Below are 1056770 nucleotides of genomic sequence, written 5' to 3'. Positions count from 1 at the left end.
GAGGTCACCCTTAGGTGAGCATTAATGTGAGACGCAAATACCTTCATGGTTTTTTGTCCATTGAAATAAGTCTATCCACTTACCTCTTCTCCAAATTTCCTTGTCACCAGTTTTCCAATAGTGCTCCTTCCAAGTCCCTGGCCATCTAGCTAAACCATTGGTCACAGGCCTGGAATCAGTATATAATGGTTCATCTGGCCATTTCTCTTTCTAAGCACAGTGCATGACCAGGTGCACTGCCCAAAGTTCTGTCCACTGGGAGCATTTCCCTTTACCATTGTTGATTGGTAATTGCCCAGAAAGGGGCTGTAGTGCTGCAGCTGTCCACTTTAAGGTGGTTCCTGCCTGTCATGCAGAGCTATCTGCAAACCAAGTTGTGGCATTCCCTTCCTCTGTCAGCTGATCATAGAGAACTCACAAGGCCATAGGTGCAGGCTGGGAGAAAGAAGGCAGTATAGCATAAGGCCTGTTCTCTGTTTGCTTTGCTTTGCTTTCTGTATGTGATTCTACTGATATTTTAAAAGATTTGCAATTTTGTTTTCTCTGTCACCTTTGTAATTACAGCTTTATTTAATATTCTTAGTTATTCATATCTTTAGTTCCCTTATATGAGTAAATATAAAAATTGAGATCTTTCATACTTTTCCTCCTTTCCCTACCTCATCTCTGTCACTAGCTTTAGAATTTACAGCTGTATTGTGAAATATTCATATAGATTTACTTATGTGTCACTTTTAAGTGATATCTTTTTACTCCAGATAGTACACATCTGGGAAAATCAATATACTTTTTTACCCACTTTCTTTCCCATTTCTCTTTCAATGTTTTTGTTATAATTTCTACCATGTTAGGGCATACAATATTAATATTCTCTTATGCCGCTCTAATCTCCACATTTTTTAGTCTCAGTTCTACGTTTTACATATATACCTACAAATATATCATGAATTAAGTAATTTATAGATGATATCATGAGAATAACTTATAGACATTCAGTTATATATCTGCTTTAAGTAAATTAAGCAAAAACATCAGGAAATTATAAACTCAAACAAAATTGAACTCTTAAATCCAACAATTTGAAATGAAACATGGACTAAAACATTTTTCTGGCAATAATCCTTTCCATTTGGCCTTTTCTGTTCTCTTTCCAAAATCCCTACCTCAAAAAAATCAACCAAGAAATCAAAAAGCAGCTATACAGTATCATCAAATCCATGTTAAATCCACATATGGTTTGGAAATATTTGAGACCTAGCCATGTATAAGCAAAGGCAGATGCTTAAATTTTTTTTTTTTTTTAGTTGAAGTATCAGTATTATTAACGCTGTTGGGTATTAGAAATACTCTCAATTCCACCCACTAGAATATACTATTGTAACTTAACACAACATCCTAGAATTGATATCCTCTTTTCCTTTCAGATCCTAAGAGCGATCCCGCAATTCATTCATCTTGAATAGACTCATAGAGCTTCAAGAGTGGGCTTCTGAAGCCCACTCCAACTCCATTCTTGTTCCTTGGTCCCTCTGGAGCTGGTCTGGCCCCTAAGGATGTGAGCCAAAGGTTTCTAAATGTTTGATGAGTTCCAGAGTGTTTGAGTTAATTTTTGTTGATGCACTGACAGTTGGGGCACTTCAAAAAAATTCATGGGTTTACTGTTTTTCTTGATTTTTGCATAGGTTACTTCACTTTTCTTAGTTTTTAAAATATGAATAATAATGCCTTCCTTGCCGGTTTCACAGACTCCGTTTTATTTGTATGTGAGGGCTAAATTAGCAATGCATGTAAAAGTACTTTACAAGATGTATAATACTAAACAAATAGGAGAGTAACATTATTTAATTTTGTTTGGTGGCAGGTAAAGGGGAGAAAATAGCATAGAACCACTTATATCATAGTCTCAGTGATAGAAACCAGTGGAAGACAGCACATGGTAAGACTCTAAAATTGTGTTTAATTTTCTTTATTCAACTACATACTGCCATGTGCTAAATGTCTAAGTTTCCACTAATTATTCATCAGAGCTGGCAAGTATAGCTTGACATTTGATCTACACACCTTGCCTGGAAAGTATATCAATGTCATCCGTATTCTTGTACTTGCTTTCCCGAATAATTTTTATCAACACATTGGCACCAGCTGTGGCTTCAAAACATTCAAAGCAGCCATATTTAAATACTTTAAAATCTAGTGAATAGGAATTTTATTGGACCTAACAAAATTGTTGCCAAATGGGACATTTGAGAGCAGGACTAACTTTTGAACACGTTTTTAAACACAATGGTGTTGAAAGCTTGTGAATCAAATGTTTTTATATTGTGAATTTTGATAGTTTGACTCTAATCAGTGTGTCCCTGAAACTTTGACTATGGAAGAAAAGGAGTAGAGCAGGTTGGCCGAATAGAACGCTCCACTGTGTCCCACTCCACCCCCACAAGGATACCAATTTAATAACCATCTACATGAAAAAAAGCACTCTCATAAGAACAGAAAATCAAGCAAGCACCCACAGTACCTAGTTTTAAATTCATATTGCTGAAAGAGGCACTGAAGAGGGTAGGAGACAGTCTTGAATCACTGATGCCACTCTTCCCCCCGTATTCCCTGGCAGCTGCTGCATGGCATGGAGAATGAATCTGTGTACTTTGGAGAGGAAGAGTGCAGCAATTGTGAGACGCTGCACTGAACTCAGTGGTGCCTTGTCATAGCAGAAAGCAAAACAATGCTGAAATCAGCTGACTCCTGCCACAGAGGTAGTATTTAAACCAGCCCTAGCCAGAGGGGACTCACCCATCCCAGTGGTTAGCACTTGAGTTTTGGCAACCCTTGCCACTGTAAGCTAAAGTGCCCTGGGGTATTAAATAAACTTGAAAGGTAGTCTAGGCCACAAGGACTGCAACTCATAGGAGAGCCTTAGGGCTGAACTGGGCTCAGAGCTAATGAATGGGGGCAGCATGGGACCTACTGAGCCAGTAGTTGGGGCAGCTAAGGGAGTGCGTACGCCACCCCTCCCCCAACCCCAGGCTGCACAGCTCGTGGCTCCAAAAGAGGCCCTTTCTCTTTCTGCTTAAGGAGAGGGATGAGTGGGGAGGACTTTTTTGCTCAGTCACAGTAGGATAGGGCACCAGTCAGAGTTTGAGGCCCCCTTTCTAGCTCCTGGACAATGTTACTAGATACACCCTGGGCCACAAGGGAACCTGCTGCCTTGAAGGGAAGAACTCAGTCTTGACAGGACGTATCACCTGCTGATTAAAGAGCCCGTGGGCACGGAATAACCAGTAGCAATACCCAGGTAGTATATTATGGGCCTTGGGTGAGACTCTGAGACTTTCTGGCTCCAGGTGAAACTTCACACATTCCCAGCTGTGGTGGCTAAAGGGGAGAAGACTCCTTCTGCTTGAGAAACTCAGAGGGAACAGTTAGGGGGTTTTGCCTTGCACCCTTGGTAACAGCTTGGCCACAGCAGGGTAGAGCACAAAGCAGGTTCTTGGGGTCCCTGATTCCAGGCCACTGCTCTTGGATGGCATCTCTGGAACTGTGCTGGGCCAGAGTGGAGCCCACTGCCCCGAAGTGTGAATCCCAGTACAGGCAGCGTTCATGACAAGCTGACTGAAGAGCCCTTGGGCCTTAAGGGAACACTGACAGCAGCCTGGCAGGACTCCCCATGGGCCTGTGGTGGTGGCCACTGAGTGAGGCTCCTCTGCCTGTGGAAAGGGGAGGGTAGAGTGGGAAGGCTGCACATTGTGGTTGAGTGCCAGCTCAGCCACAGTACAATAGAATACCGGGTAGACTTCTAAGGTTTTTGACTCTAGTCCTTGGCTCCCAGATGTCACCTCTGGACCCTCTGGGGCCTGAGAGAACTTGCCACCCTGAAGGAAAGTACGTAAGACTGGCAGGCTTCCCTACCTGCTGATTGTAGAGCTCCAGGGTCTTGAGTAAACGTAGGCAGTAGCCAGGTAGTGGTTATAACAGGCCTTGGATGAGACCCAGTGCTGCGCTGGCTTCAGGTCTGACCCAATGTAGTCATAGTGGTGGTGGCCACAGTGGTGCTTGTGTTACTCCACCCCCAGCTCCAGGTGGCTCAGAACAGAGAGAGAAACTTCAATTGTTTGGGAGAAAGTAAGGGAGGAGAATAAGGGTCTCTGCTGGATAATTCAGAGACTTATTCCAGATCTTATCCAAGATCATCAAGGCAGTACTTCGTGAGTCCGCAAGAACCATAGCATTACTGGACTTGGAGTGCTCCCCAATGCAGACATGGATCACAATCCCAAGTCTTTTCAAATACCTGGAAAGCCTTCTCAAGAAAGGTAGGTACAAACAAACAAGACCAAACTGTGAAGACTACAATAAATACCTAACTCTTCAATGCACAGACACAGATGAACATACGCAAGCATGAAGACCATCCAGAAAAACACGACCTAACCAAATGAACTAAATAAGGCACCAGGGACCAATCCTGGAGAAACAGAGATATGTGACATTTCAGACAGAGAATTCAAGATAGCGGTGTTGAGGAAACTAAAATACATTCAAGATAACATAGGAAGGAATTCAGAATTCTATCAGATAAATCTAACAAAGGTTGAAATAATTAGTAAGAATCAAGTAGAAATTCTGGAGTTGAAAAATGCAATTGACTTTCTGAAGAATGCATCAGAGCCTTGTAATAGCAGAATTGATGAAGCAGAAGAAAGAATTAGTGAGCTTGAAGACAGGCTATTTGGCAATATACAGTCAGAGGAGACAAAAGAAAAAAAAGAATAAAAAACAATGAAGCTTGCCTGTGGGATTTAGAAAATAGCCTCAGAAGGGAAAATCTAAGAGTTATTGGCCTTTAAGAGGAGGTAGAGAAAGAGATAGGGGTAGAAAGTTTATTCAAAGAGATAGTAACAGAGAACTTCCAAACCCAGTGAAAGATATCAAGATCTAAGTATAAGAAGGTTATAGAATACCAAGCAGATTTTTTTTTTTTTTTTTTTTTTTATTATACTCTAAGTTTTAGGGTACATGTGCACATTGTGCAGGTTAGTTACATATGTATACATGTGCCATGCTGGTGCGCTGCACCCACTAATGTGTCATCTAGCATTAGGTATATCTCCCAATGCTATCCCTCCCCCCTCCCCCGACCCCACCACAGTCCCCAGAGTGTGATATTCCCCTTCCTGTGTCCATGTGATCTCATTGTTCAATTCCCACCTATGAGTGAGAATATGCGGTGTTTGGTTTTTTGTTCTTGCGATAGTTTACTGAGAATGATGGTTTCCAATTTCATCCATGTCCCTACAAAGGATATGAACTCATCATTTTTTATGGCTGCATAGTATTCCATGGTGTATATGTGCCACATTTTCTTAATCCAGTCTATCATTGTTGGACATTTGGGTTGGTTCCAAGTCTTTGCTATTGTGAATAGTGCCGCAATAAACATACGTGTGCATGTGTCTTTATAGCAGCATGATTTATACTCATTTGGGTATATACCCAGTAATGGGATGGCTGGGTCAAATGGTATTTCTAGTTCTAGATCCCTGAGGAATCGCCACACTGACTTCCACAATGGTTGAACTAGTTTACAGTCCCACCAACAGTGTAAAAGTGTTCCTATTTCTCCGCATCCTCTCCAGCACCTGTTGTTTCCTGACTTTTTAATGATTGCCATTCTAACTGGTGTAGATTTAACTTAAAGAAGTTAAACACATTTACCCCAGAATAGTATATCCAGGAAAATATTCTTCAAACGTGAAGGAGAAATACTTTCCCAGACAAACAAAAGCTGAGGGATTTCATCAATACCAGACCCATCTTCAAGACATCTAATAGTCAAACTTTCAAAGGTCAAGGGTAAAGAAAGAATCCTAAAAGCAGCAAGATAAAAGAAGCAAATAACCTACAATGGAGGTCCAATACGTCTGGCAACAGACTTTTCAGTGCAAATTTTACAGGCCAGGAGAGAGTGCTGAAAGAAAAAAAACACTTTTACCCCAGAATAGTATATCCAGTGAAAATATTCTTCAAACATGAAGGAGAAATACTTTCCCAAACAAACAAAAGCTGAGGGATTTTATCAATACCAGACCCATCCCGCAAGAAATGCTAAAGGGAGTACTTCAATAAGAAAGAAAAGGACATTAATGAGCAATAAGACATCATCTGAAGGTACAAGACTCACTAGTAATAGTAAGTACATAGAAAAACAGAAAATATGATAACACCATAACTGTGGTGTGTAATCTACTCTTATCTTAAACAGAAAGACTAAAAGTTGAATGAATCAGAAATAATAACTACAACTTTTCAAGCCATAGTACAGCAAGATATAAATTGAAACAACAAAAAGTTAAAAAGCAGGGAGAGTCAAAGTATAGAGTTTTTATTAGTGTTCCTTTTGTTTATTTGTTTATGCAAAGAATGTTATCACCTTAAAATAATGGGTTATAAAATAGTATTTGAAATCTTGACTGTGATTTTCAAAATCAACTAGATTATTATTCAAATAGGCCTACCAGTTGGGAAAAAAATTTCTGTTGCATTGGACTTAGTCTACAATGATTGGATTTTGAACACCCACTAAAATTCCGACAAAATGCCCTCTAATGGATAAGCCTCTGTTTCCCTTTAGAGATGCTCTGAACCCATGTTTTAGAAGTAGGTTTAATGTACACAAACTATCACAAGCATTGAATTGGAGATTGCAAACAGAAACAGTCTTGCAGAATTCTAACCTTTTCAATTTTTCTTCAGATTATTTATGGTGTAGGGAGAGAATAGGACAAGAAGTCTTCTAGTTTCCAAGGCTTTCAAGGCCTTTGAACTAGCAGTCTACAGAAATTTCCTTGAACCACACATGAAGGTGACAAAGACAATTTAAACTGAGTATTCACATTCATTTTCTATAATGAAAATTATTGATGAGAATATTTTGTTAATATTGAATTTCCTAGAATGAGTCAGTCAATGTACTCAGTACTTGGCACACATGATCTTATGTAATCTCATAACAATCTCATGAGGTGAGTATAATTACTCCATGTCATCAGTAGGTGCAGAAAGCTCAAGGACCTTGTTGAGGTCTAGCCACAAAGCAAAGCTTGTGTTCTTTTTTTTTTTCAGACGAGTCTCGCTCTGTCACCCAAGCTGGAGTGCAATGGCATGATCTTGGCTCACTGCAACGCACTCTGCCTCCTGGGTTCAAGCAATTCTCCTGCCTCAGCCTCCCAAGTAGCTGGGAATACAGGTGCATGCCACCAAGCACAGCTAATTTTTTTGTATTTCAGTAGAGACAGGGTTTCACCGTGTTGCCCAGGCTGGTCTTGAACTCCTGAGCTCAGGCAATCCACCTGACTCAGCCTCCAAAAGTGCTAGAATTACAGGCATGAGCAACCGTGTCTGGCCCAAAGCTTGTGTTCTTAATCATGATACACCCCCCTCCCTTTTTTTTCATCTAAGCACGCTATCAATTTTTTTAATTTTGGTTTTGTAATACTGTAGCATGGCAGAACTTCATCACTTTTCTTTCAAAAATTTAACAATAAAGACTTGAGTAAATACATATGGACAATGTGGACATTTGGAAAACAAATGTTGATTTTCAGGCTTCCTATTGATATTTTACTTGAAGAATTCTTCTGAAATATATGTATATTCATCCACTGAAACTGGCATTGGGCCAAAGTTAAACTCTCCTGATGTCCAGTGGATGATGACATTTTCCAAGCATCCATTTGACACACAAATATGCTACACTAGGGATAATATCTAACATGAAAAATGTGGAAAAGGAACCATCCCAAATTTGTGCTGATCCAAGGCAGTTTATTGTCATCCCATCAAACTGAACTCATTCCTCCTGGAAATGCAAATAATTCTTTAGGTGAAGAGAATTTTAAAAGCCTGCATTTGAACATCAGCCTCCTCTTGGAGGAGCTGAGAATTCGGTTTGTTCAAACTCACGCAATGGTGGTTATTTCAGTCTCTGGATGAGCTTACCCATTTCTGATCTTGCCCTATTAAGAGTAACTTGAGGCCGGGCGCGGTGGCTCACGCCTGTAATCCCAGCACTTTGGGAGGCCGAGGCGGGTGGATCATGAGGTCAGGAGATCGAGACCATCCTGGCTAACAAGGTGAAACCCCGTCTCTACTAAAAATACAAAAAATTAGCCGGGCGCGGTGGCGGGCGCCTGTAGTCCCAGCTACTCGGGAGGCTGAGGCAGGAGAATGGCGTGAACCCGGGAAGCGGAGCTTGCAGTGAGCCGAGATTGCGCCACTGCAGTCCGCAGTCCGACCTGGGCGACAGAGCGAAACTCCGTCTCAAAAAAAAAAAAAAAAAAAAAAAAAAAAAGAGTAACTTGAGTTTAAACGTTAGTATCAGTTTTACTAATCTTATTTCTGAAAGGGACATAAATTAGTAATAAATGTTTTATTAAATTTTAGTCTTACAGAGTTTATCTATTCCTACATGTAATCTTATTGGGCTGAAGTAAAATTTCCCATAGGTATTTAATTTGATTAGATTTACTATGTATTTTTAGTTAAAAAAGACATCTATTAAGGTTCACTAATCACATGAGTTTATGCAGACATATTTTTGCCTAAAGCTGAGCATATTCAAAAGTGAGACAGTGGCTCAATAAATGACGATGCATTCAGTCAGATGATTTCTTTCTTGAAGTGGAAATGAGAGGCATTTCTATGTTCCATTAACATATGCATGTTAAATGTAAGGCTCATGTGACCTGTCCAGGCATGGAGATCACAGGATTCTCTAATGACTAAAATATTTTTACATTTCAGCCGTGCTTTCCATGCTGTTTGTGTTAAATAATATTTTTGGTTATCCGTTTTATAGACAGGTCATCTTATCTTCATAACTAACTTTGGAAATATAAAGAATTCTGTCATTTTTACACAATATAAAGAACTATCTGAACTCACACAATTTTAAAAATTATAGGATTATTAAGTCTTAAGCAAACATACATTATTTCTGGCAATAGGCAATGACTGTATATGACAAAAGCAATACAGTACATGAAGTCTGGATTTTTTTTTGCTGTTGTTAAAAGGGGATGGATTAAGAGATTTATTCCATCCAGATTAAGAAATTAATAATTTCTGCAACATTCCTTGCACACCATCTCCTTCTCAGAGGACTAAGAATTGTGGAGAGTTAGGGGGTAGAACCTGGAAGCAGGAAGTTGGTTCCTTCCTAAAAATCTTTGGTACTGTATGGAGTCTCTGCCAGATAGCAGATAGCGACATTTTCTACTTAGATGATCCTGCCAACAAGGCATTTTGCTTGGGCAAGAAGAAGAAGCTAAAGCTACAGCAGCTCCATAGACCAGGCTTCTGCCACCCTGTATGCTCCACAGAATTCCAGCTCAGGCTAAGAGATGTCACTGGGAAAAAACGTTCTGACCTTCAATAACCATGAACAGTATTGGAGAACAGTTTGGTCTCTGTTGGCTGGTTGAGAACGACTAAATTAAGCTTTCTAAGCCTCAGTTTCTTTTCCTGAAAAGTGGGGTTCATGATACATATGTACCATAGGGCTGTTTAGAATTAAGTGAAACAAAGAATGAAAATACTTAACACAGGGCCTGACATATTTTAAGCTTCACTAAATGATAAAGATTCTTTATATTTTTATACTATGGGCTCAGAATGTGAAATTCTTGTTGTTGCCAGAAAAAGTCAAGCTAGAAATAGCAATTTATTTGGCTGGACATCTGTGAAATTTGCTCTAGGGAAGAGGTTTCAGAACGCTGTATTAGTGCATTCGTGGCAACAACAAACCCAAAGAAGCAAAATGTACAAAATCTTTACTCATGTGGCATATCTTCAACATATTTGAATGAGTGAGTCATTTATACTGGAAAAAAAATCTTGTTATCAATAAATTTATCTCACAATTTGTCTCACCTTTCATTGCCTTTTCTCTACAGAATAGTTTTAGGAAGTTGTTTTTTCTTTAAAGTTCAGTTTCAATTTGCACTCTAAAACTGTAAACAGAGAGAAGTAATGAAACAGTAATAATCCACAGGCCTCCTCAGTGTATTCGGATAAAAGAAACAATTGGGCACTTGGTGGCTGTGGTGATAATGGTGATTTGGAGGAATTTTGAAATGTATTTCTGACCATTAAGTTTGCTAAAAGTCCACAGACTGCCAAGAGTTTGTCAGGAAACCAATAGAATTATTCTCTTTCCTAATTAATATTCACCAAACTTTCAAGGAAAGCCTGGTATATTATATTTAGTGCCATGAGATCTATGGTTCCTTAACAAAATCTGGTTCCTAATTTCAAAGTGCTACTACTTCTACTGGCATGATCAAGAGACACTTATTATATACTCACTACCTGTGAGGCACCATGCTAGATTCTGCAATTATCAGAAGAAACTAGGTAGGATCCTTGTCCTCTAAAGTCTTATTATCTAGTTGGAAGAATAGGGCATCTGTAAGTTCAAGACTGAGTCCTTTCAAGACAAAACTATATTTTATTATAGACTGGCTGTAGGGTCAAGAGGTAAAATGGCATCAAAGTATTGGATCAGCTCTTACCTGTTGGATCATTGCACTCATTGTCGTACTCAAACTTTAATATGCTTTTGAATTACCCAGAGAGCTTGTTCAAAAGCAGATTATGATTCAATGGGTCTGGGGTGCAACCTAAGATTCTCAATTTCTAACAAGCTTTCAGGTGATGTTGATGCTGTTGGTCCACAGAACACACTTTGAAAAGAAAGTCTCTAGAGCAGTGGTCTCAAACTGGCTGCACAAAGAATCACCTGGGAAACAAAAATCCTGATGTCTCCAACCCTCTTTACGGGTGGAAAATTCCCCACTCCACCCCACTTCACACAAGGATCTGGGAGCTTTTGCCTCTCCTCAGGCTTCCTGGCTTCAATCAATAGGGGGTCAAAAGTGTGCCCCACAAGCTTGGAGCAAGACTGCTCCTTTCCTGGCTTGGCAATTTTACATATTGCCTGGAAAGCTGATAAAAATGAAAGAAGATGAAAGACAGGAATCCATGTGTCATCAGAATCATGCAGTCACTCCAAAATGTTCCAAGTATTCCTCCAAGTCATACTAATAGACCAAGGTTCTGTGGTGTTTCCTAAGTATTTTTGAACGAAAGCTTACAAAAAATTGCATTTGTCTGTGTTTTCCACATTGAAACTACATATCTATTTATCACAGTTTCTTCATTGTACACTGGGAGGTCTTAATTAATATTAAGGATGATACTCAAGTAAGAGTAAGTATTAACTAAAAACATAGGTAAATGAAAGCAATTATATATTTGGAATATTGAGTAGTTAAGATGTAGTGTTGATTTCTTTTGTATTAGCAGCTTCTAACTTTACTGGAAGATGCCAAATTTATAGATGCTGAAATTAGTGAGGATACAACTGATGAGGTCACATAAGATGGATGTCTCTCTTTTTCTAAGCAGGGTTTTATTTTATGATTAGCTGATTCATATATCTTCCTAGCTACATGTGAAATATTTTTAATGCTGGTCCACCAAGACTTTTCAACAGCTTCTTTTAGCTTGCTTAATGACCATTTAATGGTAGCAAAACTATAGGTAAAAATGTAATCTTAGAAATTGAGGTTTTTCTTTTTCTACTCTCCTTATGAAATATATTAGGCTGATACACCATGTTGCTGTCTACCAAGATATTTTCTTTCAGAACACTGATTTGAACCAGTCTTTCACCAGCCACTTCCCTCCCAAATCCTTCCACTGTGCCTTTGGAATACATAGTTCATCATGGTTTGTTGAATATACATCATGCTTTGTTGTATAATAACTACCTTATGGGGCTGTTAGGAGGATTTAATGAGACGTGCATATAACACGTCTAGCACCATGCCTGGAACACACTCATCATTCAATGGCAGCCAACCTTTAGTGTTGTTACAACTGCTATTACTATTTTAGTTAAGTGTTCCAAGCAAAAAGAGTAGTACGTACAAAGACAGCGGGGATGGTGGTAGAGGCCAGCAGGGTGGCTTAGGGAGAGTCTACGTAGAATGGTTCAGGACTGGATTCATATTAGGATTCCAATCCTGGCTCTGCCACTTTATTGCTGTGTGACATTGGGAAGTCTGCTTCTTCATTTTCAAAATGGGAGATAATAATAGTGCTTACTTCAGAGGAATATTGTGGGGATTAAATTAGAAAATAATGCAAAAGTTCCTCACCCAGTGTCTGACACATAGTAAGTTTTCAGTACGTTTTAGCTAAGACAAAAACAATTGGTCAGAAGGCCTTTAGATGTATTTCCCTTTCCTAGTGATAATGCCGTCTTCTGAATAGGAGGTAGCTTCTCCACTTCCTCTTGGAAATGCTAATATTCACCCAGGTAATGGTCTCTTGGTTTGACCAAGGATTTCCTAGCTGGACACAGGAGTGCTTCCACTTCATGTGTCTCAGCACTGCAGCAGCAATTATACAGTGAGAATCTTTGTATTATTCCCATATATTTCTTGCAAATATAGTTCCCATTGATCCTTTTTGTGGGTTTATATTCGCTTTCATGGTTTGTACTGTTTTTATCAGGTTTTAATATTATAGCTATGCTAGCTTCCTAAAATGAATCAGGGAGCTTGTCATCTTTTCTATGGGTTGGAGTAACACAAATAATATAGGCATTACCTATTTTAAGAGTAAAATCTAACCCAATTACAAAACTGTTTTTGTCTTCTTACATTTTTATCTGGCATCTCTCTCTTTTTTTTCATTATTTTTAGTTTTTGAGACAGTCTTGCTCTGTCGCCCAGGCTGGAGTGCAATGGGGTGATCTCGGCTCACTGCGACCTCCACCCCCCAGGTTCAAGAAATTCTGCCTCAGCCTCCCGAGTAGCTGGGATTACAGGTGCCCACCACTATGCCTGGTGGCAATAATTTTTGTAATTTTAGTAGAGATGGGGTTTCACCATGTTGGCCAGGCTGGTCTTGAACTCTTGATCTCAAGTGATCCTCCTGCCTTGGCCTCCCAAAGTGTTGGGATTACAGGCATGAGCCACTGCGCCTGGCTGCATATCTTTTTTTAATGGGAGATCTTTAATTATCTTTCCAATGTAGTCTATAGTTATGAGTCTAGGTTTTTTAAATCTCTTCTTGGATCAACTTTGGCACTTTATATTTTATAGGAAATCATACAATTCTTCTAGATTTTCAAATTGTTTATCATACAGAAACACATAATATTTTCTTATAGTTCTTTTAACCTATTCGGTATCCGTGGTATCTTTCTCATTGCTAATCTCACATGTTTTTGTTTTCTCTTCTTTTTAAGGAGATTTACTGGGTCTTTCCATTTTTTTTCTTTTTTGCTAGTTTCTATTTTCTTCATTATTTTAATCTTTTATCTTTATTAATTCAAGTCTCTTACTTTTTTTAGTTTACTTTGGTATTTTTCTAATACTTAAAGTTAAATCATTTAATTTTAGTCTTTATTTTTAATCATAAAGTATGGAATAAGTAAGTTTTTCTCTGAATTTAGCCTTGGTTACATCTCACATATTTTAATATAAAGTGGTCTTTTCGTTACTTTCTAAAAAGTTTGTTTTTGTTTGGGTGCAGTGGCTTACACCTGTAATCCCAGCATTTGGGGAAGCCGAGGTGGGATTATTGCTTGAGCCCAGGAGTTTGAGACCAGCCTGGGAAACAGAGTGAGACCCTATCTCTACAAAAAAATAAAAATTAGCCAAGCATGGTGTGCACATCTGTAGTCCCAGCTGCTTGGGAGGCTGAGGCTGGAGAATTGTTTGAGTCAGGAGTTGAAGATTTCAGTGAGCTATGATCATGCCACTGCACTCCATTCTGCCTGATTGGCAGAGCAAGAATCTCAATGAAAAAAAGTTTGTTTTTTACTTCGGTCTAAGATTATTTTGAGTGTTTCTTAATTTCCAGTGTTTATGTTTTTACTGCTTTTTAATTGTTGATTTCTAGTTATTAGGTTATAGTCAGAAAATAAGGCCTGAAAACATTCCTGCTTTCTAGGATGTATTAGGGTTCTTTGTAACCAAATATATAACCAAATATTATAATTAGAGAAATAATATGTATTCTTTGTTTGTAGGATAAATATTTTTATTGTGTTTATTATGTTTCTAAAGTTGTCCTTCATTTTCTATGAGTTTCTTTGGTCTAATATTGCCTGGCACAAAAAGTGGTATGTTATCTCTTTTTGAATTGTGCCTCTTGTCATTTCATAATGTACCTCTTTTTCCTTGAATTCTTATTTAGTCTAACGTTAATATTGTGACTTTTTTTCTTTTTGCATGTATATTCATAGTATATATTTAATAGTCACTTATTTTTGCCCTTTCTTTGTCCTTTCCTTTTAGGTATGTTTCTTATTAATAACACTGAGCAGTTAGGAAGCAGATGTGCCTCTCCAGGGAAACTCACAAGTGTCCACTGACCTAGTATCTGCGGAGAACCATAGCAGTTGTGGTCTCTCTCCCCAGCTTCAAGCAAGGGCAACTTTTCCCTGTGTCTGGTTCTTTTGCTGTCACCTGAAGCCACAGAAAATGATCTGAACCTGCTCAGTCCCTGGACATATCTGGGGAATACAAAGTCTCAGAGTCGCTCTCTAAGAATTGCCAGCATGTTCTAGAGATTCTTTAGATGCATAGCTGCATGGAGCAAAACAGGGTCAGGGGATGTGTGCCGAGGCCAAGGTCTTCTCTTATGTTTCAAAAATATTAACATTTCAGGCCTGTCTTCTTTTAAAGGATAGCTCATGTATATGATTTTTTAAAAAAAAATCTACCAAATCAAATAAAGAAGTCCTGGGAGTTCACCCGGTGTTTTCTACAGAACCAAGGTATTCATATTGAGATCCTTCAATATAATCAGCTATGTGACCTTGGTTAAGTTAATTAATGCCTCTGAAACTGAGGTTCCTCATCTGTGAAATGGAGATATTCAACAAAGCACCCTGTGGGGATTAGATGAGATTGCACATCTGACTGCCTAGAGTATAGTAAGGGGTCACTGTTTCCTCTTCACTCCTCAGGAAAATTTGATTGAACAAGGATAGAAACTTTGATTCTAGGGACAGAAGGTCTTCAGAAGTCTTTGAGGCCAGAGGGCCTGTCATAGAACTGCAGTGTAGGTTCATTAAAACGCTGTCATCCTAATGTTTATCCACAGTATCTAATAGATTTAAAAGGAAGACAATATGGCACAGACTATTTCGGAAACCTATGCCCATTCTGCCAAGAGGATATCGCTATTGGTGGTCAGACTATTTCACTTATAAGGTTTCTTTTTTCCTTAAGTCATAAAGATTAACATTTACTAAAAATTTGAGGGTCCATTAATGGACTCCCACATGGCTTTCCTCTTTCCTTTGAGCTGGATTCATTTTCACTGAGTCCCGAGTCCTGCACATCTGACAATTGCTTCAGACCTTGGACATGCTTGAATTATTTTATGCAAATCATTTGAAAAGGCAAAGTACCACTGTTCTTTCTTGAGTTTCTTCGTAAACTGGTTTCTAATTTATCTGCTGCTTTTTCTCGATCCAATTTGTGCCTATGTCTTACTATAGATTCTTTGGAAATAAAGAAATAAAGAATATATCTGTAGCTATTTTGTTAAACTAAGAATGTTTTAAAATATTTTATTGTAAAATAAAATTCCTTTGTTCTCTCAGAACTTAGTTTCATAAAAATCATTCACTAGGAATGATTGTGTCAGGCAACATTATTTAATAATTGATATCTACCCTAAAACAACAGAAACATTGCTTAGGAATAACTCTGCATTTATATACATTAGCTATAGTACATTAGATTATTAGATTAGATTCTTTTCTAACCTGGCCTTAAGTAGAATAGGACTTTTTTTTGGTCTATAACTTTTTGGTTTAAATGTTTACTGGGTTGTTATTGAGGGTTTTGTTGTTGTTTAGTTTTGCTTTCATTAAATCATTAAAACCTTAAATTAAAGATATTATCTTAGATAATAGTTTTATTTTATTTTTAACTGAGCACATTGAAAGAACAAATGCAAATTAAAGTAGGTAGCATTGGGCTAAATTAAAAGCATGCTGGATAACTGACTCTACTGGAAATCTTTTTATTTTATTTTATTTCATTTTATTTTTTGAGACAGAGTTTCACTCTTGTTGCCCAGGGTGGACTGCAATGGCGCTATCTCGGCTCACTGCAACCTCTGCCTCCCGGTTTCAAGTAATTCTCTTGCCTCAGCCTCCCAAGTAGCTGGGATTACAGACATGCAACACCATGCCTGGCTAGTTTTGTATTTTTAGTAGAGATGGGGTTTCACCATGTTGGCCAGGCTGGTCTCGAACTTGTGACCTCGGGTGATCCACCTGACTCGTCCTCCCAAAGTAGTGGGATTTCAGGCATGAACCATCACGCCTGGCCTTGGAAATCTTTTTAACTGCATGCTTTAGTCAAACAAAAATCGTTAGCTCTCTTTTTATTAAGCAAACAGTCTCTACATATAAATTACACTGAGCAATGTATGTGATTATGAAGCATAAATAGAATTTTGATGGCATGTACTCACAAATGCTCCCAAATGTAGGTTAATATGCAGTGCCCTTTCATTTGGTAGTTGGAAATTGAGACCCTGGCAGGAGTGATAAATATTGGAATTAGGGTCTTAATAGCAGAGCATGTAGAACATTTAATCTTCTACTTAGGATTTGAAATGCAATAAAATAGAGCCAGTTTCACTCTCCAGACTAATGCTCACTTTTGCATGTCGTGCCTCCAAAAGGAAAGTAGCAGCGGCCACAGTGGCCACCTTCAGCAGGAAGCAACACACAGTGGCAATTCCATGCTCGCAAGGGGCGATTCAGCACAGCTATTGGCTTGGCCCTGGGGCTACAGGACTGGTGTGATACCTTAAATGCATGGGCAGCACCAAAAAGGAGCTAGGTTTCTGCATGAAAATAATTTCTATCAAAGTGCCTTCCAAGAACAGCATTCTTCTAATGGGTGTTTGGCCTCTGATTTCAGTCTCTTTTTCTTTCACCTCAAATAACTTAAAAAAAACAAACAAAAAAGTATCTGGAGTTTGTACTTACTGTGGTACCCAGAGGCAGACAAGCCACAAAGACCAGTCTACAGAAGTCATGAACCCGGTGCCAGGCACTTGGAGGGGCTCAATAATGGTAGCTGTTATTTTATGGAAACAAAGGGCAGTTGTAGGGGTGGTTCTCCAGACCTGGGTCCAAGCTAAGATTTTCCGTTTTATATTTGAATTAGTTTTGCTAACTGAATTCTCATGAGTAGAGATGAAATCTGCATGCTTGCCTGAATTTTACAATCAAGTCTATCAGAAAGGTCAGCCATTCACTTCTCTGGGTTCAGGCTTTTCGGTATTTATTAAACTCCCACCCCATGGTCCTCTCTGACTCTTGCTACGTCTGCCTTTTACAGCTCACTGCTTCCACGTCCTCGCTATTCAGTCTGGCCTCTGCTCCCACTTCCACGGCCCTCATCTGTGTCCATCTAGTTATTAAATCCTTATCTTCCTTGATCTCTTTGCAGCAGTTGACATAGGAAATACTCTCTCTGACTCAAAATTCTCTCTATCTTGGTTTCCATGACAGCTCTGGCTACTCCTTCTCAGACTTCTCCAAAGGTTCCTCCTCCTCCCTCGTATTTCTGTCTCAGCTCTCTCCTCATCCTACACTTTCTCTTAGCAGTCTCATCCATTTCCGTGACTTCAACCACCACATGCGTGCTGGTAAGTCACAAATCTCTTCCCTTAGCAGCAAGGGAACTCCAAATTTTTACATCCAAACTCTTAGTCAACATCCGCACTTGTTATATCAGAGACACCTTTAGCTCACATGTACAAAATGAAACTCATCATCTCCTTCAAGTCTGCCCCTTTTCCACCCATTTGCTTAAGCCAACATTGTGTAACTTTTCTTTTGTGCCCCATAGCACTTTGTAAATAATTTTGTTAAAATGCTTATTGCCCTATGTTGTAATTGTCTTTTTAAAAATCTGTCTTCTGGCCGGGCTCAGTGGCTCACGCCTGTAATCCCAGCACTTTGGGAGGCTGAGGCGGGTGGATCACCTGAGGTCAGGAGTTCAAGACCAGCCTGGCCAACATGGCAAAACCCCATCTCTACTAAAAATACAAAAATTAGCCGGCCATGGGGTGGCATGCACCTGTAGTCCCAACTACTCGGGAGGCAGAGGCAGGAGAATTACCTGAACCCGGGAAGCAGAGGTTGCAATGAGCTGAGATCGCGTCACTGCACTCCAGCCTGGGTGACAGAGCAAGGCTCCATCTCAAAAAATAATAATAATAAAAATTTGTTTTCTTCATGAAGACTGTCATTGTCCAAAGGTCTAGTACGTTGTTTGTAACAGAAGAAATCATTAAGTGACCTTGGCACACAGGAATGCTAGATAATGTCTCAAACTAGCTGGGTTGTATTTCAATTTAAATTAAAACATGCTGAGCATGGTGTCTCATACCTTTAATCCCAGCACTATGGGAGGCCAAGGCGGGCGGATCACTTGAGGCCAGGAGCTTGGAGACCAGCCGGTCAACATGGCAAAACCCATCTCTCCTAAAAAAAAATACAAAAATTAGCTGGATGTGGTGGCGCACGCCTGTAATCCCAGCTACTCCATAGGCTGAGACACGAGAATTGCTTGAACCCAGGATGTGGAGGTTGCAACGAGCTGAGATTGCGCCACTGTACTCCAGCCTGGGTGACAAAGTGAGACTCTGTCTCAATAAATAAATAAATAAATTTATTAATTAATTAAAACACTAAAATACCCACTTTAAAGTGTGAAGTCATCTTTAACTTTAACTTTAATGACTGAATTGGCTATTTTAGCTATTCACACAAGTAATGGATTTCTTTGCATTCAGTCTTTGTGAGGTATCAAACATTTGACAATCTTTTTTTTATCAACTTTATTTAATTCAAATTTACATCAATATAAAACATACTAATTGAAAGTGTACAAATATACTCACTCATCACCCCAATCAAGATATAGAACATTTCTATCATTCCAAATATTTTCTTCTCCCTTCTCTCCACACCTGGTCCTGGGCAACTAGTAATCTGCTTTCTGTCCCTACAAATTAGTTTTGTCTGTTCTAGAATTTCACATGAATGAAATCAAACAGTATGTATTCATTTATGTCAGGCTTCTTTGGCTCAACATTTTTTAAAGATTTGTCAATATTATTGCATGCATCAATGATTCAACTTTTTGTATTACTGAGTAATATTCCATAATAGAGATATACTACAATTTTTCCATTCACCTATTGACAGCCTATTTGGGTTGTTTCCAGTTTTGATCTATTGTGAATATAGCTGCTATGAACATCAATATACAAGTCCTTGTGTGGACATGTGCTTTTCCTTTGTTTTGGGTAGTAACATAATAGCAGAATTGAAGGTCATATGGTAAGTACCTGTTTAACTTTGTAAGTAACTGCCAACCTTTCCCAAAGTGTTTGTACCATTTTACATTCTCACTATCGATGTATGAGAATGTCAGACTAGGTATATCCTCTCCTGCATTTGGTATGATAAGTCTTTTTTTAATTTTAGCCATTCTACTGGTTCATAGTGATATCTCATGATTTAATTTGAATTTTCATTTTGGTTAATGATGTTGAGGACAGCCTTTTATTATGATGTTTGGTATCAGATGATCACTGTTAACTAATATTGTATGAGTCATTACTTTACCGACAAGCTAAACATTAACTAGAATATAATCCTTTGTAATGCAGTGGCAATAGCATAGCCTTGGAGTCAAAGTTGAATTTAGATATTGATTACCACTTACCAGCTATAACTCTAGGCAAGTTATTCTTAGCCTTGCAAAATCGGGCCAATAATACCTATATCCTAGCATTGCTTTGTGATTTTAAAATAATAATCATAGAGTTCTTAGCACAGTGCCTGAGAGTAGAAGCTCAATAAGCGATAACATTTATTATGAATATAATTATTTTGCCTGTACTCATACCTGTAATTAAAATATATGAACTGGCATATTGTACAATCAATGTAAAGAATCTATGCTAATTAAAATAAAAACAGCAAATGTTGCTGATTTCTAAAAATATGTTGCTGAAAATGATTTTCACAATCCAACTAAGACTATCATTATGAGCATTATATGTAAAGACCATAGGGAATATCAAATGAGTTAGCAAACTATTTGTAAAAACAAAAATACAACCTAAGATTTTATACATGTATTTGGCTTTGACTAAACATCATTTCTTGGAAGATAGCAGCTTCAGTGCTTCCAGACATCTTGCAGCAGGCTCCTTCTTGTCATTGTCTCAGAGAAAGCTGCTCTCATCTCTAGAAAAGAGTAGCTCAAATTGCCACTAGATTCTATTAGCCTGAATTGTCTTCAAGCACAAAACTATATTGATTTTTCATATTCATTTACTTAGTATTAAATACTAAATCCATAATATTACATTGTTTACAAAAATAATTTATTTTATTGCCTGGATCTTTAGTTCTGGAATGTAAACATTAGAAGAGCTAGTATATATCCTATCTTGTTCATTGTTGTATCTTTGGCACTCAGTAAATTGTTGGTGCTGAGGCCACCAACATGTGTAGGTAGTCAATAAATATCTGATGAGTGAATAATCAATCAGTCAATTAATAAAACAATAGGTACAAAGTCTCTGAGATATAAAACATCGTGGCCTTTTTCAGAAACAGCAGTTTGTTTAAGGTAAAGGCTATGTGCTAGGGACAATAATAACAGTATTCGCTTAGCACTTCCGTGTCTGGTTATGCTGAGACTTGTACTTATGGTATCTCATTGCAGCCCCATGACAACTTTATGAGATCAGTATTATTATTAACCCCACTTTATGGATGTGCAAGCTGAAGCTCAGAGAGATTAAGGGCAAACACTCGTCAATAACAGAACCCAGAGAGAGAGAGAGAGATTCCCAGACTATTGGAAAGGCTCTTAGAAGGAATTTGAACTCTATCCTGTTGGCAATGACAGGACAGTGGAGATTATCAGGCAAGGGAGTAACAAAAGCATACTTTCATCATATTTGTGCTGATTTGTGTTTTAGGGAGATCATTGAGGGGTGGTACAGACAACAGAGTAGAAAAGGACAAAAGTCAGGGAGATCAGTGAGGAGGCTATTAAAACACTCCAGTAAGAGATCATGGCAGTGGCACCAAATAGGGCAAGGGGGGCTGGATTTAAGGGATTTCCTAGGAGGCAGATAGAACTCAGTGAATAACTAGATGTGGGTATAAAAGAGGGGAGGTGCTGAGGATGACTCAGGGGATGGATGTGTGGTTTGGATGTCTGTTATCTTGCATCCTTCACACTCCCAGTCCCAATATTTGTCATGGGATTCCCAAAGCCCATACTTCCTCCATGACTTGCGAAAGCCAGAGAGTCAGCACACAGATGAGCTGTTGGTAATTTTGGAGATCATGCTGCATCATGAATATGAAGCACTAATGTGGAAATAAGTTAGGGACAAATAGTTTCCTTTCATCAAAGTCCCACCTTGTAGACCTAATTATGTTATCTGTGACATTGTACAAGTAACATTTCAAGTATTATTCCTCTTCAGTGAAACCAAGGCAGAGGTTAGGTTTTTGGAGTGTCTGTCTGTGTGTATGTGTGTGTGTGTGTGTTTGTGTCTTATGTTATTTTCAAAGGATTTTGTTGGTAGATTTTTTTAAAAAGTCCTTTACATGTTCAACTAGTTTATTATTCCTTAGTAATTTCCTCATTCTATGCAGCCCATATTTCATACAGACTTCTGAGGAGGCACTGAGCCCTTTCAGGGATCTGTGTTGTGGTGGCTCAACAATGCACTTCTGGCAACTCTGTGGATAGGAGGATGAGCTCAACTCCTTACAGCTGCGACCTCCCTGCTGCTCCTCATAAAGACTGCCTCACTATCCCAGAAAGCTTTCTTAAAAGATTCTTCTGAGGCTTTACTCGGTACCAGAGATGTTCCAGGTTCTTAAACACAAATCAAGGCAGGCTCCTACCAGCAAGCCAGACTATCCAACAACAGACAACTCACAATACGAATTCCGGGCAAGTAGACTCTGAAATTGAACTCCTTTCTCTTTAAATTGTTTTTATTGTCTTCAGCCAGATAGACGGTTGAAAGGAAATGGTAACCAACAAATAATGGTTTTCTAAGGAACCCTCCCAGTCCAATGAAAGAGTGTGTTTTCCATACTATAGGAGATGCCATGTCATAAGTGGGTGTTTTGTACTCTGTTGAGTAAAAAAACAGGTTGGTCTTAAAACTGTTAATGATAGAACACATGGCATAAATTATACCGTAAACTCCAAACAACTCTGAAATTATAAACATTGCTTAGTCAAGGCTTTTCTTTTAACAATGCCCTGATGTCTCTGGCATAGGCTAGTGATTTCAGTCGATGTTATTTTACTTGAAAGGAGGAATTTATTTTCCAAAAAATAGTCTAAGAAAAACTGTCTTCCTTGCTGACTTCATGAAACATCTTGCTCCAATGGCCTGTGTCATGTCTTGCCCAGGGCTGAGGAGAAGGAATATGAGATAGACAAAGTTTTGAGAAAAGTCATGTGATGAGGAGAAACTGCAGGCTTTGTCCTAACATAGGCAGGAGGCTGACTCTAGTCAGTGGGAACTATGACTAAAGAGAGACTGTCAGGCTCTGAGCCAACGTGCTTAGGATCTGGTATGGAGTTAGCATTGAATTTGGAGTTGCTTCCTGCATTTGCCTATCATAATTGTTCTCTGGGAATGGGGAAGCAGAGAGATGTTTTGTAAATTATGAGAATATGATTTACATCATTTACAGCTGACTTTTATTGGGCACTTGTTAGATGCTAGGCACCTTGGCCAGATATTTTATGTAATTATCTCATTTAATCTTAACAACCCTCGAGGTAGGCACTATTATTATATCTTCATTATGGATGGAAACTGGTGTTCAGAGAAGTTAAATTTTGCCCAAGGTAACCTAGAAGTTACGTGGAAGCCGGGATTCTAACCCAGGGCAATCTGACTTAAAGCCTGTACCATGAACCATTAACAGCTGTGTTACGCTTCCTCCATGGGGATTAATTAAGAAAACGTGTGTGTTTTAAAAACAGCAAGTGCTGTAGAAGTGCTAGTGATGGGCTCTGGAGTCAGAAAAGCAGACCCATCCCACTTCTTAATGGCTCTGAATGTTAGATTTTTCAATAAGATACTTGTATCCCAGCCTCTTACTCACAATATTGGAGATCCACGTTGGAGACCAAAGACTAGCCCATCTTTGGTCATCATGGTGACAGCCTTTTCTTTTAATGCTCATCTGTAACAGGTATTTCACTGTCCTTGAGCCTGATTTGGATGGAGTCTTTTCATCATAAGCATTTTTTTTTGCTTGCTAACCTCAAATTACACTTTTACTCTGGGATTATCAGCCTGTAAATAATGCTATCAGGTAGGAGAAAGGTAAGAAAATGTAAATAGTTTGATTCAGTTCATTCCCACTCTTGGAAAAACAGATGTGTGCCTGCCCTCCAGTTAATGGAAAGGTAGCATCGTATCTATAAACAAAGACTCTCTTTGACATGAAAAGGAAAACTTAAATGGAGAGAAGTATCATTTATCTATCTAGAACATTTTCTCCTAGCCAAAAACAGATTAGGCAGTGGATCTAACCAGCACACCTCTCTAATCTGACAGATTCCTGCCACATGGGGATGCTTTAGTGCAAATGTTCCATAGTCCCTGAATTTATTCATATGGTGCATCTCCCTATGTCATGCTTATTCAATGAATGCTCAGTGAAGTCTACACTCTGCACCATGGGCTGTGCTGTTCAGATGATAAAGAGTCTCTGTTACAGAAGGGGCCGTAATATAGTGGGGAAATATAGTATAAACAAAAATCATAATAGAATACGAAATATGCTATGTGAAAAATTTTGAGTAAAGTTCTAAGATGATGCAGGAAGGGGAACCTGTAAATTGCCTCTAACTCACAGAAAATAGGCTAGAGTGAAAGTAGCTTGTCTTTGTGCTAGTCTCACAGCAGACTTGAGAGAAGCAGGTGGTAGACAATTTTGATTCTTCATTTCTGATTCATTTCTCATTCTCAGCAGCAAATTAGGGCATGTTGAAGACTAGAGAAATAGATATTTAAGTACAATTCAATATTTTTACCTATCTTAATTTGGTGAATGATAACTTCACCAAATTAAGTCACAGAACCCATCCCAGGTACTGTGACATGATGGGAAATATCTGCATTCCATCTTACAGGCGGTACCAAATCCAGCACAGGGCAAATTCAACAGCTTTAGTACCACATGGCACTGCATATCCAAATAAAGAGATCTAACTAATGAGAGACTGTATTTTATAAAGAATTATTTGTGAGACACATTTGGATGTCATGAATATAGCTTGTACTTGTGAGTTGCTTCTGTCCCTTAGTAGCTATGTGAGAGTCTGACAAGTTGCTTTGCTGAGCCTCAGTTCTCCTGCATATAACAAGGATAATAAAAGCCATTTAAATGCATGTGTATATATGGCTTTTAATAAACAGCATTGAAAAATGCTATATATCTATATATAGCATTTTAATATATAGCATATATACATAACATTTTTTCAAGCTTCAAAATGTTATAAAACAATGATTAATATTGAAAGCTCTGTTTAGGTAGTTATCACTATGTGCACTCCCAAGAGCCTCTTGTATGCAAAATCCCACTAAGGAGATGGATAGAGGACAGGTTAGTCCCTTGAAGATATTTTGGGAAAATAGTACAATACAGATACTCTTGAAATGTGAGCTCCTCTATGTCCATATCACATTTTCAGCAGTTTCCTGAAGAGCAGTTCCTGACAATGCTCCCACAGTCATGACCTGTGTTATTAGAATAATAATCTTTGAAAAAAGATGTTTATGAACATAACCAAAAATAATCATAATTTCTCCATGTAGTAACATATGGCTAAAGTAAATAATAATAATAATAATAATAATAATAATTTATAATTTGGACTTGTGACTTTTTTCCTAAACTTGAAAACTTTAAAAAATTATCCTCGCAAAGAATTTTTTTTTTCTTTTTGGATATAAGAACTGTGGCCCAAAATTCAATCCAAACTAAATTTCAAATGTGGAGTTATAACCCCTACCTCTGCATGGAAACCATGGAGCCCCTCAGCCAGAGTGGCAATTGGCAGTTCTACCTTGGTCTCCAAGGACACACACAGTGAGATACCAACCAAGAAAAAGAACAGGGAAAGAATACGAGGGGAAATGCTAAAACCATCTGTACAGAGTTGGGTTTTGTATGCTGCTGCTACAACAGGATTCTTCTTATCTTAACTAGAGTCCCGTCTCCTTCCCATGACTACATTTGAAAGAATAGTAAACACCTCTTGCAATACTGATTTCAGAGAGTCAGTGTGGTTTAATATAGGGGTCATTAGAGTGGGGGTGAAGAGACAGGGTTCTATCCTAGCTTCGTCATCTCGTGGCAGGCATCTTGCCCCCTCTGTGACTCAGAAGCATCATCTGTAAATGTGGATATTAACAGTTGTAACCACTTTGCAGGTCATGGTGGGAAAAACACACTGAGATGTATATAGCGTTACTTTAGGCTTTCACACTAGGACAGACGCACACTTAGCCCCTCTAGACACTCAGACTCTGGGGTGCTGATCAAGAAAGAACCAAACTGTCCTGGAGCCCACATCCTCCATTCCTCTTTCACTAGTCTAGAGTAGGGGAGAATTATCTCACAATGCAGGCTCTAACAGAATTCTTCCCCTGTAGTCTGTGCCCACCACCCCTGCCTCCAGATGGTCCAGACAACATTGAAAACAGTATCTACCTAGGACAGTGCCAGAAGGACCAATCACTGCCTCATTCCTGCCCATCCTTCTCCAGAAGCGGTGGTGCTAGGGCCATAGGCGTGGACCTGCAGGATGAAGGCCCTTTGCCACTGCCAACCTGTGGTCTGGGTCATGGACCAGCTCCTGTACCTCTGGTTCACAGTCCCAGCGGTCACTTTTATTTTCCAACAACAGCTAAGATTGTTGTTTTTGGATTCCCTGTTCTCTGAAAGAGGAAAATTAATGTAAACCCTTAGACAAATATGTTCAAAAGATGATTATAATGGGTTTTAAGTAAAAACAGAATGGAAACCAAGGAATTATCTAATAATTAAAGCAAAAATTAATAAGCACCTCTTCTATCTGAATAGAGATATACATCTCTGGTTACAGTTGTGCTACAACAACACCATTGTGGTTTATTTTCCCATTAAGTGGCCATGAATATGGTCTTTTATGGGGCCTGGTTCGCTACATGGTGGTCTTACCTGAAGATAATCTTTAGCAACAAATACGCAGTGAAAAGGCCTAGATTTCTTATTATATCAACTTCTGGTCATGATTTTTTTCTTCTTACCTTTCTTCTAGAATGTGTTTATGCATAACGTGTGTATAGTCTTCAAAAGAGCCTAACATGTAACTAGTGCAGGCATAGGTACAAATAGAAACTGCCCCAGTATTTATTTGTGGATTATTTTCTACATTTTTTCCATTTCTAAATCCTCCCAAAAGACCAATTTTCTCTGGTAACAGAGAATATATTTGTCTTTAAGTTTGTAAAAGAAGCTACATAAAATTCTCCAGACACATGTTTAAAATGTGTGATCAAACTGGCATCTTTACTTGGAAATGGCCAGTGGTGGAGAATTTTTAAGTTTGTCTGATGATACCTCAAAGAGAATTTTTTTCAGTGGAACATTAGGTCCTCAATTACGAATTGTTCCCACATTTCAGACCTACCCAGTAGACCTTTCAACTTTAAGCTGTTTTTGTTACTAATGAAAAAATTCATTATTCATTTATGAAGTCTGGTTCTTCTTAGTGTTCTGACTTTAGAGAAGGATTTAATTTAGAAAGTTAACCTGTGGAATAAACTATGTCTCATGTGAACCCATTTAGAGACAGATGTGTTTCTGTAATATGTACTGTACAATCAATTTGCATTTATCCAAAAAGTTGCCATATTAAGTGGACTCAATAGGCCTACTGTTAATGCAAAATTTAAACTATGGAAAACTGGCTTTTCCAAACAATAAGAAAGAAGTTTCCCTCATAGCCTGGAGTCTTCTGCTTTGTTAATGCAAGATGTCAAGCCTGCTGCAGTTACCTGATGCAAGTGAAGATTAGAACACATCTGAAACACAGCTGAAAATTTTACAAAACTGAAGCACAGAAATAGATGGAAAAGAAAATGACGCAGGCAGGAAGGAGGAAAATAAACTCACATGCCCACAAAAATCTTAAAGGAAGGAACTGGAGGGAGTTAGTCTATTTCATATATGAGACAAAGTCAGAATTAATTTGCTTAGAAGTTGACAAACAAGACACCAAGTCATAGTCATTAGAGCCTGGATCTTGCCACCAGACAAGTAGGGGTTTAAATTCCTGCTCTTCAGATTACTAGCTGAGTGACCCTGGATTTTTGCTGGCTGGATTTTTGGCTGTTCCTTCATCTGTAAAATGGGAAAATAATTCCTACCTCAGAGAGTTATTGTGATAAGTAAATAAAAACAATTTTCATAAAGATCTAAACAGTACCTGCCACTTTATTTAGTGTTCAATAAATTGGAAGAAGTCCAGAAAATTTCAGCTTTGTCATAGCTAAGAAATATTAAATGATTTTTCTTTTACTATTTAAAAAAATAATGTTAGGGATATATAATTTATATATCCTAAAATTCACCCACTGTAAGTGTATAATTCAATGATTTTTTTTGTAAATTTATAGAGATGTACAACCATCACTGCAATCCAGATTTAAATTCAAAACATATTCATTACCACAAAAATTTCCTCGTGTCTGTTTGAAATTGATCTCTGCCTAGGTAACCACTAATCTGCTTCCTGTCTCTCTATATTTGCCTTTGCTGAATATTTTACATAAGTGCAATCATACAATATGTCATCATTTGCATCTGGATTCTTTCACTTAGCGTAACATTTTTTAGATTCATCCTTATAGCATATATCAGTTTCTTATTCCTTTTTATTGCTGAATAGAATTCTATTATATGGATAGATCACATTTTAACATTTATTCACTGGTTGATGGACATTTGGATTGTTTCCAGTTTTTCACTGTTATTAATAATGTTTATGCATACATTCATATACATGTTATGTTTAGACATATATTTTTATTTGTCTTGGGAGAATTGCTGCATTGTGTGGTATGTTTACATTTAACACTTTAATAAACTGCCAAACTGTTTTACAAGTTTCTGCACCATTTTATATTTCCACCAGCCATGCACAAGCATTCCAGTTTCTCTACATGCTCATCAACACTTGGTATTGTCTGTATTTTTTTTCATTATAGTCATTCTAGTGGGTATGTAGTGATATCTCATTGTGGTTTCAGTTTGCATTTCCCTAATGACTAATGATGTAGAGCATCTTTTCATGTACTTATTAGCAGTCCATATATCTTTCCTGGTGAAATATCTTGCTCATTTCTTACTTGGGTTTGTCTTTGTATTATCAAGTTGTAAGAATTCTTTATATATGCTAGAGGTGCACATTCTTTATCAGAGATGTGATTTGCAAATATTTTCTCACAGTCCGTAGCTGTTTGCACTTAAAAAGACACCATTAAGAAAATAAAGTTCTAAATTTTGAAATAGAAATTTAAAATTTGTCTAATTTTATAAATTTTAATGGATTTAATGGATTGTGCTTTTCCTTTCATAATTAAAAACCCTTTGCCTCACCCGAGGCCACAAAGACTTTCTCCTATTTCTTCCAGTTTTATAGGTCTAGGTCTTAAATTTAGTTTTATAATCCATTTTGAGTTAATTTGTGTGTCTGGTTTGAGATAAGAATCTAAGATCATATTTTTGCATGTAGATATCCAGTTATCCCTACATTATTTATTGAAAAGTTTACCCTTTCCCCCATTGAATTATAATGGTACCTTTGCCCAAAATCAAATAACCATACATGTAAGGGTTTATTTCTAGGCTTTCAATCCTGTTCCATTGATTCATATGCCTATTATATTTGCAAGGGTCTTGATTGTGTGCAGGGAGTACCCACTTACATCAATACCACACTGTCTTGATTGCTGTGGACTTAAATTTTGAGATTCGGTAATAAGGAAGCATAAGTCCTTTAACTTTGTTCATTTTTTTTCAAAGTTGTTTTGGTAAATGTAGATGCTTTGCATTTTTGTATACGTTTTAAGATGAACTAGTTAATTTCTATTAAAATGTCAAATGGGATTTTGATAAGGATTACTTTGAATCCATGGGTCAATTTGGAGAGGATTGTTATCTTGACAATATGGAGTTTTAAGTTGATGAACATGGGATGTCTCTTTGTTTATTTAGATATTTTAAAATTTCCCTCAGCAATATTTTGTGGTTTTAAGTGTAAAAGTCTTACATTTATTTTCTTAAATTTAGTCCTATTTTATCGTTTTGATGCTATTGTAAATACAATTATTCTCTTAATTTTATTTTTAGATTGTTTGTTGCTAGTATAGAAATGTAATTGATTTTTGTATATTGATCTCACATTCTGCGAACTTGCAAACTTATTTGTTAATTCTAATAGGTTTTTAATGGTCCCTTTGGTATTTTTTACATATAGTATTATGCTTTCTGCAAATAATGACAGTTCTTTCTTTCCAATATGAATACTTAATTTTTCTCCTTACTTCACTCACTACAATCTATAATACGACATTGAGTAGAAGTGGTGATGGAAGACGTACTTGCCTTGTTTTCAATCTTAGGGAGAAAGTATTCTGTTTTTCAACATTAGGAATCATATAGCTATGGGTTTTTTGTAGATATCCTTTATTAAGTTAAGGATATGTTCTTATATTCTTAATTTGTGGAACTTTTATCATAAAAGGATGTTGGATTTTTTTCAAATGTCTTTTCTGCATCTATTGAGATTATTATGTGATTTTATTCTCTATTCTGTCAATATGGTGCATGACATTAATTGATTTTCGTAAGTTAAAACAACCTTGTATTTCTCAGATGAATCCCATTTGATCATGGTGTAGAATTTTTTTTACATGTTGCTGGATTCACTTTGATAAATTTTGTACCTATGTTTATGTGGGAATTTCTGTAGTTCTCTTTTATTGAAATGCCTTTTTCTGGCTTTGGTGTTAAAATAATACCGGTCTCATAGAATTAATTAAGTGTTCTTTTCTTTGTTTTCTTAGAGTTTATGAAGGATTACTATTTTACCTTTTTAAATTACTTGATAGCATCCACCAATAGAGTTATATAGGGACCAGGGCTTTTCTCTGTTGGAAGATTTATTTTATTTTAATTAATTAATTAATTAATTAATTTTTGAGACGGAGTCTCGTTCTGTCGCCCAGGCTGGAGTGCGGTGGCACAATCTCGGCTCACTGCAAGCTCCGCCTCCCGGGTTCACGCCATTCTCCTGTCTCAGCCTCCGGAGCAGCTGGGACTACAGGCGCCCGCCACCACGCCCTGCTAATTTTTTTGTATTTTTTTAGTAGAGACGGGGTTTCACCATGTTAGCCAGGATGGTCTTGATCTCCTGACCTCGTGATCCGCCCACCTTGGCCTCCCAAAGTGCTGGGATTACAGGCGTGAGCCACTGCGCACTGCCGCAAGATTTTTAATTGCTAATTCAATTTATTTACTTGTTATCAATATATTAATATTTTCTATTTTTTTAATGATTTTTGTAGCTTCTTTCTAGGAATTTGTCCACTTTATTAAATAAGTTGTCAAATTTGTTAGCATGAAGTCATTCCTTTTCATTTCTGTAGGATCAGTAATGATGTGCCTTTTCTTCATCCTTGATTTTGTTAATTTCTGTCTTCTCTCTTTTTTTTTCTTAGTCAATCAGCTAATGATTTGTAAATTTTGTTAATCTTTTCAGAGAACCAACTTCTGGTTTTATTGATTGTCTCTGTTGTTTTCTGTTTCTATTTCACTCGTTTCTGTTCAGATCCCTCAGAAGCCAACAAAATATTTCAGAAGTCTCATCTTTTCCTTTACCCTTATAATCTGCAATTCTGACTCATTCAGAAGACTTTAACATTTATAAATAATTACAGAAATTTAACCAAAGGGAATCCTGAAATATAATGTTGGTCTTTGAGGATATAGGAGTGTCTTCAAGCCTTCTCCAAGGGGCTTTTTTAACCCATGAATCTCCAAATTACCAAATTACCTTCCTGCCATGTGCAAAGCTTTGCAGTCATATAGTCTCTACATTCACTCCAATTATTCAGAAAACATTCTCCAAACCTGTTTTCCATAAATAGCCCATACATATCTCTTCTTAAAATTATGTTTTGGAGAAGTCCCTTCCTTAGTAAGAGAGCGTGTGAAAAAAATAATCCAGAAAAGATAAACATGATATATATCCATAAAATAAAACATATGTATCTTCAGCTCTCTTGCCACCTCATAAATCCATTTAAAACAGAAAAATAATAAACGCAAGTCATCTTGTCCCTTAGTACACAAACTTGTAGAGAAAAACCTATGTTTTTTAAAATACTGTTTTCTGTTGTTGTGAGGGTATGTTGAGGGCTGCTAATTAAATCTATTTCTATCAAGGGCTTCTGCTTGAGGTTGATGAAGACAGAAAGGAACTATCTTTTTAAAGTGTAATAACTTGAAAACTGGTACCAGAGATATGGCAAGAGAAATAGAGTGATAACATGTCTGCAGGCTGTGAGTAGAGTTTGTTTTTGTTTATTTGTTTTTCTTTTTTCAGAAAGCCCTTCAAATGGCCAATGTTTTTCTAAGGAAAACATCAAAGAAAGGAACCCAAGCAAGACTGCTTGGGAAAGGTTTCAAAATACCAGACCTAGACTGCCCTTGGAAAAATGGCTCCTTGTAAACTGAACAATTTTAGTCAAGCCAGTTAAATGCTCTATGATTACTCTGGCTAATTTTTCCTCTCTTCTATGGCCCCAAGAAATTTTTTAAAAATTTATCTTGATATATTTTACAATTTGACCAATAGTGCAAAAATAGCTATCAGAACCTGTCTGCCCCATCCTATTCCATGATAGTGATAGATCTGCATGGTGTAAACCACATCAGCAGATTACAAGGAGCAACTTCTGAACTTAGAAAAGCATTCTAGAGCTAGCATGCCATGAGTCCATAGGTGCCCGAGAGACTACTTGGTGGTCCTCTGTAGTACATGTGTTCCTGGGTTTCTGCTCAGCTTTCTGATATGTATTCCGTGTCTTGCCTGCCTTACTTTTCTAGACCTCATTCCCCAGGAGTTGGCTTAAGCTTCTTGCTTTACCTGGATACACTGCTTGGTACCACAACCCTGCCCAGAGGATTCTGGAATATCAGACTGGTAGACCTCCTTGTGATTTTGTGTATTGTGTTGTGATTTGGATTACAAGTGTCCCTATTCTATCCCATAACCATCAATGAATGGTTACTCCTGTCTTCCTAGCAGCCCATGAAATAGTATGGACTCTGTACTAAGGTCACACAAAATATGACTACATCCAGAGAGAGTTTAAAGGATCTGTAAAGCAGAGGTCTGCTGAATCTGTGGGGAAAATGTGCGGATGTTTGGAAAAGTCAGTGGGCTTACCAGTCCTTATTTTTGTCCTTCGGACTTAAAGAGTAAATCAGAGAAGCCCTTCAAACTGTAATAGAAACCAAAAGCTTTTAGTTGAAAGGTAGTAGTCTTCTACTCTGCCTCATCAGCCCACAGATGAGAAAGCCAACTCAGCATCCAGTTTTCTACTGTGCAATATTAGGTTTCAGTAGTAGCTACCCATGTGAAACCAAGCCGGGCACTGGCCCAGCAAACTAGTTCCAGAATGTAATCAGGGAGGTAGGATTTGCTTGGGGTGGAAGCTGGAAAGAATTAATGACAACTCATGAGTAAAGTGGGTAATGCCAGAAAGAATGGAATATAGTGTAGTAACAGGGCAGCAGGCACCAGAATGCCTTGCTCTCTCGCTGTCTTCAACCCTACCCTGCCCACTGCTTTTCTTGTGGAAGCCTGGCGTGTGAGTCCCTTGGTAGCTTTCAAAATGAAAGAGGCGTGGCTGCAATCTGAAGCAAAATGACCATGACAGCTATCATAAAAGGCAAGCACTTATGGAAATTTGTGGTGAATCTTCTGAAAAGGAATGTGTGTCTCTGCCTGTCTCTTAATGAATCTGTCTGCTTCTTTCTTGAGTGCTAACCAAGTGAACATCTGCCTGACAGAACACTGAACAAGATGCCCAGCGGAAGCCCTCAGGGGAATACTGTTCATTGAAAGTGTTTTTGCCCCTTTAAAAAATAAATCTAGATTAACAAAGGGTTTATTTTCATGGTAGCAAGAGACTCGGCTATATGGCCAACAGCTCTCTTCCCCTGAAGATAACCTAATAATTTTCTTGGTGTGGGAATTACAAAAGCCTTTCAGTTCCTGTTGGAGTATTGCAAATGAGGCCATGTCACACCTGCCGCAGGAGCTCTTCCTTCGCTCCTTCCTCTGTGAGCTATTATGCATTGTGTTTTTTTGTATTCACTTGCAGGTGTATGAGAGGTATATTGCCTCTCAGAGTTTATCTCTTTACTTACTGAAGGTTGCATTTTAAATTAAAAGAGTAGCAAATTCTTACAAGGCAAATATTAGGCAGATGCACTGTAAATTTCTGTCACATAGCGGAGGGATGGACAGTTTCATGTCACTGTGGAACCATACACAGTTAAGAATTGAAAGGGACCTAGTAGGTCATGTAATATAGTCCTCAGCATGACAACCCCATTCTACCTGGATGAAATCCCTCCAGCGTAAGTAAATACCGAATATGTGCTTCTTGGGATTTGATGTGTTTCAAATGAGCTATGCATGTTTTAAGGAAAATGGAAGTCTCTCCCTATTTTTTTTTTTAATTGAGAAGCTACCAAACTGCAAGTTTCCATCTTAGCTGGAAGTGCACTCTCTTTTTCCAGTGGCACTTATTTTGTATGGTCTTGATTGTGAGTCTTTACATGTGCATACATGATCTCCTAATTAATCTGGAAATATAAGTACACCAACTCTGGCTACATTAATCTCTCTACCCCCAGTTTCATCAGCTGGTATATGAAAAGTTTTTAAATCTAATTTTTTCCTCCTTATATCTATATTTTTCTGGCTACTTTTGAAGGGGTGGGCTCTAGGATACTTCATGAAGAGCTATCTACTAGCTAGCTCTAATCTCAAACAAACCTTATACACAATCTGTGCTTGAGCTTCCTCATCTGCAATGTGGAGATGCATGGATCATTTGATGCTTCTCAAACACCTTCATTTAGGAACCCCTGATCACAGGGAAATGAGTTCCTGTTCCCTGAGCTTGAGGCTACCAGCCATGAGTCTGACTTTCTTTTAAATTTCACTGTTTTTTAAAAATGAAGGTAAATTTGGCCGGGCGCAGTGGCTCACGCCTGTAATCCAAGAACTTTGGGAGGCCGAGGCGGGTGGATCACATGAGGTCGGGAGTTCGAGACCAGCCTGACCAACATGGAGAAACCCTGTCTCTACTAAAAATACAAAATTAGCTGGACATGGTGGCACATGCCTGTAATCTCAGCTACTTGGGAGGCCGAGGCAGGAGAATCACTTGAACCTGAGTGGCAGAGGTTGCGGTGAGCCGAGATCATGCCATTGCACTCCAGCCTGGGCAACAAGAGTGAAACTCTGTCTCAAAAAAAAAAAAAAAAAAAAAAAAAAAGGTAAATTTACAGTGTATTCTGCTACCTATCTCGTATAGCAAAACAACTTTTGCCCCAATCTTCAAGTCAAATTAAAACTCAGGCTGTGCCGTGTTTGTTTATTTAATAGCTTCATGCACCTCTGGTGCCGAGTAATATTTTTCAGTTTGAGATACGTGAGTCATCTCTTTATGGCCTTATCCTTTATATAGCTATTCATTGTAATCCAGCCAACACTGGTAGAACACATACTATATGTGAGGCACATAGCCAGATGGTAGTCTTGAACTAGGGAGTTATATGCCCCCACCATTCAGAGGCTGATTTTTGGTAATGTTCATGGCACAAATGCCACACGTAGTGAGGACTCAGTAACCACAGTCATGAACTGCATAACAACATTTTAGACAATGACGGATTGCGTATGCATTGGCGGTCCTATAACATTATAATGGAGCCAAAACATTCCTATTGTCTAGTGATGTCATTAGCCATTGTAATGTTCTAGCACAACACATTACTTGCTAGTTTGTGGTGATACTGGTGTAAACAAACCTAGTTCTCTGACAGTCGTGTACAAGTCTAACACATGCAATTATGAACAGTACATAATACTTGATAATGTTAATGTGTTATAAGTTTATATATTTGCTATAGTTTTATTGTTATTTTAGAATGTACTTCTACAAAAAAAAAGTTAACTGTAAAAAAGCCTTAGGAAGGTCTTTCAGGAAGTATCTAGAAGAAGGCATTGTTATCATAGGAGATGACAGCTCCATGCATGTTACTGCCCCTGAAGTCCTTCCATTGGGACAAGATGTGGAGGTAGAACACAGTGATATTGATGATACTGACCCTGTGTAGACCTAGGCTAGCGTGTATGTTTGTGTCTCAGTTTTTTTTTTTTATTATACTTTAAGTTTTAGGGTACATGTGCACATTGTGCAGGTTAGTTACATATGTATACATGTGCCATGCTGGTGCGCTGCACCCACTAACTCATCATCTAGCATTAGGTATATCTCCCAATGCTATCCCTCCCCCCTCCCCCACCCTACAACAGTCCCCAGAGTGTGATATTCCCCTTCCTGTGTCCATGTGTTCTCATTGTTCAATTCCCACCTATGAGTGAGAATATGCGGTGTTTGGTTTTTTGTTCTTGCGATAGTTTACTGAGAATGATGATTTCCAATTTCATCCATGTCCCTACAAAGGACATGAACTCATCCTTTTTTATGGCTGCATAGTATTCCATGGTGTATATGTGCCACATTTTCTTAATCCAGTCTATCATTGTTGGACATTTGGGTTGGTTCCAAGTCTTTGCTATTGTGAATAATGCTGCAATAAACATATGTGTGCATGTGTCTTTATAGCAGCATGATTTATAGTCCTTTGGGTATATACCCAGTAATGGGATGGCTGGGTCAAATGGTATTTCCAGTTCTAGATCCCTGAAGAATTGCCACACTGACTTCCACAATGGTTGAACTAGTTTACAGTCCCACCAACAGTGTAAAAGTGTTCCTATTTCTCCACATCCTCTCCAGCACCTGTTGTTTCCTGACTTTTTAATGATTGCCATTCTAACTGGCGTGAGATGGTATCTCATTGTGGTTTTGATTTGCATTTCTCCAATGGCCAGTGATGATGAGCATTTTTTCATGTGTCTTTTGGCTGCATAAATGTCTTCTTTTGAGAAGTGTCTGTTCATGTCCTTTGCCCACTTTTTGATGGGGTTGTTTGTTTGTTTCTTGTAAATTTGTTTGAGTTCATTGTAGATTCTGGATGTTAGCCCTTTGTCAGATGAGTAGGTTGCGAAAATTTTCTCCCATTTTGTAGGTTGCCTGTTCACTCTGATGGTAGTTTCTTTTGCTGTACAGAAGCTCTTTAGTTTAATTAGATCCCATTTGTCAATTTTGGCTTTGGTTGCCATTGCTTTTGGTGTTTTAGACATGAAGTCATTGCCCATGCCTATGTCCTGAATGGTAATGCCTAGGTTTTCTTCTAGGGTTTTTATGGTTTTAGGTCTAACATTTAAGTCTTTAATCCATCTTGAATTGATTTTTGTATAAGGTGTAAGGAAGGGATCCAGTTTCAGCTTTCTACATATGGCTAGCCAGTTTTCCCAGCACCATTTATTAAATAGGGAATCCTTTCCTCATTGCTTGTTTTTCTCAGGTTTGTCAAAGATCAGATAGTTGTAGATATGCAGTGTTATTTCTGAGGGCTCTGTTCTGTTCCATTGATCTATATCTCTGTTTTGGTACCAGTACCATGCTGTTTTGGTTACTGTAGCCTTGTAGTATAGTTTGAAGTCAGGTAGTGTGATGCCTCCAGCTTTGTTCTTTTGGCTTAGGATTGACTTGGCGATGAGGGCTCTTTTTTGGTTCCATATGAACTTTAAAGTAGTTTTTCCAATTCTGTGAAGAAAGTCATTGGTAGCTTGATGGGGATGGCATTGAATCTGTAAATTACCTTGGGCAGTATGACCATTTTCACGATATTGATTCTTCCTACCCATGAGCATGGAATGTTTTTCCATTTGTTTGTATCCTCTTTTATTTCCTTGAGCAGTGGTTTGTAGTTCTCCTTTGAAGAAGTCCTTCACATCCCTTGTAAGTTGGATTCCTAGGTATTTTATTCTCTTTGAAGCAATTGTGAATGGGAGTTCACTCATGATTTGGCTCTCTGTTTGTCTGTTGTTGGTGTATAAGAATGCTTGTGATTTTTGTACATTGATTTTGTATCCTGAGACTTTGCTGAAGTTGCTTATCAGCTTAAGGAGATTTTGGGCTGAGACAGTGGGGTTTTCTAGATATACAATCATGTCGTCTGCAAACAGGGACAATTTGACTTCCTCTTTTCCTAATTGAATACCCTTTATTTCCTTCTCCTGCCTAATTGCCCTGGCCAGAACTGCCAACACTATGTTGAATAGGAGTGGTGAGAGAGGGCATCCCTGTCTTGTGCCAGTTTTCAAAGGGAATGCTTCCAGGTTTTGCCCATTCAGTATGATATTGGCTGTGGGTTTGTCATAGATAGCTCTTATTATTTTGAAATACGTCCCATCAATACCTAATTTATTGAGAGTTTTTAGCATGAAGGGTTGTTGAATTTTGTCAAAGGCTTTTTCTGCATCTATTGAGATAATCATGTGGTTTTTGTCTTTGGCTCTGTTTATATGCTGGATTACATTTATTGATTTGCGTATATTGAACCAGCATTGCATCCCAGGGATGAAGCCCACTTGATCATGGTGGATAAGCTTTTTGATGTGCTGCTGGATTCGTTTTGCCAGTATTTTATTGAGGATTTTTGCATCAATGTTCATCAAGGATATTGGTCTAAAATTCTCTTTTTTTGTTGTGTCTCTGCCTGGCTTTGGTATCAGAATGATGCTGGCCTCATAAAATGAGTTAGGGAGGATTCCCTCTTTTTCTATCGATTGGAATAGTTTCAGAAGGAATGGTACCAGTTCCTGCTTGTACCTCTGGTAGAATTCGGCTGTGAATCCATCTGGTCCTGGACTCTTTTTGGTTGGTAAGCTATTGATTATTGCCACAATTTTAGCTCCTGTTATTGGTCTATTCAGAGATTCAACTTCTTCCTGGTTTAGTCTTGGGAGAGTGTATGTGTCCAGGAATTTATCCAAGTCTCAGTTTTTAACAAAAACATTTAATGAGTAAAAATAAAAAAAATTAAAAATAGAAAAACGTTTATAGAATAAAGGTATAGAGAAAGAAAATATTTTTTGCAGCTATACAATATGTTTGTGTTTTAAGCTAAATGTTATTACAAAAGAGTCAAAAGGTTAAAAAATTGAAGTTTATGAAGTAAAAAAGTTACAGTAAACTAAAGTTAATTTATTATTGAAGAAAGAAATTTTAAAAACAAATTTAATGTAGCCTAAGTGTATAATGTTTATATAAAAATGATAGTTTACAGTAATGTTCTAGGCTTTCACATTCACCCACCACTCACTCACTGACTCACCCAGAGCAACTTTCCAGCCCTGCAAGCTTCAATCATGCCCTGTAAGTGCCCTATATAGGTGTACCATTTTTATCTTTTATACCATATTTTTATTGTACCTTTTCTATGTACAGATATGCTTAGGTATACAAATACCATTGTGTTACAATTGCTTACAGTATTCAGTACAGTAATATACTAGCAGAAGTTTGTAGCCTAGAAGCAATATCTGTACCATATAGCCTAGGTGTGTCATAGGCTATACCATCCAGGTTTGTGTAAGTACATTTTATGGTGTTCATATAATGAATAAATCACCTAATAATGCATTTCTCAGAATATATCCCTGTTGTCAAGTGACCGTGGTTCCCCTTGATTTTCAGGTCATGGCCCCTGGAGCCTCAGAGTGTAGTGGCACTGTCTTAGTCTCTACATGAAGGAAGGGTTTGAAGGAGAGACTGAGCTTTCCTTAAGCAAACCAGTTTTGCCTTTATCTGTTTAAGTATATTTTTACTTAATGCTTTGATTTTTATAGATATCCTTTATCCGGTTGAAAAGTTCTATTTCTAGATCTCTGAGAGTTTTGACCAATAATGTTGATTTTACGAAATGCTTTTTCTCCAACTATTGAGATTATCATATAGTTTTTACTTTTTAATTTAATATGGTGAATTACATTATGCCCATGCTGGAGTGCAGTGGCTTGTCATAGCTCACTGTAACCTCAAACTCCTGGACTCAAGGGATTCTCTTGCTTCAGCCTTCCAAGTAGCCAGGACTACAGATACATGCCTCCATGCCTGGCTAATTTTTTAATTTTGTATAAAGACAGGGTCTCACTATCTTGCCCAGGCTAGTCTCAAACTATTGGGCTCAAGAGATCCCCCAAAGCACGGAGATTGCAGATGTGAGCCACCGTGCCCATTGATTGATCTTTTAAGTGTTAAGCCAATGTTGTATTACTGGAACATATATATTATCCTTTTTATGTATTATTGGATTCAATTTGCTAAAAATTGTTTTGTTGTTCATGAGAGCTACTAGTTTGTAGTTTTGTTGTATTTTTCTCATTTTTGTATAAGATTAATGGTGACCTCATATGTTGGTATATATTCTCTCCTTTTCATTTTTTGGAAGGGTTTGTGCAGAGTTGACAATATTTCTTCCTTATATATTTGGTAGAATTCACCAGTGAAACCATCAAGGCTTGGAGTTTATTTTGGGGTAAGGTTTTTAACTACCAAGTCAATTTATTTAACAAGTACACATCAGGTTGTCTATCTCTTCTTGAGTAAGCTTTGTTGTTTGTGTCTTTAAATATGTTTGTTCATTTCCTCTATGTTGGCCGATTTATTAGCATAAAGTCATAACATTCCCATATTATACTTTTAACAACTATAAAATCTATAATGATGTTACCTTTGTACTCTTTAATATTGGTAATTAGGTCTTTCTTCTTGATCAGTCTACCTAGAGGTAGAGAGCGAGACAAAGAGGGAGAGAAAGAGAGTCTCACTCTGTCACCCAGGCTGGAGTGCAGTGGTATGATCTTGGCTCACTGCAACCTCCACATCCTGGGTTCAACCTGGCTAATTTTTGTATTTTTAGTAGAGACAGGGTTTTGCCATGTTGGCCTACCTGGTCTCGAACTCCTGGCCTCCAATTATGCACCTACCTTGGCCTCCCAAAATGCTGGGATTACAGGCATGAGCCACCGTGCCCAGCCAGAGGTTTGTAAATTTGAGTGCTTGGTTTACTTGATTTTTTTCTATATTTTCTGTTTTCTGTGTTATTGATTTTTACGCTAATTTTATTTTTTCTATTTATCTTTGGTTTAATTTGCCCTTCTTTTTCTAGTTTATATAGGTAGAAGCTGAGGTCATTGATATCTTTCTATTCCTGGTTTTCTTGCACACATGGCCTGATCAGTATTCAGCTGAAGCCTCTGCAGAGCTGCAGAGTTCTCCCTCTGAGCAGCTGTCTCTTCTCTGGTACTGTTTCCTATGAACCCTCATTGCCTTACTCTCCTTAGTTTCATCTCAACTCAAGATGTACTTTATGCATCTCTTGTGTTTTCCCATACCCTGGAAACTCTTTTGCAGACAGCTGGGGTACTTGTAGGGCTCACTTTGTTTGCTTCTCATCGCTTAGAAACCACTATCCTTTGTTGCCTGATGTCTAGTGTCTTGCAAACTATTGTTTTATTCATTCTGTTTATCTTTTGGTAGTTTCAGGCAGGAGAATAAATCTGGTTCCTGTGACTTCATCTTGCCTCAAAGAGGAAGTCTGGACTGTATTTCTAACTTTTTTCTGTGTTTTATCCTTTTCTGTATCTAGCATAGTACCATTTGCATGGAGCAAAGCTCCATGTGTACATATAAAGTAAACAGGGATACAAGGCAGAATGCCTAGGTTTGAATCCCCTGTGCATAGGATAACTGATTATGTGCTTTAAGCAATCATTTAAACCCTTTAAATGTAGTAATCTATCCTGCTCAGTCTAAAAATAGTAAGAATGGTCATATAGTGAGCATGTGCCATGTGACAAGCACTGTGATAAGAGCTTTATATAATTATCTAATACTCACAAAACAGTTTAGCAAAGATTACCCCATGTAATCCTCACAGCATTTTTATATGACAAATTTTATTAATCCACATTTTATGATGAGAAACTGGTCCTTTGGCCAAGTTAAGTATCTTGCATCAGGTTGCTCTATTCAGCTGGTATTATACTCAGAGTCCAAACAAATCCCCTACCTATGTCATACTGTCACACACTTTGCAGGTTTGTAAAAATTAATAGAAGTAACATGTAATAGTTAATTTTATGTGTCTGTTTGATTGGGCTAAGGGATGCCCAGATAGCTGGTGAAACATTATTTCTGGGTGTTTCCATTAGAATGTTCCCAGAAGAGCATAACATTTGAATCAGAAGACTGAGTAAAGAATGTCTCTCTCCTCAATGTGGCTGGGCATCATCCAGTCCACTGAGGGCCAGGCAGATCAGAAGCGTAGAGGAAGGATGACTTTGCCTTCTGCTTAAGCTGAAACATTGGTCTTCTCCTGCCCTCGAGCATCAGCCTCCCAATCCTCTGGCCTTCAGGCTTAGACGTAAATTATATCACAGGCTTTCCTGAGCCTCTATCTTGTAAGTGGTGAGTCCTCAGACTTCTTAGCTTCAACTAATCTCTTTCTGTATAAATATATATTGTATTGTTTCTGTTTCTCTGGAGAACATAGACTAATATATAATGGATACAAAAATGCTTTACAGAATGTAAAGCCTAGTGAAAAATAGTAACATTTGGTAAATAATAATTCAGTATCAGAAAATTAATCTCATTTCTGACTAGATCTGTATATAACTCTAAAGCCAAAAACAAAACAAAACAAAACCATCCAGATTCCCAATTTCTAGAAGAAATCTTCAAGGACTTTGAGATACTTTGTCGTTTAATATGTTTATAACTCATCATGGGTTATAAACAAGAAGAATTAGAAGTTTACTTCACAGGTTTCCTAAGAGTAAAAAGTATTTCTCTTTGTTGCCTAAATCAAGATTGCAGATATAGGGCCCAGTTCATTTTCTACATGTTGGCCTTTAATTTTCTACACTTTGCTCGTTAGTGAAGGACTCAAATGAAGTGAATATTTTATCTTGTCTCTGCTTATCAGACACAGCTGGAGCAACAAGTCCATTCTACCTGTCAAGCCAAACTTCAGGCTAAGTTAGGGCCTCTGCTCCATGTGGGGAAAGAATATGACTTGACATGATCCAGGCGATGTACATTTGGACTGGTTTGCAGACTGTTCCACATTTGTTGTAAACAGTTTGGGAATCTATAGTCATGTCTAAGGTTACATATGGGAAAAATGTGGGGTTTTTTTTCTTTTGTTGTTGTTGTTGAATGAACTGTGCAAATAAGAGGAGGGAGGTAGCTGGCCCACTCCTTTCTTGCTATGTGAGAATGCTGACTTTCCAATTTTTAACCAAAGGATCTCAGGCTTTTCCTTCTTGAATGATCCACGACACAGGGTTGAGGTCACTAGAGGGAGAAAACCACTGTGGACTTTATAAACAAATAGAACAGTTTTAGAGTTCTGATTGCCTTGTAAGTTTTCACAACATGTTCTCAAGTCAAACAGCAGAGCTGATGGCACATCAATGTTTTTAATGCATCCACGTAGAAAGCTGCTGAAATTCTGAATTCCAGTTCTCTGAAAGGACTGAAATTACAAACTAGAATGTTATTTATTTCTCTACTTTGGAAATAAAAACCTACTTGTTTGTTTGGTTTTTCCTTTAGTTTCTAATCCTGTCTGACAGAAGTATTCATCCATAGAATGTATTCCTGTCCATCACTTCCCTCTGGTCCTACAAGCTGTCTCATGTTAAGCAGAATTTGTTTCAGAACAAAAACACTAGGCACACTGAGTTATATTTTCCAATCAGAAAGTGTCAACGTGCAGATTAAGAGTTCAGTGCTGCCACAGTTGGCTAACAAACTAAAAATACTTCTGTTGAAATAACGCAAAGTCATTATCTCTTCATTCATCCATTCATTCAACTATTTGAACATAATTTTTCTCTTCTGCTAAAAGGATATAATTCTTTAAATAAGCAGCCACTAGATATTCTGGTCCAGTCACGCAGTTTTGTTCAATTTGTTCAATTGAGAAGCAGTTTCAGATTCCTGACTTTCAAAACTTCAGCTTTATCTATAAAATAGTGATGACTACTACTTCATTAGATAGTTGTGTAAATTAAACTAGTTAAGATTTATTAAGTGGATATCATATAGTGGGCATTTTTAAAATGTTAATTCTGAGGCTGTATTCTCGTTTCTCACTAAAGTTTATATAGCAGCATCCACAAGTAATAAAGTCTTATGGATGAATATTTAATCATGTCCTAAAAACTTTTTAATGTGAGATAAGAAAAGCTTACTGAGCCAAAGTCAGAACATGGGGGCTTTAGTAGTGTTTCTGTATCCAGTGAGTAATTTAATCTTGGGTAAAGCCTCTTAATAGCCTGCTGATAGTTATTCATCTCCAAGGCTGGACTTACGTCTTTCCAGGCTCTAGCAACTCCCTTGCTAAAAAGAACTACCTTGTCATTATATAGTATTTCTTTTATTTTATTTGATTATATTACTGAATAACTTTTACTTTTATCTAAGTTGAACACGTAAGTTTAAAATACTAATAGTGCTGAGTCTTATAATGGAAAAGTTAGTCCTCTTCTCCATCTTCCACCACTAATTTTAGCCGATCACTTTCAAAACACTTTTAACGATTTCTTTGGCAATTACCACCACATATCTAAATAATGTTCTTACGGTGGTATTCTTGATTGTTTTGTCAGTCTTATTATTTATTGACATACCTGTATAGGAAAGAAGAATTTAACGCTGCTGTCATAGACACACACATACACACACACACACACACACACACACACACACCTCCTTCTGTTCCATCCTTCTCATATTGTATGTCGTAAATCTTGATTAGATATTCAAAATTTATGTTATTGTTCACAGTTAACTCAGGTTATAAATATAATTATATATAATTGTATTTCTTTCCTTGCACAACTTTTTTGTTTCCCTGAAGGTTATAAATTTATTGCTTTCCTGTTTGTTTAGTTTTCTTCATAGTGTCACTAATTTATTCAAAAAGCTTTACAAAAAGTATAAATATTGTTTCGCTGCATATAAACACATGTGGCAATCTCTCAGTTTGTAGAATAAATTGCACTTCGAGTTCTCCATTCTCTTATGCCAAACTGGACTAGTTGCTCTGTAGCCGTACCATGTAACTGATTTCATGGAAATTTATCTCTTTTCACCACCTTCCTGGGATACTCTTCCTCTCACTCTGTAATGAACCCTCTTTTTCCTGGATTTTACATCTCCATTTTACTTTTACTCATTTTAGAAAAGCACATCCTCCAGGAGTGTTTTCTAAAAAGAAGATAATGGTTTTTGTTTTTGAGATCTTTCATATCTGAAAATGTCTTTATTCTACTCTTATGCGTAATTGATAGTTTACTGTGGTATAGAATTAAAGACCAGAAATATTTTTCTACAGATTTTAAAGCATTACCCCATTGTCTTCCAGCTTCCAGTGTTGCTATTAAAAAGTCAGATGTTATTCTGGTTTTCAATACTTTCTAGGTGAACTGTTTTTTGTTTTGTTTTAATATCTGTAAACTTAAATTTTTAGCATTTGGAAAGTTCACGGTTATATGTTCTTATGCGGATGTATTTTCATTTATTATGCTGGTTTCTTGGTGGAGTCTTTCAAATTGGAAATGCATCTTTGCAGTCTTAACTACTTAAAATAATTTTCTTTAAGTAATAATTCTAACATGCTCTAAAGTCACAAATTGAAAAGTCACTTTCAATATTGTTTTCTTTGTCATTAGAATTACTGCTTGACATCATAAGTGAATAAAGTGGCTGGAGTTAGGAGAATAGGATAGGCACTTCTCAACAAATATTGACACATTGAATTTTCTGGAGTAAGTTTTCTTTAACCTGTTAAAATTTCTTTAACCAGTAAATTTTCTGGAATAAGTTTCTTTAACCTGTTACAAAATAGGTGCTTTCCTGATTTATGGTAGGTGATGAATAAGGCCCATCCTGTTTTCTAACATAGATATACCACTGGGAAATCCCTTTTCAACCAAACAAAATGAAAGACATTCATGAGTAGCTTAAATGTCTCCCAAGTGAGAACGGTATGTCCAATAATAGAGTGTCATGAAATTTATTTCTCAGTTTCTTGGTACTATAATATATTGCTAATATATAATATTAGCCTATATAATAATATAATATAATGTATTAGCAATACATTAGCATTGCTAACATATTAGCAATGAATAGGCACCATTCACTCTAAAATTGAGGAATTCTTAGATTTGCACTTGGAATTGAAGTAAATGCAATTTTGCTGGAATGTGCATGAATATAACCCTCAGGAAAATGTTGATATTTACTTTATAAAATATTTATTAATGCCAGTTTTTAATCATTTTTATTCAGAGCTGTGAAAGAAAAAAGTATTTCTAACTGAATGAAAAAGACTAGGGTTAAAAATTAGTATATCTAGCATATATTTTCCTAATTATACTTATGAGAGCAATTGTTCTGTAGAATTGCAACCTCCTTTATTAGACATTTTAAGGAAATTATAAGTTCCACAGGGAAATTTATCCACATTCTCTTATTTTCATTTTACTGATTTTTAATTAAAATCTTTCTCAAAGATATTATTTATTTGATTAACTTAAACCAGGAACACACTTTTAACAGATTCTGCTGAATATTATTGCTCCTCAACTGAAGATGAAGTTACATCCTAATAAACTCATTGTAAGTTGAAAATATGGAAGTCAAAAATGCATTTAATACACCTAAGCTACTGAATGTCATAGCTTAGCCAAGCTGACCTTAAACATTCTCAGAATACTTTCATTAGCATGCATTGGGCAAAATCATCTAACTCAAAGCCTATTTCATAATAAAGTGTTGAATATCGTGTAACTTACAGAACACTTTACTGAAAATGAAAAAAAGTTGTTGTATGAATATTCAAGTACCATTTTTACTGAATATGTATCACTCTGTCACCATAATAAAGTTGAAAAATTGTTAGTTGAACTGTCACAAGTCGGGGACTTTCTGTATTATGTAAATTTTTCTTGGTAAGTCAAGATCATCATTCTACATTAATGATTATGTTAAGCTTTAGGATAGCTATGTCCTCAGGGGCCATGAAGTTGTGCAGTACAATTGGCCCTAAATTTAATGCTTCAAGAAAATTGTGGTTTTTGAGAAGCTCCTACCACTTAGAGAAAGCAAAGCAACCCAATTATTAAAAAATGAACACACATTTTACAGAAAAGGAATAAGAAACAGCTTATAAACATATGAAAAGATTCTCAGTCTCTTGGTGAACAGAGAAACACAAATTAAAACCACAATGAGTTTCCACTACACATCTTTATTATAAAATGCCTGACAAAACCAAGTGTTAGCCAGGATATGGAGCTGTAGAACTCTTTTATACTGCTAGTAAATTTATATAACTCTATGGAAGACAACTTGGCATTACACAATAAAGTTGAATATGCACATCTTAACAACCCGGAAATTCCACCCTTAGGTATAAATCCTGGAGAAAATCTTATACATATGTAGAAGAAGATGTACATAAGTATGCTCCTGACAGTATAGCTTATAACAAAAATGGAAACAACCTAAATATAGGTGTGCTATAAAAGAGAGATGAATTGAGTTGAATGCACCTGTAGTCCCAGCTACTCAGGAGGCTGAGGCAGGAACATTGCATGAGACCAGGAGTTTGAGACCAGCCTGTGCAACATGGTGAGACCTCATCTGATATGGTTTGGATTTATGTCTCCACCCAAATCTCATGTCGAATTATAATCCCCAATGTTAGAGGAGGGGCCTAGTGAGAAGTGATTGGATCATGGGAGTGGATTTCCCCCTTGCTGTTCTTATGATAGTGAGTGCTTGTTAGATTTGACTGTTTACTAGTGTGTAGCACTTCCCCCTTTGCTCCCTTTCTCCTTCTCCAGCATCTAAGACACATCTGCTTCCCCTTCACCTTCAACCATGATTCAAAGTTTCCTGAGGCCTCCTCAGCCATGCTTCCTGTCCAGGCTGCAGAACTGTGAGCCAGTTAAATCTCTTTTCTTATAAATTACCCAGTTTTAGATATTTCTTTATAGCAGTGTGAAAACAAACAAATAGACCATCTCTAACAAAATTTTTAAAAAATAGCTGAGCACTGCACTTCAACGTGGGCAACAGAGTGAGACCTCCATCTCTTAAAAAAAAACAGAGATAGATGAGTTATGGTGTACTTATACACTGGAGTCCCATCCATCAGTGAAAATTACTGCATTAAAACTATCTGCATCAATATGGATGAATGTTATAGTGTTGAGGGGAAATAAGAAAGTTTTAGAAAGATATATATAAGCATTATTCAATTAATATAAAGTTAAAAATCTGGATATACTAAATATATATTTTATATTTTGTAGGATATATAAAGTTTGGTTCAACTATAAAGAAAAGCAGAGAAATAATTAACAAGATATTCAGTGTATTTACCTAAAAGGAGGGTAGGTAGGAGTATGATCACAGAGAGACATATAGAGGAATTCAAATGAATGATAATGTTCTATTTCTCTAGTATCATTTCATTCAACTAATATTTACTAAATGCTCACTACATGCCAGGCACTGATATAAGTACTTGGGATACAAGTTCAAACAAAGCAAAGACTCTTTCCTTCATGGAGCATGTGTTCTACAAGGAAAGGCAAATAAATAAATAGAATGTAATAAATTATTAAATTATTACTATGTTAGAAGGTGATAAGTTCTATGAAAAAAATAGGTTAAGAGAAGGCTAAGGCAGATTAGAGTGGGTGTATAGGTTGCAGAATTAAATAGGATGATAAGGGTAGGCTTCACTGAGAAGGTGACATTTGAGCCATGATTTGAAGGAAGTGGGCCATATGGATATCTGGGGGAGTAGCATTTCAGGCAAAGGGAATAGCCAGTGCATTGGTCTTAAATATGTATTTTCTTCCCCAAGTATGTGAGCTGCCAGAAGTAGTACAAAATGACGAGAGCGATTCATGAGAAGAATCAAATGTCTAGAATAAATGGAAACTTAAGATTCAAGAAGAGAGATCTCACGGGAGCATTGTGATTTCTCTACCTACCATTCCCCTGAACCTAGTCCCCTGCTCCTTAAGAGTACACCAGTTAGCGCTAAGGAAAGGGAAGGAAAGTTAAGCAAAGGATAGGGACAGGGACAGAAGAGGAGGGAGAGAAGAAAGAAAAACCCAAAGGACTGCTGCTCAGTTGAGATGACATCAAAGCAATTCCTATAGTTGATGAGAAGAAATTTTTTGTTAGACAAATTGCATTTCTGTCAATGTTTCTAAAAGGACAAGGGAAAAGCTTAGGAACAGGAAGACAAACAAGATTCCATCTCTGGGACTCCATGCTCAAGTTCCTGTAGTGTCTTCAGTAGCATTTTTGACAATGGTGGTGAATTCATTTACAGTGAAATGCTGTCATAGACAGAGGCAAAAAATTAGTGTTTTCTATATTATTTAAAAGAAGCAGAAGAGAACAGTGTGCTTTATAGACATTCAAAAGATTTGTACTGATGTTGGAATTTTAAGGAAAAGAAACTATGGTTAGAAATGAAAATGATATTTGGTCCCCTAGGAATTTACAACTTAGAGGGAGAAAATAAATACATATGTAAGCGAACAAGTGAAAGAGTAGGTGGGAATATGGAACTATCCAGGCAGTATGTTCAAGCACTGGTGCTCTGGTGTAGGCTGTTTCTAAATTCCAGCTTATAGTTTATGACAGTTCATCCTCCTGAGACTCCTAAGGCTGAAGGCAGAGAGAATGTTAATGAACAATTTCTGGTCTAGACCAGGCCTTCCAGCCCCCTCCCGCATTTCATCCGATAAGTCAACCCTATCCAGTCTTAACATGTATAACATTTTGATACTCAGATCTCACCCTGAGTTGGGATCCCAGACCTGACCTAGGACTCAGAGAAAATAAAGTTGTCTTTCCCCAACACATCTGAGACAAGGAGAAATACCAAGGTGGAATATTCAAACAAAGCCAAGAAACATGCAGGGGAACTTAGAGGAAAAAGTCTCTGAGGAAATGGCAGTAAGAGTCCAAATCTGGGGTGTGGGGCAGGTACAGAGAGAGCCAAGAGTTTAGAACTAGAATGGTGAGAGCAAGCACAGTTAGGCAAGGATCAAAAGGGAGGTGAGAGTGGGAGCTGAGAAGCTTGAACATCTGTTAACATTTGCAGCTTGATTTTATGGGTTTGTGTGGGTGTGTTAGCCTGGCTTAAAAGTATCAGGGGTGGGGCAGCCACTTGGCACAGCCCAAAACCACATGGACCTCCAATGGTGGAGCTGAGAGACAAGGCTGGAAAAGACTTGTGGGACTGCTCACTCCTTAGGACTGTGCACCAGCAGCAGGTGAAGACATTTTAAAACAGGAAAAACTAAGCCATACGATTTCTCATGTGAGAAGAAAAGGGAAAAGAGGAGTATTTGGTGTAACTATGTGAATGTGGGCCCTGACATTGTGTTTAAACTGCTCCATTTAAGAAGTTTTGTGACTTTGTGCAAATAACTTGAAATTTCTGAGCCTAAATTTTTTCATCTTTAAGATTGAGATTTTAATACGCAACTCACAGGTATTGATATTGTTACATATAAAATAATATTACATATACATATAAATATCTTTACACATGAATTGATTGTATAGTGCCAGAACATAATAGATGCTCAATCATTGGCAGTCCTTCTTCCTCTCTCGTTATTGTCATGTTCCTTGATGAATGATTAAATTAGTAATTGATTACTTATCAGCAGGTACTATTTATATAAAACGTAAGTAAACTATGGACTTTAGTTAACAATAATGTATTAATATTAGTCATCAATTGTAATAAAAGCATAACTAATGTAAGGTACTTATAATAGGAAAGAACTCTATGGGGAGAGAAGAGGGAGTTTATGGAAACTCTGCACTTTCCACTCAATTTTCTATAAACCTAAAACTTCTCTAAAAAGTAAAGTTTATTAATTTAAAAAAAATTTTTAAATCTTCATCTGCACTGCCTTGTGCAGGTGAAGATAAAGAAGCAAAAGATATGATCTCCACTTCCTAGAATTTTACAGTTTAATTAAAAACACAGATATTCATAGGAGAAGAACTAGTTTGTGGAGATAAGACATACCTTTTCAAGAGGTTAAACCAGGATTTCACAACAACAGTACAATTGACACATTGGACCACATAATTATTTGTCATCAGGGCTGTCCAATGGATTTTAGGATGTTTACCAACAAGTCTCCAGATTTTGCCATGTGTCTCTTGGGAGGCAAAATTTCTCCTAGATGAGAATCCCTTGGTTAAAAAAGAAATCTTCTTTCTTCTTTCAGCCCCACTTTCCATTGATCTATCAGCCAGTCCTGTAGTGTCTGGCCTTTTCTTACCTTAGATTTTATTTTTTCACTATGGGATATGCCCTGTAGCATATCCTTCACCACAACCAAGTCTCCATCATCTATTGTCTGGACCACATAGATAGAGTGCTAAATCACCCTACCTGATCTCACTGCTTCTGCATTATCTTCTTCAATGTATTCTTCCTACAGGAGCCAGCAATCTTTTTTAAAAAAAAAAATCCAAAGCATATGAATCCTCCTGTTTCAACCATCTTATGCTGAGATTCTCCACTAAGGCAGCACCTTAGTGGGGATTAAACTCCAGCCTTTATCTCCCCAGCGCAATGTGGCAGCTGAAGCCTCTGCTTAGCAATTTACCCTTCATCTCCTGCTTTTTTTCTGAGTTTCTTGGAGCCTTTCCCTGTACATGCACAGCTTAGCAATCATCCAGTACTTTGAGGGGAAACTGCACAAGACTTTCGGGTTTGCTTTCCTGCAATTCTCACCTCCCTGGGATTTTGCCTTTCAAGAAAATAAATAAATAAATAAATAAATAAATAAATAAATAATAAATAAATAAATAAAAGCCAGGGTGAATATGAAGCTGTGTTTCACTTCTCTCAGGAATCATAGCCCCTCAAGTCCTATCAGAGTTGGTTACTCTCTAATGCCTTGAAACTGTTGTTTTGTATGCTTCATTTAGTTTTGAAGTTATTTTCAGTGACAGGATTGCTCAAATTCAAGCTATTCCATCATGTCTGGTACCAGAAGTCTTTACGTTGAGATTTGTAAAAATCTCCCAGGTGATCCTAAAGGGTAGCCAAGATTGAGAACTGCTTCAAGTGGTTTACCACTGCATTTAGATTTAACAATTTGCAACATTTTCCTTGACCTATAAGTCCTACAAACCCCAGGGACTTCGCTGCCTTATTCACTGCTATATCTATATCATCTGGAACAGTATCTGGCACATAGTTAGTTGAATTAGATAGAGTATAAAAATTAATATAAAAACCATCACAAAGAAATATCCCACTTTAAGGACAAATGAGGAGCATAAAGAATGCAATAACAGCTTGGAGAAATGAAAAGATGAGTATGGTCTATTATTAACAAAAAGAAGCTTTCCAAATTAAAAAATAAATTAGTGCCACATCTCTCTATATGAGTCTAAGCTTCAAGGTTTTTATCTAATTGCACTGGCTTTAAGTGGAAAATGAGGTCAATGGAGTATGAAGAATAGTTTTTGGTGATGCCATAAAATGTGTGTGTCAGTGTTAAATACTTCCCTCCTGGGGTCAACAACCTCAGAGAGACCTTGCAAGAAAATGATTTTAGCTAAGGAGCCAGAAAACTCCAAAGAATATTGTTGGCAGTTTTAGACTTAGAAACATTGCAGATTAGAGGAACCAGCTGGCCCAGCATTTGAATTTGCTGAAGTGTGAACTTAAATCAAAGCTGGATGAAATGGTAAAAATAAAACAAAACTTGCTGTCAGGATCTCAGAGTTTAAAGACATTAAGGAGGCCGGGTGCAGTGGCTTACACCTGTAATCCCAATACTCTGGGAGGCTGAGGTGGGTGGATCATTTGAGGTCAAGAGTTTGAGACCAGCCTGGCCAACAGGGTAAAACCCCATCTCTACTTAAAAATACAAAAATTAGCCAGGCATGGTGGTGCACACCTGTAATCCCATCTACTATGGAGGCTGAGATAAGAGAGTTGCATGAATCTGGGGCAGGGGTGTTCACAGGGGCAGAGGTTGCAGTGAGCCGACATCGCACCACTGCACTCCAGCCTGGGTGACAGAGCGAGACTCTGTCTCAAAAAGAAAAAAAAAAAAGGGAGATTAAGGAAAACAAGGACAGCATTATGCTCTGCTAATATAAGGTCCTGCAACTTGAATTGACATTGGCCTAAGAAAAAGAGGAATAGCATATTTTTCTCCACTTATCTGAGGCCTGCATTGGCCCCAAATACCTTACGTCTCTTCTTGGGGTCTTGGAAAACAGAGGGTTTTCCAGGTTGCTTTAGTACCTCAGAGTGACTAACACAGGGAAGGCCAGTGAAATGTCTTGGTGTCCCTATTATTCCTGTTAAGATAATATTTCTATAGTATAAATTCCTTCTCCTTGAAATTTTTAGTAAAGTCTCATATGATCATAAACACACACATGCAATACAAACTGAAAAGCTGGGGTGGGGCTGCCTAGATTTCTGTAGAGCTGGTTACTTATAGCTCAAAGGTTAGATGTTACAAATTGAAATAAAAACATCTGGTAGGTATGCTAGATAGTTTTATTATTTCAACTGTGATATGTAGGGATTTGGTAAAAATAATAGTGGGGCTAACTCATAAGGGAACTGTGTTTTCCTGAGGACCTTGGAAGCTGAATCCCAGGGATGACCCAGCTCAGTATAACCCTTGTCCATTAGGAAGCTGACACTTCTGGGCTTCTATCCTAGCACAATACATATTGGGCATATGCCTTTAAAATGAGACCTCTCGCCTCGAGAAACCACAATACTGATAGGCTGAATGCACTGCCTCTGAACCTAAAAACAGTTGTGTTCGTTTTCTAGAGGTACTGTAACAAAGTACCACAAACTGCGTGGTTTAAAACAACAGAAATGTAAAGTCTCACCTTTCCGAAGGCTAAGATTCCAAAATCAAGTTGTTGGCAGGTCCATGCTCCCTCTGAAACCCACAGGGGAATCCTTCTTTGCCTCTTCCTTGCTTCTAGTAGTTTGCTGTCATCTTTTGCATTCCTTGGTTTGCAGCCATGTAATTCCAATCTCTGCCTTTACAAGTGGCATTCTCCCTGTGGGTATGTCTTCTTAGAAGGACTAGTCCCGTTAACCTAAGGGCATACTCTACTCCAGTATGACCTCATCTTGACCAATTACATCTGCCATGACCCTATTTTCCCAGTAGACTCACATTCAGAGGTATTAGTGGTTAGGACTTCAACTTAACTTTCTTGTGGGGAAAATAGCTCAACCCATAACAGCACTTATGTGAGTGATCACAGCAACCACACTAGAGATAAGAAGAAGAAAACTATTTCCTCAGTGACAGACCCTCATTCTCTATTAATGGTATTCTACTGGAGTGGACACAAACAGCTGCATGAAACATATCTCATTCTCTCTGCAGGGTTCTCTGCTTCTCTTTTCCCCACAATTGATCTCTCTTTGTTTAATCATGTGGAAAAGAGCCATATACCATTCAGTGGTGATAGTGCAAAGCTTTTGACTAAAACAAAGCCTCTACTGATATTTATGGAGAGTTATTGACCATTCACTTGGGCTTAATGTTTGCTACTGCTTCCAAGGACTCAAGCTGAAGGATGCAACTCTGCTATTTTCTGAGCTAGCCTTACAGTGGAAATCAGAAGGTATCTGCCTTTTTTCTTTTTTAAATCTACCCTTCCAATTTGTTTGCCAAGGTCATGTCTCCCCTTGATAGAAGCATTCACACTTCACATACCAGCCAGTTGACTATGGTTCTGAGGTTATTAGAGAGGTGGGAGAGAAAGAAACTGCCAGACTTTTTTTTTCACCCGATTGTCTGAAAAAAAAGACCACTAAGGTCTTAGAAAAGAGTATCTATGCCCAGAAGTCCCTCAGCACTGGTAAATGTTTCAAGTTTGAGGAGATTAGAAGCAAACATCCAGTTCATAGCACTGTTATTAACCAGGATTTCCTCAAGAGTAACAAGCAGCTGTGTATGAAATTGTTAGGAACACCAGAGGAGGATATTTACATAACAGTAGTGCTGAATTTGCATATGTCCACTCAAATTATATCAGCTGTTCTAAGACAGCTTTAGAAGTTAAAACTTCTAAAGCATACTTCATTTTATTGTATTTTGCTTTGTTGCCCTTCACAAATAATTAATTTTTTTTTTTTTTTTGCAAATTGAAGTTTTGTGGCAACTCTGTATTGAGCAAGTCAGAGAAAGTATTTTAGGCCCTTGGTGAGTAAGAAAGTATAAATCATCATCTTGTTGATATTTGTGTATTGACTAAATGAACTTGTTGAAATGATTTTAAGCTTAGGGATAGTTCTAAATATGAATATAGATCACATTCAAACAGGTAGTATGCACGAATGTTGCATGAAATAGAGAGCTATCACTAGGCTTAAAATGCTGATTCCAAGGAGAGAATCAGTGTTTATTTTCTGTTTCTCTGCTTTCAGTTTTAATTTTCCTGTTTCTCAGAGATGTTGAGCATGGAGCATGTGCTTGACAGAGAGAGCACCATGACATTTCGAGTCTGCTAAACTCTTCATCCTGGATACAATTTTCTAGAGTTTACCCAAATATCAAACATGTGGTAAATGCTTTATCAGACATTGACAGTCTTTCCACCTCTCCTCCCTGCCCTACCTTTACCTCACTCCACCCCACTGAGTAACCCAAGCTCCATTGGAAGGAAAACATGAGCTGGATAGAGGCTGATTTGGTTCTGGACTGTTCCAGGATCACCTTTTCTGAAACACTTCCTGGTCCATTCAGAGGGAACTTATGGGGTTGGGTGAAGTTTTCAAACCCCATTTGCCTTTGTCAAGTGGAGACAAACTCTTTTAGGAAACCAAGCCAGTCTCACCCTGAATTAGTCTATATTAAACTGTATCACAGAGCCCTCTTGCCTCTGGAGCTGCCTCCGCATTGGCCTTCCATGACTTTCTAATCTACCTCTCTTGCACTGCCTGGACTATGTTTTCAGCCCTTATGCTCAGGAGGTACAAATGCCTTTTGTATAAAAAGCTGTAAAAAGGCAGCTCGGGTGTCACTTGTCATTATTTTCACAAGGAGAATTCTGGCCCTCATTGAAGCTGTGGGTTTGACAGTTTCCCAGGATTTCTCACAATCACTTTTTCTTTTTCTTCCACAGCTTAACACTACTCTGCTCCCTTTTCGGCCTTGCTGTTACATTCATTAGGAACTGTGTTGCCACAGTTGCTTTTTCTATTTTTGATATTTGCTTAGGCTAAAATATCAGACTTGTTCTGGCATGATGCTGGCCCAAATTAGAGAGAAAGGCAACAGAGTAGTCAGGAATAGAATCTCAAATCTTTAAAATTCTGCGAATCCGCCAAGTTTAACATTTCTGTGAGAGTGAATGAGCAGGTTCCACATTTGTAAGTTTGGGAAGAAAGTAAAATTTTCCCCTCTGGATCCATGATCAGATTTCATTTTTCTAGTGTGTTTGACGTACCATACCAGTTGCTGTGGGCACAAGATGAACAAGGCATCATCCCTGTCCCCAGGGGCTCACTGCCCCTCAAGACATCAGGTTCAGTGCGTGCCAGCTCAACCACAGGAAATCCCAGTCCCCAGGCTGTGCCCACACTGTTTGATAAACTGAATCCTGAGCATATGTAACTTAGAATATGCCTCATGTTCCACCCTCTGCAATGAACTGTTAGCCCTTTCAAGGTAGAAGCAAGACCTCCTGGGATTTTCCAGTATCTAGGACCCTACATGTAATCATTCCTATCTGACAGACACTGGGTTGCACTTAAGAGTTTGTAAAATATTCCTATAATATTCCTATAATTAGCAACATCTGTAGTATGGTCAGGACAGCTGCTATCATCCACTCTACTGATAACAAAACTGAGACTGAGATCACACGGCTCAGGCAGCCATGGTCAGGCAACAAGAAAAGCAGTTGTAGAGCTGGAACCAGAGCTGAAGTCTTGACAATTTCTCCTGTTTTTCTTGCCACAATTTACTCAAACCCAGTAATCTGATAGTAGTCATCTGAAACCATTCATAACATTCTCATATATCTTTATGATGGACAGATAGGAGAAAACACTAGTTTAATCAACTTGCTACTGATATACTGAAAATAATGTCTCTACCTAAAATCCTTGTTTTAGAACGAGGTGAGAACAAGGCAAAAAAAAAAGAAGAAAAAATGTAAGATGATATAACTTGGTAGTTAAGCTACTTTGGGCAAGTTGCTGAATTTACTAAACTTCCATTTCTTCACCTGTCAAATGGGAATAATATTAGTATCTATTTCATATATAGTAAATGCCCAACAAATATTAGCTATAATTATTGCTATCATAATTATAATTGTAATTATACTAAAACAAACAAAATCAAATATTAAGCAACTCTGGCTAGTTTGGGATGTCCTGAGACTTCTTGAGAAAACTGTTAGGTTGGTGCAAAAGTAATTGAGGTTTTTGCCATTAAAAGTTACTTTGTCATTACTTTTAATGGCAGAAACCAAAATTATTTTTGCACCAACCATAGAAGTCAAGTCTTGGGTCCTTTCACTTTGAAAGGGCATTTTCCTAGATGGCATTGCTTTTCAGGAATTCAGGAAAGAAGAGGAAGGTGGAGATGAGGAAAGAAAAAGAAAATTAGCAATAGATTTATTTAATCAGACTAATTTCCTTTTAAAGGCCCTGTAGTCTCATGGTGTCTTAGCACAATGACATGTTTAGATATTTTCTTGCAAAAGAAAATGGGTACCTTCCTAGAGAAGTGGATGCTGAGGTAGAGGCTACTAAGCTGGCAACTGTGATTTAAAGAGAGTTTAGGAGTTTGACCTTGGTGTGGTTCAAGATCTCCCAGGATATGTTCTGGGAGTGAAATACAGTACTCTAAACAATGGTACTGGTAATTGACATTGAACATAACTCATAGACATCCATGAAATTTATAGCTTAATGAGCCTCATACACATATGCTAAAGGAAGATAAAGTGAGACAAAGCTAAACGGGAAAAAAATCCAAATTAATATTCCTCTGAAATTATTTTTGGATTATAGAATTCAAATATGAAAAAGCTGGAAGCCTTTAAAAAAGCAACTACTGATTACTTACGAATAGGGTCTGGATATATTATTTTGTATAGTTTTTCCTAATTAAGAGATGCAAACGAATTGGAAGAATTTTGTATTTTCAGATAGGGATATTTGACCTGCACTGTGCAGAAGGGGTGGCGATACTATGGTTTTGAAAGGGCCTAAGAGCATTCATTTACATGTTGCAATTATGTTCTGGTTTGGTGCAGAAGTCCTTCCCCAAGGAGCCACCTACAGTATCAGAGGGTCAAAGTTTATTTTGGATTGAATAAAGATGAGGCATGTGAGAAGCTTACACATACAAACTTTTTTTTAATGCAGCAACCACAGTCTTTTCCATTTCCTCTTTAAAACTGAAGACTGGGAAATTCATCAAGGAGACAAATTCATTCATTTTAAACATGTTATATAACTCAGGATTGTTAGATCAGGAAATGAAATGGAAAAACCATTTCTGCCATCAGGCTTGTAGCAGTCTGTGGTGGCATTTTACTATTTAATGTATGTTGTTGGGGACCATTAGCCTCCTGTAGCTTTACATCAAAAATTTTAATCTGACCACTTGTACTTGCTATATATGGATATTTACAAACTTGTTTCATAACTTCTTACAGAAATTCATAGTCTATATCAAGTTATACAAATGGTCTAGTCACTGGCATACATTATTCAGTGCTTGCAAAGTTATATAATTTTAATTATGCTAAGATATTTTCCTGAAGAAATCAAACATATGTTTGCCTGTTTCCTTTTCACATTCATTACTTACAGCATCTAGAAACTTCCAGAAGTATTTTTATGCCATACAAGGAGGTTATTTATGTGAAGAGGCATCCAGTTCAATTAGCTCTAATCCCATTAAATTATGCAGCTACTTCTTTATGCCTTATTATACATATGCTATGCTATAATGACAGATGCCTCATTTGTATAAGCTGATGCATTCATTATTTTGGTTTCAATTATGCTTTCATGAATAAACTGTACAAAAGTCACGCTATTTCCCTTTTGTTTCTCATGTTTCCCATTGACCCTACTCCTCCAACCCCTTTGTGAGAGATGAAAGTCAAAATGCATACATATAGAATACAACACTGTTCCAATTTGTTTGAATTCTTAAGTGAAAACAGTCACTCTAGAGTTCACCATAAAGTGAGGCAAAATCCCAAAATAAGCTTTAGCAATGTAGTCACCAGGAAATTCCTATGGAAGAAAGCCTAATATCTGTGCTGTTGAATAGGACACAACCTTTCTCAGTGTGGCTGAAGCAAGATTCTTAGAATACAGTAGATAGTCAATATATATGGTTGTTGAACTGAACCATTGGTGTCACCTGGGAGATCTGACTAATTACAACAGAGATAACAGGTTTGGGGAAAAACCTAAAAACTTCATGGGACATTATAGCATGAGGATGTTGGTGGCATCCCATGAATTCACGTTGAAGAAGGGAGAAAGATGACTGGAAGAGATAGAGAATTATTTCAAAATTTTTCATTTGATAGTGAATGTCTAAATTTATAAGGTTTCATTTATATAATGTTTCATATATAATATTTAATAGCAGTAGTTGAGACTATATTTAAATTCTCAGTGTTAGAGGAAACACCACCACCATTTCACCATTAAGTGTAATGTTTGCAATAGGTTTTTTGGTAAACAACCTTTTATCAAATTAAGAAAGTTTCTATTTCTAGCTTCTAACAGTATTTATCATGAATGAATATTAAATTTTATCAAAATTTTAAATATGAATTATAAAGATAATCATATGCATTTTTTTGCCTTTTGTTCTATTAATGTGGTAAATTACTTAGATTTTGAATGTTAAATCAATCTTGCAATTCTATAAATCAAATTTGGTCAAAATGTATGATCCTTTTTATAGACTATTGGATTCTGTTTGCCAGTATTCTGTTTAGGATTTTTGTCTTAATGTCAAGAGTGAGATTGGACTGTACTTTTTTTCTTGCAACGTCACTGTCAGGTTTTGGTGACAAGTTTGTGTGCTGGCTTCAAGCAGACTCTTCCTGTGCTGCTCCTGGCCTTAAAGAAGTAGCCTACCAAGAAGTAAATGCTCTGCATAGAAAGGAACCATGGGTAGCCTCTAGGGACTAAAAGTGGCCACCAGCATGAAACTAAAGGCTCAGTCCAGCAACTGCAAAGAAATTAATTCTTCCAACAACCTGTGGGAGCTTGGAAGTGGTTCTTTCCCTAGTCAAGCTTCCAGATGAGAACACAGCCTAGATGATAACCTTGATTGCAGCCTTGTAAGACCCCGAACAGAAGACCCAGATCAGTTAACCCTGGTCTCCCGTCCCACAGAAACCGTAAGATAATAAACATAAATTGTTTTAAGCATCTAAATTTGTGGTAATTTGTTACGTAGCAATAGTAAACTAATACATTTCTTGTTTTTTAAACATGTTCCATCAATATTTGAGCACTTCCTTACCTTATGACCAACAGGACATTCCTGGCTCGCTTGTACTTTCTCTGAATAAACATGGAATTAATCATTTTTCCAAGGATCTCTGCTACCTTTTGGTGGAGAATGGAATTTAGAAAACAAGGCCTGAGTGCTAGGTGTGTCAATACTCTTAGAGTGTTTTGTTCTTAGGCCTTCCCATTGGATAGAGCTAGGGGATATGTGTGTGTGTGTGTGTGTGTGTGTGTGTGTGTGTGTGTGTGTGTATGTCTGTATGTGTATTCAAATTTACATCTATGTTTATATCAATCTCTATACGCTGCAAAACATAGGTTCTTACTGAAACCCTGAATTCTAACCCAGTACCACAGGGTTTATTCCAGTTTTCTTTCTTTCTATATTTGTAGCTCTCTTCTATGATAGGAGAAACCTGACTCCTATTATTCTCAATGTTTACTTACTGGATAAATTCTTTTTGTATGTAACAATCTCCTATCATCTTCATAATCTCCCTTGCTTCACAGATTGCTTCCTCATCCTGTTCAGTCTCTACCAATGCCCTGCTATCCTCAAAGGCAGCTACCTTGCTAGGCCCCATGTAATAGATTATGAACTAAATTATCCAAGAAAGAAGGAAGGTCTAGTTATTTTTAATTAAGCACCAGAGATTGTACATGAAAATCTATAGGCATAATGTGAAGCCCAGTGTGATGCTTTATTCCCCCAAAGAGTATGTACCTTGTCGCAGGCAGCTAAGGTCCTTAGCAATGCCAGTTCACCTAATACAGACTCGTAATTGAGATGATTTGAAACTGGGCTTTCATCACTACAAGGGCTAGTTCAAGTTGACTCTTACTCCTAGTTTCTAATCCAAAACCTCCCTCTTTGGAAGCCCTTGAACTCCAGCTTTTGTCCCCCTTTGCCCCATAAGGCTGACAAAAGCTCTACTCAGTTTCTCAGCTACTTCTTCCAGAATTGGAAGAAACTGCTAGGAGAAAAAAGGCCCTCAAAGCAAGTCTCAGCTCTCTGGAGTTGCTTCTTCTTCCAGGTATTACTCCCATAGTTTTTCACCATGTTATTAGCTTTCTAATGTATTCAAGAAATTTTTAAAATATATTTTGTCCAATTATCCTAGTTAGTATCACTAGGGGGGTGGTACAAATTATCTAGTCCTTCTTTACTGGGAGAAAAGTCTTCTATTGGTAACTTCATATTTTTAAACTAACATATAGTGAATACTTAGTGTTCTTAGTGCCATTTAAACATTTTATGTGCTTTGTCTCATACAACTTTTACCACCACCTTGGAGATCAGTACTATTATTAACCTATTTTACAGTTGAAGATCCAACATTTAGTGAGATTCACTATCTCGTGCAGGGTCACACAGCAGTAAGCAGAGGCCAACTCAGGTCTGTCTGACTGCAAAGCCCAGGATTAAAATACTGAGCTGTGTCATTTCCCACCATTAACTTTCACAGCCTAGAAACATAAGCACCCTGTAGGGACAATCTTAGTTACCAGTCTATTCAGAGAATTTAGAGAGGGAATAGAACAGACTTTTTAAATTTGCTTAAATGGCTCTGAGACAGGGACAAAAATAGCACTCAAGTTTGGGCCCAAAGTGCCACATTTATTGCTTCCTGTTATCCAAACAAGAACTGTGATGGATTTTAAATTAAATTAAATTATAAGACTCAAATGGGGGAAAATGTCACCATCCTAAATCTACCTTTATATATTTTGTGGCATAAATTAACTCCCAATTCGGGAGCTTTTCTTTCTTCCTCTCGTGGTAGGAATCTGTCAGTTGACATAAAATTGTGCACCATGGCCGGATGTGATAGAGGCAGACAAGCAAGATGCGTCTCACTGATGCATCTGGACAGGAAACCTTAAATATGGTTTTCTTTTCTTAAAAAAAGAAATCCCAGCCACATATGTTTTTGTTTTTCTTCTCAGCATTTGGTACGTGAAAACATAGGGCATGTTATTGCAGGTAGCAATTCTCCAGAGAGTGGTAGTACTTTTTGAAAGATTTTAGGAGCCCTCAAATTCTTCCAGGGATGAAGATCAGGTATTTTGGTCTGATACTTTGAAATATATACATATTTATTTATACTCTTTTGTGTACAAACTAGAAACAAGTTGCCTACATTTTCTTGAAAATTTTGGGAAGTTACTTCTATTTCAGAAATACTTTTCTGTCATCAAAATGTTATTAGTGAGGACATGAAACTCGATTTCTGAACTTCTAGGTTCTCTGTGGGCCATAGTTTTATTGTATCACCGTGAATTTTGAAATGTAACAATCTGATCTTTCTTCAAAGAAGTCAGAACACCTTCCAGGATGATAAGCACTCTTCCTTATATGGCATTTGTGAAGTCTGTAAAGAATAAAGGGCTGATGAATGTTGACTGATTTCTGCTAGTAGACTTGAGGCATTCCATGCTGACCCCAACTACACAGCCAAATGTAGAGTCACTAGAAACAGTATTCCAGGCTCTCTTTGCATTACTCTTTTATCTGTTTTGTCTCTATTCCTGTTTGGGCTCCATTCAAGCTGCTAATAATTTTCTATAGCAGGTTCCCATTTGGTTGGTAATATTTGATCATGGTCAGGTTACATTCTACCTGGATTCCAGGACTGGTAGCTAAATAGATATGGGGGCATTTAACCACACAATAGGAATCGCTCATCTTTCAGCTGGTGTAGAGTGTTCTGAGAGAAGCAACAACATTAAGTCATCAATCAATATTCCAGTAGAGCTGCTTTTATTGAATCGACTTGGTATAATTAGGTCTGGAGTGAGAAAGGTGAAAGCCCTAGATAAGATAATAATGAAGCACCCATCAGACTAATGTGTTTAAAGTACTTTTTCAATAATTATTTAGTGGAGACAGTGAAAAATGGTTTTCCAATATTGGAAATAAAACACTACTGACTTTATGTTTTAAATAGGAACTTTACAACATGCAGTTACTGGAACTAGACAACTTCTTGGGAGGCATGTAGAGTTATGTAAAATGGGAATAAAATAAATCTCTTTTTCACAGTAAATGCTTCAATCCCATGAATTACTCAGACTCAGAATTTCAGTTTCAGGTGCCTGGGAAATGGCTTGTCTCAGAGCTGGTAGTACAGCTACATTGTACCATAAAACTTATTTATATGTACTTCAAAAGATTGAACTAGGAGATAAGGTGTGGCATTTTTCCCTCTACTGTGACCTAAGGAAACAATTTATTTTTATTTTTATTTCAATAGTGTTTGGGGTACAGGTGGTTTTCGGTTACATGGGTAAGTTCTTTGGTGGTGATTTCTGAGATTTTAGTGTACCCATCACTCAAGCAGTGTACATTGTACCCAATATGTAGTCTTTCATCCCTCATCCACCTCCCCATCTTCCCTCCTGAGTCCCCAAGGGGACAATTTCTTCAGCAGATTCTCATTTGGTAAGATCAATTTCTGTTTTACTAGATATGTATGAAGTCACATATAAAATTCTGAGTCAACTGGTACTGAATTTCTAATTCATCAAAGACAATGTTTTTTTTTTTTTTTTTAATTTATTTTTTTATTGATAATTCTTGGGTGTTTCTCACAGAGGGGGATTTGGCAGGGTCATGGGACAATAGTGGAGGGAAGGTCAGCAGATAAACAAGTGAACAAAGGTCTCTGGTTTTCCTAGGCAGAGGACCCTGCGGCCTTCCGCAGTGTTTGTGTCCCTGATTACTTGAGATTAGGGATTGGTGATGACTCTTAACGAGCATGCTGCCTTCAAGCATCTGTTTAACAAAGCACATCTTGCACCGCCCTTAATCCATTTAACCCTGAGTGGACACAGCACATGTTTCAGAGAGCACAGGGTTGGGGGTAAGGTCACAGATCAACAGGATCCCAAGGCAGAGGAATTTTTCTTAGTGCAGAACAAAATGAAAAGTCTCCCATGTCTACTTCTTTCTACACAGACACGGCAACCATCCGATTTCTCAATCTTTTCCCCACCTTTCCCGCCTTTCTATTCCACAAAGCCGCCATTGTCATCCTGGCCCGTTCTCAATGAGCTGTTGGGCACACCTCCCAGACGGGGTGGTGGCCGGGCAGAGGGGCTCCTCACTTCCCAGTAGGGGCGGCCGGGCAGAGGCGCCCCTCACCTCCCGGACGGGGCGGCTGGCCGGGCAGGGGGGCTGACCCCCCCCACCTCCCTCCAGGACGGGGCGGCTGGCCGGGCAGAGGGGCTCCTCACTTCCCAGTAGGGGCGGCCGGGCAGAGGCGCCCCTCACCTCCCGGACGGGGCGGCTGGCCGGGCAGGGGGGCTGACCTCCCCCCACCTCCCTCCCGGACGGGGCGGCTGGCCGGGCGGGGGGCTGACCCCCCCACCTCCCTCCCGGATGGGGCGGCTGGCCGGGCGGGGGGCCGACCCCCCCACCTCCCTCCCGGACGGGGCGGCTGGCCGGGCAGAGGGGCTCCTCACTTCCCAGTAGGGGCGGCCGGGCAGAGGCGCCCCTCACCTCCCAGACGGGGCGGCTGGCCGGGCGGAGGGCTGACCCCCCCACCTCCCTCCCGGACGGGGCGGCTGGCCAGGCGGGGGGCTGACCCCCCCACCTCCCTCCCGGACGGGGCGGCTGGCCGGGTGGGGGGGCTGACCCCCCCATCTCCCTCCCGGATAGGGTGGCTGGCCGGGCTGAGGGGCTCCTCACTTCCTAGTAGGGGCGGCCGGGCAGAGGCGCCCCTCACCTCCTGGACGGGGCGGCTGGCCGGGCGGGGGGCTGACCCCCCCACCTCCCTCCCGGACGGCACGGCTGGCCGGGCGGGGGGGCTGACCCCCCACCTCCCTCCCGGATGGGGCGGCTGGCCGGGCCGGGGGCTGACCCCCCCCCACCTCCCTCCCGGACGGGGTGGCTGCCGGGCGGAGACGCTCCTCACTTCCCAGATGGGGTGGCTGCCGGGCGGAGAGGCTCCTCACTTCTCAGACGGGGCAGCTGCCGGGCGGAGGGGCTCCTCACTTCTCAGACGGGGTGGTTGCCAGGCAGAGGGTCTCCTCACTTCTCAGACGGGGCGGCCGGGCAGAGACGCTCCTCACCTCCCAGACGGGGTCTCGGCCAGGCAGAGGCGCTCCTCACATCCCAGATGGGGCGGCGGGGCAGAGGCGCTCCCCACATCTCAGACGATGGGCGGCCGGGCAGAGACGCTCTTCACTTCCTAGATGTGATGGCGGCTGGGAAGAGGCGCGCCTCACTTCCTAGATGGGATGGCGGCCGGGCAGAGACGCTCCTCACTTTCCAGACTGGGCAGCCAGGCAGAGGGGCTCCTCACATCCCAGACGATGGGCGGCCAGGCAGAGACACTCCTCACTTCCCAGACGGGGTGGCGGCCGGGCAGAGGCTGCAATCTCGGCACTTTGGGAGGCCAAGGCAGGCGGCTGGGAGGTGTAAGTTGTAGTGAGCCGAGATCACGCCACTGCACTCCAGCCTGGGCACCATTGAGCACTGAGTGAACGAGACTCCGTCTGCAATCCCGGCACCTCGGGAGGCCGAGGTTGGCGGATCACTCGCGGTTAGGGGCTGGAGACCGGCCCGGCCAACACAGCGAAACCCCGTCTCCACCAAAACCAGTCAGGCGTGGCGGCGCGTGCCTGCAATCGCAGGCATTCGGCAGACTGAGGCAGGAGAATCAGGCAGGGAGGTTGCAGTGAGCCGAGATGGCAGCAGTACAGTCCAGCTTCGGCTCCGCATGAGAGGGAGACCGTGGGGAGAGGGAGAGGGAGAGGGGGAGGGAGAGGGGGAGGGGGAGGGGGAGGGGGAGGGGGAGGGGGAGGGGGAGGGGGAGGATCCAAAGACAATGTTTTAATGTTTCTTATAAACTAGCACTCCAGGAAAGTGCCTTGCAGGCTGGCCCCTTGCTTTAGCTCTCGGTGTGATATTATCAGCCATACCATGGCCTGAATAAATTTGTCTTTAAGAAGAATCTTTATGATATTAAATTGTGTCATCTTTATTAGGGACATAAGAGCAATTCCATTTTAGTCTTAATTCTAAGAATGACTTCTAAGCAATAGGTCAGTTTTTACCTAAACACTATGAATTGCGCAATTGATTCATTTTTTTTTAGTTCTTGTTATTAAAACATTGAGACAAATAATAACCTACTCTTAGAAAACACATGGGTAGAAAGAAACATGTTTAAAATTATCCTTATCCCTGGTGTCATTTTATGTTCCTTTCATTGTTTTTCTTTCCTACTTTTACTTAAGCTATCTTGCTTTATTTTAGGTATCCCCATAAGCTGCCCTTAATCCCCTCTGAAATGAGAGGAGTATATAAAAATAAGTCCACAGTTGCTAACTTAGTATAGACTTTGTTCATTAGGTTTGCAGAAAGTGAACAGTATGCTGAAGGAACAGAGCATTGTTTCATGAGCATTGGTGGGGGGCTTCCAGGGGATGGGGACGGGTCTGGGCTTCTGCACAGCAGGGAGAAATCACCACCAAAGAACTTATCCATGTAACCAAAAACCACCTGTACCCCAAACACTATTGAAATAAAAATAAAAATTTAAAAACTTGTCCCTTGGGTCACAATAGGGGGAAAAATGCCACACCTTATCTCCCAGTTTAATCTTTTGAGGTACATATAAATAAGTTTTAATATGAATAAGTTTTATGGTACAATGTAGCTGTACCACCAGCTCTGAGACCAGCCATCTCCCAAGCACCTGAAGCTGAAATTCTGAATCTGAATAATTCATGGAATGGAAGCATTTATTGTGAAGGAGAGCTGAGCTGGCACAGCACAGATGACAAACCTGACTTGTTTCACGGTTCTGCAGAGGGTAGGTCCTTGGAGATACAGAACCATCAGACAAATGATTGCTGGAAATGCTAGGGGAAAAATCGTTGTGTGCCTCAATTCTAGTAGTATCTATACTCCTATTCATTTCTACTTCTCTCCAAGACATACACCTGGGGTTAATCTATTGAATTGCCTCTAACAATACTGGCTCATGATCCCCCTTCTCTGACACTTGCCTTTCTCACTGAAGAGTTGTCCCTATTTGTTCTGTCTCCCTGCTACAAGCAGACTGAACCCAATGTGGACCCCTGACTCAAGTGAGCAGATCAGATTCTCTCTTCTCTCTATGAGGATGGAGATGAGACTTAAACGTGCTAGCTATACTCTGTTCATTGCTTGAAGAAAAATGCGTGACGTGAGAGGTCTGTTCTGTGATAGCTCTGTTTGTCCACAGAGCAGAGAAAACTCTTCTCAGTGAGAGGTCAGAATAAAGCCGGGCACTTAGAGCAGCAAGAATAGGATACTAATGGAGTTCCAGAGTTGTGCTTCCAGATTCCAGTGCCTCATGAGGCTCAGAAATGGCTCCTGCCTCCAGTTTGCTTGTCATTCTCCTCCTCCTATGGGCCAAGGTTGCTCCGGTTGCTGTCCACCCCTCTGAGGTAAATGATGCTTCACTGAGACATTAGCCCTGAAAATAAAATGTTTCCAGTGGAAATCACCAAAGATGCACTTAGGGACTTAAATACAATACTCATCCATTCAACAGGTATTTGTTGATGGCTACTATACTAGATCTCACATGGTATAAATCATTGAATCAGATAAGTCATGCTGCTTACTGTCTGACAGAGGATAAATCCATAAACTAGGTTAAATGACACTGTGGAGAAATATTTACTGGCAGAGAAATACATTCATAATAAATTGTTAAGTGAATAAAGGAAATTAGAAGACAGTATGTATAATACACTTAGAAAACCATATATAGTATATGTATATCATACATATATATGCACATGCATATTTTTTCTTTCAATCCGTACATAAATATTTGGTATATATACCACACATATTACACATATATCATGTTTATTAATAGACTGGGAGATAAGGCAAAAATAATGTAAGAACTTGAAGGATACCCAAATGTTAAAATTGGTGATTACCCTGGCAAGATGATTATCGTTAGTTTTTATTGTCATAATTTTTCCTCTTGACATGTATTATTTTGAATAAAAATTATAAATAACATCCTTTTGGAAATTCTTCAAACATGTACAATAATATATATTTTGCAAAATCTGTCAACATGCATGCATCTTTGTAAACCACAGAAAAAAATAAAGTCAATAACTAATTAACATTTAAATATATACCCAATAAGAGGTTGGGTATTAGAAAACTTTAGAGTAACACAAAAATGATTTTCTTTTTTTTCTTTTTTTCTTTTTTCTTTCTTTTTTTTTTTTTTTTTTTTTTCTTTTTGAGACGGAGTCTTGCTCTGTCACCCAGGCTGGAGTGGAGTGGCGTGATCTTGGCTCACTGCAAGCTCCGCCTCCCGGGTTCACACCATTCTCCTGCCTCAGCCTCCCGAGTAGCTGGGACTGCAGGTGTCCACCACCATACTCAACTAATTTTTTTGAATTTTTAGTAGAGACGGGGTTTCACCATGTTAGCCAGGATGGTCTCGATCTCCTGACCTCGTGATCCGCCCGCCTCGGCCTCCCAAAGAAAAGTACATATGTAACAAACCTGCACATTGTGCACATGTACCCTAAAACTTAAAGTATAATAATAATAAAAAGAAAAAGAAAAATGCTTTTCAATATAACATTTCCAACTAAATGACATTGTTAAAAAATACAGATAAATTTTATTTTATGTCATTCAACAAATGTTACTGAGTACTCTCCACGTGCCAGGCACAATTCTAGGTTCTTGGGGGTACATCAGTGAATAAAATTGACAAATGTCCTTGTACTCAGCAACTTACATCCTTTTAGAAGTTAAGTATGGGGGACAGCATCTATAAGTTCCAGGTCTCCTGCTTCATCTCTGTTTACTTTCCTATGTGCCTGCCATGATGCTGGGCACATGGAACACAAGCTCATCCTGATGGAAGTCTTGCACTCAGGCATCTCACTGTCCCCGGCAACATAAAAATAAATAAAGGGCAAACTTACACAGTGTGATAAGGGTGAGGAGGAGTAAGCACAGGGGCCATGGGCATGCATAAAAGGCAGAGTCATCCTGGGCTTTGTTTTGGGGATGAGTGATAGCAAGGAAGACTCGTTGCCAGGAGGAGACACTATCTGAGCTGAGGCCTGCAAGAGAAATAGGAATTATGCAGGTGAAGAGGCCGGAAGAAGGGCATTTCAGGAAGAGGAAGCAAGGAGAAACAGGATAGATATTGGGGAATGTAAGTGACTTAGTATAGTTAGAACTTAATTTGCAAGCTAGAAATGACAAAAATGGGGTAGAAAGGGTGAGCAGAGGCTATGTGTTGTTTAAGAGGCAATGTTGTATAGTACTCAAGAGTGTAGTTATGAACCCAGACTCTGACACCTTTTAGCTGCATGACTCAGGAAACGTTACCTAGCTGCTCTGTGGATCAGTTTCCTCACCTATAAAGTTGTATAATGGTACATAAGTCCTTACATGGGGCTATTGTAAGTATTCAATGAAATGATCTATGTAAAAAGTACTCAGAAAAGAAAGAGCTTCTTGTAGTTCATTTGTGCTGCTATAACAAAATACCTGAGACTGAGTACGGTTGGCTCTTGAGCAATTCGGGGTGAGGGGTGATGGCCCTCTGTGCAGTCAAAAATCCATCTGTAACTTTCAACTTCCCCAAAAATGTAACTACTAATAGCCTACTGTTGACTGGAAGCCTTACTGATAACTTACGTAGTATTTACAGCTGCTCCCTATCAGTTGTATTATCACCTGAGCTCCCTGGCATTAGATTCTCAAAGGAGTGCGAATCCTATTGTGAACTGTACCTGCGAGGGATCTAGGTTGCAGGCACCTTATGAGAATCTAATGCCTGATGATCAGTCACTGTCTCCCATTACCCTCAGACAGAATTGTCTAGTTGCAGGAAAACAAGCTCAGGGCTCCCACTGATTCTACATTATGATGAGCTGTGTAATTATTTCATTATAATTTACAATGTAATAATAATAGGAATAAAATGCACAATAAATTTAATGTGCTTGAATCATCCCAAAATCATCCCTTTCCTGGTCCTTGGAAAAATTGTGTCCCAGGAAACTGGTTCCTGGTGCTGAAAAAGTTGGGGACCTCTGCAGTAAACCATATTCCCAAGCCCATTATAAGCCTATAGATACAACCAGTAAAATACCTTCCTTAGGGCATTTCAGGATGAGGTGGTTTTTGGGGGGCAAAAGGGTGATTATGACCTATAAAGAGATGGTTATGAGTTGAGAGGATGAATACTATCCTTGAAAATATGATGATTTATAGAAAAATAATTTTTAATATAAATCTCTTAGTTAGTTTGGTAAAAATGTTGAGAGACAGTGCAGTGCACAAAAAGCCCAGAGTGAGAATTAGGGCCTAATTGTGACCTTGAGAACATTCTTTAAGTTCTTTGAGATTTGGCATTTTGTCTTTCTGTAAGAGAACTGGACTAGCTGATAACAGGTCCTGGGCAGCTCCAAATTGCTGTGGTGCTGTGATCCCTGGTCAGCTTCCAGAAGAAGAACATAATGGACTCTTAGATGACAGTGGACTTCTTCAGGCTTTTATAAGTCATGTGTCCCATTCTCTGGCTGGTGACTAACAGTTTAGGGGCATGGACTTGGGGTGAACATGGCTGCACCCAGAGAGAACTTGAGAATCCAAACAAAGGCAATCTACATGCTTGCTCAATTGTTGGCTTTTATCTTTTCTTTTTTTTAAAAAAAATTTTATTTTAAGTTCCAGGATACATGTGCAGGACGTGCAGGTTTGTTACATAGGTAAATGTGTGCATGGTGGTTTGCCGCACCTACCAACCTATCCCCTAGGTATTAAGGGCCACATGCATTAGCTGTTTATCCTGATGCTCTCCCCACTTCCCTCTATTCTTAACTCACGTTCTTCCTAGTCACCTCCAGACTCTTAATGTCTTCCTTACACCTGTGCACATTATAAAATTTTCCCATTAAGTTTTCTCAGCACATTTTCCCATGGTGTCCGCCTTCACAGCATTTCAGGAATTTCCAAATATATTCCCTCAGCATCTGAATTTCACTTTCATTATTCCCCAGATGCTGGCTAACTAACTAGTCAGTTGGAGAAACAAATCAGGGCCATGGTGGTAATGGTTGGTAGTAGCCTAATCCCTAATATGACAGGGACCATTCAGGGACTTAGTCCCAAGAATCTAATGGAGCGGGGTTAGAGGAACTTTTGGGGTTTGCATAACCTATCTATATTTAACACCAGGTCTGGATGAAGAATTAATTTACGTATTGTCAGAGAGTTTTCCTCAGTTCAAGCCAACAGAGCAAATATTTATTAAGTGCGACTATATGGCAGGGGTTTGAAGTTTTTTTGCTCTCGTGCAAGCTCCAGTTGAACTCCAAGCACAGCTCAAACAAATGTTTCCACTTCTGGAAAGGATTTCTGCACTCAACTACTGCCTCTTTTCCAAGTTCCATGACCTGGGAAATATAATCTTCATAGAAACCTAAGGTCCCCATTACTTTTCTTTATCTTAAACCCAGAGCAAATCCCAATAGATTAGCATCCTGCTTTCCACTCTCCAGCCTTCACCTGACCCCTCTTACATCTCCAGAATTATGGGTACTTCCTAAGGAAAAATGCCCCTGATGCCAAACAACAGAGAAAGGAGGAGAGCACAAAGATGGGAAAGCAGCAGAGGTGCTTATATCAGTGAATGTAATAAAGACATGTCTTTCTTTGGAAGTGGGAAATACAATACGTTATGATAAACACCACACTACTGGTATCTATTAATTGTAATTGAGCATAAGATTTGGAAGTTTTCACAGAAATGACTATTTTGAGCTGGGCTTTGAATGATGAATAAGAGTTTACCAGTTTAAGCAGTAGGTAAATTCCATGTCCAGGGAAGTACATGAGCAAAATTTGAGAGTTGTAAGCATGCACGGGCTAATCAGGAGACAGCACGGAGTAGGGTGAGGCTGGAGCGTAGGATACATGGGACCAGAGCTGGGAGATGAAGTAGAAAGGTTGGGTAACTGAGATTAGAGTTTGTGTACTTGGCCTGAAAAAAAATCAACATATAAGACTAAATGGGAATGAGTCTTAACATTTTCTGGGACCTAGGAAGATCTATTTCTATGTTGGAGCCTAGTGGGATAATCCTGGAGTAGTCAGGAAACATAAATTCTAATCCTGGTTGTGTCTGAACCAAGATTATCTGGTGGCATATTCCTCATGAGTGATGTAGAACGGGACCAGGTGATCCAGGTCCTTTTCTGCCTTTCTCTAGTTTTAGGAATGTCAGACATAAACTAACATCATTTCGTAATGGTGCCACCCATGGCCCCAGGATGTGGTTGCAGGGGAAGGACTGTTATTGAAATAACATTGTTGGTTTCAGCCAGAAGCATCTTTATAGTAATGACATTCTATTTTATTTTATTTATTTTATTTCATTTCATTTCACTGTTTAACTCTCCAGGAAACACTGGCCAAGTCAGATTCCTACACTTCTTTACTGGAAAGCATTGGCTGTTTTAGTTAAATAAATGACGTCAATCCTAAAGCATTGAGGGAGGTGTGTGTGTGTGTGTGTGTGTGTGTGTGTGTGTGTGTAGAAACTGCCATTATGTCTTGGAGTCACTTAGAGATTTGAGTGGAGTCCTATTGGCTGACAACAAGTGTGGCATCTGTTGAGTAGGGTGGGATGAAGAAAGATGAAATTCATGTTGCTGTTAGCAGACACAAGATAGACAACTAGAGGCCTGAGAAGTTTATACAGACCATGATCCTACCCTTCTAGACCCTCAACTCCAGGATTGTAGCCAAATCCATCTGTGTGTAGGACACTTCATGGAGCAGGCCTTGCCATGTAAGGATCATGGTGGTCAGGCTGATCTGAAAGAGTCCCAGCTTCATCCATATTATCTGTGTGATTTGAGTAACTTGCTGAACTTGTGAGAGCCTTGGTTTCCTCATTCATAAAGTGATCCTTTATAGGGTTACTATTAAGATACAGTGGTGATCAATATCTCAAAATGCCTGTCTCATTATGTAAGTGCTCAGTAAACTGTAGAATTATTTCTTTCTACTGAATCAAAAGCAGCCCCCGATACAGATTGCTCAGACTTCCCTTCTTTAGAAGAAATCATCCTGGTTCCTTAAACCTTTTACTGAGTCTTGTTTCCCAGCCTCTTATTATCTCTGTGGTTGTTTACAAACCTTGCCTTTAGTGCTCCTTTGGTGACATTTGAGAAAAGCCCAACCTTTGGGAGCTGACAGCCACAGTTACATGCCAGTCTGCCTCATTCTCATCCATCCCACTCCTTCCACTTCCAGTATCCTCCCTCCTCCTGGGATGCAAGCCAAGCGGAAAGAGCTTAGCCACCATCCCCACCCCTTCCCAAACGGTGGTGATGACTAGTCCTCACAGCAGCCACTCCTGAGACCAACTCTTGGCAAGGGTTCAGCTGCTACCAAGAAGCAAATCCTGCCCCTGCAGCTTCTGGGGATGAGGGAGTCATAAAAAGAGAGGGAGGGTTTCTCTGTTGCAAGTCCATCTGTAGCATTTTTAATTCAGCAATGGATAGAGTGTATAAATTCTTTGAGGGTCCAGAATTGACACCACTGCCAAATAGTCTCCTGTTAATGCATAACTAATGCAAAACCAATGCATGGCTGGATATCCAATACTGAATAGTTACTTCGACTTGAACTGAACTGAAATAGCATTTTTTTGTGTGTGTTAAATGTGACCAACTACTACGAAATAAGGAAAGAATCCTGAAAGTTTTCCTGTTATATAAAAACAATCATATGCTTATTTAATTAATATTTTTAGCAAACATTCAAGTGCAGATTATATGTCAGATTCTATTCTTAAGGACTTAGTATGTGTTCATATTAAATGATAATATTTGTAACATTTACAATGTAACTAAGACTGTATCTTTTTTAGTTAATTAATTTGTTTTATCTCTCACAGTACTACTTACTTTCCACAAATGTCAAATTGAGGTTGAAAGCAGGTGTGCCTTTATCTGGAGTAGAATCAGATCCCATAAATGGAATCTTTGGGATAAGCCTATTATTTGAATGTATATAGCATCATAGCCTTCATAGTATCTGCATTTCAGGCTAGAATAATGATCTAGTGCCTCTACCTAAAACATTTTAGAATTCCCATCACCATCTAGATTTCACTAATTCTTATTCTTTCAACTGAACAAAATGTTTGAGTGCTAAGAAAGTGCTTGACACCTTATTTTACCAACTCCTTATGCCTTTCCAGAATATTTATAACATTAAAATGGTGGTGTGGTGGTGGTAATGTTAAGATGAGACACAGAAATGGAAATTTCCACAACAGAATCCAGAAAAGTTCCTGGCTTTTGTGTAGATTCTGACTCTTAGCATCATATAAGACTGAAATTTGTCATAAAGACCAGCAGGGGATCTACAAACTTGGTTGTCTGGCAAATTTTGGTCTTTAAGAGAAAGGTCAAATCAAATTTTACTTGAAAACTTCAGACAGGAAAACTGAATTTTAAAGATCCTTTTTGAGACAGTTATTAATGCATTTAAATCCCACCCCAAAATTGTCAGCTCTCCGTTGTTATACTATTATTAAGGTTTCCTTGAGCTTACTCTGTGATTCCCTGATGCCTTTCAATTGATAATTGAATTGCATTTCGGGTAATGCCTTCCATAATTATTTTAATGCACATTCTAAGTGCAAGGAACTGTCAGGAAGCTAAAAATCTGCCATATGATATTAGATTCTTAACTCAAAGTTTTTCAGTCCAGTTTAATTCAAAATTGACTCGTTTCTGCTAAAAAAAAATCCTTTAAAAGTATGCTGGTGCTTTTTTTCTTCATCTCTTCCCTGAAGTTGGGAGGGAAAAAAACCAAGTCTCAAAAATATTTGTCTGACTAATGAACAAAGGAATGAATCCTCTTAGTTCTATGCAGGAACTGTGGGGTTAGCATGAGTCACAGCATCATTTCTGGGGGTCCCTGGTTCTGCTGAATCGTTCCCGAGTAAGGAGCCCATGCTTGGGGATGCTCCCTTAATATAAATATGATGTAACATCTCAGCATGGTAGTTGAGGAAAACTTCTTTGGATTGCAGAAATACTGATAATGATCATTTCTCAAGGTAAATTTAATTCAAGAGTGTTTAACCTCCTTCAAATTACTAGATACTCAGTATAACTGGGCTCTCCTAACTGCTACAAATGCTAACTTGACAAGACTTTTTTTTTCTACTAGTTCTCAACACCAGAAATTAAATGAAATGTACCAGTAAGCAGATACTTCTCCCTCTTTGTTCTCATAGCTTCTCTTTGTTTTTGTTTTTTCTTTAAAAAAATGAGTGAGACAGTAGCCAAAATGGAATTTAGTTCTTGATTTCTTCCCATCTATGTGCTAAACTCATTAATTATTTCTTTTTCTAACCAAAGGAGAAATTAATTACTAATCTTTGCTAAAGCTGTCAGGCCATTTTATTGACTGATAAACACACTGGTTTTCTCCTGATGTTTTTGTCTTATCTTTTCTCACAAACAAACATTTCAACAAAGTCTATTACCAACCATTAAAAAATACAGTTCTTACTACAAATACCACGATTCTATATATGAGATATGAAGAAACATGATGTTTGGTTTTCATATCTTTTGATACAGCTGCATGGTAAAAGGATTTAAATGCAGAATATCAGACTCTAAGTTAGACCCACCTATGGAGCCAGACAACCATGAGTGAATCTCTGGCCAAGGAGGCCAAGTACAGGAATTCTGCAGGTGTATCCATCAGTCTTCCCGAGAAACATATGAGTGTGTGTTCATCTCTGTGTATGTATATGTGTGTACATTGTGTGTGTGTATATGCTGTGTATGTGTGGGCATGTGTGTGTGGTGTGTGTGTGTGGGCATGTATGTGTATGTATATGTGTGTATGTGTGTAAGCATATGTGTGTGGGTGTGTGTAAAGTTTGAAAATTTTAGGCAGTCTGGAAACTCAGGCGCTAATTTAGTCTTAAGGCAAAATTTCTTTTTTTCTGAGAAACCTCAGTTTTTATTCTTAAGGCCTTCAACTTGTTGGATGAGAGTTACTCACATTATTGAGGGTAGATTCATTTACTTAAAGTCAACTGATAGCAGATATTAAACAAATCCACAAAACTACCTTCACAGTAGTACCTGGATTCGTATTTGATTAAATAACTGGGACTATAGCCGAGCCAGGCTGACACATAAAACATCATGACAGGTATGGTGAAGCACAACATGGGTTCAGATTATGCTGTTTCATGCCTCCATGCCTTTGTACAAGCTGTAACCACCATTTGGAATGCCCTCCCTTATGTTGCTCCTTATTTCTGAATGAGTTTTCTATGTATTCATTCAGATTTCACCCCCTTACTAACATACGGGCCATGGGGATGGAAAGAAATGAGGAGATTCAAGAACAACTTAGGAAAATCAATAGGACTTGGTGACTGATGTATTTGGAAGTGGGAGAAGAAACAAAAACATGTGATAACTTCCAGGTGCCTGCCTTGGGTGAAGTGATTGGCGGTATCATTCACTGGTGCAGAAAATGGAAGAGAAAAGCAGATTTGGCAAAGAAAATGGTCATTTGGACACATTGAGTGTGAGTTGCCTGTGAATCATCCAGGTGAAGATGGACAGAGGGAAGATAGGGCTAAGAACAGAGATCTCAACTACTGAGCTCTGAACATACAGATCTGAGATGTGCCCACATGTAAATGAGAGTCGAAATAATGGGAATGGAAGAAGTCACCTAAGGAATTACACAAAGTGGGAAGATCAAGGACAGAATCCTAAAAAACACCAGAAGAATAAATAGGCCAAGAGAAGAAAGGTCTTTGAAGGAGACTGAGAAACGATTGTCAAAGAAGTAGAAGGAAAACTAGGCAAATGTAGTGTCACAAAATAAAGGCAATCAATCAGTGTCAGATGGAGCAGATAAGTCAAATAAGATGAAGTCCAAAATGTTTTCCACTAGAGTTAGCAAGAAGGCTGTTGGTGATCTTGGAGCAAACATTTCCAGTGAAATGGCAGGGGTGGAAGCTGGAGTGCAGTAGGATAAAGAATGGATAGGAAATCAAGAAATGGAAGCAGTAACTGTAGACAAATCTTCCCTTGACCAGAGATCTAGCAGTCTTGTTTCAGGAGATTAAAACCACACCATGATTTAAACAGAGGAAGTTTAACAGAAAGAATTAAAATGATTAAGATATGATAGTAAAGTGACCATAGACTGTAAGAATACTCTATATATGGCAGCTCAGAGCAGAAGGAGAGAGAGGCACAAACTTGGAAGGTGGCACCCTTCCCAAGACTGTGGTTCAAATCTCATTATAGAATGTGTAGTTGAACTCAGCAGATGGTAGGGAAGTTTGCTGGTTTGCTGGTCAGAACTGCAGTCACAGGACGAGCAGGGAAGAATATGCTAGAGGGCAGGCAAGGCTGGGAGCCATAGCTGGTGGCCAGTGCCTGGCAATGCAGCAGGAGTGGGGCCTTAGTGCTGCAAGAGGCCTGGAGTTCACTTGGGAAGGAAAATGAGATTGAGAGGGGCACAGCATCAAGAGGATTGTGGGAGATGGACCTGAGGACTGGGGTGAGTGCAAGCAACCAGGCAGCCAATGCCAGCAGGAGGCTGGAGCACAGGGTGTCTGTATGGAGAAGGCAGCAGTAAGATGATCACTAGGCCATACTGGGGCTGCAAAGCCGCCAAAGTACAATGCCTTCTGGGCTAGTGGCTGAGGCCAAGCACCTCCAGATGTCCCCACACCCACACTGTTGACCCACCAGGCTACAACCCGAAGCCTCAGGAGAGCCCTTCTTCCTGCAACATCCCTCCAGGGCTCTCTCGTGAGAAAGCTTAATATCATGCTCACTTTAATAGAGAAATGCTTTATCACAGAGCATATATTGAGGCTGATTTGGAGCTTTGATTTGGAAAAATTGATAATGGCACAGACTCCATACAACTTGCTGCTTTGTTTACTAGAGACCTTTTCTTCCATCTCTGGTAAAGATTAATGGGATAGGATTGAGGAAGCAATTAAGCTGGGAGATCATGAATTTGCAGCGGCTCCAATTTGCAGAGCTATTTGCTTTGTCATCAGTTTTTAGCCATCCAGGCATAGGGATAGAGAATGCTGATGCAGCATTGATCCAGATTTGGGTTCTACTGGTGAGGGTGAAGAGGGAGATAATGATTTGTATACCAAAGTCTTCAGTGAAAGACAGAAAGTCTGCAGGAGACAGTAAATGATGTTACCAAGGAGGGCTAGAAATGGGACTGTGGAACAATATGAGGCTCAGGAAGGATAAACTTTTACCAGAGTGGGAATCATCAATGGTTTGGAAGCCACTGAGGGAAGCCAGGAGAGGGCCAAGTCCTCCTCTTGGCTCACAGGTCTGAAGAGGTTGAAGATGTAAGGAAGTCAGCATTGGAATAAAGGATCCAGAGACCATAGTAAAATAGAAGGGGTAGTCAATAGCAGATGGCACCTGAGGTGAGGCATTTCTGAGCAGTAAGAGCAGGACAAAGAAGGGAGCCTGGCCCTTCCTTAGGGAGTTGAGAAAAGAGCATGCATGACACCTACTAGTCCCAAATGTCCTAACTTGGCCACAAGTTTGTTTGTTTGTTTTTGTATTTGAAGTGGTATTTCTGGTCTCAGAGATGTGACGAGGGCTGCCACAAGGCTTGTAAAAGGGAAGTGAGGGTCCTGTTCTGGGCAAGGGCTTTCTCAGTGCTCACAACAGTAGTCAGGGTCCTGGTTAGGATTCCAGGATGCCTGTGAAGTTTTTATTTTATCATTTGCTTTTAACTTAGGTATTCTCTTAGTATAAAAACGATGTAACCACATTGCAGAAAATTTGGAAAGTGACAAAAAAGCAAATAATAACAATTTCATCGACCCTAATGTAATGATTTGGAAGTTTCTCCTAGAGCTTTTTCCCCTATGCACATTTAAAAATCTTGTTATACTCATAGTGACACACAATTTTATATCTTTTCACTTAACAAATTGTGTTAATGTGCTGTGTGCTCTTCATAATTATAATAAAGGCTTGTGTAATAGTTCTTTCACTGGATGAATTATAATTTATTTATTTCTCTATTGTTAGACTGATTTTCTCAGAATTGTTAACAAGTTGTTCAGTGAACTATGATCTGCGGTCATGGCTATGTATGACTATTCATTCATTTTTATGCCAGAGTCAGTATTTCTAAAATTCTTGTACCCAAACCATAGCTATTCATGAAGAGTTTCCTAGGCTACATTTTGAATTCAACATATCTTTGATGACATCATAGTGGAATGTCTTTTATTCAAGAGGGAGGTCCACAATTCTATCTGATATTTCTTTGACTCAGCATCAAAGGCTTTCATGCATTTTTAGTCTTTTATAAGTCAGAAGTGAAAGAAGATAAAGGAGCTCAATGTCTTTAGAAATAACACGTTTTTCAGTGGCTAGAAATCTGGAAGCTTATTCATTGTGAGTATTTCTCAAACCACCCTCACCCCTGCTTTCCCCAATTCAGCTGCAGCTGCCTCTCACAGTGTTTCACTTCTCACCTGCACAACTGGATAAAATATTAAAGTAGAGTAAAATAAACTCATAAATGTGTCTTGGGATGGATTTTAGTTACCGTCTATGAAAACCCACGTTTTAAGGTGAGTAGCGTTCTTTGGCAGTAAGCCAGTCCCCGAGGAGACTGGATATTTTCACGGTACAACTAAAGAATAAGGCAAGGAACGGCGGGTGTGAGGAAGCCTGGAACTCAGTGCTGAATCAGTGAATCACCAGCTTAGGGGCCTCATGCTCCCCCGGTCTGAGGATAAGATTAGTCTCCAAATCTGGAATGGTGCCCTGCCTACAGGTTAGGGTTAAGTGACCTTACCTGTAAAGGTTAGAGAATGCAGGGCAATGAAACCAAGTAAGTAGTCCTTCCATTATCCCTATGAAACCAGAACTATGTCAGGGGTGTGTTGGAAATGAAATGACTGATACCAGTTCCCAAAGGAGACTGTTAAAGTTTAAGAAACTTTGCAGCTTGTTGGCTTACACTGGTAATTTGAAATCAGCTATCATGGGAGTATCTACAACACAGAAATTAGCACTGCAGAATTACGCCTCAGAGATGCTACTAATTAGGACTTTTCTCCCCCTAAAACCTGATAGCTAAACATTTATCAGAACACAACTGGGGGTACCTCCACTTTTAGTAACAGGCAACTTAACTTTTTCTCTTTTTGTTGGAGAGTCAATGTCTCTGAGCCTCGGTTTTCTTTTTCTTTTTCTTTTCTTTTTTTTTTTTTTGTTGAGAAGGAGTCTCGCTCTGTCGCCCAGGCTGGAGTGCAGTGGCGCAATCTCGGCTCACTGCAAGCTCCACCTCCCAGGTTCACACCATTCTCCTGCCTCAGCCTCCCGAGTAGCTGGAACTGCAGGCGCCCGCCACAACACCCGGCTAATTTTTTTTTTTTTTTTTTTTTTTTTTTGTATTTTTAGTAGAGACGGGGTTTTACCGTGTTAGCCAGGATGGTCTCGATCTCCTGACCTCGTGATCCACCCGCCTCGGTCTCCCAAAGTGCTGGGATTACAGGCGTGAGCCACCGCACTCGGCCTGAGCCTCGGTTTTCTTATATATAAAATGTGAAACCCAGCATTTAGATTGGAAAGAGATTTTTGAAATTATGTGGCCCAAACTTTTTATTTCACTTATGCTTGTTAGCTCTGACAAGAAGGTGGTGTATTTTTTTCCTCAGAGACAGAAGCCATGAATGCATCTATCACTTAGTAAGATAATCAGCATGACCCACTCCGTCCTGAAGCAGGATTCTTAGCAATTGAAGTCTAATATATTGCAGTACTTGGCACATTTTCATAACTCATGGTGATGGGCCAGGCAGCAATAGGAAATCCCAGACTGGGAGCCCAGGTAGCCAACTGGATCAGAGAAGGGGAAGTCAGTCAGTCTGGGAAGAAGCAGATAGGTCCTTGTGGTTTGATGGGCTAGGGTATCATCTGATGAGTTGAGGTGGGAAAAGATAAGATCCGGGCCAGGCACAGTGCCTCACGCCTGTAATCCCAGCAATTTGGGAGGCTGAGGCGGACAGATCACCTGAGGTCAGGAGTTTGAGACCAGCCTGGCCAGCATGGCAAAACCCCGTCTCTACTAAAAATACAAAAATTAGCTGGGTGTGGTGGCGTGCGCCTGTAATCCCAGCTACTCAGGGGGCTGAGGCAGAAGAATTGCTTGAATCCGGGGGGCGGAGGTTGCAATGAACTGAGAACGCGCCACTGCACTCCAGCCTGGGCAAAAGAGTGAGACTGAGTCTCAAAAATAGATTAATAAATAAAAGATCCAAACCCAGCCAAAGTCAGGGTTTTCATTCAAACAGATGGGACAATCATCCTACAAAGTCTAGGCAGTAGGACAGTAGATGTAAGAAAAAAAAATAGTTTTCAGAAGTTCATGCTGAAGTTCAGGAAAAAAAAGTTTTATCATTGACAACTGTTGAGATCACAGGGCCTATTTCAAATTGCCTAGCATACACACTACATACACAATATCAAAGCTTGGCATTGTCAATATAAACTTCTAGAATGTAAGATCCACTGCGCCCTTTGCCTTAGGAATATAGACCTTTTGTAACAAGGAAAATGGTCTTGATTCCTAGTTCAAAAAGATCCTTGAAAGATGTCTTGGGAAAATAGATGAGGGGAGGTACTTTTCCCTCTAAGACTCTTATTCTTTTCAAGATATGTTAACCTTTACTCCCATGCCTTTTCTTAATTCCAATCAATGTTGCAGTTAATTTTGATTGCAGAAACCTATCTCTGAATTGGCTTGCTGCATCAAGTTCAGATTTTAACTAAATTCACTAGCCTTTCTTTACTTGCTAGCAATCAGAAGAGCAATTAAACCATCTTTTGATTCAGCAATCAAAAACAATAAATCTCTTTCATTTAAGTATAGGGATACAGGTGAGGAAATAGAATTCTTTTAGTTATGACCAGGTAAGTGCTGGCATCAAGATAGAAATATGGTCTCTGAGGAACAGCTACCAATGGAGACAGCTGATATGAACTTGACTAGGAGATAGAGCCATTTAGGGGCCCAAATCTGAGCCCAATTAGTGGAGTTTTAAATTCAAAGGATAACTTCTCAGATTACCCTTATGAAAGACAGCATTGCTCCAACACCACAGGGTGAAAGTAAATCTTGAGGTGGTGTGGATTTAGGAAAACACCAGGCATTACATTATTACAGATGAATTGGCTTAGAATATCTCATTTTTCTTAGTAACTAAGTGATGGAAGAAAGATGTCATGTCCTCAATATCACTAATAATAGCTAATGAATGTTATTCTCCCACAAAACAGGGGTTGGTAGCCATAGTTGAGTCATGCTAAGTTCTCCAGTAGCAATGTCAGCATTCTCCACCTTACAAGTCTGGCACAAGGAGGTACATTTAAGTTTATTTGACAGCCTGCATGCTATTTCTTCAATATTGGAAAATTGCTTCATCTCAATTGTTTCCCCATGTACCTTAATTTATGCTAATTTTTCCTCAGTCTCACCTTTTTTTTCCCCTCCCTATTGCCAAGTTCATAGACTGTAAATTTTTTCATTAATTTTGTTACAGAAATAAATTAGTCAAATCATGTCAAATTAACCAGCATTTGGAAGAATTAATATCAAAAATATTTTATTAATTTTTATTTTTTCTTGAGTTTAGCTTATAGTAAAGGGAATTTTACTCACTGCAATTTAAATGGGATTTGATAAACAAATATTTATTAGGTATTTTACTACCTAAAACATACATTGTTAACTATAATAGTCTTTTTTAGGAAGCCACTAAGAGTTCCTCACAATGTTTTACCTATAATGCCTTATGAAAATATTGATATCATGGATTGATGTAGTCAATTTTTCCCCCGAGGATACCTACTCACATATATGCATGATTAAAAAAATATTTTGCAGCTTCTTCAACATAGGAACATAACATTTTTATTAATGGGGGTCCCAGAGTGGATGGGAGAAAATGGAGTGCACATGGGCCACTAGACAAAAAAGTCTATCCTACCATCCACTAAACAATACTGAATCTGTATGACCAGTGTGCTAATTATAAAAGATTGCCATCTGTGACACTCACTCAAGAAAACAAGACTTGGGTTAACTAATAAAGTTGAGATGAGGACAAGGGCATGGCCTGAAATTAGGCACATGGTATTATTAGTCATGGGGGTGTTAAGGGCAATGGTAAAAATGATATTAATAGATAAGAACAAGGTACATGGCTAGTGTAAAACACTGCTAGCTAGAGCAGAAACTGTTTTGTCTTAAGAAAGCATATCTTATCTGGCCCTGTGGTTGTTGAAAAATTGGGGGATTGATTGATTGCACTTCACAACTGATGGGCTGTGTGGAATGTACCAAATGAGCACTGATGAATAACAGCTGTTTGTGATTTCCAACGCCAGCATCAAGGAGGCCAAATAAAATTAAGATGATCTGGCATAAAACAAAGACATCATTGTAATCATCAGGATGCCTTTTACACATTGTCCTAAGATCATTGTGTAATTGTCTGACCCTCTTGATAAGTTCTCTGCCACTGATCCAGTTATTCTGAGAAATTAGACCTCCATGATTTTAATCATGAAAAACTGAAAGATGACTATTGCAAATTAATGGCCATGCAAGGCATCAGTGGTGGAAGGAATGCTTCCCCATTAGTCCTGTTCAGTGGCTTTTCCGTGCCTTTTTTCCTTTTTAAATAATTGTTTTCCATTTTTAGTGAATATTTCTACCTGGAGATATGTAATTTCCTTTCTCTATGGTGGCTGTTTTTTTTTTTCTCCAGTGGTGCCTTTTTTCATCTGGTGATGTCACAATACCATACGAGCTGTCCCCTGACATAGTTGAATTCCTGAGAATGCTAGATAAATTCTGAAGTGACTGTTCTTGTCACTGTTCGTGTTTTATGAATGTTTCTAAAATGTTTCTGCAACATCTAAACAATAAATAAGTTAACTTATAGCTCCATTGATTATTATTTACAGGCAATTGAACATAAACCCTTTTCAGGAAGAAAGATTCTGGAATAAATTAGGAATAATTGGATTAAAAAAAATCTTGGTCAGGCCAACCTTGGTCAAATCAACCTACTCAAATTTTCCTTGCCTTCTGAAATTTAAATTCTTGATTAATTAGACTAGGGTGGAAATTTAAACTCTAAACCAGATGAATTTCTATAACTACCACATTCTAGTAGACAAAGCATATCTTAACCTTTTATCCTTAATTCAGCTCTCCAGTGCTTTTAAGAAGTCCTAGTTGTTTACTTAAAGGTTACAGGAAACTTTGAAAGACATTATCTGTAAAACCACCTGAAAAATCTGCTATAAAATTAACATCGAATTCAAAGTATTTCTGCTCTCAGATTGTAAAGCTTTTCTGTTTGGGAGAAAAATAGATTACTTCATGTCTTAATCATCATTGTAATCTTGTTAATGAAGTTTCCAGCAGGCACCAGTGAGATGTTGCTGAGATCAGATTGTCATGTAAGCATCTTTGTACTAGTTTTAAGACTTTTGCAGGACCTCTCAATAATCTACCAGGATGAACAGGAATACTGAAACTCAAGGCGATCTCTGCTGCTCTATAAGTGTGTTGGAGAAGGGGGTTGCAGTGTTTGGGATGAACAAATGAAGCAAATTTATGTAAATAGGAATCAAGAAATACAGGGTGCCTGCTTAGGGTATGGGAAAATGTTTTATCTGGTTGACAGCAGAGAAGCAAAGAGAAATGAGAGTTGCACTGTAGAGGTTTACCTTCAAAATTTAAAATTCAGAGTCTGGTTTTGATTAAAAGAAATGGTTTTGCTTAGCAACTTTGGATCCATTGCAATGATGGACAGGCTTATAGAGGTTTCACCAACAATTACAAGGCTGTCGCCAGGAAATATAGCGTTGGGGAAATATTGGTAAGATAGCTTGACTTACTTCTAGAAAGGAGACATAGTTGTACAGATGTACAGATTACAAGAATAAGCTCTCCATCCACCCATGTTTAATCAAAATAAACTATAATACTATCTATATATCTCTTGCCTATGCAAATATGTTTAGATGGCGTTTCTTTTTTAAAATCTTATTTGTATCCTCACTAATTCAGCAATTCATTTTCTTTAAATACTAATGTGTTCACCTATAGCTACCTATAATCGCCCCAGGCTATTGTCATTACTTTCAACCCCATCTGTTTCAACTTGAATTTAGTGACTATTTTTAACCCAAGTGTAAATTGCCTCATTAGCACCACAGGGCTTCTCCCACAGCAATTAACTGCTCCCCAGCAGCAATTAATTTATCCTGGCCTAAGTGATTCCTCTGGCACTCTCCAGCTCCCTGAACTGCCTTTTAAAGAAAAGTCTTTGCCTGCTCCCAGCTGCTTTTGATTCTTTCACTGATGGCAGTTCCCCGAGTGAGGGCTACAATTCATCTTAAAGGATTCAGATTCTTATTATTTAGGAAACCATTTTTAAAGGACTAAATAAAGACAGATTACTAGTCTCATTACATAGTGCAAAAAATGGTGGGTGTGGTGGGGGTGGAAAACAAAGCTCTTACATTGATGCAGCCTTTACAAGCACCGGGAATTCTGCAAGGAACTTTTCAGACACTAATGCTTCATGTCCACCATATCTATTTTATTCTATTAGCCCATTTTAGAAAAGAGGAAATGGAGGCCCAGGCCCACAATTTCTAAAAGAAAAAAAAAAAAAAGCTAGGATTTGAATCTAGATCTGCCTGACTCCAAGACTACTGCACTTTTAAGAGGCAAAAGGAAAAAGTGTTGATAAAATATAGAATGAGAGTGAGTGCAATTGGAATAAGATGGGAAAGAGCGTGGAGCTGACTGGCACCGTGTTCATGCCACCAAGGGAGCGTCTGTATTTCATCATTGTGTGCTTGGTGCCTCAAGTTCAAATATTATTAGAACGCAAAGTTCCACAAGCAAAACAACACTATGACAGATCCCCCAAAGAACCTATCATTTCCTAAGACTTTTCTGGAGAGCCTCAGACTCAGGACAAACAACTCAGGGTAAAAATTTAAGCTTGACCACAGAGATTCCTTAGTATGATAAGCTGGATTTTCTGATTTAAAGAACCTTTGATCTCCTTCCCACTTCAGAAAAGCCTTTCAGGCTCCACAAAGGACTGTTGGAAAAGAAAAGATTTGGGTAAGGTCCTATTAGTTTTGTCATTAATTCTAATGAATCACCCCCATAAAACTGCAATTCTGTCTCTTTGCTTTTGATAATCATTTGAGATAGCAAGACTTGTGATCATATATTTTAGAGTAAGTGGCTGCATTGCTATCATAAACACACAATGAATATGTTTAGTGATCTCATATACTAATTAAAAAGCTTGAAAAACCTCGTTCTCTGTCAGAGCCCCCAAAACTCCTCGGGAAGAATACCATGTGACAGTCTAGAGCAGACTGCTAACGTTTCTGTAAAGGACCAGATAGTAAATATTTTAGGTTTTGTGGGCCATAAAGTCTCTGCCACAGCTACTCAATTCTGATGTTGCAGTGAAAAAACAGCCATAGACAATATGTGAACCAATGAGCATAACCGTGTTCCAATAAAACTTTATTTACACAAAGAGGCAGTGGGACAAATTTGGCCCACTTGCTATACTTTGCCAAACCCTGGTCCAGAGAGTGGTTTTCCAGGAATGATTTCTGGATCAGCAACAATACCTGGGCATTTGTTAGAAATGTGAATTTTGGGGGTCCCACCCTAGCCCTGATTACTGAATCAGAAATTCTGGAGGGCCCACTTCTGTGTTTAAGCAAGCCCTCTAGGTAATTCTGATTCGTGTTAAAGAACCACTGATCTAGTGAAAGGTAACGTTTATTGAATGTCTGATTTGTTCCAGGTGCTTCCAATATTTTTTTTCTCATTGAACTTACAATAACCCTTTCAAATTAGATACTTTCTCTACAACTGGAGCAGCTAAGGTTCAGAGAGGTTAAATGACCTATCAAAGACCAATGATTATTAAGGAATGGAGCTAAGATTCAATCCAAAGGCTGGCTGACTCCAAAATATATCTTAGCTAAAACATCTCCAAAATTATCCCAGAGATCAATCTAATCCCCCCTGCTTATTTTACAGGTGACAGAATTAGGGACCAGATAGATTAGGGAAATTTACCTGGCCTATTTCTTATTGCTCCCAATTTAGTAATCTTTCCTTCGCACCATGCCAGAATTGCAAAGTGAGCAGAAATCTTCTGCAAGTGCTGGGACAGAATGTGAATACACCTAGAATAGACAATCCCAGGCACTGCTTGGAATGGTGAAAAGCCTCCACTCCATCCAAAGGAAATCTAACAGGTTCCATGCTGCTAAGGCAGATGCTGGAATTGCCTAGTCATTGAACCATCACTTGGGTCTGTGATGCTGGCATTTCATCCAGCCCCTCCCCAGTTCCAGGATATAAAGGCAGAGAGGTGATCTCAGGTGTGTGTTAAAGATTTAACAGGGAAGAAGAAGAAAAGACATTTATTGAGCTATTTATGTTAGGTATTATTCTATCTACTTTGTATATATTAGTTCAAATAATCCATTTAAGAATCAACAAGGTAAGAATTATTCCATTATGTAGGTAAGAAAATTAAAAGGTAAAATAAATGTAACTGAATTGGAAAATATCCTACAACTATCTGGACTCTATGTAACTTCAGAGCTCTTCCTTCTCTTCCCTACTATCTGGTGACCAAATCTTGGATGCTCTGTGCTACTTAATGACCTCAGTGTCTGTTCATAAGTTAGGGAGCTGGCCCTGTGCCTTCTACCCTCTAAGTATAACTAGGATATCTCAAAAAGCACTGTGTGCTTTTGGGTGAAAGGTTTTGTGTTTGTTTTAAAATGCAAGTGAAAACAACTTCAAAAATGTGAACAAAAGCAATTGCATAAGAATGAATTTGAATGAACACTCTCATAATTTGACATTTTGGAATATAGCACACAAGATCAGTTTGTTATAATGTCTCTCGCTTTCCCCAATTTCAATGTTTTCTCATACATAACACTCATAATTCCCAGCCAGAGACCCATAAAGCAATATTTTCCCCCATATAATGGTTTCCTGCACATAGAGTTCAAAAACATGGTCTCCTGGAAAACATTATAAAGACTTCCACAGTATTAGAATGTAACTCACACTCCTTCAAGATCACTAACACTACTTAACCACATCCCCATGTTTAAAACACCTCTTTCTGTAGTTGTCTTTCCATAGTTTATAAATATCATTCCCCTCCAAAAAAGTTTAAAAGGAAAATGAAGTGTGAAGTTCCTGCCTACAAACCATATATTTTAAACAAAATCCAACTGAAAATATTTTTAAAGCTTTGTTTCACAATGAACTTAAAAATGGAGAAAAAATGGTTCCCTGCTTCTGAAGTGATTATATTAGTTTCCTAGGAATGCCAAAACAAAGCACCACAAATATCTCAGCTTAAAACAACAGAAATTTATTCTCTTGCAGTTCTGGACGCTTAAAGTCCAAAATCAAGGTGTTGGAGGCTATGCTCTCTGTAAAGCCTTGAGGGAAGAATCCTTCTTTGTCTCCTCCTGGCTTCTGGTGGTTGCGGGTGTTCTTTGCCATTCCTTGGCTTGCAGCTGCGTCATTCCAATCTCTGCCCCCATTTCACAAGGCAACCTTCTCTGTTTATCTGTGACTACAAGCCTGAATCTTCCTCTCCTTTCTCACACAGACACTAGTTATCGGATTTAGGGCCCATCCTAATCTACCATAACTTCATCATAACTTGATTACATCTGCAAAGACCCAATTTTCAAATACGGTCACATTCACAGGTGCTAGGGGCTAGGGCTTGAACATAGCTTTTCAGGGGACACAATTCAATCAACTACAGTTATCAGGTAAATATATCTGAATATTACCTCCATCATGAGAATAGGTTTACAAGTTTTTCAAAATCTTTTACAAAAACTAATTTATTATTTTCTAGAAGAAAAATTTGATCTAAGTCAGATTTTTGGTTAATAACCAAAGTAGGTGTATTTACTCCTTCTGGTTGGTATTGATGAATATTATTATTCTTATTAATTTATTCTCTTAAAATGATTTGATAATGACAATAATAATTACAGTAATAACTATATATAAAGAACTTACCGTGTCTGGCATATATGTAGTGCTAATCTTTTATCTTAACAATAATTTTATGAAGTCAGTACAAGTTTACCTTCATTTTACAAATGAGAAGACTGACACCAAGAGACATTAAGCAGGTTGTCCATTGTCATGCAGCTGAGTAGTAAGTGATATGTCCAAGATTCAATATCTATTTCTTTGGTAAAGAATTCCTGTTTCATTTCACTAAGGCAGGAAGCCAACCTACCCAGTTGTGTGCCAATATGTTTCCTTTCTTTAGTGTTCCCTGTTCCAAAGTAACTGGAACAGGTGTATTTCCTTGATGTTCATTCAATAGCAAAGATTTGTCAAGGACATTTTCCATGGGTTAGGCACTAGAATTTTAAATAGTTAAATAAGTAAACAAATACAGACTTTAGAGCAGCCTACTGTTTAATAGTTGCCAAGATAGCTAAAGAATGTTAAAACATCATGAATTATTTCACCTTCTCTAACCCTCAAAGCAAGCAATAGCACTCTGCTGTTTGTCTTTATGCAATCAAGATTAGTTTAAATTAATATGCATCTGTGTAGCATCAAGAGCGGAACATGACATAGTCAGAAACAGAGTAGGGGAAAGAGGTGGGAAAAGGGAATGAAGAGGAGAAGGGAGAAGAAGAAACTGGTAAGCCTGTAGCACCAAATGTTCCTTTTGTCTAGGACCAGCATTTAACAGATTTAGAAGGGAAGCCTGAAGATACAAATCACTGTGGACCTTTGGCTTAAGGCTCCTCTTAGTTGCCAGCTACTAACAAGGAATGCCATGACCTGGATATAAGCAAGAAGCCGTCTTCTGGAGTTATGCAGAAATAGGAATGGTATAATTTTTATTTGCCAGTGGCTACTCCTGAACTGCTAAAGGAGTTTTACAGTTTAATCCCCAATTGCCCTTTACTCTACAAGTGGAAAACTTAAACTTTTAGTGGAACAGGAATGGCTCAGAGTTGTACAATGAGAGTGTTTTTTGCTTCAATTCCTTAGCTCATGGGAACACGCAAATACATTCATCATTATTGCTCATGTTCTTCCAGTTCAGTTGGTACCTTAGTTTCACATTTGTGGTTGGTTCATTGGAGGACTTGTTTCAATGGAAACACTGTGTGGTAGAGAGAGTAAATCTGGTCTACAGTAGCCAAGAGATGATACTCATGGAGGGCGGAAGAAAAGGAGAGAAATGGTTTCACCACAAGATTAAATAGATGCTCATTCCCTCCTCATAAAAAGGAAAAGAAAAAAATTCTCAAGTCTTTGCAAACATTTTCTATACTATAACTTTGGTTTTAATTATAAAATAACTCAAGGAAAGGTCAAAATCAATGTTATTTGTATTTTTTTACTATTTAAAGAGAATACTTAAAGGTAAAATAACAGAAACACTCTATACATGCACAAATGGTGATCAATTTTAAGTTAATTGTTAATGCATAAAACTGTCATGTCTACGAGCCTCCCTCATACCTTCTATGCAACATGAACAAAAACTAACTCATCATTGTTCCTCCTAAACTTGCTCTTGATCCTAGATTTCCTATGCAGTTAATGGAGCCATTACCACCTAGTCATCCAAGCCAGAAACCAAAGCCATTGTATACCCATGGGGGACTTCTGCTTCTGGTTAAGACTGGATAACTGGCACAGGACTACTGTCCTGCCACAAACAACTATAAAACTGAATAAAATATATGAGGCAACTATTTCTAAGCATTAGACAATAGGCATCACAAAACTGTAATCTCTGAGAGAAGGAAAGCTCACTCTTGCCTTCTATCTGGGGAAAATTTCTTGACCCTAGTACAAGGCTGATATCCAAACATGCTGGAGGACTTTAGAGTTCCACCCCAACCAGAATGGAGGGACTGAGTTAATGTCATTAATATCTCTGTCATTCAATGGAAACACCAGTAAGGCTCTACTTATGAACAAGGACCACCCTCCAGAATAAGACCTACTCAAGACCCACTGTGATGAAGCCTCAGCCTCCAAACTGTTCTCATGTAGAGATGAATACAGCCACATAGTAGGGACTTGGGAAACACCTTGGAATTTCCACAGATCCATGCTAACAAAGTATAGGACTAAGCCTACCTAAATTCAAGTTGATGGGCCAGCAGTTGAACTACTTCTAGAACAAAAATCAACACTCTTCAAAAGGAGATAATTATCAAAGGTCTCCACCATAAATTTTCCACAAAGTTTGTACATAAACAACAATTATTAGACATGCAAACAAATCTCATAGTCAAAAAACTAAAGGGTGGTTAATATGAACCAGCCCCAAGAGTGCTCACCTGTTAGTTTTAGCAGATAAAGGCTTTACAGCAGCCATTATAAGTATGTTAAAATAATCAAAGGAAAATGTGTTCAAATAAGTAGAGGAAAATAATAGTCTTTTCTTTTTTTTTGAGACAGAGCTGTGCTCTGTCACCTAGGCTAGAGAGCAGTGGCAAGATCTCGGCTAACTGCAACCTCTGCCTCCCAGGTTCAAGTGATTCTCATGCCTCAGCCTCCCGGGTAGCTGAGACTACAGGTGTGTGCCACCACACCTGGCTAATTTTTATATTTTTAGTAGAGACAAAGTTTTACCATGTTGGCCAGGCTGGTCTTGAACTTCTGACCTCAAGTGATCTGCCTGCCTTGGCCTCCCAAAGTGCTGGGATTACAGACGTGAACCACCGCACCCAGTCTGGAAAACATAGTCTTAATGAGGGAAGAGATAGAATATCTCAGCAGAGAACTAAAAGCTATTTTTTTAAAAAAAGCAAATGGAAAATATATAGTGGAAAATTACAATTAAAATTTAAAAGTCACTGTATGTGCTTAGTAATAAACTGTAGATAGCAGAAAAAAGAGTTGGTGATCTTGAAGAAAGATCCAAGCGTCTTCCAATCTGAAGAACAGAGAAAAAGAATTGAAGGTAAACTTTCGAAACTGAAGAATGGAGAAAAAAATTGAAGATAAAAAATTTCCCAATGTGAAAAGGAGAAAAGGAACTGAAGAAAAATGAATAGAGGCTCAGGGCCTTTCAGGCAATATCAAATGATCTAAGGTATATGTAATAGAGTCCTAAAAAGTGAGTAGAGAAAACTTATTTGAAAATATACTAACTGAAAGTTCCCTAAATTTGATTACATTGACTTAGATCCAAGATTTAAGCAGTATTAACATAAAGAAAACAATTTATGTAGGTACATAATAATTAAATATAGAAAACCAAAGAGAGAAAATCTGAAAAGCTGAGGACAAAAAAGACACATTAAATACAAGACAACAATGATACAAAAAAATGACTAACTTCTCATCAGAATCAACGAGGGGCAAAAGACAATAGAATTGTATTTTTAAAGTGCTGAAATAAAAATTTTAGAACTGTCAATCCAGTTTTTGAAGTATTTTTGAAATATCCTTCAAAATTCTTATAGTGAAGACCTGCACTATAAGAAATGCTAAAAATTATTCTTCAGGCTAAATGGAAATAATACCATACACAACTTCAATCTATAGTGAGAAATGGAGAGCACTGGAAATAGTAAATGAATGGGTAAGTATAAAAGTCATCATTTAAAAGAAAAATAATATAAAGTGAGGTTGGTAGCTATGTGAAAGTAAAAGATACAACAATAACAAAGGGAGGGTAGGTGAGTGGAGTTATACTTTTGTAAGATTATTACACTTGTGACATGAAAAGCAGCAAATGGGAAGTATGAGTGTCAGGTATAAAGAGTGAAGTGGTAAATTATTGGACTGTAAATAGCCATTGATAAATACATTTATTATTAGTGCTAGAGAAAACACTTAAAAATAATAACAAAAAGGTGAAGTTTCATACCCAATAGAGGCAACAAAAGAAATACTAAAAACATTTTATTAACCCAAATGACGTCAGGAAAGGAGAAAGAGAGGAATAAAATATTTGGAAAAATTTGAACAGAAGGAAAACAAATAGCGAGATAAATAGAATAGATGACAGATTATCCACAGCAGCTTTATTTATAATAATCTCAAGCTGGAAACAACCAAAAAGTCCATCAACAGTTAAATGGATAAATAAATTATGGTATATTTACACAGCGGCATATACTCTGCTGAAAAATGAAAACCAATGCACACAAAAACGTGGATGAGTCTCAAAAACATCTGAGCAAAAAGAAGCCAGATCAGAGAGGGTATTATATGGGTCCATTTACATGAAATCCTAGAAAAGATAACACTAATCTATAGTGCTAGAAATAAAATCAGTAGCTGCCAGGGTCGGGGATGTGGTGTGTGTGTGCGTGTGTGTGTGTAAGGGAGCTGGGAGTTAACAGCAAAGAGGCATGAGAAGACTTTTAAGTTAATGGAAATGTTCTATACCTTGTTTAGGGTGATGGTTTCACAGGTATGTACATTTGTCAAAATCATCAAATGGTACAGCTAAAGTAAAACATTTGAAAAAGGTATCTGTGGAATATATTCTCTTCTCCTTGGCTAGCAGCAAATCCATGCATCTTGAGCCCAGTCCAGTCTCTTTCTAGAATGTCATACTGATCTCAGGTACTATTTGCTGGTGGTTATCAGATTCTTTATTTTCTGTTTTAGTACTAGCCTTTTTTCATCAAAGAGAAAACTTATAGAAATTACAATGGCTGTTAGTACCAAAAGAATTAATGAAGTTTTCCTGTATTTCTGAATTTTTCCTGAGTAAAAATTCCGAGTGTTGGAACCATCTGGCTTATTTCCTAGCAAGGAAAATACCGGAGTGGTTTTTTGAAAAAATGAAGTTTCTTTCCAGGGAAAGTAAATTTTCCCTTAAATGTAGAGAATATGGGGAAATTATAAATGTTGAGAAATATGATTTCAAAAAGTTGTTTTGGTACTTTATCTTTTGTTTCAAATGTTTTGGCCATTTTTAAGCAAACATTTGAAGATTCCTAGGAAATGCAACATGTTATAGCTATTTAAAAGTTGATTTTATTACATCATTTTCCTCCTAATCATCTTGGGTTGATGGTTTCATATTTAATTTGGAAAAAAACCCAGTTTGTCCAAGTTTAGATAATGTCTAATTTAATATTAATCTGTTTTCTTATTATTCACTTAGTAGGCTTAATACTTATTTTAAAATTCACATATACACATTCACACATATATGGCTGGAAAATATTTTAATATTGTGACAATTTTGGTGTTTGAAAACTTTTTACTTAAAAGTTACAAGTTGAGTTATGTTTAGGAAATGTCAGTTTAATATAAAAAATCCATTATGAAATATTTTTTAAAAGGCTGGATTAGGCAACGGACTTATTGAGGGACAGCTAGAAAGGGATGCTGTCTAGAGAAAAGAATAGGTGAATAATCTTGAAAATGCATGTAAATATGAAAGGAATCCTCGAGAAAGGATAAGCTAGGAAGCATAATGAGAAGATATTTGGCAGAAGTGTGGATGCCCTAGGTCCATCACATTTCAGTTCTTCTCTTGCAATTTCTGAAAAAGACTCTCATGAGAGCAGCCATCATACTGGAGGAAGGAATCTGATTTAGAAGTGACATAAAGAAGAATTACATTTCTTCTTCACGGAATAAATTCTGGACACAAAATACCCTGTTGTGACAGTCACATTTGATCTCCTCCAGTTGCCCCATCCCTTAGTGAGCTCTCCATTGCCTAAACTCAATTAGCACTAAACTGTCTGCAACACTCATAACATGGATGTGATACTTTGTACTGTATTTTGATGAGTTTTACAGCTGTTGGAGGTCAGGGGTTGTACCTTTTCACGTTTATATCCCTAAAGCCTTGGACAGTGTTGACATATACTAGGTCCTCCTCAGTGATGAGGAAATGTTATTATTAAAGTATAACATGCCCCTCTGACATCTTTTCACCCAACATTGTATCATTTAATGTTTACTGCACTGTATAATTGTCAGTTTATTTGGTAGAATTCTCCTCTACATTAGAATATTCTTGAAGTCTGAGACTGTTGTACTCACTTCCTTACTCTCATTGTCTTGCACAACATAAGAGTCTAAGGAATCTTTGTTGGACAGAAGTATGAATGAGAGAGAACTGGACCAGGAGGAGTAGATTTTAGTCCTCTACGACTAATTGGTTCAGAAAAATTGAACAAGTAACTTAGCATTTGTCTGTCAGTGTCCTCATATACATGTAAAATTAAGTACTTGGATTTGGTAAAAATCAAAGACCCCTAACAGTTCTAGAATTCTATGATTTGATGATGATGGTGATAGTTTAAAATAGAAAGTTGCTTTAGTTAAAATGAGTTACTGAGTTAGATGATATCAGCTCTTAGCAACTGGCTTTCTCCTGCCTCCAAACCTTTCATCCTGGAACTCTAAGGACCCCACAAAGGGGTCCTTGCTGAAGATTTTGGAAGTGTCATTATATTGTAAATAGCTCCTTATAAGGAACAGACTAGAGACCCCCAGATATCAGTAGTTCAATGAGTGAGGCAACCTGTTTAGATTTTGAACTAAAGGTTAATTTACTAAGCATCCTTGATCCTTCTCCATTGCCTGCTCAGAAATAACATCAATTGGTTTGAGGAATTCTCTAAATCTGTATCTTACATACACTTGTGCACTATGTACACACATTGTTCTAAGCTCCTTATGTATTATAAATCCTCACAATACTGCCATTTGGCAGATAAGGAAACTGAGGCAAAGATATCCAAGGTTATACAGCTAATAAATGATAGAGGCAGAATTCAATTCATCACTGACACTAAACGAAGGATATTAGAATGGTACAGTTTATAGAAGCTCCCTTTCTCGTCCCTTGCAGGAATGGTGGGGGATGGGGGGACATTAAGTATGAATAATTCAGACTTTGAGACAATAAGAATACATTGCCTTCATCTCCAAACAGTTTTGCCTGTGTGTAGACTACAGAGATGTTTCCCAAACTATTCCCATTTGTTTGGAAAGCCAGTTACCATTCCTTGGAGACCAACAATGGGATTACAGTAACTGGTGATCTGAACTTCATCCAGGTCTGGTGTATCTTGGGAGCAGACCTTGTCTGAGAGAATGCAGCTGTGCTGTCAGTCAGCATATTAAAGCAGGTGGGCCTCATTATGAGTTAGAGACCCAAGTAGAGGACTCAGGCGAAGGTTTCTCTCTCCTCCCAGCCAGAAGATGGAACATTTATCAAGTGGGTCTTTGGAGAGATTTTACTCCGTTGCTTTCCATTTTCCTGGGATTCTGTAAACCTTGTAATGAGGGACATAGAACAAGGGTAATTCTGGTTTATGTTCTTATTCATATTTTCTTTATTCATTATGTTCCCATATTCATATTTAATAACTATAAATAGAACTATAACAGAGCCTTTCTTTGACACAGGAGGAGTTATCTGCCGAGATACTGGCAAGTTCTTTTACTTATCTTACAGGAACCAAAATGTTTTGGCCATTAAGTCCAAATCTTTCAGCAAGGATTATTTATGAGACAATCACTGTTATTATTTTGGCTTAGATTCCCAAAATATTTGCAACAATTTCTGAGTGGGATATGCCTGGCCCTTGACTTGGAAAACTAAAAAAAGGCTCATGTATTTCTTCTTAATGAATTCAAACAGCCCTGGAAAGCTCAAATATTAAACAAGCAAAGAGCTCCCAAGGATTTGTAAATTCTCATGTTCTGATGAAACAGTAAGTTTTCGTAGTCATTAAGAAGTGCACTGTTGGCATGGAAACCAAATCCTTATCAGGGAATGGGTCCTTCCTGTGATATGCAATTGAGTCAGTCAGTTGTTGTCCTGCTTCTGACAACTCCAGGGGCTGGGGACTCACTCTCAATAAAAGGTTTTTCCCCATTTTTGGACAACTCTAATTTTTACAGAGTTCTTATTTTGATCTGAAATTGTATTACTGCACATTTTACCAGTGTGGATAGTCTTTCTTGCTCTTCTTTGTGAGCTTCTCTTTCTCTGCCTGGCCCATTTAGGTGTTCCTAGGAAACCAATATTCTTATTTCACACATTATCCCTGGACAATCTATGTTTCATAGTTCATGCTCACAGTGAGAAGTGTATCTCAAGCCCACACTTTCATGCTGAGCTCCAAGTCAATATATTCATCACCAACATATTACCTGTCTGCCTCACAGGTACCTCATGTTCAATTTATCCAAAGTTGGTTTTACCTTTCGTTAGACTCCTGAATTTGGTGAATGATGCCACCATCCACTCAGTCTCCTAGGTCAGAAACCAGAAAATTTTTTGGATTTTTGCCACCAGTCATCCATCACTTTTGATAGTGCCCTGTTAAAATCTCATGTATATTTCTTCCTGCCCAACTCCACTACCAGTGGTCTTTGTTGTTTCTTGACTAACAATTATAAGAGGTTCTAAATTGCATTCCTGCTTCTGGCCTCACCTCCTTCAATCTTTCTCCTTAACTTCTCTAGATTGAACCACCTAAAATTTAAATCTCTTGCCGTCATCTTCTAAAAATTTTAAATGGTTTCATCTTGTGAAAGAATAAGCTTAGTGTATTTGATGGCATAAAAGATCCAACACACACACCCATTAGGATGGCAAAAATATATAAATAACTCCTACAACTAAAAAAATAAAAATAAAAACAACTTAAAAATGGGGAAAATATTTGAATAGCTATTTCTTCAAGGATAGATGTATGCCTAATAAACACTTGAAAAGGGGCTTAATAGCTGGGCACGCAGCAGCTCAAGCCTGTAATCCCAGCACTTTGGGAGGCTGAGGTGGGTGGATCATTTGAAGCCGGAAGTTCGAGACCAGCTTGGCCAACATGGCGAAACCCCGTCTCTACTAAAAATACAAAAATGAGCCTGGCATAGTGGCGCATGCTTGTAGTCCCGGCTACTCAGGAGGCTGAAGCAGGAGGATCAGTTGAACCTAGGAGGCAGAGGTTGCAGTGAGCAGAGATCACGCTACTATACTCCAGCTGGGCGACATAGCAAGACTGTCAAGTGGGCTTCATCCCTGGGATGCAAGGCTGGTTCAACATACACAAAGCAATTAACGTAATCCAGCATATAAACAGAACCAACGACAAAAAACATATGATTATCTCAATAGATGCAGAAAAGGCCTTTGACAAAATTCAACAGCCCTTCATGCTAAAAACTCTCAATAAATTAGGTATTCATGGGACGTATCTCAAAATAATAAGAGCTATCTATGACAAACCCACAGCCAATATCATACTGAATGGGCAAAAACTGGAAGCATTCCCTTTGAAAATTGGCAAAAGACAGGGATGCCCTCTCTCACCACTCCTATTCAACATAGTGTTGGAAGTTCTGGCCAGGGCAATCAGGCAGGAGAAAGAAATAAAGGGTATTCAATTAGGAAAAGAGGAAGTCAAATTGTCCCTGTTTGCAGATGACATGATTGTATATCTAGAAAACCCCATTGTCTCAGCCCAAAATCTCCTTAAGCTGATAGGCAAAGTCTCAGGATACAAAATCAATGTGCAAAAATTACAAGCATTCTTATACACCAATAACAGACAAACAGTGAGCCAAATCATAAGTGAACTCCCATTCACAATTGCTTCAAAGAGAATAAAATACCTAGGAATCCAACTTACAAGGGACATGAAGGACCTCTTCAAGGAGAACTACAAACCACTGCTCAATGAAATAAAAGAGGATACAAACAAATGGAAGAACATTCCATGCTCATGGGTAGGAAGAATCAATATCGTGAAAATGGCCATACTGCCCAAGGTAATTTATAGATTCAATGCCATGTCCATCAAGCTACCAATGACTTTCTTCACAGAATGGGAAAAAAACTACTTTAAAGTTCATATGGAACCAAAAAAGAGCCTGCATTGCCAGGTCAATCCTAAGCCAAAAGAACAAAGCTGGAGGCATCACCCTACCTGACTTCAAACTATACTACAAAGCTACAGTAATCAAAACAGCATGGTACTGGTACCAAAACGGAGATCTAGACCAGTGGAACAGAGCAGAGGCCTCAGAAATAATGTCGCGTATCTACAACCATCTGATCTTTGACAAACCTGACAAAAACAAGAAATGGGGAAAGGATTCCCTATTTAAAAAATGGTGCTGGGAAAACTGGCTAGCCATATGTAGAAAGCTGAAACTGGATCCCTTCCTTACACCTTATACAAAAATTAATTCAAGATGGATTAAAGACTTAAATGTTAGACCTAATACCATAAAACTCTAGAAGAAAACCTAGGCAATACCATTCAGGACATAGGCATGGGCAAGAACTTCATGTCTAAAACACCAAAAGCAATGGCAACAAAAGCCAAAATTGACAAATGGGATCTAATTAAACTAAAGAGCTTCTGTACAGCAAAAGAAACTACCATCAGAGTGAACAGGCAACCTACAGAATGGGAGAAAATTTTTGCAATCTACTCATCTGACAAAGGGCTAATATCCAGAATCTTCAATGAACTAAACAAATCTACAAGAAAAAAACAAACAACCCCATCAAAAAGTGGGCAAAGGATATGAACAGATGCTTCTCAAAAGAAGACATTTATGCAGCCAAAAGACACATGAAAAAATGCTCATCATCACTGGCCATCAGAGAAATGCAAATCAAAACCACAATGAGATACCATCTCACACCACTTAGAATGGCAATCATTAAAAAGTCAGGAAACAACAGGTGCTGGAGAGGATGTGGAGAAATAGCAACACTTTTACACTGTTGGTGGGACTGTAAACTAGTTCAACCATTGTGGAAGTCAGTGTGGTGATTCCTCAGGGATGTTGAACGAGAAATACCATTTGACCCAGCCATCCCATTACTGGGTATATACCCAAAGGATTATAAATCATGCTGCTATAAAGATACATGCACACGTATGTTTATTGCAGCACTATTCACAATAGCAAAGACTTGGAATGAACCCAAATGTCCAACAATGATAGACTGGATTAAGAAAATGTGGCACATATACACCATGGAATACTATGCAGCCATAAAAAATGATGAGCTTATGCCCTTTGTAGGGACGTGGATGAAGCTGGAAACCATCATTCTCAGCAAACTATCGCAAGGACAAAAAGCAAACACTGCATGTTCTTACTCATAGGTGGGAATTGAACAATGAAAACACATGGACACAGGAAGGGGAACATCACACACCGGGGCCTGTTGTGGGGAGGGGGGAGGGGGGAGGGATAGCATTAGGAGATATACCTGTTGTTAAATGACGAGTTGATGGGTGCAGCACACCAACATGGCACATGTATACATACATAACAAACCTGCACATTGTGCACTTGTACCCTAGAACTTAGAGTATAATAAAAGAAAAGAAAAGACAAAAGGAAAAAGAAAAGAAAAGGGGCTTAACATCACTAATCATTAGGGATATCCTAATCAAACTGCAATGAGACACTTTGCACCCATTAGGAGGAGGGCTACTTATCAAAAAAAGAAAAGTGAGAATATGGCAAAACTGGAACCTCTGTGCTTGTAGGAATGTAAATGGTGCAGGCACTATGAAAAACAGTGTGGTAGTTCCTCAAAAATGGAATTACCATGTGATCCAGCAATTCTACATCTCGGTATATACCCAAAATAATTGAAAGTAGGTGTGACTTTATTACAGTGAAAAAAAAAAAGAATTGGAAGTAGGGACTCAAAGAGATATTGGTACACCTGTGGGTATAGCAGCATTATTCACACAATAACAAAAAAACAGAAGCAACCCAAGTGTGCACTGATGAATGAATGAGATGAATGAGTGGATCGACAAGATGTGGCATATACGTACACTTATTCAGCCTTAAAAAGGAAGGAAATTCTAACATATGTTACAATATGGATGAACCTTGAAGACATTGTGCTAAGTGAAAATAGCCAGTTATAAAACGACAAATACTGTATGGTTTCACTTCTATGAGGTACCTAGAGTAGACAAATTCATAGAGACAGAAGTGGAATGGTGGTTGCTAGAGCTGTAGGGAGTTAATGTTTAATGGGTACAGAATTTTAGTTTGGAAAGATGAAAAAAGGTCAGGATTGGATGGTGGTGATGGTTGCACAATGATGTGAATGTACTTAAAGCTGAACTATACACTTAAAAGTTGTTAAAATGTCCAATTTAGGTTATATATATTTTATCACAATTAAAAAAACAAAGATCCTATGGAACCTGATTCTTGGCTAACTGCTCTTGTCTACCAATACGTGGTCTGGCAACCCCGAACCACTTGTAATTTCTCAAACACACTAGGCTCTCATGAGTCAGTGCTTTGTGCTGCCTGGCAATGTTTTACTCCTCCTTCTAGTTGCTGCTCAAATCTACGGTGCCCAACCATCCAGTTTGCCTGGAACTGAGCGGTTTCCCAGGATTCAGGATTTTCAGTGTCCAAACTGGGAAAGTTTCAGGCAAATTGGGAAAAGTTGGTCACTCCACTCAAATCCCAACATTATATCATTTCCAAATTTGATCAGCATTCTCAAGTGTCCTTATCTAAAAACTTGAAAATTTCAATTTGGAAAGGATCAACGTCAGAGCTCTGCGATGTACTAAAAGATGTTTATGAAAGTTCATATCTATTCATTAATTAACATTCCTTGAATAATAATGCAGTATATTCTTTGGCTTATGTTATCTAAAATATATTTCTCTGTTTTCTCCATGACAGTGTCATAAAAATCCAGTCAAATGCCTTTCTAAGATCCAGATACACTGTATTGAAATGCATTTCTTTGATCTCCAGTTTTGCCTACCTGTCCAAAAAAGATATTAGTCTGTCAGAGCTTGCTCTTTGTGAACTCACACTGGCTTCACCTGCTCAGAGCTGCTTGTGTTATGTGTGTGTGAACAATTGTTTCAATTAACCCCTCAACAACTTTTATTTGTTTATGAAGAAATATTATATTCTACCCTGTACCCACATTGCAACAGATTTCCTAGGTTTTCAAAATTATTGAAGTTAATAAAAAGAAAAAGGATTTTCCTCTTCTGACCACATTAGATTCAGTGACTCAGTATTAGGCAGGATTTGTGTTACTGAAAGAGTCTCCCCCAACACAGAGCTCCTACCTGGTAATACCTGGTGAAATGGCTGAGCCCGAAGCAAACACAAACTCTAAGGATTCATAGAAATGTCTGTTTCACATGTAAACCAGCTATGTGAATACACATTTATTCATAAGAATATAAATACAGGTCTTGATTAGTGGCAAGTCAGCAACATTAAACCAATAATTGTTACCATTTGGAGAGGTTTGGAGGCAGATGCATCTTGGTTTAAACTGATAGCTGAAGTAATTGCAGCATTTGTTTTAAGTTTTGTTTCCAAGTGAAAGCAGGCTGTTTCTGGTTGTCCTGGGTTTGGACCATGCAGCTGGGGAAGAGTGCCTTTTCCCTCTCTGAGGATAGTTTGTTACCTGCCTGCAATGTAAGCTTCGTAAGAGTTGCAAGTAAGAAGCAAATTTAAAAGGAAAGGGGGGAAAAGGGTTTATTACTTAATGTACAAGATTTATAATGATTTCTTTATTGTGTCACAATAATTGGATTCAACTTTCTATTTCTGCCACTATTACTGAAATACGTTAAGTTTTAGAGTTAAATGTCATCAATCAACCAGCCTGAAATTCACTACCTAGTAGTAGTAAAGATAAAGTTATTATTATTATCATTATCATCAGAAAGGTCTGCCTTTCTAATGTGACTCTGCTATTCACTTGCTCTGCAACTATAGCTTTGTCTTTAAGTCTATTTCATCATTTGTAAAATTGGGATTAAAATTATCTATACTGCAGATCTGAAAGTATAGTTAGGAGACAGTAACATTTACTGAGCATGTGCTGTGTGCCAGGGACTGTATGGCATCTTACATAGATTATTTCACTTAATCTTCCCATCACCCCTATGAACATGGTAATACCATCCTTGTTTTACAAACAGGGAAACTGAAGCTGAGAGAAATTACATAATGTACCTAAGGTCCCATAGCTTTTAAGTTGCAAAGTTAAGATTTGATTCTACGCTGGGCTAAGTCAACTCTACTATATCACATATAGATGTGCATGGACTTCTGTTTAGCTATATAACTGCCTGTAGAAATGTAGATACATGAAAAGAGCATTGATTCTATCATCCAGCGTGGGAGGGGGATTTTATACATTCCTTTGGATTTCCTAAAAAGCCTGTATGATTTCACTGACATCTTAAGTCAAAAGTAAGGGAGTTAAGAGACTCTTCCAGAAGTATCACATAACAAAGGTAATATTTATATAATATTAAAAATTTCACCCATTATTTACATAAATGTACTTAATATCACATTGCATTGAAAAGAAACATTCCACACAAAGCTTGTATTCATTCATGATATTCAAGTGCTACCTAACTTCATATAATGGAAACAGTTCTTTATGCAATCTGGTATATGAGCTTTAAAATCCTTTCACATGCATTCTTTTATAAAATGCTACTCAGGGAACAAAATTCATCCTAGCTACTGTTGTCTATAAATGTTTCTCTTGCATTTTATTCAAACCAAAGTCTAAACCAAAGATTTTTAGGAAGAACAACCATCCTCCTAGAATTAGTCTGGTTACCCTCGAAGACATACTCTAATTCTTTCCATTTCTTGTATTTCCTAAATGTTTTCTATCCACATTTAGTATTTCTTTAACCAAAGTAATACTCCATACTTTGGGGCTGACACTAATGGAATTCTAAATACTTTCTACTTGAGTATATATTCCAAAAATATATTTTTCTGGTCCTAAGCTACAGATATTTTGTTTTACACATCAAATATAGTGGTTATGAGAATGGGAAAATTTTTAAAAACCAAAACATCCTCTGGGAAGAAAATGATTGGTAATTACAGTGGTCAGCTACCATCCTAATTCCCTAGTTTTGGAATGGTTTAAACATCAAGGTGCTCTCACATTTCTTTTTATTTTAGTAAATATTAACATAAATTATTCCATTAACAATTTAATTCCATTAATTTAAAAAAGTGTTATAAAGCCTTTAAACATGACTAAGATTTCCTCTGAGGACAGAAGTAATTTGTATGTTAGCCAACTAGTGCCTTTCAGTCAATTTGCTTCCTATATTAAAATGTGGAACTATGAGCTGAATAGACAGACTTGAAATAAAGACCAGTGATGAAAGAGAAATAAGTTTGTTCTCAAATTATGTGTCTGTTTCTGTACACGTGTGTGTGTGCACATGCGCGCGCACACACACACACACCAGGTTCATAGGAAAACAATCTTGATTTAGTAATCTGCGTGCAAATACTAAATAAAACAAGAGGAAGGGAAATATCTCTACATAATTAGCTTATACAGTTAGTATAAACCTCAATTTGGGTTAGAGAAATGATGGGAGAAATACTGTATCATAGTAAATGTAAACTAAGAATTGTATGACAGAAAAAATAATTTTACAAGGCACAATTCAGAGGGCAAATTTAAGAAATTTCATCTTGGAATTCTTGCCAATCTGAAGCCTTTGAGATCTTTGAATAAATAAAAGTGTGCCTATGTTGGAAATCTTATTTTAGAGCACAAGAGGGTCAAATATAATCGTTTGGATTCATTTTCCCTATTGGATGAAAGCCAATAGTTCCTGGCAAGTGTAGTTATATTGAGCCGTGTTATTAATCACACGCACTTCTTATTTTCAGTACTGCCAGGAAACAACTGTGGCAGACAGATTGGGCTGGCACAGAGAGATCAGAAATGGGAGAGCTCTTCACAAGCAAAGACGTAGGTTAGCCTTGGAGGAGGCATGGACAGACTGACCAGACAAATGCAGAAGTGTACGAAGCTCAAACCCAAAGGATTTATTTTCAGTGGGGAAAGAAATATCATAACTCCTGCTCTTTTACAAGAACCTTTAAGTAAATATTAATTCTTCATATACTGAAAAACAAAATTATTTTGGTCCAAACCTTGTTATAAATTTTTCAAATGTTAAAAGCTCTGATTTGGGATCTGGAGGGCATACAGAGCCTTCAAAGGTACTAATAATATAGGATTTCTTATATGATGCTATTGTTCTTTAAATTTTATGTACACACGATTAACTCTCTTCCAAAGATACATTTCTTGAAAAAACATTAACATTAGGAAATACCATTTAGTGTGTTACTATGATTCTAAGTGCCTCAATTATCTGTTAGCATATCTGCAAACTATTACTTGAAAATTGTTTTATTTCTGTACATCTAGAAAAAATTGCATTCTAATTATAATATGTAACCTTAAAATTTTTTTCAGCGACTTTTAGAACAAAATTTTGTCATATGAAAAATGAGGGAAATTGCCAGAGGAGATTCAGGAAAAGTAAATCTGGGTAGAAAATTTCCTTTCACTCCTGAAATACCTATTATTTCCATAAATTGCTCTATAATAATAGTTCTTTAAAAGAATTTGGGTAGAGATGCACTAAAAGGTTTAGAAAAAAATATCTCTCTGTAGAGAGTTGTCCCGCAATCAGTCTCTCCCCTGTCTCCAACATGCTACTACATCTGGTATTAGGGGCATATTGTTTGTAGCAATTATTTTTTAATGGGAAGAGGGACTCAGGGGAGAAATCCTCAAAGTTTTAAAGGCAAATTCCAAAGTACCAGTTTTAATTTAACTTTATATATACATTTTAAAATTAATGGGCTCTCTGGTAATGCTGTAGCTTTTGGAATTCATTCAGAAAGGGTTTTAAAATGGAAATGCTGACAGATCGTGAAGTTCAGCGGTATGAACGGTGCCGCTGTAACACTTTACTATATAGGCATGGTGCCCATTGTAACAAACATCCCTGTGGCCATATTTTAATATTTTTAAACTTAAACTTTACACATACACATTTGTTTGAAGGGCAGACCAAAATAAACTAGTGGGACAATCTGCTGTACATATGTTTCCCTTTTCATTTATCTTGTTTGGTGTTTATTCTTGTTTGGTTGCCTTCAAATTCATTATTACCCTCCATTTAGTTCACTTTACAAATGAACAGTATGAATCTAGGCTAAATGGCTAGAATTGTGAGACAGCATACAAGAAGAATAAGAAACAAGTAATTGGGATGGCAGAGGTAAGTAATTAACAGACAATGGGCTCATCTTAGTTCCTGGCAATTCCAGCTTTTGTTTGCACAGGCAAGCTAGGCTACAGTAGGTGTAAAATGACTAAACTAAATTAGTTCAGCCATTGTGGAAAGCAGTGTGGTGATTTCTTAAGGAATTTAAAAGGAAGTACTATTTGACCCACCAGTCCCATTATTAGGTATATACCCATAGGAATATAGTAAATTCTTTTACCATAAAGACACATGCACGTGTATATTCATCACATCACTATTCACAATAGCAAAGTCATGGAATCAACCTAAATGCCCAAAATGGAAGACCCAGTAAAGAAATGTGATACATATACACCGTAGAATACTATGCAGCCATAAAAAAGAATAAGATCATGTCCTTTGTAGCAACATAGATGGAGTTTGAGGCCACAATCCTAAGCAAATCCTAATGCAGAAACAGAAAACAAAATTCCATATGTTCTCACTTATAAGTAGGAGCTCAACATCAAGTACATATTGGCACAAAGAAAGAAACAACAGACACTGGGACCTACCTGAGGGTAGAAAGTGAGAGGAAGCAGAGGATGGAAAAACTACATATTGGGTACTATGAAATAATCTAGACACCAAACCCTGTGTCACACAATTTACCTATATAAGAAACCTCCACCTGTGTCCCTGAACCTAAAATAAAAGTTAAAAAAAAGAAAAAGAAATTGTTGAACTCGATAAACTTGAGATCCTGCTCAAAGGTAAGTGATTGATGGGATTGAAATGGTTCACTGTTAGTACTCTGCCAAATATGTCAAAAGGGTCTGTTTCTATCTAAGGGAAATACTCTTTTTCTTGTCTAGTCCCAGTCAACATGTCACACTTCCCACAAAAACTCAGAATCAAACACCTTTTTGGCAGCACGTGACCCAAAGCAGCAAGAAGACCCTGGGGATCCACATGGAAGAAGAACGCATTATGTGGAGCTCACTAGATCCAGGACCAGGCAAACCAAGAAAGGAAAATCATTCTGAAAACTGTTTTAGATACACATTTGAGTAAATTTATAAGAGACAGAATAAAGGCCTACAACAGAGGAAGAAATATTCTAGCATAACCAGATTTAGGGAGAAAACAGTAACAACAAAGAGGATCAACAACGTTTGAGTAATAAAAGAGAGGAAATCTAAACAGAGTCAGAAACTGAAAAAATTTTTTCACCAACCAAGCTAAAGGTTTTCATCAGTTTCCCTTGTGAGGAGGAATTGCGATATTTTGTCATTTGTAATCTGTTTTATATAAACATGTATGAGTCAACTATGTGACAAAATATAGGTAGTTCTCTTCCCAAAGTGAATATTGCCATTTTTAATGACTCTTTTTGTCATTTACTTAAAGTCCCTAAAGAGTCCTTTCAGCTATTGGCATGGGCCCCTACCTAGTTATGGCAGCATTCCTTGTTACTTTAATAAAGTCTGTGCCTCTAAGGTGCCTTATGTTCTAAACACAGAAAAAAAATCTTAAATTCCAAGACCCATATTTTAAACTGAGTGACATTTAAGCATGCTTCTCTCAAATGTTTCATCAGTTTCCAAGGCATCATTACCATTTGCACTAATATAAAAGAACCCTTAGGCTGGGCATGGTGGCTCCATGCCTGTAATCCCAGCACTTTGGGAGGCCAAGGTGGGCAGATCGAGCCCAAGTTCAAGACCAGCACCTGGGCAACGTGGTAAAATCCTGTCTCTACAAAAAAATAACAAAACAACAAAAATGAGGTGGGTGTGGTGGCATGTGCTTGTAGTGCCAGCTGCTCCAGAGGCTGAGGTGGGAGGATCACCAGAGCCCGGGGAGTTTGAGGATTGCGCCACTGCACTCCAGCCTGGGCGACAGAGTGAGAGCAAAACCGTGTCTCAAAAAAAAAAAAAAAAAAAATCCTTCAAGATGTTCTACTCTAATAGAGAAGAAAATTAGGCTATGTCCAGATTCCTGAAAGGTCCTACATGACCGTTCCAGCCTCATCTCTATGTTGTGGCCATTACAGCTATATGTCCCTAGTAAGAGTGCCAGGGCCTTTTATATTTCCATGCAATTGCCCACACTGCCACCTCTGCCCAGACTGGCTTGACTTTTCTTGTCTACTTGGCAAATACCTACTTATTTATAAAAATCTGAGCTTTATATGTTCCCACTCACCCACAATAGGACTGTGTTCTATTCCTTTGTGCCCCAACTGCCCTGTATTACCAAGTTAGCTATTCTTATTTTTTTCTATCATCTATACCAGTTGGTTTTTCTTATTAAATTCTGTCCCTGCAGGTTACAAGCTCCTTAGGGGTGATAATTATACCATATATCTTTACAACTCCTGGTCTTAGAACATTGCCTGGTACATATTAGACATGCAACTCCTTATTTAGTTATTCATTCACTCATTCAATAAATATTTAAAAGTGAAATTTCAATTAAGCCACTTATTCTTTTATTCATATTCTTATTCTTATTCATTTATTCTTCCCAGATATACATGAACGAGAGTATTTACTCATAAAGAGATTTCACAGGCAGTCTGTAAGTACTGTGTTGGTAACTAAATCAGGAATGGCTTAACATGTTAATATAAGATCACCAGTCTATCTGCATCATGATTACATGTAATAATTTTAACAAATGCTGTTGTTAAAAATGCAGATTCCTAAGACTCACCTCAGTCCTAATTGGAATCTCTAGGCATAAGACTCAAGAATCTGTAATTGTAAAAAGCCACTCATGTGACTTATATTCACATCAAAGTTTGAGAATCATTGGATTCCAAAGAGCATGAACTTCAGAAAGTGAGGGATCTGAGCTAAGGCTCCAAATCTACCCTTTATTTGCTGTATGACCTTGGAAAAGTAAACTAACCACTTAGAGCCTCAGTTTTCTTACTTATAAAATGAATATAATAATGTCTCCCCACTGGGTAATTGTAAGGATTATGTAAAATAAGGTAAACCACCTAGAACTGTGCCCATGACACAGAAATGTGTGATAATATCAGTTATCTCTTTGTCTCCCTACTCCAGCTTCCCTTTGTTCCTCAAATTCTCTTCAGCAGTCAGACTACCTGAAAACAATCGCATGTGTCCCTTAGAGCTCTGCTGTTTAGAGTTTAAGCAATCTTGACATCACTATAATAATTTTGAATATGATTGTTTGAACTTTGCATATGCTAAAATATTCATATTTTTATTAAATTCTCCTTGTAGGAGAATTAAATCTCCTTGCAGGAACTAAACAGATTTTGATATGGGTTATATAGAAGTTTTACTTTGGCAGGAATGGATACCCCCTTTCTCATTTTATGCCAAGACTTGAAATCATGTGGTGGCATCTGCAGGCATTCATTGCCTCCCTATTAATTTCAGAGACTGGCCTGGTGCAAATTAACTTTTCCTCCTCTTCCATGGAAAAACTGATATTTTTATGATCTTTCATAATATTGCCATTGTTGCAAGAATCTTATTCCAAAATATGGAAAAGTTTCTTCCACTTCTACGCCTCAGAAAATACTCTTACCATTTGTCTGTTTTCCTTTTTTGAAAAAGTGTGTGGCCTGAGTTCACTTTGTAATTGTTGGAAAAGAGAAAATATAAATTTCCCATGTTGAATTTTCTAATGTACTTAGTAAAGTGAGAGGAATTTTTGCTAAAGGTGGTGATAGAGGATCATGAGATTGACTCAGTGTTCTTATGTGTTATCTCAGGCAGATGACTATCCACAATCAGTTCTCATATGACTTTAGATGATGCTAGTCTATCACTGGTTTCTATAAATTAGGTTCTCTGTTAAAGTTGATAGCATTTTTATTAGTATTCATGTAAAAAATACTAAAACATTTTAAATAAGCCTTTGGGAAATTGTGGTGCTAATCACAGATGGAGAAAATAAACCTTATTATAAAAGAATCAAAGATATAATGAAACATGAGAGAAGCAAAATATTTTATTTGGCCCTTTAATAATTCCAAATGGCAACTATTATTGAAATATTTTTTTTCTTTTTTATTTTTGAAACAGAGTTTCATTCTTGTTGCCCAGGCTGCAGTGCAATGGCGCAATCTCAGCTCACTGCAACCTCTGCCTCCTGGGCTCAAACAATTCTCCTGCCTCATCCTCCCAAATAGCATGCACCACCACGCGCAGCTAATTTTTTTTTTTTTTTTTTTTTTTTTTTTTAGTAGAGACGGGTTTTCTCCATGTTGGTCAGGCTGGTCTCGAACTCCCAACCTCAGGTGATCCGCCCGCCTTGGCCTCCCAAAGTGCTGGGATTACAAGCATGAACCACCACGCCTGGCCTATTGTAATACTTTCTAAAAAAAAGACTATGTTTTATCCTTACCTACATTTGAAACTGAAAATCTTGTTTTTTGTCCTATTATATTCTTATCTCAGCCTACTTCTCTTCAGTTACCTTGTAAATGAGATTCCATAGATATTCAAGAAAACATTGGTCAGTTGTGTGTAGTTATCTCAGCTGATTGAGAATTCTCTGCAGTCCAATTCCATTCACCCTCTTCTTTTCATTAGTAAAAGAATAATCTTTCCCCTTATACTAGAAGATGTTGTAAAAATTAGTAACTGGTTAGTAGAAAATTAGTCTTGGGAGCACTGAACATGAAAAACCTCCATCTCTGAATGGAAGCATATCAACCTGTCATTTTATAATTTCAAATATAAATTCTACCCTTCCTAGAAGACTAATCCAGTAGAGGGCTCCAGCTTGCTTTAACTTGTTATGGAGAGACAATTATAGGGAGATTTTTGAAGACAAACTTTCAATGTGGCATTAAAAATGTAGAGTTTTCCCCTGGCATGACTATACAAGTGTTTACATATCTACCTATTTGGTTGCTCTAGAGTCGAACTCAATTTATGGCTCTGTCTTCCTCTAGCTACACAAACACATCTTAATCCATTATCGATGTCTTTTTGCTCCTTCCCTAGAATCTTTTCCATGTTAGTTATTCCAAACCATCCATATAGTCCTCAGGAGCCCAATCTCTTTCCCTCAATCTTGAAACTCTTATGTGCTTTTCTGATTTATGTAAATAATACATGCTTATTATAAAAAATAAAAATGGCAAAATAAAAATGAATAAGGGATAAAATTTAAATCAGCATCCCCAATTTTACCACCCAGAAATTCTCTTTATGCTACTATTAATATTTTGGTATATTTCACTTCAGTCTTTTTTCTAGGATACACAATATATACTATGACACTCATATATATTTTATAAGTTTTTAATCTTGTTTGTTCCACCTAAAATATTATAAGAATTTTTTCATGTTAAGAAATAGTCTCTCTAATGTTATTTTTTGTAGTTGCATAGTATTGTATGAATGTACTATGATTTGTTATCTAGAAATATAATAACACTGTAATTATCATCCTTATACATATGTTTTCATGGGCAGAATGTGATTAGTATTTACTTAAGATGCATTTCTAGTTTTAAAAAATATGACATTTTTAAGGCTCTTACTGAGTACTGGCAACTTTCCCTCTAGTTGTTTTTAAGAGTACCTGCTTAACTCTGCCCTCACCAACATTGGATGTTATAATTTTAAAAAATCTTTGTCATTTGCTCTGGGAGCTTATTGTATTAACTTGAATTTTTTGAACTGAATTAGGTAAACATTTTTATATGTTTTGGGCCAATTTTATTTCTTCCTATGTAAATTGCATTTTCTACACTTCTATCTATATTCATCACTTTTCTTACTGACATAAGAAATCTATGGCTGGGGACAGTGGCTCATTCCTGTAATGCCAGCACTTTGAGAGGCCAAGGCAGGTGGATCACAAGGTCAGGAGTTCGAGACCAGCCTGGCCAATATGGTGAAACCCTGTCTCTACTAAAAATACAAAAATTAGCTGGGCGTGGTGGCAGGCGCCTGTAGTCCCAGCAGTCTACTCAGGAGGCTGAGGCAGGAGAATCACTTGAACCTGGGAGGCAGAGGTTGCAGAGAGCTGAGACCGCGCCATTGCACTCCAGCCTGGGTGACACAACAAGACTCCGTCTCAAAAAAAAAAAAGATGGGGAGGCGGTTCCAAGATGGCCAAATAGGAAGAGCTCCAGTCTATAGCTCCCAGCATGAGCGACACAGAAGACGGGTGATTTCTGCATTTCCAACTGAGGTACTGGGTTCATCTCACTGGGGCTTGTCAGACAGTGGGTGCAGGACAGTGGGTGCAGTGCACCGAGCAAGAGCTGAAGCAGGATGAGGCACCGCCTCATCTGGGAAGCACAAGGGGTCAGGGAATTCCCTTTCCTAAGCAAAGCTGTGACAGATGGCACCTGGAAAATTGGGTCACTCCCACCCTAATACTACGCTTTTCCAATGGTCTTAGCAAACGGCACACCAGGAGATTACATCCCGCGCCTGGCTCAGAGGGTCCCACACCCACGGAGCCTAGCTCATTGCTAGCACAGCAGTCTGAGATCGAACTGCAAGGTGGCAGCGAGGCTTGGGGAGGGGTGCCCACCATTGCTGAGGCTTGATTAGGTAAACAAAGCGGCCAGGAAGCTTGAACTGGGTGGAGCCCACCTCAGCTCAAGGAGGCCTGCCTGCCTCTGTAGACTCCACCTCTGGGGGCAGGGCATAGCCAAACAAAAGGCAGTAGAAACCTCTGCAGACTTAAATGTCCCTGTCTGACAGCTTTGAAGAGAGTAGTGTTTCTCCCAGCACAGAGTTTGAGATCTGAGAAAGACAGACTGCCTCCTCAAGTGGGTCCCTGACCCCTGAGTAGCCTAACTGGGAGGCACTCCCAGTAGGGGCAGACTGACACCTCACACGGCCGGGTACCCCTCTGAGACAAAACTTTCAGAGGAACGATCAGACAGCAACATTTGCTGTTTACCAATATTCGCTGTTCTGCTGCCTCCACTGCTGATAGCCAGGCAAACAGGGTCTGGAGTGGACCTCCAGCAAACTCCAACAGACCTGCAGCTAAGGGTCCTGACTGTTATAAGGAAAACTAACAAACAGAAAGGACATCCAAACCAAAACCTCATCTGTACGTCACCATCATCAAAGACCAAAAGTAGATAAAACCACAAAGATGGGGAAAAAAACAGAGCAGAAAAACTGAAAATTCTAAAAATCAGAGCGCCTCTCCTCCTCCAAAGGAATGCAGCTCCTCACCAGCAATGGAACAAAGCTGGACAGAGAACGACTTTGACGAATTGAGAGAAGAAGTCTTCAGATGATCAAACTTCTCCGAGCTAAAGGAGGAAGTTCAAACCGATCGCAAAGAAGTTAAAAACCTTGACAAAAGATTAGACGAATGGCTAACTAGAATAACCAATGTAGAGAATTCCTTAAATGACCTGATGGAGCTGAAAACCATGGCACGAGAACTACATTGTGAATGCACAAGCTTCAGTAGCCCATTTGATCAACTGGAAGAAAGGGTATCAGTGATTGGAGATCAAATGAATGAAATGAAGCGAGAAGAGAAGTTTAGAGAAAAAAGAATAAAAAGAAATGAACAAAGCCTCCAAGAAATATGGGACTATATGAAAAAAACCAAATCTACATCTGATTGGTGTACCTGAAAGTGATGGGGAGAATGAAACCAAGTTGGAAAACACTCTGCAGGATATTATCCAGGAGAACTTCTGCAACCTCGCAAGGCAGGCCAACATCCAAATTCAGGAAATACAGAGAATGCCACAAAGATACTCCTCGAGAAGAGCAACTCCAAGACACATAATTCTCAGATTCACCAAAGTTGAAATGAAGGAAAAAATGTTAAGGGCAGCCAGAGAGAAAGGTCGGGTTAACCACAAAGGGAAGCCCATCAGACTAACAGTGGATCACTTGGCAGAAACTCTACAAGCCAGAAGAGAGTGGGGGCCAATATTCAACATTCTTAAAGAAAAGAATTTTCAACCCAGAATTTCATATCCAGCAAAACTAAGCTTCATAAGTGAAGGAGAAATAAAATCCTTTATGGACAAACAAATTCTGAGAGATTTTGTCACCACCAGGCCTGCCCTAAAAGAGCTCCTGAAGGAAGCACTAAACATGGAAAGGAACAACCAGTACCAGCCACTGCAAAAACATGCCAAATTGTAAAGACCATCCAGGCTAGGAAGAAACTGCATCAACTAACAGGCAAAATAACCAGCTAACATCATAATGACAGGATCAAATTCACACATAACAATATTAACCTTAAATGTAAATGGGCTAAATGCTCCAATTAAAAGACACAGACTGGCAAATTGGATAAAGAGTCAAGACCCATCAGTGTGCTGTATTCAGGAAACCCATCTCATATGCAGAGACACACATAGGCTCAAAATAAAAGGATGGAGGAAGATCTACCAAGCAAATGGAAAACAAAAAAAGGCAGGGGTTGCAATCCTAGCCTCTGATAAAACAGACTTTAAACCAACAAAGATCAAAAGAGACAAAGAAGGCCATTACATAATGGTAAAGGGATCAATTCATCAAGAAGAGCTAACTATCCTAAATATATATGCACCCAATACAGGAGCACCCAGATTCATAAAGCAAGTCCTTAGAGAACTACAAAGAGACTTAGACTCCCACAAAATAATAATGGGAGACTTTAACACCCCAATGTCAACATTAGACAGATCAACGAGACAGAAGGTTAACAAGGATATCCAGGAATTGAACTCAGCTCTGCACCAAGCAGACCTAATAGACATCTACAGAACTCTCCACCCCAAATCAACAGAATATACATTCTTCTCAGCACCACATCACACTTATTCCAAAATTGACCACATAATTGGAAGTAAAGCACTCCCCAGCAAATGTAAAAGAACAGAAATTATAACAAGCTGTCTCTCAGACTACAGTGCAATCAAACTAGAACTCAGAATTAAGAAACTCACTCAAAACTGCTCAACTACATGGAAACTGAACAACCTGCTCCTGAATGACTACTGGGTACATACCGAAATGAAGGCAGAAATAAAGACGTTCTATGAAACCAATGAGAACAAAGACAAAACATACCAGAATCTCTGGGACACATTTAAAGCAGTGTGTACAGGGAAATTTACAGCACTAAATACCCACAAGAGAAAGCAGGAAAGATCTAAAATTGACACCCTGACATCACAATTAAAAGAACTAGAGAAGCAAGAGCAAACACATTCAAAAGCTAGCAGAAAGCAAGAAATAACTAAGATCAGAGCAGAACTGAAGGAAATGGAGACAAAAAAACCGTTCAAAAAATCAATGAATCCAGGAGCTGGTTTTTTGAAAAGATCGACAAAATTGATAAACCGCTAGCAAGACTAATAAAGAAGAAAAGAGAGAAGAATCAAATAGACGCAATAAAAAATGATAAAGGGGTTATCACCACCAATCCCACAGAAATACAAACTACCATTGGAGAATACTATGAACACCTCTATGCAAATAAACTAGAAAATCTAAAAGAAATGGATAAATTCCTGGACACATACACCCTCCCAAGACTAAAGAAGTTGAATCTCTTCATAGACCAATAATAGGATCTGAAATTGAGGCAATAAATAATAGCTTACCAACCAAAAAGTCCAAGACCAGATGGATTCACAGCCGAATTCTACCAGAGGTACAAGGAGGAGCTGGTACCATTCCTTCCGAAACTATTCCAATCAACAGAAAAAGAGGGAATCCTCCCTAACTCATTTGATGAGGCCAGCATCATCCTGATACCAAAGCCTGGCAGAGACACAACCAAAAAAGAGAATTTTAGACCAATATCCCTGATGAACATCGATGCAAAAATCCTCAATAAAATACTGGCAAACCCAATCCAGCAGCACATCAAAAAGCATATCCACCATGATCAAGTGGGCCTCATCCCTGGGATGCAAGGCTGGTTCAACATACACAAATCAATAAACGTAATCCAGCATATAAACAGAACCAAAGACAAAAATCACATGATTATCTCAATAGATGCAGAAAAGGCCTTTGACAAAATTCAACAGCCCTTCATGCTAAAAACTCTCAATAAATTAGGTATCCATGGGACATATCCCAAAATAATAAGAGCTACTTATGACAAACCCACAGCCAATATCATACTGAATGGGCAAAAACTGGAAGCATTCCCTTTGAAAACTGGCACAAGACAGGGATGCCGTCTCTCACCACTCCCATTCAACATAGTGTTGGAAGTTCTGGCCAGGGCAATCAGGCAGGAGAAGGAAATAAAGGGTATTCAATTAGGAAAAGAGGAAGTCAAATTGTCCCTGTTTGCAGATGACATGATTGTATACTTAGAAAACCTCATTGTCTCAACCCCAAATCTCCTTAAGCTGATAGGCAACTTCAGCAAAGTCTCAGGATACAAAATCAATGTGCAAAAATCACCATTATTCTTATACACCAATAACAGACAAACAGAGAGCCAAATCATGAGTGAACTCCCATTCATAATTGCTTCAAAGAGAATAAAATACCTAGGAATCCAACTTACAAGGGACCTGAAGGACCTCTTCAAGGAGAACTACAAACCACTGCTCAATGAAATAAAAGAGGATACAAACAAATGGAAGAACATTCCATGCTCATGGATAGGAAGAATCAATATCGTGAAAATGGCCATACTGCCCAAGGTAGTTTATAGATTCAATGCCATCTCATCAAGCTACCAATGACTTTCTTCACCGAATGGGAAAAAACTACTTTAAAGTTCATATGGAACCAAAAAAGAGCCCACATGGCCAAGTCAGTCCTAAGCCAAAAGAACAAAGCTGGAGGCATCACGCTACCTGACTTCAAACTATACCACAAGGCTACAGTAACCAAAACAGCATGGTACTGGTACCAAAACACAGATACAGACCAATGAAACAGAACAGAGCCCTCAGAAATAATACCACACATCTACAACTATCTGATCTTTGACAAACCTGACAAAAACAAGAAATGGGGAAAGGATTCCCTACTTAACAAATGGTGCTGGGAAAACTGGCCAGCCATATGTAGAAAACTGAAACCGGATCCCTTCCTTACACCTTATACAAAAATTAATTCAAGATGGATTAAAGACTTAAATGTTAGACCTAAAACCATAAAAGCCCTAGAAGAAAACCTAGGCAATACCATTCAGGACATAGGCATGGGCAAGGACTTCATGTCTAAAACAACAAAAGCAATGTCGACAAAAGCCAAAATTGACAAATGGGATCTAATTAAACTAAAGAGCTTCTGCACAGCAAAAGAAACTACCATCAGAGTGAATAGGCAACCTGCAGAATGGGAGAAAATTTTTGCAATCTACTCATCTGACAAAGGGCTAATATCCAGAATTTACAAAGAACACAAACAAATTTACAAGAAAAAAACAAACAACCCCATCAAAAAGTGGGCAAAGGATATGAACAGACACTTCTCAAAAGAAGACATTTATGCAGCCAACAGACACATGAAAAAATGCTCATCATCACTGGCCATCAGAGAAATGCAAATCAAAACCACAATGAGATACCATCTCACACCAGTTAGAATGGTGATCATTAAAAAGTCAGGAAACAACAGGTGCTGGAGAGGATGTGGAGAAATAGGAACACTTTTACACTGTTGGTGGGACTGTAAACTAGTTCAACCATTCTGGAAGTCAGTGTGGCAATTCCTCAAGGTTTAGAGCTAGAAATACCATTTGATCCAGCCATCCCATTACTGGGTATATACCCAAAGGATTATAAATCATGCTGCTATAAAGACACATGCACACGTTTGTTTATTGTGGTACTATTCACAATAGCAAAGACTTGGAACGAACCCAAATGTCTATCAATGATAGGCTGGATTAAGGAAATGTGGCACATGTACACCATGGAATACTATGCAGCCATAAAAAATGATGAGTTCATGTCCTTTGTAGGGACATGGATGAAGCTGGAAACTATCATTCTCAGCAAACTATCGCAAGGACAAAAAACCAAACACTGCATGTTCTCACTCATAGGTGGGAATTGAAAAATGAGAACACTGGGACACAGGAAGGGGAACATCATACACTGGGGCCTGTTGTGGGGTGGGGGATGGGGGAAGGATAGCATTAGGAGATATACCTAATGTTAATGATGACTTAATGGGTGCAGCACACCAACATGGCACATGTATACATTTGTAACAAACCTGCACGTTGTGCACATGTACCCTAGAACTTAAAGTATAATAATATATATATATATATAAATCTTCACATATTAAAGATCTTGACATTCTACAAAAATAATTAATAAAATCTGAACTGTTTAAAAATGGTCAAGGTCATGAAATAACCAACCATTCAAGTTTGCCTGGGACTGAGTGGGGTTCCCAAAACATAGAACTTTCAGTGCCAAAAGCAGGAAAGTTGGGCAAATAGTGATGGGTTTGTCACTCCGCCTTGGAAACTTTTCCAGATCAAAGGAGACTAAATGCAACTAAATACACGATGTGATCCTGAAGCAGGAAAAAGAAGGGGGAGTTTCCTATGAGAAACAGAAATAATTTATGAAATTTGAATAGCTCCATACATTAAATAATAGTGCTGTGTAAGTATTAGTTTCCTAATTTTGATCATTGAGCTGTGGTTGTGGAAAAGAATATCCTTATTTTTGGGAAATACACACAGATGGTGTATACTGAAGGGGTTAATCAGCATAATGCCTGCAGATTACTCTCAAACATTTCGGGGAGAAAGAGAAAGAGGGAGAATATAATAACATCAATGTGGTAAAATCTTAACATTGCTGAATATAGGGGAAAGGGCATACAGAAATTTTTCACACTGTTTTGGTATAAATTTGAAATTATTTCAACATAAAAGTTTATTAAAGATGTTAATTGTCTGCCATGTACTACAAATAAATTAGGTTCTCTGTTAAAGTTGGTAGCATTTTTATGCTACCTCAGTTTGTCATTTGTCTTTTCATTTGTTTATATTGTGTGAGATTTTTGTTTCTTTATTTTATGACTTGGAAATTTTAAATTGCACTGCATTCAGCTTTGTCTTTCTGAGAGACTGCATATCTTCCAGAGCAGGGATGAATCTGCTTGATGATTTTCATCCCCAGTTTTTAGCAAAGTGTCTGGAACCTATTGCTGTCCCATAAATATTAGATAAATTAGTAAATATAAATAATCTTTTTGGTTTTGTCATGTGCTTTTATTCTTAAAAGAGACTTCCTCACCTCTAAAGAAGAAATTTTTACATATATTTATTTCTAAATCTTTACAGAATTTAATATTTTTGTAGCCCATTAATGTATATGGAGTTTCCTTTGGTATACAGCATGAGGTAGTGATAACTTTTTCCTCCTCAAGATGAATTGTTTCAGCACTATTTGTAAAGCAGGTCTTCCTTTCTATATAGTTTTGAAATACCACCTTCATTACATACTGAATCTTATATCCTTATAAGGAGAGAGAGAGTGAGTGAGAGAGAGAGAGAGAGAGAGAGAGAAATTATTGAGAGCATGGACTTCATCGAGAGCCAGTCTGAATTGGTTTAAATATTGATGATCAGGCCAGGTATGGTGGCTCACTCTTTGCTTTTAATCCCAGCACTTTGGGAGGCTGAGGCGGGTGGATCACTTGAGATCAGGAGTTCAAGACCAGCCTGGCCAACATGGCAAAACCCCATCTCTACCAAAAAATACAAAAAAATTAGCCAGGCATGGTGGTGCACACCTGTAGTCCCAGCTACTCAGGAGGCTGAGGTGGGAGAATTGCTTGAACCCAGGAGGTGGAGGTTGAAGTGAACCGAGATCCTGTCACTGCCTTCCAGCCTGGGCAACAGAGTAAGACTCCATCTCAAAAATAAAACAAAAAAGAAAGAAAAAGAAAAATTCAGTTTTATAATCTCAGGCTATTTAATCCTTTATTTTCTTCTCTTTATAAGGAAGATAAATAATATCTAATTTAATAGAATTTTAAGGGATAAAATAAGTTTATAATAAGCAGAATAAATACTGATGCATAGTAAGCATTATGAAGTATTTGCTATATTGTTTTTGAGCCCCTATACTATTATTTAAATAATGTTATATGCCTCTTGTTCTATCTCCTTTAGTTCTGTACTGTTTCCTTTCACTTTCTGGAGTCTAAGTTTATATCTTTGGTGCTCTATTCTCTGTTTTGATAGTCTCTTCTTTAAAAATAGACTCTACTGTCAAGGCTTCAAATACCATTTTGTGCAGATGATGAAGAAATCTAACACTCTAGTTCTGGCCTCTCTCCTGAACTCTCTCTCTTCTGCTCTATTGAATAGCTCCAAAAGAATGTCTTACCATGGTTTTAAACATAATATAATATGTCTCAGTGTGAATTAGTTTTCTGACCCTTTGACATTGGCCAATATCATAATTTCTTTATCATTCAGGCTTTCAATTTCATCTATGCCTTCTCCCTTCCCAATCTAACCAGTTATCAGATATTGATTTATTTTAGTAATGATTTTCTTATTTAGCTTTCCTACCATTCCGATTATAGTCGGAACCTATCTCAACATCTACACCTAACTTATCCCCTTTTCAATCCTGGCATCTGATGCTGACTCATCTTAAAATGGGAGTATGGAGAAATCGAAAGTCTAATAGTTTTTTATTGGCTGTAGGCATAAATCTTAAGCAGTAGGATTTAAACTCCATAAAGGGAAGGATTTTCATGTATTTTGTCCACTGCTGTAACTCAGTGCCCAGAAGAATTCTAGGCACATAGTTGGTAATATGATAAATGAACCCTTATCCTGACATTCAGGGATTTTCATAGTTTGCCTTCAACCTCTCTTCCAATGCACAAACGTCTAATCCAGTCTGATGAGTCTGTTCCATTCCTCTGGATATAATTTAGATATACTCTTCTTGGTTCATTTGCTGTTAGTCATCTACTCTCCACTTCCAATCATACCACCTTTCTCCTCTCTATCTTTGTAAATCCTTTTTGCTTTTCATGGACCAGCTAAGTCACAAGGTGTCTGCTTAATCTGTCTTGATCAATTGATCTATGCTAATCTCCATCATCCTATAATGTCTATAGCAGTTAAAACTTATATTGTTTATCTTTTACTGGACAAATGCCTCCTCTCCCCAAATAAAGTACTCTGTCTGAAGGTATGTGTGCTCTTTGGAATCTTCTGCATGATAAAGGTTCCACTAACTCTAACTAGCAACTGTCATCTTCTTATACTCAACCTGAAATACATTTTAAAAACTTCATTTCCTACAGCATTCTATTCTTCAGACTCAATATTGCAAACAGAAAAAAAGACTTTATTCCTGAAGTGTATCTGATGGAAAAATGGAGACAGAGATTGAGTTACTTAAGTCTACTCAATTTTCATCTATTGTTCTTTCCATCAAACCAAATTAGCTGTCCTTCTTTAGCTGACTAGTAGGAAAAAGCAGAAAAAACAGAAATTAAGGGCATTTAAGAACGGCTGCCTTCCCTCAGTCCTGGATTTCTAGGAATATTTCAGAAATCTGTGGTTATTTGTTACAAAAACTGGGGGAAGATTTTACAATGGCAAATCCTGTGAGATGAGCACCTTAACTAAGTGATCAAAGTGAATATCACTAGTAGGTGACATATTAACATCATGTACACCTGAGATTGATGCCCCGAGAAGGGCACACTATCACTTCAATGTTATTTATGACCAAAATACACAACCTGCACCCAATCATGAGACTATGTCACACAAATCCAGATTGAGGAACCCTCCACAAAATGACTGCTCAGTGCATTTCAAAAGTGTTGAGTTCGTGAAAGACAAAGGAAGACAGGACTGCCACAGATGGGAGGAGACTAAGGAAACCTAATAATTCAGTTAATCACTGTGTTAGTTTATTAAACACAGTGTAGGATCCTGAGTAAAATCCTGGACCAGACAAAGGTCATTAATGGGAAAACTGACAATATTTAATAAGATGTATAGATTGGTTATTAGCATTATATTGGTGTTGATTATCCAGGGATTTTATTTTTTATTTTTTATTATTATTTTTTTTTTGAGTTGGAGTCTCACTCTGTTCCTAGGCTGGAGTGCAGTGGCGTGATCTCAGCTCACTGCAACTTCTGCCTCCCTGGTTCAAGCGATTCTCCTGCCTTAGCCTCCTGAGTAGCTGGGATCATAGGCGTGCACCATCAAGCCTGGCTAATTTTTGTATTTTTAGTAGAGACAGGGTTTCACCATGTTGACCAGGCTGGTCTCGAACTCCTGATCTCAGGTTATCTGCCCGCCTTGGCCTGCCGTGCTGGAATTACAGGCATGAGCCACCACACCCAGCCCAATTGTCCAGTTTTGATAACTGTAATTTGGTTATGTAAGTTGTTAACATTAGGGGAAGCTGAGGGAAGTATATATAGGAACTCTGTACTATTGTGCAACTTTCTATAATCTAAAATTATTTCAAAATAAACAGTCAAAAAATTGAGGGGGGCATAATGAATTTCTATATTCTTGCATTTAAAAAATTACCAAGCTTGAGAGTCACATCAATCATTGTCATTCACCAATATGATCACTTTAACCTTTATAATGTGTGTGTAATGTGGGATCCCTTTCAGCATGTGGAAGGGTCATTAGCTCTGGAAGGCACACAGGCTAGACAAGAAAAATTTGGAGCAATGATTCTCAGTGATATGCAGCATTCATTCAACAGATATGCCAGGTAGGTGCTAAGAACACAACTATGAACAACACAATAGATTCCTGGCCTCTTGGAGTTTCCAGTCTTATTAATAAGGAAGATAAAATCAGAACGTTTGTTTTCTGTTTGTTTGTTTGTTTGTTTGTTTGTTTTTGTTTTTGCAAAAATCAGAAGGTGGATTTCTTAGTATAAGGCCATGGGGGCATAGAGACTTGTATCAAAAGAAGAAATTTGCTACAAAAGTTGGAGAAGGTATTCAAATTGTTAAGGTAGTGGTGTGTGCGTGTGAGAGAGAGAGAGACTGTGTGACTGTAGTGTGTGTGGTGTGCTCTTGCTGTGAACCAGTAATACTTGTAGACAGGAAAAGGCAGAAAGGTGAATTACAGGAGAAAAGTCAGTAGAAGGTCGTAAGGGGGACAGACTGAAAGGAAGGAGTAAAGGGAGGAAAGGTAGAAATGAGGACAGTTAAAGTCATTTAATAATACCACGTAGGCCACTGGCCTAACTGCAAAGAAGGCAAGAAGGTCGCAGGGTAATGAAGGCCTCCTCTAAGTGTGATTTCAGAAGATGTGGGTGAAAAGGGTAGAGAAAAAGATTGGGGATGAGAGAGAAGCAAGAGGGAAACATCAAATTGGGGACTGCTGAGATGGGGAATGGAGCATGAACATGGTATGGAAGGAAGGATACTAGCTGCCTATAAGTGGGAAAGGAGACCATCCGGGTCGTACCCAGGCGGAGGCGAGCGCGCCCGGGGTGCGGTGGCCCAGCCCGACCCCGAAGGGCTGGCGAACGGGGGCGCCTGGGCCGGACGCTGGGTCGGGGAAGGTTGCGGGGGCAGAGGGGGAGGTGTGCGCAGTGTTTGGTGATGTCATTGCAAGTCAGTGAGCGGTGAAATTTAACACCGGCCGGATTTGCTTGGCTCCTCTTCTTCCAGGCAAAGCAGCCGGCGGCAGTCAACGCCGAGCGCCTGCAGTTGCCACCGGCCCCCTCGCACCGACTTGATTTCCGAAGTGGGTGTGTGTGCTTGTTTGACAAACGTTCGGGCGCGGGCTGTTTCCAAGGACTTCCTCCCCCACTTCATCTCCTTCCCTACCCCCACCCCTTTCTCCTCCCAGGCCCAAAGCAGAGGACTCCACTGGAGTCACAGAGTCGCCTTTGAACCGCAAGTGAACTTGAGTGCTGCACTAGCAGCCCGGCTCCCGCTGCCGCCGGCGCCCCGAGGCCTCCCAGTGAGGTTTACCTCCTCGCCCGCCCTCCCCGGGGAGCGCAACCCTGGGCTCGTTCGTTACCGAGCCAGAGAGCTAGGAAGCCTGTCCTCCCCTTCGGGTGCTATTTCCTACCTCCTCCCGACTTCACCCCCTCCCCTCCTTTTTTTCTTGTTGCGGGTTTGAAGCATGGTTTTCATGTGATTGTTTTTTCCCTTTTTCATGGACAGTACCTGCACCCTAAGCAGTTCAGAGTTGGCTTCTGTTTTCCGTTAGCGCTTTGCTGCACGGACAAATGCATACAAATGCATTTAAGAGCCCACAGAACAAGGCGTGGAAAAGTCTCCCCCACGGCAAAAACGTAAGTAGCCCACCCGCCGGGTAGGGTAGGGGTTAGACCAACCCCTCTCTCCACCCCCTGGTTCTGCTGAGCCTGATGGAGATCTGAAGTCCGGCTCCTTGGCACTTTTTGGCTTTAGGAGCGGCCGAGTACCCGCGGTATCTTCCCCTTGTCTTCTCAGCTTGCAAAATACCGTGTTTGAAAGGATGCCTCGTGCCAGCAGATCTCAGACAGTTTATGCTAAAGCGATCTTTTGGCTCGAGAGGAAAAGCTCGCTGGCGCGAGTCCCGAGGTCCAGGGCAGCGGCTCCCTAAGCTCCAGAGCTGGGCTCCGACGATCTCTCTGGCTCCAGCTCCCGCCGCCCTCGCGCCCTCCTCCCCTTCTCCTCCCGCAGGGCCCTGTCGAGGTCCTGCTTCCCCGAGGTGCTTCTCAGGGCGTCCAGCCTGGCGATTGCTGTGACGCTAGAGGTCCCCCAGGGTCAGTGTGCGCAGCCTGGACCACTGGACTCAGGCGTGAGGAAGGGTCGCCAGCGGGGGGAAGGGGGTGGCTGCAGAACCTCGGGCGTCGGGGGGTTGTTTTACCCACGGGCTCAGAGGCAATCCCCTCTGGTTAGAAGGCCAACAAACGTTGCCCATCCGAGCCGAGGCTGCGCCCTGATCATTGCCCTGTCACTGGGGAAGTGGCACTCGCGGCGGGGACTGGGGAGGGGAGCAGGACACGGGGGCGGGCCTGCCCCTCCTGCGGAGGTTTTGGGCGGGTCCTGACGGGCACCCCACCTCCCCTTTGGGCGCTGTACCTGCTCCCATGCCTTCCCTGGGAAAAGGGCTCGGACCAGGGGTTGCGCGGCTTTGGCTGGATGCCCTGGTCCCCCTGGAAGAGGTCAGTGGGTTACACAAGTTTGCTTCTGGCCCCTGGGCGAGAAGGGTGAACGCGGCTGTGGAAGTCTTCTGCAGAGAGGCTGCCCCTCAGGAGGCTAGGTGGGAGGAGGGCAAGGAACAGAATTGACCGTGTCAGCTGAGGGCAGGCGGAGGCAGGGTGCGGAGAAAGAGCGCCTTGTGGTCGTGTTTGTATGAACATGTGCTTCCCAGCCGCGTGCAGCCCAGCCTGGCTGGGGCTCGCGCGCGCGCTCTCTTCCGACCCCTGGAAGCCTCGCTGCTGGGCTTCCCAGCTGACCACATGCACCTCCCCGCACACCCCCATCCCCATGCAACAGTGAAGAGGAAACCTCCCAATCTCCTCAACCCCGTGCGGGCAGCGGGGTGCTGGAGGCTGGGGAGTCCCTGGAGCGAGTAGAGGTCAAGCTCTGCGGGTTGCCTTCTCAGAGCGGCTCACGCAGGTCGCATGGGGTTCCCAGGCAGAAGATTTCCCGCCACTGTTCTCGATAAACATCCCTCTGTGTGGACCAGCCTGGAGAGTCGGGGGTTGCAGCCGATCCTGCGGAACTGACAGATCTTCCCGCTGATCAGGGGCGGATGCAGAGAGGCTCTAGCCCTGCCAGCCTGGAGACTCCAGGAGAGGCGGAGTGAGGCCCTCCACTTCTTGCCCAGCCAGCCTCCGCATGCGGCCCTCCTGCAGCTCCTGCCCCGAGGGCTTTCCCTCTGCCACCGCGCGAGGCCCACGCTGGTGACTAACACTCCCCTTGGTAGTTGTGACCAACCACCGGAGTTAAAGCAGATCTGCTCCTGGGTTTTGTCTTGTCTGGTTTACACTTCCCTTCCAGACGCTCCCAGAAAAGGCCCTGCATAAATTCTTGGGCAGTTTGGGGTTTGTAAATTGGGTCCAGATGATTTGGGGGGAGGGAGGCAGAGAAACCAAATAGAATGGATTGCACCGGAGGAACTTCTGAAGAAAAATTATAAAACGTGGAATGGGAAGAGAACCCTTGTGCAGAGACATGGGGATAAGTAGCAGGTTCTGGATGAAGGTGTTTGTCTCCCATGACCACCAGAGGCCTTGCAGCCCTTGGTTATCTCATAATATCCAATTTGTTCTGTTACAGGGGCCACTGGGGATGGGCTGCAGAGAATTAAGGGTAATTCATAATTACATCAGATTACAGAACTCACAGCTCCAACCACACATGCAAACTTGGGAAAGATAGCTAATGATTGGACTGAAAAAATTGTTTCTAGAAAATCCAATTTTCATAAATAATTTGGAATTTTTCCCTTTGAAAAATAATGCCACCAACCCTTCGGAGTTTGAGGCGGGGTGGGGCGGGGGGGCTGGATTTGGAAGAAGTAGCTGATTTATAATGTCAGGCCACTGAATTAAACCTTAGAGTCTCTGATGAAATCCCTGAGTTTTATTTTCCTTTTGTGGTGATGTTTTGTAAGAGAGGGAGCGCTTTTTAAAATCACAGTTCTTATTAGTCACCCAAAAACAGTTCCAGTTTAAAAGTGGATCTTTACGACACTTTCTTTTGTGGGGTCTTTTATATGGGTTGCCTAACGTGAATTTGTAGAATTAATAAAATTAATGAAATCTCAAAGTCAGCTTTAGATACCTTAATTTGACATATTATCAGAAGGTCTCTGAGGCAGGCTATTATGGTAATTAAAGACTTTTATAACCAAAAAGGAATTTTGGAATATAAAGATCTATTTCCTAGATGGCACGAAATTCTATTTTTTAAAGTTGCTTAGTTATATTTGTGTTCAAATAAATTTTTAAAATAAGCTGATGTCTCAGGGAGAGTAAATCTAATTTATGGAAAGTACTTTTGAGTGTCATTTAGACATTCTACTTGGTAATTTGTGAACGGCAGAATAAAAGTAAATGTTATTATGGGAATTAGAATAGCTGTGCTAGTTTCCTTGCCATGCCTTCCAACTATGACTTATTTTAGAATTTGTAACTCTAATGAGAAGTAAAGACAATTTTATTTTCATTCTCATAAAAGGCTAACATTATTCTGTCATTCATTTATTCATCATTCATTAACGTATTTATTCAACACATGTTTACTGAGCTCCAACTATGGGCCCAGTGTGGTTCTAGGCAGCAGAGATACAATGATTGAGTATGACAGATCCACAGTTGCTGCTCTCCAGTCTAATAAAGGAAATAGCAAATGAAACAACCAAGTATAACGAAATGAGAGGAGGATATATACATGAGGGGCACCTAGCAGTCTTGGGTGGGTGGGTAGGGGAGGAAAGGATAATACTGGAAGGAAAAGGTAACCAAAGGAAATGAAATCTAGACTGAGACCTTACTGAAAAGAACATGAAATTTACCAGACAGAAGGAACAATAAAAAGCTCAGAAGTGAGACAGCACAGTGCATTTGAGGGCCTGAAAGAAATGAAGTTGGTTGGAGTACACATTCTAGGGAAGCAGTGACTGGAGCTGGAGCTGGAGAGATAAACAGAGACCAGATTTGGAAAGGCCTTTAAACCATGTTTAACAAGCAGAGGTTGGGGAGACTTGACTTTTCTTGATTTTGGGATGAGTGTATAGGTAGAAGATGCTAGATAAGTTATGTATTTGTTGAAACTCAAGACCACCTGATACTTTCATTGACTGAAGATTATCTGATTCATTAGTTCACTTGAAAATCTTTATCTAACACTAGTATGTGCCAGGAACTTTACTAAGCTAGGCAATAGTTTAACATTCTCTGTGGTATTACTAGGACAGACTAGTTTAGATGTATTTTTCTTCCCTCCTACTGACTGGACTCTAGACACTTTGATTAAATGAAGTTCTTAAGCATTTATCTCCCTTGCACTGCATGAATTGCTTGAATGCTTAGAATTTAACCAAAAGCTCTACAGGTTGAGTACTGCTCATCTAAAATGCCTGAGACCAGAAGTGTTTGGGATTTTGAATTTTTTTGGATTTTGGAATATTTGCATATATATAATGAGATATCTTGGGGATGGGACCCAAGTCAAAACATGAAATTCACTTATGTATCATATATACCTTATACACATAGACTGAAGTTAATTTTATATAATATTTTTAGTAATTTTGTGCATGAAATGAAGTTTTGACTGTGACCCATAAAGTCAGGTGTAAAATGATTCCAGTATGGCATCATTTCAGCCCTCAAAACCTTTCAGATTTTGGAGCATTTAGGACTTTGGATTTTTAGATTGGGGGTGCTCAACCTGTAGTATGCTTCATGCTGGTTTAGCTATATAACTACCACCTGAGTTGAATTAATAGTCTGAAAAATTAATTGCAAGTAAGTTAGTGACAGTACTACTTTGCTCCCTGAATCATCCAACTTTATGTCCACTGCTGTGATGAAAACTCTTTTTTCAGTTATTTTGAGAGGAAAGAACAGAAATTTTACTATTTCTCGATCTTAGTAGCTAGTAAAGAGCAAAATCTGTAAAGCTGTCATGACTTAGAGAAGTTTTTGGCATGTAAACGTAGCGTGGTGGAAATTGTTGAAATTATTGATGTATATCACGTGTGTGTGTCTTTCAGATTTGTTCACCATTTTCAATTGGTTTAAAAGAAGGCCACCAACTCATAAAAAGTTGTCTATTCACAAGATTTCACAAGTCCTTCCCACTATTATAAATTGAATCTATGTAGAAGTGAGCATCAGTAGCCTGAAGACATAAGTTATAATACCTTAGAGTCTCAGGGGTACCCTAAGCAAAAGATCCCTCGGATTCCCCTAAAGCAACTTGGATCTTTTGAATAAAGAGGAAGTTGAATAGCTCTAAGAATCATCTAGGAACGATGCCTGGAATGGGTATTAGTCATTTACATGTTCTGAGTATGGTCTTTGGATATCTATTTTCTGTCTTATCCTCTTTAGGCCTTTACCCTCACATGTCTGGTTATGTTTGGACTGTTGCTGGTGTCAAAGTGAAAATGTGACTAGCAGCCAGACTCATGCAGAGTGTTTCTTATTTTGTTAGCTATCAATATCTTGGGTTATATTTTTTGAGCCTTTATGAAGTGTTTGTTACCATATTGTTGATTTATTTTGGATATGGTCTGATTTTGTTAAATGTCTGAGTAACTATAACTCTATAACTTTGTATTAGTGACACATGGTCCACATATACAAACCAGTGAATGAAAACAAACATGTTTTGAATATTCAAAAATTGTTCATGTTTAATATACCAACTAGACTGTTTGTGGGAGTAAACTAAATATATGAATGAATTAACAACTTAGTAGACTATTTTAGGTTACTTAAATAGTATTGGACCAAAACTATAGGAAGACCGTTACAGTTTTGTGGTTAAATAACAAACGCTTTATATATATGTATGTGTATACACACACACACACACATATATACAAACCCTTTATATATATGTATGTGTATACACACACACACACACCTATATATATAACATTTTGCTAAGTAATTTGCTTTTTGTCTTTTAATGCCAGTATACTAATGTGATCCCATCACACACACAAATTATAGGATTTTACATTTGGAATGTAAAACACAAAAACATAAAATTTGTATTATGTCATCACATGATAGATGAGTCAGCTAAGACCCAGAAGGACAAAGAACAGCTGCTTCCATAGAGGACTCTACCATCTACTGCTAATGTGGAAACTTGATAAGTTTTATTTGTTGAGGAAATGTATAATAAATGTAACATCATAAGGAGGAAAATCCAAAGAAACAAACAAACCTAGTCCATCAGACATTTCCCAAGAATCTTGGATTCATTAAATACCCATATACAATAATGGTTTGGCTCTTTATCAAACTGACTATGTCAATGAAACTTCATCCTTTCTCTGTTGTACCCACTTCAGAGACAAGAAAGCTAAAATGAAAATTAAGAAAAAAAAGAAGAAGGCTACCATATATGCTACCATAGCAGATTTAAAAAATTCTATTTCCCTTCTCTTTCTTTGGACATCTAACTAAAATTGCCTGTATTTTATTTTATTTTTTCCAAGTGTTAAAAGAATCAAGTCCATAAGGAAAAAGTGAATTCCTCAGTCATTGGGAGATAATACTTTTGATCATTTCCTTTTAAAAAGTATTTACTGTCAATTTCATGTAACACATGGGTACACTAGAGGTAAAAATGAAGACCTGCTGCTTGCTCAGATATTTACTTTCATAAAAGGTAGGACTTATAGGAGTATAACAAAGTCACAATTAATGTATCAAAAGTACAGAGGTGGGGGAAAGATTCATTCCCCTTTAGAGATGATGGGAAACTTCATGGAGCAAGTATTGATTTAATTAGGCTTTGGGTGTACTTAAGAATGGTAAGTGGAGACTGGTAGGGCATTTCAGACATATACAAGGTCTTTCCAGTGGATGGAGAATAACTTTGTATGGCTGGAACTTTGGAGATATCAGGGGTAGTGGGATCCATACTGCTAAAAAAGGAAATTGAAGCTAAATAATAAGGGTCTTGAATGCATTGTAAGAAACTTTACCTGTTCTTTTTCAGTTCGCTATTTGTTTTGGTTGTAACTAGACAAAGAGAAAGAGAATCTATTTCAGTCATTGATCTCTACCAGTCCATTAGTCATCAGCTTTCATACACAGGTACATTTATGCAAGGTATGGCTCAACTGGTTTGTCATAATCCCCTAGGATCACCTGTCTAAAGAATGATGCTTGATGTGCTCAGGTTTTCCTGCCTCACACCAGGAATGGACTTGTTAACATGTTTATTTCCATTTTTCTCCACTGAGGTCATTGGGGAAGTTTATGAGTTTGTTGAATTGCTAAATGAGTAGTGCTGGCTGTTGTACTTGTCATTAGTTATTTTTAAGGGAAAAGTGCCTGTTGGGTTGTTTCTATGCATCTGAGTGAGGCTGATTACCTTGGGCAGGTGAGACATGCTTCCATTCACATTCAACTTTATACTTAAGACAGCATAATTGAGATGCACTATCCTTCATTGACTGTAATCCTAAGTAAGCAGTTTTCTAGTCTCGCTGATATGTATCCTGCCAGTTATATGTTGAAACATAAATTTGAAAGGTAAATAGCCTCCTTACTCAAGCTCTAAATCATATTAGGATACATCCTGGAGAGCCCACACATCATTTTAATCTTGCGTGATGGTCCTCAACCTTGTTTGCACATTAGAATCAGTGGAAAATGTTTTAAAATGCCTGTGTTATGGACACATTAAAATCAGAATCTCTGTGGGGCAAGGAGAGAAAGATCCAATTATTAGTTTTTAAAACTCCCCAGGTGGGCCAGGCATGGTGGCTCATGCCTGTAATCCCAGCACTTTGGGAGGCTGAAGCAGGCAGATCACCTGAGGTCAGGAGTTCGAGACCAGCCTGGCCAACATGGTGAAACTCTGTCTCTACTAAAAATACAAAAATTAGCCGGGTGTGCAGTTAGAATGGCAATCATTAAAAAGTCAGGAAACAACAGGTGCTGGAGAGGATGTGGAGAAATAGGAACACTTTTACACTGTTGGTGGGACTGTAAACTAGTTCAACCATTGTGGAAGTCAGTGTGGCGATTCCTCAGGGATCTAGAACTAGAAATACCATTTGACCCAGCCATCCCATTACTGGGTATATATCCAAAGGACTATAAATCATGCTGCTATAAAGACACATGCACACGTATGTTTATTGCGGCGTTATTCACAATAGCAAAGACTTGGAACCAACCCAAATGTCCAACAATGATAGACTGGATTAAGAAAATGTGGCACATATACACCATGGAATACTATGCAGCCATGAGAAATGATGAGTTCATGTCCTTTGTAGGGACATGGATGAAATTGGAAATCATCATTCTCAGTAAACTACCACAAGAACAAAAAACCAAACACTGCATATTCTCACTCATAGGTGGGAATTGAACAATGAAAACACATGGGCACAGGAAGGGGAACATCACACTCTGGGGAGTGTTGTGGGGTGGGGGGAAGGGGGAGGGATAGCATTGGGAGATATACCTCATGCTAGATGACGAGTTAGTGGGTGCAGCGCACCAGCATGGCACATGTATACATATGTAACTAACCTGCACATTGTGCACTTGTACCCTAAAACTTAAAGTATAATAAAAAAAAAATTAGCCGGGTGTGGTGGCAGGCGCCTGTAATTCCAGCTATTCAGGAGGCTGAGACAGGAGAATTGCTTGAACCTGGCAAGCAGAGGTTGCAGTGAGCTGAGATCGCTCCACTGCACTCCAGACTGGGTAACAAAGAGCGAACTCCATCTCAAGAAAGCAAAAACAAAAACAAAAACAAAACAAAACTCCCCAGGTAATTCCAGTGTGCAGCCAAGGGGTAAAAAGATCCAAACAGGAGGACTTTATATCATCTCTTGAGGGTCATTTATTTTAGAGTAGTGGTCCTCAGAATGTAGTCCCAGATCAGTAGCGTCAGTACACCCAGGAACTTGTTATAAATGCATATTCTTGAGCCCCACCCCAGACATACTTAGTTAGAAATTCTGGGGGTGAGGCCCAGTGATTGCTCACAAGTGCTTCATGCGATTCTGATCACACTAAAGTTTGAAAACCACTGACCTAGTGCAGTAGGAAAGGATTTTAAAAGGGCCAAATAATATTTTAGGGTCATGTCATGTTATAAAATTAGATATATGTGATTTAAGCAAAAGTAAAATCAATTTAGATGTATTTTAATAACATTGTAAATATAAACACAGTGAATGTTCTAAATAGTTTTTTCTCAGAGTTTGGCACACGTACAATCTGCACTAGAATCACCTAGTTAAAATGTATGCATCCTGCATATCCATCGCAAATTTTTGAATCATAATCTCTGTGTCAGGGCCCAAAATCTGCATTTTTTACAAGTTCCTCAGGTGAGTCTAACATTTGGGAACCATCCATCTACATGAATAATGCCATATATAAGAATGTTTCATAGGCCTCATTAGAATATATGGTTTAGTTATTTATCCATATCAGCTGAAATCTCTGCAATGATTCAGTTGATCTGTTTGTAGAGTTAGTGACAGTTGTTAAGTATTCTATCGAAACCTTGTCTTATAAGAGCTGTGCTCTGGACTGAGTACGGCCATAGAATGTTCAATTTTAAAATTACTAACAAAGGATAAATACCATTTTAATACAAATGAAATTTGTGTTCCATTATAAATAGTCGAATTATATATTTGCTGGCTTAAGCTTTGTAAAAAGATCATCTTTCTTACATTAAGATGCTCCTTATACTAGTTGGTAAAGGTAAAAAACATCTTATTAGTAATAAATAGAAAATGTACCAATTACTACTAGTACATCAGGAATTTAATAAAAGGGAATTAATGGTTTATAGACAGCTCCATAATCACTCCTTGCGGAACTGCATTTTACAAATACATCATTTGAACAGTCCCTGGGTTAGAATCAAAAACAGAATCAGGGTCTATATTAGCAAAATTAGGTAATGAAGTATTGTTTTCAGCATGCTTATCATCTCTCTTCAAAATTATTTCTGTAATTTTCATTTTGGAGGTAGATACAGCCAATTATGAAGAATGTTCAACAAAATTTATTAAAAGTTTGGTTATACTAGCAATGTCACAAAACATTTTTGCTTAGATAGCTTATCAATACTAATGGACATTTTAATTTGTAGTGATTGGGTATTGTGCTCATAGCTACTACTAATCAAAATGCTCAATGTTGACATCTACAGGCCATTGCTATTTTCAAAACCAAAAAATCATGAATCTAGTACGAGTGATTTAAGTATGATATTCAAATGGCTTTCACATATAACCATTAAACAAATAAATAGCTGGTTCCATTAACTTATAATCACTATAGTTAAGCAACTGTAATTTGCGTTATTTTTGTGGAAATTTCTATTACTTTGTATGAAATTGCATATATGGTAATTTAACATAATATATGATAATAATACCACCTATACTAGTTCATATTTATTGAATGTTTCCTATGTGCCAGGTACTGTTTTCTGTGCTTTACATGAAGTTTTTAAGTTAATCTTCAGAAAATCTTATGAGATAGGTTTAACAGATAAAGCAGCTAAGGCATAGAATGATTAAAAATGTGCCCAAGTCACATAGTAAGTGGCAAAACTGGAATTTCACTTCAGAGCCTTTGGTCTTAACCACTATGAATATTAAAATATCATGCTATTTAAAATAATTGCTTAATTCTTAATCTTGCATAGACTGTTTTGGATTCTATATGGTTGTAAATGTCCAACTAGTAAGTTTTTCCCAAATGCTTTTTTCTTTTCCTAGGAAATCACTTCTTCATTTTATTGTACTATGTGTGGCTGGGGTGGTTGTTCATGCACAAGAACAAGGTAAGAAAATTACCTTTTAATTTATTTGCTTACTTAAAAATTCTACTTCCAGACAGCAAAAGTACATAACTTTCAACTCATTATAACTGTAAATTCAACATTAAACAATAACAAAAATTCCACCCAGTACCATGAGAATGTAAGATTAAAGAAACCAATTTTGAGGGGAAATACGACCTTTAAGAAATTACTCATATCTTCCGTCTGTGAAATTGCTTACATTTTTAAGCAAACTCTATAAAAAAGAAGTTTTGTACAATAAAAAGGCTTTGCTTGTGACTTCATTTTAAGTGGGAGTTCTTGGGGGTGGCAAACTGTGACTGAATTACCTTTGCACTTCTTGATACAACAAAAGCATATAAAAAATGTTCCGTCCAGATTTGCATCATTAAGAAACAAAATGGAATTTGCATACTAGTGGGCTTAGGATTCTATGTAATTCAAATGGAGAGGTTTAGAAAATAAACCTAAACCTGTTTTGTTTGTGCCTACTAGTTAATTACTCTGGTAGTATGATGATAGAGTTTCAGGAGTCTATGTATATCCTAATTCATTCATTTAAACATGATTGATGCATCTTCTATTTCCTGTGTAATATCCTATTGCCAATGATTGGAAATGTAAATAAGATAATGTCTGTAGCATCAAAGTGAAAAAAATGCCTTTATCAAAGGTAAAAAACATACCAAAGTCAAAGAGACAAATCCTAGAACTGTGCTGGACCTACAGATAATATTACCAAGGCCTCAGATTTGTTTGTTTGTTTTTCTCCTCTGCCTTAAAGGTAGCAAAGGGCTCTTCTGCACAGAGCTGCCAAAGCATTAATTCTTACAGAACCAAGTTTTCAGTTGAGTGGTCAGTTTGATGAACCCCTTGTCAGTTTGATCAATTGATCAAATAACAGTAAGAAAAAGACAAGTAAACAAATTATGAATGAAATATGTGCAAGGTAGAGAGAGGGCAAAAAGGAAGAGTGGTACTCTGGTTGACCAAATTGACAAGTAGATACAGATAAATATTCTTTCAAATATCACATAGATGAATTAAAATATTTCTTAGAAGACATTTTCTAAATCTCTTTTATGGGAAATGATTAAGCCACATGTCACATGTAACTTCATGAAAAACTATTCTTAACCAAGGCATTTATGTTACTTCATTTAGCTTGAAGTAGCCATGAAGAGGAGAAAAACTCTCTCTCTTAATTTATTGTTATTATCACGGTTACTGTTTCTGAGAACTTACTATGAGCTACTAGTCACTGTGCTATTAGAATGTACATTTACTTCACTGCTGCCTCATCACAGGGTTTTGTAATTATGGCCATGATAGAATTGCTGAAACTGAGATTAAGGAGAATAGGTAACCACCTCCAAGTAAAAGCTTAATGAATGGAAGAACCAAGATTTGAGCTCATATTTTGACTGCAAAGTCTACAAATTCCTTAAAATTGAGGCTCCTAGAGCCACAGAGAAGATAAGGAAGAGAAGAATACAATTATTAATTAAATGTATATTTTGTATCATCTCTTTTGCTGGTACTTTACATATATTATTCTAATCATCATAATGAACCTGCAGAGTAGGTATTATAGATGAAGAAACTGAGACTCAAAGAAGTGGCTCACCTACAGCTTAGATTTGAATCTAGGTCTGTCCGTCTCTGAAGACAAAACTCTTTCCCTTAGACGTCCTCTAGCTTCACAGTTGCCAGCCACTGGCATTATGAGTTTAATAATTTACCAAAGATATTATTATCAAAATATTAGAAACCCATGCAAAGAAAGATATAGGGAAAATTAAATATTTATGAACTTATTTTTTAAAAATCTAGAACCAACAAAAGGAATAAATGAAAGAAACAACATATTTCTCTCACCCTTAAGATCTCATTTATGGAATGTAAAATATGTTATTTTATTTCAGGGCAAGCATCATAATTTTCAATTTTATACACCTAAAATTTTATTGCCAGTTCTTAACAAAAAGAAAAGTCCTTTAGAAAACCTCTCAGACTTTAGAAAATTGAATATTTTTGAGCACAAAAAAAGAAATGGAAATAGCATATTATCAGAAACTTAGAAACACTTTTTTCCTAAAAGAAATTTTCTGATTAAATTGGCACGATGCAATTTGTAACATCTAATCAGGAGACTGGAAAACCATTATCAGATAAATTGTGTTTTTATATGATCACAGATATTATTTATATTAATACTGCTGAATATGTTTGAGTGAGAGATTATCCTAAGTTAGACTTATCAGAAATAAATATTTGTATGCTTATGAGATTTTTCAAAACTTAAAAAAGTATATCAAAGAATTACAAGTACTGTACAAAGTTTAAAGGCCAAATTGTATGACAAAACATATAGCAAAAAGCAGTGTCCCTTCCCCTTACCCACTCCTACTATTGTCTGCCCAAACTCTTTTAGCACCTTCTTTTGGTTTTAACATCTATATTTAATACTATAATATGTTTAAATATTATATTGACTTCCTATTATTAATGATGAGGACTTAACATTACTATTCTCTGTGTCTCCTTTCCCTACTTCTATTCTCTCAATATAGTTTTATCCAATTTTTGGTTAATTTAATATTCACAATTCAGCTTATTATGACCATGTGTATATTTTTTTATCACTGAGCCATGTACGTTTATATTTTTTTCTTGTGAATTAACAAGATTGCCTCCTTTTCTGTTTGCTTTATGTTCTATGTCACTATCACTAAATCTCAGATATTTTGAAATATATTTTCCCCCAAACGCACCAAGTACTCCAGAAATTTGATTCTTTTCTTGGAGATATTCCTTCTGCATGCTAAAATTCTGCTCTGCTATGGACCAGTAGTTCTCTAAGCTTCCAGTAGAGCTGATATCTGTGTTAGATGGAGTTTCTTGGAAGTCTTATGTCATTTTTCATAGTCTATTTCCTTATTTATTTGGGTGCAGCACATCCTCTAGTTGCATCCTGAGAATATGCACTTGGGTGGTGCATTTTTTACAACATTCCATTTCTGAGAATGTGTTTATTCTCAGTCTTACAGGTAGTTCAGGTGAGTATAAAATTTTAGGCTGTAAATATTATTCCCTCAGAATTTGAAATATTTTCATCTTTTGCCTTTTTTTATCTGGCTTGCAGACTTTTTAAATCTGATGTTATATTAATTCTTGATCCTTTATATGTGACCTTTTAATTTCCCTTTTAATCCCTTAAGATCATCTATTTATCTTTGATGTTTTGGAAGGTTACAATAATCTGTCTTGGTACAGGTCTTTTTACAATTCATTGTGCTAGGCACTTAGTAGGCCTTTTCAGTGTGGAAGCATCCTTAATTTTCTGGGAATTTTCCTGCGTTATGTTTTTCTTCCTGATATATTTATTTCCTCTTTCTTCAATATCTTTTAAATATTAAATCTTCAGTATTGGGCTCTTTATTTTCTTATTTTTAGATCCTATTTTCCGTCTTTGTTTTATGTACTACTTTATGTGAGATTTTTCATCACTTACTATTCCAAACATTTTGTTTAATTTCTTATTTCTTCTGTGTTTAAATTGTTTTTTTTGTTTTTTGTTTTTTGTTTTTTTTTTTGAGGCAGTGTCTCACTCTGTCGTCCAGGCTGGAGTGCAGTGGCGCAATCTCGGCTCACTGCAAGCTCTGCCTCCCAGGTTCACGCCATTCTCCTGCCTCAGCCTCCCGAGTAGCTGGGACTACAGGCACCCACCACCACGCCCAGCTAATTTTTTGTATTTTTAGTAGAGACAGGGTTTCACCGTGTTAGCCAGGATGGTCTCGATCTCCTGATCTCGTGATCCTCCCGCCTCGGCCTCCCAAAGTGCTGGGATTACAGGCGTGAGCCACAGCGCCTGGCCTCTGTGTTTAAATTTTTAAGGGTTTTTTCACTGAGACTAGTCTTTTTTTTTTTCATCCTGTTCTCGTTTCTTTGATGCAATGTCTACTTTTATCTCTGTAAGGATAAGAATGACGATTTTTTCAACTTTTCTTCTGCTCTCTGCATTGTCTTTGTTCTAAATTTTTGTATTGGTCTGTCTTTTATGTTGGAGAAGTTGTTTATAAGTATGCAACATTTCTGTTATCATTTAAAAGTAAGACACTGGCCAGATGCGAGGCTCATGCTTGTAATCCCAGCACTTTGGGAGACTGAGGCGGGTACATTATCTGAGGTCAGGAGTTCGAGCCTGGCCAAAATGGTGAAACCCCATCTCTACTGGAAAATACAAAAACATTAGCCGGATGTGGTGGCATATGCCTGTAATCCCACCTACTTGGGAGGCTAAGGCAGAAGAACTACTCGAGCCCAGGAGACAGAGGTTGCAGGGCGCTGAGATCGTGCCAGTGCACTCCAGCCTGGCTGACAGAGTGAGACTCTGTCTCAAAAAAAAAAAAAAAAGTAAGACACTAAAAATATGCTTAACAACTGTTTGCATGGGTAGGCTAGTTAACTGAGATGTTTCACATAGAGGATGATTAAGTAGAAACCTGTCTGACTATTTTGTTAGGCTACACATGTCTAAGGCATGTAGAGAAGGATCCTCCAATACCTTACTTGTAGAATATAATCCTGGTTGCCACTGTTATTAGAGTTCAGTGATATAAAGAGGTTCTTGGGTTGATGGGGGGAGGATTGTCTCACAATTTTGTATGTCAATTTTAGCCAAATCCCTTCTCAATACAGAGCTTCCCTTCCATTTTCCTCTACGATTGATTCAATGCTTCTATGTCATTAACCTTTGGTCTCCTTTAGTCTGGAAACTTCTTATACAAACTTTCAATCCTCCACCCTCACATATCCTCAACCCCCAATTTGAAGCCTCAATGCTGAATTCATTGATTTGGTGCCTTCAATTCTTGAGCCTTTTCAGGATTTTGCAATATGAATCAGCCTGCCTGTCATTAGCATTTGCCTCTGAAGCCCTTAGGTTCAGTTTTTTCAGCTCTGGTAATTTCTTCGTGTGCTTTTCATTTTCCAAAAATTTGTTGATATATTTTGTCTGCTGTTGTCTCTTCTACTCATTAACTTTTTCCCTGTAGTTCTAAACCACATTTCCTTATTCTCATTTGAGTAAGATTTTAAGAATGAGAAGAAATAAGCATCTATGTGATTTGTCACGGTTTCAGTAAATTCCCTTAAATTTTAACACAGCTAAGAAAAAACATTTTAAGTACCTTATTAATAGATGTAAATTGTATATTTTTTATGTCCAAGTTTTAGGTGTAATCTAATGAATAAATGATTCTATCTCCAGAAAAATTAATTATGTAAGTCTGAGTTTTCTGAGGATTTGACAGATGTAGATACCTTTTCTTACCTGATATGTGTATTTTTGTTATTACTTTGTCTGTGTTGGTGGGATGGCTGCCAGTGAGATGTTGGCATAGCTACAACACTTCTCTACAATGACTTGCACCATGCATAATGTGTAACTAATTCTTAACATGCACATCTTTCTCAGGTTCATGATCCCTAGGTGTGAAAACCACGTGTGTAAAAATCTCTGTGTAGAATATTCATCTCGAAGAATTTCCCATAGAAATTAATCTGAAATGTGTTTATTGTTAACAGAAGCAGTTCATTGTAGCTGCAGTAACTTCAAGTCCTTTCTTCACAAACACTTGTATGGGCACTTAGCCAAAACTTCTATACACAGCTTAGAGCTTCATTTCTCATTTTATAAATAAATTAGCATTTATCTCTTTATACAGAATAGATGTGCTATTTAAAGTAAGAATACTTCTAAGAAACGATTGCCACCTTTAACATACCCAGTGTGACAGTGGTATTTAAGCACAGGTGTTCCAGAGCCAGCATCTTAGAGTTAAGCCCAGTTTCCGCCATTTATTAGCTAACTGACCTTGAGCAAGTTTCTTAAATACTCTCTGAGCCTCATTTTTAACAATGCTAAAGTGAAGAAAATAGTAATACTTACTACACAAGGCTGTCGTGTGGATAAAATAACACATGTAAAGTGCTTAGCACAGTGCCTGTTACATAAGGATACAATAACTTTGATTAGAAGAAGGGGAATACTCCAGATCCTTTTCTTTTCCCATATCCTCATAATATTGAAAAAATAAAATAAAATGGTTTATTTTAAACAGTTTCCTTTAGTTCCTTAATTCAGTGAACTGGAGCTAGGAAGCTGTATTTGAGTCTTGATTCTGATATTGACTATTTAGCTGAGACTATAAAAAATAATACAAAATGAATATTGGGCAATTATCTAGTTAATTTAGTCAGTTTAAGTAAATTGGCAAGAAAAAGAAAAGTGTGTCGAAGTCTATAATCATTCTCATTTGCAAATTTGGTGATTTTATTTTAAACAGTCATATTTGTTCTTTCCTACAAACTGGAAAGAATATAGCTTTGGGATGTAACTGATCAAGACATATGAAAATTTTAAACAGTGAGAATTCATTAAATTTAAGTGCTATGTTATATTAATTTAGTTATTTAATAGTTAAGAGTTAACTCTGTAACTTGTTATACTTTATAAAGCGATATATTACTCCTTTTTATCTAAAAATTGGTAACTTTCTTTTAAGTATTTTAAACTACCAATTACTAAGAGATGTAAAAATCTGTCCATTTTGAGGTAGTAAACATAATAGTACAATTCTTCTTCTTCCAATTTGTGATAGACTATCGCTGAATATTGACACATTTAATGGTTCTTTGGTTCTCTGTACTTGTAAAATGAGTTATAACCATTGGATCTCCCATATCTATTTCTTTAGGCATATACTATATTCCCCCCACAGAGTCAATTGATATAGTCACTGAGTTTAGAGTCAAAGACTTGGTTATGAGTCATAGTTTTATCCTCTACTAAGACTTAATTTCACCTTTCTCCCTCACTCTTTCTCCATCCCTCTTTCTCGATCTACTACTTCTCTCTCCTCCCTCTCCCCCCCCTTTCTCCTTCTCCCTCATCTTTCTTTTATTCTAACTTGTGATAACAACATCAGTGCTGCTTACTCTACAAGTTTCAAATGAAAGGCAAGTAAGTTTGGGCTGTCTGTGTTTATATAGTATGTCAGCTTTGTAAGCTTAGAAGACTGATTTTATTAGCATACTAAGAGAGGATCTATTTCTCATCAGTGTTTAACGAAACAACAACAAACAAAAATTGCGCTGATGACTTAAAGGGGAGGTAACCACTTGAACTGAGCCTTGCAGGATGAGTAAAGATTGGCATGAAGGGATATACTTAGCAGGGCTCTGACGGGATGAGATAAAAAAAAAAGCAGATAAGCTTTGTTATGGCAAGAAATTCAAGGAAGAGTACATACAGAGAGTGGAGAATGCTGTGAAGTGAGCAGATATATCAGTGAAGAGAAAAATAAGTAAGGGGTATGTCTTAATCTGTTTTCATGCTGCTGATAAAGACATACTCAAGACTGGGCAATTTACAAAAGAAAGAGGTTTAGTGGACTTACAGTTCCATATAGCTAGGGAGGCCTCACAATCATGGTGGAAGGCCAGGAGGAGCAAGTCACATCTTACCTCGATGGCAGCAGGCAAAGAGAGAGCCTGTGCAGGGAAACTCCCCCTTAAAAAACCATCAGATCTAGTGAAACCCATTCACTATTGCGAGAAAAACATGGGAAAGACCTGGTTCAATCACCTCCCACCAGGTCCCTCCCACAACATGTGGGAATTCAAGATGAGATTTGGGTGAGGACACAGCCAAACCATATCAGGGTAGTATAAAGTTAGAGAGCTGTCCCAAAGACCACCCTTACTTCTGACACTAGCTTCAAGTTAAGGGGTCCCCAAGACTACTCTCAGCCTCAGTAATACTTTAGAAGGACTCACAGAACTTACCAAAATTCGTTATACTCAGAGAGTTCACTGAAGTGTTGTATTCACAGTTAAGAATACAGATTAAAATCAATACAAGGATACAGATTAAAATCAATATATTCACAGTTAAGGATACAGATTAAAATCAATACACGGGTTTAAAGCGTCCCAAGAAAGAACAGTAAGTACAAATGCCATGAGTTTAAAATTAGTTGGGTGGGTTTAAGAATGAAGGAAAATACTAGTTTGGCTGGAGCAAAATTAGGTAAGATAAAATGATAGGAGATGTGATCAGAGAGATAAGAAGAGAATAAATGGCATAGGTGTCTTATACCATGGAAAGCCATTGGACGATTTTGGTCAGAAGACTGGCATAATCTACTTTACACTATGAAAAGATTGTTCTGCCTGCTTGTGTGGTTGTGAGACTCTTCACTGAGAGAAGCACTCAAGTAAGAAAAATGAGGTTTGGGGAAAATACATTGAAGTGGAAATGCTTTTGAAACATCTCATTTCTATTGGATAAATTCAATAGACAATTGGATATGCAAGCCCAGAAGAGAGGTTTGTGAGTCAGCATATGTGGTTGTTGCAGCCATGGTTTGGATGAAGTCATTAGGCCTGGTATTTATAGAAAAAAGAACAAGTCGTTGTCTTGGTGACACCACCATTTATTTTACACTTCAGAAGCAAATAAAGGAAGGAGATACAGTCAGTTCTGCTGTTACTTAACACAAACCTTTCCTAAATTTCACCATGTTAAGAAGTTGGCCTTAGATGACCTGCATGCAAATTCTGCCTCTGCACTCCCTAGCTGGGTAAGCTTGGGCAAATAATTTAACTTTTCTATGACTTACTTTTCCTAACTCTCACATGTAGATAACAACAGTGCCTACTTCATACAGTTGTTATGCAAATTATGTGACTTAAAATATTAAAGTTCTTAGAATAGTGCTTGGTACATGGAAATTTAATACATGCTGCTATAATTCTTATTTTTTAAAAATGTAAAGCACCTAATATAGTGCTGGGTTGATCATTAATATTCTTTAAATGGTAACTGATTTTCCAAGTGACATGAACTGGATTGATTTTTTATATAGGGCCACTCACAAAACAAGCAATTTACTTCCGGCAACTTAGTTATTTCTTGTAAACATTGGTACGAAATATCTAAATTCAACCCCTAATTGTAATTTGGTGATATCCAAGTCCAGGTATAAATTACATGTTAAAGAGTCTGACCTCTGAGTGAAAGCCTTTCTTCTTCTTCTCTTGCCCACCCCCATTTTTTTTGTCTGCAGTTCTCCTCAGCTCCAGTCATATGTGCCTTCTACCCTTAAGTGTTCTTTAATCTCTCTTCTCTTAAGATCTTGCTCAAACACATTTGCTAAGTGTATTCATACTCAGGTAAGAAAGCTTAAAATTAGGATGACAATTTGATGATTTCACTTCAGGTACCAATTTTGGTGGCTATCTAGAGAGTATTCCCCACTGAGATTTCTGTGGGGTAAAAGTAATACTGCCATGATTAATTAGTGAGATTTGCCAAGGGATATGTGGAGTGGTGTGGGGAATATAATGGCTGAGAGGTCGTGTGGTGGAGCAGTCAGAGACCTTAAAGCCATATTGATTGGGCTCAAATGCATCGCTACCATTTATCAGCTGTGTGACCTTTACCAAGTTATTTAATCTCTCTGTGCTTCAGAGATTTTTCATTTGTGAAATGGGTGTAGACTTTAAGTATAAAGTTGAAACCAAGAGATACTATCTTCCCATTTTTGGCCTTGGATATCATACAATAGAAAAAAATGAATGAAATAATAAACTTAAAAATCACTTTCAGCAAAACTAGGGGACTAATATAATCTGCAAATCCCCAAAATGTGCTCAGAAAAGCAGATGCCATATGGAATAAGGTCAATAGTGAGACTTCAGAAAGCACCAGCAAAACCAGACTTCCTGAAGGTGAGAAACACACCCCAAAATATACATTTAGCCCTTGTACACAAGTGCTACAGGGTCTGGGGAAGGCAGAAGCTGCCAAGGGGAAAGTATAATAAATAAGCACAGATAATAGCTAAAATGGATGAGTGGGGACAGATCTCAGAAAATGCAAAAATCTACTCACTGAGATGAAGGATTCATTCTGAAGCATATACCAATGTGAGTGGATATGGAGGAAAGAGAATGAAGGGTTGTATATAGAGCTGGCTGCAGAAGTCCTCCTGGACTAGATTTGGTTTAGAGAAGAAGGTGGGGCTAGAAGCCATTTAGAATGAAACTGGTAGTACCGGAGCAGAGCCTTTGGGTTTTGAGACTTGGAAGTCACAGCCCATCCTCTTCTTCTGCCAGCATCTTTCTATAAGTTGCTAGGCTAGGAATTAATGAGCAAAAGGAGTTGGCACAGCACAAGTAGAAATATACAATAAGGAAACATGTAAGGAAAAGCAGCAAAAATGAGAATGTACACACAAAAAAATGTTGCTGTTAAACTGACAAATATTCTGACCAAATATGTCCCCCTTATCACCTACACAAAGAAAGATACTAAGGCAGAAATGAAAGAACTCAGGGAAAAGTAAAAGAAGGCAATATATTAAAAGGATATGAATTGTGAGCTTGTAGAAGTCAGTAAAGAAGTCATACAAAAATTATCTCATAAATCAAGATGAAATGGGAAGGAGCACAAAGGGAAGTTATACTTTGTAGGAAACAGTAAAGACAAATAAGAAAATCAAACAAACAAAAATGAATTTAAAGAACATAATAAAAAGGATTATAGAGAAATGATATATGAGACATATAGAAGACAACAATGATTCAATATACTCATAATACGAATTTTTAAAGAAGAAAATCGTAAACTAATGAGCAAAATAACCAGCTAACATCATAATGACAGGATCAAATTCATACATAACAATATTAATCTTAAGTGTAAATGGGCTAAATGCTCCAATTAAAAGACACAGACCGGCAAATTGGATAAAGAGTCAAGACACATCAGTGTGCTGTATTCAGGAAACCCATCTCACGTGCAGAGACACACATAGGCTCAAAATAAAGGGATGGAGGAAGATCTACCAAGCAAATGGAAAACAAAAAAAGGCAGAGGTTGCAATCCTAGCCTCTGATAAAACAGACTTTAAACCAACAAGGATCAAAAGAGACAAAGAAGGCCATTACGTAATGGTAAAGGGATCAATTCAACAAGAAGAGCTAACTCTCCTAAATATACATACACCCAATGCAGGAGCACCCAGATTCATAAAGCAAGTCCTTGGAGACCTACAAAGAGACTTAGACTCCCACACAATAATAATGGGAGACTTTAACACCCCAATGTCAGCATTAGACAGATCCACGAGACAGAAGGTTAACAAGGATATCCAGGAATTGAACTCAGCTCTGCACCAAGTGGACCTAATAGACATCTACAGAACTCTCCACCCCAAATCAACAGAATATGCATTCTTCTCAGCACCACATCGCACTTATTCCAAAATTGACCACATAGTTAGAAGTAGAGCACTCCTCGGCAAACGTAAAAGAACAAAAATTATAACAAATTGTCTCTCAGGCCACAGTGCAGTCAAACTAGAACTCAGGATTAAGAAACTCACTGAAAACCGCACGACTACATGGAAACTGAACAACCTGCTCCTGAATGACTACTGGGTACATACCGAAATGAAGGCAGAAATAAAGATGTTCTTTGAAACCAACGAGAACCAAGACACAACATACCAGAATCTCTGGGACACATTCAAAGCAGTGTGTAGAGGGAAATTTATAGCACTAAATGCCCACAAGAGAAAGCAGGAAAGATCTAAAATTGACATCCTAACTTCACAATGAAAAGCACTAGAGAAGCAAGAGCAAACACATTCAAAAGCTAGCAGAAAGCAAGAAATAACTAAGATCAGAGAAGAACTGAAGGAAATGGAGACACAAAAAACCTTCAAAAAATCAATGAATCCAGGAGCTGGTTTTTTGAAAAGATCAACAAAATTGATAAACCGCCAGCAAGACCAATAAAGAAGAAAACAGAGAAGAATCAAATAGACGCAATAAAAAATGATAAAGGGGATATCACCACCGATCCCACAGAAATATAAACTACCATCAGAGAATACTATAAACACCTCTACCCATATAAACTAGAAAATCTAGAAGAAATGGATAAATTCCTCAAAATATACACCCTCCCAAGACGAAAGCAGGAAGAAGTTGAATCTCTTCATAGACCAATAACAGGCTCTGAAATTGAGGCAATAATTAATAGGTTAGCAACCAAAAAAAAGTCCAGGACCAGATGGATTCACAGCCGAATTCTACCAGAGGTACAAGGAGGAGCTGGTACCATTCCTTCTGAAACTATTCCAATCAATAGAAAAAGAGGGAATCCTCCCTAACTCATTTGATGAGGCCAGCATCATCCTGATACCAAAGCCTGGCAGAGACACAACAAAAAAAGAATTTTAGACCAATATCCCTGATGAACATCAATGCAAACATCCTCAATAAAATACTGGCAAAACGAATCCAGCAGCACATCAAAAAGCTTATCCACCATGATCAAGTGGGCCTCATCCCTGGGATGCAAGGCTGGTTCAACATACACAAATCAATAAACGTAATCCAGCATATAAACAGAGCCAATGACGAAAACCACATGATTATCTCAACAGATGCAGAAAAGGCCTTTGCCAAAATTCAACAGCGCTTCATGCTAAAAACTCTCAATAAATTAGGTATTGATGGGACGTTTCTCAAAATAATAAGTGCTATCTATGACAAACCCACAGCCAATATCTACTGAATGGGAAAAACTGGAAGCATTCCCTTTGAAACCTGGCACAAGACAGGGATGCCCTCTCTCACCACTCCTACTCAACATAGTGTTGGAAGTTCTGGCCAGGGCAATCATGCAGGAGAAGGAAATAAAGGGTATTCAATTAGGAAAAGAGGAAGTCAAATTGTCCCTGTTTGCAGATGACATGATTGTATATCTAGAAAACCCCATCGTCTCAGCCCCAAATCTCCTTAAGCTGATAAGCAACTTCAGCAAAGTCTCAGGATACAAAATCAATGTGCAAAAATCACAAGCATTCTTATACACCAACAGACAAACAGAGAGCCAAATCATGAGTGAACTCCCATTCACAATTGCTTCAAAGAGAATAAAATACCTAGGAATCCAGCTTACAAGGGATGCGAAGGACCTCTTCAAGGAGAACTACAAACTGAAATAAGAGGATACAAAAAATGGAAGAACATTCCGTGCTCATAGGTAGGAAGAATCAATATCGTGAAAAAGGGCCATACTGCCCAAGGTAATTTACAGATTCAATTCCATCCCCATCAAGCTACCAATGACTTTCTTCACAGAACTGGAAAAAACTACTTTAAAGTTCATATGGAACCAAAAAAGAGCCCGCATTGCCAAGTCCATCCTAAGCCAAAAGAACAAAGCTGGAGGCATCACACTACCTGACTTCAAACTATACCACAAAGCTACAGTAACCAAAACAGCATGGTACTGGTACCAAAACAGAGATATAGACCAATGGAACAGAACAGAGCCCTCAGACATAATGCCACATATCTACAACTGTCTGATCTTTAACAAATCTGACAAAAACAAGAAATGGGGAAAGGATTCCCTATTTAACAAATGGTGCTGGGAAAACTGGCTAGCCACATGTAGAAAGCTGAAAATGGATCCCTTCCTTACACCTTATACAAAAATTAATTCAAGATGGATTAAAGACTTACATGTTAGACCTAAAACCATAAAAACCCTAGAAGAAAACCTAGGCAATACCATTCAGGACATAGGCATGGGCAAGGACTTCATGTCTAAAACACCAAAAGCAATGGCAACAAAAGCCAAAATTGACAAATGGGATCTAACTACACTAAAGAGCTTCTGCACAGCAAAAGAAACTACTATCACAGTGAACAGGCAACCTACAGAATGGGAGAAAATTTTTGCAATCTACTCATCTGACAAAGGGCTAATATCCAGAATCTACAATGAACTCAAACAAATTCACAAGAAAAAAACAAACAACCCCATCAAAAAGTGGGCAAAGGATATGAGCAGACACTTCTCAAAATAAGACATTTATGCAGCCAACAGACACATGAAAAAATGCTCATCATCACTGGCCATCAGAGAAATGCAAATCAAAATCACAGTGAAACACCATCTCACACCAGTTAGAATGGTGATCATTAAAAAGTCAGGAAACAACAAGTGCTGGAGAGGAGGATGTAGAGAAATAGGAACACTTTTACACTGTTGGTGGGACTGTAAACTAGTTCAACAATTGTGGAAATCAGTGTGACGATTCCTCAGGGATCTAAAACTAGAAATGCCATTTGATCCAGCCATCCCATTACTGGGTATATACCCAAAAGATTATAAATCATGCTGCTATAAAGACACATGCACACATATGTTTATTGCGGCACTATTCACAATATCAAAGACTTGGAACCAACCCAAATGTTCAACAATGATAGACTGGATTAAGAAAATGTAGCACACATACACCATGGAATACCATGCAGCCATAAAAAATGATGAGTTCATGTCCTTTGTAGGGACATGGATGAAGCTGGAAACCATCATTCTCAGCAAACTATCACAAGGACAAAAAACCAAACACTGCATGTTCTCACTCATAGGTGGGAATTGAACAATGAGAACACATGAACACAGGAAGGTGAACATCACACACTGGGGCCTTTGTGGGGTGGGGGGAGGGGGGAGGGATGGCATTAGGAGACATACCTAATGTTAATGACGAGTTAATGGGTGCAGCACACCAACATGGCACATGTGTACATATGTAACAAACCTGCACATTGTGCACATGTACCCTAAAACTTAAAGTATATATATAAAAAAGAAAACCAAAACTATGAAATAGAACCAATATTCAAGGATACAATTCATTAAAAGTTTGCTGAAGTAAATAAAAAAAATTTGAACCTGTGCAATGAATGATCATACTATGCACCTGGAAACATTTATCAAGAATGGTCAATATGGTGCCATATTCTTATAAAATTCCTGCATTTCAAAGATAAAGAACAACTCTTGAAGAATGTTGATAACTACGGAGTCACTTGTAAGGAGAAAAATATTTAGCTGACTTCAGATTTAGAAAGACTACCTGAGAACCATGGAACAGCAGCTGCAAGATATTCAAGGAAATAAAGTATCATGAAAGAATTTTATATCCCATGAAATTTAAGGTACAAGGCTACAAAAAATCAATTCTGAAAAGTCCAACACTCGGGAAATGTTGTTCCCGTAAACCTTCTTGAGGAAACTAATAGAGGATAAACTTCAGCCAAAGAGAAGTGATTGGGGAAGCTACTACAAAAGTCTGGCTCTATTTGTCAAAAGAAAATGTGGGAAAAAGAAAAATATAAATGCCATACAAACTAACAATGTAGGAATGGTACAATTACAGAAAAATGGTAGGAGAAGAGAGGAAGAATAGGAAGAGTAGATTAACTTTGCTGATTGCCTTATCTGAAGAAGCTGGGAATTAAATATTTTACAGTTGGTAAATTAGATGAAAGAAATATAAGGATATTTAAGAATGAAAAGATAAACACTATGAAAGATACTCCTATAGACTAATATTAGAAGGTATGGGAAAGGGTTAAAGGGAGGAAAATAAAACATTGTGTAAAGGAAAGAATTAATAGATATGTGTAATGAAAGGACTGGGGGCATTATATACATTTAAAATTTTAAAGGAAACCCTTAGAATAAAAATACAAACCCTTCTAAATCTCAAAAGGCATACACAAAGCAAAGCAAAGGAAACAAACTACATAGTGAAAGACTTCAAAAAATTAAAGTGGTAAAACATAAAATAATACAACAGATTAAACAAACCATAATATTAGCAAATGTAGATAGATTTAGTTTATACATTCAAAGAAAACAATTCAGACTGGATCAAAAAACAAATACAATCCCTTTGTCTTTACCTAAAACATAGTGTTTCACAGTAGATGAAAACAAAAACAAAGGCAAAGGTATATCAGACAAATGTAAACAAAAAGAAAGTCAGATGAGGGAAGCTTAGTCTTACTACCAGTTAAGGTAATGCCAAAAATATAAAACCCAATAAACTAGACATAGAAGGTCTTTTTGTAATTCTGAAAGGTGCAGTACTCAATAAATATGTGAACTGCATGATTATCTATGCATAAAAACCATGACATCAATATTCATAAAGCAAAGACCACAAGAGAGAAAAGGCCAAATAGACACACTACTGGTAAGATACTTTATCTCTCAGTTGATGGCAGATTAATTGTACAAAAATAAACAAGAATATAGAGGATATAAATAACATAAACAATGAGGTACAACTAACTGGTATGTATTAAATTTTGTACCTTCAAACACCTTTCCGAGTGCTTATGAAATGTTATTGAAAATTGACCACTTATGAGGCTAATTGAGTTTTGAAAAAGAAAGTGCTGATTAGACACCATTCTCTGATCATAATACTATTAAGTTAGATTTTAATAACAAAATCAGAAAACAAAAAGACCTTCCTAACTGAAAATTTAAAACTTTTTTCTTAAACCACTTGGGTCAAAGAGAAAATACAAATAAAAATACTTTCCAGAAAACAACAAAAATGAAAATGCTACATATCAAAATCTATGGGATGCAGCTAAAGCAGCACTCAGGAAAATGTATAACTTAAATGCCTTCATTATCAAGCAAGAAAAGAAAAATAAAGGACTAATTATTCATCTTCAGAGATTAGCAAAAGAGTAAAACAAAAAAAAATGGGAAGAGATAATTAATAAAGATAAATTCTAAAATTAATGATAGAGAAAATGAACAAAAATAGTAGATAAATAAATCTGAAGGCTGTATACATTTGAAATGACCAATAATGACAGACTTAAGAATAAATAAAGCAAAATAACCAAAATTAGAGAAATGAGACAGAGGGCCACAGACATAGGAAAACAAAAATAATTGTAAGGGATTATTATGTGAAGATTTCTGGGTAATACATGTAAAAGCCTAGAGGAAATTTATTATTTCATAGAAAAATATAAATTTCTAAAATTGTCTCAAGGTGCAGTGGAAAATTAGACTAAATCAATTAACATAGAAGAGATTAGGAAAGTGAATGAAGCACTATCAATGAAAGAGCCAACATGATCAATTTGGTTTATAGGTGAGTTTTTGTAACTTTTTGGGAAAAAATGTAATTTCAAAGGTTACTGAAATTGTTTTAGGCTATAGAAAATAATGAAATTTCAATTTTATTGTCTGATAAATATAGGACAATAAGAGAAAAACACTGACCAGTCAACTCATACATATTGATGTAGTGATTCTACATAAAACTATTAGTCAATAATCCAGTGAGATACCAAAAGAATAACGTAAAACTAATAAGATTTTATTTTAGGGATGCAATCATGGTTCAATAACAGGAAATTTATTCAGTAATAAGTGTTCAAACACATTTGATTTTTAAAAAACAGCTATTTGTCATCAAAGCTCCACTAAAAATAGAATTGGAGGAAGCATATTAATATACATATAAAGAAACATTGAAAACACACATATGCTTTTTAAAGTTTTCAAATAATACTCCTCCCAATGATATTTCTGTATAATAGGGTCAGAAATTCGAAGCACTAGATGGCAGGGGTTCTTAATAAATGCAAGGGGAGATGTTCTTGGGGCAGCGTGCAGCCCTTGATATACCACATGTATGATTATTTTTTACATATGTAGCTTATTTGGTATCTCAGAATTATAGCTTTCAGATACTTTATGATCATATATACTTTAAATTTAAGCATTGTGATTTCCACAGAAGCAGGGTTCCTTCCATAGTTTACTTCTCAGATTGAGCTAGGCATACCTTTAGAGTTAGGTAAACCTGGGTGAGGATATCCAATGTCACAGACTAACATAGCTAGTTTCGGCGGTGTAAATTTTCACTGAAGATTGGGGATGAGTACAATTAGCTGATTTAGCTCATAAGTAATTTATATTGTATATTGAAACAACCAGCCATATTATGGATTAAAGTTTAAATTTTGTGTGAATTATGATGATAAAACATAAGAAGTCAAAGGTATTTTTTTGTTGATTATGTGGGGCCTCTTTGAAATATGTCCCTAAATTCCTGGAGGTGCATATAATTCTACACTGGTGTTAGGAATATTTTGGTGGAAAAGTTTGTCATACAATATCATAGATACAAATATTGCTATCCTTTAAAAATGTCATGAAATTACAACTATTTTATTGATAAAATGATGGTTGTTCTAACCTTAAAATAAAACACTTGAGTGTTTTGTGAAGATCTCTGTTAAAAAACATTTTAATTGCATTGCTAGATTACACAGGAATGGCATTCAGTAATTATTTCATTGTTGTACACAGTTGTGAGACTTGGGAAATGAGATTCTCTCCTATCTTTTGCTATTTGTAATAAGCATGCATTATCAAATATCTACTAATTTCCTACAAAAGGAAAAAGTAAGGTGATGCCAAACGTTCCTGGCTAATCTTCAAAGACTTTTATTTTTTTCACTTATCACAATTCTGTAACATTTCTGGTTGGAGATGATTATATTTATACAAAGATACAGATGGGAAATTTATAACCCAAAGAATAATAAAGATCATGCAGCTGACTATGCTGTTCTGTATTTTAAAGACAGAATTTGTCATTCTTTTTAAGTGATATTTAAATTTATATGACTCCAGAGGTGAATATGAGACCTGGTCAGATTGCTGTGGGACAAATTCATTCATTCTGAAATTATAGAACTATTTGCAAGGAAGGTGCTGAAGAGATCCAATAATGAATCAGACATATCCAGTTTTCCAGAAGCTTTTAATTGGGTAAAGGAGACAAACAATATACTATTGGTAATATTACGATGAATAATAAATCAGAGAAATCCACAATTATATCAAATCCATATTATATAAAATGCGTATTACATAATAGATATTGAAAGAGTCTAAAAGTTGGATAAAAGTTACTCTGGAGGACTGGAAAAGTGGAAGAAAGAGAAGCTTGGAAGGGACAGAAAAACCAGAGTGATCACCAATAAAATGAATTTAAATTCTTTTGTCCGGGAATTATCAAAGGACTTTGGTAACCAGAATACTTTAAGCGTAGCACACACTTAAGGTAGTAGGCATTGGGAAAGCTTCCATGCAACTTGTAAATTCCCAGAAGGTTAGAAGGAAAAACAGCCTGAAAAATTATACTTTAAGGGATCGTGTGAACCTAATTTATAAAATGTTTTCCAAATCACAATTATCTTTGGAAGTATGACTCCACTTTCACTTTAACACAGATTTCATTAAATTTTAAGTTCTAAATCAAAGAAACAAATGGGATCTGGGAATCTTTGAACATGTATATTCATTGAAGTGACAAATAAGAATCAGTAAAATGGAAAACAAGAGAGATAAACTAATTAAATTTTGGAGATCAGGCGTGGTGGTTCACACCTGTAATCCCAGTGCTGTGGGAGGATTGCTTTTGCCTAGGAGTTCAAGACTATCCTGGGCAATAGAGCAAGACTCTGTCTCTATGAAAAATACAAAAATTAGCCAGGTATGATGGCATGCCGTTGTAGTGCTGGCTACTTGGGAGGCTGAGGTGGGAGGATCCTTTGAGCCCCGGATATCAAGGCTGCAGTGAGCTATAATCATGCTGCTGCACTCCAGCCTGGGTAACAGATGGAAACCCTGTCTCTAAAATAATAAATAAACTAATAATAAATAAGTTTTGGGTTTAGAGATTGGTGTGTGTGTAGGGGGAGGGGCATGTACTTTATTCAAATTATTGAGTATAATGTCTTACTCTCCCCCTCCCTATTTCTTATTACCCATAATTAGTTATTGATAGAACATGCTTATTTTAGAAACTACTGTTGCTACAAGGAAGATTTTTATCATATTCAAACATTTATATGAACACTTGAATCCATAAAATTAAGATTCTTTCTCTCTCTCTTTTTTAAATTTCCAGGCATAGATATTCTTCATCAACTAGGCCTTGGAGGCAAAGACGTAAGACACTCATCACCAGCGACTGCTGTACCATCAGCATCTACACCGTTACCTCAGGGGGTCCATTTAACAGAATCAGGAGTCATTTTTAAAAATGATGCTTATATCGAGACACCTTTCGTGAAAATTTTACCAGTCAACTTGGGGCAGCCGTTTACAATATTAACTGGGTTACAGTCACATCGGGTGAACAATGCATTTCTCTTCAGCATTAGAAATAAAAATAGACTGCAATTAGGAGTACAATTACTACCTAAAAAATTAGTAGTACACATTAGAGGAAAGCAGCCTGCAGTTTTCAACTACAGTGTTCATGATGAGCAATGGCACTCATTTGCCATTACTATTAGAAACCAAAGTGTCTCAATGTTTGTTGAGTGTGGAAAGAAATATTTTAGCACAGAGACTATTCCAGAAGTTCAGACCTTTGATTCTAATAGTGTGTTTACTTTAGGAAGTATGAATAATAATTCTATCCATTTTGAAGGAATAGTATGTCAGTTAGATATTATTCCTTCTGCAGAAGCATCTGCAGACTACTGCAGATATGTGAAACAGCAGTGTCGCCAAGCAGACAAATACCAACCTGAAACAAGCATTCCTTGTACAACTCTCATACCAACAAAGATACCGGAACACTCTCCCCCGCCCAAACTATTTGCTGAAAAAGTACTGTCAGAGGATACATTTACTGAAGGCAAAAGCATTCCAAATATCATAAAAAATGATTCTGAAACCGTGTATAAAAGACAAGAACACCAGATATCAAGATCTCAGTTATCTTCTCTTCAGTCAGGAAATGTCTCTGCTGTGGATCTCACAAACCATGGGATTCAGGCCAAAGAAATGATCACTGAGGAAGATACTCAGACAAATTTCAGCCTGTCAGTGACCACTCATCGCATCAGTGAGGCAAAAATGAATACCAAAGAGAAATTTAGCTCTCTCCTAAACATGTCTGACAATATCACACAACATGATGATAGAGTAACTGGTCTGTCACTGTTTAAGAAGATGCCATCTATTCTTCCACAAATTAAACAAGATACAATTACTAATCTCAAGAAGGCTATCACAGCAAATCTACACACTAACGAACTCATGGAAATGCAACCAATTTTAAACACAAGCTTGCATAGAGTGACAAATGAGCCATCTGTGGATAATCACCTTGATCTAAGGAAAGAAGGTGAATTTTATCCTGATGCTACTTATCCCATCGAAAATAGCTATGAAACTGAGCTTTATGATTATTATTATTATGAGGATCTAAATACAATGCTTGAAATGGAGTATCTGAGAGGGCCAAAAGGAGACACTGGACCTCCCGTAAGTTTTTTTTTTTTTAATATCTCCTAATATGCTAACTTACATTTTAAACTCTCTTTAAAATACATTTTAAAGAGAGTTCTCTGGACCAAACAATACATAACAGATAAAGTCTGTCATGGAAATGCATTCTGGCACAGTAAATGAATTTATGGTTGCTGTAACATATCTGCCAGAATGTAACCCTGGCTCAAATATCGTGCTTTTGTTCTTCATCTGGTAGGCTGAAAGGTGACTTAATTCTGGTGAAGTAGTGGGCAAACTATTTGTTTTTCTTGTTCAGTTGAAATTCAATCAGGATTTCAACTGCTAAATATAGATAATATATTTATATTTTGAAAACCATAGGAGAATGCATAGTCATGTTAAGAGAAGTATATAAAAGATATGGTAGGTTAAAGAAAAATACATTAAATACATCCATTAAATATTCTTACAGCAAAATAGCATCAAATGGATTAAAATAGAGTGTAAAACTTACTTTAGATAGAGATTATTGTGTAATGAATCGTTGACTGTCTTTAGTGATATGGTCAATTTATGTTTATGGGTTAATTAAAGCTCCCCTTGCCTAACACAAAAAGAACCAGTTATCAGTCAATTCAGTGAGGGGAAAAAAACAACCAAGGCACTTGTTTAATATCATGTAAACAAAACTGTGAGATAATAAACTGAACTTTTCAGCCCTGAATTTCTTTTGTTGTATAGGTGGGAATTAGAGATCAACATTTAAAAATTTCTAAAATCATTTAAAAACCACTTAAAGTCATTTAAAATCACAGTGTTGGAAATATTCTTTTTATGCTTCATATTTGTATACTTAAATTTACCTTTATGTCTTTAGAAATTATTTTTTTTCAAAATTTCAAGTAGATTAAAATATATCTTAAAGTATTTATTTAATGAAAATAAAATTTGAGTCTTTGGCTTAGCTCTAGAAATCATAGAATGGGAGAAGGTGAAGCCAGTCTTTTAGCTTGTGTTTCCTTTGTGGTTATTCCTAGAAGTGATTTGATAGGTATTGAGTCACTCTTGCTAGAGTAAATGTTTAGACATTTAAAAATAAAATATGAAGACTATACTATTATAGAGAAATAAACTCTTCAACTATGACAATTAATTATCAACATATTGGTCATAAAATTGAATCACTGGACATATAATATTAAGCAAATAGTTATGGAAGCCATTTACTTTCTTCAGAAAAAGTCAGTCTGATCAGATGAGCATTAATCTCTTCTGTAAATTCAAAAATAGTCATTCAGTATTGGCAGGTGAAGCAGTAATATTCAGCAGATATTTACTTAGTCTCTGCTATAAGCAAAGCAGGAACACAAAGTATGTATAACTCAGTAATTGCTCAGAAAAAGCTTATATTTCATAATGAAGATAAAGGAAGTACATTTATAACTATTTAATATATCTTGTAGTAAAGTAGGATAAATGCTGCAGAGAGATGCAAAGTAAGTGTATGGGCTAGAGATGTTCAAAGGTTAAAAAAATAGTATTTTTTGATGGAGTCTCTATGAAAGGTCACTTAAAGCTGAGCTATTCAGAATAAGATCTTGTGGACAAAGTTAGTTATGACCTAGGCTCTAAGAATGGGTAAGATTTTGACAGGTGAGAGGAGTAGGTGAGTTTTTTTTATGATAGCATAATAGCTATCATTTATTGAGTTCCTTGAGAAAGATGCTCTACCAGTCTCTTTACATATATTATCTTAAAATAACTTTGTAAAGTTTGTAGTGTTATCCTCATTTTTCAGGTGAAGAAACTGAAGCCCAAAGAGTTAATTTACTTTCCCACAATGACATTGTTGGTAAATGATAGAGCCAGGATTTGAATCCAGGTTTTCTTCCTCTAAAGCAGACAGATAAAGATCCAAGCTTGATGGTGTCAGGTTGTGGGCATTCTTAACTGTCAAATGATCATTCTAACTTTATCTTGTTCTCAAAGGGGAATTTTGTAGGTTTCTAAGCAGAGGTATTAATTGGAAAATCGGTCTGGTAACAGTGTCCAGGATACGAAGTTTCTGTTACCATCTTGGTGTTAAAGGACTAGAACATTATCTAGGTTGGCAGCAGTGAAAATGCAAAGGAAAAGTAGGATTCAAGAGATTTTGTAGGAAGACTTGGTAGAACTAGGAAATTAATGGGACCTAGGGACCAAGCAAAAAGGAAAAGAATAAAAGATGACTATCAAATTTTAAGCCTGCAGATTGAGAGAATGGTGATATCATTATTAAAAACTGTAATTAAGAGGGAAAGTCAATTTTAGGAGAGAAAAATGAAACATTTAAAGAGCTGTTGGTAATTAAGCTGTTAGAAGAGTTGAAGAAGCTGAAGTAAAGAATAGATGTCAAGGCTGGGGATATAGATTTGGGAGTATTTCTATTGACTTTTATAGTTGAAACTATAGAGTTGGATAGATTTTCAAAGAGAGGAATGTGGCATAGGGTCACCAGTCAAATGAGGGGGATGTTTGCTTTTTGGTTATAGAAAGAAAAAGCAGAAATGTGATGAGAAGTCAGAGAGATAGGAGAAAAGAATAGTGATATCAAAATATGAAAGAAGCAATATCAAAAAGCCAAAGAAGAGACTTTTGAGAAGGAATTGATCAGCAGGGCCAAAAGAGACAGAGAAGTCAAAGAGAATGAGAACTGAGAAAAAGCGATAATCTATTGGATATTTTGATGAAGAAGTCATTGTTGAACTTTGAGAATCCTAACTTCAGCGCAGTGTAGAAGACTAAAGGTAGATTTTAGAGAGATAATGAGAGACTGAATGGTGATAAAATAATGAACTTGTAGGAATTGCCTTACTGCTTCTTGAAGTAGATGTGACTCAGAAGCCTGAAGCCAGCCTGGTTTTTCCTACTTTTAAGTAACAATTTTTTCCTGCCTATATACCCATGCAGTTCTTTATCTTTGAAGTTCTTTAAACCTATTAGGTTCTGAATCAGGTTTTTGGGGGAATACTCTTTTGATCAGAAGATTATTTTGATCTGAAGATTATAGAAAGACCTCCCCTTATAATAACCAAATATTGGTTGGTTCCATTTTTCTAAATTCTTCAGGCATACAAGTTTGCATATGTTAAATGTCATTTGTGATGATGAATGGTATTTATTATCTTTTCTACAACCGTGTCATCATGATTGCTCTTTTCCATTTCATTTTGTGTGAACTCATTTATTCTATATATTCCTATCCCTTCATTGATTTTTAAATTATATTTAATCAGTTTTTATTGCTCTGACATGGCTTTCATCAAAGAGTTTCTTTTTTGCTCTTTCATATTTTTTAAATCTTTCACAACTCTTCTTTGAACTTTATTTTTGTACGTTAATGTCATCTTGACATTCTTTGAATATGTAGTGACCTATATAACTGAACTCTTTATCTGTTGTATGGAGTAATTCCTCTTCTGGTAAATAATTTTTTTCACATTAACGATTATTCTCTTTATTATGTGCTAATAAAAAAGGATACTGTTAGTGAATTAATGCTTTAAAAATTCATGTTTAAACAATGGTACTGAGTAGAATTTTTTTTTATTATACTTTAAGTTCTAGGGTACATGTGCACAATGTGCAGGTTTGTTACATATGTATACATGTGCCATGTTGGTTTGCTGCACCCATTAACTCGTCATTTACATTAGGTATTTCTCCTAATGCTATCCCTCCCCCTGCCCTTCACCCCATGACAGTCCCCGGTGTGTGATGTTCCCCACCCTGTGTCCAAGTGTTCTCATTCTTCAATTTCCACCTATGAGTGAGAAAATGAGATGTTTGGTTTTCTGTCCTTGTGATAGTTTGCTCAGAATGATGGTTCCAGCTTCATCCATGTCCCTACAAAGGACATGAACTCATCCTTTTTTAAGGCTGCATACTATTCCATGGTGTGTATGTGCCACATTTTCTTAATGCAGTCTATCATTGCTGGACATTTGGGTTGGTTCCAAGTCTTTGCTATTGTGAATAGTGCCACAGTAAACATACATGTGCATGTGTCTTTATAGCAGCATGATTTATAATCCTTTGGATATATACCTAGTAATGGGATGGCTGGGTCAAATGGTATTTCTAGTTCTAGATCCTTGAGGAATCGCCACACTGTCTTCCACAATGGTTGAACTAGTTTACACTCCCATCAACAGTGTAAGAGCATTCCTATTTCTCCACATCCTCTACAGCACCTGTTATTTCCTGACTTTTTAATGATCGCCATTCTAACTGGTGTGAGATGGTATCTCATTGTGGTTTTGATTTGCATTTATCTGATGACCAGTGATGATGAGCATTTTGTCATGTGTCTGTTGGCTGCATAGATGTCTTCTTTTGAGAAGTGTCTGTTCATATCCTTTGCCCACTTTTTGATGGGGTTGTTTGATTTTTTCTTGTAAATGTGTTTAAGTTATTTGTAGATTCTGGATATTAGCCCTTTGTCAGATGAGTAGATTGCAAAAATTTTCCCCCATTCTGTAGGTTTCCTGTTCGCTCTGATGGTAGTTTCTTTTGCTGTGCAGAAGCTCTTGAGTTTAATTAGATCCCATTTGTCTATTTTGGCTTTTGTTGCCATTGCTTTTGTGTTTAAGTCATGAAATCCTTGCCCATGCCTGTGTCCTGAATGGTATTGCCTAAGTTTTCTTCTAGGATTTTTATGGTTTTAGGTCTAACATTTAAGTCTTTAATCCATCTTGAATTAATTTTTGTATAAGGTGTAAGGCAGGGATCCAGTTTCAGCTTTCTACATATGGCTAGACAGTTTTCCCAACATCATTTATTAAATAGGGAATCCTTTCTCCATTTCTTGTTTTTGTCAGGTTTGTGAAAGATCAGATAGTTGTAGATGTGTGGTGTTATTTCTAAGGCCTCTGTTCTGTTCCATTGGTCTATATCTTTGTTTTGGTACCAGTACCATGCTGTTTTGGTTACTGTAGCCTTGTAGTATAGTTTGAAGTCAGGTAGCGTGATGCCTCCAGCTTTGTTCTTTAAATTTATTTTCCTGTCCTCTCACTTTTCCCCTCCTCCAAATATCTATTTATAAATCCTCTACTGATTGCTCTCTGGTTATTATTCATTTTTAAAATAAAGGCAACTGTATCTTGGTGATTTGTTTCAGAATGGTATATGGAGAGGCATAGGGAAGTAAGGTGGAATGGTACACAGAGTCAAATTTAGATTGCTGCCTAAAACACCATCTTACCATATTTGTTTTGTCTTCTACCCAGAGGCATGTGTCGTCTCATGTTCATGCACAATTTGTTGCGAAACCCTTTGTATCACAGGCTGTCTCAGAAGTGATAGGGGGATTTGTGCTCTTCTTGTCTTTTGTCCCCTCTCACCAGAGAGGATTCTGGTTGTAGAACATAAAAAAGGTATGTTCTTCTTCAGCTCCACCTTTTCTACTCTTGTCTCTTTGAAGTTGGGTTTTTACTGGGTCATGAATCATATTTCCTGTGGCTTGCACATTCCCTTAAACCTTATCATAATCAAAAAAGTGGATTTTCAAGACTAATATGTATCCAAGGTTTGAGGTCTGAGGAGTTTTTTGGATTTGGTTATCTCTCAACACCTTCGCTCCAAAGTTTCTCAGTATTGGGCAGGTAATCTTCATATTTTGTGGTTTGTGGTTATGATCCTTTCGTTTTTCACTGGAGATGATGTTTTCTTCTTTTGGTGCTTTTTGTTGTTTACAGCTGGTTTTGAGGGAGGGAGAGTAGTCTGCAAAATGTTCTCACTCTGACATCTTTTACCAAAATTCTCTAGTGTTCTTTTAAAAAGATGAATCAGATAACATTGTTTATCAGCTTAAGTTCTTCAGTGGAAGAAGGTTATAGCACTTAAACTCAAACTCTGTATCCTGACCTGTGCAGGTATGTGATATGGCCCCTGCTTACCTCTGCAACTGCCTCTTGCCCCACTTTTCCCCTTGCTCTATTAGTTTTTCTTTTAATTCCTCAAAATGACTGTGTCTTTTATTAGTTTTGTTTTGTTTTACTCATGGCCTCATTCATTTATTCCTATCTTCTGAAATTTTATTTTCTTCTTTTTTCTAGCTCCCATTAATCTTTTAGGTCTAACTAAATACTTCTTCAGAAAAGCCTTCTCTGACATCACAATATAAATTAGGTCCACCATATTAACCTCTTTCTTGGTTGCCTTTTCTTTTCCTCCATGTCACTAAGTAAAATTTGTAATTATGTATTTATCTGTTAATGTATGTCTTTTTATCTAGACTGCAAACTCCAGGAGGGCTTGATGCTTTATAATATTTATTGAGTGAGTGAATGAATAAATTAAAAAAGGAATGTAAGATGCAGGATTTCCAACATTAACTGACCAGGGATTATTATCTTTTAGAAGTATTGGACTATTGAATAGATTTACCTTAATGTATATATTATCCTAGTAATAATAATATCTAACATTTACTCAGTGATTGCTGTGCCTTATGCATACCTTAAAAAAGTTAATTAGGCCAGGCACAGTGGCTCACGCCTGTAATCCCAGCACTTTGGGAGGCCAAGGCAGGGGGATCACAAGGTCAGGAGTTTGAGACCAGCCTGACCAACATGGTGAAACCCCGTCTCTACTAAAAATACAAAAAAATTAGCTGGGCATGGTGGCACGCACCTGTAATCCCAGCTACTCGAGAGGCTGAGGCAGGAGAATTGCTTGAACCCAAGAAGGGGAGGTTGCAGTGAGCCGAGATCACGCCACTATACTCCAGCCTAGGTGACAGAGTGAGACTCCATCTCGAAAAAAAAAAAAAGTTAATTAGACTACTGTTTACTGGTTAACTACTATCACTGCCAAGCACAGTGACAGGTATTTTATATACAATAGCTTTAATACTCACAATAACCCTGAAAGGTAAATTTCTATCATCAATATTTTAAAGGTGAGGAAACTAAGGCTTAGAAAGAGTAACTGACTTGTCTAAGGTTATTCAGCTAGTAAATGATTGAGGCATGATTTGAATCTACATTGTATGATTGCAAAACCATTACTTTTTAAATGGAATTGTACTTTCTCTTAATAACAAATAATCTGAAAGTTAAAGTGCCTTTTTTAGTACTTAACCTTATTTATAGAAAATAATTTATTCTCAAAAATGTCATGCTATAAAAATTATGATTCTTCTCTGGTATCTAGAAAATGCCTATTAATACTATGTTGTAAAAGATTTTGAAACCACAAAATTATGAAGACATGTGAGAATTGATTTTAATTTAGTGCTTATCAAACAATTCAAATATTTATATCATGACATAAACTATACCTCTTTTTCCCCCCAGTATCTAATGTTAATTGCATCTTAGTTAGTTCAGGCTGCTGTAACAAAATGCCATAAACTAGGAGGCTTATACACTATAGAAATTTATTTCTCACAGTTCTGGAAGCTGGGAAGTTGAAGATCAAAGTGCTGGCATGTTTGGTAGTTGGCCAGGGCCTGTTTCTGGTTTATAGATGGCACCTTCGTGCTGTGTCCTCACATGGTGGAAGAGGAAAATGAACTAACTCCCTTATGCCTCTTTTACAGGACACTAATCCCTGACCCATCACCTCCCAAAGTCCCCATCTCCTACTACCATCACTTTGTTTAGGATTTCAACATACGAATTTTGGGAGGACACAAACGCAAGCCATAGCAAACTGCCTTTCCAATGTGAATGGAATAGTGTTTTCTTTTGTCACAAGTAGTGAGACAGGACACTAAACCAAACTAGACATTTTTAAAGAAAACTTTTCATTTTCTTTTTCATTTTAGTTGCGATTTCTCCTACTGGCTCTTATTTTTGGGGACATAAATTCAAATCAACAGCTGCTAAATTTTTAATTATAACAACAGGACCAGAATTAACTTGAAAAGAAAGTCAATTTTTCTTGACAATGAGTAAAATATCAAGATTTGATGGAAGCTAGTGATATGATAATGGCTGCTAAAATATTTGAACAGCTGAGGAAGGAGAATGCCCTCAGTTAGGGGCTGAATAGAAATAGCATTTCTCTCTCAATATTAGGAAATACATGAAAAGTTTTATAAATTTAGGGGGTAAGAGAAAAAAGTGCAACTAAAGGAAAAACATGGACAGTCTGAAATATCTAATGAATATCAGAAAACTGCAAATGACTCTAATAAAAGAGAAAGTTTCAAGGAGTAGTTAATATCAAAAAATGTGAGATGAGAAATATGCAAAATAACTGTTATTTTTTTCAACATAATTTACTCATTTCCCTCTTGTGTTTTTGAATTGGAATGATCCTTTCCCATCAATCCATTTTCCCTCTCCTCCTTTGAAACTCAATGTACATTTTAGGTGTACCTGGCCATGCTGCAGATTAAACTGTATGAAATTATGAAATTGTAGGTTAAAAAACTGTCACATATTGGAAAGTACATATGATTTAACCTGGATTCATCTCTTTATTTTATGTGCAATCAGCATAGATATATAAAAATTTTACAATAAAGAAAAATAAAGCACATTAGGTCACAGTGCTTGTTACTGGTGAGGCTAGTATTTTAACCCTGATGTGTCTAATTTGAAATCGTGTACTATTTTTACTGCAATAATGAATGAATATTTGTTAAGTGGAATATGTGTATGGTATGCTCTATAGACACCAAGAACAATGCCATATCACAGAGTGCTCAGTAACAATTGAATGAATGAACAGATGAATGAATGAATATGTGTTCAACCATATCACAAATGAGCATTTATTATTCCACAGTTGATTGTTAAAGTAAGTGAAGAAGACAACATAAAACATTATATGGAGAAGTAAAGAAGTAGTGTCCTATTTCTTATTTGATATGTTTAAAAATTAACATTTAAATAACTCAGAACACTGTAACAATTGATCAGTTTTTGCTTTCATACTTTATTTTATAAATCATTTAACTCTATTAGTGACTTCCTGGTGTGCTGCAATTGGTATAAGTCAGATTTATTAATGGATATACAAGAAGGATTTCATTATAACAGTTTAACACATTACACAGATCCTTGGTATAATTCTTTTAAAAGTACATAAAATGGCCAGTGTTTTCATTTTTCAAAGCAAATCTTCTTCTGAATTGTGTTTGAAAAAAACTTGTAGTTGTTGGTCGCCAAACCCTAAATTGAATTCCTTCTTCCATAGTAAAAGTAAATTTAGGTAAAAAATTACCCACAAAACTACTAGTTGTGGTCCCTTTAAAAACCAGATACGGTGGCTGTAACCATAAGTCATAGACTTCCTGCTGCCATTTCTGGCCAGATTAAAGGGGACACTTGAGTTTCAACTCACCCCTGCTGATTAGGGTAAGGGGGTTCGTGTTACTTAAAAATCATCACCAGCTGGGAACTGGGGACTGAAAAAGAGTTGTCTTTGGGTGGAAATCTTATTCAGACTCGTAAGAAAATAAATGTGTCCACTATCATGCCTAATGTCTTGACATTTGTTTTCCAAGGGTCCACCTGGTCCAGCAGGTATCCCAGGTCCGTCAGGGAAGAGAGGTCCACGGGTAAGTAGATGGGCTATATTTCCTGCTGGCAGTGAGAATTTGTAACTTTCTAACATGTTTTTTCTAGTATTGTACAGTATGTACTTCCTTTGGAAACCTGCCTGGATCTTCAAACTTAGTCCTACCTTAGCCAATTCAAGAGAAGCTTAAGAACACATGCAGCCTAGTTTATTTTGAGTGTAAACACACAGCCAAAGCATTCTCTGTGAACGTGTCCAACAAAGATGATCAAATGTGTAAATTAGTGGCTGTTCTGGTGCTACTTGTAACATTATTCTTACTTATAAAGTGATCGCAATATCTAAGGTGAGATTCATTTGTTTGGGGAAATGAAGAGGGGTGGGCTGCCTTAAAATAGTACATTCCTGGATTACATAGTGGAAAATTCTGAAGCTATTGACTAGAAAATAACTGCCCTGAGGAAAAAAGCTGCATTAAAGATCAGCAGTAGTTTTTCATGTTACACAGGCCCAACAAAAGACTTATTGCTATGTTAAAATTAGTTTCTCTCAAACCTAAAAAAAGTGTGGATATTTTACTACAAAACATCTTTGTTCAATGAGCTAGAAAAAGAATTGTATGACAAATGCAAATACCTTTTATATAATCCACTTTATTTTTATTCTGATTTTTATTTAACATACAAAGATTATAAAGAAAAATTACTCTAAAATATTACTTTAAGTTGTCCATAGTCACATCAAACTCTTGTCCATTTGAGGCCTAAGATGAATTCTCATTGGGCTCTAGCTGTTTTGCATTAAAAAAAATTCTCTGTAGTTGATGACCTATCACATTTCTTCCATAGCCCCTTCTAAACCTTGCTCGTTCTCCTCTAGCCCATGAACCATTCCTATCCTCCTACCTCTCTGTGAGAATTTGGATCCTATTTTTCTGAGAAACTGGGCCAATTTTCATACTAATTCTATTCCCTATCCACTGCTAAGGTTGTACTCTCAACAGCATGAACTTCAGGTTCAGAATCTCCATCTGTTCTCATAATACGGCAGTTTACTTTTTTACTTTTATCTTCCCTAATTCACTTTTTATCTTCCATTTATTTGTCCAATTCTCATTCTCTTAAGGAAGAAAGAGTGTTTTGCTCAAGGCTAGTTATTTTACTTGTGTTCCTAATTTCACCTCATCTAACTTAAAAGTTGCAACTTTACATTTTTTCTCTCCCTAAATTTTATATTATTTGGCAACAACCAACAAGTTATCCCTCTTTTATAAATCCCAAACTTTCATTGATATTAATTTTTCCTAAAGCTATTGTTTTGGCTCACTGTTGTTTGTACTACTGAGCTTTGTGAAATAATAATTTATATTCCATTGTCCTTACTTTTACATCAGCAACTTATTCATTAATCCCCATAGATGTTTTCCATCTACTTTATTAAAATGTACTTTTTGAAGGTTACCAATGACATAAGTCATAACATCTAACCATTTTTTTCTTTCTTTTTTTTTTTTTTTTTTTTTTTTTTGTGAGACAGGATCTCACTCTGTCACCCAGGCTGGAGTGCAGTGATGGGTATCATAGCTCACTGTAGCCTTGATCTCCAGGGCTGAAGCCATCTTCTCACCTCAGCTTTCTGATTAGCTGGGACTACAGGTGTGGGCCACTATGCCTGGCAAAGTTTTTTGATTTTTGGTAGTGATGAGGTCTTGCTGCGTTGCCCTGGCTGGTCTCAAACTCCTGAGCTCAAGTGATGCTCCTGCCTTGGCCTCCCAAAGTGCTAGAATTACAGGTGTAAGCCACCACACCCAGCCAAAATTTAATCTTTTTTCTTTAGTTTTCATCTTGCTAGATGCATTTTCAATATTTGCATTGCTGACACCTCTGTCTTCCTGAAGTATTCTGCTCTATTAATTCAGAATTAAAAAGACAAATAATTATTAACTATATGTTATGTCTTAAGAGGGAGGTATGGCTGAAGAGCACAGAAGTAGGGTACAAAATTGAAGTAAGCATAGGGAACCTGGAGACATGGAAGGCTTTCTTGGAGAGGGTGATCTGTTCCTCTACTTACTGGTTGTATGCGCTTAAGTTTCCGGATTTTTAAATGGGAGTAAAAATAATAACCTTGCAGGATTGTTATAAGGATTAGTAATGAGAAACACAAAACATCAACACAGTTCCTAGCACATAGTAGGTACTCAGAAAATAGAATCAATTTTTGAATTCAGATTATATAATTTATCAGTGATGCAAAATCAAATTGCTAAATATTAATCGAGTGTAACCATTCAATGTGTTAAGTGCTACACTAGTAATATTTTTAAGAGTCTCTTTTCAAAGAATTTATAATCCTGGGGCTAAATAGAACATGTCATAAGGCAGTTAGAACAGCAATAAAGTATTTAAGTAACAGATTAGAACAGTATAAGAAATGTCCTGAGGCAATATACAATTAATTGGTAAATGAATTTTACATGAAGAAATTTCTACGGAAATTAGTAGGAGAGAGATATTGCTTCATGTTCTTGTGGCTAGGATTTAAAAATGAGTTGAGATCTGAAGAAAAATTTGGGTAGGTATAGGGCATAAGCTGAAGTAAGTAGGTCTTTAAGGCATACATAATAACATAAGCAAAAACTCAAGTGCTTAAAGGGATCACACATGTTGAGAGGAAAGTAAGCAATTGTACTTTGTTCCATTCCAGTATGTTCCAAGAATGATGACTTTTTTCGTTACTTGCAGGGCATACCAGGGCCACATGGAAATCCTGGTTTACCTGGATTACCTGGTCCAAAGGTAAGTGACTACTAATCAGGCAACTTAAGCTAATGAGTATCACCTGATTTTCCTGATATTAAAAAGAAGATCCCTAACATTTAAGGCAAGTCTTGATACATCAAGGATCTCTGTCACCTCCAGAGCATGATTCTTCAACATGATTGTCTTAGCCTGGCAGAGAGCTAGGTTCCTCTGAAAGCCCACCATACTTGGATTTATATTCTTAGTAGTAAAATCAGGTATAGGCCTGCTTAGTATTCCAAAATCATTGTTATCAAAAATATGATGGCAATGTATGGAAACCTCTGAAATATAAGATTATGATTTGAGTAATTTACCTTAAATTAAGGTCGTTTTAATTTGTAAATAAACACCAAGGAAATAAAATATTATTTACCTGCTCCACACTTCCCTAATTATTTTTACCTGAAAAAAAACCGAGGATGTTTAAAGAATGAACAAATGTTTATGAAAACAACTAACCTGAAAATCTATATATATGAGCGTACATAGTTGTATGATAGTCATATTGTGTCCGGAATTGGTGGGTTCTTGGTCTCACTGACTTCAAGAATGAAGCCACGGACCCTCGCGGTGAGTGTTACAGTTCTTAAAGATGGTGTGTCCAGAGTTTGTTCCTTCTGATGTTCGGACATGTTCGCAGTTTCTTCCTTCTGGTGGGTTCCTGATCTTGCTGGCTTAAGGAGTGAAGCTGCAGACGTTCATGGTTAGTGTTACAGCTCTTAAGGCGGCGCATCTGGAGTTGTTCGTTCCTCCTATCCGGAGTTGTTCATTCCTCCCGGTGGGTTCGTGGTCTCGCTGGCCTCGGGAATGAAGCTGCAGACTTTCACAGTGTTACAGCTCATAAAGGCAGTGCAGACCCAAAGAGTTAGCAGCAGCAAGATTTATTGCAAAGAGTGAAAGAACAAAGCTTCCACAGTGTGGAAGGGGACCCAAGCCAGTTGCCCCTGTGGGCTCGGGCAGCCTGCTTTTATCCCCTTTTCTGACTTCACCCACATCCTGCTGATCGGTCCATTTTACAGAGAGCTGATCGCTCTGTTTTGACAGGGTGCTGATTGGTGTGTTTACAAACCTTGAGCTAGACACAGAGTGCTGATTGGTGCATTTACAATCCCTGAGCTATACACTGAGTGCTGATTGGTCCATTTACAATCCTCTAGCTAGACATAAAAGTTCTCCAAGTCCCCACTAGATTAGCTAGACACAGAGCACTGATTGGTGCATTTACAAACCTTTAGCTAGACACAGAGTGCTGATTGGTGCATTTACAATCCTCTAGCTAGACATAAAACTTCTCCAAGTCCCCGCCAGATTAGCTAGATACAGAGTGCTGATTGGTGTATCCACAAACCCCGAGCTAGACACAGAGTGCTGACTGGTGCATTTACAATCCTCTAGCTAGACATAAAAGTTCTCTAAGTCCCCACCAGATTAGCTAGATACAGAGTGCTGATTGGTGCATCCGCAAACCCGGAGCTAGACACAGAGTGCTGATTGGCGCATGTACAATCCTTCAGCTAGACATAAAGTTCTCCAAGTCCCCACCATACTCAGGAGCCCAGCTGGCTTCCCCTAGCGGATGTCATGCAGGGGCAACGGTCGGAGCTGCCCGCCAGTCCCACTCCACTTGCCGGCACTCCTCAGCCCTTGGGCAGTCGATGGGACCAGGCACCACGGAGAAGGAGGTGGAGCCCCCACTGGGGAGGCTTGGGCCGCGCGGCAGCCCATGGGGTGTGGGGGGCGGGGGTCGGGCATGGTGGGCTGCAGGTCCGGAGCCCTGCCCTGCGGGCAGGCGGTTGAGGCCCAGCGAGAATTCGAGCGCAGCACGGGCGGGCCATCAGTGCTGCGGGACCCAGCGCACCCTCTGTAGCTGCTGGCCTGGGTGCTAAGCCCCTCACTGCCCGGGGCCGCTGGGAGTGTGGGGCCTGCCAAGCCTGTGCCCACCCGGAACTCGCGCTCGCTCGCGAGCGCCGCACGCAGCCCCAGTTCCTGCCTGCGCCTCTCCCTCCACACCTCCCCGCAAGCAGAGGGAGCTGGCTCCCTCCTGGGCCAGCACGGAGAGGGCCTTCCACAGTGCAGGGGCAGGCTGAAGGGCTCCTCAAGCGCGGCCAGAGTGGACGCTGAGGCCAAGAAGGCGCCAAAAGCAAGCGAGGGCTGCTAGCATGTTGTCACCTCTCAATATGATAGATAACAGTGTGATAAATAGTAAGAACATAGGAAAACGTATGGAAGAATACAGGTACACAGGTTGGTTACCTTGAAAGCATGGGAATGGAGATATCACTAAACATAAAATATTTAATGATATCTCCATTCCCATACTTTCCCACTAAAATGAAATATTCCCATTTCCATTGTGTATATATTTTTATTAAATATATATAAAATAAAATATTCCCATTCCCTTAAAATATATAAAATAAAATATTCCCATTCCCAATATATATTTTCTTAGTTTTTTCAGGCTGCTGTAACAAAATACCATAAACTGAGTAGTTTATAAGCAACAGAAATTTATTTCTCACAGTTCACACAGTTCTGGAGCCTGGGAAGTCCAAGATTAGAGCACCAGAAGATTTAGTATCTACTGAAGGCTTGCTTTCTGGTTCATAGGCAGAGCCTTCTCAATGTGTCATCACACAATGGAAGGAACTAGCTATGTCTCTGGGGTCTCTTTTATAAGGGCACTAATCCCATTTATACGAGCCCCACTTATCATTACACTGAGGATTAGGTTTCAACATATAAATTTTGAAGGGAAAAACATTCAGTCTATTGCATTAAGAAGAGAAGAAAAGAAAAAAGTGTGCATATGAGTGATGACAGAGGTTGGGGGAAGATTAGATAAGGATTAGGATCTTGGTTGCCAGTAACTTCATGAATCTTTGAGGGTCTCACCCCTCTGCTTATCAGTGATCGCATTCAGAAGTAAACATGAAATCATATAGATTGGGGTTAAGAATAGAATTTTTGGAGTCTGACAGATGTGGGTTCAAGTCTTAACTCTTTCAATTTGAATGGCTAAAAGCAAATTGCTTGCTTAGGCTCATTAAGCTTCTTTCCTTTTCTGTAAAATGGGGAGAATCATGCTACCTGCTCATAGTGCTGTAGTGATGGCTAAATACATTAATGTGAGTAAAGCTCTTAACATGGTGCTACGATGCCATAAGTGGTATCATTATTATTAATAGGTAATAATAGCATATAACAAGGATAATTCAAATCTAAATTTCCAAAATTTCTCACCTGTGTTGAAAATTTTTTTGAGTTCAATGGAAGTGCCTCAGAGAGGAAAAACGACTCTTTAAAATCAAGTCTGGATAAGTAATAGGGAAGAAGATAGATGGCTTCTAAAGAAATTAGGAATTTCTTTTTGAGTTTGTGGTTTCATAGCCCTTCGAGCTTCATTTGGGGACTTTATAATTAGTTTAGTAAGGTTAAAGTAGCTGTAAGGGCTCAGATTATATTTCTCCACAGGGCTGAATTTATAGTGAGTTTATATTCCTGCTAATTGCCTCCTCTCCACAAGACCCAGGGAGACAGAATTTCCACATGGCTTTTATTCTTCTCCCCCTTCTAGGTTGGTGCAAAAGTAGTTCTGTTTTTTGCCCATTAAAAAGGCAGAAACCACAATTACTTTTGCACCAGCCTAATACTTCAGCCAGTAGCGAACAGTTAGGCTCTTGTAATTTAACTCTCAATCTGCAGTGGCAAGTACCAATTTACTCTCCCTTTAGAGAATCCTTTTTTTTTTTTGAGACGGAATTTTGCTCCTGTTGCCCAGGCTGGAGTACAATGGTGCGATCTCGGCTCACTGCAACCTCCACCTCCTGGGTTCAAGCGATTATCCTGCTGCAGCCTCCTGAGTAGCTGGGGTTACAGGCATGTGCCACCATGCCTGGCTAATTTAAAATTTTTTTTTTTTTTTTTTTTTTTTTTTTTTAGTAGAGATGGGGTTTCTCCATTTTCATCAGGCTGGTCTCGACTTCCTGACCTCAGGTGATCCACCTGCCTTGACCTCCCAAAGTGCTGGGAGTACAGGCGTGAGCCACCGCGACCAGCCCGAGAGTCCTTTCTTAATAAGCTCTGTTGCTGTTTCAGAATAGAAGCAAATACAAAGAAAAAATGGGGAAAATAGGGTGAGGAGAGTTAAAGCTAGAGATGGTGGAAAGTATTGTATTTCATTGACTTCTTAAAATGTGTATAAATATTGAGAAGCCAATATTTGAGAAAATGAAGAACTTTGTATCAAACTAAAATTATCTCTGTTCCAAGATTAAACACATTGTAATAGAGATCCAGCCCAATTACCCTGATTTGATTATAAGAACGTATCAAATTATTTATCACATGTACCCAGAAAATATGTATCAAAAATAAATTTTAAAAATATTAAAAACAGTGTTTTTAAATACTGTTTAGTATTAATATATGTCTGTGGTAAAATGACCTAGGAGAGAAGAAAATGTAATCTCAAGAGTCTTCTTTAACATTATATTTAGTAGGATGGACTTAATTTTGACTATAACTATTCACCAATAAGATATTTTATGAACTCACATATGAGGGATTTAAAAACTTACATTTATTTTGCAAAAACTTAGGCCTCTTGGGGATTTAGTCATATAAACCTGAACAATAGTCTTTAATTCATATTTAATTTAAGAATTTGATAACTGTGTCCAAACTAGCTAAAACTGACCATGATTTAACTGCATATATTTGTGGAAGATAGTAGATTTGTGACAAGTATTAAAAATTACCACTTTGGGAGGCCGAGGCGGGTAGATCACGAGGTCAGGAGATCGAGACCATCCTGGCTAACACGGTGAAACCCCGTCTCTACTAAAAATACAAAAAAATTAGCCGGGCGTGGTGGGAGGCGCCTGTAGTCCCAGCTACTCAGGAGGCTGAGGCAGGAGAATGGCGTGAACCCGGGAGGCGGAGCTTACAGTGAGCCAAGATCGGGCCACTGCACTCCAGCCTGGGCGACGGAGCAGACTCCGTCTATAAATAAATAAATAAATAAATAAATAAATAAATAAATAAATAAATTACCATTGTGTCACAAATGTATCATATAAAGCTTGTAGTGTTTGATTTTGTGAAACCGATTTTCTTAGGTACTTAACATGCATTTCTAGAATAATCGGAATTAATAGAACATTCAAGCTTTATACTGTATAATCCTCTTTTATCTAATATCTGCCACTTATTTTATGTATGATATCTCTTTAGTTTTATCCCAATCATAAGTACTATGAGAGCAGGCTTTATTACCTTCTGGTTTGCACAGAAGAAAACACTTGAGAGCAGTAAGCGCTTAACCAAGGTAACACTGTTTGTAAGTGGTAGAGGGGGAGACAAAATTGGAAATGTCTTAGTATTTTTCTTACACTAGGTTGTCTCTCCCAACACAATGAGGAATTCTTTTATAAAATACCACCTTAAGAAGGCAGGATAGTGGTGGGGTTACCTAACTTAAAGACTTTATGAATTTATTTAGTAATAGTAACAAAGTGGTTATATTCCAAGGTTCCAGGTTATCCCGTGGATAATGATAGTAATATAGAAATTCTATGAAGAGTGAAACTGATTCCTAATCCCTGAGGACTGTGTTGTTAAATTGTTAAACAATAGAAATATAAAGTGCCACACACAAATTTAGTGGATATGCAGCAATTTTTCTCAGCATGTAAAACTAACATGATTTAAAATAGAGAAAGACTATGGGGATCATTAGCTGAAATCATTGGCTGAAATCAGGAGACTGATGGTAGAAACAATGTTCTTCTTAAAAAAAATAAGAAACTAAATTCCATTTCCTGTTTTCCAGAGAGAATGGCTTTTTTCTTGTTATCAAATGCCACCTGGGTCTATTATTTATCATATTTATCTATTAAATGAACTGTATTCTATTTATTTGCAGCGCGATGGGAATGTTCATTGCTATTAATTAAACACGTAAAATTATGCTGTAGATCTTTGAACATGAGTGATGAATGCACGTAGAGTCTGTATCATCAGCCTACCATGTGCTTACAATTCCAGTCCAGGCAATCTGTGGTCAAGATAGTTCTTTTCCAAAAAAAGGCCTCTTGGAGGAAGCCTAAAACCTTCCTACAAACATTCATGTCTTATATTAATTTAGTCAGGGCCAATAGTTCCTTCAAATTTAATCCAGTTAAATGAAAACATCTAGCCTTAATAACCCACAGTAACAATGTTTCATTAATAATATTTAATATATTAGTATATATATAAAGTATTGAACACCAAAGAGTAGTATCTTAGTGCTATGTTCTATCCCTGGTTATGACTGTCTTCTCCTATGTCTCCATCGTGTATTTATCTTAACTAGAAGTACAATTTTTCCTTCTATATGAATTAAATAAATATCTTAAGTATAGATGCTTACCCACAAGAAGAATTTTGTAGTGGGTCAGATTGCCATAAAAAATAGTAAGTCCAACATTATGAAAATGTAAAAAATGATATGGGAGCTGGGCAAGATGACTGACTAGACACAGCCAGGTGGAACAGCTGCCACTGAAGATCGGGATGACTGGCACACTCCTAACAGATCTGTAGAGAAAGGGCACTGAGAGTGGACAGAGGGAAGACACAGAAGCTGGGCTGAAGAGGGAGGAAGCTGGGAACTCTGCACAGGGGCTACTTCACATCGGGACTCATTCATGGACCCCAGCGACTCCTGGAGAACAGGTGAGTTGAACTGGCAAGGAGCAACCTGCTTTCACCACAGGCCTCTGGAATCCCAGCAGGAGGAGACCCCTCAACCACCACAGCCACTTCATTGACAGGGAGAGCGGCTTAGATAAGTGGTAGGAGCAGCACTCAGCCAGTGTGGAGCCCAAAGGGTGTGTTACAGGAGCATATGTGGTGGAGCATGGCCAGGAATGCCAATCCCCCTAGGCTGCACTTGCTCCCATAGGAGACTGTTCCCCTAGGGGAACTTTAGCCCAGATGTAAACTCTGCAGGGTGGTCTTCCCTATCACCTGGGGCTGGTCTGATCTGAGCTTTCCTTGATCTGCTGGCCTTTCCCAGGGCACCCAATGCTGGACTGCAAACAGATGCAGCCAGACTGGGGCCCTGGGGGCCCGCATCATAACTCCTGCACTGTTGGACTGTGCCTGACCAGCAGAGCGGCCCTCTGGACACGCAACAGCTGACCTGTTCCTTCCCTCACTGCAGCATCCCCAGGTTCCATGGCCACTCCCCGTATTGCTTTGCTAACGCATGTGTGTGCAGGCAGATCTTGCCTTCCTTGTTCCACCGGTTTTGCATGTGAACCCTGCCATAGCACTGTAGCTGGTGTGTGTGCACTCCACCTCCCCTCCCTCTGCCATACCGCTATTGCAGCTGGAGCCCTGGTAGGTACACAGCCTTCCAGCCCTGCTCCTGCCAGCACCCCACCCCTGTGTCAACACTGCCACTGGAGTGAAACTAGGCACAAAGAACAGTGGACCCTCTCCCACCCTGTGCAGCCACCTCCACCTGTGTGAACATGTACGGAGGGCACACACAGTCCTGCACCTGCCAGTGCCTCGTCCCTGTGCTAACACCACCACCAGTGTGACCCCCACCTTCCTGAGTCATGCTACCTCTGCCACTGCTGTAAATACCTGCATGGAGGCTGGTCTCTCAGCACCCGCTAGCATCCTGCCACTCGGCCGCTGCTGCTGGCATGTGCAAACAAGGACAGATCCCACTGCTACCACCCTATGAAACACTTTGGCTAGCACTACCCATTGGAATGCTGTGATCAATGGTCCAGGAACTTAGCTCCTCCCATTGCAGTGGGATCCTAACCTTGAAGGGCCAGAGAACAAAGTCAAGGCCCAATATCAGTCCCTCAGTGTTAGAGCATGTAGTCCAGGAGTTGTGAGTTGAGCCTTGGCCACTTAAAATCTGCCAGAAATGAGGCCAGTTGACTGAGCCAGCCTTATATCACAATAAAACCCTCAAGTTCATCAAATAGGATAAAAGAAAAACAAACCATTCAAAGGACATCAATTTCAAAGACTGAAGTAACATCAGCCCACAAAGATGAGAAAGAACCAGTACAAGAACTCTGAGAACTTAAAAAGTCAGAGTGCCTTCTTTCCTCCAAATGACTGCATTAGCCCTGCAGCAAGGTTCTGAACTGGGCTGAGATGGCTGAAATGACAGAAATAGAATTCAGAATATGAACAGGAACAAAGATCATTGAGATGCAGCAGTAAGCGCAAACCCAATCCAAGGAAGCTAAGAATCACAATGAAATGATACAGGAGCTGACAGGCAAAATAGCCAGTATAGAAAAGAATGTAACTGATCTCATAGAGCTGAAAAAAACACATAAGAATTTCATAATACAATCACATGTGTTAAAACAGACCAAGCCGAAGAAAGATCTCAGAGCTTGAAGACTGGCTTTCTGAAATAAGACAGTCAGACAAGGATGAGAAAAAAGAATGAAAAGGAATGAACAAAACCCCTGAGAAATAGGGGATCATGTAAAGAGACCAAATCTATGACTCATTGGTATTGCTGAAAGAGATGGGGAGAATGGAAACAACTTGAAAAACATATTTCAGGATATCATCCATGAGAACTTCCCTAACCTAGCTAGAGAGGCCAAAATTCAAATTTAGGAAATACAGAGAACCCCGGCAAGATACCTCCCAAGAAGATCATCCCCAAGACACATAATCGTCAGATTCTCCAAGGTTGAAAGGAAAGGAAAAATGTTAAAGGCAACTAGAGAGAAAGGTCAGGTCACCCAGAAAGGGAAGCCTATCAGACTAACAGCAGACCTTTCAGCAGAAACCATACATTGCCAGAAGAGACTGGGGGCCAATATTCAACGTTCTTAAAGAAAAGAAATTCCAACCAAGAATTTTGTATCCAGCCAAACTAAGCTTTGTAAGCAAAGGAGAAATAAGATCCTTTTCAGACAAGCAAATGCTGAGGGAGTTAGTTAATCACCATCAGACCTGCCTTACAAGAGCTCCTGAAGGAAACACTAAATATGGAAAGGAAGGGCCATTACCAGCCACTACAAAAACACACTTATGTACACAGACCAGTGACACTTTAAAACAACCACACAAACAAGTCTGCATAAAAACCAGCTAACATCATGAAGACAGTATCAAATCCACATATATTAATACTAATCTTGAATGTAAACAGGCTAAATGTCTCAATGAAAAGGAACGGAGTGGCAGGCTAAAGAACCAAAACTCAATGTTAGGCTGTCTTTAAGAGATTCATCTTACATGCAGTAACACACATAGGCTCAAAATAAAGAGATAAAGAAAAATCTATCAAGCAAATGGAAAACAGAAAAAAAGCATGGGTTGCAATCCCAATTTTGGACAAAACAGACTTTAAGCCAGCAAATATCAAAAAAGACAAAGAAGGGCATTATATAATGGTAAAAGGTTCAATTCAACAAGAAGACCTAACTTTTCTAAATATATATGCATCCCAACACAGGAGCAACCAGATTCATAAAGCAAGTTCTTAGAGACCTTCAAAAAGATTTAGATTCCCATGCAATAATAGTGGGATACTTTCATACCCCACTGACAGTATTAGACACATCATTGAGGCAGAAAATTAACAAAGATATTCAGGACCTGAACTCAGCACTGGATCAAATGGGCCTGATAGACATCTACAGAACTCACCACCCAAAACAACAGAATATACATTCTTCTCATCACCACATGGCACATACTCTAACATTGACCACACAATCGGATGTAAAACAATCCTCAGCAAATGCAAAAGAATTGAATTCATACCAACCACTCTCTTGGACTACAGCAAAGTAAAATTAGAAATCCAGGCTAAGAAAATTGCTCAAAACCATACAATTACATTGAAATTAAATAACCTTCTCCTGCACAGCTTTTGGGTAAACAATGAAATTAAGGCAGGAGTGAAGAAGTTCTTTGAAACTAATGAGAACAAAGATACGAATATCAGAATCTCTACCACACAGCTAAGGCAGTATTAAGGGGAAATGTATTGCACTAAACACCCATATCAAAAAGAAATATCTCAATTTAACAACCTAATATCACAACTAAAAGAACTGGATAACCAAGAGAAAACTAACCTCAAAGTTAGCAGAAGACAAGAAATAACCAAAATCAGAGCTGAACTGAAGGAGATTGAGACATGCAAAATCATTCAAAGATCAACAAATCCTGGAACTGGTTTTTTGAAAAAATTAGTAAAATAAATAGACTGCTAGCTAGACTAATAAAAAGGAAGAGAAAAGATTCATATAAACACAATTAGAAACAACAAAGGGGATATTACCACTGACCTCACAGAAATACAAGTAACCATCAGAGAATATTATAAACACTTCTATGCACCAAAACTGGAAAATTTAGAAGAAATGATAAGTTCCTGGACACACACACTTTCCCAAGAATGAACCCAGAAGAAATTGCATTCCTTAACAGACCAAAAATGAGCACCAAAATGGAATCAGTAATAAATAGCCTTTTTTTGGTTAAAAAAAAAAGCTCAGGACCAGATAGATTCGTAGTAAAATTCTACTAGATGTACAAAAAAGAGCTGGTACAATTCCTACTGAAACTATTCCAAAAATTTGAGGAGGAAGGACTCCTTTCTAACTCATTAAATGAGGCCAGCATCATCCCGATACTAAAACCTGGCAGAGGTACAAGAAAAGAAAACTGTATGCCAACATCCTTGATGAACATTGATGCAAAAATTCTCAACAAAATACTGGCAAACTGAATCCAGCAGCACATTGGAAAACTTATCCACTATGATCAAGCAGACTTTATCTCTGCCATGCAAGGTTGTTTCAACATATGCAAATCAATATGTGATTCATCACATAAACAGAATTAAAGACAAAAACCACATGATTATCTCAATAGATGCAGAAAAGGCTTTTGATAAAATTCAACACCCCTTCATGTTAAAAACTCTCAATAAACCTGGCATTGAAGAAACATACTTCAAAATAATAAGAACCATATATGACAGATGCACAGCTAACATTATACTGGATGGGCAAAAGCTGGAAGCATTACCCTTGAAAACCAGCATAAGACAAGTATGCCCTCTCTCACCACTTCTATTCAACACAGTACTGGAAGTCCTGGCCGGAGCAAAATAGGCAAGAGAAAGAAATAAAGGGCACCCAAATAGGAAGAGAGGGAGTCAAACTATCCTTGTTTGCAGACAATATGATTCTATACCTAGAAAACCCCATAGTCTTGGACCCAAAGCTCCTTAAGCTGATATACAACTTCAACAAAGTCATTGATCATCTTTTGATGATGCTGGGTAATTATATCTGTAAGATCCTCAGATCCTCTGACACCAGTTGGATATGCAACAATTCAATTCAGTTCTGACAACAGCTTACCAGAGTTAGCATCATCTCCACAGTTTTTAACACTGAGTCCTATAAGACTTCCCACACTTCAGATGCCAGACAAAAATGAGATGCCCAGACGCACACTTCTGCTTGGACAAACTGCAAGCTCAGGGGTTCCCATGACCCATCCTCTCAGATTCAATATTTTACTAGAATGGTTTAGAGAACTCAGGAAAACACTTTACTTACTTTTACCAGTTTATTGTAAAGGATACAACTCAGGAACAGCCTAATGAAAGAGAGACATAAGGCAAAGAATTGGGGATGGGGAGTGTGGAGCTTTTATGCTCTATCCCACCATACCACCTTCCCAGGAAATCAACATGTTCACCAACAGAAGCTCTTCAAATCTTGTTCAAGAGTTTTTATAACCCAATTTCTAGCCCCTCTCTCCCCTCCCTGGCAGAGGGGGTAGGGGAAAGTAGGGCTGAAAGTTCCCATTCTCTAATCATTTGTGTGTCTTTCTGGTGACCAGACCCCAATGCTGAAAGCTATTTAGGGATCCCAGCGTGTGTCATCTTATTAGCATAAACTCTGGTGTGGTCAGAAGGGGCTTGTTATGACTAACAAAAGACACCCCTATCACTCAGGAAATTTCAAGGAGTTTAGGAGCTCTATGCCAGGAACTGGGGACAAAAACCAAATATATATATTTTATTATACCACATCATTATTTTAAAAAATGGTAAATAGAAGAAAAATAAAAGGAAAGAAGCAAACTTTTAAAAATTGCCTCCCTTCCTTACAGAATTGAACTTCAGGATAACAAAATAGTTGATAAATGGAAGTTTCTTATTATAGAAAGAGCTACTAAATAAAGAATGCTAGAATTAAAAATCACTACTTTGGCATTCCTGATGAAAACATTGAAAAACAACAGTTTACTAAATCCAAAGGCCTTGATTCAATCTTTGAAGAATAGCTGAATGAGGTTAAGTGTCAGGAATATGATCAGAGAGGTAGTAGGAGCCAATTCTATTGGTAAAGATTTTGGTTGTATTTGTGCCACGTTTTCTTAATCCAGTCTATCATTGTTGGACATTTGGGTTGGTTCCAAGTCTTTGCTATTGTGAATAGTGCCGCAATAAACATACGTGTGCATGTGTCTTTATAGCAGCATGATTTATAATCCTTTGGGTATAGTGCACATGTACCCTAAAACTTAAAGTATAATAATAATAAAATTTTAAAAAAAAGATTTTGGTCGGATTTTATTCTGATTGTGTTGAATATTCATTGAAGAGTTCTAAGCAGGCAAATAACATCATCCAGTAATATTCTAGGATACTTCTGGCTGTCATGTGGAGAATAGTTTGGGGTGGGAGACAGGTGGAAACAGGGATACCAGTTGAGTCTACTCTGCTAGTCATCCCTAGTCCATGCCATTTGTGATGATGGCATGGATAAAGGTATTAGCAGTTGAGGTGGTGAGAAGTGGTCACAATCTAGATACATTTTGAATTACAGTCAACATGATTTGCTGGTAGATTACATATATAGTGTGAAAGAGAAGAGCCAAAGATAATGCTAAGGCTTGAGCAGTTGAACAGCTGCTATTATGGGACCTCCTATCTGCTATAATGAGAAATAACATGTTTGCAGGTTTTTCTTTGTATGTTTTGTCTTGGTTTCACCTGGTAGGAAATAACAACTTTTCATTAATCATTTTAAAGAGTCAATATTTGGCTTTGTTAATTTTCTCTATGGACTACATTATATTTCACTGATTTCAACTCTTTATTATTTTCTTCCTTCTGCTTATTTTATATGTAATTTGTTCTTCATTTTCCAGCTTAAGGTGGAAAGCTAAACTACTGATTATAAACCTTTCTTCTCTTCTAATATTTAAAGTTATAAAGTTTCCTTTAAAAACAGATTTAACTGCATCTCACAAAATTTGATATGTTACATTTTCATTATCACTCGGAAATATATAATTTCTTTTTTGACCTGCTTATTTAGAAGTATGTTGTTTTCTTTATTATTTTTCTAATTTAGTTCCATTTTGATCAGAGAGCACATACTGGTGGAATTTAACCTTTTAAAATTTACCAAGGCATTTTATGGCCCAATATGTGACCTATTTTTGTCAACATTCTACATATACTTCAAAAGATTGTGTATTTTGCAGTTATTTGGTGTGGTGTTATATAAATGCCAATTAGATTATGGTGGTTAATGATAGTGTTAACCTCAGGTCAGATTTTCCCCTCCCCCATTTTTTTTGTATGTCTAGAAGATTTTGTATATACTGGATATTGTGGATGATACGTTGAAGAGATGTTAGATTCTGTTACGTCCTTTGAATTGAAGACTGTTCATTTTTATTCTGTAGATAGTTAAATAACTGGTTCATCACCTTAAACTTAAAGGTTTGGTAACTTTTTACCAAAAGAGTCACCTTAAACTTATGGGCTTGGTAACTTTTTAAAGGACAGATTTGTTTCAGTTTTGCTCTTGGTGTGAGTCTCAGTCCAAGGATGTCATATTTACTTCTAAAGCATGGCCCTTCCTGAATGTCAATGGAAAGGTGTTTACCAAAGTATTTACCATGTTCTTCTAAAAGGATGTGGCTAAACCCCCAAACTGTTTCCCCTGTGGTGACCAGCAGCTGATATTTATGTTCAATTCTTTCAGCCTTCCACCTGCTTCTGTTGAGCTCTTTGGAGTCTACCTCATATAAGCACATGTTAGTGTCAGCCAAGGATGAAAAATCTATATCCAGCATTTGGGGGAAGCTCCTTTCTTTTCTTCCTCTCCTTTCCTTTCCTCTCCTCTGCTCCCCTCCCCTTTCCTTTCCTTTCTTTCTCTTGCTTCTCTGTCTTTCCTTCCTTTCTTCTTTTTCCTTCTTTCTTTTAATTTTCTTCCCCAATTTACAGTCATTCTGGTAGCCCCTTACTCTGACCTCTGACACCATTAGTAAAAGGTCTATTTCTGCTTTAATTCTAGTCACTCCATGCAGACTAGGGAGTATCCTCAGGAGACAAGCTGTATAAATATGTATTACACAAAGTATGGGTCTCCCTTTCAAGGGTTGAATCCCCTCCAGTGTATCCTGTTTTTGGTTGCTCTCCTGTATACTCACATAATGTTGTTTTATGTATCTTATCCTGACTTTGTAATCATTATCTACAGGAGGATTCATCCCATACATGCTACTCTGTGACTATCTGGACGAGAATTTCCAAGAGCTCTTTCTTGGACATATTCAACTGAGATCACTATTTAACATCCAAGTGGAGATTTAAAAATAGGATTTGGATCTGGAGTTCAGGGGACATGCCATAGCTAGAAATACAGTTTACAGTCATCAGTGTATATGTGGAATTTAAAGATATAGAGTTCATGAGATCATCTAGGGATGAATGCAGATAACGTCCAAAGACTAAGCCTTATGGGGGGTACTCCAGAGTTTAATAAATAGGAAGAGGAAGAGGAAGAAGAAGGAGGAGGAGGAGGAGAAGGGGAGGAGGAGGAGGAGGAAGAATAAGAATAAGAAAAAGAAGAAGGAGGAGGAGAAGGAGAAGGACGAGGGAGGAGGAGGGGGGAGGAGGAGGGGGAGGAGAAGGGAGGAGGAGGGAGGAGGGAGGAGGAGGGAGGAGGGAGGAGGAGGGAGGAGGAGAAGGGAGGAGGAGGGAGGAGGAGGAGGGAGGAGGAGGAGGGAGGAAGAGGAGGGGGGAGGAGGAGAAGAAGAAGGAGGAGGAGAAGTAGAAAAAGGAGAAGAAAGACGAAGAAAGAAAAGAGAAGAAAGAAGGAGAAGAAGAACAACAACAACAATACAATAACAACAAGATTGAGAAAGAATGATAAGTGAAGTAGGATAGTGGTAGGGACAAAAAAGTCTGTGTAGAGTAGGTCCAAGAGAGAACAAAAGGAGAGGAGGTCTCCTAGCTAACAGAAACAACTTAGGAGTTTCACTCTAAAAGGGAATAGCATAAGGAGCAGAAAGGAGACATGTAGGCTCAAGGAAAGCTTTTTTTAAGATGACAAAACTTAAAGTATGTTTACTGTAATGGAAATTATCCTGGGTATATAGAAATTATTCTGAAGAGAAGTAAAAGTTAAAATAATGCAGGAAAAACAGAGCGTCAGTGATAGCCTGGTGAAAGAATGGTGGATTTGTCTGTTTAATGAGAGAAGGCAGAGCATTTTAGAACAGAGTTAGGTTGAGGTAGTAGACTTGGTTGTGAGAACTTATAAAAATTAAAAACAAGATCACTAGCTAAGAGGAAAGAAAGAGAAGGAGTTATGAAATAATCATCTATAAAAATGGGAATGTGAATTGACTAAGACAATTATTGGACACATTAAATAAAAGACCAAACAATGAAAGAAGTTATGAATTTAAAGTGAAGTTTGTCAACATGAATTTTTTCTCTTAGTCACATTCGGCTGTTAGGCAGGTGCAGAATAGATAGAATTTAGATTTAAGAATTGCCAGGTAAGCTTATAAGACAGAGAGAGAAAGGGGAAGTAGGGTCATTTATGTATGCAATGGAGTGACTATGTTAGACCCTTGTATTTAGGCTGAGGAGGAAAGCGAGGCCATAAGGGGGATGAACCAATGAAAATGTGGTAGGATCCACATATTAGCAGCTTCAAATAAATAAATGTTAAAGTGAATCAAATAAATGTTAAAGTTGTGGAGGCCTATGAAGAGTGGGCTAAAGATAGGAAGTGTTGGTTGGAGAGTGTAATTGAGATTATGAAGCTTATGTGGTTATTAGTAATGTCAAAGTCAAGAATATCCAAATGATGCTACCTCAAGGTCATGTCATTTAGTGTTTCCTTTGTGATATTCTCACAATTTAGTTCATTCCTACTCTGAATTTTTAGATTCCAAATTATTCTCTATTAAAGTTTTGCTGCTTCATTAATAATTCACTCAAAAGTTGTGTTATCTGCTTTCCAAGATGGCAACAATTGTAAAAGTGATTTTAATAATAATTGTTTTTAGTCCTGTTAATTTTAGTACTGACTACTAATACCTTTATAATCCATAGAGAATTTGGTCCTAAAGCTCATTATTATTAATACGAGTTTACAGAGAAGAAATCTCAAATTGAGAGTTTAAATGAATTGTTTGGTGTTTTCACTCCAAATCCCAATGCTCTTTCAATTATATTGAGCAGATGCTAATCTAAGATAAATCTGTTCTAACATGTTAATGGGTCCTCTACCTTGGGGACTTTCCCTCCCTAGACCGAGGGCCCTCTGGAGATTCAATAATGGACTAAAAGACTTACTCTGATAAAAATGATTTTAAACTCTAGCAGATCAGTGGGATAGTTGGAACTTTGAGTAACAAAGAATAGGCAATTTCCTTTTCCTCTTACTCATAGTCAAAAGGATATATACTTCCTTTAACAAAAGTCATGCAGAAGTAAGTGGAAGTCGGTACTGAGGTTCAGAGTCAGTTATGATTAATTAATGAATTTATAAGTATTTTATATAATTCCAAAGGGGATTTGAAAAACTAATCAAGTAAGATGAAAAGTGTGTCAAGAGTCCAACAGTTGATACAAAATGAGGGAGAAAATAAGAAATTTTGGAGTTTTCTCCTTCAATGCAGAGAAGCATGCCCTACTTCCTTGACATTTTAGATAAAGTTGGCATTATTCAATAGTCTTCGCTGCATGCATTTTATATTAGGAAGGATCAGCCCACAACTAGCCAAGTTAAGAGCATTTCCTCCATACTGACTTGAAATTCCCATTCTAAAACATGAGTTGATCAATTAACTCAATCATATTTGTGTAGAACAAAGAGAAATTTGACATATATGTGTCAAATGTGTTGCCCAGATGTATAACACATGAAGAAAAAGTACCCTTTAAAATCTAATTTTTATTGTTCAATTGATTACTTTTGCCCACTCTATCAATTTTTAAAGTGGAGATTAAACATTAAATTATTTGATGATATTAAGAAAGCTGACAGATGATAGAAAATTCAAATAGGATCTAAACGTAAGAATTTTTAACATGATATTTATAATAAAAACATTGGCCACAAAGGGTTTTATTATATTTAAACTTTTCAAGGGCTATCATTTCTTATTTTAAAAATCTTTGTAAATTATAGCCTTGAATCAACTAGTTAGCTTTTATAATAAAAGATTAAAATATATTAAAACCAATAGATAAGATTTGTAATAGGCATTGTGATACAAGAAAGAAAATGGACATTGTTTGCCAATACTTTCCTAAGTAATCCTTAGCAAGTCAATTAACTCTTCTGGGCTTTATTGCTTCTTTTATCTACAAAATATGTTTTACTAGATAAGCTCTAATTACTCTTATAAATTCTAAGTATATTAACTTTTTTGATGATGAGTTAAGTTTTTAAATATTAAGATATCACCAAAGCCATTTCTTAGGTTTCATAACCTTGTAACCAATGACCTAAAATTGTAGCCTTAATAGTGGAGCAAACAGTGATGGCTATGATGAAAAAGAGGTCAACCTGGAAGACAAACTTTCCTTATAGAAAAAAAAAAATTTGAAGTTCAGGGGTACATGTGCAAGTTTGTTACATATGTAACATTGTGTCATTAGGGGTTTCTTGTACAGATTATTTCATCACCCAGGTATTGAGCCTGGTTCCCATTAGTTATTTTTCCTGATCCTCTCCCACCTCCCACCCTATGTCTGTTGTTCCCCTCTCTGTGTCCATGTGTTCTCATCATTTAGCTCTCACTTATAAGTGAGAATATGTGGTATTTGGTTTTCTGTTCCTGTGTGAGTATGCTAAGGATAATGATTTCTAGCTCCATCCATGTCCCTATAAAGGACATGATCTCATTCTTTTTTATGGCTGCATAGTATTCCATGGTGTATATACAGTACCACATTTTCTTTATCCAGTCTATCATTGATGGGCATATAGGTTGATTTCATGTCATTTCTATTGTGAATACTGCTGCAATGAACATATGCATGCATTTGTCTTTATAACAGAATGATTTCTATTCCTTTGGGTATATACCCAGTAATGGGATTGCTGAGTCAAATGGTATTTCTGTCTCTAGGTCTTTGAGGAATTGCCACACTGTCTTCCGCAATGGGTGAACTGATTTATACTCCCACCAACAGTGTATAAGCATTTCTTTTTCTCCGCAACGTCACCAGCATCTGTTATTTTTTGACTTTTTCAAAATAGCCATTCTGTCTGTTGTGAGACGGTATCTCATTGTGGTTTTGAATTGCATTTCTCTAATGATCAGTAATGTTGAGATTTTTTTCATATGCTTGTTGGCTGCATTTATGTCCTCTTTTGAAAAGTTTCTTTTCATATCCCTTGCACACTTTTTAATGGGGTTGTTTGTATTTTTCTGGTAAATTTGTTTAAGTTCCTATACATGCTGGGTATTTGACCTTTGTTGGATGCATAGTTTGCAAAAATGTTCTCCCATTCTGTAGGTTGTTTGTTTACACTGTTGATAGTTTCTTTTTCTGTGCAGAACCTCTTTGGTTTAATTAGATCCCATTTGTCAATTTTTGTTTTTTTGCGATTGCCTTTGGTGTCTTCATCATGAAATCTTTGCCTGTGCCTATGTACTAAATCATATTGCCTAGGTTGTCTTCCATGGTTTTTATAGTTTTGGGTTTTACATTTAAGTCTTTAATCCACAGACACATAGACCAATGGAATAGAATAGAGAACACAGAAATAAGACTGCACACCTACAACTATCTGATCTTCGAAAAACCTGACAAAAGCGAGCAATGGGGAAAGGATTCCCTATTCAATAAATGGTGCTGGGATGACTGGCTAGCCATATACAGAACATTAAAACTGGACCCCCCTTCCTTACACAATGTAGAATTTTTCTTTGACTATAGAATACAGGACTCTGCCAGTGAGGGTTCATTTCTAATTTGTAAAATGAAAATACTTACTGGGGGACACGCAGGACTTTTCTTTTGGTATTTCATCCTTCATCAGTCAGCTTAAGTGTCATTTAAAAGCATCTCTGAATATGTAAAGAAGATATGACTATTTCCCAGTGAAAATAGTATTTAGAAGTATCTAGGAAGGAGAATTATTTATTCTTAGTTGAGAATGGTAATAAAATCAGAATTTGAATTTTAAAGAATCTCCATTGTGGCCCCTATATTTTGAGATATGACAAATTGTTTGAAAAAGAGTTACTTTGCTACTATGCATCATAAAAATATTTTGATATTGTACCCAAAAACTTTAGCTGAAACCTAATGTCATATTTATCTTGAAATGTAAAAGATAAAGATCCCCACACTGTGAAACTTATCTAATTTTATAACAGAATAAAAAGAATTTTGTGGATTAGAGGTATCTTTTTTATGTTCATTTTTCTTAATAATAAAAGTAATACATGTGCATTGTAATATTTTGGAAAATATTTAAACTTGGAATGATATCTTAGAATTTTAAGGATTATTATAAGAAGTTTTCTTTTACTAAAGTAATAGTCTTTCAATGCTAAAATAGGAATAACAACTCAATATGTCACAAAAATGGAAAAAATAATAAATCTACCTAGGTCCTTCAAGAAAAATGTTTCAATAGTAGTATAACTTTAAATTTATTAGATTAAAAAATCAACTATGTCTAGAGAACTTTTAGGAATCTTCTCATCATTTAAAAATAAGGCTAAGAAAAATATACATTAAAAAATGAAATAACCAATGCCTATCTCAATGTAAAATTATTTTATTTAACACCATATAATGTATATAACATCTGGTAATAAATACCTGAAGATATATGACACATTATATGCAACTTATGCTTCACCAACTGTTTTATAACTATTTTATTTAGGGCCCCAAAGGAGATCCAGGATTTTCCCCAGGTCAACCTGTTCCTGGAGAAAAGGTAATTATTTGACCATGAAATGAAATTATGGTAATATATTTCAAGCATTTTAAAATAATTTAAGCATTTTTAAATGTAGATTTTACTGTATCAGACAGGAAAAAAACATGAGAATTAATTGTTGGATTTTAATGAAGGAAGAACTATTTGAAGAATTAAGTAAATTTTATCACCAGTTTCACTTATTGATTTAAGTCTTAACATTACTTTTATTAAAGGTCTACTGTGGCCTGCCACTGTACTATCTGCCAATGAGGGGGTGGATGGGGTAAAAATTACAACAGGATGTGGTCCTAACTGCAGACATTTTGCTGTTAATACATATGTACACAATAATATATAAATTGTAATGCCAATTTACATATTTTTAGAATAGTTTCACATACTTTATGATGTTTAAGTACCATGGTACTCTCTGTGAGAGAAGCGGTCACCACTATCTTGTTTTCCCATTGAGAAAACAGAATTCATAGATTTTAACTGACTTATCACATGGACAGTAAATGACAGAGTTGATGATATATCCAAATTTTTGGACTTCTTGTCCAGTATGCTTTCATTTCATCCTAACACTGCCAATACAAACATATACATATTTTAGTAAAAACTAGTTTTAAAGCAAAGATAACTACAAAAACTTTATTGGGAGAAGGATACTGTTTTCTAGTGAGGATAAATACAAATGGAGTCTTAGGAGGACATCTGGGAAGTTTTGTTTAGACAGGCACTTTATAAATGTAATATAATTATGGGATGTGTTTTTTAATGTAGTATACATTCACAAACTTTAAAAATCCCTGAACAATTTTGGTGGTTACAAAATCGATCTGATCTTATTGGCTTACAGAAACTATCATAAAGTTTGAAATCTGATCTTTTCATTGGCTTACAGAAACAATTGTAAACTTAAAAAAAAACATAATTACTCTACAGATACTATATGAAAGAGTAAATCCTCAAAAAATTATTTTATTTTGTTTTTAAATTTTTTACTGGTATACAATAGTTACACACATTTTGGGAGTACATACTCAACATGTTTTAAATCTAAAATTTTAGTAATTTTATTATTGTGGTGGAACTGAGTTCACTGAGTCTAAATAACTTGGAATAGATTATTACTATAAACATAGTATTTTCATTACTGTCTTAATTATTGCAAGGACAAAATTCTGCAATATGAGAAACACAAGTGCCATATTTTAAAATATCTAAACATAATATATTTGATTTCTTAACTTAAAATTTAGAAATTAGAGGCCCACTCAATTTTGGTGACTATTTTAAGTAAAACCCCTAGATTAAACATTCATATTTATATCAAATGCTTGGTTTTATCTTTCCCTGTGGCTTCTCTGAGCAAAATATAGGGTGATTCAATATGGGAATTCAGACTTGGAAGCATGTTAGTCTTTTTTCACTTTTTGAGTTACTTATATACTAACTGTGGTTAAAACTATAACAGAAACATATTAAGATATAAAATTTAATAGTATATTGCCATAGAGCTTTAGTAAAATCCAACTTTTAAAATTAATAGAGGTATTCCTAAAATGGTAAAATTTAAAAATGATCTGTTAGAAATTGTACTTACATTAAATTGGATTCAAATATACTGAGGAAAAAGGAAACTGGTTATACACATAAATCTGAATACAAATAAAATATAAACATTAACTTGGTGGAAGTAGAAGGGGGTGGGCAAACAATTGTATTTTAACCATTTAGCCATTTTTAACAATAAATGTATGGTCAATGGTGAAAGAGAAAAATAAATGCAGGATTTAGTACTTCACCATGTAACATCCACTAAGTAACATCTGTAATAGATCATACACAAGGTTTTAAGCCCTTTGGGAGCTTAAAAAGAGCATGCATAGATCGTTTTTAAATGGTGTAAGTTTTTCCTTTCCCATAAGACAGGTGAGATGACATTGACATAATCATCATCACCATCATCATTATCAACCTCATTTTCCAGAGGAGGAATCTGAGGAGAAATTAAATGATTCCTTCATGACTAAAGCTAGTGGAAGAGGACCAGCCTCTAGTTTCCTCTTTCCTTGTGCAGTTTTATCTTCCTTCTATCAGAGTAATAAATGTAAAAAAGGTAGCGCTAATCGGTAACGCCTAGTCTGTTCGAGCCAAGCACATGATGGACTTCCCAATCAATTTTCGCTCGTTACTCCGGGGTGAGGGACGTTCTGTGTAGCTGGCACGCAGGATGGAAGGCACCAGCTCAGCTCCAGAAGCGGAAGTGCCTCCTGTGCGTCACGTGAACCTAGCTGGTCCCACCACAGCCCGTGAGATTCTCTCTGGGAGACCTACCAGGCTGCAGGTGCTCACAGAAACGGAGTAGGGGTGACACCTCAACAGCTGTTTCACAATGCACTTGTAGATTTTTTAGGGAAACTACTTTCAATTTTTTTTCTTTTTGTCTGAGACAGAGACAGAGTTTCACTCTTGTTGCCGAGGCTGGAGTGCAGTGGCGAGATCTTGGCTCACTGCAACCTCTGCCTCCCGGGTTCAAGTGATTTTCCGGCCTCAGCCTCCTGAGTAGGTGGGATTACAGGTGCCCGACACCATGCCCGGCTAGTTTTTTGTATTTTTAGTAGAGACGGGTTTCACCATGTTGGCCAGGCTGGTTTTGAACTCCTGGCCTCAAGCAGTCCACCTGTCTCGGCCTCCCAAAGTGCTAGGATTACAGGCCTGGGCCACCGCGCCCAGCCCTACTTTCAATTTTTAAAACATGGTAGACCTTGGACTGAGGCGAAGTTTGACAGCAAGGGCATTATTACAGAAAAGAACATCAGAGAAAACGGAGCAAGGATATGGAGGTGGGAAAATACAGTTCAGTTATTAAGCCCTGGAAGAGATAAGGAAAGGCAGGAAGCCTCAGAAACAGGCTCAAAGATTGTGAAGATTGGAAATGATTGTAATAAGAGCTGATGTCCAAAATTAAAAGGAGCTTTAATTTTCAAGAGAATTCTAATTTTCAGTTCTCTTTCATGACATTAAACGTCTGTATTTTGTTTATAGGGTGATCAAGGCCTTTCTGGATTAATGGGCCCCCCTGGTATGCAAGGTGATAAGGTAAGTTGGAATTTTACTTCTTTTCTTTTTTTCTTCTTTTTTTCTTTTTTTTGTCTTTTTCTTCAGGGATACCTGTTCTGAAACATAATTGGATGATATATGGATCTTGGAGGTCTTCAGTGACTATGATCTCATTTTGAAGTTGACCCTAAAACTAATGTTTTAAAATTCCTTTTCTCAGCAAAAGAAAATTAGGATGCCATCATCATCCCGGAAACTGGTGCCCACAAAAGGCAGAATCTTATGAAAAATAAAAGAAGACCCTTCAATTAATAATGGGCACAGAATTCACATGCAAGAGAAAGTCAGTGATAGAATATTGAAGCTTTCCTTTTTAAAACTATATTAGGGAAATGACCTACTTCTGAGATCTTGAAGTCACTTTATGACTTTTATATGCCCAAAGTGAGGTTTACTTGCTTATAGGTAATACATATGGATTTGTTAAGGGGTTCTCATTTTACTGGGAAATAATAATCTCTGTCTTGAGGTATATACAGATGTGAGGCTTGAAGGGTAGGATGGAAGTGACGTGAGGATTGGGGACAGCTAGTGAAAAACAGTAGTCATGTTCATATGACTAAGCTTTTTGTGAGGTAGAAAGGAGTACTGACACAGTTGCAATATTTATTTTATAAAATATATCTTTTAGTTTCCTGGATTAACAGAAGTATAACTTCTTTTCTACCTGGTCAGCTTGTTTTTTCCCAAACACTAAGTTATTGATTTTCTACAGGGAATGAGGAAAATAAAAAATTTCTTCTTAAGGTGTTAAAAGCACCAAAATATTGTAGGGCAGTATTTGACTTGATATGGATATCTAAATACATATAATAATGAGCTGTGTTGTTGTCTTAGTGTTCCATATTCCTTTCCTATTGGGAGACTTAGGTTGCAAGTGGTATTCAGGCCCTGGTTGCTTCGTTCAAACCCCAACTGCCATTTTGTAGGTTCCATCAACTTTGGGCAGGTTGCTTAACTTCTAAGCTTCAGTTACCTCATTTGTAAATTGTGAAGATAATACTATCCACTTCATAGGGAGTTTGGGAGAAGACAGAATGAGATAATCCTTGCAACACCGTGTCACATAAATTGTCAGCCCTTAATAAATGTAAACCGTCAGCTATTTATCTGGTTTTGGAAATAATGCTGGCCTCTTTTGCTTTCCTTCATAACCCCTGCTATAGTGCTGAATTGTAAAATAATGAAAAGGTACTCATGAGAGTATTTTACCTTGAGTGACCACACCATTATTTTAATGTCCTTCAGACTAGTCTTCATCCTAGACCTTAGTTAGAATCTGGTAATTCCCTTGAGATTGTTGGTTGCCCCCGCAAGGAGACATGAAACTGCAGTGATCTTTTCTGACAGAATTGATCTTGATATACAGTCATGAACCTGTTTATTTTATGCTACTGAGTATACATCTGACTACTCATATCTCTTAGGAGATTGTACTGACATATATCATCAAAGAAGACCTCATAATATGGATATGATCTCAATTACTTTAGTTGATATTAAATATACAGTTATTGCATCCTATGCAGTGACACTGTACATGACAGAAGAATAAACTACTCATTACTTTCTGTAGTTAAATGATATCTGTGGTTCATGAAATTAGCACTCCAGAAAAGGACACATTAAGTAAATGTTGAGTAGTTTTTGTATAGAAGAGTATATGACATGCAGTCTCTGGGAGTAAATATTATTCATAGACAAAAAATACTTTGATTTTAACCATTAGAGCAGATTATCATTTTAACTTTGAAGTTGTACTTGTTTAAAGCAGAATTACTAACTTTCAGAGACCCGTGTACATGTTATATGGCCCATCAGTATTTTAAAATAGTAAGAATATATTCTTTTTGGTCTATGTAACATTATTTTGAATTATTTTTTTCTAGTAAAGTCATATAACAGCATTATTTTAAACATACTGGGCCATGAATTGAATATCTTTCACAGATTTCTTGTTTCTCTTATAAGATTTTTTAAAAAGCTTTCAATCTGGCTTTTAGTATTAGCTGATAGAAATAGACCTGATAGAAGTCAGGGATCTTGGCGTATTATCAATTAAGAGCTATTGCAGGATCTTCTTGAGATAAGGTTTAGTTGAAAGTATTTAGAAAGTGACTTACTTTCTGATAAAGGAAGAATCCCTGGTTCACTGTGATTTGACAGTAGTTCAGAATAGCGTTGAAATATTTGAGATTATTTTGTAATATTTCTTGGAATATTTTCCCCCTTTTCAGAGTGTCTCTATTAATGGAAACTATATACAGATTTTTGAAAAACAAGTATAACTAGGAAAAGGATATAATGGCTCCATTTAAGCCTAAACTAATTCTCCACTTCGCAGGCTTGGGACAAGTTTGTGTCATACTCCTTATGGTATGTCTTACTTTAATATGAATATACAATATTTCCTTATGATTGATGCCTGTTACTGGTGAATTATTCTGTTCCTTTGGAGGTTTGATGTTTCCTTGCTTTTTCATGTTTGATGTGTTCCTACAATGATTTCTACACATCTGGTGGAAAAATTACCTCTTCTAATTTTATGGAGTAGGTTTCCTAGGGAAAGACTTATTCATATGAATAAGTCTTGGGGTGTTGTTTTGGTGGGATATATTGGCTTTGGTTCTAGGTGAACACAGTAATGTAGTCTCCATGTAGTTTCTTCAGGTGTAATCCATGCTGGTGACATTTATGAGTGTCTCAGTAGCCTAGGCTGAGAGAGTTTCTGGTGGTGGTGGTGAGGCTTTGTCAGGGGTGGGCTTGCCACGCTGTTTCTCAGGTCAGGGACATGTGCATGCACATGGTAGGTCAGCCAACTTGGAGCTGGGTTTGGGGCTATGGGTCTGTTACTCTGGCCAGAAGCACGTTAATTCGATATTTGTTAGACAGTGGTATTTAAGTATATCTGTGTACCTCTAGCATGTTGCAAGAGGAAGTAAAATACTGGTTTTCATGAAAGCCAAGGAAACAAATATAGTTTTGGATGACAGATAACAGTGACTTCATTTTTCTTTTTCTCTGGAAAGTACCTGTAAATATTAAAATTTGTCTAATATAAACCAAACTCAAGTAATCCTTAAAGCTAAAATGTCTGCAAGAAAGTTATGTGAAATACACTAACAACTCATAAAAACTGTTGAGGTAAATAAAGAGAAGATTAATGTAAAAAAAAAGTCTTGAAAACTGAAAGTGAAATTGAGATAGAGAAGGCAAGCAAATTAGCAGCAGTATTCTCTTCAGTCTTTCATAGATTTTTTGGTTTGCTTCTTTCTTTTTCCCCTTTTATCCATCCATTCCCATTTTTTGAAACCAGTATTAACATTTTTAACAAGCAATATGTTTTCCCTAGATTGACTGGTTATTTTGCCTTAACTTAGCTACCTTCATGTAACTCTTATTTTACTAGGAACTGAAGTATATTTTTAGTTCTTACTGAGTGTCTGAATTTTTGCCAAAAAACAGGTAAGTTTGATCCAGAGTGCATGCTTGGTTGAATGGAAGACAAGAGTCCTAATTCTGCGTTTGGAATCAAGATGGATTTTTAAATTATTTGATATAGCCAATCAGTTGCTATATTAGAATGGGAAGCCTTTTATTTATAATTGTAAGAACATTAGCAATCTAATTGAAACAGTTTTTCTAAGTTCAAGAAGATAAGCCATATTGAAGTAGTTAAGCACCTCTTACCACAACTCAGAGCAGTTGTGAAATATGATGCACACATTTTAAAACAAATTTTTATAAATAATATATGGCAATATTTTCCTGAATATTGAAAAATCCTCTCAGTTTAGTGAGAATTATAAATCAGTGTGAATTTTTATTTTATTTTGAGAGAATTTGTTCAATTATTTTTTAAAAGAATCTTTTCATTGCATAGGAGGTACACAGTAAGTATCTGTATAAAGTTGGACAGGAATAAACAACCAAAAGCATCAAGTGGAATGCACTGTGACTTATCAGTCACCCCAAAAGTATGCAGTTCTTCATAAACTTTTTAAAGCAAGGATAGTACTAAGGAGCTATATTAATACTGAATATAGATAAGCACAATGACAAAAAAATCAGAGTTGGCATAAAAATCAGTGCCTGAAGAAAGATAATGGAGAATTCTACTGTTCTATAGCCAGCTCTATAGATCATCTCTCACTGGCTTATTATTCCTATAAAAATCTGCAGAGGTGTGTTTTACTTTGAGTTGCTTCCCAATTCAAGTGCAGTACTGAGTCTAATACAAATGCCGCTGCTTGGGGGTTGTGCTGCCACCACTGTTACCATCTCTGCAATCTGCCATTCCCACTAATGGTAGGGGAAGCTGAGAACAAGGTATCACAGTGCTGAACTCCCCAACAGGCAAGCCAGTGGTTGCCAAAGTGGCGTAGTTTTGGGGACTTTGAAAACTTCCCTGTGTCCAAAGATATTTCCCTCAGTCTGGCTCATATGATTGAAATTCCAACATTAATGACAAATTCATTTGGCTAAAAATATTTCAGTTTCCAGAAGTCTTTTAAAATATTTCTGTGTTCTTAGAATAAGCTGTTATCTGTGATTTAGCATCATTTCAAGAATTCATCTATCATACTGTTTTTCTGTGTGAGAGCTAGTTGAGAGATACTAGGGATCGATGGGACCAAGGAAAAAGCCAAGTACTACTTAAAGAGATTAGCAAGTCAATATTGTGAGAAATTTGGGACTAACATTGGCATGAGTCTGTTGTATGCCTGAGGGAAGTATGTTCTAAGTGAGAAGGTGGACAGAATAGAGAGGTTTGTGTTGTATTCATCCTATAATTTAAGTCTCCCAAAGTTCTCCAGCTATCTGGGATTATTCTTTTATTTAATGTTTTTTAGAAAAATAATTAAAATCTCTATTCTTAGAACATTAGGAAGTTTATGAACTTACCCCAAGAAGTGCTTACATTATTTTGGTTGTTGATTTTCATCTTGTTCTCAATTCTTGCTTAGGGATTCTTTTTTTGATAACTATACCATCCTATTTTATCACTATTTCTCAATTTTGCCATAGTTTTCTCTGGTTATTTTGGTCAAACCATGGTTATAGGCCTTTGTTGTATTCCTCAATGCATTGGTGACATGAGTCCTGTAATATTTGACAAACTTTACGAGAGAGTTGTAGTTACCTAATTTGTAGAATAAGGATATTACACTGCAGAGAAAGAAAATTTAATGTTGGCTTTTAGACAACAATGCAGTAACAGTGGCTAAGGGAAAATATATGGATTTAGGAAATATGGTATAAGTTGCTTAAGTATAATGTAAGGACTACATTTCATTCACTGTGGTATTGCAGTTCAGTGTCTGGCATGTAACAAGCACATATTATGAGTGAATGAATGAAAATGTTGCTCTTAAATTCAGTTTACTGTGCCCCTTCACCTTGGCTTGCTTCTCAAAGCACCACCTCCTCTCTGCTGTCTTATTTTCACTGATCCTCTGGCTCCAACCACCTATCATTTTATTTCAGGTTAGCTAAGTAGAACTAGTTAACCTGTTACTCATCACTCAGTGATGTTGCCTTTTACATGATTATGCGCGATTGTTAGTCCACCTTTGCCTCAGCTTCCCAAGACTAGACAGAGGCAAAAGATCCAGGAAAGTTGCCTCAAACAAAAGGGCAGTTTTCTTCCTCAGATAAATTCTGTAACTAACCCTAAAATTCTGCAGTTGTTTTAGTCACATCTTTTTGTCCTGAAATTTGTTCAGCAAACCACTATTATGTAAATGATATACATATATGATACAGAGTTGATATATATATATATCAACTATATATATGATATATATAGTTCCTGCCTTCAAGTAGGTTATTTATTTATATATATATATTTTTTTGAGACGGAGCCTCGCTCTGTCGCCCAGGCTGGAGTGCAGTGGTGCAATCTCGGCTCACTGCAAGCTCCGCCTTCTGAGTTCACGCCATTTTCCTGCCTCAGCCTCCCGAGTAGCTGGGACTACAGGCGCCCGCCACCACCCCTGGCTAATTTTTTTGTATTTTTAATAGAGACGGGGTTTCACCGTGTTAGCCAGAATGGTCTCGATTTCCTGACCTCATGATTCGCCCGCCTCGGCCTCCCAAAGTGCTGGGATTACAGGCGTGAGCCACCGTGCCCGGCCAGTTTACTGTCTTTAAAATTCAGACTGAGCATCCTAAATCTAAAAATTTGAAATCCGAAGTGCTCCAAAATCCGAATTATTTTGAGCGTCCACATGATGCTCAAAGGAAATGCTCACTGGGAGCATTTAAGATTTCAGATTTTCAGATTTGGGAGTCTCAAGTGGTATAATGCAAATGTTCCAAAATCTGAAAAATTTCAAAATCCAAAACACTCTGGTCCCAAGCATTTCAGGCAAGGGATATGTAACCTATACAAAAGTAAATCATTAAAGTATTATAATAAATTAATTATTATATATTATATAAATATGTAAATTGTATTTATGTATTATGTAAATATATAAATTATTACAGTATATATAAATATATGTTATATATTTATATAAATATATACAAATTATTATATTTATATATTACGTAAATAAATTATGCTATGGCAAGTGTGATTATGAAGATATGAAAGGATTATTATAGTACATAGTGGAGGTTCACATAAACTTCCTGGAGGTGAAAGGTGGATGGATACAGGAATCAGGGAAAGAGGTGACATCTAAGATGATTCTTGAGGATGAGCAGAAGTTATCCTAATGATACTGCACCTAGTGGACAAGTATGCTATCTACACATAGATAATGCATAAGCAAAGGCTGAGAGGTAAGAAGCACTTCTTTGTTCATGAATCATGAAGTGTGAGGGAGGAGGTGTCAAGAGATAAAGCTTGAGGAGTATTGAAGGACTAAATTATAAAGGGATTTATAGGCCATGTTAAAGCATGTAGAGTATATTATTATGTAGTAGAGAGGTACTACAGGATTGTAAGAAGGGGAGTGCCAGAGGCAAATCCTTTAGTCTCCAGAATTTCTTTAGCATTTTTATGAGTTCGAGAGATATGCTTCTACATTTCTGAAACCTAAAAGTTTGTGAAAGGAGGCTTATGATAGAGAGTGGGGGTGATTATACAGAAGCTGCCTTGTGCTATGTAGAATAGTTTCTCATATGTTGGAAAAGTCTTTATCCCCATGAATATAAGTTCTTCCCATTTAATGGGAGAAGAGGAAACTTTTAAAAGGAGCAAACCATTGATATATAAACTTAATAACATAAGGGCATTGAGAATAATTCTCAACATTATATAAATATGCAGGCAGTCCTTACTTTGTCTGGTTCCAATATACATATATTTTGGTTACCACAATTTAATTACATAGCGTCAGTTCCCGAACAACACAATTCATATTTCATTTGCCACAGTATATTAAGTATGATTAACTACATAAAGTACAGACTTTGCTACTGGCCCTTTAGTCCACAAATCACTACATAAGTAATGGAGTGCATCGTGACCAATTACCAGACAAGTCATTTCATTCAGTCTGTTGGTGATTCTTCAATCATGTACAGACAGTAAAGTTGCGTTGCTTCCTTGTTTTGCAGTGATAAACCTATGTGATATTTTACACAGATGAATAATCAAAAGAAGTATTAGCTAACAAAGATGAAAGAACAGCAAATAAAGGAGTAGTGATAACATAGGAATTTTAAAACAAATAGCTGGACATGAGACACTGCTGACATTTAAGATTCTACATATGCAGCCAGGGAAATTTATTGCAGGTGAACTTTTAGACATAAATGAGTAAAGTAGTAGTGATGAATAGGACAAGGATGTTCCAGAGGAAGTGACACTTTCAAAAAAAAAAAACTTCACATTAGAAGAATTCTTGGAAATATTTCATGACATTGAAAGTGCAAAGGATAAAATGTTGGGAATTGATCCATACTTAGAAGCGAGTATGACAATTTGCCAAGGCATAGGAAATATGCTTGCTTAGTGTGATAATTTAGACAACAACAAGAAGGCAAACACTTTCAAACTAATTTTGATAATTTTTTTCAAATAAATGATGCTTTAATTTCTAATGTTTTCAATTATACTGTGCTAAATTAATACTACTATAATTTTTTTATTTCCCCGTGCAACTATAACCAACAGTAAGAGAGTTTTTAACACTTTAACAAAAATATTTAAAGGTCATGGAACAATTGTAAATTTTCCCATTGGTTATTAAGATTGCATTGTACAATTTCAGCTTGCACAGTTATTTTTATGGTCCTATACTATAGTGCAAAGTGAGGAGGATCTGTGTATAAATGATACTACTGTTTTCCTTATGATTAAACATTTTATTTATATATTCAAATCTTAATTACTGGGAGTAGTTTGAAACTGATTTATTTTGTAACCACTAATATTTCTGATTTTGATTCAATTGTGTCTTTTTATTTGTCCTGTGTGGTAACGTATTGATAACATATTTTTAGGGCTCAAATTTTTGTTAACATATTTATTAAAATTGAAGTCTATATAAAATTAGATTATAGGCTTCATTTATTATTGGAATTCTTGCTGAGGCAATTTATTTATTTATTATTTTAATTTTGTAGGTACATAGTAAGTGTATATATTCATGGGGTGCATGACATATTTTGGTACAGGCTGCAATGCATACTGATCACATCATGGAAAATTGGATATCCATCCTCACAAACATTTATCCTGTGTGTTACAAACAATCCAATGATACTCTATTTATTTTAAATTATACAATTAAATTATTATTTACTATAGTTTCCCTGTTGTGCTAGCAAATACTAGGTTTTATTCATTCTTTGTAACTATTCTTTTGTACTCATTAACTATGCTCCCTTCCCTACCTCCGCCTGATCTCCTATTCCCCTCCCAGCCTCAAATAACCATCCTTCCATTGCCTGTCTCCATGAATTCAATTTTGTGATATTTAGATCCCACAGATAAGTGAGAACATGTGATGTTTGTCTTTCTGTGCCTGGCTTATTTCACTTAACCTAATGGCCTCCAGTTCCATCCATGCTGTTGCAAATGACAGAATCTCATTATTTTTTGTATGGCTGAATAGTACTCCATTGTGTATATGTACCACATTTTCTTTATCCATTCATCTGTTGATGGACACTTAGGTCACTTCCAAATCTTGGCTATTGTGAACAGTGCTGCAACAAACATGGGAGTGCAGATACCTCTTTGATACACTGATTTCTTTTCTTCTGGGTATATACCCAGTAGTGGGATTGCTAAATCCAGTGGTAGTTTTATTTTTACTTTTTTGAGGAACCTCCAAACTGTTTTCCATAATGGTTGTACTAATTTACCTTCCCATGAATAGTGTATGAGGATTCTCCTTTTTCCACATCCTCGCCAGCATTCTTTTGGATATAAGCCGTTTTAACTGGGGTAAGATTGTAGTTTGGATTTGCATTTCTTTGATGATCAATAATGTTGAGCACTTTTTTATATGCCTGTTTACCATTTCCTTGTCTCATTTTGAAAAATATCTGTTCAAATCTTTCGCCCATTTTTAATTGGATTACTTGATTAGTTGTTTGAGCACCTTCTACATTCTAGTTATTCATCTCTCATGAGATAGGTAGTTTGCAAATATTTTCTCCTATTTTCTGGGTTGTTTCTTCACTTTATTGATTGTTTCCTTTGCTGTGTAGAAACTTTTTAACTTGATGCAATCCCATTTGTTCATTTTTGCTTTGGCTGGCTGTGCTTGTGAGGTATTACTGAAGAAATCTTTGCCCAGACCAATGTCCTGGAGAGGTTCCCCAATATTTTCTTGTAGTAGTTTCATAGTTTGAGGTTTTAGATTTAAGTCTTTAATCTATTTTGAATTGATTTTTGTACAAGGCAAGAGATAGGGATCAAGTTTCATTATTCTACATATGGATATCCAGTTTCCCCAGCACAATTTATTGAAGAGTGTCTTTTCCTCAATGTCTGTTCTTGGCAACTTTGTCGAAAATGAGTTCACTGTAGGTGTGTGGATTTATTTCTGGGTTCTCTATTCTGTTACTTTTGTCTGTGTGTCTGTTTTTATGCTGGTACCATGCTGTTTTGGTTACTGTAGCTCTGCAGTATAATTTGAAATCAGGTAATGTGATTCCTCTAGTTTTGTTCTCTTTGCTTAGGATAGCTTTGGCTATTCTGGGTTTTTGTGGTTCCACATAAATTTTAGGATTGCTTTTTTCTATTTCTATGAAGAATATTACTGGTATTTTGATACAGATTGTATTGAATCTGTAGATTACTTTGGGCAGTACGGACATCTTAAAAATATTGATTCTTCCAATTCATGAACATGGAATACCTTTCCATTTTTTGGTGTCCTCTTCAATTTCTTTCATCAGTGTTTTATAGTTTTTATTATAGAGATCTTTTACTTATTTGGTTAATTCCTAGTTTATTTTATGTGTGGCTATTGTAAATGGGATTGCTTTTTAAATTTCTTTTTCCAATTGTTCATTATTGGCATATTGAAATCCTACTGATTTTTGTATGTTGATTTTGTATACTACAACTTAACTGAATTTGTTTACCAGTTCTAATAGGTTTTGTTTTGTTGGTGGAATCTTTAGGTTTTACCAGCTATAACTTCATATCATCTGCAAACAAGGATAATTTAGCTTCTTCCTTTCCAATTTGGATGCCCTTTATTTTTTTTCTGTTGTCTGATTGCTCTAGTTAAGATTTTCAGTACTATGTTGAATAACAGTGGAGAAAGTGGGCATCCTTGTCGTGTTCCAGATCTAATAGGAAAAGCTTTCAGTATTTTCCCATTCAGAATGATACTAGCTGTGGGTCTATCATATATGGCTTTTATTATGAAAAGGTATATTCCGTTTATATCCAGTTTTTGAGGGTATTTTTTTTACCAAGAAGGGGTGTTGAACTTTATCAAATGCCTTTTCAGCATTAATTGAAATGATAATATGGTTTTTGACCTTCATTCTGTTGATATGATATATCACAGTGATTGATTTGTGTGTGTTGAATCATCCTTGCATCCCTGAGATAAATCCCACTTGGTCATAATGAGTCATCTTTTTAATGTATTGTTGAATTCAGTTTGTGAGTATTTTGTTGAGGATTTTTGTATCAATATTTATCAGAGATATTGGCCTGCAGTTTTCTTTTTTTAATTTTTTTAAAATTATACTTTAAGTTCTGTGATACATGTGCAGAATGTGCAGGTTTGTTACATAGGTATACACGTGCCATAGTGGTTTGCACCCATCAACCTGTCATCTGCATTAGGTATTTCTCCTAATGCTAGCCCTCCCCAGCCCCCCAACCCCCACAGGCCCTGGTGTGTGATGTTCCCCTCCCTGTGTCCATGTGTTCTCATTGTTCAGCTCCCACTTTTGAGTGAGAACGTGCAGTGTTTTGTTTTCTGTTCCTGGGTTAGTTTGCTAAGAATGATGGTTTCCAGCTTCATCCATGTCCCTGCAAAGAACATGGACTCATCTTTTTTTATGGCTGCATACTATTCCATGGTGTATATGTGCCACATTTTCTTTATCCATTCTATCATTGATGGGCATTTGCGTTGGTTCCAAGTCTTTGCTATTGTGAATAGTGCTGCAATAAACATATGCGTGCATGTGTCTTTATAGTAGACTGATTTATAATCTTTTGGATATATACCCAGTAATGAGATTGCTGGGTCAAATGATATTTCTGGTTCTAGATCCTTGAGGAATTGCCACACTATCTTTCACAGTAGTTGAACTAATTTATACTCCAACCAACAGTGTAAAAGCTTTCCTGTTTCTCCACATCCTCTCCAGCATCTGTTGTTTCCTGGCTTTTTAATGATCACCATTCTAACTGGCATGAGATGGTATCTCATTGTGGTTTTGATTTGCATTTCTCTAATGACCATATGAGCTTTTTTTCATATGTGTGTTGGCTGCATAAATGTCTTCCTTTGAGAAGTCTCTGTTCATAGCCTTTGCCCACATTTTGATGGAGTTGTCTGTTTTCTTCTTGTGAATTTGTTTAAGTTTCTTGTAGATTCTGGATATTAGCCCTTTGTCAGATGGATAGATTGCAAAAATTTTCTCCTGTCCTGTAGGTTGCCTGTTCACTCTGATGATAGTTTCTTTTGCTGTGCAGAGCTCTTTAGTTTAATTAGATCCCATTTGTCAATTTTGGCTTTTGTTGGCATTGCTTTTGGTGTTTTAGTCATGAAGTCTTTGCCCATGCCTATGTCCAGAATGGTATTGCCTAGGCTTTCTTCTAGGACTTTTATGGTTTCAGGTCTAACATTTAAGTCTGTAATCCATCTTGAGTTAATTTTTGTATAAGGTGTAAGGAAGGGGTCTGGTTTCAGATTTCTGCATATGGCTAGCCAGTTTTCCCAACACCATTTATTAAATAGGGAATCTTTTCCCCATTGCTTGTTTTTGTCAGGTTTGTCAAAGATCAGCTGGTTGTAGATGTATGGTGTTACTTCTGAGGCCTCTGTTTTGGTTACTGTAGCCTTATAGTATAGTTTGAAGTCAGGTAGCGTGATGCCTCCAGCTTTGTTCTTTTGGCTTAGGGTTGTCTAGGCCATAGGGCTCTTTTTTGTTTCCATATGAAATTTAAAGTAGTTTTTTCTAATTCTGTGAAGAAAGTCAATGATAGCTTGAATGGGGATAGCATTGAATCTATAAATTACTTGGGACAGTATGGCCATTTTCATGATATTGATTCTTCCAATCCATGAGCATGGAATGTTTTTCCATTTGTTTGTGTTGTCTCTTATTTCCTTGAGCAGTGGTTTGTAGTTCTCCTTGAAGAGGTCCTTCACATCCCTTGTAAGTTGTATTCCTAGGTATTTTATTCTCTTTGTAGCAGTTGTGAATGGGAGTTCACTCATGATTTGGCTGTTTGTCTATTATTGGTGTATAGGAAAGTTTGTGATTTTTGCACAGTGATTTTGTATCCTGAGACTTTGCTGAAGCTGCTTATCAGCTTAAGGAGATTTGGGGCTGAGGTGATGGGGTTTTCTAAATATACAATCATGTCATCTGCAAACAGAGACAATTTGACTTCCTCTCTTCCTATTTGATTATGCTTTATTTCTTTCTCTTGCCTGATTTCCCTGGTCAGAACTTCTAATACTATGTTGAATAGAAGTGGTGAGAGAGGGCATCCTTGTTTTGTGCCGGTTTTCAAAGGGAATACTTCCAGCTTTTACTCATTCAGTATGATATTGGCTGTGGGTTTGTCATAAATAGCTCTTATTATTTTGAGATACATTCCATCAATATCTAGTTGACTGAGAGTTTTTAGCATGAAGGGCTGTTGAATTTTATTGAAGGCTTTTTCTGCCTCTATTGAGATAATCATGTGGTTTTTGTCATTGGTTCTGTTTATGTGATGGATTACGTTGATTGATTTGTGTATGTTGAACCAGTCTTGCATCCTAGGGATGAAGCTGACTTGATCATGGTGGATAAGCTTTTTGATGTGCTGCTGGATTCAGTTTGCAAGTATTTTTTTGAGTATTTTTGCATCAATATTCATCAAGGATATTGGCCTGAAATTTTCTTTTATTCTTGTGTCTCTGCCAGGTTTTGGTATCAGGATGATGCTGGCCTCATAAAATGAGTTAAGGAGGAGTCCCTCTTTTTCTATTGTTTGGAATAGTTTCAGAAGGAATGGTACCAGCTCCTCTTTGTACCTCTGTTACAATTCGGCTATGAATTCATCTGGTCCTGGGCTTTTTTTTAGTTGGTAGGCTATTAATAACTGCCTCAATTTCAGAACTCGTTATTGATCTATTCAGGGATTTGACTTCTTCCTAGTTTAGTCTTGGGAGGGTGTATGTGTCCAGGAATTTATCAATTTCTTCTAGATTTTCTAGTTTATTTGTGTAGAGGTGTTTATAGTATTCTCTGATGGTAGTTTGTATTTCTGTGGGATCGGTGATGATATCCCATTTACCATTTTTTATTGTGTCTATTTGATTCTTCTCTCTTTTCTTCTTTGTTAGTCTGGCTAGTGGTCTATCTATTTTGTTGATCTTTTTTTAGAAACCAGCTCCTAGATTCATTGATTTTTTGAAGAGTTTTTCGTGTCTCTATCTCCTTCAGTTCTTCTCTGATCTTAGTTATTTCTTGTCTTCTGCTAGCTTTTGACTTTGTTTGGTCTTGCATCTCTAGTTCTTTTAATTGTGAGGTTAGGGTGTTGATTTTAGATCTTTCCCTATAGCATTTAGTGCTATAAATTTCCCTCTAAACACTGCTTAACTGTGCTCCAGAGATTCTGTTACATTGTGTCTTTGTTCTCATTGGTTTCAAAGAACTTATTTATTTCTGCCTTAATTTTGTTATTTACCCAGTAGTCATTCAGGAGCAGGTTGTTCAGTTTCCATGTAGTCTGAGAGACTGTTTGTTATGATTTCTGTTCTTTTGCATTTGCTGAGGAGTGTTTTACTTCCAATTATGTGGTCAATTTTAGAACAAGTGTGATGTGGTGCTGAGAAGAATGTAGATTCTGTTGATTTGGGGTGCAGAGTTCTGTAGATGTCTATTATGTCTGCTTGGTCCAGAGCTGAGTTCAAGTCCTAAATATCCTTATTAATTTTCTGTCTCATTGATCTGTCTAATATTGACAGTGGGGTGTTAAAGTCTCCCACTATTACGGTGTGGGAGTCTAAGTCTCTTTGTAGATCTCTAAGAACTTGCTTTATGAATCCGGGTACTCCTGTATTGGGTGCATGTATATTTAGAAGTGTTAGCTCTTTTTTTGCATTGATCCCTTTACCATTATGCAATGCCCTTCTTTGTCTTTTTTGATCTTTGTTGGTTTAGTCTGTTTTACCAGAGACTAGGATTGCAACCCTTCCTTTTTTGATTTCATTTGCTAGGTAAATATTCCTCTATCCCTTTATTTTGAGCCTATGTGTGTCTTTGCACATGAGATTTGTCTCCTGAATACAGCACACCGATGGGTCTTGACTCTTTATCCAATTTGCCAGTCTGTGTCTTTTAATTGGGGCATTTAGCCCATTTACATTTAAGGTTAATATTGTTATGTGTGAATTTGATCCTGTCATTATGATGCTAGCTGGTTATTTTGCCCATTAATTGATGCAGTTTCTTTATGGTGTCAATGGTCTTTACAATTTGGTATGTTTTTGCAGTGGCTGGTACTGATTTTTCCTTTCCATATTTAATGCTCCCTCCTTGTAAGGCAGGCCTGGTGGTGACAAAATCTCTCACCATTTGCTTGTCTATAAAGGATTTTATTTATCCTTCATTTATGAAGCTTAGTTTGATTGGATATGAAATTCTGGGTTGAAAATTCTTTTCTTTAAGCATGCTGAATATTAGCCCCCACTCTCTTCTGTCTTGTAGGGTTTCCACTGAGAGATCTGCTGTTAGTCTGATGGGGTTCCCTTTGTGAGTAACCTGACCTTTCTCTCTGGCTGTCCTTAGCATTTTTTCCTTTATTTCAACCTTGGTGAATCTGACAATTATGTGCCTTGGGGTTGCTCTTCTCAAGGAGTATCATTGTGGTGTTCTCTGTATTTCCTGAATTTGAATGTTGGTCTGTCTTGCTAGGTTGGGGAAGTTCTGCATAATGTCCTGAAAAGTGTTTTCCAACTTGGTTGCATCTTCCCTGTCACTTTTAGGTACACCAATCAAACGTAGGTTTGGTCTTTTCACATAGTCCCATATTTCTTGGAGGCTTTGTTCATTCCTTTTCATTCTTTTTTCTCTAATCTTGTCTTCACGCTTTATTTCATTAAACTGATCTTCAATCTCTGATATCCTCTTTTGCTTGATTGGTTTGATTCTTGATACTGTCTATGCTTCACCAAGTTCTTGTGCTGTGTTTTTCAGCTCCATCAGGTCATTTATGTTCTTCTCTAAACTGGTTAATCCAGTTAGCAATTCCTCTAACCTTTTTTCAAGGTTCTTAGCTTCCTTGCATTAGGTTAGAACATGCTCCTTTAGCTTGGAGGAGTTTGTTATTACCCACCTTCTGAAGCCTCCTTCTGTCAGTTTGTCAAACTCATTCTCCATCCAGTTTTGTTCACTTGCTGGCGAGGAGTTGTGATCCTCTGGAGAAGAGGCGTTCTGGTTTTCGGAATTTTCTGCCCTTTTGCACTGGTTTTTCCTGATCTTTGTGGATTTATCTACCTTTGGTCTTTGATGTTGGTGACCTTCAGATGGAGTTTTTGTGTGGACATCCTTTTTGTTGGTTTTGATGCTATTTCTTTCTGTTTGTTAGTTTTCCTTCTAACAGTCAGATCCCTCTGCTGCGGGTTTGCTGGAGGTCCACTCCAGACCCTGTTTGCCTGGGTATCACCAGTGAAGGCTGCAGAACAGCAAAGATTGCTGCCTGCTCCTTCCTCTGGAAGCTTTGTCCCAGAGGGGCACCCACTAGATGCCAGCTGGAGCTATCCTGTATGAGGTGTCTGTCGACCCCTGCTGGGAGGTGTCTCCCAATCACGAGGCACGGGGGTCAGGGACCCACTTGAGGAGGCAGTCTATCCCTTAGTAGAGCTCGAGTGCTGTGCTGGGAGATCCGTTGCTCTCTTCTGAGCCAGGAGGCAGGAATGTTTAAGTCTGCTGAAGCTGCACCCACAGCCACCCCTTCCCCCAGGTGCTCTGACCCAGGGAGTTTTATCTATAAGTCCCTGACTGGGGCTGCTGCCTTTCTTTCAGAGATGCCCTGCGCAGAGAGGAGGAATCTAAAGAGGCAGTCTGGCAATAGCAGCTTTCACCCAGTTTTAACATCCTGGCAGCTTTGTTTACACTGTGAGGGGAAAACCACCTACTCAAGCCTCAGTAATGGTGGACACCCCTCTCCCCACCAAGCTCAAGCATCCCAGGTCGATATCAGACTGCTGTGCTGGCAGCAAGAATTTCAAGCCAGTGGATTTTAGCTTCATGGGCTCTGTGGGGGTGGAATCCACTGAACTAGACCACTTGGCTCCCTGGCTTCAGCCTCCTTTCCAGGGGAGTGAACAGTTCTGTCTCACTGGCGTTCCAGGTGCCACTGGGGTATGAAAAAAATTCCTGCAGCTAGCTCGTTGTCTCCCCAAATGGCCGCCCAGTTTTGTGCTTGAAACCCAGGCCCTTGGTGGTGTAGGCGTCCGAGGGAATCTCCTGGTCTGCAGGTTTCACAGACCGTGGGAAAAGCATAGTATCTTGGCTGGATAGCTCTGTCCCACAAGGCATAGTCCCTCATGGCTTCCCTTGGCTAGGGGAGGGAGTTCCCTGACCCTTTGCTCTTCCTGGGTGAGGCAACACCCCACCCTGCTTCTGCTTGCCCTCCATGGGCTGCACCCACTGACTAACCAGTCCCAGTCTTGCTGAAAGTGGAGGTATTGAAGTCTCCAGCAATTATTGTAGTAGGGTCTATCTCTCTCTTTAGCTCCAGTAATGTTTTCTTTATTTATCTGGGTGCTTTAGTGCATATATATTTACAATCATTGTATCCTCTCACTGAATTGACCCCTTTGTTATAATATAATGACCTTTGTCTCATCTTATAGTTTTTGTTTGGAAATCTGTTTTGTCTGATATAAGTATAGCTATTCTTGCTCTTTTTTCGTTTCCATTGGCATGGAATATCTTTTTTTATCCCTTTATTTTCAGTCTATGTGTATATAGGTGAAGTGTGTTTCTTATAGGCAAAGATCATTGGAACTTGTTTTTTCATTCATTCAGCCACTCTATGTCTTTTGATTGGAGAGGTTAGTCCATTTACATTCAATGTTATTATTGATAAATAGAGACTTATTCCTGCCATTTTGTTATTTGTTTTCTGGTTGTTTTGTGGTCTTCTCTTCCTTCTTTCCTCCATTCCAGTTTTTCATTTAGTGAAGGTGATTTTTATCTAGTAGTATGCTTTGATTTCTTGCTTTTTATTTGTTATGTATCTGTTGTATGTTTTTTTGGTTTGAGGTTACCATGAGGCTTGCAAATACTATCTTATATCCCATTATTTTAAACTGATGACAGCTTAATGCTGATTGCATAAACCAAAAAACATGTAAAAAGAAAACTGATAAAAACTCTATGCCTTAACTTCATTTCCCCATTTTTAAACTTTTTGTTGTTTTTCTTTGTCTTTTTATACTGTCTATGTCTTGTAAAGTTGTAGTTATTATTTTTTATTGGTTTTTCATTTAATCTTTCCACTTAATTCAAGAGAAGTTTACACACCACCATTACAGTGCTATATTAGCCTGTGTTTTTCTGTGTACCTACTATTTCCAGTGAGTTTTGTACCTTCAGATGGTTTCTTCTTGCTCAGTAACATTCTTTTTTTTTTCTGATTGAATGACTCCCTTTAGCATTTTTTGTAGGACAGGTCTGGTGTTGATGGAATCCATTAACTTTTGTTTGTCTAGGAAAGTCTATTTCTCCTTCATGCTTAAAGCCTATTTTTGCTGGATATACCATTCTAGGGTAAAAGTTTTTTTCCTTCAGCACTTTAAATATGTCATGCCACTCTCTCCTGGCCTGTATGGTTTCCACTGTGAAGTCTGCTGCCAGATGTATTTCCGCTCCATAGTATGTTATTTGTTTCTTTTCTTTCACTGCTTTTAGGATCATGTTTTAATCTTTGACATTTGAGGGTTTGATTATTAAATACCTTGAGGTAGTCTTTTTAGGTTAAATCTGCTTGGTGATCTATAACCTTCTTGTACTTGAATCTTGATATCTTTCTCTAGGTTTGGGGAGTTCTCTGATATTATCCCTTTCAATAAACTTTCTACCCCTATCTCTTTCTCTACTTCCTCTTTAAGGCCAATAACTCTCAGATTTTCCCTTTTGAGGCTGTTTTCCATCTTGTAGGTGTGCTTCATTGTTTTTTATTCTGTTTTCTTTTGTCTCCTCTGACTGTGTTTTGTCAAATAGCCTGTCTTCAAGCTCACTAAGTCTTTCATTTGCTTGATCAATTCTGCTTTTAAAGGACTCTGATACATTCTTCAGCATTCAGTTGTATTTTTCAACTGTGGAATTTCTGCTTGAGTCTTTTTAATTATTTCTATCTCTTTGTTAAATTTTTCTGACAGCATTCTGAATTCCTTCTTTGTGTTATCTTGAATTTCTTTGGGTTTCCTCAAAACAGCTATTTTGAATTCTCTGTTTGAAAGGTCATATTTCTCTGTTTCTCAAGAATTGGCCCCGTGCCTTATTTAGTTCATTTGGTGAGATCATGTTTTTGTGGTGGTGTTGTTACTTGTAGATGTTCATTGGTGTTTGGGCATTGAAGAGTTAGGTATTTGTTGTAGTCTTCATAGTCTGGGCTTGTTTGTGCCTGTCCTTCTTGGGAAGGCTTTCCAAGTGTTTGAAGGGACTTGGGCCCCAAGCCCAATATCGCTGTGGTTTTTGTAGAGGTACTGCCTTGGTGGTCTTACATAAAATCTGAAAGAATTCTCTGGATTACCAAGCAGAGATTCTTGTTCTTTTCTCTTAATTTCTTCTAAACAAATGGAGTCTCTCCTCTCTCTCTCTCTCTTTGCTGGGCCAGCTGGAACTGTGGGTGTGGAGATACAGGCACCCTGTGGCCGTCACCACTGGAACTGTGCTGGGTCAGACATGAGCTACTGGGCCTCACCCAAAGCCCTTCCCTTCATAGTGATGAGTTTTCCCCAGGCCCAGGGTGTGTCCAAGGATGCTGTGTGGGAGCCAGTGATTGAAGTCAAAGACATTAGCAACTTACCTGCTGTTCTACTCTACTATGGCTAAACTCCCATTCAAACCATAATACAGAGTCCTTCCTACTCTTTCCAGCAATTTCCCCAGGCAGATGAGTCCTTCCCTGTGGCCACCACCACTAGTCCATGGGGGTTTCTGCTAGGCTTTCACCAATGTTTACTTAAAGGCCAAGGGCTCTCTTCCATCAGCTTGTGTTGAATGCTGCCAGGACTGTGACTCATCCTTCAGCACAGTAGGGACGGTCCAGAAATGCTGTGTAAGATCCTAGTCCTGGTCTCAAGGACCCCAAGAGCCTGCTAATTGCCCTACCCTACTGTGGCCAAGCTGGTACATAGGGTGCAAGACAAAATCCCGTCTCTTTTTCCCTTTGCTTTTCTCAAACAAAAGGAGTCTTTCACTGTGACCACCACAGCTGGAATGTACTGGACCACCCCTGAAGGCCAGCATGTTTCAGAGCCCAAGGCCCACAGCACACTCACTGGGTATCATTGGTGGTTATTCAGGGCCCAAGGGCTCTTTGGTCAACAGGTGATGAATCCTGCCAGTACTAGACCCTTCCCTTCAAAGCAGGAAGTTCCCTTTTGACCCAGAGTGCATCTAGAAATGTTATCCCAGAGCTAGGGCCTCAAATGGGGGCCTCACGTCTCTGCTTGGTGCTCTATTACACTGTGGCTGAGCTGGTATCCAAGATGCCAAACAAAGTCCTCTTTACTCTTCACTCTTCTCTCCTTATGCAGAAGGGAAGAGTCACTTTCCTTGTTATGAGCTGCACTGCCTGGGCTTAGGGAAGGAATGGTGCTCACACTCCATTAGCCATGCCAGCTGTTGTCTCCTTAGTTCACATTCCACCCTAGTTCACTGGCTGTAAGCCCAGCCTAGCACTAGGAATAGCCTAGGATTTGCAGTTGTCGTGTCCTAGACAGCCTTTGAAGTTTACCTAGGACCCCAGAGTACTTCAGCCCATGGTGGTAAGGCTTGCCAAGAAACTCAAGTTCCTTGAGGATGTGCGATTCCCTTCTGGCTAGGGCTGGTCCAAATCCTCCCGCTGTGCCAGGGAAGCACTGAGTTCAATGTAAAGTTTCCCAGTCACTGGGCTTTCCCTTCCTAGAGTGCACAGATTCTCTCTCCACACTGCAGGGCTGCTGCCAGGGGAGATGGGGGAGGGGTGGCATTCACTATTTAAGACTGTATCTCTTGTCCTCCTCAGTGCCTCTTTCCACAATATGAAGTTAAAACCAGGTACTGTGATTGCTCTTGCTCACCTGATTTTTGCTTCTTGTGACTGTGGTTTTCTGTGTGTGGATAGTTGTTAAAATTTGATGTTCCAGTGTTGGAGAGGGGACGAATAGCGTAAGCTTCTATTTTGCCATCTTGCTCTGCCCTCCTTTGTAAACTGATTTTATATTACAACAAAAATTAAAGACAATTCTGTAATTCATTGTAATGTGTTTTAAATCTGAATTGAAACAATTTGTAAATTTTCCTATTGTCATTCCTTAAGGAATGTATTCAGTTTTCAGAATGCTAATCAGAGAAAAATCATATGCTAGTTATGGAAACTTTTTTGTTATTCTTCCTGTATGAGTATAGAAAATAATGACTCAAATACTAGTTTTTAAAATAAAATCCCTAGATTGGAGCTATGCCAAAGCTTGCATGTAGGCAGTTTTCCAAGGAATGTATCCCCTTTGCTTTTAAAAACTTTACAGACTAGTTTTTAAGTAGAAAATAAATGAGGCATATGGGAATAAATGAAAGTCTTTATATAATAGTGGAGATAACTTCAGTATATTACAAATATATATTTTAAAATAACAAAAAGGAAGTCTTTATTCTATTTATCACCTTTCATTTCAACATTCGGATAATAGAGTTACCATATTAAATACATAGAATCTATTTTCTACCTAAGTGATTCTTAAATTCATCCAAGTCTTTTCATTCACTCATCCATTCATTCATTCATCCATCCATGTCTGTCCACCAGTTAATTAATAAGCAACAACTATGTACCAGGCACTGGGGACACCACAGTGAGTACAGTAACTTAAATTAAGCTTAAGCTTTTTCAAGGGCTTAGGTATCATTTTTACTCTACTATCCTAGGCTAACTTATAATTATCTTTGACCTAGACTGTCATACTAGCCTCCTACCCAACCCACTCTCTTCCATTTTGCCCACTCCAGAGTCCCATCTTTGTTTTAGAGCATTAAAGAAGTGCCCCGTGGGAGCCTGATATGTCCACTGACCTTACGTGAATTCTTCCTTCCTATGTCTCCAAGCCTGAAGTAACTCTTTTTTTTTTTTTCTTCTTTTTTGAGATGGAGTCTTGCTCTGTCACCCAGGCTAGAGTGCAGTGGCGCAATCTCGGCTCACTGCAACCTCTGCCTCCTGGGTTCAAGCAATTCTCCTGTCTCAGCCTCCCAAGTAGCTGGGATTACAGGAAAACGCCACCACACCTGGCTAATTTTTTTGTATTTTTAATAGAGACGGGTTTCATCATGTTGGCCAGGCTGGTCTGGAACTACTGACCTCAGATGATCCACCTGCCTCTGCCTCCCAAAGTGCTGGGATTACAGGCGTGAGCCATTGCGCCCGGCCTTCCTGAAGTAACTCATATCTGCTTTGTTTTTTATTCAGTGACAGCTACATTGAAAAAAGTAGTTACTTTCTGATAGATTCCAGTATTCACAGGATTTAAGCAATAAAAAATTAGCAATAATTTAATTGAATGCTGTCATTTTACAAAATAAGACATTGAGGTTCACAATATGGCTAGTTTGTGGTAAAACTGGATCTAGAACAGATCAAGATGGCTTGATCTGTTCATTGTTATTATCAGTAAAGCAAACAAACAAAAATTGCTTTACTTAGGCTCTTCGGATTGCGTAGAAAGGGGACTTAGGATATTTTAGCAGGGCGCAGTGGCTCACGCCTGTAATCCCAGCACTTTGGGAGGCCGAGGCGGGCAGATCACGAGGTCAGGAGATCGAGACCGTCCTGGCTAACACAGTGAAACCCCATCTCTACTAAAAATACAGGAAAAAAAAAATAGCCGGGCATGGTGGCGGGCGCCTGAAGTCCCAGCTACTCCGGAGGCTGAGGCAGGAGAATGGCGCGAACCCGGGAGGCGGAGCTTGCAGTGAGCCGAGATCGTGCCACTGCACTCCAGCCTGAGGGATAGAGCGAGACTCTGCCTCAAAAAAAAAAAAAAAAAAAAAAAAAGGAGACTTAGGATATTTCAAGGAAAAGAGTGAGTTATTTCAATCCTGTCTGCAGCAATAAGGAAACAGGGATCCCATGGAATCTAAAACTAGGTACTGTAATATGACTTGGTCTGACATACACACTGATTCAAAGCAGCTTATCTTAGCAGCATTAGTTTGTGAATCTTTTGTTGTACTTTTCTACCAGTGCTTATCTACTTTCTCTGCATCTGCTTTTTTGTGTTATCTTGTCCTCTGACAACTGTCTTAACATAATTTCAATTTTAATTTTTGTGTATACTTTGGCTTCCTGTAGCATCTCAGCGACCCTACTCTTCCTCTTAGTCTTTCTTTGTGAATCTTTCCAGCTCCCTCCTACCCCCACTGTTAAGTACTTGCATTTTTCTATTGTTGTTGTTTTAATCAACTTCATTTTTTTAAAAAAGAGATTTTTATTGGCCCAGCTTGTCTCTCTCTTTTTTTTTTTTTTTTTTAGAGGTTGCTATATTGCTCAGACTGGACTTTAGCTCCTGGGCTCAAGCAACCCTCCCACCTCAGCATCTTGAGTAGCTGGACTACAGGAATGCCATTTGCCTGGCCCAGCTTGTTTTTATTTAAATAAAACTCTTTATTCCAAGTCATTTTATAGGCTACTGGCCTGACTTATATTGTCCTCCCTTAGATTAACTGTCAAGTCCTGGGGCTGAGGTGGGGAAGGAGTAAGTTCATAAAAAACAGATCATGACTGCATGGTGCTGCCACCTTGTCAGGGTCTCTGAATGAAGAAGAATCCCTTTAAAGAGAAGTGTGCATAAAAAAGATACCATGATTAACATATATACACATAGTTCACTATTATGGAGTGATTTGGGGAAAATAAGCTAAAATAAAATTGTGCCACGATTGCATTTTGTTTCATTATAGGCTAGGGAGGAAACTAACTCTGATCTGAAAAACAGGTGTTGGCCAAAGAAAATCAAGCATGTAGCTAGGCTCAAGGATTCACAGAATTTAAAATAAGTAAATAAATAAACACACACTTTAAAAAAATAGGAAAAGGAAATAGGCTCATGGCAGAGTCTCTGTAACCTATGAGCCTCCTACCCTGGCTCTTTATTTGTCATCCTCCAGGAAACTTCCAGCTCACACCCTCCTAGAGCTGCTGCCTCATCCCAGGGAGCCACCACCACTGTCTTAGCGCTGAGGATGTTTCTTATCTCCTGTTGTAAAAAGTGAAAAAACTTAGCTTTGTGGATATTTTTACTTGTGGAATTTTGTGTAAACATTTGGGCAACTGAGCACAATATGTAATATGTTATGTAATTAGGCTAATCTTGAACTCCCTTTAAAAATGTAAAAACAGTTAAACTGTTTTAAGTTTAACATCGCAAAAGCTGTTGAAATCATTCCTTTAGTTTTCAAATAGGCACCTCTTCTAAATGACGTTTTTCAACCAAAGCGTCATTCCCTTCTCTAATCCATTAATCCGAATTCATCTCTTCTGATAAACCCTCAGTGATTAATACTGAGTAATTCTTTCACTCCATTAGGCTATATTCTGAAACCCAGGAAATTTGTCTTTAGTTTGCAGTATATTAATTGGAAATTTTTGATATTCATAAACTATGATTTATTTCAGGCTTTTGAATTATATTTTAAGTCCTTAAGAAAAGGAATTTCTTTTGTTCTTTATATGCACCAAAATCCTTTGGTAAACAGTAGATCAAACCACTGATTTTTATGTAGAACTGTACAAATAAGCTCCAAAATTTTTCTTTATTTCATTCTTGCCATCCTTTCTTTTAGTTTCCTTCATTTTGCTCCTATATCTTTCTTGAGGAAGAAGGATATTGTCTGTTTTATAGCTTTGGGTGTTAATTTATAGAGATTAAGATTTTCTTTTGCTTCTATTATTTGGAAAATATTCTTTGTTACTAATTCCCTAGACAACTTTATAGAACCCCTTTTGATGAACCTGTAAGCAGCCTCATGATTTTTTGAGTTACCTCATTCATGGGGTGTTATGACAATGATTTGGGTTAGAGGAACTGCCTGGATATGATCCAGTTTTTCAATAATTACAAACAGATTATGTCTGAGGCCATTTGTCTTAGCACTATTCAACTAAAACTAACTTTTTAAAAGCTTCAGCAAACTTAACATATCCATTGCTAGATATGAGCCTTTTATAAAAGATACTGTGCTTTAGTCTCTATTCAGTACTATGCTACCATTTTAGTTGATAATAACAAGTCATTAAAATAACATGCAAGATTAAATTATTAATAAGAATTAATTTTTTATTTAATAAAAAAGTAATTCTTATTAAATAAAGAAGATTAAATTTAATAAGAAATAAATTAGTAACAATTAAATTTGTATTGATGAGGCAACCAAAAGTTGGGATATAAGGCAACTTGCAACCTATGTTTCGTTATTTGGCTTATATGAGTTTACTTTTCATAGCATGTCTCCACTTATTCTTTTACAGGGTCTCAAAGGACATCCTGGACTCCCAGGACTTCCAGGTGAACAAGTAGGTACTTCCTTTATAAGACTTGTATCATGTGTGAAAAAGACACATGTTAGAGAACTCCTTTGAGAGATTATTTTCCCCCATTTTTTCAATTTTTCTTCTCAGTGATTTTTTACTCTGTTTAGTGCAGGACAACCTTTTAATTGATTAGCTGTAGATCTTTTTATTTAAAAAACTATAACATAATATTTCACTGTTAATCATTTTTTACTTTTGCCCCATATGTTTCAGACTAGTAGCTCTTAAACTTCTGTAGTTCACAGACCCCTTTGAGAGTCTCATAAATACTATGAATCCTTTCCCAGAAAATATACATATCCATACACATACAAACACACACACACACACACACACAGAGAGAGAGACTTAATTTTTTTTGTACAATGTCAGGAACTTACCAGTTCACTAAAGCCTAATCCATAGCTGTTTGTTCCCTGACCTTTTCCTGAGGAAATGCAAATAAATTTCAATAACAGTCCAAATTAGAATGGTACATATATCATTGTCCATAATACACATACACAATATTTAAAAGTCAAAATAGTTTTGGAACTATTTAGTTTTTGATCATGTTATTGCTTTTCTCTCATCAGAAAATAATATATCATTATGTCACAGAAAAAAATAAAGTCATATGTCTTATGGTGTGTACTATATTGAAAATATAATATGAATATAACAGTGAAAAGGGTAAGATATTAGAAACTGACTAAGGTGATGGATACCGTTATTAAAGAATCAGCACAGAGACTCAGGAAACCCTAAAGGGAGATCCAGGAAGAAATGTGATGGTTGGTACCTGAGGGAAAGCTATAAATGAAGAAACAAAGCCAATTTTCCCTTTCATTCATGTTAAGTTAGACAGTACACTCTGTTCAGTCCCTGAAGCACAACTTTTCAAGATTGCTAATTACTAGACATGGCAAGCGAAGTGATATATGTATCTCTAACACATGTAATATCAGTTTCCTGCAAATCAAACATGTACTGAAAAGCATTTGAGCATTTATGGGAGAAAAAGATGAGAAGGGTGAGTGGGATTAGTCCCTGGGGAGAAAAAAATTGTAGGTTACTGCTTTGGCAGAAACGTGGATTCCAATGGAGGAAACCTGATACTTCACAAGTGAAAAATTGGCCATGTGTCATTACTGACGAGTTCACTCAAAACTGCTCCATAAACTAGTACTGGTGGTGTATATATTATCTCTGAGGGTAATATACTTTTTAGAACAGTCTAAAACCAATTTTAAAGGTTAGAAAATGTATATTGTAGTCAGTTCTTCCTTTCTATTCTATTTGTTTCCAGAAAAAAAAAACAGGCAAAATTTGTGTTAACTATGAGAAACAGCTAAAATAATTTTGCATTTTAATTGTGAAAATACTGTGGACATTCAGAGGAGCATAGCTGACTTGCTGGAAGACATTTGTCTTGAAAATTTGTAAATATCTTCAAATTGTTCAGCAAACATTTGGAAAGGCAATTATATTATTTATGTGAGCTCTAGTAATAAGAGCTGTCATTTACTTACAGCCCTTATTATTTGCCAAACTATATTACTATTAACTACAACTTCTAGTAGTATAATTATTCAGTTTTACATATGTTAATTAACTTAATGTCACCAATACTAAGAGTTATTACAGTTACTTCCACTTTTAAATATATTTCTACGCATTGTTCTATTTTATCCACAAAATGAGTGCTGTTATTCTATTTTACTAATGAAAAAACAGAGAAACTATAGTAGCAGTGCTGGAGCAGTGCCGGAATTCTGAATGAAGTCTAACTGACTCAGAATGTGTATTTTAAGTGAGATTAGGGCAGGCTTCCTAATTTTCTGTTCCTGTTTTCTCAAGGGGCTGTTGATATAACTGTATCTCTATTACTCCATCCAATCTGCAGATCTGAGTGAGCCAACTTTTTAAAAAAATCTATCTTTAAATGCAGAGTGAATTAAGTCATGATATTTGTTTTGAGTTTCTTTTGAGTTTCTGTGGTTGTCTCAGTGATTCTAGGGTGTGGTTGGCTCAGAATACGTTTATGCCATATAAAGATTATGCTGAAGTCTTACTTGTTTATTTTGTTTACTGCTGTTCTAGTATAGCAGAACTTAGACATTGAGTGGAATTCTTTTGTGTCTTTCTCTGCATAGCTAAAATGTGTTAGCTAGATCTCTACATGTTGCTTTAACACCCTCTGTGACAATCCATTCGAAATAGGATTTCACTTATGTTCTATAACAGATTGACTTTTTATCGAGGTTAGTTAACTTAATTTGACTAGGAAAGGAATGGAAAAGGGATGGTGGTTTTCATTAGCCAGATAGATAGTGGCCTACAGAATAAAAACAGCCTTTTACATTTGTCTTACTCCTTTCTGTTGGCATACCTAAATATAAGGTTTTGTGAATCTCTAGAATGTGGGCCTATGTGTTTTGGAATTGGATGGGGCATATAGGAAGGTGGTTGTAAATATACTAGAGCAAATCTCATAATTAGAGGACTTTCCTTGGAGTGCTATTGGATGTTTTTTGCACTTCAAACTCACACTAGGGAGACGGGCCTTTGAATGGTGGTCTCTGGAATTAGACTTGCTGATTTAATTCCTGACTTCCTACTTATTAGCTAAGTATCCTCCCATTGGTGACATAAACACCTTATGTCTCATTTTTTCTCATCTCTCATATGGGAATAAAGATATCTATCTTATAGGGTTTTTGAGTAGATTGAATAAGATAATATCTATAAAATACTTGAAATAGTGCCTGGCCCATGATAAGTGCTCAATAAATGTTATAGGAATAAAATATTATGTAAATATATAATATTTAATATCAATAGGGGAACATTTAATACATACATATGGTTTCTGAAATTCATAGGATATAATCTCTCTACATATAGACAAGAATTTCTTCTGTAATCCTCAGAAGGCCATTGTTTATTCACATTCTCTTCAGTTGTCCATTGTCATACTTCTGTGTATCTTAGGTTCTTTAAATGTAGAATGAAGAAAAGTGTATCTCATAGATGTAAAACGCTTAGCAAATAAAAAGTGCTCAGTAAATGTTAATTTTGATCAAGGGAAGGGAAGAGGAAATGAGAGATAGAAATGAGAGGGAAAAAAGTGAGAGATGAATTCTGAAAAAAGTAGAGAGAAGAAACTCAACTATTATCCTCTATTTTTCATTTCCTTGGTCTGTTCTTTCTCTAGATTTTCCAAATTTTTAGAAGTTTTAGCATATCTGTACTTAAAGTGAAGGTAACACTCTTCTATCTACTTCAGAGCAGAAGGACAAAGTGCAATTATCTTCCATTATATCATTTATAAACAAACAGGAAAGAAATTTTAGGTGATAAATAAGAAATCTAGCCAACTTAAACATTGTTGTCATCAGCTCAACACACTTTCTTCTGACATTTCCTTGTGTCAAGAATTATTTAATAGACCCAAACTCTGAATAAACTGATGAGTAAATGAAGGAATGAATGATGTATCAATGAAAAAGAGTCTTTTTTAAAAAAAAAGTTATAATATTTTGTCTCACTTTTTCACCCAGTTCTGTAGCAGTTTTCCTTTCTTAAGCCTTTGGGTCTCCATCTATCAGCCTTCCCTGAGCAAACCTTGTTTTAAATCAAGAATACAGATTGCAAATTCCAAAGGAGTTTACCATCTGTCTAAGTCAGTTTGGGCTGCTATAACAAAAGACCATAGACTGGGTGGCTTATAAACAACAGAAATTTCTCGCAATTCTGGAGGCTGAAAGTCTGAGATCAGCATGCCAGCCCGGTTAGGTTCTGGTGGGGGCTATCTTTTGGATTACAGACTGCTGACTTTTTATTGTATTCTCACATGGCCTCTTTATAAGGTCATTTATCCCATTCATGAGGGCTCCAACCTAATTACCTTCCAAAGAGCCACCTCCTAATGCTGTTAGGCATTATCAGCAGGGTTAGGATTTTAACATGAATTTTGAGGCACACAAACATTCAGTCCACAGCACCATTCAAATTTACTGGATCAGACCCATGTCATGATAACGGTATTTGCCACTTAATATTCATTTACTTAATCAGACTCACTGTAAGGTTAAGTTTACTTTAGGAAAGAAGTAGAGGTTGGTTTTGTGGTTTACTGCCCCTCTTAGTCTTCTGGGGCTCATGCTCAGACTGTTAAGGAGTGTTGTAGGATGATCGAAACAAGAAAGAATTCAATCTACTGGTAAAAAAGTTACTGGTAATTAAGAAATATACCAGCTCTTCCTCTAGAATAAATGTCTGTTTTAGTATGGATTTTTCCATCCTAGATTTATGATTATTAATGATCATATATCATTTAGGGCCCTAATCTAATAGTTTACTGATTTTATTTAGCAATTTTTGTCCATTTTCCTTCACGTAGGTGATTTCAGTTACATAAGCCATGTGTAGGACTCCGTATTTTTATGGGGAAAAATTATTTCCAAGCTTGTGTATTGTAAATATACCAAATTTGTTTCCTTTGGCTTTGCTATACTGTTCATTTTATTTATTATTTCAGGGAATTCCAGGATTTGCTGGTAATATTGGTTCACCCGGTTACCCTGGCAGGCAGGTGCAGTAACTATATTTAGACTTTTCTCTTTGTGTTCCTATTTATTAATACATTGTATTTCTGATTTTGAGAATTAATGTTCAAATAGTTTTTTTATTAAATAATGAATAACTCATAGAGAAATAATTTCAAAATCAAAGTTGTAGAAATCCATTACAATTTTTCTTCAGAAAGTTTTATTTAAAATTGGAAGGGGGATTTTAAATATGTTTGATGTGATGTACAATGGAACCTTCAAAATTAAAATGCACAAGTGTTAATAAGTTCTTAAAACAGTCCTGATTGTGATTTTACAATACTGTCACTGAACAAAATGAAGTAATAGTAAGAGTTAAGACTCTCTGTAATAAACATCATTTTTTAATAACACAGTTATAAAAATTTGAGAAACAGTATACCACTACCAAACACTTTTATCTGAACTGAATTCAGTTATTTGTATACTATTTTTAAAATGCATTCTAATCATTTTAAATGTATTCCCTTATAATTTCTAACTTTCTGTACTTCATGTAGATTAATAATAGAACAAGCTTTCTTTCATAAGTTTTCATGAATTGATTACTTCTAAAATTAATTAAATGTATAAAGTTACATTTATCTTTTTTATTCTCAAGAATGAGGGAAATAAGAAAAAAATTGTTAACAAAATTCCATTTTTTAGGACTTTAAAAACACTTAGAGGTACTCTATATTAGACTCTTACTCTCAAGTGATAATATATGTTATATAATAAATATAAAACATGAATATGTAAATATATGGACATTGATCTAAAGTTTAAAATAAATTTTAAAAAAAATTTATGGGCCTATCTTTTAGAATAAGTTAATTAGAAATGTTTTAAAACAACACAGTCTTCCAATGAGAAATAATGTAATGAAAAAAATTTTAAAAATCTGACAATGTGTTAATGTACTTTATTTATATATCTAAAATATATTGTGTATAGATTATTTCCAGTGCCTCTTTTGATTCAGAAATTCTAAAATTCCTTGAACATTGGTAATCTTCATTAGTTATACAGAGTTCTGAATTCTATAGTTTTGAAAATGATAGCTCTTTATATGGCCTTTTTATTAATCTATTTATTAACTCTTTAAAAAGTACTGTAGTATGATGACAATGTCTTTTGTTTACACCAGGGTTTAGCTGGACCAGAAGGTAATCCAGGTCCTAAAGGTGCACAAGTAAGTAGGCATTTCCATCATTCTGTTAAGCATGCTTGCCTAAAAGTAGAATGAAATATATAAAACACTTAGCATTTTTACACTCTCTTAGTAGCTTTGAATTTAATTCAAATGTAGCCTGAATATACTTGCTTACTGCAGTTGCTTTCACTTCTATGATGACAGAAAACAGTCTCATTGTGGTAGGTTTTGCATCATTATTTTATATTTATTTCCATAGCATAATGTCTGGCATGTTAGAATGTGCTCTGTAAACATTTGTAGTGTTATTTATATATGAATGGATACAGACCTAAGGAAGTCATCATGGAAAAAATATGAAGAGGTAAAGAAATTCATAGTAGTTCAAGGCTGAGATCATTTTATTATACAAAAACTGTCAGGAGTAAAGAAATATCTACAAAGAAAGAAATAACCTTATTGTATCCAGAACATCCCATTTCACTCCCAAACCATTAAAGGAAATGTTAGCCATTTTTATTCACTAAGGAAGCAAAATAAACATTTCTATATTATATTGTATTAGTCACTTTTTGCATCACTATAAATACCTGAGGCTGGGTAATTTATAAAGAGCAGAAGTTTAATTGGCTCATAGTTGTGCAGTCCATGCAGATATGGCTCCAGCATTTGCATCTTGTGAGGGCCTTAGGAAACTTATAGTCACAGCGGAAGGTGAAGGGAGAGCAGACAATGTCACAAGGCGAGAGTGGGAGTAAGAGAGAAAAACGGAAGGTCCCAGACACTTTCAAACAACCAGATCTCATGTGAGTTGAGAACTCACTTGTCACCAAGGAGATGATGCTAAACCATCCACGAGGGATCCGCCCCCCAATCCAGTCACTTCCCACCAGGCCACACCTCCAACATTAGGAATCATATTTTAACATGCGATTTGGAGGGGACAAACATCCAAACCATATCATATATGTAGTGTATAAAATAAAAAATATGTTTTTAAAATTCTTTATTTTTAATAGCCAAATATTTTTCAAAGTCTACATTTGTGCCTTATATTATCTAAAATGCAATATTTTTTGTTGTTGTTGTTTTTGTTTTGTGTTTTTTTTTTTTGGTGAGACAGAGTCTTACTCTGTTGCCCAGGCTGGAGTGCAATGGCACAGTCTAGGCTCACTGCAACCTCTGCCTCCCGGGTCCAAGCGATTCTCCTGCCTCAGCCTTCCAAGTAGCTGGGACTACAGGCACGTGCCACCACACCAGGCTAATTTTTGTATTTTTAGTAGAGACAGGGTTTCACCATGTTGGCCAGGCTGCTCTCAAACCCCTGACCTTGTGATCTGCCTGCCTCAGCCTCTCAAAGTGCTGGGATTACAGGAGTGAGCCACCAGGCCCGGCCTAACATGCCTTTTAAAAAGAAGTAAAGCATAAGGTATTTAAACAATATGTGCAATAATGATGTCTTACATTTTAAAAAAGTATTAAACATTTCCAAATACTTTCATATGTATTTTATTCTTTTATTTTGCCATCAGCCCTGTGATGTAGGAGAACAGGCCTGTCATCCCCATTTTACTGATGAGAAAAATAGTAAGCTAAGGAACTTACTTGATCTGGCAAAGTTATAGCTGGCTAGAACTAGAACCAATGTCTTTTCACCTTTAGCCCTGACCTCTTTTCATGAGCTCATGCTGTCTTTGTTCTTGCATTAAGTAATCACATAATGAGGAAAAGTCATGTACTTTTTATTAGAAATTGCACTGAAAACACATGTTGACTTGGATTTGGGAAGCCAGAAGAGATTAGTGGTCAAGAACATGGGCTGTGGAGTTAGATAGGCTTTTTTTTTTTTTTTGAAACAGAGTCTCACTCTATGGCCCAGGCTGGAGTACAGTGGTGTGATCTCGGCTCACTGCAACCTCCACCTCCCAGGTTCAAGTGATTCTCCTGCCTCAACCTCCTGAGTAGCTGGGACTACAGGCGCCTGCCACCACACCCAGCTAATTTTTGTATTTTTAGTAGAGATGGGGATTCATATTGGCCAGGCTGGTCTCGAACTCCTGACCTTGTGATCTGCCTGCCTCAGCCTCCCAAAGTGCTGGGATTACAGGTGTGAGCCACCGTGCTCAGCCCCTTAATACTTCTTTTACTAGCTTTGTGACTTTTGATGTTATTCAGTCTCTCTGTGCTTCATTTTTCTTATCTCATTATTTATTAAATGGTCATGATGAAACTTACTTTTCAGGTAGTTGTGAAAAATTAAACAAGATGAGCATTCTTAAGGTATAGGGCATAGTGTATGCATGTATTTACTATATAGATTCTATAATTATTATTTGAATTTGAGAGTGTCTTCTGTTCAATAACTAGTAACTCCAAGGAATATATGCAAAATATATTTGGCACTGTACAACTTACTCTTACTGCGTTTTGTCATCTTGCTTCAGTGATCCATATAACTGTGTTCTTCCATGTACCATTTTTGCATTGTATTATACATCCTTTTGTTTTTTCCTTTTCCCATTTGTATTGAAAATTGTTTTCTAGGCTGTAACCCTCTTAAGTTGTACTTTTAGTTAAGTTTTCACACTTTAGTTAGGTTTCACACTTGGGAGTGTGATTGGAATAAGGAGGGAATTTCACATTCATAAAGGGTCTCAAATGTAGATTTAAAAATTATTTGAAATTTAGGGGTATATGTGCAGCTTTGTTACATGGGTATATTGTGTAATGCTGAGGTTTGGGCTTTTAGTGATCCTGTTGTCAAAGCAGTGAACATAGTACCCAATAGGTAGTTTTTCAACCCTTGCCTTTTTCTGGCCCTCCCTCCTTAGGGAATCTATAGTGTTTATTTTTCCTGTCTTTGTGTCCATGTATACCCAATGTTCAGCTCCCATTTATAAGTGAGAACATGCAGTATTTTGTTGTCTGTTTCTGTGTTAATTTGCTTAGGATAATGGCCTCCATCTGCATCCATGTTGCTGCAAAGGATAGGATTTTGTTCATTTTTATGGCACTGTAGTATTCCATGGTCTATATGTACCACATTTTCTTCATGCAGTCCACTGTTGATGAGCACTTGGGTTGATTCCATGTCTTTTCTATGGTGAATAGTACTGCAATAAACATATGAGTGCAGATGTGTTTTTGGTAGAATTATTTATTTTTCTTTGGGTATACACCCAGTAATGAGATTGCTGGGTCAAATGGTAATTCTATTTTTAGTTCTTTGAGAAATTTCCAAACTTCTTTCCACAGGGGCTGAACTAATTTGCATTACCACCAGCAGTGTATAAGTGTTCCCTTTTTCCTGAAACCTCATCAACATCTGTTATTTTCTGACTTTTTAATAATAGCTCTTCTGACTGGTGTGAGATGGTATCCCCTTGTGGTTTTGATTTGAATCTCTCTGATTAGTTACGTTGAGCATTTTTTCATGTTTTGGGGCCGCTTATATGTCTTCTTTTGAGAAGTGTCTATTCATGTCCTTTGTCCACTTTTTAATAAAGTTATTTGTTTTTTTCTTATTGATTTGTTTAAGTTCCTTGTAGATTCTGGATATTAGTCCTTTGTCAGATGCATAGTTTGAAGATATTTTCTCCTGTTCTGTAAGTTGTCTATTTACTCTGTTGATGGTTTCTTTTACTCTGCAGAAGACCTTTAGTTTAATTAGGTTACAATTGCCAAATTTTTTGTTACATTTGTTGCTTTTGAAGATTTAGTCACAAATTCTTTGCCTAGGCCGGTGTCCAGAAGGGTATTTCCTAGGTTTTCTTCTAGGATTATAGTTTGAGGTCTTACATACTAAGTCTTTAATTCATCTTGAGTTAATTTTTATATATTAACTCAGTCAGAGGTAGGAGTCCAATTTCATTCTTCTGCATATGGTTAGCAAGTTTTCCAGCACCATTTATTGAACAGGGTATTCTTTCCCAATTATTTATTTTTGCCGACTTTGTCGAAGATCAGTGGGTAGTAGGGTGCAGCTTTATCAAGTATAGATTTTTAGCATTAACTTAAAATCTAGTTAAAAAGGCAAAAATCATAGAAACACACTCATAGGATACATGTTTTTCACTTAATTTGTGTCCTGTTACTGGTAAATTCTAAATGTTATGCATTGTACATGAATATTTTCATGAATCATGATAAATTAGCTTTTCATTGGCAGTTATTTGTTGGTATTTTTTGGTATTAGCAGAAATATTTTGTCAAATGTAAATGTTTAAAACACATCATAATTTTTAAACCCTTCTTTGGCATTTCCTTATGTAATAATGTGCTAGCTGCCCCCAAAAGTAAAAGTATATAGAACCTCTCCCGACCTTCTGGTGGTCCTGCTGGTGACACAAAATTGCTTCTAACTGGATCTACAACCTTCAAACCAAAAAGCAAAAACATGTGTTATTATTTTTAATGTTCTTTGTTTCATTACACGGTAAACTCTAGTTTCATGGTGGTATTTTGAGAATGACCTCAACTCTGTGGTTTCTTTGGTACTGCTGACATCTTATTTCTGTTAGAATCAGTGTAATGATGATCAAGAAACCTCTATGAAACACCTAAGCAATTACTTATAACATTATTCTATTTAAAATATCTAATTGTAAAATGTTCCCTTTACACTCTGTACAGGCTATGTTGGAGTTCTGACTTCAGTTCTTGAGTTATCAATTGATTATTTAGTTCACTGATAAGTATATACCAGTTAGAGTGTCTTTTCTTTTTATTTATAACCAAAACTCCTGTTGTATATATTAAAACAAATGTTAGCTGACTTTACACTTGAAGTCATCAACAGATGATTCTGAAAATGTACACAGCTTGTCATCATAATCCTAAATGCTCTAGTATCAGAAATACTTTTGTATGATTCACTTTAAAAGAAACATTTCCCATTCTCCAACTGCTTGGCTTTCAAGTAAGAAAATCATAGATGTTTCACTTTATTAAAGTTATGTATAAAGGAACAAATTCTCTCTCTCCCTCTTTTCTTTTAATTTTTGCTTGTTCATACAATCTGTGGAACATAAGGCAATTTCAGGCACCTTTGACAAGGAAAAACACCTAAAAAAGTTTTCAAGATGGATGGTGGCAACTTTTTTAATGGCAATACTTAACTAAATTCTAAGGAAATAAAACCTTCCAAAAGTTTTATTCCAGGCAACTTAGATATGATTCTTGAGACATTTATCTCTTTCTTTTTAAAATAAAGAACATAAAATATATATAACATAAAATTTTTTCCATGTATAAACCCTCTTAAAGTATGTGGTCAGTGGCCTTAAGTACATCCAATTGTTGTACAACCATTGCCACCATCCATCTTAAAAACTTTTTTCATCTTCCCAAACTGAAACTCTGTACCCAATAAACAATTCCCCGTTCTCCACTCCCAGTCCCTGGCAACCACCATTCTACTTTCTGTCTGTATGAATTTGACTACTATAAGTACATCATGCAAGTGGAATCATACACTATCTGTCCTTTTGTGACTGGCTTACTGCACTTAGCGTAATTGTCTTTAAGGTCCATCTATGTTGTGGCAGTTATCAGCATCCTTCTTTTTTAAGGCTGAATAATATTCCATTTCATGTATATACAACATTTTGTTTATTCATTCATCTGTTAATGAACATTTACGTTGCTTCTATCTTTTGATAATTGTGAATAATGCTGGAATGGGTATAGAAATAACAATTACTTTTTTAATGCTTGAATTCTTCAGTATTTGTTATTATGGAAGTATTTACTCTGAAAAATCACCCATTCTGTGATTCAAAATAAGAAACCTTTATTTAGAACTTAGTAAAATTGACCTACTGTATCTCTACTTCAATTTCTTTTAAACTTTGGCTTTTCTCTGCATCCATAAAACTACTCTTCTCTCACACCCCTATTTCACCCTCTGTCTGATCAGTGATAATTTTTCCTAATATTTTCTCCTCAAAGCTTTAGTCTGTCTTTAAGACTTCAGACATATCTGTCCTTCAGACTTTTTTTCTCTATGAGCTTTTTCTATGAACCCCACATCTCCCAACTCCCTGCCATGATAATTACATTTGAATATCTCATTATAATCACAAATTCAAAATAACTAACAAAACTCATCCTCTTTATATCAAACTCAGGTTTTCTATTTGTTTTCCATATTTCTATCAGTGGTTAACATTTGTCTATCAGTCCAGCTGTAAACTTTAGAGTCATCTTTCTCTTGATTCTTATAGACAGATAGAGACCTATGTGACCCACTGTAATCCAAGTGAATTTATAAAGTGAAAATATGATTATATGAAAACTGTGTCTTAAGTTTTTTTAATGACTCACAGTGTAAATTGCAGACTTTCCATCATAACAAAAAAGACTCTTCATGACATGACCCCTTGCCACCCTTTCCAAACTCACCTCTTGCCCACCAATCACACAGACTATTTGCAATTCTTTGCAAATGCTGTGTCATTTCATTCTGATTGATTGACTGATGGCACATTGTTAGCCCTGCCTTTTCTTTTCTTCAGGACTTAGCTCAAATGTTGCTTCCTCAGTAAAGCAAAGCACCATTAATCTTCTCTCTAGGCAAAGTTGGTCATTCTGCTTCCAAAGTTCCCATTGTCTATTTGTCATATCACCTATTGCATAATCATGTAACAATTATCAAATGATGTTACAGTTATTTATTTGTATGACCCTCTTTCCCAATAAACTATGTACTTTTTGAGGGCATTGATTTTCATATGCATCTTTATAAACCCCAAATCTTTATAGACACAAAATGGCTACTAAAATAATGTTTGTTGAACCAGTGATCTGGACCCGTAAACCTTCAAATTTAGACCACTTAAAGAGCCTTCTAACAGGTTGGCCTATATTCAGTGTTTCCTGTCATGGCTGTATGCTGTATCCTATCAACAGATTAATCTTTTAGAAATACAGCATAACATCAGTGCATTACCATACTCCCTAAAATCAGTAGCTTCCATTTGTCTAATATATACAGTCTAAAATTTTTATTCTGAAATTTAAGACTCTCCTTAATCTAGCCCCTAAACTACCATACACTTTATCTGTAAAATTGATGAAATGGGTTATTTCCCACAAGTGAGATATAACTAAGTTACATTAGAATAAAGTGCCTTGCATTGTTATTTATATGTATCCCTTGTTTCTCAGATCAGATTGGAATCTTTATTAAGGCAGGGTGGGTCTTACACATAAAGCTAACATATAAAACCATCTTACACACAAAGTATATTATGTATAAAATGTGATCAATTACTATTTACAAACACTCCCCAATTGTTACCATTAACAAAGACTTCCTATTATGTCTCTATTTACCAAGATTTTACCTATTCTCTAGACCTATCTCAAGTGGTAATCTCCTTTGAAGCCTTCTTTGATTGCCTTTGCCTCCTGCCACATTGAAATGTATCTCTTCCTCCACTGTACTTCTTATACTTATATTCTTATATTCTTTTGATACCTCCATTCTGTCTTAAATTTTAGCTAATCATATACATATATTTTCTGCCCGCTATAAAATTTAGTGAAGGAAATTATTTGGGCTTATTTTTAATAGCCACCATTTCTTAAATTATATTTTGTATAATTTTTAATGGGAAGATTGATCTTTAACTTCTGGAAGAAAAGCAATTAGGTGAGGGGAAGTTATTCGCACTTGTAAGTCTTGTAATTTCGTACTACTACAAATAAAATTTTAAGTACTTCTATTCAGAATCACTTATGGGGAGAATATTCAAATGAACTAATATACAGACTATTTTCTTGTTTTAAGGGTTTTATTGGCTCTCCTGGAGAAGCGGGACAACTGGGACCTGAAGGAGAACGGGTAAGTCCATTCCCTTCAAATAGTATTTCTAAAGTGATATACTTGTGATAATGTACAATGGGGGTCATAAAATCAGATGTCAGGGAAGTAATCTTACTGAGTTAGCAAGCCAGGTTGAAGAAAAATCACCTGCCAGAAATGTAATTTGACTTTTGAAAATCTTACTGAATTTTGTTAAAGGAAAGTAATATAGCATGATAGAAATATAATTGTACTTTAAGTTCAAATTTTTGAAAATACACCAAAATATTAAAATATCTAATTATGAAATTTTTATTTTGTAATTCATTATAATGAATTACAAAAGTATATGTCAAGAGTATAAATTCTTGACAGGTCTTGATTTTGAGAGCAATATACAGTAAAGAATTTAGCCTCAGAAGATATATTTTTGTTTAATTTAATAATGGGAGATAGCTGTTAATAAATATGGGTACTTATAAGTAAAGATAGAACCTTTGCAAAATGGTTTGTTATACTAAAAAGATTAATGAAGTTAATTATGGGAGTTATGGCATTGCAGCTTCATCATATCTAGTTTTCAGTGCTATATGCAATCTGTATGCAGTAATTTATCTTTGTATTCCTTCATTTACATTGCCAGTATTAATTGAAAACAGTAGAATTGAACAATATTAGTAGATTGTCATAGAATTTGAAATTAGAGAGTCATTCAGCCTTCACCCCTATCATTATAAGAATGTAGTTCAGGCCAAAATTTTCATTTCTGGCAAGTGATTTTTGCAAATGAAAGTGAACCAGATTCATTGCTAAATGAATTTTTCAAATAAATAGTTTTCAGTGAGTGAGTTAAATTATATTTTCTTGTAATTACTTGTGAATGCCCCTGCAGAGAAGAAATAATCAAAGAGTTTAAATATGCTGTAATGACAATCAAAATGTCTAGCCATCTTTGGTGAGATGAGGTAAAGATTTTCCCCTGGTGAACATAGCAAGTTGTTTTGTTCAATAGCAAAAAACATCTTAAGCATAATTCCACAACTAAGCCACCTAACCTTCATGTACTACAGCAAACTAACGGAGGATGTATCTCACCGATCACGCAGAGAATTGATCTGCTACTTCTTGACCCAATGGTTCCAGTTTACGTTGTTAATTACTCTGCTGTTCGTGATAACAATCCTTTTCTGATCCTTTGACATGAGCTTATTTCTTGTAAATTATTTAATAAACCAAAATTATATGTCCTTGTAAAATGTTGTCATCTTGGATTTAATGATCTTAAGCCCAGTGTTGACACTGGCCATCAATAGGCACATTGCTGTAATCACACTCACTAATTTTTAGCAGTCTATATGAAAATATCAAGACCTGGCCGGGCACAGTGGCTCACGCCTCTAATCCCAGCACTTTGGGAGGCCGAGGCGGGTGGATCATGAGGTCAGGAGATCAAGACCATCCTGGCTAACACGGTGAAACCCCATCTCTACTAAAAATACAAAAAATTAGCCGGGCCTGGTGGTGGGCGCCTGTAGTCCCAACTACTTGGGAGGCTGAGGCAGGAGAATGGCATGAGCCTGGGAGGTGGAGCTTGCAGTGAGCCGAGATTGCACCACTGCACTCCAGCCTGGGCAACAGAGCAAGACTCCATCTCAAAAAAAAAAAAAATCAAGACCTGTCTTAACATATAAATACACAAGATCAGTTTGTGATATTGGGCCCCTCACGGGTACTGTGTCCTAATATTATTTGGCTATGTCAAAATTTTCATTAAAACTGTGAATGATGTAGCTAAAAGGGTGTTACGTTATAAAATGTTTAAGTACAAAAAAGCAGAAGAAAATAAGATAGAGTAATGCTAACTATTGCTGAAAACAAATGGAAAGAAGTCATTTCTGGGAGTCAATATTGTACATTACATGCATATTGTGTGTATACACATATGTACACATATGAAACATGTACACATATATACATGTATATATATGAAAAATGCTTATATAATTCTGTCTGCATTATTTGGCTTCTTGATGAGATTTAGGGAGGCTACTGAAAATTTAGGAAATAATTATTCTATTTTTTTAAAAAAGATTGTTTGTATTATGTAAATATACATAAAGTCTTAATGAAATGAGTCCTCTTGCTCACCTATGAACTCTTTTTTGATGATCAGATACATGAGTATTTTTTAAACACTGTTGACTTGAAAGTGAATGGATTGTTTCAGCCAGTGATGTCTTCTAACTTACCTGTATGTACTATTAATCTCAAGCTACATGGTTGTGACAGACTGCTTAGTCTGCAAATCTCAAAGTGATAGTATCAAGTAAGATGCTTTAATCTGCAAGTAACAGAAAACCACAATTCAAACTGGCTTAAATATAAAGATATTTTTAATGATGATGATGAAAATAGCAAATGATTTACTGAATGGTTTTATATATGTACATATATATAAAAAATTTTAATAAATGGTTTTACATACATGAATTAACTTCTTTATTTATATATGTATATATACATGAAGATTTTAATAAACATATATATGTGTGTATATATACATGAATTAACTTCTTTATAAATAAAACCATTTATTGAATGATAGGTATTGTTATTCTTCTCATCATAGATGAAGAAAATGAGGCACACACAGAGGAAGTATTTTGTCTTAGACTATATACAGGAAGTAAGAGCAGACCCAGGATTTGGACAAGGTTTTGTCTGGCTCCAAAGCCTGGGTACTTAAGTACTGTACCCTACTGCTTCTTACATGACCAGAAATCCATAGGTTAGGTGGGCTGTAGATTCATCTCTCTGCTTTACCTTTTCTAATGTTGTCTTTACCCTAAGGCTTATTTCCTATATGATTGCAAGATTGCCAGTGCACAGGTTAAATGTGTCCTTGTTTATATCCAGATAGAGAGGGGAAGGCAGAGAGGAGGGCGTTGTCCCTTAGATGTGGAAAATAAGACCTTCGTGTTCATCTAGTTGTGCCAACTTTGGTAATATGCCTGTCTCTGGACAAATAGCTATCACCAGGGAAATGTCAAGATCCCATTTGGAAGTATAGATGGGATAGATTCCTGAATAAAAGCAGAATTTTGTTTTGAAGAAGGAAAGGGGCTGCCTCAGTTAAATTAATATATTGAGGCTTTTCTGAATATCACATCAGTTTATAGAACAATTTGTTTTTGTCTTTTTCATACTTTATTGCTTTATATTGGGAGAAAAAGATCTATAGTACCTAATTCATTCATTCAACAAATATTTCCTTTTTCTTTTCTATATTCTAGGGCATTCCTGGGATCCGTGGAAAGAAGGGTTTTAAGGGGAGACAGGTATCTTAATTTGTGTTTTTTGAGGTTTATTTTACAGCAATATAACCTGGTTATGTGTTCTTACTTATTAAAATGTGAAGATACTTTTTGCTTTTTGTTGTTGTTTATAATCATTCCATTTTAATTTTTGCCTCTTGAATAGTGTATCAAATAATACCTGAGGATATAAAGGAAAATTTAGATTAAAAAATAACTGAACTTTGAACACTTCTAACCCTTTCACTATACCAGTGGGAAAACCCTTATCTCTACGGCAAGGAGCTAAAATGTCACAGAAAATACGTGAAGAACTTAAAACACAAATGGTAGTACTCTTAACCTACTCTACATGACCAGATGTTGTAGAGGTTCAATCTCATGTTCTGGAGGTTTTTAAAATGCGTGCTTCAGCTGTTAATTCAGAGATTAGTTTGCAACAGCTTCTCATATTTTCAGGTTAAAAAAAATCCAGGAAAGTGAATTTTACTAGGTAATATAATAATTTCAGAGATGGGAGGAAATTGTGACATCATCCAGTACCCCATTGCTTAACAAATGAGAAAAATGTGGTCCAGAGAGGCATCCTGAGGTTCTTCTTGTTAAGCTAGTATAGTCTGTGAAGATAAAAAGTGAGATTTTCATTACAACTTTTCTAAAATTTTGTGTACCTGAATAAAATCTTAATGATAATACTAAAGGACTGCAGCTCTCACCAGAATACTCAAATCATTTTGTAACATTTATCCTTCAAGCTTTGCAATATTCTTTGAAGGGAAAATAGAGTAAGTGTTAATGTCACCATAATATAGGTGAGTAAAATAAAGCTTAGAGATGTTAAAAGACTTGCTCAGATCAGATAGTTAAAAGTGGTAAAATCAGTAATTGAGCAAAGCTCCACTGAATCTAAATCCAGAATCCTTTTCCTTACTGCCTAGATATTTCTGCTCTGTCTTCTACTCACAGTGCTTAGAAGAGGCATGAATTGTTTCTTCATGACGTCTGGCCAAAATGAGATACAGTTATTTTAAAGTTTAAAGATTTTAGTGTATTAAGATAAACTTACCAAACTGTCAAGAAATACAAAATAAGCCAAACATTTTGTTTCCCTGCATTTACATTGAACGTAGAAGCTAATCTTATAATGGTTATAACAGTAGAAACTGCCATCACCGTTGCTATTATCACCCTTTTTAAGTTCTCAACACTGTGATAAGTATTTTGTATGCCATCTCATTTAACTATACTCTGTTACACTTGAATACATTGGTGTGTTAATTTTTTTTTTTATGTTTTAGCTCTCATACACATATCCCAACAGAAAATACCTTTCTATTTATTGGGTATCCAATTTCTAATCTAAAATTCTAAAAATTAACAATAGGTGGTTTGTTTTCTTTAGTCTTATTTACTCCATTCTGTATCTTCAAATTTTCACCCTTCTCCTATCAATGTATGCTATTAATAAAAGGACCAATAAAATCATCTGCCATAATACACGAATTACTTCCAATGCTTAAAATGCTACCTTACCCTTTACTAAGTAGGTACAGTCTGAAGGCTGGGCGCGGTGGCTCACACCTGTAATCCCAGCACTTTGGGAGGCCGAGTCGGGCAGATCAGTTGAGGTCAGGTGTTCGAGACCAGCCTGGCCAATATGGCAAAACCCCATCTCTACTACAAATACAAAAATTAGCTGGCTGTGGTGGTGGGTGCCTGTAATCCCAGCTACTCAGGAGGTTGAGGCAGGAGAATCACTTGAACCCGGGAGAATAAGGTTGCAGTGAGCTGAGATCGTGCCACTGCACTCCAGCCTGGGTGACAGAGTAAGACTCCATCTCAAAAAATAAAAACAAAAATAAAAATAAATTAAAAATAAAATAGTCTTAAGAAAAAATAACTAATCTGCATTGGTGGAATTTTAGACATTGATGAGCAAATTGAGTATTTTCTCAAAACCCTTGTTATATATCACTTAGATAACCACCAATTATTTCATTTGATAATATTGCTGATCTCATGTAGACATCAACTTGATTTTGGCTTTGGCAATGTACAGGTAATTTCTATTCCTACTATAATGAATTATAAAATTATTCAGAGACCTTTATAGACAACTTCTGGTTTTGTAATCCATAGGGAATTATGAAATTATCCAACAGGAGTCTATTGAATTTAAAAAAGGAGTTTAAGAAGACAGCTGAAAAATAGTGAATGAAATGATTATGGGGCTCTTGTTTGATTGCACTGTTCTTCTTATTACAAAATTTTCAAAGTTTTATTGCTTTTAAAATATATGCATTTGTAATAGATTTAGATCTTTAGAAAAATTGTATTTGAAAAACACATAATATTCATTTTTTCTGACTAATGTTTATTTTAAAGTCTGTCTAGTACCGTAATATATTATGTATGCTATATGTACTTTTTCTCATTTTTACTGTAAAATCATTTGTCTATATTTATAAGGAAAATGTGAATACTTAGAATAAAATACAGTTATAGCCACATGTCAACTTATGGCAAGGGTGACCTTAGAGACTGTCCCAGAATATGTTATCCTATGTATAAATGGCCCCCTTATTCTTTCTGTTTATTATAAATAAAATCATCTTCAAAAGGTATTATGCACCATAGGATTCTTGTACTTCAATTTAGATGGTTAAAATTCCATGAGAATCATGGTCATTTATTACTGTTTTAATAACAGTAAAAGGAAAAGATCTTTTGATAATCTTTCCATTCTCTTTGATGTCGAAAAAAGTAGGTGTGTAGAAGATGAATATGGTCATGTTCTCCTGGTAATTTATTAAATTATGTGTACTATCAATTGTGAAATACAGAACAGAACTAAAAGATTCCAGGCTACTATGAAGTAGATGGATGACACCTATACATTTGAATGTGATAGAAACCTGGAAATGCTGAAATCTGAACGTGCCAGTATCTGAGAAACTTTTGGTTTTGCATAAGTCAAAAACTGTTTTAATTTTCTGCTGGTTTGAGAGCTATTTAGAAGTTTGAGCCGGGCATGGTGGCTCATGCCTATAATCCCAGTGCTTTGGGGGGCCGAGGCGGGCGGATCATGAGATCAAGAGATCGAGACCATCTTGGCCAACATGGTGAAACCCTGTCTCTACTAAAAATACAAAAATTAGCTGGGCGTGGTGGTGTGTGCCTGTAGTCCCAGCTCCTCAGGAGACTGAGGCAGGAGAATCGCTTGAATCCAAGAGGCGGAGGTTGCAGTGAGCTGAGAGCGTGCCACTGCACTCCAGCCTGGCAACAGAGCGAGACTCCATCTCAAAAAAAAAATGAAAAATAAAAATAAAAAGAAGAAGTTTGGATTGATGTTTCATTGTAGTGCTGCTGTGTAGATGCAATATTATTTCATTTACTATCATTAGTAGAATCGTATTAGAAGATGTACTTTATCACAACTATTACCCTTAATTTTTTAAATTAATATTTCTGTTTTTTTCTAATTTTTTTATTTTTTAATTTTTGTGGGTGATAGAAGGTGTATATAATTATTAGGTACACGATATGTTTTGATTTCTGGGTTTTAAATGAGCTGGTTTCCTTACATTTTAGGTAGAGCGATATAGTCAGTCTTATGAGCATGGAGTATGATTCAGTTTTAAATAGTTACAACATATAATTTATAGAACAATAGTAGATATTTTTAGAGAAATCTATAAAGTTTTATTAACATTTTATACTTAGATTTTTTAAGATTCTGAATTTAAGCCCAGAAATTAGTAAATGACTTGACTTTCTGTTTTATGTATTATATGAAACAGTCTAACAGTCAATACAGTGAAAGCAATAGCCATGAAAAACTTCAAAATCTGAGTTCAGGTCTTTCTACCTATTGATCAGGGTCAGTTTCTTTGGACTACTGAATTGGATTCTCAGCTACACAGTAAAGCTTCATGTTTCATATGAATAGTTTGCAAAAATAGTACTTATATTATATATACATATAGCACAGAAATGGACTAAAAGTCTTGTCTAAAATTGTCCAATGAGTTAGTAACATTACTAATTTTACATTTGGGAAGATGTTACTATAAATCACGTGCTCATACTGCTAACCAAATGATCACTTATTTCCCTGAGTAAACACAAAGCACGGAATTAAGTTGTCATGAATGAGCTTAGTGGTGTCTGTATTTTTCTTTTAATGAACTTATAGACTTACAAATAAGAGCTATCTTCTCTTAGTATAAATATTTTATGAATGCAATTGAAATGGACACATTTTAGAATAGCATATTACTTTGGTTATTCAAGAGGTAATTATTTTTTAAAAAGAGAAAATTATTTATTATTTAGCCTCATAATGGTATGTTCAAATTTAACATTTGTGTTAAAATTTATTTCCACTTAAATCTTATTTCCCAGAAAATTCTTTTTTCCCAAAATGAAATGTTATGTTTATTAGATTTAATTGATATTTGTAACACACTTCTTTCTTCAATAAGGGCCATTAGTTTGAAGTAGGAGAATTGTTTTTGTTAGGAATTTGGTATATTTTAGAACCAAAGATTATTTAAAAATAGTTATATTAACAAATTCACTTGTTCCTTGGTCTTATACTGTTGGCATTCGAAATGTTTTTTTTCTTCCTTGTATTTTAAGCCATTTTTGATTTCAGGATTTTAGCATAAGTACTTACTAACCACAACAATTATTTTTAAAGACTTCCTGTAATCACAGTTAATATTAGTCAATGTATGTGTATACTCATGCTTTTGGATAGCGAGGTGTAGTTCTGACTTCTTCCTCTCCTTCCCTCCTGCACTCCCTACATGTCACAATTGGATCAAAACCCTTATTATTAATTAATATTAGAGGATACCCTGGGGCTCTCTGTGCCTTCAATAAAACTAACTGTTGAAGATAGAGAAGCTCAAGAGGCTATTATTGATTCATCCTTTTGCTCTCTATCTGTGGATATTTGAGTTCAACTCAAGTTCATTCTCTGGAGATTTCAGGAAAAGACAAGACAGTGGACAACCTTTATTGGTCAGGAGCCTTTAAACACCATAGAACTACTACTGTTTTGTTTTACATGCTTTAATGTCTTTATTTGAGAATCTTCTTGGAACATATCTGATGTGAGCCAGATTTTTTAAAAGCCTAAGTACACTGATTCATAACAGAAAAGAAGAATCCTGTTTAAAAAAAATAGGGGAGGCAGGGAGAGGGGATTTGTTATGTATTTGATAACTTTAGATTTCTTATACCTCACTCCAAGTAGCTTCCTTTTTAGTGCAAAGTTTCCAAAGTTTATTTTGTAGTGCTACAATCAGGAAATTCTATAGTTGCTTTTAAAAAAAGCATTTACAGAGCTCTCAGCTTGATTTAATCAGTAGTCTCTGTCTTGTACCAAGTTAGCCATGCAAATTTATATGGCTCCACAGACCTAAAAAATTTATGCTAGAACTGACTTGCCAGGATTGAAAATAAACATGAAATTGGAGATGGGAATTGCTTTCAACAACACCTAGAAAACTGCTATCCGAATGCTGATGTTTTTCAAGGAATTTTTCAGACCCTTAGAATGGATTATAAATAATCAAATCACATTACATTTAAAGTTTGACAAAGAGCAAAACTGTACTTAGTTTTCTTCCTCTGAAGATAAAAATATCACAGCCTAGAATGGTGGGCAAAATAACACCCTTAAGGCACCCAGACTTCAGAGATGTTTACTTTTCTAACTATAGAAAGGAGAGCCTGCTCCTCTTTTCTCATATGTTTTTCTGTTAGAAGAGTGTATTTGAAGTAAACTGTATTTTGGCTTCTAAATCTAGAGTTAGAATTTCAGAATATAAAATCCTGGTGTTGGACATCTGTTATTAGTTTTTATCTTTAGCCCAAGACAGTCTTAAATACATATTGCATAGTAGCATCTCAGATACATACATTTTGTGGAGAATTTAGAGACAGTGTTTTTTATTTTGTTTTGTTTTTGTTTTAGGAAAAGAATGCAGTTAATTCTATCATAAAGTACAACTCTAGCTAGAACATTATGAAAAAGTTGTTATTAATTCTTAAGGGATTCTGCCTCCTTCAGGAAAAATGTATTTTCTGGATTCTACTTTACTGGGCATAGTCTGTAGTAGCTATATTTGGCTAACTGTAGTATGACAGGGTGTATGGAAGATTTCAGGACTTTGAATTAACCCCACCACAGGGTTGGCATAGACACTAAGAAGAAGGACACCCAATGAACTACATGTTATAATTTGGAGGAAGTCCAGGCAGAACATAATTGATTTCATAGAGATGTGACACCAATGGATGGGAATATGGCAATTATCTTCAGGGTGGATAACATAAGGGACAACTCAAAGAGCCTTGTAGGGGTGGGGGGAGGGGGGAGGGATAGCATTGGGAGATATACCTAATGCTAGATGACGAGTTAGTGGGTGCAGCACACCAGCATGGCACATGTATACATATGTAACTAACCTGCACATTGTGCACATGTACCCTAAAACTTAAAGTGTAATAATAATAAATAAAATTAAGAAAAGAAAAAAAAAAGAGCCTTGTAGGTTATCAAAATCAGAAGTGTGAGTGCATATATGGCAGTTAGGCCTAGGTTGGGCTCAGGGATTATATTCTCTAGGAGGGCAAATGGCAAGAATAAGGTGGGACTCTTATTATTGAGGGACAGAACATGATGTTGTATACCACATCTGGTTTTTGGACACAAGAAAAAGGACACAACGTGGTATTCAGTCTTTAAGAACAAGGCCGGAACTTGAATCTGGGAACTGAGGCCCAGGTTAGCATTAAGCCTGCCTTGATGCCAAATCTCCATGAATTGGGCCAAACCCCCATGAATTGGGCCAAACCTACTCATGTTTCTGATGAAGTTTAGAATTAGTCTCAATTATGAGGATAGGGTTGACCCTGAGTGTGGATCAAATTGTCCTTGCTGTGAGGAAAAGAAGGGTGAAAAGATTAGATCATCACAGAATACTTCACACTCCAGCCTCTTCCTGTAGTGATCTTGTTTTATATTTGAGGGATTTTAAAATAACAGAATTTCCTGGTAATATGTATTCATATGCAGAATGTGTAAAAATAACTTCTAGGTTAAATTTTAGTGTTTCTAATTCTAGACAAGTTAGTCTGATCCTGTGTTTTCAATGCTTAGTTTTGGAACAAATGATTTCTGTTATGATTATTAATGCTTGTTTAGTATATAACCTTCTATGATAATTTTTATTCATTTCTACTTCAGATTAAATATGTTGTTTCTAAACCTTCCTCTAGAAAGAACAAAATATGTTCTCCAGAAGGGTTTTTGTATTGCTTTTGTTTTTTAAAAATTCTGTAAATATAGTCATTGTGACCATTTTATGGTTATCTTGGTCCTCTTATTTTCCTAGTTATTTTATATACATTTAAACATATTATTTGTGGAGCTAGGAAAATAATGCTTTTACTGGACATGCTAAGCAAGAAGTTTTCCACTGTTTAAACATATTTAAATAGACTACCAAATGTAGTATCTATGAGTGATCTAAAATATTAATATCACATACATGTATTCAGGCCTATCAAGTCTAACAAACTTCTTTTGGTCTTAGTGTTTAATAACTACCATGTTTGATAACAGTACCATTGTTAGACCCAGGCAACAGAGAAACTTGCTCTGGGCTCTGAGCTTTAGAGGGCCCCTGCATATCATACATTTAAAATACTTGAGTGCCTCTGTCATTCAGGATCCAGCACTTAGCACTGGCATCACATGCCCCATAATCCTAGACAGTCACTCTTGTTACTATGTATTAGCTATCTATTGCTATGAAACAAATTAAGTTGGTGGTTTAAAACAACAATAAATATGTATTATTTTTATAGTTTCTGTGGGTCAGGAATTTGGTAGTGGCATAGTTGGGTGGTTCTAATTCATGAGGTTATGGTTAAGATTTTGGTTAGGGCTACTGTCATCTGAAGGCTTGACTGGGGGTTGGAGGATTTGCTTTTAAGGAGGCTCACTTGCTGGCCAAGTTGGTGCTAGTTGTTGATGGGAGGCCTCACTTCCTCCCCATGGAGACCTCTCCACAGTGCTGCTGAATGTATTCAGAACATAGCTTTGGCTTCCCCCAGAGTGAGTGGTGTAAAGATACTACAGCAAGGTGATAGCTGTAGTATCTTTATGACCTAGCTTCAGAAATTACACATTGTCACTTCTATATTCTTTTGGTCACATAGGCCCACATAATTCAGGGTGCGTCTGGACTACATAACAGCATGAATACCGGGAATCAAAGATCACTGAGGTCCATCATTGAGGCTGGGTACCACAGTTTAATAATGTTTAGGCTTCAGAGAAATTCTCCACATCTCTTGCCTGTATTTTCATGTCTGAATGCCATGAAGGTTTTTAAGTGGTACCATTGCTGACATTGGAGACAGAAACTGCTCAAGATTGTGCTAAGGGTTCGAGCAGGCAGTAGAAGCATTTTGATAAAAGGAAAGAGAAATTAATTATCTAATTTTTCTCTCAGCATGAATGCAATAGAATCTTACGTAATAAAAATACTGTTTTCTGGTAATTTTAAGCTTCTATTATCTTTTCTTTCTATTATGATTTATTCTTCCTGAGGTAATAGAATTAGTGTGATATTTGCAAACAGTTGCAATTGGAGACTGACAAGCATTTTCCATTATTAAACAATGCATATTATTATTAAATTTGTCTTTACATAAGTATAGACAAAATTCATGAAGCATGATAAGATTTTTTTTACATTGGCGACAGGTGGACATAAAATGCTGGAATGATAAAGTTTAAAATACAGATATTTAACAAGATAAAGTCAAATTTTCAAAAAAGTAAATATAAAAATTGTAATACTTTTTGTTATTATAATTTGTAATAGAAAGTAGACAGCAGTAGAAAATCTTCAGAGATGATCTAAGTTTTTTAAAACTAGAAACAACAGTAGACTTATATTGAACATTACCTATGGTAAAATTTGGAAATAAGACATTATATATTCTCTAAAGAAGATTTAATTACCAATTTAATTGGTTTTCTGTTTCTATTGATACATAACAAATACCACAAACTTAGCAGCTTAAAACAATATTCATTTATTATCTTGCAGTTTTCATGGGTCAGGAATCTAGGTGTTACTTAACTGAGTCTTCTGCTCTGGTCATAAGTTTACAATCAAAGTGTCAGACAGGCTGCATTATCATCTGGAAGCTTGACTGGGGTAAAGTTCATTTCCAGACTCATTCAGGTTGTAGGAAGAATTTATTACCTTGAGGTTGTAGAATGGAGGGCTCTGGCTTTTTGCCGGCTCTTGGCTATGGGCCACTCTCAGGTCCTATAGACTGTCCAGAGTTTGCAGAGTCACCCACAGTTTCTGGCCACATGGACTTCTCCAACACAGCTGCTTACTTCATCAAACTCATAAGAGAAGTCTCTAGCTCCAGGCTGCTAAGACAGTCTTATATAGTGTAACATAATCATGGCAGTGATATCTCATCACCTTTGCTATATGCTATTTGTTAGATGAAGCAAGTCATAGGTGCTAGCTACACTCAAAGGGAGGATGTCATAGAAAAGTGTGAACACTGGGAAATGGGAATCTTTGGAGATCCTTTAAACTGTCCACCACACTGATCACTGGAAATAAATGAGAAAATAGAAAATTATTTACAACTTGAAGAGATTTTTTGAAATTCCTGAAACATCATATTCTTCATCACATAAAATATTTTAACTGATCAAAATGTGAAGAAGAGAACTATATACAACACAGAAGCAACAATGTGACTCTGGCATGCTCATTAGAAGATGAAAGTTAACATTTGTGAAACTGGCAAATTGAACAAGAAAAGCAAAACTCTTGAGCTTTCCTATCTCTGTTGCATGATAATCCTGCTAAATGGCCATTTTGTCCTTTGGCAACGTGAGAGTATTTTTAGGAAAACACAATTTGATTTAAATTAATGATAATAATTTTCTACCAGGAAAATATAACAAAATATTTCATTCTTCAACATTCTTTCAACTGGAGAAAGAAATTATAGAGACTGTCTTTTGTATTATAAAATTAAAGGAAAGATATGTATTTTGTCACTACTGTTCCATATTTCACAACCAATCTTGAAGACCATTTTTTGGCAATGAAGCTATGTGGCTGCAAACATTAAGTTCATGATTAAAAGAATATAGAACCTCACCTGTATTAAAATATTAATGCAGTTATTAGCATTGAAAAACAACTGAATAAACATTAAACAAGCAAGGAAATATTCAACAATATAAAACATTGGTATGATGTTCTTTAAAAGAAAATATTATGTGTCTAATAAGGAGCCAAATAATGCCTTTGTGGTATTAACTGTGCAATATTTCATAAAACAAGAAGTGTCTAGATTTCATAGAAATTATTTCAAAAATTGATAATACATGATCAACATATGAGGGATTAAAAGAATAAATTATCTCTATCAAGAATAGAGAATTAAAATGAAATGTTTAATGAGTAATAAAGTGAGAAGAGAAACAATACACAACGGCTTGGTACAGTGGCTTATGCCTGTAATCCCAACACTACGGGAGGCTGAGGCAGGAGGTATCACTTGAAGCTGGGAGTTTGAGAAGAGTCTGGGCAACAAAGTGAGACCCCATCTCGACAACGATAATAATAATAATAAAGAAAAATACATTAAAAATTTAAAGTAGATATTCAATTAAATTATTTCAGGGGCAAAGTCAAGGTGAACAACCAATACACATGTTTGTGAACTACTGGAAGAATAAGAAGTTGAAATTAATGAATATTGCATTATTTTTCTGCTGGTTGTAGAAAGTAAGTATTTTGTGATAAGGGAAGAACTGATCACAGTTCTTTCCCCTCTTCTCTTTCTCATCTTCCCTCTCCTAGGTGGGGAAAAATTACTCATTTTGAGGGAAGGTGAGCCAGAGAACAGTTTCTCCCACTGGATGCAAGGGACTGGGAAGGATTGGGAGAACAGCACATTCTCTAGGCAATCCTGAGTGAATTCCCAAAGGTTTTTCAGCAATCCCACTCCTTGTTCAGGTTGTTTTTTAAGAACAACTTTATTGAGATATAATTCACATACCATAAAATTCACCTTTAAAGTATATAATTTGGCAGTTTTTAGTATATTCAGAATTGTGCAGCCATCACAGTATCTGATTTTATAACATTTTCATCACCCCCAAAAGAAATCCTGTACTCATTAGGAATCACTTTCCATTCCTCCCCCACATCACCAGCCGTAGGCAACCACTAATCTACTTTATGTCCCTGTGGATTTGCCTATTCTGGACATTACACAGTAATGGAATCATGCAGTGTGTCCCCTACACTTTATTATTTCACTGGGGTTTCTGGAAAACCTACTAATGATCTATCTAAAAAAAATCAATCATCTCTTATGTTTCAGACTTACTGTAGTATATTTCCTCTACTTTTTCCATTACCTGTGTGTCATAAGTACTTTCAAGTATCCATGTTAGCTCATACTGAATAGGATAATATATTGCAGATTTGCAAGTTGTTGACAAGAAAATTTGACTTCCAAAGACAACGAAAGTAAAATGCTTGAGCTTCAGCTGACTTTGAAGGGAGTATGGCTACAATATATTTGACTACACAGATGGTTTTTACATTATCCTTTGATTACAGAATAAGAGAAACTGTGCTTCTAGTAGGAGTTAACTATATTTTAGAAACATTGTACATTTTTTCCATTGTTAAACTATCTTTTAAGTTTAACCTATTCATATTTGCTCTGGGAACCAGTAATTTTTGGCAGTCTGTTAAACATAATATTTAATACTGACTTGCCTATGTAAAGAGATTATAAGAATCTAATGATAGATTTTTATTTTTGTTATTCCTAGTTTTTGTAAATGAATATTATGAAAATGTTTACAATAGTAAGTCTTATAAACATTTTTATAAAATAGCCTCTTAAAAAGTGAGCTTTAAAGTTGAGGAATGGTAAATCTTTAGAGAAAAATGTAGTATTGTAAAGTAAGAGTAGCTGAGCGTTGAGTTATTTTACAATAGAATTTATAATGAGAAGGTTTGTTATTTTACCATCCTTCATAGTTTTACCATGCAGAATTCTCAATAGGCATTTGGGAAGCTTTTAATTTTCACCTCATTTTAAATTTGTAGTATTTATGTGTATTATTCGTTTCCTTAATAAAACTGTACTTAAAGGACTTTTTGTTTTACATGTATGTCTTGGAATGATGATTTAAAGTATTCAGTATAGCATAGTTGAAAAACATGGACTCTAGAATCGGTCTGCCTCCATTCACATCTCAGTCCCACCCATTTTTAATGGTCTAACCTTGAGCAAGTGACCTACACTCTCTGTGCTTTAACTTCCTCAACAACAATGTGAGAATATTAGTATCTATTGAATAGACCTGTTATGAAGATGAAATGAAGTGTGTATATATAATTATGTGCATAAACCCTTTAGCACATGGCAAGTGCTTAATAATACTAGCTATTTTATTCTCTATGGGGTGAGTATAGGAATAGTTTGGAATAGCAGAGATAACTGAAGATTGTTCAGCCAGAAATCTTCATTGTTTTTCCTTTCATTTGGTGATTTTTTATGTATGATGAACAAACTTCTCCAATTTTGTTTTCTGTATATGTTATGTGGCATATAAAATAATTTTTATAACATATAGAAATACTGTATTTCGTTTTTTATTTTTTGAAATATTGTATTTAAAATCAATTAAGCGTGTTATGCAAAAGAATGTTTGTTGCATTACAGTTTAAGAGTTAGGAAATTAATATTTTCTATTACTAAATTCTTTGTTAGAAAATACAGCAAAAATGAATTATTTATATATGTTGGCATTCTTCCTCTTTCCCTGTGACAGGGTTTTCCAGGTGACTTTGGAGACAGAGGCCCTGCTGGTCTTGATGGCAGTCCTGTGAGTACATTATGTTGGTTCAGCCTTGCATTCTAACATCATTCATACTTCATAGCACTGCACTTACAGTCCTTATTATCATATTTGTGAATAAACACTATTGGAAAAACAATCTCCACACCACTGTGCACATTCCAGTTTGTGATTTTTCAGCTTAGGAAATTAACCAAAAATATTTCAAATTTCATCATGACATTCAATCTTTAAATTAATTATTTTGATGATGTTAAGTATAACTGCTTAAGTAAAATATTAAAAATATGTGATCACAATACTGTCTCTTATACATGAAAGTACTAACAAGCCTTATATAAAAATTTTACACTCAGCGATTGCTCTTTGGACTCAAACCTGTCATTGATCCACCTTACTTCTTAGTGTTTTATAGAAAATTATTCTACTTTGGGATTATTTAGCTGTCAATGTTCAGATTGAGAAAGAGTTACTATTCTAAAATTAGTTTAATTATATCATCAAAGAATGATGATGGATTGCTATTTTTTGGCGCTAGGTAGAAAAGCTTTAGTTTTTGCTCTTAAAAACCATCCAATAGCTATTCCCCAATCTTAAGCCATTCACATATTCTTTTCATAAGATTTTAAAGTGAGTTAGAAAAAAACACAAAATCTCTGTAGCCTAAATTGGGAATAGTTCCAATAATTACACGTAAGTAAATCACTAGCATGAAGAGTTTAAAATAGTTTATTTTTCTTCTTTTTTACTTCTCTTTTCCAAATTAAAACTATATTAGCTCATTCAGTGAATTCAGCCAAGACTGCATTTGTTACAAGGCATAGCAGATAAAAGTAGAACTGATTTTCAAATAAATTGTTAAAAACTTGAATGTTGTTTTAAGTGGAATGTTTACCATTTTTCTTGCATATGATTCTGAGGAGCTTCCCATTTCAAGCATAATAAAGTAGACATTATTTATTTTTAATGCCATTTGTGCACTTGTGTACCTAGTGTGAAGCCATTTTACATAATTTTTTGTCAGTTACTATCCATGAAGTCTGTTAAGACTCCTAGAATATTTAAAGTTTTCTTTTTTGAAATCTGCTCTTCATTTAAAATATAATAATATTTCTTCAGGAGCATTTTGAGTTTTTAAAATCTTTAAAATACAATAGTCAACTGGATATATTTAGTTTACTGGTTTATAATTCTCTATAGTATATTCTCTGCCTTTGTTTCCAAACAGAATTTGAAATGCAAAAAAAGAAGGACATTCATGTACTTTGTGCCTTGTAAATAATGTGACAGTGACATAAAGTGAATTAGGAATTATCTTAAAGACTATAAAGTGTAATGACAATGAGTTCAAAAGACCAATCACAAATCAGCTGGAAAAATTAATAATGATCATGAAAAATCTGATACTTATATAAATAATTTAACAGTATTGAAAATTTTATACATTTTTATGGTGCCTTTACATATGACAAATTTCATTGTGATATTTACAGTGAGAACAAATATTGGTATTTCTATTTTAATGAGAAAAATGAAGATTAGAGAATTTAAATAATGTACTTCAAAAGAGTCCATAGTGTTTTAAACCGTCTGAAAATGTTTTTCTAACCCTACGTGCTGACCACCTGTCTTTTCATAGAATGGATAGCATAATTAAGTGTACAGTGTTGATTATTGATAGGATTTACTTCCTTGGTTAAATACATAGGAGGCAGAGGGGACTCTGCTTAAGCTAGGTGGTAGTCCTGGCATCCAAAAGCATTTAGCCAAGGGCACTTGTGAAGAACATAAATGGCCACCATAGGTTTGTGCTTCTCAGGAGGATGCATAGATTAGGGGAGTTTCAGAAGTTAGCTATAGTAGAAGGTACATTTTGATGTATTCTTAGCTAGAAAGTTTTGTGTTTATCTTCAGAAATACCCTTAGTAGTTGGGAATCAAATTTAATAAGTATTGCAAATTTCTTTTACAATAGGGACTTGTAGGTGGCACTGGTCCTCCGGGGTTTCCTGGGCTTAGAGTGAGTATCACTAAATATCATCATTCTTAAGAAAATATTTTATTGTGCAATTTATATGTGTTAGATGTGTTTTTGAAACTTAGGGAAATGAGAGGTTTTACTGTCATTGTTGGTTATCAACCTTGATTAAATGTATTTTTTTCAACCAGATATGAATAATTAGACCAGTAGTATAAGTCAAAAAATTAATTGTATTTTATGATAAGAAAAAATAATGATATATTTTTATAGACCTATATGTATGTATTTGTACCTGTGCGCTAAAGGATACTTAAGACAAAGTTTCCTCAAAAGCATAAGACATAGAAGACCCTCTTCTTTCCTTTTTAAAAAATTGTTAATTATTTTCAATACATAATAGCTGTACATATTAAGGGGGTACATGTGATGTTTGTTACAAGCAAAAATGTGTAATGATCAAATTTGAATAATTGGTGCTTGTATCACCTCAAGCACTTATTATTTCTTTGTGTTAGGAACATTCTAATTTCACTCTTTTATTTTGAAATCTGTGATCAACTGTTGTTAAAAATAGCCACTCTGTTGTGCTGTGGAATACTAGATCTTATTCTTTCTACTGTATTTTTGTACCTATTTATCATACCTTTTATAACCCCCACTCCTACCCTTCTCATATATTTAGCTCCCACATATTTGTGAGAACATGTGTTAGTTACCTTTCTGTGCCTGGCTTATATCACTAATGTCTTCCAGTTCCATTCCTGTTGTTGCAAATGACAGAATCTCATTCTTTTTTATAGCTGAATAATATTCTATTGTGTGTATGTACCACATTTTCTTCATTCATCTACTGATGGATACTTAAGTTGATTCTGTATTTTGGCTATTGTGAATAGTGCTGCAATAAACATGGGAGTGCAAATATCTGTTCAGTATGCTGATAGCCTTTCTTTCAGTCTTCTTTCCCTTACCTTTAGCTGTCCCAAAGCACAAGGTGACAGCTTGGTCAAAGAAGTCACGGCTAGGCATGGTGGCTCATGCCTATGATCCCAGCACTTTAGGAGGCCAAGGCAGGAGGGTTACTTGAGCTTAGGAGTTTGAGACCAAGCCTGGGCAAGATGATGAGATCCCAATGCTACAACAACAACAACAAAAAAAAAAAAAAAGAAAGAAAAAAGAAAATTAGCCTGGCCCACTGTGGCAGCATGGCAGCTCTGGTGGAGCCCCCTCCCTGCCATTTAGTTTCCTTCTGCCAAGTGGCTGCAGGCTGCCCTTCAAATCTTCATTTGTCCCTTTTCACTTCTTGCAAAGCAAACGTGGGTTTGAGGGTCTGTTGGAAATGGCCTTTGATGACCAAAGATACTAGAGTGTGTGTGCTTTGTCCTGTTTTGTGATGAATGAGAAATGCAGACTTCCAGCTCTTTTGTGAAATGTGAGACAGACCTAAGAAGTAGGTCATCCAGGATAGGAGTGGTTCAGTGTTGGGGGTAGGCAGTCACCTAGCCATGCTCCACCAGGCCACCAGTGCATATTTGGCTGGTGATCTTCCAAGTGCATGAGACGTGCTGTTCACTGATTCTCCACCCCAGTTGGTGGCCTCCAAAATGGCAGCAGCACCCCCAGGGCCCTGTCTTCAGCATGTTACAAAGCCTCAGAGTGGAAATTCTTGCTAAGGCTTTATGTGGATGTTTTTCTTCCATGGCTTGAAGGGGACACTGGTACTGTAAGTTTTTGACCTTATGCTCTGTGTAGTAAAAAAGATTTTGGGTTTTTTTTTCTTTTGTTTTTGAGAGGGTTGCGTTTTGTTTTTGTTTCCTTTTGTTTTCGTTTTGGCCTTTCCTCTTTCTCTTTTCATGTAGACCAGATATTTGAAAGGGCAGATGATGGCTAAAGGTATAATGTGCAACTTGTTTATATACTATTTTCGGAAACTTACCTTGGATAGGAAGTGGAATTGTGGATTCTCCAGGCTGGTGCTGGTACACTCAGCCTTCGCCCTTTCCCTCCGGTTCAGTACCTATTGTTTCTCCTTTCAAATATGTGATTGTGCTAGCTCTTTCCATAGGGAAGAATTCTCCTTATTTAAATAAAAAACGTTGAAAAAAATAAAAATAAAGCTGAAAAAATGTTTTAATTAGCCAAGTGAGGTAGAGCACACCTGTAGTCTCTGCTGTTTAGGAGGCTGAGGTGAGAGCATCTCCTGAGCTCAGGAGTTAGAGGCAGCAGTGAGCTATGATCATGCTGCTGCACTCCAGCCTAGGTGATGAAGCAAGACCCCATCTCTCTAAAAAAAAAAAAAAAAAAATCAAATAAATAAAAATAAATAAGTCAGGAGCTTAGTTATTGGAACTGTGGTAAAATTTAAGTCAGCATAAGCTTTAACTTGCCATCTTGGGATAACATGAGTATGGGATTTAGAGTCAAAGAACCTGTGTGAGTCTGAAACATTTAAACTTTTCTCTAACATAATGGTAAGATTTGTAGTAGTAGTAATAATAAAATTACTGAGGGCACCTCACATTTGTTTACTATTTTCAGTGGACTAGCCACAATTGTTAAGTCATTCCATTCTCAGACCAACCCATGACTATTTAGCTGATAAGTGTTTGAGCCCAGATTTGAAGCCAGGTGATCTAAATCCAGAGTCCAGAATTTCGTTGGTCTGTACCACCTCCTTAAAACTTATACTCCCTTATGTGTATATTATCTACCTTATGAGATTTCTTTAGTCCTTTCTGAGAAACTCTGTGTGATGTTTTTTTTTTTCCTGAGAACTTAGAATAGGGTTAAACCTGTAGATATTAGTCAGTGGGTAGAGTAAGGAAGTAGGCAAAAGGAGTTAGATTCCAAAGATGCTCTTCATGCAGTTTTTATTTAATCTATTAGCATGGAGTTGATTAGCTAAAAAGCTTCTGTTGTTACTGTCAAGATTAAGACCAAATTTTTTAAATATGGCCCAAGATATCTAGTCTGGTTTAGTTCTTACCCACATGTCCATGACATACTATTTGTATACTAGCAAAGCTGTTAATTCTCAGATGCTATGCAGCATCTTTGCTACAAGGTTTTGCACATGTTTGTCTACCTGAAACACTCTATCTCTACTTTTCTGCTCCAAAACTTAGCACACTGTCTGGCACATAAAAGTACTCAGTAAAAATAAGTGGATCTTCTGTATTTTCTCTTTCTCCATTCACCTTTCAGTTCATGGGAAGAGATTCTACAGAAAAGGAAATGGCTAATGATAACTGTATTAGTCCATTCTCACACAGCTATGAAGAAATACCTGAGACTGCGTAATTTATAAAGGAAAGAGGTTTAATTGACTCACAGTTCCACATTGCTGGGGAGGCCTCAGGAAACTTACAATCATGGTGGAAGACAAAGGAAAAGCAGGTGCCTTCTGTAGAGGGTAGCAGAGTGAATGCAAACAGGGGAAATGCCAGATGCTTATAAAACCATGAGATCTCGTGAGCCTCACTTACTATCATGGGAACAGCATGGGGCAGCCATCTCCATGATCCAATTATGTCCACCTGGTCCTGCCCTTGGCATGTGGGGGTTATGGGAATTATAATTCAAGATGAGATTTTGGGTGGGGCCATAGCCAAACCATATCATTCTGCCACTGGCTCCTCCCAAATCTCATGTCCTCACATTTCAAAACACAATCATGCCTTTCCGACAGTCCCCCAAAGTTCTAGCTCATTCCAGCGTTAACCCAAAAGTCTAAGTCCAAAGTCTTATCTGAGACAAGGCAAGTCCTTCCATCTATGAACCTGTAAAATTGAAAGCAGTTAGTTACCTCCTAGATACAATGGGGGTACAGGCATTGGGTAAATACTCCCATTCCAAATAGGAGATATTGGCCAAAACAAAGGGGCTACAGGCTCCATGAAAATCCAAAATCAAGTAGGGCAGTCATTAAAACTTAAAATTCCAAAATGATCTCAATTTGACTCCGTGTCTCACATCCAGGTCACACTGATGTAGGAGGTGGGTTCCCACAGCCTTGGGCAGCACCACCCTGTAGCTTTAAAGGGTAAAGACCCCCACCCAGCTGCCTTCATGGTCTGGCATTGAGTGCCTGTGGCTTTTCCAGGTGAATGGTGCAAGCTGTTCGTGGATCTACCATTCTGGGGTCTGGAAGATGGTGGCCCTCTTCTCACAGCTCCACTAAAAAGTGCCCTAGTGGGGACTCTGTGTGGGGCCTCTGACCCTACATTTCCCTTCTACACTGTCCTAGCAGAGATTCTCCATGAGGGTGTCACCCCTGCAGCAAACTTCTGCCTGGACATCCAGGCATTTCCTGACATCCTGTGAAATCTAGGCAGAGGTTCCCAAACCTCAATTATTGACTTCTGTGCACCTGCAGGCTCAACACCATGTGTAAGTAGCCAAGGCTTGGGGCTTGCACCCTCTGAAGCACCGGCCTGAGCTCTGTGTTGACCCCTTTTAGCCACAGCTGGGATTCAGGGCACCAAGTCCTGAGACTGCACAAAGCAGCAAGGCTCTAGGCCCAGCCCAAAAACCTTTTTTTTCTCCTAGGCCTCTGGGCCTGTGATAGGAGGGGGCTGCTGTGAAGATCTCTGACACTCCCTGGAGACATTTTCCCCATTGTCTTGGGGATTAACACTTGGCTTCTCATTACTTACCCAGATTTCTGCAGCTGACTTTAATTTCTCCTCAGAAAATCAGTTTTTCTTTTCTATTGCATTCTCATGCTGCAAATTTTCTGAACTTTTTTATACTTTGCTTCCCTTTTAAACATAAGTTCCAATTCCAAACTCTTTGTGAATGCATAAAACTGAATGCTTTTAAGAGCATCCAAGACACCTCTTGAATGCTTTGCTGCTTAAAAATTTCTTCCGCCAGATATCCTAAATCATCTCTCTCAAGTTCAAAGTTCCACAGAACTTTAGGGCAGGGCAAAATGCCACCAGTCTGTTAGCTAAAGCATAGCAAGAGTCACCCTTACTGTAGTTCCTGGGAAGTTTTTCATCTTACCCTGAGACCACCTCAGCTTGGACTTCATTGTCCAAATCACTATCAGGATTTTGATAAAAGCCATTCAATAAGTCTCTAGGAAGTTCCAAACTTTCCCACATCTTCCTGTCTTCTTCTGAGCCCTCCACACTGTTCCAGCCTCTGCCTGTTACCCAGTTCCAAAGTTGCTTTCACATTTCCAGGTATCTTTATAGCAGCAACCATTCTCTGCAGTACCAGTTTACTGTAATAGCCAGTTCTCACACCACTGTGAAGAAATATCCGAGACTGGGTAATTTATAAAGGAAAGAGATTTAATTGACTCACAGTTCTGCATTGCTGGGGTGACCTCAGGAAACTTACAGTCATGTTGGAAGGCAAAGGAGAAGCAGGCACTTCTTCACAGGGTGGCAGGACGGAGTGAGTGCAACAAGGGAAATGCCAGATGCTTATAAAACCATCAGATTTCATGAGCCTCACTCACTATCATGAGAATAGCATGGGGGAATCCTCCCCAATGATCTGATTATGTCCACCTGGTCCTGCCTTTGACATGTGGGGATTATGGAGACTACAATTCAGATGAAATTTTGGGTGGGGACACACCCAAACCATATCAGATAGTAAGAGTCATCTTTGTAGTCCTCATCTCTTCTAAACTGATATAGATGGTCCTTTCTACCTTTCAAAGTAGTTTTATATACATATCTTATTTGCTCCTCAATGAGTTGTAAAGTAGATAAAGCAGGTATTGTTACTTCCATTTTACATTCATTACTTTTTAAAATTAAAACAATGTGAGCACCTACTAAATAGCTGAACTAACTGCTAGGCCTAATAATATGAACAAGTTAAAATTCCTATTTTTGGCAACATTACAATCTAATGGCATAGAAGGAAAAATAAGTAGTGTCATATACTGTGATTACTGCTATAATTGATTAAATGTAAAACCACTGAAAAGGAGCAATTTCTGTTATCTCAGAAAGTCAGAGTAGGCTTCACAAAGGAGATATTTTTGGAGCTATATCTTGAAGATTGTATATGAATGGGGTGGGGTGAAAGGGGGAAAAGCTTTCTTTAGGTACAAAAATGCTGTGTTCAAATACACAGAAGATGGGGAAAAATGAATGTTTGGGACTGGAAAGAGGAGTAGTGGGATTGTAGCATAGGAAGTAAGGGCTTGGGAGCAGAATGGAAGGAATTGAGGTTTTGAAAGTAATTGGGAAGGATTATGAAGACCCTTTATATTGCATAGTAAACAACTTGTCTGCTTGCCCGGAGCAGCAGCCTCTGCTTTATCTCTCAGGTGTTCCCTTCCAGCAGGTATAGTTTCTGATAAGAGATGCTATTGCTTTATCTAAATTATTTTTTCCATGCAGTTGGTTGTCATTGTTATATGCTTTCTTAGACTAGTGACAATGTGTATCACGTGTGAGTATGGTGGGTGTGATTTAAAAGCACCATGTGGAACTCACAGTCCTTTCTACAGTATACCATATGAACCCTTATTAATTGGCCAGTGACTGCTCTTTTTAATACAAATAACTTATCCTCTGGGTCTCTCTATTTCTTTGACTTAACTCAGAAGTTCTCAGAGGAGCTGTGTGGGAGGCTCCTCTGTCTCTGATGCCATATCCCAAACACCCTCAACAAGGCTCCCACGCATGAAAGTATTTCTTCTGTCTGTTCCATGTTCTTATGGAAGATGAGTTGGTAGTTAGGGAATGCTGAAGGACTTTCAGGTTACCTTGGTAGAACTGAGAACTGAGTTGCTTTCAGAAGGCTATAGTTTCTCAGGACTAGGATTTCCACTCAATTTGTGACATGCTGTTTCTTGGAAATTTCAATTCCATAGTATTCAATTTTACTTTATAGTTCTTTATTTTTCTAAGTTCATTATAATATATTTTTCATATCTCCCAATACTTACTGTTATGTGATTTTTTCATGTAGAGTCACTGAAAAGTAAAATAGGATATTATATATACAAAGTACATTCATCTGAAGATGCTAGTAATATACTTACTGAAAAAAGTTAAGAATATTATTTTATCTATGAAGAAAACAAAAGGACACAAAGAAAGATTTGTGTGTGTGTTTGTTAAGATAGTCCTTTCCATACTTACTTGGATTACTTTTGCATAATTTCCAAACAGAGATATTTTTGTATTTTTCTAACCTATCATAAGTTTTAAAGCTATGAACTTTGAATAAACTAGCCACTGTAATCATAAGCACAAGTTTTCCTATTGACATAATTTGAAATTACAAGCATCATGTATTAATATTGCATATCTATTAAGTTGGAAAGTATTACCCTTTGCCTCTAACGGTGTTATATATTTCAGGATTAAACATGTTAGAAATAATTTATCTTAGCTGTATTTCACAGACTTTAAGACTCATCCATATGATGTCTTATTTTCCATTCTGAAATTTGTATTATATAAATGTAGACAATTAGAAATGCTGTTATGTTAGGATATTGAGCTCTAGAAATCACCATTTCAAATTAATCCCTTCAGTATTCATTCTACACTTTATTTCAGAACCATTATCTGCCAGTTATTATGTTGGGTCTGGGAAATAAAAAAAATGAATGAAACGTGTTTCCGCTGTCACAAAATGCACAGACTAGGAAGGCAGGAAAAAAAAAGTACAGTGCCATGTACTAAGTAGCGTAGTAGAAGTGCATTCTAGTACTGGTAACTGTCTTGTCAAAGGTTCTGAGCATTTGGTAAGGGAGAGCTATTCAGAAAATGAAAGACAGTCCACTGCAGCTAGAATGGAGGATTTCGGGGAGGGAGAAGTAAAGTGGAAGGGAAATGAGGACAATGGAAGGAAAGGAGACTGGAAAGTTTGATGGAAGCCTAATAGAGAGGGCTTAGGATGCTATCCTAAGAAATTAGAATTCTAACTACAAGAGGTAACATTCTTAGCATTTCACAAATGCAACTTTAAGAGTTCCTTAATATTTAGAAACTAGAAAGAGAAGTTTGAACTAACTTGGATTTCCATTATAAAGAGTAGTAAGGAAGCCAGGCAAAGAAAGATCGTGAGAAAAAGAAGAAAAAGGAGACCTCAGTGACACAGAAATTATAACTGATCCCAAACCACCAAGAAGTGCCATTTTGTTTTTCAAATTTTTCTTTCATACCCTTATGTTGCTATTGCCCTTTGTCTTCTAAGATGACATATTGAAGTTTTTTCTAAGTCTCTTGCTTGCAGAAGATAATAGTGGTAATGTTTCTGAAGAATTAGAGCATTAAATTGAGAACCTTGATGTTAGAGATTATGTCTTTTTTCTCTTTTTTTCTTCAACAGTGTCTCGTACATATTATGCTTAGTAAATATTAAATGATGAATAAACGAGATAAGCCCAGAAGAGTAGAGCTTTTTGTTTGCCTCTGAGTTTATCCCTGAAATTATGATAAATTTTCTCATTCTGCAAATTTGAAATTATAAAATCAAATCATTAGGATGTCTGGCACATAGTAACTCCTCAAAAAATATTTGCTGAATAAGTGGGTGAAATAAAACTCTAAGACAATCAAATGAAGTATCTGTTGACTAGTTCCTGGGAATATGGCACTAAAATATTTTTTAAAGGTCTCATCTAGTTGGAGAAATATTGCAAGATGAATGTCATGGACAGTATTATAGGAGCTCAAAGGAGGAAAGAATCTCTGTGGACTAGACAAATATGAAAAGGTTTCAGAAAAATGATGGACTTCACTAAGGTTTGAAATATTGGTATGATTTATAAATGTGGAGAGAAAAATAAGTTGTTGAAGAACAAGGCACGTGTAGGAGCTTAGTGAGTTGGCTGTTTTGGGTTCATTAATTTATTAATTCTGCCACATTTTCTTTCTAATCCTAATGAATGCTTAATGATGCATTTCTTTCTTACTGTTTTCCAGGGCAGTGTTGGCCCTGTGGGACCAATTGGACCTGCTGGAATTCCTGGCCCAATGGTATGGTTCTATTTGTATAATGGATATTTCCCTTTAATCTGTCTATGATATCACAAAATGTCACCTTTTTTTGTAGGGCCTTTCAGGGAATAAAGGACTACCTGGAATCAAAGGTGATAAGGTGATTTAAATATTAATATTATAAAAATAATTTTTATCACATTTGTCTTTTACTTTTCAGTCAACACAATTTATGAAATATTTTGTTTTTATGGAGTCTAATTTGTAGTATCAATTATATTAGTTTTCCTCAGAAGTAAGAAAAATAGAGAAATTATTCTTCTACAATGAATATTTGCTTTCTTATAATATTGCCATGTTTGTGATACATAAGTATCTTTGCATGAAATTGTGCTTTCCAGGGTGAACAAGGCACAGCAGGAGAGCTAGGAGAACCCGGGTATCCTGGAGACAAGGTAATGTTTATACCATTAATTTTATGTAAATATGAAAAAGTGTAAATTCAAAAGAAAGAACTGCTTATTATTTTATCCATGTATTGTGTTAGAATGTGGTATCAATATGGTTTTAAGTTCTTGTTTGAAACTTTTGTCTCAATATTTTAGCATACTTTATGAAATTTTTTAGCAGTTTGTAAATAGTGGTATGTCTGCCTTTTGTGGTATAATAACTTTCTCTTCTGTTATTCTCTTCTCTTAGGGTGCTGTTGGTTTACCAGGACCACCAGGGATGAGAGGAAAGTCAGGGCCTTCAGTAGGTTTGAACTTTTGCTTTGCTCTTTGTAATTGACAGAGTGCATGTCATGGCATGAGTCTCGACACTGTTGATCTAAGTAGGGTATAAGCCTACTGAGCATTTGTCTCCTTAGTTTTAGAATATAGCAAATCCCTCAGGTATTCAGTTCACATTCCATAGACTTTTGGACTTCCCTCTACTCCCAACCCTAGGCCAAAGCCAAGTTTCTGAGAGTCCTAAAGATCTTGGTCATATTATTCTACTGAATAATTTAATATAGACAATATTTAAATTAAAACAATAGGCTTTGAAGCCAGAAAATGTAAAGCACCTTAAATAATATTTTAACTTTTCAAAATATCAATTTTATTAAGGAAACAGTCTGAAGAAAAGGTAGCATGTTTGCACTCTCTTGTGGACCAAAATATTCTAAATCCTTATTTTTTTTCCTGACCCTTGGACATCAATTAGACGAAAGAAAAAGATACCTTATATTGCTGTTAACATAAAACTCAAAAAATTATAAATCTAAAATTACTTAATAATTAAAGCTATTTAAATAAAATGGTTAAAACTTGAGAAAATATATTTCTAAATATTAAAAATCATAATTATTATAGCTAACATTTGCTGAGTATCTACACAATACCAGGCAGTATTCTAAGGACTATACATCTAAATTAATCTTCACAACAATCCTACAAAGTTGGTACTATTATTATTCCTATTTTTTATATTAAGAAAATTGAGACACAGTGTTAGAAAACATCTAAGGTCACCTGGGTGGCCACCTACTTAGTAGGTGACCATTCAGAAAAACCTAGGCAATCAGGTATGTCAGAGCTCATGCGTTTAGCTACTGTGCCATACTGTTTTAGGGTTTAATATTTTAAGATGGTTTTAGGAGTTTAATATTGATTACAACTCTGTGAAGGTAAAGGTGATTACAGATAGAAAAAATTAGATATAGGATTCAATTCTATGAAAAAGGTAGAGATGATTATACATACAAAAAATACATATAGGATTATAATTTATTAATGTCACATTAAAATATACATTAAAAAATAATTGTGTTATGTTCCTGAGCAGTTCATTGTGTTCCCTCTAACTCTACCCTTCCATCTCAGGATTATTTATTTTTTTAATCTCAGGAAGCAGTATTAAATTACAGAACTTTACCCCATTCTTTGTGACTTCTAACAGTGACAGTATTTTATATACATCTCTTAGGAATTATTTAACCCAAAGAACAATTTTTGGCATCTATTCGATGAAATGTTAGTGGTGACCTTTGCTTATACTAGTTCTTTGCCCTGGGCTTATTGCCATAAGGGCTTAACCTAATAAGCCGTGTACCCTCCCTTGTACCCTTGAGTTGAATCTCAGAAACTCTAGAGTGCATAAATTGGATCATGAGACTAGGTCATGAAGCTAACAAACAACTTCTGTTTTTCAAGGATGGTTCTAAACCATATAAAGACTCTCTGATATTTGCAGTGATTGGCAAAATAAGATACTTTTTACATATTCTTTTTTTTAAATAATGTGACATTTTTCTAGCGCTTGACCAAATAGGATGAAATGATACAATACATGCTCTAAGGGCACTATTAACTAATAAATAATATAAGTATTTTTTTGTGCTTTACAATTAATTTTTTGAGAAAACTAGAGTCAAGTATCGTGCTTACACAAGGCAAACCATTTTAGTGTTCCTTACTCTTTGATTAAATTTATATTTATAACATGTTGATGGGAGTAAAAAAATCATTGGCTAGAGAGACAAAGACCTGGATTCTGGTCCCAGCTCTGGCACTTAACCTACTGGCTATCACCTTGGGTATTTAACCACCATGGTACCAGCTTCTCATGTTTAAAATGAAAGTTAGGGCCACGTGCGGTGGCTCACGCCTGTAATCCCAGCACTTTGGGCAGCTGAGGTGGGTGGATCACGAGGTCAGGAGTTCGAGACCACCCTGACCAACATGGTGAAACCCTGTCTCTACTAAAAATACAAAAATTACCCAGGCATAGTGGCAGGCACCTGTAGTCCCAGCTCCTCAGGAGGCTGAGGCAGGAGAATCGCTTGAATCCAGAAGGCAGAGGTTGCAGTAAGTCAAGATTGCGCCACTGGACTCCAGCTTGAGCGACAGAGTGAGACTCCATCTCAAAAAAAAAAAAAAAAAAAAAAAAGAAAGAATGAAAAAAGAAAGTTTAGGCCATATCATATGTAAGGTTCCTTATAGTCCTGTGATTATGATGTTTTTCTCTTTTAGACATAGTACTTACTAATATTCCTCCTAGTGTAAGCTAAAGAAAAGGCAGAGAGCCTGTTTCACCTTTAACACATTATCTTAAAGCCCTTAGTATTTTTTTCCTGAAAGAAGTCACAATAAATGCTAATGATGTTCTTTTAGGGCAGGGAGCAAGAGACAGTGAGAGTGAGGCTTTTACTTACTCATTTTACACCTTTCTGTACTGTTCTAATAAAGAAAATTAATGTCAGCAGGAATTACTTTGGTAGGGAGATAATTGATTTTTTTTTATTTGTTTTATCAAACTTTTGAAAACTACTTTGGGCCGAAGATAAGATAAGCATTCATGAATTAAAATTAGTGAGATAGCCTTGTATTTTGTCTCTTGTTGTATTTATTACTTGTTTGTATCTTTTTGTTTTAATTAAAAAAAAAATTTTTAGAGACAGGGCCTCCCTCTGTTGCTCAGGATAGAGTGTAATGGTGCCATCACAGCTCACTGCAGTCTCCAACTCTTGGGGTCAAGTGGTCCTTCCACCTCAGCCTCTCAAGTAGCAAGGACTGCAGGTCCACCACCATACCCAGCTAATTAAAAAAAAAAAAAATTGTAGAAACCAGGTCTTGCTTTGTTGCCCAGGTTAGTCTTAAACTCCTGGCCTCAAGCAATCCTCTTACCTCGGCCTCCTAGAATGTGGGATTATAGGTGTGAGCCACTGCACCTGGCTGTATATATTATTAATAGAAAAACTGTAGGTGTTTGACCAGGAAACCTTTCCTTCTTATAGAAGGAGACACTTGTTTGATGAAAAGTTGCTTATGCAGAATCAGTTATTATATTAAGAAACAAACTCCCACATTCAATTATATAAGTTAATGCCTATCTAAAATGTTTGTTTACTGTCGTGGAAAGAATGCCAACATCATAAGGATGTCTTCCCTATTTTATAGATCCTACTTTTAATTTTCTGTTACCTAAGAGGTTGGTGTTACTAACTAATATTGTTTCCAAGTAGATCTAAGTTGTAACATGAAATAATATTTTCAAGATATAAGAAGGAATGTCCTGATTTGGAAAGTTGTTACAGTTCTTGAATAGGGAAGCTTTTGCTCTACAAGTATTTTAAAAAAAAATAGAGAAAACTACCACTCTGAGGTTGTTCGTAAATACACTTTCCTTTAGACCAAGAAAACAAACACAATTGTTATGCCCTATCCATTTTTTAGCTAGGGATTTTTGTCATTTGTAGAGGTTTATTTAATATTAGTTATCTATAAGTTACTTAAAATGTCAGCTTTTATAAAGAAAAATTGACATTCATAGGAAATTTGCAATCAAAATTTTACAAAACAAAGAATTATTCTGAAGATCAAATAAAATCATTACACAATTTCTGTTTTTAAATATGTGATTGTCAATCAGCTTTTCTGAAAACAAAGCCCTAGGGTATTGCTATTTTATCCTCACTGCTTAGAAATTTAGCTTTGTGGTTGGATTTTGCCACTAGAGGGCTCCAATGAGAGCCCCTCGCCCCTTTCTCTATCTCTTTAAAGAGAGATGCTTGTCATTTTAAGAACTTCAGTATACTGATTCTGATGGATCACAGATTTTGTTTTTGTTTATTTGGAAAGGGAAACTTAAATGAGCCTTTCCATAATATTTCACTGCCTTTCTCTGGATTTGATTGCAGTAGTTTATGGTGTCCTGTTTTATGTCCAGATACCTCAGCACTGAGAATGAATTAAGTGCATATTGGAAACTGTGCTTTAGGTTTTGGAAAATGGGCAATCCCGTATTGTAACTTGCAAGTTTAGGTGATCTGAGGCTTATTTAAATTAAATTTGAAGCTCATATAGAAACTTAATATGACAGAAATAATGAATGCAATAGTTTTTCTTATGAAAATGGATATATCAGACTACTGTCCTCCCTTTCCAAACTTTCATCTCTCGAGAGCATTGCTAGCCTTCTCTAGTTTCAGGCTTTATACCTACTTCTCTTTCCTGTCACTTTCTCCTTTAACCCTGATTTCACATCTTTATCATGAATGTCAGAAACTAGCTTCAGAGATACTGAAACTGAATCCTTAAAACTTCAATTAAAGGATGAAAACAGTCTAGGAATTCTATGTGTGAGCCAGGAAAGCAGAAAGGGTGTGAAGAGAAGGAATAATGATTGTAAAATTGGTTGACATTTAATGAGTACTTCATATGTCAGACATTGTGCTTAGCACTTTACATATATTATCTAATTTAACTCTCCAATGACTCTTTGAGAATGTTAGTACTATAATTATTATTTCTATTTTATTGATGAGAAAACTGAGGCTTAGAGAGATTAAGCAACAAGGATTTCAATCCAGGTGAGTCTTAATTACTAATTCAGGCCACTTACAGTATCAAAGGAGAGAGGAATTTTCAGAGACAGCCCTGGGACTGTGGTTATTTATAAAAGCAGTTTCTCCTCTAGAATTCCCTATCTTGTTGAGTCCAGCTTTATTGTCTTATCTCTGTGAAACACATATAAACATACAATTCTTTTCTTGATTTGAGCACTTGACTCATTAATTTGTTTGTATCACTTAACACTTGAGTGAATGTATATTAAACCCATAAACATCTTATTTAAAAACTTTTACAGTAATGATGGTTACAAATTTTTCTAAAAAGTCATTACAACCTTGTTTGACATGATAATATAATGACTGACTGCTATTTGTTTACCATATGCCTGTTTCTTCTTTTAATTGTGTTTATTAAGTTTATGTTTATACTTTGATCCTCCCCCCCCATTTTAGGGCCAAACAGGTGACCCAGGACTCCAAGGACCATCTGGCCCTCCAGGACCAGAGGTAAAATATTGGTGGAAAGTTAATAAATTTGAAACAAAATGGTGGAAATTAAACTTGTTTGATAAAACATGTTTCAACATAGCAAGCTTAAGAAAGATCCTCTTTAAAGTTTAGATCTCCGTAAATAGTTTGGACTACATTTTTTCTGTTATGTCACGAGGTATGCAACAGGGATCCTAGGGAAACAGAAAAGTGCATTAGCCACATTTTCACACTGATTAGGATCACAGCTGATTTATTTGTTCTGCACAGCTATTAATAACAAGTACTTGAGGCTTGGAACCAAATTTCAGGAAAGAAACTCCACTGAATTATTAATGCAAAATGTTTCCAATTATTGCTATATCCATATATCATTTAAATCTCATACAGTATTCTAAAATAAATACAATTAAGTCTGTAGTACATATATCAAATTTGTTTGTATATACTTTAAAATTTTTGACTTTGGTTTAATGGTTGATATACAGTGGCCTTCTTTTCTAAAAGTCTATATAGAACATAAGCTTCTGAGATAAAACATTTGGATTTTAAAAAATCCTACTATGAGTCAGACCTATGAGTCAAAGATATACTACATGGAGATGAAACTTCTGAAGCTCACTCTAGTTTCAAAAATATATGCCCATATTGATATGTGTGTGCCTGTGTGTGCCTACACACACACACATACACGCAAGCACACACATATCAGTGTACATACATATTTAATTTAGAGTCATAGATTCAGCAGAAGGCTGAGAAAATAATTGGCATCAGAATAAATAAGTTAGAGCAATAATGTCATAGTGTCAGAGTAGTAGGCAGAGTTTCTAAGACTACTGCTGTACTGATGCTGTCTCCCTCTCTTTGTAAACCATAAGATCTACTTCTTACTTCACAGCTGTCCTTCAAGGTTGGCTGATTTCTTTAGAAAATGCCTATTCTTACTTACTGTATGATTTCAAAACACATTGGGTATTGACAGTTCAAAAATCTAAAAAGCAGGCTGGGCATGGTGCAATCCCAGCACTTTGGGAGGCTGATGTGAGAGGATCGCCTTGAGTCCAGGAGTTCTAGACCAGCCCTAGCAACATAGTGAGACCCTGTTGCTAAAAAAAAAAAAGAAAAAATGTTTTAAAAGTTAGCCAGGCATGGTGGCTCACACCTGTAGTCCCAGCTACTCGGGAGGCTGAGGTAGGATGATCACTTGAGCCTGGGGTGGCACCACTGCACTTCAGCCTGGGTGACAAAATGAGACCCCGTCTCCAAAAAAAAAAAAAAAAAAGAAAAAGTAGAGTCTTCAAAACTTCATTGTAGCTAGTTTTACCAATAGAGAGGTAATAGGAAGTAAAATACAGTAGTATATTGATCTCAGCATTCTGATAGGAAGGAAATTGAGTAATTAAAACTTCAGATTAGTATAAGCTTCTCCATATGAGCCTACAATTTTTATTTTAATCATTTTTAATGAAAGCTTTCCTGGAATGAATAGTATTTACTGCCTTGTCATACTGAGGATACAGAATCTATTTTAATTTTCATTATCTTTAAAGGTTATTATTATGACTGTATTGTCCTATTATTACTGCAGTTACAGGTGATATGTACACTAGAAATGGCTATGTTACCTCCTTGCTATAAGTATGGTTTTGAGTCATTTTTCTTCTTTCTCATAAAGCTTGGTTAAAGGATGCATGCGCCATGTTTTCACTTACTACTTGGTCTTCTAAAGATGTTTATTTATTTCTCTCTTCCCTTTAAAATTTCATAATATCCATCAACACTGAAAACATTATCTCATTATCTCTGATTTTAGCACCACTAATATAAGGTCCTGAGCCCCAGCATTTTCAGAGTACCAATCCTTCCTCTTCACCTGTATTAAGTTTTTTCATGGGGCTAAAAATGTAACCTGTACTCTGTCAAGAACTGATGCTAGATTGTTTTGGGAAATGGGGCCTAATTCAAGGAGCATAACTTTTTCTTGATCATAAAAATATAGTACATAGGCAACTATATGTGAGACAACACTTTTATCCAAATCCTTGTCAACATTAGGCTTTTAATAAACTTGCAGGTCCAAGAATTTTAAATAGTATATTTGGTAGCAAACCAAGCCTGAAAACTTTCTGCTTGTATAGTGGATGAATTTTACTCAGGTAAAGGGTCTTATGCATTGTGCTAAATTCAGACTTTATCCTGTATGCGTTAACCAAAGATATTTAAGCAAGAGAAAGGAATTATCAGAGTTGTGCTTTATGCAAAGCAGCAGGGGGAAGGATAAAAGAGAAGAAGGGAAGGAGGAGTGCCAAGGAGATGAACTAAAGGTTATTTAGAAGGATGGTGCAGCAGAGCAGGGGATTGATGATGAGGTCCTGTGACAATAGAAAGGAAAGGATAGCTTAAAGAGAGAACTAGAAAATATAATTCACAATACATAAAACAGTTCATTCCAATTGTAAGAGAGAGGAATAAAAGGCAATTTGAACACTTTTTGCTTGAAAAGTTGGGTAGAATGTGGATCATCATTCCAAAAATAGAAAATAGGAAAAGGAGGAGGAGGAGAAGGAAGAGATTCAGAGTGGCAGGAAATAATGTTTTGGCTTTGAATCTGTTAGGGTTCAAAGGCCTTTAGGAGAAATAGAAAATTAGTCTAATAAGAGTCTTAAAACTGTAGGCCTAAAGCTCAGAAAAGTAGACTAGAGATACATATTTATATAATCATCTGCATAAAGGTATTAGATGAAGCAATGTAACAGATGAATTAAAACAAAGTTTAAAAATACTACACCTGGAAACTCACCCCTAGAAGTCTACAGTCTTTGTCTACAGTGCAGTTAAGTTTTAAGTTGATAATAAAAAGTCAGTAAAATAAATTTTGGTAACTGAAAAATACATTCCTTAGTAACTTATGGTCTGGAGAGAAGAAATATCACAATGGAAATTAGAAAATATTTAGAAGTGAATGAGAACGAATCAGTATAAAAACTTGAGTGTTGCAGCTGAAGCAACATTTAGAGGACAACTTATATACAAATTCATTTCTCTTGAAAGCAAGGAAGGTAAAAAATAAATGAGTTATACACAGCATAACTGTAGGGATTTGTTTCAAAAGAAGAAAGAAGTTGAAAGAGGTCAGATAGGATAGTCTCTGTTTTCTTAGTCTTGAAACTAAATCTCAAGAGTAAGGGGACTGTGCAGGAGAAAGGAGCTGCAGGAGTTCTTTGAAAAGTAAGTGAGAGAGTGACTGCGGACTAATAAAATAATTTCTGAGTTGTTGGTTAAGGTAATTTTTGGATAAGGTTTTTTGTTTGTTTTTGTTTATGTTTTTTTGAGACACAGTTTCACTCTCTCGCCCAGGCTGGAATGCAGTGGTGCCGTCTGGGCTCATTGCAACCTCTGCCTCCCAGGTTGAAGCGATTCTCCTGCCTCAGCCTCCCAAGTAGCTGGGATTACAGGTGCCTGCCACCACACCTGGCTAATTTTTGTATTTTTAGTAGAGACGGGGTTTTGCCATGTTGACTAAGCTGGTCTCAAACTCCTGACCTCAGGTGATCCACCTGCCTTGGCCTCCCAAAATGCTGGGATTATAGGCATGAGCCACCATGTCTGGCCCAGTTTTTGGTTAGTTTGAAATGTAAGAGGCTTTTGCCTGAAATATAGTCACAAAGCTCTGTACATTTTGTTGTAAGGGGATTTCAGATTTGAATACGATCTTCCCACTGCCAAAAGGATGACACATGATCAGTTATATGATTCTCCTTTCTTTTGGGTTAGAACATATTAATTATTCAAAAGGAGGGTAGCAATTCATTGTATTGTGTCATTTCCACTATTCAGTATAGATGGATGTTACAATGTGAAAGCATAATTCAGTGAAAGTAATTCTATTAGGGGCCAAAATGATGAGACCTACATATATACTTCTATGATAGCTTTTGTTAATAACTGGGTGATAAAAGGTTTAAGTTAATATCTGAAAATTACAGAATTTTGGGGTTAACATCTTCTGAGTGAGAATTGAGGAGTTAGTCTGAGTACCTTGAGCAAATTACTTCAATTCCCTGGGCCTTTCCTCATCTGTAAAACAGAAATATTAATAGTACCAACCTCATAAAGTTGTTTTATTACACACATTAATACATGTAAAACACTTCAGCATGTAGTTAATAGGAAATGTTCAGTATGTATTAGCTGCCACCACCACCACCACCATAATTGAAGACAGGACACATTGTCTAGACCTAAGGCAGAAAAGCCTGGCCAGTTCAAGATCAGAAAGAATGCCAATGTAACTGGAGTGAGCAGAATGAATGAAGAGGAAAGTGGTATACAATGAAGTTGGAAAAGTAGGCAGGAGATATATCATGTATGCCCTCATAGAGGATAGTGAGAAGTTTGGATTTGGTTCTAAGTGCAGCAGGAAGCCATGAGAGGCTTTAAATAGGGCAGAGGCATGATCTGATCTGATTTATGCTTTTCAAAGGTTACTCTGGCTGCTGTGTGAACATAAGACTGTGGGGAGAAACAGTGCTGAAAGTAGGGACATGATTTTTTATTTCTATTTTATTTTATTTTTTGAGACAGAGTCTCACTCTGTTGCCCAGGCTGGAGTGCAGTGGTGCAACCTCGGCTCACTGCAACCTCCGCCTCCTGGGTTCAAGCAATTCTCCTGCCTCAGCCTCCCAGGTAGCTGGGATTACAGGCGCATGCCACCACACCAGGCTTATTTTTTGTATTTTTAGTTGAGATGGGATTTCACTGTGTTAGCCGGGATAGTCTTGATCTCCTGACCTCGTGATCTGCCCACCTCGGCCTCCCAAAGTGCTGGGATTACAGGGGTGAGCCACCGCACCTGGCCAGTAGGGCAATGATTTAAGGAGATTATTTTACTTATCTAAGCAGAGAACTTATTTGAATGAATAGTAATTTTAGTTTTTGATAATAAAACTGCCAGCTATAGAAAGTGATTTATTAACCTTTACTGGGCATCACTATCACCTGTAGAACTTTTTTTAAATTTATTTTTATTTATTTTTTTTATTTTTAAGGCTGGGCATGGTGGCTTATGCTTGTAATCCCAGCACTTTGGGTGGCTACAATGAGAAGATTGCTTGAGCCTAGGAGTTCAAGACCAGCCTGGAGCAACATAGTGAGGCTTTGTCTCTACTAAAAAGAAAAAACACACACAGATTGCCAGGGCCAATCTCAAAAATGTTGAATCAGAATCATTGGGGGTTGCTCCACAGGTGATTAACAGCAATAATAAAGAACCACATCTTATTTTTCTGTTCTTTATGGCAGCAGAACCTTTATCCAATAGAATGAGAGTGCTTTCAACCCAGTAAGGTATAAGATCACAAAAGAAGTCAGAACATTCTCCTTGTTCTCTGCATGGAAATTATCATCTGATTCTGTTTTAGCAGCCTGGGAAAATTATTACTACTATTTACTGCAGCAAAGCGTGGCACAGAGATAGCATTCTATAAATGTTTTTAAAAACAAAGTGATAAAAGAAAGACACTAATAAGCTTTGCTATGGATTTTTTCCATTGACATTTAATTTGCACAGGAGCTGGAACAGAGAAGGAGAGCTGGATTGCCTTTGCAGTACAGGGTGAATGTGATTCAAAAGCACAAGTTTTATAGTACCAAGAGCATATGAAGGAGCCTGAGATAAGAGTAGGAGAAGGGCAGGTAACTTAGAAGATAGTCTCACAGACAGAAAAAATAATCTGAGTTAGCCCAGTGAACTAATTATACATGTTGATATTTTACAGTCATAAAATATCTTGCAATTGTATTTATTAATCATTATTATTTCCACCGAGTAATTAGGTTAAATTCTATAAGGCTAAAATCAGAGGTTAAGCCTTCCTCAGTAGCCACCACCGTTACCACTTTAGAGTAGTGTAATCAGTGGTTAAGCTGAGTTTATTCATGGATAACTACAAGGTGCAGAAAAATAATTCATATTTTTTTTCTTTAAAACCATGTAAGGAAACTCATATTAAAAGTATAATTATATTAAACTTTAATTTTAACTGTACTTTCTTCCAGAAAAGTTAGAGAAATTATTCTACAGGGCAAAGCTATATAGGACAAAGTTAGATAAGTGTACTACCCTCCCTACCTTTCTGTCCTGTCCTCATCCTCTTATTCTTTTTCAGTGTTCTCACCTGCCCCCTGAGGTATCCAATCTCAGTAGTTTCTGGTGTATCTTTCTTGTGAGTTGTGTATGTGTGTATGTTTTGCTTGTTTAAGGGGCAGATGTATGTGTATTTTCTTACACTTTTTTATTACATAAAAGGTTACATACCACAGATACTTTTTGACACTCTGCTTTTTTTATTTAAAAATATATCCTGGAAATCATATCAATTCATGGAGCTCTTTATGTAATTTTGTAGCTTCATAGTACTTCATTGTGTGGATGTATCAGTTTATTCAATCATTCTCCTACATATGGAAATTTAGTTTGTTTCCAGCATTTTGCAATGAAAAACACTCCTGCAGTGAATAAACTTGTGCTTCTTATGTATTTCTATACGGTTGGAGGTGTATCTTCATGGTGAATTGCTAGAATTGGATTGCTATGTCGAAAGAAGATATTGTTAGATATTGCCAAATTCCTCTCTGAAAGAATTGCATTCCAATCAACATTTCTCTAATTATGACATTTTTCTCACTATAAGTGACACTGAACATCTTTTTTTTGTTTGAGGACTGTTTTATAATCTTTCTTGCAAAAGTCTGTTTATGTTTTTTGCCCATTTTTCTACTAGGTATTTGGTCATTTTACTCTAAATGTTTAAGAATTATTTGGGTATTAGGGAAATTAGCCCTTTACCTTTGATAACTATTACAAGTATTTTTTCCCAATTTGTCACTTGTCTTTTGACTTTGTTTGTAGTGTTTTTTGACAGAAAGCAGCTTTACAATTTTACATAGCCAAATTTGTCAGTCTTTTAGGGAATTTGGATTTTGAGTCATCATTAGAGAACCTTTTCCTATATCCAGATTTTAAAGAAATCACCTATGTTTTCTTCTGATTCTTGACTAGTTTCCTTTTTTATATTTAGGTCTCTGATACATTAAAAGTTTTTTTTGTGTGTGTGAATGTTGTGATTTATGTATTTCATTTCACATTTTTCTAAATGGCTAATCAGTTTTCTCAGAATCATTCGTTAAACAATCTGTCTTTGCTTCAGTATCATAGTTTATTTTAAACTATGCTACCTATATCATACACAGTCACACACTGCATGCATTGTTTTGGTCAACGATGGGCCTCATATAAAACCCTAGTCCCATAAGATTATAACAGAACTGAAAAATTTGTATCACCTGGTGATGTCATATAATGCCTTCATAACATCATTACTCACATGTTTTGTGGTGATGCTGTTGTAAACAAACCTACTGTGTTGTCAGTCATATAAAAGTGTACAGTAATGCCCTAGGCCTTCACATTCACTCACTACTGACTTACTAACTCACTCAGAGCAACTTCTGATCCTGTTGGCCCCAGTCATGGTAAGTGCCCTATACAGATGTACCATTTTTTATCTTTTATACTACATTTTTACTGTACCATTTCTATGTTTATATAGATTTAGATACACAAATACCAATGTGTTACAATTGCCTACAGTATTTAGTACAGTAACATACTGTACAGGTTTGTAGCCTAGAAGCAATAGGCTATACCATATAGCTTAGGTTTGTAGTAGACTATACTATCTAGGTCTGTGGAAGTATACTCTATGATGTTCACACAATGACAAAATTGCCTGACAAAATGTTTCTCAGAACAAATACCCATCATTAAGTGACACATGATTGTACTAAATTTCTACTTCTTGGATCTATGTCTGTACTTTATTTTCTATTCCATCTGAGTGGTTGTCTGTTCATGCACAAGTCCTACCTTGTTCTAATGATAGAAACTTTATGGTGTGTTGAGATGTCTGGAAAGGTTTTAAGTCCTCTGAGCTTTTTTCAGTGTTTTCCTGGCTACATTTGCATTCTTGTTTTTCCATATAAACCTTAACATCAATCTATCTAGCTTCATTAAAAAATATTGTTAGTATTTTTCTTGGCTTCAACTTACACTTATAAATTAAGAGAGCCCTGGGATATTTATGATGTTGACTCAGTCTTTTCAACAACAACGGTTGTCTTTCATTTGTTCAGATCTATTTTTGTGTTAACATTCCTTAGGTTTTGCACATTTTTTGTTAAATTTTTTTCTTAAGCATTTTATTTTTTTGTTGTTATAGTAAAAGGGGTTTTGTCTGCCATTATATTCTCTAATAGATTTTTGTTTATGTGTCCAAAGACTGTTGATTTTTCAATGTTAATTTTATATCTGGTTACCTTAATGGTTTCTTTTTTTTTAGTTCGTTTTGCCATTGATTTTCCAGAGTTTTCTAGACATGCTATCATGTAATTTTCAAATAGAGATCATTTTAGTTCTTCTTTCCCACTTCTTAAACCTTTAAGTTAATTCTCATGGCTAATTGTATTGTAATACCCCTAGTACAATGTTAAAGAAGTGGTGAGCATCCTTGCTCTGTTCCTGGTGTTAGTGGAAACATTATAGTGATTCCTCATGAAGTAAATGCTGGCATGAAGATTAAAATATTCATATTTTATTACATTAAAGAAATAGGCCGGGGATTGCTTGAGCCCAGGAGTTCAATACTGGCCTGGGCAGCATGGCAAAACACCATCTCTACAAAAAAGACACAAAAATTAGCCTGGCATGGTGGTGTGCATTTATAGTCCCAGCTCCTCAGGAGGCTGAGGTGGGAGGAACACTTGAGCCCAGGAGGCAGAAGTTTTGGTGAGCCGAGGTTACACCACTGCACTCCAGCCTGGGCCACAGAGCAAGACCCTGAAAAAAAAGAAAGAAATATCCATTAATATTTTCTTGAATGTTTTAAATCAGGGATCATTATTATATTTTGTCAAATATATATACTTGATTAAAGGTTTTATATTTCCTACATGTATGGAGATAATTATGTATTTTTTCTGTTTGGATCTATGTGTATGGTATATTAATGGATTTTTTATTGTCTCAACTTGCATTCTTGAAATATATTCTACTTGATTGTAGTGATCCTATTATCCTCTACAAGAGTGGCACATTTGTTACAATTGATGAACCTACATTGACACATCATAACTATCACCCAAGGTCCATAGTTTACATTAGTGTTAGTGTTCACTCTTGAAGTTGTACTTTCTATGGGTTTGGAAAAATATATAATGATCTACCATTATATTATTATACAGAGTATTTTTACTGCCCTAAAAATCCTTTGTGCTCTGCCCGTTCATCCCTCCTCTTCCCTGCCCTCAGCAACCTATGGGCACTGATCTTTTTACTGTCTTCATAATTTTGCCTTTTCCAGAATGTCAGGCAGTTGGAATCGTACAGTATGTAGCCTTTTTAGATTGACTTCTTTTACATATTAATATGCAATTAAGGTTCCTCCATGTTTTTTCATGGCTTCATAGCTCATTTCTTTTTAGCACTGAATAATATTCTGTTGTCTGGATATACCACAGTTTATCCATTCACCGACTAAAGGACATCTTAGTTGCTTCCAGGTTTTGGCAGTTATGAAGCTGCTGTAAATAGTCATGTGCAGGGTTTTGTGTGGACATAAATTTTCAACTCCTTTGGGTAGAATTAAGGAATGTGGCTTCTGGATCACACAGTAAAAGTATGTTTAGTTTTGTAATAAACTCCGTCTTCCAAAGTGGCTGTGCCATTTTGCATTCCAACTGGCAATGAATAAGAGTTCCTTTTGCTCCACATCCTCACCAGCATTTGGTGTCAGTGTTCTGGATTTTGGCCATTTTAGTGAGTGTGCAGTGGCACCACACTGGGTTTTGGTGGTGGTGGTGGTGGTGGTGGGTTTGTTTGTTTGTTTGTTTGTTTTGAGACAGTTTCACTATGTCACTCAGGCCGGAGTTCAGTAGAGTGACCATGGCTCACTGTCGCCTCAACCTCCTGGGCTCAAGTGATCCTCCCACCTCAGCCGCCTGAGTAGGGAGGACCACAGCCATGTGCCACTGTGCCCAGCTATTATTATTATTATTATTTGTAGAGACAAGGTCTCACTATGTTGCCCAGGCTGGTCTCAAACTCCTGGGCTGAAGCAATCATCACACCTTGGCCTCCCAAAGTGCTGGGATTAAAGTCATGAGCAACCAGAACCAGCCCACATTGTTGTTTTAATTTGCAGTTCCCTAATGACATATAATGTGGAGCATCTGTTCATATGCTTATTTACCATCTGTATATCTTCCTTGGTGAGGTGTTTGTTAAGGTCTTTGGCCTTTTTTTAATGTTTTTTTTAATTGTTGAGTTTTCAGAGTTCTTTGTATATTTGGGGTAACAGTTCTTTATCAGATGTGCCTTTTGCAAATATTTTCTTCCCGTCTGTGGTTTGTCTTCTTATTCTCTTGACATTGTTTTCTGCAGGGCAGAAGTTTTAAATTTTAATGAAGTTCAGTATGGATTGTGTCTTTTGTGTTGTTTCTAAAAACAACATACCCAAGGTCATCTAGATTTTCTCCTGTATTATCTGCTAGGATTTTATAATATTGCATTTTACATTAGGTCTGTGATCTATTTTGAGTTAATTTTTGTGACAGGTGTAAGGTCTGTGTCTAAATTCATTTCTTTTTTGCATGTAGATGTCCAGTTATTTCAGCACCGTTTGTTGAAAAGACTATCTTTGCTCCATTGTACTGCCTTCGCTCCTTTGTCAAAGATCAGGTGACTGTATTTATGTGGGTCTATTTCTGGGTTCTCTATTCTGTTCCGCTCATCTACTTATCTGTTTTTTTCTTCATTACCACACTGTCTCGAATATTGTAGCTTTATAGTAAGTCTTGAGGTCCAGTAGTATCAGTCCTCCAACTCTGTCCTCTTTCAAGTTGGGTTGGCTGTTTTGGGTCTTTTGCCTCTCTGTATAAAGTTTAGAATCTGTTTGTCAGTATCCACAAATAACTTATGGGATTTTGTTTGGTATTGCATTGAATCTATAGATCACATTGGGAAGAATTTACTTCTTTTTTATTTCTTTGATCATAATTTTATAGTTTTCCTCATATAAATTTTGTACTTATTTTCTTAGGTTCATAACTAAGTATTAGTTGGTGCTAATAACCAACTAATACAGTTGGTGCTGTATTGTGTTTTTAATTTCAAATTTCATTAGTTTGTTCTTGGTATACAAGAAGTCAGTTAACTTTTGTATATTAACCTTGTATCCTACAACCTTGCTATAACTGCTTATTCATTCCAGGAGGATTTTGTTCATTTTTTTCTGCTTTTCTGCATAGCCAATCATGTCATCTGTGACAAAGGCAGCTTTATATTTTTGTTCTCAATCTGTATGGTTTTTCTTTTTCTTGTCATATTGCATTATCTAGGACTTCCAGTATAATGTTGACAAGGAGTCATAAGAGGGGATATTCTTGCTTTGTTCCTTTTCTAATTTCTTTTTATTCTTTTATTTTTATTCATAAAATTATTAAGGTCTGTTATTTCTTCTCTGATCATTACTTTAAATGTGTTCAGTAGACTCCATATGGAGTATGTTTATTAAAATTACTTTTTGGTATTTTGTCATTTCAATTTGTATATCCCTTCTCACCCAATAATTATTTAAATAGGCAATTTTTAAATTTTCAAGTGGGAGAGCTTTTTCAGTTTTGATTTTGTTAATAATTTCTGGTTTCATTGCATGGTGATCAGAGACTTTTTTTTTTTTACTTTATGGAGCTTACTGATCTTTTTCTTTTTTACCTAATATATGTTCACCTTTTGTGAATGTTCAATGTCTTCTTGACAAGATGGTATATTCTTATTATCAGGTGCAAAGTTTGGTATGTAGTGATTTGCCCTTCCTTATTGATTATGTTATTTAGATTTGCTGTATCTTAACTTATTTTTGTTTTACGTGATCTGACTGTGTTAATAGGATGAACTGTGGCCTCTGTCAATCCAGTTGTTCTCAGAGCCACAACTGGTACTTTTCTCACTCTTTCACTGTCCATTTTACATTCCCCTCACCCTCAGCTATCACCTCAGCAGATCTTGGTAGCTTATCTGGTAGTACAACCTAAACCTTCATTGCTGAAGAGCATGTATGTTTGACAGGAGTACAAGAAGGTGCCCAGTGTATCACCTGAGTTTCACATATATTCCTTCCTGCCTTTATTGGATTGAAGCAGTCTTGCTTCCTTCTGTTTATCAGGGTCAATTAGTCATGCCAGTGTGGTGACTTCTCTTTTTATTTGTTCAGACCTGGTGACAAAAAGTCCAAAGTGCTCTGGTAGCAGTCATAATTTTTAGTTTATTAAGACCTTTGTTGTGTCTTCTGTCAAGAGAGACCCCCCACTTTGGGTAACAAGATCTTCAGCCCTGTAGAGTTCAGGGTGTGGTGAAGGAAGCACAGAATACAGTGTGTCATTGGGAGTGATGGTAAATAGGACCATACCTGCTTCCACCCCTTGGTCTTTAGACCCAAATGTTCATCCTATTTGGGACAAAACTCCATATGGGTCAGTGATTTAACAAATCCACTGTGTTCTAAAGGGTAGTACACCATTTTTTCACATTATTTTCTTTTAACTGGCACATCAATTATAACTTTAGAAGGAAATTCCAATGTTATGTGAGGCTGGATGCTTCTAGATTGGGCAGGATTAAAACTAATGGATTACATCATGGGCCTACTCCTTGCCCCTCCTTCAATGTAAAGAGGGTCTCCATTTTTGGATGCTGTGTTCTGTGAGGTTTCATGTCTGTGGATCAGGCATTCTGTAAGCCTCTAGATAGTAGTGCTAGTAGAACTTTAGAGACAAGAAAGGCAAACTCTTACCCAAATAAATATCTGTCTCTGTGATGATGAACTGCTGATACTTCCAGGTTGGAAGGTGCCCAATGTAAGAAATTTGCCACCGAGTAGCTGGTTGCCTTCTTCGTGGAATGGTGACATAATGTGGACTTTGTTGGTCTTTTTTTGCTGACAAATGGAACTTTCAGAGGCAGCAGAAGCTGGAACATCCTTGGTAAGTGATAGTACATGCTGTTGGGCTCATACATAACTTCTGTCTCTACTACCATGTCTTCTCCATTCATTTGATACTCATGCCAATCTGGGAGTGACCAAAGATGAAGGCTGGCTAATGTCAACTGGCCAAGTCATTTTGTCTACTTGGTTTTTTATAACCTCCTTCATGGTATATGCTTCCTGGTGGGCATTAATGTGTGAGGGCGAACTCTTTATACTCTTTGCCTAATCCCATGTGTCTAGTCATGTGACTCTGTCTCAGATCTCTCTTCCTCTATTTTTTTTTCCTCCCAGGCCCCTGACCAGATAGCCATGCCATTGATTACTGCCGAGGAATCTATATATCCTCACTTCAGGTCACTTCTCTTGCCACACAAAAGATGATGAGCTGGTACACTGCTCACAGATCTACCCCTTAGGATGACTTTTTTCTTCTCTGTTGTTATTCAGAGTATGCATAAGTGTACCTTTTTTGCTGTTGCTATCCATTTTCAGCTAGAACTGCCTACCAAGCTGACCCAACCATAAATCAAGCTGAAGCTTTTTCTCCTCCTCCAGCTAGTCATATGGGAGCTATTTTCTCACCCTAACACATATTCCTGTAGTTATAAGCTAGGAGAAGGTAACTGCAGTGAGTGTGAAGGTGACATTGGGGTTTGGGCTACCTATTAATGCAGCTTACTTGTTCCCCCGGTCCCACTTGGGTTCAATTCTGTATATAACATTTCTCCAGTATAATGGATTGCTGCTAGTGCCCATCTGAATTTATGTCTTGGCAGCCTGACAGAACCCAGGACATAATGGCAAGTTCTAAGTGTGTGGTTACTTAATGTCCCATAGTCAAGTGTCCTTCCTTTACCAGGTTCCAGTAACACCAAAAACTGTTTCTCAAAAAGCATAGTATTTTCTGCTTCAGATGACATGGCCTTACTCCAGAATTCCAGAGGCAGCATTTGTTTCTCTCACTGCAAACTGCCATAGGCTCCATACTGCATCTTCTCCCACCATAATACCTCCAATACTAAAGGGTCTTCTGGATTAAATATGCAAGTGGCGGGACTGATTGTACCATGTCCTAGACTTATGATGTTGCCCTTTCCTGTTTTGGGTGCTGCTCAAAGCTAGCAGCCTACAGTGTCACCTGGTATATGGGCTAGAGTAGTATTCCTAGGTATAGAATGGTTTGCTCCTTAGACCCCAAAAGGTGTGCCTTTCCTTTTTTTGTGGTGGAGTATGTAAGACTCTCAATTTGCTCTTGCCTTAGAGGGGCTATTCAAGTATATCCCTAACCACTGGGATCCTAAATCTTCAGAAAATTGGCCAGCTTATGAATCTTTGAAGGGTGTATATCCTACCATCTTGAGTGCATGTGTCTTGCCAAATTCTCTATTGTACTAGCCATCTCTTGCTCATCTTGTTCAATCAGCATGACATCACGTATGTAGTGGATTGGGGTGATGTTCTGTGGTATTCACTGAAGGTTCAGATCTCTTCAGACTGAACCTGTATCATATGACAGAGGCAGGAGAACACAGGAAAACTGTAAGTGACTATTGTCCATCCTACATGAATGCAAACTAGTTTTTTATTATCTTTTTTAATTTTAAAGGAAAAAGTTACATTTGCTTAATTGGTGACTATATACCATTTATGGGAAGACTTAGTAATCTTCTCTAGCAATGATACTACATCTGACAAAGCAGCTGTAACTGGGGCTGTGGTAGTCTACAGTCACCCTCCAGAATCTATGCGATCTCCGCAGGGGTGCGCCTGGTGAATTCAGCGATGCTGTAATAGGGACCACCACCCCTAAATCTTTTAGGTTTTTAATGGTGGCACTAATCTATGACATCCCCCCACACACAATGTGACTGACAGTCATAGAGATGTAAGTGATTGGCTGATCATCAGAACCCAAAGATCCACCTATGGGAATATCTCTGCCTTTTATGCTCCTCTTTAGACAATCCAATTCTTATTATTCATTTTCAACAGATCTTTGGGGATATCTATTATATATGTCAATTACTAAGAAAAAAAGTGCAGAGGTGAATAAGATTAGGTCCTGACTTCAGGAGCTTATAGTCAAGAAGTCAATATTCAATTATCATTCCGTGTCAAAGCCTCTACTGTCTCTGTCTGTCTTTTTTCCCAGACATCAGGTTTGATTAGGTTTGATAAAATTAAAACTTAAAAATCAGGTCATCCCTTGAAAGTCTAGAATCAGTGCAGTCCTCAGAGAAAGTTGTAAATTGTTGAAGAACTTTTTTTCCTGAGGCTCTTAGTCTCTCCTTTGTGTGTGTGTGTATATATATTTCCTCCCTTGGGCATGAGTTCTTTTCCATCTCAAACAATCGGTGTGCTCTTTTTTTTCCCCTATAATTTGCCCTTCCCATCAAAGCCTGTTTTCATGGAAAGACCTGATAAATATATTTCAGTCCCAGCAGTAAATGATTATGAGCTAACTGCAATGTATTCCTCTTTCAAGGATATTTACATTTCAGCAATGAACAGAAACCTGAAACTAATGCAAAATGTCATTAATCAAAGAATTTAGGGTGTCATTTAGTGAGCAGGGAAAAACTTATGGATGACTAGAAACTTTCATACCTCTCAACTTAACCATACCATGCAAATGGTCATCTACTCAACTAAAAAGGCAGGACAGGACTGGCCACCATTTCTTGCTAGTGACTTCTAGTTAGGAAACTCAAATCTTCATAAGAGTTGGTGAAAGCAAAGTACTCTGAAGTTTTTGTTGTAAATGCTATTTGCCATTGGCATTGAAGAGAACTGTTCATCATTAAAGACCAGCTGAGCAAATGTGACTTCAAACCACTTCAAAGATTTTTTTCTCTTCTTAATGTTTTACTTATTCTAGGCAATGTGACAGTGATGATACTTGCATATGCTGTAACAATGAAGTGAAAAGATCAGTGCATTTAGCTTTTCATGGAATTGTAAATATTAGAGGTGTTCCAAGATAAAACATCACTTGCCTTAATACATAGATTTATTTTTTCCATACTGGTTTTTGTCTGCTTTTAATAAAAACATATGGAAAATGCTCTACAGGAATCATTTCTATTTCTTTAAGCATAGTCATATCAGTTTTGAGCACTAATCCCATGTATCCTCTCAGTTCTGGCAGCAGAGCACCTTCTTATATGGTAGCAGGATGGTTGGAATGTTTGTTGATTCAGCTATTAAGCCCCCTGGGCTACAGAGATTGCCAAATATTTGAATTTTGGATGATGTACTTGGTATATGGAGCCAATTGTTTATGACAAAAATGAATCAAGACCACTAATCACAGCAGTGCCAGAAGTGGCCAAACAGTGGGTCCTCTTTTTCCGTCAGGGTGGTCTTCATTAGAGACAAAGACTGAAGTGAGTTTCAAAAATCTGGCTATATCAAGTAAAAGCATGCTTTTAAACTTCATTTTTAGTACTTCAGTGGACTTAACTGGAATAAGCTAGACTGTGGCCAGCTGTATTAATTGATTAGAATGTAATGGAATCCCTTTGCCTAAACAATTTACTTCTTTGATATCTTTTATGACTTGGATTTGGATGAGAAATTTCATGTTTTTAATTGTCACTTAAGTCATGCTGAAAGAGCACGTGTGATTAAATCAGTCAATAAAAAAAGTATTAGGTTTCTGCTATGTGCAAATATGTGCCTAGTAATCACTGTAAGATATATTAAAAAATAAAATGTTATCAATAATTTAGGAAAATTTAGTCTAGTTGGGAAGAACGAAATCTATATGTAAACTGTTAGGTAATGGTGAAGGCATCATGTGAGAATTAAGGAGTTGTTATAGTTCAGTGTTAGTAGAGATAGATTAACATAAAATGAAAGGATAGAGAAGGGTTCATAGAGAAGATGGAAGGGTTTACAGAAATGATGGACCTTGAATTAGATTGTTTATTAATAAATTGCAGGAAAAGAGGAGGGCATTCCAAGCACAGTGAACCATATAAGCAGAGCCTAGAGACCTAGGTTAATGCATGGTGGATTTACAGGAGTGGGTGACACTGGCTAGCTGATACAGTTTTTTTGTGTGTTGGCACAGAGTGACAAATAAGGCTGTAAAAGTAGGTTGGCATCAAATTGTATAAGACCTTATATTTCAAGCTATGTCAGAGGCAGCATATTCAGTGGTTAGGCAATGTGGGCTAATGTTGCAATTCTTGTGTTGTGAAAAACTATGAGACCCCCCTCTCATCTCCCAGGTGAACCAACCAAAGTTCTATTTCTTTGCCTGGTTTTTGCTCATACTGGTCACAAATGTTCATCCTTTTATACTCATTGTAGATGGGAGTCTCTGTAACTATTATCTACAAGGAGATAGAGTCTTCTGCCTACCCAGGATGAATCTTTTTTTTCTTTTCTTTTCTTTTTTATTTTATTTTATTTTATTTTACTTTATTTTATTTTAGTGAGACAGGGTCTTGTTCTGTTGCCCACCCAGGCTAGAGTGGCGTGATCACGGCCACTGCAGCTGCAGCCTCCAGGCTCAAGCAGTCCTCCCACCTCAACGTCTCAAATAGCTTGGACCACAGGCATGCACTACCACACTCAGCTAAGTTTTTTATTTTTTATTTTTGTAGAGATGGGTTTTCATTGTGTTACCCAGGCTAGTCAAGCTATCTGCCTATCTGCCCACCTCAGCCTCCCAAAGTGCTGGGACTACAGGTGTGAGCCACTGCCCCCAGCTGGAATCTTAGTACTAGTTGTTACAATGTTGCAAACCTGAAACTGTTCACCAGATTGATGAGGAAGTCTTTCTGCCCTTTGAACTTATTTCCCTGTACTTGGCCTGAAGCTGTCTCTCCCAGTACCTCCTCTAAACAGGCAATAAAGTGGAGGACCATTTATTGCCTGGTTGACCATATATTTGGTTTACATATTCATTGCCATTTCCCATGGGCTTCTCTCAAATCCTGTTAATCATCTGTGAGGCCCTAATACTTCCTCCTCCAGAAAGCTATGTCTCTATCAGTATCCCATCTTCATCACCAAAATTGTCAGAATCGGAGATTTTATTCCATTTGCAAGCCAACAATTTAGCCTGACAGTTTCAATGATTCTGGTAAAAGACACAAGCTCCTAGAACAATGACAAAAGATAGTTTATTACTCTTGGCAAAAGCACTTTCCAGAGTGTCAACTTTTTTGCACTGATTCACTGAGCCCCACTTCCCACAGGGTGACAAGAAGAGGGCTAGATGATACTTGCATATGCGGTAGGTTGCATTACATAAGAGGAATCTGAAGTTTAAGGAGCCTAAATCTTTTATAATGGGCAGTCAGAAAAGATAATGTATTCCAGAGAGATATTATCTCGTTATCTTGGACAGTACGCATTCCTTCCTGCCCTTTGCTTCAGGAAGCAATGCAAAAATCTCTGAAGAGAGTGACTGGAATAATGCAAAGTCAATACCTCATTTGCAGAATGTGTGGAAATGCAAGGGACCAATGAAGAATTATCTCCCAGTGACATGTGAAGTTAAATATTGGAGGTACAAAAATGGGTCAGATACATTCCTTTTCCTGCATGAGCTTACATTTTATTGGAATAGAGAAACATGCCCTTAATTACAGTATAGTATGAATAATGCTAACTAGCCATATTAACAGAGTTGTGTATGGATATAAAATAATCAGTGCTGATTCTGACTAAGGTGGATTGTGAAAGTTTTCATAGATCATATTACATTTGAGTGGGTAACAAGTTACGTGGTGCAAGAACCAGGGGCATGGAGTACATGGGTGTTTGAGCAGTGACTTGAAGAAATAGTAGGGATTTATCAAGTAGAAACAGAGGGCAAGGGCATTCCAGCCAGAGGAAACAGCATTTGTAAAAGCACAGATGTGTGAAGAAGCTAGATGTATGTAGAAAACTGCAAATAGTTCAATGTTTTAGTCAGGTCTTTTTCCATTGCAAGTGACAGAAACTCAGTTTGAACAGTTTTAAGTTAAAAAAATCAGAATTGGCAAATAAAATCAGGAAGTCCAGGAGTGTATGTGTCTAGAGACTTGGCTAGGTACAGGAACTTGATGAATATAACCAAGACACTCTGTAAATCTTATCCTGGCATTTCTCTGTTGGCTACATTCACAGGAACACACTGTAGAAAAAGTGGTCATTGGCAACTCTAGGCTTCTGTTGCCCTCAGATTTAGCAATCTAAGCAAAAAGAAAGCACTCTTTTTTTCCTTATATCTCTAGCAAAAGTTCTTAGGAGACTCCAGCCAATCAGGCTTTGACCACATAATCATCTTTTTTTTTTTTTTTCTGTAGCCAGGCTGGAGTGCAGTGGCGCGATCTTGGCTCACTGCAACCTCCGCCTCTGGGTTCAAGCGATTCTCCTGCCTCAGCCTCTGAGTAGTTGGGACTACAGGCGCATGTCACCGCACCCAGCTAATTTTTGTATTTTTAGTAGAGATGAGGTTTCACCATGTTGGCCAGGATGGTCTCGAACTCCTGACCTTGTGATCCACCCAAGTTGGCCTCCCAAAGTGCTGGGATTACAGGTGTGAGTCACTGCGCCCGGCCCACATGATCATCTTTCAATCAATTGCAATAGCAATGGAATAGGAATACTGTAATTTGCAAGATTTAGGTCATTTTCCCACCCCTGGAAACTGGGATGGGGACGAGAGTACATGGACTGAGAAATGGGGAATAATGTTTCCCCAAAGAGATTTTTAGCAGATTGAAGACATGTCCTCTACATTTCACATCTTTATTGCCCAATATCTACTTATACCCTCTTGCTACTTATACAGTTTTAAACGTGCCTTTGCCTAACATAGTGCAGGCACCTACACAGCTGAAAATGCACTCTCCTTTCTCCAAAGGAAAGTACCCCAAGGTACTGGCCAATTATTGCTTACATGTCTAAGGCCAAGTTCTCAGGGTAAGATGCATTATTTTCAATGAGGCCTAAGTACCTGTATACATTTCTACTAACTGGTATATATATATATATATATATATATACACACACACACACATATATATATATATACACACACACATATATATATGAAAGAAAACAAGATATCCCATTTGAAGAAAGAGAGAATGTGAAACAACATAGAGTGACCATAGACCCATAGCTGTGTATCTAAAACAAAAGTAGGTAATTGAGACATGCCAGTTCCTCATAACAATATAAATCTTTTTTAATCACCTAACTTCCCACTCCATGCTGCAAACATACACACATTGAAAGGGAGAGAATCTCTGAGATAAACAGTCTCCAGAATATACATTCTATGAAACCAAGGAATCTTTTTGTTTGTTTTCTAGTATGTGATCAGTGCAAGAACAGTGCCTGATACATAGTAACTACGTCTTGTCTTGACTAAGTTAATTTATATTCTTCTTTGTTTTTTGTTTTGTTTTGTTTTGTTTTTTGAGATGGAGTCTCCCTCTGTCGCCCAGGCTGGAGTGCAGTGGCGCCATCTCAGCTCACTGCAACCTCCGCCCCCAGGGTTCTAGCAATTCTCCTGCCTCAGCCTCCCTAGTAGCTGGGATTTCAGGAACCCACCACCATGCCATGTTGGTCAGGCTGGTCTCAAACTCCTGACCTCAGGTGATCCACCCGCCTCGGCCTCCCAAAGTGCTAGGATTACAGGTGTGAGCCACCGTGCTCAGCCGAATTGATATTCTTAAGATATTTATAAGAATTCTGAGACAGATATATAGATATTGAGTACCTATAATTATACTTAGCCAAAAATATGCAGTAAATAATGGTTATGCTGTTACCTTCAAACAATTCAAAATCTGAGCTCCACTGATTTTATCTGGGGACAAGTTCAATAAATAATTTCTATTTTCTCTCAAAAGATCTTCGAATTATTACCAACTGTTGCCTACCAAAAAGGAGCATCTGAAACACCTAATACCAATTACCTTTTTTTGTTGCAGCTTTATAGAGGTATAGTTAACATATAACAAAGTTATATGTGGTAAAATTTGATAACTTTTGACATATGTATAAATTGTGAAACCATCACTGTATTCATCCATTCTCGCACTGCTATAAAGAAATACCTGAGACTGAGTAATTTATAAAGAAAAGAGGTTTAATTGGCTCACAGTTATGCAGGCTGTACAGGAAGCATGGTTGGGGAGGCCCCAGGAAACTTAACAACCATGGTAGAAGGCAAAGGGTAAGCAGAAACATCTTACGTGGCCGGAGCAGGAGGAAGAGAGAAGGGAGAGGTGCCACACACTTCTAAACAACCAAATCTTGCAAGCACTCAGTATCATGAGAGCAGCACTGAGGGTGAAATCTGCCCCCATGATTCAGTCACCTCCCACCAGGCCCCACCTCCAACATAGGGACACAGACCCAAACCATATCAATGAACAAAATCAGGATAGTGAACACACCCATCAAACCCCCAAATTTTCTTGTTTACATTTGTAATCCTTCTTTTCTGCCTCTCCTTCCCCCCTCCCTCCTCAGGGTACCATGGGGGGATCTGCTTTTTGTCACTATGGATTATCCAAACCTAAATATCAAATAATGGCCAGAATAGTTTATTTTTGAATTATAACTTAACTATAATTTTATGTGGACTTTAGAAGACTAAAAGTAGACTTTCCAGCTAACTTTGTAGTTTCCCTTAAAAGTGATGTTAAAAACACTGTGAATATCTGGGCACAGATCGCTTGTATCTCTAATCTTAGCTACTTGGGAGTCTGAAGCAAGAGTATCACTTGAGGCCAGAAGTTCAAGACCAGCCTGGGCAACAAAACGAGACCACATCTCTAAAAAAAAAAAAATTTTTTTAATTAGCTGAACGTGGTGGCACACACCTGTGATCATGCCACTGTACTCCAGCTTGATTGACAGAGCAAGAATCAATCTTTTTTAAAAAAAATACTGTAAATACTATCTAAACAAAAGTCTTATTTGGAACACAGAATATATGTTTTGTCATAAGGAATTTTATTGTCTTTGTAGTTTTGTGGATTTTCTCTGTTGAGTTTTCAGGATGCTGCACATATGGAATTGAGCTGTGCTATATTTTCTGCTCAAATACATAGAATTACAGAAGGGAAAATATATGAATAGCAGTAGTCACTAAATTTCTCAGCAGTATCATGATGGAAAATACCTGGTTTTGATGGCTTTTAGATCTAAAACAGCAAAAGAAAATGAAGGAGAGGCAGATACCTAGATGGATTATTTTGCATTTTCAAGAAACTGTATTTTCTGTTTGTGGTTTCCTCAGAAGACAGAATATTTCCTTCATTTGCAGTTTGCATGCTTCCCTGTGCTAAAGTTTAGTTTCTATAGATTACTGGGAAAGTGAATTTATTACATTTGCCTTTTGAAATTTTTTTGGCATTAACTTTTGGATAGGTTATTCTCACTCAGTAAAGGCTATTTTAATGTTTTTCTTTTTTATTATTACTTTCCTACCTGGACTCATCATATTACTGACATGACATGTGCTTCCATAAATGTTAGAAAACAAAATCTTGTGAGTGTAACCTGCATCCTTGTCTCAGACCAAATTATCCTCTTACAAAACCTCTCTCCCTCTGCATACATTCTTACTCGTTTGAATATGTAAAATTTCAGTCCTGTCTGTAGAAGCTAGGCTAGTTTTTTTTTTTTTTTCAGGATAACTTTGAAACTGCCTAATTGAAAAAGTTATTATTCAAATAGGATTTATTTTTAATTTGGTCATCAATTCAGGCCATTGAATGTTTATTGAATATAAACTATATATTCAATAATACTATATATACACAACACCAGCCAAGGCTTTGCATAACTTTGCCCTCAAGAATTCATAATTTACATGTTGCCTTTATTAATTTTATCTTTTAGCTTTTTTTAATGATTGTTTTTCCAAGGGCTATATTCATCTCTACTTTGTTCAGACTTATAAACTACTCAGAAGATACATTTAAGCCAAACTATGCTGTGTTCTTGTATATTTAAAGCACAGTGGATATTAAATCAATAATTGAAATTTTCCATGGGAGTTAAATGGCCCAAGTGTCACTCTTATCTATAACAACAGGACATCTTAAAGCTACCTTGCAAAATATCAGAAAAGTTTCAATTTTCCAAAATATGTAATTTGTTTTAAAGCTGTTATTATAATTTAACATGCTATTACCTCTAAAACAAGCCAAAATCTGAGCAACACTGATTTTATCTGAAAACTAGTTCAACTAATATATTATATATTCTCTCTAAAGATCTTTAAATCCTTAAAAAATGTTGCCTACCATAAAGCATATGGTTATCTAAAATACCCAATACTAAATACCTTTCTTTTTACAGGCTCATTGAGGTATAATTGACATATAATAAGCTGCCTATATTTAAATTTTACAATTTGATAATTTTTGACATATGTATAACCTGTGAAACCATCACCAAGATCAAGATAATGAACATATCTGTCAAACCCAGTAATTTACTTGTTCACTTTTTATATAATACTTTATTTCTGTTCCTCTTGTCTTCTCCCTTTCCATGCTACTTCTGATCTGCTCTTTGTCACTCGAGATTAATTGGAATTTTCTAAAGTCTTTATATAAACTGACTCACATAGTATGTACTCTTTTTTTTTTGTCTGGCTTCTTTCACTTAGCATAAGACATTTGAGATTCGTCTAGGTTGCCACATCTAGGCTGTTCGTTTTATGGATATATTGTAATTAGTTTGTGTATATGTGTATAAGTTTATCCACTTACCATTTTTTAACTTGAGGGACTATATATTTCAATAGAAAACAGATACTCTAACACTTCTATTGGAAAACTATTAAAGTGCTCAATGTATGTAGCGCATAATATAATGTATTCTGTTAGGACACTCTAGCTTCCAAGCTTCTGGCTACTGCCAAATAAGAATGATAATATTTTACTTTTATGATTTCCCAGGAAACTAATGGAATCTGCTAGTGCTTCGGTTCCCAGGTTTTGCTTTAAAAAAAAAATGCATGTGAATTAGTCTCCAGCCTCTAGTGATTATAGAATAATAAAACTTTGTTTTTACTGGAGAGAATGCTGAGTCACTCTTCTCAGTACGGCAAACAGATGTGAAGGGTCTGAAAACAGAAGACATATTTTCACATACTATTTTTAAAACTACTTCTTTTTTCTGCTTCTTGGTAAAAATTGGTGGTCAGACTAGTTCTATTAAGAAGACACCAGAAGCCAGACTGCTGTTTCTTTCCTTCACTAAGGTATTATATTTTAAATTCTGATAGGATGACTTAACTGAGGTGGTAAAACACATTGTGAGAGAAAATGTTTGGACTTATTAATGTTTTCTAAATTATTTTAAATTTATAAAAATGAATTAGAGCATCTTTATCAGATTTTTGTTTTTACTTTTCTTCCTGTATCGTTTCATGCTAATGTAGTTTTTAGAAATGAAAAGTATGGACTCTAATGACGTACTTTTTATTTTTCAATCTGTAAGCTTTCTGAAATTTTGCTACTTGGCAAAGATGTCCATGTTATTTGATGTACATTTTGAGTGTGTTTAAAAAAAAGGTTTCCTTTATAGGTACGTTATCATTAATGTTCAGTTGATACAGTTAACTCTGGTTTTAACATATTGAAATGTATTATTTAAAAGGCAAGGTCTCTACTTGGTAGTAATCTAGGTATGAATTTTTAAAATAATGAAAAGTTTCTTTGGCCAGGGTTCTAAGCTCTCCTATGTGGGAAGGAAATAGAGATCTTTCTCCTCCTTTTAATAACTTGTGCTTATCATATACACCATGGAATACTATGCAGCCATAAAAAATGATGAGTTCATGTCCTTTGTAGGGACATGGATGAAGCTGGAAACCATCATTCTCAGCAAACTATCGCAAGGACGAAAAACCAAACACCGCATGTTCTCACTCATAGGTGGGAATTGAACAATGAGAACACATGGACACAGGAAGGGGAACATCACACACTGGGGCCTGTTGTGGGGTGGGGGGAGTGGAGAGGGATAGCATTAGGAGATATACCTAGTGTTAAATGAAGAGTTAATGGGTGCAGCACACCAACATGGCACATGTTGTTACATATGTAACATATGTAACAAACCTGCACATTGTGCACATGTACTCTAAAACTTAAAGTATAATAAAAAATAATAAAATAATAAAATAAATAAATAAATACAAGCCAATAAAAATAAAAAATAAAAAATAAACTTGTGCTTATATATTTGTTAGCTTTTCAATAAAGTTTCAATTTTAAAATATTCAGCTTGTATGACTATACTATGAGATCAGCTGTGTTGACATCTTTTTCTTCTATTATCCTTGACCTTACCACTTTGTCTTTTTAATATTTCTCCACTGATACTTTAATGACGTTTTAAGGAGCAGAGATTCACACGTATATTCAGTGTTGCATGTTTACCCAGAAGTCACCCCAGCAAATTTTTTCTTACCGTTTTATTGTAAAGTAAAACATAGACACATAAAACTATACAAAACAAATGTATATCACAAACAATTATAAGACAGACTCTTGTAACTACCACACAGGTCAAGACTAAAACTGACAGTTACCACCAGAAGCCATTATGTGCCCCATGAAACCACAAGCCCAGCTCTCCTCCCAAAAGTAAGCAGTTCCTCCTTTTTAAAACATAGTTTATCACACAAGTGTGCATCTTTAAAAACTATAATTTAGGCTTATTTGTTTTATTTCCTATGTCTTTCACTCTACAAGTTCTCTCTCTATTCCCTGTTTTCCCCCTTAAAATTTAGTTGTTGAAGCTCCCCAATCATTTGATCTGTAGTTTCCCACAGTCTGGATTTTGCTGATTATAGTCTCATGGTGTAGTTCTGCCTGTTTCTTGGTCCTGTGTGTTTCCTGCAAATTGGTAGTCACATATAGAGACCTTACCATATTCAGGTTTGTTTTTGGCAAGACAATCAGTGGTATTCTGTTCTTTTATCAGGAAGCACATAATGTCTGGTGATCTCTTTTTGTGTGTGTGATGTTAGTAATAGTTGATGCTCAGTGCCTAGATCAATTAGATTATTTGTATCATTGCAAAATGGAGATTTTTTTAATCCTCTTCTTTCTTTTTCACTTACTGGCTGGAATACATCCCTTCATCTACTGTTTGGTTACTAGTGGTACACTAAGGCAGAACAAATTCTTGATTCTTCACCTTTGTTTACCATGTTTCAAGATAATGAGTGAGCCTCCTTTCATCCTTTGAACGTGGACAGTTTTTGTTGTTGTATCATTATGAACTTATGAACTTAAACATATTTGATGTGTTTCAATCCATTGTAGTTCTTATCCTTGTTGAAGTTCATATTGTCCCATATCTGGCCGAGGGGATCCTCTTCAAGCACCTACTAAGCGTTTTTAATATGACTCTACTTTTGATACCTTCGAAAGCTTTCTTGTTTTCTGGCATGATACTGCAGGGGCCCCTAACACCTGGGCTGTGGACCTGTACTGGTTTGTGACCTGTTAGGAACTGGGCTGCACAGCAGGAAGTGAGTGGCAGGTGAGCAAGCATTACTGCCTGAGCTTCACCTCCTGTCAGATCAGCGGCAGCATTAGAGTCTCATAGGAGCACGAACCCTGTTGTGAACTGCACGTGTGAGGGATCTAGGTTGCATGCTCCTTATGAGAGTCTAATGCCTGATGATCTGAAGCAGAACAGTTTCATCCCGAAACTATCCTCCATGCCGCAATCTTATGGAAAAATTGTCTTCCATGAAACTGGTGCCAAAAAGGTTGGAGACTGCTGTGATAGTGTGTTCCAGGCTTATCTGGAGGATGGACAGGATTTATTGATTTATCCATGCAGATGCTATGAGTAAATGCTCTAAATTGGCTGAAAGCCAGTACTGAGGGGCTACAACAAGCCACGAAACATGTACTTTCTTTCAAAAAAAAAAGAAAAGAAAAGAAAAAACAAACCAGTCATTCAACAGCAGCAACTACAACAACGACAAAGCATTTTTTAAGCACTTACTGTGTATCAGGCATTGTACTAGTTGCAGAGAATATGGAAGTGAATAACATAAAACTGCACTCAAAGAGTTTACAATCTGATTAGGAAAACAAAACAAGCCAAAACACTACATTAAGGGACCTTATAGGACCCCAGGATGGTGTGAGAGTTCTTAGAAGCAACCTAATTCAAGGTATGGAGGTCAAAGAAAAGTTTGCAAGTAAAATGTTATTCAGTCGTCTAGTTAAAACATAAGTGTTCTAGGTGAGGAAACTTAAGGGAACATTATTCAAGGTGAGGGAAACAGTATATGCAAAAGCCCAGAATTGAAAGAGAGTATATATTATCAGAGTATGAAAATTGTTCAGTGACTGAAGTGCTGGGTGGTAGAGAGTAAAGAAGAGAGATAAATAGAGACCACCAAATCACGAAAGACCCTGTAAACTGTGTATTAAAGAATTTGGATTCTATTCTGAGGCCAGTAACAAAGTGGCATGCTCAGATTCCATAGAATGATCAGTCTGGCTACGGAGTGAAAATGAATTTTACAGGGGATAGGAACATGAATAAGCAATAGGAAAATAGAGAAAGTGACTTGCCCTAGGGTTGTGGAGGGAGGTTTGTAGAAAAGTGGTTCAGACTGACAGTGAATTAGGAGATGTAATGGATGGGGCTTAGTAAATGATTGGAAGATGGTCGTGGTGGTGGTGGGGAGGGAAAAATAAGTATTCAGAGTATATCAAAAATATGAAAGTATTCAAAGCATATGAAAAATCTGTTATACAGATTTTTGGCTTGGAAACTGGTGGATTACCTCAAGGTGACATTCACTCAAATAGTGAACAGAGGATGAGGGAGGAACATAATGGAGAAGGTAGTAAGTTCAATTTTAGACTAGCTAGTGTTACAGCAGGAGCTAGAAGTGTCTTGATTCAAGTCCACAAGAAATCCCCCCCACAAAAAAACATACTAACAAAAGGTGTGTTCTAGAGAAAGGGTGTAAAATTATCAGGAAAAGAATCTAGTTTTTTAAAAATTGCCATATATACAAATAATAGCATAGGTGAGCCTGATTTTCTTTGATTAGTAAAGCAATCAACAAGTTTGTATTAAACATATCTGTATTAAACTATTCCAGAACATTCAGAAATCTGATCTTGTGATCATCTTTCTGTTGCCACTGCTTTTTCTTTTGCCAGAAATGTCCCCAAATTATATTTTTCCTCACAGAATCCAAGCTTTAAATCTGAGTCGAGGCATTCGTGTCCTAATCCAGACTGGATACGTTGGTATCATTTTCTTATTATTTGTTTTTCTTTCCAGAATGAATATCCCAGAAACAACTTTGCTGTTCCATCTTACTTCATATTTTTTATTCCCATTACAACTTATCCCTTCACTGAACTACCTTTTCTTGTGGATGTTCACGTTTTAATTTCAGCCTTCTTTACTTTTAAAGATGCTGATTCTTATACTTCTTTTACTTTTTTCCTTCACTAATGTCAATGGAAAATAATCTATGACAAAATCAATAAAATGAAACCACAATTACTAGCTTATTACAATTATTGAATCATAATTTGATGAATCACACTCTAATTATTTCAGCAAGAGTTTTAATCTGATACTTTTAAAGCAACATTCTAGGCCTTTTCCCAGCATAGATTGTATTTAACACTGTGATCCATTTCTATTTCTTTTTCATTTCTTGAGCCAAGTATTTTAGACTGCTAATATAATTTCCAAAAAAGTAAAATCATGATTCTCATGCAAATTTAAAGTAAACACAGGTCAAAGATTTTATTCAATTTATTAATTAATGATGGAACTTGTAAGATAATGGTTCATAGAGCCTTTGAGGACTTAAGTATTTATAGACAATTAAATATGGGGATGTTAGAATAAGATAGTTGGGTTAGATACAAAACTGATTAATCCTGTATATTAAGCCATAATTTTGGGTGCTGTTTTTTTTTTTTATCAGACAGAAGTTGTTTGCATCTCTGCCTAACAAAAATCTATAAGTTAACATGTAGTTAGTAAATAGTGAGTCCAACAAAGTACATTCACCTAATCTTTGGTAGCCCTATATCCCATATGATGTTGAAAGAACATGTCATACACCTTTTTGCCTTATTTCCACATTGTGGATAATTTTGGACTGAGACTTCTACTCTCTTAAACTGAACTAGAGGACCTCAGGATTGTTTGTGAATCACTGATGGAGTAAATTCTATTTTAGTACACTTTGTAAGTTTTATATTCCAGTGTTAAACAACTGCCTAACTTAATCTTCAATATTGAATTTTTGAGGATTATAAATTGCTTTAACTGGATATGGAGGAATAGCAAAGGGAATTTTATATGCTAAATGGATTTAAAGTAATTTTCTATGGAATAAACGCTACATTTTTATATTCCCTAGGGTTTTCCAGGAGATATTGGGATTCCTGGACAAAACGGCCCTGAAGGACCAAAGGTAAGAAGAAGAAGAAGAGAGAGACTAAACAATTATGGTTATCTAGAGCTCCTGATTCTCAATAAATGGGAAAAATATTTTAGGAATATCAGAACATTTCTGGATATTTTTAAGCTGTCTCAGGTACATTTAATAAACTTTAGGTTTCAGATAGTTGCAAATGATTTTTCTAGTTTGATATGAACTGAGATTAAGGGTGACAATATTTGCAAAATCACCCAGAAGGATTTTTTTGGAAGAGATGAGGAGAAAAAACTCTAAAAAGTCATAGCGTATAAAAGGCTGAAAATAAGTAAATGGATGAGAATTCCCTGACCACTAAAAAAATCTTTTGGGGACATAAGATATCCATTGATTGAAATAAAAGAAAGCCTGTGGTGTCCATGAACCTCTACATAGCACAAAAGACCTGAAGAAACCCAAGCATTTTTAACTTACAAGTGAAACCACAATTATTAGCTTATTACCGTTATTGAAACTCATCATGATGACTCACATACTAATTTATTATTTCGGCAATGCTTTTAATCTAACCATTTTAAAGCAACGTTCTAGGCCTTTTCCCAGCACAGATTTTATTTAACACTATGGTATATATACAAACTTACTGGTTTGTATGTATACTAGGAAATATCCCTAGCAAAATTTTAATTACCAAGATTTGCCATGCAAGCTGATGTAGAATGGGCACTGTAAGCAAATAAAGCATTATGAATTCACATGTAAGGATGAAATAGCCTGAAGTTGGGAGAATTGGCAAGTTATGAAATGTAGCTGCTATGGAGGTATCAATGGGAGTAGAGAGAGATGAAATGATAGGAGATGAAGCTGGAAAGGATCTTGATTATAGCTATATTTGTTAGTGTTCTTAATATTGAGCAGCACAGTACTCTAGTAAATGCTTCATAGACATTATCTCGTTTATAGTCATTATCTCATTTAATTTTCACAACAGCATTATGAGGTAGTTATTCCCATTTTACAGATGATTAAGTTATTCACTTGAAGTCACATAACTTTAAGCTATATAGCCAGAATTCTAACACAGATATGATTTCAAAGTCTGAGCTCTAATACCCTTAGCTTTGATAGTAAATTACGTAGAGCATTCAATACCATGCTGAAGAGTTTCTGCTTCATCAGACGGGCATCTTGAAGTAATCAAAGATATTTGAGTAGTAAAGTATCTTCAATGGTTATATTTTAAAAAGATACCTCTTATGTCAGTTTGGAGGATGGTTTAAAGAGGGGAGAAATTGAAGACAGGAAAACTAGGCAATAAATAATAAAGATTGGAAACAGGACATTCATTCAGCAGATATTGGCTGCCTCTCATGGCAGCCATTGTGCTAGACCATAAGGCTACAGAGATCCCTACTTTCAAGAAAAAAAAGAGTCCTGATCCCTGTTTTCAAGAAACTTAAAATCTAGAGAAAGATATTCAGGAAAACCTTAATAATAATCATAATGAATAATATATAATCAGCAATACTGTGAGAGCACAGGGTCAGGGAAGTCAAATTATGTTTTGCAGGGAAGATAGCACTTGAACCTACATGAATGAGTAGGAATTTGTGAAGCAGACAAGGGGATGTATGGTATTCAGGAAAAAGAAACTTGTGAAAAGGTGGAGGTGCAATATTTGGAAAATATTTATAATAGAAGTTATTTGTTGTTTATCTGAATTTCACATTTAATTGAGCATCCTGTAGTTTATCAGGCAACCCCACCTGCCACCTACAAACTTATACCTATATGCAGGGATCTTTCCCACTTCCTTTCTGTCTCCACAGAAGCATTCATTCACCTCTTCAAGTTCTGCATATGTTTTGCATCAAATCCTCCCCTGACTCTTCAATGACCTCATGCCATCAATTATCACCTTTATCCCAATCTCTCCTTTGATAGAAATTTCCCCTTTACCCTTAAAATCATTCTCAGTGCCAATCTTGTAGTTAGGCACCCTTTATTTTTCACCAGGATAGTGTAATTGTCCTTCAGTAGTTGTTCTTCCTGCCTCCAATCTGGCATTTCTTCCTATCTACCTTCCAGCTGCAGATGGAATAATCTTTTAAAGTATAGATCTCATCATGTCACTCTTTTGCTTAAATCCTTCAGTGACCTCCACAACTTCCATGTTAAGGCTTGTACTTTTTAACTTTTTATACAACGTTCTTTATGACCAAACCCTCTCTGTATAATTCTGTAGTTATACAGTCATATCCACCATCACTCTTCCAAAAGCATCACTTCAGCCAAACTATTTAGAGTGCCAAACCATGCCATACTTACTCAAATCTCACAGCTTCTTACATGCCATATTTTTTGTCTGGATATATATGTTCCTATGCCCTTCTGCATCTAGCTAATACCTACACATCACATGCAACATGTCCAGGAAGCTTTTTCTGTTCCTCCCAAATCTAATTGGAATATTCTTTTCCTATATTCCTGAAAAAAAACCTATCAAGCACTTATCTTTATGTATTATAACTTCTGATGTGCTTATGTGTCTATTAGACTGTAATCTTTTTGAGAAAGATTAATTGATTTTATATACATCATAATAACTATAATATGGATAGCACATATAAATAACTCAGTGAATAGTGGTTGAATGGATGATTAATTGAATGACCATTTAAAAAGTGTTTTGGAAATAAAAACAAAACAACTTGGTAACTGATTAACAGAAGGTGATGGAAGAAAGAGAAGTCAAAGATAAAGCAGCCTTTGACTTGGGTTGCTGATGTCATTGAACTTAAATAGGCAACTCAGGAAGAGGAGCAGTTTTGGAGGATGGGGATGATAAGAAATTTGATTCTGGTTATATTTAGTTTGAGGTACCGTTTGACATCTAGAGGTAGAAATAATTAATAGTTCGCGGTAAACCAGGTTGAAAAGCAGAAATAGAAGTATGAAGGAAGTTGAGAGAGACAAATAGTGTAGAGAATGGAGTTGCGGATTTTTCCTGCCAACTTTAGCCCTTCACCTGGTGCATACATAGGAACTTGAACTTTATACATTATATAAATACATTTATTTATCCATTCATTCAATAACTTATTTATTCAACCTTTGTTGAGCTTCTTCTGTGTTAGACCAAGTAATAAATGTGGGATTATAAAGATTTCTAAACTCTCATCCCTCCTCCAGATAAGGTTACAATTTAGTGGGAGAGATAAAAAATAATCATAATTAAGAAATATAAGAAGTTCTATATAAAAGAGTTGGTGAAGTGCTCTGAGAGCCTAGATAATTGAGCAATAGATTCTCTCCTGGGTAATTGAGAAATATGTACTTCAGGTGGAAGTAATAATAGAACTTAATGTTTTTAAGTGTGCATATCATACTAGGTGAAGAACCAGAGAACTTTCAAAGTTCTCTTCAGTTTGGGAATTTTGTTTCTCTTGAAGTTTAAGTGTCAGAGAACTGAAGAAAGCCAACTGACCTATTTAATTTTCTTTTATGACAGTGATCTTTAGAACTTTCTTCTCACTAATTCTTTTAGTCTTGAAATTAGAATGTCAAAACTGGGGCAAAAGACTTGAAAGCTAGACATTTTAATGAACAACAATGTTAGTACTTACTACCCACTGGAAATTCAACCATTATCTAAGTTTATTTAATAAACATGAGTATGTAGAGTCATTAGTACCAACATCATGAGACTAATTGATGTTATACACATCACTGAATTTTAAAAGAATATCCTGGGATGATTTTATCAAAAGAACAAGAAAATAATAATTTTCTGTTCTGTAGATTGAGAAGGATCTGGTTTTGTCTATCTTCTTGGTCCTTCTCATTTTTGTTGAAATTGTTTCTAGAAACAGAGGGGAAAAACAGCCAAACATACTGACCCTGTTAACATGATGTGTTTCTTTAGCTGGGTGTACTGTATCATAGAAGCAAGCATCTTGAAACTTCTTTCATTTTTATATACATGTCTTGTTTGGCAAATGGGAATGATAAAAACTGCTAAAGCTCTGTTGAGGCTATACAATGTGGTCATCGAGAAAATCATGTGCACTGTATTTGAAATACATGGTTACCCTATTTGCAAACAATTTGGGTTCTTTCCAGAGCAATTTGGCACAGCAATAAAGAAGGCTTTTATTTTCTGTTCATTTTCTGCCAGTTCACTAAAAACCTCAAAGTAGGAATGGAAACTTGTGTTAATTATAGTTCTACTGATTGTGGATTTGTATGTGTGTGTATATTTGTATTAAGATACAAAACATACATCAGTAAGCCTTTTTGAGAACTACACAGTTTGGGAATCCGCTTTCAAGAATCCCGTAACATTAGCAAAACCAGATCTTTTGCTGCTTACTGCAGAAGGTAAGAGTAGCAAATAAATATTCTCTATTCTCCAGTAAACAGAGGAATAATTTATTTGTTGCTATAAAGGTTTGTGTTTTTACTTTGGCTATGGAATTAGGGATGCTAAAAGAGGCTGTTATTGTCTTTTGCATAGCAGACCTGATAAGTTTTTATAGAAAGCTTACTATTTGTGGGATTATGTTGTGTAATATATGGAAATAGTTCTTGCACTGAATTATTACAGTATGTCATGTATTTATCTGTAGAGAGGTAAGCTAACTTGGTAAGAGGAAGATGTATAACTCTACACAGTTTTCTAAGATTACTTTGACCCAGTCCTGAAGATTTACATTCTATATACTATAACAGGATTTTATACACAGATTTCTTGTATAAGACATTTATTCTCCAGGTAACATTTAGTCAGCTAAGAAATATTTATTGAGTTTGTACAATGGGAAGGGTACTGTGTTTAAGCAGTGACTCAAAAACAAAATTAAAACATGGTCTTCTTTTTGTTAGGAACTTGTAATTCTCTGGAAACATGAGCCCTTCATAAGTGAAAAGGTAAAAAGCACAATAACTGGGCAACATATGATAAGTGAGTAGGAGGGAGTTCAGAGGAGAGGATAATCTGTATGATCATTTTTCTGAGAAAATAGAGAAGTTGGGATTTTAGTCAGATTGGTTGGATCAGGCCAAGTGGAGCCGAGGGATGAGAGATACAAAATGAACACTGGAATGGAGAGCAGAAGTAAACCTACCTGACTTAAAAAAAAAAAGGTAGAAAGCAGATTGTGACAGATCTTAAATAGAAAATTAAAGGGTTTAAATAAGAACAAGCATATAACATGAAATACACCCCCTTAGTAAATTTGTTTTACTGATTTGTTTACAGTATTGTAACAAAATGTGTGCACACTGTTGTACAACAGATCTGTAGACATTTCTCATTTTACATGACTGAAATTCTATATTTATTGAACAGCAGCTTCTCATTGCCCTCCTCCCCACAGCCCCTGGCAATTAGCATCCTATTTTTTGCTTCTATGAGTTTAGCTACTTTACATACCGCCTATAGATGGAATTATGCATTTGTTCTTTTATGACTGGCTTATTTGACTTATTTCACATAATGTCATCAAGGTTCATCCATCTGGTAACATGACAGGATTTCCTTCTTTTTATGGCTGAATAATATTCCATTGTTTGTATATACCACATTTTCTTTACTCATTCATCTGTCAATGAACATTTGGGTTGTTGACACCTCTTGGCTATTGTGAATAAAGCTGCAATGAACCTAGCAGTGCAAATATCCTGTTTATATCAACAAGATATAAATATCCAGTTTTTATCCTGTTAACATTGATGTAAACAGGATACTTGCACTCCTGCGAGATCCTGTTTTCAGTTGCTTTGATGAATACTCCAAAGTCCTTTCTCCAATTTTTAGCCCAGTAATTTGGTGTTTGCTATTGAGTTATAGGAGTGTTTTACAGATTTTGAATATTAACCCCATATCAGATACATGATTTGAAAATATTGCTTTCCATTACGTAGGTTGACTTTTCACTCTGTTGTTTTTTTCTCTAACTGTGCAGAAGCTTTTTAGTTTAATTAAGTCCCATCTATTTATTTTTCTTTTTGTTGCATTTGCTTTTGGGTTCTTGGTCATGACTTCCTTGCCTAAGCCTGTGTCTAGAAGATTTTTTTCCAGTGTTATCTTCTAGAATATTATGGTTTCAGGTCTTAGGTTCAAGTCTTTGATCCATCTTAAGGTGATTTTTTGTGTAAGATGAGAAATGAGGATCCAGCTTTATTCTTTCACATGTGGCTTGCAGTTATCCCAGCATCATTTGTTGAATAGGGTGTCCTTTCTTTCCCCACTTTATGTTTTTGTTTGCTTTGTTGAAGATTAGTTAGCTGTAAATATTTGGCTTTATTTCTGGGTTCTCTTGTCTGGCCCATTGGTCTACATGCCTAATTTTATACCAGTACCATGCTGTTTTGGTAACTATAGCCTAGTTTGGAGTCAGGTAATGCGATGCTCCAGATTTGTTCTTTTTGCTTAGTGTTGCTTTGGCTATTCAGGGTCTTTTTTGGTTCCAAAGGAATTTTAGTATTGTGTTTTCTAGTTCCATGAAGAATGATGATGGTATTTTGATGAGAATTGCATTGAATTTGTAGATTGCTTTTGGCAGTATGGTCATTTTCACAATATTTATTCTGCCCATTCATGAGCATGGGATATGTTTCCATTTGCTTATGTCATCTATGATTTCTTTCAGCAGTGTTTTGTAGTTTTTCTTGTAGAGGTCTTTTACCTTCTTGGTTAGGTATATTTCTTTTTTTTTTGAGACGGAGTCTCGGAATCTCACTCTGTCACCCAGGCTGGAGTGCAGTGGCGTGATCTTGGCTCACTGCAAGCTCCGCCTTCTGGGTTCATGCCATTCTCCTGCCTTAGCCTCTCAAGTAGCTGGGACTACAGGTGCCCACCACCATGCCTGGCTAATTTTTTTGTATTTTTAGTAGAGACGGGGTTTCACCTTGTTAGCCAGGATGGTCTCGATCTCCTGGTCTTGTGATCCGCCTGCCTTGGCCTCCCAAAGTGCTGGGATTACAGGCATGAGCCACCGCACCCGCCTTGGTTAGGTATACTTCTAAGTATTTTATTTTTTATTTTTGTAGCTATTGTAAAAGGGGTTGAGTTCTTGATTTTTATTCTCAGCTTGCTCGTTGTTGGTGTATAGCAGTGCTAATGATTTGTCTCCATTGATTTTGTATCCTGAAACTTTACTGAATCTATTTATCAGAGCTAGGAGTTTTTCGGATGAGACTTTAGGGTTTTATAGGTATACAATCATATCATCAGCAAACAGCAATGGTTTGACTTCCTCTTTACCGATTCTTTATTTCTTTCTCTTGTCTGATTGCTCTGGCTAGGACTACCAGTACAATGTTGAATAGCAGTGGTGAAAGTCGGCATCCTTGTCTTGTTCCAATTCTCAGCAGGAATGCTTTTAACTTTTCCCCATTCACCATAATGTTCACTGTGGGTTTGTCATAGATGGCTTTTATTACCTTGAGGTATGTTTCTTCTATGCCAGTTTTGCTGAGGGTTTTAATCATAAAATGATGCTGAATTTTCTCAAATGCTTTTTCTGCAACTATTGAAATGATCATATGATTTTTGTTTTTAATGATGTTTATGTGATGTATCACATTTATTGACTTGCATATGTTAAACCATCCCTGCATTTCTGGTATGAAACCCACTTGATCATTGTGTATTATCTTTTTGATAAGCTGTTAGATTTGGTTAGCTAGTATTTTGTTGAGGATTTTTGCATCTATATTCATCAGGGATATTGTTCTGTAGTTTCTCTTTTTTGTTATGTCCTTTCCTGGTTTTGGTATTAAGGTGATACTGGCTTTATGGAATGATTTAGGGAGGATCCCCTCTTTCTCTGTCTTTTGGAATAGTGTCAATAGGATTGGTACCAATTCTTCTTTGAATGTCTGATAGAATTCAGCTGTGAATCTCTCTGGTCCTGGACTTTTTTTTTTTTTGGCAGTTTTTAAATGATCATTTCTATCTTTCTGTTTGTTATTAATCTGTTCAGAGTTTCTGTTTCTTCCTGGTTTAATCTAGGAGGGTTGTATACTTCCAGAAATTTATACATCTCCTCTAAGTTTTCTAGTTTGTGTGCGTAAAGGTGTTCATAGTAGGCTGAATGATCTTTTGTATTTCTGTAGTATCAGTTGTAATATCTCCCATTTCGTTTCTATTGAACTTATTTGGATCTTCTCTCTACTTTTCTTTGTTAATCTCAGTAATTGCCTATCAATTTTATTTATCCTTCAAAGAACCAGCTTTTTGTTTCATTTATCTTTGTATTTTTTGTTTCAATTTAATTTAGTTCTGCTCTGATCTTTATTATTTATTTTATATTCTGCTGGGTTTGGGTTTTATTTGTTCTTGTTTCTCTACTTCCTTGAGGTGTGACCTTAAATTGTCTATTTGTGCTCTTTCAGACTTTTTGATATAGGCATTTAATACTATGAACTTTCCTCTTGCTACTGCTTTTGCCGTATCCCAGTGGTTTTCATAGGTTGTGTCACTATTATCGTTCAGTTCAAATAATTTTTTAATTTCCATCTTGATTTCATTGTTGACCCAGAGATCATTCAGGAGCAGATGATTTAATTTTCATGTGTTTGTATGGTTTTGAGGGTTCCTTTTGGAGTTAATTTCCAGTTTTATTCCACTGTGGTCTGAGAGGGTACTTGATATAATTTCTATTTTCTTAAATTTATTGAGACTTGTTTTGCAGTCTCTCATGTGATCTATCTTGGAGAATGTTCTATACTCTGATGAAAAGAATGTCTATTCTGCAGTTGTTGGGTAGAATGTTCTGTAAACATCTTTTAAGTTCATTTGTTCTAGGGCATAGATGAAGTTCACTTTCTTTGTTGACTTTCTGTCTTGACGACCTGCCTAGTGCTGTCAGTAGAGTATCAACATCCCCCACTATTATCGTGTCACCATCTGTCTCATTTCTTAGGTCTAGTAATAATTGTTTTATCAATTTGGAAGCTCCAGTGTTAGGTGCATATATATTGAGGATTGTGACATTTTCATGTTGGACTGATCCTTTTATCATTATATAATATCCCTCTTTGTCTTTTTTTTAACTGTTATTGAGGTCCTGCTTGCTTTTGGTTTCCATTTGCATGAAATACCTTTTTCCACCCTTTTACCTTAGGTTTATTTGAGTCCTTATGTGTTAGGTGAGCCTCTTGAAGACAGCAGATACTTAATTGATGGATTTTTTTTTCATTCTGCCATAAGTGGAGCATTTAGGCTATTTACATTCAACGTTAATATTGAGATGTGAGGTACCATTTTATTCATCGTGTTAGTTGTTGCCTGAATATCTTGTGGGTTTTGTGTGTGTGTGTTGTTGTTTTATAGGCCTGTGAGATTTATGCTTTAAGGAGGTTCTATTTTGGTGTATTTTAAGGCTTGTTTCAAGCTTTAGAACTCATTTTAGCAGTTCTTGTAGTGCTGACTTGGTAGTGGTGAATGCTCTTCACACGTTTGTCTGAAAACGACTTTACCTCTCCTTTGTTTATGAAGCTTAATTTTGCTGGATACAGAATTCTTGATTGGTAATTATTTTGTTTGAGGAAGCTAAAAATAGGACCCCAATCCCTTCTGGCTTGTAGGGTTTCTGCTGAGGAATCTGCTGTAAATCTGATATGTTTTCCTTTATAGGCTACCTGATGCTTTTGCCTCACAGCTCGTATGATTCTTTCCTTCATCTTGACTTTGGAGAACCTGATGACTGTGTGCCTAGGTGGTGATCTTTTTGTGATGAATTTCCCAGCTGTTCTTTGATCTTCTTATATTTGGATGTCTCTATCTCTAGCAAGGCCACGGAGGTTTTCTTCGATTATTTCCTAAAATAAGTTTTCCAAAGTTTTAGATTTCTCTTCTGCCTCAGGAACACCAATTATTCTTAGGTTTGGCCATTTAACACCATCCTAAAATTTGTGGAGGCTTTCTTCTTTTTTTGTTGTTCTTGTTCTTTTTTCTTTGTCTTTGTCTGATTGAGTTAATTAGGAAGCTTTGTCTTTGAGCTCTGAAGTTCTTTCTTCTACCTGTCCTAGTCTATTATTGACACTTTCCAGTGCATTTTGTATTTCTCTGAGTTTGTCTTTCATATCCAGAAGTTGTGATTATATTTTTATGATATCTGTTTCTCTGGAGAATTTTTCATCTATAGCCTGTATTGTTTGTTTTTTTAAATTTCTTTAAGTTGGTTTTCACCTTTCACTGGTATCTCCTTGAGTAGCTTAATAATCAATATTCTGAATTCTTTATCTGGCAATTCAGAGATTTCTTGGTTTGGATCCACTGCTGGGGAGCCAGTGTGGTCTTTGGGGTGTAATAGAACCTTATTTTGTCATATTACCAGAATTACTTTTCTGGTTCCTTCTCATTTGGATAGACTGTTTCAGTGGAAAGATTTGGAACTTAAGGGCTGCTGTTCAGATTAATTTGTCCCATGGGGTGATCCCTTGATGTGGTGCTCTCCCCCTTCTTCTAGGAATGGGGCTTCCTGAGAGCTGGACTGCAGTGATTGTTATTGCTCTTCTGGGTCTGGCCACCCAGCAGGGCTACCAGGCTCCAGGCTGGTGCTGGAGATTGTCTGCAAAGTGTCCTGTGATGTAATCCATTTTCAGGTCTCTCAGCTGTCGATACCAGCACTTGCTCTGGTGGAGGTGGCAGGGGAGTGAAGTAGACTGTAAGAGTCCTTGGTTGTAGATACGTTTCACGTGCTGGCTTTCTCAAATGCTGGTTATGCTAGCAGTGAACAGACTCAGGACCTCTGGTTAGCCAGGGTGTTGCAGTCAGTGGAATTAGCTGTTGTTTTCTCCTTCCTTGGAGTAGGGTTATTTTGTCATGAGTTATTTTTGAGTACTTCCTTGGAGTAGGGTTATTTTGTCAGGTTATTTTGTCATGAGTTGCCATAATATCCTGAGTTGGTTGGCCTCCAGCCAGGAGGTATTGCTTTCAAGAGAGCACCAGCTGCAGTAGTGGAAGGGGGATATAAGCTTGCCCTAAGTTGGCCAGAATAAGTATTTGGGTTTCTCAGGTGATGGGCAAGGCCATAAAGCTCCCAAGAGTTTATGTCTTTTGTGATTGGCTACTAGGCGGGTAGAGAAGTACCATCAGGTGGGAGCAGGGTTACGCCAGTCTGAGCTCAGACTCTCTCCTTGGGCAGGGCTTGCCACACTCCTGTGGGGGAGGGGGTGTGGTTCTTGGGCCAATGGGGTTATGTTCCAGAGGGCATTTTGTTCCATAATACCCTCTGTCATCAGAGAAGTAGGGGAAAGCCGGTAGCATTAGGTCTTACCCAGCTCCCATGTAGAGGTCGGTTTTGCCCCTGACAATGTGCCCTACTAACAGCACTGAGTTTGTCTCCAGGTAGCCTGTGCTCAGCATTCAGACCTTGCCCCAGGCTATAAGCTTCCCTGCTGAGAAAGCAAGCAAGGCTTTCAGGCCTCGCCCCTCCCTGCCTTCAAATACTGTTGGCCTTGGCTCCTGTGCTACTCTCTGCAACAGTTCCGTTTCACCCTCAGATTCTGCTCTAGAGAGTTTGCATTCAGTCAAAATTATTACAAAGTTCAGTTGGAATCTTTTTTCAGCCTGTGACCCCTCCCAGATTCTGCCGGCTGCCTTCCCTGAGGGCCCTAGTGAGATATAGTCAAGGATGGCTTCCCTTGGCTTGAGCTGGAGAATGGGAGTGCCTACAATGCTCTTCCTGCTGCTGCTTCTACTTTTATGTTTCACGCTAAATCAGTTTCAGCTCTAGGTAAGGTTAAATCCTTCTCCTGTAATCTGGGTTTTCAGGGTCCCCAGTGGGGATGTGTGTCTGGAGGCAGGTGTTCCCCCTCACACACTTTGGGAACTCACAGTTTTTTTGCTGTCTTGCAGAATTTGTAGCAGCATGCCATTTCTGTCAGAGGATCTATGAAATCCTTAAGTTTTCCTGGTACTTTACTGTAGTGGTTCTTGGAGCAAAAGTCCATGATGTGAGTCTCCATACACTGTTCTGTCCAAGTGGAAGCCCCTTCCCTACTACCATTCCCAACCTCTGCTAACCACCATTCAATTTATTCTCTATCTCCATGAGATCAATTTTTTTTTAGCTTCCACATATGAGTTGGAACATGCAACATTTGTCTTTCTGTGTCTGGCTTATTTCACTTAATATAATATCCTCCCATTCTAGCCTTGTTGTGGCAAATATAGGATTTCATTCTTCTTATGGTGGAATAATATTCCATTGTGTATAATATACTACATTTTCTTTATCCAGTCATCTGTTGGTGGATACTTATGTTGATTCTGTATTTTGGCTATTGTGAGTAACACTGCAATAAACTTGAGAATGCAGATTATCTCTCTGATATACTGATTTTCTTTCTTTGGTATATATACTCAGTAGTGGGATTGCTAAATCATATGGTAGTTCTATTTTTATTTTTTTGAGGAAACTCCATACTTTTTTCATATTAGCTGTATTGATTTACATTCCCACCAATAAATCACCCTTTCTCTGTGTTCTCACCAGCATTTGTTATTTTCTGTCTTTTTAATAATGATCATTCTAATGAGATGATATCTTATTCTGGTTTTGATTTGCATTTCCCTGATGACTAGCAATGTTGAACATTTTCTCATTTATTTATTGGCCACTTGTATGTCTCCCTTTGAGAAATGTCTACTAATTAATGTCTGATATAAAAGGAGAAAGGAAACTGATATTTATTAAGTTCCTGTTATATTCTATGTATCATTTTATTTATTCCTACAGCAACCTTATGATGCTGATGGTAACATGATTCTATAGATTAAGAAATAGTTTACATCTCTAGTAAAGTGCAGAACTGGATTTCAAATCTGCACTCTACTTCCAGTTCTGCACATTTTAACTTTTTTAAAGTTTGTGTTTAACATATGATAAATATGAAACATATGTGCACAGCTTAAACAATGATGATAAAACAAACCCTATTAAGGATATTAAATAGAACATTGGAAGCCCCTTGTGTGTCTCTCTCTAATTGTGTCTACCTCCTCCCTCTCTGCATTTAGAGGTAAATGTTCTTTTGTTTTTGCCATGCTTTTACCATCTATAAATATACTCCTACAATATCTGGTACTTTGCGTGTTTTGTAAATTCATGTAAATGGAATTCTACTATGCATATTCTTCAGTGACTTTCTTCTTCCATTCAATTTTGTCTTTTCATCTTAATCCAGGTTGATACATGTAATTATAGGTTCATTCTTAATTTACATTTTATAGTATAACCCACTATATAGATGTGCTATAATTTTTTAATTGATACTACTGCTGATAAACACATATGGCCTTTCTTGTGGTTGGTTTGCACAAATACTCCAGGTGCGCCTGTAAACTATGTAAATTCCCATTTGAGGATTCAGTATTCTATAGATGACCACTAGATCAAGTTTGTTAATATTAGTGTTTAAGTTTTCTCTGTTCTTGTGGTCTCTATCTGCTTGACTTCTGGAGAAAAATGTCTTAAAATTTCCCTCTCTAATAGTGGATTTGCCCAACTCTATTTACATATTCATCAATTTTCACTTTTTATACTTGGAATTCATGTTATTAGATACACAAAAAATGATGGTTTTTATATCTTCTTGATGAATATAACCTTTAATCACTATTTAGTTACACACTTAAACAATGTAGTTTACCTTCAAGTCTGCTAGATCTAATAATAATGTAATTACATCAGCTCTTTTGGGCTGGTAAATGCCTTGCATATTTTATATTTTAGGTGTGTTTCTTATAAATGGCATATAACTAGATTTTTTTTCTCTTAACCCAACTTTTATTTTTCCTTTAAGATTATAATTTTGGTTTTGAAAGAAGAGAGAAAAAGTAGCCTAGATTTGCCTGCTTCACCGAAAGGATTATTTCTGGTTCTGGATAAGTGGTTCCATCTCGAGTAAATAGCTTCAATGAGAGAGTTAGGGGGACCTCATTCCCTTTAACCGGTCAGCCGTCTGCAGGTTACACTCTGGCTATGGAGCTGAGCCTGTTTCTTTCATGCACACCCTTATCTTAATATTGTATGTTCTTAGAGCCTTTTGAGCCCCAGAACAGAAGTTGTTTATAATTTTTTATTGTATGCTTATTTTTATCTACAAGTTTTTATTAGCCTATCATAACTCAATACAAAATTATTTTCACATATTAAAAATATGCTAATCCTCCCAGAAAGGATTTTGCTCCTTTTTCTAAATTCTTATTTATACTTTGCATATACCTCTACTTCTGTTACAACTCTTAATGTAATAATTTTTATTTTAATGGACCATCTGCCATAATAAATTATGAATTCATTGGGAACAGGGACTCTGTCTTACTGATAATTATATACTTAGGGCCTAATATTGTGCTGTTAATTGAGCCTTATACATAGTAGAAAATTAATAAAATTTCAGATGAAAAATGAACAAACAGATGAATTAAGTGATTAAACACTAGCTGACAGGTGGTAGAATGCAAATATCACAACATTCTAATTCTGTACCTCCAGTCAGTGTAGACACTTAAAATCTTTCACTTTGAATTCTGAAAGAGCAGTTTCAGATATTGAAGGCAGTTCTAAATCATTGTATCAATCAGGATTATTTCAGTAAGTGGTGGAAACCCAGCTTAAACAGGCTTACATAAATATATGAAAACTTCAGGGATTCAATCACAACTGAATTCAGGACTCTAAACAATTTCAGAAGAGCCCAGTCACTCCAACTCTCTCCATTTGGTAATTCATTGATTTCATTCTCAGGCTGTCCCCTGGATGGTTTCCCACTGTTCAGTTTTACCTCATTCTTAATGCTATTCCCAGCAGTGCCACTGAAGTTTGAAACGTGCTTCAGTTGGGCTGAATTGGGTCCCTTACTCATTCCTGGACCAGTCATTTTTTCTGGGGATGCACAATATACTGACTGACTTAGATGTCTGTCACATGTTCACAGTTACAGTCGAAGGTGGAGTCACCTCCCCTCAAACAACGTGCACTAAAAGTGAAGAGAGTTTTTCCTTAAGGAAAATTAGGGTGCTTTTGCCTGAAAAAGGATTAACATACATTGGACTGGCATAAGACACAATGTGCCCATTTCCATAATCTAATCCATATCTTACTTTTAAAAATAAGAAAGCTTCATTAAAAAGTTAGGTTATTGTCTAAAGTAATACAGTTTCTTGAATGGTGCTGTTTATGTAATAAGCTTACAATACTATATTATAGACTTTTAAACTGACAGAGTTTTTTTTTATTGTGTTAAAGTATAGAAAGTATAGAGCAAAATATAACATGAAGGAAAGATTCCCATGTAGTTTGTCACTCTGTTGCATTTCAGAACAAGATAAAAGTGACCTGAGTAGATTTGCTCTTTGGTATAGTTATTTAAAAATTATGTCAGTACAGTTAAAAATTAGATAAAACTTCTTAATGGTTATAAAATGACTAAAAGCAATCATTCAAACTATAATTCTAAAAAGAGACTTAGAACTTTGCTGGCATCTTGAATAATTAGGAGAACAGAACTTATTAAGAAAATGTTGCCATGTTGAATAGATGTTGTATAGTGTTTTCTGATTTAAGACTTTTTAAAAATAATTAACTTTGAAAGAGTTTTCATTCAGAGAGCAATCGATTTTTAACAACATGTATTTTGTTTAACAAAATACTTTTTTAGTATTGAAATTTCTATTCAAATTCACACTCACTTTCTTCTGCAAATTCCTCTTCTCTTTTTATCATCTTGTATCAAAAAGGGAAATAAGTTGAAGAATATTCTTCAACTAATGAGTAATGAAGAACTAATGCATTCTTCAGCTAACGAATACTGAGTTCCAGACTCTGCAGATCTCTTAATAGATATTAAAACACTGTTTGTTTCCTCCATCTGTTTTCAGACTTTGTGAACACTCTATTCGGTTTACTGTACTCTTATCAGTTTAACATTTGGACCCATTGCTTCCGTTTTAGAAATACTTTTTCTGAAAAGGTGTCTGGAGGTTGAAGAATAAAATACTGAGCAGATTATTTGAATATTAACTTACTGTTTAAAAATAAGTTTATCCTATATTTTTAGATGCCCAGTAGTTTTCTGTTTGCCCATACTGCAACCCATTTTGAGGACTTCTTAATGGGAAATGAATGGTTTCAAAGAGTATTGTCCATCTCCACATTAATGCTGATTTATCAAAATGTCAGTTGATCTAAAATTTCTATTGTGTGCATTTATATTGCTTTTATAGGGACTCCTTGGAAATAGAGGACCTCCTGGACCTCCTGGTCTCAAAGGAACTCAGGTATGGAAGAAGTGATATCCAGTCAGCTTCAGCAAGGTTTTTAGTTAAAATTTTCCCTTTTTATTTATTGTGGGCCTTCAGTTTTTGCTTAAACACCATCAGATTTCCAGTTACCATTTTATTTATATATTTAGACAGAGTCTTGGTCTCTTGCCCAGGATGGAGTGCAGTGGTGCTATCTTGGCTCACTGCAGCCTCGACCTCCTGGGCTCCAGCAATCCTCCTGCCTCACCCTCCCAAGTAGCTGGGACTACAGGTGCACCACCATGCCTGGCTAATTTTTGTATTTTTTGTAAAGACACAGTTTTGCTATGTTACCCAGGCTGGCCGAACTTCTGGCCTCAAGCAGTCCTCCCACCTAAATGTCCCAGAGTGCTGGGATTACAGGTATAAGCCACTACACCCAGCCTTCAAGTTAACACTTTATTTTGCCAGTTATGGAATAGAATTAAGAATCATTTTACAGTGTTCTGAATTCATTAAATGATTTATGTTAGTGGTCTCCAATGGAATGTCTGAAGAATCTGAACCCAGAATCTCACTCATATATACTAGAATTTATATTTACTATTTGTGACTACTTAATATTTTTGAACCAATAAATTATATTTTAATTGAATTGTGAATTGAGCAAAATATTTACCAAATAAATAACATATACTATATGATTCTAGGGAGGTCTGTATGTATTATTCAGAAAACAATCATCTATTTTTTAAAGGTAAATCAGTATATTTAGTAAATATGTCTATAAATGGAGTAAAAACACTTACTGCCTTTTTTTCTTTTAGAGAATTATGAATAAAAGCTTTTAATTTTTTTCTATGTTCATCTTCAGTCTCTATCCACCCATATAGTTTTTGGTCCCTACACGAATGCACCAGGTTCACACAAAAAAACTAAAGTGTTGTGGGGTGATGGAGTTCAAAGTACAAGAAAATAACAGCATTATTTTCATCACATCTCAGAATGAGCTTCACATTTTAGAATAAATAGAGAAAATAAGAGTTTACATTTTTAAATACTCATTTTAGGCCATAATATGTTCTGACTTTTTTTTTTTTTAAGGGAGAAGAAGGACCAATTGGAGCCTTTGGGGAACTGGGGCCAAGAGTAGGTATCATATAAATAATTTTCCATAAGTGCTTTTCTTGAAAATAGCTGTTCTATAAATGTTTTTAACATCATAACATTTTACATTATAGTAAAGGACAAAAATGAAAACAAATTAAAGTCATAAAATGCCCCAAAATAAAATAGGCCAATAACTGGAAGTCCCAAATATATTTTGAATGATGTTATGCCTACTACATAGTTACTTGTTATTTCAGTGGTCTGTAGACTTAGTAATTTGTGCAAATTATTTATAAATTTCTCAAAATGTAATAGGAAGCTAAATACTTTAGCCATTTTAGTAATATTCTGAGATTTCCTGTTTTCTAAATGTGTTAGTAAAATTATGGAAGGCTAATAAGATGTATTTTCTGCCAATTTTTTCATCAGATAATACCATGGGTAATATGTTAATTATTTGTTTTCAAGTTCTAGAAATGAATTATTTAAACATTTTTGGTATACATGATCAAAGTTTACCTTATGAAATAATTAAGGTATATGTGTTACATTTATTTTAAGAGGCATTAGACTCACATGAAATACATCTCATTTCTTTTCTTGACAACATCATAAAGTACTGGTTCTTCCTTTTTTTTTTTTTTTTTTTTTTTTTTTTTTTGAGACAGAGTCTCACTCTGTCATCCAGGCTGGAGTGCAGTGGCGTGATCTTGACTCACTGCAACCTCCACCTCCTGGGTTCAAGCAATTCTCCTGCCTCAGCCTCCCGAGTAGCTAGAATTACAGGCATGTGCCACCATGCCCTGCTAATTTTTGTATTTTTAGTAGAGATGGGGTTTTACCATGTTGATCAGGCTGGTCTTGAACTCCTGGCCTCAGGTGATCCACCCACCTCGGCCTCCCAAAGTGCTGGGATTACAGGAGTGAGCCACCATGCCTGGCCAAAGTACTGGTTCTTAAAATGCTTTTACGTTTAAAAAGACTGTGATTATTTCTTTCACATTTTTACCTTACTAGCACATATATTGCTATATCCCATTGGGGGAAAAAAAAGAGTTTTCATTTTATTTTTCGTGAGAATTATTTAACAGAAAAACTGGTATTTGAGCCCAATAAAATTGATCTTATTTAAAATTTACTTCCTTCGAAAACAGGAGAACCATATTCAACTCTGGTCTACACAGTCTTAATATTAATTATTATTGTTGTTGCTATTTGTTGAATATCAATTTGGGACCTAGTATTGCTATAAGTATATGAATCATCTTTAATCCTGAAAACAACTTTGCAAGATATCGTTCCTATTTTTAGATGTGAAAATAAGATTTTAGTATTAGATGTTCAAGTATAACACTCTCAAAATCAATACAATATGATAGAATTTAAGTAGGACAAGAAGTTATGATTCTGTTACTGATATTCTGAAATGCTTGATTTCAAAGACTTTGAAAATGTGCTGATACCAGATTCCAGTGAGATTCTTTCCATAATGTAAATATGTATAACTCTATCTTAATGTACTACACAGTGCTTGAAAGAGTATTATTAAAGATGAAAGGAATGACTCATTAAGGCTCTTACCAACCAGTGGAAATAAAAATAGAATTGGTTTTATAAATATCATAGAAAAAATCTAATAATTCAGGTTCTTAACTATATTTCTTGTTCTGTATATCTAAATTAAGTAGAGAACAATTGATATTTAATAATAATAGGATGGTTTTCAGTTCTTTGCTTTGCTTTTTGCTTGTTAGGAAATGATTCGATAATTTAGAGCAGTCAAAAGCAAAAATTAGAATGTTTTGACTAGAAGTCTTAAATATAGTTGTAAGTGGCTAAAGCTTTTATGTGTAGTAAAAACAGAATGGGAGCCAGAGAGTTGTTCTGTTTCACTTTAAGAAGAAAAAATATAAGAGCATGTCTTAATTGACAACAGCAATAAAATCCAATATAGCAGGGGTCCCCAACCCCCAGGCCATGGACTGGGAGTGAGCGTTACCACTTGTATTAGTCTAGGTTCTCTAGAGGGACAGAACTAATAGGATATATATAAAGGGGAGTTTATTAAGTATTAACTTACACGATCACAAGTTCCCACAATAGGCTGTCTGCAAGCTGAGGAGCAAGGAGAACCAGTCTAAGTCCCAAAACTAAAGAATTTGGAGTCCAATGATCTAAGGCAGAGAAACATCCAGCATGGGAGAAAGATGTAGGCTAGGAGGCTAGGGCAGTCTCTCCTTTTCACATGTTTCTGCCTGCTTTATATTCACTGGCAGCTTATTAGATTGTGCCCACCAGATTAAGAGTGGATCTGCCTTCCCCAGCCCACTGACTCAAATGTTAATCTCTTTTGGCAACACTCTCACAGACACACCCAGGATCAATACTTTGTATCCTTCAATCCAATCAAGTTGACACTAAGTATTGACCATCTAACTGCCTGAGCTTCACCTCCTGTCAGATGAGCAGCAGCATTAGATTCTCATAGGAGCGCAAACCCTATTGTGAACTGTGCAAGCAAGGGATCTAGGTTGCGTGATCTTTATGAGAATCTAATGCCTGATGATCTTCTGAGGTGGACCAGTTTCATCCTGAAACCATACCCTGCTACCTCGTCTGTGGACTTGCTCTCCCCCAGTGATCTTATCCTCTATTCTTTTCAGCTACTCACTGCTACAGTCATACCCTTTACTTTGTCATTACCAGTGATAGCAACCTCTCATTTTCAATTTTGAACTTCTCATTCCCCAACCACCATCTTTCTTTCTAATACATTCTCTCTTATTATCCAATCTAATAGCCCCAATAGGAATGTCAGTGCATTGATTCTGCTGCCTTTCCATTGTGTCTTGTCTCCTTTATGATCCCAAATTCCTCATCCTGCTTAAAACATTATAATTATTCCTTTGATTACATTCTGAATTCTATCTTCAAGCCTATTTATTCTTTTGCTTTTCTAAATTATTACTTTATACTTTCTGTTTCTTCAAACTCCTTTCAGTTATCTCTCATCCTTATTCTTAGCCTTTGCCTTGCATCCTACTTCCCTGAGAAGATTGAAGTAACCAGAAGAGAACTTACAGTTTTCTGACATTGCATCTACCCACCTTCTTTTATCTATACTCTGCTTTCTTTCCTGTTGTTGTGGATGAACAGGCCATTTTTCAAGCTAAGGAAAACTTCCACTTGTTTACTACATACCCTGTCCTTTTGACTACTCAAGATAACTGGTCCAACAATTCCCTCTGTCTCTCCTACATATTCTTTTCTCTATACAGAATCATTCCTATCAGCATATAAAGCTGCTGTTATTCTTCTAGCTTAAAAACAAAACAAAACTTTTTTGGTGTCAGTTTCCCTCCCAGGTGTTACCCTATTTTTTCTTTCCCTTTTCAGTAAAATTCCTCAAAAGTGTTGTCTATACATGCTCTTTCAGTTTTTCTCTTCCCTCTATCTGCTTAAACCACATTTGTTCCCACCACTACAATACAAATGATCTGATAAATACGATCAGTGGTTTCTGTATTGCTGGATCCAATTATCATTTCTCAATCCTCAAAGTCCTCTTATTACTCAATATTTCTATTTTTCAGAATTTGACAAGATCACTCTCTCCTCCTAGAAACAATTTATTTACTTCCATGATTTTCCTCCTCACTTTCTGGCATCAAATTAAATATTTTTCTAATTTCTTCAAATTCTAAGTTTTGGAGTACCCCAAAGATTGGCCTGTGGATTTCTCATTTCTATCTATACTCACTGGCTAAATGAGGTCATCCACCCTAGGACTTTAAATACCATCAAAATGAAAATGCTGGTGGTTTCTAAGATTATTTCTTCCTGTCAGATCTTTCTACTGATTAGAAAGAATTTAACTGATCCAGTTAAATTCTGGACTTGTATAAATAACTACCACAAGATCTCTCCATTTAGATGTCTAACAAGCATATCAAACTAACATGTCCAAAACTTAGCTTCTTATTTACCCTCCAAACCTGTTTTCAGTCTTCTTCATTTCATTTGGTCTGCTACTCTTACATTAAAAACCTGAGATTCATTTTTGAGTCTTCTCTTTCTCCCACGTTTCACACATGACCCGCCAGCAGTTCCTGGAAGCTCTACCTTCACATTATATCCAGAATCTTACCACTCTGCTACCACCCTGATTCACATCCCCATCATCTCTCACTTGGATTATTGTACTAGACGCTTATTTGGACTCTCTTCTTCTACCCTGGAATCAAAGTGATCCTGTTAAAACTTAGATCTCATCAGTTTTCTCCTTAAAGTTGTCTGAGGCTTCCTATCTCACTCAGTTAAAAGTCAAAGTCCTAACTGCAACCTGCAAGGCCCTACATGACCTGACTTCTCATCCCCCATTTCCTTTGACCTCATCACTTTACTGGTCTTCTCTCAATTCTTCAGCTTCTCCTGGTTCCTCCAACATACTACACACATTTTAGCTGTAGTGCCTGTGCACAGGCCCTTTTCCTCTGCCTGGAACACTTTTCCTTCAGATATCCATTTAACTTGTCCCTTTCTTTAGGTCTTTACTCAAATGCCACCAAACTGCCAACTCCCCCAGGAAATGGCACTCTCTGGGGAAGTTGGTTGAGGGGTCAAGGGTCACACTCTTCACAGAATCCTGGGATCTCTCTTCTCTCCCTAGTCCTGAGGAAATAGCTTCTCTCTCTCTCTCTCTCATTGTCATCAAAGACAAGTCACTTCTTACCTTCAGACTCTCGGAAAACTACAGTAAGAATACAAGTAATCTGCAAAGAACTTTTCGGTGAGGGCTTCTTTCCTGGAATCTTACAAACACTTTCAATAAAACTCCCACAACAGTTTATATATCCCTTCCCTGCTTGATTTGTTACCTTACATATTACCACTGCCTAACATACTATATATTTTACTTATTTTTTAAAACATTGTTATTCTCACTAAAATACAAGCTCTATGAGGGCAGGTATGTTCAGTGCAGTCCTCGATCCTCTGCATCTAGAACCGTTCATGGCACATAGTAGACAGTTGGATATTTGTAGAATGAATGGCAAATGAGTATGATGAAATACATTTATCAAATAATTTTAAAGTATTTAAATTTATAAGAATAGTCTAAATTTCATATATCTTAGGAAACTTTCAAAAATGAGAATGACTAAACATATATACTTTCTTCTTTTATGCTGTTCTCTTCTAGGGAAAACCAGGTCAAAAGGGGTATGCAGGTGAACCAGGACCAGAAGGCTTAAAGGTAAAGCAACTGACTTTATTATCAGTTTTAAAATATAATTTTCAGAAAGATAAAATTATGACTTTCATACAAATGTGAAATGAACACATCAACTTAAAAAGAACCAGTGAGATGTTAAAACTGTTACAAAGAGCAACTGAGAATCTATATCTTTATATCTGTATCTATTTATATGCAGGTTGAGTATCCCCTATCTGAAATGCATGGGACCAGAAGTGTTTCAGAGTTCCAATTTTTTTGGAGTTTTAAATATTTGCATTATACATGCTTACAAGTTAAGAATCCCAAATCCAAAAATCTGAAATTCAAAATGCTCCAATGAGCATTTCCTTTCAGTGTCATGCTGATACTCAAAAAGTTTCAGATTTTGGAACATTTATGATTTCAGATCTTCAGATTTTGGATGCTCAATCTGTGTATCTGTGATTATGTCTGTATCTGTATCTATATCTATGTATGTGATTTAATAAAGAAATGTTAGGATAAGATTTGTGTGTTACATACAGGGCAATAAACCATAACTGCTGGGGTTTTCAATTCTACTGGGTAGAAATGTGCAAGTTTCTATAACATTACTAAGTCTGGATCTTTTAATCACTAGTAAACAGTGAGTCTAAGTAATATTCACTAGATAATCACTGGGTAACCTTCATCACTTTATGATATTAAAAAGATATATCTCTCACTATTTACTTTATTTCCAAGGTCTTGGATAATTTTTATAACACCAACAAATATAAAGTAATGCAATGGTTTATTACATACAGAATTGAGACCTGAAAGAAACTAGCTTATAAGAATTGGTAAGTTTTGCAAATTGAAAATTTAACTATGAATTGACATAGTCACAGCATTATTACTACGTTTCCTGAAGCTATTTTTTTGTATTAAATGTATCATTTTTATGATGCTGGAACCTAACGAAAAGCTAAACAACACTTTTCAAGCTTGATAAAGAAATATGAGCTGAAGTATGTTTTAATATATCAGTATGTATGAGGCTAAAGTTATCCTGGGGCAGAATATGTGTACCTGACTCTTTCTCAAGTTACATATAAAAGTCCTCTGAAAAATAGGATTGTAGTATTTACAAACAAAAGGCTTAATCAATTCTCCTTGCCTGGGATTAACAATTCTCCTTTACTAGACTGCCAAATAGCGCTAGGAAATCCAACTGTGAGCTACCATCCAGTGAAACTGGCAAGAAACGGAATCTCATTTATGTATATACTTTCTCTCCCTAGAATCACACCAAAATCTAGGTGGCTTCTGTGTTACCTAGTAAACACAGGAAATTTTGTAATGTTCATTCCTCCCTAGCTGTCACTGAAATTTGCGTTTCAATACATCATGTAGCTATTAACTCGGACCTGGCACTGCCTGGGGGAGTTGCTTAAGGGACACACTCTTCATAGAACCCTAGATCTGTGTTTTCTTTCTAGGCCTGGGGAAATAGCTTCTCTCTCTCTCTTTCATTGTCGTCAAAGACAAGTAACTTCTTACCTTCAGATTCTGAAAACTAAAGTAAGAATGCAAGTAATCTGCAAACAACTTTTGCTTTTTGACTATTAACACAAACCTCCCTTAAAACTAAGTAGCACAAATTTGGAATTTAAGAAGGGTAACTTATGGGTAAGGAGGGAAAAATACTAGAAAACCAATAATTCATATATTATTCTTCCATAAATTTTCCATAAATGCTGTCTAATGAACTGCCTGTTAAAATTAGTTATTAAAACCTACTGCTGTGCTTCATTCTTTACTATTTATCTAAATACATACAGAAACTGAAAAGAAAATTTGTGTAGACTTTGAAAGTTTATTTCAGTGATCACTCATGATGAATATTAGGTTTCAGTGCTTAAAATCACCACTATTCAATAGAAATGCAACATGAACTGCAAATATGAGCCACATTAGATAGTGAAAAGAAAGAAGTAAAATTAATTTAATAGTATATTTTATTTAACTCAAGATATCCAAATATTATATCCTTTCAACATGTAATCAATATTGAAATTATTAATGAGATGTTTTCTATTCTTGTTTTGTAGAAAGTCTTTGAAGTCTGATGTATTTTTTATACTTACATCACATTTCAATTCAGACCAGCCTATTTCAAATATTCAGTAGCCACATGTCATTATTGGCTACAATATTTTTCAGTATCTTAACATCTTACTGTTCTACACTGGAATATAATTATTACTGTTTAGACAGTAATTGATTACTTTTAGACATAACATATTTAATCTGTTTCTGTACACTAAATGTATATTGCTCTTAGAGTCAGTCTCTGTTGTACTTTGAACTTAATCTTTTACCTTTCGTTAATCTATACCTTTGCTGATGCCATTCCTCACCACTAAAAATGACGCTTTCTCATTACCAGTGTTAAGTATCACATATTTTTCAGGGCCCCACTTACAGTTTCATAATCCATTATTTGAAATCATTAATGTTTGGATTTTTGAAAAGTAATATGTTGCATATGCTGTATTTTATTTACCACTACCAGAAGGGTGTGGGACAGCATACCATAATTAGATATATTAATATTTCTGTAGTGAAATGTAAGGACGTTTAGATTAATTGGAATAAATCAAGACTATAAATGGCCTTATTCAGAACAAAATAAGCTTTACTGCCAAATCAATCCAAGTTAGGTCAAGTTTGCCACCAAATGAGTTGTGGAAAACTGAGTTTTCAGAGATTTATGGATTGCAAAATTTTGTTTCAGAGGTTATGAACATGCATTACTTCTCCAGTGATGCCAGCTCTAGCTGCTCCAGTTCACAGGGTGCCTGCTCCTAAGACCTCCTTTAGTACTTAACCTGTGGCATGTATTCTGTTCTATTTGAGCAAATAGAACATCCCTGTGGGAAAGACTTTAATTTTATTCTTCTTAATATCTTTCACAGTGCTTACTACTCTGCCTTTTACAGAGTACACCTCAATAAAGATTTTATTTTTAAAAATTTTATTGATAAAAGTGATTAAAAGTCACGAATAGGAGAATATTTTTTAAGAAAATAGATTATTACCTGATATGGTTTGGATTTGTGTCCCTGCCCAACTCTCATGTCAAACTGGAGGAGGGACCTAGTGGGAAGCGATTGGCTCATTGGGGCTTATTTCCGCCTTGCTATTCTTGGGATAGCGAGTGAGTTCTCACGAGATCTGACAGTTTAAACGTGTGTGGCACTTCACCCTTTGCTCTCACTCTCTCCTGCTCCAACATGTGAAGTTGTGCTTGCTTCCCCTTTACCTTCCATCATGATTGTAAGCTTCCTGAGGCCTCCCAGTCATGCTTGGTGTTAAACCGTGGAACTGTGAGTTAATTAAACCTCTTTTCTTCATAAATTACCCAGTCTCAGGTAGTTCTTTATAGCAGTGTGAGAACAGACTGATACGTTACTATTTGAATGAAAATAGAGGGTAGGCCACATTTCATAGAAATACTATAACAGAGTTTTTAAAAATTTTTATTTTAAGTTCTGGGGTACATGTGCAGGATGTGTAGATTTGTTATATAGGTAAACATGTGCCATGGTGGTTTGCTCCACTTATAACAAAGTTTTAAGTAACTGAAATTTCCTTTGCCTTTTTCTAGGTTATGACTAGATAATTACATTAAAAAGGAAAATTGAAACTGTCATGAATAATCTAGTTTGAAAAATAACTGTTTTTGCAACTTTATATTCTTTTTTGACAGGGAGAAGTAGGAGATCAAGGAAATATTGGAAAAATTGGTGAAACAGTAAGCTTATTTTATGCTCTTATTTTTTAATCAGCTGTAAGCATTTTTAGGAATCATATTAGCCATGATTACGTTTGCTATAGTCAAGTTACTCGGAATCAGAATAATTCTTATCCACTACAAATTTAAACTTACTTGTGATGTTTCTGCTGGCAAATAAAACCTATTGTACAAAAGAGAAAAGAGAGAAAACACAATTGATGACATTTTCATCCAATATAAAGTATATTTGTGACCTCAGAAACATTGTTTCTAATATTTGGTTTTTAATTTTATTCTGATAGCTTCAATCTAATTTGACCTTAACATTTTTCACTATTTTATTTATTTATTTATTTATTTATTTATTTATTTATTTATTTATTGAGATGGAGTCTTGCTCTGTCACCCAAGCTGGAGCACAGTGGCATGATCTTGGCTCACTGCATCCTCTGCCTCCCGGGTTCAAGCGATTCTCCTGCCTCAGCCTCCCGGGATAGCTGGAATTACAGGTGTGTGCCACCACACCCAGCTAATTTTTGTATTTTTAGTAGAGATGGAGTTTCCCCATGTCAACCAGGCTAGTCTCGAACTCCTGGCCTGAAGTAATCCACCCGCCTCAGCTTCCCAAAGTGCTGGGATTACAGGTGTGAGCCACTGCACTCAGCCATTTTTCATTATTAAAAAGCTTATTAAATTATACAATAATTTAATAGCTTGAAGATAGTTTTTCTTTAGGTTTGAAAAGTTGAGGTAAATTAAGAGATATTGAGCTGGAAAGTGTAATTGTGTTCCTCAAATAAAGTTTGAGTTGTTCAAATTAATATTATTGTGGAAGAACAGGCTTCATGTTGTATTTGAATCAGATTTGTTAGAAGTAATTTTATTCTTTACAATGAAGAAAGCCAGCCAAAATATTCTCTAACAAATGAACTTACATAACATACATAAAGTGGAAAATTAAATTAACACCAGGAAAGTGAATTCGTTTACAGAGTGTGCTAAATTAATTGTCACAAAATAGATAATATTATTTCTTATGACTTAAAAAATTTTCTTCTATATGGTTGTTTTATAGGCTTAAATAATTAATTATAAATCTTGGTCTTGTGACAAAACAACAAAACATTTCTGATGCCCATTTTTTGTTATTAATTGTTAATAAAAATAGGAAGAGTATCTGTGTAGTCCTAAAAGATAATTGCCATACCTAATTAATCCTGAGTCACTAGAAGGAGAACTTTTTGTTCTTGCTTTTTCTGGGAAAGTTTCAAGGAAGTATTTGTATGAATTAGGTTATTAAAGGCTTCTAGTCAAATATGATTGTAACATATTTCTCTAAGATTACTCAAATTCTGCCATTTCTGAGTGACAAATTGCTTAAGAAATATATATAAAGTTGGCATCCGAAGTTAAAATGCTAATGAAGAACATATTTTCTTAAAGTAATATCTTACATATTAAACTTTTAAGTGTTATTTACTTAATAGTTTTGGACTAATTCCACATAGTATAAGAACCCACTGCCAGTGCTTTCCAAAGAGGAAACAGACTATCTTGGCAGGTAGTAGATTTTTGTCACTGGAGGGAAAATAACATTTATTGAACATTTGCTATGTACTAGGTATAGTGCCAAGTGACATTTCATATTACGGTATTCCATTTAATTCTCAAACAGCTTTAAAAGATACATTTTGTTATTCTGGTTTTAAAATTAGGAATCTGGAGCACATTGAGTAACCAGTTCAAAGTTACATAGCTAATAAATTACTGAACTGAGATTTAAACCCAAAGCTCCAAACTCAAAATCCAAATCTTTGCATTATGCCATGCTTGGATATTTTAATATTAGTTCAATAGCTATCTCATATAAATGTTGTAGAGAGTCTTTAAGCATCTGATAAGTTATTAGACAAAAAGACCTTTCCAACTTTGAGATTCTATCTTTCTTGTTAAGGATGGCACATGAAGCCTTCTTTAAAAAATTACTGCCTATATCAAGTTTATTCAAATATATAAAATGTCTAAAGAATATTTTTATTTTTGGCTCTCAGTAATTCTGGCTTTCATTTTGTCTTTCTAATTTCAAAATCTTAGAAATATAGTTCATCTAATCCAGAGTTCTGTTGCCAAGAAAATTCTTGAGAGATAGGAGAAGATATGGTTGCACTTCATGACATCTATCTTGTAATTGTAGTAGCTGATTTTTACTTTGTTCAATCTTTTTGTATAGTCATTAATTGCCTTTAACTGGCCCTCCTCCAGGTTTGTTTGTTTCTAGATTTATACCAGTTAGAATTCAATTTGTGATAGAGTGTGTGAAGCACAGCAGTCCCACCTATATTTCATGTCTACCTCTTGCAATTATTTATAGTATACAAAGACTTAATTTCCATAAATGTGCCCCAGATGAGTCTCTAATTTCAAAAGATGCCCTCTCATCTTCCATATTCTAGCATTCAGATGTTTAGAAGTAAATCTAGAATTATCTAACCATAATTACCAGTCCTCTCTGTCTTAAACTTTCTAGGCTGAAAGTATTCGAAGAACTGTAAAGAAAAAAACATGTTCTTTTTCACTATTGGCCAAAAGACCAATATTAGGATCAGTGGATAGACATTATAAGGGAACAGCTTTTGGTTTAATGTAGGCAAGAATATTTTAATAGAATTTCTAACACTCAAATAGGTTCTTCCATAGAGTGATCCAACACCTTATTATTGGAAGGTTTGATGTCTTTTTTCAATCATTTATTAGGCAGATATTTATTGATTATAGCAGGCACATTTTTAAACATATGGTCCCTACCTTCATGGAATTTACAGTCTATTGGAGGTTTGACAGATATTAAATAGTCACAGAAAGAAATATGTAAACTGTGATGCATTCTATAAAAAATAGTACAAGGGACTATGACAAGGGTGCCAATTTTAGATCAATAGATGAGAGAAGGCTGTTTTGAGGAAATGACATATAAGTAGTAATCATAAAGAATGATATAAGTTAGCCAGGGAAGGGGTGGGGAAAAAACTTCCCTGGAATATGCAATATAACATAATTTCCATCTTTGCCACCTACCTTGCTATGGAAAAAATACTTAATGTTTCTAAATATTTGTTTTTTTTTCAGCAGTAAAACGATGAAAATAACTACCTTATAGATTTTCTTATGAGGATTAAAAGTGATAATGCACATAAAGCACTTATCACAATGCCAGTCATGTAGTAAAAACTTGATAAATGTTAGCTGTTGTGGTGGAGGTTATTGTTATATGTGATGGTAGCTCTTTTGAGGAACTGAAATAAAGTTGGTGTGGATAAGCTTTGATGAGCAAAGGGAGAAGGTATGTGAGATGATACTAGTGAAGGAGGCAGGAGCCAATCATTTAGGACCATGTTTATTACTTTGCACTTGAATGTAAGGTCAATGAACAATCGCTAAAGGTATGCTAAGTAAGCCAATGTTATGATTTAGTTTGAGGTTTAAGATCACTCTTATTGCAATGGATTGGGAAGCATGGCTGTAAAGAGCAGAAGTAGAAGAGGATAACCAATGAGGATGCTTCTGTAGTAGTCTATATGAATGAGAAAGATGATTTAGACCAGTGGAGATAAAGAGAAGTGGATATATTTGGAAGATATTTGAGATAACAGATTGGAGGTAGGCTGCAAATCAGGGGAGGATCCTAGTCAGTCTCCAGTGTGCAATTAGGCCTTTGATAACTAAACTATTTAGGATTTATCAGGAATATTCTGGAAGCACAAGGAAATGGCATATAGACTGTCTCAGGATAATTCCAATTCTAAGAATCCATGACTTCTTTCTAAGAATGTTGATGTTTCTAGTCTTCCTCTCACCTGCAAATTTGACTTCTTTTCTCTGGCCCTTTTATTTTATTTATTTATTTATTAAATTATACTTTAAGTTCTGGGATACATGTGCAAAATGCGCAGGTTTGTTACATAGGTATACATGTGCCATGGTGGTTTGCTGCACCCATCAACCCGTCATCTCGGTTTTAAACCCTGCATGCATTAGGTATTTGTCCTCATGCTCTCCCTCCCCTTGCACCCCATCCCCTGACAGGCCCTGGTGTGTGATGTTCCCCTCGTGGTGTCCATGTGTTCTCATTGTTCAACTCCCACTTATGTGTGAGAACATGCAGTGTTTGGTTTTCTGTTCCTCTGTTAGTTTGCTGAGAATGATGGTACGACATGAACTCATTCTTTTTTATGGCTGCATAGTATTCTGTGGTGTATATGCGTCACATTTTCTTTATCCAGTCTATCATTGATGGGCATTTGGGTTGGTTCTAAGTTTCTCTGGCCGTTTTCTAGTTTCATTATGTCTTTCTGATGTTGGAGCAAACAAAACTAAAGTATTTTAGAGGCAGTGACTTCACAGCTTTCTTCATGAGTAGGATAATGACTCCTATTATGTTTTCTTTACTGTTGATGATACTTAAATCAAGCAAGCCTTTTACCTGTAACAGGAAACTGAGGATGTCTTTGGCAAATAATCGGTGGGGACTTCTAGGGTCATTTTCTGGTCTCATATTTTATATGTAAAATGTGGATTTATTTTTTCACAGTTTCCTTGATTACATTAAGTTTCAGTTGCCACATTTCTGCCCCACGTGAAGATTTTCAGATGATTGTCCAGTAGTCTGGCCACATTGTTTCATCTCTTAAAACATAACCCAACTTATTTGATTTACCACAATTATTCCTTTACTTATAGACTTTGGTGAACAAAGTAAGATTTCATGAGAAATCTACTGTGTCCTCTCTGTTTTTCTGCCTCCTGTCTGGTGTGCTAATGTATAATAAATGACCGATGAGCAGAGAGGAAGAAGAGAAAGGCATGGATAATCCTCAAAATCAGATACTCTGTTTCTCATTACAAAACCTTTATAATCATAAACCCTCTCATGACTGATTCTGAGCTGGGTTATAACGAATTCATTCAGAAGCAAAAAGAGGTGGAGTCAGTGGAGGAAATAAAAAGAAATAAATATATTTATTGAAGGCCTGTTAATTTCATTTAGTCTTTAAACAACTCTTATGAAATAAGTTTTCATATTGCATTCTATAAATGAGGAAACTGAAATTTATTGAAGTTATGTAATGTATCCAAATTCATACAGTGAGTAAGTAGCAGACCTGGATTTCAAATCCAAAATTTTTATCTTCCGTTCCAAGTCTCTCTTTTCTGCATCAGGTAATCATCAATTTGTCCTGTTTTTAAACTTGAAGTGCATCCTTGAGAATTAATGTTTAAGAGATGTGAAAAAGGGTAAAATAAAATTTTGCTCTGTAATATCTTAAGCCAAGCTGGCAATTTACTTTTAAAAATATTGTCAAATGTTATTTGCCTCTGAGAATTATGAAAATATAACTTAATGTATTTGTGATAGAAATAGGAAAGACTTTGAAAGAGCCAGAAAAAAATATCGTAGAAGTGCTCAGCACAAAACCTCATTTGATACAGTGATTGGTTTTGCTACCCTCTGGTAGAATTACCATGAAATTAGCTTGATACATGTTGGTTTTATTTTATTTCCAATTTTTTCTTTCATTAATAATGAAATGGGAAAACTTCCCTTATCCCCCCTGCAGGGTGTGCAATAGGGGTGTGGCTCATTTCTTTGGTGTCCCGCTGTCAAACCCCTAGGGGAAGCATGCAGACAGGCAGGTAGTGCGTAGCATTTTGGGGCTCCAATCCCACGGCAGCATCTAGGGTTGAGTGTTTACAGCTCCCAAAGCCCCAGTGGGCATGTGTTACAGTGTGCTCTTTCAGCTTTGCCGTCTGCAGGCGGCTTGTGTTAATCAGCTCAATTAGATGCTCTGCCTTATCGCAAAGACAGAGGGCTTTCTGTATCCCGGGTTCTTGCCCTGGTGTCCTGGAAAAATCAGATCACATGTGGGCTTGGAGGATGGGTGCAAGGTTTTACTGAGTGATGGAGGTTGTTCTCAGCAAGCCAGATGGGGAGCCAAAAGGGGATGGAATGGGAAGGTGGTCTTCCCCTGGAGTCAGGCCACCCAGTGGCTGGACTTTTCTCCCAACTACACCAACTGAATTCCATGTGGTCTCCCCGTAGATGGCCTGCTGGTGTCTGTTGTTGTGTTATTCTGCTTCTCTTATCATCCACCCATTTGTGTCTGTGTCTGTATCCGGCTTATAGCGGCACAGGATGGGGAGCATGGTGGGCCATCCTAGGCACAGGCCTGAGGGTGGAGCCCTCACCAGTTACCCAGCCCTTCCCTACCCTGCACTTCCGTATCAATAGGAGACTGCTAGTTTTAGTGGGACCTACCTAAATCATAAGAAGTCATATTTCCTTGAGGGAAAGACCCAGATACTGGTGGTACCATTCAGCCATGCAGGAAGAACTGTAGTATAACTCTACAACTATGCCTAGCTAGGGCCTTTGCAGTTTCAGTGCCTTTATCTTAAAGAATGTCATCGACCCCTCCTGTTTTTAGGCTACTCGTATCTATAAAACAGCAATAAAGCTGTTGTATACCTTCTATGTAATAGGGGGTAGTAATTTTTCTCAGGCAATGGAAATTTATATGAAATGTATATCCATGATACATTTCATCATCAGGAGGATGTTTACCTGAATATGATAAAAAAATAGCTACCATTTATTGAGAACTGATAATATGCCAGATACTTTGCATATATTATATTATTTAATCCTCATAGACACCCTGGAAAATAATGATTATTATTCCTATTTTATACAAAAGGAAACTTATGTTTCAGAGAAGTCAAGAAACTTGTCCAAAGTCAGGTCATATAGCAGCAGAGCTGGGACTGATAAGGAGATATCTTTAACTTCTCCCCATCATCCTGCTTCCTCTTAGCAATTAGCTGAAGATTTTCAATTGTCTTTCTAATGAATAAGTATAATCCTGTTATTACTGCATGAAGTTAGAGGTCATGGGGCCACATGTACCATATTATGGTTTGAGAAGCTATTCTGAAAAACCACGGACATGTAAAATTATTATGTCTTAGGATCATGTATTTGATATTTATCATTTTTGAAACTGAAAAAGAATTAGACCTAGCATTCATGTACTGGTGTAGAAAACAAGCTAGTTATTATACGTGCCATATTAAAGAGTAATAAACAAGAGAGTACCCTTCTTAGTCTAATAAAATTTTTCAGATTGCCCAAATTGTAAAAACAATAAATTACTTCTTCAAAATAATAAAAATAAAAGAGATATTAAAATGGAACTTTGCTTTTCCAATAGCATCAGTCTTTTTCAGATGTGAGTATTTAACATGCTTACTGCCCAGAGGCAATTAGCCCATTAGCCTTCAGACTAAGGAAATGTAAACTTGATCACCTTACTTGTTTTAGAATTGATAGAAATAATATTTTTTAATAACCTCTGATTTTTAAGGATTTACTCCTAATGATTATTTTTTAAAAATCACATTCAATGTAATTCTGTATATGTGCCTGTGACATTAATATTTAGAATCCTAATAGGGTTAAACATTATTCTGTGACTTGAAGTAAATTCATTGTCTACAAATATGTGTGTCTCATGTTTTTCTTCATCGTGTACTTATGTTTCTGTGCTTTAGAAGGATACTGTGATTTTTATAGCCAAACAAAAGAAAGATACAGTTAAAAACTAGTATTTTTCTCATTTATTTATTCTAGCATTCAGAAGACACTTACTGAACACTTAATGTGTGCTAGAGATAACAGTAAAGTAAGACTTGATCTTTAAGTAGTATACGATCTAGAAAATGAGAAAAGAATTATACACATAATTTTGCCAAAACATTAGTCCTCTTTCATAAGATACTCTAAGAAAAAGAAGTAAAAATTGTTTTGGCAGCTATCATAAGGACATAGGTGTTGATAGAGAAACTCTGGCTTTATTTTGCTAAAAACATGTTACTATTCTCTTAGGTAGGGATATTATAAAGTGTTAATCACAACTTTCGAGGAAATGGCAGCTCTAACTTTCTATATAGAAGGGGTCGAGGGGTGGCATTTTGGTTGGAAGAGGCTGTCAAGGGACTTCCCCTGAAGCTAGTTTGCATAAAAACTATACTGTTTGCATTTATTAGTAGTGCTCTGTCTTATTTTTATTTACAAATCAGTAAAAATAGCAAAGGGTTCTAATGATACTTTTATGGTCAGGATATATCAAATGGAGAATACATTGCTTGTTGGTATTAAAGAATGGGAAGGACTGATGGAAATAATGGAAGGGGCAAAGGTAAAGGCATTGCTTTGGGCCACCTGTTGACAATACCACTCTTAGAGAAGGTGATGGCTGAATTATAATCTGAGAGTAAAAATAGTGAAAAATCATTGTGGTTCTGATTTTTCTAAAAAAATATTAAGGACTATGTAATCAATATACTAAATTTTAAAACTTAAAAGTTACAAACATTATAGAATAGTGGTCAGGAAACTTTTTTATAAAGGGCCAGGGAGTATATATTTTAGACTTTCAGGCCATACGGTCTTTATCATAGCTGCTCAACTGTTGTAGTATGAAAGCAGCCATCGAGAATACATAAATGATTGAGCCTGGCTCTGTTCCCAGTAACTTTATTTACAAAAACAGACAGCTGGCAGGAGGTAGCCTACGGGCTGTAGTTTGCCCTTTCCTGTCCTGGAAGGTTATACTTTATTTGAGATGTACAAGATTTTGTTAAATGAATCTACCATATGTGATTCTGCCTAATTTGTCTTTTATCATTAAGAAACATTAAACACAAATGTGATGATTTCTTCAACTCTTACTCTCAAATCAGAAAACAGATTCAAATTAGCAGACAAATTGTGTTGCTCTCACATATTTATTTTGTGTAGTGTGAACATAATGAATTAATTTGCATTTACATGTACACCACATGTATGTCTAAAATACTTTTATGGAATGTATCATTTTTTTTCCTTAACAAACACTTAAGAATCTTACCAGAAAATATTTTCAAGAGGAGTGAAATCTGTTCTTTATGTGCGCATGTTCACTAGAAACATTTTTCTGAACACTTTACATGTTTTTTGAAGTCTTGCTTTACAGATCAAAGCATTTCTACATTTTAAGTTTTAGTGACTTTTCATTTTATTATTTTGAAAAAGTTATCAGAGAATGTCATTAAACTTATATTTCCTATCAGGTTGAGATATTTTGAATTTGGACTCTATCTTCTGTTTATGAAATGTCTCTTTTTTCATTAATTGTACTAAGCAGCCCGATGAGGGGAGCAGCATTGCATTTTTTGACCACAAATATATGAATGCTCTACTTTTGACTGTAAGAAAAATAATTGATTGAAATCTGGATTTTATTTTAACCACAAATATAGCCACCTTTGTGTTTTGTAGAAAACTTTTTGTAAGTATATAACCTTTTCATTTTCAGTTAAAAATGGAAAAATAGTAACAGCTGAGATACAAGGTTGTTATGCTCAGCACTTTTCTGATTAATGAGTTTTGGAATCTATGTTTTTCTGGTATGTTGATAAAATCAATTTGCTGTCACTAAAATCAGAAAAGACCAAGATGATATAAATGCCTCCAAAAAATGCTAGGGGAATGGGACATAGTAGATTATAAGGGGGAAAATGAGTCTGTAGAGGCTTTAAGAATATAAATTGTAAAAAATTTTTATTCTGACTTTTAAGATCACCCACAATATATTCCTCACCTACCTTTACAGTTGTTATTCCTACACTTTCCAACTTACTCCCTATGATCTGGCCACTCAATATTCATTAAACATCACTCACTTATTTATGCCTTTGTTTCAGGCTGTTTCTGTCACCTCTAAAGACCTTCGCTTTCCCACCCTCATTGTCCACCAAGCATCAACTTTCAAGATCCATCTTAAATTACCTTCTCAACCATGAAGTCTTTTCTAATCTCCACGCCCAGTTAGATTCCGTTTCTTCCTACTTTAGCCTTTTCAGCACTTTCATCTACACTATTACGGTTCTTAGCATTCATTGTTTGATATCACAGTAACTTTTTTACTTGAACTATCCATACAGAAAGCTCTTCTACAGCAGTGACCACATGCCTTATTTTTGTACATTGACACTATGTGTATGTTGAACTATGATAAATTAAGAAATGAAAGGTAATTTTTAAAATTTATTTGCTACTGTCTGTATATTCAGAGGACATTAGTGTGCTTAATCTAAGTCTGAAAATGCGACAGATTCTTGTGAAGCAGTCGGAATAAGGAAGGACATTTCAATGGGAACAACAGCATGAGAATAAAACATGAAGGCATGAAATGACCTGGAGCGTTTGCAGAACTGTACTGTAAGCAGTTCATGATAGCTGGAGGTAGGTAAGGCACAATGAGTCACAGCTCACCTGGCTTCTACTAGTTGCCTGTAATGTCCCACCCAACTTCTTGAGTTTACAAATACTTTTTTTTCTACAAGTCAATGCCAGTATCACTTCTATACTTCACATCAAGTATCCTCTGTATTTTATACATGTTTCTATTACCACTTCTTGCCATTTTTTATTTGAATATGTCTTTTCCCTTCTGGACCTTAAGTCCTTTAAGCGCCATGATTCGTGAAGCAAAAACTAAATCATGAAGGGTAACTTCTGTTTGTGAAATCAATGACAGATGAAGTTAAATCTGAACACTTCCCCTGATCTGTAGTTTTTAGTAAAGTTAAAACTTATTTATGCCATTGTTTGAGGCTGTTTTCAGGTTTTCAAGCCTAATACTTACTGGGTTCAAACCCACACTTATCACCTTTCTTCTAAAATTCAATTCACCCCCTCCTCTTAGTATTTTCTGTAATTGGTACCACACTCTCCAGTTACCAGGTGATGAAAGCTCAGTATTTTTTTCTTATATTCCCTCTTTTCCTTTGTACTTACTTTCAGTGAGTTACTTTTATAAATTCTACATCCGTAATATGTTTTGCATCCATTCTTTACAACCTTAATCCACTGGCTTTTTGAGTCTGTCACTATTCCACAAATATTGTTTGGATACCAATTGTTTGTCAGACATAACCGTTAGGTGTTACAGATAAATAGTTAAAAAAAATTCTTGCTTTTTATGTGTTCGTGAGAGACAAGTAAAAATCCATTATGATACAATATTTTATGGCTATAATAAAAGAGCACAGCATTTTTTTTGTGGGATAACCAGGGGAGGGCTTTGAAGAAGAGTCAGCTCTTGAGCAGGACCTTGAATAATGTGGAGGAGTTTTCCTAAAAATGTAAGAAGGCCTTAGGCATCACTCTAGGTAACAGAACATGTACAGAGGCTGAGAATCATGAGAGAACCAATATATACTGAATAACAGTTAGTTTTATACCACTGGATCATACAGTAAAAGGGAGGAGGGAGGAAAGAAAGGGTCTGAACAAGGAGTAGACAATGATGAAATAATGAGGAACCCTGTATATATGCCATCTACAGTCATTAACATTGTATCCTGTAGCGTAAGGAGATCATTGAATTTATAGTAATATTTTGAAACAGTCATATTGCCAGTTAGAAATATCTTGCAGCTGCAAGATAAAAGATGAATTGGAGATAAAGGGAGACCAATAACAAAGTTATTGCAGTAATATTAAGGAGAAATGACAGCGAAATGCTTCAACTTGGGCAGCAATGAAGGGGAAAGTTATAAAAGATATTTAGGAAATAGAGTAAAAGCTCCATAAACTCAAGGACTATATCTTATATACAGTACCTGGCACATAATATATATTCAATAAACATTTGTTCAAAGATTAATGATTTGGATCAACTTGATTTCAGTTCTCTTTTGAAATGCCCTAGACTTCCATCTCTGTATATATATCCAAATTTTATCTATTCCTTGTATCTTCCCTAAATATCCAAGCTGAAAATAAACTTTATCTCTTGTTAAATTTGATAAAATGTAGTCTTTTGTAATTTTTAGCACTTTCTTCCTGTGTATTAGATATTTATATCCCTAGGCTCTTTGATTATAAATGTCTTAGGGAAGAATCTGTGTTTCCCTTCCTATTTATATTCCTCATACTGCCTAGCACAAGACTCTTTCACTTATCAGTTGTTCAATAAATATTTGTTGAATGAAAAAGTGACAATCATGTCTAACTATGATTTTGGAAACAAAATATCTTAGAATAATATAACAAAACGGGTAAGAGTAAGGACTGTGAGACCAGATTGCTTTCATAGTATAGTAGAAGATACCAATATGTCACGATAACCGATACTGAAAAGATGAAAAATTGTCAAAAGTATGTCAGGAAAGAATGTTAAGCAAAAGTTTCAGAAAACCTCAAAAAGATTAAGTAATTGGCAATTCTTTGTATTTTTTAATGTTGTACATCTCTTTTTGATGGGCTGTTAGATTCAGCTTGCCAGTATTTTGTTGAGGATTTTTTTTAATATATATATATTTTTTATTATACTTTAAGTTCTAGGGTACATGTGCTTGCATCAATGTTCATCAAAGATATTGGCTTGAAGATTTCTTTTTTTGTTGTATCTCTGCCAGGTTTTGGTATCAGGATGATACTGGCCTCATAGAATGAGTTAGGGAGGAGTCATTCAAAAATATAGTTTTTTGACTCCTTGGTGTTGCTAAGTTGTGTTGGTATACAGAAACACATGATGACATTGCTCTCCTTAAGGATCATCAAATCTCAAAAAGTAAATATTTATAATATAAGAAACAGGATAAGAGTTAATGGTTTCTTTTTTTTTTTTTTTTTTTTTTTTGAGACGGAGTCTCGCTCTGTCGCCCAGGCTGGAGTGCAGTGGCGCGATCTCGGCTCACTGCAAGCTCCGCCTCCCGGGTTCACGCCATTCTCCTGCCTCAGCCTCCCGAGTAGCTGGGACTACAGGCGCCCGCTACCACGCCCGGCTAATTTTTTGTATTTTTAGTAGAGACGGGGTTTCACCGTGTTAGCCAGGATGGTCTCGATCTCCTGACCTCGTGATCCGCCCGCCTCGGCCTCCCAAAGTGCTGGGATTACAGGCGTGAGCCACCGCGCCCGGCCTAATGGTTTCTTTAGTTACCAAAAAGTTCATGGTAAATAATTTAGTTACTAAAGAGGATAAGGGTAATGAGAGCTTATAGTGGTTTAAAATAGTCAAGAAGCCTTCTTGAAAAAAGTTGAGACTTGATCTATCCCTTACAAAGTAAGAATAAGTTGATTGTTTTCATCAGGAGATATGCATGAGACTTCATGGAGTAATTGATATCTTAACAGTACAGAAAGTGATGGATGCAGGGAAAAAAGGAATAAACTGTTTCAAAAATACCAATTTCAAAGAAATTGAATGTATTTCAAAGAAATACAATGGCCTGAGGGGAAAACATAATGAAATAAATTCTTATAGCATACATGCATGGCTGCCAAATTCCATAAAACTTCTGTGGTGGAGAAATTGTCGGGGGTTGAGGGGCTTCCATGTACTGCTGACAGAAATGAACTATCCTTAAAATTATTCTCATTTTAATAATATGAGAAAAAAATTACAAATAGTTATTAGCCTGGATTAGAATGTTATATTTTAGGAAGTAGTATAGTGTAAAGTCTTCGTAATGTGATACATGCCACTTGAAGTTCAATCAGTTACACTGATTTTTTTAAGTCAGCTTTTTAAAACAAATATTTTGTTGCCCATAACAGAATTATCAGAGGCTCTTTATTGTTAAAGTATCAGTTATTTTTTTCTCACTGGTATCAATAGATATACTTACAGGAGAAGTCCAACATGAAAATATGTGCAATAGTAACTTATTTTCATTAAGTTTCTAGTTAGAATAGCATAGATGAAACTGAAAGAATATGCATGTTCCGAATAAGGCAATTTAGTTGGTTTCAATTTCCCTTCTCCATGTCACCTATAACTAACCTGCATTTCTTCCACTGGACTGCGGACACTAGATTGTAAATGGGGGTTCACCTTTGTTTCCTGATTATCTGACACATTCCTGGCATATGGCAGAAATTTAGTGAATAAGTCTTGGATTGAAATACTTGTCAATCTGGTAGCAACTAGGATCAGTTGAGTTCTACATGTATTTGTCAAGACCACTTTGTGCTCATCTAGTTTTAGTAGGTAAATCTAAAACAGTACATAGGGGAATGGGGACAAGGATGTTAAGGCATTGATTTAATTGCCAAAATAATTTGTAACCCATAAGAAAATTGGGACTAATACTTATTAAGCATCTGTTCATGCCATGTGCTAATTATTTTACATTTAATATCTCATCTAATCCTAAGGTTTCGAAACTCAGAATTATCCCTTTTGTCCTGTGCAAAAAGCATGAAGTACACACTGACTGGATTTCTTTCTTTTTGTAGTCACTAATTTCCCATATTGGCTAGTCGGTGTATATATAGAACACAGAACAGTTAAGAATTTCAACAGAATAGTAGTTCTGTTTCAGTTTGAATATTGAAAATTAAACAAACTGCCATATAAAAATGAGGTGCTTTTCATTAAATAGTTGTTACATAAGAAGGAGAAGGAATGAATGTGTTATTTTAGAAAGTACATGGGTTTTGAGGTAAGATATATTTGAATTCTGATCCTGGATTTCTAATTCTACTTCCACTTAGGGTAAATGCCTTTTAACCGTGTTTATTGTCAGGGGTAGAAAATAAGAACTGCCTTGGATGAAGCTGACACATAGAAGGTGCTTAAGAAATGGTGATGGTTGTATTTATTGTACTACTGCTACTACTGCACAAAGAGAAGGATAACAAGGCAGTTACATTTCTCCTTCTCCCCAGGTTTCTCATGGAGATACCTTAGGACACTGTGTTGAGGGTCCCCAAGTCACTCCCAGGTTCAATTATTGACTAGTAAGACTCACATGACTCAGCATATGAATGAATCTTACCCATGAGTAAGATTCATTACAGTGAAAGCATACAGAGCATCAGCAAAGGCAAAAGGCACATGGTGTGAAGTCCCGCGGAAACCCGGTGCGGTGTCCCAGAGTCCTTTCCCGGTGGAGTCACACAGTATGCGCTTAATACCCTCAACTCGGAAGTGAGCTATAACATGTTAAATATTATCTACCAGGAAAGCTCATTACAGACTCAGTATTCATGATTTTTACTGGGGGTTGATCACATAGCTACCCTCTGGCTATCATGTAGCAAAATTCCAAACTCTCAGAGGGAAAACAAGTGTTTAGCATAAACTATATTGTTTGCACAAACAGTTGAGGCACAATGAACCACTCTTGCCAGTTTTGGAAATGCTGGGAACTGTCCCCAAATCCAAATTCCCCAGACATCAGCCAAGAGCCAGTCTTGTAAGCAGGCCATTTTAAAGATGGCAAACTCAAGCCTGCTCTCTTAACTCTTTTTGCCCAGATGTGCAGATGAAATGTTCATAGGAGACATTATTTGAGGAATTATATCGTATCTTCCAAGTAACCAGTAATTTACCAAATAAGTCATAAAGAACTATATTAATATTCCTCTCAAGAACATTTCAGAGACTGAAAGATGTAGATAGTCACTTAAGTTGCCTATAGGAAGTCTGAAGGTGGGTCCCTTCATCTCACTCTTAAAATCCAGAACCACCTGAAATTGGAAGCACCCGCCACTCACCCCACTCCAAGATCTAGCTTAGTATGTATCTAGTTGCCACATAATTAGACCAACCTATCTGGCATCTGTGGCAGTAGTTAGCAGGTCAGTTGGTGATGGTCTTAAGGTCTCAGTCATCAGTATTCTCAAGGATGAGAATATATGCTTGCTTTCTGCTCTATATGCTACAGAACTCCAGTACAAGAGAAAGGTCATACAAAACCACACTCAAGGTTTAACTGAAGAAGTCACATATAATTTTTTAATAAAATTGTTTCAACTTTTCAGTCAGTCAGGGCATCCTTAAGCTTCAGGATTTTCAGTACAATGTTGTTATGTATTATTATATTTAAGAATCTCTTCTCGGCCGGGCGCAGTGGCTCACACCTGTAATCCCAGCACTTTGGGAGGCCGGGAGGTGGGCGGATCATGAGGTCAGGAGATGGAGACCATCCTGGCTAACACGGTGAAACCCCATCTCTACTAAAAATACAAAAAATTAGCCAGGCATGGTGGCACACACCTGTAGTCCCAGCTACTCAGGAGGCTGAGGCAGGAGAATTGCTTGAACCTGGGAGGCAGAGGTTGCAGTGAGCCGAGATTGTGCCACTGCCCTCCAGCCTGGGCAACAGAGGGAAACTCTGTCTCAAAAAAAAAAAAAAAAAAAAAAAAAAAAAAAAACACAATGATAGACTGGATTAAGAAAATGTGGCACATATACACCATGGAATACTATGCAGCCATAAAAAATGATGAGTTCATGTCCTTTGTAGGGACATGGATGAAATTGGAAATCATCATTCTCAGTAAACTATCGCAAGAACAAAAAACCAAACACTGCATATTCTCACTCATAGGTGGGAATTGAACAATGAGAACACATGGACACAGGAAGGGGAACATCACACTCTGGGGACTGTTGTGGGGTCGGGGAATGGGGGAGGGATAGCATTAGGAGATATACCTAATGCTAAATGATGAGTTAATGGGTGCAGCACACCATCATGGCACATGTATACATACGTAACTAACCTGCACATTGTGCACATTTACCCTAAAACTTAAAGTATAATAATAATAAAAAAAAAAGAGTCTCTTCTCTACACAGAGGAAGTGTCTGTCCTACCTGTGAAGTACTAATGAGGGATTTCGGCTATGATCTCATAAGATCAAATCCGAAAATATAATTCTGGAAAGAATAATTTAAAATTTTTTTAAAAAAGATTTATTTACATTGTTAAAATAAGCTGTATTTGAGAAACATAAAAAACACAACAGAACACTTCCTAGGCTACTTTAATAAAATAGGCAATGATAACATACATATTTTTGCAAGCATAAACACTCAAATATTCTAGTGACAGTTGCATATCAGTTATAAGCAGATGAACAATATTCATAAATAAATAGGTCAAAAAGTGAAATATATAAAAACTTATGTCACCTATGGTTGGTAATTGTCTATACCCAGCTTTATAACTGCACTCATCTGAAATACTGTAATAGAGAACATAAGTCTTTTGACAAGATCAATACAAAAGCTGCAGTGAGTCACTACTACATATGCACATAGCCATATAATCTTTTCCAAAGAGCTGAGATCTGTAGAAATTTTATCTTTCACAAATGCGAATGTACAAAAAGGACATCTCTTCATTTACTGGGAAAGTTCAATGTTTTAACATATACACACAGTGCCTGCACACACTGTCAGCATTGTGACAATGCACTTTCATGGAGTCAAATTTGCAAAAAAATGCGTAAAATGAATTAGAACTTTCTAAAAGTCTTTTCATAATTTATACTTCCAGTCTGGAATGATATGAAGCTGAAATACATAGCGCAGCAAATTGGTGCTATGTGTGAAGGGGTAGAAGTCACACATTATTGCATAATTTGGAAGGACAGATTTCTTGGACTTTCAACCTGCATTTTCACTTCTGTAATCTTTGAAACACCTGCTGCACTCGTATTTAAAGAGTGGTTGTTGTCTACACATTTTATAAACATATGTTGTCTATTCGAAAGCCTCATTATTGCTCAACTGTTGCAATTAAGTGATTTTCTGCTTTCACAGTATCAGTAGTAATTAACTTTTAAACTTTTCTCTTTCACTATTCAGTAGCCTCATTCACTTAACTTATCACAACTTTTTGGTGGGAGAACAATTTCACAGATCTCTTTCATTGTGTTGTAAGGAATACAGTATGAAAGAATGATACTCAGCTTTCCCATACCAAATTTGTGTTAGTCAGGATTCTTCAGAGGGACAGAACCATAAGGTTATATACAGATATATGAGAAAGGACTTACTAAGAGAATTGGCTCACATGATTATGGTGGCTGAGAATTATCACAATAGGCCATCTGCAAACTGGAGACCCTGGGATGCCAGTAGCTTGGCTCTGTCCAAGTACAAAGGCCTCAGGACCATGGAAGCCAATGATGTAACTCAGTCTGAGGCTGAAAGCCACAGGACATAGCGGGTACTGGTGTAAGTCCTGGAGTCCAAAAGCTGGCATGCCCTGGAATTCTAATGTCCAAGGCAACAGAAGAAAAGTCTGTACCAGCTCTCAGAGAGCAACCAATTTTTCTTCTGTATTGGTTCTCTCCAGGCCCTGAGAGATTGGATACTCCCTGCTAACATTGAGGGCAGATCTTCTCCAGCTAGTAGTCCACTCAGGGTTACATTCTAATCTCCTTTGGAAACACCCTGGTAGACACACCCAAAGTAATGCTTTACCAGGTTCCTAGGTATTCCTTATACCAGTCAAATTGACACCTAAAATTAAGTCGAGTCTACCCCTCATCAATTTGGCACCCATAAGCATCCCCTCACACCATCTATAATTTCCAAATAAAGACAGTAACAAAGCAGTAGTTCCACTGTAATGTGATGTAACTAACGTGATGCAATTATCCTGCATGCAACTGAAGACACACTAATCCCTTCTCCAGGTGTCTTCAACTTTCAGGATTTCAACATTAGGGATTTTAATGTTGAGGATTTTGATTTTTGGAATTTTAGACTTTAGGAATTTTGAACTTTTGTGATTTTGATCTTTTGGATTTCAACATTCCAGATTATGACATTCAGGACTGTGTCTTTGGGGATTATGATTGGCACTAACTAATGTAATGAGATTACTAATTTACCTAGCGTATTCTACAATGTAGCAAAGCCAAAATTCAAGAACTCCAAATAACCAATAATACTAACTTGGAAGGCACAGTATAAAGCCAAGGAAAGACCAATCACTTAGGCAAAAACCATATAGGATAGATACTCAAAACCAGCAGGAATAAGTAATACAAGAGGAAATCACAATACAAGAAAGAAATGAGAAATGTGACCCTCTGTCATTTCATTCCGACCAATGATGTCTTCACCACTCAGGAAAACTTTCTAGGTTTTTCTGCAGCATATCTCAAAGATGCTATCCTGTACTTGAGCTCTAAAAATGTCATATGTGTCTATCAAATGGTATTTCAAAAAACCATAGTCTAACTAGCTGGCAGAGAACTTCAAAAAGATTTATTATTGCCTAAAGAGAGAAGAAAGGCAGTCTCTTGAAAACATCTTTTTCCCTATATGATCTCCACTTTTCCTTCTTTATTTTTTCATAACTTAAACAAGTAAATACTTTAACGTTCCTATGTTTAAGTACACTGTGGGAACTTCTGTAATTTCAATATATTAATTTAGAAACCAGCATCTAATTTATGCTGTGCAATCACTCTATATATCTTTACTGAACACCTACTATGTGCCCAGTATGCTGCTAGACAATGAGATGAGCATTGAGATGAACATCACAATTAATGGAGCACAGCCCCTACACTCAAAAGAGCACACATGAGTTTAGAAGATCAAGTAAGTTTAAAAGATTAGACAAGTTTTTAGGATTAATGAAAAAATAAAGTAAGCTCTGAGTGGTCACAAAGCCTGCTTCCTGTAGATATGTCAGGAAATAGTTTCTTAGTGGTACTGAGGATTCAGAATGCTGGAAACACCTTCTTCACTATGAAATAATAAAAGGATTCCATTTTTTTAAAAAAAAGTACATGTCTCGTTCTTACCTGTCCAGAGATTTTAAATACCCTCTAAATAACTGAATGCTTTTCATATCTCTTATTGTTAAAATCGTAGAGTTTTAGAGCTAAAAATATGAACAGAATTATCTAGCCCATCCTTTTTGTTTTTTGAATTAGGAAGGTGAAACCCAAATTGGTTCAAAGACTTGCTTCAGAATTGAAGATCTAAGCTGGAATTCATGTCTTTAGACTAATAATCCTCCATACCATGCTGCTATTTTCCTCATTTGTAGTTAGAGTGATTTGAGGGGAAGGGAATATTGACAGTGGGGGGAGGCATCGGATGGTAGATTTTCTTACTCTGAGTTTGTCTTTAGATATAATCCTCAGAAAACACAACACCTATGAGGTCTGCATGGAAGAAATATAGAACTAATTTAACAATTTACATGTGAAAATAATGTTCTGCATATAAGCATATATTCTCTGAACATTCTCTTAACATTCCTGCTAGTTATTAGAGTCTTGGGAAGAGTTTGCAATTCAGATGTTTTGCAATACAAGTGTCATAGCAAGAGAATTCCTCTTATTTCTCATCCAAGTTACTTTTTTTGAAACTAATAACACCTTAAGTTCAACCAAGTTAGGTGGATGATATTCACATTATCACCTTTGATTTATTACCAAGAGACTCATTCAAAAGGGCAGGCTATGTGAACAACATTGCCAGGCAAATTTAGTGCAGGGAGTACAGCACAAGTTGCCTTTCTATTCTTGAGTTTACCATAACATAAATGTGAGAGTAAAAGCATCTGTTGAGTAGACATTCCAGGCATATTCTCTTGATCACTGCCAGACCTTCCTCGGGCAAAACTTTGTTCTGAACTTTTATTTTATTACTACATTTTTGATCCAAGAGTCAAATAGTTGTTAGGGAAACGTTAGAAGCTGAAATCCCTATTTGGATACTAAGCAGACCATTCAGTTTTATAAAACTTTATGTATCCAAATGTCTGAAGTGGAGGAACTGTGACTCCAAAGTAGACTATTGTCTAATCAGGAACCTCCATAATCATGAAGTGCTTGTCTTATATTCTAAATGTAATCGATAATATAAAACATTTTACATTATTTAGCATGCCTTGCATGTATTATGCTCTCAAATATGTTTCTTGACTAAATAAATGGCTGAATATATCTTATGGCACTTTTTTTTTTTTTTTTTTTTTTTTTTTTTTTTTTTTTGAGACGGAGTCTCGCTCTGTCGCCCAGGCTGGAGTGCAGTGGCGCGATCTCGGCTCACTGCAAGCTCCGCCTCCCGGGTTCACGCCATTCTCCTGCCTCAGCCTCCCGAGTAGCTGGGACTACAGGCGCCCGCTACCACGCCCGGCTAATTTTTTGTATTTTTAGTAGAGACGGGGTTTCACCGTGTTAGCCAGGATGGTCTCGATCTCCTGACCTCGTGATCCGCCCGCCTCGGCCTCCCAAAGTGCTGGGATTACAGGCGTGAGCCACCGCGCCCGGCCCTTATGGCACTTTTTAAAAGTGTTAATGAATGCAGGGTTTGTATAAAATTGCTTTTTCTTCAATTCATCCCCAGTGTTTGTAGATAGTTTATCTTCAACTTTTGGAAACCTTAATAAGACATACTAGGCACAGTCTTAGTTTCAAAGACTGACTCAGTAAGTAGATAGCACAGGTGAGTAGTCATTATTTTTATTTATTTATACTACTACTTCATGCCAGAAAAGAAATTAAGAGGGCAGTATATATCCTATGTTCAGTAACAGATATGATTCAGTATAATCTCTGTGCTACATCATTTCCTCATCTGGTTTATTTGAACTCCTTAGGCACTAGATACTGGCATAGTAAAATTCTGCAAGTACATAATATAAGCACACTGCACATAATGAAACAGAAATAGACTTAAAGAAATTTTTTGGTAAATATTCCAAAAAAAACTTATAAAAAGCTATAGCTTTTGCTGTCAAAGTGTCTTCAGTCTTTGGTGAGCTCTATAAGTTTTCTCCTCCAGCCAATCATCAGGAAAAGATTTATTACTTAGTATGAAGGAAAAGGAGGAATGAGTATCTCACTCCAGATGCTGTCTCAGAGAATCTCCATTAGGTTGGATTTGGGATACATACCAAATGCTATTTTCTTACACTTTGGACTTGGGAGCCAATCCCCAGAAACCATATATATGTAATGAACAATTTTCTTCCTTATAGGAAGGCAGGATAAAACATTCTGTGTTTCCTAAGGATAGCAACAGTTCTTACCCAGACATTGAAACTACAGTGAACATTAGGAGCCACACTGCTAGGTATGATAGTTGTTGTGTCCATCAAGCATAAGTGAACATTGAATAAAGGTATAAATTCCATTTTTTCCATAACCACAGATTTTGGTTAAGAAGAGATTCTATCTTAGTTGTTTCCAATGTTCTCAAGAATGAGGATCATTTACGGTAGATACGTTTTATGTATCTAGTCTACTCTGAGTGGCTGTATATAACCTTGGTGACACTTTTCAGTATTTCCATGGCCCTCAATGGATTGAGTTCCACAGTTAGAGAAAAACTGTGAGCACACATTGGATTTTCTAGAGGCAAACTGCTGAGATGGCATTTCGCTACAGGGTATTTATTAGGAAGCAACAGTTGTAGAAAGAGTCAGGGAAGAAACAGGATTGGGTAGAGGAAGAAGTCAATCTGTGACACAGACCCTACTAAGTTTCAACCACCCCCGCAAGAAGCTCTAAATCCTTTATGACCCATCTGAGTAGTCCCATGCTAGGCTTAAGTAACTGGGCTTTTATAGTTTACTCCAAGCAGTCACTGTATATGGACCAACCTGGGAAAGGTATATGTACCTTTGGTCAAGAAGGCTCTCTGGAACTAAGGCAAACCATGAAGCTACTGACAGCTTGGGCCACACAAGTTCTTCCTTGAAGGAGTACCTTGGAAGCATATCTTGGTGTTCACCACAGTCTACTCCTTGTTCTGCTTGGATCTACTTCTTCATATCCTTTTAGGGAGATGCTGTCCTAGGATTCTAGTGGATTCTCTTCCTGAGGGAAGCTTAGAAGAGGAATCAGTCATACAAATTACAGCCCCTAGCACTGCAGCTGATTTTAAGACTTCAGTGATATTAATCTTCTCCCTCTTCTGATGATCAGGGTGAATTAACTGTGCCAAGATGGTGACTTATTTTTGCCTGCTGGGGTGTGGACACAGGGAAATTGAAGGGCTCAAGAGATTGCCATAGCTTATAGTTCAGTGAGACTCTCACTGTGTCACTTGGTGAAAATGTGTTCCCTTTGAGGACGAGGGCCTCCATGTCTGCAGAGCTCACATTTTGTGGGAATGGAAAGCACAGAGTCCTCCACTGGGACATTGAGAGTGATAGTAAGTGGAACTAATTCTGCTTCCACACTTTGGTTTCAGACCCATCCATATTTCCTATTAGAGACCCAGTACCATATAAATGTCTTTGAGTCAGTGTATATACTTCATCCTATAGGATAGTGCCTCATCCTCATAAAGCATCACCTCCTAGCTGGCACTTTAGTTTGTACCTTTAGCAGGCTATTCCAATGCTCTCTCAAGTTGGAAAATTCTTGATGTGATGTAATATGACAATTAGATCTCATGGTCATAGGCCCACTTCTGCACTGTTTGCATAAAATGAGTCCCCTGCTCTGACATAATATTTTGGGGATCCCATATGGTAAATTAGACACTTTTTAAGCTACTAAATACTGGTACTAATTGAGGCCTCAGTGTGGGGAAGGCCACCCATTTTCAAAGCATATGTCATTTCTGCTAGAATAAATCTTTGGCCTTTCCAGAATGAACTTGCCTCCAACTAGCTGGTTGGGCTTCTCAAAGAATGGTACCATGTTGTGGGCTTAATATGGTTCTCTGTTGTTGGCAGTTTGGATATTCAGTGGAAGCAGTATTTATATTAGCCTTGTTGAATTGCACCCTATGATGTCAGACTCATGCATACCTTCCATCTCTTCTACCATGTCCATTCCATTCATATATCCATCATCCAGCACTGAAGTGACTGATGATCAAGGCTTGCTGATGTCAGCTTTCTGAGTCATTAAATCTACCTGCAGATACTCTTTCATGTTTGACCCTCTGGTAAATATTGACATGTGATACAAAGATCTTCACACTTCGTGCCTACTCCAGTATGTCCTCCCATATTCCTGTTTCTCACATCTTCTTGGCCCCAGTCTTACAATATTCTTCCTTTTAGGTGCCTAATCAACCAGCCAGGTCACTCACAAATTTCCATTAGTCTGTACCTATTCTAACCTCAAGCAACCTCTCTTGCTCACAAAGTGAATGATCTGGTACACTGCCTGAGACTTGCTCATTAGAAGATGTTCCCTGTTACTGCCTTTTAAGGCACTTCTGGGTGAAGCTGTAGCTCAGCTGCCATCCATCTTCAGTTTGCACCTACGTAAGAAGCCTACTATCCATAAACCAAGTTTGGGCTTTCTCCTTCTGACAGCTGGTCGTAAGGGATCCCCCAGAGAGCAAAGGTGTCAGCTAAAGAAGAGGTACTGGCTGGGAATATGGACAACTTGCTTATGCAGTCTGCTTGTGCCTCTGTGTTGCTCATATTCCTTCCCAGAATGCACTGGAACTGGTTGGCCTTATGACTTGATGAATCTGATGGAACTCAGCTTATAGGAGATTCAGATGTGTAGTCATTTGGTGTCCTGTGATTAAGTGCCCAGACTCTACTAAGGCTACCGGTATGCTGGAATTCATTTTTCAAAATGTGTTTAAATCTCTGCTGCAGGTGGCAGAGCCTTGATACAAAATCTCAGGAGCCTGCACTGTGATCTTCCCATCAAGGCTTAACATAGGCTTTGCATAACTTATTTTTCCACCATTGATTCCTCTAATACCGTAGGGTCTGCCAGGTCATGTGGCCCAAAGTACAGGACTGCTTGCCTCACAGCTTGGACCCACTGTAGGAGCTTGTGCAACCTCCTGGGGTCCTTGCCAGAGTGTTAATTCCTCTATCTTGGAAAGTGCTCCCAAATTAATAAACTTTTCCGTATCTAATTTTATGTTATTTATGTTATATTATGGTTCTCTTGATCAAATACCTGTGCAATCAGATCCACATATATGCCCCCTTCTCCTACCAGTACATACTGACGAGATCTTTTATCCCCTTGGGTCATAGTCCCTTCTGCCTATATCAGGTGCAGCAAGTTATGCTGTGATTTAACCCTAGTTATTGGCATAATGGCTAGAAGAGGAGGTGGTGGGAATCCTAACTGGGTTACGTTTTCTTACAGGGGAGAGGTTATGTTAGGGGAGAATGCTAAATTATAATAAGAAGTAGGCCACTTGTGTAAGCTGGTAGAGTTCAGAGACTAGCAGTTCAAAATCTTCAGGGACCTCTGCCCAGATACTGTTTTCACAAGTATCAGAGTTCCATTTTTTTTTTTCTAACCAAGACCCTGACTTTGGCATAACAGACTTGTCTTGGTTAGGAGTTGGACCTTCTCTGGAATTTGGTCACTTTGATTTTAAATCCTGGCTTTTACCCAATCTTCTCTGCAATCCCCCAGAAGGAGGGAAGAGACCAACCAAATGTTTGGACCATCAGAGTAGTCAGACATTGGGCCCAAATGGCCAGACTTTTATACCCCGCCTTAATCAGGCTTTGGATATAGGCCTCTCTGCTAAGGCCTAAATCTTGAAGGAGCTTATTGCAGGGTTAATAAGATATGTCATAAAAAGGGAATGTGGGTGGCTCACCTCTGTTTCCACCACTACTGCTCTAAGTTGTTCACTCATTCATTCTACGTATGTTATCTTATGTATCCCAGGCAGTAGGCATAAGGGATACAGTCTGATACTTGGAAAGTGCTCCCGAATTAATAAACTGTCAGTCAAGCCTTCAGATGACTTCAGTCTGATACTGTATCCCTTATGCCTACTGCCTGGGATACAGAAGATAATACAGACATCATCCCTGCTTTACAGAGCATATAGACCAATGAACTTAAAGTCACATCTTCCTAAATGGTACAGGATGAAGTACAGTGAGCTAAAGTAACTTGCTACAAGTCATGCTGTCAAATAAATACTTAGCTTACAGATTTCATTTGAAAATAGGAGTGAAGTGATCCAAAGGTTAGCTATTTGGAAACAGTGATGTATTTATAAATAAACAGAAAGTGTTCATTCCTACTTGTCAAGTCATAGTATTACCCTCCAATGAAAAGGTCTGAAGAAACACTATGGAAAAAAATAGACAGTATTCTCCTATTGACAGTTCACTTTGTTCCTATGCATAGTCAACTTTAAGTTTTCTTTTTCCGAACCAACTCTCTAAATGTTATTGTTCGTAGCCTTTTCCTCTTTTTGTTCTACATATTCTCTTTGGTGACTCATCTAAGCATAAGAACTTTTAAATAAATGTTTAAAAATTTTTTAGTTTCAAACAGGAAATATTCTAATTTAAATCAGTCTTTAGTTAATAAATAGGATATAGTTACTTTAAAAAATATTAGGAGAGAGTTTTAAAGTTTTTATAGACCATTTTGCAAAATATACTATTTTGCCAAAAGTGAAATGTTTTCAATTATTATATGGTTGTCTGGATCTTGAAACACAGCATATTCTAGCTAAATGCTTGGTGTTTTTTTTTTAATTGTGTGTTAGATGTGGAATCAGTGTTTTGAAATATTTTTAATGTAAATTCTTGGTATATATTGACAATAATTCTGGCTATGGCTCAGTGACTGTTTTGTGTTTTCTTTAAATATCCAGCAGAAATGACTTGGGCTTTGTGGGCCATATGGTCTCTGTTGAAATTACTCAGTTCTGCCTGCATAATGTGGAAATAGTCACAGATAATAAGTAAACAAATGGGCAAGTCTGTGTTCCAATGAAACTATTTACAAAACAGGCAGCCAGCCATCAGAGCCATAGATTGCTCATTCCTGTTTTATCTGCTATTCTATAGTAGTTCATCTTCTGGCATTTTTGGCTATCTACTTTATATTTTAGTTATTAGTGATGTCTAAATTGACTACTATAGTACCTTATTCATGATAGATAATAACTAATAAGAATGAAATGTTATGCATTTCATCTGTAGGAAAATGTACATTATTCCAACAACACTAATTTAGAGTGTTCACAAAGAAGTGTATAACTTAAAAATACATGCAAGAAACTAAAGAAAACTATTGGGAGGAGTCAAAGTCTTAATAAAATATCAAATCAAGCCAAGAATAGAATTTAAATCATTGTGATTGTTTAAAAATATATCTACAAATTCTTTTCTATTCCTCCATCTGAAGTGTGCAGTCTACTTTGGCTCTTTTTGAATGCAGGATGGACTCAGTTATGCATTTCTAATGAGTAGGATATGGCAGAAGTCAATGTGTGCTAGATCATAAAGGCACTGCAGCTTCTTCCTTTCTCACTCTCTTTCTTGCATCACTTAATCTGGGGGAAGCCAACTACTATGTCCTCAGGTCTATGGATTGAGGAAATAAGCTTTCTTGGAAATGGATTTTCTGGTCAGTCAGGCCTTCAGATGACTGCAGCCAATGCCAAATCTTGACTGCAACTTCATGAAAGATCCTCAGCCAGAACTAACCATTTAAGCCACCTTTGAATTTCTGACTCACAGAAACTGTGAGATAATACATGTTTATTATTTTAACCACTAACTTTTGGGGGTAATTTGTCTTGCAGCAGTAGACAACTAAAATAGTAATACATAATATTTCAACATTTGTTTTAAAATGAAGAAGAATAAATAGGAACAAACCAGAATTCACCCATGTCTCTATTTTAAAGAGCTATAGTAGTAAATATAAATAAATTATGACCATTTCCACATGCACATAATTTGCCTTTGACAACTTTACAATTGAAAATATAATTTTGCCCTTGATTCTCACTTGCATTTGTCTGATTCTCACTAGCATATATGATACTTGAAGTTTCATGGAAAAAAATGAGAATAAGTCACAGCACCTTAGTCTGCCTTTCAGAAAGTACTTCTGTTAAGAAGGAAGAGGTTATATGGCACCTTTGCACAATACATGCCTTCCCTGGATGGAGCATTCCAAGTGTAGGAAAGCTATCTAGAAGTAGGGAGCTGGCTAGGAAATAGTCTTTGGGAGAAGATTAATCCTGCCAGCATCTTCTCTCCTGTTACAGTGTGTTGGTTCCCAACCAATCGTGATAGATTAGGCCATAATAATAGTGTGTTAAAAAAAATTATTCTGTGAAACACAGCAAAAACGTAGGTTTTTAATGTAATTTATTTCTGTTCAGAAGGGTACATTTTCTATTGCCGATGAACTCTATTTGGCTGACAGCAAAAATTAGATACTGAATAGAGTAATTTTGCAACCACATCCTTTAGCAGTTTTCATGCCTCCTCATTTTTGCTGCCAACTTATTAAAATAATCATCTAAACTATACAAGTTTTTTACATTTTCTCTTCACCTACACACATTCTTTTTTTTTTCTTTCTTTCTTTTTTTTTTTTTTATTATACTCTAAGTTTTAGGGTACATGTGCACATTGTGCAGGTTAGTTACATATGTATACATGTGCCATGCTGGTGCGCTGCACCCACTAATGTGTCATCTAGCATTAGGTATATCTCCCAATACTATCCCTCCCCCCTCCCCCGACCCCACCACAGTCCCCAGAGTGTGATATTCCCCTTCCTGTGTCCATGTGATCTCATTGTTCAATTCCCACCTATGAGTGAGAATATGCGGTGTTTGGTTTTTTGTTCTTGCGATAGTTTACTGAGAATGATGGTTTCCAATTTCATCCATGTCCCTACAAAGGATATGAACTCATCATTTTTTATGGCTGCATAGTATTCCATGGTGTATATGTGCCACATTTTCTTAATCCAATCTATCATTGTTGGACATTTGGGTTGGTTCCAAGTCTTTGCTATTGTGAATAGTGCCGCAATAAACATACGTGTGCATGTGTCTTTATAGCAGCATGATTTATACTCATTTGGGTATATACCCAGTAATGGGATGGCTGGGTCAAATGGTATTTCTAGTTCTAGATCCCTGAGGAATCGCCACACTGACTTCCACAATGGTTGGACTAGTTTACAGTCCCACCAACAGTGTAAAAGTGTTCCTATTTCTCCGCATCCTCTCCAGCACCTGTTGTTTCCTGACTTTTTAATGATTGCCATTCTAACTGGTGTGAGATGATATCTCATAGTGGTTTTGATTTGCATTTCTCTGATGGCCAGTGATGATGAGCATTTCTTCACGTGTTTTTTGGTTGCATAAATGTCTTCTTTTGAGAAGTGTCTGTTCATGTCCTTTGCCCACTTTTTGATGGGGTTGTTTGTTTTTTTCTTGTAAATTTGTTTGAGTTCATTGTAGATTCTGGATATTAGCCCTTTGTCAGATGAGTAGCTTGCGAAAATTTTCTCCCATGTTGTAGGTTGCCTGTTCACTCTGATGGTAGTTTCTTTTGCTGTGCAGAAGCTCTTTAGTTTAATTAGATCCCATTTGTCAATTTTGGCTTTGGTTGCCATTGCTTTTGGTGTTTTGGACATGAAGTCCTTGCCCACGCCTATGTCCTGAATGGTAATGCCTAGGTTTTCTTCTAGGGTTTTTATGGTTTTAGGTTTAACGTTTAAATCTTTAATCCATCTTGAATTGATTTTTGTATAAGGTGTAAGGAAGGGATCCAGTTTCAGCTTTCTACATATGGCTAGCCAGTTTTCCCAGCACCATTTATTAAATAGGGAATCCTTTCCCCATTGCTTGTTTTTCTCAGGTTTGTCAAAGATCAGATAGTTGTAGATATGTGGCATTATTTCTGAGGGCTCTGTTCTGTTCCATTGATCTATATCTCTGTTTTGGTACCAGTACCATGCTGTTTTGGTTACTGTAGCCTTGTGGTATAGTTTGAAGTCAGGTAGTGTGATGCCTCCAGCTTTGTTCTTTTGGCTTAGGATTGACTTGGCAATGCGGGCTCTTTTTTGGTTCCATATGAACTTTAAAGTAGTTTTTTCCAATTCTGTGAAGAAAGTCATTGGTAGCTTGATGGGGATGGCATTGAATCTGTAAATTACCTTGGGCAGTATGGCCATTTTCACGATATTGATTCTTCCTACCCATGAGCATGGAATGTTCTTCCATTTGTTTGTGTCCTCTTTTATTTCCTTGAGCAGTGGTTTGTAGTTCTCCTTGAAGAGGTCCTTCACATCCCTTGTAAGTTGGATTCCTAGGTATTTTATTCTCTTTGAAGCAATTGTGAATGGGAGTTCACCCATGATTTGGCTCTCTGTTTGTCTGTTGTTGGTGTATAAGAATGCTTGTGATTTTTGTACATTGATTTTGTATCCTGAGACTTTGCTGAAGTTGCTTATCAGCTTAAGGAGATTTTGGGCTGAGACGATGGGGTTTTCTAGATAAACAATCATGTCATCTGCAAACAGGGACAATTTGACTTCCTCTTTTCCTAATTGAATACCCTTTATTTCCTTCTCCTGCCTGATTGCCCTGGCCAGAACTTCCAACACTATGTTGAATAGGAGCGGTGAGAGAGGGCATCCCTGTCTTGTGCCAGTTTTCAAAGGGAATGCTTCCAGTTTTTGCCCATTCAGTATGATATTGGCTGTGGGTTTGTCATAGATAGCTCTTATTATTTTGAAATACGTCCCATCAATACCTAATTTATTGAGAGTTTTTAGCATGAAGGGTTGTTGAATTTTGTCAAAGGCTTTTGCTGCATCTATTGAGATAATCATGTGGTTTTTGTCTTTGGCTCTGTTTATATGCTGTATTACATTTATTGATTTGTGTATATTGAACCAGCCTTGCATCCCAGGGATGAAGCCCACTTGATCATGGTGGATAAGCTTTTTGATGTGCTGCTGGATTCGGTTTGCCAGTATTTTATTGAGGATTTTTGCATCAATGTTCATCAAGGATATTGGTCTAAAATTCTCTTTTTTGGTTGTGTCTCTGCCCGGCTTTGGTATCAGAATGATGCTGGCCTCATAAAATGAGTTAGGGAGGATTCCCTCTTTTTCTATTGATTGGAATAGTTTCAGAAGGAATGGTACCAGTTCCTCCTTGTACCTCTGGTAGAATTCGGCTGTGAATCCATCTGGTCCTGGACTCTTTTTGGTTGGTAAACTGTTGATTACTGCCACAATTTCAGAGCCTGTTATTGGTCTATTCAGAGATTCAACTTCTTCCTGGTTTAGTCTTGGGAGAGTGTATGTGTCGAGGAATGTATCCATTTCTTCTAGATTTTCTAGTTTATTTGCGTAGAGGTGTTTGTAGTATTCTCTGATGGTAGTTTGTATTTCTGTGGGATCGGTGGTGATATCCCCTTTATCATTTTTTATTGTGTCTATTTGATTCTTCTCTCTTTTTTTCTTTATTAGTCTTGCTAGCAGTCTATCAATTTTGTTGATCCTTTCAAAAAACCAGCTCCTGGATTCATTCATTTTTTGAAGGGTTTTTTGTGTCTCTATTTCCTTCAGTTCTGCTCTGATTTTAGTTATTTCTTGCCTTCTGCTAGCTTTTGAATGTGTTTGCTCTTGCTTTTCTAGTTCTTTTAATTGTGATGTTAGGGTGTCAATTTTGGATCTTTCCTGCTTTCTCTTGTAGGCATTTAGTGCTATAAATTTCCCTCTACACACTGCTTTGAATGCGTCCCAGAGATTCTGGTATGTGGTGTCTTTGTTCTCGTTGGTTTCAAAGAACATCTTTATTTCTGCCTTCATTTCGTTATGTACCCAGTAGTCATTCAGGTACAGGTTGTTCAGTTTCCATGTAGTTGAGCGGCTTTGACTGAGATTCTTAATCCTGAGTTCTAGTTTGATTGCACTGTGGTCTGAGAGATAGTTTGTTATAATTTCTGTTCTTTTACATTTGCTGAGGAGAGCTTTACTTCCAACTATGTGGTCAATTTTGGAATAGGTGTGGTGTGGTGCTGAAAAAAATGTATATTCTGTTGATTTGGGGTGGAGAGTTCTGTAGATGTCTATTAGGTCTGCTTGGTGCAGAGCTGAGTTCAATTCCTGGGTATCCTTGTTGACTTTCTGTCTCATTGATCTGTCTAATGTTGACAGTGGGGTGTTAAAGTCTCCCATTATTAATGTGTGGGAGTCTAAGTCTCTTTGTAGGTCACTCAGGACTTGCTTTATGAATCTGGGTGCTCCTGTATTGGGTGCATAAATATTTAGGATAGTTAGCTCCTCTTGTTGAATTGATCCCTTTACCATTATGTAATGGCCTTCTTTGTCTCTTTTGATCTTTGTTGGTTTAAAGTCTGTTTTATCAGAGACTAGGATTGCAACCCCTGCCTTTTTTTGTTTTCCATTGGCTTGGTAGATCTTCCTCCATCCTTTTATTTTGAGCCTATGTGTGTCTCTGCACGTGAGATGGGTTTCCTGAATACAGCACACTGATGGGTCTTGACTCTTTATCCAACTTGCCAGTCTGTGTCTTTTAATTGCAGAATTTAGTCCATTTATATTTAAAGTTACTATTGTTATGTGTGAATTTGATCCTGTCATTATGATGTTAGCTGGTGATTTTGCTCATTAGTTGATGCAGTTTCTTCCTAGTCTCGATGGTCTTTACATTTTGGCATGATTTTGCAGCAGCTGGTACCGGTTGTTCCTTTCCATGTTTAGCGCTTCCTTCAGGAGCTCTTTTAGGGCAGGCCTGGTGGTGACAAAATCTCTCAGCATTTGCTTGTCTATAAAGTATTTTATTTCTCCTTCACTTATGAAGCTTAGTTTGGCTGGATATGAAATTCTGGGTTGAAAATTCTTTCCTTTAAGAATGTTGAATATTGGCCCCCACTCTCTTCTGGCTTATAGAGTTTCTGCCAAGAGATCCGCTATTAGTCTGATGGGCTTCCCTTTGTGGGTAACCCGACCTTTCTCTCTGGCTGCCCTTAACATTTTTTCCTTCATTTCAACTTTGGTGAATCTGACAATTATGTGTCTTGGAGTTGCTCTTCTCGAGGAGTATCTTTGTGGCGTTCTCTGTATTTCCTGAATCTGAACGTTGGCCTGCCTTGCTAGATTGGGGACGTTCTCCTGGATAATATCCTGCAGAGTGTTTTCCAACTTGGTTCCATTCTCCACATCACTTTCAGGTACACCAATCAGATGTAGATTTGGTCTTTTCACATAGTCCCATATTTCTTGGAGGGTTTGCTCATTTCTTTTTATTCTTTTTTCTCTAAACTTCCCTTCTCGCTTCATTTCATTCATTTCATCTTCCATTGCTGATACCCTTTCTTCCAGTTGATCGCATCGGCTCCTGAGGCTTCTGCATTCTTCACGTAGTTCTCGAGCCTTGGTTTTCAGCTCCATCAGCTCCTTTAAGCACTTCTCTGTATTGGTTATTCTAGTTATACATTCTTCTAAATTTTTTTCAAAGTTTTCAACTTCTTTGCCTTTGGTTTGAATGTCCTCCCGTAACTCAGAGTAATTTGATCGTCTGAAGCCTTCTTCTCTCAGCTCGTCAAAATCATTCTCCATCCAGCTTTGTTCTGTTGCTGGTGAGGAACTGCGTTCCTTTGGAGGAGGAGAGGCGCTCTGCGTTTTAGAGTTTCCAGTTTTTCTGTTCTGTTTTTTCCCCATCTTTGTGGTTTTATCTACTTTTGGTCTTTGATGATGGTGATGTACAGATGGGTTTTTGGTGTAGATGTCCTTTCTGGTTTTTAGTTTTCCTTCTAACAGACAGGACCCTCAGCTGCAGGTCTGTTGGAATACCCTGCCATGTGAGGTGTCAGTGTGCCCCTGCTGGGGGGTGCCTCCCAGTTAGGCTGCTCGGGGGTCAGGGGTCAGGGACCCACTTGAGGAGGCAGTCTGCCCGTTCTCAGATCTCCAGCTGCGTGCTGGGAGAACCACTGCTCTCTTCAAAGCTGTCAGACAGGGACACTTAAGTCTGCAGAGGTTACTGCTGTCTTTTTGTTTGTCTGTGCCCTGCCCCCAGAGGTGGAGCCTACAGAGGCAGGCAGGCCTCCTTGAGCTGTGGTGGGCTCCACCCAGTTCGAGCTTCCTGGCTGCTTTGTTTACCTAAGCAAGCCTGGGCAATGGCGGGCGCCCCTCCCCCAGCCTCGTTGCCGCCTTGCAGTTTGATCTCAGACTGCTGTGCTAGCAATCAGTGAGATTCCGTGGGCGTAGGACCCTCTGAGCCAGGTGTGGGATATAGTCTCGTGGTGCGCCGTTTCTTAAGCCGGTCTGAAAAGCGCAATATTCGGGTGGGAGTGACCCGATTTTCCAGGTGCCGTCCGTCACCCCTTTCTTTGACTCGGAAAGGGAACTCCCTGACTCCTTGCGCTTCCCAGGTGAGGCAATGCCTTGCCCTGCTTCGGCTCGCGCACGGTGCGCACACACACTGGCCTCCGCCCACTGTCTGGCACTCCCTAGTGAGATGAACCCGGTACCTCAGATGGAAGTGCAGAAATCACCCGTCTTCTGCGTCGCTCACGCTGGGAGCTGTAGACCGGAGCTGTTCCTATTCGGCCGTCTTGGCTCCTCCTCCCCCTACACACATTCTTAACCCTTTGGCAAACATATCCAAACACACAAAAGCTACTGAAATTGTTCCTACAGGTTACCATCAACCTGGTGATTGCTAAATTCTATGAATTTGTCTTAATGTTCATCCTTCTTAAACCTTCCCACATCACACAGATTTCTCTCTTCTTGAAACTTTTATTTTCTGTATCTTTCTTTGTGCATTCCTGGTTCTCCTCCTTTTTGACTCTTTTTATTATTATTATAATTATTATTATTATACTTTAAGTTCTAGGGTACATGTGCACAACGTGCAGGTTTGTTACATAGGTATACATGCGCCATGTTGGTTTGCTACACCCATTAACTTGTCATTTACATTAGGTATTTCTCCTAATTCTATCCCTCCCCCTGCCCCTCACCCCATGACAGGCCCCCGTGTGTGATGTTCCCCGCCCTGTGTCCAAGTGTACTCATTGTTCAATTCCCACCTATGAGTGAGAACATGCAGTGTTTGGTCTTATGTCCTTGTGATAGTTGGCTCAGAATGATGGTTTCCAGCTTCATCCATGTCCCTGCAAAGGACATGAACTCACCCTTTTTATGGCTGCATAGTATTCCATGGTGTATATGTGCCACATATTCTTAATCCAGTCTGTCATTGATGGACATTTGGGTTGGTTCCAAGTTTTGGCTATTGTGCCGCAATAAACATACGTGTGCATGTGTCTTTATAGTAGCATGACTTACAATCCTTTGGGTATATACCCAGTAATGGGATTGCTGGGTCAAATGGTATTTCTAGTTCTAGATCCTTGAGGAATTGCCACACTGTCTTCCACAATGGTTGAACTAGTTTACACTCCCACCAGCAGTGTAAAAGCGTTCCTATTTTTCCACATCCTCTCCAGCATCTGTTGTTTCCTGACTTTTTAATGATCGCCATTCTAACTGGGGTGAGCTGGTATCTCATTGTGGTTTTGATTTGCATTTCTCTGATGGCCAGTGATGATGAGCATTTTTTTCATGTGTCTGTTGGCTGCATAAATGTCTTCTTTTGAGAAGTGTCTGTTCATATCCTTTGCCCACTTGTTGATGGGGTTGTTTGTTTTTTTCTTGTAAATTTGTTTAAGTTCTTTGTAGTTTCTGGATATTAGCCCTTTGTCAGATGGGTAGATTGCAAAAATTTTCTCCCATTCTGTAGGTTGCCTGTTCACTCTGATGGTAGTTTCTTTTTCTGTGCAGAAGCTCTTTAGTTTAACTAGATCCCATTTGTCTATTTTGGCTTTTGTTGCCTTTGCTTTTGGTGTTTTAGTCATGAAGTCCTTGCCCATGCCTATGGCCTGGATGGTAATGCTTAGGTTTTCTTCTAGGGTTTTTATGGTTTTAAGTCTAACATTTAGGTCTTTAATCCATCTTGAATTAATTTTTGTATAAGGTGTAAGGAAGGGATCCAGTTTCAGCTTTCTACATATGGCTAGCCAGTTTTCCCAGCACCATTTATTAAATAGGGAATCCTTTCCCCATTGCTTGTTTTTCTCAGGTTTGTCAAAGATCAGATAGTTGTAGATATGCGGCGTTATTTCTGAGGGCTCTGTTCTGTTCCATTGATCTATAGCTCTGTTTTGGTAACAGTACCATGCTGTTTTGGTTACTGTAGCCTTGTAGTATAGTTTGAAGTCAGGTAGTGTGATGCCTCCAGCTTTGTTCTTTTGGCTTAGGATTGACTTGGCAATGCGGGCTCTTTTTTGGTTCCATATGAACTTTACAATAGTTTTTTCCAATTCCGTGAAGAAAGTCATTGGTAGCTTCATGGGGATGGCATTGAATCTATAAATTACCTTGGGCAGTATGGCCATTACCATGATATTGATTCTTCCTGTCCATGAGCATGGAATGTTCTTCCATTTGTTTGTGTCCTCTTTTATTTCATTGTTCAGTGGTTTGTAGTTCTCCTTGAAGAGGTCCTTCACATCCCTTGTAAGTTGGATTCCTAGGTATTTTATTCTCTTTGAAGCAATTGTGAATGAGAGTTCACTCATGATTTGGCTCTCTGTTTGTCTGTTATTGGTGTATAGGAATGCTTGTGATATTTGCACATTGATTTTGTATCCTAAGACTTTGCTGAAGTTGCTTATCAGCTTAAGGAGATTTGGGGCTGAGACGATGGAGTTTTCTAAGTATACAATCATGTCCTCTGCAAACATGGACAATTTCACTTCCTCTTTTCCTAATTGAATACCCTTTATTTCTTTCTCTTGCCTGATTGCCCTGACCAGAACTTCCAACACTATGCTGAATAAGAGTGGTGAGAGAGGGCATCTCTGTCTTGTGCCAGTTTTCAAAGGGAATGCTTCCAGTTTTTTGCCCATTCAGTATGATATTGGCTGCGGGTTTGTCATAAATAGCTCTTATTATTTTGAGATATGTTCCATCAATACCTAGTTTATTGAGAGTTTTTAGCATGAAGGGCTGTTGAGTTTTGTCAAAGGCCTTTTCTGCATCTATTGAGATAATCATGTGGTTTTTGTTGTTGGTTCTGTTTATGTGATGGATTATGTTTATTGATTTGTGTATGTTGAACCAGCCTTGCATCCCAGGGATGAAGCCAACTTGGTAATGGTGGATAAGCTTTTTGATGTGCTGCTGGATTCAATTTGAAAGTATTTTATTGAGGATTTTTGCATCAATGTTCATCAGGGATATTGGTCTAAAATTCTCTTTTTTTGTTGTGTCTCTGCCAGGCTTTCGTATCAGGATGATGCTGGCCTCATAAAATAAGTTAAGGAGGAGTCCCTCTTTTTCTATTGCTTGGAATAGTTTCAGAAGGAATGGTATCAGCTCCTCTTTGTACCTCTGGTAGAATTTGGCTGTGAATCCGTCTGGTCCTTGACTTTTTTTGGTTGGTAGGCTATTAATTATTGCCTCAATTTCAGAACTTGTTATTGGCCTATTTACAGATTCAACTTCTTCCTGGTTTAGTCTTTGGAGGGTGTATGTGTCCAGGAATTTATCAATTTCTTCTAGATTTTCTAGTTTATTTGCCTAGAGGTGTTTATAGTATTCTCTGATGGTAGTTTGTATTTCTGTGAGATCCGTGATGATATCTCCTTTATCATTTTTTATTGCGTCTGTTTGATTCTTCTCTCTTTTCTTCTTTATTAGTCTTGCTAGCAGTCTATCAATTTTTTTGATCATTTCAAAAAACCAGCTCATGGATTCATTGATTTTTTGAAGGGTTTTTGTGTCTCCATCTCCTTCAGTTCTGCTCTGATATTAGTTATGTCTTGCCTTCTGCTAGCTTTTGAATTTGTTTGCCCTTGCTTCTATAGTTCTTTCAATTGTTATGTTAGGGTGTTAATTTTAGATCTTTCCTGCTTTCTCTTGTGGGCATTTAGTGCTCTAAATTTCCCTCTACACACTGCTTTTAATATGTCCCAGAGATTCCGGTACGTTGTGTCTTTGTTCTCATTGGTTTCAAAGAACATCTTTATTTCTGCTTTCATTTTGTTGTTTGCCCAGTAGTCATTCAGGAGCTGGTTGTTCAGTTTCCATGTAGTTGTACAGTTTTGAGTGAGTTTCTTAATCCTGAGTTCTAATTTGATTGCACTGTGGTCTGAGAGAGAGTTTATTGTGATTTCTGTTCTTTTACATTTGCTGAGGAGTGCTTTACTTCCAACTATGTGGTCAATTTTGGAATAAGTGTGATGTGTTGCTGAGAAGGCTGTATATTCTGTTAATTTGAGGTGCAGAGTCCTGTAGATGTCTATTAGATCCACTTGGTGCAGAGCTGAGTTCAAGTCCTGGATATCCTTTTTAACCTTCTGTCTTGTTGATCTGTCTAATATTGACAATGGGGTGTTAAAGTTTCCCATTATTATTGTGTTGGAGTCTAAGTCTGTTTGTAGATCCCTAAGGACTTGCTTTATGAATCTGGGTGCTCTTGTATTGGTTGCATATATATTTAGGATAGTTAGCTCTTCTTGTGGAATTGATCCCTTTACCATTATGTAATGGCCTTCTTTGTCTCTTTTGATCTTTGTTGGTTTAAAGTCTGTTTCATCAGAGACTAGGATTACAACCCCTGCTTTTTTTTTTGTTCTCCATTTGCTTGGTAGATCTTCCTCCATCCATTTATTTTGAGCCTATGTGTATCTCTGCATGTGAGATGGGTCTCCTGAATACAGCACACTGATGGGTCTTGACTCTTTATCCAATTTGCCAGTCCGTGTCTTTTAATTGGGGCATTTAGCCCATTTACATTTAAGGTTAATATTGTTATGTGTGAATTTGATCCTGTCATTATGATGTTAGCTGGTTATTTTGCCCGTTAGTTGATGCAGTTTCTTCCTAGCATTGATGGTCTTTACAATTTGGCATGTTTTTTGCAGCAGCTGGTACCAGTTATTCCTTTCCATGTTTAGTGCTTCCTTCAGTTCTTGTAAGACAGGCCTGGTGGTGACAAAATCTCTCAGCATTTGCTTGTCTGTAAAGGATTTTATTTCTCCTTCACCTATGAAGCTTAGTTTGGCTGGATATGAAATTCTGGATTGAAAATTCTTTTCTTTAAGAATGTTGAATATTGGCCCCCCACTCTCTTCTGGCTTATAGAGTTTCTGCCAAGAGATCCGCTATTAGTCTGATGGGCTTCCCTTTGTGGTTAACCTGACCTTTCTCTCTGGCTGCCCTTAACATTTTTTCCTTCATTTCAACCTTGGTGAATCTGACAATTGTGTGTCTTGGAGTTGCTCTTCTCAAGGAGTATCTTTGTGGAATTCTCTGTATTTCCTGAATTTGAATGTTGGCCTACCTTGCTAGGTTGGGGAAGTTCTCATGGATAATACCCTGAAGAGTGTTTTCCAACTTGGTTCCATTCTCCCCATCACTTTCAGGTACACCAATGAAATGTAGATTTGGTCTTTTCGCATAATCCCATATTTCTTGGAGGCTTTGTTCGTTTCTTTTTATTATTTTTTCTCTAAACTTCTCCTCTTGCTTTATTTCATTAATTTGATCTTCAATCACTGATACTCTTTCTTCCACTAGATCGAATCAGCTATTGAAGCTTGTGCATGCGTCACGTAGTTCTCATGCCATGGTTTTCAGCTCCCTCGGGTCACTTAAGGTCTTCTCTACATTGTTTATTCTAGTTGGCCATTCATCTAATCATTTTTCAAGGCTTTTAGCTTACTTGCGATGAGTTCCAACATCCTCCTTTAGCTCGGAGAAGTTTGTTATTACTGACCTTCTGAAGCCTACTTCTATCAGCTCATCAAAGTCATTCTCTGCCCAGCTTTGTTCAGTTGCTGCTGAGAAGCTGTGATCCTTTGGAGGGGAAGAGGCACTCTGTGGAATTTTTAGCTTTTCTGCTCTGGTTTCTCCCCATCTTTGTGGTTTTATCTACCTTTGGTCTTTGATGATGGTGACCTACAGGTGGGGTTTTTGTGTGGATGTCCTTTTCGTTGATGTTGATGCTATTCCTTTCTGTTAGTTTTCCTTCTAAGAGTCAGGTCCCTCAGCTGCAGGTCTGTTGGAGTTTGCTGGAGGTCCACTCCAGACCATGTTTGCCTAGGTATCACCAGTGGAGGCTGCAGAACAGCAAATATTTTTGCCTGATCCTTCCTCTGGAAGCTTCATCCCAGAGGGGCACCTGCCTGTATACTTGGCCACTTTGTTTACCTACTGAAGCCTCAGCAATGGCAGATGCCCCTCCCCCTGCCAGGCTGCTGCCTCACAGGTCGATCTCAGACTGCTGCTCTAGCAGTGAGCAAGGCTCCATGGGCATGGGACCTGCCAAGCCAGGCACAGGATATAATCTCCTGGTGTGCCATTTGCTAAGACTGTTGGAAAACTGCAGTATTTGGGCAGGAGTGTCCCGATTTTCCAGGTGTATTCTGTCATGGCTTCCCTTGGCTAGGAAAGGGAAGTCCCCCAACCCCTTGCACTTCCCAGGTGAGGCGATGCCCCACCCTGATTTGGTTCACCCTCCATGGGCTGCACCCACTGTCCAACCAGTCCCAATGAGATGAGCCAGGTACCTCAGTTGGAAATGCAGATCATGCTGAGAGCTGCAGATCAGAGCTGTTCCTATTTGGCCATCTTGGAACATGACTATTTGACTCTTTCTTTTGTGACTCTTTCTTTTGTTTTTGTTTTTTTTTTTCTACCTCTTGCCTCCAATGAATCTTCATTAGATTCCCTTCTTGTTCCTGGTTTATCATCAGCGTATGTACTACATCATTCTTATTATTTCAACAATTGATTGTTCTATGGAGACACAAATCAGTATTTCAAGATAGATTCTTTACAAGCACAACTGTCTGTTGGCTTACTTCGTCACTTTTCCTCTAACAGTGGCTTTTCTCCTGAGCTTACTGTTTTTTTTTAATGATGATATTGTCCTCATACCAGTCATTACATTTAATGTGGACTATTATAATGATTTGTTTGTCCTATTTTCTATTTTTCCCATTTCTACACATTAAACACAGTGATGTTAAATTACCACCCATTCAAGTCTAGATATGATTATATTCCTCCTTTACTGAAAACCAATAGTGATTCTTCTACAAGCACACACTCTTCTGCAGATACCACAAACACAAATTTCTCACTTGGTATTCAAAGCCGTCTATAGTATATAACCAATGTATCTATCCCAGCCTATTCCCCTACACATATTCTGTGTCCCAGACAATGTGGATTAACTTTGTGTTTGCAAATGTTTTATCATTTGCTCCCTCCCATCTTTAGCTCAAAACATTCCCTCTGCTTGGAATACACTTTCACCATTTCATCATGTCAACATGTAACCATACCTGAGATGCTGCCTTCTCTGTAAAGTCTTTTCTCATGTTTTCAACCAGATATAATCTCTTCTGCCTTTGTGTTAGATATTATTTTACTTCTTCTTCTATTAACTTTTAGAAAATATACGTTTACCTTATTCCAATTTACTGGATTTTGAACTCCTTAGTATATTTTACTCATCTCTATATCCTCTCCAGCTAAATCTTAGCACAGGATCTGTTACATGAACAAATAAATATGCTTAATTTTATTTTCTTCACCTCATTTTGCATTTATTGAAGAAATTGATTTGCAACTGTACTAAACTGGAAATTGATTCAGTGCACTTTCTGTGAGATTAACTTTCAAATAAACTAATTGAGTTAGATTTCACAGTTTTTCAATTTTATGTTAATACGTAAATTCACTGTATTTTTAGGATAACACTAACTGCCATAATAAGTAAACCTAAATATTTTATGTTGTTTTAACACAACAGAAAGTTATTTTTGCCCATGTTAATTGTCTGGTGAAGGTGTTCCTAAGTAGCTCTCCCCTACAAGTTGATTAAGAAAACCAGGTGCTCTCTCTTGGTTTTTGTTGTTGTTGTTTTTATTTTTTAAGAGACAGGGTCTCACTGTGTCACCCAGACTGGAGTGCAGTGATGCAATCATTGCTCCACTGCAGCCTCCAACTCCTGGGCTCAAGCCTCCCGCCTCAGTCTTCTGAGTAGCTGGGACTACAGACACGGGCCACCAAACCTAGCTAATTTTTAATTTTTCTTTTTTGTAGAGACAGGGTCTCACTTTGTTGCCCAGGCTGGTCTTGAACTCCTGGCTTCAAGCAATCCTCCTGCCTTAACCTCCCAAAGTGCTGGGATTACAGGCATGAGCCACCATGCCTGGCCCAGGCCCCCTCTTTCTTGTGGCTCCATCTATCTCTTAGGGTCATTAGCACTTGGGATAAAATTAGAGAAAACCACATGCTTCTCCTGTTAATAATTGCCATGTCATATCAGCTTAAAAGGACATATTGCATCAGTCAGTTTAGGCTAAATTATGCTGCAGAAAGAAACAGCCTGAATATATTAGTGGTTTACAATAATAAAAGTTTATTTCTTACTTGCACTCTATACACTGTGGGTTGGCTGTGACTCTGTTACATGTTATCTGCATTCGGAGACTCAGGCTTAAGGAGCAGTGCCTGTGTGGAACATGTTTAGTCTCATGGCAAAAGGAAAAAAGAAACTGACTTAAAAAAAAAGTGGTACATATCACTTTCTATTTATTTGAAGTTACATAGAGAAGAATGACATTAATAAGATGCAGGGGTATATTCCTCCCATGGTGACGGGCACTCCAAATTATATGGCCAAGTCTGACATCAGTAGCATAGGGAGGTATAATCCTTCCACAGAAAGGAGCAGTGAATATTTCAAACAGTAAAACAATCTGCTATACCATTTTTTCTTTTCACATTTTCACATTTTAAAAATTGAGATATTTCTCATGATCAGTGGTAAATTACAATTGCTTGGGAGATTTTTTTCTCTATTCAGAGATTTAAAAAATATTGGTGTATCTTACAATCCATGATATCTTAGATTCCATGAAATTTGGCAGACCTCAGCTTTAAATACCTTTGTCTAATTCATCTATTATTTCCAAGTGTGTACACAGTTTCAAAGAGTAATATAGACTTAAAGACTGAATAGATTTAAAGCCTGTATGTTCACATTCCTTACCACTGATATAAACCTTTGTTGGCATGCTTATTTTCAGTCTGTAGTAGAGACAACCATAAAAACATTAGAAAAATGGAGTGAGAGAAATTTGCAAAGGGAGAAAAACAGACAAATCATCATAAGATAGACTAGAAAGCTTAGAAATAAGCCATGTATAAGACAAGAATGGCACCATAAACCAATAGGTGGGTAAGAAATAGTGCTGAATATATAGCATTTGGAAAACTGGGTCCCTGTATGCAAAAAATTAAAACTGGATCCCTATCTTATACCACGTGAAAATTGAACTCCAGATGGATTAAAGAAACTTTTCTAGATAGAAAAGTTAACAGCAATAGAAAAGAATGCCCATTATTTAATGACATAGAAATAAGGAAAGCTTTCTTAAACAAGATCCAGAAAATACAAATCATAAGGCCAAAAAAAAAAACAAAAACCACACTGGATATGGCCACATAAAAATTAAGGACTTCTTGTCAATGAAAGATATCAAAAATAATTTCACAGGTGATTTATCACAAGAAGGAATTTAGAACATCTAAAACCAATAAGGTTTGGGCACGGTATCTCATGCCTGTAATCCCAGCACTTTGGAAGGCCAAGGCGGGCAGATCACCTGAGGTCAGGAGTTCGAGACCAGCTTGGCCAACATGGTGGAACCCCGTCTCTACTAAAAACTACAAAAAAATTAGCTGGGCGTCGTGGTGCATGCCTGTAGTCCCAGCTGCTCAGGAGGCTGAGGTAGGAGGCTGAGGTGGCAGGATCAAGCTGAACCTGGGAGGCAAAGGTTACAATGAGCAGAGATCATGCCACTGCACTCCAGCCTGGGCGACAGAGCAAGACTCCATCTCAAATAAATAAATAAATAAATAAAACCAATAAGAAGTTTATACTTTAAATATATAAAAATTCCTGAAAATCATCAAGAAAATATAGGAAATCTTAATGGGAAAAAATAAATTGAGCAAAGACATGGAAAAGAATTACACAGAAAAAGCCCAAAACATGAATAAATAAAATAAAATAAAACCAATAAGAAGTTTATACTTCAAATATATAAAAATTCCTGAAAATCATCAAGAAAATTTAGGAAATCTTAATGGGAAAAAATAAGTTGAGCAAAGGACATGGATAAGAACTAAGCAGAAAAAGTCCAAAACATGAACACATAAATGAAGAGAAGTTCAGACTCAGAGAAACTAGTTATCAGAGAAATTCAAAATAAAAAAATAATGAGCCACTACTCTATATACAGACATTAGCCCTTATCCTAAAGTTGTGTGTATAATTCCCATGTGTCTTCTGCCAGTAAGAAATTAGATTATTGTATGCGTTTTAAAATTTTGCACAAAACACATAATGATGTATCCTTTTGAAAAGGATTTATGCTGTTTTCTCAGTCAACATTATATTCCTAAAATGTTTATCCATGTTGATACATATAGATCTGGTCTATTAATTTTAGCTGGTGTTGAGGTTTTCTGTTTATTTCTCAGTATTGGTCATTCAAGAGTTTTCTTTATTGTATGAATGCATTTTAGTTAATCTGTGTCCATACTGATAATGCCGATGATTCTACTTTTGTACTTAAATAATACAGCAATGAACGTCTTTCTATATGTCTCCTAGTACATACATGTGAAAGTAGAATTCCATGTGAACAACTAGAAGTGCTGAGTTGTAAGTTAGGGGCATCTTCAATTTTACTATATATAATAAATTGTTCTCCAAAGTGATTGTACCAATTTATACTATTTCCTGCTATTTCCTGCTGTGTATGTATGAGTTCTTCTTTCCTTACATTCTAGCCAACACTTGTGGTATTATCAGATTTGACATATGTTTTGGTTAGACTTTTTAAGGTACTGAAATAGTACGTTTTTCTTTTTATGTATTTTGGAGACAGGGTCTTGCTCTGTCACTCAGGCTTACTGCAACCTTGACCTCCTGAGTCCAAGCGATCCTCACACCTCAGCTTCATGAGTAGCTGGGACTACAGGAACATGTTGCCACACCCAGCTAATTTTATTATTATTATGTATAGATTATTTATAGAGATGTGATCTCCCTATGTTGCCTAGGCTGCAAGGAAACCATTTTTAATTTATGTTCTCCAACTTTAAGTTTTATTAAAGATATCCATGGGCATGGCCGGAACCCTGTGAACTATCTACTTTTTAGTGAGAACCTCTATCTTCCAATTATGCCCTTTTGACTGACTGCACCTTTTAATACTTACATGAAGTAAAAAACTCAGATGCCCTATTGGGACCAGGCAGATAGTATAAATAAGTAAAATGGGCCATGTATAAGAGACAATAGGGAATAGCAAAGTAAAGAGTGCATCTGGATCTCAACAGTACAACAGTTACTTAGTTCTGTCCAATATTTGCCTTTGAGAAAGTTTGTCTACATTTGCTAGGTCATCTGAAGCTAATAATTTTATAAATCTTTATATATAAAGTATTTATATGTAAAATCTCCAGATTTTTAAATGTTTTTACCTAGTTCAGTTTAGTAAATGCTATAGGCTAAGCAGAATACATTTGTAGGTTATATTGTTCTGGTGCACATGGGATAAGCTAAACGAGCCTACTGCATTCACTCCCCTAGATCATATGTCTTAGAAAAAGGATTTATCACTTTGGGAGGCCAAGGCGGGTGGATCACTTGAAGTCTGGAGTTCGAGACTAGCCTGGCCAACATGGTGAAACCCCATCTCTGCTAAAAACAAAAACAAAAAATTAGCCGGGCACGGTGCTCTGTGCCTGTAGTCCCAGCTACTCAGGAGGCTGAGGCAGGAGAATTGCATGAACCCAGGAGGCTGAAGTTGCAGTGAACCAAGATCATACCACTGCACTCCAGCCCAGGCGACACAGCGAGACTCTGTCTCAAAAAGAAAAATGATTTTTTCCGAATAGTTTGACTAGTCTGTGTTCAGTTTCTGTTATTTTGTTTACTGTCTCACAACAGATAGCTCTATTTCATTTTTCCTGCTCAGATTTGATTGACAGCATTAGTTAGGGTTTTCCAGAGAAACAGAACCAACAGGATATAGATATAGATAGATTGATTTATTATAAAGAATTGGCTCACATGATTGTGGGGGGCTAAAAAAAAATCTCACAGTCTTCCATCCACAAACAGGAGATCCTAGAAATCCAGTATAGTTCCAGTCCGAGTTCAAAGGCCTGAGAACCACAAGAATTGACAGTGTAAGTTCTATCAGAGTCCACAGGCCTGAGACCTACAGCACTGATTATTTAAATTCTACTCCAAGTCCAAAGGCCTGAGAACTAGGAGTCAATGCTGTCCTAGTTCAAAGGCAGGAGAAGACTAATGTCCCAGCCTAAGCAGTCAGATGGAGAGAAAAGTTTCCTTTCCTTTGCCTTTTTGTTTTATTCAGATCCTCAACAGATTGGACAGTGCCCACCCACATTGGGAAAGGCAATCTGCTTTAGTCAGTTTACCTATTTAAATGTTAATCTCACCTAGAAACAACATACACTCAGAAATAATGTTTAGCCAAATATCTGAGCACTCTGTAACCCAGTGACCTTGACACATAAAATTAACCGTGACAGCCCTCCCCATTGTCAAGTTTGCCCCCAAATGCATCTCTTTAAACCATACTTAACCTTCAAATAAAGACAATAATAAGATCATAATTCTGCCTAACATGATATCATTATCCTGCATGTAACCAAAAACTCACTAACCTCTTTTCCAGAAGAGGATGTAAAGTCCTTGAGTGATGTTTACTCTTCTCCTTTATAACCTGTAACTTAAATACTATGATGTAAAATTAACCATACTTAGATACTGTTATAAGGTCAATACGTCTTATGTTATATGATAAAGAAATGAGAGGGCAGGAGCAGTGGCTTACACCTGTAATCCCAATACTTTGGGAGGCCAAGGTGGGCAGATCACTTGAGGTCAAGAGTTCAAGACCAGCCTGTCCAAAATGGTGAAACCCTGTCTCTACTGAAAATACCAAATTTAATCAGGCATGGTGGTGCACGCCTGTAATCCCAGCCATTCAGGAGGCTGAGGCAGGAGAATCGCTTGAAGCCAGGAGGCAGAGGTTGCTGTGAGCCAGGATCGCGCCATTGCACTCCAAGCTGGGTGACAGAGTGAGACTCCATCTCAAGAAAAAAAAAAAAAAGAAAAGAAAAAAAGAAATGAGAAGAAAAGAACCAAAGATATTTGCTGCACACACACACACACACACACACACACACACACACACACATTCATGACAAAATAACGATGAAATACTCATGACAATTATAGTCTTCGTTTCTGTAACTGGTCACATGGCCATAGCAGGTATTTAAAACTACCTTCTCCGCTACCCATTCTTTATTCCGTTTGCCATCAGCAAGCACCTCAGCTAGTTGGGATCTGTACTTGGTGGGGTATTATGAACTGAATGTTTTTATCCTCTGCAAAATTCATATGTTGAAATTCTAATGACCAATGTAAGGTATGAGGTGGTGTAGACCTTGGGAGATGATTAGGTCATGAGGGCTCTGCCATCTATGAACCAGGGAGCAGGCCCTCACTAGATACTGAATCTACTGGTGCCTTGATCTTAGACTTCTAAGCCTCCAACACTGTGGGAAATAAATATTTGTTGTTAAAGTCACCCAGCCTACAATATTTTTGTTATAGTAGCCTGGATGGACTAAGACATGGGGTGACCCAAACCTTCATTCCGGAAGAATTTGGGTCACTAGTAAGTAGTCCTGCCTGAACTGGGTTGTTGTAATTTTCCATTGACCTTAATCACAGAGCATGGTGATATTAAGACGTATCCTAAGGGATCTCCTGTATTTTATTCACACTCTTCCTTACCTCCATTGTGAAGGTCCCATTTCCCTATGGAAGGCAGAATTAAGCAACATAGCCAACACAGTAACTCCCTTCTTTGGCTGTTGATTCAGGGGCATAAGAAGCCCAAAGTGGCCGGATGGCAGTCTTAACTTCTAGTTCAGTGGAATCATCGTTGTGTCTCCTGGTGGAAGCATTCCTCCCTCTGGAACTAAGACCTTTAGTCCAGCAGAGCATGGGCAGAAACAAAAAATTTTCTAGTGGATGACTAGGGGTAATAGTGAGTAGTACCACTCCCATTTCCACCCCTTGATTCCTGGACCCCAAAATACTAGTTATAGGAGAAACAGCACCATATATTGGACACTGATTCAGAGCATATATAGCCTTCTGGAAAGTCTTGCCCCAACCCTGCAAAGTATTGTCACCTAGCTGGCCTTGTAACTGAGTCTTAAAAATGCCATTTCACCGTTTTATCAAACCAGCTGTCTCAGAATGGTGGAGAACACAGTGAGACCAGTGAATTCCATGCACATGAACATTGATAATAGATTGTCTCAGAATGAAAGTGTTCAGTCTCTTACACTTAAAAACCACAGAAACAAATTATTAAATCACTTCCAACTAGATTTAAGCAATAATATTAGCATAGTGCCTAAAAGTATACATCAGGGCTGTCCAATAGACATACAATGCAAGTCAAAATTATAAGCCACATATATAATTTTAAATTTTCTAGTAGCCACATTAAAAAAGATAAAAAGAAAGAGGTGAACTGATTTTAGTAATATTTCATTTACACCAATATATCAAATCAGTATCATTTTAATACGTAATCGATGTAAGCAATCATTAGTTAGCTATTTTACATTCTTTCTATAAGTCTTCAAAATCTGGTGTCTTTTACATTTACAGTATGTGTCAATTTGCACTAACCACATTTCAAGTGCTCAATAGCCACTTAAACTCATCCATACCATTTAACCTCATCTGTGTCAGCAAACTGTTTAATTCATCTGCCTCATCTGTCAAAGGGGAATGATGATAATACTATATCTGCTGGTTGTGAAGATTAAATCAGGCACATAGAAAACACTTAATATATGTTATATATATGGGATCATTAGATAGATAGAGATCTGTAAGGGTAAAATCATGCTCAATGCATTAGATAAATGACAAGTCATTTTTCATGAGTCAGTGCTTTCTGTATGCTAATGTATACTATCGTATGAGAATCTATCTAAACAAGGTCTTTGCATGGTAGCTATTGAAAAAAGTTTCATTTGTCTTTAAATAAAAGTAGAAAGTAACTGCTTATGATTTAAGACAAGAAAGAGATTATGTTCTTGTCAAGCTTGTTCTGTGTTATTCTTTTTGCTTTCTGTACTGTTTGAAGGAGAAATAATTGAGAATCCGTAAAGACAAAGATGGAAAAACCCTGAGACGTGTTCACTCTGAAATGGTGTAACTGATTACCTTCTTTAACATCTTCTAGCAAATCAAATTCATTCCTTACTCAAGCTATTTACTCTACCTAGAATATTCTTCCTCCCTTCTTTGGCTGGCTGGCCTCTTATTATTATTCAGATTTCATATTAAATGTCAGGCCTCAGTCTTCCCTGACCATCTGTGCTAAAATAGGTCTTCTCTTTTATTCTCCTCTTCAGCAATATTATTGTTTCCTTTATGAGCTTATGTCAGAATTTATAATTATTTAACTTTTAATTTAGTTGCTTTTGTCTCCCTGTTATGAGACTTTTTGCCTCAAGAGGGCAGGGTCTAGATTTGTCTTCCTCAGTAATGAAATCTTAGCAACCATCACAGTGCCTGGCACAGAGTAGGCACCAAATATTTCTTGAGTGGATGAATGAATGATAGGCATGTTCTGTCCGCTTGTGTATTGAGGGGCTTTCAAAAAAGGTAGTTACAGAAATGATTTCTTAAACGAATATATCCACATCAAACAGGTATGAAAACGTCAGGGGTTTTATAAAATCTAGTAGCATGTCAGTTCCACATGGACAGCGACTGTGGATTTGAAACTCATTGCCTCCCAGCGTAGTGCCTGTTATATTTTAGGCACTGATATATTTTTGTTGACTGACTGAATAAATTAATTCTGATATGAAGTCACAGACTGCATAGCTATACAAGGAGGAATTTTACTCCAAGATAACATTTAGGATAAGTTAGAAAGAAACATAGTGATTACAGGTGATTTAAGACCCAGGCACTACAATAGCAATACAATATGTGTGTATTTTCTGTTATTTTTTTTTCCTAAAAGGGACCTGTTGGCTTACCTGGAGAAGTTGGGATGACTGGAAGCATTGGCGAAAAGGTAATTTTTTAAGAATTATTTTGTTTTATAGGAAGAAATCTAGGCTAAATTCAAAAGGCAGACTTTCATATGATCTTTTATGTTAATTAGAAATCACTTATAACTTTAGCACATTACCTATACTGAATATCTTAAATATATTGAAATATAGCTAACAGCATGTAGGTTTCTAATTTTTAAAGGGCAGAGTACCCTTTTGATTATAAAGATGTGATCTGAAGAGAAAAGATGGAACAGTCTAGATTTCTGACTAGAAAATATTATGTAAATCGACTTCATGAGAGCAAGCCTTCTATGAGAGGCTTGAAAGAAAGCAGTTTTTGAAAAAGAAGAATAAGTTACCATTTTACCTTTCTCTCTCCCCATCTTGTGCTTGAGCTTGTTCCTATTTCCATTCTTACTATTTTCTTGAACTAAAATATCCTCTCTCCTTCCCTCTGTTTCTTCAAAACCAAACTGTTGGACTCAGCTGAATTCCCATCTCCTCTATGAAGTCCACAGACTCCTCTCATCCTTCCTAATTTCTTCACTTCTTGGACTTAGAATAGTACCACATAGTCAAAATTTACTTACTCTCTGGTTGTTTCATCTCTGTTAATATCATGTCTGCAGTGTCTGCAGTTACTGAGGGTAGAATCTAAGTTTAGTTTTTTAAATATCTCTTCTAACTCTCATGTACTACATTCTCAATTACTTAAATACTACATACTTAATATATACTTATTGATTTTTTACTAACAATGTAACAAAATGAGTGCAGTTAAAAAATTTTGCATTATAATTTTTTTCACCCAATTAGTTATTTCTGTGCTGAGTTAAATCTTCTGTACTAAAATGTTGATACTCTTGAGAATTTTAATGTGAATCAGTTTAGTCTTTTTAAGCTGCTATGACAGATTTGATTATCATGATCTTCCAGACTTATTTCTTATGGCACTTAATTGTGGTAGGCAGACTATAAAATAAAATTTTCTTAAATGGTTACACAGATTTGTTACATTTTAATATGCTTTGATACTTTCACTATTCTCATATTTTGTATGTCTCATAAAATAGTAAGCATTTCTTACAAAACTTTAACATATGATGTGTGCTCACTTTTAAGTCTTGTTTATCCATAATTTCTATTTTCTTCATTTTAATAAGGACTTTAATATTTTTCTCCAAAAAACATCTTAAGATAATTCTATTTTATTAAAAGTCTAATAATTTTAAGATAAAGCGCCAAATTTGTAAATTTAAAAATTATTGGAAATAAAAATGATGTATGCATGTAAGACATGATTCTGGATGACAGTTTTTCTTTCTAGGCTTAGCTCAGTCATGACTAATTAATATGCCTCTATGTTACTCTTTTTTCTTTGTTCTCTTAAAAGGGAGAACGTGGAAGTCCAGGCCCACTAGGTCCGCAGGGAGAAAAAGGTGTTATGGTAAGAGCTCAGTGATTTGAAAAATATGTTTCCAAAGAATGCAATAAAAGCAAGTCGTTCCAGAGATGGAATTGCCTGGGCTGGAATTTAACTGAGTAAAAAATGTTAAATTTCCCATAGAATTTTATTTTTAAATGGTTTATCTCCCAGAATGCTATGTGATACTAAGGTACTCAAAAGCATGTAAATGAGATGGCTTAGTCAAATGATTCTAGTTTTAGGAAAGGAATTTGACCACCACAATTTGCTAAAAAAGATAAAGAAGAAAATTCAATTAGAATTCTACATACTGTGATTTCTCTTCGGATTGTATAAATCTTTCACCTTTTAAAATTAGAGTTCTACTTATTCTTCTACAGCCTATTGTTGATATGACACATATCAGCACTGCCATTCTTCCATGAGTTTGTGGTCATGATGTAGTTTTTTGACATATGAGAGCTTAGAATCCAGAATTCATCTTATTCTCTTACACTTTTAATATAGGAAATAGCTGACAAATTTTATATTTGGGTTACATCTTTTTAACTTACTAAATAGTTTTCTAAGTATGGCAGGAACTGGAGTGAATAATTATTATCAATAAAAGGATATTCCATACAGAAAATGCCTTGTAATGGATCTGGTGGCACATAATACTGTCTACAAATTGATTTTAACTAACTTCTATATTATCAGAAAAGTCCTATAAGTGTTTTGTTTTGTTTTGTTTTTTAAGCTATGCAATTTCCAGTTGCTGTCAGCTAGGAAATTTAGCATGCCTGTAAGACTAATCAACTTCAAGAATCATTACCTCCTAACGCATTTTTTGAATCAGTGTTAATACCATAAAGTGTGTGGTCCTTCTAAAGTTTGAAATGCTAGAATATTTGTACACATTTACATTGCTTAATTAGAGAGCTCCTGGACCTCTCCGAAAAGGATATAGTTTCATAACCTATATAACACAACATATATCCATGGATAAGATAACATGATCTTCAGAAAAATGAAATGAATGTTCTCTTATAAATAGGCTGTAGTATGTGATTCTAGCTAGCAATTTTCTTCTCTAGGCAAAAACCTTCTAATAAATGGATATATAGTTTCTATGTAAATAAAACTACAGAAAATTTTTTTTTATTTCTATGGTCTATCTGCAGAATATTTCCTGTGGCCTTTCATATCTTGGTTACAAAAGAAACATTGTGTCAAATTATCCCTTTTTATTATTGTTTATAATTTACTGGCTTGTCTTCAATGAAAATAATTTAAAGTCATGAATATTTTACTTCTTTTATATTTTCCTTAAATTATAGGGATATCCAGGTCCTCCTGGGGTTCCAGGACCTATCGGTCCATTGGGATTACCTGTAAGTACAGGAAAGACTTTATGATTCCTTCCGGAATGTTTACTTTAATTTAAACTCATAAATTGTTATGCTTTATTGTTGGTTTTTATTCAAAGTAAGTCATGTGTAAACTAGTGGAGACTGCTTCTCTCCCAACTATACAAAACACTCTTGAATTTGTCATGATATCTTGAACTGCCTCACCTCTACTTGGTATACAATCAATTTCAGTTCTGCAACCTAAACTAAAATGCTTTGAAGTTTCTTTTGAATAACCACATATAAGGAAACAGGATTATTAAGATTAGAAGTGAGACCAATTGGATAAATAAATTACAAGTGTAAGCTTCAACATATTTTTCTCAGAAATTTGTAAATATTATCACAACCAGATAAAATTCATAAAAATATGTATTTATTAAACAAAAATTGTAGTATTGAAAATATTCCATTTGTTTACAAAAAGATGATGAAGTGTTTCCCCTAAATTAATTTTGCTTATCAGAATCTGACAGCTATTATGAACTTAAAATATGAACAAGATCGGCCTTTAGGATCCCCTGAGCAGAACTTTTCTTATCAGTGAAGACTTTTATTATTTGTGAAGCTTCTGTTTTAAAAATAAGCCCAATTTTCTAGTATATTTGCAAATATGTTGTTGGCTTTTAAAATTAGGAAGAGTAGTCTCAAGAACAGTTACTAATATCTTTAGTCACATAAAATAATAAATAAATTTGAAATACTAAAGTTTACTTCATTTTTATCTACCTTGGGTTAATAGATAAATAAATTTTGTTTTCCAGTTGAGTCTTAATTAAAGACTATAGCTATAAAAATAATTCATTATAATTGACTTAATAATAAATAGCAACTTAATCTCCATTGCAGGCTATTTTTATAGCATAGTAATTTGGAACATTTTGTGGCATTTTTATAACAAAAAAACTATTTTTATGTGATGGGATTGGCATAAATATCTAGAATAATAGTAAAGAAATATTACCATGATAGCCATTGCTTTTTTGATGGGCCAGGCAGATTAGACCGGTCTGTCTAGCTCAATGGATATCTCCTTCCTCCATCACTCCATATGTGTTCCTTCTGAAAACGACTTGGTCAGTGAATATTAAAAGCTTCTCCATTTTTTATTCAGGGTGTAAACACCCAGACATTAAATTTGTCCAAATAGTAGAATATTTCAAAAGCAGAATATTGGTAGAGGGCAGTGTGATTAAAGCATATTTTTAAGGAAGACTAATCAATTGTAAAAATGTCCTGGGAGAAGGATATATGTTATAAGAAAGATTATGGCTATTATTCTGATAGTATTCTTGTAAATTCTACAACTGACTTTAAATTTACAACATATAGGGTCATGTGGGGGCAAGAGGACCACCTGGGAGTCAAGGTCCTAAAGGACAAAGAGTAAGTAATCTAAGGAAAAAAGTACATTAACCCCCCCAAAATTACTTCATAAATAGTGGAAAATGTGCAACAAAAATAGCATCATACCTTCTAGAATTCTGCTTAGATCTTGTCAGGTTTTTTCTATTTTCATTATATTAGATGAATGCCCTATGTTAATTGAAATACAACTCATAATCTTTTGTAGTTATAAAATCACATTTTTCCATTTTAATTTTTACATGTATCACTAACTCATATAGAATTCTTGTTTCTTATTCCCAGCCTCCAATTCCATTCTTTGAGAGAATGGTAAATGTGAAGATCTTTAAATGAATTATTTCTCTACAGACTTACATAGCAAGGAAAAATAACATCATGACAAAATAAAAGCAATAAGAAGTGGAACAAAGATACACAAGATGAATAAGAGCTTATTAATTGTAAATCAAAGTTATTATAATCATCATTGTCTAATAATCATGTATACAGAATTAAATAATAAATCTTCATCTCTTTAAGTTGTATCTTAAACATTAAATCCTTTTTAAAGAAATAAGAGCCACTATTTATTGCATGCCTGTCACATGCCAGGCACTCTTTCATATATTATCTCAATACTCAAAACCACTAGAGAGAGAAAAATATTATATCTTAGCTATTATAGTTGAGGGAACCAGGGCTCTCAAAGTTTAAGTATACGGCCTCTATAGACACACAGAAATGGCACAAGCAGTATTCAAACCTTAGTGTGTCTGACTCCAAAGCCCATGCTATTCAATACCATATGGAATATCAGGGAGTATTTTTTAAATTAATTTGGATATGTGGGCTTTAAGGATTCTGTGTTATGCCTTGACCTTACTTTGATTTAAGTTTTAGAGCTTATGAAGAAAATATTTTAAAATTCTAAAAATATCCTCTACCTAACCATGGTAAAAAAAAAAAAAGACCTTGCAGTTTTCCAGTTGGCAAATGGGAGAAAATTGTTAATGAATTCCCAGTTTGAAGTAATGACTTCAAAGTCATATCCTGTGTTTTCGGTGAAGCTTGAAGAAAGAGAGCAGATTTGCCTTTATTAATGTTTCCTTTCTGAAAAACTATTTTCCTTCCTGGGTTACAGATTTATACTCTATGGTCACATCTCTAATATATTAGCCCAAATGAGATTTAAAATAAAATAAAAAATGATGATAGATGATTTGTACCCAAACTGCCATTTAGTGGTTAGTACCCTGCCAGCATTCAATATTTAGTTAGGTCAAATGTGTTTATTCAACTTTGTATAAGTCATAATGGGAAAGTTCAACCAATTTGTGACAGATGAAAAAAAGAAGAAATACTTACTTGTTCCTTTTGTTAATTAAGTAATTTGAGTCCTTAAGCACAAGCTGTGTATCTAAGCACAGTCTTTTCCTAAACCACTTTGTGCTGTCTCATTAAGTCATATGGAAAGTTCGTTTGTTCTGCAGTTTTCTAACTTCACCATGATCCTATTACTGTTTCCTGATTTGTCACTTTGTCATCAATTCCTACCTCCCCAAGGATCTATTTTCCTCACATCCTTCAAATACATTTTACTGATTCTCTCCCGAAATGGCTCCTCATCATTTTTAAAATTTTTACCCAGTATCCAGACAAGGAAGATTTGTTTAGAAACAAGGGCTTTAAAAGAGGGAGAGAGAGAGAGAGAGCCTTCTTTACTGAACTACTATTTTAGGTAAACAATGGACATTGGGCATACAGAAAACATACCGAAGACCAGAATATTTGAGAAAGAAAATAGCATTGGGAAGTTCCCTTCTGGTAGCCACTGATATATTCCTATTTTTACTCTCTTCTCTCTTCAATCCATTCCCCACTAGGGCTGTAATCCCAATACTCTAGACCCATTCTTCCCAATGTTTTTCACTCACAAAAAATGAGAATATTGGTCCAGCCTACTGAGATAAATGAAAAGGGGACCTAGCTGCAGATTCCTGTGTCTGGCTTTTCCTTGCCACCCCAAAGGCTGAGGAGGGCACTATTTTCAGCATACCTGTAATCTCTTTGTGGAAAATACGTGTCATAGCATGTTGGAGGGAAGCTCTGCCCTAAGTACATTTGCACAGAGACCACACAGAGAATTTTCATTATGGAACTGGTAGTTATACTCTCTTGCTGTTCTGACTGTGATTGATGCTGTTAACATATGGCCATATGACCATCATGAAGGGTAGGACTACTCCAAAGAGTCTGCTTACTATCTGCTTCTCTCCTGCCCATCCATCCACCTTACAGCTATCTAACATTTACTGATTCCCTGCAACCTGTCAAACACTATTAATACCATGGAGGATTCTAGACTTAATTATCTCTTACATCTAAACTGCATAGATTTTACAGTCTGATGGCTTTTGAAGTACCATGCAGTATTGAAATTTTTCCAAAGGACAGGAAAACCCCAAACAAATAATAATGTCCTACCATCTCAAGAAATAAGTAACCTTGCCTTTTATATAGCTGAAAAAGATAACAGGATTGACTAAAAATATCATTCTTACAGAGATTCTTAGATAAGAAACATGGCATAAACTTTAAAGTATTATTATTTATCCTACATACTCTAAGCTTTGTTTCTACCTGCATGTTTAGCTGAAGAATAATTAAATAAAATGAAATAGTTTAACATACCAAAGCTAATTAGTATAATATACAAAATCATGTCCCTTGTGTAGACAATATAAGCTAGCAGATTCTCTAATTCAGTACCAGAAAGATAGTGGTTTAGCCTCTTGGGTCACTAGAAATCAGCACAACATCAGCTGCACATGGAACTCTTCAGAACTAGGCAACTGATCCCTTGGTATTACTCCATTATACGCCTCTGTGTCCAGCTACCCAAACAGGAGAGATGACACAGAGCGAAGTTAACCTCATCTTTTTTCTTGATTATGAATTGGCAAGGATCATGAGACATGTTTAAGTTTGCACTCTTTCTCTAGAGGGGCAGTATAGAGGCATACAACTGAGCATTTTTATTCAGACTATGCTGCTTAAGATTTAAATGGGAGGGAAAGATTAAAATAACTCTATTAAAAATATGTAATGTTTTAAGGTTTTCTATGGAGGAAGTAAAATTGATCTGCCTATAGAAATTCTGAAATTTGTCCCTTTCAAGGAAATGCTTACCATATAGGGGGAAGCAGTCCTCAATTTTCGCATTTAGATTCAAAGCTAGATTCAATACCTGAAGCACTCCAAATGATAAGGCAGAGCTCCTCTGTGGTTTCTTCTCCTGAAATAGTTTATAACAAGAATAGAATCAAAATATTTTTTTCCTTAAAATCACTGATAATGTTAGTTTTTGTTTAATAGAACGTTTTGTTTCAGCTGTGTAAATCAAGAGCCAGAAAAGACTGCTAGGCCTAATTAGTTAGGCACATGAGTAATGTTAACATCATACGAAGTAGTGGTTCTGTAAATTGATCATTTATGAATTTAGTTATTGCCCATAATTCAAGCAGTATTTATTTTATAAAACATGCTTAGTTTATGTAGCTAAGCTATCAAATTTTTATTTCTGCTATGAGAACTTACTAATACAGCTCAGTGCAGCCAACTTTAATTTTCCTAAGAATGTAAATATTAGATTTTCTCTTTAGCCAGCATAGTTACTCTAAGAGAATATCCATGAGATATTTTTAAACGGTTATTTTAATATATAACTATGCCAAATTTAGGTGCCTATTATAATGCTATTTGACTTTCTTACAGCCTGTCGTAAAGCTTATTTTGTCTTAGAAGTCAAAGCAGACATATACAGTAACCCATGGGATAACTTCTATAACCAATATCAGCGTGAAATTTAAAGATGTTGATAAAGCTAAGCTTTCAGTTAATTAGCTTACTCTTGCTTTAAACAGAGAGAGTACCAAGCTTTCCTAGAGTTCTTCTGCCAGCCTTAAACTCTTAACTAGCAACTTTAGGCTTTATTACCTTTAATTAATATAACTGCATTACTTACACCTTCAGGTTGTTTTTTAAACTAAATGTGGTTATCATCACTGTGGGCACAGAACTTCTCTTTCTTCATTCCCTGTGTTGTCTTGACTTATAAAATGAAATAATAAAGTAAAAGTATTTTTCTAAGTAATGGGTTTTTTTAAGGAAGCATTCTTTTTTATTGATACGTATTTGTACGTATTTATGGGGTGGGTGTGATATTTTGTTACATGCATAGAATGAATAGTAAGCAAGTCAGGGTATTTAGGGTATTTCATTCATTACCTTTAGCATTTATCATTTCTATGTGCTGGGAACATTTCAAGTCCACTCTTCTGGTTATTTTGAAATATACAATAAATTATTGCTAACTATAGTCACCCTACTCTGTTATTGAACAAAAGAACTTATTTCTATTTCATTGCATGTTTGTACCCACTAACCTCCCTTTATCTCCCTCTCCCATCCATACACCCTTCCCAGCCTTTGGTATTTATCGTCCTACTCTCTACCTCCATGAAATGAACTTTTTTAGCTCCCACATATGAGTGTGTAGGGCAGCCAGAGATCACCTCCAGCCCCCATTTTAGCCCTCAGTGGGCTCTTCAGCAGGATCTGGAAACCAGATTGACACCAGGCAGATTAACAAGAGACAAGTTACAAATTATATTAGTTTTGTGTGTATATGGGGATCTTTACAAGAGAGTGAAGTCTGAAGTGCCCCAAACAAGATGCTTTTATACTTCTTAGACAAAGAGTGATACATTTGAGAAAAAGTGACAGGACAAAGAAAATCTAGCTAAAGTGGTAAACATTTCTAGGGAAGTCACTAAGAGATATATTGGCGAGGGGGTGTAAAACAGGTGGAAGATATGAGTTACTTCATTAAAGTGTGTTTATTCAGGTCCATTGCAGCCTTCAATTGTAAGACTCTGGTGATAAGGGCTATTTTCTCATACTGGTATGGAGAAGGTAGCCCTCCCAGAGGGATCTTTATTGCTTGCTGCATGCAGAAGGAGACAGATCAGCTCACCCTTTTGGAAACTACAATTTCTCCAGTGTTTTCATGACATATTTTGGGATGGTATGTCCTTCATTCCTTCAAGTGAGAACATGTGGCATTTGTCTTTCTGTGCCTGGGTTATTTCACTTAATATAATGACCTCCAGTTCCATCCATGTTCCTACAAATTATTCCATTGTGTACATATACCACACTTTATTTATCCATTTGTCCATTGAAGGACACTTAGTTGATTCCATATCTTTGCTATTGTGAATAGTGCTGCAATAAACATAGGTGCAAAAGTCCCTTCGATATGTGATTTATTTTCCTTTGGATAAATACCCAGTAGTGGGATTCCTGGATTGTATGGTAGTTCTTTTTTTTTTTTTTTTTTTTTTTTTGAGACGGAGTCTCATCCTGTTGTCTCACCCTGTTGCCCAGGCTGGAATGCAGTGGCATGATCTCGGCTCACTGCAACCTGTGCCTCCCAGGTTCAAGCAATTCTCCTGTCTCAGACTCCTGAGTAGCTGGGATTACAGGCTACTCAGCCACCATGCCCAGCTAATTTTATATTTTTAGTAGAGATGGGGTTTCACCATGTTGGCCAGGCTGGTCTCAAACTCCTGACCTCAGGTGATCCCACCCGCCTTGGCCTCCCAAAGTGCTGGGATTACAGGCATGAGCCACCACACCCAGGCTCCATTTTTAGTTTTATGAGAAATCTCCATACTCTTTTCCATAGTGGCTATGGAATTAGTAATAATTCACATTCTCACCAACAGCATATAAGAGTTCCCTTTGCTGTGCATCCTGGCCAATAGCTATTGATTTTTGTTTTTTTAATAATAGTCATTCTTCCTGTGATATGATGATATCTTATTGTGGTTTTGATTTCCATTTTCCTGATAATTAGTGATGTTGAGCATTTTTTCATGTGTCTGTTGGCCATTTGTCTGTCTTTTAAGAAATGTCTGCTCAGGTTCTTTCCCCAATTTTTAATAGAATTATTTTTTAACTACTGAGTTGTTTGAGTTCCTTGTGTATTCTGGATATATAGTTCCTTGTCAGATGAATAGTTTGCAAATATGTTCTCTCATTCAACAGGTTGTCTCTTCACACTGTTGATTGTTTCTTATGTTGTATGGAAGCTTTTTTGTTTACCATAGTCCCATTTGTCTATTTTTGGTTTTGTTTCCTGTGCTTTTGAGGTTTTAACCCAAAAATTATTGCCCAGACCAATGTCATGGAGCTTTTCCCCTTTTTCTTCTGGAAGTTTTATAGTTCCAAGTCTTCATATTTAAGTCTTTAATACATTTTGGGTTGATTTTTGTATATGGTGCTAAATAAGGGTTTAATTCTTCTGCATCTGGATATACAGTTTTCCTAACATCATTTATTGAAGAGGCCATCCATTCCCCATTGTGTGCTCTTGGCACCTTTGTCAAAAATCAGCTGGCTATAAACGTGTAGATTTATTTCTGGGCTCTCTTTTCTGTTCTATTTGTCTATGTGTCTGTTTTTATACTAGTACCATGCTGTTTTGGTAACTATAGTTTTGTAGTATATTTTATTTTATTTTATCTTTTAAAGATGGGGTGTAACTCTGTCACCCAGGCTGGAGTGCAGTGACGCGATCATATCACATTGCTGCCTCAAATTCCTGGGCTCACATGATCCCACTGCCTCAACCTCCCAAGTAGCTGGTTCTACAGGCATATTCCACCATGCCTGGCTAATTTTTAAATTTTTTGTAGAGACAGGGTCTTGCCATCTTACCCAGGCTGATCTTGAACTCCTGGGCTCAAGTGATCCTCCCTCCTCAGCTTCCCAAAATGTTGGATTACAGGTATGAGCCACCATACTCAGCCCAGTAGTGTACTTTAAAGTCATGTAGTGTGGTGCTTCCAGCTTTATTCTTTCTGCTTAGGATTACTTTGGCTATTTAGCCTCTTTTTTGTGTTACATATGAATCTTAGGATTTTTTTTCTATCTCTGTGAAAAATGACATTGGTATTTTGATAGGGATTGCACTGAATCTCTAGATTGCTTTGAGTAGTAAAAGTATTTTTTAAATGTAAAACATAAAATGAGTGGTTATTATTACTATATGTATTCCTTAATTTTAGAGGGAGTTCCTTGATTTGCAATACCAATCAGCACTTTACTTGTGAATGTTTAATATTCATTTTGTAAACTTCTAAATTTCAGGTCCTCTCTTCCAGTCTGAATTCACTTGCTGACGGGATTAACCTCATTTCTTTTTAACATTTGAAAAAATATTATAAACTTAATAAAGCACAGTCGTTCAGTCTTTGTACAGTTAGACATCGTGGGAGTCAGGCTACTCACCTAACATCTACAGACTTCAGTTTCTTCATCTTAAAAAGTGGGATTTGGACTAGTTCAGCTATGGCAGTAGGTGATTTCTGTGCCCAAACAAGAAACTGGCAATTAATTATGAGACTTACTCCAGCTAGATGCAGCCTTTTCTACGTGTATCTAGGCAGCCACTTAATCTGATTTTATCCAAGAAATGAAATGTATTTTCTATCTTTGGACCAAACAATCTTTTTAAATAAAATTCTAAATATACAACTATGTGTCCAGGGGCCTTTTGAAGCTTAATGCTTATGGCTGCCACCACGTAAACTTAGAATGACTTCTAACTTTCTAACTCTCTATCACTAGCCTTGGAGATATCTACTTCATTGGGCTTGATCATCTAGAGTCAAACTCCTTATCTTCCACTACTCCTCCCTCTCCACCCTAAGCAAACCTACATTTCTAATTTGTTTTCTATTGATGCTGTTATCTTCTACCAATTACTCAGTAATAAAATATCAAAGAAATACATAGTAATTCTAGGTTGTAAAGGAGTTTTAAGGGCCCAATTAATTACCAGTGGACACATTTTCAATTTAGACCTTACTTGTTTTTTATAGTATTTTAGAATGTTGACCACTCATTCCTTTTCACAGTCTTTTGGCCTTCTTCTTTTGTTACTCAAAAAAAAATTAGCTGTGTTTCTTTTGGAGCAAAAAGAGAAGAATTAGGCATTGAAGGTGCTAGAGAAAAAGAATCAATAGAGACGGCTAAAATTTCAAGATCATCTTGAGGGTTGAGGGTGATTATTAGAGCAAATTCCTGAGGGACCTTCATGCTTAAAACTTGAGTCATCCTTTGAACACTGTTCTTTTTTCATCTTCGGCTACTCAATTATTGAATATTCTAAGCATGACCCCTCATCAGAACTTTGCACTTGCTGTTTTTTCTGCTACAGTGATCTTCCCCAAATTATTTGTATAGCTTGCAATCTTACCTCTTTTAGGTGTCTACCCACATGTCACTTTAGAGAGACTTTTCAGGCCACCCTATCTGAAATAGTCCTCCCCACCTTGGATACTCTCTAGTTCTTTGTTTTTCTTCATTATACTTAACTACATATTTTCATTTTATAATTTAGTTTTACGTACTTATTTGCTTGTTTATGAATTCAGGGATTTGTCTCTTCTCTCTACCATGTCCTCTGGACCTAAAACAATGCTGGCTTATAGTAGGCACTCGGTATACATCTGCTGAATGAATAACACATGTTAAAAAATACTGATCTATGAAATTAAGTCCATGCTCCTCAACTTGATCTTCAAGGTCTTGCACAGTAAGACTGTAGTTCAGTTTTTCAGTCCTTCATTGGAAAATAGAGCAGAAAGAAAGTTGGGAATAGATTATGGAGTACCTTGAATATAGACTTAGAAATTGTAGGGCCGGAGCTATGGCTTTATCAGGATCAGTGGAGCTACAGATCCTCCATGAAGTGTGTGTTCTGTCCAAATCCCTGAATGTGCCTCAGAGGATCAAGGAATGCAGTTACCCTAAGAGTTCCCAAGAAGAGAGTCCTATTATAGTAAATAGCTTTTAATAATATAAAGCTAAACCAAAGCTTATCTCAGATGGGATACAAGAGAAGATTCTGAAGCCTAAAGGACTCCTTCAAATCTGTATGTTGTCCTGGGAGATTTGTATCACCGTTCTGTATAGAAATCTTTAGCATCAGTTTTCTGCCAAATTATTTGTAAGTGAACTTCAGACCTTCACCTTATAAGTCCCAGTCTTCTTTTCCACACTTACATCTTAATATTTCTCAACATGTAATCAATAGCCTAACCAAACAAACTACTTTTTTATTCTTTGAGTATCTGTTTTCATGCCTCTATATTTTTTTCACATACTATCCCTCATTGTAGAGTTTCTTCTATTTTGAATAAGTCTATGAGAACTTGACCTCCAGCTGCTAAAAATATCTTTATTTCCCATTACAAATGTGAAGTTTGTCTCCCTCTTTGAATTCTTGTTTTGGTCCTTGGCATGTCTTATCTCTCTGTATATTATTGTCTTTTGTATATTTGTATAGTAGAGAAACTTTCTCTCAATTATAAATCACTGTAACACTTAACATAATTCCTTTTCCACAGGTATTCAGTTAGAGTCTGTAGAATTGAATCAAGTCCCTGAACAAGGACTTTAAGATCTTCCAAAGAAAGTTATAATTTAATGGAAGACTATTCTGTCATTTTCTTATAGAATGACTTTTGCAACGGCTTTTTTGCAACTAATTATTGAATGAACACTGAGAAGTTTTAAATTTACACGAATATTTTCAGTAGTATTTTCTCTACCTTTTCTGTGCCCCTGCCATCTCCCAGTAATTCCTGACAAGCAGTTGCATAGCAGGTACAATGCAGTCAGCACTCATTTTCTTTCTTTCTTTTTTTTTTTATTCCAGCTAAACTTTATTTCTTTTTTTTTCTTCAATTTTTATTTTAAGTTCAGGGGTACGTGTACAGGAGGTGCAGGTTTGTTACATAGGTAAACATGTGACATGGTGGTTTGCTGCACAGATCATCCCATCACTTAGTTATAAAGCCCAGCATCCATTAGCTATTCTTCCTGATACACTCCCTCCCCCGAGGCCCCCTGACAGGCCCCAGTGTGTGTTGTTCCTCACCATGTGTCCATGTGTTATCATCATTCAGCTCCCACTTATAAGTGAGAAAATGCGGTGTTTGGTTTTCTGTTCCTGCATTGCTATCATTTTCTAATAATGTGAAGAGAAGAGCACCATTTAAAAATATTAAACTTAAGGAGACTGCTTAGAGAAACAAATCCAGCCACTTTTAATTTAGAGTTGATTAAGAACAAATTCTGGCTGGCTGCTGAGTAAATTATAAAGTGAACGAAATACCCAAATAACACACCTATATTATAACCACCTCAACTACTGTGTTAGCTATTTTTGTGCTCATTTGACTTACTATTTGTCATTAAATCTTAAAAACATGGGCTGATTCTCCCATGCAGATAGGTTGAGCCATATACCCAGCTGTATTATTTTCTGTTGTCAGGGCATAAAATCAACATCTTGGCCGTGCGCGGTGGGTGGTGGCTCACGCCTGTAATCCCAGCACTGTGGGAGGCCGAGGCGGGTGGATCACGAGGTCAGGAGATCAAGACCATCCTGGCTAACACAGTGAAACCCCGTCTGTACTAAAAATACAAAAAAATTAGCCAGGCGTGGTGGCGAGCGCCTGTAGTCCCAGCTACTCAGGGGGAGGCTGAGGCAGGAGAATGGCGTGAACCTGGGAGGCGGAGCTTGCAGTGAGCCGAGACGCGCCACTGCACTCCAGCCTGGGCGACAGAGTGAGACTCCGTCTCAAAAAAAAAAAATCATCAACATGTTCATCTGTGAGGACACATAACTGTTAAGAAAAAAAAAGGAACATTTCAAATTAACAACAGGATATTTTTTTCACCTCTAGGGATCAAGAGGACCAGATGGTCTCTTAGGGGAACAAGGTATACAAGGTGCCAAGGTAATCATTGATTTTTCTCATTTCATATGTAGTTAAATTTTATTGAGATCATATGTCCTACTAGTCTAAAAAACAATATATTTCCCTACAAAAGTATGGTTCTAAGTTTTCTCTTTGTCTAAGTATGAAACGCATAAAGTTTTTACTACACAGGCAGAGATGTTTTCTTTTCAATAATGAACTATATACTTACTGTCTTTTTTGTATGTGAGTGTATGCTAGCATATGCTAGCATAGTAAGACCATAATTCACATTCTTACTAACTCACCTGGCTTTGATACTTTGTTAGGGTGAAAAAGGAGATCAAGGAAAAAGAGGGCCTCATGGTCTTATTGTAAGTAATAAAACATTTCACATTAAAGATGAACATTTTAAGTCTTTTTTGTTTTTCTTAGTATGATTAATCTTTTTGGAGGGGACTACTTGACTCAAGAATTTTCTTTCTCATGTAGGGTAAGACTGGAAACCCTGGAGAAAGAGGATTTCAAGGGAAACCAGTAAGTAATTTAAAAAATCATGCTATGAAAAATTTTTATCTGCATTTTTGGGGGAAAGGGGCTGCTCAAACAATGTTTGGGGGATTTTTTGACACATAAAAATTATATATATTTGCAGTATACAATGTGATATTTTGATATATGTATAAATTATGAGCTGATTACCTTTATCTGCTTTATTCTCTAATACAACTATTGTTTAGTATTCAATATGTTGGACTAAAAGAATATAAGTTCTTTTTCTCCTTTAATCATTGGGTCATTGTTTTATTTGAGCAAGTTGCTTACCCATTCTGGGCCTGGGTTGTACCTATCCATAACTGGTGGTTATAACTGTTACTTTTACTTCACTCTAGTTATGATAAATTACTTTTACTGTAAAACCCATTTCAAAATAAAATGGTGTGACATATAAATATAATGAGACATTAATAAAGCTAACATAATAACTAACTTTTTTCAGGCCTCTTGCCTAGTTTTCTTTTAACTCAACTTGAATTCCTTTTAGGCCTTTGGAGTATAGAGCTGTGTGTGTCTTCATGCCTTCCCATGGCACTGCTTAAGAGTTGTTAATATTTTATAATACTAGTTATTTTCCTACCATCAAAAATCTTACCAGAATTATACATTTTTTTCCCTGAGAGGCAACAAGTTCTATGGTTATCATCACTAAGTAAGAGGAAAAAAATGTTAAAGATTTACCCACACATGCATACTTACACATAGACATGTAAGATAGTACATGTATGTGAGCACATAAGCTTAAGTATATGGATATTTTTACTTTCATTCAGAATTTTAATTTTTAATGATGACATTTTGATTTGTTATATACACATATATGTATAATATAAAGTTATAAAAATAGATAATATAAATAGATTGCAGCTCGGGAGACAGAAAAGGATAGAATAAAAATGTTTTAGCCGCTACAGTATTAATAATTGTCTATGTAGTAAATGTCACTGCATTTGCTTGTTCCTTTTTGAAATCTGCTGCCCCCTGCCCGCTGTTTCCCACAATAACATTGTATTTAACAGTGATCCAACCTAAAATACCAGAGACCTAAGACAGAAAACAAATGACTATGTCTAGGAAAGAACTTGTGTGTGGCATTGTATTATTGATTAACGTTATCCTCAAAGAATATTACTTGAGTTTTAATATTCATCACCTGAGTTTCTATTATATTGATATAAATGGTGTTTGTATAGATTATGACTACTTTGATATACTTTATACAGTGCTGATACATTGCAGTGAGTGGAAAAGTTTGGAGGTCAAGTTCATCCCTCTCATTTAAAAAAAAAATGAGACCCAGAGAAATAAAATTACTTATTCATTTTGTATTCATTGATGAGCTGAAAATAAAGGTAAAAATATAGGTCATTCATTGTTGACCTTCCCTAGAATTTTACCTTCATTTTCAGCCCATCAATGTATGCCTGTATAAACATGATATTTCATGTTTGACTTTCTCAATTAAATAAAAGATACTAGAATCATTCTGTAACCTTACCCTGGTTTGTAACCTTACCTGGCAAACATGTCTCATAGACTCCTGGAAGAATTAAATTACCTTAGTGTATGACATGGTTGGACATTAAATATGAATTTATAATAGTTGTTGAGGTTTACTTAGCTCTATACCTACATTGTCTCCTTCTCCTTGATTGGATTGACATGATGGGATTGGATTGACATCTTGGAGAAGCTGGGAAAAGTCAACTGAAAAAAGCCAGACAAGCCCCAAAGGTTCACTTGATCCTTCAGCACAGTCTTAGCGTTTTTAGTCATTTATGCACTATCAACAAACAGGCAGTGCTGTATATTAGAAAGATAAATTCGAGGTCAGATTGTCCTTTGGTCTAGTGTATGCTCCTAAAAACCATATAACTTTGTTTAAATTGGTTAGGCCTGGGCATGGTGGCTCATGCCTGTAATCCCAGCACTTTGGGAGGCAGAGGCAGAAGGATCTCTTGAGCCTGGGAGTTCAAGACCAGCTAGGGCAATGTAGTGAGACCCCCATCTCTAAAAATACATATTTTTTATTTTTAAAATGAATTTTAAAAAATGGTTGGGATAAGAGCTCTAAGACCCTCTCCATCTCTAAATTTTCATAATTTTAAGCCAGGAATTAAATGAAAACTGGCAACATATAGTGCTCTGGTAATCCAGATAACTAGTAAAAGTATATTTGTCCGTGGACCAACACTGTTTCCTATACAATACTTGCCTCCCATACATCTGACTCAAAAGAAAATCAGGAAGAAAGACCACAATCCATTGTGTTATTAAGGTGTTAAGGCCTGGATCACTATTTTAGGTTCTCTAAATAATATAAAAACTATCATAACTCATACGTTACTGAGGTTTTTTTTATCTAGATAGTCTATCAGTTTGTGAGATGGGTGTAAAAATTCTTCAACTATAATTTTTGTGTTTCTCTATTTCTCCCTTTAATTCTTTCTAATTTTTCTTTATGTATTTTTAAATTCTATTGTAAGTTTATTCACATTTATAATTATTATGTCTTCCTGATCAATTGATCCTTTTTTTGTTAAAAAATATTCTTGTTTATCTCTGGTAATACTTTTTACTCCTGGTAATACTATTTGTTGTGAAGTATATGTTATCTGATATTAATACTCACATAAAGTTTCTCCAGCTTTCTTATGCTTGCTGCTTACATGGCATATCTTGTTCCTTAATTTACTTTCAACCTATCTGTGTCTTGATATTTAAAGTGAATATCTTATAGTTGGACCTTGTGTTTTATTCATTCTGACAATTTCTGCCTTTTAATTTGAGCATTTGTTCAATTTCAATTTAATGTAATTATTGATACGTAATTGATGTGGTTAGATTTGGGTCTCCCATTTAATGATCTGTTTTTCTTTGTGTCCTTTTTATTGTTATTGTTCAATGTCTTCTGTTGGCATTGAATAATTTTGAGAATTCTATTTTAATCTGTCTGTTGGATTTTTAGCTCTATTTCTTCTCATAATTTTCCATGGTTATTCTAGGTCAAGGGACAGCAAACTTTTATTGTGAAGTGCCACAAAATAAGTATTTTATGTAAATACTTAACACAAGTGTAAGAAACTTGCCAACAATATAGGTCCATTTACTAATATTTTTTATGCTATAATTATTTTATGTATTACATCTACATATATTTTAAACTACGCATTGCAAAGTTATGATTTTTGCTTTAATATAAATAAAATATTTTCATGATGTAAATGAAATACATACTTTAGAGATGTTTAATGGGGAAAAAATGTTTATCATTTACCCACATATTTGCCATTTCTGATGTTATTCATTCCTTTCTGAAGATTTGTGTTTCCAAATGGTGTCATTTTCCTGTAACCTATAGAACATCCTTTATATTTCTTGTAGTAAAGTCTGCTAGTACATATTTCTCTTAGTTTTTGTTTATAAAATGTCTTTATTTTTCCTTTACTTTTGAAGTATACTTTCACCGGATATCAGATTTTAGGTTGACAGAGTCTTTTGGGGGATTTTTTGTTTTCATTCAGCACTATAAAGATAACTTGCCATTTTCTTTTGGCCGCTGGTATTTCTGATAAGTAGTCCACAGTTATATATATATAAAATTAATCCCTTGCATATAATGTATCATTATATTTTATTGGAATCAATCATATTGGAAGTCATATATTGGTTTTGCCACTTACTAGCAGTCTTGACTTTGTACAAATTACTTAACTTCTCTGGGCTTCAGTTTCTCTATCTTTGATATAGGAAATCTTTCATAGTCATAATAAATGTATAACAAATGATATTTATTATGTTCCTGGCACAGGCTCTAATAAATAACAACCAAAATAGTCATTATTATCCTCATGGTCATCATTATCATAGTTACTGGGTTGAAGTCATAGAGAAGGGAGTTCTGAAAAGCCTTAAAGATAATTTTTATTTTATTCCAGCTTGTGCTTTTCCTCTTTATCCCCAATAAAAACAGAGTCCACTTAAATTATTTCGTAGCTTTGCAAAAGAGCTTTTATGCAGTATCAACAGCATTAAAAGTACATGATAAGCTTGATATTATGTCTAAACATACTTTACAAAGAAAATTGGGCAGACATTATTTAAAGTTCTGAAGTTTTCTGTATATTTCAGTTGGTGTACTAGGCACAGAGAGATTCCTTATAATGATCCTCTCTCTTAATTAAGGATCCTGGAGTAAATAGGCACCATATCATTTACATGACTGAAACAGGGCCTCAACCAGATGGGAGTCCATAATTTTACATATTTCCCTTTCCCTAGCCAGAAAAACTGAACATAGCATTAAAGATTATAACTTAGAAGATAGTGTGTTGCTAAGAACTTTGAATATCTTTACTTCTAATTTAATGTCATATTTTTATACCTTTTAGTTTTTAAGGTAAAATGGTATTTGTGATTAGCTGTATAGTTATCAGCTTTCCTGAGATCAATAATGTAGAAGATGCAACTTACGGCCGGGCGCAGAGGCTCACGCCTGTAATCCCAGCACTTTGGGAGGCCAAGGCGGGTGGATCACGAGGTCAGGAGATTGATACCATCCTGGTTAACACGGTGAAACTCTGTCTCTACCAAAAATACAAAAAAAAAAAAAAAAAAAATTAGCCGGGCGTGGTGGCGGGCGCCTGTAGTCCCAGCTACTCGGGAGGCCGAGGCAGGAGAACGGCGTGAACCCAGGATGTGGAGGTTGCAGTGAGCCAAGATCATGCTGCTGCACTCTAGTCTGGGTGACAGAATGAGACTCCGTCTCAAAAAAAAAAAAGAAAAAAAGATGCAATTTACAAAAGGATCAACATGTTATGTATTGTCAGTGGTCATCAGTGCCTCGCACACAGTAAATGCTCAATAAATCTTTGACTGAGTCAGAGAAGACTCAGAATTTGGTTTAGTGTTCTATCTACTTCATATCTGAGATGCTCTTTTATGGTACTACAAAGAGTGTAAAGATGGGGAAAAAAGGAAGTTACAGGTCCAGTATGGTTATTTCCAGTTATCTAGGTTCCAAGACTCCTGTGCCTTGCCAGGGTTTAAAGGCAAAAGTCATACTTATTAACACATCACAAGGATTATTATTTTTGGAAAAAGGAAACTTTATATGAATATTAAAACTATAAAGAAATTCAGATTTAAAATAATTTTGGATAATTATTTGTCACAATATAGGAGTGAGGATTAAATAAAAATAGGGGTAGATATAAAGAACTCCTACAACTCAAGAATAAAAAAACAACCTGATGGAAAAATGAGCAAAGGACTTGAATAGACATTTCTCCAAAGAAGATATACAAATGGCCAGTAAGCACATGAAAAGATACTCAACATCACTAGTCATTAGGGAAATGAAAATCAAACCACCATGGGATACTATTTCACAAACATTAGAATGCTGTTCTAAAAAAAAAAAAAGAAAATTTGTGTGGCCAAGGATGTGGAGGAATTAGAACCCTTGTGCATTACTGGTACAAATATAAAATAGGGGAACTGCTGTGGAAAACAGTTTGGTGGTTTGTCAAGAAGTTAAACAGAGAATTACCATATGATCTATCAGTTCCACTTCTAGGTAGATACCCAAATAATTGAAAAAAGGGACTCATACAGATACTCGCATACCCATGTTAATAGCCGCATTATTCACAATAGCCAAAAGTTGGAAGTGATCCATGTTCTTTGATAGATGAATAGGTAAACAAAATGTGGAATATGCATACAGTGGACCCAATCTTAAAAAGCAGGAAGTTTTGACACATGCTACAACAGGGATGAACCTTGAAGACATTATGCTAAGTGAAATAAGCCAGTCACAGAAAGACAGATATTGTATGATCTCACTAATATGAGGTACTTAGGGTAGTCAAATTCATGGAGACAGAAAATAGAATGGTGGTTGCCAGGAAATAGAAAAAAAGGGGTGATGGGGAGCTAGTATTTAATGGGTACAGAGTTTCAGTTTGGGAAGATGAAAAAGTTCTGGTAACGGTTACACAACATTGTGAATGCACTTACTGCCACAAACTTTACATTTAAAAATGGTTAAAATAGTAAATTTTATGTTGTGTGTATCTTACCACAAAAGCAAAAAAAAAAAAAGAATAGCAATAGACAGAAAAGTTGGGTGGAAGGATCCATAGGAAAGCTAAGGTAAGGAAAGTGTCTAAAACATCTTCACACACCACTTTTCCTACAAGTATTGCCTTTATTTGTCCAGGGTTTACAGGGATTGCCTGGAAGTACAGGTGACAGAGGACTTCCAGGAGAGCCAGTAAGTTTATCTTTATACTTTTCTAATTGTGTCTTTCTCATAAAATACATTTACATTTCCATTATTGCTCTGCTGTGCTGTGACTGGTATGTTTTAGAAAGCAGCATTTATCATAGACACCATAGACTAATCACATAGAATGAAAAATAATAGTTTATAGTGCCTTTCTGGTTGCATATAGTCAAATATGGTGCTGTTTTTCTGGAGCTGTTAAATCTGAGCATATTTCTATTTTCAACAAATAAAACTCTGTTTTATTGAATCTCAGAAATTCTCTTTCTGAATGGCTTGCTGTTCTTATAATTATTATGTTGCCACACACGCACAATCACATTTATGAGGCAATTTCTATAATTAGAAGACCATACAGAGAGAAGCCAAATTTTACATCTGATGGGCCAAAATGTGCAAACATGACAGAAATGCAGTTACATCAACAGTACAAAAGCTTGCATCAATACAAAAACTTATGAAATCATTATGAAATAGTTTCATAAATATGATTCAATTATGGAGTTTCCATGGACGGTACGTTGTGAAAAGGAAAGACCTGTCACACCTACTTTCTTACAATTTATTCTTTTTTGCCAATGAAGTCATTCTTCTGGTTAATAGTGTCAGATGTAATGTGCTATAATGTGCTTCTAAGATGTACAATACAATATAGTCTTTCAAACAACTGCATTGATTTTATTATCGGTTGACACAAAGGTTTACAGGTGGCTTTTGTATAATTCATTTAGTTAGTAGCAAATGGAAAATTCTAACACTAAAAGAGCTATTCTTACCTTAGCTTTTTCCTCATTTATATACTTAATCTGTGATATAAGCTCTCAAACAATAAGTGAAGATTTGACAGTATTTATAGTTCTTTCCAAATAAAGAATCTTAGATATGTTGTTGATTTTTTAAGCTAAATCCTTCTTGGTTTTCTCCCTATTATGTATATCTTAACCTGCCATTTCAATTCTGATATTTATCTGACCTAAAATAATGCAACTCTCTTTAGCATTATTTACTTAAGTATATCCCCTAAAAAGTCTGTACACTGCTTGAAATCAGAGACCATTTCTTTTATCTTTGTAATCCCCTTTCCTGGTATAATGTCTGGTATATATAAGTAAGTGCCAGATAGGGATAGAAATGAGGCAGGTGACAAAACACTCATAGATTTATGAGGGCTATTGCCAACATTTTTAATTTTTATCCTTAGAACAAAGGATGTTATTAAAGGGCTCGGGCTAGCTTTATTATCAGATTATTTAGTTTATTATCTGATATCTATTTTGTAAACATCAGTCAAATTACAAAATGGAGGGAGCCAAGAATGGCTGGCTGTTGCAATAATCCAGATAAAAAATGGCAGGACCTTTTTTATGAGCAGGGAAAAGAAGTGGACAGACTAATTCAAAAGGAGATAAAACCAATAGGTAATAAAGACTCTGTATGTGAAGTATAATTCTTAAATTTCTGGCTTATTGTATTAAAGAGTTGATGATACTATTCACTGAAACAAAAAAAAACACGGAAAAGTAGGTTTGAGAATGGAAGATTATAAATTCAGTTTAACTGTTGAATTTCAGGTGTCTTTGAGAAACATGAAGTTGGCAGTTGGCTTCAGAGTAGAGGAATACACTGAAGTTAAAAAATGTTGGATTCATTGCCTATGGAAAGAGTATAGAAGTGAGAAAAGAAAAAGATCTAAGGCTGAGGCTTAAAGAACTACAACATTTACAAAACGCTGGCAGAAAAGGTTGAAACTGCACAAGAAACTGAGAGAATAAGAGGAAAATCAGACATGTAAGTTAGGAGTTTCAGCCATAAACATAACCCATCTTAAAATCTTCATGATAATATTAGATCCCCTTAGAAGTACGTAGGCATAAAGTAGGATAGGTAAACTACAGCCCTCAGTCCAGTTATACTTCTGTAAATCAAATTTTATTGAAACACAGCCACAACGATTCCCTTATGTATGGATGGCTGCTTTCATACTATAACAGCAAAGTTTAAAAGTTTTGACAGAGACCACATGACCCACAAGCCTAAAATACTTACTGTCTTGCCCTTGAAAAAAAAAAAAAGTTTGCTGACCCCTGATGTAGATTTTAATCACACACGTACAGAAAGAAAATGTCTAATCAATGCAAACCTTGTAACAAATAATGTCCCTTGGTTTATGTAGTGTTCAACCTGCACAACTGTACCCAATCGCCTTCAATAAGAGGAGAATGGTGATATTTGTCCATTCTCTCTTTTATTATTTTGTTCATTTATTCTTCCGTTTCAGAAGACAAGTTGAAAAAAAATCTCCTGACCTAAATAAATATAGTTAATATCTGTTAATTATTGAAAACTGACTTTAAAGAGGGAACAAGGGGAATGCTGTACTCTAAAATTAACTCTTCATAAGCTTGCTTTATAATATCCCCTTGTAAATTTTAAAATATTATTTTCTAGCTACTCTTTCTTAGATACCAGAAGTCATTTCCACTTACCTCAAAAAATAGTTAACAGGATTCTCAAGTTAACTAAAAGTGTATAATAAAACTTCACTCAGTTCCTCATTAGATCACTTGTAAAGATAAAGTGGCAACAGTCTCGGAAACAAAAGATAAGAGTACTCTATATCAGCATCTCAGTCAGACAAAGAGAGCAGCCAAAATAAAGTGGCAGATGAATTTCACTTACAAATGTAATTGTAAAAATCTAAACAAAAAATTAAGTAAAATTTAACCATGTATATAAAGAATTATCCACCTTAATGAAGTAAAAGGAAGAATTACAATCAAGGAAAAGTTTGTTATTAAGAAATCTATTAATATATCACAGATATAATGAGAAATACAAAAGCAAGTAGTCTAAAATTTAGCAACCATTTTTTTTTTCTTTTTTAAGACAGAGTCTCGCTCTGTCGCCCAGGCTAGAGTACAGTGGTGCAATCTTGGCTCACTGCAACCTCCGCCTCCCAGGTTCAAGCGATTCTCCTACCTCAGCCTCCCGAGTAGCTGGGACTACAGGTGCATGCCACCACGCCCCAATAATTTTTTGTATTTTTAGTAGAGACAGGATTTCACCGTGTTAGCCAGGATGGTCTTGATCTCCTGACCTTGTGATCCACCCGCCTCTGCCTCCCAAAGTGCTGGGATTACAGGTGTGAGCCACCACATCCAGCCAACCATTTTTGATTCTTTAAAAATCATCGCATGGGGGCCAAGCACGGTGGCTCACGCCTGTAATCCCAGCACTTTGGGAGGCCGAGGCAGATGGATCACTTGAGGTCAGGAGTTCAAGACCAGTCTGACCAATATAGTGAAACCCCACCTCTACTAAAAATACAAAAGATTAGCCAGATGTGGTGGTGCACACCTGTAGTCCCAGCTACTCGAGAGGCTGAGGCAGAATTGCTTTAACCCAGGAGGCAAGCCAAGATCGCACAACTGCACTCCAACCTGGGTGATAGAGTGAGATTCCATCTCAAAAAAAAAAAAAGTTATTGTGTGTGGAACACAATTTGGCTTCTAGCTGAATCCAGTCTCCCCCCTAAAAAAGATTTAAAAATCATAATGTGAAAGTTGTCAGAATCAAAATGGAGTCACTGATGTTAAGAAAATAAAAGAAAAACCTGACAAATAGAGCTGAAGGCCATAAAGACAGAGTTCTCATTCTTAGATGCCTGATAACAAAAACTATCACAAAAAATTGCAAAAATCACAACCTTGCCCAAAGGACATTTGCACCCATATACAAAAAATACTTCTGAAAAGACATCTGCCCAGCAACAGCCTGTCCAGCCTTGGACTGGTGTCACCATTGTTGTTGATATTTTTAGCCAAGGATAATCATTTCAAAACAATTATATAATCCTCATTTTTCCTTTAAAAACCATTACCTTCCTTTATCTCCCTGAATATGTGCATAGCTTACTATGGCATGCATATTCCCATTGCAATGCTCTATTCCAAAATAAATTCGTTATTTATTTTAGAGAGCCTCTTTCTCTTTGTCATTTAGGTTGACAATAGTAAAGTGTTTTCTGAGTTGGGCACGGTGGCTCACACCTGTAAACCCAGCACTTTGGGAGGCCAAAGCAGGTGGATCACCTGAGGTCAGGAGTTTGAGATCAGCCTGGCCAACATTTAGTTTCTACTTAAAAAAAAAATATATATATATATATATATACACACAAAAATTAGCCAGCCATGGTGGTGGGTGCCTGTAATCCCAGCTGCTCAGGAACCTGAGGTAGGAGAATTACTTGAACCTGGGAGGCGGAGGTTGCAGTGAGCCGAGATCGCGCCACTGCACTCCAGCCTGGGTGACGGAACAAGACTCTGCCTCTAAATAAGTAAATAAATAAATGTGTTTTCTGGTATGAAATGTAAGGAATTTGGAAGTCATCACTCCCATCCTCAAAACAAGAAAAAAAGATGGACATACTGAAAATCAACAACTCTTCTTAGATCTGTCAGAGAATTAAGGTTACAAGACAAACTACTGCCCCCAAAATGGAGAGACAGACAGGCAACTACATAGCCCACACCGGGACAGTAGGGACACTTTAAACTATAATTAGCAAATTACTGGAGACTCAGTGTAGACCAGCTTGAGTGTTAAAAAACTCAGAGAGGGCCCAGTCTTTGGGAGGCCCCTACATGTTCCTGAGTTTTACTTCCTCCCAGAGCCCTAACAGGTTCTTACTTTAAAGATAGAGAAAAATTCCCTCTGACTTCCAGCAGAGGGAGAGGGATAGTAAGCATTTTGAAAAACACCTAGAATTCTCTGATCTCCTTAACAGTTCTTGCCCTCCAGGGAAATTATTTATCAGAGAATAAACTGGTGTTTTACCAAAGACTAACTGACCTTTGGGAAAGGAAAACCTAATTTCACCTCCCTCTAGCCTTCAGCTGGAGGAAGAGAAATATTCCACTCCAGCCCCCTCTGGCCTTTGATGTGGAAGAAGGGTAATATCCAATTCAGACTCACTAAAAGACTGAGACCTAATTGTAGAACTATAGAATGCCCTTCCTACACTCATACCTTACAATCAAATCAGTGGGGTTCCTGTGCAATAACAGATTATAGCTAAAGGAACTGTGCCACAAACCCTATTTAAAGAGTCCCTCAGAAAGGCTAAATAAAACAGGGGAGTAAAAAACAATGACATTAGAGGACATTTTAGCCTGAGACACCATAGCTACAACAACCAGTAAACACAGCCTAACCCCCAGCCAGATAATATCAAATATCACATTAAAGGCCTATTCACCTTGGTTTCATTTACATTTACATCATGTCTGGCTTTCAAAAAAAATTATAAGGCAAGGTAAAAGGCAAAAACAGTCTACAGAGACAAGCAGAAACAGACTCAGGGATAGCAGACATTTTGGAATTATGAAACTGGGAATTTCAAAGTGAAAGAGAAATAAAGTCTTTCTCAAACAAAAATTTAAAGAATTTGTCACTAGCAGACCAGCAAGAAATGTTAAAAGAAGTTCTTCAGAGAGAAGAAAAGTGGCATAGGTAAGAAACTCATCTAGGAAAGGAGTGTTGGCGAAGGAATAAATAAAGGTAAAATAAAATATTTTTATAATTCTTAATTGATCTAACAGACAATTTGTACAAAATAATAATAGCAACAGTGTATTCGGTATTGTATCTCATGGATAAGTCAAATGTTATAAGGAACAAGAGGGAGGAATTGTTATAAAGTATTGGCACTACTCATGAAGTGGTATAGTGTTATTTGAAAATGGACTTGATCAATGGCCATAGCACCCTGAATGTTCTCAATCTCATCTGATCTTGGATGCTAAACAGGGTCAGGACTGGTTAGTACAGGGATTGGAGATGGCCTAGGAATACCACGTGCTGTAGGGTTTTTAAAAAAAGAAAGAAAATGGACTTGGGTTAATTGTAAATATGTATTGCAAACTCTAGAGTGGCCACTTTAAAAAGTTTTAAAAGTAGTATAGTTTGTATGCTAAACCAGGAAAGAAAATGAAATCATATAAAACGCTTAATTAAAATGAGAGGCCAGACTGGGCACAGTGGCTCATGCCTATAATCCTAGCACTTTAGGAGGCCGAGGCAGGTAGATTGCTTGTGGTCAGGAGTTTGAGACCAGCCTGGACAACATGGTAAAACCCCATCTCTACCAAAAAACGCAAAAATTAGTTGGACATGGTGGGACTCTCCTGTAGTCCCAGCTACTCAGGGGGCTGAAGTGGGAGAATCTCTTGAACCCAGGAGGCAGAGTTTGCAGTGCACCGAGATCATGCCACTACACTCCAGCCTGGATGACAGAGTGAGACTCTATCTCAAAAAAGAAATAGACATAAAAATTAAAATAAAATAAAATGAGAAGCCAAAAACATTAAAAAGAAGAAGAAGAAGACGAAAGAAGAAGAAGCAATAAAGAATAAAGACAACAAATGAAAACTAACGCAGTCCACAGTTGATATATACTAACTCAATGATATCATAGTCACTTAAATGTCAATGGTTTAAGTATACCACTTAAGAAATAAGAGATTGCCAAAGTGAATAGGAAAGCAAAACCCAATTGTATGTTGTCTTCAAGAAATCCATGTGAAATATGAAGGAAAGTATACCATGCTAACGCTATTCAAAGGAAAGCTGGAAATATTTATATTTCAGAGAAAGCAGACTTCAGAACAAGGAAAATTGTCAGGGTAAAGAGAGACATGGTGCAATGATAGCAGGGTCATTTCTCCAAGCTAGGATAACAGTACTTAATGCACCTGACGACGGAGCATCAAAATACATGAAGCAAATGCTGAGATAATTTTCAAGGAAAAATAGATGACTCTATTATTATAGTTGGAGACAATAACACCCCTCTATCAGTAATTGAGAGACCCAGCAGGCAGAAAATTAGTCAAGAGAGAGTTAGTACCGTAAGTCAACTAGATCTAATTTACATTTATAAAATATGTTATCCAACAACAGTAGAATGCACATGCTTCACAAACTGACATGGAACACTCACCAAGATAGACCAAATTCTGGGCCATAAAACACCTTAACAAATTTTTTTATTCGTGTGTTTTTTGTTTTTTGTTTTTTGTTTTTTGAGACGGAGTCTTGCTCTGTCGCCCAGGCTGGAGTGCAGTGGCCGATCTCGGCTCACTGCAAGCTCCGCCTCCCGGGTTCGCGCCATTCTCCTTCCTCAGCCTCTCCAAGTAGCTGGGACTACAGGCGCCCGCCACCATGCCCGGCTAATTTTTTGTATTTTTAGTAGAGACGGGTTTCACCGTGGTCTCGATCTCCTGACCTCGTGAACCGCCCGCCTCAGCCTCCCAAAGTGCTGGGATTACAAGCGTGAGCCACTGCGCCCGGCCAACAACAAATTTAAAAGACTAGACATCATACAATGTTTGCTCTCACACCACAGTAACAGAAAATGGCTGGAAAATCCCAAAACATTTGGAGATTAAATAATACACTTTTAATAACTTATTGGTCAAAGAAGGAGTTTCAGGAATAATTTAAAAATATTTTGAACTAAATGAAAATATAGTTTGTCAAAATTCGTGGGATGCAGTGCCTAGAGGGAAATTTATAGCACTGAATAAGAGGAAAGAAGAAATACTTAAGATTAGTAATCTAAGCTTCCATCCTAGGAAACTATAAAAGAAAAGCAAATTAAATACAAAGTAAGCAGAAGAAAATAAGTAATAAAAATCAGCAGAAATCAGTGAAATTGAAAACAGGAAAACAATAGAGAACATCAATGCAACCAAAATTAATCAACCTCAGGCCAGGCTAACCAAGGGGAAAAAAAGGAGAAAATACAAATTACTAATATCAGAAGTGAAAGAGAGGCCATCACTACTGATCTCATTAACATTAAAATGACAATAAATGGATATTATGAGCAATTCTATTTTCACAAATTTTTTTTTCTGTTTTGAGACAGAGTCTCGTTCTGTCACCCAGGCTGGAATGCAGTGGCGTGATCTCAGCTCACTGCAACCTCCACCTCCTGGGTTCAAGTGATTCTCCTGCCTCAGCCTCCTGGGTAGCTGGGATTACAGGTGCGTACCACCACACCTGGCTAATTTTTTTTTTTTTGTATTTTTAGTAGAAATGGGGTTTCACCAGGTTGGTCAGGCTGGTCTCAAACTCCTGACCTCGTGATCGGCCCGCCTCGGCCTCCCAATATTTCCACAAATTTGATAACTTAAATGAAATAGACCAATTCCTTAAAAGACGTATTTTACCAAAACTCATATAAACAGAAAGGGATAACCTGAATAGGTTTGATTTGATTTGATTTGATTTGATTTGATATCCATCAATATCTTCCTCAACCTGTATTGATAAAGAAATAGAATCAATCACTAATAACCTTCTAAAACAGAAAGTACTGGTTCCAGGTTATCTCATTGGTGAATTCAACTAAACATTTAAAGAACATATGATACCAATTATGTACAAGCTGTTCCAGAAAATAGAAACAATAGAATATTTCCTAATTATGTGAGGCCACACACATGAGGCCATTATGTGAGCATTACCTTAAAAACAAAACCAGACAAACACATCACAAGAAAACTATAGACCAATATCATTCATGAACATAGATGTAAAATCCTCAACAAAATATTAGCAAATTGAATCAAACAATGTATAAACAGAATTATGCATCATAACCCAGTGGAATTTTTTCCAGGTATACAAGGCTGGTTTAACAGTAGAATGTCAATTAATGTAATCCATCACCTCAATAAGCTAAATGAAAATGTAATATGAAAAGATGCAGAAAAATAATTTGACAAAATCCAACAACAATTCAAGATAAAAAAAAAACTCTCAAACTTGGAATAAAGGGGCACTTCCTCAGCTTTTTGAAAAACATATTTTTTAAAAAACCTTATAGCCAACATTATACTTACTGGTGAGAAAACTAGATACTTTTCTTTTAAGAACAAGGGAATAAGGAAAACATGTTCCTCCTTTGTTAAATTTTGACTCCTATTCAGCATAGTTCTGGAAGTCCTAGCTAGTGCAATAAGAAAAGAAAAGAAAAAGTATACAAATTTGGAAAGAAGAAATAAAACTGTCTTTCTTTGTATATGGCATGGCTGTCTGTGTAAAAAATCTTCAAGAACTGATTTTTTAAACTCCCGAAACTAATAAGCAGTTATAATGAGATTGTAGCATAACAGGGTATAAGTTAATATACAAAAGTCAATTGCTTTTCTATATTAACAGCAATGAGCAATTGGAATTTAAAATGAAAAACACAATACTATTTACATTAGCACCAAAAAAGAGAGAAAGAAATAGTTGTAACTCTAACAAAATATATACAAGATCTATATGAGGTAAACTTTTATCAAAGAAATTAAAGATCTACATAAATGGAAGGATATTTCATGGTTATGGGTAGAAAGACTCAATATTGTTGAGATATTAGTTCTTCACAAATGGATCTATCAAGTCAATTCAATTCTAATCAAAATCCAAGCAAGTTACATTGTAGATATTAACAGATTCTGAAGTTCCTATGGAAAGGCAAAAGACCCAGAATAGCCAATACAATATTGAAGAACAAACTTGGAGAACTGACACTGACTTCAAGATTTACTGTAAAACTACAGTAATCAAGACAGTGTGATATTGGCAAAAGAATAGACAAGTACGATTGACCCTTGAACAACACGGGTTTGAACTGCAAAGGTCCTCTTATTTGTGGATTTTCTTTCACCTCCGCTACCCCTGAGACAGTGAGAACAACCCCTTCCCTTCTTCCACCTCCTCAGCCTACTCAGCATGGAGACAATGAGGATGAAGATCTTGATGATGCTCTACTTCCACTTAAGAATACAGTATTCTTTATTCTAGCTTACTTTAAAATACAGTATACAATACATATAACATATAAAATATGTGTTAAACAGCTGCTTATGTTATTAGTAAGGCATCCAGTCAACAGTAGGCTATAAGTGGTTACATTTTGGAGGAGTCAAAAGTTGTACTCAGATTTTTAACTCTGCAGGAGGTTGGCACTGTAACCCTTATGTTGTTTTAAGTGTCGACTGTAGATCATTGGAACAGAGTGGTAAGCCCAGAAATAGAACAGTTATACTCTTTGTTCTACACAATATACACAACATATAGTCACAAATAAAATCAAGTGATCTGTGACAAAGGAGCAAAGGCAATACAATGGATAGTCTTTTCAACAAATTATGCTGGAACAAATAGATATCCACATGCAAAACGTGAATCTAGATGCAGATCTTACACCTTACACACACACACACACACACACACACACACACCCTCAAAATGAATCATAGACTTAAATGTAAAAAACAAAGCCATAAAACTCCTAAAATATAAACATAGAGAAAATCTATGTGACCTGAGGTTTGTTGATGAGTTTTTAGCTATATCACCAAAAGCACAACCCATGAAAGAAAAAACTGGTAAGTTGGACTTCATTAACATCTTTTTAAATCTGCCTTGAAAAAACACTGTTAAGAGAATGAAGAGACAGTCCACAGACTGGGAGAAAATATTTTCAAAACATATATCTGATAAAAGACTTGTATCCAAAATATAGAAAAAAAAATTAAAACTCAACAATTTTCTTTAAAAACCAGTTAAAATGTTGGCAAAAATCTGAACAGACACCACACCAAAGAAGATATAGAAATGGCATAGAAGAATGTAAAAATATGCTCAACATCATATGTCATTAGTAAATTACAAATTAAAACAATAATGACATACCACTATACATCTGTTAGAATGGCTGAAATCTAAAACTTTGATAATGCCACAGGTTGGCAAGGATGTGGAGCAACAGGAGCTCTCATTCATTGCTGGTGAGAATGCAAAATGGTACAGCCAATTTGGAAGACAGTATGGCAGTTTTTTAAGAAGCTAGGCATACTCTTAACATATGATCCAGTGATCACAATCCTTAGTGTTTACCCAAATGAGTTGAAAACTTATGTCCACACAAAAACCTGTACAAGAATGTTTATAGCAGCTTTATTTATAGGTGCAAAAAATTTGAAGCAACCAATATGAACCAATATGTCTGCTATAATTGGACCGTGTTTCCCCAAAATTCATATGTTGAAATCCCAATTCCCAAGGTAATGGTATTATAGGGCAGGATCTTTGAGGTGCTGTGCCCTCATGATTGGGAGTAGTGTCTTTGTAAAAGATGCACGAGAGAGCTAGCTCATTTCTTCTAACATGTGAGGACACAACTAGAAGGCACCATCTATGAAGCAGCAAGTGGGCCTTCACCAGACACTGAATCTGCCAGCACCTTGATCTTGGACTTTCCAGCCTCCAGAACTGTGGGAAATAAATTTGTGTGGTTTATAAGCTATTAATTTATACTATTTTGTTATAGAATCCTGAGTGAACTAAAACAATGTCCAATGAATAAATGGATAAACAAACTGTGGTATATCCATACAATGGAATATTATTCAGCATTAAAAATAAATGAGCTATCAAGCCACAAAAATGTATAAAGGAACTTTAAATGCATACTGCTAAGTTAAAGAAGTCAGTATGAAAAGGTTACATGCTGTATGATTCCAACTATATGACACTCTTGAGGGGTAAAACTGTACAGTCAGTAAAAAAAAAGATCATATATTTACTTCTTTAAGATGCAAATTTGTTTGTCACATATTTGCTAGGAATTTTAAGTAGATGAATGACTATCACATACATTAGATAAGATACCTTGTCAAAATGCTTAGCACAATATATGATACTTATGAGGTGCTTAATAAATGTTGAATGAATGAGTGCATTAAAGAATAAAAGAATGAATGCCACTCTTTTCTTTTTAATATAAGCATAGCTTAGTAAATTTATTTTAAAAACACACATGAAGCTGGGCGCAGTGGCTCATGCCTGTAATCCCGGCACTTTGGGAGGCTGAGGCAGGTGGATCACCTGAGGTCAGGAGTTCATGACCAGCCTGGTCAACATAGTGAAATCCCATCTCTACTACAAATATGAAAATTAGCCATGCGTGGTGGCAATTGCCTGTAATCCCAGCTACTTGGGAGGCAGAGGGAGGAGAATCGCTTGAACCTGGGAGGCGGAGGTTGCAGTGAGTGGAGACTGCACCATTGCACTTCAGCCTGGGCAACCAGAGTGAAACTCAGTCTCAAAAACAAAAACACACACACATACATGAATCAATTAAAGATATAATTTTGTTTATACAGAGTAAAGTAATATGCTGATAAATGTATTATGTATTTACATAATCATGTGTTATGTGTTATATTATAAAACCCATATCCAGATGAATACATTTACTGACATAGAGTAAACTTTTATTCTCATATCTTAAATTTTATTTTAATATAGGGACTGCGAGGACTGCAAGGTGATGTTGGACCTCCTGGAGAAATGGGCATGGAGGTAAATTTTTTGTGGCTAGTTCTTCTTCATAAATATTCTACTTTTTGTAAGACTCTAAGGTAAAATTAATAATTAAATATATACTATGAGGAATAATTCTATAGTATTGTTTCATATTCAGAAAAAAACTAAAATTCCATTAAAAGCAGAGATGATTATTATATGTCTAATTTTATACATATAAAGTTCTACTCTAATAATTACCTCATTGAAATGACAGAACAAAAAGTAGATAGAGCTTTCCCTTCACTGATTTAAAGTTGACTTGATAACCTTTCATCCTAAGATATTATATGCCCTGTATAGAAGAATACTGAGACATTACCCAATTTGGGATATATTTTGGAATTATAAGCCAAATTTGTTATAAATATCCAATTATTTTATTTCCATTGTTTGTAACTTTAGCACTAAATAAATCAAATTCTTTCCTTCCTTGGCTGCTGTGAAACTGCTCTCTCCTGTTGTCACTTCACCTTCTCATTAGCCTTTCTCAGTCTTGACCTGAAGTTGCCCTTTTACTTCCTTGGCTTAGTGATCATATTATCACAGTGACTTTAAGTACCAATATTACTCTGATAGCTCTCAACTTGGTAGCTGTATTTTATACCTCTCTCCTCAGATCCAATTATTGATTTCCTGTTATCTTTTTAAACATCCACCTAGATATCCCACAGACATCTACAATTCAAAATATCTAAACCAAATCCATTACTGTCCCACTGTTCTTCCTCTGTTTAATTCCCATCTCAATGAAAGATATCCCTTATACCCAATAACCCAAAACTAAGAGTCATCCTAGACTCCTTCTTCTACCTAATCCTCTCAAATCAGTGACCATTTCCTTTTGAATAGGCCTGCCCCTGCCCATTCTCTCTTAAATCTACCCTTTCCTTTTTATCCCTATTGCCAGTGTAATAGCCCCTACACTCTCATGCCATGTCTCCTCCAACTCCTATAATTCCATCTTCTACTTGTTGCCGGTTTATCATTCTTATATCATTCGTTTCCTTTAAATGTTTCAAGAGCTCTCATGGCCTTTAGGATAAAATGCCAATTTCTTAACATGATAAGTAATGGTTTACATGATTTAATTTCTGCAGACCTGTTCACCCGTGTCCCCAATAAAACTCTTCTCTTCCCTAAAGGGAAGGGAGGGGCACACATAGCATGTTTATAAATAAGGTAAATATCTCTTGGAGACAAAAATAGTTGTAACATCAAGCAATAGTAGGAACTTTAGGCCTGGAAATAGCCAGAGGTTGCAAGAACTTCTATGTTCTCAAAGTAAAGAAAACTGAAAGCTTCCCAACAAAAATGGACCCACCATGAAAGAAGGCTGGAAAAGAAGCTCTGTGTGTGTGTGTGTGTGTGTGTGTGTGTGTGTGTGTGTGTGTGTGTGTGTCTTTTATAATGTGAATAAATTTATCTCTTATTTGCATGATATTTTTATGAAACCAATAAGGAAAAGTGAATTTTTTAAGTAAGTAGATTCCTGAAGGCACTACAGAAAGGGAAAGGAAGAACAAATCCCTTTAGATGAGGTTTAAAGGATGAGAGAAAGGATTAGAAGAAATGGATCTTAAAAGTCCTAATTTTAGACGAAGTTGTCTTGACATTTAAACAATTAAAGGGTGTCAGAAAGAATCTGCTCTTATGCTATGAAGTTTATAAAGGGACAGCAATTATGCCCTTTTGGACACAGGTATCTCACCCTTGAGTTCAGTGTTACCACCATCTTCTCATGAGATTGCTATTGCCTTTGTAATGTGTTAAATTATTCTCTTGTAGGGACCTCCAGGCACTGAGGGAGAGTCTGGTCTGCAAGGTGAACCAGGTGCAAAGGTAACCTTCTAAAAAATAAAGGAGAATCTCTAAACTTTCACCATTGAACCCCCTACATTTGCTACCATTGAATCCCCTATATTTGCTAACTTGAAAGCAGGTGGAAGCCCCCAGATAAAAACAGGAAATGTTTTGGAACTCCTATTCCTTATGACAGCAGTCCCCAACCTATTTGGCTGGCACCAGGGACAAGTTTCATGGAAGACAGTTTTTCCACAGATGGAAGCAGAGCAGGGGATGGTTTCAGGATGAAACTGTCCTACCTCGGATCATCAAGCATTAGATTCTCATAAGGACTGAGCAACCCAGATCCCTCGAATGCACAGTTGACAATAGGGTTCGTGTTTCTATGAGAATCTAATGCTGCCACTGATCTGACAGGAGGTGGAGCTCAGACAGTAATGCTGGCTCACCAGCTGCTCACCTGCTGTTTTGCAGCCCATTTCCTAACAGGCCTTGGACAGGTACCCTCTACGGCCCAGGCGTTGGGGAACTGTGCCGTATGGCATGCCCTCCATAATTAGCCATGCAGTCTTAGTAGAAAAGAGTTTAATCTTTCCCTTTGTTTCTTCAGGGAGATGTTGGAACTGCTGGCAGTGTTGGAGGAACTGGGGAACCAGGTTTACGGGTGAGTGCCCCCTTGAAACTCTTTTAATACACTAACCCACTTCTTTCAGAGGCTCAAAACTTATTATTCGAAACACTCAAAAAATTGGATAATAAACCTTTCTGATACATTATAGAAAATGTTTGGTTTCATTTCATACTTTCAAAAGCTGCATCCCAAACCTTGTCCCTATTCTAATTTAGTAGTATTTACAGTCTTAACCTCATATGTCCTTTTCTCAAAATCAGGTATACTTTGCAGAACCCTTACCAAAAATGTGGAGTCACTGTGATTGTCACTAATGTTAGCATTAAGAAGAAATTCACAAATACCAGTGAACAACTCTCAGAATAGTTCCTGACCTAACAAGATTGAAATCTAATTTATAGATTTAACTTGCTCTAAAAAAAAACCAAACCTATGATCATGCAAAGTTAACAAGATGCAAGGACATAATTGTAAATTGTTGCAATTAGATAGCTTTGAGACGTTATGCTAATATAGACAGCCTTTATTTTGAGCTGTGGTAAGGAGTTTTTTCCTAAGATAATAGGGCCCAAGATAATTTTAACAGACATTTATTCACTAAAAGGCAAAGTAGGGAGATATATTTTGCATCTGGCTTCTTCCTTTTTACTTTCTCTTTTTTGGGTGGGGTGGGGTGAATGGGAAAGATGGAGCAACTATAAATATGCACTAATTAATTTACTTTTAAATAATTTTAGTATCAAGAGAGCCAGTCCTACTTTAATAGCTTCATAAAGTATGGCTCTACATTTCTGCAAGTTCCATATCTAAAAGACAACTAATTAATGTACCGGAGCCTTAGTCTTTTTTTTTTATGTATTTTAAGTTCTAGGGTACATGTGCACAACGTGCAGGTTTGTTACATATGTATACATGTGCCATGTTGGTGTGCTGCACCCATTAACTTCTCATTTACATTAGATATATCTCCTAATGCTATCCCTTCCCCCTCCCCTACCCCACGACAGTGTGTGATGTTCCCCTTCCTGTGTCCAAGTGTTCTCATTGTTTATTTCCCACCTATAAGTGAGAACATGCAGTGTTTGGTATTTTCTCCTTGTGATAATTTGCTGAGAATGATGGTTTCCAGCTTCATCCATGTCCCAACAAAGAACATGAACTCATCCTTTTTTATGGCTGCATAGTATTCCATGGTGTATATGTGCCACATTTTCTTAATCCAGTCTATCATTGATGGACATTTGGGTTGGTTCCAAGTCTTTGCTATAGTGAATAGTGCCACAATAAACATACATGTGCATGTGTCTTTATAGCAGCATGATTTATAATCCTTTGGGTATACACCCAGTAATGGGATTGCTGGGTCAAATGGTATTTCTAATTCTAGATCCTTGAGGAATCGCCACACTGTCTTCCACAATGGTTGAACTAGTTTACAGTCCCACCAACAGTGTAAAAGTGTTCCTATTTCTACACATCCTCCTCTCCAGCATTTGTTGTTTCCTGACTTTTTAATGATCGCCATTCTAACTGGTGTGAGATGGTATCTCATTGTGGTTTTGATTTGCATTTCTCTGATGGCCAGTGATGATGAGCATTTTTTCATGTGTCTGTTGGCTGCATAAATGTCTTCTTTTGAGAAGTGTCTGTTCATATCCTTCACCCACTTGTTGATGGGCTTGTTTTTTTCTTGTAAGTTTGTTTGAGTTCTTTGTAGATTCTGGATATTAGCCCTTTGAAAGATGGGTAGATTGCAAAAATTTTCTCCCATTCTGTAGGTTGCCTGTTCACTCTGATGGTAGTTTCTTTTTCTGTGCAGAAGCTCTTTAGTTTAATTAGATCCCATTTGTCAATTTTGGCTTTTGTTGCCATTGCTTTTTGTGTTTTAGACATGAAGTCCTTGCCCATGCCTATGTCCTGAATGGTAATGCCTAGGTTTTCTTCTAGGGTTTTTATGGTTTTAAGTGTAACATTTAAGTCTTTAATCCATCTTGAATTAATTTTTGTATAAGGTGTAAGAAAGGGATCCGTTTTCAGCTTTCTACATATGGCTAGCCAGTTTTCTTAACACCATTTACTAAATAGGGAATCCTTTCCCTATTTCTTGTTTTTGTCAGGTTTGTCAAAGATCAGATGGTTGTAGAGATGTGGTGTTATTTCTGAGGGCTCTGTTCTGTTCCATTGGTATATATCTCTGTTTTGGTACCAGCTGTTTTGGTTACAGTAGCCTTCTGGTATAGTTTGAAGTCAGGTAGTGTGATGCCTCCAGCTTTGTTCTTTTGGCTTAGGATTGTCTTGGTAATGCAGGCTCTTTTTTGTTTCCATATGAACTTTAAAGTAGTTTTTTCCAATTCTGTGAAGAAAGTCATTGGTAGCTTGATGGGGATGGTATTGAATCTATAAACTACCTTGGGCAATATGGCCATTTTGACAATATTGATTCTTCCTATCCATGAGCATGGAATGTTCTTCCATTTGTTTGTGTCCTCTTTTATTTCGTTGAGCAGTGGTTTGTAGTTCTCCTTGAAGAGGTCCTTCACATCCCTTGTAAGCTGGATTCCTAGGTATTTTATTCTCTTTGAAGCAATTGTGAATGGGAGTTCACTCATGATTTGGCTGTTTGTCTGTTATTGGTGTATAAGAATGCTTGTGATTTTTGCACATTGATTTTGTATCCTGATACTTTGCTGAAGTTGCTTATCAGCTTAAGGAGATTTGGGGCTGAAACGATGGGGTTTTCTAAATATACAATCATGTCATCTGCAAACAGGGACAATTTGACTTCCTCTTTTCCTAATTGAATACCCTTTATTTCTTTCTCCTGCCTGATTGCCCTGGCCAGAACTTCCAACACCATGTTGAACAGGAGTGGTGAGAGAGGGCATCCCTGTCTTGTGCCAGTTTTCAAAGGGAATGCTTCCAGTTTTTTGCCCATTCAGTATGATATTGGCTGTGGGTTTGTCATAAATAGCTCTTATTATTTTGAGATATGTCCCATCAATACCTAATTAATGGAGAGTTTTTAGCATGAAGGGCTGTTGAATTTTGTCAAAGGCCTTTTCTGCATCTGTTGATATAATCATGTGGTTTTTATCTTTGGTTCTGTTTATATGCTAGATTACATTTATTGATTCGCATATGTTGAACCAGCCTTGCATCCCAGGGATGAAGCCCACTTGATCATGGTGGATAAGCTTTTTGATGTGCTGCTGGATTTAATTTGCTAGTATTTTATCAAGGATTTTTCCACTGAAGTTCATCAGGGATATTGGTCTAAAATTCTCTTTTTTTGTTGTGTCTCTGCCAGGCTTTGGTATCAGGATGATGCTGGCCTCATAAAAAGAGTTAGGGAGGATTCCTCTTTTTCTGTTGATTGGAATAGTTTCAGAAGGAATGGTACCAGCTCCTCCTTGCACCTCTGGTAGAATTCGGCTGTGAATCCATCTGGTCCTGGACTTTTTTTGGTTGGTAGGCTATTAATTATTGACTCAATTTAGAGCCTATTATTGGTCTATTCAGGGATTCAACTTCTTCCTGGCTTAGTCTTGGGAGGGTGTGTGTGTCCAGGAATTTATCAATTTCTTCTAGATTTTCTAGTTTATATGCATAGGGGTGTTTGTAGTATTCTCTGATGGTAGTTTGTATTTCTGTGGGATCGGTGGTGATAACCCCTTTATCATTTTTTATTGCATCTATTTGATTCTTCTCTCTTTTCTTCTTTATTAGTATTGCTAGCGGTCTATCAATTTTGTTGATCTTTTCAAAACACCAGCTCTTGGATTCATTGATTTTTTGAAGGGTTTTTTCTGTCTCTATCTCCTTCAGTTCTGCTCTGATCTTAGTTGTTTCTTGCCTTCGGTGTGCTTTTGAATGTGTTTGCTCTTGCTTTTCTAGTTCTTTTAATTGTGATGTTAGGGTGTTAATTTTAGATCTTTCCTGCTTTCTCTTGTGAGCATTTAGTGCTATAACTTTCCCTCTACATACTGCTTTAAATGTGTCCCAGAGATTCTGGTGTGTTGTGTCTTTGTTCTCATTGGTTTCAAAGAACATCTTTATTTCTGCCTTCATTTCGTTATGTACCCAGTAGTCATTCAGGAGCAGGTTGTTCAGTTTCCATGTGGTTGAGCAGTGTTGAGTGAGTTTCTTAATCCTGAGTTCTAGTTTGATTGCACTGTGGTCTGAGAGACAGTTTGTTATAATTTCTGTTCTTTTACACTTGCTGAGGAGTGCTTTACTTCCAACTATGTGGTCAATTTTGGAATAAGTGTGATATGGTGCTGAGAAGAATGTATATTCTGTTGATTTGGGGTGGAAAGTTCTGTAGATGTCTATTAGGTCTGCTTGGTGCAGAGCTGAGTTCAATTCCTGGATATCCTTGTTAACTTTCTGTCTCATTGATCTGTCTAATGTTGACAATGGGGTGTTAAAGTCTCCCATTATTATTGTGTGGGAGTCTAAGTCTCTTTGTAGGTCTCTGAGGACTTGCTTTATGAATCTGGGTGCTCCTGTATTGGGTGCATGTATATTTAGGATAGTTAGCTCTTCTTGTTGAATTGATCCTTTTACCATTATGTAATGGCCCTCTTTGTCTCTTTTGATCTTTGTTGGTTTAAAGTCTTTTTATCAGTGACTAGGATTGCAACCCCTGCCTTTTTTTGTTTTCCATTTGCTTGGTAGATCTTCCTCCATCCCTTTATTTTGAGCCATCGTGTGTCTCTGCACATGAGATGGGTTTCCTGAATACAGCACACTGATGGGTCTTGACTCTTTATCCAGTTTGCCAGTCTGTGTCTTTTAGTTGGAGCATTTAGCCCATTTACATCTAAGGTTAATATCGTTGTGTGTGAATATGATCCTGTCATTATGATGTTAGCTGGTTGTTTTGCTCATTAGTTGATGCAGTTTCTTCCTAGCATCGATGGTCTTTACAATTTGGCATGTTTTTGCAGTGGCTGGTCCTGGTTGTTCCTTTCCGTGTTTAGTGCTTCCTTCAGGAGCTCTTGTAGGGCAGGCCTGGTGGTGACAAAATCTCTCAGCATTTGTTTGTCCTTAAAGGATTTTATTTCTCCTTCACTTATGAAGCTTAGTTTGGCTGAATATGAAATTCTGGGTTGAAAATTCTTTTCTTTAGGAATGTTGAATGTTGGCCCCCACTCTCTTCTGGCTTCTAGAGTTTCTGCCAAGAGATCCGCTGTTAGTCTGATGGGCTTTCCTTTGTGGTTAACCCGACCTTTCTCTCTGGCTGCCCTTAACATTTTTTCCTTCTTTTCAACTTTGGTGAATCTGACAATTATGTGTCTTGGAGTTGCTCTTCTCAAGGAGTATCTTTGTGGTGTTCTCTGTATTTCCTGAATTTGTACGTTGCAGAGCCTTAATCTTTACCTCTCTACTTAAAGGGAGAAAATATGGAAACTCTAAAAATCTGGTAGAGTGGTCATAACTGAATCAAGTTTTATTAACCCATGTAAATACAATATAGCAAAGCACTATAACTTTATGAGATGCAGTATTTACATTTCTTGAACTCAGAAACACAAGTCTAGCTATGTAAAATTCTAGAGCTACCAAATGGATATATATTACTTTAATTATCTAAAATTTATTAATATTCTGGAATCATCTTATATTTGAATTTATGACACTCTGAATCATGAAATCATCTTCAGAGCTATTCAAGGCAAATTAAATCATTCTCATTTTACTGTCAAATCCTCTTTAGAAATAAAGTAGTAGAAATAAGTGAACACAAATTTGCTATTTTCCATATATACTATGGGCTAAAAATAAAATAAGATAAATGATATAGCAAAAAAAAACTCAATCATACTCTTTCTGCTACAAAATAGGGTGAACCAGGAGCTCCTGGAGAAGAAGGTCTCCAGGGAAAAGATGGGTTAAAGGTAAATTATACTTTTAAGATTATATATAAAATAGATGTTTTGTAAAATCTTTAAAATATTAGACATCATTGTTTTTGTGTGACAAAAACCTGTTTATTATTGGCATAATTATTTCACTGTATTCCTTTATAGAAAACTTTTTTATTGCATTACAGGGAGTACCAGGAGGAAGGGGACTTCCTGGAGAGGATGGAGAAAAAGGAGAGATGGGCTTACCAGGAATTATAGGACCCTTGGGTAGATCAGGCCAAACAGGCCTTCCGGTAAGTACTGCTGGGTTCACTTTCAAATACTAAGTGAATTCACTGCCTGTATGTGTACACATGCACAAACCTACACACACTCTGACCTCCTTATATATCCAGTGGATAATTGTATATGTGAAACTGTGGCTAGAGAGAAGGAAAAGTCAAGGACTGATTATCAGCCCTCCTAAGATCCAAAGAGGAAAGATACTTTTTCCATAAGCCATGTAACTTCTGTCATAAAGCATTTATAAAGGAATGTTTTATGTTGTCTCAAACTGAGTTTGATTAAATATTTTGGATCTTTATTCCTATAACTGACATTATTGTTGTAGAGTAATATCGCAGCTCCAGGATGAAACAAGAAATTCTTTGCAAGCATAATATGAGCTATCAGATCTGATCCTGAATTTTGTTATTACTTCAAAGGAAGTTCTAAACATCATTTTGAACAAATTCTCTCACCTCAAGACAAGTGGAAGATGTGAATAAATAATAAGAGTAATGGCCAGGCCTGTAATCCCAGCACTTTGGGAAGCTGAAGTGGGTGGATCACCTGAGGTCAGGAGTTAGAGACCAGCCTGGCCAACATGGTGAAACCCCTTCTCCACCAAAAATACAAAAATTAGCTGGGCACCATGGTGCGTGCTTGTAATCCCAGCTACTCAGGAGGCTGAGGCAGGAGAATCGCTTGAACCCAGGAGGCAGAGGTTACAGTGAGCCAAGATCGTGTCACTACACTCCAGCCTGGGAGACAGAGTGAGACTCCATCTCAAAAAGAGAGAGAGAGACAGACTGAGAGAGAGAAAATAGCATCTTTTTTGCTTAAATGCTTAATTTATTATAGTCTTCCAGATACAGCCTATCTGGTCATTCTATTGTTTCATTTTACTGTTCCCTTTTTCTTGTCTCATATCTTTAAACGTGGGTTCTCCTCAAAGTTATTGTCTTTACTTCTGTAAATGTTCATGCCTTTGGAGGTATTGTCCTATCTTGGGAGTCATCCCTTTTGACCCTACCAGAAAATGGTTTCTCTTTCTTCTGTACTCTGGCAGTTTTATTCTGCCTTTTAAAGATTACAGCATTTAAGCATGTGGGTCTCTTCCCCAAGAGAAAACATAGCTCTTCAAAACCAGATGCTCTGTCTTTACTCCTTCCCATAAACCACAGTGCTTCTGTGCTCCAGTATTTCCACATTGGGGCTCAGTAAAGACTGAGGAACTAATTATGAGTAAACTGATCATGCAGGCAGGCTGGAAGACAAAGTAGTGGTTTACAGTGTTTATAATTTTCAGCTTTTTTTTCTGTCCTTCTCTTTTCCTCTGGTTTCTAACCTGCAGATCATTGAATGGGCCCTGCCCCAATCAGCTCAATTAGGTTTGCAGGACTAAGAGGAAAGCTCTATCTGGAAGAAAACAACAAATATCTTAAATGAAACACAAACTAGCTGTCTTACCATTCATTTTTATCAATGACTATAATTCCTTTAGCAGCAATTAAAATAATATTATAACACATCTACCCCCAAATAATAGCATATTTCAAAGTAACATTTGAAGAATGAAGATAAACCAGAAGTATAAGATTATTTTTGAGCACTGGCAAATGGCAACTTTTTTCTTTTCAGTTTTACAGCAGTGGTAAGTGCCCATTTCTTCTCTGTCCTTCCCTCAGACCTGGAGAACTGTGATGGGTGTTCCAGCACAGCAAATACAAAGTACTTAGGAATCCCAAAAACTTATCTTATTTATTTATTTATTTATGAGATAGAGTCTCACTCTGTCACCCAGGCTGGAGTGCAATGGCATGATCTAGGCTCACTGCAACCTCCACCTCCCGGGTTCAAGAGATTCTGTTACCTCTGCCTCCAGAGTAGCTGGGACTACAGGCACGCACCACCATGCCAGGCTAATTTTTATATTTTTAGTAGAGACGGGGTTTTACCATGTGGGTCAGGCTGGTCTCAAACTCCTGACCTCAAGTGATCCACCGGACTCGGCCTTCCAAAGTGCTGGGATTACATGTGTAAGCCTCCATGCCCAGCTCCCAAAATTATCTTAAACATCATTAGTCCAAACATTAAACAATATAATTTCACTTATATACTGTCATAGAATCCTCCCAATAACCTATAGATGTTATTATTCCCTATTTTACAACTGGGAAAAAACTTAGAAAAAGCTAAGAGATTTGTACAAGATAATATAGCAGATGGCACTGCTTTATTTATTTACTAAAGAATAATCACTAAAGAAATTATTAATAAAGAATCTTTTCTTTTAGGCAGAGTCTCACTCTCACCCAGAAGTGCAGTGGCACGATCTTGGCTCACTGCAACCTCTGCCTCCCGGGTTCAAGTGATTCTCCTGCCTCAGCCTCCCAAGTAGCTGGGAGTACAGGCACCCACCACCATGCCCACCTAATTTCTGTATTTTTAGTAGAAATGGGGTTTCACCATGTTGGCCAGGCTGTTCTCAAACTCCTGAACTCAAGTGATCCCCCTACTTTGGCCTCCCAAAGTGCTGGGATTACAGGCATGAGCCGCTACACCCAGCCATTAAAGAAATTTCTTTATTTTCTAAGCCTCGCTTACCCATGGGTTAACCAGCTTTGGCCCCATATTTTTCCTTTCTAGAGTTCTTAATAATTTTCATCTTTGTTAGAGGACTCATCCCTCTTCCATTAGTGTCAGGCCTGGACCCACAGAGAAGCCAAGTAACAAATGCCAAGAAAGTGTGATTATCTTCCTGATCATTCTTGTCAAATTTGTTTTCAGGTTAAAAAACCACCAACAGTTATTCATACTTTAGTATGTATATTTAAAAAATCAACTAGCATAGTTCTCTAGCAGAATCCTAAGAGTTTGTAGAGAGGGAAAAAACAGAATTAAGAAAAGGGAAAGTCTAAACATATACCGTAGAATACCACAGCAAGGAATCCCAAAGAGGAATGATACAGTATGACAGCTGGTGACGAGTAGAGCAGAGATGGAAATGGGACTCAAAACAAGGCATGGAAAAATGATAAACACAGATTTCATCTGCTTCATAATTTTTCCCAGGAAAAATCATGCCTAGTACACATCTTTGGTGCCTTTTTTTAGTAACACCACATGTGTGTTTTTTTATTCTTTTTGTTGTTCTCCTTGGAATTTTAAATGGCTTTCAGCTTGTAAACTCAATAAAAATACCATGGCATATTTTTTCAAAAGAATTTTGCAATCCAAGGAACTATTGCTTAATCAGGCACCCTAATGCTGGATTTATTTTTGCACTTTAAAAATTCTTCCTTAGACAGTGTCACAAAGATGCTACCTTGGATTCCTACAAAATAAATAAGAAAGAGAGTGAGAGAAAGAAATAAAACTTTTTTTTTTTTCAAGAAAAGAAAAGATCTCCTTACTTCCTAGAGGACTGCAGAATGAGATCTGGATTGAAAAATAAAGCAAGGGAAGCATCAGTAATGAATTCCAAATCCAGGAGTTAGATTTCTTTAAACAGAAAAAAAAATTGTATATTTTATGCTTGAATCTTGTGCTAAAATGTTCAGTTGCCTAAATGCATAACTCTGCATGAGAAAAGAATTGGGAAGCATCTGAAAGGAAACATCTGCCTGACTTACGGTCTGTTATCTATGCTAAAAAATCTACCACTGTGTTATCTAAGATCTGAACAGATTTGCAACTATAAACTCCAAAGTTGGATGTATTAAAATGAAATTGTCCTGTTTTATATGTTTAGGACAAAATTTGGTTGGATTTATTGAAATGTGGTTTTTACTATCTGTTTAAGGTGGTATGATATTAGGTAGAGGTAAATATCTTAAGGGAAGATAAAATGAAATAAAGTGACCTTCTCCAATAAGTTTTTTAAATAAGATCTTAAAAGTGAAGTCATAAAGATGAGAAGATTATCAATAGTTAGAAAAGAATGATAAGATATATGTTTCTTGTTTCTTTTTTTAATAGCAAATGTTTATAATGTCTATTTTTTATATATATACTTTAAGTTCTAGGGTACATGTACACAACGTGCAGGTTTGTTACATATGTATACATGTGCCATGTTGGTGTGCTGCACCCATTAACTAGTCATTTACATTAGATATATCACCTAATGCTATCCCTCCCCCCTCCCCCATCCCACGACAGTGTGTGATGTTCCCCTTCCTGTGTCCAAGTGTTCTCATTGTGCAATTCCCACCTATGAGTGAGAACATGCGGTGTTTGGTTTTTTGTCCTTGCGATAGTTTGCTGAGAATGATAGCTTCCAGCTTCATCCATGTCTCAACAAAGGACATGAACTCATCCTTTTTTATGGCTGCATAGTATTCCATGGTGTGTTCATGCCACATTTTCTTAATCCAGTCTATCATTGATGGACATTTGGGTTGGTTCCAAGTCTTTGCTATTGTGAATAGTGCTGCAATAAACCCACGTGTGCATGTGTTTTTATAGCAGCTTGATTTATAATCCTTTGGGTATATACCCGTAATGGGATTGCTGGGTCAAATGGTATTTCTAGTTCTAGATCCTTGAGGAATCGCCACACTGATTTCCACAATTGTTGAACTAGGTTACAGTCCCACCAACAGTGTAAAAGTGTTCCTATTTCTCTACATCCTTCTCTCCCCCACTTGTTGTTTCCTGACTTTTTAATGATTGCCATTCTAAGTGGTGTGAGATGGTATCTCATTGTGGTTTTGATTTGCATTTCTCTGATGGCCAGTGATGATGAGCATTGTTTCATCTGTCTGTTGGCTGCATAGATGTCTTCTTTTGAGAAGTGTCTGTTCACTTTGCCCACTTGTTGATGGGGTTGTTTGTTTTTTTCTTGTAAGTTTGTTTGAGTTCTTTGTAGATTCTGGATATTAGCCCTTTGTCAGATGAGTAGATTGCAAAAATTTTCTCCCATTCTATAGGTTGCCTGTTCACTCTGATGGTAGTTTCTTTTTCTGTGCAGAAGCTCTTTAGTTTAATTAGATCCCATTTGTCAATTTTGGCTTTTGTTGCTATTGCTTTTTGTGTTTTAGACATGAAGTCCTTGCCCATGCCTATGTCCTGAATGGTATTGCCTAGGTTTTCTTCTAGGGTTTTTATGGTTTTAGATCTAACATTGAAGTCTAGCATTCCCTTTGAAAACTGGCACAAGACAAGGATACCCTCTCTCACCACTCCTACTCAACATAGTGTTGGAAGTTCTGGCCAGGGCAATCAGGCAGGAGAAAGAAATAAAGGGTATTCAATTAGGAAAAGAGGAAGTCAAATTGTCCCTGTTTGTGGATGACATGATTGTATATTTAGAAAACCCCATCGTCTCAGCCCAAAATCTCCTTAAGCTGATAAGCAACTTCAGCAAAGTCTCAGCATACAAAATCAATGTGCAAAAATCACAAGCATTCTTATGCACCAATAACAGACAAACAGAGAGCTAAATCATGAGTGAACTCCCATTCACAATTGCTTCAAAGATAATCAAATATCTAGAAATCCAACTTACAAGGGATGTGAAGGACCTCTTCAAGGAGAACTACAAACCACTGCTTAATGAAATAAAAGAGGACACAAACAAATGGAAGAACATTCCATGCTCATGGATAGGAAGAATCAGTATCATGAAAATGGCCATATTGCCCAAGGTAATTTATAGATTCAATGCCATCCCCATCAAGCTACCATTGACTTTCTTCACAGAAGTGTTTCTTGTTTCTAACATAGTTTCCTTGGAAACAATCAGTTGGGAATTTAGGGTCAGCATTAAGTGGCATTATGGAGTAAATGATTATCTAACTCTTTATCATCTGAATGGTTTCTGTGACTCTGGTGTTAGGCTTGTTTATTCTGAACAGTTTCATCATAAAGCAACACAAATAGCAAGCCCTGCACTGACCACTGTGTCCCTCATCTCCCACTAAAGAGCTGTACATTGTTGAGTGAGTCATTCTTTGATTTATATGTTCACACATGACACAAAACAAACGGGTTGGAGCTATGCAGAACTTCCCAAGATGATTGTGTCAGGAGGGATGCTAAGTTAGCAGGGCCCCATTTTTTCTATTCCTGTATCAGTCAGGAATGGTCCTTGTATGTCTTTTTAACATAGATTTTTAACGTAGATTTTCTTTGGAAGTAAAGGTTCTAAGGCTTTAAAAAAATTCATTGTCTTAGATTTTCTAAACTTTTATTCAGCCTTACAGACTGTGATTCTATAAAATATTTGTGTTCATTTGTGAATTCGATGAAGTTTTTGAGTACCTTCTATGAGCCAAGAACTCTGCTAAACATTAGGGATACAGTGGGGAACAAGACTACCAAGTTTCCTGATCCTCAAATGTTATAATCTAATGAAGAAGACTGAAAGATTAAAAGATCACTGCAGATTGTGATAATGCAATAATGGAAATAAACATACTAATGAAAGAGAATAACTGATTATGGGTAGAAAAGCCAACTAGTTAAAGATAGAGAACATATATCAGCTAGGGTAGTGAGAGAAGGCTTCTCTGAATAGGGGACAATTACATTGAGACATGGAGAGTAAAAAGGAACCCATCAAGCAAAGAACTGTGGGAAGATCCTTCAAGATAGATGAAGCAGCAATGGCCAAGATATAGAGGTGAGAATGAGCTGAGTATTTTTAGAAAACTAAAAGGGTATTACAGCTGCAGCATAATAAATAGTGAAAAGTTGTTTGAGATGAGCTTGAAGAAATAGGTAGGAAGTAGATCATGAAGGACTTTTTAAGCTATGATAAGAAATTTGGGTTTTATTCAAAGTGTGGTTAGTGTTATTGGCTATCTCAAGAAATGAAACGAATTACAGGAAAAGAACAAAATAAATTTCACTTAGAAAAGCACATCATACGCCAAGACAATTCAGTGAGAGAAAGAATGGTCTTTTCACCAAATAGTGCTGGAACAACTGGATAACCACATGCAAAAGAATAAAGTTGAACCCTTCCTTCTACTGCAGAAAAAAATGAACTCCAAATGAGTCATAGACCTAAATGTAAGAGCTAAAACTGTAAAAGTCTTAGAAGAAAACATGGGAGTACGTCTTCTAAGATAAATTGGACTTCATTAAAATTAAAAGATTGTTGGTTCATAGGACACAATCAAGAAAGTAAAAGATCAACCCACATAATAGGAGAAAATATTTGAAAATCATATATGATAAGGGACTCGTATCCAGAATATATTAACAATCTGATAATAAGATAATTAACATAAGTGAAAAATGGACAGACTTAAATATCTCCAAAGAAGATATACAAATGACTAATAAGTGCATGAAAAGATGCTCAATATCATTACAAATATCAGGAAAATGCAAATCAAAACCACAATGAGATACCACTTCATACCTACTAGGATGGTTAGTGTTAATGAGGATATAGAGAAATTGGAACCCTTATACATTGCTGATGAGATATAAAATCTGCAGTTTCTTCGTAAACCAGTTTGGCGGTTCTGCAAAATGTTAAACATGGACTTACCATATGACCCAGCAATTCCACTTCTAGGTACGTATGTCCAAGAGAATTGCATTTAAACAAAAGCTTGTACATGAATTTTCACAGCACATGATTTATAAGAGCGAAAAAGTAGAAACAACCCAAATGGGCATCACCTGATGAATTAATAAATAACATGCGAAATATTATTTGACAATAAAAAGGAATGGTGTACGAGTACATGGTGCAGCATGGATTAACCTCGAAAACATTATGCTAAATGAAAGAAGCAATTCACTAGAAACCACATATTGAATTGTTTTTTGTTTATTTCTTTTTGTTTTTGAGACAGAGTCTTGCTCTGTCGCCCAGGCTAGAGTGCAGTGGCACGATCTTGGCTCACTGCAAGCTCCACCTGCCAGGTTCACGCCATTCTCCTGCCTCAGCCTCCCGAGTAGCTGGAACTACAGGCACCCACCACCACGCCTGGCTAATTTTTTGTATTTTTAGTAGAGATGGGATTTCACCGTGTTAGCCAGGTTGATCTCAATCTCCTGACCTCGTGATCTGCCCGCCTCTGCCTCCCAAACTGCTGGGATTACAGGCGTGAGCCACTGTGCCTGGCCCACATATTGTACTTTTATATGAAATGTCCTAAATAGGCAAATCTATACATACAGAAAGTGGATTAGTGGTTGCCTAGGGCTAGAGGGGTTGGAAAGAAATGGGGAGTGACTTCTTATGATAATGAGATTTTGGGGGGAAGTGACGAAAATGTTCTAAAATTGATTTTGGTGATGGTTACACAACTATGTGAATATACTAAAAATCATCTAATTGTACACATTAAATGGGCACATAATTCATATACATGATACGTGGATATCATGTATGAGTATATAGTATCATGTAACTATCACATATGTAAATGTTAATTATTCCTCAATAAATCTGTTTTAAAAATAGATATGATGTGATACTTCTGAGACAAAATAGCTACTTTCACAAAGTCTAAAATAGGGAATCCCAACTGGTTCCTCTATTTTATTAGTAAGCAACACCAAGCTGACTATTCTCAATCAACATGACATAGATAAATGACATATATAAATTGTATAAAATAGCATTTTTAAAGAGATGCGGTCTTGCTATGTTGCTCAGGCTGGACTTAAACTCCTGGACCCAAGGAATTCTCCTGCCTCAGCCTCCCAAATAGCTGGGACTATAGGCACACACCAAAAAAATAGCATTCTTCTTTCTGTAATTATTGAATAAATCCATTTTAACATGTACATAGTAAAAAAAAGTTGCTATTTTTCCTATATGCCCTGCAAACCTCTAGATACACAAATGGGTTGCAGTGGGCAATGTTAACTTTTAAAAGCCAACATTTTGGAGCAAAATATTACTTACACATTTCAGGAAAAGCACTAAAATAAACCAGCCTACTAGCAGTGGAAATTTACACTTCCTCCTAAAAAAAATATAACAACAACATATCCTTGAAGAGAAAAATACTGAACAAATAACCAGGGGGGACCTTTCTGATTATAATAACAAGAAAATACAATATAGAATAACGCAACCCCTTTTCTCACATATAATGGGTTCTTTAAATATGTGCAGAAGTTTACTGTGCAAAAAATTCCTAATAGATTCATATGTTCTGTTCCCTAGAAGCTAAAAAATATTATGAAAATCTCTCACTCTACTTTGCCTTTTACTCATAAACTTTGGTTTTACTTTCAACATTTAATGCATGTTCTTTAAAATGTTATTTTCTTACAAGTGAATACCTAATAGACTACCTTACTGTCTGATTAGGGCTAATTATTTTCAATTTTGGGCATACATTCTGTCATTCATTTATTCATTCATTAAATATTTATTAAGCCAGGCACAGTTATGAATGTTAATGTTACAGCAGTGAACAAAACAGACAAGGTTCATGCTGTCATGAAATTTGTAGGAATTTGTATTCTAATGTGGGAAGACAATTTCAACATGAGTGATAATTCTGGTAGTGATAAGTGCTGTGAAGGAAATAAAGATTGAGTGCAGTGATTCATGCCTATAATCCCAGCATTTGGGAGGCTGAGACGGGAGGACCACTTGGGCCGTGGAGTTCAAGACCAGCCTGGGCAACATAAAGAACCCCCATCGCTACCAAAAATTTTGTAAAATTTGCTGGGTGTGGTGGCTTACACCTGTGGTCCCAGCTACTAGGGTGGGAGGATCTGCTTGAGATTGCTGGAAGGTCGGGGCTGCAGTGAGCCATGATCATGCCACTGCACTCCAGCGTAGGTGACAAAGCAAGACCGTCCGAAAAGAAAAGAAAAGAAGGAAAGGAAAGGGAAAGAAGGAAAGAAGGGAAGCAGGGACGGAGGGAGGGAAGAAGGACGGAGGGAAGGAAGGAAGGAAGGAAGGAAGGAAGGAAGGAAGGAAGGAAGGAAGGAAGGAAGGAGGGAGAAAATAAGGAGAAAATATGTTATTGGGATGTGGAGTGACCAGGTAAAGGGGTTACCTATTTAGGGTGGTCACAGAAGTACTACCTGAGGCTGCATTGAGCCAGGCACCTAAGCATAGAGAAAGCCACCTATGTGATTATCTGAGGAAAAGAGATTTCTAAATAGAGGGAATATCTAACGCAAAGGCCCTAAGGCAGAAGGGGTTTTAAAAAGAAAAGAAAAAAATGAAAAAGAGCCCTGTATCTAGATTATAGTAAATAATTGGAAAACATGATGTCAGAGAAATGGTAGGAGCCAGATCATAGGGAATTATAGACCATGATAAGAGGTTTGGTGATTATTCTCATTGCAATGGACAGTCATTTGGAAGGTTTTGAACAGGCAGAAGGGTATGATTAAAATTGTTAGTGATTATTTGGGCTATTGTGAAGAAGTGAGCTATGGGGTTAAAAGTGGACCAAACCACTTATAAAGCTTTGGCAGTAGTCTAGATGAAAAATGTTGGTGGCTTGGAATGAGAAAACACAGTGATAGTGAATAATGATCAGATTCAAGACATATTTTAGAGGCATAGCTAACTGAATTTGCTCCTGGTTTAGATGTTGAGAAGATGGGATAAAGTAATAAATAATAAACCCTAGATTTTAGCCTGAGCAACTGAGTGGATAATCATGCCATTAAATGTGTAACAGAGCAACAAATTTGTACTTACAGATGTGCAAATATGTAACTTCTTTATTTCTGGCTCATCTGGTTTTCCTCACAAGCTCCTACTTACTGATTAGTGGAATGCATTGGGGTTGCGGGGGATGGCAGCAGGCAAAGAGAAAATTTAAAATCTGACTCAGTTGAATGCTTAAACTTAATCTAATCATATAAAGTAGTAGTTTCTTCAGGTGCTCAGACTATCAAGATGCTTAGTCTCTCAAGTGTATCAGTCCTTGACCTCTCTCTTTTACTCCTTTCCAACATTGAGTCTGTGTGTCTTGTGATTGCAAGGATGAGGATGCCTTGGATATTGATGCAGGTGTTATTTGTGCTAATTGGGACAGGGTAATCTTCCCTCACCGCCTACCCTGATGGTTTCTGCTGATGATGTTTACATCTAGTAATTTTCATTTTTTTCTTTGTCTTTTTTTTTTTCTTTTTTTTTTTTTTTGGAGAAGAGGGTTCCCTTGCTGAACTGGTCTCACATCAGGTCCCACTAATTTCTATAGATGTCTCTGAGGTCTGTTGTGGTCCTTATTCAGTACTAGCCAAGGAAACCTGCTCTCCAGCCCTTATTGTAGAGCTATATATTCCTAGAGTAGTGATCACCCTGTCCCTGCCACAAACTTCCCAGCTGTTTCTGAGTTGCCATCTACATCATATAGGAATCGAAGAGTAGCTCAGGAAAATTTAACCATATGGTCTTCCTCATTTTGACTTTGTTGTTGAGTAACCATATTGACAGGGCTACCCACCAGGTGATATCTACAAAAGATACCTTTCAAATTCCAAATGAGTAATTGCAAAAAAGATCTCTCTCTGACAAAACTCAGAAAAAGGAAAATATGTCTCTCTCTCCTCCTTTGCCTTCCCACATTCTCCTGGAGCCAAAACAAACAGACAAACAAAACCTCCATGCTTCTCTTTACTTCCCCTATGTCATATCCTCATCCTTCTATCATCTAGTAAAAGCCTTATGGTAATACATGGAAAGTGTCTTCTCTATCACAGGACAGCTTTGTGTGCTAGGTGCTCCAGACTCAACTCATGAAATGTTAAAAGTTGGAAACAAGGAAAACAGAAAAATATTATTTTAAGGCATTCAGCCTTTGGGCGTACAGACACCTGAGGCTGAACAGGCAAACTCCTCATATTCAAAGAGGCAAGAAAGAAAACCATTTTACTAATTTTCAAATTTTGCCTTATTACAGTGGAGGTGGGGAAGAGTAGGAGGAAAGCAGTTTAGGGTTAGGAGGAGGGATTTAGAGACTTTGGTTTTGGACGCGTAAAGTTTAACATACCAAATACAAATGCAAAGAGCTATCATTAGGTAGGGTAATCAGAAAGTCAGTGATGGAGTGAGAACAGGTGATATAATTAGGGAATCATTAGAATACAAATTTCTCAAAACTATACCATTAAATGGAAATTAATCAGTCTGCTCCTGAAAGACTTTTGGGTAAACAATGAAATTAAAGCAGAAATCAAGAAATTCTTTGAAACTAATGAAAACAGTGATACAACATACAAGAATCTCTGGGATACAGCTAAAGCAGTGTTAAGAGGGAAGTTTATAGCACTAAATACCTACCTACATTAAAAAGTTAGAAAAATATCTAATTAACAGCATAACATCACACCTAGAGGAACTAGAAAAACAGGAGCAAAACAAACCCAAAAGCTGAAATAACCAAAATCAAAGCTGAACTGAACAAAATGGAGATGAGAATAAAACATACAAAAGGTCAACAAAACCAAAACTTCATTTATTGAAAGAATAAATAAGATTTATAGACCATTAGCTAGACTAATAAAGAAAAACAGGCAGGGAGATGATCCAAATAAACACATTCAGAAATGACAAAGGGGATGTTACCATCAATACCACGGAAATACAAAAAACCCTCAGAGACTATTATGAACACCTCTCTGCACACAAACCAGAAAACCTAGAAGAAATTCATAAATTCCTGGAAACATACAACCTCCCAAGATTGAACCAGGAAGAAACTGAAACCCTGAGCAGACCAATAATGAGTTCTGAAATTGAATCAGTGACTTAGAAACCTACCAACCAGAAAAGCCCAGGACCAGATTGACAGCCATAATCTACCAGAGCTATAAAGAAGAGCTGGTACCAATCCTACTGAAACCATTCCAAAAAATTGAATAGGAGGGATTCCTCCCTTATTCATTGCATGAGGCCAGCATCATTCTGATATACAACAACAAAAAAAGAAGACTTCAGGTCAATATCCCTGTTGAACATAGATGCAAGAATCGATAACAAAATACTAGCAAACTGAATTTAGCAGCACATCAAAAAGCTAATCCATCATGATCAAGTAGGCTTTATTCCTGGGATGCAAGATTGGTTCAACATATGTAAATCAATAAATGTGATCCATCACATAAATATAACTAAAAACAAAAAACACATGATCATCTCAATAGGTACAGAAAAAGCTTTCAATAAAATTCAACGTGCCTCAATGTTAACCCTCAACAAACTTGACATTGAAAGTACATACCTCAAAATAATAACTGTCATCTATGACAAACCCACAGCCAATGTTATACCTAATAGGCAAAAGCTGGAAGCATTCCCCTTGAGAGATGGAACTCTCACCACTCCTACTTAATATAGTACTGGAACTCTCAGTCACAGCAGTCAGACAAAAGAAAGAAATAAAAGGCATCCAAATAGGAAAAGAGGAAGTCAAACTCTTTTTGCAGATTATATGATTCTGTACCTAGAAAACCCTATAGTCTCTGTTCAAAGGCTCCTAGATCTGATAAACAACTTCAGCAAAGTTTCAGAATACAAAATCAACGTACAAAAATTAATAGCATTTCTATACACCAATAACATCCCAGCTGAGAAACAAATCAAGAGTTTAATGCCACTCATAATAGCCACAAAAAGAATAAAATACCTAGGAATATTTGGGAGGCCGAGGCAGGTGGAACACGCTGTCAAGAGATCAAGACCATCCCGGCCAACATGGTGAAACCCCTTCTCTACTAAAAATACAAAAATTAGCTGAGCGTGGTGGTGCACACCTGTAGTCCCAGCTACTCAGGAGGCTGAGGCGGGAGAATCGCTTGAACCCAGGAGGTGAGGTTGCAGTGAGCTGTGATCACACCACTACACTCCAGCCTGGTGACAGAGCGAGACTTTATCTCAAAAAAAAAAAACAAAAACCTAGGAATACAGTAACCAGGGAGGTGAAAGATCTCTACAATTAGAATTACAAGACACTGCTGAAAGAAATCAGAGGCAACACAAACAAATGTAAAAACCTTCTATGCTCATGGATAGGAAGAATCAATATTGGTAAAATGGCCATACTTCTCAAAAGCAATTTAAAGACTCAATGCCAGTCCTATCAGATTACCAAGAACGTTTTTCACAGCATTAGCAAAAGCCATTCTAAAATTCTTATGGAATCAAAAAAGAGCCCAAGTAGCCAAAGTAATCCTAAGCAAGAAGAATAGAGCTGGAGGCATCACAAGTACCTGACTTCAAACTATACTACAAGGCTACAGTAACTAAAACAATATTGTACTGGTACAAAAACAGTTACACAGACCAATGAAACAGGTTAGAGAACCGAGAAATAAAGCCACACAACTACAGCTATCTGACCTTTGACAAAGCCGATAATAACAAGCAATGGGGAAAGTTTACCCTATTCAGTAGATGGTGCTGGGATAACTGGCTAGCCATATGCAGAAGATTGAAGCTGGACCCCTACCTTTTACCACATGCAAAAATCAATTTAAGATGGATTAAATGCTTAAATATAAAACCTAAAACTATAAAAACCTTAGAAGAGAACTTAGGGAATACTATTCTGGACATCAGCCCTTGCAAAGACTTCATGACAAAGATTCCAAAAGCAATTGCATCAAAAACAAAACTTGACAAATGAACCTAATTAAACTAAAGAGTTTCTGCACAGCAAAAGAAACTGTCAAAAGAGTAAACAGACAACCTAAGAACAGGAGATAGTTTTTGCAAATTATGCATCCAACAAAGGTCTAATATCCAGAATCTATAAAGAACTTAAATCAATAAGCAAAAAACAAACAAACCCATTAAAAATGGGTAAAGGACTTGAACATACACTTCTCAAAAAAAGACATACATTTGGCCATCAAGTAGATGAAAAAATGCTCAATGTTGCTAATCATTAGAGAAATGCAAATCAAAACCACAATGAGATACCATCTCATACCAGTCAGAATGGCTTTTATTAAAAAGTCAAAAAATAACATGCTGGTGAAGTTGCAGAGAAAAGTGAACACTTATACACTGCTAGTGGGAATGTAAATTAGCTCAGCCACTGTGGAAAATAGTCTGGAGATTTCTCAAAGAACTTTAAAAGAACTACCATTCAACCCAGCAGTCCCATTACTGGGTATATACCCAAAGGAATATAAACTGTTCTACCATAAAGATGCATGCGCATTTATCTTCAGCGCAGCACCATTCACAATAGCAAAGACATGGAATCAGCCTAGATCTCCATCAACAGTGGACTGGATAAAAAAAAAAGTGGTATGTATACACCATGGAATCCTATGCAGCCATAGAAAAAGAACAAGATCATGTCCTTAACCAGCAACATGGATGCAGCTGGAGGCCATTATCCTAAGCAAATTAATGTGGGAACAGAAAACCAAATACCACATGTTCTCTTTAAGTTGGAGCTAAACCTTGAGTACACATGGACACAAAGAAAGGAACAATTAACATCAGGACCTACTTGAGAGTGAAGGGTGGGAGGAGGGTGAGGACTGAAAAACTGCCTATCAGATATTATGCCAATTACCTAGGTGACAAAATTATCTGTACACCAAATCCATGTGACACATAATTTATCCACATAACAAACCTGCACATGTACCCCTTGAACCTAAAATAAAAGTTAGATAGAAAAAATAAAACATAATACTGTGGTTACTGTGGCATGCGCCTGTACTTCCAGTAACTCGAGAGGCTGAGGTGAGTGGATTGCTTGATCCTAGGAGTTCAAGTCCCGCCTGGGCAACATAGCAAGACAATGTCTCTAAATAAATAAATAAAAGTAATATACAAAAATAGGTTCCATTCTTTTTCACCAGCAATGAGCAGTTAGATATTTTTAAATGCAATTTCCAACACAATTAGCCACAAAATTAAGTACCTAGCAATACATCTAAACAAAATATTTGTAAAAATGGTGTGGAAAATTTTTGCAATTAAAGAAATTATAATCATTTATTAAAGAACTAAATAAATGGACAGTTATTTTATATTCATGATAGGAAAACTCAATATTATAAAATTATCAATCTTCTCCTATATTAATGAATACACTTAATACAATTTCAACCAAAATCCCAATGGGATTTTTAATAAAACTTGATTGATAAAAAGTGATTTAAAAATTTGTGTGGAAAACCAAAGGGCCAATATTAAGACAACTTTAAAGAATAAGTTGTGCAGAGGTGGGATGGTTGTGGAGGAGGTGGAAGAGAGAATCTGACCTATCTGATATAACTTATTATTGAAGCTAGAGTAATTAAGTTAGTTAGTGCCATACTCATTCACAAATAAACAAACAGACCAATGGAAATTGAAGATAATGTAGAATCAGATATAAGTATATTTTGAAACTTGATTTTTGATAAATTGATTATGCACTACAGATCTATAAGGAAATGAACAATTTAATAAATGATACCAGTACAATTGGTTATCCAAATGAAAAAAAAAATACTCTCCCTCACACAAATGCGCACGTGCGCGCACACACACAAACACACACCCCGCAAAATTACATTCCAATTGATTAAAGGCTTAACTGTTAAAATCAAAATCTTAAAACTCTTGGGAGAACATTTAAGATAATATTTTATGACCTTATAAGGAAAGGGGAAGCAGTAAAGATTTCTTAAAACAAAGCACTAAAAGAAACAGAAAGAAAATATTAATGACTTTGACTGCATTAAAATTGCAAACTTGTGTTAGTCCAAAGTCGTAATAAACAAGGTGAGAAAATAAGATACAAGCTGGGAGAAGAGATTTGTGATATATGGAATGAACAAAATATAAGTATGTATAAAAACATATACATGTAACTAAATAAGACAGCCCAGTAGAATAACGGGCACAAGATAGGAACCAGAAATTCACATAGAGATATAGATGTCCGATAACTTTATGAGTAGCTATACGTTTTTCCATAATAACCAATAACATAAATTGAAATGATAACATCATTCTGCACCCATTTTAAGTCTCATACGATCAAGCATTATAGGAAATATGAAGTAAGTGGAACTCTTAAACATTGCCATTGAGGATGTAAATTGGCAAAATCACTTTGGAGAACAATTTGACAATATCTGATATGCTTGAAGATGCATGTATCCTACAACCCAGCAATTCAATTCCAGGGTACATACCCTATAAAAACTCTTGACATGAGCACATAGAGACAAGTACAGAGTGTTTATTCCAGCATTGTCTGTAATAGCAAAAGAAAGCCACCAAAACATTAACCAACGGGAAAAATACTTAAGTTGTGGTTTGATAATAACATGGAATCCTGTAGCATTTTTTTAAGTAAATGAATTAAAGACACAGTAATTTCAAAACAAAAATGTGTTAAAAAGAAGTTTCAGGAGAACACATAAAGTATGATACTGCTTTTTAAAAATTTTTAAAGATACAAAATACATATTACTTGGGGATACAAATGGAGTAAAATTATTAAGAAATGTGTAGGAACAATAAAATTCAAGACAATGATTGCACCTGAGTAGGGAAAAAGGGTGATGAGTTTGGATAAGTATATGTTTAATGTGGGGCTTCAATTATATGTATATATATATGTAGATATATATATATATATATACACACACACACACACATAGACATACACATATATTGGTTCTATTTCTTAAAGTAGATGTAGGTAAACGGGCTTTCATTGTACCTTTTAACATCTTTACATGTACTTAAATATTGTGTAATACACTTTTAATAAACAGCAGAAGTTAATAACGACTAGCATATTTTGAGCTCTTCATCATAAGTCTAGTCCTTTCTAAAGTTTACATGCATTCTCTTATTTGCTCTTAGTCTTTGAAGATGTTCTTTTATACCTCTTTTATTTAACAGGAATCTGAGGCCTTTAGAAATTAAATAATCTACCTACGGCTGTATAGGTAGGTGTTAGGTGCCAGAGCCAGAATATGAAATGGGAGCAGTCTGACTTTTAAAAGCTCACACCTTTAATCTCTATGAAGATTAATCAGCCTCTTTTTGAAAGGCCTCATTAACTTCAAAGAAGTCCTCAGGTTAGTGCAACTACCATTTCTACCTCTGGATGCAGCTATAACTACAGCAATAGAGCACAACAGCTTTGGCCTCTAAATTCAGTGATTTTCTGAGGCTAGAAGAGCATTTTCTCAGGAGCATAGGGTATGAGTCATTTCCTTAGGTATCTGTTTATTCGTTCAACAAATATTTATCTAGAGCCTACATAGCACAGTGGTAAACCACAAGTTATTTCTTGTCTACATCATTTTTGCAATTTGCCAAGCTTTTGGGACACAAATTTGAGATTTCTATTTTCATTTCCAGCGAATGCAGGGAATGTTGTGATTAATTATTAGCCATTTTAGAACTTGCAACCTGGCTTACTGTGGAACTCACTTAAGCCTAACCATTGTTTACCTGAAAATTCATATAGTGCCCCACTTTTACTTAAAAAAAAGTGTATATTGAAAACTTTTAATATACTTTTAGCTACACAAAGGACAAATTGAAATGAAAATATTATTTTTAAGTTTTATATGATTACCTCCTTTTTCTCTCTGTATTTCCTTCTTTTTTTCCCACAGATCAACGAATATCTCTTTAACTCTTTCTACTCCAGTGAGATTTTGAGATTTTCTTTGACCACGTACTAGACACATTGAAATTTTCCTTGACCATGTACTAGATGTATTTTATACTCTGTACTTTCTTTCATATGTGTGTGGAGACTTCATTGGATAGGCAGAAGTCCTGTACTTTCCACAAGATGCTGAGCTCCCAGTAGCTGATAGAAATGCTGAGATGGATGCCTTTGGGTTTATACTTTTTTATTTTAGTTAAACGTGTTTTACAGCCTGTGACGTAGAAGGCATGGGTTAACTTTAATTACATTCTCTCTAATTAAAATGGGTATACTGAATCTAAGTAATGTTCCACCTAGAATAATGAACAGTGTAATTAAGACTCTCTTGGCCAGTTTGTGCATGTGAACTTTATAGCTAATAACAGCTACACCTCTAAGTCATTGTGACCTCTTTTTAAATGATACAAACCTAATAATGTGAAAATTAACCCTCATTTTTACTTCTCGTCCAATCCAATCCAGTGATTATCTGATAGAAGTATTCAAATACTCCATCTCATCTTTTCTTTAACCATTTATTTCCTTTTTTATATTGAATATTTTAGGGACCTGAAGGAATTGTGGGAATTCCAGGGCAAAGAGGTCGTCCAGGAAAAAAGGTAATTTTTTACATCTTCTTATGCAGGTTTTCTTTCTTCTGATGTGCCCAGAACTCCATAGACTGCTGTAATGTTTTTAATTTGGACTAGATAGTAAAGTAGTAAAGAATTATAAATGTTGCTTTAAAAGATACATTTATATAAATTAATATTTAATTTCAGTTAGGAGTACTTATTATCGTGATTATTTGAAGGCAAATTTTCCATTTTGTAGTTTGTAAAAAATCTTGGCTTTTCCTTCTTTCTCTTGTTTGCCAAAAATTCTTTTAGTAGACCATGGGCAAGAAGAAAGATAAAAGGAAAATACTATACCATTTGTGCTTTTCAATGACAACTTTAGTAAAGTATTTGAGGGAAGAGAATGTAACTATAATTATTTGTTGTCAATGTGTTTTTCTAAGTTGGTTTTATTTTTTCCATATATGAAGAACTACAAATCAAGAATATTTTTATTTGCTTACTTTATATTTTACTAAAAATATTTTACTAAAATCAACATTCATAGTGAGACAGTGCAAGTCTTTGTATAATAACAACCTGCACCCCTGGAAAAATAAAATAAAGCCTCTTAGCTGTTATGAATCCCAAAAATTTCCTGTCCAACTGTGTTCACAGTAGTTTTTCTTTGTATCTTCTTGTTTATCAATAATAGAACAGGTTGGTTCTCACTTAGGAAAATGAAGAATAACACAATGTTGTTTAAGAACAGCTATATTTTGGTGCTAAAGAAAGGTCAGTTTGTTGGCTGGGCGCAGTGGCTCACACCTGTAATCCCAGCACTTTGGGAGGCCGAGGTGGGCGGATCGCTTGAAGTCAGGAGATCGAAACCAGCCTGGCCAACATGGTGAAACCCTGTCTCTGCTAAAACTACAAAAATTAACTGGACGTGTTGATGGGTGCCTGTAATCCCAGCTACTTGGGAGGCTGAGGCAGGAGAATCGCTTGAATCCAGGAGGCAGAGGTTGCAGTGAACTGAGATCTTGCCACTGCATTCCAGCCTAGGTGATATAGTGAGACTTGGTCTCAAAAAAAACAACAACAAAAAAGAAAGGTCAGTGTGTCTAATAGAAAACAGAAGATAATTAGTTTTCTGAAAGATGTAAAGTGATGTAAAAATGTTGCAGATTTTTCAAGGCATACTCCAAGCCAATGAGTGATGATCCTGAATGTACAGAACTGCACACTGGAGCTCTTTTTGTATTGAACAGACCTTGTTGCATTGAAATTCTCTATAGAAACAGACTTTCCAAAGAGCTTATGATTTCTTATAGTAACAACACATACATGCATACTTACATACATATATAGCAAAATTCAAAAGTAAAAAACGGTTATTTGGATTCAACATGAGCACCAGATGCCCCCTGCTTGTTTGGTCAAAATTTTTATTTTATCTTTTTCCAAAATTACTTTTATTTTTAAAATAACTTATATAGTGATGGTATGTTATTGTTGTTAATAGTGATCTGTAATACTGTTAACCAGATAATCCTCAGGAGCTATTCAGGAATATGATATAGTTAATTAATCTAAGTATAAATTTTTTTCTTGCTTTTCTCTCTTAATAATGTCATCCACAGGGTGATAAAGGACAAATAGGACCCACAGGAGAAGTTGGAAGCAGAGGTCCTCCTGGAAAAATTGGGAAAAGTGGTCCTAAGGGTGCCAGAGGAACTAGAGGTGCTGTGGTCAGTATTTGACTTGCTTCCAGAATTGAGTCACTGTGGATGGGAAAGAAACGTATCCATGCCCTTAAAGTTTCATCCCTTGATTAGCTTTACAGACAAAGCAATAGTTCCATTGAAAATAATCTACCTCCATGGGATGTGGAGAATTGTAAGCATTCCACAGTACTTAAACGGCTTAGTGGTTTCTGGACATGAAAAAGGAAAGAGAAAAAAATGAAAATGGAAATAAAATATGAAATGAGGTTTTAAAAAGTAAGATTATAACTCCTAACCAAACTAGGAAATTTTATATGGCCAGCACTTAAAATTGGGATTTAGTATCTGTATAAAACTATGCTGTCATGGTTGACAAATTGCTTTGAAAATTAGGTTTACTTGAAATGGATTTTCTTTCTCTGGTTGGAAACAAACCTGCTTTATTTGGATATTATTTTTCTAACCAATTGTGATAAATCTAACATCTAATTTTATCTTTCATCTTTCTCAGGAACTTTGCATGATGTTAGGAACAAGTGTAGCATGATACTTATGAACTCTTATATTAGGAAAATTATATTGCGAATGTATTTAGACCTGTTCTGAAAGTCAGCATGAAAGAGATGCAAAATATTTAAAAGATTATCTAATTGAGTCTTCTGTTTCATAGGCTTTTTTACAAAATGCATGCGTATTTCCATTTAGTGTAGTCTCCATTTAAATGTCACAAGTGCTAGACTTTTCACTAAGGCTTTTTAGAGATCATTGCATAATCCATTTGTTGTCTGAGGAAAGTTTGCCTCAGGCTTATTTTCGGTATTCTATTCCTTACTGGGATCTAGGCCTTTCTTACTTTCTTTCATTTAAATTACTAGCATTTCTCTGTCTTTGACCTGTATACAAAAACATTTTATAATGTTATTAATTTTTTAATTTGACACGTTCCCAACCTACCTTCCCAAGAGGTTTCATCAAATTTGCACTCCCACCATCAACATTTCATATTACTTCTTTTGATGTTTGCCAATCTGATAAGTGAGAATGTGTATTGCATTTTTTCTATTTACACTTTCCCAATTGCACTTTTTTCTTATGGAAGTTGCCTGTTCATATATACTGCACATTAGATTGTTGCCTTTTTCTTATTGATTTGCAATCACTCCTTATATGCTTAAAATATTAATATATTTTTGTTAAATATGTTACAAAATATATTACAAATGCTTTTCTTTCTGCAATTTATCTTTTAATTTTGTATATCTTTTGCTGTATAGATCATTTTAATTTTTATATAGTCAAACTTGTCAGTCTTTTCCCTTTCAGTTTCTGTGTTTATTTTATTAGAAATGCCTCCCCTACCTAAAGTATATAAGAATATTCTTCCATATTCTTCTAATACTTTTATAACTTTATTTTTACCTTAACTCTTTAAGATGTATGGAGGTTTTTGGTTTTTTTGTGGGTATTTTTTTATATAAGGTGTAGAAGACTAAGTTTATTTTTTCCAAACTTATAGACAGTTGTTCCAATTCTATTTATTGAGTGGTCAGTCTGTTTTCTGCTTTTCTGAAATGCTTCCCTTACCATAAACTGAATTCTCAAATATTCATTAGTCTGTTTTTCTTCTACTTTATTCTCTGAATCTAGTAGTCTATTTCTGGGTCAATACCACACTATTTTACTTACTATACTATTGTGATACCTTCTGTTAGGGCAAATACTTCATAATTCATTTTACAAAAAAGTTTGACTCTTGCTATGATTTCCTCTTTCATGTGAACTTTCAATTTCCTTCAATGCTGAATCTTTCTATAAACACCATATGTCTTTTTATTTACTCAAATCTGCTTACATATTCATCAATAAAATATTTCCCTTATCTCTGTTCTTTAATCTTTCTTGTTAAGTTTATTCTTAGTATTTTTGTTTTTTTGTTTTGCTTTGCTTTTGAGTTTTATTCTCAGTGTTAATATAATCCTTTTTCTGTTACATCAACTTAGTGGTGCTGTTGGTGCTATTATATTTTGATCTTATATCCACTTTAACGAATGTAGATGATTCTCATAGGGATTCTTCAGGTAAATAATATTGCCTCCCCTTATTTGCTTCTCTGAATTACTACATTGATTAGAACTTCTACTATAGCAGTGAATAGAAGTCATGATGAAGAAAACCTTGTCTTGTGGGCCTGTCTTTAGTGAAAATGCTTCTAATGCTTATAATATCAAGTGTTGTTTACAGTTGTTTTTTAGATATACCATTTATTTGTTTAAAGAAATTTATTTTCATTCTTAAATGAGAGTTTTGACCAAGAGTAGATGTTGAATTTTATCAAATCCTTTTACAACATTTTTTTAGATAATCCCATAGTAGATGTTGAATTTTATCAAATCCTTTTACAACATTTGTTTAGATAAACCCATGCTTTCTCTCCTTTGTTTGTAAATATAAGAAAATTCCTTCATAGATTTCCAAAAGTTGAATCAACCATGAGTTCCTAGGATAAATCTTACTTAGGTTTAATTATATTATTATTTTAATGCAAATAGATTTCATTTTTTAACATTTTATTTAAGAGTTTTATTTTAGCTTATTGAATGTAGTTTACCTTAAGAGTTTTGCATTTGTATTTGTAAGCAAAGTAGGCCTATTTCTTCATTCCATCGTTCTTCATTCCATCCTTTTTTAATGTATGCTATCATTGATTGGATTTAGGCATAAGTGTTAAGCAAGTCATATAAAATGGGTTGGTAAATTTTTCATATTTTTCTGTGCTCTGTAACAGTATGGAACATAGATATTGTGTCTGTTCTCCAAAGGTTTTATAAAACTTGCTATTAAAACAATCTGAGCCAAATGTTATTTTATTAGCAGTAGATCTTTGGCTTTCTTTTCAAATTTTGTATCTTCTGGAATAAATTTTTGAAATTTTTTCTCAAAAAGTATCAATTTCAACTAGATTTTCATATTTAGTAAGTGAAACTTGAAATGACTATTTTCTTATAATTAATTTTTTTTCCTTTGGTTATGTTCTTCTTGTTTCTAATGTTGTTTTATCGTGTTTACTCTTTGCGGTGATCAGATTTGCCAAATATTTTGCTCTTTTATTAGTCAGTTCAAAGTGTCTACTTTGTTTTTCACTCAACTTTTTAAAATGGTTTTCTGATTCACTAATTTCTGCTTCAGTATTAATCTCTTCTTGAATTAAATGTCTGGCCCATTTATTTTATTTATTTAATAAATGCATTATGAAGCTACCTGTTCCCTTTTGAGTGCCACTTTGGCCATATTCCCGTATTTTTATGTTTGTGTTTTTACCATCATTTACTTATAAATAGCTTGCAATTTCAGAGTTTATTTTCTCCTGAACAAGAGTTATCTTAAAGGATCTTTCTTTTTAAGTAGATTTTTAATTTTTATTGCTCATTTTTAATTACATTGCATTATAGCCAGAGGATGTGACCTATATGATTTCTGCTTTGAGGAAATTTACTAAAATTTTCTTTGAGGACTACTATATTCAAATTTTGTCAAAAGATTCCTTTTTCTCTTTTCTTTTCTTTCTTTCTTTCTTTTCCTTTTTTGGGGCTAATAAACAGTCCTAAGTATTTCTGTTAAATCAAGTTGTTAGCTAAGCTACTTAAATCCTTATAGCTTTCTTACTGTTTTTTTTCTTGCTATTTGAGTCATTGATTTCTGAAAACAGATTTTGAGATCTGTTCATCACATTTTCTCCCCACTTATTTTTGGGAGGTTACATATTTTGCATATATATTTTAGGTACATTAAGGTTCATTTTTTCTTTTATGAATTGCATATTTTATTTCTTGTTATGTTGGCTCTAGAGTCACTTGAGTCAGCAGCAGCCTTTAGCATTGCCTGCTTTTGGGGCAACAGTTTCCACACGCATTCACTTATCTTCTAGGCAAATGCAATCATCAGTTACCCAGCACAAGTAGAATAGGAATACCTGACTCCTTTCCCCAGTTAGTCACCTGAACCTATCCTGCCCCTTCAATGTCTTGATTTCAGCATTTGAAATTTCCTTGAGACTACTTGCACATCTGCAATGATTTTTTTCTTTGCATATTTTCAGCCCTAATTTTCTGTCTCAAATTACAAAATTTTGGTCCACTGATGATGTTTACTTATTTTCCAGTGTTGTTATTACAAATAAATACCTTTCTTTTCTCTCTCTCTTTTTTGTTGGATGAGACTATTGAAGCAAGCATATGTCATTCAGCCATCTTGAGCTAATGAATACTGAGTAGTTACATTCTATTCTAGATTATTCACCTAGGTAATGGCTGAATTCTTATTGATGTTTTAAAATTAATTTTGTGCAATTCCTTTTTTAGACTGAAACTTGTTCTTATCTGGATGAGTCTAAATTTACTAATCAATGGTTAATAGTTGCAATGTGAACATTTTTAGAGCTGGGAATTTAAAGAAATCATCAAATATAGTGAAGCACTATGATTAAATGGGAAATACTATATATGCAGAATCAAGAGACTTAGTTCTAGTATGACATTTGGCAAGTCACATACCTATTCTGTGCCTTAATTTTCCCATCTTCTATTTGTTTTGAGACTCAAATAGGAGAGTCAATATGGAATCTTTTTGCTAATATGAAATATAGGACTTTTTCAGGTTTTTTTTGTTTGTTTGTTTGTTTTACTTTTTCAATTGTCTGAGCAATCTATTCAGTAGGCTAAGGGCATTTGCTGATTAGTCTTTGGCTTACATGGTTTCACCATCTATAAAATATTGATAATAAGAGTAATCATAGGGTAACTATTACATGTAAGTTGTCAACCATTTCCCTTTTAATAACTTTGACCAGGACTAAAACCATATTCATCATAGCATCTGAAACTAACAATGAGTATGGAGTTCTGGATCCCGTAGTGACAATGTCAAAAACTCTCAGGTTGCACTCTCTAATATTCAGTGACCCACATCTGGCACAAACTTTGACAGATGTAAACCACATTTCCAATAATTCGTTAGGGAGCAGCAGGATTCTGACAACTGAAAGTATTTTTTTTAATATGATTAAGGATATTTATATCAGAAGTAAACCAAAAAGACATTTGTTGCAGAACTTTTTGTGTTTCAGAAAAAAAAATAGACAAAAGTTGGGGGGTTATTTTTTGCTTTCCTATTTCAAACTAGGTAAATTTCAACCATGAAAAATCTAAAGGTAACAATTTAAACAATAGGAGTAGAAGTCTAATGATTTAAACAATTCTTTACTTTCTCTCTCTCACTAATATTTACTTTGTTTTTCAGGGACATTTAGGATTGATGGGACCTGATGGAGAACCAGGAATTCCAGGGTACAGGGTAAGTATTTATAATTGAAAAAATATATTCACATGAAAACATTTTTATTAAAGATGATATCCCAAATATTCAAATTAAGATGAAATCTCTCTGATAAACCTTTCTAACATATTTAGGTCTCATCCTCCTAGACAGTGAATCCTATTTTTCCTTTCAGAATAATGCAATATCTAATATCTAGGTAGAGCATGTATAAATGTCTACTTGTCCTTTCGTAGGGCCATCAGGGCCAACCAGGACCCTCTGGATTGCCAGGACCTAAAGGAGAAAAGGTTTGTGTATATATTGGCTTTTTAATCTTAAAGTTAAACATTGAGTTCATGAATTATTCCTGAAAGACTGCATGGAAAAATTTTCAAGGAATAAAAGAAGCACTTTTAAAGTTGAAAATTTTACTAATTCTGGAAGAAAAAAATAAATATCAAGGAGCTAAAATTTAAATAAATTATTAAAATATCTTCCATGGGTTGTTTCAAGACTGAGCTGAAATAATATATGTGAAAATATTTGTAGAGCTTTGTAAGAGTAAAATTAATTATTTAAAGAAATTGTAAGGCTCTAGATTAAATGATTAATTATAGTACATTTATATTAAAGTCTTTGGGGCAGGAGAGTCAGGATCAAGTGATCTTGACTGTTGCCCAGGTTGGACTCAAACCAAGCAAGCAATCCTCCCACCCCAGGCTCCTAAGTAGCAGGCATGACAGATGAGTACCACCGCACCTGGCTCATTTATATTAAAGATTAAAATTTTTTGATGATTTAGGAATAACTACAGCAGTATTCTTAATTTACAATATCATTGAAATCTGACACTTTAAGAAAATTCCTGAGCTGCTTCTTATATAATTAAAGGAGATTGATACCTCCAAGAAGAACCCTGTACAAATTACAACTCTGTATAAAATATCATAGGCTTAGTTTCTTACATCAAAGTTTTCCACTTAAAAAAAGATAACATCAAACTGCATTTTCTAATATACTTAAAAATAGTAGGTTGTGTGTTTTTGATGTTTATTTTATTTATTGAGTTTTGTTTATAAATCATTATTTCATTTTAGGGCTACCCAGGAGAAGATAGCACAGTCCTAGGACCACCTGGGCCTCGAGGTGAACCAGTAGGTCTTTTTCTGAAATAATTCTGGTTATTCAAGATAAAACACAATTATATAATAGATTCACAACACCAATTAAATCTTTTCAAGGAGTTTTCTTTTGTTAGTTTTATAACATGGTTTGATAGGAGGGTGATATTTATGGTCACAAAATTTAAATGATATTAAAGTCTTTAATATGAAAAATATGCAGGTCATATTTTAGCATAATATATAGGGTTAATATAGTGACTTCCCAAATCTAACTTTCTGCATTGAAGGCATGATAACAACTTTTACAAAGATTGTCAGAAAACTTATACACTCTAGACATTTTAGGATACATATTTCTGTAATTATCACATTCAGATTTATTTCTAAATATTAAAAAAATCTTATCTATATACTTCTTATAGCAGTTTACACACAGTTGCCAAGTGATTTCAAAACCCCTCTAAGGAGTTATTAGAACCAATAACCTTTAAAGATTACTGATCTATAGCCTTCTTATTAAACATTTTAAGGGTTAACTATAACCATGGTCTCTAAAAAGTAGCTATTATAGCTTTATTTGAATAACTGTCTCTGTGTTCATGTTTGACTAAAACAATGTCTAAAGACCATATGTAAATTAAATGGATTAAATGAAAATTTTTAGTCCATAGAAATAAATATTATATAATTGGCTATATTTTCCATTTCTCACATAGTATTATATAGAGTAAAACAATCTTAAGGCACAAGGATCAGAATATGTAGTCACTCCTGATATTTTGACCTGGCTCTTTGGAGATGGTTGAAAGTTATACTTTGTTTTAGAAATAGACAAGAAAGATTCTAATTTTTCTGATTAAATCAAGCCATCTCATATAGAGGCAATAGATATATAGGTATCTAAAGGAATATGTAAGTTTCTTTATTAAATAATATTCTAGTCTCTCTAAACCACTAAGAGAGGGAAATATATGGAAATAATGTAAAAATCTTAAAGCAAATGGAAAAAACTTGGCAAAAGGAGTATAGTAGTGGTTGTTTTTCCCAGATTTAGGTATGCCAGGATCAAAGAATGCCACCTAAAATGTAATAAATATATTAAAAGACTAGCATAACAATAGTAGTTTTATCCAGTAGACACGGGACAGGCATGAAACTTAAACCACAAAGATTCTAAATAATTAAAGCAGAGTCAGAGATTGTAGTGTTGACATGTCTCTTACCTTTGTCCACGTAAGAGTAAATTAAAATTTGTCAATTAATGCTCTATAATAAATCCTATGCTTTTCCAACTAATTTCAATTTAAGTTTTTGTTCAGATGGTAGGTCCTAGTGGGTGCTGATATTTCTATTTCATTTTATAGTAGATAATTTGATGATTTATTATATTAAAGATTTTCTATTAGAAATATTCAGGAAAAGTAAGTCTGAGTTTATTAGATAATTTTTGGCTTAAGGATTAAAATTAATAAGTATAATTTTTTAGGTTAATTTATGTCTTGAAAATTAAAAATTTCACAATAGACTTTTATTCTGAGACTGTGTCTCCCTCTGTTGCCCAGGCTGGAGTGCTGGCTCACTGCAGCCTCAAACACCTGGGCTAAGTGATCCTCCCACCTCCCAAGTAGCTGGGACTGCAGGCTCGTGCCACCAGGGCCAGCTAATTTTTATTTATTATTTTTTAATTTTTTTTAGAGACAGGGTCTCTCTCTGTTGCCTAGGCTGGTCTCAAACCCTTGAGCTCAAGGGATCCTCCTATCTCAGCCTCCCACAGTGCTGGGATTACAGGCATGAGCTACCACACCCAGCCAACAGTAGACTTTCTCATGAAGAATGGTAAAGTAGGATTTACTATTTAAATCCCTTTTAAAAGATCACTTAAATATAATCTTTTGTAATTAATGGAATTATGTACTGAACTGTCCTGCTTAAATCTTTTTCAATCATTTTAATATTTAGTAAAAAAGTAAGTTATTTGGGCATCATTTATAACATACTGTACTAATTGAAACATTTTGTTGTTTTGTTGTTGCTGTTGCTGCTGTTGTTGTTTGAAACAGGGTCTCACTCTGTTGCCCAGGCTGGAGAGCAGTGGTGCAAACATGACTCACTGCAACCTCGACCTCCTGGGCTCAAGTGTTCCCCCTGCTTCAGCTCCCAAGTAGCTGGGACTATAGTCACATACCACCATGCCTGGCTAATTTTTACATTATTTGTAGAGACAGGGTCTCACGTTATTGCCCAGGCTGGTCTCGAACTCCTGGGCTCAAGGGATCCTCCTGCCTCAGCCTCCCAACGTGCTGGGACTACAGGTGTGAGCCACCACACTTGGTGAAAATATTCATATTTTTAATTGGGCTTCAGTTTTCAATATTTTTCCTAGTAGAATCATTATGAGATTCTCTTTATATAATTCACTGGTTGGTGTATTTTGATGTTGTTCTTGGTATCATTGAAATTCAATATTTTGAAATTATTTAATGGAACTAAACAAATCATATATTTGGTTTTATATTTTTGACAAAAGAATAAACAACACTAATCTTATCACCTGCATTCGCATATACTTTGATCCAGCTGTAAAACTGATTGTTTTGTGTGTGGTCTCTGTAGGGTCCAGTGGGGGACCAAGGAGAGAGAGGAGAGCCTGGAGCAGAGGGATATAAGGTAATTGCAAGTTATACCCCTTACTAATGAATTTAAATAGGGTTCTCTGTGTTTCTATTCCATTTTTTCCATTCCATTATTGAGATAATTAGTAATGTCTTATGTTTTTAATCCTAGAAGAGACGTCTTTCTACTTTCTGTTCCTCCTTCCTAGAATCATCTTTGTCTTTTCTTACTTCTGCTTTTTCTCATCATTCAGATCTCAACTGAAATGTTACCTCCTGAGAGGCCTTCTCTAACTGCCCTATCTAAAATAGATCTAGAACAATCACTCTGGACCATATTACTCGATTTCCTTCATGACATTTTATGCTATATTATCTTGTCACTTTTTAAATATATTTGTTTCCTTGTTTATTGTTTGTCTTCCCCCAACAAAATGTGGGATCCATGAGAAAAAAAATCTTGTCTCTCATTTTCATCATTATACCCCCAATTTCTAGAACACAAAGTTCCTGGTATATAGTAGGAATTCAATAAAGAGGTGTCAAGTAGGTGGCTAAATACCTTTATATTCTCAAGGCTTAAGTCAATTCTTATCCTCTTCCATTCCTGAGAGGGACATTATCTGACCAACTTAGCTAAAATTAGGCTGTGTGTAGAACGTATTCAGTGTCATTTTTTAATATCACATTTGTTTTTGAGGATGTTCTGTATTCCTGCCTTATATCTCTTCCCTCTATTTACATTGCCAATTGCTTTACAGAGTTAGAGGTTGTCTCCTGTCTCCCTATAGTTCCTGTCTTATTCCTTTGCTCATAGCATTCTCTATTTGCCTATAATATTATGTAATCTTTGCTTACATAAATCCTTTATAATTTCACTCAAATTCCCTTTTCCCCTGACCCACTAACGGTAATCTTGCTCTCTCCTGTAGTCTTGTAATAATATTATTTATTTAAGTCATTCAGTACAAACATTTTACCACATTCTGTTGCTATTCTTTTTTTGCTAATTTTGCTAATTATTTTTAATGTGTAGGTGTCTTAGCTCCCCCACTTGGCATATGTCTTCTTTCTTTCTTGTACAACGTCTAGTTCTAATCCCTGTACATAATAAGCTTTTAATAATGAGTTGATGGGTTAATTAATCTGATACATCTCTGTCAAGATGAAATTCCTGTGGTCATGTCTGAAATGCAGATTTATATTACCCAAACTAAATGGACAAGATGATAGATAGATAACTATCATTAATAAGTTGATTTTTCTCAAGCCAGAGGAATCTGAAAAATTAACTTTCACTCCCTAAAACTCTCTTTGAAGCAGATGTTGAGAATAGTTCTAAATATTTGTGAAATTGTTGCGATTACCATTTTTTTTTCTGTTTTCAAAGAAACATTTTTAGCAGGTTATATGTGTTCTGTTTCCAATTTACATAACATTTGTATCTACAAGTGTTTCCTAACCCAAGGAATTGAGTGGATTTATTTGAAATTTACTTTTCTCCGAGTTGAGAAGCCAACCCAACTGCTTCCAGCATAATTTGAGAAGCCTCTTAAAGTTCCTCAGCTTTTTCTGTGCATGACTTCTTCACACAGTCTCGGGAAAACCAGATTCCTGCAATATCTCATTTTGGCCTCTACCAGCTACAGAACATTCAGTAGCTAAATCAGTATATTTACCAGCAAATGAGCAGTTAACTATTCGCTTGAAAGGAGACAAGAATTTCCTCACTTGGCTAGCCAAAGAAAAGCCCTGCCGGCGTTTTCTGGACAATCAGTCATTCACTTTTCCCTAGGTTCACTGTCTAATCTACTTCTCCTTCCCCTTCCTTGTATACCCCTGATAATTTTTCAACTGTAGATGTTGTATAAACTAGTTTGATCCATGTCTTCCTTTCTGTCTTATTTCTTCCTAAGTCCTTAGGCTTTAGGGATCATTTTATTTATTGATGATTCTATGCTAAACAGTTAGCCATCTTGTGCCAGACAACCATGCTACTTTTATTGCTTAGCTCAAAATCATGAAATATCCACCTTTCTCCCTCACCAAGTTTTCTCCTAGCACAAGTTTGATTTATACAGAGGAACCACGCTTTATTTAGAATTAGGTTATCTTATTATAGCTTCAGGTGATATTTTAAAATGTTTGCTTTTCTATATGGATATTGTATATGCTATGATTTCACTCTGCTAAACTGATGGTTAGCATTATCACCAAGCTTCTTTATTAGGATAAAATACATGTAACATAAAATTTACCATTTTAACCATTTTAAACTTTACAATTCAGTGACATTTAGTACATTCACATTGTTAGTGGGCAAGGGAGGAAAAATATCTTTTCTTCTGCCCTTCTGAATTCTTGGCTGGGGACTTGGTAACAAAAGGCAGATTAACAAGAGAAAAGCATACAGATTAATTTCATATAAATTATACGTAACACGGGAGCCTTCATAAAGAAATAAAGCTCCAAAGAAACAGTTAAACCTGAATACTTTTATGCTAGGTTTGATGAGGAAGTCTTAGAAGAATGTGATAGGGCAAAGGTATGGGTTAAGATTAGTAAACTGGGGAAAACTTAGCAAGGACTGTTCATTCAGATTATTCTCTGTGTCCCTTCGTTTTTGGAGATGAGGATGCTCCTTTCCTCCAGGTATAGGGAGACACCTCTCACATGTGTCTTATGACCTGCATCAAAGGAAGGTAAGAAAGTCCTCTCTGCACATGCCATTCCTCAGATTGCTTCAGCTTAAAATATTCAATATTCCGAGATGCCATATTTTGGGGTAGTGTGTCTTGAACGCCATCATGTGCAACCATCACCATTGTCTAGTTCCAAACATTTTCAACACTTCCAAAAGGAAGCCCCATACTCATTAGGCAGTCACTCCCTATTCCCCCAAGCCCCTGGAAACCTTTTTCTTTTTGTCTCTGGATTTCTGTATTCTGGATATTTCATATAAATAGAATTATACATGTAGCCTTTTGTGTCTGGCACAGTGTTTTAAAAGTTCATCCATGTTATAAAATATATCAATATTTTATTGTCTTTATGACTGAATAATCACCTGGCTTTTAAAAAACATGTTTATAGTCACAAACATCTTTGACCAAAGTCAAGGGTCCTGCTCATTATTATTAACGAATACTTAGTTGTACTGACATACTTTATGTGTTATGTATGATAACATTTCTAAAAACTGTGTCTCTGGGCCGGGTGCAGTGGCTCACACCTGTAATCCCAGCACTTTGGGAGGCCACCGTGGGCAGATCACGAGGTCAGGAGATCGAGACCATCCTGCCCAACATAGTGAAACCCCATCTCTACTAAAATACAAAAAATTATCTGGGTGTGGTGGTGCATGCCTGTAGTCCCAGCTACTCGGGAGGCTGAGGCAGGAGAAACACTTGAACCCGGGAGGCAGAGGCAGAGGCAGAGGTTGCAGTGAGCCAAGATCATGCCACTGCACTCCAGCCTGGCAACAGAGCAAGACTCCATCTAAAAAATATATATATATATGTCTCTGGTCATTAAGCTTGTATTTGAGTGTCTGCCATGGGCCAGGAGAAGAGCTAGGGGCCATGGATATTACATTGGACATCCCAGACACAGTCTCTGCCCCCATGGACATCATATATATAAAAAACATGGAGAATAAGAACACTTAATCAGTATAAAAATAAACATAGTGAATTTTAGCTATAAAATATGTACAGCTATTTCATGTTATTTCATAAAAGGAAAAGCAATTATAGCTGTCATCCTGCTATAAACTGTACTAAAACTGTACATCACATAGATCAAGATAAATTTATTTGACGCTTGAGAGCCAGAGGACATGGAGGGAATAAATGTATTATCCTGGCAACAGCCACTTTTTAAAGGTATAAATGGAAACACTTTATTTAAAGGTATAAATGGAAACATAAATAGCCAAGATTAACTCAAGCTAAACTTAGGAGAGATGAAGTCCCAGAAATACTTTGAATAAATTATGTTGCATCTCAAAGTTCTTTTTGCTGTGGGCGGAGGGGGGCTGGCAATGGTCATAGAATTTTTACACACAATGAAATAACTAAATCCCAACTTGGCCTTCACTCCTTAGCATCAGACATACACATCTAAATAGCTATTGGACATCATCACAGGCACCTCAAACTCAGTAAGTGCCAAACCATAGTACCTCATCCTTTCCAAATTTAATCTGATCTTCCTCTTGTTATGTCCTCAATTCAGTGAATAGTATCACCAGCCATTCAGATGTCTAAACCAGTAGATGAATCCTCTGTCTCTCTTTCTTTCTCTTTCTTTCTCCCTCTCTCTGTCTCTCTCTCAATCTCTCTCTCTCACTCACTCACTCTGTCTCTATGAATCTCTTTTTCTTCCCCATACCCCTACTCATGTCTCACAGTCAGCCACTTCTTTTGATTCTTAAATGTTTCTGGAATCTAGTTACTTTGTCCTACTTTAGTTCAGGCTCTCACCATTTTTTTGTATTTACTTTTTTTTTAAATTTTATTATTATTATACTTTAAGTTTTAGGGTACATGTGCACAATGTACAGGTTTGTTACATATGTATACATGTGCCATGCTGGTGTGCTGCACCCATTAACTCATCATTTAGCATTAGGTATAGCTCCTAATGCTATCCCTTCCCCCTCCCCCCACCCCACAACAGTCCCCAGAGTGTGATGTTCCCCTTCCTGTGTCCCAGTGTTCTCATTGTTCAATTCCCACCTATAAGTGAGAACATGCAGTGTTTGGTTTTTTGTCCTTGCCATAGTTTGCTGAGAATGATGGTTTCCAGTTTCATCCATGTCCCTACAAAGGACATGAACTCATCCTTTTTTATGGCTGCATAGTATTCCATATTGTATATGTGCCACATTTTCTTAATCCAGTCTATCGTTGTTGGACATTTGGGTTGGTTCCAAGTCTTTGCTATTGTGAATAGTGCCACAATAAACATACGTGTGCATGTGTCTTTATAGCAACATGATTTATAATCCTTTGGGTATATACCCAGTAATGGGATGGCTGGGTCAAGTGGTATTTGTAGTTCTAGATCCCTGAGGAATCGCCACACTGACTTCCACAATGGTTGAACTAGTTTACAGTCCCACCAACAGTGTAAAAGTGTTCCTATTTCTCCACATCCTCTCCAGCACCTGTTGTTTCCTGACTTTTTACTGATCACCATTCTAACTGGTGTGAGATGGTATCTCATTGTGGTTTTGATTTGCATTTCTCTGATGGCCAGTGATGATGAGCATTTTGTCATGTGTTTTTTGGCTGCATAAATGTCTTCTTTTGAGAAGTGTCTGTTCATATCCTTCACCCACTTGTTGATGGGGTTGTTTTTTTCTTGTAAATTTGCTTGAGTTCATTGTAGATTCTGGATATTAGCCCTTTGTCAGATGAGTAGGTTGCGAAAATTTTCTCCCATTTTGTAGGTTGCCTGTTCACTCTGAGAAAAGGCCTTTGACAAAATTCAACAACCCTTCATGCTAAAAACTCTCCATTAATTAGGTATTGATGGGACGTATCTCAAAATAATAAGAGCTATCTATGACAAACCCACAGCCAGTATCATACTGAATGGGCAAAAACTGGAAGCATTCCCTTTGAAAACTGGCACAAGACAGGGATGCCCTCTCTCACCACTCCTATTCAACATAGTGTTGGAAGTTCTGGCCAGGGCAATTAGGCAGGAGAAGGAAATAAAGGGTATTCAGTTAGGAAAAGAGGAAGTCAAATTGTCCCTGTTTGCAGATGACATGATTGTATATCTAGAAAACCCCATTGTCTCGGCCCAAAATCTCCTTAAGCTGATAAGCAACTTCAGCAAAGTCTCAGGATACAAAATCAATGTGCAAAAATCACAAGCATTCTTACACAACAATAACAGACAAACAGAGAGCCAAATCATGAGTGAACTCCCATTCACAATTGCTTCAAAGAGAATAAAATACCTAGGAATCCAACTTACAAGGGACGTGAAGGACCTCTTCAAGGAGAACTACAAACCACTGCTCAATGAAATAAAAGAGGATACAAACAAATGGAAGAACATTCCATGCTCATGGGTAGGAAGAATCAATATCGTGAAAATGGCCATACTGCCCAAGGTAATTTACAGATTCAATGCCATCCCCATCAAGCTACCAATGACTTTCTTCACAGAATTGGAAAAAACTACTTTAAAGTTCATATGGAACCAAAAAAGAGCCCACATTGCCAAGTCAACCTAAGCCAAAAGGACAAAGCTGGAGGCATCACGCTACCTGACTTCAAACTATACTACAAGGCTACAGTAACCAAAACAGCATGGTACTGGTACCAAAACAGAGATATGGATCAATGGAATAGAACAGAGCCCTCAGAAATAATGCCACATATCTACAACCATCTGATCTTTGACAAACCTGAGAAAAACGAGCAATGGGGAAAGGATTCCCTATTTAATAAATGGTGCTAGGAAAACTGGCTAGCCATATGTAGAAAGCTGAAACTGGATCCCTTCCTTACACCTTATACAAAAATTAATTCAAGATGGATTAAAGACTTACATGTTAGACCTAAAACCATAAAAACCCTAGAAGAAAACCTAGGCAATACCATTCAGGACATAGGCATGGGCAAGGACTTCATGTCTAAAACACCAAAAGCAATGTCAACAAAAGCAAAAATTGACAAATGGGATCTAATTAAACTAAAGAGCTTCTGCACAGCAAAAGAAACTACCATCAGGCTCTCATCATTTTTTGCCAAAATTATTTCAATAGCTTCCCAACTAGACTTCCTGTCTCCAGTCATAGCCCTCTCAGATCCATTTTCTACCTAACATGTTCTGTCAGATGCATCCCTTTATTTCCCATGCTATTGCCTCTGCCAGAATGTCCTCACTTTACTGCCCGGAACACTCATTCTTCAAGATTGAACTTATCACTTCCCTTATAAAATCTTCTGTAAGTTCCTTTGGCCATTCAACTCATCCCACCACTAATATTATCTGACAAGTTCCATCACTTTCCATAACCTCTCCTGAATAATTTTGTAATAACATTTTCTATGGCACATTTAATTTTTACCAATACAGAAAAATGGTCATAGTCAATTTTTAGAGTGATAAACCAAAGTAATTGTAACAAAACTCTTAGAATGCAGGTTTGTCTTGGTGAGATTTACAGTCATACTTCACAAAGCCAGGAGAGGCAGTTGGCTATTCTATGATCACTCTGAAAATATTTCTGTAGAACTACATACAGGGATGGTGGAAAAGCCATAATTGGGCATGATGGTTTAGAGTTTTGTAGTTTGCTCATATTCTCACTCTTACTTCACCTCCAGCTTTTCACCAGCCACTTCTTTCCTGAATCCTGTTTGATAAGTGACCTTCAAGTAGTCACATTTACTTGTACCACACTCCGTCTTGATTGACCAGATTCTGTTAATTGCTGGCTCTGCTCATGTTTTGCTAAGGCTCGTGTGTGATCATGGTTTTTCCGTTAGTGTGGTCATGGGCTATATAGAAGCTCTCAAGACTAGCCTTTCTCTCTTGCCACTCTTCACTTCCTTAAACAGATTTCATTTTCTTTATCGGGAAGTTGAAACTTAAACCGTAAACATTTGCCTCAGAATGCAAACAAAGAAGCCTTCAACTGACTTTGCTGTAAGAATAAATATTGTTGTTAGGAGCCAAGATTGCCAAATAAGAACAGCTCCGGTCTACAGCTCCCAGCGTGAGCAACGCAGAAGACAGGTGATTTCTGCATTTCCATCTGAGGTACTGGGTTCATCTCACTAGGGAGTGCCAGACAGTGGGCGCAGGTCAGTGGGTGCACGCACTGTGCGCGAGCCGAAGCAGGGCAAGGCATTGCCTCACTCGGCAAGCGCAAGGGGTCAGGGAGTTCCCTTTCCTAGTCAAAGAAAGAGGTGACAGATGGCACCTGGAAAATCGGGTCACTCTGACCCGAATACTGCGCTTTTCCGACGGGCTTTAAAAACAGCACACCAGGAGATTATATCCCGCACATGGCTCAGAGGGTCCTATGCCCACGGAGTCTCGCTGATTGCTAGCACAGCAGTCTGAGATCAAACTGCAAGGCGGCAGCCAGGCTGGGGGAGGGGCACCCGCCATTGCCCAGGCTCACTTAGGTAAACAAAGCAGCCGGGAAGCTCAAACTGGGTGGAGCCCACCACAGCTCAAGGAGGCCTGCCTGCCTCTGTAGGCTCCACCTCTGGGGGCAGGGCACAGACAGACAAAAAGACAGCAGTAACCCTGCAGACTTAAATGTCCCTGTCTGACAGCTTTGAAGAGAGCAGTGGTTCTCCCAGCATGCAACTGGAGATCTGAGAACGGGCAGACTGCCTCCTCAAGTGGGTCCCTGACCCCTGACCCCCGAGCAGCCTAACTGGGAGGCACCCCCCAGCAGGGGCAGACTGACACCTCACACGGCCGGGTACTCCAACAGACCTGCAGCTGAGGGTCCTGTCTGTTAGAAGGAAAACTAACAAACAGAAAGGACATCCACACCGAAAACCCATCTGTACATCACCATCATCAAAGACCAAAAGTAGATAAAACCACAAAGATGGGGAAAAAACAGAGCAGAAAAACTGGAAACTCTGAAAAGTAGAGCGCCTCTCCTCCTCCAAAGGAACGCAGTTCCTCACCAGCAACAGAACAAAGCTGGAAGGAGAATGACTTTGATGAACTCAGAGAAGAAGGCTTCAGACGATCAAATTACTCCGAGCTATGGGAGGAAATTCAAACCAAAGGCAAAGAAGTTGAAAACTTTGAAAAAAATTTAGAAGAATGTATAACTAGAATAACCAATACAGAGAAGTGCTTAAAGGAGCTGATGGAGCTGAAAACCAAGGCTCGAGAACTACGTGAAGAATGCAGAAGCCTCAGGAGGCCATGCGATCAACTGGAAGAAAGGGTAGCAGTGATGGAAGATGAAGTGAATGAAATGAAGCGAGAAGGGAAGTTTAGAGAGAAAAGAATAAAAAGAAATGAGCAAAGCCTCCAAGAAATATGGGGCTATATGAAAAAACCAAATCTACGTCTGATTGGTGTACCTGAAAGTGACGGGGAGAATGGAACCAAGTTGGAAAACACTCTGCAGGATATTATCCAGGAGAATTTCCCCAATCTAGCAAGGCAGGCCAACATTCAGATTCAGGAAATACAGAGAACGCCACAAAGATACTCCTCGAGAAGAGCAACTCCAAGACACATAATTGTCAGATTCACCAAAGTTGAAATGAAGGAAAAAATGTTAAGGGCAGCCAGAGAGAAAGGTCGGGTTACCCACAAAGGAAAGCCCATCAGACTAAGAGCAGATCTCTTGGCAGAAACTCTACAAGCCAGAAGAGAGTGGGGGCCAATATCAACATTCTTAAAGAAAAGAATTTTCAACCCAGAATTTCATATCCAGCCAAACTAAGCTTCATAAGTGAAGGAGAAATAAAATACTTTACAGACAAGCAAATGCTGAGACATTTTGTCACCACCAGGCCTGCCCTAAAAGAGCTCCTGAAGGAAGCGCTAAACATGGAAAGGAACAACCGGTACCAGCCACTGCAAAAACATGCCAAATTGTAAAGACCATCAAGACTAGGAAGAAACTGCATCAACTAACGAGCAAAATAACCAGCTAACAGCATAATGACAGGATCAAATTCACACATAACAATATTAACTTTAAATGTAAATGGACTAAATGCTCCAATTAAAAGACACAGACTGGCAAATTGGATAAAGAGTCAAGACCCATCAGTGTGCTGTATTCAGGAAACCCATCTCATGTGCAGAGACACACATAGGCTCAAAATAAAAGGATGGAGGAAGATCTACCAAGCAAATGGAAAACAAAAAAAGGCAGGGGTTGCAATCGTAGTCTCTGATAAAACAGACTTTAAACCAACAAAGATCAAAAGAGACAAAGAAGGCCATTACAAAATGGTAAAGGGATCAATTCAACAAGAAGAGCTAACTATCCTAAATATATATGCACCCAATACAGGAGCACCCAGATTCACAAAGCAAGTCCTGAGTGACCTGCAAAGAGACTTAGACTCCCACACAATAATAATGGGAGACTTTAACACCCCACTGTCAACATTAGACAGATCAACGAGACAGAAAGTCAACAAGGATACCCAGGAATTCAACTCAGCTCTGCACCAAGCAGACCTAATAGACATCTACAGAACTCTCCACCCCAAATCAACAGAATATACATTTTTTTCAGCACCACACCACACCTATTCCAAAATTGACCACATACTTGGAAGTAAAGCTCCCCTCAGCAAATGTAAAAGAATAGAAATTATAACAAACTTATCTCTCAGACCACAGTGCAATCAAACTAGAACTCAGGATTAAGAATCTCACTCAAAACTGCTCAACTACATGGAAACTGAACAATCTGCTCCTGAATGACTACTGGGTACATAACGAAATGAAGGCAGAAATAAAGATGTTCTTTGAAACCAACAAGAACAAAGACACAACATACCAGAATCTCTGGGATGCATTCAAAGCAGTGTGTAGAGGGAAATTTATAGCACTAAATGCCCAGAAGAGAAACCAGGAAAGATCCAAAATTGACACCCTAACATCACAATTAAAAGAACTAGAAAAGCAAGAGCAAACACATTCAAAAGCTAGCAGAAGGCAAGAAATAACTAAAATCACAGCAGAACTGAAGGAAATAGAGACACAAAAAACCCTTCAAAAAATGAATGAATCCAGGAGCTGGTTTTTTGAAAGGATCAACAAAATTGATAGACCACTAGCAAGACTAATAAAGAAAAGAGAGAAGAATCAAACAGACACAATAAAAAATGATAAAGGGGATATCACCACTGATCCCACAGAAATACAAACTACCATCAGAGAATACTACAAACACCTCTACGCAAATAAACTAGAAAATCTAGAAGAAATGGATAAATTCCTCGACACATACACCCTCCCAAGACTAAACCAGGAAGAAGTTGAATCTCTGAATAGATCAATAACGAGCTGAAATTGTGGCAATAATCAATAGCTTACCAACCAAAAAGAGTCCAGGACCAGATGGATTCACAGCCGAATTCTACCAGAGGTACAAGGAGGAAATGGTACCATTCCTTCTGAAACTATTCCAATCAATAGAAAAAGAGGGAATCCTCCCTAACTCATTTTATGAGGCCAGCATCATCCTGATACCAAAGCCGGGCAGAGACACAACCAAAAAAGAGAATTTTAGACCAATATCCTTGATGAACATTGATGCAAAAATCCTCAATAAAATACTGGCAAACTGAATCCAGCAGCACATCAAAAAGCTTATCCACCATGATCAAGTGGGCTTCATCCCTGGGATGCAAGGCTGGTTCAATATACGCAATTCAATAAATGTAATCCACCATATAAACAGAACCAAAGACAAAAACCACATGATTATCTCAATAGATGCAGAAAAGGCCTTTGACAAAATTCAACAGCCCTTCATGCTAAAAACTCTCCATTAATTAGGTATTGATGGGACGTATCTCAAAATAATAAGAGCTATCTATGACAAACCCACAGCCAATATCATACTGAATGGGCAAAAACTGGAAGCATTCCCTTTGAAAACTGGCACAAGACAGGGATGCCCTCTCTCACCACTCCTATTCAACATAGTGTTGGAAGTTCTGGCCAGGGCAATTAGGCAGGATAAGGAAATAAAGGGTATTCAGTTAGGAAAAGAGGAAGTCAAATTGTCCCTCTTTGCAGATGCCATGATTGTATATCTAGAAAACTCCATTGTCTCAGCCCAAAATCTCCTTAAGCTGATAAGCAACTTCAGCAAAGTCTCAGGATACAAAATCAATGTGCAAAAATCACAAGCATTCTTATACACCAACAACAGACAAACAGAGAGCCAAATCATGAGTGGACTCCCATTCACAATTGCTTCAAAGAGAATAAAATACCTAGGAATCCAACTTACAAGGGATGTGAAGGACCTCTTCAAGGAGAACTGCAAACCACTGCTCAATGAAATAAAAGAGGATACAAACAAATGGAAGAACATTCCATGCTCATGGGTAGGAAGAATCAATATCGTGAAAATGGCCATACTGCCCAAGGTAATTTACAGATTCAATGCCATCCCCATCAAGCTACCAATGACTTTCTTCACAGAATTGGAAAAAACTACTTTAAAGTTCATATGGAACCAAAAAAGAGCCCGCATCGCCAAGTCAATCCTAAGCCAAAAGAACAAAGCTGGAGGCATCACACTACCTGACTTCAAACTATACTACAAGGCTACAGTAACCAAAACAGCATGGTACTGTTACCAAAACAGAGATATAGATCAATGGAACAGAACAGAGCCCTCAGAAATAATGCCGCATATCTACAACTATCTGATCTTTGACAAACCTGAGAAAAACAAGCAATGGGGAAAGGATTCCCTATTTCATAAATGGTGCTAGGAAAACTGGCTAGCCATATATAGAAAGCTGAAACTGGATCCCTTCCTTACACCTTATACAAAAATCAATTCAAGATGGATTAAAGACTTAAATGTTAGACCTAAAACCATAAAAACCCTAGAAGAAAACCTAGGCATTACCGTTCAGGACATAGGCATGGGCAAGGACTTCACGTCTAAAACACCAAAAGCAATGGCAACAAAAGCCAAAATTGACAAATGGGATCTAATTAAACTAAAGAGCTTCTGCACAGCAAAAGAAACTACCATCAGAGTGAACAGGCAACCTACAAAATGGGAGAAAATTTTCGCAACCTACTCATCTGACAAAGGGCTAATATCCAGAATCTACAATGAACTCAAACAAATTTACAAGAAAAAAACAAACAACCCCATCAAAAAGTGGGCAAAGGACATGAACAGACACTTCTCAAAAGAAGACATTTATGCAGCCAAAAAACACATGAAAAAATGCTCATCATCACTGGCCATCAGAGAAATGCAAATCAAAACCGCAATGAGATACCATCTCACACCAGTTAGAATGGCAATCATTAAAAAGTCAGGAAACAACAGGTGCTGGAGAGGATGTGGAGAAATAGGAACACTTTTACACTGTTGGTGGGACTGTAAACTAGTTCAACCATTGTGGGAGTCAGTGTGGTGATTCCTCAGGGATCTAGAACTACAAATATCATTTGACCCAGCCATCCCATTACTGGGTATATAACCAAAGGACTATAAATCATGCTGCTATAAAGACACATGCACAGGTACGTTTATTGCGGCGTTATTCACAATAGCAAAGACTTGGAACCAACCCAAATGTCCAACAATGATAGACTGGATTAAGAAAATGTGGCTCATATACACCATGGAATACTATGCAGCCATAAAAAATGATGAGTTCATGTCCTTTGTAGGGACATGGATGAAATTGGAAATCATCATTCTCAGTCAGCTATCGCAAGAACAAAAAACCAAACACCGCATATTCTCACTCATAGGTGGGAACTGAACAATGAGAACACATGGACACAGGAAGGGGAACTTCACACTCTGGGGACTGTTGTGGGGTGGGGGGAGGGGAGAGGGATAGCATTGGGGGATATACCTAATGCTAGATGACAAGTTAGTGAGTGCAGCACACCAGCATGGCACATGTATACATATGTAACTAACCTGCACATTGTGCACATGTACCCTAAAACTTCAAGTATAATAATAATAATAATAATAATAATAATAATAATAAAAGAATAAATATTGTTAGCCTATGTATGCAATCTCTTCTTCTAGCCCAGGAGATGGGACTGATAACTCTTTCCTAAGGCATTCTTTCTGTAACGTATGAAAATAGGGAGAAAGAAATCTGATTGAGTAGGAAAAGGGATAAAAGAATTTACACGCAGAATTATTCCTGCATAACTCTCATCTGACACGCTTCTGGGTTGTTGCTAGTTTCTATTTACACACTTGAAAAGGGAAATGTGGTAGGTCAGCATTCCTTCTTAGGAGAACTAAGGTGACGACAGATTGCCGAATGTCAGAGTCATGTGGTGTTTCTTGGTATTATAGTAATACCTCCCAGTAACTGCTCCCAGTCTTCAGCCCAGTAAATCTACCGTCCAAATAGTTGTGAAGTTAGTTTGTAAAAATGGAGACCATAGTACACTTTCGGAGGAGGAAGAGGTTGAAAAAGAAATGTATTCTCAAACTCTGTTCCTTTGGTTATTGACTATATTAGTTTCCTGAGGCTGCTATAACAAATTACCACAAAATGGGTGGCTTACAACAATAGATATGTAATTTTCTCAGTTCTAGAGACCAGAAATCCAAAATCAAGGGATCAACAGGGCCACGCTCCCTCTAGAGGCTCTAGGGCCACACTCCTGCCTCCTCCAGTTTCTAGTGGCTGTCAGCATTCCTATGACCGCATCTCTCCAATCTCTGCCTCTGTCTTCACCTGGCCTTCTCCTCTGTTGTCTGTGTCAGTCTACCTCTGTGTCACTTATGCTCTTTAGTGGATTTAGGGCCCACATGGATAATCCAGGATAATCTTATCTTGAGATCCTTAACTTAGTGACATCTGCAAAGACCCTTTTTCCAAACAAGATCACATTCACAGATTCTGGGGATTGGGACATAGACGAACATTTGGGAGGCCACCATTCAGCCTGCTACATTAATTCACATTAAAAAAAAAGAAAGAAAGAAAGAAAGAAAACCCTAACTTGTTTTCAGCTACCATAATATCCAACAGCTATTATGTTCTTTTCTATTTCCAAGAAGAATCATAATCTCTACGACATTTAAGTTGAGCTTTGCAACACTTTGCTACCATTTTAAGTGATAGTATCCTATTCTCTTAAGTCACATGTCTCTACTTACTCTAATAATGTAATCTTTTCTATTTCTAGGGCCATGTGGGTGTACCAGGACTAAGAGGTGCCACTGGACAACAAGGACCCCCAGTATGTTTTGAAAGCATTATTTCTAAAAATTAACATTAATATAACTTATTTGGTCTCTGCTTCATATGTGATTTTTATTTTGGTTTCTACTAAAGGGCGAACCAGGTGACCAGGGTGAACAAGGACTAAAAGGAGAGAGAGGATCTGAAGTAAGTTGAAATTATTTAAGGCAATTTGAGATGTATTGTTAGCAATTTTAGAAAGCAGGAGCACAAGGAGTTACTATTTATTGTAATTCAAATTATCATTTATCACTGTAGAATATGGATCACTATGGGCCTCTAAGTAGGGTGTTTTTCAATAATTGTGCTAATACAAAATTATTGATTGAGTCATTTGTTTTGACTATTATCCAAATTTTTCTTTTCCAGAAGCCTATTCTAGCTTTGTGAAAATTGCCTCAGTTGTCTCAAATTAATAGTATGTTCTTGAGGTTTCAAACAGAAATACCAGCAAACCTTAAAACTAGTATTATAAGGTAAAAAAAATCAGTCAAACCTATATAATTGTTGTAGAAAGCATTAAAGAAAAAATTATTAAATGATAATTGTTAAAGCATGGTAAGGAAGACTTTGTTCATGACTATTACAATAGGTATAGCGACCACTGCAATGGGATTTTGCAATGGGGAAGAGAGATTGGACTCAACACCAAATATAGCATGGGCAAGTAGGAATTTATAACAAAGGAGCAGATTGAGTATGAGTGAATGGAAAATTACTTAAGAGGAAACACCAGGGGCCAGGGGAATTTTGGTTAAACTGACCTAACAAGAATTTTGCTGAAGACAGGCCAAGGTGACCAGACATCAACTGTGGGATAATCAGACATCAACTGGGGGATGGTAGAGGATGAGGAACCCAGTTAGATATCAAATATCAAGGGTGATCAGATATCAAGGGTGAAGGTTCTTGCTAAACCGACTTGGCAGGGTTCGTTGCTAAAACTGGATTTTACAAGGAAGTACACGGAGGGCTTAGAAGGTTCAGGAGCCTGACTAAAGTTTGACCAAGCAAAGAATCATTGTCATAGGATAAGAGAGGAAAAAGTAGTTTGACTATGTAACACAGGCTCATAATTGGTTTGAAAGTTGTTTTTTCATAAGGCAAATCTTATCAAGCAAACTAAAAATCTGTTGGTTTACTGAATTTAGTCTTCTCTTTCCATGTGGCCAGATAGACATTGCCTCAACTTTAAATAGCAAGCAACTTTGTCATTTGCACCTTCAATTCATTGCTGCCCTGTTTTTCAGGCATTCTGACTTCACATGCTATTGATTTCAAATTAAATTCTTAAGAAAATGCACTACACTGTTAATAATAAATTAGATGAGAATGAATAAAAAGTAATGATTTGAGATTGTGTTTCTCCTGATTTGTTAAGCAGCCTTCACCCATATTTGTGTTTTCCACTTATGGGAGTAAGTAATAAAATGGGGTTGAATCAGATATGTTAAATAGGCATTCACTTACCTAGAACCCATTTTGTATAGTCTTGGCATCTATTCAGTAACTTTCTGTTAGGTTCCCCAATAAATAATATTAATAAATAAAAATATCATATCGAAGATAAGCCTAAACAAGCAGAGAAAGAAGATAGTTAAGTCATTCACTTAGAATTTTTAATACTCAAATTGGAAAAAGTCATAGAAAACATTGGGAACCTAGAATACTGCTACTGCTGTCATGCTACTTCCTTATATTTGCAGTAAGTGCCTAAGAATGCAAGTTCTGTCCAACATTTGATCCGAAAGTATCTACTTTTTTACAATTAATACTTTCATATTTGCAGGCTTTCTTTTTCCATCTTGAGAGGTCTCAGGAGTAAGACATTTTCTGATGCTTATTAGTATATGTTAAAATTAGGCTAATGAATATCAAATACTTTTACTAGTCAACTGCCTCTCTAGCCTACATGGTCAACAATCCCTGCGTGTTGGAGCTAAAAGGTGCTAAGAAGCCATAGTTTAAATTCTGTATAATCCAGGCAAGCTAGTTCTTCCCTGCTTTGGGTAATGCTGGCATACAACCCAAGGGCACATTAAAAAGCCTCTTAGAATTTAAAATAGTATTAATTGCTACAAGAATAATGACTGACTGTGTATTATTCACTAGGGACACCTTCAGTGGCCAGATGGGTCCTGTCCAATTGCTGTCATCTTGTTTTTGCAAAGCTTTAAATTTATTTTTTAGATTTGGAAATGACCCTTTAAAATTATCTGGATAACCCTCTTAATTTTCAAATGAAGAAATTAAAATCCCAGAGAGATTATGAGTTACCTAAAATCACAGAACTAATTAGCAACAGAAACAACACTAGAAACTTTATTTCCTAGCTCCTGTTATTATGAAGAAGCCTATTACTTGTAATCTTTTAAAAATTAAGTAAAATATGATTAATTTAACCTAACCAACCAATTCATTCATTGGGCATAAGACTGTGGGCAGCTATAAAGAAAAATTTAGAGCAAGTCAAAACCAATTGCAGAACCAACATTTTTTAAAAGACTTTTGTAATGCAAATGTGAGTGAACTGTCCTATAATGACTCTCAAAGACCAAGACTCAAGCCAAAATATTTGTTCTCCCAAAACAAAATTCCAGATTTCAATGAATTGAAATTTCTTGGTGAAAAAAGAAAGAATAATTTTTGCTTAACTCTCTAAATCTATTTTTGCTTTATAAAGCTGCCTTCTTAAAGAGTGTTAGAACTAGTGAAGTATCTAGATAACTGTCCTTCAGCCTCATTTAAACAAACAAAAAACAAGCGTTTGTATTAACGTTGCATATTAAAAAATATTTCCCTTATCAAAAGAATCAGACTGCTTTCTCTAGTAGTCTGTGAACCAGCACAGTCCCAATGAACAGAAGCCTTTCAAAATGGATCTGATTTCAAATGGGCCACTCTACCTATTTTTCAGTGCTGGCCAGGCAAAAAGAAAGCACAATTTTATATGTACTGTAAATCTAATCCATTGACTGCCTTTAACCCCATTCACTCAAATATCCTACATTTGATTTAGAGTTTTCCCCACTCACTCTTTTCAAATTTGGAGTTACAGATGGTAGGGAAGGCAGGTGGAAAATAAGTTTAGTCTTCAGTCATCATCTGTTCACACTAGTGTCCCCTGAAATGCACATCATCACTTTTGGCCCACAGTTGCTATTGTCTCACCGTATTGGCATCTACCTTGGCCCTCCTGCCAGAAGTATTTTGACCTATGCTGGCATGTGCAGCTATTTGCTCATCTCAGGTACAAGACCTCCTCAGGCCTCTCAGGGCCATCTTCTTCTGTTCTTGGCCACATATAAATAACATTCTCTGCTCCCCACACCATACAGGGTACTTGGAGGACTCAGAAAGACATTCTTAATCCCACTGTCCTAGACATGTCATGCAGAGATTTTTACTCTATGTACTTTATGTGGACTTCTCAATGAGGACTTTAGTCTCCCTAGGCATCATCTTTGTGCCCAGATCCCCAAACTTATCTGGGAGCATTAGTGTTTCTATCCACCCTAAGAAAGACTCAAGGGCAGGCCAGGCATGGTGGCTCATGCCTGTAATTCCAGCACTTTGGGAGGCCGAGGAGGGCAGATCACCTGAGGTCAGGAGTTCAAGACCAGCCTGGCCAACATGGTGAAACTCCGTCTCTACTAAAAATACAAAGATTAGCTGGGTGTGGTGGTGCATGCCTGTGATCCCAGCTACTTGGGAGGCTGAGGCAGGAGAATCACTTCAACCTGGCAGGTGGAGGTTGCCATGAGCCGAGATCATGACACTGTACTCCAACCTGGGTGACAGAGTGAGACTCTGTCTCAAAAAAAAAAAAAAAAAGGAAAAGAGAAAGACTCAAGGGTAGGATGAGGGGCAAGGGGCTCTTTTCAGAGATTGCCGTCAGTGTCTAACAGTCCCGCTTCTCTTTTTCTTCTTCTTTTCCCTTTCCCCAGCTTGAGGATCTTTATCCCCTTTCATGGGAAAAACTCTTTGTTACATTATTATTATTATTTTAAATCTGTTCTTTATAGCATAAATTTTATGACTTGAGTCCTTTATAACAAACCTTGGTTTTTAACTCAAAGATAGACTTTTAATATTTAAGAGTCAGGCTTTTGTGTTTAAAAAACATGATTTTGAAACTGAAAACATATTTTTTTCAAACTGTTACCCCCACCATGAGTTTCATTGGACTATTTTAAAATTCAAAAGCCAAGGAAAAGTCTATTTTGAAAAATCAAAAGTATAGAACAGATATATCTCGTTGCATAAAAAGAAATACTGTAAAGGAAAAAACACACTGATTAACATAATTGCATATTATGATTCATATGCTATTTAATAAGTATTTCAAGATGACTGAAATCACAACTTTTTTCCACTATTTAAAATAGTCTTTGTTTATTTTGCTTTTTTATTGTGTTAGGAAAAACATATTTTACTTATAGGGATCATATGCTCTAGAAATGTGTATACTTTAATTAAACCCAGGTCACTAACTATCCCATTTTCTGGTTTCCTCATCTTTAGAAACATTTTGCATTAGTGACTTCTAAGACAAGTACAATAGTTTTCAAAGTTGGAAGTACAACCCATGATCCTTATATCTCCCCATTGTCAAATCCTGCAAAAGTTGGATTTTTATCTCTTAGAGAAGATGCTCTTTTTCTCTGTGACAACATATACTATTTCTTCATAAAATGTTTAAGCTGGTTGTCAAAAAAGTAACATCTTTTGAAGTTGTTTCTTTGTTGTTATTATTAAACTGAATCTTTAGCACAATTTGTCTTCAAAATTGAATGATTTAACATCCCATTTTAGTGGGATTATCCTGTTTGTGAGAACTTCTGATGATTTCTGAGAAATGTGTCTGGTAATGACAACATGATTCCTTTTCTTATTTGTGAACCAAGTCACCTTTTCCACATTTTCTTCTTTAAATACTTTTAGAATGTCATCAGAACAATGGCATGATTTGCAAGAGCAAAGTTCCTAACTATCCTGGCAGACCCATTACTGCTGAATCAATTATGATTTAAAACATCTCACACATGGAAAAACAAACAGTTCCGTGGGAAATAAATATCTTTTCCTTGAATCACAAGTATGCTCTTCTCTATTCTTCCAGAAAAGCACATTTTAGGCTATCAGTTCATGTTCTTCTTACCACACTGTAAGTGCCTTGTAAGGAGGAACTTTGCCTTTGCCTTCCAAGCGCATGACAGAGTCCCTGATACATGATACTCAATAAATGTTTACTGAATTAAGTAAATATGTAGCATTTTCAAAAGGAGATCAAGGCCCTTCCTGAAAGTAGGGACATTTATTAAATAATCTATTCAGGTCCCTTTTAGAAGTACAGTTTAAATTCTTAAATCATATAATTGAGAGCTACAAGGAAATTACTAGATGATCTTGTCAAAGTTTCTCATTTTCAGATGAAGAAGCTGACTCCCAGGAAAATTAAATGGCAATCCTAATGATATACAACTAGTTCGTGCTAGTTCTTGCTGCAGCGTCCAGGTCTCAGTGTCCTTTTCTATGGCTTCAGTTTAAGTAAGATTATTACAGTCAATTGACAACTGTGCTTTCCATCTTTAGGGTAATAAGGGGAAAAAAGGAGCTCCTGGTCCTTCTGGGAAACCTGGGATTCCTGTAAGTAACAGGCCTCTTTCATCTTTCTTGCTTTTCTAAATGGAACTGGCAACTTTAGCAAGCAGAAAAGTTTGGGGCCAATTGTGTCATCATGTTGGATAAATCAGATTGTCTTTTAAAAAAATTAAACCCATGCTGGAACACAGAGGGAACAAAATATGACCATTAACTCAAAACCAAACTTGCTGTTTAAATATAAGTCCCTGCAGTTGAAGGATGCTATTTTCCTGGTTATGAAGCCCTCCCGGTGGACTCATGCTTCTGACGGTGAACCACTGAAAAACAGAGAACTTAGAATCGTAACAAAATGAATGGTGACAAAGGCCAGAGATATTCAAGCATAATTAAAATGACATGAGCTAGATTTTAGAGGACTCAGCCTCTCATTCTCTAGACAAATAAAAAGTCTTAGGAAAAAAAATTTAATCTTTTCATCACAAAGATTAACTTTTACCTCACCATCAGTTTCCTCTCCTGGCCAGGCAGATAAGTGTTGACTGGCTCTTTAGCAAAGACTTTACTGGTGTCCCCTAGCCAAGGATTAGATGCCTGCTTTGGGTGACTTGTATTGGCTTGAAAAAAAAATAGAGAAAATGAATGTAAATTATAAGCACATTCAGATCAGAGATCCTTGCATATGAAATTTAGTTGCCCAAGTGTAGAAACAAAATGTTCAGACCTTACTTCAGTCATATAATTATCTGATTCAAAGTGGCAGCTGAATAGCCATAATTTATTTCTTGGGAAAATAACACAATACAAGGTTTGGCAGATGGGAAATGATAACCTCTATCCTAAGCTGACAGGTGCATATAGCTGATCTTTTCTCCACAATTATATAAAATATTGGTTGACACAATAAGAAACACCAGAGAATTACACTAAGGCGCAAAAGTTACACAGTAAATTGCTGATCAGCTTGGCATTTTTGTTTGGGGAACTTTTAAAGGCTTTTAAACTTTTAAAGTTATCTGTTGAATCCAAATAGTAAATCATTAAGGAATCCAGGAAACAGGAAAATTTGTCCTAGAACAAAATATAAAAATGTAAACTTCTCCAGCTCAATAAATAAAAAAGTATTTGTCATCTTAACATCTTTTCAGCATCTCTACAATCCAAATAATTTTTAATTATCAAGGGACTTCAAGGCCTACTTGGGCCAAAAGGCATACAAGGATACCATGGAGCAGATGGCATTTCAGGAAACCCTGGAAAAATTGGGCCACCAGGAAAACAGGGACTTCCTGTGAGTAGTACGGATATCTCTTTGCTCATTATTTCCTATGCATGTGTCTCCTTGCTAGACCATAGATATTTTGGCTATCTATTTTAGCTTTGGCATTGGCTCAGATTAAGCCAGTTCATTTCTCTAATAGCTATTATGCAGTTGTATTTAGGATTTCCAGGAACTGTCAATAGGTACATTCTCTTCAGTATTTTATATCTAATAACTCATAGTGTTAATAATTCATGCCATTTTAAAAATATAAAATCTGTTAAAGAAGACCTATAAAGAAGCAAAAGCTTAAGGACTACACAACCTGGCTGTACTTTGAGTTCATCAAATGTTTTAAGCCACCTTTGGAACATTTAGGTCTTGGCAGTAACTCAAGGTAGGTTCTGTGAAAAATCATTTTCCCTTTACTTTTATAGCCTCAGTATTTTACAAGAATTGTGTGAATATTTTCTCTGTGTTCATCTAATTCATTCATTGCAATAGGTCCATCAGCTGTCTCTCTTCTGATGTGTAATTCTTCATGCTATATATTAACTACATTTTAACTACCAGAAGAACTTTTGGTAGAATAGCAAATCCATGTCTATAATATGTGTCTACCCCTGTGAGGACAATCACAGCTAGCTCGAACTAATCCCCTAAGGAGCATTGCTGTGTTAGTAGCTCAGTGTTGGCCTCTACTTTTGGCAGGTTTGGCAGTCACCAGGGGTAGTAGCCAAATCAGCCTTGGTGAGGAAAAGTCCACATTATTGGATTTGTGCCAGTGGGCCCATTGAGCAACCACCGTGATAGTTATGGGAAAAAAGTAATGCAATAATGTAGATTCATTCTTATTTTTATGCAGATTTCTATCTTACTTATTTGATCAGAAATTTAAAAATCACATTTTTGTCTTTGCTTAACCATTTTCCCGCTTTCCTTCCCTAATGTCATCCTAATTGAGACATTTTTACCACAGGTTGTTTTTACTTTAAACATTAGACGAATTAACCACACACTTTTAAGAATACAGTAAAACTTACCCTTTTAAATTTCTGCTATTTGGATATGGTTACCTATTGATTTGTTGCTCTTTTCTTAGGTAATAAGTCAATTCTAATGTTTATTCAAATCTAGTATGGTGCTATACCTAAACTTAAATACAAATTAATATTCTTTTTCACTACAATGAGTTATCTCATTTGTTTAAAAAAATGAAATGATAACTTAACCAATATAATTATGTCACTAATAAATATCTAGTCAGATTCTCTGAAAATATGAAGGCTGTTAAGAAGTCCTAACATGGTTTCTATTTGTTTTGGAAGAAACATATCAGAGCCTCATGGCATCAGGTTACGGCCTACGAAACTTTAACAGCCAGGCCAAAGTTTTTAATTAAAATAAATATTGTATAGACTTTTGCTAGTAGTATCAGTCTGGTTAAAAGAGACTCATTTGAGATCCCAGTCTTAAAGGGAGCTCATGCACTGGGCTTCCATCTTCATGCTAATCTCCGGACTCACCATGTGATAGTCTTATAATGAGATTGTGAAATTTTAAAAATACAACAGTAAAACCCTTTGAATTGGTTTGAGAGTCTGTATTTTTGTGGATTAAGTTTTACTGGGAAATATTGTAGTGAATCTTTTCCTGTTGCTTTGAATAAGATTTTTGAGAATTCAAACAAGGAAAACCACATGTGAAAATACGTCATATTTGTTGCTGCTATACACAGGTATAATCATGGAGGTGGGGTGGATGGACCCAATAGTTTATAAGGCTAAATAGTGAATTGTAAAAGTACTAGTAGTAGCAAATGAATTTATTTAATAATATATTAGTAGTAATTAACTTATTAATAGGACCAGGAAGTCATTTGTTCTCAGGCTAAAATACTACTAATCCAGATATTAGTTCCCTATGTGGATAATAGAAACCAGTATCCTATATATGAGTTTAAGAACAATTTCAGATGTTCAGCTTATGAGATACTCGTCAGGACATTAGTGACATATCAAAGTCATTAATTACTTTTTACTCAAGTCATTTACTGGTTCATTATGACAAACAACTTCTTTCTAGCAATATGTAATACCTAGAGATCCCTCAGGAAGGACAGAAAATTTTAAGGAATGAAAACATTGATATGGATTATAAAATTATGGACCATTTTCTCTTGAGATCAGATATTATGGAAATCTGAATTGCCTGCTTACACATTTTGTCTGTGCTTTCTGGACCTGCTAGGGCCCAGTTTCAATATATGCCATTTTTATTTAGGAAAATTGCAATGTGGCACTGATTATCTGTTGCTTGTTTCTAGCAAGAAAATAGACGTTTTCTAACAACTCTACATTTTTCTTCAATATTGAGGTAATATTTAAAGGATAGTAATTTAATGGCTAAGAGAAAGCCAATACAAAAAATACTGAGTTAACACAAATAAAATGTTGATTCCGTTCAATGCCACTCTAAACCTTATTCCTAGAATCTGTCATGCTAGTTTTATTTTCTGTGTGGGCAAAGGCTCATGCCTGAAATCGAAACACTGGCTCTATCTAGAATACACAAGAATGAAGGGGTCTTAAGGCCAGATGATGAGGCTATTTGCATTCTATAACCCAATTAGGACTTTGGGATATCAGCCAAGTCTGACTGGTTTTAAACAAAAATCTTCTCTGGCTAACCTAAGCAGAAAACAAATTATAAGATAGTGACTGGGTTGCTTACAGAATCAGCTAAAAAGCTCAAAATCCAGGGTCAGAAAACAGTCTGAAATTAAGGATTTCTTGCAACAGAACACCCCAAGCAAAGAGTAGTCTAGTTAGGGTGCCACCAATGACATTGGCACCAGTCAACATGGCCACCATTGGACTCTCAGTGCCAATGCTACTGCACTATGAATAATTTCTAAACTGTCATGCATCTTCATGCCACTTTTTCAAGATTCAAAGACCTGAATGAGGCCGGGCGCGGTGGCTCACGCCTGTAATCCCAGCACTTTGGGAGGCCGAGGCGGGCGGATCACGAGGTCAGGAGATCGAGACCATCCCGGCTAAAACGGTGAAACCCCGTCTCTACTAAAAATACAAAAAAATTAGCCGGGCGTAGTGGCGGGCGCCTGTCGTCCCAGCTACTTGGGAGGCTGAGGCAGGAGAATGGCGTGAACCCGGGAGGCGGAGCTTGCAGTGAGCCGAGATCCCGCCACTGCACTCCAGCCTGGGCGACAGAGCGAGACTCCGTCTCAAAAAAAAAAAAAAAAAAAAAAAAAAAAAAAAAAAAGACCTGAATGAGATTTTCTAGTAATTTGACCTAAGTCACCTGCCAGAGTCCTGGATGCCAAAGGAGGCAAAAAAAAAGGTCTTTCAGCTTTGGCTTCTTTTTTTTTTTTCTTTAAGGTTTTCCACTCCCTCTGTCTTTTACCTTAGGTACACAGTTGTTGGGATAATCATATTAATGAATTTATGGCATATTGTCATCCTTCAGTTTTTGCATGGACCTACTCTTAGGCTGACTTCTTTTTATCCCCACTCTCATTCCCCTCCCCCTAAAATAGCCACTATTTTATATGTTTTAATGTATATTCTTATCTGTATGCTGTCCCAAAAATATACTACAGGTTTTTATGCATATCTTTAATTATGGAAATGATATTAGACCATGCATCTTTTTTTTTTCACTTAGCACTGGGATTTAAAGATACATTCATATTGCTATAGGTATATCAGCTCTCTCTCTTCTGACATATAATTCGTGCTGTGTATCAACTACATTTTAACTACCAGAAGAACTTTTGGTAGAATAGCAAATCTATGTCTAGAATAGGTATCTACCCCTGTGAGAACAATTGCAGCTATTATAGCTCCAACTTATCTCCCAGGGAGCATTGCCTTGTTGGGAGCTCAATGTTGGCCTCTACGTTTGGCAGGTTTGGCAGTCACCAGGGGTGGTAGCCAGATCAACCTTGGTGAAGAAAAGTCCATATTGTTGGATTTGTGTTAGTGGGCCCATTGAGCAACCACTATGATTAGTATGGAAAAATGTTGACTGATATCCACTAAAGGTCCATCTTGTTTACCTGATTATTGAGAACCTACTCTATAGAGGATGCTGTCTGTTAAGTATCTACATGGAATATAATTAACTCTACATTGATTTCATTTTGAGAAGTTCATCTAAATTTATCTTCCTCGGACCTTCTTATCATTAGCCTTTCAAACCCATTATTTCCAAGTGCCTGACCAGCTGGCCAAACTCTTAGCCAGTGCTCTCTGAATTAATGTAGATCCGTATCTCAAGCCATCTCTCCTTCTAACTATATGTATTGCCTCAAGTTCTACCTACTGGAAAGAGTTCACTTTACTAACATCTTTCAAGCTCTAATGCAGCCTGAAACTGTACACTTCTGGCTGATGTTGACAATCAATGCAGATCTATCCAAAAATCAGGCCTGAGGTTTTTCCTCCTCCATTAACTGGTAAAGGGAATTCTCTAGGAAAGCTGAAGGAGCAATGTCAAAGCAATGGGAACGGGTGTCATGGAAATCTGAATTGCTTGCTTACACATTTTGTCTGTGCTTTCCAGACGTGCTAGGGCCCAGTTTCAATACATGCCATTTTGATTTAAGAATAGAGTGCTGCGGTATACATTCAATTTTATGGTTCAGTGAATTCGATTATTACCGAGTTCATAATGGGCAAAACAGAGAACGAGAGCGTAGCCATTTGACATTCCAGGTTCAGTCATTCAGTTTCAATCGGAGCAAGCTCATAGCTGTATTCCAAATGGTAAATTGCATTTGACAGAGAGGGCATGGCCTGTCTCCAAAATCTTACAGATATAAGCAGGGTTTCTCTTATGGGAGATTACCAAAGGGCTCATATGGCATCTCTACCAGCTACAGAGCCTTCTGATATAATTAGAGTTTCTCAGTCATGAGGTCCAAATATTAATAGCATTGTAACTTACACCCTGAATCTGCTGCAGAGCCTTTTCTTACTTCAGGGTCCACTCAAAACTGGCAACCTGGCAAAATACTTGAATAGACATTTCTCCAAAGAAGATTTACAAATGACCAGTAATCCCATGGAAGGATATATAACATCACTACCATTAGGGAAATGCAAATCAAAAGCAAAATGAGATATCACGTCACACATGTTAGGATGCTATTATAAAACAAACATAAACAAACAAACAAAAACAGAAAATAACAAGTGTTAGCAAGATGGTGGAGAAATTAGAACACAAGCACATTGCTGTTGGGAAGGTAAATGACACAATACTGTAAAAACCAGTATGGTAGTTCCTCAGAAAATTAAACATTGAATTACCATATAATCCAGCAAGTCCACTTCTGGGTATATATATATGCAAAAGAACTGACGGCAGGAATGTAAAAGATTTTTTTAAATAAATTTTATTGTATAAATTTAAGATATACAATAAGAAGTTATGGGATACATATAGATAGTAAAAAGATGACTAGAGTGAAGCAAATTAATGTATTCATCATTAAAGGTATTTTTACACCAATGTTCGTAGCAGCATTATGCATAATAGTTAGTAGAAACAACCCAAATGTCTATCAGTGATTGAATGAATAAACAAAATGTGACATTGGAATATTTTTGGAATATATTGGAATAATTGACAATGGAATGTTTTTCAGCCTTAAAAAGGAATGAAAGTCTGACACACTATAACCTGGATGAGACTTGAAGGACATTATGCTAAATGTAACAAACCAGACGCAAAAGGATGAATATTGTGATCTCACTTATATGAAAGACCTATGATACTGGCAAACCCCAAAACTGTGGCTCAGCCAGGGAGGGTTCTTGTCTTCCAGGAAGACAAGAAATAATTCAGGAGGGAGCTGACAGAGTAAAGTGAAGGCAAAGAGTATTAGGGTGTTCTTGCATTGCTATAAAGAAATACCTGAGACTGGGTGATTTATAAAGAACAGAGGTTTAATTGGCTTACAGTTCTTCAGGCTTTACAGGAAGCATGGTGCTGGAACCTATTCAGCTTTTAAGGAGACTAGAAGGTGAAGTGGGGACAGACACATCACACGGTGAAAGCAGTAACAAGCAAGAGAGACAAAGAGTGAGAGTAGAGGGGGTGTTGCCATGTACATTTAAATAACCACATCTTGTGAGAACTCATTATCAGAAAGACAGCACCAAGCCATGAGGGACTCACCCCCATGATCCAAACAACTCCCCCAGCCCCCACCTCCTGCACTGGGGATTACAATTCAACATGAGATTTGGGCAGGGACAAATATCCAAACTATGTCACAAAGCAAGTTTATCAGAGCAACAGAGTATAGGAAAATGGCTGCTCCATAGATAGAGCAGGGCTACCCCATAGGCAGAGTAGCCCTCATAGACTGCTGGCTAGCTATATTTATAGCTACTACTTAATTATATGCTAAATAAGGGGCAGGTTATTTGTGAATTTTCTAGAAAAGGGATGGGGCATTCCAGGAACCAAGGAAGGGTTCCCCTCCCCTCTTAAACCATATAGGGTAACTTCCAACCATTGCCATGACATTTTTAAACTGTCATGGTGCTGGTGGGAGTGTCTTTTAGCATGCTAATATATTATACTTAGTGTATAATGAGCACTGAGGGCAACTAGAGGTCACTTTTTTCACCATTTTGGTTTTAGCTGTATTTGGTCAGTTTCTTTACTGCACCCTATTTTAGCCAGATCCTGTTTTGATCAGCAGGGGTCATAGCCAGTTCTTGGAAAACAAGTGCTGCTGACCTCCTTCCTCACCTAGGATAATCAAATTCAGAGAGATAGAAAGTAGAATGGGGCTGCCAGGGTTTGGTGGAAGGGGATAATGGAGAGTTATTGTTTAATGAGTATAGAGTTTCAGTTAAAGAAGATAAAAATTCTGTAGATAAATGGTAGTGACAGTTGTACAATAATGTAAATGTACTAATGCCACTGAAATGCATACCTAAAAATGGTTAAAATGATTATATATATATAATATTATATACTATATATAATATTATATACTATATATATGTGTGTGTGTATATATATATATCTCCATAATAAAAACAAAAAAAACAGCAACCTTACAGGTTACTAAGAAAATGGATTGGAGCAGAACACCCAAATCTGATATAAGTTGACTCCAAAGTCCACAGAGGCTCACCAGAACTGTGCCCCTTTTATTGTGATGGTCAGTCAGTGCAAAGTACAACAATTTATCTCTACTTTGGAGGAGGTATCCTGATGTGCCCCCAAACTATTATTCCTGGAACTTCACCCATGAAACTGCCTTTTCAAAATTATGACAGTCAGAGAAATCTGACATAATTGACTCCATCTTACTTCTGACCTCCAAGTTGTCCTTGATCATTCCTGGGCAAAGGCCAAGCTAACTTTGGGAAGAATTTAGTTTATAGTTTAACTTGAAAGCAAGAATGACAATAGTCCCACCTTAAAATTAACCCCTTCCTTGCTCAGGGAATGAAAACTGCCTTGTAAGACTAATTAAAGCCCACAAGAATAGGATTATGGGAGAGACCTGAACTCTACTAACATGTAGGTTTAGTTTCTCTAATTCCTTGCTGCTCAGGAGTCATGTGGCCAAGATTACAAGATAGGTATAGTTTCTATAATCCCTACTGCTCAGGAGTTATATGGCCAGAGGTCACAAGATTTGCGACTTGCCCAGTTGCTTCTATAGATAACATCACTATTGTAGAACATAAGATTGGGTTTTTTGAGATACCTTTCTGACTGACTCCACCAGACTCATGAATCATGACTCAACTGATCCTGTGGCCCCATCCAGAGGGAGACTCAGCACACAAGGACAGTTTTCCACACCCCTGTGATTTCATCCCCAACCAATCAGCAGCACTCATTCCTTAGCTGCCTGCCCACCAAATTGTCCATAAAAACCCTAGCCTTTAAGCCTTCAGGGAGACTGATTTGAATGATAACTCCAGTTCTCCCATGTGGGCCAGCCTTGCATCAATTAAACTCTACTGCAATGCTGCAGTCTCAGTGAATTTATTTTTGTCTGTGCAACGGGCAGGGAGAACCCATTGGGTGATTACACCCATTTATCAAGCCCCTGAAATTTTAAATTCTATCCTCTGGTACACCTTTAGGGTGCTTGTTCTTTTCTACTCTCCAAGTCCAGTTTAATGGACCTGAATGATATTTTGTGAGATATCCAGAATATAAAGATATCTGCTCAGTCTGTTTTATGACAGAGAAGCAAATTGAGTTGACATAGCACTGAGCTAAGACAGGGAAGGGATACTGCTTTTCCTGCCACATGAAGGCAAGAAAACTGCTTCCAATTATCTTTACTGATAAGAATGTGGATAGGAAATATTTTTGCTAGGTCAGTAGCTGTTGTTGCCAGTGGCTATATTGTTTAGTAAAGATACCATATCAGAACCTGCAGCTGTAATTGGCATCATCCCCCAACCCGTTAAGTTTGTAATACACTACCACTTTCTTCAGGTTTATTTGTTGTTTGCTCTAGCCAAACACATGAGTAAAACAGATAGGGAATATAGTAGGAATCACTACCCCTGTATCTTTCAGGCCTTTATGGCAATAATATGTACAATTTTCCACAGGGATGGGAGTAATATGTACAGTTTTTCACAAGGATGTGTTATTACATTAGATTTATATTGGTGAGGAGGGGACAGGAAGGGATAGTTGTAGGAACATTCATTTGTGTCTTCCCATCTTACCATAGTAGTAGCCTTTATAGTTAGGAAGTTTCACTATGCTCTGAGATTGGAGGGGAGAAAATAAAAACTGAGCTCACAGTCTTTATTGGACCCACTTGGAAATGGAATTGGATGAAAACTCCATTTATCACTTGACCCTCGTAAGCTTCCACTCTGACCACAGTGTTTATTTCCAGGGATTATCATCAGGTTATAACTAGTATCTTAACAGCTCTAGAAAGACTTGGAATTTGTCTTTTCCCAGTGTTCAGTCACCTAGTAAATGACCATAGGTCTCTCTCAAGAATACTTAGGGGAGGAGTTGTAGTATACATCTCTGACCACATTGCAGTGTTTTTTCTCAAAGAGAACCTACCTCCTTCTCAATCAAGGGATTCTGATCTAGGAACTGGCTTGAGTCTGAGAACTGAGTGAGAGTACATGAATCCCAAGCACAGTGACTTAAGTAAGATTTATATCTATAAGACCTACAATTTTTCCACCTGTATATTAATATATTCTAGTACACTATGGTATATTCAATTCCTATGTCTCCTATGTTCAATTAACCATCACCACAGATCTGTGCAAAACAGTCTGATTCCACTCCATCATTGTAGCTTATTGTGATAATTGCTCCTACCTTTTCTCTGATAGCAAAGCACTATGACCTGGATTCTACCACTCAGGGATTCCAGTGTTCCCATTTATATCAGAGAACCTATTTCCAATGATGTTTCTTAACTCTGTGGTAAAGAATGCTCTTTGAGCCCTTCCAGGGGCTGTGGTTAGAGGGTAGCTGATTCGATTGCAATAATAGAGTTATCTCCACATTTTCATCTTCCTGGGCCTTTGAACCCCTTTCTATTGTGAGGGAAGTTATAGCATTTCAACCTCATTGACTGTAGGCCACAATCGAGTCCAGGCTTCAAATTGCCAATCTACTGGACTATTAATGGTGTTCCCAGGCACTTGAGTAGGGGCTGCCTCCACAAGCCAGGAAGGTTAAGCAGGATTAGAGGTTCAGAGTTCTTAGTCTTGCCCATGTCTGTTCAAATGTCCCCATTTCTTGTCTTGGAGTTCTTCTCTTTCTCCACCAGTGCTCTTATCTTAGCATAGAATCTGGCTAGTTGAAGATGAAGATGTATTAATATGCAAATTCTGCAAGCCTTACAGTGGGTTGGGTTCTCAGTCATATCTGCCTTGTGACTACAGGGGACTTCATTCCCATTCATACCCCTTTGGTAAGGCACTGGCCAACAGCTAGAGTAAAGGAGCCTGCTGGGTCGTAGAGCAGGGTGGAGACTGGATCTCAAAAGGCAAACAGATAAAATCCAGCCAACTTGTTTAACAGTTCTCATTTATGCATGAGTCAATATCAGCAGTCCATTCCAGTATTAGCAAACCACATTTGGTGAACAAATCAGCCTGTTTTTGTATGGCCCATGAGCTAAAAATGGTTTTTACATTTTTTTAGTGGTAGAAAGTAGAAATAAGAAGAATGTTTTGTGAAAAACATATGAAATTTGAATTTTGGTATTCATAAATTAATTTATTGGAACACAGCCACAGTAATTTATTTACATATGGCTGCTTTTGCACTACAACAGCAGAACTGAATAATTCACACAGAGACCATATGGCCTGCAAAGTCTAACAGAGTTACTGTCTGGCCCTTTTACAGAAAACATTGGCTGACCTCTGGTCTATTTGTATCATCACATTATTCTTATTACTATGGCTCTGTAGTATGTTCTTATATGTAGTGGGCAAGTCTCCCTTATTTAAATTCTTTTCTTAAGGTTGATTAGCTAGTTACAGACTTTTATTCCTCCACATAATTTGAGATTCAGTTTGTTGAGTTTCTCTAAAAATAAAACAAAGGTTGAATTGTTATTAGATTTGTCTTGAATTTATAGATTTAGTTGGAGAAAATTTGTATCTTATCATTTTAGTTATTTAATATAAAAGGAGGAAATATATATTTCTATCATTTTCTTTTTTTTTTTTTTTTTTGAGACGGAGTCTCGCTCTGTCGCCCAACCTGGAGTGCAGTGGCGCGATCTCCGCTCACTGCAAGCTCCGCCCCCTTGGTTCATGCCATTCTCCTGCTCCAGCCTCCAGAGTAGCTGGGACTACAGGTGCCCGCCACCACGCTCAGCTAATTTTTTTGTATTTTTAATAGAGACGGGGTTTCACTATGTTCGCCAGGATGGTCTCGATCTCCTGACCTCGTGATCCGCCCACCTCGGCCTCCCAAAGTGCTGGGATTACAGGCGTGAGCCACCGCGCCCGGCCTATTTCTATCATTTTCTAATAGAATTTCTTCATAATAGTCATGGCAAAATTCATACAATGCTTAGAACTTGCCCACGTACCATAAGTGTTTTAATGTATTAACAAATTTAATCCTTACAACCCCATGAGGTAGGCATAATTATATTTCTTATTTTGTAGATGCAGAAATTGAGGCACTGAGAAATTAAGTAATTTCTACAGTCACATAACGACAAAGGCAGTCTAAAACTCCATATTTTTTGTCTTTATAAATCTGCAATATTGCCACTCAGTAAAGGCTTTTTATATTCTTATTTTTATTCTATTTACTAGGTAGTTATTACTGATTTAAAGAAGCACTACTGATTTGTATCAGTTATAGTCTAATATGGCTGAATTTTTTATTTCAAATAATTTGCTGTTGTGATTCTATTGGGCTTTTAGGTAGATAATATCATCTTCAAATAATGGCAGATTTATTTCCTTCCTTACATTATCTCTTTCCTTAGATTCATTTATTTTTCTTTCCATGTATTTCTTTCTTTCCATTTCACTTTCCATGCAAGTGACCTTGAATATTATTTTAAACAATAGCAGCAATCGTAGAAATTCTTCTACTGCTCCAGATGTTACAGGGAATACATCTAAAATTTCTTCATTAAGAATATTTGCCACCCAGGTGCAGTGGCTCATGCCTGTAATCCCCAGCTCTTTGGGAGACCAAGGCAAGAGGACCTCTTGAGGCCAGGACTTCAACACCAACCTGGGCGATATAGCAAGACCCTGTCTCTACAGAAAATTTAAAAATTGTCTGGGTGTTGTAGCATGTGCCTATAGCTACTCAAGAGATTGAAGAAGTAGGATTGCTTGATATGAGGAGTTAGAGGCTACAGTGAAGTATCATCATGCCACTGCACTCCAGACTGGGTGACAAAACAAAATCCTAAAAAAAAAAAAAAGAGTATTTGCCATCTGAAATCTGTATTTCCTTTGCCCTGTTGATATGGTTTGGCTCTGTGTTCCCACCCAAATCTCATCTTGTAGCTTCCATAATTCCCACATGTTGTTGGAGGGACCTGGTGGGAGATGACTGAATTGTGGGAGTGGGTCTTTCTCATGCTGTTCTCGTGATAGTGAATGGGTCTCATGAGATCTGATGGCTTTAAAAACGGGAGTTGCCCTGCACAAGCTCTCTTTTTGCCTGCTGCCATCCATGCAAGGTGTGACTTGCTCCTCCTTGCCTTCCACCATAATTGTGAGGCCTCCCCAGCCATGTGGAACTGTAATAAACCTCTTTCTTTTGTAAATTGCCCAGTCTCAGGTGTGTTTATCAGCAGCGTGAAAATGGACTAATGCACCTGTACTATCCTTTTGGGGTTTATTTCTCCTTCTTTCCTCATTTCCATTGGATGACTAAAGTTTCTTCTGCTGGCTTAAAAATTACTTCTTTTGTTGTTCCTCTTGTGCAGTTCTGCTGAACATAATAACCAAGTGTGTATTTATTTAAATCTATTGATTTGTTGAACGTATCACTACCTGTATCTTCCCTCTAACAAAACACTTTCACATATTCTCATATCCCTTTGTTTTTATAGACCACTCCTCTCCTTCATCATTTTTGTATTTTGCCTCAATTTTTCACTTTTAGTCTTTATTCATTTACTTTCTCCTTTTATTTCTGTTATTTCTAGACTCCTTTTTAAATAGTAAACTTAATTAAGCTATTTGATAACCAATACTTTCAATATTCTTTGCAGAATCTCCTGAATTTTTTCTATTATTATTTCAATGCTTTCTCCAAAAATTATTTTTAATGTAGGTCTTTGTGAGGCAAACATTCTGATGTCTTATATGCCCACAGATATATGTATTACCTTCTCATATTTATATGACATATTCAATATTGTACTGGAAATTCTAGTCAATTCAATGAGGTTGTAGCCAATTCAATGAGGTTCTAGCCAGTGTAATAACAAGAAATAAAAGATGTCTAGATTGGAATAGAAGAAGTAAAACTGTCTTTATTTGCAGAAATCATGATTGTCTAGTAGAATATCCAAAATCTACGGAAAACTGAGTTTAGCAAAGTTGCAAGATTAATATACAAAATTAATTGTATTTCTATGTACTAGCAATTAACAATCAGAAATGGAAAATTTTAAAGCAGTATTATTTCAGTAGTATCAGAATGTGAAATATTAGGGATAATTCTCACCAAAAAAAAAAAGTGCAAACCTATATCCTGAAAACTATAAAACATTGCTGAGGGAAATTACAGAAGTCCTAAATACATGGTATATATACTATGTCTCTGGATCATAAGACTCTATATTGTTGTTTTTGTTTTGTTTTGTTTTGTTTGTTTATGGTTTTTTTTTTTTTTTTGAGATGGAGTCTTGCTCTGTCACCTAGGCTGGAGTGCAGTGTCATGATCTCAGCTCACTGCAACCTCCACCTCCCGAGTTCAAGTGATTCTCCTGCCTCAGCTTCCTGAGTAGCTGGGATTACAGGTGCATGCCACCATATCTAACTAAAATTTTTAGTAGAGATGGGGTTTCACAATGGTGTCAAACTCCTGACCTGGTGATCCACCCATCTCAGCCTCCCAAAGTGCTGGGATTACAGGCATGAGCCACTGCACCCAGCCTCTATATTGTTAAGATGTCAATTATCTTATATATTGGTAGTATCTAAAAATGTTTAACATATTTCTAACATATAACCCAGCCATTCTATTCCTAGCCAAGAGAAATGAAAGCATATATCCACACAAAAACTTGCACATGAATGGCCATAGCAGCTTTCTTTGTAATAGCCCAAAACTAGGAATGAACCAAATGTCCATCAAAAAGTGAATGGCTAAATAAATTCTAGTACATGTATACAATGAAATATTAGTCTCAGTGAAAAAGAATTATATACATGCTTCAACATGAATGAATCTCAAAGTGGGGAAAAAAACAGACAAAAAGATACATGCTGTTTGGTTCCACTTGTATAAAATTGTAGAGATTTCAAAATAATCTGTAATGATAAAAAGCTAATCGGGTTTTCAGGAGATAGAAGTGCATGTGGGGAGGTGTGGAAAGGAGGGTTTACAAAGGAATAGGAAAAACTTCTAGGGGTAGTGGATATGTTATCTTGATAGTGGTGATGGTTTAATAGGTATATTTATTATGCCAGTTTATCAAATTATATACTTTGAAATTTACTTCGTGTCAATTATACTCAGTGAAATAGGTATATAGAGATAAATATCTTATCTACATATATAAATTCATATATTATATGAGTGGGGAGGAGGAGAGAGATGATACCAAAAGATAACTGGAGTTTGTAAATTGGGAATAATAATAATTATAGGTGGAGAAAGCAGGAAAGAAACATTCTAGGCAGAGACCACAGCATATGCAAAGTTAGGAAGAACTGGATGTGCTTAAAGAATCAAAAAAAGACCAGTACGGCTAAAGTTTGGTGAGCAAGGTGTAGAGTGATATGGTTTGATGCTGTTGAGGTATACAATGACCACATCATGGAGGCTATTGAAGGACGTATTAAGGTAATTGAGCATTATCTAAAGAGAGTAGACCTCATTGAGGTTTAAGCTCAGGAGAGACATTATCCAATTCAATTTTACATTTTTAATGGATTCCCTCTGGCTTCAGTATAGTAAATGGATTGGAAGGGGACAAGACAAGATGCAGAAGACTAATAAGACTACTTTTGCAGTACTCCAGGCTATAGGTGTTCACGGTTTGAACTAGACTGGTGAAGTGTAAATGGAAAGAAGTGGATGGATTTAGGTACTATTTAGGAGGTGGCTTTAGTAGGACTTGATATTTGATTGGGAGACATGAGGGAGAGAGAGAGATATCAAGGGTAACTTCCAAATTTCTAACTTGCACAAGTTTCCAACTTAATACCTTGTGATGTCTGCCCGTCACTGAAAAAGCAAATATTATAGGAGGCCTAAATTTTGTGAGCAAGATTATGACATTCAAGTGGAGATATTAAGTTAGCAATTAAATATCCTCAGCTAGAGCTGAGAGAGGAGGTCAAATATGAATTTGTGAGTCATCAGCACATGCATGCTTTAGTCAGAGTCCTGTTAGGAAGCAGATGGAATGCTCAATTGGAATTTTGAGGAAACTACCTACAGAAATGTAGAAAGGGTTAAAAAAGTCAACAAAGAGTGCTGGGAAACCCAGAGACTGTCAACAGTAGGAAGCCATTACTGTCCTTAGACCTGAAATGGTAAAGGGAAGAAATGATGTTACTAGAATCAAGTTGAGATCAGGAACTGCTGGAAAGAGGCATCTGACAGGAGCTATAGTTGAGAATAACCCAACCACTTATGGAATGCCAAAGACAGAAGGAAATGGGAGAAATAAATATATTACCTTTCTCTCCTCTCACTTTTCAATATCCTAGTGGTGCATCACACTGGCCAACCCCAACTGGAAGCCAGAGGTCAAGAGAACCCCAGCGATGCAGTGCATTGAAAGTCAGATTCGCAGGACAAGTTGCAAGATAGAGAAGGGGTGGTAAATGGATCTGGGGAGCAAATGAAAGAAAACAAACACAAATTTTGTTGAACAGTGGGAAGGAGGTCCAGAACCAAGCTGTGAGGAACTCTAACATTTAACAGTCAGATACAGGAGGAAAAAGACTGAAAGGAGTGATTATAATAGGTAAGAAAAAAATGAATGTGGTGTCATGGAGACTTAAGAAAGAATATTTCAAAAAGGAGAACCTCATCAACATATCTAATAATCTCGAGAAACTGTGTTGGACACTTGTTTTATTAATTTTGTTTTTTGTGGGGTTTTTGTGTTGATGTTGTAGATGCATTTTGTGTTTGTTTTGCTACTCAGCATCTTTATCCCATTTTTTTAATTTAAAAATCCCTCTTTTTGAGTTTTGGTGAAAGGCCAGCTTTTACTGCAGTAGCCAGAAGTTCCAAACTTTTACTTCCTTGTCACTTGAAACAAGGATGCATGCTCTGACCTAGGCCTGATCAATTAGTTATATTCATCTTCAAATGGGGATTTAGTGATACACAGAGGCGGGGACAGTGGAGAGTCTGTTGTGGTGGCAGTGGCAGTAACATCAACAGCTCCCAGTTTCCAGGGATGACGGTTGCATCAGTAATAGTGTTCAATGTCCAACAGCAGATGTAGTACACGCTGTAGTGTTCAAATTCTGGCTTCCTGACATCACTTTAATTCTGCTCATTTTCCAAACCTGATTCTCCAGGTTTATCTGTGATTATATGAGCTACCAAATGTGTTTTCAATGTCTGTTCTGCCTTTATTATCCAGTATTAGTTTCTGGTATTTGCAAGTAAGAACTCTGACTAATATGCAGATCTAATAAAATGAAATTATGTTCATGTATTTTAGTAAGTGGAGGTCATCAGTAACTTTAGCAAAGAATCTTGTCAGGTTGGGGGCAGGAATAGGATTGACGTTCCTGAGGAGAGAGAGTGGACAGTGAGAAAATCAGGATATTCAAACCACTCAATGGAGACATTTGGTTCTGAAGGAGAAAATAGGGCAATGACCAGAGAATAAATTTAAAGTAGAAAGTTATTTTTAAATGTGAGAATCCTGACATTTAAATGCTCATCAGAAGGACCTAGTAAATATGGAGAGGTTGAAGACAGTCAAGGGAAGGGAAAATCTGAGTATGAATTAGACAACAAAACCTGCATATTCTAGCTCCTCTTCCTAAGTTACTCTAATTGGGAACCATTGTTTATAAAAACAGATTCTGAGCCATAGAACAGATTCTGTCCCTTTATGTACGACTGGTACAGAAAGCTCATTGCACTTTGAAAGAAACAAATGGATTACAGTAATGTTAAATACTGTTGCAACATACCTCCTAGGGCCATGAAGTTGAATGGTAACTAATGTTGCCGTTAGCAAGCAATTAACTACCAGATCATAAGTCATCATCTGCTACTTTTTAGCATTTTCACAGAACAAGTTAGACAAATTTTACATGCATACTTAGAATATTAGGATGTCATGTGTTGAAATGTTTTGTATCCATCAAAATAAAAATAAAATAATTTTCTCTTGAGGATCCCTTTGTAACCCCAAGGTTTGCACATGCAGTTGGTATTTATGTACATGGAAATCTTTTCTATAAATGTCTCTGCTCTCTGTGGAATATTTGATATGGAATTAGAATTATAGTGCTTTATAAGGAATCATTCTGTTGTTCAGTGAAACAAGGTAGTAATGGCTAACTGGGCATTAGGGAAAGTGATTTCTAAGAGAAGTATTTCTCAAACCTACTGTGGTAATAGAAAAACTACTTAAGAGGAAATAAGACCATTTCTAAATACTAGCAAGTTCCTTGGAATATTTTCAACCGAGGATAAGGACATCTTTCCATTGGTTTTTTTTTTTTTTTTTTTTTTTTTTTAGTCATGGCACCATGGTGTTCCTTGGCTTACCTTTAAAGACTGCTGGGTTTTTCCACTGAGAAAAATATTTATTCTGGGATTTTTAGCATTATGCAACTGCCTGATTTTCCTAAACAATGTTCTTTTCTTTTCTTTCTTTCTTTCTTTCTTTCTTTCTTTCTTTCTTTTATGTGGCCAAGGAATTAAAGAATTCTTGGCATATTCACTCTGCAGTTTCAATGTTTTTTCAAGATCATGTGACTGTAACTGAGGGACAGTACAGGGGAGGCTCACCGTTGCCTGTGTGAATTTCCTTCTGTGAAAATGAGTGTTTTGAGGCCAGTCAACTTAGCACATCTGTAGTAAATGAGTCTACCATGATGTTTTCATCGAGTTCAACTTCTGTACAAGCATAGTACCTCAGTCATTTAGGAAAAAGCAAAACAACTTTTCCTTGCAAATATCATAAATCCATTTATCACCAAAAGGAATGCTTACCAGTCTTTTTATTTTTTTATTGCTGTAACTAATAAAACTGGTCATTGGAAAAGAGGGAAAGAAATAAAACTAACGACTTGACTAAGGACAAATCAAGGCCTTTCAATCTTGACTTTGCAGTTTTCCAGGTGAACACAAGCATAAGTGTTGTCTAAAATGAGTTTCTTGTCTTAAAGGAACATTGAAAATCCTGAATTTTCCATTTGTGGATTGTGTCCAGTATAAGGAAGAAAAACACACTTCATCAGCACCTTTGTAGTAGGACCACCATCGAAGCTTCTATTAGGAAATCCAGCTACCCTGCCACCCATCTGGGCTGTGTGTTCTCATAGGCTAGTCACACGAAAGAAACTTTTCTTTCTAAGAAGATACACTTTTTTCTTCACAGTATTTTGGAGAAAGAGACCTACATTCTTTGTCCAGACCTACATTTAGCAAATCCTGTCATCTCATTATTAAGAGGTTGATTATTCAGTTATGGCTTATCCTGATTGGTACTTCTTCCCTCCCTCCGACCCCCAACCCCGCCGCTTGTTTTGGCCCATTTTCTACTCATTAGGAACTCTTCCAGAGCAACAAAGTTCAGTGTATTTGGCAGCGTATTGGCAACAAAACGAAATATCTGCTAAAGGATTTAACTTTCTTAGTTGAATTTTCCATGACTCCTGATCAGATAAAGTTCATACTTTTTTTTTTTTTTTAATAGAGACAGGGTCCCTCTCTGTCACCCAGGCTGGAGTACAGTGGTGTGATCTTAGCTCACTGCAGCCTTGAACACCTAGGCTCAAGTGATCCTCCTACCTCAGATTCACAAGTAACTGGGACTACAGGCATGCACCACCACATTCCGTAATTTATTGTTTTTTATTTTTGTAGAGATGAGATCTCACCATCTTGCCTAGGCTAGCCTTGAACTCCTGAGCTCAAGCAGTTATCCCACCTCGGCCTCCCAAAGTGCTGGGATTGCAGGCATGAGCCACCATGCTCGGCTGGTTTATACTTTTTATGGAATGATGTTTCTTCGTGGTCTAGCCTCTGTTGACATTTCCAGACATATATTCTACCTTGCTTCTGATGTGTGCTGTGCATTTCAGTCATAATCACAGCTAACAGTTATTAAACGCTTACTGTATCCCAGGCACTGTTCCAGGTGCTGATGTGTATTAAGTGATTTAACCCTCACAAAACCTCCATGAAGTAGAGACAGCTGTTATATCCAGTTTACAGAAAAGGAAGCTGAGACCGAGAGAGACTAAATAACTTCCGCAGGTTCACACAGACAACAAGTAATCCAATCAGAATTCAAACCAGGCATCTTAGTTTCAGAGCTATGCTTCTTCAAGTATGCCTATTTACTTAGCCCCCAAAATTCTATTATTTCCCCCACTTTCTGGCCTTTGTGTACTTTATTTCCACTGCTTAGAAAGCTCTTCCATTTTTCCCTCTAACTTTATGGTGATCTTTTAGGACTTAACTGAACTATTACCTCCTTCACTCACCTTTCTAGTCGGAGTTGAGCTTGTCTGCTCTGAACTTTTGGATGCTCAGTACACTGCCTCCATCAGAGCATGGATGTTGTCTTTCTTTCTCTCCAAAGAGTCCTGTAGAATCACCTAGCACCATGTCAGGCCCATAGGAGAAGATCAATAAACATTTGGGAATTGAATGTTCTTTTTTTTTTTTTTTTTTTTTTTGAGACGGAGTCTCGCTCTGTCGCCCAGGCCGGAGTGCAGTAGTTGCGATCTCAGCTCGCTGCAACCTCCACCTCCCAGATTCACGCCATTCTCCTGCGTCAGCCTCCCGAGTAGCTGGGACTACAGGCGCCCACCACCATGCCTGGCTAATTTTTTTTTTTTTGTATTTTTGGTAGAGACGGGGTTTCACCATGTTACCCAGGATGGTCTCGATCTCCTGACCTCATGATCCACCCGCCTCAGCCTCCCAAAGTGCTGGGATTACAGGCGTGAGCCACCGTGCCCGGCCAGGAATTGAATGTTCTTTGCATAGTTGTTAGGATCTTGGAGACCTGGGTTTAAAATCTAGATGCGATAGGTATTTGACATCTTAAGCAGCATTTATAAAATGAGTACAATAGTATTATACTTAATCCATATGGTTTTTATAAGAATCAAATGAAATATTGTATGTAAAATGCATAGTACACTGCATGTATTTATTGGGTATCATCTTTTCATAATAATAAATATAAATGGTTAAGCTTACATGCATTCATTCAAAAAATAATTTGTTTCGTGCCTACTAAGAGCCAGGAGTTAGGGAATATAGCAGTTAATCATGGTCAAAAAACTGCCCTCATGGAGTTTGGTGTGTTCACAGGGTTGTGGGAGAATCAAATAAGATAGTATGAGTAGATTATTTGTAATTTTTTGAATAAAAGGATAGACATTTATTTCTCTATAATGATGTGAACCCAGACATATCTAAGAGTCAAAGTATAGATGAAACATCTTCTTTCAGTCCCTGTTAGTCCTGTGATTGGATGTCAAGACCTGGGTAAAGGAGATTTCATAAAATACCTTTATTTTGTCAAATATCATAGTGACATTTGCACTATTTTTTAGGATTGATAAAACATCAGTTGTAAATAATTTCTGTGAAGTAAAACAATGTTGAAATACCTGTATTCATTAAGGTTGAGCAAGAGATTGTATACCCTTGATGTGAGTCAAACAGACCTGTCTTCACTACCTTACGACCTGCCTCAGCTGTACTCTCAGTTCCATAAGCTTTAATATGTTTAGAAATTCAAAACTAAAATTACCTCCTAACTTTAGTATATAGCTCATTCATAAATCTTATTTCTAGCAATTGGCTACATTACTTATGATTGGCACGGCAGGAAAATATTATGAATGCTACATTATTTATGTAAAATGTAGCCTTGCATATAATCACCTAATAATTACCATCCCACATATTTTTAAACACCAATCCTTTGCAGGAAGGGATATATTTAGTAAACCAAATAAAACGAGAAATTCCTACTTAAACAGAAGTGTTTTGAGTTGCTCAGACTAAAGGAAGTAAAGTATTATTTATATAACTTCTGGGTTTGCTGGCTTAAGAAAAAAAATAGTACTTACATTGCCTAATAATCTAGGATATTATATTTGTACTACAGAAAGTAAATTAATTTTAAATTAATTTTTCTTATTATCTTCTCACATAGTTAATAACTATATAAACATAATGCTCTGTACACATAAGGTGCCTGGCAGAAGAGAAAGGAAAAAACTTTTTTTAGAAAAATGTTAAGGTAGTACTTTAAAGAAAAATATCAACCAATATGAAGTTCAGTGTCATTTTGTCATTCTACTATGAGAAATCAATAAAATTGATATTCGAAATATTTGTAATTTCACTCAGCATAACTTTAAATATAATATTTTTAGCTATTTTTAGAATGTAGATTTTTATCGTTGCCTGGATTTAACAAATTTTATTTTTTATTGCTTATTTTTTAATATATTTGTTTCAATCCTAATGAGAATATGACGGCTAAGCCAAGGAGCTGGGGGAATAACAGAGTGACACTTTCTTTGGTATGTTTCACTATTATGTACAAATAAGTAATCATCATTCCAAAATTTGTCTCTGTATCTTTTTTCTAAATGTGTGCATATAGCACCATTTTCCTTCCCAGATCTTTCCATTCAGTTCTAAAATGAAGGCAGACTTGCACTAAAACAATTTCTTCCTTTTCCCAGAGGGAAGTCAAAGTGAAAAGCAATGCCTTCTTTCCTTAACTGACACCAGATCAAATAAAATAATACAAACCATAATGCTATTCATTTCTGACAAATGGAATGCACTCAATAAAAAGCAACTCTTGCAGTTGTGGTTGATGTTGTTGTTGTCATTACTGATCGAAGTACTTGTTTCTTTAGAGTCCAAAGGCTTAGGAAGCCATGGGTTTCAGTCCTGTCAAAACTGACAACACTTTCCTGCTAGGTTTAAAACTTATTTCGGTAGGGAGACTGGCTCCTATCTGAGAATAAAGGAAGTCTCTGGTCATGCGACACCATGTACTCTTATAATTATATTAATTTTTAATACACATGTAAGCTGTTCATTGATTTTTGGCATCTCTGACCAAAGTTAATAATAATTATAATTATATTTACTTTTTAAAATTTACCCAGAATGATTTAACATAGGCTGAATTGTTTTAGACAAATCATTTAGAAGACACTGGAAAGAATGCCTAGGGTTAGCATCTGTTTCTCTTGCAAACAAAATTAATCAGCCATCTGTGTAATAAGAAATGTTTGTTCTTTACTTGTATGAAACATTGTTTGGAACGTTGAACAGAACACTCTGCTATCATCCTCAAATTTCTCTCTAAGAAACCAACAAGCATAGTAAATGACTTGGACTATATTCATTCTACTGGGTTAAATATCTGATGGCACTGCAAGTAAAATGAAGTTGCTAGTTTACAGTTAACCCTAATGACAAGTTTTGTGCTCCTTATTATTCTCAGTCAAAAGTACATCTTGACTTCAAGAGTGGTCAGTAGTTTCTGAATGTCCATTGTCATGTATCACCTGAAAGATACATTTTTTATATTAGAAAATGAAGAACTTTAAAATTGCCTAGAATTATAAGTAAAGTGAGGCAAAATGGTTCTATTTTAGAATTATGCAATTTTGAGGTATCTTAAAATCATCTAGGATAATCAGTTCTAATGATGCGTCTCCCTAAAATATCCATTACCTCTATAAAATATCTGGAGATAAGAGGCTCACAAACTTGCAAGACAACCTAATGCTTTTTAAAAAAATTCTCACACGATCTACATCTATAACTTAACTTTTCAGTTGGTTTAACTCTGAAGTTACTTTGTTTTTTACTTTATTTTTTTTGCTGCTTACATGCCCTTTCTTTCATCTTGTATATATGACTTTTTAAAATCTGCTCTCTCTTCGGGTTTCTTTAGGTCTTTATACTATTTTTGTTTTTATTAGGGAGGGTGCTATTCATCAGAATTTTGTTTTTAAAATTTGCCTTTCCTGTTAAGTCATATCCCCATTAGAGACCTGGTCATTGGTATAACACCTATGTCTTTTCTGAACATTTTTGAAAATTTAAATCCCAAAGTCTCAGATGACTATCATTTGTATTGATGATCTCTAAAATGGCACCATCTCATGACTCCAGGGTTCTCATCATTCATGTGCAAAGTACACTACCAGATAATGTATCCCATAGGTATGGAACAGAAAGGCTCATGGAAAATTAAAACAAATATAAAACACATAGAAACCAGGGGAAAGAAACAGGATAAGATAATACACTTAGGATGAGGCACAAGCAACTTGGAAGAACTACATCACCTGAATCCTAAGTCCACAGCATGGATCTCTCGCTCTCGCTCTCTCTCTCCCCTCTCTTTCCTTCCCTCCTCTTCTCTCTCTCTCTCTTTCCTTCTCTTTCTCCCTTTTTCTTTTCCTCTCTCTTCCTCTATTTCTCCTTCTGTGAGGATTTTGCCCTTGTAATTTGTTCCTTAAAATATTGAGCCCCACTAACGCAGATAAATGGTGAGAGATAGTTGGGACAAAAAAAGACTTAAAGGTCAAGCTGAGGAACATGAACCTATATCCTATATGTACCTCCCTGTAAGCACCCAGGATTGGAGATGAACCTTAGATACAAAATACATTATTTTAGTGAGTTTTGGAATGTGAGGAAAATCTACTTAGAAAGGATAATTTTTAAAAATATACTTAATTATCTTTTACCATAAGCAAGAAAATAATAAAATATGTGATGACATAATATGAAGAAAATGTTATTTGAAAAAAAAGGAAAAAATGCTTTGGTACTAAATTCAAAATTGACTTTACTTTTTAAATACCATTCTCTCAACCAGACCTTCCACAGAAATGGCTTTAGTCTGTCTTGAGCCAAAACATCTCTCCCACCACATTTATAACTTTAAGGGCAATATCTTTATATTATGATCATGATCCAGTTTCTTCTCACTAATTTCTTTTCTGATTACCACTAAAGGTAACTTCCCCTCCTCAGAACCTCTCAGGTATTTACATTACATCTCTCTTCTTAGGAATTTTTTTAAAACTTTTGCTGTCATTATAATTATTTATATAGTACATTCCATCACATTTCGTTTTTTGTTTTTCTTTTTCTTATTAATTTATTTGTTTATTTTTGAGACAGGGTCTCACTCTGTTGCCCAGGCTAGAGTGCAGTGGCATGATCATGGCTCACTGCATCTTTGAACTCTTGGGCTCAAGCGATTCTCTCACCTCAGCTTCCCAAGCAGCTAAGGCTACAGATGCTCACAATACCATGCCCTGGTAACTACTTTTTTCCTTTCTTTTTTTTTTTTTTTTTAGAGATGGGGTTTCACTGTGTCACCCAGACTGGTCTCAAACTCCTGGGCTCAAGTAATCCTCCCACCTTAGCCTCTACCAAAGTGCTGGGGTTACAGGGATGAGCCACCACACCTGGTCTCATCTTTTTCATTTAATTTTAAGCTTCTTAAAAACAAGAACCATATATTATTTATATCTATATTTTTAAAGGGATTCCCATGGTAGCTTCCTTATGCATAGATGATATTCAATAAATATTTGTTGAATACATGGAGAAACTATTGAATAACCCAATTTAATATCCTAGGAATCAACTCAGAAAATAAGTTATTCCTAGAAGAGAAGTCAACAAACTTTTTCTGTAAATATGAAAACATATTTCTGTAAATATTCATATAAATATGAATAAATTTTAGTATTTGCAGGAAGCAAACTCAAGGGTATTACTTGTGAACTTATGTAAGAAGAGAGAAACTGTTCACAAAATGTTTATTCATGAAATTAAAAATATAATTAAGTAAAAATTTTGTAATGCAAGACTAGTAATGAGAAAAATGTCATGCTTTGTATAGGATAACACTTAGCTTATTAAAATCTGCTTTCTCTGTGGGTTTCTTTAGGTTTTCAGCTGTTTCTGTTTTATTGGGGAGGGTGCTATACATAAGAATTTTGTTTTTAAAGCTTGCCTTTCCTGTAAAGTGATCTTATTACAGTTCCCTATTGTAAGAATTTTCTGCACTTGTTAATGCTGTTAATATTGGCCTGTAATGAGACTTTGCATATTTCACATATTTCATCTTTGAAAATTTTTTTCACACAGATAGGTACTGCCAAATGCTGCAATTCATGAGCGTATGATTTTCATTGAATATACTGATTGCTTGAAAACAATATCCAGAATTCTATTAGGTTCTCTTGATTTTGCCTTTTAGCATGTCATTTCCTTGTAGATTAATCATTTCCAATTGTAAGCTAGGTGGAAACTCCTCAAGTGCACAGTCAAATCGATTTTGAAATATGGAAATTTATTGCATCTAGGTCTAAGATATGCTACTGAAACTGTTTGAGTTCAGAAAATCTACCCACCATATGCTTTCCAAATTTATCCAATAATTCTTTTTTTGATCCATAGCTGTCAGTTGTATTGTATCTTAGCAGAATCCACAGAAGATTGTACTGATTTAGTGTTTTTTTTAAACTTCTTTGAAAATATTCTCACTTGCAGTTACCCCACAGACTATTTATACAATTCTTCCATCTCAGCATTGACTCCTTCCCATACTCAGCATTGACTCCTTGAATGAGCAACTGAGCAGTATTGCTAATTTCTATTGACTCATCAAGAACCAACAGGCCGTGCTGGTAGGGAGAGAAGAAAAAAAGAAAGAACCTTCTTTTTTAATTGATTGTTGATGCTGTACCAGTGTCCTCAACATTTCAAGCAGCTATTCTTGCCAAAAAGCTAACAATCTTAAATAAGTGTATTTTTGCTATGTGATTTAATTAAGTCATCAATAAGGGATTTTCCTTATTGGGCTAACAAATGAAGTGAACACTCAGAAACTTACTTCAGTTGCAGCCTCATTTTCATTTTGTTGTGAAGAAATTCTGCTGTGATAAAATACTCCATGTTACATTTTCCAATTTTTCTGACTGTTGCATTCCTGTGAGGTAGAAATATTATATTATGTGCCTAGTCTGATAATGTTGATATATACTGTATAATTTTTAAGCATAGCTATAGTAATATTACATAGTAAATACAAGGCTTTGCCATCTAATTCAATAAGAAAATTCATTTTCCATGGTGCCTAAAAATACAATATTCGAAGTCCACTTTTCTTTTCTTGCTTTGATATGATAGCATGTGCACTGGTAATACGTAAAATAAAGTGTCACAGTAATATATGTTCCACTTGAAACACTATAACTGCATCACTGCAATTTGTAGTACACCAAGCAACAGTACAAAGCAATGGAAGTGCCATATAAGATCTCTACCAAGACACAAAATCCCTTCAAAAAATCAACGAATCCAGGAGTTGGTCTTTTGAAAAAAAAAAATGAAATAGATCATTAGCTATCTAATAAAGAAGAAAAGATAGAAGAATCAAATAGACACAATAAAAAATGATAAAGGAGATATCATCGCTAACCCCACAAAAAATACAAACAACCATCAGAGAATACTATAAACACCTCTATGCAAATAAACTGTACAATCAAGAAGAAATGGATACATTCATTGACATATACACCCTCCCAAGACTGAACCAGTAACAGTTGAATCCCTGAATAGACCAATAATGAGTTCTGAAATTGAGGCAGTAATAAATAGCCTATCAACCAAAAATAAACCCAGAACTAGATGGATTCGTAACTGAATTCTACCAGAGGTATACCAAGAGGGGCTGGTACCATTTCTTCTGAAACGATTTCAAACAATTGAAAAGAAGAGACTCCTCCCTAACTCATTTTATGAGGCCAGCATCATCCTGATACCAAAACCTGCTAGAGATATAACAAAAAAAGAAAACTTAAGGCCAATATTCCTGCTGAACATCAATGCAAAATCCTCAATAATATCCTGGCAAACCAAATCCAGCAGTACATCAAAAAGCTTATCCACCATGATCAAGTTGGCTTCACCCCCGGGATGCAAGGCTGGTTCAACATACACAAATCAATAAATGTAATTCATCACGTAAACAGAACTAAAGACAAAAACCACATGATTATCTCAGTAGATGCAGAAAAGGCCTTCAATAAAATTCAACATCCCTTCATGTTAAAAACTCTCAATAAACTAGGTATTGACAGAACATACCTCAAAATAATAAGAGCCTTTTATGACAGACCCACAGCTGATATCATACTGAATGGGCAAAAGCTGGAAGCATTCCCCTTGAAAACTGGCACAAGGCAAGGATACCCCCTCTCCTCACTCCTATTCAACATAGTATTGGAAGTTCTGTCCAGGGCAAACAGGCAAGAGAAAGGGTATTCAAATAGGAAGAGAGGAAGTCAAATTGTCTCTGTTTGCAGATGAATGATCCTATATCTAGAAAACCCCATCTTTTCAGCCCAAAAGCTTCTTAAGCTGAGAAGCAACTTCAGCAAAGTCTCAGGATACAAAATCAATGTTCAGAAACCACAAGCATTCCCATACACCAACAGCAGACAAGCAGAGAACCAAATCATGAGTGAACTCCCATTCACAATTGCTACAAAGAGAATAAAATACCTAGGAATATAGCTAACAAGGGAAATAAAGGACCTCTTCAAGCAGTACTACAAAACACTGCTCAAGGAAATCAGAGAGGACACAAATGGAAAAACATTCCATGCTCGTGGATAGGAAGAATTAATATTGTGAAAATGACCATACTGCCCAAAGTAATTTATAGATTCAATACTATTCCCATAAAACTACCATTGACATTCTTCACAGAATTAGAAACAACTATTTTTTAAAATTCATATGAAGCAAAAAAAGAGCCCGTATAGCCAAGACTATCTGAAGCAAAAAGAACAAAGCTAGAAGCATCACTCTGCCTGACTTCAAACTATACTACAAAGCTACAGTAACCAAAGCAGCATGGTACTGATACAAAAACAGACACATAGACCAACGGACCAGAATAGAGAACTCAGAAATAAGACCACACACCTACAACCATCTGATCTTTGAAAAACCTGACAAAAACAAGCAATGTGGAAAGGATTCCCTCTTTAATAAATGGTGCTGGGGGAACTGGCTAGCCATATGCAGAAAATTGAAACTGGACTCCTTCCTTACACCTTATACAAAGATTAACTCATGATGGATTAAAGACAAATGTAAAACACAAAACTATAAAAACCCTAGAAGAAAATCTAGGCAATACTATTCAGGACTTAGGCTGGGCAAAGACTTCATGATGAAACATCAAAAGCAATTGCAACAAAAGCAAAAATTGACAAATGGGATCTAATTAAACTAAAGAGCTTCTGCACAGCAGAAGAAACTATCATCAGAGCAAACAGACAACCCACAGAATGGGAGAAAATTTTTGCAATCTAACCATCTGACAAATGTGTAATATCCAGAATCTACAAGGAGCTTAAGCAAATTTACAAGAAAAAAACAACCTCATTAAAAAGTGGGCAAAGGGCCAGGCGCGGTGGCTCACGCCTATAATCCCAGCACTTTGGGAGGCCGAGATGGGCGGATCACGAGGTCAGGAGATCAAGACCATTCTGGCTAACACGGTGAAACTACATCTCTGTTAAAAATACAAAAAAATTAGCTGGATGTAGTGGCAGGTGCCTGTAGTCCCAGCTACTCAGGAGGCTGAGGCAGGAGAATGGCATGAACCCAGGAGGTGGAGCTTGCAGTGAGCCGAGATCGCACCACTGCACTCCAGCCTGGGTGACTGAGCGTGACTCTGTCTCCAAAAAACATAATAAAATAAAATTAAAATTAAAAAAATAAAAAGTGGGCAAAGGACATGAACAGACATTTCTCAAAAGAAGACATTCATGCAGCCAACAAACATATCAAAAAAAAGCTCAGCATCATTGATTATTAGAGAAATGCAAATCAAATCCACGATGAGATACCATCTCACACCGGTCAGAATGGCAATTATTAAAAAGTCAAGAAACAACAGATACTTGCAGGGCTGCAGAGAAATAGGAACACTTTTACACTGTTGATGGGAATGTAAATTAGTCCAACCATTGTGGAAGACAGTGTGGTGATTCCTCGAAGACCTTAAGGAACCAAAGTCCAGGAATACCAGAAATACCATTTTACCCAGTAATCCCATTACTGGGTATATACCCAAAGCAATATATATCATTCTATCATAAAGATACATGCACGCGTATGTTCATTGCAGCACCATTCACAATAGCAAAGGCATGGAATCAACCCAAATGCCCATCAATGATAGACTGGATAAAGAAAATGTGGTACATATACAGCATGGAATACTATGCAGCCATAAAAAGGAATGAGATCATGTCCTTTGCAGGGATATAGATGGAGCTGGAAGCCATTATCTTCAGCAAACTAATGCAGAAACAGAAAATCAAACATATCATGGTCTTATAAGTGGGAGCTGAACAATGTGAACACATGGACACAGGGAGGGGAACAACACCCACTGGGGCCTGTTGGTGGAGGTGGGACAGAGGCAGAGGGAGAGCATTAGGAAAAATAGCTAATGCATGCTGGACTTAATACCTAGGTGATGGGTTGATAGCTGGAGCAAATCACCATGGCACACATTTACCTACATAACAAACCTGCACATCCTGCGCATGTACCCGGAAACTTAAAATGAAATTAAAAAAAAAAAAACTCTGCCATAACTACTCAGCTCTGCTATTGTTGTGCAAATGCAGCCCTAAACAATATGTAAATGAATGAGCATGACTGTCCAGTAAAACTTAATACATACTGAAATTTTAATTTCATAGAATTTTTCCATGTCTTTAAGTATTATTCTTTTCAATGTTTAAAAATGTAAAAACTGTTCTTAGTTCATGAGATCTACAAAAACAGGTGATGGACTGAATTTAGTTTGCAAAGTGTAGTTTGCCAACCTGATTTAGGATTTAGTTTTAAGGATATACTGTTTGCTTGCTTAACTTTATTTCCAGTTAAACAATTTTTAGCAAATTTTCTGGAATCATGTATGGTTGAGGAATAGAATTTTCTTCTTAAGGAGACTTTCAGCAGTTATTAGAGTTGCCATGTACACCAGAGTATAATACAAAAGTTAGAACACAACAAACATACTTCACACCTAGGCTTTATAAGTAAGAAGGTACTGGTGGACTTCGTATTGCTTTAGTGTTTTCATTTTAAAAACCCAAGATCATTGCATAAATTATAGAAATTTCAAGTGAGTGGTGAGTATTCCTAAAAAAGTATTTAAACATTTCATCTTCTGGGAAAGAAGCCCAGGATAACTCCTGGGCAGTATGTTAACAGACGCCTTTCGGGGCACAACTCTTCCTACATTTTATTGAGCCTCTAAACTGACTTTTTAGAAACTTTCCCAGTTTTCATTTCTTATCTGTGTTATTTAGGGCATCAGAGGCGGCCCAGGAAGAACAGGTCTTGCTGGGGCTCCAGGTCCTCCAGGAGTAAAGGGTTCATCAGGCTTGCCAGGAAGCCCAGGAATTCAAGGCCCAAAGGTACTTTAATATTTTGTTCCAATGGGTAAGCAGTATTGGCCATCCTTTCTGGCCCTGAGTTCATTGGCTAGATCACAGAATGGTAAGATTAATAGTTTTTAATAGAATTTGGCTAATAGTAAAAGCACGTTAGGAAAAGAGAAAGTATGTAGTTTTGACATATCCATCTCCCATGATAGCCACAGTGCCTGTAATTTGTCATAACAACTCTTTGACCCAGGACTAGTGATGCTTTAAAAAATGCTATGTCTTTGACTCATTTTTGTTCTTTTTCCTTCTCTGTCATCTGTCTTCTCCTCCAAAACAGGGAAATCTTATTTACTTCCAGATAAATACTTTCTCAAATACAATTCCTTTTCTTCTGACTCTGAACCTAACCAACCAATTAATTAATCTGATAACCGTACAGACTGTTTCTTAGAGTTAATGTGACAGTAACTAAGTCTTATATTGCATTTATTGTGTGGAGTCTGTCACATGTCAATAGACTTTCCAGACAAAACCTCTTTTAGAAATATCTCATACAGGATTGACCCAGACAACTTAGAAATTAGTCCAACATCTAAAGCTCTTTCATAAAAGCCTAAGACTAAGACATTGGCACCCTTACCATTATTACCTCTTAACCTGATTTTCCCAGTTCCACTTCTAAAGAATTTTCAGATTTCTGACCCATGTGGGTAAACTGAAAATCATGACCTACTTGTTTACTGTTTACAATATTAGTCTTCTGTTAATGTTTATACCATGAATATTCCTTTGTGCTAAAATTCAAAGCAGCTAAGCAAATGCTAAAGCCAGGAAAAGAAGTAAAGATCCCATGTTTTAGGCTTGAATTTGCAATAAGAAAGATCCATATTTGTCAAACCCCAAAATTGTATAGCTTTGTCTCAAGACAGTGAGAGATAATTTGTTAATCTTAAAGAAGCTTTGGCCAAAGTCTACCAAGCATCGTTTTTCATTAACCTATCTCTAAAATCCACCTGATTCCTAAATTTACTTTTAGAAATGGTGTGAAAGATATTTCAACTCTCATTTCAAAAATAAAAATCAATGAAAAAAGACTTGACTTTTAGAAATTCAATAATGTTGATTAAGTATGTACTTAAAGTGACTTTTAGGGGATAAAGACAGTTCATATCAAAGGAATCTAGGGAGACAGATAATGGAAATTTTTTATTGATGGAATTAAAAAGATAATCATGGCTAAAACCAGGGTTTACACTTCAGGAGACTACTCTTTTTCTGGTATTAGATAGCTGAATCATCTCTGGATGGTAGGGAAAACACAGAAAAATGATATCAATTCAAAATACAAGTTCTGGCCAGGCACAGTGGCTCACACTTGTAATTCTACCACTTTGGGAGGCTAATGCAGGAGGATCACTTGAGGCTAGTAGTTCAAGACCAGCCTGGGCAACATAGTGAGATCCTGTCTCTACAAAAAAATAGAGAATTAGCTAGGTGCAATGATGTGTGCCTGTAGTCCCAGCTACTCAGGAGACTGAGTTGGGAGGATCGCTTGAGCCCAGGAGTTTAAGGCTGCAGTAAGCCATGATCACATCACTGCACTACAGCCTGGGCAACAGAGCAAGACCCCATCTCTAATAAAAAATAAAATAAATAAATAAACAAAATATAAGTTCCATCACATATAAACACACCCACACATACCACACCCTCACTATCCCCTCTCAAGCCTTACTATCCTACTAGTTTTATAGGTTCCCCCTTCCCTCTTCTTTCCACACATCACCACAATCTCTGGAATTTCCTTTTCCCACTGCTACTCTTCTGGTACATTATAATTAAATACTACTTGTGTGGAAAATATTGGTGAACAAGATGAACATGCAAAATTTGATTTCCCCAGTGCCTTGTATTTATGGAATGGGCCTAAGGATGGGCCTGTATTTGGGTTTCATTCAAAAGCCAATATGTTTATATGTTCTGATGTAAAGATCGCTTTTCTTTGTTCTACCCATAGGGTGAACAAGGGCTACCTGGTCAACCTGGAATTCAAGGTAAAAGAGGTCACCGAGGAGCACAAGGTGATCAAGGACCATGTGGAGACCCTGGCCTGAAAGGGCAGCCTGTATGTACCACCTCAGAAATTCACCAAGCATTTATTCTACAGAGCAGGCTGCCATTGTACAATAATTATTATCATGTCAATTCACTTTGCAGGGAGAATATGGTGTTCAAGGTTTGACAGGTTTCCAAGGATTCCCAGGCCCTAAAGTATGTTTACATACTTTCTTCTAGTCTTCTAGCTATCTAGAAATAAAAGAGCTGTTGAAATAATATAGTCTGTAACTTGAGCTTTTTTAAATCTGTAAAATTTCAGTTGGTACATATTTATATATTTGAGTTTCGAATACATCTGTTTTTAAAATTATGTAACTATACATTTTCCCAGAAATTTTAGTATATGATATGATTTTGTTTTCTTTCATCCCTTTTCCCAAGCAGTTTATTATGAAAATTTTCAAACATACAGCAATGTTGAGAAAATTTTACAGTAAATGCCTATACCCATTACCTAAATTTTACCATTAACATTTTACCCTGCTGGCATTATTGTGCTTATCCATCTACGTATCCCTCTCTCCCTTCATTGGTGTATTTCTAAGTAAATTGTAGGCCTCAGTACACTTCCTTCTGAATTCTTCAGCATGCACAACAGTATTATATTCCATTTTTAAAAGAGCAATTCTTGATAGATTTATATAGTTTTGTAAAATGTTCATATAGAGCTACAAATTTTATCTTTTTGTTTCTTATTGTATGTCTAGGGTCCTGAAGGGGATGCTGGCATTGTTGGGATATCAGGTCCTAAAGGTCCTATTGGACACAGAGTAAGTGTAAAGTCATTCTGCCTACCAGAAATTGTGGTTCTTTGCTTACTGCAGGGCTTAAGAGCTCTAAATGTAATGTACTTCAAGTAAATAACTTAATGAAATGACTTTTAAGGTAGAAACTCATAAGGGCACATGCAGAATTCAATCTTTTGCAGTTCATATATTAGTTTGAGCAAAATACCTCATAGACCACCCGTACTTCCTAGTCTTACTTAAAAAAAAAAAAAGAATCATCAGAATTACTGTGAAGACTGGATAATGTATTAACTCACGCCAGGAACAAAAACATACAGCAATTTCACGTTATAAGCATTAATGCAACCAGAGACCACCTCCATGCACCACCTGGAAGAAGCTTGTGTATGACCAGAGCTCTTCAGACCAGACTGAAAATATTTCCCAATAGCTGTGTTTTCCCAGCTCAGGGGCAGGTATCCCAAGAGAGTGATGAGGAACCGCTTAAATAGTTGCAAAAAGCAGGGTCTGAAGAACTCCAATTAGCAATGAGTGCTTGTAATTGCAAATTGTAGAGAATATAAATAGGACAAATAAGCCACCAGTGCTTACTGATTATTGTTTTTAGTTTTTTGTTTTGTTTTTAGTTTTTATTAATCAAAGCTTTCTAATTGATGAGATGTTCTATAAAACTGAAAAAAAGCTGAAAAAAAATTTAAAACTTCAAGTAATGGTTTGGCTGTGGTAGTAGCATCTCTATGACTAATAGCAGCTGCAGGGGCAAGTGTTGAAAGAGCAGAGAGAGGAAAAAGGGAAGCAGTGCAGATGTAGGATAAAGGTATCTTAAATAACTATTAAATGAAAGTCAAACTTCTAAAATCCTATACCGCTTTCCTAACTCTTACAATAAATTGTTGTCAATAATGCAAAAAGGTTTTTTGTCCTTGCAATAGTTTGCTGAGAATGATGGTTTCCAGCTTCATCCATGTCCCTACAAAGGACATAAACTCATCATCTTTTATTGCATAGTATTCCATGGTGTATATGTGCCACATTTTCTTCATCCAGTCTATCATACTTATGTAACTAACCTGCACGTTGTGCACATGTACCCTAAAACTTAAAGTATAATTTTAAAAAATGCAAAAAGGGCCAGATGCAGTGGCTCACACCTGTAATCCCAGCACTTTGGGAGGCCAAGGCGGGTGGATTGCTTGAGGTCAGGAGTTTGAGACTAGCCTGATCAATATGGTAAAACCCCATCTCTAATAAAAATATTTAAATTTAGCTGGGCATGGTGGCACATGCCTGTAATCCCAGCTACTTGGAAGGCTGAAGCAGGAGACTCACTTGAACCCAGGAGGCAAAGGTTACAGTGAGCCGAGATGGCACAACTGCACTCCAGCCTGGGCGACAGCAAGAAGCAAGACTCCATCTCAGTTAAAACAATACTAATTCAAAAAATAATGCAAAGAGGAGTATTATCATGGTAATTGTTTAAAGACCTTTCTGAATATTTCTTCAGCTATAAATATATTAGTTATTTTCATGATTTCTGAAGAACCACGGAAGCTGAAGTTTGTAGGAAAAAACTAAAATGGGCATTTTGTATTCACTGAGAAATTATAGACTCTCTTCCTACTTTGGGAGGAATTGACCAGAAATCCAGCTTATTCAAGGTTATCTTCATAACCAAATAATAGCTTAAAGTTTTAAAAGCACTTTTCATATTTAATTCTCACAATGGCCCTATGAAGTAGATGTTCTTATTCCTGTTTTACAGATGAAGAACTGAAGTTTAGTTGGTCACATATGCTGTTCTCTGGTTCCTTACTGTACTTTTTCTCTATTTCATGCTTCATGTTACCCAAACATCTACTTTTTCAACATCTGCACAGAAATTTATTCAAAACCTAGTTCATCATTCTATTCTTTTTTATATAAAGTAGTTTTATTTGTTATATAACATACATGTAAAATGCATCTTTGAAGTTATCACCACATAAAAATCATAATGCTAATTCATCAGTTTTTTAGAAATTATACAGATGCAACTCTCCTGATAAGAGACTTTAATAATATGCAGAATTGTGTCACATACTGTTAACCAAGATTATTGTAATTTATGCTAATACTGTAAGCTTTTATACTAAAAAGGATAATTATGTAGACATGGCTCTTTTACCATTGTACAAGAGATTCTGTGGAGTTTTTTTTTTTTTAATTATACTAACAGTGAGACTGTTTTTCTTTTACCTCAACAGGGAAACACTGGTCCCCTTGGCAGAGAAGGTATAATAGGCCCAACAGGTAGAACTGTAAGTTTATCATAATACAAGTCTTTTGTACTCTTTTTTTTCTTTAATTCTATTTCTAGAATATTCTACAAAGAATTAGCCTGGGTATTTGAGAAGAAAATGGAAAAAATAGATATACATTTTCTTCTGGAAAATGATTCCTGAGAAGTTAGGGACCATATGTGTAATGAAGACAGTGTAACTAAGTAGGTAAGTGTTTATAATTGGAGTTGAGAAAAGAAAATAGAACTGAGTCAGGAAGGGGAGAGTGTTATAAACATAGAGATGAACTCCTGAGCAATAAAAATAAATTCTTCTTCTGAAGGAAAGAACATAGATAGCAAAAGATGTGCAGACATCCAACATTTGAGTTTTTGGAAGTACCCACTATAAAGGAAGGAAAGAATCGTTCGAGAGAATAGCAAGTGTTTCAAGAAAGGAGTAGTCAACAGTAATCTTTGAGAGAATAAATTGCAGTAGAAGATACAGTACAGGTTACAGTGATGAAGGAAGTAGGGGAAAATGTTTAATAATAATGTTCCTTAAATTCTTACAACAAACTTTTGCAGTAGATATTATTTTCATTTAACAGATGAGGAGACAGATGAGGTTTATGGAGGTTCATCTAGTCATTCAAGGTGATAGACCTCGTGGATTACATAGCTGGTGTTTCTTCAAGACCAGCGCTCTTTCCACTCCATTCAAGCTGTGTCTGGAGAGGAAATTGAGGTATTATATGCCAGTGCTTTAAGAAATTTGGCTATGAAATAAAACATAAAAATGAGACAATGATTGGTCAAGTGATGTTGGGAAAGTTTTCCAATATTGATAATAGTATAAACAAGCAAGGAGCACAGTAGAAAGGGTCAAATTGAGACTTAGAGAGGAAAGATTCATTCTATCTAGGGAATTAATATTTTGAATTATTTGAAAGTTATTTATAGACACAGACAATTAAAAAATATAAAAATAGAATGCTTCAAGTGTTTAGTACCACTATTCTCTTTGATAAATTTAGAGAAGAAACCACCAAAGTTACTGGATATGTAAACAAAAGAAGTAAAATGTATAACTCAGTATTTCTGTAGACTTTCAACATTTGCCACTCGGAGCTATATAAGATTGTAAGTGGGAGAATTCTCATATTTCAGTGAGTGGTTCTTCAGCAAGCTAAGGGACACATACTGTTCTGATTACAGAATGATTTTTCTCCTCTGTCAAAAATATGATGTATTAATTGGTCAAGGAAAATGTAATTTTAAAATTACTTAATTAAAATATCTTACTGTGTTTTGTTTATAGATAGTTCTTAAAGACCCTTATAATATTCAGCATGTACATCAATTTTTCCATATTCAATTTTTTCCATTCTGAGAAGAAAAGTTCATTATGAAAGAATAAGCATTTCAGATTGGTGAAAGCATTGGGAAAAAAAATACCAGTGAGGGGTGACAGGCTTGGAAATTTGTAAATGAAACTATATGGTAATACAAAGAAATAAACAGATCGGTGTAACAGACTAGAGCCCAGAATTTGATCTTAAGTATATATAGGAATTTACTTACAACAAAAATGGCATATAATTGAGGAAGGTTTGGCTGCAAATAATAGGAACCCTGAACCAAAGTACTTTTAGCAATAAGAAAATTTGTATCACATTATAGGAAAGCCTTCAGATTTGGTTAATTTGGCGACTCAATTATCTCATCCAAGACCAGGTTCTTATGTATCTCTTATATCTCTATGTCTCTACTCTAATATCCTGAATGTTGGCTTCATAATTAGGCTTATAGCAAGATGACTACAACTTCTCAAGAACTACATCCAGATATAATTATCCAAAGGAAAAAAAAAATGACATAAAGTACTATTGTGGCAAAAATAAGAATTTTTTAGAAGTCTCCGATTACATTTTTTTCATATCTAATTGTCTAGCATTCAGCCAGATGTTCACTCCTACGTCAGTGACAGGGAAGAGAGATGGAATTACTTTGAGTATCCTCCTGCTATAAGAAATTGGAACACAGCCTGGGCAACATAGTGAGACCCCCATCATATAAAAATAAATTAGCTGTGTGTGGTGGTACATGCCTATAAGCCCTAGCTACTTGGGAGGCTAAGATGGGAGGATTGCTTGAGCCCAGGAGTTCCAGGCTACAGTGAGTTGACTGCACCCACTGCACTCCAGCCTGCGCAAACAGAGTGAGACCCCATCTCTTTAAAAAAGGAAAAAAGAAGAAAGAAAAATTGGAACCCCATTTGCCAAAAGTATTTTACTCCTAGATGAACTTTTAACGACTTTAATGTAAAAAATAAAACAATAAAAATCTTAGAAGAGGCCAAGCGCAGTGGCTCATGCTTGTAATCCCAGCACTTTGGGAGGCCGAGGTGGGCAGATCACCTGAGGTCAGGAGTTCAAGACCAGCCTGGCCAACATGGTGAAACTTCATCTCTACTAAAAATACAAAATTAGCCGGGTGTGGCGGTACATGCCAGTAATCCCAGCTACCTGGGAGGCTGAGGCAGGAGAATCTCTTGAACCTGGGAGGCAGAGGTTGCAGTGAGCCAAGATCATGCCATTGCACTCCAGCCTGGGCAATAAGAGTGAAACTCCATCTCAAAAAAAAAAAAAAAATTGAAGAATAATCTAGAAAACTAACATGTAGCTTAAGGATTGGGGAGACCTGTAAAAGAACAGAAAGTATATTTGAATACTTGAAATTTTTTTTTCATTTTGTATGGAAAAAAGATTCCATGAATAAAGTTTAAAAGTACTATTGATTGGGAAAAATATTTACAAAGCATACAATATATAACAGGTTAATATACAAAGAGCTCAGTTGGGAACAGTAGTTCACGGCTGTATTACCAGCACTTTGGGAGGCTGAGGCTGGAAGATTGCTTGAGCACAGAAGTTTAGACCAGCCTTGGCAATATAGTGAGATCCCATCTCTACAAAAAAATTTAAAATGAGCCTGGCGTAGTGGCAGATGCCTGTAGTCCCAGCTACTCAAGAGGCTGAGGTGGGAAGACCACTTGATCTGAGGAAGTTGAGGCTATAGGGAGCCATGATCATGCCACTGCACTCCAGCCTGGGCAAAAAAAATTTAAAAATAAAAAATTATCTACCTATCTGTTGCTATGGATACGTGTATGTATCTAGAGATAGATGATAGATAGATAGATAGATAGATAGATAGATAGATAGATAGATAGAGATAGAGACATATACACACATATACCAAGAGCTCTTATAGTTTGAAAAAGAAAGTTCAATAGAAAAATGAAAAGCATTCCATCAAAAAAGTAGCCAGCGGAGAAAAAAAGAACAAATCCAAAAGTTCAACTATTGTTTTATAATAAAAAGACACTCACCTAAATTTAAGTCAGAGAAATGCAAATTAAAGTAAAATAAGATATTACATTTAACTTCTCAGAAGGGAATATAGGAGAAAACAGTACTCTCATTGATCACTGGTAAAAATGTGAATTACAGACTTTATGGAAAGATTTGTTAAATATAGGTACATATTCTTTAACAAAACAGTTCCACTTGGAGGAATTTATCCCATAGGTATAAAAGCACCCAATACACTAATGAAATTTTGCAAAGACTTTTTTTTGTAATACTACTTTTATTGGAAAAAAAATTGAAATTACGTGAATACTCATTTCTAAAGGAATGATTGAGTAAGTTATAGGTTAGCCATTTCATGGAATATTATGCAATTGTTTAAAAGAATTTATTATATCTAGTTTGGCTGACTCAGTTATTTCATGATGTATTGTTAAGTGCGATGCATAGAAGAGTATATAATATGATTCCAATATTTTAAAACAGCAATATTTCTCATACATACATAAATGTATTTGTCAATATTTGATTAGAAAAAGGTATGAAAACATACATACCAGGTTGTTAATACTGGGTAGGGTGTGGAAAAGGGTGTATATATTTTTTTAAAGTGCTGTGTAGATATCTTAAAAATCAGGGTCCAGGCGCAGTGACTCACTCCTGTAATCTCAGCACTTTGGGAGGCTGAGGCGGGCGGATCACGAGGTCAGGAGATTGAGATCATCCTGGCCAACATGGTGAAACGCCATCTCTACTGAAAATACAAAAATTATCTGGGCTTAGTGGTATGCTCCTGTAGTCCCAGCTACTCAGGAGGCTGGGGCAGGAGAATCGCTTGAACCCAGGAGGTGGAGGTTGTAGTGAGCTGAGATCATGCCACTGCACTCCAGCCTGGTGACAGAGCGAGACTCCTTCTCAAAAAAAAAAAAATAAGTAAATAAATAAATAAGTTTTTTTTAAGTTAATACCCTGGTTTAAAATGAATTGAGACAAGATGAGAAACACAGAAGTAATATAAATGGTGAATAAATGATAAGATAGTATTCTTAGCTTGCAAATTAACAAAGAACATGACATAGATCAGAAGAAATGTACACTTCCATTTTTGCAGGTGTGTATGTAATTTCAAACTAACTTTCTGGAAGACAGTCTTTAACAAAAATTTTAGACTGTAAGGGTATCTCTCACAACACTGCTAACAATGACAAAAATTAGCAAAAAGTCTAATAATAGCAAATTTAAAATATTATCATAGTATATTAAATACTAGGTAAGATTATTAAATATTTTAATTATCTAAAAGAATGTATATTGACATGGAAGAGCATTCATATTATATTTATGAAGGTGTAAATTCAGGTTACAGAAAAGATGAATAGTATCTCATTTTTTACATATATATACATATAAAATTTTCAAAAGGATGAACAGGAAAATATTAACACATTTTAAAAGCAGTAGGTCCACCCAGCAATGGCAAACTACATTCGTTTCAAGTGCATATGGAACGTTCACCAAAATAGAAGATGTTATGGGCCATAAAACAAATTTTACTAAATGTAAAAGAACTGAGGTCATAGAAGGTATATTCTCTTGCCAATGGAATTAAACTAGAAATCAATAACAGAAAGATAATAGGAAAATCTCCAAACACTTGAAAATTAAATCACACACTTCTAAATAATCCATGGATCAAAGAGCAAGTCTCCAAGAAAATTAGAAAATATTTTGAACTGCACGGAAACATATACAACATATTAAAATTTGCAAGAAAGAGAAGGGAAACCATCCCAGAAACAGGGTTTTCAAAAGTTAAGAAAAACAATTATTAGAAGAATTTAACCTGAATTTAGAATTTCCTTTTTAAATTGCTTTGTATATGATTGTCAGATAAGCTGTTTTGACTTAATTGAATGAATAAGTAGTTATCTCAGTCTCACCTTAAGGTTAGAACTAGGAACAGCAAAGCAGACAACATGAATCACTAAGGGTTTTTTGTTTGCTTTGCTTTATTTAGGAAAAGAACACTAGAACTTATACAATTTAACAAAACAGGTCTTACTATATAGAAAAAGCAAAAATATAAATTGTCATGTTTCTACATATAATGACCTCAGCTACATTTAATACGTAACTATCAATAACAATGAACTAACATCTTTTTTTTTTCTTTTAGGGACCCAGAGGTGAAAAGGGCTTTAGAGGTGAAACTGTAAGTTTAACTAAATTTGTGATTATAGTAACCCTGACACTAGGCTATAAGCTCCATGAAAGCAAGGACCCTGTTAGAGTTATCCATTATTATGTCTCTGATACTTGTAGAATAAAAATAAAATTGCAGTTGTCAGGAAGTAGAATTAACCGATGCAGTAAAAGAGACTTAGACTCACACAATAATAATGGGAGACTTTAACACCCCACTGTCAATATTAGACAGATCAATGAGACAGAAAATTAACAAAGATATCCAGGACTTGAACTCAGCTCTGGACCAAGCGGACCTAATAGACATCTGCAGAACTCTCCACCCCAAATCAACAGAATATACATTCTTCTCAGCACCACATCCCACTTATTCTAAAATTGACCACATAATTGGAAGTGAAACACTCCTCAGCAAATGTAAAAGAACAGAAATCACAACAAACTGTCTCTCAGACAACACTGCAATCAAAATAGAACTCAGGTTTAAGAATCTCACTCAAAACTGCACAACGACATGGAAACTGAACAACCTGCTTCTGAATGACTACTGGGTACCTAACGAAATAAAGGCAGAAATAAAGATGTTCTTTGAAACCAATGAGAACAAAGACACAATGTACCAGAATCTCTGGGATACATTTAAAGCAGTGTATAGAGGGAAATTTATAGCACTAAATGCCCACGAGAGAAAGCAGGAAAGATCTAAGATTGACACCCTAACATCACAATTAAAAGAACTAGAGAAGCAAGAGCAAACAAATTCAAAAGCTAGCAGAAGGCAAGAAGTAACTAAGATCAGAGCAGAACTGAAAGAGATAGACACCAAAAAACCCTTCAAGAAATCAATGAATCCAGGAGCTGGTATTTTGAAGCGATCAACAAAATTGATAGACCGCTAGCAAGACTAATAAAGAAGAAAAGAGAGAAGAATCAAACAGATGCAATAAAAAATGATAAAGGGAATATCACCACCAATCCCACAGAAATACAAACCACTAACAGAGAATACTATAAGCACCTCTATGCAAATAAACTAGAAAATCTAAAAGAAATGGATAAATTCCTGGACACATACACCCTCTCAAGACTAAACCAGGAAGAAGTTGAATCTCTGAATAGACCAATAACAAGCTCTGAAATTGAGGCAATAATTAATAGCTTACCAACCAAAACAAAGTCCAGGACCAAACATATTCACAGCCGAATTCTACTAGAGGTACAAGGAGGAGCTGGTACCATTTCTTCTGAAACTATTCCGATCAATAGAAAACGAAGAAATCCTCCCTAACTCATTTTATGAGGCCAGCATCATCCTGATACTAAAGCCCGGCAGAGACACAACAAAAAAAGAGAATTTTAGGCCAATATCCCTGATGAACATCAATGCAAAAATCCTCAATAAAATACTGGCAAACCAAATCCAGCAGTACATCAAAAAGCTTACCCACCACGATCAAGTCGCCTTCATTCCTGGGATGCAAGGCTCGTTCAACATACGCAAATTAATAAGCATAATCCGTCACATAAACAGAAACAAAGACGAAAACCACATGATTATCTCAATAGATGCAGAAAATGCCTTCGACAAAATTCAACAGCCTTTCATGCCAAAACTCTCAGTAAACCAGATATCAGTGGAACATATCTCAACATAATAAGAGCTATTTATGACAAACCCACAGCCAATATCATACTGAATAGGCAAAAACTGGAAGCATTCCCTTTGAAAACTGCCACAAGACAAGGATACCCTCTCTCACCACTCCTAGTCAACATGGTGTTGGAAGTTCTGGCCAGGGAAATCAGGCAAGAGAAAGAAATAAAGGGTATTCAAATAGGAAGAGAGGAAGTCAAATTGTCTCCATTAGCAGATGACATGATTATATATTTAGAAAACCCCATCATCTCAGCCCCAAATCTCCTTAAGCTGATAAGCAACTTCAGCAAAGTCTCAGGATACAAAATCATTGTGCAAAAATCACAAGCATTCCTATACACCAATAACAGACAAATAGAGAGCCAAATCATGAGTGAACTCCCATTCACAATAGCTACTAAGAGAATAAAATACCTAGGAATCCAACTTACAAGGGATGTGAAGGACCTCTTCAAGGAGAACTACAAACCACTACTCAAGGAAATAAGATAGGACACAAACAAATGGAAAAACATTCCATGCTCATGAATAGGAAGAATCAATATCGTCAAAATGGCCATACTGCCTAAAGTAATTTATAGATTCAATGCTATCCCCATCAAGCTACCAATGACTTACTTCACAGAATTGGAAAAAACTACTTCAAACTTCATATGAAACCAAAAAAGAGCCCACATAGCCAAGACAATCCTGGGCAAGAAGAATAAAGCTGGAGTCATCACACTACCTGACTTCAAACTTTACTGCAAGACGGTAGTAACCAAAACAGCATGGTACTGTTACCAAAACAGATATATAGACCAATGGAACAGAACGGAGGCCTCAGAAATAACACCACACATCTACCACCATCTGATGTTTGACAAACCTGACACACACAAGCAATGTAGAAAAGATTCCCTATTTAATAAATGGTGCTGGGAAAACTGGCTTGCCATATGCAGAAAACTGAAACTGGACCCCTTCCTTACACCTTATACAAAAATCCACTCAAGATGGATCAAAGACTTAAATGTAAGACCTAGGACCATAAAAATCCTAGAAGAAAACCTGGGCAATACCATTCAGGACATAGGCATGGGCAAAGACTTCATCTCTGAAACACCAAAAGCAATGACAACAAAAGCCAAAATTGACAAATGGGATCTAATTAAACTAAAGAGCTTCTGCACAGCAAAAGAAACTATCATCAGAGTGAATAGGCAACCTACAGAATGGTAGAAAATTTTTGCAGTCTATCCATCTGACAAAGGGCTAATATCCAGAATCTACAAAGAACTTAAACAAATTTATAAGAAAAAACAAACAACCCCATCAAAAAATGGGCAAAGGATATGAACAGACCCTTCTCAAAAGAAGACATTTATGCAGCCAACAGACATGTGAAAAAATGCTCATCATCACTGGTCATTAGAGAAATGCAAATCAAAACCACAATGAGACACCATCTCACACCAGTTAGAATGGCGATCATTAAAAAGTCAGGCTATTGTGAATAACGCCGCAATAAACATACGTGTGCATGTGTCTTTATAGCAGCAAGATTTATAGTCATTTGGGTATATACCCAGTAATGGGATGGCTGGGTCAAATGGTATTTCTAGTTCTAGATCCCTGAGGAATCGCCACACTGACTTCCACAATGGTTGAACTAGTTTACAGTCCCACCAACAGTGTAAAAGTGTTCCTATTTCTCCACATCCTCTCCAGCACCTGTTGTTTCCTGACTTTTTAATGATTGCCATTCTAACTGGTGTGAGATGGTATCTCATTGTAGTTTTGATTTGCATTTCTCTGATGGCCAGTGATGATGAATGTCCAACAATGATAGACTGGATTAAGAAAATGTGGCACATATACACCATGGAATACTATGCAGCCATAAAAAATGATGAGTTCATGTCCTTTGTAGGGACATGGATGAAATTGGAAATCATCATTCTCAGTAAACTATCGCAAGAACAAAAAACCAAACACCACATATTCTCACTCATAGGTGGGAATTGAACAATGAGATCACATGGACACAGGAAGGGGAATATCACACTCTGGGGACTGTGGTGGGGTGGGGGTACGGGGGAGGGATAGCATTGGGAGATATACCTAATGCTAGATGACGAGTTAGTGGGTGCAGCGCACCAGCATGGCACATGTATACATATGTAACTAACCTGCACAATGTGCACATGTACCCTAAAACTTAAAGTATAATAAAAATAAATAAATAAATAAATAAATAAATAAAAAAGTCAGGCAACAACAGATGCTGGAGAGGTTGTGGAGAAATAGGAACGCTTTTACACTGTTGGAGGGAGTGTAAATTAGTTCAACCATTGTGGAAGACAGTGTGGCGATTCCTCAAGGATCTAGAACTAGAAATACCATTTGACCCAGCAATCCCATTACTGGGCATATACCCAAAGGATTATAAATCATTCTACAATAAAGACACATGCACACGTATGTTTATTGCAGCACTATTCACAATAGCAAATACTGGGAACCAACCCAAATGTCCATCAGTAGTAGACTGGATTAAGAAAATGTGGCACATATACACCATCGAATACTATGCAGCCATAAAAAAGGATGAATTCATGTTCTTTGCAGGGACCTGGATGAAGCTGGAAACCATCATTCTCAGCAAACTATCACAAGATCAGAAAACCAAACACCACATGTTCTCACTCATAATTGGGAGTTGAAAAATGAGAACACATGGACACAGGGAGAGGAACATCACACACCGGGGCCTGTCGGGGGTCGGAGGCTAGGTGAGGGATAACATTAGGAGAAATACCTAATGTAGGTGATGGGTTGATAGGTGCAGCAAACCACCATGGCACGAATATACCTATGCAACAAACCTGCACGTTCTGCACATGTAACCCAGAACTTAAAGTATAATAATAATAATTTAAAAACCCTATGTGGTAGATTGCAGTGAAATCTGATAAACCCTAAAGATGTTTAAGAACCCGCCAATCACTTCTTCCCGGATCACTGTGTGAAATGGATTATTTGCCTTGCCAGGCATCAGGAGATGGGATATGGGTTTTCTTCACCAGTGGCAGAACAAAGGGACTGCCAATTCGCTTTAGGCATATACCCACTATGTCCAGTCAGCACCAAAGAGATCTGCAATGCAGAGGCAAATCATTAGTTGCATATCAGCCAGTTAGAGACAATGATGAGAGGATGGGCAAAAGGTACACAGCACTTTTGTGACCAAAGTAGCTTATACTGGCCCTACTTCCCTCATTTCTAGGATGCCAATTCTTCCATGCTAAAGAAGATGTGTTGTAAAGGGGCCACTTCTTCAGCAGAGATCATGCTAAGCTTATTTTTTAATAAGTTTTTTATTGTATAGATTTAACATGATGTTATAGGATACATATAGATAGTAAAAAGGTTATTTATAAGCAAGTAATTTGATTATAAGTAATTTTTTAAGCAAATTAACATATTCATCTCACATGATTACCCATCCTTTTGTTTTTTTTTTATTGCAAGAGAAGCTAACATCTACTCACTTAGCATGTGATCCATGCCAAACTTATTAAAGCAGCACCATAAACAGAGGACAGACATGGAATAAAATGAGGGAGATTGAAACCAAGTACATAAGGCCCATGAGAATAAACTTAAATATAGCAGTAAAGTCTTGATTAGAAGGTAATGAGATTACATAGTCACAGCTGAGATTTTTTTTTTTCTCATCTTAGGGTATGCTTGAGACTCAGAATAATTAAGTTGCAGTTATATTAACTAGCTAAAAAGGAGAAATTATGTTATTTCAGATAGCCTAAGAATCACAAAAGGATATTTAAATCGATGTGTTCAATTTGTAGAAATGTGATCCTCACCTTTTCTCAGCAGATTTATTGTAACAGGAAGCAAGAGCATATGTACACAGTGAAGCTATATTTCCAAGGAAGAGTGAAAGAGGGAAGGGAAAAGCAGAGAGACTTGGAATTAGCCCATGTTCCATATCAGTGTGGCTCTGCATGCCTCCCCAGTATCCTCTCCAAGTACTGTGGCTGGGACATAGTTTCCATCAGGATTAGGAAGCCTGAAGTACCTATGGCAATGTCACAAGCATTTCACATGAAAAAAAAATTGAGTGGCTCTGTGATGGATTACAAATGCAATAGATTAGGACTGCCATCTTAGGTTGTAGTGATAGAAATATGGCATGCAGTATAAAGCAGGTAGTGGTACCAGTCATGCTATCCCCAAAGAAAACATGGACAACATTAAAGCACATTCAGAGAAGGGGAAGGATCTGGGGGAACCTATGTCCTGGTAGGACCAGTTGAAATATCTGGGATGGTTAGCCTCTACCAGATTCTGCAGCCTGATTACATCTCTCTCCTTGTTCTTTCTTCTCTCGTCGCACTTCCTGGCTTTTGTACCTGTTATTTCTCTACCATACCCTTTATGTATGGTAGAGAGCTCCTGCTGATCTTGACATTTTGATTTAATGAACATTTCTCGGGGCAGGCATGCTAATGTTTTGACCCCACCCTACTCCCACCCTGGACATAATACCTAGCCCTCAGGACCTAGTACAATGCCTGGCACGTGTTCTTCAGTTTTGTACTTAAATGTCCTCTTATCCTGACTAGCCTGTGTGAATAGCAGTGCCCCCACCTTCCTGAGACGCCTTATATTCCTTCTACCTGTGCCTCTACCAACTGACATAGTACATATTTATTTGTTTTTTGTTGTTATTATATTTTTCCTCACTAGAATGTAGCCTTGAAGACACAAACATTTTAACTGTTGATTTTTGTTTTAATGCTGTGTCCCTCACACCTGGCAGTGCCTCTCTTATAGTTGGCATTCAATAAATATTTAATGAATTATTGGTAAATGAATTAGACAAAATTGAGGTGTTGGAACATAATAGTTGTCTTCAAATATTTGAAAGGTTATCTTATATAAGAGAGGATAGATACAATATGAGTAACTCTAGAGGATAAAATTTAAAAGACTTATTTATTGAATTGTTTGAATTTATTGAATTCTGTGCTCAGCTCCCTGAGAGAAAGTGAGCTCCATGAAGGCATGAAATATATTAGATACCACCTAGTACCTACCTACCATCGTTGTTACCACCTAGTACCCAGTCTATTATAGCACCGGATACATAATTAACACAATAAAAACTTAGTGACAAAGTTAATAGGATACTGAGGCTAATTTCAGCTCCATGTAATAATGAGCTGTCTAATATAATAATGAAAACTACACAAAAAGATCATTTTGCAAGGTAATAACTACCTTTCACCAAAGCCTACTGACCATCTCCCCAAGTTACTGGACTGGTATTCCTGCACTGAGTAGGGAATTAGAAGAGATACCCATAAAGTTCTTTCCAGATCTGAATATGTGTGATTCTACATAAAAGAAAAAGAAATAAGCCCTCCCCCCGCACAAAAGAACTAACAAAGCCATAGAACATAAAGAGTTCTTTAGAGATTAATTCCCATCAGCTGTAAATCCTATTCTCAATCCATCTCTCATTCTTCCTCACTGGCATCCTTGTGCAGGTGATCATGATATCCCTCCTGGACTCCCGGTTTCTTGTCGTTTCTTCCACTTTTCCCCCACTACGATCTATTCTCTACATAGCAAATAGAGTGATATTATTAAAGAATAAATCAAATTATATCATTCTCCTCTTTAAACACCTCCCTATGACTTCTTCTTGCACTTAGAATAAAATCTAAGCTTCCTTGCCTTGATTTACAAGGCCCTACATGAACTGGCCCCTGTTTGCCTCTCCAGTGTCCTGATGTACCATTTTCCACCTGCCACCTACACTAACCTCCTTTCTATTCTTAGGAATATGCCTTTTTTTAACCTAGGAAATTCTTTCATATACTCTTCAAATGACTAATTTTATCTCAATATTCAGGTCTCTGCTCAAATACCATCTTAAAGAAGTCTTCTCAGACCATTCTGTCTCATCATTTCCGGTCATTCTCTTTCACTGTATCTTGTTTTGTTTTCTTCATAATAGCACTCATTGCAATTATTTCCTGTCCCCTCCACTAGAATGTAAACTTCATGAGAGTAGGGAACTTTGTGTGGTACACAGGTTATCAGTGTCTAGAACAGAACTTGCCATGTAATAGGTAATAGTTGATAAATGAATAATATGCCCTAAAATTAAAAAGTGAAACACTATTTCCAGTTCTAGCCTGGTAAAGTAGCATTTCCTGAATTAACATGCTTTTTAGAGTTTTTAGTCTGTGGGTTATCATGCTTCTCTTCATAAATAAGGTGCAAACTTCCAGTACCCAAGGGAGATGGGAAATAGGCACAGTGGCATTTAGAGTAGGCAACTAAATATGCTGTTTAAAAAAAAAAAGGATTAACTGGCACATTACAATTATGAGTTTATTCTGTTTTATTGTTGAGTAACTGATAACTGATACTAAATACCTTTTTAATCACTTCTTTTCCTTTGATTCCATTATAATTTAAGGAGCTTTATAAAGTTAATCTTTTAATTCCTGGAGATCATTCTGCAATTATCATAATCCATAAAATGTGCCGTTAAACCTTTTCTCCTTTGTTTTATGGAAAAGCTTGGTAACATTTCTTACACTTTTCATTGGGAATTTTTCAGTACATTCTACCAGTTTGTTTTCTTTAAGGAGGCAGTTTAAATAATTGACTGGCTAAAGACGCCTAATTGGTTACTGTCTTTCAGAATGTAATACATTCGCGGAGGTCATTCTCAGAAAATGCTAGTAAATGGTGCATTTTTGGAATGGATTTTATTAGCTAAGACCTATTGTATTGAGACAAGTAAGAGACTTAAGTCTTTGCACAAAGATCAGAATCACAACAATCTATCAAATTGGTTTGTCAATCTTATTATTATTATTATTATTATTATTATTATTGAGACGGAGTCTCACTCTGTCACCCAGGCTGGAGTGCAGTGGCGCAGTCTTGGCTCACTGCAAGCTCCACCTCCCAGGTTCAAGCGATTCTCCTGCCTCGGCCTCCTGAGTAGCTGGGACTACAGGCGCCCATCACCACACCCGGCTAATTTTTTGTATTTTTAGTAGAAACGAGGTTTCACTGTGTTAGCCAGGATGGTTTGATCTCCTGACCTCGTGATCTGCCCGCCTCAGCCTCCCAAAGTTCTGGGATTACAGGCGTGAGCCATCACGCTGGGCCTCAATCTTATTTTAAAATTTTCCATGGAGGAAAATTTATTAAACTATGAATTTATTAAACTGTGCTCTCCTTACCAAGTTTTATACCTAAATATAACCAAAAAAATGACCAAAGCATGATTCAGTGACTTTAAAAAAATGCAAATAAGTTTATAGCTCATTATACAATACATGAAAAGTAACTCCTTTATTATAATTTGGGTTTCTTGATTAGAAAACTTCATGTCTTCTGTAATTTAACATTGTAAACTCTAGTATTGATCCCAAGTAGGTCCTTTCCACCACTGAGAGAGCTGATTCTGTATGGCCATTTATGAAAGAGTTATTTTTCTTTCTGTTCTATACTTGCTCCCGGTCTGCCTGCCTATGGACTGTTTTTAAAATGAGTCCCTAGATTCATATATATTTTCTTTTTCTTTTTCTTTCTTTCTTTCTTTTTTTTTTTTTTTTTTTTTTGAGACAGAGTCTTGTTCTGTTGCATAGGCTGGAGTGCAGTGGCAAGATCTCAGCTCACTGCAACCTCCACCTTCTGGTTCAAGTGATTCCCGTGCTTCAGCCTCCTGAGTAGCTGGGATTACAGGCATCCAGCACCACACCCAGCTAATTTTTTTCCTATTTTTTTGTAGAAACGGGATTTCACCATGTTGCCCAGGCCAGTCTTGAACTCCTGGCCTCAGATGATCTGCCCACCTCAGCCTCCCAAAGTGCTGGGATTAGAGGCATAAGCCACCGCACCCAGTCCTATTCATATATATATATTCTAAACAGAGCCAGAGTTTTATGGCATCCTAAGGAAACCTAGCAGATAACATGTAGAATTCTCTACTCTTCCTCTACTTCAAAACTGTTGTGTTACTGCCAAATAAATCCTGAAAGTTTACAAAATTTCCTACTTTCTATGAGACCTGAAACACTTAAAACACAACTGAGTAAATTTCAGAGTAAGTAATGCAAAGACGACTGCTGGAAATAATGGGATACAATTAGTAAAAATTTAACTTAAGTAAAATTCTAAGTAAAATTTTAACTTATAGCAGAAATGATATCCTAGTGTCAGATATCGGCAAAGGATTTTTTTTCTTTCTTGACAGAGTCTTGCTCTGTCACCCAGGCTGGCATGCAGTGGTGCAGCCATAGCTCACTGGAGCCTCGAACTCCTGGGCTCAGGCAATCCTCCCACCTCAGCCTCTCAAATAGCTAGGACTACAGGTGCGTGTCATTGCACTTGGCTAATTTATTTATTTATTTATTTATTTATTTATTTAATGATTTTTTTTTTTTCGGTAGAGACAGTGTCTCCCAGTGTTGCCCAGGCTGGCCTCGAACCCTGGCCCCACGTGATTCTTCTGGCCTCTGCCTCCCAAAGCCCCAGAATTACAGGCATGAGTCACTATACCTGACCTGAAAATAATTTTGACAAAATGTAACAACTTGAATCATATAACTTACAGCTATAGAAATAATAAAAAAAAACAGAGAACAATCTCAGCATGAATTTTCAGATTAGCTGCTTCATATTTATAATATACTATTTAATGAAATCATAAAATATTGAAACATCCCATTGACATTTTCTCTAATATTATCTCTAAGTTAATATGTCTTCACAGTTCTTGATTAGCAGTTGTCTTATTTGCCTCCAATTTGAAAGTGAGAAGGATGGTTTCTGCATTAGAAGGAAAAACTAGGATATGGGAAATAGGTCCTAAATATTAACACAGTAAGCATTTAAAGCATATATATGTATGTATTTCTTTTTAAAATTCATAAATAGTATAAATCATTCATTTAAAAGTATCAAACTTTTTAAATTCAAGAACACTTACCATTACATTTGTACAGACTTTAAATTTTAAATTCCCAATCTGTATGCTTGTGTACACCTTCTTTATCCAGATAAAAAACATGAGGTAGGTCATGCAGAAGCACATGCCTGTGGTACCAGCTACTCAGGGATCCTAAAGCAGAAGAATTGCTTGAGCCCAGGAGTTCAAAGCCAGCTTGGGTAGCATAGCAAGACTCCCGTCTTTAAAGAAAATTTAAAAATTAAAAAAACACACATCAGGAAGAAAATTGATAAAAGTCTTGAAAATCATAATTCTAAAGTGAACCTTGGAGATTATCTTCACTAGACCTATTATATTACAATTTAGATATCTGAGGTCCAAATGTGCAGCAGTTCACTTAAGACCATATAGCAAATTAAGTTACAAAGACAAAACCAGAGCCCAGATTCCCAATTCCTATATGATTGTGTTTTTCTATAAATTATAGTGCCTTTCAGAAAAAGAGGGTTAGGAGGTCTTGGTAAGGAATATGGTGTGTGTGTGTGTGTGTGTGTGTGTGTGTGTGTGTGTGTGTGTGTGTGTATCCTCCACCTAGATCAAGAGTAGCCCAGCTGTCACCCGCATGACAACTTGAAGAGTTTATGTTCTTATTTGCAGTCACGCCCTATGACTTGTGGTGCTCACTCATTCCATTCTAATTACATTACTATCTAGTTAATCTTATTTAATATTACTAAATTCTCCTTTCAAACCAATGAATCTCAACCAGGAGCCATTTGTCCCCCTACCACCCTAGGAGACAATTGGGGGAAAAGAATGAGATGTCAGTGGCATCTAGTGGGTAGAAGCTAGGGATGCTGCTAAACATCCTACAATGGAAGCTCCTCAGTTTATAAATGAGAAAAGGAAGCTCTGTGCAACTGAGCCAGCCTAAAATAAAGATCATGAAGCTAAATCAAGATTGCATTTACATAAGGGAAATGACATAAAGGAAATGACATTAGGAAATGAAATAAAAGAATTTACAAAAAGGAAGACTAACATACTCAAGTTTAAGGATATGCACTTACACGTATTTTTAAAGTATACTGATAAAATATGTTACTTTTGGAGGATCGTATGTAAATTCTGGGATAAAGTGAAAAGAGAATCTTGTTTTCATAGGAAGTGTTTTTACTATAGCCAAATAACCACCATAACCATTCAGAGTAATTTGGTTCCCCTTTAGAAAATTAACATAGACGGCCAGGCACAGTGGCTCATGCCTGTAATCCCAGCACTTTGGGAGGCCAACGCAGGTGGATCACTTGAGGCCAGGAGTTTGAGACCAGCCTGGCCAACATGATGAAACCCCATGTCTACTAAAAATACAAAAAAAATTAGCCAGGAGTGGTGGCGCACGCCTGTAGTCCCAGCTACTCGGAAGGCTGAGGCAGGAGAATGACTTGAACCTGGGAGGCAGAGATTGCAGTGAGCCGAGATCGCACCACTGCACTCCAGCCTGGGAAACAGAGCGAAACTACGTCTCAAAAAAAAAAAAAAAAAGAAAGTAAAAGAAAATTAACAGAGACAATCATGGTGTTGTTATAAACTACTTTACTTACTTAATTTTATTTTTTGGAGACAGAGTCTCACTCTGTCACCCAGGCTGGAGTGCAGTGGCGTGATCTTGGTTCACTCCAACCTCTGCTTCCCGGGTTCAAGCAATTCTTGTGCCTCAGCCTCCCGAGTAGCTAGGACTACAGGAGTGCACCACCATACCCGGCTAATTTTTTTGTATTTTAGTAGAGATGGGGTTTCACTATGTTGCCCAGGCTGGTCTCAAACTCCTGAGCTCAGGCAATCCGCTGGCCTTGACCTCCCAAAGTACTGGAATTACAGGTGTGAGCCACCATGCCTGGCCTATAAACAGCTTTATATAGAATAGACAGTGAATCACTTCACCTTAATGGTGTATTAGCTAGAGTAATAAAAAAGAACTAATAAAATGTTATATTGTTGGAATCATATTTTTTTAACTTGGCTACTTTCCCTATTCTATGTGGTTACATTGGAGTTGCCCTGCCCTATCCTGGTGGGTTTGAAGTATTTTGTTTGATCATATTTGTGATCTGACTTGTTCTGAATAATAAGCTGAAGTGAACTTTATAAAATCAGCAGTAGAAATTGTTTCTTATTTTTCTATGATAAATTCCTCTTTTGAAGTCAAAGGTAACATATGTATTTTGTACTGAACCATCAGTGATATTTTCCAAATGTCAAAAACTTGCTAAGTGGAATGGACTATTGCAACTGTTTATTATTTTTACATTGTTGATCCAAAATGGAGAAGCGGACATAACCAATTTCACTTTGAGCTTCTGTATATTTAAAAGGCTATCTCCAATGTGACATTTCTGTCAGCTACCCTGCAGCTTCTGAGATATATGCATTGGTTGATAATTAAATGAATGGATGATGTTAAAATTAACTAGTATTAACTAGTATTAATTTTGACTAGTATTAAAATTAACTGGTATTAATTTTAACATCATTCATTCATTTAATTATGTACAAGTTTTGTACATTCTCTGCTTAAACTTGTAATCATAAACCAGATAAACTGAGACATGTCTAGCAGGCACAGTGTTGGAGTACTCTGATCTTTTCAAGTTACTATGTATTGTTTGTTCTAGCTATCACAGTATATTTAGGATTAACAGCTTTGGCAATACAAGATGCTTAATACTAAGTCAAGCATGGTGTCAACATTATCCAAAACTTAGCTGAAGATAAGTGTTGCTTTGCCATCTTTTAACCGTAATTGGAGTTGACTCAATATAGTCTTAACATTTAGCTGAACATCTAAGTTACTTTTGAACAGATGTACAGGGCCTTTGAGCATTTTTAACAGTAATTATTGCTTCGCTTTGAAAAATGTCAACATAACTTTTGACATTTTGCGATACACCTTTTCACTTTTCTAATTTCTAAATTAATACTAATTAATTTTAACATCATTCATTCATTTAATTATCAATAAAAATGGAGAAGTATTATTTTGGAGAGATTTTCAGGTGAACTCAACAGGAGTTAGTAACCAGTTTACAGGTAGATAAAGGAAATTAATGTGTCTAAGAACACCGAAGTTTCTATATTTGATGATTAGGTGGATGGTAGTTAGAAATAACAGGAAAAACATCTTTAGACAATACTAATATTTTAAAATGTTACATTTATAATAGTTTATTAAAATGAGTAAATTCAGTTTCTAATAATATCGATAAACAGGAAAATAAATATCCAGCTTGTTTATGAATATGGATGATTGCTAAGTACCACAGCATATAACTTTAGAATACTAAAACAATTTTAAATTGTATGACTTGCCTGGCACGAAAGGCAGTTACAGAGGTTGAATATTAGTTATCTTGCTTATACCCAACCAAAAGTATAATATATAGGTCTTGTGTTTGTCTCCATTTCTTCCAGGGTCCTCAAGGACCAAGAGGTCAACCAGGGCCTCCAGTGAGTTGGTTTTCATTTATATCTGTTTACCATTGATGCTTATATGTTTGCCTGGTTTAAGATGTCTACTAAATAAATGTGTATTTTTTTTAATTTGCTGTGTTCTAGGGTCCACCTGGAGCACCAGGCCCAAGAGTAAGTTTGCTTGGTTTGATTTTGTTTTGTTTTATCTTAGTATGTCATATTAACTTTTTAAATATCCTTCTGTTAACTCTCTATTAAAAGGTATCCCTTTTGGATACCTCTGTTCTTTTTTGCTAACCTGATACAGGGCTGGCCCAGCTACACAAACATGAAATCCAAGCCTCAGACTTCTTATTTATAAAATGGAGATGGTATCTCCTGCTTTCTTGGGTGGTTTCAAGTGTTGAGTAAGAAGTAAAGCATGCAGCACATTGTATAATACATAATAAGCACTTGAAAAACTAATTATCTCCATTTCTTCCTAATTCTACATCTTCACTCTCCTTTTTTAAATGTTCTCTTTTTGCCAGCCAGGGTTATCCACTTCTTTGATTTACATGAAGTAAATCAAATCTTTCTCAGTTGCTGGTAACTCTGGAAGCCATCAGACTTCTCTTATGTTTGCTTATTATCTAACTACTATGACCCAAAACTTGCTACCCTTATCTCTGAGGCAATGTTTATGTTGCTTCTGCTATTCTCATGCCCTCTGATATTCTAAGTTTGATTTTCCTTATGCTTTGTATCCACTCTCATATTCCGCAGTCTGTTTGTCTTTCTGCTCCCTATGAAAGGTCTCTCTCCATCTGCAACCTCACCCACACCCCACTCCTCCAGCCTCCTGGTCAAATACAGTGGTCCTTGGTCACATTTTCTGCCTAACATGGATCTACTGTTCGCTACACCATCCCAAACAATAGTCAGTCCTATGCCATTTAAGCCTTCTTATTTCACATGCTGCTCTGATGTCATTTAGATCTCTGCTAGTTCTAGGTGGTGGTTTCCTGTGGTCTACTCTCAGCAGATCAGGAACTCTTCATTTCCCTCAGCTTTTCATTGGGGCAAGGAATAACTTCCAGGCAAAGTGCCACAAGGAAGACTATCCCCTTGAAAACAAGAGACCCATTTATCTGTGATTTTAAAAAATCACTTCCCCTTTCTGGCCTTCTGACTAACATGGAGGGAAACTCTCCCTGTGTGGACATCAATAAGAATGTCTTTCGGCCGGGCATGGTGGCTTGTACCTGTAATCCCAGCACTTTGGGAGGCTGAAGTGGGTGTATTACCTGAGGTCAGGAGTTTGAGACCAGCCTGGCCAACATGGCAAAACCCCAGGCATGGTGGCACATGCCTGTAATCCCAGCTACTCAGGAGGCTGAGGCAAGAGAATCACCTGAGCCCGGGAGGCAGAGGTTGCAGTGAGCCGAGATCATGCCACCGCACTCCAGCCTGGCAGAGCAAGACTCTGTCTCAAAAAAACAAACAAACAAACAAAAAAAAAAAAAAAACAATGTCTTTCTCCAAGTCTTCAAATCACTTTCCACTTGTTTATTCTTCCTTTCCTCCTGGATCCCCACAATGCATGGATTACAAGTACCCTCATTAATTGCCTTCCCAAATTATAATGACTTTGATATATCATAGCTCCCTTCTCAAGAAAGAACAAGTTCAAGTTCTAAAGGATCATACGTCATTGGCAAATTAAAGAAATGTTTAGTGAAAATTTTCACATTTAAGTGCCAAACTGTGTGACACATATCCCTGTCTCACTTGGAAAATACATGTGTTCCTACACAGCCAAAATAGAGTAAGACATGAGAGGTTTTTGCTCAGAGCAAAATGTGGATTAAAATATGTATACACTTTGAGAAATTAATCAGGAAGATTAAGTAAGAAAATACGTGTGTTGAATACATTATAACTACTCAATAAATGCTAGTTTCTTTGTTTCCTTCTTTTCTCCCTTTTCCTCCTTTCTGTATTCCTTCTTGGCCAATATGAAAACAGATTTCCATATATAATGCTGTTTTCCTGGAACTTGCAGAGTCCGTTGTAGGAAAATAACATTGAGGATAAGATTTCTAGAGCAGACATCTAAATGACAATAAGACACCTACACATTCTTTCTAAAGTCAGCCTCCATGAAACTTTTCTTAATTCCATTCCCTCATCACACTACAAGATAGAACTGATCACTTCCCCTTCTTTGTTCATACTCATTTATTTTCATGTTTGTCTTTTCTATTATATTGTGAACCCTCTGAAGACAGAGACTACTTTTTAAATTCTCCTTCCATTTAAGCTCTTAATAAATGTTGAGTGCATGCTTGCATGAATACAAAAAAGGCAACATCTCAGGAAATTTTAGTGGGAATCTTCTAAACTAGATTTCACTTGGAGAGAAACAATGTCTATAAAAAATTAGACTCATAGAACTAGAGGTCCTCTCAGTAATTATTAAGCAGTTATTTCAGACTTTGAGTTGGGATTCATTGGTCAGCGGATCATAAGACCAATTTAGTGAGTCTCATTCAGGATTATTTTTAGAGCAAATGAAATAGAATAGAAAAATATTGGGGAGGGACTGCTTAATAGATATGGAGTTTCTTTTTGGGTGATTAAAATGCTCTGAAATTCTATCATGGTAGTGGTTGAACAACGTTGTGAATCTACTAAAGACAACTGAATTGTATATTTTTAAATGACTAAAATAGTGAATTTTATGTTATATAAATTTTACCTCAATTTAAAAAAATCAGTACATCATCATCAGTAAGAATAAATATGGTTTTACAGAACTTTTTAAGGTTGAATATATGTATGTTTGTGTGAATTTTGTCATGATGTAAAAATGTATTTCTTACTGTGGGTCAAGATAAGTATGAAAACTTCTAATCCAGTCCAGCCACATCTTTATAAGACCTATGAAACTAAAGTAACTTGCTCAGTTCTCTAAAGTGGAATAGCTAAAAGGAAATGTTTCAGGAAAAGGAATATGTATTGATGGTGAATTTGAATGTGAGGATAGGGTAATGACCAGACCTCAGTGTGTATGGTAAGGTATTTAGAAATGAACACAGAAGTATGCCATATGATGTCAAAGTTAACCAGAAATGATTAGTAGAATAAAGGGAAGAACAGGGTGTCTATATGTGTCTGTGTTTGGTGTATATGATGGAAATAACAATCGTTAAAAATCATTAAGTGAGAGAAAGAATTCCCAACTGATGTATTCCAATTAATGGGTCAACTGTAGAACCTGGATTGGTGAATTAAGAAGTGGCTGCTGCTATTATATACTGGTTCTCTAGAATCAGCAAAAACTTCTATCATAAAGAGGGGTGTGACCTGAAATGAGTTCCTATTTGGTCAGCATTTTCACCATCCAGTGATCTTGAAACTTTAGACATATGAAAAAATAACGCTTCTCTTCAAAATACTGAGGTGCCTAGACTAGATCTGCTCTTCACTCGAATGATTTGGAGAGAATTATGAAGATTACATTCTCCCAAAGTATAATGAATCCTGCTGTCTAATTCCCCTCATTATTTCACACTCACTAGTCACAACATATAATCAATCTTTATTCTCTGTTTTCTATTTTACATGCATGTTTTTGTAAATATTGAGTGATTTCCATGTAAGAATATGTTCTCTCTAACTAGAGTGCCTGGAAGAAGTTATTTTTCCTTATTTGATCCCCTCACTGCACTTAATGAGAGATTTATACTTCGATGTGGGCACTTAGATGTGACTGAATGACTTCCCAGGCAAATCCTCTTAATACAATTTCTCTGACCCTGCCTTTCTTAAAGTCTGCCTGTGGGGAAAAAGTCAATAAATTCAACAAATTGATTGACTGCTATGTGCCAGTCATGAGCTAGGCTTTGTGAATACCTTGGGGATTCTAGGAATATGGAGATTGTCAAGAAAATTTTTGAGTGGCCAAGTGTTATGAAATTTCTTTTCTTTCTAATACCTGTTGGGAAAAAAAATGCCTTTTTATTGAGTTGTCGCCTGCACTGATGGTGTTTAAAATTGCTGGTACCTTAGCATGACTAAAGCATCAAACTCTACACTACTAATCTACTAATAGTCATTGTATTATTTACTGCCACACACAGAAAATCATAGTGTTGCCAACTAAGAATATCCTGTGATTTATTCATCTTGCCCTTTGTTGGTGAGCATCTTTTTTTCAGTTTTTTTAATTACACATAGTACAAATGTCCTGTCCATATACATATCATTTTGTAGAATACCTAGAGGACAAATTGCCAGAAGTAGGATAGTTTGGTCTAAGGGATAATGAGCATATTTACTTGTTATTTTTAATGTTGGCAAGATATACATAACAAAATTTTGCCATTTTAACTGTTTTTAAGTGTAGAGTTCAGTGGTATTAAGTACATTCACATTGCTGTGCAACCATTACTACCCATGCCTAGAACTTTTTTTGTCTTCCAAAACTGAAACTCTGTACCCATTAAGTAATAACTCTCAATTCCTCCCTTTACCCAGCCCCTGCAACCACCGTTCTACTTTCTGTCTCTATGAATTCGACTACTCTAGGTACCTCATATAAGTTAAGTCATACAATATTTGTCTTTTTGTGACTGGCTTATTTCACTTAACGTAATATCTTCAGGGTTCATCTCTTTTGTAAGCGTATATTCGAATTTTATTTATTTTCAAAGCTGAATAATAGTCCATGTAATACATATACCAGATTTTGTTTATCCAAATGGACACTTACGTTGCTTCTACCTTTTGGCTATTGTGAATAATGCTGCTATAAACATTGCTGTACAAATATCTGTTGGAGTCTTCACTTTCAATTCATTTGGGTATATACCTAGAAATGAAACTGTTGTATCATGTAGTAATTCTATGTCTAATTTTTGAGAAACTGCCATACTGTTTTCCATAGCTGCCACACACTTTACATTACCACCAGCAGTGCACAAGATTCCAGTTTCTCCACATCCTCACCAACACTTGTTATTTTCTGGTTTATTTTTTCTATAACAGCCATCCTAATGGTTATGAAGCGGTATCTCATTGTGGTTTTCACATGCATTTTCCTAACGATTTGTGGTGTTGAGCATATTTTCATGTGTTTATTAGACATTTGTATTTTTTTTTTTTGAGACAGACTCTTGCTGTGTTGCCCAAGCTGGAGTGCAGTGGTGCGATCTCAGCTCACGGCAACCTCTGCCTCCCAGGTTCAAGTGATTCTCCTGCCTCAGCCTCCTGAGTAGCTGGGATTACAGGTGCCCTCCACCACGCCTGGCTAATTTTGTATTTTTAGTAGAGCTGGGATTTCACCATGTTGGCCAGGCTGGTCTCGAACTCCTGACCTCAAGTGATCTGCCTACCTCGGCCTCCCAAAGTACTGGGATTACAGGTGTGAGCCACTGTGCCCAGCCTCTTCTTTAGAGAAATGTCTATTCAAGTTATTTGCCCATTTTTTGAATTGGGTTGCCTTTTTTTTTTTTTTTTTTTTTTTGGTTGTTAGTAAGTTGTAGAAGCTCTTTAAATATTCTAGATATTAATCCTTTACCAGAAAGACAATTTGCAGTTATTTTTTTCCATCCGTTGGGTTGCCTTTTCACTCTCTTTATAGTGTCCCTTGATGCACAGAAGTTTTTTTTTTTTTCTGATATAGTCTAATTTATCTACTTTGTTCTCTTGTTGACTGTGCTCTTGGTATCATTCCAAGAAATCATTGCAAAATCAAATGTTATCAAGCTTTTCCTATTTGCTTCTAATAATTTTATAGTTTTACCTCTTATGTTCAAGTCTTTGATTCATTTTGAGTTCATGGTATAACTCATGATGTAAGTTTTTTTGTACTTGATGTAAGTTAAGGGTCTAACTTCATTCTATCCCATGTGGATATTCCATTTTTCCAGCACTGTTTGTTGAAAAGACCATCCTTTCTTCATTGAATGGTCTTAGCACTCTTGTTGAAAATAATTTGATCATAAATGAGAAGGTTTATTTCTGGACTCTCTATTATATTTCATTCTTTATGTCTGTCTTTATGACAGTACCAACTGTTTTGATTACAGCAGCTTTATAGTAAGTTTTGAAATCAGGAAACATGATGCCTCTAACAACTTCTTTTTTCAAAATTATTTTGGCTACTTGGGGTCTATACTATATGTTATATTTACTATATTGTAACTTCTACTACTGCTCTTTATTTCTTCAGGTGGATTCAAGTTTCTGCCTAGTATCCTTTACTTTAGGCCTGAATGACTCCCTATAATATTTTTCTAGGGAAGGTATGTTAGTGATAAATTGTCTTGGTTTTTATTTAACTGGGAATATATTAATATTTCCTTCATTTTTAAAGGAGAGTTTTACTGGAAATAGAATTCTTGGCTGACTGTCTTTTCTTTTAGCACCCTGAATATATTATCCTACTGCCTGCTCACCTTTATGGTTTTTTATGGGAAATTAGCTGTTAATCTGGTTGAAGATCTCTCGGACATGATGAGCTTCCTCTCTGCTTTCAGAATTCTCTCTTTGTCTATAGCATTAGATAGTTTGATTATGATGTGTCTGGGAAAGTTTGTGGAACTTCTCGGATGTGTAGGTTAATATTTTTGCATCAGATTTGTGATGTTTTCAGCCATGATCTCTTTATATATTCTTTGTGCCCCCTTTTCTCTCTCCTCCCCTTCTGAGACTCTCATCATGCATATGTTGATAAGCTTGACAGTGTCCTACAGATCTCTTAAGTCTCTGTTCACTTTTCTTCATTTTTTTTTCCACTCCTCAAACAGGATAATCTCAATAAACCTGTCTTCAAGTTAACTGGTGCTTACTTCTGCCTATGGAAATCTACTGTAGAGCCTATCTAGTAAATTTTTATTTCAGCTATTGTACTTTTTAACTTCAGAATTTCTATTTGGTTCTTTTTTCTATAATTTATGTGCTTTTATTATATTCTCTACTTAGTAAGACATCTTTCTCATACTGTCCTTTAGTTCTTTTTTTTTTTTTTTAATTTTTTTTTTTATTATACTCTAAGTTTTAGGGTACATGTGCACATTGTGCAGGTTAGTTACATATGTATACATGTGCCATGCTGGTGCGCTGCACCCACTAACGTGTCATCTAGCATTAGGTATATCTCCCAATGCTATCCCTCCCCCCTCCCCCGACCCCACCACAGTCCCCAGAGTGTGATATTCCCCTTCCTGTGTCCAAGTGATCTCATTGTTCAATTCCCACCTATGAGTGAGAATATGCGGTGTTTGGTTTTTTGTTCTTGCAATAGTTTACTGAGAATGATGGTTTCCAATTTCATCCATGTCCCTACAAAGGACATGAACTCATCATTTTTTATGGCTGCATAGTATTCCATGGTGTATATGTGCCACATTTTCTTAATCCAGTCTATCATTGTTGGACATTTGGGTTGGTTCCAAGTCTTTGCTATTGTGAATAGTGCCGCAATAAACATACGTGTGCATGTGTCTTTATAGCAGCATGATTTATAGTCCTTTGGGTATATACCCAGTAATGGGATTGCTGGGTCAAATGGTATTTCTAGTTCTAGATCCCTGAGGAATCGCCACACTGACTTCCACAATGGTTGAACTAGTTTACAGTCCCACCAACAGTGTAAAAGTGTTCCTATTTCTCCACATCCTCTCCAGCACCTGTTGTTTCCTGACTTTTTAATGATTGCCATTCTAACTGGTGTGAGATGATATCTCATAGTGGTTTTGATTTGCATTTCTCTGATGGCCAGTGATGATGAGCATTTCTTCATGTGTTTTTTGGCTGCATAAATGTCTTCTTTTGAGAAGTGTCTGTTCATGTCCTTCGCCCACTTTTTGATGGGGTTGTTTGTTTTTTTCTTGTAAATTTGTTTGAGTTCATTGTAGATTCTGGATATTAGCCCTTTGTCAGATGAGTAGGTTGCGAAAATTTTCTCCCATTTTGTAGGTTGCCTGTTCACTCTGATGGTAGTTTCTTTTGCTGTGCAGAAGCTCTTTAGTTTAATTAGATCCCATTTGTCAATTTTGGCTTTTGTTGCCATTGCTTTTGGTGTTTTGGACATGAAGTCCTTGCCCACGCCTATGTCCTGAATGGTAATGCCTAGGTTTTCTTCTAGGGTTTTTATGGTTTTAGGTCTAACGTTTAAATCTTTAATCCATCTTGAATTGATTTTTGTATAAGGTGTAAGGAAGGGATCCAGTTTCAGCTTTCTACATATGGCTAGCCAGTTTTCCCAGCACCATTTATTAAATAGGGAATCCTTTCCCCATTGCTTGTTTTTCTCAGGTTTGTCAAAGATCAGATAGTTGTAGGTAAGCGGCGTTATTTCTGAGGGCTCTGTTCTGTTCCATTGATCTATATCTCTGTTTTGGTACCAGTACCATGCTGTTTTGGTTACTGTAGCCTTGTAGTATAGTTTGAAGTCAGGTAGTGTGATGCCTCCAGCTTTGTTCTTTTGGCTTAGGATTGACTTGGCGATGCGGGCTCTTTTTTGGTTCCATATGAACTTTAAAGTAGTTTTTTCCAATTCTGTGAAGAAAGTCATTGGTAGCTTGATGGGGATGGCATTGAATCTGTAAATTACCTTGGGCAGTATGGCCATTTTCACGATATTGATTCTTCCTACCCATGAGCATGGAATGTTCTTCCATTTGTTTGTGTCCTCTTTTATTTCCTTGAGCAGTGGTTTGTAGTTCTCCTTGAAGAGGTCCTTCACATCCCTTGTAAGTTGGATTCCTAGGTATTTTATTCTCTTTGAAGCAATTGTGAATGGGAGTTCACTCATGATTTGGCTCTCTGTTTGTCTGTTGTTGGTGTATAAGAATCCTTGTGATTTTTGTACATTGATTTTGTATCCTGAGACTTTGCTGAAGTTGCTTATCAGCTTAAGGAGATTTTGGGCTGAGACAATGGGGTTTTCTAGATAAACAATCATGTCGTCTGCAAACAGGGACAATTTGACTTCCTCTTTTCCTAATTGAATACCCTTTATTTCCTTCTCCTGCCTGATTGCCCTGGCCAGAACTTCCAACACTATGTTGAATAGGAGCGGTGAGAGAGGGCATCCCTGTCTTGTGCCAGTTTTCAAAGGGAATGCTTCCAGTTTTTGCCCATTCAGTATGATATTGGCTGTGGGTTTGTCATAGATAGCTCTTATTATTTTGAAATACGTCCCATCAATACCTAATTTATTGAGAGTTTTTAGCATGAAGGGTTGTTGAATTTTGTCAAAGGCTTTTTCTGCATCTATTGAGATAATCATGTGGTTTTTGTCTTTGGCTCTGTTTATATGCTGGATTACATTTATTGATTTGCGTATATTGAACCAGCCTTGCATCCCAGGGATGAAGCCCACTTGATCATGGTGGATAAGCTTTTTGATGTGCTGCTGGATTCGGTTTGCCAGTATTTTATTGAGGATTTTTGCATCAATGTTCATCAAGGATATTGGTCTAAAATTCTCTTTTTTGGTTGTGTCTCTGCCCGGCTTTGGTATCAGAATGATGCTGGCCTCATAAAATGAGTTAGGGAGGATTCCCTCTTTTTCTATTGATTGGAATAGTTTCAGAAGGAATGGTACCAGTTCCTCCTTGTACCTCTGCTAGAATTCGGCTGTGAATCCATCTGGTCCTGGACTCTTTTTGGTTGGTAAACTATTGATTATTGCCACAATTTCAGAGCCTGTTATTGGTCTATTCAGAGTTTCAACTTCTTCCTGGTTTAGTCTTGGGAGAGTGTATGTGTCGAGGAATGTATCCATTTCTTCTAGATTTTCTAGTTTATTTGCGTAGAGGTGTTTGTAGTATTCTCTGATGGTAGTTTGTATTTCTGTGGGATCGGTGGTGATATCCCCTTTATCATTTTTTATTGTGTCTATTTGATTCTTCTCTCTTTTTTTCTTTATTAGTCTTGCTAGCGGTCTATCAATTTTGTTGATCCTTTCAAAAAACCAGCTCCTGGATTCATTGATTTTTTGAAGGGTTTTTTGTGTCTCTATTTCCTTCAGTTCTGCTCTGATTTTAGTTATTTCTTGCCTTCTGCTAGCTTTTGAATTGTTTGCTCTTGCTTTTCTAGTTCTTTTAATTGTGATGTTAGGGTGTCAATTTTGGATCTTTCCTGCTTTCTCTTGTAGGCATTTAGTGCTATAAATTTCCCTCTACACACTGCTTTGAATGCGTCCCAGAGATTCTGGTATGTGGTGTCTTTGTTCTCGTTGGTTTCAAAGAACATCTTTATTTCTGCCTTCATTTCGTTATGTACCCAGTAGTCATTCAGGAGCAGGTTGTTCAGTTTCCATGTAGTTGAGCGGCTTTGACTGAGATTCTTAATCCTGAGTTCTAGTTTGATTGCACTGTGGTCTGAGAGATAGTTTGTTATAATTTCTGTTCTTTTACATTTGCTGAGGAGAGCTTTACTTCCAAGTATGTGGTCAATTTTGGAATAGGTGTGGTGTGGTGCTGAAAAAAATGTATATTCTGTTGATTTGGGGTGGAGAGTTCTGTAGATGTCTATTAGGTCTGCTTGGTGCAGAGCTGAGTTCAATTCCTGGGTATCCTTGTTGACTTTCTGTCTCGTTGATCTGTCTAATGTTGACAGTGGGGTGTTAAAGTCTCCCATTATTAATGTGTGGGAGTCTAAGTCTCTTTGTAGGTCACTCAGGACTTGCTTTATGAATCTGGGTGCTCCTGTATTGGGTGCATAAATATTTAGGATAGTTAGCTCCTCTTGTTGAATTGATCCCTTTACCATTATGTAATGGCCTTCTTTGTCTCTTTTGATCTTTGTTGGTTTAAAGTCTGTTTTATCAGAGACTAGGATTGCAACCCCTGCCTTTTTTTGTTTTCCATTGGCTTGGTAGATCTTCCTCCATCCTTTTATTTTGAGCCTATGTGTGTCTCTGCACGTGAGATGGGTTTCCTGAATACAGCACACTGATGGGTCTTGACTCTTTATCCAACTTGCCAGTCTGTGTCTTTTAATTGCAGAATTTAGTCCATTTATATTTAAAGTTAATATTGTTATGTGTGAATTTGATCCTGTCATTATGATGTTAGCTGGTGATGTTGCTCGTTAGTTGATGCAGTTTCTTCCTAGTCTCGATGGTCTTTACATTTTGGCATGATTTTGCAGCGGCTGGTACCGGTTGTTCCTTTCCATGTTTAGCGCTTCCTTCAGGAGCTCTTTTAGGGCAGGCCTGGTGGTGACAAAATCTCTCAGCATTTGCTTGTCTATAAAGTATTTTATTTCTCCTTCACTTATGAAGCTTAGTTTGGCTGGATATGAAATTCTGGGTTGAAAATTCTTTTCTTTAAGAATGTTGAATATTGGCCCCCACTCTCTTCTGGCTTGTAGGGTTTCTGCCGAGAGATCCGCTGTTAGTCTGATGGGCTTTCCTTTGAGGGTAACCCGACCTTTCTCTCTGGCTGCCCTTAACATTTTTTCCTTCATTTCAACTTTGGTGAATCTGACAATTATGTGTCTTGGAGTTGCTCTTCTCAAGGAGTATCTTTGTGGCGTTCTCTGTATTTCCTGAATCTGAACGTTGGCCTGCCTTGCTAGATTGGGGACGTTCTCCTGGATAATATCCTGCAGAGTGTTTTCCAACTTGGTTCCATTCTCCACATCACTTTCAGGTACACCAATCAGACGTAGATTTGGTCTTTTCACATAGTCCCATATTTCTTGGAGGCTTTGCTCATTTCTTTTTGTTCTTTTTTCTCTAAACTTCCCTTCTCGCTTCATTTCATTCATTTCATCTTCCATTGCTGATACCCTTTCTTCCAGTTGATCGCATCAGCTCCTGAGGCTTCTGCATTCTTCACGTAGTTCTCGAGTCTTGGTTTTCAGCTCCATCAGCTCCTTTAAGCACTTCTCTGTATTGGTTATTCTAGTTATACATTCTTCTAAATTTTTTTCAAAGTTTTCAACTTCTTTGCCTTTGGTTTGAATGTCCTCCCGTAGCTCAGAGTAATTTGATCGTCTGAAGCCTTCTTCTCTCAGCTCGTCAAAATCATTCTCCATCCAGCTTTGTTCTGTTGCTGGTGAGGAACTGCGTTCCTTTGGAGGAGGAGAGGCGCTCTGCGTTTTAGAGTTTCCAGTTTTTCTGTTCTGTTTTTTCCCCATCTTTGTGGTTTTATCTACTTTTGGTCTTTGATGATGGTGATGTACAGATGGGTTTTTGGTGTAGATGTCCTTTCTGGTTGTTAGTTTTCCTTCTAACAGACAGGACCCTCAGCTGCAGGTCTGTTGGAATACCCTGCTGTGTGAGGTGTCAGTGTGCCCCTGCTGGGGGGTGCCTCCCAGTTAGGCTGCTCGGGGGTCAGGGGTCAGGGACCCACTTGAGGAGGCAGTCTGCCCGTTCTCAGATCTCCAGCTGCGTGCTGGGAGAACCACTGCTCTCTTCAAAGCTGTCAGACAGGGACACTTAAGTCTGCAGAGGTTACTGCTGTCTTTTTGTTTGTCTGTGCCCTGCCCCCAAAGGTGGAGCCTACAGAGGCAGGCAGGCCTCCTTGAGCTGTGGTGGGCTCCACCCAGTTCGAGCTTCCTGGCTGCTTTGTTTACCTAAGCAAGCCTGGGCAATGGCGGGCGCCCCTCCCCCAGCCTCGTTGCCGCCTTGCAGTTTGATCTCAGACTGCTGTGCTAGCAATCAGTGAGATTCCGTGGGCGTAGGACCCTCTGAGCCAGGTGTGGGATATAGTCTCGTGGTGCGCCGTTTCTTAAGCCGGTCTGAAAAGCGCAATATTCGGGTGGGAGTGACCCGATTTTCCAGGTGCGTCCGTCACCCCTTTCTTTGACTCGGAAAGGGAACTCCCTGACCCCTTGCGCTTCCCAGGTGAGGCAATGCCTCGCCCTGCTTCGGCTCGCGCACAGTGCGCACACACACTGGCCTGCGCCCACTGTCTGGCACTCCCTAGTGAGATGAACCCGGTACCTCAGATGGAAATGCAGAAATCACCCGTCTTCTGCGTGGCTCACGCTGGGAGCTGTAGACCGGAGCTGTTCCTATTCGGCCATCTTGGCTCCTCCCTCTGTCCTTTAGTTCTAAAGACATGGTTTTATTTCATTTTTTAACTTGCCTAAGAGAGAATTCTGGAAGGCTATTATTCCACCACTTTTGCTGTCTCCTAGATTTCTTATCTTCTTTAAATATCTTTTTAATATTTCGTAGATGAAATGGAAGGACATATAAAGTACATATAGTGCACACTGTAGTGATTGCTTCAAAAGCACTGTGCAGCTATTTGAGTTGCAAACCCAACTAGCCAGTTTTATCATAGAGTACCATTTTTTATTGACAGACTACCAGCATTATTAAGACATGAGTAGTTCACAGATATTTTCTTGAAAATGAATGAAGTTAGCCTTCCATTTCAAGGAAAACAACTGACAGAATTTGATGCCAGTGAGAAATTTCAAGCTCTCAAGCAAAAATAAAAATTAGGGAAAACATGTATTTATCACTGAGGATTTGACAGATTCCCAGTACTTATGTTTTCCTGATAAGTAACATTATGTTTTCCTAATGATGTTAACAAATGTAATTTTTGACATTAAGGAATGAGCTGTATCTGTGTTTGGAAGACCTGCATAATTCCATAAATCAGTATTTTCAGAATGATCAATATATTATGTTAATAAAATCATGTATAAGCAAAAGACCTATGAAAGTATAAAACAGACCAATGGATTTTAGTATAAAAGTACAAAACGTTCATTGAGGTGGGTTCAGTTTTCCCACAAAAACTAACCTTTAAGAAACTACCACTTATCAAGTTTTGGTATAAGGTATAATATGAAAGAAGAAAATCCATAATTATTTGAAAAACACGACTTAAATACTTTTCTTTTTTCCTACTACATATCTCTATTAGGCTGGGTTTTCTTCACAACTAATTGAATACAAAAACAAATATGAGAATTTAGCTGTAATCTATTAATCCAGACATTACAGAAATGCACAAAAGTGTAAAACTGGGTGACCCTTCTCATTAATTTTTTTGTTTTGGAAAATATAGTTAATTTTTATAAAAATATTTATATTAACATATAATGGGTTTGTTGAAATTTTAAAGCAATTGACACATGAATAGTTTTAAAATTTATTTTGGTTTCTACTATAGTCAATATCAAAAGTTGGCCGGGCACGGTGGCTCATACCTGTAATCCCAGCACTTTGGGAGGCCAAGGCGGGCAGATCACCTGAGGTCAGGAGTTTGAGACCAGCCTGGCCAACATGGTGAAACTCCATCTCTACCAAAAATACAAAAATTAGCTGGGTGTGTTGTCACAAGCCTGTAGTCACAGCTACTTGGGAGGCTGAGAGGCAGGAGAATCGCTTGAACCTGGGAAGCGGAGGTTGCAGTGAGCCGAGATCGCACCACTGCACTTCAGCCTGGGTGACAGAGCGAGACTCCATCTCAAATTAAAAAAAAAAAAAAAAAAAAAAAGTTATAATTCACATAAACAAAAAATTTGTAAGGCCTCTAATAATAAAGGAATCCTTTATTAAAAGTGCAAAAGGATTCTGATTCTGAAGAGTTTGAGAACCACTATGCTAGGTTTTCTAATTAAAACCCATAATCACCAGCAGGGGACCAAGTGAACAACATAAAGGTGGCTATGGTTTAGCCCTTAATTCAGTTTCCCATATTTAGTGCCAATATTTTTGTGTGACCCATATCCAAAATCTGCTCATTCACGCAAGCAGGATGGTCATAATTATTTAATCTGCAGAGAATATTTTAGGTTTACCCTCTTTGCTACTTGAATAGTCCATGCTCCTTCTGTCTCATGGCCTTTGTGCCAGGTTGCTGCTTCTGCCTGGAAAGCTCTCCTACCCCTTCTCCTAACAATTCTTATTTATTCTTTGGACATCAGTTCAAATTTTACTACCTCAGGGAAGCCTTCCCTGACCTATTCCTTCCAACCTCTTACATTTTCCAGATTTGATTAATTTCTCTAATTTCTCTCATAGTTTCGTGCACTTTTCTTTCATAGCATGTATCTCAATTGGTAATTAGGATTTTTGAGATAATTTAATTATTGCCTATCTCCTCTCTAAATTTAAGTTCCATAAGGGCAAGTTTCTTTTTTCTTTACCATTTTATCCTCAATATATATCACAGTGTTTGGCAGTATATATATGCAGAATGAGTCAATTATTTTCCAGTATGAACAACACATGCTGAAGCAAGGGAGAGTACATTTTATTGATTATTCCATCATTTCAAATAGTTTTTCAAACTACCAACCATGAGCTATGAGATATCTGTTGAATACAGTTTCTATTATGCAGCCTTCAAGTAAAAAGATGTCTTCACAGTACAATGACTGAAAGAAATTAAATTGCTTGTTTCACTTACACAGATGCCATTTCCCAGAACCTTCTCCCAACTCATGCTTCATTGTTCTAAGATAATTTTTTTAAAAGAATTACAAAAAAAAAAGACTTTTACTAATGGTTGTGCTCAGTCTTTTTCTAAAAATATATTTTATTAAATGCAAGAGGAGATTGATTTCATTCTGTATTATTTCTTTTGGGACTCATGGTACATTTTCCAACTTCAGAAATTATTTTTAAAACCGCAGAAGTATCAGATTAAATTAATGTGGTGACTACCTCAGGACAGTAGTATTTTATTCTACTCCTTCCAAGAATGTAACTGTTAAAAATTGCTACAGTTATTTATTCTTCACTTTACAATTTATTAACTGAGAGGATCATATTTTATTCTCTTCCATTTGAGGAACTTTGTGTGTGTGTTTTCAGGCAACAGAAACAAATAGTTTTTCATCTGAGGACTGTAGACTCTGGTCCTATTTTAATTAGGAGACGTTTGAGATTTGGATGAAGGTGGCATATTGTCCTTTCAGATATCCAGGCAATATTTGCAAAATCTGTCTAACCGTAAGAGTTACAGAACCCCTTCAGATAATAAGTCTGGTATACTTTAACAGCAGTGCTTTCAGAATTTACAGCCTTTACTTTAGGGCACTCAGTGTTGATCTTATTGCTAATCTCAAATGGTTTTGTTTTACACAGAAGCAAATGGATATCAATGCTGCTATTCAAGCCTTGATTGAATCAAATACTGCCCTACAGATGGAGGTAACATATCTGGTTTTATTTATATTGGCACTGTCTCTCAATATACCAATTAAACAGAGAAAATTTTTGGAGGCCAAAATGTGACATTATCTCAAAGATTGTATTTAAAACAGATTGAAAATGTGAAACCATTCTCAAGAACAAAGTAAGTGATTTTGGTATAATTAAACAGAAATATATGCGTAGGATGTTTTGTAAGGAAAACATTTAAATCAAAAATTTAGTACTGTTATTTGTAAGGAATTTGGTACTATCCAAGAAAGTAGTTAAATGAGGTTAGCCATGTTTCTTAAAATGAGATATATATATTATCACTACTCATTTATTTAAACTCTAATGATTCAATGTGTAATTTAAAAAACATAATACAGTAGACATAGCAATTCTTATGTTAGCTTGAAAACTAAACTTGCAAATGTGAATTTAACCTCTTTAAAAGATTAAGGTTATTAAAGCATACACATATGCCTATGCTTAAATATAAACTGTTCTTTACATTCTACTCACAACTTACTACACATAATGGAAACACATTCTTCTCCTGCCTTGGCCCATGTTGGTCCTCAGGATTTTTTTGCTTATATAATTCTTATGATGACTTGGCAGAGCTACCAGAATACTGAAGTGACTTTAATTGACCACAGTGAAGAGATATTCAAAACCCTGAACTACCTTAGCAATTTATTGCACAGCATCAAGAATCCTCTTGGCACACGAGATAACCCAGCACGAATCTGCAAAGATTTACTTAACTGTGAACAAAAAGTATCAGATGGTAAGTTCTTGGTTACCTCAAACTCTGATAGTGAATTTCATTTCATCATTTCAGTGTGTTTGAGATTTGTAATGTGTTCACTCCAAATCATAGTTAGTTTGATAAAACCCTGGCAGAAGCCATTTTAATGTCATCAAGAATAAAATTCTCTATGAGGGAGACATGATTCTGATGTCATCCACCCCTAGCTATATCATTTGCTTATATTTTGTACTTGGTATACAGCATATTCATATTAAAAATTAAGAAAGGTAGGCCTGACCTTTGCATTAACAGACAGTAGTACTCATCAGAACTTGGTAAGTCAGGACTACAAAAGTTAGCAACATAAATAAATATATTATAGCATCTCCTTCACCATACTCCCTAAAAGTCTGGGTTTTTTTTAATACAAAATGGAATTTAAATGTCGCCTTCTAGAATTGATGACCATGAAGATGGGAGCGGTTTGTCATTCTTGGAAGTGTCTAATCTCAACACAGATGCCCCGATTTCATTAGCCAGAGGTGCAAAAATGAATTTAGATTAGAACAACCAAGGAAAGGTTTTAAATCAAGAGGAGTAAGTCATCAGTTAAACAGGGGAAACCTTGTCTGCTACAAACTCTAGTTTTAACACAATGACATGTTTGAAAAAAAAATGTATGATTTGAAAAGTGCTGATGTGAAAAATGCTGATTTGAAAAAGCTATGTTATGTTATTCTGTGGTCATTTTAATTTTGTTTGTACATACACATCTCACATACATGCACTCACACACACACAAACACGCACATACACACATGTCCAAAACATCTGCTTCCGTTCTAGAACTTCAATGAAAACATTCATTTTGTTTACATTAATCAAACACTTAACTTCTAAAGATATTTTTCTGCCCTAGATTAATATAAAAACTAAAATAATACTAAAATTGTAGTTGCCTATAATAATTCTCAGCTTGATTTTTTCCCATATTTGAGGGCATTAAAGTGTAATTCTGTAGAATTGAAAGGAACAAAGATCTTGTAAGACATACAAAATTAGTATGAAATGTAATTCAAAGTCTACCTTCCTTATAAGAGAAATAGCTAAATGGTGTGGATTGTGCAGTGTTCAAAAAATCTTTACGCCCCCCAAATACTTTCATCACTAGGATATCATAAGTGCTATAAGGAAAAACAAAACAGCAGGGTAGGGAGATTTGATAGGAAGTGGAGCACAAGATACAATTTTTAAATAGAATGATCAGATAAGGCATCTATGAGAATGTGACACTTGGGTGATATCAGAAGGAGGTAAGAGAGCAAGCCACAAGAAATCTAGAGAAAGAGCTTTCCAGGCACAAAGAATAAATGCAAAAGCCCTGAGTCTTTGAGTATACCTAGCAAGTTTTAGAATTAGCAAGAAAGCCAGTATGAATGGAAGAGAGTGCATATAGGGGAGAATGATAGGAAATTAAATTAGAAAGATATCAAAAAGTCAAATTATACAAGACCCTCTAGACTACTCAGAAGTCTCTAGCTTGTACTCTTGATAAGATGGGAAGCCATTGGAAATTGCTGAGCGAAGAAGTGACATAATTTGGCTCAGATTTTTAAAATATTACTCTAGCTAATATGTTGCAAATACAATCAGGAAGACAGGGGTAGAGGTAGGGAAACCACTGAGAAGGATATTGACATAATCCAGGAGAGATGATGGTTGGTTGGACTAGAGTTGGTTGCAGGGGAAGTGGTAAAAAGTGGTTAGATTCTTGAATATGCTTTATGCTTAGCGTTCCATTATTGGAACACTAAGCATGTGGGAGTCATTTATATCCTACTTCTTAAGGTCATCACCAAGGTCTGATTGCAAAAATTCAAAAAAATTACAACCTCAGGAATAAATGGGTTAAGGTAGAGCCAGCAGTTTTTGTTGATAGATTGGATGTGGGTTATGAGAGAACTAGAATGGTAAAGGATGACTCTCAGGGTTTTTTTTTTTTTTCTGTAAAAGGGTGGGATGTTGTTAACAGGAGATGCAATTTTGGAGATAAGATCAGGAGTAAAATTTTGGATATATTTACTTTGAGATGTCTCTTAGACATTCAAGTAAGAATGTCAAGTAGGTAGTTGACTACTCAAGTTCAAGGTCAAGAAGGAGATCCTAAGTAAGGGTAAAAATTATGAAATCATTTACATTTAATTGGTGTTTAATGCCTTAAGACTGCTTAAGACTACATAGATAGTAAGTAAAGGAAGAAATGAGGTCTAGGACGGGCACAGTGGCTCATGCCTGTAATCCCAGCACTTTGGGAGGCAGAGGTGGGCAGATCATGAGGTGAAGAGATTGAGACCATCCTGGCTAACATGGTGAAACCCCATCTCTACTAAAAATACAGAAAAATTAGCCGGGTGTGGTGGCACGCACCTGTAGTCCCAGCTACTCAGGAGGCTGAGGCAGGAGAATCACTTGACCCAGGAGGCCGAGATTGCAGTGAGCTGAGATCACACCGCCACACTCCAGCCTGGCCACAGAGTGAGACTCTGTCTCAAAAGAAAAAAAAAGAAAAAAGAAATGAGGTCTAAAAACTGGATCCTAGGGTTCTCTAATGTTTAAAGATCAGGAAGGTGAGGGCGAACTAGCAAACAAAACTAAGAAGCAGCTATCACTGAGATAAGAGGCAAACTGGATGTGGTGTCCTGAAAATCAAGCAAAGAAAATGTTTGCCAGAGGAGGAGGGAGGGAAGGGATTAACTGGGTCCACGTTAAGTAAAGCAAAAACTGAGGAAGACTACTGAATTTAGCAATGCAGACATCATTAAGGACCTTCATCAAGAGCAGTTTAGAGGAATGGTAGTAGTTAAAACCTTATCAGATTTTAAGAGAAAAGGATAATGCTAGGAACTTTTCATTCCCAGTAACGAAGCACATAATTCATATTACCTGGCTAAATTAATTTTTTAAGTTAAAAGCATAAAATAAATAACAAACAGCAATGAACTTTCAAGCTGAGACTTTAAAGGAGACAGCAGAAAGTGAACCCAACATTTGGAGCTACTTTTGCCCCCAGTATGTTGAGAAGCTTGGTGGCTTCAGGAGGTAGGGGTCAAAAGTTAGAATCTGTGGCCCACCAAAGGTGAGGACTTAGACTTTCAAAGGCCTGCATTCTAGTAGTAAAGATAAACTGGAAGAAAACGAACATTCATACAGACTGTAGCTTTGCTTCACATCATCTGGATAGCTCAGAAAATCCCAAACTTTGAACTTGTATTAAAATGGTTCCAAACTGCTGGAACTCCCACATACTGTCAGAAACAAACAAAAATCTTCTATAAAAGATAACATTTTCCTAGAACTCAAACTATTTCCACAAATAATTTCAAAAATGCAGTGCCCAGCACACAATCAACAACCAAACACACAAGTTGACACAACACCATGAATGAGAACTAGTAGAAACAGCAGACAACGAAAGCAGACTCAAAAGAGAGAAAAGAAGTAGAATTTAAATCTGCAAGTATAATGAACAAGATAAGTCTTCTTTCTTTCTTTCCTTTTCTTTTCTTTTCTTTTTTTTTTTTTTGAGGCAGAGTTTCACCCCTGTGCCTAGGCTGGAGTGCAGTGGCTCGATCTCGGCTCACTGCAACCTCCGCCTTCCAGGTTCAAGCGATTCTCCAGCCTCAGCCTCCCAAGTAGCTGGGATTATAGGCGCCAGCCACGATGCCCAGCTAATTTTTTTTTTTTTTTTGTATTTTTAGAAGAGACAGGGTTTCACCGTCTTGGCCAGGCTGGTCTCAAACTGCTGACCTCGTGATCTGCCCGCCTCGGCCTCCCAAAGTGCTGGGATTACAGGCGTGAGCCACCGTGCCCGGCCTTAGGATAATTCTTCTATAGGAACACAGTTTATTCACTATAATAAGAGAGAAGGCAGGCCAGGTGCAATGGCTCATGCCTGTAATCCCAGCACTTTGGGAGACCGAGGTGGACAGATCACTTCAGGCCAACATTTTTTTCGGATCAGTTTGAGAACAGCCAGGCCAACGTGGTGAAACTTCATCTCTACTAAAAATAGAAAAATTGGCCAGCCATGGTGGAATGTGCCTGTGGTCCCAGCTACCCAGGAGGCTAAGGTGGGAGGATCTCCTGAGCCTGCAGGGGGTGGAGGTTGCAGTGAGCCAAGATCATGCCACTGCACTCCAGCCTGGGCAACAGAGCAAGAGAGAAATTCCTATTTCAAAAAGAGAGAGAAGGTAGAATATATGTGTACAAGCACAGACATGTGGGTAGATATGATAGTGGGAGTTTATATAAGTTACATAAATTTTCTTCAGATTCCTTCAGTTGTCTCATTGAAATTGGAAGCTTATCAGTTGAGGATAAGAGCGAATGAATAGGTGTAAGATAGTTAACTATCTTAGTGATAGAGGGAATAAACTCTGGAAACACCATATTACTGTCTAGCAGCTTTACAGACACATTTGAATTTGAAGGATGCCCATCACAACAGTTGTGTTTTTCTCCTACCACTTTTTTCTGTGCAGGTATAGGCACAGGTTAGGGAGAAACTTACGTAGGATTGGGGATTTATAAGACAAGTAGAGTGAAATGAGGCAGGGCAAGGGTGTAAGGAAGTTTATAAGGACATTACTATAGTAAAGGACTGTGGATTTTTAAGCTGGGTAAGAAGGGAAGTGAACATATGATCATTAGGGGCAATGAAAAAGTGATAGTAGGTCCCGATGAAAGTGAAGAATTATTGGAGTTAGGACACTAGAGGGAGTGAACTGGAAAGAGAAGAGAAATGAAATTATGGAGGAGATGCAGTTGTTGGTAATAACAAAAGCTAGGATATGGCCTTGGAAGTTAATGGTTAAAGTAAGGTACGAGGGTAGGGGGAGGGTACAAGATCATTGGTGGAAAAGTAAGAGGGTTGGGGAGGATACAATTCAAGGAACTGAAGACCAACATGTTGAAAGCATCATCTATGTGGCTTTAAAATCACCAAGAATTAGGTCATAAGTAGATTTTCTGAAAGTGATAAAAAGCTAAAATTGTCATAGAAAAATAGTAAATGATTACACCAGGAGGAACTAATGAATGATATAATGTGATTATAGTAATTTCAATATGGAGTGTTTTCAGGGAGAAAATGCAAAGAATGGTCTGTAAGTAGCAACAAAGAGCAAGAAAGATGCCTTGCCACCTTCGGGCACAACACTGTAGAGGCTACAAGAGAAGCAGTGTCCTCAGGGAAGAGCTAGTTTTGAGTCAGAACATTTAGGCTCACAAAAGATATGTCATGGTATAGGACTTCATCTCTAGCTTGGCATACCTTGAAAGAAATTATGGAGCCCCTACCCAAATAGAATATAACACCTGAATTCAAAGCATTTCACCCCATATAAAAATAAAATTTGCTTGATGGAAAACCTTTTATAAAGAATTTTTTATTATTAGCTCATATAGTAGTAGGATAGTATTTCTTGGAAGACAAGAGAAGGTGAAAGAAGATATATGTTTACTCCATTAGGTAAGACTGGAAGCCCTCATCAGATTCTGATGAAAAATTCAGCTGTACTTTCTAAAAACTTTATGAAATATTCAAAATTCTGAAGATAAGGGACTAGGAATGGTTGACCTCCTTCACCCCTTTCTTCTGTATTTCAATATATCAGTGGTTCTCCAAATGTGATCCCTGGACCAGAATTAGATACTGTTAGAAATGCAGATTCTTAAGCCCCACCCCAGACTTAATAAATCAGCAACTCTCAAGGGTAGGGCCCAGCTATGTGTGTTTTAGTGATGGTTTGATGCACACTAAAGTTTGAACACTGCTGCAGCTGAGGACCATTTCTACCCTTTGAGCTACCAATTAAGCAAGTAAGCATTTAGAGGGATTAGTAGAATAGTAGAGAGGAGAATATTTGAGGATGTTTTAGAAGCTAGAGGAAACTCAGGATGAGCTAGAGGAATCTTTGCTATGGAATAAAAGTGGAATGAACAAGGACTTCTGCCTACTGTAGAAAAAATGACATTTAACAAAAACCATTGAATGTTCTTGCGTTTTTAATGCAGGAAAACAGGGCTGCCTTATTCAAAAATTCCTGTCCTTTGTATTTGGAATAAGATGCTATTTTAATACTCTCAGTCTATTAGTCTGGAATTAAGATGCTAGGCCATTGCTTTTCAGTCTAAGTATTTTCTGTAGTCTGAGTTTAGGCCCAGTTTTATTCTCTTGGGCACTCAGTGGAGCAAAGACTGGTAGAATTTCACTAGCTATAGGGACCTCAGTTTTTCCCACTGAGTGATAGTGGGAAAATCTGAAAGAGTACAAAAATGATAAACATTTAATTGTATGATTTTTTTGTGAAAACAAAAATGTTCTCATATTTTTATTTTACTTATCAGTATTATACATAAAGATATATTTTTCCTTCAAGAGATGGAAGTTGTTTCTATTATAAAACAAAATGTTCGTTTGAAACACTGTAATGATGTATAACAGAAATATACACATATACTTCATTAAGTTCAACTTTTTTGTTAACTATGTAACTAAACAATTCACTTTTAGTTGCTGAGCACATCTTCTTATCTGTAGAATGAAGCAATCAATTCAGCTATTCTATCATTTTATCATAATTTAATCATAATTGATTAAAATTATGAAACACTCTGAAATTGATAGTTATGTGAAAAATACAGCATTTTTAGTATCAATTTTACATAATGCAGCATTCATTCATTCACTAAATGTAAATATATAATCTTCTAAGTTTTTAACAGGTGAAACTGTGATAATATGTATTTAAAGTACCATGACCATTTATAAGGATGTGGCCGGGCACAGTGGCTCACGCCTGTAATCCCAACACTTTGGGAGGTGGAGGTGGGCAGATCACTTGAGGTCAGGAGTTCAAGGCCAGCCTGACCAACATGGTGAAATCCCATCTCTACTGAAAATACAAAAATTAGCCGGGTGTGGTGGCCCATTCCTGTAATCCCAGCTACTCAGGAGGTTGAGGCATGAGAATCACTTGAACCCAGGAAGCGGAGGTTACAGTGAGCCAAGATCGCACCGCTGCACTCCAGCCTGGGCTAACAGAATGAGACTCTCTCTCTCAAAAAAAAAAAAGAAATTATAAGGATTATGGCATTTAATAACTTTAACTTTATGTTTTACTATAAATTATTAGGAAAATACTGGATTGACCCAAATCTTGGCTGTCCTTCAGATGCCATTGAGGTTTTCTGCAATTTCAGTGCTGGTGGCCAGACATGCTTACCTCCTGTTTCTGTAACAAAGGTATGTTACTGAATTTTAGAACACATGTCGTTATATTGCACAGTATCAGTGAAAAATTATGTTTAAAATTCTATCATTTTAAATAATTATGAATTTTAAGAATGAAAGCAAAGATTATTCTCTATTGTGTATGAGAAATAAATATGTTATTTTTTAAAACTAGTTAATCACAGTAAATCTTGACATTTTGATTGTGTCTTTTTATTATTTGGCTTAGTTTGCCTTACCCTACTGATCATGTTTTTTAAATTCCTTTTAAAATTGTGCAACATATGCTATGTTTTTATGCATACACACACATTAGAAATTTCTTAAACAGCTAGTGTTTGTAACCAGTAATCAGTTACCTGAAGTTTTGCTGAAAATTATATTATAATCATTAAAAAAGAATTTGCCACAAAATCTTGCTATTTATGGTTATTGGGCACATAATAACCTTTCTTAAACATCCACAGAATACTACTAAAAACTTCTTTCATGAATAATTCTATAAATCAAACGTTTAGAACGAATGCATGTTAGTTTGTTAAACTAACATATATTATAACACTGGGAGTTATAACAAATATTTATAAAACCTAAATCCTAGCTGTACCTATAACATATATTGAAACCAAAACTATGTTTCTTTCTTTTTCTGATTAAACCAGCTTGATATATGATCAAGAATTTCTCATTGACAAAGAACTGATACATGTGCCTATTGTGTGTTTTGTTCATCATAAAAAGACAGCAGATAAAATTCAATCTCTTTAGCTGCTTCTTATTGAACCGCCCTCTCCTCCTAAAACACCTCTCTTCATTAACCAGGGCATTCCATCAATTTATCTTAATAGGCATTCACCATTATTACCCCTGAAATAGAAGAGGGAAGGATCCTTCCATTCCTAGGGAATCATGAACCTCTAATAAAGAGCAGCATGATAGTCCTACTTCCAAAATATCCACATCATCATCCTCATTCCAGTGGAAGTTGGCATAGGATTATCATAGAAGGAAAGAAGATGGGGCTGTGTGAACTGTGCAGAGGAAATAGGAGCAGTGGGGAAGCGGACTCTAGTTGTTTCCATGACCAAATCACTTCTCTAATTTCTTTGATTCATAAACTCAACCCAAGGAAGACCAGAGAAGTACTGGGATGAACAGTAGACTTGGAATCAGGGACTGGGGTTCTAGTCTCTATTCTATGAACCTAGGGAATAAAACTGTGATCCACCAGAGGGCCTGCTCTGTGCCAGGAACAATGCTAGGTAAATTACATTTGTCATTTTTAATCCTCATAACAACCATGCCAGATTAGTGTTATACCCGAATTTACTGACAAGGAAATTAAGGCTCAGAAAGCTTAAATATTGTTTGCAAGTTTCTGACTCTAATCTGTAAAATGAAGGAATTGAATTACTTAAATTCTAATGTTCCTTATTATCTTTCCATGTGTATGCCCTTCTTTTGCCTTTCCTCTCATTTTGTTTTTTCTTTCTGTTTTTCTTTTTGTTGTTATTGTTTTTCTTCTACATTACCTCATAACTGATATTTTTCTAACTTTATGCTTGGAAATCAGTACAAATTCCTCAGTAGGAACTATTTCTGTTCACTTACATTATGACCATATCCCTGCTTGAATAATGCTAAAATAATAATAATCATGTCTAGAGCTATAGGAAAATCTGCCTTCCTGTTCAAGCCTGGGAAACGTGCAGTCAGTCTTCTTAAGTCTGATATTGTCCTATATATTAACTAATATATATATTAGTTAATACTTGTTTATGCATTCATTCATTCATTCAATAAATATTTATTGACGATTCACTGTGTGAATGAAACTACATTAAGGGCTGGTAACACAAAGAATAGGATTCTGTCCTAGTCCGTTAAGGCTCTCAAAGTTAAAATTACTCAACCAAATTATTGTTACAGCTTGTAACTCATCTTTGGAAACTCTCACAAAAAAAATCTCGAAGGCAGAGACAGAATCTCAGATTTTTATTAAAAAAAGTATTAAAGCATTAACCAAAAGCAAATTGTTACTTTATATACTGTGAAAATTATCTTTATTTTATTGATATTATATGTAGTAGCCTGATGGTATGCTGGAGCCAATTCATATAGGCTCAGGAAAGCCACTTGTTAACATTTCTTCCCATTGCCGTGTTCAGTGACCTCACCTTGGTAGTCTGAATTCAGCCATGCCTGTAATCCCAGCACTTTGGGAGTGCTTCTACCACAGGAGTCAGGAAATACTATAAATCATGGTTTTTCCTCCAAGAAGCAGTGGTTAAACATTTACCAGCACACCACTGACTGGCACTTCAGTTCCAAGGAAAGGAGCTTTCTGGAGGCTGCCTTTGAAGGACTTTTCCTCAGGTTTTCCTGAACTGTTAAGTTTCTCAATTGCCATGTTATAACCTGCATATCATTTCTATGACATTAGTTGGAGTTTGGAGTTGGGAAAGTCCAGATGAACTTCCTTCATTTACTGAGTTCGGAAGCCACCCATATCATCACCATTCACTGTCTAAACACCCCAAGGTGGACAAGCACACAAACAAGTGGCCCAGGATTGCCTATTGGTTTCAAGGGATGGAATGGCCAGATTTTTAAAGTAAACACTCTACTTGAACCTAAAGTGCTTTCAGATGACTGCAAGGTAAGGAAATGGCACTTTTAGAATTGTTCAATATAACTAACTTAAAATTGATAAAACCATAAAATTAGGATAATTAGAGTAAGACTTTAATTACAAACTGCAGATACAGAAGGGTAGTAAGTTTTAATGTGCCTGACTTGTAACTGCATTTTCTAGAATCAATCATTTGTTTATATAATACCTTATCAACTTGTGTCATACCAATTGGTCTTAGATTTTTGCATGCAAAACAGGTGTTAAGATGTAAATTTAATTTTTATTCCCTATATGAAATAATTATACCAGGATGGATGGATGGATAGATAGACAGATAGATAAATGATAAATAGATAGTGTATTTGGATAAATATTTTCATGTGTTTTCACTGCTGTAATTCTACATCTCATTATTGCATAAAAGGCAAGTTATAGAGGCAAGTGAGTTTTATTTCATTCTGTCAATCCCTGTACCTGATACCAAATATGGGTATAATTACATATTGACTGGCCCCACCAGTAAGTATTTGAATTCTGGCCTATTTTTTTTCCATTAAAATTAAATAGTGGGGCCAGGCATGGTGGCTCATGCCTGTAATCCCAGCACTTTGGGAGGCCGAGGCAGTCAGATCACTTGAAGTCAAGAATTCAAGACCAGCCTGGCCAACATGGTGAAACCCCGTCTCTATTAAAAATCCAAAAATTAGCCAGGCATGGTGGCAGGTACCTGTGATCCCAGCTACCTGGGAGACTGAGGCAGGAGAATCACTTGAACCCAGGAAGCGGAGGTTGCAGTGAGCCAAGATCGCACCACTGCATTCCAGCCTGGGCAGCAGAGTAAGACTCTGTCTCAAAAAAAAAAAAAATTAAATTAAATTAAATTAAATAATGGGGCTAGGCACTGTGGGGGCACATCTGTAATCCCAGCACTTTGGGAGGCTGAGGCGGGTGGTTCACTTGAGGCCAGGAGTTTGAGACCAGCCTGGCCAACATGGAGAAACTCCGTCTCTACTAAAAATACAAAAATTAGCCAGGCATGGTGGCACACGCCAATAATCCCAGCTACTCAGGAGGCTGAGCCACAAGAATTGCTTGAACCTGGGAGGCAGAGGCTGCAGTGAGCCAAGATTGTGCCACTGCACTCCAGCCTGGGCAACAGAGCAAAACTCTATCTCAAAAAAAAAAAAAAATTAAATGACAGTTACTATGAAAAATCTATAATTTTAAAACACTATTTCTTAGAGCAGGTGTTGGCAAACTATGTTCAACAGACCAAATCGGGCCCACTCCATGTTTTTGTGAATAAATTTTTATTGGAACACAGCCATCCTTAATTCATTTACTTATTATCTATGGCTGTTATGGCACTACAATGGCAGAGTTGAGTAAGTATGACAGAGACTGCAGGGCCCACAAAATGTAAAATACTTACTATCTGGCCCTTTAGAGAAGAGTTTGCCGACCCCTCTTTTAGAGAATGGAGTTGTACACTTTATATATGTATCATTAATTATTTTAAGTAGCTTCATTTCCTATCTTTGTGTACTATGAAACCCATGATTTAGTATCTCAACATTTCCAAGTTACTCTACTTTTTCATAACATTTTATTTCCAGGAAAATAGTGCTTGAAAAATCATAAGCAAATAGAAGTATATATATTTTATTATCTATATTTGAAGAGATGAGTATCATCAACAAATTTATTTAACTTGTACAGTTGGGCCCAGAAACATTCAGTGACTCACTAGTACCTCTGAGACACAATTCAAACTTATCAACTCCATTGAGTGCTTACAACAACCAGACCCCAGCCTGCTTTTCTAGATTGGGCTTTCACTGGCTGTCTGTTGTAAACTATGGTCAAACTCATCTGTTACAATAATAATAGGGATAATAATATCAACAGCTCCTACTACTATTTATTGGGAGTTTTATTATATGTTAAGTGACCATGCATTACATTAATTATTTTATTCATAATAACAGCTTTGTAAAGAATATATTATTGGTCCTATTTTATAGGTATGAAAGTAAAGGCACAGAGAACTTGCTCAAGGTTATTTTGAGCAAAGTAAGGCAGCCAATTAGCATAATTAAAAATAAATTCGCAAGTAAGTAAAATTAGCATAAGTAAAATAAAAATTAAAGTAAAAAATAAATAAAAATTAAAGTAATGCAGCTAATTAGATAATCGCAGTCATACAGCTAATTAGAGGAGGAACAAGAAATCAATCCCAGGCATGGCTGGGCACAGTGGCTCATGCCTGTAATCCCAGCACTTTGGGAGGCCAAGGCAGGCAGATAACAAGATCAGGAGATCGAGACCATCCTGGCTAACACGGTGAAACCCCGTCTCTACTAAAAATACAAAAAATTAGCCGGGCGTGGTGGCAGACACCTGTAGTCCCAGCTACTCAGGAGGCTGAGGCAGGAGAATGGCGTGAACCTGGGAGGCGGAGCTTGCAGTGAGCCTAGATTGCACCACTGCACTCCAGCTGGGCGACCGAGTGAGACTCCGTCTCAAAAAAAAAAAAAAGAAAAGAAAAGAAATCAATCCCAGGCATGGAGAACTCCAAAGCCCAGGCCTTACTGTACTGCTAGTGACTTTTGATTGAAACTTCATTTAATCCTCGCAAGCCTGTGAGGTAGGTGTTTATTATTCCCATTTTATATGTGGGGAAAGTGAGAGTACCAGAATTTCTATCAAAATCTGTCCCAGGTCAAATCCGTGAATTTAAACGCCATGCTAAGCTAATTTTCACAGCCACTTTCTACTTGCCCTTCTGTTTTTTAGTTTTTTGTGGTGGTTGTTGTGTGTGTGTATATGTATGGGTGTTCAGCTTAAGCCATTCATTTTCTCTGAAATGCCTTTCTGTACCTCACTAATCAAGTGGAAATTTTAGGCATACTTTAAAGCCCATCTATATTCCAAATTTTTTCATGAAGCTTTCCCTGAGTACTCTAGTTAGAAATGTGGAATTTACTAACTATCTACATTTTTTACATTGTACTTTCTATAGATGGTCTTTTGTTGTGGTTATTTGTTTATGTTTTTACTCTCTTCAATTAGATTTATAAGCCACTAGCATTTAGAAGCCAGAACTATTGTATTCATCGTGTATTTCACAAGCACTATAAGAACACTAAGTGTTACATCTTATTCAACTATGCTAAATATACTTAGTATTCAATAAATATTGCTTAAAAGACTTAATGAATGAATCTAACAGTGCCTCACACACAGAATTTTAGGTCTTGTTATCATACCAAGCTTATGACTTTAGACAAGTAACTTATTTTCAATGAGCTTCAATTGCCTTAACTTTAAAATAAAATTTATAGCTTAAATAATCTCTAAAGTTCCTTCAAAATTTAAAATTTATATCATGATAATTCTGTGAATAAGTGAATTAGCTCCTAAATAACAGCTCCACAAAACTCATCAATTGTTTTTCTCTATTGTGTCTGGTTGAATCTTAATCACAGGATATCTTATGATATGTTTTTGTTCCACAGAGTTTATTAGACACAAAAGAGAAGAAAGAGGGAAACTGTATAAATAGAGAGCTACAGAATGGGGCGGGGGGGAAGAGACCTAAAAGATGATTGCACATAATTATAATTTTAACTATTTCTGACTGAGGTGATTCTGTTTATTTTCTACCTAAAATACAGAGGTTGAAATAGCTCGTTCCCTTTTATCAAAGAAAAATATCCATCCTGAGGTATCAGTCCCAAATAAAGGAATACAGAACAGATGGTTATTACTCATATTAGGAGTATTGCAGCCTTTTAATTCATATCTGGTCCAATAATTCACAGACAGTTGAAGCAGAAGCCTGGCCTTAGCCTCTGGAAGTGAAAAATTAGAACAGACAGTGCCATTCTAGAGAAAGGAATAAGTCCAGGTTTTCAACTAATAATAGTAATTTTACCATTTATTGAGCATTGTTCTAGGCACTTTCTATTCGTTATCTCTAATCCTTAAAACAAGTTCACATTATCTGTGAAAGGCATTGTCTACTGAAAGTGACTGCTAATGAAATGCGTATGAAAGCATTTTGTTCTTATTTTACAGATTCAAGATGGCAGCTGGCATAAGGCAACATTTCTTTTTCACACCCAGGAACCTAATCAACTTCCAGTGATTGAAGTACAAAAACTTCCTCATCTCAAAACTGAACGAAAGTATTACATTGACAGCAGTTCTGTATGCTTTCTGTAAAGTCTCTGAATTAGTTCCGAATTCAGGCTGTTGGCCAGGTAATTGCTGCAGAGGGAGAAATAAGACAGACAGATACAGTCATTATGAAATGCATGTAATAAAGCATTGGCTAAATCTTAAAGAATCTCAGGAAGAACAGACTTCCTCCTAAGAAGGAGAAAAGGCATTTTTAAAGGACTATGATTGATAAAGTATTTAATTCTTTTAAAAATTATATTCATCTCAGCTTTCTTAGAGAATTCCCTAGAACTAAAAATTTATAAATATGGAATTCTTCAGGGTATCTTATATTTTTGACTGAGTGCGTAGTACCCATTAGACAGCTGGAGATGCAGAGCACTATGGAGCAATACTGGCTAATGCTTCCAGATGTGCACTGCTTCTGTCTAAAAATTACAAGCCACAGTCTAATATGTCTTATTTTCCAAAACACTAAGCTGTATTCAGGTCCCCGATGGGCATATACATCTTAGCCGGTGATACACTACCTCTTACGTGTTGCCTCTTTGTGTTGCTTGGTGCTCTTTCGAAAACAAGGTGCTTATGGCTTTCATAGACTATTTCCTTTTTCATCTTTGTCATTCTTTAAAAGTGTATGTACTGGTTACATCAAGATATGTTTTGGTTGTTAGTACTTATTTTAATTTGTTTGGTCACACACTTAATAACACGTGAAACTATTTATGTGAAGTCCTTGTTTTATTTTAAAATTCTCTTTGTGTATTTGGAATCAAAGCCAGCACATTGTAACCTGTGCTTGTACGCAAAAGAATTAGATTTCTTTGTTTTTGTTTTATTTTTTAAATTGTTGTAAAAATTATTATAGGCCAGCTACATCTAGTAGTAGGTTTGGGGTACAGATTGGGGGTTGTGCCATACTGTTTTTAAAGTTCATGATCATCTGGAATGATACTTAGTGTATATATATTTTGTAAAGTTTTAATTCAGCAAATTTTTTGAAATTGCTGCTGTTTTAAATTATAAAACCTTTATATTTCTGCTTTGTAGAAATTATATGTTTTGTAGTATTCATTGATTTTCTTTCACTGTACTTAAATTTAGTGTTAGTACTTTAAAATTTTTAATTTACCAGTCTTTAAAGCAACATCCAGAAAAAAAAAAGTCTTTTCCCATTTAAAATAGGCTCAGCCAGTTCAATGTCTCCTTGTTATCAGAGAAATATTAGTTCAATACTGAAAGAAAAATATTATACCTCTTGGTATCTAGAAAAGCTTGTTCATCCATTATAAATATATCTTTAGCCACAGCAAACCACACTTAACCTATCTATAATAAAAATGTGCTTTAAATAATTTTGGGTGGTATTTGTTTTTCTTCTTTTGTTACAATATGCTTTTATTATTTATGATAGCCCCTCTGGCATAGCCTTTCTGTGTTATGTATATTTATATTGTTAAGAAGTATCTTTTATATACCTGCAAAAGGATTATAGGACCTATTTCCATGACAAAAATAAACTCTTACATATATCATCAAATGACTTTCAACAAGTGCGCCAATGCCATTCAATGGAGAAAGGACAGTCTTTTCAACAAATGGTTCTGGGAAAACTGGATATCCACATGCAAAAGAATGATGGTGAACCCTTACCTTATATTACATACAAAAAGTAACTCAAAATGGGAGCAAATATCTAAACAAAAGAGCTAAAACTATAAAACTCTTAGAAGAACACAGAAAATCCTTCATGACACTGGATTTGGCAATGATTTCTTGGAATGACAACGAAAGCACAGTCAACAAGAGAAAAAAATAGACAAATTGGACTCTCTCAATATTAAAAATTCTCTGTGCATCAAAGAACACATCAAGAAAATGAAGAAGCAGCCCAAGGAATATGATAAAATATTTGCAAATCATATATCTGATAAGGGATTAATATCCAGAATATATAAAGAACTCCAGTGACTCAACAATAGAAGAACTGGCAACCCGGTTTAAAGAATGGGCAAAGGACTTGAATAAACATTTCTCCAAAGATATAGAAATGGCCAATGAATAAAAAGATGCTGGCTGGGCACAGTGGTTCATGCCTGTAATCCCAACACTTTGGGAGGCTGACGTGGGAGGATTGCTTGAGTCCAGGAGTTCAAGACTAGCCTGGGAAACGTAGTGAGACACGATCTCTACAAAAATTTTCTAAAAATTAGCCAGGCATGGTGGCACACATGTGTAGTCCTGGCTATTTAGGAGGCTGAAGCAGGAGCATCGCTTGAGCCCAAGAAGTTGAAGTTATGGTGAGCCATGATCACACCACTGCATTCTAGCCTGGGTGACAGAGTGAGACCCTGTCTCAAAAAAAAAAAAAAAAAGAGAAAATGCCCCAAATCAATAGTCGTTGGGTAAATGCAAATCAAAACCACCAGGAGGTACCAATTTTGTGGTATAATGCAAAAATATATTGGTCTTTATCTCTGGTTCCTGGCACAGGGCTCCTAAGACTCTTGGAATTTTCTAAGTGAAAGGAGTGTCTTTTGTTATTTATAATGAACCCTTTTCAATCACACCTGAGTTTATGTTCATAAGGTTTTTTAGAGTGGGGCCCCTAAAGAGCCTCAGGATGGAGCTGGTCCCCAGAAAGACCAAGTAATTAGAGGGTTGAGACTTTCAGTCCCACCTACTGACCCCTGGGAAGAGGGGAGGGCAGGCCCTGGAGATGGAGCTCTGTAAAAACTCTTGAACAGTGAGATTTAGAGAGTTTTCTGTTTGGTGAACACATTAACTTGCTGGGAAGGTGATAACGCCCAGTAGGGCATGGAAGTTCTGCACTACACTCCCCATGCTCTGCCCTGTGCATCTCTTCCAGCGGGCTGTTCCTAAGTTATAATAAACTAGTAAACATAAGTAAAGTGTTTCCCTGAGTTCTGTAAGCCATTCTAGCAAACTGTTGAACATGAGGAGGGGCGTCATGGGAACCTACCATTTGTAGTTGGTTGGTCAGAATTACCGATGGCCTGGGACTTGCAATTGGCATCTGAAGTGGGTACTGAACCCATTTATCTGTGGAATGTGATGCAATTTCAGGCAGTGTCAGAATTGACTTGAATTGTTGGACATCCAAATTGGTGTCTGAAGAATTGGAGAACTGGTTGTTAGTTTTGGAAAACACCCCAGAACTTTACACCCATTAGGATGGCTATTTTAAAAATAAAAGGAAAATAACAAGTGTTCTCAAAGATGTGGAAAATTGAAAGCCTTATGCATAGCTGGTGGGGATACAAAATGGTACAACCGTTGCACTGAATAGTTTGGTGGTTACTTAAAAAAGTAAATAACTTTTTAAAAAGTTGTGTGTGTGTGTATCTATGTACACGTATATAACTATGTATATGCATATATAGCTTTATATATATATATATAAAGCTGAATGTAGAATTACCATATCATCCAGCACTTCTCCTACATCTAGGTATATACCCAAAAAAATTGAAAACAGGGATTCAAATAAATATATGTATATCAATGTTTATGGGAAGCATTATTACAATAGCCAAAATGGATAAACAACCGAAATGTTGATAAACAGATGAATAGATAAACAAAATGTGGTATATACATACAATAGAATGTTATTCGGGCTTCGAAAGGAATGAAATTCTGTTATATGTTACAACATGGATGAACCTTGAAAATATTATGCTAAGTGAAATAAGCCAGACACAAAAGGACAAATAGTGTGTGATTCCACTTATATGAGGTACCAAGAATAGACAAATTCATACAGACAAAAAGTAGAATAGAGGTTACCAGAGGCCAGAGGAGGTGGGAATGAGGTGAGAACTATCCTTTTTTTAATGAGTGCAGAGTTTCTGTTTGGAATGACAACGTTTTGGAGATAGATAATGAAGATGGTTGCATAACAATGTTAATGTACTTATTGCTACTGAATAATACACGTTAAAATGATTAAAACAGTCAATTTTATGTTATGCATATTTTACCCCAACTTTTAAAAATAGGGACTTGGCAAAGATGTCTGTGTTTTCATTTGAAGAAGATAAAAATGTTTTTAAAAGGAGCACAAAGTTTGAGTGTAAACTAAAGAAATCATATCCTATAATCTAGTTTCAGTCTACACGCTATACATTCTGTTCCAAAAAGTAATAATAACTTAGTTTGGACTTACATGATTTTTCTAGAGATCATTTAAGAAACATATAGAGGACAGAAATGCTTGCTTTATGTTTTAAGTGTGTTCCTGAATTATCGAATTTAAAGCAAATTTCAATCAACTTAATCATAGGCAGTATAGTAGTTAGGAGTGCTCTGAGGATTCACTGTGATTTGGGGTGTATCATTGTAGGTTCATTGTCTCAGTTTCTTCGCTGTAAAATAGTGATAATAAAAATACTTACCTCATTTGGTTGTTGAGTGGATTCGAAAATGGAGAAATGCTTAAAACAGTGTCTGGCACAAAGTAATCACCATAAACATTAGTCGCTGCTCTTTATTGCCATCATCATCATCATCATTAAAGATTTAATAGTTCTATGATCATTATCACCAAAGAAGTTTATGCTAAATCTCTCAATAAAATTATTCATCTGCTTTAAAGCCATGCTGTCCCCATATTTTGTTGTATAAATATAGATTTTTTATGTATTATAATTATTAATTATTAAATATAAAGACTTTCTAAAAATCAAGTGCAACAGATAATATATACAATTAAGAAAAGTGTTTTGCTTTTCTCCCCATTTTTATGTACTAATGTAAAAGTTACAGTGGTTTGGCTGGGTACGGTGGCTCATGCCTGTAATCCCAGCACTTTGGGAGGCCGAGGTGGGTGGATCACCTGAGATCGGGGTTTCGAGACCAGCCTGACCAACATGGAGAAACCCCGTCTCTATTAAAAATACAAAAAATTATCCGGGCATGGTGGCACATGCCTGTAATCCCAGCTACTCAGGAGGCTGAGGCAGAAGAATCACTTGAACCCAGGAGGCGGAGGTTGCAGTGAGCGAGATTGCACCATTGCACTCCAGCCTGGACGAAAACAGTGAAACTCCATCTCAAAAAAAAAAAAAAAAAATTATAGTGATTATTACAAAGTAAATATCATGGACATTTTCTGTAATATGAAACCATAGCAAAAGGAATATTGGACTTAGAGGCAGAAAACATAAATCAAGTTTCAACTCTCCCATTTATTGGTTTGCAGTACTTGGATAAGTCACTAATTCTCTGTTATTATCTGTATTGGGATAGAGAGAGAGAGAGAGTAGGTAGGTATATAGAGTTTTGTGTGTGTGTTTTTTTTTTTTTGTCTATATTGGCAAGTTTTTTTTTTTTTTGGTCTGCTTGTCCTATCAATTACATGAGAGAAGGGTGTTAAAATCTCCAACCATGACTGTGGGTTTGCCTGTTTCTTCTTTTGTTTCTCACTTTTTCTTGCTTACACATGTAATTAGTTGCATTCAAATTCACAGTTGGTATATCCTGTAGTGTTCTGGCCAATGTTTAACACCCAGCTCACTAAGAGGAAAGAAAGAGACAATCCCTAATTTGTTAGCATTTGCCCATTTCTATAGTGTAAATACTTGTACCATGGCTGATTTCAAGCTACAAATAGATTACAGAACATGAAGATAGGAAGAGATAACACGTTGGGTCTAACAAGCTAGTCCAAGTTGGCTTTAGCCCACCATTGGTATGTCATCCTGTTAGAATGATTACTCTGTCATTATGAAATATCCCTTTTCTGCTGATTAACTTAATGTTTACTTTTTCTATTGTTAGTATAATTATATGAGCTTTCTTTTGTTAGTGTCTGCATGGCATATATTTGTCCATCCTTTTATTTTTAACCTTTTTGCATCCGTTCCTTTATTGTGTTTCTTGTAAGCAGCATGTAGTTTTATTTTTATTTTTAATCCACGTTGGCAACTTTAGACTTAATTAGAGTATTTGGTCTGTTTACATTTAATGTAATTACCGTTACATTTACATTTAAACCTGTTCTCTTACTATTGTGTATTTATCTCATCTCTAATTTGTTTCCTCTTTCCTCCTTTCTTGCCCTCCTTTTGAGTGGTAAAATATTTTTATTCTATATTTCCTCTTTTAGCTACTAGCCATATTTTTATTTTCTTTTAGTGGCTACCCTAGAGACTACAGTGGTCACCTTCATATCCTTGACTTTGTAGGGGCTATGTAAATTAGTACTTTTCGTGGTGGCTCATGCCTGTAATCCCAGCACTTTGGGAGGTTGAGGCAGATGGATCCTTTGAGGTCAGGAGTTCAAGACTAGCCTGGCCAATGTGGTGAAACCCTGTCTCTACTAAAAATACAAAAAAAAAAAAAAATAGCCAGGTGTGGTGGTACATGCCTATAATCCCAGCTACTTTGGAGGCTGAGGAAGGAGAATTGCTTGAACCCAGGAGGTGGAGGTTACAGTGAGCCAAGAGCACACCACTGCACTCCAGAACGGGTGATGGAGTGATATTCCATCTCAAAATAAAAAAAAAAAATAGTATTTTTCCACTTTTCAGACAATGCAAGCCCAGATCATGCCACTGCACTGCAGCCCAGGTGACAGAGTGAGACTCTGTCTCAAAAATAAATAAATAAATAATTAGTGCTTTTCCACTTTTCAGATAATACAATAATATTACTACACTTTAATTCCATTTATCACTTCCTGACATTTTGTGGCATTACTCTCTGTATTTTTATTATACATACATTTAAAACTCTAAATATTTTAAACTGACCATTTAGTTTTTTCTGCCTATTTATCCTTTTCTATGCTTTCTTTTTTGTTGTTTTTTAAAACATTTTTATTGATATATAGCCGTTGTACATATTTTGGGGATACATGTATTATTGGGGAATACATATAACATTTTGATACATGTATACAATGTGTAATGATCAAAATAAGTTAATAAGAACATCCATCACCTCAAACATTTATTTTTCCTTTGTGTTGGAAACTACTATTTTTACTTGTTTGAGGAACCTCTATACTGTTTTCCATAATGGCTGTCCTACTTTACATTCCCACCAACAATGTATGAGCATTCCCCTTTCTCCTCATCTCCTTGCCAACATTTATTTTTTTTTTATAATAACCATTCTAAATGGGATAAGATGATGTCTCATTGTACTTTTGATTGCATTTCCCCGATGATTAGTGATGTTGAGAATTTTTTAATATACCTGTTGGCCATTTGTGTATCTTTAGAGAAATATCTATTCAGGTCTTGTGCTGATTTTTTAATAGGATCATTGGTTTCTTTGCTATTAAGTTGTTTGAGTGCCTTAAATATTCTGGTTATTAGTCCCTTGTTGGATTGATCATTTTCAAATACTTTCTCTCATTCTGTGGGATGTCTCTCTTTACTTTTTGTTGTTTCCTTTGCTGCACAGAAACTTTTAGGCTTGATGTAATCCCATCTGTGTATTTTTAAATTGTGTTATTTTGTTTGTTTGTTTGTTTGTTTTTGCTATTGAGTTGTTTGAATCCCCTAAATATTCTGGTTATTAGTCCCTTCTTGCATGGATAATTTTCAAATATTTTCTCCCATTCTGTGAGTTGCCTCTTCACTTTTTGTTTATTGTTTTCTTTGCTGCACAGAAGCTTTTAGGCTTGATGTAATCCTATCTGTGTACTTTTGCTTTGTTACCTTTGCTTTTGAGGTCTTACTCAAAAAATCTATGCTTTTCTTTCCTTCATTACCATGCTTTCATCTGGGATAATTTGCCTTCTGCTAGAGAACCTCCTTAAGTATTTCTTTTCATGTGAATCTACTGGTAAAAAATTACCTTCATTTTTTTGTCTGAAAATTATTTCCTTTGTCTATGGGATATTTTTACTGGGTATAGAATTGCAGATTGTCATTTGTTTTCTTTTAAAGATATTATTCTATTGTTCTCTAACTTCCATAATTTCTGTTTAAATATCAGCTTAAAGTTTTATTTATTTATTTATTTATTTAATTTATTTTCTTTTTGAGACAATCTCACTCTGTCATCCAGACTGGAGTGCAGTGGTGCAATCTCGGCTCACCGCAACCTCTGCCTCCTGGGTTCAAGCGATTCTCCTGCCTCAGCCTCCCAAGTAGCTGGGATTACAGGTGGCCACCACCACATGTGGCTAATTTTTGTAATTTTAGTAGAGACAGGATTTTACCATATTGGCCAGGCTGGTCTCGAACTCCTGACCTTAGGTGATCTGCCCACCTCAGCCTCCCAAATTGCTGGGATTACAGGCATGAGCCACCATGCCTGGCCAAAGTTTTTTTTCTCATTTGAAGAGATTGTGTCTTTTTCTTTGCTTTTAAGTGTTTTTTGTTGTTGTTGTTTTTGTTTTTTGTTTTTGGTTTTGGTCCTTGGTTTTGAATAGTTTTACTGTGAGGTACTTAGGGTAGATTTCTGTGTAATTATTTGCTTGGGATTCAAAGTGCTTGTTTAACATGTGACTTGATCTCTCTTGTAAGCTTTGGACAATTTTTGCTGAGGGTTTCATCAAATATTACTGCTATTGATTCAATTATTCTTTGCTTCTAGGACTTTACACACTCATATTTGAAATATATTTACTTTGTCTCATATATCTCTTATGCTCATCTGTATACTTTTCATCTTTTTTCTCTTTATGCTTCAGTTTATGTTTTTTTTTTTTTACTGACTTAACTTTCAGTTCACTGACCCTATTTTTGCTATATCTAATGTGCTGTTAAACTCACCTTTGAGTTCTTAATATTAGAAATGGTAATTTTTCTTTTTTTTTATTTTTGGAGACAGTCTCGCTCTGTCACCCAGGCTGGAGTGCAGTGGCACAATCTCAGCCCACTGCAACCTCTGCCTCCCAGATTCAAGTGATTCTCCTGCCTCAGCTTCCCGAGTAGCTGGGATTACAGGCCTGTGCCACCACACCTGGCTAATTTTTGTATTTTTTAGTAGAGATGGGGCTTCGCCATGTTGATCAGGCAGGTCTCGAACCCCTGACCTCAGCTGATCCATCCTCCTCAGCCTCCCAAAGTGCTGGGATTAGAGGCATGAGCCAGCACGCATGGCCAGAAATTGTAATTTTTTCAATTGTAATGTTTTCATGTCATCTTTTATGGAAATCTTCCATCCTATTTATCACTTATTGAGCATAATGATCACAATTGACATAAAGTCCATATTTGATTATTCCAACATCTGCATGTCCTAAAGATCTACTTATATTGTCTATTTTTTCCTTTTAGTTTCCAGTCACTTGATTTTGTCTTCTGGTGTATTTAATAATTTTTTTGTTAAGTGTAAGATATGCACAAAAAATTGCAGAAACTCTGAATGACAATAACTCCTTCCCAAGAGGATTTAATTTCCTTTTGGCAGGCAGTTGGATGCAATCAGTGATTGAGATAGTTCAAGACTGGACTTTAGGCCTTCAGAGAGCTGCCCTATTTCTAGTTTTATGGGGTAGCCCTTTAGGTGTCTCAACTGAATGCCTCGGGTGGTTACAAAGATCTTGTCCTCCCTTGTTGCCCCTGAACACCAAGTTTCATTTTCACCTTTTCTCCACTTCCCCATCTCACTAGTCTTGAAAACTTCCAAAAGCTCTTGGATACTGTTTTTATGTCCAGCAATTTCTCCCAGGGAAAAAGTGCTGGAGAAGGTCCAGTTTACCTCAGTATACTTCCTTCTTCATTACTAATCCTCTAACCCTGGCTGCTTTGGATGATCATTGATGCTGTCAAACAGTTATTTTTTATATTTATTCAGATTTTATAATTGTTCTTAGCAGCATGTTTGCTCTGGTATGAGCAGTTCCATCATAACTCCTTATCTATAAAAAGGGAGAATAATTCCTGCTATTTATTCCATTTTTTAGTGGTCGCTGTAGGGATTATGATAGTTCTAATTTAGTACAATCTATTTAAAGCTCATACTGAATTACTTCAAAAAAGCATACTTGAACCTTGTATACTTGGAATAGTATGCTTCTACTTAATCCCTTCATCCTTGTGCTATTGTTGTCATGTATAGTACATCCATATATATTATGAATCCAACAATATGAGGTTATAGTTTTTGCTTTAAACATGTATATATTTTTGAATTATGAGAAGGAAATTTAAAATATATAAATTTTTTTTTTCTGTAGGCCCAACTTACCATCTGGTGTCATTCCCCTTCATCTGAAGAATTTCCCTTATCATTTCTTATAATGTAGGTCAGTTGATGATTAATTTTCTCTGTTTTTGTCTTTATTTCACTTTTCTTTTTTTTTTTTATAAGGTCTCACTCTGTCACCCAGGCTGGACTGCAGTGTCACATCTCAGCTTAATGCAGCCTCCATTTCCAGAGTTCAAGTGATTCTCCAGCCTCAGCCTCCCAAGTAGCTGCGACTACAGGCACAAGCTACCAATGCCTGGCTATTTTTTGTAGAGATGGGATTTCACAATGTTGCCCAGGCTGGTCTCAAGCTCCTGAGGTGAAAGCAATCCTCCCGCCTCGGCATCCCTAAGTGCTGGGATTATAGGCGTGAGCCACCACACCCAGACCTCACCTTTATTTTTAAAAGATATTTTCTCTAGGTGTAGAATTCTTGGCTGCATTTTTTTTCAGCATTTTGGATATATCAGTCCAATGTCTTCTGGCCTCCAATGTTTGTTATTATAATTTAGTCATTATTTGTTCTCCATCTGTAATACGTCATTTTTCTCTTGCTTCTTTCAAGATATCCTTTTATCTTTCTTTGGCTTTCAGCAATTTATCTATGAATACCTCTGTGCTTATATTTATCCTACTTGGGGCTTGTTGAGCTCAGGTCTAAAATGCTCTATATCATCTCAGTGCAACATTTTTCATGTATATTGTCTTGTATTATATTGATTCTCATACAGTTAACAGCACAAATATTCAAATCACAACACTTATACACATAGATTGAGGTAACCATCAGTCAAAAGTAAAATCTTTAAATTCACAAATTACACTGTAAACATATTTTCCCATTGACAAAATAGTTTGGCTCATTAAACTAAAGCCTAAAAGGTAGAACAAGTTAATTTTAAAATTCTATCAAATATTCTTTATATAGAGGCAGAGTTGCCATGAAGCTAACAAATGTAAGCTTTAAATCCCTGAAATGGCCTTCAAAATGTGTTCACATGGGCCTCCATGTTTGTAAAGTTTATAAAAGTACAATAATTTTTGGTTCTTTTTAACATAGAAGAGCATAAATTGAACGAGTTTCAGGCTTCGCAAAACCTAGATCTTCCCCTGCTTTTCACCTTGAATGAAACACAAATGTAGTTCTTTTCATGGGAAGCAAAAAGGAGTTTTTTGCGTGCTTGATGATTTTGTAATAAAGAGGAGGATCACTTCTAGGGGCACAGAAACAACCTGAGCAGTAGAAACATGGTGTTTGGCAGGAGGCACTTTGGCAGATCTCATGTCCTGACCAAAATATAAGAGTTTGGCCCTCCTACGCAAGACTGGCAGGTTTTATAGTTTCAAAAATAAGTGTGAGCTAAGCCTTCAATGTATGTCCTGTTGGGTGTAACTTTTTCCTCATTATCTATATATTAATTGGCTATGTGAGCTATGATGAAGTTGTTGTCACCTAAGCCTGGGTACACAATTATGCAATCTGTGTGCTTTGGATTCAGAGTCCTAGCATTGTTTAAAGCCAAGTTAGAAAAATGATACCTCTTTGGAGAAGAGCAACTGATGGGGAATCTGAGCTGTCATCTTGGCTGTGCGTAGCAGTAGAATTTTAGAACTGCACACAAGTACAAAAAATAATCTCAGTAACAATCCATTAAAAATAATTGCATTTTATTAGGTATCTAGTTCAGAACAAATTTACCGTTGAAATGCAAGAAAATTTTTCGCTTCTTTTTTTTTTTTTTTTTTTTTTTTTTTTTTGAGATAGAGTCTGGCTCTGTCACCCAGGCTGGAGTGCAGTGGTGCGATCTCAGCTCACTGCAACCTCCACCTCCCGGGTTCGAGCGATTCTCCTGCCTCAGTCTCCTGAGTAGCTAGGATTACAGACACCTGCCACAGCACCCGGCTAATTTTTGTATTTTTAGCAGAGAAAGGTTTTCACCACATTGGCCAGGCTGGTCTCAAACTCCTGAGCTCAGGTGATCTGCCCACCTCTCCTCCCCAAAGTGCTGGGATTACAGGTGTAAGCCAAGCGCCCGGCCAATTTTTCACTTCTTGAAGCAAATAGTTGAAACCCAGTTTCATGAAAAGGGCATTCCTCATGAAAAGGGCATTCCTCATGAAGGCATAAGGATCTTCCTCAACTACTAGGAAATTAAAACTTTATTTAAACTTTATTGATATTACATTTAATTTTTTCACTTGAGCATTTTCAGTGTATAAAAGAGGTTCTCATTTAACTAATAATGCAAATTCCAAGATACTATATAAAACATTCACAGTTAAAATAATTTTTGTTCCCAAATGTTTTCCACATAATTCAATACACTCCAAAAAATACTGTTTTTTTTTTCAAGACTTCATACAATGAAAAAACAACTTGGTAGAAATCTTTAAATTAGTAGACATTAGCAAGTTTTTGGTTTGATAGTTGGAAGCGAGAAATTAAAACAATCAGAATTTCTTTAGCTTGGTTTTTATAGCCAAATATTATTCTGGCTGGTAAAACTTGCTCCTTTTAGGCCTTGTGTTAAAGAGAAATAATAATAATAAATTGAAATTTAAAAAAATTCTAAAATCTTTTTAGAAATAAATTTCACATACGTCTCTGCAGCAAATACTATGCCTTCTGTATCAGGTCCTGAATTTCTGTAGTAGTAATTACCCAATTATTGGATCCTTCTAGAGGAACATCAGTTATGATTGAACCACCTAAATGTATGAGGTATTTGTTTGATCCAAATAATGCTTTGCCAGTAATCAATCCAGGCAATTCTTTGGAAACAGTTATTTGTGTGGTCATAATAGGTCCATCCAAATCATGGTATAAGTCACTATCCCCTGTTAAGAATAATCATACCCAGAACCAATCTGTGGTTTCTTCCCTCACCTTACTTCTGTGCCCCAACCTTAGAACCCAAGCTCAGGAAGTGAATCTGGCTCTTTATCACCTGCAGGATGAAGAAGTGCAAGCTTCTCTGGAAGGCCTACAAAGCCTTGGTGACCTGATTTTTGATCACTTGTCAACATTTTCTCTTTCCTTTCTTATCAAAGTCAGCACTCTCCCACCATATTTAAATATCTGTCCTAGTCTGTTCTCTGTTGCTATAATAAAATACCACAGACTCAGTACTTTTTAAAGAGAAGAAATTTATTTCTCACAGTTCTGGAGGCTGGAAAGTCCAGAGCATGGTGCAAGTGTCTAGTGAGGGTTATCCCACGCTGGATTTGTTTTACAAAAACTCAGTCACATGATAACTAACCCACTTTCATGCTAAGATTAATCCATTCATGAATGTTCTACCCTCTTAAACCAATCACCTCTTATTAGGCCCCTCCTCTCAACACTGTTGGGTTAGGGATTAAGTTTCCAACACATGGACTTTTGGGGTACACATTCAAACCACAAGACTCTCTGATGTGCCCTGAACATATTCTACTTTCTCATTCCCATCTGGAAAGCTCTCCTGCCCTGTCTTCCTGGCCAACTCCCATTCATTCTTCAAGCTCCTCAGAAAAATCTTCCTAACTTTCCCCACACAGGAATACATGCTACTTACACTTAAGATCACATTCAATATTCTAATTACTTGCTTCAGTGTTTCATTTTTGCTATTTTCATGTTTATCTCCCTTCACTGAACTGTGAGCTCCTTGTAGGCAAATGGTAGATTTTAATACTTATAATCACACAGCACAGCACAGCACATTGTGTGATGCATAATAGGTGCTGAAGTCCTTCATATTTTTACATTTTATTGTCGTGTATCAGACACTGCACTCTGAGTTGTTGAGAAAAAAATGCAGGGTCCTTGTAAGCTTACTGTCTGGGGGAGAAACTGATGTTAATAAAGTGATAATATAAGTAAATACATAATTATAACTTGAAATAAGTTCTCTAAACACACACACACACACACACACACAAAAAACCATGATCTAGGTTGAGCATAGGGGAGGAGGAGAGGTCAAAAATGCTTCCCTAAGGAAAGTAGTGCTTGACTTGCCATCTGAAGAATGAGTAATTAAGAGATAAAACTGGAGAGAAAATATTGGCCAGAATATGAGGGATCTTCACAAGACCATAATAAGGATTTAGTTCTTTATCTTAAAAGCAAAAATTAGGCATTGAACGTTTTTAAGGACATGATTGACATTATCAGACTTTGATTTGTAACAATGTTCACAGTGTACTTTGGAGAATTAATTGAAAAGAAAAATATTGACTAAGTTAACATATTAATAAGTTAACTAATATGCTAGTTCTTGACTATGTTAATCTCAACTAATTGAAATTTGAATTTTAATACACTTCTGTTATAACGCTAACTGAAATATAATATGAGCTACATATGTAACTTCAAATTTTTTAATAACCACATTAAAAAACATAAGAGTTCAGGCACAGTGGCTCAGGCTACCCAGCACTTTGGGAGGCTGAGGCGGGCACATCACTTGAGGCCAGGAGTTCAAGACCAGCCTGGCCAATATGGCAAAACCCCATCTCTACCAAAAATACAAAACTGAGCTGGGTGTGGTGGTTCATGCCTGTAATCCTGGCCACTTGGGAGGCTGAGGCACAAGAATCGCTTGAACCTGGGAGGTGGAGTTTGCAGTGAGCCAAGATGGCGCCACTGCACTCCAGCTTGAGTGACAGAGCAAGACTCTGTCTCAAAAAAATAAAAAAATAAAAAGAAACAAGTGAAATTAGTCTTAACAATATACATAACAATATATCCAAAATAATATAACTTCAACATGTAATCAGTATAAAGGTATTATTGAGATGGTTTACATTCTTTTTTTAAATATACTAAGTCTTTGAAATCCTGTGTGTATTTTACGCTTACAGCACATCTCAATTTAGATAACCACATTTCAAGTGCTCAGTAGTCACTGTGGCTAATGGCTACCATATTGCAAAGTGCAGTTTTAATAACTTCGCCCAATGGTTCCCAAAGCTGTTTATACATCAAAAGTACCACTCAGATACACTTGTTAAAAATATAAATTTCCCAGCAACTCTCTCCATTTTGTTAAATACCTCTAGGGAGAGATCCAGAGATCTGTTTCTGATTAAGTACACCAGGTGATGCTGATGCAACGGTCCATGGACAAGCATATGCAGTTTCTGCATTGCCTCAAAGTTGTGAATATAATGAAACATTTAGGCATCCTGGAAAAATTTGAGTAGTGTGTTGCTGGAAATCAGGGACCCCAAACGGAGGGACCAGCTGAAGCCATGGCAGAATAACATAAATTGTGAAGATTTCATGGACATTTATTAGTTCCCCAAATTAATACTTTTATAATTTCCTATGCCTGTCTTTACTTTAATCTCTTAATCCCATCATCTCCATAAGCTGAGAATGTACGTCGCCTCAGGACCCTGTGATGATTGTGTTACCTGTACAAATTGTTTGTAAAACATGTGTGTTTGAACAATATGAAATCTGTGCGTCCTAAAAGAACAGGATAACAGCGATTTTCAGGGAACAAGGGAGCTAACCGTAAGGTCTGACTGCCTGCAGGGCCGGGCAGAACAGAGTCATATTTCTCTTCTTGCAAAAGCGAATAGGAGAAATATTGCTGAATTATTTTTCTCAGCAAGGAACAGCCCTGGGAAAAGAATGCATTCCCAGGGGGAGGCCTCTAAAATGGCTGCTCTGGGAGTGTCCGTCTTATGCAGTTGAAGATAAGGGATAAAATACGCCCTGGTCTCCTGCAGCGCCCTTAGGCTTGCTAGGATTAGGAAATTCTGGCCTGATGAATTCTAGTCAGAAGGGTTGTCTACTCTCAAACCCTGTTTCCTGTTAAGATGTTTATCAGTGACGATGCATGCACAGTGGGAAATGAAACCTCATCAGCAATTCTAATTTCGCTCTGGCCTTGTGATCTTGCTCTGCCCCCAATTGCCTTGTGATATTTTATTGCCTTTTGAAGCATGTGATCTCTGTGACCCACACCCTATTCGTACACTCCCTCCCCTTTGAAAATCGCCAATAAAAAGTTGCTGGTTTTGCAGCTTGGGGGCATCACAGAACCTGCTGACAGGTGATGTCACCCCTGGAGACCCAGCTATAAAATTTCTCTCTTTTGCACTCTTTCTCTTTATTTCTCAGACCTGCCAACACTTAGGGAAAATAGAAAAGAACCTACATTGAAATATTGGGGGCTGGTTCCCCCGATAGCAGTGTCATGGGAAGCCCAGAAGAAAGGATATTTGGGATATCCCTCAAATAATTTCACAAATTCTTTACCATACAGTATTGCTAAATAAAAAGTTCAATCTGGTAACTTCTTGTTTCTGAAAAGATAGCAAACTAACAAAGCTATTGTCTCCTGGAGTCTCCAAATCCATTCCTGAAGATGCCACATATATGGGGGGGAGGGGATAAATAATGAGCCTAACTAGGAAACTCTGAAAACCCTTAGGAGGTGAAAGGGAGTTGGGTCCATTGTGGTGGAGAAAGGAAAGCCTGGAGGGACAAAGAGGGACACTAATGGAGGTAGAGGGTGGATGAAAGGATAGAATCTCTGATTGTTCCCTTTTCTACCCTACATTAGCTTGGGTGGATCGTGGCCCACCTCAACTCAAGATGCTTATAAAAACACAAAGTTAGCCCAGCAAGTGTCCAAGGAGGCAGAAGAACACCAGGAAAGCTGATAACTGTGTATACCAGTTGGTTTAGAACAGTTGTCTTCTTCCCTCCACCCAAAAGTCTAGATGATTACCCAGAAGACAGCAGCTCTTGGAAATGGGATGGCAATGTGGGAGTACTGGAAGTTAACCTGAGAGGCGTATGCTCTTCATAGGAGGGCAGACTGGGGCTAGTGCAGCCCAGATTGTAACACCAGAGGCTTTCTACCATGATGCTCATCCACTCTTCTGCTTACCCTCCACACTGAAAAGAATAACCAGAAGAGTTGCAATCCAAATCCTATGCTTTTGATCCTACCTTTCAAATATGAATTACAACTATGCTTGCTAATACTCTCAAAGGAATAGGAGCTCACCAGAGAAAATATTATAAAATCTGGACTGTAATTCTAAAAGATTTTTTTAAGCTGGATAATTTATACTGGAGGGACAGAATTAATGGACAAAAAACTGAAGATTTTTAAAAGAGTCAAAAGTCGGGCATGGTGGCTCACGCCTGTAATCCCAGCACTTTGGGAGGCCAAGGTGGGTGGATCACCTGAGGTCAGGAGTTCAACACCAGCCTGGCTAATATGGCAAAACCCTGTCTCTACTAAAAATACAAAAATTATCTGGGTATGGTGGTGGGCACCTGTAATCCCAGCTACTGGGGAGGCTGAGGCAGGAGAATCACTTGAACCTGGGAGGCGGAGGTTGCAGTGAGCCAAGATAGCACCATTGCCCTCCAGACTGGACAACCAGAGCGAGACTCCATCTCAAAAAAATAAATAAATAAAACGAGTTAAAGGACTACCTTCAGAGAGATAAAAAGGGATATTAGAAATATGAAGCAAAATAAGCTACAGACAATGGTTATGAAAAACATAGTGACTGAAATGAGCTTAGTGGATAGGTTGACTAACAGATTGCATACCATCAAATACCAAAATAGTAAGGTAGAAATTACTTGGGGAACTCTCCCAGAAAGTATCTGGAAGCAATAAAGAGATGGGAAACATAAAAGTTAAAAGGTATGCAGAAAACTCTGATAACAAAACCTAACATTACAAGAAAAAAGAACTACAGATAAATAAACATCCTTCATAGACGAAAACTCCTAAACAAAATGTAAGTTAATTGAATACAATTATATAGAGATATTATAAAACATTTGAGTTTATTAAGGTTGCAGGATATGAAATCAAAATACAAAAATCAATTGTATTTCTGCAACCTAGCAATGAAAAATCCAAAATGAAATTAAATGAGTAATTTCATTCAAAATCACATCAAGGCCAGGTGTGGTGGCTCACGCCTGTAATTTCAGCACTTTGAGAAGCTGAGGTGGGCGGATCCCTTGAGCCCAGGAGTTTGAGACCATCCTGGGCAACATGGCAAAACCCCATCTCTACAAAAAATACCAAAAAAAATTTAGCTGGGCATGGTGGCATGCGCCTGTGGTCCCAGCTACTTGGGAGGTTGAGGTGGGAGAATAGCTTCAACTCAGGAGGTCGAGGCTGCAGTGAGCCATGATTTTGCCACTGTACTCCAGCCTGGGTGACAGAGGGAGACCCTGTGTCAATTTAAAAAAAAACAAAAACCACATCAAGAATAAAATGCTTAGGAATAAATTTAGCAAAAGATATGTAAAAACTTGTACACTGAAAACTACAAAGCATTGTTAAGTGAAGTTAAAGACAATATAAATAAATGGATGGCATTCCGTTTTCATGGATAAGACACAATGTTGTTAAGATGACAATCCTCCCCTCACTTATCTATATATTCCACACAATCCCTATGAAAATCCCACAAGTTCTTTTGTAGAAATTGACAAGCTGGCACTAAATACACAGAGATGCAAACAACCAAGAATAGCCAACACAATTTTCAAAAGAAAAGAAAGTTGGACTTACTATAAAGTTATAATAGAGTATGGTATTTGTGTAAGGATAGACATATAGATCAGTAAAACAGAATATAAGGTCCAGAAATAAATCTTTATCTTTGTGGTCAATTGATTTTTTTAAATATCAAGGCAATTCAAGGAAAAAGAATAGGCTTCAACAACTGGTGCTTGGACAATAAGATATCCATATTAAAAAAAAGAAACTTAAACCATTACCTTGTCCACCTTATGGATGATATCCTTAGTTCTGCCACATGTGGGTTCCACCAACCATGGATCAAATTTCCACAGCTGGTGGAACCTACAGATGTGGAACCATGGATGCAGATGGCAGATTGTAGGACTTGAGCGTTCTCAGATCTGTGGTGGTCCTGGAACCAATCCCCACAGAAACAGAGGGATGACTCTAGATACAAAAGCCAACTCAAAATGGATCACAGACCTAAATGTAAAAGCTAAAACTATAAAACTTCTAGAAAATATAGGAGAAATATCTCTTTGCAACCTTGGGCTAGGCAAAAAGTTATTAGTGTGACACAAAAAGCACCATTCATTTAAAAATTGAGAGGCTGGGTGCAGTGGCTCACTCCTGTAATCCCAGCACTTTGGGAGGTGGGTGGATTACCTGAGGTCAGGAGTTCGAGACCAGCCTGGCCAACATGGTGAAACTCCATCTCTAATAAAAATACAAAAATAATTAGTCAGGTGTGGTGGCACCTGCCTGTAGTCCCAGCTACTCGGGAGGCTGAGGCAGGAGAATCACTTGAACCCAGAAGGCGGAGGTTGCAGTGAGCAGAGATCCCGCCATTGCACTCCAGCCTGGGTGACAAGAGCGAGACTCCATCACAAAAAATAAAAATAAAAATTGATAAACTGGATTTAATTGAAGTGTAAAATTTTTGCTCTTTTAAAGATACAACTAAGAAAAGGAAAAGCCACAAACTGGGAGAAAATATTTGCGAACCATACAAGGAATTGGTATTAATTATGCATTGCTTTGTATCAATTATCCAGAAATTTGGCAGTTTAAAACAAGAAACATTTATCCCCTCCCACAATTTCTGAGTGTCCGGAATCTGGGTTCAGTTGTTGGCCAGAGCCGCAGTCATGTAAAGCTGGACTAAGACTAGAGAATCTTCCTCCAAACACATTCATATGCTATTGACAGGCTGAAATTCCTTGCTGATTGTTGGCCAGTGCATTCGTTTGCCAAGGCCACTATAATGAACTAGCATAGACTGAGTGACTTAAATTTATTTTCTCACAGTTCTAGACGCTAGAACTCCAAAATAAGTTGTCACCAGTCTTGTTTTTTTCTGAGGCCTCTCTCGCTGGCATGCAGGTGGCCACCTCACTGTATCATCGTATAGTCTTTTCTCTCTGCAGGCATCCCTCGTGTCTCTTTTTGTGTCCAAATTTCCTCTTCTTATAAAGATATCAGTCAGATTGGATTAGGGCCGACCTTAATGGTCTCATTTTAACGAAATCACCTTTAAAGGTCCTATCTCCAAATATACTCACAGTCTAAGGTACTGGGTGTTACGGATTTAACACACGAATTTGAGGGGACACAATTCAGCCTGTAAGAGCCAGTAACTTCGGCCCACTACCACATGGGCCTCTTGGTACTCACAACCTGGCAGCTTGCTTCCCCCAGAGTGAATGATCTAGGAAGGAGACCAAAAAAGCAAGAGCCTAAGGCAGAAACCACAGCCTTTCTCCAAACCTAATCTTAGAGGTAACGTATTACTTCTGCTGTATGCTATCAGTGACACAGACCAATCCTGGGATGATGCAGGAGCAGTCTACACATTGGTCTGAACACTGTGGGGGTGGAGAATCACTGGGGAACATACTGGTGCTTGTCTACCACAAACCTATATCCATAATATATGAAGAACTACTACAATTTGATAATAAAAGACGTCAATTAAAAATGGGCAAAAGATCTGAATAAACATTTCATTAAAGAAAATATCCAAATGGCCAGTTGGCAGATGAAAAGATGTTCAACATCATTAGTCATTAAAGAAATGTAAATTCTCAATGACGTACCCCTACACATCTATAATCAAATAACTGATAATACTAAGAATTGGCCGGGATGTAGAGAAATAGGAACCCTCAGCCAGTAGGAATGTAAAATGGTATAGCTACTTTGGAAAACAGTTTGGGCATTTCTTTAAAAATTAACATAAATTTATATGGCCCAGCAATTCCACTCCTAGTTATTTACTTAACGGGAAATGTAAACATGTCCACACAAAGACTTGCATATGAATGTGGAAGCAGAATTATTCGTAATAGCCCAAACTGGAAACAAGCCAAATGCCCACCAACTGGTACATGCATGAAAAAACGTGCCACATTCATACAATGCAATGTTATTCAGCAATACCGGGCATTAGGCACTTTCGCCTAATATATTTATGATGTTCTCTGAGAGAATCCTGCAGAATGCTGGGAATGGGGAATAGCCTGACGCAGGCTGTTACTTAGAAAGAATGGAAAGAAAAATTAATGCCCTCTTTCCTACTTGAAACCCATCATGATTCCCAGTTATACACTGAGTTTGTGTCTGTCACTGACAGTTGATTCCTATGCATGATCTCATATTATCTTCGCAATGACACTGGGAGATTTATATTAATAATACCATGCTCCCTAGTTTATAGCTTCAAGAAACTAAAGCTTGCAAAGGTGTAACATCAGGTGTGTCCTTTTTCATACAAGATTGGATTTAATGGTTAACACAGATAAGGGTGGGTTTTCCCATTTCCAGAGTGTAAGGGTTTCGCTTCTCTCCCTCTGCCGGTCTCCTCCACTGTTTACACCCAGTAGGGCGTGGAGGGTGGCCTAGGGTGTGGCCCAGGAGGCTTCCCTAAGGGAAGGGGGTGGTGGAAACCAGGCGGTTTGAAGCCCATCAGGATTCCCAGTTATATATCGAGTTTGTGTCCGTCACTGCTAGTTGATTTCCATGCATGATCTCATATAATCTTTGCAATGACACTGGGAGATTTATATTAATAATACCATGGTCCCTAGTTTATAGCTTTAAGAAACTAAAGCTTGGAAAGGCCTAATAACATCAGGTGTGTCCTCCATTTTCATGCAAGATTGGATTTAATGGTTAACACAGATTAGGGTGGGTTTTCCCACTTCCAGAGTGTAAGGGTTTCGCTTCTCTCCCTCTGCCGGTCTCCTACACTCTTTACACCCAGCAGGGCGTGGAGGGTGGCCCAGGGAGTGGCCCAGGAGGCTTCTCTAAGGGAAGAGGGTGGTGGAAACCAGGAAGGAGACGAGAACCCCAGCGGGCAAGTCACGCAGTTACGCTTGTTCGCCCAGAGAATCCGGCAGGGCCTCCGCAGAGCCGTAAAGAGCTCTACAAGTCGTGAAGGGGCGAGGCGCAAAAGCGTAGCTTTACGGCGATTCGAGCAGTCGCGTCAAGCAGGCTATTCCGGGTTTGTGGCTGCTTGGCTCCACACGTGGGCCGCCGTAGGTATTCCGACCGGTAATTCCTCCTATTGGTGTGCAGCAGCCACATTGAAGGATAGAGTGGCAGCAGAGGCCAAGGATCGTGAGTTGATGGAGTTTGCTGCTGAAAATGAAGGGAAGTCTGGGGGAGGTCTCCACAGCGTAGCTGAGGGGGTGCGGCTAAGTCCAGAGCCTGGCAGGGAGGGAGTAAGGGACTTAGCAGGGGCGGAGGAGTTCGGCGGCGGAGAGGAGGGGACAGGGCTGACAGGGATAAAGGAGATAGGGGATGGAGAGGAAGGAAGTGGACAAAGGCCAGAGGAAATACCGATGGACCTAACGGTAGTGAAGCAGGAAATTATAGACTGGCCAGGTACAGAAGGCAGGTTGGCTGGCCAGTGGGTAGAACAGGAGGTGGAGGATAGGCCTGAGGTGAAGGATGAGAACGCAGGCGTATTGGAGGTGAAGCAGGAGACGGATAGTAGTTTAGTGGTAAAAGAAGCGAAGGTGGGTGAACCAGAGGTAAAGGAAGAGAAGGTAAAGGAAGAGGTAATGGACTGGTCAGAAGTGAAGGAAGAGAAGGATAACTTGGAGATAAAACAGGAGGAGAAGTTTGTTGGTCAATGCATAAAAGAGGAATTGATGCATGGAGAGTGTGTAAAAGAAGAGAAGGATTTCCTGAAGAAAGAAATCGTGGATGATACAAAGGTGAAAGAAGAGCCTCCGATAAATCACCCGGTGGGCTGCAAGCGGAAACTGGCCATGTCAAGGTAGGGCATGGGGGATTCCATTTAGGGGAATAAAGCTGTGGAGTCCTCATGTCTAGAGTGAAGGAAACCACACTATCAGGAGAAGGTGGAATAATGAAAAATGAGCACAAGTTTGGGTTTCTGGAGTCAGACGGCGTTCGCGGGGGTGGGTTGGGAAGTGGAGGGTGTTGTACATGACAACACAACAAATTCAGTGAAAATACATGAAATTAGTAGTGTCCAATGGGTAATGGTCAAGTTAGGAAAGTGGAAATTCTGGGGACCAAAAGATCAGTTGGAACTGGATCTGGCTTGACTTAATATGCTCTTTACTCGGTATTCCTTTGAGAGAGAATAGAGATGAGAAAGTCTAATAAAACTAACAATGACAAAGTAGATTAAGTTAAAACTAGGCAAAAATACACTTGACCTCAATTATCAAGCTTCTTCATGGGTGCTGTGAATATTTATTGCTTTTGATTGAATTTCCTTAGTGTGTGGATCATGTGACAAAGGAAATAAGAGTAGTCAGATTCTTGAGAATATTCCCGTCTAGAACACAGTGGGCTAAATAGAAGTAACTGTAGTTTGGTTGTCAGTATCCCAGGAGCATAGAAGAGCAGTTGAGGACAGATGATGGGTTACATGGCATTTCTAGATTATTTCGATGCTCATTCTAGATTAGGCGTGGAGTTCAGGAAAAAGGGTGCTACTACTACTCTCTAAATTTCACTTGGCCTTATATTCTTTGTCTGGTGTGTGCTTTAAAAATATCTAAACATAGCTCATGAATTGGACTTCTGGATACACACACATACAATCATTACCACATTTCCAGGAATCACAAGTTAAAATATCAGTGAATAATCTCATTCCCTGATTATAGTAGAAAAAGAAGTCAAAAGCGAGATGGGTTTTAAAAATTTTAATACATTTTCCTGAGTTACATATCACTAACAACATTGGAAATGTAGTTGTTTTGGGAAGGTTTCATAGAGAAGAATTTTCAAATGATGTTCAACAGCTATCAAATATTTTATCAGTTACTTGTCACTGAGTTTATAAATTGATTGGGAATTCTAAGTTTATAAATAAATACAATTAATATTTGATAATTTAATGTTACATGTGGGCTTTTGTAGGTGTGAGACTTGTGGTACAGAAGAAGCAAAGTACAGATGTCCACGTTGTATGCGATATTCCTGCAGGTATACATGTAACTTCCTACCTTTTAACCTGTATCTGTACCTTTCTTACCCTAAAATATAAAAGTACTTCCCCTTTGTCTTTTCAGTTTGCCCTGTGTAAAGAAACACAAAGCAGAACTGACATGTAATGGAGTTCGAGATAAAACTGCATACATTTCAATACAACAGTTTACTGAAATGAATCTCCTAAGTGGTAAGCCACTTTATGCATAGCAAATTGAGGCTTCCTGGCCATTGGTATATGTCACTTGTTTATTCTTCTGTTTTGAAATTTTTAGATTATCGATTTTTGGAAGATGTGGCAAGAACAGCGGACCATATTTCTAGAGATGCTTTTTTGAAGAGACCAATAAGCAATAAATATGTAAGATTTTTTCCTAATTTCTTCCAGTTAGAAGTCCTTCAAATCAATTAGATTCTTTTTTTTTTTTTAACTTACCAAATATATTAAGTGGCTACCATGATGTAGAGCTATTCTGATTACTTAAGGATATGGCTGTGACCCAAACAAAGTCCGTCCCCTCGTGGAGTTGTATTTAGTGGGAGATATAGGAGATAAGTAGAGGAACAAATGTAATTTCAGATAGAGTTAAGTTCATATAGAAAATAAAGAAGGCTCAAGAGATTAAAGAGAGAATGAAAATGGTCTTTGTTGGGGAGAGATTGTCAGGGTACTATTTTCGATACAGTGGTCAGGAGAAGCTTCTCAAAGAGATGATGTGTAAGCAGTGATCTGAGTGCTGAGAAAGAGGCTGTCATGTGAACATTTGGAGGCAGATTATCCCAGGTAGGGACAAAAGTAAAAGGAAAGACCTGAGTCAGAAACAAGGATGTCTGGTTTGAGGAATTAAAAGATTTGCAAGGTAACTGAAGCATAGTGAGTGAGGAGGAGAGTATTGAAAATGAAGTTAGAGAAACTGGTGAGGAGTTGGGTGCAGTGGCTCATGCCTGTAATCCAAACACTTTGGGAGGCTGAGGCCAGAGCATTCCTTGAGCTCAGGAGTTCAAGACCAGCCTGGGCAACATGGTGAAAACCCGTCTCTATAAAACAATACAAAAATTAGCCAGGCGTGGTGGCGTGCCCCTGTACTCCCAGCAACTTGAGAAGCTGAGGTGGGAGGATCACCAGAGCCCAGGAAGGTCAAGGCTGCAGTGAGCCATGATTGCGCCACTACACTCCAGCCTGGGCAACAGAGTGAGACTCTGTCTCAAAAGAAAAAAGAAAAGAAACTGGTGAGGGTTTCTAATTCTAAGTGCAAATGGAAACCATGGAAGGGTTTTGAACATAAATTTGCCTTTTGAAAAACCACTCTTGCACTTTGTGAACTTTAGCGGGGCAAGAATGGAAGATTGGAAGCAGGGAGACCAATTATGCAGCTCTTCCCATGATCCTTGTGAGATAATAGTGGCTTGGGTGTACTGTTTGAATTATTGGGAAGGGATTAGATTGCGATTTTGAAGGAAGAGCTAACAAGACTTGCTATTCTAATACACTTAATTTTCATACTCTTGCATTCCTTTTTTAATTCCTTAAATACTATGCAAAATTAAAGCTTACATATTTGGAATATTTGGCAACTGGTGTTGTAGAAATTTGTTTATGGTGTGATTAAATCGTATCCTGGAATTGTGTTCATTTTAGTATTGGAGTTGCAGAATTTTAATACCTTTTAAACACCTTATTTTATTGGTATTATTGGTACAGACATAATTACATTACACATATCTGAAAGAAAATTATTCATATAGCAACTCTTATTTTTCCTCAAACTTAATTAGGCATAATTAAAATTCTACTTAAAGATAAATTACTTTACAATTTTTTTTTAAATTGTGAAATATAGCAAGTATATTTTCTAAACATCACAAAATGGAAATACACAGTATAATGAATAATTATAAAATGAATATTCATTTAACTACCACCCCAATCTAGAATTAGAACATTACTGGCTTCCCAGAAGTTCCATGCCACCCTTTTATGCCCTTCCCTGATCTTTTCTCATTTCTTTATATTTTTTTCTATCTTAGGACTGTACCACAATTTGTTTACGCATTTTTTTAATGGATTTTGGATTTTCTGTAAGAATAAAAAACAGTTTAGAAACAATGCCACTACTTTTGTCTATGAATTATAGTATGTGTGTGAACATGTGTTTCTAGGGTTTATACCTGGGAATAGAATTGCTTTGTTGTGTGGTATGCATATCTTCAATTTGCCTAGATGTTACCAAAACATTTTCCAAAGTGATTGTACTAGTTTACACTCTCACCAATAGTGTATGAATGTACCTATTGTCATATTCTCGCCAATACTTAGTTTGGTAAGACTTTAAAAATTTTTGTCAATCTGTTGGCTTTGTAATTTTATTGTGGTTTTAAATGTGCAGTTCTTTAATTCCTGATGAGATTGAACCACCTTTCAAATACTTTATTGGCCATTTGGATTTCCTCTTTTATGCAGTGCCTGTTCAAGTCTTTTGCTCATCTTTTCATTGGTCAGCTTTATTTTTCTTACTGGTTTGTGAGAATTCTTGGTATTTCTTGGATGCTAGTGCAAGTTGGTTGTATGTTATAAATACCTTCTTCTAGTCTTTGTCTTGTCTTTTCATTTTATAGTGTCTTGTGGTGAATGGATGTTCTTAGTTTTAATGTAGTCAAATTTATCATTTGTTTCCTTTATAGTTAGTAGGTTTATATGTTTATAAAGAAATCCATCTCTACCTTGAAGTTAGGAAGTTATTCTTTTATAGTTATTGCCTAAAAGCTTTATACTGTTGTGTTTTACACTTATGTCTTTAACTGGAATTGATTTTTGGTATCATATACAGAGGAGTTCCCATTTAATTTTTCATATAGATAATCCACTTTTCCCAGCACCATTTATTGGAAAGTTCATCCTTTCCCTATTGCTCTGTAGGACCACCTTTGTCATATATCAGCATCCCTATATGCTTGGGTCATTTTGTGGCCTTGTCTTTTCCATTCTGTTGGCCTACTGGTATATCCTGCACCAATACTATGCTCTCTGAATTATTGTGGTTTTTTACTGAAACTTGTTATCTGATTAAGTCCTCCCACTTTTTTTCTAGAGTATGGCTATTCAGTGCTGTTTTCAAGGCAAAATAATTGCAAATCTAAGCAAGGGATGGTCCATAGCCATAACTGCTAATGGATTTTTTTTCTTTTTTCCTCTGTTTCAGTGTAACCATACAAGTTTCCTAGCTTGCTCTAAAAGTAGAGATTGTTTCTGGTTCACCCTTATCCTGAAGGTATATTAGGAGGGTTGGTCACTGCTATTAGAATTATTATAATTATCACTACCATTACTGAAACTAAAGTCCTCTAAATTATAAAATTACATGTAATTTCTTAAAACAGTTTCCTACTTAGCCAATGATAGCTGACCCATCCTTTCCTTGGCTTATGGACTTGATTCTGACTGTTTACATTGCAAATTCTAGATCCCTATTCACTTAACAAAAAACTTGCGTTTATATTTTGCCTCTTATTTGAGTGATCTTTCTTCTTCCTTGACTTAATAAAAATCTGGTATTACTTCCTTCATAACTCTGGAATTGCCCAGTTTAGCTTAATCAACCCAGGTGGTCAATGTAATAACACATGTCAGAGCCAGAATGTTCTCATATCCCATTTTGTGCTTCCCACAACAGTGGTTACTTTAAGCTAGGCCTTGTACTAGGCAATGCCTTGGCTCTTCCCTTGAGTGAGCTGTCTAGTAATAAAATCAGTGATATATATATACAGCTAACTGGTAAAACCATCGGTAAAAGAAATCAAGAATTGTGTAGGTAGCCCCCGTGATTGCCAAATGACCTGTGTTTTTGTTTGTTTAATCTCCATTAAATTCTTCTTTGGCTCACAGAACATATGGTTAGAAACACAAGCTCTGGAATTAGACAGACCAGGGTTTGAATACAGGTTCTATCTCTCTGGGATAGCTGTATGATGTTGGGATCTCACTAATTTTTATTGCTAAAATGGAGATGATAGTACCTATTCTCATAGTATCATGGTGAAGATTACATGAGATTACTGCTTAGAGCTGTTGTAACACTTAGGTTCTCAGTAAATCTTAACTATTATTGAACATTGTTTTACTCACTTTTTAAATTTAAGGAATTTAAAAATTAATTTGTCTGTTTGGTTTTTGTTGTTAGATGTACTTTATGAAAAATCGTGCCCGGAGGCAAGGTATTAACTTAAAACTTCTACCCAATGGATTCACCAAGAGGAAGGAGAATTCAACCTTTTTTGATAAGAAGTAAGTTTCTAACTTTTTAGTATATCAGGTATTCTGATTTGATCAGGATCATTCTTTAAGGTTTGGTTGCTATAGAGCATTGCTACCCCAAGTGTGGTTCTGTAAACTGTTTGTTATTGGTCCATGACAAGATAACTGTAGTAATTGTATGTCATGTAACTCTAATAAAAATTTGGGTTTGCAGTGTGTGCGTGTGTGTGTGTGTGTGTGTGTGTCTTCATATCATTTGAGAAGCTTCTCAAACATTAATGTGCATACCAGTCACCTAGGCATCTTGTTAAGTATGCTTGTTGTGATTTTTCAGTAGGCCTGGGTTGGAGTTTGATATTGGGCATTTCTAACAAGCTCCTCAATGATGCTCATTGTTTGAGAAACATATTTTGAGTAGCAGCGCCCTGGAACACTCTCATACATTAGAAATAAACTGTTTCTTTGAGAACTAAGATACCAAGAAAGTATTTCAGGGGCTTCCAGGACAAAACGAGTAAAAACAGGACGCCTGTACTGTTTTAATCAAGGCAGCTCTGCTTTTATTTTCTTTCTCCACTGGGTTTCCAAATAAGATTTCAATTAAAAGCTGTCAATGTAGAAGAAGGGGACTTTGAACTCTTGAGTACAGATAATATAACAGAGATTAGTTTGCTGCTGTCTGAAAATGTTGGGTTGAAAAGGCCCCAAGAGTACAGAAGAGAACAGGATCCCAAAGTTCTTTAAGTAGCCAACTAAATTATCAGATAATACCTTTCAGAAGTCAAGATTTTGGATTTAGAATTTTTAAAAACTTGAGGGAGTCCCTCCCTTTTCAGCCTCTTAGTAACTGTGGGGCCTTGAACAAATCAACTTCCTTTCTCTGGGCCCCAGTTGTATGATGTGGGGAGTTGACCCGGGTAAACTACGGAGCCTTTCCAGTTGTACTCTTCCAAAAATTGAAAAGACAAAGCCATCAGAATTATCATTATTCTAGTGAAGCTTCTATCTTTTCAAAGCTGTTATCATAATTAGAAGATGACGTTTTCCATTTATTTTATATAAGACATAAACATTTGTAAAAATGGTTTTTCGTTTTTCCTGGTTGTCTTCGAAAAGTAAAGTAATGCTGAAGCAGGTGGATCCCTTGAGGCCAGGAGTTTGAGACCAGCCTGGGCAACATGGTGAAACCTCGTCTCTACTAAAAATACAAAAATTAGCCAGGTGCAGTGGCACCCACCTGTGATCCCAGCTACTCAGGAGGCTGAAGTGGGAGCATCCCTTGAGCACAGGAGGCGGAGGTTGCAGTGAGCCAAGATTGCACCACTGCACTCCAGTCTGGGTGACAGAATGAGACCCTGTCTCAAAAAAAAAGTAAAGTAATGTCTTGCATTTATCAAATGTGAGATGATTCTTTTGTGCGTTTTGAAACTGGCATATTTAGAAATTGACATAATTTGAAGTTTATGGTAACTGGTTAGAAGTTTATGGTAACTGGTTAGTGCTTTCTCAAATACAAAATGTGTTCCTGTTTTATGAAAGAAACTATTCAGAATGATTGTAATCAGAGATTAGTTCTCAGTAATGAAAAGCAGATGGCCTCAAGTATAACATTTTTGTGTCTGTAGGTACATGAATGTATGCGGGAAGTTTTTACCGAGAATATTACACTCAGTATATTTTCCAGGTTTAATATATTTTTGGTTGTTTTGAAACTCCCCGGGTCTCTGAAATGGCAAATCAGATTCTTCTTGCATAAGTCTTTTGCTCATAAATTTATAGAGATTTGTGATCAGTTTTCTTACATTTTTAGTGTTTCCCAGGAGGAGATTAGCAACATAGTATGTACTAATAGGCTTTAGAATCCATTTCTTAGTCTTTTACCGTCTGCAAAATGGAGCTCATGATAGCTACCTTGTAGAGTTGTGGCCTTTTAGTGTATTAATTCACATAGGCAGTAACTGGCATGTGGGAAGGAATCAGTTTATAGTAGCTATTGTAAAAATAATACATCTGTATCATTAAAAAGTTTAAAGGAAAAATATCACCTATAATTCCACTATCTAGAGTTGACCACTAATAAAATTTCGTAACATTTCCTTCTAATCATGTTTTCTCCTTTTTTCATCTAATAAAGTAAAACATAATATAAAATACTTAAAACTATATAAAGTGACATGACTCTGCTCAAGTTAAACATTAATTTTTTATGAATAAATGCACCTCCTTTTTTCCTGCAGCTAGATTTTCCATTTAGCAATACATTGTGAACCTCTTTTCTTGTTAATGCAAATCTGCCTCATTCTTTTTAAATAGGGTATTCCACCTTTGACTATATCTCATTTCATTTAATTATTCCGATATTCATGAACATTTATTTTATGTCTTGTTTTTAATTATTATACATAACACGGTATTAAACAGCCTTGAACAAATTGTTTTGTGTGCTTACCTGACTTTTTTTTGTAGGATCAATTCCTAGAAAGCGGAATTACTGGATTAGAGAGTACAATGTATTTAAACTTTTGAGAAAAACTCTACATTGTCTCCATAAAACATTACCACTTTGTACTTTCATCAAGAAAGTATGAGTGCCTATTTTAGTTATACCTTAACTTTTGTTGAATATTACCAAATTTTTTTGTGGGCAGCTTTATTAGAGAGGTTGAGCTCTTGGATTTTTAATTTCTTGTTAAGACATTGCCAGATGTCCACTGCAGGAGGCAGAATCACCCCCATTTGAAAAGCACTGATTTACATAAATACAGAAGATGTACTTATTGAATGTATAGTTCTAATCTTTTCTTGGTCCAGATAATTAACATAATGTAGACAGAATCAGGATTCTGGTGTTTTATACTTCACCTTTAAGAGGAAAAAATAGACATTTAAGAGTTACTTTGTTTGAGATATTTGTGTCTTATCAGCTGTTCATATGAAAATGAGCAAGGTTTTAGATGATTGCAATGGTATTTGCTGGAAAGAGGGAAGAAGGGGAAATGAAATTTTTTCAAAGAATTCTGTTCAGCTCCCATGCCCCCAGTATTCTAAGAGACTAGTTTTCAATACTTTTTTCTATTAACTTTTCAAAAGTTGGTTATAGCTTTGACTCTGATAAATGTAAATTTTCATGTTGTCTCTACTATTTGATTATACATTAGGTGACCTTGGGCAAAATCTGACTTACCAGGTTATTGAGAGGATTAAATGAAATTTTAATACCAACTAAAGTAGTACCTGGCACATACTAAATAATATACAGTGACAATGAAAATTTACATTCCCTTCACTGAAATCCTTAGGAATATGCCACATTTACTGTATATTCCATTCACCCCTCATAGGTCTGGGATAGCACTGTGTAATCAAACAGTACTATTTGTGCAGTGAAACCTATAAATGTTTACCTTATAATGGGTAAATAATGACTATAGATTTATTCAGTTAGGTTTTGCTGCTGAAGGAGTTAAAAATCTTTCAGTTTTGGAGATTTTGGAATTGTTGATATGAGAAGTTGGTCTTGTCCTAAGATTATTAATACTCCCTAGGTATTAAATTGATTGCTTGTTTAAGCAACTTGAGTTGCAATATAGTCAAAATCTCAAGTTGATGTCGCTTAAAATTTACATGTTTTCACTTTTGAGGAATCTGAATGAAGAATCTTTTGTACTGTTTTTGTAACTTTTCTATAAAGTCTACATTTATTTTTTTTAAAAAAAGTTTTAAATGTAAAAGCCCGTATATGAAGTGTGATGAATGTGCCATTGTACCTGAATTACTCTGTAGACCTATCAGAAGGTGATTGTAGCAGCTGACTGGGATAGGTTCATTCTAATCCAGACACCCTTTATGGCAGGCATTTTCACTGACTCTCCTAAAATTATATGTGAAATTATGTGATGTGTGAATTTTTCTAAGAATAAGTACTGCAATTTTCACTGAATAGTCAAAGTGAGGTGAAGTCTGTGAAGTCAAAAATAGATGCAATGAGGATGAATTTTAGAGGACTATTTTAGAGGAATTTGCAGGAGTACCACAGTGGATAGCTGTAATCAATAAAGTTCAGTTCAGGGAGGCTTATGTAAGTTGAGCCCAAGCAAGGTTGACATTCTCTGTTAAAAATAGAGAAGCTTGATAAGGAAATGTTGGCTCTCCTCCTTATTTTGGAGTAGATCCCAAGCTACTTTAAAATAGTGGCTTTTTCAGAGGTAATTCCTTTACCTCACCTCTTTGTAGGGTCTATAGCTTTATGTTCACTTTCACCCAGTACTAATCAAATCTGTTGAAAGAAATATGAAAGACCTATATGAAGAAAATGTAAATTCTCCTGAATGACTTAAAAGATTTGAATAAATGGAAAAAAGTGCCATATTCTTAAAAAGCTCAATATTGTTTCTTAAGTGATCTTTTAAGTCTGATGCAATCCTAGTCAGAATATCAATGGGATTTTGTTTGTTGTTATTTATTAATAAGACAGTTCATAAATAACTGAAGTTTATTTTGAAGAATAACATGGCAGAGGTGCCTGGAAAAATCTGAAAAAAGAATGATGAGGCTGGATTCATTAAAATTTATGAAATTATAGTAGTTTTATGGTGTTGGCCTAGAAATCTGTAACTAGATCATAGAAAATAAATAGTATATTTGGTTTGCTGGTATATGATCAAGGTAACATTTCAAATTAGTACAAATAATTGCTTATTCAATAAATAGAGTTGAAACAGCTTGCCATTTGAGAGGAAATGCTGAATCTTTTACTAAATAACATCCAGGTGGATCAAAATCTTAAAATGAAATAAAAATACTGGAATATTTTCATAATTTGAAGAGAAGAAACATCCCATCCAGAAGCCAAAAGGAAAATAATAACTAAATTTGCATGGCAAAAAAGACCATAATAAAGTGAAAAGACTGGACCAAAAAAGTCTTTAACATATATGACACAGAGTGCTTATGCATTATTAAGAAAAAAAGACTAGCAACTAATTAGGAAAGGGGCAGAGGATAAGAATAGATGGTTGGCCGGGCACGGTGGCTCACGCCTGTAATCCCAGCACTCTGGGAGGCTGAGGCAGGTGGATCACGAGGTCAGGAGATCCAGACCATCCTGGCTAACATAGTGAAACCCCGTCTCTACTAAAAAAAAAAAAAAATACGAAAAATTAGCTGGGCGTGGTGGCGGGCGCCTGTAGTCCCAGCTACTCGGGAGGCTGAGGCAGGAGAATGGCGTGAACCTGGGAGGCGGAGCTTGCAGTGAGCCGAGATTGCGCCACTGCACTCCAGCACTCCAGCCAGGGAGACAGAGCCAGACTCTGTCTCCAAAAAAAAAAAAAAAAAGAATAGATGGTCATAGAAAGATATGTGTACATACATGGTATTTAGCTGATAAACATTATAATAATATCTAATATAATGAAAGTATGGATTAACCAGGCCATTTTCCTCTTCCATTGTTGATAGTTAAATTGGTACAGTCATTTTTAGAAGGCAATTTGGTAATGTTTCTCAGAATGTTATATATTTTATTGTATAAAATGTATATTACATCTTAAAATGTTATAAGTAAGTACTCAAGGAATTTAGCCTACAAACGTATTTGTAGATGATCTATAGTCAGGAGATATATGTACACATATATCTATTGCAGTATTGTTTTTAGTAGTGTAAAAACTGGCACCAACCTAAAGTATCCTTCAGTATGGACTGAGTTAAGTAAATGATGGCACCTTCATACCATGGAATTCCATGCAGCCATTAAGCAAAAACAATTAGACGTAGAAGTATTGTCATGGAATACTATCCATGACATGTTCAGTGAAAAAAAAGAATTGGAGTTTAAAACAATTGTCTGAAAGATTAGGAAGCTCACTTTAAATTGGTGTTTCTAAAGCAAGATGCCATCTCCACAGAAAATTTAAAAATTAGCTAGGTGTGATGGTGAATGCCATGATTGCACCGTTACATTCCAGCCTGGGCGACAGAGTGAGACCCTGTCTCTAAAAAAAAAAAAAAAATGCAGTTAATAAATTAGCGATTATTTGGATCTGAATCCCTTTGGGAATCAGCTTAAATATGAGTTCTATTTGATATATACTTTGTGTCTGTTAGATAAGAAAAACTTCACAGATGAACCATGCTGTTTTTTGTTTGTTTTGAGACAGAATCTTGCTCTGTCACCCAGGCTGGAGTGCAGTGGCACGATCTCAGCTTACTGCAATCTCTGCCTCCCGGGTTCACACCATTCTCCTGCCTCAGTCTCCCGAGTAGCTGGAACTACAGGCACATGCCACCACACCTGGCTAATTTTTTGTATTTTTAGTAGAGACAGGGTTTCACCCTGTTAGCCAGGATGGTCTGGATCTCCTGACCTTGTGATCCGCCCGCCTCGGCCTCCCAAAGTGTTGGGATTAAAGGCGTGAGCCACCGCGCCCGGCCTGAACCATGTTGTTTTGTCCCCTCTGGTAGTAGAGTTTGGACTGAAGCTGTTAATGTTGATTAAGGACATGCTAAGAAATAGCTCTTAGAATCTTGCTGAACTTTCTTTAAGGGCATTACATGTTACTCTAACCAGTGGTCTCCAAGTATATAACCATGGGAGAAATGTCTCTTTGATCTCTGTTTCTTTTAATCAATTATTTGTTTTTTTCTGAAGCTGAACAAAATATAGTGGCTTCAAATGCCAGCTCTGATGTTTACTAGTTTTGTGGCTTTAACTCTATATCTCATTTTCCTCATCAGTAAAATGGACAAAAGTATAATCTACCCACATATATACCAGTATTTTTGTTCCTTTTTAAACATTTTTTCAGACCTTTTTAGGATCATTTTGTTCTCCTTTTTAAGATTTCTTTAGTGACAGTCTCATAAAAATATGCTTTTTCAGTTTTTGTCTTAAAATATCTTTATTTCATCTTTTTTTTTGGAGACAGGGTCTCCATCTGTCACCCAGGCTGGAGTGCAGTGGTGCAATCTCAGTCTTCTCTCTGCAACCTCCATCTTCTGGGTTCAAGCAATTCTCTTGCCTCAGCCTCCCCAGTAGCTGGGACTGTAGGTGCCTGCCACCATGCCAGCTAATTTTTTTGTGTTTTAGTAGAGAGGAAGTTTTGCCATGTTGCCCAGTGTGGTCTTGATCTCCTGAGCTCAGGCAGTCCACCCACCTCAGCCTCCCAAAGTGCTGGGATTACAGATGTGCGCCACTGTGCCCATCTTATTTTCATTTTTTAATGGAAATACAGTACATACCAAAAAAGCACACAAATCATTAATGTACCAAGATCAAAAACATTACCAGCACCCCAGAAGTCTTTACTGCCCCCTATGGGAATACCTACCACCTCCTCCCAAGTTTCCTATTTCCCCTAACTTTGAATTTTATAGATTAGTTTTACCTATTTAAAGTTTTTTCCCATATTTTATTATGAAAAATTTGAGGCCAGCCGTGGTGGCTCATGCCTGTAAACCCAGCACTTTGAGAGGCCAAGGCGGGCGGATCACGAGGTCAGGAGATTGAGACCATCCTGGCTAACATGGTGAAACCCCGTCTCTACTAAAAATACAAAAATTAGCTGAGCGTGGAGGCGTGCGCCTGTAATCCCAGCTACGCGGGAGGCTGAGGCAGGAGAATGGTGTGAACCTGGGAGGCGGAGCTTGCAGTGAGCCAAGATTGTGCAACTGCACTCCAACCTGGGTGACAGAGCGAGACTCCGTCTCAAAAAAAAAAAGAAAAACGAAAAATTTGAAACATAAAGTTGAAAATTTTGCAGTGAATGCTTATATATCCATCACCTAAATTCTGTCATCAATATTTTACAATAATTGCTTTATCAGATATTTATCCATCCATTAACCCATTTTATTTTTGGTGCATTTCAGATTAAATGCAGGCATCCCTCTACTGGGCCCTGAATACTTAAGCATCGTTAACTAGAGTTCCGTAGTTTGCATTTTTGTCTGTTGATGTAAAATTTACACGTAATGAAATGCACAAATCTTAAGTATGTACATTTGCTGAGTTTTGACAAATACATGCACCTGTATAATCCAGTGCCTGTGAATAAATAGAACATTACCATCACCCCAGAAAGACTTTTCTTGTCATTTCCTCTCTTCCTTAGAGACAGCCTGTCCTTTTTTCCCCCTGTACATTTCTTTTGCCTGTTTTAAAATTTCATATATAGTCAGACAGCTCACTCTTACTTTTGTTTTTTGTTTATCTGTTTTTTACTTTTTAAAAAATAGAGTCAGCATCTTGCTGTGTTGCCCAGGCTAGTCTTGAACTCCTGGCCTCAAGCAGTCCTCCCACCTCGGCTTCCCAAAGTACTGGGATTACAGGCATCAGCCCCCACGCCCAGCCCCTTTTGAATGATAGTTTAGCTTCATATGAAATATCTTAAGTTGACATTTATTTTAGAACTCAGTTAATTTATATATTCCGTTGACTTCTCACTTCTTTTGCCACTATTGAGAACAGTGTTGTTTTATACATAGTCTTCCTTCTTTTCTCTTCTGATTGCTTTGAAAATATTCAATATTGTCTTTGGAGTTCTGCAGTTTCTATGATGTGTGTTGCAGTGCTATTTCTTTTTATTTTTATTCCTTGAGATTTGTTCTGCTGTCTAAATATGACAATTCTGGAAAAGTAGTAAGTTATCTTAATTTCTTTGTCTTTGCTACATTCCAAGTAACTTGTTCAGCTATATTGTCCAAGTCACTTTCCCTCCTCAGTTGTCTAATTAATCATATTTTTAGTCTATGCACTGTTTGTTTTTTAGTTTATTTTTCCCTGGAACCTCTGTTTCTTTCCCAAATCTTTCTCATCTTTTAGACAGAATTGTATTACTTACTCACTCACGTTGTAAGCTTCCTTTTTTTCTTCAGTAATTTAGAACACTTCTCATCTGTGTAAATAATCCCAGTATCTGAAGTTGTGTAAGTCTGGTACTGCTGTCTGCTTGGACTCTTTTGTGTGGACTAACCACCCATTTCCTCAGAAATGGACCCAATTTTTGACCTTCTTATCCCCACATTTGTCTCCAAATGATATTGGCCCTCAGTTCTTAACAATCCAGTTCTTCTGCTTACCATTCTTCTACCACTAACAGCTTAGAACTGAAAGTCCTTAACTTTTCAATTTATTCTTTTGAACTAGGGTTCTTTAGCTCTGTGTTTGTGTGTCTGTCTTTTACTTACAGTATGAAGATAATAGAGGTGCGCCTATTACTAAACAACTTAATATTTAAGAGCTTCAATCTGTTTTAGAAGCAAGCCACTAGGTGTCCCTCTTGTAAAGAAATAACAAAGCTTTTATGAATTCAAAAAATTACTTTTTGTTCTTTGGATAAAATTACATCATCCTTATTATATTGCAGTAATATACCTATTTACCCCTGTATTAATGTCAGTAGCACTTTTTTCCTTAAACAGTTATGTGGTAATGTACTTCTAAAAGCACAGGACTTTTTTTTTTTTTTTAACATGGTATCCTATAAATATAAGTAGTATAGGTTTGTACTTTGCTGCAAATTGGCTTTAGAAAAGAGTAAAGGAAAATGAAATGATGGGTTTAGCAGTTGTGGTCATGAGGAGACAAGTGGATTTTGCTGTGAGCTTTGGGGGATTATATAATAGGTGCCCAGTACAGACTTGTCAACTGATTGACAGCTCTGTGGTTTCTCTGCCATAATAGCTTTGATATGGTTTGATGGAAGAATTTCAGAACAACAGCAAGGATTTAGAAAAATAGTGTGGAAGAATAGAATCCTAATGGTTCCCCAATTGGGCCTCTACTTACTGCAGCCATGCAGACAGTGGTAAGGGAGTTCTTGTGACACAGCATCACAGAGGGTGTAACTTTCCACAGCAATAATTAGCCAGCATTCATAGAAATGTAAAGCCAAACACTCGATCATCTTGAGGTTCCCGAACTGATTCAGTTAAGGAAGCCTTTTCCCAGTCACCAAGTCCATCCTTTGTGATATGCCTCTAAAATGTGTCCCTTTCTTACTGCCTCCTTGACCGCAGCATTTATCAGCTGTAGTGTCCTATGCAGGCCCTTCTTACCTCACTCTGGACTGTTGAAGAACCCCATCTGCCTCCCGGGTTCAAGCGATTCTCCTGCCTCAGCCTCCTGAGAAGCTGGGATTATAGGTGCGCGCCACCAAACTTGGCTAATTTTTGTATTTTTACTAGAGGCAGGGTTTCACCGTGTTGGCCAGGCTGGTCTTGAACTCCTGACCTCAGGTAATCCACCCGCTTTGGCCTCCTAAAGTGCTGGGATTACAGGCATGAACCACCATACCCGGCGTTGAGACAGAGTCTTACTCTGTCACCCAGGCTGTAGTTAGTGGCGTGATCTTAGCGCTCTGCAATCTCCGCCTCTTGGGTTCAAATGATTCTTGTGCGTCCGCCTCTCAGGGAGCTGAGACTACAGGCTTGCACCACCACGCTCTGCTAATTTATATATTTTTAGTAGAGCTGGGATTTCACCGTGTTGGCCAGGCTCCTGGCCTCAGGTGATCCGCCTGCCTCGGCCTCCCAAAGTGCTGGGATTACAGGCGTGAGCCAGTGTACCCAGCCTATCTGTTAGATACACCTCTCTAAAACTTGTTCTCACCATAATGGTCAGCTACTTAGAATCCTTTAAGCTTCTGTGCCCACAAAAGTCATTAGCTCAGAGATATCTCAATTGGCCAGAGGCAGCATTGCCAGTAGATGAAATTTGTCATCTCATTTTTGAGTCTTGTACTGTCTGTACTCCATTCCGTAGCCTGAGGTTAACTCCTTCTTATCCCCCTCTCATTTGAAGTTGCTACTTCCCAGACAGTTGGAAATATAATTCATTTCAAGTATTCCTCATTAAACAAAACAGAGTAAGTCATCTTCGTTGTATTTGCTTTTTAAAGGAGGAATCACAATATAGTTAATATTTCTTGAATGTTTATTTTTTATTAAACATAACAAATTTTATTTAATCTTTGAGAGGAAGTTTTCTTGGCAAGTTACTTATTTCCCTGTGCCTATTGCCTTATCTGTAAGATGGAGACAGTAATAGTACCAGTTTTATGACTAGTGGTTTTCAGTTTATAGTGCATGCCAGAATTAACTGTGAGGCAATTTCAAAATGCAGAATAGATACCCGGGCTTGACCAGCAGAACTTGTTTTTTTGAGATGGAGTCTCGGTCTGTCACCCAGGCTGGAGTGCAGTGGCACGATCTCGGCTCACTGCACCCTCCACCTCCTGGGTTCAAGTGATTCTTCTGCCTCAGCCTCCTGAGTAGCTAGGATTACAGGCAAGCCCCACCACGCCTGGCTAATTTTTGTATTTTTAGTAGAGATGGGGTTTCACCATGTTGGCCAGGCTGGTCTCGACTTCCTGACCTCAAGTGATCCGCTCGCCTCAGCCTCCCAAAGTGCTGGGATTACAGGTGTGAGCTACCCCGCCCAGCCAAGGACATCTTTACTTCTAAAAAGCACCAGATGATTCTGATGTTTACCTCTACCTGAAAACCACTGATCTGTGTGCCTATAAGTCAATGACCTTATTCTCAATTAGTTCAGTCAGTGGGCAGACAAGACTGCAAACTCTTAAAACATAGTATAGTTAGTGTTGTGATGGAGTACTCATGGGGTATGGTAGCACAGAGGAGGACTCCCTGCCCCAGCCTTTCGAGGGAAGTGTTACTCACTGAGAGCAGGGAACAGGAAAGACTTCCTAGAGAAGATAGAATTTGAGCATGTTTTTAAGGATGAGAAATAGTTTTTATTTCTAGGTTTTTATCTAGACAGAGGGAAAGATGGTTCTGGTGGTGAGAATATCAGAAGCAAAAGCATAGTGTAGCAAAGTTAGCACAATGTAAGTAATTTGGTGTGCCTAAAAACCAGTGGGGGTTTGGTGAGCGATAGGAGATGAGGCTGGAGAGAGGCCCACTCTGCCATGCCAGGGAGTTTAGGTAGAGTCATACTTTGAGCAGGAAATCTTCCTGTTCGTACGAGTGATCCATATCTGAATGTGGATCTTTATAGTCTCTCTCCACCTTATTTCCTAATGTATTCAACTAAATGTTCCCAGGCTGGTCACCATTCTAAATCCTAGAATGTCTTTTTATTCCATATATTCTAGCCATCTGTGAGAGTACACATGATAGCTTATCTTCTCCATTATGTCTCTTTTACCTAGGTTCCTATAGTACATATTTTCTCCGCAGTTAATATGAAACAGATGCTAGCATTTAGTGCTGGTATTCATTTTTGGTATGCATATATCTGGTCTCCTTTCTACTTTCTAGTGTTTCTTAGTAGGGGCTCTATTGGCATTTTTGAATGGGACAGTTTTTTTGTTTTGTGGGGCTTTCCCATACATTGTAGGAATTTCCCATTCCTTGCCCCCTACCTACTAAATCCTCAAGTGCTCCCTAGTCTTGGAACAACCAAAACTGCCCAGCCATTTCCAACTGTCCCCATACTCCCAGCCCTCCCAGTTGAGAACTGCTTAAGTACTCAAGTATTCATCAATTTTTGGAAGTAAAAAGGTTCTTTTTCATTTCATTTCCGTCTTCACCTGCTATATCCATTTTCTTAATATACTTTCTACTAAAGCCAATACCACATAGTTAACCTTTTTCCTATTATTTTCATGCAGTAGTGGTACTAATTTTTAAAAGGACAAAAATATATAACTATTACTTCCCAAAGTATTTACATAATGATGTGAGACATAAAATTATGGTTTTCATTCTCCCAAATTCTAGTCATTTAATCTATACCAAATAATTAAACAGATTCTTTGTATTCATACTTCCAAAAAACACTTATCATGGTACTAATCCTAATAAAATAGATTATTTTTATAAGGAATGATTCCATTTATTTTTGAGAGACTTCAGATTTTCACCTTGGAATACATTTTAAAAGATTAAATGCCTGTGAATGAAGGATTATGTAGGTATTTTATAGATTTTGTATTTTTCTTGAAGAGTTCAAAATTTGTTATATTTTCTTTCAGCTTTAAATTAAGATTTTATAGCTGACAGTAGAACAAATTTTTTTCCTGAAATTTCATCAGGTATTATTCGCTGCTTCCAGATGTCATACAAGTTGACAATTTTAGTGTCTCTTCTTTTTCTATTGCTTATAAATGAAAGAGAAACATAGCAGAAATGTTTGTATCAATCCCTTGTATCAGTTAGGTTGCTTTATAGTTGCATGAAATAGAATACTCAGTTTAAACAGATTTGAGCTATATACAGAGGACATTTTGACTCTCATAACTGAATGTTCAGAGGTAGATGGACTTCAATTACAGCAACTTGGTTATATCATCAAGGACCCATTTTTTTTTCTGATTCTTTATTGTGTCCTTTATGGTGTCCATGTAATCCTCATAGTCATAGGATATTGCTGGTAACAGTTTGGGTTATAGTAAATATCCAGACAGAGTGCTTCTCTCCCAACATTACTAAACAGAAAACCTGAACTTCACCATGATTAGGCTGCCTACGTAATCTGCCCAGTCTGGAGCCATTGTGTCCAGGAAAGTATGTTGATTTTCTTAAGTCATAATGTACACCCCTAGAGGGTAGGCATAGAGTTCATTCATTAAGGTATGGTTATGGATTACGAAGGATGGTGGTGAGAGGTAGGGAACGATTGCGAAGTAAATAGTCAAAATGTCTACTATACCTTTTAAAAATGATTTTAAAATATGGAGGCAGATATTTAAAATAAAAAGTAACTGAGATACACTTGAATTCGCAGTACAGAAAAATACATAGTTTATTTTTGAACTTTCAATTCTAGAAAGCTCGTAATAATATAGCAGATCAGAGTATGGACTCTAGAGTTAAGAGGAAGCACTGCCTGGGCTCAAATCCCAGCAGCTCTGCTACTTTCCAGCTGAATAATGACCTTGGAGGAGTGACTTTCTTTTCTCTACCTTAGTGTTTTCATCTGTAAAATGAAATAATAATATTTTACCTCATAGAATTATAAGGATTAAAGGAGTTAATACATACATTTAGAACCATGCCTGACATTAAAAGCTTTTAAAACAAACTATTGTTATTTACTATTGCTACTTGCTGTGCTCTCTGGTAAAACAGTTTACTGGTAGTTTTTTATAACCTGTAGACATTTCTTTTTTTTTTTTTTTTGAGACGGAGTCTCACTTTGTCACCAGGCTGGAGTGCAATGGCACGATCTCGGCTCACTGCAACCTCTGTCTCCGGGGTTCAAGCAGTTCTTCTGCCTCAGCCTCCCGAGTAGCTGGGACTACAGGCGCACGCCACCATACCCAGCTAATTTTTGTATTTTTGATAGAGACAGGGTTTCACCATGTTGGCCAGGATGGAACCTGTAGACATTTCTAATGTAATTAGTGATACAGTATTCTGAAAACAGACATGTGGAATGTCTAGCTTTAGCTTACCTCATGGAGTCACCTGTGTTTAAAAATCAGAAGTAAAAATTTTAAGCATATTTGAATTGACATGATATGTCAATGTGATTCTCAAAAGTAGTTGGAAATACTTCTCTTAATAACTATAAACAAGGGCTAAAAAGTTAATGTCCTGAATATACTATGGAAACACTTATTAGGAGAGTTAAGTAGTAGGATGATGAATCTCCCTGTAAGCCCTTCAATTCACTGTTTTTTAAAACCTTTGTTAATGGTGCATTAATTACAAGATAGAATCCATACTGCTTAGCAGAGCATTCAGGGCCCTTTATAATCTGGTATTAATGTGTCTAGTTTCATCTCTAGCCACTAAACACTAAGTTTAATGTGAATAGAGTTTGCTTATGAAATCACGGCAAAATACTCTGTTTAAAGACACTGTCGGTATTTGATAGTAACATTTTTGAGTACTGGGTTCTAAATTGTTTTTTTTTTTTGTTTTTTTTTTGTTTTTTGAGATAGTCTTCTCACTCTTGTCACCCAGGCTAGAGTGCCGTGGCACAATCTCAGTTCACTACAGCCTCCACCTCCTGGATTCAAGTGATTCTTCTGCCGCAGCCTGCTGAGTAGCTAGGACTACAGTTGAGCGCCACCAATCCTGGCAATTTTTTTTTGTTTTTTGTATTTTTAGTAGAGGTGGGGTTTCACTATGTTGTCCAGGCTTGTCTCGAACTCCTGACCTCAAGTGATCCACCCATCTCGGCCTCCCAAAGTGCTGGGATTACAGGAATGAGCCACCATGCCCGGCCTCTAAACTCTTGATATATTATTTATTCATTTAATTGTGATAGAAATACCGTTGTTATCCCTGTTTTACTATGAGAAGCCTGAGGTACAGAGAGATTGTCTCTTGCTGAAGAACATGTTAAGAAATAAATTATTAAAATGGGATTCAAACGCAAAGTCCACTTAACCTCTCCCCCATCCTACCTCTGGACCTTATAGTATATTGAGCCTTCTTGCTATGTACAGTGTCAATAAAGAACAGGAAGCTTTCATATGAAAATTGTGAAATGGAGGGAAAAATGCAGTGCCCAACATTGGTGATTGACTTGCTGCCCTAAAAAGAAGTCCGTGTTGGACTCATCTCCTTGTTGGTCTCTTTGTCCTTAATGTCTAGTGAGCTCTCGTTAGTGTTCTTTGGGTATATGTTGGTTAATCAGTGTTGGAGTGGGATGAGAATTGGTGATTAAAAAAAAAAGAACAGAAATATTCAAGCTTCTTTAAACTTTGTATTAGAAATCTTCATTCTTTGAGTTTAGCCTCCGTTTGTAACTCTTAGTTGTGGCACATTTCTTAGGAAGATAGCCTTGAGACCATCAAAATGATGAGATAGGTAACCCTCGTTCTGGTTCAGTACTAGTTTCTAAGATAAAAAAGAGAAATATATATTTTTTTTCTCAAAGGGGGCAAAAGAGAATTCTTAAATGAATACTTCTAATAGTGAAATATGTTTAAGTTTAAAAAGAATGTTAAGGGTGGGTGCGGTGGCTCACACCTGTAATTCCAGCACTTTGGGAGGCCGAGGCGGGCGTATCATAAGGTCAGGAGATTGAGACCATCCTGGCTAACATAGTGAAACCCCGTCTCTACTAAAAATACAAAGAATTAATCAGGTGTGGTGGCGGGCACCTGTAGTCCCAACTACTAGAGAGGCTGAGACAGGAGAATGGTGTGAACCCAGGAGGTGGAGCTTGCAGTGAGCTGAGATCGCACCACTGCACTCCAGCCTGGGCGACAGAGCGAGACTCCATCTCAAGAAAAAAAAGAAAAAAAAAAAAAGAATGTTAAAATTATTCCTGTTCTTTCTATCACTGCCATCCTGTATGCGCCCATGAATGCATCTTTGACTTTACTGATTATGAAAAGTAACAAATCAGCCAGGTACGGTGGCTCACACCTGTAATCTCAGCACTTTGGGAGGCTAAGGTAGGAGGGTCACTTGAGCTCAGGAGTTGGAGACCAGCCTGGGCAACATAGCAAGAGCTTGTCTCTACTAAAATTCAAAAATACAGCCAGCTGTGGTAGCTACTTGCAGGGGCTGAGGCGAGAGGATCACTTGAGCCCAGAAAGTCAGGGCTGCAGCAAACCCTTTTTGGCCACTGCACTCCAGCCCAGGCGACAGAGTGAGACCTTGTCTCAAAAAAGGAAAAAAAAGCCCACAAATCATTATGTGGAAGATTTATTTAATAATACAGACATATTCGTAGGTAAAAATTAAGTCAAGTCCTTTTATAATGTCAAGAAATAATCATAGCTAAAAGTTTGGGGTATGGCCTTCATACTTGCCAATATATGTATAAACCTGTGTTTTAAATATAAAGGCTATCATTCAACATGCACATTTTTCTACATCAGTACATAAAGTTCTGCCTCATCTTTTATGACTACTTAAAATTCATTATGTAGATGTACCATGATTTATTTAATCAACTTTCTGATGATGTACATTTAGGTTGTTTCTAATTTTTTTCTATTATATAAAGTGGTGCAGTGGACATTTTATATATATATCATTACTTGACCAATTATTTCCTTGGGATACATTTCCAGGAATAAAACTATTGAGGCAAAAATATACAGTTTTTCAATTACAAATTTTTATTTATAGCTTTTATGAAATTGAACTACCAGTAGCTTGCACCAATTTATATTCCTGTCAGCAATGAAGTTGCCACACTTTTGCCACACTTCCTTAGTATTTCTAATTTAAAAAACATTTCTACAAACCTGAAAAGGAAAAATATTTTATTTATATATACATTTCTTTGGTTATTAATGAATTTGAACATCTTATTGTGACATTAGAGCAGTGCCATTTAAAAGGACCTAATGACTTTTGATTTGCATCTTTTTCCTTGGGATTGTGGTAGTATTCCCCATACGAAAATTTGCAATTTGAAGTTATGAAGTCAAAAGAATAATTTAGATTATGGTTATAGAACCTCTTTCCTTAAATGTGTGTGTTCATCCACATACTTTCTTGAAACTGTGGGAGAGAATGATCCCTTTTCTTTCTATTTTTGTAAACAAATGGGCCACGGAGAGACTGATCCTTAACAGTTTCTAGTAAGCAAGTGTTGGTAAATAAGTGCTCTGTATTAACTCACTGAAAATGAGTATAAAATATTTATTTTCCTCATTTAATACAAGTGCCATCTAAGTATTTTTCAACTTTTTTTTTATTATTGCCTCCCAAGGAGCTTTCTGCCGTGATATTTTGATACCATAGATACACTGTATATCTGTTGCATACAGTAGCCCTTTGTAGGGCCACAAGCATTAAAATAGCAAGATTTTGTTGGCCCTTCAGAGAACCAGTTTTTGCCCTCTTTGGGGCCATGCTGCCCTCATTGAGAATGCATGTGTGTATTGATATTTAGAGGAGGAGAGGGAAACAGCTTTGCTATGCATGAATAGTTACTTGGGTTTCATAGGACTCAGAAGAGGTTAGTGTTTCTGTTGCTTTGTCAGATTGTCCAGAAGGGAACATAAGGATTAAGTTGCCACAATTACTCCACCAGTCTTATCACCCAACTCTAAACATGGTATCTTGGAGTCCCTAAGTTACCTAGAATATACTAGGTATAGTAATACCATTTTTGAGAACGTTGATATGCCAAGGGTATAGTGACATTATTGTAGTTGAAGGCATTTTGTTGAATTTAGGGAACAGTAGCTCTAATGCATTAGGAGTAATTGTAAATGTTCAAACCTTTATCCTTGTGGTTCTCAAACAGTGATGATTCTGCTTCCAGGGGACATTTGCAATTTCTGGGAGCATTTTTGGTGGCCACAACTGGGTGTATGAGTGTTCCTAGTGGAACACTCATCTAGAGGGTGGAGTCCTAGGATGCTGCTAAACGTCCTGCAGTGCAAAGGACCAAGTCCTTTGCAAAGAATTATCTAGTCCAAAATATCAGCACTGCTGAGATTGAGAAACCCTGCTCTGTCTTAGTGATTGTACTTCTTGGAATCTAGCTTTAGAAAGTAATCCAAGTAATGTTGCTAGGATTTTGATGTATGTATATTTTTTTAAGTGGGACATATATTTGTATATATAATTATAAAAAAATGAGAAACAAGCTTAATTCTTTCAGTCTTAAGAAGAACACATGTCAGGACTTACAGTAATTTCAGCAATACTGAAGAATTGGAAACCATTTTAGAGAAAATTAACTCACCCATTTCAGCAATTTTTTTTTTTTTTTTCTGTGACGGAATCTTGCTCTGTCGCCCAGGCTGGAATGCAGTGGCTCAATCTCAGCTCACTGCAAGCTCCGCCTCCCGGGTTCAAGCAATGTGATTCTCCTGCCTCGGCCTCCCGAGTAGCTGGGACTACAGGCACATGCCACCACACCTGACTAATTTTTTGTGTTTTTAGTAGAGACGGGGTTTCACCATGTGAGCCAGGATGGTCTCGATCTCCTGACCTCATGATCTGCCCACCTTGGCCTCCCAAAGTGCTGGGATTAGAGGCGTGAGCCACCTTGCCTGGCCTAGCAATTTTTTCTTTTTTTTGAAACAGGGTCTCATTGTGTCACCCAGGTGAAGTGCAGTGACGCAGTCGCAGTTCACTGCAGCCTTAATCTCCTGGGCTCAGGTGATTCTCCCACTTCAACCTCCAGAGTAGCTGGGACTATAGGCATACGCCACCATGCCTGGCTCATTTTTGTATTTTTTGTAGAGATGGGGTATCATCATGTTGCCTAGGCTGATCTCAAACTCCTGGGCTCAAACGATGCGCCCACCTTGGCCTCCCAAATTGCTGGGATTATACAGGCTTTAGCCACTGCGCCCATCCCCAGCAGTTCTTTATACAACACCCTTCAACTTCTGTTTGCCCACCTTGGGTTAAAGTACATATAAAGAATCATCTACTGTTATCAATAGCCCTTTATTTCTTAGAAGAAATAAAAGTACCTCAAAAATACGGCAATTTGTAAATGAGTTAAATCTGAATATGGGTGCATTGAGTGTTCTTTACATTATTCTGTTTTTCTTTGTTTTTGAAATATTGGAAGATCACATTTTAAAAGTTAGTGTACTTTTCAGATTTGTTCATGTGTGAGCTGAGGCCAAATATAGAAATATTTTTATCAATAATTTGGCAATGTATAGCAATGAATGACTTTGTTATAAGTAGAGCTAGTTAACTACAACAAATAAAATGATTTCCGAGGGCTTTTCTCTCTGTGTTTGGAATGTTAAGTGCTTTCTGAATGTATTCAGGGTGTATTAAATGTTAAAAGGCGAATGGTTTTTGAAATTACTCAAGCAAGAATTGGGGTGATTGAGTATGGTTTACAATTCCATAAGATGGCAAGTTGGTAATCCTTTTTTTCCCTAAGTTAACCTGAAAAAACATACATTTAGGAAGAAACTATATTATGCATTAAGATGAACAAAATGAGGCCGGGTGCGGTGGCTCATGCCTGTAATCCCAGCACTTTGGGAGGCCGAGCCAGGTGGATCACGAGGTCAGGAGATCGAGACCATCCTGGCGAACGTAGTGAAACCCTGTGTCTACTAAAAATACCAAAAAAAAAAAAAAAAAATTAGCCGGGCGTGGTGGCGAGCACCTGTAGTCCCAGCTATTCAGGAGAGAGGCAGGAGAATGGTGTGAATCCGGGAGGCGGAGCTTGCAGTGAACCGAGATCATGCCACTGCACTCTAGCCTGGGCAACAGAGCGAAACTCCGTCTCAAAAAAAAAAAAAAAGATGAACAAAATCTGTTTATTTCTTATTAAAAAAAAAAAGTCAGCCTTGTGATAATGCTATTATGGTATTCCTATTTCACAGATAATGAATATTGCAAAATGTTTTATTTTGGAAGAATTATTTATTTAAAACTAGTAACTGTTGCTTTTGCATTCAAATTTTTAAATGTTTTTTCCTCTGAGATTTTAGACATCTGTCCTTTAGATTAGTAAAGGGTACTTTTCAACTTTGTTCTCAATAAAATTATGTTCTTTGTCTTCTGACAGAAATTCTACTAAATCATATAGATGTTTGGTGAAAGATAGATTGTATTAAAAGAAAATTATTTTAGATTTTGGGGTCCTACTGCTATGGGATAGATTTTAAGGAGATATCGGTAGTCATTAACTTGCTCTAATGGATTGTTAGAAATTTCTTCTAAGTAAGGAAAACATTGTGTAAAATCATCATGTAGTGAAGACATTTAAATTTCTGTATTGGATTCAATATTTTGAGCATTAGAATTTTTAAAGAAGGAATCATGTCAATGTCTCTAAATTTAGATATATTAAATATAGTCATTTTTCTAAAATCAGACATTTAGTGAGTTATTGCTGTTGATGCTATGTCAAACCAAAGTTTAGACCTGAAAGCAAAAAGACTGTAGCTCAAAGTGCATTCTGCTTAGCAACCAGCTTGTTGTCTCCTGTTTTGCTACTGAATGCACGTACTCATGCCTCAGAAGTGTATCTCCAGCCAGCTGGACTCAACCGGACAATACTTCATTCACCTAATTTCCAGACTAGTCAAGCAAAGACATCAGCTCATTGTATTTAGTCATGAGGAAATTTATTTGTAAACTTCAAATAGTAGCACACTGCTCCCAAAAGCCCCTGAACTATGAGAAATTGCTTTCTGATTCAGAAATGTGAAGTCCTTGGAATTTAGAACTGCTTCCCTTTTTTTTCTTTCTTAATAACCCTTGCAAGAGAAATTAGCTCTTAATAGAAAATATATGTTAAAGTCTAAGAATAATTTTGGAATTATCTTAAAGTGAAAATTTAGAAAGTTCAATTTGCATCCAGACTTTTATTATCTACCTTGATTCTCACATGATTATTTTCTCTCTTAGAAAACAACAGTTTTGTTGGCATGTGAAGCTCCAGTTTCCTCAAAGTCAAGCTGAGTACATAGAAAAAAGGTATCACTGCTATCTTTCAATCACTGATTTGTTTTAATTTGAAGGCTGTGTATTTAAAATAAACTGTTAACTTAATGTCAGTAGTAGAATGGATAACTAAATTGTGGTGTATTTATACAATGAAATGCTAAACATCACTAAAAATGAACTACAGCTATGCACATCAACATGGATGAATCTCAGAAATAATATAAGAAAAGCAAGTTAAGGAAGAATGTAGAGAACATGATTGTAAATATGGGGGAAAAAAGCCAGAAAACTAAATAGTGTACTTTTGGGAATACCTACAAAGGTGATAGAACTAACTCTAAGGGAAATTATTAACATAGAAATCCTGATGATGGTTTCTTTAGCAGCAAAGCAAGTATTGAGGAGAGGGATCCGAGGAGAATTAGACGGCTGAAAGTTTCCTATTTCTTCAGCTGGGTGGTTGTTAAGGAAGTGAAAAATGACCCAAAATTCTACCATGCAAAGATTACTACTATTAACATTATAGTGTATCACTCAGAAAATACATTATTTTAGAAGTATATATGTGTACTCATTGGAATTAATTTGCATAAAGTTTTTGTGTTACTGTTTCATATTAAAACTTGTTCTTTTCTTTTTCTTTATTTTTGGAGGGGAGTGGGGGCAGGATCTTGCTCTGTTGCCCACGCTGGAGTGCAGTGGTGCGGACCTCCGCTCACTGCAGCTTCAACCTCCTGGGCTCAGGTGATCCTCCTACCTCAGCCTCCAAGTAGGTGGGACTAAAGGCTCAGGCCATCACGCCCAGCTAATCTTGTTTAGTTTTGTAGAGGCAAGGCCTCACTATGTTGCCCAGGCAGGTCTCAAACTCCTGGCCTCAAGCAATCCTCCCCTCTCTGCCTCCCAAAATGTCGGAATTACAAGTGTGAGCCACCGCATCCAGCCTATAAACATTTTCAAGTGTCATTTAAACATTTTAATGTTGGCCAGATGCAGCGGCTCACACCTATAATCCCAGCACTTTGGGAGGTCGAGGCGGATGGATTGCCTTTGGCCAGGAGTTAGAGACCAGCTTGGCCAACATGGTGAAACCCCGTCTCTACTAAAAATACAAAAATTAGCTGGGGGAAGTGGCGCACCCCTGTAATCACAGCTACTTGGGAAGCTGAGGCATGAGAATAGCTTAAATGCAGGAGGCGGAGGTTGCAGTGAGCCAAGATCATGCCACTGCACTCCAGCCTGGGCGACAGAGCAAGACTCTGTCTCAACAACAACAACAAAAAAATTAAAAAAAAAAAAAAAAAACATTTTAATGTTTGTGAACTATTTCATTCCTTGATTTAGGAAAATTTTAAAGTTGCTCTTTAAGTAGTATATTTAGCATATTCCTATATTATACATAAATATCCTCTCTTTGTAGTTGTCAAAGGGATTTTAGTGAAGAACTTTGTTATTTGGAGTTGCATACAAGGAAAAGACTTATTTTACATCTAGGGGTATGTAGCCAATAGTATATATGAATATGTATAAATGGTTGAGGAAAGTTACTGTTTTAAAACAGTGTCTTAATTTTGTTTATACAGCTTTATAGATAAGTTTAAAACAGCGTGCATATATGGAAGAAAGTTGGAAAACTTAAAATGTTTTGTTTCCAAGGAAATTACTATCAATTTTTTAACTTGGTCTTATAAATTAGAATGAGTAAATTTGAACATGCACTGAAATCTGAAACCTTTTTTCAGATTTATTATTTCTGCTAGTTTCAAATATATTTTATCCTGACCTCGTCTTTTCATGTTTGAGTACAGGTGTGTGTTAAGAGGCTTCATATTTTTATAATTGATTTATACAGAACTTCTCAAAATGTTGTTTTTTAAGACCTTAAGTGTGTCCAAGAACTCTTTTTGAGCTTTTTCCTAAGTAATTTTTGCTTAAAATGATATTTTATTTTGCCAAGAGTAATATAAAAGGTCTTTGTTCAGTTATTTAAACCAAAAAAGCCACAATATTTAATAATTCAAAATTAACACCTTTAGTAGAAAATTATAAATACTAATATAGCTTGTTTTTTTTTCTTTGTTGTAAAGAGTACCAGATGATAAAACTATTAATGAAATCCTAAAACCTTACATTGATCCTGAAAAGTCTGATCCTGTAATTCGTCAAAGGTATGCTTCAAAAATATTGTAACTTTCTGAAATAATTAAAAATGTTGATGTACTTATTAGGGTCATCCATGACTATTAGAATGTGATGTGTAGTACAATTTACTTTCTATCACATTTTCTTGGTGTTTACTGAAGGTCTGTCTGTAGAAATAGCTGACATTCATTGTTTCCTATGTTCCAGACACTCTTCAAAGCAGACAGTAATAAATGTGTTAATTCATTTAATCCTCACAATAACTCTGAAAAGTAGATTATTATTATACCCATTTTACAGATGGAGAAACTGAGCCTTGAAGTGGTTAAGTAATATCCTATAGCTAGTAAACAGGGAAGCTAGGATTCACACCCAGGCAGTCTGGAGTCAAAGTCTTTACTCTTAACCCTTAAACTAAACTACCTTTGAGGTTGAACGAAAAACTCTGAAAATGAAAAGTTTCCAAGTAACTTAAAGACAGGAAATCCTGTTTCAGCCAAGTCTTCTTAGAACTAAGTAAAGTACACTCTGCCTCCTGTCCAGAAATACAGCATGGACAAAAGTGGTTAACATAACATAGTGGAAAGATTCAGTCATGGATATCTGGGTTAAAATAGCTGTTTCTGTCCCTTATTAGCTGTGTGATTAAGAGCAAGTTACTTAATTTCCAGGCCTTATTTTTTCTCATCAGTGAAATAAGAATGATAACACTTCCTAGATAGGGTTGTTACAAAGCTTAAAAGAAATAGCATATATGAAATTCCTAGTACAGGACCTAGCATATAGTAGACACTACTCGAAAACGGAGATTGTTATTAGAGTGTGAGTTATTAGTGCTCCTGGGCAGAAACCCGGTTGACTTTATTTTCACCAGATGGTACTTGCTTGGGATGTGAATGAGTGCTTGGTTTGGTTCCAGAATAACCTGGTATTTAAAATTTAGACTGGGTGGATTCTAAAATGTCTAATCCAGTTCTAATTGAATCTCATTCTTTTGCTTTTGATAAAAGGTCATGCCCAGACTGAACCAGACCCATGTCACATATCAAGCAGTCTTTAAAATAGCTATGATAGTTGAGTTTCTTTCCTTATAACTGGTAACCTAGTTATTATCATTAGTCATATATTTGCCAGTAAGACAAAATGTCACTGAATAGGATACATTTTTGTAAAATTATATAGCCAGATTAATTTATTGAAACAGGTGTTTTAAAATTTAAGATGTTTAATTGAACAAAGGAAAAAAATTATTTTCTTTTCAGATTTCTGGTTAGAAAACATCTTTATCTCCTTTTCTATGCTTAAATACATGAACTTTTAAGTATTATTAGGTACAAATGCTTAGTCTCCATAAGACTATCTTGAAATATATTAAAAATCAGCTTTTCCTTCAATATGATGTTTTTATTTCAGGTTGAAAGCCTACATTCGCTCTCAGACTGGGGTTCAGATTTTAATGAAGATTGAATATATGCAGCAAAATTTAGTAAGGTAAAATTGCTCCCCTCCCCATTTCTTTAAATATTTTTTAGTTCTGTAATATAATTAAGTAGCTTGATTAGCTCAAGTTATTAAACTAATTATCTAGCTATGAACATGACTTTTACTTTTCAACTTTCAAGTCAAATTCAAAATAATCAGACTTATAGGATAAATTGGGTTGAAAAATCACCCTGGTTAGAATATTTTATTTTCCGTCAACTGATATAGGGGAAATAGAATATTTTAAAATATAAGCATTCTTTTATTTGTTCTATTGTGGTTTACTTCACTGAGCTTTACAGGTATTGCATTCTTTACAAATTGAAGGTTTGTGGTAACTGCATTGAGCAAGTCTATCTGCACCAGTTTTCCAACAGCACATGTTCAGTTCAAGTCTATGTGTCACAGTTTGGTATTTCTTGCAATATTTCAAACTTTTTCGTTAGCACTATATCTGTTATGGTGACCTGTGATACAGTAGTAACACTTTAATGTTACTTCTGTAATTGCTTTGGGTGCACCACAATATAAGGTGGCAGCCTTAAATGTGTGTGTTCTGACTGCTCTACCAACCACTCATTCACCCATCTCTCTCACTCTCCTCAGGCCTCCCTATTCCTTGAGACACAATAATATTGAAATTAGGCCAATTAATAACCACACAATGGCCTGTGAGTGTTCAAGTGAAAGGAAGAGTCACATCTCTCACTTTAAATCAAAAGTGGAATGATTAAGCTTAGTGAGGAAGGCATGTTGAAAGCCGAGATAGGCTGAAAGCTAGGCCTCTCCTGCTAGTTAGTCAAGTCGTGATTGCAAAGGAAAAATTCTTGAAGGAAATTAAAAGTGCTACTCCAGTGAACACAAGAATGATAAAAAAGTAAAACAGTCTTTTTTTTTTTTTTTTTTTTGAGACGGAGTTTCACTCTTGTTGTCCAAGCTGGAGTGCAATGGCGTGATCTCGGTTCACCGCAACCTCCGCCTCCCAGGTTCAAGCGATTCTTCTGCCTCAGTCTCTTGAGTAGCTGGGATTACAGGCATGTGCCACCACGCCCGGCTAATTTTGTATTTTTAGTAGAGACGGGGTTTCTCCATGTTGGTCAGGCTGGTCTCAAACTCCCGACCTCAGGTGATCTGCCTGCCTCAGCCTCCCAAAGTGCTGGGATTACAGGCGTGAGCCACCGCGCCCGGCCAGTAAAACAGTCTTATTGCTGATAGGGAGAAAGTTTTAGTGGTCTGGATAGAAGATCAAACCAGCCCGAACATTCCCTTAAGCCAAAGCCTAATCCAGAGCTAGGCCCTAACTCTCAACTCTATGAAGGCTGAGAGAGGTGAGGGAGCTGCAGAAGAAAAGTTTGAAGCTAGCAGAGGTTGGTTCATGGGGTTTAAGGAAAGAAGCCATCTCTATAACCTGTGGGTTATGTGTGGGGTGAAGCAGCAAATGGTGATGTAGAAGCCACAGCAGGTTATCCAGAAGATCTAGCTAAGATAACTGATGAAGGTGGCTACACTAAACAGATTTTTCAATGTAGACAAAATAGCCTTGTATTGAAAGAAGATGGCATGTAGGACTTAGCTAGAGAGGGGAAGTAAATGCCTGCCATAAAAGCTTCAAGGGATGGACTGACCCTCTTGTTAGGGGCTAATGCAGCTGGGGACTTAAAGTTGAAGCCAGTGATCATTTACCATTCCAGAGATCCTAGGGCCCTTAAGAATTATGCTAAATCTATTCTGCCTGTGCTCTGTAAATGGAACAACAAAGCCTGGATGACAGCACATCTGTTTATGGCATGGTTTACTGAATATTTTAAGTCTACTGCTCAGAAAAAAAAGTTTGTTTTCAAAACATTGCTGCTTATTGACAACTTCGATCCTCTTTGGGACTCTAAAGAAGGAAAGTTATAACATTAGAGTGAGGACCTTAAAGGAAAATGAAGCACAGGGGAGTTGAATGCCTAGAGCTAGGTCATGTGAGTTTCATTTAAGCATACTTCTTTGACGTATTTTTTGTTTAGATTTATCCCATTTGGCTCTTTGTTAAAATAAGTCTTAATGTTTTGACTTGTAGCTTTCTGAGTTGTGGTCTCTGGGTATCCTGATTCCTTTCTATGCAATGGCATGAGAGCAGTTTCCTTAACTGCTCCCTTTGGGGACATAACATCTTACGGGCATTACTGCAGCTCTTCTCAAAAACCCTGGTATGCTAGGACAAAGAGATTTCCATCCACTTCGGCTCTTCATGGACTTACAGTACACATTTCCAACTTAAAAAATAACTGTTCTCTGGGCCCAAGCAGTGTGTCCTATACTATAAATTTTAAAATACTCAGTATCCCCTGTTTATCTTTTATTACCAAGAATTCTGATTTCCTTGAATTTTGGAAGAAGAGGCTATTTTGTCAGAGTCAAGTTTGACTGGCTTAGGTGAGTGGACACATTAGCCCTCAGAGATATTCTCTTAGTAGGCTTGTGAGACTAAAGCCATGGTCTCATGGCTTAAAACATGAGTAACATTTAAATGAACTAATTAGATAAAATATGGCACATGGCAAGAAAGGAACTGAATTTAGAAGATGAAACAGATAATAAAAGAATTATGTAATGATTGACTAGAGGTAAATTCCAAGGAAACAATGTAAATTATTTTGTTTAAACATGAATTACGTGGAATTGATTTTAGGATTTTACTAAACAAAACTGACCTTTTTAATCGCCAAAGTGAAGGGAATAGTAGATTAATAAAGTAAAAAGTAAGTGGTGTTGACTATAAGGAATACCTAGAATAGACTGATTTGATACTAAACCTGAGCCTAGCTGGGTGCCTGTGGCTCATGCCTGTAATCCCAGCACTTTGGGAGGATGAGGCAGGCAGATTGCTTGAGCTCAGGAGTTTGAGACAAGCCTGAGAAACATAGCAGGACCTCGTCTCCGAAAAAAAAAAGAAAAAGATAAACCTGAGCCAGTCTGAGGAACATGAAAGTACTTTCACTCTACCTTATCTGTGGAGAAAGCTTATCTTCCAAATTCCCCCATTTTTGCTATTGACTCGAACTAAGTAATATATGAAAATACTATCAAAGCAAAGGAAGGGGGAAAAGGTTATGTCCCAGGTCCAATTTAAAAATTGCCATTCTGTTTAGCCTTGAGTAGTGATGGCATCATTTGACAGCAATAATAATGTCAGAAATTCCTGTTGAGGTAGCTTTCTTCTTGAAGTTGGACCTAAATTGGCATAGGGCATCTTTATATTTCTGATTATTAGGTCAGCCACAAAGCATAGTTATGCTAATTTCTAAAGAACCTCAATTTTATAAGTATTTTGTAGTCATAAGTAATGAAGTTAGATAGTATAGAGATATATTTAGGCGTAGATTTTTATTTTTTATCAGATTTTTAAAACATAATGTTCTCTGTAACATACTCATGAATGGACTAAGATGAGCATTTACATTTGATTGGTACATCCTTAAAGGAAAGTACATTACAGTTACATCCTTAAAGGAAAGTACATTCAGAGAACATCTAAGGAAAATTATTATAGGTTATAAATGTTAAGCTCTAATTTAAGATAAGCATTCTAAATAGAACCATTTTATTAATTTCCTGAAAAGTGCTTAGAAATCAGAAACATGTAGTTTCTTTGTGGCTGTTTAATTCTACATTTACAGCATTACAGTAACTTCAGAGTAAAGTCTTTTTACCAAATACTTGATGTTGCCAGTTTCCATTGGTTTTACTTTCCATTCTTGGAAGGTATATAGCAATTGTCTCATGATATAGATATACCTGGTCAGCTAGAGCATGCTTAAGTTTTTTCCAGGTTTTAGCTTTGCCATACATGACTTATTTTTTAAATTGCGATCCTAGAATGTATGTCTAATCTAAGGAATTCGCTACTGATCTGTTTGGGAGTTTTCTTTCCAGAATACATAGGGTCTGAATTTATCTCTTAGAAAAGCTATTATAGCTTTTTAAATAAATTCACTTATTCATTCAGCAAACAGTGAGTATGCCAAAGTCTAGATGCTGTTCTAGACATTGAGGCTATGGCAGTAAAGAAGAGTGTTCCTGCCCCTGTGGAGAAGATCATTCATGTAAGATGCTTGTGTTAGTAAAGCCATTCTTGCCCTTTGCCGCCTTATTTCTTACCAACTTTCTATTCTCAGAAAGTAAATGAGTGGTTTTGGACTAGAAAAGCCTATGTTGCTAAATGTCAGGCACTATCAGAGGGCAGCTGTTGTATTACTGCCCACTTAAGTTACTACTGACTGAAGAATTTATAAAACAACCAACTTTGTCTATTCAAGTACAGTTTTCCAAATCTATTAAATTTTAAGCCTGGATTTTACTTTTATGGAATTATTTACCAGAAAGAAATTTAGATACATTTTGTTTTTTATGTTTACTTTGCTGCTTTGATACTTGTAAATCTTCGTGGTTTTTTTTTTTTTTGTGATTTAAGCAGTTATAGGATGATCCTTTCCAAATTTATTCAAAAAAAACCATTAAGTACATTTAATCTTCTAGGCATATAAATAAAAATTGGAGTTTATACAAGAATGAATAAAATACAGTTCTGTTGTAGTAAGGAAAACAGACACACTGTATATATCATAAGAAACCTATGTCTAAGTCTTAAAAGTGATGTGGAAGGTAGCAGGTATCCTCATGTCATCAGAAGGCTTTGTTGTGGAAGTGATGTTTGATTTTTATTAAAGGTGAATGGCCTATGACTAGGAGAGGGTACAGAGGGCCTTAAGAAGTGCAAGGGCATGGTATGTCATAAACAAGGCAAGTAAGTGATTTGAGGAGGTTGGAGTGTATAGATGTATGCAGAGCAGTATTTTTTAAACTTTTTTTTAAAAGTTAAGGTTGAAGAGTTAGTTCAAGACCCAATACTAACGCTGTCTGGATCTGGTCTCCTTGGCAGTAGAAAACTGTAAAAATCTAGCAAAAAAAAAGCAGTAAGACTTGGTGATCAAGTTGGCTATAGGGAGCAATAAATAGGAATCAAAGGTGACTACAGTTTCTGGCATGATTGCTGTTTACAGAGAGATAAAAGTAAGGTCTGGAGAGGCTAAGAGCATGTTGAGTTTCATGTAGGGGTGGCATCATTTTCAGGAACACTACTTTTGAAAAGAATGACCTTACTCTACTAATTATTAGGATATCTTCAGAGTGAAACTGTATACTAGTAAAAAATAGTAATATTATCCTTCCAGAATACATAATCTGTGTAGTATACCTTACTTTACTTTATGAGGCTCTAGACTAGACTTTTTAGACCAAAAGTTTCACCATTACAAATAGTACATTTATTATAATAAATAAAAGTTTATTGTAACTGCTTCCTAAGCCTAAACCAAATCATGAGAACTTCCAGAATAACCTTTTTGCTCTTATGCAAAAATGTACATCAGAGATTTGCTGTAAAGTCAAAATTGTGTTTTTAATTTGATACATACCTTGGAAAGTTACTAAGCCTGTTTTCCCATCTAAAAGTGGGAATCAGAACAGAAATGATACTGCATCGTTGTAAAGATTAATTTGAGTTAATATTTGTCAGCTACTGAATACAGTGCCTGGCACCCAGAAAATCACTCCTGTGTATTATTCAAGTATTTTGAGTTTCAACTAGAACATCATGCTGAAATGATTCAATGAACGTAAGAGGTGTTTAAGTTCCACATGTCTGGTAGTAGTTAACTGTATCGTGTATTACTTTTTTTGTTTATTTGTTTAACAGCTTCTTTTGACCAAATTCATTTTGAAAAAAAAAAATTTTTTTTTTAAGAGACAGGGTCTTACTGTGTTGCCCAGGCTGGAATGCAGTAGCACAAGCATAGCCTCACTGCAGCCTTGAACGCCTGAGGTCAAGAAATCTTCCTGCTTCAGCCTCCTGCATAGCTGAGGCCCTAGGCATGCATCAGCCATATAATTTCTTATACTTCTGGGATATACTTCAAATGTAATATTAGCTATACATTCCCAACAGGCCACTCACCACTAAACACAAGGGAGCAGATAACCAGTTGTGTTTGTTAACATTTCTTTTGACATAATTGGATATTGGAAGAATATGAGAGATTTCAGGAACTTAAGATATTGTCAACTTATTTCTGTAGAAATTACTCCCAAATCTAGATATAGTTTTAACCTTTCTCCCAACCTCCAAATCTTGGTTTCCAGCTATCTTCATTTACACATCTCATTAAATCTTAAGCTCAACATGTCTAGATTTCATTACACTGCATCTATTTCTTCCTGATGTGTGTGTTTCGAATTTAATGGACTGACTGTTCCTGGCATCGAGTAAGCAGTCAACAAATGTTGGTACGCATTTTCTATTACTGGCACTGTTGTTCTAGTAAGCCAGGCGTAAGACCTTGCAGCTCAGCATCTTCAACTACTTCTTGACTTCTACCTTGCCACCTTACCTTGTGTAATTGACATCCACAATGAGTCTTCCATTTGTCCTTTCTTCTCCATTCCTTTTATGTAGACTATTAGTTACCAGTGTCTGCAACAGAGTTCATTTCCTTCCCCCAAACTGGATATAATTTCTGTATCTTTAGAACCTTAAAAGTGTTTTGCATTTCTCATAGGTTTCTATAAATTTGACTTATTTTATCCCAATAAAACTTAAATCACATGATGATTAACTCTCTTTTGAAGACAGTGGTTGCCGTAGGCATCTTCATTTTTATATTTCCTGCAGAGTTGTGTTAGTGACTTTTCCACAGTAAGTGTTCAGTCTTAATTTTTTAATCAGTGTGCTAATTCATTAAAATATATATATGTGTGTATATATATGTATATATGCCTGCTGTATGCTAGGTATTGATGCCACGTTAATACCCTTAAGCAGGGCTTGGGCAACTTTTCCTTTAAATGGCCAGATAGTAAATATTTTCCAGCTTTGTGGGCCATTTAGTCATAATTAGTCAATTCTACCATTGTAGCACGTAAGCAACTATAGACCACTTAAACGAATGGACATGACTAGAATATGGTCCAGTAAAACTTTATTTACAAAAACAGATAGTGGGCTGGATTTGGCCTCCTGGCTGTAGTTTGCCGATTCCTGCTCTAAAGGGTTTTTTTTATTGGTTTACATGATATCTGTATATCATGTAAACAGTTGGGGGCTTCAATTCTCAATGAAGAGAGAGAGAGAAGATTGTAACAAGGGCCTAGTATAATTTAAAAGTTACTTCAGAAAGTGTAGTACCTGCTCAGGGTCAGGCTTTTTGATACATGAACCTGACCTAAAGTATCAGTTAAGATTGATCAGGTCTGTATTTTTCATTTATTCAGTTAATTTTCATTGAGCCCCTTCCATGTGCTAGCCCAGTGCTAATACCTAGGGATATATAGACATCTACAAGACTAGCCCTCAAAGAGCTAGGTGGGAAGAATGATATGTGATAAATACCGCAAAAGATAGATACTTAAAATACAAGGCATAAAAGGTGCCCAGTGGAGGGCATGGGCATCTTTGCATGGACACTCCAGACTTAATCATTTCTTGATGGAAAGATAAACCATTGCCTTCACTTTGCTTCCAGAATTTTTCTTGTAAAGCCAAGAATTTAGATTTAAACCCAAGCCCAGGTTAAAGTATTACCTAAGCTTTGATTTCATGGATATCACAAAAATTTTTACTGTTCATGCGCATATTATCCTGTTGTACTTGCACAGAGCCTATTAGTTGTTTCCTCCTGTGCTGGTTTTAGTTAATAATTTTGGAATGCTTTTTGTTTGAAAAGCAACCAGCAAAAGTATGAGCTATTTCTCTTGGATGATTTTATTTCCATGCTGAGAGGATGTTTTTAAATTTTAAAAACTAAGGCTATTTTACCTTCCTTGGAACTTTATGGATCTTTAATCTAAAATATTTTAAAATCGTTTTCAGTGAAGTGAAGAGGTAAAATGCTTTTTCCTATCTCCTTTTTGAGAAATTGATTTTACCTGTGTAAAGGCCTCAGGTGAGCCCCACCTGACCTCTTTTGGCTTGCACCCACTCACTAGCAAGAAAAGACCCCCTTTCACTACTGGCCAGTTATTCTTCCTTCCTGTAAACCTCTCCCCAGTGGAACATGTAACCTGTATTTCTTTTCAGAACAATGCTTCTCAGATTTCAGTATCCATAATAATAGTCTAGGGCAGTTGTTGAAAATGTTGATTTCCAAACCACTCTCTTAGGGTTCTGGTTTAGTAAATCTTACATAGGACCCAGAAACCTACATTTTTTTTTTTTACAATCTCTGTCTCCCAAGGGTGACCATGATATAAGTTTTTCCTGGGACCACACTTTGAGAAACACTGGCCAGGTTGGTAAACTCTTTGAGGACATTTTTGGTTCCCACACAATGTCTAACATGTGACAAGTTTTTGGTAGATATATTCAGTTGAGTTGTTGAAGTTGTATAAAGAAACATGTCAATTGATATTAGAATGGATTTTTTTAAAATCACATTTTACCTCCTTAAAGATTAGTCTGTGCTCTTTGCCTAATTGAACTAGAAATGGAAAATTAGATGACTTTGTTTTAGACTTACAGTGAATAATTGAAAAATATACTTTGAAGATACTCTAAATAGGAAATTTATAAGATGTGTGTTAAAAGTTAGAACTTAAAAATTATTTTGAGAATAGTGCAGAATTAAGTATATACTGGAGAACACTGAAGAAATTCCAGAATTTCTAAGAACAGTATTAACTATTTTCAGATGTCTTTTCTTATGTAAACAGCCAGAGACATTTCTGCCTAAGATCCCCTGAAAATAACTGTTGAAGAATTAGTGAAGAATAAGAGCTTGCTCTCTAGATGGGATTACGTAAACTTCCTCTTGTTTTCCTTTTGAAATTTGATTCTGTTAATGGATACCAAGTTGATAAATGGGGGAAAATCATTTAATCTAAGAATCAATAGTGAACAACCATGCCTTTAATAGAAGATGCCATCATCAGTGCTCGTCCATCATGTTGAGATGTTTTTCAAAAATAACTTAATTTGTTTGTAATATATTTGTGATGTTTTGATCAATTTGATGTTAATAATAGTTAAAATTATTCAGTTCAGAAGAAATTTTATTATTTAAAACGTAAAGGTCATAGGTAATGAAATTAAATTTTACTTTACATTACATTTTTGTTGCAGAGAAGGTCAGGTATAAACATACTACTTGGTATAAAATTCTGCAAGAGAATCGGAATGGAAAAACAGAACAAGTAAGATTTCTAACTTAGAAAGCAGAGCATATATATATATATATATATATATTTTTTTTTTTTTTTGAAAGAGAGAGTGAGTGAATGAGTCTCACTCTGTTGCCCAGGCTAGAGTGCAGTCGCGCAATTTCAGCTCATTGCAACCTCTGGCTTTTGGATTCAAGCAATTCTCGTGCCTCAGCCTCCCAAGTAGCTGGGATCACAGGCACACACTACCACACCTGGCTAATTTTTGTATTTTTGTAGAGAGACAGGGTTTTGCCATAGTGGCCAGGCTGGTCTCAAACTGCTGGCCTCAAGTGATCTGCCTGCCTCAGCCTCCCAAAGTGCTGGGATTACAGGTGTGAGCCACCACACATGGCCATTATTCTTTTTTTTTTTTTTTAATGGATGATATTGATGTTAAATTACCATGATATTTACAGTCTAGTGAATTTCCTTAAGGGTGATATATTTCATCTTAAAACATCAATATTCACAATACACCATAAATTATGTTCTTTGCATCTACTTAAACTTGTAGGATGTCAATTTAAGAATGTACAAAAGTATCATTGTTTTTCACAATTATTTTAGGTTATGTTTAAGCAAAACAATGTGAAGGCCCTGAATAAGTTTTCCCAAACACACACAAGAATTGTTTCCTGCAAGAGTTATTTAAAATCAAGGTTAAATCTGGGGGCTAATATGTATCTTTATGGAATATAGTAAGTATGAATGACATACTTTTATTGAGTGCCTTACTATTATTTAGGTACTCTGGTAAGCACTTCGTACATATTGTAATTGTATTATTATTAAATGGATAGCCCGTCTACAGCTGTATGACCACTAAACGGTAGAACCTAGATCCAAACCTAGGTCTGCCTGCACTCAAAGCCTTAGTATGTTCTTTGCAATATAGTATATGCCTCTCAGCACCATAAATAATCATAATGCATGTTCTCAGATTATGTGAAACCCAACCACAGTTCTTTGTTATACCTTTTTGGGATTGTTGTTTATTTTTCAAAGTAATCATGGTCAAGATGAGTATGTGTTCAGAATGGCATTAACTTTTGACCACGTTTTGGATATAGATTCTAAAAGAAAGCGAGAATAAAACAAAGAACAAAGGAAGCATCATTTAAGGATTATAGCAATTCTGTATTCTATTACAGAACAAAGGAATCATCATTTAAGGATTAGAAAATGTTAGAGTTAACCTGAAGAATGTCCACACACAGAAAGGGAATATGTCAAGTGGTTTGCTAAACTTTTTTTATCATCTCAAAGATGATACTCTTCCAGTGATGGAATGGGCTTCATATGTGGTATTCTTGTTAAAGCAGTTTTATGATAAGAATTGTTAACTTAGCTTTAAGAAAGCTGAAGCTCAGCTAGTTGGCACAGTTCGGTGAGTGTTTACCGGACAGATATAAGCTCAACTATTGAGGTCTCGGTAGCTTTCAACCTGAGAAGGTTAGTTTGAGAGCCTGTATTTGAAGTGATCCAAAGTGATGTGATGGTCAAATTCTTGGCAGATTGTAAGCCTACAATTTCTATAGTGATAATCTTACTTCAAATATATTCTATTCTGATTCTTGGTTAAGGAAATTATGTGAAATATAAAATGTGAGTTTTCTCTAAAAACAAGTGATATTTTAGCGTAATGTTAATCTACTAAACTTACCTATCCTTGTTATGTTATAGAATATTTTGTGACCAATTTAAATGTTAGGCACCAAAACTGTGAATTCTATGTGTATTCCAATACCCATTCTCTGCTCAGTACTTTAAACATATCCGCTCTCTACCCAGTTCCATAGACCTAGCTCTCTCCTCCTATCTTTACCTTACACATATACTTTCTTCCTGGAAAGTCTGTCCTTTCACCTCTAGTAAATTCCTTATAGTACACCATTGTATTCCCAGTGCCAAGAACAGTGTCTGGAACATGGTAGACTCTCAGTAAATATTTGTTGAATGAGGAATGAATGAACAAGCACACAGTTGAGTGAAAGAAATCACAAAATTGGCTTTATAGTCCCAACTCTCCATTTTCTTGAGAGACCCTGAGTAAGATACTTAACTTCTCAGGGCTTCAGTATACTTAACTGGAAGACAAAAAAGACTGGGTTGTAAGTTCCTGCCAACTCTAAAATAATACCATTCTATAATGTAGTTAATTCATGGACTGTTGAACCTCTAAGCAAAAGTTTCTCTGAGGAACCTAATCATATTTTGCAAGGTAATATACATCCTAATAAAGACTGAAGATGTAAGAGTCTGTACTGATGAGACACTTGCATTCAGTTTTAGCTTCAAAGGAAATGTATGTTTTGTTAGCAAGATTAAGACTAAAGATTAAGATTTAAAATCCCTACATTAATTAGAGGGGAAAAAAGTGCATGGAGGAGAAAGAATTTTAAGAAACAAATAATTAACAATACTGTATTGTATACTTGAAATTTGCTAAGAGGGTACATTTTAAGTGTTCTTATCACAAGAAAAAAGAAAAAAATGCTATGTAAGGTGATGGATATGTTAATTAGCTTGATTATGATATTATTTCACAACATATACATACATCAGAATATCAACTTGAGGCCGGCACAGTGGCTCACACCTGTTGTAATCCCAACACTTTGGGAGGCTGAGGCAGGAGGATCATTTGAGCCCAGGAGTTTGAGACCAGCCTGGGCAACATAGGGAGACCCTGTCTCTACAAAAAAAAATAAAAATCAAATTGTATACCTTAAATAATATATATAATTCCTATTTGTCAATTATACCTCAATAAAATTGAGCAAAAAAAGAATATGAACCAATTAAGGAGAGGTGTTAGCTAGGGTTAGGAACTGAATTACCTAGATAGTGAAGACCCTGTGCAGCCTGCAAGAACAAAGGACATTTGGATGTTGGTACTGAACAAGAGAGGTTTGGGAGGCTGAGGCAGGCAGATCACCTGAGGTCAGGAGTTTGAGACCAGCCTGGCCAACATAGTGAAACCTGTCTCTACTAAACATACAAACATTAGCCGAGTGTGGCAGCATACACCTATAGTCCCAGCTACTCGGGAGGCTGAGGCAGGAGAATCGCTTGAACCCGAGAAGCAGAGATTGCAGTGAGCTGAGATCGTGCCTCTGGACTCTAGCCTGGGTGACAGAGCGAGACTGTGTCTCAAAACAAAACAAAACAACAACAGAACGAGAGAGAATATTTACTGAGGATCTACTTAGCTTTACTTTTTTTTTTTAACTTTTAGGTTCAGGGGTACGTGTACAGATTTGTAATATGGGTAAAATCATGTCACAAGGGTTTGTTGTACAGATTATTTCGTCACGCAGGTACTAAACCTAGTACCCAGTAGTTATTCTTTCTGCTCCTTTCCCTCCTCCCACCCTCCACCTTCACCTAGTTCCTAGTTCTTTGTGTCCATGAGTTCTCATCATTTAGCTCCCACTTATAAGTGAGAACATGTGGCATTTGGTTTTCTGTCCTGCATTAGTTTGCTAAGGATAATGCATGAAGATTCAGGAGAATGGCAAGCCCCAATCCAAGGAAACTAAGAATCACAATAAAACAGTACAGGAGCTGACAGACAAAATAGCCAATGTAAAAATGAACCTAACAGATCTGACAAAGCTGAAAAATACACTTCAAGAATTTCACAGTGCAATCACTGTATTAACAGCAGACTAGACCAAGCTGAGGAAAGAATCTCAGAAATTGAAGATGGGTTCTCTGAAATAAAGCAGACAAAAATAAAGAAAAATGAATGAAAGGAATGAACAAAACCTCTGAGAAATATGGGATTATGTAAAGAGGCCAAATCTACGAATCATTGGCATCCCTGAAGGGGATGGGGAGAAAGCAAACAACTTGGAAAACACATTTTAAGATATCGTCCATGAAAACTTCCCCATCCTTGCTAGATAGGTTAACAGTCAAATTCAGGAAATACAGAGACCCCTGCAATATTCTCCACAAGAAGATCATCCCTAAGATACATAATCGTCAGATTTTCCAAGGTCGAAATGAAAGAAAGAATGAAATGAAAAGCAGCTAGAGAGAAGGGGCAGGTCACCTACAGAGTGGCTACAGAGACGGATCACCTACACCGGGCTAACAGCAGAAACTCTTTACAAGCCAGAGAGTTTGGGGGCCTATATTCAACATTGTTAAAGAAAAAAATCTTCAACCAGGAATTTCATTTCCAGCTAAACTAAGTTTCTTAAGCAAAGGAGAAATAAGATTCTTTTCAGATAAGCGAATGTTGAGGGAGTTTTTTACCACCAGACCTGCCTTACAAGAGATCTTGAAAAGAGTACTAACTATAGAAAGGAAAAACCATTACTAGCCAGTGTCACTTTACATTTCTATCATGATACTTGTGCCAATGAATGCAATAGCTGTTTGTCTGCCTCCCCCCATAAAGTGCAAGGTTTATTTCTATGAACTTCCATTACCTAGCAGACTACCTGTGCATAGTAGACACTAAGTAAATATTTGAGCAATCAATTGAAGAATAAATGCCAGGCTAATGCTTATAACATTTTCACATGCATTAATTCTAATAAAGTATGTACTATGTCTTCTCTACTTTACCTGATTAGGAATCGTAGGCTCTGAAAAATTGACTTACCCAAAGAAACTAAGTTTGTACAGTTTATAAGGCTAAGATTTGGACTCAGACCTGTTTGTCAAGAGTTCAGTTCATGCTTTTTCTACTAACTAGTCTCTGTCTCTGTCATAAATCATAAATATAATTCCTGATAAGTATGTCATTTCCTTGCTAGGAGTGCCAAATTACTTTTGGAGTATAAAATCTTATTACTGATGCTAGCTTAGCAAGTTACACTTTGGAAACATTTTCACCTGTTATAGTCCTTACAAACTAACCCATGAGTAGGTATCTTTCCTACCATTATATTGATGGGCAAAACTGAGTCTCCTTGTGGAGTTATAGCTCATAAGGACCAGTGATAAGACTGGAACTCAAGCCTTGTGGATTTAAAAGTAATTGAATTTACCAGCGAAAATCAGAAAAGATTTCAAAGAAATAATATCTAGAACAAGTCAGAGCCTTGTAAGCCCCTCTTTAAAACAGGTTTTAAAATATATAGTTGGCCATTTTATTTAACCACATCCATAGTTTAAATATCATGGTTAGAATAGGATAATTTACCAAATGCAGTTCTGAACTGGTGAGCTTTCTGAATTAAGACATATGTCTGTACTACACAATTCATGATCTACTCTCCATGTCAAGCAGGTATCGTCCTCATTTATGTGGATATATAAAAATCCCAAAACAAAGTGCATCAAACCACTAACTTAACTACTGTGATTTTTAAAATATGAAAACTAAGAGAGATTGGGTGAGAAAAAGATTAACTATGGCAAAATCCTTTTCTATATGACTTGAACATTAGGAGTTGCAAAAATTGTTACACAGAAGTATTATTTGGAGAAATTTTAAATAATACCTTTTAAAGTTTAAATAAAAGAAGAATTAAAACTTTTTTGGAATAATTTAGTTGAACTTTTAATCTAGAAACCTAGATTGAGAAATAAATACAACTGTGAAAAAATATAGTTAAGTATCAAAAATTGTAGAAATTTAGAGCTGAAGGGATCTTAGTGATCACCTAATTCAATGATCTTATTTTAGTGGAAAAATACTGTGGCCTAGGGCCTGCTACTAGATTGCTAAATTTGGAGAAATTCAAACTTAGTTTTGGTATTTTTTAGCAGGTGGAAGGGGCGATGATCCATGGAGTGTCAGTGATCAGATGGGACATAAAGTGGTTTGTGATTTCGTTTCTTTAAAAACTTGTCTTTTGTGGTTATGAGGAGGTTTTTTTTTTTTTTTTAAAGCACACTAATTTGCTAATAAAGTACAGAGAAAGAAGTTCAAGAGCTTGGCCTGTTTCTTTGAAAGTTAGTGACAGAGTCAAGATTAAAAGCACACCCTTGATTATCATGACAACTTTTATTTATATATGTCACTGTAACACCTGTTTGGCCCACTGAGCCGTTCTGCCCTCATAATGCGCCCATGAGGCTGCCCAGAGCAGGGTCAGCCAGTGAACCTGTGAGGGTGAGCAAGTGAAATAACAAGAGGAAATGTCTAAGAAGGGTCCCAGAGGGCAAGAGAAAAGACAAATGTTAGTATCTTAATTCCTCCAAACCTAAGTAGTTTGTCTTATGGTAGCAGAGACATTATATTAATGGAAATACCAGAGTTTGTGAAAATTTCAAAAAGATAAAGCTGTCCCTTAGGATTCAGTAGCTTAATGGCTTGCAAAGGAGCTAAACCTAAGTGTTTTAGGCAGTGCAAAGCTGGGCTCTTAAAACTTGCTTCAAGATAGTGGAAACAGAAACATTCAAAGTACCTTTATCTTCTTGGAAGTAAATGTGACAATAAAATAATGATTTGAAGGTCATACAGAAAGTTGTAAGGCTACATTTAAAATGCAAAATGCACATAAAGGCAGTATGTTCACTGCTAATGAAATCCAGTGACTTTGTCCTGAACTAGAGTTTCTATAGGAAAGTGTTGTTATTTTTGGTAAATAAAAATATAAAACAAACACATGTGCTTAGGGCTTAAATAAATGAGTGAGCAGTTTCTGTGTTTTATCATTTAGCCCTCACAGTAACTCTCTGAAGTGATACTGTCATTATCCCCATTTTCAAGCATGGAAACTGAGGATTAAATAACTTAAGTAACTTGTCCAGGATCACAGACCAGTGAATGATGGAGCCGGAACTTTAACTCAGCGTTAAACTCCAAACCCAAACAACCAGTAAAAGTTATTGCTTCATTTAACTAAATTCCAAGTCCATAAAATATTAACCCCATATGTGTCTGATAGGCTTTCTTTATGAACAGTTTACAAAATTTACTTTTAAATTACTGATAAATATTAATGGTAGATTAAGAGTAACCACTTGTAGTAGAAAAATCTAAGAAATTCAGAATTTCAGCTAAAAGATTATTTAGTGAAATCTGAACGCTTCATTTAACAGGTTGGAAAGCTGTGGCCCAGAAGCTTACTGACACTCAATAGCGTATTGCTGATTAGAAGTTTGCAACATTTTAGGCTAAACACTAAATAAAATCCACTGATTCTAATCAAAACCACACAACATACCAGATTTTCATTGCATAAAATATTTTTAAAATAATTTATCAGTTGACAAGCCTCTTATAAATCTTTGCATCCTTAGTGCTTTTTAAGTGCCTGCTTAGCATGTAAAACAGGAACCAAGTTTTTTTAAGTATAATCATTACAGTTTCAGGATCCAAGTAAGTGTAATCATTACAGTTTCAGGATCCAAATAAGTGTAATCATTACAGTTTCAGGATCCAAATAAGTGTAATCATTACAGTTTTAGGATCCAAAGCATGTTTAACTTGTTGCATAGTAATTTTTATGTACCTCTGAACATTCCTCTGCTAGGAACATATTTTATATCAGCAATAATTTTAGGCTCTGATTCTCATGTGGCCTTTGAAGAACTCTTTTTGTTGCTTCTTGGTTTCAGCTTTGGAAATCTAGAGAAACCCAATTAAGATTTAATATTACAAAAAGAAATCAGATACCTAAAACATTAAATATGCACTGAAAATTATTTACCAAAAACTGAAACAAGTAAAAAACATTCCCTTATTTGAAAAATGCCTTTCATTAGAAGCCTTATGATTTAGCTAAAATGCACAGAAGATAAGTTATTGCCAAGTGCTTGTAGGATGCCACTTGAAAAGTTCCTGTTTGAGAGTCCAGGTCTTATTTCCTCCCAAGAAAAATTTAGTTATCACCATTTTATATTTTACTTTGTAAGTTAATCTTTTACTTGGGTATCTGATATAATCTCATTTTTCTTTTTTATATAATTGCTACTAACTTTGAAAAAAACACTGCTTATTTCAAAGAGAAATAATGTTTAAAAGATGTGAAGCATTTAATCCTTGAATGCTGGAAACACTTTTAAAGTATTGTAAGTACATCTGTATTACATTACACACAGGGAAAAGAATGTATGAATTCTATGATCTGTGGGCACTAAGGTGGCTGGTTTAGAAAAACAGTATTTTGCATTTCAAGTTTCTTTTCAACATAAAGAATATTCTGCAATTTTAAAAAGAATAATTCCAGGCTGGGGTGTGTGGTCAGGGAAGCATAAGTAAAGTTTTGGTTTTACAGTTGTTCTCTAACTTTAGTAAGCTTGGCTCTGCATTTTGTTAAGCACTTTTATATTTTTCCTGATTTGAAAACGATTGCGTGAGACAAACTCAGAACATGGAGAAATCACTACATCACATTTCTTAATGAGTGTCCTGCATGTCTTACTCAGCTATGATTATGGTGCAGATAATTTTTTACTAATTAAGAAATACCAAAGTTTGTGAATGATTTACTCTTAAAATTACAGCAAATTTAAATGTATCCCAATGATAACCTCACTCTTGATCACTTGTGTTCCAGTGTGCTTTTTTGAGCAGGAGATAAAAGGATGGAGTTACAGCCATTAGGCTGGATCTCATGAGATATGTGTTTTGCATGTGAATATCACCTGTCATTGGTAGAGATGAATAAAAATGCTGGAGAACTTCTGCACTAGACTGGTTGACATGTTCTCAGCTTTTTCTTCTTTGACATGAAATGACATTAACATGCCAACATATTCTCATATGTACCCGCTAGTGAGCTAGCTAGAATTCCACCCCTTTCACTCCCACCCCAGAAAGCAAGCAAGAATGAATGTTCTGGGGATGCATTTTCAGCCACCTCAGACTTATTTTTTTAAAGTAATGATTTGAGAATTTCATGCTTTAATGACCATTAGCATCTAATTACCTGTGACACATTTGGCAGCTATGTCACGATAAACTCTGTATTTCTTAAATTTTACATGGCAATATAAATTTCTGGAAACCAGTTATAATTAGAATAATTGACTTTTTTCCAAAAGCCAATTTTGTAACCAGTTATTTTATTGCCATGTTACTAGAAATTGTCATAAGGTGATTGGTTGTCTTTAAGGCTCAAAATAAATATATTTGAGGAATTCAAATAGTTAGCTCATCATTCTTTTATTCAAGAAAAATAACAACATAAATATTATTATTATTTTATTTTTTTATTTTTTTGAGGCAGAGTTTCACTCTTCTTGCCCAGGCTGGAGTGCAGTGGCACGATCTTGGCTTACTGCAGCCTCCGCCTCCTGGATTCAAGCGATTCTCCCACCTCAGCCTCCCGAGTAGCTGTGATTACAGGCATGTGCCACCATGCCGAGCTAATTTTGTATTTTTAGTAGAGATGGGGATTCTCCATGTTGGTCACGCTGGTCTCAAACTCCCAACCTCAGGTGATCCACCCACCTTGACCTCCCAAAGTGCTGGGATTACAGGTGTGAGCCACCGTGCCCGGCCAACATAAATATTATATAAGAGTCTTTAACTATTTCTTGGTATGAAAATTGATAACTTGTAGGCTGGTCATGGTGGCTCACGCCTGTAATCCCAGCACTTTGGGAGGCCAAGGCAGGCAGATTACGAGGTCAGGAGATCGAGACCATCCTAGCTAACACTGTGAAACCCCGTCTCTACTAAAAATACAAAAAAAATTAGCCAGGCATGGTGGCACGCACCTATAGTCCCAGCTACTTGGGAGGCTGAGGCAGGAGAATCGCTTGAGCCTGGGAGATGGAGGTTGCAGTGAGCCGAGATTGTGCCACTGCACTCCAGCCTGGGCAACAAAGCGAGACTCCATATCAAAAAAAGAAAAAGAAAATTAGTAACTTGTTTTAGAGCTTTCCTAATGTCAGAATATTTGATTTTTTTTTATTTAGTTTTAGAACCTCTATAATAATAGCTCTTGTACCTGCCTTTCTTAGAAGGTATTAAACTTACTATGCTATAAGGAAGTAACTACTGAATTGTCATCACCTTTAAAAAATTTTTAATGTAAAATACTCTCATATATTTATCTATTAGTAATTTTGAATATTAAGAGTGTTTCCTGGTTTTTTGTTTTTTTTTATTAATAAGATATTATGAACTAGATCCTTATAAAAGTCTCCTAGACAATTTGAGGAACAAAGTGATCATTGAGTATCCAACATTACATGTGGTATTGAAAGGATCCAATAATGACATGAAAGTTCTTCACCAAGGTAAGTGTAAATTTGTTTCTGTAATGCTTAGAATAGCTTTAGAGAAACCAAAGCAAAATATGTCCACCCTTATTTCTTTATATGTGTTTTCCCACTATATTTACACACTTACAGGATCTACTGTATAGCTAGTTAATGTGAAGAACCAGGTAAATGCAATGCTGCTACTCTTCTGTTTCTAAGAGCGTATAATCTTATAAAACCAATTTTAAGTGAATAAATCAAATTGAATGGCTATAAAAGGACTTTTTTTTAGCATGGGGTTCTATGTATTTTTTTGTCTTTTTTTAAGCTAATAGTCTTTAAGTAACTGTCCATGATCACGTACATTTACTCCATAGTTAAGACTTTAGACATTTCTAAAATGAGGGATTACAAAACATTTTTAGTTGACAATGAAAATGTTGAATGGTTAAAAAAAAAAAAAAAAAGCCTAGTATCCTACCTTATAGAAGGAGAAAATGTTGCAAGGAACATTATATTTAAAAATTTGGCAGCATTTAGAATAAGTTAATGCCATTGCCTTTACCCTTTATCTCCTTTTCTAAACCCACTGGTTTTATTTTCTCTGATTTTGTTTCTCTGATTTTGTGATATAGGGAAGTACTAGAACTGGAAAAAATGTACATAAAAGTTTAGTACATAAAATGACTCATCTATATTTGTAACTACTGATTAAAGTAAACTAACTGTGCTTCTGAATGCAAGATTTTAGAGGATGAGTAAAATTTAGTCACTACCTTTAAGAAGTGAGGAAGATTACCCACCTTAATCCAAAACTATTACATAGCACTTTCAACGAAAAGAATTACAGATACAGGCCAGGTTTTGTTGTAACAAACTCCAGAGGAGCATAGAATCTTTGTCTTGGATTGATACTATTTTTTAAGTAGTATTTGAAATGGGTAGTTTAAGTTTTATTGTTATACCAGCATTACAGGCTGTAAGATGCAGTAACCTATATTGTAAGGTATTCTCTGTTGTGCGTAGTGTTTTTTCTTTGCAAAAATTAATAGAAAAAAATTGTTTTCCAAAGTGGCCAAAATTGTATCAGTGCTACAACTTGAAACCAGATTTTAGTTAGCAAACATGATGTTTCTAATAATAAATTATGGGCCTCTAAATCTTATTTTTATTCTTGACATTAATATTTTTCACAATTTGAGAATTTTTTTCTCAGAATAAATTAGGAATTTTAGTTTTAAATGGCCAGTTTCACTTTGTTTAAGCTTTGTATTATGTTGCTTTTTTCTTAATAAATTCACAGTGCTCTCTCAAATGTTGGTTTTGGGAAAAGTTGTTTAGTAATGTAGGTTAGTAGCTAGGGCAAACATCTTCTGTATAAATAAACAGCACACACAGCTCTCCTTTCACCTTGTTTAGGAATGTACATTCAAGTAAGGCTTCCTGTAATGAAGCAATAAGAAAAGACTACTTTACTAGCGTACTGGGAGCCTTATTGAGTAAAATTTGCTATTTTTCTGGTGGATATATGATGTTTGACTTATTTACAGGAACACAAATGACTCATGCTTTTAGTACAGAGGATTATTTAGAACTGTGTTAGCAAAGAACTAAAAGTATCTGACAGGATTTTAAAACCATACCAGTTTTGTCACATCGTAAGTACACACACCTTAAAAGTAATGCCCAGGTCTTCCTGTACATGCATTTCTTTCTGTAAGTACTTCAAGGTGTCTGTTTCTTTATACATTCTCACAGCATCAGATATTTTGCAGGGTGATACCTTGATGAGGGAAGGGGATTATGTAAGAAGAGGGCATTTTCTTTGGAAAGCCTTGAAATTCCTTCCCTCTCTGGAGGTAAAAAAGTTGGATTTTGATCCTGAGTTTATAGTACAAGTTGTCTCTTTCCTAATTTGGGGGTACATGTGTTTCTGGTCTGGGATTCAGTAGTTCCCACACCTGATGGTTGTTCTAATATTTGTTATGATTGTAGATTGCCATAATTATTTGAGTCTGCCTATATTAATCAGCAGTAGCCAAGATTTTGTTTGTTTGTTGCTTTTCAGTAATGGAAAAGGTTAACTGGAAAAGATAGAGCTATTTAGATACTCCACTAGATTGGAGATGCTAAGTGCTGATTACCTACCTTATATCAGTCCAGTGGGAAGTGCTCAGAATGGTGTAACTTGCTTCACAGGCTGTTATTAGACTAGCAGATTTAGATGAGGGAGAAAAGCATGCTGCATTTCAATCTAAGGAAAAAAGAATGGAACCCTATTCAAAGAAGAAAACTGGGCACCTTCAATAGGCAAAGAAAGGGGAAAATGTCCCATACTGCTAAAAATCTTTATTAATTTAGAAATGTCAGCAAAATAAACTTTTTGATGTTCTAGTGTAACTCAAGATTAGAAAATGCCTCAGCCTTTAGAGAAGGAATCCAACCCAAAATTGATTACTGGAATTAGTGAAAATACCTGGCATAGCAGCTACTCATATATCAGTCTCTTATTGGGCCAGTAAATCTTTCATCCATTCTCCCTCGCTCACCTTTCCTCATTCTTCCTTACTTCTCTTTTCTTTCTTTTCCTTTTGCAGGGAGAGAGAGGAGGATTTTTGGCACTGGAACACGCATGTAAAACTTATTATACAATAGATGCTAAAATAGAGTTTACCTGAAGTACAGAGACAGCCAGAGAAGGAAAAAAACTTTTAATATCATGGAGGCACTGGATGGACTGCTAAAGTTCATAAAATTTCACAAAGATTGGGATGATATCTTGGATGGAACTTATTTCAGTGCCTTACTCTTAGAAAGGGCTCAGTAAACACCATTGTGGTTGCTGGTACAATCTGAAGTCTAGGTACAACAGCAAACCCCAGGGAACTTGTCAGTTGGAATATGAGGCAGTTCCAGGTGTGTGCTTCTAGCATCAGCTTTTATAAGCTGTGGTCCCTTGAGCATTTGCTCTGCCTCTCTGAGCTTTATTTTTCTTATCTACTCAGTGGAGATAACAGCTATAAGCCTCAAAATAACCTATATTTTAGCATGACAATTTTTAAAGAGTTACTACCTATTATTTCCTTTTAGCTTCACAAGACCATGAAATAGAACACTTACTCCGGTTCCCATTTTGCAGATTTAGGGAAAAAACACTAAAAGGCAGAATGATTTGCAGTTACATTGATTCAGCAAACATACTCTAAATTGTGAGGATAGATACAGAGAAGAAAGGTCGAGTTTCTGTCCTCCAGGAACTCTCAGTTTAGTGAGTGAGTCATAGTTAGTCTTGCTTGCTCTAAGCAAGACAGGGGTGTCAGAGGAGCTCCATTTCTATTCTTCTTTCCTGTGAAAGGAAGGAGATGGCGATTAGCTAGTCTTCTGTCACTCCACATTCACTCAACATATACTGACCCTCAATTAAGTTTAAAAAAAAATCATGGAAAAAATTTATTCTAACCACAAGTGGCTGGCCAGGATAATAGTGATCTATTCAGTGGCATGAATATGGATCATAACCACATTGTGAAGTGACCATTCCTAAGTCTTCCACAGAGTCAGGAAGGATGTTACCTCACAAAATATAATTGCCACTTTCAGACATCATTTCTCTATTTATTGTGGCCAGAATTGTATATCCTAGCTGCCTGGGACATGACGCGGTTTGTGTGTCCCTGTGAGCAGTGCTTTTGCTGTACATCAGAAGGAGGGAGAGAAGAGGGACAGAGCAACCTAAACAGAAAAATATAAACACTTGACTGTATGTTTACTTATTTTTTTCTAGTGAAGAGTGAATCTACCAAGAACGTTGGCAATGAAAATTGAGCATTTTTTCTGGAAGAAGAAAGTGAAAACTTCCAGACAACTGCAGCAGACTCTGCATTGATGGGCTGTTGGCTGATTGGGGTATTGTCAATGGGTGATTGGAATTTTTTCTTTGTATGAAAAATAAGCTTAACTCTTTTAAAAAATGTATTTTATAACCTCTTGAATTAATTGACTTGTAAGACCCATTTATTCATATTAAGAACTCTCCTTTGCACTTGATCAGCATAGTACTTATTAGGCCCTGGCTTTTTAATATGCTTAATTGCTTAATTCCATAAACTGAAAACTTTTTTTTTCTTTTTTCTTTCTTTTTTTGAGATGGGGTCTTGGAGTGCAAGTGGTATGAGCATAGCTTCCTCAAATTCCTGGGCTCGAATGGTCCTCTCACTGCAGCCTCCCAACAGGCTGGTACCACCACACTCAGCTAAGTTTTTTGTTGTTGTTTTTTTTTGGTAGAGACAGGGTTGCGCTCTTTCGCCCAGGCTGGTCTCAAATTTGTGGCCTCAAGCAATCCTTCCACCTCAGACTCCAAAGCATTGGGATTACAGGCATCAGCCACCACACCTGGCCTTGAACATTTTTTATTTGTTAATTTCATGCGTGACGAAACCCAAGGATCACCCATGTCAACCACAAAGTTGGCATTCCCTTTAGTAGAACCTCACTAAACGGAAAGGCTGTACAACGCACCGTCTAGCCACAGGAGAACTAATCTTCTATCAGTTGCCCTTTCTTCTTTGGAGTTTTTATGTAACTTACCCTTGTGAGACAAGTTTTCTACTTGAGAAACTCCTAGTACAATGTCTTATACTAGAAGCCTGGATAAATACTATTAACTACTGTTTCTTATATTCACTTCAGAAAATCAGTGGCTCCACATTGTTTGAGCCATTAGTGATAACAAATTTGGATCTACTTACTCAAGTCTTATGAATTCTGTGCCTTTCATCACATTCCTAGCCCACTCTCATCATTACTGCAGAAGGGTGTTGTGATGACCAGTTTTATACTGTGTTTTGATATGTCTAGCAATAACTTAAAGAAAAAAAAACCTGGGAAATCTTCAACATGTTATTGGAACATATATGTATGTATTAATGTATATACATGGCTTAACTTATACGTTATGGCAGCTCTGTATACAGTTTGATCTCATGTACTGAAAAAAAATTCTTAATTTTATTGGAGTTTATACCACTGTGAAACTGCAATATGACTGTAAGAGAGTAAAAAGATTGTTACATCTATATTGTATGTGTGTACTTAATGGTTAAAAAGCAATGATAAAACTGGACATTAATGAAATTGATTTTTAGTTACAGTTGGAATAAGTTTTTTACCAAAAAGAAACCAGAGACGTTAGTTAAGGAGACTTAAAAAGATCTGAAATATGAAAAGAGAATGAGAAGATGAGCAGAAGATAAATTTGTGGGACACAAGTATAACTTGGGGTAGAAACTGGAGAAGAGAATCGAAAAACAATAATGCCAGAAGGACCCTTGGTATGAAAGTACTAATGGAATGTGATTCATAGAAAGTTCATAGAAAGTGAGTCCTTGCAACTTGAGAAACATACATACATATATATTTATAATCTCTAAAGCAACATCAGGAATCTTCTAATATATGATAAAGAATTTGTGTAGAATTACGTTGTTCACAGTATTATTGGAGAGACAAATAAGATTTCAAGGAATTCATTTATAATCAAAAGTGAAATGTGTCTTCTTGAAACCAGCAAGAAATAGATGAATTGAGTGAAACGTGTTGTTATTAGGAGAAGTGGGATAACGTATACAAAAAGAACTTGCGATCTGAATATGATCTGAATATGAGGGTGGATAGGAATTTTTTGACAGTGAAATCTGTTATGATGTAGTCTCATTTCCAAGAAAAGTCTTGAGTTCCATCCCCCCTTCTGAATTTAAATTGAAACCTGGACAGAAAACAAACTATCCTGTAGTTTCCACTGCTCAGGAGGAAAAAAAGAAATCTATATTATCTAATGCATCTTTGCCATCTTTATTTTCTAGAATTCTATTAGACTTTTCAATTATAGGCTATTAGGAAAGAATATAACTCTTAGAATTCCCCTAAATATAATTATCAACTCATTTGATTAATATGCATATTTTTTCCCGTAAGATTTACAATACACGTGTGTTTTAGTGAATTACCAATGGCTTGGAGAGAATGAAATTGGAATAACTAACTGAAAACCCTAGATGTTTGTAGCATTGAGACCCAATATCTTTTTGGAGGCCCTCTCCATGTTAGCTTATTGTCAAATTCTGGTGTGTAAACAAACTCCTTGACCCATGTTAAGTTCAGCATCCTGCATTTTGTTCATGAATCACATTTTAAAAGGAGAAAAGCTCCACCTGGTTTTCTTTATTTTTTTAAACAGTGATTTCAAAGAGAAGATAGGCCTTTCATAATTGCTAATTATACATATAGGATTAATAGTCATAAATTATAGTAAATAAAACTTGTACCTATTCCTTTTATAAATATGAATTGGCTAGGCACAGTGGCTCACAGCTGTAATCCCAGCACTTTGGGAGGCTGAGGCGGGCAGATCACAAGGTCAGGTGTTTGAGACTAGCCTGGCCAACATGGCAAAACCCTGTGTCTACTAAAAATACAAAAATTAGCCAGGCGTGGTGGCAGGCACCTGTAATTCCAGCTACTCAGGAAGCTGGGGCACGAGAATCACTTGAACCCTGGTGGCAGAGTTTGCAGTGAGCTGAGATTGTTCCACTGCATTCCTGGGCACTGCCTGGGTGACAGAATGAGACTCTGCCTCAAAAAAAAAAAAAGTTATTAAAAATAGATATTTAAGATTCCAAAATGTAGTTGATCCAGTTTGTTTCCCTGTAGCAAGTAGTGGGATTTGGGTTTCATGACATATAATTAAAATGTTAATCACATAACTATAATGCCAACAATTTTCTTTATACATTTTTGTTTAATTATGTTGACATATACTTTGTGTTGTACCTTATTTCATGTTACTAAATTTTACATAAAGATGCTGGTCTATTTTTATTTAATCATATACTGTTATGGTTTGAATATAGTTTGTTCCTACCAAAACTCATGTTGAAATTAGATTCCCCATGTGCTAGTGTTGGGAGGCAGAGCCTAATGGAAGGTGTTTGGGTCATGGGGGCAGATAGATCCCACATGAATAAACTAATGCCCTCCTACTGGGGTGAGTGAGTTCTCATTCTTGCTGTCGTGGGAATGGATTAGTTCTCACAAGCAAGGGTTACTAAAGAGTCTGGCTTTCTTGATTTTCTCCTTTTTGCCTCCTGCCTTCCCATGTGATCTCTTTGCACATACCTACTCCCCTTTCACTTTGTACCAAGAGTGGAAGCAACATGAGACCCTCACCAGATACAGCTGCCCAATCTTGAGCCTTCCAGCCACCAGAATCATGAGCCAAATAAAACTCTTTTTAAAAATAAGTTACCCAGTCTTAGATATTCTATTATAGCGACACAAAATGGACTAAGCTGTACTCTGTTGCATTAAAATGTGTTGTTTATATGCAAGTGACAAAAACTCAAAATAGTGTCAGCATGAAGGGCAGTTCATTGGCTTATATACAGGGAAGTCCAGGCAATGACTGGGTCCTGGGTCCAAACGTCAAAAGCAGTCATCTTGCCATCCTACACACTTGGCTCTGATTATTTTCTTCTTTATGGATTGGTTTTCTTTTCAGATTTTCCCTTTGGGGATATTCTGTATGGGATGAGGAACAGTGAGGTGAGAGGATGGTGGATAACAGCAATTGACATTTTCAGCTTACCTTAGCATAACAAGGCTGAAAGCTTTTATAAAGCAAGCTATGTAAAATTTTGGAGAAGTACTTTTATTTTGCCCAGATTGGATCACATTCCGTTCCTGAGCTAATCAAGAGAGGAATTCACCCAAAGGAGGGGGAAATTTTTAGAAGAAAGCCAGAATGTAGGGAGCAGGTGAGGAAAGGTAGTTACTGGGAATACGAAAGTAACACATTCATTGCACCCTGTTTGAATTTGAGTAGCAAGAAGTTTCTGATTTGTACTAACAGAAGGAGTAAAGTTCAGATTTAATCTGCAAGTCTTGATTGTTTTTAACTAGAGATTTTAATCTCTTCTTCTTATTATTGCTGCTTTGAGTTGCCATTATAGGTTTTTGGATTTTTTTTTTAATGCCATCCATTTTTATTTGACATCATGTTGTTGCTAGTTTGAGCAGATGCACATAGCATATGTTTCCATTACCAATTTGGAAATTTTTCCCAGTGGCATCAGCATTTGAGAGATACTGATTTTGAAATTAGAGTACTAGGGGAAAATGCTTCAAAAATGAAGACTACTTAAATAAAAATTGGCTTTAAATAAACCTTTGGGGATCTGTACTTGACTAAAAAGTATTTTCTTTAAACTTTGGTCTTTGAAAACTAAAGTGTGTGTGCATGTGTTCATTAAAATGACCTATAACATGAACATTTTCCATACTGGAGTGTGATGTACTGTACTCATTTTGAACTTTAGAACCAAATGCATCCTTTAGCATTTGATGAGCTGCTATATAATTCTATTTCCAGTTTTATTTTCTTGCCAAATAAAGTACCAAAGCTCAGCCTGATATTTGGTAACCCCTGACTTGGTCCCAACCTAATTTTACAGCTTGCTTACTCTCTCATTCACTCTCCTTTTCAAACTGCTTCAGTCACATAAAACATCAAGGACCAATTTCATTCTGCATGTGGGTATACAGTTTTCCCAGCATCATTTATTGAAGAGATTATTTTTTCCTCATTATGTCTTGGTAGCCTTGTCAAAGATAGTTGCATGGGTTTATTTCTGGGATCTAATCTGTTCCTTTGGTCTATGTGTCTTTTTATGGAGAACAATGCTGTTTTGATTACTATAGCTTTGTAATATATTTTGAAGTTGGGTGGTGTGATGCCTTCAGCTTGTTCTTTTTGCTTTGGCCACTCAAGCTCCTTGGTGGTTCCATCAGATTTTAGAATCATCTTTTTCTATTTCTGTGAAAAAAAAAAAAGGCATTGGAATTTTTATTAGGATTACATTGGATCTGTAGATTACTTTGGGTAGTATGGAAATTTTAACAAAATCCTTTCAATTCATGAACATGGTACATCTTTCCATTTATCTGTATCTTCAGCTTCTTGCATCGATGGCTTGTAGGTTTCAGTAAACAGATTTTTCACTTCCTTGATTAAATTTATTTCTAAGTATTCTATTGTTTTTGATATTTCTTTTTCAAACAGTTTATTGTTAGCATGTAGAAACACAACTGATTTTTTTTGCCAGGCGCAGAGGCTTACACCTGTAATCCCAGCACGTTGGGAGGCCGAGGCAGGTGGATCACAAGTTCAGGAGATCGAGACCATCCTGGCTAACATGGTGAAACCCCGTCTCTACTAAAAATACAAAAAATTTGCCAGGCGTGGTAGCAGGTGCCTGTAGTCCCAGGTACTCGGGAGGTTGAGGCAGGAGAATGGCATGAACCTGGGAGGCGGAGCTTGCAGTGAGCCGAGATCATGCCACTGCACTCCAGCCTGGGTGACAGAGTGAGACTCCGTCTCAAAAAAAAAAAAAAAAGAAACAACTGATTTTTGTATATTGATTTTGTATCTTACAACTGTATTGAATGTATTAGTTCTAACAGTTTTTGGTGGAGTCTTTTGGGTTTTCCATATCATGTCACCTGCAAACATACTATTTTGCTTCTTCCTTACTGATTTGAATTCCTTTTATTTTTCTTGACTGATTGCTAAGGCTAGGCCTTCCAGTACTATGTTGAATAGAACTGGTGAGAGTGGGGACCCTTGTCTTGTTCCTGATCCTAGCAAAAAAAGATTTCAGCTTTTCACTGTTGAGTATGGTGTTAGCTATAGCCTTAACACATATGGCCTTTATTATGTTAAGATACATTCCTTTCATACCTAATTTGTTGAGAGTCTTTATCATGAAAGGATGTTGAATTTCGTCACATGCTTTTTCTTTTTTTTTATTTTATTATTATTATACTTACAGTTATAGGGTACATATGCACAATATGCAGGTTAGTTACATATGTATACATGTGCCATGCTGGTGTGCTGCACCCATTAACTTGTCATTTAGCATTAGGTATATCTCCTAAAGCTATCCCTCCCCCCTCCCCCCACCCCACAACAGTCCCCAGAGTGTGATGTTCCCCTTCCTGTGTCCATGTATTCTCATTGTTCAGTTCCCACCTATGAGTGAGAATATGGGGTGTTTGGTTTTTTGTTCTTGCGGTAGTTTACTGAGAATGATGATTTCCAATTTCATCCATGTCCCTACAAAGGACATGAACTCATAATTTTTTATGGCTGCATAGTATTCCATGGTGTATATGTGCCACATTTTCTTAATCCAGTCTATCATTGTTGGACATTTGGGTTGGTTCCAAGTCTTTGCTATTGTGAATAACGCCGCAATAAACATACGTGTGCATGTGTCTTTATAGCAGCATGATTTATAGCCCTTTGGGTATATACCCAGTAATGGGATGGCTGGGTCAAATGGTATTTCTAGTTCTAGATCCCTGAGGAATCACCACACTGACTTCCACAAGGGTTGAACTAGTTTACAGTCCCACCAACAGTGTAAAAGTGTTCCTATTTCTCCACATCCTCTCCAGCACCTGTTGTTTCCTGACTTTTTAATGATCACCATTCTAACTGGTGTGAGATGGTATCTCATTGTGGTTTTGATTTGCATTCCTCTGATGACCAGTGATGATGAGCATTTTGTCATGTGTTTTTTGGCTGCATAAATGTCTTCTTTTGAGAAGTATCTGTTCGTGTCCTTCGTCCACTTTTTGATGGGGTTGTTTGTTTTTTTCTTGTAAATTTGTTTGAGTTCACTGTAGATTCTGGATATTAGCCCTTTGTCAGATGAGTAGGTTGCGAAAATTTTCTCCCATTTTGTAGGTTGCCTGTTCACTCTGATGGTAGTTTCTTTTGCTGTGCAGAAGCTCTTTAGTTTAATTAGATCCCATTTGTCAATTTTGGCTTTTGTTGCCATTGCTTTTGGTGTTTTAGACATGAAGTCCTTGCCCATGCCTATGTCCTGAATGGTAATGCCTAGGTTTTCATCTAGGGTTTTTATGGTTTTAGGTCTAACGTTTAAGTCTTTAATGCCTCTTGAATTAATTTTTGTATAAGGTGTAAGGAAGGGATCCAGTTTCAGCTTTCTACATATGGCTAGCCAGTTTTCCCAGCACCATTTATTAAATAGGGAATCCTTTCCCCATTGCTTGTTTTTCTCAGGTTTGTCAAAGATCGGATAGTTGTAGATATGCGGCATTATTTCTGAGGGCTCTGTTCTGTTCCATTGATCTATATCTCTGTTTTGGTACCAGTACCATGCTGTTTTGGTTACTGTAGCCTTGTAGTATAGTTTGAAGTCAGGTAGCGTGATGCCTCCAGCTTTGTTCTTTTGGCTTAGGATTGACTTGGTGATGCAGGCTCTTTTTTGGTTCCATATGAACTTTAAGGTAGTTTTTTCCAATTCTGTGAAGAAAGTCATTGGTAGCTTGATGGGGATGGCATTGAATCTGTAAATTACCTTGGGCATTATGGCCATTTTCACGATATTGATTCTTCCTACCTATGAGCATGGAATGTTCTTCCATTTGTTTGTATCCTCTTTTATTTCATTGAGCAGTGGTTTGTAGTTCTCCTTGAAGAAGTCCTTCACATCCCTTGTAAGTTGGATTCCTAGGTATTTTATTCTCTTTGAAGCAATTGTGAATGGGAGTTCACTCATTGTTTGGCTCCCTGTTTGTCTGTTATTGGTGTATAAGAATGCTTGTGATTTTTGCACATTGATTTTGTATCCTGAGACTTTGCTGAAGTTGCTTATCAGCTTAAGGAGATTTGGGGCTGAGACAGTGGGGTTTTCTAGATATACAATCATGTCATCTGCAAACAGGGACAATTTGACTTCCTCTTTTCCTAATTGAATACCCTCTTTTCCTAATTGAATACCCTCCTGCCTAATTGCCCTGGCCAGAACTTCCAACACTATGTTGAATAGGAGTGGTGAGAGAGGGCATCCCTGTCTTTTGCCAGTTTTCAAAGGGAATGCTTCCAGTTTTTGCCCATTCAGTATGATATTTGCTGTGGGTTTGTCATAGATAGCTCTTATTATTTTGAGATACATCCCATCAATACCTAATTTATTGAGAGTTTTTAGCATGAAGGGTTGTTGAATTTTGTCAAAGGCCTTTTCTGCATCTATTGAGATAATCATGTGGTTTTTGTCTTTGATTCTGTTTATATGCTGGATTACATTTATTGATTTGCATATATTGAACCAGCCTTGCATCCCAGGGATGAAGCCCACTTGATCATGGTGGATAAGCTTTTTGATGTACTGCTGGATTCGGTTTGCCAGTATTTTATTGAGGATTTTTGCATCAATGTTCATCAAGGATATTGGTCTAAAATTCTCTTTTTTGGTTGTGTCTCTGCCCAGCTTTGGTATCAGGATGATGCTGGCCTCATTAAATGAGTTAGGGAGGATTCCGTCTTTTTCTATTGGTTGGAATAGTTTCAGAAGGAATGGTACCAGTTCCTCCTTGTACCTCTGGTAGAATTCGGCTGTGAGTCCATCTGGTCCTGGCCTCTTTTTGGTTGGTAAGCTATTGATCATTGCCACAATTTTAGAGCCTGTTATTGGTCTATTCAGAGATTCAACTTCTTCCTGGTTTAGTCTTGGGAGGGTGTATGTGTCGAGGAATTTACCCATTTCTTCTAGATTTTCTAGTTTATTTGCGTAGAGGTGTTTGTAGTATTCTCTGATGGTTGTTTGTATTTCTGTGGGATCGGTGGTGATATCCCCTTTATCATTTTTTATTGCGTCTATTTGATTCTTCTCTCTTTTCTTCTTTATTAGTCTTGCTAGCGGTCTATCAATTTTGTTGATCCTTTCAAAAAACCAGCTCCTGGATTCATTAATTTTTTGAAGGGTTTTTTGTGTCTCTATTTCCTTCAGTTCTGCTGTGATTTTAGTTATTTCTTGCCTTCTGCTAGCTTTTGAATGTGTTTGCTCTTGCTTTTCTAGTTCTTTTAATTGTGATGTTAGGGTGTCAATTTTGGATCTTTCCTGCTTTCTCTTCTGGGCATTTAGTGCTATAAATTTCCCTCTACACACTGCTTTGAATGCATCCCAGAGATTCTGGTATGTTGTGTCTTTGTTCTCGTTGGTTTCAAGGAACATCTTTATTTCTGCCTTCATTTCGTCATGTACCCAGTAGTCATTCAGGAGAAGGTTTTTCAGTTTCCATGTAGTTGATCGGTTTTGAGTGAGTTTCTTAAACCTGAGTTCTAGTTTGATTGCACTGTGGTCTGAGAGACAGTTTGTTATAATTTCTGTTCTTTTACATTTGCTGAGGAGAGCTTTACTTCCAACTATGTGGTCAATTTTGGAATAGGTGTGGTGTGGTGCTGAAAAAAATGTATATTCTGTTGATTTGGGGTGGAGAGTTCTGTAGATGTCTATTAGGTCCCCTTGGTGCAGAGCTGAGTTCAATTACTGGGTATCCTTGTTAACTTTCTGTCTCGTTGATCTGTCTAATGTTGACAGTGGGTTGTTAAAGTCTCCCATTATTATTGTGTGGGAGTCTAAGTCTCTTTGTAGGTCACTCAGGACTTGCTTTATGAATCTGGGTGCTCCTGTATTGGGTGCGTATATATTTAGGATAGTTAGCTCTTCTTGTTGAATTGATCCCTTTACCATTATGTAATGGCCTTCTTTGTCTCTTTTGATCTTTGTTAGTTTAAAGTCTGTTTTATCAGAGACTAGGAATGCAACCCCTGCCTTTTTTTGTTTTCCATTTGCTTGGTAGACCTTCCTCCATCCTTTTATTTTGAGCCTATGTGTGTCTCTGCACGTGAGATGGGTTTCCTGAATACAGCACACTGATGGGTCTTGACTCTTTATCCAATTTGCCAGTCTGTGTCTTTTAATTGGAGCATTTAGTCCATTTACATTTAAAGTTAATATTGTTATGTGTGAATTTGATCCTGTCATTATGATGTTAGCTGGTTATTTTGCTCGTTAGTTGATGCAGTTTCTTCCTAGCCTCAATGGTCTTTACAATTTGGCATGATTTTGCAGCGGCTGGTACCAGTTGTTCCTTTCCATGTTTAGTGCGTCCTTCAGGAGCTCTTTTAGGGCAGGCCTGGTGGTGACAAAATCTCTCAGCATTTGCTTGTCTGTAAAGTATTTTATTTCTCCTTCACTTATGAAGCTTAGTTTGGCTGGATATGAAATTCTGGGTTGAAAATTCTTTTCTTTAAGAATGTTGAATATTGGCCCCCACTCTCTTCTGGCTTGTAGAGTTTCTGCCGAGAGATCCGCTGTTAGTCTGATTGGCTTCCCTTTGTGGTTAACCCGACCTTTCTCTCTGGCTGCCCTTAACATTTTTTCCTTTATTTCAACTTTGGTGAATCTGCCAATTATGTGTCTTGGAGTTGCTCTTCTCAAGGAGTATCTTTGTGGCGTTCTCTGTATTTCCTGAATCTGAATGTTGGCCTGCCTTGCTAGATTGGGGAAGTTCTCCTGGATAATATCCTGCAGAGTGTTTTCCAACGTGGTTCCATTCTCCACGTCACTTTCAAGTACACCAATCAGATGTAGATTTGGTCTTTTCGCATAGTCCTATATTTCTTGGAGGCTTTATTAGTTTCTTTTTATTCTTTTTTCTCTAAACTTCCCTTCTCGCTTCATTTCATTCATTTCATCTTCCATCACTGATACCCTTTCTTCCAGTTGATCGCATGGGCTCCTGAGGCTTCTGCGTTCTTCACGTAGTTCTCGAGCCTTGGCTTTCAGCTCCATCAGCTCCTTTAAGCACCTCTCTGTATTGGTTATTCTAGTTATACATTCGTCTAAATTTTTTTCAAAGTTTTCAACTTCTTTGCCTTTGGTTTGAATTTCCTCCTGTAGCTTGGAGTAGTTTTATCGTCTGAAGCCTTCTTCTCTCAACTCATCAGTCATTCTCCGTCCAGCTTTGTTCCGTTGCTGGTAAGGAGCTGCGTTCCTTTGGAGGAGGAGAGGCACTCTGCTTTTTAGAGTTTCCAGTTTTTCTGTTCTGTTTTTTCCCCATCTTTGTGGTTTTATCTACTTTTGGTCTTTGATGATGGTGATGTACAGATGGGTTTTTGGTGTGGATGTCCTTTCTGTTTGTTAGTTTTCCTTCTAACAGACAGGACCCTCAGCTGCAGGTCTGCTGGAGTTTGCTAGAGGTCCACTCCAGACCCTGTTTGCCTGGGTACTAGCAGCGGTGGCTGCAGAACAGTGGATTTTCGTGAACCATCAATGCTGCTGTCTGATCGTTCCTCTGGAAGTTTTGTCTCAGAGGAGTACCCAGCCGTGTGAGGTGTCAGTCTGCCTTTACTGGGGGGTGCCTCCCAGTTAGGCTGCTCAGTGGTCAGGGGTCAGGGACCCACTTGAGGAGGCAGTCTGCCTGTTCTCAGATCTCCAGCTGCGTGCTGGGAGAACCACTGCTCTCTTCAAAGCTGTCAGACAGGGACATTTAAGTCTGCAGAGGTTACTGCTGTCTGTTTGTTTGTCTGTGCCCTGCCCCCAGAGGTGGAGCCTACAGAGGCCGTCATGCCTCCTTGAGCTGTGGTGGGCTCCACCCAGTTCGAGCTTCCCGGCTGCTTTGTTTACCTAAGTGAGCCTGGGCAATGGCGCCCCTCCCCAACCTCACTGCCGCCCTGCAGTTTGATCTCAGACTGCTGTGCTAGCAATCAGTGAGACTCCGTGGGCATAGGACTCTCCGAGCCAGGTGTGGGATGTAATCTCCTGGTGTGCCGTTTTTTAAGCCCGTAGGAAAAGTGCAGTATTAGGGTGGGAGTGACCCGATTTTCCAGGTGCCGTCTGTCACCCCTTTCATTGACTAGGAAAGGGAACTCCCTGACCCCTTGCGCTTCCCAAGTGAGGCAATGCCTCGCCCTGCTTCCGCTCACGCACAGTGCGCTGCACCCACTGTCCTGCACTCACTGTCTGGCACTCCCTAGTGAGATGAACCCAGTACCTCAGATGGAAATGCAGAAATCACCCGTCTTCTGCGTCGCTCACGCTGGGAGCTGTAGACCGGAGCTGTTCCTATTCGGCCATCTTGGCTCCAGCCTGTCACATGCTTTTTCTGCATCTGTTGAGATGATCATATGATTTTTATCCTTCATTCTGTTAATGTGGTGTATCACATGTATTGATTTGCATGTGGCACCATCTTTGTATCCCAGGGATAAGTTGCACTTAGTCATGGTATATGATCCTTTCAATGTGCTGCTAAATTCAGTTTGCTAGTATTTTGTTGAGAATTTTTGTATCTAAGTTCGACAGGGATATTGGCCTTTGAATTTTTTGTTTTAGTGTTCTTACCTAGCTTTGCTATCAGGGTAATACTCTTCTCATAAAATAAGATACAAAAATAAGAATTTTTGTGTCTAGGTTCAACAGGGATATTGGCCTTTAATTTTTTCTTTTAGTGCTTTTATCTAGCTTTGCTGTCAGGGTAATACTTTTCTCATAAAATAAGTTTGGAAGTGTTTCCTCTTCAATTTTTTGGATGAGTTTGAGAAGAATTGGTATGAATTCTTCTTTAATTATTTGGTAGAATTCAGTGAAGTCATCTGGTCCTTGGCTTTTCTTTGTTGGAAAGTTTTATTACTGGGTCAGTCTCCTTACCTGCATTGGTCTGTTTCTGTTTTCCATTTCATGATTCAGTCTTGTTAGGTTATATGTTTCTAGAAATTTATCCATTTCTTCTAAGTTATGCAATTTGTTGCTGTATAATTGATCATAGTATTTTCTTATGATTCTTTGTATTTCTTTAGTATTAGTTGTAGTATCTCTTCTTTCATTTATGATTTTATTTATTTGAGTCCTCTTTTTTCCTTGGTTAGTCTTGCTAAAGAGTTTGTCAATTTCATTTATCTTATTAAAAAAACTGTAGGTTTTTTTTCTCTTTTGCTAAACTGCTGTAATCTTTATTATTTCCTTCCATCTGCTAACTTTGGGCTTATTTTGTTCTTTTTCTAGTTCCTCGAGATTTAAAGTTAGGTTGTTGGAAGTTTTTTGTTTTTGTTTTTGTTTTTTTGGTTTGTTTGTTTTTTTATGCTGTTAACCATGAGGTGTTCTCATCTCATTCTTAATGTAGGTATTTATCATTATAAACTTTCTGCTTAGAACTTATTTTGCCACATCCCATACATTTTGGTATGTAGTATTTCCATTTTTGTTTTTGTGAAGTTTTTATATTTTCCTTTTGATTTTTTTCTTTGATCCATTGTTTGCCTCAGGAGTGTGTTGTTTGATTTTCACATATTTGTGAATTTTCCAATTTTTCCTCCTGTTACTGATTTCTACTTTTATATTGTTATGGTTGAAAAAGATATTCGATGTGATTCTAGTCTTTTTGAATTTGTTAAGACTTCTTTTGTGGCCTAACATATCTGTTCTGGAGAATGTTTCATATGCACTTAAGAAGAATGTGTATTTTACTGCCGTTAGATGGAATGTTCTGTATGTCTGTTATACAGGTCCTTTTGGTCTATAATGTTGTCCAAGTCTGCTGTTTTCTTATTGATTATCTGGATGATCTCTCTGTTATTGAGGCAGGGTGGGCTGCTAAAGTACCCTATTATTCTATTGCTCTTTATTTCTCTTCATTCTGTTAATATTTGCTTTATATATTTAGGTTTTCTGATGTCCTGTGTTTAAAATTGTTATATTTTCTGGCCGGGCGCGGTGGCTCATGCCTATAATCTCAGCACTTTGGAATACCTGGGTGGGCAGTTCACTTGAGGTCAGGAGTTCATGACCAGCCAGGTCAACATGGTGAAATCCTGTCTCTAGCAAAAATACAAAAATTAGGCCGGGTTCAGTGGCTCACGCCTGTAATCCCAGCACTTTGGCAGGCCGAAGCAGGTAGATCACCTGAGATCAGCCTGGCCAACATTGTGAAACCCTGTCTCTACTAAAAATACAAAAAATTAGCTGGGCATGGTGGTGGGTGCCTGTAATCCCAGCTACTTGGAGGCTGAGACAGGAGAATCGCTTGAACTCAGGAGGCAGAGGTTGCAATGAGCCAAGATTGCGCCACTGCACTCCAGCCTAGGCAACAAGAGCTAAACTCCATCTCAAAAAAAAAAAAATACAAAAATTAGCCAAGCGTGGTGGCACATGCTTGTAATCCCAGCTACTTGGGAGGCTGAAGCATGAGAATCTCTTGAACCCAGGAAGCAGAGGTTGCAATGAGCCAAGATTGCACCAGTGAATTCCAGCCTAGGCAACAGAGCAAGACTCTGTCTCAAAAATATAAAATATAAAAAATAAAATAAAATTGTTCTATTTTCTTCCTGTCAACCCCTTTAATCACTATATAATGACCTTCATTTTTCTCTTGATAATTTTTGAGCTAAAGCCTATTTTGTCTGATACAAGTAATAACCATCCCTACTCTCTTTGGTTACCATTTCCAAGAAATGTCTTTCCATCCCTTCACTTTTGGCCTATGTGTTTCTTTAAAGCTAAAGTGAGTCTCTTGTAAGCAGCATGTGGTTGCATCTTGTTTTCTTATCATTCAACCATTCTGTCTTTTGATTGGAGAATTTAACCCATGTATGTTTAAAGTAATTATTGATAGGTAAGGACTTAATATTGCCATTTTAATTGTTTTCTTACTGTTGTGTAACTCCTTTGTTCATTGCTTTCTCTCTTGCTGTCTTTGTGACTTGATGATTTTTGTGGTGGTATGCTTTGATTCCTTTCTTTTAGTCTTTTTGGCATCTACTACACAATTTTTTCTTTGTGATTACCATGAAGTTTACATAAAACATCTTATGGTTATAACAAACTATTATAAGCCTATAATAACTTCAATTGCATACCAAAAGAATCTGTACTTATACTCACCATCCCCCCTTCCACATTTTAGGTTACTGGTGTTACAATTTACATTTTAAAAATATTGTATATCTGTTAACAAATTATTATAGTTACAGTTGTTTTAATATGTTTATCTTTTAACTTTATACTGAGATGAAAGTGATTTACATGTCACATCAAATTTACCAATATTAGAGAATTCTAAATTTGACTATATATTACCTTTACTGGTGAGTTTTATAGATTCATGTTTTTACATTGCTAATTAGTGTCCATCCTTTCATTTCAGCTTGAAGAACTTTCTTTGGCATTTCATGTAAGGCAGGTCTAGTGCTAACCAACTCCCTCAGCTTTTGTTTGTGTGGGAAAATCTTTCTTCTTCATTTCTGAGGTACAGCTTTGCTAAGTATTCTTGGTTGGTGGTTGTTTTTTTTATTATTTTGAATGTATCCCACTCTCTTTTGACCTGCCACGTTTGTGCTGAGAAATCTGTTTATAGTCTTATGAGGGCTTTCTTGTATGTGATGAGTTACTTTGCAGTTTTGAAAATGCTTTGTGTTTGGCTTTTGGCAATTATGTGTCTCTAAGTAGGCCTTTTGAGGTTCAACCTATTTGGGGACTTTTGAGATTCATGAATCTGGAAGTTCAATTCTCTCCCAAAATTTGGGGAGTTTTCAGTCATTATTTCTTTAAATAGACTTTCTGTTCCATTCTCTCTTCTTCTTCTGGAACCTCTGTAATGCATACATTGTTTTGCTTGATGGTGTTTGATTAAGTCCCTTATCCTTTCTTCTCTCTTTTTCATTCTTTTTTTCTTTTTTCTCCTGTGACTGGATAGTTTCAAATAACCTGTTTTCAGGTTAACTGATTCTTCTACTTGATCTGGTCTACTAGTGAAGCTCTCTATTGAATTTCTCAGTTCAGTCATTGTATTCTTCACCTCTAGGATTTCTGTTAGGTTTTTTAAAATTATTATTTATATTTCTTTATTGAATTTTGTTCTTGTGTTGCTTTCCTACTTTTATTTAGTAGTTTATCTGTGTTTTCTTATAGTTCACTGAACTTTAAGAGGATTATTCTTAGTTCTTTGTCAGTTTGTAGATCTCCATTTTTTTAGAGTCAGTTGTTAGAGCTTTATTAGTTTCCTTTGGTAGTATCATGTTTCCTTCATCCTTCATGATCCTTGTATCTTTTTATTGAAGTCTGTGTGTCAGATGTAGTGGTCACCTCATCCAGCCTTCATAGGTTTGCTTCTTCAGAGAAAGACCTACACCAGTCACCCCAGCTTGGGGTTTTGGATGGGCCAGCTGGTAGCATCTGCAGGTAAAATGGCACTTACTGCTGCAGTGTCTAGTCAGCCAAGGCCACTGCCCATGCTTTGAGGCCAGGTAGGGCTGCTGACTGGGTTCCACAATTGCCTGTTCTTGTGTGGGATTACAGGCTGTGCTCCCTGGACAGGTGGTGCTGCTAGCTGGGCTCTTATGATTGAGTGGGGCTGTGGGCTATGCTTCACAGTTGGGTAGGAACACAGGCTGGGTTCCATAATTAGGTGGGGCCACATGCTGTGCCTTGCAGTTGGGCATGGTCACCAGCTGGGTTCCCCACCTACCTAGGCACGATGATTGGATGTGTTCCTGGTGGGGCAAGGTTGCTGGCTAGGCTCCCTGGTTAAGCAGGGCCCACTTCTTTCTCACCTCATGGGAAGCACCCTGGAATGCTGGGAAAGCTGAATGTCAGCCTTTGGATTTTTTTCACACCAGAGAAACTGTAGGCATACGGGTTCCCTCTCTGTGGTGATGTGCCAGCCTGGGAGAGGGGCAGTGTTGTCAAAGTAAAATTACTCCTCTTATTCTTCTAATGCTCTGTTTTCTTGATTTTTATGCTCCAGGAAGGTGCTTCATCTTCACCCTCAGGTTCTGGGATTTTCACAAAGGCAATCTTGTCTGAATAGTTACTAATCAGGATTTTGGCATGGGAGACTAGAGCCAGGGACCTCCATTCTGCCATCTTGCTGATGTTATCTGGTGCTTCAGTTCTCAATGAAGTGTTCCACCACTGTCTCTTGAGATTTTATTCTAAGTTATTGCCATCCATTTAGCAAGTCCTGATGCTGGTGTTTCCTTAGTCAGATGGTATTAATAGAAGGGTTTAGGTCAGCCATCAGGACAAGGTTTGTGGACTGAAATTTTGAAGAGTTGGAGTTGTCCAGTTGTGCCACCAGAAATAGCCACCAGTTCTTCACATAGGCCCAAGCAATGTCAACTACGTCATGACTGTGGACTGGCCAACAGCAATTTTAAGACTCCAAAGATTTTAAAGATGTTAAATTGGGAGCTCTAGAGTCAACTAGGTACAATACCATCATACCCATTTTATATGGGTAAAGAAACAGGTCCAAAATGATTAAAGTATGTGTTCAAGGTCACATGGAAAGTAATCAGTAAGCCAGGATTTAAACCTAGGTAAATTGGGCTTCAGGGGTCGTAAAGAAATACCTAATAAGGAGGTACCTGAGACTGGGTAATTTAAAAAGAAAAGAGGTGTAATTGGCTCACAGTTCCGCAGGCTGTACAGGAAGCATGATGCTGACATCTGCTTGGCCTCTGGGTAGGCCTCAGGAAACTTTCAATCATGGCAGAAGGCGAAGGAGAAGCAGGCTCATCATGCGTGGCCAGAGCAGGAGCAAGGGGCGCTGGGGGTGGAGGTGCTACACACTTTTAAACAACCAGATCTTATGAGATTCACTGTCATGAGAACAGCCCCAAGAGATGGTACTAAACCGTTCATGAAAGACCACTCCCATGATCCAATCACCTACCACTAAGCCCCACCTCCATCATTGGGGATTACATCTCGACATGAGATTTGGTAGGGAGACAGATCCAAACCATATCAAGACCTTAATCGTTAGGCTGCATGGCCTCCTGGGTGGGCTCTATCCCAGTCATTAGGCCATCCTGAATTCATATTGTTTTTGTGATAATTTGAGTGGATGCCATAGTTTACTGCCATTTAAAATTGAAATAATTATTTTAATATTCTAACTTTTTGTAAAAGGGTGGTTTCTTCATAATTTGTGAAGTTGCTTTTCTTAGAGGCTTTTCTCTTCAGTGGTGGACAGCAGGCTGTTTCTCCTAGCATGTTTAGCTCCTGTCTTGAATCTTTTATGCATTTTACATACTTTGGTGGTTTGGGCATAACAGCTTCAATCACTTACTTCAATTAGTTTGAAACCAACTGATAATGCTAACACGAGTGTCTTTCAGTGGGTTCCAGGATATTAGTATCAAGTTTGTTTCATTGTCCATTGTGAGTTATGCACTGCTGAATTGAGTACTCCTCAAAGCTGTTGCAGCAGACTTCAGGTAACATAGCTATCCAGGATTACCTGGTGAAGGGGGCCCACATGGAAAGGATATGAGGATGCAAAGACCACTGTTAATGACTATCACGTTGACATTATATTGAGCTGCAGTAAGAACATGTGTTTGGCATGCTGGTGAATTCACCTGTAGTTGTTGGGCAGGACAAATTTAGGGAGTCTAGCTCGGGGGGTGAGTTACGATAACCACATGAGAAGTATAATTTCTTACTGGAAATAAGACCTGTTGGAAATCTTGGGCATACCCTCATAAATGGAAATGGAGTGGTTGGAGAACATCCATGAAAACACCAAAGCAGACAAATTAAAGGCCTTGAAAAATGTGAGCCTTAAGTTCATGGGATAGAAGCAAGTGTTCATGCTCTGAACTATACAACAAAGGAGAAGTAAACTGGGCCATGTAATTGTTTAAAAAGGAAGTTGCCTGTCTCCCTCAGGTAGTACGGAGACTATCAAGTAATGGTTTCATTTTTTATTTCAGAAAATTTTACTCATCCCAAGTTTCTGCTAAGCACTCTGGGTTATTTTTACTGTGAGAAGAGATTGTCACACACCACCTCTTGGTATCACAATTTCTTTTGGCTTCTTCAACAGTTGATTCTAGTTAAAGTCCATATGGTATGAATCTCTGGTGCAAAGACAGTCCCTAAAGCCCAATAACTTCCAATTTTTCCTAGAGCCCTGTGGTCCTACACTTGACTGTGCCGTTCTGTGTTCCTAAAGAAAAACAGTAGAGGCTTGAAGTATTGGTGGTTGGTTAACCAGATGCTGTGATGCTGTGCTTTTAGGGCTTTTGCCAACAAAAAAGAGACAGCAACTTTTTCCATGTTCCTGACAGATTGGAAGGTGTTTTTCAAATTCTCTGCTTCAGATCTTTCCCTGGAAAGGTTGGTCAGTTGTTCAGCCAACATCCTTGGCCTCTGTAGCTAATGCAGTTTGGAAGCCTGTAAATAGTTTCTGCCACTTTTGGACCCTCACAAACAAAACTTCCAAGCACGGGAAATGGAAAGCTTGAGGTGATGAGGAAAGCCAAGTGAGAGTGGGCATCCAGTCTTTCAGATGATGGACTCTGTAAGAAGGAAGCTACTGTTTGCAGCTGACCTGTGTGTGGACCAAAGGGAGAGAACGATCCAGATGTTCTTTTCTCACTTTTCTAAGTGGCAAGGAGAGCATCTGTAAGGATTGGTTTGATGTCTTATTTTTTAAGCTATCAAATTCTCCTTTCCCCTGACCAATATATATGTTCCTGAGGAATGTGATGGAAAACAAGTTAATTCTTAGCTACTTTAGCCCATCAAAAAGTACTTTATTTAAAATCCTGTAACTTAGCTCACCCAAAAATACTTTATAATATTCTGTACTTTATAATATTCTCTTTACATCCCATTTGTAGAACTTGGCCTTGTGGCCACACTTACTTGCAAGGGAATGGAAAGAACTCTATTCTGCATAGCAATGTGCCTAACTAAAAAATGTGGATCTTCTTACTAAGGGGGAGTATTAAATGCTTATTGTAGGACAAGTAATAGTCTTTACCACAGTTGGCCATTGGCAGTTGTTATTTTGTAGCAGTATAATGGTTGGTTATTCTACTGTCTAATGTATAATTAGTGCCTTCAACCCATATGCCTCCTAGGCTGCAGCACTAAGGGACTTGGACAAAACATTCAAACCATAGGAACATATTGGTTACAGTATGAAGCCTTTGTAAATCTTGCAAGAGACTGGTTTACTTTGAAACTGAAGCCTGTAAAATCCAAAAAAGAATGAAATCAAGTTTGCTATGAGAAGCACTTTCCTCCTGTATCCTACAATCCAAGTTGACTGAGAGCAGTGATCTGAATCTTTGACTGGATGGAAAAGCCATATTCCTTCCTAAAGTTAAGTTAATTTGAGTAAAAGAGGGAGAAGGGAGAAGTGCAGTAAGGCAAGATGGGCGCCTGGGATAAGTGTGATTTCCCCCAGGTCTCTTCTGTAATCCTCTTGTTATACCCTTCTACCCTGTCAAATGGGACATCCATGCCCCTTGAAAAGATGCAGCTGGCCTGTAGCCTTCCAGCAAAGGGAAAGCAGCTGTTCCTCCCCTCTCCAGCTTTTTGTTTTGTATTGACCTGAAACAGAGGCCACTATGGAGCCATTAATTAATAGCCATCTGAAACCTGTATTGTAGATAATAATTTTAAAATAAAATCAAGTAGATCTCTAACTTTTATTACCAACCCGTCAAATTGACCAGTGTTGGTTGGGGTTCTCCAGAAAAACAGAACCAATAAGATTTATATATATGGAGAGAAAGAGATTGATTATAAGGAATTGGCTCATACAATTATGGAGGCTACCACGTCCCAAGATGAGGGTTTATTGGCAAGCTGGAGACCCTTGAGAGCTGATGTTTCTGTTCAAAGACTGTCAGGAAGGAAGAATCCTCTCACTTGAGAGATGGTCTGCATTTTTGTTCTATATGGATCTTGAACTGTTTGAATGAGGCCCACCTATGTTAGGGAAGGCAGTCTGCTTCACTCAGTCTTCCAATTTAAATCCTAATATCTTCCAAAAGTACTCTCACAGAAACCGCAGAATAATGCTTGACCAAATATTTGGGCACCTTGTGGCCTAGTCAAGTTGATACATAAAATTAACCATCACAACCAGAAACATATAGATGGGAGCCAACTAAAATCATGAGGGATTTCTGTCACGGAGAAACCCCCAACTCTGAAAACAATACTCCATGATTGCCCAACCCCTAAATCAGTCCTCAGAGTCCTAGCCCCCATCATACATATACCTCTATTTACACCAACAAGCAGCGGGCTGCTGAAGCCGTGCAGCCCTCTGAAGAGGCTCTCACACAGAAATAATAGTAGACAAGGGAGATCCTCTAGGAGAGTGAAAGCAAGACAGCCCCAGTTCTTCATGTCACTGCAAAACGCAAGTCTTGGCCATTTATGTCCACAAAGACTGTAGTATGTACAAGGACTGATGGCCATTGGATGTTTCACATTCTTCTCTTTGCAATTAGGAATTTTTATTGCAATTCTGTCTTCTCTCTCTTATTATATATAGGGTGTGGTTAAAATTATTTACCCACATATCACTGAACGACAAAGAATCACTTGACATGATTTACACATCAACATAGAAATACTGGACTTGGATCTAGCTTCAGTAACCAGATGAGATTTCATATTATTTCCCTTTGGGGAAGGAATATGACTGTTGTATGTGTGGAAGTTATAGATTGATGTTAGGCAGCCAAAGGCTAGACTGTTGTTCACCACTGCCTGCTCCTTCTATCTGGTATTCAAAATTTCTTTTGAGAACCACTTCCACTCATTCTCAACTATATTGTTTGGTTGGATTGATACCCCCCTTTCCATTTCTGTCTTCTTAGCCACAGTAATGGATTCAGGGGTGGAAATGTAAATCCATACCAAAGAGAGCTTTTAGATTTTTGCTAGAAATGCTAGAACTCAACCTTCTCTTCTTCATTGGGCTTACTTATATGGAGGGACGTGAGCTTTAGAACTACTGTAATCATTTTTGGTGCCACAGGGAGAGCTAGCCTGAAAATCAACCTAGAAGCAGAGCTGAGAGATGGATCCTAATAACAACATTTTGCTCGTATTTTGTAGTCATTCTGGAATGCTCTTCTCTCATTTGCAACAACAACAAAGTTTCCCACGTGATATAGATGATGTGAGGAAATTCAAATGAGCACCTCTTTTAAGTGGTCTTTTCATGTTTTCCAAAGTCCTGTCTTCTATAATTGAAATCTGCAGAACCACAGGATCTGTAGACTTTTAGAACCAAAAGAACCATAAAGATCAATTAGTCAGGGCCTCGCAATGTGCGTCAGGAGACAGGCAAATTGATTTTTAGGTGTTTCATTAACATTTTTTATTTTAATAAACATTATTATTATGAGTCCTAGAAGAATATAACTAGTATTTCACATCAAACCTGTGAAGTCACAGGTTTTGACTTTCATTGAAAGGATCAAACCTGTGAAGGCGCAGGTAATGTTTTTATTGAAAAGAATATTAAAGCTTAAAGAGATAAATGGCTTTTTTAGGGATTGCCCAGTTGGTGAATGAAGGGTGAGGATATTAAATATGGAATCTTGTAACTGGAAGGGACCCTAGAGATCATGAAGTCACCTCCCCACCCTTCCACGACTTCAGTGTCACAATTCTCTCCAAAGCATCTCTCTCAAGTGGTTATCCAGCCTCTACTTCAATACCCGCAGTGATGGGAAACTTATCATTTGAGGCAGTACATTCCATTCTGGCAGTTCTGATAGTTAGAAAAGTTTCCCCTTATACTGAGTTCCTTGAAATTTCTTTTCATTTGTTTCTAGTTCTTCCCACTGAAGCCACTCCTCACCTTCAAATGTGTCAAGACAGTTACTCTACCCTCTCCACCTCTCCCTACAGAAACACACACACACGCACACAGACATACAGTCTATTTTCATGGACTCGGTTTTTTTTTTTTGTTTGATTGGTTTTTGTTGTTGTTTGTTGTTGTTTTGAGACAATGTCTCACTCTGTTGCCCAAGCTGGAGAGCAGTGGCACGATCTTGGCTCACTGCAACCTCCGCCCCCCAGGTTCAAGCGATTCCCCTGCCTCGGCCTCCCGAGAAGCTGGAACTACAGGTGTGCACCACCACACCCGGCTAATTTTTGTATTTTTAGTAGAGATGGGGTTTCACTATGTTGGCCAGGCTGGTCTCGAACTCCTGATCTTGTGATCTGCCTACCTCGGCCTCCCAAAGTACTGGGATTACAGGCGTGAGCCACTGCGTCCGGCCTGGACTATGGTTTTTAATCACTTCATGTTCTCATCATTCTTTTTTGATGTAATATTCAAATGTCCTTGTACCGTTTAAAGCTTTGTGTCTGGAACATAACTTAATATATTTGAAAGGTAGAATTAAGCTGGCGCTATCCACCATTTGTCCTGGACCTTATGTTTCCATTAAAGCAGCCTGAGATCACCACATCCCATGGTTGACCATTAAGTGGCAGCATCCATCTTTTTTTTACCATCATTCCATAGTTAACTGGCTGATTACTGAACCTCAGTTCAAAATTCCTAATTTATTCTTAATCCTTTTTATCATTCCAGTCTGTTGAGATTTTTGGGGGGATCTTGTTTCTATCAGCCAATTTATTAAATCTGAGAATGGTAGAGCATGAGGGCTTCTCTAGAAATGTAGCTAAAGTAACTTCAGGATACACAAAAATGTAGAAAGTGAATGAAGCAGTAACCTTATGGAACCTAGTACTCAAGAGATTGATATAGACTGAAAATATTAGTGAGCTTAATATGGATCAAGGAGAGATTAAAAGATATTTAGGAAATTATTCAACTTTTAAATACAGTGTCCTAACCTTGTCCTGACAACACCACTGAGTATCCTCACTGACATACCTCAGAACAGAAACTGCGCAAACCAACACATGCAAGGTCATAACGGACACTCTAGCCTTCATAGGCAAGGTGGCCTTGCCTGATCTGGTTATGGTCAGGCAAGAGGTCTTTTTTTTTTTAATTAAATACTTATTTTTTAACATGCAGGAAAACAGCTGGCTTCATGCTCCATGAAATATGTAGCTTCAGTTGAATTCTCTTTTTTTAGAAGAATTTTTAGATCCAGTACTTTGTTTTCTTTATCGGTGAAAGAGCAATCAATGCCTAGATATCTATCTATGAGCCCAAACTATAATGACTCTCAAAGACTCCCAGATTTATACCTTCTGGTGACCCCATGATTTATAGTAACTCATCCACTCCTGCCATTCTATGGGCTTTCACTGCTGCTTTATTGAAACAGGAGTACTGACAGAAACTTTATGCACTTGGAGGTTTTTAGGCTATTTAATTAGTCACTCATTTCTAGATCTTCAAAGGGCTGTATGTGTGTGTGTTTGCATGTGTGTGTGTTTTCTCGTTAGTCACACTGGCTCTTGTTGGATTTGTGTGTGTTTTTGTTTGTTTGTTTTTTTTTTTTTCCATTTGCACAAGGTCACATTCAGAGCTCTTCCTCCCTTAGGAGAGGTTGCACATTCGTCACTTCATCTGCCTCCCATTTCCTCCAGTTGGGATCACACAGCCCTTCCTGAGGTATTACCATTTTTCCATTTCTTCTTTGCTCCCTCCTTTCTTTTAATAACTCTGGGAGACAGGGAGGCACCTTGTAAAGTTAATTTCCTCCAAAGCTTTCAAAGCAAAGGCATCTCCCAGCCCAGACACCACCACCCCTCTCCACCCCTCAGTGACGGCGCACACCCCTCCTCACAGCCTTAGTCACTCTGGGCTGTGCCCGCCACCTAGGACTCACCAGGCCCCAGCTCTGTCAGGCACAGTGAGTTCCTCTGTCCTGTAGCTCTTAGGTCTGGGGTGGGAACTCTAGATAAGAAGAGTCTCCTCATTTATCTCCTTGGTGCCTTCCTCTCCCTTTTCACTTCCTAACTGTGCTCCCCTGCTTTCTGCTTCTCTCTGGTACTTTCAGGACTCATGGGTTGGCCGCCTGCCTGTACCAGGGATGGCATTTCCTCTTCAAAGGCCTGCGGCTGCAGCCACCCAGCTCTACCAAGCACACAAACCTTTGGAATTGCTGTGGCTTTGCTGCCTGCCTACTTGGAAAGCAAGAGCTGTTTTTTAAACACCCCTTTGGTTTCTTGGGGCAAAGCTTTTCTCAATCCTATTTTATTTATGCGAACATGATCTGTGGCTTTTGAATGTTTGCTTTTGAATGTTTGTGTTAACAGACTAAGCTGAAAGCGTTTCCTCTCACCGGAGAGAGGGCCCTGCACAGCTGGGGGCCAGGCTGCTCAGCTCAAGCAAAAGCTGTCCCAAGAGGAACAAGTCACCAGCCAAGGAAGTCTGGAAGCTCAGAGAGGAATTCATTGAGGCCTTTACGGGCAGCAGCGGTCAGAACTAGGATCATAGACTGGGCCATGAAGCTCGGTAATTTATTTGATTAATAGGAAGGACTAGACCGGAGACACCTAGATTTTTGCAAATATATTTTTCAAATTGTGCATATATTTACTGAAACTCTGTGTGGTTTTCAACAGCTTGGGTGTCTAATCTTTCGCCCCATATTCCCAGCCTTCTAAAGCACTCCTGGCAGTATTAAGAACTGGCCGGGCATGGTGGCTCACACCTGTATCCCAGCACTTTGGGAGGCTGAGGCGGGTGGATCACAAGGTCAGGAGTTCAAGACCAGCCTGGCCAACATAGTGAAACTATGTTTCTACTAAAAATACAAAAAATAATTAGCCAGGCCTGGTGGCAGGCACCTATAATCCCAGCTACTTGGGAGGCTGAGGCAGGAGAATCACTTGAACTCGGGAGGCAGAGGTTGCAGTGAGCTGAGATCACGCCACTGCACTCCAGCCTGGGTGACACAGTGAGACTCTATCCCAAAAAAAAAAAACAAAAAAAAACTTCAGAACTTGGTTGATCCTTGAATCATTTATCTGTAGGTGACCTGTCATCTGAAAGTGTGGCAGAGTTTTTCAGCAGCCTATTAATGTGCTTCTGGTATATGTCCTTCTTCGTCTTCTTTCTCCCTGGTACCTAGGGCACTTCAGATGGGAACAGAAATAAAGACTCAAAGTACAATCTTTCCATATCCAATGACTGTATAATTTAGCCCTAGGGTAAGGAAGACAGCCAGGAGAGGGGCAAGTAGGACCAGAGAGGACTGGGTAGAGGGAGTGGGGTCCTTAAATCTGCCATGAGGAATAAGGAATAGAGTAGAAGGGACTCAGTCAGGGCTGGGCTGTCTTTAAAGGTAAGCTCCACCTTACCACCATCACCACCCCATACCCTGTGCAGTCCTGGGTCCAGTGGCCCTGCATATCTCTAAGCCCTTGAAATAAAGGTGGGCAACTTACCTGGACAATTTATATGAGGATATGGGTATGATGAGGAATACCTCTGCCTCCAAATAAGATGGAACTAATTAGAGCTAGTTGGGAATCTTTCTACAAGCTGGGCCAAATGATGGATCCACCAGGAAGGCTGTCTCAGTTATTAACCTTCTTAAATGTAGGGACTGGTTGTTGTTGAAGACTATAAAAAGCTGCAATAGAAGAGAAAAATTAATGTAGTGGTCCGTGGAATACAGAAGTCACAGTTTTTGAGGCAAAATATTCCGGAGTTTCTTCATTTAAAATATGTAAGTCCAGTGTTGATATCCCTCTCTGTTCAATCTGTACTCTCCTTGGGCAGTGTCTTCTAACTCCTTGGCCTTGTAGCCACTGGTGACTTCACATGCTGGATCTCTCTCCTGAGCTTCAGATTTAGACAGTCTACTCCATACTTGACATGAGAATTGCACATGTGCTCAGACTGACCCAAAGGTAATTCATCCTTTACTCTGCTTGCCCTCTAGCCAAGGCCTCTTGGGTTACCCATTGTAGTCACCATTTACTTGGTCACTCATGCCAGAAAAATCAGTTATCTTTGACTCTTTTCTTTCCTGTACTACCACCACTCCCCCTACCCCACCCCATTCATTTTGCCTCAGAAATATCTCTTCATTCTGTCCACATCTCTTTATCTCTTTGGCCACCAAACTAGTCCAGGCTACCATCTTTTTTTTTCATCTAGCTACTACACTGGTCCTCTGACTGGCCTCTTGGCCTGGTTCATTTCTCCTTGCAGTCCATTCTCTATATACCAGTTTGCATAATGTGTCTAAAAATATGATCTGATCATGTTTCTTGCCTGCCCAAAAGCTTTGAGTGGCTTCCTATTGCATTTCAGATAAGATCTAAAGTCCAACTCCAGCCTTGCTTGCTCCTTCCAGCCTCACCAGGGCAGATATGTCTTTCCACTTCACTTTTGTTTCCTCAGCACCTAGAACAATGTCTAGCACAGGGTTGCCATCCATAAATAGTGGTTGCATAGAAGAATGAATGAACACATGAAACACAGGATTTCTATGCATTTGAGGAGAATTAAGGAGAATGGAGAATGAGTGAAAGTCAGTATGAAAACCTCTCAGTTCTTGTTCTAAGACTAAAATGTTTTGATTCCAGGACTGGCAGAGTTCAATATACTTGAGCAAGCATTATACAAACTGTAAGGAATGGGACGGTCTCCATTATTCTGCCCCATGGGCTCCTATTCTAGGTGTGGGCAGCATGTTGCCGGTGAGGTTGTCTACAGTGACTGGGCACTGACAGGTTTACAAGGTAAAGAGAAGAAAAGGCAATTGGTAAGTTTAGTGTAGGGATAATTTGGTTTGGTTTGTTTTGTTTTTTCTGACCAGCATCCATTTCACGTCCTAACAATACCCCAATTTCCTTTTAAAGGAAGATCTCTTTCCCGTTGGATTTAGTCTTTGGGGGCTGTCATTAAAAGCCTTCCTTCCCTTGAGGCCCACATTAGGCCAATCAAATGCTTTCCCCCTAGAATTAAACTCTTGAGCACAGAGACCAAGAAACTTAAAACATTTGCTGTGTGGAGGTGACCTACCAGCCATACCATGCCTGCTATGAGACTGCGGTAGTGGTTCCTGGTGACCAGTCACCCATTAATTAGCACAACAATGGACTCCAAATAGTCTCCTAATAAATTTCTTTTTCCATAGTTTGGTCACAGTTCTTTCTGTTACTTGCAACTCCTAGTGTGATAAATTTGGTACAAAATCAACAGAATATAGTTCTGGCCAACACATACCAGGGCCTGTATGGGGGTGGGGAGTCAGGGGAGGGAACTTAGAGGACGGGTCAATAGGTGCAGCAAACCACCATGGCACACGTATACCTATGTAACAAACCTACATGTTCTGCACATGTATCCTAAGTTTGTTGTTTTTTTTTTTTTTAGAAGAAATAAAGGAAACAAAAGTAAAAAAAGAATATAGTTCTGGCATCTTTCAATACTTTTGGCCAAAAACAATTATATGAATCCCAGAATAAACATCAGATGTAATTTGACTTTGGGAGTTCAATTATGACTGATTTTCCTAATATGGAGATATGTAACATTCCAATGTGAATCTTCTTAGAAATTAGTAGTTCAAAATATCACTATTTGGATTGGTCATTTATATCTAAAAGAAATAAATCAAAAACCACACTTTCAGCTCTTTTATTGTAGCCATAGTAAAAGGAGAGACTGAAAATGAGCTCAATCTTACTACTGATCAGGTAACTATAAATCAAAATAAATAGCATGCTCTTGCCAATCAGTTCTGTCAAAATTAAAAACACTGACAGTGTCCACTGTTGGTGAGAATGTGAACAAAGGACAATCTTTGTTGGTAGAATGGTAATTGGTCAATCTTTCTGGAAAGCAGTGTGGCAGTGCCTATCAAAATTCAACATGTATACTCTTTAACTCAGCTGTTCTACTGTTAGAAATAAGAGCCAAAGGACACAGGCATAAGAATCTGATGCAGTATTAATTTATTCTATCAAAATATTAGAAACAATGTAAATGCTACTTACTAGGCTGAATACATTAATGTATATTTTTACTATGATTTCATGATTCACTCTACAGCCATTAAAAAGAGTGTGGTTGGTCTGTATATAAGTAGAATCTACAATATATTAGTTACAAAAACCAGTTACAGAAAAATGTGAGTAGAAAAATTCTTTTTTAAAAAACAAAGCTATACACAGACTTTTTATGGTATGTGTATGTGTAAATACGTCTAAATGTGCATAGGAAAGATCCAGAAGGATTCATACTGAACAACTGCCAGTGGTTACTCGTGAGGAATGGGAGAGGAGCAATGGAATGGGAGAATAGAGGGAAAGAAAGGGAAGCTTGATTTTATATTTTATGTATTTTGATATTATTTGAATTGTTATTGCCTTTATATTACTGCTGTAGTTTTATTTTTTAATTATTTTTGTAATTGTAAAAATAAATAAATAAATAATGAAGACTACGAAATGTAAATAAATGACCAGAAGGTAGGCAAAGTAACCTTTCCAGAGATCAGAGGTGGTTTTTAACCCACTCATCTAGACAAGAGTTTGGCTATTCCCCATGGGTAAAAGCTGACAGACCAGCCATGCCCAAGATACAGCTGAGTTTCTATAAGAGGTAACCACCCAGGCAGGCCAAAGGAGGTTGTCCTGGAAGGCTTCCCTGGCCCACATGGAAATCAACCCATACAGGAGTTAGAATTACGCATTTGATTGTTTTTGTTGGCTCTGCACATCTTACCTTGAATGCCTCCTCCTTTTGTCCATGTATATTTAATTTGCTGTCCTGTCACAGCTGAATCCAGATTCCTCTCTGTCTAATGAACTTAATAATTGTGCCGTGGGTGTCTACAGACGGTAATCAGAGCCTCTTTGGTTCATTGAAACGTCATACCACCACCAAGTTCCTGCTTTTCATGCTGTCTTGTTTGGACAGAAAGTCGACTTATTTGTTTATTTGTATTCTACTTTGTTTCAAAACACATAATATGTCCAATACACTATTTTTTAAGAAAAGAAAATGGGGATAAGAGAAAAATAGGGTATAGAAATAAGATTAAGCCAGTAATGAGGTTAACACACAAGATATATGCTACCTAAAGTTTTATGTACTTAGTACATTAAGGGTAGTCCACAAATTTGGTTCTGAGTTTCCTAGTGACCAATGCAAAGTGCGTTATTAGGTACAAGTGTAAAGTAACATTCTTAGTTTTTTGGGTTTTGTGTTTTGTTTTTGAGACAGACTCTCACTTCGTCACCCAGGCTGGAGTATAGTGGCGTGATCTTGGCTCACTGCAACCTCCACCTCCCAGGTTCAAGCGATTCTTGTGCCTCAGCCTCCCAGGTAGCGGGAACTACTACTATTGCTACTAATTTTTTGTATTTTTAGTAGAGACAGGGTTTCGCCATGTTGGCCAGGCTGGTCTCGAACTCCTGGACTCAAGTAATCCACCCACAGCCTCCTAAGGTAGGAATTACAGTCGTGAACAACCATGCCTGGCCACATTCTTGGTTTTCTTGAGGAATGAAAGGAGAGAAATTGCAGTGGGTCTGAATATATATATTCAGCTGAGAAAACAACAACAACAACAACTATCCTACTGTAATCTAATGGACTTGAGAACTGAATCCTGACTAATATCAGGTGTCAGACAATTTTCCAATACATTCCAAAGACAGTAGTTTCCTTCATTCACATGAACTCCCTTGAGCCACTTGGTCCCCTGTGGACTGTTGTTCTTCTCTCCAGAGGGGCACTTGTCCTTTCTCAAAGCCATAAGCCCAGGGAAGAATGCTACTTTGTTCAAGTTATTTTTGATTCTTTTGGAACTTCCTAAAACTCCTGTCATGTGGTTCCAAGTTTAACCATAGTCATTTTGGACATGATTTTGTTTCCACAATGATGTATGTCAGCAACCACAGAGTGAGCTTCTTGTATTTTTACATCAATCTGATACCCTTTGTTTATTTGTTCCTCAGGTTTCACTTTCACTTATGTAATGGGTTATGGCATTTTTTGGTCATTACCTCATCTGGGATCTCCTTTTTCTTTGTACCTCCTGATGCGTCATCTTCTTGACTCTACTCCCTTGGATCTCTTGGATACAATGCCCTCAGCTGGTGGGTGGGAATGGGTGGGAGCCAGATTGCATGAGGACTCCTCCACCCTTCCCCACAGAAGAGCTGCCTGGGTTTGTCACCAAGTCATTTTCCATACTCATTCTTTTGGCATCCCTCAGAAAGCACATTGGCTTAAAACTACATCAGCTACCAAAAGCATCAGGGTTAGGCAGGCCTGGAAGAACCTAAGCTCCACTTCTAAGTTGGGCAGGGGTACAGGCAGCGTTTCTTGAACTCAAGAGTTACACTGGCCCTTTTCCCAGAGAATCTGTAGCTGGAAGTGCTCAGTCCCCTACACATACCCCTGTTCAAGCCTATGACACAGGTGGATCTTGAAGGAAACACATGTCTCAAAATATGAGCATTCCTTGGTTTAGGGCTCATTTTCCTGAGGTCATCCATATTGCCATATACAGCTGTCTACCTGAACATCTAATGGGCATCTTGAGCTTAACATGTCCAGAACAGGACTCCTATTTCATGTTCCCATCCCACCCCTACCCAAGCGTTACTCTTCTATTCTTCATCTTGGAAAATGGCACCACTGTTTGCCCAGCTGCTCAATCCAGAAAACAGGAATGATACTTGATCCCTCCTTCCCTTTCCTTCATCTTTTCTGTTGTCTCCATCAAATACAATGTTTCTATTTTCAAAACATATCTAAATCCATACACTTCTCTCCATACTCATGGCTATCACCCTAGCCCAAGCTGCTGTTGTCTCTTGCATGGACAACTGAAGTTACTAACTAGACTCCCTGCTTCCATTCTTGCCCCCACTACATTCTATTTCCAGAGTAGCCAGGGTGACAGAGCACATCACTCCTGTGCCTGAAACTCTCCAATGACTTTCTGTTGCTCTCAAATTTATTTAAAAATAAAAAAAAATCCCATTGTTCTTGCCTACCTCTCAAACCACATCTTATACCACTCTCCAACCACATCTTATACCACTCTCCATGTCACTCACTCAGCCCAGACCCATTGACTTCTTTTTCTCAAAAACACCAAGTGATTTCTCACTCAGGGCCTTGGTATGTGCTGTATCTTCACTTGGAATACTTTCACTTCACTTCTTACTGAGGTCTCACTTCTTCAGTGAAATCCTATTCCCAAGTTGCTATTAAGTAGCCCTTTTATTTCCTTCATAGCACTTCTTATAATTCAAAAGTATCTCATTTTAATTTGTAAATTTGTTTATTATTTGTCATTTTTGTCCAGAACACAAACTCAAAGAAGAACTTTGTTTTGTTCACCTCTGTATTTCTACTGAATATTTTTTAAAACGAATAAATATATGAAGTAAAGGACAAGCAAATGCTAAAGGACTTGTGTCAATCCAACTCAAAGAACATTATTAGGCATCTAACAGGCACTTGCCAGGTGCTGTAGTTTCAAAGATCAAACTAATCAGCTTCTTATCCTTAATTCTGGAAACATTATCTCTAAATATTGCCTTTTTCACATTGGGTTTTTTCTTCCTGTCCCCTTAACATCTCATGTTTCTCATTTATTTGTGCCTCTGCCCTTTTGCTGGGTAATTTCTTCACATTTATCTTCCATTTCCTTAATTCTCTCTTTACCTGTGTCTTCTCTACTTAGACTCATTCGCTGTGTTTCTAACTTTGATGATTGTATATTTTGATTTCTGTAAGTAGTATTTGGTTCTTTCTTCATTCTCCTTGGTCTTTTTATATGTTATTTATTCCTTTTCCATATTCGTATTTCTCTTATATTTCTTTTAAATTTAAAACAATTTATATAGAATAACTGTTATGTAAAGTCTAATTCTGTTCATTGTGGTTTCTGCTGGCTCTCACTCATGGTAGCTTGTTTCCTAGTATGGTTTGTAATTTCAAATTGTGATCTCGTATTCAGTGGGGCTTTGTTTGTTACACTCCTATGAGGCCTGGGTGGCTGTCCCTCCGATAAGATCTGCTTCTGCCAGGTACCCTGGGGTGGTATCAACCTGAGGCCAGTTTAAACTGATTTTTTCAACTGAGACTTCCAAGATCATGTAGGTAGTATAAATTCAAACCCTGAACCTGTGGTTAGGGAGGTGTATCTGTGATTTTAACATCTTATGAGCCCAGGCCAAGGCCAACATATTTCCCTGCTTTTCTTTATTGCAGATAAGCAGGTTTCCTTTTTTCTTTTTTTTTTTTTTCCTAGTCTACCCTTTCACTGAGTACATATTTCTTTGTGAGTCTCACTTTTATGCAGGGGTCTCAGTTCCAACTCTCCATTTTTTGAAGGTACTAAGCCTTGGCTCCTGTTCTCCATAATGCCCTTTAAACTGAGCCTCAAAGTTAATAAGATAGACTTTCCAGAGCAGCAGTAGCTTTAGTGCCTGTTTACCGTGCTGGATTCCAATCCCTCGTGTGTGTGTGTGTGTGTGTGTGTGTGTGTGTGTGTGTGTCCCCTTGGGGGTTTCTCCAATTTACATGAGAGTTGACTAGGCATTTGAAAGTATACTTTATCTATAATATCCAGGCATTTTGTCTGCCTTATAGCTAGAAACACAATACTTCCTTCCTTCTATGAGCATGTGATGTCATTCTGGGAGACATTCATCTAATCACCTACATTTATTATTTTTTCTGTGCTAAGCAGTAATAATCAGGTACACATATGAACATGATGAGAAGCATGCCTATAGTAATGTGAAGATACAGAGGTAAAAGAGACTAATTTCGATAGGAGATCTGGGAAGACTGCAGATAAAAAGGAGTTGGAGCTGGATAGTAATAATAATATCTTAGCTTTTATCTAGTGCTTACTCTGGACCAGCCACTGTGGCAAATACGTCAACATATATGGTCACCTTATCCTTACAACAAAGCATACAATTGGTACTATTCTTATCTTCCTGATTTTATAACTGAGGTGCAGAAAATTTGAGCAATTTCCTCAGAGTATACAGAAAGTAATTGGCAGTGCCTGGATACAAATTCAGTTTGAGCCCTGATCCAAGGCTTTTTAGCTATTATGCCATGTTGTGCTCGAACAGAGAGGCATTGGGGGAGGGCATTCTATCGAAACATTCTATCCAAACATTGAAGAAAATAATGACTACCTCCTAGAATGTTGTGAGGATTATTGTGAGATAATATAAGGAAAAGCAGATAGCACAGTGCATACTACATGATAGGCACTCAATAAATGCCTACTTTCTTTCTTCTTTAACTTTTTACCACCAACTCATCCATAAATTCCTTTAGGGATGGGGCCATGCTGTATATGAAGACATGCCTTATCTCCCACAGAACCTAGCATTAATTTGTGATTGATATTTTGACTGATTCATTGATTAAATTAATATGTTAATTAGATTGTGGTTTTGGGACTTAGGTTTGTGTTGCAGTGTACTTCTTAAAGTACTTTTACATTGATTAGCTCAATTTATCAGCACATCAATCCTTAGAGGGAGGTAGGGCAGATGCCTGGCTTTAGTGATAAATGTGAATTCTACTGAGGTAGGAATAGATCAGTGCTAGGAAAAGAGTGAGTATGAACTACGTGCAACTGGATAGAAAGAACAAGAGGAGAAGCCCCCAAACGTGGGAGTCTGGGAAATCTCAAGGAGGTAGTGGCAGAAGACCAGGCTTTTGTTCTGACTGATCTCTTCAGTTCCAACCCTGTCATCAGCCAACTGAGAGAACTTGGAAAAAGTCTTCAGTTTCTCTGAGTCTTAGCTGCCTCATCATTCAGGCATCACTTCATGCTTGGATGTGGGTCTCCATGTCCATCACACTTTATCATCAGTTTTCCACATTAGACTATGACCTCCCTGAGAGCAAACGTTCCGTATTTACTTGTTGTAACTCCAGCATTTAGCACATGCTTGAGTTATAGAAGGAGCACAATATCTATTGCATAAATGATGAATGAATAATTTAGATAAAAAGAGAAAAGAGCCGGGCGTGGTGTCTCACGCCTGTAATCCCAGCACTTTGGGAGGCTGAGGCGGGTAGATCACGAGGTCAGGAGATCAAGACCATACTGGCTAACATGGTGAAACCCTGTCTCTACTAAAAATACAAAAAAAATTAGCCGGGTGTGGTGGCAGGTGCCTGTAGTCCCAGCTACTCGGGAGGCTGAGGCAGGAGAATGGTGTGAACCTGGGAGGCGGATCTTGCAGTGAGCTGAGATAGCGCCACTGCACTCCAGCCTGGGTGACTGAGCAAGACTCTGTCTCAAAAAAAAAAAAAAAAAAAAAAAGAGAGAGAGAGAAAAGAGGAGAGGAGAAACAAGGTCAATGTCATAGATGCAGACCTAAGGTACCACGAGAGGAAGCAAATAGGAAACAAGCTGAGCCAGAGAGATGGTCCTGCCCATAATGGGGCATTTAATGAGGTGGATACTATCATGTCTGATTATGAACTTAAAGAGTCACGGGCTTCCCCAGTGACTTTAATAGCAGCCTGTCCTTTCTATTTGTTTAGCCCAACTTCATTTTTGGAGATAGCACAAAAGTGAATTTTAGCCCTGGCTTTACCCAAAAGGCCACATATTCCAGAGAGTTGAGAAGGCTGAATTAGTGGGGTATGTATTAGTGAGATTTTACACTGTTGAGGTGTTGCAGTGTACTTTGTGAACATGGCCATAATCAGTATTCATCTGCACAATAAGCCTCCATTCCTTTGGGATCCCTTTTTTCTCACTCTTCAAGGTCCTTGTTCAAAGGCCAGCTTCTATACTTGCTTGTAAAATTCTGGGCTCACGTCTAGGGGCAGCTTACGCTTCCTCCGCTCTATAACTTCCCTTTTTTTTTCCTTGCCCAGGGTCCATTTCAGCAGAACTTCATGGACCAAGAAGCCACAAGCAACTGGGAAACAGTCCTTTCTTTTGTTTGGAGCTTAACAATATGGGGTTAGGCCCAAGGAACCATTGATCAGCAAATCAACCCAAAACTTACAAGATATCTCTTACCTACCATTACAAGGGGATGCTGTAGTTCTTTCCACTCATTAGATGACTTAGATTAAAATTTTCAGGTCCTGGGTACAGGTAGTCTTTGGGACCAACAAGAAAGGGATCTAAGTACACATCCCAGGAGAGAGCCAGCTAGCAGCTGTAGCTCATCTCACTTCTGAAGTGTGTCCTCACCCAACTGTGAAAATGACCTAATTGTGTACAGACAACAGCAATTGTACAGGGAAAATAATACAGTAATGCAAATATCCAAACCAAATTGGAAAAGCAAAGCAATAAGAAGCCAGAAAACATTAGATCATTCGAATTGCAACCTGGCCAAGACAGCATCTGGGCGTGCATCCTCTGCCCTGCTTTTGTTCACATACCATCTCTAATGCCTCTCTGCATTTCTAGAATAAACCCTCTGGGTGACTGTACTCTAAGGAATAAGGTTTCTTTCAGTGTTCCTTCAGAAGCGGCAGGGACTTCCCCACTAGAATATTTCAGTAGAATACTTCCCCAGTAGAATGCTTCAGTAGGCTTCCAGGGCAAAAAGGGCCTTTCTCACTCTGAAGGGGTGGGTGGAAGAGTGGTGTACCTTTAGCAGCGTTATGTATTTTAATTGTGTGACCAAGGCAGATCATGCTTATTCTGTGCTTATTTTCCTTCCTCACTGGGTCATTTCCACTTTAGTTCTGAAAACAGAAAACAATTGACTAAATGAAGAGCCTTCCTGACTGAGCCTTGGATCTCGCTGTGGGTTTGGACAAAGAGATAGGGGTGTTTCCACTCTTCTCCCTCTACCTATCGTAAAGGTGTGCAAATCGGCCTTTGAGTCTGAGGAATAATGCGATCTCTCCTGGCACAATCTTATTTCTGTTTCTCTGCTGAGCAGCCCCCTTTCCCTTCTATGGGGAAATCACTCCTGGACAGGCTCTAGAGTCGGAAGTGGGATCTAGACAGGATAGGTGACCTCTTCAAGCTTTGGATCCCTCACGTGGTAAGCAAGAATAAATTTATTATTAATAGTATCATATTCATATTAATATTATGACTATATAATAGTATAATAATCCTGCCTTTGGGGTTTGTGAGGAGGCAGTGTTATAGAGAGCTGCTCAGAGCACCTGGCACCGAGTGAGTACTACCGAAATGGTAGGTTTTCTTATCACCACTTGGCTGTCCAACCTCCTATCCACTACCTCAGTGGGCCATCAGATACCTCAGCACAATTTCAGCGAGGAAGCAGCCAAGGGGCATTTCTGGTGATAATAAGTTTCACTGGATTCATGACAGTGAAACAAAGAATGACATTTCCCCAATGAAATTCCTCCTCACCTTCAGCTAGTGAGGGCTGGACCTTTTACTATAGGATCAGGGGCAAGCCCCTGCACAATCCCAGTTGCCTAGTTGCTTGAGAATTTCTTCATGTCAGTGGATCTCCATTTGTCAGGAATATGAAGCCTTTAAAAGCTGGGGCTCTGGGAAGAGGGAGAATCAGAGGGGAGAACCAGGGACCACAGACAGACAAACCCACCTTCCTGCATCAGCCAGGGAAAGGAATGCCTCCCAAGCTAGCCCGTCCGGAAGCTGCACCCAGGGACTGCCCGGGAAGGAAGCATAACACCGGCTTCAGATAAGTGATCCTGGGCAGAGATAGTTCCACAGTGCCCTTGGGGCGAGGAGCCACGGGAAGTAGAGTGAAACAAAATCTTTAAAAAGTGCTGGATTCTAATCCCTGCACTCTCCCTTCCCAGCCTGTGGGCGTGGGCCAGGTGCTGGCCTTCGTTAGGCTGGAGGGTTGCATTTGTAAAATGTGTCTGACAGCAATACCGCCTGGAGGGTCGCCGGGAGGGTAATCTGGGGCCCGCGGCCGGGCGTGCCCAGGAGGCCCGCGGCGATGGCAGGGGTGGGACTTACCAGCGTCCCCTCGCTGGAGCGACCGGGCCGAGAGGGGCACCCCATGCCCCCGCAGCCACACGCCGTCGGTCCTGAGGGACGGGTCGCGCCTGTCCTCCCGCGGGGACCGACCTGACCCGAGCCGCCCTCAGGTTCCACAAAGCTGGGGCACGGCCCCCGGGTCTCCGCGTGCGTCAAGCGCCAGCGGCGTGACTCCCGGGCTGGGGCTGGCGCTCGCGCGTCAGGTCGTGGCCATTGTCTTGCAGGAGGCCCGCGCCAGGCTGGCGGCGCAGCGGTCACCGAATAGGGGCCCTGCTTAATCGCAAATGGTGCAACCCAGTTTTTGATGTTCTAAACTATTACCATACAAGAGAAAAGAATAAAAAGATTTAGAGAAAGGAAAGGAAAGGAAAAGAACCCAAGTTTATATCTGTTATTTGTTGCCATGGGATCTAGGTCAGCTGTAAACATATGCAGCTCCTTTTTATTTAAAACAAAACAACAAAACAAAACAAAAAAACCTTTCAAGCTATGTACTGCAGTGGACAAAGATTACACCGTGTTTGTGTTGCAATGTTGCTATGGAAATGCATATGGTGGAAATTTGCAGAGAAGTCGAAGGAAGTCATATGTATGCATGACAAACATGAAGTTCGAGAGTGCCTGAGTGCCTCTCAGCCTGGCTGGGTGTGCCTGCGCCCTAAGGAGGGAGGCAAAGGTGTTAGAGTCAAAAAGTGGAGGGTTTAATTCAGTTCTGCCACCCAGTAGCTGTGTGGCCTTGGGCAAGTTACTGGGCCACTGCTGAGCTTTACTCTTCTCTGAAACGGGGAATGACAACCCCTACTGTGCATCATTGTTGTCAAGATGGAAACAAGATGGCAGGTCTTGAGCACTGTACACAGTAAGTGCTTAATAAATGTTTCTGGCGTGATGGCAGCAGTCCCAATTATGCGCCAAGAATTTAGGGTCATTCATCGAATGGTCTAAAAATGTTCAGAAAGGTCCTTCAGAAAGGTGCTCTGGCCTGACCAGAGGACAACACTGCCAAGATTTGGCTGCAGTTTGGGCTTTGAGACTTGGAGCACTGTGGGGAAGCTGAGTGTGTTCAGTGCTGGCCAGACTTGGTTGTGTAGACAGTTGTCATCACACTGGACGATACAGAAAAATACAGACACTCAGTTGTCAAGGGAACTGCAGGTGATCCACTCCAAAAAATGGGAATGCGGAGTCAATGAGATGAAGTTGCATGGCAAGTTGGTAATATATGTCAGGTGCAGTGCTGTGGCCTCTCAGCTTCAGGCTCCGTGATCCTCCCACTCCATGTGGCTGGCAGCGGGCTAGCCTTCCCATGCTCCAGCACCTTTAGGAGAACAGAAGATCATGTTTAAAGTGCTTACACTCCAGATGAATACTTTTGGAAGACTGGATAATTATTATAATTGTAACAATTTAATTTTCAAGTTAATTTATGAAACCAACCAGGGAGGTACTCTGCACACACCTTTGTGCATTTTGGCTTGCATTTTGAAAGATCTACAGACCTGTTGGAGTGCTTGCTGTCTGTGCACCCCACCCCCCAGCCCCAATATACCCACTAGAGGTTGGCAAAACACACTCTGAGAGCTTGTGGCCACCTTAATCAAGTTGCTAGATCTATCTGCACCCCATTTTTTGATCTGGAAAATGAAGATGTCAGACTAGGTGACTTATGAGGTCCTTCTAGCTCTAACTGGCTGTGACTGTACTGTCATTCATCTATCTTGAATAGAATACAAAAGATCTTTTTCAGTGTTCTAGACCATCAGTGTTCTAACCTACATTAGGAAACAATGAGGGAAAAAGTCTGCATCCTCCCTCAACAGGACATTCTAGTTTCTCTTGGTTCCTTGATGGGCCTTCAGAAATAAGCATAGAAACTATCCCAGCTCACCCATGCTTTTCCTGGGCATGCCTTCCCTCCTTGCCCCAGCCTGGAGACTTCACAATTGGGCCAACTGTTCCTCACCTGCGAGGGCATATGTAGTCCTGATTGAATGGGCTTCTGTCTTTGCTTCTGCTTTTTCTCCACCTTCACTGTGACTCAAGCCACTCTTTAAAAACTAATAGAGAGTGAAAAGGCAAGGTGGAGGGACCCAAGCAATTTTGTTTTTAAACTGTCTTTCTTTTTTTTTTTTTTTTTTTTTTTTGAGACTGTGTTTTGCTCTTGTTGCCCAAGCTGGAGTGCAGTGGTGCGATCTCAGCTCACTGCAACCTCTGCCTTCTGGGTTCAAGTGATTCTCCTGCCTCAGTCTCCCGAGCAGCTGGGATTACAGGCATGTGCCACCACGCCCAGCTAATTTTGTATTTTTAGTAGAGACAGGGTTTCTCCATGTTGGTCAGGCTGGTCTCACACTCCCAACCTCAGGTGATCCACCCACCTTGGCTTCCCAAAGTGCTGGGATTACAGGCCTGAGCCACCGCACACAGCCTAAACTTTCTTTTTAAACTATAAGCCACGTAACTTTGTCATCATTCTTTGTATACCTCAATGGAAGTTGTTTGGTTATTTTCCTGGCAAAATGGTCAAGGTGTGTGTTTAGATGGGAAATATATATGTAAATCAACTCTCTCTTTCTCTCTCCATATGTATATGTGTATGCTAAAGTCTTAAATTTGAAAAAATATATCTGCCATAAATGGCCATGGTACCAGTCACCTCATTAGTGCAATAGACATTGCCTCTCACATTTAAGACATTAGTATCTTGGCAAATGATATTAATTATGTGTCTAATGATAGGATTACTAATGACTTTCAAAGACCATAACTTTTCCCCTTTCTTCTGCCCCCCAATTATTTTGATTTGGGTTACACATTGGTAGAGATGTAGGAATACAACTTAGCTCAATGTGGCTCTACTCCCAGCTCTGTCATTAACCAGCTATGTGACCTTAGACAGCCCTTTCTGGACCTTTTCCTCATTTGAAAAGCAAAGGACAGCCTTGGGCCATCTCTCAGATGTCTTCTGCACTAGCCATCTTGGGTTCTGCCACCCTTCAGCCTGAAGAGGTTGTCTGCTGCCAGCTACTGTTGACTCTTGGAACTTCTGTTCACAAGAGGCTTGTCCTCGGGCTCTAACCAACTCTCAAAATCTTTTGCATTCGAAATCTTTTGCACTCTAAACTTCATCTCAGGAATGAAGACTGAGGCTTTTGCTCAGTCTTGGTTTCAAAACCCGAGTCAGGAAGAACTTTCCATTTAAAGGCTAGTTCAAGAGCTCTAGCCATTCCCAGGGTAGGCAGGTCACATTTCCGGGGTGTTTGCTCTGTCAGCTGATGTTTTCTTATCTCCTGTTCACTCATTCGAGGTTAACATTCCATTGCTTTGCCTTCTTCAGATTCCTGCCAGTTCAGCTTGTGTGCCCCAGTGAAAGCTTTCTCTATGAGTGTTTCTCATCTCTGCTCTCTTTTTGGAGAAGTTTCCAGGAAGGAATGTGATATAATTGCATGCAATACAGCTGAACAGTGTGTAGTTATCCAGGAGTAGCCTCCACAGGTTCCTGGGCCAGAGAAACGGCAGCCCCTGGTGACAGGGGCTTTCTATCCCTGCCTTGCTGGGAGAGTATGTGATCTCCCCTGCACCCTCTCCTCTTGGCTGCAGTGGGTATAAAACACCTTTCAATAGATGCCAGATTGAAAAGTCACTAAAAAGTAACATGTCTTATTCAGCATTCTACTACTCATCAGAGAAAATTGTTATAAAGCATTTAAATGGAAAATTCTTTCTGGACTTGGTAAGGTTTGTTTTCAACTTGCCCCACAAGCTCTTACTTTTCTTTTCCTATGCTTATTCTTCCTACCTTTTCTTGCCTGCCACAAGAAAGGTGAAAGCCAGGGGATGATTTTCTTTTTTTAATATTATCTTGGGTTTTCTGTAACTTTTTTGCTGCTAGAATAACCGAATGAGATCATGACCAATTTGAAGGGATATCTGGCAGCCACTATAATTATCTGTTACAGGTTGGCAGGTAAATAGAGAAGTGGTCTTTTAGGGTCCACGTGAGGAAAAGGCCCATGTGGGGAGAACGGATGCAGTGGGCCAAAGAACAGTATTATTCTGGTAAAACAGAGCCTGTGGTGCCATGAGACACATCATTTGCCTCCCCCTCTCCTGCTGGACACAGCACAGGCAGCATGTGGTGTTGGGAAAGGCCCTTCTGGAAGGGTGAACCACAGGAATGCAGCCCTGCATGTTGGCTGATGAGCCAATCAGAGCACTGACGATTGGCCCCACACGGATGTACAGATTGGTTCTGCTATGTAACAGCTCATATCTGGAAATAGATATTCCTGTCTGTGCCAGGCTAGGGATGGGGTGAGGCTGGGGACTCATGTGAAGGTCTGGGATTTCAAATTCATAAGCAGGCCACCAGGTTGGACAGCGTGTGCAACTTCGCTCTGTTGGTATTTTGTTCCTGCCCCATGTGTTATGACTTCTTTCCCAAACTGATATTTTCTCCTGAGTCTTAGGGCACAAGAAAGCAAACAAACAGACGGAATACATTAGCCACATCTTTTTTCTTAGACCCTTTGCTGATATTGGTTAAAGCTGCTTTGCTCTTTACTTGGAAGTAGTTTTGACTCTACTTTTAAAGTAACATTTGCCAAGAGAATGCAAACCAGTGCTTTGTCATGATTCCTCATGTTTGGGGAATTTGAGATTTGAGTTCTGGGCTGAGTGGATGAGGCCTCAAAAAGCAAGTCTTATTGAGCTGTGGCCACAGAGACACTGATCAGAATGGGAAGGCTGTGCTCCTTCCCCCCTCCTCACTCTGATGTAACTTTACACAAACCTCAGCTCCGGGCTGCTGGTTTTCATCATTAGATACATCTGGAGATGAATTTTGGATACATGTGGACTCTTTAAGGCATTTACAAAGCACTTTATAGAAATTCAAAGGTTGTGAGGGCAAGACTGAGAGAAGGTGGGTATGACATGTAAGACCTCATGCCAGCTGGGCTCATCCACAGCTGCAAGGGCCTTCACCTATCCAAAGATGTTGTTAAGGATCAACTGAAGGTCAGCGACGTGGGTGAATCTCATAGGTGTAAGGATGAGTGAAATGTGCCAAACATAAGAGTGTATACAGCAGGATTATTTTCATAAAAACTACATGAACAGGGCTTGGTGCAGTGTCTCACACCTTTAATGCCAGCAGTTTGGGAGGCCGAGGCAGAAGGATCACTTAAGCCCAGGAGTCCCAGGAGTTGGAGGTTATAGTGAGATATGATTGTGCCACTACAGCCTGGGCAACAGAGCAAGATCCTGTCTCTAAAAAACAAACAAACAGACAAACAAACCACCACAACAACAAAACTACAGGAATACGCAAAACTAATCTATTCTGTTAAGTCAGGAGAGTAGTTACCATTGGTGACAGTGAGTAACGTCTGGAATAAAAAATGAGAGACTTGGGAAACTAGTAATGCTGGTAATGTTTCTTCTTCAGGGTACTGTTTATAGGGGTATGTTCAGTTTGTGAAAATGTATCCAGCTGTTCACTTTCTGTATGTATATTTCAAGAAAAACATAATTTATGTTTTGAACTGTAAATTATGTTTCTGTTGAAACATACATACAAAGTGAATATACTATAAGTGTACAGCTGGATACATTATGTAAATTATGTTTACTGAGGGGCAGTTCCATGTACATTGACATGTAACTATCTCCAAGGTATAGAGTTAAATGGGAAATGCAAGAAACAAAACAGTATGTATAGTATGCTATACATATATTATACATATATGACTCATACAAATAATGTAATTGTACATGCATAGAACATCTTTGGAAGGACACTAGGAAGAGTGGTTGCCCCTGGGGTACCTAGAGACAGAGGTAGAAGGAGAACTTGCTCTTTTATTCTATGCCTTTTGAATTTTGTATCATGCACTCAAATATTTTACTCAATAAAATTATTCATTAGATATTAATTAATTAATAAGGAAGACTTGCTAAGTGCAACAAACCCATCACCAATCCCAAAAGCACAAATACTATATTATTCTACTTCTATGAGGGACCTACAGTGCTCAAATTTATAGAGACAGGAAATAACATAGTGATTGCCAGGGGCTGGAGGAAGGGGAGCATGGAGAGTTAATGTTTAATGGGTACTGAGTTTCAGTTTGGGATGATGAGAAAGTTCTGGAGATGGATGGTGGTGATGGTTGCACAACAATGTGAATATACTTGATGCCACTAAGCTGTACACTTAAAAATTATTAAAAAGATAAATTTTATGTTGAGTATATTTTGCCACAAAATATTTTAATATGTGAATTAAGGCTAAACAGCCATTTTACGATTAGTGTAAATTTATGTATTGGCTCTACCACTTGCAAGCTGTGTTTTAACCTCCCCATGTCTCCATTTCTTTGTTTCCTTATCTGGCAAGTCGGGTAGTATTAGTACCACCTTAAGGGGCTGTTGTAAGAATTAAATGAAAGAATACATGTAAAATGCTTAGAATAGTCCTTGGAACATAAGTGCTTAAGAAATATTATCATTATTGTTTTTTATTATATGTTGTGAAGTAGGAAAGCAAATTACAGAATTATCTCTGTAATACCATCCCCTTTATACTTTGTGGGGAGAATACATGCATATGTGTGCATGCGCACGTACCTAATGTACTCACGCATCCGTCATGTATTGATCAAATACTGTGTGCTGGACATTGTGCTAAGGGTTGGGCAGACACTGGTGGTGTCAGGGTGGAGAATGGTGATGGTGGTGGGGTTGTTTAAATAGAGAAGTCACAGGAGACCTCTCTGAGTAGTTGACAATTCCGAGAAGGTTGTAGCAGCCATGAGGGAGCCATGCAAAGAGGAGAAGAGCTTCCCAGACAAAGGCGGTATCATGATGTGAGATGCCAAGTTGGAAGGCCTCTTGTGGGTGAGTAAAAAAGAGGATTGTCAGAGGAGGTTGGAATATACATAGGCAATTCTAGAAAGATGGAGAAGAAACTGTTAATAGTGGTTTCCGCAGGGAAGTATTCAGGGAGGTGTGGGAAGGAGGGTGTGGAGTGGAGAAAAGGAATTTTACTTCTTACTTTATTCCCTTCTCTACAGTTTGAATTATGTACCATAAGGATGTATTTTGTCATTAGAAAAAAAGGCTGGTTAATAAAAAATTGAGGAACCTTAATCATTAATAGTAAGAAATCTAATAGCCTTTCCTTCTTTCAAGAATCACCTCATCTCAACTCTCCAGTTACTTTTCATGAAGCGAGAGTGTAATGTCATTTATATCTACTCATTGGTCTGAAAGTAGGGCAGAGGTTACCTTCTGCTATCTATTCAGTAATCTTTTTCTTTGAGTCAGTAATGGCTTCTTCTAATTCCCTTCTGTGAAACTCCTGAACCATCTTTTCCACTAGGACTATTTTTACTCTTTTTTTAAGGGATTTCAAATTCATTTAAGATTCTTACTTTGGGTCACTGCAATAACAGACATATGCAGGAGCAGCTACTCAGCCTTTCCAGTTGGAGTAGAATGGGGACAAGGAATGACCAAAAGAGACTGAGGTCAAAGGAAGAACTAAAGCACTGTCCCTCAAAATGCATTCTGGAAGCTCCATTGGGCTGGGTGCTTTACTTCTCTGGATCTCCCCTGGGGTCCCCAGAGCCTTACTAAAGTTAGGGTTTCTCTGTAGAGTGTTCTGAAAAGCAGAGAAAGCTTTTCCTTGTCCAAATGGAATCCCAGCAGTGGTTAAGATTGCTTAGACTCATACCCATGAATCAAGGCAATGGATGATGTCTTCTAGGACAGATGTCAAAACCAGCTCTGAGGCAAGGTGCGGTGTGAGCAGGGAGAGGGTAGGCTAGATGTCTCCTAGCATTTTCAATCCTCTAAACTGAGCTACAGTCAGAAAGGAGGAAAACAGAGCATCTGATCTGTCTGTGGCCTGCCTCACTGAGAATTTCATTGCCTGCACGGCAGCAGGAGAAATAAGGTGAATAACACCAATTTGAAACCCCATGCTTGGCTATGTGTATGCCCATCCCGTACTCCAAATATCTCTCCTGCATCCCCTTTGTTAATTCCCTGGACATTTTTATAACTGTTTCCAACCGGAAGAAGTGCATGAATTGATACTTTGGCATCAGGCTAGATGTGCCACTCGGGTTTCTTCTCTCCCAAGCTGCCCCTCCTGCTGTGTGTGTGTGATGTCTAAAGGCCTCCCCATCTGGACACTCACCCACGGCATTGGACATTTTCCTTTCAGGTTTATCCCACGCAGTCCTATTCCAGGAATGCCTCCTCTTCCCCACACCACTTAGTGTGTAGACAACTCACTCTGCCAACAATAAGCAATAGTATGAACAATAAACTAGTATTTATTGAGCACTTATTATGTGTCAGGCTGTATTCTAACTACTTTATGTGGATTAACTCACTCCCCATCCAGTTCTCTGAAGAAGGTGTGGTTATTGTCTCTGTTTACAGTTGAGGAAACTGAGGCACAGAGTGGATGCTTTCATGGCATTTCTCTTCTGCCAGTGATCTCCACTCTGTGAGCGAGCCAGCCAGTCTCTGCGTTTAGCCAGCGCCTGCCACAGGGGTCTGGCTCTTAGTGAATGATTGCTCCTGGATCTCCCAAACTCTTCATATACTTTCACATCCTGAGCAAAAAAATGCTTCCCAAGATTCCTCCTGCCAGCTCCATCTGTGAAACTTGTGGGCCGGTATTTGAATAAGAATGACTAAAGGGGGAAGAGGTTTTATGAACTTCAGACTGTGAACTCAAGGAAGAGAGTGAGTCAGGCCTCCACATTCCTGAAATACTTTCAGGAGGCTCAGTGACCTCAGACAATAAGAACCTGAGGCAGAATGTCCTTGGGAGGCCCCCCACCAGGAAGAACGTGAGGGCAGATGCTCTGCTGTGCTGCCTTCTGTGGTTCCATGCGCAGTGTGTGGGTTGAAGGAAACCACTAGCCAGAGGCCCAGGCCTACCGAGAGCGCTGCCTTGGTTTTGCCCAGGCTGACTCCTCTCCCTGGAATGCTTGACCCCAAATGCTTGTGAGCTTGTCATCCCAGACTCAGCTCATGTGTCACCTCCTCTGTCTGCTACAGGTAGAAGAGGCTTTGTGGTTGGGACACCACAGGGAATTGCGCTTGCTTCTCTCACTCCTAAACGCCCTAGAAAAACATTGCTTTCAACATGTGTGCCCAATACATTCTTCATACCTACTGAGGTTGGCAACAGCTCCAAGGTTGAGGAGTGAGCCCTGTGCCGGGGGTGTCAGATGTGGGTGCTAGTTCCATCTCAGGCCTGGGCCTTGTAACCTCCCACACCTCAAACTCTTCCTGATTAAAATGATATGTTTTGATCTACCTCTCCTACAGATGGTGACCTTCTGAGGTACAGAGACTTTTAACCCAGGCGCTATTTTCAGAGCGGAGCAGGCACATAGCTATTCAATAAGTTTAAATAATTACAAATCTTTCTCCCCAGCTTCTATCTCCGTCCATCTCTTTCCTCACCAAGCTTAAACCCATGATTGGTATGAGGTGCAACCATCCACAAAGGGAAAGTATCATCCGCTAATTTTTTTTAAAGGTGCTTTCTTGTGTTTCTCATGTGTGCGTGCGTATGTGCATACATGCATGACTGTGTGTGTGTGTGTGTGTGTGTGTGAACAGAGCAAACGAGAGGCTGCACTAGGCTGAGCTCACCACAGGGGTGAATTGTAAAGAATGAGTCTCACCCAAGATGAAAATGTTACCTCAGGAATTCTTCCATGATCTTTGAGCAGGGAAGGAGTGAAAGGGTATAGCTGGGGCCCATCCTATGGACTGAAAAGCTGAGGGAGCACATTCAGTCAAGCACATCCTCCAATAGCTGCACCACTTTCCAACAGAAACAAGGGAAGGGTGGCAGAAGAAGTAGAACTAACTAGGCTGTGGGTTACTGCCCTAAAGGCCAAGATGTAAAGCCATAGAGAAAAGTGCTTTCAATTGTAGGCTCGTGAAAGCTACTGAGATTGGTGACTGCACCAGTGCCAAGGAAAAAGCCCTGCCTGGGGGTGGCAGGTGTGGGTTCTAGTGCCATCTAGTGCCATGCCATCTCTGGTGCTAAGGAAGTTGGTGGGCTTGGCCGTGTCGTATAACCTCCCGTGTCACTTCATGTGGATAGTGAAGATATTGGGTTGATGACGGGTTTAACTGAGGTTTTGTCACTCCTGCTCACCTCCCCTGCTCTCCTGTGTCATCCACACAAATGTTGTTTCTGCATTGGCCAATCTGGGACTCGTCCTTGCCTCCACTTTCACCCTCCAAGAGAGGAAGGAGGGAATGTGGGTAAATGCAGGTGCACACGGCACACATTCCATCAGGCAAATGGGAGTTGAGTGACATAAAGAGTTGGAAGTCCACTTTCAGGCTGGACAGGGAGGTCCTCTTCCTCCATCCCGTCTTTACCTCTATTCTTGCCCACCAGCCCAATCCCTGCAGCCCTGCCCAGGGCTGGTCTTTCCCTCATTCTGGCTGAGCAGTGGAAGTTGCCTGAGGAAGCTCAGTCCTGCCATCCCAACCAGAGCTGCCCTGGTTCACTTTGCTGCACCTGCCAGACCTCCCAGGTAGTTAATGATCCCCTGGGCAGAAGAGCCTTTTAATAATTTACCAGAGTAGATAAAGAAAAAAGCATAGTTCTCTACTTGGAGGCCAATTACACTGGCAATCCAGACAGTATAGATGGAGTTAAGACTAACTTCAAGTTCAAACTCAATTTTTTTTTGTATGGGAACCCTGCCTTATAGCTATTTATATGAAGTCTTATCAGAACCTTCATCCAGATATTTAAACATCCCAGCCCTACTGTATGATCAGCACTTTCGGGCTCCTTCACTAGTCAGGAGAACTCACTATATAAAGCAAAAGAAACCAAAATACCCTAGAACAAAATGAAATTTAAACACTTAAAGAACTCCAGAGAAAGAAAAGTGATTTTGCATTGTCTAACTATTTGAGTTCCTTATTAGAATTTGAAAAACACTCTTCTGCAGGGAATTATATGTTTCCTTGAGTCAAAAGTAGACTCAGAGCCAGTATGGTACAGTGGAAAAAAACACCTCCTTTGGAATTAAAGAGACCTAGGTTGAAATCTTGCCTTCAGCTAAGATTGAGACTAAGAAACTTATTGAGGCTCTGTGAATCTCATTTTTCTTATCTCTTCAGTGGGAGCAATAATTCTGTCCTTGGGATTTTTATATAAATTTTAATCATGAAAAGAAAAACCTAGGATACTGTAGACAGTAAATGATGTATCATTGTCATCACCATCATCATGGAGCCCATATCCTGAAAAATTTGAATTTTTATAAAGATGTGAGCAAAAATCTTCCCTCTCAAAAGTGTAACAATGACATCTAATAAGGATAAATGTGGTAGACTGTGACATTGGCAGTCCCCAGTGAACTACCTCCCAGTGTCTATGGCTTTATATAGTTCCCTTCCACCTTGATGCTGGGCTTGATCATGTGACTTGTTTTAACCAACAAGGTGTTAGTAAGTTTGGAGCAATCAGAGGCTTAATAGGTTCTTGTACATCGAGGCTTGTCTTCTTGTGACACTCCCTCTTAGAAGCCAGCCCCTTGGCTGTAAAGAAACTCAGGGTAGAATACTGAGTGATGAAAAGCCACAAGGAGAGAGACCCCAGAGGATGAGGAGTCATTTGGAACATTCTAGCCCCAGCCAAGCTCCCACCTGCATGAGTGACCGCATGAGTAACTTCCCAGCTGAACTTCATCAACCAACAAAATTGTGACAATTATAAATTGTTGTTGTTTTAAGCCACCCAATTTTGGAAGGGTTTGTTACATAAATGTCAGGTCCTAAATTTACATTAAGGAAAGTCAACACTACAAGTAGAACTGACAGATTCTTCTTATAGAAGGTCACATGAAATAGACCATGAGATTGCAGTTAACCATAAACATTGACATACTGCTAAGAAACTACATGCAAGCTTACCGTACTTACATTAAACAGATGTACTGGTTGATTGACCATACAGTTATTGAGTGCCTGCTGGCTCCTAGGTTTTGTGCTGGGAGCTAGTAATACCAAGAAAGTTAAAACAATTCTCCTATACTGTGTTGTCTCTTGGATTCTGAAATTTACATCTGCCCTTTAATTCAGCTTGGGGATTGGGGGTTGGGGGTGTGAGGACCAAGAGAGCAAGAAAGTAAGTGCTCATGGTTCAGGAGGGAGGGTGGATTTGTAAACAGAAGTCCACTTCAGGATCCTACAGGAGCTAATAGACTTGCTGCAGTTGGCACTCAGGGAAGACCTGGAGGGTTCTGTTACCCTATCAATATCTCAGTTTTAGAGTGACCTTAACAGACTGAGGTGTATTTGGAAGCAAGCAACCAGGGAAATGAAAGTCCTGAAGACAGATCATGTGAAGAATAATTGTAGCTGCTGTGTTTATCCTAGAAAGAAATAAAAGGTTGAGAGTGCACGTGGGGAAGAAGCACCTAATTTAGAGGTCTTAAATATGGCAATATGAAAGAGGATTAAATTCATTCTGAGGAATGCTGGAAGGAAAAACCTAAACAGTTACTGAAAGCTATAAGGAGATGGATGTCAAGCTAATAGTCAGAAGAGTGGCTAACACTTCTGGAGTATGAGCTGTGGAAAGAGGCAGAGCAGGCACCAACTCCATCAGTGACAGAGGCCTGGACCACCTCTGGCCGAGGAGGTGGGAAAGGGGTCTGGCAGTCGGTGGAGCCAGGGACCTCCAAGTCACTTCCAAGTGTAAGGTCTCACAGTTCACCCCATGAATTATAGCATCCTTATCCCGACTAAATAGTGTTAAGAAGTAAAACAGGTGGCCCCGCCTGCCTATCGTGAGTGGGAGAATTGTCCACAGATGATGACTGGACTCAGCTCTAGCCCTAAGGAGTTAGCCCAGGAGATTACGGATTAAGGAGTTAGCCCTGATATCTGAACCCAGGAGACTGAGCTCAGAGATTAGGGATAAGATGACTGAAGCCTCAGAGAGACACATGGGCACTGCCTCTAATGTCTCTCACCACTTTGAAGGGGTCATGAGAGCTTGTGTATTCCAGGGATTATCATACCCTGGGGGCAGATGCAGAGAAACAGGCCAGGCACATATGGACATCCAGGTTTCTCAAGCATATGACAATTTAGGAAGGACCAGGAAAGGGGACTAAGCAAGTATCAGGACGTCATTGGTCATTTCTAAGTGGGTATCACAACCCTGTGCTGGGACCATGCTCAGTGCTCCTAACTGGCCCTCTCCTGCTTCTCTCGCCTTCTAGCCTGCAAAACTACAGGAGCAAAGATCTTTTCAGGGGCCCCATTTCCTGTCAGTGGGTGCTGCAACACCAGCAGCAGCAGGACAAAAGAGAGGAGTGCAGGCTCAGAGGTTTGTGGGAAACAGGAGATCTGGGAGATCAAGTTTAGATTTCTCTGGAGACCTTGCAATTATGGGCCCAGGCAAGGGAAGGCTTCAGCCTCCCCGTAACTGACTCAGGGTAGGAGTAAAGGGGGAGGCTGCAGAGCGCCCTCTGTCTGACCGTTCCCTGGTCCCCGTGGTCTCACACACCTGTGCCTTTGTACATGTTGCCTCACTACCTGGTGACTCTTTGCCCTTTCCTTTTCTCCCAACACCCAACTTCCAGATTCTACCCCAGGTAAAACCTTCCCCAACTCTCTCAGGAAGGAGCAGCCTCCGACCTGCATGGTATCATGCAGCAGAGCTTACTGTAACTAGACTGAGTTTCTCAAGGCCAGAGGCTGAGTCTTGGGCATCTCTGCAGTCCCCAAAAGAGTTGGCACAGAACCTGGGATGCCTCAGTTGCTCAGTACACAGGGGTTGAATGTGTGAAGCATGTGTGAAGCACATTCCTTGCCCCTGCACACATGTGGCATGCCCACTGATGCCCTGTTGTGTGCAGCGTGCATCTCTCTGTGGTCCATCTCTCAAAAGTTGGAATGAAACTGGTCAGAAGTAACTTTATTCTAAAATAAAGTGAAATAAAGCAACACGTGGTTTCCATTTACTACTTTCACAGCAGGGAAGCCCTGGCACCTGGGGAAGAGGTTTAGTCTAACTGGGGCCTGAGCAGAACAGGAACCCTCAAGGGAGAGAGGCAAAAACCCTTCAAGCCACTGACCCAGCACAAAGACTCTACTGTGGGGAAACCCAATATAAGGGTGTGCCTTGTTCTAAGGGAACAGGATACGCAAAAATCCAAAGTTATAAAATAGATAAATCAGGGAGTGGTTATTGACGTTACCAGAGAACTCACCAGAAGGTTCCCCGAAATAGCCAGCTCCCACAATCCACTTAAACTGTGATTTTACTTTCAGAAGTTTGATATTACATACTGGTTTTCAGGAGAAACATAAATAGGTTCCCAGGGAGCCCAGCATTGCAGTGTGTCTGGCCAGCAGCTGGTTGACCAGGCCTTAAGGTGAGAGGCCTCGAGCTGCTCCAAGTGCTGGAGAAGCTGTAGTTCGGAAGCTCCCTCCCCGCCTGCTCCAGGGCACATCAGACTCAGCGAGTCTGGCTGTTTCCAATGTTAGTCCCAATAGGAAGAACAAGGCCCAATCGGGACCTTCCTGCCTCTACTTGAGTGGGCTGGTTGATTACTCAGTGCACTTTTCTGTTGAGAGAGCATAGGATTTATATTAACTATTCACTTTTCTTTCATTCATTAGAGTGTTTTACAGTGTATTTTCTATGTGTATGACACTGTGCTAGGCACTGCAAAGTACAGAAAATTATAAGTATGTTCTCTGCCCTCTAGGAACTCACAGTCTAGTTGGAGAAGAAAGCCTTTGGATTTTGTTGATTCTAGAAAGTACTTTTCAAAAAATCCTTTAACAGTTCTGAAATCAGAATCCATCTTACTGCAGATGGCATGCCATAGTCTAGTTGGCTGGTTTTTCTTAGTGGTATGTAAAAAGATAGCGTATCTTGAAATCGTCAGGGTCTTATGCAGATGAAACAGGGTGTATGAAAATGCTAAATACACTTGTCCCTTGGTATCTGTGGGGGATTGGTTCCAGGACCTCCATGGATACCAAAACCCATAGAGGAAATGCTCAAATAACTTATATAAAATGGCATACTATTTGCATATAACCTATGCACATCCTCCTTTATACTTTAAATCACCTCTAGATTACTTATATATACCTAATACAATCTACATGCTATGTAAATAGTTGTTATACTGTATTGTTTAGGGAAAAATGACCAAAAAAGGTCTGAACATGTTCAGCACAGACACTACCATCAACTTTTTTTTTCTGGATATTTTTTATTCATGGGTGGTTGAATCCATGGATGCAGAACCTAGGGATATGGAGGGCTGACTGTAATGGTTTAATGACACAAGACTCCAAGTGGGATTTGATGTCCTCTTTGTGAATACACCTCATGGGTTTGCCTTTCAGAGAATATGTGTCATAAGCTTAAATTAAGTTATCCAGGGAAGCTGGGATGGAGAGGCCTCACCCATCCTCCAATCTGGGAGCACAAAATGGTGGTAGCCCAACCCTGGTTCCCTTCCATATGGGCCATGGGAAAACCAGAGTGAAGCAGCAGGAACAGGTCTAGGTGGCAGCTCTTCAGCTATGACATGACAAGATATGTGCTGATTCTCTGACTCCTAGATGGCAAGTCCTCATACATCTGTGCCTCCCAGTGCTTAACCTGTAACAGAAATATAAAAGACATTTCTGTGTGTATATGAGCATAGATATAGACGTACAGATATATAAATATGGATATAGATATAGATAGATATTATATTAGTCTGTTCTCACACTGCTATACAGAGCTACCTGAAACTGGGTAATTTATGTAAAAAGAGGTTTAGTTGACTCATAGCTCCACAGGCTGTACAGGAAGCATGGCTGGGGAGGCCTCAGGAAACTTACAATCATGGCAGAAGGGCAAAGGGAAAGCAAGCACATCTTCACATGGTGGCAGGAGAGAGAGAGCAAAGGAAGACTTGCTACACACTTTCAAACAACCAGATCTCAGGATAACTCACAAGAACAGCAAGGGAAAAATCCACCCCCATGACCCAATTGCCTCCCACCAGGTCCCTTTGCCAACAGTGGGGATTACAATTCGACATGAGATTTGGGTGTGGACACAGAGCCAAACCATATCCGATATATAGATGTATGTCAAATGAATGAATTTCTGTGATTGAGGCCAAAAGTTTATTATAAAAAGGGTGCAATATGACTTCTAATCTTAGCTTCTTGGCCAAAATTCAGAAAAATTCCTTGCAATCTGTCTAATGTTACAGGGGATTTCTTCCTTTTCTTTTTTTGGCTTCACCATTCCTCACCCAAAAAAGCAGTGGCTCCTGTTGCTGGTGCTGAACCGTGGCCATGTTCTATTTATTTAAATGGCTGTGTTTACATAGCATGCCAAGGGACCTGGCTTCAAACTTATGAGAGCAGAAGGAGAATGTACAGCTTCTAGCAGACACTGAGAGCAACCACAGGAATTAAATACGTTCTTAGGATATGCAAACACCTGAAATGGTTTAGACCAAGTGTATTGACATAATAATATAATCCAAATTCTTAATTCAGTTATCATTATTAATATGGCACATAGAGACTATGAACTGCTTTATCATTCTTGCCCATACAGAATGTTAAGACACTTGCTGTTTATACCTTTTTTGACATGCACTTTGTTTGCAAGTGTAGCAATAATAGTTCTTTTGCACCTGGGGAATAGGTGAGGTTTAAGGAGCCAGAATGGAGCTGCTTCTGTGGCACTTTGTTTACCTATCACATTGCTGCAGGCTTTAAAATCCTGGACGAGAGAGCTGTGCACAGCTAGTGGTAAGTAGGAACACTACTCCAGGAGGAACCGGAAGCTGTTAAGGAGCTGGCCTCCTGCGGGAATCTGACCTGTGGCACAGACGCAAGAGCATCAGGTGGCAGTAACCAAGTCATCCAGGCTTCCTCTCTCTGGTTGTTTTGCCTTTGCTGTTGGGTCCAAGGAGTCAACTGGGGCTGTCCTGGGTGACTCACCAGTGGGTCAGGCCCAGGCTGGGTCCTGTCGGCCTGAGACCAACCTGTCATAGCAGTCTGCTCTCTTGTCCCAGATGATGTGGTGTCCTGTCTGCACTCAGCTGTGTCCAGCTTGTATCTGATGGTGCCAGTGCTAATTCACCCTCTGCCGGCTGGCAGCTCGTATTACCGTGGAGATGGGGGATTTCCAAAGATACCTCCCATGGAAGGGACAGGCCTGTCCGCATCACCAGGGCACATCTCCCATCTCCTATAGGTCCCTGTTTTTGCTTTTTCTCTTATTAGCCATAAAAAACAAGATGCAAAATGGCTGTTACTACTCAGATCTTGCATGAGGCTATAAATTTGCTGACTTTGAGAGTACCCCAAGGCTTCCAATATGGTGGTGTTTTCCACTTCGGGAGTTAACCCCAAATAGTAAACTCTTACTCATCCTTCCAGACCCACTCCAAATGTTTTGTCTTCTGTGAAGCTTTCTCTGACTACCCTCTATGCTCTCATATTACTAGGTTCTCTCGCACTGTTACAGTGTACCAGGATTATTTTTATACATGGACATTTCTGCTAGGTGTGACATCCTTGAGGCTCGGACGATGTCTTATTATTTCTTTGTTTGGCCACCTCGTCTGGCTGGCCTGTGGCCTGTCATGCACTATATACACTCAGCAAATGATAGGTAAATGAATGAAAGAATTATACTCCTGCCAAATATTTGTTTGTTTGTTCATTCATTCACATCTCAGAAAGTACTTTCTTCTCCTTTGGAGGTAGCCATTGTTGTATTATTTATGAAGTCAATAGGCAAATAAAGACCCAAGTATATCAGTTAGGATAGTTTTGGCTGCAAGTAACAGCTTAACAAAAAAAGTTTAAACAGTGGGGAGATTATTATCCACCAAACAAGAGGTCTGCATGGCAGCTGGGTCCACGGCCAGGTAATCCAGCAGCTCAAGGATCTCTTTAGGGACCCGGAGGTTTTTCCCTTGCTGCTCCACTATCTCCAGTGTGTCAGTCATGTCTCCTTCCTGGCTCAGGAAAGGTGATGTTCAGCAAAGAAGAAGGAATTTCTTCTACTGATCTCTTTTTATTATCAAGGATTTCCTTTCTCAGAAGTTTCTCTCCCCACAGAAGATTTCTCCTTCAGTATCATTGATCAATAATGAGTTACAACCCATCATTGAAAACGAAATGAGATCATCATGCAAGTCCTGATATTATCCTTTGGTTGAGGGTGGAGACAGGGGATTGCCTTCCCAGAACTTATGGGAGGAAGAACACCCAGACAGATCTGAGGCTTTGCTGACGAGGAGTCAAGGAGATGGGGTATGGCCTTTCGGTGGGCACAGCAGGTACAGCATTTAAATAACTATGGGACTTCAATAATGGAATGAAAGTCTATGAAACCATTACAAAGACTGAGGGAAAACTACATGGATCAACATTAAATGCCTTTCAAGGTATAATAAATGCAAAGCTGTATGTGTATTCTAATCTTATTTATTTATTAATTAATTATTAGTTAATGGCAAGTGGACACACCCCCCAAATCTGTAAGAATATACACTATATGCTTAAAAGTGGCTCTCCGTGCTGTGTGTGTGTGTGTGTGTGTGTGTGTGTGTGTGTGTGTGTGTGTGTGTGAGAGAGAGAGAGAGAGAGAAAGACGGGGGGCTTACTAGGAAGCTTCATGTTTGACATTCTGTATTTCTTGTAATACTGAATCTGTATAAGTATGCCTGCTTTTAAAGGGAAACCAACAACAACAGAACTCAAACATTAAAGAGAATATCTTAAATGGCCAAGTCTCGTCTTAAATGAAAGAGGTCAACTCAAGACATGGGCTCTTTTCCAAGAACAAACTAATTTGGAGGATAAGAGGGACCTGTCTGAAAGTTTCCCTTAGGAGCCCAGAATGTAAACTCCCACTGTGGATGAGCTCCTTTATTTTAACCAGCAAATACTCTTAACAGAAGAGCTGAGTTTTTACCACTCAGATCAATCTCCGTTTGCTAGAGAAAGGTGTTACCTCTGTTATGGGAAGTTGGTGGTGCTGATTCACCTCTAGGAAATCCATGGGCGGAAATCTTCCCAGGAGCCCGGTTGACACCAAGACCCTGTCTCCTAGACAGACCTCCCTGTGACCCAAGTGCCTTCCTGTGCCCCAAATGCCTTTGTCAGGGAGACAGTCAGAGAGTAAATCCTCTGGGGTCTACCTTTTACTTCATAAGTGGCTAACTAACTATAACTACTTGGACAAGTCTTCTATCTCTCGGAGTTCATTGAATGCCTCTGCAAATATAAGTATTCTTTATTTGATAGCACTGGAAATAAGGACTTTGAGTCATTAAAAAAATTTTAGAGCCAACCCCCTGGCTATCTGCAGCAATGCCCCTGGGAAGTCTCTTTGGTTACCATAAAAATAGATGGTTAAATTCAGCAGACGTTCAGGATGCAGTGTATATCTTTGATTAACTTATCCGGTGTCGGTTGGAAAATATGACATGGTATTATAAATGGAATAGGTACACTTCCCCACAAAAATACACAGACTGGAATTGTAGAAGGAAGCGGGGCTGGGCGGTGCGGCATGTTTACAGCAGCATGGTGATTTGAGATGGTCTCTATTCTTTCTTGAATTTATAACAGCATTTCCATGCCTAAAATTATTTTTCTAAGTACTTCCACAGTAAAAGGGGTGGTCCAGGTTGTGCTTTCTTTAGAAAGAATCTGAATTTTTAAAGATCATCTCTTCCTGCCCTTTAACCCCCCTGACCATGTGTGTGCATGTGCACGCGCGGGCACACACACACACACACACACACACCTGTTCTCCATCAATCTCTCTCTCTCTCTCTTTTTTTTTTTTTTTTTTTTGAGACAGAGTCTTGCTCTGTCACCTAGACTGGAGTGCAGTGGTGCGATCTCTGCTCACTGCAACCTTCGCCTCTCGGATTCAAGGGATTCTCCTGCCTCAGCCTCCCGAGTAGCTGAGATTACAGGTGCCCGCCACCACCCCCAGTTAATTTTTTTGTATTTTTAGTAGACTGGGTTTCACCATGTTGCCCAGGCTGTTTTTGAACTCCTGACCTCAAGTGACCCACCCCCTCAGCCTCCCAAAGTGCTAGGATTGCAGGCATGAGCCACCACGCCCAGCCTGTTCTCCATCAGTCTCTATGCTGGTGAACTGCAGAGCACCCACTCTCAGGAGAGAGCTGCAACTCAGCTCCCACCATGTACAAATTGCTCATATGTGTAAATTTTTCAAAGGAAGCTAGAAATTTTACTTTAAAAAAAAAAAAAACTCCCAGTTTTCAAACATTGGCAGCAAGCCAGTTTGTGTGTGTGTGTGTGTGTGTGTGTGTGTGTGTGTGTCAGAGTCTCACTCTGTCACCCAAGCTGGAGTATACTAGTATGAATCTATTTCACTACAGCCTCCACCTTCTGGGCTCAAGTCATTCTCCTGCCTCAGCCTCCCATGTAGCTGGGACCACAGGCATCCACCACAATGCCTGGCTATTTTTTTAATTTTTTTATAGAGACAGAGTCTCACTTTGTTGCCCAGGCTGCTCTTGAACTCCTGGGCTCAAGAGATCCTCCTGCCTTGGCCTCCTAAAGTGCTAGGATTACAGGCATGAGCCACTGTGCCCAGCCCAATCCAGTTTTATAAATGCCATGTATGCTGAACAAAACATGTCTATTTGTCAGATTCTAGTGGGACCACTAGCCTTGGACCTCTGCCCTGGGGCAATGTAGAACAAACTTGTTCTCTCTTCTCCAAAGGAGATCTGGAGGTGCTGTAAGATAGCTCTCAAATTCCTTTCAATCTATTCTTACTTGGTACTCACTCATTGACAAAACTTCAGGGAGTTTAAAATCTGGTGGGGAAACAGTTAAGCAGACAATCACAGTGGGGCGATATCATTGCTACAATGGAGATTTGTATGAAAGGACAGAGAAAGGTTCACTAATTGTGCAAGTGCTGGGCTGTGGCCTGCCATGTCCATGCAGATTTGGAGAGGGCCCTTCTCTAGAGCTCTTAGGAGGCTCTCCCTACAGTCTTCCACCCCATAGCCATCCTGACTGAGAGGTGGCTAGATCTTGCTGTTCTGCATGAAGCTTGAGGTCAGTGGCCCAGGAGCCTTTTTGAGGTATCCCCTGAATCTAGTTAATGCAAAATATATGCTGGAGCCCTTCCCCACACTTCTGTGGGCACAATGACAAGGCTGGGGAACACTAGGTATAATTCAGCAAAACTTCTGCTTTTCTGACTCTGCTAAAATTCATTCTAGTTTAGAGAGTGGGCAAGAATTTCTGCCTCTGAAAATGTTCCACTAGATGTGTACTTTGATGGTTAATTTTATATGTCAACTTGACTAGGCTATGGTGCCCATTTGTTTGGCCAAACACCAGTCTAGATATTGTTGTGATAGTATTTTTCACATGTAATTAACATTTGAATCAGTAGACTTTGAATAAAGCAAAGCATCCTGCCATAGTAGGGTGGCCATCATGTATTCAATTGAAGGCATTAAGAGCAAAGACTGAGGTTTTCCAAAGAAGAAAGAATTTGACTTCAAGATTACACCATAGAAACCATGCCTGAGCTTCCAGTCCACCTGGCCTGATCTGCAGATTTAACTCCAACCTGAATTCCAGCCTGCTGGCTTACCCCAAGGATTTTGGACTTGCCAGCCCCCACAACTGCATAAGCCAATTCCTTAAAATCTCTCTCTTCTGTTTCTCCAGAGAACCCTAATACAGGTACACCTGTCATGATATTTCTAAACCTAAAGCAAAAACACAAACTATTTCAAATACAAATGGCCTTTGACTCCAAACCCAGGTGGCACAGCTGTCTTTGATTTCTCTTTATGGCTGAAATGGGGAAAGTATCACTGGTTATTTCAGAAATTTTCAACCTGTTAACCAAGGCTTTTAAATAGTTTCCAATCTATTTATCTTTAAAAAACAGCTGAAGTGACAACTCCTCCAGGAAGCTCTCTTTGATCCCAGAACCAGGCAGTTGGTAACTCTCCTCCAGCCTCCTCTGTGCTCATTAGATTTGTTACAGAATATTTTTGGCTATGTAGTATAGACTGCTAGGTGTCCCCCAATACCTGTTCTCCCTTCTGTAGTATCAGGAGCTCTAATTTTCACGTAAGTACATAGCAACCTAGAGTAAAAACTACATTTCCTACCCTTCCCTGCAGCTAAGCGAGGCCATGTGCCATGAGGCAAACTAGGGAACAGAGGCCGTGCATGGTGAAGCAACAAAATAGCAGAGGCTATTTTGGCCTCAAACAATCCTCCTGCCTCAGCCTCCCAAATTGTTGGGATTACAGTCATGAGCCACCATGCCCACCTCTTAAGCCATTATGATTTGGATTTTCTGTTACTTATAGCTGAACCTAATCTTAACTCAATTTTGCTTACAGATATGCCTCCCTTACCACAAAGTAAAGGAACTGTGGTGCTTCTTTAACTACTGCATAGCCCTATGCCTGAAATATAGAGGTACCAGATAAGTGTCTAGTGACTGGATGTATGAAAGCAAGAAAAAAATGAAAGAATGGTTAGCAGTTGGCTAGAAAAAAGTCCAAGGTGAAGTAGAAGGAAAGCGTTGTGCCCGTGAGTGGGTGCCTTCTAATTTAGCTTCAGCATAAGACAACATATGTTCTATAAATTAGTGAGCATCTACTTTATGCTGGGCACAGTGTAAAGCAATTTTTCTTTTCTTTTCTTTTTTCTTTTTTTTTGAGGCAGAGTCTTGCTCTGTCACCAGGCTGGAGTGCAGTGGTGCGATCTTGGCTCATTGCAACCTCCACCTGCTGGGTTCAAGCGATTCTCGTACCTCAGCCTCCCAAGTAGCTAGGATTACAGGCACGTGCCACCATACTCAGCTAATTTTTGTATTTTTAGTAGGGACAGGGTTTCACCATGTTGTCCAGGGAAACTTCTGCTCCCATTCTTGAAGGGAGAGATGTAATAAATAAACAAGAAAATATCAGATAGTGCTAAGTGCTACGAGGAACATAAAACTTTTTAAATTTATTTTCAATTTTTGTGGGTACATGGAAGGTATATATATTTATGGACTACAAGAGATATTTTGATACAGGCATGCAATGCATAATAATCATATCAGGGTAAATTAAGTATTCATTACCTCAAGCATTTATCCTTTGTGTTACAAATAATCCAATTATACTCTTAGTTATTTTAAAATGTATAATTAAATTATTTTTTACTATAGTCACCCTGTTGTGCTAGCAAATACTAGGTCTTATTTGTTCTATTTTTTTGTACCTGTTAACCATCCCCACTTCCTCCTCAACCCTCCAATACCCTTTCCAAACTCTGGTAACCATCCTTCTACTCTCTATCTCCATGAGTTCAATTGCTTTAAATTTTAGCTTCCAGAAATAAGCAAGAACATGCAAAGTTTGACTTCCTGTGCCTGGCTTATTTTGCTTAACATAATAACCTTCCGTTCCATCCATGTTGTTGCAAATGACAGAATCTCATTCTTTCTTATGACTGAATAGAACTTCATTGTGTATATGTACCACTTTTTTCCTTGATACATTCATCTGTTGATGGACACTTAGGTTGCTTCCAAATCTTGGCTATTATGAACAGTGCTGTAATAAACATGGAAATGAATATATGATTTCCTTTCTTTGGGGTATAAATATTTATTAGGTCCATTTGGTCTGTAGTGGAGAAAGTCCAATGTTTCTTTGTTGATTTTGTCTCTGGGAGATCTGTTCAATGCTGAAAGTGGAGTGTTGAAGTCTCTAACATTTATTGTATTAAGATCTATTTCATTCTTTTTTTGTTTGTTTTGTTTTTGTTTTTTGTTTGTTTGTTTTTTGCAGAATATCAGATATTTTATTGTTATCAAGTAATCAGTGAGAGAGTTCCAGTTGGAGTGAGATCATCATGTATTTTCATTCTTTAGCCCTAATAATATTGGCTTTATATATCTGGGTGGTCCAGTGTTGGGTGCATATATGTTGACAATTGTTATAATATATTCTCTTGCTGAATTGACCCCTTTATTATTATTGAATGACCTTCTTTGTCTCTTCTTATAGTTTTTGTCTTGAAATCTATTTTGTCTGATATAAGTATAGGTATTCTTTTTTGGTTTCCATTGGCATCAAATAACTTTTTCCATTCCTTTATTTTCAGTCTACTTGTGTCTTTATAGGTGAAGTGTGTTTCTTGTAGGCAACAGCTCCTTGGGTCTTGGTTTTTTTTATTCATTTAGTCACTTTATGTCTTTTTATTGAATAATTTAGTCCATTTATATTCACTGTTATTATTGATAAGTAAGCCCTTACTCTTGCTATTTTGTAATTTGTTTTTTGGTTGTTTTGTCATCTTCTATTCCTTCTTTCCTTTTAGTGAAGATAATTTTGTCTGATGGTATGATTTAATTTCTTGCTTCTTATTCTATGTGTATCTATTACATGTTTTTTGACCTCCGATTACCATGAGGTCTGCAAATACTATCCTATAACCCATTATTTTAAGCTGATAACAACTTAGCACTGCTTATATAAACAAACAAGCAAAAATAAAACTAATAAAAACGCTACACTTCAACTTCAAGGCTTTTTGTTGTTTCCATTTATATTTTATTGTACTGTGTCTTGAAAAGTTGTTGTAGTTATTATTATTATTATTATTTATTTATTTATTTATTTATTTATTTATTTATTTGAGATGGAATCTCACTCTGTTACCCAGGCTGCAGTGCACTGATGTGATCTCGGCTCACTGCAACCTTCACCTCCCAGATTCAAGCAATTCTCCTGTCTCAGCCTCTCGAGTACCTGGGGCTACAGGCATAAGCAATCCCGCCTGGCTAATTTTTGTATTTTTAGTAGAGACAGGGTGTCACCATGTTGGTCAGGCTGGTCTTGAACTCCTGACCTCAGGTGATCCACCTGCCTCAGCCTCCCAAAGTGCTAGGATTACAGGCATGAGCCATCATGCCTGGCCTAGTTATTATTTTTGATTAGCTCATCTTTTATTCTTTCTACTTAACATAAGAGTAGTTTACACACCACAGTTAAACCGTTATAATAGTCTGTGTTTTTCCGTGTACTTACTATTCTCAGTGAGTTTTGTACCTTCAGATGATGTCTTATTACTCATGAACATCCTTTTCTTTCTGATTGAAGTACTCCCTTTAACATTTCTTGTAGGATAGGTCTGTTGTGATGAAATCCCTCAGCTTTTAATTGTCTGGGAAAGTATTTTTCCTTCACGTTTGAAGAATATTTTCACCAGATATACTATTCTAGGGTAAAAGTTTTTTCTCTTCAGCACTTGAAATATGTCATGCCACTCTCTCCTGACCTGTAAGGTTTGCACTGAAAAGTCTGTTGCCCAGCATATTGGACCTCCATTTTATGTTATTTGTTTCTTTTCTCTTGCTACCTTTAGGATTCTTTCTTTATCCTTGACGTTTGGGAGTTTGATTCTTAAATGCCTTGAGGTAATCTTTAGGTTAAATCTGCTTGTCATTCTATAACCTTCTTGTACTTGAATATTGATATCTTTCTCTAGGATTAGGAAGTTCTCTGTTATTATCCCTTTGAATAAACTTTCTAGCCTATCTCTTTCCATACTTCCTCTTTAAGGCTGATAAATCTTAGGTTTGCCCTTTTGATGCTATTTTCTAGATCTTGTAGGCATGCTCCATTCTTTTTTATTCTTTTTTCTTTGTCTTCTCTGACTGTGTATTTTCAAATAGCATATTGTATTAGCCTGTTTTAATGCTGCTGATAAAGACATACCTGAGACTGGGCAATTTGCAAAAGAAAGAGGTTTAATGGACTTACAGTTCCACATGGCTGGGGAGGCCTCAATCATGGTGGAAGGTGAAAGTCATGTCTCAGATGGTGGCAGACAAGAGAAGAGAGTTTGTGCAGGGAAACTCCCATTTTTAAAACCATTAGATCTCATGAAACTTACTATCACAAGAACAGCATGGGAAAGACCCACCCCCTGATTCAGTTAACTCCCACCAAGTCCCTCCCACAACACATGGGAATTATGGGAACTACAAGATGAGATTTGGGTGGGGACACAGACCCAAACCATATCACATATCTTCAAACTCACTAATTCTTTCTTCTGCTTGATCAATTCTGCTATTAAGAGACTCTGACACATTCTTTAGTATACCAATTGCATTTTTCAACTCCAGAACTTCTGCTTGATTCTTTTTAATTATTTCAATCTCTTTGCTAAATTTACTTAATAGAATTCTGAATTTCTTTTTTGTGTTATTTTGAATTTCCTCAAAACAGCTATTTTGAATTTTCTGTCTGAAAGGTCACATATCTCTGTTTCTCCAGCATTGGTCCCTGGTGACTTATTTAGTTTGTTTGGTGAGGTCATATTTTCCTGGATGGTCTTGATGCTTGTGGATGTTCAGCTTTGTCTGAGCATTGAAGAGTTGGGTATTTGTTGTACTCTTCACAGTCTGTGCTTGTTTGCACCTATCCTTCTTGGGAAGGCTTTCCAGGTATTCAAAAGGACTTGGGTGTTGTGATCTAAGCCATATCTGTATTAGGGGGCACCCCAACCCCAAGAATGCTGTGGTTCTTGCAGGCTCATAGAGGTACCACCTTGTTGGTCTTGGATAAGATCCAGATAATTCTCTGGGTTACTAGGCAGAGACTTTTGTTATCTTCCCTTACTTTCTCCCAAACAAATGGAGTCTCTCTCTGTGTGTGCTGAGCCACCTGGGGCTTGGGGGGTAGGGTGACACAAACACCCCTGCAGCCACCACCTCTGGAGCTGTGCCAGGTCAGACTTGAAGACAACACAGCACTGGGTCTCACCCAAGGCCCCCTGTAACCACTACCTAGTACCATCTGTGTTGAGTCAAAGCCCTAGGGCTCTACAATCAGCAGGTGGTAAAGCAGCCAGGTTTGTGTCCTTCCCTTCAGGGCAGCAAGTTCCCCCAGGCCCTGGGAAGGTCCAGAGATGCCATCCAGGATCCAGGGACTCGAGTCAACAACCTTAGAAGTCTATCTGGTGCTTTACACTACAGTGCCTAAGCTAGCACTCAAACCATGAGACACAGTCCTTCCCACTCTTCCATCCCCTTTTCAGAGGAAGAGGAGCCTCACCCTGTAGCCACCACCACCACGGACCCAAGAGGAGTATTGCCAAGCTACCACTGATATTCTTCTCAGGCCTAAGGGCTCTTCAGTCAGCTAGTGGTGAATGGTGCCAGGCCTGGGATTCACCTTTCAGGCCAGTGGGCTCTTCTCTGGCCCAGGGCAGGTCCAGAAGTGCCATTCAAGACCCAAGGCCTGGAATTGGGGCCCCAAGACCCCTCTTGGTATTATACTCCACTGTGGCTGAGCTGGTACCTGTGATGCAATACAAGGTCCCCTTTGCTTTTTCATCTGTTTTTCTCAAGCAGAAGGAGTCTCTCATCATAGTCACAATAGCTGGAAATGTGCTGAGTCTTACCTGAAGTCATCACATCTCAAAGTCTCACCCAAGGCCCACAGCATTCTATCTGGGTATCACTGCTGGTTATTCAGGGCCCGGGGGCTCTTTAGTCAGCAGGTAACAGTTCTTGCCAGCTCCGAGTCCTTATCTTGAAGGTAGCAGGTTCCCTTCTGGCCCAACATGTGTCTAGAAATGTGGTTGGCAAGCTAGAACTTGGAATAGGGGCCTCACAACTGTGACCTGTGCCCTATCCCACTGTGGCTGAGCTGGTATCCAAGATGCAAGACAAAGTCCTCCTTATTCTTCCCTCTCTTCTCCTCAAGTGGGAGGTAGGGGTCTCTTTTGGAGCCGCAAGCTGTGCTGCCTGGGTTTGGGGGAAGGGTGATGCAAGCTCTCCCTTAGCTGCCCCAACTGGTATCTCAGTAAGTCACATGCCCTTAAAATCCACCTGCTCTGAGCCCAGCTCAGTGCCAGGACTTGCAGTCCTTACAGCCGAGACTGCCTTTTAAGTTTATTTACGTCCCCAAGGCACTTCAGCCCATGGTGGTAAGGCTTGCCAGAACTCCAGCTCTTACCACTGGGATGGGTGATTCTCCTCTGGCTAGGACAGGTCTGAATGCTACCTCCATAGGTGGGCATCTCTGCTGTGACAGGGCAGCACTGCGTTCCAGGCAGTCTCCTAGTTGCTGTAGTCTCCCTCTCCCAAGAGCACAGATTCTCTGCACCATGTGGCTGCTGCCAGAGAATGGGGGAGGGGTGGTGGCAGTGATTCAAGACTGTCTTTCCTACACTCTTCAGTGCCTCTTTCAACGATATGAAGTTAGAAACTGGTTGTGAGTGCTCATCTGAATTCTGGTTCTTGTAAAGGTTCTTTTTTGTGTAGGTAGTTGTTAAATTTGGTGTTCCTGCAGTGGGGATGATTGTTGGGGATTTTTATTCCACCTTTTTGCTCTGCCCCTTAAAAAACTTCTTGGTGTAAGGAACTATTAATAATTTAGACTGGGTGGTGAAGAAAGGTTGCTAAGAAGGTAGCATTTGTGCTGAGACCTACATGCCAAGAAGAAGCCTAGGTCAGGGGAAGGGGCATTTGAGGCAGAGGAACGCTAGTGCAAAGGCCCTGCAGGGGAAATTGCTTGGCTTTTTCAAAGAAGAAGAAAAGGCAAGTGGAAGTATAGTGAATGAGGGTGAATGGTAAGAAGTAGGCAGGGTCCAGGACCTGGGTGCCAAGTAAGAAGCTAAATCTCTACTTTGACAGCAGTGGGACACCATTGGAGCCTTTAACCCAAGGGTCCATATAGTCCGATTTACATTTTTAAAGAGTCAGTTTAAAAATGTAAAAGGGGAAGAATGGAAACCAATGATATTTTGGTTATCTATTGCTATGTAACAAACAAACCCAAAACTTATTTCTTTATAATTACCGTATTGGTTTGCCCACTATTTCGTGGGTCAGGAACTATGGGAAGGACTCAGCTGGGCAGCTCATCTCTGATTCACAAGACATCAGCTGGGGTGGCTGAGGCTGGAGGATTCACTTCCAAGATGGTTTCTTCATGGACAGGTGTAATGCCCAAGTGCTCCTGGTCCTTTCTCTTTCTCCACATGGCAACTCATTCTCTAAGGCCTATCCATGTGGCTTCAGCTTCTCACAGTCTGCTGGTCTCAGAGTAGTTGTACTTCTTACATGGAAGCTCATTTCTAAGAGAAAAGATGGAGGAACTCCTAGCCAGTACTGCATGTGGAACTTGTACCACATTGCATTGCTTCCTCCACATTCACAGGTCAAGAGCTCACCCACATCCAAGAGGGTGGAGAAATAGACCCCCCCATTAATGGGGGAGCAACAGAGGCACATTGCAGAAGGGCACATGGAGTGGGAGATATTGCTGCAGCCACCTTTGGAAAATACAATATGCTATAAATGAGGAGGCCATTCTGGTAATTCAGACAAGGGATGATGGTGGTCTCATCTAGAGGTTTGCTCTGGAGATGAGAAAGGGGTAGATTCAGAATATATGAACAGAATATATGGAAACAGCAAAGCAGTAACAAATGCATCTGAGTATTTATTAATTGTAGTTTATAAGATTACATGGATGAATATTGCCCACCACCAATGGAGAAAGTCACAGCTATATCTAATCTATTTGTAGGACAAATGGATCATTGTCATGTTTCAGAATATGCTTTGTTTTAAAGCATCAGTTGTGTAGGGCAAGGAGTTAATGAGGCCTGGATAGGGCTATACAGTGAGGTTAAAGTATGGACCTGTAGACTCTGAGATCCAGGAATTGCTGTGTCCTCTAACCAAGGGTGCTTTAGAAAGTAAAGGGGGGGGAAGGGGTCTAGCCACAATACATTTTCAAACGCTTCATGGAAACAAGTGCATTTGATGACAGAAAGCCTTGAGCAGTTTTCAGTTCACACATGTGGTTACTTGAGGAGATAAAAGTTTTAAGGTATGAGAGCCAATGTACCGAAGTGGGTGTATGAGAAAGGGTTTTTGGGGTGACAAAAATGCTGAAAGCTATTTTCCTACTTTAACATGAGGGAGTGAAACAGAAACTTGCCCAGAGTCACCTAGTGAATTCATGGCAGAGCTGGTGCTAAAAGACATGATTCCATGGGATTCTTTCCACTGTATCACCTGCCATTCTGCCCAGAGCATAGCTTTGCTCTGTACTGTGGTCATACTGAACCACTGCTATTGCTCAACTGACTTTCAAGTAGTGCCAGAAGGCTGCAAGAAGAGGTTGTGAACAAACCAAGTCTGTTCCCTCTGTTGGAAAACATAACTCTAAAATATGCTTTGCTAATTTTGACTCAGTTGCATCTCTTTGTGGAGCAGACAACACATATGTTCATATGAAAAAATAGTCATAGTGAGACTACTTGCTGTGCTGCTCAATGTCCCATAGAGTATTTCTTAAAATTCGTGGAATGCCTAAGATTCTGAGATCACTCTCTCAGTTCTAAAATCTCTACCAAAAAATAGCTCAAGACCACCAGGATCTTTTGGATTGAAAAGCAAGAACAACCCAAGGTCTTTACTGTGCATGGGAAGGTACATATATATTATAATGAATATTTCTATATGTAACTTCTATTTCATATATGCAGATGCATAATTTTTGGTTTGTTTTCTCAATATTTAAAGTGGGCAGAGCTCCATTCTGGATGTAGGTAAAACTTACGTGTTCTAAATATCATAATTTTATTCTCCACTACTTTTAATTTCTTCAGGTTTTTCTATAGCTAAACAAAAGACATAATTTGCTTGTATTCATCTTCTTTATTAATTGAACACACTTATTGTAAATGGAATTGGCACTTTCAATCACCCTCATTATATTTACTAGGATGAAATTAATAACCCAAAGATTCAGTGTTTTCCCATACTAGGTTCTGTTTCACATTTGAGCTTATTTGGACAAATACTACTTCCCTGCACACTGAAAGGATCTGTAAAATATTGCTCCTTGATCTCTGCATAAGAAGCAATTTGTTGGACTCCAGTGTTGGAGAGCAATACTTCAGGGTTGATGCTTGGGAATGTGTAAATCTTGCCTATGGATTTAGATGTCTGTTCAACAAGATTGCACCACAAAAGCCTCACACCTTTATTATGTTTCACACGTTACATTGCACTGACAAGTTTAACTGCATCCACGACTGGGCCAGCTGATGTTTAAATTCTCAAATACCTTAACATTTGAATGTCTCAGGCAAGAAACCTGACTATTCAGAAGGCACAAGCTGTAATATTTCAGGCAAGTCAAAATCAGAAGTGAAGGCTTTTGGCCATAGATTTTACTAGTGCATTTATATTAACCTCTATGCATTTCCATAAGGCTTTAAAACCATTTCTTAGGCAGTATTTTTCTGTGGGTCTTCATTAAAGTATGGATCTTATTTAATCTACTTGGAAAAATCCCTTCAGGATCCCAGGAGCTGTCCTCCTCCATTCCTTTTAAAAGCACTTTCTCTTCTGCCTAAAAACTCAAGTACTCTCTTAACTAAGTGCGGACTGAAATATTTCACTATGGATTTGAACAGGAGCCAACAGTGATGATGAAAGGAAAACTTCTCCCTATAAAAGGTTTATTGTCAGCGCTTTCTAAAGATGAAGATGCTTCTGAAACAGACTACTGACATTTTCACAAACATTGACACAGCCTTCTCAACCTCTCCTAGACCTATGATTTGGGTCCCTTTCTTTTAGGAATGCTCTGGACCTTTGACCTTCTGAATAGCCAACTCTATATAACTGCTCCCTCCCCCATCAATATAACGTATATTATAAAAAGGAAAGGGGGATGGGGTAGCTTGGCCCTCACGCTATTGGAAAAGTAGTTGAAATTCCTTGCATTCCTTTGCATTTAACAGCATGTTTACCTAATCACCGGCTTATTAGGATTAACACAAGTCATGCTTCAAGCTCATTTAGTGAAAACAAACTGACTCCTATAGACTCAGATTTTTCCTCATAACAGCCAAGGGTAAATTTCTAAGTAGTTCTAATTTTTAGGAACGGTATTGGGAAAATATAAAGTTATAAACAAGCAAGTCTTTAGAATACATTAATTATATTCAATCTTGCCCATGGGTCTGGATGTGGGCAGCCTGAGTTATGGACTACCCCTTTTCATTAAAGGGTTTCTCTACTCTACTAAAGTGGCATGCCCACTAACCTGGTGATTAAAATAATAAATTATTATAGCCATCTCACAGAGTGATGGAGACCCTTAGGCTTTATATTCTGATGAACATGAAGCGCTGTTTTCTTAAATCACAAATTTAGCTTCAGAATCTTTATTGTGCTTCATACAATGTCGTGTTCAATACATGTTTTTTAAACATTACTTTATATGCAAAGACTTTTCTCTACTGAAGGTATAAAAGCAATCATTATCTTATTTTAATAGCTTAATTCACTGCTGTATCCCAATAAGTCCTGTTTGAATAATTGAGTACGTGAGCTAGGTTGTTCCTAATGACTTTGGAGCACCTCTAAAAATACCGAATGGCATACACTCAGATATTAGGTAAATATTTCTTTATTAAATGGTTAATTCCATAAATAAAATCTTTTCACTGAATATAAAATTAAAATCATTTACAAATTATTCCAGTATTACATTTCCCCTCCCTCCCCAAAAGCTACATTTTGATAAATAAAACATTCAGTCTTAAAACACCTGATTTCTGTTTGCAGTTTAGAGTGCAGATAGCTGCCTCTCACAGACACTCATGGAGTGTCCCCCTTCAGGAAGGGATGGAATGCCCTCCCATTTACTTTTGTCAAAGGACGAATAAAAGCTTTAAACTGTCCAACTAATCTTATTATCTCTTTTACGACTGTAGAACCCCAAAAGGAAAAAAGCCTAGAGAAAATATGCTTAGCAAATAATTTACAAACAGAAAACAGAAAGTCATCAACTCCACAAGCTCCAAAATGAAGCAGTAACATGTGCTCCAATACTATGAAGCAAAGTATTCTCCAATCGTGGCTGCATTAGTGTCCATCCGCACCAGCACCCTTGGCAGTTTCGAAATACCTTAATGCTCCTCAAGAATGAGCAAGGCTTCCTTTCTACAATGAGTCCCATCACCCACACCACCCCCGCCCATTTTCTCCATGATTCTGATTCTGACACTCTTCTCCCTTGTTTGTCTAGGTGTGCCCTGGAAACCCAGGTAGCATTTAGTCCCTAAATTTGTGAATGTCATTGAACAGCCTGTAGAAGGGAAACGCTGCTTCATTGGCATGCGGGCAGTTGTAGTTGCATTTGCAGGACTGGATCATCATGACGTTCTTGGAAAATGTCTCCCCATCTTCGCAGCGGAACCGCATCTTCACAGTCCTGGTCAGCTGGGGCGTGCAGCATCGGCCGTCCACGCAGGAACCGCAGTACTTGGGCCGGTATTTCTTCACACTCAAACATCCAGCGTAAGTAAACCTGACTGGTTCGGGGGATTTCTTGGTCTTGCTGCATTTCTTGCCCTTCTGTAAGAGAAAGGAGAGAAGGAAAGTTAGGGGTGATATTTCTCTTTCTTCAAAAAGATGTTCACATCCCACCCACCTGCCAGGCAACAGTCTACACGTCCCTGAAGGAACTTACTTTCAGGCTGCTGTACACTGGCTGTCCACAAGGCCGCACCTCACAAATCCGGGTTTCTTTCACAAGGCGGCACTCAGGGTTGTCATTGGTAACTCGTGTGGAGATACCAGTTCCACAGGTCTTTGAGCACTGGGACCATGAAGTTGTTTGAACAATACATTTCTGGCCTTGTAAAGGGTTGTATAGGATGCGAGGCTCCATTCCAAAAACTAGAGACATATAAGAGGGAAGACTTCTCAGAGGCATACCGACACAAACAGGCTCAAGCACTCATTTCTACAAAGATTTAGACCAGAAATGCATCTCAGTACAGTGTCTGAAGTGCTCAGTCTCCACTTACCAGGGAGCCGCTTCAGTGAGCTGCCTTTTCCAACTGCAATCAATTCATTGTTTCTCGTCAACTCCACCTCGGAGGCATCGAATCCCAGCTCCTTGCCAAGGAGGCCGTCCTGGTCCTCCATGGGGTCCTTGATACTATCCTCGTCACAGACCCACTCCTCGCAGCACTGCCCGGTAACTTTGACCAGCCGAGGGTTGGGACAGCCCAAGTTGGGGAGAGATAGTTCTTGGGGACACAGAGGAATGCAGCCCACGGCGCCATCAATACATGTGCACTGATGTTTACAGTTGGGCTGGAAACTTTCCCCGTTTTGGTAGATTCTGGAGTTATATTCACAGGGTCTGCCCTCTGACTGAGCTGCAAAGATCACCAAAAGAGAAAGGTAGAAGGGGATAAAGTTAAGATTCCAAACCACCGCCTGAAACTCATACATATTTTCTGCTGTTAAATTCAATTTATGGTAAAGTTCCCTACAATTCCCCGGAGACTCCAGACCAGAACAATAAGTTAGTCAGGAATCACTTTTCCGTATGCGCTTTCGTTGGGCCCAGACACACTGAATTGCATTCCAGACTGCTGAAATCATGTGCCTTTCTGCCAAGCTACCAACAACAAAGCATCACCATACATGGTCTCAGAATTACTAAACTTCTGGACTATGGGGACTAGTATTTTTTTTAAAGGGGCCAAACCACAAGCATCTTACCTCTGCAGATCCCCTTCAGAGCGGTGGAGCTGGCGCCGAAGTTGCATTCCAGCCCCTTGGTGTGGTCGCAGGGCTGCGTTTTGCTGCAGTCCTCGTTGAGCTGCTTGGCGCAGACCTTACAGCAGCCGCAGCCGTCCCGGACCAGCCCGACTCCCGGCGCGCACTTGGGCGCCTCCAGGGGGCAGTGGCAGGCAGCGGGGCAGGTGGAGAGCGCCTGGAAGGGGGAGAAGATACGCGTGAGACTCGGCGCGGTGCGCAGGAGGGGCGCCGCGGCTGCCGCAGTGAGGGACGGGGGTCTCCGACCCTATCGACGGGGAGCCTCTGATCTCGTCCAGCCCGGCCACCTCGGAAGGCTGCTCCCACCAAGAGGTCCCGACACGTCTTCGGGGGGAGGGGGAGAGTGCTTAAAGAAACGGCTACCCGCAAACGATCGCGAACTTTTTAACTTTTCCTGCCGTGGGCAATCTGGGACCAGGGGAAGGGGCTGGAGAGCGGACGGGGAATAGGTGGCAAAAGGAGAGTCCAACTCACCAGCCTGGTCAAGTGGAGAAGGGTGACGACTAAGGCGAGCGCCCTGGCGATGCGGGAGCTCATTGTGGCGCGCAGGAGTAGCCCGGGGCGAGCGCGGCGACGAAGACGCCAACAAGCTGGTGTGCAGCGGACAGGCCGTGCGCAGCGGGGTCGGGGTGGCGGCGCGGTGGGCCCGGTGGGCAGGGAGGCGAGGGCTGGGCGGCGGGCGGGCGTCTTTCGCTCGAGGTCCCGGCGGAGAAGGCGCGGAGGGCGCGGGCGCTGCTCGGGGGCGCTCTCGCTCGCGGTCTGCCCAGGCGCCCCGGAGCCCGCCTTTTATACGGGCCGGCGGAGGCGCCGCGTGTTGCAGTGACGTCGGCTCTGTCTGCGCGTTCCAGAATTCTCAAACATCTCAGGAATGCTGGTTGGCGCGGGCTGCTGCCAAGCGCCTCCCCTGGCTCCATTGCACCTTTGTGTGTGTGTGTGTGTGTGTGTGTGTGTGTGTGTGTGTGTGTGTGTGTGTGTGTCTGTGTGTGTGTCTGTCTCCCAGACCCGTCAAGAAAACAGTTCGGGGGGTGTGTGTGTGTGTGTGTGTGTGTGTGTGTGTGTCCCAGACCCGTCAAGAAAACAGTTCGTTTTTTCCACCTTAAATTACGACTTATGTTGGGAAGGGTTCTTTGGGGCGTGATGGTGGTGATGGTAGTTGGAGGGTCGTGAGGGGCGAGGGGGGCCAGTTCAGAACTTTGCCTGGACTGGGTGGGTGGGAGGACCTGAGAGGGAGGAACAAAAGTCGTTTTGTTTGGTGATGCGAGTTGACCGGGCAGCCACTGAAGCCCTCACCCGGGAAGGCAGTGAGCTGTTTGCTTTTTTACAGCGAAGGTGAGAGGCAAGTTATCTGTTGAAAGAGTAGAACGGGGAAGAGGAGTGTGTCTCTGAGTCAGGAATATTTGTGGACTTCAAAGAGGCGTGTTCGGAACAAGTCCCAAAGCTTTGGCATGATGTTTATTAGCAAAGTTCAGTGAATTGCAAATTAATACCCACAGTGGCATTTATGAATGAAAAGGCGGGGGGGGGGTGGGGCGGGGGGAAACTTGCCCATCGTCTGGCAAATTCCCAGGCAGAGGTCTCCCCCACTCCTCCAGCCCTTCCCTCTTTTGGGTATGTTGTACTTGTTTGTTTTTGGAGGTTCCCACTTTAGTTCCAGCCCACTGCCTGGGTTGGAAGTCCGAGAGGAAACGAACGCGGGGAGTTCTCCGGGAGGCTGACTTATACTTCCTCACGGATGCAGGAGACGGGGTAAGCCCTTCCCGCCTCCCTCCGCGGGCAGGAGGCTATGCTAACCAAGCAGCCAGCCAGAAGTGCAGGAGACCACCGTGGAGTGGCCTGAAATCATCACCTGCAAAGACCGCAAGGCCAAACCAGATTCCAGGACCATTGTGCCCTATGAATCTCTGGGAAAAGCAGACTCCTTCAAGCTGGACATTTTGTGGGGTTTTTAACTCCTTTCCTAGGGACCACTGGAAGCCTCCCATTTTAAATGAATTGCAATGCCCTTCTCTCCAAGTACAGAAAAGAGATTTAGGATGTAATATTTTGCAGTAAAAATGTCAGCAGATTTTAAGATCCCGTTCTACTTGCAACACACTCAGTAGAAGACCCCACCACAAGACAATTTACTTGAACATCACCAATACCATTAGTGTGATTGATAAACTTTCCCTGCAAGTTTCAAAAACTTTTTGCATAATTTTAATAAAAATTATCATGTAAGACTCATATGCTCTAGGATAACTACTTATCCTTTTTAATGTTTAAGGCTATTCAGACTTCATAATTTAGCAGTCTTGCTTGAAAAGGCCCTTAGTGCTAATGCTGACTTTCCTGATAAGCACAATGAGAATCTGTCAGGATGAAAACACACTCCAGTGAAGAGAATTCTTGCAGGAAGGAGTTCAGTTTCATTCATTCCAAAGTGCCCTTTCATAAATGGAAGCAGCATTTGCTAGAGGGAGTGGGATCTCTAAAGCTCTGTTAGAGGGTTAGGGGTGGGAGACTTTTCAAGACAATGGATTGTCAGGTGTTATGCAAATACAGTGAGGAAAGTGTGGGCCCAACACGTACACAGGTTAATACATCAATTATTATTTACAAAACACTGTTTTTCCTGCCTTATCATTTCATTATTGTTTCCTTCTTAATGAAGTGACGGGGGGCGGGAGGGGGGAGGAGGGGTGCAGGGACAGTACTGGTTGAACTAGAGAGAGAATGGAGAGGAGGGTTCCTGGCTTCTGTTGTGGCGTCTTTTCTATTTGACTTCATGGTTGTAAGTATTTCCAGATGGTGAATCAGACACCAGACGTAACAATATTTCCATATTTGGGTATAGCAGTAGCCTGCGTTTTTAACATTTTTCTGCCTCTGTTATCCAACCACAAAGCATTCTTGACAGCTTCAAATGTTGTTAAATATAGATTTAACTTCTCTTCCCAGAGCAGGAAATTCTTTGGAATTCCTTGTTTTTCACGCAATCTGTCCATCATGATTTAAAATAAAAGCACAGTGGATCATCCAACTGGCCGTATATACCTTAATTGGAGGTTGGGGATGGGGGACGGCAGAGATCCAGTCTGCCGCACTGCGTTCAAACACACGCCATTCCAGAGATTCCTTTAAAATCACATTAAAGTTTTTTTAACAAGGGTGTGTGGGTTTGTTTCTGGACTTCAACTGGGGAATCTTGAGGATGAGTTTGCCCCAGAAGAGAAATTTAGAGAACCTTACCGTCAGCTGCCCATTTAAAGCAGGGGGTGTGTTGTGGGATGGGGGTGGGAAGCTGGAGCAACAGGGCCAGGAGGTGTGGGAGCGGGAGACACTAGAGTAACCTATGTGCACAGCCTCTCCATATACCATGTGCTGTTGCGCCTGCTAGTAATCGACGACATTAGGCAAGAGAAACAGCGGCTCCTCAAGTCCTGCCCAAAGACCGTCCAGAAACCCCAGCCTCCCGTCGCCTTCTCGCCGCCTCCGCTGGGAGCCGCAGATCAGTCCAAGTTGACGGACAGGAGGCGAAATGTGCAAATGTTTATGGGTAAGTGTTGCTTCGGGTGCTAATTCTGTATGGCTCTTTTGCTAGTTTCTCCTTCACCCTCCCCATACGGGTGCCCCAGGAGGAAATAACGGACTGCCTTGTTTCCTTGGGCTGCCTTGGATTGCAATCCACGGAGAAGGGGCTACTTGTCTTCTGCAGCTCCTGGCTTCGGGCTGAGAGATGGGGACGTCTCTCAACCGCTGCTGCCAGGGAATTTTAGGTTACCTAATGAAGGGCTCACTGTCTGGCGGCAACCGAGAATAATAACGGTAAATCTGGCGACTCCAGTTTCCTAGCCCTAGGAAGGCTCTCAGACTAGCGTGCATCCGAGTCGCCTGGAGGGCTAGTTAATGAATGGTTCTCTGGGTTCCCACCCCAGAGTTTCTGATTAGTTACATTTCTAACAAGTCCCCAGGTGATGTTGATGCTGCTGGTCCGGAGATCACACCCTGAGCACCACTGCCCTGGACGACCGGAGTGCCTGTAGTAGGGGTGTGTGTGTGTGTCTTCATAGATCCTCGGCTGCACACCCAACCTCACAACTCCACTCTTCAAAGCCACCTTAATGAACAGAACTTAATGGTGTCTGCAAAAGACCGGCTTTAAGGTGGCGCCCCCGTACCATCCCATTTCTCTCCTCTACCATTTCCCCGCCCCCATCCCCTTGGCTTGACAGCCAGGAGAGCCCCAGGAAGCCAGGATCCTGGTGGCTGCGGCAGGAACTGGGTGGCCGACGCGCGGAGAGGGCGGTCGGCTCCGGGACCCCTGCGGAGGGAGCGGAGAGGGTCCGCACCGCGAGAGGGTGCGGGACGCGAGGCATCCGGACGCGCCTGCCCGGCTGCTACCGCCGCCCCCTGCCGGCCACCCCGCCCGCGCGCCCACAGTCACCGCGGTTGCCAAGAATCGAGGTTTCCGGCGGCGCGCGGCGCAGGACGTTTCCAGCCCCGGCCCATATTTGGTGAAAGTCTTTCAAGACTCCGTCATCTAGCTTCGGGGGGCGGTGGCGGTGGCGGTGGCGGCGGCGGCGGCTGTCCTGCGACCCGGCCTGGCAGGCTTGCGGCCGCCGCGTTCCTGAAAAGTGCGCCGCGGCGGCCCGCGCCCAGGCCTCCCTCCGCGCGGGACCCCGGAGCGTTGCGGGCGGCGGGGTAGACCCGGGCAGTTTGGCCCCAGTCCTCACCCCTCTGAGGGCCGAAGTCCGCCCTGCGCTGCGTGGGAGGCTGGCGCGGAGGGCGCCGCGGCCCAGTTGTGTCACTTTTCCCGTCCGCCCCCCTGTTGACTAGTCCTCCCAGCGGGGCAGCGAGTTGCCGTGCTGTGCCAGACGTAGAGGGTGCGTCCGGCGCAAGGGTGTGGGGCTGTGTGTGTATGTGTGTGTGTGGGCGGGGGGATGTTCGGAGGATGGCGTTTGCGTGGACACCAAGCGCACCCGAGAGCGGGACGTGTAGCCAGCTCTGGGGAAAAGCCCCGAAGGGCCTGGATTCCATTATCCCCAGAAGGGACACATGGTAAAGCTGGCTCTCGGTTTCTCCTGGCCTCCCACGACCCCTTCCCCTCTTCCTCCTCGAGAAGTTCCGCGTGTGGGGAGCCCTGGATAGGAAGTCCTGGCTCTGCCATCAGTAGGCTGTGGCCTTGGGGACGCTGCTCATCCTCTCGGGACCTTGCCTGCTTCTCAGTAAATTGGGAAAGGAGGCAGCAAGTAGTAAAGCCAGAGCAGCTCCTTTCAGGGCCAAATCTCATGTCATCCCCTCTAATAAATTAGTCAGAAATTAACACATTATATAGGGTTCACATAGGTTGGGCATCATTTTAAATGCCTTCTATATATTGATTTGTTTAATTCTCAGATGCCCCATTGAAGCAGGTCATCTTGGTAACACCATTTTCTTTTTTTTTTCTTTTTTTTTAAATTTTATTTATTTATTTTTATTATACTTTAAGTTTTAGGGTACATGTGCACAACGTGCAGGTTTGTTACATATGTATACATGTGCCATGTTAGTGTGCTGCACCCATTAACTCATCATTTAACATTAGGTATATCTCCTAATGCTATCCCTCCCCTCTCCCCTGACCCCACAACAGGCCCCAGTGTGTGATGTTCCCTTTCCTGAGTAACACCATTTTCTATCTAAATGAAGAAATGGAGGCATGGAAGGTAAGTGACTAGCCAAGGTCACTCACCTAGCCAGCAGCGAAACTGGATTTGGGCCCAGATCATAAGGTCTCACACTTAACTACTGTGCTATACTGCCTACTCTCTATCTCTTACCTCAGACATTCAGGCCCATCCTCTTCTCCTGGAAATTTACCTTTATTTAACTCTATCACAGCTTACCCAAATAGTCTAGGTGAAATGCATCAGATATAAAAAATAGTTGATAAATTACCTGAAGCTGTGCTAACCCCTGAGAATTGCGTAATGTACTGGCTCTTAGGAAGGAGGGAGAAAAGGAGTGTTGTATTTTAACAGAAAAGGTCTTAATGCAGATACATATATAGAGTGGTCTTTAAGCACCTTGGCAGGCTGGTGGGGAAGATGTTTAGGACCTCTGGGGTTCTTTTGACACCTCATAAGCCACATTGTTCAGGCAATCCCTACTTCTGGAATAAGGCTTGGCCTGGTAGGAGTTGAATTTGTCATTGAGATAAAGGTTTCAGCATCACTTACTTGATGGTTCATCAGTCTGGGTGTTCACTGTGGACCCAGTCTGTTTTTGTTGTTGGTTTTGTTTTGTTTTGTTTTGTTTTGTTTTTTTGTAACATGGTCTGGTTCTGTCACCCAGGCTAGAGTGCAGTGGCATGATCTAGGCTCACCATAGCCTTGACCTCCTGGGCTCAAGCCATCCACCCGCCTTAGCCTCCTGAGTAGCTGGGACTACAGGCTCATGCCACCACACCCAGCTAATTTTTGTAGAGATGGGGTCTCCCCATGTTGCTCAGGCTGGTTTTAAACTCCTGGGCTCAAGCGATCTGCCCATCTCGGCCTCCCCAAGTGCTGAGATTGCAGGTGTGAGCCACTGCACCAGGCTCCCCGTCTGTTTTTAACCCGTTTTCTCCCCAACTATGTTATAATTAATTACATATATATATATATAGAGAGAGAGAGAGAGATGGGTTTTCACCATGTTGGCCAGGCTGGTCTCGAATTTCTGGCCTCAAGTGATCCACCCGCCTCGGCCTCCCAAAGTGCTGGGATTACAGGCATGAGCCATAGCGCCTGGACTAATTACCCATATATTTGAGGACAATGTATTTACCCTTCCCTGAATCCCAGATTTATTCAGAGCTTGTGATGTGTCATGGCATAGTGCTAGGTACTGGTGACATGAGAAAGAGGATTTTAATATTGAACGTCCCCCGCAGGACTGTAAGGCATATTGCAGAAGTGGGTACATAAATGCTGTGTGGATACTTCACTGCCTGAGAGGAGTTAGGGGGAACGACTAATCTGGGGCTGAAAGGATGAACAGGAGTTTGATAGCAGGGCAGGACATTTGAGAGGAAGGGAACAAGGCCTTGACTGGGCATAACAATCAGTCTGATGCACTGGACCATAGGATTCCTTCTGAAAACTGGCAAGAGATGTCAGTTGGGACCATCTGCGAATGGCCTTGCTGTCATGGCATTGGAACTTTGCAGAGTGAGCCATGTGAGCTTTTTGCCTAGGTTTCCTTGTCTATAAGATAACAGGATTCTCCTAGCTCAGAGGACACACACTCAAGTGCCTGCAGGATTCAGCCAGGTAACACCATGCCATGACTCAGGATTAGTGCTGGCTGATATTTGGCCTTGGCCTTGGGAACCATGGGGACACTGGAACCATCTATGAGAGGCTGAATGGTTACTAGGTGAAAATGTAGGTTCACTGTTTGCATATTTTCTCATTTTAAAAAGAGATACTAGAGATCTGAATTTTTATGTGAAGTCTTCAAAATTTTAAAATGTTGGCAATTAATTACAATGTTAAAATGCCATCTAGACTAATCCTTGGAAAACCCAAGAAGACAATGTCTGTGGGTGCCATTTGTGATCTCTGGACTGAATATCTCTAAGAATCTGTCTTGCTCCAGCATTCTATAACTCCCAGCCACCTGTGAAATTGTAGGGAACAGCACCCTGGGCTCCATTTAATTGTCAAGTTGACTAGACTTTATTTTGTTTAAGAGTCAGGGCTGCTACTTACCTCTTGGTTGTAGGAATTTATAACCTATTAAGAAAATTGGAATTGGCTTTTTACAAATTTTCTACTTCATCCACTCTCCAGCCACTACTCTGTCTCCCTCCTTCCTGTCCCCCTGAATTGATGATGTAAGCAGCTGGCATTGCCTTGGCAATATGATAGGAAACACTTTTTTAGGGCATCCATATCCCGTGGGAACTCTTATCTGTTTATTTTCTCCACTTGGCATCTATCCACAGGAAGCCAGCATTCCTAACTCCCTTACCTTACAGAACTTCTTGTTTTGTGATAACACAGAAACATTTTATTGGAAAGGACTGGAAGGCACCTCTCCCACCACACCCTGCAATCCATCTTCTAGAGATGATTGAGCAATATGAAATATAATAATTGTAAGTCATTATCAAATGGCTTGGCTCCAGATTGAGAGAATCAGCAATTAACCTCTGCCTTTCGTGTTTTATTTCTGGAGATACCTGTCTCTTAACCAACCACTAACATCACACGTAGCACATCCAGAATTTAGAAAGGATTTGCTCTGGGCACAGTAGATGAGCACACAGATTCTACAGAGAGATTGAAGTGATTTATTTGTGACAAATTTTTGCAAGTCTTGGGGATTGAGTGTAAGGGAGTATTCAAGCAGTTGGACTTACTATGTGAAAGAAGACATAAGACATATTTACTGCTCAGCCTGATGCCTGGCACATAGTAAGTGCTTAATTACAATTATTCCTACTGCCAAGCACCATCATTATCTTTACTTTCACTGCAATTAACATAGAATGAGCTAGTCTTATTCTCTAGAGAATACTTTCTATTCTTTAGAACTCTAGTTATAAAATCAATAAAATTCTTTGGTATATGGTATATAGATGATATGATTAAAAGGATCCATCCAGCCAGGTATTCTGGCTGCACTGAGACACCAGTGACTATCTAAAAAACCACTCAAATGGGCTTACCTCTCATGGCACTGGGACTTTGCCTACAGGCAGTGGTGAGCCATGTGATGTTTTGCTTTGGTTTCCTCATCTATGAGATGATAGGATTGCACCAGCTCAGGAGTGGTACACTCAAGTGCCCCAGGAATCAGAGAGGTAAAAAATGCCATGCCTGAGCGTTAGTGCCGGCTGACACTTGGCCTTAGCACTTGGGAGACATAGGAATAGTTGGAAGCATCTATGGGGCCTGGGCTTTGCCTCCCATTGGCTAAATGGTTAGTATACACAATCTCATCAGATCTTTATAAACAACTCTGTAGGATGAATATTTTATTTCCATTAAAAAGATGAGAAAATTGAAGCTTTGCTAGATGTCAGTAATTGGTGCAAGGGGGCAGGGTTGTTAAGGTAGAGCAGAATACCTGTTTCAAAGACCATTCCTTTCGGGGAGAGCATGGTATTTGTCCTTCATGAAATCTGCCTTAAAGTTCAGGAAGTTGCCTGCAACTTCTTGACTTCCCCTTAACAACTGACTGTGAATCTGTCACTTAAATATTGTTCTAAATGTGTCTTTAGCTTGTGTTTTCAGTAACTGTGGCCCACAGTTTCTTAATGAGAGTCTGATAATAAACAAGTTAAACAATGAAAAAGGGTTCTCTCCTTAGGGCCCTTGCCTGAGCTTGTTTCTATTTCCTCTGGGAGGAAAAAAGAAAGAGATGTGTCAGAACAGAGGTGGAACTTCTCAGAGATTGAGAGATCCGTCTACTGTAACTTAGTCATCACCATCAATTTTGTTACCTGAGGCAGGCAGAGCTGCTACCTCCCACAGCCTGTGGTTATCCTCACAACAGAGTTACTAAGCACGGAGCCCTCCAGGCCCCTGCCAAGCGCACCCTGCATGTGCCTTACGCAAGGTGTCCCTGAGCATTGAATGTTGGGTGGGGTGGGGGTTGCCCAAGGTTATAGCAATAAAGAAAAAACATAGTGCCAGGTGCTTCTCTGAAATCATTTACCCCTTCTTTTGTAGTTAGGTTTTGGCTTTCAAAAGACAAAAAAAAAAAAAAAAAAAAAAAAAGCTTATAAACAGTTCATTCTAAAAGGACAAAGGCAATATGTATTGTATGCTTAAAATTTCCAAGGCTCTGGAAAATGTCTTTGGGAGAATTAGAAAGTGTAGACTATATGCTAAAGCATTGCAGACCCAGAAGATAGATGATTCAGTTCATTCTAATAAACATAACATGTATGGCATGCTGCATGCTAGGCAGCAATGCAAAGAGGAATAATATATGGACTTTGCTTCATGGCTCTAGCTGCCTAGGGGAGATGCAGATGCTTAAACAGATAATACAATACTGTGGATTAAAGCTCTAGAAGCCGTGCAGCTTTGGGAGTACAGACAAGGGATGTCCAACTCTGAGTCTCACCCTTTAAAGATGTGAGGTCTTGTTAGTGTGTACATTTTTATGGATGAGAGGGATTGGGCACAGTTATTCCCTAACATACACATTCCCTTTGAAGCTGGGAACTGCAAGGAATGTGCACATTCCTGAGAGATTAGAAAACATCTAAAAGTGAGAACTTTCAGGTGAGCCTCTTAAAATGCATTGATTACAGATGGGACCGACCCTTTGGGTGCTATTGAAAATTCTTATCATTATGGATCCTTCTTTCAGAAGGGGAAAGAGAAGGGAAGTGACATTTACAGGGCACCGCCATGGGCCAAACGCCTTACAGGTTCATGTTCAGGAGAGCCCTCTGAGATGAGCTTTTTGACATCTTTCTAAGCTTAGGGAATGAAGGCTCAGAGAAGTTAAGCAACTTGTCCAGGATCAGACAGTTAGAATGTGACCAAACAAGGATTCTAATCCAGGCCTGTCTGACTCCAAGTTCCGTCCTCTTTCTACATTTCTGCTACACAGTCCTAATTCCTTGAGTTTTCACTCCCTGTATGAGTGTTTGCCATTTTTCTCTCTTTTTTTTTTTGTTACCACCACTTCGCCTTTATAGAGCCAGCCCTTTACACATTCCTTAGCACTTTCAGGTGCACTGATTTGAAGTCTTTGAGCCACTGATGACTCTAGCTTTTAAAAGGAGGTACAGATTAAAGTGAATGGGATCATTGCCATCACGTGAACATTCCTGTCACCATCGGTTTGATCAGAGAACAGGCATGGTGATAGCCTGCACTTATCTTTGCTTCTTTGCTAGGCACTGGGCAGAATGATTTAGACATATGGAATCTCTGTTTTCCAGGGACAGATGACAGATTCCAGAGGAAATGGTGCAGTATAATTAAAAATAACTAAGGAAGTATGATTTTCTTATTTTGTGTTTAAAAAATGGTTGGGAGTTGCCACGGGCAGTCTGAGGCTGCACTAGAGTACTATGCTGTAACCTGGAAGACTGCTTTGAGAAGGAAGTTAGATGACTATATGAAGAAGGTGTTAGATAAGTGCACTGAGATGTGTGTGTGTGTGTGTGTGTGTGTGTGTGTGACAGTGTGTGTGCTGGAGAAGGGAGGTTAAGGATCAAAGGTATGGAATAAGCAAGGGAGAGAAGGCTCAGAAACAAAAATAGAAAATATCAGGCATCAGGAGAAGAAAGGCTGAACTCTTTGTAGAGGCTTTGAGGCCACGTGGTAGCAAGAAAGAATGCAGGGGTCAGAGGGTACACTTGCTATGGTGCGGCTCAGGTTAACCACCTAATCTCACGGGGTCTCAGTCTCGTCAGTGGTAAAACAGAAATAATAATATCTCAAGAATTATTGGGAGGATTGAATGAAGTCTTGTTTCAGCTCTCCAGAAACTGAGATGTGCCCTCCAAATGTTTGTGATCAGCGTCAGCTTGGTTTAAATCTGAAGCTCCTGGAGAGCCTTTGGGAGGGGAGGGTCACATTCTGTGGTGAATAGAGAAAGTCAGCAGTCACTGTGAGCATGGGGTATAGCGAGTGATAAGGAAGAACTGACTTAGCAAGACTAGGTTGTGGAAACAAGAGAAGCTGAAGAGCAACCGTGAATTAGGACATTCTCGTGGATTCATTTCTTGTTATCACCACTGATCCAGACTCCCTCCACCTTTCTTTCCTCTGGGCTTCCTGCACTTTCATTGCTCTGCTATTTTGAATAGAGGAGAAGTCCTTGAGTCCCAGTTCAGGAGAAGCAACTAGAAAGGGCCAGCGTGCATAGCTGGGCCATCCTGCAAATGCTTTTTCCAAGAGCTGCAGCCCTGAAAGCTGGGGCCAGAGAAGGAGGTGGAGGACGAAGATGGGGTTGGAAACAAACTCAGGGAAAACTTCTAAAGTGACAGAAAGTGAGAATTGAGACAATTTCTGCCTGAAATCACCTGTCCAGCTATTAGTCATTAACCCACCTGGAACCAAATGCAGTTAATTTAGCACCATGTTGGAAAGCTTAGAACATGAACCACATCCTAGGGCCAGGTTTTGATCCTTTGTAAAGGCTTCTCTTTTGGAACACAATTTGGTGTCAGTACATAGGAACTAACAAGTGTGCTGAGTTGTGAGTCATCAGCAGTCTGCTTTCCTCCAGAACATCATGGGAAAAGAATGGGCAGACTGCTTCAGATAAAACCTGGACCCACTCAAACTTTTACTGTAGACTGGAAACAAAACAAATCGACTTTAAAAAGAATGTTTTAAAAATCTAATTGAACTCAGAAAGGAGACATAAGCCTCTGTTCTTTGGTTTCAATGTGGATCTGAAGTCTTGTTTTGTTTACTGTTCAGTCTTCAGGCAATCGCATCAGGTGTTATTTACAACTCAGTAGATTCTTGGGGAGTTCACACAGGCCTTTTAAAGCACATTTGTGAAATGATCGTACCATACTAGGGTTTGGGGATACAAAGATGACAGATGTGGTCCCTGACTTTGAGGATGACACAGTCTAGAGGAGAGCTTGCATAAATAGTGTGTATATAATGAGTGACTTCATAAAGGTGCAGTATACATGAGCTGCTTTAGGAGCCCTGCCTGAACACTGCCCCACACTGGGGTGAAGTCTTCTTGTCACACTGGATGGTGCTGCTCTTGAGACTTCCAGAGCTTCCTCCATAAAGCTTGGAAGGGCAAGCTGTGTTTTTCTCTGCTTGGATATAATTTATTATGCTTTGGACATAGTATCAGCAAAGACTTGAGGATCCTTTAATAAGGATCCTTTAATTATGAACTCTCATTCATAAGGAATTGCATATTTTTATTTTAAATGTCTTTGCACTTCCCTTTGGTAAGCAATCTAGGGTTCCTAATGTGCATAGCCTTTTGGGTAAACGTGTGTTTCTGGTGTTCTAATGATAGCTAGTGAATGTGTGAATTATATTCTTGGCCTTACTTGAAATGATGCGAGGTTTCTGTTGTATAGTGTTAAAGGTGAGCCTGATTATTTGAAGCCCTTCCCTAGGCAGTGGGCACAGTGGATAAGAAGGGAGAGCATATTGGGTAAAATGACAGTGCTCCAGGATTCCATTACATTTAGTGGCATTTTGGGATATTGTTTTATTTGATTCCACTGTCGTTCATGATATGCCATCTGTCTTTATTTCCTTTCCTTTGTTTGCTTTGGGTTTAATTTTCTCTTATTTGTCTAGTTTCTTAATATGGAAGCTGAGGTCACTGGTTGAAAACATTTTCTCTCTATTATAAGCACTTAATGCTATAAATTTCCCTCTACTCCTGCTTCAGCTGCATCCCACATATTTTGACATGTTTTTATTTTTAATCTGTTTAAAAGACTTTCTAATTTCCTTTTTGATTTTTTTTGACTCAGGTTATTTAGAAGTGTGTTATTTAGGATATTTGGATATTTTCCAGGTATGATTCTGTTATTTATTTCTAGCTTCATTTTATTGTGGTCAGAAAATAAACTGTGTTTAACTTGAATTCTTTTATACTTCTTGAGACTGGTTTTATGACCCAGAATATAGTCCATCTTGAAAAGAATGTCTAGTCTGCTATTGTGGGTGGAGTGATCCATACATGTCAGTTAGGCAAAATTGTTTGATAGTGTTGATTTTTTTGTCTACCTATTCTTTGGATAATTGAGAGAGGAATATTGAAATCTCCAACTACAATTATGAATATGTCTATTTTTCTTTTTACTTCTGTTAGGTTTTGCTCGATGTATTTTGAACTTCTGTTGTTAGATGGATAAACATTTAGAATTGCTATATCCTCTGGATAAATTGACTCATCTGTGATTCTGAAATGACTCTTTCATTTCATAATTAGTCTGTTTTCACGCTGCTGATAAAGACATACCTGAGACTGGGCAATTTAAAAAAGAAAGAAGTTTATTGGACTTACAGTCCCACATGGCTAAAGAGGCCTCACAATCACAGTGGAAGGCAAAAAGGAGCAAGTCACATCTTACATGGATGGCACCAAGCAAAAAGAGAGCTTGTGCAGAGAAACTCCCCATTTTTAAAACCATTGGATCTTGTGAGACCTATCACTATCATGAGAATAGCACGGGAAATACCCGCCCCCATGATTCAATCATCTCTCACCAGGTCCCTCCCACAACACCTGGGAATTATGGAAGCTACAAGATGAGATTTGGGTGGGGACACAGAGCCAAACCATATCATTGATGGTTAATTTTATGTGTTAAATTTGACAGGGCTACAGGGTCCCAGATGTTTGGTTGAACATTCTGAGTGTGTCTGTGTGGGTGTTTTTGGATGAGGTTAACATTTGAATCAGTAGACTGAGTAAAGCAGATGGTGCTCTCTGATGTGAGTGGGCCTCATCCAATCAGCTGAAGGCCTGAATAGAACAATAAGACTGACTCTTCTGTATGAGGTAATTCTTCCTGCCTGATTACCTTTGAGCTGAGATGGGAGGTTTCTTCTGCCTTCAGTCTCAATCTGACACATTGATTCTTCATAGGTTTCAAGCCTGCTGGCCTTCAGGCTGGAACTACACCATCAGCTCCCCTAGGTCTCCAGCATGCCAACTACAGATCCTGGGGCTTGTCAGCCTCCATACTCACATAAGCCAATTCCTTATAATAAATCTCTCTCTACTTCTACACATACACACACGTACACACATGTACACACACACACACATATATACATACATACATTTTTCTGGTTCTGTTTCTTTTGGAGAACCATAACTAATCTAATACAATTTCTTTATCCCTAGTAATATTCTTTGTTCTGAAATCTAATCCCTATTCTAGTTTTCTTTTGATTAGTATTTATATGCTATTTGAAAAATCCTTTTGCTTTTAACCTACTTGTGTCTTTATATTTAAATTAGGTTTCTTATAGTTTGGGTTTTGCTTTCTTATTCAATGTGACATTCTCTACTACTTTATTTTTCTTTCTTTTCTTTTTTTTTTTTTTTGAGATGGGGTCTCGCTCTGTCACCCAGGCTGGAGTGCAGTGGTGCGATCTTGGCTCACTGCAACTGTCACCTCCCAGGCTCGAGCCATCCTCCCACATCAGTCTCCTGAGTAGCTGGGACTACAGGTGTGCACCACCACACCCAGATAATTTTTTGTAGAAATGAGCTCTCACTATATTGCCCAGGCTGAACTCCTGGGCTGGAGCAATCCACCCATCTTGACCTCCCAAAGTGTTAGGATTACAGGCATGTGCCACCTCACATGGCCCATTCTCTACTTTTTAATACTGTCTACCTTTTCTTCCTTTTGGGGATTGAATTGTTTTATTCTGTTGTATTTCCTTTTTTATTGGCTGATGAACTATAACTCTTTGTTGTTGGTTTTTTGTTTTTTGGTTGTTTTTTTTTTTGAGACAGAGTTTTGCTCTTGTTGCCCAGGCTGGAGTGCAATGGTGTGATCTCGACTCACTGCAACCTCCGCCTACTGGGTTCAAGTGATTCTCCTGTCTCAGCCTCCCGAGTAGCTGGGATAACAGGCGCGTGCCACCACACCCAGCTAATTTTTGTATTTTTAGTAGTCACAGGGTTTTGCCATGTTGGCCAGCCTGGTCTCGAACTCTTGACCTCAGGTGATCCACCCACCTTGGCCTCCCAAAGTGCTGGGATTACAGGCGTGAGCCACCTCACCCAGCCAATATTTTGGCCTTAAACATCCAATTATCTTTAGAAAGATATACAAAATGAGACAAAAGTCTTTTATATTTACCATTTCTGGTGCTCCTTATTCCTTTGTTTAGGTATTATTTTTGCTTCTGCCTGAAGCACTTCTTTTAATGTTTCTTGAGCAGGTGTGCTGGCAATGGATTCTTTTAGCTTTTGAATATCTGAAAAACTTTTTTTTATTTTCTTTTTTTCAACTTTTTATTTTGAAATAATATAGGCTCATAGGAAGTCGCAAAAATAGTTCATAGAGTCAATCTAATGAGCCCTTCACCCAGCTTCCTCCAAGAGTGGCATCTTATCACTAGTACAATATCAAACCAGGAAATTGACATGAGAGCAATACTAATAACTAGACTACAGACTTTAATAAGGTTTTAACCCGTTGTTTTATGCACTCATTTGTATATTCACCTTAATTTTTGGAAGATATTTTTACTGGATATTGGACTTCTAGGTTGGCAGTATTTTCTTTCATTGCATTATAGCCCTGCTGCTTCTGGCTTATGTTGTTTCTGATGAGAAATCAGCTGACATTCAAAAATTTGTTCTTCTTTATGCATTTTTTTTTTAACGGAGTCTCGTTCCATTGCCTAGGCTGGAGTACAGTGGCACAATCTCGGCTCACTGCAAACTCTGCCTCCTGGGTACAAGTGATTCTCCTGTCTCAGCCTCCTGAGTAGCTGGGACTATAAGTGTGTGCCACCACACTCAACTAATCTTTTTTTTTTGTATTTTCAGTAGAAATGGGGTTTCACCATGTTGGCCAGGCTGGTCTCAAACTACTGACCTCGTGATCCGCCTGCCTTGGCCTCCCAAAGTGCTGGAATTACAGGCGTGAGCCACTGCGCCTGGCCACGATGTATCTTTTCTTTGGCTGCTTTTAAGAATTTCTCCTTTTTTTTTTTTTGACATAGTCTTGCTCTGTTGCCCAGGGTGGAGTGCAGTGGCACAATCTCGGCTCACTGCAACCTCTGCCTCCTGGGTGATTCTCATGCCTCAGCCTCCTGAGTAGCTGGGATTACAGGCACCCGCCACCATGCCTGGCTCATTTGTTTGTATTTTTAGTAGACATGGGGTTTCACCATGTTGACCAGGCTGGTTTCGAACTCCTAACCTCAAGTGATCTGCCTTCTTTGGCCTCCCAAAGTGCTAGGATTACAGGCATGAACCACTGCACCTGGCTTTATTACCATTTTTAAGCAATTTGTGATGTGCCTTGGGTGTAGTTTTCTTCATGTTTCTTGCACTTGGTGTTCTTGGATCTGTGAGTTTAAATTTTTCACGAAATTTAAACAAAAATTTCAGCTATTATTTTTTCAAATGTGTTTTGGCCTCACCACTACCCCTCTCTGCACTTCAAAGACTCCAATTACATATGTATTAGGTCATTCAAAGTTTTCACCAACTCACTGGAACTCTCTTTGTTTTTTACTTTTAGTCTTTTTCCCTGTTTTCACTATGGAAAGTTTCTAATGCTATATCTCAAGTTCATTAATCTTTTATGGGAGGTATATAATCTGCTGTTAATCACATTTATTATATATATTTTTTTATCTCAGACATTGTAGTTTTGTTTTGTTTTGTTTTGTTTTGTTTTTGAGATGGAGTCTTGCTCTGTTGCCAGGCTGGAGCTCAATGGTGCAATCTCAGCTTACTGCAACTTCCGCCTCCAGGGTTCAAGCGGTTCCCCTGCCTCAGCCTCCCGAGTAGCTGGGACTACAGGTGCATACCACCATGCCCAGCTAATTTTTGGTATTTTAGTAGAGACGGGGTTTCACCATGTTGACCAGGATGGTTTCGATCTCCTGACCTTTTGATCTGCCCAACTTGGCCTCCCAAAGTGCTGGGATTACAGGCGTGAGCCATCACGCCCAGCTCTAGACATTGTAGTTTTAACTCTAGAAGCTTGACTTGGGTCTTTTAAAATATCTTCCATGTTGCTACTTAGCATGCTTAATCTTTCCTTGACCTTTTTCAATATATGGAATATAGTTAAAATAATAACTCTTAATCTCTTTATCTACTAATTCTATCATGTGTGTCATTTCTGAGTCTGTTTACATTGATTAATTTTTCTCCTAATTTTATAGATCATGTTTTTCTGCTTATTTGCATGCTAGTAAGTTTTGAGTGGATGTCATACATTGTGAATTCTACCTTGTCGGGTGCTAGATATTATATTCCTTAAAATATTCTTGAATTTTGTTTTGGAACACAGTTACTTGGAAACTGTTTAATGCTTTCAAGTCTTACTTTTAAGTTTTGTAGAGACCAAAGTGGCATTTAATTTAGGGCTGATTTGTCCCCAGGACTGAGGCAAAACCTTTCTGAATATCCCACTTGCTGCCCCATAATTTGTGAAGTTTTCCACTCTGGCTGCTGAGAACACAAAATATTCCCAGCTCTTTGTATGTCGCAAGAACTGTTTCTTCTGCTCCTTTTAGGCAGTTCTTTCCCCAGCCTGGGATAATTTCTTCATCTGAATGTACTGAACAGAACTTAGTTGAAGACATAAGGGGTGCCCTTTTCAGATCTCTGGAGCTCTCTTTGTGTAGCTCTTTCCTGTCCAGCACTCTGCCCATTATCTCTAGACATACTTGCTTCACCAAAAAACTAGCTCTCATCAACCCAGGGAGACTGCTAGACTGCCTGGGTTCCCCCTGCCTGTGCTACAGCTTAGATCTTCTTTTCAAGCAGTAAGCTGGGATAATTGTAGGTCTTGTCTTATTTCCCCACTCTAAGCAATCACTATACTGTGCAGTTTGATGTCCTATGTCTGAAAAATGTTGTTTTATATAATTTGTCCAGTTTTATTATTTGTTTCAGGCAGGAAAATCATTGTTCCTCCATTTTGGCTTGAAAGTAGAAGTCCTGCCATTGGAATTTTGCTGGAGTATCTGTATTAATTCCTGAGGGCTGCCATACCAAAGTACTGTAAACTGGGTGGCTTAAAACAACAGAAATTTATTCTTTCACAGTTCTGGAGGCTGAGAGTCTGAAATCAAGGTGTTAGCAGGGCCATGCTACCTTCAATGGTTATAGAAAATAATTATTTCTTCTAGCTTCTGGTGGCTTCCAGCAGTTCTCAGTGTTCCTTGGTTTGTGTATGCGTCGCTCCAATATCTGCTTCCATCTTTCCATGGCTTCTCTTCCATGTGCCTGTGTCTCTGTGATCAAATTTCCTCTTTCTATGGAAGGGTACCAGTCATTGGATTAGGTCCATCCCAATTCAGTATGACCTCATCTTAACTTTGTTACATCTGTAAACAGCCTATTTCCAAACAAGGCCACATTCTCAGGTACTAGGCCTTAGGATTTCAACCTATCTTTTTGGGGGACACAACTCAACCCATAACAGAAACTTTTATTCTTCTTTTTGATTAAATCATATTTTAAAGGGAACAAACATGACTGGTCTTTGTGGTAAACTATTAAAAATGCCCTGCATTATTAGTTTATCTTTAAATATCCTCAAGTATTTATGATAGTCATAATAATTTCTAAATCAACTTCATATCTATCTTTTCTTAAATATGATTTGTTAATACAGTGAGATTGTTGCATTAAAATTTCTCATATTTTCTGTTTTTTTTTAATAAAGCCATTGTATATTTTTTGGCCTTTTGTTCTACCTTGGATTATTAGGGATTAGAAGGGGTTCAAACTTAAAATTGTAGTAATTAGCTGCTATGATGCTATCTTAAAAGTAGCTTCTTACCTAAGAATAAAAATGTGTAGTCAATTCTGGCTTCATTATTTGGAGGGATTAGAAGCAACTCTGTCAAACAGGGTGACCCTTGATGCCATTTGCAAATTCTTCTTAGAAAGAAACTGCAAAAGGAATCATTCACCTACTAATCCAACATCCAATAAAGTTTAGTTCCGTGAGCTAGTATCATCAATGGCAGAAGCACGGTCAAAATTAGAACAGTAGCCATAGAAGTATACGTTCTAAGTTGACCTTCCTTTGGGTGACAAGAGTTTAGTAATGCCCATGGATTCATTGGCTTTCTGTAGTGGCAGGCAGTTCTCTGGTCTCCATCATTACACCTAACATGTTATACCATTTTAATTGTGTCTTTAATTTTAATTTTAAACGTGACTTTAATTTTAAATGTGACTTTCTCCCCAGTAAGAACCGTGAGAGACTATCTTGGTACTTAACACAATATAATACACTAGATTCTTAATATTATGTAAGAGATCACAGTAGGATATGAGGGAGAAGAGAACACATGAGTAAATGAGGCCCAGAGACATTTAGCATCATGTCTGTGGCCACACAGCTAGTTAGTGATAGGGTAGAACTAAAGTAGCTCTTCTATTAGGTTGGTGCAATTACTTTTGCACCAACCTAATAGTTCTCAAGTAGTTTTTTCTTTTTACAACATCTGTATTTTTTATCTCTTTGGATCTCAGTCCTCTAGCCATAGTATAGTAATTTTTATAAATTATAGTTAACACTCTTATAGTACTTGCTATTTTCCTGGTATGTTTTTAAATGCTTTCAATATATTAATTCATTTGATCCTCCTAATAACTCTTTGAGGTAGGCACTATTTTCCCTACATTACAGGAAACTACAATACAAAGGTATGAAGTAACATGCTCACAGTCATGTATCTGGTAAATAGTCAAGCTAAGGTTGGAACCCAGATAGTCAGATACTAAAGTCTATATGTAAACCACTAGGATACACTCCCTGAAATGGAATGACATTATCTTTTTGTTAAAGTCGTATGAGGAAAAGTAAACAAATATTTAATGATGTAGAATAACATAATATAGATTTTATTACACAAAGAACATACATTTTTAAAAATTTCAGTTAATTTTGTGTTAAAGATGCTCATTAATTTGTTTACTTTCCATCAAAAAATGTAGAATCAATAGGAAAAAAAACCTTAATGTTTATACATTAATATTAATTAGAGACACATTAAAGATTCTCATTAGATAACATACACTTTTTCAAAATAGGTTGCCAGTTTCTTATAAGCAATAATCAGTTCAGTCAGAATTGATACTTAGTTTCTCCAAAGGATTTAAGCCTTATTCTTTTTTATTATTTTCTATATACTTCCAATGTTAAAATCATTCTAATGCTACTTATTTTTTTAATTGATTGCTCTGGGGTTTGCAATATGCATTGTTAAACTTACTAGTCTCTCTTCAAATAGTATTAGACTACTTCATATATAATGTAAGAACCTTACAATAATATATTTTCATTTTCCCCCAAGAGTCTTTGTGCTATTGCATCATATATCGTACTTCTATATATGTTACAAACGCCATACTTCATTGTAAATATTTTTGCTTCAATTATCTTTTAAAGAAAGTATTTCATATTTACTCACATGTTTATCATTTCTGACATTCATTATTCCTTTGTATAGATCCAAATTTCTCTCATATGATTTTTCTTTTACTAGAGGAACTTCTTTGAACATTTCTTATAGTTCAGGTCTGCCAACAGTAAGTTCTGTTTGCTTTTATTTTTCTAAAACAGTTTTTATTTTGCCTTCATTTAGGCAGAATATTTTTTCTGGGTTCGGAATTGTAGATTGACAGGCTTTCCCTTCCCCTGCCTCTTTTAGCATGTTAAAGATGTTGTTCCATTGTATTTTTGCTTACATATTTCTGACAAAAAGTCTGCTGTTTATTTCATCTTGATTACTTGTAGGTAATTAGTCTTTTTCTCTCTGGCTGCTTTTGGTATTTTCTCCTTATCACTGGTTTTCAATGATTTGTCTTGGTGTCATTCATTTTTTATCCTGCATGGGATTTAATTAGATTCTTGGATCTGTGGGTTTATTCTTTTTATCAAATTGGGAAATTTTCTCACCATAATTTATACTCGTTCTGTCCTCCTACTTCTCTCCATGTGGACAAGTTTGCATGTGTTAGACTGCTTGCTATTATTCCACAAGACAAAAAGCTCTGTTCATTTTTTTTTTTTCAGTCTTTTTCTGTGTGCTTCATTTTGGGTATATTCTAATTTGCTATGCCCTCATGTTCACTGGTCTTTTCTTCTGCAGAGTCATATCTGCTTCTACACTCATCCAGTGAAATCTTTATTTTAGATGTTATACTCTTCATCCCTAGAAGTTCTATTTGATTCTTTAAAAAAAGATTTTCACTTCTCATCACATTATGTTTTACTTTAAATACTAGTACATAGCTATAATAGTTGTTTTAATGGTATTACCTTCTAATTTCATTATCTCCATCATTTCTAAGTTTGCTTCTATTGATCGATTTTTTTCCTCTTTTGGATCACATTTTCTTGCTTCTTGGTATGTCCAGTAATTTTTAACTGAAAGCTGAGTATTATGGCTATTATGTTGTTGAGTTGGGGATTTGTTGTCATTCTTTAAATAGTATTGAGCTTTGTCTTGGGGAGTAAATTACATGTAGATCAGTTTGACCCATTCGAGGCCTATTTTAATATATTTCTAGGGCAGGTCTAGAATAACTTTCACTCAAGAGATAGTTCAGTCCTACTACTAAGATGTGACTCTGCTGGTGTCTCTACTGAATGACCTAGGATGACACTGAGGGCTCTCTACTAGTCAAAGTGAAAAGTCAGGTGTGCAATTTCAAAAGCAATGGTCAGAGATGACTTCACTGTGAAAATGGTGGCTTGCACATTAATACCTTTCTTATACCTTTCATTACTGAGTCAGGGGTATGAATTCTTTTAATAATGATATATAATGTCAAACTGCTTTCCAGTTTATACTTCCACTACCAGTTTAGAAAAGTGCCTGCTTCATAATAACCTTGTTAGTATTGAATTTAATAAATTATAGTATATCCTTTGGGAGGAATTATGCAGCCATTAAGAAGCATGATTTTTGAAGACTATTTAATGACTTGAGAAAAGGCTCTCAAACCAATGTTAATTAAACAAAAGCAGAGCAAAAAATTCTATGTACATCAAGATCCCATTTTGACATAAAGATAATATGTATTCTTTGGTAATAGCATTTATCTCCAGATGATGAGATTATGAATGATTTTCATATTCTTATTTTATTTTATTTTAGTATAACTTATATACTACTTTTAGCATTATTACTTTTAAAACTTTTATTTTAAAAACATGAGGCACCTGATAAATGAGTATATAGAAAAGAAAGAGGCTTTACTCAGAACATGAAAATACCTGAGGGCAATAAAATCAAAAAACATAGAGACCCATCACAAACTAGAACTGGAGTCACTTTTTTGTTTCTGTATTCATTTTGTGATAATGGAGTTGTCTGGGCCATCAAAAAGAATGTCCTGATAGGCATCCCACCTAATGGAACTTGCAAAAGTTGTATAACTGGTCAATTTATATCCATGGAACAGAAACAGCTATATGTCTTAAATTGACTTTGGTTTTTGTTTGTTTGTTTTGTGACAGAGTCCTGCTCCTTCGCCCAGGCTGGAGTGCAGTCGTGCGATCTTGGCTCACTGCAACCTCTGCCTCCTGGGTTCACCCAGTTCTCCTGTCTCAGCCTCCCAAGTAGCTGGGACTACAGGTGCCCGCCATCAGGCCCAGCTAATTTTTGTATTTTAAGTAGAGACGAGGTTTCATCATGTTGGCCAGTCTTGAACTCTTGAACTCAAGTGACCCACCTGCCTTGGCCTCCTAAAGTGCTGGGATTACAGGCATGAGCCACTGCACCCAACCAGATTGATGTTTTTTTTTTTTACTGGTTTGGACCAAGTGCATTTTCTTTGTCTCCTGTTTTACATCTTAACACTGAATGTATTCATTTGCTAGGGCCGCCATAACAGAGTCTCACAGATTGGGTGGCTTAAACAACATAAACTAGTTTTCTCATGATTCTGGAGGCTAGAAGTCTGAGATCAAGGTATCAGCAGAGTTGGTTTCTTCTGAGGCCTCTCTTCTTGGCTTGCAGGTGACCACCTTCTGTTTGTGTCTTCAGATACTCTTTCCACTATTCATGTCTGTGTCCAAATTTCCTCTTCCTGTAAGAATGCCAGTCATATTGGAATAGGGCCCCCTGAATGATCTCACTTAACCTAATTACCTCTTTAAAGACCCTATCTCCAAATACAATCACATTCTGAGATACTGGGGGTTAGGACTCTAATATATGAATTTGGGGTCGGGGAGACACAATTTAGCCCATAACACTAAGTTCGGTTCTTCTCTTTAAATTTTTCATGCATGTTACAGTGAAAAAAAGCTAATTTCTTTACTTTCCAAGCATAGGTTTTGAATCCAAAAGTGTCTGTTGTTGAATTTTGGCTCTCTCACTTAAGAGCTGTCCAACTTTGAACAAGATATCTGGCCTTTCTACACTTCAGTATTCTCATCTCTCAAATGAGGATGGCACAAGCACATATCTTATAACATTGTTGTAAGCATTCAATTATTTAATTGATGCAGAACTCACAGAATAGTGCATGTCACATAGCCATACACTAAGTGCTCAATAAAGATTAGCTGTTACTGTTATATCAAATTATCTCATCTGTGTAGCTATTTAACACTGTACTTAACACAGGAGATATAGTGGTAAATGCAAAAGACAGTTCCTGTCTTCACTGAAGAGAGATTTTCCCCTGAATCTAGATGTTGGTCTTATTTCTGGTGAGGAAGCTTTTATTCTTTTCTTTTCTATTTCTTTTGAGACAGAGTCTCGCTCTGTCACCCAGGCTGGAGTACAATGGTATGATCTCGGCTCACTGCAGCCTCTGCCTCCTGGGTTCAAGTGATTCTCCTGTCTCAGCCTCCTGATTAGCTGGTATTACAGGTGCCCACCACTACGCCTGGCTAATTTTTGTGTTTTCAGTAGAGACAGGATTTCACCATGTTGGCCAGGCTGTTCTAGAACTCCTGACCTCAGGTAATCAGCCCGCCTCGGCCTCCCAAAGTGCTTGGATTACAGGCGTGAGCCACTATGCCCAGCCACTTTTATTCTACTTTAAAAAATTCTGTATAGAAATACTTTTCTAAGGGATACTGAACAGTCAAAGCATGTTTGATCTCTCTGACTTTCCCTCATTGAAAGCATTGATTCTTGTTATACGTGGTTGGTAGATTTAGGGAGATGTAAACTCTGAAAGAAACTTGAAAGTAATAAATCCTATATCTCCTTTATGATTATGTCTCCTTTTTTTCTACCCCTTAAACAACACACACACACACACCTTTAGCTGTGCTGGACACATTATCTAATTCCACGTGCGCAAATTCTGCATCTAGATAATGTTGTCTTGTGACAGTGTGGTATCTACCTCATTAAGCAGTCCTTCTAGAATGCTTTGATGACTAAAAATACAGATGACGTGTCCTTCGTACAGCCGCTTTCTCACCCGCATGTAGGAACATGTGCTTTGGGTACATTTTCAAGCAAGGACTTGTGGTGATCTACCTCATACATTAATCCTAGCTGTAGTAATACTTTGGGAAAGGAATATGATCCCAAAATAACCACCAGGAGAAGAGAAGCATGTCATGAAAGGTCATGGCAATGGGGCAGAGGATGTTGGACAGGAGTGTTCTAAAAATAGAGAGTAAGAGATCAAAGAACCAGCAGTAATGAGGAACATTTTTTGGCTTTGGTTCCCAGGGGAAGGAGGAGAAGGAGGAGAAGGAGGAAGGGGAAAGGAGAAGGAGGGTGAGGAGGAGGAGGAGAAGGAGGAGGAGAAGGAGGAGGAGGAGGCGGCGGCGGTGGTGGTGGCGGTGGCCGCACTCCCCAGCCTGTTCGTGCCTTCTGTTCTACCCGCCACTCATATCTGTGTTGCAGAAATGTAGGGTAGGGAGGATGGTTAGCACATTTTCCTGTCCTGGGTGCTGACTGCCTTTAAATTATTTTGATAGAAAGTGTATTTATATAATGCTTAAAAACATGTCAAAATAAGAAGCATGGAGAATTTTACCTTACTGCCATATTGCTACTATTGCAAGGAAGACCTAAACATTTTGGATCAAGAATCCTCAATTTCAGCTTTTTTCTGGACCAGACCTTTAGGTTTTACCAGTTCAAATTGACTTTTTGTCATCTTCCTAAACTATACCTGATGATTAATTGTGAGTGTTTGCAGAGCCAAGCACTGAGTTTTTGTGCATTCATGAGAAGTTGGGTCGATCAGCCACTCTGAATATTCTGTAGGCATGGGTGTGGGCATATCTGGCTGCGAGTGAAGAAATTTATATCTTAGATATGCTGTTCAATCCCTCCCCTGCAAATATAGCTTTGACAATAATGAGGCGAGTAGATGAGGACATGTTAAAATCACAGGCCTCTTGAAGGAATTTTTGGCAGATGATTGTGTGTATGTGTTTGTGTTCATGTATGCACACAATATAGTAATTCCATACAGTAGGGAATTAAAAAATCTGGGATGAATCCCGTAACCTTCCTAAGGACAATTTACTCAATAGTGAACTAAACTTATTGACACTTGGCTGACAGACGATAAATGTATGGAAGTGCTTGCCAACTATACAATGCTGTACAAATGTTCCTTAAATCCTGTGGTTGTCAGAGAACCAGTCTATATGTTCAAGTCGAATCCACTATCTCCTATTCAAGGAGGTTTCTTTCTTTTTGTTCATTCCAAAACTATTTACTGTGCCACTCCAGTGTGCAAGGCACTATGCCAGGCACCAAGAAGCATTTAAAGATGAATCATACCCAGATCCTGCCCTCAAAGAACTTAGGATATAAGGAGGCAGATAAACTACTGAAAAATGCTCTGCTTGGTTTCTCTAATTTAGCTTCAAATGATGTCATAACTGAGCATAATATGACATTTAAAAAGGGACTTAGCACTCCCTCTTAAATATTTAAATAACAATGTACATGTTAATTAGTATGCATTTGCCTGTTAATAGACTTATTAACATGTATGCTAGTAGTCAAGAGTACTGAGAAATGCCTGTGCAGGCAAAGGTGTCTTGATTCAGGACAGGCAATGTGAGGTACTGTAGTGATTAGCAATGACTGACAGTGCACTAATCACAGCCCTTGTTGAGCAATCAGTCTTCATTAGGCTCCCCAAACCAAAACTGACCCAAAAACAATTGATTCTTTCTGGCTTTAAAGCCAATTTCTCCATTTGTTTTGATTTGAGGCTTTTTAACGCTGAATCTGTGTGTGAAAGGCCCTTCTGTTTAATATTTTAGTTGCAGTGCAGTTAATAAATCCTTGACTTTATTCTAAAAGTAGAGACAAAGTTAAGACTTCTCCAGGAGACTAAGGAATCTTAATATTTACATGAGGGAAATATACACAGTTATAATCCTGAAAATTATGCAATTTCCAGTCATTTAAAAATCACCACAAAATCTTATTCTTATAAAAATCTAGCTTAAAGCACATTCTCAGTCAGAATTCTGGCTTTAAAAATATTCATTGAATAAGAATACTAGAGGTCTTTGGAAAGTATAGGACATGATACTGATCTCTTCTCCCAGTAAAAGAAAGCTGCTTTAGAGATTAAAAAAAAAAAAAAAAAAAAAACTCTTACAATTTCCTTTTTAGGAAAACTACGAGGGCCTGTACATTGGTCTTGAGCTGGCCTCTCTTTCAGGCATGAATAGATCTAAATCACTGTGAGAGATCTTAAAGATGGTCCTTAGGAAAAAGAAGCTATTGTGAACTCAGAAAAGAGGAATGTTCCATTTAGTGCTCAAAAGAATGGTTGAAAACTAGTGGAGGACATGTTGGTGCTAACATTTAACAAATGAGTTCCATGGAATGCTGCTAAGTGAGATGTAACATTGTGTGAGCAGCAAGTATAATCTTCAAGCCAAGATGTCCAGGGCAGGCACAGAGGCCTGGGCTTCCTTATGAACCAAGACAGACAACTCCCAGCCAGAATCCCCAGAAAGTCCCTCCATGGAGAGTCTGGCAGACTAGCTCCAACTCTGCAGCCTTTGAGCTCTCTCACTACAATGTTTCAGAAGGAAGGAGAGTCCAGATCACATATCCAGTTATGTAGCACCTGTGACCCCTTAGTGGCCCATTGCCTCACAGTAAACACTACCACCAATATTGCTGACAGTCCCCAGATGCAGTGGATTCATACAACAAATATCAGACCTCTAGACTGTACTGTCTATCAGAAATGAAGAATCTGTTCATGCCTCTGACCTCCAATTTGTGCTTCTGCCAAGTGCAGTGAGCATCTGCAGGCCTGTGTCTGTCTGCCTGCTGTCTATGGTTAGGTCAGCAATAGTGCCCTTTGCTGGTAACAAACCTCTGGGCCTCCAGTTTCTTCTGGCCTCATCTTCATAGTTAGGACCCAGGTCACTCCCTGTTTCTCACCAAGCAACTACATGATTTCTAGAGATCCCAAAAGTTTTAATCTTGAACAGTGATTTTGACTCTTTCAGAAGACTGGTTAGCTTTAGGAATAAAAAGCAGAGTAAAAAATTCACTCTCTGGCTTTTCCAGTATTTACTGCTGTGTAATAAACTACCCCCAAACTTAGTAACTTAAAACATGGATTTTGTGGGCCAGCAGTTTGGCAAGCCTCCTCTGAGTGATTCTACTGTTCCTCCTGGAGATGACTAAGGTCACTTATTGGTACCCAGCTGCTAGCTTGGCTGGCTGAGCGGTTCTAAGGTGACTTTACTCACACATCTGGTACCTTGGTAGGGGTGGCTGGAAGTGTGAGCTCACCTGGGACTATCTATTGGAATACATAATGTGGTCTCTCCAGCACCTTAGTCTCAGGGTGGTTGGATATCTTACATGGCAGCTGCCTCCCCTCAGAGCAAGAATTTCAAGAGAACAAGGAGGAAGCCCTCTTTTTTTTCTCATCTAGCCTCAAAAGTCCTGCTACATTCTGTTGGTTTCAAGCAGTCATAAGGCCATCCCAGATGCAAGAGGAGAGAAGTTAGGCTCCATTTCTTGATGCGAGGCTACCTATAGAAGAGCTTAGGAAATTTTGTTGAGGTCATCTTTGGAAAATATAATCTACTTTGGCCTTCAACCTTGTTTTACTTACTTACTGTTCAACTGACTCTGAATACCTGATTCTTGTCCAAGAGTCAGTTATTTTGTCTACTCAAAAGCAAGCTTCTTCCTCCCTTCTGGTCTCCCTTCTTTCCTTTCCACCTAATTAAGAGGCCTGCTTCTAAGAAGCTTCCCACAGATCATCTAAAAGACAAGGCAGAGTTCATGGGTCTTAGCTGGAACCAGCAAGATGATATGGGTCAGAGGAAGATATAATGATGATGAGAAGAATTAAGGGAGCTTCCTTGAGGAAGTGGCCATTATGCTAGACTTCGTTGGACAAGTAGAATATGATACATTGAGAATAGGGGAGAAAGGCATGTCATTCCTACATGAGCAAAGGCACAGCAATGTAGAAATGAAAGGTATATTGTACGAGGAAAAGCTAAGAGTACTAAAGAATTGGGGATTCAGATTCTATAGCCGTTGAGAAACCAGGTTTTTAAGTTGTGTTTTAAGATGAAACTCTGATAGCAGTGTGGAAGATGCACTGGAGAAGTGAGATTGTAGAGAAAAAAAGATGACCAGAGTATGTAGAGGGCTAGTGTATCCAGGTGAATGGAAAGGAGAGGGCTTTCTTTCTCTTCTGGTCTATAAAAGAAACAGTAGCCATGACTTTTTCCAGAGATAATAGCTGAAACCAGTACTATTCATCACTAGATTTGGGCCTTCTTTCAGCAAAGATTTGTCCAGTTGTATTTGGATTGGATATTGGGTAGGACAAGTTATCCCCTTGGGATTTCATCCCACCTCTCGCACCCCTTTCCCAGTGAATCTATGCCTCAGCCTCCTTGGAAACCTTCAATTTCCCAAGTCCACTTCAAACTCTTGCCCTAGCTAAGAGGGCCCAGACCCTCAGCTGTTTCTTCCCCAATCCTCTAAACTCTCTTTTTTGCCAACCCATAGCCATTCCCTGAGCATGCCATGCTCTATCTCACTGCCACATGTTTGCATATGATCATCTCTCTACCTTCTTAGCCATCAGTTAACACCCAACTGAAATGTCACCTCTGTGAAGCACGATGCATAGGCTACTGCCTTCTGATCTCCCAAGATGTTCTCTCTTCTGTCATAACATCTGTCCCATTTTAGCATCATGTGTATTTCATGTTTATTTTTGTGGATTAGACTGAGCCCCTTGAAGGAGCAGAAAGCTCCTTATCATCTTTGTATCACTAATGTCTCTCATAGGCCCTAGCACGGAGTAGGTGATCAGTAAATGTTACAAGAAGGAGTGAAAGTTGAAACTTCACTTAACTCATATTGGTCTGTGTTTCTGATCTAGAAATCCTAACACTCTGAATGAGCAAGGGGTTGGTTCCATTCTGTGCAAACAGTGGTGGTTAAGTGTGCTCAGAAGAAGCTGGGTTTCTGTTGACATACAGTTACCGAAGTAATCTGGGAAATTAGCCAGTGAAAACCAGCAGATCCCAGAGTAGTAGAGCTCTGTTCACAAACCTTGTTTATTTCTAACAATCCGTTTCCCAGAGGTATCATGAGCAGCCCAATTGCCATGTCTCTCACACCCCAGCAACTATTAAAACCAGCAATTCCCTGCCTGGTTTCAGAGTGCAGAGCAGCCCCATGTAGTCCCCTGGATTGTCAGTAACATTTTCTTTTCTGAAAGCCTGACATTCATGAGTAGTTTAGGTCATTGTCAACTTCTGTGGTCACCTTTTAAAAGCTAAGGTCATACATTCATAAAATCCTTCCTGACATTGTGTGGATAATAGCAGGTAACTCAGCTTATACATAGACTAAGCCCTGAAGAATGCTCCGTGGGCAGAGCTCAGCTTACTTGAGAGAACTTTGTTTGCACAAGGTTTCAGAGCTTGGGTAGAGAAGATGTTTTCCTTTTTACCAAGAACTCTGCCATGAACAGCTTTATGTAATCCAGTCAGTGCTAGCAAGTTGTTGCTGCTTTCAAATGGCTAGAGCAGATAGATGACACGTCTGCCTTCTTAAGCCTCAAGTTAATACATACGTGCTCAGGGAGAGCCTCTAAATGGTGTGTGTGTGTGTGTGTGTTTTTTATTATTACTTACTTGGGTTATTCACTGGGCTTATTAAACAATGGTCTGTAAAGATGTAACATTTTGCATCTTCCTGACTAAAATGTTTGACTTAATTTTACCCCCTAACACCCATGCTGCCTCTCTCACTTAATTTCAGTTTCAGATGTTTTCACCTCTAAGGAGACACATTTATGAAAATGACAATTTTTAAAACATACCGATTATGGGCAATTCATCACAACACCAAATAATTCTCCCCTTTAAGGGGAGCTCTTAATTATCCTTTAAGGACGGAGCTCCCTATTTTAAGAATCACCAAGAACTTGGAGCAGAGTAGTTCAGGAGGTGGGGTGAAGGGAGAGGGGCCTTTGGAGTGGGCACACTTGGCAGCCTCATGCTACCGCTGCTCCATTGACCAGAACCTCTGGGCCTCAGCTTTTCTTTGGATGAAACCCTCATCACAGATTTGGTATAGATTGAATAATGTAACCCTTAGAAGAGTCTCAGCAAAGATTAATTTCTGTCCTTGTTTCCTAGACAGGTCATTAGGTCTTGGGAGGGGTGAAAGGAGCAGAAAATTTAAACTAAAGAGTTAGGAAACAGTGGTAGTTGGGCATATCTAAAATATAGAATATGTAAATATGTAAATAGAATCCAATTGACGGTAATTTGACTTGCAATTTCCCAGGAACACATCTACTATACCAGACATGCTGAGGATTTTATGACACTGTAGCTACATTTAGTCACCATTTTAAAGAGCCCCTTGGCAGTATAGATTCTCTAGCATCATAGAATATTCTATTATAGAAATTAAAGGTCTGGAAGAGCTCTGGGTTCCAGTGAATGGATCCCCAGTCGAAGTGTTAATGATATAAAACTTGTCCACTTATATTTACAAATGATTACTTAATCACTCTTCCAAGGTGGGAAGAATAAACTCATTCTACTGAAATTTAATTTATATGATTGAATGAGAAATAAGAGATTAACTCATATAAATTAATGCTGAATATTTTTGGAATATCTTCTTCTCTTAAAGCTCAAAGACACTCTTATTTCTCTTAACTCCTTTCTTCATCACTGATGGAAGTTTTAAAAACGTTTGTAATTTAAAAATGCAAAGCACAAAGAACATAAATATTTGGCAGGATATCCAAGATTCAGGCTTAACAGAAAGCAGGAGAAAAGATAACAGCCCTTGATGATGGAAGCAGAGATGAACCAGGTGCCTTCCGTGTCCACTTCATGGTCTACATCTAACACAAGAAGTCTACATCTAACACAAGAGTGGTATGGTCCCTGAGCAGCAGCATTAGCATTCCCTGGGAACTGTGAATAATGTAAAATCCCAGGCCTCTTTCCAGATCTATTGAATGAGAAACTGTGGCAGAGGGGTTCAGCAACTCTTGTTTAAACAAGCACTCCAGGTGGTTCTGAGGATGGTAAAATTTGAGAACCTTTAGTCTAGAAGGAATTTTGAAGAATAGAAGGACATAACATTTAGAGTGGTGTAGTGTAATAAAAAGTTTATTCCATGCTGAAAGAGAGACAAAAATACTTAGCAGTCTGTACAGTGCTTAGATAATATGGCTTTTGACTAAAAACCTTTATGAAAACCCATGCTTTCATACAGAGTGACAGTTTTAGGAAAAATCTCAAAAGTTCACTTTTCATAGCTTGCCACATAATACAAAAATGTTTCAACTGCCCAATTTGAGTTCTAGCCTAAGTCTTTTCTGTGGAACCAGTTCCATGAAATATTTAAAATATTTATGTAGAACAGGAGTTCGATGCCCAGATATTTTCAGGGTACCCCAGGCTCTGCAAAATGAAAAAGGTTTTCTTGCTAAGTCTTATAATAAGGAGACCTGTTTCATTTTGTGTGATCCAGTGCTCTGGAGGACTTCTCAGAGCTTACACTATGTGAATGTAATTATGAATCTCCAAAAGAGGATATTCACTTTTGTGTATGGTGGCTCTTTTAGTTTATGGTGTTCCTCAAACTTCTGTGAAGCATCTCTTAAGACCAGAATTCTGCAGAATCCATTTTGGGAAATGCAAATCTAAATTATAGAATGATAGAATTTCTGGCTTGGAGCTATTCCTAGGGATCAACCAGTTGAATCCCTTACTTCTGAGCACCTGGCTTGCTGAAAGTCAAAGTGAATTATTCTGAAGCTACTCTTTATCTATAGTTTGTGTTGTTATTAACCCTTGCAGATATGAGATTCTTCTTTAAACATAAAATTTTATGGATAAACATCCACCCCTTACACATGTGTACATGGATGAAAATAGGTAAAATGTTTTACACTGGTTAATTAAAAAGTGACCTAATGCTGGGTAATTATAGTACAAGCTTTGGAGTCAGATGCCAGCTCCATTATTTATACCAGTAAAACTAAAGGGTGAGTTAGTTAAACTCTTCAAATATCAGTTTCTTATCTCTGAAATGTGGATGACAATTATACCTACCTCCTGGGTGCTAATGAGAGTTAAACAAAATGATCTCTGTAAATGTTCAATAATGTTAGCCACTGTTTTTATTGCTTGATTAAAATATACATAATGAACAAAAGTTACAACAAAATTCATAATGCTTTTAAAGAATTTGTATTTTATTAAGTCAAATTAAATATATTTTGCCACATGGATTTGAAAAAAGGTATTGCATATAAGTGTAAGACATTATTCATTCTACAGTGTTTGGTATGCAAATCAATTTGCAGATCCTTAGCAATAACAGCTATATTTGGGGTTTACAGACTATAGGTTAAGAACGAATGGCCTGTGTCAACTTATTTTATCTACAAATAGACTGTCTATTTTTAAAACATTCACTTCAGGAGAGAACCCTCAGCTTTCTTTGTTCTGTTATTCCTGTGTTTAAACTCCTTTGCAGTTAATTTTTTATAGATCTCTTGGGACATGTTCAAAATCCATTTCCTCTGGTCTTGTCTTCTGCAGACCTGGATGGCCAGTCAGCATCTTCCTCACAGGAATATTTTATTCAGAGTAAAAGCTCTTCTTAAAGAAACCTCTCTATCAATCAATTGCTGTCAATCACTCTTGTGCCCAGTATTTGAGTAGACATCTTTAGATAGACAGAAGTGTTAAACCACTTTTGTCACTTCGAGGAACTTATAATGTAGTTGATGGAATGCAGTCATAGAGAGTATTCAAATGCTATCCTGACAGTACTGGTTGAAAATGTGCTTGATGTTCGGCAAAGGACAAAATCAATGTGGGAGAGTATTTGTGAAGCCCTGTGAAGGCAAAAGCATGTTTAGTGCAAAAACACTGAATAAGGAATCAGGACTAAGGTTCTAATTTACATTTCCAGACTTTGAAACAAACTCACTGTGTGACCCTGGGATAGTCTCAACTTCTCTAGATCTTAGTTTTCATATCTGTAAAATGGATGATTGAATTAGGTTCTGCCTGGTGCCAACCTCTGGTAGAAAACCTTTATCTACAATGTGCATTCTCATGTTGAATGCTTACACAGCCCTCTGACGTAGGTACTATTAGTAGCCCCATTTTTGAAATGAGGACATTGAGGCTCAGTGAAGTTGCTAACCTGCTAACACATAGCCAGTGAGTGGTGGTTCCAGTACTCCTACCAGGGTGTTCTCCACTCCGGCCTCTTTCACTCTTAACCACAAGGCCAAATTTCTCCTCTGAGAGGATGGGAAAAAGGTTTGAGCTGGACTTTTTGAGATGGATGAGGGCAGAGATTGAGTTACACTGTGGGTCTAACTCAATCCCCAGAGTACAGGGTAATTTATAGTGCAGCTCCCTCCCTGAATCCCAGAAAGCCTATAATATGAAGTTATTTCTATCCCCAAACACCAGTATCATTATAGAGATCAGCTGAACATGAGGTTAGTTTATTGCTTATTCATTAACATTTTCTTCTTTGTTTATTTATTTCTTCTTTTTTTAATCCTTCAGTAGTTTTTTTAGTTGCTTTTTTCTAAGTTCTCCTTAATTTCTCAAATAAAGCTCTGCCTATTGTCATGTATACAGAAAGACCATTTTCTCCCCACCTCTTACAAATCATAAGCCTATAAGTAATTACCAGTTTAATATCATATTTAGATTTTTAATAAAAGAGTGACTGTATTTACTTCCATTTGCTTCTGTTCTAGTAAGGATTTAGAGCTCTTCTGTATGTGACTTTTATCTCTAGTTAGTGTTGTTTGCCTTCTGTTCTTGCATGATCTGCCTTGAATCTGACAGTTTAGAGATGGAGGAGCCAACAATAATGTCTTAGTTCATTTTGTGCTGCTGTAACACCACCACAAGCTGGGGAATTTATAATGAACAGAAATTTACTAGCTCACAGTTCTGAAGGCTGAGAATTTCAATATCAATACCGAAGTCACATCTGGCCAGTGACTTTTTGCTGTATCATCCCATGGTAGAAGGTGAGAGGGCTAGAGAGACAAAAGGAGGCCATGCTTGTCCTTTTATAAGGAACCCACTCCCAAGATAACTCCTGAGAAAACGGCATTAATCCATTCATGAGGGCAGAGTTGCCATGGCCTAATCACCTCTTAAAGGTCCCACTTCTTAATACTTCTGCAATGGCAATTAAGTTTCCAACGCATGTTTTTTTTTTTTTGGAGACACATTCAAATCATAGCAAATAGTAGTCATAAACTTGTACTCAGCATTTACTTTGTTTTAGATATTATTCAAGGTGTGTTATGTTCAATCTTCACAACCACCGCAGAAGTTTGGGACTATTGTTGCTCCCATTTTACGAGCAGGAACATTGATACAAATAAGAAAGTTGACATGCCAGTGCTTTATCCAAAGTCACATAGTCATTTGGCAGAATCCAAGTCAAACTCAGGGAGTTTGGCACCAAAACCTACACACTTGAGGTTAGACTTTTGCCTCCTCAGAAGGAAAGAAGTAGGCAATACATGGGAAGATCAGTTTCTTCTTCTCCCCCCTCCTCCCTCTGCATCTCCTCCTCCTCCCACCTTCTCCACCATTTCTGCCTCTTCTTCTCCTTTAGAACGAACTAATTTAAATGGAATTTATTTGGCTAACACAAGAAGATTAATTATTTGGGCTAGGAGAAAATTAGGAGGAGGGGAAGGAAATTAAGAAAGGGAACATTTTGGATATATATTTGCCTCTCATATACACCTCTTTCCAAATGCAGAGCTGTTTCCTGAACAGTTTTCCTAGTGAAAGAGGTCATTCACAGCTAGAGAAAGCAGGCCCCACTGCTGCCAGGATGGGCCTGCCACTGCAATTGCAAAATTAATAGCTTATTGCCATTTCTATCATGTTTTAATAGTTGAAAGAATAAGAATTGATCCTTATCTTTAAAAAAGCGAGAAGGGCTTCAGGAAATTACTCCCTTCATCTTATCACCTCTGCTGTGCCTTATTGTCATGATACAATCATGTGTCTGATATTTTCTTTTCCTCTGCTAATAGCAGGGCTTTAAATTATTAAAGGAGAAGAATGTTGACCCTCTGCTTTGCTGCTTCTCCCTCTGTGCTTTGAGAGTTGGTTGACTCTTTCAGCTTCTTTCCCTCTGCCTTAGAAAGGCTCATTTTCTGTTGGGAGTCACGTCCTGGCTCTGCTTCATGCCTGTGAGTATGGAGGGCAGAGTTTGGGTTGCTGAATGAAGCTGAGGAATGTCTGAGAGGCAGGGCAAGGGGGTTGTTGACTTTGCTCAAAATATTTCTTGAAAATATCTCATATAATGTTAGATTTTGCAGCTCCCCTAGCTCTTCTCCAACCCCCCACTTTTAAATAAACATGTTGAGTTATAACTGTGTACAGAAGGAGTTAGAAAATGAACCCCACTGTTGCTATCTTCACAGGCATCTGTGCGGGTGTGACAGGGTGAATAGGCCCTTTGGGAATTTTAAGGGGACTCCTCTAGAGCCAAATTCCTCAACCAGGGCAAACTTCCATCAGCTGTGTAAATAGTGTGGCAATGTGTGGAGGCCACGAGCAGTTTCCTGATAGTCAGCTACTGTGCCCAGGTAGTTAAAAGGAGTCGTGTTCCATCCTGAGGCTTGCAGGATGTGAGTTGGGTCTTATAGTCTCTGATGAGTGGGTGGGTAGAAATTTCCTCTCCACTTTATTTAGTACTGGGGAAGTCAGTCTGATTAAGATAGGTAGGGCTGGCTGGATGAAACCACACCTAAGAGAAGCCTTCTGGGTGTCTGAGTGAAGAGAAAAACTGTGACTGTAAACTGAGGACAGAGTTAGGCATTCACTGGCAGGCATTCTTCCCAGCTCAAGAAATTCCTGGGGATGGGAATAGACATTGTGCTCTGGGAGTTTTTATTTAGCTGTTCTTTAAAATGTAGAGTTAAATGCAATTCAATTCATGTATCTAGTGCCTTTAACTATTCCCCAAAACATCTGAAAGAATTTGGAAACCCTGGAAAGGCTTCCTGTCTGTCAAGCAATGCCACGTGCATGTGCCTAGTTTTTTGCAGCTGCATTAACCTCAGCTCTTCCCTGTACAGAGATCTGGATGCTTGCCCCAGCTCCTGAATCTAAAGTTGTTTTGTTTTTCATTTGCTTATTCTACAGTGTTCATCATTCTGACATCCAATTTGTTTGTTTAGCTTAAATGAATAAGGATAGAGACAAAACAACTAGGTACAGGCAGTTTTCTATGTACATCAGTGCATAATGCATTCTTGAAAATATGAACAAACCTGCAAGAACCAAATAATTGTAAATGGAGTTCTAGTACCAATGAACCAAAAATACTATAAAATCCCTAAATACATCATGTTTTTAGAGGTAGTCTTTAATCATGTATTTCCAGCATTGTCTTTGTTCTTTAATGCTTTCCTTTCACCACTAGACCCATGAAATACTGGCTGACATCCAACCATCATCCAATTGAAGCAAAAGTTTATCTGCTTTTGGCTTGCCCGCTGTTTTCCATGTTCATCTTAATTGTGTTAAGTTTATGAAACTAACCCTTCTCATCAACAGTATCAGAATTTATTTTCAGCCCCACTTTTATAGATGTATATGGATAAAACCCATCAAATTATTCTAATAATTACTTAAACAAGTATTCTAGTACAAAGATGGTGCCATGCTGCCCAGACAGAATAGCTATGCCTGCCATTGTCCAGTTTTATCATGACCAATTTAAGTGCTTGTGTTTCTCCTTTCTTTAAGTGTTCTCCTTTCTTTAACCTGTCTAAACCATTGCGGAAATTACCAGATATCAAAATTGCATGCTGCTGTGGAAATGTTTCCTTGAAGTGATCAACTTTTGTCATTGGTCCAGAGCCACAGGAATTGATGGAAAACAGGGTTGGAGGCAGTTGCTTGTTTCCTGTGTTCACTGTGAGCAAGTCTGCCTCTTACCAGTCTAGGTGAAGCCTACCACCCGGCTGGATCCCAGCATTCTCCGTGCATGTTGTACAGCAGTTGTTGTTCTCTTCAAAACAACAAAATGTTTGAAATTTTAAAAATTTCAATGTGTTGAACATGTATATAGATAGTTGTGACTGAGAATTTAACTAACAGTAATTCTTGAGATGAGAGAGGAAATAGAAACCAATGGAAGGGTTGAATCATTTTTGTCTTTTGTTATACCTCCTGGCTCCTTGTGAACATAACCTGGGGATACATAATATTGGACTTCATCTGCATGTTAATATCATATAAAAAAAGATCTGAGAAGCAGTATAGTAGAATCATTAAAAGCATTGACTTTGAAGGAAAACAGACTTTGGATTCCACTTTCTGGCTATGTGATCTTGGGCGAGTTACTTCACCTTACTGAACCTCAGTCTCCTCCTTCATGAAACTGAGATAATGATGTCCATCTCTGCACGTCATTATAAAAAGGAAACATAATATTGTACAAATTTTTGTGAAATCGCCCAGTGTTAGCCAACCAACATAGGTTTGTTTCAAAGATTTCCTTGATGTGGTTTAAAAACCTGTGTTTCTTTGACATTATGGGCCAATAACAATACTAACCATAGTGGAAAGAGAATGGAAAATGACAGGAGGTCATATGTGTGAAAGTGTATTTGGGTTGGACAAGGTGGATCTGAATATTGGTGCCATCACTTTCTCCCTGTTTGTGGGTAGCTTTTTATAAACCAATACATAGGTTAAGGGTCTGAATAGACAGAAGGCTCTTCCCTTAAAAAGACTGGAAAACCTTCCAAGTAGCTCTTGAACCCTCACATTTTATCACCATTTATGGTGTTGGGAAATTTTTAGAAATTGAGATATGAGGTGATACAAACCTCGTTTTCTTGTGACAGAAATTCCTAGCCAGATATCTGGAAATAGGAGAAGTTGGAGAAGAGGTTTGAGGGGCTAGAGAATACTGATTTCCTTAGAATCTGATCAGTAACAGGCTGAGGAAACATTTTAAAATCACATAGATTCTATGCATGTCTGAGCTGCCGCCTTTCAGGAATATTCACTCTTGGTGTCTTTTCAAAGATCATGACACAACAGCAGTTTGTCAGACTCTTCTATGAATGGCCCCATACTTGAAAACACCAGCTTCTTATAGGCATTCCCATGTTGTATTATAGACAGTGTTCAGGCCCTGAAGTAAGAAAATCTGGATTAAAATCCAACCTCTGCCATTTATTAGCTATATGACCTTAGGTGAAAGGATTTTTCAATAATTCTCAGCCTCAGTTTATTCATTTGCAAAGTTTACATATTAATATCCACATCAAGAAGTTGTTTTGAGGACTAAATGAGAAAACATATGTTTTAGTCCATTCAGGCTGCTATAACAAAAATATCATAGACTGAGTGCTATCAACAACATACATTTATTTCTCACAGTCCTGAAAGCTGGGAAGTCCAAGATCAAGATGCCAGAAGATTCAATATGTGGTGATACCCTGCTTCCTGGTTCATAGATGGCCATCTTCTCACTTTGTCCTTGCGTGGCTGAAGAAGCAAAGGAGCTCTCTGAGGTCTCTTTTACCAGGACCCTAATCTGATTTATGAGGGCTCCAACTTCATGATCTAATCATCTCCCAAAGGTCCCACCTCCATATACCATCACATTGGGAATTAGGTTTCTACAAATGAATTCTACGGGGACACAATATTCAGTCTGTAGCAAAGTGTTTAAAAATTTCTGTGAACTCTACCACCCAAATGAAGGGTTTTAGTGATAGATCACCACAGGATTTTGCTATAACCTATAAAACATAAACAAACACATGAACAAGCAAAAACCCAACACAGCATCATTTACTAATGTCTGAAGTTGCAATACCTGAGAAGTACTTTTTTAAAAAAATAACAGTTTCCTATGAAATACTAGGGCCAGGGCCAAGACATATTTAGGGTTCCAGCAACTCCTTCTCTTCCAGGCAGTAGCAAGAACAAAATGACAAAACAATTTCCATTTTAGCACACAGGACATTTCCTCCATTTGTTGTTTCGAAGGATTTTATATTTTTTAAAGCAAGGTGTGCTTAGCCTAAGTGCTTACAGAGAACCTTCAAATAAGTTTTGGTTCTAAAGAAATATAAAGGCTATCACTTAGAAAAGTGCTACTATGCAGGCCCATCAGTTGTGACTGGATCATGGCAGGAGAATGAACGTCTCTTGAAACACGACATCTCAATTCTTGGCTGAATAGTGGTGACATGCTTGGTGACGTGACAATAACTGGTATTCATTTGGTCATAATGAATAATAGAGAAAAACCATTCAATGTGTTCTGATTAGTCATCCAAATGATAGATATAGATACAGATATAGATATAGATATACATTTTTTTTTTTTTTTTTTTTTTTAGATACTGAGTCTCGCTCTTTCACCCAGGCTGGAGTGCAGTAGCACGATCTTGGCTCACTGCAACCTCTGCCTCCCAGGCTTAAGCAATTCTCCTGCCTCAGCCTCCCAAGTAGCTGGGATTACAGGCATGCACCACCACGCCCAGCTAATTTCTGTATTTTTTTAGTAGAGACAGGGCTTCACCATGTTGGCCAGGCTGGTCTTGAACTCCTGACCTCAAGTGATCCACCCACCTCAGCCTCCCAAAGTGCTGGGATTACAGGCGTGAGTCACTGCACCTGGCCAAATGATAAATATTTTTAAAGAGCCGGTTACATGCAAGAAGTTGCTGGGCTTTATGGTGGGGATAGGAGGAAAGCATTGGAGGTAGTTGTACAAAGATGTGTGAATTATAGTCTAGGTCTTGAAGAAGCATACTCTAATGGAGAGAAAGCGTATACGTAACCCTAGCACAAGATACAAAGAGTAGTTTCATACAAGAGTGCAAAATGTATGGTAGTTCAGAGGAATAAGAGGTCATTTTAATTTGGGGAATCAGGAAAGAGTTAACAAAGGAGTGGGTGTTGTGCTGGGCTTTGAAACCTGGTTGTCTTTGGGCATGTAGAGTAAGGAGGAATTCATAGTCCAGGCACAGCAGAAATCAACGCCAAGGCCCAGGGCTGGGTAAATGTAAGGAACATAAAGAGGAAGATAGGGAAATAAGACTAAAAGGTGTAACCCCAGGTCAAAGGAAAAGGGAATATAGTATATTGGAAAGATTGTTGACTTAGTTTAAAATGGGGATGATACTCTATTTACTAGTTTCTAAGATTCACATTATTTTTTTCTCATTTTAGTGTTTTTTAAATCAAGAAAAATCTTAGCATGTATATTTAATGTAATAATTTTTTATTAAAAAGAGATTATTGAATCAATGGAATATTCATAATTGATAGAAATATTTTAATATTTCATAGTTATAAAATTGATTTCATTTTCAAGGATATGGTATAATACCTACTTTATAAGCTTTTTGGAGAAATAAGTAAAATTATATATGTAAAGCACTGGTCACATAGTGGGCTCAATAAAGTTATTATTTTTATAGAAAGAGAGTTGAATTAAGTTTGACAGGCAATGGAGAACTATTGAAGGATTTCAAAAAGAAGAAAGGCAAATCAAACTGGGTCATTAAAATCACCTGCCAGTAATGTAAAGAATTGATCGAGGGATGGAACCTATCTGGGACACTACTACAATAGTCTGGAAAAGAGTTAATGAGGGGTAATTGAGGGGGAGAACTTATGAAAGTGAATGGCCCAGCTTTCCCTTAGGGGTGCTGTTGACAGGGCCTGCCAGCTGATACGGTACAGAAAAGGGAGAAGTGGATATGATTGAGAGAACTGTGCTATTAACCGAAGTCAAAGGTACGGGAAAAGAAACAATTGTGGAAGGAAATGGATATGTTTGATCTGGGAAACACTGAATCCAACTCCAGATGGAGATTATCCAGGAGGCATTTAGAAATCTGTAACTTTGGCAAGGCGCGGTGGCTCCCGCCTGTAATCCACTTTGGGAGGCCGAGAAAGGCGGATCACCTGAGCTCAGGAGTTTGAGGCCAGCCTGGCCAACATGGTGAGACCCCATCTCTACTAAAAATACAGAAATTAGCTGAGTATGGTGGCGGGAGCCTGTCATCCCAGCTACATGGGAGGCTGAGGCAGGAGAATCGTTTGAACCCTGGAGGTGGAGGTTGCAGTGAGCCAAGACTGTGCCGTTGCACTCCAGCCTGGGTGACAAGAGCAAAACTCTGTTTCAAAAAAAAAAAGAAAAGAAAAGAAAGAAAAAGAAATCTGTAACTTCATTCTGAGAAAGAGATGGAACTAAACATGTAATATTAGAGTCATTTTCATTTAGATGGTAATTGAAGCCTTGGCTGCAGATAAGATTTTTAAAGGAAGGGAATAGTGGGGGAAAAGACAAGAGGTTGAAGAATGGAAACTCTAGAGGAAAACAACATGCTGTAGATAACTCATTGAAAAGAAGTAGGGGGACCAGAAAAAGAAGGATTTGAACGTTTGGAACGTTTCTCCAAAGAGAAAAGAAAAGCTGGCCAACAGTGTAGAGTATAATTGATCCCGCAGGCACACATTTGTGAGCATAAACACAAATTGGTAGGAACAGAAACCTCTTTCTTTACACACCTGAGTTGCCCTTGAATCTCTCTTGGCATTTGACTGCCATCTTTTTGCTGCTTTCACTTCTTTCCTTTCTCAGCAATTTCAGAGCCTTTTCATTTTGACCTGCATTTCTGCGGTTGCTTTAGTAGCTTTGAGTTGTTCTTTTTTTTTTCCCTCTCTTGCCTGTGAACTTTTGGGAAAATGCACAGCACAGGCGATCTGAGGAAGCCCCTTAGGGTAATCCAGCACTGATGCTTGAGAATGTCAGAGAAAGAAATGAAACTGAGCCCACCTGGGCAAATCATTGAGGTAGGCCCCCGGGTGTTCCCCTTTTAGGGCAATCCAACACTAATAATAATGATACCATATGGTTTAGGATCTGAGTACAGACTTAGCCTGATTCACCTTGAAGTTTCTTGGAAAAGGTGCTGCCACCTCTCACATAGAACTTTCCCACTTCTCAGCTTTTGGTACTATCCTGATGTTTCTCTTTTCATGTTATTTTATGCAGTAATTATTTCTTTCCATACCATACCATTCAGGGTCCTTGAATGAGCTCATGTCCACTAAAACCAGCTTAAATTTTGAGAAAGTTCCTGCATAACTTATGTTGAATGCATTATATACTTGCAGACAGTGGCAGTCTTGTATTTGTCGTAATCACATTTTCATGTGATAATGTATTATACATCAATAGCCTGTTGGCAGTGCATTTAGTTCTAGTGTGGGAAACTTGTAGGAACAGATCAGGTATGGTTTTTATTTTCCTGCTGATGAGGATTGTGATGTCTACATTCAGTACACCCTGAATGCCTGACTGTTAATGTGTGGGTTTTAAGTGTAAAAGCAGAATTGGCTTTACCAAGGACAAAGAGAACACTTATCTGCTTAGTGGGTTTTTTTGTTTTTTGGTTTTTTGTTTCTGTTTTTATAATGATTTTAATAACTTTTAAAGTGCACTTATTAACTAAATAGAATTAATACTTGTAAATGAGAACAATTAAAATATGCCAGAGTCCTAAAGATTATAATTTACTGAGTCTGGGTCAAAACTTGGGCATCTTATTTTTAAGAAGCTTCCCTAATTCTCTAATGTACTTTAAAGTTTAATGATTACTGTTTGTTTGAAATTAGTTAGAAAACTTAGTATAAGTAGGGAACTTATTGCTATTACTAGTAACTATTGCACAGTTATTCCTACCCTGCAATAGAACACCAGAACTTATTCTTCCTAATTGTAATTTTGTGACTGTTGACCAATCTCCCCTCCCCAGTGTCTGATAAACACTGTTCTACTCTCTGCTTCTGTGATAGCAATCTTTTTTTTTTTTCAGATTCCACATGTGAGTGAGATCACACAGTATTTGTTTTTCTGTGTCTGGCTTATTTCACTTAATATGATGTGCTTCAGGTTCATTCATGTTGTTGCATGTTACAGGATTTTTTTTTATTATTATTATTATTTTTGAGACAGGTCCTCACTCTGTCACCTAGGCTGGAGTGCAGTGGTGCAATCTCAGCTCACTGCAACCTCCACCTCACAGGCTCAAGTGATCCTCCGACCTCAACCTCCTGAGTAACTGGGACTACACGTGCATGTCACCATGCCCAGCTAATTTTTTGTATTTTTTTGTAGAGATGAGGTTTTGCCAGGTTGGTCACGAACTCCTGAGCTCAAGCAATATGCCCACCTCAGCCTCCCAAAGTGTTGAGATTACAGGCATGAGCCACTGCACTCGGCTATTCTTGCTTGTGACTGAATAGTATTCCACTGTGTATATATATATACATACACACTGTGTGTATGTATATACGTATATATATATATATATATATATATATATATATATATGCCACATTTTCTTTATCTATTCATCTGTTGTTTGACATAGGTTGATTTCATAACTTGACTATTGTAAATAGTGTTGCCATAAACACGGGAGTACAGATATCTCTTCATCATAACTGATTTCATTTCCTTTGAATAATACCCAGTAGTGGGATTTCTGGATCGTATGGTAATTTTCTTTTTAATTTTCAGAGGAACTTCCATATTGTTTTCCTATAATGACTGTACTAGTTTAGGATCCCACCAAGTGTGTAAATGTTCCCTTTTCTCCACATCCTTACCAACACTGTTTTCTTTTGTCTTTCTGGTAATAGCCATTTTAACTGGAATGAGTAGTATCTCATTGTGTGTGTGTTTTTTTGTTCATTTGTTTGTTTGTTTTGCTTTGTTTGTTTGTTTTGAGAAGGAATCTTGCTCTGTTGCCAGGCTGGAGTGCATTGGCGTGATCTCGGCTCACTGCAACCTTCGCCTCCCGGGTTCAAGCGATTCTCCTGCCTCAGCCTTCCAAGTAGCTGGGATTACAGGCATGTGCCCCCACACCCAGCTAATTTTTGTATATTTAGTAGAGACGGGGTTTCACCATGTTGGCCAGGATGGTCTCGATCTCCTGACCTCGTGATCCACCCACCTCCACCTCCCAAAGTGCTGGGATTACAGGTGTGAGCCACCGCACCCAGCAGGCTTTTTAATTTTTATTATTTTTTTATTTTTATTTGAGACAGAGATTCACTTTGTCACCCAGTCTGAAGTACAGTGATGCAATCTCCGTTCACTGCAACCTCTGCCTCCTGGGTTCAAGCAATTCTCATCCCTCAGCCTTCCAAGTAGCTGGGATTACAGGCACGTGCCACCATGCCTAGCTAAGGTTTCGCCATGTTGCCCAGGCTGGTCTCAAACTCCTGAGCTCAGGTGATCCGCCCAACTTAGCCTCCCAAAGTGATGGGATTACAAGCACAAGCCACCACACCCGGCCTCGTGGTTTTGATTTGGACTTCCCTGATGATTACTGATGCTGAGCATTTCTTCATTCACCTGTTGTCCGTTTGTATGTCTTCTTTCGAGAAATGTTTATTAATGCCTTTTGCCCATCTTAAAAATTGGGTTATTTGGACTTTTTTGCTGTTGAGCTAAGTTCTTACGTATCTGAATATTAACATCTTGCCAGATGTGGAGTTTGCAAACGTTTTCTTCCCTTCTATAGGTAGTGTCTTTACTTTGTTAATAATTTCCTTTGCTGTGCTTTGCTTTTTAGTTTGATGTAATCCCATTTTCTACTTTTGCTTTTGTTGCCTGGAGAAATGCTTTAAAAGATGGGCAGATTTCTCTGAAAATTTGCAGAAGAATGGAGAACTTTCAGAAAACTGAAAAAGAGCCAATATCATATCTATATATTTTTGAAGGAATAGAAGAGATCCAGGCAACTGTGGGCTATGTGTTTAATTTCCATTGCTGAAACATATATACAACACTGGGGATAGTCTCATAACGTTGGTTTGGTAAGTGAGCAACTGTTCTCCAATCATACTTAGGCAGAGCAAAGGGAAATGGGCTGAAACTAGAACGTGCGGGATTTAGGTTAGAATGTAAGAGTTTTATGACTGGGAGGAATATTGGAACAACTTCCTAAGAAGCATTGTGCAACTTCTTTCTCTAGAGATCTTTAAAAATACGATAGATTTTCATGTCTGGTTTAAATCTGGTGCTGCCCAAAGGTGAAAGAAAGCCAAAGTGTTTTATTTTATGCCCCACGTATATTTTGAAGAATTTTAACATCGATTTTCTCATTTCAAATGTTGTAAACCAAGGATTTGAATTACGTAATGGTATCACTAATTTTTAAAATATCCTTTCACCTTAAGTGAATTTTGCTTTACAAAGCAGTGTATATTCGTTTGCCTTAAGACTTTCATCTCATTTCCACGGGAAAAAAAAAAAGAATTGCTAAGCACATCCACTCCCACGCCACCTCCTTTTCTTCTTTTTCTTTGGTACACTGTGTTTTTGGTCACGTGTATACACAACAAAGTTCAAATAAGTAGTCACAGGAACCTTTACTGGGAGGCTTTGGCAAATCAAATATATGCTATATAATATATAATAATTATACATGGAGAAAAGAGGCAGAGGGCCCAGAAGCTCTTGGCAGCTGTGCTGTCTGGTTAGAAAAGGAAGCAAGTTACAGAGTTTGGACATTCAGTTCTGAGATGTTATTCCTGAGTCAACAGGATTTTAATTATGTATGTGGCCTAGAAGAGACATTTATGCAAGAGGAACATATTGTTATTGAACGTGTTTGTGATTTTACTCATGATTCAGAATTGGAAAGAAGCTGAAAGTAATTTCTGAAGGTACATAGCTGAATGGAAGGAACATAGAATAATGATACCTCTCCTAGTGGCAGAAAAATAACTAATATCTTGGCTTCTCATTTCAACTTCCTCACTCAACACACTCTCTTTTCTTTTATAGTTATATTTTTCAAAAAAGTATGTGTGTGTATATATATATACTTTTTTTTCACACAACACTCAGACATTTCAAATCACACTATTTAGGCAGAAATAAGGGATGTGTTAAATATTACTTCATCTTTAAACATCTTTTTCTCCTATCCTCATGGTGAGGTCACTTCAAGTTAGAGTTCTTGTTTATAAGTTCATGGTGTCTTTGTGTATATTTTAGGGTAGTTTTTGCAAGAAGTTACAAATTTACTGCACTGACGTGAGATGCTACATGAGACATGGAAAGGCTATTCTGAATTGTGGCAGATAACTTCTGTCTTATGGATAGATTAGGGGAGATTACGGAGCCTGTAGAATGCAAAGAATTGAGCTTTTCTAAGAGTAAGTTTTTCTTCCTGTGACTCCTTTCATTGATTCATTCACTGATTGATTGATTGACTGATTCATTCACTCATTCAATATTTACTAAGCACCTACAAGGTGTCAGTTCTAGTATTAATGCCTCAGCAGACCTATCATTGCCCACGTTTTGTTTTAACTTACCTTTGTTTAATTTACCTTCTCCACCGCCATCCAAATATGCAGCCATAATGACATTTTCTGCTTTTAATAGCTAACAGTTATTGAACACTTACCAGACATTGTCCTAAGGGCTTTTTGCACATTGTCTTATTTAATTTTCACAGCAAGCAACCTTATGAGGTAGGTCTTATTAGCAAGCTCATTTAAATAGGAAGGAGCCAAGTAGGGCAGAATAGGTATCTTGCACTAGGTCACATATCTAATTAGTGAGCCCATGCTATGGGACTCTAAGGCTTTGTTCTTGTACAGCCTCCCAGGATTATTTATTCTGTTTTTTTTAAGCTTGTCTTTAGGTGCAAATTCTCAAGTTCACCTCTTTGCCTCATTAAATTATCATTTTTACCTTCTGTTTTCATCTCTTTTACCTCCTTGAAAATCCATCTGTACTTGTATTTCTAAGAAAACAGTAAACTAATTGAAGCTCCAGTTACTTTAGATTTTATAATACTTTCTTGGCTGGGTGTGGTGGCTCATGCTTGTAATCACACTTTAGGAGGCCAGGGTGGGAGGATAGTTTGAGGCCACCCTGGACAATATAGTGAGACCCCATCTCAATTGAAAAAAGAAAAGAAGAGAAAAAAAATACTTTCTTAACGCAATTTTGATTTTCTCTTAAAGCCTTTTAATATAACCAAATCAATGTAGCAATTTGTAAAGGTTAATGTAAAATAAATTATTTTAGTATATAAAGAGATTTTCCCTCTAATGTCTACACGGTGAAAATTAATACTTGGTGTCTTGAGTAACTTAAAAATATTTAAGACCCTATGAGGTTCTTTGGTGAAGGGACAAAAAGTGCAGAATGTACCTAAGTGAGTTTTCTCCAGTTTAGTAAAAGATTATAAAACCAAGTCTTCAGCAAACCTAGAAATGACAACTATGATTTTATAAGTATGAGAACAAGAATCATGTTTCTTTAATGCTAGTTATACCTTCCAAAAAAACTTCCTTTTAAGTTGAGCCAGATCTGCCAAACCAGCGTATCATCTTGGAGCAATTAAAGGTTTTAGGGTTTCCCCTCTAGAATCTTATTTCCAGTTGACAGATTTTGAAGCTTCCCCAAGGATGCCCATTTGGTAGATGTCATATACTTTCTAATGAAGGGTTGCAAAAAGCAAATGATCACTTTGTTAAAACCTGGGGGCTCATTTTGGCTTTGCTCTGTGAACCCCAGAGTTAGCATCTAAAGTGGCAGAAGACACTTAAAAGAGGGATTCTCCCCTTCATATGCTGCTCCACCATTTGCTAGATAGCTGTGTGGTCTTGGGCAAGTTACTTAAAATCCTAGTGCCTTCTATAAGATGGGAGTAACAACAGCATCCAACTCATAAGTTGTTGTGAAATAAGATAATCTAGGTAAAGCACATGGCAGAGTGCCTGGTCCATAATAAACATGCAATAAATGTTAGATTTTATTCATCGCAAACGTGGTGAAACTGAAGGTGACTTGTGTTGAACTCAATTCTTTTAGAAAACCTTCATAGAATTTGATACTCACATTGTAATTCATAGCTTTGTAATACTAGAGACTTCTAGGTTTTTTAGTTACTGAAAGCACAAAAGATTGTTTTTCTTTATAGGGATGTTAGAGGAAAAATTCACTTTATATTCTGAAATAATTTACATTAGCCTTTACAAATGTGTTATATTGATTTGGTCACATTATAAGGCACTTAGAGAGAATCAAGAGTGCAGATGGACAGGTCTTGACACGTAGCCTCTGCAACCAGGAGACAGGCAGAAAACAGACTATGGGGTCTCTAAGACAGCAGGTAGAATAAAAAGGCATGAACTCTGGATTGGGAGCTGGAGGTGCCTGGATCAACGGGAGGAAGTTGGTTTGGTGATTCCCAAATTGCATTCTCCAAAATTGTTAGCTGTGGTAATAGGCATGCCCTACAAATAATGATTACCTAGTCAAATAGGCTTGGAAAGTCTTGGTTTAAACATGGTTAACTGCCTTAATTTATTGTAGAACCACTCACTATTCAGTAGTAGTCTAAATTCCAGCCCTGCCTTTTTCTAGCTGTGTGTGACTTTAAGCAGATTGGTTAACTTCTTCAGCCTCTGTTTCCCCAGTTGAAAATGGGAATACTAATAGTACCTACATTGTTTTATTATGAGCCAAATGAGTTAGAATTTGGTGCCTGGTTCACAGTAAGCATTATACACGTATCGGCCTTTATTAATGTGGTGGAAGAAGCATAGGAACTGGTATCATTTAATCCCTCTATGGACTTTGGGTCACAAACTTGACATCTTAGGGGCACTAATAATTGTCTGTACAATAGGGAAAAAAATACCCACTTCCCTGGCTCATTGTGAGGAATGTAATACACATGAGAGATATTCGAAATGTTAAGACACAGTGCAGTGTGAAAAGCACATGGTAAATGTATAATAAATGGTAGGTCTTGTTATTCCCCAAATTATCCCCACTATTATTCACTAAAATACATGAACACTGGGCTGATAGCAGTGTGAAATATGCACAAACTGAATACTGTATCTATAGAATGCAACCTGTGTATTGATTGACACGTGGAGTAGCCTGAGATTCTACCCTTTTTACATTATGAGGAAACAGCAAGAAAGAGTAGAAATGGACCTCTGTCAAGGGCCTCTATGTCTCAGATGGGGTTAAATGTGTAGTATGTTTAGGCCTAAGAAGTCAGGATTGAAAGGGGTAGAGGCACTTGGATCATGGGGCAGAAGTAGGTCCTGGTAGTCCCAAACTGTTAACTGTGAGAGTAGGCATTATCTTCAAATAAGGTTTCACTAGTCAAATAAATTTAGAATGCCCTGGATTAAATATCATTAAATGACTTTCTTTATTGTATATACACTCAGATTCTTTGATACGCTAATATATACTTCAATTTCAATTCACTTTTTTTTTTTTTTTTTTTTTTTTTTTGAGACAGAGTCTCACTCTATCACCCAGGCTGGACTGCAAAGGCACGATCTCGGCTCACTGCAACCTCCACCTCCCAGGTTCAAGTGATTCTCCTGGCTCAGCCTCCCAAGTAGCTGGGATTACAGACATGTGCCACCATGCCCAGCTAATTTTTTGTTTCTTTTTTTAGTAGAGACAGGGTTTCACCATGCTGGCCAGGCTGGCTTTGAACTCCTGACCTCAGGTGATCCGACCGCCTCAGCCTCCCAATGTGCTGGGATTACAGGTGTGAGCCACCATGCCCAGCCTTTAATTCACATTTTGAAACTCTAGGAAAAAGATGTGGTTTGCAGCATTTCCCAAATGAGTCCTTTTCTTTTTTCCTCATAAAATGGCTTAGAATGCACTTTACGAAGAACTGACCAAGGGCAATTGTGTATCCTTCATGTTTGCTTTGGTCCTTTGTTCTCCCAAAAGGCTGCTAATGTCCTGCTTTACGATTTGGACTTTTTATTATCAGCAGGATTCAGCCTTGACTTGTTTCTAGTGATGAGGCAGCACATTTCAACCTGTAACATTTTGAACTGTATGAAATTGCTGATATTTGAACATTTTTGACCTACTAAATGACAATTTCATGTGGTTCAAACTAATACTTAGGACAGTGACGGCAAGTGCCATTTGCATCCACCTGGTTCAGGTACTCCTTCCAAATACCTGAAGGAGGATGATTAGTATATGGGGACTGGATTCTCCCAGTTTGTACCTCCACTGAGCAAATATTTATGGAACGCTTACTATATACTTTGGACCATGCTGTCCATAGCAATTTACCTGTAAAATATTACCTCCCTCCCTCACATTTTATCAGTGAAATACTTGTTGCAAAAGGTTTGGAGGAAGATAAGCCAAAAACTGACATCTGAATATTTTTTTCAGACCCTGGGTACCACCAGCTCTGCTATTTCTGGGTTTTCCAAATGCGTGGGTCAGCAGTTTCCAACCCCTCCAAGATGCCCAGGGTCCTTCCCACAGAGCTGTAGCTGTCATCAGACACTGGTGGGAGGGCCCGGGAAGTAAGCTCCCTGAAGAGTACTTGGCACCTGCTTCACACTGGGCAAGGTGTAAGGAGAAAGCTGACTCTGGGATGGGTCTACTAGTTAAAGTGGTGATTAATTTAACATTCATTTACTTATCTATTCCTTCCCTCAACACATTGTTATGGAGTGACCAGAAAATGTGCCCAGTAACTGTGTTAGGGTAGGGACGCAACATCGAACAGGATAGCACCCTGCCTGGCCTCTGCCACCCACAATCTACCACAGGAGGCAGAAGTCAGCAGGCACTTACAACTGAGTATGGTGGGCAATTCAGGTGAGGCAATATGAAGAAAGCCAGGTGGGAATGGGGGTGGAACGGCATATTGAGAATCGTGTACTCAGAATTCCCTGCTCTTGGTTGGGGAGAAGTTTGTGCAGTGCTTCTACCCCACCTGCCACTGAGGAAGGGGCCAGTCCAAAAAGGAGATTCTCAAAGGGTCATTCTTATTAGAACAGTCTGTTTTGCTGTCCAGGGAATCTATACTGTCATGTGTGGAGTTTTGAAATATATATTTCTCAGTCTCAATTTGTAAACTCTGCAGGCAGCATCAAGAAAAGGTATGGATAGGCCCCTATTTTAATCCAGCTCAATATGCAAAAATTTATACTTATAAACCATACGTGTTAAGTTGGAATACATGGGATCTACTGGGTTCTGACCAGTCCATCAGTTTTAATTAGTGAGTGAAGGACCTCTGAATTAGAGTCAGGATTCACATTACAGAATGATTCTTCATTTTCACAGATGTAATCACCACAAAGTTTCTTTAAATAATTACCCTTTTTTTGGTAATTAATATCCGACCCTATCTTAAATGTTAAATTTACACATCCATTTTAAGGAACCATCAAGTGTCCAGAGCCTGAATCTGCATTCATCCTCCTGCTGCATATGGCCTTCTTAGAATAGTCTCAAGTGAGCTTGTTCTAAAACCAGACTTTTAATTCTGTGCTCTGTTGCCCAGGCTGGAGTCCAGTGGTGCAATCTCGGCTCACTGCAACCTCCCTCTCCGGGGTTCAAGCGATTCTCCTGCCTCGGCCTCTTGAGTAGCTGGAATTACAGGCGTGTGCCACCATGCCCAGCTAATTTTTGTATTTTTAGTAGAGACGGGGTTTCACCGTATTGGTCAGGCTAGTCTCAAACTCCTGACCTTGTGATCCGCCCATCTCAGCCTCCAAAAGTGCTGAGATTACAGGCATGAGCCTCATTATCTTTTCTTTAAAAAAAATTGGATGGGGTATAGGAAGCTTAAAGGAAGGAAGTAGCTTAATTTTTAAGTTTGAAAAGTTGCAAAAAATGTTCTTTAAAAAGCAAAGAAGGGATTGCATGTCTGTCTTCCTCTTTAAAAAGTTAATATTCTTCAGAATATGATAATATAACAACAGTTATCATAACTAATGTAAGTAAAATATAGAGTCCTTTTATTAGCAACCTTTTATTTCCTTGAATCATTTAAAATCATACCCATATTATTGCCCTATAATATTTTATTTACTTTAATACAATTATGAAATTTTGCAAAGGGCTTGGTAAAGCAGTATTTTCCAAACTCCGGGTCATGACCCATTGGTGAGTCTGGAAATTAATATAAATTTTATACAAATGAGGTAATAGAATGGAATAGAAATACCAGAATGCATCACACTTGGTAAGGGTAGATTTTGTTTTGTGAAATTTTTTTTTATATACATTTACACACATATACATGCATATACACATATATATTCACACATATTTATATGTGTATACAAATAACATATAAACATATACATGTGAGTGTACTAACTCACTGTGGAATGCAGACAAAAAATTTAAGAAATCCTAAAATGAAGAGTTCAAAATAAAGGTAAAATGTAAATAACCATATTACACAATAAATATGATTTTAAACACTAAATAACATTTGTTAAAACAATGCCTTCAGCTTTAACAAATTTACAAATTTGTTTAATAAAGAAAAGAGGCATGGAGGCAAAATGTACTCCCATATGTGTATACGTACATGCATACAGACATCTACCCATAAATAGAATTTTTAAAAACTTCAAATATATTTAAAACCTTTAAAATGTAATTCAAAATAGAACTTCTGATTCCATGAATAGCATTTGTTAATAATATAAAGTAAAAGATGCAATTATGCTGATATTTTCACAGTGTTCATTCATTCATCTACTCTAAGCTAAAGACCAATATGAAAAAAAAATTGCAGGGAGTTGCTTTTTTATTTTAAAGTTTATAACCTACTTATATAGTACCTACCCTCTCATTAGCCTGGGATGAGAGTAGACAGTCTGTGTGATGCACAGAATCCAGAAGGAAATTCTGAAACTGCATCTAATAGTTGCAAAGAGACAATCCTATCCTTCATTTTAATGATTTCTTCCTCCATCTCTCTCTGGTCTGAACCAGTCTTGCCTAACATTATAGTACTGCTTTTCCCATTCTTCATCATGAACCATAAAGGCTTCTTGCAAACTCTCAAGGCTAAACACATTCCAGACATTCCTTTACACAACGTTCCTGAAAAGGTTGGTTTCTTAGGATCCTGCAGCAACACTGCCTGCATGGTTCACAGAGACCAGACCGCTGCACAAGCCTTTCGCTGGCAGACAGCCAATGGTGCTGCCTCTCCTCTCCTCTGAAAGACTTGCTTTACTCACCCAGAGTCCATCAAACTCGCTTTTCAAGGGGTAGATGAGGACAGCAGGATCCTCAGTAAAGAAGAATCACCTAGTGAGGCAGAGTTTCCAGCAGCACAGTGAAGCTACACATAGGTTGTATATCTTGGTATGATGTGTATTTGCTTTGGAAAGAGACATTTAAACAAAGTTCTCCTTAGCAAAGTCTTGCCTCCACTGCCACCAATCCAGGAGTCTCAAAATTACTTTTAATGAATTCAAGAAATAGAAGTTCTACCCTGGAACACTTATTAGCTGCCTTTCTTATATAAGTAATTACAGGACACACCATTTTCTTCCTTTTTCCTATTAACATTTCCGATTCTGCCTCTCTTTTCTCCCTCCCTCCTTCTCTTCTCACTTTGTGTCACATACACTTCATTTGAAATTCTCTAATTCTCTTTTTAGACCAGGGAAAATCGATATCAAACATTCCAGGGCCAGAGGTTTTCAAGAAAGACAAGACAAAAACCACAGAACTTCTTTCACATATGACTGAATCCCTTCACACTCTTTCTGGCCTATGGGATACTCGTTGCTGAGAGGTTTAATTTGCCTAGAATTCTCTTTACCCCCTTCTTCCCAACTCAGCCCCTTCTCTTGGTATCCACATTCCTTGATAAATACAGCCAAACCCAGCATCTTTCTCAGAATCACAAAACCCTAGTGCAAGGTCTCACAATTCTCACTCCATGAAATATGAGTTCCTGGTCAAGTGTTAAAGGCTGTGATCACACACCTAGATCCGGGCGCTCTGACCAGTGGAGTTTGTCATAAGGCCCTATTCTTTCTCAGTGATCCATGAGACACTGAACAAATTAGAGGTGCTCTATATTCAGCATGTGACTGACTGCCAAAGAAATGAAACTCAGAACCCAGGGGTACATCACAGAATGAGGAGATGATTCAGAAGCTGAGGGATCATTGTCACTGCAAACATATAGTATTAGAGAGAGAAGGAAAGCTATTAGCTTCAGGAATAAGCCTTTTTCTCTCCTCGTCTCTCTTTCCATGAGCTGGGGCTCACTGAAAGTGTTGCTGAAATGAGGGAAAGATGGGCAGCACTTTTTCCTGTAGCACATACAGGACACTTACATTTCCATGTCCTTTGTCACCATATCTGTTAGTAATTTTTCTGGATCCATTTAACCAGACAGCCTTCTGACTTCAAAATCTGTGGCAGAATTTTCACATGGCCATTCTGAAACAGAGGAGCTCACCTAAACAAATCCTGTAAGACACAGTTACCTAAAAATAACCCTAGCAAATTATTGGGAGTAGGAAATGAAGCAGAGATAGCAAGTTCCCACTGACTTTTTAAAGAATCACTATGAAGTGTTTACAAGGATACCGCAGAGGACTAAAATTAGTTTATTCTGCACAGCATTATCCACTGCTGACTCAAGATGGTGATACAAGCAGTGTTAACCTGTGAGCTCACCCGGAAGCTCATTCTCTAAAATTACTCTCTTGCAGGGATAGACCCCTAGTTCACATTGGTGAATGGAAGATGGGGTATAAATAGCAACTTGTTACGCCATCACTCAGAAGCTATGTGTCCTGCTAGTCTCCAGTTTTGTTTCTTGCAGATGTAAGAGCCTCCTGATCAGTCTATTGTCTCTCAGTGTTCAAGGGTATGGAGTGTGTGTGTGTGTGTGTGTGAATATCATTCTTTCAGTTGTACAATACAATAATTAGAAAACTTAGAAGTTAAGTGATGTGGTAAAAATCATACAGCAATTCCCTGACACTTAAAACTGAGTTTTTGTTCCCATAATCTTCAAAGACTTAAATGTACTGAACCTTTGCTGTTTCTCCTATGAGCCAGAGGACATGTCCTATCAACTGAGTTAAGTGTCAACAGTCAGCTAGCTAGAAACATGTTCAGATATGTGTAGGGAGAGAAGAATATGTAGATACATATGCTGTACGAGTGGATTCTTATGAAAGAAAGGTTTTCTTTATATTTAAGGGCAAGTTTATTAGAATTAAGCTGCATCCACACTCTACTCCAAGTTATTATTTTGGTTGCTTCACTCAAATAGTCAATTCGATAAAGAAAAAAAAGTCAGCATCTCCAGCATTTCTACATCAGCCCATAGCCTGTGATGTTCTCTCTTGGTGGCCGATTTTGCATTTGTTTTCATACCTACTATATTTTCTATATTTCATACCTACTATATTTTCTATAGCATTCATTTCAAGACACAAACAGATATTCTTTAATGTGTGCCAGTCAGTCATTTTGATTCTAAATAATTCTGTTTCTCCGTAGGTGCCCATTCTTTGCCGCTGACAACTTCCCCCCATCTGCTTAATCCATTTTCTGGCTTATTAAGTACTGGGATGATTTCTTCAGTGACAGAAGAAACTATGCATCACTGATTTCCTATTTTTGAAGCCCTGGCATTTTTCTTGTTGGGACACTGCGTGCTTCATTTCTAATTAGGCTTTTCTTCTTACTCATATTTGGCTTTGCTTTATCAATACATTACGCAACCAGTAACTGGAAACAGGATCCCAGAGAGTGCCACAAGCAAGCTTCCCAGTGACCTAGGGGAAAGAAGGAGTATTAAAGGGTGAGATGGAATTGGAGTTGCAGGCAAGATGATTATCAGGCTTGATGATGTAATGGGAAGTTGTTAATTTTAAAGCAACAGCTGGATTCTTTCTCAGGTTGATAGTAGTTCTGTTTTGTAGCCAGATGAGTCTTCAGTAGAAACAATCCCATTTTATCAGATACAGTATTTCCTTTAAGATAGGCTTATACCAAACATCTTTAGAGAAAGCCATTGGGCCTATTCTGTTGTACAACCAGGGTTAAGCAAAATGCTCCAGAAGTAGTGTTTTTTTTAAGGTCCTATTCAAACGCCTCCACTTCCATGAAGTTTTTCCAGATCACCCCAGCTGAGAGCATCTCTCCATCCTCTCAACTCCCACAGCACCCTGGGATAATCCAAGTAAGGCACTTAGCATGGAGCCTGTGTAAAGAAGTGTTCATTATTATTGTCCCTACCTCTTTGTAGTATGTATCATCTTCCTCCTTGTGTCTCCATTGTGTACACACCACTTATCTCCCCCATTAACCTGTAAGCTACTGAAGGGTCTGATGCATCGTTTTTTTTTCCCAGCAGTGACTTGCTGGGGAAAAAAAAAGTACTTGGTAAATGTGTGTCGAATGAATAATAGATGGTTGGCCTTCTCAGGTATCTTTGCATCCTCATGCCTGACATCAGTAGATACTCAATAAGTGTGAGGATAATGAATGTTCAATGAATGGATATAGGCAAAAAATTCGATTGCTAACTCTTTTGAAAGGCTGCCAAAGTTCAGCCTTTGTGTTCATAGAGTTAACTTTCCTAATATCCTTAATGTTAATGCCAAAGACAACCAACAATAGCAGCTTTACTCCTGAACCCAGTTCCTATAAATGACATGCTTGTTATTTAAATAACTAGGCAACTAGTTTCACCCACACTTCCCACATGAGGAGTAAAATTATTATAGCTGATACTTTTTGGGCATTTGCTTTATGCCAGGCTCTGTTCTGTGCTCTTTCACACACTCACTCACTTAATTCTTGCTGCAATCTATTTTAAAGATGAGGCTCTGAAGTACAAGAAGGTTAAATCCCTTGCTCCAGGCCAGGCTCTTGCTGAATACCACATTGTAGCCAGAGCTGGGCTGGAGTTGCAGACAAGTTATGGTTTGATGGCACCATTTCTCCATGTTTCATACAAAATGCTAAAATAAGCAAATACCAGAATTAGTCCAGCCAAGATGCTAATGCATAGAGACTTTAATGTCTGTCTCAAATATACTTGAGCTCTCAACTGTTCTCTGTATTGTAGGTGCCCCAGGTAGAGAAGGGGAGGAGGGCTGCAGGAGCTGTTACTTGGTTGTGAGCACAGAAAACAGTCACCTAGAGACTCAGACTTACTTCTGTTTGTAAATATCTGCTCTGCTGCATCAGTAGGCGTCCCCTTGCCTCATCTACTTCCACTTTCCGTTTCATACTCTGATCTCTTCCAGGTATTCCCTCAGCTTTGAATTTTCCACTTTCCTACCCTCCTTCAACTGCGTGAGCCCTACAGGCCATTCAAGAAGCAACTTAAATGGCCTCTGACCATCTCAGACAGGTGTTGGTATCCCTGCAACTCCTCGTGCATCCCACCCCCAACAGCTGTTAGTGTTTTATTTTGTAATTGTTGGTTTAATTGTCTCTACTGCTAGATTACAGTCTCATCAAGGATAGGGACCCTCTCTTATTCATGGGTATCCTGAGAGCCCAGCACAATTCTGGGCACATAGAAAGTGTCTCATAATGTTTGCTGAATGAATAAATGACGGTGTTGTTTGCATGTCCATACCACTCTGAAAGTATTACATAAACCAACTTCAGGGACTGTGCACCTCCACATTTAGATGCCCAAGATTTGGCAGGAAGGACACAGCCAAGAATAACTGATTAGAGATGTTGTTTCTCTGTCCCTATATAACAGAGAGAAAATATCCCACTGTTATCCAATATAAGACCATAAAAATGAATAGTCTTTGATGAGGAAAAAAAAAGTAAGCCTGAAAAATGTGTGGCTGGAAAAAAAATGTTGCAAACAGCATTTTATTTTTCCTCTGTGGACTTGTATAAATTATGTGTAAGGCAAATATGTGATAGAGAGATGCAGTGGTAATTACTTGTTCTCAAATGTTTGGTTAACTATGCCTCTTAATCCCACATACAGTAGCTTAGCACAGAATTAAATTCTGCCCCTTAGGCAGAATTAGCATTTGGAATTTCTTATTTCTGTAGTTTAAATGTTTTTATCCCAATATTTGTACTTTTCCATTTAGAATAAATAAATGTACTGAGTGTGTGTGGAGAAATATAAATAGCATGGAATTTTTATGATTCAACTCATTGTTCTTATTGGTTTGTGGTCAATTTTTATGGGTACCAATTTTTTAAAAATTACTCACCCATAATTAGTTACAGGAACATAGAAAGAATCGCTAGACCACTCTTTCTTCCAATGAATGTAGTATCATCTTATTGCCAATAATTAAAGTCTTTAATTTTATGAGGGAAAAAATAACTTCCTTCAGGCTTTGCTCTCAAAATGCAGATATTTCATGATACAGTGTTATATGAAATAATTAGGAAGAAAGGTTTTTCTTTGCTGCCACTTATAGTAGGAATGGGAAAAAATTGTTGCTCTGATTAACTGGGGAGTCTACTCCACGTGAGCGGTAGTACTAATTTACTAATTCATCCATTAACATCTGCTGTGTGCCTAAAATGTGCCACAAACTGCTATTTACTGGAGATGTAAGAAGAGCTAAGACTTGGCCTCTGTCCTTAAGGAGCTTACAAAGAAATGGGAGACGTTTGTATAAACAATTGCAATGAAACAAGACAATTCTTAAATGGAAGTCTATACAAAGCACAGCAAGCCTGTAGGAGAAGGACGTGAGCCGGATGGGGTAGGAGTGGGCACTGCGGATTATGGATTCACAGAGAGAGCATCTGAGCCGAGACCTGCTGGAGGAGAAGGAATTTGCCAGGCAGCACAGCTGGTGACTCAGCGACGGGGGAAGGCATCTAGATACAGGAGTGAGTCTATGGAGTCTTTGGGGTTTTATTATTAGTAGCAAATGGCCTGTGACCCACCTCACAACTCACAGAAACACATCAGTGAGGCAATCCGTGGTAAGGCTCTCTTACGAAGGTTTTCAGCATAGCAGGGATCTTTCAGATTGGCCATTAAAGACAGCATGAGTTCACACTGGCGGCTGTATGGTGGAGACAGCATCTAGAAGCTGCCACAGTGTTGGGGCAAAATGGGATGAGCCCAGATCTGAAACAACACTGGTAAGAATCAGGGTGTGGAGGGCAATAATGAGGCCAAAGCAGTGGGACCCGGTGATGAACCAGGCAGGTCACAGGTGCCTTGGGCTGTAAGCCACGAGATCTGGACGGACTCAAGTTTCCAATCAGTGGTTGTGGCTGTCTGCATCACCCAAAATAGAACATAGGTTGAGTCTTGCACTCAAACTAACTTGAAGGCAGAATGATGAATAGCCGGACATTAAAGTACTGTGATGACATGAAGTGGGATATTTTCAAAATAGAGGATCCTTTCTGGGGGAGGATATTTGTCTGTGTCGATCTATTAAATAACTGTACCTGGCCCTGGAGAGGTAACTTAACACTTTCAGCAGGGAAGGAGCTGAGGCTGACTCACAGCTCTCCATCAGCATTTCCCATTTTTCTTTCAAAGCAGTTCATAAATACCTTCTTTATGCTTTACATTTTTACTGTGGAGCCAGCGAATGTATAAGGAAGAAGTTGATTAGTGTGGTTAATCTACCTCTTCTATTTAATTGCATATTGACATATTCCTGTGTTTATGCCCATAAAATTCCTGTATCTGCTTTTACAGCTCTTCAGAATTTCAGAAGGAAATCTGTTCCAATCACACTGAACTCCTATTGTCCCCTGCGTTCAGTAATGAGGTCCCTTCTTTGTGCCTCGGCACAGTCCATTTTCCTATCTGAATTGTTCCGTCTTAGAAATCCATGAACTTCTTCATATTCTGGCTCAAAATTAAACTTCTCTGAGACATTTAGTCACTATTCCAATTGCTGCTTTGTTTTTTGACATATCTGAACTGTATTAACTTTGCATATAAGTGTCTACTTAAGTCTTCTTAAACATTTCATGTACATATTTTGGGCATTTTCAAACAGTATCATCCTTAACCTAGTGCAACTGTTCAATAGATGACAACCTTAACCAATGGACAAGTAGTAGAAATACATTTCCCTGTCTGCCCTAGTTCCATGTCTACCTTTAAAAGTTTAGAACTTTTTCTAGAACCCAAAATATACGTGCCATTAGGTCAGCATCTCTATTTCTGACTTCTAAGTACAGTTCTTTGAACAAATATTCAAAATATTTTATATGCACAGAAAAGTACAGGATGTAACACAGCAGAATTAAAAAAGGTAAATATCTTGTACCATGTTTCAGATATTTTATTTTTATGAAAAAGATTAGGAGCTAAGCTATGAGGATGCAAAGGCATAAGAATGATACAGTGGACTTTGGGGATTCAGGGGGAAGTGTGGGAGGGGAGTGAAGGATATAAGACTACACATTGGGTACTGCTTGGGTGATGGGTGCACCAAAACTTCCAAAATCACCACTAAAGAACTTATAATAAATAAGTCCAATAAATAAATAAATAAATAAATAAAGGGGAAAAAAAAGAATGAAACATTACAAATATAGTTGATATCCTTTTTGTAGTCTTCCCCCATGCCGTTTACCTCCTTTTATTCCTAGAGGCAACCACAAGCCTGAAATTGATGCATTTATTTCCTTTCTCTGTTCCTATAATTTTACTAAATATGTATCTTTCTGTGATCAATATATTAATTAATGTTTGTGTTTTAAAATTTTACCCAAGTAATATCTTTACACATATGGATTTTGTTATTTTCTCCAACTTCAGAATCTCTGTATTTTGATAAGCAGATGTGATCTTTTATGTTTATTGTGATTATTGATAAGTTTAAGATTGTTTTTAGCATTTTTCTTAGAATTTTTTATTTATTGAAATTTTTCATGCTTTTCTTCTTCTTTTTTGTCCGTGTAAGTAATCATTTTAAAATTCCTTTTTGTTTCCACACTGGTTTGGAAAATAAACATTCTATTTGTCTTTTTAGTGGGGCTGCCACTTTAAATATGAAAATAAAATTTACGCATCATTTTTAAAACTCCAAGTCTGTATTTATCTTCTCAGTCTTAATCTGTTGATATTCATCCGTTTTTTCCCTAAGCCAATGCAATGATCCTTGGCCAGGCACGGTGGCTCACGCCACGGCGGGCGGATCACGAGGTCAGGATATCGAGACCATCCTGGCTAACACGGTGAAACCCCGTATCTACTAAAAATACAAAAAAAAATTACGCCGGCCTGGTGGCGGGCGCCTGTAGTCGCAGCTACTGGGGAGGCTGAGGCAGGAGAATGGCATGAACCCGGGAGGTGGAGCTTGCAGTGAGCCAAGATCATGCCACTGCACTCCAGCCTGGGCGACAGAGCAAGACTCCGTCTCAAAAAAAAAAAAAAAAAAAAAAAGATCCGTCTTTCCTCGTTTCTTCTTGTTTTATAGAAAAATGGTTATACTATATGCACTCTTCCATAGCTTACTTTGCAGTTATAACTTTTGAATATCCTTCTATGTCAGTAACACAGTTCTATCTCATTCTTTCTAATGGCTACATAGCAATGATGATGATAGCTAACATTTTCTGAGTAATTGCTATGTGCTAAGAACTTTGTCTCATCTAAAAGTCACAACAATTATATGTCAAAAGAAGCCCCATTTTAGAGATGAGGAGCCTGAGGCTTAGAGAGGAGTGGCAGATAGAATAATGGTCCCCCAAGATGTCTATGTCCAAATCCCTGGAACCTGTGAGTTTATCTTACATGGCAAAAGGGACTTTGCAGATGTGATTAATAGTAAGAACCTAAAAATGGAGAGATCATGCTGGACTATCTAGGTGCACCCAATCTAATCACTTGAGTCCTTAAAGGTAGAGCCTTTTCCAGCTGGGTTAGGGAGAGATGTGATGGTAGAAGCAGGGTGAGAGAGATAGCAGCCTGAGAAGGATTCACCACCCTGTCGCTGTTTTTGAGAGGTCGACATTTATGTGCAGGGACAAGCAAGAGGCCTCTAGGAGCTAAGGGCAGCCCTCAGCTAATAGTCAGCAAGGAAAGAGAGATCTCGGTCTTACAACCACATGGAACTGAATTCTGCCAACACCTGAACGAGCAGGGAAAGGGATTTTCTCTTAGACTGTACAGGAAGGAGTGCAACCCTGCCCACCCACTGATTTTAGTTCATACCAGACTTCTGACCTGCTGAACTGTAAAATAATGTCTGTGTTGTTTAATGCCCATAAAATTGTGGTGATTTGTTAAGGCAGCAATGGAAATGAATACAAGCAGCCACAACTAATAAGTTGTAGTGAAATGGGAGCTCAGGTAGTCTGATTCCAGGGTGCATATATATAGCTAAATCAGAGTTTATTTAGCCAGTCCATTACTGGTGGGCATTAGGTGGCTTTCAAAATTAATAGTTTTTAAGTATCACTTGTGCCACACATCTGTTCTAAAAATGCTATATTTCTTCAACGGAGGCTAGAGCTTCTCATGTGCACAATTAGATACTTTATGAATAACATCTCATTAATTTTGAACGATAGGCTGTCCAACAGGGCCCTGGAACCCAGCTGTTGAAAGAAATCACTGATTTTAAAAAATTAATGTAGCAGCCAGCTCAAACATGAGGGCCCAGTGAGTAGCCAGCATTTTATGGGAGTCACTGATGAAGGGTCTCATCAGGATGTAATGGCACAAGCTCGTTTCTCCGAGGGCGCTATTCTGTCTTTGTTTCTCCTGGGGGCTTGGGCTGCCTTTGGGAGCCTTAGTGTCTTGGGACTCTAGAAGGTGGGTGATGTGTAGATATTTATTTGTGATGCTGTGATGCCTTTCAGCACTGTCTACTTGGCCTTCAAAACCTTTGCTTTAGCTTCTGCTTTGGAAGGGGAAAGGACTTCCTTTGCTTTAGGGACTATCTTGAGGAAAAAGCTAGAAAGTGGCTTTTTCTACTCCTGGCTTGCACCAATATTTTGGTGAGCTTGCAGATCTGGTAGCATCCTTTCTTTTTTCCCATGCTCTTTCCTTTGTTTCAGAACTTCCTTTTATTCTACTGCCTTGGAAATTTTTGTTTTCTCCTTCAGCTGTGATGTTAAATAATTAGAGGTGTGAAACCCTTTGACTCAATTATTAGGCTTGTTTTTTGTCCTTGCGCTCAACTGCTTGATCCTAGCACGTTGCAGTAAACATCCTCTTGGTTGTGAATTGGAAAGATGTCAAGTTAAAGAGGTTTGTCTGTTGTTACTTTATTTTTGCTTCATTTTACCTAAGAAACAAGAATGGAAATTTGAATTCTGATAAATTTTAGAGTGTTATGATGAATAATAACACCTCCTATTTATTGAACACTTACTATGTACCTAACACTATTAATTTTTCAGAATGCTTTCACTTATTTAAGTCCTCAGGGCTGTTCTGTGGTAGGTGCTCTGTTATCCCGATTTCACTGTTGAGGAATATGAAGTTTTAAGAAATTAGACAACCTGCTCAAGGCTATATAGTAGTAGAATGATAAAGCTGAGATGCAAACACAGGCTTGTTTGGCCAGTCTGCACTCTTAACCACTGTACTATAACGTTCCTTGGCATTTCAAGTTATTTGTAAGCAATGCTTCCAGGAACATTTTTTAACCAGAAAAAACTAAACACAGAACTACTTAGTTGTGTAGAAGCAGAAAGAACACTGGGATAAGAGTCAGGAGATGGAGCCCTAGCTGTGTGCCTAACTAGCCAAGCAAGTCCCTGAACCAATCACTTCACTAGCCCCAGCCCTGTGCTTTTCTCATCTGTAAAAGTGCCAAACTTCTAGCATCCTGAACAAAACTTGATTTCCTCTTCTTTAGTTTTTCCTGTACTAAGGTAGATGAAACCCACCATTCCCATATCATTTATGACAACTAAGGCTGGTATCAGATGAGGCCATTGGCATAGGGCTACTTGTCCAGAAAAAAGAGGGAAAATGCAATGATTAAATGCCACCCACCCTGGGCAGAAAGCAAACTAAGCGTAATGACTCAAATCCAAAGCCTAGAAAATCTTGGTGGAAACAGGGTGGATATATTCTTCTATCTTCAATTTTCTCTGTGTGTATTTATTGTTGACCATAGAAATGTGGATAAACATGTGGCTCACCATTAACCATCATCTCCAACTTGCTAAAGCTATTGTGGAGTAATGATACCACCAAACTTTGTCCAGCTAGAAATGAGACCCAGCCATAGAGAAGACTTCCTGAGTTTCTCAAGTATGTATCTGTTCTATCACATAGCTTTTTTCTATCCCATGTGTTATGGGCTGAACTGTAGTCTCCCTAGCAAATTCATATGTTGAAATTCTAACCCCCAGTACCTCAGAATGTGACTGTTTGGGTATAGGGCATTTAAGGAGGTCGTTAAGGTAGAATGAGGCCATACAGGTGGTCCCTAATTCACTATGACTGTTGCGCTTAGAAAAAAAGTGGATTAGGACACAAACAACACAGAAACAAAAGGGTGACCATATGAGGACACAGCACTAAGGTAGACATCCACAAGTCAAGAAGAAAGATCTCAGAAGAAAACCATCCTGTCGACATCAACTTGATCTTAGCCGTCTGTTCTCTAGAACTGTGAGAAAACACATTTCTGTTGTTTAAACTACCCAGCCTGTGGTATTTTGTAATGGCAGCCCTAGCAAACTCATCCACTATGTTTTAAATCCAGGTTTTTTTTTTAAGTTTCTCTTTTTTTTTCAGAAGTTTCTAACCTTAATTTTAAATTTGTTTTTCTTTCCTCCTTTGCTTGAGCTAGATTTCTACACCCTAAGAAGTCATACTCAGGTTTCTAAATTCATCCACATACTGGAGTACAAAGATTCCACAAATTTTAACAGTATTCGAAGAGTGCTCAGTCTTTGAGATGAGTCTTGACTGGTACTTTGGATATAACTTACATTTTATACCTCTGTAAATTCCTTTTCTTATTGCTCACCTGTGTCAGTTCTCAAATAGATTATTTAATTTTATAACAAACCAACAAATAAAACAAAGCACTGAACTATGTAAAACTGACTTCTCATCCCCTACCCCTGCCCTATGAATTTTTCTCTTTTTCTTACTCCTTACCTTGGGTAAAATGGCAGCAGCAACACCATGAACCCAAGTTCAGGTTCTCAAACTGGGAACTTAGGGACTCATTCTTCATTCTTTCTTTGTCCTTGCCTCTTACATTTAACTCATTATTCAAAGTCTGTTCATGCTTCTTTTAAAATGTCTAATAAAAACACTCGTAATTTTTTTTTTTTAAGAGACAAGGTTTCACCATGTTGGCCAGGCTGGGCTTGAAGTCCTGACCTCAAGTTATCTGCCCGCCTTGGCCCCCCAAAGTGCTGGGATTACAGGTGTGAGCCACCATGCCCAGCCAACACTTGTAATTTTAAACTATATTAAATTTGAATTGGCAATATCAATATGGACTCATGAATTAAAAACATATATGTGTGTGTGTGTGTGTATTCTAGCTCTGTACACTGAAAGAACATAGAAGCAATGATATTCCTCTAGCAATGAGCAATACCTAGAACCCAGATCTTGGTTTCTACTCATCTTTGTTTATTGAAACACAGTAAACAATGTTCCTGTTTACAGGAGAAATAGCTGATTCTAGGTGTTGAGCATGGAAACTACAAGGTAAGTTTAGGACATTTTGATATACCAAGGAAGTGCTCAGCGATTTATGGAGGCATGATACAAGGACACAGGGGCTAGTGTGAAAGGGCTCCCACTAGCCAAAGTTTGGACAGTTTGAATATGGCTATATTGATTGCAAAACATTGAATACATAAAAATTCATTAGTCCATAGTAATACCCAAAAAAGTGAAAGAAAAGGAAAAAAAAACTAATTTGCCATCATTGGAAGTGATCATTCAATAAATCCTTACTCTGACATTGATAGTAAAAGGGAAAGAACTAAACATTTACCTTGCCTTTTTTTTTTTTTTTAATGCTTTAAGTTCTAGGGTACATGTGCACAATGTGCAGGTTTGATACATAGGTATACATGTGCCATGTTGGTTTGCTGCACCCATCAATTCATCATTTACATTAGGTATTTCTCCTAATGCTATCCCCCAGCTCCCAAGCCCCTGACAGGCCCCGGTGTGTGATGTTCCCCACCCTGTGTCCAAGTGATCTCATTGTTCAATTCCCACCTATGAGTGAGAACATGCAGTGTCTGGTTTTCTGTCCTTGTGATAGTTTGCTCAGAATGATGGTTTCCAGTCTCATCCGTGTCCCTGCAAAGGACATGAACCCATCCTTTTTTATGGCTGCATAGTATTCCATGGTGTATGTGTGCCACATTTTCTTAATCCATGGTGTATATGTGCCACATATTCTTAATCCAGTCTATTACTGATGGACATTTGAGTTGGTTCCAAGTCTTTGCTATTGTGAATAGTGCCACGATAAACATACGTGTGCATGTGTCTTTATAGTAGCATGCTTTATAATCCTTTGGGTATATACCCAGCAATGGGATTGCTGGGTCAAATGGTAATTCTAATTCTAGATCCTTGAGGAATCGCCACACTGTCTTCCACAATGGTTGGACTACTTTACACTCCCACCAACACTGTAAAAGCATTCCTATTTCTCCACATCCTCTCCAGCATCTGTTGTTTCCTGACTTTTTAATGATTGCCATTCTAACTGGCATGAGATGGTATCTTATTGTGGTTTTGATTTGCATTTTTCTGATGACCAGTGATGATGAGCATTTTTTCATGTGTCTGTTGGCTGCATAAATGTCTTCTTTTGAGAAGTGTCTGTTCATATCCTTTGCCCACTTTTTGATAGGGTTGTTTGTTTTTTTTCTTGTAAATTTGTTTGAGTTCATCACAGATTCTGGATATTAGCCCTTTGTCAGATGACTAGATTGCAAACTTTTTCTCCCACTCTGTAGGTTGCCTGTTCACTCTGACGGTAGTTTCTTTTGTCGTGCAGAAGCTCTTTAGTTTAATTAGATCCCATTTGTCAATTTTGGCTTTTGTTGCCATTGCTTTTGGTGTTTTAGTCATGAAGTCTTTGCCCATGCCTGTGTCCTGAATGGTATTGCCTAGGTTTTCTTCTAGGGTTTTTATGGTTTTAGGTCTAACATTTAAGTCTTTAATCCATCTTGAGTTAATTTTTGTATAAGGTATAAGGAAGGGATCCAGTTTCAGTTTTCTACATATGGCTAGCCAGTTTCCCCAGCACCATTTATTAAATAGGGAATCCTTTCCCCATTTCTTCTTTTTGTCAGGTTTGTCAAATATCAGATGGTTGTAGACGTGTGGTGTTATTTCTGAGGCCTCTGTTCTGTTCCATTGGTCTATATATCTGTTTTGGTACCAGTATCATGCTGTTTTGGTTACTGTAGCCTTGTAGTATAGTTTGAAGTCAGGTAGCGTGATGCCTCCAGCTTTGTTCTTTCTGCTTAGGATTGTCTTGGCAGTGCAGGCTCTTTGTTGGTTCCATATGAACTTTAAATTAGATTTTTCCAATTCTGTGAAGAAAGTCATTGGTAGCTCGATGGGGATGGCATTGAATCTGTAAATTACCTTAGGCTGTATGGCCATTTTCACAATATTGATTCTTCCTATCCATGATCATGGAATACTCTTCCATTTGTTGGTGTCCTCTTTTATTTCATTGAGCAGTGGTTTGTAGTTCTCCTTGAAGAGGTCCTTCACATCCCTTGTAAGTTGGATTCCTAGGTATTTTATTCTCTTTGTAGCAGTTGTGAATGGGAGTTCACTCATGATTTGGCTCTCTGTTTGTCTGCTAATGGTGTATAGGAATGCTTGTGATTTTTGCACATTGATTTTGTATCCTGAGACTTTGCTGAAGTTGCTTATCAGCTTAAGGAGATTTGGGGCTGAGACGATGGGGTTTTCTAAATATACAATCATGTCCTCTGCAAACAGGAACAATTTGACTTCCTCTTTTCCTAATTGAATACCCTTTATTTCTTTCTCTTGACTGATTGCCCTGGCCAGAACTTCCAACACTATGTTGAATAGGAGTGGTGAGAGAGGGCATCCCTGTCTTGTGCCAGTTTTCAAAGGGAATGCTTCCAGTTTTTGCCCATTCAGTATGATATTGGTTATGGGTTTGTCATAGATAGCTCTTATTATTTTGAGATACATTCCATCAATGCCTAGTTTATTGAGAGTTTTTAGCATGAAGGGCTGTTGAATTTTGTCAAAGGCCTTTTCTGCATCTATTGAGATAATCATGTGGTTTTTGTCTTTGGTTCTGTTTATGTGATGGATTATGTTTATTGATTTGCGTATGTTGAACCAGCCTTGCATCCCAGGGATGAAGCTGACTTGATCGTGATGGATAAGCTTTTTGATGTACTGCTGGATTCGGTTTGCCAGTATTTTATTGAGGATTTTCGCATCGATGTTCATCAGAGATATTGGTCTAAAATTCTCTTTTTTTGTTGTGTCTCTGCCAGGCTTTGGTATCAGGATGATGCTGGCCTCGTAAAATGAGTTAGGGAGGATTCCCTCTTTTTCTATTGATTGGAATAGTTTCAGAAGGAATGGTGCTAGCTCCTCTTTGTACCTCTGGTAGAATTCGGCTGTGAATCCATCTGGTCCTGGACTTTTTTTGGTTGGTAGGCTATTGATTATTGCCTCAATTTCAGAACCTGTTATTGGTCTATTCAGAGATTCAACTTCTTCCTGGTTTAGTCTTGGGAGAGTGTATGTGTCCAGGAATTTATCCATTTCTTCTAGATTTTCTAGTTTATTTGCATAGAGGTGTTTATAGTATTTTCTGATGGTAGTTTGTATTTCTGTGGGATCAGTGGTGATATCCCCTTTATCATTTTTTATTGCATCTATTGATTCTTCTCTCGTTTCTTCTTTATTAGTCTTGCTAGTGGTCTATCAATTTTGTTGATCTTTTCAAAAAACCAGCTCCTGGATTCATTGATTTTTTGAAGGGTTTTTTGTGTCTCTATCCCTTTCAGTTCTACTCTGATCTTAGTTATTTCTTGCCTTTGCTAGCTTTTGAATGTGTTTGCTCTTGCTTCTCTAGTTCTTTTAATTGTGATGTTATGATGTCGATTTTAGATCTTTCTTGCTTTCTCTAGTGGACGTTTAGTGCTATAAATTTCCCTCTACACACTGCTTTAAATGTGTCCCAGAGACTCTGGTACATTGTGTCTTTGTTCTCATTGGTTTCAAAGAACATCTTTATTTCTGCCTTCATTTCATTATTTACCCAGTAGTCATTCAGAAGCAAGTTGTTCAGTTTCCAGGTAGTTGTGCAGTTTTGAGTGAGTTTCTTAATCCTGAGGTCTAATTTGATTGCAGTGTGGTCCGAGAGACAGTTTGTTGTGATTTCTGGTCTTTCATATTTGCTGAGGAGCACTTTACTTCCAACTATGTGCTCAATTTTGGAGTAAATGCGATATGGTGCTGAGAAGAATGTATATTCTGTTGATTTGGGGTGGAGAGTTCTGTAGATGTCTATTGGATCTGCTTGTTGCAGAGCTGAGTTCAGGTCCTGGATATCCTTGTTAACCTTCTGTCTCTTTGATCTGTCTAATATTGACAGTGGGGTGTTAAGGTCTCCCATTATTGTTGTGTGGGAATCTAAATCTCTTTTTAGGTCTCTAAGGACTTGCTTTATGAATCTGGGTCCTCCTGCATTGAGTGCATATATATTTAGGATAGTTAGCTCTTCTTGTGGAATTGATCCCTTTACCATTATGTAATGGCCTTCTTTGTCTCTTTTGATCTTTGTTGGTTTAAAGTCTGTTTTATCAGTGACTAGGATTGCAACCCCTGCTTTTTTTTGCTTTCCATTTGCTTGGTAGATCTTCCTCCATCCCTTTATTTCGAGTCTATGTGCATCTTTGCAGGTGAGATGGGTCTCCTGAATACAGCACCCTGATGGGTCTTGACTCTTTATCCAGTTTGCCAGTCTGTGTCTTTTAATTGGGGCATTTAGTCCATTTACATTTAAGGTTAATATGGTTATGTGTGAATTTGATCCTGTCATTATGATGTTTGCTGGTTATTTTGCCCATTAATTGATGCAATTTCTTCATAGCATCAATGGTCTTTACAAATTGGCATGTTTTTGCAGCAGCTGGTTCCGGTTCTTTCTTTCCATGTTTAGTGCTTCCTTCAGGAGCTCTTGTAAGGCAAGCCTGGTTGTGACAAATTCTCTCAGCATTTGCTTGTCTGTAAAGGATTTTATTTCTCCTTCACTTATGAAGCTTAGTTTGACTGGATGTGAAATTCTGGGTTGAAAATTCTTTTCTTTAAGAATGTTGAATATTGGCCCCCACTTTCTTCTGGCTTGTGGGGTTTCTGCTGAGTGATCTGCTGTTAGTCTGATGGGCTTCCCTTTGTGGGTAACTTGACCTTTCTCTTCGGCTGCCCTTAACACTTTTTCCTTCATTTCAACCTTGGTAAATCTGACAATTATGTGTCTTGGAGTTGTCGAGAAAGATACTTCTCGAGGAGTATCTTTGTGGTGTTTTCTCTATTTCCTGAATTTGAATGTTGGCCTGCCTTGCTAGGTTGGGGAAGTTCTCCTGGTTAATATCCTGAAGAGTGTTTTCCAACTTGGTTCCATTCTCCCCATCACTTGCAGGTACACCAATCAAATGTAGATTTGGTCTTTTCACATAGTCACATATTTCTTGGAGGCTCTATTTGTTTCTTTTTACTCTTTTTTCTCTAACCTTGTCGTCTCAATTGATTTCATTAATTTGATTTGCAACCACTGATACCCTTTCTTCCACTTGATTGAATTGGCTGTTGAAGGTTGTGCATATGTCACAAAGTTCTCGTGCCATGGTTTTCAGCTCCATCAGGTCATTTAAGGTCTTCTCTACATTGTTTATTCTAGTTAGCCATTTGTCTAATCTTTTTTCAAGGTTTTTAGCTTCCTTGTGATGGGTTTGAACATCCTCCTTTAGCTCAGAGAAGTTTGTTATTACTGGCCTTCTGAAGCCTACTTCTGTCAACTCATCAAAGTCATTCTCTGTCCAGCTTTGTTCCACTGCTGGCAAGGAGCTGCAGTCCTTTGGAGGAGAATAGGTACTCTGATTTTTAGAATTTTCTGTTCTGGTTTTTCCCCATCTTTGTGGTTTTATCTACCTTTGGTGTTTGATGTTGGTGACCTACAGATGGGGTTTTCATGTAGATGACCTTTTTGTTGATGTTGATGCTATTCCTTTCTGTTTGTTAGTTTCCCTTCTAAGAGTCAGGTCCCTCAGCTGCAGGTCTGTTGGAGTTTGCTGGAGTTCCACTCCAGACCCTCTTTGCCTGGGTATCACCAGCATAGGCTGCAGAACAGCAAATATTGCAGAACAGCAAATATTGTTGCCTGATCCTTCCTCTGAAAGCTTCATCCCAGAGGGGCACCTGCCTATATGAGGTATCTGTCAGCCCCTACTAGGAGATGTCTCCCAGTTAGGCTACACGGGGGTCAGGGACCCACTTGAGGAGTCAGTCTGTCTGTTCTCAGAGCTCAAACGCCTGGCTGGGAGCACCACTGCTCTCTTCAGAGCTGTCAGACAGGGATGTTTAAGTCTGCAGAAGTTGTCTGCTGCCTTTTGTTCAGCTATGCCGTGCCGGCAGAGGTGGAGTCTAGAGGCAGTAGGCCTTGTTGAGCTGCAGTGGGCTCCACCCAGTTCGAGCTTCTTGGCCGCTTTGTTTACCTACTCAAGCCTCAGCAATGGTGGACACCCCTCCATCAGCCAGGCTGCCGCCTCACAGATTGATCTCAGACTGCTGCCCTAGCAGTGAGCAAGGATCCATGGGTGTGGGACCTGCGGAGCCAGGCACAGGAGAGAATCACGTTGTCTGCCGGTTGCTAAGACCTTGGGAAAAGCCCAGTATTTGGGCAGAAGTGTCCTGTTTTTCCAGGTACAGTCTATCAGGGCTTCCCTTGGCTAGGAAATGGAAATCTCCCAGCCCCTTGCACTTCTCAGGTGAGGCAACACCCCGCCCTGCTTCAGCTTGCCCTCCATGGGCTGTACCCACTGTCCAACCCAGTCCCAATGAGATGAACCAGGTACTGCAGTTGGAAATGCGGAAATCACCCGTCTTCAGCGTCAATCACACTGGAAGCTGCAGACCAGAGCTGTTCCTATTTGGCCATCTTGGCCTATCTTACCTTGCCTTTTTAAAAGGAATTTTATATCATCTACTTGATGAGGGAAAATTTATCTTTAGAGAAGAATGCCAATGAAGGAGTGATAATATTTGAAATTTACTAATTTGCAACTCCCAATGAAATAATCGATTCAGGCAAGGATCTTTAATAGTAAAAGATTATTGCAGAACCGGTTATTCACACGGTTACAAAGCATCACAGAACATGTCACTTCCTAAATGTAAAAAGTACAAAGGAGAAGATCTGGCAGTCACCACTTTAACCAAGTGATTGACCTTAGAATCACTAATACGGGACAAATTTGTATTATGTTCCTCCTGATGGGGTACAGATGAAATTCATGAAATCATTTATTAAGTATTCTTGCCAAAAGGGCTTAATCTGAATCGAAGTAAGCTTTTAGGCAGGCCTAACCTCAAATAAATAGGAGTTACAGGGAATCAAAGAAAAATCAAATTACAAAGAATCCTGCAGAAGAATCTGAATTTGAGATATTCTACAAAACAACTATTTTCTTTTTATTCCTCCAAAAGTCATTTTTATGTGGGGAGAAGGACTGGGGGAGCTGTCCCAGGTTAAAAGAGACTAAAAGGCCATAACAACCCAATACGAGAACTTCAAAGGACTCTTAGCTTGATAAAAACAGCTAAAACTTTTAGAAACATTTAGGGAAAACCTGAATATGAGCATATATTAAATAACATGGGTATTATATGATATTAAGGAGCTAATATTAATTTTATTAGAAATGATAATGACATTGCAATTATGTATAAGAAAATTCTTATTTTTAGGAGATGCTGTTTGTTTGTTTATTTATTTATTTATTTATTTATTGTGATGCAGGGTCTCACTTTTTCACCTAGGCTGGAGTACAGTGGCACAAACATGGCTCACTCCAGCCTCAACCTCCTGGGCTCAAGCAGTCCTTCTACCTCAGCCTCCCAAGTAGCTGGGATTACAGCTGCATGTCAGCACACCTGGCTAATTTTTGTATTTTCTGTAGAGACAGGGTTTCACCATGTTGCCTAGACTGGTCTCAAGCTCCTGGGCTGAAGCAATCTGCTTATCAGCCTTCCAAGGTGCTGCGATTACAGGCATGAGCCACTGCGTCTGTCCTATAGAAGATGTATATTTAGGTGTTAATGTTTAGGTGTGAGGTGTAATGATTTCAACAACTTTCAAAATATATACACACACACACATATATATATATTTGTGTGTGTATGGAAAGATAAAGCAAATATGGCAAAATAGTAACAATTGTTGCATCTACATTGAAGAGATTGTAGAGATATTTATTTTACTGTTCTTTCCAATTTTCTAGATGTTTCATGTTAAACAATTTAGAAAAGAATTTATGCCTCTACCCCCTCTTCTTTTGTGCCTCTGGAACTCCTTTCTATCCCCGTGGTCACTCTCTGACTACTGCTCTTCATCGCCTCTTACCTGAACCTTTGTGGTGGCCTCCTATGTTTCTGTCTTCAGTCTAAATGCCTCCAAGCCATCTATCCGAGGCACCTTCCTAAAAATCAGTTGTCACCATTTCTCTACCTTGCTTCACTTTATCAGTAGTCATTCCCTTCCTCATCACCCACATGGTAAAGTCTGAATAAGCTTAGCAAGCAAGGCCATCCACACTTTTGCTTCAAGCTACACTGACATCACATCCTTGTTCAAGGTGTTCTCCTACTGCCTCATAGCCTAAGCTCTACCTAGGTCACAAACTCAAATGCCCGCATAGAGGGCTGGGAATAAAAGAGTTTAAGTTGTGGGTCTAGGGTGGACTGGGGATCAGGAGCCCTGTCTGAAGGGGGCAGCTATTACTTGGGACCAGGTGAGTGTTGCTGTGAGAGGATGTGGGCCAAGTGTGAAATCTTTGTTTCCATTAAGTCAGAAATAAAGATTTGTATACTAATACTGCCCTATTTTAAATGCTAATGGTCATTTATTTTTTTAAAAAAACTGCTGCAGAATGAAAAAATTGTGACTGCAGAGTATGATTCTGTGATAACCCATGGGACTTAATGCTCACTCTTTCACACTGACCTCTTTGTCATTCTTCCTTCTCTCTCCATGGTGGGAAGACTTTCTGCATCCTTTTCCTGGTGAAATCTGGTGAATACTTCAAAACCCAGCAGGCAAGACCATTCATGTTGCCCTGTCAGGCCCGGGCAGACTGAGGGGCTCTCTCTTTAGTGCACCTCAGCCATTCATTTTTACAACCTTCCTTCTAGAACTTGTCACGGAATTACATATCTGGTTGTTTGTCTTCTCCCACTGGATTCTGAATCCTCATGATTAATAGCCACATTTTATACATCTTTGTCTCCCCTGAGCTGCTCACAGTGTCTGGTGTAAAGTCAGCGTTCAATGAACATCTGTTGGTTAAGTTGCAGGCTGTTAAAGGTAATGCTATAGAAGAATTTAGGACATGGCTTCTATGGCATCCAGTTTAAAATGTATTAAAAAAGTCTATAAATCAATTAAAGAAAATTTTCTATGATTATAATATTCCAAGTAAGTTTCTCTTTTGAGATCATTTGTCTATTGTAGGAAGTCAGGTAAATAAGTTTAGTTTTAAAAAACAAAAATTTCTCAAATCAGGATTCTTTCTGACCCTTTAATCTCAGATAATGATAATAGAGTATTATTTCAAGGATTCCCCTTCTAGCACAATCTTGCTCAAGATCAGGCCAAGAATATAGACAGGTTCAGTAAACCACAAGTGCTCTAAACCTGCTTGAACCTATGTAAGAACTGAGCAGTGGGGTGTGCACTGAATCAAATCACCTTCTCTCCTCGGGACATCAATTCCTATCAGTACTGTATGCACCTGATTCTCTTATTCGTGTCTTTTTCATGCCTTTCTTTAATGAAATACTTTTTCCCTCTTAGCAGGCCTTCCAAAATTCAGCTCAAAACTTACTTCTTCCTAGAAGTGTCTGCTATCACCTGCCTTGATTGTTCCTCTGTATTATATTCTCCATTTATCTGTGTTTCTTTTTTGTTAGGTGTGGCCTACTCTGGTGTAAGACATATAATAAGAATAATTATGATATTAAGAAAAAGATAATACGGTTATCATAATATTTGGCTTTGGGAGGCCAAGGCAGGTAGATCACCTGAGGTCAGGAGACCAGCCTGACCAACATGGTGCAACTCTGTCTCTACTAAAAATAAAAAAAATCAGCCGGGCATGGTGGTGTGTGCCTATAATCTCAGCTACTCGGGAGGCTGAGGGAGGAGAATCGCTTTAATCCAGGAAACGGAGGTTGCAGTGAGCCGAGATCACGCCATTGCACTCCAGCCTGGGCAACAAGAGTGAAACTCCGTCTCAAAAAAAAAAAAAAAAAAAAAAAAAAAAAAAAAAAAAAAAAGAATCATTGAGGGCCATTGTTAAAAGAAATAGCTTACCAGACCCCTCCCTGGAAATTCTGATTCAGTGGGTCTGGCATGGGGTAGGGAATGAGGATAGGTATTTGTATTTTTAACAAGTGCCACAGATAGTTCTTATTATCAGGCAACCCTGGGAAACATTGCCATCATCCTTATAAGCTTGGGTTTGGGAGCAGACTAGTCAGAGTTTGAGGATGGGTTCTCATGCTTTTTAGCGTATGTAACAGTGGGCAAGTCACCATGTCCTAAGCTGTGATTTTTTCATCTAGAAGAGGAGGATGATAATCACTGTCTCAGTGTTGTTCTGGGGACTAAATGACTCATTTAGAGCATGAGCACTTAGAAAGTTCCAGACATTCTAAGTGCTCAGCAAATATGTGACAATCATATTCATATTTTGCTTGCAGTTTGCTTGGTTATGCTACTGTGATTCAAAATCTGAATGATGGTTTTCTTGGTTCTTCTATAGCACTATGGTGACCCAGGAGTGTGACCCAGGAGAGTGACCCAGGAGATTTTATCACAGCCAAAGACTATTGTTGAGAGCCTGCTCATCTCTGCCAACTTTTTATTGACTCAATAAGTTATCACCCTTTGTTCTCTTTAATTTTACCTGTCATTTCCATTGAATTACAGAAAGGTCTTTGAGGCCAATGACCCTGCCATCTAGTTTTGTTATACAGTAGATCCAGTATCCTGTACAGTGGGCTATCAACAGAGGGCATGATCTAATAAAACACACATTTATTTCGTGGAGTTATAGAGCCATCATCTCTTACTTAGGTTATGACAGCTCCTAATGGGTCTTGGAGTCTTGAGGTCTTATGCTCTTGCTTCCCTACAATGCAGCCTACGCTGCAGCCAAAGCGATCTTTGAGCAATATCATCACAGCATGCCAGTCTGTTTGAAACCTTCCAATCCTTTCCCTGTATTTATAATAAAATCCAAACTCTTTACTGTGGACTTGTAAGCCCTACCTGATCTGGGCTAGTCTGTCTGTCTGACCGCATCCCCTGTGATTCACCTCCTGGATCGTTACATTGCAGCAATACTGAAGTTCTCCCTCCCTAGACTGACCTTTTCCCCCATCATCACCTGCCACTTAGCCCAGAGGTCACCTTAGAGATCTTCCCTCATCTCCCTATCTCATGTTTTCCTGCCACTATTTCCTATCCCATCTTCCTGCTTTATTTTCTTCTCATCACTTACCACTGTCCAATATTGTACTTATCAGTAGGTGATGTTAGTTTGTGTGTTTATTGGAAGCTCCATGATAGCAGGCATCTTGTCTATCTTGTATTCCAAGTACTGGGAACAGAACCTGGTACCTTCATGGGCTTAGTAGATAGATAGATGGATGGATAGATAGATGGATAGATAGATAGATAGATAGATAGATAGATAGATAGATAGATAGATAGATGAACTTTAAAGAACATCAGCCGGGTGCAGTGGCTTATGCCTGTATTCTCAGCACTTTGGGAGGCCCGAGGTGGGTGGATCACCTGAGGTCAGGAGTTCGAGACCAGCCTGGCTAACATGGTGAAAACCCGTTTCTACTAAAAATACAAAAAATTAGCCTGGTGGCGCATACCTGTAATCTCAGCAACTCAGGAAGCTGAGGCAGGAGCATCGCTTGAACCCAGGAGGCGGAGGTTGCAGTGAGCTGAGACCACACCATTGCACTCCAGCTTGGGCAACAAGAGTGAAACTCCATTTCAAACAAATGAACAAACAAAAAGATAAAGAACATCTATATAGTCTAATATATTTCAACTTTTTTAAAGCAAGGAACTCTTATCAAACAAAATGTTTGTTTTTAAATTATTAATTTGGTTGTTGGGGTTTTTTTTTAACTTATTTCTTGACAATTAATAGGATTCCATACACATAAAAAGTTCTTAGCAAACACTTAACAATTTACTGAGTCCGTGTTCAATGAGATCCACCACCAGGGGGACATCAATCCACTGACTGGTAGCTATGGATAGTGAGAAAATCTGGCTGAAGGAGAAGCAGATCTGACTCCAGGAGACAAAGGCAGGCAGAGGCCCCGAGTGTTCTGGTAGTGTGACTCCTCCAGGGCTTCCCCATGGCTCTGCAGACAGAGGTGGTAGGAGGCAGGAGAGGCAGGGCTATCTCTGGAGAACCCAGAAGAGAAGCAGCAAAAGAGGACTCTTTAATGCAGGCCAGGCTTCAGTGAGAAACTGCCTGGCCTGGAGCAGCCCTGTACCAGTGGCTGCAGCACTGCAGAAACAATGGCAGTGGTGGTGGCGGTGGGGATAGGTGGAAGCAGCAGTGGTGGTGATGCCACAAGAAAAACTTCTTAGGGAGGTACTAAGATGGGAAGCAGCCTCTTACCAGGCTGAAGCCAGAGGGATCTGAGAAGGGGGCAATGATGGCAGTGACAAGCAAGGGACAGCAAGGAGGTCCTCAAAAGTGTCACATTTTCCCAGGAGAAAGGAAGAGATTCAAAGAACTGAAATTCCAGCAGTTGAGCATGTGTGATCTCAGTCAGAGCCACTGGCTTTGTTGTCATTTGGTTGTGTTTACTTTTCAGTATCATTCTCAAGAATTAAGCAAGATAACATGTGCAAAGCATCTAGCAGAGTGCGTGGGGTGTAGTCAGCAAATGTCGTTTCCTCTCGTTGTTGGGCAACCACCAGTAGCACCATATCAGAATTAAAGGTGAATAGAGGAATACTGTGTTAAGCTCTGAGGAAGAAACAATGATAAATTAGACATTGTCCGTGTCTTCAAAGAGTTTACAATATGGAAGTGACATGATCGTTCAAAAGGCAGAAAGTGCAAAGTGCTGTCTGAAGCAGTGCCAATAAAGTGTTAAGTATGTTCATATATACTTATACCTGGCATAAATTCCAGCGTAGCAGACTGGATAAGCTTTATGGAGAAAGTTTGGATTTTAAAGAATGAATATAATTTAGGCATGGGAAGCATGGTTAAAGGATAAAGAGGAGGAGAAGGTAGTGAAAGAATAATAAGAAATTTAGGAGGAAAATCAAGATTAGAGTTCTAAAAACCAGGGAGAATTTCAAACAGGAGATGATGAGCAAAAGTATCCAGTGTGAAGGACTTCTGCTTCTGGCTTTGATGAAGTTACTAGTACCAGCCCTCTTGCCATAAATAGCTGTAAAACTGGACAAAATATATGGAGCAACTGTTTTCAGACGTTGAAATTCACCCAGTGTTGAACTTTGATCCCTGGGAAAAGGGAAACACATGAGATGAAACCCTTGGTCACCTTGTCTTTTTTCCTGGCGGCACAGCAAAATGGAGCCCAAGTTGATAATGGTTGCTTTACTGTTCTGAGGAGGCAGAGATCACAGTTCAGGGTGGTTGAGGTGGTTGGAATTTGTAGGTCAGGCTAATGAAGAGAAAGCTGCACAGAGAAACAGGTCCAGAAATCTGCATATGGGTACTATAAAGTCTTTGGACAAATGCTAAGCTTCTCACTTTCTGGGTGAGACTCTACAAAGTCTGGTGGCAAATAGCTACTGGGGGGCTGTAAACTGGGTGGAGATTCCAGAAGGTGCACAAAACTGGAGATGTAGATGTTCTGAGTGGAGATGTTCTCAGTGATTCCCTGGGGTTTTCAGTGAAGAACCAAGAAAGGCCAGGCGGTAGGAGGAGGGCTACTCTAGCCCTGGACTCAAGGCTATACTAAGTTCATCCAAATAAAGTTTAAAAACAGCTTTGTAAAAATTAAGCTTCTCCACTAGTAAATTAACGTAACAAAACTTAACACTCTTTAAATCCAGACCTGATAATGTAGCGTTTAATGTCTAGCATACAATTCAAAAATTACTAGATATGTGAAGAGGCATGACCACAACAGATTTTTTTAAGTCAATAGAAACATACTCAGAGATAGCAGATATGTTAAAATTAGCAAGCAAAGGCTTTAAAACAACTCTTATAAATATGTTTAAAATTTTAAAGAAAATATGGACTCCAGTAAATAGAAATTCTCACTAGAAAAATGGAAAGTATAAAAGAAAACCAGCTAGAAATTCTAGAACTGAAAAATGTAACACCTAAAATGAAAAAAAAATCCCTAAATGAGCTTAACAGCAAAATAGATTCCATAGAAGAAAAAAAAATAGTGACATTGAAGACAGGGCAATATAAACGATCTCAGCTGAAGCACATAGAGAAAAAAGCACTGAAAAAAATGAACAGAGCCTCTCTGACTTGTGGAATAGTATGAGGTGGCCTAACATCTGTGAAACTGGAGTTCCAGAAAAAGATGAAAGAGAAATTGGGGCAGAAAATATATTTGAAGAAGTGATAGCTGAAAAAATTCCCAATTTGGTGAAAAATATTAACCCATAAACTAAGAATCTCAATAAACTCCATGCAGGATAAAAAACAAAGAAAACCACTCCTGGGTACATTATAACCAAGTTTATGAAAGCCAAGGATCAAAGAAAAAAGTTTTAATAGCAGTATGAGGAAAAGACTCATTCTGCGCAAGACCCAGGGGAACAATAATGCTGATTTATCAAATAAGCCAAAAGAGAATTGAATAACACCTTTAAGGTGCTAAAAGAAATAAAACCTGTCAACCTGGAATGAGAAACCTAGTGAAAGATAAAGATCCTTTAAAAAAATGAAAGTAAGAAAAGAAGAGAAAATGGGAAGGGAAGAAGGGAGAGAGACAGGAAAAAAGGAAGGAAGGAAAGAAGGAAGGAAGGAAAAAAGAAAGGAAGGAAGGAAGAAAGGAAGGAAGAAAAGATGAAGGAAGGAAGGAAAAAAGAGAAAGAAAGAAAGAAAAGAAAGAAAGAAAGAAAGAAAGAAAGAAAGAAAAGAAAAGAAAGAGGAAGGAGGGAAGGAAGGAAGGAAAGGAAAGAAAAGAAAAGAAAAGAGAGAGAAAGAAAGGGGAAGGGGAAGAAGAAAAACACTGCCAAGCAAAAACCAAATGTATCAATGGTACACATAAACTGTAAGAAATATTAAAGGAAGTTCTTCAGGCTAAAAGAAATGATACCAGGTAGAAACTCAGATCAACATAAAAAAATGACTAGTGCTAGAAGTGGTAAATATGTGGGTAAATAGAAATTACTTTTTTCCTTGCCTATTATTGAATGAGTAAAACTTAATTATAAAGCTGAGTTTTTGGTAGACATTGCAATAGTCTGGGAATCAGGAAATCTGGGATCTGGTCCACTTCTGTAACCTTAGGTAAGTGGCTTAATCAATACTTGATATTCCTCTCTAAATGGTAACAATTCAAGAAGTTTCTTTTTTTTTTTTTGAGATGGAGTCTCACTGTTGCTGGAGTGCAGTGGTGCGATCTTGGCTCACTGCAACCTCCGCCTCCTGGCTTCAAGCAATTCTCCTGCCTCAGCCTCCCAAGTAGGTGGGATTACAGGCATGTGCCACCACACCCAGCTAATTTTTTTGTATTTTTAGTAGAGATGGAGTTTCAACATATTGGCCAGGCTGGTCTCGAACTCCTGACCTTGTGAGCCACCCACCTTGGCCTCCCAAAGTGCTGGGATTACAGGCGTCAGCCACCGCACCCGGCCTCAAGAAGTTTCTTTTTATCATTGCTAAATACCTCAAAAGGGCTATCTACTTATTATTTCTTAAATTTAATGTATATATGAATTACCTAGGGATCTTGTTAAATTCAAGATACATTAATAAAGTTATTGTGGTATAGTAAAAAGACAGACAAGTAGATCAATGAAATTAAAAATATATATATTCTTTTTTATCCCTTTTACTTCTAACTTGTTTATACTTATGCTTTATACATAAAGCATCTCTTTTATAAACTCTATAGCATTAGTTCTTGTTTTTTTATTCAGTTTGATAATCTCTGCCTGTTAATTGGAGTGTTTTGTTCGATGTTGAGGTTACAGCTACTATTTTGCTATTTATTTTCTCCCATCTATTTGTTTTGTTTTGTCTCCTGTTGTTGCTGTTCCTTTGTTTCTCCTTTTCTTCCTTCTTTTGAATTTGTTGAGAATTTTTTTTATTATTTTTATTTTTTTGAGACAGGGTCTCACTTTGTCGCCCAGGCTGGAAGGCAGTGGCGTGATCTCTGTTCACTGCAACCTCCACCTCCTGGGTTCAAGCGGTTCTCCTACCTCAGCTTCCCAAGTAACTGGGACTACAGGCATACGCCACTACCTCCGGCTAATTTTTGTATTTTTTTTGGTAGAGACAGGGTTTCACCACGTTGTCCAGGCTAGTCTCAAACTCCTGACCTCAAGTGATCTGCCCACCTCAGCCTCTCAAAGTGCTGGGATTATAGGCATGAGCCACCACACAGGGCTCGAAAATGTTTTAATATTTCATTTTATTTCCTCTATTGGCTTGAAAACTATATGTTGTTGTTTTATTTTGGGCTATCTAGGGACTGAAATGTGCATCCTTAGCTTAGCAGAATCTACTATGATTTCACATCACTACATGTGTAGTATAAAAAACCTACAAAAGCAAATTTTCTGTTTTCCAATATGTTCTTTGCACTATTGTCATACTTCTACATAAGTTAACAGCTCCACGATAAGTTTTATTATTTTTGCTTTAAATAATCAATTGTCTTTAAAAGAAATGAAATAAAGGTTGATATTAGAGCCATTCTGGAAAACTTCCTAGGTTTACTCTGATTACTGTATTTTCCAAATGTCGTATGTGAAGTCCTTTACAGGCCCTACCTGCTGGGTTGGATGAAGCAATCCTTGAGGGAAGTCACCGCTATAGTCCTGTTGGCTATCCCTCAGAATCTCTTCAAAATTCACCCTGGAGAAGGAGAAGAGAAGGATGCTTAGAGAGGAAGGGAAATACTGGCAAGGAGATGGGGAGAATGAAACCACTTTAAGACTGTATTTTAAAGGCTCGTTAAGCTTCACTATTAATGAAGTATAATTTGAAGAGATATATTTCCTTCTGGAAGGCAAGTTTTAAGACACTAGGGGGTTAGTTCACCCAGAGAGATGCTGGTAATTATATTTGAATTGTCAGTAATTCTAGTTCCATCACCAGAAAGCAAAATGCAAGTAGTAAGGGATGACTCTACTTGAAATCTCAGGGGGAAGAAAGAACTTTGCTTCTCTCAAGGTCATCTGGTGTTTAAAGAAAATGTGTCATTGATGATTTAATAATATATAACATGAGAAATTGCATTAGTATAATTGTGTTACATTTTATAATCTTATTTTTTATGTAGAGAACAGATTGCCTTAAATCTGCAAGTATTGTATTTGAGTTAAAATTGCATTCAACATACCATAAATATGTACTTCCTAATCATTTAAATGTTTGCAATCATGTGTATCTCAGTTAAAATATATGTTCACATTATACTTTAAATTTCTATTTCCTTTGGACATTATTGTATTTTGCAAGATCAGAAAGATTATCTAAAAATTTTCTGTAATGATAATGGAAACCATGTTAACATCTGAATCATGTTCAATGTGAAAAAGATAGTTGGGGCCAATTTAACAGTTAGTACTCTTTCTTGGCAGAGAATGACAGAACACTGCTGTAAAAAGGACTGCTGTCTTTTCTTTTTAAATCTGCAAAGTGTTGCTAAGTACCGTAGTCCCTCGCCTTTGGAAATACCATGGCTTTTTGGGTCACCAGCTGTGTGTTATATACCAATAGAGAGTACAACTCACAGCCATTTTTTGCATTCTTAGTGCTATTTGTGGCTGTTTCTTTACCTCATGAGCTGTATGACACCTTTTATTTAAATAAATCCTTATGTTTGTGATCACTGTGCATCAGGTTATTGGGCCTGTGGCTGGCCTTCCAGTTGTTCATCAGTCTGAGCTCACAAGAAGCAGACACAATTGTCAGTCATTGTGCTGTTCTGTTAGGTTAAGTCATCCTGGTGGTATCCAAAACATTTCTGGTATAAGAATTATTTTTTTCTGTTTTGAATTAATGAAGCAGAAACACAAACTGTGAACATTGTCTGTAAATAGCCTTTGTTCCTTTATGCAGAATGTCCTCAATGTTAAGGCCTGCAAGAAGATAGTACGTGTTATATTAGTTTTATAGTATTAGTGTTCGTGCTGAATGATGGCAGGAAAACCAGCTAGGTTTTATTTCTTACTGGTTATTATTGGTTGATGAATTCCTGTGAAGGTTTATGATATTAGGTTAAATTATATGAAATTGCTATTTGTGTAGACAATTTCATATGACTCAACCAAACAGGAAACAAAGCAGCTTCAGTTCTAGGATACAAGATATAATTCAATTAATTTGCTGTACATCATTGTGAGTCTGCTACAAATATCTTAAATTAATACATATAACTTAAAAATTGGAACTGGAAAGGAAAGATTTGTTTTCCTCTTATTCTTACTTTGTTTTTACTCTGTGTCATTGCTCTCTTGCTTTCAAGGAAAATACCGACTCTATGTACAGAACATCTCCTGACATTTGCCATTCTGTAGGTCTTGAGGGGTAAACAAGTAAGAACACAAATATTACTTACTCAGTTGTGAGTTAAAGTCATCTTTCTATTATTCTAACAATAACAAACTTGCAGCTCTTCCTTAGTGAATTTTCATGAATTCTCTTCTCTCTAGAGAAGACTATTTCATCACAGAAATATATTAGAGGTATTAAAATGCCTTTCCCCTCTCTCTGCTTCCATATTTCTCCATTTGCAGTTTCATCTGTATGGAAAAGGAGCTCTGGTAACTTTGGCCAAGACTTTTCAGTAGGAAATGCTTCAAAATACAAAGCAAGAGCTATTTTCAAGAAAGACCTTCTAAATTTATATTAGGTAAGTTAAATTTTAGATGTCCTCCTTTACAGCTAAAAGTAAACACATTTGATTTAATTATATTCATCAAAATGTACTTGCATTCAAGTGTTCTTATATGTCAATACTCCTGGATAGATTTAAATTACATTGACAGAAAACATCCATTTCCTCACATTTTCAAACACCAAGCAAGTAGCAGAACCCGGTCTTTAGCGTGGTTGTATTTTAAAAAAATGTAATCCAGCCAAGGCTGATCTTGTTTTTCCTTTATTCTTTAAGCCAGAAGCAATTACTTTTCATTTCAGGATTAAGCGTCTGTAACGTTGCCACTCGTCGCTGAGGCTCCTGGTTTCAGCATGTCTCCTTGGTTCCCAGCCAGCTCTGGGTGTTCAGGTAGCAGCTGTGGCTGGGAGTGTCTCTCCAGTCCACATTCCTTGGCCATGAATTTTGCAGCCCTGTTTATCTGATGAAGACCTCCCAGTAGTGAATTGCTCATGACATTGTCACACAGACCTTAATGAATGATATGGAAAGATACTGAATATTTTTCCTCCCGGAATGCCAACCAAGCTTCAGTGTCCCAGCGCCTTCATTCCAGCTGATCATGGCAAAGGCTTGGTACTGAGATCCAGTGAGACCTTTGTCCTACAAAAACCACATTCTCACTGGATGCCTACAAGTCCTCTCTATGGGACTGTTACCCAAGCCTGTTTACAGAATTTTCAACAATTACATCTGCCCATTTGCTGAGTCTCACTTCTCTGCACTAATTGTTGACTTCAATTTATATTTTTAATGTACAAATGCTATCACCAACTTCAGTGCATGAAGACCTCTCTTTCTTCTCTTCAAACCCATGACTTTGCTTGGAATAACAGGGATGGCTTTATGGCATGGCTTTCTCATTATTTCATGTGTCTTCATTTTGCTTTCCCAAGCCAGATTGTAAATTCCTTGAAAGAGGAGACCCTGAAAACTAGAAATACCTATACAGACAGATAGACAGTAAAAAAAAAAAAAAAATTGGACAGAAAGACATCTGTTGCTCTAAGTAATCCAGAAAATTTGCCTTAACACGTTCAGAAGACATATTTGGCTATAATATACAACTCCTCTCCTTTCCCCCGCCTGCCCTCTGCTGGAACTGCTAATGAGCAGTAAGATGGCAAAAGCAGGACATTGTATGGGAAATGTGGGAAAACAGGGGCTAGTCTGACTAGAAGGTGAGTTGAGTAACTGTGATTTGTGAGTCCACAATGGGAATCTTTGAAGTCCTTCATGATGTGCCTTTGTATGACTAGCAATCTCCTCACAAGACTCTATGGTTCACTGTGCACAAAGATATGATTCTGCCTGCCTGCCTGAGATAGACCAAGTGACCTTGTGTGTTCTCTTCCTCCTCTGTGCTTGTTTCATCTGCAGAACCATCTGATGGATGGCAGACAGCTGAACCAGGTACTGCCCCTTCCCAAACACAAATGCCCTCCCCATTCACCATTCCCTAGAGCGTTCACTTCCTTCATCTATGAAAGGCAATTACTAGGGTCTAGCAAGACTGCCAATTTGGTAATGCAAAGCAGGAGATAAGTGTGAAACTCTAGACTGGTTTTCTGTTTCAAAGGGCAGCAGGATGTGACAGCTGCTGAGGCAGCCCTTTGCCCTTGGAGAGGAGAAGCAGGAGTGTGATCACTAGATGACCTCTCCCTCCTGCTGTCTCCTGGGTGGTAGGGACAGTCTCTCTCCCAACACTACTCTTGGTCAGGTGGCTACATATTATGAAAAAGAGGAGGAAAAACATGTTTTTGCTTTTAAAATTATTATTAAGAGAGAGTACTCTTTGGGGAAGCAGAATCCATTAGCTGAATTCATTTCAGTAGCTATGTTTAATTAAGTTAGGCAGCCTTAATGCAATTTTATTATGTAGCCTTTAAGAGCTGTTCTGGTAAATGCCCATCCTATAAATACTAGCACTACTTTATATGTGTGATATCCTTTTTGGAAGGGCAAATCTGAATTATTATCCAGATATTAATCTGCACACAACCCTATCCAGACAATGCAAAGATGCTTCCTCATATTCTGGACATTGTTCAATACATTCAGAAGGGGGAAAAAACTGCTCAGATATGACCTTCTACATTTTAAGTCAGTGGATAAGCCAGCCTGGTTGCATCCCAAAACATACTTTTGAACATCAGTTTCACCTTACTACTGACCAAGTAATTGATTTCTGCATTTCATTATGTAAATTAAACACTAGACTTTGAATTACTAGAAATACACAGTTAGCCAATAAACCTTTCTTATAAAATGACAGTATTTTAATTTATTAGATGCGTTGGCATGTATTCATGCCTAAGATTTCATCAATCAATTTTCCATTTTAAAAAGCTGTCTCTGGAAGCAACAGTGGAGAGATGCTGAGTTCCAAAAGCAATGTTGTGAAAGGCAGCAGGTCTAGCGTTCCAGGCACATGCTTAACTAAATTCTAGTCAATAACCATGTGGCTCCAAGTATAAGCCCACATTTTTTAAAGTATCTACCTTCTGAACTGACTCTTTTGGAATGTCAGAATTTTAAAAAGAAAATATTTAAATTTCTCTATTTAAGAGGTGTGCAATGTTTGTTCAATATTGGAGCAACCTCTGATATTATTTTAAAATATTTATTTTGCCACTTTGACAGCCTTCTACACTGCCCTTGGGTTTTAATTTTGTTTACAGTACTAAACTTCAATAGTTGGCTTCAGATTAAATGAATATTAGTATGTTGTGGTGATTTTATTAATTATTTGCTTTTGAAAAATTTTTTAAGCTGAAAGTCACTCCAAAATAGAAGCTTTAAGAATCACTACCACCAACTTAACTTTAAGTCATTTATTCATTTCATTCAGTTAACAAAAATATATTTAACACATAGGATTTGACTGACTTATCCCTAAGCAAGGTAGGCATAGCACCTGGGGCCCACAATACTTTTAGAGGCCTATAAAAACAGTCTTTTAAAATCAGAAGAAAACAAATTTTTTTATTTTAAAATCAGAAGAAAAAGATAAAATTTTAGGTCAAAGAAAGTATATATAATATTAATATATTCATTTTCATACCAGGATGATCATAAAATATAATTTTAAATATTTTTTAATGAAGGAAGGGGCCCATGAAGGCAAAAGTTTCCAGGACCCATAAAATGATAATGCAACCCTTCGTGACATATGCCAAGTTTTATCTATGCTAGATTCTAGGGGTAAGAAGATATGTAGGGCACAGTTTCTGTACCCAAAGCACTCATAGTCTAATGAAGAAAATGGACATAGACAGTTCATAATGTGGTTGGTTCCCTTGACATTGTTTGAGAGTAATTACAAGCTGAAAAACATAAGGGTTTTACTACAAAATGTCATTTAACACATAGACTTGGCCTTACATTTCTTTCCGTTAAACTTATACAAAAATTAGGTTTATATATATCTTAATGCTACATAGACAGTGTAAGTATATATGTTTGTTCATTTTAAACATTACTGATATTGCCATTCAGATCTGTAAATCAGAATGTTCATTATTTTATAAATGCTGTCCATCAACAGGATCACAAAGGAAATTCCACGTGCTGATATCAATGGTCCAATGAGGAAAATGAGAAGTGAGATCTAGTTCTCCCTAGCTTAGCAATGCTTATCTATATCCTTTCGAGTTTTACTGAGATTTCAGAAATGGAACAGAATCTTGGCTGCACTTTCCCTCTTCATAAAATTTCACATTTATATGAGATTCTGCATTTATTTTTTTCTATTACTGTTTCTAATGCTGCAATTTGGGTAGTCACAATGTTCCACTTAACCTAAGTCTTCCTTGTTAATATTTGAGTCCATTTTTGCATTTTTTTATTGTTAATTAGAGAATGATTTCTGAACATTTTCTATTTTTAGAGCAATTTTACCTGCATTATCTTATTACACACACAAAAGCTTTTTGAATAAGTAGGACATCATAGGACATTCAAAAGAACACAGACTCAGACAAGCCTGAGTATGAATCTGAATTCTGCCAGTCAAGCTGTATTATTTTGGTCACTTCATTTAACCTCATTTGCATCTCAGCTTCCTCATCCATAAAATGAGGATCATTATGCATGTCTCATAAAGTTGCCATAAGAATTAGGATAATGTATGTTAAGTGTTAGACCAGCACCTGAAATTTAGTAGATACTAAATAAGTAGCTGCTATTATTATTTGCCATATTTTATAAATTAGGAAACTGAAACACAGACATATTCCTCATGCCAGTATAGGGGGTTAGGTCACCTAGTTATTACAGGCAAACTGCAGACTTTGTTTTGAACAAGCCTTATTGAGAATGATGGTATAGAGTACAAAGTACACAAGCAAAAGATACAGAAAAAACACTGACATCAAACCAACCAGATAACCAATATATGTTTATTGGGCACCTTGTAAGTATAAGACATTCTATGTACAAGTTGGGCTACTTTGCAAATGACGGAATTCCAACTTGATCACACAAAAAAAGAGAATTTGCTGGCTGATGTCACCCAAACACAGAATGTGGACAGCTGGTCCTATGGATGTCTGGACTCAGTGGCAAGCACACTTTTAGGGCTTATACTCTCTATTTCTGATGTATGTTTCCAGTTCTCTTTGCAGATGAGCTTTCTCCATGCCATGGGGAACATGAATCCTAGCAACTATGATCTCTCATCTCATCCTAACAGCAGTTCTACCAGCAAAGAAAGAGGATTCCTTTGTCTTTGTCTGCAGTTTGAAAACAATCCTAACAATCACTTGCATTGAATCAGTTTAGGTCATATACTCTTCCCTGAGCCAATCACCAAGCCAGGAAGATGGAGTAATATAATTGGCCCAATTAAGAGCACACGACATGTTAGGAGCTCGAGACCAGCCTGGCTAACTTAGTGAAACCTCATCTCTACAGAAATACAAAAAAAGCTAGCTGGGCATGATGGCACACACTTGAAGTCCCAGCTACTTGGGAGGCTGAGGTGGGAGGCTCATTTGAGCCTGGGAGGCAGAAGTTGCAGTGAGTGGAGATCACACCACTGCACTCCAGCCTAGGCAACAGAGCAAGACTGTCTCAAAAAAAAAAAAAAAAAAAAGAATACATGTTACTGTTGTCATTAGAAGAGAGGGAAGTGTATTGGGCAAGCAAAAATCATAACCTTCACCTTCAATGAGTTATAATAGAGAAATTAATATTTTAATGGTAGAGTTGGCTCAAGGAGCCAAGAGGCCAGAATCTCAGAATGTCTGGCTGAGATGCCATGAGCCCTGAGCAGACATGTCACATGGACTGCCCAGCCAGGAAGGGAGGCCTATCATAATTTTGTCCCCCACTTGTGTTATCTCATAGACTACAGACTTAAATTTATTTCTTAATATGCATACTATTTAAAGAAGGAAGTTATAAACATTTGGGCATTATCTTAGAGAAAGCAGAACTTTCTAAAGAGAGTGTCTAGAGGCTGGACCACAGACTAACATCCCTGTTGGTTGAAAAATTGCAGGCTGTCTTGTCCTGTTGGAAAGCATTATTTTAACAGATTGCTTAATGCTTTTCCTTCCTGTAGCATGGGCTTGGGGGAGTGGTACTCAAAGCAGACTTATAAATTGGATTGTATAGTGAATGAACTTTGCTTAATGGCTTTGCTGGGTTTATTTAAGACATTGAACTGTTTGCCCTTGTCTCCAGTGGTTCAATGACCACTCATCATTACATTAGTGGGAGAACTATCATACTGTGTTAGAGATACGGAGAGCTTGTGACTGGGTGAAGAGTCAGTGTTTTGACTTTTTATGCCAACATCATTATTTTCCCACTCATTTCACATTTCTCCTGTCAGTTCAGCCCTCAATTCAAGGTTACCTTGATTACTTTCAGGTCTTTTAGTCATGAATCTTTCTAAACTATTTTTACCTCAAATTGTTCCTATATTTTCATGAACTCACTTTTTCTTCTTTTCTGTCTCAAAATTAGAGGTATTCCTAGTCTTTTCCAGCACTAAATTCTTCCCTAGTCTACCTCCTTAGAAAACTAACTTCATTCATTCCTTCATCTTCTATTTGCATTTTCAACTATCTCTCTTCATTGCATCTTTCTCCACTTATCCACCACAAGCCTACCTCTTGAAACAGTATCAAATGAGATCATATTTGGGAAAGTGCTCTGTTACTCTGAAGTAGAATATAAATATGGAATAATATCATAATCCTGTCTTTCTTCTTCCCTCCGTGATCATTTCAAAAAACCATCAATATAAAATATTTTTTAATTTTACTATATCACTGTTCAACTCATTACCTAATGTCTTAAAATCTGATTCTGTCTCCTAAAATACTATGTTAGGGGTTCATAACTTTATCTTCCAGTATTTGACACAGTTAACTACATCCTCCTTCCTTGGTTTTTGTAACCTCATTACCTTGATTTGCCTCCTCTCCCTTTAACCATTCCTCTTTCCTTCAATGTCCATCTTTTCCCTTCTATCTCTAAATGTGGGTGGTCTCTATCATTCTGTCCTTCCTTCTCTCCCTCTCTCTCTGATTCTCATAAATACTCCTTGAAACCACCAACAAATTCTTTTCTTCAACCTCTGTTAATTGCCTGCTGATAATTTTAACCTAGATGTCCCACTAGCCCCCAAAGAAAATGTATAGTAAAATAAACTCTTACCCCACTCCAAATATCTTCCACCTTATCTCAGCCAACAGTGTTACTCTTTTACTGAGTCACCTAGGCTTGAAACCCTAATTCCATGATTGATTTTTCCCTCCTTATCCCTGAATCTAATTTCAGCCATATTTTACAGACATTTACTCTGTCTCTGCCTTCTCTTCCTTCAGGTAGTGATAGTTCAGGCTGCTGGAATAGCACACACCCTATTATTTTTGCTTTCAGTAGGGTTATCCAAACGTATTTTGTGGTCATACTGTTTTTCCCTTCTTTGTTCCTTAGTTCTTTCCCTTTTCTGGTCTGAATAACCATTTTAACTTTATTCACAAAGACCACTAAATCTTCTGTGCTAACATTTTCTCAGAACTTCCACTAAACATGTTTAGAATGGCTAGAATGGCCTGTATAACATGCCTGGTAAGTAACAGCTGGGTGCAAGTTGACTATTGTTTATAAGTAGTGACATGACAAAAATACATTTCATAGCGTATGTCTATTAATTTGCATTTTCAAATGCAGTCACCATCTTCATATTAGAAAATTCAACCGTATTTGATTCAGAATGCTGAAATTTTGAGGATCTAATGACATGCTAATGAATATACACTGAACATGTTGCCTGACTTTTAATACTTTTTCACCAGTCATCAGAATATAATTCCAGTTTATGTCTAACCTCATCAGAAACATCACCTTTCAGTCTCTAGGACTCTAGCTCTCTAACTTTGTTTCTGCAGATCCTATTAGCAAAAAAATGATTAAGGACAGCTTCAGTTTTCCCAGTTTTGACATTAAGGGTATTTGATGCCACAGTAGTATACTGTGCAACTGTAAAAAAGAATAGGGAAGCTCTTTATATGTCTATATGGAAAGATCTCTATTAAGAAATGAATGTTCATGTCTCCCTCAAAACTCATGTGTTTAAGTCCTAACCCTCAATATGATGATGATATTTGGAGATGAGGCCTTTGGGATGTAACTGGGGTTAGATGAGGTTATGAGGGTGGGACTCTCATGATGTGATTAGTGCCTTTATAAGATTAGATGCCAGAAAGCTTGCTGGTTCTCTATCTGCATGTTAGGACATAGTGAGAAGAAAGCCATCTGAAAACCAGGAAGAGAGCCCTCACCAGAATCTGACCATGCTGGTGCCCTGATCTTGGACTTTCAGCCTCCAGAACTGTAAGAAAATTAATTTCCATTGTTTAAGCCACCCAATCTATAGTATTTTGTTATGGCAGTCTGAGCTGACTAATACAATCTCCAATATTTATTATTATTATTATTTTGAGACAGAGTCTTGTTCTGTCACCCAGGCTGGAGTCCAGTGGTGCGATCTCAGCTCACTGCAACCTCTGCCTCTGGGTTCAAGTGATTTGCCTGCCTCAGCCTCCTGAGTAGCTGGGATTACAGGTGTGCACCACCACACCTGGCTAATTTTTTGTATTTTTAGTAGAGACGGGGTTTCACCATGTTGGTCAGGCTGGTCTCGAACTCCTGACCTCCAGTGATCTGCTTGCCTCAGCTTCCCAAAGTGCTGGGATCATAGGTGTAAACCACTGCATCTAGCCTCCAAGATTTATTTTTAAGTAGGGGAGAAAAGAGTGCCAATGTGTACTGCAAAGTGCCAATGTGTACTGCAATGGGAGTTAAAAAAAGAAGAGAAAATATACTTGTACTGGCTTGCATATATGTTTTTTAAATCTTGGGAAGTGTAAATGAGAAACTGATAATATTGGTTACCTGTTTTTTGGAGATAGGCAGATAGAGAATAAGGGAGGAAAGGAGACATTGCTGTATATCTTTTTATACTTTTTGATGCTTGAACTATGTGAATGTGCTACCAGTTCAAGGAATTAAATAAATAAAATTTACTTTTTTAAAGTAATAAAACAAAAACATTTAATAACAAAAACATTTCATTTGGAAAAATAAGATTATATTCAAAGAAGAAAAATACTGATTATGTTGAAAGAAGATGGCTGACTAGCAGAATAACTAAAGCAGAAGTTTACATTTGATGCAGGCACAATTTGAACAAGATGAAAGAATAGGAGCAGATGTATTAAATAACTTTCCCAGTCAGCTCTTTAATAACTCCCATGACAGTGTAGGCAATTCTTATTGTTACTGCCCTTTTCTTGGATCTGCGTTGGCTACTGCCAGCAGAGCTGGAAGTGCCCACATGACATGTATTCAATTGAAAGGTGATAGCCACAAGTTCTCAAGTACTCTCAATAATGCTCAGATGGTGCCTGAGAGTGACACCTTCTCCTTCAACTTCCCTTGGTTGGAAGTCCTAAGTACAAGGAGAGCAACTACTGAGAAAAGGATCCAGTCATCCATTTGAAGAGGGTTAATTTCTCTTCCAAGAACACAAATGTAACTTTTCTCACAACCTACTTTGGCGAATTAAACATCCAATTGTTTTACGGACACTATATCATACTGCCCCAGAACATTGTCCTTCTGTAGTTCTGATCATTTTATTTCTGTTTAATATCTATCAAAGAATTCTTCTCTATTAGTTTCAGGGTAAAATCCAAAATTCAAAATATGATATTCAAAGACTCTGGTCATCAGGCTTCAGCCTATCTCTCTACCCACATCTGCTCATTTTGAGCTGTTTTGCCATGACCCCAAAGTGCTTTCCTTTCTCTACCTCCATGCCTTTTTAAATGCCATTTTCATTGCCTGGACTACCCTTCTATTTCTTCCTTTTGATGATGCTTTTCCAAATTAAAGTGAGTGTTCCTTTTCTAATATCACCCTGTATTTATTGCACACCATTGAGATTCTCTATGTGCTTGTCCTTTCTATCAGACTCGAGAAGTTCAGGGGCCATAGCATATTCATTTTGCATCTCCAATGCTGGCATCCAGTAAGCATTTGATGGCTGAATGACTGAATAAATATGTAGTCTAGCTGAAGTTTTAAAGACAGAACATTGTAGTACCCTATAATAAAATCCTACCCAAGGCTTAGGAAAAGTGCCTTGCAGGAGGATTCTAACTCTGCATTTTAAGAGTATAATTCAGCCTCAGATTGACTTGTAAGAGCTGAATTCTGTCAGAACAATTCTCCCTGAGCCTTTTGATTTTTTGGAAGGCTTTCACTTTTGCAGATTTGTGTGTCTGTGGTTTGAAAACTCTGGTGAGCATTCCCATACTAAGGTAGCTCTTTGAAGATCTCCTCTGTTTAACAGCATTTTACTTCTCATATTCTAAAGCATAGATGACAGCTTGCAATCCAGTGGATTTTCATCCTTATCTCCTGAAAACCACATTTCTTAGGCATTGTGATAGTAAGTTCCATATCTATGAAAATCACCCCACAGAAGTGAGTTTTCAGCTCAAACCTCAGATACGCATTTGCTTGCAAGAGAGCAAGAGTGACAGCAGGGCAAACTCAACCACTTTGTAGTTAGATGTCTTTCTCATGTGTCTTTCTCAAAGATTTTCTTTTAAAGTGTGAAATTTCCAGAAAAATCTAACAGTTTCTAGCCAAAATAGTTCACTTCCCAAGCTAAAGGGGTTGATTTTGGTGGGCTTCAGTTGTATCAATAGGCCACTAGTGAGGCAGACTTCAGAGATAAGCCCATCTTTTGTTAATTCACTTCACTCTGAACAAAACAGACAAAATAAATGCTTGAACCCCACCTATTTAGACATGCTTGCATAAACATGGCTTCATAATAGTTTGCTTTCAGAGTCCATTGACTTTAATTGTCCTACGGATGCTGTTTAAATGCGTCCATTGATATAATGTGTTAGTGCTCATTTTCTATAGTAATGAGCATAGTCACAAGCCTGAGTTCAGTATACATTTGAGCAAAATCCTGGCACTAATCACAATATAAATAGCACATCTGATCTTACTGACATGTGGCTGAAGGCAAAACGTAAATCCAACAAAATTTGCAGGACTTTAGTTCTGATGCCATTTCTTGTAAAGTTTGGGGATAAAAATGATAGGAGTCCTGGAATATTTTTCCCATGCTAGGATTTTAGTTATTCTGCAGTTACCAAATCTGCAAAATTTCTGGATTTGTCCTCCTCCAGGAAACACTGTCTTAATTAAATAATTAATTAAGCTCATTTAAAAGCCAGTGATTCTCCTGTGGTTTGCTTCTATAATTGCCTCTTTACTCATTTAAAAAAAAACTACCTAAGCTAACTCTTTTATTTGTTCTTAATATGATGCTTTACCTAGTTCATGCAATTGTTTATCATATGACTTATGTGTCTCTCTGTGTTGTCATTGTCATTATCTGTAGAAAATTGTTAGGTCCCAAAAGGCAGGACCTGAGTATCCTTATTTTCTGTGGCACCCGCACAGCATTATGTGATATTAAACAGGCAATAATTATTTTAGTGTGATGAAGATGGGAATCTATAGCATGCTGATGTAATGTGAGTTTAACATCAAAAAATAAAGTTACTGAAGCTCAGGTATGCTATCCATAGCACACAGTAACCTGTATTAGTTACTAAGAAGGGTTTAGTATTATGTGAAAGCAGTTGATGAAATGTTCAAAATAGCCAACTTCCAATGACTCAGAGTACATGTGTCCCTTAAATTGCTCACCTGCTTTTGCTCTAGAGCTATGTTTCAGCCTGTATGTTTCCAGAAAGAGGCTGAAAAGGCATACAGGAGGTCAAATCAGCCAACTTCTACATTTTGGTGGTTCTGGTGATAGGGTTACTGAGCGAGATGGTGATAATGATTGTTAAACCATTATTTTTAGGGATTAATGTGGAATTTACATTTACAGTTTACATCATTAAATTGACATGCATTATCAATTGCACTGTTTGTAGAACTGTGGAGAAATTCCTTTTTCTATCAAAAGCTCTACATGGTTAGTCTGACTGTAGATCTTGTATCCACATGCTAGTCTTGATGGACTAGCAGAGCTCAGAGGACCAAGCCTTAAACACAGAGCACAGTTTCCTAGAAGTAAAGAATTTAACCTTTGTTCTAGTCCTTCCATCAGCCTCATCAGCAGGAAAACTGTCAAGGCTGATTTCAAATGAATCATCCTTGGCAGCATTTTTCCCCCTAAAACCGCTTATCTGTCACTTTATGGAAATTGCTACTTGCCCTCAGTGGTATGCGATATGAGCTCAGACATTACACATAATTCATTATACCACAAAGTTGAAAAAATATATAATACATATAAATATATTATATATTAAACATAAATAAATAGGTAGATAGATAAAATTTATCCTGAACCAGCTATGTATCAATAAACTCAGCAGTTTTACAGTTAAGTTCTGAAACCACAGCCTTTTGGTCACTTGCCGCCAGTATTCTTCCAAGAGAGATTAAGAAATGTTTGGGCCTAGAGGCAACCTTTAAAATGTACTGAGAAGTGCATTTTTGCCAGCTCTATTGATATTACTTCTACCTAGATGACCCACATACTTCTTGATATTCTTTAAATCTTTGCAAACTGGGTTTATAACATTTCCCTCCTGGGGTTAAAACAACCCCAGCCCCTTAGGCACCATGTCTTTAAGACATAGCATTAGAGAACTTTCACTCCTGGAGTGTGTATCTGCGATCAAATATGATCATATGCTCTATTCTGAATTGAAATTAGCTTTATGACTTCTACAATCAGAGCGAGTGTTGGGCTGAATGAGTTGAGACTAGATAACAGAAGATGCATCTTTCACAGGCTGTAGCACTGAGTCCCCACTTTTCTCATACAGGTCCGCGATCCGTGGTCTGCAATTCAGAAATCCAAAGGGCTCTGAAAAGCAAAAGTTTTAGTAACAAAATTTGGTGGCCAAAATTGATGTGAAGCTTTATAGTCCCCATTCATCTCACTTAATGGAAATATTAGTACATTTGATTATGGGTTGCTGCCCAGGACCCACTGGGGGTGTTACATAAACAGATATACTCACCACATTATCTTCCTAAAATCCAAAAAATGTCACATCTAGCATCAAATATTTTGGGTAAGAAATTGTTAACTGTACCTTTCCTTAAAATACTAAAGATTTTTTACTGGGGAGAGCGAGCCAATCAGGTTTTGAAGTTCACGAAAGGCAAATCTGTAGATGAGGGTCTTGATGAGGGCAGAAGTTTAGGGTAGGTCCTAAGACTTTACAACGTAACATCCTCTCTGGTTCTTTTCTGTGTTCCTAGTTTTGTACAGATTTATTTTTGAGTGTTGGTCAAAATAAGGGGACAAAATAAGGGGAATGTTATTTTTTAAGAGAATTCTTTTTTTTTTTTTTTTTTGAGATAGTCTCACTCTATTGCCCAGGCTGGAATGCAGTGGCACGATCTTGGCTCACTGTAATCTCTCCCTCCCAGGTTCAAGCGGTTTTCCTGCCTAAGCCTTCCGAGTAGCTGGGACTATAGGCATGTGCCACCACGCACAGTTTTTTAGTAGAGATGGGGTTTGACCATGTTGGCCAGGCTGGCCTCGAACTCCTGACCTCAGGTGATCTGCCCACCTCGGCCTCCCAAAGTGTTGGGATTACAGGCGTGAGCCACCATGCCCGGCCAAAAATTCATTTTTATTGTTGTCCCCTTCTTCCTTTTCTGTGAAAGTCCTCATCCTAAGAAATTTTTATATTTTATATTAGTTAAATCATTTCCTATTGATTTTTGTTGTGATTTTCAAAGGTGGATTCCCACAGATAAAATCTTAGCTATTGCCCAAGACATAGTAAAGGGTCACATGTATGAATTTTTATAATTGGAAGAAAATTCTGCCTTTGTGAGTGCACATGTCCATCCACATTTCATCCCTCCATCCCTCAAAACCCTAGTGAGGGGCATTAAAGAATGGTTGATGTATATGCAATGTCTGTTAAGCATGCACTATGTATTTCATCCTCATTTATTGGGTCTGGGATGGAAGTTTCTAGCCAGCATGAACCTAACCTACTTTTTGAGACAAAATTCACTGTTTCGTTACAGGCAAAATTCTGGTGTGGTGTGAATGCTGTGGCTCAGTCCGAACATGTTTTTTTCTGTAATTTTATCATTATTACACGATTGCAATATCAGTTTTGTTTTTTAATTGGAAAGCAACATTTTCTACTGTTGAAAGACGTTTTTTGACAAATTGACCCTTCCTAGTATTGAGTACTAAGTTGAGGACTGCATCTACTTGTTTTTTACATTATAGAGAATAAAATACTATTGATTTGAAAAATACATATCACTTGGTATCTCTGTCTTGGTTGCAGTGGTGATACAGAATTGGTTTCATTAACTCCTACATGGTTGGTAATCACTGATCAAGAAAGTGGGAAAACAAAACCTTAAAACCTCAATCCTCAGTAGGAAGTAGGTTACATTAGGTCAATTTATAGGTAATCTATGCACATGCTAACAGGGTTGGAAAGAACCTTACGAAGCATATTACCTGATAAACTTGAGTGGGTTTGGGAGGACAAACTAACAGGATTATTGTGTCTCCTAGTTGGTACATGGGAGCAACTGACGTACCCCCTTCAGAACCTTAACTGTTAGTAACAGTGGCAGTGACAACACAAACCAGTGAGCAGAGATACAGCTCTTAGGCCAAGCTGGCCAGACTGTATGGCTGCAGGAAGTGACTGACCAGTGACAGTGCTCAGCCAGACCAAGATGAGGAGAGAAGAGTCAATAAGCTTTCTGGAGGCTAAGGTGTTCCCGTGGTGGGAAACTGTGCCCCCAGCCTTCATGGATGAGTTATAGGTCTTAAAGTTAGTCTCCTCTTGTTGGGATTTCACACTCATTAAATAACCTGATAATAACCTGGTTTTCCATGTAACTGCCTCTAGGAAGAAAAGTACTGTTCATGAAGACATAGGTATTTCAGTCTGCATGGTAAAAGATCTATATCTTACTACAAAATAATAAACTAGCTGGTTTATAATGTGTAAAAAAGATTTTTGAGAAATCATTGGTGGTGGTATAATATTAAGTGATATCATTCACATGGGTAGTTATTCTCATAACATCTTGTATGTAACTATAACACTTATAATGTATTAATAATTTGTTTTCAATCTTTTAATTTGGACTAGACATAACTCTTACAGAGAGAAATTGTCTTTAGGCTGGGTAGGTGACTCACATCTGTAGTCCCAACACTGTGGGAGGCTGAGGCAGGCGGATCACCTGAGGCCAGGAGTTCGAGACCAGCCTGGTCAACATGGTGAAACCCTGTCTGTACTAAAAATACAAAAAGTAGCTGGGTGTGGTGGCACACACCTGTCATCTCAGCTACTTGGGAGGCTGGGGCAGGAGAATCACTTCAACCTGGGAGGCAGAGGCTGCAGTGAGCTGAGATTGCACCACTACACACCAGCTTGGGCGACAAAGCAAGACTCCATCTCAAAAAAAAAAAAAAAAACAAAAAACCCAAAGAAATGATTTTTATTATTTTATGAAGTATATGCTTCTTAAAGAAAAATTGGAAAACACATAAAATTTTAAAGAAAATAAAAATCACCTATAATCCCACTTCTTAAAGATAGCAAAAGTTACTGTTACATTTTATTAAGCATTTTCTCCTATATATGTCATTAAACTGTGATCATACTAAAACATTATTTTCAAAAGCATTATTTTTAATGACTACAGCATATCCCACAGGTATGGATATACCTTGATTTATTTAACTACTCTTTTATTATAGGGCTTTCCAATTGTTTCTGATTTTAAATTTTAATTTAATTATTAATTAATTAATTTATTTATTTATTTTTGAGACAGAGTCTTGCTCTATCGCCCAGGTTGGAGTGCTGTGGCACAGTCTTGGGTCGTTCAACTTCCATCTCCCCAATTCAAGTGATTCTCATCCCTTAGTCCCCTGAGTAGCTGGGATTACAAGTGCCTGCCACCACACCCAGCTACTTTTTGTATTTTTAGTAGAGATGGGGTTTCACCATGTTGGTCAGGCTGATCTCAAACTCCTGTCCTCAGGTGATCCGCCAGCTTCAGCCTCCCAAAGTGCTGGGATTATAGATGTGAGCCACCGCACCTGCCTGTTCCTGATTTTTAAAATGATGAATGGAGAAACCATTTCTTAATCAGATCGTTAGCCACAGTATCTAGCACACTTAGTCACTTAATATAAAAGTATTGAATTGAAAAGTTATTTTCATCTGAGATCCTATCCTGAATAGGTTTATTAGGTTTTATTAGAAGCTTAAGAGGAATCTGACAAAATGAACTCCAGAGCACATATATTTTGGTGTGGAAGGGAGCAGTTTAAGCCTGTGCTCAGAGAGGCAACCCAGGGATGGGGAACTGCTAACAGTGTGTGGGGTGGAGCAGGGGCACATAGAAGAATTTCTAAGGTGAATGTTGACTCTGTCACAGTTTTACCTACTGACAGAAGTGTTGAACCATCCACAGTGGGTTACTTCTCCCACTCTTCTGAAGAAGGAGCTGTTTTGTCACTTGTTCTGTTTCTCTTTTAATTGCTCATAGTTGTTCCTATGAGAGCAGACATGTGCTCTTTGAATTTAATTGAACGTCTGCTTCAGAAAAACGTGACAAGGAAATATTATCTTCTTAGATTTCAGTATGTGTAAGATGGGTATAGTCGTTTACAAAAATTCCCAAATCAGAATTTTGTGACCTCTTCTAGAACATGTGATTAGCCTGGCCCAGCATGACTCTTTCCCAAGCAGGGCCAAACAGATGGAAGCTGGAAGCACCATTTTCACCCTAAAGGGATCAAGACAAGGCCCAGCAAACTGAACTAGCAATATCTAATTGTCTGGTGTTCTGATGATGCTCACATTGACCCCACCTCCAGAGTGCCTGTTACCATAACATCTGGAACTGTTATAACACTGCCTATTTTGATATGTGGCCAAAACCACTCTACTTTCAGATTGTGTGAACACTGTTGTAATACTCAATAAGCAATTAGTGGTGAAAACCCCGATTGTGGTAATATTAGTGCCTGATTTGTTTAATTTAATTAAGCATTTAATTTCCTTCTGGTGTCTTTATAAAAGAAAAACAGGGCCAGGCGCGGTGGCTCACGCCTGTAATCCCAGCACTTTGGGAGGCCGAGGCGGGTGGATCATGAGGTCAGGAGATCGAGACCATCCTGGCTAACACGGTGAAACCCCGTCTCTACTAAAAATACAAAAAATTAGCCGGGCGCGGTGGCGGGCGCCTGTAGTCCCAGCTACTCGGGAGGCTGAGGCAGGAGAATGGCGTGAACCCGGGAAGCGGAGCTTGCAGTGAGCCGAGATCGCGCCACTGCAGTCCGCAGTCCGGCCTGGGCGACAGAGCAAGACTCCGTCTCAAAAAAAAAAAAAAAAAAAAAAAAAGAAAAACAGAAGGGAGGAAAAATAATCTCAGATTATTAACTACTTTAAGCTTTTCACCTACTACCTCTTGGGCTATAGCAAATCAATAATCTTTTAAAAGCAAAACGCAAAATAAAGTAAAATAAAAATTAAATGTAAACTTTCAAAAGGCAATAAAAATATAATTTCTTTTAAAGCATGTATTAGTTTCACCATATTTCTAGAATATTGTAAAGTAATATACAATTATATAGAATACAGCATTATACAGTAATGTAATATGCTTTAGACTATCCCCCATAATATTAACAACCCATTCTTTATCAATTGATATTCATTAGTCTTGTCTGACAATGCCAAACCTATTCCCTGATCTCCAACTTACCCGTCAATGACCACTTCTGATGAGGATCTGAACACTATTGCAATAAGGCAGACAATATTATAAAATTCAAGAAACATTAAGTCACAATAGGAAGGATACAACTGAAAGGATAATGATATGGTTTGGTTGTGTCCCCACCCGAATATCATCTTGAATTTTAGTTCCCATAATCCCCACATGTTGTGAGAAGAACCCAATGGGAAGTTATTGAATCATGGGGGTGGGTTTTCCTATTCTGTTAGTGAATAAGTCTCATGAGATCTGGTGGTTTCATAAATGGGAGTTCCCCTGCACAAGCTCTCTTGCCTGCCATCATGTAAGATATAACTTTGCTCCTCCTTCACCTTCTGCCATGATTGTGAGGCCTCCTCAGCCATGTGGAACTGTGAGTCTATTAAACTTCTTTCCTGTATAAACTACCCTGTCTTAGGTATATCTTCATTAGCAACGTGAGAGCAGACTAATACAGATAATTCCTAAAATTAATTAAGATGTCAGAAAGCATTCTTGGCAAAAAGCAAGTTAGAGTGGAAACTTCTCTTTTCTTTTTAAAGATGTATCCTATGATATGGTCTTTAGTGGAAACCCATGTTTTCTATAAAAATGAAACTGATTTTTCTATATAATATTCTTGCCCATTTCTCTCCAAAATGATTTATCTGTCAGCATTCTCACAGAAGAAAAATTTGCTTTCCAAGGCAATTTCCTTTCCCTTTTTTCCCTATATTTTTGAAAAATACTTTCTTTAAAGGCTTTTCTAATTTTTTTTAGAAGGAAAGTTGGAGAAACTGAGATTAGGAGATTTTGAGTTGGCAGATGGCATAGATCATTAATTTTTTGCAATTATGTTTAATATATTAAAATAACAAAAACTGAATAGAGAATAGAAGCCCATATACTAGGGAATAAAAGCATAAAATTTCCTGTACAATAAATTATAGACAATTTGTACAGCATTTTTTTATTGATGCATATGCTAATTTGATGGTTGAGATGTTTAAATAAATTCCCTGAAAAATTTAGTACGTAGCTACATATGTGACCTGTATGAACACAAATTACCATTTTCTTCTAGCTTTCACATCAAAATTTCACATCATAATATACTATATATATTTCTATATATAGTAGAGATAGTATATGCATATACATATACTATCTCTGCTATATATAGTATAGCAGAGACAGTAGTGTGAGTCATATATCATCTCTAAAGAGCAGGATAATCTTGGTGTGAGTTAATCTTGATTTACATTTTAACTCCACTCTATAATAACCACCAGGATGTGTTATATTTTCGGTAGATAATGTTTTCTTCGGGTGGTTTTCAATGGTGACTTCTCTGAATCTGCATGGTTCTCACGTAAGATGTCATGAGGTTGTAGGGGACACTCTTCTAGTTGTAAAGGCTGTAGAAAAGGCCTGAGGGCGGATGCATATTATTGACAGGCCCCCTGTCATTGGGGAGGCACGTATTTATGGAGCCCTTACCTGTGTCAGGGCTCTCAGCCAGGAGCTGACCCTCAGCTTTAAAACAAGGTTAACAATATCACTGACATTCCAGCTGTAGCACATAGATTTTTCTCTTCCTTCCTCCAACATGCTAAATTCCCTCCCACCTTGTGTCTTTGCTCATATGCTCGGCTCAGTTTGGTAATTTCTCTCCACTCCTGATTAATACCTACTCATCTTTCAATTCTCAGCTCAGAAGTCACCTCTCCAGGGAAGTCTTCCTTTATTCCCCCAGACATATGGGATTTACGTTATTATACATGCTCATGGTACCCAGTCCTTTTCCTTTACAGCACTTAGTTTGTGAGTATTTAGTGATGGTTTGATTCATAGCTGTCTCTCTGCTAGACAGTATTAGCACCTACTACTAGTCAGTGACTAGTGCTAGTTGTGTATTATGGACCCTGTTTTTAATTCAGAAAAAAGTTAGCAAAACTTCAGAAAATGAAAGAAATTTTTCTGAAAATATTATTGAAATACTATCTTGGAAGAATAACAGAACTTGATACTAAGAGTGTGACTGGTTAATGATACACACTGCTTCCATCAAGAGAAAGTGTCTGTTCCCCTCCCTTTGATGGGCAGGCCTGTGACTGCTTTGACCAGTACAGGATAGCAGAAATCATGCCATGCTAGCTATGTGCATAGCCCCTAAAGAGCACGGCAGCTTCCACTTCTCACCTGTAGGAAGCCAACCACCAAGAAATGAGACTATTCTGGGACCACTATTCTGTGAGAATCCTGAGCCACATGAAGAAGCTCTGGAAGAAGGGACCTGTGTGGAGGGGGTGAGCTGGGGGTCAGGCTGAACAACACTGAGGCACTAGAGATGTGCGTGAGAAAGTCAGCTGGAAAGTGGTTCCCAGCTTCAGCTGCCCCAGTGGACTCCATGTGGATCAGAGACACAAGCTTTTCCCCAATTCCTAATCCACAAATCATGGTCCAAACAAAATGACTGTTTTATAAAGCCACTAGGTTTCAGAGTAGTTTTTTGTGCATCAACAATAACTGAAACAAAGAGTAAGAAAAGTAAATGCATGAGAAGAAGGAGCTGAGGAAAGATAATTCAGAGGAGAAAGTAGGTGAAGGGCAAAATAAAGAAGCGTGTAACAACTATCTTGAGGCTGGACATGGTGGCTCACGCCTGTAATCCCAGCACTTTGGGAGGTTGAGGCAGACAGATCACTTGAGTTCACGAGTTTGAGACCAGCCTGGGCAATATGGCGAAACCTGTCTGTATAAAAACACAAAAACAAAACCAAAAATTACCCGGGTGTGGTGGCGTGCACCTCTAGTCCCAGCTACTCAGGAGACTAAGGTGGGAGAATCACTTGAACCTGGGAGGTAGAGGTTGCAGTGAGCCGAGATTGTGCCATTGCACTCCAGCCTGGGTTACAGAGTGAGACCATGTCTCGAAAAAACCAAAACCAAAAACAAACGAACAAACAAACAAAACCCAACCACCTCAGAGGTAAGAGTTCAGGTAATAGGGACAGTGAGGCTTTCTCCATAAAGCCACTAGAAGTTTGGAACCTCTACTCCCACTCCACCCCAACCATTTTTGCATGATGCAGGTCCCGATATATGGAAGCCCTCTATAATTTTATAATGGTGCTGGCAAGAAAAAGAAAGTGTGGGGAAATAATCTGACAGTGTTTACATGATCTATTTTTCTAAGAGTTATGCCTATACATTGTCAAACATATTGAATTAAGTAACCTGAATTATTTAAAATGTAGGTAATTCTTACCAAAATTTAATATAAGAAGGTTCCCATTCAGCAGGGGAAGTTGGGCAATAATTTTATTGTAATGGGGTTTGACCCTAGAATGGGTAAATGAAGCTTTCCCCCAACCAATAATGGAATAGGAAAGAGGAAAGGGAGTAACCTTTGTTGAAAGTCAACTATTGCTATGCTTTGCATATCTTCTTCTTTTTCCCTCCTCCTCCCCCTTCTCCTCCTCCATCATCATGGAAGTGGCTAACGTTTGTTGAGCACTTGCTATATCTACATGCTGCAAAGCTTTACATGGATCATCTCATTAATCTTCATTACGTCATAATATATGTGTAATCTTTGTTTTACAAATGGAAAAATACTGAAGCTCTGTATGTGAAGTTAATTGACCAGGATTGTACAGATAGTAAGTAGTGGAGCCAGCATTTGAGCAAAGGGCTCCTTTGAACAAAGGGCTCCCTCAGCAGAAGGGAGACGAAGAACATATTTCATATGTTGTCTAAGTTAATTTAATTTAGTCCTCATAATAACTATGTAAGATTGATATTACTACCCTCATTTTTCAAATGAGGGTCTTATGCTCAGAAAGGTCAAGCAAGTTGTACAAGATCACACAGCTGTGACAAAGCCAGGGTTCAAACCCTGACCATGAACCCTCCACTCTCCCATAGCAATTTATAAGCATTGGGAGCAACAGAATCATAGATTCTTAAAGCTGGAAGGGGCCTAGTATAATTTTCTTATTTTATAGGAACTGAAACCCATTCTTATGAAAGTGGGCTGATGAGAGTGGGGAGAAAGGAATGCCATCTATTGCTTTAATTCAGCCATTCTCTACACACCGGAATTGAGGATCCAGTAATAACAAGATGTGCCTGTTTGCCAAGAGCTCCTTGGATTAGCAAGTAAAACAGTGCTTTGTCATAGGAGTCAAAACAGGGATACAGATGCATCTCATCCCACCTGGGGACCCAGGGAAGTCTTCTTGAATAGAGTGATGACTTCAACGAGTCTAAAGAGGATTAGGAATTACCCAAGCAGGGATGGGGCCACACACATTCCAGGAAATGGGAAACCATGCACAGAAGCCCAAGTAAGAGAGAATAGGGATGAGATCAGAATGAGGATGGCAAGTAGGCAGAGGCCACATCATGGGGGTGGGGTGTTGGGTGGGCCATGGTAAAACATGTGGACTTCATTCTGAGGATACTGGGAAGCTACTGGAGGATTTAGACAAGACAATGGCAGTTAGATTTGCAGTTCAGAAAGACTGCCTTGGATAAGATGGCTGTTGCAGTAATCTAGGAAACCAATAATTATTTTCTGGACTAAGTGGTAGCAGAGTGGATGAAGAGACATGGGTGGATTTGAATCATTTTAAGGGGATTGATTGGTCAAAACATGGTGATTGATTAAATGTGGAGGTAAAGGAGAACGTGAGCCAAAGGATAACACTCAGATTACTGGCTTAAGCAACTACCAGTATGAATGGAATAGGGATTGGAAGGAGCAATCCTGGGCAGGATATGATGAGCTGTGCTTTGGGATGTCAACTTTGGAGTGCCTTTGGAGCAGCCAAATACGGATGTCTTTTAGGTAGTTCTGAAGCTGGGCAGGAAAAGACCAGAAATGAAAGTTTGAGCCATGTTGGCACTGGGGTGTATTTGAAGTCATGGGCCTAGATTCGCTCATCCAAAGCAGGAAGCATGTAAAGTTGGAAGAAAAGAGATGGAGGCTAGAGAACTCTGGGAAATACCAACATTTAAAGGAAAGAATGAGGAAAAGCAATGGAGTAGAAGCAGAGGGAGAGAGACAGACTGGCAGAAGAAAAGAAGTCATGAGAGAGAAGCATCACTGAAGCAAAGGATTCTTTGGACATGTGTATACCAATGCTATGTTAAAACCATTGTGCGTTAATACCACAAAAGCAAATACAGTGATTCCCTGGCATTGCGAAACTGGCATTTCTCTGTGCTTCGTAAGAAAATGAAGCAACTTCATTTCACAAGGAAATGAAGGGGGTTATCAGAGCCCTGTGCGCGTGCGTGTGTGTGTGTGTACACATACATATACATATATAACAATTTTAAATGTAGAGTAATGTTTTTCTTTTCTTCTACATTTAGATTTCCTAGAATTTGAAAGATCTTTCCCCTCAAACTATTTCTTCCCCATAAATATATATTGAATATCAAATGGTCATAAACATACTTCTGGAAAAATAATGTTGCAAAAAGCTCTGAAAAACTGAAAAAATAGCTAATATAAAAGTTTGGGGAACTACCATTTGACCCAGCAATCCCAATCCCCTTCTACCCAAAGGAAAAGAAATAGTTCTACCAAACAGACACTGTCACTCATATATTTATCATAGCACTACTCACAAGAGCAAAGTAATGTAATCAACCTAGGTGTCCATCAGTGATGTATTGGATAAAGAAAATGTGGTACATATACACTATGGAATATTACACAGCCATAAAAATAATGCAATCATTTCCTTTGCAACAACATGGATGCAGCTGGAGGTCATTATCCTAAGTGAATTAAAGCAGAAACAGAAAATCAAATACTGCAATACTGTTCTCACTTAAAAGTGGGAGCTAAACAATGAATACACCTGGACATAAAGACGAAAACAACAGAAACTGCGGACTCCAAAAAGAGACAGGAGGGGAGGTGGGAAGGGCTGAAAAACTTGCTATTGGGTACTATGTTCACTACTTGGATGATGGGTTCAACAGAAGCCCAAATCTCAGCATTATGCAACATATCCATGTCACAAACCCGCACATGTACCCGCTGAATCTAAAAAAAAGTTTGGAGCAACACTCACCTCTGCTTATTACCATAATACATCACAAACTTGTTAAAACTCAACATATTTATATAGTACTTTGAACTTTACAGGATATTTTGGTTATCTCATTAGCCCCTAATGTGGTTGCAATGAGGCAGATGACTCTGGCATCCGTGGGTTATTACACTGTGCTAGGAGAAAGTAATAAGCAGCATAAGAGCGGTGTGGGGACCAAGGGCCCTTTGAAGTTTCACTGAAAAATCAACTCTCAAAAGGAAGATTAATAAGAGAAAAGGCATATAAATTTATTTAGCATGTACACATGGGAGCCTTCAGAATGAAGACCCAAAGACACAGGAGAAATTGATCTATTTTATGCTTAGGTTTAACAAAGTATGGACAGCCATGTAGAAATATGATTGCACCAAAAAGGTATGATCTAATGCTAATAAACTGAGCAAGGAAGCCCAGCCAGGTCTGTCTGCCTAGATTCTCCTTCGCCTCTCTGAGCAGCATTCCTTCCTTCTGGGGATGGGACATGACCTTCTCTGGAATGGGGGTCTTATGATCTACAAACAAGGTATGTCAGATAATTTCTTTATGGCCTGTTTTCACAGAAATAGGGCAGAAGGAAAGTTGGAGTAATATTTTTAGGTTTTATGTCTGGCTTTGGAGAAAAAGGCATTTTGGTTTCTATGACCCGCCCTGGGGAAGAGGGATTCTAGTTTCTGAGGCTAGCCTCAGTGGGGCATGGGACTGAGGGACAGGAGGGCAGGAGAAGGTCAGAGAACAAACCTACACCTCTGAGGCTGCTTCTGAGGCCTTCATTTTGGGGCATTGTTTTCTGAGCCCCAACAGAGGAACACAGAAAGAGCTACAGAAATTCAGAAAAGGGATGTGTTGCTTGCACAGGAGGAGGTGGGGACCAGAGAAGGTTGAGCTTTGAAGTGCAGAAAGCACTGAGTGTTTGCAGTGTCCCTATCACTGTCGTGGGCACTTTATGTTATCTCATTTGAAGGACTTGGGTATTTTAAGTAGTGAAAATAGGCACTTTATACAGAGGCAGATGGATACTCCATAATGAATACAATGCCTGGCACAAGAGCACAATAACTGTTAATATTAGTGGCTATCACAATTGAGTATTTACTGTGTCCTAGAAGCAATGCTCAGATCCTTTGTATATGCTGTCACATTTCAGCCTCAAAACTCTGAAAACAAGGTATTATAACTCCCACTTTACACATCAATTCAAGGCAATGTGTGTGCACACATATACACATATATGTATGTAACAATGAGTTATAAGTGAGGGCCCTGGTAAAAAACAAATGGCATACTTAAAGAATTCTGAAGAGCATGTTTAATAAAAGGAATGTTTTTAGAGGTGTGAGCAGGTAAAGAGAACCAACGAGGAACCCAGGGACTAGCAAAAACGAGAAGCCAATACTACCCCTAGATGGAATAATGGAAGGCAACAGCATTATCAGAACCCAGCTGAGAGCTGGAACCATAGAATAGGGGCCGCCAGCAGAAGCTATGATTGTAGAAGGATGGAGCTGTTGCTACAACCATGAAAAAGCAGGAAGGGAGCCAGAGAAATAAATACCCCAATCTCTGTCCCCTCTTGTCCTCCAGTCTCCTGTAAGTATATCCCATTCACCAAAACCAACAAAAATGGGATCGCAGGTGATGAAGTCCATGAAGATCAGTCCTCCACAGCTTCAAGCAAGACAGAAAATGGTGAAACACGGGTCTTGGGTACACTAAGGTGATACAGCCAGAATGTAGGAGGGCCAGGAATCAAATTCAGGCTTGTCTGAATCTAAAACCCATGCCTTATCCACTGCTTTTATGTATTCCTCTACCATACATACTGTAGATGCTTAGTAAATGTTTCTTCAATGAACGAAACCCCAGATGAAAGTTGGAGAAACTGAGATTAGGAGGCTATGTGTCTTGACTTTAGGAACCAGAGTCCTGGTTACCGTGGAACCATCTCTGGGTCTGTAACTCACTGCCTGCCCATTCAACCAAACACCACTCACTCTTTGGATATAACAGGCAATCTGCAGCAATGGGTTTCTTTCACGGTAAACATTTATGTAATAATTATGTTAAAACACTCAGGACTTACTGTCAAATTGCAGATTTATGGTACTTACTTTATCCGATATTTCTAGCACTTAGGTTGGACAAGGACATCCTTGAGCCCTCCTTCTCTTTGAGAATTCCCACCCTGATATGGTTTGGTTCTGTCCCCACCCAAATCTCATCTTGAATTGTAGCTCCCATAATTCCCACATGTTGTGGGAGGGACCCAGTGGGAGATAATTGAATCATGTGGGGTAGTTTCCCTCATATTGTTCTTGTGGTACTGAATAAGTCTTACAAGGTCTGAGGGTTTTATAAGGGGAAACCCCTTTCACTTGATTCTCATTTTCTCTCTTGCCTTGTGGCCATGTAAGACGTGCATTTTTGCCTTCCACCATGATTGTAAGGCCTCCCCAGTCACATGGAACTGTGAGTCCATAAAATCTCTTTTTCTTTATAAATTACCCAGTCTCGGGTATGTCTTTATCAGCAGTGTGAAAACAGACTAATACACACCCCCATCTCAAAACACCTGTCTCCTATGAAAGTAAATCTTGTATCTGCTAAAATGGAGTAAGAAAAGAGTAAGACAGGAATGCCTGTTTTAATCTTCAGATACTTGCTATCTAAAATTGACTTCAAATAAGGCAAGATACCAGCAATATTATCAATGGAAAAGAAAACTTGCCCCTGTGTTAATCAACATCCAACCAGAACAGAAATAGCTTTAGGTATGTCAAACAGAGGGAATTTAAAGGAAATTGCTTATAAAGGTCTTGAAATGTCCAGAAGAGGAAAAGGAACAATTTGACCATAAGCCATAATTATCATTCATAATTACCATTCATAATTACATCCCCATTTCCTAGCACAATACCTGGCATATGGCAAGGGTTCAATAAATATTTATTGAATCTATGATTACACTTGTGGGTGAGATTTGGTCTGTCAACCTAGGAAGGCCACAAATTCTCCTGGAAAGCATACCTTCAAGCAGCTATATGACTCTGGTAATTCAGTGAATGTGTACGTGTGTTTTGGCATTCGGTAGGAAATCATGTGCAAAGCCTTCTGTTCAAAACCTCTCAATGGATAATATTTACTGAGCATCTATTAGGCTCTAGTTACTTTCTATGCACTTTTTAAGCACTTTGCAATATTAACATTTATAATAACTCTATGATAACGTGTTCATTGCTCCGCATTTATAGATGATGATGAAACTGAGGCAAAGAGTTTTTAAGTAACATGTCTAAAATCATAAAACAAGGAAATAGTGGAGCCAAGCTTTCATTACACAGTCTGGCTCTAGAAGCTATGCTCTTAATTTCCACACCATATGCCTCCCCACAGCTGATGTGATGAAGGCTTAGCCCACTTTTCCACCTTTGTTTTCCATTTTCCCCACTGTTCTCTGGAGGCAGACACCAGCTAGCTGTTTCCCCAACCTCATGTTTTCTTTTCTTTCTGGGCCCACAGCAGAATGTATTTTCCAGCCCTTGCTCGTGGTTATTGTAGCTGGGTGGCAGAATTTTAGCCAGAAGAATGGGAGCAGAGGTGATATGCATCCCTTCTGGGCCTGACCCATTAAGCCTTTCACATGTGGTGGCTGTATGTTCTTTCTTGTTCTTTCAGTTTGAGGAAGGTGAGTGATATGGTTTGACTGTGTCCCCACCCAAATCTCATCTTGAACTGTAGCTCCGATAATTCCCATGTATTGTAGGAGGGACCAGGTGGGAGGTAATTGAATCATGGTAACGAGTCTTTCCTGTACTGTTCTCGTGGTAGTGAATAAGTCTCATGAGATCTGATGGTTTAATAAAGGAGAGTTCCCGGCTAGGCGCGGTTGCTCACGCCTGTAATCCCAGCACTTTGGGAGGCCGAGGCGGGTGGATCACAAGGTCAGGAGATCGAGACCTTCCTGGCTAACACAGTGAAACCCTGTCTCTACTAAAAATACAAAAATTAGCTGGGTGTGGTGGCGGGTGCCTGTAGTCCCAGCTACTCAGGAGGCTGAGGCAGGAGAATGGTGTGAACGCGGGAGGCAGAGCTTGCAGTGAGCCGAGATTGCGCCACTGCACTCCAGCCTGGGCAACAGAGCGAGACTCCGTCTCAAAAAAAAAAAAAAAAGGAGAGTTCCCCTACACAAGCTGTCTTGCCTGCCGCCATGTAAGACATCCCTTTGCTCTTCTTTCGTCTTCTGCCATAATTATGAGGCCTCCCCAGCTATGTGGAATCGTAAGTCCATTAAACCTCTTTCCTTTATAAATTACCCAGGCTTGGGTGTGTCTTTATTAACAGCATGAGAACTGACTAATACAGTGAGCATGGAAAACTTGGATGCCACATGTAGAAGAGTTGGAGCCACAAAATAGAAGAAGGCTGGATCCCTGAATATTGCTTGGAAAAAAGAGTTGAGAATCAATCAGGAACATCTGTGCTAGACTTTGAGTGAACAAGAGATAAGCTTCTGTCAATTTTGTGCCATTATATGTGTTGGAGTTGTTTTGTTACAGCAGCTATAGATATGTAAATAGATCTACCTACTGTCCTTTGAAAATGCCTTTCCCTTAGAATTCTCATTCTCTCCTTCAGTTACTCACATCCAAAAATTATTTAAGGCCTAAACCAAGTCCAATCATCTTCAAGCAGCTTTCTTCCACTCCCACCCACCATAGAGATAGATCTCTCTTTCCCTTACCTTCCTGTAGCACTTTGTTATCTATACCTCTCATGTGCACTTACCCCAGCTCCAATTCTGGATGTCTTGTTCTCCTAGTGAGATTGTGAGCTCTTCAAGGTAAGGATCATGTCTTTGTGCTTCCTTCTTTTGTGACTCTGAAGTGCATAACATGGTGATGTGCCTTGGGAATTTTCAATAAATATTCATGGGAAAAATGAACATATCAATGTATTAAGCTCAATAAAGTCCGTTTTCCTAAAAACAGTCCTTCATTGCTGAAGTGTGAAAGCATGTAAACTATAATCTAATGGATTTGGTATTTTTATTATTCTTTTTTACTAATATATACATTCTAACACTTTTTGACCACTGCTTAGAGAAAATAGAAGGCATGCTTATCAAATTTCAGATGGCACGAATTAGAAGTAATAAGTAATGCACGAGATAACAGAATCAAAACTAGACAAATTAGAAATAAGTAAATAACATTTAACAGGGATAACTACAAAATTAGATTTTAAAAGAACAGGTACCCAATTTCAGTATGGAAAGACATGGCTAACATCAGGTTTTAATTGGCTGCTAGACTGACATGAGCCCAGAGTGGTACACAGAACCCTGTTCATAGTTAGACTCAGGGCACTGAGTGGTAGGTGAAATATTCAGGCTCCAACAAGGCACAGGCATGAATGAAGATTGCTAGATGGTGGCCAGCTAGAGACAGATGGAGCCTCAATGTCTGGTAAAGTCTGCAGTAAAGAGCAGAATGAAGTCCTATACTTTATTTAACCCGGGAGCTAAACAAATAAACAATATATAATAAGAATAAATAGGCTGGGTGCAGTGGCTCACGCCTGTAATCCCAGCACGTTGGGAGGCCGAGGCAGGCGGATCACCTCAGTTGAGGAGTTTGAGACTAGCCTGACCAACATGGAGAAACTCCGTCTCTACTAAAAATACAAAATTAGCCAGGCGTGGTGGCACATGCCTATAATCCCAGCTACTCGGGAGGCCGAGGCAGGAGAATCACTTGAACCCCGGTTGCAGAGGTTGCAGTGAGCTGAGATCGCGCCATTGCACTCCAGCCTGGGAAACAAGAGCGAAACTCCATCTCAAAAAAAAAAAAAAAAAAAAAAGAATAAATAATGAACTAATTTAAAAATAAATAAATTTTATATTTAACCAGGGCAAGCTTAAGGTAAAAGATCAACTTTCACCTGTAACTTTGATGGAAATCCTCCATCTGAGGACACCATTAAGTGATTTCTGACGCTAAACTGGGGCTAATGGGGCTGCCTGGATCCCCTAAGAATTTTGCTTTAGAAGTACTACCTAGTCGGTCTTAAAGGTTTGTTATTTTACTTTTGGTCCCACTTCCCAATGTCAGTGTCAGAGCTGTCCTTGAGACTCCTCAAATTTGGGCAGGGCGTGGTAGCTCATGCCTGTAATCCCAGCACTTTGGGAGGTGGAGGCGGGTGGATCACCTGAGGTCAGGAGTTCGAGACCAGCCTAGCCAACATGGTGAAACCCTGTCTCTGCTAAAAATACAAATTAGCCGCGAGTGGTGGCGTGCACCTGTAGTCCCAGCTACTCAGGAGGCTGAGGCAGGAGAATTGCTTGAACTGGGGAGGCAGCAGTTGAAGTAAGCCGAGATCGTGCCACTGCACTCCAGCCTGGGCAACAAGAGTGAAACTCCGTCAAAACAAAACAACAACAAAAAACAAAAAAAACTCCTCAAATGTGAAGCTGAGAATTTTGAAGCTCATTTATAAATTCACACCACCCTTGTGGGAGGGGAGAGAAGGCAGATCACATCTCTGGGCTCAGTTGGGGCAACCATTCTAGGATGCTCAGAGAGACCTGCTCCTAGAAATCCAGAGTTTCCTAAAAGCTGGGATCAGAGTTCTGGCAAGAAGGCTGTAGCCTGGGCCTTGGCCCTAGACCACCAAAAAAGTGAATACAGGCTTAGGCAGTGTTCATAGAGGCCCAGCATCTGGAACAAGGGTGCTGCTGTAGTCTGTGCTGGTCAGACCACACAGGAAGAATTGTTTATTTTCCGGATACTATGATTTTAAAAGGATACAAGCAAATTGGTGTGTATCAAAAGGAAGCTGACCAGAATGTTGAAGGGACTTGGAAACCAAATCACTAGTTACTTTTCAGTGGTTTGGGCTCCAGGACTGGAGGGGGTTTAGGGTGGGGGGTAGAGGATGGTGTTAGGCAGCATAGATAATTAGAACTGTTTTCAGATATGCAAATGCTGTTTTGTGAAAACACACACACACGCGAACACACACAAAACAAGAAAAACTTGTACTTTAGGTAAGGCCAGAAAACAGAACTGGGACCCGTGGGATTTAAGCTCAACATGAAGAATCTGTAAACCATTATAGCTCTTCAAAAGTGGGCTAGACTTTGTAAGCACGCAAGGTTTAAACTGTTCAGGTAAAGACCAGGAAGCCCTCCAGCTGCTCTGTCCAGACCGAGGCCGGCTCTCCAAGTCCGCGCTGGGGACGATGGGAGGTGTGCACCTGCGACAGAACACAGGTACCGCCAGGTCCGGGTAGCGGTGGCTTTTCGCCGAGGTCCCCCGCCTCCGCATACTTCTTGCCCTCGCTGCTTCCCCGGCCGCCTCTCCTGGCCCCACTCCTCGCCCGGCGCTCGCCGCTACAACTCCCGCCTGGGCTGGCGCGAGACCCGCGAGCGCCGGAGTGGGCGCGCGGGATGCGCGCGGGCCGGCGCCCGGAGCTCTGGGCATGCTCAGTCGCGCGGGCAGGGCTCCGGGCGCGAGCTGGGCTCCTTCTGCACCACATTCAGCGGCTGCCAAGAGGAGCCGACGGGCGCTCGCAGGCTCAGCGCGCGCTGCCCGCGGCAGGACCCGGCCGCCTCCGCCGCCGCCGCCGCCCCTAAGCCTCCCGAAGCCATGGCCGGGCTCGGCCACCCCGCCGCCTTCGGCCGGGCCACCCACGCCGTGGTGCGGGCGCTACCCGAGTCGCTCGGCCAGCACGCGCTGAGAAGCGCCAAGGGCGAGGAGGTGGACGTCGCCCGCGCGGAACGGCAGCACCAGCTCTACGTGGGCGTGCTGGGCAGCAAGCTGGGGCTGCAGGTGGTGGAGCTGCCGGCCGACGAGAGCCTTCCGGACTGCGTCTTCGTGGAGGACGTGGCCGTGGTGTGCGAGGAGACGGCCCTCATCACCCGACCCGGGGCGCCGAGCCGGAGGAAGGAGGTAACTGCCGACTCGAGGGGCGCGGCCGGGGCGCGCGCCAGGCCCTCCCCCGCCGCCGGCCGCCGTGTTGCCTGGGGAGTCGCGCCATTGGCCCTCGGGCTAGTAGTTCACAACTTCCCGTCGGGGGGCGAGTGTGTGTGTGTGTGTGTGTGTCAGAGAGTCAGAGAGAAGTTCATTGTTCACACCTCCCGGCTGCCGGCAGCCTTCTGGAGGATCCGATTCAATGTGGTTGTACGGTCTCGGGCAGGTGGGTGGGCGGGGGATTCCGTCTCACGGGCATTTTTATTTGTGAAAATTAAACGGCAGCGACGACAGTGCAACTCTGAGTGTTTCCCAGGGAGCGAGGGCCGCGAGGGGTGCCGCTCCGGTAGGGCGGGTGGAGGCTGGGCGTCCCTCCAGGGGGCAGCGCCAGTCGTGACACCGAAGCCCCCAAGTCCTGCCTGGCGCTCGGAGCAGGACAAGCTGGATGAATTAACGGGGTGTCGGTGCCCACAGACCTGGGGCTTCTCAAGTTAGTTTTCAGTGGTGGCGAGTGAGTCCCAAAGAACGGGACTAGTAAGTGAATGAATGGAAGGAAAAGTGTTTTGTTGGTGAGCTGTGCTAAATGTGTGCATGAATGGGCTAGGTTTGAAAAGCTGTACTCTGTGCGGTGTTGGGTGTGTGTGCTAGCGAGCGTGTTTAATTAGAGATGGTTGTTTCACAAATTCCATAATTTTTATTCTCTATATTTTTAAACTCACAGCAATTAAGAGAGTTTTTCTGTTCTCAAGGGTTGTAACTACTTTGAAATACTGCAGCTTGTGAAATGGCTGATTGCTTTAAGTGCAATGTAGGTTAGTGGGGAGAGACAAATAGAGTGAGATTGGATTTTAAAATGCCATCTGGCCTGGGATTCTTCTCATTGCCAGTTAAGAGCCCAGGCTCAAGACTCCGTTGCTATTGGCATCCAGTGGCATTGCAAGAAGCTAGTGGTTTCTTTCATTTCTGGAGATTTAAGAATTTTTTTTCTATTTTGTCTGTATTCACTTCACATTGGAAATGCCTCATAGAGCTTATGATAAAATATGCTTATTCCTCACCTGCTCCACTACTTGGTTGATGGAATGCCACATGGTCTGAGAAAATAAGCATATTCTACTAATTTCTCATCGAGATAATCAGCTTTTATTTCACCCTCCATTAACAGAAAACCAAAAGAGTAACAGATCTCTGCTAGCCCTTTGATGTCTTTGCCACACCTCTCCATCTTTGAGTCTGTGAGATGTCCCACTCTTTTAAACTGATAAGGAATGTAATCCCATTTGAATACTTTCTAATGCGTTCTAGGCCAAATGGCAGAGCTATGGTTTGAACTTAAAAGAGCAAAATCGATTTCAAAACCCTTTCAAAATGGCACTCTTTTGATGAGAGTAGTCCAATTTCTTCTCAAGAGACTGTCACCATATTTATTCACCCATTTCATTTTATTCCTATAATAAAAGCTTCCAAGCTTTGGCCTCCCTGATACCTAAGTGAGCAGTGATCTTTTTCCCCTGCCTAGATTTTGAAGCATACATTTTAAATTGGTTTAATTCTGATATCAGCCTGGTGGCCCACTGCCAGAAGTCACATGGTGTAGTGGATAAAAACATTAGACTGAATCTCAGCTCTACCACTTTCTAATTCTGTGACCTTTAGGGAGTGTCTCTTGCCTCAGTTTTCGCATCTATACAGTGGACATAATAATACCTGTTTCACAAAGTTGTTGTAATAGATGTATTAATCTACCTGAAATTCACAGGACAGGACATTTGATGAATGTTGACTATTATTATTCACTTAACTATGGATCAGGGAAGATTTACTCCGTTAATAAGAAGTCAGCTATACACTGATGTAGTTAGTGACATCTCTCTACTATGTGATACTGCCTCTGGGTTTGGGTCTCCTGCTGGTGCCTGCCTTTGCATTGCACATGATCTGGGTCACCAGGGTAACAGGCCTCCCAGGCAGGGAGAGGAATATGGGCAGTCAGTGTTGGATGGGATGCTTCTGGAGGGCAGAGTCATGTAGGGCAATGCTTGTAGAAATCTCTCACGGCACCAGCTCACCGCCTTGGTAGGTGTTAATGCTTGTTGAGTGAGTGGATGAATGAATGAATGATGAATGAAATGCTAATACAAGAAGATAGTTACTTCAAGACCCTCTATGGATTGCTGTATATTTTTTTCATGTGATGTCTGCATTCCCAACTGTGAAAATCCACAGTAGCCAAGGAATTATTTTAAAATTATTGTCACTGATCTCTGCCTCTAGTCTTGTCAATTTTCCATTCCATTCCCACACTGTAGCCAAGCTGGTCTTTTAAAAACTCAGATCTGATCCTGTCCCTTCTCTGACTAAAATTCTCAAGGGGCCCCCACTGAGCTTAGATAAACCCATTGAGCTGGGCTGTGCTTGCCTTTCCAGCTTCAGCTTCACCTCTGATCCCACCCCAAGCATCCCCTGATCCATGGATCGAGCGAGGTTCTTTCACTGAAGCTCACCAGACTATTGCTTTTATTTTGTCCGGGTACTCTTCCTCTTTCCTCTCTTCCCTTTTATCTGTCTTAAGTTCTCAGCTTACTGTTATCACTATTATTAGCTAATATTTATTGGGTACTTGCCACTTGCCATACACCATACCAGATTTATGATGTGCATTTCATTAATACTCACATCAACTCTTTGAACTCAATACTATCATAATTCCTATTTTAAAGTTGGTGAAACTGAGGCCTGGAGAGATTAAATAAATTGGCCAGGGTTATAGAGTGTAACCTGTAAAACCAGGATTTGAACTCGGGTTTAGAGAACTCCAAAGCTCTAGTCCCACTTAGACATCACTTTTCCAAGCATGGAATTGGTTCTCCTTTTATGAGCTCCTAAAACGCTATAAACTTCCTTTTATATATATCATACCACGTGATAATTGCCTGTTTACCGTTCTGTATCTCCCACTATTATGTAACCTGTCAGGGCTAGGATCATGTCTGTATTGGTCAACATTTTGTCACCAAGGCCTTGTATACAATAGGCATGTAGCAAATATTTTGTTGAACAAGTGTTCTCATTATTTTAGATTAACCTTAATTCTCCCTCCTTATGACATATTTGGTGTTTCACAAGCATTCCCAATCAGTAAGGTCCCAAAAGTTCTATTATGAACGTAGGTGGTTTATAGCTGTTTCTTCTTCTCCCTTTCCCTGTCCCTGCCTCTTTCTATTGTTATTGTTGTTTTGTTTGTTTTTATAAAAATCTTGAGAAATTCCTTCTTAATCAAAACATCGTGTTTCATTTAATGACTTTTCTTCCTTGGAATTCAAGAAAGTATTCCTGTGAAAGCCCAGTGTTTGCCTGAATGGGGCCTCAAAGATTAATAAAACACAGGCCCTGTGTGCAGGAAGCCTAAGTTTTAGTGAAGGAAACTGTATTTACAGAAAGTCAGTAAATAATGTTAATTGTCTAATAATGTTGTATCTTTAGATTTTGAGTATTTTTTATGTTTAATACTTTAAAGAAAAATAAGCCGTTAGAGGCCTATCAAATTTTACATGACTCCAACTTACTTTTTAGGGAAAAAATGCAACTTCTCTGTTTGTTTGTTTTTAGAGACAGGGTCTCACTCTGTCACCTAGGCTGAAGTGCAGTGGCATGATCATAGCTCACTGCAGCCTTGAACTTCTGGGCTCAACAATCCTCCTGCTTCAGCCTCCCAAAGGGCTGGGATTACAGGCACGAGCCACTGTGCCTGGCCAAAAGTCAATGTTTAAATGTCAAATAATGTAAACAAATAATCTAAAAGATGATGTAGGAGAAATAACAGGGTGTGAGGATTGAATTTTTTAAATTAAAACTTTTGTGTAGATAATTAATGCCTACAGTGCCAAAATCAAAAGGTACAAAAGGATATGCAGTGAAAGTGGGTGTTGCCCTTCTACGCCCACTCTTGCACCTGCCTAACCAGTTCTCCTCCTTAGAGGCAACTACTAATGCCAATTTCTTGAGTTTCTGTCCAAAGGTTCTTAGTACCTAATGAATGATTAACTGACAAAACTTAACTTAAGCAAAATTGCAAAATATATCCTGTTTTGCAAAAGGCCCTTTTGCCCCTTTACTTTTTTTTTAAATTTATTTGTCATGTACCCTGTTGACTAGGATTGCTCCTTTTTAACAGCTATTTTATCCTTTCCCAGGTACCAAGTGTTAGTATGTGGGGTAATTTTGTCTTGGAGAAAACCACACAAATGCATTCTTACAAAGTGATAATAGCTTTAATTATTGTTTCCTTGAGCTTTTGCATTTGTAGGGGCCTCTTCAGGAAGAAGTCAATGCTTAGCACCAGGTAATAAATCCCAAAAGTGGAATTAGGCATCAAATGGGGGAATGGGGACATAAATGGAAGGGATGGGGAATATAATTTGGATAGATGTTCCCCTTTTATTAGGGTACTTAGTAGGACCTATATATTTTGGTTCTGGGTTTATTCTCTGGTTAGGAAAAAGCCTAAATATGTTCATCCTGGAGGCAAGTGAACATCAAGATAATGTCTAATAGCTATAGCTAACAAATGCCAAGTTTTTGAATGTGTGTGAATCCTAAAAGGTGGTATTATTAACCCTATTCAAAAGATAAGGAAACTGAGGCTCAGGTAACTGAGGTTAAGTGACTTGTCCAAAGTCATACACAGTAATAAGTTGCAGAAATGAGGTTTTTATGAAAATCTGAAGGTCATTTTTTGCATGAAGTGCTTGTTGCCAGTTGCGGTTAATCCTAACATAACATTAAATCTATGTAGAATAACTACTTAAATCCCATTTTACACATTAGTGATATGCAATCTAACTCGAACACTAAGTGAATTATTTTACTTCCCTTCTCTCGTAAATGAGAATATGTTGTTTTCACTTTAGTTTAAAAATAACAATTCAGTCATTTATATAACCCCCTAAATGGCCTAGGCACAGTTTGTGCGTAATTGTATCTTATTTACCAGCATAGTGGATGATTGCATTTTTAAATGCATAAATTTCCTCAAACTTCTGTTTAGTTTCAAGTGAGAAAGCTGCCCCAAACCATAATTAGAAATTATTCTGACACCAAGATGGAAAGTGAATGTGCTGGAGGCTCTTCACATGGCAGCAGATTAACAGTTCTTGATAAATCATCACCGCCAACTAGTTAGAACAACTGCTCCTTTTCAGGATTTTTTTTTTATTGTTTTGACTCTTCTACATGGCCTTGGCAGTAACGTTTGGAAATTGATGTGTCCCAGAGACTGGGATGCATCCAATAATGTAGTCTCTTCCTGTGCAGCTGATCTTGAAAGCCTTGAAAATAAGGAACAAAATGACTAGGGAGTGACTTCTATTAGATACTATTAGCTGAAAATGAGCTTTCTGCAGAGATTCTTAGACTCATTAGAGAACCATTATAAGACTAAGAAGGCAGGGCTAGATCCCTTGTAATTCAGATATGCTGGAAAATTGCCTTTGCATGTATTTGAATTCTTATTAAGCTCAGATTTCTTCAAAATTAGTTTTTATTATAATAATGGTAGGTATCCATCCATTAATATAAACCACAAAAACAGAAAAATCTACTTACAACTTTTCAACAAACAGATTTACCTTCCACTGCCTTTGTGTCATAAGTAAATTGTTTGTGGCATCTTATGATTCTCAATATAAATTTGGAGGTGCATGTTTTAAAAATGAGTGCTAGTTATTAATTTTATGGGCTTTTGCTACTAAAATCTGTAACCATTTCAGAAAGCCTCATTTTTTGACTGGAGATCTGGATATGTGTAGTGTTCCTTCCTGCTTATCAAGGGAGTACCATAATTAAAGAGAAAATGACTAAAACCTTAATAAGAGAGAAAAAAGTTTCATTTATATCTTATACAGAACATAGTGCAGTATTTATTTCAGGTTGTCCATAAATATTTACTTACATAACTGAATCCTCTGAACTTCCATCAAAATATTCCCCTGACCTTTGAAGTTAGCTTCCATCACTTCCCCTAAACTGATATTAGATATTAAATCTGTCAGACATCTCAGGCTCATTTCATAAGCAGGGGCTTTTCATCTGAATGGACAAGCAGGCATAATCTCAAGCAACAAATCCCATTTTAAAATGTGTGTGTGGTGTCTGTAGTCCCAGCTACTCAGGAGGCTGAGGCAGGAGAATCACTTGAACCCAGGAGGTGGAGGTTGCAGTGAGATGAGATAGCACCACTGCACTCCAGCCTAGCAACAGAGCAAGACTCTGTCTAAAAAAAAAAAAAAAAAAAAAAAAGTGTGTGTGTAATGTCATCCTAGTTCACTTTGTCATTATCAAGTAATTTAATAATGTACATCATTTTCCTGAAGCTGATGCTGCTGAAGGAGCAGTAGCATCACATAGAAAGGAATAAATCACCAGACTTTAGACTTTTGTTGCTAAATGTTTAGATTATCCAAGCAACTATGACAAGAGGAATCAGCATGAAAAAGTACAAAGAAAAGTACAAACTAATACAGGGTTGGTTTAATTTTGTCCAACAAATCAGTGTGGACAAGAACCCGACTTAGTTTAGGTTAGCAAATTAAAAGGACTATATCATTTAAGCTGCTTTTGCAGCTGGATGGGCTTATAGGGGTAAGTTATCATTCCAGTGAAGATACATACATCAGCATTTTCCTCTGTTTGAATATGTGTAAGTAAACCTTTGCCTTTATTAAAAGACGTTTTGGGCTGGGTGTGGTGGCTCACGCCTGTAATCCCAGCACTTTGGGAGGCCAAGGTGGGCGGATCATGAGGTCAGGAGTTCAAAACCAGCCTGGCCAACATGGTGAAACCCCCATCTCTACTAAAAATACAAAAATTAGCTGGGCGTGCTGGCAGGCGCCTGTAGTCCCAGCTACTCGGGAGGCTGAGGCAGGACACTCACTCGAAACGAGAAGGCAGAGGTTGCAGTGAGCCAAGATCACGCCACAGCACTCCGGCCTGGGCAACAAGAGCGAAACTCCGTCTTCATCCTTTTGCCTTGATTCTGTCGTCATTATTTTGCTTAAGAAATATTAAAGTTTTCCAGTTTTTGTGTGGCATTAATTATGAGTGCCATGATTGCGTGAAAAATGACTGCTTTTGATAGTAAAGGGATAATAGTTGTGTTACTCATATCTGTTAGTACATTCAATAACTGTCTATTATGTCCAGGCTGAATGTTTGGTGCTGGGGAGATACAGATGAATTAGACACTTCCACTGCCCCTGAGGATGTCACAGTCCAGAGAGGGAGGCAGATCAGTGACAGACACTTGCAGAACACGGGGGCAGATTTTATGACAGACCTCAGCCCAGTGCCATGGAAGCTCAAGAAGATGTGTCTCACCCACACCAAGGCTTCCCAGAAGGAGCGATTATTGAGTGAGAATTAACCAGGGGAAGGCAGAGAAGAGCAACCTTCCAGATACAGAGAACAGGATGAGATAAGATGGGGGTAATAGTCCAGTGAAGATTAATTTTATTAATGTTGAGAAGATGTAGAATTGAGAAAAACTCACCCGTGCCCTCTCAGATCTTTTGAAATTTCAGATCCAATTCCAAGTTCACCAAAAGAAACAGGTACAGAACTGTATTACTTTGTTTTGGGTCTAGAGGGATTTGGCCACTTTGCACACTTCATTTCTAAGTGTACTTCCCTCTTACTCTTATCCACATGCTCCATAATGGTCTGGAACCCCTTCTAGGATTCCTGACTGGCACAGTTTGGGAACAATGTAGCCCACTCTGGAGTTGACTAAAGTCTACTTTAAGTCTGAAACTTAAACATTTCCTGAGTTTGCCATTTAGATTCTGGTAAGGCACTTTTTTGGTGGTGGAGGGTGGGGGGGTCCTGTAAGTTATCAGTATATTCTTTGCTGGGGGTTTTCCCCCTTGACCCATAATTTGTTACATGAGGGTGTATCAGGAAAACCTGTCATCTTGTAGTATGTAGTTATATACAGATGCTCCTCAACTTATAATGGAATTACATCCGGATAAACGTATCTTAAGTTGGCAATATCATAAATTGAAAATACACTTAATACTTGTAACCTACCGCACGTTGTAGCTCACGCTACACTACCTTAAACATGCTCAGAACATTTACATTAGCCTATAGTTAGACAAAATCATCTAACACAAAGCCTACTTTAAAATAAAGTATTGAATATCTCATGTAATTTATTGAATACTGTACTGAAAGTGAAAAACAGAATGGTTGTATGAGTACTCAAAGTATGGTTTCTACTGAATTCATATCACTTTTGCACCATTGTAAAGTCAAAAAATTGAAAGTTGAACCATCATAAATTAGGGACCATCTGTACATTACCCATGTCAATGACAAATAAGACAAAACTAATTTCTATTTGCTGTTGAAATTATTTTTATTCACAAATCTCTCCATCTTGACATTAGTCACCATTGAATCTCAAGTGCAGCGTAAACTGAGAATGCATCTATAATTATGGGTTGAATTTTGCATGAGCTACAGGAGGCAGCCAGGTGGGGATACCCACTGTCCTGGGGGCAGGAGACACTGGTTTTGATTTTTGCAGTGATATTAAGATCAAATAGCTGAGGGATTTTTTTTTTTTCTTTTTGGAACCCGGGTTGTAGGGGAGAGAAAGTGTAGGGTGGGAAAGAGATAAGAAGATGGGAGAAAGTGGATGGGGAGCTGATGATAACTTACATTTGTGAAATGGAATTGGAGTTTGATAAATAAAAAATACTGATTTTATTCAACCAAAGACATTATACTTTTTCTGCTTAATTAACTAATCATATGAACTCATGCCTTGTTAATGATAATCCATTATGAGATGCAGTTGAATTTGCTAAATCTATTTCAAAAGCTCTGCTTACTCAACCATTTATAGCACATTTGACAAGTAATTTTTTCTATAGAAGACTTTAAATAAAAACCATTGAAATAGTGTAAGATCCTAGACCCACATACTGTCTGCCATCACACATCACTTTCCTCAGTGTCTGTCAGTTGATGTTTTTGTGTGGTGAATGTGAACCAGTGGCCTGAAGAAATGGAGAGTAAATGGTGATGAGGTATTGCTGTAAGTTGTGTTTTCTGTTATAACTAAGTCTTGACTTACCCATGGTAATTCTTTCTTACAAACCTTCCATATATGTGTGCTGGTTTCTATTCCTGATGCTGAACTGTTAGTTTTCTAATATTTAACTTTTGGCTTCCAAAACTACATGAAGTTATTTTTCTAAAGAAAGACAAAAAAAAAGAAAAAGATACCTACTTAAAAGTAGCCTTCCTATAATTAGCTGTGTACACATGTTAGCCAAATAAGGTATAGATGTAGTCATTTTTAGCCTGAAATGATTGAAAAAGGTGAAATTAATGAATTAATCTTGGTGCAGTTTCAAAATAGTAATGGAAGAAAAACATAGCCATTTTATTCTTTTAATTATTTTTTTCAGTCATAAGGGAACCATCATTTCAGGAAGAAAGATTATTATTACTACAGTTTGGCTTTAGGTCATATTTTAGGCCATTTATGATGTAATCATATTTTCCAGCTCAAGAGTTTTGTGTGAAGAGATTTAGATCTAGTACTTTATTTTGAAATACCCAAACCATTTTTTAAATCTTGTTTTTGGAATTTTCTAACTTTCTGCATGCCATCCTAGTTCTCTGTCAGGGACCCTGGTTTTCCAGCTCCCTTTTCTCTGAAAAATACACAGTTGGGATGTTGAAGGGCCCTAGTCGAAAGGTTATTGATTTCTTCACTTTCGTCTTTTGTTACTCTCAAACTAAACATCATTAAGGCTTCGGCCTCCCTAATCTCTGAGTCTTCCCAAGTCACCCCAAATGTAGAAACAGTCCAATTATGACTAGAGCACAGCTTCAAGACAAGGTTTTTGTACCATTTTTTCCCCAATTGCTGCTCTCTACCCACTAGTGGGTCATGAAATCAATTTAGTGGGTCATGACCAGATCTTTCATTTTTATTGTAATAGAATCAGTAGAAAATGTCAGAGTGTACTGCAACATAGCGTCATAAGGGTAAGTATTGTTTCATAAAACTTGTTTCATTTTTACACACTATGTTTGTGTATACTGATTAGGTAAATAAATTTCTTACACTAGGTCATGGTAAAAAATAAATGTGAAAAATCGACCGCATCCCCTTTCAACTGGATTGCACCATTCAGCCTCTTTATAGAAATTCTGCAGGGCCATTCCTGTTGGCCAGTTGGGTCCTGGGAATCATGGCCAAAATCTCAGCATTACTTTCTATCCAGTCATGTTTTATTTCCTCTCACTTGTGTTGACTCCTTACGGTGATGGTTTCCTGACTGTTTGGACCCCTGTCCATTCAGCAAACTAGTGATGAGTCCATAGTTCTATGTGGCCTGGTAGGTGTGATCGGGGAACATGAAGAGGGGGAAGATTGTCAGCTTCACCATTTGCTAGAAGCTGATTCTACCTTTCCTTCTTTGGTGACAAATTTTAACCTGGTTAAGGGAAGGTTATGTTAAGACAGGAAAGCATAGTTTTCCTTCTGAACTTGCATCTTTTGCATTTTTCAGAGGCGGGGAGGGGAAAATTTGGTGGCAGCAGCATTCCCTGAATCCCTTGCCAGGGGTTGTACCCAGTAGGAAGCAGTAGCATCCAGGTGGGGGCTGAGACCTACACAGACACTGGGAGGCATCAGGATCCAACATCAGGATTTGACCACAGACACTCTTGGGGTAGGGACCGAAACTCAGCACACTTACTTTAACCCCAGCATGTGTTCAAATACAGAATGTGCTAAAATGTGATTATAATGTTCATGTCATTCTCAGATCACTGGCTAAAGGCCTAAAAGAGATCTTGGAAATAACTAGTTTCACTCTCTTTCCTTCACACTTATGCAACACTAGATAAGTGGAAATCCTGCCTTATGTAAGAATCCAAAGAAAATTTAGTTTTCTCTGCCAAGTAATCCATTTCAGCAATATTTGTTGGTAATGGTGCCTATTAAGTATGAGACATCTGGACTGGCATATAAATTGGGGTTCATTCTGACAAAGTATATATGGATGTTTAGTAATGGGTCAATCTGGGATTGCAGGGAAATGAAGCACCCAGTTTTCAGTGGTGATCCCTTTCTCCTAGCTGAGCAGCCTAGTACTAAGAGTGGAATGTATTCCCTTATATATGCTCTTCTATGCCCCAAAAATGAGTGCCTTGAAGATTCTGATGAGAGACATTAATGATAGAGGCAAACAGTGTGTGGCTGTGACTGGAAAAATTGTGTGTTTGTAGGAAAAGGGCTTGGAATTGTGAGACTTGGAGCTGTAATTACATGAGAAAAAATGGGGAGTGCAGTTGTCATGTCCATGTCTGCATTTTTCTTTGTGAGCACTGAGCTGGATAACTGAAGCCTCTGAGTGGTTTGCAGAAAAGCAGGATTAATACTGCTTCTAAACTGTCCAGTCCTCAGAAGGAAGTTTCTTGGTGAGTGGATGGGATAATATGGATTTAAGTTAGAACATTTTCTTGAAAGTAAATGCCAAAAAACACACAAGATATAGCTTGTTGGCCTCAATACAGCTGAGGGCTCAATTATGATTTAGAACACGCTCCCTGAAACACTCGCCTGCCCTGAGGTCAACCTAATGACTGGAAATTCTGCAAATGTAACAGCTACTATCACTTGGTCTGTTTTTATAACATACACACACACACATACACAGGTTTGGATAAAATCAGTTTTCTAACAGTGCTCTGCTTGTGAATGCTTGGTGGTATTGTGGATTATCAAAAATGTTTACAGGGATTCTTGAGTTACATTATTTCAGTGATCGTTTAGCCAGGAGAAAGTTTTTGTTGTTGTTGGTTTGCTTTAATGAATTGTGCCTTTTTTACTGGGCTCTTTCAGCCTGTGATCACCTCCATGCAGGTCGTCTTGATTTCATCATTGGGATGGGCTTTTATGGTGCTATCTGTGGAGGAGAAAGCATATATGCAGTTCCTAGAACTTCCCTACCCTTCTTTACCTTCCTTTTTTAGGGGAGCTCCTATAACACTATGAGTTTGTTCTTTTACTCTAGGTCTAGATGGTGATTTTCAAATTTTAAGTTCAACTCGTAAGTGGATCGTAAAATTACTCTAGTAGGTCACTCCAGTTTTTTTTTTGTTTGTTTGTAAAGGAACTGAAATAGAATAGAAAATATCAGAGTGTATTCGCAACCCATAATATAGCTAGGTAATGTTTCATGTAACCTTTGTTTCATTTATACACATGCACGCATCTACGTGTTCCCTCTTATGCTATAGGTTGCAACATAAAGTGTACTTCTTAGTGTAGGTCATTGTCAAGAGGCTTTATTTATTTATTTATTTATGTCGTTGTTGTTGTCAACAGGTTTTAAATCTACTTATCTAGGAGACCAAAAAATACCTTAAATAAATGCTGTCATTTTAGCTTTTGTTGCCATTCTTTGTTGTTTGCAGCAACAGAATTTTGGCATGTGTCAAAGGCACTTGACTTCCATTGAGCAAATGGGCTGTTTGATCTCAGGGCACTGGGTTTTTCATTGCCTATTAGGAAGGTAAAGCCATTCATCCAAAGGCAGCAAAATGCAGGGGATGGCGAGGAAGAGAAGGAAAACAAACAGTGTAGGTGGAAAGTCTCAGGCTCTTCCCAGTAAACAGGCATTTTCAAATATCAAAGACTCCCCTGCATTAATGCTACAGAGTATTTCTGTACACTTTGAAGTGATACACTCATTTGTAAACCAAATTATAATGTTGTGATATTATAGCCCAGGATGGCAGGTGTTCAGAAAGCATACCACTTATTAAAATGGCCATATGAAAGCCTAGTACATTTTCTGTTCTATTGATTCCAGTCTCATTTCTACTGCTTCTACTTTCCTCTGCTCCTCACTGAACTGCCCACCTGCTCCCAGACCCACAATCACTCGAGATATCAAATCAGCACAAGATTCAGTCTTCATCACCCCTCTAGCATGCATACCTCTCACTCAACCCAGGTATCTAGAGACACATGCTTCTAAGCTGACTCAGGAGGCAGACTTGCTTGACTCCTGGGGCACTTTTGAGAGGGGGCGTTCTCTTCCTTTCCATGTGCCCTGAGGACTGGCAGGGGACAGCTATAAATTCAAATTGTGGTTCCAGTGCTTATTAGCTGTGTGGCCTTGAGCAAGTACAGCATCACTTTCATCATCTGTAGTGTTGAGGTGGTTTTGACTACCCTATAGCATTGTTATGGTGAATAAATGCAATAATACAGGTAAGGTACTGAGCAGTACCATGCACAGAGTAGCTCTTCCATCAGTGATCAGTCCCTCTTCTTTCTGCCTTTATATGCTTTTTGTCTTTCTAAAGGGCTGCTATTCAAGCCCCTAAGGATTGAGGCTGTGCCCTTCTCCTGCTATCTTCTCTTCCTGGAAACTGGAGACCTCCATCCATTGGGCTGTGGCCAGACCACCTGTGGCCTGCCCAGACTGAGATTCTGTCCAGCAGTTGGCATTCATTGCTCTTGTATTTTGGACCCCTATGCTGACTCCACCTGAAACATGCCAGGAGGATGGTAAGACCATTAGAGATATGCACTTGATCCTCAGCTGGCAGCCGGGCCAGTCACCCAGCGCCTGTGCCACTCTACAGGCAGGTCTCTTGTGGGCACTGGCCTCTCTCCAGCTCATGGTTTTAGGAGTAGGTCATCAGACTCAACTGAGTCAAAAGGTACTACCCTTTTTATAATTTCTCTTCATCCTCTGATCTTCTAAGTGAATGAATACTTAGAGATATTTCTGCCATTAAGCTTATCATCTGATCTTGAACTAGTCATATATTAGCATTTGAATTCACATTTTAAGTATCTTTACACATTCGATATATTTTCCATTTTAAGTACTTAAAAAATTCCTCTTACATTGCAGGTGAAATTCCACCTGGAATTGAGTCTCAGTTCCACTTCTCAGTTACATCATCTCAGGCAACTCAAAAGTTTCAGTTTCCTGTAAAATACCTTTATGCCTTCTTCCCAAGGATGCATGAAGATCAAAGTTTTTTGAATGCTGTGATGCTTTATACAACAGTGATTACAGTGGCAATGTTATGATGAGTGAAGGATTGTACGTATGGTAATAGTAACATTATTATTTATGGACTGGCGATAACTAGCCTATTCTTGATGATATATCGGATTGACTAGATTTGACCAATATCCTTTGCACAATAACTGTGACACCAAGCTGTGACAACCTTAGAGAGAGGTCCTGATAGAAAGAGACTACTCTTAGAAAGCTTCGGTCACCTGTAAAGACCCAGACCTACCACTTATTAGCAAGGTGAACTTGGCCAAAAAAACTTTTGATACAGGTTTGTCACCTGTAAGAAAGGGTGACACTACTTTTATTTATTCAACAGGCAATTGTTGTTTAGTGCCTACTACATGCAAAACATAAAGTAAACAAATATGATGCCTGCCCTCATGGAGCCTGTAGTTTAATTGGAGAGATAAGCATGAAATAAATAATCGCAAATATATGTGTAATTAAAAATACCAGTAAGTGTCCTAAAGAAAAAACGCAACTTGTCTCATAAAGTTGTAAAATGTCAATAAGAGACCTTACTTGCAAAAGACCTGAGTATCAGCTTTTAGATGAGACCGGTGTTACCTGTGTTGCAGAGGAATTAGTGGATTACCCATGCTGTTGCTCCTGTTTGTATACCTCTGATTTTATTCTTAGGAATATTCCCTCTCTCTGCTGGAAGGGACAAGAATCCTGCCCCTGTACTCCAGCACCATGGGCACCTGCTTCTGGCCAGCTCTGACTTCTTGACCCTGTAGTCTACCTCTCTCTCCAGTACAAACACACCTCTTCTCCACCTCCCAACTTCATCTGCCACCTGTTCCTGCTGCCATGCTTTCCAGAGATCCAGCCCCACCTGCTTGGACTTTCACCCACCACACATGCATCTCCGTTGTGCTTCATGTAGTTTTCAGGTTCAGAGACCCCTTCCAGTGTTATACACCTTCTCCCAGCTAATCCTTCACCCGCAATAAACAACAGCAGTATCGTTTATCCTGTATTTACTGGGTGCCAGCACTTTAAATCCATCATTCTCTCTAGCTGTCTTGGCCCCCTTCCAAGCCCTGGAAGCCATCTGGCTATTAGAAGAAATAAAGTGTCCCTTGTTCAATAGGTCTGTTGGTCAGCCTCATCATTCTGCTGATGGCCCTACCCCACCATGACTCTTATTCATTTCATATGCTCAGGTAGTGCCTTGGTTCCATTAACTGGGTTTACATCTTGACCCCTTTTGTTGGTTTCCTACCTAGATTCCCTGCAAAAGACCCCAAGGCTGACCTCTAGTCCTCATATGAGAGAATCTCTCAAACATACTGCTATGTCCTCTTGGTGCCATGTTCTGCCAACCTTCTCATATGTCTGCATTGGGCCAGACACCAACCTGCCTTATGCTGGCCTGTGCCCTCAGCCTAGCCCCTTCTGTGGGGGCCCCTGATGCCAGCTGCCATTCTGAGTCTTCTTTGTTTTGCCCAGAGTCGGAACCATCCCTGGTCACTGGCCTTGTGCTATTGGGCCATTTTACTGACGGGACTCAGAACCAATGTGTGCTTTTATATTTTAAAGTATTTACTAGATTTAGCCTCTTAGGAAGTTTGAGGTACGATAACTTGACTGAGGCACACCCTTAACTTTGTCTCTTTCCCCTTCTCCTGTAGTAACTAGCTATATAGCTTATCAATTAAATGCTACTTTTCTGTCTCAGTTTAACAAACTTGTTCTTGGAATGCTCACTAAACTGAATCTAGTCCAATTTTGTAAAATTTGTAAAATTCTTTGCTGGCAGAAAAGAAATTTCACTGTGTTTAATTAAACAGATTAAAATGTGATTTTCTCAATTGTCAAAACTGTTTTTGATAGATTTCCTGTGTTTCGTGGGGTTTTTTTATAAAAGAAAAATTATTCACATTATTGTAATTCCATATTATGTAGAACAGGAACAAAGGAAGTGATGCAGATCCTTTGGCAGAAAGGTCATTTGAGTCACTGGAGTGTCCTGAACCATAGGGGAATTAGAGCTCCTATTGATGGGATGCAGAGCACATTTCTTCAGATTAAGACACCGCTCATTTATGTGGATGTTTTTCATCTGAATATTTGTGCCAAAGGAGAGCAACAGAGGGATACTCACTTGTAAACAAAGGGGGGTGGTACAAGGAGGAAATGAATACTTCATAGAACTCTAAAATAAACCAACCAGATTTTCAGAACCTCTCACTCTTAATAATTCCTGCCATTCCTTATCTCTTAGAGCAGAGATGATTGAGAGAATTAAAGAGTAGGCTTAGTAATGGTGAAAACACAAATTCTGATTGGTAATCCAGGATAACAACTTCAAAGTAATAGACCTTGGTGTTCTAACATAGGGGTGTCCGATCTTTCGGCTTCCCTGGGCCACATTGGAAGAAGAAGAATTGTCTTGGGCCACACATAAAATACTCTAACACAATAGCTGATGAGCTTAAAAAAATCACAAAAAAATCTCCTAATGTTTTAAGAAACTTTACAAATTTGTGTTGGGCCGCATTCAAAGCCGTCCTAGGCCACATGTGGCCCATGGGCCATGGGTTGGACAAGTTTGTTCTAACAAGAAAGGATGATGAAGATGCTGGCTCCTGACTACAATGGGTGGATATTTACTGCTGAACACACAGCACTGTATAGGGTCTCCAAGGCCTCCATGTCATCCTTGGGTTAATTAAAATAAGGGATGAATTTAGGGATGCAGCCGGCTCCTCTTTCTGATGATTCAGCGTGAAGGAAGAGGGTAGTTTTGCAGAGAAGAAATCCTTCCAGTGTTTCTGTCAAGGATTAGCCTGTTGATGAGGAAATTCAGACATCAAAGGTCAGTGTAGCTTTTGGTTAACATTTTGCATAATTCAGACTGACTAAACTTACAATTCCTGGTAACTCCATTTGAATCTTTGGCAAGCCTTGGAAGTAAACGGGAGCTACCTCCAGGCTCAGACTAGCAATCATATTACTAGGTCAATGATTTTACATTCTAGTCAGATTCCTTTAGGTTGCAAATAACTGAAACATATTCCTGCAAGAAGGAGGAGGAAGATTGTAAGGATAGACTCAAATAGAAACCACAGAATCATTAGGGACATGAAGTCTCTCTTTCTACTCATGCCATCTCTTCTCACTGTCCACTTGCTTCATTCAATTCTCTGGTTTATCTTAAGCTTCCTTGTGGCCCACTCGAGTTTACTTCATATTCCTGTAACTTAGCTGCTGTGGCTTTCTGACTCAGATTTCCAGTTTCTCAACTTAAAATGTTTAAATGGAGAGCCTCATGGGCCCATGCTAATTTTTTGATGCAGGCAACCAAGTGATATATAGCTGGCCAGCCTATAAATAGACTGAATTCAGTTCAGGTGCCCAGCTCTGGTTCAACCAGATGTAGCTTCAGAGGCCAAGATCAGAGTGGGTTTGCTTAGAGCAGCAGGCATATTTTTGCATATAAATAGGCAGGCAGTGATTGGTGTCTCCTGTGTAGCTGACCTCCTCATGCTAATAAATGAATCCAAACACTGACCTGTCATGAAAGAAAGAGTGCCTTGTGTGGGGAAGCCACATTCTGATCTTTTATTCCATTGAGTTTTAAAATTCAATGATGACCACCTTTCTTTCTTCCTGTTGAAAGGTGGCCTGTCCTATATCCTTTCAGTGAGACACACGTCTCTCCTATCCTAGGTGAAATTTAAGTATAATGTAAAATGCTGTTGCTGCAGGAATAGTGTACATCAGGAAGAAAAGGGGCAAATAGGAAGAGAGAAGGAGAAGAAGAAAGGAGGAGGAACTAACTGGAAATGAAATCCTCAGTTTCTACCCAGAAACTTGATACATCTCCATGACACTAAGCCATATGCTAGAGGATTGGGGGAGGGGTGGCAGGAGAATTGAGGGAGAGGGAGAGGAAGGGAGGTGGGATTGAAACAAGGGGGCAAATAACAGGAAGGAAAGGATTTTGGATATTAGGCCTCAAAAGGTAGAAATTCCACCTTGATGTCTTTGGCGTGATGTTGCCAAAGGATAGGACTTGGAATGGACATGATCAAGTGGGCCAGGTGGGTTTTCCATTTTCCTTTTTCCTGAAAGCCCACCAGTAGACAATTGATATGGTTAGGCCTTATGTCCCTACCAAAATCTCATCTTAAATTGTAATCCTCATAATCCCCACATGGCAAGGGAGAGACCAGGTAGAGGTAATTGAATCACGGGGGTGGTTTTCCCCATGCTGTTCTCATGATAGTCAGTGAGTTCTCATGAGATCTGATGGTTTATAAGGGGCTCTTCCCCCTTTACTCGGCACTTTTCCTGCCTTCTTGTGAAGAAGTTGCCTGGCTTCCCTTTCAGCTTCTGCCATGATCGTAAGTTTCCTGAGGCCTCCCTAGCCATGTTGAACAGTGAGTCAATTAAACCTCTTACTTTTATAAATTACCCAATCTCAGGCAATTCATAGCAGTATGAAAGCAGACTAATACAACAAGTCCATGAGCAATTGCTGGGGCGGTACAGCTCACAGCATGAATGTCTCAACTTCTGACATGCCACAGTCAGACATGCACCAGAAAATAAGTGTCTGGCTGTTCCTGATGTCCTTACTGGACTGTAATATTTTGAATTTGCCATTCTAACAAGTGGTCAGAATTGCAGATGGCATTTAACTATTGGGATTGCTTCATTTGGCTTTAAAATGTAACATGAAGTCAAGTGTGATGGCTTATGTCTATAATCCCAGTATTTTGGGAGGCCAAGGAGGGAGAATAGCTTGAGGCCAGGTGATTGAGACCAGCCTAGGCAACATGAAGAGACCCTGTCTCTTAAAAAAAAATTATCTGGGAATTGTGGTACACACTTATGGTCCCAGCTATTCAGGAGGCTGAGGCAGGATGATTGGGCTTAGGAGATCAAGGCTTCAATGAGCCATGTTTGCACCACTGCACTGCAGCCTGGGCAACAGAGCAAGACCCTGTCTCAAAAATAAATAAGTAGGTAAGTAAATTAATCCAATGTAACATGATATTTTCATTGAGCATATACCCTTTAGGAAGGACAGAAGGACCTCATTATTCTTTCACATATCTTCACTTGCTTTTTACGTTAACCGTCTGTCCTAAATTGATGCCATATAGTCTGGCGTGCAGATTCACATTTGTCAAGATTTCTAAATATTTGATCTTAAGGCACTGTCTAGTATTGCACAAATCACTAATCTTTTATGCTTTTTTCTTGATAATTAAAAAAGAGTATGCTTAAAACTCCTGAATTCATCCTCGTAACCTAGTTCAGATGCCCCTCCTCCTTGAAGCACCCCACACTCCTAGAGCTATCATGTCCCCCTGTGATGCTTAATACTGAGTGTCAACTTGCTTGGATTGAAGGATACAAAGTATTGATCCTGGGTGTTTCTATGAGGGTGTTGTCAAAGGAGATTAACATTTAAGTCAGTGGGCTGGGGAAGACAGATTCACCCTTAATCTGGGTGGGCACAGTCTAATCAGCTGCCAGCACGGCTAGAATATAAACAGGCTGAAAAATGTGAAAAGAGAGACTGGCCTAGGCTCCCAGCCTACATCTTTCTCCTGTGCGCGATGCTTCCTGCCCTAGAACATTGGACTCCAAGTTCTTCAGTTTTGGAACTTGGACAGGATCTCCTTGCTCCTCAGCCTACCAATGGCCTATTGTGGGACCTTGTGATTGTGTGAGTTAATACTTAATAAACTCCTTTTTATTTATATATCTATTCCATTAGTTCTGTTCCTCTAGAGAACCCTGACTAATCCCCCTACTTTGGTCAGCACATAGCGCTCCATATTGTCCTTACTTATTTGCATGGTTACTCACACATCTATGAACTCCTTTCCCACAGCACCTGTGACCTTTTCACTTCTGAGCCTCCAGCACAGAGCACAGTGAGGAGCACACAGTAGGCGCTCAGTGAATGTCTTGAATTGAGTAGACTATATTCAGTACAGTTTAGCACTCACAACATTCTCAGGACCTACCCTGTGGGGCCACATTGTAGGTGGAACTTTGACACAGGACTTGAGGTCAGGATGCCTGTGGTTAAGCCTAGCCTTGTTCTTAAGAGTATGTGGCTTTGCCTGGGAGAGACACAACAAAAAAAGAGAATTTTAGACCAATATCCTGGATGAACATCAATGCAAAAGTCCTCAATAAAATACTGGCAAACCAAATCCAGCAGCACATCAAAAAAGCTTATCCACCATGATCAAGTGGGCTTCATCACTGGGATGTAAGGCTGGTTCTACAAATGCAAATCAATAAACGTAATCCATCCTGTAAACAGAACCAAAGACAAAAGCCACATGATTATCTCAATAGATGCAGAAAAGACCTTCGACAAAATTCAACAGCCCTTCATGCTAAAAACTCTCAATAAATTAGGTATTGATGGGATATATTTCAAAATAATAAGAGGTATTTATGACAAAACCACAGCCAATATCATACTGAATGGGCAAAAACTGGAAGCATTTCCTTTGAAAACTGGCACAAGGCAGGGATGCTCTCTCTCACTACTCCTGTTCAACATAGTGTTGGAAGTTCTGGCCAGGACAATCAGGCAGGAGAAAGAAATAAAGGGTATTCAATTAGGAAAAAAGGAAGTCAAATTGTCCCTGTTTGCAGATGACATGATTCTATATTTAGAAAACCCCGTCGTCTCAGCCCAAAATCTCCTTAAGCTGATAGGCAACTTCAGCAAAGTCTCAGGATACAAAATCAATGTGCAAAAATCACAAGCATTCTTATACACCAATAACAGACAAACAGAGAACCAAATAATGAGTGAACTCCCCTTCACAATTGCTTCAAAGAGAGTAAAATACCTAGGAATCCAACTTACAAGGGATGTGAAGGACCTCTTCAAGGAGAACTACAAACCACTGCTCAACGAATAAACAAATGGAAGAACATTCCATGCTCATGGATAGGAAGAATCAATATTGTGAAAATGACTATACTGCCCAAGGTAATTTATAGATTCAATGCCATCCCCATCAAGCTACCAATGACTTTCTTCAGAGAATTGGAAAAAACTACTTTAAAGTTCATATGGAACCAACAAAGAGCCCCCATTGCCAAGACAATCCTAAGCCAAAAGAACAAAGCTGGAGGCATCATGCTACCTGACTTCAAACTATACTACAAGGCTACAGTAACCAAAACAGCATGGTACTGGTACCAAAACAGAGATATAGACCAATGGAACAGAACAGAGCCCTCAGAAATAATACCACACATCTACAACCATCTGATCTTTGACAAACCTAACAAACATAAGAAATGGGGAAAGGGTTACCTATTTAATAAATGGTGCTGGGAAAACTGACTAGCCATATGTAGAAAGCTGAAACTGGATCCCTTCCTTACACCTCATACAAAAATTAATTCAAGATGGATTAAAGACTTAAATGTTAGACCTAAAACCATAAAAATCCTAGAGAAAAACCCAGACAATACCATTCAGGACATAGGCATAGGCAAGGACTTCATGTCTAAAACACCAAAAGCAATGGCAACAAAAGCCAAAATTGACAAATGGGATCTAATTAAACTAAAGAGCTTCTGCATGACAAAAGAAACTACCATCACAGTGAACAGGCAGCCTACAGAATGGGAGAAAATTTTTGCAATCTACCCATCTGACAAAGGGCTAATATCCAGAATCTACAAAGAACTTAAACAAATTTACAAGAAAAAAATCAACCCCATCAAAAAGTGGGCAAAGGATATGAGCAGATTCTTCTCAAAAGAAGACATTTATGCAGCCAACAGACATATGAAAAAATGCTCATCATCACTGGCCATCAGAGAAATGCAAATCAAAACCACAATGAGATACCATCTCACACCAGTTAGAATGGCAATCATTAAAAAGTCAGGAAACAACAGGTGCTGGAGAGGATGTGGAGAAATAGGAACACTTTTACACTGTTGGTGGGACTATAAACTAGTTCAATCATTGTGGAAGATAGTGTGGTGATTCCTCAAGGATCTAGAACTAGAAATACCATTTGACCCAGCCGTCCCTTTACTGGGTATATACCCAAAGGATTATAAATCATGCTGCTATAAAGACATTTGCACACTTATGTTTATTGCAGCACTATTCACAATAGCAAAAACTTGGAACCAACCCAGATGTCCATCAACGATAGACTGGATTAAGAAAATGTGGCACATATACACCATGGAATACTATGCAGCCATAAAAAAGGATGAGTTCATGTCCTTTGTAGGGACATGGATGAAGCTGGAAACCATCATTCTCAGCAAACTATCACAAGGACAGAAAACCAAACACTGCATGTTCTCACTCATAGGTGGGAATTGAACAGTGAGAACACTTGGACATAGGATGGAGAACATCACACACTGGGGCCTGTCGTGGGGTGGCGGGAGGAGGGAGGGTTAGCATTAGGAGATATACCTAATGTAAATGATGAGTGAATGGGTGCAGCACACCAACATGGCACATGTATACATATGTAACAAACCTGCATGTTGTGCACATGTACCCTAGAACTTAAAGCATTAAAAAAAAAAAGTTTGTGGCTTTGGTCACCATCTTTCTGGGCCTAGTTTTCTCATAGATGAAATATGGGTAATGATTCCTACCACTCAAGACTTTCACGGCGATGAAATGAAAAAATATATATGAAAAGTCTTTATAAAGTGCAGTTTATAAGGAAGATATCATCAAAACTATTCTTTCGGAATTTCTGAAACTAATCTTCTTTAGATGTGATATAAGACAGATCTTTCTTCTGCTGAATCCTGCTGTATGGCAAACATAAAGTTGAAAGGTATACTGTTGTGAGAATAATAAATATGAAACATTGGTGTAGTGCCTAGCACATAGTAGTCACTTGCTGATAGCTGTCATTACTATTATTACTACTGCTATTATTAGGATAAAGTAGTGTTTATTCAGCTGGCTTGGAGTAAAGCAATTGAGTGATCTGAGAGGGGTAACAAATTTTCAATCCTTGTGTAGTCTGCCACTTTCTATCCCTGAACAAGCAACTGATTTCTTTTTTGAGATGGGGTCTTACTCTGTCGCCAGGCTGGAGTGCAGTGGCATGATCTCGGCTCACTGCAACCTCTACCTCCTGGGTTCTGGTGATTTTCCTACCTCAGCCTCCCGAGTAGCTGAGACTACAGGCGCATGCCACCACGCCCAGCTAAGTTTTTGTATTTTGGTAGAGACGGGGTTTCACCATGTTAGCCAGGATGGTCTCGACCTCCTGACCTCGTGACCTGCCTGCCTTGTCCTCCCGAAGTGCTGGGATTACAGGCGTGAGCCACCACACCCAGCCAGCAACTGATTTCTTACCTCCTTTCTCAATACTGTATGTAATCTTTCCTTCCTTGTGTGCTGTGAGGATGACTTTGAGCTCAGAGAAGTGCTGTAAAAATCCAGGTGAGTATTGCTATCCTATTGAGCGTGTGCTTTAATTCTGTTATTATCTGCATCTGTCAGACATGGAGCCTTCACCGAGGATAGTGAGGCTCTAAAAATTTCAGCATTTATCTGCAGGGCTGACATGCCACTTTATTTAGAAGTTGGGGTGGAGATGGAAACTTTCCAAGTGGTTGATGCCATTGAGCCTTGTGAATTTGTGAGTTTTGTACTTGCCCTCTTTCTCTCTTAACCATTCTTAATTTTCCAATCCTGCTTTTTGTTGGCTTCAAATGTGCTCACCAGAATCCTGCCAGCTTTAGTTGGAAGAAATACATTTCCGAGCTTAGTTGGACATCAGTTTTTTTTGGGCCCTGCCCAGACTTTTGACAGAGAAGGTAGTGTTAAGGGGGTTGATGGTGTCTAGACAGTAAAATCAGAAACTTTGTAATTTATGTTGTATTACAGACGTCCACTTCCCGGATTGGAAAAAGGAAACTGACTTTTATCTAAGGAAGTTACATTAAAAACCAAAGCCCCTGGGTATTTCTGACCCATGAAAAGTTAAAGCTTGAGTAATTTTACATAACATTCTCCAGCCCCTTCAAAGACTGGAATTATTGAGAGTAGTCCTGTATAGGGTCAGGGATGAAAAATAAACTTCCAAGTCTCAGAAGATAATTCATAGACCCATATAACAGTCTTTCCCGGCTACTCACCTCTGATTAGACCCCTGTGAGCTCACAATGTGAGTGGGTCTTGCACATCAGTTTCAGAGGGATTTTGGAAAGTTGTAGAGGAGAGAGGCTAATAGCAAAAGAGCATGGAGGTGTTTGGAATTCCAAAGAAGATTGAAGATCTGACTCAGGGCTCACCCCGCTAAAAAAATCAGACTTTTCCTTAAGGGAAAAAGCATGTTGTTGATTTGGAAAAAGTATAACAAAAATTAAAAGTACCTTAATTATGCAATGATATTTTGTTTTTCTTTTTATGCTGTTTAATGCTCATAAATATCAGATACATCCTCAATATTCATTATTGTGGAAAATAATAGAAAAAAATCTTAATAAGCTAGGCAAAATTTATGTAAAACTAAAGGCTTTTAAAGCCCATGTCAGCTTTTGTTTTGTTTTGACCTGGATCATCATCCAGGTTTCCAAGTAGAATTCTGAGTTCCTTTCAGAAAAGTATGAACTTCTTTATGTAGAACTATGACACATCATATCAAAGGCTACTATCTGAACTGTTTTAGAACACATGTATTTAAAATGCTGTAGTCTTATTAGCATTATGAATTAATTCTTTGCTTTTCTATCAGTCTGAAAAATTTTAAATATCTTAAAGTAGGAAAATTAGTAAAAACTCCATTCATTACGGAAAAATTGTCTTGTTATTCTTACAAGATGCTAGGTCACTCTCCCTGAGTTAAATTTCACTTTGACAGTTTCCAGCTGATTGTGCCTGGGTCCTAATAGACACACAATAAGTGTTAGCTGAACTGTATGTTGAATTCTTTCTAAATTTTACATCGAAAGCACTTTTCAATGTGTAGTAACTAGATGATTAAAATTTGTCTTGAAGAGCAGATAGTTTAAGAAAACAGATATAAGAAACAAGAGAAGAGTGTCATGTATAGTGTATTGACTACTAAATACTGATGATACGTATAATGTGCAGGAATCTCTGTAGCAGCCAGGGATGTAATGGAAGCCTTTTTCACAGCTTTGTAGCCCCCTGGCAGAGAGCTGAGAGATCAGAACTGTGTCAGACACTTGGGAAGCTGCAGTCCTATGACATTTACTCGCATGTTACTCAGTTTAGGATGTTTAAGTTGTTGGCTTCCCAGGGTGATATTTGATGTTTTTCTTTAGCTTCCACAGTTCTAGCAGAATGCAGAAAAGGTAAAGGGTACAGTGGGAAATTCCTGATTAGTTGGCGAATTGTCTTTACAGAAGGATGCTTGGTAATCAGCCTAAGCTGGAACATTCATATTCCACCCCTGCTAATTAATGGCAGAATGCAAAGATAGTAAAACTGCAGAAATAACAATGACTGATTATAATAGTCACCATTAATTAAGCATTTTTATCAGCTCACTTAATTTTTACAACTCTATGAATTTGATATTATCACAGTTTTCAAATGAGCTAGTTGGAGTTCAAAGAAGTTAAATACCGTGACTAAGATCACAGACTTAGTGAAGACGAGTTATTTCAAATCAGATTTGGTCTGTTTTGAGTTCAATACCCATCCTTTTAATTACCATCCTGTTATAAAGCTTTTTATTCACCTTCACTACTAATTTCTCATAAGAAGTTATATTTTGGCTTACCCTAGTCTGCTCAACAAAAGTATCTAGGTATCAGTATATCATACCTAAAAATCTAAGAGCCCTTTAAAAATAGATCTTCCTCCAGGATCATCTTGATCCCTGTTCTGGTTATTTAATGCTGCACAACAAATTATTCCAAAACGTAGTGGGTTAAAGCAATGGCAGCATTTAATTTGCTCGTGAATTTGCAGTTTAAGCAGGACTTGGTGGTATAACATGTCTCTGCTTTGCTTGGTGTCAGCTGGGGTTGCTCAAAGAGGACTAGAATACAGTTGACCCTTGAACAGCACAGGGGTCAGTGCATCAACTTTCACACAGTCAGAAGTCTGCAGTCATTTCCTGTCATTAGGCTCATCTTCCAAAAAGTGGAAGAACTACAGAATGTTCTCAGATGGCAAATAGATTTTAAACCTCTACATTCTTGAGCAAATTTCACCCTTAAATAGAAATTCAGCCAATTATTTTAATCTCATAAAGAGCCATTTTAAGGAGCCCTAAAATTTTTTTCTTCTAGTTTTTGTTTTAGGTTCAGGGGGTCCATGTTCAGGTTGGTTACAGGGTAAATTGCATGTTGCTGTAGTTTGGTGTACAAATGAGTTCATCACCCAGGTACTGAGCATAAAGTTAGTTGTTTGATCCTCATCCTCCTCCACCAACCCTCCACCCTCTAGTAAGCCCCAGTGTCTGTTGTTGCCCTTTTTGCATCCCTGTGCACACAATGTTTAGCTCCCACATATAAGTGAGAAGATGCTGGTATTTGGTTTTCTGTTTCTGCATTAATTCACTTAGGATAATGGCCTCCAGCTGCATCCATGTTGCGGCGAAGGACATGATTTCATTCTTTTTTATGGCTGCATAGTAGTACATAGTGTATATGTACCACATTTTCTTTATCCAGTTCACCATTGATGGGCATTTGGGTTGATTCCGTGTCTTTGCTATTGTGAGAAGTTCCAAATTGCCGTCTGTTAGATTTGTTGTGAGAAATAAGGAGTTAATGAGAACAAATTACATGAAACAAATAGAAGTCCTAACATTAATGGTTAATCTGTATTTAGTGGTAAACTATGCTTATGTGTTTATTAAAATTTTATAACTTTACATTGAACATTTAAGAGATTAAATACATTGGCACAAAAAAACTGCATATAACTTTTGACTCCCCCAAAACTTAACTACAAATAGCCTACTGTTGCCTGGAAGCCTTACCAATAACATAAAGTGCATTAACACATATTTTGTATTGTATGTCTTATCTATTTTAATCTTATAATAAAGTAAGTTAGAGAAAGAAAATGTTATTAAGCAAATCATAAGGAAAATATATTTACTGTTCATTAAGTGGAAGTGGATTATCATAAAGATCTTATCCATGTCTTCAGATTGGGTAGGCTGAGGAGGAGAAGGAAGAGGAGGGGTCGATCTTGCTGTCTCAGGGGTGGCAGAAGCAGAAGAAGATCTGCATATAAATGGACCCCCCTCAGTTCAAACCCATGTTGTTCAAGGGTCAACTATAATTATTTAAATATCCGGCAGTTGATACTGGGAAGACTCGGATAACTAACTAGAGGCTGGCACAGTGAGGCTCCACAGGCCTCTCTCTTCATCACTGTGTGGACATGCCATGTGGTCTCTCCAGTATGGCAGAATCAGAGTTGCCAGGCTTCCTCCATGTTCATGTTGGCTCAGGTTGCCCAGTGTGTGTGGAGGGGCTGGTGGCAGGCAGCGAGAGAGGGAGAACCAGGTGGAAGCTGCATTGTCTTTTTCAAGCTAGCCTCGAAGTCACTCAGCATCACTTCCATCACAGGTTTTTTTTTGGTTAGAAGTGAGCCACTAAAACTGGCCCATATTCAAGGGAAAGGAAATTAGTCTTCCCATTCCTGGGAAGAATGTCTTAAGAATTTGTGAACTTGTTTTAAAACCATGGAGGCACCTGTGAACCTTGCTTGAGTAGTGTCTCCCATGACACCTGTTTCAACTTAAAGTGATAGGGTTGGCCCTGGACAGAAATGTGCAAGAACTGAGAGTTGTCAAAAATGTCTACCGCTTCACAACTGTGACCCTCACCTCCCTTCAGGGCCTCCCTTCCCACCAGTAATGGCCTGTGTGGCCATAGAGCTGCTCTCTTCTCCCACTTCACACCTCTTCTCACCCCCACCATAATACTCATCTGATTGATTAGTTAGCCCAGGATACTGAAGCCCAGAGATAAGCTGAGCACCATTACCAGCATAGCCAGCAGAGCTTCTGCAGCATCAGCAACACTTTGTGCCTGAGCCAGCTCTGACTGAGGTTCATAGTGTCCCAGATTGCTATAGCATATATGTTTTCACATCAGCAGTACATGCTTTCTCATCTCTTCTAACACATTCGTATTAATGATATGCAACAGCTTTCCCTGGGGTTTTGGCCAAAAGCTATATTGTCCATTTTAGTATATTTTATGCCCATGTTCTCTTTGTCTTGTTAATGTGAATTCACATGTAGCTTTAAAATATGATAAATATTAATCAATGATCAATACAAAAGCATGAAAGTATTTCTATTAAAAATCATCACAAGTTTCTTCCAGAGGTTAAAAATAAAGTTAAAATAAAGGGAAAAAAAAATTTTTTAAATTATCACAAGAATATTAGCCACCATGCCTGGCCTAATATTCTGTTAAGGAGACCTTTTTTCACCTTTATTTTTAGTATTGTTCTTGAATTTATGGCCAATGCAATAAAATATAAAACAGATATAAGTGGCTGGGCGCGGTGGCTCGAGCCTGCAATTCCTGCACTTTGGGAGGCCGATGTGGGCAGATCACTTGAGGTCAGGAGTTCGAGACCAGTCTGGACAACATAGTGAAACTCCATCTCTACACACACACACACACACACACAAAATTAGCCGGGCATTGTGGCACACGCCAGTAGTCCCAGCTACTCGGGAGGCTGAGGCACGAGAATTGCTTGAACCCAGGAGGCAGAGGTTGCAGTGAGATGAGATTGTGCCACTGTATTCCAACCTGGGCAACAGAGAGAGAGAAAGAGAGACTGTCTCAAAAAAATAAAAATAAAAAAGATATAAGTGGTCCAGCACAATCATATGTCCCTTTTATTTCACTTACTCTTCTGTTCTAGGCTAACTCCCATTTAGCCACTTGGCTCTCTCACTTCCTTCAAGCCTTTGCTTAGGGAGGCCTATACAGACCACTTTATTATTTAAAATTTCACAACTCTCCACCTCCTGCATTTCTGTTCCCCTTACTCTTCACTACTTTTCCGTAGGACTTACTACCTTCTCACATACTACATTTACTTGTTGTACTTATTTATTTTTTATCCCCCACTAGCATGTAAGCTCCACTAGGATGGGGATTTTGTATGTATTGCTCACCCATTTATTTTCATTATTTAGTAGTATGCCCAACATATAGTAGATGCTCAATGAATATTTAGTGAATGAAAGAATAACTGTTGGAAAAGAAGAGAACAAAATCATGTTATTTGCCTTATTAAATCATTTAATTAGAAATCTCAAGGCAATCAAATAGAATAATATTGAAACTAATGGGCAGGCTAGTCCAAAGGTACTGAGTTTTCTCAGTTGATTACAGTCAGTTACAGGTCGAACTCTTTGTTCTACCCTTCCCCTGCCTTCTCACTATTGCACTTGACTAGTCTTTAATAATACAATAACTAATGGGCAAATTAAGTGGAAAAATCCATTTTTATTTTATATAGCATCAATAATCTGTTAGCAAATATATTTTTTAAATCTTATGCAAATATAAAATGCCTTGGAAAAATTTTTATTAAAACAGTTATAGGAACAACACAAGGAAAATAGTAAAACTTAGAGACATAAAACAAGATAAAAGGGTATGTAATCTGGGTAATCATTACTTATTATATACTGTCAAGATTTCTATTTTTTCTAAATTTATATATTTAATACTCTTTCATATTATATACTAATTATTAATTTCAATATCCTGTATTTAATATTGTTCCAATCAAATTCTAAAAGGATTTTTTGCTTGGGAAGTAAGTTAAAGTTTGCCTAGATTCAAGAATATGTAGATGAAAATAGCCAAGAACACTTTGAAAAAGAAGGGATAGTGTTTGGTCAGAGAATGTCACTTATTGTAACATTAAAACAGAATATTAGGCCAGGCATGGTGGCTAATTCCTGTAATCCCACCACTTTGGGAGGCTGAGGCAGGAGGATTACTTGAGGTCAGGAGTTCAAGACCAGCCTGGGCAGCATAGCAAAACCCTGACTCTACTAAAAATATAAAACTTAGCTGGGCATGGTGGCACATGCCTGTAGTCCCAGCTACCCTGGACCTGGGAGGCAGAGGTTGCAGTGAGCCAAGATCATGCCACTGCACTCCAGCCTGGGTGACAGAGAGAGACACCCTGTCTCAAAAAAAAAACAAAACACACATACAATATGATACTTTAATAATTAAAGTGGTACTAGTGTAAGAATAGACATAAAAATTAAAGAAATGTCATAGTCATGGAACAGACTCAAGTGTACATAAAAATCTGGTAAGGAGGCATCACAAGTCAATGGGGCTAGGCAACTGATTAATCATTTTTAAAAATTGGGGCATCATGTGACACATCAAAATTCAAGATGGATCAAAATGTTAAATGTAATAACTAAAATATAATAACTATAAAGTAATAATAAAACAATGAGAAACAGGTGATTTTAAGATGTGCTGTTAGGATAGGGGGTGAGGGAAACAGTGTAAGTGGAACAAGGAAATCACAATAGGAAAAATCAATCACTTTGATTACATTTTACATCCTGATATGGTATCTTAAATGTATTTTAATTTTTAATTAATAAATACTGTACAAAAAATGTTAAATTATTTTTTTGAATCCTACATTTGATCTAAGTAACATAAATAATTACCTGAAGATTTAAATGTGTTTCTTTTCTACAAAATCAAATATCAAGAACATTTAACATATGTAGATTTTGAATGAGCTAAATCAGAAATAATACAATATTTTATTTGTATCTTAAGTTTAAAGTTTCCTTAGTATTACTCTTCATAGTTAACATAGCTTAGGCTACAAATAACATAACTAGATTATGTTGCATGGCTGTTAGCTTGTTGTTGACATTATTGTTTTTATGAAAGAACATGACTATTTTAATGATGTCCTTATGAAGGAATAGAAAAATACACAAGCTTGAGATTTTTAAAAAGTTGCTCAATTTTTTTCCAGCTTAAGAATTTAGTACAAGTTTTATGCATGTTGTTTGCCTAGTTGTTGGATTGACGATAATACCTGTAAAATTCCTTACAATTTAGTGTATTAATTAGCCTTCCTCAGAAAATCCTGAGGATGTTTCCAGACTGTGTGCCGCTTGTACGTTATTGCAGTTGTCGTTGTTTTGCATTAAGGACAGGAATCTCTACAGATGGCAACCACATACTTGATGCATTTTCCAGAAATCACTGAAGAGAGGTAGATTTCATGTGCGAAGGTGGAGAAGAAAGCCCTGTCTCCTCGCCCCTGCCAAGCTCAAACCCCTGCTGCTCCTCTGCTGCCCTCTTCCTAGGTCTGCCAGCCTGAGTCCCTTGCCAGGTCCTGGGTGTTTTACCTCCTAATTACAACTCTGCTTGGCACCTCAGCCTTTCTTTCCATGAAAAATCACTAGTGGCACATAGAGGACCTTAAAAACAAAAACAACAAAAAAAGATTAAATTATATATGTATGTATGTATGTATATGTATGCATGTACGTATGCATATATATGTATAGTCTGGCCAAAAACCAGTTTTGTTACATGGATTGGTATCACACAGTGTAAATATCATGGTCATAGAGTAGATTCCCCCATCTGTAGTTATCTTCTCTGAACTAATATATTTAAGCCAAAACTAAAATGGAGAATTATAAGGTCTAGGGTATTGTTTTGTTTATTTTGTTTTGTGGGAGTTAGTCCAGGTCTTGATCAGTTCATGCCCCTAATTTGCTTTCACCATGCTATGCCTTCAAGATGCTGAAATACCAGAATTAAAAGTAGAAAGTTCCTGTTGATTTTTAGATGCCTTAAATATTAAACATTTAAATTAACTAATGGAAGGTGAAGTAGATAAACCAAATCATCAAGTAAACTGAGATTCATTTCTGTTTCGTTCTGCAGTAAGTCATGTGATATTTTCCTGGGAAAATTCATATTCTTAATTATCTTTGGTTTGCAATAATATTAAAATAACTGCATTTCCTGAGTACAATTCAATTGTGCCATTAAGGGATGTGGTGTTCTTTCATCATTCCAGGCACGATGGAATCTACTGAAAAAAGCTGACCATTCCAGGAAAGGTGGAATCTACTGGAAATTGGTCAGAAACAATACACACGAAAATAAAATAGATTTGATGATATTTAGAAGCATGCATAATGACAGAAGTTGCATTATCTCTGTTCTAGTGTTGCTTAGACATCTCAGAATCATAGCTTTGGGAGGGATGGGTGGAAGTTGTGTCATTGATTTATCACTAGCTAGCTGAGGGCCTGCTTAACCATGTACCTGTTAGCCTGTGGAAAAAGAAAAATGGGAGATGAAGAGGCCACACTTTGAAGGAGTTCCGGTGTGGTGATGTTCAATCTTGCTATCTTGAGCCTTTATTCATTTCTTCATGCTCTAGGACTGCCAAACAGGAGGTCACAGTCTAGGGAGAGGCACAGAAGGACATGGGCCTAAAGAGGGAGTACATTCTACATAGCCCTTTCACAACTTTCTAACTCTGCAAAGTTACCACGTGTTTCCTGAGGTTCTTTTAGAAATCCCTTTTATTGTATTTAGGAGTTAACAAAATATTTAACTGTAAAGCTCATCATGTTTGTGTTAACATTAGATTGTACTCATTTGGTATGTTAGCATAGATCAGGTGCCTGAGGTTGTGGGAAATTATCATGCTCTGAGATCCTGCCTCTTGTATTAATTTCAAAGCAACTTCATGTGTGAGAAATGGCGGGACACTTTAAGATCATTCACCTCACCTAGCTTGACCCTTCTGTCTATTTTATGAAGCTGTAAATAAATATATGTAAGGAATATTGCTTATATCTCCAAGCATTAGCATTGTCAGGATGGAGGTGCTGATTACTGAGTAACAGATCAAGAGCCTCCTAATAGGGTCAGATGCATTACTGCACAAGGGAAGGCATGTGGAAGTGTTTCTAACACTATCGTAGAGCTTTCTGAGAGGAAGGAAAGAAGGGAGGGAAGGAGGGAGGGAGAGAGGAGGGGGTAGAGGTGAGGAAGGAGGGAAGAAGGAAAGAAGGAGAGAGGGACCATAGGTTTTCTGGTTATTAGACAAAGGAGGAGGATTCTAGCTTAAGGAACAGCCTAGTCCCCTTCAGTCCCTGAAACTTTTGTTTTCTCACTGTCAGACAAAGAAGGTGAAGTGTTTGTCAGGTGCCCTGCACAACTGTCCTAGCTATCCTTAGCAGGACTAAAATGCCTCCTATCAATTTCAGGCCAATACCCCTGATGAACATCAATGCGAAAATCCTCAATAAAATACTGGCAAACCGAATCCAGCAGTACATCAAAAAGCTTATCCACCACAATCAAGTCGGCTTCATCCCTGGGATGCAAGGCTGGTTCAACATACACAAATCAGTAAACATAATCCATCACATAAACAGAACCAATGACAAAAACCACATGATTATCTCAATACATGCAGAAAGGGCCTTGGATAAAATTCAACACCCCTTCATGCTAAAAACTCTCGATAAACTAGGTATTGATGGAACATACCTCAAAATAATAAGAGCTATTTATGACAGACCCACAGCCAATATCACACTGAACGGGTAAAAGCTGGAAGCATTCCCTTTGAAAATCGGCAGAGGACAAGGATGCCCTCTGTCACCACTCCTATTCAACATAGTATTGGTAGTTCTGGCCAGGGAAATCAGGCAAGAGAAAGAAATAAAGGGTATTCAAATAGGAAGAGAGGAAGTCAAATTGTCTCTGTTTGCAGATGACATGATTGTATATTTAGAAAACCCCATCATCTCAGCCCAATATCTCCCTAAGCTGATAAGCAACCTCAGCAAAGTCTCAGGATACAAAATCAACATGCAAAAATCACAAGCACTCCTATACACCAATAATAGAGAGCCAAATCATGAGTGAATTCCCATTCACAATTGCTACAAAGAGAATAAAATACTTAGGAATCCAACTTACAAGGGATGTGACGAACCTCTTCAAGGAGAACTACAAACCACTGCTCAAGGAAATAAGAGAGGACACAAACAAATGGAAAAACATTCCATGATCATGAATAGGAAGAATCGATATCGTCAAAATGGCCATACTGCCCAAAGTAATTTATAGATTCAATGCTATCCACATCTAGCTACCACTGACTTTCTTCACAGAATTAGAAAAAACTACTTAAAATTTCATATGGAACCAAAACAGAGCCCATATAGCCAAGACAATTCTAAGCAAAAAGAACAAAGCTGGAGGCATCACACTACCTGACTTCAAACTATACCACAAGGCTACAGTAACCAAAACAGCATGGTACTAGTACCAAAACAGAGATATAGACCAATGGAACAGAACAGAGCCCTCAGAAATAACACCACACATCTACAACCATCTGATCTTTGACAAACCTGACAAAAACAAGCAATGAGGAAAGGATTCCCTATTTAATAAATGGCGTTGGGAAAACTGGCTAGCCATATGCAGAAAACTGAAACTGGGTCCCTTCCTTACACCTTATACAAAAATTAAGATAGATTAAAGACTTAAATGTGACAAATTTGCCAAAATTGACAAATGAGATATATTTAACTAAAGAGCTCTGCACAGCAAAAGAAACTACCATCAAAGTGAACAGGCAACCTACAGGATGGGAGAAAATTTTTGCAGTCTATCCATCTGACAAAGGGCTAATATCCAGAATCTACAAGGAACTTAAACAGATTTACAGGAAAAAAACAAACCCATCAAAAAGTGGGTAAAAGATATGAACAGACAGTTCTCAAAATAAGACATTTATGTGACCAACACACATATGAAAAATTCATCACTGGTCATTAGAGAAATGCAAATCAAAACCACAGTGAGATACCATCTCACACCAGTTAGAATGGCAATCACTAAAAAGTCAAGAAACAACAGTGCTGGAGAGGATGTGGAGAAACAGGAACACTTTTACACTGTTGGTGTGACTGTAAACTAGTTCAACCATTGTGGAAGTCAGTGTGGCAATTCCTCAAGGATCTAGAACCAGAAATACCATTTGACCCAGCAATCCCATTACTGGGTATATACCCAAAGGATTATAAATCATTCTACTATAAAGACACATGCACACATATGTTTATTGCAGCGCTATTCACAATAGCAAAGACTTGGAACCAAGCCAAATGCCCATGAATGATAGACTGGATAAAGAAAATGTGGCACATATACACCATGGAATACTATGCAACCATAAGAAAGAATGAATTCATGTCCTTTGCAGGGACATGGATGAAGCTGGAAACCCTCATTCTCAGCAAACTAACACAGGAACAGAAAACCATACACTGCATGTTCTCATACATAAGTGGGAGTTGAACAATGAGAACACATGGACACAGGGAGGGGAACATCACACACAGGGGCCTGCTGGGGGGTGGGAGGCTAGGGGAGGGATAGCATTAGGAGAAATACCTAATGTAGATGACGGGTTGTTGGGTGCAGCAAACCACCATGGCATGTGTATACCTATGTAACAAACCTGCACATACTATACATGTATCCCAGAACTTAAAGTATATAATAAAAAAATAAAAAATAAATAAAAAGCCTCCTATCCCCACAGCCATCCCCAGTTTCCTAGCCTTCCAGTCTATAGCTCTAGACTTCCAACAATTGCCACCTTGGCTTGTTTCACTTCCTCATGTTGCTTCCTCTGGCCATATGGCCACAGATTCTTATCTTTTATCATACATATTCAATAGAAGAAGGCTGCACCAGAAAATTTTAATCCAGCAGCGTTCTTATCCTCTAGCTAAAATGCTTGATCTTCCTGAATAAAGCACAGCATTCTTTGTCTTCCAAGCAAGCAGGAGTAAACAGGCATGCTGCTGGCTATTTATGTTGTCTGGAGTTACTTCTCTTGAGTCTTTGCTGCAGGAAGTTGATGAGGAACAAGACCATTTCCACTGCCTTCTCAGATATCAGTTCTCTGACCTTGGCAACAACCTTACCCTTGTTAAGTAGTGTTTGTCTCTGATATGGTTTGGCTGTGTCCCCACCCAAATCTCATCTTGAATTTGTAGCTCCCATAATTCCCACGTGCCATGGGAGGGACCAGGTGGGAGGTAATTGAATCATGGGGGCGAATCTTTCCCATGCTGTTCTCATGATAATGAATAAGTCTTATGAGTTCTGATGGTTTTATAAAAGGCAGTTCCCCTACACACACACTCTTGCCTGCCACCATGTAAGACATGACTTTGCCTTTTCTTTGCCTTCTGCCATGATTGTGAGGCCTCCCCAGCCATGTGGAACTGTGAGTCCATTAAACCTCTTTCCTTTGTAAATTACCCAGTCTCAAGTATGTCTTTATTAGCAGCGTGAGAGAAGACTAATGCCGTCTCCAATCAAACCTCTACACATACAATAATATCCTTCTTCTGAGTCTTGGTTCTGAGAAGTCTGAAAAGGCAGATGGATAACTGGAAGGATCTTGGGTCACACAAACTACTTGGGTTCTTACTTAGGTAGACCACTTCATGGCAGTTAGCTGTGACTCAGCTGGTTAACACCACAGCTTCCTCTTCCCTTCTATAACCAATAAGACTGGGATGTGGGTGCCATGAATGTAAGGGTTGGGTCTCCCTATCTTGGATTATACTTCTCTCACCTGTGTTCAGCCACACTATTAGAGGAGACATTTGACACCTGACAGACTGGAGCCTTTCCTATCCCCTCCCTCACCTGTGATATTTGCGGAGCTAGTTCATTAGGAAACACATAACATGTTTATGAGGTGGGAGGGGTACAAAAAGAAAAAAAAATGTATGCTCAAATATCAGGGGCTCCTAATGCAAGTTTTTCTATCCCTCTTTCTTTCTCTCTTTCTTTGTTACATCCTTAGAGAGAAACAAAATATTTACACTGTGTTTGTTTGTTTTCCCAGAGCAATTGACAACAGACAGTCATGTAAACATACCCAGTTTAATGATCATGTAAGAAGATGATGACTATTTCAGTCTGTCCCTTTGAGCTGGCTCTGCATAGACTGGCAAGACACAAGCGTTTTGTACTTGCTATTTCTAGATAAAGATCTCACTGCTGTAAAAGTCTTGCTTGAATCCAAGTTACCATATGAACCAGTTGGAATAAAAATCCTAAACAAAGTTCCTTAACTAGCTGCTTCCTTCTGAGCAGGCTTTTTGACAGTTAGAGATCTGATGTTTTGCATTAAAAAATTTCAGAAAATGAACAGATTTTCAGACATGCTGTAGTACAGAATGCCCTCTTCTCCAGTTTGTTTTCCATTGTCTCCCACTTTTTTTTTTTTTTTTTTTAGCTCACTTGGAAAAAAACAAAAACAAAAACAGAGCCACAAGCATGATGAGTTCTTAACACATTGTGGAACTTAGTAGCGTTTAAATGAGAATCAGAGACCTGTATTCTCTTTTATATGTGAAGGCACCTGATGTGTGCTTGTCTTGGTTTAAAGGTGAAATGGAAATTGGCACTAACTATGATCCTGTGGAAGTCACTTAACTTTTCTGAGACTTATTTGCCTTCGTATAAAATAAGGAAATTGAACTAACATCATCCTTAAGATAATGAGGTTTAGAAGTTTTAGCCCAAGTGGGTAGTCAAGGAAAATGTAATTTATTTTTCTTTTTCCTTTTTTTTTTTTTTTTTTGTTTTTTTTAAGAATCAGAGTCTCACTCTGTTGCCCAGGCTGGAATGCAGTGGCACATTATGGCTCACTGCAGCCTCAAACTCCTGGGGTTAAGCAATGCTCCTGCCTCAGCCTCCCAAGTAGCTAGGACTACAGGTGCACACCACCATGCCTAGCTAAGTTTTTTAAAACTTTCTGTAGAGATGGGGGTCTCACTATGTTGCCCAGGCTGGTCTCGAACTGTTGGACTCAAGCCATCCTCCCACCTCGACCTCCCAAACTGTTGGGATTACAGGCATGAGCCTCCACACTGGGCTTGTTTTTCAACTCCTTTGAGATGTCAGGTAATTTATTGATAGGCAATATTAAATTAGCAGAAGTTGTTTTGAGTAGCTTGTTACCTACTTATAATAGGTTAGTGTCTTGGGTCTCAAGTATTTCAGAACTGCTCAAATAGTAGCTATGCAATTGCTTAGGCCATAAATTAATTCAATTAACGTGTATTGAAGGACTTCTGAGTGCAAGGACTTAAGCCAAGGCACTTGCTACATAATGACATATTTAGTCTGTGGAGCTCTTGATAGTTTACAAAGCACTTTCATTTAAATTGTTTCATTTTATTTTTATACCAACACTGTAGAGGGGGATATCACCATTTTATAGGTAAGGAAATTGAGGCCTAGTGATACTACATTAACACTATTATTTTATAACTTAAATCTATTATTTCTAAGTTCCAAGGAAACAAGGAATGGGAAAACATAAAGGAAAACTTTTTATGAAAATTAAATATTTGATTATGGTGATGATGGCTTTTACTGAGCTCTCATTTTGTGACACTGTTATAAGTGTTACGTATGTATTCATCAATTTAATTCTTGCAACAATCCTATGAGAGAGGCACTGAAATTATCCCTGTTAGTAATGAACGTAATGTGAGGTCCACCAGGACAGGATATTTTAAAATCTGTTTTGTAAATGTATATCCCCGGTAGCTAGACTAGTGCTTATCACAAAATGAATACTTCATAAATATTATTTTAGTGAATGAATCTGTTTTTCAAAGAGAGAAACTGAGGCCCAGGATAATTAAGTAACTGTCCTTAACCAAAGTCACTCAGCTAATACAAGGTGGGTACAAGATTTGAACTCAGACAGCTTATTCAAGCATTCTTTTAAGACCACAAGCTATCCTTGTTTTAAAAATGAAACAAAATAACCTACCAGCCAAAACTAAATATGTGTGTTTTGGAGGGAAATTTTAAACTACCTTGGAAAAACGTAATAACTTCTCTTATCCTCGGATTTAAGTTCTTGCAAAGAAACATTTACTTGATGTAAAACTTCAGACTGGAGATATAATCGTTACGTATTGATGGTGATCAGACTTGGAAAACAGTTGTTAAGTATTCTGGTGTTTCTGCTTAAGAATGCATTCTCTAAGTGTGTTTGATATTTTATGTTTGTATTGGCAAAAGTATTCCTTATAGATGAGGAAAGTCTAGCTCTGATTTATCCATCGAAGAAATATAAATGTCTGAGAGATGGCATGGCTAGCTCTAGAAGCAGGGAGTGGGAGTTGTGGGGAAAGGAATACAAATTCGGATCAATAAAAAAAAATATTTGAAGAAAACTGAGTAAAATTACTAGCTTGCAGAGATGAACAAGTGAAAATCTAGAAAGAAAAATAAAAAAAGAAGTGATGGATTGTCTTTGAAAAGTGCAAGTCTAAAACTACAGTCCTGAAGTGAGATTTTGGTTTCAACATGAAAGAACTGCAGTGTGAAATGTAATGCCTAACTTCATCTGGTAGTTAATGTGACATGACAGCTCACATGAAAATGAACTGCAAATAAATGCTTAATTTTAAAAGATACTGTATGATCTCAATAATTGAAACATTGAAGGCTTCTTAACAGAGCATAAGTAAATGTTTCAATAAAAAAAAGGGATACTCTTTTCTACAGACAGCCAACGACAATAGACTGGATGACTGTGATCATTCTCATTATTGTTTATATAACTAATTCTTATCTCTTCCTATGTGTTTATATTTGCTTCCTTTTTTTACACTGATACATTAGAAAGGAAAGCCAAAGGTCATTTTCTCTTTATTGTATAACTTTTTTATGATTATAGAACTAATAAATATATACTCATTGGAGAGAATTTGGAAAATTAAAAAAAATTAAATTTAATAACACAGCACTTAGAAATTTCATTAAGGTGGTATATATGCCTATGATAAATCCTTAGGGAACTCAGGAAAATTGACTGGTGTTTTTCTAATTATATAGCCCTGTGAACTAAAAAGGAAGGAGATAATGGTATCTATTTTTACATTTGAGAAAATGGAGATACTAGTTAAGGGGGAAAAATAGTTTTTTAAAAAGCATGCTCACCAGACTATCTCTGTATCTACAAAGATCTTCTTTTCTTTACTTATATAGTGTGTGGACAGATATCACCTTAGTTCATATTTGTGCTGAAAAATATAGGTATTTGAAGATAATCAGGTTGCATAATTCATTCTGTATGTTAGTCTCACATTCCCTATACTGCCTTGATCTCAGTGCAATTAATAACTTAAAAAGAGAAGAATACCAGGCTCAAGTTTACCTTATTGCTAAATTATACCAAAGACTTAAGAAATAACACCAATTCTCCTTAATCTCTTCCAGAAAACAGAAGCAGAGAGAGCACTTCCTAACTCATTCTGTGTGGCCAGTATTATCTTAACACCAAAGCCAGATAAAGATATTACAAGAAAGGCCTATAGGCCAATAGTTCTCATGGACATAGATACAAAATCTTCAATGAAATATTAGGAAATTGAATCTAATAATATATAAAAAAATTATACACAATGAACAAGTGACATTTATGCCAGGTATGCAAGGCTGATTCGGCATTTGAAAACCAGTGTAATCCACCACATCAACAGGCTAAAGAAGAAAAGATATGTGATGATATTAATGTGTAGAGAAAAAAACATTTGACAGAATCTAACACCCGTTCATGATAAAAATCGCAACACATACTTAAGGGTGACAAACTCAATGCTTGCCCTCTAATATTGGGAACAAAGCAAGGATTTCCTCTCTGACCACTGCTGTTCAAAACTACAGAAAGTCCTAGCTAGTGTAATAAGAAAAGAAAAGTAAATAAAAGGAGCACAGGCTGAGAAGAAAGAAATTAAGCTATTTTTTGCATGATTGTCTCCATAAGAAAATCCCAAAGAACTGACAAAAAAGAAAACACAACTTCTAGAACTAATAAGGAAGTATAGCAAGATTTCAGGGCACAATGTTAATATACAAAAGTTGATTGCTTTCTTACATACCAGCAATGAACAATTGGAATTTAAAATTTAAAAACAATACATTTACAGTAGCACCAAAAAAGCAAGAAGGGAGGGAGGGAGGAAGCAAGGGGGGAAAAGGAAGGGAAGGAGGAAAAATGCCTACATATAAATCTGACAAAATAAGTACAAGATCTATGTGGAAAACCATAAAACTTGGATGAAAGAAATCCAGTTCCTTGTTAATGAATTGGAAGACTCAAATTGTTAAGATGTTAATTATTCTCTTCTTCACCTATAGATTTGATTTATTCCCAATTAAAATTCTAGCAAAAGCTTTCCTGTAGATAATGGCAAACTGATTCTAAAGCATATATGGAAAGGTGAGAAACCTAGAATAGCTAACATAATACTGAAGAAGAATGAGTGGAAGACTCACACTACCTGATCTCCAGATTTCCTATAAAGTCACGGTAATCAGTACAGTGTATATTGGTGATAAAATAGGCACATAGATCAATGAAACAGAATAGAGAGCCCAGAAATAGACCCACACAAGTATAGGCAATTTATCTTTGACAAGGATTAAAAGCCATTTCTCCTAATCTGCTCAGCCTGCCATAACAAAATGCCATAGATTGGGTGGCTTAAACAACAGAAATTTTTATTTTCTCATAGGTCTGGAGGCTGGACATCTTGAGATTAGGGTGGCAGCATGGTTGGATTCTCTCTTCCTAGCTTTCAGACAGCTGCCTTCTTGCTGCGCGCTCATATGGCCTTTCCTTGCTTTGTGCACATAGACAGGGAGAACAAGCAAGCCGTTTGGAGTCTCTTCACTAATCTCGTCATGAGGGCCCCACCCTCGTTACCTCATCTAACCTTAATTATCTCCCAAAGATCCCATTTCTAAATATCACCACACTGGGGTTAGGGCATCAACATTTTAGGGGGACTCAATTCAGTCCATAGCACCACTCAGTGGCAAAAGGATCTTTTCAACAATTGTTGCTGGAACAATAGGATGTCCATAAGAAAAAAGTGAATCTAGGCACAGACCTTATACCTTTCATAAGTATTAATGCAAAATGGATCATACACCAAAACGTAAAATGCAAAACTAAAATTTCTTGAAGAAAACAGGATAAAATATAGGTGGCCTTGGGTTTGGCAATAAATTTTTATATACAACACCAAAAGTATGATTTATGACAGAAAAATTTTATAATCTACACTTTATTAAAATTAAAAACTTCTGCTCTATGAAAGAAACTGTTAAATTAATAAAAGACAAGCCACAGGATGGGAGAAAATACTTGCAAAACACATATCTGATAGAGGAGTTGTATCCAAAATATACGAAGAACTCTTAAAACACAGCAATAAGAAAACAGGCTAATTAAAAAGTAGGAAAAAGGCCTGAACAGACTCTTCACCAAAGAAGATATGCAGATGGAAAAAAATTTGAAAAGATGCTTAACATAATTTGTTGTTAAGGAGTTGCAAATTAAAATGAGATATCACTACCCACCTATTCAAATGGCTAAAATTTTAAAAAACTGACAATATCAATCGCTTGGCAAGGATACAGAACAATAGGTACTCTTTTTATTGCTAGTAAGAACAGCCATTTTGGTAGTTTCTTTCAAAGCTAAACATGATCTTACCATACAATCCAGCAATCATGCTCCTAAGTATTTACCCAAATGCATTGAAAAAGCATGTCCACACAAAAACCTGCATGTGAATGTTTATAGCAGCTTTATTCATAATCACCAAAAACTGGAAGTAACCAAGATGTCCTTCTATATGTGAATGGATAAACAAACTATGGTACATGAATATAAAGGAATATTTTTCATCATAAGAAATAAGTAATCTTTAAAAGACACAGATGAATCTTAAATGCATATTGCTAAATGAAAGCAGCCAATCCAAAAAGGCTACATACTGTATGATTCCAATTATATGACATCTAGAAAAGACAAAACTTTAGCAATAGTGAAAAGATCAGGGGCTCAGGGAGAGAGAAGGAGGGTTAAACAGGTAAAGCACAGGGGATTTTGTGGGCAGCAAAACTATTCTATATGATACTATAATTACAGATATGTAATTTGTCAAAACCCATTAACTTCACAGCACAAAGAATAAACCTCAATGTATGCAAACTTAAAAAAAAAATCATTCAGGAGGTTGGGAGTCCCAGAATGGAAAGTAGAATGTGATAAAACCAATCTAACTGTGTTACAATGTGTGAAGCAACCTCACTGAAGCGGGTGGAGGAGAAAGCTGCTGACCTCAGTAACTTTGGAAATGAGTGGAATTTGTAAGATTAAAAACAAAAGATACAACACAAAAAGAATGTACAGTATTCTCATTGATAAAGTTATTTCTTTTGTGATATGGTTTGGATCTGTGTCCCCATTCAAGTCTCATGTTGAATTATAATCCCCAGTGTTGGAGGTGGGGCCTGATGGGAGGTGATTGGATCATGGGGTCAATTTTCCCATGAATGGTTTAGCACCATCTCCTTGGTGCTGTCCTCACAATAGTGAGTGAGTTCTCACAAGATATGGTTGTTTAAAAATGTGTAGCACCTCCCCCTCCCTCTCTTTTGCTCCTTCTCTCTTGTGAAGCACCAGTTCCCGCTTCACCTTCCGCCATGATTGGAAGCTTCCCAAGGCCTCCCTAGAAGCAGATGCTACTGAGCTTTCTGTACAGCCTGCAGAACCCTGAGCCAATTAAACCTCTTTTCTTTATAAATTACCCAGTTTCAGATATTTCTTTATAGCAATGTGGGAATGGTCTAACACAGAAAATCAGTACTGAGGAGTGGGACATTGCTATAAAGACACTTGAAAATGTGGAATTAGGTAACAGGCAGAGGTTGGAAGAGTGTGGAAGGCTGAGAAGAAGACAGGAAGATAAGGGAAAGTTTGGAACTTCTTAGAGACTGGTTAAATGACTGTGACCAAAATGCTGACAGTGGTATGCACAGTGAAGTCCAGGCTACCAAGGTCTCAGATGGAAATGAGCTTATTGGGAACTGGAGTAAAGGTCACTTTTGTTATACCTTAGCAAAGACCTTGGCTGCATTGTGTCCGTGCCCTAGGGATCTATGGAAGTTTGAACTTTAGAGTGATGACCTAGGGTATCTATCTGGCAGAAGAAATTTCTAAGCAGCAAAGTGCTCCAGATGTGCCCTGGTTGCTTCTAACAGCCTATGCTCATATGCAGGAGCAAATAAATGACTTAAAGCTGGAACTTATATTTAAAAGGGAAGCAGAGAGTAAGAGTTTGGAAAATTTGCAACCTGGCCATGTGGCTGCTGAGCAACCACTTGCTAGAGAAATTTGCATAACTAAAAATAAGGCAAGTGCTGGTAGCCAAGACAGTGGGGAAAAGTCCTCAAAGGCATTTCAGAGACCTTCATGGCAGCCCCTCCCATCACAGGCCCTGAGGCCTAGGAGGCTTCCCTCCTAGGTTTCCTGGGACAGACCCAGGGAGTGTGCTGCCCTGCACAGCCTCGGGACACTGCTCCCTGCATCCCAGTCGAACCCCATCTAGCCATAGCTCAGAGGAGCCCAGGTCGAACCGCAGCTCAGACCACAGCTCCAGAGGGTTGATAGTTTGCAACCTTGATAAAATGTGATGAAAATGGCACTTTACCCCTGTGATTCTCTCCAAAAAATGATAAGCCCAGACTAATTGTTATTTTTAAAAAATCAAGGAAATGCAACTTGAGGGACATTCTACAAAAATAAAATAAAATAAAATCAGCTCTCCTGAAAACTCTCAAGGTCTTAAAAAATAAGTCTGAAAAATTGTTATAGCCAAGAGAAGCCTAGGGAGGCATGAGGATTCAAATGCAATGTTGGATCCTAGATGGGATCCCAATATAGGAAAAGGACATTAGGTGAACCAATATATGGTAACAAATGCATCATACTAACGTAAGAAGGCAATAATAGGGGAATGCATTTGCAGGTCCATATAGGAACTTTTTGTACTAGTTTCACAATTTTTCTTTAAATCTAAAACTGTCCCAAAGAGAAAGTTTATTTTTAAAATATGTTACCCAGACTTTTTTTTTTTTTTTTTTTTAAGATGGAGTTTCACTCTTGTCGTCCAGGCTGGAATGCAATGGTGTGATCTTGGCTAACTGCAACCTCTGTCTCCCGGTTTCAAGTGATTCTCCTGTCTCAGCCTCCCGAATAGCTGGGGTTACAGGCACATGCCACCATGCCTGGCTAATTTTTTGTGTTTTTAGTAGAGACAGGGCTTCATCATATTGGTCAGGGTGGTCTCGAACTCCTGACCTCAGGTGATCTGCCCACCTCGGCCTCCCAAAGTGCTGCGATTACAGATGTGAGCCACACTTCTGGCCACATTACCCAAACTTTCTTATTGCTACTGTTTGAAGGAGCACTTCATCGCACAATTCCAGGAGACACCATTCATATAATGGTATCTCCTGGAGTTGTTCAAGGCTTTAACACTTTTACAATTTTAATGGCTTTTTCCTAGGAAAAGCAATCACATCTGTCATGCATCAACTTGTTTTTCCTGTAAAACTTAGCATACGTTGATTACAGATCCTACTTAACTGATTTGTCCAGCTAGGAAAAGTTGGGCAGAACCAGTCTTTTATAGGCAAAGGCATGGAAGGCTCTTTCCCTCTTGTAATGCAGACATCAACCCAACTACGATATGAGCAGAGGGCATAGAGGGAGCCAAGTTGGAGAGATATGACTGGCTTCTCCTGTCCTGACCTATAATCTGTACTCCACTCCTTTATCCACCACTAACATTGATTATGGGATAGGACCCATAGCATGGCAAGATAGTGTTCCTGTTGCACCAGGAACCAATTCAAATGGATGGGAAAGCAGGGATATGGGTACTGTGTTAAAAGGAGAAGTGACAGCATTCCTGAACACTGAAAAGGACATTTCCAACATCCGAAGAGATGCTACATTTTCCAGCTTGCTAGAGAGAAAGGCTGAAAGATAAAAACTTTTGTTGACTTCCTCTGCAAACGAGCATTTAACTGAAAAGTGTAAATGAAATTTTAAATACCAATGAAATGTGATGCCTTCTCCTGGTATTTGGTCCATAAATTATGTTGCACCAGAGTTTAGATCATAGTTCGCCCATTTCAGACCAAATTCATGGTCTTTTACCTTCTGTTCCTATAAATTATAAACCCCAGATGTGTCAAATTGTATAATAAACACATAAAAAGAAATTTGTTTTTTAAGGAATTTCATAAATTTCTTGTTTTACCGAGTTTTATTGGTCTCATTTTAGTGGGACAAAAAACAAATTAACCTTTCATGTTTTCACTTGTTACATTGTAGAGAGACCCTGAATTGTTGGGACGAAAAAGGGAAATGCTTTTCTTGGACCAATTTTTTGATTGGTCCACTTGCTGAGATAAGCCTCCTGCTGAATCAAATGTATGTTTTTGTGTTTGGTCTTGGATCTTATCTGCCTGCAGCAGCAGCAAGCTTAATAGCAAATGAGGTTCAAAAAGATGAAGCAGCTATTTCAGCCTCTTATCCTAATGTTTTCAAAGAGCTCTGTAGATTTGGTCATTATGCCCATCCTAATCAAACTGTCTGAAAGCTTATCTTCTGCCACCATTTCCTACAGACTTTCCGCAAAGCAACTATGATTTGTAATCGTTAGTAGAATGGTATGTGGTATGTAAATATATGTAATAATTATATTTCTAAAACAGTCTTTGTGACCATCTTTTAAAGGATCTCAGCTTGACAATGAATTGCCTATTTTTAGTTTTCAAATCAGGGTATTTTTCAATTATCTTGCAGTTGATTTTCTAAATTCACTCTTCAATTCATGAGAGAAATGGCTTTTATAGGGCAAATACATACTATTTGGGCATTAGAGAGGACAGAGATTATTTTATTCTTTTTGTATTGAATAATTTTGCAGGAAGCTGCTGCTGATTACAAGGAGAGTTATATGTATTAAGATTGATAAAGAGAAATATTTTTAAGGCTTTTAGATTTCCCTATAAGGAGATAGGATTTACATTCCAACTTTGATTTTCTTCAAAGGGATCCTGTTTGCTTAAATTCTCAGAAAATATGATTGGACTTCTCAGTCAACTGAGCTGTAAGAGTGGTGAAGAACCTGCCCTCAGGAAGGGACCTGTCAACATTTAGAGGGTGTGGGGGTGGTGATATTGGGGATGGAGACTGGCATGATGGAAGGGATGAGGCCTAGAACACAAGCATATCGAACCCACTTGCCTCTCTGTGAATGGGGCTCTTGCACACAGCCAGGCCTGACTTCCCTCCCCGCTGTTCCCACTCACCCAGCACAGTAGACTGATCCAGCCCTGCCAGGAGGTGGCTGTCCTTCACCAGCGCCAACTCCTGGCTGCACGCTGTGCTTCACAGAGCCTTCCAGCCCAGCCAGCTTGGCTGTCGGGGTCTCAGATTTCAACTCAAGGTGCCAGCAGAGTCCCTTCACTAAAATCATATTTTTTCACCTGATAATTTGATCATTTTACAGTTGGTGGGTTTCATCCACAAAAAATGGTTTTCTAAAAAGTAAAATCTAGTGTTGTCTTCATGATGTTATATGTAGGACCACTACCCGGTAAAAGCCACTGAGAGAACCTTGGTTAGAAAAAACACTAGTTCATCCAGGTGCAGTAGTGGCTCATGCTTGTAATCCCACCTATTTGGGAGGCCAATGCAGACAGATTGCTTGAGCCTGGGAGTTCGAGACCAGCCTGGGCAACATGGCGAAACCCCGTCTCTACAAAAAAAACAAAAATTAGCTGGATGTAGTGATGTGCACCTGTGGTCACAGCTACTCAGAAGACTGAGATGAGAGGATTGCTTGAGCCCACGAGGCAAAGGTTACAGTGAGCCATGATCATGCAGCTACACTCCAGCCTGGGCAACAGAGCAAGACCCTGTTTCAAAAAAAGAAAAAAAGAAAAGAAGGCACCAGTTCAGTTGTCTGATCCACTCCAGGTCTGACCACACTATTCTAAATTCTTTCTTTTCCAGAAACTAGAGACAACTGTTTTTAAAATAACTATCTTTGGGAATATTATGAACTTTATGAACATTTCCCTGCAGATAATCAAACTAGTCAAATACTGTTTGTAGGCTGGGCATGGTGGCTCATGCCTGTAATCCCAACACTTTGGGAGGCCAAGGTGGCTGGATCACCTGAGGTCAGAAGTTTGATACCAGCCTGGCCAACATGTTGAAACCCTGTCTCTACTAAAAATACAAAATTTAGCCGGTGTCATGGTGGATGCCTGTAGTCCCAGCTACTCAGGAGGCTGAGGCAGGAGAATCGCTTGAACCCGGGAGTGAGACTCCGTCTCAAAAAAAAACCCAAAAAAACAAAAACCAAATACTATATATAGAAGGAAACCAAAATCACAGTCACACAAAGACTGTGATAAGACTTTGTTAGAGTGAAAGATTCAAAAAATTTATATTCTTTTTTCATACCTCGAAGTAAATTATATGCAAATATGTCCTAACATAAGCAAACTCAAAACTAAAAGTATGAGCATCAGTATTAATAAATTAAGGGGTTATTTTATTTGCTTTTCTTTCTTTAATATTATTTGCTTTTCTAAAGCTTTCATGATATAATTTATATAAGTAGATAATTCCTATGGTAGGATTCAGGAAGAATTTGATTCATTTTAAAATGTAGCTGACATATAATTTTTTAATTATTGAAAAGTATACATTCAGAACAGTGTTTTAAAACAACTGAAAAGTTTAAAGAAAATAAAATGAATACCTGTATACTTATTACACAGATTTAAAAAATCAAAATTTAGAAGGCATCTGTGAACCTCTCCTCAATCACAATCCTCCCCACAGAGGTAACTACTCGTCTGAGTTTTATGTCAACCTATTCCCTTGTTTTTCTTCATTATTTCATTACTTGTCTATTTCCCCCCAAATAATATAGTGTTTCATTTTTTTCTGTTTTTGAACTTTGCATAAATAGAATCATACTTTTTATGTTTTTGTGTGACTTATTTTACTTAACATTACTGTATGATGTATTTCAATGTATGAATATATTCAGTTTTTTCTGCTGATTTATATTTGGATTGTTTCTTGCTATTAATACTATGAGCAACCCTGCAATTAATAAACTGAAATGTATCTCCTAGGTTACACGTGCTAGAAATTCTCTCAGATTTCTAGAAGTAGAGCTGGCTTGTAAAGTGTACAAGATTTTAAGCTATAGTAAGTACTGCTGAAATAGCTTTCAAGCATTTATGTTCTCACAAGCAATGGGTAAAAGTGCCGCTTGGCCAGGTGCAGTGGTTTCACACCTGTAATCCCAAGACTTTGGGAGGCCAAGGTGGGTGGATCACGAGGTCAGGAGTTTGAGACCATTCTGGCCAACATAGTGAAACCCTGTCTCTACTAAAATTACAAAAAATTAGCCGGGCGTGGTGTCAGGCACCTGTAATCCCAGCTACTCAGGAGGCTGAGGCAGGAGAATCACGTGAACTTGGGAGGCGGAGGTTGCAGTGAGCCGAGATAGCACCATTGCACTCCAGCCTGGGTGACAGTGCGAGACTCCATCTCAAAAAAAAAAAAAAAAAAAAAAAAAAAGCAACACTTGAAATATTTGATTTTCGTTAAAGTCACAGGGGCCTTCCAAATTTTGATTTTAAAATTTTCCTTCTATTTTTTAAAAAACAAAACCATTGTGGTTTTCATTTTTCTTTCCCTGATTACCAATGAGCTTGGGTATCTTTTCATATGTTTATGGGCCATTTGTGTTTTTGTTCATTCATCAAATGTTGTTTGAGTACATCCCATCTGCCAGGCAGTCTTTGAGTCTCTCCTCCACTTTCAAAGAACAATAAAATAGAAGGAATAACCTAGAAACAACTCCACACATATGTACAGGGCCATAACTCAGACAAAGAGAGCATTGTAGGTTAGTGGGTAAAGGAGAATCTCTCTCCTCCATTTCTTAGAAAGTGGAAGAGAAACACTGTACCTATCGATCAATTGTCCATTTTTCTATTGAGTTGTTTCTCTTTTTCAGAGGAATTCTTTATATGTTCTGGAAACATCCTTTGTTGATTGTGTGTGTTGCAAAGATTGTCTCCAAGTTTGTGGCTTGCCTTTTTACTCTGTGGTACTTTTTGATGATGAACCAGAGCTCTTAATTTTAACGTGGTCAGATCCTTTCTTTATATTGTCTTCTAAAAGCTTTAGCATTTTGCCTTTCATGTTTAAGACCTTACTTCCATTTGGAATGTATTCTTATATATTGTGTGAGGATGGGATCCAATTTCCTTCTTTTTCTTGTTACCCACACCGTATATGGAGAACTAACTCTCCTGGCACCATTATTGAATGGTCTGTCCTTTTCCTGCTGATCTACAATGCTCTCTTTGTTGTGAGCTATAGCCCTATATATGTGTGGATCTGTTTCTGGGTTCTAATCCTTCTATTTTATTGTTCTATTTGTCTCTCTCTATGCCAGTTCTACCATACCACTGTATTAATTACTCATCACAAGAAGAAAAGGATAACAATTATTTTGAAAGTTAAATGTACAGTGCCTGACCTGATACATGTTAAGCATACAATAAATGTCATCTGTTATTATTTTAGTAGGAAACACATTTTCATATGTTGTTTTAAACAATATCTAAAATCTGTAGAGAATTAGTCAACATTCAATAGATATAACCACTTCTGTTTTTGCATTTGATATGAGTTACTGTAGCTACCCAAAGACTTAAGAAATTCATACATTCAGTTACTGTTTTTGTCTTCTTCTGAAGTATGTTGGAAAAGATGAAAGATGAACTCTATAATTTCTTTACTCATCCTCACTCTGCAGTCTCTTAGAAAGGTTAAATGAAGAAGGCTTGACTTCGATTGTTTTTCGGATTTGAATTTTGGAAAAGAAAATGATGCTGGAAGAATAAAGCAGCATATTTAGGAAAGACTTTCAGTGATAAATATCTGGAGTATCCTGTTTTCTATACCTTGCTTCTATGCCATATTTTACTTATTATAAACTACCTCAGGATCTTTGTTAAATAAACCCATTTATTTGATGAAGGAGAAGGAAGTGCCACATTTTAACTGTTACTGAAAGAAATGTTCTTTGCCCTGTTGGTCTTGGACTTCCACAAAATACTTGATTCCAGATGTTAAATTGTTTTTTCAGAAGCCTTGTTAAAGGGCCAGAGCATTAGATTTTTGAAGGCATTTCCAAACCCCAGCTGATTATCACAACACACAGGAATCCAAACTTTCAAAGCTTAGCTTTGGCTCTTCAGTGTATCAGCAGCTGCAAAAAATACGTGCTAAGGCACAGGTTCATAGGACTGGGATCCAGTGTCCTTAAATGGTAAAACTTTAAGTAAATTTCCTTTACTTTCCACTTATCATAGATGCAGTTCAGTTGTTTAAAGTGCACTAAATTTCCTTGATTCCATCAAAAGTAGTGAGAACTTGATAATGGTAATAGTCATGTAGCAGCCTGGTGTGTAGGTATTCATGGTAATAGATTTATTTTACGTTTTTCTCTGGCTATATATTTCTAGAATATATTAACAAAGTAATCCTTCCTCAGAAAAATTTATTTTTTGAGAGAGGGTCTTGCTCTGTCACCCAGGCTGGAGTACAGTGGCACCATCACAGCTCACTGATACCTCGACCTGCTAGGCTCAATCAGTCCTCCCACCTCAGTCTCCCAAGTAGATGGGTCTAAAGGTGTGTGCCACCATGCCCAGCTAATTTTTTAGTTTTCTGTAGAGACAAGGTCTTGCCATGTTACTCAGGCTGGTCTCGAACTCCTGGGCTCAAGCAATGTGCCTGTCTTGGCCTCTGTAAGTGCTGGGATTACAGGTGCAGGCCACCATGCCTGGCCCTCAAAATATTTTATACATGCCATTTGCACTGTTCTTTAGACCAGTTCTCATCATTCTCTAAGGAACTACCTTGATGCTTTTCCAAGGATGAGGGGTACAAATGTCCTCTCAACAGATGCCTTCAACATGATGAAGCCAAAAAGAGGTGGGATTAGGGGGAAATAAAGGGGAAGTTTTGGGCCATACTACACCGATTGGTAGTAAAGAAGAGGGGAAGATGTTCTCAGTGAAAGAAATAACCGAGCAAAGGCTTAGAGCCAGTAATGACCAAGAGACTTCAGTCACAGGAAGATCGTCTTGTGTTGAGTGAAGGGGTCATTGTGGTTTGCCATGAGGGACTAGCTAGAAGAGGCAGATGAACAATTGTTAGAAGACCCTGAAAGATGAAATTCAGTGTGTTCTAACAGTAGACTGATTATTTCTGTGTTCATTTGTGTCACTTAACAAATAGCGTTAGAGCCTCTAGCATGACATAGTAGACTCCGACTCAAGAAATTCCTGTAGTCACATGGAGTTGAATTATAAAGACAGTTTATAGTAAACAAGAGACTATTGCAGGCCTTAAAACAAAACCTTTCACATGTTTTAAGTTAATTTTTTAAAAAAATATTCTTTTCTCTGCCATTGGCACTATGTCTGGAATTTGGTACATGTAGGAATTTTAAAAATCAGTCCAATGCCTCTCTTAAATTCCACAAGTACATTCTATATCAGTGGGATAATTTAGACGGAAGTTCTAATGATATCAGTGGAGAAAATTCCTGCAGGCCTTGGTAGATTGGAGGTTCTGCTTTTATTCCTTTCTATACCCTCTTCCAGCTATTGATTGACCTCCACAGTGCTGAGGCTGAGGTGTCGGCTGACCTTTCTCTGGTTTCTCAAGATTCCTCCCTTTCAGAGCAGAAGCCAGCATGATCAGAATACTTCTAAGGAATCTGCAGCAGCAGCAGTCCCCATGGGGAGCCTCAGAATCATAGTGAAACACAGCGTTTACCTTCAAATGGCTCAGCAGTTGCCATCATGGCAGCTATCAGGAACTGCAGATGTCTCTTTCATAGTCTTTATATTTAGGACCCAATAGAATTAATTGTCTGTTGTCCTGATCTATATCTAGACAGATGTATACAGGACAGCCATTTTGCTAAGAGCTAGGGAGTCTAGAAATGAAAGACAGTCCCTGCCCCCAGATGAGCTCATGCAATTTGGTGTAGAAGACAGAAGGACAGCACAGCATGGTAGTGAACACAGCATCAGTCCCCTCATCAGGGTCAAAATTTACTTTGTCAAGCAAATGAGCATCCTGATTAAGGCAGGCCTGTTACCTTTCTAATTGTTTCTCTAGTTATGTGAATTCCTCTGTTTGACCTACTTGACCTTAACACTTGTCGTTTGTTTTTTAAATATTACTCTAAGCTACTTACTGCAATTGTTCCAAATGTTTAATTTATTAATTCCAGGCAATTCATAACAATTTATTGCTATTTCTTAGACTCCTGCCTCACTGTCAACTGTTATTGGTCTGTTTCATGGATGACAGTGGTTAAATGTTTTCATATGCACTGCAGTGTTTTTTGTGATGCTGTGATAACTTGTGGGCTAGACTAAGATAGCTGGTCAGGATCCCCGCCAAGACACTCAGTCAGTGGACCTATGAAGAATATGCTTGGGTAGAGTTGGGTCTCAAGACATCATCTCAGCTCCATGGATGAACAGTGCTATCTACAACAGCCTACGAGTTCTTTGATGGTTGACTCTACCCTTTTATACTGTCTCCCTCCCTCTTTCCCACACCTGTCATCAGAATGCCTGCTTCTTATAGGTTCATATTCCACCAGAAGCAGGGGGATATTTCTCATTGGCTTGTATACTTTGGCATTCTAGCAGGGAAGCAAAGAATTATTTATGATACAAACTTAGGTAAAATTGAGAATCAAAGTATTCTTAGGACTAGGTCAAGCCAACTACTACAAAGTCATCTTTAAAAATTTATTCAAATTATGTGTTTTAAACTCAATTATACTCAGTACCTGAACCCCAGAATATTCAATGTTAACCTCATTTCCATTTTTTTTTTTTTTTTGAGGCAGAGCTTCGCTCTTATTGCAGGCTGGAGTGCAATGGTGCCATCTCGGCTCACCACAACCTCCACCTCCCAGGTTCAAGTGATTCTCCTGCCTCAGCCTCCTGAATAGCTGGGATTACAGGCATGTGCCACCATGCCCAGCTAATTTTGTATTTTTAGTAGAGATGGGGTTTCTTCATGTTGGTCAGGCTGGTCTCAAACTCCCAAACTCAGGTGATCCACCCGCCTCAGCCTCCCAAAGTGCTGGGATTACAGGCATGGGCCACCATGCCCGGCCTCATTTCCTTTTTCTCAAAAAGAGATAAACATTATTACATTTTAAGGAAATTTCTGTAGATCTATTTTTTTTCCCTTGAGAAAGGGTCTCACTCTGTTGCTGAGGCTGGAGTATAGGGGCATGATCACAGCTCACTGCAGTCTCCACCTCCCAGGCTCAGGCGATTATCCCACCTCGGCCTCCCGTGTAGCTGGGACTACAGGTGTTTGGCAGTGTGCCTGGCTAATTTTTGTATTTTTTGTAGAGATGGGGTTGTGCCATGTTGCCCAGGCTGGTCTTGAACTCCTGGGCTCAAGTGATCCTCCCGCCTCAGCCTCCCAAAGTGCTGGGATTACAGGCCTGAGCCACTGTGCTCAGCTAATCTATAATTTCATAATCTCTGTTGATATATACATAAGGAGAATTGTTATGATTACAATTGGCTTTGGATCTTCCCAATTAACTTGCAGTCCAACAACTCAAGTAGGGCTGAGGACTAGTATAGCAATGAGTTATGACTGATAACTTAAGATTTGACAAAAACTTTAGCATAGGTAGGTGCTTCACAATTGATTTTTAACTAATATGTACAATTTCTTATAAATAAAGTTGAAAACTTATATATGCATTACAAATAATGCTGAAACAGCATGAAATGCCATTATAGAGGTGAATGCAACCTGCTTTGGGAGCACAGAAGAAGTAAATCCCTGCTGTGGAAGTCAGGTAGCCCTTTACCAAAGAGGCAATGTTGAAGCCGGTGTAGAGCAACAAGCAGGAGATCCAGGTGGAAAAAGGTAAACAACGTTTTAGGCAGTATGTGAAAAAGCATAGAAGTGTGACGTAGAATCTCCACAGACCAGTAGGAAGTTTGATGTGACTAGAACTTAAAGTAACAGGAGAAAAATTGGGAAGTTAGACTGTGAATGTCAGGTTGAGATGATTACACTTTGTCCTGTATTGTCATTTAAGGGAAAATAATGAAGGTGTTTCATTTGGGCAGTGACATGATCAGATCTTTCTCTTTGGGAATATCTCTGCTGTGGATTAGCAGTTCAAGACACTAGACTCAAGAAAACCACATAGGGGTTCCTGCAATAGTTCACACCAGAAATGTGGAAAGTCTGGACCAGGGGTGTCCAATCTTTTGGCTTCCCTGGGGCACACTGGAAGAAGAAAAATTGTCTTGGGCCACACATGTAATGTACCAAGACTAACAATAGCTGGTGAGCTAAAAAAAAATCATCAAAAAAATCTCATAATGTTTTAAGAAAGTTTGTGAATTTGTGTTCGGCTGCATTCAAAGCCATCCTGGGCTGCATGTGGCATGCAGGTTGTGGGTTGGACAAGTTTGGTCTAGACTATCAGTTACTGTGGGAATGGAAAGGAGGGGTGAAGTTGGAAGGTCTTTAAGAGTTAGACTGTTACCCCCATGAGGGCAGGAACCGTGTGTGTTCTATTCAGCTTTGACCCATAAAGCTCTCTACTCCTCTGCTCCAAGTGACAAGGCCCCTTTCTGGCAAGATCCCCATCATATTCGTCTTACTACTTGGATTTTAGCATCCAGTGTAACAAGCCCATTCATTGCCTCTGGTGCTATTGGATACATATAATTGTCAAGAGTGAAGTAAGTTAAAAAAAATAGGCTAAATTTCTTCACTCATTTGTACTTTTCCATATGCTGTTTTGTTCTATATGACCATCTAGGTTATTCTGGAAGAACAGCTGTATTTTTAGTGGATGTGTATAACTTGCCCCATTTCAGAAAGTAAGCTAACACTGTGACATACTTTTTAGCAATTTTAAAAATGAAATGGATTCAAATGTACAGGTATGAAAAGATTTCCAAGAAGTACTTTTTTTGTAAAGTAAGTTATAGAACAATATGTGATAATATATTAAACAGGGAAAACATGTAAATCAAAATGATATACCTTTATGTGTTCATTTAATCATGGAAATGCTCCACAAAACAATATGAAAAGGAGTACTTCAAATTGATAAACATGGTTACCTCTGGGGTGGAGCAGAGAATTGTTCAGTTAATCCTGAATATTTTACCACAAAAAGATAAAAAAAAAAAAAGGAAGAAGGAGAAAAAGGTAAGGGGAAAGATGAGGAAGAAGAAGTAAAGCAGACAAAAGCACAGCTCTTTCAAGGCAGAACGTTCCATGCTCTATGCTTACATTTGTGAAGGGCAAAAGAAACCAGGAAGTATATCTTTGTTCACCACTGGGAAACAAGGATTTGGTTTCATGGATTATTTTTATTATAGCTGCTGAAGTTGTGAGTGATAAAGTAGTGCAATGCGTCTAATACTCAATTTTAAACTAGAATATCCATTTGTAAGCCCGGGCCTGCACTTGATTTGAATACCTATGAATGCAAGCCAACAATTTAAAATTCCACATGCGTGGTCTTCCAGTTCTAAAGCAGGAGAAATAATACTTGCCCCTAAAAAGGATGTTGAGGAGACAAATGATAGATGTAACCAAAAGAGCCGAGCTTTTTGAATTTTATATAAATATAAGCTAGGATGTCCTGGTATATATAATCTTTACATGTATGCATAAACTTAGAGACATGGGATATCTGTTACATAATGTTTACCAATTTTAAATGCACAAATTATTGTTTAGGGTAATGTTTCATAACCCTTGGGTCAATATTACCAAAAACCAACAATCAGTTCTTTCAGTTTGGGATTTCAAAAAGCCTCCTTTCAGATTTAAATTGAATAGGAAACCATTATTTTTAGTGCTTAAAAGCACGGTGGTGTCCCCTTAGAAACCTCCAATTAGTAGCAGCCATTGTCTAATTAGGTGAAAATAATAATCTATCGATTGTTATAAAAGCAAGATATTATAATTCAAGTGTGTTTCCAGATGCCAGTGAATTGCTGGAAAGCTGCAAGTTTAACTTTCCGCTCTGATAGAGTTTTAAAAGAGGTCAGGGTACATTTTACCATAGTGTCTAGCAATGTGAGTTTATTCAGACCTTTTGGCAGACATTCCTGCACACTCAAGCTAAATCAATGAATCATCCATTGTTGGCCAGCTCCGCTCTCAGTTGCTAAGAGATTTTTTCAAGCATACTGAGGCTTTATTCTACATGGTCTGTAAAAAGGGCAAACTGTATTAAATTTTAAAATGTCTCATCTTTCCTAAATTAGTAATTAAAATTTTACCCAGAACTTTAATACTGGGGCAATGGGAAAGTCTGTGTGCAGCTGGAGGCCTTTCTACTTGGGAAAATACGTGAGAAAACTTCCTGCTCATAACTCTTCAGAAATATGTGTGTGGAGGAAATGGAAACATTTAAAAAGTGGACACATGAAAAACAAAAACTCAAGGAGGAAGGTCTAAAGTCTCTTAAAGAAATATAATGTGTTTTTCTTCTTATATATTTCAAATAAAAGAGCTTTCCTTTAAATTTTATGAAATATACTCTAATTTTCCTTGTTTCTCTTTGAGTCATAAAGACCCTTGTAATATAGCATTTTATTTTAAAGCTTTAATATAATAGTTTTTAATATAAAAATTTAAAACTACCATGAAATAAAGGAATGTAATTTTTTCAGCTTGCCCTTTATGAATGTTTATAGTATATTCTGTTCTCTATATGTAATAACAGTGCTTCGTATACTCAAAAACTAAAGGAGTATATTTTTACGTGTTCTCACCACAAATAAATGATCAGTATATGAGGTAAGCCATATGCCTGATTCAGCCATTCCACAATGTATACATATTTCAAAGCATAATGCTGCATGCCATAAACATACACAATTTTTGTTAATTAAAAAATTAATTTTTTAAAAATGTATATTCTATATGTATCCTTCTTGAATATTTCAAGTTTTAAAACATAATAGTTGTTTCATTTCTTTTCTCTTTGGACTTCATGATGATTTCACATTATAGATAATCTCATAATTTATCATAGAGGTTACTATTTCATTTTGCTGAGAGGATGGGGATAATTTGGACTACAAATTTAAAAAGAGAAAGAAACCAAATGTAATGTATCTTAAAAAAATATTTTTAAGTTTATTGGATCCAGATGTAGTGATGAGGAAAGCTTCTCTTCTGTGTTTCTTAGTTTCTCAAGATAAAATTCTATTTCATAAATCTCTATGAGGACTGTATCAAATATTCTAAAAGAAGCTTTTGAGATAGAACGTGGCTTTTGGAATTGGACAGGCCTGGTTGCTCCATGTTCTAGACAGTGTGGCCTTGAACAAATTACTCCTCATCTTTGGGCTCCAACTTTCACATTTATAAAGTAAACATAATAATGCACACCACCATGGGTGGTTATGGAATTCAAATGAGGAAACATGGTAGGTAGCCCTGGCACATAGTGGGTCCTGGATAAATGTCAGTTCTTAGCTTCTTTAAAACTGTTGGAGGCTAATATCCGTGTGCTCTTAAATACAACCAAACCTCTTTAAGTTGGCAACATAAGTGTTAGGTTTTACTTCTAATTTCAAAAGAAACGTATTCGAGTGAGTGGCTGAGAGCATTCATTACATGAGGGCAGCTTGGAATAAGAGAACGGGATAGTCTTGCACCTTGGCATTCTTTCTTGCAGAGAAACAAAACATTTGTGATTCTTGGGTTCTTGTCTCCCCTCTCTGAGGCTCTCTCTTTTTCATAGAGGATTCCACCTTCTCTCAAGACTTGTATTCCAACATGCTATCTCCAGTTTACTATTCACTGCTATAAAGTAGGGCTTTTTTTTTTAGGGCACTTTTTAGATCCAGCCAAGGACCAAGTCTTTCCCAGCCAAATGCGGAGCAGGGAATGGACCATGCCTTGATACAGCCCCTGCTCCTGTTGATCCAGACCACGACTTTTTAAGACTTTAAGCTTACAGAAAAAATAAGGTGTGACCTCCATTTACATGCTTAAGCGTCCTGACACCTGTGTTTATTTAAAGGAACCATCTCCGTGTCTGTACTCACAGCCTGATGATGCATGCCGTCTATAGAACTACATACAGTGTTTTTTACAGTTAAGTTTTTTAATAGCAGGGAAAAACAAGATCTTTTCCTCAGATGCTTGACTATTTCCCTCTGTAATCTTAGGTATAGTTTCAACCCTATTTCTTTTCGGTAATATTTGTTATATTAGATGTTGGAGGCCAATATCAGCTAATAAATAGACCCATGTGGCCAATTTATTGAATTAAACTGAAGAGAATTGCTAGCATGTCTGCTGTTAGGATACAGTAGTATGAAGTGGCAGCTACATAAAACTGATTACTCTGGTGGCCCCTGCATAAAGGGAGAAGGCCTCATACAACTCAACAGTGATATCAGCAAAATAACATGTCTATCCTTGTCAAGAGAGAAAACAGGGTTGAAAATGACAGAATGAAGATGTAATACTCAGGCTTTCTAGGGCGGATTGTAGAGTCTGGCAAAAATGAAGCAAAACAAAACCCAAAGGAAAGAAGTTTAGATTTAATGCCTAAAGAAATGGCGTTCCCTCAAAGAAAGTCCACATGAACTGACTTAAGTTGCAGTGATGGGTCAGTGAGAACAGTACATATAGCAACTCCTGTGGCCTTCTGTTAGAGCTTCACCTTACAATTGTAATTTTTATATAACTCAACTTGAGAGAGAGAGAGAAAGACAGAGAATTTCCCTCACTTTCTGAATCATGGCTCAGAAGTGTGTTATAAAACACCAAGAACGGAAAAGCTATTACGTGGAATTTAAAGAAATACTTGAGTCTACAGTATCATTGAACTCTTGGATTCGGTTTCAGCAGACATGCTCTGTATTCCCACAAGAGTCTGGAAAATGAACTCCTATTTTTTTTTCTGTCTGGAGCTGCAGTTAGTGTTATTATTTGCTCCATGGCTCAATCCGGGTCAGACTGTTCTTCAGTAACACAGGTGGATGTTAAAACAGGGAATCTGTTGAAAAGATTGCGGAGGAACTGCTTCCCAAAAGCAGTTCTGGATGGCAATTTGATGGCAGTCAGCTATGGTAAGGACAAATGAAGCTTAGCAGTACCTTCTAGAATGTGGTCTTTCAGGCTTTGTCAACTGCAATCCTACAGGCAGAAGTTTCATGTATAATGGGTCAATATGAACTGGTGGCATCTTCTAAGAAGTGGATTCTAGAAATGGAGGTCATTAAATGCTCAATACTTGCGAATTGTAATGTTGATCTGCATTTTTCTGTTTAGCTTTATTTGTGAAATATAATATGTAGTTCTTAAAGAAAAATTCCATAAGCCTTTTTTTTCTTTCGTATGGGCTTAAAAATATTTTAGAAACTTGTTAAAAACTAGTTATAGAAATATTCATTATCCTACTAAAAGTGGCAGGAGGAATATAGTTGTGATTTAAGATATAGAAATTGTTTTGTACTAATGTGTTTATTGTCAGCAATTACATTGTTAAAATGTAACAAGTAAATTTTGCCAAGAGTACAACATGTATCCATTTGTAAGTAAGCACACAGGGAAAACAATATTTTAAATGTTCTACCCATTGAATTATTTTTCTAGTAAACAACTTGACATAAAATAGACTGAAACATCCGTTTATTTTAACAACTATGTTAAATTACAGATTAATGGTCCAAAATAAAATTTGAACTGATTTAATACATAATTCAGTTTTGGGGGAAAATAGATCTTTCTCCAACTGAGAATAGACTATATATTTTTTCTTTTGTGAATAACTTATTTTACCCTTAATAAGTTTAGGACTTGCCTGAACCACAGCCAGCCTTAAGAATCCTTTGTTCAGAAATGTTCAGCGTTATATTGACTAAGGAGCAATTTGGGGGTTGAAAAATAGATCACTATTTCAGTTTCTGACTTTAGACTATTTTTAAAGTAAAGTGCTGAGAGTTCCAATTGAAAAATTGCAAATGCTCCAGGACACTGTGCCTGGAAATAAGATTCCTGAAGAGTAGAGCCTAGGGATGTTTAGGCAACCCTTACAGAAACAAGCCTTCAAGTACATTTTAAGTACAGTGTGTCTCGCACGTTTTGAATTATTCTTTTCAGATTTTTTTTTCTTTGGATATAACTATTCTGTTTTACTTTACATACATATATATACATACACATATATGTATATGTATATATGTGTACATGCATGTGTGTGTGTATATATACACACATATATATTCACATACATATTCATATATATATTCATATATATATAGGTATATGTATATATGTGGTAAATCTAGGAGTTTACATATCCAAGGGAAAATTTCCCTCAAACTTGTGATTGTTACTCACCAGATCAAACATTAGCAGTCCCTAAGGGACAGTCCCAGTCCACAGCCAACACACACAGATCCCTTCTTATCACTTGGAACAGACACTCCTCCATGGGTACATACCCAGCATGCTTAAGAAAACAGGTATCTGTGGAGGTTAAACTAATATTTTTGGAGCAAAAAATGAGAATTGTCAGAAGTTTTTTTTTTTTTTTTTTGAGATGGAGTCTCGCTCTGTCACCCAGGCTGGAGTGCAGTGGCGCTATCTCGGCTCACTGCAAGCTCTGCCTCCCGGGTTCACGCCATTCTCCTGTCTCAGCCTCCCAAGTAGCTGGAACTACAGGTGCCCACCACCGTGTCTGGCTAATTTTTTGTATTTTTAGTAGAGACGGGGTTTCACCATGTTGGCCAGGATCATCTCGATCTCCTGACCTCGTGATCCACCGCCTCGGCCTCCCAAAGTGCTGGGATTACAGGCGTGAACCACCGCGTCCGGCCAGAAGATTTTTATTAATTGTGTTTTCTAGAAATGTAATCTTAGTTCAGCTATATTTACCAGAAAAATATACAAAGCATTTTTATATCTTAGTATTTGTAACTGAAATTATACATTTCTGAAGAAAATATCAAATCTGAGATAAAAACAGCATGGTAAATTAATTTGTACTGAAAATATTTTTGAAAATATTTTGTCTATAAGAATAGTTTGACAAGTAGCCTTATTTGCTATAGTTGAAAGACTCTGCTTGAAGAAAAGCATTCACACTTAGACCCTGGCTAGAAGAAAGAAATTGGAGGCAGATTTTTTAAAAGACTGTACTTTCAGGCCTGGGCACAGTGGCTCACACCTGTAATCCCAGCACTTTCAGAGGCCAAGGCAGGAGGATCACTGAGGCTAAAAGTTCAAGATAAGCCTGGGCTACGTAGTGAGACCCTGTCTGTACCAAAAAAAAAAAAAAAAAAAATAGAAGTATTAGCTGGGAGTGGTGGTTGCGTACCTGTAGTCTTAGCCATTTGAGGGGCTGAGGCAGGAGGATTGCTTGAGCCCAAGAGTTTGAGGCTGTAGTGAGCTGTGATTGCAGCACTGCACTCTAGCCTGGGTGACATAGCAAGACCCTGTCTCTAAAAAAATTAATTAAAGTAAAATAAAATACATTGCCTTCAGAACACATTAAAAAGGAACAAGATGCAAAATAGTTTTGAAAATGTTTTCTTTTAAGTAAGATAGTAATTGTGCTTCTTTTTAAAACAAAATTACATATAACTGAAAATCTAATTCTACAGTTCAATAATAGGAATTTTAAGAGCTCAAAAGCTGCTTCTTAGTCAGGTGCAGTGGCTCATGTCTATAATCCCAGCACTTTGGGAGGCCGAGGTGGGTGGATCACTTGAGTGCAGGAGTTTGAGACCAGCCTGGACAACGTGGTGAAACCCCATCTCTACAAAAAAATCGTTAAAAATTAGCTGGGCATGGTAGTGTGCGCCTGTAGTCCCAGCTACTTGGGAGGCTGAGATGGGAGGATTGCTTGGGCCCAGGAGATCAAGGTGACAGTGAACCTTGGTCATGCGACTGTACTCCAGCATGGGCAATAGAGTGAAACCCTCCTCAAAAAAAAAAAAAAAAAGAAAGAAAAAAGAAAAAAGAAAAGCTGCGTCTCTTAAAATCCAAGGTAAAATTATATTTCATCCTCATTACAACTCTTTTTCCTAAAAGTAAATATAAACCATGCTCTTCTTTATGTGCTATTTAGCCTATCTTTATCTGATGTATTTAGTCATTCTCTACTGCTCCAAGGAAGTGAATAAATCCAGGTAAAAAGAAGATACCAATAATGAAAGATTTCACTTTTCATGAATGTTTTCATAGTAGGCCCTCTTCATTTTAGGACTGTAACCTGTTGGAAAAAAGGATCGATTCCTGTAATTGTATTGCTAGACTGTGTCAAGGCAGTGTATTATGAAAGCTACATTTGAGCAGCACGAAGATCGCCTTTTAATGATGAGAGATAGTGTTAGTCTGCTGTACTCAAAAGTGTTCACTCTTTAGCCCAATGTTCTCGTATTATATAAAGCTTTAGAAACCCTGGACATTTGCCTACAATGTCTTTGAAGAAGGCAATCACATTGTGGGCATGGATCATATCTCTCTGCTTACATTTTTATGGTTTTCATTTATGTACCATTGTACTGCAGAAGGGATAGAAGGCAGCTTGGAAGGATATATATAATAAAGGTAGAACCAATCAAAAGATGGATATAGGAATAAGATAAAATGATTACCATTAGGTGGCCAGGAACACAATGTATGGTCTACACACTGTTACAGATGGGTCACAAATTCCACTGAAAGCTTTCTAACCACCAGCATAAAGAAGTGAACCTGGTGGGTATTTTAGTCTATGAGGGCCTAAAGATACAGGCAGGTCAGATTCTGAGAAGTGAAAATGTGATTACTACTAAGCTCAGAGAAAAATTTCTTCCTGGGGATCCCATGTGGACAGTGCGTAATGATATAAATAGCATCATCTACCACATTTTTACCAGTAGGTACAGTTCAGTTAATTCAATATTATAGAAAGTAAACTCTCTAATTAGATGTACATTTTAGAATTTCTGCAAGAGTAGGCCAGGCACAGTGGCTCAAGTCGTAATCCCAGCACTTTGGGAAGCCCAGGTAGGCAGATCACCCGAGATCAGGAAGTCAAGACCAGCTTGGCCAACAGGGCAAAACCCTCTCTCTACTAAAAATACAAAAAACAACAACAAAAAAAGCTGGGCATAGTGGCACACACCTGTAATCCCAGCTACTCAGGAGATTGAGGCAGGAGAATTGCTTGAACTCAGGAGGTGGAGGTTGCAGTGAGTCGAGATTGCACCACTGTACTTCCAGCCTGGGCAACAGATTGAGACTCCGTCTCAAAAAAAAAAAAAAAAAAAAAAAAAAAAAAAGAAAAGAAAAGAAAGGAATTCCTGCAAGAGTAGACTATGTGTCCTTCAGGCATTCCTCCCTGATTGTTTTTGATAAATAATGCCAGTGAGCTCAAGGTTTTTTTGCTAAACAATTGGCTGGGATGCAGCAAAACAAGGCCAAGATTCTCCAAAGAAAAAAATATTTGAGTCCACTTGGGCATTTCAAGAACAAAATTACAATAGATTTAGTTTTAAAGATCACGGTTGGCTTTATTGCAATTCTAGAATCAGGCAACATTTTATGCCATAAAATACAATAAATTTGCCAGTGAGTTGAACAGAAGGGGTTGGTTTTATAGACAGAAAGGGCTAAGGAAAGCAAAAATGAAGAACAAAAAACAGATTGATTATTTCAAAGTTACTTTCCTTGAAAGGCAGGGACAGGGAGGCAGAAAAATAGAAAGATTGGTTAGCATCAGGTTACTTTTAAGGATTAAAACAGAGGAAACTATTATCCTACTGATTGAAGATTGAAATTGGCCTATTTGGGAAATTGGCTGCTATCTCTCTCTCCTGCTTTCTTGGAATGTTATATAACAACTTAGTTTCAGTTTGGTGATGTGGAACTTCAGCATGGATAACTCCATTTTGATTTTTAGTCAAATCTGTTGGGGCCTAATGCAGGAGCTGTGGGGCCTAGTGCAGAAGCTTAGTCCAAAACAATGGCCTCCTATATTTTGTATTTAACAATTTTCCCCTTTCAGTCATGCTTTCACCTGGGTGAGTGCATGACCAAAACTAAGGGCATTAATGCTACTCTTATTATCATGCTGGGTTTCTGGTCTCTACAAGTCATTCATAGGTTATGGTGTACTCATCATCATGCATTTATTTGAGTTTTTGTCATTCCAGCAGAAAAGAGACTCTTTGGTGTTTGATGAATGGCTGTGTGCAACCTTTAAAACTTTTCGAGAGGATATAGTGTACCAGAGAAACTACTATTATGACTATCAAAAGGATAATGCCAGGAGTTTGGAGTATGCTCCTTTATCTAGGATCCCCATAAACTAAACCAACTGAAATTAAATAGATCAAAGAATGAGCCAGGCCGGATACTCATTATATCTATGGGTAACAAGAAGTATTAGCAATTGCACAGATTTCTCCCTATTCATTTAGTCGGTAGCAATTCTATCATATAGCATTCCAGGAATGGGTTAAATTAAAACAGACAGTACTAACTCTATAAAAGAGATCACTAGTACAATTTGAACAAACAGTTGCATTAGGGATATTAGGGATGTTGCTGAAGTTACCCACTAGGTGGACTAAAGGATCTCAGGTTTTTTAAAGATTCAGATTTGACATAACAGATTCAACATGCTGTCAGATTACTCACAAAAACTAAGGATTGTGAAACTTTAACCATAGCCTTATTCTGCCAAGCGAAAGAAGTAGGCATAAGCAAGGAAAAATTAAGAGGGGTAAGAATATCATAAGAAGTCTTCGTCTGATGGCCTTGGGAAAAGCTGTCCACGGCATGCAGTTAGCAAATTCTCAACCTGGTTTGCAGTTTGAATGTCCCTGGTTGTGGCGTTAGATATTCTGGTGAACTCTCTGTATGGCACGCACATCACACATGAGACTTGTCCCTTGAAATTTCTATCAAGTTGTCCAGCTTAGCATTTTTGCTCTTAGTTGAAGAGTTGAAGCTAGATACTGGAGGTAGTGCACTAAAAGAATTCAGGATCCAGTCCAGTCTAGGGAAAAAGTGAACAAGGCTGCAATCTACTAAAAGGTGTACTATAGTTTTTCTTTTGCAACATAATTTTTCTGTCTATAATCACCCCCATTTCTACCAAAGATAATCAGAGTAAGACTAATTTGTTTGCAAAATAAGTTTCGTCTCATTAAACTTCACCTGATTATTTGTATATAAGTACAGCAAGAATAACCACACAGTTCTTTTTAAATTTGATTTGCTGGAAATTTTGACAAACAATCTCAGATTATACTTTTAAAAACCTCTCATCACTAGGAAGCCAAACCAAGGCCGACATCAGACTTTGTCTACTTTGTCTATGGTTATCTAGTGTCTTGAGGTTCCTAGGCCTGCCAGGAAGTGACAACTTTTTACTCACTCACTGTAATGCTGTGTGTAAGTCCACTTTGTGTTGCTATAAAGGAATATGTGAGACTGGGTAATTTATGAAAAAAAAAAAAAAAGAGGTTTATTTGGCTTACAGCTCTGCAGGCTATATAAGAAGCATGGCACCAGCATCTCCTCAACTTCCGGTGAGGGGCTCAGAAAGCTTTTACTTATGGTAGGAGGCTAGGGGAGTCAGTAGAGTCACATAGCGAGAGAGGCCTCCCACCAGGCCCTACCTTCAACACTGGGGATCAGATTTCAGCATGAGATTTAGAGGGGATAAACATCCAAACTGTATCACACTGGGAATCCTTGAAGCGAGGCATTCTATTAATTCTCAAATATTACATTTCAGTCAAAGCCTTGGCAATTAAACCAGTGTTTCCAATTGTATTGTGTAATACAGAGAGCAAATTCTTATTGAGCTTATGAAAATAATCATATTAAGGAGAAAGATGGAATGTTTCAATTTTTGTTTATAAAAGTGTACTCTACCAAACCATTGTGAGCTAGAGATAGCTTTAAAAAATCGTTTTCTTAAATCTGGAAAATAAAACATTAAGAGAACCAGCAATGTTTTAAATAAAAAAGCAATAAAAACCCTTACTTTTTCCTTATCAGTTTTTCAGTCTAATGTAATTAATTCTTGCTCTGTTTGATCTTAGTTGATAGTTTCACTAAACTACCAGTTTCTTTCTTAGAGTTCTACAAATTCTTACCCAATCCAGTGCTATCTCAAAGTTGTCACAAACCTGTACTTGTCAGAATTTTTTCCATTCTTTCCATGAACTTCTTTGAAGATTATGGTTCTTGCAAAAAGCTTTCAGAACAGCATCAGAATAAAGCAATTAACTGAGGACAATAAGACTTAAAATAGCCATCATTGAAAACCTGATGAGAGTCTATAATGATGCAGCTGACAAAGAAATTGTGTTATTTCTGTGGCATACAACATTTTAACATAATAACCAAAATTATGATTGATTTCTAGAAATTTAATGCAATTTTGAAAAACCTTTTTTTTTTTTTTTAAGACAGGGTCTCACACTATCACCCAGCCTGGAGTGCAGTGATGTGATCATGGCTCACTGCAGCCTCTGCCTCCTGGGCTCAGGCGATCCTCCCACCTCTCAGCCTCCCGAGTAGCTAGGACTACACCTGTGTGCCACCATGCCTGGTTATTCTTTGTATTTCTTATAGCAATAGGGTTTTACCATGTTGCCCAGGGTGGTCTTGAACTCCCGGACTCAAGCAATCTGCCCACTTCAGCCTCCCAAAGTGCAGGAATTGCAGGTGTGAGCCACCACACCTGGCCTGAATAAATATTTTAATATCGTATCTATACAAATGTAAGGAAAAGACGGTTAAACGTTATCTCTTATTGACAATATTTCCTATATAATTTAACATATCAAATAAACCTAATTGGTTTAATATCTCTCTTTTGGACTTCCAGGTGGCTGTGGTTTGGATGTTTGTCCCCCAAATCTCATGTTGAAATTTGATCCCCAATGCTGGAGGTGGGGCTTAATGGGAGGTGTTTGGGTCATGGGGATGGATCCCTCGTGAATGGCTTGGTGTCTTCTTTGCGATGAGTGAGTTTCCATTCTATTAGTTCCTGTGAGAGCTGGTTGTTTAAAAGAGCCTGTCACCTCCCCACTCCTCTCTTGCTCCCTCTGTGGCCATGTGATCTCTGTACTGTGACTCCCTTTTGCTTTCTGCCATAAGTGGAAGCTTCCTGAGGCTTTTGTCAGATGCCCAGTCTTCCAGCCAGGAAAACTGTGAGTCAAGTAAACCTCTTTTCTTCATAAATTATCCAGCCTTAGGTATTCCTTTATAGCAGCTCTAAAGGGACTAAGACAAGGAGACTTAGAATTTCATTTTGGGAAGTTTGTCAAAAAGATTCAAACACTTGATCAAAAATAGGATCACATTTTTGATCAAGTGTTTGAATATAATACTCATTTAGCCACAATGATAATTAAAATACTTCAAAAGAAGTTACATAGCTGTAGAAAATCTTAACTCTTATAATAAAGAGGAGACTCAGTTTTCCTAAGTAATTAATGACCTAAGAAAGAAAACATGAAGCACAGAAATTATTTTGACAAAATACAGAATCTTTCTTTTCTAGGCCACATACCTAAAAAGTCTCACAATTTTTTTAATAAGAAAAGATCAGTACATGTCAAGAAAACCTTGTTTTAAAATTTTAAAAATAAAGCTTAATTTTTAGAAAAACCTAAAAACAATTCTTTTTTAATTTTAGCCAACTTGATCACACTCAAAATTCCTTTCATAAGATTCATCTTCCATAAATCTTCTAAAACTTGCAAAGACCTCGTGCAGCTTGCTCAAACCTTCACTTCTTTTTCTTTTTTCTTTTTTTTTTTTTGAGATGGAGTCTCACTCTTGTTGCCTAGGCTGGAGTGCAATGGTGCGATCTCAGCTCACCGCAATCTCTGCCTCCCAGGTTCAAGCGATTCTCCTCCTTCAGCCTTCCAAGTAGCTGAGATTACAGGCATGCACCACCACGCCCAGCTGATTTTGTATTTTTAGTAGAGACAGGGTTTCTCCATGTTGGTCAGGCTGGTCTTGAACTCCCTCCCTCAGGTGATCCACCCACCTTGGCCTCCCAAAGTGCTGGGACTACAGGCATGAGCCACTGCGCCCAATCTCCTCGTTTTCATATTGAAACAACCAGTCATTCTACCTTAGGGCAAAAATTTACTTTTCTTTTTCCCTCATCTTTCTGACCACACAGAATTGTCATTCAAAAAAATTAGTCTGTTTTCAACTTTCTTTACCAAAAATATATTCTCAGACTTACAACTTTTTTGTATCTCTTTTTCCTACTTAATAGTTCCTTCCTGCCTTGTTTCCATTTTCTCCATAAATCTTTATTGTGAAAAGCCTTTAACCTTTGAATTAGCTGAAATAACTCTTTTCTACAAAAATATATTCTCATGACTTTTTATAATTTTTTTCACCCAAAACACATTTTACTTTCTCTTGGTATACTTTGCATATAGAATTACATATATTAATTAGAATTTTTAACTTTTAGTAACCTTAATTTCTAGTGAAACCTAGGAAGTAAGCAATTTTGAACTATCATATGCCAACGTTTTATAACAACACAAGATGACAAAGTATCTATACTTTAATCATTTTTAGCAATTAATGGGTCAGTATTCTAACTTACTTGGAAATGGCTGACATTTCAGGAATGTTACTTAATCATATGACTTTAAGATTATGTTACTTTGAGATTTTTGAAACTATGAAGAGTTTATTTAAAACCTTTAACTCATTTACTTTCACCTAATTTACTTGTTCTTAAAAATTATGCTTCAATTGGTCGTTAAACAAAGCTGGCCACTATCTCAAGTTATTTCCTTGTTAACCATTTTTACAGTATGCCAATGTTAGTTGCTACCTAAACAAGAGCCCTAAAGTTAAATATGAGGTTATTTTGTTGGTCAGAAGACACACTGTTTTATTGAACTAGCCTTATTTACCAAAGATTTACCTGTCACATGAACTGAAAGGTATTTGAGTTAGTCTCTTAGCCTGTTTTCTTTTGCTATAACAAAATACCAAAGACTTGGTAATTTGTAAAGAAAAGTGGTTTATTTAGCTCATTATTCTAGAGGCTGGAAAGTCCAAGACGGGGCAGCCCATCTGGTCAGCTTCTGGTGAGTGTCTCATGTTGCATCATAACATGGTGGAGAAACAGAAGGGAAAGCAGGCATGGAAAGGGGATAAAACACAGGCGTGACCTCACCTTATAACAACCTGTTTTCCTTTGAGAACTAATCCAGTCTTGTGGAATTAACCTAGTCTCATGAGAAAGACATTAATCTATGTGATTGACCTAATCATCTCTTAAAGACTTTACCTCCCCACATTGTTATATTGGCAGTTAAATTTCAACACGAATTTTGGTGCAGACACACAGCAAACCATAGCATTTAGTGCAGTTTTTCTGATGAAATATTATATTTTGTCACTTACTTTTTCTTTAAGCCAATTAATTAAAGCTTTTTCATATATTTTGGTAGCAAAATATCACATACATATAACACATGTAGACATACAGACACACAGCCAGAAGCAGATCTTAGAGCTTTTATAAGATTCTCTATTTGCCAGTTTTTCAATAGTTTCTCTTTCTTCTTTAGATTATCAATCTCCTGATTACCTGTTCTGCTGTTTTAAATTATTGTTAGCTAGGCAACCCTAAATTTGTCATTCCAAAGACATGACTCTTAGGTGAGACAATGTAGAAAATTTACATCTCAAAGCACACAACTGAGATCTAAACACCATTATTTGCTGAGACAAGGGCAAAGATTAAGACCCCATAAGACAAGATGGGCAGGAAAAGTACTATAAACACAGTTAAGGTTTGTTATGTGAATTTTAAGCCAATGTCTTTCTCACTGTAAAAATTTCTAATGGTTTTAGGTGCAAAGAAAGAGAAGCCCTTAGAAATGGAGATTTTCTTCATAGATGTAAATTTCTTTTACAAGGGGTTTTTAAATAGCCAGCTAAATGTTAGAAAGTTGTATTTTAGAGACCAATTTAGTACAATAGGTGGTCATTTTAGATTGTTTATTAATTGGATCACTGTCTTCAGGGTAGAGCCCTCTAATGAATAGGACAAAGAAGGCATTTTCTTTGCCTGGACTCATGGATAGAACTGGATTTGATATTCCTCACAACTGAAATTTTGTTTTTTATTTTGAGGGAGAGACTGTCCCCACAAGTGGAGTTTAAACTGTGTGACTTATGCCTCAGTCTCCTGATCTGTACACTAGAGGTAATAATATCTCCTTCAGAGGGGTATTTTAAGAAGTAAAGATGATACATAGTGTACAGAACAATGCTATAAGTATTAGTTGTTGATGTTGTTATTGCTATTAAGGAGTGTCTTGTGCAAAATAAATATTTCGTTTGAGGGAATAAAACAATTAAAAGAATGGGCAACTGAATTATTGTTATAGAGCAAAATGACCTAGGAGAGACCAAATACTAGGAATCAGCCATGTATGTCAGATGCTTAGAGTGTCCATGTCAAAGACCTTTGGAAACTGCAGGACTTTTATTCTTACATCAGTCCCCATGAAGTCAGGATCTGTGAAGGGTCTGAGATTTTACTTCCTTTCCTTGTAGTTGCATCGTAGTTGACCCACCTCAAAATGGGAAGTGTCAGGCCTGAGAGTCATCAGGGGTTCATTTTCTTTCTTTTTTTTTTTTTTTTTTTTTTTTTTTAGACAGAGTCTTGCTCTGTTGCCAGGCTGGAGTGCAGTGGCGCGATCTCGGCTCACTGCAACCTCTGACTCCCTGGTTCAAGCCGTTCTCCTGCCTCAGCCTCCCGAGTAGCTGGGATTACAGGCACATGCCACCACGCCCAGCTAATTTTTGTATTTTTAGTACAGACAGGGTTTCACTATGTTGGCCAGACTGGTCTCGAACTCCTGACCTCGTGATCCGCCCGCCTCAGCCTCCCAAAGCACTGGGATTACAGGTGTGAGCCATCACACCCAGCCCACGGGTTCATTTTCTAACAAGAGCTCAGCAGCACTTATGTTATGAGTTGAATTGATACCCTCTCAGAATTCGTATGTTGAAGTCCTAACCCCTAGTACCTCAGAATGTGATCTTATCTGGAGATAGAGTCTTCACAGTGGTAATCAAATTAAAATGAGGTAATTAGAGTAGGCCCTAATTCAGTATAACTGTGGCTTTATAAGAAGAGGAAATTTGGACCTATAGACATGCATACCAAGATAATACAATGTGAATATGAAGACAGCTATCTATAAGCCAAGGAACGAGGCCTAGAACAGATGCTTTCCTCATAGCCTTAGCAAGGAACCAACCCTGCAGATACCTTGATTTCAAGTTGCTAGGCTCCAGAACTGAGACAATACATTTTTGTTGCTTAAGCCAAAAACAAAAACAAAAATGGAGTTTAATGTAGAATCTCAGAAATCACCACTAAAGAACTTATTCATGTAACCAAACACCACCTGTTCCCCAAAACCTATTGAAAAAAAAATTAAAAAAAATAAATAGATAAAGTAGAAATCACAGTTCTGGTGTCTACCTACAGGATAACAACTGGAGCTTCCCCCAAAGGCCTGTCAATCCTGGTGGTCAATGTGGAGTTTATCAGAGGGTAGACAGCCTGTTTATAATGTTTTCCCTGGAAATATTTGGGGCAGTCTCTTTTCCAATGTCCTGCTTGTTTGCACCAATACCAACAGTTTTTTGGAAACTGTTTTTTCAGCCATTTATTAAAGAAATGCCCCAGAGCAGGCCAAAAGGCCAGCCTAGGTTGTTGTTTGCCATCCAACTGAAACACTTTGGTAATGGCTTTCAAAAAGTTATTTGCAGTTTTTCCCTGCTTTCCATAATGGACCAGGCAGGGCTTGTCAGGTAATACCATTCTGCATCTTTCACCCATTTTGGGGCTTCTCTAATTCTCACCAATATGTGTATTAGTTGGTTGAGCTCAGATATCCTGGGGTTATAAGTTTCAGTGAAGACCCTAAATTTTTCCTACATTTTTCTATATTTATTTATTTATTTAGAGATGGGGTCTCACTCTGTCGCCCAGGCTGGAGTGCAGTGACATAATCGTAACTCACTGCAGCCTCAAACTCCTGGGCTGAAGTGATCCTCCCACCTCAGCCTCCCAAGTAGCTGGGGTTATAGGCATGTGCCACTACACCTGGCTTCTCTTCAGAAAATATTTGGAGGTCTTCTGTAGGTTTAGGAACTTTTTAAACTATGGCCCTTGGCTCTGTTTTTGTCCGAAGAGTATAAGTCACTCAGGGATTACTTCCTGAATTTGGGGTGGTTTTTCTTATAAAGAAAGCATTTAATTGTGTTTTCAGAAAAGGAAGGCATTTAAGACAGAGGGGAGCAGAATAAGTCAGGTTAATATTACTGTCCTTCGTATGGATGATATCTCACATTTGTAACTTTTTATTAGCTCTTTGCAATGAATTTTTTTAAAAAGCAATTTTAGAATCCTGTTGTCTGCTTGAGGCTTCTGAATGCCAATTAGAATAACAATTCCATTCTCTCTGCCTAATTATAGAAACTTGGGATTCAAGTACAGTTATATGAATGGTCTTGTTCATCTGGAACATTCTGCATAGTAGCCATTATAATTCTATATTATCTGTAGTAAGATTTGATATTTGCAGCTTCCTGAGCCATAATTCTGTACGTGAAAAAGGCAGGCATACTGGAAGGCAGAGTTGTCAGATGTTTAGAAATTAAGGATCCCATTTTTATGTTGGATTTTGGGTCTCTCAGAGCTAGGATGGCTTTGGCTCTAAGATCTCAGTGCTCAAGAAGAGAACAAATAAAGAGGCCCCTGCAGTAATAACCACTTACTGTGACTACCGTCTAAGAAGCTGGCACTGTGGTATGGGGGTGGGTGTGGCAACCCCATGCCCTCTTTGGGTACCTTACATCCCAGCATATCCATGTGTTCCCCAACCCCAAAGCTTATCAAATCTTGTTATTCAGAAGTTTTTATGGAGTCTAATCTCCAGTCCTTCCCCCTTCCCTTTCCTGGAGGTCAGTAGGTGACATGGTTTGGCTGTGTCCCTACCCAAATCTCATCTTGTAGTTCCTATAATCCCCACATACGCTGTAGAATGTCTTGGGACAGGTGTGTGGAGTAGAGGATGGTGCAGTTGGGTTTTAAATCAGATTCACTCTAATTGCAGATCAGGCTGTGTTCAGTTCTAACTAGAAGGTAGGAGATCTTGCCAGTTCTCCAATTTGGCCATTACCAAGGGACCCCGGATAAAGCTGATATATGATCCCTATTTGTCATTTGTCTCTTCCTAATTAGCCATAAGGTAGAGAAGAGGTGGGAGGTGGTGATTGACACCCCTAACCACCAGCAAATAGGGTGAGGACACTGAGGCAGGACTGGGCTTGACTTAACATAGAAAGATATGCGACCACATATTTCTTTCTATCTTTTGACTTCAGATATAAAAACGACTAGAATTTATTTTCCTATGATAAGTAGTAAAAAAGATGCTTCTGTTTTTCGTTAGAAGTTGAGGTCTTCTAGAATCGTCAACTTGGATTATGCATTCTTTTGCTCTTATCACTGAATTACATTAGCATAACTGTAACAGAAATTGTTGATATTTTACTAATGGTGAGCCCACTAGCATGGTGGGCTCTAAAATTCCCTCTCTAACACTTTTTGCTTCCATTGTCTTTTAGGGAGCTAATTCCAACTCCCAACTAGAACATGAGTTCCCCTAGGTCAAGGAGTTAATCTTCCTTGTGTCGTATTCATTCATCCTTTGCTCATTTATTCATTCCATAAAACTTGTTAGCATCTCCTGTTTGGTAGGCACTGTGCCAGTCCCCGTACATTACATGGTTATATAGCCATCAACATCAGAGTAGAGACTCTAGCCTCACAGAGCTCACAATCTCTTATAAAGCCCATCATGATGAGAGGATTTCAACTAAGTGAGTAAAGCATTGAGCACAGGGTCTGAGACAGCATCAGCCACTCAACACACATCTGTTCAGTGAATGGATAACTCAGCAGTGCTGGAAGTAGCACAGAGTTGGTATTCTGAGACTTCTGTATGGGATAGTCTAGACTCCCAGACTAAAATTTAATAGTTAGTAAATAATATTTATTGAACATTTACTGAGTAGGTCACCATGCTAAGAGCTTTATAAACATCATTTTATTCATCACAACGCTTTGAGATAAAAACAACTTTTATTTTTATTTTTTCCAGTTTGTTTTTGTTTGTTTGTTTGTTTGTTTTGAGACAGGATCTCACTCTGTTGCCCAGGCTGGAGTGCATTTAATTTTCATTTTTAGTAGAGACAGGGTCTCACTTTATTGTCCAGGCTGATCTCGAACTCCTGGGCTCAAGGTATCCTCCTGCCTCAGCCTCCCAAAGTGCTGGGATTACAGGTGTGAGCCACCACACCTGGCCTAAAAACAACTGTTAATGATCATTTTATGGGTGAGGAAACTGAGGCTCAGAGTGTAATATCTTTCCCAATCAACTAGCAACTATCAGAAAAAGGATTTGAACCAAGTTGTTTAATTTCAAAACCTGTGAATGTAATCATTTTGCTACATAGCCTCTTAGGGGTCGTCTATTTGAATTCCTTTAAGTGAATCCTGGGCCGGTGAACTTTAAACAGACTGTCAGTCAGGATGCCAAATACTCCACACTGAAAGTAGATAGAAATAGCTTCATCAGGAGCACAGTGAAGGTGACACTTTCTCCTTTGTGACATTTTTCAGAGAGCCATTGGTGGTCCTAGAGTATTACTATCTACTAGGATTTACTGGGTGCTACATCCAGATAAGCCAAAGAGGAGATGGCTCTGGGTTGTTATAATGACATTTTCATGATTTTTTCATGTAACATGTCATTTTACACTTTATTAAGTATTCTAATGATTCTGGACAACAGATTTTGAAATGGTACTCAGAAAAATGAGGCAAATTTAGTGTGTTGTTTCCTTTTATGATTCCAATTGCATTTTTTCATGGGTCACTGTGAACAAGGCTTACAATTATTTTTATATAATGACTTTTTCATTCACATTATTTCTGTAATCTCATAGTTTAATGACAATTACTGTCTATTTATATGACTTGTATTTATAAGACTGGTGTTCAAGAGAAAGTTTATTTTTTCTTAACAATAGTAGTAATGGCACATAACTAAGATTGAGGGATCACTTTGTGTCAGGCTTTTCATTAAGGCTGTTTATATGTATTATTTCATTTAATCATCATATCAACCCTATGAGATAGTCACAATTGTGATCTCCAATTTACAGACAAGGAACCAGAAGTTGTAGAAGTTGAGTGATATAGTTTGGATGTTTGTCTCTCCAGATCTCATGTTGAAATTTGACCCCCAGTGTTGGAGGTGAAGCCTAGTGGGAGGTGTTTGGGTCATGGGGGCAGATCTTTCATGAAAGGCTTGGTGCCATCCTCAGAGTAATGAGTGAGTGCTCACTCTATTAGTTCCCCTGGAACTGATTGTTAAAAAGAACTTGGCACCTCCCCAAGTTCCGTTGCTTCCTCTCTCTCACCATGTGATGTCTGCACACAATGACTCCTCTTTCCCTTCTGCCATGAGTGGAAGCAGCCTGAGGCCCTTGTCAGAAGTAGATGCTGGTGCAACGCTTCTTGTACAGCCTGCAGAACTGTGAGCCAAATAAACCTTTTTTCTTTATAAATTACCCAGCCTCCAGTATCCTTTATAGCATCATAGACAGAAAATTGGTACTGAGGAGTGGAGCATTGCAATAAAAATACCTGAAAATGGGGAAGCAGCCTTAGAACTGGATAATGGACAGAGTTTGGAAGAGTTTGGAGGGCTCAAAAGACAAAAAGACAAGGGAAAGTTTGGAACTTCTTAGAGACTGGCTAATTGGTTGTGACCAGACTCCTGATAGAAATAAGGATAGTGAAGCCCAGCTGACAAGGTCTCAAATGAAAGTGAGGAACTTAGTGGGAACTGGAGCAAAGATCACTTTTGTTATGCCTTAACAAATATCTCGGCAGCATTGTGTCCATGTCCTAGGGATTTGTGGAAGGCTGAATTTAATAGTGATGATGATGAAGGTTATCTGGTAGAAGAAATTTCTAAGCAGCAAAGCACTCAAGAAGTGGTGTAGCTGCTTCTAACAGCCTATAATCAGATATGGGAGCAAAGGAATGAGCTTAAGTTGGAATTTATATTTAAAAGGGAAACAGAGCAGAAAATTTTGGAAAGTTCTCAGCCTGCCTATGTAGTAGGAAGGAAAAAGCACTTTTAGATGAAATCCAAGGATGTGGCTGATCTATTGCTTGCTAGAGAGATTAACATGGATAAAAGGGAGCCAGGTGCTAATAGTCAAGACAATGGGAAAAAGGTCCTGAAGGTGTTTCAGAAACCTTCAAGACCACCTTTCCCATCACAGACCCAGAGACCTAGGAGGTCAGAGTGGTTTCAGGGGAATGGCCCAGGGCACCACTGCCCTATACCACCTCAGGACACTACCCCCCAGTCCCTGCTGCTTTTAGCTCCGGCCAGTTATTTCTCCAATTGTCTGTCTGGAGGGTATAAGCCTTAATAAGCCTTGGTAATTTCCATATGGTGTTAAGTCTTCAGGCATGCAGAATGCAAGGGTGATGGAGGCTTGGCAGCTTCCACCTAGATTTCAGAGGATATATCAGAAAGCTTGAGTGCCCAGGCAGAAGCTTGCTGCAGGGTGGAGCCCCCACAGAGAACCTCTACTAGGGCAGTGTGGCAGGGAAATGTAGGGTAAAAGCCCCCTACACAGAGTCCCCACTGGGGTATTGCTTAATGAAGCTGTGGGAATGGGGCTGCCATCCTCAAGATCCCAGAATTATAGACCCACCAGCAGCATGTACCCTCAGCTTGGAAAAGCTGCAGGCATTGGACTCCAACTCATGAGATCAACCATGTGTGCTGCCCAGCAAAGCTGTGGGGACAGCACTGCCTAAGGCCTTAGGAGCCCACCCCTTGCACCGGTGTGCTCTGGATGTGGGACATAGAGTCAAGGATTGTTTGGAGCTTTAAGGTTTAACGTCTGCCCTACTGAGTTTTGGACTTGCATGGGGCTTGTTACCCCATTCTTTTGTCCAATTCCTCCCTTTTGGAATCGGACTGTTAACCCAGTGCCTGTACAAACATTGTATCTTGGAAATAAATAATTTGTCTTTGATGGTACAGGCTCCCAGCTGTAAGTAACTTCCCTTGAGTATCAGATGAGACTTTGGACTTTGGACTTCTGAGTTGATGCTGGAACAAGCTAAAATTTTAGGTGACTGTTGGGATAGAATGATTGCATTTTGCAATATGAAAAGGACATGAGATTTGGGGAACCAGGGAAAGGATTACATACTTTGGATATCATGTTGAAATTTTATTCCCAATGTTAAGAGGTGGGCCTAGTGGGAAGTGTTTGTGTCATGGGGGTAGATCCCTCATGCTTGGTGCCATCCTCCTGGTAATGGGTGAGTTCTCACTCTATTAGTTCCTGCAAGAGCTGCTTGTTAAAAAGAGCCTGGCATCTTCCTTCCCTCTCTCTCCTCCTTCATCTCTCTCACCATGTGATCTCTGCTTATACCTGCTCCCATTGGCTTCCACCATGAGTAGAAGTGATTTGAAGCCCTTCCCAGATGGATATGCTGGCACCATTCTTCTTGTGCAACCTGTGGAACCTTGAGCCAAATACACATCTTTTCTTTATAAATTACCCAGCTTCAGGTATTCCTTTATAACAATGCAAATGCACTAAGGCATGGAGTAATAGCCCAAGGTCACACAACTAGTAAGTAAGTGGTAGATCCTATATTCAAAATGAGGCCTCATTTGTTCCAATATCCATGAGCTCAGCTGCTCTCCTATACCATCTTCCTGCCAGGCCGCTCTAACTGCAGAGTAAACTTGCATCAGATAAGAGGTTATGCCTTGATTAAGGCCTTGTGGTCCAAACTTATGGGTTTTCCAGTGGGCAAAATTATTTGAGGAAAAGATTTCACATTTTCCAACTTTTCTTCTTTTGAAATATGTGTTAAAATGAGGTTGCTTTCTTAAAAGCAAACTGTTAAAGAATACAGTCAGTAAGCTATAATTTAGTATGTATTTTACTAATGCTTTATTTATTTCTAAGATGATCCTGGTCTTCTTCACCAGCCTTCAGTGGATTGTTTTTCTCCAAGCCATTCTGAATCTGTTTTTGATTCAAGTTAGAAAAGCTCCCTGGCTATAGCTATGGTTCTGTGTTTCCAGCTGCTTTACTCTGTGCCAGTGGCTTTGAGTTCTTCAGCAAAGGTACTCTGGCAGACCAAGTCTGTCTTACTCAAAAGCTTAAATAGATATTGCAGAGGAGAAGAGGAAAAGAATCAGCAGTGATTATTACTTGTACTTCTGAGACTCTGTTAATTGTAATGTCATGGTTAAATTTGCTTATTAACCACTTTGATTCAGACTCATCTTCCAAATACAGTCCAGAGACAGACTGCTATACAGTTATAAAAGGTCTCCTTAATTAGCTTCCAAGTTCCATTAGAGTTAAGGTTGTATCAGAGCTTAGCATTTTAAGTAACATGTAAATAAATCCTAAAGAAGTTTTATCACACTCACTGTCTGCTCCCTTTCATGCCAATGTCACCAAGATCATCAAGAATCACTAAATTTGTTCTTAAAGAAGCAATTTCTAGACCTCCCTTCTGTTCATTTGTTAAGGGGAGAAATGTTGTTCCTCATTGTTTAAATGAGAAAAAATTTTCATTTGAGTTATGGGACATTATATAATGTTGTCACAGAGGTGGTCAGGAAAGAAAAGTAACAATGTTTAGGTGTATAGTCTTGAAGCTTTGACTTCCATCATGAAAGATTAACTGCTACAGGAATTTTTCTTTTGCTGTAAGTAATTAGAAAACTGGACCAACTATATGAAACAGCTTTTCAGACAGTGCACACAGGAAGTGTAGGACTGATCCCTGAGGGAAGGGAAACAAATGAATTGAGATTACAATTTTCCCAGCTTATTGTCTGGAGGCAGTTTTCAGGCCACAGAGGTGGAGGAGGGGATGCAGAACAGAACCTACTGGTCTTATCAAATTGAGGGGACAAAAAATCAGTTTGGGAGAACTAAAATGGTAGAATTTGCAGGGCAGAGTACTGGAGATGAGGGGCTGCTCAAATACAGCATTCCAGAGATATGCAGGATTGTTACTTGAGTCTTTGGGTAGGTATGTATTTGTCTGTGCACGCATAAGAGGAACTACCCAAAGCTAGAGAAAGAACCAGCAGAAAATAAACCAGACAATTCCCAGAACTCACGCAGAAATGAGATTATATTCCTAAAAGCCAGAAAGGAGAGACCTCACAATACACAGGGCTTTGAGTAGAGCCTCAGAAGAGCCTTGCCTTAGCAGTGAGGGGAAATCACTACTTAATACCAGAAACTTTACACATCATGATCAAATACAGGAATACCTCAGAGATAGTACAGGTTCCATTCAGATTATTACAATAAAAGCAAATACCACAATAAAGGGAGTCACAATTTTTTTTGCTTCCCAGTCCATATAAAAGTTATGTTTACATTTTAATGTAGTCTATTAATTGTGGAATGGCATCATGTCTTAAAAATATATATGTATCTCAGTTAAAGAATATTTTATGGCTAAAAAATGCTGACAATCACCTGAGCCTTTAGCAAGTCATAATCTTTTTCTTGGGGAGGGTCTCGTCTCAATGTCGATGGCTGCCGACCTATCAGGGTTGTGGTTGTTGAAGGTTGAGGTGACTGTGGCAATTTTAAAAAATAAGACAACAGTGAAGTTTGCTGTGTTGATTGACTCTTCCTTTCATGAAACATTTCTCTGTAAGAAGCAATGCTGTTTGATAGCATTTTACTCACAGTAGATCTTCTTTCAAGATTGTAGTCCTCTCAAACTACCATTGCTCTGTCAATCAACCAAGTTTTTGGACTATTCTAAATATTTTATTATCATTTCAACAATGTTTCACAGCATCTTCACCAGGAGCAGTTTCCATCTTGAGAAACCACTTTCTTTGCCCATCCATAAGAAGCAACTCCTCATCCATTCAAGTTTTATCATGAGATTGCAGCAATTCAGTCATATCTTCAGGCTGCACTTCTAATTCTAGTTCTCTTGCTATTTCTACCACATCTGCAGTTACTTTGTCTACTGAAGTCTTAAACCATTCAAAGTTGGAATCAGGTTCTTCCAAACTTCTGTTAATGTAGATACTTTGACCTCCTCCCATGAATCACAAATGTTCTTAATGACATCTAGAATGATTAATCCTTTCCAAAAGGTTTCCCACTTATTTTGCCCAGATTCATCAGAGGAATCACAGTTTTGGCAGCAATAGCCCTATGAAATGTATTTCTTCAATAATAAGACTTGAAAGTTGAAATTACTCCTTGATTTATGGGTGGCAGAATGAATCTTGTGTCAGCAGGTGTAAAAAAAGCATTAATCCCCTTGAGCATTTCTATCAGAACTCTTGGGTGACCAGGTGCATTGTCAATGAGCAGTAATATTTTGAAAGCAATCTTTTTTTCTGAGCAGTAGGTCTCAACAGTGGGCTTAAAATATTCAGCAAACCATGCTGTAAACAGATGTGCTGTTATGCAAGTTTTGTTGTTCCATTTGTAGAGCACAGTCAGAGTCAATTTAGCATTATTCTTAAGAGCCCAAGGATTTTCAGAATGGTAAATGAGCATTGGCTTTAATTTAAGGTAACCAGCTCCATTAACCTCTAACAAGAGAGTCAGCCTGTGTTTTGAAGCTTTGAAGCCAGGATTAACTTCTCCTTAACAGCTAGAGAAGTCCTAGATGACATTTTCTTCCAATATAAGGCTACTGGATTTAATTTGAAAACTTTTGTTTAGTATAACCATCTTCATCAACCATATTCATAACATACAATGCTGTGTGTTAGCTGTAATAGATCTTCTGAATAACTTCTTGCAGCTTCTACATCAGCACTTATCGCTTCACCTTGTACTTTTATGTTATAAAGATGGCTTCTTTCCTCATAAGCCAGCCTCTGCTACCTTTAAACTTCCAGCCTCTGCTACCTTTAAACTTCTGCAGCTTCCTCACCTCACCTCTTCTCAGATCTCGTAGAATTTAAGAGAGTTGGGGCCTTGCTCTGGATTAGGCTTTGGCTTAAGAGAATATTGGGGCTGGTTTGATCTTCCATCCAGACCACTAAAACTTTCTCCATATCATCAATAAGGCTGTTTTACTTTCTTATTAGTCGTGTGTTCACTAGAGTGGCACTTTTAATTTCCTTCAACAACTCAACTTCCTTTACAATCACAACTTGGCTAACTGGCATGAGAGGCCTAGCTTTTGGCCTGTCTCAGCTTTTAACATACCTTCCTCACTAAGCTTCATAATTTCTAGCTTCTGATTTAAAGTGAGAAATGTACAATTCCTCCTTTCACTTGAACACTTGGAGGCCATGGTAGGATATTAATTGGCCTAATTTCAATATTGCTATGTCTCCAGGAATAGGTAGACCCCCAGGAGAGGGAGTGACGGAAACAAACCAGTCAATGGAGTAGTCAGAACACACACACATTTATTGATTAAGTTTGCTGTCTTATGTGGACGTAGTAAGTTTGAAATACTGCAGGAATTAACAAAAATGTGACACAGAGATATAAGCAAGCACATGCTGTTGGAAGAATGGCATCAATAGACTTGCTTGATGCGGGTTTGCTACAAACCTTCAATTTGTAAAAAAAAAAACAGTATCTGCAAATCACAATAAAGCAAAGTGCAATAAAACAAGGTATGCTTGTAACTGAAAACCAGTAGTGAAGAGATAATCTGAAAAGCAGTCAGAGGAAAAATACTCATTGTATATAAAGGAACAAAGACTAGGATGACAGCGGAATTCCCATTAGAAACAATGCAGGCGTAAAGGCATAAGAATGATATAATGGACTTGGGGACTCTGGGGGAAGGTTGGGAGGGGGGTGAAGGATAAAAGACTACACATTGGGTAACGTGTATACTTCTCGGTGACAGGTGCACCAAAATCTCAGAAATAACCACTGAAGAACTTATCCATATAACCAAAAATCACCTGCTCCCCCAAAACTATTGAAATAAAAGAAACAATGCAGGCTGAAAACATTGTAATGACAATCTTTGTAAGTGCAAAAAAACAAAAAACAAAAAAACACTTGCCAACCTAGAATTCTGTATCCAAAGAATATATCTTTTTTTTTTTTTTTGGATGGAGTTTTGCTCTTGTCACACAGGCTGGAGTGCAGTGATCTCGGCTCACTGCAACCTCCACCTCCCAGGTTCAAGCAGTTCTCCTGTCTCACCCGAGTAGCTGGGATTACAGGCGCCCACCACCACGCCCGGCTAATTTTTGTATTTTTTAGTAGAGATGAGGTTTCACCATATTGGCCAGGCTGGTCCTGAACTCCTGACCTCAGGTAATCCACCTGTCTTGGCCTCCCAAAGTGCTGGGATTACAGGTGTGAGCCACCACGCCCGGCTAGAATATATCTTTCAGGTCTATAGTTTCTTCTCTGAAACCCAGAGTGCCAGATGTGTTTTAAAATTTATAATTTTTCATATTTTGAAAGTAAACGGAGTATGTCAACCATATTTCATAACACACACACATAAGTCTAAGATAGCACCCTTTAATCAACCACATTAATATATGTGCAGCAAAACCTAGGAATGTTCATTCTAGATGATATAAAGTCTAAAACTTTCATATCAAATCAGGTTTTACTACCAAATAAGTTCAGGCACTAAATTAAAAAAGAATACCCTTGGTTTTCAGAACTTTGGGCTTTCAGAATTGTAAATAAGAGACCTTGTGCTAGTCAGTTTTCTACGTTATGCCTGCCTTACCTCTGATCCTTACAAATCCTTACCTTGTTTGTTATCACAAATAATATGTGACTACAGAAGGCAGCATGGATCATGTAACCAGAGGCCAGTGGGAATATGACCATTTCAGCTCTGCCAGTGCCAGGGACCAAGAATCTGAGACTATGTTGGGATGCTTGTACATCCTGGAAGATGCCAGCACAAAATGCTGGGTAAATGCTCATTGTGAATGTCACCTAGGAAGAAAGCAGTGGAAAGGAGGGGATGGACCTGAATTTAACTGAGTTGGAATTTCAAATAATTGAGAAATTACTGGACTTGACTGTGTTTACCCGGATTATCTACTTATAAGAAAATGAAGTTACATTTTTACATAACAGAATTTATAAGTTTTTAAATTATCTACTAAACATTACTTAATGTCATACGGCCTGGTTCATCATCTGTTAAATAGGAAGAATAATACCAACTTCACAAAATTGTATAAGGCTTCAAGGAGAAGATTGAGAAAGAAAAAGAAAACTTCATACACTTAAAAGAAAAATGTAACAGACAATGTTAGGTAAGCTTGGGTTTTTAAACCAATGAGCTCTCTGTTGTTTTGGCAGAATTACTCTGGCTCCAGTGTGTGAGATGAATTTGAGAAGGGACAGCTGTTAGAAGGAGACCAGTTAGGAGGCTTTGCAATCATTCAGGCAACAGGGAATGAGGCCTTTTGTTAGGAAATTGCAGTGTACATGGGTTCAAGATCCTTTCCAGTGGTAGAAACGTGGAAAAGAGTGAGGAACTCAGAAGGAGTCAAAGATGACCTAAGATTCCAAGGTTGGTGATTAAAGAGGACAGTGATGACATTAACTGAGTTGGAAAGTAAGGATGCCAGCAGGTTTGGGAAATAGATAAGTTCAGTTCAGAGTACAGTGAATATAAGGTCAACAAATGCCTTGGAAAAGAAGAGAACAGTGAACAGTAGTATAATGGTGAAGAGTGGTGTGTGGTGTGGCTCTGCAGGCTGACTCTTTCACAAGTTATGTAAGTGTTCCGTGCCTCAGTTTCCTTTCTGTAGAAATGGTAAAGGTAAAAAGCTTTTTGAAATTTGCCTTTGGAAATATTTTTAATTTAGAATTTTAGCTGTGCCTCATTATCTCTACCTGTCACTATAAATTTTCTGTAGAATAGTGGTTCAAATATTACGTAATTCATGGACTTGTTATGAAGCTTAAATATTAGGTCATCCAGGAAGAGAGCATAGTTGGGCACCATTATTGACTATAGCTATTGCAACCATTTAGTGGGAGGCCGATGCTGTGGATGTGATGGAAAGAGCACTGCTCCCTGCCCTGGGAGACAGAAGACACAGCTCTGAAATATAACTAGCTGGTGGCTTTTAACAAGAGGTTCAGTTGGGCCTCAGTTTGTTCATCTGTGAAAACAAGGGACTGGATAATTCTCTATAAGGCCACTTACATCCCTTAATATTATACGGTTCCCTTGAGGTTAAAAACAAAATTTGCTACAGATAAACCATAATGGAAATAATGTATTCACTTGTAATGGAGCAATAGATTAAGTGCTATTTTAGTATCTGTGGGCCTGGCCTAAGACATATTTTTGCATTTAAAGCACATTAGGAAATTTAGAAATGGTAAAGGTAAAAAGCTTTTTGAAATTTGCCTTTTGAAATATTTTTAATTTAGAATTTTAGCTGTGCCTCATTATCTCTACCTGTCACTATAAGTTTTCTGTAGAGTTTCAGATAAATGTACAGTGTCTTCTCTGCCTTTTCCTGTTATACTTGCTTAGTGATGTCACAAAACAGCTGTCTGGATGCTTACTTCATTTGCAAGAATAGAATAGGGCATTTCGTTTGCTAGGATTTCCACTTGTTAAAAAGAATCCCAGAGGGCCAGCCATGGTGGCTCATCCCTATAATCCCAGCACATTGGGAGGCCGAGGTGGATAGATCACTTGAGCTCAGGAATTCTAGACCAGCCTGGGCAACATGGTGAAAACCTGTCTCTACAAAAAATACAAAAATTAGCTGGATGTGGTGGCACATGCTTATGGTCCCAGCTACTAGGGAGGCTGAGGTGGGAAGATCTCTTGAATCCCAGAGGTCAAGGCTGCAGTGTGCTGTGATTGTGCCATTGCACTCCAGCCTGGGTGGCAAAGCAAGACCCTGTCTCAAAAAAACAATAAAAATAAAAATTAAAAATCCCAGGTTCCATAGAGAGGGTACTCCTTTACTATTACTTTTTCTGCCTTCTACAGCAGAGCACAATCCTCTTTCCATTACATTACTAGAGATTTTTATTAATGAAGACATGCTAAGCACATAACCAAAGCTAAGATTTTCGTTTTGGCATATTTAGGGAGAAACTATGAGGAGGAGGAGATACAAAATGGCCTCCTCATAATAGCTTACACCTGCTCTATCACTTTACCTTTAATAGGGGTGATTCCATTCACCCTCATTAACTTCTTTTAGCCCTTTTTGGTTTTCCAAATTTGATACCATTTGTGTTGAACAGAATAGTCTTTTACTTATGTCCTTCATAAAATGGCAATATGCAAAATATGATTGAAATAAGGAATGAAGTCCAATAAGTCACTTATAAAATATTCATGCTGAAAACTTTATTCATATGACATGTTTTATGCTCACGTTATATATACATTTGCCAAGTGTTCAGCTGTCAGAAATTAGAGATCAAATACAAAAATTTTGTTACAGTTTGTACTATATATTTTCCAATTCTTTAGGTGGGCAGCCTTCAAATATTAATGAAGAAGAAGAGAGGTTATCAATTTAGTTGGGAAGCCAAATCTTCAGTCATCAAATGGATTACTCAAAAATTTTACTGAATGTGTGTGTGTGTCTACTTGTATGGGGGTGGGGGGATGAGGGGGAGAAGGAAAGAGAAAGATGTTTTGCTTCCTAAAAGAATCTGTGAAGGAAAATCTGGCAGACATTGTAAATCACTTTGATTTTTACATTTTCCTCATCAATACCAATTGAAAAACACCTAGACCATTAACTTTGAATTGTATGGAAACGTCTAAAAATGTACCTGCCTGCCTAATATCAGAGTACCATGGTCTTCACTCTTGTTTTTCAGTGCCAGGCCACATTTATTCTGTGGCCTTTGGGTTTGGTTAGATGGCAGATGGCTCCTCATTTGATGCCATGAAATGATGAAATCCCAGCCAATATGAAAACTTTAAATGAAATCTGTTAATTTATGCTTGGAGTCTAGAAGACAATTTAAATATATATGTATATATAATTAATAATGTATTAATGATTCTAAAACTTTAAAAGTAGAAACAGCTTTCTATTCATAGTCTTAACATTGGCTTTTCATATCAAAACCATTTTTAGTTTATCAGGAATCTTGTTAAACCGTAAACAAGGGGACTTGGGTTCTAATCCTGCTTCTGCCTCTGTGGCAGGGGAGAGTCATGCCAACCTACTGGGAGTTGGTCACCTGAGCTGTATGACCACAAATGTCTCTTGTGAGTTTTACATTTCATGATTCTGTGAACTAAATATCCTGTGCTAGTTTCTTTTCATTTAATTCTCCAGTCCAGAAATTTACCACACATATATCTGCATGTAGCTTTGACATACATTAGGTGATCACTTAATATTTGGTAAAGTAACAATGTGTTTTGCTACTTCAGATGGATTGTAAAATTACTGTAATTTTGCAGCTTTTTGTATTGGGGCTATTACTTATTTGTGTTGAATCACATTATTGTTGCTTTAACACTTACTCTCGGTGGCTTTGTGCATCATTTAGAGTTGGTTTTTATGCATTCTCACTAAGGTATTTCAGCAGGGAAGCTGCAGGAAAAAAAAAAAAACACTTTATTTTGCCTAATCTTGGGAACTCAAAAAATAGACACAAATATTTTCATAATCATAAGGTAATCCAGGGAGTGAATTTCACTTTTCTCCAGCTTGATTTTGCTAAAAAAAAAAAGACCATTCTGGATACACAGACAGCTTATTCCAAACAAGTTACCCTGTGAAAAGAAAAGCTTCTCCAACTCTGCTCACTGGAAAACTGCCTGGATGGAGGCAAGCGTTTAGTACCCTGAATTTGGAGAGACCTAGACTTTCTTCTAAAGCTCTAAGATGGATATAGAATTTAAAAATTATAAGAAAATAACTGCTGTTTGATGAAAGAATTTTAAAGTTAAGACATCTGTTTCCTTTATTTGTTTTCCATTACATATTTTCAGTTAATATCTAAATGGGGGATAAACTACTCATCAGGCAGGTAGTGTAAATAGTGCACTAGTTATTTTTAAATGCCTAATTCCATACGGTATCTATTCAGCTTTACATATTTTCAGTAGTTAACACCCTAATAGGAGTGGCTTAATAAGCCATTTACAATAGAGGCAGTTAATTAGTTATGCTATTAAAAAGCAAACTTTAAAGCATTTAATCCATTGTACATTATTGTTTGCTTTGAGAGGCAAACTTAAGATTTATAAGGTTCCAATTTGAACCCCAGAATAAATGAAGGTAAGGGAAGCCAAAACTTCCCTGGTGTTGAGGAAAAACCTTTGCTTTCTCACTTCCTATGAATAGCAGTATTGTCCACCACCATTAGTACAGGGGCACCAGGGCCTTGCCATTCCATGCTTGGGCTTGTTTTTATTTTTAAGGAATGTTGGAAAATTGTGGAAATGAATGTTTTTTCTTCCCTTTTTTCCTTAATACCTCATGGATCCTGACCTTTTTCTTTAAACTGGTTTAATACGTGTTTCCCTTAAGGTTGGTCATTGACCCAAAAATGAGTTTGAGTTTCTTTTTCCATGATCTCCTCTAAAGAATTCTGTTAATAGCATACTAAACTGGATTACAAACTTACTGAATAAGTGCTTTGAATTCTGGGCAACCTTGGAATAAAGGGCACAGAAAGAGTAATACTGCATAGAATGAAACTGGGCAAGTTGGTATAAAGGAAAGGAATGCAACTGTATGGCTGATGTGATCAACACCGTCTAGTAGGTTTATTAGCAATTTAATGGAATATGGCTATTCAAGCACAATAATGGCTTCAGTTGAAATGTCTGTTCTGCTCTTTTTCCCATACACTTTGGAATGAGTAGAATGTGACAGTTGAGCTTTCAACAAGCTTCATGAATTTTAAATCCTTTTTAGTTATAAAATGGGGTACATGGCATGTAGTCAGTGTGGACAAGGAGCTGGCAGCCTCATCTAGTCTTATGGAATATCAGGTGTCTTCAAGATAATGAGGGCTCGAGTTGACCAGGTGCATTCTGGGTTTGCTCTGTATATCCACAGAGAACAGAGGGACCTCTCTCTGTGCAACATCCAATGATTATTTTGCAGTTGTAAAGTTACTTTCTCAACATTTGCTGCAAGACCAACTTGATATCATCACAGAAGAAAACCTGTACTGATGTCTCAGAACAACTTCTTTTTGGCAGCTAAATATTTTTATTTTGTTCTATCTCTGGTTGATTCATGCATATTTAGAGAAGAAACACTGTGAATTGTGATGTAGCTTTTTATCCTCAAATTTTAACACCTATCCTAATTGATCCTTGAGTATTTCTTTAAATATTTAAATGTTTTATAAAGTTCTCAAATTATATTACCACCATAAAAGTCTGTATCTCTGCTTTGGGTTAGGTCTTGAAGTACTCTAAAATTCAATACAAGGAGCTTTACTTATTTTATTTGCAGTTACCTAACAACAAAAGACTGTTTTCAGAAGATAATTTTTTTCAGAAAATCTAATTTAAAGCAATCTCAATTTAAATAGTATGAATTTATTTTTAAATTGGTTTATAATAGTACCCTGTGTTCTATTTAACTATGTTTGTGCTTATAGTATAATTTTATAACAGTATGAGCAAAAAAAAAATTCTCATAAAAATACTTAATAGGAATGTGTTGAAGTTTGTGTGATAGATTATTAACAGTAAGTGTTATCTATGCATGGGTGTTGGGATTACAAAGATTTTTAATGGTTCTATTTGACTTATCTATACTTTCTAATTTCTCTACATTAAATTTGTGGGATGGGATATGTTACCTTTTTCACTTCAAGTCCAGGGAGAGTGGGCTTTAAATAAACCTCTCAGAGAGATTAAATATATTTTTGCAGTTTGGAAACACCAAGGATAGGTGTCTGGGAGATACAGAGGATTAGCAGCTGGTGACTAACAGGTTAGGTAGGAAGCCAAGAAAGTGCTACTGTGTTGGTCATAGCTGCACTGCCAGAGTTTGTAAACAAAGGATGTGCAAGTGTTTGCATGGACTAGAAATGGGTCATGTAGGAGAAAAAGTTGGTCTGGGGCTGTTTTGAGTTCAGTCTAAAATAATAGCCCAGGGAAGTATGGGGACTCCAACAGTGAGAGCCTGGATGGAGTAGACCACAGGTGAACCAGGGGTGGATAACCCAAGCAAAAAAGACTCTGGTAATACAGCTTCCAGTGGTCCAGTCTCCCCTATCTAGAGTCACGTTAGTATTTGGATGTTTAGAGTAATGGAAAGTACGCACTGACAAGCTGTGCCCCCTGCCTTGTGAACCAGAATGAGCAATGGTTACTGGAATTGTAGGTAGTAGATGAAGTTTTAAATATTCAGGCTTTGGGGTCCCAAGTATCTCTTAACTTCTTCCACCAGTGTCACATCAACCATTTTCCACCAACCAACCACAGCTCTTTGCATTTTTGCATATTTCCTTTAAGTCTTAAGAGGTATACTTAACAGGCATACTTAAAAAAAAATAGTTGCAATCCTAGTTTTTTGTGTCTTTTAACTGCTAAATTTACCCACATTCTTTTTGTTCTTAGAGCTGTCTCTTAGTTTCTCCCTGGGTATTTATAAGGATACTGTATTAGTCTATTTTCACACTGCTATAAAGATACTACCCAAGACTGGGTAATTTATACAGGAAAGAGATTTATTTGATTCACAGTTCCGCATGACTGGGGAGGTCTCAGGCAATTTGAAATCATGGCAGAAGGCTAAGGAGAAGCAAGTATCTTCTTCACAAGGTAACAGGAAAGAGAGAGAGTGTGTGAAGGAGGAACTGTTAAACACTTATAAAACCATCAGATCTCGTGAGAACTCACTCATTGTCACGAGAAAAGCATGGGGGAAACCACCCCCATGATCCAATCATCTCCCTCCCTCAATGCTTGGAGATAACAGGTCCCTCCTTTGATATGTGGGACATGGAGATTACAATTTGAGATGAGATTTGGTTGGGAACACAGAGCCAAACCATATCAGATACTCTTTAGTTCACTGCACAGATTCTAAATGACATTGAGCACTAAAGTATGTTACATTGTGCCCTGAAGACCTGAAAGAGTTAATTTACTTTTCAAAGTTCCTGTGGTACTATCCAGGAGGAAGTGAAGCAACAAGAAAAATCTAGCTAACTATATAACGTCAATAAGAAATACTTCACTTATATATTTGCATAATACTGAAATGCATTTAGTTTTGACAGCATAAACAGAACTGTGTTCACTAGGGACTTATTTCAAGATTTGAATATCAACTTATGTAATATTAAATTTAGTTAAGATACATCAGAAAAATTTTACTAACTATACCCACTATTAAACTAATAGTGGTTTTTTGCCGACAGATTGTGTGCTTTGTTCAACTGTAGGCTTTGTACATTTCATAACACGCACATTCCTGTTCTGAAATGGAATGCACCCGATCTATAATAAATCTGCTTGAGAGACAATGGATCCTAGCCAGCTCTGCCTTGGTTCAAGGAAAAAGACAGTAAATAGGGGGCAATGACATTTATGAGAATCTAATTTCATTATACTCTGCCTCATAGGAAGAGAATCTAGATGGTGTTGAGGTTATCGTACTTTGAGTATTACTCAAAACCAGATATGAAGTACCTTCTGTGTTATATTCCTAATGGTTATTCCTCCAATGAGTGTTTTACTTAAAAATTAGTTAATATTTAGTGATAAATTAGAAGTAAAAAATAACTTTTTTAAAAGGAGAAAAAAACTATAATGGCAAGAAAAATATGGCTTACCATATTTTTTAAAGTAATTTAGGAAAGGCAAAACTCATTAGCTAGATGATAATTAGTTTTCCTTGGTAGAATATTGACCGGAATGTTTCTATTAGGAAAATACTATTGAACTGTTCCAGTCTTTTCCAGCTGAGGATGCCCAGATTTGATAATAGTGAAGAAAAATTCACTATTTTTTAACACAATGTTAGAACACGGACAGTTATCAAAACCTAGGACAATTTCTTGAAACTAGCCATTTTGTACAACTATGGTTGGAAATGAGCCTTTACTTAATATTTATAAGCATCCAAATACTCAGCTGGTGTTTTTTCACTAACATATTTTAAACAAGTTCCCAGAGAAGCAAATGTATGAACATATGACAAAGGGTGAATATTTACAAAATCATTTGCCATGCTTCAGCCTGGAATCAGAAGGCAGCTTCTCAGAATTAATTACTATGCACTCTGCTTATCCTGACTAGGGCCTTTCACAACCATCTCTAATGAAGGCTTTAATAACACACAAAAAAGCTAAGGACTAGGAAGGAAAAAAAAAGCAGCAAAATTCCCCCCCAGAAATCATCCCAGTGTTCCAAAAACCATCTTGCATATCATGCTCAAACCCAGGGCAATGTAGAACAGTCAAAAAAGCACCAACTTGTACCAGCTGTTGAGAAAGCTCCACAATTGGTGAAAAATTAGCAAATACAATATTTTTAAAAGAAATGCAGCCTTACTTATGCAGCAATCATTGAGGATATACTAATGAAGTGTTTCTCAGTTCAGATATTTAGGGGACCTACTTGAATAAGTGAATATGAATGTGTTTTAATTAGCACAGCAAACTTTCATTTAGTCCTATGGTGCTATACAGTGTGAATGTATTTTGGACTGACTGATCTGAAATGTGTTTGAAAGTTGTTCTTGCTATATAGCCTTGCCTACACTATTGATTTGCTTAATGCACTTCAGCTTGTCTCCAATTCAAGTGATCATAATTTCAAAATTGATTTCTGAAATAATAAAATCTTATGCTACTGGTATGGTTGTTTTTTGTTGTTGTTTGAGGTAGAGTATTACTGTGTTGCCCAGGCTGGAGTGCAGTGGCTATTCACAGGTGTGAACATAGTGCACTGCAGCCTCAAACTCCTGGCCTCAAAGGATCTCCCTACCTCAGCCTCCCAAGTAGTGAGGCTTCAGACATGTGCTGCTGTGCCCAGCTTTACTGCTATGTTTTATAGCATCTACAAAACTGAATTTAACAAGAAAATGTACAAGCAAGTGGCAAGAAGTAGCACTTGATGACTTCACTACCTGTTACCTCTGGAAAGTTCATTACAATCCATTTATTTGTTTCCAGACCTTTGATCTAGATGGCATTGGTGCAATCATAATGAATGTACGTTAAGTAGCTCTTCCTGCCAAAGGGGGATTTTTGCATCCATTGCTGCAAACAGCTACCAAACTTCGCAACAGTAATGAATGAGCAATGTCTCCTGGAGTCTTTTTGTTAGAATAGTATTGTTAATATTAATGGACAAGGCAAGTTTCCTCACATCACTTCCTGCAGATCATGGTTTGAGTTAGCTCTTCTGATATCTCTTAGATTTAAGTAACTTTTTGTATCATTGACTCCCAATTTTTATTTCTGGTTCTGACTACTCCCCTTGATCTCTCCATCTGAATATCTAGAAGTCATTTCAAACTCAGCATGGCCACACAGTTCTTCAATTTTTTCTCTCCAGCCTTGCTCCTCTCCCTGGAATTTTTCATATTAGAAATCAGTACACCTATCCACTCAATTGCTCAAGACAAAAATCTAAAAGTCACCCTGGGCCCTTCCTTTCCTTCACCCCCACATCCAATCCACCAACTTCCGTCCACCCTCCAGAACACATTCCAAATTCAGCACTTTCTTTGTCTCCACTGTCACCACACTTGTGCTCACCACCATTTCTTTCACCTGGACTACTGCAGTTGCTTTTTAACTAAGTTCCCTGTTTCCATTTGTGCCTTCCAATCCATTTTCCACAAAGCAGCTATCCAGAATTTGTAAATTAAATTATATCACTCCCTTCCTGCAGACTCTCCAGTGACTTCCAATAATACTTAAAATTCCAATTCTTTATGTGAGTTTACCAAGTTCAGCTAACCCCATCTGGCAACCCCAGCTTTATCTGGTAAAATGCCATATTAGTTTGCTAGTACCACTGACTGGACATCTTAAATAACAGAGATATATTTTCTCACAATGCTGGAGGCTAGCAGTCTGATATCAAGGTATTGGAAGGGTTGGTTTCTTCTGAGGCCTCTGCCTGGCTTGCAGATGGCCATCTGTGTCTTCACATGGCCTTTCATCTATGTCTCTTTATCCTAGTCTGCTCTTCTTATAAGGACACCAGTCATAATGGATTAGGGCCCATCCTAATGACCTCATTTTAACCTGATTATCTCTCTAAAGACCCCATCTCTAAAGGCAGTCACATTCTTAAGCCCTGGGAGTTTTCAACATATGAATCTTGAGGAGACACATAGCCCATAACACTTGCCCTCTTCATTTTAGCACTGTGCTAGCTGTCTTCCTGTTCCTTGAACAAGTTAAGCTTGTTCCCACCTTAGGGCCTTTGCACTGGCTCTTGTTGGAACATTCTTCCTATGGGCAACAGAGTTGGTCCTTTTGGTCACTCAGATATCAGCACAAATGTCACACTTTCAGAAAGGCTGTTCCTGACCTTCCAAACTACAGTAACTACCCTAGCCATTTTATATCACATCTCCTGAATTAAATAACTGCATAGCACTTACCACTAATATTTTTAATGTTTATTATTTATTGCCTATCTCTCCATATCCTCACCAGAATATACACAGGGCTCTTCTCTCTTCGCTGATGTATTCTTGGAACCTAGAATAGTGCCAGGTATATTGAAAATGCTGAATAAATGTTTGTTGAATGACTAAGCAAATGAACAGAATTACTGGAGATGAGTGGCGGTTAGTGATTATTGGGACAAATAGGCCAACGGTAGTTTTCTCACCTGCGGGTTTTTAGAAATAAAGATGAATCTTCCCACCCTTGAAATGTCGTAAGAGTTGTTTAAAAGAGGTCACAGAGGTTGTATGGCTCTTGCCGTGGCTATGCCCTGTCTAAACAAGGTGGATATTTTTGCCGTATACTTGTTTATAACATTTCCAGAAATTCTGTCTGACTTACAAAGTTGTTCAGCTGTTCATTCAGTAAACATATACAGAGAGTCAACTAGGGGCCAGAACTTGTTAATAGAATGCCCCGAGCCTGGGCAGCATAAGTAGACCCCATCTCTACAAAAAAAAAAAAAAAAAATTGGCCATTGGGCACACACCTGTAGTCCCAGCTACTCAGGAGGCTGAGGTGGGAGGATTGTTTGAGCCAGGGAGGTTGAGGCTGCAGTGAGCCATGATGGCACCACTGCACTCCAGCCTGGAGGACAGAGTGAGACCCTGTCTCAAAAAAAAAAAAAAAAAAAAAAAGAATCCCCTGGGAGCCATGGGAGCACACAGAAGGAATCTCTGACCCAGCCAGGACCTACATTTGGGCTGGGAGCAGGGATATGCTGGATGGCTTTTAGGGCAGCTTAATGCCTGCAATGTATAAATTGTATACTGAACATACAAAATATTTCCCATACATTAATCTGTTTGTGTCTGGCAGCATGCGATTCCTCTGAATTCACAGAAAATTATGAACACTTCGAGTACTATTTCTGGTGCTTATTTTGGATCATGTGCACAGCAAATTTTTATGCTTCTCAACATTCAGGAAAATTAGTTTAGAATTTTATAAACTTGTCAGTTCCCTGGTTTTTAGCCTACTAAATTTTGCAGGTCTTTTGGCAGCTGACACTTATTTTAATTTGGTATTTGGTGATAAATCATATTTTTATTTGCCCCCTGCAGACAGAACGTCAGTGGCTTTTAAGTACTCAATACATGTATTGTATCATTATCGTCAACAAGGAATTGAACCGCTTGAATTAGTACATTATATATCAAGAGAGCTGACAAGACCAGCAGAGCTCCTGCCTTGTTTTTCATTTAGAAAGCTAAATGTCACTTCCAGCCTTCTTCCGGGAAACTGTCTTGTAGTGACATCGTTATGGAGGGACCTTTGAACCTCTGGAACTTTCTCAGTGTATTCTCCAGATAATGAAAAGGGTCTTTCCTAGTTTTGTCCAGAGTGCTTTTTATTTCTCCTGGCTCCGTGGGTTTGCCTTCCACATTTCTGTCTAATCTTCCTAGATGCTATATGCCCTTTGGATCTGAGCACTGGTTCAGAGATGAAGAGTGTTGAAATATTAATTCCAGCTCTGATATACAGAGCTGCAACAATTGTGCTTTATAAACTAACATAATCCTGGGATGCTTTTAGTTTGACAATCTACTGTCTTCTATAGGCAGGATGGTCTTAGTGTTGTAAGTGGTTATAAATAGCATGGTGCATTCCTATAAACAGAAAAAAATCCTCCATTAATAGTTGTTTCTGTATCAGAATTTAATCAGTTTGATAAAGTGGCCTGTTATTACTGACTCTTTGGATACTACTTGTCAATTTTGTTGTATACCTAAATGAGTTACTTTTAGCTGCAGCTAACAGAAAACTCAAATTGGTTAATAAAATGAAAAATCTTATATATTAAGAACTCCAGGGCTCTAGGGTTGGATTTGGCAGCTCAAAATGTCATCAAAGGCTCAAATTGCTTCCCTCTCTCTGCCCTGCCATATTTGATGATGGATGTGTTCTCACCAGTTCCAGGTACAACATCTATACAGAACAATGTCCAAGGGAAGAAGAGGAATTATGTTTCTTTCTATGGCTCCAGGAACCTCTCAACAGACACCCCCTCAGTGGCCAATATTGGGTCACTTGCACCAGACCCTGGCATAAGAGACAGAACTGCCATGCCTGATTTAGACTGGGAGGTACCTTAAGGAATATGGTGATAATTAAATGACATAATCCATGCAAAATCACTTAGCACAATGCTTGGCACTTAGAAAGAGCTTAATAAATTGTATTTATTATTAATGATAGTGTTATGAGTGGTTAAGAGGTTCCTCAAACCTTGTTGATACTGATTGTGTGTTGAGGAGATAAAGATAACAGGGATCACCTGGGGAAGCCCATCTACTCAAATCCTCAGAGCGCATAGCAGGACCCTACTCATAGGAAGGGAATGGGATAGGTAACTAGAACAGGACTTCAGGGAAAAGAACCAAAGCAGCACCCAGGTATATGGTCAGGAGTAGGACAAAGCAGAAAGAATGACTTGACCCTGTGTCTCAGAGCATCGGCCTGGAGCTTGTTAGATCCTTCTTTTTCAGGTTAAGATCGATCATGGGAATAAATGAGTTATTTTTAGGTGCAGCTAACAGAAAACTCAACTCAGATTGGTTTGGGAAATGAAAAATCTCATATATCAAGAACTCCAGGGCTCTAGGGTTGGATTTAACAGCTCAGTCCAACTTAGGGAATGAACCCAAAGTTGATGAAATCTACTATACTGCATGTGAATATAAATAAGAAAACACACAAAGGTTGGCAAATAAGCAGAGCCTGACGTCTCTCTTATAGGAAAAGCATTGTAGATTCTCTGTGTCATATACTTATCTCACTACTGGCAAGTAATTAGCATCCTTGGAGAAACTGTGTGATGGGTTCTTCCAAAAAAATAAAATATAAGTATCATAAGTTAGTGTTGAGTTGACACACTCTTTGTTTCCCACTGCATTGGAATCTTCTGTTTGCCTCTGAGGATTCCCATCTTTCTGGAGTTTTTTTAATCCACTTTTAGGTTTGCCCTATCTTGTCTGCATTCATATATCCAGCCTCTTGCCTCTGATTGGATTTGGTTAAACACCAGAATACTTTACTCATGAGTAACCATCTGGGGTATTTTCAGTAAATTCTATGGGAGGAAAATAGGATTACAGTTAGAGTCATATTTATGAATGCCAAAATTTTTTCTGAGACTGCAACTTTTAGAAGTCTAGAGCCGGAAATGACCTCATTTTTAAGCTTTGTGCCCTCCGTTTACTAATATGGAAACCAAAATGCTAAATATCTTGGTTAATTTTTAGCAGTTTCCACTAGAAATAAACCCATATGTTTGGAAATCCAAGAAATCAATGGGAAAAAATGAAATGGGTATGTAACAGTCTGTGGGAAATGTTTCAAGAGATCTTATTCATGTAAAAGTTATAACAAAAGTTCAATAAGAGGGAAAATGAGCTAAATGGTTATAAAACTTTAACACGTATTGACCATTTGATAAAATCATGAGTTCTCTGAATAATCACAGGGTTAATATTTATTTGACTTTGATAACTTTTAAAGATTATCGTGATTAAATAATTTCCAGTTCTGTTGACCATTTTTGTAGGACTAAGGCTCCCATTTGATTTGTTGGTTGTTTTGTTTTTTTTTTTTTTACCAGCTATCAGCCGAGAATTGCTCTCAGTTCCCAGAGGCCACCCTGTAGGCCCTCTTCAGGCAATTCACAACATGGATGTTTACATTCTTCAAAACAGAAGATCAGAACATCTCTCTGACTTCTTTGTCTCTAACCTTTAAACCCACGTTTAAGGGTTCTCCTTAGGTCAAGCCCACCCAGGGTAATCTCCCTTTGATTAACTCAAGTCATCTAAGTAGATACTTTACACCTGCAAAATTTCTTTACTTGTGCTATGTAAAGTAACCAATCACAGATATGATATCTTCATCATATTTACAGGTCCTACTCACACTCAAAGGGGGAGAGATTTATACAGGACATGTACATCAAGGGGGCAGCAATCATGGGCACCATTTTAGAATTCTACCTACTATACTTCCTAGTGTGGTAGAAACCCTTCTCATCTCTCTAAATTCATCACTTTTGTTTGGAGTGTATATAATGTCTTGGTTTGGAGTGTGTCTGCATATCCATATGCTTTGGTAACCTCACTATTTAAAATACACTGTTGACTACCTAAAGATTTTTACACAAATAACTAACTCCTCCTCATACTCTGATGAGAAAGTAGTGGCTCCCAAAATTTATTAGCCTTAGTTTGTGTATGCTTAGAAAAGCAAAATTTAGACTGTTTAGAAACCAAATGCAAGTTCAGACTGCTGCAATTTGTAGCCTCTATCCTTCCATTTCTCCAGAATGTCTGAGTCCACATTTTTGTTCAATAAATAAATAATAGTGAACATAATCTGTTTTGGAGAGTACTGTAGCTCCTCACAGTCACTCGATTTCATTGTAGATACCTAAATTTGTTGGTTAGTAACAATATTGTGTAGGAAAGAATAACACAAACTTAAGAGCAAAGCTAAGTTGAAATCTCAGCTCTCTGCTTACTTGCTATGAGACTTTGATCAAATTTACTTACTCTGCCCCAGTTTTCTCATCTGTAAAACAAATCATTCTTGTACTTGCTTCATCAGGTTGTAAAAGTTAAATAAGGTTAATATGAGTTCATAGTAGAGTGCCTGGCACATAGGAAGACTATATAAATGTTTGCTGTTACCATTGCTAACTAAATTCCTTCTGAGAGCTTTGTCCTAAAATTAGAATATAGAAGAGGATCCCAATATGTTTTTATTTAGAAATTTTTAAGACCGGATCATTGAGTACACAAAATGTCTGTTCGATCCCTTTTTGTTGGTAGTTTTGGCTAGTTTTAGTAGTCAACACATACAGCCAGGCATGGTGGCTCATGCCTGTAATCCCAGCACTTTGGGAGGCTGAGACAGGCGGAACACCTAAGGTCAGGAGTTCGAGACCAGCCTGGCCAACAGGGTGAAACCCCGTCTCTACTAAAAATACAAAATTAGCCGGGTGTGGTGGCACAAGCCTGTAATCCAAGCTATTCGGGAGGCTGAGGCAGAATTGCTTGAACCTGGGAGGCGAAGGTTGCAGTGAGCCAAAATCATGCCATTGCACTCCAGCCTGGGCAAAAAGAGTGAAACTCTGTCTCAAAAAAAAAAAAGAAAGTAATCAGCACATATGGACAAATTTAGGAATGAACCACTGAACAAACCTAAGGCATCTCCAAATCAAAGGGTAGTAATGAATATGCAGGTTTTTCTTGGTGAAACAGGTTGGTGTGGTTTATATATTCTGTTCATATTACTTAGTGTTCTTAATCACTCTATAACTTAACATCCTAAGGCCCTAATATACAGAAATTTCATTTATCTCTGATATGAAGAGATCATGGAATACAAAGTCACCTTGGCACAGGATCTTACAATATCCAGTGGACTTAAATGTACAGAATTGGAAGGCAGAAGGCATGGGCTCCAATTCTGATGTGGGCTGCACTCTATGATGAGACCTCAGGAGAATCTTAATCATACAGTGAAGTGAAAATGAGGATGGGCTCCGGAGGCTTGACTCGGCAAGTCAGTCAACCTCCCTTAGCCTCAGTTTACTCATATATAAAATGGGTATACTAATATCTACCCTTTCTTCTTTTTGGAGTTATTGTGAGCATCACAACAAATATTCCATTTTATTGTCACTATATATTCAGAAGGTGTATCTGTTCCACTAGATTAATTTCACAGAGGCAAGCAAGGGCTGTGGCTTAAAAAAAAGAATTGTAGCCTGATTTGAAAAAAAAAAAAAAAAAAGTTGACATCCACCAAATATTTGTTGAACTGAGATGTTATTCACATGACAAAATATGTGTGAAAATGTGATACAACATTAAGCAATGTCATAAAATCAGCCAAGTGTACTAGCAAGTGGCCACAGTGACCAAAGATGTGCTGATTAACAAAGAAGTTTAAAGTAGCATAAAGAAATAAAATGTGGTCTTTTGAATATGACCTCAGACAATATAGTGATTTTGATGCATCAGCAAGTTCCAAGCCATCTGTGCCTTGATGTGCCAAGACAGCTTCTTGAACAGCTTCCTCAGCATTATCTACATGTCACACTCAACATTAAAAGGCAAAACAAAATCAGCAAAAAGTTGGGAGATGAAACCATCTCACTACCAACAAAGCTATGTTGCTACTGTTCAACTCTCTGGAGCTAGACAAGTGTAGGGGTAGAATGATTCTATAATTTTAAAGCTCCTGTAATGTGATGAGTTACAAAGAAACCAGGACAACTTAAGCAGGCATTGAAAACATAGTGGTGACATTGGTGATAGCACAGCTTCTAGCACATGGCAGAACTGTGGTTGACTGAGACATGTCAGCCACAGACAGGCCAACTTTGAGGGCCACATTTATTTCATAGTATCTAGCAGCAGAAACAGCTGAAGGAAAGCAGCTTGGCTAACAGATTGGTGCATATTCTTTAAGGAGCCATAGCTCAGAACTGTTCACCAGGCCCCACAAGCACATTCACAACATTTAGAACGAAGATGTGAAACATTCAAAAGGGGCATTACTGAAAATAAACAGCAAAAGTCAATTTTGGAAAGGGTCAACTGGAAAATATTGCCCTGAAATAAAGAGTATTAAACTAACAGTGCTATAACAAGTTATTATGAATATAGCTTCCTAGTAAAACTATATAAGGCTTTATTTTTGTTTTGTTTTATATTAGGGAGAGTTTTGGGTTTTTTGGGAGTTCTTTTAGTATTTTAGGTTTGAGGGAGATTTTGCAAGAACAAAAGGAAAACTGAACTTAAAAGATGTTTTATTTAATACAGAAAATTGTATTTTTTATCTTTTACTTGTTTTTGAAAGGTAGCCAAAATCCAAACAAAGGACTGAGTTAATTTAGGGCAAAATAATAATATCATCAACTACTAGTTTTGAGCACAATATGCCAGGCACTGAGCTAGGTGTTTTACATGTATTATCTTATTTGTTACTCACATAATCCCTGTTAGAGAGAAAGCACTATTCCCATTTGCAGGTCAAGAAACTGAGACTCAGAGAGGTGAATTTATCCAAGTCACATTGCTAATAAGTGATAAAGACTTTATTCTAATCCCTGGTTCTTGCCACTCACCATGAAGGTCTAAAGGGAGTGAAAAGAGAAGACAGGATAATCATGAAAACATGATAGGATGGAAATGAGAGCCGTAAAAGAAGGAAAGAAGAGAGTAGAAAAGGGAAGGGTAAGGAAGGAGACCAGGCATTGAGAAAGAGAAAGAATTCTTTAGACTGATTGGGTCCCTTAGAGTGGTAATATTCTCAGTGACCATGATCATTCCATATCATCTTAGCTGATGCTCTTTTGAGTCCTGTGGAACATCTTACCAGACAGGCCCACTTCCCACCTTATGTAGTACTTTCCAAGGGCTATTTCAAAGCAGAGGTTACACAAGAAATTTGCCACATGTCTTGACAGCTTCCAGGAGCTGGAAGGAAATCAGATTTGGATTATCTAAATTTAAATTTAAATGTATCCTCAATGTATGTTCTCTAACTGTATACTGGCTTTGCAAAAAAAAAATCTATAATTTTAATTCACAGGAAAGCAGATGGGATCTGTCATGGAGGGATAAAACACAAGAAACATGTCCAAATATAAGAAAAAACAACAGTTGTTTTCTTGTGCACTAATTTTATAGTACAAGTATCTGTCACTGTGTATACACAAGCTGTTATTCATAAAAAATACAATATTTATTCAGCAAATACTGTGTGACTTGTATGTATTTAATGACCAGAAGGAGCCTAAAAAGTTGATACTATAATGAATAAATACCCACTTTAAAGGTGAGAAAACTGAGGCTCAGAATACTAAATAACCTGAGGACACTGGCTAATAAGTAGCAGAACTGGAAGCAGCAGAGGTGATCTGCAGCAGCTGTGACCAGAGAAGAAATCTATGCTGTGATAAATAGTATGAGGAGAAAAATGGGGCAAAAAATGCAAGTATAACATTGTTTTAAAATGAAATGCAAAGTGCATGTAGCATGAAAAGGGAGGGAAGAAAGGTCTTGTAAATCTTTTGAGTAAAGAATGAAAATTACTGTATATACTTTATACTCTAAGGCTTAAATTAAGTAGGTTGTTTTTCTAATTTTCCCTTTTTATTTCTAATTTTGTGGGCTAAAATGACCCATTCAGCTCAGCCGTTGGAATTAATACTGTTTGTCCTGATGGTTTCTCTGAGTAATGCTAAGTTCCACACTGCAGGGTTACTGTCTCAATGAAAGGTGGGTGTGTTATTTGGTCATTTTTTTTCCTCTTGGAAGTTAATAAAGTCAACATTAACCATGGCCATGTAACCACAGAATGGGCAGTTTCTTAAAGGCTCATGGTTTGGATCTTTTCCTGCAAAAACTCCCACTTCTATAGTTATATTTAGTGTTCTAACTGCCTGAATAGCTGGCTTGCTATGGACCCATGTGTCAGGCCTGTTTGCAGCTGAGTTTGTCTGCTTCAACGGAACCTCAATGCCAAGAGTGTGTGGTTCCCAATGGACAGCCTGCCGAGTTCAGCCTCTCATTTCTTCTCCAGAAATCTCCCTCAGTTTAGCATTGCCGATTTGATGCCATATGGCCCTGCAGTTCTCAAAACTGTTTACTTGATATTTACAATTTTTTAAAAATCTTGTCCATGTGCTTAACTCTGAAAGTAATGTAGTATCATCAACATGTGTGGTATGGACCTATCCTGATGACTGTTTGTATAGATGTGATTGAATTTTTTTAAGTACTGCCCCTGCACAAGAGCTAGTTTTTTTAATGTCAGTGCAGCTGTTTTAACTTGAAAAGAAAAGAAAAGCACAAACATTTTATCCTCTAAAACTTTTTAATTTTCAAAGACATAGGACATTTAAAGAGATGTAATGTTTCTGAAACTGGTATATAGTAGACTCCCTACTTCTATTCTCCTCTAACTTTTAAGAATTGAATACAGTTCCTGAGTTGAAATGTTGCATAGTTACATACAAACTTTTCAAACCAAAATTTATGTTATTGCTCAACTCCTCCTAATCTTTGAAATGTTAAGTTATAATAGAAGCAGTAGCATTAGTAATAGAAACAAAAAGTAACTGTATATCTGTTCTCATGATCTCTCCCTAAGCTCAGTGAATTTTCCATGGACAAAGAAGCAGAGATGTCAAAAGGAAACAGTTGTGTTTTCCTGGGTTCATAGTAGCCCAACAAGTCATGGTAAATATTGTGTTTGCTCCTTATTTTATGCTGTAGCAACAATTCCACTTCCTATTACATAGGAAAACCTATTCTGCTGTTAAAAGAGGTCACTGAATGTATTTACTACAACATTAAGACCATTTTGTCCATGGAAATATTTTTTATTGTTCTGAGTCACTCTGGTTTGTGGAATTTTTACATGAGTTCCAGGACAAGGATGAGATGATATATTTATTTTACTTTGTATCCTCTTTAAATGTTTTTTGAATGCATGAATGTCAGGCTTGTTGTCAAAGTATTTCCATATTTTTATTACTTTAGAAGTAACTCTGCTCTATTTGTGTCTCTTAAACTCTTCACTGACAATTCACACTGTGTACTCAGCATGTTGTATTTTTGGAAGAACTACCTGCTTTGCCCAGTGTGATGTGATCTCTTGTTCCCTTGTCCCCTATTCGAGTCATCTCATTGTATGTCTTTACTATCCTAAAGGTTTTGCAGACCTTTGAAAATATTTAAATTGTTTTGTTGAGCTACTGGAAGGACTTGAATTAAATTGTGAGCTTCAATTTGTTATGCTTCACATTCATTTCTTATATTAAAGTAAGCCTCAATAGAAGTGTTCCTTAATTCAACCCAGAATATCTCTGTGCTTTAGACATGCCCTGGAATCATACAAATTCCTGAAATTTATTTTCAAATATTCATTGGTTTGATTGTAATTGTTGAACTTGTTAATCACCTCTAAGGAACTAGGTTTTAAAAGATGGGTAATCATATTAACTGTTTGAATATAACTAACACAGTTTACATTTACAGAGAAGCAAAGGATGTTTTGACATTTTACAAAATATTTGAATAGAAAACAGTGATTGTCCTATGGGTTGAGATTTCAAATTACGAGTTATTGATATTCCTTCCATGTATTATACTGTGTGTGTGTGTGCAATTCTGACTAAATGACTGACATAAGATTTAAAATGGAATCTTGTATTTCCTGGCAAGGGTAGGATAATTGGGTGCTTTGCCTCCCACCTTCCTTTACTCATGTGCCCTAACTAGTCAGCCTCCAATAGTGTGCTAACTGGTCAGAATTGGGTGCCTTGCCTCCCACCTTCCTTTACTCATGTGCCCTAACTAGTCAGCCTCCAACAATGCCCTAACTGGTTAGCCTCCAATAGTGTGCTAACTGGTCAGACTCCAGCAATATCCTAACTAGTCAACCTCTAACAAATGCCCTAACTTGTCAGCCTCCAACAGTGGCCGAACTGGTCAGCTTCCAATGGTGCATTAACTGGTCGTACTCCAACAGTGTCTTAACTAGTCGGCCTCCAACAGTATTGTAACTACTCAGCTTTCTACAGAAAAAAATGACACTGTATTGACTCAATCTTACACTAGAAGGGAACAAAATAAACAATTTTTAACAGATCATTTCTTCTCTTACAAATGATCATGACTGGTCATACATTATATATTCACAAGGATGGGTGTGTATATGAGTGTGGATGTGTGTGGGTGTGTGCACGAGAGCTTGATTTAGTGTTTAGATGTTTTGGATGTTTTTTTCTTGTTAGGAAATTGTAGCATAGTAATCTGAATCATTTTATTTTCAACAGGTTGACATGATGAAAGAAGCATTAGAAAAACTTCAGCTCAATATAGTAGAGATGAAAGATGAAAATGCAACTTTAGATGGCGGAGATGTTTTATTCACAGGTATAGTTGTATTTATTTTTTCTATCCAAGAATATTTTTAATACTTGGCTTGTATTTACTTGTTTTATTATAGTTTTTTGTGTTTTTTTGTTTTTGTTTTTGAGACAGAGTCTCGCTGTCACCTAGGCCGGAGTGCAGTGGCGCCATCTTGGCTTGCTGCAACCTCCGCCTCCTGGGTTCAAGCGATTCTCCTGCCTCAGCCTCCTGAGTAGTTGGGATTACAGGTGTGTGCCACCATGCCCAGCTAATTTTTGTATTTCAGTAGAGATGGGATTTCACTATGTTGGCCAGGCTGGTCTCAAACTCCTGACCTCAGGTGATCTGCACACCTCGGCCTCCCAAAATACTGGGATTACTATCATAAGCCACCATGCCCAGCCTATTGTAGTAGTTTTAATTACCAAAGTAACAGATGCTAAATGGAGGGAAATTGGAAAATACAGGAAAACACAAGAAGGAAAAAAAATGACCTTCTATTCAAATATAATCACTTTAGTATTTAGTATATATGTCCTTTTAGTACTTCGTATATATACATTTGCATATTTTTACAAGAACATTATTGGTATGTACATCACCACTTTGTATCTTGCTTCTACTTTATTCTTCTACAGCATGAATTTATAAGTTGCATCGTTTTCCATTGTTACTGTATATCTGGTTTGTATTTAAAGGATTCATAATTCAAGATTAGTGTCATTTACAAATAACTTTCTTTCCAGATGGCAAGGTGGATTTAAATAATTTCTATGCAAATTGACTTGGCTTAATGCCAGATGGATAATAGCAGAACTCAACAAAATATGAACAGCTAATATTATTATTGATCTTACTGGAGTCAGTTTTTACAGTGTGTAATGTGGCTACTAAAGAAACAGTAATTTTAGCATTTAACCTTTTCAACTCATTTATCGTATAATTAGTGTTGTATAAAATCATGTGTAAAATCTGGGTCCCCAAATTCATTCTGGTTATACTGATGAGCAAGATAATCAATAGTAATTTTAATTTATAGTGAGAATTTATTTTCCCAGACATGTCAGAGAATACATTTCACCAATGTAGCCCTGACAGCAAAGGCTGGTCCTCAGGGACTTGGGAATGTGGCCCCAAGTGGCCCACTGAAAGCGTGAAGCTTCTTGGAAGTCTAATATTTTGGCTGATGTGAATTTTATATTGAATCTCATATATATGTATAGTCAAGATATAGCCATTTTTGTTTTAATATCAAAATAATGTTTTGCATTACTTACTTTGGACATAATTAATGTTCCTGAAGAAGGAATAGTGTTTATTCTGTGACATTTAAGCAGTTCTTTGCTAAGTGTCACATACTGTCGCTATGGGTGGGGCCACCACGTTGCCAGCTCTGGGGGCGCCATTCTTCTTAGGGATTGTGTGAATAGTATGCCCTGGAGTTGTGTACTGCACCTGTGCTGCCACTGTCTCATGCAGTGGTCCATCTCTGGGGTTTGGTTTGCATGCCCATTGAACCCTAAGAACACAGAACAAGGAGTCAAGAAGGCCTACGCTGCATTCTTATCTCTGGGTGTGCCCAAGCAGACTCAGGCATTCTTTGAATCTGCCTAGTAAGTTCCCCTTAGAATATTCTTTGTGTCTCCCGTTGATGGCACTTTCATTCTTTTTGACAGTACAGAACAACAGTCTGTTTATCTAACAAAATAGGCTTTTGTGAAAAGTTAGATGTGTAAATCACACTTCCTTACAATATAACTCTTTTTTATCAGAACATAGCCATGCAATGAATAACTTATTGTAAGCAGGTACTGTTAACATTTGAAATATGGCTTAACCAAGCTATGTTCACAACCATTTATTTTAGCAGCTGAGCCAGAAAGACCCCCTAAAATCTCCTCAGTGTGAAAGTGCAACTTACACTAGGAGTCTCTTCTTTTGGTCAAAGGTCTTTCCCTAGCATCTCAAGCCCAGTAGTTTTGACCTATCTTCAAAGTAGGTACTAAGCATTTAGGCTTGCCTTTGATACTACCTGTAGACTTTTTTTATTTGTTATATTCAATACTTAAGTTAATGTGTTAATAGTTACTTTGTTCAAAACTGAGATGATGTTGGGATATCTTTACCTCCTTGGCACTCCATTCACACCTAATGTGTGTTCCTGCCTTCTATTTTCTACTTGTCACTTTTCTTCATCTCTTTTATTTTATTGCGGTTAAACACACATAACATTTGCAATTTTAACCATTATTAAGTGTACAATTCAAGTGACATTAATTACATTCATAATGTTATACAACTATTACCACTCAATTTTTGGATTAGGAAGAGTTAGATAAGAAATAAGGTCTGTAACATTTTCTATGTGCTCTATGTCCTCTTTTCTCTGTAATTCAAAGCCTCATTAATAATTTATCAGGAAATGGACAGAAGGAAAGCTGCTTTCCAAATCCAGTTCCTGCTGGGAAATCTGTCAGTCAGGCAAGCAGCTACTGGCAAAAATTGTTTCAATACCATTTCTCTTAAATAGACAGCAACTTACCTCTACTTTTATTTATTTTTGTGAAATATAGAGTACATTAAAAAAGAGTTATAAAATGTTTATGTACAGTTTAAAGATCAATAATAAAATGAACACCTGGGTGTCCACCTCCTGACTTAAGAAGTAGAACATTGCCAGGACCATAGACACCCCTGTGGGGTCCCCAGTCAAAACCAGCCTCTCCCCTGACCTCAAGTAACCACTGTCTTGAATTTTGTGTTAATTATTGCTTTGTTGTTCTTTGAGTTTTGCCTCCATGCATGTATTCCTAAAGTGTATGTTGTTTTAGTTTTGTTTGTCTTGTAGTTTTATAAAGCTACAAGATACCTTTATTAGAGTCACATTATATGAACTCTTAGGTGATTTTTCTACTTTTGATCTAAGTTGATGTGTGTAGCTGTAGTTCATTTTCAATGTTGTGTAGTTCTCTGTGATAAGAATACACCATAATGTATGTATTAATTTTACTACTGATGTGTTTTTGGATGTTTTCCAGTTTTTGTGGATTATCTTCTGTGTTTCTATGTACATTCTTGTGTGTGTCTCCTGGGAACATATACAAGAGTTTCTCTAAAGTAAACACCTGGAAATGAATTTCAGGTGATAGAGTAAACTCTTTTTCTTGTCACTGAAATGATTATATGATTTTCTTTAATCTGTTGATGTAGTTAATTTCATTAATTCATTTTCTGATATTTGACCAGTCTTGCAACCCCAGCATGAAATCAAATTTGATCATGATGTATTCTCTTTTTAACACAGTGTTGAATTTAGTTCGATAACATTTTGTTATGACTATTATTTTTGTGGCCTATAATTTATATTTCTTGTTATCCTTGTCTGGTTTTGATAAAAGAGTTACATTAGCCTCGTAGAATGTATTAGGGAATATTTCCTCTTTTTCTATTCTCTAGAATCAATACTATTTGAATTATATATTCCTTAAACTTTGGAAACAGGCTCTTGTGCCTTCTTTATGGAGAAATTTAAAACTGATTTAGTTGATTAATGATTATGTGACAATTTAGATTTTCCTGAGTCAGTTTTGATGCGTTCCATTTTCTAAGATTTTATCTGTTTTAAGTTTTCAATATGTTGGGTATAAAGTTACTTATATTTCCTAATATCTGTTTAAGCTTCACAGCAACTATAGCTATATTATCTTTTCATTGGTAATGTTAATTTATGCCTTCTTTCTTTGTTTGCCAGAGGTTTGTTAATTTTATTAATCTTTCCTAAGGACCAACTATTGGCTTGGTTGAACTCTTTCTCTTGAATGTTTCTTTTCTGTTTCTGTATTTCCTTCCTTCACATTTCTTTCTTTTTACTCTGTTCTCTTTTTTTCTACATCTCAAGTTGGAATTTTATCTCATTAATTTTAGCCTTTCATCTTCTCTAATGTAAGCTTTTAATGCTATGTAACTTGGCCTCCAAGTACTACTTTAGCAGACTCCTTCTTATTTTTATGTGGATATTTTTGTTATCATTTAGTTTTTTTAAATGTTTTGTAATTTCCACTGTGATTTAATCTTTGATTCATTCAAAGGTAATGAGGTTTTTTTTAAAAAAACTTATTGGTTATTATTGCAAGTTGGTGGAACACTAACTCATAACTGTAATAATTTATATGTAAAAGAAAGACTCAAGTATTTAGCTTTTCTTTCCTTTATGAATTTCATTTCAAGTAGACCAAATACTTGAGGAGAGATTTTCTTTTTAGGGTTGCAGCGAGTAAATGCAGATTCCTAATAAAAAAATAATGGATCTGTGCAATGATCAACAAATGATATTAAAACTGCTATATGAAAGCTTGACAGGAAACTTTATAATGAGGGAATCAGGCTGATGCCACTTGAACACACAGTAGTCCTATTAAAAAAATATATGAATGAGCATCTAATTAACCATCTACATGAAACTGCCTGCTTACTGAAAATACAAAGGATAAAGGAAAAAATTTAAATGTTAAGTTATAAGAGGAAGCAACCAGTCAAAGCAAGAATGTAGGACAGTCAGTAGGAAAAATGGCCTGGTTTCTCCTATAAATGACTGAGACAGGAAGGGGAAAAACAAAAATTGTGAATTGGCATAGAAGAAAATGACACAAAAGACATCAAAAAAATTTAGATGTCCATTTCAGTATTTTAGTTGTTTCCATCAGGAAGATTATTTAGGAGATCTCATCCAACGTACTGCCAGAGACAGAAGTCCAACCTACTTTGAAGAGATAAGCAGCATCCTTCTCTTTGTACTTTCCCATCACATCTTAGCCTTTTTTTACTTTTTTTCAATCAGCCCACATCACGCTCCGAACACCTTAGTCTTTTAAAATGGAAATGGTATGCATGCCACCCTATAAATTTGTTATATACATAAATGTGGAAATTTTCTTCCTCCCTTTGTTTCTTGGAAAAGAATTCCACATGAAATGTGAGAAAACATATTCAGAGAGAAATCAGTATTTTTTTTGCCTCAGAGTATTATGTTTTTCTTAAAAGATTTTCTTAAAAGTTATAAATAAATTAATTTATAAACCTATTTTTATCTTGAAAGAATTAAAGAAACTTGGTATTTTTTCATTGTAGCTGACTATTTAATAAAGTGCATAATACTTTTTTCAAGTAAAATACCTCTCCTTGAGTTAAATTTTGATCTTTATATAATGAGTTTTCTTAAAGGACAACACAATCATGCCATTACCCAAAAAACTGTCAGTGTGCCACAAAAGATTCCTGTGTCTGCCAACAACATAAGCCCTTGGATATTGTCGTAACATCACCTGACCTATGTCATTTGCCCGTTTAATAAGGACATTATGAAGATTAAAGTTATAATATTTATAAAATCTATCAAGCACTTCTGCATGGCTACTCTTCTTATACTTCACCATAATACTCTGAGGCAAAAAGATACTAATTTCTCTTTGAATATCTTTTCCACATATTATGTGGAATTTCAATAAATAAAGGGAAGATGAGAGTTCCCACATTTATGTATTGCCTAACTCCATACTATAATTATTTGCCTATAACTAAGAGACCATTTTTATCTAGTGTTTTGCCTTCTGAGTAGAAAAACTGCTGAATTTCAGAAAAGTCAAATAAGAATGAAGTTTCATCCTGCAGAAATTTTGTACTTTGTACATAGGTATCTTTTGATGTTTTGATTTCAAATATATGGAATGTGTAGTTTCAAAGACACGGCTTTTAGAGGTCAGACCTGAAGACCAGTCAGCACTTAACTCACTTTCCCCAGATTGTTTCCTCAGGCCTCACGTGATCATTTTATAAGAAAAGAATCCGAATTTATCAACAATGTCTAGTACTGTTCTTTTAGTGAAAAAAAAAAAGGTAGTATAATAAATTCTCACTTAACAATGTTGATAGGTTCATGGAAACTGTGACTTTTAAGCGAAGTGACATATAACAAAACCATTTTTACCATAGGCTAATATAAACAAGAGTTAAGTTCCTCTGGCATATTTCTAGTCACAAAAATATCACCCAGCTTCTAAATCAAAACCCAAAACACTTATAATATTAAGCATTGAAATAAATGTCAGCCATATGCACATTTTTTTAAATTAATAAAAACAAGATAATTGCCCAATTTTTGGCCAATTACTGAGTAACAGCAGTTGTGGTGGTGGGTTAAATCAGGGAATAAATATTTGCAAAGATAAAACTGTAAGGAGCCCCTCCTCCCACCATACAGCTCAAAACAATCACAAATATGGTGGGCTCATTGAGCACTTTCCTACGACATCATTTATTGTTGTACATTTGTATGATTATTGGATGCTTTATTACAATCATTTGTATCCATTCATTTTCTAAGGCACTTCTTCCAGTTCAGGGTCATCAAGGGTGGCTGGAGGCTATCCTGGAAGCTCGGGGTGCAAGGCGGCAACCCACCCTGGACAGGACACCGTCCCATCACAGCACACTCACCCACACACACCCACACTTGCTCAGACTGGGACCCTGTAAACATGAAAATTCACCTGCTGTGCACAGCTCTGGGATGTGGGAGGAAACCCACGCAGGCCTAGAGAGAATGTACAAACTCCCTACAGACCATGGCCCCAGCTCAGAATCAATTTTTTCTTTTTCCTCATCAAAGTTGAGCAAAATGATGTTATTTGAGGAACTGTTTTACTGTTAAATTGTCATTGCTATTACTTAATTTCTGATCAGAGATTATCAATGTGTTTATTATTGCCTAAATAAAAATTTCATTCCTATTGTAGTAAAATATACATAACATAAAATTTACCATTTTAACCATTTTTAAGTGTACAGTTCAGAGGCATGAACATTCACAGTGTTAGGCAACCATCACCACCAGGCATCTCCAGAACTTTTTCATCTTCCCAAACTGAAACTTCCTATCCATTAAACAATAACTCCCCATTTACCCTTCCCCATGGCTCCTGGAAACCACCATCCTGCTTTCTGCCCTTTTGAATTTGAAAAAGTTTATTCTTAAGGGCAGTAGTTTGAAATCATTTTTTGTAGTCTCTTTAGTGAAGCTGTTCTCTGTGGTAAGAGAGAACTGTGTGATGCTTTAAGGTCATTATTTATAGATAAAAGAAATGATGTACAGTCACTGGTGCCACCTGCTCACTATGTTCCATGACATCTATTACAGGCAGAGAATTTTTTGTGGGCCTTTCCAAAAGGACAAATCAACGAGGTGCTGAAATCTTGGCTGATACTTTTAAGGTAGGTAAAAGGTAGTTTATGCCTGGCACAAAGCAATTACTTAATAAATAATCATAGAACCATTGAATCAATGTCATGAGTAATGGTGTTTACGCTTCACTGGCTTTGTACAATAATTCGTAATGTTTGTACATTTACTAGAAGTTTTAGAAGCTATAAAATTCAAATTCCTCAATAATTCAGCTTCACTGGGCTACCACAAGAACAACTAAGTTAGCATGGGCATCTTCTGTCTTCTCCCAGTGTATAATTATACAACCACCTGGCAGATGTTCCTGGAACAATCAACAACTTAAAAAAAAATCTGGAAGGCCGGGCGTGATGGCTCACACCTATAATCCCAGCACTTTGGGAGGCCAAGGCAGGAGGATTGCATGAGCCCAGGAGTTCCAAATGAGCCTGGGCAACATGGTGAGACCCTGTTTCTAAAAAAAAAAAAAAAAAACTTGGAAACCCAATTGACTCTGTTATGAAATACAGATTTTTTTTAGATTGGAATCAGGGGTCACCTGTGCTTGAGTGCCTTCTGTGTGCTGTAAACTGTGCTAGGTGTTGCACGTACATCCTCTTAAGGTCCCTTTACTCTATTGATTATTAATAGATTGGCTCTCTACACTGCATAGGAAGGGATATAACTCTCAAGATGCTCCGTTCCCCATGAGGATGTGAGTCTCCAGCTGAGCCACTGTTTACACAGGATATTCAAATACACCCTCCCAGAGTAGCCCACTCCATAGATCAAACAGCCAGCAAAGATGTTGCAGCAGTCACACATCTGGTGACTCTACTGTCTTCTTAGAAGCAGTCTTCGTTTAACTAGCAATATCCAAATCTGTGGGTCCCAGTTTTTCTTCCAAATATTCAAGGTCCCTGTCAGCCTTCAAGAAGTAGGTGTATTTCAGGGAGGTTTTTAATCAGTTTTAGAATTATTCTGCAATACTAAACTGCTTGTTTTTCTATTGTCCACGTAGGACTATGCAGTCTCCACAGTGCCAGTGGCAGATGGGTTGCATTTGAAGAGTTTCTGCAGCATGGCTGGGCCTAACCTGATCGCAATTGGGTCTAGTGAATCTGCACAGAAGGCCCTTAAGGTAAATACAAAACTGTGCTCCTTCTAAATGTAGTGGGGGTGCCTGCCACAGGGTTTTTCACATTCTCTCTGCTGGGGGAGTAACAAGCAGGGTTGGCAGGGAGAGAACAGGCAGGTATTTGAGCTTCTGTGATGTGCACTGTTGTGACCTCACATTCATTAGAAGCCAGGAACACCTAAGTGTAGGAAGAACTCTTCACTGGTGAACTGTTTTTAGTTACACACCAGATTTCCTAAAAAAAAGGCCATGATTCAAAATAATAAACACCAAACTCATCAACATTATCCCTCAGGGGAAAGGAGGGCATGCCACCAGATTGAGCTCCTTGTAATGTTTTCTCACTTAAGTTGGAGAGTTGGTACACAGGGTTTGTTATATTATTCTTATCCTTTTGTTGCGTCTGGACTATTTCATAATAATCTTTTAGAAAGCCATGGTTCAGAAGTACCTAAAAAGCTTAACTTCTTCATTTGCATTTGGAATAATAACATTTTAAGACCGGAAATTTCCTCATTTTATAGATAGTAGACTTGCCAGAAGAAAATTAGACTTGCCCAGGTCACACGGCTAAATCAAGAGTGGAAGTCATTGATAAAGAAGATGACCTTCTGTTGTTACAATGCAGTGCTTTCCCTTTCCTTCTCTGTAACTTCAACCCCGTGAGATGATCTGGACACCCAATAAGGATAAAGACTGTGTCTGTTTTGCTCATCATTATGCTCCTTTGCACTTGGCCCACAGTGGGCCCTTCATAAATGTCTGATGAAGGGATGGATAAATGAATGAGAGAGGTGGTATTATCTCCATTTTGCAGATGAGAAAACTAGATCAAGTGACTCACCCCAGGTCATAGTGCTAATAATAAATGGTGGGTCAGGACTGCAGCCCCTTCCTCTTAGCTGGTCCTGCACACGAGCATGCATGACTTATTAAAGGGCCAAAGCCAGAAGTTCCTCTTAGTCATAGACAGCAAATCTGTGGGCCCTGAGGCTCTTTCAGGTCTCTTCTCTTCTACCTCAGTGCCAAGTGTGGTGGTTTGGCTGGGAAGCAATCGTTTCCTTGAGCTAAATTTCCTCTCTGTATTATCTGCCACTCTTTGAGCTAGCTCACCTGGCCTTTCTTCCACCTCTTCCCAAACGGTATCTTTGATTCTGTTTCTAAGGCTTTTATTAATTGTTGCTGAACAATCTGTCTCAGAATTTGATTTGTATCATGGTGGCTTTTGTTCGTTTACTTTAGAGAATGTCTTTTGTTCTGCTCCATCTGGAAGTTCATGTCAACTTCTTGCATATAAAAAAAGCTGGTGTCTTGAAAGAAAACATTTGATAAATGGTGTCACTCAGGAGGTCTAGGAAGATTATTTTTCTCCTTAGGGACTGTGGTATCTATCCGTGGTACCTAGGCTGGTCTGCATATGTCTGAGATCGATTATAAGATGAGAGGGTTTAAGCTGGTCTATACCATGCATTTGTGTGTATTAGCAGAAAGAACTTCTTCTGGGTGGACCAACTAGAAAAAGTGGCCCCTTCTGCCATTCTGGGTAGATCAGGTCCCTAACTCAAATCATTTGGTCCCTACCTCAATAGGTCTGTAACTCAAATAGTCTAGAGAGACTAACACATAACAAAATAAAAGGTAATCAAATATGACTAATTAGCACTACGTTATATGATATAGGCCCTAACTGCTCTTCAAAGTTCAGAGGAAAAGGGGGCGTTCCCTGAGGCCTAGATATTCAGAGAAAGCTTTGTAGAGAAAAATGAGACTAGATGTGAGTCTTGAAGGATGGATGGCATTTGACAGGGTAGAATTCAATGAGAGAAAATTACAGGTGGGGACATGGCATAAGCAAAGACTGAGCAAAGTACATTGATGAGATGTGAGCAAACCAGCTCAACTCGTAGAGTTTCTAGTGGGTTTCCAGGGGTACAGGTGGAAGGGGCAGGTGAGATCTGAAGAAGTAGGAACTTAACAGTGAGGAAGACAAGATTATCACCGTGAGGGAGCAATCTGGGTCTTTGAGGAGAAAGCCCTGCATTGTTTCAGAGATGTTGGACCAACATTGGAAAAGGAAGACCCTGCAGTCAGAAAAGAGGACCACTGATGACCTAGGAAAAAAACCCCAAGCCCTAAGTCCTATTGCATGGCTTGGCAACTCACCCCTATTTCTCTCTTCATCTTTCCCTTCCCATGGTCAAATTCTCTCAGACCACATCTGTTAAGGGCATCCTATGAAGACTTTATAGTCCTCCTCCCTGTAGAGTTCATTCGAGTTAGTGTTAATAATGATGTTCCTTTTCTACTTGTCAGAACCTATAAATAATCCTCACTAGCTAGAAAGGCATTCGTTGGAGATTGCATTTTCCATCAGCAAATGTACTGCCTAAACCACAGGCCTGTGGATTTGGTGAATGCCCACCTGCCATGTTTCTAGCATCAAAAATGTCATGTTACCTTGTAGTGAAAATAAGAGGACAAACTGATCTGGGGAATAATGAGCTCTCCTAAGGAAATAGTCACAGGTTCGAAATGGGTTGGTGAAACTCAGGTTTGCATGAACTCAGCTGCTTTATTTATTTGAGAGCAGTTTGGTTTCTATGTTACAACCATCAATAAAATTAATAATGGGGCAATTATTTTTTCTTTTTTTATTATACTTTAAGTTCTAGGGTACATGTGCACAGTATGCAGGTTTGTTATATATGTATACATGTGCCATGTTGGTATGCTGCACCTATTAACTCGTTATTTACATTAGGTATATCTCCCAATGCTATCCCTCCACCCTCCCCCATCCCACGACAGGCCCCGGTGTGTGATGTTCCCCATCCTGTGTCCAAGTGTTCTCATTGTTCAATTCCCACCTGTGAGTGAGAACATGCAGTGTTTGGTTTTTTGCTCTTGTGATAGTTTGTTGAGAATGATGGTTTCCAGCTTCATCCATGTCCCTACAAAGGACATGAACTCATCCTTTTTTATGGCTGCATAGTATTCCATGGTGTATATGTGCCACATTTTCTTAATCCAGTCTATCATTGATGGACATTTGGGTTGGTTCCAAGTCTTTGCTATTGTGAATAGTGCCACAGTAAACATACGTGTGCATGTGTCTTTATAGCAGCATGATTTATAATCCTTTGGGTATATACTCAGTAACGGGATGGCTGGGTCAAATGGTATTTCTAGTTCTAGATCCTTGAGGAATCGCCACACTGTCTTCCACAATGGTTGAACTAGTTGACAGTCCCACCAACAGTGTAAAAGTGTTCCTATTTCTCCACATCCTCTCCAGCACCTGTTGTTTCCTGACTTTTTAATGATTGCCATTCTAACTGGTGTGAGATGGTATCTCATTGTGGTTTTGATTTGCATTTCTCTGATGGCCAGTGATGATGAGCATTTTTTCATGTGTCTGTTGGCTGCATAAATGTCTTCTTTTGAGAAGTGTCTGTTCATATCCTTTGCCCACTTTTTGATGGGGTTGTTTGTTTTTTTCTTGTAAGTTTGTTTGAGTTCTTTGTAGATTCTGGATATTAACCCTTTGTCAGATGAGTAGATTGCAAAAATTTTCTCCCATTCTGTAGGTTGCCTGTTCACTCCGATGATAGTTTCTTTTGCTGTGCAGAAGCTCCTTCATTTAATTAGATCTAATGGGGCAATTATTAATTGCTAACTAACATAGAAATATAAATACTCCATGTTATTATAGACAGGCAGGAAGACAGATGAATAGAGACAAATATATCACTTATAAGTGATAAAAGTGGTATTGGCTTTGTTTTTCCCATTTTACAGTTCAAAATACTGAGACCTGATGAAATAATCATTTTGAGTGGGATCTTACAGTTCCAGAAACAAGTTTCCTGGGCCCTGATTCCCCTGGCCCCAGTTGCCCAACCTACTCCATACTGAATCTTCTTTTTTAATTAGAAAACCTTTTCTAATTATTTTGCCATAGATTGGTTCTAGCCGAGCTTGTCTGCTCCTTCCGTGTCTTTCCACCTATCTCCTGACTTTCCATTTTTTACTGGTATCCAGGATCTGAGCAGTCTCAGGATAGGTGTGAGTTTGGTACCAGATATTTATTTTTTCCCTTGTAAACCTTGATGTCTCAGTTCTTTCCTCTGTAGAGAAGTCCCTGGTCACTTGGGCATCTCTTTAAAGGGCATATTACTTAAACAGAGGTGAATTGTGCCTTCCTGTGCTACACACCGAAAGCTTGATTACTTCTCACCTCTGTCACTGCTCTCTGAGTACTTGGTTCCTTCAGAATCTACTTCTTACATGTTTAGGTAAAGCTGAGAGCCCCAAGGGTTTCTGGGTAGTTTTATTGCATTTGAAATACTTTGTAATGGGTTGCAATCTACTCTTGGTTAATGAAGTGGATTCTTATGGAGATCATCATCTTGCCATTTGAGATTATAGTAGAGTTAATAGTGTGTGCATTGTATATTTAAATGAAATCATCCATCTAGGAAGAGTTTAGCAATTCTCAGCTAAAAAGCCCAGAACACATAAATTCATTCATCCACTCATTCATTGATTCATTTAAGATGGAGTCTCACTCTGTTGCCCAGGCTGGAGAGCAGTGGCTTGATCTTGGCTCACTGCAATCTCTGCCTCCCACTTTCAAGAGATTCTCCTGCCTCAGCCTCCTGAGTAACTGGGATTATAGGCACCCGCCACCACGCCCAGCTAATTTTTGAATTTTTAGTAGAGATGGGGTTTCACCGTGTTGGCCAGGCTGGTCTCGAACTCCTGACCTCAAGTGATCTGCCTGCCTCGGCCTCCCAAAGTGCTGGGATTACAGGCCTGGCCACCACAACACATTTAATACAGGGTACCAATCTAGGGAAAGAAGAAAGGAAGACATTATTACTGCATTTTACCATCCATATGGCAAAGGTACTAGAAGTTAGGTTGGTTTGAACAAATGCTAGATATTTAACAGCAAGTCTGATCCTAGAAATACTATTATTTAGGCCAAATTAGTTTTTAGAGCAACCTGCATTTCCTATAGTTTTTCTCCCAACTTTGCATCTCACCTTCATACCCCTCTACCTGTAAAAAAAAAAAAAAATAATGTAAGACAAATTAATTAGCACACAGGCATTAGACCTGTTTGTACTCTTCCAGAAGGAATGTTTGCCTTCTCTAAAAAGATGAGTACTCCAGTTACTCCAAAGTTTGAACAAAAGAAGCCAACCCCCCCAAAGAATAAATATTCTATTCTTTCATGCACATAGTTAAACAAGAGGCAAAGCTACTCTCTACTGTTACCTGTCAGAATAATAGTTATTTTAAGATGAAGGGAGGCAGTCATGGTCCAGAGGGCCACTTTGTGTGTTATACTTTATATATTACACTTTGTATACTTTAATTTTTTAAAGTTTAGGAAAAATATATATGTTACATTGTTGGAAGTAGGCTATGATTGACTTACAGAAATAATTCTCCAATAACTAAGTGTGCCTAACTCCTAACCCCCTGCTTTACCATTCTACATGATGACTGTCTTTTCCACAGACTACCCTGTTTTTAATTTTTTTAATTAAGGGGGAAAAAGACATAAGAAAGAGTAAATCTATACCACATCTCACCTTGTTCTTTTTCTAGATCCATCCCTGAAATTGCCTTCTTTTCCAAAAACCTGGATTAATTACATGCTATCGTCACAGGAGGACAGATAGTAATATCTGCCTCAGGAGGGACTCACAGTAATTCTCAGTAATGATTTTTAACTTGACCTCATTGGTAGCATTCACTCTTCCAGTCAATTGGAGAAAAAAAAATTTTCTTAAGGAAGGAAAGATGAAGGGAGGGAGGGAAGGGAGGGAAGGATGAAGGGAGGGAAGGGAGAGAGGGAGGGAGGTCAGGGGAGGTGGTACCTTTAGCTAAAACTTTCCTGAAACTATTCAGAGGAGGAAGCTGCTGACCCCACCTGGGAGGGACTGCAGCACTGACCGGCTACAGGACTGTGCCATCTGCTGGCCGGGCAGCAGGAGGAGCATCCTCACCTTCCTAACCCCGTGGGAGAGGAATTTTTTGTTGTTTTGTCTTGTTTTGTTTTTGTTTTCATTTTTTTCATATATTACATTTGTGTATATTTATGGGATACAGCTATAGTTTTCTTTGGTGGACTTTTTTAAAATTAGTAATTCTGTTCTTTTGTATCACAATAAATTATTACCTAAAAATACTTTTAATAAAAATACTACAAGGACGTGGTAAGAAAAGAATTATGAGATCACCACTCCATTTTTTGTGCCTTTGTCATGTAAATGGAGCTTAAATACAGTATGTGGTTTTTCAATAGACTTGTAATTTTAAATTAAAATGCTCACAATGCATCTCAATGGAAATGTCTTTTAGGTTTCTTATCTACTTCCTGAAATAACTAACTGAATTTCTAACATTCCTTGAATGAACACAAGAGCTGCTTTGTACCTCATTTAAATTGCATAGCACACAGCCTGTTTTTCTTTTGAATGACTAACTATATAATAGAGATCACTCAGACTGTATTTCCTCTTGTTTTGACTCAGCTGCAGCATTGCTTTTATGTCCAAAAATGTCCATGTTATTTTATAGATGGTCATATAAAAAATGAAGATGGAAAAACCCTTAATGTGTTTGGATTTTATATGCTTTTTATTGCCTGGAATTTCCTTTAATGACAACTAGCAAAACCCAAAAGACAGAATGAGAACTAACTAGCTCATATCAACAGGGTGATTGAAATGGAAAAAATAAAGACTTTGCATTTTTAGTTATTGTTGTCACAGGGAATTATAGTGTGTAGCCACAAGATTTTCCACTTTGAGTCTCTGCTATGAAAGGCATACTGACAATCCCATTGTAGGTTTAATTTTGTCTTACTATCTGGCTGTTGTATTCACCAGCTCCACAAAACAATGATTTTTTTAAATCTGCCATGCGTGTATTAAGAAATTAAAACACAAAACCAAATAGCTTCTGAATTTGTAACAACTGTTTATGCTCCTTTTCCTGGCAGCAGTTGCCTCATCTGACAATATTCCCAGAGCTGTATGCCAACAAGGCTAGGGTGGCCAAAATAAAATGTTTTGGCATAATAAGCCAATAAATAATTTGAAGCTATGACACCAAAACAGCCATGCTGAATTTTAGCATTAGTCCCAAGGCAGGAAGAAGTCAAAATTGGCCAAGTAGGAGAAAGGGAATAATGTGCTTTTTTTTCCTTTTGGGCTTTCAAGAAAATGTCAAAGGGAAAAAGGAATAAATTATATTTAAAAGTGCTGTTCATCCTGTCCAGTATATACTAGACCATCAAAAAGTATTAAACTGACTCTATAGGATATTGTAGGGGTAATCATCTGTTGGATGGTTGGCCACATAGCCTTATAAGGGGCCTTTCAACCCAAGACTCTAACTTCTGAAAGAAAAAGTCTATAAGTGACCTTAAATTAGTGGTTCCTAGTGAGAGTGGTTTAAAGGCATCTGAGTAGCTTTCTGAAAACATACTACCCTGGGTTTATCTCAGAAAATTCTGATATTCTGGGTCTGGAATGGAACCCAGGCATCTGCATTTTTTAAAAGCTCTGCAGGTGATTCTAATGCACAGGCCAAGGTTGAGAGCCACTGCTTTCAAGGATATCTGCAACTTCCAAAAGTGCCCAGCTTACAATCCCGAATAATGTGCACCTGAAGAAGCCAACGTTTTTGTCATACAGGTGCAAAATAACATATCCCGATTACATTAGCAGTAAAAGTAAAGAAAGTATTCAAATTAAAGCCATAGAAAACTAGAAACTTCTTAGGTTTTTCCTGCCCAGAATTAAACATTGTATAAACTTGAAATATAATACCTAACTGGGTAATAATTTGGATGCCATGATTTAATCCATTTGACATGCTAAAATTCCTCATTAAAATATTCCAAGTTACCAAAATCACTAATGTTATCATTTTCTGAGAACAGGAAGCTTGCATTTGACTCATATTCCCATACCTCCTCCTCCAACACACACACACACACACACACACACTCATAGAAAAACCTAACAACAGGACCTGATCTTACTGTGTGAAGATATATGCCAAAAAGGGGGAAAAAAGTTAAACTTCACACTATTACTGATATTAGAGAATACCTTACTTTTTAAAATAATAATCATATGTTGATTCTACTAAAGAAGCATAATTGCCTACAGGGCCAAAATGCCCATGAGGACAAAGCAGAGAACTTAGAATCCATTTCATGGATTGTCATTCTTGCTCTGCCTCCAGCTCTCCCTATGTGACCCCTATCTCCTATACTCGTTCTCTTCTTGAAAAAACAAAGTTGAATTAGCCTCAGTAGGAATCGAGAGTGTTGTTCCTTCCCATTGGAAATTTTATAACAGCCAGTCAAGGTGAAATGCTGTGTCTTAAACCTAGGATGGAGCAAACAACTACTTGGCAAAAAGTAGCAACCATATAATTATAAAGCACTAGTGGTAAGGATCACTTCAGAGTGGGCTCACTGTAGAATCTTAATGTGATATTGTCCTTTCAGTGCCTGTAAGTGATGGAACATCTGGGGTTTTTTTTTGTTTTTGTTTTTCTCTTTGTTTTTGTTTTTGAGACAGAGTCTCGCTCTGTCACCCAGGCTGGAGTGCAGTGGCGTGATCTCGGCTCTCTGCAAGCTCCACCTCCCGGGTTCACGCCATTCTTCTGCCTCAGCCTCCCGAGTAGCTGGGACTACAGGCACCCGCCACCTCCCCGGCTGATTTTTTGTATTTTTAGTAGAGACGGGGTTTTACCGTGTTAGCCAGGATGGTCTCAATCTCCTGACCTCGTGATCCACCGCCTCGGCCTCCCAAAGTGCTGGGATTACAGGCGTGAGCCACCTCGCCCAGCCGGAACATCTTTATATCTGTTTGTGCTTAGCAATGTTTTTATGCCTGTTTGAGGAAAACCACAGAAAGATTCCAACTTCATTCCATTTTCTTAGAAGAAGCTTTAATTACATATATAACTATTCAGTTGGATATCTAACAAACATGATTTTCTAATTCATACATAAAACTCTGATAGGAAAAGCAGCTAAGATTTTCAAAACCTCTTATTACTGTCTCTTCTGCAAAAAGACTTTTAAAACAGCAATTGAAAAGACATCACAGTGGTAAGATTTACTGAGCAGCAACTATTAATATATGAAAGATACTATCCCAAGCACAGGGATACTGAGTCGGATGAGAAATGATCTCTGCATGATCTCTGCCTTCAAGGCTGCTCCCATTTAGCTGGAGAAACAAGAGAGAACATTAAAAGATAAAAACTGTCACCGTGCAACACAACATAAGTGGCTAATAAATGGTTCAGGGTCCTAGGAAAGGTGGTAGGAGTTCTGGAGAGGGATTGATCAACCAGAAGCAGGACTCAAAGTCTGAGTGCACCTGAATGAACGTCAGGCATAGCTGGCACAGAAGAGTGGTGGTTATTACAAACAGGACAGCCTGGGGAAGTGTCAGTAGTACCATCAAGAGACAATGGCTGGAATGGGGGCTGGATGCAGGGAAACAGAGAGAGAGGTGAAAGATACAAGTTGGGGCTGCTTCAAATTATCTTGGCCAATGAAATCGGGGTTTCCTTATCTGTGGGCTGTGGGGGACAACACAGATTTTTTTTTTTAGCAGAGGAGTAGAAGCTGAAGGTGTTTTTTCAGAAAGATCTGTCTGGCACGGTTCCCATAATGATTTAACAGGGATAAGGATTAGGAGTAATAAAACTAGCTGATGCCATTGCACAGCACAGTCTATGAATAAATGAGTGGAGGATCTGGACTAGGAAAGTAGCTGTGAAAGTGGAAAGGGCAGTGCAGAAAGTGAGGCCCACTTAGAGAAGTAACAGAACATCGTGACTGATGGACTTTAAAGGGAGAAAAAGGGACCAGATCAACACTTTGGAAGATAATTACAGAACTCCTGTTCTGTGCCCCTGGGGACAATGATGAACAAAATGACTTCAGAAATAACTACCACAATGGCGTGCCTTTGGTAGAATTTTTGGAAAAGAGTTTAAACTCTCCCTGTCACCATGAATTCAGCATTCCTCATCCACAAAGGAACAGACCATCAAAAATTGGTGGGCAAATGTTGCTGGATTTCACTGACCTAGATTCACATTTTAGGAATAGAGCAGTACTCAGATATGACAGCAGCTCTGGTAGGCATCCGATGCCTAAGCTTGCAAGACACTAACGGGGTTGGCTTCCATTTCAGTTTCCATTGGCAGCAGTGGAATCAGTGCTCACTCAAGTCTGGAGTCTCTGTCCTTTACCCTTTTCCATTTATTTTCATCTGTTACTCTCTCTCAAGGCCCACCAAAAAAATCATCTTAAAAACATTTGCATGCCTTCCATCTCTAGCAGTGTTAGATTGTTTATTGGCTGAATTGATTTGGCAAAAGATTTAAAAAAAAAGGATGATTTCTGTCTCATGGGCTGAGATCGTACATCACAGCATGACCTATGTGATAGTCTCAGCCATGCCAACACCAGTACCTTCGGTCTTGAAGGGATTAGGAAACGTTGTCAGTTGAGCTGGAAGGAGGAGGGTTTTGAGTTTTGGGTTACTGTTTCTCTGTGGAAATCACATGTATTAAATGCCGTAGGTGTTGATAAGTATCCTATTGCTTGGCTGAAGGTTAATAAAGCATAGGGTGAAACATAGACACTAAATTAGAAGTGACATTTTGACCATGAATTATTCTGCAGCCTCCGGGGAAAACTTCCCCACTACATGACACAATACTAGAATTTGGATCATCCTTAGAAATACTGACATGCAAAAGAAACACATTAAATTTTCTACCACCCTCCTGCAAAACCATCCCACTACCATTGCCCTGCTCTTAATCACTTACTATTTTTCCTTGTTTTCATCTTTCAAAATGTTGTATTTGTCCAATAATCTTTAAGAATATTTCTAAATCTCATTTTCTCAGCTATGGTTCTGTTGCTGCTGTTGGGTCCCCATATTACTCATCACACTATCTGTTTGCAAATGTTAAAGGTAGCTTTGGAGATAGATTACAACAGCCATTCCCTTTATCTCTTCCCGAAGTGGGACCAAGTTTAAACCTGTGACCACATACTGAGAGGTGACTCATCGTTATAGGGTTCCAAAAACAACAACAATGAAAAACAATTAGGAGCTAAATGAAAAGCGCTGAATCTATTAGAGTTTTTGTATGTTTTCTAATCACTTATTTCTTTTTTACCCACACCCTGGCAAACGATAAGAACTCCATAAAGTTCGGCTACTACCAGTCATATTATCAGTAGCAGTAACAATACCTGTTAGGTGTGAAGATCATATATATATATATTTTTTTTTTTTTTTTTGAGACGGAGTCTTGCTCTGTCTCCCAGGCTGGAGTACAATGGCACGATCTTAGCTCACGGCAACCTCCGCCTCCCAGGTTCAAGCAATTCTCCTTCTTCAGCCTCCTGAGTAGCTGGGATTACAGACATATACAACCACGCCCAGCTAATTTTTGTATTTTTTTTTTTTTAGTAGAGATGGGGTTTACCATGTTGGCCAGGCTGTTCTTGAACTCCTGACCTCAAATGATCCCCCATCTCTGCCTCCCAAAGTGCTGGAATTACAGGCATGAGCCATCACACCCAGCCAGATCATATTAATTTGAATAGTGTAAGTTAGTGGTCCTCAAACTTTAATGTACCCAAGAATCACACACAGTACACACTTAAAATGTACATCCCATTCCTGGGGTTCACCGCTAGAAATTCTGATTCAGCAAGACTGGGAACCATGGCGTGATTCTGATGCAGGTAATCCATACGCTGTGAGAACACTGGCTGCGTCTGGAGTTCACCAGATGTCAGTTCCTACATGAAGGCAGGGAGAGAAAATCTATTCCTAAAGTAAATTGTTATGTCCTTGAACAGAAAATGTCACCTAAAATCATTCAGAATAATGTCATATTGAGTAAAATACCTGGCACTTTAGAGAAATAGCTCTCATATGAAGGAAAATCAAGCATAACTCCCCTAGATTACTGAAATACAAGTGCTTATGAAATGCTAACTTTTCTCTAAAATGCTGTCTTTTTAGAAAGAAATGCCTACAGAATGAAAGATTTTCATTTATCACATTTTCCATATAGTGCCTTTCTCTGTTGATAACATATGTATATTAAAATACAATGTATCTGCAGTGAGTTTTTATTATGCTCATTCTCATTAGGCACACAGTCCCTCAGACATAGAGAAAAGTCTGCCTTCCTTCCCAGCTAAGAAGTCCTGTGGTATGATACTAAATACATGATACTAAATTCTACAAGAAGGAATAGTGGCAAGAGGAAGGAAACCCAGATCTCTGTTTGGGGGAGAAGTTTGTCTGGTCCCATCCCTGAAGCTTGTTAGAGAGAATTTGAGAAAGATCTCTGGAGAGCAACCAAAGCTGATGAAAGATGGAAGTTCGGTGACTGGTGTGGATTGCACAGAAGGATAATGCAAAAGTGTGGACTGGCAGCTCTTTTCTCTTCATTGAAGGCAGGCTCTGAGTGAGTGTGTCTTTTAAAGGAAATTGCATCAGGAGACTTTAGGAGGGTTTTCAGAGTTATTAAAATGGATAGACTATGGAGGAAAGGGGACTTTAACTTTTTGAAAAAATTAATTTTATTGGCCGGGTGTGGTGGCTCATGCCAGGACTTTGGGAGGCCAAGGCGGGTGGATCACGAGGTCAGGAGTTTGAGACCAGCCTGGCCAATATGGTGAAACCCCATCTTTACTAAAAATACAAAAATTAGCTGGTCATGGTGGTGTGTGCCTGTAGTCCCAGCTACTCGGGAGGCTGAGGCAGGAGAATTGCTTGAACCCAGGAGGCAGAAGTTGCAGTGAGCCAAGATAGTGCCACTGCACTCCAGCCTGGGTGACAGAGTGAGACTACATCTCAAAAAAAAAAAAAAATTAGTTTTATTGTGACATAATTTCCTTACAATAAAATTACAGTTTTAAATGGATAATTCAATGAGTTTTGACAAGTGTATGCAGTTAAGTCCAACAGAACTTTAACTTTTCATATTTGAATTTTTTACGAGATGCACTTGTAATAGTGTGATAATTTAAAAACATGTTTTTAGAAGAACTGTTTGACATTGTATAATCACACCTCACCTCATAAAAGCAGCTTACAAAGACACCTAAGTACAGCAAAATAACATAACTAAAAATAGAAGGGAAAGATGATATAAAACAAGAAACAAGAATGAGGATTTTAATTGGAGCTGAGTTAGAGAATACACACCATCTATTAATCATATGGTTTTTGTCCTTCATTCTGTTGATGCAATATATCATGTTTATTAATTTATGTATGTTGAACCATCCCTTGCATCCTTGCACCTTTGGGATAAATCCCACTTGATCATGGTGTAATATCTTTTTGATTTGCTGTTGGATTTTGTTTGCTAGTATTTTGTTGAGGAGTTTTGTGTCTATATTCATCAGGGATATTGACCTGTAGTTTTTTTTGTTGTGTCCTTGTCTAGTTTTGGTATCAGGGTAATCCCGGCCTCATGAAATGAGTTAGGAAGAATTCCCTCCTCTTATTTGGATCCATTCTCTTTTCTTCTTGGTTAGTCTAGCAGTTTATCAATTTTCTTTATTTTTTCAAAAAAAAACTTTTAGTTTCATTGATCCTTAGTATTATTTTTTAACTCTATTTCATTTAATTCTGTTTTGATCTTTATTATTTCTTTCCTTCTACTAGTTTTGTGTTTGGTTCTTGCTTTTCTAGTTCCTTGAGGTGCAACATTAGGTTGTTTTTTTGAAATCTTTCTACTTTTTTAATGTTGGCATTTGTTGGTATAAATTTCCCTTGTAACAATGCTTTTTCTTTATCCCACAGGTTTTGGTAAGTTGTTTCCATTTTCACTTGTTTCTGGAATTTTTTTTTCTTTCTTTCTTAATTTCTTCATTGACCTTGTAGTCATTCAGGAGCATGTTGTTTAATTTCCATGTATTTGTAGTTTTCAACATTTCTCTTATTGCTGATTTCTTGTTTTATTCCATTATGGTCTATGAAGAGAATTGTCATGATTTTGATTTTTTAATATTTGTTGATACTTGTTTGGGGCCTAATTTTGATTTTTTAACATTTGTTGATACTTGTTTGGGGCCTAATATCTATCCTGAAGAATGTTCTTGATGTGCTAATAAGAAGAATGTGTATTCTGCAGCTATTGGATGAAATGTTCCATATATTTTTGGTACATTTGGTCTAAAGTGCAGTTTAAATCTAACGTGTCTTTGTTCACTTTCTGTCTTTTGCTGAGAGTGGAGTGTTGAAGTCCCTAGCTATTATTGTATTGGAGTCTGTCTCTCCCTTTAGATCTAATGACATTTGTTTTTTATTTTATTTTATTTTATTTTATTTTATTTTATTTTATTTTATTTCATTTTAGAGACAGGGTCTCACTTTGTCACCCAGGCTGGAGTACAGTGATACAATCTTGGTGCACTGCAACCTCTGCCTCCCAGGCTTAAGCCATCCTCCCACCTCAGCCTTCCAAGCAGCTGAAACTACAAGCATGCACCACCATGCCCAGCTAATTTTTGTATTTTTTATAGAGACAGGGTTTCACCATGTTGCCTAGGCTGGTCTTGAACTACTGAGCTCAAGTGATCCACCCACCTCAACCTCCCAAAGTGCTGGCTGGGATTACAGATGTGAGCCACCATGCCCAGCCAACATTTGCTTTTTATATCTGGGTGCTTCAGTGTTGGGTGCATATGTATTTAGAACTGTTATATTCTCTTGCTTAATTGATCCATTTATCATTACATAATAACCTTCTTTGTTTCTTTTTACTGTTTTTCATTAAAAATCTGTTTTATCTGATATAAATATATCTACTCCTGCTTGCTTTTGGTTTGTGTGGAATATTTTTTCTGTCCCTTTACTTTCAGCCCATATTTGTCTTTTTATAGGTGAAGTGAGTTTCACTAGGCAGCATATAGTTAGGTCATGGGTTTTAAAAAAATATTTTTTAATAACCTTCATTACTTTGGATAGGTCACAGGTTTTTTAATCCACTCAGCCACTCTATATCTTTAAGTTAAAAATTTAAGCCATTTACATTCAAGGTTATTATTGATATGTGAGGACTTATTCCTGTTATTTAGTGGTTTTCTGGATGTTTTATATATCCTTTGTTCTTTTCTTTCTCTCTTACTGTTTATCATTGTGGTTTGGTGGTTTTCTGTAGTGGTAACATCTGAATGCTTTCTCTTCCTCATTCGTGTGTTTGCTCTTCCAGTAAGTTTTATACTTTTGTGTGTTTTCATGATGGAAGGTATTGTTCTTTCACTTCCAGGCGTAGGACTTCCTCAAGCATTTCTTGGAGGGCTGGTCTCTTGGTGATGAATTCCCTCAGTTTTTGGTTGTTTGGGAAACTCTGAATTTGTCCTTCATTTATGAAGGATAATTTTACTGGATGGATATAGTACCCTTAATTGGCAGTTTTTTTCTTTCAGCACTTTGAATATATCATCCCATTTTCTTCTGGACTGTAAAGTTTCAGATTAGAAATGTGCTGTTAGTCTGATGGAGACTTCTTTGTGTCTAGATGCTATAGTAATCCATTCTCACTTTGCTATAAAGAACTACCTGAGAGTAGGTAGTTTATAAAGAAAAGAGGTTTAATTGACTCACAATTCTGCAGGTTGTACAAGAGGCATGGCTGGGAGGCCTCAGGAAACCTAATCATGGTGGAAGGGTAAGGAAGCACCTTGCTTCACAAGGAGCAAGAGGAAAAGAGAGTGAAGGGGGAAATGCCACACACTTTTAAACCATCAGATCTTGTGAGAAATCACTATCATGAGAACAGTAAGGGGGAAATCTGCCCCCATGACCAATCATCTCCCTCCGGGTCCCTCCCCCAACATTGGGAATTACAATTCAACATGAGATTTGGGTGGGGACACAGAGCCAAACCATATCAGATGTTTTTCTCTTGCTGTTTTTAGAATTATTTGTCTTTGACTTTTTACACTGTATTAGTCCGTTTTCATACTGCTTTAAAGAACTGTCTAAGACTGGGTAATTTATAAAGGAAAGAGGTTTAATTGACTTACAGTCCTGAAAGGCTGGGGAGGCCTCAGGAAACTTAGAATCATGGTGGAAGGCAAAGGGGAAGCAAAGCACCTTCTTCACAAGGCAGCAGGAAGGAGAATGAATGCAGGAGGAACTACCAAACACTTATCAAACCATCAGATCTCATGAGAACTCACTCACTATCATGAGAACAGCATGTGCGGAACCGTCCCCGTGATCCAATTACTTCCCTCTGGTCTCTCCCTAGACACCTGGGGGTTATGGGGATTATAATTCACGATGAGAATTGGGTGGGGACATAAAGACTATATTAGACTGTTTGATTATAATATGCTGGGGAAAAGATTTTTTTGGGGTTGTATCTATTTTGGAATCTTTGAGCTTCCTGTTTCTAAATCTCTTGCTAGACTTAGGGAGTTTTAAGGTATTATTTTGTTAAATTGTTTTTCTATGCCATTAAACTTCTCTCACCCTTTGGAACACCCAAAATTCAAATATTTTGTTGCTTTATGGTGGCCCATAGGTCACATTGGCTTTCTTCTTTCTTGTTTTTTTTTCTTCTTTTTAAAGTTCTGAAATTCTTCTTGATTTAGTATCCTGTTGAAGTTCTCATTGCATTTTTTATTTCATTCATTGAATTCTTCAGTTTCAGGATTTCTCTTTGGTTCTTTTTTATATGTCTATCTCCTTGGTGAATTTCTCATTCATACCCTGAGTTGTTTTTTTAATTTCTTTTTATTGTTTATCTGTGTTCTCTTCTATATCATGGAACTTCCTTAATGTTGTTATTTTGAATTCTTTTTCAGGCACTTCATAAATTTAGTTTTTATTGGAATCTGTCTCTGGAGAATTATTATGTTCCTTTGGAAGTGTCATATTTCCTTGCTTTTTTGTATTTCTGTGTCCTTTCATTGATATCTGTGCATCTGGTGTAACAGTCACTTCCTCCAATTTTTTAGATTGGTTTTCATAGGGGAAGACATTTTCCTGTAGATAGATCTATGGTGTTGGTTGGTTAGGGTACTTTTCTTTTATTCTGGGCATATATGGTGGTGCAGTCTCCATAGGATTTCTTTGGCTATACACCATCAGTGGTGTCTGTGATTTCCTCAGTGGCGTAGGCTGCCGTTGTTAGTAGAGATTATGCTGAGGTTTTCCTGGGGATAGGACGCCAGGTGGGCCAGTCCTCAGGCCCTGCTGTTGGCAGCGGCAGACCAAGCATGCCTGTTCTTGGGTCCCGGGGTGGCATATGTGGGCGCCAGTGTTAGCAAGTCCAGAGGGCTGATTTTGGGGCCTCCAGGCAGCTTTCTTGGGTGCTGGTTATGGCAGCAGTGTGCCAGATGACTGGATGAGTCCTCAGGCTCCCCATGGGCACTCACTGATATTAGCGGTGGCTGCAATGGGCTGGGCAGCCCAGTCCCCAATCCTCCAGGTAGTGCATGCAGAAGATTGCCAGCAGTGGTGGTGGTGGCAGGCTGGGCAGGCCTATTCTCAAGTTCCAGGAGTATTGCCCAGATGCCAGCTGTTGTAGACAAGGTGAGGCAATCCCCCAGCCTCCAGACAGCATGCTTGGGTTTCAGCAGTAGGTTTTCTGGTCCTGTTAGGCCCCCTGATGGCATGCATATGCACCTGGGTCAACCAATGGGGAGGGGCAATCCCTAGGCCCCCAGGCAATGTGCTTGGGCACTGATGGAGGACAGGGGTGGTGCCAGGCCAGGCAGGCCTATTCTCAGGCCCCCCATGGGGCCCATGGGCCCAGGCTGTGGTGAACAAGGCAGAGCAATTTCCAAGCCCCAGACGGTTTGCTCAGGTGGCTATGACAATGGTGGCAGCCTGACCTCAGGACACATGCTAGTGTGAAGCAGCCCTTCTACTGTGGGAACAGGGTTTTATTTCATTGACAGTGGCCCCAGGAAATCAGGTTTCATGCTCTGGGAAACACATGCTTCAGCTCCCTTTGTCCCAGGATCACCCTCCCCAGTGTGCAGTACAATGTGTGGGCTAGAGTTCTGGAGACCCTGCCACTCTACTGTGTCCAACCTGCATTGCACCCTGCAGCCCTCTGTTAGTGGGGCTCCAGGGATGTGAAGATACAGGGGTTGCTGGGTCCCAGGGCACAATGCAGTCTGGTGGGAAATGGGCTTTCTAACTGGCTCTCTATCTGTCCAGAACTAAGTGGGTACATGGGACCCGAGTGGGCTCCATCTCTGGAGCAATGCTGCCACACGGACCCCGGGAATACCAGTTTCAGGGTCCTTGGGGTTTGAGAGACTCTTATGACTAGGATTTCAGCAGTCAACATGGGAACATGTACCACTGGGAATCTCTCACTTACCCTTTCCTCTCACTAGGGACCCTCTCTGGGCTCCCAGCTGATTCCAGCCAGGCTGTCTACCTTGCCTCCCTCTCCTTCAGTATCTCAGGTGTTTTCTGTCACTTCTCTGCTGAATTCCAGCATTCTCTCTTAGATGTCTATTCAAAGTATGATTATCTACTTGCTATTTTGGCTCTTCTTTGCTGGGGAAACAGGTGTCCAGTACCTCTAGTCAGTCATCTTAAAGCCCCTCTCAGGCAGTGTTCATTTTGAACTAGTCTGTGGAAAGACTATAAAACATGAAAATATGCTATCAGTTTTAGAATGTTATCCATAGCTATATTGGCTCAGCCTTAAAAAGACCTCCAGGGCTTGATGCTGGTATGTTGTCAGGCTCTCAATACACTCTTGATGGATGGATAAATAAATAAATGATTTTAGATATGCAGTAGCAATGAAGAGTGTACTTGGGCATCATATATTGTATCAATAGACCATAGTCAGTTGTTTTTAATACTGGTTTAGCTTTGATATGTTAAGATGGGTACATTATGTTATATATATATATATACATATATGAATATAAAGATCAATTATGAGTGACCCAAAAATGTGCTTTGAATATTCCCTAAACATCTCTAACTACCTTTTATATACCTTTGCTTCAGAGTTTGACCAATAAGTTCTAAATTGTTCCATGAAACAACATAGCCCAGGATTTTTTAAAACATAATTACCATTATACAAAGAAAGCATGAGTAAGAAGCAAGAGAATGGAGTGGGCTTTCAGTCGTTTGGATGAGAAAATTCCCAGAAATGTTGGGAACTGCCGGAAATGCCTGGTTGTTAATGCAACTTGCCATGCAGATTCTCTTGGGCTGAAAGCCAGACAGTTCCCACTCTATTTTGTGACAGCTCCACCCTGGGGAACAAGGCCAATTCCTCCAACCAGCAGCTGCATAACAGACCATGACAGTGTGGCCACAATGATTCTCAGAGCTATTTCCTCCCTACAGCTGCGTGCCTTCTTCGTTAAGGAGTTGCCTATGATAAAAGTGAGGTTGACTGTCTTTTTACTGCTAGCATACTCTTCATGTGCTTGTCCTGCCTTAAATGATAGCTTTTCATCTCCTGAAGGCATCTCTTTCCCTTTCCCACCTCACACTGCCATTGTGCTGAGCCCGAAGGGGGCGTACCATAAAAGATTGTTGAACAGAGCTGACCACCAATTGATCTAATCCCCATAATAATCACTCAAATTAGTTTCCATAAAGTGGAATCATTCCTTTGGCAAAATTCAGAAAGGGCATTCGGAACAGCAACTTGACTTCTCAGATCTTTCCCCCAAATCCTGTAGAACTCATTTGTATCATTCAGAGTTGAGTCTGGGGCCTCTCAGGATATCAAGTAATCTGCTCTTAGGGAAAGGAATTTGTGGTGACGTGTGGAGGGTTTAGGTGTGTCTCCTTTCCATTCTGGCTTGAGACACAGTGAGAAGCAGGAAGTACAGTCCCTGGGGTTGGAAAAACACTACATACAGCACTGGAGCAGTACCACCTCCTCCATGCTTTTTTAGGAAAAAATGTTGGAACAGAACTAAACGGCCCAACAGCTGCATTCTCGGGATATTTGAAATGGTGCTCATCTTTTAACAAAGCCTCTGTGCATCCACAAAGGGGAAACAGAACCTGTTCCTTGGCCTCACTGTTGCTCAGTCCTCAGGAGCCTGAGCTCTTTGAGGTGATACCCTACCAGACAGGATGTGTTAACACATCCTCACAGTGCCCATTAGGGTGTAAAAAGGGAAAGATGTTCAAGAGCAACACAGCCTTCCTGCATCTTTCTCTGCATGTTCCCTGCTGAATGGCCAGCACCCTGTCTTGTGTACATACATGTGTCTCCTAAACCCAGCTACAAATAAATGGTAAGCTTATTCAGACAATAACAACATACAAGAGAAAGGAAAATAATTACTCCAACAGGAAAGGAGAAATCTGTTCTTTGCCTCGAAAGACAAAATCTCTTTGTGTTTATAATAAGCACCTTTAGCATTTTCAAGGGGGAAAAGCATATTTCTTGTTTGTTATCTACAGTTACCACTTCATACATCCCTTTTATTTAGAAAGGCTACACCTGACATAACTTTTGTAATTTTTTTCAGTTAAGCAGAACTACTCACTGCTCCAAATGGGGCCTGTTCATTATTAAAAGTCATTTCTTTGGGCATATTCTTAAATCTGTCTTAAAATGATAACCGTGGAGTCTTGATAAATTAATTGAAAAGCTTCTCCTAAGGTAGCTTTGTTGGGGTTTTGTTAAGACATTTATTTTAAGAGTAACTCTCAGTAGAATTTATCAATGAATTACTTCATATATTCTCAGCATTAAATTATTTCCCCACTAAAGATATTATAATTCCTTTCCTCCCAGTAATGAAAAATTGAAACTGTCCTCAAATAATTCTAAAGTAGGTACTGGCCTTTATGTTAGTAAGTATAGGAATGTCCCCACCAGAAGCTTTAAATGATAAAAAATAAGGCTCAGAAAAGGAAGAAGCATTAAAGAATGAAGAGTGATTACAATTTCAAATACATGCCAGTAACTGAAGAACAATTCAAATAGGAACCAAGTAGGGGAGAGGATTGTTCACTCAAGGAGGTGAGGTTGGGGGATAGGGCAGAGCATGGAAACAGCTGAAGTCAACTGGACAGGCCCTGTCACTTCAGTGACACGTGGTACTTTCTGAGATGGGCACAACCTTGGAGATTTTAGTTTGTTTCCTCACTGGTAAACAAGAAGTCAGCACTGATAACAATCCCTGAGAACACTTCCTCTGGAATGTATGACATTCCATGCTTTTGCTTTGTAGTCACCTCCGGACATGCATGAGTCACACTGAGAGGTGGGGAATTTGCCCAGACCGCTAGATCCAGTGAATAAAGTCAGGCCTAAGAGATGTAGTCTTGCCATGTTTCTTTCTCTTTCAATTCATCTGGTACTAAGAGACATGGGTGATTTATTTATCTGTGGGTAAAGAGTACAATGAAGCTTCTGCAGATCACAAATTAAAATGGAAAGCCAACTGGCAGTTATCTGGTGATTATGAGTGGTGGGAGCACTTAGCCTGAATGTGTGGGCCAAAATATGCCACACACAGTTTTCCCAATTGCTTAGAAAAGTAAGTCAATGTGAGTAATAGATTTTCTAGATTTTGTTTTGTTTGTGTCTAGGTTGACCAGGTAGCAGTGGTTGTGTATACATGTTCTAAGGATCTCTCTGAGGTCCTCAAACCACTGGGGTCCTACTTAGTAAACCTCTGGCTCAGAGAACTGCCTCCCCAGTTGTCTGGAAGAAATTCTGAACTTCTTGGGTAAACTAGGTCCAATTCATGTGACAGGATGACCGTCCAGTTCTGACTGCAAACATGAGCAGACTGGCCATCTTGGTCCACCCTCAACAGCACATAATAAACAGAGATTTAGACATAGTGGAATCCCATTCCCTGCACCTGGAAAAAAGCACGTTTGTGAGACTGACCAAAAGCTATTGTCTAGAAGTTTCACAAATCCTAACTGCCACCTTGCATATCGAGGCAGCCCCACTCTACTATGAAGAAGTCAATCTGCCCATTGGGTTTATGGACTATTTTACTAAATTGGGGTCACAACCTGACAGAGGCTTATGTGTTCGGTTTGATATACACAAAAGTTTTTCTTTTCTTTCTTTCTGTGAATGCCCTTAGGTGCCACATACTCTGCAGGTAATTCCAGATCCAACCCCCTGTTGTCTTACTTTGTCATCCAGAGTCATTTGAGTTAGGACCACAGAGTATAGTGCCCTTCTGTATGGCTTTGAAAAACAGACAAACCTTGGCCTTGTTGATTTTAGCCATGTTTTTTCACATTAAAAATAATGAGTTGTATTTCTGTTTCTGGACATAGACCATACCTTGTTTCTCTGAGGGAATTCAATTGTTTACCCATGTGATTGACCACACAGTTCATCACAGTGCCCTCCTGAGGTTCTCTGTAGCGTTTAAAAAGGTGAAAGGAATGAAGAAATGAACCAGTTAGTGCAAACATATTTTGGTCACCTGCTATATGTCAAGTGACTTGCAAGAAACAAAGAGGGAAGTGAACCGACTTTTATTACACATTTAATATCTGCTAGAAGCTTGTGCTAAGCATTTTATGTACATTATCTGTTTTGGGGTTTTTTTTAAATAATCTTCAGAGTTACCCTGTGGAGGATAGGTATAGCATTCCCATCCCATTTTACTGCTGAGGGAATTGAGGCTCACAGGGCATATGTGACTTTCCCAAAGTCACACAATTAGTGTGTGGCTGAGCAAGGCTTCAGACCCAGACCTTTCTGACTCTGAAGCCCATGCTCTGTCCACCTCATTATGCCTGGACCTGCATTCAAGGAGGTAGCAGTCTGGTTGAAGAGAGCAAAACTGCACAAAAACTCATAGTAAAATTTGTCCTTATTCCAAAAACTTTGGGAACTTTGTAGCAATTATCTCTCTAGGGGATCTAGGTAGAAGGGATGCTAAGCCTGCAACACTACTAGATTACATGTTAACGTAGGCCTTAGAAAGAAGGAAGCTGAAGAAGTAATTGTGAGAATATGGTAGGTCTAGTCTTTTATGGTTTTTAAGACTAAGGATTAGACTCCAAGACAGATTATCTGTGGCTCAGGCTGGAGTGCAGTGGCACTATCTCGGCTGGTGGCAACCTCTATGATCTTCCCACCTCAGCCTCCTGAGGAGGTGACTACAGGTGTGTGCCACCACACCCAGCTAATTTTTTTGTAGAGACAGGGTTTCGCCATGTTGCCCAGGCTGGTCTCAAACTCCCGGGCTCAGGCGGTCTTCATTTGTTCCCTTGCACACAATAATAAATGGAAGCTGCTATTATTGTGTTTTGGAAGCAGCCAAAAAGAAAATCTGCATAAGAAGAACTAAATTGCAATTCGTAACAAAAGAGCTACTTGGGTCTGTTTTTTTATTCTCTCAAGCGTCTTCATATTATTTCTGGGCATATCCATTTTATAAAGAGGGCTAAATTGAATATGTTGTTAATTTTCTTAGAAAAGTTAATCTTTAGGAGTGTCTTTAACTTCTTAATTGCCCACATGTTGGATTAGATCTAAGGTTTCTAATCAGGGCTGTAAAGAAAGACCCACTCCATAGGTGAGCCCCTCTATGGGCCTATCCCTTCAAGAACAATTTAAATTCAAAAGTGCAAGAGAGATGTCCAGTTAAGTCCTTTACCTATACCAGACGGTAGCAGGTCATAACAGGATTACATACAAGAAAAGAATTAATGGTACTGCCAGAGAATGAATAATAAGTATCAAGTGAATGTGAAAAAGTAGGTGTTATGTAGTTTGTAGGAGGTAGTTTCCTGCTGCAGAAGTTGAGAAAGAGCAAAGTGAGATGATTAAGAAACGTTTTGAGTTGCACAGATCTGGGTTTGAATCTACCTATGTGACCTAAAGCAAGTTATTTGACCTCTCTCAGTGCAGTTTCTTCATCTGTAAAATAGAAGTTTGAGATTAGATAATAAATGTAAAATGTTTGGCATGGTGCCCTGCTAGTTCTTATTGTAATATAATTATCTATTTTTCTGTCAGTTTCCTCCACTAAACTGTAATCTTGGAAAACTGGGTCTGTGACCTGTTCATCTGTATGTCTCAGCCTTTCATACAGTGCATAAGCTCATCCCCATTCCTGATGTTTCATTCCATGTGAAGGGTATTCCATTATGGGATTGCTCTTGGCCTCTCTCCACCCTTGACATATTCCACACTAGAAGTGAATGATTTACCTGACTGGTGAGTCAGGAAGGGCTTACTATGTGCCACTCTTAGGAATGAATTTTCTACAGGAAGCATGCTGTCTCTCTTCTGCTTTTCATACCATAAATCTTACTATCCAGTGCCCCCATGACTGAGTGGGCATGTCTGCCTAGTAATATGAAGCACATTTCCATACAAACACTGAAAAGTAAAAGTAAATGGGACCATAAAGGTAGATTAGAACCAGATTGTGGAAAAGATCATGTTATACCTTCCTAGCATGATATTTCAGCAGATTCCTTAAAACTGTATGGATATTGATAAAGAGTAGAAAGAGTCTACATGACTAAACCCCAAATAATATTTGTTTTTGTGGGTTTTTAATTTGGATATTCTTGTTGTTAGGGGGAGGAGTGTTGTTTTTTGATAGTTTTGATTATGTTGAGGAGGTAAGGATGAGGTATCAATATTTTAAATTTTGTGCAGAGTTCATTTTTGTGTTGTTTTTAAAGTTATTTTATGCTAGGATACTAATAAGTTCATCATTTGAAGAACAGACCTGCCAAGTAGGTTTTTTTTTTTTTCTCTCCAGTTGTGGTCCAGGGAACCTCTGCCTCAAAATTATCTGTAGGGCTTCAAAATGCAAAATTCCTATGCCTCACCCAAAATCTGCCAAACCAGCTTTCCCTAAGGGTGAGGCCTGGGAATATGATTTTCTTATTCTCCCCAGGTGGCTTTTATGCTCATTGTATTAAGGCCATCACCTGCCAATGAACAGGTGAATTCAGTTTAAAAGTATGTGGAAGAGCAAAGCGTGTGTGTGTGCGCGCGCGCGCGCACGCACGTGCATGCACACACGTGTGGTGTTACTGATTAATCAGATTCACATTATTGACTATTCTGATTACTGGTATGGCCCTTCTTTCCTATAGAGGAGGCAGCCCTGCTTACTCAGCCAAAGATATCAAAACCCCTGCTGGGCCTTACATGTGGCCATTTTGCATCTTACTGATAAGTCTTACGAACAAAGACTAGAAAAATAATAGACGGTTTTAAAACCTTAAAAGAAAAGAGAGACAAACACATACTTTTAAAGAGCAACAAAAACCCTTGCAATTCTTCCAAAGACTCATAGCTTAATCAAGTTTTCCTTTTCTGGTTCTAAGTGACTGGAGGTAATAGATGGGAATTTGAACAGAGGAACAGCCTAAAGTGTCAGTTCCAAGCTTGTATCCTACCACACTGCCTTCCTTCTGTTTGAAAGTGTGGGGAGTTACTCTTCTTAGGCCTGCTTTGTTTCTCTTTATAGATCATGCAACAGATGAGTGACCACCGCTACGACAAACTCACTGTGCCTGATGACATAGCAGCAAACTGTATATATCTAAATATCCCCAACAAAGGGCACGTCTTGCTGCACCGAACCCCGGAAGAGTATCCAGAAAGTGCAAAGGTAAAAAAATATCCCTTCTGACCACTGCAGCTGGGTCAGCCTCCCTGGGGATTTTTTCATAAAGGAGTGACCAATAGGAGCCTCCTTTTCCTGTATACATATCAAACAATTAAGAAAAGAAAGGATAATACAATTTAGGGCACAAGGAAAATGTGTTTCACTTTTCTCATTCATGTCATTGCTCACTAATGCATGCATAGTAATTGAGATGATCATGCCGGGTATTCAAGGCTTTTCAAATAAATACTCAGATTTTCAAATAAGTAGTCACCCAAGTCTATGCCCCAGCTCTGATTAAATGTACTTTCCCACCCTCAGATACTCATTAAGCATAAAGACCTACAATTAGATGGTCAACGGTATCGCTGTTTTCTGACAGATCTGAGCTGTCCCTCAGAAAAGGGCAGCTTTTCTTTTTATTTCTTTTTATTTTTTTATTTATTATTATTATTATTATTATTATTATTTTTGAGACAGGGTCTCACTCTGTTACCCAGGCTGGAGTGCTGCGGCACGATCTTGGCTCACTGCAACCCCACCTCCCGGGCTCAAGAGATCCTCCCACCTCAGCCTCCTGAGTAGCTGGGACTACATGCATATACCACCACAACCTGGCTAATTTTTGTATTTTTAATAGAGATGGGGTTTCATTATATTGCCCAGGCCGGTATCAAATTCGTGAGCTCAAGCAGTCTGCCCGCCTGGGCCTCCTAAAGTGCTGGAATGACAGGCATGAGCCACCATGCCCAGTCCTTTTTTTTTTTTTTTTTTGAGACAGGATCTTGCTCTGTTGCCAAGTCTGGAGTGCAGTGGCATAATCATGTCTCACTGCAGCCTCAAATTCCTGGGCTGAGCAATCCTCCTACCTCAGCCTCCCGAGTAGCTGGGACTACAAGCATGCACCATTATACCTGGCTAATTTTTTATTTTTTGTAGAGACGGGGTCTCCTTATGTTGCCCAAGCTAGTCTCAAACTCCTGGGCTTAAAGGATCCTCCCACTTCAGCCTCCCAAAGTGCACAGGCATGAGCCACCACACCTGGCCATTTGTTTCTTTAGGTAGAGGAGTATGAATGACCCAGAGTGGTGGGTGTTCATTGTCAGGGCTGCAGAAAGAAGAAACTGCCCGTGCTAGGTAGCAAAAAGCTCTTCATTGAAAAGATAGAGCAGGTAGTAATATGGTACACTCGAAATCAGCCAACTGGTCGCTCCAGGAGTCTCTGTGTTTGTGTTCCAATAAGGGAGCTCTCTCTGGATCTGGAATGCTTTTCCTGGTCTAAGAAAATCTCCCTTGTTTTTCAGCATACTCTGCCAGTCTCATCTATATACTTTAGTAATTTCGATTTTACCCTACCAAGCAAACATAACAGTGCTCGTCCATAGATTCTTCAAGTGTCCATATCTTCTAGGCACTCAGCATCTCATCTCTGCCCGGAGGAACAAGATATTTATACTATGCATTACAGAAGAGCCTTTAGTAATCATTGATCTTTTTTTTTTGTCTTAAGCTTCGCAAATATTAGAAAATATTTTATACTACCTTTTAAATATGCAATATGATATAATTACTAGGTTCACTCTCTAATCACAGCCTCTTTCTGAGCAGATAAAAAGAAAAAGGTGAGGGAATACATAGATAATTTTTTCTATTTCCATGGCTGAAAGTGTGAACCTGAGGAAAATAGAGTACTCCTGACCCAGAACTGGGGCTTACCCAGCTCTTAGATGAGTAATGGATCTCATACTTTAATGCACATCAGGGTTGCTAAAAATGCAAGTTCCTGGACCCCCACCCTAGAATCTGCAATATCAACAAGCACCCAGTCACAGAACTCACTTTGAGAAATACAGGTCTGAATCATTCATCCCTCTTTAGCCACATTGATCATCTGACCTACCAGATGATTATTCACTGCCCCCCTGATTCAGCCGTTTGTCTCTCAAAAATAACAATAGTATTAATAATATCCCTGTTTACTGAGGGCTTCCCCGGTGCCAGGCAGGGTGCCAGGCATCCCAGGTGTATTATCTTATTCAGTCCTTGTAACAGCCCTATGGGGGCAACATTACTATTCCAATATTACAGAGAAGTAAACCGAGGCTCAGAGGGAATGTCACTTCACTGAAATAATTCTTTAAGTAGTAGGTTGACAGAACTGGGTTTGGGACCCTACTCTGGCTCCAACACTCTTAATTAACCACTGTGCTGAATTTTAAGAAACGCAGTGCTTCCTAAAGAAGCACAGGAGATTGTTATTAGGCAGTACACTTTCAAGTGATTCTGTTTTTAAAAATATGCTTTGTTTGATCATCACAGAACAATCTATGAACTGTTAATTGAAGTTTTGACATATGCTTTCTATTAGTGTCAAAAGATGCTAATAAAATTCATACCTGTAATTTAAAAGCAGTTTAACCTGAAATACTTAAGTTATATCTTGTCAAATTTTTCCAGCAGTGTTGGTAAGAAAATAAACCTAAAGTATAGTTGAGAGGGTTTTAAACTGTGAAGAGAAGGCCTAGTGTGGTGGCTTATGCCTGTTTAATACCAGCACTTTGGAAGGCCAAGGCAGGATGATCACTTGAGCCCAGGAACCCAAGACCAGCCCTGGCAAAATAGTGAGACCCTGTCTCCACAGAAAATAAAAAATAAAAATTAGCCAGGGATAGTGGTGTGTATCTGTTGTTTGTCCCAGGTACTTAGGAGGCTGAGGTGGGAGGATCACTTGAGCCTGGGAAGTTGAGGCTGCAGTGAGCCATGGTCGCGCCACTGTACACCAACCTGGACGACAGAGCAAGACCCTGTCTCCAAAAATATATAAATAAATAAAAATAAAGTGTGAAGAGAAAGTAATATTCAGACTGACACATGGTCACCAACTTCCATGTACCACTTAATCTAGCAATGACAATGGCAGAGTAAAGGCATCTCTAGCAAAACCACATTTCTGACACATCTTTGGCCTTGAGGTTAAAGCACAGGGCTAGTGGTTAACCAGTTCCCACCAGCTCTATAGGGATGACTGTGGGCATGTGTGTGGTTGAGACTGCCTGTGTGTCTTGGGATTAAATGAATGAAAAGCCTAGATGTACAAATCAAATTGATTCTCCACTTCTGAGGATGGTAAAACATAATCCTTCTTTTCTTCCTTTTCCTTGATTCCCACTGTAGGTTTATGAGAAACTGAAGGACCATATGCTGATCCCCGTGAGCATGTCTGAACTGGAAAAGGTGGATGGGCTGCTCACCTGCTGCTCAGTTTTAATTAACAAGAAAGTAGACTCCTGAGCTGCAGAGTCCCCCCCGGTAGCCGGCAAGACCGCACAGGCAAGGCCGATGACTCTGTGCCCACTCCTGTTGTTTTCCTTGACAATCTACTGTGCCACTGTGCTACTAACTCTTGTTTACAAAATTTGATTCTAAGTTGAATTGCTTCATTCAACACCCCCACCCTCCCTCCCCTCGAGGTGGTACCTAAGCTGTGGATTTGCTAAATGAATTAAGCAACCTAGAAGATACAGAGCTAATGAATTATCAAAATGTGATTAATCCCAGTAAGGAAACACTCATTTAGTGTCTGTATTTTTGGTGTGAAAATTATTTAGTTGCCAGTATATTCTGAAGAATGTCTTCTTGATCAGTCAGATAAGCTTGCTTTTTTTTTTTTTTTTTTTCATGAATCATGTTTGGTTCCTGTGAAAGTCCCTGGTCCAGGGATCCTCCTCCTTTCTCTTTTACTTCTGAATTCTGAAATTCAGTTAGTTACTTTTGCCTTTCGCTCTTCTATCACAGCCACCTTGACCTTGGGTAAAACCCAAGGTCTTTCCTTCTGGCTACCTTCCTGCAGGTCCACCCTGTCTGCCATTGGTCTCCTCTGCCTCTGACTACATCTGCCACCAACAACCCTCCCCTCACCCCTGCCAGGGGCAGACAGGCTTCTCAGCAGAACTGTGACTGAAATCAGAGCTGCTGTCTGGGGCAGTGTTAACTACACAGAGGCACATCCTGACAGGGTTTGCCCCAGAGATCTAAATTCCAGAAGGAGGGCACCACACCTAGGAAGGTAAATCCAGTATCAGAAGGTTGCTAAAAGATTAAAGATCAAGAAGCTTGGAAACATCCCATGGGTACAATGTCTTAGAAAGTCTTTAAGTCACATACCATGAATTTTTGCTTCATTACTGACCATATATGACCTTGGAGGAACTCTTTTTTTTTTTTCCTTCTACTCATTTCTGTTTCCACCTACCCTGACTCACCGTATTTCCAGTCTTCTACCCCTGCAGTTATCCTAGTCCAGCAAAGTCATTTCTTTCAAAAGAGACATCATGTCTGAAAATAATTACTGGTAGTCTAATATGAGCCAGAGTAAACAGCTCCTCATGGTCAATGAACATGTTCAGGAAGCGATCACCTTGATGCTTGAACCCAACCCCAGACAGTGGACAATTCTACTTTGAAATATCCGTGAATATTTACTGTGGGATCCAATTTAAACTTCTTTCTTCTCTAGCCTTTAAATTACACAACTTTGAACTGACACGGATCTCTTACAAAGAACAATGCGGCACTGAAGGAAGAGATGATTCCTTTACTCAAACCTGCAGGAATCAGCCTATTAACAGGCAGGGGAAACGGTACTTTCCAATGAATGGTAACTGATCCAGGCACATTATCACACTTCCTAGTCATCTCCACCTTTCCTGTATTGCCTGTGGCTTGTTGTTTAAGATTAAGAATCAAAGAGATTAAGAAGTATCACTTCAAATCTTGCTCTGCTCACTTCTATGTTTGCAGTCAAATTATTCCTTATGTTGGTGACCTAAAGAGAATTACTTTCATTCATTTCATTTCCCCCGTAGCAGATGGAAGGAGAAACCTCTGAGAAAATGAAAACATCCTTAACCACTATCTTTCCCTTTTATTTGATTATTTTATGTCAGAAATTTGCAAAAGTTTTTTTCTCCTCCTTCTCTTCCTTGTTGCTTAACTTTTTAATTCATGCCATATGCAGATATCCAATTATGTGCATCCTGTGAATAAACCACGTCTTGGTCACTGTCATATTTTGAACCATCTCATCAGAGATGAATAATATCTTTTTACCAGAGAGAGAACGAATGTTAGCCACATGCCCAAGTTAACAAAGAAAAAATGTTCTCAAGGTTGTCCTTTTGGGTTAAATCTGGCCCTTCCTTGGCAAAAGCAAAAATTCTCCCTGTGAGAGCTCAACATCTCAAATACAACCACAGGAAAAATGGCCCAATCTGCCAGTTTAGGCTTACCAGCATATAATTTTTAATATCTTTACTTCTATCATCCCAAATCAAAGAACTCTTCTCTATTATGTTTAATCAATTGCAAGCAAATAGATTTTTCTTTGTAACAATTTGTTCTGCAGAAGGCTGTTTTTCACTTTTCCTTTCTTTTGCTTCTTTCTGTCTTTCCTTCTCTTTTGTCTGGAGAAATCACTTAGACTCTGTGTGCCTCTTCTACATTGCATTCTGCTCTGCTATGTTACCTGCTAGGCTGGCTTCTTTGGACTCCCTATATGATTGATGATGTGAAAACCTAAATTACTTGCAGCATAGTATTACTTCTTTGATGTTCTCATTAGCATAATGTTATTTTTGAAAAGGAAAGATACTATCACATAAGTTTTCCTCATCTGTTGTGATATACACCAATGGATAAACTAACGGAAACTGCTTTTTGACATTAAAAGACAGGAGAAATTATATTTAACTAAGTAAAAGTTAAGTCAGAATTACTTGGGTGATGTGATTCAATTTAGTTAAAGGATGATATAGAGAAAATACATTATTTAGCATTATTTCTTCAGCTATAATGAATTGCTATAGAAATCAGGCAGATCTTTCTAATGTGTATTGATTGGTCTTTTCAGCTACTCTGAACAGATTACTAAGGCCATCTCCTCATCTCTAAGGGAGAAAAATAGTCTGTAGATGAATAATGTAAGGTAAAGAGTTGCATGTCAGTCTTTGTAATTATTTACACTTTAACTTTCTCCAGAACTCAGACATGATTTCAACATGGTGTTAGATTTGTGCATTTTATTTTCCTGACCACCTCATTCCAGCCAATGTATGGTTATCCACTCTGTGTGCCAAAACCAATCATGCCTTTCACGGCCCTTTAGTTCAGAGAAGTTCTGCACTGATTTTTAGTCTCTTGATGTCTCAATCTTACATGTATACCAATCACAATGGAATAAAGTGTTGAGTTGTACTGTGATCAACAGTGTATGTCTCTTTTCTTTGCAACAGAAACTGCCATGGGGAATGAAGTCATCATTTCTTTGCTGTCAGTCATGGGATATTTTCTCTCTTGTCCCTTAGGCTATGAACTTAGAAAAATACCATACCTGTAAATCAATTGCCATCAAAGCTTGGGTTAAAATAATATTTGAAGTGATACTTCATACTTCAGGCACTTAAAAAGTGTGCATAGTATGTACACCAGGTCAGGAGAGCTTGAGTTCCCCTGTGCCTCTCCTCAAAACGGCGTCCCTTCATCCCTTTCACTGTTAACCATATTCAGCACATAGTCAGTTATGTGGTTCAGTTATGGAGGCAGGTAAATGATTTTTTTATTTGCTCATTCATACAAGAGTTTGTTTTTGTTATATAGTAAGCATCTTTTAGCAAATTTGAAGGTTTTTTTAAATGAGGCTTTTTTCAACAAGTTTTTTCAATCTGTATTGTTTTCTTTCAATGATTGTAAAAATAACTGCTTACTGTTAAAATCCAAGCAACACAAAAAACTAAGTAAATTTAAAAACTACCCCACAATTTTATCACCCAGAGATAACTATTATTAACATTTCAGAGAATAATCACAGATCTGTAAATAGATAGCAGTATAAATATGCAATAATTTTACATAATCATGCTGTTCTGTAGTCTGCTTCCTTCGACTTAGCAATATTGTTGGCCGCTTTCCATCTCAACAAATGTAGATCTACATCATCAGTTTTAACAGCCCTGAATATTCTACAACACGGTTATTCAAGCAGCTCGTTCTAAATTATACATAGTGTTATGTCACAGATAGTCAATATGCCCACATTGCTATTAGCCAGGGGTCTTCAGTCTATCAAAAATGCACCGCTTCTAAGCTTTCACCCAGCCCCAGAGCTAGTTCATGTGGCATATTTTTATCATAACTGAATGAGCTGTGTGAATGCTCATCAGATGCAAAGACCAGTTCTAAAATTCCTTGGGGATGTCATTGATTTAATCACACCTTCTCAGTTGGTGTTGCATTGATTATCTCTGCATTATTTAGATTGTCACTGGCAATGATGCTAAAAAATGCCAAATGCCACCTTGCAAACCTACTGTGGGTCCCAGTCGGAAATGGAGCCCTCCACCTCAGTGCCAGATATACTGCTCCTCCAGAGGAGAAAGGGAGATACTTCTTAAAGGAAGAGTTGGCAGGGGTTCCCTGACTGACCTTCCTCCCCACCTCTGAAAGAATAAGGGGAGAGGAAACAGAAAAATACCCTCCGTAGCAAGCTATAGATTCTGGAAGTGGGAATTCTGCTCACTGAAGAATGCTGGTCATCAACGATTTTAGACGAGTGAGCACGTGTTTAACAAGTGCCCGTACTCTGCCAGGCTCTGGAGTACAGCTCCGATCTTTCCAGAACTGATGGTTTGGGAGAGGCAGGGAAGGACGACTACACAATTACACAAATGATTATGATACAGCAGAATGTACGAACTACAAAAGAACAATGCCGTGTCTGTTCCCAAGTCAGGGAGACCAGACATAGGAATTGGGGTTTAATCTGGGCTTGGAAGGACAGCTCTGGCTTCAATAGGTTGAGATGGGACTACAGGTTGTCTAGGCTGAGGGAGCCGCAGAAGCAAAGGCATGGAGGTGGGAGAGCATCGTGTTCACTTCAGAAGCAAGTATTTGAGCCCCTGTTACATGCCAGTTAACTTTGCTAGGCCCTGAGGATACAGTGGTGACAGTCCCTACCCTCCTGGAATGTACATGCAACAGGGAAGACTGACATTGAACAAGTTAGGGCAAGGGGAATGAACATTATTAAAGGAGAATGGGGTGCTTAGAGCAGACCATAGGGTCAAGCAAGCGGATTTATTTGGCTGAAACACAGGGTAAGTGTAAGAGCATGGTGAGACAACATTGGTTGGAACATTGAGGGCCTTGCCTGCTGAGTTAGGATATTTGGACTGAAATTGGCAGTCTGCCAGGATCCCCTGAAGACTTTTCAGTCAAGAAGTGATATTATTGGAGCTTGATCTGGCAGCATTATATAGGATGACTGGGAACTGAGAAAGACTGGTGTTTCGCCAAGCTTAATTTCTCCAAGTTTAATTTGTTATTTAAATATCTCTTCTTACCACCAAAATGGAGCCTGAAAGCCTGGCAATTAAGTCTCTTTATATTTTCTTTCCTGAAGAACAGATTAATAACACCTTCCCCTCCCAACTCCGAAGGGACATTTTCAAGGCAAATGCGATAAAAGAACTGAAGGGTTCTTTGGATGAAAGAGATAATGTAAATATCATTATCATCATCATTATACTTATTAACTCCGATCACAGCAAGCTTAGATCCCATTAAAATGTCATCTTCTATTTGAAACGTCAATCACCTACTCCAGAAATAACTCGGGATTTTCATCACGGATGCCTCTAAGCTGGCCTGACGGCTTCCGTGGTGAATTCACAGGTTTCCCTGGTAGCTGACATGGCTGTGCCACAGACATACTTGCATTAGGAAACTGTTGGCTAATCGGAATGTTCCCTGTCTCCCTTCCCCCTCCAAACCCTCATTTCTAAGTTAGTGAAAGCTAGGCCACTTATAGCACAAGATAACTGGGGTTATCAGGCTTTTAGGAGGACGGGTAAGTGCCAAATATATTACTGTCACTATAAATAAATAAAAGATTCAAACAAGTATGAACTTGGTAAAATATTGCCTGAGCTGGCGTGTGACATGAATGCCTAAAAGCAATGATGGGTCTCTAGGTCTTGGGAGGCCCCCTCTATTTATAAATGGAAAGTTTAGTCATTTTGGCTATGAATACTGAGAAAGAGCTTGAGTGAATTAACACAGGCCTAAGGAGGTAGCTTGCTGCCCCAACTTTATTGAAGTCTAATTGACAAATAAAAATGGTATATATTTAAGGTGTACAACTTGATGCTTAGAAAGACATTGTGAAATAATCACAGTCAAGTCAATTAACATAGCCTTCACCTAACAGAGTTATCACTTTCTTTTTTTTTCTTTTTTTTTGGTGATAAATATTTAAAATCTTTCCTTTTAGCAAATTTCAAGTATGTAATAGAATATTGTTAACTATAATCACATTGCAATACATTTGATCTCCAGCATTTTTCTATCTTGAAAACTGAAACTTTCTGCCCTTTGGCATCTCCCCATTTCTCACTTTAAAAGCACTTTAAAAGCAGGAACTTTAAATTCCTGCTCATGGACAAGAAAGCTTATTTATTAGCTAAGGCTTTGAGGTAAGAACTCAGAGGATGACCATTCAAAATTAAACTAGGACCCTATATGCTATAGGTTGAATGTGCCTCTATCCCACCAGGGTACAAAGACTGCATATTTCACATTGATGGAGGAAAAGCTCAGGAACCAAACAAGTTCTGATTTCAAGCAACAGTCTAGCTGTGTAAAAGGAGCTAGTGGAATAAATACTGATTCACAGGGCCACAGAGGCTTAAAATTCCAGGGAAGGATGTGAGCAAAGTCATCATTTTGTTTACAGGGGACCCAGATGAGGGTATGAGGTCCCCTAGAGTTAATGCTAAGACAGTAACATGGGGTTTGCTTCTTTCCAGGCTTGATAATAATTGGGAGAGACAGAAGGAATGTTGTTAGCAGGGCAAGATATAATAGTATCAAGGAGTCTGTTAGGAAATATAATTCATTCCCACTTGGTTCAAATAAAGAGATGACCTTAATGAAGGTCTGTTTCAGAAGTATGGGTGTTAAGGGTAAAAACAAGGGGTGGTAAGACACCCGGAAAACAGATGTCAGCAGCACTCCTAGGCCCAGCAGGACAAGGACAGAAAATTGTGCTGCAAAATATAAGACAGAGAAGGCAGGGCCACAGACCCAGCCAGAGAGCAGAGAAGAAGTACCTTAACCTCTTTCTCTCCTAACTCTGATCTGCTGGTGCTCCCCATTGGCTGAACACAACCACAAGATGCAGTTGGGGGCTCAGGGGATGCCTCCAGCCTAGGAGGTCAGCGTTCTAGGGCAGAGAACTGGCAGAGAAGGGCAGAGGATGGATCTGGAGAGTCAGAGGATATCAGCACAAGGCCACTGTGAAAATGAGCTCTTAGCCTATCAGACAGTGGTCATAACCAACTCTGTAAATTTACAAGTCTCTGTAAATTTAAATAATTTATTATTTCAGTTATCATTTAATAACTCTTGGCAGATTCCTTAGGCACATGCCAGTTCTGTGGTCTGGTCCTCCCTCCCTCAACATCAGAAAATAATTGGAGCAGAATCAACACCAGAACATGAGTATGCACGGCCTGAGGGTGGAAGAACGTTGCATTCCAGACCCATGAGTCCTGGACCTCTTTAGTAAGCACTGTGTTATTTCTAAAATTAGAGCAGTCTCTTGGGCACCTGGTATCCCAAAACAGCTAGTTGCCTTTTTGTAGCATGCCCATGACCTTCTGGTAACATAAAGTTGTTTAGGATCCTGAAGTACCTCTTTTCTGTTTCCTTTTGTTTGTACATCCTGCTCATCTTGGCAGGCACAGCTGTTTTGGTTTTACTTGGTCATATTGCTTATGGGGATAATAGTCAGTCTAAACTAATAGTAGTGAATTCCCCTTTCCTGGGGTGTTCAAGTAGCATTTGAAGGACCATGTGCAGGAGTGGTCCTTCTATCCACTAACATCTGATATACTTAACATCCATACCAAGGTATTCCTTTCCCACCCTGGAATCTTTTAGTAGGCCTTTGTACTATATTCTGATTCTGGGTGACTTTCGTTTCCCCTCTACTACCCCTAGTCTCCCAAATAGATGAACATTGCCCTCATCTAGTGTTTTAGTTCATTTTCTGTGGCTTATAACAGAATACCACACACTGGGTAAATGATAAACAATAGAAGTTTATTTGGCTCATGATTCTGGATCTGGGAAGTCCTAGAGCATGGTACCAGCATCTAACAAGGTTCATCCCATGGTGGAAGGCGGAAGCAAGTGCACAAGACAGAGGCACTAGGGATCAGGCTTACCTTATAACTACCCATTCCCATGATAACTAACCCACTCCCATGACAATGACATTAATGCATTTGTGAAGGCACCACCCTCATGACCCAATCACTTCTTCTTAGGCCTCACTTCCAAACACTGTTGTTTTAATGATTAAGTTTCCAATGCTTAAACCTTTGGGGAACACATTCAAATCACAGCATCTACTAAATGACAGTAGTAAGGGTTACAGCTTCAATATGGTAGCATGAAGAGGTCTATGGATTCACTCCCAAGTGAAACTGGCAATTCCTCAAGGATCTAGAACTAGAAATACCATTTGACCCAGCCATCCCATTACTGGGTATATACCCAAAGAATTATAAATCATTCTACTATAAAGACACATGCACACATATGCTTATCGCGGCACTATTCACAATAGCAAAGACTTGGAACCAACCCAAATGCCCATCAATGATAGACTAGATAAAGAAAATGTGGCACATACACACCATGGAATACTATGTGGCCATAAAACAGGATGAATTCATGTCCTTTGCAGGGACATGGATGAAGCTGGAAACCATCATTCTCAACAAACTAACACAAAAACAGAAAACCAAACACCACATGTTCTCACACATAAGTGGAAGTTGAACAATGAAAACACATGGACACAGGGAGGGGAACATCACATACCAGGGCCTGTTGGGTCGGGGGGTGGGGGAAGGACAGCATTAGGAGAAAGACCCAATGTAGATGACAGGTTGATGGGTGCAGCAAACCACCATGGCACACGTATACCTATGTAACAAACCTGCACATTCTGCACATGTACCCCAGAACTTAAAGTATAATAATAAAAATAAATAAATATTTAAAGTCTCTGGAAATGGTCATAAATGTACATAGCAAATGAAGAAACATTTATTCAAGAAAATCTATTAAAACTTGGTAAGATCAGTGAATCAGTGATTTTGACCCAAGACCCACACCCTTCCTCCCCGCTCACAGCTCAGTGAGGCAGAAGCTCCACACCTTAGGGTAGAGCTAAGAACACAAGGCTCCTTTTCTCCACAGATCCTAATTGAAAGTCAGTCTTCCTGGGGAGAGACAGGATGTCAGCATTGCTTATCCTGCCATTCCCACTCATGACCTAATGCTGAGACTAAGTTCTGGGTGAGTGTTGCCAGGAGGGTCTCTTTTCTTCCTCCAAGCCCGAACTCTCAGGGGACAGAGGCTCCACTCTGAGAGCATGGTACCAATATGATACAGGGAGCCTGAATGTCCTTGCCTTGGCTCATGGGGCAGGAGTTCTAACCCAGAGAAGCAAACCAAAAAGACCTGAGTCTGTTGCCTCCTCTCTACCTGGCACTGAGAAACAAAAACAAGGTTGTCATTCAGAGAGAAGTGAACCATATTTTCCCTGCCCTCAATCCCGCAGAGGATGGCTCAGAGATTTTCCCCAGGGGCACAATCAGGCCGTGGAAGGAAGAGCTCTGAATCCCTCCCTAGAGAACTGACTTCATTTGCAACAGAGTGTGAAGTTCAAGTCTAAGTGTGCTCTCAAAAACAGTTGTGGTTGTGGTGAAAGGCAATAGAGAGGAAATTGGTAGATTCCTTGGAGGTAAAGGCTAAATTGTAGGCATCCAGATCAGAGAGGAAGAGGTAAAACTATCTCTATTTAACATGCTTGTCTATATGGAAAATCCTAAGAAATCCACTAAAAATATATTAAAATTAATAAATGAGGCTGGGCACGGTGGCTCACGCCTATAATCCCAGCACTTTGGGAGGCCGAGGTGAGCGGATCATCTGAGCTCAGGTTTCGAGACCAGCCTGGGCAACATAGTGAAACCCCATCTCTACTAAAAATACAAAAAATTAGCCTGGCATGATGGCGCACGCCTGTGGTCCAAGCTATTTGGGGGGCTGAGGTGGGAGGATGGCTTCAGCCCAAGAGGCAGAGGTTGCAGTGAGCCGAGATCACACCACTGCACTCCAATCTGGGTGACAGAGTGAGACCTCATCTCAAAAAAAAAAAAAAAGAATTCAGCAAGATTTTAAGATAAAAGATCAATATATTAAAAATTGTGTTTCTACACATTTGCAGTGAACAAATCCAAAAATAAGATTAAGAAAACAATTCCATTTATAATTGCATCCGAAAGAATAAAACACTTAGCAATAAATTTAGTAAAAGTCCAAAACTTATTCTCCGATAATTACAAAACATTGTTGAAAGAAGTTAAATATCTAAATAGATGGAAAAACTGCTTATGTTCATGTATTAGAAGACTTAATATTGTTAGGATGACAACACTCCTCAAGTTGATAAACCGATTAAATGCAAGCCCAATTAGAATCCCAGCTGGCTGCTTTGTAGAAACTGACAGGCTGATTCTAAATTTCACATGGAATTACAAGGGGCCTCAAATAGCCAAAACAATATTGAAAAGAAGAATAAGCTTGGGGGACTCGCACTCCCAATTTCAAAACTTTAAAAGCAACAGTAATCAAGACCATGCAGTACTGGCGTAAAGATAAACATATAGATGAATGGAATAGAATTGAAAGTCCAGAAATAAGTCCATGTCTCTATGGTCAACTGATTTTCAACAAGGGTACCACGACTATTCAGAGGGGAAAGGACAGTCTTCTCAACTGCTGCTGGGACAACTGGATACCCACATATCCAGCAAAAGAATGAATGAAGTTGGATCCTTTCTTCACACCATATACAAAAAGTAACTCAAAATGAATCAAAGACCTAAATATAAGAGCTAAAATATAAAACTCAGAAGAAAACTTAGTGATAAATTTTCATAACCTCAGAATTGCCACTTACATATGACACCAAAAGCACAAGCAACAAAAGAAAAACTAAATTGAACAACATCAAAATTTAAAACTTGTGCTTCAAAAGACACTGTCAAGAAAAGGAAAGACAGGCACGGTAGTGCACACCTATAGTCTCAGCTTCTCGGGAGGGTGAGGCAGGAGGATCCCTTGAGCCCAGGAGTTCGAGGCTGCAGTAAGCTATGATCTCACCATTGCACTCCAGCCTGGGTGACAAAGTGAGATCCCATCTCTTAAAAAACAAACAACTGAAAAGATAACCCACTGAACCAGAGAAAACATTTGCAAATTATATATCTGATAAGGGACTTCTATCTAAAATACATAATGAACTCTTACAGCTTGATAATAGAAAAGACAGTTTGAAAACAGGCAAAGGATCAGAGACATTTTTCCAAAGAAGATATACAAATGGCCAACAGCCACATGAGAAAGATGTTTGACATCATCAGTCATCGGGGATGTGCACATCAAAATCACAATGAGATATCACGTCATACCCACTAGAATGGCTAGAATCAGAGTCAGGTAATAGCAAACATTGGTAAGGAGGTGGAGAAATCATACCCTCCTAATGAGAATGTCAAATGTAGCCACTGTGGAAAACACTCTGGCAGTTCCTCAAACACCTACACATTGAGTTACCATATGATCCAGCAATTCCACTCCCTGGAATATACCTAAGAGAAATGAAAGCATATGCCCCCACCAAGGCTTGTACATGAATGTTTACAGCAATTATTTAAAATAACCAAAGGGTGCAAACAACCCGTGTATACCAACTAATGAATGGATAAATGAAATGGATGCCAACTGATGAAGAGATGAACAAAAATATCCATACAACGGGATATTATTCAGGTGTAAAAAGGAATGAAGTACTGAACATGCTTCAACATGAATAAACCTTGAAAACATTATGCTAAGTGAAAGAAGCCAGTCACAAAAGACCACATATTATATGAAATGTCCAGGATAAGTAAATCTGTAGAGACAGAAAATAGAATAGTGATTGCTTTGGAGGGGAGGGTGCAAGGAGGGAGGAGAGGGAGGAAAAGGGAGTGATAACTAAGGGTAGAGGGTTCTTTTTGTGGTGATGAAAATTGATGTGGTTATCGTTGCATATATCTGTGAACGTGCATAAAATCATTGAATTGCACATTTTAAATGGGTGAAGTGTTTGGTATATGAATTATATCTCAATAAAGCTGGTTTTTAAAATGACAGCAATAATTCTCTTTGTCCTCTTCATATCTCAAAGGGTGGTTGGGAACATCAAATGAGAGGATTTATATAAAAGTACTTGGTACTCTATGCAGTGCTATACAAATGTAGCCTATTATAGTATTGAATGGGATTAATCAGCTTTTCACCAGCACCTGTCAGTACAAAACTCCGAAGCTGCCATTCCTAAAACTACCTTCGCCCCCAATTAGAATTCCTTTTCTTTAGTGGTTAAAACTCATTGACAGAGCCCAACCCTTGAAATAGTGCTGCATAATAATTGCTTATGGAATGCTTCTTACCTTCATAGCCTTTAGAAAAAAAGAAAATAACGTTTCTTTTATATGTTTTCCTAAGACTCAACTCAAGTGTGTGTAATTACCACACATACCAAGCTCCTCATTATGTCAGCCCTGGAGCCCACGTGGCCATTATAATAATTTGCTAACTGGCAATTGTTCCTTTCTTCTCACAGTCCCAACCCCAGTCTTACATTTTGGCCATTGCTCTGCCCTTCTGAACTGGGGTGAATAGCAGTGTGAAGGCAAAGGGGATGAGAATGAAATATGCTCCAAGTGGCAAGTTTGAGAGTAATATAGACAGAAGCTGGTCCTTGGCCAGGTGAGCCTATGAGTGCAACACCAACGCAGCATTTACACCTAGGACAAGGAGGGGCGGAACAAGTCCCCTATGCAAAACTGAGGCCCAGAGAGACTCAGTCACCAGGAAAAGTCACACCGCTAGTGGGTGTGGTACTAGGGCTCAAACTCTGTGTTTGGCAGCATTACTCTACACCGCCCATTGAAAAACAGGTGCCCTACGAAAGTTTCAAAATTACTGCACATCAAAGTATCTTCAAAATGTATAAAATGTTTCCTACCTCTGTTTTTCCATATGAATGCCGATCCGACAGTGCATGTTGCCCCTTTTCCCCAGAGGCATCTTTTGATTTAGCCTCAAAAACAATGGAAATCCGAATATCCATGTTTGCCGACCTTAGCTTTTGCAGAAAAATTGTGGAGTAACAGCGCCCTCGGGTAGTCACTCGCGTTTTCTCAGCCGGCCTTTGAGCGCGGAGAAGTGGGGCTAAGAATGCCGCCGCTGCCCCCTGGTGGGCTTTGGACGCCTGGGCCCTCCTTACTGAGTAAAGGGCGTCTTCCCAGGATCTGCCTGCCTATGGGCCCGCGGAGTCACCTGGGAGACCCATTCCCAGTCCTGGCCTAGGCAGATCCTGAGGCGTGGCCTCTCCCACCTCAGCTGAAACCAATTAGCTGAAACCAAAATTGGAATCAAAGCCCTTGGCAGGGGGTGTTTTAAGATCCACACACGCTGGGACCTGGGAAGGCCTGAAGGCTTCGTGGCCAGAAACCCCTGCTGCCACCTATCTCTGGGCCCAAGCCTACGTTTCCTCCCCTGGAGCAGCGGCTCTTTAGCTAAGGGATTGTTCCCTTTTTGGAAAAAAAAAAAATCACCAAGCTCTAGGGTTGAGGTATGGGTAGCAACACTCTAATTAGTTATTTATATCTTAGTGTGAAATACGTTCATCTGACCCTTACCTGGTAGCAGGTGTTTCAGGGGAAAAGAAAGAATCTAAGAATAATGAGAGCCTACAGTAGGCATGGAAGGCAAGGGGAGAGAAAGGGAGAAGAAAGGGAGGAACGGCAATGGGGAGGGGAGGACAAGGGAAGGGAAGCGAGGGGAAGTGAGGGGAGAGGAGGGAAGGAGAAAGGAAGGGAGGGAAGCAGAGGACAGAGGAGGAGAGAGGAGAGGGGTGGGGAGGAGGCCAGCTAGACCCTTCTGCAGTCTTACTCAGTCCTCATTGCCCTAGTCTAGGCTTCAAATGCGTAAAGAATTTGCAAGTGCACTCTTGTTCAATTCGCAAGACATTTCAGGGCTCCCACGGACTCCCACCATTGCTTAGTGTATTACTCTGAGTTCTCCAGAGAAACAGAACCAGAACCAATAGAAAAAATATATATCTCATATATATGAATTACTATATATGCAATATATATGACTTAATATAAGGAATTGGCTCATGGGATTATAGAGGTTGACAAGTCCCAGATCTGCCGTCAACACACTGCAGATCCAGGAGAGATGATGGTGTAAGTTCCAGTTCAAATCTGATTGCAGAGGAAGACCAATGTCTCAGCCCAAAGGCAGCCAGGCAGAGAAAGAAAATCCATCCTTACTCAGCCTCTCAGTCTATTCAGGCCTTCAACAGACAATAAAGTCCACTCACACTGGGAGTGGGAGGGCTCTGTTTTCCTCAGTCCACTCATTCACAGGTGATCTTAACCAGAAACACCCTCATAGACACACACAAAATCACCTTAATCAAGTATCTGGGCACCCCATGGCCCAGTCAAGTGCACACATGCAATTGCCCTCCCAGTTGGCAGTAGCAGCACCTGTCGGCCACGCTACCTTCTGGTTGCTTGTGCCAGGCTGCTCTCCCACTAGACAGTAGAGGCTGAGGGCAGAAACAGCCTTTTCTAGCACAAGATCCTGGTATCTAGCACAAGAACTAACACAGGAAATGGTAAGTGCTCAGGATGTTTTAAAACTGCAAAAATGGACAAATGAACAAATGCACATACCTGGGTCCAATATAAAGAAAATACAGGCCAGGCACAGTGGCTCATGCCTGTAATCTCAGCACTTTGGGAGGCCAAGGCAGGTGGATCACTTGAGGTCAGGAGTTCGAGACCAGCCTAGCAACATGGCGAAACCCTGTCTCTACTAAAAATGCAAAAAGCAGTCGGCCATGGTGGTGCACACTTGTAATCTCAGTTAGTTGGGAGGCTGAGGCAGGTGGATCACTTGAATCCGGGAGGCGGAGGTTGCAGTGAGCCGAGATTGCACCAAGCCATATAGTAGTTGTCTCATTATACATCTATGTCCTTTATAGAGGACAGTGAGCTCCTAGAGTTAGGAGCCAAGTAGGTCACTGCATCCCCAGTGCTAAGTATGATGTTTGACACATAGTTGGTGCTCAGTAAATATTTGGTGACCCAGAGATGAATAGACCCATCAGTGAGGGAGAGAATGAAGCCAGCCAGCTGTCTCCCCAGAGATGGGGCGGGCTCAGATTCTCATTTGGAGCTAACTAAGAGTTACTCTTACCTGTGGTCAGGATCAGAGACAGGCTTTTACAAACTGGTATCCTGATATTCTCTTCAAACAGATTTGAGAAACCTTTGTAAAATTCCAATCTTGCTGCCTGTCACCACAGTTATCCAGAAACTGTCAAAACCAATAGGACTCCTTGGGGGGAAAGCCAGGAAGGCTGTACAATTACTGCTGTCTGTCAGGAGACTATGACAGCACCTTGGGCCCTTCCAGGGGAGGATGAAAGTTCTGATTTCTTCCTACTGGAGGTAAAAACAAGAAAAAAAAAGTTCTGATTAGGTGGACTCTGTCACACCTAGCAAGCCTGCTGGGCTGACTGGAGAGCTGCCCTAATGCTGGGAGACAGGTTTCCAGAACAATCTGGAGCAGAGTGAAGAGATCCGGCTCGACTTAATTGTACTTACCTACTAAAAAGTCTCTGCTGCTCAGAAAATGCAAGAAAGAGAAATCTACCTTTTGGGTTTCTGTGCCTCAGTTTTGCTTGTAAAAATATTAACAATGGGCCAGGTGCGGTAGTTCATGCCTGTAATTCCAGCACTTTGGGAGGCTGAGGTGGGCAGATCATATGGTCAGAAGAGCAAGACCATCCTGGCCAACATGGTGAAACCCCGTCTCTACTAAAATACAAAAAATTAGCCAGGCGTGGTGGTGCGTGCCTGTAGTCCCAGCTACTTGGGAGGCTGAGGTAGAGGAATCGCTTGAACCCTGGAGGCAGACGTTGCAGTAAGCCAAGATCGCGCCACTGCACTCCAGCCTGGGTGACAGAGCGAGATTCTGTCTCAAAAAAATAAAATAAAATAAAATAACGAAGGCCCCACGGAGAGTCACAGGCAAGTGAAGAGAAGCTGTTGGGTAGGTACAGAGCTTTCACAGAAGCTTAGGGAGCACAGCAACCCCCAGCTCCTCAGGTGGGAGGGAAAAGCAAACCTCTGGTTAGCCAAGTTTTCTGCCAGCTCACAGAGACCGTACTGGGTAGCAATGAAGATGTGGGACCTAGAATCAGAGCTGCTCTCAAATCCTGGCTCTGTCATTTACTTGCTTGGCCCATTACTGTGGTAGCACCAAAGGGAAGCTTGGAGGGATGTTAAACAGCTGTGACCTCCATGAGTTCCCAAGCTGTCCCAAGTGATGATAATAATCATTATCGTGATGGACAGTTCTCACACTTATGTAAAGTATAAATATAACCATATGAGAATTTTTTGGTATTTTTTATCACAATCTAAGTTAATATGTGTGCTTTTCATGCAAACACAGCATCAAGGCAATTCCCTGAGCAGTGCCCCCACCACCCCGTCACCACGATAAACCCCTCCTCTATGTGAATTCTGGAGCCAACACTGACAAATCTCCATTCCTCTCTAAACCTTGGTTTTCTTCTCTGTTACAGCAATAAAGGCTAATATAGTTATTGAGTACTTTCTGTTTGCCAGGCACTGAGCCAGATGTTTTTATGTGAATTATCCCATTTAATCCTTACAACAACAGTATGAAGTAGGTCCTTACCATTCTGTGCTTCAGTTTCTCAAAAGATAGAGACAATAATACCTACCTCCTGGGATTGGAGTCGGGGCTAAAAACAGAAGATGCATGTGGGATATCTGGCCCTGGTGGTGCTCAATGGTACAGTTCTAACAGTTGTAATGATTACAGTGATGTTGGAGAGGCTGCAGGTGAGGAAGTGAAGCAGGAAGAGGAAAAAGATGAGGAAGATGAAATCATGGTTCCTGGTGGGCAGAGATGCCAGCGTATACTTAGACCCTCCCTCAAGTGCTCATCCACAGATGCTGTCCCTCCTGACCATGAGACCTGAAGTGTCTCAGCAGCGTCACCATGCTTGGTTTTATTCATCCACACTCAGCTGAAGTAAAGAGGGGGCCTGCAGAGATCTATAGAGTAAGTGGGTCTGGCCTTGATGTCCCTGGCCTTGGCTGTCAACATCTTATTTCTCTTTTGGTGACACCCCCTCCCCTCAGAAGGGCCCCTCCCTAAGCAAGTTACTTACAAGGAGTTAGAGGGAGAGGGAAAAAAAGGAACAATCCAAAGTAGCCCAGGTCTAGGACTCCAGAGAGAGCCACCAGGTCAGGGAACATGGGAATGAGGTATGAGGTCTGAAGGCCAATAATGTAAGGACACAACAGTCTGGGCCATGTGAAAAGGGGCTAAAGGAGTGTGTGATCAAAATTGGTCATTGTCCAGCTATATCCACTCTCCCCTTCTTCCTTTTAGTAATAGGTTCTTGAAATTTTACCATGCACTTGGCCACTCAGCTGAAGACTACATTTCCCAGCCTCCCTTAAAGCTAATTTATAGTCACAGGAGTAAGTTCTAGCCAATGAGATGTGAACGGAAATGACATGAACAGTTTATAGGACACATCCTTAAAACAGAAGCCACATGCCCTTCCTCTCATTTCCTATCTCCCAATATGCAGAAACCCAGACCTGGTCCTGGTAAAGCAGCTTCAGCCAGGAAGACAAAGGCAATCCCATGGGGTTGGCGAAACCACAAGGAACCAGGCTTCCCAGTTCCCCTCACCCTGGGATGCTCACATATCTTGGAGTTTTTCCTTTAGGATTTTATAAACATCGATATTGTTTGCTCTTTGCATTAAAGCAGCATAACACGTGCCCATTTGCCAATTGTCCAAAATGAGTCTAAAATCCAGGTCCAAGAATGAGAATCCTCTGGCTAGAATCCCAGTCAGCATGTTACCAAATCCAGAGAAATCTTGAGGGCTTCTCTGAGAGGACATGGGACTGGTTTTCAGGGTTTCAGGGGAAAAAAACATAAAATTCTGAGGCTCAGATGCAATTTCTGGGCTGAGGTGCAAGGGGAGGTGAGCCACTCCCATGAGAAAGGGCAGAGAGACCCTCTCTCATCCCCAGATTGCTGGGATCAAGTTCAGGCCAATGCAGAGGACTGGCCTGAGCTTGATCTGGCCAAAGATCCAGTGTGCAACCGTGGGACAGCTCATTCCTGGGAAAAACAAGACCCAGCTTTCTCACCGTTGTATCCTGGCTTGCTCACCATCACATGGCCTGGCACACAGAAGGAGCTCAATAAATATTGATTTGAATATTGACTGAATGAATAATAAGAATTGTACATTTTGAGGTCTTCAAAACAACAACAGTTCTGGCAGCAAACACCAAGAGTTAGACACTCTAAAGGAAAGACAAGTGTTGGCCCTGCTTGGCCAGTTTCTTCATGGAACATCCCTCTGAAAACCCAGGGACTGCAAAGGCTCTTTAAAAAACAGACCTCTCTTTCTCTCTCTCTCTCTCTCTCTCTCTCTCTCTCTCTCTCTCGGCATCCCCGGGCCACTTCCCAAACTGTAGCAAACGGGGAGTTTGAGTACGTCAAAAAGCCCATGGATTTGGAAAAACTGATTTAGGAAGACTGACTAAATGGAACTGCCTTCTTTCACCACTCATTCATTCATGCAACAAAACTTTATTGAGAAAAGATTATAGTCTCTCTCCCCATCCGGAATGAGCTCATGTACTGTCCCAGGCTTTTCTCACAATCACAGCCTCTGCATACCTCCTAGCCTCCCCCTCAAAGAGTGGGTAGGCCATGGGGAGCACAGCCAGGATGCAACAGCTAGGAGCTACTTGAAGATGGAAGCAGAGACACAGTAATACCACAATCCAGGGTTGGAATGAAAATGGATTTCCCCCTGCCAGAATTGTCCTCAGCTACAAACCAACCTTGCTCCTTAGGCCTCCACTCCCCTCCTTCCCATCTGCTGAAGGATGAGTGGGGCTGCCCTTACTCTGAGGTGGCACAATTCAGAGTCCAGGCTGCTGCAAACCCCTGCACATGCTGCTGGCTGGAAAGTGGATGCAGAGATCAGATCAGAAGGCTTTCCTTGTTGGAGCCTGGACACAGGTGCTCATACTACCCACTGCCATTTGGAGTGCAGTGGCTGCTGTCTCCCAAACCCTCCTTGACCTTGGGCAGATTGGAACTGGGCAGTGAGTGACCTGAGGACCCAGGAAAGGGAAAGACTGGAAGGCAGGGGAACCAGCCCTGTGCCTGGGGGTTGGGAGAGGAGTGATAGAAGGGGTAGGAATGGGAAGTAAAATACCTAGGAAACCCTGCCTATTAGGGAACTGTGTCTGAAAGCTTTTTATCAGAAAACCAGTGTGTATGACAATGATGACGGTGACCACGAGCGTGATGTGGGGCCATGCGTGGTATCAGGAGAAAGTGATCATGATCCATCCCTCAGGACAGCCAGCAATGAGGAAAGATGAACTAAAACCCTCACTGGTTGTTTAAAGAAAATACAGATTTAGTTCTTGCTGGAGGAGCTGCTTATTTGTGGTTGACCTTATATTTGCAAAAACCAGGATGCATATTAAAAGAACATGTCAGGCTTTTGTAAAAAAATTTTATTTTGAACTTGTCTGAGACTTGCAGAAGAGTTGCAAAAATAGTACAAAGAGTTATATATATCCCTCATCACGTTCCACTAATGAAAACATCTTACATGACCATAGGATAATGATCAAGAACGAGAAACTAACATTGATACAGTATTATTGACTACACCACAGGCCTTATTTGAATTCCACCACTTTTTCTGCTAATGTCCTTTTTCTGTTCCAGAATCCTAACCAGGACCCCACATTACATTTAGTTGTCATGTCTTCTCATCCACTCCAGTCTGGAACAGTTCCTCAGTCTTTCATGAACTTGACACCCTCGAAGAGTACTGGTCAATTCTTTTGTAGATTGTCTCTTCATTTTGTAGAATGTTTTCTTATGATTGGAATCATGTTATGCATTTTTGGCAAGAATATCACAAAACTGATATTGTGTTCTTCTCATCACATCAAAGTGTTCATAATGTTGATGTGTCATTACTGGAGATGTTTACATTCATCACTTGGTTAAGCTGGTGTCTGCTGAGTTCTCCACTGTAAACATAACTATCTTTCCATTTGTAGTTAGTAAGTAGTTTGGGTGCAATATTTAGATTTTTAACAATCCATTATTTTCTATTGATCATCCTTCTTAACCTCTGCAGGTGTCTGATTCTCCAGTGTAGTATTCTGGTTAGCTTGAGTAGGTCACAGCCCCTTGACCCCAGATTGTCTTGAGGTCAATGGTTTTAGCAATGCCCAATAAATATTCAATGGGTATAGGTGGAAAGTTCCACATGAGACATAACCATAAATGCAATGTACAAGCCTTGTCTGGATCTTGGTTCAAATAAACCAATTATAAAAAGACATGTATAGCAAATTTTAATATAGATAGGATATTGAATGATACTAAGAAATTATTGTTATTTGCGTTAGTGTGATCATGGCATTATGATTATATTAAAAATATCTTTTTCTCATAGAAATATATAGTGAAGTATTTACAGTAAAAGTGATATGATAACAGGGATTTGTTTAAAATAATCCAGGGAAAAAATATGTGGAGAGACACATGATGAGAGAGTGGCAAATGCTGATCACTATTGAGGCAAATAATTGGCACATGGGGTTCCGTTATATTTTTCTAGTTCTGTGTATTTTTTTAATTCCCAAGGTAAAAAGTAGAGGTTTAGATAAATTAAAAAGTGATTTATCTCAGCTAATCTGCCTCAGAAAATACCACACTCATATATGAGTGTAATTTTATTCTGCATTCTGTGAAAACTGGACACTTCCCATACTACAACAAAAGCAAAAAATGATCCCATTCTCAGGATCTGGGTGATTGCTTGCTTTGGGTTCCCAGCCCGGATGACACTCCCCTTTTGGTGGCTTTTTCTCAGGGGCACTCTTTCATCCTTGTCTTCAGTAAGTATTCACCTTTCTTGCTGCTAACTCCTTTCTTTTTTTACCTTTTTCTTTTTTTATAGAGAGATAAGGTCTTGCTGTGTCACCCAGGCTAGAGTGCAGTGGTGTGATTACAGCTCCCTGCAGTCTCAATCTCCTGGGCTCAAGTGATCTTCCCACCTCAGCCTTCGGAGTAGCTGAGACTACAGGCACATGCCACCACACCCAGTGAATTTTTTTTCTGTATAGACAGTATCCTCCTACATTGCCCAGGCTGGTCTTGAACTCCTGGCCTCAAGGAATCCTCTCACCTCAACCTCCCAAATTGCTGGGATGGCAGGCATGAGCCACTGCGACCATCCACCAACTCCTTTAATTCATCTTAATGTTTGTCCTGTTCCTTCTAGAGATTTCAGAGGTCATTTGACCCCAGAGTTGGATTGGGTAGGAAAGTTAGCCTCTTTGAGGCTCAAATTCTTTATTTATAAAATGAGGCTACCATAGACCTACCACACGGGTCATGAAGAGAACTGCAGAGGATAACATGCATGCTCCTATTCTGTGCAGGTGTGGTACATTGGGGGTGCTCAAGAAATAGAACTTTTCTTCCGCTGTGGTCATGCCTGCCCCAGAAAACCCTAGAAAAGGCCCCAGTCCTGGCACAGCAAGACATTTAGGACCCAAAACCTGGACACGAGACCTGGACAATGTGACTTTGCTGAGTGGCAGAATTGTTGCCTCACTCGGTAGCATAAGTTGTTTTGGAATTTGATGTGGTTAGAGATATAAACGGCAATAATCTGACAATTCTATGCTCTTTCTGACCTGGCAGATATCTCTGAGACCACCGTAGATGATTGTGCAGTACATATACCTGTGATACACAGGTGCACATGGTGGTCCCAGACATCTGCCCCCCCAGATGTAACTCACTTCCTGCCTTCCTCTCTCTATCCCCCTCTATTCTTTCCCATCCTTTTTCCTCTTTTCATCCTTTCATGTAAATGGAAATCACAGTAACACTCTGAGGTTGTAACGTAGGTCAAAGTAGATGTGTCTAAAAGTGCTTTAACTCTAAAATGCTATATAGAAAGTTATGCTTTATTGTTTCATTTTTCAGAGCAAGAACTATTAAATATGTGTTAGATGCCATCAGTTAAAGTGCTGGGTTGGTTTATTTGGTGGGTTTTGGTTCTAGTTGCTGTGCACATTCCAGTCCCTAAGGCAATCAGTGGTATTTTGAGAACCTAGCTGGCATCCCTGCATGACTGGGATAGAGACATACTCTCCCGAGTGGTGACCCTCCTCCTGGAGCATGCTAGCTAGTTCTGCACAGGTGAGAAGTGGCTCAACTATAAATTAACACCTGGCATTCAGTGTGTCTGCCCTTGTAATTCTTGGTGTGGGGATTGTATCAGAAACCATACGTGTTTCCTTTGTCCTGACATACAAGACTTGTCTCTCCAGATTGGCAGGTACACAGGCCTCTGGCTGAACCCCAATTTCAACAACTCTGGAAGACCCTTTGAGGTGCTCCCCAGGACGCTGTTGGAGTCTCAGTAATAGGATTTCACTTCCCACCCTGATTTCTGAACCTATTGAGGAATAAGATAAAAGACCAAGTGGTTAGAGGCCAAAATATCACATTCACCATTGATAAAGTTTAGGTTGGAAGGCCCAGCTTGTATCTCTTGGCAAATGGAACCTGAGTTTTAGGCGCAACCCTTTCATGGGAGTGCTGGGCCAGGGAAAGCTTCCACCCTGGCCAGGGCCTACCTGGAGGAGCTGAGCAGAGCCTGTGCTCACAGCACATGAGTGCTCCCAGGAGGAGGACATAAGGTTTTGAGCCACGCTCCCAGTTTTTCCTCCCAAATTCACCAGGTACAGAAGGAACTCTGACAGGGACCAGTGCTAGCCAAGAACTGTTCCTCTCCCACAAAGTCTTCTCAGGGCAAAATGTTTATAGAGTGACAAGTTCCCTCAAGAGGAACATCTGGTCACCCTCTAATCTATGCTGTTCTGACAGAATAACTAAAACACGCTCTTCCATGCCCTGTCTGGTGTTTACCACAAACCAAAGCTATGTGCTGGCATTCACACCTCCCACCACTGCAGTCACTTCTTCCGTTTACCTAGCATCCAGCACCCACTCATCACCCGCTCTAGTCTGACGGCCCACAGGGTATTGTGGCTGGAGCCTAGCATTTCCTTTTCAACTGTTTAAGGGATGCAACCTGCTTCTCTTTTGTTCTTACACAGACGCATTCTATGGGCAGCTTCCGTATCTTTGGACCTCAGTGTCATTAAGTATCACATGGCCTCACAACAATAAATGGAAAACCTAATCCTCGTGTATGTGTTTTTAAAAGTCCGTTCCATTTAAATGAGTCATACCATTAAGTCAACACACAGTTTCGCTTTAAACCCTAAGTCACTTACATAAATCCCCAGGGGTTCACTGTGACCCTGTGTAAGGCTTCTTCCTTTTCTGTAAACTTTCGTTCTTGGATTACACATTTCCAGGGATGACTGCCAACTCCTTCTTTTGCCTTCAGTCCTCTGAGAGTGTGTGTGCGTGTGTGTGTGTATTTTATGTCTGCATCCTGGTCCTCCAAATAAAAGCCACCTTTCCTGTTTTCTCAGCGACTTGAATCAATTCCAGTTTTCCATTTTCCCATTAGTGTTTGGTGTGTGTGCTTTGCTGGATTGGTCAAAGAAGCTCCCCACTCTGCAGAATTTTTGAAGGCTCCTAAGGTAGAGAGCATTACATTGGAAAGAAATGGAGCTTTCTGATTCTTCAGAGACTCAGCCTTCTCCTCTGAGGACCCAGCTGCTGGTCAGGTGTTTAGGAGAACCCAGCAGGCAGTCTATGCTTCCATGGTCTTCCCAATAACACTTTATGCTTCCTTCTACTAAGTACAACCATCTATATTTTAATGACTTGTCTTTCTCCTTCCCTGCTCTGTGAATTTCTCCAAGGCAAAAACTCTGTCCTAGCCAGTTATGATGGCTCACGCCTATAATCCGAGCTACTCAAGAGGCCAATCACTTGAGGCCAGGTGTTCAAAACCAGCCTTGGCAACATAGTGGGGCCCTCATCTCAAAAAAAGAAAAGAGAAAAAAAGGCCTGTGTTCTATTCTTCTTTTGATCCATTTCAGTTAGCTCCTGACTCTTAGTGCCAGCTCAGTTAGTATTTGAGAAAAGGTAAAGGAAAAGAAAGAAGCAAGGGAGGCCAGAAGGGAGACAGGTTCCAGCACCCTTGAATATGCTGGCACTCCCTCTAGAAAGCTGCTCCTACATGTTTCTCTGTGGTCGGCTCCTCCTCTCTCTCTCATTCCTATGTCCATTCAGCATCACCCCCTCAGAATGTCCTTTCCTGACATCCTTCTTAAAGAAGCCACCACACAGTCATTCTCTATTTTACTTTCCTGTTTTATTTACTTCATAGCTGTTTGTGATCTGAAATTATTTAACTGTATGTTTATTTATTGTCTGACTCCCTCCACTATGATGTAAGCTCCATGAGGTACAATAGTTTTAGGATCTTAAATAGTGCCTAGCACATGATAAGTGCCTAACAAGAGTCAATTGAGGCTGGGTGCAGTGGCTCACTCCTGTAGTCCCAGCACTTTGGGAGACCAAGGCCAGTGGATCACCTGAGAACAGGAGTTTGAGATGAGCCTGACCAACATGGTGAAACCCCATCTCTACTAAAAATACAAAATTAGCCGGGCATGGTGTTGGGTGCCTGTAATCCCAGCTACTTGGGAGGCTGAGGCGGGAGAATCGCTTGAATCCAGGAGGTGGAGGTTGCAGTGAGCTGAGATCATGCCACTGCACTGCAGCCTGGGCAACAAGAGTGAAACTCAGTCTCCAAAAAAAAAAGGCCGGGCACGATGGCTTATGCCTGTAATCCCAGCACTTTGGGAGGCTGAGGCAGGTGGATCACCTGAGGTCGGGAGTTCGAGACCAGCCTGACCAACATGGAGAAACCCTGTCTCTACTAAAAATACAAAATTAGCTGGGCATGGTGGTGCATGCCTGTAATCCCAGCTACTTGGGAGGCTGAGGCAGGAGAATTGCTTGAACCCGGGAGGTGGAGGTTGCAGTTAGCTGAGATCACACCATTGCACTCCAGCCTGGGCAACAAGAACGAAACTCCATCTCAAAAAAAAAAAAAAAAAAGAGTCCATTGAATGAATAAACAGAGAAAGAGAGAAAGGTAGGCAGGCTCTCCTCTCCCTTTTGCCCACTTGAATTGACACCTTAAAATGTAGACCACCACAGACAAAAAAGAAGCTGTTCTTCTGTCCTTTGCTGACCTGTCTACCTGGCTCTTTAACATGGACTGCAGGGCCCAGAAGACATCTTTACTGGGAGAACAGTTCAAGATACAAAAGAACACCGTCAGGAAAGTGGTGATGCTCACGTGCAGAGCCCTTCTAGAAATGGTTCCAGCCACACCACCTGTGTTCACTGTACAGACTGAGCTTCTGAAAGGATGGCAGGGAACATACGTTTCACAGACACCCACAGGTATTTAAGCAGAGGTGAGGGCTACTGTTGATATGTCATGGCACCTGGAAACACGTGGCACTACAAGACCTCAGGAGAGAGCCAGACTTGGCCAGCCAGGGGCCAGGGGCTGCCGCGCTGCTGCTCTGCCAGCTGCACTGTCCTCATCTCTCCTCTGTGCATCCATTTCCTGCTCTCTCACTGCAGATCTGTGCACAGGAGCCAAACATGCTGCTCAAGAACCTCAGAGGCCCATTTCCCAATTCCACAAGGGAAAACCTGGTGAGTCCAGCTTGGGTCCAGTGTCTACATCTTGTCCACTCAACTATGAAGGGAAGAGGGTCACACTGTATAGGTGTGGCAGCTGATACAGGGTTCAGAAAAAGGGGTATGTAGTTGGGGATCACCCCAAAAACATTTACCATCTTTACCTTAGTCAACAGATGGTGTGCTCAGACTCCAATATCTGAGAAGCAGTTTATTATCATTGCCCTTTAAATGTCCAGATGTTTTCCATTTGTCTTTTCTGTCATTAGCCCACAATCACCTGGCAGTGGAAGCATAAAATATAAGAGGCTGCCCTCTGAAATATTTGCTGGGTCACTAAGGGCATTAAACACTTGTTTCCAGTGTTAGGGAAGCTAAAACAGAGGTCGTGGGTCAATGACAGAGCAATGTTTTAATGTCTACATTGGCCTAAGGAAGCCAAATGCTGCAGAAATCCTGTGGGCAGCTTTCCATCTTCCTCTTTCATCGATGTCAGGGCCTGAGAAAACTCTTGGAATGTATCCACTTAAGTCCAACCACTTTAACAAAACAAGATAGAGTATATTCTGAATGCAACCCAAACACACCTCTCTGTGGGTAATTATGAAGCCAGCTCAAGCAGCCTTATGCCTCCTGCGATGACTATTTCTGACTCATTCCATTGGTTTTCTGACTTTATAGCCCAGGTGTATGTGTTATAAGGTGACACTAGGTGAGATCATACCCTGTTTTTTTTAATACTTGGTAATTTTCAACCGAATTTATGTTTAAGAAACTGTTCCTTTGGGAGGCCAAGGCGGGCAGATCATGAGGTCAGGAGATAGAGACCATCCTGGCTAACATGGTGAAACCCCATCTCTACTAAAAATACAAAAAATTAGCCAGGCTTAGTGGCAGGCACCTGTAGTCCCAGCTACTGGGGAGGCTGAGGCAGGAAAATGGCGTGAACCCGGGAGGCGGAGCTTGCAGTGAGCCGAGATCGTGCCACTGCACTCCAGCCTGGGTGACAGAGCTTGACTCCGTCTCAAAAAAAAAAAGAAACTGTTCCTCTGTTGAGGGAATCCTGTTGATGGACTGGAAGAGAGATGGGAGGAAGATGGGCATAAAATAATGTGGCTTCAAAGAGAGATGTGGCTCTGCACATTAAAGTAAGAAATTGGTTTAGCTATGGACAGAGACACATTTCCAAAGATGATGTCTCCTTTGGAGACATATTCCTACCTGAAGAATATGAGAATATGTGACCCAATGTGTCCACCACTGCCTTGACTTATTGAGAGGTTTGGGGCCAGTTCTGTCTGGTCCCATCTTGCCCGGGTACTATTCCATGAAGACCCTCTAGGAGACCAAGTCTTCAATCCTGGGGCTTCTAAGTGCCCTGGACCGTTGGAAGCAGGGACTTTTCACGTGGTGTGTGAGGGGCAGAGGGCTGAACAAAGCCCTAGGGAACAGGTGGTTGTCTTTGGGCCTTGCTAGTCATCACTGTGACTGCAGGCCATGAGCAATGTTCACCACAGGCAAATGAGACATCTAATCTAGGTCCTCAGGACCAGTGGGGGTCTCCAGGAGTATAGAGCTTATGGGCTACAGTCCATAGAGGACAACTATCTCTCCTTCTGCCCTTGGGGTCCTTAGCATCTCCCTATCCCCCAGTCTGTGGACTCCTTAGTCTGGAGAGCAAAGCTTTCTTTGCAATTTTGCAGTTATGCAGCAGGCTGTTTCTGTCTTATACCTGCACTGGTGACTTTTGAACTTAAACACTATAAATTTGGCTAATTCTCTGCTTCAAGAGCGACATCCTTCCCCTAAAGCAATGATAACTCATATCGAGTTTTCTGGGCTGGGAGGAAGATCATTAGAGTGCAAGTGAAGAAAATCAGAGAGCACAAAGCTGGAAGAGGTGTGCAGGCTGCGGGTGGGTAAGAACACAGAGTGAATTATTTAAAACATTAACCCACTTCATATATAGGATCAGGTATTGCGCCTGTATATAAGCCTTGTTATTGTGGAGTTGTGTGTTCTCGTTCACATGATTCCTTGCTGGGCTACAGGACAGACATGTGGACCTCACATGGAGGAGAAAGCAGGAAAAGTAGCTGGACTTGGCTTGGTTCAGCAGAGTCTGGGCTGAACTGTGGACGTCCTGCTGCAGAGTTGAGTGGGGAACCTGGATCTTGGGATATGTACCAGGGTGGGACAATTCTGAGGATGTTCTATACCAGCTCTGTCCACTAGGAATATGCTGAGAGTCACATATGTAATTTCACATTTTCTAGTAGCCACAGTTTTAAAAAGCAAAATGAAACAGGTGAAATTAATTTTAATATTAATACATTTGTTGAACCTTGTCTACCTAAAATATTATATCAATGTGGTAATCAATATAAAAAATAATCAATAAGATGTTTTACATTATATATATAATTTCTAACAGTATATATATATATATATATATATATATATATATATATATATATATATATATATACTGTTAGAAATCCAATGTGTATTTTACATTTGGAGTGCAACTCAATTCTTACTAGCTATATTTCAAATGCTCAGGGGTCACAAGTGGCTAGTGGCTACCATCTTATAGGTCAGGGAAGCTCTATACTATTTCTCACAGGTTCCCAGTGGGATTGAGCCCCAGTTGCCCACAGTGGTAATCTTCTGATTGACGTCTCCTATCTAGATTTCCTTTCCTTCCCTGAAGGCCTCCATTCCCTTGCCAATGCTTCCTGGGATCATCCTTCAAGTGAACCACTTGCTGTTCACTCCTTCCCTCCAAGTCAGCTTCTGGGAAATCCAACCTAAGATATGATGTTCTAAGCCCATAAGCACTAAGGATAGCCACATCTTCTGTTAGTTAACTTCTTCTCACTGTTGAACTTTCTATTATTTTTACATGGAGTAAATACTTGCTAAAAGTTACAGCAGGGTGTATTCTACGTTATGACAACCTAGGGGGTCTTCCCATTCTGGGGCCTGAATAGCAGAGAACAATGTCCACTTCCCTCAGGCCAAAGTGGTGGGAGCAGTAGCAGTGCCCAAGGAGATAGCTGTGCTTAGCAGCGGGGTGACCTCTCAAGTGTCACCAACAGCAATGTGCCTGGGCATCAAGGAGCCTGGGGCAGCAGAACACAAAGGACTCATCTTGCTTTCACTTAAGATGGCCCTGGGGACCCTCGGATAGGCCAGAGGACAGTCTCCAATCACCAGACCAAGAGGAGGAAGTACCAGCTACCACAATTTTATATTTAAAAGGAAATTTAAATTTTTGTAGGTATAGATGGTAAGGTCGGGACACCCTGGTCACAAGTGAATTAATTCTCTTTTTTGTTTTGTTTTGTTTTTTGAGACAGAGTCTCGCTCTGTTGCCCAGGCTGGAGTGCAGTGGTGCAATCTCCACTCACTGCAATCTTTGCATCCTGTGTTCAAGTGAGTCTCGTGCCTCAGCCTCCCGAGTAGCTGGGACTATAGGTGCACACCATCACATCTGGCTAATTTTTTTGTATTTTTTTGCTGAGACAGAGTTTCACCATGTTGGCCAGGCTGGTCTCGAACTCCTGGCCTCAAGTGATCCATCCACCCACCTCGACCTCCCAAAGTGCTGGGATTACAGGCGTGAGCCACTCTGCCCAGCCACAAGTGAATTAATTATCAATCTGCTGTTTCAGTCAGGATGACTTCAGAGAATCCTCTGTCCATGCCTCTGAGAACAACAAAGAAAAACAATGACCAGTTGAGATGCAGATCAGCTCTGGCACTGTTCATAAATTCTCCTAGAAGAAGTGCTTTCCAAGGAGTGGGAACATGACTTATAGTGATGCCAAACAACACCTGACACATAACACAGCCCTGTGGGGGTGTGGAGCAAAGAAGAAAGAGCAGTTTCATGTCAGCAAGCACTAAAATATTTCTAGAAGAAACCTGACCCCTAAATGTCTACGTCTACATATATTAACAAAATATTCTGTGACTTATTTATCCAATGAAACTGGAAATTTCCTTCCTGCTCATTTGTATTTTGTCTCCATTTCTCTTATGCAAAATGGAATACCCTTTTGAGAATCTAGATGATTATTGCCGGGCACATTTTCACTGGAGCCAACATCTCACCAAATAAAGGCCAATATATTTCAACCTCCATCAGCCAACATAATAAATGAACAAAATATTATACAGAAGATGAGTCTAACCTTGTGGCCTTATTTCCTTACCTCCCAAAACCATATGCCTCATCATCTTTTCCAAAAAGTGAATTTAAAATAACAATAATAATAACATTTCATTTTGGCTTCCTTCCACAACACACTCTACTGAAATTACTCTCTCTAAAGTCACCAGCAACTCCCTATGCTAACATCAGGGGTCTTCTCTCAGTTCTCTTCCTACTTGAATTTTCTGCAGCACGCAACATATTGAACAATCTTTTTTTTTGTTCACTCCATTGCAATAAATATTTATTAGTACCTACTATAAGCCAAGCACTGTTGTAAACATCTTCAGTATATTAGAAAATAAAACAAAGACCTCTGCCCTTCTGGAGCTTACACTGTAGCATAAGAAGACATCATAAACCATAACCCTAAGGAAATGATAGCATATGTTAGAAGGTGGAGACCAAACTGCCCTTTTGGTGTAGAAAGGAATGTCTTGGGCTTTGGAGGCAGGAGAGCATGATTCAGAGACTGGAGATGACAGAAAGCTGTGGGGTGATATGAGATTTTCTCCAAAAATATCCCCAAACAGTCTGTGGCTTCCTAAGCATCACAAAATGCCAATGTGACCAGATGTCTTATAGAAAACAGAGTTGGGGTGTTGCTTCCTGGCTGGCTCTGGCAAGTTCTGTGGATTCCCTCAAATCCACCTCTCCGCGCTCTCTCACTCCTGCCACTGCATTGAGTTCGGGTCCTGAGTTCTGCCTGGATGACCACTTCAGCTTTCAAGCTGCAGTCCTTTCTGGAGCCCCAGTCTTAAACTATCATCCACTTCACTCCCCATAGTGCTGCCTGGTGGATTGATTGTCCCCTAAAATACAAATCAAATCCTGGCACTAGCTTTTTCCTGAAGTAGACATCCTAAATTGGCAATATGCTTTCCAAAGAGCCCCTAATAATATACACACTGAGAGACACACACTCATCTGCTGAGAGAAGCATACCTAGAAAAAGCACAATGGAATCCATTTTTCTCATGAAACCAGAGCAAAATGCTACTCCTATTAAAGAGGGTTGACATGCTTTTCATTGCTTTAGGAATTACCCGTAGTTGAAATAAACAGCAAAGATTCTAAGGTCATTGACAGAAGTAAACTAATTTTAACAGCAATCCAGATAACCACGAGTGGTTGGTTTGGGGGCTTTAGAGCTGTCACCAAGCAGTTTAAAGCACAGGAAGCAAGCTCACTGCCTGGAAGTTGAGCTGCAAATGAATCCCTAAATTTAGCATCTTGATATGGGTGAAAGCAAACTAGGTACATGATTGCCCAATCAGAAACACAGAATCAACTCACTTAGCAATAGCGAGTTATGTTTCTGCTCTGAAGGTAGGTCAGCAGTGTACAGGCATTGCGCAGAGGAAACTCACCCAGGGCGGCAGTCTGGGCCTGGGTTTCCTCAAGGAAGCATGGTTGAAGGAAGAAACTGCAGTGTAGCTGAAATAAATCAAGGTTATCATCAAGAAGATGGTGCTGACAAGTTTCAGATCTGAAGGATGAATTAATAATGATACTAAGTCTCAAGAGTAGTGAAATCGTGATCATTGCTCACATCTCCTGCCTGCATGGTATATGCAGAAACTAAGCACTCTCCAGCCTTTACATGAATCAATGAAATAAGATGTTGCTATTTCTTTTTCTTTAAATGTCAGTGTTTCCCAATATTCCACCTTTACCCCTCTTCTCCTATTTAAGCTTTTTCCTGGGTGGATGAGGAACCTGGGGCATGGAGCATTTAGGTAACTTGCCTGAACCCGAACAGTGAGTAACAGGACTACAGGGAGTGACTCAAGCCCAGGCAAAGTAAGGCTGAAAACCAGTGAATGAGGCGTGAGTCAGAAACCACAAAGACGGAGGTCAGGATGGAGGATGGGGCAAGGAATGGGTTGGTGCAGGTGGATTAGAACTAAGGCAAGGAGGAACTACAGAACACTGAATTTTCCTTTGGCTGTTTCCTGGTGTATCCCAGAAGTAAGAATGGTTGTTGAGAGGAACCACGAAAGTAATAGAAAAAGTATGCTGACATAAAAGGGGTTAAGAATGACCTCCAATTGAGGCTGGGCGCGGTGGCTCCTGCCTGTAATCCCAGGACTTTGGGAGGCCAAGGGGGGCGGATCACCTGAGGTCAGTTAGAGACCAGTCTGGCTGACATGGCGAAACCCTGTCTCTACCAAAAATACAAAAAAATTAGTCAGGCATGGTGGTGGGCACCTGTAATCCCAGCTACTTGGGAGGCTGAAGCAGGAGAATCACTTGAACCCGGGAGGCAGAGGTTGCAGTGAACCAAGATCGCACCACTGCACTCCAGCCTGGGTGACAAGAGCAAAACTCCATCTCGAGAAAAAAAAAAAAAAAAAAAAGAATGACCTCTGATTCAGTCACTCATTCAATATGTATTTACTGAACACCTACCATATGTCAGGGTCTGTTCTAGGAGCAGCACTGAAAAAGTAGATAAAATACTGGCCTCACTGGAGTTACTGGAGTTACACCCTAGTTGAATAATAATAGATTAAATATTAAACAATAAAAATAATAGATTGCATATGCCCTGTTGTCATAGGCAGCCCTTTCCAAGGCAAAACCCCAGTAAAACCAGATTAGGAAATTAGAGGAAGAATAAAGGACAAAAATAACAACTTCTGACCCTTCAGGCCAAGCTCTTCCCCTGTCTAGCAGAGATGCCCAAGATACAAGTGGCTCTGGCAGTGTGAATACAGAGGCTTAGAGCTGGGCACACTCAAAATCACTAGGCCAAGCCAAGCACCATGGCTCATGCCTATAATCCCAGCACTTTGGAAGGTCAAGGCAGAAGGATCGCTTGAGCCCAGGAGTTCAAGACCAGCCGAGGCAACAAAGTGAGACCCCCATCTCTACAAAAAATCAAAAAAATTACCTGGGCATGGTGGTGTGCACCTGTGGTCCCAGCTACATGGGAGGCTAAGGCAGGAGAATCACTGGAGCCCAGGAGGTCAAGGCTGCAGTGAGCCTTATTCACACCACTGCACTCCAGCCTGGGTGATGGAGTGAGACCTCGTCTCAAAGAAAAATAAAAATCACTAGACCAATCACATCACCTTCTGGCTTTTGAGGGGTTTTTTAAGAGACAGAGTCTTGCCCTGTCACCCAGGCAGGAGTGCAGTGGCGCAATCATAATCACGGTAGCCTTTAACTCCTGGGCTCAAGGAACCTTCCTGCTTCAGCCTCCCAAGTAGCTAGGACTACAGGTGCAGACAGGGTCTCATTATGTTGCCCAGGCTGGTCTCAAACTCCTGGCCTCAGGTGATTCTCCTGCCTTGGCCTCCCAAAGCACTGGGATTACAGGCATGAGCCACCATGCCCAGCCACCTTCTCATTTTTTAATTACCTTCTATGACTCCCTCACCACAAAACACACACACACACACACACACACACACACACATATATAGTTTGGGTTGTGCTTGCTTGAATACCTTGCAGGAAAGAAAACATTACTTCCCAATGCAGCTCACTCTAGAGAAGTTTAGGTTTTGTTTTGTTTTGTTTTGTTTACCTTATATTGACTCTGACATTAAAATTTTTTTATAACCTAGGTGATAGGTCAATAGGTGCAGCAAACCACCATGGCACATGTCTACCTATGTGACAAACCTACACATCTGGCACATGTATCCTGGAACTTAAAATAAAATAAAATTAATTTTTTAAAAATCATTTTATATTTTCAGTTTGGGGTTATCCACAAATTAATAAAAATACTTTCTGGATAAGTGGCTTTCAAACAATGCTCTATAAAGCCCTTGGTGCTTTGAGGAAGGACTCAGAAGTAGTGGGGCAGGGTGGGTGGGCAAGACAGAAAACTTCTACAGACCCGGTAGACAGAGCCTTGAGTTTAGTTTCCACAGAGAATTTTATTGGAAGAAAGGGTTGCACAGTTAGAAAAACATTTGAAAACCCCTGTTCCAGATATTCATCCCACAAGTCATTATTATAAATGTTGAATCAAATAGAGGTGAGAGCAGAGCATTAAGATACATTTCCCTGCATACTGATGGCAATCACTGTGTCTTGGGTATGGCAGGAAAGCCAGTTGCGAACCAATCTCATTGTTCCACATGGACCCCCAAGGCTTAAGAAGGACCCTGTAAATGTCTCCCTGAAGCTGTCAAGAGTGTGCGTTTCTGAGTTTCACCATTCGTTGAGATCACTGCTTTTCAGCCCTGGATCTGCATTAGAATCAACTGGGAAGTTTTAAAACTACCACTGCTCCTCGAGAAATTAAATATCGTTACCACGCGACCCAGTCATTTCACTCCTAGGTATATACCCAAGAGAAATGAAGACCCAAGTTCAAATGTCTGAAGGCCACATCCCTATATACCAGCTGGCGAATACTGGGGGAGGAACTAGATGTCCCAATTTGCAAATGAATTTTTATAATATTATTCATAACAGCCATATAGCCATATGAATAGCATTATTCATAATGGCCAAAAATATGTGGAATTAATCCAAATCTCTCTCAATTGATGATTGCATAAACAAAATGTGACATATTTATACAATGGAATATTATTCAGCCATAAAAAGAAATGAAGTACTGATTTGTGCTACAGCATGGATGAACCTTGAAAACATTGTTAAGTGAAAGAAGCCAGACACAAAAGGCCATATATTGTTATCATTCCATTTATATTAAATGTTCAGTATGGCAAATCTATAGCAATAGAAAGTAGACTAATGGTTGTCTAGGGATAAGAAAGATGAGAGGATTAGGGGTGGTGGCTACAGATACAACTATCTTTTTGGAGTGATGAAATATTCTGAAATTGATTGTGGTGATGGTTGTAGAACTCTGTGAATATACTTAAAACCACTGAATTGTATACTTTAAATTGTATATGTATAAACGTATACTTAAATTGTATGGTATGTATATTATATCTCAATAAAACTGTTATCACAAAGATAATAACTACCACTGCTTTGGCTTCCACAGAATTTTTGTTAGGTAAAATATTTTATTAAAGAACAATTTAAATATATATAAAACAAGTGTTATGGTTTGAATGGGTATCTTCAAAATTCAGGTGTTGCCAATATGACAGTATTAAGAGGTGGGGCTTTTAAAAAGTGATTAGGCCATGAGGGCCCCTCCCTTAGGAATAGAATTAGTGCTTTTATAAAATGGCTTCATGTAACGAATTCATTCCTCTTGCTCTTTTTCTACCTTCCACCATATGAAAACTTAGCATTTCTCCTCTCTGAAGAATGCAGCAATAAGGCATCATCTTGGAAGCAGAGCGCAGCCCTCACCAGACACCAAATGCCGGTGCTTTGATCTTGGACTTTCAGCCTCCAGAACTGCTTGAAGAAATTTTCTCTGACCCCACACCCTTGGGGCTAGTCTGGAATACAGGCCTTTCCTTCATATTTCCAAGACATAGCTCTGTTTGCTTCTGTGATCTTTGAGAGTGAAGGCACCTCTTCTTATTCATATTCCATTCTTGGTCTTTCTATATACAGTGTCCCCTTAGCAGCAAATACCTCCTTTAAATGGAGGAAATTCTCTGGCACATACACTAAAACCATGGCTTCTCCCCAGTGAGAGGGCTGGGCTTTGGAAAGCAATAGAGACGATGGTGGAAGTAACAGCTCAGTACTTATAGCTAGCAGGCACACATCCTCCTCCCTTCACTTTGGATTTTTCCAAAGAATTTTTTAAATTGATCTAGGTGGGACTTGGATGTCCATTCCCAAGTGATTCTATTAAATAGCCTAGACTGAGAACCACTGACTCCAGTCATGGGAATGGGAAGGGAAATGATTGATTTTGAGGGATGTCACCCTCAAAGAATATTAAAGGAGTAGCTCTTGAAAGCCTAGATGTTCCCACTCTAGGCTTTCAAGAGCTACTCCTTTAATATTCTTTTCTGAGGCTGGGCACAGTGGCTCATGCCTGTAATCCCAGCATTTTGGGGGACCAAGGCAGGTGGATCACTTGAGCCCAGGAGTTCAAGACTAGCCTGGGCAATATGGTGAAACCCCATCTCTACAAAAAAATACAAAAATTAGCTGGGCATGGTGGTGCATGCCTGTAGTCCCAGCACCTTGGGAGGCTGAGGTGGGAGGATCACTTGAGTCCAGGAGGTTGAGGCTGCAGTGAGCTGATGTCATGGGATCCTGTGGGTGTCACTTCACCAGCCGGAAACCTGTGTGGCCAGTGGCGCTTTTCCCTGAGTTTTTACTTAGGCCCGCTGGGCTTGTTCCACCCAATCAGCCTGGCAGGCTGTGCTCAGCTTGCACTACTGGCCTGAATCTCATGCCTGCCAAGGGAGAGCCAGGCACAGAGCAGCAAGGGGTGTGTGAGTGAGCAAGCATGGTGCCCGGCCACTGAGCACAGCCAGGCACACTGGCTGTGGTGGGGCAGGCAGTTCCAAGCACCAGCACAGGCGCCAGCTCCCTGTGAGGCTGTGGCTGGACCAGGTGGACCACAAGCAGCTTCCATGGCTGGCACTGAGGAACGCAGTGGAACTTGGAAGCTTGGAGATGCCGGGAACCACAGAGCCCCAGAGAGGGTGTTACAGCCCTGGCTTGGGGAGCTCCTAGGTCTGGGCTCCCAGAAGGGCTGCAGCTCTCTCTCCTTCTTGTTGCCCACAACGTGGTAAGCAAGGGGTGTATTTCAGACCCATTTGTGTTATAGCTCTTTTAGCCCAGGCATTCAGCGCATCCCAAGTTCTTGTCCTGTGTCTAGGAAGAATGAGGTACGCAGACAAGTGGAGGGTGAGCAAGTCAAAGAGGAGTTTGATTGAGTGACAGAACAGCTTAGAGGAAACCACAGTGGGTAGCTCCTCTCCACAGGCAGGTTGTCCCAATAGTGTTCAGCTCTCAGCAGAGGAGACCCTAGAGTAGGCAGCTCCTCTCCACAGGCAGGTTGTCCCAACAGTGTTCAGCTCTCAGCAGAGGAGACCCTAGAGTGGGCAGCTCCTCTCTGCAGCTGGTAGTCCCAACTTATGCCCAGCTCTCAGCAGAGAGGAGATCCTGGAGCAGGTAGCTCCTCTCCAAAGGCAGGTCATCTGGTCATCGGAGTCTGGCTGAGTCCAGGGGTTTTTATGGGCTTCAGAGGGGAGGAAGTACATGCTGATTGGTTCACGGGTGGCAATGGGTGGGCCTGAAAATAGCACCATAAGTTCCCATTCTGGCCCATCAGCCCCACCACCAGGCTTTAGGCCATCCCTGGCTTGAAGGTGAGGCTTCACCAGGGACCTGCCCCTTTCTGCCCAGGAGCTTGTCTGCCTCCTGCCACTGCCCAAGCTATTTGTGTTGAGGGGCTCCTGCAGGCCCATGCTGAGCCACCCTCAGTGCTCCCTCAGCCTCCCTCCTGTGCTCGTCAGTGCCCAAAGCCTGGAGGGGAGCCAAGGCGGCAGGGGTCTGGCATGTCAGTGCTGCTCTGAGCATGCATACACCTGGCTGGGTTGCAAGAGGGCCTGGGCTTGGCCTCAACTTTGCTCCAAAATCAGAGTCGGCACCGGGAGTGGGGAGAGACCAGGCAACAGGAGCAGGTACTTCTGAGCCTGCAGGGGCAGGGAGGCTTCCCTGGCCCCCAAGAGATGCCCGGGTCCACAGCCATGGCTGGATGGCTGCAGCTGTGCCTGAGAGGGCAGGGCTCCTGCCTGATTCTGGCCCCCAAGAGCACAGGGATGTCCAGGTCTGGAGCTGTGCCTGGGCAGCTGCAGCTGCACCCAGGGAGCACAAGGCTCCCGCCCTGCCAACTTGGAAGTGGGCAGGGCTTCCACAGTTCCCGGCTCCTCCCAGCCCTGTAGAGCTCGCAGCCCTGGCCACGCCTCCCCCACTGCAGCCAGTGTCATGATAGCAGCCACTCCAGAAGGGCCACCCACGCCATCACCAAGATTGCAACACTGAACTCCAGCCTGGGCAACAGAGCAAGACCCTGTCTCAAAAAAAAAAAGTTATTTTCTGGAATTATGCTTGCCATCGAACCCCACCTGGAGTTTGCAAATATCATCTTCCTCTTTCTGAGACTTGCATTAGTTAACATTGCCAGTCTTCAGCTACTCTCATTGTTGCACAGTGCCCTTCATGGATCCTAAGCTGGAGCAGATACATCATTTGTGAGGCTCAGGATATAATGATTCAGAGAATGCTCAAGCATCCTAGCTTCTCTGAATCATTATGTCCTGAAGCACTTAGCTCAGTCTACAGCTAGTAATTAAGAACACTGGCCTGGCCGGGCGCGGTGGCTCACGCCTGTAATCCCAGCACTTTGGGAGGCCGAGGCGGGTGGATCATGAGGTCAGGAGATCGAGACCATCCTGGCTAACAAGGTGAAACCCCGTCTCTACTAAAAAAATACAAAAAATTAGCCGGGCGCGGTGGCGGGCGCCTGTAGTCCCAGCTACTCGGGAGGCTGAGGCAGGAGAATGGCGTGAACCCGGGAAGCGGAGCTTGCAGTGAGCTGAGATTGCGCCACTGCAGTCCGCAGTCCGGCCTGGGCGACAGAGCGAGACTCCGTCTCAAAAAAAAAAAAAAAAAAAAAAAAAAAAGAACACTGGCCTTATTATCAAGGCTGAACTGGAATCCCGGTTCTGCTACTTGGTGGGAGAATGACCTTGAGCAAATCATGTTTCTAAGCCTCGGATTTCTCATCTCTAAAGTGAGGATAATAAAGCCTACCTGTAAGGACTGTTATAGGCATTAAATTCCCACCACAGATGTAAAGTGCTTGGCTCAGAGTGAATGTGAAATAAACTGCTAGTGATTATTTCTTCCCAGGGAGTTGTAAGACTGGGAGATCTAGCCCCTCCTCCAATATCCCCCTGCTGGCATATAGGTATGCAACCTCCAAACATTCAGGACTCATAGCAGGTGCCTGCCTGCACTCTTCAAACCAGTCCTCTAGGGGGAAGACAAAGGGAATGATCCCTTATCTCTGGTTCCCTCATCAGCCCCAGCAATGTCCTAGTCTTGGGGTACACTAGCAAATATTGTCAGAGCATTTTCTCAGGTCCACGCCCACCACCCTACACTTTCCTGGTCTTTCCTTCCTAAGCCAAGAGCCATTCCTAGAGACAGGACCCCCAGGAGTCTTCACAAAGTCCCTGTGCTGAAACATCTGAATTTCACCACATAGTATCTTGTCATTAAAACCTAAGAGTGTCTGTCTCAGAATTGGCCAGTTTTTTCTTCCAACCATTTACAGAGAATGTATAATCCACAATTTATAATTCCACAACCACCTGGAATAGTATTTGTTGCTCAATACACATCTGACATCTGACAGGAAGTATGGAATAAATAACCAAGAAGCAGTTAAAGCTCCCCATTAAAATCCTCCCACCCAGCTTAAATACTGGGTGAACTCCTCTTTCATGTTGTTTTATCGATCAGAATGGTTTCCTCTTCCCTACCTCTGAATTCTTATTATCACTATCTTTATTGCATACTTACTAATTGATCCAAGATCCTACAGCTAATAATTGGCAAATCTAGAATTCAGCTGTACTGACTTGAATAGCATCTCCCCAAAATTCACATCTACTGGAACTTGGAATGTGAACTTATTTCAAAATAGTGTCTTTGGCTGGCATGGTGGCTTATGCCTGTAATCCCAGTAATTTGGGAGGCTGAGGCAGGAGGATCATTTGAGCCCAGGAGTTGGAAACCAGCCTGGTCAACATAACAAGACACTGTCTCTACAAAAGTAAAAAATAAAAAAATAAAAAAATAGCTGAGCGTGGTGGCACATGTCTGTATTCTCAGCTACTTGGGAGGCTAAGGAGGAAAATTGCTTGAGCCCAGGAATTTGAGGCTGCCATAAGCCATGACTGTGCCATTGTACTCCAGCGTGGGTGACAGAGAAAGACCCTGTCTCAAAAGAAAAAAAAAATGTGTCTTTACAGATGTAATCAAGTTAAGATAAAGTCATACTGAATTAGGGTGGGCCCTAAATCCAGTGACTGGTGTCCTTAAAAAGAAGGAAATGTGGACACAGAAACACAGGAGGAGACACAGAGAGGAAGGTCATGTGAAGATGGAGGCTGGGGTGGGAGTGATGCCGCCACAAGCTGAGGAATGCCAAGGATTGCCAGAAGTCACCAGAACCAAGCAAGAGGCAATGAAAGAATCCTCCCTCGCGGCTTCAGAGAGAGCATGGCACTGCCAATTTTGGACTTCTACCCTCCAGAACTGTGAGAGACTAAATATCTGTTAAGCTACCTTGTTTTTGGTAATTTGGTATGATGGCCCTAGGAAACTAATACACTGTCTGTCAGATATCAGACATCCTCATTCTTAATGATATCTCATCTGTACCATGATGTTATGCAGCCTTATGATTGTAGCACCTAAACCGTATCCCTCATGGCACATTTCTCAGGTGCCTTCTATTTCACAGTAGGAGGCAGATGGAGCACCTGGAAGTTAAGGGGGTATGGAGGCTGTGTTAAGGGATGAGGAAGAAGTAGGATTATTGCAAGGTAGTGGATGGGTGGGGCTGTTTTCTTGAAACTATGCCCAAACTTCATTGTTAGCCAGACCCTGTGATTTAGCAGAAAGAGGAAAATTAGTTTACTAATGAAAGAATTATGATGCATTAGAAAGCAAGAAGGACTGGGAGTTGCAAAGCCTGCCACAAACGAGCTCTGTGATTAAGCACGTGGTATTCAGATGTGGCTTTTTAAGCTAGGCAATTCATCTTGGGAACATTGACACATGGTCTGAAAAGCAAAATATTACTCTTTCAGCTATAAAAAAACTCCCGGAATCCTCATTCAGTCCCGCCCAATCCCTGATCCTTATTCTGTAACTCCCAATTCTAACATAGGGCAGACACTTAACTTTTTAGTTGACTAAATAAATAAGGGAATGAATACTGAGGATAGAAAAGGGTTGGAGGTGTCAGAAATGAAATGATGGTCAAGGAAAGAGAAAGACTCAGATGTATAGGGCATGGAAGAATGTTCAAGAATCAAAGATGTCTGCCACTAACATTTGGTAATCAAAAGCCATGACAAGCAAATGTGGCAATATATCAGTATCTGCTCAATCTTGGTAGTGAGCGTAGGGTGTTTGTAATATTCTTTATAGTTTGGTGGGTTTAAAATGTTTCCTTTAAAAAGAACAACAGTGCAGTAGCAATCTCAAAATGGCCAAATCAAAATGAGTGCATTAAATTGGCAGCATTCAATTCACTTGCTTTGATGGGTGAATCCTCCCCTTCATCAGCAGAACTGATTTGACTGTGGTAAAAACAGTTCATTCCCACACACAGATAGACCAACACAGCCCTTTTGGAGAGCACCCATATATAAGAAAAGCCATAAAATATTCATTTCCTTGGGCTTTGTACTCCTGGTTCTGGGAATTTATGCAAAGGCAATGATAATTTGAAAGGAAAAAGGATGAAAATATGTAAATTCTATGACAATTTTTTAATAACAATGAACACTTGGGAAGGATTTAAGGTGTCAGTGGGGAGTGCTCACCACTGCCCCCACCCTGGTCAAGCCATCCTAAGCTGTGCCTGGATGGCTGTGTGTAAGGAACATGGCTGTGCTTTGGTCAAGGATAGGACGAGGTAAACATCCACAGGGACTCAGCGAGTTTAGAGCGCAGGCATATAACTCCACTTGTTATCACAGCTATGTAGCCATAACATGGGAAGGCCATCCCTTGGCTCTAAGCCACTATTGTCTGTAAAAGGTATAATTGCCCTGTTGACATCGTGCAGGCGTGCTGACACCCAGAGAGAGAGAGAGAGAGCCAGAGTTGACCCTCTTGGAGACTGACAGTGGGGAGCCAGGACACAGCTCGGCTTGCTCATGCCCAGAGAGAGGAAGAGTTAAGCTGCTGACCCCGAAGGCAAGGGAGAGTCGGCCATGCAGCTGTGTGGGGGAGCCGCCAGACTAAGCACCTGAGACAGGGCAGACAGTGTAGAGAGCTAGTGTAAGAAAGCTGTTGATGAGAGCTGCTGCTGAGTAAAATCATCTTTTACCTGCCTACGGTCCCCTGAGTGTTCTTTCTGCTCATCCACCCACTCCCCTTGGACCTCAGCATGGGCTAGAACCTGACCCCAAGCATGACATTTGGCTCAGTCGTGAACCTGACATTGTGGTAGCCTCCACGTAGTCTCTGCTTCTTGCCCTTGCCCCTGCCATCTACTCTCCACTTAGCAGCCAGAGTGATCCTTTCAAAATGAAATCAAACTGCTTCCTTGCTTCATTTCAAAATGCTCCCACCACCCTCACTGCTCCACCCTGGTCTGAACCACAACCTCCTGGGGCCTGGATATAGCAATACCTCCCTAAATGGTTTTCCCTCTTCCATCTTCTTTCCCCTTAGCACAGAAGTGAAAGTGCTTCTTTTCAAATCACAAATCAGATCATGTCACTCTGCTCAGAACCTTCCAGTGGCTTCCCGTCTGACTCAGCACACCCATATGACTCAACACACAAGGAGATCATCTCCTTCCAGTTACACTGAGCATTTTTATTGGTTGCTGACTGTACTCATAATGCTCTCTCCTTATATCCACACGGTTCACTCCCTCACTTCCTTTAAGCATAAATCAAATCCCTTATCTTGGTATTGACAAGACAAGGACAGACTCCTCCAAAGTGAGCAGGGAGGTCATGACCACCCTAGCTTAAATTTTACCAATCCATACAGCCTCATCCTACTTCCCTGTTTTATTTTTTCCTCTTAGTATTTATCATCTTCTAATAAATTAAATAACTTAGATATAGCCAGGCGTGGGGGATCATGCCTGTAATCCCAGCACTTTGGGAGGTTGAGGTGGGCAGATCACCTGAGGTCAGGAGTTCGAAACCAACCTGGCCAATGTGGTGAAACCTTGTCTCTACTAAAAGTACAAAAATTAGCTGGGCGTGGTGGTGTGTGCCTGTAGTCCCAGCTACTCAGGAGGCTGAAGCAGGAGAATCGCTCGAACCCGGGAGGCAGAAGTTGCAGTAAGCTGAGATGGTGCCATTGCACTCCAGCCTGGGAAACAGAGTGAGACTCCGTCTCAAAAAAATAAATTAATTAATTATTTTTTTAAAATAACTTAGATATAGCCGGGTGTGGTGGCATGCGCCTGTAATCCCAGCTACTGGGGAGGCTGAGGCAGGAGAATCACTTGAACCTGGGAGGAGGAGGTTGCAGTGAGCAGAGATCGTGCCACTGCACTCCAGCCTGCGTGACAGAGCGAGATTCTGTCTCCAAATAAATAAATAAATAAACTTAGATAAAATTTTTCAAGTGCCTACCTCGTCTGCCCCAAACACAAATAAACTAGAATATAAATTCCATGAGGAAAGAGATTTTTATTGGTTTTGTTCACAGCTGTTTTCCTAGCACCTAGAACAGTGTCTGGCACATAGTGGACATTCAAAACACATTTGTTAAATGAAAGGATTCATCCTAAAGTTAAGGATGGTTCAGTAAATCGGATGGAAGATGATGAAAAATTAAGCAATTAGAAAAAAACTGTCCTTGTGTAATGTGTCAACATGGAAACAGGACATAATGTAAACATCAGAATCCCTTGCTGTGATTCTGGTTTTTGTGGCTCTGGTTACATTGTTTTTTTGTGTGTGTTTTTTTTTTTTTTTGCTTTCCCGTTTCTTAAACATTGGCGTTCCCAAGTTTCTCCTTGGTCCTCCTGTCATTTTTATCTACTCTCGTAGCTTCAAATACCATCTAGTTTATAGTTTATTTAGCATGTTGTCCAAGCCACCGTCTTGGGCCCAGGGCTCTACCTGTAGCTTTTCATCCACACTTCTCAGGTTGCTTCTTACACAGCGCCATAGTAGTTAAAATACGGTCTGGGGATAGTCGTCTCTTCATCAGTCTCCCCCTATAAAATGGAGGACTCATAGTATAAGTTGCCTAGAACATATTAGTAAGGACTCAATAAATGTTTGAGTAGGATGAGCTGGGTGGCTCATGCCTGTAGTCCCTGCACTTTGGGAAGCCGAGGCGGGTGGATGGCTTGAGCCCAGGAGTTTGAGACCAGCCTGGGCAACATGGCGAAACTCCATCTCTATAAAAAATACAAAAAAACTAGCTGGACTCCCAGCTGCTTGGTGGCTGAGGTGGAAGGATCGCCTGAGCCCTGGAGGTGGAAGCTGCAGTGAGCCGAGAATCGCACCACTGCACTCCAGCCTGGGCGACAGAGTGAGATCCTGTCTCAATAAATAAATAAATAATCAGTTGAGTGCATACTGTGTGCCCAACTACCTTTAAGAACTTTACATATGATCCCGGCAGCCCTAAAAGGTAAGCATATCTATCTCCATTACACAGATTAACTAATGAGGAAAAGCTATGTTTATAATGAACAGTGACCAAAAAGTATGCAAACGTTAAATGAGGTGTTAAAGTGGTGGGATTGTAGGTGGTTTCTTTTTTTCTTTCAAAAATTTGTTTAGTATTGTAGTTAGGCTGTTTGTGTGTATGCATGTGTATGTGTGTATGAGTGCGTTTGTGTGTGACCAAAACAGTAACTGGCAAACGTAACAACAGGAAATTGTAGGGCAGGGTCTGGGAAAAGGGGAGGAACCCAAGGTACTGACAAGCCCAGACCGGACTCCCCCGAAGTGAGCAGGCAGCAAAGGCTGAGAGTGCCAGCTGCCTGGGCACTGACGGACCCCACCCACGGAAACGATGCCTTATGAGGAAGCTAACCCGGGCCACTTACCGACGACCTGCGCAGGCGTGGCTTGAGGAAACGCCCGCTGTGGGCGGAGCCACCCGAAAGGCTCCGGTCGGGGGCGGGAACAGGATCGGCCCGCGGGCTGGCGTCGATAGGCTGCCGCAGAGACAGGGCGGGCTCTGCTAAGCGACGCGCCTCGCCGTGGGGCGGTGCCTGCGCCTGAGCCTCTACGAGAGGGAAGGAACGCTGCTCCGAGCTCCGCGTCGCGTCGCGTAGATTCGCGTCGCCGTCGACCTCAGAGGCGGGGCCGGAAGCGCTACGGTTTGACCCCCGAGTCCCTCTGTTCCCGAAGGGGCGGCCGTCTTTCTCCCGACCCGCTCCGCCTCCTCTCCTTCTTCCCCATTACCCGGAGGCCGAAGCCCCCAGCCAGGGCGGGGCGGCGCAGCCCGAGCTCCCGGACCCGGAAGAAGCGCCATCTCCCGCCTCCACCATGGAGCCCACCGCACCGTCCCTCACCGAGGAGGACCTCACTGAAGTGAAGAAGGACGTGAGTAACGCAGCTGTGCCCAGGGCGGGCGGGGGCGGGCTGCAGCCCAGCGGGAGACGAAAGCGGAAGCCTGGAGTCCGAGGACAAGGAGGATCCTCCAGGTCGGAGGAGCGGAAAGTCCTAGCACAGGAGGACTGTGGCGAGCCCTGCATCCGAGGGACCTTGGTGGCAGTGATCCTCCAGTGATCTGTCAATCCAGGTTTTACATCGCTAAACGCAGAGCTTGGGCTTTGTTGCCAAGTGGTGTTTTGATTCTTGCCCACTCCTCACCCATCTCCTCATGCTTTCCCCCCAACTGGGTTCTTGGAGATGCTTCGTTAGGGACTGGCGGCTCAGATTCATCCTTAAGTCAGGCTGCCTAGGCTGCTCACTCAGCCTAGAGCGAAGGCTGTACCAGGTGAAGGATCCCAAGCAGTGGACCAAAAATGTGAAGCTCTTTTGCATAAGGGGGCTTGAGGAAGCTCAACAGCTGAAAGCACAACCTGGAATTCCCCTAGTAAGCAGACGCCCACATATTTAAATTGGGGTTGGGGGAGTGAATACACGTAGCTGAGAATTAATGTACAGGTAAACGTCGAAAATATTCAGTAGCTAAATTATGCTCTTCTCGGATGGTGCAGAACCACATAAACCTTCATATTTATTCGTAACGAATGGCTTTGTTGAGATATGACATTCTTTTTCCTTTGCGTTTACTTGTTTTGTCAGATGAGACCTATATGAGTATCACTAAAATACTTTATCTGAAGTCAAATGAAAAACAGAAACTCAACATGAAACGTGTTCTTATTGAACACTGCAGTACTTTTACAAAGTCATTTTGATGAACTGGACAGGATGGCAACTTTTTAAATGTTCATCCACTTCAAATCCCTTCCTCTTCCCTGTAAGGTTTATTACACTGTACTCACAATTGGTGTGACTCACCAGCAGAAGGAAACTGGATATGACTGGGAGTTGTGCTTAGTTTCCTCATTCAACAGAGATTTATGGAGCACTTGCTATATGGAAAGCACTGGCCTTGGGTCTGGAAGGATACAAAAAAATGAAGATCAGTTTCCTGCTTTACATTCTAGTTGAGATAAGAATGGAACATAAATAACTACTGTAGAATAAATGTTGTCTTATTCATGGTGAGTGCCAGTAAAACCTTGAACTTCCAAGAGCTAGGCCTCCTATGTTCCAGATGCTGTGTCACACAGTTTACAATGTTCCCACTTAACCTTCGCAACAACCTCTAAAGAAGATAATTGCCATTCCCATTTTACAGCTAATAAAACAGGAACTGAGAAATTACAAGTGGAAGGAAATAAGATCTGTATACAAGTACAGATGTGAAGAGTGGCTTCCAGGTCTTTGTTCTTCTCTGTCAATTCATTGATGTTATCTGTCTTCAGGATTTCATTTTACGCCTATATCAGAAATAAATAACCTTGAGGAAACCATGGATGGGTTTCAAAAGGTCTATGAAAGAAACTATGTGCATGCTTTTTTCTTAGAGGTTTTTTTCATGATATTTTCAAAATGTCTTCTGATCTTAGAGAGTTTTAAAATTATCCACATATTTGGACTTTTCTCTCCACTCTAGGTCCTTATTTCCAAATGTCTACTGGAAATCTACTTTTATATCCTACAGATTGCTCACCTTGTCAAATATTGAACTTTTACTATCCTTTTCCCAAAGTTGCTTACTGTTGCTGCTGTATTGCCTTTCTTGATGAATGGTGTGCTACCACCCTTTGTCTTGGGACCTCCCACTTCTTTAGTGTCTCCCCCTCCTCCTATCTAGTTATTTGCCTCATTGTGTTAGTTGGATTTAGTACAGTTTAATAAATATGGATTACATGCTACTGTGAGGCTGATACTGTGGTTGGTTCTAACAGTTCAAAAATTAAAAATGAAAACACAATCCTAACTTGAAAAGAGCTCAATTTCTTGAGGGGGATTGTTTTAAATCACAAAATAAGTGCAGTGAGTTTTGCATTCAACTGAAACATTAACTACTTGGTGCCCTAGTAAGTGCAGGATATACAGTGTTGGCTAAAACATACCTCGTAGCTGCCTGCTTCAAACAGAGACGTTAGTTTAAAACAAATAAATAAATTTTGTTTTCATTATTGCAATTACTATGAAGGAATCAAACAGTGCCAAGACAATAATAGGGGAAATCGACTTGAGATAGGATGGTCAGGAGAGGTTATATTTAAACTGATTCCTGAAAGATTTGACAGAACTGAGGGAAGAGCATTCTGGGCAGAATAGAATTTGTCAAGGACCTAAAATAGGCAAGACCCTGGTGACTTGGGGAAATCGGAGGAAGGCAGAGGGTAATCTGAAGTGAAGTTAGGAAGGTGGGCTAGAGCCATTTTCATGAAGAGCCTTTTAGTAAAGTATCTGGGGTTTTTTTCCCCCCAAGTATAGTAGGGACTTGTTGAAGAATTGTATAGTTTAAAGATCCCTCTGCCTGTTTCATGGACTGAGGAGAACAAGAATAAGAACAGGGAAGCCAGTGAGCAGGCTCTTGGAATCTATAGAGATGAATGAGGATGGTGATTTGGATCAGGGTGAAGGCAGTGGAGATGAATGGAGCAGAATTCCAGATGCAGTTTTTGAAATAGAAATGATATGACCTGGTGATGGATTGAACATGGGAGTTGAGGAAGAGGATGTAATTAGATTAGTACATGGAAATGTCAGATCAGCAATTACATCTGCAAAGTCAAAGATCAGAAGAGAGATCTGAGCTAGAAATGTAAGTGTGGAATTGAATGATTTTACCTAGAAAGCTGTGAGCTAGAAGAGAAAAATGGTGTAAAACCCTTTAAAGAGAAGAATTTTAAAAAGTGAATTGTTAGCTTGAAAGTAGGGTAACAACAACAACAAGAAAATGATTGAAAAGTTGTATCCACAGGGATGGGAAGAAAACCAGGAGAGTGTGGTATTCATGTAACAATTTTCTTGTTTCAGGGAGGGAGTAGTCAACTGTGTTTATGCAGCTGAAAAATGAAATGAAGACTGAAAATATTTGGCAATAAGGGGGTCATTGGTGACTTCGAGAAGAATACTGGGGCAGGATGGAAATGTCTGGGAATGAATTGGGAAATGAGGTGAAAGAAGTGGAGTCCTGGTGTATAGAAAGATGAAGTGTATACACAAGGTGCTACAAGGACAGAGGACGGGGTGCCTAACTCATTCTGGGGAGTTAGGTAAACCTTTCCAAAGAAGATGACCACTGACCTAAATCTTAAAGGACGAATAGGGGCTTTAGGGTCTGATAAAAGCAGACAAAAAATACGTAAGGAAATGTAGAGAGACAGATAGTTTTAGGTAGAGCATAAATTTTCAGGACAAAGGTAGTGATAGATTAAGCTGGAGAGGTAGGTAGGAGCCATATTATCAATGAACCTTGTCTTCCATAATTAGTTATTATTGAGTACTTACTGTGTACAGAGACTATGCGTGGCCTTCATATATAGTATTCCCATTTAGTCCTCCTTGATGTCCTGTGAGTTAAGTTTTTAATCCTTATTTTATCAATAACATACCTGGAGCTTGGAGTGGTGAAGTAACTTGGCCCAGCTCTCACAAGGGTGAGTACTAGATTCAAGATTTGCACTGAGGTTGATCCAACTTTAGAGCCATGCCCTTAACTTTTCTACTCTTCTGCCACGTAAAGGAACTTTATCCTTTAAGACAGGGCAGAACATTGTTTTTAATTTTTTTTCTAAATTAACAAAATTTCAATATTAGAATTTGCTGGGCACAGTGGCCCACACCTATAATCCCAACAACTCAGGAGGATAAGGTGGGAGGATCACTTAAGGCCAGGAGTTCAAGACCAGCCTAGGTAATGTAGCAAAGATCCCTTCTCTACAAAAAAAAAAAAAAAAAATTAAAAATTAGCCGGGCATGGTGGCTCACACCTGTAGTCCTAGCTACTCAAGAGGCTAAGATGGGGATCACTTGAGTCTAGGGATTCCAGGCTGCAGTGAGCTATGATCAAGCCACTGCACTCCAGCCTAGGTGACAGAGTGAGATCCTTAAAAAAAATTTAGTAAAATTCATATAATACTCCAGATTTCCATTTTCTCCTGAAGGAGAAATGTTGAGGAGGGGGAAGGAAGTAGTAAGTGCAGCTAGGTTTCTATTGTTAATAGTCCATGCCAGATATGATAAGGACCAGGTCCTGGACATAGTTATTTGCTCACTCTGTGCTTTTCCTGTATTTGACCTATAATCTTTTTTTTCTGGGCCCGATCACATTGTTTTATAATTATTACCTGTGATATGTATTCCCAGCTAGACCATGAGCCCTTTGCATGTAGGATTCAAATCTTGTTCATCTTTGTATACTCAGTGCTCAGCACTCGGCATATTAGGAATTTAGATTTGTAAAATACTTGTCATGTGAATAAACAAGTAAATGTGGAACTTCGTAGACCAAGAACCACAGGAACCCTTCACCTAGCCTACTTTCCTGCCATTACCTTTGTCATTATTACTAACATATATTGATCACTTACTATGTACCAAGCGCTTTTCTAAGCACTTTGCATATCTTTATTCCTCATATAACAGTCAGCTGAGGAAACAAGCACAGAGGAGTTAATTACTTGCCCAAGATCATATATCTAGTAAATAGAGGAGCTAAAATACAGTCACCGGTACCAAATTATTAATGCCATTTATTGAGATCAACATGGATTTTCTACTAATTAAGCTCTTAGGCACTTCTCAAATCTAGGTTTGCTTTTTTGTGGTGTCCTTTTTCTTTATTTCTTTCATTTTTCGAACACTCCCTATTCCCCACACATCTTTCCATCTCCCTTCCACCAAGACTGATTCACTGAGTTAGAGTGTAGTCTTTCCAGCTGACCCCAAAGACAGATACATTATGGGCTCTTTCAGTTTAGGGTTTTGTTTTTTGTCTTTAACAGTTTAAGGAAATGGAGTAATTAATAACAAACATGAGAAAGTTACAGACTGTGAGACCTCTCACTAAGTTATTGGTCCTGACTAATTCTGCATTCCTTGCCAACTGATAGCTAAAATGTACAGTAGTGTTTGCCCTCATCTTTACTCCCGAAGATGGCCCTCAACAGACCTCCCTGTTTCCAAGGACCCAGGCCCTCTAGATTCAGCTGGTCCCTCTTCACAACAGCCTGGTCTTGGTTTTTAGGTTTGAAGGTGAGATCAAAGCAGTGAGGAATGTCTAGGACCTACTTGTGTCTACTTGGACTTTCATCTTAATTAGCATGCATTTTAGAAGGCCTGAGCCTCCTGACTTTAGAACATTGTCTCACACCAGCTAAGACTGCCAACTAATAGTCACGTATGTGATTTTCTTAGATGTTAAAAATAACATTGAACCATATTTTATGTCTTTTAGGCCTTAGAAAATTTACGTGTATACCTGTGTGAGAAAATCATAGCTGAGAGACATTTTGATCATCTACGTGCAAAAAAAATACTCAGTAGAGAAGACACTGAAGAAATTTCTTGTCGAACATCAAGTAGAAAAAGGGCTGGAAAATTGTTAGACTACTTACAGGAAAACCCAAAAGGTCTGGACACCCTTGTTGAATCTATTCGGCGAGAAAAAACACAGAACTTCCTGATACAGAAGATTACAGATGAAGTGCTGAAACTTAGAAATATAAAACTAGAACATCTGAAAGGTAAGATATCTTAATTATCTAAGAGCTAATTTAAATGTAATAATGCTTTTAAAAAATGCAGAGCAGGCCAGGTGCCTGCACTTTAGGAGGCCAAGGCAGGAGGATTGCTTGAGGTCAGGAGTTTTGAGACCAGCCTGGGCAACATAGCGAGACTTTGTCTCTACAAAAAATTAAAAAATTAGCCAGGCATGATGGTGCATACCTGTGTTTCCAGCTACTCAGGAGGCTGAGGTGGGAGGATCACTTAAGCCTGGGACATTGAGGCTATAGTGAGCCATGATTGTGCTACTGCACTCCAGTCTGGGCAACAGAGCAAGACCCTGTCTCAGAAAAGCAAAACAAAAACAGAAATGATCATTTTGCTTTCAAAAAGTTTAAACTTCAAAATTATATTCAATTTGCACTTATTTTACCTTATTTGACACTATTACATTGAAAAAGTGGAATATCTCTCAATATCCTGTATTTGTATTCATTTAATACCATTTATAGAAAACTATTATGAAATCCCTGCATACATAAGGATTTGTTTCTAAAGTCAGTAGAATGTAAAGTTAATCTATTCAAGAGTAAGCTCTGAAAATACTGTACATCACACATAAAGAACAGTATTTAGGCAAAGTATTGTAAAAGTCCAACTCTGCTAGTTTTTCTTATGATCACCAGTTGATCACAAGATGAAGTAATTGGCATATGTTTATAGGAATCACGTTGCATAAAATATTCATGACTTTAAACTAGTCTGGCAAGATGTGAAAGCATGGAAACAGATTAAGAGAATAGCAGATTCACCTGTCCCATTTCACTCTCACTCCAGAATATACACTCACTGATTGGAATATTGTGTGGAATTGCCTACACAATTTAAATCCCCAACCCCCTCCTGCCTCTGTTCCTCACTGTCTCTCTCCAGAGCACATAAATGTGCATGTGATGTTCTACAGCTCTTCTAGGCATTAGGGATACAGAAAAGAATAATTTAGGGCTCTGCCCTTAAGGAACTCATAGTCTATAAGTGTCCCCTTGCTGGGACACATTACAAGTTTTCCCTTTTGAGCCATATCTAAGAAAGTAGTTTGTATAGCATGGAATAGACATGCTGACTGTACTGTGAGGTTGAAAAACTAGTGGAAGAAGTGACATGTAAGTGCCCTTTATAGACTATGCAGGTTTTGCCTAAAAATTGTCAACTCAGGGTTTCTGTGCCTGTAGGTTGAATATTTGCTAAGCCTAACAGAAGGGTAAATTGTGTTTGTGTTTATTCTTTCAATCCTCTGGATAATGGTTAACTATACCCTTTGGATATCATAAAATTCTTTGATGGTATCTAAGTTGTTTTCTGCTGTAGCAATACCTGAGACTGGGTAACTTTTAAAGAAAAGAAATGTATTCATTTCTTACAGTTCTGGAGGCTGGTTAAGTCCAAGACCATGGCGCCAGCATCTGGCAAGGGTCATGCATGGTGGAAGGGCAGAAGATGGAAGAGCAAGGGAGGGCAAGAGTGTGAAAGAGAAGAAAAAGGAGTCGAACTCCCAAAATAACTAACCCATTCCCGTGATAATGGCATTAGTCCAGGGCAGAGCCCTCATGACCCTGTTGCCTCCCAAAGGCCTCAGCTCCTAACACTGCTGCAGTGGCAACCAAGTTTCCAACATGTGAACTTTTGGCGGATACATTCGTACCACAGCTAATGGGAACAACCACTGTCATTTGAGTAAACTGTGAGGTTGAGAAACAGGACATTATCTATTGAATTGTAGTTCTCACTTTCCCACAAAGTAGTCCTGGAATGTTGGACATGACTTAACTGTCCTGTGCCTTTTTTTTCTCTTTTTTTTTTTTTTTTTTTGAGACGGAGTCTTGCTCTTGTCACCCAGGCTGGAGTGCAATGGCATGATCTCAGCTCACTGCAACCTCTGCCTCCCAGGTTCAAGCGATTCTCCTACTTCAGCCTCCTGAGTAGCTGCGATTGCAGGCACCTGCCACCACGCCTGGCTAATTTCTGTATTTTTAGTAGAGATGGGGTTTCGCCATGTTGGCCAGGCTGATCTCAAACTCCTGACCTCATGATCTGCCCACTTCGGCCTCCCAAAGTGCTGGGATTACAGGCGTGAGCCACCATGCCCCGCCCTTTTTTCTCGTCTTTAATAATAAGAGACTATCCTAGGTGACCTCTAAAATTCCTTTTAGTTCTAATATCCTATTATTCAAGAATTAGCCATTGTCATTGATCAACAGATAGAATTTTAGCATCTGCCGTTTACATTTTTTTATTAGCTAATATTTTTTGTACCAGAATACTAAAGAATATTTATTGTGAAAGCTATTTCTTATTTTATAAAAAATTTTAGGTGGTTAAGTTTATATGTACGCTGTACCTTAAATGAGAATTACAGCATGTCGTTTAACTTCCACGAGACTATTTTGTTATATAGAAAATGCAAATAATAGTATACTTCATGGTTGTTGAGAAAAGCAAATTAGATTTGAAATAGATTATGACGGAAATTACAAGTTGCTATTTAAATTTTGATTGTGGGGTAACTAGCTTGTAATCTTTAACAAGTCACAAGATGGACAGTGACTCCATTTTTTTAGTTACTTTTTCATTTACATCTGAATAATTTTATTGTAGGACTAAAATGTAGCAGTTGTGAACCTTTTCCAGATGGAGCCACGAACAACCTCTCCAGATCAAATTCAGATGAGAGTAATTTCTCTGAAAAACTGAGGGCATCCACTGTCATGTACCATCCAGAAGGAGAATCCAGCACGACGCCCTTTTTTTCTACTAATTCTTCTCTGAATTTGCCTGTTCTAGAAGTAGGCAGAACTGAAAATACCATCTTCTCTTCAACTACACTTCCCAGACCTGGGGACCCAGGGGCTCCTCCTTTGCCACCAGATCTACAGTTAGAAGAAGAAGGAACTTGTGCAAACTCTAGTGAGATGTTTCTTCCCTTAAGATCACGTACTGTTTCACGACAATGACACTTTATTGCCTTTTAATTTTTAATGATGACAAAAAATGTTTTAAAGAATATGACTTTTTATAAAATGGCTGTAATCATTTGTTTACATTTGATGCATGTCTTTTAAAATGCAATGTAAGCATACTTTGTAAATAGGATTTTTAGAATTAAAAAAGCATACTTCTAGGATAGCTAACTGTAAATCATGTTGATCATGTACTTTTTAGTAATTTCTTTTTTTCCTTTTTAAGGTCTTTCAGTACTTTTTTAAATATTTTCTATTTTAAGACTGATTTTAATAGGGAATATATCTCTATTTGAGAATAGACCCTTACTAGGAAGAACGTTTTTTCCTCAGTGCATTTGTGCTAGAAATTTTCAAGAGTCTAATAGTCTTTGCCAGTCATTCAGCAGCAAATTTTCAGCATTAAGCTGTTCCTGTTCAGTAATAAAACCGGTCACTGATGGGAAAACTGCCAATATAGAAAAATAAAAATCTCTTTTCCACTCCATTGTCGTATAGGCATGTAAACAGCCTCTTTTTGATACTGGAGGAACACTTGATGGAGTGTGAGCCACCTAAGATCTCGGTTTGCCAAAATTCATTTCTAATTAACCTTACTAATTATACTACTTTGTTAGGATTTTCACATTCTTGGCTTAATCATTTTCATTCCTAAAGAAAAATATCTTGGCCTAAACCTCAGTTATTACATGTAATTTGATGAGGTATTTTTTCCTTTTTTCTTTTTTTTTTTTTTTTTTTTTTGAGACAGTCTTGCTCTATCGCCCAGGCTGGAGTGCAGTGGCGCATTCTAGGCTCACTGCAACTTCTGCCTCCCATGCTTACGTGATCCTCTCACCTCAGCCTCTCAAGTAATATAGCTGAGACTACAAGTGTGTGCCACCATGCCTCACTAATTTTTGTATTATTTTTGTAGAGACGGTGTTTTGCCATGTTGGCCAGGCTGGTCTTGAACTCCTGGACTCAAGCAACCTACCCAGCGTGGCCTCCCAAAGTGCTGGGATTACAGACACGAGCCACCTCACCTAGCCTGATGAGATTTTTAAAAAATATTTTCTCTGTACTTTTCATTCTCTTTTAATGAGGACCAATGTACAGTTGAAATAACTGGAACAAATTATTTTTGGTGTGTGTGACAATTCTGTTTTTAATGCTATTTGAACAAGTGGGCCATTAGCCAGATTTGTCTTTTTGTTGTAAAACAAAATTTGACTAATTTTACATGTTTATAAATCTTATGCTCTCACTGTTTGTTTTTATTTAAATTACAATTTTATCTGTTTCCTGACATTGTCTCCTATATATTTCTATTATTAATTGCAAAAACATAGAAATGGAAATTTTGCTATCAACAATAAAATTTTTTTAAAGTAGTGAGTGCTATTTTGGAGTTCCAAATTTTCAGTAGGAAGTATCTAAAACTTTTTTTAATACGTGCCATTATCTATAGAAAACATTACTTCAGGTTGTGAGATTGAGTTGCATTTCTGGATGGACTGATGAATTTATCCGACATGAAGAAGATTGGCATATTAGCTTTAAAAATTTTTAAAGATTGGATTTTTTTTAGTATAAGCACTTTCTAAGGATTATAGAGAAATGTTTCACCTCCAATGCATAGCAAAAATAGTGGTGTTAGAAAGAAAATAGGTTACATTTAAGGAAGGTGCTTTAAAAAGCAGAAGCAGACTTTAAAATTAAATTTGTGGACACCTTTTTAAAAATTGAATCAAAGATTATAATTTAGATATACAATAACACCTATATATAGATAAGTTTTAACACTGAGTTTTCTTTCAGACTGTTTTCTAACTACATAGACAATAAAATTAAGCTTTGCATAAAGCTAGGTTTGTGGGTTTTTGACTTCTACAAAGTCATTTTTTTTCCTTTTAGCCCTGAAAACTAGCCATTGCCAAAAGTGTGTAATTTAGGATGACTTGACAGGATGCAATTTGTTAACTAAGTTCATTAATGCAGCACAGAAAAAGTTACTTTTCAGGGATACCATATTATCATAATACAAAAACACGTTAGTTCATTTTTATGTATATGTATATATTTTTAATACTTTATTTTTGGAGCAGTTGTAGGTTTACAAAAAAGCAGAAAATACAGAGTGTTTCCAAATACCCCCTTCTCCCTCAGTTTCCCATACTATCTTGCACTGATGTGGCACATTGGTTATAATTGAGTCAATGTTTTGTTTTGTTTGGGGTTTTGTTTTTTGTTTTTTGTTTTGTTTGTTTGTTTTTTGAGACAGAGTCTCGCTCTGTCACCCAGGCTGGAGTGCAGTGGCGCGATCTCAGCTCACTGCAAGCTCCGCCTCCCAGGTTCATGCCGTTCTCCTGCCTCAGCCTTCCGAGTAGCTGGGACTACAGGCGCCCACCACCGTGCCCGGCTAATTTTTTGTATTTTTAGTGGAGACGGGGTTTCACTGTGTTAGCCAGGATGGTCTCAATCTCCTGACCTAGTGATCTGCCCACCTTGGCCTCCCAAAGTGCTGGGATTACAGGCATGAGCCACCACACCCGGCCAATCTTTTTTTTTTTTTTTTTTTTTTTTTTTTGAGATGGAGTCTGGCTCTGTCACCCAGGCTGGAGTGCAGTGGTGCAATGTCGGCTCACTGCAACCTCCACCTCCCAGGTACAAGCGATTCTCCTGCCTCAGCCTCCAAAGTAGCTGGGATTATAGGCGTGTGCCCCCACGCCTGGCTAATTTTTGTATTCTTAGTGGAGACAGGGTTTCACCATGTTGGCCAGGCTGGTCTTGAACTCCAGACCTCAGGTGATCCACCTGCCTCAGCCTCCCAAAGTGCTAGGATTACAGGTGTGTGCCACCACACCCAGCCTGATGAGTGAATCTTGATACTATTATTAATCCAAAGTCCGTTGTTCACGTTAGGGTTCACTTTTTGTGTTATACAGTCCTGTGGGTTTTGACAAATGTGTAATGTCATGTATCTGCCATTATGCAGAATAATTTCACTGCCTTCAAAAGCTCATGTGCTCTACCTATTCATACCTTCCTCCCTCTCATCTCACTCCCAACCCTGGCAACCACTGATCTTTTTATTGTCTCTGTAGTTTCATCTTTCCCAGAATGTTATACAGTTGGAATCATAGTATGTAGCTTTTTTCAGACTGGCTTCTTTCTCTTATCAATATGCATCAGAATTCTTCCAGGTCTTTTCATGATGAGTTCACTTTGTTTACTTTTAAAAACTTGCCAAGTTCACTAGTGAGAGGGGGAGAAAGAGTAGAGCAAGGAGTTCTGTCTGTGACTGAACAATCAATTGAGATAATTCACTACTTGCTGGAGAGCGAGAGTTCACTTTTGAAGAGGTGATTCGTCTTTAGTCAGCATGTCACTCATTGTGTGCAATGTCAAACACTGGTAAAATAGGGGCAGGCCAGGATAATGGCAGTTTTTTGTTTATTTGTTTTCATAAATAGTTTTTTATTTTAAATCCAATTTATCACATTTTTTCTCATGGCTAGTGATTTTTGTCTCTTGTTTAAGAAATTTTTCCCATCTCAACATCCTGATGATATTCTATGCTTTCTTCTAGAAGTTGTTTTAGTTCCTCATTTAGCTCTATGATCCATTTCAAAGTAATTTTTGTGTATGGTATGAGGTAGAAATCAAGTCTTACAGCTACCATCTTTTTACCTAAGCAATGTAAAAAGGAGGTGGAAGTTTCACACTCTAGTCTTATATTGTATCACTGGATAAATATGTCCACTGTTGACTTTGGAGAAAAAGCAAACCAAGAAGCAAACTGATCTAAAGTTTTTAAATGTAATCTTATGAGGGCTTTCTGAAAGGAGAGCTGAACTTAAGGATAGATAATATATAAAAAAACTTGAGTGCTGCTGCTAAAATCATGCTGAACTTGCCATACTATTTAATTACCAGAAATAGTTCTTTATTGCAATGGTTCCCAAATTTTGCTGTCCATTTTACAATCAACTGGGGAGTGCTTAAAGATCCCTATCTCCAGGCTGTACCCCATACCCAATAAATCACAATGTTTGGTTGTGGAAGCCAGGCATCAGATTTCCAGGTGATTTTCAGTGGCAACAAAATTTGGAATCCACAGCCTTACTAGATGCCAAATAATGAGTTTAGTGTTTCCGCATGTGTGATCTTGTTTCTTGTTTTTTAATCCTAATAACCCTGCAAGGAAGGTTTTATTGTCACTTTTTTTTTTTTACAGTTGAGAAACAAAACTCAAAATAAAGTCAATGATTTAAAATCACACAGCTCTTTAGGATTAAAATCCAGGGCTGTTTGATTCTTAAGCCTGTGTTCTCATACAACTCATGTTTTCATTGTGGGAGAGAGTCCAAAAATAAAGAAAACTAAGATAATTCTAGTTACCATGGAGACAAAATAAGGCATGAGTTAAAAAGTAACTTGAAAGATACTTGATAGTATTATTGTAGAAGGCTTCTCAGAGCAGGTGAGGCTTTGAGCAGAGACCTAACTCATAAAAAAGGAGCCAGCCATGGGAAGTTCTAGAGGGAAGAGTTCCAGGCAGAAGTAACATTGAGGTCAGAAGCCCTGAGGTGGGAATGAATTAGTGAGAGAACCTGGAAACATTAACACCTTATTAGCAATGAGCTCACCTAGCACCGAGACCTTGGCTTCTAAATACCCATTCTCCATTAAAAGGAATCAAAGTTCCTTGGAAATGGCTAATTCCAAGGCAAAGTATAAGATGAGCCTGAAACATCTTGTTCCAGGAAGCAGACAAGTGATCAAAGAATCTTGAGGAGGACATGTCCAAAGGACACAGAAGCCTGCTTGAAGGGGCTCCCATTGGCCAAATCAGAGACAATTTCAACATCAAAATAAATAATAATGGATTATAACTCATTTGATAAGCCATGGGTCAATGCTAATATAAATAAATGAACAGTCTAGGCATGATGGCTCACGCATGTGATCCCAACGCTTTGGGAGGCCAAGGTGGGCAGATCACTTGAGCCCAGGAGTTTGAGACCAGCTTGGCCAACATGGGGAAACCCTGTCTACTAAAAATACAAAAATTAGCCAGGCACAGTGGCAGGTGCCTTAATCTCAGCTACTCAGGAGGCTGAGGCACAAGAATCATTTGAACCTGGGAAGTGGAGGTTGCAGTGAGCTGAGATGACTCCAGCTGAGTGATGGAGCGAGACTCTGTCTCAAGCAAAATGAATAAATAAACAAATAATTTGAAGCAGAATGTGATGTTGACATGGTCTTTAAATACCTCCTTACAAAAATACTTATTTACAAAGGAGGAAAAAAGTAACTACAGTGGAGAAGCCTGGCAGATACAACCTTAAACAAGAAATCAAAGGTAAAATCATCAGTGCCACGACAAACTGAAATCATGTGCCTTCTGATAGAAGACAATGAGAAGACTGTAATACCACTTTCATAATATTCTTGCCAAAGATTCATAACCTGACTCAAATCATTAGGAAACATGAGACAAGAGGAATTATTGGCAGCATCTTTGTAGACAATCTGCTACAAAAATGCTAAGTTTGAGGAGCTTCTGAGACATTGAAGTAGGAAATTGCATGCAGGAGTTTGGTGTTCAGGAAGACTTGTGGACCAGTTACGTAAATGTGGGAGTTATTAGCATAAACTAATATTTAAAACCTTGGAACTTGGTGAGTTTGCCTTGAAATGGAGGGTAGACAAAAAAGAGAGGAAGGCTCAGAACTGAGCCTGAGGTGCTTCTGCATCTAGAGGTGATACAGAGAAGACAACAGAGAAAACTGAAAAGGGCCCTGTGAAATAGGAAGAGAACTAAAGTGTATGATCTAGTGAAAGGCAAGAGAAAAGCATTTCAAGAAGGCACCTATCTTGTTGAAAGGTCAAGTAAGAAGTGGTCTTTGGACCAAGTCTCACAGAGACCACTGATGGTTTGATAACAAGAACTCATGTTGCTCAAACTGAGTACCTCAATCTCCGAGGCATTCAACAGTGAGCCCATTTTAAAAGTCACTCAGAGTGTCAGTTTTACTCAGTAATAAGTAAGTCTAAATATTTTTGTCTATTAAAAGAGCTTTATTAAACACAACCATGCAAAATTTCCATACATTTTCAAGATCTTATATTAAGAAAAATAAATATGTATGCCCATGGGACTTTGGGTCACAATGTATCAGCTCAGCTTCTGGAGGAACTGGAGACTGAGGTCACTCGTGGGCAATTAACTGTGCCTATATGGCCAAGCCCCAATAAAAACTCTGGACAACAAAGCTCAGGTGAGTTTCTCTGGATGGCAGTATTCCATGCATACTGTCACGTGTCTCTGCCACGAGAAGTTCATACTGTTCACAATTCCACTAGGAGAGGACAACTGGAAGCTTTGAATGTGGAACTCTGCACCATGTGCCTCTTCCCTTGGCTGTTTGGTTTTTTCCCCCCGCCTGTATTATTTTGCTGTAATAAACTGTAACCATGAGTATAATGACTTGCAGTGAGTTCTGTGAGTCCTTCTAGTAAATTATCAAACCAACCTGAGGGCAGTCTGAACTTTGCAAAACCTGAAATTGGTGTCAGGAGTGAGGATGGTTTTGGGGACTCCCAAACTTTGCACTTTGAGACCATCATTTTCCTCTGCCAACATAGGAACCTGGATGGGAAAACTCGAGAAACACTTATCTAGACCCATACCATCATAAATTATTATAATCCAAAAATATTTATTAACCATCTGCTCTGTGACAAGCACTGCGCTGGGTAGTAGGAATCTAAAAATGAGCAAAGCACAGTCCAGCTCCTCCCCTCAAGGAGCTCATAGACATCGTACCACAGCAAAGAGGGAGTGAACAAGATAGTTATATAACTCTGCCCTGGAGCCTACTTCCAGGGAGGAATGGCAAGTTATGTGTGAGTGTGAGTATCATCTAAACGAGCAGGCATCCTTAAGTGAAATCTAAATACACTGATAACAACTTCATTTGGGTGTCATTCCCATTTAGTTCACCAGAAGGAATCAAAGAGTTCTAGTTTCCCTGAATACTAGGCATATGGTTACACCATTTACCAAAAGAAGGAACAAAAATGCAGAGAAAAATTATATGAAAAGACAGATTACGGTTCCAATAGGTGGGTGTTTGAGGCCCCAGAAGGATACCATATGGAAAATGTAAGATCCAGGTGGTGGTCGGGTCTAGAGTTTGGGTGGAAAGATTGGGATTAGACACCCAGATTTGGGAATCATAGCATAAAGTAGTTAATGCGGTGGAAAGGGATGGGCTGACTTGCAACTTTGTAATGCCCTTTAAAATGTTAGAAGCATCACTGAAAGATAGTACAATATGTTGGGAAACACCAACATTTAAGGGCCATATGGAGCAAAGCAGGCGGAGAAGAGGCTGACAATGAGAAGCCAGAGAGTTTGGACGACCCGAGTGGTAGGCTATGATCCAAGAGGAGTTTTGTCAAAGCTATTCAGAGCGCACTTGAATGAGGTCAAGCAGGAAATGATTTGGTTCTTGGCTTGGGAAGTCCACCACCCCTAGAGGTCTTCCATGACAACCTAGGGAAACACACTGAGAGTAATTTTTATTTGGAAGACGAGATGCAGTGGATCAGGAAAAAATCCTACCCTCTCTGGGCAAGGGCTAAAGTGGAGTGACAGCGAAAAGACAAAATTCTTAGGTCTTCTATGCCTTTGGTAAATGCTATCGAATGCAGGAAGTTTGGCTGGGATCCCTGGCTCAGAACTTCGTCTCTTCTCAGAGCTCCTCAGAAATGAGCAAAAGCAGCCCCCGCCCCTGCTTGGGAACGTGCCGGGCCCGCCTCCAGCCTCAGCCCCTCCGAGGGGGAGCAGGAGCGTGGCGCAACCGCCAGGGGGCGCAGACTGCAGGCTTATTTGTAAGAGTTGGGGCGGGGCCACGCGAGGGGCGGGCCCTGGGGTGGCTTCCGGTTTCCGGTTTCCGGCTTCCGGCGGAGTGCTGGGTTGTCGCTCGCAGCCGTCATGGCAGCGGAGGAGAAGGACCCTCTGAGCTATTTTGCGGCATACGGGAGCAGCAGCTCAGGCTCCTCGGACGAGGAGGATAACATCGAGCCGGAGGAGACGAGTCGCAGAACCCCGGATCCGGCGAAGTCGGCGGGCGGCTGTAGGAACAAGGCGGAGAAGCGGCTCCCGGGACCTGACGAGCTGTTTAGGAGCGTGACTCGCCCGGCCTTTCTCTACAATCCGCTCAACAAACAGATAGACTGGGAGAGGCACGTCGTCAAGGCGCCTGAGGAGGTGAGGTCCCCGACCCCGTTTCTCGGTCTCGGCCCCGGCCTGCGCCCCCTTTCTCCTGAGCCCCCTGCTGGGGACCTGCTGTCCATCCCCCCACACGCAGTCACCCCCGCGGGATGCCGCACCACCCCCTCCCACCTCAAGCCCTGGGAAACCTGGCCCCCTCTCCCCGCCTGGTGGGTGTTAGACCGGACCCGCAGCCCCGCCCCTTGTGAGGAGACCCAAACCTCCGCGCTCGGTGCCCCGACCCCGCGCGGCGAGGACTAACAGTGGTGACTCCCCCGCCCCCCCCGCTGCAGCTTCTCCCTGAGACCCCTTCCCTTTGACGCCGAAGTGCCTGCGGTGCTGCCTCCAAGACAGTGTCTGCTGCAGCCTCCTGAAGGGGTCAGCCTTGGCGTAGTATCTCTGAGACTGGATTCTTCTTTGGTAACTAAAAGTTATTAGCTTTATTCATATAGGGAACCCTTTGGCTTTTCACTTAACAGTATTGTGATTTTGATGGAAAAATGTGTCTTTCAACCTTAAAGAAAAAAAAAGTCAGCCTGAACGATAAGCGAACGGCAGGGAGTTGCATGTGCCCACGTCCATCGTAGGAACCTCGGTTCGTCACAGTGCTTCTTAATGTGCTTGCTTAACAGCCTCCAAAGGAATTCAAAATATGGAAGTCAAATTATGTACCACCTCCTGAGACCTACACCACTGAGAAGAAGCCTCCGCCTCCAGAGCTTGACATGGCAATAAAATGGTCTAACATATATGAGGACAATGGTGATGATGCTCCACAGAATGCTAAGAAAGCTAGGCTTCTACCAGAAGGGGAGGAGACGTTGGAATCAGGTAAGGAAAGTCAGAATCCGATGGTGGTCTATTTTGATCCCCGTGATGGGCTTAAAAAGAATGAGATATTTAATGAATGAAAATTAAATCTAGCGAATTGACAAACTAATTTGATGGTCTTTGGATACTTACTGCTCTGCTTTTGAGAAAGATCATACATATTTGGCTTTAACATGAAGTCTCTGATAGCTCAGCTAGTAGTAGTTGCTGTATTTTAGTGAAAGATCATAAATTATTCAGGCTTTAAAGTAAAATATCTGATATCTCATCCAGTGGTCAGATTTATGATGCATTATTAGAACAACACAAATCAATTCATGGTTTCTTGTGACTGTAGCTACAAAGTACTGAAGGCTTAATTTTCTTTTTTTTCTTCTTTTTCTTTTTTTTTTTCTTTTTTTTTGAGACAGCATTTCGCTCTTGTTGCCCAGGCTGGAGTGCAATGGCGCCATCTCAGCTCACTGCGAACCTCCACCTCCCAGGTTCAAGCGATTATCCTGCCTCAGCCTCCAAGTAGCTGGGATTACAGGCGCCTGCCACCACGCCGGGCTAGTTTTGTTTTTTTTGTTTTTTTTGTTTTTGTAGAGGTGGGGTTTCACCATGTTGGTCAGGCTGGTCTTGAACTCCTGACCTCAGGTGATCCACCTGCCTCGGCCTCCCAAAGTGTTGGGATTTACAGGCGTGAGCCACCGCTCCCGGCCGAAGGCTTCATTTTCTATTAAAGCAGTTGTGCTTCAGAGCTAAAATTAGTATGACAAAATGAATTTAACTGAGCATTACTACATAGTAATAGGAAGATAATGACTGAGTTGTTTTACTTTAGTTCATAATAGCATAATTTCGTCTCTTACTTGGACTGTCACAGTAATCTTTGCCTACACATTCTTATCCAATCTGTACCATCCTTCACTGCAGCTAGTGTTGAGTTTCTAAAAGTCGTATCTGATTATATAACTTGCCTGCTTAAAACCCTTCAACGGGATAAAGTCAAGGCCTTGTATTAATAGGCCCTTTCTCCCTGTCCACAGTCATTTTTAATGGCCCCTTTCTAGCACTTGAAGATCTTGAAATCCAGAACTGAATTGTATGGTTCCCTGCCTTTCAGTATACGTTGCACCTTATTCTTTAGTGTTCTTTCTTATCTCTGGCTAGTAAACTAATTCATCCTTCAAAATCCAAATCAAAAGAAGAAATCTCAGGTATCACCTCTAATAATTATTTGCTCCTTTGTACCTTGTTTATGCTAATGCTGTTGATTGCCCTCATCACTTGTATGTGATTTTTTTAAAAGTCTGTCTGCTTTATGATGAGTTCCTCAAACAGCAGGATTTGAAGTGTTTGTATCGAGTACATTGTAAGTATTCAGTAATTGTTGAATTGAACTAATGTTTTGGACCATTATTTTTAAGAAAGTATGCCATTTTTGTTAAACAGATTTCTGATCTTCCCACAATACAAGGGCTACTTAGCCCGTTTTTAACAGTCATGCAGGGAGTGATGTTTTGTTTTAAGAGAAAGGAGAACTGATTGGCAGTTCTTTCTTTAATTTTGATTCTACCTAGCTTTTCCATTACTTTTGCTGACTTCTAATATGTATTAGTCACTAATGAAGGAGCATCTTCAGTAAGTAGCATCTTTTTGCAGACCTTAAATGATGTAAACATTTATAATATCTCATATTGTACAATCTTTTTGTTTTCTTTTCTTTTTTTTTTTTTTTTTTTTGAGGCGGAGTCTCGGTCAGTCGCCCAGGCTGGAGTGCAGTGGCGCCATCTCGGCTCACTGCAAGCTCCGCCTCCCGGGTTCACGCCATTCTCCCGCCTCAGCCTCCCAAGCAGCTGGGACTGCAGGTGCCTGCCATCACACCCAGCTAATTTTTTGTATTTTTAGTAGAGACGGGGTTTCACCGTGTTAGCCAGGATGGTCTGGATCTCCTGACCTCGTGATCTGCCCGCCTTGGCCTCCCAAAGTGCTGGGATTACAGGCGTGAGCCACCGTGCCCGGCCATTCCTTTTCATAATTAGTAAAAATATATTTGCTTAAATAATCTTTATTACAACACCTTGTGAAATAAGATAGAGAAATGTGGAAATGATAGCTTACATAACTTGTCCAAGGTCACAAACTAGAAAATGCCAAATTCTAAAATAGGCACTTTCACACAGTTTTCTAATTTATTACTCCGAGCAACCTGATACAGAAGTGCTACATGACTCATTATTACTGTTTTACAGATGATAAAACAATCTGAGATTAGGGACTTTACCCAAATTCATTCACGCAGCTAAAGAAGAGACAGAGTAGTAGGCATTCAAATCCAGACCTTTAAATAGAAATTATGCCTTATTAAACTGGGATTTGGTCTCCTGATGAATAGCCATTTCTCAACAGTGAGATATAGCTATTCTTCTGTAGGGCGAATGGCAGTAAAGATACTAGGGTTGATACTCAAACTAGATTTCCATAGGCTGGTGCTCTCACATCTTTGTAGTTATATGGAAAAAACCAGGATTATACACCAGGGCAAGCAAGCAAGAAAGAATTATCTTTTTCTAGCTTAGCTTTTGAGTTAAGTTAGAAGGAGTTCCAAATATGTGGCAGGTAACACTGCTATTCACATAGATAATTTCTGTCTTTTTGATCACATGATGGTCCTTTATTGGAAAACAAATACAGGCAAAATCAAATAACAGACCCATTTTTTAGAAGTGATTTTCAGATTCCTATAAAATCAATTATGTCATAATTTTTTAGCCTTTCTTTTTCATTCATAAAATATATATCAGAAACTCTACACTCTTACCCAGATTTTAGATTAGCAAGTGACTTTTTTATTTTGCTTCCCCATTCTGCCCTTTGGCCTTTTATTGCCGGTTAACGTCTTCCAGTTACTTTAGAGGAAGGGCTGGGAAAGGTTCAGAACTCATCATTGGGTCTTGCTGCTTATCAGCCCTTCGGGTTTTTTTTTTTTTTTGAGATGGAGTCTCGCTCTGTCGCCCAGGCTGGAGTGCAGTGGTGTGATCTCGGCTCACTGCAACCTCCGCCTCCCGGGTTCAAGCGATTCTCCTGCCTCAGCCTGCCAAGTAGCTGGGACTACAGGCACACGCCACCACGCCCAGCTAATTTTTGTATTTTTAGTGGAGATGGGGTTTCAGCATGTTGGCCAGGGTGGTCTCGATCTCCTGACCTCGTGATCCGCCCGCTTCAGCCTCCCAAAGTGCTGGGATTACAGGTGTGAGCCACCGCACCCTGCCACTTCTGGTTTTAGTGGTTGTAAAATGTAGGTAAGCAAAGCTTAGTTATTAGTTGTAGCTTTATTGACATGTATAATAATTAATTGTAAAAGCATAATTAATATAGTGATTTTTAGTTTACACTTTTTAGAATTTAGAAAGTTTGTCTATTGATAAGTTAAACTTACTTGAGTGATTTGAGTTCCATAATAAAAAAATTGTTTCCTTACCAGTACATCTATACTATATGAGACCGAGTAAAAAAGCTCAGTAAAATTGATAAATGAACATTGCTCAGATTTTTTCCTACTCTAGTTTATAAAGCAATGCCTTGTCATGACACTAGATGGCATAGCACTTCTGCTCAAATCACTGATAGCCAGTTACTTTTTAACTTCAGTAGTTTGTGGTTTTGTTATTCAGTTAATTTACTTGTAATAAGTGGCAAATTAAAAGCAAAAATATCTCAGTATCATCTAAATGTATGCTAATGCATAGTGAATATTATAGTAAACTTAGTACTTTCCATTTTTATATTATCACTACTGAAAATCTCAAAAGAGGAGCTTAGTGATAATTAACTCGTTAAAAAGCAAAAGGTGCCGGGTGCGGTGGCTCACGCCTGTAATCCCAGCACTTTGGGAGGCCGAGGTGGGTGGATCACGAGGTCAGGAGATAGAGACCATCCTGGTTAACACCGTGAAACCCCGTCTCTACTAAAAATACAAAAAATTAGCTGGGTGTGATGGCAGGCACCTGTAGTCCCAGCTGCTTGGGAGGCTGAGGCAGGAGAATGGCGTGAACCTGGGAGGTGGAGATTACAATGAGCTGAGATGGTGCCACTGCACTCCATCCTGGGCAACAGAGCAAGACTCCATCTCAAAAAAAAAAAAAAGCAAAACGTTTGGCTTGTTTTGGTGGTATACCATGTTATTTGGTTTGTGGAGCCAGTGTTTTTGTATGAACATGATGAACTACTGATTAAAACTTTGATTTGTAAATTCCTGGGGTGAGTTGATCTGAATTGTATTTTATTCCACTGCCTACATAAATCCATAGTGCTCTGTGAAGCATATGAATAACATCACCGTGCTGTGCTTGAAGGGGAGTGAAGATGAATGGTATTGATTGTTATCTGCATCAATAAATGAGATATTCTGATTATGGTACAGTCAGCAGAAGGGAATTGAAGGCTTAAGATTTTAATATTTCCTTCAAGGAATTTATGATTTGATGTCAGTAGTTCCTCACATTTTTTAATAATGAAGGCTCCTTTCAATATCAAGATATTTTATAGATCTCCACATGATAACCTGTTGAACTTTTTGAGTATCTGTTGATCAAGAAAATAAAGTCAAAAGCTACAATTAATTAGTAATGTGCTCAAAATAAATTTGTATTTTATAAATCATAACATCTTTTCCATGTTACTCTGTCTATATGGAGTTCTTAATACCACACATTTGCTTAGGGAGATGGAATTAGCAACTAGTCTGTGCTACCCTGTATTTTTTTTTTAACCATGTAGTTGGATTTTTTAAAATACAATAAAAGAGTTCACTTTTCCAGGTTTGACAACATTTTTATGAATTGGAAATTTTCTGTGGCTACAGATACTATTAACATTTTGGAAAGGTGTAAAGAACATTGTTTTAATGTAAGGCTCTTCTCTAACCTCCCTCCCCTCTCCAAATTCTCCATAATATGAAGTAGGAAGATATGTATTTTTCTGTTGCCATTAAAATGTTCTGGCCATCGTGGGAGTGGGGATGGGGAGGGCGGGGATGGGAATTAGAACTTACTAGAATAAAATTCCAAATAGAGGTTTGGGGAAACCTACTTGTGAGTGCTTTTTAACCTCAAAATAAGGATTTGGGGTGGGTGGAGAAGGTGATGGGGCAGAAGAAGTTGTTTTTGGAGGAGAGAAAGCAGATTGAAAGGAAAAGGACAGCTGATAGCCACTTAAATAATGTCATCGTTAGAGTGATACCTATTTTTTGTAAAAAGAAAACAATATGCTCCATTCTTACAAAGCATTGATTGTATTTTAATATATACAATGTAAATACTATCATGCAGTGGTGTCCAAGGGAGAGAATACAGTCATGAGTTCTTAGTTTCTGTTATTGGTTGGGCCAATAAAGCCCCTTCATCATCCTTCTTTTCTGCTTATCACTAGAGACAGAAACTAAAAACCATGGCTTCAGGCTGCTAAAAGCCTAAAACAAAACAGAACAACAACAACAAATAAGGCAGGTTGGACAAGCTTGCTGAGTATTTGGGAGCCTTTTTCAAAAGTCTGATTTGGGGGAAGTAAAGTCACTTATTTTAAGCTACCTTAGTATAGCACCTAAAGAGTTACTTTGTGAATTTTGTATGGCTGCAATTGAAAAAAAAAATTGCTCACTTTCACTTGCATTTAAAAATCAGAGCTCTAAAAGTTAATTCTTGTTTTTTATTGGGAAACTCTGAGAGAAACATTAATTGATGAGGGTAATAATTTTGGTATAAAGCCAGTGAAATTTTAATGCTTAACATGTTGGGTTTTTTAAAATTACTGATTGAAACTCTTCCTTTTCTATTTAAAGATGATGAAAAAGATGAGCATACTTCTAAAAAGCGCAAAGTAGAGCCAGGAGAACCAGCAAAGAAGAAAAAGTAGAAACAAATGACCAGAATTTCTGTACTGCTAAACTTGTTGAAATGTTTCTTTGGACAGATTAAGTTGATATTGTGGGTTATTATGCCACATCTCCATGAAAATGCATACGTTAATGAACTAATAAGTATTGCCTCAAGAACTTTCCACTATAGAATTCTTTTTTTATTTAAAACATGTATGTATTTAAAACTCAACTGGTGACTTGTGATTGTGAAATTGATAACACTTGGATGCATTCTTGCTCTCACAGAATTGGTGACATGCTTTGAGAGTTTTGTCACATGTTGACATGCCAATGTTCTTATAAACCTTTTATAAAGGAATATATTTTTAAAGTAAATATATTGTAATGTACTGTGAACTTGTAGGGTGCTTTTCAACAGTCTTTGTACAGTGTAAATAGATCATGGAAATAAAATTACTTATTCAATATTACTATTACTGTATAACATTAACATTTGAATGTTTGTCTGTGACAAGTACCCTATTTGTCGTGTGACATTTTAAGTTGTAATAAGAAGTATTACCATTTAAAGAGTGCCTCCTGTGTTCCAGGTGCTTTGTGCATATATTTTCTCTGATCCTTAAACAACCTAGCGCAAGGTATTATTAGTATTCTCATTTTATAATAAAGAGTGCTTGAGTAGCTTGTCTGATGTTACACAGCTAGTGAGTGGTTCATTTGGAATTTAACTTGGGACACTTGAACCTCAAAATCATCACATTAAACCACCTGTCCACCAGTCAAAATTTAGTCATCTTTCAGGAATGACATCAATTGTCATCTCTTCCAGGTACTTTTTTCTGTTGTACCTGGAGATCCGTTAGTAGAGATCTTTTCCTCTCCTGATTGGATGACTGTACTTGTCATCTGTGCTTTATGGTTATTCATTAATTTCTTTATTAAATTGTAAGTTTACAGGACATTCAGTTAAATTTGAATTTCAGATAAATAATGTTTTAGTATATTTAATATTCAGGACATATACAAAAAATGTGTTTATCTGAAATTCAAATTTAACTGAACATCTTTTATCTGGTAACCCTACTTCTACATGTTTTCTCTACCCAGCTTCTATTTTAATGCTTTGCGTATAGTAATAATAAAATGAACAAGAAGTAGTTGGGAAGGTGTGATCGTTGAGTTCCAAAATGCAGTTATTTGTAGCATTTTGAACAATAAAAAGGTTACACTCTGCATCAATCTTTCCATGAATCTGAAGCCCTTAAGAGATAAGAATTACAGAACAGTGCACATTCAGTGTATAAGAACAAGACAGCCAAGCATGGTGGCTTATGCTTGTAATCCCAGCACTTTGGGAGGCCAAGGTGGGAGGATAGCTTGAGGCCAAGAGTTGGAGACCAGCCTAGACAACATGATAAGACCTCATCTTTACAAAAAATAATTTAGAAAGAAAAAGACATAATCTAAGTATTTTTTTTTAAATCTGTTTTTCCCCATTGTGGAAGATAAAATTTGAACAATTACGCGAGATTTGTTTACCTAGGCATGTGTATCAAGTAGATTAAAATTCATAAAAGTCATTAAGAGTGATTGCATCAGCCATGGTGCTTTGTGGAATGAAGGTCCATAACAGCATGATGGCTTCCAGTATATCATCGAGTTTAGAAAAACCAATTCTATAGCTGCCCATCCTCCAGGTTTGCAAATATATGAATCCCAAAATTGAAGTAATTGCTAAAGCAAGAATATGTTTTTTTAAGATTGTAGTCTTTGTAATGAATTTGGAAATCTGTGGTATCATATACTAAGGAGTGGCATCAAGTGACAAAGCAAGACCATAGTATGTACATGACACCAAACACAACCAAATCAAGTTATATTTGTGAAGTTGTGATTCCCAAGCTCTGGAGAAATCTAAAATTTGGATGCATGTGTTGGTGGAGCAAATATCTCAGAAGTTACTGAAATATTGCAAGGTTCTTAAGTTAGCATGAAAGCAAACTTTTTTCTCTCTTTCCTGGGAGATGTGCAGAGTATGTTGTATGAGGAGGAAGACAGGACTTAGGGAAGAGGCTAAATATTTTGGAGCAAGTCTGACTCAGCCATTTGTATCTCCTGGTTGGAAAACGGACTGTCATATCACTCTACATTCATCATCACATTAGAGAATAGATTATTTTCCCCTTTAGAGATGTCCTGGGAACGTGTTTGCACAAGTGTCCATGTGGGTACTGAGGTGAAGTTTGGTTGAGCTAGTGGAAACCTAGTGGGGAAAAGTCTTAAAAATCCATATACATAAGAAAAATCATCTGTCCAAGTATCTTTCATTTTAGAGAATCGAGTCACTTGATACTTCTGATTGTTTCCTGCACTTTAAGTTAAGCCTGGGCAACATGTTGAGATCCTGATCTGGTTTGGCTGTGTCCCCAACCAAATCTCACTTGAATTGTAATTCCCACAATTCCCACGTGTCATGGGTGGTGACTGAATTATGGGGGTGGGTCTTTCCGGTGCTGTTCTTATGATAGTGAATGAGTCTTACGAGATCTGATGGTTTTAAAAACCATCAGTGCAGGGAGTTGCCCTGCACAAGCTCTCTGCCTGCTGCCCTCCACATAAGATGTGTCTTGCTCCTCTTGCCTTCTGCCATGATTGTGAGGCTTCCTCAGCCATGTGGAACTGTAAGTCCAATTAAACCTGTTTCTTGCAAATTGCCCAGTCTCTGGTATGTCTTTATCAGCAGCATGAAAATGGACTAATACAGTTAATTTGTACCAGTAGAGTGGGGTACTGCTGAAAAGATACCCAAAAACGTGGAAGTGACTTTGGAACTGAGTACAAGGCAGAGCTTGGAATGTTTGGAGGGCTCAGAAGAAGACAGGAAAATATGGGACAGTTTGGAACTCCCTAGAGGCTTGTTGAATGGCTTTGACCAAAATGCTGATAATGATATGAACAATGAAATCCAGGCTGAGGTGGTCTCAGATGGAGATGAGGAACTTGTTGGGAACTAGAGCAAAGGTCACTCTTGATATGTTTTAGCAAAGAGACTAGTGGCATTTTGCCCCTGTCCTAGAGATTTGTGGAACTTTGAACTTGAGAGAGATAATTTAGGGTATTTGGTGGAAGAAATTTTTAAGCAGCAAAGCATTCAAGAGGTTACTTGGATGCCATTAAAGGCATTCAGTTTTATAAGGGAAGCAGAGCTTGAAAGTTCAGAAAATTTGCAGTCTGACAATGCCATAGAAAAGAAAATCCCATTTTCTGAGAAGAAATTTAACCTGGCTGCAGAAATTTGCTTAAGTAATGAAGAGCCAAATGTTAATCCCCAAGACAACGGGGAAAATGTCTCCAGGGCAGGTTAGAGGTCTTCACAGCAGCCCCTCCCATCACAGGCCCAGAGGCCTAGGAGGAAAAAGTGGTTTTGTGGGCTGGACCCAGGATTCCTGTGCTGTGTGCAGCCTAGGGACTTGGTGCCCTGTATCCCAGCCACTCCAGCCATGGCTGAAAGGAGCCAACGTAGAGCTCAGGCCATGGCTTCGGAGCATGCAAGCCCCAAGCCTTGGCAGCTTCCATGTGGTGTTGAGCCTGCAGGTACACAGAAGTCAAGAATTGGGCTTTGGGAACCTCTGCCTAGATTTCAGAAGATGTATGGAAACAACTGGATTCCCAGGCAGAAGTTTGTTGCAGGGATGGGGACCCTCATGGAGAACCTCTGCTAGGGCAGTGCAGAAGGGAAATGTGGGGTTGAAACCCCCAGAGTCCCTGCTGTGGCACCACCTAGTGGAGCTGTAAGAAAAGGGCCACCATCCTCCAGACCCCAGAATGGTAGATCTACTTACAGCTTGCACCATGCGCCTGAAAAAGTCACTGACAGTGCCAGCCCATGAAGGCAGTGGGGATGGAGGCTGTACCCTGCAAAGCCACAGCGGCAGAGCTTCCCAAGACCATGGGAACCCACCTCTTGCATTAGCATGACCCAGATGAGAGACATGGAGTCAAAGGAGATCATTTTGGAGCTTCAAGATTTGACTGCCTTGCTGGATTTCAGACCTGCATGGGGCCTGTAGCCCCTTTGTTTTGGTCAGTTCTCCCATTTGGAATGGCTGTATTTACCCAATGCCTTTACCCCCATTGTATCTAGGAAGTAACTAACTTGCTTTTGGTTTTACAGGCTCACAGGCAGAAGGGACTTGCCTTGTCTCAGATGAGACATGGGACTGTGGACTTTTGGGTTAATGCTGAAGTGAGTTAAGACTTTGGGGGACTATTGGGAAGACATGACTGGTTTTGAAATGTGAGGACCTGAGATTTGGGAGGGGCTGGGGTGGAATGATATGGTTTGGCTGTGTCCCCACCCAAATCTCATCTTGAATTGTAACTCCCACAATTCCCAGATGTCATGGGAGGAACCCATTGGGAGGTGACTGAATTATGAGGGCAGATCTTTCCCGTGCTGTTCTCATGCTAGTGAATGGGTCTCATGAGACCTGATGATTTTAAAAATGGGAGTTGCCCTGCACAAGCTCTTTTTGCCTGCTGCCATCCAGGTAAGATGTGACTTGCTCTTTCTTGCCTTATGCCATGATTGTGAGGCTTCCCCAGCCACATGGAAGTGTATGCCCAATTCAACCTCTTTCTTTTGTAAATTGCCCAGTTTTGGGTACGTCTTTATCAGCAGCATGAAAATGGACTAATACAGACCTCATCTCTACAAAAAAATTTAAAAATTAGCCAGGCGTGGTGGTGCACGATAGTAGTCCTAGCTATTGGGAAAGGCTGAAGCAGGAGGATCACTTGAGCCCAGGAGTTAAAGGCTGCAGTGAGCTATGATGCACCACTGTACCCTGGCATGGGTGACAGAGCAAGATCCCATCTCTAAAAAAAAGAAATAAACCATATCAGGCATGAATGGCTTTTTGTACAGGGTAATTTGAGAAAATAACTAAGCATATGTGGGCCATGTTTTAAAATTTGAAGTGTAAATAGCTTCATAGAGTTTTATGGGAAACATTCTAACTGGAATCAGAAAAATATTACTGATTCAACTGCTTTGGCCAAAAAAAATTACTGAGAAAATTGGCAATGCGTTTTCACCATTAAAACACTAAGATCTGGACTCAGTTGTAAACTTGCAACTTTCTAATCTTAAAATTTAATGCTGTGTAGTGCTTTTGAATTCACAAAGTTTAGTCACATAATATTTTAGTTTCCAAAAATCCAATTAGGTAGGTTTCATCATTTTCAAATTGTGGAATGGAAAATAGGCCTAGTGAGCTGACATAGTGTACCCATGGATGTACAGTGTGTTAGCTTCAGAGAAGAGAGGGATGGAGAAACTGGTAGTGCTTAGTTGGATATAATAGCTGAGCATGAGGCTTTCTTTTATTGCTAATTATATTTTTAAATTTAAAATATGAATGGATTAATGCAGGTTTGAACATAATCTACATTTAAAATATGTCACACAAGTTAGGTACAAAGCTCTACCAGAGACATTTGAAACCTCTAAGTATTTTTACAGGTCTATATAATCCGAATAAATGCAGCAACTCAATTTGATTAAGTCAAAAACTGACTAATCTGAATTCATAACTGGACTTTAAAACATGGGTGGTATTTTGGAATTTTAGAATTTTTATCCATACTGTACTGCTTCCCTATGTCACCCCTCCATTTCATAATAGTACAGAAGTTTCACATATTCCTACAAAATCGTGTTAAAATTCCCAGCAAATGTTTTGGAATTTGCATTACATTCTAAAGTTTTCTCTCTTCATCTTCCTCCACATAGATAATTTTTCCAATTTTTTGAAGCATTGCCTTTCAATGAAAAGAGAGTGTGGGGAGATACCAAGAGGCATTTGTGTGTTCTGTCCACAGACAAGGGACTTTTTGCCTGTTTTGTTCATTGACTAGAACAATGCCTGGCACATAGTAGGCACTCAATATGACTGCTAAATGTTGCAAGTAAGCTGAATTCCTCACCCCTGGCTTAGGGTTGATTCTCATTTGTCTTGGTATAATGCTATCCCCCCATCCAGAGGCTTGTGTTTTCAGTTATATGGGCCAATATGTCTTATTAACAATGTAAACAAGTTTGAATTGGGTTTTCTGTCATTTTTCCACTAAAACCATCAATTAGTGCAAAACTGATTTACTCTTTTGGTTTCTTCCAGGGCTCCATGCTATTCTGGTTCTATTTTCTCTGGTTCCTTCTCTTCCAACTGCCCCTGGTTGCCAGTGTAGTCTACATTGTTATTCTTCTCATTCTCTACCCTTGTTCTTGAAGATTTCAACCAAGTTCATGGCTACTACAATCAGTAACACTTTGATGATCCCCTATACTGTATGGCTTGCCAGAGTGCTCTTATAAAGCCTAGATTTGTGTATCCAATTGTACATCTCCACTTGGTTCTTAAAGGTCCCTCCCATACTGTATGTCCAAACACATTGTGTCAAAGGTCACACCATGTACCACATTTTGTTTCTGATTAATGGCATCACCATAAACCCAGAAACCTGCTCTACCTCACTTCCTATCACATAGGTTTGGTCAGTAAATCCTGTGGTTTCTACTCCCTCATTCCCATGTGCCTCTATTTTTTCTCTCTCTTTTTTAAAATCTTTGCTTTTGGATGGAGGCAGCATATGTCACATGCCTCTTAATCTAGCTCTAATGAATCATTTACAATTCCCCAGATATGCTATTTAGTTTCGTGGTTCTGTGCCTTCACTCACACCATTTGCTTGACTTGGCCCTTTTTTGTCTTCCTTGTGAACTCCGTATTTTCTCCAAGAACCAGTTGAAATATTCCCTCTTTAATGCACTTTGTTTTATTTATCTCCATATCCACCTCTACATTGCTTTCCCTCATACTGGGCACAAAATGAATAGCCAACATTTATTGAATGCTTGCTATGTGCCAGGCATTTTTCTACATGCTTTACATGTATTGAGTCATTTAGTTTGATGAGGTAGGTGCTATTACTAACCCTACTTTTCAGGGGAGAGAACTGGTACAGAGAGGTTATGTAATTTGTTCAAGGCACTGGAGCTGGGAAACCCAGGCATTCTGGCTCCGGGGCCAGTACATTAAGCTGGAGGAGGGAGGAATGACTGCATTAACCATTAGATTGGCTTAGTTCTTTGTGTGTGTTTGATTCAAAGAATGTCTTATCCTTAGAAGGCACTCAGAATACAAATATTTGGAGAATTAATGGATCCAAAACCATTTCACTAAACAGACGAGCAGCATTGGTTAAATACACCAGAAACATCTTTTACGTGGATTAAAGTCAATATGCAAATCTTTTAGGAAGATTAATACATATTTTAAGGACTTAGTAACTTATTACATGTTTGGAGTATCTGTAATCGAAAGCCTTAAAAGATAGTAATAGGGCTGAGAATATTACTCCCTCCCCCCAAAAAATATTTTTTAGCTTTTCAGTTTCTTTAAAAAATTTTTGTTGCTTGTAAAGAACAGTTTTTCAAAGTCTACATTTTTTAAAGCAAAATGAGCTTTAAGCCACAAGTTCTGCCTCAAATTTCATTGGCTTTCCTCTAACATTTCATTTTATGACTTGAGTTTAGAATCATAGCACCTGGCATGGAAAGGCCTCCAGAGGTCCTCCAGTACAGCCAGCCCCAAACAGTAATGTCTTCGGTGTGATCTTTGTCTCGCTTTTCTAGGCCCACAGACAAGCCCACGAAATGACAGGTTTACAGCCTGGATTTGAAGAGTCATTTCCTGTGTGTCTGTAATATTTTGGTATGCAGGGTCTGGAACTCCTCTTTCTTTCCCTTGTTTACCATTTTCTGAAAGGAAGAAACAGAGGTTTTGGTGCATGGCATTGAGGTAAAAGTGTAGCCCTTTTCCTGGTATAATTACCTGTCTCTGTTTCTAAATGGGACCCAGATCCTAGCAACCTTCCCTGGCATGGCATGCTAGAAAGTTTGCATTCACATTTTAAATTTAGAATTCCTGAGGGAAACTGCAGTGAACTAACAGAGCAATCACTTCCAACTGAGGAGGTGACTTATCTGCCAGCAAAGCTCCAAACAAGCCAGCTCAGAAATCACTCCTCCAAGGCCTTCCCCCAACACCCCCAGTCTAGGGGCATTTTAAGACCCTGCTGCTAGTTTTCAGTTTGGAGATATATACCGGTACACATACATACACCCTGAGGTGTTCAGTAATGATCAGTAGGATCTTTCCCTCCTTTTTCAGGCTGTTCTGCCTTGAGGCCTTCCCTTCCAATCCTGTCCTTAACCACAAAAAAGTGGCCTAAAAGCCTTAGCAGTAAAATGTCTTCCATAACATCTGGAATCCATATGTCAAATCTGTAAGGCATAAGCTCTTTTTTCTTTTCTTTTTATTTTGCCTTAATTATTTGAGCTCCAAATCCCCCACCCCAACCTCTTTTCGTGCCAAACTAATTAGGGCAATTATCTGAGCCATCCGTGGCTACAGATCAGTTAAACCCTGTTATTGAGGGTAACAAATGAGAGGGTTAATTTTTCTTGACTGCTCCATAGTTGGGGAAGAAAGATAATAAGCCCTTATATTTGTCGGGTGCTTTTGAGTTTTCAAACTCTCTATTCTCTACACCAAGCTGCCACCTGGGAAAAGGGCTTACTTTGGGGTTCCAGACTGTCTGGAACCCTGAGGTAAACGATTTAATTCTGAATGAAGCACTGGAATTTGCTGCTATACATGAAAGAGGCCCCTCCAGCTTTGCTGCTCAATATGTAAAAAAGATTTTGATGCTATTTTAAAGAAACAGGTTTGCCATTTCTTTAATGCCTCTGGCACCAACTTGGAAATGTTTACTTAAAATCTTAAGACAGTAAAGTGGCTTTTTCTGGATAATAGGACAATGTCTTGTGTGTTTCTAACTTACATAGAAGTTGCTGAATTCATCCAATTGCTCTGGCTAATTATGAACTGCTTAGGTTTTTCTATTCTTTTTCCACTTTTGTTTCATTGCAACAGTAAGAAGACTATCCTATGTCAGGCTTGCTGGGCAGCAAACCAGTCCCTAATTTAATCTTTTGCCCTGGAGGTTTATTTTAGATCATGCAGCCTAGCATTGAATGTTTTTTTAAGCCCAGGAGAGTAGGTGGAGGAGGATTAGGGTTTCTTAGCATTACCATGATTTCAACTAGTTTTTCCAAGAGGGATTTGTGAAAATTTGGTAAACAATGATGGAGAACAGCTTTTCAATTGCCTCACAGAAATACTAACAGTAAGCCATATGTCATAGAAGCACAGAAAAAAAAAACTCTACATGGTTTTATTACTACAAATATACTTAGCCTTTTCAAGGACAGGAACAATGTTTACAACAAAAACACAATAACAATTCGTTCTACTTAAGCTACATTGTTTTAATTCTCATAACATTAATGTTATATAGTTAGATATAAATTATTTTTAAAAGTAATACTCATTAAAATTTTTTCTGATTATGAAGATGAGATACATTCTTACTATAGAAGTTCTGGAAGAAAAAGAAATTTAAAAATAGAAATCATTATTAGTAGAGAAATCCACTGTTAACATGTTAATAGTATTTTCTTACAGTGTTTTTTTCTATGCACATATATATATATTCTAAACAATATAGACAAGAATTAAGAATTCCTGGCCAGGAGCAGTGGCTTATGTCTGCAATCCCGGCACTTTGGGAGGCAGAGGTGGGTGGATCACGAGGTCAGGAAATCAAGACCATCCTGGCCAACATGGTGAAACCCTGTCTCTATTAAAATACAAAAAATTAGCCGGGCATGGTGGTACCCGCTTGTAGTCCTAGCTACTCGGGAGGCTGAGGCAGGGGAATCGCTTGAACCCAGGGGGCGGAGATTGCAGTGAGCTGAGATTGCACCACTGCACTCCAGCCTGGCGACAGAGTGAGACTCCGTCTCAAAAAGAAAAAAAAAAAGAATTCTTGGCCGGGCGTGGCAGCTCACGCCTGTAATCCCAGCACTTTAGGAGGCCCAGGCCGGCGGATCACCTGAGGTCAGGAGTTCGAGACCAGCCTGGCCAACATGGTGAAACCCCGTCTCCACAAAAGTACAAAAATTAGCCGGGCATGATGGCAGGTGCCTGTAATCCCAACTAGGCGGGAGGCTGAGGCAGAAGAATCACTTGAACCTGGGAGACGGAGGTTGCAGTGAGCCGAGATTGTGCCATTTCACTGCAGCCTGGGCAAGAGAGTGAGACTCCACCTCAAAAAAAAAAAAAAGAGAGAATTCTTTAAAAACCCAATTTTTGGCCAGCCACGATGGCTCACACCTGTAATCCTAGTACTTGGGAGGTTGAGGCAAGAAGACCCCTTGAGGCCAGGAGTTCAAGACCAGCCTGGGCAACATAGTGAGAGTCCATCTCTACAAAAAAATGAAAAAATTAGCCAGGTGTTGGCCAACATGGTGAAACCCCGTCACTACTGAAAATACAAAAAATTAGCCGGCCATGGTGGCGCATGCCTGTAATCCCAGCTACTAGGGAGGCTGAGACAGAATAGCTTGAATCAGGGAGTCGGAGGTTGCAGCGAGCCGAGATCACGCCACCGCACTCCAGCCTGGCGACAGAGCGAGACTCCGTCACAGACACACACAAAATTAGCCAGGTGTTATAGTGCATGCCTGTAGTCCCAGCTACTTAGGAGGCCAATGTGAGAGAATCACTTGAGCCTAGGACTTCGAGGGTACAGTGAGCTATGACTGTACCATTGCACTCCAGCTGGGTGACTGTGTTAGGCCTTTTTTTGTTGCTATAAAGAAATACCTGGCCGGGCACGGTGGCTCACGCCTGTAATCCCAGCACTGTGGGAGGCCGAGGCGAGTGGATCACGAGGTCAGGAGATCGAGACCATCCTGGCTAACATGGTGAAACCCCATCTCTACTGAAAAATACAAAAAATTAGCCGGGCATGGTGGCACATGCCTGTAGTCCCAGCTACTCGGGAGGCTGAGGCAGGAGAATGGCGTGAACCCGGGAGGCGGAGCTTGCAGTGAGCCGAGATGGCGCCACTGCACTCCAGTCTGGGCGACAGAGCGAGACTCCGTCTCAAAAAAAAAAAAAAAAAAAAGAAAAAAAGAAATACCTGAGATTGGGTAATTTACAAAGAAGAGGTTTAATTGGTTCACGGTTCTCTAGGCTTTACAGGAAGCATGGTGCTGGCATCTGCCTGGCTTTTGGGGAGGCCTGGGGAAGCCCATAATCATGGCAGAAGGCAAAGTGGGAGCGGGCATGTCACATGGCAAGAGCAGGAGCAAGAGAGAGGAGTGGGGGAAGGTACCGCACACTTTTAAACAACCAGATCTCACAATAACTCATTCACTATCATGAGGACAGCACCAAGGGGATGGTACTAAACGATTCATGAAAAATTCCCCTTCATGATCCAATCACCTCCCATCAGGCCCCACCTCCAGCACTGGGGATTATATTTCAATATGAGATTTGGGGGGGATAAATATCCAAACTATATCAGTGACAGAATGAGACTTTGTTTTTCATAATTTTTATGCCTGTTTGAGTTTATTTAATCAGCCATTTATCCACTGGACATTGAAATGGTTTTCAAATTTTTCACCACTATAAATAATGTTGAGACAAACATCTTTGTAAATAAGCATTTGGCCACAGTATTTTATTATAAAACTACTTTTTGTGAGTAAGATTTCAAGATGAAGTCGTATGCATTTAAAGTTTATCTAGTTGGCTTGACTTCCTGCTTCTAACTTCCTGAGATCATATTTAAACAAGAACTTTCAAAACATGTCTACATATCCTTGAAGTCTGAATTGTTCAGTCCCTTGCCAGAAGCCAGTTCTTTATAACAGCAATTTGGCATTTCTAATATGTCCTCTTTTTAGCTGCTGTCAAAAACCACATTTCTTTTTAGACTGCTCCAAGAAACTACTCATCAGTGCTCAAATTGAGAACCTACTTATTTTACCTTCTGCCAAAGGAATTTGTGGCCACAATGTACTAAAGACAAATTTGGAGGTGAAAAGAGAACTGGGACAAAAAAATAAAGTAGACTAGGCCTTTTCTCCCTCATTTGTATATTATTGACAAGATTATTGCAATTAGCAGAGATACACCTTAGGTGGAGCTAAAGGCTACAGAAGCATTACCCATGGTGGCCCAGCAGGCAGCCCTCTCTGATGCCCAAAAGCAGCTGGCTGGCCTCACTGTGGGAGTCATCCAGAACCAACTACAAGAGAACAACTGCTCACCAAAAAAGAAAAGAAGGAAAATACCTCCTTATCTTGGCTTGTGGAATTTAGGAAATTCCACAACTAGAGCTCCCAATAAAGCATTAACCAGAGGGTTAAAAAGCAGACTCCCAAGAGAGGAGCTACCCGGGAGAAGTAACATTATCCTAAGTCTCATCTTGCCACTTAATCACACTTACATTGTTAGCTCACTGCTGGGCATATTTTACCCTCCTAAGGAGATCAGGGCCTGCTGGAGAGTGCACTGGAGCCTTACATTTCTTCTGGGACCACCTCAGGGACCCAGCACAAAGCAATAAATTTAGAAATTGTTCAATAAGTAACAATTTGTTCAACTGAGCAAATGAACAAACACCATCTTAGAGCAAATGAGTTTTCAGATCTTTCCCTGCCAGCTTGTTTGTGATGGGGGCACTAAGCAAACCAGCCAAGGAGTAAAGAGGCCTAAGACACAGCAGTTTGCCAATGTCTTCATTTCCTTGGGCTGGCCCTGAGGGACGCTAACCAAGGCTGGATTCTGACTCCTGTACCTCAGGTAATCCAACTAATAAAAACCTTCCATTAACCAAGATCCTCCCCTTTTCTCTATTATTAGAAAAAAAGAAGTTATAAGAAAACAGTAGGGATTTTATCTTAAATAAAATGACTTCTCAGGGTTGGCCTTTAACTGGGTATAAATTCAACTCAACCTCCTAAACCTTCTCCAGCAATGTTTCCCAAAATGTGTTCCAAGGAAACTATGGAAGACTCTCTGAGAAAAGGGATCCACTAAAGTCCAAAATTCTCCCCTCCTAGCGATCCATTAAAAAAAAAAAAGAAAAGTTTTAAAGGCTTTGAGGAGTCATTAAATAAAGAAGCCTCTTTAGCTTCTTGGTAAAGTGTCCCAGTGTCTCAAACTTGGTAAAATTTGCGTCATGAACTCTGAGACACGCTGCTCTCCACCGTGATAATACTCTTTCCTGTGGCATGGCAGTGCTCACTTGGGCTTGCACTGGTGGGGATGAGAAACTGATCATTGATTATTCAAAGGGTTAATGTCTTCTGTAGAGTGTATTTTCTTTCTTTCTCTCTTTTTTTAGAGACGATGTGTTACTCTGTTGCTCTGTCACCCAGCCTGGAGTTCAGTGGCATGGTCATGGCTCACTACAGCCTCGAATTTCTGGGCTTAAGTGATCCTACTACCTCAGTCTCCAGAGTAGCTGGGACTACAGGTGCACCACTACACCTGCCTAATTGTTTTTTTTTTTTTTTTTTGTACTGACAGAGTCTTGCTATGTTGCCCAGGCTGGTCTTGAACTCCTGGCCTCAAGAGATCCTCCTGTCTTGGTACTCTGGGAAGCCAAGGCAGGAGGATCCCCTGAGGGATCTCTTATAGGCATGAGCCACTGCACCTGGCTAGTTTCTAAGTTATTTTTCACAATAGTTGAATCAAATATATATTTTTATGAGAAGTGCAAATTAAAACTACTTGTAAATGGTATTTCTTAACAAATGGGGATTAGAAAAATTCCACTTAACAACACACTCTGTTGGTAAGGCAGCGGGAACACAGCACACCCTTACAATGCGGGTAGGAAGACAAAATAGTCCAACCCATATAGAGAGCAATTTGACAATATTTACAGAAATTACAAATATATTGACTCTTTGACCCACCAGTCTCACTTCTGGGAATGTATCCTGGAGCTATGCCTGTCCATGTACGATATATGTACTAGTTATTAACTGAAACATTGTTTATAATAGCAAAATGTTAGAAGTAATTCAAGTGTCATAGGGAACTGGTTAAATAACTGTGGTACAATGGAACATTACGCAGTGGGGAAAATGAGGAAAATAAAAAACTCTCCATATGATTGTGGAAAGATATCCAGGATATACAATAAAATGAAATAAGAAATTTGGAGAAGATATATTTACTTATACTACTCTTTGTGGAAGAAAGGGGAAGATAAGAATATATATTCATACTTACTTGCATTTGTATTAGGAAATACTGTCACCATGTAAGAAACCAATAAAAATATTCACATATAGAGGGCAGGAGGAGTTTGGGGTAGACACTAACAATGTCAAACTTTAAGCCCTGTGCTTCCAGAAAACAGTGAAGGTTAAGAAATTCCCAACCCACTGGGCAAGGTGGCTTACACCTGTAATCCCAACACTTTGGGAGACTGAGGCAGGCAGATCACCTGAGATCAGGAGTTCGAGACCAGCCTGGCCAATATGGTGAAACCCTGTCTCTACTAAAAATCCAAAAATTAGCCAGGTGTAGTGGTGGGCGCCTGTAGTTTCAGCTACTCGGGAGGCTGAGGCAGGAGAATTGCTTGAACCTGGGAGGTGGAGGTTGCAGTGAGCCGAGATCGCACCACTGCACTCCAGCCTGGGTGACAGAGAGAGACTCCATCTAAAATAATAATCAAAAAAAAGAAATACCCAATTCTTTGTGTGCCAGGAACCAGCAAAGAGCACCTGCTGTCTGAGGTAAGATCCAACTCTGTCCTTCTCAGGAATCCCATGAGACCCATGCATGGTGACGCCCTTGCTTATCTGCCCCTTGCCTTCTCTTAGAAACATTCCTTGTTGATAAACATTCTCACTATTACAGTAGCCAGAATAAAATAATCTCCTTAACTGACCAGTGCATTTTCACAACAGGATTGGGAACAGGGGTGTGTTCCTCTGATACTCATCTCTGTGTATATCTTTTAATATCATTTTCATTTCTAAACAATGTGACTGCATCACTTACTTTTAAAAATTTACTTAAAGATACAAAACAAGCAAAATAATTTTCTGATCAATGGCTTAATTGAAAGTTCCATTAACCAGAAAAACCTCAGTCCCAGCATCCCTGTTAACCATTTCAGGATAAAAGCACGTCCCACTTTTCAGTGCTCCTTTTCTTTGGAGGGATGAGGTGCTGGCTCACTGACATGCACCAGCCTTTCCCTTCCTCGTAAGTACACTTGTAATAAGAGGAGGTGGACAGAAAGAAAAAAGAGGGAAAAGACATGAAGCAGTTTTGTTCTCTGGTGTATATTTTTTAACCCCCGGCTGATAAAATTCTCTACTTTCAGCCCATAATATCACCTCCTACCACAAAAACAAAGGAATGTCATGTTCTCTTTTCACCATTTATTCCTGCCCTCTGGGGCTTCTTTCTCCTTTCCCCTTCTGTTTTCATTAAGGTTTTGGAAGGCTGAGCCTAGATGTACCTCGTGCGTGCTCTCTTCCCGCTTCTTGCTGGCTGGAACTTGGACATGGTGGCCTCGCTTTGATGACAAAGCCCTATGAGAGGGCACAGCAATTTCCTAAAAGGAATCTCAGTCCTTGAGTGATCATGAGGAGCAAATTTACCCTGAAGACCTAGACCATTCACACTAAAACTGAGATATAGAGGAAAAAGAAACTTCTTTTCCAGGTGGTATGACTTAACTTCATCCTAACATAATTTCTTTTGAAGAAAATAGAAAGAGTTGTACTAGATGATCTCTAAGAAGCTTTCTAGTACCAACTTATGTGAATCAAAGCATGATATTGTCACTGTAAAGGGTTAGAGAGGCTTCGAATCATAGCTTGTTTATACAGCATGTCACTGGTCACAGCTGTGATACATTTGCTACTCTGTGCCACAGTGGGTAAGACCTGGATCTTGGGTTCAGCCCTCTTGAATTCAGTTCCTGCCCCTGTTCCTTACGACCTGTGACCTTGGGCCAATTGCTTAAGCTATCTGAGCCTCATTTCCTTATCTATAACATTCAAATAATACTAGGAATAATTTCTCAGCATGAGATAATCCAGGAAAAGTCTTTCACTAACAATAAGTTCTCAATAAGTTATAGTTATTTTTATAACTGTCATTGTTATTGTTGATACGACCTTTGTCAAAAATGTCATCCCCAACTGTAATACTCTTTGTATGGACAACTTTTGTCCAATTCTGTTTATATGCTTTATATCATCATTTTGGAGAATGACTGGATAAAAAACATCACAACAGATTGAAATCACCGTGAAGAGTGGAATAGACGTGACAGATACGTCACTCCTTGCATATATCTGGTTCTCCTCTCTTTCCTGGGAATACAGGAAAACCATGCTTCCCAGCCCCTTTGCAATAAGCTAAGGCCTCATGACCAGTTCTCATCAAGGGACAGTAAGTCAAAGAAACGTAGATGACATCTGGTGCAAAGCATTTCAGAATGGATGTGAATTCTCCCTGATTTTTCTCCCCTTGAAGCCACTGGGAGCCCCCATTCACCTGGGTCCTTGAATGACTAACTGGAGCAGGTCCACCTCCCAACCCCCAGTAATTCAAACTGGACATGTGGAATGAGAAATAAACCTTTGTTGTATTGACATTCAATATACGATCACATTACCTGTCCTTTTCTAATACAATGAGTAATGACTAAGTTACCATAATTTCAGAATATGTAAGCCTTTGAATTGACTTGAAGGACAAAGTACTCACCATCTGTCTATTATGATGGGCCCTTGCTGGAAATTTTCATGACAAAAATCATAATAATAGCTAATGTTATATAGGACTTACTATGTATCAGGTATGTTCTAAGAGCTTTATATGTATAAATTCACTTAATCCTTTTTAAAAAATAAATTTAATTGGGAGACCATTAGGTTGAGATGACTCCAGTACCCTGGGTTGCTACATAAGCAAACCAAAGCCCATGCAAACAGTATAAAAAACCTAAGCTTTGAGGTGGGTGGATTACTTGCAGTCAGGAGTTCGAGATTAGCCTGGCCAACATGGTGAAAACCCGCTTCTACTAAAAATACAAAAATTAGCTGAGCATGGTGGTGCATGCCTGTAATCCCAGCTGCTCCTGAGGCTGAGGCAGGAGAATCGCTTGAACCCGGGAGGCAGAGGTTGGAGCGAGCTGAGATCGTTCCACTGCATATCAGCCTAGGTGACAGAGTGAGACTCCATCTCCAAAACAAAAAGCAAAAAATCAAAACAACAACCTAAGCTTGACTAATCAGAAACCCCTAACTAACCTCTAACCAGAGACATTCTATTTTAACCAAATACATATATACACATACATATATACATAGATGTCTATTTTTATGTATGTATACTTGTTGTTGTTGTTGTAGTTGTTGTTGTTGTTGTTGTTGAGACAAGGTCTTCTTATGTTGCCCAGGCTGCTCTTGAACTCCTGGGCTTAAACAATCCTCCCACCTCGGCCTCCCAGAGGGCTGGGATTACAAGTGTGAGCCACTGTGCACAGCCCCAAATACATTTTGTTTTGCTTTCATGAACACCTTATAAAAGTTTCCTTTCTCACCACCCCCCACCCAGTGGAGTGCTAAACTGCTTGTGCTGCCCAATTCGTGAATCATTGAATGCTCAAACAAGTGCTTTATATTTTTAATGTATCTAAGTTTATCTTTTTAACACCTTGTGACAACTCTATAAGTGAGGTACATCAAACCATTTTGCAAATGAGGAAACTGAGGGGCAGAGAAACTAAGAAACTCACCCAAAGTAAGAAGTGAAGTCAGGATTCAAACCTAGGCAGTCGGACTGTAGAGTCAGAGTTAGAGTAGTCTTTAACCACTATGCAATAAATATGAATTAAACAATTGGCTGGATGTGGTGGCTCATGCCTGTAATCCCAGCACTTTGGAAGGCTGAGACAGGTGGATCACTTGAGGGTAGGAGTCAAGACCAGCCTGACCAACATGGCAAAACCCTGTCTCTACTAAAAATACAAAAATTAGCTGGGCATGGTGGTGCACACCTGTAATCCCAGCTACTCGGGAGGCCAAGGCAGGAGAATTGCTTGAATCCAGAAGTGGAGTGAGCCGAGGTTGCACCACTGCACTCCAGCCTGGAGTGACAGAGCGAGACTCCATCTCAAAAAAAAGTCATCTTGTCAGGCACAGTGGCACATGCCTATAGTCCCAGCTACTCAGGAGGCTGAGGCAAGAGGGTTGTTTGAGCCCATGAGCTCAAGGCTGCAGTGTGCTATGATCCTGCCTGTGAATAGCCACTGCACTGCAGCCTGGACAACATAGGGAGACTCTGTCCCTTAAAAAAAAAAGAAAGAAAAACAAATCATCTCAGTACACTCTGTAAAGAACTATAATTTCTAAAGGAAACTTCAGGCTAATATCCCTAATGAACACAGATGCAAAAATCTTTAACAAAATACTAGCAAACCAAATCCAGCAGCCCATCAAAAAGTTAATACAGGCCAGAAGTGGTGGCTCATGCCAGTAATCCCAGACTTTGGGAGGATTGCTTGAGTCCAGGAGTTCAAGACCAGTCTGGGCAATATAATAAGACCTCATCTCTACAACAGATTTAAAAATTAGCCAAGCATGGTGGCATGTGCCTGTAGTCCCAGCTACTCGGATGCTTAGGTGAGAGAATCACTTGAGCCTGGGAGGTGGAAGTTGTAGTGAGTTGAAATTGCACCCCTGAACTACAGAGCAAGATCTCGTCTCAAAAAAAAAAAATTAATACAGGACAATCAAATAGGCTTCATTTCTGGGATGCAAGGCTGGTTCAACATACGTGAATCAATAAATGTGATTCATTGCATAAATATAATTAAAAACAAAAACCATACAGTCATCTCAATAGATGCAGAAAAAGCTTTCAGTAAAATTCTACATCTCTTCATGATAAAAACCATCAACGAACTAGGCCTCAAAGGAACATACCTCAAAATAATAAGAGCCATCATTGACAAACCCATAGCCAACATCATACAAAATGGGCAAAAGCTGGAACGCTTCCCTGTGAGAACTGGAACAAGACAAAAATACCCATTCTCACCATTCCTATTCAACATAGTACCGGAAGTCCTAGCAAGAGCAGTCAAGCAAGAGAAAGAAAGAAAAGGCATCCACACAGGAAAAGAAGTCAAACTATCTCTCTTTGCTGATGATATGATTCCATACCTAGAAAACCTTAAGCACTCCACCAAAAGGCTACTAGAACTGATAAATGATTTTAGTAAGATTTTAGGATATAAAATCAATATGAAAAAATCAGTAGTATTTCTATACACCAATAATGTCCAGGCTGAGTCAAATAAAACACACAATCCCATTTACAATAGCCACAGAGGAAATGAAATATCTACGAACAGAGCTAACCTAGTAGGTAAAATATGTTGTCTAGAAGAAGAACTACAAAACACTTCTGAAAGAAATCAGAGATGACACAAATAAATGGAAAAACATTCCATGCTCATGTATTGGAAGAATCAGTATCATGAAAATGACCATACTGCCCAAAGCAATTTACAGATTCAATGCTACTCTTATCAAACTACCAATGTTATTCTTCACTAAATTAGAAATATCTATTCTAAAATTCACATGGAAAAAACAGAGCCTGAATAGCCAAAGCAATCCTAAGCAAAAAGAACAAAGCCAGAGGCATCACACTACCTGACTTCGAACTATATACTACAAGGATATAGTAACTAAAACAGCGTTGTACTGGTACAAAGACAGACACATAGACCACTAGAACAGAATAGAGAGTCCAGAAATAGAGCTGCACACCTACAATCATCTGATCTTTGACAATGTCTACAAAAACAAGCAATGGGGAAAGGACACTCTATTTAATAAATAGCACTGGGCTAACTGGCTAGCCATACGTCGAATGAAACCGGACCCTTACCTTTCACCATATACAAAAATTAACCCAAGATGGATTAAAGATTTAAATGTAAGACTTTAAACTATAAAATCCCTAAAAGAAAACCTAGGAAATACCCTTCTTGACATGAGCCTGGACAAAGAATTTTTGGCTAAGTCCCCAGAAGCAATTGAGACAAAATCAAAAATTGACAGTGGGAACTAATGAAACTAAAGAGCTTATGCACAGCAAAAGAAACTAACAAGTAAACAGACAATCTACAGAATGGGAGAAAATATTTGCAAACTATGCATGTGACACAGGTCCAACATCCAGAATCTATAAGGAACTTAAATCAACAAGCAAAAAACAGCCCTATTAAAAAATAGGCAAAGGACATGAACACTTTTCAGTAGAAGACATACATGTGGTTAACAAGCATATGAATAAATGTTCATCATCATTAATCATCAGAGAAATGCAAATCAAAGCCACAGTGAGATATCACCTCACACCACTCAGAATGGCCATTATTAAAAAGTCAAAAAAACAGGTCAGGTGCAGTGGCTCACGCCTGTAATCCCAGCACTTTGGGAGGCCAAGGTAGGCAGATCAGTTGAGGTCAGGAGTTTGAGACCAGCCTGACCAACATGGTGAAACCCCATCTTTACTAAAAATACAAAAAAAAATTAGCCGGTCATGTTGGCACATGCCTGTAGTCCCAGCTACTCAGGAGCCTGAGGCAGGAGAATAGCTTGAAACCGGGAGATGGAGGTTGCCATGAGCTGAGATCGCACCACTGCACTCCAACCTGGGTGACAGAGCGAGACTGTCTCAAAACAAACAAACAAACAAAAACAAAAAACAATGGATGCTGGCAAGGCTGCAGAGAAAAGGGAATTCTTAACACTGTTGGGATGTAAATTAGTTCAGCCACTGTGAAAAGCAGTTTGGAGATTTCTCAAAGAACTTTAAACAGAGATCCATTTGACCCAGCAATCCCATTACTGGGTATATACCCAAAGGGAAATAGATCATTTTACCAAAAAGACACATACGCTTATATGTTCATTGCTGCACTATTCAAAATATCAAAGACATGGAATCAACGTAGGTGTCCATCAGTGATGGACTGGATAAAGAAAATGTGGTACATATACATCATGGAATACTATGCAGTCATAAGAAAGAAGGAAATGATGTCCTTTGCAGCAGCATGGATGGAGCTGGTGGCCATACGCCTAAGAGAATTAACACAGAAACAGAAAACCAAATACTGCATTGTTCTTTCTTATAAGTGGGAGCTAAACATCGAGCATCCATGGACATAAACATGGGAACAAAAGATAAGGGACTGAATTGAAAAACTACCTATTGGGTACTATGCTCACTACTTGAGTGCAACATACCCATGTAACACATTTCCAGATGTACTCCCTGTATCTAAAATAAAAACTGAAGCAAAAAGTAAAAACAAATAAACCACTATAATTTCTTTTCACTATACTGAAAACAACCATGAGCTCTGATCATGCCACTGCACTCAGCTTGGGTGACAGAGCAAGACCCTGTCTCAAGAAAATAAAAACAAAAATAAGAAGTAAAAAAAATCACTAAGTAGTGATTATTTGCAGTAGTGAAATAATTATAAATTATTTCTAAATAAATTTAACATGAACAGTATGAGACCCATATGAAGAAAATGATAAGATTTTTTTGAGAGGTACAAAAAAAGATCTCAACGTGTTCTAGGATGGGAGAATTTAATATCACAAAAAAAGTTAATTATTGTATATTAGGGCATATTCATACTAACAGTGGTTTAAACAACCTAGAAGCTTATTTTTCTCTATGTAAAAGTCTGGGTAGGCCCTTCAAGGGCTGGTAAGGTGCTCCGCAATGCCAGAGCCTCAGGCTTCTTTTCCCTTGATGCTCTGCCATGTCTTCACCCAGCCAGCAGGAGGAGAGAGCATGCCCTTTCCCTTTGAGGACACATCTAAGGTGGGTTCCAGGCGAATAGACTCTGAGCCAGAGATTGACAGCAGGAAGTTTACTGCGAAGTGATCTTGGGATAAATATCTGGGGGAAGAGTTATTGGGCAAAGAGCTACCACAAAATTTGCAACAAAGGCCTCAGCCAGTTCCTCGAGGAGTTCTGGAAGTGTCGTAGCTCTTTAGCATTGATTTCCCTTAAAGCAAGGGGACTGGACCGACCAGTCATTGGAGGTGGGTTGATGGGCAGCCCTGGGAAGAGGAAGCAATGTTAGGCGAGGTGGCTCCCTGCAGCAGTTCTTGAAGCAGGATGCAGCTGAGAGCCAACAGCTGAGGGAATGAGTTCAGCAGCTCTGAAGTGGTGTCTGGGCAGTGCCCTAAAGCAGCACTCCCCAACCTTTTTGACATCAGGGACTGGTTTTGTGGAAGAAACCAGTCACTGGTGCCAAAAGCACCTCGGTTTTTCCATGAACCAAGGTGGGGGTATGGTTTCGGAATAATTCAACTACATTACATTTATTGTGCACTTTATTTCTATTATTATTATTACATTGTAATATATAATGAAATAATTATACAAACCACCATAATGTAGAATCAGTGGGAGCCCTGAGCTTGTTTTCTTGCAACTAGATGGCCGCATCCGGGGGTGATGGGAGATAGTGACAGATCATCAGGCATTGGATTCTCATAAGGAGCCGCACCTAGATCCCTCACATGCACAGTTCACATTAGGGTTCACACTCCTACAAAAATCTAATGCCACCGCTGATCTGACAGGAGGTGGAGCTCAGGTGGCAATGTGAGTGATGGGGAGCAGCTGTAAAAACAAATGAAGCTTTGTTCGCTCACTGCTTCCCTCCTGCTGTGTGGCCCTGCCCTAAAGTATTACTATAAAGCACTTCCTGAAAGTTACATATATTAATTCTGCTAACATCTCATTGGCTAGAACTTAGTCACATGCATACTGGTACCTGCAAAGAAGGCTAGGAAATGGAGCCTTTATTCTAGTGGACTACGTGCCCAGCCGAAATTTTTTTTTTTTTTTTAAGTGACAGGATCTCACTCTGTCATCCAGGCTGGAGTTCAGTGGTGCAATTATAACTCATTGCAGCCTTGAACTCCTGGGCTCAAGCAATCTTTCTGCCTCGGCCTCTTGAAAAGCTTGTACTAGAGGCATGCACCACCATGCCCAGCTATTTTTGAAATCTTTTGTCGAGATGGGAACTCACTATGTTACCCAGTCTGGTCTCAAACTCCTGGCCTCAAGTGATCTTCCTGCCTCAGTCTCTCAAAGTGTTGAGATTACAGGCATGAGCCACTGCAACTGGCCGAAACATTTACTGGGAAGGAAGAAGAGGAGAATAGTAAAAGAGAAATTGTAGTTTCTGTAACATCTTCCAAAACTGATATAACTTTATCACAGTTTATTTACACAAGAATAGTTTATTTTTGGGAGCTGGATAAACATAACTTATAATTCATGTGTACAAATAAATGTCCAAGAACAGCCAGAGAAATTATGAAATAAAATAATGTGTGGGACATGCTTGCTCAAATGTTAAAATACTTCAAAGGTGACTGAAATTAGAACAATATGATCCTGGCATAGGAATAGACAAGTATGTCATTGAAACAGAATAGAGAACCCAGAAATAGATTCAAGGCAGGACTGCTATCCTCTTGGTTTGCACTATATCCCTGTTGCAGTGGTTTACAGACAGCATCTGTTCTGACTGGTCTGTGCCCATACTGTTTTAATTGTTTATATTTTGGATGTACCCCTGGTCCCAGGACATACGGTAACTTAGTAAATGCAAAATGTTATACTTCGATTCAGTGGTTAAGAATGATTTGCTTCACATATTTAGCTGATAAATGCCTCTCTCTATAGGTTAGACTAAAAAGTGAGACTCTTACCTTATACTATATAAACAAATTTCAGATGGACTTGAGTTATAAATGTTAAAAATGTAACAATGGGGCCAGGTGTGGTGGCTCATACCTGTAATCCCAGCACTTTGGGAGGCTTAGGTGGGAGGACTGCTTGAGACCAGGAATTCAAGACCAGCCTGGGCAACGTAGTGAGACCGCATTTCTACAAAAATACAATTTAAAAATTAGCTGGGTGTGGTGGTGCATAACTATAGTCCCAGCTACGCAGGAGGCTGAGATGAGAAGATTACTTGAGCCCAGGAGCTCGAGTCTACAGTGAGCTACAATCACACCACTGCACTCCTGGGTGGCAGAATGAGACTCTGTCTCTTAAAAAAAAAAAAAAAAAAAAAAGGTAATGATGAAAATTTAGCCCTATAAAATTTCAGTTAGATAGGAGGAATACGTTCAATAAATCTATTGTACAATATGGTGACTATAGTAAATAACTGCATTATTTTCTTGAGAATCACTAAGACAGTAGATTTTAAATATTCTGACCACAAAAAATAAAAAATATGTGAGATAATGTATATGTCAATTAGCTCAATTGAGCCATTCCACAATGTATACATATTTCAAAACATCATGTCATATGTGATAAATATACACCATTTTTATTTGTCAATATAAGAAAATATAAAAAAGAAATTTTGCCCTAGATGTTGGAGGGATTTTATTTTTTAGATGGAGTTTCACTCTTGTCACCCAGCTGGAGTGCAATGGTGCTATCTCGGCTCACTGCAACCTCCACCTCCCAGGTTCAAGTGATTCTCCTGCCTCAGCCTCCTGAGTAGCTGGGATTACAGGCGTGAGCCACCGCGCCCAGCCGATGTTGGAGGGATTTTTTAGCAGGAAACCCAGAAGCTGTAAAAGTAAAAGGAGAGAACTACTCAAATATAAGAAATATTATAGTGTGGAAAAAAATACCACAGACAAATTAAAAAGACAAATAATAAATTAGGAAAAATATTTCCAGTGCATGTGAAAAATAAAAGGTTAAGAGTTTTACTGCACAAAAGGCTAAGAAGGTCACATAATTAAAAAAACAGTCAAAGGACGTAAACAGGCAATTCACGTAAGAGCAAATCCAAGATGGCCTCTAAACATAGAAAAAGATGCCAAAACGATTAATCTCACGGGGAGTCAGGGAACTGCAAATTGAAGAAACAAGTGAGCTTTCTCTCTACAGACATCATATTGGCAAAAATGAAAAAGGGATAACAGCTACTGCTTTCAGGAATATGTGGAAAAGGCTATTTTCACACATTGCTAATAGAAATGTGAATTGTTATAGTATTTTGGAAAGCGAAATTAAAATTAAAAAGATATATACTCTTTTTCTCAGCAATCTATTCGTAGGAAGAATTTTCCTACTTACGTAAAAGCATTAGTATGAAAAGCTACACACAGAAAGATATTTACTGCATCCTGGTGTGCCACTGGGATAAAAAAAGTTAAAAATTAAGTGTTAGGTAGAAAAACGATTAAATAAATTATGCTTCATGCATACAATAGAAAAATTATGCAGCTATTAAAAAGAATGATTTAGAACTATCCAGGGTTTTTGGAGGGGAATCCATGACAGTTTAGATGAGAGAGGCAAAATGCATAGAATGCCTATTACCCACAGACACACAGGGTATATATGTATCTGATTTCATAAGCATGGGGAAGGAAAAGAACATATGTATACCATATTTTGATATTGATTCCCAAAGATGAAGAAAACAACCAACCAAGCAATATTTTAAAAATTAAGGGCCATAATAAGAATAGCATGCATGTTACTCTCTTTATATAAATGTGTATACGGAGATGTGTGATGTGTGAAAGGACAGGTGCCAAAATGTTAACGTGGTTATCACAGGGTGATGAGGTTTCAGGACATTTTTACTTTCTTTCTGTCTATAACTTGTTTTTGAATTTTTTCAAAATTCATTACTTATATAGTCAGAAAAGCATAAAGCCGTTTTCATTATTGGGGAAATAAATAAGTGAATGAAAATCCTCAATAAACTTCTTGTTAAATTAGATATTAATTTAGGAAGAAACTTGAAATGTCATGAAAATACTTAGGCAATATTGAATCGTCTCTTCCTTTATTTAAACTTGATTTAAAACAATAAAAATATTTAAGTACTTTTAAGTGTTTCTTTCCAGTTTGCTACCTTAGGTAATAAAACGTAGCAAACTTAGTCAGTTACGTCTGACTAAGATTTTGTTATTGAGAGAGAAACTTTTCACTGTGATTCAAAAGAACAAAATTTGTTAAAAGGTTTATTTTCTTTTAATACTTTTTATGAATTCCTTTAATTTTTTTTCTTCAATGGCCCACAACCTCATATTCTGAGACCTGCTATTTCATGGTTTATTCCCTCACTCTGCTTCTTTAAATCTGATTGAACTTTTCGGTTATCAACTATACTATAACAAACTTATTATTAGAGCACTTTGGCTTTCTACAGCCTCAACACAGAATTTATAGTGTTTCTCATTATTTCCTTGTGAGTCCATTCATATGTATGTACAACTTCTTTTAAATAAGTGAAAAGCTGTTTACAAAAGAAAAGCTAAGTCATAACTGTGAAAGGAACTCTACCTGTTACACTATGAAGTGGTATTAAAGGGAAAAGACAGCAGTGAAAGCTCTATCAGCATAAACTGTGACTGATTAGACACGGAGAGATAGGGCACTGTTTCAAACAGCTTCGCCAGACACATAAACACATTTTTCTCTTTTCTGACTCCCCTGGGCTTCTACATTCCAGCCCTCTTGTCATTGTCTACCCACGCAGTCTTTTTCTTCTTTCTCTGACTGAAACATCTTCATGGTCTTTTTGAGTATTGTATTCCAGCAACTTTTCTTTTATTTCACAATGAGAGGTTTATTGGTATCTAGATTTAATAAATATATTCTCTCTTCAGTGACCAGGTTTTTGAAAAGCAAAAAGGATAGACCCAGCAGAATTTCAGGAACATTCCATATTCCCTGAGTGAGACGCCTTAGTACGTAGCCCTGGATCCAGAGTGCTAAACAGCTTCATTCCTCCTCTGGCTAAAAGCCTCACTTTGTTATGGGTTGCAGGTAGGGCACTCATTTGCCCCCTAACCTAGACCAGTTCTGCTTTTCTAGAGGCAATAAAATTCATGATCATGTAAAAAATGAGATCTTGTAATACCTACCCAATAGGGAAATTATGAAACAGCCATGTTTTAATAGCACTTTCCAGCCCACTGCCGAAAGAGCTGTGGAAATCCAATGTTAGTCTTGTTTTTGTGGCTAGTATGACTTATTTTGCTTCAGTGATGCAACAGGTAAGCAAACAATGGTTGCTTATGATCAAGGTAAGATTTGAGATTTACATATGACACCTTTAAAGAAGCAAAGACATCTATCTTTCCTTAACAAAAATCTTACTCAACTGGCTCTCTGTAATGACTGGGTATCAGCACAAATCAGATAATGTGTTTTGATGTTTTAGAAAATTCCAGTTGCTCTTGAGGCTTCATTATTGACAAGGGCTATCAGGCTTTCCAAGAGGGTCTTATCTGCAAGCTGCAGCAGTTACTGCATGAGCTGCCAAACAGGTTCAGTGGGATTACACAGCTGCCTTGGAGCTGGAGGCCAGGCGGGGTGAACTCCCTGCTTTCTCTTTTCAAGGCCTGCAGGCTTTGACCTGTAAATAGGTGCCTAAACAGGGTCTAATCTGTCACACAAATATGCCTTAGCAAAAGTGGTAATGTCCCTTATTACCTGGTTTAGCAACGATTCCAAGACATATATTTAGAGAGGTACTTGTATAAATTGCTATACTTGAAGCTATGCCTGGTGTTTCTATAAAACTCTCTTAAGAGATGATATAATGGTTCACATTTTATTTATAGCAGCCAATGGAAACAAGGCCTTTCCTATAACCCCAGCTCTCAAGAGCAGTTCTAAAATAACAAACCAACATGTGCAATTTGAAGATATGCCCTTTAGGCTGAGCTCAAGTGTTCTGTTCTTAGGGGATTGCACTTTACCCTTTTGAGATGACTTCTCCCCTCTGCCTGCCATGATTTATGATCTTAATGCTTCTATTAAGAAACAGATTTCAATTTTTAGTTTTTTCTTGATAGTTCAGAGAACTATTTTCAATTTGTAAAAGTTAAAAAAAAAACCTCCTTAAAATTGGTGTAATCTTTGACATTCACAGTTGAAAAGTAAATTCCTAGCTAAGATTTGCTGTTTTATTCCTAAAAATTGGGACAGATTGGGTAAAAAAAATGCAAAGAGCTCTTTAAATGTAAGTTGTTTTGAAGGCTGTTTGGCAGGATGCTTGCAGAAAAATGTAATTAGAAGAGAGAGTAGGACTTCCACTCACCAAAGAATGTAAATATTTAAAATATCTCAGGCAGTTAGCACTTAATAATAACAAAAATCCTTATCAGAATAGCATTCTTCTTTTGAAGTGGGGAAGAATAACACCTGGTCATTCTGTTCTACAGTAGCAAGTCAAAGCTTGTTATTGGGAATGATATAGACTATTAAAACACTATCTTCCTTAATGTGCATTTCATTAATTAACTTTTCAATGTTAGTATTCTATAAAGCAAAACGGAAGCTATATATACCAATTATTTAAATCTATTCAT

At 38.3% G+C, this 1056770-nt stretch overlaps 6 protein-coding genes, 6 long non-coding RNA genes, 1 other non-coding gene and 1 pseudogene across 52 annotated transcripts, besides 53 other annotated features; 8 read left to right on the top strand and 6 right to left on the bottom strand.

Annotated features, from left to right (window-relative positions):
* Nucleotides 52719–52888: an enhancer, noted in NCBI's record as "experimental_9445 CRE fragment used in MPRA reporter constructs". NCBI's record gives its function as "activates a minimal promoter by MPRAs in K562 erythroleukemia cells, with activity observed for the non-introgressed 1:86693867 variant allele {active_cell/tissue: K562}" and the evidence as "EXISTENCE:reporter gene assay evidence [ECO:0000049][PMID:34662402]".
* On the top strand, nt 124003–551754 carry COL24A1 (collagen type XXIV alpha 1 chain). 22 transcript variants are annotated; one of them, XM_017000925.3, is made up of 62 exons: nt 124003–124090; nt 124516–124646; nt 134804–134868; nt 154773–156142; nt 165609–165662; nt 168367–168420; nt 188667–188720; nt 191760–191813; nt 217228–217272; nt 221813–221866; nt 223012–223056; nt 230810–230863; nt 234118–234162; nt 247064–247117; nt 249065–249109; nt 257980–258033; nt 258110–258154; nt 258396–258449; nt 258694–258747; nt 263783–263836; nt 293333–293386; nt 298235–298279; nt 309594–309647; nt 310716–310760; nt 315925–315978; nt 319694–319738; nt 369554–369607; nt 370984–371037; nt 372336–372389; nt 373740–373793; nt 384578–384631; nt 384922–384966; nt 385085–385129; nt 391374–391427; nt 403812–403865; nt 405657–405710; nt 406285–406338; nt 412152–412205; nt 412361–412468; nt 431581–431634; nt 433215–433322; nt 438594–438647; nt 438866–438919; nt 439709–439765; nt 442349–442402; nt 457249–457302; nt 457398–457451; nt 462900–462953; nt 464092–464199; nt 494526–494633; nt 496621–496728; nt 496821–496874; nt 497429–497491; nt 499714–499767; nt 505278–505313; nt 519421–519456; nt 519565–519591; nt 535481–535546; nt 536153–536321; nt 543482–543591; nt 546023–546238; nt 550295–551754. In XM_017000925.3, exons 2-62 carry the CDS (start codon nt 124591–124593, stop codon nt 550439–550441), a joined length of 5190 nt encoding a protein of 1729 aa, XP_016856414.1. In that variant the 5' UTR covers nt 124003–124090; nt 124516–124590; the 3' UTR covers nt 550442–551754. The 22 variants fall into 22 exon arrangements, 16 of the variants coding, with proteins under 16 accessions (XP_016856414.1, XP_016856413.1, XP_047272960.1 ...); XM_017000924.3 differs by having other exon boundaries at nt 124003–124094; NR_146340.2 differs by lacking the exons at nt 298235–298279; nt 505278–505313 and adding an exon at nt 276894–276919 and having other exon boundaries at nt 124003–124094; nt 439709–439757.
* Nucleotides 127920–128089: an enhancer, noted in NCBI's record as "experimental_9432 CRE fragment used in MPRA reporter constructs". NCBI's record gives its function as "activates a minimal promoter by MPRAs in K562 erythroleukemia cells, with activity observed for the non-introgressed 1:86618666 or rs78660480 variant allele {active_cell/tissue: K562}" and the evidence as "EXISTENCE:reporter gene assay evidence [ECO:0000049][PMID:34662402]".
* Nucleotide 128004: a transcriptional cis regulatory region, noted in NCBI's record as "Neanderthal adaptively introgressed variant 1:86618666 (GRCh37/hg19 assembly coordinates) or rs78660480 in the experimental_9432 CRE". NCBI's record gives its function as "modulates activity of the experimental_9432 enhancer by MPRAs in K562 erythroleukemia cells {active_cell/tissue: K562}" and the evidence as "EXISTENCE:reporter gene assay evidence [ECO:0000049][PMID:34662402]".
* Nucleotides 175788–176289: an enhancer, noted in NCBI's record as "H3K4me1 hESC enhancer chr1:86570381-86570882 (GRCh37/hg19 assembly coordinates)". NCBI's record gives its function as "activates a minimal SCP1, AML or CMV promoter by ChIP-STARR-seq in primed H9 embryonic stem cells {active_cell/tissue: H9 hESC(primed)}" and the evidence as "EXISTENCE:reporter gene assay evidence [ECO:0000049][PMID:30033119]".
* Nucleotides 224135–224304: an enhancer, noted in NCBI's record as "experimental_9414 CRE fragment used in MPRA reporter constructs". NCBI's record gives its function as "activates a minimal promoter by MPRAs in K562 erythroleukemia cells, with activity observed for both the introgressed and non-introgressed 1:86522451 variant alleles {active_cell/tissue: K562}" and the evidence as "EXISTENCE:reporter gene assay evidence [ECO:0000049][PMID:34662402]".
* Nucleotides 264384–264573: an enhancer, noted in NCBI's record as "active region_1275". NCBI's record gives its function as "activates an Ori minimal core promoter by ATAC-STARR-seq in GM12878 lymphoblastoid cells {active_cell/tissue: GM12878}" and the evidence as "EXISTENCE:reporter gene assay evidence [ECO:0000049][PMID:35858748]".
* Nucleotides 287948–288027: an enhancer, noted in NCBI's record as "active region_1274". NCBI's record gives its function as "activates an Ori minimal core promoter by ATAC-STARR-seq in GM12878 lymphoblastoid cells {active_cell/tissue: GM12878}" and the evidence as "EXISTENCE:reporter gene assay evidence [ECO:0000049][PMID:35858748]".
* Nucleotides 303996–304075: an enhancer, noted in NCBI's record as "active region_1273". NCBI's record gives its function as "activates an Ori minimal core promoter by ATAC-STARR-seq in GM12878 lymphoblastoid cells {active_cell/tissue: GM12878}" and the evidence as "EXISTENCE:reporter gene assay evidence [ECO:0000049][PMID:35858748]".
* Nucleotides 317161–317330: an enhancer, noted in NCBI's record as "experimental_9402 CRE fragment used in MPRA reporter constructs". NCBI's record gives its function as "activates a minimal promoter by MPRAs in K562 erythroleukemia cells, with activity observed for the non-introgressed 1:86429425 variant allele {active_cell/tissue: K562}" and the evidence as "EXISTENCE:reporter gene assay evidence [ECO:0000049][PMID:34662402]".
* Nucleotides 383830–384329: an enhancer, noted in NCBI's record as "H3K4me1 hESC enhancer chr1:86362341-86362840 (GRCh37/hg19 assembly coordinates)". NCBI's record gives its function as "activates a minimal SCP1, AML or CMV promoter by ChIP-STARR-seq in naive H9 embryonic stem cells {active_cell/tissue: H9 hESC(naive)}" and the evidence as "EXISTENCE:reporter gene assay evidence [ECO:0000049][PMID:30033119]".
* Nucleotides 397189–397307, top strand: RNA5SP51 (RNA, 5S ribosomal pseudogene 51; annotated as a pseudogene).
* Nucleotides 497972–498141: an enhancer, noted in NCBI's record as "experimental_9389 CRE fragment used in MPRA reporter constructs". NCBI's record gives its function as "activates a minimal promoter by MPRAs in K562 erythroleukemia cells, with activity observed for both the introgressed and non-introgressed 1:86248614 variant alleles {active_cell/tissue: K562}" and the evidence as "EXISTENCE:reporter gene assay evidence [ECO:0000049][PMID:34662402]".
* Nucleotides 553466–563272, bottom strand: LOC105378823 (uncharacterized). The gene is made up of 4 exons (XR_947550.3): nt 563174–563272; nt 562112–562184; nt 554818–554869; nt 553466–553531 (listed from the first exon to the last, which is right to left on the bottom strand). It is a non-coding gene; the product is annotated as an uncharacterized LOC105378823 (long non-coding RNA).
* Nucleotides 571631–572463: an enhancer, noted in NCBI's record as "H3K27ac hESC enhancer chr1:86174207-86175039 (GRCh37/hg19 assembly coordinates)". NCBI's record gives its function as "activates a minimal SCP1, AML or CMV promoter by ChIP-STARR-seq in naive H9 embryonic stem cells {active_cell/tissue: H9 hESC(naive)}" and the evidence as "EXISTENCE:reporter gene assay evidence [ECO:0000049][PMID:30033119]".
* Nucleotides 572402–572761: an enhancer, noted in NCBI's record as "active region_1272". NCBI's record gives its function as "activates an Ori minimal core promoter by ATAC-STARR-seq in GM12878 lymphoblastoid cells {active_cell/tissue: GM12878}" and the evidence as "EXISTENCE:reporter gene assay evidence [ECO:0000049][PMID:35858748]".
* Nucleotides 572402–573297: a biological region, named in NCBI's record as "H3K27ac hESC enhancer GRCh37_chr1:86173373-86174206".
* Nucleotides 572464–573297: an enhancer, noted in NCBI's record as "H3K27ac hESC enhancer chr1:86173373-86174206 (GRCh37/hg19 assembly coordinates)". NCBI's record gives its function as "activates a minimal SCP1, AML or CMV promoter by ChIP-STARR-seq in naive and primed H9 embryonic stem cells {active_cell/tissue: H9 hESC(naive and primed)}" and the evidence as "EXISTENCE:reporter gene assay evidence [ECO:0000049][PMID:30033119]".
* Nucleotides 572554–631570, top strand: ZNHIT6 (zinc finger HIT-type containing 6). Of its 5 annotated transcripts, NM_001170670.2 has the most exons (11): nt 572554–572933; nt 573051–573358; nt 574480–574545; nt 574632–574738; nt 574824–574909; nt 578727–578830; nt 600083–600151; nt 602206–602286; nt 603674–603751; nt 623016–623140; nt 626889–631570. In NM_001170670.2, exons 1-11 carry the CDS (start codon nt 572703–572705, stop codon nt 626927–626929), a joined length of 1296 nt encoding a protein of 431 aa, NP_001164141.1. In that variant the 5' UTR covers nt 572554–572702; the 3' UTR covers nt 626930–631570. The 5 variants fall into 5 exon arrangements, 4 of the variants coding, with proteins under 4 accessions (NP_001164141.1, NP_060423.3, XP_024303504.1 ...); NM_017953.4 differs by having other exon boundaries at nt 572554–573358; XR_007061268.1 differs by lacking the exons at nt 623016–623140; nt 626889–631570 and adding an exon at nt 601539–601614 and having other exon boundaries at nt 572554–573358.
* Nucleotides 588515–589015: an enhancer, noted in NCBI's record as "H3K27ac hESC enhancer chr1:86157655-86158155 (GRCh37/hg19 assembly coordinates)". NCBI's record gives its function as "activates a minimal SCP1, AML or CMV promoter by ChIP-STARR-seq in primed H9 embryonic stem cells {active_cell/tissue: H9 hESC(primed)}" and the evidence as "EXISTENCE:reporter gene assay evidence [ECO:0000049][PMID:30033119]".
* Nucleotides 589016–589516: an enhancer, noted in NCBI's record as "H3K27ac hESC enhancer chr1:86157154-86157654 (GRCh37/hg19 assembly coordinates)". NCBI's record gives its function as "activates a minimal SCP1, AML or CMV promoter by ChIP-STARR-seq in primed H9 embryonic stem cells {active_cell/tissue: H9 hESC(primed)}" and the evidence as "EXISTENCE:reporter gene assay evidence [ECO:0000049][PMID:30033119]".
* Nucleotides 610896–611065: an enhancer, noted in NCBI's record as "experimental_9316 CRE fragment used in MPRA reporter constructs". NCBI's record gives its function as "activates a minimal promoter by MPRAs in K562 erythroleukemia cells, with activity observed for the introgressed 1:86135690 variant allele {active_cell/tissue: K562}" and the evidence as "EXISTENCE:reporter gene assay evidence [ECO:0000049][PMID:34662402]".
* An 18438-nt stretch (nt 631571–650008) lies between the features above and the next one.
* LOC107985057 (uncharacterized) lies at nt 650009–656192 on the top strand. Its single transcript, XR_001738127.2, has 2 exons — nt 650009–651397; nt 652045–656192. It is a non-coding gene; the product is annotated as an uncharacterized LOC107985057 (long non-coding RNA).
* On the bottom strand, nt 651265–662066 carry LOC112268231 (uncharacterized). 2 transcript variants are annotated; one of them, XR_007066202.1, is made up of 3 exons: nt 656474–658878; nt 653179–653366; nt 651265–652866 (listed from the first exon to the last, which is right to left on the bottom strand). It is a non-coding gene; the product is annotated as an uncharacterized LOC112268231 (long non-coding RNA). The 2 variants fall into 2 exon arrangements; XR_002958331.2 differs by having other exon boundaries at nt 653179–662066.
* Nucleotides 657587–657881: an enhancer, noted in NCBI's record as "tiled region #3870; HepG2 Activating DNase matched - State 23:Low". NCBI's record gives its function as "activates a minimal TATA promoter and a strong SV40 promoter by Sharpr-MPRA in HepG2 cells {active_cell/tissue: HepG2}" and the evidence as "EXISTENCE:reporter gene assay evidence [ECO:0000049][PMID:27701403]".
* Nucleotides 672742–673607: an enhancer, noted in NCBI's record as "OCT4-NANOG-H3K27ac-H3K4me1 hESC enhancer chr1:86073063-86073928 (GRCh37/hg19 assembly coordinates)". NCBI's record gives its function as "activates a minimal SCP1, AML or CMV promoter by ChIP-STARR-seq in primed H9 embryonic stem cells {active_cell/tissue: H9 hESC(primed)}" and the evidence as "EXISTENCE:reporter gene assay evidence [ECO:0000049][PMID:30033119]".
* Nucleotides 672742–674472: a biological region, named in NCBI's record as "P300/CBP strongly-dependent group 1 enhancer GRCh37_chr1:86072656-86073855".
* Nucleotides 672815–674014: an enhancer, noted in NCBI's record as "P300/CBP strongly-dependent group 1 enhancer chr1:86072656-86073855 (GRCh37/hg19 assembly coordinates)". NCBI's record gives its function as "activates an origin of replication core promoter dependent on BRD2, BRD4, P300/CBP, MED14 and CDK7 cofactors, with strong dependence on P300/CBP, by STARR-seq in HCT116 cells {active_cell/tissue: HCT116}" and the evidence as "EXISTENCE:reporter gene assay evidence [ECO:0000049][PMID:35650434]".
* Nucleotides 673608–674472: an enhancer, noted in NCBI's record as "OCT4-NANOG-H3K27ac-H3K4me1 hESC enhancer chr1:86072198-86073062 (GRCh37/hg19 assembly coordinates)". NCBI's record gives its function as "activates a minimal SCP1, AML or CMV promoter by ChIP-STARR-seq in primed H9 embryonic stem cells {active_cell/tissue: H9 hESC(primed)}" and the evidence as "EXISTENCE:reporter gene assay evidence [ECO:0000049][PMID:30033119]".
* Nucleotides 682867–683161: a silencer, noted in NCBI's record as "tiled region #8792; HepG2 Repressive non-DNase unmatched - State 24:Quies, and K562 Repressive non-DNase unmatched - State 24:Quies". NCBI's record gives its function as "represses a minimal TATA promoter and a strong SV40 promoter by Sharpr-MPRA in HepG2 and K562 cells {active_cell/tissue: HepG2 | K562}" and the evidence as "EXISTENCE:reporter gene assay evidence [ECO:0000049][PMID:27701403]".
* On the bottom strand, nt 688631–688707 carry LOC124900422 (small nucleolar RNA SNORD81). Its single transcript, XR_007067365.1, has one exon. It is a non-coding gene; the product is annotated as a small nucleolar RNA SNORD81 (small nucleolar RNA).
* An 8329-nt stretch (nt 688708–697036) lies between these two features.
* Nucleotides 697037–700226, bottom strand: CCN1 (cellular communication network factor 1). The gene is made up of 5 exons (NM_001554.5): nt 699940–700226; nt 699409–699622; nt 698703–699059; nt 698363–698571; nt 697037–698247 (listed from the first exon to the last, which is right to left on the bottom strand). The coding sequence occupies exons 1-5, from the start codon at nt 700000–700002 to the stop codon at nt 697945–697947; spliced, it is 1146 nt and encodes a 381-aa protein (NP_001545.2). The 5' UTR covers nt 700003–700226; the 3' UTR covers nt 697037–697944.
* Nucleotides 698568–699089: an enhancer, noted in NCBI's record as "H3K27ac-H3K4me1 hESC enhancer chr1:86047581-86048102 (GRCh37/hg19 assembly coordinates)". NCBI's record gives its function as "activates a minimal SCP1, AML or CMV promoter by ChIP-STARR-seq in primed H9 embryonic stem cells {active_cell/tissue: H9 hESC(primed)}" and the evidence as "EXISTENCE:reporter gene assay evidence [ECO:0000049][PMID:30033119]".
* Nucleotides 699506–699555: a silencer, noted in NCBI's record as "silent region_1041". NCBI's record gives its function as "represses an Ori minimal core promoter by ATAC-STARR-seq in GM12878 lymphoblastoid cells {active_cell/tissue: GM12878}" and the evidence as "EXISTENCE:reporter gene assay evidence [ECO:0000049][PMID:35858748]".
* Nucleotides 699566–699615: a silencer, noted in NCBI's record as "silent region_1040". NCBI's record gives its function as "represses an Ori minimal core promoter by ATAC-STARR-seq in GM12878 lymphoblastoid cells {active_cell/tissue: GM12878}" and the evidence as "EXISTENCE:reporter gene assay evidence [ECO:0000049][PMID:35858748]".
* Nucleotides 699626–699685: a silencer, noted in NCBI's record as "silent region_1039". NCBI's record gives its function as "represses an Ori minimal core promoter by ATAC-STARR-seq in GM12878 lymphoblastoid cells {active_cell/tissue: GM12878}" and the evidence as "EXISTENCE:reporter gene assay evidence [ECO:0000049][PMID:35858748]".
* Nucleotides 700116–700245: a silencer, noted in NCBI's record as "silent region_1038". NCBI's record gives its function as "represses an Ori minimal core promoter by ATAC-STARR-seq in GM12878 lymphoblastoid cells {active_cell/tissue: GM12878}" and the evidence as "EXISTENCE:reporter gene assay evidence [ECO:0000049][PMID:35858748]".
* Nucleotides 700116–700658: a biological region, named in NCBI's record as "NANOG-H3K27ac-H3K4me1 hESC enhancer GRCh37_chr1:86046012-86046534".
* Nucleotides 700136–700658: an enhancer, noted in NCBI's record as "NANOG-H3K27ac-H3K4me1 hESC enhancer chr1:86046012-86046534 (GRCh37/hg19 assembly coordinates)". NCBI's record gives its function as "activates a minimal SCP1, AML or CMV promoter by ChIP-STARR-seq in primed H9 embryonic stem cells {active_cell/tissue: H9 hESC(primed)}" and the evidence as "EXISTENCE:reporter gene assay evidence [ECO:0000049][PMID:30033119]".
* Nucleotides 700356–700405: an enhancer, noted in NCBI's record as "active region_1271". NCBI's record gives its function as "activates an Ori minimal core promoter by ATAC-STARR-seq in GM12878 lymphoblastoid cells {active_cell/tissue: GM12878}" and the evidence as "EXISTENCE:reporter gene assay evidence [ECO:0000049][PMID:35858748]".
* Nucleotides 702787–962502, top strand: DDAH1 (dimethylarginine dimethylaminohydrolase 1). 8 transcript variants are annotated; one of them, NM_001134445.2, is made up of 7 exons: nt 702787–703003; nt 784706–784821; nt 922140–922239; nt 929408–929481; nt 930453–930572; nt 956104–956247; nt 959419–962502. In NM_001134445.2, exons 3-7 carry the CDS (start codon nt 922146–922148, stop codon nt 959533–959535), a joined length of 549 nt encoding a protein of 182 aa, NP_001127917.1. In that variant the 5' UTR covers nt 702787–703003; nt 784706–784821; nt 922140–922145; the 3' UTR covers nt 959536–962502. The 8 variants fall into 8 exon arrangements, with proteins under 8 accessions (NP_001127917.1, XP_005270764.1, XP_011539460.1 ...); XM_011541158.2 differs by lacking the exon at nt 702787–703003 and adding an exon at nt 920450–920538; XM_047416630.1 differs by lacking the exons at nt 702787–703003; nt 784706–784821 and adding exons at nt 876481–876606; nt 920450–920538.
* Nucleotides 703058–703117: an enhancer, noted in NCBI's record as "active region_1270". NCBI's record gives its function as "activates an Ori minimal core promoter by ATAC-STARR-seq in GM12878 lymphoblastoid cells {active_cell/tissue: GM12878}" and the evidence as "EXISTENCE:reporter gene assay evidence [ECO:0000049][PMID:35858748]".
* Nucleotides 703598–703877: a silencer, noted in NCBI's record as "silent region_1037". NCBI's record gives its function as "represses an Ori minimal core promoter by ATAC-STARR-seq in GM12878 lymphoblastoid cells {active_cell/tissue: GM12878}" and the evidence as "EXISTENCE:reporter gene assay evidence [ECO:0000049][PMID:35858748]".
* Nucleotides 703941–713019, top strand: LOC124904208 (uncharacterized). Of its 2 annotated transcripts, none has more exons than XR_007066201.1 (2): nt 703941–703961; nt 705083–713019. It is a non-coding gene; the product is annotated as an uncharacterized LOC124904208 (long non-coding RNA). The 2 variants fall into 2 exon arrangements; XR_007066200.1 differs by lacking the exon at nt 703941–703961 and adding an exon at nt 703968–704330.
* Nucleotides 703988–704187: a silencer, noted in NCBI's record as "silent region_1036". NCBI's record gives its function as "represses an Ori minimal core promoter by ATAC-STARR-seq in GM12878 lymphoblastoid cells {active_cell/tissue: GM12878}" and the evidence as "EXISTENCE:reporter gene assay evidence [ECO:0000049][PMID:35858748]".
* Nucleotides 784559–785758: an enhancer, noted in NCBI's record as "CDK7 strongly-dependent group 2 enhancer chr1:85960912-85962111 (GRCh37/hg19 assembly coordinates)". NCBI's record gives its function as "activates an origin of replication core promoter dependent on BRD2, BRD4, P300/CBP, MED14 and CDK7 cofactors, with strong dependence on CDK7, by STARR-seq in HCT116 cells {active_cell/tissue: HCT116}" and the evidence as "EXISTENCE:reporter gene assay evidence [ECO:0000049][PMID:35650434]".
* Nucleotides 815570–815979: a silencer, noted in NCBI's record as "silent region_1035". NCBI's record gives its function as "represses an Ori minimal core promoter by ATAC-STARR-seq in GM12878 lymphoblastoid cells {active_cell/tissue: GM12878}" and the evidence as "EXISTENCE:reporter gene assay evidence [ECO:0000049][PMID:35858748]".
* Nucleotides 816220–816419: a silencer, noted in NCBI's record as "silent region_1034". NCBI's record gives its function as "represses an Ori minimal core promoter by ATAC-STARR-seq in GM12878 lymphoblastoid cells {active_cell/tissue: GM12878}" and the evidence as "EXISTENCE:reporter gene assay evidence [ECO:0000049][PMID:35858748]".
* Nucleotides 886164–886941: an enhancer, noted in NCBI's record as "NANOG-H3K27ac hESC enhancer chr1:85859729-85860506 (GRCh37/hg19 assembly coordinates)". NCBI's record gives its function as "activates a minimal SCP1, AML or CMV promoter by ChIP-STARR-seq in primed H9 embryonic stem cells {active_cell/tissue: H9 hESC(primed)}" and the evidence as "EXISTENCE:reporter gene assay evidence [ECO:0000049][PMID:30033119]".
* Nucleotides 951669–952247: an enhancer, noted in NCBI's record as "NANOG-H3K27ac hESC enhancer chr1:85794423-85795001 (GRCh37/hg19 assembly coordinates)". NCBI's record gives its function as "activates a minimal SCP1, AML or CMV promoter by ChIP-STARR-seq in naive H9 embryonic stem cells {active_cell/tissue: H9 hESC(naive)}" and the evidence as "EXISTENCE:reporter gene assay evidence [ECO:0000049][PMID:30033119]".
* Nucleotides 952723–952892: an enhancer, noted in NCBI's record as "experimental_9272 CRE fragment used in MPRA reporter constructs". NCBI's record gives its function as "activates a minimal promoter by MPRAs in K562 erythroleukemia cells, with activity observed for the non-introgressed 1:85793863 variant allele {active_cell/tissue: K562}" and the evidence as "EXISTENCE:reporter gene assay evidence [ECO:0000049][PMID:34662402]".
* Nucleotides 955656–956177: an enhancer, noted in NCBI's record as "OCT4-NANOG-H3K4me1 hESC enhancer chr1:85790493-85791014 (GRCh37/hg19 assembly coordinates)". NCBI's record gives its function as "activates a minimal SCP1, AML or CMV promoter by ChIP-STARR-seq in primed H9 embryonic stem cells {active_cell/tissue: H9 hESC(primed)}" and the evidence as "EXISTENCE:reporter gene assay evidence [ECO:0000049][PMID:30033119]".
* Nucleotides 972301–972801: an enhancer, noted in NCBI's record as "H3K4me1 hESC enhancer chr1:85773869-85774369 (GRCh37/hg19 assembly coordinates)". NCBI's record gives its function as "activates a minimal SCP1, AML or CMV promoter by ChIP-STARR-seq in primed H9 embryonic stem cells {active_cell/tissue: H9 hESC(primed)}" and the evidence as "EXISTENCE:reporter gene assay evidence [ECO:0000049][PMID:30033119]".
* Nucleotides 990547–991746: an enhancer, noted in NCBI's record as "CDK7 strongly-dependent group 2 enhancer chr1:85754924-85756123 (GRCh37/hg19 assembly coordinates)". NCBI's record gives its function as "activates an origin of replication core promoter dependent on BRD2, BRD4, P300/CBP, MED14 and CDK7 cofactors, with strong dependence on CDK7, by STARR-seq in HCT116 cells {active_cell/tissue: HCT116}" and the evidence as "EXISTENCE:reporter gene assay evidence [ECO:0000049][PMID:35650434]".
* Nucleotides 1001287–1001346: an enhancer, noted in NCBI's record as "active region_1269". NCBI's record gives its function as "activates an Ori minimal core promoter by ATAC-STARR-seq in GM12878 lymphoblastoid cells {active_cell/tissue: GM12878}" and the evidence as "EXISTENCE:reporter gene assay evidence [ECO:0000049][PMID:35858748]".
* Nucleotides 1001537–1001646: an enhancer, noted in NCBI's record as "active region_1268". NCBI's record gives its function as "activates an Ori minimal core promoter by ATAC-STARR-seq in GM12878 lymphoblastoid cells {active_cell/tissue: GM12878}" and the evidence as "EXISTENCE:reporter gene assay evidence [ECO:0000049][PMID:35858748]".
* On the bottom strand, nt 1002899–1004629 carry BCL10-AS1 (BCL10 antisense RNA 1). Its single transcript, NR_045484.1, has 2 exons — nt 1004190–1004629; nt 1002899–1003346 (listed from the first exon to the last, which is right to left on the bottom strand). It is a non-coding gene; the product is annotated as a BCL10 antisense RNA 1 (long non-coding RNA).
* Nucleotides 1003963–1005162: an enhancer, noted in NCBI's record as "CDK7 strongly-dependent group 2 enhancer chr1:85741508-85742707 (GRCh37/hg19 assembly coordinates)". NCBI's record gives its function as "activates an origin of replication core promoter dependent on BRD2, BRD4, P300/CBP, MED14 and CDK7 cofactors, with strong dependence on CDK7, by STARR-seq in HCT116 cells {active_cell/tissue: HCT116}" and the evidence as "EXISTENCE:reporter gene assay evidence [ECO:0000049][PMID:35650434]".
* Nucleotides 1004055–1004757: an enhancer, noted in NCBI's record as "H3K27ac hESC enhancer chr1:85741913-85742615 (GRCh37/hg19 assembly coordinates)". NCBI's record gives its function as "activates a minimal SCP1, AML or CMV promoter by ChIP-STARR-seq in primed H9 embryonic stem cells {active_cell/tissue: H9 hESC(primed)}" and the evidence as "EXISTENCE:reporter gene assay evidence [ECO:0000049][PMID:30033119]".
* On the top strand, nt 1004355–1015211 carry BCL10 (BCL10 immune signaling adaptor). Of its 5 annotated transcripts, none has more exons than NM_001320715.2 (3): nt 1004355–1004691; nt 1010081–1010369; nt 1013038–1015211. In NM_001320715.2, exons 1-3 carry the CDS (start codon nt 1004635–1004637, stop codon nt 1013358–1013360), a joined length of 669 nt encoding a protein of 222 aa, NP_001307644.1. In that variant the 5' UTR covers nt 1004355–1004634; the 3' UTR covers nt 1013361–1015211. The 5 variants fall into 5 exon arrangements, with proteins under 5 accessions (NP_001307644.1, NP_003912.1, XP_011540699.1 ...); NM_003921.5 differs by having other exon boundaries at nt 1013005–1015211; XM_011542397.4 differs by having other exon boundaries at nt 1004355–1005187; nt 1013005–1015211.
* Nucleotides 1021299–1021588: an enhancer, noted in NCBI's record as "active region_1267". NCBI's record gives its function as "activates an Ori minimal core promoter by ATAC-STARR-seq in GM12878 lymphoblastoid cells {active_cell/tissue: GM12878}" and the evidence as "EXISTENCE:reporter gene assay evidence [ECO:0000049][PMID:35858748]".
* C1orf52 (chromosome 1 open reading frame 52) lies at nt 1021325–1031034 on the top strand. Of its 2 annotated transcripts, NR_024113.2 has the most exons (4): nt 1021325–1021629; nt 1021926–1022052; nt 1022265–1022463; nt 1028285–1031034. NR_024113.2 is itself a non-coding variant. In NM_198077.4 (3 exons), exons 1-3 carry the CDS (start codon nt 1021354–1021356, stop codon nt 1028356–1028358), a joined length of 549 nt encoding a protein of 182 aa, NP_932343.1. In that variant the 5' UTR covers nt 1021325–1021353; the 3' UTR covers nt 1028359–1031034. The 2 variants fall into 2 exon arrangements, 1 of the variants encoding a protein (NP_932343.1); NM_198077.4 differs by lacking the exon at nt 1021926–1022052.
* Nucleotides 1021749–1021798: a silencer, noted in NCBI's record as "silent region_1033". NCBI's record gives its function as "represses an Ori minimal core promoter by ATAC-STARR-seq in GM12878 lymphoblastoid cells {active_cell/tissue: GM12878}" and the evidence as "EXISTENCE:reporter gene assay evidence [ECO:0000049][PMID:35858748]".
* Nucleotides 1031035–1034863: 3829 nt separating the features above from the next.
* LOC105378821 (uncharacterized) lies at nt 1034864–1055408 on the bottom strand. Its single transcript, XR_947548.3, has 3 exons — nt 1055319–1055408; nt 1052203–1052295; nt 1034864–1036145 (listed from the first exon to the last, which is right to left on the bottom strand). It is a non-coding gene; the product is annotated as an uncharacterized LOC105378821 (long non-coding RNA).
* Nucleotides 1035907–1036201: an enhancer, noted in NCBI's record as "tiled region #4548; K562 Activating DNase matched - State 5:Enh". NCBI's record gives its function as "activates a minimal TATA promoter and a strong SV40 promoter by Sharpr-MPRA in K562 cells {active_cell/tissue: K562}" and the evidence as "EXISTENCE:reporter gene assay evidence [ECO:0000049][PMID:27701403]".
* Nucleotides 1040421–1040490: a silencer, noted in NCBI's record as "silent region_1032". NCBI's record gives its function as "represses an Ori minimal core promoter by ATAC-STARR-seq in GM12878 lymphoblastoid cells {active_cell/tissue: GM12878}" and the evidence as "EXISTENCE:reporter gene assay evidence [ECO:0000049][PMID:35858748]".
* Nucleotides 1055703–1055863: a silencer, noted in NCBI's record as "fragment chr1:85690807-85690967 (GRCh37/hg19 assembly coordinates)". NCBI's record gives its function as "represses an EF-1alpha promoter that drives an FKBP-Casp9 reporter gene in an ReSE screen in HepG2 liver carcinoma cells {active_cell/tissue: HepG2}" and the evidence as "EXISTENCE:reporter gene assay evidence [ECO:0000049][PMID:32094911]".

The sequence above is a fragment of the Homo sapiens genome, chromosome 1, assembly GCF_000001405.40.
Source record: "Homo sapiens chromosome 1, GRCh38.p14 Primary Assembly".
In the NCBI taxonomy this organism is placed as follows: Eukaryota; Metazoa; Chordata; class Mammalia; order Primates; family Hominidae; genus Homo; species Homo sapiens.
The sequence above is the reverse complement of the archived record's forward strand: the minus strand, read 5'-3'. Positions and strand labels throughout refer to the sequence as shown.

Excerpts from the sequence above, each read along its gene's own strand:
- COL24A1 (XM_017000925.3), top strand. The coding sequence starts at position 124,591 with ATGCATTTAAGAGCCCACAGAACAAGGCGTGGAAAAGTCTCCCCCACG. Across the intron at positions 319,739-369,553 it reads TTGGAAAAATTGGTGAAACA|GGACCTGTTGGCTTACCTGG; the intron begins GTAAGCTTATTT and ends TTTTCCTAAAAG. Across the intron at positions 403,866-405,656 it reads CTGGAGAAATGGGCATGGAG|GGACCTCCAGGCACTGAGGG; the intron begins GTAAATTTTTTG and ends ATTCTCTTGTAG.
- ZNHIT6 (NM_017953.4), top strand. The coding sequence starts at position 572,703 with ATGGAGTTTGCTGCTGAAAATGAAGGGAAGTCTGGGGGAGGTCTCCAC. Across the intron at positions 578,831-600,082 it reads TCAACCTTTTTTGATAAGAA|AAAACAACAGTTTTGTTGGC; the intron begins GTAAGTTTCTAA and ends TTTCTCTCTTAG. Across the intron at positions 600,152-602,205 it reads GCTGAGTACATAGAAAAAAG|AGTACCAGATGATAAAACTA; the intron begins GTATCACTGCTA and ends TTTGTTGTAAAG.
- CCN1 (NM_001554.5), bottom strand. The coding sequence starts at position 700,002 with ATGAGCTCCCGCATCGCCAGGGCGCTCGCCTTAGTCGTCACCCTTCTC. Across the intron at positions 699,060-699,408 it reads TCTGAAGGGGATCTGCAGAG|CTCAGTCAGAGGGCAGACCC; the intron begins GTAAGATGCTTG and ends TGATCTTTGCAG. Across the intron at positions 698,248-698,362 it reads CAGTGTACAGCAGCCTGAAA|AAGGGCAAGAAATGCAGCAA; the intron begins GTAAGTTCCTTC and ends TTTCTCTTACAG.
- DDAH1 (NM_012137.4), top strand. The coding sequence starts at position 815,942 with ATGGCCGGGCTCGGCCACCCCGCCGCCTTCGGCCGGGCCACCCACGCC. Across the intron at positions 922,240-929,407 it reads CGGAGATGTTTTATTCACAG|GCAGAGAATTTTTTGTGGGC; the intron begins GTATAGTTGTAT and ends CATCTATTACAG. Across the intron at positions 956,248-959,418 it reads AGTATCCAGAAAGTGCAAAG|GTTTATGAGAAACTGAAGGA; the intron begins GTAAAAAAATAT and ends TTCCCACTGTAG.
- BCL10 (XM_011542397.4), top strand. The coding sequence starts at position 1,004,972 with ATGCTTTCCCCCCAACTGGGTTCTTGGAGATGCTTCGTTAGGGACTGG. Across the intron at positions 1,005,188-1,010,080 it reads CACAACCTGGAATTCCCCTA|GCCTTAGAAAATTTACGTGT; the intron begins GTAAGCAGACGC and ends TATGTCTTTTAG. Across the intron at positions 1,010,370-1,013,004 it reads AAAACTAGAACATCTGAAAG|GACTAAAATGTAGCAGTTGT; the intron begins GTAAGATATCTT and ends ATTTTATTGTAG.
- C1orf52 (NM_198077.4), top strand. The coding sequence starts at position 1,021,354 with ATGGCAGCGGAGGAGAAGGACCCTCTGAGCTATTTTGCGGCATACGGG. Across the intron at positions 1,021,630-1,022,264 it reads TCGTCAAGGCGCCTGAGGAG|CCTCCAAAGGAATTCAAAAT; the intron begins GTGAGGTCCCCG and ends CTTGCTTAACAG. Across the intron at positions 1,022,464-1,028,284 it reads GGAGGAGACGTTGGAATCAG|ATGATGAAAAAGATGAGCAT; the intron begins GTAAGGAAAGTC and ends TTCTATTTAAAG.